At 32.9% G+C, this 963,018-nt stretch overlaps 10 protein-coding genes across 26 annotated transcripts in view; 8 read left to right on the forward strand and 2 right to left on the reverse strand.

Moving 5' to 3' along the window:
- The window catches only part of LOC142331549 (midasin), a 640,891-nt gene extending 589,384 nt beyond the window's left edge, over positions 1-51,507 (forward strand). The window contains exons 59-75 of the mRNA XM_075377535.1: positions 7,244-7,385; positions 14,242-14,430; positions 14,594-14,758; positions 19,970-20,207; positions 22,631-22,765; positions 23,185-23,376; positions 24,592-24,740; positions 25,860-26,085; positions 27,517-27,701; positions 28,736-28,832; positions 30,220-30,356; positions 31,160-31,318; positions 32,548-32,712; positions 44,948-45,082; positions 45,227-45,366; positions 46,123-46,357; positions 48,547-51,507. Coding sequence (XP_075233650.1) covers positions 7,244-7,385; positions 14,242-14,430; positions 14,594-14,758; positions 19,970-20,207; positions 22,631-22,765; positions 23,185-23,376; positions 24,592-24,740; positions 25,860-26,085; positions 27,517-27,701; positions 28,736-28,832; positions 30,220-30,356; positions 31,160-31,318; positions 32,548-32,712; positions 44,948-45,082; positions 45,227-45,366; positions 46,123-46,357; positions 48,547-48,726 — 2,869 coding nt within the window. The 3' untranslated portion in view covers positions 48,727-51,507. The remainder of the gene's footprint in view (positions 1-7,243; positions 7,386-14,241; positions 14,431-14,593; positions 14,759-19,969; positions 20,208-22,630; positions 22,766-23,184; positions 23,377-24,591; positions 24,741-25,859; positions 26,086-27,516; positions 27,702-28,735; positions 28,833-30,219; positions 30,357-31,159; positions 31,319-32,547; positions 32,713-44,947; positions 45,083-45,226; positions 45,367-46,122; positions 46,358-48,546) is intronic.
- Positions 51,508-59,950: 8,443 nt separating this feature from the next.
- Positions 59,951-84,252, forward strand: LOC142331303 (NAD-dependent protein deacetylase sirtuin-3-like). 4 transcript variants are annotated; one of them, XM_075377100.1, is made up of 7 exons: positions 59,951-60,278; positions 61,506-61,677; positions 62,756-62,919; positions 72,665-72,897; positions 75,329-75,474; positions 81,622-81,741; positions 83,801-84,252. In XM_075377100.1, exons 3-7 carry the CDS (start codon positions 62,759-62,761, stop codon positions 84,029-84,031), a joined length of 891 nt encoding a protein of 296 aa, XP_075233215.1. In that variant the 5' UTR covers positions 59,951-60,278; positions 61,506-61,677; positions 62,756-62,758; the 3' UTR covers positions 84,032-84,252. The 4 variants fall into 4 exon arrangements, with proteins under 4 accessions (XP_075233215.1, XP_075233216.1, XP_075233218.1 ...); XM_075377101.1 differs by having other exon boundaries at positions 61,509-61,677; XM_075377103.1 differs by lacking the exon at positions 61,506-61,677.
- A 10,720-nt stretch (positions 84,253-94,972) lies between these two features.
- On the forward strand, positions 94,973-204,867 carry LOC142331166 (uncharacterized). Of its 2 annotated transcripts, XM_075376875.1 has the most exons (13): positions 94,973-95,397; positions 98,975-99,045; positions 105,128-107,090; positions 117,584-117,710; positions 128,222-128,298; positions 135,060-135,191; positions 142,550-142,716; positions 144,651-144,912; positions 145,510-145,636; positions 150,645-150,721; positions 151,210-151,344; positions 183,436-183,627; positions 204,755-204,867. In XM_075376875.1, exons 2-12 carry the CDS (start codon positions 98,991-98,993, stop codon positions 183,608-183,610), a joined length of 3,297 nt encoding a protein of 1,098 aa, XP_075232990.1. In that variant the 5' UTR covers positions 94,973-95,397; positions 98,975-98,990; the 3' UTR covers positions 183,611-183,627; positions 204,755-204,867. The 2 variants fall into 2 exon arrangements, with proteins under 2 accessions (XP_075232990.1, XP_075232989.1); XM_075376874.1 differs by lacking the exon at positions 204,755-204,867 and having other exon boundaries at positions 183,436-185,433.
- Positions 204,868-220,823: 15,956 nt separating this feature from the next.
- On the forward strand, positions 220,824-274,765 carry LOC142331827 (uncharacterized). 2 transcript variants are annotated; one of them, XM_075377970.1, is made up of 8 exons: positions 220,824-221,268; positions 228,308-228,506; positions 238,976-239,043; positions 246,943-249,646; positions 256,093-256,219; positions 259,017-259,090; positions 269,118-269,282; positions 273,226-274,765. In XM_075377970.1, exons 2-8 carry the CDS (start codon positions 228,484-228,486, stop codon positions 273,416-273,418), a joined length of 3,354 nt encoding a protein of 1,117 aa, XP_075234085.1. In that variant the 5' UTR covers positions 220,824-221,268; positions 228,308-228,483; the 3' UTR covers positions 273,419-274,765. The 2 variants fall into 2 exon arrangements, with proteins under 2 accessions (XP_075234085.1, XP_075234084.1); XM_075377969.1 differs by lacking the exon at positions 228,308-228,506 and having other exon boundaries at positions 220,825-221,268.
- Positions 274,766-297,375: 22,610 nt separating this feature from the next.
- On the forward strand, positions 297,376-337,125 carry LOC142331577 (uncharacterized). Of its 2 annotated transcripts, XR_012758048.1 has the most exons (8): positions 297,376-297,832; positions 299,245-299,318; positions 310,047-312,207; positions 318,205-318,331; positions 319,459-319,532; positions 326,176-326,322; positions 327,739-327,968; positions 336,883-337,125. XR_012758048.1 is itself a non-coding variant. In XM_075377579.1 (7 exons), exons 1-7 carry the CDS (start codon positions 297,786-297,788, stop codon positions 327,914-327,916), a joined length of 2,808 nt encoding a protein of 935 aa, XP_075233694.1. In that variant the 5' UTR covers positions 297,376-297,785; the 3' UTR covers positions 327,917-337,125. The 2 variants fall into 2 exon arrangements, 1 of the variants encoding a protein (XP_075233694.1); XM_075377579.1 differs by having other exon boundaries at positions 327,739-337,125.
- Positions 337,126-354,716: 17,591 nt separating this feature from the next.
- LOC142330839 (complement receptor type 2-like) lies at positions 354,717-410,151 on the forward strand. Of its 2 annotated transcripts, none has more exons than XM_075376298.1 (10): positions 354,717-355,176; positions 355,890-356,114; positions 364,270-364,458; positions 369,627-369,971; positions 380,251-380,511; positions 389,489-389,704; positions 393,346-393,581; positions 399,358-399,503; positions 403,314-403,489; positions 405,524-410,151. In XM_075376298.1, exons 1-10 carry the CDS (start codon positions 355,062-355,064, stop codon positions 405,655-405,657), a joined length of 2,043 nt encoding a protein of 680 aa, XP_075232413.1. In that variant the 5' UTR covers positions 354,717-355,061; the 3' UTR covers positions 405,658-410,151. The 2 variants fall into 2 exon arrangements, with proteins under 2 accessions (XP_075232413.1, XP_075232414.1); XM_075376299.1 differs by having other exon boundaries at positions 354,727-354,807.
- Positions 410,152-442,546: 32,395 nt separating this feature from the next.
- On the reverse strand, positions 442,547-443,122 carry LOC142331646 (large ribosomal subunit protein uL18m-like). The gene has a single exon (XM_075377669.1). It carries the CDS (start codon positions 443,120-443,122, stop codon positions 442,547-442,549), a length of 576 nt encoding a protein of 191 aa, XP_075233784.1.
- A 293-nt stretch (positions 443,123-443,415) lies between these two features.
- LOC142331063 (tetratricopeptide repeat protein 27) lies at positions 443,416-541,015 on the forward strand. Of its 3 annotated transcripts, XR_012757881.1 has the most exons (18): positions 443,416-443,623; positions 446,852-447,038; positions 449,846-449,932; positions 454,785-454,971; positions 459,448-459,709; positions 460,222-460,355; positions 472,863-472,975; positions 483,081-483,147; positions 493,934-494,047; positions 497,901-498,119; positions 505,367-505,540; positions 512,573-512,725; positions 516,562-516,723; positions 522,547-522,717; positions 523,623-523,815; positions 527,594-527,694; positions 533,517-533,758; positions 540,848-540,969. XR_012757881.1 is itself a non-coding variant. In XM_075376711.1 (17 exons), the coding sequence occupies exons 1-17, from the start codon at positions 443,575-443,577 to the stop codon at positions 540,950-540,952; spliced, it is 2,478 nt and encodes an 825-aa protein (XP_075232826.1). In that variant the 5' UTR covers positions 443,416-443,574; the 3' UTR covers positions 540,953-541,015. The 3 variants fall into 3 exon arrangements, 2 of the variants coding, with proteins under 2 accessions (XP_075232826.1, XP_075232827.1); XM_075376711.1 differs by lacking the exon at positions 533,517-533,758 and having other exon boundaries at positions 540,848-541,015; XM_075376712.1 differs by lacking the exons at positions 533,517-533,758; positions 540,848-540,969 and adding an exon at positions 528,790-528,843.
- On the reverse strand, positions 541,008-553,960 carry LOC142331064 (uncharacterized). Its single transcript, XM_075376713.1, has 6 exons — positions 552,671-553,960; positions 551,548-551,717; positions 547,920-548,056; positions 545,715-545,820; positions 542,855-543,051; positions 541,008-541,781 (listed from the first exon to the last, which is right to left on the reverse strand). The coding sequence occupies exons 1-6, from the start codon at positions 553,725-553,727 to the stop codon at positions 541,226-541,228; spliced, it is 2,223 nt and encodes a 740-aa protein (XP_075232828.1). The 5' UTR covers positions 553,728-553,960; the 3' UTR covers positions 541,008-541,225.
- A 352-nt stretch (positions 553,961-554,312) lies between these two features.
- Positions 554,313-948,596, forward strand: Klc (kinesin light chain). 8 transcript variants are annotated; one of them, XM_075377622.1, is made up of 15 exons: positions 554,320-554,387; positions 565,180-565,299; positions 784,378-784,651; positions 820,850-820,915; positions 828,398-828,556; positions 834,134-834,227; positions 863,708-863,936; positions 865,008-865,095; positions 866,493-866,663; positions 870,830-871,034; positions 888,500-888,726; positions 893,638-893,781; positions 921,800-921,948; positions 934,204-934,258; positions 941,076-948,596. In XM_075377622.1, the coding sequence occupies exons 2-15, from the start codon at positions 565,253-565,255 to the stop codon at positions 941,169-941,171; spliced, it is 2,004 nt and encodes a 667-aa protein (XP_075233737.1). In that variant the 5' UTR covers positions 554,320-554,387; positions 565,180-565,252; the 3' UTR covers positions 941,172-948,596. The 8 variants fall into 8 exon arrangements, with proteins under 8 accessions (XP_075233741.1, XP_075233737.1, XP_075233744.1 ...); XM_075377626.1 differs by lacking the exon at positions 565,180-565,299 and having other exon boundaries at positions 554,313-554,387; XM_075377629.1 differs by lacking the exon at positions 921,800-921,948.
- The last annotated feature ends 14,422 nt before the right edge of the window (positions 948,597-963,018 follow it).

Below are 963,018 nucleotides of genomic sequence, written 5' to 3' on the forward strand. Positions count from 1 at the left end.
TAATTATGTAATATTTTTTAACTTCATGATACTTTCCTTGACAAATCTCCCGTTAAAATAAGCATGCAGAATAGAAACTTGATAATTGGTATTCATCGATAATTTATCTTCTTAAAAAAGAAATCATTTCATCTGTGATGATTCTTAGTGCATCCATATACAGTGAAACCTCCCCAAAATGAAACCTCTTAAAAACAAAATCCTCCTCAAAACGAATGGTTTTCCAAGCCACAATTTATTTTAATAGAAATTAATCTTGTTAAGATGGAAAACTTCATAATACAGAAACTGAAAAGAAAAATGGATTTTAATTTCACATGTTAAATTTATCCCATAAGATGGAAAGGAAATAAAAAAGCAGAATGGCCTATAATAAAATAATGTGATTAAAAAACAGTTTGCACACAGACCATGATTTGTAAAATAATAAATACAGTAAATGACTAATTGTTGTTTAGCACAACATACACTATCGCATTTATGGTTCCAACTTCTGGCCTATAAGACTACGGTCAGTTATAAAGTTTGATAGCGGGCGTGTGTAAACAATTCATGTCCTATATTTTGTCACCAAATTAATCTTTTTTTTAGAATTTCTATACGTATCAATTGAGAATAATTTTATTCAGTGCCATGAACACTGTTATTGCAAGCAGTAATAGTCTTCATTTTGTCATGAGCATTTATCGTTCTACTTTCACGTTTTGATTGTTTGATATTCGTTGAGAGTTTAAATACAGTACTTTATTATTTTAATAAATTTTAGAAAATTATTTTATTTCAGAATCAGTTCATATTGTGCTTTAGGCTAAGTGTATTTCTTTATTTTAAGTGTAACTTTCAAGTGAAATATAACTAATTTTACCCCGACAGGGAGTCTTATTCTTTAAGATTTTGGGGGTTGGCATCCCCACGGCCCTAGCCTCTGCAGCTTTTCTCCCACTACACCCAGAGCTGCAGAACACTTCACATTATACACATACACTACACAATTTATAACTTACCCTAACACATCTTCACAACAACATCCTATCCTATACTGTTTTCTCTTACATATACATACAGTGATGTTGCGACATCTTACGAAACGTAACCATAACCCAAGGTGGGAACTATCGTGTTAATGGGTGAATGGCTCTACGTAGTGAGTCTTGAACGATGTCCTCTGGGCACTAGGGTGAACCCAGTTTTATTTAGCTCTAGCTCCAGTACACGTGCGCTCTGCTGGAGTGGTCTGTTTTATTGCCGATACTCGTGGGACCAAAATTTTAGTTCCAAATAATAATACTATGATGGTTGGTGGTCCATCTGAAAAAACCACCAAACCTAGTCTTGTAAAGAGGTCTTGGTCAGCTTTGTCTGATGTGGATAAAAGTCCAATCGAAGAGAATTGCAAATCGTTAGACATGAATTTTAAAAATATTTGATTCGTTGTCCTCTGAAATAATCAAAAAGGTAGCTCCCTCCAAAAGGTGTCACCTTTCTTGATATTCAAAGTTATAACAGGTGCAAGTGGTTCCCCGAAGAACATCACAGCTGGCGGTGAGCCATCTAATAAGCTCCCTATTAAAGGAACCCACATAACCACCCCCTCTGGGATGTCATCTGCGGCATCCCATTCTGCTAAATCTCCTCCTCCATCACCTCATATACTGGAGGATACAGTTGAAGAACCACCCGATCCCAGGGCATCGAAGTTCTTTAAAATCAAAAATACAAAAAAGAAAAATCGCATCACATACAACTAATTTTTTTATACTTTCTGGGATTTATTTATCTATGTTTGTGAACATTATTCAGTGGAGCATTAGAGGTCTTCGGTCCCGTATTGAAGATGTTAGTGTTGATACATTCACATGAAAGCTGCACATGTTGGCTCTCTTCCGCTGAAAGCAGTTCATTGTGATTTAATTTACAGATTATTTAATTTAATTTCTAAGCATAGATTATTTTTATTTAATTTTATTAATAAAAGAAAGGGTTTATCAGTTAATATTTAGCAATATAAAAAGGATTCTTTATTTAGTGGGAGAGAGTCGTTGGCTTGCATCCAAACAGCGCATCACGTGGTCTGCTCTGCGCAGTAGCAGCAGCTGGACTGGCAACTAACACAATCCCACATGAAGACGCATAAGACTAAACAAAGAAGGCATCCCCAAGCCAATCCTGTTATCAATTTGGCTAGCATTAAACATTATATTTCAATTAAAAATTATTAAATTCTACTTCTACTCTATCCTTAAGTCTATTTTAAATATAAACAATATAATGTTCAGAAAAATATTCTCTTCACACTAATATCTTTTCTTAAAATATTTCTCTAAAATACTCAATATTCCCACAGACATGAGGATACAAATGCATTGATGATCCAGGGGGTAGAGCCCCTTGGTGAGTGAAGCGAGCCCTGATTGGCTGGTATAAGATAAAGTAAAGATGTAAGATAACAATTGCACACTCCTCAACATAACCCCAAAATATGGTACAGCAGAAATGTTTAACTAAAGTGTAAAGGTAATTGTTGTAAAAAAAGTCTTGCTAACCAGATAAGATAATTTATTAAAACCCTTAACTCCCTGTTGAAAAACTGCAGTCATGTTAAAAAAAAAAAAAAAACAGTTTTAACAACCATGAAACACACTTTACCATGTTTACACTGAGCAGTCATAAATTTGAGGGTACTGTATTTTGATTTTATTTATTAATATTATTTATTAAAGTATTCAATTAATTATTAATGTTTACGCCAATGCGTTAAGTAGCTTTAATCCAATAAATTCAAGGTCTTCTTGTAGTGTCAAATTCACCATAATTTTCTATTTTGTCTGCTGTAGTCGTAATGATTCATAAAAAAAATTCCTATTTAGCCAAATTAGTCATAACTGTTTTGTTCTCTCCAATTTTAATGTTGTTGTCAAAGTTTCTAAAAGTCTAATTATCTTTATCTGCGATGATGTCATTCCTCAACTTGTTCGTATTCAGAAACTATCTTATTAGTCTTACGTAATTCTTTTAATGGTCTGCTTGTTTATAAAAAATAAAATCATTGTTATGTCTATCGTTCCCGAATTCCCCACATTTCTCTAATCGTTCCCAAACTTCCCGTTTATGCTGTTTTTTTTCCCCCAAACTAACACTTGCACACTACCTGTTGTCGTCAACACACACACTCTTCTGTCTATGGCGTAGTTTGCTTCCCCTTCTTCTCATCACGTCACCTTCGGCATTGCAGGTCAGACTTCTACTGTGTGCGGATGTTCTGCCTGCAACTCGTTCTCGTTTTCTTTCTCTCGTTTAGTGTGGTGATTTCAGAGGCCTTACCCTAGGTAATAACGATAATTGTTTTTTTTTAGTTTTTGAATTGAAGATGCTTTATGGAATCATTGTTTTTCACGTGCCCATTTTATTTGAAGTTGTTACATTTCTGTCAGCAGCTGTTACTGCTGTTGCATGGCATCCATTTGGAAACTACCTCGCTAGTGTTGATCATAATAAAAAAGTCGTAGTTTGGACTGATTTGTGATCCATAATTTATATTTTTTATGGTTACTGCATTCACCATGTGTTTAGACTGTGTTAAACACATTTATTGTTGCACATCACTCATCTACAATTAGTTGATACTTCTAACAAATCTGCTATTATATTATTGTGAGGTGATAAACTATTTTATATATTTTTTTTATATTAAATTTTTTGCTCGCATTTTTTTGAGTTTACTTGGTGCCAAAATTAACTAATGATGAGCAGGCTGATGTAATTTTTACTTCCAGTAAATTTATGCAGATGTTTATTTAAATTATCACGTATATATATTTTATTATAAAAAAATGTGAATAAAATTCAAAGTGATAACTACTACAAAATTAAGAACATTAAATTACTTTATGTAATGCAATTGTTTGAAATGTAATATGAATATCTGAAAGGCAAGTCAGGGTAAAGAGAAGATTTTATTTGTAATTACTTATGAATTATTATGTATTTTTTATATATATATAGTTTTTTTTATTTTTTATTTACCCAATTATTAATATATTTAACTGTGTAATCTATTTACTTCTTTAATAGAAATTATTTTTAAAATACTGTCAACTATACTGGTTACTTTTAAGGTGTTTTATTGTTAAATTAATCAGTGGTATAGCAAAATTAATTGTCATAGCAGTAAATACCTATTTTTTTTAAATGAATAATGGAGTTCAACATTTTTCCTTTTTCTTTCAAAAAATAGATAACATATGCTTGTAAAAATGGAAATTCTTTTTGATATGTTTGTATTGCATATTGTTAAGTTGGATTTACAGCATTGTTGCATTTTTAAAGTTTATTTCAAAATATTGAATTCTGATCAATACGAAACATATATTTTAATTTTAGATGTGATGATTTTCCTGAAGTAAATTATTCAATTATATTATCTTCAAGTAAGTTTTATTATATTATTTGTACTTAATAATAAATAATCATTTTTGAAAAATTATTCTACTGGTAATAAAACTGTGAAATTTTCTGTAGTGCCATTTTATTTTGTTTTAATAATCCAGATGCTGAATTTATTATTAACATTTGTTGTAACAAATATTATTAACGTTCTTGTTTTTATGTATTTTTTTTTTTTTTGTCTTCAGTCACTTGACTGGTTTGATGCAGCTCTCCAAGATTCCCTATCTAGTGCTAGTCGTTTCATTTCAGTATACCCTCTACATCCTACATCCCTAACAATTTGTTTTACATATTCCAAACGTGGCCTGCCTACACAATTTTTCCCTTCTACCTGTCCTTCCAAAATTAAAGCGACTATTCCAGGATGCCTTAGTATGTGGCCTATAAGTCTGTCTCTTCTTTTAACTATATTTTTCCAAATGCTTCTTTCTTCATCTATTTGCCGCAATACCTCCTCATTTGTCACTTTATCCACCCATCTGATTTTTAACATTCTCCTATAGCACCACATTTCAAAAGCTTCTAACCTTTTCTTCTCAGATACTCCGATTGTCCAAGTTTCACTTCCATATAAAGCGACACTCCAAACATACACTTTCAAAAATCTTTTCCTGACATTTAAATTAATTTTTGATGTAAACAACTTATATTTCTTACTGAAGGCTCGTTTAGCTTGTGCTATTCGGCATTTTATATCGCTCCTGCTTCGTCCATCTTTAGTAATTCTACTTCCCAAATAACAAAATTCTTCTACCTCCATAATCTTTTCTCCTCCTATTTTCACATTCAGTGGTCCATCTTTGTTATTTCTACTACATTTCATTACTTTTGTTTTGTTCTTGTTTATTTTCATGCGATAGTTCTTGCGTAGGACTTCATCTATGCCGTTCATTGTTTCTTCTAAATCCTTTTTATTCTCGGCTAGAATTACTATATCATCAGCAAATCGTAGCATCTTTATCTTTTCACCTTGTACTGTTACTCCGAATCTAAATTGTTCTTTAACATCATTAACTGCTAGTTCCATGTAAAGATTAAAAAGTAACGGAGATAGAGAACATCCTTGTCGGACTCCCTTTCTTATTATGGCTTCTTTCTTATGTTCTTCAATTGCTACTGTTGCTGTTTGGTTCCTGTACATGTTAGCAATTGTTCTTCTATCTCTGTATTTGAACCCTAATTTTTTTAAAATGCTGAACATTTTATTCCAGTCTACGTTATCGAATGCCTTTTCTAGGTCTATAAACGCCAAGTATGTTGGCTTGTTTTTCTTTAATCTTCCTTCTACTATTAATCTGAGGCCTAAAATTGCTTCCCGTGTCCCTATACTTTTCCTGAAACCAAATTGGTCTTCTCCTAACACTTCCTCCACTCTCCTCTCAATTCTTCTGTATAGAATTCTAGTTAAGATTTTTGATGCATGACTAGTTAAACTAATTGTTCTGTATTCTTCACATTTATCTGCTCCTGATTTCTTTGGTATCATTACTATAACACTTTTTTTGAAGTCTGATGGAAATTCCCCTTTTTCATAAATATTACACACCAGTTTGTATAATCTATCAATCGCCTCCTCCCCTGCACTGCGCAGTAATTCTACAGGTATTCCGTCTATTCCAGGAGCCTTCCTGCCATTTAAATCTTTTAATGCTCTCTTAAATTCAGATCTCAGTATTGTTTCTCCCATTTCATCCTCCTCAACTTCCTCTTCTTCCTCTATAAAACCATTTTCTAATTCATTTCCTCCGTATAACTCTTCAATATATTCCACCCATCTATCGACTTTACCTTTCGTATTATATATAGGTGTACCATCTTTGTTTAACACATTATTAGATTTTAATTTATGTACCCCAAAATTTTCCTTAACTTTCCTGTATGCTCCGTCTATTTTACCAATGTTCATTTCTCTTTCCACTTCTGAACACTTTTCTTTAATCCACTCTTCTTTCGCCAGTTTGCACTTCCTGTTTATAGCATTTCTTAATTGCCGATAGTTCCTTTTACTTTCTTCATCACTAGCATTCTTATATTTTCTACGTTCATCCATCAGCTGCAATATATCGTCTGAAACCCAAGGTTTTCTACCAGTTCTCTTTATTCCGCCTAAGTTCGCTTCTGCTGATTTAAGAATTTCCTTTTTAACATTCTCCCATTCTTCTTCTACATTTTCTATCTTATCTTTTTTACTCAGACCTCTAGCGATGTCCTCCTCAAAAATCTTCTTTACCTCCTCTTCCTCAAGCTTCTCTAAATTCCACCGATTCATCTGACACCTTTTCTTCAGGTTTTTAAACCCCAATCTACATTTCATTATCACCAAATTATGGTCGCTATCAATGTATGTATTTTATGTATATAAAAATGTAATTAACCGAAAGTTAAAATTTTAATTTTTTCATTTTTTCTTGTTAATAAAATCCAATACTTTGGCAAACAAGCTATGTTTTCATTTTTTGTTGTAATTTACCCAACAATTAATATAATCAAATTTAAATGTTTACTAACATTTTATTTTCATTGAGAAATTAAAACTTAAAATCAGTTCAGTTAACATCCATCAATATATAATTCTTTAATTATATTTCATGCAATAATTATTGATGCACCGCTTATTAGTTATCTAATTTAATATAAAAAACTCATTGAAAAAAAAGGAAAGTTATCTTTTTACATAAAAACAGTCCAGGTCTTCTATTTTGTTATTAATAAACCTTTCATTTTTTTATTTTTTATCTTTATAAATGTTGTATGTATTTTTTATAAATTTATATGACATTCTATTTTGTGTTTATAGGCTACTGAAGCACTGTGGTCCAATATTTGATCAGTATGTATTATTAACACAGTTTATAATGACTCATCAATTATTGGCATTTAAAGTTTCTTCAAAGTTATGTTTAACACTTTTGGGATTATTTATTGATCTTACAGAGAAGGTAATTTTTTTATTTTATTCATTCATTTGTTCTTTTTTTATATAATTTTTTTATTGTAAGTAGTTGCCTGTGGGTCATAAAATATGCTTTGAGTTGTGTGTTATCATACACATGTACTCTTCTCTTTGATATTTTGGGTTATCATCTAATAGAATACTTAAAAATGAAACTAAAATTAAATTTAGTTTAGTCATGCGGTTAATTAGGCCTTGTGCAATTTTTATTATCAATCCATGCATCGAATTTAATAGCTTTCATTTAAAAAAATTAAGATGACCAATGAAATGTTAAAAAATTAAGAACAAAGTGAACTTTCTAAGCTGGATTTTTTATTTGATTTCTTTACATCCCTTAAAAAACTCAACAATGCTGAATGCATTTTTTGCTTTAAACAGATGTTTACTATTAAAAAAAACTAATGATAAAAAAATAATAACATTTATTTCTTAAGAAGAGATTATGTATTGTAAATAAACTTGGAGCTAAAAAAAATATATTTGTTGATATTAATGAAATCAGAACATTCTCTGATGAAAGGACTTTTAAGTGCTTTCATCATTGAAAAACATTGTCAATCTTATTAGGGGCAATGGTTTTACCCAGAACTGACAAGCTTTTTTTACAATTACATCCTAAAAAAGTTAAATTTTAAATCAAAGAAGATCAAATGTTTGTTACATGTAATGGGTGCACATAAGATATTAAATTTTGGTAGCATCTTATTGAATAACTTATCTTATTGACTACTTTTCTTTAATATTTTCCTTCTGTCACAAAACGTAACGGGCATTCTGTATAATTTATCCATACTTAAGAAATTTGAAGGTACAAATTACTTCATACTTTATTTAAAGTAAAAAAAAATCTTGTACAAGGAAAAGTTATTAATGTTAGGAAAAGTTAGATGTTATTAATGTATTGATGCATGCACTACATTAGTCTAATTTTTCTGCTTCTTCTCACTGATAAGACCATTTTCAATTCATTTTTTGCATAATATTGCCACACCTTATTAAAAAATTATTCATAATACAAAACGCATAAAATTACTTCTCAAAATACATAAAATATGAACTGTAAAAGAACATATGTAACAAAGGTATGCCTGTGAAAGTAAAAACAGCCACAAAAAACAGAGTTGTTAGTCATTTTTTGATTTATTGATAGGTGATAGGAATTTTATTTTTGCAAAACTATCATGTAAGTGTTTCAAAAAGGGAAATTAGAACATGTTACGTTATAAATAAACAAATGCTGGTGGTAAATCATAATTTAAATTTAAATTTGGTGGTTAATCGTAATTTTGATAAGCTCAAATAGATTTCTTATTAATCTTATAAATGTATTATATTTTATACTAAAATTTTATTTAAGTAATTATAATTTTAACAATTATAATTTCAATTTGTTTTGGTTCACAGTTAATAAATCTTGCTTATTTAGTACAAACCAGTGGCTTTATGAATAAAAGATGAAATTTTTGCAAACTTCTTTTATTCACCTTAACTGGTTTTTGAGTTTCTGTTTTTATATAATACAGAATATCAGAAATTATTTGATAAAACAGAAAATTATCAAAACAACAAAAAATTATCTAAAAGCAGAAGTTCAAAATATTCAGATCATAGATAAATCACTATGTAAATGGTAAAAGTAAATGCTAATACATAAGTAAAATATTTAGATCACAAATATTCTATTTTCATAGATCTACAGGTAAACCAATCAGTATAAAGTTTTACAATATTACAGTTATTACATAAAACAAAAAAAAACCATAAACCAGTGACACAATGTTTCACTTCAAATATGTAACTTTATCAAGCGCAACTATAAACAACATACATTCTATATGATCCATATAATTGGACTGTCAATACACATTGATGCAATGGCGATCCCCATACAAACTGCTGCCGAAGACTGACTAACAGGCAATGTGGTAAGGTGGCGCTGTCCTGTTGAAAGAAACCTTCAAGCTCTCTGAAGGTCAAGATTTGGAAGAGAATGGAATGCATTAAAACTAACTTTTAATGCAACTAACAGCAACATAAATCTGTCTCTTGGCAAAATTTTTGTTGCTGAGGTCTATCACTGCCCTGTCAAGAGTTGTACCCTGTAGTTTGTGAAAAGTTACAGCCCAGTTTAATATTAGAGGTAGCATTCTTTACTTGACATCTCTGTATCCCTATGTTGCGTGGAATGTTGTAACGGGTGAAATGGCTATGCGACCATCATCAACATCTATCATTCTAAGACCAATAGTCTGATCATCAGATTTTATGAGTACAGCTTCCGGTAACTCTCCTTCCTCATATATCAGGCCAAGGCGTTGAGAACTTTGCTCTTGCATTTTGTTTGACAAACATTTGTGTATGAAACTGATATGATGAGTACGACTCGTCTAGACTTTCATTCCGTAAGAGTCGACTGTCGTACATTCTCATTTGTGACAGTCTACATTCTCGTTGTTGAAGTCTCTGTGGAAATATTCATGGCATTTATTTCTCTATTTTTCTGTAAATGATCACTCCCTTCTTGGAAAATTTCCTATAAACATCACTGTCTCATTTGAGCAGCTTGTTCAGTAAGCCTACCCATATTTTAATTATATAATAACACATTAAATATAATGTATATGTAGATACTAGATACCACTAAAAATTATGAAAGTAATTTATAAAAAATAACAGACTTTAAATAATAATAGTACTAAAAAGTTACAAATAATTTTATTTTTTATTTATTAACTAAAGTAAAAGTATTTACAACAAATAGCTGTTTTTGAAGTCTGTGCCAGCCAACACAATTTAAACAAAAAGAAACCTATCTAATACAAATCCTACTTCAAACAATTCAAAATTGGTAATAGAAGTTTTACTACAATAAAATGAAACCTAAAAAAATATAATACAACAATAAAATGCGACATACAAAAATATAATATAAGAATACTTTATAGATGCTTGCATATATATTGTTACATATATTATATTTTACACATGGGAATCCCATTTAGACACCTAGTGGTTGCTTGAGGTACTAACTTTATGTTTAATTTGTATTGGTTGCCACTGACTTCAAAGATAGTTATTTTTGTAAATACTTTAGTTAGTAAATAAAAATATAATTATTTGTTACTTTTTAGTACTGTTATTTTTTGAAGTCTGTTTTTATTTTTTTTATAAATTATTTTATTTGGACACCACATCCCTTATTATTATTTACCCTTATTATTATTATACTGGAATGGTAAAGAAAAATTTTGGTCCTAATGATAAGGTGTTTAGTGATAAAGTGTATTTGATCAGTACAAATTAATACACCAAGATAACATTAATAAAATACAACAAGAAAATAATGTAATAAGTGGAAAGAGCAGAGCTATATTAGCAAGGAATTGGAAATTCTACTAAGTATTAATAATGCAAAACCACCAAAAATGTATGGTTTAATAAAACAACATAAAGAAGGTTATCCAATCAAACCAATAGTTAGCTGTATTCTGGGACCCGCATATAACTTATTAAAATTTTTAGTAAAAATAATTCAAAAAGTACTGGGAAAAAATGTATTTAATATAAAGGACTCGCATGAATTCCATAGTTTTATACATGAACAAACTGTACCGAAAAATTGCAGACTGTGCTATTTGATGTGTACTATACCCTAGCATACCTGTTGAATTAGCCATACAGGCAATTAAAAGTAAATAGGATGAAATTAAGGAGTTTGCCATTATAAAATAAGAAAGTTTTATTACTGGAATTAAATTATGTATAAATAAAACATTTTTCATGTTTTAAGATAAATCTTATGAACAATGTTATGAGTTAGCCATGGGATTGCCTATTTTACATGTTTGGCAAATTTGGTGATGGAATTCTGCAATCCCAAATAATAACCAAATTGAAGGGTGAGATGGCTTTCTGTAAAAGACATGTAGATATTTTATTACGTTTACCGGAGAACCAAATTGATGAAACACTGAATGAATTTAACAAATATCATAAGGACATTAAATTCACAAAAGAAGTGGAGCATGATAAAAATTTAGTTCTTGATATGACTGTATTCAATTGGAATGGAAAATATACAGTAATTGGTATGCCAAGAGGACTTCTTTGGGAATATATTTAAACCATCTGTCAGCCGAGCAGATGTCATATAAAGGCTGCAATAAAAAATTTTGCAGATAGAGCTCTAACATTTACTAACCTGATGGACAAAAGGAAAATAAAGAAACAAAAAATCTTTTATTAAAAAATAATTATCCCACAAAATTAGTTTGCAGTGTTTTCCATGATAGCATTTTTAAAGTATGTAATTCTAAGGGTAACAACAACAATAACATCACGGTAGAGTTGGTGAAGGATGAAAGCAGTAATAAGCACTATTTAACTTCCATATGTACATAATTTGTCAGAAAAAATTAAAAATATTTTGAAACAAGGTTTCAAAGTGCCATTTAAAAACTTCAACTATTTTAACCACATTTTCTCAAAATTAAAACCACCAATTGAAAAATTCAAACAATCTAATGTAGTGACTGCCAGGAACAACCCATGCAATACTTAAAAAAGCGTTTGGAGGTGTATATATATTGGAGAAATGAAGTTGCAGCATTATCCAAACACAAAAGAGAAAGCAAACACAGATTTAATTATAAGGAAGTAAATAATACTAGGAGACTAATTCTTAAACTGATTCACATCATCAAATGTAAAAATTCTATCAACAATAGGTCGGATATTAATGATTTAAGTGGATTATTGCTAGTATAATGTAATATATTTAATCTATTATAAATAAAGTAATAAATGTTGTAATGAATGTTACTATATAAGATTAGATATTGGTTTATAAAGGAATGGCTATTCTGTTTAGTTATATGATGTGCTAATCATTGCTATCAAATTTTCCAGTTTAGGTAAATAATAAAAGTGAGGAGTATAAGCTACTGTGTTAATGTATATTGACCAGTCCAATTGTGTGGATCATATACAAGGCATGTTTTTAAAGTAAGTACCATTTTGAAATTCCGCCGCTGCTATGCTGCAGTTGGCATTCCACACAGGCACACTATGTACCCGAATTTGTTGGCAAGCCACAGACACCATTACGGAAATATTCGATTGTGTCTACGTTTGTTTGTGAGTGTTTAAAATGCCTCCGCTGATCAAGAATCCTGCCTACTGTGAAGTACATTGTGTGATTCGTTTTCTTAGTGTGAAAGCAGCTGAAATTCACCTTCAGCTGCAAAGTAATTTACTAAATAATTTCCTTAAATAAGATAATTAATCAAATTGTCACAGACGATGAAACATGGGTGGCTTATATTACACCGGAATCGAAGCAGCAATCCATGGAATGGTGGCATTCAACATCACCCAAGAAAGTGAAGTTTAAGCCTACAATTTCGGCCTGGAAAATCATTTGTATGGTGTTTTGAGACAGGAAGGGAGTGTTGCTGGTGGAGTTTTCGCCTCGTGACACAATAAACTCCACGATGTATTGTGAGACCTTAAAAAGACTGCACTGTGCAATCCAAAACAAAAGGCCTGTGGCATGCTGACTAAAAGAATCCTTTTGCTTCATGATAATATCCGTCTACATGCGGTTAATCAAACTCAAGAACTCATCGCATCATTTGGCTGGAAACAAAATGATCATCCTCCATACAGTTCCGATCTTCTCCTCCGCCTCTTCCTCCTCCACTATTTTAATTTCCGATATTTCCAAATTAGTGTAAATATCAGATATTGAATGTTTATTAACAAAAAGATGGTCAAAAACATTAGAAAAACCCAATTTTCCATTTTTATAATATCTGAATTGTTCAGAAAATCTGGTTTTGAAAGATCTAATGATCTTACCTATATAAATATGGTCACTGTCATTACATTTTATTCTGTAAATTCCACTCAAATTATATACACTTTGTGAATCAGTATGTCTAATGTTTTTTTTAAGTATTTTATTATATCAGTGATTTCCAAACTGTGCACTGCGGCCTCTTCACAGGGGCGCTGCAAAATTTTATAAAAGCTTCATAATTAATTGAATCAATACATTTATAATTATTAATTTAATGTTAATAAAGTAAAAAAAATAATGAAGATACGTCATTTTTATCTCTTACTTACGAGTGTCATATTTTTACTTACGGTAGGGTGCTGCGGAAAATATTAATTGAAAAAGGGCACCGCGACTCAGAAAAGTTTGGGAACCACTGTATTATGTGATTGTTTGTCTGGTATGCAGGTTTAAATTTATTTTAGTCATAAACCTTTGTAATATTTTCAACTATGCTATCAGTATATACATATTTTAAATATACATTGTCAATTTTTTGTGTTTCATTTATTGGTATTAGACATGTATTATTGTTAATTTTTAATATTTGTTTTTTGTATATATTATCAATTAAAAGTTCACTATAACTATTATGTATAGCAATTTGTTTTATAATATCTGTTTCTTTAATTTATTTTTTGTTTTATTATATTGTGTGTAATTAATTGCTCTATTAACCATGTTTGTATATGTATTAGTTTTGTGCGACCATGAATGATTTGAATACTATGTATTGTGGTTTTATTAGTGGGCTTTCTATATATTAGTGGTTTATATATATATATATGTATGGGTATATTCTATATACCCATATGGTTTATATATATATATGGGTTTTCTAGTATTAGTGGGATTTCTATATACTGATGTTATAAAATTATTATTTTAATAAAACATCAGTATATAGAAAACCCACTAATACTAGAAAACCCATATATATATATATATATATATATATATATATATATATAAGATTTTTAATTAATTTTTTAATTTTTAGGGTTTCCGTACACCAGAAGATCTTTTAGATGAATTGGAGGCTGAAGGAGAAGAATCAGTTAGTGGTGGTATGGGTTTAGGTGAAGGTGAAGGGCAAAAAGATGTATCAGATCAAATAGAAAGTCAAGATCAGTTAGAAGATGCGAATCCTAAAGGTGAAAAACATGAAGAAGAAGACAGAGATTGCAAGGTTATTTACTGTTTTTGTTTTACGGATGGATGTATTTTTTATGTTTATCAACAAATTCTATTTGTATTTAATATAATAAAAATGTACTATTATCTTAATAAGTATTATGTGTGATGAATCTGATGATCAGTTGTTTTAAAACCAATTGTTCTTTTTCTAACAGGAAGAAGAAAAAGGTATTGAAATGAGTGATGATTTCAGTGGGAAACTTCAAGATGTAGAAAAGGAAGATGATGAAAATGAAAGCAACAGAGAAAGTGATAAAGAAGAAGAACCCGACAAAGAGATGGGTGAAACTGAAAAAGGGGCTGAAATTTTAGATCAACAGGTAATAATACCAACAACTGTATTTTGTATGTTCAAGTTTATTTATTTTTATTTTTATTTTTATATTATTTTATCAGGTTTGTATTATTTAAAACAAAGATTTAAATTAATAGCAGAAAATAATAGATCTTCAAAAAGTCATACGATTAAATATTCACACTTTTAAAAAAAAGCTGTCAGATAAATATCCAAATAATTTCTGTTAACAAGGAAATTCTGTCTATGAGATAGCATTGATAACAATGGTAGGAAATACAATATTTCACTTAGTTAATATGGTAGGCAGTCATCATTTAAGTTTTAAACAAGCACAGAGATGTCTTTTTAGATAGCTTGAGTGTGTTTTAATTGTAATTGTATATATATGTACAAAATTGTAAAATGTACAGTTGTGTGTAATTTAATATCTCATTTCTAGGAGACTTTAAGGCAGTCAAGTCTTTTGATTGACTGATGTAATTTTTTTTCTATATGTAGTAGGTTCTCGATATTCTGACAATATCGGGCAGCCCTGGTGTCAGATTACCAGAATTTGTCGGATTACTGGTATTATCCTAATTTCATTGGAATAACAAACAGAAAATGTTAGGTACATTAATATACATTTATTAATTTGAATAACTGATGTCATTTGATTAAGAAAATAGCAATAATGCAATTAACTACTTAGTTATAGAAAAATACTGGTCAATAGTCTTTTGTTTTTTTACTTTTATGGACAGTTTAAAATTATTTTCTCGCAAACGTTTTAATGTTAAAATCTTGGCAGCTGCCACTTCATTTTCTTCAGCCCTCTTGATGCGCAAGTTAAACACGCTCAAAGCACTTCCATGACTTACAGTACTAATTGATGGCAACGGTATCATGTTTTCGCTGTCATCATCATCTTTGTTCTGATCCAACACATCTTCAATTACCTCCCAGTTGGTCATCAGTTGATAATTTTCTTCTTCAATTCCGGTCAGCTATTCAGTCATTTACATAATTTTGTGTCAGTTTTTGAGTCATCCTGATTGCACAGTTGTGCTGCAACTCTGTAATGTTTATTTCAGCATCAGGACTGAAATCACTACTTTTGGATGTTGTAGGTATTTGTTCATTTTCCATTGGTTTTTTGCGTTTTCATATAAATGTAAGTTGGTCGCAAATTTTTCCAAAAGCACACTATTGTTTTGGCAAGAATCTTTTGTCATGCTTGTGTGAAATCAAACATGAAGTCTTAAAGATTTATTTTTGTTAAATATTTAAAATAGGCGTATTTTCTGATTTACTCATTACACTATACAATAGAATCTTTTTGTAATTTGTTTTAACCAGTTGGATTACATTTTGATCCATTGGCTGAATAATAGCCATAACATTTGGAGGAAGAAATAAGACATGAATAAACCCATCTTTACTTTCTAGTCTTCCTTATTTCGGTACCCTGTACAGTTGTATAAAAGTAACAGTGCTTTTTCTGGTTTCTGTCTTTGTTTAAGGAATTGTTTTTACTGATGACATGAATTACTCATTAAACCATTCAAACACTACTTCCCTTGTCATCCAAGCTCGACTTTGATTTTTGTATTTTACAGGAAGTCAAGTTAACAAGCAATTTGAGTTTATGGGTACCACTCACATTTGAACAAGGCATGAACATAATTCTGTATTTTGGTATTTTGCTACCTGAAGCGCTTTTTCCAGCACAATGGATGAATGTTTTTTTCAGTAGTAGCCTCCAAAATTACCCACTCATCAGCATTATAAATCTGGTCAGGTTCAAGACCCAACTCTTGGACTGTCTTCATAAATTTCTCTTTATATGCCTCTTTACGACAGTAAAATGGCAGGAAAGTTCTCAACTGTGGTGGTTAATAAACGAATTCTATAGTACTTCTTGAATTTGTCAAACCACTCATTATTTGTGTGGAAATCTTTCTCTGTATGCTCGCTCTGTATGAAGTAAGAAGTTGATTAATAATATTGTGGTAATTGTCAGATTTTTGTTTGCTGAGAAAACTTTTGCAAACGTCTTTAAATGAAGCCCAAGCTGCACTTTCTACATTATTTAGCATTGAGTTAGATACATCATCTTTGACCAACTCTCTTATTTGAGGACCAACAAATTTTCCTTCTTTAATTTTTCCTTCACTTACATTTGGAAATTTCTGCCTGATCTACAAATCTCCAGGACTATCCTTCATTGCTTTTACAAAATTTTTCATTAGTCCTAGCTTGATATAGAAAGGAGAAAATAGATATTTCCCACAGAAAATATTTCTCTGGGTTCAACTAAGGGCTCATGAATAATATTTTTCCTATTTGGAGTTAAGTTGTCTCATTTCTTCCACTCTTTGGTAACATAATGTTTATCCCTAGCTTGGCTGTCCCATTTGCAAAGAAAATACATGTACTTAGTATAGCCTAGCATGCCTAACAAAATAGCTATAACTTTCAAATCGCCACATTTTGCAGCTATGTCCCAAAAAAAAAATAAAAAAATACTAAAAATAACATTTTTTTATAATTTATTTTTTCAAGAATGTCTTTCATCACATCGTATGTCTCTTTCAAATTAATACCATAAATGATTGTGCAGTAGAACCATTTTTAAACTATACTTGGATAAATCTATGAAAAGGTGTCAGTCCTCAGGTTTATGAACTTTTCCTAACTGCAACAAAAGCTCAGCAATATTTATGCAATAAACCAAACTATTTTCATCAATAAAGTACTGAGAAAGTTCTTTTTGTTGGCTTCAAAAGCATGAAATTTTTGTATTTTTTTAAAAAGTAAATTCCAACCTTGCAGTCTTGATCCTAATAGTTCAGCCAAATGGCAAAGCCTTCCATGTACCTTTCAGCCATCCTCATAAATATACAGAAGAGCTAGTGCATACTATATGAGGAGCCCTTGTCTTATCCTGATCACCAATTTTACATTGAAAGTACAAATGATATGCTGTTTTAATTAAAGGTGTAATGTTTTTTCCATTTTATTTTACAGTAAACTCATCACATACATAACAAAAGGCATCCGCATCATTTATACAATTTTGAGGCATTATGCCACTGCACTGTTAACAAACTTAAGACAGCAATAAGACTGAACAAAATTAATTCATTCCTAAATCCAGTGCTTAATACAAACAACACAGCTGTGTTTTCAGCTACATATTTTGACCTGCACAGACATGATTAATCTTGTCCATGAAGGCTCACTCTTCAGTGTTAGATATGATGTCATAATATGTGATTATGATATGATTTAATTCTTTGTCTAGTATTGTTTATTTATAGCTTACAAATTATGTTAACAAAGTTAAACAATAAAAAATGAGCTAACAAAATACAATACACAAGCTTAAAATGTTAATTATACGTTGAAAAATGAAAAAATCCTTTCATTAAAGTTTAAAAATGTTTCAAAAATGGTAGGTAACAGAAAGATTTTGAGTTCATATTCGTTTTCAGCAACAAAAAATAGATTAAAATTATGTATCGCATGTTAGGAAACAAAAATTATGTTTATCAGTGTTATTGGCATACAATTGATTATTTATATCGCCTGTAAAGAATTCAGCTCTTGTAATGTAAAAATTGTTTGTATATGAGAACCCCAAAAAAAAAAAAAATTGAATATTTTTGTGGACAAGTGGGTTGGCAGTGCTACACTCTCTCCATTAGGTATGTTCATTAGACACTCTCTCTGCTCAGTTGTCCAGGTACCATTCATGAAGAACCATCGCAGTGGGCAGAGTGATTGTTTTCTTAAGCCCCTCCCAATAATCTCAGCAATTTTGCAATGACAAACTTTAAGAGGTAACGTGCCGACATCAAATTCTGTTTCCTGTTAAAGAAAACAGTTTCAATATTTTAGGAAGCTTATGGAAAGAAGCTCTAAGCCAGGCAAGAATTTATGAGTGTTTCAGAAATGGCCAAATGTCACTTGAAGATGAACCCTTTTTGAACAGCCCATCAACATCTAGAACAGACAAAAATGTTCAAAAAGTGCACAATGCTATTGTATTTGATCATTGTTTGTCGATGAATTGGAGGAAATAACGACTTCATGCCAGAGATTTAACTGAAGCCAAAGATCTAATCCTAACTTAAGATTTGAAAGTGAGATGCAATGCAGCAAAGTTTGTTCACAACTGTTTTCCAATGATCAGAGGGAGAACCATCTGAGCATATGCCAAGAACTGAAAGAACAGGCAAAAACTGACTCTTATTTTTTGCCATAAGCCATAACAGGGAATGGATCTTGGTGTTACAGTTATGACCCTGAAACAAAACAGCAGTCCAGCCAGTCGAAGACAGCTTCATTGCCCAGACCAAAAAAAGCACAGCAAGTGAAATCAAATTTGAAGTCCATGGAGGCCTGTTTTTTCAACATCAAAGAGTCATTCATGCTGAATTTATACCTCAGGGCATCAAAGTGAACTAATATTACTATCTGCAAGTGCTGAAGCAATTGCATAAGGGAGAGAGAAGAAAGGACCTGAAATGTGACGATGAGGGGACTGGCTGCTTCATCATGACAATGCACATACCCACAAAGCGTTGAAAATCAAACAGTTTTTGATAAAAATGGCGTGACAGTGGGTTCTCACTCCCAGCCCCTTGGAACTTCTTATTCCCAAAAATGAAGAAAGTCCTAAAGGGAACGTGTTTACAGGACATACAAGAAATTAAGGAAAAATTACTGGAGTCACTAACAGCATTAATTCAGAAGAATATAAAAAATGTTTCAAACGGTGGAAAAACCGTCGAGACAGGTGTAGTATATCCATCTAATGGACAGTATTTTGAAAGGGACTGATGTTTTCAACATGTTAACTTACATAAAAAAATTCTACTCTTGTTTCTTAAATTTGTCTTTATTTTAACTTTTTATGATGATATTGCAGTCATCCAGATTAATGTTTTGATAATAAATCTATTTACATAGTTTTGTTTCTTCTCTTGCTTTGGTCCAGACGATTCAGATTCAAGTCGTAATCTGAATTTTTCACTTCTTTTCTCATTATAAAAAATAATTTAATTTTAACTGTGGTGACTTCTGTTATAACTTCAGCCTGAAGAATTATTTGCAACCTATTAATTAATTCTGCTACTGGAAAATTGGATGTATTGGTAATTAATTAACATACAATATTGTGGCAGTAATCATCACTCAACATTATCATGTAAGGGATTCTTTTTATTAATAATGCAATTTTTTTCAGGTTTGGGGCAGTGATTCAGAAGATGATGTTGATGAAAATGATAAAGATTGGGAAAAAGAAGAAGGTAACAGAGGTGAACAAATCGGTGAAAAAGAATGGGGTGCACAAGAAGAAGGAAAAAAAGAACAAGAAGATGAACTATCGGATGATAGCCATAAAGACTGTGAACAAAAAAATAAAGAAATAAATGAAATGGAAGATAAAAATATTGATGATAATCAAATCGATCCGTATCATGGTTAGTATATGTTATGTTGTATTATCATTATTTTTTTTATTTCTTGGTGATTTATTATTGTATTTGTCTTCACTTCTGAAAAATATTTACTTTTTGAATGATTAGAACCAGTTTTATTTTCTATCTAAGCTAAAACAAAGTAATTTATTAATCCATTTCTAATAATATTTAAGATTAAAATATGTTTTAATTTTTAACTGTAACTGGACTTTGTGACTTGCAAGGTAGTGTAACAATTAAAATGACTTTTTATTTGTACTGCTGCAATATTAAAAATAAATATAACTGAGTCATTTCATTTTTACTTATTTGTGTAATAAATACTACAAAATAAGGTAGTCTAAAAAGTAGTGAGTCTTTTGTACATGAGGTGGCGTTAGTTTTCTAAATCGAGTCACAGTGGGTTAGGCCGAATGTCATTTGACAGCTGGCAGTTGAAGCTAGTAGATGTGAAAAAAGTGTTGGAATTCTTATACTTAGGTGTAAGATATTGCACTGTGAAGATGAGTGAACCTTTCACAAAACTGCACTGCATTTTACAATTTTATTTTGATAAAGGTGATGCTGCGTAGCCTGTGAAGAAATTTATGTTATTTATGGGCATGATATGTTATCAAGGCAAAAGTCAAAAGATGGTTCAGTCGCTTTCATTCTGGAAATTTTGATGTCCAAGATGCTACTTGCAGTGGGCAACCAATCACAGAAAAAGTAAATGATATTCTGTCAAAAGTCGAGGAAGACTCGATTATGTAAGCAGTCATAACATCACTAATTATCTAAACATCCATCACCAAACAGTGTTAAAGCATTTGAAGAAAGCCGGCTAGAAAAAGAAACTCGGTGTTTGGGTGTTGCATGATTTGACTCACAAAAATTTACTCTATTGAATTTTTATCTGTGAATCTCTACTGAAATGTAACAAAATCGAGCCATTTTTTAAGAAATTAATCACAAGTGTAAAAAAGTGGATAACCTACAACAAGAATATGTGAAAATATAACGGTTGAAGCGAGGAGAAGCTCTACAGTCTGTGGCAAAGCCCATATTGATGCCCAGAAAGGTTATGCTGTGTGTTTGGTGGGATTGGTAGGGCATTGTGCATTATGAGCTGCTGCCGCCAGGCAGAATGATAGACTCAGACCTGTACTGTTGACAGTTAGCACAATTACACCTAAACAATTCAAAAGAAACAGTCTGAACAGTTTTCTGGTCAACAGAAAAGATGTATATCATGCTGACAACACCAGATTGCATACATCTTTAACAACCTGTTAGAAATTGAGAGAACTTGACTGGGAGGTTTTATCGCATCCACCGTATAGCCTGGTCCTGGTTCCATCAGACTTATCATTTTTTCGGACTCTAGAACTTACTAAATGGTATTAAGTTAGTTTCAAAAGAGGTTTGTGAAAACCTTGTATCTCAATCGCTGATCTCTATATAACTGGATAGGGGATCATTATGGCGTAAAATACAATTAAGTGTTCAATATTGAAGCGTACTCCAGTACCGCAAAATGAGCGGCTGGGGGAACTAAATAAAACCATTGTACACTTGCATGACTATAATCATGATGGTAGGGGTGTTTATTTTACTTAAGTCAGATAACAAAAAGAACAGTCATTTTCACAACACAAGCAGAAATTTACAGACAGTTGTAGAAAATTTATATGTAGATCAGATGTATAGTTATTTAGAGATCAGTGCACAAAATACAAAATCAGAACACTTCTACTGCATTGGTTTAAAACATGGTTTTATCCCTACTCTTAAAGTTACCTTTGCACATGCGCCATTTCATTTTATTTAGTTCTACCGCTCATTTAGTGCTCTAGTTTATGCTTCAAATTTTACCAATTGCAATACATGGAATCCCCTATCCAGTTATATAGAGATCAGTGATCTCAATGTTTTGACCAGAAACCACAGAAGATCTATAGCGATGGGATTATGGTGTTACTGGAAAAATGACAGAAGGTGATCGAAAAAAAATGGTGAATATGTGCGCTCATATTCTTATTTTCCAATAACAATAAATGCATTCTGAATTTTGGTCTTCAAAAGCTCAATACTTTTTAGATATTATGTATTTTATAGTTGACTTCCAACTGTTTTTTACGTAACAACTTCATTACTTTCCATTTAGTCTTTTAATTGTGATTGAATAACAAACACACTAACAGTTTTTAAATTCAAATATTTGTTTAGTTTTTAGTCATTTTGTTTTTTTCATTATTGCTTTTAATATTACCTTTTGAATATTTTTTATTGTTCTTTCTTGAATTTATTTTGATATTCTAGTTTTTACTTAGATTTTAATGTAGTTGTTTTTCCATCTGTTTTTTTTTTTAATTTAAGTTTTACCGTAATGAAAATGAAGTAATATGTTAAATATTACTACATTCTACTTTTTATTTTATTAGGTCATCAGCAGCCTGAGCCGGAACCAGAACCTCTGGATTTACCTGAAGATTTACAGTTAGATGATGGTGAAGCTAAAGACCAGGAAGAACAAAATATTGAGGAAGAAAACCCATTTGATGTAGACAAAATGAAAGGTATGATGATTCATTTAATTTTGTATATTAGTTTCCCCTACTAATTTTAGATGGTGTATTCCATAATATCTTATTTCCTGTAGAAGGGGTACATTATTTTGTTGTACAATATTTGTCTCTGTATTACATCTGTGACAGTTGTTTGGCACCAGATGATTCAGAAGCACCAATCATGGCTGATATTTTTGATCCAATTTGTATTTGACCTATTTAAAGAAAGATAGACCATAAAAAAGGGGTTTTAAAAAAGAAAGAAGACAAGTTATTTCACAGAAAGACTCCCCCTCTAATCTAGTTTAATGTGTTTCCCGTTAATAATAAAATTACTCGTTCAGAAATAGTATTTCATATTAAGATTTATATTAAAATGAGAAAAAAAAATTTTTTGTTATAATTTAATTATGTTATTTAATGTTTAGAACGAAATGAACCTGATAAAGAAGAGGGTGGTATTGAAGAAGAAAAAAAGGATGAAGATAAATCAGATATAGTTGATTTAGACAGTAGTGATGGTGAAAATGAAGAAAGTAATCAAGGTGAGGAGCAAAGTATGAATGTTGAAGAACAGGATGATGCAATGGCAGAAGAAGAAAACAAAACTGCAGAAGATGGTTAGTTTATGATTCTTTCTCCATTTTCTTGTTTGTTTGCCCTTCCTCATTCTAATAACTTCTGAGTCAGAGTTTCCTATAGTTTGCATGATTATAGAATAAACATTTGGGGAAGCCTTGGGCTTCTTACAGGGTATTTTAGTTTTTCTATGATTTTGTCCAAATAAAAATTTTAATTATAAATAGCCAATTATCATGTAAATAGAAGCCGTACTGTGTCTAACCAAAAAATATTTACTATATAATTTTAGTACCGATTGTTTCTACACGATAATGTTTGTAAATTTTATTTTTTGGCATAACACATTCAGTAATTTGTATTGTGCTTTAAATGATATTTACTGAAAATAATTTTTTGCGTACTAGAAATTAGCCCGTTAAACCGTCTGATTTTTTCTCCATTTTTTTAATAAGCCTTTTTTTCTATACATCCTTTCAGTTTTTTATGGAATTTGTTATGGACTTTTCTTTTGAATTACATTAGGATTCCTAATGTGAATATTGGGTTGCATTTACAATCCAGTTTCCATTCTCTGATCAAATTGCTTCTCTTGTATATCACCAAATTTAATGATATTGTATGTGAACTTTTAATATGTCATTAGATCAAATAAAAAGCTTAAAGACTATTTTAAATTGATTGTTAATTTTTATAATTCAGCCTAACGTGAATTAATTATTTTTTTGAGGTTGTAATATCTTATTGCTGGCAGTATATCTTTTAATTATGTACCTAAGAAAGTTTTCTCCTTAATATTATTTCCATTAAGAATTAAGAAAATTTATTTTATTTTTTTTCAATGAATTAATTTTTTTTATTGAATCTCTTGTATTAAGTATTCTTTGACTGAATTATGAACAAGTAATTGAAATCAACCTATTCAAAATTTTCAACAGTAAACTGTGTATTTGGTGATAACTTTTTTTAATAGTACCCTGAAGAATCGTTAATGTAGAACTTATCATGTTGCGAAAAGAAAAACTTTATTTAATATGATTTAAAGTATTTATACTTAAATGTGTAATCATTAAACTTATAACATTTTAGTTAAAAGGTCAGTTAGGATCGTATAGACTACCCTAACACTTTTATTTTATATTTTACAGTATAAATTAATTTAAAAATTTACTTATTTACCCCATATATTAAACTTTTTTCATTACCTTTATGTTATTTTCTGTTAAATTTTTAAACTATTATCAATTATACTTCAGGTGGAAAAAAAGATGAAGATAAAACTGGTGAAGAACCTAAATCTGAGACTGAGGATAATAAAGAAGATGAAATTGCTAAACCTTCAGAAGACACACCAAGCGAGCAACTAGCTGAAAGTGCCCAGCAAGCAGTTGGTTCTAAAGATCAGGTAATATTTAGTTAAAATATTAATCGTTTTTTTTAAAATGCATTTAAATAACATTTTGTTTCTTTTTTTTTTAATTAAAAATTTATTAAATATGAATTTTTGCGCTTGAGCACACTTACAAATAAAAAAAAATTAATTTCTTTAATTAGCATGTTTTCAAAAAATAATCATTTGTTAAAACAATAAATATTATTATTTCATAGTTGTTGATGAACTGCATACTTTTTTTAATAAGTATATTTATTGGAATTAAAAATGCAAAACTATTGATAGTATGTAATTTTTCAGTACATTTATAAAATTTTTTCACAGCTAAACTTGAAGAATGTTTTGTAGCAATCTCAGATGCTTTGTCATGAAATAAAACTTAATTTTCAACTTGTATCTATAAAGGCACTTAAAATAATTTGCCGTATTAATTTTTTTTTTCTTAGCCCACTGGGTTAACTCATTGCAAATCAGTTGTTTAACAGCTGATTTTCAGTCAAAGGTTCTGAGGTTCAAATTCTAGTATAAGTTAGTCGCTTTTATACAGATTTGAATACTAAACAGTGGATATCTTGACCTGTGGTTGGGGTTCAATTAACTACACAACTCAGGAATGGTTGGCCTGAGTCTGTACGAGATTACACCTCGTTTCCATGTCATACATATCTTCATCTTATTGGTCTGGGAGGGGGTTGCTTATTGTTCACTAGTTGAACAGATTGCAATGTAAACATTAGGAAAATAAAAAATATTTATTTTGTTTTTGTTGTTACTTATTCACCTCTGGTCTAATTTTTCTTAATTTTTTGTTAATGTGACAAGTATTTATTAAAAAGTTTATATGGCGATTTATCTTATGAGTTTCATGTAATTATTTACATGAATTCATTTAATTATTTCAAAAATGTGTTTATACACTAAATATTTTTTTTAGAATGTTATCTGTCAGCTATTTTATTAACTTTTTGATAATTGAACTATTTTTATCAATTTAATGACAATTTGATTGAAATAATTTTTTGTGCTAAAAATGTCTTAACGATCACAATTTTTGAAATGGCAAGGCCCAAATTACTGAAGCTTACATATGATAAATTTGTAGCTTTTAATCATTACTTTTAATTTCGTTAGGTCACTAAACAGTCAGAGACTATTGGAGATTCAAAGGAATTGCAGCCTGAAGATACTGGTATAAGTGAAGGCTCAGAAAAAGAAGGTGTTGGTCAAGCACAAAACGAAAGAGAATCGCATGCAGGACAAGGTGGTTCTTCAACTGAACCTGTTGAAGCTTTAAAATGTATCAGTCAAGAAGAGAAACGGCGAAGACCTGGTGATACTGAAGATGATCGTGCTCTTGGTATTCTAATTTCGTTTTTTAACTATTAATTTATTTGTCTATTTATAATTTTTTTTTTAGCATTATGGAATTTTTTGTGAGTTTCTGTAGGTTACTTTTTCTGTAATAAACCTAATGATGATTTTTGTTTTAGCAGTCTGTGCATTAATAAAATATTTTAGTTCTACACATATATCACCAAAATTCATTAAACTACCATTGCAACTACTCACTTTTTCTTTACCTACTTCTTCAAAGTCTATTTTATTACTTCATTTTAGTGCTGTCCTTTTTCTCTTATATGAGGTGTGACAATTTTATTTCTGAAATTTAATTGTAAAAAACATACATACAGTACTGGATATTAGTGGTAATTGTCACCTTCAAAATACTTCTATCATCTGTATATCTATTTAGATGATTGTGTTCCCATTTCTAGAAAGATTCCTGAAATTTTGCTGGAATACTTTCTTGTTTCTTTATAACACTGTGTTGGATGTCAATGATATCAGAAAATCTTTGTCTTTTTAACTCTATCTTTATTTTTGAAACAGCCAGATATCATTGAGGGCAAATTCAGGTGAACAGTCAGGATGGATAAATTCAGGGATTAATTTTTTGATCAGAAGCTGTCTTACAATCAGTGCGATATGACTTAGGACATTGTTGTGATGGATAAGTTACTTGTCAGGTCATAGCTTGGTCTTTTCCTTTGAACATAATCTTCTTAGTACTATTAATTGCATGCTAGTGACTGTCAGAACATACCGATCTCACACTCTGTTTCCATTTGTATTTTTTTTGTTTTAGGTAACTCACTTCTGGAGATGTCATTCACACATTCTTCCTGATATTTCAATCTCCTGTGTCATCAGAAGCACTTTACTTTTTCAAAGCATTTACATCTAATATCGCTTTTAATAGTTCTAACTTTTCAATAGCGCTTTGTTGATTTTCATATAAAATTATATACTAACACACACTGGTCTAAATATTTATTATTCACTTTTGTGCCAAAGTTACACAAATCTTTAATCTTTTTACAATGGCCTGTTACCCAATATATCTATTGGGATGGGTTTAACTGTATAGTTAATAAACACAACGGTTACTCACATGATTCTAACCAAATCATGGACAACCATTGACATTCTAGTAATTAAATTATCTTAACCTTGTATAACATTTTACTATCTTTCAGTATTGTTTTCCTTTTCTCCTGGTATACTGTTTGTGTCCATTTCTTAAATCTTTTCATTTTTTTATTTTATCATTTACTGGTTTTTTTTTAATATTTCATCTGTTTGGTAAGAAATAAAAATATAATTTATACTTTTCTCATTAAAATTCATCTCTGAAAGAAAGTAATAAAAATTCTAAAAAATAAATTAAGTTTCTGTTCAGATTCTATTTAAAAAAAATTACTTTGCAGAATTTCTTATTTTTGTACAGGTGATGTAAGTGAACCGTTAAAAAAGAAAATAAAAACAATGAATGCAGAAGATGATCAAAGAGAATTGAAAGAAACTACACGAGATGAAGGCATTAAAGAAGACAATACAGCTGATTTATATCAGCATGTTAGTGAAGCAAATAAAATGGAAACTGATATTCAAGTCATGGATGCTGCAACTAAAGTACGTACACTTTTAGAACTGTTGCGGTTTTTTAAATTTAGTTAGCACTTTATTGTGTAAGTATAATTTTTTCAAGAGCCATTTAATATTTAAAGACATTATTATGCAACGGTTAACATAAGTTATTTCTGTAAATTTTTTCCCTTTATATTCTTGCATCATAATTTTCACTTGTTCTTTTGTTTGAAAATGTTTTACCGCTGCAAGTTTTTTAAATGGATGATAGAATCATATAAATATGGACTAAAGTTTCAGTTTATAAGCAATTTCCAGCCGATTCAACTGTCACTTCTGTAGCATATAACATCATATTTGTTATATGATGTCGGCATCTGTGAAACTCATCTCTATGTTTTTCAGTAATTTAGATTTCAGTTTTGTTGTTCAATAAAGATGGCATTCAAAATGCCAATGAAGATGACATTAAGTAGAAAATGTTCAGGTATTTAATTTATACCGTGTATGTATGATATTACTTTTGTTTGTTACTAACAGATTACATCGCTGTGTTTGATAAAATAAAAATTTTAAACCACAGAATGAGCTTTATCAAAAATTGGAATGGAGACTTGAATTATTCTTTCACTTTTTATAGTCTTACATGACTTTTCATATTGGCTTACCGCACATATATCTAGTGCTGAGAAACTGCTTACGCTAACAAAAATTAAAATTAAAAGAACTCAAATATACAATATCCATGTTAGTGTTTGGCAACCTAAATTAGTGGTGGTTGCTGTAAATTTGTGGTTAAAAATTCATTTTTTATATTTTATATGTCCTCAAAATTGTCAAACAATACACATCAGAACCTAAATAGGCAGACAACATACCATAATTTAGTCAATTTACTCATCATGAAAATTCATTTATGCGTTTTTTCTAAAACCTAACTATTTGCATGTTATATACTGAAAATGATTGTAAAGTAAGATATATTTAACACTTAGCATATAAAACATGTAGTTTAGTTTTAAATAAATTAACTGATTTTTATTTTTATTTTTTGCTTTTATTTCTTTGTTTATTTTTAGGAACAAACTGAAAAACAATCCGTTCCAAATAAATTGGATGAACCTGCTGAAGAAATGAAAGATGATGATGATGATGATGTTGTTATTCTTGATGAAGGTAAATTTTTTCCTTTTATCATTTTCATTTATCTCTCATGTATAAATGACTTATGTGCAGGATTAATTTATAATGTTCATCTTAAATGGAATATTATTTTATTCATTTTTAATTTCTTCTTTAAATACGGAGGCTATACAGAAAGTAAATTCCAATTCGTTAATAAAAAACACCAATTGATAAAAAACCAGTTTATTATATACATCTTTTAGCTGCTTTTCTACATAATTGCCTTCCAAATTAAGGCACTTGTCCTATCTGAACAAGTTTTTGAACACCCTCGTCATAAGACTGTGCCACCAGCGAAATAAACCAGGTACCTCCTCTTCATTTTCAAAACACTGTGTCACTAACTATTTCTGTATGGAGGACTGTAAACAACTCCCATCAGAAATTGTTGATTTGGCATTGAGTACATACTGCATTATGCGGATGAGTATTGTAATCAAGAAATACGGTGCCTGAACTCAGTGTGGCACGTTGCTTATTTTGTATGGCCCTTCTCAATTTCTTCAATGTCTTGTATTAAGTTTCAGCATTCATTGTTATGTCTCTTTCCATAACATCAACCAAGATCACTCTTTTATGATCCCAAAAACCTGATGCCATCAGCTTTTTTGAAGAAAGTGTTTGATGGGCCTTTACAGATTTTCGGGGAGAACGTTGTGCCCCCTTGCATTGATTGAGCTTTTGTTTCCACATTAACAAATTTAACCCGTGTCTCAACGTCTGTTATGATACAGTCAAGGAGGAATTCATCCTTCTCGTTATGGCAACTGAAGGAAGGTTCATGCTGACCCATAATCTTTTTTTTTTGTATATTTGTCAGAAAAAAGCTTAGGCACCCAGCGAGCACAAAATTTATGGAAGCCTAACCTGTTGGTTTCGATCTCACACAACACTGTTAGTGATATGTATGAGGAAAAAATATGAATAATTGTGAATCTAAGATTTTCTCAAATTTTCTCACTGACACTTGCAATGAGTTCATCTGTGACAATTGAGGGTCGACCATTTGTTTCTTGTGAATGCTTCTTTGACCTTCCCAAAACATATGGTACCATTGTCTTCTGCACTGTCATTCATGGTATTCCCTTCATATACTGCATAAAGTTCACAATGAATTTCAGCAGTTGACAAGTTTTTTGCACTTCATAGTCGGCAGGAGTTTTTATAACAGCAGCTTCTTCAAACGAGAGCTTTGCAGGAACGAACAAGTGAGCGATATTTCTAGTAACTCTATTAGAATCGCACTAAACCAGGAATTTCAGCTATGCAAAGATAGAACCACTATCTCCATTCCTTCACGCCGTGCCAAGAACTGGAATTTAATTTCTGATTAGTCCTCATAAATAAATTTTTAATATCGATATTTTTTTCTTTTCAGATGAATATAAAGTCGAAGATGAATTTCCAAAAGAAAAATCAGCTGATAAATTGCCTGATAATTTAAAAGACTGTAAAGATGGTCAAAAGAGTAATGCAGATGGCAAAGATAAAATGGACATTGACTCTCAGGTTGAGGTAACTATTTTATTACCTATTTTTTAGTTGTTTATACAATTTTTTAGAATAAAACAGAAGTTATGAAAGTGATCTATCTGCAGATAGAAATGATTCACGATTTAGAAGATGCTTTAGTAGAAAAGCCCAATTCCTAAGCCCTCCCTTTCTGGTCACAACCTAACAAAAATAATTTAATATAAAATTTCAAATTTTTAAGTAAAATTTTACAGTTTTGAATTTTGATTTCTTTGGGGACTCATCTTTGAAGAAAATTGAATTTAACTGAAAACATAGGTAATATGTGTAATTTTATTTCTAAACTTTCAGTGTGATTTGGTTGAAAGATTAAAAAATTAAGTAATGAGGCAGTGCAGTGCCGCTCAAATTTATAGTAGCATTTTATATGGAAAATAATTAATAATGTGTGGCTGTAACATCTTTAAGCCACATGTTTATAATTGATATCATAATCATTCAAAATTATTTCCCATAAAGAATAATAGAAACATACAACTTGAACAGTGTTATGCTGTTGTACACTGTTTGTATCGTAGTTATTGTTTTATAGCATTTTTTTTATAATTTAATGGTTACTGTTTACAATTAAGTGTGAAATTCTTTTTAAAAAAAATTACAGTACTAATTTTTCTTTTTCCAACCTAATGCAAATTGAATTTTTCTTGACCAATTTATAAATAAATGAAAATAAGAAATTCTTCTTGGTGAACTTAATTCACTGTTGTTTTTGTTTTTTATTATTATGTTTTTGCTCAATATAAATACTATTTTAGTTTTATTTATTTATATTTCTTCACTTCTAGATTGAGGGAGAAGTTATTCAGACAGAAAGTGTTGCACGTACAGATGAATCCACATTTCACACAAAATGGGATGAGCTACATGATGATACCGTATTAAAGAAAATCAGTGCTAATGAATTTCGTGAACAGTTGGTTCAGAAAATTGCATCTTGGATTCAAGTAAGTACTTTTTTTATTGTTAATTTATTATTTTACTATATATATGTTCTTAATTTTATGACCAATGTGGTGATGAAGTGTACTTTCTTTCCCTTGTGATAGGAACCAGTGCTGTAACCATTTTTTAAAAATATTATAGCAAGTAATATGGATTAAATCTTGAAACATTCAAAAGTGTTAGGTTAAAAAGATTACGCCACGATCACAAGAAATGCTAAACTTGTTAGCATGTAGCCTTCTTGAACAGACCCTGCTTGATTATAGCCTGTCAGCCATATACCAACTTTTTAATTGCTAAGAAACAAGCGTGGAACCAAAAGTAATTTTGAAATATTTTTTATATGTTTTAATGATATACTGTAAAAAAATCTGAGTTTTACATTGTGCACAATGAAAAAATGATATGCTGAAAAAAAGAACTGCAAAATGGAACAAATTATAGTTAAAAATGGGTAATTTTGCACAAGCTAGAATGTAAATGACCTAGTACAGAATATTGAGAGATAAGACATATCTTACCTTAATTTTACCATGAAAGTACTTTTGTGGGATCCCACAACGTCAGTCATTAAATGTTTAATTAAATGTCTCTATCATTAACCTTACAGAGTACATAAAATTCTATTTCATTAATAACTTCTGATTTTTTCTTTTTATTATTATTATTGATTTATTATTTATTGTACATTTTTTTTTACAATCAAAGGTTAATAATTATTAATAAATCAATATATTTAAATTAAAAAAAAAAAGGAAATGAAGTCTGATTCGAACCGATGTGTGTATAAAAAAAGTTTTAAATGGTCTAAAGTTATAGAGTAATGGTTATAAAGTTACTCTATAACTTTAAACCATTTTTATTTTTGTATGTAACTGTACAAACAAGTACAGTTTCATATAACGTTTTTCAGATCATAATAAAACATTTTAAACTTTTTCTTCATTAAGCCTAAAATAATTTATTACAACACCTGTTTCCATGAATATATATTTCGTAAACAAAGGTGTTTTATAAATTTTTAATGTCTCAACACATTGCAAGTTCCAGATGTGAGCTATATTTGTAATTTGTTGCAGTGTAATTGATTATAAAATTAGGCGTAGCTCGCAGTGAGTCTTCAATTGAAAATGTTCTACTGCAGGCTATGCTTGCAGCTAGTCTGCAACGGGTTCATTTTTAATATCTTGCTAGTTTTTTGATTATTATTAAAAAAAAAAATTTGTTACAGCCGGCAACAACAGAAGAAGCATCTGATGCGTGGAATAAATTAAATGCCACTATTTCTAGTTTGGCATCTGAACTTAGTGAACAGTTAAGATTGGTTTTAGAACCGACTACAGCTTCTAGATTGAAGGGTGATTTTAAGACAGGACGTAGGATTAACATGCGTAAAGTAAGTTATTATTTAATAATAAAGATGTCTGCAAATTACACAATATCTAAGATATTATGTAAGAAAATTGTACTCTTAACTTTTTTTTTTTACATTAATAATTTTATTTATTATTTAGTTCTCTTGTGTATTACATGAAAATAATATAAATGAAATTAACATACTGTTATATTAAAAATATGCTTGTAAAAAATAAAAATAAAATTATGTTATTGTAATTACAATGGTCATTTTGTGAGTTAAGTATGTACTGTTGCTCGTGTTAATTTTGCTTGTTGGTGGTTTTTTATGTGTTATTGTGTGTTGGTAGTGGTTGTACGGGTGGAAGATCGAGCTACAATTGTACGGTTGGTTTTGAGTGATAGGTAATGTTTATGAGTGTTTTTTACATTCTTTGTTTTGCCCTGTTGGGCATAGACTTGGAAGGAACTAGAAATCAATCAGCTGTTGTGTGCCTTCACAAAGGTGCTTTTATAGGTTAACCTTGGAACGTCTGCCAGATTTGGCAGGTATTAGTTCCCATGCATTCAATTTTTGTACGTCAAGCTGAGTAAGGCCACCAGATTTGGTGGTTAATTTGTTGTTCGTGAATAGCAGTTCTTTGATAGTCATTTTCACGTGGTTAAAGTATGGTTTCAAAATCGACATATGAAATGGTGTCATAATAAAGAATTGAAGTTCCATAATAACAACAATAATAATAAGAGTTCGGATTCTATCGGCAATTCATCTTTTTCATCTACTATATCTTCATCTTCTTCAGCTGATGTTATTCAGAAACAGGATGTTACAAGAACAGTTTTTATAAAGGATAAAGCAAAATATAGCCCCAAAACTACTATTAAATAATTATTTTTTTAAATTTTATTGTAAAACAGATTAATGTAATGTATTTTTATTTGAGATTGATGAGTCGTTTTAGACTGTGCCTTTAATATAATCGTTACTTGTTATTATTAAATTATTACTTGTAAAGGCATGATGCCTTGCTTGAGTATAGAGAGTAAAGACATATGGGATGTACCTCCTGATTATAACAAGCAAATTTGTCATGGAAGTAGAGATGTTAAAATTGTAATTTGTATTCTGCGTGATGCTTGGTACTGTAAATCAGAATTTGTGCGTAAAACTAAGGATGATAAAGGTGTTTTTATTTCGAGACATGTGGTAGTGTGTGCTGCTCATCCAAACATAACCTATAATTGCTTGAAATTGTGTGACCAAAAAGAGGATGATGAAACCCTGATTCTGAATGGAAAATTATCATATGACTACATTTGTAAAATATTAAAAATGGTCTAAATGTTACTCAGGAAATTTAAACTCGACTTGTTGCTCAGGATAACAAATATGATGATGAGGATGTGTTATCTATTGCCAGTGACAAGAGCAAAAAACATAAACACGATCAAAATAAAGAATGTTAGGGTTGGATGACAGAGTTAAGTTATGAAAAAAAAATGAACAGGGAATTTGTTAAACAAAATGATGAACTGAGAGAACACAAACTCCTAAGATCTTTCACTACAGCTTCAGAAATAATAAACCTCGAGGAAGCTAAAAATTCATACATAAAGGCAGTGTTAAATATGCCAAAAAAAACAAGAACATGTTCATTTAATCGTGAAGCTGGATGACAGTTTCAAAGGTGATACTCTTAGCATTATAAAAGAGCAAGTTACTACTAAAATGCGTGCTGAAATTTTAAAAGTTGATAAGTCTAACAGTGGGGCTATTTTTTTCAAGTGTAGCAGTGCTCAGGACTCTGAAGACATATTGAAAAGCTTAAGTAGTGAAAACAAAGAAATATTAATGGCTAAGGCATTGAAAAAAAATAACCCCCAAACAAGAGTAACAGATATCTCAGCTGATGTCGATAAGGAAGAACTTGCCAATGATATTATTAATAGAAATCAACTACCACAAAATAGTGTTATTGTTCATAAATATAGACAAGGAAATAATATTCACACAGCCCTAGCAAAAGTAACATGTGATGTGTATGCCAGGATCATGAAAACAAAAACTGTTTTTGTAGGATTTGAAAACTGCTAGACAACAAATTAAATATTAAGAGATGTAAAAACTGCAGTGGATTTAATCATAGTTGGATAAAGTGCAGAAATACCTTCAAAAGACCTCAGGTACGTTTGAGTTGTGCTGGCGGGCATAATGTATCTGCATGTAAATAGAGATTAGAAAATGTATCAAGTTTCAATTCTGTTAGTACCAACCAGTATTTCTCTAAAAAAAAGATCAATAGAACATTCTGCTGATGTCATAAATAACTGTGAAAACTACAAGGTGAGATGCGAACAGTATTGATCCTGCATGTTAATGTAAGAAGTATAAAAACAATATATGATAAAGCTCGAAGCAATAATAAATGCTCTTGAGAATAAACCAGATGTTATAATATGTTCAGAAACATGGCTAATAGATAATTTCAAATTTATTAATCTAACAGGATATTCACATTTTGACATTGATAGTAGAATTAACAAAGCAGATGGAGTGATTATGTATCTAAGGTATCAGATTATTAATGAACAATTTGGGAATTTAAAAACGTTCAGCTTGCTTATTGAAACAATGAACAAAACTAATGTTAAAATAATAGGTCTGCACAGTATGATTTGATATATTCATTGAAGATCATAGTAATTTTATTTTCAGCAATAAAAATGTGTTAATTCATTTAATGTTGGGTGACATGAATATTGGTGTCATTAAAAAAGCTGAAGATTATTTTTATTTTTTGTTACGTAATGGTTATCAATCAGTGATTAACACATGTACATCACATAAAGGATTACAATGATGGAACCTGCATTGATCACATTTTTATGAAAGGTCTGCGTCAGGTAAGTGCTGGTAAATTGTTGGACTCCATCACTGATCATTACCCTGTTCTGATTTCACTATATGATAGCAAAATAAATTTAGCTTTAAAAGATAAATACAAAATTAATAAAAAAAATATTTTTTGCGATTATGTGAATCTGAACGATGGGGAAAAGTTTCAACATACAAAATAATAAAGGTACCTGACTGGCTGATTGAAAAAACATCAGAATATAGATATGCACATAAAACTAAACCTAGAGGCCAAAAACCGAGGAAAAATTGGATTACTCCAGCCCTGATTAATTCAATTAATACCAAAAATAAACTGTATAAGGCTTGGAAAAATGATCAGGCTGATTTAGCTAAGAAAGTGAGGTACCTAAATTATGAAAAAAATACTCAAGAATCTACTCAGGGCAGCTAAAAATAAATATGAGCAAAAACACATTCAAAATGCTAAATCTAAAAGATTGTGGCAATATGTTCATAGTAAATTGAACCAGAAGACAAAAATTTGACAAATTAATGATATAATGATCTACAATGTGTTAAGCAAAGATGATATATCTAAAGCCAACTTTTTCAATGAGTTTTTCGGATTGGTGGTTACAAGGCTAAATGAAAGTGTAACTCCACTGCAACAACATGAAATATCAAGTGTACCATTTAATCAGCATTCATTGTTCCGCACATCTACAAATAAGGCTGAAGTTATGAAGACTATACATGAACTCAGAAATAAAGCTGGAGGCAGCAATGAGATCCATGTATTCACCAAGTTGGCATCCCAACACCATAGGGGGAAGACATCCACCTTGTGATGTTACTGGTCGCCACACCACCCCCTCCATTCCAAACCTTGAGGGGTTTTGCTGGAGGTCGTCTTTAGACCTCTAACTGATTACATCTCACAGTCATCAGCCAGGCCTCGGTCGGATGCCACCGATGTAAATGCCTTGGCAGACATTTGCATCAGTAAAACACCTATCAAATTTCGCCTTCATGTAGATCTCAAACGGACATCTTCACATTTAACCTAACATAATTCCCTCAAACTAACTGGCAAAAACCACGAACCCCATGCCTAATCCAGATATGACAGCACCGTTCTTGACTGTGAATGCTTCGAAAAACGAACGAATTTAAAGTTAAATCAGTGCTACACTCATACCAATCAAAATTATGTCTTATGCAACATGGAAATTCAGACCTACACCCAAATAAGTCGACCAATATAGAGCACCTAACAAGGGGAACGCAACCTCATTTCAGTTCGCGCGATGACACGACAGCCACATGGCAACCTTAAACGCAACATTGAATCGAATTCTATGATCCAAAGAAGGGGAACACTGCTCTGAGAGCATCCTTTAGTTAAGGTCTGATGAGCCTCCATCACACAGAGAAATGGTCCATGGCTGATATAACTTGAGAGCACTTTTAATTCATGTCGTGTACACTTACGCTTCTACATCTGAAACAGGACAGAGGGCCACCATAAGTTTTTAAATGCCCCAGACATGTCCAGAAAAATCCTAAATACATATTTACATGGACTAGAGGAAGTTATATCCATCACCTTTAGTATGGCATAGTCAGTGGTCTTGCCCGGTCGGAAACCATACTGGTTGTCCATTAGCAAATTATCAAAGGCCAATCTAACATTAATATGCAAATATAGTACCTTCTCAAAAACCTTGCCAATCATGGGCAAGAGCGTTAGTGGACGGTAAGAAGAACTAACAGTAGGATCTTTGTCACCACCTTTGAACAACAATACCAAGTCTCCATGCTTCCAACATGCCGGAAAGTGGCCGGCGAAGAGCAGTCTATTATATATTCAAGTTAGAGGACCAAGGACTACTGGAAGCGCTCGGAGAAGGGACTCCACTGTGATACAATCATATCCGGGGGCCTTGTGTTGTGCCATACTACAGATCACCTGGCGCACTTCCGCCTCAGTGATCTCAGAAGATCGTAAGTCGGTCTCAAAAATCTTCCTTAACTATCATAGTGTCTTCCAGGAACAAATTATTCAGCTAAATATTAAGGCCACAGTGTTTATCAATTATCACACCCTCGCGGGTTGACAAAGCTGACAAGAGGACATGTTTCCTGCGATTATGTCCAAGGGCTCTGTACACAACGCACCAAGGGTCTTTATTCCCTTGCTCCTGAACGAATGAGCGCCAGGAATTACGCTTGGCGGACCTAATGCTATGAAATTATATAGAGACTGCTTCATTGCTGTCAGATTCCGATACCACCAACCAGATATACGTTACTGGTCAGTGTTCCTTGGAACGGCAGCTTCAGCCGCTGACACCACTGCAGAAGTGAAATTTTCTGCTAGGACAAGGTCAAGGTCTTGAGAAAAAATCCCCAGTCTGGATTCCAACAAAGAGGAGAATTTCGGCCAGTTTGCCTTCCTATTCAGGAAGTGCCCCTGGTAGACAGGACAGTACCCCCTGTGGCCATTTGCTATTTCAAAAAGTACCAATCTATGATCGCTAGAACAGTTGTTGACCAAAGACCAGTCAAGGATCCTGCCAGAGATTTCCCCACCAATGGTGATGTCAATATTTGTGCCAGGAAAGCAACTTTGCATTAACATTGGCACCAATAAGGATTGGACTATTACCCACAATACGAAGGAACCTATCCTATCTCACTAAGTGTTCCTCAGTCGGATTCCTGTATTGGAAATATGAACTAACAACTGTAAGGTTCTGTCAGCAAATGGCAAGAGTGACCACAACATGATGCGTGTCAGAAACCTGCCGTATAAAGACACTATCAAGCGATTTCCTGCACAGAATAGCAGACATACAGGTATGCCCTACACAAAATGTTTTCCAGCTGTGAAAGCCTGGCAGATCACCCTTAATTACATATCGGTGCTGCAAAAGGACAACTTGAAGGCTCTGTCTCTCTACAACCACACCTAACTCAACCTGGACTACATAAGCACTCTGGGGATTTAGTTAACCGAACGTAGGAATTAAAATACAATGCAACGGCCCTTAGTAACAGCCGCACTTCTTATTAACTTCTGAGTGCTCATGATTTTTACAGTTAGCACAGGCCGGAGGCTCGGACTTATGCGAATAATCATCATGCTTGTAGCCTTCCTTGCCACAATGGGCACACACCAAGGCGGACTTACAATATTTTGTCCTGTGACCATTTCTGCAGCACTTGAAACATATTTGGATATCCACGTACTCTTTTACCCGGCAAGACTTTAAATCGATAAATAGTCTGCCTGCTGATGTAAATTTTTGAAAGAGACCAGAACTTACCTCAAAGACTCCGTAATATTTCTGGGTATCGTGCTACCTGTTGACCAACTTGCAGGTCCGCCGGAAAGCTGCTTCATCCAAATCAGTGTTCTGCTTCCTAATGAGCGACAAGACATCTTCATCGGTAAGGTTACGATCAGTATCATAGACTATTATATGGGGCCTATGTGTTCTCTTTGGGTCTATTTTTACATTCAATCGCTTATCCACTGTGGAATGTCTAATTGCCTGAATGGTCTCTGTATCATCCACTACCACAACAAATCCCTTGCCGGTTTCTTTGATGTTACTGATTTTAAGACCTTTCCTTCCGGTCTCCCTGAAGGGCAACCTGGAGGTCTTTTTTCAGCTAACTGTTGGACACAGTTGCCTGCTCACATCTCTGCTCTGCTTACAAATGCAACCTCAGGTTTCTTGGACATCCGCCCCTAACCACCCAGCATACCTATGCGGCTGCATTGGGGCCGGAGCCGGTTTATGGACTACAGTTACTTCCTTAGGTTTTGAGGTAAGATTTTCAAAACCCTCAATGAGAACTGTGAAAGCCACTCAAGAATTCGAGACGAGTTAATAATAATAATCTCCTTTTGGTAGCTGCACTAGTACACTTGGGATTTGCTAGATAGGAAGACAAGCCATCTAGTTCTGCCAAAACATCATGGGCCAATGGAGCAGAGCTGCCAGGTCTGTCCACAGCTTGTGAAACTCTTCAATGAGTGGGTTCATACCCTCCTGGGTGGTCACCCCTATATCTATATCTGAACCATTTTTGTCAGAACCAGTGTTTAGAAGGTCGAAAGAAATGCTCCCCGCCCCCTCCTCCCCACGGCTAGGCTTCTTACCTACCTCCCTACTAACATCGGTCATGGTCAGAGATGCCCTGACCTAGCAGTATACAAACAAAATTCTTGCTGTATTCCTTCTATTTAGAGATGTTGGGTACAAGCCCACAAGACCTTCTGTATTCTCCTGTCACTCTTTGCACCTCTTCGCCGCTACTGGATCAACACAGATTAAGGCCCCCGCTCTAAAAGAGCACGAGCAGGAGTAAGGGTAAAGGCCCCTTTGCTTGTAACAGGGACTTGCGACCAGGAATCGTTGCCATTCTTTTCGCCATGATGAGGCAGGTGCTCGAACAAATCGTGCGCCAAATTTTCTGAATCCCCGCAAAAAGAGTATGAATCATCTTAACAATAAGGGCATAAAACCAATATAACACTTCTCAGACAGCAAGATTCTGAAACTGGAGAAGGTACACACTCAACCACCAGCTCAAAAATAAAAAAGACTTTGTACAATGCATATCTCTGCTCGTGAAAAGAAACCAGAGATCATTAAGTTGACAGCACCTTACATTTCACCTATTCTTATGCATATTATAAACAATGCTATGATTCTAGGTCCACTTCAATTTAAGATGGCAGTTATATGCCCAATCCATAAGGATGAATAAAAAACTCTGGGGTACAATTATCGACCTATAGCATTGATATTCAACCTGGCAAAGGTATTTGAAAGGATAATTTTCTTTAGATTGTACAAGTTTGCTATTAAACACAACTTAATTAGCGGCAAACAGTTTGGTTTTCAAAGGAATAAAGGCACCGATGATGCTATTCCTCACCTAAGCAAATTTATTTATGATAGCCTGTGCATTGGCCTGTGCCAGGCCAATGGTGGTTGCTTTTCGGGACTACTGTAAAGCTTTAGATACAGGTAATCATACAATTTTCCTAACCAAACTACACAATATGGGAATAAGAGGTGTATGCCTATCTCTTATATAAAGTTATTTGGAAGATAGAACTCAGGTTGTTAGGATTAATGGTACTAGAAATCAGCCAGTTAATATGAATGTTGGAGTGCTGCTGGCTCAATTTTAGGGCCGTTGTTTTTCATTCTATATATAAACGACTTGTTAATTCTACTGAGATCTAATTACGGCCATACCAATGAATGGACATACATGGACTGAACTGGCAGATTCAATGTCTGCTAAGCTTTTATTTTCTCATGGTTATATCAAAACAACTTTATACATAGTATAAACAAATCAGTGTTTATTACTTTTGGCAATTACAGAGATTCTATAGCAGATAACAGATATCACGATCAGTGGCCAGCACCTCAAGAGAGTCGAAACTAGTAAATATCTAGGAGTGACATATGACTGTAATGTAAAGTGGGAAGTGAACAACATAGTTAAAAAAACCAAATGCCTAGTTTATGTTGAAACAAGTATTATCAAGAAGGCAGATGTTGCAAGTATACTATGGTCTTTTCCACAGTATAGTAGTGTATGGTATTATCGGATGAGGTGGTCTTTATGGTTCTTCATTTGATCTTTGAACAGGCGACAAAAAACTATTTTTAAAATAATTATAATCAGTGAACAGGATCCAGACAGACCATTGAGCATCAGGGGTTTTTTTGTTGTGAGTTCTATTGTGTACCTATATAATGAACTAAAAAATGAGTTTATTCAGAATCTAATTAACACTCATTTTAAAAAGTATTAAGTTACCAAAACATCTGTTAACAATTGGAGAAAGACATTATGTCTGCTACTCTGAAAAGTATTTCAATGTATGGCCAAATAAATTTCAGGATCTCTATATTAGTAAAAAAAATGTTAAAATGAAAATTGAAAGAGCAAATCAAAAAGATTGATATTGTATAGAGGACTTCTGAATCTTCTAGAAATGGATTCTATATTTTTTGTTTGTTATGATTTTTTCTTTTGTGATCTTTTTACATAATAAAACATTAATTTTTTTAAAATTATTAGTATAGTTTATTTATGTACTGTTTTAATTGACTAAAGTATACTTCACAATTTGTGTAAAATATATAAATTTTTTTAATTATAGGACCAACCTATGTACGGGTATTTGTGCTCCCAATAGGTCCTTTTTGTATATGTAAATGCTTAAAGGAATTTGGTAATAAATAATTCTATTGTACAGGTACTCGGTTATCTGGTTGTCTTCGACACATTTTTCTAAAATAAGCCATACAGTTCAGTACAAATCACAATAGAAATACAGAATGTCCGAAAATAACAATTGAAATACGAGTTAATTATACATATAATTGACTCATATACAATATATAATTAACTTCCGAATGCCAGAGAAAGCTCCGGCTTCCGGAATACCTTGCACAAATGCAGATGCATAGCGTCATTTTGTACAGTTTATGTTGTGATGTTTAAATGTTTAAAATAATTTGATTGGCCCGCAGATTGTGAAATACAGTCTGTAATTTAATTTTTTGCCACAATGAATATGTCAGAAGCAGACATTCTTCACCAGATATGTGAGATTTACAAGCCTAATTCAATGAGTGACTGCAAAGTGAGTAAATGAGTAAAACTGTTGAAGGATGAGCGGTACAATGTCCATGACGAACCATGATTCACAATTTCCATTTTGTCCCTGATATTCCTAAAAGTTTCAAGTCATTACTATACAAAATGGTATCTTGCAGTTCAAAAAAAGTGCTTGTGGTGGGTTCCCAGCCCGCTTTCTGAACAACACCAAAAAAGGAAAATGACTAGTGCTTTAACATTTTTGACCTGATACCATGAGGAAGAAGGAGATGAACTTTTGGATCGCATTGTCACAGGGGATAAAACATGGGATTCTCACATCACTTTAGCATCGAAGTGGCAGTCAATGGAATGTCAACACACAAAGTTATGGAAACTGTGTTTTGGGATAGACATGATGTCCTATTTGTTGCTTTTATGCTCAGAAGGATAAAAAACTCAGCTGCGTACTACAAGACTTTTAGAAACTTCAGTTGCCATACAGAATATACAGTGTGTCCTGTTGTCTTGAGTTTTGTTGTTGCATGACAATGGATAACCTCATTCTCCTGCTCAAACTCTAGAGTTAATCAGATCTTTTGGATGGGAGCAAATGGACCACCCACCACACAGCCCAGACCTTGTGCCAAGCGATTACCACCTGTTCTGCTACCTGAAGGAGTTTCTTGGCGGTCAGCGGTTTGACACCAATGAGTTAGTGAAAACAGTGATTGAAGACTGGTCAGATGACTCAGGCAGCTGATTTCTATGACATGGGTAACTAACTAAGTAGAAAAGAAGCCTAAAGTGCAAGCAGTGAAATAAAAAATGTCTTTTGTCAACATATTTACTAGTTTGTTTGTGTTAAAAAAACAGACCTTGCTTAAAAAGTAGCCTTCATGTGTGTATATATTTTTTTTTTTTTTGTCTTCAGTCATTTGACTGGTTTGATGCAGCTCTCCAAGATTCCCTATCTAGTGCTAGTCGTTTCATTTCAGTATACCCTCTACATCCTACATCCCCAACAATTTGTTTTACATACTCCAAACGTGGCCTGCCTACACAATTTTTCCCTTCTACCTGTCCTTCCAATATTAAAGCGACTATTCCAGGATGCCTTAGTACATGGCCTATAAGTCTGTCTCTTCTTTTTACTATATTTTTCCAAATGCTACTTTCTTCACCTATTTGCCGCAATACCTCTTCATTTGTCACTTTATCCACCCATCTGATTTTTAACATTCTCCTATAGCACCACATTTCAAAAGCTTCTAATCTTTTCTTCTCAGATACTCCGATTGTCCAAGTTTCACTTCCATATAAAGCGACACTCCAAACATACACTTTCAAAAATCTTTTCCTGACATTTAAATTAATTTTTGATGTAAACAAATTATATTTCTTACTGAAGGCTCGTTTAGCTTGTGCTATTCGGCATTTTATATCGCTCCTGCTTCGTCCATCTTTAGTAATTTTACTTCCCAAATAACAAAATTCTTCTACCTCCATAATCTTTTCTCCTCCTATTTTCACATTCAGTGGTCCATCTTTATTATTTCTACTACATTTCATTACTTTTGTTTTGTTCTTGTTTATTTTCATGCGATAGTTTTTGCGTAGGACTTCATCTATGCCGTTCATTGTTTCTTCTAAATCCTTTTTACTCTCGGCTAGAATTACTATATCATCAGCAAATCGTAGCATCTTTATCTTTTCACCTTGTACTGTTACTCCGAATCTAAATTGTTCTTTAACATCATTAACTGCTAGTTCCATGTAAAGATTAAAAAGTAACGGCGATAGGGAACATCCTTGTCGGACTCCCTTTCTTATTAGGGCTTCTTTCTTATGTTCTTCAATTGTTATTGTTGCTGTTTGGTTCCTGTACATGTTAGCAATTGTTCTTCTGTCTCTGTATTTGAACCCTAATTTTTTTAAAATGCTGAACATTTTATTCCAGTCTACGTTATCGAAAGCCTTTTCTAGGTCTATAAACGCCAAGTATGTTGGTTTGTTTTTCTTTAATCTTCCTTCTACTATTAATCTGAGGCCTAAAATTGCTTCCCTTGTCCCTATACTTTTCCTGAAACCAAATTGGTCTTCTCCTAACACTTCTTCCACTCTCCTCTCAATTCTTCTGTATAAAATTCTAGTTAAGATTTTTGATGCATGACTAGTTAAACTAATTGTTCTGTATTCTTCACATTTATCTGCCCCTGCTTTCTTTGGTATCATAACTATGTGTATATATATATATTTAAAAAAAAAAAAAATTTTTTGAAAATTCGAATGATTCAATAACATATTGATCACTGTGTTAATTATATTAATATCAATGTTTAAATTTTATAAATATTAACTACCTAGTAAGAATATTGAGATAAGACATATCTTACCTTAATTTTACCATGAAAGTACTTTCACAGGATCCCACGAAATAGAAATAGAATATTTATTGTTTATTAAACAATTAGATAAACCTAATTTATTATTTTTATAATTTCAATATGTTCAAGAAATCTAGTTTTAAGGGATCTATTTGTTTTTCCTTTATAAATAACGTACCATCACAATCAGTACATTTTATTTTATGTTAATGAATTATTTGAATTTTCAAAAAATTATGTATACATATTTAATTAATTTTTAAGTCAAGAAATTAATCAATCAGTAAGATCTAGTCCTTTTTTGTGTACTCAGTTGTAATTTAATATTTTTTATTATTATTATTTTTCCATTAAATATTTCAATTTTTAATTTCTTTTTTTTTATTTAGGTCATTCCATACATAGCTAGTCAGTTTAGAAAAGATAAGATTTGGCTAAGGAGAACAAAACCATCTAAAAGAGATTATCAAATTATATTAGCTATAGATGATTCATCAAGTATGGCCGATAATCATTCAAAAGAAGTAAGTAGTTTATTCTTTATTCAGTAAGTCTATTTTGCTAAATATTTATCTATGTATTAGATTAATTGCTTCTAAAGTTTATATTTTGTTTCATTTTTTATTTTGTCATAATTTATTTTAATGTTTTATTTTTATTTTTTATAGCTAGCATTTGAGTCACTGGCTTTAGTAAGCAAAGCCCTTACATTATTGGAAGTTGGGAAACTTGGTGTTATAAGTTTTGGTGAAATTCCAAAAATGTTACACTCATTAGATGAACCTTTTACTGAACATAAAGGAGCAAGGTATTATCATTTCACTGAATTATTAATTGAAATTTTCTAAACGTTTATTAAGGCAAAACAATTTACTTTTCTTTTTTTTTCAGTAATAATTTGTCGAATTAAGATTATAAACATAAAATTAACTGTTGCCTATAGAAAAACTTATTGTAACTAAACGTAGAGTTATTTTGTGCTGTTAATTTTGATGTAATATACAATGATCTTGTAATCAACACACCAAATATGAGTAAAAAAGTAATTGCAAGATATTATAATTTATATACAAATGGTACTTAAATCATTAAAAACAGTTTAAAAAATGGAAAATGTAAATGAAAATAAATTTCAAAATTATAAAAACTGTAAATAACTCATTTCAAATTAATGAAATTTGTTCTTTCAAAGATCTTTTTGAGCCAAGTATTACTACTTTCTTCTTTGGAGTCTTTGGTAGCACTGGTACTTATCCAATCATTTTTAAAAATACTGTAAGCTAGTTATCTCTGAAAAGTCTGTGGAAAACCCTCAATTTGAGAATGAACCATTAACAGTTTTTAAAGCGTTATGATTAATCATAACATTCTGGCATTATTTAGTGAATGATTAATAACTTCAAGAACAATACCTCTCTATATAAATTTTTGTGGTATAAACTGTTTATTATGTATTTTGTAACTCTGCATTTTAATTACTGATTGATTTATAATGCGCTGATATTATTCTAATTTTTTTTATTTCATGTTCTGTAATATAACTCTTAAAAAAAAATTTTTTCAGATTATTGCAACAGTTAGTGTTTAATCAACAGAAGACTAATGTTGGTTCATTGGTGGATTATTGTTGTGATTTTCTGATGGAGCACAAAGGCAACAATGCACAATTATTGGTTATAGTATCAGATGGAAGAGGTATATTTAATGAAGGCGAGTCTAAAGTAAGAGCAGCTGTTCGACGGGCTAGACTTCAAGGCATATTTATGGTTTTTATTATAATTGATAATCCTCAGAATAAGGTATTTCTTATTTATATAATAATAATATATGATATTTAGTGAAGTCTAATTTTATACAATCAAAAATCCTTGAAAAAATTTGTTTATTTTTAATTTGTTTTTTGTAGAAAAACTTTTCTGCTACCTTGCAAACGGTTAAAAATCAGTTTGAATTCACAAAATCATTCACTTGGAAATGTGGGATATTCTTTGACATTGATTGCCTTCTTGGATGAGCATCCTATTTGGTAAATCCTCAACCCCTTCTGAAATGCCTGAATCACTCATAGCATTGTGTAACTCAGAGGGTCTTCTTCATAAGCTTACTGAATGACTTTCTTTGTTTCAGTAACATTATTGCAAAGTTTAATGTAAAATTTCTCTCAACATTTTGTTCGTGATAGTCACACATCATAACAATCGCACAAAACACCAAAAATGCCTACTTGAAATGAAACCTGTATAAAATTGTTAGACTTATGCAGGTGTTGGGGGATTGTTCATTAGTTCCTATGATTTGCAGTGGTGTCAAATATACACAGCATGTCTGAAAAGTTCCCGAACTAAATTAAATAAAAATACAGATTTAAAGATAAACAAATTTATTCACATTAGCTCTCTACATAGAACCCTTCTCTAGTTATACACTTGTTACAGTGTTGTGAGAGCCCATCAAACACTGGAGAAATCACTTTGTGGGATCGCCTTCAACTACTCTGTGCAAGCCCTTTGGATGGCCGGAATGTTGTCAAAAAAGCAGGCTTTCAACTTCAACTTGAGTTTCAGGAACAGAAAATAGTCTGTTGGAGCCAAGTCAGGTGAATAGGGCTTGTAAGATAAGATGGTGATTTGATTTGCAGCATAATGTTAAAACTGTTGCTATGAGTGCTGGGGCATTGTCTTGAGAAAGACTCAAACTGCCCAGATCCTGGTACTCAGGCCAGATTTGATGAATGTGACATATCAAGTGTTTCATTACTTCCAAATAGAATTTAGAATTCATGGTTTGACCAGTTGGGACAAATTCATGATGAATCAGGCCCTTTGAGTCGAAGAATACAATCAACATCGTTTTCACTCTTGATTTTTGCCACCTTACTTTCGACAGTCTTTGTGCTCCAGAACTCAACCAAGCAGCAGATTGATGCTTCATTTGCAGATCATACATGAAGCACCAGCTTTCGTCCCCAGTTACAATTGTTTGCAAAAAAATTTGGGGCACTGTCGGCAGTTTTAACCAAGTCTTGAGTGCAAGAGACATACCTGATTTTGTTCTTTCGTCTAGAAGTGTGGAACTAAATGAAAGCATACCTTTCAGCCGTTCATTTTTTCTGTTACAATTGTATTTACTGTATCTTTACCGATGTTAAGTTCTTCTACTGTGGCCCGAAGGGTACGATGAGGTTGTTTGAGCAGGAGCATGCACACTTTCGCAACATTTTCATAGTGAACAGCTGTTGACGGCCTCCTGCTTCATTCGTCATCATCCAATGACTCTCTACCATCTATAAACCCCTTCCACCACTTGTATGTTGTAGTACAAGATGTGGATTCATCACCAAATGCTTGCTGTATCATAGAATAAGTTTCAAAAAAACAATTTTTGAAGTTGAACGCAAAGTTTTTTTATTGCGCTTCTCTGTTTTATGTTGCGAGCTCATACAAGGTCACATGAACACAACATACACGGCCGAATATAACTCGAGACTAGAGTGATGAAACGTGATGAAATTTTGTACCCACACACTTGTCAGACATTGTACTATATAGTTCCTTGGTTGTCTGAGAGATGACGCTACTTGTATTGTCTACAGAAATTTTGTTCAGGAACTTTTCAGACCTACCGTGTATGTCTCAAAATACTTGTGCAAACACTAGAGAGAAAAAATTTAATTATTTCTTTGAACAGACCTCACATTTATAATACATAAAAAAATAACACAACTTTGACTGACCAGTCCAAGTGAAGAGGTTAGTTGATGTAGACTGTATTGCAGTTAAATTTTTTCTTTTTACCTTTATATTCATTAGTATTATTTTACTTTATTATATAACAACTATACTTAGATTTAAGAGTGATAAGACAGATGATTTTATCACTTAAACGGTTATTAAAAAAAAAGAAAGAATCAAATGAGCTTTATGTTTATATTAATTAATTATTTATAAATATTATTGTTATATTAATTTATTATTTTGTATGTTTTTAGGATTCAATATTGGATATCAGGATGCCAAAATTTTCTGAAGGAAAATTATTAGAAATTTCATCATACATGGATAATTTTCCTTTCCCATTTTACCTTATATTACGAGACATAACTGGTCTCCCGTTAGTTTTAAGCGATGCATTACGACAATGGTTTGAACTTGTCACCAATCTCACTTAAATATTCTTCATCACAATTAATCAGTGTATCCATTTTAATAATGAAAGTGTTTAAGTGTACCACTTTTAAAATAATTACTGTAATTGATGAAAATCAGGGCATACTGGTTTTTATATTAAATTTTTTTTAAACAAAAAAAAAGGATATTATTTATTTGTTTTATCATGATTTTCATTGTTATTATTTAATATTTATATAAGTGTTAGTATTCAAATTATTTCTTGGAAATCTAGTAATGTAAGATTATATTTGTTTCAACTTTATCTTGATAGTGAGTTTTTAATGATTTTATTAGAATTAGAATAATGTCCAGATAATTAACTCCTTTACTACCATATGGTAAAAAATAGTTTATACCTTATTTCCCATGAAGTAGGGTATAAACTTCTGAATAAATGTTTATGTGTTGTATGTTAAGATCCATATGCTAATATAAATGCGATCGGCAGGATCATGATTATGTAAGACCAAATGTTAATATTTTATTCCCTTTTTATTGCTTGATAGTTTTTATTATCTTAAAATCAGCTCTTAATTGAAATTAAACCTGTGATATCTTTTTAAATTGATATCTTTAAATTGATATCTTTTTAAATTAAATGTGTTTTCAAATTATTACATTATATTCATTTTTCATGAAGTTAATTCTGTGCCAAAAACATAATTTTCTTTAATAGAATTTCAAGTTTAAAAACCGATTGAAAGTTATGGCTCTACAGATGTTGTGCTATTCTTACATACATTATTATCACTACATCTTGATGATAATATATAAATTTCTACAAGTTATTAATTACAACTGATAATGAAATTGATCGCAGCTTAAATACTAAGTTATTAGCATAACAGTAGATGAAGCGACAAAAAAAAAAAATTTAATTAAAAGTTAAAAATTTTAATTTAAGTTAAATTTAAAAGCCGTATCGGCACAATGTGAATCAGAGTGGTGGCAATGTTAGTGATAGAATGAATTATATCATATTATATTAATTTATCATTTTCCTTTCTTGATGTTTATATTACATATAAATATAGTATGTACTTTACTTTAGATATGTAGGTGTAGTTTAATTAGAACATAGTGTAAAGGATGATCAGAAGAGTACGTGCAAATCAATTCATATATTAACAATTGCATGACTTTTTTATCACTTAATGTAAGTGTTATTTAGTAATAATTATTACTAAATATAATGTTATGAATCGGTATGTCAAAATAAACTAAAGATATGCAGTAATAAATAATCATAAAGTTCTTATTATAATAATTAAAGTTCTTCAGAGTCATTCTAGCAAGGCGCTTTCCTCCTGTCTACCTATAGCCGTATATCTACTCCCCTCTGCATGCACCTTGCTATAACAGTAGACATCTTCATGACGTGGTTTGGTGAAACAGAATTCTAAGTATTTTTAGCCGAGTTTAAAAAATAAAGGAGAACATTTGTGAATTGTATTCAGTACAGTATCCATTCATCGGTGTTAATTGGGATCGTTCAATTAAGCTTATGAATTTATTCAGTAGAGTCGATTCTTACTCGTTTTCCAAATTAACAGTTTTTTATAAGCTTTCTAAATTTAAAATTTTAATGACTTTTGTAAGTATATAAATTAAATTACTGTAATTTTTATTGCAAACGTGTTAAGATGATTTAAAAAAACTTTTTAAATAAATTCACGTTGTAAATATGTGAACATAGAAATAGAAATAATTAACAAAAAAAATACTAACTAGGAATGACATCTAGCAAATTTTTAAAGGTTTTGATGAAGCAGATTTACCACTTTGAAAGAAAAAGCTGCTTGTTTTAATCACAAGTTTCCACTTAATCACCACAATTGATTGTTCAACATAAAAATCATATAAATTTTATTTCTTTTAATATTAATTTGTAATACCCGTGATTTCATCTGTATTTACTTCATATTATATAAATAATTTTTTTTTGTCTTGTTTTATAGACATTACTTTTTGTGGCAAATATTCTTGCCACATTGTTATTATTGTTAATGGTAACAATAATTTAACCGTCATATATAAAGTGACCTGGATGAATTTCATTTTCATAATTATAACATTACATTTATGATAATTTATTTAATTGTAAACTGTACTCTGATTAAGAAAATACGAAAAGAGATTCAGTACTGGTACGCATACTGTATTTTCTTAACAAAATTAAAGTGATGAATGAGAAATGTACAATACAGGAGAAAGAATTTGAAATGTTTTAGGTTTTTTATTGTCAGTTAATCTTTCAGATTCCAATTATTATAGGTGAAATAAAAATATTTATGGATTTTTTAACATTGGTTATAAAATTGTAATGGTCTAAAAGATGAGACACACAATTGTAGAAACAGTTCATCATGAAAAACTGTTTCATTTTAGATAATCGATTTAATATTCATACTTGAGAATAACTGATTAAGCTTGAGTTACTGAGAGCGATTAAGCTTATGACCATATAAGAAAGATAGATTCTACTGAATTAAATTCAGTAAAACTACATTATCCTGGTAGCTGTAATCTTGATTATTCAACTGCTATTCTATTAAGGTATAAATTTTAAGTATGTGTAATTTACATTAAATTTTATAAATGATTTTCCTAAAGACTGTATTAAAGTTTTTCAGATTTTTTTTTATGATGATAACATTATTACTTTTGTTATAATTACTATTTTATTTTAATTTTTTTCTTGTATTATTGATGTAGAAAAAGGTAACATTTTATGTAAGTGTTATATTGATGTATTAAAAGAATTAATTCATATGCAGGAATTAATGTTGTTCTTTTCTTTTTACCTTATTGCTTTATTGCTAATTTTAATAAATATATTAAAGCTGAAAAGGGTATTCTCAAATGATATAAGTGCAATGTTTGAAGGGTATTTTTACAACTACCTGTCTGAACTTCACTTTGACCTCACCTGACATAAGGTCAGTTTAAATCATTTTGGTGTCCTAGGCGATGTCAATAATATTATTTTTAATATGAGTCCCTGGTGATTCAATGCTCAGTGCAGTATAACATGTTGGGGAGGATACATTGATCTTTACATTATTATGTTTTTCTTAAATATTCAGGATACTGATTTATTTATTAGTGGGAAAATGCTGCTTTAAAAATTTTCATTTTCAAATCAGAATCAATGGAGAATCAATAAATATTGATTTACTAATCATCGTCTGGCTTATGAATTTATTTTAAAGAGGAGATTTGAATCCCAGGGAAAAATAGTTAGAAAAAAAAAAGAAGTGTGCTAGAATCAAATAGAGTTATAGAAACTAACAGCAAATTTAAAAAACAAATGGGTTATTTGTTATCGCATCAGAAGCACGTAAAAATTACTGTCAAAATAGGCAATACTATTAATCATATTAAAATTACTTTAAGCTTAATCTAAATTAAATAAAAAAAAAAAAAAAATTCCATTAAAATTTCTTTGAAAGGTTTAAATCAAACAAAAATATAATACAGATTTATACACATCACAGTTCACAGGCCACTTAAACAAAAGTGTACCAACAATTAACGATCAAGTACGTTCTTTGTTGCGTCAAGTAGTTCCTTCTGTTTTCACTTGGCTGAGCAAAGATGACACTGAAGCAAATGAGCTGTAGTCTGCATATCACCACATTCGCACACAACAGAGTCCAAAGTGAAACCCTACTTCTGTAAATTTATCCTGCATCTTGTAATGCCTGACCACAGCCTATTCAGAGATCTCCAAGTTGTCCAATCCTCTGTTTGTCCAGAGTGAAGTTGTTTACTGGGTGCTTTCCACCCTTTGAGATGTGTACTGCTTGGACAAGGTAAGTCTCGCTTACTTGGGTATTCTTACAAGTTACTGAGTGGTCATCAGGAAACTCTTTTCTTATGCTAAGCCTTGGTCGAGCTGATGTTCATATCAGGGGTGTAGTGCCAAGCAAACAATACAGCATTAGAGGTGTAGGTTGTAAGCAGCCCGTAATGATGTGGGATGTTTATGCAATGCACATCTACTTCTTTGAAATGGCAAGATCTGTACCATACTGAACAGGCATACTCTACTGCCAAGTGGCATAGTGTGAGGGCTGAAGTTCTCACTTTATCTGGCTGTGCTCCCCAAGTTGTTCCACTCAGCTTTGGCACTACATTGATCCTTGCGGCCACTTTGTTCTTTGTGTTCAAATAGTCTTTCTCGTATGTGAGGGTGCAGTCCAAGGTGACCCCAAGATACTTTAGAATTTATAGCGTGCCAGCTGGGTTCGTTCCCACATGATGTTGACACTTCTGGTTGCCTGTATGTTCTTCAGATGGAAGACAGGTTTGGGTTTGGGCAGGATTTGGCTTATATACTTATAATACTTATACTTATACCAATGGCTAATACTTATACCAATGGGTATAAGTATTGAAAAGAGCTGGTACAAGCACACTACTTTGGGATAGACCACTCTTCTCTGTTCTCCACATACTGCTTTTTCCCTGGAATTCCATGCAGAATCTCCTGTTTTGGAGAATGTTCCCTATCATACTGAGCCTCAGCTCAGTATGATAGGGAATTTTGATAGCTCAGTATGTTGTGAGTAATTTCATAAATTTTTACTGCCAGAAGTTTATGATTCACAGTCATAGGCTACTGTGAGATCTATGAATACAATTCTTGTTATCTGCCGCCTTTCAACCATCCTCAATGTGCTGAATTATTTTTTAGGACCTGCAATGAACAACGTTTCCATTTCCTGAAATTGGCTTGTTGAGTGATGAGGCACTGGTCGATTTTATTCATCATTCTTTGGAGAATGAGTCTTTCACGTATCTAATAGAGATGGCATAGCATGAAATGGGTCTATAGCTCTTAGGGTCATTCCAGTTTTTGCCAGACTTGAGGATAACTATGATTACCTTTCCTCCGTATTTTCAGCATCTTGAATGTCTATACAGTTGTTCATCAATTCAAAGGCCCATTGTTTTACATCAGCACTAAAGTTCTTAATTTCCTCAACTCAGATGTTATCTAGACTAGCTTCTTTGCCATTCTTGCATTCTTAGAGCTCTTTCAAGTTCAAGCTGGGTGAAGGATTGGAGCTGAATTCTTCAGGTAAGATTGGCGCTGGAACCACTTATCTTACAGGTGCATGCCGGTTTGCCATTTAGGAGCTGATATGCAATTTGGTCCATTTTAACACTGACACGCATATTTACTTGGGTTGAGAGCACTGCTTTATGGTTAGACAAAGGAACTTTTGCTTTATGACTTAATTAGGCAATATTTGGAGTATAATTGTGATAATCCACTGGGTTGGTCTGGTGGTGAACTCATCATCATAAATCATCTGATATTGAAGTTCAGATTTCTAAGGTTCAAATCCTACTGAAGGCAGTTACTTTTATACAGACTTGAATACCAGATCATGGATACCGGTGTTCTTTGGTGGATGGGTTTCTATTAACACATCTCGGGAATGGTCAACCTGAAACTGTACAAGACCACTTCATTTACATTCATATATTTTCCTCATTTATTCTCTGAAGTAACACCTTACAATGGTTTCAAAGGCTAAATAGAAAAAGAGAGTACAATTGAAATAAAAAGCAGAAGTAAAAAAAGATTGGATCTGATTTGTGACCCCCTTGATCAAATCATATTTTTACTTTAAAAATTATCCAATATTAAAAGTATAATTGAGAAAAAGGTCAGCATTTTAAGTAAAATATTCTCAGTCCCAATTGACCCGTTGAACAAATTACATTTTTATCATAAAAATTGTACTGTATTTACAGTATAATAACTATAAGGATATGGCTTTACTTGCTTTTTGTTAAGGATGCAGACTAGAAATTATGTTGCCTGACAATTTTGTGCCTATTTTCACATGTAATTTTTGCAGACTTTAACAATTGCAGCCATATCACATCTTTTTGTCTATCAATTTGACAAATTAGGTATTATTGTTTTGACAATAAAAGCTTATCATTTTATCTAATATGGTGTAATTCAGCAGTGCTATTAATTTTTACAAAAATGTTAATGGCTGCCATTTTTTAAAATCCAGAGGTACAATTATCAGAATTATTTATTTTGTAGATGTTGGGCACATGTACACCATATTTCATTAAAATATCTCATTCATTCTTAAGGAATACATTTAAAAAAATAAAATAAAATGGCAGACAGATGAAAAAAGAAGAAAGATTGGATATTCATTAAACTTCTTTGTTTATTGTAATTGCTTCAGTTGGTCCCTTGAGTATGGCTAACACCTCTCAGGACATTCCTAGGCAGTCGAATTGGATTTCTAACTATGTTCACACGTGTTGATTTTCGCTGTGTGTTTTTGAGCTTTTTGGACGGGTTTTGTTTTAGTTTTCTATCGGTTTGTGTTATTAGGATTGTTGGTGAATAGTTACTGGACCTGTCTGTGAAGTTGAGTTTTTTGGATTACAGATTGTGATTTTATTTCAATTTTACTGTTTTTACTACTGTATTTATTAATACTCTGTGAGTTATTAACCTATAAGGTTATTTGGACGGTTATCGGCTTTATTTTTTGGTTCGTGAGTTTGGAATTTGTCGGAGGATACGTGAACTAATCACTTGTCAAAGTCGTGTAGTCCTGTTGCAGGATTTCCGCGGGTTTTGTATTTTATTAGAATAGAGAAATAAGTCTCCGCCGGATTTTCGACTAATTTTTAAGCAACCGCTTTTTCTCTTTTCTCACTCTTTGAACTTGTAATTGCGACACCCCAAATGCAGCTGCTGTTCTTTCTTGCATTTTTCTTATCTTCCTTTTCCGACTTCGGAAATCGATCACTTTTTGTTTCATACTCCATTATAATTTATAATTTCCCGGGCCTGCCGTTTTAGTTTATTACGGTAGAATAAGTTCACCCATAATTATAAAACACTAAAAATACACAACCGATAATAAAATGTGATTCACTTTCCCGATAAAAATTCGAATAAAAAGAAGCAGAAATGTTCTTACAGGATCAACAAGTACAGAACAACTAGGTAATTGGATCATACTCCAGCATTCAGTAACGTGGGCTTAAGGGTAATTATTTATTTTTACAATGGCCAGGCTTATCTGAAAATTATAAACACTGTAGCTAGCTATATTGTTTCTTGATATGATTCTTACTCATTTTCTGAGTTATAATACATAGGCTTTTAATTTAATACATAATTTCTGGAAAAAAAATATCCAATAGAAATATTAAAGTACTGTATAATTTATTTATTATAAATTACGTTAAGTCATATAAGTATTTTGTATGTATCAGTATTTTCGATTGAGTTGATCCTATTTTGAAAAATGAATTACAATTTAATGAATAATCTAAATATGCAGTAAAACACCTAACATTATATTCTGTATTATACTATCTCAAATGTAGTGTAGATTACACTAAGATTTTATTTTTCATTCTACGTACGATTTTAGCTTTATAAGTACGGTATTTTATCACTAATCACAGCAATTTTCGTGACAAAATAGTGTGTCTCGTTAGCTTTCTATTTTGTTGCAGAGTAGTCGTCCGTTTCATCTGAGTCGGATTCATTTGTGTCGGTGTGGTTTCAAAGTACATCGACTTCAGAACCATCCATACTCGCCTATAACAGCCAGCAAGTGGAGTCCCACCTGACATGTCAGGACGCAAGTTTATCTTCAAACTCCTGTTTTCATTTTGACATCAATAGGTTAATTACCTTGGAAATGTAGCCTTCCTTACGCTCATTAGCCAAGATATCTATTGGTTTGACTCCGATTATAACACAAATTGCCTCCCGCGAGACTGTTCTATAACAGCCAGCAAGAGGAGTCGCTGGGGACCACAGCAAATGTCCGCGCAATACCTAAAAGCCATCCAGTGAGCCCAGACAAGCGCAGCATACAGCATAATAGCTTCCCAGACACCTTTGTTAAGGATACGCATGGTACGGTAATTCAACCCCAATCGGGATAAATGATACTACGGATTCAAAAAAAAGCATCACCGGCTTATTTGCTACATACTGTGGATGTTGCTTGAACCGAAAATTCTCATTAAGGATAACACCCAGGTATTTTTGAGCTGTAACGTACCGATTGGGAGACCATCCGAACCCGGATTCGTCTGGAAGCAGCCAATCGGCCCTTAAGAAACATCATTGTGGGTTTTCTCTGGGGTGAATATCGCCTTATGTTGGAGACTCCACAGTCGGAGTGTCTCACAAGCATGAGCAGCTCGGAACTCTACCTCGTTACGCGAATGCCCTTTAATCAGCAGTAGTGCGTCGCCAGTATAAGCGATGACACGACAACCACATGGCAACCTTAAACGCAACATCGATTCGAATTCTATGATCCAAAGAAGGGACTCAGAACACTGCTCTGAGGACATCCTTTAGTTATGGTCTTACGAGCCATACGTTTTTAAATGCCCCGGATACGTTCAGAAAAATCCTTAAAACATATTTACATGACTAGAGGAAGCTATATCCATCACCTTTAGTATGGCATCCTCAGTGCTCTAGCCCGGTCGGAAACCATACTGGTTGTCCATCTGCAAATGATCAGAGGCCAATCTAACATTAATACACAAATATAGTACCTTCTCAAAAACTTTGCCAATCACGGGCAAGAGCGTTAGTGGACGGTAAGAAGAACTGACAGTAGGATCTTTGTCCATCACCTTTGAACAACAATACCAAGTATCCACGCTTCCAACATGCCGGAAAGTGGCCGGCGAAGAGCAATCTATTATATATTCAAGTTAGAGGACCAAGGACTACTGGAAGCGCTCGGACAAGGGACTCCACTGTGATACAATCATGTCCGGGGGCCTTGTTTTGTGCCATACTACAGATCACCTGGCGCACTTCCGCCTCAGTGATCTCAGAAGATCGTAAGTTGGTCTCAAAAATCGCGACTTCCCACCTGACACGCCGGTGTAAGAAACCTTAACCACCTGTCTTCCTGTGTTCCTGTCTTCCAGGAACAAATTATTCAGAAAAATATTAAGGACACGGTGTTTATCAATTATCACACCCTCGCGGGTTGACAAAGCTGACAAGCTGACAAGAAATCTTTCCTGCGATTATGTCCAGGGCTCTGTACACAACGTCCCAAGGGTCTTTATTACCTTGCTCCTGAACGAATGAGCGCCAGGAATTACCCTTGGAGGACCTAATGCTATGAAATTATATAGCTCTTCTTCTGCGGTAATCCGCAGTTAGGGCCGCATGCCAATCGGGTCACCCTCTTGTTGCGCAGCCCTTCTGAGTCGATTCAGAGACTGCTTCATTGCTGTCAGATTCCGATACCACCAACCAGATATACGTTACTGGCCAGTGCTCCTTGGAATGGCGGCTTCAGCCGCTGCCACCACCGCAGAAGTGAAATTTTTTGCTAGGACATCTAATCAAGGTCAAGGTCTTGAGAAAAAAATCCCCTGTCTGGACTCCAACAAAGAGGAGAATTTCGGACAGTCCGCCTTCCTATGCAGGAAGTGCCCCCTGTAAACAGAAAATTGTACCTCATGGCCATCATGCAGCTCATCCGCTATTTCAAAAAGTATCAATCGATGATCGCTAGAACAATTGTCGACAACAGACCAGTCAAGGACCCTGCCAGGAATGTCAATATTTGTACCTGAAAAGGCCCTTCATCCGTTAACTGTAGCGATGTAAATGGCCAAGTGGTCTGCAACATTAAAGACCTCAAAATTGTGCTGTGCGACGAAACTGTCAATTAAACCACACCATGATCAGTGATCCCACTGTGCCAAAAAAGTGACTTCACATTAACATCGGCACCAATATGAATTGGACCATTACCCACAATACGAAGGATCCTACCTCATCTTTCTAGGTGTTCCTCAGTGGGATCCTTGTATTGGAAATATGACTAATAACTGTAAGGTTCTGTTCGCGAATGGCAAGTCTGACCACAATATGATGCGCGTCAGTTACCTACCGTATAAAAACACTATCAAGCGACTTCCTGCACAGAATAGCAGACATACAGTGCCCTACACAAAACTTTTTCCTGTTCTGAAATTCTGGCAGATCATCCCTCATTACATATGAGTACTGCAGAAGGACACCATAGAGACTCTGTCTCTCTACAAATTCACCTAACTCAGCCTGGACTACATAAGCACCCTGGGCATTTAGTTGATCGACCCTAACCATCTAAGTACAGTGCAATCAGCTCTTACATAAAAGCCACACTCCTTAGTACCTATTGGGTGCCCATGATTCTTGTGCAACCTTTTACAGTTAGCACAGGCCAGAGCCTTGGACCTATGCCAACAATCGTCACGCTTGTGGCCCTCCTCGCCATGATGGATACATGCCAAAGCAAACTCACAAAATTTAGCCCTGTGACCATATCTGCAGCACTTGAAACATCTTTGGGCATCCAGGTACTCTTTTACTGGGCTGCAGACGTAAATTTTTGAAAGAGACTAGCACTTACCTCAAAGACTCCGTGATATTTCTGGGTATCATGCTTACCCATTTTAAATGATCAGTATCCCTATTTCCACCTATTAACTGGCACATTTCCAAAAACGTTTTTGGAAGCGATCACAGACCGGTTGTTATCTTGGTCGGTAATAATTACATGTCTCAGATTTAGCTACGCAGATGGGTGGTTGGGAAGGCAGACTGGATTGGGTACAAAGATTCATTTAGCCAATACGATGAAAGTGGGGGTGCAATCCACCAACTTTCCATGTTTGCACATCTCATACTTGACAGTGCAAGTGAATATATCTCCTAACATCTGGAAAACCAAGATGACCTGCTGTTCCTTGGAGGAAAAAAGAATGAATTTGAATTACTGTATTATGTTTCAGCTGTTCATGCCAATTGTTGTAAAGCAGATGATAATTTTATTATTTTAATTGAGATATAAAATGTGATATAGCTTTGTGTTTTTATTTCTTTTTCAGCATGCGTTGCAGGCTTTTTACTTTGAAAATGCATTTTTGCATTGCTGGGTTGTTAATTTTTAATTGCCCATTTTTTAAGATTTATTTTTTACAACAAATATATCATGTCTGGGTGATAACACAAAGCGTTTTTATGCGAGATATGTATATATACATACGTACATTCAGAAGTCACGCCTAAATTAGTCAGAATGGGTTCAGGGATGGTCAAAATGGATATTTCCGTTAAATCTGAAAACCGAAATTTTTCGCGATTACAATACTTCCTTTACTTCGTAAAAGGAAGTAAAAGTTTTATGAACGAGTCTGCAAAGATTTATCATACCCCGACTATTTACATTTTTATTATGCAATTAGTTGATAAACAGATCGGTCTGATGACCTCTCTCTGTGTGGTTTGTTTCTAGTCGACAGGTTATGCTGTCATTTCATTTCCTCTTATCAAGTGTTTGATCAAATAAATTAAATAAAATTTTTATAGTTCTAGTTCTCTATAAGTTGTAAAATTAATGTTATAATATCGATATTACTATTTTATTGTGTTTTTGTTCATAGCTTACGTTCGTTTTTTAGGAGTAAATTTGTCTTTATTCTGAAAATAATTTGTTATTTAAGTTAATTAGTAAGTGTGTTTTTCAGTTTATTTGTGTGATAATTTGCATAGATTATGTGGTGTGTTTAACGATATAACAAGTAGATCTTAAGATTATTTTTTTTCATTTATTTCTCCCATTGAGCTTTCATTTTGAATGTGTGAAATCTAGTGACAGCAAGGCCTAGTTTTTTGCAGTCTTTATTTTAATTAAGAGGTGGCTGCATACTTAATCCTCAATAAATAACAAAAATATTACATTGACGATTTACATTCTTTTTAAAAGAAAAAAACAATAAAAATAATCTAGCATAAAAGCAAAAAAGAAACAACACAGTGTTCTTTACATAAATGTATGAATTGAGGTTGTCCTTCCAAAATCAAGATAGTTAAGTATATTAGAGCATCCAGTCTCCAGTTAATACTCTTTGTCCTTTAGGTGATTTCCCAGTGCATGATGCTGTGGCTCTGTGAACATAAACCTTCTGGTACGCAAACACCAGCCGACAGAAAAAATGCTTATCATTTATGGATTATTCAAGAAACCTAATCTTTAAGGTAGTCTTATGAAGACTTCGTTTAGTGTCTAAAGTTCGTTTATTAATTTTTTTAACCCCCAGACTGCAGTTTATGCATTTTTAACCGAACCTACTAAAATGAATTTATTTTACAAAATCCACCAGTTATAATTACAATTACATGTACTTCTTTTCAGCTTAGTGAAGTAACATATTTTTAAGTCATAAAAATATGCCTCCTAATTAGTGAATATTTGAAAATAAAACACACATTTACATCGCTTTAATTACTTCATTTATAAAATTTGAGTCATTTTTATAAAAACTTTAATAATGTACAACAGCTTCAAGAAATTATTATGTTTCTAATTTATTTCATTGGGGGGGTTTCTATTTGATCATAATGATTTACTTTGCTTATTTGTTGCCGTATGTAATGTACTAATAATGTCTTGGAGATAGTATTACTATCGTGCATTATTTTTACTATAAATGACTTATAATTCTTATTTTATAAATATATGTATATTTAGATTTCACAATTGTAATTTTTGTAAACATTTGTTCAAAGTAATCATAAGTAATTGTAACAGCTTCCCAGGATAAATTGACAGATTAAAAGTATTTTATCTCTACTTTATTATAAAAGTTTTTTGTGTGGCCCTTTAATTGTAACATGCATTTGTGTTTTATTTATCAGCATTTGGACTTGCTTGAGCCTTATGAATTTTACTTTCAGCAGTAATAAGAAGCTCTTTTGCAGTACACTATTAGGAAGTTTTGTAAAGTCTATTTATTGGTCGGCCAAACCAATCACAAACTATTGAAACATGCCAATCATGTGGGTCTACTCTTCTGAAAGGATGGAAAAGTCTTATGAATGAAAGATCTAAAAGAGGAAATGTATAAAAGTATGAATTTCATTAACCTTTTATAAATGTATGTTTATGATTAGAAGGTTTATGGTTGTTAATAAGTACCTGCATCATATTTAACAAACAATATGTAATAAAACAAGTACAAAGCATATAATTAAGTTACGAAGGTAGCTGTGAACTGAAGTAAAATATGCTGGTAATCTTTGCATATATACAAGAATCTTCATACACAAAGATTGGCCAAAATGCACAGCATATGTCACTTTTCTTCTGTAAAAGAAAAATGAACAGAAGCAAAGTGACACGTACTGCTATCTTGTAATGTCATTCTTCTACTACTAGCATTCCAAAACAACTTGTTGATCCATGCCATCTCATTTTCTATTAGTTGTCATTGTTATGGAGTTGAGTATCTGTTTTGTCGCATCTAAAATAGTGGGCAATGATTGAAATTTTAACAGCAGCATTTGCAAGTTGAAATTTGAATGTATTTCATATCCTTTGTACTCACTAGATTTGGTACTCCACGATTTTCATTCCTTCTGCAATTAAAGAGGGCTATTAAAGATATTTGCTTCTCTATAAATTTTAAACTGCATTCTTCACTTAACTGAAGGAATGGATCGAGGAAAGCCCACCAGCATTCTTCATTGACGGAATGAGAAAACTGGTTTACCATTGGGAGAAATGTATAGCTGTAAATGGTGATTATGTTAGTTTTATAACCAAATAAAATGTATGTTTTTTGTCATTTTGGTACATTTACATGTGACTTACATTTTAGCCATCCCTTGTGTTAATACAGTGTTTAATGGAAACATTATGTGGTAACTTATGTGCCTATAGCCTGAAAATATTATATATTAATTTTTATTTATTTGTATCCACTCATATTTTAAAATTGAATACCAAATACTTTAAATTAAAATTATGTCTTAAATTTGGGTACATATTGATCGAAATTGTCTAAACAATTTATTGTCTAGACATCTAAATACTATAAAAATTATAAATTTAATTTATTTTATAAAAATTTTTCAAGTAGCTGCATTATGTTATAGTAAAATTATAATTGTACATCACATAGTTCATTATTAGCATTTGTTTACAGAATATGCTTAAGAAAATTCCATTTCTGTTACTTCTTCAAGCAAGATGTTTTTCAACAAAATTTACTTTGAAAGAACTTGCTGGACAATTGAGAGATAATTATAAAAATGTTGTTGTTATGGTTGGTGCTGGTCTGAGCACACCAAGTGGCATACCTGATTTTAGGTATGTATTCTTTATTACAACTGAAAATAATTAATTTATTACATTATAATGAACAATACTATTATCAGGAAATTATTTATTTTGTTTAATATTATTTTCACTTAACAGTTATGCTTACTGACCAATGTTAATGTTACAACATCTTTTTCTTTCTTTCATAAAATATTAATGTTTTGAATGATAGTAAAATAAAATTAAAAATTACTATCTGTATGAAAAATAATTTTGCCCTTTAGTTTTTGAAATTTTAAAGTAAATTATAATTTCTCTTAAATAATTAAATTCATAGTGTTCTGCCATTAGGGCAGGTCTTGTCACGATTGCTGCTCTCCGCCTTATTTTGTCCTTTGCCAACTTGTTTGTTTCAGCATATTTTCCCTTTTCCATAATCCCATCAATCATTTGAGATCTCTTCCTTTCCTTCCATTCACCAAGCCTTCTATATCGCATCACCAATCCAATACCTTCTTCCCATACAATGTTCTAGCCGGTTCCTTTTCTCGTATTAAATCACATTTAGCATTTTCCTATTCCCTCCAATTCTCCTTAATACTTTCTCATTTGTTATATAGTCTTGCCATCTAACATTTATCATATTGCACCACACTCACATCTCAAAAGCCTCAATTCGTTACCTGTCTGTCTTTCTCGTCGTCCACGTTTCAGGTCCATAGAACATCACACTCAAAATAAAATATCTCGTTAATCTCTTTCTGAACCGTAAGTGTAACTTTCCACACCTCATTCTTACCTTCTTATTAAATGCCTGCTTACTTCTTGGTATTCTTGTTTTAATCTCTACTTTGCAAGTTAGGTTATCAGTGATAAAGCTCCCTAAGTACTGACATTTTTTCACCTGCTCTAAAACTTCATTTCCAATCTTAATCTCAATTCTTTTCTCTTTTCTACCTAATAACATACATTTTGAATTGATCCTCTTTTGTGGATCCTCTTATCCTGATGTTTGCAAGTTTCATATAAGTCATCAAGCATTTAATTTAATTTACTTGGGCTCTTTGCCAGTACCACCATGTCATCAGCAAAATGTATACATTCTATTCTTCTTCCCCCAATCTTTATTTCTCTTTTTTCATTCTGACAGCATTTAATTATTTCTTCCAGATATATAATAAACAGCATTGGTAACATGCAGTGTCCCTACCTCATTCCCCTTCTAATCATTATTCTTCTTGTCGTTTCATCTCCTATCCTCACCTTTATTCTCTGGTTATAGTACAGCTCTTTTATTTGCCATATCTCTTTCCAGTCAAAACTCCCTTCTTTTTCAAAATTAACAATAATTTATCCCTTCTAACTTTGTCAAATGCCTTTTCTTGCAACAAATACAAATGCAACATACATTCTCCGTTTTCCATGTATCTACGCTGAGCACTCCTTAAATTTTGAATATGTGCTCTATTCATATCCAACCTATGCGCTCAGACAGGCGTCGCGTAAGAGATCATGCTTTCAAAGACACCATATACATTTGACGGCCAGACAATCCATAGTCCTTCCGAGCAATCCTCTTAAGTTTGTGCATCACTGAGACAGCGTCCACTACTACTTGCCTAATGTGGTTGCTAAACAGCAACTTCTTATCAGACAAACCACCTAGGTACTTATGAACTCGAACTCGGCTTATTACACAGCCTTTATACGTAATACAGGGGTTATGACTGCATGATGGTTTGTTTACCTGGAGACGGACTTTTACACATCTAGGTACGCATCCTTAAAGAGATCTGTGCGATCAGACAAGTAGTCACGTCCTACGGCCTACAGGGCTACGGGAACATTGCGGCGTTCCAACTCATAGAGGACAGAACTCCAACACAAGGAAGGAAGTGCTTCCTCTATGTCAATAAAAATTGCCAAAACATATTTACATTCGGCACTTTTTTTTCCGGCTTCCAACCTTGCCCTGGATTCAGTCGTTTCGCGACTGACAGGGAAGGTCGACCAGGTTGTGGGGGGAGTTCGGGGTTTAAACGGGTGACGGTTGAGGCTCTGGGCGAACTCCAAAAATCTATTCAATGGGTGGAAGAGAAGGTTAGGAAGCCTGTGTCTTTCGCCTCAGTTGCTGCCAGGCCTTCGTCTAAGCGGGAGTTTCCACCGCCGCCAGTTCAGGGGTCGGCGGCCAAAATTAAGCGGGCTACTGTTAAGGTCGTCCCGCTTAAACCTGGTCCAGGGGCTTCGTCAGCAGTGACGGAGCTAACCCTTAAACAGGTTCTGGACCCGCGGAGAGAAAGGATCCTAGTTTCCCGGATCAGGAAAACAAGGGACAATGGCGTGATCTTGGAAGTTGTTAGAGAGCAGCAGGCGAAGCGGCTGCTGGGGGCCGACGTTCTGCATAAGAACAAGCTGAAGGCTCAGTTCCTGGCCGAACGAAGGACTCAGATATTGGTATATGATATGCCAAGGGCGATAAGCGTAGAGGCGCCCGAAATCCTCAGGGCCGTGCACGTTCAAACTCCTACCGTGAATGTGGCTGTCGAGGACTTCCTTCGGGAAACCAAGGTGGTTCGGCAGCTGGGGAAGAAGGAAGCCCTAATGAGTCGCTGGGTTTTAGAGACCTCGCCTAAGATTCGGCAGGTCTTGGTGACCGAAAAAAAAAAGATGGGCGAATCGTGGTCGCCGTGTAGGGCCGGAAGGGCAGCTCGGATGCGATGCGGAGGTCACTCTGGCTCCTGCATATGCAAGAATGCGGGTTAGTCGGAGTGCTCCGATGATGCATTCGGGACCCTTAAGGTATGAGTGTAAGGGGGGACGCGGCGGTTTGCCGGCTACGTGCAACGCGTAGCCGACAACCTAGTGTAGGGACGGGAAGGGTAGCCTCTCAGTGATGGGATGTAGCGGAAGCTGGGAGGACCCCGATGGGAAGCCAAAACTGGCAAGACAGGGGGGCAGTCGACTGCCACGACACCCTGACATTCCTGCGCATAGCCTAACGGCAGAGGCCGGGGATGTTGGGGGTGTTTAAAAAAGGATTTGAAAAAAAAAAGGTCTTGGTGACCGGTGGACGTTTGTTTTTCAGGTGGACCTTATATAGGATTGTCGATCGATGCATCAAGTGTCAGGGCTTTGGTCACACCTCTCTCTGCTGCAGACCGCAGTCGGAGATGTGTGGTCACTGTGTTCTTCCGAGGCACAGGGCAGCCGATTGGCCTGCCAAGTGCACCACCTGTACCTTGGTGAAAGGCAGCGATGCTGGACACCGGGTCGGGGGTAGGCAGTGTAGGGCGTATGATATTGCACGGGCGAGAGCTGTAAAGAATACAGCTTATGGCAACGCCTGAATTGGGGGAAGCCTTTGAGAATGGATTCCACCATATCAAACGCTTGCGCTTGGGGCAGTTAAACCTGCATCATTCTCTGGCGGCCATCAGTAAAGCCATGAGGCTCCTTGAGGAGTACAACCTCGAGGTCGTCTATGTCCAGTAGCCGTACGCGATCGGAGGTAAGGTGGTCGACTTCCGCGGGGTGAATGTTACTTATTCTCGTGGGGGACGGCCGCTCTCCGCGGTCGTGGTTGGCTCAGATTCATTGGGTGTCTTCTGGATGCCCCATCGGTCTGATGACCAATTCACTGTCATGCGAGTCATGAGGAGTACGTCCAATGTCGTACTGGTATCGGGATACTTCCATCTTGGATGGAGTATGATGACTTCCTGGCGAAGTTGGGCAGGATTCTGGACGGTGTTTCGGGCATCAGAGTGCTGGTTGCTCTGGGCACTAATGCCAAGTCTCCCGCCTGGGGTTCACCACTCACTGACACCAGAGGCGCTGGTCTCGAACAATTTGTTGAAGCCAGAAACCTCTACTTGATTAACGACGCAGAACAACCGCCAACTTTCTCTTGCGAACTGGGGGAAAGTTACATCGACGTCACTTTGGTGACGGGCGTCTTGCTACGAAGTACAAGTAGTTGGACTGTCTGTTCCGAGGCCAGTGTTAGTGATCATAGACTTATAACTTATGAGATCGCTTAAGGTGGCGTTCCAGGAGCTCCAGATACGGGGCGCTATAACCTAAGGGGTCCTGGATCAGGACAGACTGCGGCGCGAGTGTACGGTTCCAGGGATTGGAATGGCGCATGGAGCACAAGGAGGAGGTGGAATTGATGGCTGAGTAATTCAGCCGGGTCATCAAGACTGGCTGCGGTAGGGTCCTACGGCGGCCTCAGCCAATGGACGGACCCTTACGTAGTGGCCAGTCCGCTGATCGGAGAATGCCAGCAGCCATCATGACCCCTGCTTCCGGGGAGTCGTCTGTTAAACGCAGGCGGAAACCTGGAAAAAAGTGGTGGTCCTCTGACCTTAGCGTGCTGCGTGCAAGAGTTAGGTCCGCTAGGAGAAGATACCAATGTCACCCCCTAACGGGGATTATCGATGATGACATGCGCGCTTAGGGTCTGTGGATCTACCGGCGCGCCCGTAATGAGTATGTTCATGTCATCAAGGAACTCAGACTAAAGTTATAGCAAAACCCCATGCGCGAGTTGCAGCGCAGCCCCTGGCAGCTCGCAAAACCAAGTTACCGGCCAAAGCCATTGCACGTGGTGTCCAGTATTCGCTGCGGGTTTGGTGTTCGTGACCACACTCTAACATCTGTGGCGACTCACTAGGCGTTCTTGGATACTCTGTTTCTAGGTACTCCGGAGGATGAATCAGAGGTCGGCGTTAGGGCGGAGGCTACGCCCTTCCCTGGCGTACGGGCTTTGAATCCCGTAGATATAGACCGAGTGGTTTCTCGAATGGCGCTGAAAAAGGCACCGGGGATTGCCCAACTTGACCCGGATATATTGTTCCATCTGCTGCTTGTAATAAGAGAGCCGCTTGCTAGGCTGTTCTCGGGATGCCTAAGCTGGGGCTGCTTCCCGACTTGTTGGATAGTGGCTTTGGGGAGGATGCTATTAAAACCAGGAAAGGATCCTAGTGGGGGTGGTGACGGGAGTAATGCCATGGAAACCAATACAGTTGGCGCTTTCCATCTCGGTAAGAGCATTTAAGATGCAATCCTCGGTGCCAACCCCTTTCTTGAAGTTATACTGGCCTGATTAAGAAGTGAGTTCATATTGATGCTTTCCCAGAGCCGTTCCACAGACAGCCTTTCAAGCAACTTGCCGATTACCGGCAAGAGCCTGATGGGTCAATAATTGCTGATTTCGGTTCCTTTCCTGATTTTAAGAGCACCTTTACCAAAGCCACTTTCCAAGTCGGAAAGCAACCCTTGCTTAGGAACCCTGAGAACAGCCTGCCAAGCGGCTCTCTTATGACAGGCAGCAGGTGAAAATATCCGGGTCAAGTTGGTCAATCCCTGGGGCCTTTCTCAGTACCATTCGAGAAACCGCTCGGTCTATATCTACGGGTTCCACAGCCCGTACGACAGGGAATGGTGTTTCACCCGCCCTAACGCCTACTTCTGCTTCACCCTCCAGAGCATCTTTAAACAGAGTATCCAGGAACGCTTGGTAAGTCGCCACAGATGTTAAAGTGTTGTCACGACCACCAAACCCGCATCAAACACTGGACAGCACGTCCAGTGTTTGATGCGCAGCACGCTAAGGTCAGAGGACCACCACTTTTGCTGACATTGCAAACATCTAAATAGACCACCTTACATTTTACACTACGTTTTGGGTAAACGAAATGAAATGGGTTAGTGAAAAAGTTTTTTGCTTTTTTTTTTCATCGGATGCCGCATTTGTTAACGGTTGGTGAAAAACTTATTCAACTGAACATTGCTTTAGGGTCTTTTTTATTTAAACGGAATGTTGCCGTTTTTCTATAACAGTTGATGATACATGGATTCACCATTACATGCCAAAGACTAAAAAGCTGCCAAAGATCAGTAGGTGGTAGCTGCTTAAATTGTACTGAAGAAAGCAAAAATGGTTCTGGCTGCAGGAAAAGTCATGTCTATGTTTTTTTTGGGATCTCGTTGTGTGGTGCTCGTAGACTGCTCGGAAAAATGCAGGACCATCATCAGGGAATATTACACTTCAATACAGGACCAGTTGAAGGGTACTAGTTAAGCTAAATGTCCACAACACCAAAAAGAAAACATTCTTTCACCTGCACGCATCTTGGGTTGTTGCTGCAAAACTTCATGAGTTACATTTCAAAGTGCTTCGAAATGATACAAGCCGTTTTTACGGATTTGGTTCCCAGTGATTACTTCCTGTTCCCAAACTTTAAAAAATAGTTCGCTTGACAAAAGTTCACCTCAAAAATGAGGTGAAAGCTGAGACAGCCAATTATTTTGCACAAAGTAGGGCAGATCTCATTATACTGAAGGAATTAAAAAATTGGAAATTCATTCGTCTAATGTATAATTAGGTGAGTATGTTAAAAATTAAAAAAAAAAATTTTAAAAACATTGTGTTTTGTCAGGTTGAGAACTTTCCGAACAGCCCTTGTATTTTATTACCTTATCAACGCCTAGATATAAAGGCTCTTAGTGGATCTTATCGTAAGATCTAATGGTCTGGATTTCTGAATCATTGATAAGAGGTAAATTTTATACTTTATTATTCTTATTTACTTTATCTTGGTCAACTGTCAGCATATTAAATAATTGCAAAAAAAATCTTTCTAGACGTTCAATAAATTTATTTTTCCCTTCCATTTATCAAAATATTTTTTATTTCAAATGCCATAGTTTTATATTCATATTTGTTTTCACGGATCCTCCAGTTTCCTTAGTCTTAGATCAGGCAGTTGCAATCCAGTCACAATGAAACAGAATTTTTGAAATTTCAGCCCCAAATGTCATGTAAGGAGATCTAACCTCCTTATTGCATCCAATGCTGTAAATTTATTTTATTTTGCATCGTTTATTTTTATTTAAATTAACATTTTATATAATAGCGTTTTTTTTTTTTTTAATCAGTCGTTAAGGAAAGTAATTTAATCATTATTAAAATCAGTTAATTTTAAACTATTAAATGTAACAGTTAAATTTTATTTTATGTCTTTTCTTCTCACAGTGCAGAATTTCCAGTTGATGAACCTCACATATTTCTAAATTTATTATTTATTTATTTTTTTTAATTATATTTCTTTTATTTTCCATATTTTTTAAGGTCTTTTTTTCTTAAATTATTGGAATGAAGTGGCATTTAGGGATTTTATTCATTTTTTAATCCAGTGAAATCCAAAAATTCAGATATTTATATATCTTGTAGATGATCTGGGAGAACTGTTTTTTCTTCCTAATTTTGTTTTTTAAACTGATACTTGTATCATTTATTAAATTGCAAAAAGGATGTTTTAAAAGAAGTTACCTGTTTTATAATAATAAAAAAATTGAATAATAAATGTAAATATCAGTATGAATTTTAATTATTACTTATAATCTCTTTCTTGCTGTAATTTTGATTTTCCTAAAATATAAATATTTTTTATATAGTGTAAAAAGAATTAGAAAACTCCAAATCTACTTGGTAGCATTAATTTTTTGATATTATTGTGTAGCTACTGGACTGGACAGAAAACATTCCCCAAACACCCTTGTACAGATCTACTGGTAGCATCACACTATTGATATAATGGATATGTATCTGGATTTGATATATATCCTCAAAACCCAAAGTGGGAAAAACATTTCTCCCTAGGATGGGAACAGTGAATTTCTGACAACATAAACATTATATTAGAACAAGCCATGTACAGAGAGTGAGCAACTTAAAACTGAACCGCTACATACGACACATGTTGCAACTGTGTCGCAAACACAGTTGCGACATGTAACATTTTATGAGTGAAATGTGGAAAAAAGAAAACATCAGTTAAATTAAACCTTTTATTTACATTAGCCAAAGTTTGCATATTTACCATAGTTTACAAAAGTTGTTCGAAGTGAGTGCCCTGTCCAGTGATGCACTTTTGTACTTGAGTGATCATATTGAGAGTCACCTGATGGAAAGTGTTTTTTTCAGTGCCAACAGTTTCTTGTTGAATGTTCACCTTCAGTTTATCAATAGTGTGGGGGATTTGATCCATAAATTCTATCCTTAAAATAGTCCCAAAGAAAATGATTGTAACTAGACAAATCTGGGAATATGAAGGCCACTGCGCCCTGATGACAATTTCTTCTGTAAAAGCCACATGAGTGCGAGTTAATGAATTGTTTATTATGTGACATGTTGCTCTGTCTTGTTTAAAGAAGCCATACTCTTCTTCTTGATTTCATAACCGAGTGTATGATTCTTCAGAAATTGTACGGTACGCTTCTGTGGCAATCCAGTGAAAAAATATTGGTCTTGCTATACAGTTGTCAGAAACAGCACATCGTATAAACATTTTCTCATTTTGAAATAGATGCTCAAATACCTGGTGAAGTTTTTTAGTCGTCCAGTATCTAGTGTTGAGCAAATTAAATTGCCCAGATAAATGAAACCTTGCCCCGTGTCTCATTTGACATGAAATACACCACCAGGATTCTCTGTCTGGCAATGATGTTTTTGAGAAGCCTGTCACAATAATTTGGCATTTCGGTTTGTCTGTTCCTTAAGTCGTTACCCGATACATTTTCAAATTAAATCATGAAAAATCTTATGGGGAGATGTATACACCACTTTGTTATATATAGACTTTTTTTTGGACTGGCAGAAATTCTTCTCTGAATATTGGCTATGGCCTCTGGCATCCTAATGGAAGACTACCGATCTCATTTTGCATTTGAAACTGACCGCTTTGTTTGCCATACAACTGTTTGCTAGGGTACTGACATTCAGAAATTTTTTTGCGAATATTTGATGCATTTCTTGATAGAATCCAGAACGCACTTAAGCTTCCACTATAGCAACCTTTCTTTGATCGAATAAGGCATTTTTGAAAAACACAAAACTTTTTTAAGGTATTTTTAATCAAAACTTTACTGCACTGAAACATGAACAGTTTACAACTGACAAAACTAGATTTGGGTAGTAATGTACGCAACCAATAGTGGCATTAACAGTTGAGAAATAAAGGTGATGCTCAAATAACTGAAGTTTGAGCTGGCTGAGTTTGATTTTAAATTGTTCACCCAGTCACGCAGTATTATTTGCTGCACTTTGCTGTTGTTGCAACATTCAGAATAAATTGTTGATGTTCTGTGGTAGCTGATTTCGTCTAATATTTTATTTTCAGTTACTATGAATGTAATCCATTAATTCAATACAATGAATGTAATCGGTTTATTTTAACCAACATATTTATTAATTCAGTTAAATTATGTACAAAAAAGAAATGCACAACAAGAAGCCGAGGATAATAGAATTCATGGGCATTGCAATAGGAAATAGTCGTTTTAGGCATCAGTGCAGTTATTGTTAAAACTACTTTTGAAGTTCATGTAGCTTGTTAAATTTATTTAGAACTGATGAACGTATAATGTCTGCAATATAAGTGGCAACAGTTAGAATTGCTTTCTTTTAAAGTTGTATTGTTCATTATACAGCCAGTCCTGCTAAACAAAATAAGGGTTTCACTAGTAGTGCTGTAATTATACTTTTAATTGACTATAAAATTTTCAGCTTTATTATCAACTTCATGAAGAAGGCAACCAGGAAAGTATTTCATTCTTCACTTTTCCTAATTAGCCTGATATGGTACTTATTATCACTAAGAAGAGCTATGACATTTTAAGTAATGATTAAAACCTAGTGTTATGACCACTATCAAACAAATAGTGCTCATTTATTATATGTAGATTTATGTTTTATTTGGATCATTGTAAGAATTTTTTATTTTTTTAGATCTCCTGACTCAGGAGTTTATAATAATTTACAGAAGTATAATTTACCAAGGCCAGAAGCAATGTTTGATATACATTATTTTCAGAAAAATCCTTTACCATTTTTTGATTTAGCAAGAGAACTGTATCCTGGAAGATATAAACCAAATCTTGCTCATTATTTTATATATTTATTACAACAAAAAGGAAAATTATTACGATTATATACACAAAACATTGATGGCTTGGAAAGATGTATGTATATTCTTATTTATACTATTTTTATTTAATCTTAAGTTTTTACGCGTTAAAATAATTTTTTATTATCATTGTAAAATTATTACTTCCTTTGAAATGTATATCCCAAGTTTATCGAATATATAAAATGCCTCAATTTATTAAAACTTCTGCCCTGAAACTGAACGCATGATAAAACGTAAATAAACCGTTACCAATATTGGAAATATTGGATAAGAATGATAATATTAAGATTTAAATATTTTAGAGAAATATTAGACATGCACAAATTTAGAAGTATACAGAAACTAATAAATCTTTTCAAACACATTGCAAAGATAAATGTTTGATTAAATTAGCAGAACTATTTTAAATAATTTCAGATCTGTTCTAAATAATAGCAGATAGGTTTAAAGGAATAATCTGCAGCAGTAATATGCCAAGGAGAGGCGTTTTATGAAAATTAACTAAATATTATTATTGCAGCTCAATAAAAAAATTTACAAATGTGCAGTTATTTATGGTACTTACGTATTAATGCCACCGCAGCAGAAGTTGCGCTAATGCGCAAATAAAGAGCATAGTAATAAATAATAAATTATTATTTATTATAAATTCTTACATCATAGTGAAACATATTTAAAGATATAAACATGAAAATATAATCTAACCAAATTTAACCTACGCTCGCTAACCTTGACTAATCAACAGTAATTTTTTGATTATTTAAGTAATAAATAATTAATTAGGGTTATAATTGCAATAATTACTGAATTTATTAAATAAATACTAAAAAAATTACGCTGTTAATTAGTCAAGGTTAGCGAGCGAAGTGAGCGTAGGTTAAGTTTGGTTAAATTATATTTATAAAATAAATAAATAAATAACCATTTATTAAAATTAATAAAGAGACTGTTTTGAATCTATGTTAAACAAACTAAGACTACTTAGTAGATTTTAAATAAACTTACAGCTTTTAAATAAAACTGTAGCTGCGGTGGCGTTAATACATAAGTACCTTATTTATTTTTATTACCTATTTTGTTTCTACATCAGATTTAATGTAAACAGACAATTTCTTGTACAGTTAAAATATGTCGTTTGGTTTAGTTTTTTAATATGTTTGTTTTGTTTAGTTTTTTCTTTTAGGGGTCCATTCTCTCTCTCTCCATTTCTCTTGCCCTTTTTTGTTTTTTAATAGCTGATACATTTTTTTAATACAATTTTTCTTTTGATATGGTAAATACCATATACCAAATCCAAGTACTTGTCTAGTGTTTAACTACACTAGAATTGGTTCTTTTCATTTTTGTTATTTTACCTTTGCGCATAATAACCATTCATTTGTTTGAAAAAATTTTTAAAGAAATGTTTAATTAAAAATTAAAAAAATTGTGTAAATGAGTATTCAAATATATTAAGCTTTTAATTTGCAATGATCTGTTCCTTTTCAAGATTCAAACTTCTTTGAGGAGAATGAACACTTTAAAAGTTATTTTGAATAGACTTAATTATACAGCCAGTATATTATTTATTCTGAGAACTGCTTGTGCACAATTAATATCTAACTTTTGTAAAGTTGCAATTATATAGTCCATATTATCTATTATGTAATTATAGTCCATTTTACTATCTTACAGAAAGTGTCAAAAAATACTCTATAATATGTACAGGTATTACAGCAATTTATTATATTTAAATGCAATTATTTATATGGTTTTAGTTTATTGTGCGATATTTATTAGTAATCATAGTTTACAGTAGTTACTGTGCGTAGTAAATGCTTAATCTAATTATGAAATAATTTGAATGGAATTTACATCGATTGAAATCGAGCCTATTTTAATTTTAAAAATAGCCTGATAAGTACTTTAATACTTACCATGTTGCTCTTATTACAGGAGGTATTGAAAATGGGTTCCACCAACATCCAGACATCTCTTCACATATTTCTGAATATTGGTGAAGACATTCCCCAGTGTATATGGTAAGATTAGTCTTGAATCGTGATTAAAGCCCGAGCTCCTTAAGTGTGTACAGATAACATGCATAGTACACGTTTCTCCTTTGATATTTCCCATAGAAAAAAATCACCAGTCAGGTCAAATTACTGGTTGTTCTCTGGAAATATTGTAATTTTTAACGAAGTCCTTCATATAGTATAATACATCATTATTATGAGCGATTGCATCATCTTGCTGTAACTATCCTTTAAAGGTTTTACATCCTGTAAATCTGAGTATGAATGATTTAATAATTTGTATACAGTAACATTCTGAGTTAATTTTTTCATTGAAGAAAGAGGATCTGATAGTGCACTACTTACCTGTACATTTAATTTTAATTAATGCGAGTTCCATTCAAATTGTTAAGCGATAATCTTCAGTGCACAATGGCTTTTTAAAAAGATTAAAGTTTATGCATTCTTACTTGGAATTTACATTCTCAGTGGCCGGAATAAAAGAAGATATACTTGTGGAAGCCCATGGGACTTTTTCAACTGCATCGTGCATTAAATGTAAGAAAAAATATGATCCTGATGAAGTTAAAAGAGATATATTTAATAATTCTATTACTATTTGCGATCATTGTCAGGTAATTAATTATTTTTTAATATTTATATAATTTTGATCGATAAGACTTTTTTGTTTGTTAATAGAGATGTAATTAATAGAGGTTTACTTCTATTTTTGAAAGTCCAAAATTGATATTAGATCCGATCTGGAGATCAGTACCTTTACAAAATATAATGCAATGTGTGATGAATCGGTGTTTAAATCTAATCTAATAACACTCTAATCTAATCTAACACTTGCTGAAAGCAGACTCTACGGATTGATTTGGTGAACTACTGTGCATGAGTTGTGAGTTGTGTTATCGGTACTTACCTGGCTTTTCTGACTTATCTTTTGTTTTGTTGTCGAGCAATTAAAGCTCTGTTATTTTATATCGTGCTGGAAGAAATGAACAAAATATATGGATCATATTTTGTCAAAAAGTTTGCAGAAATTATAAAGAACTTTAAATTACAATTAATCTTAGGAGAGGCTTTTTTTTCTAATCTTTAATGTAGTTTTTTGAGAGTGAAAATAACTGCAGACACAGTAAAAGTCAAATAGTTTTTTATATATATAAAAATTATATATATTAATTTTATAAATGTGGGTGATCTATTAAAAAACTTGTCTTTTATTTTAGTTAAATAAATCACCCTAAAATTGGATTAGCATTTTATCCATATACTAAAAATATTACACATTGTATTCCCATGATTAGTTTTGGATTAATCATGTTTAAAAATAAATTTCTGAAATAATGTGTAGAATTGTAAGACTTAAGAATATATGCATTAAGTGATTTAATATGCTACTCATTTTGTTTAAAATGCACACATTTTTCAACTGCACTATGTTGTCCGTAAATAAAATTATTTTTGTTGTATGTTTTTAGGAAATTCTGATCCATTGCCCCCAGTATTTTCTCGTAAAAATTAAAAAAATTGCTTTATGAGTTGGCACCTTTTTCCTAAGTCTGTTGGTGATAAGTCATATACATTTAATCGTTGCAGCAACCTATTCAGCAAAATCGTTTAAAAACTTTTGAAAATAAAGATACAGAGCTTAGATTTCATAAAAATAAGATTCATTTCCTCGCAGTGTAAGGTCTTGAAATCTCACAGACCATTGAAATAAAGCAGAGCTAGTCAGTTGGTATAATGGTTGGTATGTTGACTTTATTTAACCGACTTAATATTCAGATCCATAGCTAGGATCTAGAATTGTTTCTTTGTACCGTTCTGCTATTTTGAAAAAATTGTCTTTTTTGGGTGCATGCATTTGAAGATTGAGGTTAAATAAATTATTTCTGTATTGAATCTAGCATGCAGATCTAGCATATGTGGTTATCCCATATACACGAATATACATTTTACTTTTATATTATATATATATCTGTGAATATACAAGTATTTTGTGGCTTAGTGTTTCAAACATTCATCTGAAGTTTAGTTTTTATGTTATTATTTATTACTTTCGTGCTACTACAAGTTCTTGTTTAATCATAGCTGTTTATGGGAACTGAATTTTTTAGTGGATGTGAGAAATACTGAGTTTGACTAGGATTTCCTGGATTTTAATCAGGTCTTTCCAGATGAAAGCCAGAGTTTCTGCTACTTTTAATGACTATTTTAAGGTTTTAACACCAACATGACAGTCAATGTAGTATTCTACTACTTGCATAATTTTGTAATGTAATAAAAGCAATTTTGTACTTTTTAGCTATTGTAATCATACCTTCTATTATAAATAATGAAATTATTGATAATTTAAATTATTAGTTACATTATTATTTAAAGTGCAAAAACCTTGTCTTGCATCATATCGGGAAAAACAATCTCAAATTCACAGCTCTGCTTTGGTTTTGAGAATTATTTCAGTTTTTTATGGAAGAGGATCAATTTCTTTACCTAGAATAGAATGTGATTCACTGTCATCAACATTCATAATGGTTGTCTGTTATGAATTCTTATTAAACATTTTTTATTATTTTTTAGCATGTTCATACACTGGTCATTGGTTTCCAATTTAAAGTATTACTTTAGTGTGGAAGATTTTTTTGTGGCAACTAAGGTATTTTCTGTGTTGTATTTTACATGGTGATGTTTCATTAGATTTGAGATAATTTTTAGTGGATTAACTTGATGATAAGGTGGTAATTTTAAAACCTTTAGGGTGAAAATTTTCATCTACTTCATACATCAATATTGCATTTTATTGTATGTGGGGTGGCTGAAACATAATCCACAGTCGTTCATAACTCATAAATAAAAACAGAGTCAACTGAAACAAACGTGGTATAAAGATACATTTTATTTGCTACAAAAACTTAATTTATTTTTCTATTTAGTCAATATTTATAGCTACTAAACATTTCTCCCAAGAGTAAACCAGTCTTCTCATTCTGTCATTGAAGAATGCTAGCTAGTAAGCTTTCCTTGATCCATGATCTGACTTTTTTTTCTGTTTAGCCTCCTGAACCAGTGTAAGGTATTACTTCAGAGGATGATATGTATAAATGTAAATGAAGTGTAGTCTTGTACACAGGTTGACCATTCTAACCCAATGGGTTGGTCTAGTGATGAATGTGTCTTCCCAAATCAGCTGATTTGGAAGTCAAGAGTTTCAGCAGTCAAGTCCTAGTAAAGTCAGTTATTTTTACACAGATATGAATACTAGATTGTGGATACCGGTATTCTTTGGTGGTTGGGTTTCAATTAACCACACATCTCAGGAATGGTCAAACTGAGACTGGGAAGCCAGAACTTCTCTGTGGATCATGAAATGTGTCCAGACACACTGTTGAGATTTTTGTTTCACAAGTGCTTGTATACTTTGGAATCTTCCAGACATTGAACGAGCACCATCGGTGCATATTCTGTTGCACTTTTTCCACTTTATGTTTGCCTTATTTATAAAATCATTTACGATAGCAGATAATGCGAGTGTTGTTGCTTTGAGTTCTATTGCTTTGGAGTAAAGCAGTTCTTCTACTGCTGACATACATCACAAAATTGAACACAGACAATGAAATGAGCATCTTTATTGCTATCTTCAAGATGAATTGAAAACAATTTGTCATGCAACTTCCCGAAAAACTGATGCTGTACATCTTCAGCTACATCACCAATTCGACGGGCAAGAGTATCATTTGATAGAGGTAATGGACTACAATTGTTTGGCAAAATTATCTCCAATGTAGCTTCTACAATCTCAATTGCAGCTGGCAAAATAAGTTCTTCACCATTGGTGTGAGAGTTTTATATGAAACTTTGTAGGAAGAAAGTAAAGATTTTCATTCACAGACATAGTTTTTTTTTAAAATTATGTTTGCTTTTCATATAATTCTAATTTTAATTCAAAGAATTCTCGGGGTTTGTTAACATACTCACTATGAAGCGTTTTCAAATGTCATTTAAGTTTACTAGGTTTCATGCTGTCTGCTGCCAAAATGTTTGAGCAGCACACAGGGGCCTTTTTTTCATTTGCTTCAGTACTGGTAAACCCAAAATTTAAGTATTCTTAATAATATTTTCAGAACCGTCTGTCTGCACATGTTGATGCTTCACTATTGTCTAATACTCGCTTACACCCATTTAAAAATTTATCCTGATTCTGAATAAATCTACTGCAGTAAATATTTAATACCGTGAATTGTAAATTACAACGTACATATTCACACATAAATTCGATAGCAATAGAAGGATTGACTGAGACTGCCTGGAATTGAATGAGGTGCAGCATTTTACGTGTCTGCACAGACAGTCGCACATAATGTCCAATATGCTGGTCGTAAGATAATCAATGATTCTGGTTTGTCAATGCAGCAGATCAGTGTAGCTAATTATCAATTTATTTATTCTTAGTAATTTGTATGGTTTGTAGTTAAGGTCGTAATGTAGCTTTAGTGTCAAAAATAATCAAAATACATTATTATTGTATACATTGTAAATGTATGAGAGGGGAGTGCAATGAAAATTATGATTGAAGATTGCGTTGTAAATACTAATAGGTTGAGAAACGTTGTGGTAAATGATGCAGTGGCCATTTTGAATCAATTCATCCACCTCCCTTTGATGGTTTTAATGAGTCAGAGAAACTAGTTGACCGCCACAAAGTTCATTCTCAATATTCATTGAACAGGTTTTGATATACAAAATTTTATTGCTCACCGACTCGCAGTACTATCAACGGTTTCATCACCATAAATGGGTTTTAGATGACAATGAGTGTATTTATTATTTACTTTTTCCACTGTTAAAAATTCAATCACTGCCTGTTATTTTAGATGTCTTGACATAGCAGATGTACTCGACTCCATAATAATGCCCTCCCACAATCAAAAAAGTCTACCAAGCACTGGGTGAGATGAAGAATTACAAAGCAGCAGGAGAAGATCAGACTTTTGTAGAGATCTGGAAACATGCAGGAAGATCAGCAAAAATTGCCCTTTATCAGCAGCTTGTCAATATCTGGATCAAAGAAGAATTACCAGAACCCAGCAGCCACATAGCTGCTCCTAACTAATTCAGAAACCTTTGCAGACGTGCACACAACTCACCAAAGTTTCATCGCATTCGGATGAATTATATAGGAACGCATATGAGACAAACAAACATTCATTTTTATATATATACTTGCAGACCCACCAATGGTTCACTATTACTAGATTTGAGTATATATATATATATACACCGAATTGAAAGTGTGATAAAACATTAAAAAACTGAACTTACGGAATTAATAAAATTTAACCTTTCACTTCCCCATTTCCCCCGTTCTTTTTCCTATTTCTTTTCACCTTTTCCTCTATTTCAGTTTTAATTTTTTTACCTTTTTCCCCCTCGCGTAAATCAGTCCAATAATTTTTTAGTGTATAGCGGACGCACATACGAACATTGCCTTTTATATATAGAAAGTCTGTTTATATATTTGTTGGCTTGTTTTGTAAATATCTCGACATCGGCGCCACCTAGCGGGTATAGTTTTTGAAAAATTTTTCTTTTCACGTAACATGTGTATTCTAAATATGAGCCAGATCGGTCCATAAATACAATTTTTCTAATTATCTCACCCCAGCGCAACCTAGCAGCTCCATTTTTCGCAAATATATTTCTTTTCGCGTAACCAATATACGAGTATATTATGAATATGAGCCAAATCGGACCATAAATGCAATTTTTCCAAATATCTCGAACCCAGTGCCACCTAGCCGACCCAAAGAAACAAACTTTCATTTTTATATTGTTGTCACATATATGCCTAACTTAATATTGGTGGAGGGCAATGGTAGCAACTCAGATGTCAGCGGGAGTGCAGTACACGTACGCGCTTGTACAAGCGTAACTCCCGCCGCGCAGTTCTCCCACCACTGTCAGGCTCCAATTAGGGAGTGTGCACGAGAGTTGATTTTTAATTCATCGTCGAGCACCACCTGGAGAAGACCAAGAAGAAGACAGAAGAAGTTGCCTCATCGTAGGACCACCCGGCAGATGCCAACATCCAGGATCGATCGGGGAGAACCGCCTTGGCCGTCCCGGCAAACTATGACCGAAGCCAACCCGACAGGGCGGGGCTCTGGGGACCACCACTACCACGCTGTAGTGGGGACCTAACTGCCGCTTAGGGGAAGCTCGGTCTGATTTCAATGGACGAGCTGCAACTCCCTGACTACAACCAAGTCGACTTCCCCGGAGACCATCCCAACCCCGTAGGGAAAAGACACCCACCTTGTGACGTTACTGGTCGTCACTCTGTTCCGAGCCCTGAGGTGCTTTACCAGTGGTCGTCTTTAGACCATCTAACCGATTACATCTCACAGTCATAAGCCAGGCCTCGGTCGGAATGCCACAGAAGTAAATGCCTCGGCAGACATTTGCATCAGTAAAATACAAATCAAATTTTGCCTTCACGTAAGCCTCAAATGGACATCTTCACATCCAATCTAGCATGATTCCCTCAAACTAACTAACTGAGATTGCAGAAAATTTGACACCGTTTGTGACTGTGAATGCCTCAGAAAAAGAACGAGTTAAATGAATGAATTTCAAGATTTGGTGGGAAATTTGCCAAAATGAAACTAATCTTTAACTAGAAGGGTAGAACATTTTTATTCCTATGCTATGAGAATATTGCTGTAATATTTTACTACTAATGAATAAGATGAAAAATGTACAATTTTTTTCAGGGTATAGTAAAACCAGATATTGTATTTTTTGGTGAAGAATTACCCAAACGATTTGATGACTGCGCAGATTCTGATACAAAGAAAACAGATTTGTTAATAGTTATGGGAACATCCTTAGAGGTAAGTAATTAAAATGTACACCGATTATACTTGTATCTTCCTACTTATAATTTTGCCGATTGCAAATGTTAAATTTTACCTTATCTTCAAAGTTAATATAATCTTACAGCAATCAGTTAGAGATAATTGGAACTGATATTTTACCAGTTTGACTGGGTAGTCAAACTGACAAAATAGAAATTTTAAGTGAGGTATATATTAGTGTATACTGTTGCTACTGGAAATTCTGTACAGTAGCAACCGAAGTTTTGGGAAAATTTAGTACTTTTTAACCGGATCTGAATTTTCAGATGAAAATCGCAAATATCTCGAAAACAGTGGGTTCTAGGGCTCTGAAAATGTTTTTTGACCCTCCTTGACCATATCTCATCTGCTCCCAGTGGTACCTGTCAGATTTTAATATTTTCAAGTGCCCCTGGGGCGCTATTTGGAGATTGGAGAAGGTGTGCGATGGGGTTTGATTGACAAATGCAATGTATGTTCAGATTATTTTGGAGCATACTGTGGCAATTTCTGACTGATATCCTGACTATTGATGCTATTTCCTTAATAGTTTTTTTCTGTCAGTTATAATAACATTTTTGACATACTCAATATTTTCTTCATTTGTCGATAGGTAGATAGTCACTGTGAATGTCATCTTCTGCATTATCACAACCATCACTAAAAAAAGTTATGCCGATTGTAAACTGTTTTCTTCATCTCTGATTCTCCATACTTTTGTTCAAGCAGCATTAATATCTTTGGCAATGATTTTTTAAGCAAAATTTGATATTTGCACTTTCCATTGTGATATTTTTCATTGCAACATACAATTCACAAACATTCACAAAAGGAAGTATTATGATCGCAAACAATTTCGGTTTTCAGATTTCAATGGAAATATCCATTTTGACCATCCTTGAATCCATCTTGACTAGTTTTGGTGTGACATCTGTACGTATGCATGTACGTACACACATGTACATATGTATCTTCTTTTTTTTTCCTGTTTAGCCTCCGGGAATTATTTTTCAGGTATTATTTCAGAAGATGTATGAGGATGATATATATGAGTGTAAATGAACTGTAATCTTGTACAGTCTCAGTTCGACATTCCTGAGATGTATGGTTAATTAAAACCCAACCACCAAAGAACACTGGTATCCACGATCTAGTATTCAAATCTGTATAAAACCTTTATTAATGCTGGAACTCTCGAATTCCAAATCAGCTGATTTGGGAAGGTGTGTTCACCATTTGACCAACCCAGTGAATTTCGTATGTATCTTGCATAACTCAAAAACGATTAGCTGTAGGATGTTGCAATTTTGGATTTGGAACTTTTGTAACATCTAGTTGTGCACCTCCCCTTTTGATTGCTATCGATTGTACTGAAAGTGTCCAAAAAAGCCCAAAATAAAAAAAAAAAATTTGGATTTTGGACTTTTAATTACAGTAATAAACACGAATTGAGAACTTTTCAATGATTTATCATAACTGGTACTTATTTTCATTGGTTCCAGAGTTGTAGCCAAATAAAATTTAATTAATGAAATATTTGGATTCTTACAAGAAGAAGGCACATCGGTTCAAATCCAACTTCATCTCCTTTTTTTTAAGTTTAAATATATTGATTTATTAATAACATTAACCTCTGACTGTAAAAAATCTTTACAATAAATAATACTTCAATAGTAACTGTAAAAAATAAAAGAAAGAAATAATATCAGAAATTATTAATGAAATAACATTTTGATGTACTTTTCATTTAAAAAACAAATGTGTATATGTAATTTAATAGGCCTACAAGGAAGTCATGTAGTGTCCACATCAGATTTTTAGTACTTTTATATGCAAAACAGGAAGCATGTGATGCGGCTTCATCAGGACATCATGATTAGTGCTAACATAAAAACCAAAAATTTCCTTATTATGATTGCTATTTTTAAATTGTGTAGAGTAATTCCAGGAACTTTTTATACCTATCATGTATAATAAAATAGTATAAATTTTATTTATGCGTATGAAAAAAGAAGTATTTCATTAATTTACTTTTTTTATTAATCATGTTTGACAGGTATATCCGTTTGCATGGTTGGCTGATGTACTACCATTTAATACACCTCGACTTCTTTTGAACCGTGAAGAAGTCGGATCATTTGGAATTAGTATATCACCATATACAGCAGATGTTGTTATAAAAAATGATATCATCGATGGGGTTAAGTTGTTAGCTAAAGAAGTTGGTTGGTGGGATGAATTAAAACTTTTGACCGATGAAAAAACAAATATTAATGTACCAGATTAATTCATGTTATGGTTATGTATGCAGTAGATGTTAATCAAAAAATAAGATGAGAAGTATTGATTTTTACTAGTTTTAATAGAAATATTACAAAGTTATATTTTCTGTTAAGAATTTAAATTAATTTCTAGACTAGTACATTATAATTAAAAGTAATGAAAATTAAATTAATAATGACAACATAAGAAAAATATATATATATTTATTCATATGTATTTATTAACATTTCTTGTTTATTCCATATATATATTTTTTTTTTTTTTTTTAGTTTACATAAAAAGTATTTAAAAAAATAAATATAGATTTCTTTATATTACTACATTTTTAAATATATTTTTATATTTGTTGATATATTATTGAAGTTGAATGTTTTTCTTTCAGCTTTTATAAAATAACACATTGTTTTGGTTGGTATATTTAATTAAATTTGATTTATTCAAGAAATAAAAAACACGTGTTGTGAATATATAACATGTTAAAAAATCTGCAGCATCATGTGCAGGCAACGTAAGCATTGACTAACATTCAAGATAAAACTTGATATATATATTTTATATATTTTTTTTTGTCTTCAGTCATTTGACTGGTTTGATGCAGCTCTCCAAGATTCCCTATCTAGTGCTAGTCGTTTCATTTCAGTATACCCTCTACATCCTACATCCCTAACAATTTGTTTTACCTATTCCAAACGTGGCCTGCCTACACAATTTTTTCCTTCTACTTGTCCTTCCAATATTAAAGCGACTAGCCCTGCCCATCGGGGTCGCTTTTGGTTCATTGAGACATCATGACAACTGCATCCACTTGCCCTGATGCCTCTCTTCAGAAGGGTTGACTTTCCCTTCCCTATAACCTAATCAGAGTCCGGGTATGCACCCCACACATACCCCTCTCAATCACGTGCCCACCTCACATACCTTGAGGGTCCTTAATGCATCATCAGAGCGCTCCAATCCAACCACAATTGTAAGTAGATGGGCTAGAAATGCGCTCAGCAATAAGCTCTGAAGCTCAAATTAGTCACGATGAAGTTAAGACCCCACAGGATAACAATAGGAAAAAACAACAACAAATGCAAAGAAAAATAGAAAAACCTACATCTAGACACAATAAAATAACAAGGATCTCATAAGTCTCTTATAGATGGTCTACATGATGAAAGTTCATGCCCGACAAGTAGGCAGCAATAGACAGCCCATGGGAAGAAAAATATCAATGAACAAATCTTAACCTAACACATAGAAATAGAATGAATACACTTATAAAACCACCATTCACATTGTTTTCAAAAAACAAAAGATTTACCACCACGTATATGCAGCACAAAAAAGAATTGCTAAAGAACCCACTGCCCATAGAAAACCCAGCCTCGAGTAGGTCCTGGCGAAGAGGTAAGCAGTAAGCAGTTTATAATAAAAATACATTATAAGAAGAAAACATCAGGAAAAATAAAGGACACTAGGTACAGCAAAAATCACAAGACACAGTAAAATAAAAAAAGGCAAGTAAAATCCGTTGTGTTCTGTCCAGCACCAAAAATCCAGAATGTCGTATTATGCTAAAAAATAACAGTTATAACCATAAATTCATGGCCCCTTGGTAGATGGTAAATACATATCAATACATAGACAAGTACATATCAAAACCTAGCCTAACACAATAACGATAAACACCAATAGGCGATAATGCACAACAAGTACAATAAATTACGTTCTCATGTTGTACCGTAAAAGATACAAATGGCAAATAATATACAATTGCAAAAAGGAAAACTTAACCTAACACAATGAATTACAATATCAAACAATGGTGATTACAGTAATAGCTGCAACGGTCCTCGTTTACGCCATCTGGAGTCCATGAGCCCCATTGCCAGTATCATCCACCAGTTCGATCAATCAGGACCCCATTCTGTCATTTCTTCCAGTTTGGTCTTTAGGATGCCTGTGATCAATATGGACACCTCTTCTCATTGTCGTTGACCCGGGAGCGTATGGCCCACTGTTTTTTCTGGTGTTGGTCAGTCTAGCCCTTGTAAATGATGATGACCCAGCAACCGTTCATGTCTATAAACTGTATGTTCTGGGGTGTCTAGCTGTCCACAATAAACACAAAGAGGAGAGTTCCGATGCTTGAACTTGAAAACATTCCGTATTCCCCATGCCCCGAAAGGAACTGAGTCAGCAAATGAGAAAATTCCCCATGCTTCCTCATTATCCAGAGGGATCAACCATCGAGTCCAAGCGTCTTTTTGCGAAGCATTCCAAAGGTCCTACCATTCTTGCAGTAGTAGCTGTTGTGCCACCAATCTTCATGGATCCTTGCTGCATCTGTATGAGTTCTGTTGCCCGAATCGAGATTGGAGGAATGCCCGCAATCACTTCCACCGCACTCCCGTTATCGTCCGATATGCAGTCGTCGCCTGCATTGCAGCTCTTCGCTGCAATGAGGCCAGCCTCTTCACGTTCCAGTTCAGTGCATCCACCCAGACCGGAACTGCATACATGAGTGATGACAGCCCAGCTGTCATGATCAATCTCCTCTTGCTGGCTTTCAGACCCGCCTGCGCTGCCATCAGCTGGCCCAAAGTGTAACCGTTTTGCTATTGGTCACCACCTCCCTGGAGATGGGTAGTGAAGAGCCCTGACCTATCCAACCAAACGCCTAAGTACCTTGCACTTCGCAGCTCCACCACCCTAACTCCATCAACCTCATTTGTTATTTGCCGAAGTCGATGCCATCCCGCAAGAACTATTAATATTAAATATAATAGCTATTAAATATTACGAACGCGCAACACCACTTCCATTAATGGAATGATGTAAATTCAAAATGTCAGTACCTTCCTTTGTTCATATACCGCTGTTTTCAACTGCTATAATGTATTGTTTTTAATCAAATCATCACCTTCAAATGCCAACTGGTGGTTCATCATTTGATACTTTTGTTTAAATTTATAAATGTTATGTTTTTCCAGTATATTCATTTTTTCAAAGTTATTAAAAACATCCAAAATTTCTAAATTATTTTTACAATTTGTAATGCTATGTTTACACTTCAACAAACAGTCAACCATATAAGAAATACCTCACGTTTTATTTTTGTAAGCATTGTAATGTTCAGTATATCTTTTTTTAAAAGATCTGTTAGTTTTACCAGTATAAATTTTATTACATTCATTACTTTTAATTTTGTATATTCTTTACTAAGTCCTTCCTATTATTTTTATTATTGTTATTCCTTAAATATTTTATAATACGGATTATTTGGTTTATATACTTTTTAATGTTTATTTTTTTCATATACATCCGTAATTTTTTCTGTTATTTTATTTGCACAATAATATTCTAGGAAAAGGCTATTACTAATATCTGAACTGTTCTCTTGTTTTAGTATTTTTGTAAAATTATCATGGTAATTTTATTCTGTTTTTTATAGATTTTTTTCTATAATTTCTTTATGAAAATGCATTAAATATTGCTACTTGTTTTATTTCTTTTTTATTTTTATTGTTTTTTGTATAATGAATAGTTCTAAAAATCAGATTTCTGTACGTATTAATTTTTTGTGACCATAGGTGGTTAGAATTTAATGTATTGTAATAATATTTGTCGTGGGTTTTCTATAAACTGATGTTTCTATTATGTTGTTTACGTTCAATATCAATATAAAAATGTATTTTTCTGTATTCTCAATTTCACATATACATTTTAAATCTTTATTGTAATCGTTAAGTTTATTTAAAATGACCAAATGTGCAGGTCTTCAGAGGGCGCTGTAAATTTAGTGTATATGAAGAGTAAACTGTGTCAACACAGAATAAAATCTATGCTACCATAGACTGAAGAACAATCTAGATAAATACAGGGAGATATACAGGTCAACAACTTAAAGACGGCCCTTTTTCCGTATCAAATGTAGTCGAACTCTGTGTCAGTGAAATAGATGGTACAGGAAGAAATGCAACTATGGATAATTTTTTTCACCTCCATACCTTTAGTAAACGATCTCTATGCCAATCACAAAATTACGATAATTGGGATTCTCTGCAAAGATAAATGGGAAATTCCAGGAGAACTTCTCAATGTTTCAAAAAATCCCAGGTGCATCTATATTTGCTTTATCAAATCCCCCAAATTATTGTTCCATAGTTTCTTGCATTCTGGATAAGAAATAAAAGAAACTTGTTCTAGTACTTCCTACTCTCCATGGTATGAAAGTAGTGGACATGCTCTGAAACCCAAAATTATAACTTATAATGTTACTAAAGGTGAATCATTGATCGTCTAAAAACTGAATATTGTGTATCATGAATCAGTCGGTTGAAATGGCCGTTTACTATTTTTAATGGTATGCTAAATGTCGGTACTATCAATGCTCTGATTATTTTCAAAACATACATGTGAATATAAGAAAAAAAATGTTTTTGATGGACCTTGGAAAAGAATTAGTGAAAAATCAACTGCTGAGAATACAAATCAAAACACCGACTATTCCCGCAAAACAAAAAATTAAAAACTGCTGAAGACCTTGCCTACAATGTTGAAGATTAGCCTGCTGAACCTAATGATCAAAACCCTCCAAAGTGTAAGTACTGCCCTAAAAGAAAGAACAGGTACACTAACAAGTGCAGAGCCCTTATTTATAAGGAGCCAGTATTTAGGGCAGTCTTTGTCTGCTTTGAATGTGTCAACAAAGACATTGACTAAATAAAAACTATTTATAAGTAATTATGTTCATTTTTTTTAATATAAAGCAAAGCAGATTGTTTTATCTGTATAATATTCAAACAACAATAAGTAAATATTGATTACATGTAACTTCTATCATACTATTTTTACGTAGCCCAGTTTTTGTTTACCAGTGATGTTTCATTTGTCTATCGTATTTGCAATTATATCTTGCAAGAACTAAACATGTCTGGGACAAAATAAATAATTTTTTTTTTAATGTCAATTACAAGAAAAATTCTCTACACCCGACTAATGGTGTGTTAAGCGGGGGAACCTAATCAGACCCAAATTTTTCTACGCTCTCTTCGGATATTGTGTCAAATTTTCTTCCGGTATTAAGTCACCCAAATCAATAAAAACATTATTTTCGTGATTAATAAAAATTAACCCCTTACCAGTTTTTGAAGAGATAACTCGTCATTAACTACCTTAATAAAAATTGCCCTTGAAGAAATAACTCATCATCCACTTTTTTGCATAAAGTGCTCAGAGGCACTCCTCTGACAAAGTAATTTGTCATTATGAACTGATCTGTTTTATTCTTGATGAGTTACTGCAATGTGAGAGTCTAGTTCCACATTTATTCTAATTTAACAGTGAAGCACTAGTAGCATATTGATTCTCTATTCTATCCTTCGTAACAGTTGATACCGTGCACTTGTTTTTATTGTTCCTTAAGTTAAGTTGATGTTAGTTTTATTATTTCTTTGTGTTATTTGTTTTCTTTTATTGCTTTCTCTAATATATTTCCTGAAAAATTTCTAATATATATGTAAAAGTGGAAATTTGCCGGTTGAAGCACAAACTTCAATGAACTGAATTAATGAATTGCGAACTGCCAGTCTCTATCACTTTATGATCTGGAACTGAACTGAATTATTCAAATCAATCAAAGGAATAATATTACAAACATAATAGAATTAAATTTACGTTAAATAAAATACGAGGGTAAATCAAATATAAACGGGACTTTTGTTCCAGAGCATCTATGTTTGGTAGGACTGGCCCGCACTTCTAGTATGCTTGGGTGGGGTCCTTACGAGTGGGGAGAGCCAGCCATTCCACACTTCTAACCAATTCGTCAGTAACGCTCACAATGTAGCAGCAATAGGTGCATCCTTCCATCGTGCAATGTATAATTATAAAATGTCTTGCTCATGAAGTTCAAGCGATGGAAATTTTCCATAGATTGACTGCACAGTTCGGGGACCAAACATTGTCAAGGACTTGTGTGTTTGCCTGGCATAAAGAGTTCAAGGAAGAACGAGAACAAGTGGAAAATCAGGAACACAATCACCGTCCTCGGCACAGCATTACAGACGAAAACACTTGTGCGATTTGAGGTATTCTTGAAGACGATCAGGTTGAGAGTATCTGAAATTGCAGAACAGGTTGGAATAAGTTATGGGAGCTGTCAAGCGGTCATCACAAACAACCTTCAGTTCTGTAAAGTGTGTGCCAGATGGGTTCCTCGCCTTTTGACCATAGATCAGAAGTTGACGTTTGGAGGTCTGTCACAGGCTTACAGCAAAGGTTTGTGAAAGAAAGGTGATGGTGTTTTTGAGTCAGATCGTCACCTGCGACGAAACGTGGGTCCACCATTACAGTCCCCAGTCGAAACAAGCCAGTATGGAGTGGAGAAGGAAAGGGAGGTAGCCCCACAAAATGCCAAGACTCGACTGTATGCTAGCAAGGTTCTTTCAACAGTTTTTCGACCAACAAGGCATTTTGCTCATTGATTTTTGCATGAGTGACGCACAATCAATGCTGCATACTAATGCAAGCTGTTGAATGAGATGAGGGGTGCACATCGCTGCAAAAGACAAGACAAATGATTGGAGAGGTGATCCTCCTCCACAATAATGCCAAGCTCCATACTGCAGGTCTAACAGTCTCAAAACAACAAAAAATGGACTGGACTCATTTTGATCAGCCTCCCTACAGACTGGACTTATCACCCTGCAAACAATAATGAGCTTCTCATGGGTACTGGCTGTGAGGCTAAAGTGGTGAGGTATACAAGCATCTTGTGGGAGACTAAACGAATCATCACCATCAACTGGTAACAAACGGCATGCTGTTTTGGTAAGTGAAATAGGATGGTCCTCTAATATCTCTGGAAAGTCATTAGATTTTCAAAATTCAAACATGGAACTTGTTAGTATGTTAAAGGCTAACTTTTTACATGCATCAGGTACACTGTCAATCTAACAAATCGGCATGAATATTCGGAAATGTATATTTCAAACAAAAAAACTTTATATCCATATATAAAGTTTGTTTGTTTGTTATTGCATCAGGTGAGAACCAACTGAAAGAACAGCCCCAGAGTTGGCTCTGGATTCACCTGAGTTCCGAGGGTCCAGCTTCTGGCTAGACAGGCCAGCTAGTACTTTATAAAATAAATAGCGACCAAATGTATTTCTGTGTATTACTGAACTCTTATCTGTCTATATATATAATATGAGAGATATCTTTGACAACAATTTTGGCTGAAAGGAAGTTATGTCTAAACATCCATTTTTATAAAGAAAATAATCTATCCCCAACTTTTTATTTATTGTTTTGAAGTATTAGACTGTACAGATTATAAACTGCTAATATTTCATTGATATTATATAAATTGGTGTCATTACTGAACATTAATCATTTTCCAGCAATTTTAATTCCACTATTATTCTATCACAAAATAACATTAATAGCATAAATAACATTAATGTACCTATCCGTAAACATATAATCAGAGAGACCTAAAACAACAATTTTTATATTGTATTATTTTTAATTATAAAGTAAATAGCAACCAAGTATTTCAGATTATAACTCATATCTACTTATCCATATACATAATATGACAGAAATCTACAACCAACCGTTTTACAAAAAATTGAACTGCTTTTTTTATTTATTATTTTGGTTAGATTGTATTATAAAAGTAATACATTAGATTGTACAGATTATAAAAATCTAAAAAAAAAAACACAAGAAGAAATCTTACAAACATGCACGGTCCTGTCAGACAACAATGTAATTAAAAAAACAATACAGAAACATCAATCGTAAAAGAAAACCTGTTAAAAATTTAACATTGTACTGCAAAGTATTAAATATTTCTGTATTAACAGGGGCCATTTGATTTTCACTACTTTCTGGTTTTTTAAAATTTTATTATTGTGTTTAGTTTAATTATTGCTTTTTTTATAAATAAATTGTATGAAATTTGGATATATATCACAGGCCTGCAAAATTTGGGATGTGGAGGAATGTTTTTTTAACTATTGACAATTAATTCCTAAGAATTTTTTTAACACTGAATCCAAAAATAATCTTCATTTTTTTTTCATGTCTAATTCGGTAATGTTGTAGAAGGTGAGTTTCTTAGAAACACATGATTAGTGGATCATGTGTGTGCGCTGGTACTCTAATATCTTCAATACGGGACCGAATACCTCTAACATTCCACTGAATAATGTTCATAAGTGTAAAAAATAAATTTCGGAAATTATATAAAAATTAGTTGTACGTGATTCGGTTTTTCTTTTTTGTATTTTTTATTTTAAAGAACTCCGATGCCCTAGGGTCGGGTGGTTCTTCAACCATATCCTCCAGTAAATGAGGTGATGGTGGAGGAGATTTTTTTGAATGGGATGCTGCAGTTAACATCCCAGAGGTGGTGGTTATGTGGGTTCCCTTTCCGGGGAGCTTATTAGGTGGCTTACTACCAGCTGTGATAGTCGCTACTCGTGCCGGTACGACTTTGGGAGCAGGAACTTTCGTGTGTATCACATTGTTGGATTCACTAACTGCCACGAAAGACGTTTTCTTCATCTTTGTCAGCTCTGAGATAGTGGCTGTCAGTGAAGCTACTTGATCAGAAAGCATCTGAACAAGTTTTTTAAGCTCATTGCAGGATCCGCACTGCTGATTATTAACATTTGTAGGAATTTGTTTAGATGTAGCGGTGGCAAAAGATACATCTGGTTTAACCAGGTTCCGTGAATTATTTAACTTTTTGTATTCTCTTCGTGCGGCCGGGAAAGATAACTTTTGCTCCGTACAGATTTTGAGAATTACCCTTTCTTCTTTAAAGATTGGGCAATCTCGGGAGCGGGCTGTATGTGGACCACTGCAGTTTGCGCATTTTTCACTTTCTTCGCAGTTAGTGTCATTGTGACCTTCTTTAGCACATCGAGCACAGATCTCAGTTTTTGTACAAGATGTTGTAGTGTGACCAAAACCTTGGCATCTGAAACATCGCCGTGGGTTGGGTATGAATGGTCGTACCCGAACCGAGAGGTACGGGTATCACTTTAATCTTTTCTGGTGGAACAGGGAGATTAAATGTTAATATAAGAGACGGTGTCGGTTCTTCTGTTACGTTCTGCCGTTTCATAATACGTTTCACTTCAACAACATCTTGGTGGCAAAGCTCGTCAACTATTTCATTGATATGTATATCTAAGAGGTCTCGACAAAAAATTACACCCCTGCTCGTATTTAAAGTTTTGTGGCTTTCAGCACTTATATTTATACCACCCATATTACGGAGACGTAAGATTGATCGACTCTGTTCGTCGTTGAATGTTTCAACCAGAATCGATCCGTCGCGTAATTTCCTGATGTTCTTCGGGGAGCCACTTGCACCTGTTACAGTTTTATTTATTAGGAAAGGTGAAACCTTTTGTAGGGAGCCACCTTCCTGACTATTTCGGAGAACAATGAATCGAATATTTTTAAGGTTCAAATCTAAAGATTTGTAGTTCTCTTCCATAGAACTTTTATCCTCGTCAGACAAAGCTGATCGAGGTCTCTTCGCAAGACTTAATTTGGTGGTTTTTTCAGATGGACCACCAACCATCTTGGGATTAATTATAGGATCAGAAATTTTGGTCCCACGAGTACCGGCGAAAAATGGACCACTCCAGCAGAGCGCACGCGTACTGGAGCTAGAGCTAAGTACAACTGGGTTCGCCCTGGTGCCCAGAGGACATCGTTCAAGACTCACTACGTAGAGCCATTCACCCATCGGCACGATTTGTTCCCACCTTGGGTTACGGTTGCGTTTCGTAAGATGTCGCAACACCACCGAGTGTTAATGTAAGAAATATCAGTGTAGGATGTTGTTGTGTAATTGTGTGTTGTAATTTATGTAGTGTTCTTGGTGTAGTATATGTGTACAATGTAAAGTGTTCTGCAGCTCACTGTATAGTGGGAAGAATAGCTGCAGAGGCTAGGCCCGTGGGGACGCCAACCCCCAAAGTCTATTTAAGGATGGTGACCCCATCCTTATTAATCCCCACCCTGAGATACGAACGGCGGACTAGTTTACCTTAGGAATATTTTACCAAGGAAGGCGCCTCCATCTTTGTTATATGAAAATGCAGAGAGCTATATTTTCTCGGAAAAAAGGAGCTGTAGTTTTCCATTGCTTTCAGCTGCGCAGTACTCAGAGGATTGAGTGATGTTGATATGGTCGTTTAAGTCGTCCTGATCTACGACTTTAACAACTACTGAAAGAGCTGCAGCTTTTCTTTCAGGAATTATTCCTTAGTCTGGCTCAACAGATACCTCTCCGATATGGTTGCACCTTCGGTCCAGCTACTCTGTATCACTGAGCACTCAAGCCCCCTCACAACGGCAGGATCTCATGATTCATAGAGGGAGATTATCAATATAAGTATTTGCAATAGTTTTCAAAAATTCCTTGAATCTGAAGGCGTACCAAAAATATGTAATCTATAGGTTACAAAGGGACTGAGGAGATTAAAAGAACAAAAATTAATAAAATATATTTTAAGCAATTGTGAAACGGTATCAAATACCCTTTCTTACGGTAGGTAAATTTTTGACAAGCTGTAAAACTTGAAAAGCAAATAAAATTATATGAAATCAGCTGGAAGTGGACCTCCAAACAGTAGACTCGAAAAAAAACCGCTGTTGTGACAAAGATAACGTCCGAAGAATAATTTACTATATAAAAGTTCTTATGGTAGAAAAATGAGCAAAATCGAAGACATATCGAAAAACGATAAACGCATTGAAAAAGACTAATGCAGGTAAAAAGAAGTGACACTTGCGTTGGTGTTTTCGGTTAAAAAAACTAAAAATCTGAATTATTATTTTTTTTATATATTCATGTTATTAAAAATGCTCTAGCAAAAAAAAAAAAATGCTAAATGAACTGTCATATTTGCTTGCTTGTAGATCAATTTTCTCCCGTCTCATGGCGTCAAGTTTTGTTTTGATACCTGATATCTAAACGTTCTTGTTTACAGATATGGAATGCGATTAATTTTTCGACAAAGAAGATTTACGATTGATGCCAGATATTTTCATTTCAATTAAACGTACCAAAAACCTATTTGGGTACCAACTCACCAAACAATGTGAAAGAACAACTTTTACACAGTAAGTGATAGAGGTTATTGATTTTGGAGGAAGCATAAACATTGTGATGAAGCTCGATTAAAATTTATGAATTATTCTGACAGACATAACATTTATTTAAATCTGTATTATATTGTAAGAAACATACGATAAGGACAGATCTACTCCATCAAATTAAACTATCGTCTAGTATTTCGTAGCCGATAGGTTTGTGGCTTCGCAGAGAGATTCGTGAACTAACATTGAAAGGTTAGTAATAAAAATAATTTTTTTTCAACAAACCTTTTATTTCTTTTGATGCAATTACCTATTCTGAAAATTAATCTTTCAGTAAATCTTAAAATGATAATATTGTTTATTATAAATTATGCAGCATTATTGAATTGGATATTGCAGTTTTTCGTAAACTTAATAATAGATTAAACATTTTGTTTCACTTTTTACTAATAATAAACTTTATGAATATCATAAGTTTTATACTTACCGAGTGTACTGAACTACATATCCTAAATTATTGTATTACCTAAAATTTTGTATAACTAGCATTGCGGTAGTTGAAAGATTTCGGATGTTTTTGCCAAACCCTGTGGTAATTAATATTATGTTAGACTATTAGCTATTTTAAACCACAACTTAAAACAAATTGTAGAACATTTTATATATGAATTATTTGTCAGTTGACTGGATGAAATGATGCCGATGAATATATATTGTTTCATTGATCATAGCAGCAAACTTAGTTTATTAGGCAGTAATAGAAGATCAAACCAAAGTAGATGAAATCAGAAAAGGAAGGGGTGAAAATGTTGTGATGTTTTATATTATGACGTTCAAGAAAAGAAAGACATTTAGATTCAGAATTTTTTTATAAAGTATTTTCAGTCGTTTTATTAGTTGCTTTAAGATTAACCTTGCACAAACCAGCCAAGAAAATTTAACATTTTATAATTGTTATAGTTAATATATTTCAAAACATTACGTAAAACAAAAATAATACATATATATTGTAACATTTCCTGCCCAAGGTTTTACTAGATTTCCATATCTGTATAGCCAAATGCTGGAGTAGTTCCTGTTATTACTGAAGGAACAGCACACTTCCATTTCCTGATATAGTGTTATGAATTGATTAGAATTTAATACTTATCGTACTACCAACGGACCCTTATATGATTTTTTAGACCGTTTAAGGAAAGAGAGAACACACTGATCAATTAAATGAAGACTTCCTACTCACACAAAATGACAGAATGTAGTAGTTACTTTATTTGGTAATTCTGAGCAATTAATTGATAATTTAAATTTTGTTCATATTTTAATATACCATTGTAGATGTGCTTCTTACGATCAGAAAAATACAAGATCTAAATTTTGTGAAGCAGGTTTGCATAGCAAGAAGTAACCTGTGCAAGGCCAAAGTCTGTGCCACATTATCATGGCCCTAGTCAATTAGCTATCAGTTTTGTTGAGTTATCAAGAGCTGTTCAGATGCTAATATGTTCTGTGGACAGAAGTTAGGGTTAAGGTCAGATTTTTGTAGAAGTTAGGGATAAATCACCATGGTGTAGTAATACTTAACACCATCTCATAGAACACTTAGCTGAATTTGTGTTTAAACAGATATATAGTTACTACAGAGAGTGACTACTTCACATGTTCCATGCTGTTAGGTCATATGTATGACTGATAATCACCAGTTATCCACTATTATTTGTAATTACTTTATCGATAGCGTCAGTTAGTTCCTGCGCCAGGTTGCCACCACTACCAGAGAACAAAAACTATGTGGAAGTTGTTCTTCACCGGCATCATGTCATCAGGAGACCCACCAATAAGTCTGGCCTCCAAAGTGGCAGTTAGGACATTATTAGCCCTAAGCCCAGGTCTGTTTAAGAGCCAGGACACCTGCAGGTGCCACGATGCCTAGCTGTCAAACAGCCGTCCTTCAGTCGCTTCATGGAGATCCACAATGGCCATTATATCTAACGCACCATCTCTTCTGTCCAGAAGGCCAACCACTGTATTGTGAAAGGCCTTTTTCGGCCAAACATTTCTTATAAAATCTGCAAGTTGGTGCGAGGACACCCCATTATCAAACCCATCAACTATAGGGCAGTATAGTATATACAAGCTACAGTAGCTTTTCAAACCACCAGATCATCATCTCCATGTCAAGAGGTATGTCCTCCTCGGTGTAGGACTGCCTCACCTTCAGCCGTTTGGCCCCCTTCCTGCCCTCCACAGTCGCTTTGGGGGGCAAGCCCTCTACCAGCGTGTCAGATGTTGCAGCGTCAGTGGCAACCAGGATGGGCAGATCCTCCATTGCCTCCTGTCTCAACATCATAGGCTCTGGGGCGACCTCCAATTCTTCTGCTGGCTTCCCTTCCATTATTATGGAGGGGCCGGTAAGATAAAAAAAAATAATACAATAAATTAAATATACTAATTAAATATCAATAATGTAACTCTTGTACTCAAGCTACTAACCAAGCTATCGCTTAAACCGATAATGCCAGTATATAATATAAAATTATCATTACCGAGAAATAATATTCTATTTAATATTATATCACGAGATAAGACAACATAATAATATTAAGTATTGTCCATTAACTAATAAAAAGGTAATATTATTGATAGATAACAAAACTTCAGTCCTCAATGTAAATAATGAAAATAGCCTCTATTGTCAGAGGCAATAAAGCTGATCTCGTAAAAGGTAGAATAAAAACGTAAGCCTGTTAATCGATAATCAAAAAATTGACAAGACACTTCCATAAAAATTCCACCAATCAATCCCAATCGTCCGTACTGAAAAAGTCACCGAAAGAACCAACCAAAAAAGATGAAATCACAAAGTAAATGAAATACATGTCCAAACTGTGTGAGTTCATCCACTCGAATCCATGTCTGTTATAATCCTTAGGGTGATTATAAAAAAAAAAAAAAAGAACCGATGAAATATTAATATTTCATACTAAGATAAGTGCATGTAAATGTTTTTTCAGTATTACAGATTTTTTTTATTGTCAGTGTTTGTAGTGTCAAAAGTATCTATATTTCATTGTTTTATTTCACTATAAATTTCATTGCTCTACTGTGTACATAAGGAAAAATAAGTTACTAAAAATGGACATGTAGACTTGAACCCAAGACATCTATCTTGATTATGAGACAGGAATACACACCACATGGCAGCTGTCACTGCAGGTGTACAAATAAGCTACTTGAACCGGCTCAAAGATCTTTAAATGGAGTTTACTCAGAAATGGGTCCAAGTTGGAAACTGTGCCATTTAAAGGAGGGATGACCCACAATCCTGTCAAAGGGCAAAAATAAAAAGCCCTCTGTGATAAGCTGGCTGTCTGCTCTAATTAATAAGAAATAAATGGTATTTATGGAAAAACCTGAGTATAGTTTAAACAACATTTAGAAGAATAGAAGCAAATTTGAGGAATGTTAATAATAATTAGCACCTGCTTTAAATCTGCGCCAACTGTGGCATGGCATTCTGCTTTCATTCTTTTGGTAATTTAGAGTTCTTAGTAATTTATTTTCTATTATGTTAAATTTTAATAACATTACAGTTGTGTTTTACTTAAAAAGAAATGGAATATTTTGTTGAAAGAAAAAAAAGTAAAACTGGGTAGTTTATTAGAATATTATACTGAAATGTAAGAATTGTTTGACATACATCTGTTCATTGAATTTTAAAATTCTGTTTTCCAACTTTTCATCTATCTACTTGCAAGGAGTTCTATTCGTTTGGCTTAATTGAAAAATTTTTTAAATGTAATATTCCCTAATGATTTTTTTTTTCTTTCAGATTTCCTTGCTCAAAAATGGATTTGAGATCTTATCGTGATTTCTCTGATAATAATATTAAAGAAAAAAAAGGTATTTTAAAGATCACAGAATGATTGTTTGGTATTTTAAAGAAATATTTTAATGAATAAAAATATTTTTAATTTATTTTAGAGTTTTGGTTATGTATATGTGCTTTGTAAACTATTGGTTGAAACTGGTGAATAAAAGTGAAAAAGGTGAAAAAACCTGTTGCAGACAGTGAGCAGCAATGTGTAAAAACATCAATATTGCCGTGAAAATGTCATTGTGTTATATCAGTAATCTCTCTTCTCTTTAGAAACTTTTTTGTTCATAGTTTAGACACACAAAGGTAATATAGAATTTTACATGCCATCTACTGATTTTGGCTATGTAGAAAGATTAGATGCTGGGTAATCAAAAAGTGCAGTGGTATCTGGAAATGGAAATAGAAAAAGGAAAACAGGTGGTAGATTTGGAATGAAAAAGATAAATGTTGTGAGACGAGATGTGACAGAATTGGGGAATTAGTGGTTTCTATTAAATGGTACTTTGAGCAGAAAAGATGAAACTGTTTTTTGACTAATTCTCTTGAATTTTCACGTTAAAATACTTTGAATATAATAATTAAATTGTCTATAAAATGGAACCTTGCTTAATGAGCATAATTTGTTCCCTAATGTTACTCATAATCTGACACGCTTGTTAAGCGAAACAATTTTTATCATAGGAATCAGTTAAAATAGGATAATGTGTTCAATTTCAAAAAGAAGACTCAAATTTAAAATAATGTAATTTATTATTTATAGTACATCTTTTTTTACAAGAAAGTTTTCTAAAGACATAGTTTTTGAAAAAATGAGACATAGCATTATCGTTAAATAAATTTATAGCACGCTTAGCTGCTGCCTTATTAGGCTGATGCTTCTCAACGTATGATGCAACAGTTTCCCCATGCTTTCATCATCTCCCTTATTTCATTGGAAGGTTGTTGTTGCTCTGCTGAGGTTGTAATCTCCTCCTCTCCTGATGAAATTTCCTCTATAACTTTTTACTCTTAACATATCCCAACCCCGTAGGGGGAAGACACCCACCTTGTGATGTTACTGGTCGCCACACCACCCCCTCCATTCCAAGCTTTGAGGGGCTTTACCGGAGGTTGTCTTTAGACCTTCTAACTGATTACATCTCACAGTCATCAGCCAGGTCTCGGTTGGAATGCCATCGATGTAAATGCCTCGGCAGACATTTGCATCAGTAAATTACAAATCAAATTTTTTCTTCATATACACCTCAAATGGACATCTTCACATCCAACCTAACATGATTCCCTCAAACTAACTAAAACCTCAAAAGTGTGAATCCCGTGCCTAGTCCAGATTTGACAGCACTGTTCATGACTGTGAATGCCCCAGAAAATGAACAAGTTGAAAGGTAAACCAATAAAATTGGTTATTGATTGGTAAATACCAATCAAAATTACGTTTTACGAACATAGAAATTCAGACCTACATACAGATAAGACGACCAATTTAGATCACCTTACAAGGGGAACATAACTTCATTCTGGTCTGCGCAGGAGCCCACATCCCCACCCGATCCCATCATGGAGTCTTTTGTGGCATTACCAAGTCACGATCAGGATCATCACTAGTGGAACGAAGCCATGTTCCTGGTTGCATCGGCTACCATACCCTTGGTGGTGCGGCCCCCCCTACCAGCGGGAGCGCCTAATCAAATCACAAACAACACCAATATGACTGTGGCATGATGCCAGTATGCCTACCTCCAGCCAATCCAATGCCTAGGCTGGGACCCTAGCCACCAAGGAGCCTACTATGATCAAATATCTTGATTAAACTACCTCTGCATCATGCAGGGAAACTGTTCGATGACTGAAATAACTTGAGAGCACTTCTAATTCATTTCGTGTACACTTACGCTTCTGCATCTGAAACAGGCCAGAGGGTCACCAAAAGTTATTAAATGCCCCGCATATGTCCAAAAAAATCCCTAATACATATTTACATGGACTAAAGGAAGCTATATCCATCACCTTTATTATGGCATCCTCAGTGCTCTTGCCCGGTCGGAAACCGTACTTGTTGTCCGTTAGCAAATGATGAGTGACCAATGTAGCATTAATACGCAAATATAGGACCTTCTCAAAAACCTTGTTAATCGCAGACAAGAGCGTTAGTGGATGGTAAGAAGAACTAACAGTAGGATGTTTGTCACCAACTTTGAACAACAACACCAAGTCTCCACATTTCTAACACGCTGGAAAGTGGCCAGCAAAGAGCAACCTATTATATACTCTAGTTAGAGGACCAAGGACTACTGGAAGTAGTCCTTGGTCCTCTAAGGAAGTAGTCGGACGAGGAGCTCCACTGTGATACAGTCATACCTGGGGCCTTGTGCTGACACAAGGATATGTTACCACAAGCTCAGTGCAGAATGAATTACCATAAGCTGTTCAGTGGTCAGTTCCTTGAAATGAATCAATATCTTTTTCATATTATTTTTACTTTCTTTCTGCTGTTTATAGTATTACCAGTTACCATGTAAATAGGCATAGTGGCAAATAATTAATTCATAAGAATTAGGAATATTCATAAGAATATTAAAAAAAAAAAAGAAAAAAAAGTCGGTCATCTGATTACCCTTATGAATAAATAAATAACATATTAAATTGTTCATTAACATGTTGACCAGTGAGAACAAGACTCAAAATACAGGTGTCTGGTGAAAAATAGTAGTTTCAGGATATCCTCCACTACAGTAAAGATAGACCTATAAAGACCTAAAGACCTATAAAGTAAAGGTGCGTATAAACATAAGTCCAGAAACTATTTTTTTCGAATAATGGCTCTCAAAAATGTTCTTCCTAATTTCTGCCTGCATAGTAAAACAAGACTATACTGAGATTCTTGATATAAAGTTACGTGATAGAATTTTTGTTTGTTTTGTCCCAAAATTTTTAAAATAGTGTTCCAATACTATTATCTCCCAAAGTTCCCAAGAAAATTCTATAAACCCTAAAAAAATGGATTCAAAATACCATTTTTTTAAGTTTGAAATAAATATGTTTTTTCAGTTTAATTTTGATAAAATTGATTTTATCAAGATTGAAAATAAAAAAAATTAAAGTCGGAGAGTGTTAGACCTTTGTAGTGTGTGTAATAAACATATAATGTATAATAATAAATAAGGTCAGGTTTCCACAGAGGCCAAGTAATTGACTCATATCAATTTTGACTGTTAAAATAAGCTATATTCTGTAAACTAGCTTTTTTTCTAAAACTTAAAGATACCCCATCATATGAGAAAATCATCTGTTGTACCAGTACAGAAGCATCTTCTAAAAAAGCTATTTATTTTTTTGCACAAAATTTACACACATTTTCCATAAGCTGTTCATAAAATATAAATAGATCAATCATTTTGTCGCTGACTATATTGCGGTTTGTTGATTTTCAGAACCCTACTGATGATTATTTTGTGAATTAACTTATGTATTTTTTCTTTTTTGATTGCCTCATTAGCAAATAAATTAGAACCTACTTCAAGACAGTTGTGTTATAGTAGCTGAAGACAGAAACGCATACCTGTGTGATTAACCAATGATAAGAAATTCTTATAAGACTATGCCAAGGCTATGTTGAGTATATTGGATCACAATTTATCCTTCATCATCAAGGTGTTCTTGGAATTCAATAAAATATGGTGTTGGAAATGAATCTGTCATTATGTAAAAACTGAAATTCAATTTTAAATATGATTAAGTTTTATAATTTTTTTTATGGGATTACCTTTAATGACTGTCATTATGCTTGTCTTTACTTAATTTAAAAAAAAAATTTTATTCATATGTATAGAGGCTGCATTAGTAACGTTTATATAATTTCTGCAGTTTTTGATTTTAGGAATATAAAAAAGATGTTGGTTTTTTAAAACTATATATTTTTTTTGACATCTTTCAGTCATTTTATTTCAAATAAAGATTAAATTATTCAACTTTTATTTGTTTTTTTGATGTTACATTAATTTTCTCAGAATTAAATTTTCCTACGAATTGTTTCAAAGTTTAATTTTTTTTACTGGCCATTTAAGGTAGAAAATTTATATCAAATCTAGTAAGGTGTAATTTATAAATCCAGTTGTTTAGGATTTACAATTTTCTCAGAAAGAAATACAGGTGTTGTTTTTGAGGGTCACTTTTCAAGTCAAAAAACATAAAACCACAAATTTTCTTCAAAAAAATTTCAGTTAGCCCCATTTTATCTTCTAAGAATAAATCTATCTTTATAAGATAAATTTATGTGTATAATTATGCATACATTTAACTTTTAAGTAGAAATCTGGGCCTATTTTTTTCACTAATTGTAACTCAGGAATAGACATTTCCAAATTATGTTTCTATGAACTGCTTCCATACGGTCACTAGTCAGATATATTTTTAAATTGTTTTAAGTTTCTTCATGAATGACTGAAACATACAACACTGAGAAATACAGGTGTACAAAAAAATATTATTTATGCTTCAGTGGAAAAGAACTTAAACTTACCATCAGGTTATTACATAGAAAACGTTTAACTTTGGGAAGTATCTTTGGCAGTGTAAGAGTTCATCAGTATTTTCTGACCCCCAGTTATAAACATTATGTCTGTTAACTTTTCTTGTAAGTTGTTGACTCATTACAATACACAATACAATCAAAAAAGTTATCATCTTCTTGTAGCTACATTTTGATTGCAAAGTTGGCAAACACAGCGTAGTAGGTTTCAAACCCAGTATCAGCTGTAAACAGTATGGATGCATACGTAAGTGTTTCTTTAAAACATTTCGCACTGTTATCACACCAGCATTCCTACTTTGTGGCTGGCCTTCCTAACAGATATTTTAGGACTACATAGCAAAGACTCCCTGACACGTCGAACATTTTCTTCAGACACCCTCCTTTCACTCACACAGACATCCGGTCATTTTCAGTGATTATGTTATTGAAAAATTTTATTATCAATCGGAGAATTACAATTAAACTTTCTATGGAATGCATGTTGAATTACAACTGCTGATTCACATTTAGCAAATTGCACAATATAGAAGGCTTTCTGTTCAGGAGCTACTGCTTTGCTAGTGATGCTGTCAAATGAAAAGATAAAGAATCGGTCTACAGTCTTGTGCTCAACTAAAACTTTCCTTTTTACTCTGATTCTAGCCTTAAATCAACACTGTACACTTCATCCAAGAGATATTAAAACACTAATGTTGTTACTGTTTCATTATTCATGTAGTATATCTGCAGCATCTACAACAAAATATAATAGTTACCTATACTGGTTGTTAAGACCTTACGGACTTAACAATATTTACGTGTGTATTTTTTAGTATTCAATGGGTGACTACATACATGCCTTTGTTATATAATGAAAAAGCTCTGTAAAATTGCCTAAACAATTTTACTAGTGGCCCCTTACTGTTTTGCAGTGTTATTATTTCAAAGTAATGTTATAAATTAAAAAAAATAGTTAAAAATCTAGTGACCAATGCTGCTGCACAGTGATGTTATTATGAATTAATGTTATCTATTTTAAAAAATTGGTTAAAAACATTCCAATTACAACATGTCTCATTCCCAACTCCCACGCTTTTCTCTTTCCTTTCCTTCCACAGATAAAATGCATGCTCAAAACATATTTCTAGTCTGTCCAAATGTTCTACTGGATGGTATAAGCTGATTTTTTTTATTTTACTTGATATGGCATCATGCATCAACAGACCTTCATAGTGATTTTCCTAAGAGTAATAACCTAGGAAAATTCCCTCAGTTAAGAAATAAATGAGGATTTTTTGATGAATTTTCAGAAGGAGATTTAATTTTATGGTCTGATGATGCTTGATTACATATCTGTAGGTCATTCTGAGAAGAATAAAAAAAAATTAGCTCGAACCATCCAGTAGAATGTCCACACGGACTGGAAGTAGATTTTCAGCCCAATTTTGTTATTGTAGAAGATTTGTTAATATATATTCATATTCTACAGTTATTTATGGTGTAATTCCTATTTTTCCATCTTAACAGTTTTCCTATTAATTCAATTCTTAAAAGGTTATTTAAATGTAAAATTAATTTAATTTTTTTTTCTAAAGGTTTTAAACGTCCTGGAGATTATATTGAATCAACATGCGAATACAATGTTAAAATTGGAAGAAGTAATTTTAATTCATCTAAGAGTAATTTATCACAATTTAATGATGATAGTAATTTTTCCAGTACAAATATAAATTTGCCGTTATTACATCAAGCAAATTATTCTAGAAGAAATGATTATGATAAAAGTATCAGTTACAATGACATTGAAACGTTTGGAAGTTGTGGTTATTCAGGTGTAGTTTCAAAAACAGATAAAAATACCAATAAACAAAATAGATATTCTTCTGAAAGAAGAAGAGATTCATTTGCAAACGATAATAATTTATCTCAGTCATATTTATTTATGAAACAACCTGCTGATGAAAGTTATGGAAGAAATAATCATAATTTAGAAAGTAAATATCTTGACTGCAGAAATGATGATTATCCCAGTCGTTCAGACATGAATTTACATACTAAAGTGTCATCTGTAAAAGAAAAATATCATGATATTAAAAGTATGAGTTACTCACCATCACAACGAATGGATTACTCAGAAACAAAAAACAGATCAGTTGGTAATCATAATGAACAGGACTATCCCAATTATCCAGAGATGAATTTACAGACTAGAATGTCATCTATGAAAGGAAAATTTCATGATATTAAAAGTATGAGTTACTCACCATCACAACGAATGGATTACTCAGAAACAAAAAACAGATCAGTTGGTAATCATAATGAACAGGATTATCCCAATTATCCAGAGATGAATTTACAGACTAGAATGTCATCTATGAAAGGAAAATTTCATGATATTAAAAGTTTTAATTACTCACCATCACAACAAATTGATTACCCAAAAACAAAAAACAGATCAGTTGGTAATCATAATGAACAGGATTATCCTAATTTTCCAGAGATAAATTTACAGACTAGAATGTCATCTATGAAAGGAAAATTTCAAGATATTAAAAGTTTTAATTACTTACCATCACAACAAATGGATTACTCAAAAGAAGACAGATCAATTGGTAATCTTGATGAACAGGATTATCTCAATCATCTAGAGATGAATTTAGAAACTAGAATGGTATCTATGAAAGAAAAACATCATGATATTGAAAGTATGAGTTACTCACCATCACAACAAATGGATTACTTAAAAAAAGAAAACAGATCAATTGATAATGTTAATGAATTGAACTATCCTGTTTCTTCACACTTTAATTTACGGACGAGAATATCATTTATGAATGATGAAGTTTGTGATAATGTTATGAGAAGTTATCCAGCACCACAACAGATGGATGATTTCAGATACAGGAACAGATCAAAAGATGATAATGGATCTGATGGTTATATTAGTAAACATGATGGTTTTGCCAATTCAAAGTATGAAAGAAATTCATACTCGGATATTAATACATTTAGAGGTAATCGTGGTGCAATGTATGAGGATTATTCAACCTCTCCTCAAAGAAAAGAATTTAGAAATGATTATGATAATATTCAAAAGAATAACAAAAATATTCCAAGTAGATTCAATGTGTATTCTGACTCGGATAATAACAATTTTATGGAAAGAAATAGATCATTAATACATCAAGATCAGTTTAGAAGTAGTAATTTTGAAGAAAATGATTCATTTCGTGGTAGAAATTTTATGAAGAAACATAATTATAGTTCTTCAAATTTTATTGAAAAATCTAGTAGCAATAAAGATTTTGTGCCAGTTACAGCAAGCATGAAGGATAACCCAATTAATGTAAATGAAAATGATTTATCTGATGTTACTGTGGATTTAGTTAAAAATACTGATGGTCCTGCTGGAAAGAATGTTGTTGTTGTTGTTTGTGCTAAAGAATTTACAAATATAAAAGATGTTAGCACTCAATTATATGTACTTAGAAGAACTGCTAAATGGAATAAAAAAGAATTCAAACATATACAAAATTATGATTCTCAGAGGAAATTGAGGTAAGATTTATATATTATTATTATTTCCAATTATTCCCCTTTGGGAGAGTGCGTGAACTTGAAAAAATCATGGCTTAACTTCCTTCTTCTCTTTTCTTTTCTTCCCAAAACCTCTGCATTCATTCACTATGTTTCTTCTTCCTCTCCTTCATCTTTCTATCATTTATCTTTTTTGCTGTTATTCAATTTTCTAATTTCAACCCTAAATTTCCTTCTGTCCATGATTTCTTCTTCTGAGATGTTCAATTGTTCCTGGCTATCTTGCTTTTCTTTCATCCAAATGGACTTTAACTTACTTGCCTTGATGATGTTGAAAATTTTCTTAGTGAGTATCTTCACCCATCCTGCATAAATGTCTGTAGAATTGTAGACATCTTTTCCTGAACTTGTTGGTGATGGAGTCTGTGTTTTCATTAATTCCTTTGTGGGTCATTTGATCCAGGTTCCGTCTCTGAGGGCTGCACTGTGGATTTTTCTGAGAATTTTCCATTCTTGATTTCATGAATTTTGGCCATTCCTATGATTACTGTTTTTTTCTGCATACAAGGCCACCAGCAAGACATAGTTATTACATTGTTAGTTATTACATTGATAGTTTTACATTGCGAGACACTACCGTATTATTATAATGATTTCATGCAAGCTTTTCAGTTTTAATATTATTTTTGTGTTGGATTGATTTGCATGACATTTTTACCGCCACCACACCATTCAGTCCTAAAGCATAAGACCGAATGTCTGTGCCACAACAGGCTACTGAGCCACGAATCAGTTTAGCGACCAGTGTCCTAACTAGCTCCTAGAGCTAACCTAATTGCATGAGCGAACTAAGCATGGTGCCACACACCACTTGCTTCATGTCCCTCCGCTCACTTGTCATATTCTAAAATGGGTAGGCACACCCCATCAACTACTAAAATATATGACATTAAATAAATTAAATTTATCACATCAGGACCACAATTCGCTGCCACGCTAGGTCACCGAATGCCAGCAAGTACCTGTCCACCAATATTAAAGCGCTTGGAGCTGTAATTGGCTGATGGCCAGTCATAACTCTCTGGTAGTTTCCCACAGCAGTGAGGTAGAAATCTTTCCCTTAAATAAACTAGTAATGCCCGTTGTACAAAGCAACGACATCAAGAAACACCCACATGGTCCGACAATTCAGCTTACGCCACATTGACTCGCCGCTTATGATTGGCAAATTTTCCCTTTGACCTCTAAGTTCAGGGTAGCCTGAGTTCTGGCCCCCCCCCAAGAGCTGGGCAGTCGAACTTCATATGTTCGTTCGACTGGATCTCCCCGCAGACGCACAGCTCATCAGCTGCCAGAATGGTTCAAGTTCGCGTGGTTGGAGAGCACCTGGGCACCTGTTCCCTTAAAAACGAAGGAGAGGCATACGATCCCCCCAAGTTCTGTATAAATGTATACAAGGACCTTCCCTTAGTCGTGGTGTGCCATTCTTGCTGCCATGCTTCCATCGCGAGGCTGTAAAGCCTGCTCCTCAGGCGGAAGATGGGCAACTGAACGAAATTTAGAACCGGTGCATTGTGATCACTTTCCGCTCCGGTTCAGGCCCGGCTCGAAACCGCATCCCAAATACCTCGACCTCCCTCCCTCTTCGCAACTTCCACATGGCTGCCCGAACTTTCACCACTAAATCGATTGAGAGAGCCTTTCCCAATATGGTGGTAGCTTCGTTGGAGGTTGTTTTAAAAACACCAGTGCATACTATTATTGCTCTTCGCTGGGCACTCCTTAAATTCTGAATAAGTGCTCTATTTCTGTCCAACCTATGCGCCCAAACGGACGCAGCATAAGAGGCCATACTTTTGAAGACAGTTCGGTACACCATGTTCAAATATCAGTTTAGATATCAGACAAGTACTACTGCCTGCAGGGCTACGGGAACATTGCGGGGTTCCAACTCGTAGAGGAAAGAACCCCAACACAATAAAAATGGCCAAAACCTATTTACAGTCGGCGCTTTCCACCTCGGCAAGATCATTTAAGATGCAATTCTCGGTGCCAACCCCTTTTATGAAGCCATACTGGCCACGATTTAAAAGTGAGTTCATATCGATGCTTTCCCGGAGCCGTTCCACAGCTAGCTTTTCAAGCAACTTGTCGATTACCTACAAGAGGCTGATGGGTCGATAACTGCTGACCTCACTCGGATCTTTTCCTGATTTTAAGAGCACCCTCACCAAAGCCACCTTCCAACAAGTCGGAAAGCAACCTCAGCTCAGGCACCCCGAGAACAGTCGGCCAAACGGGTCTCTTATGACAGGCAGCAGGTGTTAGAAAATATCCGGGTCAAGTTGGTCAATCCCCGGTGCCTTTCTCAGTACCATTCGGTGTATATCTACGGGGATTCACAGCCCGTACGTCAGGGATGGTGTCTCACCCGCCCCAACGCCGACATCTGCTGCACTCTTCGGAGCATCTGGAAACTGAGTATCCAATAACGCCTGGTATGTCGCCACAGTTGGTAAAGTGTGGTCACGACCACCAAACCCGCATCGAACACTGGACAGCACGTGCAATGGCTTTGGCCAGTAACATGATTTTGCGAGCTGCCAAGGGCTGTGCTGCAACTCGCGCATGGAGTCTTGCCAAAACTTGAGTTTGGGTTCCTTGATGGCATGAACGTACTCATTATGGGCGCGCCGGTAGATCCACAGACCCTCAGCGCGCACGTCATCAACGATAATCCCCGCTAGGGGGCGACGCTGGTTTCTTCTCCTAGCGGACTTAGCTCTTGCGCGCAGCATGCTAAGGCCAGAGGTTCGCCTCCGTTTAACAGAGGCTCCCCGGAAGCAACGGTTATGACGGCTCGAGGCACTCTCCGATCAGCGGATTGGCCACTACATAAGGGTCCGTTCATTGGCCGACGCCGCCGTAGTACCCTGTCGCAGCCAGTCTTGATGGCCCGGCCTAATTGTTCAGCCATCAATTCCACCTCCGGGCTGCACGCGCCATTTCAACCCCTGTAAGGCAGCCACACACTCGCGCCGCAGCCTGTGTTGATCCAGGCCCCTTGGATTATACCGACCCGAATCTGGAGCTCTTGGACCGTCACCGTAAGCGATCTCATAGGTTATAAGCCTATGTTCACTCACACTGGCCTCGGGCCAGACAGTCCAACTACTTGCACTCCTAAGCAGATCGCCCGTCACCAAGGTGACGTCGAAGTAACGTTCCCCCACTTCGGAAGAGAATATCTGCAGTTGTTCTGCCTCGTTAAGCATTTAGAGGTTTCTGGCTTCAACGAACTATGCGAGACCATCGCCTCTGGGGTCAGTGAGTGGTGAACCGCAGGCGGAAGACTTGGCGTTAGCGTCCACAGCAACCAGCACTCTGATGCCGGGAGACCGTCCAGAATCCGTTGAATAACGTCAACCCCGTGGAAGCCGACCACCCTATCACCGACCGTGTACGGCTCCTGGACAAAGAGAACTTCGAGTTCGTACTCTTCAAGAATCCTCATGGCTTCATTTGTGGCTGCCCGGGAACGATGTAGGTTTAACTGTCCCAGGCACAAGCGTTCGATATGGTGACGACCGTCCTCGAAAGCTTCCCCGAATTCAGGCATCGCCATACGTGGTGTCAGTTATGATCTTCGTCCGGGCTATGTCATGCGATCTGCATTGTTTACCTCCGACCCGGTGTCCGGCATCAAAGTCTTTCACCAAGGCACAAGGAGCGCACTTTGCAGACGCGGTCTTACTAAGGCAATTAACTGCCCTGTGCCCTGCAAGGTCGCAATGACTATACATCTCCGACTGTGCTCTACAGCGGAGAAAGGTGTGACCAAAGCCTTGACATTTGAAGCACCGGGGTACTTCTGTATGATCATCGACCCTGCAAGAGGTCCACCCAAGGAACAGCCGGCCACCGGCCACGAAGATTTACCGGCTCCTAGGCAAGGTCTCAAAGAACCACCCAGTGGTTCTTTGAGGCTTCCTTCCGCCCCAACTGCCGGACCACCCTGGTCCCGTAGAGGAAGTCCTTGTTAGCCATATCCAACGCTGGATTTTGGCTGTGTATCGCCTTGAGGATTTCGGGCTCCTCTGTCCTCGTTGCCCTTGGCAAATCATACACCAATATTTGAGGCCTCCGCTCGGCCAGCAACAGCCTTCAGTACGTTGTTCTGCAGAACGTCGCCTTCCAGCAGCCGCTTTGCCTGCTGCTCACTTACGACATTCAGGATCCCACTCCATGGTCCCTTGTTTTCGTGACCCGGGAAATCTGGAACCTTTTTTTCCGCGAGTCCAGGACCGTCTTCAGGGTCAGCTCTGTCATCGTAGACGAAGCTCCCGGACCAAGCGTTACTAGGACCACCTTGACGGCGGCCCGCTTAATTTTGTTAGCCGACGCCTGAACTGGCGGCGGGGGACTAACACGCTTAGGCCCAGGTGCGGCTGTTACTATAGCGAAGGAGATAGGCTTCTTCACCTTCTTCTCCACCCGTTTTAAAGAGGTGTAGATCTCGCCAAGGACCCTCCCCGTTACCGGTTTGAAGTCCCCGACTCCTTCCACCACCTGGTCCACCTTGCCCGATAGTCGATCAATGCCGAATTTAGAGCTCGGTTAGCGCCCTGGAGGCCCTCGCATTTCAATGCCAGCTCAGAAACCATTAAGGCAACCTCGGAAAGGTACGAGTCAACTAACTGTCGAAACTCGACTGAAATGCGTGATTCCTTGGTGGTTATTTTGGTCCAAGCGGGCCGCATACCCTCGATCCGTCCGTTAGACACCGAGCTAGACCTTTGCAAAGGAGGCATCGTCCCAGAATCCTCCGGGACAGAGCCGACCACCTCACCGCTGTGCACCGCCACCCTCGACCTCTCAGGGAGCTGCCTCTCAGCCTTGGTTTGCCCTCCACTGACGGCTTGATCTCCCTTCGTTTTTGTGTTCGATATTGTACTGAGTCCTGTAGGTTAAATGGTTTCTCCCAAGTACTTGAAGTGGGGTGCTTGTGAGATTTTTCCATACTGTGTTTGCAGCGGGAATTTTCCAGTCAATTTGGTTTCTGTATATTGTGTATTTTCATAAGAAATTGGAGTTCGGTTTTACAGGTTATTTCATGCAGTTTCTCCAATGTGAAAAATGGGTTTGAGATTTCCCCCATGAATTTGTCTTTTGAGGTGGTTTCTGATAATGTTTCCTGGATGATGGCTCTGGTCTTCAAATTCTAGTAGGGTATTTAAACGAGGCTCGTCTCTCAACCGAGTTGAAGGCTTTTTTAAAATCAACAAATGTGACTGTAGTATTCCAAGATCGTCTGATGTGTAGTATGATCTTTTTTTTTTGTCTTCAGTCATTTGACTGGTTTGATGCAGCTCTCCAAAATTCCCTATCTAGTGCTAGTCGTTTCATTTCAGTATACCCTCTACATCCCTAAAAATTTGTTTTACGTATTCCAAATGTGGCCTGCCTACACAATTTTTTCCTTCTACCTGTCCTTCCAATATTAAAGCGACTATTCCAGGATGCCTTAGTATGTGGTCTATAAGTCTATCTCTTCTTTTAACTATATTTTTCCAAACGCTTCTTTCTTCATCTATTTGCCGCAATACCTCTTCGTTTGTCGCTTTATCCACCCGTCTGATTTTTAACATTCTCCTATAGCACCGCATTTCAAAAGCTTCTAATCTTTTCTTCTCAGATACTCCGATCGTCCATGTTTCACTTTCATATAAAGCGACATTCCAAACATATACTTGCAAAAATCTTTTCCTGACATTTAAATTAATTTTTGATGTAAACAAATTATATTTCTCACTGAAAGCTCGTTTCGCTTGTGCTATTCGGCATTTTATATCGCTCCTGCTTCATCCATCTTTAGTAATTCTACTTCCCAAATAACAAAATTCTTCTACCTCCATAATCTTCTACTCCTATTTTCACATTCAGTGGTCCATCTTTGTTATTTCTACTACATTTCATTACTTTTGTTTTGTTCTTGTTTATTTTCATGCGATAGTTCTTCGTAGGACTTCATCTATGCCGTTCATTGTTTCTTCTAAATCCTTTTTACTCTCTGCTAGAATTACTATATCATCAGCAAATCGTAGCATCTTTATCTTTTCACCTTGTACTGTTACTCCGAATCTAAATTGTTCTTTAACATCATTAACTGCTAGTTTCATGTAAAGATTAAAAAGTAACGGAGATAGGGAACATCCTTGTCGGACTCCCTTTCTTATTAGGGCTTCTTTCTTATGTTCTTCAATTGTTACTGTTGCTGTTTGGTTCCTGTACATGTTAGGAATTGTTCTTCTATCTCTGTATTTGAACCCTAATTTTTTTAAAATGCTGAACATTTTATTCCAGTCTACGTTATCGAATGCCTTTTCTAGGTCTATAAACGCCAAGTATGTTGGTTTGTTTTTCTTTAATCTTCCTTCTACTATTAATCTGAGGCCTAAAATTGCTTCCCTTGTCCCTATACTTTTCCTGAAACCAAATTGGTCTTCTCCTAACACTTCCTTCACTCTCCTCTCAATTCTTCTGTATAGAATTCTAGTTATGATTTTTGATGCATGACTAGTTAAACAAATTGTTCTGTATTCTTCACATTTATCTGCCCCTGCTTTCTTTGGTATCATTACTATAACACTTTTTTTGAAGTCTGACGGAAGTTCCCCTTTTTCATAAATATTACACACCAGTTTGTATAATCTATCAATCGCTTCCTCACCTGCACTGCGCAGTAATTCTACAGGTATTCCGTCTATTCCAGGAGCCTTTCTACCATTTAAATCTTTTAATGCTGTCTTAAATTCAGATCTCAGTATTGTTTCTCCCATTTCATCCTCCTCAACTTCCTCTTCTTCCTCTATAACACCATTTTCTAATTCATTTCCTCCGTATAACTCTTCAATATATTCCACCCATCTATCGACTTTACCTTTCGTATTATATATTGGTGTACCATCTTTGTTTAACACATTATTAGATTTTAATTTATGTAACCCGAAATTTTCCTTAACTTTCCTGTATGCTCCGTCTATTTTACCAATGTTCATTTCTCTTTCCACTTCTGAACACTTTTCTTTAATCCACTCTTCTTTCGCCAGTTTGCACTTCCTGTTTATAGCATTTCTTAATTGCCGATAGTTCCTTTTACTTTCTTCATCACTAGCATTCTTATATTTTCTACGTTCATCCATCAGCTGCAATATATCGTCTGAAACCCAAGGTTTTCTACCAGTTCTCTTTATTCCGCCTAAGTTTGCTTCTGCTGATTTAAGAATTTCCTTTTTAACATTCTCCCATTCTTCTTCTACATTTTCTACCTTATCTTTTTTACTCAGACCTCTTGCGATGTCCTCCTCAAAAATCTTCTTTACCTCCTCTTCCTCAAGCTTCTCTAAATTCCACCGATTCATCTGACACCTTTTCTTCAGGTTTTTAAACCCCAATCTACATTTCATTATCACCAAATTATGGTCGCTATCAAAAGTCTGCTCCAGGGTAAGTTTTGCAGTCAACGAGTTGATTTCTAAATCTTTGCTTAACCATGATATAATCTATCTGATACCTTGCAGTATCGCCTGGCTTTTTCCAAGTGTATATTCTTCTATTATGATTTTTAAATTGGGTGTTGGCAATTACTAAATTATACTTCGTGCATAACTCTATAAGTCGGTCCTCTCTTTCATTCCTTTTGCCCAGCCCTTATTCACCCACTATATTTCCTTCCTTGCGTTTTCCAATGCTTGCATTCCAATCTCCAACTATTATTAAATTTTCATCTCCTTTTACATGTTTAATTGCTTCATCAATCTCTTCGTATACACATTCTACCTCATCATCATCATGGGCGCTTGTAGGCATATAGACGTTAACAATTGTTGTCAGTTTAGGTTTTGATTTTATCCTTATTACAATGACTCTATCGCTATGCGTCTTGAAATACTCCACTCTCCTCCCTATCTTCTTGTTCATCACGAAACCTACTCCTGCCTGCCCATTATTTGACGCTGAGTTAATTACTCTAAAGTCACCTGTCCAAAAGTCTCCTTCCTTTTCCCACCGAACCTCACTAATTCCTACTATATCCACGTTTACCCTATCCATTTCCCTTTTTAAATTTTCTAGCCTACCAACCTTTTTTAAGCTTCTAACATTCCACGCTCCGACTCGTAGAATGTTATTTTTTACTTTTCTGGTGACCCCTTCCTTAGTAGTCCCCACCCGGAGATCCGAACGGGGGACTATTTTACCTCCGGAATATTTTACCAAGGAAGGCGCCTCCATTATTGCTATGTGAAAATGCAGAGAGCCACATTTTCTTGGAAAAAAAGAAAACAGCTGTAGTTTTCCATTGCTTTCAGCTGCGCAGTACTCAGAGGACTGAGTGATGTTGATATGGCCGTTTAAGTCATTCTGACTCACGCCCCTAACAACTACTGAAAGAGCTGCTGCCCTCTTTCAGGAATCATTCCTTAGTCTGGCTCTCAACAGATACCTCTCCGATATGGTTGCACCTTCGGTCCAGCTACTCTGTATCCCTGAGCACTCAAGCCCCCTCACCAACGACAAGGTCTCATGATTCATAGAGGAGGAGTATGATCTTAAGGTTCCAGATTTATTTGATAGAGGATCTTCCTTTTCTGAATCCTGTCTGATACTTGCTAGTATGGTTTTGAAAAACTCACATCATTTTGTGATCATCTGATGCGAAAATACTATGTTATCGTACACTTTACTTGACCGGAAATGAATTTCAGTAGGGTTACACCTCCTTGCCCATAGAAACAAGTTGCTACTTGAGATCACTAATTCTAGTATGTTTTTAGCTAGTAACAAACTAACTACTGTCCTTACTAACTTCAAATATTATTGCAGTTGAGGAAACAGAAGTAAGTATAGCTGGTGTTGTACAACTTTTCAAAAAAATATTTTTAGAAACAAAATTTAGGCACATGCAACATTTTGATGACCCTTTAGGTAAATAATTTTTTTTTCAGTATTAACTTTGTTATGTTCTTTATATTTTTATATGTTTAGTATAAAATCTTATTTGGGATAGGGTGTTTACATATTTGTGTTGGATTATAATCTACATGATGGACAGCCTACTCTCCAAACTGAAAATGCAAATCATGATTCGCATGTTCTTAGCATGGTTCCTGTGCACTGCTTTACATCATACTAAAATTGTATAGTATATTTTACAATAGTCAGTGTTTAGTTCTAGAGTTATTTTATTCTATACAAAATGTTTAGATTTCGAAAGATTATCTCTACTTTTTAAGAAAATGTAAGTTTCTTTCCTTTTTTTCTATTGTAACATAAATTACTCTTCCTGCCCTTCTGATTATCAAGAGGAGAATCAGTCTTCTCTTGAAATTCTTCCGGTTCTTTTATTGCATTTAATTTTATAGCTATTAAAGATTTGTTTCCTCAAATCAACAATTATTTTCTTCTATTTTTGTATTTCTTTCTATAATTTTGCATTTGATTACGTATTTATTTTCATTGTCTAGTCTTTTATGTTAATTAAAACCAAATACTACTATGAAGATAACTACGTTTAAAGATGGTGCTAAACGCTTAGTAAATTATTTCTGGATGTTATTTCAAGGATTGGTTACTTCTTAAAAAAAACAATGAAATAATAATAAAACTTTAATTTGTTCATCTATTAGAATTTCAGAAAATTCCATTGAAGTTGTAAGAACTAAATTTTATTATTCACTTATGCAGTTTTTAATGGTATTTTTTGTAAAATCTTGTAATTGAAGGTTATGAAAATTTTTTTTTTAAATTTACATTCATTAAAAGCTCTGACATCCAAGGGCCATTCCATTGACCAGAATAATCCATTATTTATAGTAGTTTTACCTGAGTGTGTTTTGATGTTATTTTGAAAAAATTTCTTAAAATAATGAGGAATTTTTTTCAATGAACTTGCCGTGATTTGTCGTTTTTTATTTATATTTGTTAATAAAAGAAGATGAGTCATTGAAAATTCAAAAATAATTGTCAACACGACTATTTTCCTATGATGATTGGTTAAAATTAGTAAGTTTTTATTAGAAAGAACCATTTAATATCAAAAATAATATTTTTTTTTTAGTAGTATGATTTACGTTATTCAATCAGAGCAATTTTAAAATCTGATCAGATTTATTCTCCTGATATCAATGAGCCTGCAGTAGTGTATTTACCCCACAAGATTCACTGGTTGGTTATCAGGAAACATAAATGGCTCTGAATGCAATGAAACTTATTTAGGCATAAATATAATTAATAATGTTAATTGCAATGTATCTACTATAACAATGTACTTATTAAAGTGCAATTTACAATATTTATTTATGACAAAAGAATAAAACCACCTCTTCTTTGAATAAAAAGTATTTCAGTTTTTACTATATGAAAAGTATTTTATCTAAATTATAATACATTTTACGTGTTATATTACCTTACATTACCTTTAAAAATTAATGTATTGATTTTAATTTTTGTTTTAGAACTACACGCATATGTTTTGATAATATTGAGCTTAGTTACTTTGAACATAGGTACTCAGATGTTGCTAAAAGCGCTGTTGTTGATAATGCTTTTGAAAAGTTGGTAAAAACATACTATATACTCAAGGTCAGTATAACAGCTGTAATTCCCCTTATAATTTCAGCTACTCATTCTTTAACTGTAGTAGTTATTAATTTAAAGATTCCAGTTTATACCTTTTTAAATAAGTAAAAAAAGTTGTGAGTGTGCATACACACACACATACACACTAACACCATATATATATATATTATTTTTTATAAAGTCTGTCCTTTCGAGAACATATTCCTCTGCACTATACAAATATTTTGTTAAACTCAAGATAGCCACTATTGGGATCTCAGAAACTATATTTTATGAGAACTTTAACTGAGAAACCTTCCCTAATTTTTTCCCAGTATTAAAAATACAGTAATACCATTTATCAAATCTCTTCACTCTTTCCAATATCATGGTCGACTTCATTATTTGAGATGAAAAACTCATTTCATTGCATTTTTGAATAGAAAATAGTACTTGAAAATATTTTTATTCTTTGATATTTTTCTCTAATTAACATTAAGGAGCTTACGGGCTTACAATTGTAAACTTAGAAAAAAATAAATATAGTTTTTAATGCTAATTAAAATCAATTATTGGCTGTTTTTTACATTGTTGCAAAATTTTTCAAATTTAACAGTACATTCATTGATGGTTTATGTATTGCCCTTATTCGTTGATTGTTTGAATTGTTTTCAAAAATTAAATACTTAATATTTTAATACTCTGTGTTAGTTTCATTTTTGAAGTGTTTATTTATCAGTTCATATAATTTTTATTTTAATAATGCAATTTGATAATGATGAAAAAGTGGATATTCTGGAAATTTACTTTTTAAGTAACAGTAATTCAACATCAGCGACAAATATGTACAATGATACCCTGATAGACATTCACCTCTTGTAAACTATTTGCTAGATTAGTTGGAAATCTACAAAGTAATGAGACATTTCAGAAAAGACAACATTGTCTGAACAAATTTGTTTCTGAACATATTGAGACCAATATTCTGGCCTTCTTTGAAGAATATCCTACGTAGCACAATTATTATCTGTATCTTATGGCCCAATAGCAAATATGTTGGAGAAACGTAGTTACCATGCATATAAACCTGCAGTTCTTTGCATTGTGCGTGGTGATGAAGAAGGCTTGAACTCAGTAACTGTATTGCAAAATCAGGTTGTAAATAATCCTAATTTTTTGTTTAATATTATTTGGAGTGAAACCAATTTCTCCAATAATGGAATGCACAATCGAAAAAACAAGCATTATTGATAAAAAAAATCTATTAATTGTCAGAGAAGGACACAAACAAGTGAAGATATTTTCCATAAAATGCTGGTGCAACAACATCAACAATCAAATTTTGGCCGTGTATTTTTACAAGGGAAATTTATAGAGCTCAATACTGTGAATTGCTGCAAGACATTCAACTGCATCTAGTGATGAATTGCCTTTAGATTTGCATGCGAGAAAATATTTCCAACAAGATGGAGCTCCAGCACACAACTGTGGTGAGATAAGGAATTTTTAAATGTACATTTCCAAAACGGGTGGATTGCTAACCAAGGAGCTGTCGCTTGGCTAGGAAAAAGTGCAGATCTTTCCCTATTAGATTACTTTTTGTGGGGATACCTGGAAGACCGGTTGAACACATCTCAGTACGCTTCACTGGAAGAAATAACAGCTAAGGAAGTTAAAATTTTATATATATCACAACACATTGTCAAAAGCTGTTAATGATGTTTTCAGGAGAGCACCATCACCTGCATTTTTACTAATTTAGCCATTTTGAAAATCTAATAATTGACACTGTATTAATGTTGTAATTCTTCCTTTCTAATAAATAAAACTAAATTCACATTGCTCAAGGAAAAAGTCTTTTAATCTTACCCTTACTTTATTTTCCACTTGACTAATTTTCAAAACTTAGAAAATATTATTTGACAACCAGGTAACAGTACATTAGGTCTACATTTAAAATAATACAGATGGCCATCATATTTGATTTTACAGTTGAAAAGTGTATTTATATATATATATATATATATATATATACTTTTTTTAAATTAAATTTGATTTAAAAGTGGAAAAAGCAATCTATTTTCTGTGCAAGAATCGGGTAGCAATGATAAGAGTAAATGAAGAAATGCAAGCTCTGTTTCAGAAAGGAGTGGAGAAAGACTAACTTGCCCTTGATGGTTTTCAATTTATACATTAAAAAAGTTGTACCGGCACAAAAAGAAAGTGAAAGGAAGTTGGAATAAAAATTGAGAAACAAAAAAGAAAAACGTATGAAATATAAATCTAAGAATTAGAAAGAAGTTCTTGAAAATATCTACGTGAATTTTAATACTCCACATACTACTACTACAGTGATAATTAAACACGGGTAGTAGGAGAAACAAACGAAAAAATAAAGGCTTTTGAAATGCGGTAATACAGGAATATTTAAAAAATTAGCGTAAAGTGGAAAATTGAAAGTATTAAGATGAAAAGGCAAAGAGAGAAATTTTGAGGCAGAATCTTGTAATCTTGATGAATTATGTAACGGGCCACATTTTAAGACACCAGGTTACTCATGTTACTTTACTGCATTCCAGAGAGTTTTAATGATGATCTGTAGCACTCTCTCCTAATTGTTTCTGTCCTCTTTTTTTCTTATATTAACAAGACAGGAGCCTCATCTTTTCATTTTTTGCCTATCCAAATTTTAATAAAACTAAAAACAATAAATGAAAAATTATAAAAATAATAAAACTAAAAAATGCATTTTAACTTCAAAAAAAGGAATATTTTCTCCATTATTATATTATGGTATTCAGGAATTCCATGTTAAATTTGGTAAGTAATGGATAATTATCGGTTTATATATACTGTGTTGACTTCTCAAAGCGTAAATTTAAAGAAGGATTGAGAAAATTCTCTTATGGAGTAGGGCCATAGGAGTATTTGAAAGTAAAGTGCTTTGATGTGAAAAAAAAGATCAATAAATTTACTTTCATGTAATATTTTATCTTTTCAGCTACTAACGGATGGAATATTATCTATTGGCTGTTCTTATTTCCTCATGTTTAAATATATTTTCTAATAATTCTTAATTCATTACTTTAATTTATAACTATTTGTGTCGTGTTTAAATGGAATATAAACATATAGCTTGTTTAATGATTTTTGTTTACTATTTATTTAGTAAAAGTAACTTATGATCTCTATAATCAATAGTGATCATTGCCGTTTAAAATTTTGTTTCAGAAGATTATTAATAACAGAATGAGTAAAGGTTTGATTATTTTAAGCAACACATTTTAAAAACCTGAGATGTAATTTTTTATTAGAATTTAAGTGTTTTTTTAACTGACACAATAGTATATTTAACAGTTTTGTTTTGGTCTGATAGTTTGATTTATATTATCCTATTTCACAGATACAGATTTAAACTATGTTTACAAGGTTTTTCTTACTTAAGTTTTTATCACCTCTGATTAGGCTAAGTCCAATATAACAAAATTTAATTTAACTCTGTAGCACAAGCGGTAGCATCTCAGTCTTTCACCCGGAGGTCCTGGATTCAACCCAACAATTGAATCCTGGTGTCAGGCATGGCATTTTTCATACATCAAAAATTTCCATTTGGGATAAATGATCACAGCAGTTGATGCTTGCAGATCCCATTAAAAAAACAAAAAAAAGACTGATATGCCTCAGTTTTACAGCTTTTTAAAAATTTTGGAAACAGTTTGTATTGTCCAGTTACACCCTGATAATGCTGGGATTTAATCCTTAATAACCAAAATACAACAGGGTTCTTAATATCTAAATGCAGTTAAGGTTACAACTATTTCTCATCCAGTTGATGCTATGATTTTGAGTGTTTGCCCGATCGATAAATTTTGACCATATAAATCAAAATATATATAAGACATTATTAAAAGTGGGGAATTGATTTTTTGTTTTCTTTTTCTTAGAGATCGATTATATTTTATATAATATTTATTGATGATCAAGCATTAGACATTTTGCGCAAATTAAAATCACTTATTCTTAAATAGATTTATTACCCTTAAAATGCTTTCTAAGAATGGCTAGCAAAGAAAAAACTTTTTCCATTATCTTTTTAAGAATGATTTTTGGGTTTGTAAAAGATAGAACAAAAGCCTAAGTTAGTAATAGGAAGCCAAATGTGGTTAGAAGCATTATTTATCGATGATCCAGGTAGCTTAGATATATAATTAAATGAGAAGGAAAAAGTTAATCGAAGCTTGGAAGTTAAGATTAATCAAAGGACATTCCAAATAGCTGAGTTGTTTTATTTTGACGATTAATGCCTACCTGTGCCTAGCCTTTGGTAGACTCAGTAGCCAGTGGAAATATTTTTTTACAGAGTTTTAGCGTTTTTATTTCAATAAGTGTCACATTATTATGAAAAAAGAATTTCTTCCAAAGTACAATCCAGGGCTGTTGTACTTACAATAGCTACTTCATGTAAGTATAGTCTGCCTTCCCTGCAAAGTGATACAGTTTCTCTCTTTTGTTCAGAAGGTTTTGGGTTAAAATCCTGCTCAGGTTTGTTTTTCGCAAGCCAATAAGATTTATGTATCGTCATAAAATGACTATAATTGGGAGTAAGTTGAGGTGATGTCTAGAAAATATATAAACAATGTGTTGTATTTTGAAAGATAAAATTCCATTTACATAATTCACAGGTATGTTGTTAATTTATCTTCTCTATTGACTTAACAAGTTACAGATAAACTTATTGTTCCGCTCCACTTGTGCAGTCAGGTGCTGCTACCTAGCAAGGGCTAGGGCTCTCCGACAAGCTTGGTCAGGCGATCTGATCACACGATGTCCTACGTCATAGTACCGTGAGTGGTCATTATGACATAGCGACTTCTACTTCATTTGGCGCTCAAATCCTGCAAAGAGCAGTCGTGTTGCACATTCAGTCTGGATGGACATGTTCGGATGAACACTTATATTAGTTTTATATTTATATGCTATTAAGTCACATGTTATTCAGTTTAATTATATGTTACGTTATATGCTTTATTAAGTTCACTTACTTGTTATCGAGATGTCAAAATGACAACAAATTAAATAACAATTCAACAAGCAACAAGACGTTTCAATTCATCACCTATGAAAATACAGTCCAACCTTGCTCTAAAATTTACCACAACATGTTAACGGTCTTCAGGCGAGATCATCCATAACATATGTTTTATGGTCCTCCGGGCCAGATAGTTAAGTTGCCAGATCAAACAACCGTTTTATGGTCATCGTGGGCCGGATCAACTGGATAGTCAAGTCGCCGCACCTACCACGTCTCATGGTTGCTGCTACCCTCTGGTACCACGTTTCAACTACGATCGATTTCACACTTTCATGGTACACTGTTGCCATATCGACTACTGCATCTGGTAACCAACGTTTCATTGTCAAGTTGCTGTATTAACGACACGGAATTCGCCGCTCTACAGCATTCATCCAGGGTCTTCAATAAGGTCAAATCAAGTCACCAAAGCGGTATTTATAATTTATTTTTAAAAGTGTATTTAAAACAAGGGTGTACATTAAAAGTGCAATTAACAAAATTAATATTAGTGAAATATTCAGATTAAATATTTCAGTGGTTTATAATACAGTTAAATTTGTGACAATAAGACATAGCAGGTAATCGAGATCAACCCTCGATACCGGTTTGGGCAAGCTCTCTCTGTTAAAGCTGTACAAAGCACGCACCGTCACGATCACAGATCATATTTCATATTGTTCGTTGACCTGCACAGGCAGATGCTAGCAGATACAATCGTATTATATATGTACAAACATCTAATTCATTCAACGTTATGCATAGACAATATTTGAACTACATTGTTTTGTATACAATTTTTATCTTTCTAATACTATTATATAATAACTTCATTTCATTCAGATTTAATATTATTCTTGTTTATATGATTTCTACAAAAATGGAATTTAAATATTTAATCCCGGAACGAGGCATTGTAAAAAATAGCATCACAAGATTAAAAACATTTATTGACAACTTCACCCCTGAATCAGATGATTATGATCTATTTACTACTAAATTCAACTAACTATTAGAATACGAAAGGCATTTTTTGAAGTTCAATCTGAAATAGAGTTACATAAAGATTTAACATATAAAAACCTACAAGATCGACACACATATGACAATCTCTTTGACAAAAATATGATTATTCAAAACCTAGTTCTGGTAAAAATATATTTCATGTAAATAATTCTATGTGTACATTATGTAAAACTAGCAACCATCCATTGTATCGATGTAATAAGTTTGAAATTAATGTTAATGAAAGAAAAAACTTTGTGTTTCAAGAAAAATTATGTCTTAATTGTTTAAGTGAACAACATGTTGTCAAAGATTACCCAAGCAATCATAAATGTAAAGCAGAATCAAGCTCCTTCAGCTAATAGTTCATATTGTACTTTAAAATTAGAACCTAACAAGTCTGTTTTACTTGCAACAGCAATAGTTAACGTTAAGAATAAAAAAGTTAATTTCATCCAATCTAATCTTACTTGATTCCGCTTCGATGATTTAATTTTGTACTGAAAGGTTTGCTGCCAAACCTGTTTTAATGTCAATCACGTATTAGTAATGTTGTTACTAAATATAAGCTAAGTATTGATATAAATATTAATTCTAGATATGAAAATTTTAATTTTAATTTGAAAATCCATGTAATGCAATCCATTACAGGTTTGTTTCCTAATGATTTTGTAAATGTAACAGACTGGGAAATTCCTTCTTCCTTTTTTCTAGCCGATCCTCATTTTAATTTTCCTGGGCAAGTCGACATTCTCCTAGGAGCTCAATATTATCTTTCTCTTCTTAACCTGTTCAATTAACTCATATAATTCCAATCATACCATACTTCAAGAAATTCGTCTTGGTTTCATAGTCTCTGGTCAAATCCCTACTAAATCTAGTAAGCTGAAAAACAATTCAAATTCAATATCACTTCTTGTTGGTAATGAACAGCTTTCCTCTCAATTAGAATCATTTTGGAAATCTAAAGAGATAGAAAATTGTTTACCAACCAAGGAGGAATCTTTCTGCAAAAAACATTTAGTTGAAAATACCTTTTGTGATCAACAAGGCAGATTTGTTGTGTCTTTTTCTGGCAAGGAAAATTGTACTTTAGGAGATTCATTTGCAAATGCCAAGCATCGTTTCAATTTGCTACAACGTAGATTTAAACTCAAGGAAGACTACTTCCATTTCATGAAGGAATATCAGAATTGGATCACATGCAACCTGTTGATTCATCCAGTCTAAGGTTCCATCTGAAACCTTTTATTTGCCCCATCACACTGTATTTCATGAATTTTCCACCACTACTAAAACTAGAGTAGTATTTGACGGTAATGCGAAAACTTCAAATGGCCAATCACTCAATTCAGTTCTTGCTACAGGTCCAGTAGTACAACAAGATTTATTTTCAATTATAATTCGTTTTAGAACTCAGCTATGTGCTCTCAGGAGATATTCCTAAAATGTATAGACAAATTCGCATCAATCCGCAAGACTTTTCATTGCAAAGTATCCTCTGGTATGATAATGACAACTCATCAATCATTCCATAAATTTACAAACAGTTACTTATGGTTTAGCACCTTCAAATTTTCTAGCAACAAGATGTTAGATTGAAATTTCAAATCAAAATGAAGCCTCCTTTCCTCAAGCTTGCCAATCAATCAAGCATGATTTTTATGTCAATGATTTGCTCACTGGTTGTGACAGCATCGATCAGTTAAAACAATATACAATGATATTTCATTATTGCTTAACAACTTTCACTGCATAAATGTCATTCAAACATGCCTGATATGTTTGATAATTCTAATTCCTTCATCAAAGTAGAAAATGATGAAAATATCAAGACACTTAGATTATATTGGAATCCTCAAGAGGATAATTTCATTTATCAAATCACACCAAAGGATAATATTACTTCTTACACCAAACGCTCAGTTTTGTCAATCATTTCTTCATTGTTCGATCCTTTAGGACTACTTGCTCCTACAATCATTCCATTTAAAGTGTTCATACAAGAGGTATGGTGCGCCAACCTTCTATGGGATGAAGTTCTTCCCACTCTGCTAGCTGAAAAAGGAAATTTAAAATCAGATCTAATCAAGTAATTTTAAGATTCCTAGATTAGTTAAAACTAGTTTAAGTAAGAGTTATCAATTGCATGGATTTTGTGATGCAAGTTGTAGCACATATAGTGCTTGTCTTTTCCTCAGATCTGTTGATAGTAATGAACATGTTGAAATCCACTTATTGTGTTCAAAATCTAGAGTTGCGCCAGTTAAGCAAATCTCTATCCAAAGTTGTAGCTGAATGCGGCTCTTCTATTAAGGTTTATTCAATAAGGTTAAGTGTATTTTAGGCATAAGGTTTCATTCAATCCACTTTTGCTCATTGTAGTACTTTACTGGTTGTCATCGCTTCCTAATCGATGGAAGATATTCGTCGCAAATAGAGTTTGTGAAATTCAAGAGTTAACTAAGGAATGCTTATGGAAGCATATTCCTTCAACGGATAACCCCGCAGACATCCTATCACGTGGTTGCACATCAGATGCATTAACCTTGTCACAACTCTGGTGGAATAGTCCATCTTTTCTGAAGGAAGAGGAGAACGCCTGGCCATCCAATCAATCTGTTATTTCTATGATTCCGCCAGATTCGCGTAAGGAAGAGAAGTCTAGCAAAACTAATGTGTTTTCAGCTGCTCTTCAAGCTACAGAAGCTGTAGAACTTTCAAAGCCATTTTTTTCCTTCAGGTGAACACTAAACATATCATATTGTCGTCGATTCATCCACAATTTGAAAAATAAAAATAATCATATATTGTCAGATCTGTCACCAGAAGAAATCTATTCCATGTTGGAAATACCTATCCGTCATGGTGGGCGGCATACATCTGATCCAACTCCACTTACTCCTGGACACTTTCTAACCTTCGTTCCATTAACTTCCTTAGCTGGTCCTGATTTCTCAGGTATTAATGCAAATAAGCTCGCTAGGTGGCAGTTTATACAAAAATTACTAAAGGATTTTTGGAAAACATGGTCTAATGATTACTTACATTCTCTACAACAGAGAAATAAGTGCAAAATTTCAAATACCAACATTTGTGTTGGTAATGTAATTATAATTAAGGAAAATAACCTTCCTCCACTGATATGGAAATTAGGAGTAGCTGTTCAAATACATTTAGGTAAGGATGGACTCATTAGATTAGCAGATGTAAAGACAAATGATACACTAATAAAAAAAAACCATTAACAAATTGATTGTTCTTCCAAATTTAAATGATAGTGATGATATGACCCATTCTCAATGCAATCAATAATACTTATTTAACATTTTAATGTAATTGTTCAATTGTATTGTTGCATTAACTTCAATTTAAAACTTAATGTAACTAATTTATGTATCCCGCTTCATTTCTATGCTAAGTTCATTTTGTGTAATGTTATAAAATTATAATTAAGATAATTATAATTGGTGTGGTGGGCGGTAAATAATTATAATTGGTGGATGGTGTGTTCTGTTCCACTTGTGCCATCAGGTGCTGCTACCTAGCAAGGGCTAGGGCTCTCCAACAAGCTTGGTAAGGTGATCTGATCACGTGATGTCTTACGTCATAATCTCTTATTTGGCGCTCAAACCCTGCAAAGAGCGGTGTGGTATTTATAAAATAAAGTGCAATGATTATGATCATATTTATATTGGTAAAACCAGTAAATCCTTTAAAACCAGATTTGATAAACACTTTAGATACTGTAAAATTAGAAAAATGGGTTTCTCTAATGTTTCTGATCATCTTATTAATAATACACATTTAATATCTGATATTCATACAAATTAAGTACTGTAAATTAAGAAATACAATATTAATAATACAAATAATAAGTTTTTGTCATTTTAGAAAGATTTCACATACATAAATATAAAAATAAATTTAATTTGATCAACCTACATACAGGGTATGAGGATGACACAATCACAAAACCTGCTGTAGATAGCAGCACTTCTTTAGACATCGATAATTTATATTTCAACCCTGTACAGTCACATAACTTTGGCTAGCTAGTCTAGATGGATTTCTATTTTGTTTTTATTATTGATTTCAATTTTAATTTTTAATTTAAAAATTTTAGTTTTATTTCTGTTATGATTTAATTGAAAGAGATCTTTTAACAATTTTAAATCTCATGTATAGTATAGGGTTTTTAATTTTAATGTGTAATTTGGAACCAGCAATTTGAAAAATTATATAGAGCAACTCATGATGTGAGGTGCTCGTGAAAGTGCATCTGTTTGGATGATGGAATAAGGTAGGTGTCATCCTATTTTATTTTAAATATATCCAATTCTCTACTTGGGTTACTCAGAATAATATTAATTATATAGTACAGAGGAATATGATTCCTGAAAGGATTGATTTTAGAAAAAAAGAAAATATATTTATATATAATTTATCTTTTTTTCAGATCAAAACTGAATATTTTTCCGATGGATCCATTTATCTTTATAATGGAGAACAAGTCCAGATGAATGATTTACAAAAGTTTGTATTTTTTATTTTTGTTAAAAAAAGTAAGCTTATAAGTAATGAAATACGTTTAATTATCATATTTTTAAAAATGTTTATCCTGCTTCCTGCTCTCTTGTTTATTTTTAATTAGCACAAGAGTATAAAATGGCATTATAAATGTTTCTTACTCCTAAATGTGTGTAATCAGAATAGTTTCAAATCAATTCATGCTGTCATGGATGGCTATTGTACATCTAAAAATTATACATAAAACCACATCTGTTTATAAGTAATTTTTTTAAATGTCTACATAATTCCAAAGCTGTATTCTGATTTGTGGCTGTAACAGTTTTGTGAACTGTTGACATTGTTTTGTTTTAAATTTGTTTTACTCATAATTTTAAGATAAAAATCAGAAAAGATAAGGGAAAACAGGTTCGGTAAGGAATCATTCATTAAAGTATCAATTTTAAGCTGCCTGAGCTAGTTTGAAGAGATCCAGTTCAAAGTGCTTAACTTAGAGAAAGTACTTACTAGTGACCTACCTGTCTTGGTCTCCATTGACATGTTCAAAGATTTATAAATAACTGGCTTTTGCCAGTTTACCATTTATCATTTTCACTATTGGTGAATATTTAATGTACACCTTTTAACTGTTTTTTTATTTTAAACAATCTGAAGAAAATTACAGTAGAATATTCATGATTTGATTGTACTGCAACTAAAAAAAATGTTCAATTTTCATTCTGTAAAGTTTTTTTAAGCATTTTAGAAGGTAGGATTTACTAAATAATTAAATGAAAAAGAAATATGTAATAACAACAATATAGTTTAATGCTACATGTAGACGTTAGATTCAGAGGAACAAGAATGAATTATTATTAGAATTTTATAAGATTAATTGTTAATTTCCTTATAATAATATTTATAGAAACATGTAACTGCATGTGAAAGTAATGTTTATGTTATTAAAAGTTTTAATGAGAAGGATCAAGATTAAAAAAAATAGACAAAAAAGAAAGAGTGATGAATCAGTAGGATGTATTAATTATCCCTAACCCATTGGGTTGATCTAGTGGTGAATTTGTCATTGCAATTCAGCTGATTTTGAAGTCAAGAGTTCTAAGGTTCAAATCCTAGTAAAGCCAGTTTACTTTTATACAGTTTTGAAAACTAGATCATGGATGCCGGTGTTCTTTGTCGGTTGGGTTTCAATTAACTACATATCTCATGAACAGTTGACCTGAGACTGTACAAGACAACACTTCATTTACATTCATACATATCATCCTCTGTTGTAATTCGTATCATCATTAATCCTTTGTAGTAATACCTTATGATTGTTCCAGAGGCTAAACAGAAAAAGAAAAGATATTAATTATCCCTCAATGGTCAACTGATTATCCCTCAACTGATTTCTTAAAAGGACATAATCTTTAATTTTTACAATGCATTAGGCATTGCAAAAAAAAAGTAAATAAATAAATGCATAAACATTTCTAGTATATCTATCTGATTGATACGGTTGGAAAGATAAGGAAAACTTTTATTGCCAACAATTATAATGTGTTGCTGTAACTTTGTTTATAGTTGTGTAATTTATACTTGGAAAATTTGTATTTATTGCCATTTATTTCAGTCGCTATTTCTTTCAAAGTTGATATTTGGTTCTAACAACACACACATCCTGTGTCTTGATTTAGTTACGATTTGTCTTCTCTTCTTTGGCACTGATCCCGGTGAATTAACATTATCATCTCTGCCTTGGTTTGGTGGTTTTTCCCCTTTGGTTTCCCTTTCCCTCTTCCCATATACTGTAACATAAACTATCTGTGTTCTTCAGAACAAGGTCTGTGTTACACTATACAAAGATACTTGAGTGTATTTGATTTATTATATATATATTTTATTGCTTTTCAGAAAAAAGTTATTTCTTAAAATTTTGATTTAAAATCGTAATGTTTACTTCAAAATATATTAAAAAACAAAATAAAAAAAACAAAAACAATTAATTCTTTACGCTTTACCTTTGTGTTACCCTTTCTCCATTTAGATCTTTACTTCTTTTGTTCTACTCTGTTTTCATTATCAATAAGGATTATAAATTTCTCTCAAGATTTTATTCCCGAACATATTTTTTTTATTCACAGTTCTGTCTTTAATATCCATACAAAATTGCTGGGTGTAGTATTGTTGTATTGTAAAATATTATATTTGTTTTATGAAAAAAATATCGATGTGAAAAACTTATATTCATATAAATATCTACCAATATTTAATCCGCTCTGAATATTTTTACCATATTTTTATTTGATTACACAATTCTTGAAAGCTGGATTCAGTTATCCTAATCAAACTCATTTACTTTTAAATTCATTCTGTCCTCACTAACGTTCTTCCTTTTTCTTGTAAAATCCTGTACTTTGTTTTGACATCATTAATTTTTAGCTCCATGTATTCTGTTTCTTTAATGAGGATTTTTGTTATTTCCTTGAGACCTTTCTCACTCTTTCAGATCACAGCCACATCATCTTTAAACATTAGAATATTAATTCTCGATCTTAATTCTGCATATTATTTTTCTCAGTTTCTGCTGTACTTCTTCCAGTACCATGTTGAACAAAATCAGAAACAGCCTGTGGCCTGTCTCACACTCAGTATTTACTTCAAAATCCCCAGGTAAACTCCCCATTCACTAACATTACAGTTTGATTCATTTACATTCAGTCTGGCTACTCTATTAGCTTTCCCAGGGTTCTAAACATCTACATTTTCTGTGCCCATTATCATAATTCTTTGTGAAATTCACTATGAAACTGAAGTATTTGCTGTTATATTCCCGATATATAGAGGCTAAATCCTCTTACCATGTAAAAGTCTGATCTGTAGATGTTTTGGCTATAACCTGTTTATAATTGCCTATAATCAAATTTGTGTATGCCGGTTTCTATTTGTTTCAGGAATATTTTGGATAAGCTTATACGAGTTAAAGAGCAATCGTATTCCTCTGTAACTCTTAATAGTTACAGTTATATCAAAAAGTTTGTTTTTGACGTATTCTACGTGGATGATGGTACTGGCTTTATGTTTGTTAAGCACTGTAAATGTATTCTGTAAACAGATTGAGTGGTTTCACAAAATTAAAATCTTGCATTATATAATATAAATATTTTTTTTTTGTCTTCAGTCATTTGACTGGTTTGATGCAGCTCTCCAAGATTCCCTATCTAGTGCTAGTCGTTTCATTTCAGTGTACCCTCTACATCCTACATCCCTAACAATTTGTTTTACATATTCCAAACGTGGCCTGCCTACACAATTTTTTCTTTCTACCTGTCCTTCCAATATTAAAGCGACTGTTCCAGGATGCCTTAGTATGTGGCCTATAAGTCTCTCTCTTCTTTTAACTATATTTTTCCGAATGCTTCTTTCTTCATCTATTTGCCGCAATACCTCTTCATTTGTCACTTTATCCACCCATCTGATTTTTAACATTCTCCTATGCACCACATTTCAAAAGCTTCTAATCTTTTCTTCTCAGATACTCCGATTGTCAAGTTTCACTTCCATATAAAACGACCCTCCAAACATATACTTTCAAAAATCTTTTCCTGACATTTAAATTAATTTTTGATGTAAACAAATTATATTTCTTACTGAAGGCTTGTTTCGCTTGTGCTATTCGGCATTTTATATCGCTCCTGCTTCGTCCATCTTTAGTAATTCTACTTCCCAAATAACAAAATTCTTCTACCTATGTAATCTTTTCTCCTCCTATTTTCACATTCAGTGGTCCATCTTTGTTATTTCTACTACATTTCATTACTTTTGTTTTGTTCTTGTTTATTTTCATGTGATAGTTCTTGCGTAGGACTTCATCTATGCCGTTCATTGTTTCTTCTAAATCCTTTTTACTTCCGGCTAGAATTACTATATCATCAGCAAATCGTAGCATCTTTATCTTTTCACCTTGTACTGTTACTCTGAATCTAAATTGTTCTTTAACATCATTAACTGCTAGTTCCATGTAATGATTAAAAAGTAACGGAGATAGGGAACATCCTTGTCGGACTCCCTTTCTTCTTACGGCTTCTTTCTTATGTTCATCAATTATTACTGTTGCTGTTTGGTTCCTGTACATGTTAGCAATTGTTCTTCTATCTCTGTATTTGAACCCTAATTTTTTTAAAATGCTGAACATTTTATTCCAGTCTACGTTATCGAATGCCTTCTCTAGGTCTATAAACGCCAAGTATGTTGGTTTGTTTTTCTTTCATCTTCCTTCTACTATTAATCTGAGGCCTAAAATTGCTTCCCTTGTCCCTATACTTTTCCTGAAACCAAATTGGTCTTCTCCTAACACTTCTTCCACTCTCCTCTCAATTCTTCTGTATAGAATTCTAGTTAAGATTTTTGATGCATGACTAGTTAAACTAATTGTTCTGTATTCTTCACATTTATCTGCCCCTGCTTTCTTTGGTATCATGATTATAAGAGTTTTTTTTAAGTCTGATGGAAATTCCCCTTTTTCATAAATATTTCACAGCAGTTTGTATAATCTATCAATCGCTTCCTCACCTGCACTGCGCAGTAATTCTACAGGTATTCCGTCTATTCCAGGAGCCTTTCTGTCATTTAAATCTTTTAATGCTCTCTTAAATTCAGATCTCAGTATTGTTTCTCCCATTTCATCCTCCTCAACTTCCTCTTCTTCCTCTATAACACCATTTTCTAATTCATTTTCTCCGTATAACTCTTCAATATATTCCACCAATCTATCGACTTTACCTTTCGTATTATATATTGGTGTACCATCTTTGTTTAACACATTATTAGATTTTAATTTATTTACCCCAAAATTTTCCTTAACTTTCCTGTATGCTCCGTCTATTTTACCAATGTTCATTTCTCTTTCCACTTCTGAACACTTTTCTTTAATCCACTCTTCTTTCGCCGGTTTGCACTTCCTGTTTATAGCATTTCTTAATTGCCGATAGTTCCTTTTACTTTCTTCATCACTAGCATTCTTATATTTTCTACGTTCATCCATCAGCTGCAATATATCATCTGAAACCCAAGGTTTTCTACCGGTTCTCTTTATTCCGCCTAAGTTTGCTTCTGCTGATTTAAGAATTTCCTTTTTAACATTCTCCCATTCTTCTTCTACATTTATTACCTTATCTTTTTTACTCAGACCTCTTGCGATGTCCTCCTCAAAAATCTTCTTTACCTCCTCTTCCTCAAGCTTCTCTAAATTCCACCGATTCATCTGACACCTTTTCTTCAGGTTTTTAAACCCCAATCTACATTTCATTATCACCAAATTATGGTCGCTATCAATGTCTGCTCCAGGGTAAGTTTTGCAGTCAACGAGTTGATTTCTAAATCTTTGCTTAACCATGATATACTCTATCTGATACCTTGCAGTATCGCCAGGCTTTTTCCAAGTGTATGATTTTTAAATTGGGTGTTGGCAATTACTAAATTATACTTCGTGCAAAACTCTATAAGTCGGTCCGTCCCCTCTTTCATTCCTTTTGACCAGCCCATTTCACCCACTATATTTCCTTCTTTGCCTTTTCCAATGCTTGCATTCCACTCTCCAACTATTATTAAATTTTCATCTCCTTTTACATGTTTAATTGCTTCATCAATCTCTTCGTATACACACTCTACCACATCATCATCATAGGCGCTTGTAGGCATATAAAAGTTAACAATCGTTGTCGGTTTAGGTTTTGATTTTATCCTTATTACAATGATTCTATCACTATGCGTTTTGAAATACTCTACTCTCTTCCCTATCTACTTGTTCATTATGAAACCTACTCCTACCTGCCCATTATTTGAAGCTTGAGTTAATTATTCTAAAATCACCTGACCAAAAGTCGCCTTCCTCTTCCCACTGAACCTCACTAATTCCTACTACATCCACATTTATCCTATTCATTTCCCTTTTTAAATTTTCAAGCCTACCAACCTTTTTTAAACTTCTAACATTCCACGCTCCGACTCGTAGAATGTTATTTTTTAATTTTCTGGTGACCCCTTCCTTAGTAGTCCCCACCCGGAGATCCGAACGGGGGACTAGTTTACCTCCGGAATATTTTACCAAGGAAGGCGCCTCCATTATTGCTATATGAAAATGCAGAGTGCCACATTTTCTTGGAAAAAAAGCAGCTTTAGTTTTCCATTGCTTTCAGCTGCGCAGTACTCAGAGGACTGAGTGATGTTGATATGGCCGTTTAAGTCATTCTGACTCACGCCCCTAACAACTACTGAAAGAGCTGCTGCCCTCTTTCAGGAATCATTCCTTAGTCTGGCTCTCAACAGATACCTCTCCAATATGGTTGCACCTTCGATCCAGCTACTCTGTATCCCTGAGCACACAAGCCCCCTCACCAACGGCAAGGTCTCATGATTCATAGAGGAGGATAATATATATAATGGAACTTTATTACCGTTTGTGTAGCATATAGTTAACTTATACTCAGAATAAATCTTATAGTTAAAATATTTTTTTTTTCTTAATGGGGGCTTATATTGTTGTGAAAATATGTTCGAGATAATATATGCTGCCCTTCATTTAATAAAAAAGACTGTTTTAATTAAAAAAATAAAAAAAAAAAAATAGTCAAATACAATAAGTATATGCATTTTTCCATTAGGGATTTAAATACAAATTTTGGAAACGTCATGTTAAATTTATGTGGTTAAAAATTACTCTATTTGATATTAAAGAGAAGAATTTAATTACTTGTTTGTTTCTAATATTAGTGATATACTACTTACAGATATGAAGAGCCTGTTGGAGGAGAATATGACTTCAAAAAATTAAAAAAAATAATAGATGATTATGCTGATGCACACACCATTTATGATCTAGTTTTTTATTTTGGAGCTGTAACACATAAAAATATTATGAAGTGAGTATATCTATTTATTTAATGATTATAAATTATTCTGTTTGGCAAAATTGATATTTGTATTGATTTATTATTTTTTTATTCCAAGCCACATGCTTTCATCAGGATTGTTTTTTTATATAGCAACTTAAGTTTAAAAAATAACAATGATTTTGATGTATGGTCAACATTTGCTGAATGTATTTTTGGGCACTGATTCTCAACGTGTAGTCAGAATTTCCCTCAGTTTTTTTGTAATTGCCCTTCCTGTTTTCCAGCAAGCACATGTGCTTGAACAACACAAGTACAATATATTATTTATTTTATTTATTGCAGCACTTTAATTACTAAATTAACTGTAATTTATTTGAGTTGATAAATAGCCATGAAAAACAAGTATTAGCTCCAATAAGAAGATAGCCTTCTTATTGACTTTTGAGTAATCGTTTGTAGGATTTTTCGGAGCTACTGAAATTTATCATTTAAAACTGTTGGGCCAACTGGACCATTTTCATTCATCTACACCATTAGTCTCTCTAAAATGAATACCTATGTGTGAAATTGTTGACATATCGGATAAGTTTGGTTGAGGAAAATTACAGCAAGGTCTTCTGGAACTTAATCAATTGCAATTTAAAATGACTCAGGAATAAATTCACTTTGAGATTGTGCAAAATTCATGATAGTCTTCTTATAGCAAACCTGGTCACTGACCCAAAATAGGGATACATACTTGATTGATGTGCATGGATTATTACCAACCACCCAGTAGTGCTATCACTAATCTTGTCGTGATAGCAACAAGTGTTATCATCAACCTTGTTGATGATCACACTGTTATACCAAAGGTGTAGTGCTACTAGTATGGTGTAGTTAAGAAAACAGTGACAATGTATGCCTTTAATCAACTTAAAACATAATTTGAATAGACAAATATCGCATTGCAAAATAAGCCATAATAGAACTTATATATTGACTATTACAATAATACAAGGCAAGCTCTGTATTGCTGAGATTGATAATTATAAGTTATTTGATCAGAGGATAATTTTATTATATTATAGATGTAATTATACCAATAATACTGGTGATATATAGTAGAATTAGTATAACAGATGTCTAAATATGAAACCGGAATTTGCCCATAGATGGCCCTTGCTGTCAATATAATTACCGTCAAACCCCATCATTGGCGTCATTTTCTTTCTTTGACAGCTGACAAAGATTTTCAGATCACAACAATAAAGTTTCATACAACAGCATAGTTTTAATTAGCGTTGAACATGTAGAGTTTTGTACCATTTGTGGATTGCATTGATTTTGTTACCATTTAAAGAAAACTACTCAAAATCGCATCGAATGCTTGTTGAAGCTTACGGTCAGCATGCTCTTGGTAAATCACAGTGCTATGAGTGATTTAAAAAATTCAAAAGTGGTGATTTTGATGTGAAAAATGAAGAACATGGAAGACCACTGAAAACGTTTAAAACAGTGAATTGTAAGCATTGTTGGATGAGGAGGACGCTAAAACGTAACAACAACTTGCGGATGAATTAAATGTAACATGAGAAGCTGTCTCCATACGTTTGAAAGCCATGGGAAAGATCCGGAAAATGGGTTCCACATGAACAGAATGAAAGACAGCAAGAAAACCGAAGAACGACTTGCGAAATGCTGCTTGCCAGGTACAAAAGAAAATCATTTCTCCATTGAATTGGGACAGGTGATGAAAAGTGGATATATACCGAGAATCCTAACTGTAAAAGATCATGGGTAACTCCAGGCGAACCATCGACATCGATTTCAAGACCAACTCGCTATGGAAGAAGACAATCTGTAATTGGTAGGATCAGAAGGGTGTGATCTATTATGAGCTGCTAAAACCTGGCGAAACCGTTAATACTGAACGCTACTGACAACAAATGATCGATTTGAATCGAGCATTGCATGAAATACAACCATAATATCAAAAAAGGCAACACAAAGTGATTTTGCTTCATGATAATGCACCATCACACACAGCAAAATCGGCCGAGGAAACAATTGAGGTATTCAGTCGGGAAATACTTTCGCATGTGGCTTGCTCACCAGACTTAGCTCCATTTGACTTCTATTTATTTGCATCGATAGGACACGCACTTGATGAGCAGCACTTCACTTTTTATGAAAATGTACAAAAATGGCTCGATGACTAGTTTGCCTCAAAAGAGCAACAATTTTTTTTTCGTGGCATTCAAAAATTGTCGGAGAGCTGGGAAATGTGTAGCTAGCGATGAACAATATTTAGAATAAAATGTTTTTTATCATTTTCATGCAATAAACATGTATTTTCTATACAAAAATTCCAGTTTCAAATTTACACACCTGGTATTACATAAAAAGACAAACCTACTATATCCATGGTTATTAAACATAAAAACTTTGGTGATTTCTTTTTATGATAGATTTGTTTACTGTTATTTTTTAACTGTTTTAATTTATAATTTTTAACCTGATTTTATTAAATTAACTCGTGAAACTATGACATCTGTAATTATTCTCATGAAAATAAGTTAGAGAATGTGTAAAATTTGTTCAATTCACATGTGACCTCAAAATCAATTCACGACTCAGAATGCAGACAGAAATTTAATCTTCAAATTAGTATACTCTGTAATCCTGTTAGCTGATTTACCTTACTATTTCACTGAGTACCTCACTCTTCAAATAGCACTACTAGAAAAAAATTCCATGCTGTGAGATTCAGTTATTTCATGGGTTAAGGAATGTTGCTGTATCTGGAAATGATCATTTAACTGCATTTTTTGATCATCTAGCTGTGTTTTGTCATCTTGAAACACATATCTGTATTGACGTGAAGTTTCTATACTATTTGAGGAGATAAAAATTCGTCTGTGACTGTATATATTTCTCTGATGTGGTCATAAGTATTCCCATCTTTTTCTCGGAGTAATAGGAACCAATTTTTCCATAGGATGCTATGACACGTGCCCTTACTACCAACAACTGTGCAGTAGTCTACGCATTTCATTAGTGTTGTTTATTGCTTGATACCAGAAGTTTTTTTTACTTACCTATCTGCATTAGCAGAAATGTGATTAATAATTTATTATCATATATCATGAATAATATTTTCATTGATGTGAATTTCAAATAACATTAACAGCATCTATGTTTGAAAGTATACATGCAGAGGCATATGCAAGGGGGCCTATGCCAGGTTTAAACGCCCCCCCCCCCTTGAAGGTTTAAGTACTTTTTAATAGTAGTTCTGTATAAAATAAACGTACTATAAATTTACACATGTATATTTGAGTATCTTTTTAAAAATCCATTGTATTCTCTCCTCTAATTTCTCACATTCAGAGTAACAAAATCTATCAACATAAGATCCAGTCTGCCTCCCTTCTTTCTTCAATAATTTAATCTCTGTATTCGGAGCTGCGGCACATACAATACATCACTCAATGTGCGACACAGTAGCCATCATTCAGCATTCTGAGAAGTTGGCAGTGCTCTCACTGGTGCAGTGGGTGTCAAAGTATATACCCCTCCTCGTCTACTGAAAGAGTGGAAAGACCATCAAAGTTGTGCCACTTATTAAGAAGGTACGATAATAATACCGACCTTGTAATAAAATAAGGCCGACACCATATAAATTTACTTGTTGTCAAACATATTGTCAGGACAGCTCTGAAGTGGCAGCAGTGCATATAGGAAATATTGTTGTTACATTGTCGAGCGGTATTCACTCGTTATTCTGAGTTCAATTTTGTTTTGAAACGTTCTTTTAAGATTTTGTGCATTTCGCAGTTCATATTTTTAAATAGAAACTTCACATTATCATTCCGTGTTCTTTAATATGTCTAAGCGACCTCAAAGTTCAATTTTACAATTTTTTAGCAAAATGTCATGTGGCGGTTGTGATTCTTGTAATGTTAGTGAAAATTTCACATTGTCAAATATTTCTTTGCTGCTGCAACATGGCAATGCTGTCGCAAACGTTCTTCTCGAAACTAGTTTCACACCCTCCTGTGAAAACTCAGCAGTATTGAATGTACATCGACATCACTCAATAATGTTGATGTGCCTGCTGAATCATTTAGAAGTGAAAATCTATTGTTCTGGTTCCTAAAGCTTCAACATCTTCTAGTTCCAGTGAACCACACACCTCAGGATGGGGCATATGTTCCAAAGCTTTTAGTAAAGAGTCTACATCATTTCATTATACTAAGTTTTCGTACTAAAAGAAGAAATGTTCAAATTCTGCCTGTCAAGGAATGTACTTATTTTAGTGTTTCGTTTAAAATATGCTATCCTTTCAGTCTTGATGCCAGTATTTCTGCTTGATTTTTTTGATAAATTTAGATCATTTAATTCTGACTGATTAATTAAATGGGGTTCAGTATATCTATTTTCTAAAAAGTTTGGATCTCTTTCTTCATTGTCTGATAAGTTAGCACAAGATTCTAAATTTTCATCTTCATTTAAGTTTCATGTTTCTGGTTCATCACTTATACGAACAACATATACCCATAAATATGAAAGCCAGCTACAAAACTGAGTGCTACACACACGGGAACTCGCTCTTGAATAAGAATTAAAAATATTTCTCTAGTTTGCACAACAGTTTATAAGTAAATATAATAACGACAGAAATAACAGATGAGTGGATGATATGTTTATAGTAAGATGAAAGTAGGAAGAATGAGCCACATTCTTGTTCATTTTAATTAGTGTGTAAATAATAAACATGATGACTGATCAATTTGACAACTAAATGCATTCACAAAATGTTATGCTTATGGAGTTCATGCATGATACTACCTGAAAATAAGAATGGTAGTTACAAAAAAACTAAGCCTGATAGAATTCTAATTTCAGAAGCCAGCATGAAAAATACTATTAGAACCAGTTATTCACTCTCATTTAACAAAATCATTGTTGATCAGTGTTATTTGCTCAATTTTCTAAACACATTTTGTCTAGTCAATTTTTCTGTTACTTAGAGTAGATATTTAAATTTTTCCATGACTAATTTTCCTGAAATTTGTTTCTATTTCGTTTTGATGTTCTTTAAGATTTGCCATTATTAACATTTTCTGAAATTTTTTCAGTGATTTCTTTTAAAGTTTTGATTTGTGTTTTGGCCACAGTGAATATCACCAGATCATCTGCAAAAGTAAAACAACCCATTGATATAACTTTGTTTTTGTTCTGATTCTTGTGATTGGAAGTTTTAGGTTTTCAATTTTCTTTCACCATTCTTAAATTACTTTATTTAAATACAGTTAAGTAGAAGCGTCAAGAGACTATCTTCTTGTCTCGCACTGGTTTCAATTTTGAAATTTTTCCCATGAATTGTACTTTTGAAAATGTATTTGTTATAAGGTCCTTTAATGAGATTTATAATTTTAGAATTTAATCCCATTTCTTCTTAAGTTTAAAATATGGAATTTCTGTCTACTAAGATATAAGCTACTTTAAAATCCTCATAACACAGACATCTTTAAATAGAAATATCTTAAAATAGAAGACATATTTTCTGTCATTTAGCATTTTATATCATATGAGTTTTAAACTAAAACTTTTTTCTGACCTAGATATGCCCTTCCTGAAACCATCTTGATATTCACAAAGTCATTTGTCCACAAAATCTTAAATTCTGTTGTAATAATTTTTTAAAGAATTTTATGTTACCACAAACAGTGAAGTTCCTCTGTAATTATTTTTATCAGTTTTGTCTCCCTTTTTATGAAATGGATGGATTAACACAGAACACCAATTAAGCAGTATTTCTTCTTGCGAAATTTTAATAAATAATTTTTCTAGATTTGAGAACAATTTTTCTCCACCAAAATTCAAGAAATTCAGCCGTTAATGTTATTCCCTCCTGATGTATATTATTTTTTAATGATTTCATCCTTTATTGGTGGATTTGTGTGAGGCATTATTAATTTTGATTTTCTGAATTTTTATGTTTCTTTTAGTTTTTTACAGTTTGAAAGTTCTTGGAAAATTCTGTTAAAAATTCGCAATTTTCTATTTTGTTAAAAATTAGTTTTCAGTTCTTTTTAAATCACAAGGACAATGCTTGATATCCTTTTAGTTTTCATTTAAAAGTTCCTGGTGTTTCTTTTTTTAAGTTTTCTTCAATCTCTTAAACATTTTTTATCACATTCATAATAATTTTTTTCTGATTTGTTGAAAATGGTTAATGCTAATTTGCGATAGAAATTTTTTCCTTGCTTCTGCTCTTTTGTCCACAACCTTTTCATAGATTTCATTCCACCATATTTCCTGTTTCTTTTTCACTTAACAAATTATTTTTGGGGAGTTGATTTTGCTTTTAATTTTATTCCATTTTTCTAGATCACATTGAATTCTTTTTGATAACTTTCTGTTATTATCAATTTTAATTAAAAAGTGACTTTATTATATCTTATTAATTTTTTGTTTGTATTTTTCTTTTTATCTAGAATGACTAAATCCAAATTTGCACTTCATTAAATTTTTACATTACAGATTTCTTTCAAAACCTTTTGTTGATCACCACATTGTCAATTTGAAATTCTCCTAAATTTTGATTAGCAGTTACTATATTTTTAATTTTGAAATTTTTCTTTTAAAATGAGGACATAATTTTGAAATTTAGGGTTTTGCAAAGTTCTATTAATCTTTCACCGTTTTTATTTATAATTTTGTGAACCGAATATATTCCCAATGATTTTTTTTAATTTCCTCTTTCCCAATCTGGACATTAAAATTGCCCATCAGAATTTATATTTTTTCTAGAATTTCTGAAATTGTATCTCCTAATTTATCCCAAAATACATTGACTTTTAATTAAAATTTTTTATTTAGATTTTGATGATTCATGGATGTTGATTAAAGTATATTTTTTCTGCATATTTAATTGTTTTATGGGAGATTCAGGGAATTGAAAATTTAAGACAGAGTTAATTACTTTTTTATTTACGATGAAGGCGTTCCTTATTTCATAAATTCTTGACATATCTTTTGTAATTTTAATCACAGGTTTTCCTATTCTGTATAGTTTTCAAAATCTGTTTTCATCCAAAAATCTTATTTCCTGTGCTGCTAAAATTCTTATTTAAAATTCTAAGATTTTAATAAATTGCTACTGTTCACCTGCTTGGATTAAAGAGTTTGAATTTGAAGTTCTGAAAAAGGTGTTAGTTTTGTTTTTAAAGCGGTTGTAGACTTCTTCAATCAGCTGAAAGGCATTTTAATGTGGAATCATCAGATCCATTAATTCTGCAAGTGGAACTAAGGATACAATAATTTATATTATCTTATTAATACAAATTTTTTAATGTTTTTTAATGTTTTTTTAATGTTCTGTTTTTATATTTCAGCTACATTACTGAAGTTAAAAAATTAACTGCCACGTTACTCGGAGGAAAAACAAAAAAAACGTTATTGGTTGTATCCAAAGTACCAGATGTTTGGTCTATTGTGAAGCATGTTTTAGAAGGCGATGCAATATACACTAACTCCTATCAGTTGATACGACCTGGTCTCGGTATATAATTATTATTCTGATCATTTAATACTGATAATTGCTAGCTGTAAAATTTTCTCAGTAATAAAGATTCTTTAAAAATGTTAATTTATAAAGCTTTGCAAAACAAGATTTTGAAAATAAACTTAAGCATAAAATCCCAAATTTAAAAAAAATATAATTCTGTGACAAAGTTTGTATATTATATTCTTGGTAATGTTAAACAATCGTGCAATTACAGAAAAGAAATTTTTAAGAAGGTGGTCAGAAAGAAGAAATAACTGATGACTGACAATTCCTTGGTAATGTAACAGGAGTTAATCGAAGAAATAATTTTAAACGAGACAGAATTGAATTTATGAAGGTTACATTAATGAACCGTTGAATCACTTTAAATGTATCTTTTGTTTGAAAGTTATGATTAACTTTTATTTAAAAGTTGTTTAATTAATAAATTACATTTTAATACATTCAGTTATGAGAAAACTTTTTTGTGAGGTCTGTTTGATTTTTTTTCAGTGTTGTAAATAATTTATTTACCTATCAAGAATTCTCTATTTAGAAAAAGTATTATCAAATTATCTGTGTAATGTGAGGTTATTGTTTTTTGGTCATTTAGAAATTTTCATATAAATAGTGGTTGGTAAAAGTTTATTTCATTTTTTATTATAAAATCATATTTTTTGTTCTATGTCTAATATTTCTCAAGTTTCACAGTATTAATTATACTGTACATTGATTAGTCATAGATAAAATGAAAGAAAGAGCGCCTCACACAGTTTTAGCATTACAACTGCATTCTTATCATTTACAGCTGTTACAAGGCCTATTATGGTTTATGAGCTAGATTTGCTTATGAATTGATGCACCATAACTATGAAGACTTTCTTTGTCATATTGTATTGTATTCAATGACGATTCAACATTTCATGTTAATGGAAGAGCAAACACTCATAATGTACCTATGGACATTACAGTGTGATTGAGACTCCCTAAAATTGAATATTTTTTGTGCTGTATCCCAAAGGCAAGCTTACAGGTTGTTATTTTTCATGGAAGTAGTGTGTCAGAAATGAACTATCTTAATATGCTGCAACTATGGTTCTTTACTCAGCTGCAATACAAACCACAGAACTTTATTTGGCAATAAGATGGTGCACCTCATCACTGTCATATAACACTCACTGTCTGTGATAAGTGGAATGAAATTCTCCCTAACCGCTGGATTGATCACAGAGGACCAGTGACAGAGCTTGTTTGTTGTAGCCTCCATGTTTGCCCAGTCTGACCTCATGCAATATTTTTCTTTGGGTGTTTATAAAGGATCAAATATATGTGCCACCGTTTCCAGCTGACCTACCTGACTTGAGACACAGGATTGAGCAGCTGACGCAACAATTAACCCAGACTTATTGATTAAAGTATGGGATGAACTATCTTTTTGACTGGATGTTTGCTTTGTGATGAATGGTGCTTATATTGAACACATGCAGGAAAAACTGTTGTGAGTTGCTCTTTCTTTTCATGTATAATTTATTGATATAAGTAAAACTTAATAAATGTTACACAACTTTAAAACCTTAATATTCATTTTGAAATGCACAGTGTAATAATGGACATACTCCAAGAAAGTGTTTGAAAATTATTTTTCTTTCTGGCACAGTAAAAACAGTTAATGAGTGTGGTGTAAGAGTAGGGATAGTGTATGCTATTTAAAAAAATAAAAAATAAAATCTGGTTCCTTTTCACCTCAGAGGAAAGGCAGATGCGGTCGTAAAAGAAAACTACTCCAACACAGGATTGGTTATTAGTGAGAAAATTTCAATAACCGTCGGTAAAAAAAATCTGTATAACTAATTCTAAGACTTTCTATTAAAAAAAAAAAATAAGTTATAAACTTTTTTAGTAGATCAACAAGTTATAATTGGAATATTTCTGTTATTTTTGTTTTAAAGCTTTTAGTTCTTATGCTGATAGTGACAGTGACCAGTCAATACATGATATTGGTTGCTCTGTACAAAATAAAGATAAAATGGATTCATCAACAATTTCAATAAAATTTATTAAAGATATATATGGTCCTGTTGGAAGGAAGCTAATGGTTATTATAAATTTTAAAGAAAGTGACAATAAATTAACTATATTAAAAACAACTGCTAAATGGTTTTGTAGAAAGTTTAAATATATAAGAAACTTCGATTTCAAGAGAAAAATGAGGTAAGTTTAAATCGCATAAATCTGGTATTATTTTTTTAGATCCCTTTGATTATTTCTATTAATTCTTTTTATATTGTTTATTATTTTTTTTTAGTTAATTAATCATAGTAGGGTTTACAGTTATATGCAGCTGTTATTGTTTCTTTAATATAAAGAGTAAATCTTAAATTACTTAAGTGGAATTTTACTACAGTATTTTTTCCTGTTGTATAATTTTGAAATTAAATTAGAAATGAAAGATCACATTAAAATTAAAAGTAAGTAATTGGTTGTTTATTTTTAAATCGACTGTCATTTGTCATTTTTTTTCATATGATTCTTCCTGTACAGTATATCGTTATTTTCTCCATGCATTTTATTTTTATATAAATTCATAAAGTAATGATTAACTAGTTGAAAGTAGAGTGAAAGACTTTGTAAAAAAAAACTATCATAATTTGACTTTTTGACTAAAAAAACTATCATAAATACTTCGCTGAAGTTCTTCTATTACTGTTAAAAATTTGCAACTGATCTTTAAATCTTAGCTTTGTTAGCCAAATTAAATAAGTATATTCTGTTTCAAAATGTGATTGATAGATTGGCTTTATTTTACAGGGAAACAAGAATAGCATTTGGTAATGTTGAACTCGCTTATGTTGAAAATAAAGACAGAAATATCGCTACTAGACTTGCGCTTGAAACTGCTTTACAAAAATTAAGAGAATCATATTATACTCTTAAGGTAAATTATATATCTGAATGTTTAAATGACAAAATAGTTTCAGTTAATTTTATTTGTGACTACTAACACATAATCTTTTCTTACTTTGTCCTTATTTTTTTCATTTTCCTTTGCATCAAGGTATTTTCTAAATTATTTATTTGCTTATTGTCTGCTATGCTAAGTAACCTTTCGAAATGACATCTACTCCAGTGCGGAAGGCAGACAGTTCTTAGCCCACCCAGATTGTTAGTATGACTGTTAAGTACTAACGGTCAAATATAAAACAAGCTATAAATACAAGGATCGTTCAATAATTAAAGAGACTGTTGAAAAGTTATGTATTCAATGAAAATAAAACTAATGCCTCTATACGGTCGACGACCCTATAAAAGGTCCACCCGAAAAACACGTCCACCAGCCACCAAGACCTGCCAGATCTTTGGCGAGGTCTCCAACACTCATTGACGCTGGGGCTTCCTTCCTCCCTGCTGCCTGACCACCTTTGTTCCCCGAAGGAAATCCTCGACGGACATATCCGATGTAGGATTTTGTCCGTGCACAGCCCTGAGGATTTTGGGCTCCTCTACCCTTGTCACCCTTGGCATATTGTATACCAATAACTGCGACCTCCGCTTGGCCAGCAACTGAGCCTTCAGCTCGTTCCTTCTCAGAACGTCGGCCTCCAGCAGCTCCTTCGCCTGCCGCTCACTTACGACTTCCAAGATAATACTTGTCTCTTGTTTTAGTGGCACAGGAGACTTGGATCTTTTCCCTCTGCGGGTCCAGGACCTTCAGGGTTACCTCCGTCACTAACGACGAAGCCCCCGGACCAGGTTTCAGCAGAACCACCTTAATGGTAGCCTACATAATTTTAGCCGTCGGTGCCTGAACTGGCACCGGTGGACTAATCCACTTAGGCACAGGCGCAGCAGCCACTGCAGCGAAGGATACAGGCTTTTTAACCTTCTCCTTCACCTGTTTTACGGGCTTGTGGAGTTTACCCAGAGCTTCACCCGTCACCGGGTTGAAGCCCTTGACTCCCTCCACAATCTGGTCTACCTTGCTGGACAGTCGTGAAATGACTGAGTCCAAGGCAAAATTGGCACTTTAAAGTCCCTCACATTTTAATGCTAGACCCGTGACCAACAATGCACATTGACTCTAATAGGAGTCGACAAGCTGCCAAATCTTCAAGGACACTCTCGACTCCTTTTTTGTGGAGATTTTGGTCCGCTACAACTGCATTTCCTTGATCCGCCCAAAACCTTTGGACCTGAAGTTCACCTGCTTCTCAGTAGGCTTACCCCCAATACTCCCACCTAGGGTCAATCACTGCACCGCCATCTTCCACTTCCCTTGACTTCATGGGGAGCCGCCCTTGGGGCTTGGCTTGCCCCACTTTGCTGCGCACTCCTTGTGCTGTTCCAGTCTCAGCCTTCCCCGCACAATTCATGACAGAGATTTCGGCCGGATTTTTTGTGCAATCCGGTTCACAAGGGCACAGCACCTTCCCTGTGGAAACCTCCGAGATCTCCTTTGCGGAGAACTGGGGCTTCTGCTGAGATCTACCGATTGACCTTCTCGGCTGAAAGGGGCCAACTGCCACCATGTCCTTGGCAAAACCAACCAAGTCCTCCAAGCAATCTCCCCCAGATTGCTCCATCACAGCTTAAGCAAATAACACCGACTGGAACGCCAGGCACTACATCCACAGCCTGAAAGAAACTAACACCTAACTCAAGTCAAGGTGGGCATTTAACACTTTCTTTTCCGAGAAAGGTCACCTGTTCTCACGTAACCCTGCTCAAAATGTAAAAGCTAAAAGCTCCTAAGTCAGACCAACAGCAAGATCGGAGCGAAATTGCTTCCTGAACCTGTCAGAGGATCCCGAAAGTTTAGTGGCCTCATGAACTACGAATTAGGGATACCGACACACACAAAGAAGATGTCCTTATGTAGTCGACGATGGGCCTCCTGCAACACACTACACCGCTGTTCCGTGAAACACTTCGCAACAACATAGTTGACCAACTGCCACCAATCATTGTATAGCCCGATGACGTATACATAGAACACTGTCCTTGCAGAAAATCGCTACTGGTAATGCAAATTGCAAGTTTACAGTACTGCGCTAGAGGCCGAGAAGCGATCGTTGTAATGTTAAACCAAATTATGTTGTCCATAGTTCTGAACTTTGACATCAGCTAAAAATAAATTAACTTTGTGAGTTCATATCATTTACTGAATCGCATCGCTTTATTTATTGTATTTTATTAAACCGTTTCATAATCTGGAAATAGCTTATAAAACACTATATATAAAATTATAATATATATTGTAATTTTGACAATTGCATCCTGTAGCATTTGTAGGTAAATAATTTATAATACGGTGTAATAGTTTTCATTATCTAAACAGGTGATTCACAAAATGCTTCCATTTGCAAGTGTCAACTGGCAAAAGATTTGCAGCTGACTTCTGTGCCTTTGGTAAAATTAAGCCAGAATGTAATTCTTGTGACCCTAATTAAGGGGTAAATTTAGTGATTTTATATCAAATCTGATCTGAAAATTTCAAAATAGATTGCAGAACTGTGTATTAGTTTTCAAAACATCTGTAGTAAAAGACAAAAGATCGGGTCAAAAACACATTATTTGGCATAAAATAACTTGTTAAATGGGTAATAAACACGTAAAAAGTTTAAACAAAACTTGTAGAGAATTTGAGTCTTAGTAAAATGAATAAAATTTACAGAAACTAAATATAAACGTAAGAATTTCAAAGTATATAAAAAAAAACATCAAAATAAGGTTGATTTAACTAGGAAATAAAAAAACAAAATTTTCGATATTTCAAAACAAAATAATTAAATATTTTAGAAAAATAAACAATCAAAATTTAAAAAGAATAATCAAATAAAATAACACATGAGAAAAACAGTTATTAAATCGATAAAACTAATTAAAAATTAATGTGTATAAATATGTTTTAAATAATCTATTTCATAAGTTTACAATTACTAACAGCTAATTCCAACAATTAAATTTTTTTACTACGTTTGAACTGCAATAAACATTCAATAAGTAAATGGAATGGTGGATGTAAGTAATTATCTAACAGAACCTTATCAATTTTCCAATGAAGAATACACAGACATCATTTTTATTTGTGGGTTCTGCAATGAAACACATGAGATTATCATCAAAGATTTCCAAATAGGAAGATTCCAGGCCTCATAACCTTGCTTCAGTTTTTCAGTTCTAACGTACCATTGAATCATTGTCATCTTCATATCTGGTGAACAGCAAGAACATCCTGTTGGGGAAGAAGAAAACATAATTCAGTATATTGAACATAACCCCGCTATCAGTACCAGAAAAATTCCTTATTGGGATGGTTTAACATGAAGTAAAATATGGCGAATACTTCAAAAGATAAACTTCATCTTTTTAATGTACAAAAGGTACAAAATTTACTTTCTACAAATTTTCCTGTATATTTCATTTTTTCACTGGATTTTGGACAATTAATAATGTAGATTCTATTTTGTTTACCGATGAAGCCACATTTACTCGAAGTAGGATTTTTAATTAAAAAAAAGTCACATATGGAGTCAAGAAAACCCACACACCATCAGAACTGGCACCATACCAACACAAGTTTTACGTAAACGTTTGGTATGGTATTATAGGCAACAAAATATTGGAACCATTTATTTTCAAAGAATGTTCTGGGTTCTTCATACTTGAACTTTTTGGAGAACAATTTACCAGATATATCGGAAGTTGGTCCTCTAACAAGAAGGCAGATGATTTTCTAGCTCTATGGGACAACTCCACACATTCCTCTTGCAGTAAGGTAATATTTAAATGCGCTTTTGAAACAAGTGGATTTGACATGGCCTATCAGTTGACTTCCAAGATTGCCTGACTTTACGCTTCTGGACTCCAACTTGTGGGGACCGCTTGATGAAAAATCATTACTATTTGAACAAAAGTGTAATACAAGAGAAGAGTTAGTTATAAAAATTTTCATTGCTGTACATATAATACAAAACGATTCTGCTGAAATACAGAAAGCGACCAAAAACATTGTTCAATAGGCCAGAGTGCTTTATCCACTGTGGTGGAGGACATTTTAAGAAATTTATTTATAATTCTTTACAAGTTGGTTTTACTGATTTGTGTTTATATTTGTTATATTTCTAAAATATTTAGTTCTTTTGTTTTGTAATATTGAAAATTTTATTTCATTTAATACCTCATTAATACTGTCCTGCCCCATTTTGATGTTTTTTTGTTTTTTTTTTAATCTTTGAAATTCTTACATTTGTATTTAATTTTATGCCAACTTTATTCATACTCTTTTACTCAGAATCAAATTTTCTGTAACTGATGTTTAAAACTTTTGTTTAATTACCCATTTAACAAAATTATTTTATGCCGATCATAAAATAGTGTGTTTTGGTCCAATCTTTTGTCTTTGAAAGAATCTTTTGTCTTTATGAAAAAACAACAGATTTTTTCATAAACTACTACTACTATAAGTACAATTCTGGGATCTATTTTTTTTTAGGTCAAATATTTTATATAACCGCTACACTTACCCCTTAATTTGGGTCTTAAGAATAGTCTGACTTAATTCTACCAAAGATACAAAAAATCAGGGTGAAATCTTTCACTAGCTGATTCACTAATGAAGAACTTCAAACCTATGTTTATATGAACTTTTTCTTTTTGTTCTTCAGTAGATTCCTTCTTTTCTGTTTAGCCTATGGAATCGCTATAAGGTATTAATTCAGAAGAAGATATATATGAATGTAAATGAAGTGTAGTCTTGTTCAATCTCAGGTCAATCATTCCTGAGATTTTAATTGATTGAATTCCTAAGATGTGGTTAATTGAAACCAGTAGAGTCCTGAAAGTCTGTTACTTTCTTCATGAATCACTTTGTATATACATTTAATTTTTCCTTACATCATTGATTCTGCTGTTTTTTAACATTTGTTATTGTTTTTTTTTTTCAGATTAAGACCGAGTATTTTTCTGATGGATTTGTTTATATAGATTCTGGTGAACGAATAAAAAAAGAATTTTACTGGAGGTAATTTTTATTTATATATATATATATATATATATATATACTGCTGTAAAAAAATGTTATTGACTTAAATAAATGTTAGCACATTTATGTTTAAAGTAATATTTTTTTTAAAAACAAATTAACTGTAATATCCCTTTTTAAATTAGTATCATTTTCATAATAAAAAACTGCTGCCATTTGTACCCTGCTACTAATTTTCCATTTAATCTTCCTATTCTCTGATATTTTACATCCTAAATACCTAAACTTTTCTATAATTTCCCATGCCTCTTGAAAATTCCTTCTTCTGTTTTGATCTTTTATTGTTACTGCCAGTCTTTATACTTTCTCAACATTAATTTGTATCCTCTAATCTACTGTTTCTTCCATTCAAGCAGTAAGGTGATTTTCTACTGTATCTTACTATTTTCCCTGTAATAATATCATCAGTCAGTAACCATACTCCTGATTCTTGGCTTTTAATTACATAACAGTTTCTTTAATTGCAGGAAGTTCAAGCAATATGATGATGTAAAATTTGATTTTGAAAAACTAAAATCAATAATAGATGAGTATCGTAATTCAAATCAAGTGTATGAACTACTCTTATTACTTTCAAACGACAAGGCAGGACCACTTTTGGAGTGAGTAATTTTGTCAGTTTATTTAATCTTTAAGCTGTTATAAAGTTATTTGTTTTTGTATTTTTCTAGTGTGGAGCTCATTTTCTGTGCTCTCCAAAAATCCTAGCTAGGGCTAATAACCTCAGCGTAGGTCACTAGCCTTACAACATTCTACACTCCTGTCTGAGCCCAGAAAAATGGGTGTAAAAAATGTTGATACTTATTTAAGAACAGTTATAACATTTTATTGATTTTTGTTACTTTTTTTAAAGAAAGTTCGGTCTTTCAACAAGACATAAGGAAATCAGGAACTTTTCACATAAAAAATCGGGAGGTATAAAAACTAGTCTGCTAATAATAAAAATCTTTAAGGTTAAGGTTTATGAAACTATTAAACTTAACAGTGATAGATTAACAAAAAATTGTTTATTTGTTAATTAAAAAAAGAAGATTTATGTTATTTTTCAATTAAAAAAGGCGTTAATTGCTTTTAATAACATACGTAGATCAAATTAGAACTGAATACATACTACTTTATAATCACAAACTGCTCAAAGCAAATATTTTGCTTAAGCAGAGTGCTTTAGCAAGATATTTTGATATTACAATGTAGAAGGTTATGTTAAAAAAACAGTAAATCACACTTTAATCGATGTTCAACTGTATACAATCAGCAAAATTCAAACATGTAAAATGAGGTCTCCAACGTTCTCAGAAGTTCCATAAAAGTTGTAAAATGTTTATTCTTATATTCATGTAATTTGCTTAAAAGTCTATATATGTTAGACTAAATGAGCCTGTTGGGCTTTATCTATTTTTTATGTAATGTTTACATAAAAGAAAGTTTAAAGTTAGATATAAAAAAAAGTATTGAAGATCTAAACATTTTGAGTGACCATTGAATACATAAGCATTACTTAAATTCTACAGTTAAAAACTGTTCTGTTTGCGGTTAGTAAAACTTATTATAATATTAGGACTTTAGAATCAGGTTACTAAAAATTTTTACACCACCAATGTAAAAATTCCTTTAAAAGTACTTAACATTTAAAACAGCTCTGTTAATATTATTAAACTAACATTATTTGCAATTTCAATATCCCTGACATACGTGTATAACTATTATTATTATTATTATTATACTAATGAGGTTTATGTGCAGTAGGCTCTGCACTGGTGACTGACAGAAAATTTCTGTCCACTCCACCTCTCATTTAATCTCCACCGAAGTAAGAAAGCAATCACCATTTTGAAATAGAAGGTGTTATGAAAAATTGTTATGTCATTCCACCTAATAGCAGATATATAACAATTTCAAAATCATAAAAGTATAATTGCATTACAAATTCATTAACAGTACTGGCAAAAGCTATATTTAAAGCAGGATCTTATTTCACTCAGTCAATTATGTTTAATGGAATGGAATGGAATGCAAAGTTGGCAGGAGTCTATTACTCCCTACTTTATCGCAGAACCTGGACAGAGTCCCTTGCTGCTGGATCATTCTAATCGGGCTTGTTTTTAAAAGGGTTATTTTTTAATCTCGGATCTAATTTTTCAAGTTTTGTCTATTATTATTTTAGTGAATTTAAGACGGATTTAATTGCATTCCAATTGTTGTTAAACCAGCGTTATCGAACCCATTTCATGGGCCGACCGCGGAAGGCTAGGCTTATAAAGCCTGTCCTCCCGACGTAATTCCCCTTCAGACCGTCCACTGAAGTCCTTTCGGTGCTAACTCTTTAATAGGCTAGCAGGAATACGCCACAACGGGGCACTAGCTATAAGGAGGGAGCAATGCGTCCCCTTTTTCCGGAGTCGCAATTGCTGGGATATTTTGTCTTACTGTAAGTTTTTTTTTTTTTTTTAATTTAGACCGCGTTTTTGTTTTATGCGCGACTTACCGTGTTTGACGTCTTCAAACTATATAACTCGCGAAAACTTTTCACTCGCGACCCCGGAAACGCGTCTGACGCACTATTCCGTTTATGGCTCATGCGATATGGAGGCCCCTAAGCCTGGTTTGTCGATTTTCGGCTACCGCACCGCACCATCAGGGTGGTTCGTCCAGTACGGCGTGAGGCCGCTTCCTTACAACTGTCGGAGTTGGGTCCTCTCGGCAGATGTCCCGAAGATGACTGTGTTCGGACACAGCCGCTCTCCCGAACAGTCTGCGCGCCTGCGCCACCCCCACCTCGGACACGGATTGAAATCTCGCATCAGATCGGAGAGTGGCGTTCCTGACGAACCACGGAGCTCCAAAGATCGTCCGCAACGCGATGTTTTGGACGGCCTCGATCTTCTTTTGAAGCGAGGAGCTCAACACTGCCCCCCATGCCGGGTAAGCATATGTTAGAATCGGCAGTACGTACAGCCGAAAAATGAGGAGCTTAGTTGCCAGTGGGTACGGGCTGGCACTGTTCAGCACTGGGTATAGCGAGGCTCTGGCGGCCTTAGCCCTCCGGGTCGCATAATTTACATGTTCGCCGAAGGTAAGCCGCCTGTCCAACACCACCCCCAGGTACTTAACTGTTTTCTCAAAAGGGATTTTCTCCCCTGAGATTTCCAGCTCTCTGGTCGGTTTTCGTGTCTTGCATGTGAACATCACGGCCACCGATTTTTCACCGTTGACCCTGATTCTCCACATGTCGAGCCACGGTTCCACTAAGTCCAGCTGCCTTTGGAGCCTCCGGACCGCGTAATCCACATTTGCGGATTCGTAGAAATATGCCGTGTCGTCTGCGTAAAGGGCCGTTTTGACCCCTTCCGACAGCGGCATATCGTTCACGTACAAAGTGTACAAGAACGGGGAAAGTACTGCTCCTTGGGGAACCCCAGCGGCTATTTCTCTGGTGGAGGAAATCGTTTCCCCTACGCGCACGACAAAATGTCGGTCTAGCAGATATGACCGCATCAGTCTGACATAGCGGTAGGGGATCGCCGATCGCGCTAGCTTATAAAGCAGCCCGCTATGCCAAACTTTGTCAAAGGCCTTGGCCACATCCAGAAAAACGGCTGCAGTCACCCGTTTCCTGTTCAGGCCTCCGACAAGGTCGTCTATTATTTTTACCAGTTGGAGGGTGGTTGAGTGACCCTCCCTGAACCCAAATTGCTCGGGCCGCACTTCTCCCTCCATGTATCGCCTCAGTTTTTCGAGAAAAATCCTCTCGAACAACTTAGACAATACCGGTAACAGGGAGATTGGCCTATAATTCCGTGGGAAAAGTAAACTTTTCCCCGGTTTGGGTAAACATACGACTTTGGCCGTTTTCCAACAATTCGGGAAATATCCAACGTACAAAATGGACGTGAATATCACCGAAATTGCTGTAATCACGGAGGCCGGTATGTTCCGGAATGCACGGGCGCTGATCCCGTCGACACCCGGGGCCTTGTCGGGGCTTGTGGCCTTAATGGCTGCGGAAACTTCCGCTTCAGTGACTTGGTCAATCTCTAGAGGGGCGTCCTCCACCTGTGAGAAATAATCTACAAGAAAGGATTCCACCTCGGTTGTGTGCTCGTCGTTCGGGGAGGGAGGGGGGTTTGGAGTGAACTGCTCCTCCAAGGTATCGGCGAATACCTCGGCCCTCTCCGCCTCCGAGTATGCAAGAAAACCTCGCTGCCCCACAACCGGATGGCGAGGCTTCTTCCCTTCTCGCAGTCTCCTGTTCAACCTGAACACCGAGGAGATGTCGTCAGAGACCGAGGCGAGGTATTCGTTCCACGAATCCTCTCGATGGCTTGTCAGCAGTTGTTTTACCCTGTCCGTTTGATTATAAAAGGCCCGCTTATCAGCGGGGGACAGGGTGATTCGATATCTCCTCCTCAGTCGTCGTTTCTCCGTTATGGCTTCGGAGATATGAGGAGGGAGGTCGTTTCGAACAACTGCTCGAGTTTTGGCCGATGAGCTACCTGCCAGGGCCTCGGTCATTGACGACGTGACGCGCCCGACAGTGTCGTCGATTTCCTCCGGGGTGTTCAGGAGCTCAGGATTTACCGGCCTGTACTCCCGCTGGAGGGTCTCGTAGAACCTTTTCCAGTTGACTGACCTTCGGGGTATAGGCGGGGGATCTCGGCCACCCCCTGCCTGACCTAGTTCCAACAGGACAGGGGAATGGTCCGAGCTGAGGTCTTCTATCGTTTCAATCATGAATGGGAGGGTACTCCCCTTCATGACTGCGATATCCAGCACGTCAGGCCTAGATCTGCCTGAGCGATGCACGAACGTGGGCACCTCAGGGCCTACAACGACCAAGCGGCGGGCTCTCGCCCTTTCTTACAGCAATCTGCCATTCGGATTTGTCAGAATGCTGTTCCATGACACGTGTTTGGCATTGAGGTCGCCCATGAGTATCACGGGCCCATCCCAATTTTCCAGCACGGCATCCAGATCTGCGCCGGTTACCGCGTCGTTCGGCTTGCTATAAGCCGAAACCAGCCGATACACCGTGCCCAGATGCTCCACATGCACACACGTTTGCTCCATCACGTTTGTATGAAGAACAACGCGCGTATGCATGTGGCGTCTGTGGACTAAAACCGCAGTTCCACCAGAGGTGCGAGATCCGGGTCGAACTGGCCTATCCGTCCTATATGTAAAATAGTTCCGAAGGGTCAGTTGCTTGTTTGGGTTCAAGCACGTCTCAGACAACAGTATCACGTCTATCAGTAGATCCTCGGCCAGACGGCATAGTTCCTCCGTCCGGCCTACTACTGAGTTGGCGTTAGTAGTACGGAAATGGTGGTACGGCGCCAAACAGTGACGTCATTCCAAGATGGCGGCTGTCCGCCATCTTGGATTCCAAGATGGCGGTGGTCAGCCATCTTGGATTGTGACGTCATTGGCGCCGGTACCCCGTCAGTGTTGCCAACTTGATTTATTTTATGTCGATGTGAGTCAGTGTTACCAACTTGATTTATTTTTTGTTGACATGTTTATATATTGAAGAAATATTTCAAAGGTTGGTATCACTGTTGTTTGGCGGTCGATTTGAATTAAATAAATGAATAATATTTAAAGTGAAAAAAAATCTGTCGGCTAGAGGATTCGAACCCGGTCATGACGGGACGCGACCGACTGACGCCTTAAACCAATCGGCTGCGGTGACTCCCTGATGTAATGAGTGAAAAATGTTCTACGTAAGCTGTGAATTTTAACGTAACATCAGTCTGTACACACACACACACACAATCACACATGCACACATACATATACACACAAGTGAATATAGACGTACCTCGAGGATGATCCTGGTCGTCCAGGCGATGGCGTCGGGAGGCGTTACAGGTTCTCGTCGTAGATCGTGCACCGGGAGGCGGTGGCGGTAATGTCTGCTACGACACACACACACAAACACACACGCACACACACACGCGCACACACATACATATACACACAAGTGAATATAGACGTACCTCGAGGATGATCCTGGTCGTCCAGGCGATGGCGTCGGGAGGCGTTACCGCGACGGAGAGAGGTTCTCGTCGTGGATCGTGCACCGGGAGGCGGTGGCGGCGATGTCTGCTGCAACACACAAACACACACACACACACACACACGCGCACACACATACATATACACACAAGTGAATATAGACGTACCTCGAGGATGATCCTGGTCGTCCAGGCGATGGCGTCGGGAGGCGTTACCGCGACGGAGAGAGGTTCTCGTCGTGGATCGTGCACCGGGAGGCGGTGGCGGCGGTGTCTGCTGCGCGTGTGTTTGCGTGCGTGCGTCAGCGGAGCGACGCAGACGTGTTTACCGTGCGAGATGCGGCGCTCGACTGAAGAATTGTGGGACCGACGTGGTCTGAAGTTGTCCGATTGACCAATCGCAGCGTTGGAATTCGAATCGGCGCATGCGCACTAGCCGTTAGTGCGTACGTGCGAACTCGAACGTCGTCTCTAATAAGAGCGGAAGCGATAAAGAAATTTTTTTTTTTTTATTATTATTATCGGGTCACTAATACAAAAGTGACTTGAGTTGTTGTAACCGGTTAAATCCGGTTGCGTCTGGATCTGTAAAAAAAAAAAAAAAGTTATGAAATGAATTTATGTGTTGGAACACTCTCCTCACCTTTACATTACTGTATGGGGGTTTAGAGTGTTGTTGCATTTCCACACCACCCCAGAGGTAGCAACCGCGGTGCGTTGAGATTTTTTTTTAGAGTGATATCTCTCCCCAGTAGGCCTAAAAAACACTCGACTATATATATCTTAAGAAACGTCTTCATGATACTTCTTTACAAGACCGGGATGTTATGAACAACAAATGCAAATAATGAGTAATGATAAACTTATACAAGAAAGCACATCTATGTGAAAACAAAAAAAATCCCAAGATAACTCTCTAATTTATGTATGCGAAACCTACCTTCTTGTGTAAGTTTATCATTATTCATTACTTGCATTTGTTGTTCATAACATCACGCTCTTGTAAAGAAGTAAAGAAATAATGTTTCGCATACATAAACGTAATATTGCAAGCATATGTCTATCGCACCACTTTCTACTATTTTGAAAATACTTAAAAAATGTGTAAAACACTCTCCTCACCATTTGTAACACAATTGATAGTGGATAAATCCAATATCATATCATGTCACGGGCCTTGGAACCATTGCATACAGTAAACGTAAATAAATATCGTTTTTTTTAAAAAAAACAATAGTTAGTTACGATTTATTGTATGGGGGTTTAAAGTGTTTTTTGTTTTGTGTATGTGTGTAATTTTGTGTTGATTGTGTAATGTGTTGTAGTCCTTAAAAGGACTTATTTAAACATCGTAGAAATTAAAATATTCGTTGACGGTTTTCTTTATCCTCTTCTTTGCGTTTCGTATTCTTGTATAAAATAAAATAAAGAGAAGCGATGTGACGTCCTTTCATATATCGATTGGTTTTAACGTAATCGAATTCTGAATTTTCATTTGTGTCGTACGCCACCAACAGCGGTTGGGTATCATCATCATCACAACCATCGGCGAAACAATCTACCTCATCACGACCTCTGAAGAAAAGTCCTCCGTCCGTCGCTACATTAGCTGTTACTCTTCTTCTTTCGTTTGCGGCATACACGTTTACAGCGAGTACGTTATTTTTTCGATGCGACGTATTGAGATTTTTTAACACGGACGCATTCAAATTCATATTCGACGAACGATTTAATTTGAACGCCTTTACATTACCGTCGTCACCGTAGAATCCAGAAAACAGTACTTCTTTGCTGTGAATAAGTGCGATAGCTTGTTCACCGCATTCAAATTCGCAATAATATTTTCGTCCATATCCGAAATCATCATCATTGAAAACCACTCTTATGGTCAAGTTATCACCGTTTTTATCAAAATGATGTTCAGATAAATCGACAATATATACGTAACTGTGTTTTAATTTAAAACACATAGTCGTCAGTTGTTGGTCACCGACGCGCACGCGTACATCTTCTTCACTAAACTGAATCATGTTTATAACTCGAACGTTTCTCAACGAATAAACTGCTTCACTCAGTTACACTGTATTTATAAGCTCCTCCCCACCACCACAACTACCACACCCTGCTATCAACGAATCAGAATGTCACAACCTCCCCTCCACAATTCGAAAAAAATTCATCTGATAGGTATGGTGATATCCTGGCAAGTGCATTTTGTATGATTTGAAGCTACAATTTTTCTATGATACATTTTCAAAGTGTTATTAATAAACTGTTCTGTTATGTTAATTTCGACTATCACCTTTTCGATACCATCAACATCTGGTTGGCATACGAATTCAGGACTCTGACAACAACCCGAACCTATATCACAACGATGTAGAACAACATAAACCGGTCTGAAAATAAATCTTTGAGAATTTAAATCTTTCGAAAGACTCATTACCGGTACGGATCTTTGTTGCGGTACTTTACACCGAAAAGCTAACGTTTGCATATACGTTTCGTAGAATAACGAATGGTGACACTCTACAGTAGTTATAATGTAACACAAAATCTGTACACACAATAAAATATTCATTTTCCCGATGTTCAACCGTTCACACCAAATGCAGAAGTAGGAATAAATTTATTGTCGTTAGCAGACGACTAAGACGCCCCTCGTGAGAAATTTTAAACACTCTCCTCACCATTTGCAACATAATCCGATAGTAGATAAATCTATTACCACATCATGTCGCGGGCCTTGGAACCACTACATTCAATAAATGTAAAAAAATATCGTTTTTTTTTTGTTTAAAAAAACAATAATTAGTTACAAATTTATTGATGGGGGTTTAAAGTGTTTTTTGTTTTGTGTATGTATGTGTAATTTTGTGTTGTTTGTTTAATGTGTTGTTGTCCTGAAAAGGACAGTTTGAATAGCTACCTGGTATTACTCGAATACCACATCGAAGGCTTTTCCGATGCGTCCTTTGAAGACGAGTTTCAGCTTCATTTCAGTTATTGTCTCAAATTCGTCCTCTTTTAACGTTTCCGCAAACCTTCTCGGCAAATATACATTGAACATGGTTTCCTCACCATCGCGTAAACGACACACGATACTTTTGCCATACCGCGTTGCAATCTTTCTTAACCATACAACCTCGTACGGTTTCCCAATCGTAAGATCACCAACGCTCTTCGTCTCTAGGTTGGTTGCAACAAGACGCTTATTCAAATTGTGAATAAAATTGTTTCTTCCGTCAGTCATTATAATGTTGTTATTTCTTCAAACGTTAGCTCTAGAATGAGACTAGGACGGTTACGAATGGCTTTTTATACCCACAAATCTGCTTATCAACATCCGCATTCGGTATTCCAAGAATCGACGAATAATATTAATTTTAATTTTTTTATCAAAGCGATAAATAATTCCACGAATTGCATTTATTTTAATTTCTTATCTACTAACCACATCCGGTCGAGCCAATTATTTTTTCTTATCGAAGCGATAAATAATTTTTTATTCTTATCGTCACGATAAATAATTCCACGAATTGTATCTATTTTTAATTTCTTATCTACTACCCACATCCGGTTGAGCCAATTTTTTTTTTCCTTATCAACGCGATAATAATTTTTTTCTTTCCATACCACAAGCCAATTATTTTTTTTTGTTCTTATCGACACGATAAATAATTCCACGAATCGTATTTATTTTAATTTCTTATCTATAACTTGCGTTCAGTCGTATCATATAAAAATTACTTTTATCACGTTCACTGAACGCTATTCACAATGGATCTTGTTACCGACGAGCAATTTATATTGTACGACATAGAGTGCGATAATAAAGAAAATATCGATCCAAATATTGGTGAGATTTTTCAGTATTTACAAACTTTAACAAACAATAATAATAATCAATACCGAAGACCTATAAAGAAAAAAAAGAATAAAGCAAAAAAGACTGTTACACAAAATTATAATTATGTACATTTAAGAATTTAATTGATTTAAAGCCTCTCGAGTAAAGGTACATTCGCGTTGTGAGAGGATGAGAGAAATTTTATAAGTCTCTTAAAAACCTTTACCACCACCACAAAAAAAATAAATTTGTTCGAGTTGCGTTTCCACACCACCCAAGAGGTAGCAACTGCAGCGCGTTGAGATTTTTTTTATGCGAGTGATATCTCTCCCCAATAGGCCTACAAACACTCGTGCAAAATTTTACAAACTTATTTTTATATCCTCGTTGAACTCGTCAACGTCACCGTTGGCGAGTTTTTTCTTTCCATAATAAGTTAATTTCATCGAATGATTTTTTACAACGTTCAATTCATCGTCGGTAAATCTGTTTGTATACGTCTTTGGTAATAAGGTTTGAAAGCTTTCCGGTTCATCCGATTCGCTGTCGTACAATATTACGCAAATACGGAGTTCGCCGTATTGAGTAAATATTTTTCTCATTTCCAACAGTACGTAGCTCACACCGATATCAAGATCGGTCAACCTCCTGAACGGCATCTTCTTTAGAAAACAATATTCATCGTTGAAAACGTTAATAAATGCTACGGCGTCCATCTTAACATTCGCAGTGCTCAAACTCGAATGGCAATTGCAATTGTGATTTACCTTCTTACCCCCTATTTCCACGACAATTTTGAAAAACAACCGATAGAGTTCGTTACTATCGATAACTGTACAGGCGAACGGACTTTCCCATAACACTTCGTATTTATTTGCACGTACCATAGCGTGCATTTTTTTCACGTTTTCAATAATCAGTTCGCACGAACATAAGTATTCTGGTAGACCACGACCGCAATAGTCGAATTTCTTACAATCGAAAGCATGTATTTCATCATTAACATCGTAGTAGGTGGTAAGCATCATAAAACAATATTTGCAAATATACGATGCAATAAACCTCAATTCGTTTACCGAATCGCTAAACGTTTTCATCGCTACTATATCGAGTCGTCACTATAATTAATATAATGTCTACACAAGCCGTCTACAGTATCTATTTTTAAACTGTCTAAATATTCTTGTAAACCGTCGTGAAGTTCAGCGTAAGTGGCGTCGTAATTGAAAACCACTCTAATCGTATTGAAACGGTGTATGTCTGCGGTAATTCTTGTTGCATGAGGAAACGCAGCAATTGTAAGTTTCATAAGATGACGCAACGTTCTTACGCGGCGATTCGGAAAAAATCTAATCGTCCACACCGATGCGGCTATGTCAACGTCCATCGCTAAACTGCGGATGGAATTACACATCGGAAGGACTTTTATGGAGAAAAAATGCAATAGGTTTACTATAAAACACTCTCCTCACCATTTGTAACACAATTGATAGTGGATAAATCCAATATCATATCGTGTCACGGGCCTTGGAACCACTACATTCAATAAATGTAAATAAATATAGTTTTTTCTAAATTAAAAAACAATAATTAGTTACAATTTATTGTATGGGGGTTTAAAGTGTTTTTTGTTTTGTCTACGCGTGTAATTTTGTGTTGTTTGTGTAATGTGTTGTTGTTGTTGTCCTGAAAAGGACAGTTTGGGAAAGACGGAGAGGTGACTAATTGAAATAGATTTTTATATAGCCAGTCACCGCTTGTCTACACATCCCACATGGAAGGTTGTGTTGTATTAAATAGCGTACACAATCTATGCAGAATGTGTGACCGCACGGTAGTATCGTTGCTCCTACACGTGCAATCAGACATATTTTACATCGCAGTGTACTGGTCAAATCTTCATCTCGTATAACACCTCGTTCTACTGCACATTTCACATTTCTTAATACCTCACTAAGCGATTCTAAAAACAGTACATCTGCACCCTTCACACTTGAGATACTGCGCACCAAGTTTCTAATACTGGAAACCACTCTTGCTTTAGCAACTTCGAATGATGTCGATGTTCTCTCACCCATGTTCGTCTGATGTGCAGCTGTGTTGTGAAATGAATGATGTAGTGAGCAGAGCGACAAATATATATACCTTATCAGTGCGACTGTTATGGACTGTACTTCCTGTTATTTCCCGCTTGTTATTTTAAATTTAAAAAAAACGGTTACGTTTCCACACCACCCACGAGGTAGCAACCGTGGCGCGTTGAGATTTTTTTTTTTTTTTACATGAGTGAAATCTCTCCCCAATAGGCCTACTGTAAAACACTCGAATCTTTTTTTATATTTTTTTTATTTTTTTTTATTTTTTATTTTTTTTGTAAATGTTTGCAAGTGATTCAGTGCAAGCATAAATAATATTCCAGGCATAAAACCAAGATGGAAGGCAATAACTATAATTGAGATCTCTAACCAAAGATGTTGATTCATCAACATCTTGCAGCAGAATGAGCTCTACAGCGGTACTCGACGTGGAACAACATGTTCAAACGAAAGCGGTACGTTTTCCTTGATGCAGTTTTGACAACGAGTTGAGTGGTGATGCACATCCATCCTTTCGTTACACCAACAACATTTTACACACAATTCGTTGAAGGAATAGTAATAACCGTTTTTTGCCAATTCCTCTTTGTTTTCCGCGTTTGTGTTCGCAAACGATCGCAATCGATCGGCTTCTCTCACCAGATCCAACGGTTTTTTACACATCTTCAACCACTCCATGTAGAAACAACCGGTTTGTAACGCACATTTTCCACTCTCCTTGTGCGTGTGGTACGGACAATTTACGATATAATTTGAATTCGGTTTCGGTGCGCCGTCCGGTATCTGACGAACATCGTTATGAAACCGTCGCAAAAATTCCACTTTCTCCAGCCCTTTGGTGTGTATTGTGGCAAACTGCGAACATAACGCCTTCATGATATCGTCGTTGTAAACGACTTCGCCGTAATTCCAATCGATTTTGTGAAAATTCCTCTCCAACCATCCGGCCATCCGTTTGTATTTAGATGTCAACTCAGACTTTGGGTACGGTGATCGAAAGTGAAGAATCATATAGTTTCCATCACCGACAACAGCAAGTTCTTTAACTATAAACTCACCTCGTTTGCCGAGAAAGCCGTGATACTCGATAACTCCTTCCATGACGATCGCTCATCCGTGTATGAGGATGGCGATATGTAACCACCGACGATGTCTATGAAATCACAATGTTGGTGGGGGATATCCCTTCGTTCCCCTTATCCGCCTTCTTTTTGTCCTTCTTCTTCTTCTGCTTCTTATCGGTCTTGGTCTTTGTGATCGTGTGTTCAACTGAAGAAGGTTTATCATAAGATTTTTTACGCGGATTTCTCCTTTTGCGGATCTTCGTTGGTTTCGATTTAACCTCCTTCTCAGTCGGTTTCGTAACTTCAGGATGGCGATCGATGTTATGCAAAGAATCGTTCATGAATAGAAACGATTGAACGTCGTCTGGCGAATAAACACCACTTCCTTCCATGACGGATGCTCAACAACTACTGATTTGTGTACGCAGTCGGATTAAGCCTTTTTATACTTTCAAAGTAGAAGTGGTGGGGGTTACCCCCTCCACCTGTTCTTCTTCTTCCTCGTTTAGAGGACCATCATAGTCAGCATCATCATGTGCATGTAACGTTATGTTAGGTAATGAGATATTGGTAGCGTTTACCTTTGGTAACACTGTTGTCTTCGCTGAAGGTAATGATGATTTTACATTCACTATGGTTTTCCTCTTCAATGCGGTTTTGTCGATGTTTACCTTTGGTAACACTATTGCTTTTTCTGAAGGTGACGATGTAGTGTTGTTGCTAACTACGCCAGCAGGCACGTTTTTTGAAGATGATGGTGATACTGTAGCGTTGTAAAAAATGGACAAAACCTCCACAGACGATGAATTACACCATACTAACGGTATGTTAACCGGCGATTGTGCAGAAAAAGTCACTCTACACCGTATCGGTTTCATCGTTGTACAAGATTCATGCGAAAAGTCGCCCAGTAACAGTGTTACGATTATTCCAACTGCAATACCCGTTTTAAATACACTAAATGTTATCAGCCATTTCGTAAACTGTCGCCACGTTGACAATATTTGCTTTTTACGTTCCTCTTCCCGTCCACCACCTAATTGATCGATCTCAAATACCTCCCGCATTACATAAGTTTTTTCACTATTCCAGTGAGCGGAGTGTATGTGACGATGCTATCATGTATAATGAGACAGTAGGCAGTCGTATTGGCTGGTATATTGTTTTTGGTATCGAAATCGATACGTACATCTACTGTTCCCGTTTTAAGCGATTCGTTCTGACGGGAACAGTCGATAACAATTAACGGTACACTGGCCTTGAAATCCGCCAAACTGTAAGCGGGACATTCGTCCTCCGGTTTGTTATAATAGGCGGACCGAAAGCTGGCGAACATTTCATACATCATATTCACATCTCCCTGTAGATTGTCGTACGGATAGTACTGCGAATTCAAATACAGACGAACGTTTACCAACTCGCACATATCGAAGAGCGTCAATGATTTTGTAGCTTTATCCTTTCTGTCCGTCTGTAAACCGAATATCACGTATCTCGGTTTCTCCGTTTGCGCACATGTTTTTACCGTCCATGAATGTATGTTTGTTTGTGGTAGAGCCGGATATTCGTGGATCTGCCATGTACGAAAAGCAATCGCTAACGGTCTATCTCGTTCTACGACCTTCAACAATTGCAATCGCATCGTATCGGCAACGTGAACATACGGAATTTTCCACGCTATCTTAGTCACTTTCAACTTGGAATCAGGTGCCTCTTTGGAAGACACTAATGCGTTCACATCGCTGGAAGATCTAAGCAAGACCAATTCTTGTTTGACGTTCAATATTATGTGTTTGTAATCTTCGGCGAAACCCATCAGCATACGCAGCGGAACGTAGAAACAAAATCTTCCAGTGGTTTCATCTAAATCGAACTTATCCGTAGCTTTGAACTTCCACCCGAAGTTTTCCAAAATATTTTCTTCGCTTTTACGCAAGGAAAGAATATTCTTTATCGTTGTCGTTATTCCTAACTTTTGTACGCGACACATTTCCGCGCCGTTTATCTCGTATCGTATCTCCTCGAAGAGAAACGGTATCGCGTTGTTTGTTAAAGTCGATTCCGTTGCCTTTTTATCGCCTGCTTTAGTAGTTAACGCACCTTCGACCATTAAATAGCTTTTATGCGGTAACGTGTACACATCTTGTTGGTGTATCGGAATCCGGATTTCATCGTTGTTGTTGTAAGTCGACGAAGCGTACGGTAGATGGGTATGATATTCGTACTGTGTGATCGTGTTGTCGAACGAAACACTTTCACCGACGTCCAACATATTCGCTCCTATCGCTGCCATTACGATTCACCAAAACTGTAAAACCAAGTTTTCGAAGAAACAACACGTTACGCGATGTTAACGCTTTGGTGTTTGCACGTAGACTGATCGGTTTGCGTGACGTTTCGCTACTAGTACCAGCGCTATTGTATATTAACCCCATTTATCGGCTTTCGTTTTACTTCGTTTTCCTTTGTAAATGCAATCTCACCGTAACGGTTTCACCGCGAAAGTTTATCGGTTTTCCGTCTTGATCGGTAAACTTTATGGCGATCTCGCCTAAGCTCTTCGTATTCACCGGTAGATAGATTATATTCTTCGGCGATTCGATTATTTTGAAACCAGGCGGTACGCTTAGCGTGAATTCGTGCAACACGTGTCCCTCTGATCCGTTCGTATAAGAGCCTCGTATAAGGTTGCATTCGACCCGTACGGTGTTCACGTTGTTAATGGCGACTGGCTTCGATGACTCGTGCCATATATTCGCCGCCAGTTTAATTCTCTCGAACCCCAACAGCGGTGCCATACTATCCTTAGAGGTCAGATCGATCGCAGCACTGCATTTAAGTTCGCATTTTAACGTATTGTTATTCGGACGCATAAGTAAATCTATTTTGCTTTTGTCTTTCAGTTCATCGCTCAAGTGTTTAGCGATATCATCCACTTCATACGATCCTGTCGCCAGTGTCAACTTAATCGGTCTTTGTGGTCTCTTTGGTTCGACAGTAAATGTGTTGTTGATTCCCTCTTCGACATTTGGAATCGAGTTGTATGTGGTTAAGTTTATCAACGCCAATTCCCATTCGCCATCAGACAAATCCAATGACGGAAAGAATGTAGCGTGTAAGAACGACGTATTTCCACTTATGCAGAACATGTTTACCTGTAGACTGACGAATCACGACTGAGAAATTCAAGACATAAATGACCGCAGATAACCGTGTTTATATTCTGTCTGGCGTTATAATTGAAATTTATAATCGAATCGAGTGGAAAATAACGCATCAATTCGTTAGGTGGACGCAAATTACCGAAACTATCGAAATAGTCCACCATCCGTCCACGTTTTCTATAACATACCCAGTGTGTTCCATGACCGGTACTGCGGTCAAGATTAACAATCGCAGTTTCGTTAGTCTTCGGTTGTGTGGGTAATGCGTCCAACATGAAGACTCCTCTAAAATCTGCTATATTTAGTCTTCTCGCGTACCACATTAGTTCTATGTTCGATAGCGGTCGCACTGGTATTCCCTTTATTGGAGACAACGACGACGACGACGACGACGGTGACGACGTTTTTTTTTACCGCCCATCCCCGAACCGGTCAAAGGGTAGGGCTTAAGGTATAATCCCTGCCCTGCAGCGCCCGCTTTTTGTTTCATCATTTCGACAAGGCGTTTTATATTATTCCTTTTTGATCGTCTTCTTCGTCTTCGTACTCTTCCACCGCCGAACTTTGCTTTTAATTTCATCGCGTTTGTAACCGCCAATGCCGTAGCTTTTTCCGCGATACTTGAATCCTTAGCTTTGACTCTTTCCCAAGCGCTATCGGCTAATTTACGATCTGCTACCGCCCTTCTTTCGTTATCGCTGTACGTTGCGTATGCGATATCGTGTTCTTTACAAGCGGCGTCCAACTTGTTTACACCGGGATCGCCTCTCTTTAATCGTTTTTTTAAATTCGTTCCCGGTCCGCAGTACTGATATCCCGGAATATGTAACTCTATCGGTAGTAAATCGATCCCTTTATTTACAACCTTACCCACAACCTTTTTGACGCCTTTTAATGCTTTATCGCCAATATAAGATCCCAACGCTCCTGCAGCTCCTGCTGTTAGAGATGTTAACAGTCCACCGCCTCGTTTAAGACTGGCTATTCGTTTAGATCTTCTCACCTTACCCTTTCGAACAGGAGAAGAACGTTTTGACCTCCTCACTCTTGCCATGTCGGACTGACAATGAGCTTGTTAACTACATTGCACCATCTTACATTGGATCCGTGTTCGGCAATCGTACCATATTTTTATTCACATCATCCGAGACCGGGGGACGTATCATATTTTCATTAACATCGTCATTCTTCAATGTCACATCCTCATTCTTCAATGTCTTATCAGTGATCGGTGGACGCACCATATCTTTTGTCACATCCTCATTCTCCATTGTATCTTTACTACTTAGAACTGTGTTTGCAGAAACATCCTCATTTTTCAATGCCTTATCAGTGATTGGTGGACGTACCATATTTTTTGTCACATCCTCGTTCTCCTTTGTATCTTTACTATTTAGATCTGTGTTTGCAGAATCGCTTTGGTGATGATTGTCAGCGGTTAATATACGCATAAGCGTTTGTTGATTTAAGTTTCTGTTAGCCTTGTCGTTAATTTTTAATAGAAATTTGTAGAACCTAAATAGTGTGTCATCGATATATCCCTTAGTAGCAGTAAGCAATTTTTGTATATGTAATTCCATATCGTCTACGTAGGACTTTGTTGCGACGTCCGTCTTTTCGACAGGATCACCGACTCTACATATTCGCTTGTTTTGATAATTGATTGCGTTGTCATCATCTTTAAAAACCTTCGCTAAGAATACACTATTTAGATCACTATGCATTACGTACTCTTCCACTATCTTTTTCTTCAATTGACCCCTCATTAGATCGACATATCCTTTAGTCGCGAGGTCAGTCAACTCAACAGGTGCCTTGGCGTTTGTTATAACACTTTTTTGGATATCCACAACACCGTCTTTACTCGTAAAAATCCCATTTGTCACTTTGTCTACGTACGACTTTGTAGTGAGATCCGTGCTATTAATTGGTGCACCAGCATTTGCGATAACGCAACCTCTCGCGTTAATTGTCTCATTTTTACCGAAAAGGTTTATCCGTAAATAGTCGACAGTTACGGCGTCTGTTTTTACAATTGGATCGGCGATATCGCACAATCGCCTCTTTGAAAAGGAGAGTGCGTTGTTGTCCATCGGTGAAACCGTGGGTAAGTATTTATTATTCAACTCGCTTTGCTTTACGAACATTTTCTTAACGTGACCGATTGTTGCACCATCATCATCTTCAACAGGCGGTCCAACGTTGCACAAACGTCTTTTCTTGATATCGAAATCTCCATCGGCGGTTTTGTCAAACGTTTCGACAATCCGAGTTGGTGGTGGTTGGGTGGTTGCGCTTCCAACCCGTGAACGACCGAACTTGTCGATACTCATCTTCAGACTGTTTAAAATAAAAAGTTCCCTGTACTACCCTCCTTTATGTATCCGCCTTCTTGTAGTTCTTCTACGATCGAGACTATTTCGTTATTATGACCGGTATGACCCGCACGTTTCGAAGCCAATAAAAGTCGCAGTCTATCGCACAGTTCGTTCGGATCGTCCCAGTAAACGTAATCCGGTCTAACCGTTTTCTTCGCTCTCATCAACAGACCCGATCCGGTTATTGGACTTTCTTCGTCGTCATGACCGCTTTCCGACGAAAGATGTGTACGAGGAAACAGTCTTTTGATAATATTCTTGTACTTTAACGACCGACTGGAAATTATGCGACCGGTGTTTTGACTTTTATGCGCCTCAGTAGTTTCTAATATTTTCTTATAGTTATTTAAATCTTTGTTTGTGTAATCTACAGGCTCATTCAAAAAAATCAATTCATATAAACCTTTGGAACCGCTATACGTCTTGTTGTCGATAACTATTTTATTTCCTTTGAACTGGAGTGGTTTTGTTCCGATCATCCATTGATCGTCAATGTTTTTAACACCGTAGACGTTGTCTATTTTTTTACCTTTATCTGTTACGGTAAGGTTCAAGAAATGTTTTGCACGAAAACCCATCGTTTTCGGCGTCGACGGGTCTACAGGTTTCACGAATTGTTTTTCCGACGTCGGTGTTTTAAAGAGTCTTCTCATAACCGTCGGTGTCTCTTCCACCACCTCCTCCTTTTTTTCAACCACTCCATTTGCATTCTCTTCTTGTTCTTTTTTAACATCGGACTTTTGTTTAAACGATTGATTAAGTTCTCGGAGCGGTTCGACAATAGGTTTAAATTGTTTTTCAATAACTTGTTCCGATTCTGTTATTCCTTGCGTAATAGCGCGATGTTTTCGTTTAATCGAATCTCGTATTCTATCGATTTCCATTACCAACTTCGCAGACGTCGACGACGATGACATATCGACCTCGTTCTTGTTCGACATCGTGGTTACGAATGATCGGAAACCAGTCGACACATCACCATCCTAGTTCCACCGATCTAAAGAACACTGCATGTTTTTTGGTTCTGCGTAAAAAGCGTATAATATCGATTAACGAAACATTCATTCTTGTCGGACGACGAATGGTATTGCACAATTCGCGGTAATATTGCGTTACACCCTGATCGATAGACGGTATCATGAGTTTCGTGCTTGTGTCTTTAAAGACAACAGCTCTCTTTACATTTCCAACCCACATTGGGATATCCACAACTGTTGAGTGATCGCGTTGTGGGACCTTTGTCAGGTACCGTGTGGAAAGTCGTCTGATCGGATGACGATCACCTTCCGAATGTAAATGCAACAGATAGCTATTGAACAGCCAAAATTCGTCTGGTTTCGCTCCTGCATATTCGCACCATTTTCGCAACAGATCTTCGTTTTGCACTTCAAACAGTTCGCGTCGTTCGTTGTACCTCAATCCGAACACATTGGCGTATAGTCGCAAAGTAGGTATCGCTTCGTTTAGAAATTCACCGGAAAAGAGCGCCTGCGCCCTGTTGTTCACGATGTCGAACGGTAATCCTCCTCGTCTTATCGGTAATGTTTCCGGTACGTCGTCGGTAAATTGTACTCCGTAAGCCGTGTCCACAAAACATTTTCTACCGTATGATAACGCTAAGCGGTACAACGTTTTTGGCGACCTGATCGGAATAGTTCGTTCCGTGATCACTATACAGCATCTCGCTCCTTCTAGACGACTACCGTATTCCAACATGTGCATGTAAACGTTTGTGTAGTCCATAGATGCATGTCGGTTTCGAAGTTCCAATAAAGGTTTTTTGTATACGAGTGGAGAGGGTCTAAATCTTGAAATAAAGTTCCATCCGTGTCGAATTGTGGTGTTGAACATGTTTTTATCGTATATCACCAGTTCGATTGGCATCTCGTATTTGTCACATTCTTCTAAAAATTTTAACCATATACGCTTATTGAAAATCTTACCTTCGCTAGTAATCATCAACAGAACGACCAACGGATAGTCACGATTCATTCTTTTTACATGTCGCCAGCATCGTCGGTCTTTATTTTCACAGTAGTTCACTTTACGACACACGTAGTTACCGCAAAACTTCTGACGGTCGCTAAAATATTTGGAACACAAGTTGTTTTGCGGTTTTTGTCTAAAACGTATGGCGTTAGCGTACGGTGTTCCGTCCTCATAGGTGTGTATGCTTGCCATTGTTACCGACTATCAACTGATCTCTTTTACAAAAACATCGAAGCCTACTCTATATCGTCCAGCATCGATATCGCTCTCCTTATCCACAACCAAAAATCCATGAGGTTTTCTCCATGCAACACCACACAGACTTTTAAACTGATCGAACTTCATATCGGTATTTACGTGATCTTGATATATGTGACGTAAGTTGAGATCGTCTTGTTTGAATATAAGAAGGAGATTTGCGTTGTCTCGTACAAGGTGCTTCCCGGCACTTGAATATGTCTGAGTCAAATAAAAGCTATCGATGTTGTTGTGTCGCCCCATCGCAAAGTACTTGCGAATATTATGTTGCTTTTCGCAAGCTACATCGTCGAAAATCATTATCGAGTTCGGTTCCGCTTCGTCGGGTGCCATCACATGATCGTTTTCTGAGTATGCAAAAAAGCCGATCTCCGGGACACCAGTCATGACTTGTTCTAGAAACTTATATTTCGGTTGGTACAGCGATTTAGAAAACACGTAAATATTTCTGAATCGTAAACCGTCCGGTGAGAACAGCAAGTTGAATAGGACATTTGTTTTTCCGCAATTAGACGGTCCGCAGATAATACATCTGATTGTATTCGGTAGAAGAGGTCCATGACGAGACCTTTTCCCCTCTCCACACCCGGCACCTGTATAATCGTCGAAGTTTTCTAGCGTAATATTACCGACCTGTTGACGTTCCAACTTCATGTTTATGACTGATCGATTCACTACACCAAATCCGCCTTATGTATCCAACTGTTGTGTTTTCCATCGAACCCTTGCCACTTTACAAATAGCCTATCGCCTTTTCTTCGTAAGACTTTCTCGACTAAATACACATTATTTGTAACGTTAGTTTTAGTGAGCTCTTCAGCGTAAAATTTACCGCTCACCACCTCACCGTGAACATCGATCAACGTGTAAGTACACGGACGCGTATTATCATGTACCTTATGTACGATAAATATTTCATTCGTCCAATTCGGTAGATAGCCTTTGGCGAATGTCTTTTTAAATTTGCTTATACGCACTCGATCACCGACATTGTATTTCGGTAAAGTAGGTTTTCGATAGAGTACCGTATTTAACCGCTGTAAAACAGCGGCTTGGTTTCGCTTATTTACATCTTTCGGTTTCATTCCGATAGTACGATGACTAGTGTTGTTGTATTTTGCAATAAGTTTCGGTAGTAATTCTAACCACTTGTAGGTTCCTTGTTCGGTAAACTTTCTCCACATCATCGTTTTCAGTGTTCGATTAAACCGTTCGACTATCGACGCTTTTTTATCCGAATGTGTGGAATAGTGATTTATATTGTACGACTGTAATAGTCGTTTAACCGTCGGATTGTAGAACTCTTTACCCAAATCGGTTTGAAAATGTCGCATCTTGTGTTTATCCAATATGGGTTTGAGGGCTTTAGCGATCTCCGTACCGGTTTTGGTTTTAACCGGTACGGCAAATGCTAGTTTAGAAAAACAATTTATCATCGTCAGTATGTAACGGTAACCTTTGTTCGATTTAGCATACGGTATCATCTCAACAAGGTCAGCTTGATATAGGTCTGAAATACCTTTAAGTTCAACGCGTCTTGTGGGGTAGTTTCGACGCGCCTGTCGATGGAGCTCTTTAGCTATTGACGCCTTGACGTTCATTGTTGTACTGACTGTATTTCGTGTGTGTATGTTTGGATAGGAATAGGAAGAACAAAAAAGGATCTTTATTTCTTTATTTTTTTTTTTACCCGCCTCACCACTCTTATATCCCGGCCTTGGCACCGGCCGTATCGATAACAATGATAAATCATTAATCGATCTGCACATATGTTCAGATCGGTTAAAGATTTAATGTGTGATCGATTCGGGGGGTTTAGGGTGGTCCTGAAAAGGTCCGTTTTGCATAAAGTGTCGTTTTACATTTTAAACGGTTACCGAAAAAACGGACAAGATGGCATACGCTGTATATGTTCCACATACGGATTGTCTGTCTCTTCCCATTTAAACAAACGTATACGACAATAGTCACATCTGACCAGATCGTCGATACCTTCGTACCTGAATCCATGCATAGCTAGGATCAGGGGGGAAAGAAACGGATTGTCCATATGTGGCCATAACGGCGTATAAATCTTTTTGTTACCGTTTCTAGTAACCCTATAAAATGTATGGACTCTATCATAAAAAGAACGATCCATTATGATTGAGTGTTAACGCAAGAATGAATAAAGTTTCAAATAATATTTTTTATCTCTTAAAAAATTATCTTGTTTTATTTTCCAATTATTTTTTATCTGAATGCAAGTTCCGAAAATAAAATTTATACAAAGAGTTGACTTTATAACCGCGATTAAATTATCGTATGCAATTTATTTTATTTTCCAATTATTTTTTTTATCTGAATGCAACTTCCGCTGATAAGTTAAATAAAATTTAATTTATTTAATAATTATATTTATTTGTTATAAGAAGTTTTATCAAAACCGCATAGTTGTTATCGCTTACACTGCAGTTAAAATTGTATTTTAATAAAATTAAAAACAGTACATAAACTAAATTGATAAGATTGCAGTTTACTTATTATTTCTTTTTTTTTGTATAAAATTAATTGGTAACCGCGTACTTGTTATCGCTGACACTGCAATTAAAAACAGTACATAAACTAAAATTGATAAGATTGCAGTTTACTTAATATTTCTTTTTGTATATATATAAGTATCATTCTGACTTCAACATTTTACATGTCATCATTACATATTGAGAGTGTGTTCACAATGAGTTATTATACGGTACAGCACGAGATTGATGAGTTGATGAGCGCATTTCAAGATCTGCTTGTCATTAAAGACCGAATAGTAAGAAATGTATATGACCACTCGGAGATCGAACACGCGGCGACTGATTTGTCAAACGCTATATTGAGAGCAAGAAGACGGGCAATGCTATTAGCCGCTCGTTTTGATGGACCGCCTCCACCGTCATCACCATCTCAGCATCATCAACAAGAGGTTGCAGAATCCGATGGGTCCGCGACGGATTTCAATCCACACACCGACAACGATGACAACAATGATGACCAATCACCGTCATCGCAATTACCTGATAATGAATTACACATTATTCAGGAAATTGTCGAAGTTGAAGGTGATAACATTGAACATAGTGCCAATCACCGTGTTCAACGTGGTCATCAATGTCGTCGTCGACGTATTCGGGTATGTCGTCGTCCCGTGATCACAGACGTGGATAGTAGTTCAACACCACGACGACCTCATTGTAGTACTCTAAACAGAGTTCTGCAACAGGTCGTCAACGCTAATCCAAGCCAGTCGGACGAGGGCGATGATGGTAACCCGACAACCGACAGATGTCCGATCTGTTTAACAGAATCGGTTACTGTTGAGTTGTCGGGTTGCGGTCATCGATACTGTGAAGACTGTGTGAGGAAATTAGCGAGATATAGCAGGAATTGTCCCGTCTGTCGACGGGATATGTGTGGATACCATCGGATTAGAGAGGGAGACGACGGCAGTAATTGATGTAAGTAATTATAATTTTTTTTAAAGAAAAGTCATTTATATTATTTCATATTTTTTTTTACATTAAATTTTTTGGAAAAAAGTGATTCATATAATTAGATACATACTTATTTTTTTTTACAAATAATTTCTTTTCACTTAAAATAAAAAAAAAGTCATTTATATTATTAGATATATACTTTATTTCATATTTTTTACATTAAATTTTTTTGAAAAAAAAGTGATTTATATTATTTCATATTTTTTTTTACATTAATTTTTTTGGAAAAAAGTGATTCATATAATTAGATACATACTTATTTTTTTACAAATAATTTCTTTTCACTTAAAATAAAAAAAAAGTCATTTATATTATTAGATATATACTTTATTTCATATTTTTTACATTAAATTTTTTTGAAAAAAAAAGTGATTTATATAATTAGATACATAATTTGTCATATTTTTTTACAAATAATTTTTTTTCACTTAAAAGAAAAAAAAGTCATTTATATTTTTAATTTTTTTGAAAAAAGTGATTTATGTAATTAGATATATATACTTTGTCCTATTTTTTTTACATATAATTTTTTTCACTTAAAAAAAAAGAAAGGCAATATATATCCGCATGATAAAATAATATTAAAAATAGTTATGATCGTGGTCTATGTGGTCTTCGGTTCTCTGGCTTCTTTGTATGTAGTCATGACCATGGGCTATGAGGACATCGTTTTCGATTCTCGGTCTCTTTCGGGAAGTGTTGTCATTGGCGGGTACTTTTCTTTTTTTTATGCTATAATGACCGTAAGGAATAGTGTCAATTTTGTTTTCTAATATGTAACGTTTATCGTCGTAAGGTGAAAGCGATTTCTTTGACTTGTTAATGGAAAATATATTGTGCAAAGTGCTTATGATTCCGTACGCGCTTGTATACGTAACGGAATCATTAAAAAGACTTTTTTTGTACAGATCGTGTCTAAGATCCTTTGCAATGGATACTCTAGGAATACCCTTTGCTACATTCTTCTCTTTCTTGTCGAATTCGAGAATGCTATACATCTTAGCACGAAGTCCGACAAATTCACGAATAGCTTTTCCATTCATTTCGTCTTTGAATTTACCAAGTCGTTTCTTATTGGTATTACTGAAACATGCGTGATCGCGAGGATAATCTGAAGTATCGAACCGATCGATATCGTGAAGAATATCGTCGTAAACGTTATCGGTCACGATATGATACATCAGACTGTCCGTATCGGTCATTAGAAGATTTATATTATGACCGTACTTTTCTACCATGTAGTCATAGTGGAATTCGTACATGATCATTTTGCTAATGTCCAATACGGTAAATCCAATGTAGATCGGACGATTGAGAAATATCTCCGTTTTCTTCAGACTTACCCCAACGACATCCTTGTTATAGATGTACCAAGCTTTAACTCTCGGTTTTGCAATCACCTTATCCAATTTACGTTCGTTAGTAACCAGTTGGAAGTCTATTCTGTTTCGTACGTTTTCCAAGGACTTGCCGTACACCGCGTTGTTCATCAACTTAAAAAAGTCCTTTTCAAAACTGTTTCGTGCTTGTGCACGCTTTTCAGTATTGAAGTCGATGTACGGTTTCAACCAAGGCGATTGGGAGAATTCCAGAACTCTGTGAACGTTTTTCATTTTCAGTCCTAGTCGAGTATACAACTTTAGGTTTCTGTAATGTAAAACGTATTTTTGTTTGTCGTACAATGTTGTCATTAATTTCTTTACGGGACATCTCTTTATGTCCTTCAAATAGGGGGACAACATATCATCGGTTGGTACTAACCGTTCTGGTGCGAGAGGGTAATCCTTATGACGATCGTGCAATTCTTGTGGATACTCAAGATCCACTTCCAAGATGTAGCCCTTTTCACCACGATCGTCAACGCTGTTAATATCGAGATTGTCAATCTCTTCAGTACTCAACCACCTAAATTTAGCGTGTGGTAAGAGCTCAACCATGGCTGTTCCGTAAAGGTTGTTGCAATCGTAATATTGAACCCAGGATGTGGGTTCGGATGGGTCATACTGATCTGGAATGTTTGGATTGTTCGCCTTGGCGTGTCTGGTTGAAATCATGGCTACACCGCCTCGTGTACCTTTTTCGACAAACAGATGCATATCTATGTCGGTCAACAGTTCCAATTTTTGTTGGGTAAATTTTAACATGGCATTCCACGTGAAATGAGGGGTGGAGTAAAAGTGACAGGGGTCCAAACCGTAATATTGCATAGACGTACTTCGGAAATTTTCAAAGACGTCTGCCAACAATAATACGTCGCTAAGAAGATAAAGATCGTGGTAATCGCCTAACGTATTGCAGTCAAACGTTTCCCACACGTGTTGAGCGTGGACGTAATCATCGTCCGTTATGTTCTCTCTTCTTAGCGTACTGTAAAATGCCATCTGCGGTGGAAGTTGGGTTTCGAAAAACTTGTTTATATGGGTCATGTACTCGTACGGGTAAACGCCTTTACGGATTAAACAATCTCTTTTCTCGGGTAGCGGGTAACAGTTTGTGAGACGTTTAAATACGGTGTCTTTGTCCTGACAATCTTTTACTAGATTTTCCACAAGTTTTTCGAGCGATGACGAAAGAAATTGTAAAGAGTCCAAGAACCTCAACGGACCGACGGACAGTGACTGTAATCGCTCGGACGTGTTGGCGATACAGTTTATTTTTACATCGTCCTTATATTTTCCCAAAGCTTGAACTATATGATGGCTATCGTAACCGCGGAGGTTATGAAAAAATACTGGGATATGCTCGGTGCGCTTACAATTTAAATTGCACTCGTTATGACATGCACCGAGAAACCGTCCTGTGGTATGCGAGTGATGACGTACACGGTCATCGGTCAACTCACAATGACAAAGAAAACACTCGGTAGCCCTTTGAAATGTTTCAGTGTCTTCGGGAGTCATCACCATCGGTTTTTCGGTGATCATAATTTGGTGCAATCTATCGGCGTGACCGAGCAATTCATCCAGCATCTTTTCAACGATATTTTCACCATCGGTTCTCGCTCGGTAGACTACAGGACCTTCACAAATCTCCCCTTCCTCGTCGACGATTACATAGGCGTAACCGGACGGAAGATGATGGGCTACCTTATCGGTAAAACTAGTGTTGGGTTTAGGGGTGGCAGTGTCCATCGGATGTACAAATGATTCAAAGTCTGCATACACCGTATACGGAACGCGTAGTGTGGACGAGTAGTCCCTAAACTTCATCACGCATTCCTTTTCTTTAGCGGGATCGGGAACTCTTATCCTTTGTGCACCGTGTCGCTTACACTCGATCAAATGTTGGTTTAGGTTTTGTGTAGCGACATGTGGGTCTGATGAACTGAAACGGTGCAAACAGTAAGGGCAATATTGGCTGCTACCGCCATGTTTTGTAAGACCTGAAAGGAGACGAGATAGCCCATTTTTACCTGGTTTGGTATTTATAAGGCAGTAGTGAAATTTATCTCTCGTCTCCCCTGCAAGCAGCAATAGGTGTATGCAGTGGGTACGATCGCGGTTTTCGGTAACACGCACCGGGTACACGCGATCGTTATCTTCTTCATAGCCGTAGACATTGATGCTTATTGTGGGATTCAACACCTCGAAGCGATCAATGTCTTTTACCTTTACTGGGTATGATATCCCGGTCATGTTAATTTCATGTTCAAAGCGTGCATACCAACTCTGACGATAGTGACGTCCTGGTTGGTCATGCAGGTATGCTAGTACGGACCATAGGAAACATTTTTCATCATGCGGATTTTTTACATTAATTATTGCCTCTCTTTTTACAAGTTTTTGTGGTGTTTTTATAAATGAACTAGAGGCGCCATATAACGGACGGTAACGGATAATATTTAAATCAATATATATTATTTTATTCATTACCCATCCGCTGCCGTTGTTGATGAATTTGGTCAGTGTCTCTATAATTTTCTCCACTGATTCTATCCATGATTCTTCAACAACGTCGGTGTTATCGTCCAAATTTATCACCGTTCTAGTTTTTCCATGCAAGTACAAATTTGTGAATGTTGTTTCTACTCCGTCTTCGAGTTGTGTCCGCTTCATCAATTCAACATTTGCTGCAACGTACCTGTAGAAACAGAATAATTTTAGTACATATTGACTACTTTAAAAAAAAACAAAAAAAAAACAGTACATTTACAAAAAAAATATTAACGTTTTTTTTAATTACCATTTTATGTTGCCATCAAAGCGTCTGCCTTCTTCCTTCAAACAGTTCAGGATGTTCTTCTGATACCGTAGAAGGGTTGAAAGGAGATACAACTCCTCAGAGTCAGACAGGTCCCATCGAAGACGGATGACGTTGTTATTTATTGCATGGATAACTACCGGTGATACCATTTCAATTTTTTTTGTAATATCTGAAACAAATTAAAATAACATATATCGTAACATTGTTTTTTTTTGTGTGTTTCAGTGAATAACAGAAGAAGACATTTTTTTCATTATATATATCATTTATTTTATTTGTTTAAAAGTATTTTTTATTGTATTTATTTTAATTGTATAAAGTATTTTTTAATTGTATTTATTTTAATTGTTTAAAAGTATTTTTTTTAAATTTATAAAGTATGTTTTTATCGTATTTATTTTTTTAGATTTAATTAAATAATTTATTTGATTTGATTTGATTGAAAGTTATTTGATAATACCATACTGTTCCATTAGTATTTATTTTTTTTATTTAATTAAAGTAAAACTTACCTTGCTAATTAAGATGAAAATGTAATGATCTCTCTCCGATCGATGTATTCACTTTCAATAACAGATTGCGAATGATGAAATCACACAAATTTTTTCACTTATATACACGCAACCGGATTTAACCGGTTACAACAACTCAAGTCACTTTTGTATTAGTGACCCGATAATAATAATAAAAAAAAAAAAATTTCTTTATCGCTTCCGCTCTTATTAGAGACGACGTTCGAGTTCGCACGTACGCACTAACGGCTAGTGCGCATGCGCCGATTCGAATTCCAACGCTGCGATTGGTCAATCGGACAACTTCAGACCACGTCGGTCCCACAATTCTTCAGTCGAGCGCCGCATCTCGCACGGTAAACACGTCTGCGTCGCTCCGCTGACGCACGCACGCAAACACACGCGCAGCAGACACCGCCGCCACCGCCTCCCGGTGCACGATCCACGACGAGAACCTCTCTCCGTCGCGGTAACGCCTCCCGACGCCATCGCCTGGACGACCAGGATCATCCTCGAGGTACGTCTATATTCACTTGTGTGTATATGTATGTGTGTGTGTGTGTGTGTGTTTGTGTGTTGCAGCAGACATCGCCGCCACCGCCTCCCGGTGCACGATCCACGACGAGAACCTCTCTCCGTCGCGGTAACGCCTCCCGACGCCATCGCCTGGACGACCAGGATCATCCTCGAGGTAAGTCTATATTCACTTGTGTGTATATGTATGTGTGTGCGCGTGTGTGTGTGCGTGTGTGTTTGTGTGTGTGTGTGTTTGTGTGTGTGTGTCGTAGCAGACATTACCGCCACCGCCTCCCGGTGCACGATCTACGACGAGAACCTGTAACGCCTCCCGACGCCATCGCCTGGACGACCAGGATCATCCTCGAGGTACGTCTATATTCACTTGTGTGTATATGTATGTGTGCATGTGTGATTGTGTGTGTGTGTGTGTACAGACTGATGTTACGTTAAAATTCACAGCTTACGTAGAACATTTTTCACTCATTACATCAGGGAGTCACCGCAGCCGATTGGTTTAAGGCGTCAGTCGGTCGCGTCCCGTCATGACCGGGTTCGAATCCTCTAGCCGACAGATTTTTTTTCACTTTAAATATTATTCATTTATTTAATTCAAATCGACCGCCAAACAACAGTGATACCAACCTTTGAAATATTTCTTCAATATATAAACATGTCAACAAAAAATAAATCAAGTTGGTAACACTGACTCACATCGACATAAAATAAATCAAGTTGGCAACACTGACGGGGTACCGGCGCCAATGACGTCACAATCCAAGATGGCTGACCACCGCCATCTTGGAATCCAAGATGGCGGACAGCCGCCATCTTGGAATGACGTCACTGTTTGGCGCCGTACCACCATTTCCGTACTACTGGCGTTCCACTGCAAGAGTCTGAGGGTGGGCCTAACCATACCTGGACAGTACAGCCATGAGGCACTCTATTAAGGACTGAATACAGTCCTTGAGAGATTTTGCCTGGAGCAGGCGTGGCAAAACCATCATGATATCTGGCAGGATATCCTTCACTGTCATCTGCGACAGGAACTCCATGCCAGTGGTCTCCAACGGGGTAGCCGGTTTCGGATTGCCGCTGGGGGTGCCTTTTGGCGCGGCCGCCCTTTTGGTGTGGCGCGGGGCCACAGGGGCCGCGGTGTTTTTAACAGCCTGCTTGGCCTTCCCAGCCGGAGCAGGCTTTGCCTTTCCCGTCGAGGAAGGCTTGGCCTTCTTCGCCGGGGCCGGCTTTGTCGCCGCCTTTTGTTTCACCACCTTCTTGGTGGTTGCCGCCGGTTTTGGCTTGGCGGGTGTTGGGGAGGGTACCTCCCCTTTTTTCACGACCGCTTTGGCCACGGGTGCCGGCACCTCCGGTTTGGGGACTGTTTTTCCCCCACCGGCAACACGGGCCCAGCTGCGGCCGTCCAAAGTCGCGGGCTTTTTAAGTCCCTTGACTTTGTTTGTCTGCTCCTTATAATAGGGGCAGCCCCTGTAATTGGCCGGATGTGGCCCCTTACAGTTGACGCATGAGGCTGGTTCCTCACGCGGCTTGACGCAGGCAGAAGTGTCGTGGTTTCCACCACACTTTACGCATTGCTGGGCCCTCTGGCAGTAATTGGACGAGTGTCCAAATTTCTGGCATCTGTGGCACTGGGGTGGCCCCCCTCGTGACACAAATGCAGTCACTGCGACCTTGCAGTAAAAAATACTGCCAAGGTCATAAATGGCCCGGGCCAAAGGGGTCCTCTTAAGGGCCACTAGGCAGGTCGGGGTTTCCCGACCGTCCCTTGTGAGGAGCTTCTTAACCGAAACCACCTCATAGCCAAGGGAGGTCAGTTCCTCCCTTACTTCCTCCGGGGCAGCCCCATAGGGGATCCCCCGTATAACCACCTTCAGCTCCCTGTCCTTCGGGAGCTGAAAGGAGTGAAAGGCGATTCCCTTCGAGTGCAGAAAACTCTGCACCGCCCGGTAATCCGCCTCGCTGCCCAGCTGCAGCCTTATCGAGAGCCCGGTGCTTTTAGCCACCAGGCGCCCCCCGATCCTCGACTTTATGTCCCTCGCCAATGCTGGCCACTCTTTCGGGCAGTCCAGCATTATCGGCGGGATTTTCTCCCGCCTGACGGTAGCAGGCTGTGATGGGGCCCCATCATCAGCCTGCGAGTTGGCGGCTGCTGCAGCCTTGCTGCAGCCCGCTACGGGCTCCGCCTCCATAGGAGGCGCGGAGTCCCGGCGTTTCTGGCGCTTCCTAGCGCCAGACCCGCTTTCCTCTCCACCGTCGGACAGTTCCGTGGTGGGAGAACGGGGTGGAGGAGGCCTTATTTTTCCTTCCATTGAGGAAAATAAGGAAGAAAAATTTTTAAATTAAAATTAAACTTAATTTACACTTGCTGTAAAATAAAATCACTGACAAGAAAATCAATTAAAAAATAAAATTATTTTAAAAGTAGCACAATAGTCCTATAATAATAGGCTATTTACTTAATGTATTCACAATGACTACAAGAGTTCACTTTACATTATTAGAAATATTGAATAGATAAAAGTAAAATTAAGAAAAGGATTATCCTTTTCTTAATGTGACTGGCCTGTAATCCAGGTAGCTGGCCGCCCGGCTGATGTCCTAGCAGACCCCTCTCACATTGTCTGGCGACGCAGGTAGAAGAACTGTTGAACACCTGGCAGGACTGGTTACAACTCACAATCACAGAGCACAATAAGACACAACCTTTCACTACAAGAGCCAAGGATGGAATGTTATGTTTAAAGAAGGTTCACAGGGCTTGTCCCTGCCCTGTTTTATTTTAATTTATACCTAAAATAATATTGAAGTTAGTAAAATTTAGTAGATGTATTAACTTTTTGGTAACCATATTTTTTGGGCCCACTATCAAGGCCGGGCTTATTTATATATTTTAATTTCAAGTAAATTACATATTTACAGAAGCATATCTAGTAATTTATGAAAATATTTATCAGGTTACAATGATTTGTTTATAATGAATTTAGTGAGATTTAATATTTTAAGCTGTATGTTTTATTGTACGCTTTTCTCTAATAATTTTAAAGCTCTATGAGTTTAAGGTATTAAATAAATTTAACCTTTATGGTTTAATAATTTTTATGTTTCAGGTATGCTAAAAGTATTGATGATCTACGTGTCAGACAGGTTGCTGCAAAAAAAATAAAGAAATATGTAGTTGTATCGAAAAAATGTAGTGTGTGGACCATTGTTTTACGTCTTCTTGAAAAAGATATCAGATACCTTCCACATTATGAATTAATACCACCTGGTGTTGATATTTAAGTAGATTTCCTATTGTTGTGAGTAATCTATACTACTTTGCAAATGGGTTTTGCATTTTTCACTACTGTAACAATTTTTTTTTTTGTAGTTCTATAATTGTGACCTGCGATGAAATGTGGATTCACCGTTACACTCCAGCAAGCAAGAGAACAAGTATGGTTTGGTAGGAAAATGGGTAGGTGGCAATGAATAAGGCCAAGATATGTTTGTCGTCTAGAAAAGTTCTGGTAACTGTGTTTTCAAATCAGATGGTGTGCTGCTGATTGATTTCCTGCACAAATGAAGGAAAGTAAATGCGGTATACTATGCCGATTGTTGGATGATGTTAGGATGCCGGAGACCGATTTGCAGCGTCCTCCTTCATGATAACTTGCGTTCACATATACCAGCTCAAACTCATAATGAACTCGCTAAGATTCATTGGACACCTGTTTAACACCCACCGTACAATCGAGACTTGTCACCGTGCGATTTCCACATGTTTGGTTTGCTGAAAGAAGCTCTAGGAGGGGAAAGATTCGAAGACGATGCCACAATAGACCATTTTTGGATGCAATTGGTTGTTGGGACAACCATCTTATTTTTTGATGAGGGGATCAGGAAAAACTACCTAATCAGTGGAGAAAATATATTTCTGTTGAAGGAGACTACATAGAAAAATTAAAAATTAATTTTTAATTTTATCTAATATCAATAAATCTATGTAATAATTCTGGTTTATATTTGAATGGCCCTCTCATATTACTGTTAAAACCAAGAATTTTAATTCCTACACAGAACTTTGAAGTCAATTATTCTGTAGACCTAGTAATTCGACAAAATTTTTCTTGTATTATTTTCGTATTCACGATATTTAATAATGTCCATTTTCATTAATTAAAATAATTCTCATAATTTGACAATCTTAGGCATTCACATTTTCATAATTAAACTGTCAAAATCTAATGTATCTAAAACATTTTTTTGAAGGGGGAATCTTTTTCAATCTGCAACTTCACATAATATTTCTCGTCCAGGTTTTTCCAAAGTAATTTTATAACTTGTTATTTTAAGAAATAATTTCTCAAATTAGTATCCAGCCATCTAACAATTCATTTTCAATTACAATTTTTGTCAATTATATATTCAAGAACAATCTATTCTTCCTCTTGATTTATAATATGTATCAAAGTCAGCGGGTACATCATTCACGCTTGTCTTTATTAAACCAAAAGACCTTATCTTTACAACTTGTAAATACTTATTTGAAAATATCGATGGAAAGATATGAATCTTTGTAATGAATGATTTGAACTGCATCAAGATCAGTTTTTAGCGTATCTAAACAGATATTAACAACCATTGTTGATGAACAATTTGTTGCGCTCGTCTATTACGGGTTTTCACAAAGCCATGAACATACTGTGTTGTTTTTATTTTTTACTATTCTAAATAAAATATAGTGTTTCTTCAAATAGAAAAATGTTAATTTTTATTCACAAATATTTTAGTATTTACTAAAAAACAGACCACTAAAAGTACATACTGTTTATATTTACTTTACCCAATACATTGACAAAATATATAGGAATATTAACTATGGAGGTGATGATTCATGTCACTGCCAAATCTGATTATACTTTATTTGAATTTTTTTAAATTATTTTTCATTCACTCATTTATTCATTTTTATCTTTCTTTTTATTTTCCAAAGTTACCTTTTACTAAGATACATAAATATTGTTTTTCATTTTCTTATAATATTCTGTATGTATTTTCAAATTTGTATAGATTACTAAAGTAAGGTATATTAATAATAAAATAAATAAATATATTTTCTATCATTCTGTATTTATAATATTATGCTTAACAATAGATACCTTAAAATAATGCCCAGTATTTTTTGTAGTTCCTTCTAAGGCTGAGGTTGTACCTCTTACACTGTCAAGCTGCCAGCATATCTCCCCAGCATTTTCAAAATATTCTTTGAATTTGTGTTGTGTTGTTAAACCTTCAAATTCAGCACCTAGTCTGTTAAGCCAAGATACTCTCATTGATTGCTAACAGAAGAATCCTATTTTCTCTTCCGCTGTTTTCTTCTGTTTATGTTTTATTAACGAGAAAGTTCTCCAAAGTCAAATTGCAAAAACAATCTTCTTTGAATTATTTGGTTGCACTTAAAACCTTCCATGTATTATTATAAATCTCTGGACTACAATACTAAAAGCTTTTTTCTGTAACTTTTAATGTTTTTAACGAGCAACAATTTCATTTGCTTTCATTTCTCAGACACTATATTAAAGATCAAATTCAACACTTCTTTAAAGGAAATGCTTCATCATAGGCTAATACACGAGGCAAAGATTCAGCTCCAACATTACTGGTTGAAAATGAAGTGCTTTATGACCAGGTATATTCAAAATACTGTATTCAACTTATTGGCCTAAAACTCAGGCAAATGGGGGTGGGGGGGGGGGAAATGCCCCCATCGGTAATCTCCCATAACTTCAAATATCACTGAAATAAATATATTTTGTATGTGTCTATTGGCCAGCATTGCTATGAAAAAGTTATTTTTGTAAGAGAACTACTATTATTGCAGAAAGAGAACTACTGTTTTGTGATGCTTGGATATCTATATGTTTTCTATTGATTGTGCTTATACAGTTTGGAAACTGCCACATGGATTTAAATCTTCTGAGGTCTTTTTTATATTGTCTCTGTAGGTCTAGGCATTTGCAAAGCTTTTAAAATGTTACATTTAGCTTTACGCATGGAAATGATGATTTAATGTTCAGATGCAATTGAAATCTTGTATGAAACTCCTTGAAATTTGTGACCTACTGGATGCAAGGAAACTGAAAAAAATATAAGCTATTAGATACTTACAAACAAAGAAAGTAAGTAGGCTATGTATTAAATTCTAACTACAGCCTTATATCGAGGTGACTGATAATCAAGTATCTAAAATGTTTATAAAAAAAATGTTGCAAACTGTCAGTAAAGTTTACTATTATAATTTAATTTTTTTAGCATCCCTTATAAAAAGTAGTAATTACTTTAATGTTAATGCAATTCTCTCTTCAAGAAGAACAGATTTTTTGTAACTTGTATTATTTCTTTTTAAGTTTCAGCTGCAGTTTCTGCTATACTTAATCAAAGCTTACTATAAAATATTTGATACATTTTTCAGAATCCTCTTTCAAACAAAGGAAAATTATGTGGAATTCTTAATATTACATGCGCTTTCCACAACTTTAGAATCCAACAATTCCTTTTTTGTTTTTCTTGTAAAACTAAATGTAACAATGTTTGTATTGAATTCATACTGATGAATTCAGTGAAGTTTTTTCAAAGGTAGAAGTAAAAGGGAGCTTAATGGCAACACATTGCGCTCAATTGAAATTAAATCAGTAAATGGTAGGATAAACCCCACCGGGTTGATCTAGTGGTGAACTCATCATTGCAAATTAGCTGATTCAAAGTCAGAAGTTCAAAGGTTGAAATCCTTGTAAAGGCAGTTACTTTTATACGGATTTGAATGCTAGATCATGGATACCGGTGTTCTTTGGTGGTTGGGTTTCAATTAATCACACATCTCAGGAATGGTCGATTTGAGACTGTACAAGACAACACTTCATTTACATTCATACATATCATCGTCATTCATCCTCTGAAATAATACCTTATGGTGGTTCTGAAGGCTAAACAGAAAAATGTGGTAGTTATTAGAATAGCACAGTTCAGGAATGGCACTTAATGGAAATTCAGTTTAGTGTGCTATCGAGCAATATTTTTTTGAAATTTAATCTTGGAATCACATTTAAAAAAATTGCAACCAAATTGCCCAGCCCACTTGTAATTGGAGTAACTAATTTAACATTTTAACCCATGGTTTGGGTAAATTTCATTAAAAAAAATTGGCAATATTTGTAGAACCTGTTTTTAGCTTTGAACAGCTATTAATTATTGTTAGGTCTCTTGTACCCAAAATATAATATTATGTATTATTCACAACCGAATTCACTCATTCCTAAATTTTTTCAACTAGAATGTGCTGCAGATTATAATATATAATTATGTATGCATATGTATATATATATATGTATACATGTATATGTGTATATATATATATATATATATGTATACATGTATATGTGTATATATATGTATAGATATATGTATACATATATCTATGTATATATGTATGCATATTATAGTAATATAATTATATTGTTTTAGCTACCGGCCAGTGGTAATAAAACAAAAACAATGGATTGAGGTATTTTAAATGTTCAGTAGGTAAAATCATACTGTTTTTCACTTTGCATTTGTAATGAAATTACCCACATAGTGCATTATCATCATTACTGACTTGCCCAGATGCAACACATATTGATGTATAATCATTAAAGACGTACAGGTGTTTCTAATTTACCCAAAATGCATGGGGTATTTTCAGTTTATATTTTAACTGTAAATTTTTTGTTTTTGCCTGTTTGATTATTTTTTATAATTTATATATATTATATATATAATTTTATTTTTTATTTTTTTTTAGTTTTTTATCAAAACCATTTATTATTTAGTTTTTCATCTTTAAAAATTAATGTATATGTTTTTTTATTTGTAGTGTTAATTAAAATACTATTACTCTGTACTAGAATGTAACTTTTCAATATGTGTATTTTTGACTTAGTGAAAATCGTAGGTTACTGTCATTGCTTTACCATCAGGAAGGTGAGTCAGTTTGAGGAACATGTTGAACTAACTGAATGGCATTCCTAGAATATAATTTTTTAATCCATCACATTTGTTTCAATTGAAAATAAATTTCCAGTTGAACTTACATTTTGAGAAACCTCTTGTCTACAGTCCATCGCTGGAATATTTACCAAAATATTGTCTAACAAAGATTGGTAAAGCTTCTTCTGAGAATCCTGAACCATTCTCTCAGCTTGTTCCTCTAAACTGCTTTTTCAGCTTTCTTTGTACAGAACTAACACAAGGAAATCTGAAATTTGGATTCATGTTATTGCTCACATTCAAAACAAAACTTTCCATAATATTTGTTGCAAACGTGACAAAGATCTTCCTTCTTCCTCAGAGTCTATGTTTTCTGAAATAAGCACGTATGTAAATATTTTTTTAAATTGTATTAATATAAACCCCACGTAGTACTGAACATTGTGATAAGAGATATCTTAATTTTGTGTGAAAGTACTTTTATGGGATCCTGCATCCTCAGTCATGATAGAAATAATTTCGTTATGGCGTAATAAAAATTTAAAAATAAAAATATTAAAATAATGAAAATTGTATATTAATTTACAAGAGTGCTATCTATTGTAGTTTTTATAAGACCGCCTCCCTCAAACACTGTCTGATGGTTTATTAAACTGAATTTTTATTTGTATTTATATATGTAATATTCTAAATATATTTAATTTTACTAAAGTAAAGTAAACCATTTCAAAATATAAATGTTTCAAAATTTGTGTTAACATCAGAAATAGAATGTTTATTGTGTATTACAAGATCTGCTGTACTAGAAAATGTAGTTTATTATTTTTGTATTTTACCTTGCTTTAGTTTTTTAACTTAAGAGTTATAAGTTTCTCGCATTATTCTTATTTTTAGATGATGCCTAAAAAACCAGATGTGGCTAAGCCAGGACCAGCTTCTAAGCGCGGCCCTAAGAAGAAAGCTCCCCCACTACCTGTCTGGACTGCTAGTCTTGCTGACATTGCGATGGAGGTTGTGGGTGGTAATGGGAAGGCATCAAGAAAAAGGAGGCGTGAGCATAATAGTGATTCTGACAGAAGCAGTATTCCCGAAATAGAGACTCTGCCAGGGGAGTAAAGGACTGGTTGTTGAACTTTGTAAAACTCTCCCCAGCTCTATGAGTGAAGTTATGGAGGCAGCCCAGAGGATTTTGTTCCAAGCCAGAGATGTGGCAGAAGTTTTTGATGAATCTAGTAAGAAGCCAGGTTTTTAGGATAAATGCACTCAAACCACTAAGAGTTAAGCTAAACAAGGTTGGCCTCACTCCTGGTTCAGTAGCAAGGAATATTTCTTCAGTTTCGGTCATCCATGAGGTCGAACATCTGACTGAAAATGAGGACTGTTATGTAATGGTTGTAGAAGGTGAGGGAGTCAAGATTGTAGGCCATATTCTTTTAGATCTTAAAAGAATACTAGGCATAGAGAAACACCAGTCGGTTTTCTTCACTGCCAAGGATAACTTGGGCAATACGGTGCAAAAGACCCTAGAGCCAGGAGGCAGGATTCTGACTTCAAACACTATCTTGCTACTGAACCTGGTAAACCTGGGAGGCAACCTAATCTGAGGGAAGGCCCAAAAATATCTACTGTGGAGGTGAGGCAACAGGGTGCCTCTTATGCTGACCTCCTAGAAGGTTAAAACATCTGTCTGTGAGGACCTGGCCAGGGATATCTTGTTTGTATGGCGGGCAGGGGTGATGACCTGGAGGTTGGGATTTAAAGAGGATGCTATAACACTTCAGACTCTTAAGGAACGAATGATAACGGTTGTGCCGACTGCTATGGTGGCTGACAAGACTGCATTTAGACTTACTGCAGTAGACAGCCCTACACAAAGTGTTTTAGATGTTGGGAGGATGGTCATTCAGCAGTTCTCTGCAAGGACCAGATCGAATACGGTGCTGCTTTAATTGCAGTTCCCAAGACCACATAATAATAAATAGTAAAGAGCAGAAAAGGTATGTAGTCTGTGGAAAGTCTGGACATAGAATGGGGGCCAGGGAGTGTCGAGGATGTCAAAAATTAAGACTGAATTATGAGCATGGCTGCTCACAATTTAATGTGGAAGTTGGCCATTGATTGTGGTGTTCACACTGTGTTTGATTGTCCCAGGTGGACGGAGCAAAGAGAGGAGCCAATCTTGAAGGACTGACCTCTGCAAATATTATGGAGTTTATGTTGCGGGGACAGCATGAATGGTCCACAGTGGTGAGGATGATGACAGAAATACTCAAAACCAAGGAGAAAGAGTATAGGATTTGGGGTTCAGGCCAATCATAGCTGACAGCAACTTTTGACAAGTAAGAAGATCAGGATTGGATTTTCAGGGACAGCCTTTGTAACCTCTAGATATGAATGAGGAGAAGACTGAAGCGGGAGTGTGATGGCAGATGGACAGCCTCCTGTGAAGCCATCCTTAGTCTGTACTAGTGTGGATAGAGAATGGCGATCAAGCATCAGGGTTCCTGATCCCCGATCTCAAAGGCACCCCCCCTGTGGATGAGTAATGCTTTATTGCGGGTCAGGCCCTTGGGTGGGGGAGTAGGTGAGGTGGTTAGGTTTAGTCGGTAGGGCACAGTAACATATACGCTCTTTTAATAACATCTAGTGGAACCTGTCCCTTCTGAGCGTATGTAACTTGTATTCCCCCTTATCAATTACAAAAAAAAGTTTATTTTTTTTAACGTCTATAATGTTAAAGAAATCTAGTTTTAAAGGATCTATTTGTTTTTCCTATATTTGAATCATTTCATTTCATTTTATAAATTCCACTTAGATTATTTTATTTTTTTTCAAGTATGCCTGTAGGGACCACGCACACAAGGTCAAAACAGTATTATTCTTTGTGTTCTTCCAGTATTCTCTCTCATTCTCTTTCTTCATTTTATGCCTAGTCTTTTGGCTTTCTCTGGGAGTTTACTGTATTTTATAGATTTTCTAAATTTATCTCTCGTTGTACTTTGTTTTCATTTATGTTTAATTTTTTAGTGTCTTTGTCAGCTTCTGAGAACCGTGTGAGTTTAGTTTTTGTTGCATTAAATCTATCAAAGATGCGGTTTGTAAGTCCTTGTGGACCCATTATGAACCAGTGACCATAAAATTGTAACTTTTCTTATTATGTTGTAGATTTTTCTGTGTTTTTATAAATCTCGTTTTTGCTTTTCAGTTTGAGGATTCTGTTTTAAAGTTTGCGCCATAAATGTTTCTTGGGATTCTTTTTGCCACTTTGAAAATTTCTTTATCTGAAAATCTTTGGAGGCATTTGGCTGCATATAGGGCTTCGGGTAAAGTGACTGTCTTGTAGTGTCTTAGTTTAGTGTTATAAGCTAGTGATTTTTTATTGTAGATGTTTCTTGTTAACTTGCGAGATTCATTTTCTTGAATCTTTCTATCATTGCTTCTTTTTTTAAAATGTTATGGTCCCCATTTCCCTGTCTTTTTCCTGTCTTGATTTCAAAAGGGTCGGAAAATTTACATTCTTAAACTTTATCTTAACTTTGGATTTTGTGTTTGTTGGTTTGTTTGATTATGCTTATTGTTTTCACACTATTTTGAATTCTTTTAGCATTTTAAAGAGGGATTCGTGGTGTATGAAGTCAAGTACTATTTTAAAGTCATGTACTTTTTTTTTGTAAAGAAAATTGTTATTGTTTTGAGGTTTTTTATTTTGATATTGTAGAATTTGTTGAAGGTTAAAAATTTGCTCTACGCAGTTTTGGGCTGGTCTGAAGCCACGTTGGTGTTTCAAAGTCCTTTCTCTGTTGTGGGTTATATGCAGTCAAGTAAAGTTTTGCATAGTATTTTATAGGGAACTGAAAGCAGTGAGATTCCTCTGTAATTGTTTATATCGGTTTTTGATCCTTTTTTATCAAGTGATAAGGCATATTTCCATTCTTTGGGGATTTATTTGTTTTCCCAAATTTCTTTTGAAGGTGTTCTCTAGTTCTTCACCTAGTCATCTTTCATGAATTTAAGGATTTCTGCAACTATCAAGTCTTCTCCGCTTGCTTTGATATTTTTGAGAGATTTAATTGCGTTTTGTATTTCTTCCTTCTTTGGTTAGAGGTTTAGATTCTGGGGTGTTTTGTTTTGGGGATTAAAGATGAAAGTTTCTTTCGGTTTTGGGCCGTTTAGTAGTTCTTCAAAGATTTTGCTAATCATTTTAGGTTCTCTTGTTTTTTTTAGTATTAACCGTCCTTTCTCATCTTTAAAGTTTGTACAAACGGGGCTAAATGTTTGATAAAAGTCAGCAGTTGTGTTTTATGAAGTTTTCTTCTATTCTTTAAATTTATTTTTCTCATAGTCTCTTTTCATTTTTCTGATTAATTTTCAAATTTCTTTGCTGGCTATTAACCAATTTTGGGTGTTTGTAGGGATCAGATTGGAATAGTTCGTTTCCCATATTCTCTTTCTAACATTTAATCCAATCTCGTATGTCTCATTTCACCATGAGTGTTTCTTTTATTAAGCTTTTTCTGAGATTTTCCTGGCTGTAGTTATTATTGAATTTTTGATTTCTTCTCAGAAATTGCCTTTCATTTTGGAGTTTTTTTTTTAAGTATTTAATTTTTTCTTTTAGTGTAAGCCTTTAGACATTAAATTTTTGGATTTTACATTTATTGGGTTTTCTGTGGGTTTTGGGTAAGAATTTTAGTTTAATTTGAGATAAATAATGGTCAGATTTTCATACTTTAACATCTGCATTTCCATTAGACAACCTTATGAGATTGCCACGTGATCCAATTTGGAATTCTCTGAGCATTTTATTACGACTTGCATTTTCTTGGGAATTTTTTGAGTCGTGTTGACATTAGTTCTAGGTTGGTGCTTTTATAAAAAAGACAAATCTTTTGTTTAACATTTGCGTTGACTTTTTTATATGCTAGGTACTCTGCCAATTTGGGCGTTAAAGTTGTCAATTTGAATTTTAGTGTGTCTAGAATTGAGTTTATTTATTTCGTATTCTAGTGTTTCCCAAAATCCATCAACTTTTTCTGGTAGTCTTTGGTTGTCTTGATTAATGGGGCATGACAGTCGATTAAGTCGTAGTGTATGCTTTTAAATTTTATTATTAGGATTGAAAATCTGTCGTTTGCGGAGTAAAAGTTAGTTACATTATTTTCATATTGCTTAGTAATTGCTACTAAAAAAGCAATCCTAAAACATCTTAGTGTGGAATTTCCCAATTTTTCTACTATTTTTCTTTTTAGAATTTTGAAAATCTTGCTATCAAAATTGTTTTTGTCTATAAATCGTGTTTCTTGTATTGTTCAGATTTTGATTTTAAATTGGTTTAGCAGTTTAATTAGTTGTTTTAATTTACCTACTTTGGTTAATGAGTTTTTTTATTGTGCCTATGAAGTAATTTTATTTAAATTTAAGTTTGTGGTAGGTTTTCCCAGAGTCCTCTGACTGACTTGATGTATTTCTTGATTCCTGGCCTGCAGAGTTCGAGACGCCAGGTTGACACCCTCTCGTTTTGGGTGGTGGATTCGTACCTTCAGCAGATGTTTTCAAAAAAGAGCTTTCCATGTTTCTTTTATGGTTAGTAGAGAAGAAAATTAGAATCCCTGTTTATACAACTGTGTTCGTAATGTACAGAAGTTCTGGTTAAAGTACAACTGGTATCACCAGAGTACCAGAGGAATTCCATTTTAGCTTACTTATTTATGCTTTTTCTCATAAATAAGCTATCCAGTCAAACCACATGGAGACTCGCACCAATTTCAAAATCAGAAGATGTGATTTCATAAAGCAGTTTCAAAAAAGCAGGTGCATTTAGAGAAAGGTACTGGAGTTAAGATCAGCCATTGTTTATTTTATTATATTATTATTTTTTGTTTTTTAAACATTCTATTATGCGGTTAGGTTTGTTTGTATGCTGATTTAAATAATTCTTTATTGAATATTTTTTCACTGTTTGTGTATTATTGTATATTGGTTGTAAGGTAGTTATTTTGTTATTGTATCTTGATAATTTTTTATATGCAATGTTCATTATTTTAGTACCTTATTTTTACATTTTTGTGTGAAAAAACAGAAATATTGCAATTATGACTGAGGATGCGGGATCCTCAGAAAGTACTTTCATGAAAAATTTAGGTAAGATATCTCCTATCTCAATATTCTGTATTAGCTGGTCTACTTAATAGAATTTAAATATAATTTAATGACAGAGGAATAATACGAAACTTAACACATACCCAAAGTAATATGTGTGCTATTTTATCTACCTTAAAATCATCTCTGCAGTTACTAAATCAAATTAAATAGCACTATTCCATTATTTGTCAATACTTCATCAATGAAGACAGACTACTCAGAATATATAGTGAATATTTTATAATAATTGTAAAACAAAAAATCCTGATTACGAATTGTGAGCATTTTCTTTTGCTGAGGTCCAAATTAAGTAACCAAGAGTTGTAATTTGACAACTGCAGATAACATAAACACTTTCTGTAGGGAAAAGGGCATCTAATTCAATATGCAAGAAGGTTATATTTTATTACATCTAGACTTACTTTTATATGTTACTTTATTTCATTGTAGAAGATATTTGATAAGGGAAGAATGAGTTTTAAAATAACGTGAAATTCCTGTCGCGAAGTTTTTATTGTCTGTTTACTTATATTCAATAATAATTTTCTACTTGCTATCACATTTATTTTAATCTGACATAACTCTAAGATAGCTGTAAAATATGTGACTCATAACAAGTTTTCATTAATTTTATGCCGTTCTCAGCTGGTTTTTTTTTCAGCAGCCATGTCGTAGAAAATAAAACATTTAGTTTGGGAAAAATGTTGTGCCATAATACTTTAAAAGTTAATTAAACACTGGATGATTAGTGAGAGAATTGACAAATATTTAATAATAATAATATCACATCATATTTCAAGTTATTAAGATTGTCATGATTTGATATTGTAATAGGATTGGTAGTACATTAATTCTAAACTGTGCAATCATATAATCCATTTTGTTTAAAATGAGTTGTAAATTAAATGATCCCACAACAGAGAATAGTGAAGCAAAATTATCCTTCCCTTCTTTTGTGTTTTTAGGCATCTATAGTTGCCCATGTTTACTGTAAAACCAGTATTCATATTACTAGACTTCTTGTAAATTGGAATCACCTTAAAATAAAATTAGTGTTTGTGCTAACTTCTTGTTCATTTCCAAGTTCCTGATTCCTTAACATCTAACTGTTAAATTTTAATAAGTTTTATTATTGAACCTGTAAATCAGCTGAAAATAATGCGTAGTCAAAACTCAGTAATTAATTTTGTATACTTGATAATTAAGTTTCTTAAGAAGTATATTATACGATGCAATAAATAATAATGACAAATTTGTATATTATAACTTAAAAATGAACTTTATAACTGTTTGACAAGACAGTAAACTACCCCGATGGGTAGATTGATCTTCCTCACCCCTCACCCTTTTCCTTATCCTACATCTTTTCTTTCCTGTTATTGTTGCTGTTAGTGTAGGTTGTAACTTATTATGTGCTGGTAATGAAAAAAAATCATTAAAGTTTATAAGTGTTAACCAGAGTATTGGTGAGTGTGCTGAACTGTTTTTTAGATTTAGTGCATTTTTCTATTCTAATTAATTTTTACTTAAAAGATTTACTTTGTTTATGATCTTTACCTCAGAAACGCAGGAGTCGCTATGACTTCAAAGATCACACTGTTTCATTGTACAATTAATCAAGTTTGTTCTCTCTTTGTTCGATGAGTTTAAAACAGAATGTAAAAATGCTGTTCATAACGTCTATTTAAAACAGATGAGAATGTGTTCCATTTAATTCTGAATTTTTTGATCATATTATATGAAAGGAAGTAATTTCACTGTTGTGTTACTTTGCATTAAAGTTATAATTATTTACTGTGTATCTATATAACCATTGCTTGTTGAAAGTATTTCTAATTCTCCACCGACCCATTTAGTTAGGTCAATGAATTTATAAATATATAACATTATTTTTTATAATATTATTTCTTTATATTGCACACATTTTTGTAATGAATGTTTTTATTTTGGTTTGTTAATAACTAGATTAAATTTTTGTATCAGTTGTAACTTAACAATTATTAGGGTTATTCATAAATTAATCTCTGATCGAGTAATAAAAATAAAAAAATTAATTAAAAGATTACTTCTTATAAAAGCTACATACTTATATTACTTCTCAACATGTCCCTGTCTAAATTGAAGCAATTATCATATTGTGACACCAGCAGCTTGTCTATTTCCTCTTCAGAGAATTTCACCCCTAAAGTATCGACCATAAATTCACCATTGCTTTTAAATTATTGAGTAGCTACTCAATTCTTCACTTTTATGAACAGATGAAAATCAGAGCTGTAATTGTTATAGTCAAAAATCTGAAATCAGTGTGAGAAATCATCAGTGTGATTCTGTGTATTGTCATTAAGAAAATGATCCCTTTAGATAGCATCTCTTGCCATTTATTCTGTATCGCTCTCCTATGAACATCTGCAGTTATTGTTGAACCCACCTTCAACAACATTCCTTTATGGTTTCAAAACATGGTAGCTAACTTTTTTCTTTGTATTTGAATTTTTTATGCTAGTTCAGCAAGTCTATATGCATCCACTGTGAAAAATTCTTTTCTCTTGGTACCGATGAATCAAATCGATGTTTCATCCCCAGTAGCAATACTTTCAAGAAATTCATGTCCATTATTCTGGTATTGCCGAAGAGAAGGCAGTACTGCTCCCAATCTTTTTGTTTGTGAGCATCTGCAGTTGTTTGAGTACCCATTGTTCACAGTACTTAGGAAAACCCAATCTGTAACAGTTCAAGAAACAAGCTTTAAAAAATAACTGAAAGAGGTGACATTTGTAAACTGTTTCAGGTTATTATCAAATTCTGGTCCCCAAAAATTTATTTATGCCTACATTTGTTGATTACATGCTTTACTTTAAAATAAATCTGTAAAAAAAAGGTTACATGCAGTAATCATATAATAAGTATAACTTACAAAGTAAAAATCTGCTAATAAATAGAAGACATTTATAAAATAAAAATATTACTTATAAATGTAGCCCAATAATGTCCAGTTATTAACTACTTTCCAAAGAGTAAAGAAGACCTAAACAGCATAACATGTCTTTGTTACTCCAGCAGCCTTGTAAAATATCAAATTGATTGACTCTTTACCTGGTAAACAACAGGAACAAGTTGTTTTTGTTGAAGTGAAAAATTGAATCTAGTCAAGGTAATTGAAGATAAAGAGTCAGCTTGTTTACAAAATTGTTATTTGCAACTGAGTACCGAAGGATCACAAATGAGAATTACTGTAAATCCAGTCTCAAAAACTTGAAACCAGATTTTCTATCAAAAACTTAGTATTCATGTCAACACAGGATCATCATACAATTGATTAAAAAAAATTACTAATTTTTTGAGGAGTAATGTTGGCAGAAAGTCAGTAAATGTATATTCCAATGACTAAAACCTCAAATATGCCTGAACCTGTTTATAAAGAAAGTGTACTTGATTTTGACATCAGAATTGGATTAAAAGCAAAAAGACTAATTATTTGGGCAGATGCTGAAGAACTGCTAAAGTAATCATAACAAAGAGGAATTTTATTCACAATATACAAATTAAAGTGAAAACAGATAGCTGTCAAGGGGTTTTCAAAATTAACATGTCTCTATTTCCAGATTGTTACTCAGCAAACAAGGATTGTGAAAATCTCAAAAGCGATGTAAAACAAACAATTGGGCGCATGGAAGGAGGAATAGCAGGCAAATTTTTTTTTTGACTACCATTATAGATTGATTGATACGTGTAGTGCCTGGAACAAACAGTGACATCTTCTTTTCTCTGTCCCTATTGCTTCATATCATTGTGGGAATTAAGAAATCGCACGACAATGTTAACGACGAGAATAGCATTACAGTAAGCAGTGTAGATGCTTGTCTTGTTGACTATTTAGGTTAAAAACGTGTGGAGATTTAAAACAAGATTGAAAAGTTTTGTTTGTTGGGTAAAGACAAAAAAGTAGCTAGAGAGTGCCACAGTACTCTAAATCCTCCAATTTTCAACAAAGATGACAAAGTTTGCGTCATGCAAAAGTGTGTAATATCTGAACTGCTAATTTTACAAGGCTACTTAAATCATTGTTTTGGGATGGACTAGTTTGTCTTATTAGTCGTGAAAAAGTCTTACAAACTGAAGCTTGTACCCAAAAATTATCAAGGTGATATTTTTGAAGGTAACGCTTGCAGTTATTAACAGAGACTGACAAACTTTTCGATCTGAAAATTTATTGAAATCTTGGACCTTGTGGATTGATGCCATTCATTTCCGCTTTCAATGGATATAGGGTTGTGAGTCGTTCCTTCATGACAAAAAAAAATAGACAGTGTTGTATTGGATCAGCCTATCAATGAACTGTGTAAATGTTTTTAAGCTACAGAAGAGTCTAAAACATTGAATATTCATGTTGTTTTGGAACATATGACACATTGTTTGCAGTTTTTGGATTAGGCCAAAAACTGTCACAGTTTGACATGGAGATGGATTAGGCCTTTGGTCCAAGCTAGCTGGAGAGTCGGTTAACAGAATTTTTTAAAAATTTAGGGAAAAATATAAAATAAATCAAATGTGTGAATATGATGCATCACAAAGACTGAAAAAGGTCGAGACAGAATTCTCATCAAAGCACATATAAATGTACTTTGATTATAATGGAAAATGTGTAATATGTATCGTAATTGAAAACCATGCGAGAAGAACCTGATAAGTCACATTTTGTAAATTTTTCAGGAGAGCATTTTTAAACTTTGAAACTTTTTTTAAACACATGTTCAGCAATTTTTTTTTCTGGGAGGTCCACATATTGGCTTTACCCCATTTTGTATTTTTTATTGATATATTGGTGTATAATAGGAGAAATTATTTTTAAAAATTTTACTTCCATGGACTTGGATCATGTAATAAATATTAATTGCCTGTAAGTAGCCATAAATCAGAATTATACTCTTATTCACTGGTTTGCCATTCATTTGAGTTCTATTTATTTATTATTTTTTCTTTTAAGGCCGCAAAGGACCACTTTAGTCAGAATAATTCAAGTCTTTTTTGCCGATCTTTTGGCCTTTAAGTTAAGTTCTTAGCTTTTACTTTCTCCCAATATTTAGTCATTCTTAATGATCTTGCTTTACGATCCTTTTCTGAATAAACCCTTTTTGTATAATTAAAAGTTCTTACTTTAAAGTTGGTATTCGGATCTTTAATAACAAATTTTAATTTTTCGGATTTATTAAGTAAATCTTCGTAAGTCAAATTTAATTCTTGCATGTCTTCTTTAATTTCTTTGATCCATAATGGCGGATTTTTTAAAGACCAAAATTGATCGATAATTCTCTTAGTAATATCCTGCGGTAATCTTAACAAGTGTGCGCAGAAAGAAATTCGTTTCTTTTTCATAGTATTAATTAAGGATTCCAAGTTTTCGTACAGAAATTTATTAGGCAATAATCTGTACTGATTTTCATGTTTATATTTTTTGTTTATGCAGGTTAAGAATCAACTTTAAGCAAAGGTTCAGTCCTATTTTTCTGATTTAATCTAAATAAAGTCTCGCTCGCGTAAGTAATTACTAGTTTAACCACAGTTTTGTAATGTCTAATTTTGGTGTTAATCGAGAGCGATTTTTTGTTGTAAGTATTTTTGGTTACTTGTAGCACTTTAAATAATTTATTAAGTCTTTCAGTCCAATTTTGTTTTTCGTTACAAGTAATGATCTCTCAAAGATATTTAAATTTTTCTACAAGTTCTACTTTGTTTCCATTAATATTCACAGAATTAATAACTAAAGGATCTTTAGCCATCATTTTAGTCTTTTCGTAAGAAATTTTAAGTCCAATTTTATTCGCAAGTTCTTCTATACTTGTTATTTGTATTTTGGCTTCTGCGATACCATTAGCTAATAAAGCTAAGTCGTCGGCAAATCCTAGGCAATTTAAATTTAAGTTATCTCTTTTGTATCCTATGTGAATATTTTTTGGATTAATTTTAAACCGTTCGCGCATCAGAAATTCTAGTGCACAATTAAATAATAAAGGCGAAAGTCCGTCGCCTTGTCTCAGTCCGGATTTTATGTAAAAAGGTTCGGAAAATTCGCCACGAAACTTCACTTTAGATTTTGTATTTGTCAATGTTAAACCGATCATATTTACTAATTTAGGATCCGATCCGAGATTTCTCAGAATTTTTAACATCGAAGGCCTATGTAAGCAATCGTACGCTTTTTTGAAATCGATAAAAGAAATATCTATAAGTAATTTCAAAGTAATAATTTGATCTGGACAACTGCGCCAAGGCCGAAAACCACCTTGGTAATCGCCTAGCTCGCTTTCTAGTTGGTCCTAATTCTATTTTAAAAATTACAGATAAAATTTTATACGTACAATCTAATAACGCAATTCCTAATAATTGTCTGGATTTGTCTTGTCACATTTTTTGTGTAAAGGATGTATAACAGCTGTCGTCCAATGTTCTGGAAGTTTTTCGGATTCCCAAATTTTAACCAGAGAATTATGCAAAGATTTCTTAACTGATTCTCCTGCATTTTTCCAAATTTCTACAACTGTTTGCTCTTCTCCGCTTGCTTTATTATTTTTAAGTGCATTTTCTACTTCTTTATAAGTCGGCGGTTTTCTAGTTGATTCTGGCGTTTTAATTTCTGTATAAACACTTACTTCTAGTAAATCATTCGGTTCTTCGCAGTTCAAGAGCTTATTAAAAGCTTCTGCAAGGATTTCCGCGTTTTCTTTATTATTATGTGAAATTTTACCAGATTTATCCTTAAGCATTAATGTTGGAGCTTCGTATTTTTGTAGCCGATTATAAAACAGTTTATAGTAACTTTTAGAATTATTTTTATTAAAGTCCTGTCCAATTTGATTAATTAGATTATTTTGATTTTCTCTCTTTACGTTACGAATAATTTTGTATGCGATTTTTCGTTGATTAAAAGATTCTTCAGATTTATCGCCTCGAAATCAAGCATTATGCCTATCTGTTACGGCTTTATCGAAATTTTCGTTCCACCACTGGTGTTTTTTCCTAGGATTTATAGGTGAAACCTTTTTTGCGATATCTTTTAATTTTGGAATAATTTTATCCAAATCAGATTCTACAAGAATTTCAGTTAAATTTTTATAACTAGAATTTCCAATTAATCCGCTAGAATCGTATTCTCTTTTTGGTTTATTCTTTTTGTTTAATTTTCGTTTTGTAGGCGTAAATTTTATTTTGATTTTAACTAAATAATGGTCAGATCCGGTATCTGTTCCTTTTAATACTTTAACATTTTGAATCTCTTTATGTACAAATTTATCCATACAGACGTGATCCAACTGGTATTCGCCTTTTTTCCAGTCTGGATGCTTCCATGATTTTAATTTATTAGGTTTTTGTCATAAAATAAGTCGATTTGGAAATTACACCGTGATTTCTGCAAATTTCTATTAATCTGATTCCATTTTTGCGCGGGCCATTTACCAATAATATCGCGATACTTCTTTTCTTTGCCCAATTGTGCATTAAAATCTCCCAGTAAAATTTTTGTGTGATTTTTATTTACATTATTAATCGTTTGATCTAATAAATCCTTGAATTCTCCGACTTCGGATTTATTAATTTTTTGTTGTTTTTATCGTTAGTAGGCGCGTGTGCGTTAATTAGAATATACTGTTTATTGGAAGCTTTTATAGTTAAAGTAGCAATTCGAGAAGAGATCGGATTAAAATCAATTACAGAATCGATAATTTTCAAATTAACCATAAATCCTGTTCCAAATTGTGGACACTGTTTCATTACACGTTCTCCGGGAGTTCCGTTGTATATTCTGTAATTTTGAGATTCGAAAGGTTCTTGACTAGAATTTCGCATTTCTTGCAAGGCAACGATTAAAATCTTATTTTTGTGCAAAATATCTGTAAACATCTTTAGTTTACCTACAGTTGTAAGTGAGTTTATATTATGTGTAGCTATAAAAGTAATACGTTTGAATTTTAATTTCCTGTTCGATCGTGGTTCTGAGTTTAATTCATATTCAAAATTTAAGGGGTTTTCCAGGAGATGCTCCGATCCATCTTGTAAATCTTCTAAGTGATTGCCTACCGAATCCGAGTGATTTCCTGGATTTTTTTTATACCAGGCGGTAGATTTTTACTTAAAAGACCTTCCATATTTGATTGTTGAAGGTTGAGAAATGAAAAGATGATAAAATGAAAAATGCAAGTTTGATTTCGATTTAGTTCACTTACTAGATTACTCCAATATTTTAGTAAGCTATCCAGACGAACCACGTGGAGGCATGAACGGATTTAATAGAATATGAAGTTTTAACTTAATAGTTGTTATATTTGGAGAAAAGTTTTAAATCCGTTCCGAAATCACTTCGTCCGTTCTATTTATTTATATTACTGCTTTGTACCTAAATTTGTCTTCAGTCAGTCAGTCAATCATGAACACTACAAAAAGAAAAGATCTGATGTGGATACCACATGACTTTCTTGTACGCTCTTAAGTTACATATACATATGCTTTTAGGATTAAAAGTACATAAAATTTTATTTTATTAGTAACTTCTGATATTTTTTTTAATCGTTATTATTGAATTATTATTTATCATAATTTTTTTTTTACAATCAGCGGTTAATAATTACTAATAAATCAATATATTTAAATTAAAAAAAAAGTTAAAAAAAGGAGATGAAGTCAGATTCAAATCGATATGCCTTCCCCATATAAAATCCAAATATTTCTTTAATTAAAATTTTATTTGCTTATAATTCTGGAACCAATGAAAATAAGTAGCTTTTATGATATATCATTAAAAATCTTTCAATAAGGGCTTATTGCTACAGTTAAGAAAAAGTCCAAAATTAAAATTTTTTGGATTTTTTTTGACACTTGGTTAAGTCGATTGCAATCAAAAGGGGAGGTGTACAACTAGATGACATCAGTCCTAAATCCAAAATTTCAACATCCTACAGGTAATCATTTTTGAGTTATGCGAGATACATATGTACATACGTGCAGACATGACACCGAAACTAGTCAAAATGGATATTTCCGTTGAAATCTGAAAACCGAAATTTTTCGCGATCACAATACTTCCTTTAATTCGTACAAGGAAGTAAAAATAATAATGACCTCTGAAAAGATCATAGACCATAAACTGTTTTCATGTAACTATGTAGCATTAAAGCTTAAATAGTATATATGGGTCAGACTTTTCAGGGCTGTTCTTAATTTTGGAATATTTCAAGTCTGACTAAATTATGTTAAAGCTACAAAGTCCTTTATGAACTTAATATTCAGATAAAATCTGTATGTCATCACACGATTTTAAAGGCTGCTTTCATCTACTCAACAAAGTGTCAAGTTTATTAATGTCATTTTCAAATGTTAAGTTAAAATTTTGAATTGTGTCTTAAATTAAAATGGCAGACGCAAATGAGTAAGTACTTCATTGAAGAAAGACTTCTTTGCTAGTTTTTTGATGCATTGGTACAAATGAAAACATTAGACATATTTATTTGTTCAGCTTCGAAAATCAATGACTACCTGGATGCCCAAACTTTAGCTGACAACTCCCTTTAGGAACAATAAAAAAAAATTTTTTTTATGACCTTAATTCTTCAATAATGAAGAAGATGTCTAAAAGCACTTAGTGTTTAATAAAACTATGTGCAGACAAAACTGTATAGAGGAGCATCATATACAGATATGATATTAAATGAGTCTTATATGTAAAAGTAATATATAAATTAATGACAAAAGATTGACTTTTATTTCTTTATATGGAAAGGGTTTTTGTGGCCACTATGTACCTGTAAATAATTGCTAAAAGGCTTTTGCTGATATAAGAAACAACTTTGTAAACTTCATGTCATCCCCATTTTCTTATTTATGAGGTCACACCTTTTTGTAAGTTAAACAAGATTATATATCACTGGTGTAACCTGTAAATATGAAACTTGAAGAATGAATGTCAACGTAACATTTTCGTGAAATTATTTTTTCAGGAAAAGGTAAGAAAATTAATGCCTCCTTATTTGTTTGTAATTCACTTGCTCTAAAAGCATATTAGAAAAAAAATTCAAGCCATAAAAGTAAAATAACTTTGAAACTTAAAATGTGGTTGTTTTTACACAGAATATATTTTTTGAGTTTTGACATAGGGTTCTTTTCAGAGTACAACATCTGGTATCTAAAGAAACACAAAGGTATTGGATTAATCAAAAATGTGAAAACCAGCATAACATGAATATTCAAAAAAGTAAAATTGTTGTTACTATACCTTATTATTGTCCTTAGGGTTCAAGTAAGTGAGAATTGATCCAGACAGCAATCAAGGCTAGATTGTGGAAATCATGTTACGTAGATAATAAAAGGAAGGAGAATTCTATCAACCGCTTAAGTTTCCAATCAAAAATTTATTTTTAAAAGTTCAAAATTCAGTAAGATGTTTTATTAGATTTAAAAATATGCTGGACTTTTTTTTAATTTCCATTTTATTAAGTAGCTCATCATTTTAAATTATACTGTTGAAATGATAAACCAAACAAATGTTATAATACGTTCTTTTTAATAATTTATCAAAAAAGTGTATTAGTGTCTACTCATAGACCTATTTTCAGTTAGTCTGAAAATTGCCACTAGAAAATTATTAAAAATATTTCATTTAAAAAGATTTTCTTCAATTTGTCATATCTAAAAGTTAAAGTTTTAGTTTTCTTTCTAATACCTATCGTGAACAAAAACAGTAAATAGCTTAAAATTCAGATGGCTATTTTCAAGTATGTAATGATTGTGGTAACTAATAAAAACTCATCATTAAAGTGAATTTATTTATTTTTTTTTTAATCTTTATTCCACAAAATAAACAGATTACAAGTGAAAATAAAATTATTTACAGTTATAAATTCTTAATACATAAGCTTAATATACATACAACCAAACAATATAAAATAGGAGTAAAATAATAAATGTAAACAATTATTATATAATCTTGTAGTACGTACTCCATATAGTAATAGATGTATTGGAGGTTACAATCCAATTATTTAATGAGTAAAATAATGAACTAATAATTTATTGAATATTTAAGTTTGGATTTCCAAGTAGATTTCAAAATTAATTACACAATACAAGTCTTGCAATACTAAAATTTCAGCTAGTGACAAGATTATATATATATATATTTTATATATATACATACAGATTAAATAACTCAGAACCATATAAGAATACAATGATAATATTCAAAATGAAATTAATCCTAAGTAAAATTGATAGAAAAATAATGAACAAAAATAGTCATCGATTCCACCCAGAATCACAGGCCGATCAATTAAAAAACTTCAAGTGACAACAACCAGTCATAAATTGATAGTGAAAACCTTTTAATCTTCTATGAATTTAAATTCCCTTGGTAAGTGATTAAATGTTTTTTGACCTAAGTATTAATAAAAACGTTAAAATAACTCAATTCTTGGCCTAGAAAGATATACTCCATTTGCGTGCCGCAATGGCAATACGTCATTAGTATTCTATATGATACAGTGGCAAGATGTTAAGGCCTTTGAATAATGGGAAGGATTCACGTCATTAACTTTTACCCAATATTATACGTACTACATGCTTCTGAGCAATATAAACAGATTTAAAAACATTGTAATCAGCTCCATTCCAGCATATCACCCCCGTACTTTAACCTGGACTCTAAAAAAGCATAATACAGCGATTTCAGAACTCTAACAGGGCAATATTTTTTTTAAATAATAGATTTTATTTATACAAACACAATTACTTTTTGAGATTAGTAATATGAGCATTCCAGGATAGTCTACTATCCAAAGTAATGCCCAAGTATTTCACAGATGTAGAATGTGAAACGTCCTCACATGAACAACCAGTATTCAATTACATCCCAAGTGATATTTAATACTTGCAACATTTTCTGCCATACTTTGCAAAGTGATCATGTAATTTGTCTTATTTACATTTAACGAAATTCCATTCATCAAAAGCCACCATCTTATAACCCTTAGGTCAGTCTCCATGTCATTTTTAATTCCAGACTGATAGGATGACACATAACAAACTGCTATATCATCTGCAAAGGTGGTCATGTCCCCTCAAAAGGAGCCTTGACATAAATCATTAATATATACAAAAAACAGCACCAGCCCAAGTACAGATCCTGTACACCCAATAAATTACCTCACCCCCTTTTCAGCTTTCTTCATTTGAGATGGGAGTACTCCTGATTCCATACTTAAATTAAATATATAGATCAAAGGATGACATTACATCAACCACATTTTTTTATTACATTCACGCCAACCCATCTATTCTAACAGATTTCTTATTTTTCATAGATCTTATGATGTCAAGTAATTCATTAGAATCAGCCAGATAAAAAAAAACCGTAGAATTCTTAGGAGAATCCTACTTAAAAAATTTACTGAAGTCACTTCCGCTAGAATCATTTATGTTGTCTAGCTCCGCTTCAATTTTGTGTGGTATTCCTAGAAAATACTTATTATAACGCTGGGCTTTAAAAACTTATCACTTATAATACTCCCCTCCTCAGCCTTACATATCCTCTATAGCCTTACATTTATCTTTATTATTATTATTAAGTTTATTGACTACATTCTACAGGGACTTAGAATCCTCTACAACTACCTAGGCATTTCATTAAAGTATGTTTGTTTAGACTTTTTTAACTGGTCATCTAAAGATTTAGTATATTTAATATAATGTTGGAGCAACCTATTATTCCCAAGTTCATTTCTTAATTTCCTATAAAGAATTCCTTTTTTATATTTTTCTAACCAAATTAACATTTATCCAAGGTTTCAAAATTTTATATTTATTAAGAGTCATGATAAAAAGTAGTCGCCTTAGACACAATCTGAAACATTAAGAGTAAAAAAATCATGCAGCGTCAACATTTGTATACTTATATAAATTATTCCAGTTTACATTCTGCAAAGCTGATCTAAGTTTAGTAAAATCTGTTTTTGATTTAATTACATTTTTATCAATTATTACTTTCTTATAAATTATGCTTTTATCAGCATATAAAATAACCATGGAATGGTTGGTTATTCCAGTGTTTAATACATCAACAATGAAATAATCATTGTACATCTTAAAAGCTAAAACATCTTTTAATTCTTAAAGGTAAATGATCAATGCATGTTCCACTAGCTCTATCAGCAATAACAATCTTTGAAATTCAATAAATAAGAATTAACCTCTCTTACAAAACTACTTTCTGGATGAAAATTAAAATGATAGAAACAAACAATAATATAATCAAAATTCCCTTTGCCTACATTCAAGCCTTTAATCAATGTCAAATTGATAGGCTTGCAGTCAATTTCTTTGTGAACAAATGCAACCACTTTACCTGCCCTATAATTATTATTACAATTATAAAAACAAAGATAATCCTCAATCTTATATTTATAAATTTCGTAACCGTACGTCCAAACCTCTGTTAATAAAATAACTTATGGCATACTTACCATTCTACTTAAATCTACAAATAAATCAAACTTTTTCCTAATGTTACTAATATTTTGATAAATTAAATGAACATGTTTATCACTACTTACAATCATTGTAAAACACAAACTTATCTATCAGAAAAATAAATAAACAACTCTCCTCTCTAAATATGAGAGTAAGTCAATTATTATCCGCAATGTAGTTATAAATTTTATTGCAATACAAATAGGAAACTTACATGTACATCAGTTTTATAGTCCCCTTGCATTTCAACGCACTTGGTCCATCGTTGTACAAGCTTCCTGTTGCCCTCATGAAGGTTTTTGGTTGAGCTACGAGCCAGGAATGCACCACTTCTTTCACTGTTTGGTTGTTTCTTTCGTTCAAGGTAAATCGACAGCCTCTTAATGCCTCTTTGAGTGGACCAAACAAATTGTAGTCAGAAGGGGGCAAGATCAGGACTATACAGAGGATGAGCCAGTACTTCAAAGTTGAGTTTCTGGAGTGTTTCAGCAGTATGTGGATGGGCATTGTCGTGCTATAACACAACACAACACCTTTCGACAGCAGTCCTTGGTGTTTGCTTCGAATTGCAGGCTTCAGCTTGGGAGTAACCATCTCACTGTAATGCGCATTGTTTATTATCATGCCCCTTTCCTCATAATGTTCCAGTACTGGACCTTGTGAGTCCCAAAAAACTAAGCATCAGTTTTCCTGTGGATGGTTGGGTATTGAACTTTTTTTTGCAGGGCGAATTTGTATGTTTCCATTCCATACTCTTCACTTCATCAATAATTACTTGTCTGTCTAAGAAAACCATGTAGTGTGCAACCTCAATATTTTCTTCATTTATGGTTGTAAACGGTCATCCGGCTTCTTCGTCGTGCGTATCATTTGTGTGACAGTTTTTGAATTTTTCAATCCATTTGTAGATACTCCGTTGCGGCAACATACTGTTCCCGTATTGTACCAAAGGTCTTCGATGAATTTCGGCCCCTGATACACCTGACCACAAAAAATGGATCACTGAACGTTGCTTTTCTTTGGTGCAAACCGACAGTGAAGCAGCCGTGGTTAACGACAGGGCACCAATAATGGAACTACCCTAGCAGCATCAAACCTGCACAGACATAACAACCAAAATTAAACCACGCATGCATCATCTACTCAACATAACAGTACTACCAATATAAACAAAAATATAACTAAATTGTGGATAATAATTGACTTACCCTCGTAATTCTACAAAGAATGAAAATCTTGTAATGACTTAAGTACTATTACAGGACTTCCTTCTCTTTCCTAATCAGTATTTTAATATCTTTTATCCAGACATATTTGTAAAACTTATTTTTTTTTATAGCCATGGCAGCACCAAAAACTCTTCTTCTTCAAACATTAAGACTCTCATTTATGTAGACCAGAATGTCATCCAGCCTTTCCATGCATCTTTATTGCACAAGTGTTTAAAGGTTTTCTAATTTCAAATTAATTATTAATAAATGTCAAAATAAGCTGGCCCAGTTGGTACCAATGCTGGCTTACAAATCATTTAATTTTATGGTTCAATTTTCAGCAAAAATATAGCATTTCTTTGTCTATCATTTCATTCATCTTATTTTTCTCGTTAAAGTATATGCCCAAAAGAGTAAAAAAATAATTAAATAATAAAATGAAATAGATTTTAGATCACACAAAATTATACAATTATTTAAATTTTTAAAACTGATGCTAAATTAAAGGTTTGCGAGTGGTGATTGTCACCAACCCAGTAGTTTTAATTAAATTCATCACACAATTATAAGTTGAAATTTACATTAGAATATTATTACATTTTAGTATATTTATTGAAGTTATTTTTATACTTTTTTAAGTTTGTTTAAAAATATGGATAAATCTATAAAATTGTTTTAAATAGTGAAATATATGGCATGAAAAATTCTATTTACAAAATATACAAAAGGGAAGGAAACAAGTATCCTAATTAAAATAAGGTAAAGGATGTGGAGAAATTACATTTCTTTCTGAGATGTGGCAACATGTACAGTGTAACCTGGATGTAACGGGGTTGTTGGAGGACTTACGTACACCCGCGTTATTTCGAGAAGTAAATTTTAAATCGCAAAGGGGATCAATTAAAAAAATAGGCATAAAATCAAACCATAATTTAGTAGAAAAAGCCAATACAATATGTGTACTTACATAGAAAGTGCGGAAGATACGATATTTTTTCTATGAATGTAAATTATTTTTTTAAATAAGTTATTGTTTTTTGTTTCGCGGTTGTATGCTTCATTATAATATGTGGCTTTACATATTGTAAATTCAATAAATGACGATCATCACTATCACTTTGTTTCTCCATCCATGTTATTGCACTATTTATATTTTACAAAATTTATATTTATCTTTTATTGAGGGTATAGACCTCTGCAACACTTCCCCTTCTTCCTCCGACAGATTATATTATCGTTATCTTGTAGAACGAAGTTTACAATTTCTTCGTCGGTCATCTAATGGGCATTTGTTTGTCTTCTTAAACCCAGTTATTGAAATCACTTGCAGACAATTCTTGCCCGGTTGAATTTGACAATTCCAGTACGTGTACGTCAGTAAAAATGTAAACATTTCTTGTTTCAATGTCTTCTGCATTACTCTGTGACAAAACCGACCAAATTTTTAATTGTAATAGAATTTACATTACTACATGCTGTTTCAGCGCTGTGTGGTTGGATCAAATATGTGGTTCTTGGGTAAAAACATTGCGATTATTTTCCCATCTTTAGATTTCAGCAAGTTACTTGGCGGATGAACAGGGCAGTTGTCAAGAAGTAATAAAGCTTCTTCTTCCGATTTTCGAACTCTTAAATAATTTTTAACACGAGGCACAAATTCGAACATTAAACTACGTTAAAAAAATATTACACATCATTCAAGCAATGTGGGCTGGCATACTTGCCGATGAGCAACGGCTTCAATTTATGATTTCCTGACTTGCACACAAAAGACAAGTTACCCTTTCTTTGTTCATTTTCATACCGTATTTATTTGGTGCCCGCTTCGTATGTAATGTTTTTGTCGGCAAAAGTTTATGATACAAAGCGGTTTCATCACAATTATAAAACTGTTCGTCACTGAACTTATTCTCTTCTATAACTGATCGTAATATTATTTGTGAAAAATGTTCGGCTGCCGAACGAGATTCTCCTTCGATATTTACTTGGCCTATGCCATGACGGATTTTCCATCGCGATAACCAACCGCTAGAAGCACTGAATTCTTCTCCATAATTAATGTGTTCATGAAAATTTAGTGCCTGAGCTCGAAGTATTGGCCCTGATAGCGGCACTCTTCACTCCGTTTTTGCAAAAACCAAAGGTATATGCACTCATATACAACATTAAAATCACCGAGTCTAACCTTTTTGCGATCAAGTCCGAGTTTTCATCTACCAAATTAATAAAAGAGCGCAATTTATCTTCTTCTTTCACTCAACCACGTGTAGTACCTTAGGCACACCGAATTCCCGGGGTAAACTGGCTTTCGAACGACCTTCTTTCTTTTTCCTGTTTAGCCTCCGGTAACTACCGTTTAGATAATACTTCAGAGGATGATATGTATGAGTGTGAATGAAGTGTAGTCTTGCACATTCTCAGTTCGACCGTACCTGAGATGGGTGGTTAATTGAAACCCAGCCGCCAAAGAAAACCGGTATCCACGATCTAGTATCGTCTTAAGTCTGTGTAAAAATAGCTGGCTTAACTAGGACTTGAACGCTGGAACTCTCGACTTCCCAACTCAGCTGATTTGGGAAGACGCGTTCACCACTAGACCAACCCGGTGGGTTTTCGAACGACCTGCCGTAATTTTTTCAATAATTTCTAATTTGTCCTTTACAGAATATGTTTTTCGTTTATACGACATGTTAGGTAAATAACAACGAAAACAAAAACTACAAAATCGAATAAATAAACCGACTTAATGATACTGATAAGCACAATAAATGCAAATCGGAAAAAAATCATAATACGTTATTAAATTCAGATACCGTATACTGTGGCTTGTACAGCCAGCACATTGATTATCTTATCGCTGTTACAGGAAATGAGTCATGTGCAGTACATCTTAAGAATTTATCCCATTACTGTATTAGAATCATAATTTACTTGAATCATGTTTTTGGAATTCCAAGACTTTAAAATTGGTCGTGACTAATTGACAGATGTTATATTAGAAGCGTATTGTTAACAATTTCAAAGATTTATGGTGGATTTTACACCGATATCGAATACAGTGGTAGGGTGACTACCATTTCTTCATCCTATTCTATTTTTTTCAGATATTGAGATGTTTTTTGGGGGACAGGTTATAACCCGCTTTATATCGGCTGTACTGTGTTATTTTTTAACTCAAATCTTCTAATTTTCTTGAAGTTTCATGTGAAAGTATTTAAAATGTTGGGATAGCATCGAGTTACTTATATGATAACACATTGTACTACCTATCTGTTAGTGAATTTTGACAATCATAATTTACTTACTGCTTCCTAAACAAATCTATAGTTGCTGCATTGAACCAGGAAGGTAAGTTTTTAAGCTACAATATCATTCTTCTGGGTTTCTCAGACTGCTGATCTTACCTTGCAGAAGTGTATGTAAAAGTTCATACCTGGTAGGATTGTAATGATGTGGCCAGAATATTTAGTTTTTTCTTATCAGTGGAAAGAAGTTTTGGTGCTCTACCAGTCTTCTCAGCAATTGTTTCATGATCCTTCCAACATCTCGATTCCCCCCCCGAGGGGAGAAGAACCCACCTCGTAGCGTGTCCGGTCGCTACACCACCCCCTCCGTTCCTAGCCAGCAGTGGCTTTAACGTAGGACTTCTTCTCGCCCTCAAACTGATGCACACCACAGCTTACAGTTTAGGCCCCGCAGAGATGTCACCGATGCAGATGCCCCAAGGGACATCTACATCGGTAGAGTTCACCCCGAGATAGATTTACAAGTTTATGCCTTGAGAATGAAGACAACGGACACCTGCAGCTACCACGTCGCCCTCAAGAACTAAGCTAAGAAACCTAACCGCGGAAAGAAGACCCCACGCCTAGATCCTACTAGAAAGAGCCACTTTCTGAATGTCTCAGATCCGCACTAACAACCTCATCAATAAACTTCCCACTAAAGTTTATACATCGAAATTTAGACCTAGTTCCCTTAAGAACCCCGCTTATACTCTAACAAATCAAATCTGACTCCGTTCCGGTCTGCCCGGGAGAGGAGAATAAACTCCTACTCCCGTACAGCGCCATCGCGGAGTCCCGCGTGACATTCACCATCTTTCGCAATTGCCGCCGAGACTCCCCTACGTACCACCTGAGCAGCACCCAGAGAAGCCCCGCCGACAGTGATTTAGCTCAAAACGCCCTCGTCGGAGCGCAACCGCACCCGCCGGGCAAGAATAGTCCGGCCCACCGACAACGGCCGCAACTCCGCCGACAGCCTGATTTAATGCATACCACAAATACATCTAACCGAGGCACGCTGCCTAAGCGCCTACCTTCGGCCAGTCAACTGCCCAGGCGGTCTGATCCTTCCAACAGTAGAAAACCCAAGCAGGTTAGAAATTAAGAGGTCATTGGGAGGGGAGTGGAAGATGTTTCCATCTTCTCTGATAATGAATGAAAGCCAAGTTGCTAGTCAGGCAGGTACATCCATCCAGGTACCAAGTTGTAGTCTGATTAGTGATTTCGTTGAGGCTAGGGTCATGGCTGGTTGTTCTGTCTTTCTAGTTGCACAATTTGAGGAACAATGTGTTTCTTGAAACCCCTCAAAGTGCCTCTGCATAGGTTCACAGACGAGTGATCCTGAAGCTTAATAAGTTTAAGGCAGTTTTCTCTGCGTTGGCGAATGGATTTAAAGCACTAGTCTTTAAGTCATAGAAGTTAGAGACAATTTCTGTCCCACTACCAGCGCCTGTGCAAATCAGGGTGGAGTGGAAATGCTACACCCAGCTGCTTAAACACAAGCGGAAGACCAACATAGCTCACAAGCAGCCAGAGGTCATCTCATCTAACCTAAACAAGGAGGGTTCCACAAAAACAATTAAAGAAATTACTGAGGAATTTCAGTATTGTCCTTTGGGGCAACAGGTCAAATTTGAGAATTAGAAACATAAAACATACTAGGAAAGGTCTGTTGTAATGGATGACAAGGAGACAGAATTATTTCAGAATTTAGCATTAGTAAATCATTGGTCAAAGCGGTCTAGAATGTAAAAGGCCTCAAATCATTTTCTATAATACAGATTGTCACTTGACCAAGGAGGAGATTGTGTCTCTCATATGGGAGCAAAATACCGACACAGATGAGGCGACATTCAAGTTGAAGTGCTGGTTTTTGTTCAAAACTGGTAAATGTGATGTCCAAAGTTGAGCATAGTCTAACAAGTTTGATAAATAGATAGGATAGGTTGTTTGTGGGTTTCTCTTCTCGTAGATTCAAGAAGTACATTAATGTTAAGAGATGTTATAAGTGTTGTAGATTTGGTCATAGGGTTCTGTTGATATGCGTCACTCTGCACGCCATTGTGATGACTAGGATCACAAGCATGAAGCGTGTCAATGTCTGGGGCTTCTATCTGTATAAATTGCAGGTTGTGCAATAATTGAAGCATTTGGTTGATAGTAAAGAGTGTGGTTATGTGAGAGCTGTTGAGATGTACTTTAATTCATTGCATGGTTAAGTTTACATTGATAAATTCTTAAGGTACTTACTTTGCTCAGATCAAATTAGGTGAAATTGTTGAAAGAAGGCCCTCGGTATAATTCTTCTGCAACATCCATATGTGGTGCAGGACAATCTCCCATGTTTTAATAGTTGGCAAAAATTTTATACTGGAAGTAACAGTATTTGCGCAGTTCTGTGTAGGTGGACATTGAATTGTGTCTTTTTGAGGTTGGTTTCTGATACTCATCATGATGCTGTAAAACTTGTTATTGATTTCTGTACTGTTAGTTTGTATTTTCAATATAGATATCCCACTAAGGAGCATTTAGAAGTGTGGGATAGAATTCTTGGTCTTGTTGGTAACTGTCCTATAGTGATAAGTACTGATGTGTATGTTAAGTCGCTTCTTTGGCATAGCAGAGTCATAAATGATAGAGATGAATTAGTTGAAAGCATTGTTGTGCAGTATGGATTAGAGATCCTTTATATTTTTGGTGATTTATCAACATATGCTGGATTCGTAGATGGAAGGAGATTGTTTAGTGGAACAGAGATTGATATTATTATTGTTAGGAATATTCCTGGAAGGGTTGATGCTTGGTCTATTATTGATGATTATTTTAGTGATCATCAATTAATTATCTTTGAGTTGTAAGATGCTTATTGGAGCAATTTTCCTATTCAGCTGGGGCGCTTCCTGCACAGAAAGGCAGACTGGCCTAATTTGTTAATATTCTCTCTGCTAGACTCCATGTCTTAGACCGAAGTTTGGATGATATTCTATTGGAAGAAATGGCAGAAAGATTTTCTCTAGCGTTAATTGATGCCACTGAGAATTTAATTCCCTGTAGTATGAGTTGAGAGAGAATTGCCCCTTGGTGGACTAGAGAGCTGTCTTTGTTGAAACAATTCTTGAACCATCTCAGGAGAGCTATTCTGCAGGACAGTGATATTGTATGGTGAGTGATTTTGGTAAATGACTGTCGAAGGCAGAGGTCTGAATAGTTTAATTTGGTTAGGTCATCAAAAAGGGATTCTTGGTATTTTTTTATTAGAGAGCAAGGAAATAAGTATACTTTGAGAGTGTAGATTTATTGCCGGATGATGTAACTAATGAAAAAACCTCATATCATCTGCAAATCCAAGCAGAAATTGCTGCTTTTACTCTGATGTTTTATCTGTTGAAATTACAGAGGCAGAGGTACATCAGGTAATTTGCAGTTCCGGTAGGAATAAAGCCCCTGGTTTTGATGGAATCATGGTGGAGCTCTTTGCCAATTCTGTTGAAATTTGTGCTGGTACTTTGACTAGAATTTTTATTTAATACGATGTTCTTTATTGGCTATTTTCGTTTGTGGGAAAAGGTATTCTTAATTTTTTTTTTAAAGGTGGTGACAAGGACTCCACCGGACAAGAGTAGTGTTTTAGGACCACTGCTCTGGTTTGTTGAATTCAATTCTTTGATGCAGTTGAGGTTACCAAGGGGTTGCCATGTCATGACTTATGCGGAAGATGGGATTTTGCTGGTTAAAGGAGATTCAAGGAATGAGATTGAATTCAGGGCAACCCAGGGTTGCGAGGTACTCCAGTTGTGGAGTTTGTTACATAAGATGGGTTTAACCCACTGGAAACAATGATGATGCTGCCCAAGGGCAGACTGGCTGTTAAACTTGTATGAAAACTGTATGCTGCAATTCTCTGACCTCATCAAATGAGGTACAAATGTTATAGGAATATTTTGTTGAGAGACTAGCGTCTCCTTTTGTTATCTGTGAGTGGTGCCTATACAACCATTTCTCAGGAGTTGGCCCTTGTTATTCCTAGTATTAAGCCCATTGATATTCTAGCAACTGAGTGCCAGTTACATTATGATGCCAAGAAGGTACCTTTACCTCTGAGTACATAAAAGAAACAGACACCGAGGTTACCATTTATGGCAGATCAGGTGAACTGAATTCATCTGATGGTCATTACACACATTGTATTTTTTCCGACGTGAGAAATATGCAGGTTGTAACATGGATTTCCCACCAATCGACATATTATAGTTTCTTTATACACATGGTGTTTTTCGAGATGGCCTGCCCAGAGATAGGTTGGTTTGATTAATTCAGGCTCATGTCTGGAGTACAGGACCATTGGTGATATGTGCCATGTCTTGAATGTCTATCCCAGATATGAAGATGAACGTTTGAAAATAGTTAGAGAGCTTGTGAGATTCAATTCTGGTTTTGAGCTGCAAAATAATGGAAAACCGAAAGGAAGTGGAATGTAATTGTTGGCTTCCTGAGATTCCTAGCCCTATGGATGAGATATTCACTGATAGGAGAGAATGGATGTGTTGAGAAATTTGTGATGGAGCTGCAGAGTATGTTTTTCTTTAGAAACTTATTAAATTTGTGAATTCTTTTTTTGATTTTTGAGTAAACTGACTGTAGGACGAAATTGTTATTGTTGCGATCAACACTTGTTTTGTTGGCATGAGTTTTTGATGTTTAAAAGACTCATTCAAATAATGACCTGAGTGCATAGTCTAAGTGAAGTTAGATATGTGAAAAGTTTTTCTGCAAAACCTTCGGTCTTAGAGGAAGGGTGGGGATTGTGCTTCGGCAAATCTGTCGTGGTTGGAAGAAGCCATACAAAGGCAATAGTAAGTTGTGTAAATACACTGATGGAAACGTCTGCCAAGACATTTGCGTCAGTGGGGCAGAAAAACTGATGACTGATGTGTTATCATGCCACCTTCTTTGCAATCCTTCTATTACACAGTTTCTTTCTGGACATGGTGTTTTTCGAGATAGGCTTGACAGATTTGATTTGATTAATTCAGGCTTGTGTCTGGAGTGCAGGCCACCCCATGTCTTATATGTCTGCCAGATATGAAGCTCATTATACTGAACGCTGGCTGAAGATATTCTTTAGGAAGATTTCTGTATCTTATATACAGTTAAATAGTTGTCTTTTATCTTCATCATCATGATCCAATAGTTTCAGAAACTCCATGTATATACTATCAGGTCTTTCTCTCTTCCAATCTTAAACGTACTTAAAGATAGTTCTCTTTCCAGTTCCTCTTTCATATTTCTTAGGCCTGATATATTAAATCTTACTTAAAGGTTTGAGGTCAAACAAGCCCTCAAAGTAATTCCTCATATATTCATTAGCTACTCTTTGAAATATCTACTTCCTGTTCAGTCAAGTTCCAATTTAATTTTATCTATGCGTTTAAAATATTTTACAGATATTAAAAATATGGTTTTTGTTCAGCAGCTCTATTGAGTTATAATAGTCAAATATTATGTAAAATGATGAGTATAAACAAATTATAAAAACAGACTATGTCAAACAATTTCAAGCTCACCCATTACTAACAATCTAAAGCAATGTAAAAACTTCAAAATCTATTTAGTATAGAAGTATCGATAGGCAATACATACAAAGGCAATATAGATTATACTTAAGTAGATTATACTTATACTTATTGTATTATCCTTTTCTGACTTGATAGTTGTGAATTCAAATCAAGGCAATTTTTTACACAATAACAACTCATCTTTCATTAAAACAAAGAATCACAGTTGTTTATACACGCAATAATTATAACAACAGACTAATAATTTGTTCTACATTTTAACTGTTTATTTATCATTTATATTTAATAGATATTTGATATTAAAAACAAATGATATTGAAGTTAATTTTAAAAAGAGTTGCAATTAAAAGTAAAATTAGAATTCATTTTCATTAAATTATCATCATAAATATTATAAAATTATAATTGTTTAAATTGGATCAATTTTACTTGTTAAATTACATAAACAAATTACCTTACTATAAATAACTGATATCAATAGTTTTCTACACTTATCTGAAGGATCTTGTCGATGGCCAGTTCCAGGAATTGCATTAACACAAATTAAACATTTATCATTATCAGTATCACACAGAGGCAATCAGTGGGTCAAATCAATTAATATTTTTATTGCAGTAAAAATGTTCAAAATTATAACTCTTATGTCTACACACATAATTAAAGGTTAAACATTTGTAAATGTCAAGTGATTTCTTTTGATCATATGTTGTCTCTTTATAATTCAGGTGAGAAATACTTTTTATTTGATATACTCTAGTACTAATGCAATATAATTTTACCAGACTGATAACTTTAAGATCTTTGATTTTATTGTTAGGGAAAAAATATTTTTATAATGAGTTAGTATAAATTTTCTTCAAACTGTACCACAAATTATATGATGACATGTAAAATTTTTTCCTTTTTCCTTCATTAATACTAGTAAAAGAAATTATTTATGTTAATGCATGACTTCCATCATACTTGATTAGGGAAGGTTAGAGTTTTTAAACATTTCTGTTTTTTGATACGGTATTACGATTTGCAAAAATAATAATGGATGTCAGTGTTGATAAAATTATTACAGTAGTAATAAAAATAGTATTAAATAATTTTTTTTATAGATATGAATTATTACTTCTGGTTTGTATTTCTGCACTCTTGTAAAAACATTTGGTATTTCTTCTATACTCGATTCTTGAACCACAATTGCTAATATTGATTTTTCCTATGATATACTTGTTTATGTAGTTTTTGCTGCTGTTATTCTTGTGAAGTTTTCTAGACCTTCTGTTTCCGGATTAGGATTTGGTGTTAAAATATACTGCAGCAATGTTTATTGAAGTGAGTTATATCAGCTAATTTTTTTTTTGTAATATTGTATTGTTTACATTTGTATTTACACAATCTATTAACTGCAATATTGAAACAAATACGTTACTAAAATATGTTACTTTAAAATCCAAAACAAAACCATTTTATTAAAAATAAAAAAGTTAAAATGAATCTATCTAGTTAAAAATTTCATAATGTAATTAATTTATTCTCTCTTTCAAATTTTGTACAACAAACAATGAAGTATGTTACACATAATTTTTTATTACATTAGAGAAACAATAAAAACAACAGAATATAGACATGTTTTCATAATTAAAATTAGTTTTAACAATATTTTTATTATTTTATAATAAAGGTTGCACAAATTAAATATTACAAAACCAAATAAAATTTTGCATAAGTCTTTATGTAATATTGTACAGGTATTTAAAAAGATTTAGATGCGGAACATTTTATTTTATTTTTAACTGATATAATTAAAGAAGATGTTCTGTTTCATTCATGTACTCATATAAACACACAGTATCATGGGAGGTGTTTGCCAAACTTAAGGAATTCATTCCAGACATCAAAAGTAACAAAAAATTTCTTGTATATATACACCCCAACTTGCTTCATTTATAACTGACCACAATGTGAATGGTGTTTTTGCTATTCGCAACCTTTGCCACCGGCTAGGCTCCTAATTCATAAGGGAAAGCTTTAGATTTAAGTAATTCTATTGCTAGTCTGAGAGCTTTCTTGTTTTCCAATTTATTTAATAATTTTTTGTTTGTTTGTCATACGCTTTCTTCGTAAAAATTTCATCCTAAAACAATTAGGTTTATTAAAAAATAACTTTACAACCTTTTTTAATATTTATGGTACGTATTAAAAAACCAACCCAAAATTATGTTAATCTAATTTTAACAAATACGGTGTCTTCGGATATGTTTTTATTTGAACAGTAGTTTAGATAACGTCTCTATTATACAGTTTAACTAATAAAGTTACGTAAATACTTCGCTGCACAAAAACCCCGTTTCTAACTTGGTTTCATCTTAATGAAGTTTTATGGAATACTAAAATGTTTGAAAAAATATACAAACTGTTTACTCGCTCACCTTCGCCATCAGCAGTCTTTAAAGAAAGTTAGCGAGTTTTTACTTGATTACGATGTCGATGTTAATCAACCATTTCTCAATTTTTTACTTATTATTTACTTTATAATCAATAGATATTTAATAAAATTGTCCAAAATTTAAAAAAAAAAAGTAACTTGCAATCGAATATAATCTTTGAAATTTTATTTTATTCCATCTGAGCTTCTTTACGTGGAATCTATTTTAAATCGGATTTGTTTGTAATAAGACAAATAGTTTAATTATTTTTTACCATAAAACATAAGATTGAATAAGTGGTGCATGTTTACCAAATTACTGTTGAAAGTTACGCTTAATGTTTGCGAATTGTTCAAAGAGGTTTATCATGTTTCATGATTTATATTACCGTTTAGTCAGAACCCGGAGCTAATCTAGCTTATCAAAATATGTGAAGATGAAATAAAAGTTGTTTGATTAATATGTAACAATTTTTATTTTAGTTTTAAGCCACAAATTTGTTTTAAAGAGAAATTAATTAAATTATAAATTTTTTAAATTAGCGTATTGTGCTATGACTACAGTAGTCTAGTCTGTAAACTTGACGTTCGATCCGTGAAGGTCCTCTTAATCTAAATCAGATATGTTCCAATATATGCTTTGTAGTGATTTAATGTAATTTCAGATGCATTATTCAAATTGTTTATTTTTAACGCATAAGCAGGAGTTAATTATTTTCATTTCGCTTGTATTTTGTGCTATTTGAATCCAGATGGCTAGGCAGCCAGTTCCGTGGTTTAGGAGAGAAAAAAGGTAATTGGTTGTTAATTAAATTATTTTAGCATTTGCACATTTTTGAATTTGTAATATTACTTACTACATTTTATATTTAATATTAATGTATAGAGTTTTGTTCATTACTACATTATCGGAATCTTTGTACTTGTTAATATATATTTAATGTTAGGTACATTGTTTACATAGAGATGGCTTGATTACTTTAACCTTAGAATAGGTTTATATTTAAACCTACATGTAATTTATTTTTTACTAAAATTAGTTAACATAAATTTAAATCTGAAGAGTTTATCATAAAATGTATGTTTACACACGATTAGTTTTAAGTAATTTAATATCAATATTACTAGGCCTATCTGAATATTGTATTTTGCAATAATTTACAGACAAACAAAAGCTTTATTCTTTTAATTTAAAAATTTAAGAGCATAGTAAGAAATATTTTACTAATAATGCTCTCTTATAACTAACTTTTCATAGATTTATAAATATTTTAATTTTTATTTCTTCTTTGTTTCCAGTGTTAAATTATATATAAAATATATTAAAATATCAGTTACAAAGTTCTCTTCATTTTCTGCTGAAAACAATGTAGATCTGATATTGATATGAATATATTTAAAAAATACTAGTTCATACATATGTCTAAAATAAAGTGAAACAATAATACTGTACATTCTGATATCTAATTAAAACAATAAGTTCAAATAATTTGTAACAAAAAATCATTACAATAAAAAAGGCCAACTTTACTTGTCGTTTTTGACAACCCCAAAGGTGTTACTATTAAAAAAAACCTAAGTTAGTCTTTAGTGTATGGGTAAGTATATACAATTAGGGGCTCACCTCGTGATTTTGTTGAAATTTGAAATATACTTATTTAGGACCAAAGTTTTTTTTGTGTTGTAATTGAAATTATTCATTAGAAATCCCTCTCTCATCCAAGTTTTGTCTCTCCTACATTACACATTACTTTCACCAAAGATTGTATAATAAGATTGCACCAAAGATTGTATAATACCAGTAAGGTAGGTAACTAATGATTCTGTGTACTGAACTACAAACTTATATACAATATTAACATAACCTAACATTCATTTTGCTCAACCTTGTCTAATTAAATAGATTGATTGTTAGGCTGAGTCAATAGTCAATAATTATATATATTAACCAATTATTTAGTTTGAAAATAATATATATTAGACTAATACAGTGCTGAATTAAGACTTTACACCATAATGATGTGCACCATCAATTGTGGTTGATTTTGCTGAATGTTCTCCCTCAAATGCCTCAGAATTTTACCATCAAATTCTTTATGGGTAGTCTGGCCTGGGAGGACAAATTTTTCAGTGAATTTTTCCAAAATTTGGAGATGATGGTAGAGGAAAGTATTCCAGATTGCTCATTATAGTTTAGGAATGTTCTTCCACTTTTGAAACATGTATGCCATCAAAACATCATTTGCAACCCATTGACTCATCACCATAGCTCACAGAAAGAAATTGTATGTTCAAGACAATTTTACTAACTTAATGCAAAATTTTATTTTGGCTTTTTGTTCCAAATTCTTTTACACGGTACAATTGCAGACTGTTCACAAAGACACCAATTTTCCAATCTAAACACAGCATTGTCACTTGGTATAGTGCATTATAAAGTGTAGAGTTAGATGTGCGCTTGCATAAGCTGGGACTGTCATCATTTTGTGCCTTCAAACTAGTCCAGAAACTCTTTGATATCACCTCTTGCATTTTTTGATTTAAAAAACAAACAAAAACAAGAATTGTGACATACAGCTAGACTGAACAATACCATGTTACAAAATAAATAAAAGAAACGTTCTTCCAAACCATCACTGAATTATAAGGTAGGAATTATAGTTTGAACCTCTGTGAAAGAAAAAATACAGATTAGATTAGATGCTGGTTAAATAGGGATGTTATATATAGAATGTGGTAGTAGATAGAGCTCCTCTAGTGTACATTTCTATAACTGAAAGTGTCATTTTTTTTGTCTTCAGGTATTTGGATTGGTTTGATACAGCTCTCCAAGCTTCCTTATCTAGTGCTAGTTGTTGCTTTTCGGCATTCACCCTACATCTCTGACAATTTGTTTTCTATGTTACAAAAGTTGCCTGTGTATACAATTTTTCCCGTATACCTATCCCTCCAATATCAAAGCGACTATTCTAGGATGCCATAAGAAGTGGCCTATAAGTCTGTTTCGTCTTTTATTTAGATTTTTCCAAATGCTCTTTCTTCATCAATTTGCCATAGCACCTCGTCATTTGTCACTTTATCCACCTATCTAATTTTTAACCTTCTATAGCACCTCATTCCAAAGCTTCTAATGGTTTCTTCTCAGGTACTCTGGTCAGTTTCACTTCCATATAAAGCTATGCTCCAAATATATACTTTAAAACAAGTTTTCCTGACGTTTAAATTAATTTTTGATGTAAGCAAATTATATTTTTGATTGAAAGCTCATTTCACCTGTGCTATTCAGCATTTTATATTGCTCCTGTTTCATCCATCTTTAGTAATTCTACTTCCCAGATAAAATTATTCTACATCCATAATCTTTTCTTATCCTATTTTTATATTCAGTGGTCCATCTACTTTACTTCTACTACTTACTTTCATTTTGTTCTTGTTTATTTTCTAATGGTAGTTCTTGTGTAGGACTTCATCCATGCCATTCATTGTTTCTTCTAATTCCTTTTTACTCTTAGCTAGAATTGCTGTGTCATCAGCAAATTGTAGCTTCTTTATCTTTTCACCTTTTCACAGTTACTATGAATCTAAATTATTCTTTAACCTCATTAACTACTAGTTGTGTGTGTAAATTAGAAAGTAATGGTGATAGGGAACATCCTTATCTGACTCCCTTGTTTATATTACAGCATCGTTCTTATACTGTTCGATTATTACTGTTGCAGTTTAAATTCCACCGATTCATTTGACACATTTTTTCCTGTTTTTAAACCCCAATCTACATCACATCATTATCACTTAATTATAGTCGATGTCTGCTCCTGGATATGTTTTACAGTCGACGAGTTGATTTCTAAATTTTTGTTTAACTATGATATAATCTGTCTGATACCTTGCTGTATTGCCTGGTTTTTTCCATGTGTATATTCTTCTATTATGATTTTTTAAACTGGGTGTTGGCAATTACTTAATTATACTTTGTGCAAAACTCATTGAATTTGTTCCATTTTTCATTTCTTCTGCCCAGCCAGTGTTCACCCCCAAAATCTTCCTTCTTTGCCTTTTCTGATCTTTTGCATTCCAATCTCCAACTATTATTAAATTTTCATCCCCTTTTATATGTGTAGTTTCTTTGTATATGCATTCTACCTCATTGTCATCATGAGCACTTGTAAGCATATAGATGTTAACAGTCGTCGGCTAGGTTTTGATTTTATCCTGATTACAATGATATAAAATTTAGCCCTATGACCGTATCTGCAGCACTTGAAACATCTTTGGACATCCACGTACTCTTTTACTCGGCAGGACTCTAAATAGATAAGTAGTCTGCCTGCAGACATAAATTTTTGAAAGAGACCAGAACTTACCTCAAAGACTCCATTATATTTCTGGGTATCACGCCCACCCGTTTTAAAGACCAACCTGCAGTTCTGCCTGAAGGCGGTTTCATCCAAATCAGTGTTCTGCTCCCTAATGGGGGACAAGACATCTTCGTCAGTCAGGTTACAGTCAATTTCATAGACTATAATACGGGGCCTATGCGTTCTCTTCGGGTCTTTTCACATTCAGTCGCTGCCTGTGACCACAGCATATCTACGCGGTTGCGCCGGGGCCGGTTTCTGAACTACAGTTATTTCTTTAGGCCTTGAGGCAAGATTTTCTAAACCCTCAACCAGAGCTGTGAAAGCTGCTCAGAAGAATTCGAGGCAATAGTCTGCTCTTGGTAGCAGCACTAGTACACTTGAGGTTTGCTAAATAGGAAGACAAGCCACCCAGTTCCGTCAAAGGAACAGAGCTGCTAGGCCTGTCCTCTGCTTGCAAAAACTCTTCAATAAGTGGGTTCATACCCTCCTGGGTGGTCACCTCTGTATCTACTTCTGTTTGAGGAGGTCAAAGGATAAAGCTCTGGCCCCCTCCTACTGCACACAGCTTACCTACCTCACTATCATCTGTCATGGTCGGAGATGCCCTGACCTAACGGTATACGAACAAAATGCTCGCTGTATTCCTTCTATTTAGAGATATTGGGCACAAGCGTGTGACGACTACCTGCAGCAAGCCATGGGCAGCTGGAGGAGACCTCCTGTATTCTTCTGTCGCTCTTTGGACCTTTTCGGCGCTACTGGATCAAATGTGTGAAATCAAAGATCAATACACAGTTACAGATTATGGCCAGCAATGGTTCAGCTGCTCAATACAAGAATTTTATCAGTTTTTGCTACAATGAAGAAAACTTTGGGATAACAGCTGAATGGAATTTCTTTGGTACTAGCCGTGGAAAATCACCTTGTGATGGAATTGGAGGTACTACAAAATGATTAGCAGCATGTGCCAGTCTTCGGCGACCTGTAGAAAACCAGATATTGACACCAAGAGACTTATTTGAATTTTGTAAAGAAAATATACCAGGAATCAGGTTCTTTTTTATTCCAAGAGAAGTTGAGAGAATTCAACCTAAACAGTAAAGCCAGTTTAGTAGTGGTCACATTGTTGCTGGAACAAGAGAGAACCACCAGTTTAAGCCGGTTAGCAAAGCTAAAATCCAAGTCAGCAGAGTCTCAAATGATACTTCAATATTTGAAGCTGATGTTTATGAAACTGATAAACCTACTTAAAGCATACCACTTACCAGCTTGCAACCAGGTCAATATGTGGTTTGCATGTATGACGGTACTTGGTGGATTGGAAATATATGCGATATATCTTTTGAAGAACATATGCCCTCATTAGTTTTATGGACCCTCAATGTACAGCTCGTTCTTATCATTCGCCCTCTAGAAAGGATACTTGCTGGATCCCAGAACAGCACATATTTGCTACTCTTGAAGCACCATCAACGACATCACCAGGACAACAAAATATGTATGCAGAATACATCCAGTCTATGAGTGAGAAACAATTTAAGCTGAAGTGGAATTAAAAGTGTTGTGCTGAAACGTTTGACTACTTTAATTATTTTTATTTTATTTTGAAGCTACTGTGATCTATATGTAATATTGTAATACTTTATTGCACTCTGTTATTACTACTATAACTATATTTAATTTTATTTGTGATTTTATGATTTTTGCATGTGTGAATATAAAAAAAAAATTATGCTTGGCGTTTCACATATAATTAGTTGAAACTATCTCCTCTGCATTCAATAGGAGGCAAGGTAAGCTAATACAGTTAACAACTTTGTACTAACAGGCAGCAAAACAGATGATATTACTTAGTAAAAAATTACTTTCCGTATTTATTTAATTAATAAACATTATGGAAAACTTGTTGCTCCCTGTGTGATAGATGCATTGTCTTTATTTTTGTTTTTTTCTACTTAGAAACTACGGGTCAAGAAGCAAACTGTATTTTAAGTTGCTCTTTCTAACCGTTATAAAACTAATATTTCTAAGAAGGTATACCTGAGATATAAGCTTTCATAGGTAGGTCAATAATCGAGCTAAAATGTTTTTGACCAAATTTGATGATGAATATCTACTGACATAAGCCTCCAGTTGCTTTGAAACTTTAGAATGTTACACACAATTATGCCCTTTTTCAGGTTACAGTCTTGTTTCAATTAAAGTATTAGATAAGGAATTATATAAGCTCAAATTTTGTCTTACAAAATGTCGCAACAACTGTTTAGCTAAATTTCAGCTGCCATATCTTAAAACCAGCGGCTAAAAGAAACTTCTGAATAACATATTTGAATTCAGCATTAAATGTTAAACGAATTTATTAAAACTCTAACCTATAGCTTTATTATACCTTCAGAATTATAAGTCAAAGTTAGAATTTTTTGCATGTATGCACAATCTACCAGTAAATACCCTTTTTTCAAGAGACCACAGTAAATCAGCAATAGCAGATATAAAGTTACAATTTGGTAAAATGCTATTTAAGACCACGGTGAATGTCCACACAAAATTTGATAAAGTTTGGAGATGGTCGACTAGGGACCCCTGCTCCAGTTGATACAGAGTGACCCCTTCCTCAAAAGCAGAGCTACAAGGCGTTTACTGATTTCTCCAACACTTTAGAGAGGATATAGGATAGCATAAAGGCTTTGCATATGTTAAATATGGTAATCAATGTGTTGAGAGATAGACCATAATCTTAGTGCTGTCTGCTACTTTTATTAATTAGTCACATAAAATACAATTTTCTGCAGTTATCATGTGTGTTATAAGCAGTAATAACTTATCTTCATACTGCAAATTATTAACCGCTTTAACTTTCATATTCGTTGTTTCCGTACCTAATTTTTTTTTTTAGCAATGAAATAATGTAAATGAAAGGACACACACACACCTCTTCACAGTACTTCAACTCCTGGTGGTGCATTTTTTGGATGTCCTACTTCCCTTTGATGATAATATAATTTTTTTTTATTATTAAATGGTGAAGTCTGGATTAATAATTTTTTTCTTTTTTTTACTGAATAACAGAGGTGTTTCCTGTTTTTATAACTCATTTATTTTCACTGTGTTAGTATGTTACTTTTGCATTATCTTCTTTTTATCCATACCATGTTAGTATAGAGATTTAGGGTGTATATGTCCTTTTAAATTTGTTTCTTTGGCTTTACAAGTGCAGAAGTGATGTAAAATATATAAAGAGAAGGGAAATCTTTCAATCTCCTATTATCTGATTAATGAACAACATTTGTAACAATTTTTTTTTTTATAAGTTTAAAGAAGAAAGCTTTCTGAATACTCTATGATAGATAGATAGCCTTTAACTTGATTTATGAATCTTGCATGATACAGTATATGGTGTATAATTTAAGTTACACTTATGTATTTACAGTATATGTATATATATACACGCACACTGTATCTTCTATACAGGTATCCTGGGAACGTGCTGGCCAGATTTAAGGACTAATTCAGGACATAAAATAAACAAAAATATTCATGTGGAAAAATACCCTATCCATGCTTCATTTTACCTGCGACTGCTATTTTGTGATTTTTCAGTAAAAATTTAAGTATGGATTGAGATATTTAAAAAAAATAAGGTGTACATGTATCCAACAAGATTTACAAAGTAAATAAGTTTGAAAATTAAATAAATAAGATTCTGCCTTACCTAGCTTTAAGATCTTTAAGATTAGCTTTAAGATACCCTAATCTAAAGATTAGCCTTCTTAATAAGATTTTAAAATCATTAATACGTTTGTTAATTAAAGTTTACAGAATTATATTTTATTAAATAAAATGTTAAATTTTTAATTATGAACAAAATGACATCTCATCTTTCACAATGTTGATAAAGAGCTGAGATAGGACTGAAATTGTTAAATGGATCTCAAACCTGAGGTTAGAGAGGTGGTGCGGGAGACCGTTCCCGCTCATCTTTCAGTTCTGCAGTCGGCAGTGCCTCAACGTAAACGGAACGCTGGGGTATTAAAAAAAAAAGCGGGAGGCTAGTTTGTCACGGAAACAGCCTGAGGTTTTGCTTGTTAACCTAAAAGAGGGGGCAACTACTAAAATTAAAAAGGAGATGGACTAGTTTCAGGTCGTCCTTAAACAATAGAGGTCGATCCTGAAAATTCGCATTGTAAAAGAAACAAATAAGGAGTTAGTCGTCATTGCTGACGACAAAGAGGCCGTGCGGGTCATCTCAAATTCACTTAAGATTGGTAGTCCCGACATGAAAGTTGACCCTAAACAAGTAGCGCCCAAGGATTATGACGTAGATCGATGATTATCTTAGTAAGATAATCACTATTATCTGATAGCAGAACACTCAGATAACTGAGGATACCTTCAAGTCCGAATATCGGCTATTATTCAAATCGAGTAGGCGTGAGGCTGGGTGATACCACGGAATTTTCGAGGTTAGTCCGACTCTTTTGCATAGCGTCGTCGACAAGGGCTGATTGTGGATTTTTCTTCGTGCAAAGTAAAGGAGTTTTTAGTTGTCCAGCGCTGCTTCAAATGCTGCTACAGATATAGTCCCAGGGTAAAATTCTGTAATCATCATGCAATCTGTGCTCATTGTGGTGACAATGAGTCACAAGGTGGTGACAAACTATGTGGTCACAAGGGTGACGAGTGTCCGAAGAAGTCGGAGGGTCCGACTTGTACTAAGTCCACAATAGAATCGCTTCCAAGAAGAAAAACCTGGCAGTTCTCCGGACACTATATGTGAATGCTGCCATAAACATCCAACCTCTATGACGAGGGACTTCACCGAGCTCAATTTTAACAATGTAAGCACCCTTTGCAATTAACTGACCGAATTTAATCATTCAACGCTAAAGAATTCAAGTACACAGTGACAGCCCTCTGATAAAAACCACATTCCTTGCTATTCAGAGTGCTTGGCCTCCTTCCGAACACACTGACTGTAGAACCGGGTGGGTGATTTGGCTGTCCTCTGAGACGAGCAAAATAAGATAATAAAAGCTGGTCTCTTCTATCCCAAAGTGATGGTTCACCACAGTCTACAAGTAAGCTTGCGACAGGACTAGATCTAAACGCGCCTGTGGCAAGCCGAAGGAAAGCATGATGTACACTATCCAGCATTTTAAGCACGGTTTGACGAGCTGAAGAGTAGGCGACACAACCATAATCTAAACGGGAGCGAACAAAGGAATAGTAAAAACGTATCATACATGACCTATCGGCTCCCCAGTTGGTGTTAGTAAGGACTCGTATCATATCTAGAAGTTTGGAACATTTTGTTTTTAATTCTTTTACATGTTTGACCCAAGTAAGTCGGCTATCAAAAAATAAACCTAAAAACTTGACGTAGGTAGAAATAGTAATAGTCTGGAAAAACTTGCGGAATAGAAGTGTTTCGTAGCGGAGAAAAAACTACACATTTTGTTTTTTCGGATGAAAATGTGAAACCAGTAATCTCGGACCAAGCTTCAAGGTGAGATATAGTGTTCTGCAGTAGTCTCTGTTGTGGGTGTTGAACGGCTTGCAATGTAAATAGAAAAATCGTCTGGAAATAGAGAACATGAGACAGGAGTCTGCACACATTTGGTAATACTGTTTATGGCTACAGAAAATAAGGTGTCACTTAATACACTACCTTGAGGCACTCCATTCTCCAAGATGACACTATCTGAGAGCGAATCGTCCACCCGAACACGAGCTGTTCGGTGATTTAAGAATCCCCGGATAAAAGCAAGCATATTGCCCTTGATTCCCCATTCTTTGAGGGTTTTAAGAATACCACGTCGCCAGGCTGTGTCATACGCCTTTTTTATATCAAAGAAGATAGCGACGAGGTGTTGGCGATTGAGGAAAGCGTTTTGTATCGCTGTTTCTAGTGACACTAGATGGTTAATGGAAGATCGTCCTTGTCGAAAACCACACTGTTCTGGAGATAGAAAGCCATGTTTCTCCAAGTACCATGTAAGCCTGCGGTTTACCATTCTCCATTATTTTACACAACACGCTTGTTAATGAAATAGGGCGGTAGCTTGAGGGGGTTGGTTTGGTCTTTACCAGGTTTTAGTACTGGCATAATAAATGCTTCTGACCAGGCGGGTGGGAAGACTTGTTCAGAGAATAAACCGTTGAAAATATTCAAAAGTTGTTGTAGTGCCGAATTAGGAAGGTATGAAAGCATGGAAAGGCTAATGTTGTCCGGTCCAGGGGAAGTGTCCCGTGAGTTTTTAAGTGCATGTAACAATTCCTTAAATACGAATGGGGTGTTTAATTCACCAACCGAATCACCAATGTTTAACGATAATACTTCTATCTTTATCTTGTACCTTTGAAAATCGTTATTATATGATGAGGTGAGAGACACCGAACGGAAAGATTTTGCTAGACTATTTGCCACTGCCGAAGGTGATGAAAGTTCTCCTTCATCAATAAGACCTAGAATAGATTGTTTCGGTGATCCGAAAATTGCACGAATTTTTTTTCCACACAGTAGACGTGGGAGTAGTGCATGAGATAGTGCTCACGTATTTCGTCCATGAATTCTTTTTAGCGTTCAAGAATACCCGACGGCACACCGCTCTAGCCCTGCGGTACAAATTTAGATGTTCAGCTGTAAGCCTATGATTAAATTTGCGTAGTGCCTGCCGTCGATTCCTAATAGCATATTTGCAATCATCGTTCCACCATGGAACGAAAGGACGTCTAGGATTACCCGATGTTTGTGGGATATATCTGTTGGCATTCTCAAGTATCATGGACGTAAAAGAGGAATACTGGTCAAGGATGTTCGCATCATCGTCATACTGCGATTGGAAAGCTTTATGGTATCAATTCCAATCCGCCTTTTCAACAATCCATCTCCGTGGCCTTCTTTTAATCTCGCAGTCTACATCAAAACCAATAATAATTGGTCTGTGATCACTGCCGTGAAAGTCATCACAAACAGACCAATTAAAATGAGGGAGTAAATTCGGTGAGCATATGGAGAGATCAATGTTAGATACAGTACCAGATGATAAGGACATGAATGTGTGTGATCCATTATTCAGTAGACAAAGGTCCAAGTCTTGTCTCACTCTGTTTATCATATTTCCTCGAGTGGAGGAGAAGATTGAGTCCCAGGAAATATGATGGGCATTGAAGTCTCCTACTATTAACGATGGAGATGGTATTTGCGTGAGGAGATTTGAGACATCTAGAGCACTGAACTCAGTGTTCGGTGAGAGATACAGGTTGCAGATATGCAATTTGAAGGGGATAGAGACCTATACTGCAATAGCAGGAATGACAGTGGTTAGTTGAATCCTTGTAGCTCACACCCAATTCTTCATGAAAATAGCCACTCCACCACTCTCCCTACTGTCTACTAGGCAGTCGTATCTCTCACAGGAGTATCCTCTGAGTGTAATTGGGTCATGTTGTAGAAGGTGAGTTTCTTGGAAACACATGATTAGTGGATCATGTGCGTGCGCCAATACTCTAATATATTCAATGCGGGACCGAATACCTCGAACATTCCACTGAATAATGTTCATAAGTGTAAAAAAATAAAATAAAAAATAAAAATAATTAAATTTCAGAAATTATATAAAAATTAGCTGTACGTGATTCGGTTTTTCTTTTTTGTATTTTTTATTTTAAAGAACTCTGATACCCTAGGGTCGGGTTCTTCAACCATATCCTCAAGTATTTGAGGTGATGGTGGAGGAGATTTATTTGAATGGGATGTTGCAGTTGACATCCCAGAGAAGATAGTTATGTGGGTTCCCTTTACGGGGAGCTTATTAGGTGGCTTACTGCCGGCTGTGATAGTCGCTACTCGTGCCGGTACGACTTTGGGAACAGGAACTTTCGTATGTATCACACTGTTGGATTCACTAACTGCGACGGAGGACTTTTTATTCATTTTTGTCAGCTCTGAGATAGTGGCTGTAAGTGAAGCTACTTGATCAGAAAGCATCTGAACAAGTTTTTTAAGCTCATTGCAGGATCCGCACTGCTGATTATTAACATTTGTAGGAATTTGATTAGATGTAGCGGTGGCAAAAGATACATCTGGTTTAACCAGGTTCCGTGAATTGTTTATCTTTTTATATTCTCTACGTACAGCCGGGAAAGATAGTTTTTGCTCCGTACAGATTTTGAGAATTGCCTTTTCTTCTTTAAAAGTTGGGCAATCTCGGGAGCGGGCTGTATGTGGACCACTGCAGTTTGCACATTTTTCACTTTCTTCGCAGTTAGTGTCGTTGTGACCTCTACCACATCGAGCACAGATCTCAGTTTTCGTGCAAGATGTTGTAGTGTGACCAAAACCTTGGCATCTGAAACATCGCCGTGGGTTGGGTATGAATGGTCGTACCCGAACCCAGAGGTAACCCACTTTAATCTTCTCTGGTGGAACAGGGAGATTGAATGTTAATATAAGAGACGGTGTCGGTTCTTCTGTTCCGTTCTGCCGTTTCATTATACGTTTCACTTCAACAACATCTTGGTGGCAAAGCTCATCAACTATTTCAGAGATATCTATATCTAAGAGGTCTCGACAAAAAATTACACCTCGGCTCGTATTTAACGTTTTGTGGCTTTCTGCACTTATATTTATACCACCCACATTACGGAGACGTAAGATAGATCGACTCTGTTCATCGTTGAATGTTTCGATCAGAATCGATCCGTCACGTAATTTCCTGATATTCTTCGGGGAGCCACTTGCACTTGTTATGGTTTTGTTTATTAAGAAAGGTGAAGCCTTTTAAAGGGAGCCACCTTCCTGACTATTTCTGAGAACAACGCATCTAATATTTTTAGAATTCGATTCTAATAAGTTGTGGTTCTCTTCAGTAGGACTTTTATCCTCGTCAGACAAAGCTGACCGAGGTCTCTTCACAAGACTGGATTTGGTGGTTTTTTTCAGATGGACCACCAACCATCATTGTGTTTATTATTGGAACTGAAATTTTGGTTCCACGAGTACCGGCGAAAAATGGACCACTCCAGCAGAGCGCACGCGTACTGGAGCTAGAGCTAAATACAACTGGGTTCGCCCTGGTGTCCAGAGGGTCGTTCGAGACTCACTACGTAGAGCCATTCACCCACCGGCACGATTTTTTCCCACCTTTGGTTACGGTTGCGTTTCGTAAGATGTCGCAACACCACCGAGTAAATGTAAGAAATATCAGTGTAGGTTGTTGTTGTGTAAGTGTGTATGTTGTAATTTATGTAGTGTTCTTGGTGTAGTATATGTGTATAATGTAAAGTGTTGTGCAGCTCATTGTATAGTGGGGAGAAAAGCTGCAGAGGCTAGGCCCGTGGGGACGCCAACCCCCAAAGTCTTAAAGAATAAGACTCCCCGTCGGGGACTAAGCGCGGTGCCATACACCACCGGCTTACGTGTTCCAACCGCTCACTTGTCATATATTTACTAAAATGGATAGGCGCACCCCGTCAACTACTAAAAATATATATGGCATCCATAAATTGAAATTTACTTTGTCAAGACAGCAATTCGCTTGGCATATACACCAATAGCTGCGACTTCCGCTCGGCCAGCAACTGAGTTTCCAGCCCGTTCTTTACCAAAACGTCGGCCTCTAGCAGCTGCTTCGCCTGCCGCTCACTTACGACTTCCAAAATGACGCCATGGTCCCTTGTTTTTGTGACCCGGGAGACTTGAATCTTTTCTCTCCTCAGTTTCAGAACCTTCTTAAGGATTAGCTTCGTCGCTACAGACGAAGCCCCCGGACCAGGTTTCATTGGGACCACCTTGACAGTGGCCCACTTAATTTTGGCCGCCGGCGCCTGGGCTGGTAGTGGTGGACCAATCCGCTTAGGCACGGGCGCAGCAGCTACTGCGGCGAAGGAGACAGGCTTTTTCACCTTCTCCTCCATCCGTTTAATGGACTTGTGGAGTTCGCCAAGAGATTCACCCGTCACCGGCTTAAAGCTCCTAACTACCTACACTACCTGCTCAACTTTGCCGGATAGCCGTGACACGACCGAATCCAAGGCAAGGTTGGCGCCCTCACATTTAAGTGTCAGACCCGAGACCAACAATGCACACTCACTCAAGTAGGAGTAGACTAACTTTAGGAAGCTCCAGTGCAACCCTCGACTCCTTTTTAGAGGAGATTTTGGGCCATTCTGCCCGCATCTCCTCGATCCACCCCAAACTGTCGGACCCAGAGTTCACCGGTCGCACAGCAGGCTTGCCTCCAGCAATCTCCCGCTCAGTACCGATCACCGCACCGCTGTTTTCCGCCTTTTCAGACTTCGCGGGAAACCGCTTTTCGGGCTTGGCTTTCCCCCCATTGCCGCGCACTTTTTGTGCGGATGCCGTCTTCCCCGCACAACTCTTGACAGAGGTTTCGGCCGGAGTTTTAGTGCAATCTGCAGCACAAGGGCGCTCTCCACTATCCCTGTGGAGACCTCTGAGACCTCCTTTGCGGAGCACCGGGGCCTCGGCGGAGACCTGCCGATTGACCTTCTCGGCTGAAAGGGATCCCCGGCTACAAAATCCTTGGCCAGGCCGACCAAGTCCTTCAAGCAATCTCCCTGTATTGCTCCATCGCAGCTTAAAAGAAAAGCACCAACTCTGACGCCAGGCACTACGTACACAGCTTGAATGAATATATCACCTAACCCAAAGCAAGGTGGGCGTTCAACAATTTCCTCCTCGAGATGGGTCATCGGTTCTCATACAACCCACTCGAGTAGTCAAAAGCTAAAAGCCCTTATATGAACACCGGCGAGATCGGAGCGAAATCGCTTCCCGAACCTGCCAGAGGATCTGAAACTTTTTTGGACTCACGAACTACGAATAGGGACAGCAATATACAAACGAAATGTCCGTATTTAGCCGACGGTGGCACTACTGCAACACATCACGCCGCTGTTTTTTTTTTTTGCGACCTGCAACAACGTAGGTTGACTAACCGCCACCGATCGTTGTGCAGCCCCCACGACGTGTACGTAGGAAACTGTTCTTGCAGAAAATCGCAGTGGTATTTCAAAGCAAGTTTACAGTACGGGGCCAAAAGCCGAGAAGCGAGGCATTTGGAACCGGTTTTGAGCCGGGCCAGTATCGGAGCGGAACGGTGATCACAATGCACCGGATCAAAATTTCGTACAGTTCCCATCTCCCGCCTGCGGAAGAGGCTGCAGAGCCTCCCGATGGAAGCATGGCAGCGGGAATGGCATACCACGACTAAGAGAAGATCCTTGTATAAGTTTATACAGGATCTGCGGGATGGTATGCCTCTAGCTCGTTTTTAAGGGAAACGGGATCCTGGGTGCTCATTAATCATTTTAATTTAAACCAATATCTATTTCCTGGGCAGCTGGATGAGGTATGCGTCTGCGGGGAGGTCCAGTCAAATAAACACCCGATGTTTGCCAGCCCTGTTGTTGGAGGGGGGGTGCAGGACCGAGCCATCCTGGAACTTAGAGGTCAAGGGGAAAATTTGCCACTCACAAGAGTCAATGTAGCGAGTACCGCATTGTTGGACCGTGTGGGAGTTCCTTGATGCGGTTGCTTTGTTCAACCGACATCAGTAGTTTACCAAAGGGGAAAGACTCCTACCCCACTGCTGCGGTTAACTTAAAGATATGTATTGCTCACCATCAGCCGTTTAAGGCCCCAAGCGCTTTAATATGGTGGACAGTGCTTGCTGGCATTCAGCGACCTACGCGTGGCAGCGAATTGCATTCTAGACTAAATAAATATTAATTTATTGATGTCATATATTTTTAGTAATGACGGGGTGCGCCTACTTATTTTAGCAAATATATGACAAGTGAGCGGTTGGGGCACGTAAGTCGGTGGTGCATGGCACCACGCTTAGGCCGCTAATGCGTTTACGTAAGCTCTAGGAGCTATTTAGGATACTGGTCTCTAAACTGTTCGAGGCTCAGTAGCCGTTTGTGGCACAGATATTTGGGCGACCTAATGGGGTGGTGGCGGTAGAAATTCCAGAGCCGATCTTAGTGTTTGCAAGCGTGAAAGTCATGACATGATTGCATCAGAGCGGCAACAGCGTTATGTCACCAAGAAGTTAGGTGAATTAACTTCTGACAAAGTTCAAAAAATTGAACATGATAATGCTTTGTGGCAGGCCAGATGGGATGAGGCAGACAGCAAACATTGTAGGCATGGTCTCTTTCTGATCTTGTTAATTTGCAGGGAGCCTTTGGGTACACCTGAATTAATACATTATGCAATATCTTTGTGAGCATTGCGCTTTCCTGTACAGATTGCAGAGGTGTGGCCTGGTGGACTCAGGAATGTGTTTGTAATGCAGACAATTGGGCAATGTCATCATCATCATGTTGTATACGTTTGTTCAAAGTATGAGTTGATGCACACATCACATCTTGATGTGTGCACACATCACAGTTGATACACATCTGTCAGCTCGATATTATTTGGTCGGTGTTTGATCTCTGTGTCAATTGGCACAGATGCCAATATGGATAATAGTTGAGATGCCAATATGGATAATAGTTGAGAATTTCATACACTACTTGGCAAAAAAAAGGATTGCCGAGGGGATATATGGTGCTGCCTAGGCTTTCCCGTGTTCTTCCTGTTTGTTTTGTAGATGCTAAGTTTTTGTTTTTGATTTGTTTAATTGTGATTACATGTTGAACTTATTTCTTTTACTTATGATAGGTAGTGGATTTCAGTTCCTTCCCTTATTTTGTTTGCTTGGTCTTGTTTGTGACTAACATTTGAGAATAACATGTTTTGTTTTTAGTTTTGTTGTTTTTTTAGGGATAGTAGTACACCAATGGGAATGTCACATGTGTGGCATTCACATCGGTGGCATCCTGACTGAGGCAAGAACAAGGCTGAGAGATGTTTTTTCTAAGGTTTTTTTGATGACCGCCGGTAAATTCCATAAGGGCTAGGCACAGAGCGGGTGGTGTGGCGACCACAACTGTCACATTGTGGGTGTCTTCCCCTAAGGGGTCAGGATGTATTGTTGAGCACAATATAAAGATGAGACACAATAAAAAGTTACAGTATAGTTTTCCTTCTTTCATTTTTTACAGTTTTGTTTCTAATATTTAAAAAACAATTTTTTTACCAGTAATTTTTCTCATCAAATTTTACATAAAACCTTGTACACCTTGGATCATCTTTCTATTTGAAAGTTGAAGTTGTTGTAAGATGTACAGAAATTTTTAACTTTTTTAAAGTAATTCTATTGTAGTTGTACATACTTGCAGTTGTATCTATCATTCAGCATCTCGGTTTTTTAATATGAAACTATTTTATAGACACCTTAACACCTTCTAACACCTTAAGGTAATAACATTATGTCCTCATTCATTCTGATCATTTAAAAAAATAGGTTGAGCGACTGTCTTCGCAATTGAGTTCTTGCTGTCGGTGGCAGCATAAGTTAAAGGAATCTAAATACAAAATGTCATTTTTTAGGACACTTAAGTTAAAGGTTTTTCATCTATAAAAACACACTATGAGTCTGTGATCAAAATAAAGTATTAACCAATATTTAAACAATAGTGTAATTTCCGTAATTTCCAACATGATTAATATTTGGAAATGTTGTTATAATTAATTTTTAAGTTATTTTAACTTAACTTACTCAGATTTTAGAAAATGAATAAACATTTTCTTCCTTGCAATATTTCTTTATGTTCAGAAAAGAAAGGTTTGTTTTAATAAAACATTATATTTATTTTTAGGAAGCCATTAGCATTCTTTTTTTAAACAGAAATTGTACAAAAGATATAGATACATAATAAAATTGAAATTCTTAAAAGTACACATAGCAGTTAGTTGTGCATCGACTTATTTATGTTGACTGCTACAACAGTTATAGCAGATGCTAACTGTCAACAGTCATGGTAACTTCAAAATAGAAGATTCTTTATGTAGATTCATATTTATGTTATAATGACTGACTTGTAGACTGTCTTTAACTAAAAATCTTAATTTTTATTTTTAATATTAGATCCAGTTTTAATTTTTTTGAAAGTTCTGTAAGTTTTGAATTATTAAGTTTTTTATTTTATTTTGAAGTAATAATTTTGAGAAAAATATATTATAAAATAATTATTTTGGAATTGTTTGTATTTTAACTACAGATATCATGCAGACAGTACGAATTTCGCAAAACCATTTAGTGATAATGATGCTAGAGTGGATTTCAAAGGTAAGTAGAAGATAAATTATTTGCTTAATATCTAAATTTTTTAGTTTTATATTATAAAACTTTTATTTTCTTAAACTTTGTAGATTGTTACAATTTGAGTATTTTACTATTAGAACAAAGTGAGCTCACTTAGGAGGAAATTGAAGTTTATGAAAGTATTAACAATGTTTACAATTTCCATTTTATTGGGATTTGGGCACATGTATTGTATAGTTTTTGTATACTGAGGTAGTTTGCTGTCGATTGAAGAATCTATTGTAATAGTTTTTAATAATAAGATGAAAGATATGAATGAATAATTAATTACAAAGACCACATTTGTTACATTAATAGCAAGATTAATGTTATAAAACTAATCAGATTTTTTTGCTTATCAATAATTTTGTAAATGACATTCATAATATAATTATTCTGAGTTTATGCGAGATAAATTAAAAATTAACATGTACTTCAATACTACATTGTTTTTTTTTTTTATGAAGGTGTTCATTTTATGAATGTATATTGTTAATCTTTTAAACCATTGAGGGCAGAAAACAAACAACAGACAAAATAGTACATCTGAGTTTTATACTTAAAAGAACCAAAAACTGCATTATTTTTATATGAACATGAAGGTGATTGTTCAAATGTAGTATAAAATTATTGATTTCAAAGTTTATTAAAAAACATAAAATCAGGATAGGTTCTGAGAAAAATTAATTTAATTAAACTTGTTTATAAGGCGGTTGGAGACCAAATCATCTCTTAAAAACTATGACCAGGTTGGTGGTCTATATTCACATATTGAAATAGTGGTTTAGCAGAAATATTTATCATGAACCCCTTAATGATAATATTTTTTTAATGGGAAACCTTATTATTACGCCCATATATTTTCACTAAAACCTTTTGTCATTATGCCCATTTTTTCATATTTATGTTCTTGTGTTTAATTAGAAGAAATTGACTCATTTTAAGACTTTATTTACATACTTTTACTATCTTACAATGTAAAATTAAAATGTATACTACTTATTCAACATGATTATGATGAATGAAGGTTATTAAAATAGTTCATACAACACATTTAAATAAAAATACATTAAATAGTTGTTCCAGCATTTAAAAACAAAAGAAATAAATAAGTAATAAAAACATGCTCAACTAAAAAAAAATAAAAAATGGACGTACACATCAATAACTAAACTTCCATTCAATGTAAATAAGTATGGTAGGCACTAGATGTAAGATGGAAACACCTGAGAGAAACTACACAAAACAAAATACATGCATTAGCGCTTCTCTATGTGACCACAACAAACTAGGGAAGCGTATCTATTTACATTAAAATAACTCGTCAAAAAACAGAATAAAACCAGATAATATGCGAGAACGAATTATTTTATCATGGGCACTTTTCCACAAAAAAGATAAGATATTTTGTCAAGGACAATTTTTATCAATGACAGATTATCTCATCAAAAACCGGCAAGGGGTGGTTAGAATATTTTATATATTATACTCTTCATATGTATATTAAATAAGTAGATTGGACTGAAACAACGATGAGATGTTGCTGTATAGAAAATTTCATGATGAACCTATTAAGAATTACCTTGAAAAGAAATGAATGTGTTAAGTCAGTTATGCAATGTACTCAGTTTTTCAGGACACTACAAGTGAAAAAAATTCCATAGTTTTCATTTTACTGTGTGCTCAATACAAGCTGAAAACTAGTTTAGATTGTTTGTATTTCATAAGTAAAAATATTTTGATGGGTTCTATCCCTAAAAGTAATTTTACATTAAATGAAGCAGAAAATTGAAAGAATTCTCTTTAAATTATATTACTTTAAAAACAAAGTTTCTAGCTTCCTTAGTATTATAAGTGTACACTCTAATACACTTTAGACAATTGAGAACAGTAGCGTGAACTCGAGAACATGTAGAATGCATTCTCAAAATAGTTTAGGAGTGTAAAGCAATGATTGTGTATATTGAACGGCTGACCGTTCCAAAGATCTGTTGTTAATTAAATCCTGATCACCAAAGTACATCAGTATCCACTGTCTACTATTCAGATCTGTATAAAAGCAACTTTAATAATGGTGCGAAAATGTGTTTTTCTTTGAATCTGGATGCCAAAAGGAAATTCTTTTTTTTTGAGTGAATTTTGTACAGCTGTATTGATCAGTTTGTAATGAATGAAACTACTTCTTGAAAAACCTCTACTTTTTGCTATATAATCTGCCATTAAATAAGTTAAGGTTCAATTCGATTCAAAATGTTTGCCTCAGCACTAGCTAATGAGGAAGTTTTAGTCAAAATATCTAGAAAATATATCACATAAATTGCATTTATTTGATGAAACATGACTTAACAGAAAATTATACATTATATACTTTTTTACAAAATGATGTTGCATTGACAGTCTTGAAACTAATTTTATTATATAATATGGTTAGTTTGATGCAAACGGTTCAGGATTCTTTCTTATTACATTGTGTTGAATTTATGAAGCTAAATTATTGGTGTGATTTTTTTTTTTTTGTGTGATATTTATCTAAATGAATTTTCTGAACAACTGCATCTTGCGACTACTGATAGTTTTCTTAATCTGTCAATTGTAAACTGAAAGTAGATCAAATTTTACATTTGTATAATTATACTTTCGCTGTTTGATTTGGAAGACCAACTCTCCAGCGGTGGCTTTATTGGTTTCTTAAGGTTATAATAAATGGTAAGCGGGTGTTATGATTTTAAGCTCAAAGTAAATACCTAGTTCTTTATCTATTTCTCAAAATTTGATAGTTTATAAGCATTCTCCTTCATCTAAATTGTTCTGTTAATAGGATTGAAAACAGCATTCCACATTAACATTACTGTATTTGTAATATAAAATACAATATAACTCATGCTGTTGTTGAGTTACTAAGTTGAGTCGCTGTTAATTTGATGCAACAGTTTAGTATTTTATGTGTTAATTGTATTATAGTAAATTTGATTCTGTTTAATGTACTGAATAGGTGTCAGTCTTAAACATTTTTGGCATCATAAGAATTAATTATTTTATCCATGGCGGCCTTAACAGACATATACTGTTCCTCAACTCAACCATTTGTGAGGCATGATTGACTTCAGTGCCTTTCGTTTCTAAAATTAACTGACACTCAGTGAATTTATTGAATGCATCAATTAACAGGTGTCATCTTGCGCTAACATCGTGTATGCTATGACGCTGGGGGTCTTAAGTGCTTGTGATGAATGTTTGGGCTCGTGTTACGGTAGCCTTGTGAAAACCTCGTTTTTTAACAAGATCGGCTTTCTCAGTCTTATCCATTGTTAACAATATTAATAATAACTGCACTTAAGAAATAAACATATAAAAAAAATAACAAAGCTTAATAATAATAACAGTAATATGTAGGCAATATAACATATAATACGTTGACAATGAGCTAATTATCGTAATCAATTACGGCTAATGATGAATATGTAGTCTCAATATGAATAAAGAAGGAATTATAGGTTGATAAGCTAATGATTAAAAGTAAACATAAAGGATAATTAAGAAGGCTGATAGTGATTCTCAAAATAAATTGATTAAACTGATATTACGCACTTCATAATAATCCAGACTGCTGCATGACATCATTACTGACTCAGCGATGCGGAATGCGACTGCTGGCCGGCGATATTGATAACGTAGGCGAGAAGCTGATGTAATGCGTAGAATCGGATTCACGTTAAATAAATGTTTAATCTCACCAATAATACACAGAATATACAGAGTTTCAATCACCAATTAATAAAAACTTTTAACATGGCCCTTGATAATGCACCCGTAGCATATTATTAGCACTGAATTTTTATAGAAACCTTTAACATAACGAATTACCCGAAGTCACTGTTTATTTATTCATATTTTTACACTCTAACACTGTCAATGAGGCCTTACAACACACAAAAATATTAATTATCCTGCCCGATAAGAGGACCATATGTTGAGTCTAAAACCTAAAAATATCTATTAAGCGGACTGTAAATCCAACGGGTGGTTCATCTGTTGGGAGAATAAATAAAATAAATGCGTGATTGCTCAAAATATATTATAATAATAATACAAACACTTATTACTAACACACAAGACATATAAAAACATAATATCCGAACGCCTACCGTTCGAGTAACGACTTGCCGCTACCACATCCCGCAGCCGAGTGTTGAGTAGTACTATCCAACCAAGCGGCCAAATCCGGAACCAGCAGGGCGCGAACCACTCCGGTAGAAACACGCTGAACACGGTTGCTACTCCACCCCCTCTGTTCTTAGCCAGTAGTGGCTTTAACGGAGGACATCTTCTTGCCCTCAAACTGATCACACACCACAGCATTCAGTTCAGGCCTCGCAGAGATGCAACCGATGCAGATGTCCCTCAGGGCATCTGCATTGGTAAATTCACCCCGAGATAGTTTTGAGTTTATGCCTTCAGAAGAAGACAACGGACACCTGCAGCTACCACGTTGCCCTCAGGAACTAAGCTAGAAGCCTAACTGCAGAATGAAGACACCGTGCCTTGTGAGGCATACAGACAAAATTGTAGAATAGATTACTCACATGAAGAAAAACATTCCTGTAATCATATGTCCAGAAATACTTAGTTTTCTATCTGTTGGCTGTTTTGTGTTTTCGTAATATTAATTTATTCTTCAAGAACCGATTGGGATGCTTTAATAGAATTTTACATAAATATTTAAACTAACATTCTCAATGAAAAATTTTGATAGTTTTTGGAATAAAGGAGTGAAGATATTAAAAATAAAAAAAATTAATTTGTCCATTATTTTAACATTTTTTAAACCAAAAAAAATTTGTATTTTTATTACTGAGAATATCAGTAACAGCTTATTGAATTACGTTAAAATATCTAAGCAAAACTAAGCACTTTTGGTCATATGGTTATAAGAACCCTTTTTCTTATCATGAGGGATGTGTACTCCCAAAGTTTCTCAATGTATTTTAAGGAAAGCTGTATGTATAAGTAATATTGTACCATTTAATGAATAAGGGACAAATATTTTGTTTTACCCGTCAGTCATAACAGAACGTATTGACATTTGTAAAATGTACACAACATTTGGTAATTTACATTAAATCCATTGATAGGACTTGTAGAAATCTGATTAGACCTTTGCCAAAGAGCCTATTTAATGTTTCTGTACGTGTGAGTGTTTTTAATTTTATTTGTTATTTTACTTACAAAAGCTGCACTACTGATATTGATCGTTATTAAGCTTTGTTTAACGCATTTAGCTCAATTTATACTAAAATAAACATATTTTTCTTTTGCAACATATTAACACAAATTATATTCACAAATTAAAAAATAAAATTATGTCTTAATAAAAATGAATGTAAAGCGTTCATCGTGAAGTGTTGCTCAAGTCTAAAAATTGAGTTTACAACAAAAATTACTTATAATACTAAAAATACTGACCTAAAAAATACAACTACAAAGATTTTTTTTTTTTTTTTTTATTTCACTTTTACAGAATTAATAATTAATGGAGTAATCCTAATACTAATTATAATATTACTTAACTTAATCATACTTAATTTAACATTGTTTTATAAGACAATTTAATATTTATTACTTAACTTAATTATACTTAATTTATATTATTTGTAAAAGATGAAAGATTAGGTCTCCACAAGGGTCTTGCCCGTTTTGTGGCACCATCCCTTTTCTATTAATCTTTTTAGTTAGAGTAAGGGGAAAAGTAAACAGTTTTATCTTATATAGGAGGATTAGTTTTGGTTCAATTCATGATTTACCCTCGTGGAAACTTATCTTTTTTGCAGTTAAGTATAGAGAATATTAATCATCGTCAAATATTTATGTATACTAATAAACCTTTCATCCAGTGCTACCCGCTAAGTTATATATGTAAAAAATTTATTAATACGTTAAGACTAATAGTATAAAGCATTATAATTAATTATATATGTAATCATAAATCATGTAATTACATGGAACATACTTTCAGCGTCATCAATATTAATTAGCCATCGTCTTAGTAGCTTTAAGAAGGTGTTTAGGTTCCTACTGGTCTTTATATGATTAGGAAGTATGTTATACAATCTAGGAGCAGTACTTGAAAAGAACTTCATATAACTCGTTTTATTTGCTCTGGGGACATATACATTCCTTTTACTTCTAAGTTCGTACTCGGTTATCATACTATCCCTATGATCACTTCTGATAAAGAAAATTTTCATTACTTTATAAACATATAAATAACGTAGCGGTAATATAGACAATTCCCGAAATATCGGCAAAGAATGATCCGTAGTTCTTTTTTTACTTATCATTCTAACGAATCTTTTTTTGGATTTTGATTATGGAATCTAAATTTGTAACATAAGTTTCTCCCAAACAGCTGATGCCGTAGTCTAGTCAAATATGCACAATAGCAAAATAAAGTTTTCTCATGGTTATTTTTGGGGATAGTTTGTTTAAAAAATAAAATATCCTAAGATAGCTTAAAAGTTTTTGCATTAATAGCGCAATATGATTCTTCCAGGTTAGACCACTATCTAACACAATGCCCAAGTATTTACAAATATCACGTTGTTCGATCTCACTACATTCTAAACAGTCGGATTTATTTATCACACATTTTTTACATTTTTATTTTATTGTAAGCGGCAATTTTATTTTCCCCGTTAAGCAGAAGTTGATATACAAAGTTTTTTCAATGCTCAAGTTCATATAATGATTTGAAAGGCATAACCGCAGTGCGTCCAAATCTGATTGCATGTCCTCAGCCACTTCTATCCAGGTGTTGCGGACACCTGGATACACAAGGGAGTATCATCTGCAAACGCATATACATTACCTTTAAGCAGGGCCGAACAGACACTATTTACATATATTATGAATAGTATGGCTCCCAATACGGATCATTGTGGGACTCCATATTGTACCTCAGCAAAAAAGAGATTTTAAAAATATTATGAAATAAAACTTGTTTTGTTTAGTTAAAACATTAGGCAATATACTAGTATGTTTTACCTTAATTGTATATAATACATTGTTTATTTAAATCTAATGATTTATTATATAAATATCAGGCTGGTCGGTTGATCAGTCAGTTAACAAGTCGGCTTAGATATGAATTTTTTTAATATTTTTACACAAAAAGAAGTAAATATTAATACTATTAAAATTAGCAAAATTAAAGATAATATGTTTCTGAAATTACTAATTAAATGTCCTATCTTTATAGTTGGTAGTGTGAGAGCATGACACCCACTTAACATACAAGTTACTCATTTCATTCTGAAGCTGCTGGGCTCTTATGCAAACTGTTTTTAAAGAGAGCGACCAAGAATTTGGTTAAGAAGTGTGAAATTATTGTGGTTGACAATGTTTGTATTTACTTAATACAGCTTGTTTCTTCAGTCAATGTAGAGGTGGTATATTTGCCAATAGAAGCTGCTTTTATTTTGTTTTCCATAAGAATTGGATATAATAGGATTTCCATAAATAATGAGACGATATTAATCGTTTAATTAATGTTAATAACAATTAATTGACATCATTGTTAAATTAACGATGGTTTAAATCGTTAACTATAATTTTAAAAATTGTAGTTAATGATTTTTATGGGATTTCCATAATTAGTGTTTATGACACTAATTAAGCCCAGATTTGAGTTTATTCCACTTTGAAATTTTGATCTAATAAATTAATATAAAATATCATTTATTTTTTTTTTTTTTATTCAGAAGAAATAATAATGCTGAATGATTTAATTAGAAGACTTCTGCTGAAACTGTTATTAAAAAAATTAATAGTGATTGTAAATATTTTAAAAAAAAAAAATAAATATGTATTTTACATTTTGTTTTAAAGGTTTAAAGCGTTCAGCAGATTGCAGTCAAGGATCTCAAATGTCGTACAACAAAGCAAGAAGAATCAATGAAAACAATTTTGCTACCAGACAGCTTAATTCTTCACAGTTTTCAAAAGATGATTATAATCCTGATAAAAATTATTTATCTTCGCACACATTGCCTAATAAAGTAAGAAGAATAGATGAAGAGAGTTTTTTTCCTAGACAGCATAATTCATCGCACTATTTAAAAGATGATTATAACGTCGATAGAAATTACTTTTCTTCATATAAGTCATTTAAGCCAGGAGATATAATTAAAAGAAATGAAGAGAAGAATTTTGATAAAATCGGTCGTGATTTTTCTTTTTCTATGGAAAGTAGTGACAATTTGGATTTCTGTTCACCTTCATGTAAAACATTTACACATGATGAAACCATCGATAACAGTTATTTCAGTATTCGACCGGTTGTTGAAGTAAGAAATATTAATTATAATAATAAAAATGATCTTATAAGTCATAATAAATATGATGATCATAACCAGTTTGACTCTGATACAGAAATGAATAGAACCACCTATTCTTGGAGTAGTGCATCGCGTATTAATGATTCTAATCTCGGTAAAATGGATAGCAGTTATCCATCATGGAAAATTGATCATATGAGAAGAGATAGTTATAATAGGAAAGATATAACTCATTATTTTAAAAATAAAGATTATGGTAAAAAGGATAGTGATTTTTCATCATCGTGGAAATGTGATCGGATGAGAAGAGATGATTACAATGGAACGGATAGCAGTTTTTCATCATCGTGGGAAATTGATCGCATGAGAAGAGATAGTTGTAACAGAAAAGATAATGATGAAACAAATTATTTTAAAAATAAAGGTCATGTTGAAAAGGATAGTGATTTTTCATCATCTTGGAAACTTGATTGGATGAAAAAAAATAATTATGGTTGCGGAATAGTTAACGATTTTCCAACATCATGGAAAATTGATGAGATGGAGAGAGATAGTTATAGCAGAAAGGATAGTGACGTAACAGATTATTTTGAAAATAAAGATTATGGTAAAAAGGATAGTGATTTTTCATCATCAAGGAAAATTGACCAGATCAAAAGAGATAACTATGATGTAGCTGGTAATTTTAAAAATGAAGATTATGGATCTTCAAATTCAGATTTGAAATTGGATAGAAGTATTTGTTTGCAAGAGAATGTCTCTAATAAAGATAACTTTAATAAATTTGATAAGAATTACATACAAACTCAACAAATGGATCAAAATAAAACTTTTAATAACAAATCTGATCATCATAACTCTAGAAATTATTTTTCTTCATGTTCTACAATTAATAATTCATTTGGGTCATACCGTAGAGTCCCATCTGCTCGAAAAGAACCCAAGAAATCTGTTTATGAAATACAACAAAATATTTGGTCTGATAGTTTTAGAAATTCATCCGTTTCTTATTTCAATTCATTTTCAAACACATCGAATCAAGACATATCTTTTGAAAATAAAACCGTTAGTATATTAGATAAAAGTGATAAGGAACAGAGTATTTGGTCAGATAGTTTTATAAAATCATCTAATTTATATATACCTAAAACAGATCGAAAAGTATATACTAACGATAGAACTACCGTATTTGATAATCGGTCATTTTCATTGGATGAAGTACGTCATGTTGATTATAAAAGATCTCATGATGATCAACTGGATGCCCGGAATACTAATGAACGAAAAATCATAAAACGTACCAATTTGGATGTTGGACAAAAGTATGATAAAAACTCGAATTCACAAGGTAATAAAAATACATTATCTACAGATTATGATAATAATAAAAATAAATATGTTTCTCCATCTCATCAAACAAATAGATTTAGGGTACCTGGCTCTGATGAATGGAAGAATCATGATCTCAAGAATAGTCCACAGGGGCATTCTAATTTAGAACCGATAAATAATAGCGATTCAAGTGGCAGAAGTTTTATGGTCGGAAGGGTTACTTCACAGCAAGAAAATAAGTGCAGAAGTAACAATAAGCAGAGCAACAATAATAAATATGATTTGAAGAAAACCACTGGTAAACTGGGTTTAGATTCTTCAAATGAAATTAATCTTGGTGAGAAAAAATCAGTTAAAAATAATTCAAAGTGTGATACAAACAAAAAACCAGATGAAATTAATATTAGTGATCAGTCTTCTGTGTCAGAATCAACAACTGATAAATGTAGTGTTGCACCTAAGGAAAACAAATGTAATATTAAAACTGGAGTTAGTGATAGATCCTCAATTCAAACTGATAAAAATTATAAAAAAAATTCAGATAAACCTATAAAGCAATCTCCTGCACAGGATAATTCAAACAGCGATAATAATTCTAGTTCAGATGTAGGTATAAAAGCTGACAGAAATACAAGTAATCGACCGGAAAATGATGATAAAGAAAAACATTCTGATTCTTCGTCCCTTGATATAAAGAAAGATAAGAAACAAAAACCTACTGAAGAAGTAACAAGTTTTTACGATCTATCAGGAATTACTCTCAATTCTGTTAAACATTTACTGGGCCCGTTTGGACATAAGATTATCAATGTACATTTAATTGATGGAGATAATAGTCTGTTAGATTCATTAAAAATTGCTGGAGCATGGTGTAAACAACCTGTAGAATATACAAATTCCTCTGATAGAAACAAAAACATATGGTAACTATGTATTAATTTAATATTTTTATATTGTACAAGTGTGGATGTTAGCTTATGTTTGTAAGTATGGGTGTATTTGTTTTCTATTTTTTTAAATGCTTTATAATATGAATTAAGTTTAAGCTGTAAAAAAAATAGTAAAAATCTTTGTTTTACTCTGAAATTGTTAAATTATAATATAAAATTTATACCTCCTTGAAAGTAGCATTGAAATATATTTTTTTCCCCATACTAGGCATATAGTGTGCTGCAATGATTTAAATTCTTGGATTTATTAGCACAGCATCATAATCTACAGAATGGAGATTGTACGTAGAGTCCTCTAAAACAAGTTTGAAACCCATTCTCCTTCATAGTGGAAGTGAGAAACCATCAATTCCTCTTGCTTATTCAGCATAAATGAAGGAGATGTATGACAATATAAAATTTTACCAATAATAATGTAGGATGAAAAGTATTCTTGGCATATGTGTTTATTAGACATAAAACTTGGTTTCATGAAAAATTTTGTCAAAGCAATAGATCATAATGGCCAAGGTTCTTATATGTTAACAAGTTTCTCTGGATTACCAAGTCAAAAATCAAAGAAGGAATATTTGTAGGACCACAAATACATAAACTAATGAAGAATTCAGATTTTGAGAAGAGTTTAAATGTATCTGAGAAAGCAGAATTTGTATCGATTCAAAATATTGTTAAATTATTTCTGATCAAAAAGAAGCCTGAGAATTATGTAGAATCGGGAAGTGAACTTGAAGCTGGGATGTGATATGTCCTGAAAAATAAACATGTTGCATTCACTTTTGAACTTATTTCCATCTACCCTTGACAATATAATTGATGAGCTTGATGAACACTTTCACCAGGATATATGGTGGCAACATGCTACCGTGAAAAATGGAGCCAGAATATGCTTGCTGAATTTCTGCTGGAAACTTAAAGAAAAGCAGGTATTAAATAAGGTAATATCATTCTGTAGGCTATATAATTCCTTAAAAATCAGGTTTTTTTTAAATCTATATTGATACATACTCTACCTTCCATTAGATTTTGGTTTGTAGATTAAAAATCTGCAAAGAATACTATATGACACATCTTATTGAATATAACAGAAAAACTTATTTTTTTAAACCTTGTCAATATATTCATTTCCTTGTTGTGTTGAAATTAAATATTACTGATGATCTTCCCTCTTTGACTGAGATTTTAATCGTTTGATTTTTTCATGTTTTAATTCCTACTTCTCTTGCTATATATATTTTTAAAATCTGAAGAAATTCCTAACGTAAATATAGGAGAGCTTATTATTATTTTAACCCTTCAGGCAGGGAGCACGTGAATGTCACGCACATGTTAAGTTGTATGTATCGGCGGGTGGATGTGGCAGTCTCGCAGCGTGCACTGCTTGCTTCAAAACTTTATAACACTGCCATCTCGTAATGTTTATTTGAATAACTGGCTCTGTGTTATCACGAGGCTTCGTTCTTCCCCTCCGTGTTTTTATAACTGCGTAGGATTGCATATCGGTGATGAAATACGATTTTGTTCTACGAAGTTGAATGCTCTTCTTTCAGTCAGTTGCATCAGCTATGAGTAAATGAAAATGGCCGGGTCAAGCACGTCGCGTAATCTTACATCGTAACAAATTATTGAATGTTTAGATGAGACGTGTGACAGTAACATTAGAATATTTGATAGTGACGAAAGTGATGGAAATTTTGTGCCAGAAAATCGTAATGAAAATAAAGAAGATTCTGAACAGAGAAGTGGGATAGTGATGATGATATTGATATACAAGTGAAGCGTAAAAGAAAAGACATAGATTGGAGATGGGGAAAAAGTGGATGATTCTTCTGCTGAAAATTTGGTTTAAATTGGTGTAATAATTTTGAAGCTATAATTGTTTACTTTTAGTACTGTAATACAGCTGCTGGTTGGGTATTTAAATTACCGGCAGTAAGGTAGGGCTTTAAAAATTTAAATACCGGCTTGAAGGGTTAAGACAAAATTTTAAACTTAATATGTTGATTTTGTATAATGACACTAGTTTGTATTTAAAAATCACTAAAATTATGACCGAAAATTGTACTTACCTTTAAAAACAGATGGTATATATATTTTATTTTTGTAAAATAAAAAGTTTCTCTTTTTTTTAGAAGCAATTGAAAAGTCAAATTTTTTTATTGTAGACTTGTTCATATAATTATATATTTAGTTCTTACATATGTAATTATAAAAGAAAGATATAATTAATTTAAAATAATATTTTACAATATTTTTCTTGATTGAATATTATTTCTGATGCGAGATAAAACATTTTGTCTCTAATTTTATAAGGAAGTAAAAGTTAAAACGTTAACAAATTGCTTTTAACAGAAACATCTGATTACTTATAGCTATTCTTAGAATTTATAAATGTTTCTTGAACCAGAATATAACAACTGCATAATTTTGCTTATTAAGTAACAATTATTTATAGGAAAATAGACTGTTGTGAAGTTCAGTGGATTGTCTTCAAATTAAATAGTGTACATTTAGTTAAGTGTGTGGTAATCATAAATGGGAATGAAAGGTTACAGTGTGGTAACAACAGGTGGCCAGTAGCATAGGTGACTCTGTTACAATTGCAACATGCAGCTGCCAACAGTAAAAAAAAAAAAAAAAAAAACATTAATTGTTAAAATATATTGTGAATAGTTCTTCCTTCAACTGAGTCAAAGCAGTGGATGTAATTCATTCGTTTCACAACAAAAAGGAATACATACATTAACTTTTTTTTCCTGTGGATCTAGCTTATATAAAGCACGAGGTACAAGAGGCACCAGTCAGAATTGTTTTCTGTGAAATTAATGATGTTCACTGTACAGCCCAGTCCCTGTGAACAGAATGGTGTCTTTTGTAGGACTAAATATCACAAGTTTGTGAGCTTGGTTGTGCTGATATCTAACAGTATTTTGGCTTTGAATAAGGTAACATGTAATCACTTCACTTCTCACTTTCTATAGTAAATCTTGTACTAGATGTTTTGTTATTGTTTTTTGGAGAGCTAGTTATTACGTGGTATTAGGTCAAGTTATAATACAATTATTAAAGTTTTATGGCTATTAATATATACATGAATAACGTTGGACACAGTACAGTTCTGGTCATCCAGAAAGTTAAAATGATTAAAGTTATCCGTGTGGAGGAAGAATTTTTTTTATCATTTATGTCTTGTATTGCATGAAAGTTGTGTCTCGTATTTGATCACACTATAATGATATTAATTTTTTTTAGAAATTGTAAACATATATTAACTATAAGAAGATGGATATGTTTGATTTTTTTACATTTGCTAATAAAGTAGTATAATGTGTTATTGTTTAGCGTTGGGTGTGAGAATTCAGAAGATTTGTTTGTTGGACAGGTAGAAAGTATTAAGATGTTAAAGAAGTGATTTTGTGGGTAATCCGGAAAAAAATATAGATTTGAAAATTTGTGCTTAAATTTACTCACGACAGACACTTGAAAAAAAATTTTTTTTCAGAAATTCTTTTATTTTTTATGCATGATGATGTACTATTGTTTTTTTTAAGAGTTATTTTCATTCATTGAACTAGTAAGAGGCAGATTTAGTCATGTTGTAATAATAAAGATCATTGATAACTTAAAGAAATCTCTGTGTACTGAAAAATAAATAATTATATTGTTTTCTTGTAATTTAAAAACATAAAAGTCGTATTCAGTTGTAAATTAATAAACTTGTAATAATTATAACCATTCATTATTGTTTATGGAAAAATGTTGAAAGTATATGTTTGAAGTAGTAGTTATTTTAATTTAGTAATTTATGATGTTAATCTGACACTGATAATCCTTTATTATGGTGTTTTATTGTATTATTAGATGCTATGTAAAGGTTTGTCCTATACTTTTGATTTTGAAATCTATGTACCGATTATGATCAGTGTCCACAGACTTATTAGTCGTCATTTCACAAAGAATTTTTTGCTCTTTTGATTCCTGTCTCCTTTTTTTGTAATGATAAAATCACAATTCTATAATCCTGTCTTTCTGTTTCAAAAACAACCATCGAGTGGACATGAAGTTTATCATGACACTGAGATTACTGAACCATTCAAATACATGGTCCCAGGAGCTTTGAACAAATTTTAGTAACCTCGCTTTCATTTCCGTGGCCATCACAGTCTATAAAGTCAAGTTTACAGTTATGATCTGAAGATGACAATAATCAGCAATGTTGGAAGGATGAGTGTGAATTCTACTGTGACATTTTGTAATATGTGTATGGGAATAACCAGAATTGTTAGATAATATTATAGCATTTTATTACGGATATATTATTTTGATTATATATTCATGATTTATAATGGAAAAAAAAATTGTATAAAATAACCTCACAATATATTATTCATTAAATTAAAATTACAAATAATGTAATGAAATTACGAATACATAGAAAGCTTGACATTAAAACAATGCAATTCACATAACATCAAACCATCCTTGAAATACATAAATATGAGAGCTATTTATAAATTAACCCTCATGTTGAGTGAAAAATTTACCAAATACAAAGTTTTATATATGTACTTATATTACTTCTTAAATTAGTCCTTGTCCAAGTTCAATCGCTGATTGTTACATTGGCTACTCCCTCTTCAAAGAATCATAACAATTTCAAGGTGCCAATGTACTCTTCCATTTATTGACTCCATTTTTGAGTTCATTGCATTTGAAGTGTTGAGTAGCCTGCCCTTTCTTAATTTTTTGAACAGATGAAAATCAGATGGTGCCAAATTAGGGCTGAGAGAGAAGTAGTAAAAAATTTGCCATTTATACTTGTTTAGTACACCTTTATTGCACGCTAAGGCATAGAAACCATGTATTGTCATGCAAAAGAAACAATTCCCTTTGCTTGCATTCCTCGGCATTTATTCTGTGTCGCTCTCCTAAGTTTTGTCAACATATCGTAATAAAAATATTTGGTTTTTGTTGTACTTCACAGCCTTGACACATGATAACCATAATTTTTCAGTTTGAATTTTTTAGGCCTGTTTAGCATGTGCTGTTTAAATTGTGCTTTTGTTTCTGTACTGATGAACTGAATTCATGTCTTTTCCCCAGTAACAATATTATCAAGAAATTAACTTTCTTTATTCTGGTACTGCTGAAGAAAAGTCAGTGCCTTTCACTTCATTTTGTGCATAACATTCATAAAAACCCAATTTGTCTTGTACAATGCTGTAAAGAGTGCACCTTGAAATTTAAGAAAAATGTTCAGTAATTGTGAAGCTGCATTTATCATGAACTGCATTTTTAATATTTTCAAAAAGTTCAACATTCATAATGGAATGATGTTGCCTTCTTCCTTCCTTGTCGTACACATTAGTTCACCCTTTCCCTGAATTTCCTGCACCATTCTCTGACAGATCCATCATTCATTACATTATTACTGTAAGCTTTTCATAGTGACAATAGACGTTGGGTAGAGATATATTCTGCATACAAAAACTAATGACGTTACGTACTGCAGAACTGGCTGGAGTTGCAATAATCGCCTCCATATTCACCACGTACTACTTGAGTGACACAGAACAAAATGGTGACCAACTGTATGTGTCTGATAAAATTTAAGCTTAACTGATGTGTATTGCACGTGCACTATATTGCTTTGGAAAGCAATTTATAACATCCAACTGGAGGTTAATTTATGAATAACCTACTACATACATGCAATAATACAGTTAAGGTGAATTTGCAGTTATAATAAGTAAGAGTAAATTATTTAGAAAATATTGCCGCCGGTAATGTTTACAAAAGTAATTATATGTACAAATTATGAGAAAATATTAATTCTTCTTCAGCCTAAATGACAACTGACAAAAATAATTCTTTTCTAGAAACTTACCAAATTTTCTGTTTAAAATGTTCATTTTGGCTGTTAATGAGAACTTTTACACGATTTCATATTCAACATATCAAAATGAATATAATAGCAATTTTGTCATTTTTACATGTAACGATTTACAATTAAAATATTTATTACTTGAAGTATATCTAATAATTGGAAAAAGGTTATTTAATAATCGAGTGAGGACTATGAGAAAAATTAGCATTTATTTAGAATTTTTTTTGTGCATTCTGCCTGTGTATGAAGTTCATATTAAATTGAACTTTTCTTTAGCTTTTTTTCATTATAACAAATTGTAGCAATAACAGGAAATTGCATACATTAACAGAAAAAAGAAATCAAAATCGCCATTTTTGTTCTTTATTGTGTGCATTAATTGAGTATTCAGCTTCAGATTTATGGGCAAAAATATAATGCAATGAGTAGTAGAGTTCAGTACGTACTGCTTATTTGTGCAGTACTATGTTGATAAATAATTTCTTTTACTACTTTATTATATGCTTTTTTAATAATTGTGTTTTATTATTTACAGGGTAGCAAAAGTTGGATTCAATCATTTCACGATCGCTACGGAAGTAAGTTTCAGCAATGATAGTGCAAGAAGAAATGTGCTTACAAATGCTGTAAAAATTTTAAGAAAGTCTTATTATACTCTGCAGGTTAGTATTACTATTAATTAAGTAATTATACTAAAAATAATCTGTTCAAAAAAATATTTTGTTTTCTTAAAATAATAAGTTGTTTTAAAGGTTAAGTAAAAAATATAAATTTATTAAAAAATTATTTGATCAGTTTCTTTTTTAAATAAAATGTTACAGGTGTTTCTGATCAGACCTGCTTTCATTATCGGTTTGTTACTGTTAATTGATCTGATGTTATTATGAAAACATCTTGTAGCAAATAACAGTTCAGTATATTTTTTATTGGAAATTGAGCATATCTGTGAGACTTGAATCTTACTGTAAAGTTTGGATGATATTCTCTGTTCACCATTTGTTACACATGCCTATGGTCATTTATGCGCTAATAGTTGTAATGTTTTAAAATTATTGAATTGACCAGTATTTCTGCCAAATTTTTAATTCAAGCTACAATAATTTTTGTATGTAAAACCATAATACCAATGAAATTCACGGAAACAAGGTATAAAGCATTAATGCGATGAGTAAAAATTCTATTTAGTCTGTGTAAAACGATTCAGAATGTTAGAATAAAAATTTGTGATAAGGATTATTCTTGTGACCCTTGATCAACAAAAACTTGATAAAATAACATTTTTCAAATTGTCTGATCACCATCCAGGATTGGGAATTTATTTTTAATTTTTCTGGATATTTCTGGTACGTTTCCTTGCAAAACTGTAAAATTTAGCCTGTACTGGATTTGTGCATGTCAGGTACAGTATTGATAAAAGACCAGACATCTATGAGTAGGCTTCTGCATTAGAATCTCTTTGCTCTGATGGTATGTTTTCATTTAAGCTTATCATATTTTCAGCTTAGGTAGAGAAAATTGGAGGAATTTTCTGTATGGCAATTGACAATAAACTAAAGATGCTGTCATAGAACCAGTTAATCGGACTGATTGCAGGAAAGTATTTTGATACTCTTGGATCACTACGTCAGGTGTCTCAGTGTTGGCAATGATTATTTCGAGAAATAGCATCAAGTAACAAGTTTTTGTAATAAAAGTTTTTAATTGCAATATTTCCTCATAGTTATACAATGGCTGAAAGGTGAGGTATATAATCTAAAAAAGAAATAACAAAATAAAGTTAAATTCTTACATTTGTTTTGGTACCGATCTCAAAATGCATTCATCATACAAGGTCTGTCAATAAAGTATAATGAGACCGGTTCAAAAAAACTTTTTATTTACAATCCAATTCAATTATACATGGACTCTATCACCTTCAAAATAGTTCCCTTAGGAAACCATGCAAAGATTCAAATGGTTTTCCTACTCTTCATAGCAGTGTTGGAACACAGAAACCGGAATATCCTTCAGATTGTCAGTTAGATTTTTTTTTAATGTTTACTACTGTTCCAAATTGGGCCCTCTGAGGTGTTTTTTCAAAGTCAGAAACAAGAGAAAGTTGCAGGGATTCAAGACAGGTGAATAACGTGGTTGAGGAACTACAGGAATGTTCTTTGTCAAAAGCTCATTAATTGAGAGTGCTGTATGGCAAGGTGCATTGTCATGATGCAGCAGCATCCAGTTCTCTGACAGCTGGTCTCACACGGGCAACTCTTTTCTGTAGTCTTTCAAGAATTTCTCGGTAAACTTATTGATTTACAATCTGTCCTGTAGGCAAAAACCCCTTATGGACAATATCATTGCTATCGAAGAAACAAATTAGCACGGTTTTGATTTGCTCATTTTTGCTTTTTTGGGATGTGGTAAGTTTGAAGTAGGCCACCCCTTGCTCTGGTGTTTTGTTTCTTGGTCGTACTCAAATATCAAGATTCATCACCAGTAATAACATTTTTTAGAAAATCAGGATCAGTTTCAATTCGCCCTAGAAAATGGCAGCACACTTCCACTTTATTGTTTTTCTTCAACAGTAAGGTTTTTTGGGACCAATTTTGAACATTTTTTCATGTCCAATTCGTTAGTCAAGATATGATAGACTATAATATGGTTCAAATTCAATTGTTCTGCAGTCATTCTGACAGTTAATTGCCGGTCGTATCGTATCAAGTCTCTGATTCATCCAACATTGTTGTCACTTTTAGATGTTAACGGTCTTCCAAAATGTGGTTTGACTGCAACTGATTCCCGGCCGTCTGAAAAATGCTTTAAACCACCAAAAAACTTGGGCTCATCTTCTCCATACGACGTTTTCAATTTGAAAAAGTTTCAGTAGCATTCTCACAGAGTTTAACACAAATCTTGATTGCACAACATTGTTATAATTAGTATCACTCATTTTTGTAACGCACAACAAAAACTTGTTTCACAAAAAGTTTGTTTACATCTCATGCGGTAAAATAAACTAAAAAATATTAATACCTAATATAAATCAGCTGTTCATATAATCTTATGTTTACTAGTAACTTTACAGTGTTACCACTTTGGTTGCCAGAAAAACTAGTCTTATTACTTTATTTGCAGACCTCATATAATAACATTACATTAGTACTTTTATTTGAAATGTAAGTAAAAATGTGCATTCTAAGTTCCTGTTGTGGTCATCGGTTACTTCCTAAGCCCAGAAAAAATTAATATAAAAAATGAATTATTAGAACTTCTTTGCTTATTCTAAGAGCTGATTAGCGAATCAAATTGTATTTTAAAAATTAACTTTTGTTAGTGAACAATTTAACCCGTGTTAATAGATGAGGATCATTGCAGCATTTATTGTAAAAAGTACATTACGATGAATGTCGTTTGTAAGCAAATGCATTTTCTAATTTTCAGTAAATAGTTGTAAGTTTTTTATTTTTTTTTTTTCAGGTCAAATGTGTTTATTTTAATAATGGATTTATCGTTAGGCGCTCTGGAGAGATAGTCAAATTGGACATAAATAAGTATGTTTATTACAGTGTCTTAATTATTGTTCATAAATGTATATTATGTTATTCTGTTTTTTAAAATTACTTTTGCCAAATATTCCTATTTTATAGGAACTTAATTTTTGGCCTGCATCAGTAGTAAATAGTTCTGTTATAATATACAGGATTATAAAATGAAAGGGTTGACAAATTTTATTGATACAAATTACATTTGAAAATAGTTTAGTAATACAGAAGGAACTATATTTTGAGCATTATGTTTGAGTGATGTTATATTTTATGTATTCTGCTGTTCAGATCTGAGAGTTAACTTATATAAAAGAAAAAAAAACAATAACAATACTTGAAGGATGTATAACAAAAAAGTGTGAGTAGGTAATGGTGAAAACGTGACTTGATTTTCAGATTCACTGCACAAAATAGATTAAAATTCACTTATTGGTGTTTCTGTTCTGAATTCTTTTTTCTAATTTGCAGACTAGTTTTATTTACTGGTCTACATCTGGTAATAATATTAATTACTGTTGATTACAACTTATGTATGTTGACTTATATGTCATTTTATTAATACAATTGTTGATAAATATCTTCTAAATTTATGTTTCTTGTTTTAAATGGAATTAAAAAATTTATTTTTTTAAATAATTTTTATTTATTTCTATAAAAATACCTTTATATTCATTTTGATTTTGCTGTAAATTTAACTCATGACCAATTTTATTTTACATTATACTATGCGTATCAATACACTTTGTTTACCGCATCATAATATGTATTTATTTTGTGTGACCAAAAGTAGTTGACTTTTTATGCATTATTTTAGAGATTTTTTATTGGTTTTCTAAAATTTCCAGTTACTGTTATTTCATTTTCATTAATATTTATTTTTACATCTAAAGAACTTATTAGATCTATTATAAACTTCTATAAGTACATAAATGTTAATTCTAACGAATTAACATTTATTTTATTGCTATTTGAATTTCATTTGCTTAAAATAATTAAATATTTTTCTTGTCACCATTCTAATTATATTTTAAATTACTCATATTTAGTGCAATAATTTTTGCCAATACATATGAACATTTGATAACATAATGGAGAATAACCGAGAAATGTTAGAATGAAATAATAATAATGTTAAATATTTAGAAAAATATTATATTTGTAAATATAAGCAAAAACATCTGAATGAACAGGTAAATTCAGAACACACTGAACTATTTAAAATAGACTTGCTTTAATACCTACCATAAGTGTAACCATTATTTAATTGATCTTGACAATTGCCAATCAGATTTTACATAAAATACCTTTAAGGTATTACCTGAAATGATTATAATACGAGGTATGCTCTGTGACGGGGAATCTTATTCTTTAAGACTTTGCGGGTTGGCGTCCCCACGTGCCTAGTCTCTGCAGTTTTTCTTCCTACTACACACTGAGCTGCAGAACACTTTACTGTACACATACTCTACACCAAGAACACTACACAGTTTACAACATATATCCTTACACAACTACATTACAACATTCTACACTGTTTCTTCTTACACATACACTCAGTGATGTTGCGACACCTTACGAAGCGCAACCGTAACCCAAGGTGGGAACTGTTGTGCTGATGGGTGATTGGCTCTGCGTAGTGAGTCTCAAACGATGTCCTCTGAGCATGTAGGTGAACCCAGTTGTATTTAGCTCTAGCTTCAGTACACGTGCGCTCTGCTGGAGTGGTCCTTTATATCGCCAGTACTCGTGGGACCAAAATTACAGGCCTACTTCCATGATGGTTGTTGGTCCATCTGAACAAACAACACCAAATCCAGTCTTGTGTAAAGGCCTTGATCAGCTTTGTCTGACAACGAGTAGTGGAGTTAACAATGCGAATTGTGAAGCAGACCATCCACCGGTTAAAAATATTAGATTTGTTGTTATATGAAGTATTCAGGAAGGTGGCACCCTTCCTGATCAAAAGATCTCGCCCTTCCTGATCAACAAGGTTGTAACAGGATCATGTGGCTCACTGAAGAACATCAAAAAATTAAGAGATGGATCAATATTGGTTGAAACTCATAACAATGAGCAGAGCAGGTCTCTCTTACGCATTACTAACATGGATGGTATACACGTCAGTACGATGTACCACAAAACTTTGAATACTAGTCGGGGAGTAATTTTTTGCAGAGACCTTCTGGAGCTGGATGTAACAGAAATTACTGATTACTTTGACCTCAAGAAGTAATAGGTGTGAATCGTATCATGAGACGGCAGAGCAGGTCGGAAGAACCAACACCATCTCTTATACTTACATTTAGTTTTCCGGTACCACCAGAGCTGGTTAAAGTGGATTACCTGTCGGGTCAGGTACGATTATTTATACCCAATGGGATGTCATCTATGACATCCCATTCATCAAAACCCCCTCTTCTATCACCTCGTATACTGGAGGATATGGTTGAGGAACTGCCTAAAACTTGCCATCAAAACTATGAAGAAGAAAGCCGGATCACATACAACTAATCTTATATATTTTTCTGAATTTCTGTACCTATAAACTGTACTTATGAACATTATTTTGAGGATATTAGAATATTGGCGTGCACATATGAACCACTAATCATGTGCTTCCAAGAAACGCATCTCTTACAGTGAGATGCAATAACGTTCGGAGGCTATTTCTGTGAGAGGTAAGACTGTTAAATACACAGTAGAGAGAGTGGTGGAGTTGCTATTTTCCTGTGGAATGAGGTGTTAGCTATGAGGATACCACTAGCTACTCTTATTCCTGCTGTTGCTGTGAAGGTCTCTATACCCTTCAAACTGCATGTCTGCAGTTTGTATTTCTTGCCAAACTGAGTTCAATGCTCTAGAAATTTCAAATCTCCTTGCGCAAATCTCATTGCTGTCGTTAATAGTAGACTTCAGTGCCCACCATATTTTCTGGGGCCTGACTTTCTGCTCCTCTTGAGGAAATATGATAAGCATGGTGAGACAAGACTTGGACCTTTGTCTACTGAATGATGGTCACACACATTCATGTCCTTATCTGGTACATTATCCAACATCGACCTTTCCTTGTGCTCGCCGAGTTTATTCCTTTGTCTTAATTGGTCGTTTGTGATGACTTTCATGGCAGTAATCACAGCTCAATTATTATTGCTTTTAATGTCAACCGCAAGGTGATGAGAATGCCACAGAGATGCGATTGTTGAAAAGGTGAATTGGAATAGTTACCATGACGCCTTCCCATCACAGTACGACAGTAGCATGGGTGTCCTTAATCAATCAGCTTTCCTCTATTACATCTGTGATACTTGAGGCTGCTAAAAGGTATATCCCACAAATATCAGGAAACCCTAGATATCCTTCTGTTCCTTGGTGGACTGATGATTGCAAAATCGCTATTATCAGACGATGACAGGCGCTGCGTAAATTTAATTGCAGTATGAGAATCTAGATTTGTACCGTAAAGCCAGAGTGGTATGTTGTCAAGTATTCTTGGATGCTAGGAGGAAATACGTGGACACCATTTCATGCACTACTCCCTCATCTACTGTGTATTATCAATTTGTGGATCATTTGAATCTGTTCTTGAGCTTCTAACTGAAGGAGAACTCAGATCATCTTCTGCAGTGGCTAATACCGTAGCAAATTCTTTCCACTCGGTATCTCTCACTTCATCATATAGTAACGAATTTAAAAGGTATACGATACATATGGAAGTATTATCGTTCAACACTGGTGATACAGTTGGTGAATTAAATGCTCCGTTCTCTTTCACTGAGTTGTCACACACCCTTAAAAACTCACGGGATACCTCCCCTGGGCTTGACAACATTCATCTCTATGCTGTCACACCTTCCTCAATTGGCATTACAACACCTATTGAGCATTTATAATGGTTTGTTCTTTGCACAAGTCTTCTCACCCATCTGGTCTGAAGCCGTTGTCGTACTGGTTCTTAAACCTGGTAAGGACCAAGCAAGTTCCTCAACCTACCGTCCTATCTCCTTGACTAGCATCTTATGCAAAGTGATGGAGAGAATGGTGAACCGCAGACTTGCATTGTTCTTAGATAAACATGGTTTTTTGTCTCCAGAATAGTGTGGTTTCCAACAAGGATGATCCTCCACTGACCATTTAGTGTCATTAGAGATGTCTATTCAACACGCTTTCCTATTACGCCAGCGCCTCATCTGATATCAGCAAGGTGTTTGACACGGCTTAGCGGCATGGTATTCTACGCACCCTCAACGAATGGGAAGTCCAAAGGAATATGCTGGCTTTTCTTAAGGGTTTTTTAAATGACCGAAGTTTCCATGTTCGTGTTGGAGATTTTCCGGTAGCATCGTCTTGGAGAATGGAGTGCCTCAAGGAAGTGTATTAAGTACCACCTTATTTCACTATAGCCATCAACATTATTACTAAATGTGTGCAAACACACCTGTTTCTTGTTCTTTATTTGTTGATGATTTTGCTATATATGTTGCATCTCATTCAACTTCCATGGCAGAGAGACTACTACAGTACACTGTAACTCACCTTAAAGCTTGGTTCAAGGTTTAACCTTGAAACCAAGGCTTCACATTTTCACCTGAGAAGACAAGATGTGTAGCTTTTTCTCACCTGCAGGACCCCTTCATTCCGCAATTCTTTCTTGGTGAAGAGCTAATTGCTATCTCTTCTTCTATCAGATTTTTAGGCTTATTTTTTTATAGCCGCCGTACGTGGGTCAAACACATCAAAGAATTGAAAACGAGGTGTTCCAGACTTCTAGATATGCTGCAGGTCCTTAGCAATACCAATTGGAGTGCAGATCGCTCATGTGTGTTGCGTTTTTACCATTCCTTGGTTCGTTCCCGTTTGGTAGTGTCACCTACTCTTCAGCACCTCTTTAATACCGTGCTTAAGATGCTAGATCCTGTATATCATGCTTTCCTTCGGCTTGCTACAGGTGCCTTTACATCAAGCCCTGTTGTGAGCATCCTTGTCGAATGCGGTGAGACATCACTTTGGGATAGACGGAACCAAGTATTAGTATCTTATTTTAGCTGCCTTAAGGGACACCCAGATCACCTGGCTTTTGACACAATGCTTGGAAATACTTACTTTCGCAGGTATGAGGACCATCCACATTCTACTGCACCTGCAGGTATTTGTACCCAATATTTACTGCACCTTCTATTTTTCCTATTTATCCGTGTTCATATCTTCCGTGGACAATCACTCCCGCATACATTTTATGTTTGGCCTCACAAAATACAATAAAGAATCAGCACCATCTATTTTCTTTCAGCAAAAGTTTCACCATATTCTTTTCAAGGCAAACCCAGATGTAGTGGTATACACACATGGGTCGAAACAACACGATAACGTTGGCTGTGCTTTTATTCTTGATGGCCGAACCTATATGTTTGGTCTACCTGGTATTACAAGTGTTTTTACTGCTGAATTGTATGCTACAAATAAGTCTCTGAATATCATTAATCTTAAATACCATCATATCGTTATGTGTTGTGATTCATATAAAATCTTTATAAAAAAAATTTTTAGAAATTTTCTTTTTTAGAAAATCTTTATTCCAGACATCCTATTGTTGACATCTACAATGCATTTTCCGAGTTGAGCCATCGTAATACACAAGTGATTTTTCTACTGGATCCCTAGCCACATGGGGATTCTGAGTAATGAGCGTACAGATACTGCTGCTACTAAAGAGGCATGTAGTCAACTTATACTTCACTGCTCATGTTACTGCATCCAACTTTGTTAACTGTGTAAAACACTATTTACGCAAAGTGGCAAGATAACTGGACTGCTATGGTAGATACCAAACTCCGGCACATTAAAGGTTCTGTGTTCCATGGGTCTCCTCATACAGGAAAATTTGTCGTGAGGAAGTCGTCCTCTGCCGATTGCAGATAGGACATACAAGAGCCACTCGCGGGTATCTGATGTCAGCAGTAAATGCAACAGTATGCATGCAATGCAACTGCCGCTTGACTGTGCAGCACATTCTTTTGGAATGCATATGATATGCAGCCTTGCATCGTAAGTTTAAATTGCCCAGGAATTTTTGTCAAATCCTTGTGCAATAATAAAGAAATTTTAGACCGGGTGTTTTTATTTCTTCAGGGTGCTAATATTTTACACATTTTTTAATATTTATTTTAAGTTTTTGTTTTTCTTTATTTTAATATTCTAGTTTGTTTTTATATTTCTCCTTTAAGGTTTCATTTTGTTTTAATTTTTTTTTATACTATAGTTTTCTGTTTATATTACATGTTTTGTTTTCTGGGCGTTTCTTTTAAATTTTTAATGGTAAATTTTTTTTTTTAACATAGTTTTTAAAACACTTCCATCATGTTCGAGCAATGATAATGGTGAAACATTTTTCCTACAAAAAAACAAAAAAAAAGAATACGAGGTATGATCTAAAAGTATCTGACCTTCTTTTATATTGCAGTAACCATTTGTAGTGCAGGAAGAGGACCGTCAATTGTGATCATTGACGTCCAATTGTGATCATTGGCGTATCATACTCGTATATGTTGTGTATGATTCACTGTTTTGCTGCCGTAGTAGCCAGATCATGCATCACAACTTTAACCAGAATTCTTTCAACAATGGAAGGATTGCTTGGATAAGTGTTACATCAGAAGGGGACAAGTAGGTTAACTAGAAACAAAGGGGACAGGTAGAAACTAAGTAGGTTAAGTATTTTTGTTTTTATAAGGCAAAGTCTGATACTTTTCGATACATTTCAAAACTAATGAGATTAATATTTTATGACTGATAATGCTTAGTCAACTTAAAATCTGAAACTGAAAAAGGAGTAGGTGTTCTATATAGTATTTTATATGCCGAATCTGAATATGTATTCCGAAACAACCCATCATGTAATGTTCTTAAATTACAACTCCTTCAATTTATTTGCTCCATCATTCGTGGCACAAACAATACAAATAAATTAACACATCTGTATGTTTGCTTATTCACATCTGATAAATATTGTGATGGATGCTGTAGACCTATATTTGATATATAACAGCTGAGTGATGTCATTTTATGTCAAGTCAGACATGTATAAACATGTTAGTGAGTCAAGTAATGAGTAATTCAACGTGATGAAATTTTCATTTGTATGAGTTCAGCTCTTGGTATGCCTTGCTGTGTTCTTTAGTTGTGGTAGTGGTTTTATCATACACGTATTATAAAGATTGTTTCATAAGTGACGAAACAATACATGCTTCACATGTAGTATGCATCAAGTGCTATATTAAACTAATCTGGTGGTTAAAAGGAAAAAGAACATTTGCCTTTTGGTGTTCCTACAATTTGGCAAGAGCCTACTAACCATTATTATGAGTGCTATTTTTGCTGAAAAAATGTTACTAGTTTCAATTCAAACAATAAAAGCAGTGTCGCATACCCAAATGTTTGTTCAGCTGTGAGATCAGTACTTCATTGTGTTGATTGACCGATTCCAATTGCTTCAACTTCTTAGAAAGAAATTTCTGATTCCCCAGAAGGATCAACCAATGAATCCTCAACTTCAATAGATATTAATTACATTCCAGAAGAATCAAATACTGAACTTCACACAAGCAGAACTGAGTGATCTAATTTGTGACTTGTATTTGCTGAAACGACATGTAGAATTCCTAGGTTCACATCTTAAAGAGTGGAATTTATTAAACAAAATATTAGAATTTCAATAAATATAAATTGAAATGAAAATTTTCTGAAATACTTTAGAAGAGATTGTTTAACTTGTTCCTGCTATGTGTTAGGGGACTAATGTCTAAACTGGAGATTGAATATGTTATTCATAATCGGTGTTTATTTATAGACTCATCAAAAAGAAGCTTAAAGGCAGTGTTGTTACATAACTCGAATAAGTTTTCTTCTATAATGGGAGCACATGCGATAGGAATGAAAGAAACATATAAAAGTATATCAAAAATTTTAAAAGCTATTAAGTATGATAAACACTCATGATGAATCATTGATTAGGTCCTCCAAGTGTACTTTTTGGTGTTCCTTTGTTCAAGAGCAAGGGAATAGAGATCCTTGGGGCATTATATACAGACTTCTTGGGCATAAGCGCAGGAAAAATGTTCTCTTGTCAGCTTTGTTCACCCGCAAGGGTGTGGTAAGTGATAAGGACTGTGTTTTTAATATTTTGCTGAATGATTTGCTCCCGGATAACACTGTGCTGGGTGAGGTTTCATACCATTGCTGTATCAGATGGGAAGTTGTGGTTTTCGAGGCCGATTTACAATCTTCTGAGATCACTGAGGGAAAGGTATGTCAGGTGATCTGCAGTATGACATGGCACAAGGTCCCTGGATATGATTGTATCACAGTGGAGCTCCTCGTCCGAGCGCTTCCAGTAGTTATTTTTTCCTCTAACTAGAATTTATAGTAGGTTGCTCTTTGCTGGCCACTTTCTGGCATGTTGGAAGTGTAGAGACTTGATATTGTTGTTAAGAGGTGACGACAAAGATCATATTGTTAAATCTTCTTACTGTCCACTAACGCTCTTGCCTGTGATTGGTAAGATTTTTGAGAAGGTCCTATATTTGGGTATTAATGTTAGATAGGTCACTGATCATTTGCTAACGGGACAATCAGTATGGTTTCCAACCGGGCAAGGGCACTGAGAATGCCATACTAAAGGTGATTGCATGAAGCTTCCTCTGCTTCATGCAAGTATGTATTAGGGATCTTTCTGGATATATTTGGGGCATTTGATAACTTATGGTGGCTCTGCCCTGTTTCAGATGCAGAAACGAAAATGTACATGAACTAAATTAGAAGTGTTCTCAAGTTATTTAGCCATTGGACTGTTTCTCTGCATGATGGCGGCTCAGAGGTTCATAAGACCCTAACTAAAGGATGCTCTCAGGACAGTGTTCTGAGTCCTCTTATTTGGATTATAGAATTCGATTCCATGTTATATTTAAGGTTGTCGTGTCATTGCTTATACTGACAACATGCTGCTGCTGATTGAAGGGATTCGCGTAATGAAGTAGAGTTCCAAGCTGCTCATGCTTGTGAGATACTGGCTGTGGAGTCTCCACCATAAGATGATTTTCAGTCCAGAGAAAACTACAATGATGTTGCTTAACGGTCGATTGGCGTCTTCCTGATGAATCCGGTTCGGATGGCTGGTCTTCCCATTTGGTACATTATGGCTCAAAAGTACCTGGGTGTTATCCTTGATGAGAATTTTCGGTTCAAGGAACATTTACAGTAAATAACCTATTGATGTCAGAAAAAATGTAGGAGATTGAAGACCGGGGCCTTGGCAGGTCATGTGGAACAAATCTCCCACAGATTGCTACACGCCTGATATATTTCCTATAACGTCTGATTTAAGTGCGATTACAAGGGTTTCACCCAATCAGTATATCACACAGTTTCTCTCCGGTCATGGTGCCTTTCAGGCGAGTTTGACTAGGTTTTGTTTGGTGGATTCGAGTCAGTTGTGGGACCCTTTGCATTGAAGATAGAGACTGCTTTAAATATTTAGCTGAGGTTTTTTCACGATTAAGTGAAACCAAATTAAAAGAGGGATTATTCATTGGCCCACAAATAAGAAAATTAATTCATGAAAATATATTTGACAGCAACTTGAATCCTAAAGAATTGCCAGCATGAAAGTCATTCAAACATGTCGTTAATGGTTTTCTTGGAAACAAAAAAGCTGTAAACCATGGTTGGCTATAAATGAACTCTTAGTGAACTACAAAATTTAGACTGCAGAATGACATTGAAATATCATTTTTTATATTCTTTTTTTTTTTGTTGAACTGTGTAATTAGTCCTCATCATTAAAAAGACTTAAGATCTGTTGAATTCTCGCCAGAAACTTTTATGACTCTGTAAGTTTATTGAACTGACTGGTGGTTTTTATTTATTATTAATTACTTGCATACTACAAAAAAAAGATATATATATATATATATATATGTTTATAAAATACATTTTTATAACCTTTAAATTGTTTAATGTTGATAATAATTATTACTTTCAGAACACTTGATCAAAAAGTTTGTAAAGAATTGTCTACTTTTCCTGGAAATAAAAAAGGCATGAATAAGGTAAAAAAAATTATATTTGATTATGCTGCAAAAGATGACATTTATGATTTGGTATTTTCATATGATTTTACTGTGAAAGAACATAAATTGATTAAGCTGTGAGTAATGCTTGTTATTTAATTTATAGTTTTCTTTTGTGCTATTAATTATATGGTTATGATTATGTAACTATTTTTACTTATTCATCTCTTCATCTTATTAAAATTAGTTTAACTTAACGTAATGACATCATGTGCTCTCATTAGTTACAGATATTCCGTTCCTGCCACATAAACACTAATACACTAATGCTGCTTGCTATCTATTTTTTGACTTGATATAAAATTATATAACCATTTTTTGCATTTTGAGTTTTGTTGTTTGTTTTAGGATTTGATTGGCGATAGTCTTGTTCAGCAGTAAAAAAAATCTCTTTTTTGATGAAATTTTTAAAATACAGCAAAGCTGTATGATAATTTAATTAAAGATTATATTGATTTTAAAATCTTTTTTGTGGTAAATGTTGCTAAGCCAAACTTAATTTGAATTTTATAACTAAAAATACTATTTTGATCGGTCTAATTTCAGTTGTTGACTTGAGTTTTGTTAATATGCCATTCCAGGAGAAAGGTAATAAAGTATATCGGAGGTTGTATCTGGTAGTACATTTCTTTTGTTCTATTGGCGGTCATCATTTTTCCCGTTATTCATTTGATATTGGATCAGGCTACAGATAAATATTGGATCAGATATTCTTCCTAGTAAACTTTCTCCACTGATGTTCTTTTTTTCAGGCCTTCCTCTACACAGTTTAATTGGATCTTTCTTAATCTTCCTTGGGGGTCTTTCAATTATATTTAGATTAAAAGTAATCTTTTACCAGCTTCCTTAACAACAATTCAAAGCTTCAACAGCACTTACACCATACTGTAAAATCTAATTTTACTAAACTTTTTTCTAATAAAAAGCGTGCTTTATTTTCTCAATCTACTCTTTGTTCGATGACATTGTTGACATATTGATATTGTACTTTTTCTTTTGTTTTTTAGTTCTAAGGTAAAAATTTAAAATTTGTTTGACGATTTTAGATAATCTCCTGCACAATCGCTATTGCTTTCTATGCTGGTGAAAAATTATGGAAGTTTACTCCCAGGGATTTTTTTTTATTGTAATGAAAATTTAATACTAAAATTGGAATTAATAAAGCTTTTAATTTATGTATTTATTCTTAATGGATTATACCATCATTATTATTTTACAATGAAATAATAATTATCATCTATTAATGATAACAGAAGTATGGTATCTGAACAAGCTTACTAGTGGATTATAAAAACAAAGTTCTGTTGCTCAGAAATAGAAAAAAAGTAATATTATTATTGTTTTATCCAGTAGTAAACGAAAAGTGCTGCTGTCTTTTATTTTCATTCCCTACTATTAACATTCCAAAACTCATTGACCGGCTCCATCTCATTTTCTGTGAGTAGCCATTGTTATGGAGTCCACCTCACTTGCTATGTCAACATGTCTACTAGAATGTACAGTGAATTGTAACTGCTGAAAAAGTGAAAGTTAATGACATTCATTGTCTAAAAACCGTTTATGGTGATGAAACTGTTGATCAAAGTGTTGTGAGTAGGTGGGCGATAACATTTTGTGCATCAGAAAGTAGTAAAACAAATATTGAGGATGAATCTCACAGTAGTTGACCGTTTTCTGTGACCAATAAGAAGCACCAAAAGGTGATTGATGAATTTATTCAAAATGACCCATCAGATAACACAACAATGTATCACCACCATATTCAAAAACAAATAGAAAACATTACTGCATAACTGAGCTGCTGTAAAATTTGTTCAGATACATCATTATCAAAACACTGAATATCAGCAATTTACAGTCGTGCAGATTAATGTGAACAGGAGGTAATTTTTAGTTAGTTATCTTGTTTCGCTGATTCCAGTTATACCAGCTGTTTTCCTCAATTTCAAGTATTGCCTGAAAATATCTTGTTGCTTACCTATTTTATTTTGGTTTCTTCTAGTGTAAGTGATCTTGTGATTCGTTTATAAATTTAGAAAAGTAGTAATATGGATTTAACTCCTAAGAAAAGAAGCAAGATAATAACACTCAATAACATACTCGTATGACTCAAAGACAGATAACAGCAGAGTGTAAGATTAGTCTAGGTGTAGTAATAAGATAATAAAACAAAATCTTGAGATGGGTACAATTTCACCCCAACGAAAAGGTCTAGGAGAAAACATAAAACAACCTGAAAGTATGATGGTATTTTATGTAGAATAAGTAAAATTAATCCTCAGGAAAATAATTTTGAGTTACAAAAAGACTTCAAGTCAGCTAGAGTGAAAATTCATGATTCTACCATACACAGAAGACTTCTTTCTGGAAGGCAGTCGCAAGGTATGAAAGCCTATAAGAAAACAACTTATAGAAGATGCCATGAAGAAGAAAGGGCTTCTTTGGGTTAAAAAGTACAAAAACTGCAGTGCTTTCAGACTTGTAGAAAAGTCGTTTTCTCCAAGGAAAATGAGTCATTTTCTAGTGTCACGTGTGCAAAGAAATGATGAGCAGGTTTTGCCAGAACACATTAAACAAGTAAAGCATCCTTGAAAGAGATGTTTTGGAGTTGCTTCAGCTTCTTTCGATCTAAAATTTTAGTACCAATCTCCAGGATGATGAACAGTGAGAAGTACATCCCATTATTGGAAAAAAGGGCTCTACCAGAACTTCAAAAACTTGCAGATTTACTTGTAGTTGAAAACGCTGTTTTTCAACAAGATTTTATCCCTGCCGCTCATCAAAGAAATTTAAGCTTTTCATGTCTCAAAAAGGGATTTAGTGTTTGGACTGGCCTGAAAATTTACCAGACCTAAATCCAATTGAAAATTTGTGGACAATTGTGAAGAAAAGGCTGAGAAAATTGGACTGCACTACCAAAGAGAAGATGATTAGTGCTGTGATAAAGGTGTGGTTTCACAATGGTTTAAAGAATGAGGACATATTAAATACTAAAAAATATTGTAATAAACACTACATTCTTTATATGCAATAAATTTGATTATTTTTTTAAAATATACTCCTGTTCACATTAACTTGCCCAAGACTGTAGTTCACTATAATCAAAAAATTTGAAACATAACCCTCTGCAAAAACACTCATGATAGTGATCTGGATTCCAAACACCTGTACGTAACTGACTATGTATAAATAATGTACCTGTAAGCCGAGTTGATTGTAAGTTCTTTGAAACTTACAGAAATTAAAAAACACCTTAGGAGATATGTGTGCCACGTTCAACAATCCGTGGAGCCATTAACTCTGTAACATGATATTGTTTAGCCACACACATTGCATGCAACTGCTGAGGCTCATGTGAAGTTGAAATTTAAACCTATTTCACATCAAATATACTTACCATAATTAACATCCCGTGATTTTCATTTCTTTTCACAATAAAAGATTTATATTGAGGGTATTCATTTCACCACAGATGATGAACTGGACATACATGAGGCCATGGATCACGGAAAAACTGCAACCATTTATTCTTCATTGACAGAATGATTCACTGTTAAAAAAAATACGTAAACAGTGTTGTGGGAGAAATAGTTACTGTACATGGTGACTAGATATAAAAATAAATGTAAGGTTTCACTGCAACTAAAATGTATTTTTAAGGCATATTTATTTAATTTGACTGATAATCAGATTTATTTTGCAATTATGAGTGACTGAATTATATTTCAGCTATCCTTCATAGTTGTACTTTTTGAGTAATTTATAGAAGTTAGTTGATAAATTATTAGTATTCAACTATATTTTTAAAGCAGGTGTTAGATTCATGTGCATTATTCAAATTTACTTTCAGTATATATAAATAAAAAAAAAATGTTTTTAATGAAAATTATTTTTTAATATCTGTATTTGTTTTTTAAACTATCATTTATTTATGTTTATGTTAATAAAATTATATTATTTGTTTAAATTTATGCTTGTGTGTTATAACTTTTGTCTTGCTATGTAATCATTTTATTTCAGATGGGCTGAAAGTAAGAAACTTATTGTTAGAAAAGCTGGTACAAACATGAAGAAGCATATTTATTTGGTCAAACCAAGCAATGATGTGTGGAAAATTGTTGAACACTTACTAAATGGTGATAAAAGATACTTAGAAAATTATCAGTTAATACCACCTGGTGGTGATGTAGATATAAATACCAAAAAAAGATAATTTCCAAATAAACAATAATTTAAAACTATAATATAAAGGGTACGTGAATTAAGAGAATAATTTTTTAATGCAAGTAAAACAGAATTGTCTTAAAATATTTGATGAAGATGCTGAAATTATCTTTGAACTATTTTCCCTCCTATGTAGATTTGATTAGACTACTATTTCTGCTTATTTGTTTTTCTCCTGATTATAACTGGACTGTATGTGCTTCAAGGACACCCTATATAGGACACCTTAGTAAAAGTCATAAACTGTTTATGTTAAATGTTGAAAAATGTAGTCCATAAGTTTAGAGAACTCCTTAAAAGCTAATGTGCAAACTAAACCTTGTAAAACAACTGTTTAAATTTAAACAATGTTACTTAGATTTGAGCAATCAAAATGCTTCTTGATCAAATCTGATATAATTGCATATTTAAGAGTATGAAATGCATTTAAATTTAGCTGAATATAATATTAAAATAAATGTTAAGTTGGTTCTGTTAAAATTTGAAACAAATAAAATGTAATGACTAGAAGTGCGATGTGTTCGTTTTAAATTGGTCACCATTGTGATCTTAAAAATATAAAAGATTACGAAAAATACTACGTTATCTCTCTTATTTTCTAAGGATAATAAGTGTGAAAATACTCTCATTTAATACTTGCAACCAAAAATTTTATATAGTTTTAATGCTTGATCGTGGTATTTTTAATTTGGAGAAGTTAATGAATTTAAAACTCATTTTTTATAAAGTTAAATTTGAGTAGGAATTATTTCAAGGAGTTTCATTAAGGCTTTTTAATTAAATATTTTAGTACATATTGCATCAAGCATTCAATGTGAATTTCATGTTGTAATTTTTGTTAATTTCTTGAAGTGTTTAAGTTAAGAGTTCTGAAAATTGCTGAAATTTGTAGAACTGTCAACATAAGAAGAAGCTCCCTTGAAATGAGGCTGGTTTTGACTCTTGACTAGCTAATCTCAAGAAGATTTGTAGGTAGATATACCATTAAAATAAGTAAGCAATAAAAAAAAAAATTAAACAATTTCTTAATTTGTTCTAAAGGGCTTTTCAGCTACTGGAATTGGTTTTGAAAATATTTTTACTCTCAAATCTTATATAGAACATGGATCATTTACCACAGCTAGTTTAAACTTTTTTTGTAATATTTTATGCAGTTTTCATTACTGTTAATCTACTACAGAACAATGCTGCACAGCCATCATAGTTTTGGTAAGCATAACTGTTAAAAGTAATTTTAAGCAGAAGCAATAACTTCTTTGGGAATTGCCCTTAGAGATCACCTGCAAACTTTTTGATCCATTTTTCCCAATTGTTAGTGTTTTTCTTTTCAGTTCAACATCATACCACTTTTATGTGATATTTTTATGTGTTATTTTTTTTTATGTGTTATTTTCTGTTCTGTTATTAAATTACAGATGCTGTTTTTAGTTTATTCCAGTAATTCATTACTTCTGTGTAATATAATTTATTATAGTTGTTACTATTATAAGTACGTTTTTGATTCTTTATTAATTATATAAAATTAAAATTATTGTTTTGATTTGTATAACTAACATTTAGAAACTTTGTTTTTATATATTCTCTGTATTACCGTTTTTTAAAGTATTGATAAATAAAAATTCCTCTTTTGAAAATAAATTATTATAGTCTGTATGACTATTAGAGTATTATTATTTACAGTGTATTATTGCAATTATCTTCTTTTTTCAGTATGTTAAAAATTCTTAGCCGGATTGATTTATTTAAAGTAATTATAAAGTAGAATGTTAATAATTTAATAATAATTCAATGAATTTTTAGGATTATTTTATTTTTTTATTTGCAGCTAACATACTTAGAGTTAAGGGATTATTTACTGCACAAAAACAATTATAAAATCCATGAACCGCTGTCTTATAAATGACAAGTTAATTTAGTAAAATGCACAAAAACAACATAAAATAACATCTTGCAGTAAAATTCATGGTTTTAAATCTGAAACTATATCATGCAACAACTTAAGAGAACAGACAAACCGAAACATGTTAATCATTACACTGTCTTTCAAAAACATTGACAGATAGGCCCAATGCTGTATTTCATTTCAGATGATGCAGTTTCATATCAAATATTGGATGGCTGAAAATCCTCGCCAGATGTTTCAGTGTTCACTTCATGATGAGAAAATTAGTACATGATGTACTGTTTCTGATAATTGTATAGCGGTACCAATATTTTTTGTCTTACCACAAGTATGCTGTACAGTTTTTTAACAATTCTCTATCTGAGAGTAAAAAAGATTTAGAAGAAACAATGATCGGCATGGATGAAGTCCTACACAAGAACTACCGCATGAAAATAAACAAGAACAAAATGAAAGTAATGAAATGTAGTAGAAATAATGTTGATAGACCACTGAATATAAAAATAGGAAGAGAAAAGATTACTGAGGTAGAAGAATTTTGTTATTTGGGAAGCAGAATTACTGAAAATGGACGAAGCAGGAGCGATATAAACTGGAGCTTTCTCCAGTGGATTCAGTAGTTCCTCAAACCTTTTGCCATGCATTAGTGATCATATTTGTGCACCCACAAATATTCCTTCTTTAATTTTTGCATCACTAATTTTAGGAAACTTCTATTATAGTACATGAAACCAGTAGTATTGTCCATGGACTTGACAAAATTCTTCATTAAGCCTAGTTTGATATGTAACGGAGGTAGATATACATTTTTAGGCGTACACAATGAGTCATGTTTCATATTTTTCTGTTCAGGAATGAGTGATTTGCGTTTAGGCCATTCTTTTCTATTGAAATGGTTTTTTTCTGCCTCTACTATCCCATTCACACAAAAAACAACAGTACTTTGTGTAACCAAGCTGCAGACCAAGAATAAATTCCCTCAAATCACAAATATTCTATTTGTACACTGCATATTGAAGCTTTTCAAATATAGATTTAAAGTTTTCATATGTTTCTTTCATACTAGCAGAATGAGCCACAGGTACTGATGGAAATTTATTGGCATTATGCATAACCACAGCTTATAACTTCAAATATTGTATGGGATCGTTAAGATTTTCTTCAGTCAGTAAATGAGGCTAGGATGAACTGCTTTGTTCAAAAGTTATATCACCAGAATCTGTTTCTTTTTCTTGCTTCCATCAGACTCTGAGCTGTCTTCATCTAATGCCAGATGTTCTGGAGGCTTTGTTCTATGGGCAATTCTTTGCCGTATGGAACTGGCCTCATTGCAGATTGCAAGTTAGGGTACAACACTGTATGTTTGATTTTGACGTAATCCCTTAATTGTTTGTTGAGCAGAAATAACAGTCAGAAGAGTAATCTTTGGGTTCCCTCCAAATCATAGGGATAGCAAATGGCATGTGCCATTTTTCAGTGAGAAACCTAGAACACAATAAACAACAGATATGCAAGTCCCAGGCCCTTGTTTGGTCCGCGACTTTACACCCAAAATAAAGTTTATAACACTTCTTCTTCAGGAATGATTCCTGAAAGAGGGCAGCAGCTCTTTCAGTAGTTGTTAGGGGCGGGAGTCACAATGACTTAAACGGCCGTATCAACATCACTCAGTCCTCTGAGTACTGCGCAGCTGAAAACAATGGAAAACTACAGCTGCTTTTTTTCCAAGAAAATGTGGCTCTCTGCATTTTCACATAGCAATAATGGAGGCGCCTTCCTTGGAAAAATATTCCGGAGGTAAAATAGTCCCCTGTTCGGATCTCCAGGTGGGGACTACTAAGGAAGGGGTCACCAGAAAATTAAAAAATAACATTCTACGAGTCGGAGCGTGGAATGTTAGAAGCTTAAAAAAGGTTGGTAGGCTAGAAAATTTAAAAAGGGAAATGGATAGGGTGAATGTGGATGTAGTAGGAATTAGTGAGGTTCGGTGGGAAGAAGAAGGCGACTTTTGGTCAGGTGATTTTAGAGTAATTAACTCAGCGTCAAATAATGGGCAGGCAGGAGTAGGTTTTGTGATGAACAAGAAGATAGGGAGGAGAGTGGAGTATTTCAAAACGCATAGCGATAGAATCATTGTAATAAGGATAAAATCAAAACCTAAACCGACAACGATTGTTAACGTTTATATGCCTACAAGCGCCCATGATGATGATGAGGTAGAGTGTGTATACGAAGAGATTGATGAAGCAATTAAACACGTAAAAGGAGATGAAAATTTAATAATAGTTGGAGATTGGAATGCAAGCATTGGAAAAGGCAAGGAAGGAAATATAGTGGGTGAATACGGGCTGGGCAGAAGGAATGAAAGAGGGGACCGACTTATAGAGTTTTGCACGAAGTATAATTTAGTAATTGCCAACACCCAATTTAAAAATCATAATAGAAGAATATACACTTGGAAAAAGCCAGGCGATACTGCAAGGTATCAGATAGATTATATCATGGTTAAGCAAAGATTTAGAAATCAACTCGTTGACTGCAAAACTTACCCTGGAGCAGACATTGATAGCGACCATAATTTGGTGATAATGAAATGTAGATTGGGGTTTAAAAACCTGAAGAAAAGTTGACAGATGAATCGGTGGAATTTAGAGAAGCTTGAGGAAGAGAAGGTAAAGAAGATTTTCGAGGAGGACATCGCAAGAGGTCTGAGTAAAAAAGATAAGGTAGAAAATGTAGAAGAAGAATGGGAGAATGTTAAAAAGGAAATTCTTAAATCAGCAGAAGCAAACTTAGGCGGAATAAAGAGAACTGGTAGAAAACCTTGGGTTTCAGACGATATATTGCAGCTGATGGATGAACGTAGAAAATATAAGAATGCTAATGATGAAGAAAGTAAAAGGAACTATCGGCAATTAAGAAATGCTATAAATAGGAAGTGCAAACTGGCGAAAGAAGAGTGGATTAAAGAAAAGTGTTCAGAAGTGGAAAGAGAAATGAACATTGGTAAAATAGACGGAGCATACAGGAAAGTTAAGGAAAATTTTAGGGTACATAATTTAAAATCTAATAATGTGTTAAACAAAGATGGTACACCAATATATAATACGAAAGGTAAAGTCGATAGATGGGTGGAATATATTGAAGAGTTATACGGAGGAAATGAATTAGAAAATGGTTTTATAGAGGAAGAAGAGGAAGTTGAGGAGGATGAAATGGGAGAAACAATACTGAGATCTGAATTTAAGAGAGCATTAAAAGATTTAAATGACAGAAAGGCTCCTGGAATAGACGGAATACCTGTAGAATTACTGCGCAGTGTAGCTGAGGAAGCGATTGATAGATTATACAAACTGGTGTGTAATATTTATGAAAAAGGGGAATTTCCGTCAGACTTCAAAAAAAGTGTTATAGTTATGATACCAAAGAAAGCAGGGGCAGATAAATGTGAAGAATATAGAACAATTAGTTTAACTAGTCATGCATCAAAAATCTTAACTAGAATTTTATACAGAAGAATTGAGAGGAGAGTGGAAGAAGTGTTAGGAGAAGACCAATTTGGTTTCAGGAAAAGTATAGGGACAAGGGAAGCAATTTTAGGCCTCAGATTAATAGTAGAAGGAAGATTAAAGAAAAACAAACCAACATACTTGGCGTTTATAGACCTAGAAAAGGCTTTCGATAACGTAGATTGGAATAAAATGTTCAGCATTTTAAAAAAATTAGGGTTCAAATACAGAGATAGAAGAACAATTGCTAACATGTACAGGAACCAAACAGCAACAATAACAATTGAAGAACATAAGAAAGGGAGTCCGACGAGGATGTTCCCTATCTCCGTTACTTTTTAATCTTTACATGGAACTAGCAGTTAATGATGTTAAAGAACAATTTAGATTCGGAGTAACAGTACAAGGTGAAAAGATAAAGATGCTACGATTTGCTGATGATATAGTAATTCTAGCCGAGAGTAAAAAGGATTTAGAAGAAACAATGAAAGGCATAGATGAAGTCCTACGCAAGAACTATCGCATGAAAATAAACAAGAACAAAACAAAAGTAATGAAATGTAGTAGAAATAACAAAGATGGACCACTGAATGTGAAAATAGGAGGAGAAAAGATTATGGAGGTAGAAGAATTTTGTTATTTGGGAAGTAAAATTACTGAAGATGGACGAAGCAGGAGCGATATAAAATGCCGAATAGCACAAGCTAAACGAGCCTTCAGTAAGAAATATAATTTGTTTGCATCAAAAATTAATTTAAATGTCAGGAAAAGATTTTTGAAAGTGTATGTTTGGAGTGTCGCTTTATATGGAAGTGAAACTTGGACAATCTGAGTATCTGAGAAGAAAAGATTAGAAGCTTTTGAAATGTGGTTCTATAGGAGAATGTTAAAAATCAGATGGGTGGATAAAGTGACAAATGAAGAGGTATTGCGGCAAATAGATGAAGAAAGAAGCATTTGGAAAAATATAGTTAAAAGAAGAGACAGACTTATATGCCACATACTAAGGCATCCTGGAATAGTCGCTTTAATATTGGAAGGACAGGTAGAAGGGAAAAATTGTGTAGGCAGGCCACGTTTGGAGTATGTAAAACAAATTGTTGGGGATGTAGGATGTAGAGGGTATACTGAAATGAAACAACTAGCACTAGATAGGGAATCTTGGAGAGCTGCATCAAACCAGTCAAATGACTGAAGACAAAAAAAAAAAAAAACACTTCTTTACTAATGGAATAAGGTTTTGCCTTTGGGACTTGAGCAGCACTTCACCACATACATAACAAAAATTGTTAGGATGATTTAAATGAACTGTAGGCATTTTGTAACTTATGACTAATTAAAAAAAAATAAAATTGTAGATATGTAATACACAATAATTCTGACACTCAAAGCACTCGTACAATGACATGTTTACTGGTTCGCTACTATCTCACAACTGGCATCATTCTGATGAATGTGTGCTACACTAGATCATGTTTGTACATGTCTATACACATCTGAACCTGCACAGCAGTAGCAACACTATCATTTGAGTTAGTTCATTTGGTTTCATGATATTTATAATGCTCTAGGAGGTTTTACTTGACAATGGACAAAAAAATGTTTTAAAATATTTAAAAAAATTAAAATTAAAAAAAAACTGTGGGTGATAAGAGAAATTCAAAATTCATATTTGAAAACAGTATAAAAAACTGCATTAAGTACCTCTATTGAAACTCGTGAGACAAAAATCATGTTGACCAGTGTAAGTATTCAGTTCAAAATCAAGCTTACATAGTGATAGTCACTCACAGTTCAAAATTCATTAAAGTTTGAACTTAACTGACAAATCTCCACTACTACAAGTACATATATATAATTTTTTTTATAAAGTCGATCTTTTCAAGACTTATCACCTCTGTACTAATAATTATTGTATATATAAAATAGATTCATCTTGATACTTTCAAGTACAGAATTGAATAAAGTAAAATTACACTAACCTTAATTTTTCATACAATCTCTACAAAAGCCCTTTTACAGCAACCTGCATCTTCAGTAGTAGATTTTTTCTTTTTTGTAAAATATTTAGTTAAGTTACATGTTAAACTCAAAAGTATAAATATGTAAAACAATATACATATATATATATATATCTTTTTTTCAAAATTTTTAGGATAAAATATATCAAAAAACCTTGTAAGTTATGCCAAGAAACATGTGTAAAAATTTGGTTGTGACTGATCGGTTAGTTTTTTTATTTATCCCGAACAAAAAAAAATCCCTCTTCCTCTTTACATAATATAGGGTCCAGCATATAAACCTGACGATTTTTGAGGGATAATAATTAAACTGTGTTTCGTACTATTAAAACATTTAATATATCAAATTAAAGATCAATTTTTAGTGAATTACATAGATTTTTTTTTAATATTATGTCGTCCAACTGTTTTCCATTACTGCTCACACCTACTTAACCTCATTCTAAAATTTGACATTGCTCGTTCAATCATCACTTGTGGAACTCCTTCAATATCTCGTTGAATGGCCTCCTTGAGTTCTGTAATTGACTGTGGTCGACTACTGAAGACTTTATGTTTGAGATACCCCCACAGAAAAAAATCACAAACAGCCAGATGAGGTGAACGCGCTGGCCAAGTAATGTCGCCAAATCGGGAAATCAAACGTCCAGGAAAGGTTTCTTGTTGAACATCCATTGCGATTCTCGCCGTATGGGATGTGACACCATCCTGTTGAAACCAAATTTCATGTCCTTGAAAGTCATTCAGTTTCGGTCGCAGAAATTCATTCAACACGTTTACGTATCGCTGAGATGTTACTGTTACTCTGCGATTTAACGCCTCAAAAAAATACGGGCCAATTATGCCGAACTTTGAAACCGCATACCACACTAACATATTGACTGTGAAGTGGTGTTTCAAGAATTTTCCGTGGATTATGCGAATCCCAATAACGGTAATTTTGTTTATTCCCAAATCCTGACAGACGAAAATGTGCCTCGTCACTTAAAAGAATAATGGCATCCTGGTGGACATTTTCGAGGATGACCTCGCGAAACGTCCAATTATTTGCATTAAGTTGCTGCACTAACATCATTTTATACGGATGGAATTTCAGGTCGGCATGAAGAATTCGTCGTACACTTCGATCAGCAGTGGCTAGAGCAGCAGCATGTCTCGCTGCTGAACGTCGTGGAGTCCGCGTAACAGCTAACCTTACAGCGTTAATGTTTTCAGGCGTTCTCGCAGTCCGTTTTCGTCCTGTCGGTTTCATTTTTAAAGCAGACGTGTTCCTAAAATTCTTCACCCACAACAATATCTTATTTCTTCTAGGAACAGACGCGTGTCGATTTAAATTGAAATGTCTGCGAAATAAACGCTGTTACAATAACCGAATCATTATTTTTAAAATAGGCTTCAATCACAAACGCTCGTCGTTCACCCGACCATGACTTACTGGCTACTGAATAGCATGAATAGACCTGTCGATGTACAACACTCCCGCCTTCTCATTGACAGTGGTGCCAACATAACATATGCTGGACCCTGTAGTACAGGTAAGATTACTTTTATTTAATGTAAATTTATTTCTATTATTATGTAATATTATTCATTTGATTGATTTGAATCGTTCAGTTCAAATTCTGTTCACAGTTCATTAATTCATTTGATTAAAGTTTGTGCTTCAACCAGCAAATCTCTACTGTTACATGTATATATGAAAATATATATATATTTTTTTTCAAAATATTTGAAGATGAAATATACCATAAACTGGGGCTACTTTACTCTTTTTGAAAAAAGTTTTTAAATTGATCTACTGCCATACAATAGTTTGCTATGCATTTTGATGTTTTTCTGTTGCGTTGTTGGTAGTACCAATGACTAAGAAAAACAGCTGAAATAACGTTCCCACCATTTTTATTGAATTTAAATTTATTTTATTAAAAGGTTTCTTTTACACTAAAAATTTACTCAGTAAAAATCTTATTTTTCTTCAAAATTATCTTTGACATGTTAGTTTTGTAACAAATTTAAAGGCTGCTACAATAGATTAAGACACTCTTACTGAGTATATTTCAAACCTTTCTCTTGAATTGGAGTTTCTCCCACCCACATTGGAACTTGTCAGATGACCCCAGGAATAAAAAATGCATTTTGAAAAAAGGTACCAAGTACCCTGAAGTGATTGAAATGTATCCAACTTAAATTTCCCAAATGTTTTGTGGTAGTGCATCAGGTGATCTACTAGAACTGTATGTTGTTTATAAATAAAGCCACATAAGGACTGAAAATGGTCCAAAAGATTCTAGGTATAACAACTTTTCCAGTGGATGGTTTTATGGAACTGTTACTGTGATTGGTTCAAGAGTATGCTAGTACCTAAACTAAAATAACTCAAAGGAAAAAATTAGTAATGTAAAAGTAGTAGTAAATCTGTCAACACATTTCACAATCCAGGTATTAGAATTAACCAAGCTACAGAATATTTCACTTGTTTGCCTCCCTCCCAATAGTACCAGATTAACACAGCCACTGGATGTAGAATTTTTCTATACACTAAAATGGCTTGGAGAAAAATACTTTGAGTGGAAGGAAATAGACGATAGAATAAAACATGGTACAATACATAAACAGTATTTTTCTTAATTATTAAAAAGTTAATGGACACTTTGGAGCCTCGGAATGGTGCTGAAAACTTTATTTACCAGACTCCTTCAGAAACATAATTATTCAGAAGTTCATTCTGCATTTTAGAATACAAACAGAATGATTGACTTAAACATAGCAATCAAACGGGGATTACAAAACAATTAAACATAGTTGCTGGAAAAAGTTTTTCAGAAGAGGCGATAGTAACTTTAAAAGACTGTAAAACCAATTAAAAAAAAAAACAAAAGAAATGTATGAGAATTTTGAGTGAAATGAAAGATAGAGAAATTGAAGCAGATATATTATTGATGAATTATGGAGCTAAAACACAAAAAGAAGTTTTGAAACTAAATGATGTGATTTGGAGAGTAGGAGAACATGTTATATTTACTCATGAGGGGAACCTGTACCCTGGAAAATAATAAAAGTGAATAAACAAAAAGTAAAATCAGTTCTGATACCCTTTTTAAAATCTTGGAAGCGGCTAGTGCCTACAGATATTTTGCGTTATTCTTGGGATGATGTGTTCAGTAGTATCAGTCCCCCTTAATTAATATCTAAAAGAGAGGATTTTATCCGGTAACAGTATCAAGACAGGAAGTGGTGGAATTGAAAACAGAAATTTATTTAGTTTTTGAAAGTAATTTTTGTATTTCAGTATTTACATAAAACCATAATTTTTTTGTTTTTTAAAATAATTTTTCATATGTTTTTTTTTAAATATGTACTCAATACATGTAATTATTTCACTGAGTTGGTAATAAAAAATGTTAAAAGATATGGTTGAATTGTGTAATGTTATTTATACCTTATGCAGTACAACTTTTCTCCAGATTGTAAAATCATTCAAATAGCAACAATTTTCATTCTGTGGTGCAAAGTAGTCCTTTGTATGGGGTTACTTTGCTCCAATAATCAATTTTATTATTAATCAATAAAGTTTATATATCAACTATTTGTGTTTTCTGGTATGAAGTGTGTATATTTCATGTTTGCTGTAACAGTTTTATTCTTAAACATAAAAAACTTCAAAAAAAGTTTATATTTGTGAAAAATTGGAAAAAATGGTACAAAGTAACCCCAGTTATACCAAGAAACATGGATAAAAATTTGGTTCCTCTTTACACAGTAGCATAAATCTTTTAACAAAATTTTTTTTAATGTCTTCTTGAGTTCAACCCAAAAATAATAATTTGGAGGTGTGGGAGCCATTCAAAGATTAAAATTATTGATTTATTGAATTTTTCAAAACTTGGTTTATTTAAACATTTAATATTGTTAAAATTTTAAGTAATAAACTTTTAGTAATAATATTACAATAAAATTACATCACATTGCCTTCCCATCCCTAAAAAAGAAATCTTAAATAACTTTTTATGGATTGTACATTTTTTATTTTCTTCAGTTTAACATAGTAAACACAGAAAAATCAAAAATTGTCTACAATTGCTACAGAAACATGTATACACAAGGAAGTATTAAAAAATTATTTTAATTTTTTATCAAAAAGAGTTCACTTGTTCTTATTTTATATTGTCTCTTCAAAGTCATCCTATGGAGACATGACACACTTATGCCAGTATTTATTTAATCCTTAAAACATATGTGGAAAGCATTTTTTGGTATATCCTTAGTTTCTGATATATATCTTTTCTGATATAACTTTGCTTAGTGGTTTTTTCTTTGTTTCATTTATAATTACCCTTTTAATATGTTTCTAAATCAGTGTGAACCATAAAAATTTGCAGGTGCCATGTCTGGAGAATGTAGAGGCTGCAGCATCGTATGATGTTATTCTTGGCTAAAAAATCATGAATTAATTGTGGAATGTTAACTGGACTTATTTGCCTGTATTTGTGGTCATTTTCTGTAGATTGTCTCATGTAAACAGCATAAAACTGTTAAGTAACATGCCTTTTTTTTAAGAAGCTTCCATTGTGATTATTGGACCTTCATTTCAATATCATAACTACATCCAAATTTCATATGTGATAACGTATAGTCATAATTTATGTCAGCTAACAGTTGTTTTTATACTGCTTTTGTTGAAACTTCAACAGTTTTGGAAGAAATTTCTCTGCTATTCTTCAACAACTCTTATAGCGATTCAATTATTATTAAAAATGTACTTTATTTTGTTGATATTTTCATCAGTTGTTTATGTGTTAGCATGTCTAACTCTTTTGCCATCTTCACAGCCTTTTTGAAACCATAAACCCTGTTGTCAACATAACATTCTCGCCAAAAGCCTTCTTTAACATCTTCACTATGCTGTATACCATTTTTAACAAAACATTTAAAGCAGATTCTTTGTTCTGTCATTTTCAAACAAAATAAATTATCACTCATAATAAAATACCTCCTAATTACCAATCCTTCTGACAGAGCAGTAGCCTATCGACTTTTCCACTGGTCCAGGGTTCAAACCCTGGTCAGATATGGCATTTTTCATTTGCTACAAAATTTTCATATTCCTAAGTGCTTTGAGCTTATGTGGTGAATTATAATTCAATTATAGCCAGCTGCTAAATACTTCTAATATGCCTAAAAATATTGATATAGATTGCAGGTAGTGCTGCCATTGTGTTGGAAAAGATTAACTAAGGTGAACAGACATAGCATGCAGAATTAAAAACTTCAAATCACACTTCTTATATCAATAAAAATAAAAAAAACTTCAGCTAGTATTGAACAAAAACAACATTAGTGGTGACAAATATATGGTATTTGATGTCATACGTTAGTTGTTTGTGAGCAAAGCCATGGTGTATGGTTTTAATAGACATTTAGGAAAATTAGTGATTCGTAAAAGAAAATAATTAAGCTAGTTGGAACACTTCAAACTCCAGCATTCTTGTGCTTTGGAGTCTTTCCTCAATCATTTGCTCTAGGAGAAAGTTTTCTGATTTCTTTTAACCTTTTATAATTACAAAAAACCCTTTACTTGGCAAGTGGTGATTGGGAAAGTGTTGTGCATGTAGTTGGAATGAATCAACTTGACAGCTGTCAGCCAGCTCATATATTAGATGCAGCTCTGCATTTGAATATGAAATAAAACTTCAACTTTCAAAAAGTAAAACAAAGGTAAAGAAAAATTGGTATCAAAAATAGAAAAAATTAACAATAAAAACAACTAATTACCGTTACTAGTACCAAATATACTAATACTAGAATCACATTACTCAGTGTGACTGACTATAATGCAATAACTTGATTTCATTTGTTATAACTGTTTTTCTTATCGTTACTAAATTTAATTAAATTTATTTATTTAAATTTCTTATTCTAGTAATTTTTTTATTAGTGGTTGAGATGAAATCCAGGTGAAAATTAAATGAATCATCTGCAATAACTGTGTTGCTTGCCAACCAATTTTCAAAAATAAGGTATAATTTTGTTTGCAATGAATATTTTAATACTTTAGCTTAGATGTATTTTTATTATTACAAGATCTAAAAGATGATGTAGACACTATTTAAAAATTTGTGAACATTTTTTCAAAGTTATTTTTCATTTGTTAGAGAGAAATTGTGTAAACATACCAAATATGATGATTCTCAATCCAATTGAGAAATAAACTTTTCTTAAAAAATCACAAAACAGCAGACAAGAGAGCAAAGGGGAAATCATTTTTTCACAAAACTTTTTTGCTTCACGATTTTGCCACAAAGGTTGAAACTTATGAATGGAATTTTGTTGCTTATGAAAAATGCCATGCCTGATCATTATTCGAACCCAGGACTTCTAGATGAAAGACCAAAACACTATCACTCTTCCACAGAGATCAGCATCAGCAGATTTTTATATGCAGAATCCAAAAATCAGTATCCCAGGTATATTATTTATGATGCAACAAAAGAAGTTAGCATACCAAATGTAAAGACAAAAACTATTTGTCTTTTTGTATCGAGGCCAATATGGTTTCATTAAAGGGGTTGGCACCGAGGATTGCATCTTAAATGCTCTTGCCAAGGTGGAAAGCGCCGACTGCAAATATGTTTTGGCTATTTTGATTGATATAGAGGCAGCATTTCATTCCTTGTGTTGGAGTTCTGTCCTCTATGCTTTGGAACGCCGCAATGTTCCCAAAGCCCTGCAGGCCGTGGTAAGAGACTATTTGTCTAACTGTACGGCTCTGTTTAAAGATGCGCACCTAGTTGTGGAAAAGTCCGTCACCAGGGGAAGCCCGCAGGGTTCCGTTCTCGGCCCGCTGCTGTGTTTGACGGATTTCTGGGGTTGACATTCCCAGAAGGGGTCACGGCCCAGGCTTTCGCCGATGACTGTCTCCTTTTAGTTGGTGGCAATTCACGACCGCAGCTAGAAAGTAGAGCGCAGGCGGCTTTGTCAACCGCCGAGGGCTGAATGGACATTCAAAATTTAAAGATTTCTGTGCCCAAGACGAAGTTTATGCTTCTGAAGGGTGCAGACAAATTATCATGCAGTCGAAACCCCCATATTAAATATAAAGGTGTGTAATCATCCGAGTGAGGGTTCATAAGTACCTAGGTGTTTTGTTTGATGATAAGTTGCTTTTTAGTAACCATATTAAGCAAGTTGCGGCGGACGCTGTCTCTGTGATGCACAAGCTTAGGAGGATTGCTCGGAAGGATTACGGGCTGTCGGGCCGCCAAATGTACTTTGTGTACCGAGGCGTTTTTGAAAGTATGATCGCATACGCGGCGCCAGTTTGGGCGCATAGGTTGGAAAGAAATAGAGCACTGCTTCAAAATTTAAGGAGTGCCCAGTGCAGAGCCATGATAGTATGCACTGGTGTATTTAAAACAACCTCCTACGAGGCTACTACTGTATTGGGAAAGGCTCTCCCAATCGATTTAGTAGTGAAAGATCAAGCAGTCATGTGGAAGTTGCGAAGAGGTCGGGAGGCCGAGGCATTTGGGATGCGGTTTCGAGCCGAGCCAGAACCGAAGCGGAGCGGTGATCACAATGCAGTGGAACAAAATTTTGTACAGTTGCCCATCTCCCGTCTGCGAAAGAGGCGATGGAGACATGGCACACCACGACTAAGGGAAGATCCTTGTATAGTTTTATACAGGATCTGGGGGGATGGTATGCCTCGAGTTCGTTTTTAAGGGCGTCGGGTGCCCAGGTGCTCACCAACCATGTAAACCTGAACCAATATCTGTTTCGGTTTCGCCTGGTGGCTGATGAGTTGTGTGTCTGCGGGGAGGTCCAGTCGAACGTGCATATGATGTTGGACTGCCCTGATAGGGGGGGGGGGGCAGAAATCGAGACACCCTGGAACTTAGAGGTCGGGGGGAAACTTGGCCGCTCACAAACGGCGAGTCAATGTGGCGAGAGCCACATTGTCGGACCGTGTGGGAGTTCCTCGATGAGGTTGCTATGTTCAACCGTCATCGTTAATTTTAAGGGTTGTGTAATGTAATAATGAATGGCTGGCCACCAGCCAAACTAGCTCCAAGCGCTGTTAAACGGTGGACAGGTACTAGCTGGCATACAGCGACCGAGGCGTGGCAGCCTAAATTGCTGCCTTTTAGATATAAGAACTTCAATAGTTCTAATTGTAACGAGGGGTGTGCCTCCCCGATTTAGTTTTATTGTTGACAAGTGAGCGACTGGGACACTTAAGCAGGTGCTGTACGGCACCCTGCTTAATTCGCTCACGCAAGTTAGGTAGCACATTAGGAGTAGATAGGATCGAGGTCGCTATACCGTTTTTTAGAGGCACAGTAGCCGTTTTTTGGCACGGAACATTTGGTCTATGCTCTAGGGCGACCGAATGGGGTGGTGGTGGGAGCAATGCCAGCTAACCAATATTGTCTTTTTGTAAACTATAAATTTTTTAAATGTTTCAATTAAATCCAAATAAGAAATGAAGGGGCATACATAAACATTTTACATATGTTTAAAATACGTAAAGTTATATTTAATGTTACTTTAGAGAGTATTGTTTTCAAGCCTTATTTCAAACCACAGACTCAACATCTGAATGAAAAGATCAATTGTAATTTCAACTGACACACCATTTTTAACAACTACAAATATACAACACCCAAATCTCACTTTATGACAAACTTGGACGTTTATGGAAAACTAAGTGTGATTTATTCAATCATACAACCATTTCATTAAGTTATAATATGATTACAGCTACATGGACCTGAATAAAAATCTATTATTTTAGGTGCAAATACTTATATAATACATATATGCAAGAATACTACTAGATAAAATATAAACAAGAAAGGGCGAGCACTAAGAAATATATGTATATATAAAAAAAGGCATATATATATACAGAATGTTTATATAAACCGTTTAAAGAAGTCAAGAGATGGTGTCGCACATAGAAATAAAGAAATAAAATTATATTAACATAGTCTGGAAAAACTTAGTTTACCAGCTACCTGCCATTTTGTGTTTTTAACATAAAAATTTTGTCTCAGGAATATAATTTATTTCAGGAGCTGAAATTTCATTACTGCTAGGGTACCTACATTTTTATTTGTATAAAAATAATGAACCTCATCACTCAATCCATTTCAAAATGGCAGCCATGTAAACTTTTCAATTGTTAATATCTTTGCAACTGCTGATTTAAGTGTTATGTTATATAAAAAATGTTAGGTGTTTTATGATATAGAAAATGACACAATATTTATTCAAATCTGTTAATAAACAACGTTATGGCAAAAATTCTTGTAGTGAGTCACTAGATTACAAAATCTGATGTGGACACCACATGACTTACTTGTTCACCTATTTAATTTAATATACACATTTTTTTACAAGTACATAAAATGTTTTCATTAATAACTTTTGTAAATTTTTTTACAATCCGAGGTTAATAATTATTAATAAATCAATATATTTAAATTAAAAAAAAAGGAGATGAAGTTGCATTTGTACCGATGTGCATTTCCCTTGAAAGATCTGAATATTTTATTAATTAAAATTTTATTTGGATATAACTGTGGAACCAATGAAAATAAGCATCATTGAAAAGTTCTCAATGAGTGCTTATTACTGCAATTAAGAAGTCCAAAATGCAAAAAATTGGATTTTGGGCATTTTTGGTCCAGTTGATTGCAATCAAAAGGGAAGGTGCACAACTAGATGTTATCAACAGTCCTAAATCCAAAATTTTGACATCCTGTGGCTAATCACTTTTGAGTTATGCAAGATTCAGACATTACACCGAAACTTGTCAAAATGGGCTCAGGGATGGTCAAAATGGATATTTCCGTTGAAGTCTGAAAACCAAAATTTTCTGTGATCACGATACTGACTTACTTCATACAAGGAAGTCAAAACCAGTTTTATTAATTTACTCACAAAATTAAATAATATGACACAGTCTCAACTGGAATAATCTTATTATTGTTTTATATAATAATTCTGAAAATATTGAAACCATGAAAATATTAACCTTATATTTTTGATATTTTTGCATTACAACAGATGTAATTAACAATTCATTGTTGTAAATGTAAATAAAAATTAATACCCATTTTATCTTTTGTTACTGACCAAGTGAGTATATTGATCTCTGCTGTATGAGTTAATTATTTTTTTTACCCACCATGGCAAGTAATATGAATCATATTTATACTAACTTACAAATGACTGATACACATGCAAAATATTGCAATAAAATAAAACATTATTGAAACCATGAAAATATTATAATAAATAGTATTGAAAACTAATTTACATTACACGTTTTTCATTTAATGAACAGACTGGTTATTAAACATTTTTTTTTTTTTTCAATTAAAACAATTTTCAATTGATTGATTGCTGGACTCTTTCAGAGATGTCAGATATCTAACGAATCTTCTCAATCCCATTTAGAATTCTTGTGCACATTTTTTCTATAGTATTCACAGAGTCGTATTTAAGTGTCTTTAAATGGTGACGGTTTTCTGAAATTGTATGAGGGTTTTCAATTGACCACATGTGGGTGTTAAAAATGGTGAATCTTGTAAATTTGGCTTCATTAGGAAAGAAAATATCATTCAAGAAATGTGGATAGCACATTTTCAGACAAGCCACTGGCATAGCTGAACACAATGAGTATAATCTAGAAATAAAATACCTTATTCTGCTCATGCAAAATTTTACCTTAAGTTGCTGCTCATACAAAACCTTCCAAACTGTGCATTACTAGCATAGAACTCCAGGTCCAGCTCTCTAGCATTTTTTGTGATGGTTACATATTTCATCTAACACATCCTTCTCAAATTCAGGTGTATATATTTAATGGATGCCCTGATTTATCAGATTTTAAGCTTCCTGTATTTCTAAGTCATCTATGAAAACATTGTGTTTGAAGGTAACAACCGATTGGAAAAGTGTTCGACACAGACATCGCACCTCAAGGGTGTTGCAATGTGTGAGACAATACATTACATGCATATTAGCCATTTATAATTAGTATAAATATGATTCATATTACCTGCCATGGTGAATAAGATAATGGTAAAAAAATAATCAACTTGTACAGCACAGATTCACTTGTCCAATAGCAATAGATAAAGTGGGTATTAGTTTCTATTTAAATTTACAACAGTAAATTGCTAATTACAACATCTGTTTTAATGCAAATTATTTTTTACTATTATTTATTATAATATTTTCATGATTTCAATAATATTCTGTTTTATTGTAATATTTGCAAAATTATTATAATTTATTACATACACGATAACATAAAAAAAAATTATTCCAGTGGTAATCGGGAGGAAATGAAAACTGGTTTTTTAATCTGGAGTGACTGGCTTCAAGAATTTTTGTCATAACTTTGCTATTTATGAACGAATTGGAATAGATTAGGTGTCATTTTGTATATCATAAAACACTTAAAATTTTTTGGGAATAACATAACATTTAAGTAAGCCAAGCAATTGCAAAGATATTAACAATTAAAAAGTTCACATGGCTGCCATTTTGAGATGGATTGAAACATCAGGTTTTGTACATTACACAAGTAAACCTCTAGGTACCTTAGCAGTATACAAAATTTTAGCTTGTTATGATTAACCATTGCTGAGATAAATTTTTATGTTAAAAACACAAAATGGCAGATAGCTAGCTGGTAAACTAAGTGGGCCTAGTGAATAAAAATAAGTAAAGACTATTATCTTCAGAGTTTGAAGTAATCACTACAATTGGAGTAAATAAAAATTTAATGGCAATATTCAACTTGGAACGTTTACTCTTTTAGTGTGTGAACACTTCTAACATTTGAAATTTTCCAGTCTTCACCTAATTTGTTGTGAATAAAGTTAAGACAACACTTTGAATATTGACTAAACACACAATTATTTTTAAGGCAGAGTATTCGCTTGCTCAAGCTATGTACGTAACTTATTTCTCCGTTCGTTCAAGAGTGATGGATGGCTGCTTTTATGCATATCTGTGAAGTAGTGTTATGAAGAAGTACAAATCCGTCCAAATATAAAGAGTTGTTAAGGTTTGAATCTGAGTTGTTAAGGTATCACATTGAAAGTCTTGTTGACTTTCTATAAGATAATTTTTTCCCAGACACTGACGAACTAGAGGTGGTGCACTAAGCCGAAGAGACAACATGGAAGTGTTTTCGTGTTAGCGACTCTAGTTATAAAAGTAGAGCGGCAGAAGGTTTTGGTCTACATCGTACAACAATTTGTAAAACGTTTGGTTTCGTTTCGGATCACATTCTGCGAAACGCAGACGAGTGGATAAAATTCCCGTTGAGACCCTGAACGAAGTGAATGAAGCACAAGCTAATTGGGAATCTCGTTTCCGAATACCTACGGTCATCGGTGCTCTCGACTGTACACTTGTAAGAATAAAGAGGCCGCACAGTGTCTTTGCTGACGAGTACGTGAATCGGAAGGGTTATACTGGTATTCACGTACGAACGAACGATATTTGATGCGAATGAAAGGTTCACTAGCATAGACGCTCAGTGGCCGGGAGTGTACATGATGGCAGAATTTGGAGACGAAGTGCAATAAAAAAAAGTGAGTGTTTAACGGCAGGTTCTGCTTATTAGGTGACAGCGGTTATGGTGTATATCTCCAGAACTCCTCACACCCGTTCCACTACCGATTAATGGACAACAGGCACGATTCAATTTTTTACATTCCAAGGAGAGGGTCATTATAAAAAGACCATTTGGTAAATTAAAAATGAGGTTTCCGATATTGACGAGCGTAAGCGTATCTACAGAAAGAATCCCAAAAAACAATAGCGTGCTGCGCAGTTCTGCATAATGTTGCCAAATATTAAAATGACAATTTGGAAATACCAGACGAGAAAGTGGAAGAATATAACGATCAAACCGTAGATCCCGGGATGATTTTATTTGATGAAGATGAGACAAAAACAATAGAAGAACAAAAACGTCTTGACATTTTAAGGTTATTGAATTTATGATGTCGTTTCCCTTTTTCCTTTCTTTATAAGTATGATAAAAAAAAAACTAACAGTAAAAGATAAATTAAAAATATCGCATGTATGGGTAAGTAGCAGGTGACTCAGCAAGCGTAAGTTTTGCCTACCCAACCAAACCATCGAGGCAGCTTGTCGAGCGGAAGCAAAAAGTTCAATAAAAAAAAAATCATGACCATTTTTGTTAAGATTTCGTTAGTGTTTCATGGGGAGTGGAGCTAACTTTACGCACGTGCCGAAGGTCACCTTGATAAGGTTCCCATCCACCAAGCTTAACAGCGTGCCATTTAGGCAGCTAGTTTATAGTTAAGTGTACGATTTAAAAGAAGGGATTTATCAAAACTCAAGTACGTTGTAATTATGAGAAAATGTGATAGTTACGTCATTTCGTTCATCTTCTTTTCCCTTATTTATCTTTCAGTATTTTCATTAAAAATTCTTCTTTTTCCATAGGCATTTTAACCAATTTTTGCTATTTAACAAGTCGAGTTGCGCTTTTTCCCAATCGTTCAGCTTAACTGGTTTATCGCGCGGGATTTGAACGTCAGATTTTTTCACAATAGTCTTCATAGTGTTGATATTTTTTAACTGGTAAGGCATAACTTTTTTGTCAATCTTATTTCCAAATTTTTCCATCAGAGTTATTCAGATCTTTTCTTTCTATACAATTATCCGTGGCAACATAGATTTATTTAATAAAATCTGATAATTTTAAAATTTCAACGAAACACTTCCAATATGAAGGAATTAGTTTGCTTTCCTCACTGGCCATGATGACAGTTTTTTTTCACAGTTGACGATAAAAGAACTGAACTCAGCTAAGTGAAATGATAAAGGTTTGGGTGTGTTGCACCCCATGACAATTAATTACATCATGCTATAAGTCAATCATAATATAAAATATAAACAAATGAAGACAACAGTTCACATATTTGATTATTCACTTTGAGTATTCACTTTTGTTTATTACCCTTTTCCAAATGAATACTTACCTTAAAAGTAAGGTTTATTCACTCTAAACCCAATATATACTTCAAAGCAAATACAATTCTCAGAAGTGAACAATTTTAAGGTAAGTCATCACTCATGAGTGATTACTTTTTTTATTAGACCCAGTTTCCTGACATATGTTGATATAATTTTTTTTTCTTTATGCTGTAAATGTAAATAAAAACTAATACCTAGTTTATCTTTTGCTATTGACCAAGTGAATATATTGATCTGTGCTGTATGAGTTTATTTTTTTACAAATATCTTGTTCACCATGGCAGGTAATGTGAATCATTTCAATATTTTTTAATTTTTTTTATTGTATGGTGAGGGTTCATCCCTTTAATTCTGGAAATGGTTTTTATAAACACTATATTTATAGGATATACAGGATATCATATAACATATATAACTCTTTATGGCCACATTCAATATCTCAAATACAAAAAAAAATTAATAAACTGGTAAAATTTCACCAGTATTATAAAACAAATGATAAAGTAAGGTATTGCCACACCCTATTACTAGGATGTACTACAGCAATGCAGTGATGCATATAGCAAGTGTTATTTCTGGGAAATAAATTTTAGCTCATAAAATTCCTACTGAATGAGGTAAAATCAAATGTTGCTTATTCTGATTAAAATGTATATCAGTATAAAAGATTTAGCCCAATAGATATACCACTTTTAGTAGACGTTTGGTAGATGTATCAAACTTCCCAGTATATGGAATTTTGGTATAGAGCTATTTCCTACACATTCAAGTCATTCTTTTTCTACAAAAGTGGATTCTGAGAATGATTACAGTCAATAAGTAACAGTTCCCTTGCCAGATTATTTTTTGACAGGTTAAGCTAAATATTGTGTTTAAACAGCAAAACTTAGTCCTGCATGTGAAAGATAATTTTTAACACCAGTAGAAAAATGCAAAACAAAATTCTGCAGGTATGCTGATGTTAATATATTTCCTTATCCAAAGCAAAACTACACTAAGATCTCTATGCCATTTAAAAAAGATATTACAAATTGCTTTAGATAATTTTTCTGCTCTAATGGTTCCCTGCAACTGAAGTTATGCACTGAGATTTTTGTTGTATGTTATATGTTACTAAACATGGTCTATCCAGTTACCTGATCATATATATAAAAGATTGGCAGTTAAGAGAACTTGACCTTTTATTTTGGTAGAGTTCTTTTTCTCTTCCTCTGTAGGTAAATAGTCCTTTCTCATCATCTTTGAACAGTTTCCTTACTTTTGTTATCTTCTTCCCCAATTTTGTCATTGTGGGTATAAATCAGATCACTGTAAGGATGCCAGAACTTGAGACCTAGTGCATTTCTGTTGTTAGCTAAGGATCTTAGTATGTGATCTGAGAACTGAGTTGGCGTTTTTCCTGGCATATAAAGGCTGAACTGCCCGAGCCGCGCCTTTTAATCTCCTACCTAAAACACAAATGTAAAGTACTGTACGTAGAATACAGTTAATAAATTTTCGGTCGCTTTAACAAATAAAGCAGAAGAATTTCTCCTAAGTATTCAATTCGAAATCGCATATTAATGCAAATGCTTGCCCACTTCTACAGAATAGAAAAAACTGACGTCCCCACTTTAAATCAAAAAGTATGCACAGGGAAAAGTAAGCACGGGAAAATTACAACTGTAGTTAATAGATTAATCATGATTGAATCGTTTTTTAACTAATTTACATAGATCTGATAGTTGAGTACAAACTATTAATCAAAATTTATTGGCCAGACGCAGAGAAGAAAATACTGTTCGATGTGTTCTTCTTTATGTTATTTCGGTTAGGTATACTACAGATTTATTGTACGTCTATAACTGAATAAAGAACTTTCGTGGTATCTCTTGCAGAACGTGATCTCAAGACTAGAAATTTTCACACTAATCGGGATGAAATATTGCGATCTCTCGGTGTAAGTTACTCATTGAAAAATGTTTATTACCCACTCCTCAAAGTTTAAGGAATGGTCAGAATAATCTTAAATACTTAGAAAAATTCCTGAGATTTAATTGATCATTTTTCATATTGATTTTAAGTTTATCAGCATAGAATGAACGTATACTTAGTGAAATCATAAACAGTACCACTATTAGTAAAATGATAGTAGTTTTTTGTATACTTCTTTGAAGAATGTTGAAGTTTGTTAAACGTTTTATAAATTATTTCATTTATAAATGTTTTGTAATATTTTAATAAATGGATACCAACGAATTAAATAGTTTGAATTATTCAAGTGTAACTTGTATAACTGGCTCTAAAACTATTAAATTTAATTATAATAATTCTATAAACTTATTTAAAATTTTTCTTTTCTTGTCATTGAATGTGTTAAACATATGACAATTTTTCTTTTCTTGTCATTGAATGTGTTAAACATATGACAATTTTAGTGGAAGTGTTTCCCTTTAATCAATATTGCTGCCTGTGAACTGAACACCGTAGGTCAAAATAAAGTATAATACTGTTAGAGGAAACAAGATTTTTTCTGTTTAGTAATTTTTTAGTAATACGAATAAATTTATTCGTAAGGTTGAGTATATGCCATTTATTAATCTTCCATTATTATTCATCTTTCCAAAGTACAGTGAAGTATCTGTATTAAATCATACACCGGAATATGCTCAGGTTATCATTTGTAGTAGTTAAAAATAGTTGTTTATTTGGACGAAGTAGTTAGTTTCTGTTGTGTTGTTGGTAATCACTAATTGCAGAAGAGATGTTTTAATTCATCGATTCATTTTGGTGCTGGTTTGACGTTTTTGTGGTATAATTATTGTTTGCGTGTTACCTCAATTGGAATTTTGAAATACTTCAACTGGAACATAGCCGGTTTGTACCTAACTTACTGTTATTGTCACCAAGATGGCCAGGCGTTTAGAAACATGGGCATCTAGAACAGAGGAAAGACGGTAAGCCCAACTTTTATTATTTTTGCGTTTATTCCTTGAATTAATTTAAACGAGTATTTAGCATTTGTAGCGTTTGGATTACTTGAAACACTTCATTTATACTGAAGTGAATCTTATGAAAATAATTATTCTTTTGAAAAAAATTATGGAATTCAAGGGTCATTTTATTTAAGTTTAGTTTAGTTTTGTGTTAGAATTATTATGTTTTATTCTGCACAAGGAATAACTGAAAAAGAAAGTTCGGTTGTACAACGTTAACCTAATGTTTGACATTGAATGTGCATTATGGGATGTGGGTTGATTTGTGTGCATACTTCCATTCTATTGCTAGTTAAACATAATTTATGTGGTAAACTAATAATGTTCGTAGAAGTCTATAAATTATTGTCCAGAAATTTTTAAATAATTTCTATATGGTATTAAAAAGTATGTGAAGAATAAAAATACTATTTGGGTTCAATTACTGTATACATTACTGTGTACATTTTGTACTTATCGTTCATACTGATATTTACCTTCTAGTTTCTGCAATACCTTTTAGCAAATGTTATTCCATTTTAGTCAATTGAACTAAATCACTTAATTTCATGCGGACAGAATTCATATTGAGATGTAAATTTTTTTATTTGTTAGTGTGAATGAATGTTTCAGGAAAAAGTATTGTTAATCTTTGACCTTGAATGTATTCATGTGAAATTGACAAAGTAATTCCACATTTGTTTAGAATTATTGTAAATTAATAAACAGTCTAATGAATTGGAGGATTGTATCTTTGAGCTCATTCAAAATGCATAGCACAATAATCCCAATTTAAAAAATTATTCATTTATTATTAGCATAACATATTATATGTTTTCTTAGTGCTGCTGATGCCTTGAATCAACAGTAGACTAGTTCTGTCAGCTGTGGTAGTTGAATGGTTTTATAAAACCGATCTTTCACAGGAACAGTTTGCTTACATCATTCCCAAAACATGATAATATACCTTAGTCCAGCTTGGTTGTTCAATTTGTGCACAGTTTTAATAAGTATTGCCAGTAAGAATTGTCTTGAGCTAACATAATTTATTTAGAATCACAATATGATTAACAATATGTATATTCTTGTATGTGAATTTTGTTTGTAAATAAAATAAAAATATTGTGAGCATTTTAAATACTACCACTTGTTTACTTACAGGCATTTTATTGTTTTCTATTCATTTGAAACCTGTGACAGTACCGGTGAGTTAGGTCTGTAGTTGTAAGTTTATGATTAGATTTAAGTTTTGATTTACTCTATATACACAATGCTGAGTCATCAAGGTTGGTGTTGACAAAAATATTCATTATAATGAACTTTTAGCCTTGAGATGTTTCGCTTCAAAATAAAATATATTTATTTCAACCGGTTATTATTTTTTTTTATTCCAGATATATTGATGTGAATATTAATCTAGGTATGAGACCAAGGGATAATCCTGATGCCTCTAGAGGAGATTTGAGAGGTAAGATAACTAGAACTTATTGTTATGTATGTAATAGTATAATTTATGACATAAACTTAATAATTGCTAGATCGTTCAACTAAGTTAATAATTTTTGCATAAGTTTTTTTCTTGCATTATAAAAGTGAATCAATATTTTGCATTAAATTAAAATTTTTGTTTTTCTTTGACACGGGTAATGAATTGGATTGAAATGTAGTTTTGAATTTTGTTACAATTGTTTAATCATTATGTGGTATATGATTTCAATAATATGCTTTGGGGTATTACATGAGTAATATGAGGGTGAATACATTGGGATCTGCACTTGGATTTTATTGCCTTAGGATGTCAATGAGATTATATTATGAACCTCTAAATCAGTGGTGAAGGTTCAATTCACAGCAAAGGGAGTGGTAATTATGGTAAAATCAGATTATCCAAGAATGGGGGCTCAAAGAAAAAAAAAATTTATATATATATATATATATATATATATATGTGTGTGTGTGTTATGCTATGATTAAAGACATGTGGATAATAAATGTACATATTATGATTTTTAATATGTCGCTGGACTTACAGGTGGGCATATAAGCACATTTTGGTTGTGGCTACACTGTTGGAGGTGGGTAAGTTGGTGGGTACAGGGTAGGATGCTTACGTGGAGGATGCTTACATCACAGGGTTGCTGTGATGTAGGTAACACCTTTCATCTTCTGTGTAATATATACCAACAAGAATAAAACCAGCATAGTCTTATGTTGAGGGTTAAAAGCTGGCTCATAATGAAAAAAATCTGTCAGCTGTTGGTTGTAGATTAATTTTTTTAAAGTGGAATTATTAGCCCACATGATTACGGTCATATTATTCTGAGTTCATATGATGGCCCAAAGTTAACTTAATTTTAACAGTATTAAATTATTTACTAAATATACCAGGCGCACAAAAATTATCAGGGTTTTACAGATGTTTAATTTCTCTTAACTTATAAATCACAAATAAAATGATAGCGTTACTGTTAACAGGTTTTCACTGTAAATGTTAACCGCCTTTTGTCATGCGGCAAATATTCATTTGATAGGAGAGTTCATCCCATACTTTAACCAACATGTCTGGAGTAATGGAAGCAGGGACACCTGTGTCAATTGTTAGTGAACTCTTACAGCTGCAGTGTAAAAGTTCATAGGGAACATTACATGGGCTAACTTTCTCCTAAGATGAAATTATGACTGATCACTCAATAATATGATGAAGAAAGTAACTTCATATGATGAAGTATCTTCATTCTGTAACATTTTTATTTTGAAGTCAATGTGAATATCATAGTCATTAGGCTTCAGAACCTGTAACAGCTGTAAAAAATATGGATGCATATGTGATTTTTTCCTCAAAACATTCCACTCTGTCACAGACATCACTAGTTTGAGATCGACCTACCATCTTTGTTTTCTGTTTAGTCTTTGGAACCACCATAAGCTATTATTTCAGAGTGTGAATGAAGATGATATGTGTGAATGTAAATTCTTGTACAGTGACAGGTCAACAATTCCTGAGATGTGTGGTAAACTGAAACCCGACCACCAAAGAACACTGGCATCCACAATCTAGTATTCAGATCTGTATAAAAGTAACTGTCTTTATAGGATTTGAGCCTTATAACTCTTGACTTTGAAATAAGCTGATTTGGAAATCAACCTACCTGATAGATTTATTAAGACTGTCCAGGAAAGACTTCCTGACATGTTCAACATTTTCTTAAGATACTCGTGGTCCTTCCATACTCTTCTCTTTCCATAGTCATATGTTCATTTCAATTTGAATATGTCATTGGCATATGTTATTGTCATTCAGAGCATCATAATTAAACTTTCTGTGAAATGCTAGTTGAACTTTTACTACATATTCACATTTAGCTGATTGAAAAACAGTAGGCTTTCTGTTCAGAAATTACAATCTTTGCTCGGGTTGCTGTCGGATGGAAAGATAAGGAATCATTCTATGGCCATGTGCACAACTGAAACTCTCTTGACGAACTAATATCTTTCAAATTATTGTACAGTATTTTTTCAATGTGCTACTTTTAAAAAATTTTTGAAGCATCTAATCAAAGTAAATTTAAAACCTTTGAGTTATCTCTTAAACAGTGAGATGTCAAATTTGCCATTCTCTTGAAAAAAAAAACAATTTTCCATTACCTGGATTGATGGATGAATTATCAATACATTACCGATGAGAGGGGGGGGGGGGGTGTGTTAATAGTACTGGGTCATCTACAGCAGTTTGTGGAACAAACTGTTGTAATTACCAGGGAGTATGTTTTGTCTATACCTGCTAACAAAAAAACAACCTTCAGTGCAGTCATACCTTCGGTATTGGGATCAAAATGGAAGTTATAAAATAAAATTAAAAGATAAATTTGACTTTACCTTTAAAATTAATAACTACATACTTTCATGGATACTTATGCATTACATTAAAAGGATTGTTTTGAACAAAAATTGTTTAAAAAAAATGCAACAAAGTTAATCAGAACTAAGATAAATTGATTATTTTAAAGGATTGCAGTTTCAAGTATAGCTCAGATCAGTTACAGATTTTAGTCAGTCGGGTGACTATGCAGCTGTAATTTGTTCTAATTTGACTTAACATGGTTGAGTTAACAGTAGTTGGGAGGGGCACTAATTACTTTATCACATCAAATACAGTTAGTTGTGTTATGAGGTGATGTGTATTTTTAACTGATTCTGGATATGTTGTTATCTACCATGGATATCTTAACATGAGGAATACTGAAAATAGTTCATGCAATAGTTGTGATGATCAGTTAATAATATGCATGGTTTTGTGGTTCATTTTTAAAGTAAGAATCATCTTTTATTAAAGAAAAAATATCCCTTTTGGCCCGCTGGAAAGGTGGAGGTAGATTTCACCAGTGTTAAGTAGGGGATAAAAAAGATTTCCACCTTAAAGTTAAGAAAATCTTCAAATTTACTCAATGCGACAATGGTTTATTAGCATATGACATAAATATAAATATTTATTGCAAGTGTGCTGTGTTACAAAGGTTCAGTTGCTTTTGTTAAAATAAATGTTCTTTAAAGTAAAAAGAGAATTGAAATGAATATAACTGTGTACATTCAGTTAGTATGTTGAGGAGATTAACACTTTCAGTCCTATCATTTACAGAATTTGCTAATCCTTGAATTTTAATTTTTCACTAGAATTGTATTTGTTCTTCTCTTTAATATAGAGCTAGCTTTATTTCAGCTTATTTTCTCTATTATTTACGTATATTGTTATATACCTATCAGCATTAATATATAAATGTAGCTTTTGTGTATTAGAATAGATAAGTTGGAAACATGTTAAAGAAAGTCAAATTATTATAAAAATAGTTTAATTCTTAAACTCTTTTTACCAATTCTCTGCCATGAATATGTTGACATACAACGTAAAATATTGTTTGATGTAGAATAGATGCACATTTCTCAAGCTTTAGCAGCATACAACATAACTGTTCAGAATAAAGTAGAGAATGCTTTTCTCCCTTCTTATTAAAGTATATTGTATGAAATATATACTGCATTATTGGAGTAAGTGGTGTGTAATTCAAGTTGTAGTGGTTCTTTTTTTTATATAAACATCATGAAAAGACTGAATCCAATTCTAATATGAAAAATTTTATTGCAAATTTAAAACAAAACATTACAATAATTTATCCAATCAAAGTATTTATGACCACTAATTGTAAGTGCGAAGTAATACTGTGCCTTCAAATTTTTTTAAATTCATTTTGACAAAATATCTATTTAATTTAGTCACAGAAACTGTTACTGTAATTATTTGATTAATTCATTAGTGTTTATTTAATGAAAGCTGTGACTAAAAATATTTTTTTTAAAATTATGTTATTGTAATGTTAGGATAACATTTTAGGTGAAATCTATCATATGAGGGTTGTTAAGAAAGTGTCGGCTTGGCAAGGAAAGACAAGATTTTCAGATATTTTTTTTAATTTTTCAATATAGTCACCTTTTTATTCAGTACATTTAGACCAAAAAATTTCCAGCTTTGTATTGCCTTCACTTTCCTGTGAGCCATTCTTCAGATTTGGGAAAAGGAAGTACTCAGTGGGAGTGGGAAATATGGTGCATATGGAAGCACTTAAAATTAGGTCATGAAATTTTCCAGCAACAATCCTGAGACGTGCTTGCAGGTGCAATGCAGCATTATCATTGTGAAAGACCACTTAGCTTTTGCTCAGATATAGACATTTATCCTGAAGGCACCCTTCAATCAGTCAGTATCGAAGCATAATAATCCTCAGTAATGTTACTGCTTCATTCAAACTATGAGCACCATGAGAATTTCAAAAAACTGTAGCTATAACTTTTCCTGCAGATGGTACCATTTTCACTTTCTTTGGGACACTTTCACCTGCTCTCACCCACTGTTTGGTACTGCTGTTTAGTGTTTGGCATGCAATGGTGAATCCATATTTCATCTACTGTTATTAAATGTCAAGAAATTCAGCAGAATAATGTTTAATTAAGTGTAAATAACCTTGAAAAGTGTTCAGCCAAATGCATTTTTGGCCGACTGTTAACAAACACAGCACCCATCAAGCAGAAAGTTTTTTCATACCCAAAACATCATGTAAAATGAAATATGAGGTATATGGATACCTTTGGAATGTCAGCACGGTTCGTAAAGATTGAGTAATCAAGATGCTTGCAATGCCAGCAAACTTGTGTATCCTCAGATGACAATCATTAAATATTTTGGGGTTAAAACTTTTAAAACAAAATACTTCATAACGCTTAAATTTTAATTTTATCCATTTTTCAGAAAATTCCAAAACCTGTCTTAAACTTTGATACATGTCATCTAAGGATCATACTTGACAAATATCATAATCATTTACCCATTTTTGTGCCATCTGTGTCAGGCCAAGTAGTACAGGCAATTTGTCATGAAAATAGGCTGAATTTGATTTGAAAATCCTTACCTACCAATTGATCTTTTGTCCATGCATTAGGGGTGATGAGGGAAGCTTAACTCCATATTTTTAACATCCCCCTCCCATAGATTTTTGAAAAACTCAAAAAGTTTTTGAAATGCGTTTTTCTCTGAATCTACGCGCTACCTAATATTTCAAAAAACATCAATTGGTAGGTAATGATTTTCAAATAAAAATACAAATTGACTGTACTAAAAACGTTCCAAATTAACTTTGTACTTTTCATTGGCAGTGAATGTTTTCATAGCAATTAATTCAGGGTTTGATGATCATTGTGGAACAAGTTAAATCTAATAATTTATTCTAGTTACACAATGTTACAATAAAATAAAGATTAGGCAGTAATATTTTGTTTGTACTTGATTGCCCTTTGTGTTATTACAATTGTAATAATAAGTGGTAACTTCTCCGCTAAAATTATTTTGTTATTGATTGGGTTATTCCTACACTCTTCCACTCATTCGTGCAATTTTTGTAATCTAAAATTGAATTTGTGAATGGTTTTTTATGGTATATATGTTTTATTCATATACTTAACATTAGTTCTATTAATAACTTTGGTAGTTTTCCACAATCATCCCAGTATATTCACAATTCTTATAACTACTGCAGACTTAATTATTAATGTTGTTCAATGATTGTTTGCTTCAAGCTCCAAGGGCTAAAAATTTTTTTCTTTTTTTGTATACACTTCGTACTAAACCATAAACAAATTTAGAAAAGTAGAGTAACCATTAAGTCACGCGCCCTTTGTGTTCCTGTAGTTTGGTTAATATCAAATAAACAATTAATTTACCGAAGAAAGGAGTGTATACAAACACATTCAACCTATTGTTCATGTATTGATGTTAATTATATTTCTGACTTCAGTGTATTTTATAAATTATTTGAAGAGAAAATTTCATAGTTAAAAATGTTTTTTTTTTTTTTAAATTGACATCCACATTTTTTTTTGTAAATTTCTAAACTTTTCTTCGTAAAGATAAATAACTGAAATTTTGAGCTTATGAATTCCTCCTTTATTAACCCTCAACCATTTTGTTTCAAAATGATTATCAAATTTTTACTCGAGCAATTAGAAAAATGAGAGAATAATTGATGAACAAATCATTGCAATGAGTACATTCCCATTTTTATAATACATATGTTTAGCAATTCAATACTATGTCAGTATAGATTTAAATGTTTCCAGGATTTTCAGAGTATAAATTGAAGGTATAAAATCTCTTCACCCAGTTTCACCTTCGAAAGAGTGATTTAAAGGGAAATTCCAAAATAAACTTTTATAGAATTTTGTAATTAGTAGCTATCCTAAACTTGTAGTTTCTTTTCGACATATTAAAAATATACATGCAAATCAAAGAAACCTGTTTCACTTTATTAGAATGGTTTTAATGTAAGCTTCAATCTTTTTTCTTCTAACAATGGTAGTATACATCTTTATCTGCTTTCTGGGTGGTTAAAAGGGAAAATTTGAGATGGCTTTTTATATAATGTCGAAATGATGGAGGTGTGTTATCTGTTCCAAAAAAAATGGATGTTCAGGCATCCATTGCAATAGGTTCAGAAGTTGCAGACATGGGAATTAGCTTCTCTCTAGATGTGCAGTCCATTTAATCAATTTTCATGACTTGTTTTTATAAATGAATCACAGCAGGATCATATCGGTGCCATTTATATCTGAAGAATTCCCAGTTGAGTAATTTTTTAACTTTGTTCTATAACAATTTGGTTACTTTTTTTTGAAATGTGGTATCTTGCTGAAACAGTAGATCCATCACGCTGAAGTTTAGTTAATTCTTGTAACACTTCGCTCCAATAATGAATATTTTTTAATGTTCATCATATCTTCACAGGACACCATTATTGATTCACACCATTAAATGAAAGGCAACCCCAAAAAGATCTATTTTAGAGGTTGGTTCACAGTTTGTAGAATACATTTTGGACTTAAATTTTCATAATCAGCTCCTAGTAAGTGCTGCATCCTTATTCCCTGAAAATATCAAAGAATAATTCCTTTCTACCGTCTTCCAAGTCCTATTTTATATTTTGTAGCTCATTGCAGATGTTAAAAGTGTGATTTTTCACTGGTCTAAGTGTCCCAACTAGCCTCCACCATTCTTCAATAACTACTGAGTTGTGTATTTTGATTCTGGCCTTTGCAAGATCTTTATAAATCTCAAAGCTAAGTCTTTCAAGATTACTTTTATTTTTCTTATTAAAAATGAATCATATCATGAATCTATAGCCCTTTACTTCCCATAATTTTCTTTATGTTAAGTCGATACTGAACCAGTATCGATTGGTTCAGTATTTTATTTTTCATTTTAATGATTCTGTTAAATTCACTTTGCTTCTGGCCAATACATATTGTGAGTGAAGGAAGTGTTTTTATATACATTTAATACCTAGGAAAATCATTTGCCCGTTTCCTAGGTATTATGTCCATTAAAGAATCTCTATTTACACAATAAATGTAATAAAATACAAAAAGAACTAATAAAGTACAAGGGTAAGTCAATTATTATCCGCAGTGTAGTTATAAATTTTATTGCAATATAAATAGGAAACTTACATGTACATCATTTTTCAACATAGTCCCCTTTCATTTCAACGCACTTGGTCCATCGTTGCACAAGCCTCCTGATGCCCTCATAAAAGAAGGTTTTCGATTGAGCTGCAAGCCAGGAATGCACCACTTGTTTTACTGTTTTGTCCGAGGTAGATCGACAGCCTTTTAATGCTTCTTTGAGTGGTAGTCAGAAGGGGCAAGATCAGGACTATACGGAGGATGAGCCGGTACTTCAAAGTTGAGTTTCTGGAGCGTTTCAGCAGTGTGAGCTGCAGTATGTGGATGGGCATTGTCGTGCAACAAGACAACACCTTTCGACAGCAGTCCTCAGTGTTTGTTTCAAATTGCAGGCTTCAGCTTGGTAGTAAGCATCTCACTGTAACGTACACTTTTTATTGTCGTGCCCCTTTCCTCATAATGTTCCAGTACTGGGTGTTGGGAGTCCCAAAAAACCTGTAAGCATCAGTTTTCCTGTGGATGGTTGGATCTTGAACTTTTTTTTGCAGGGTGAATTTGGATGTTTCCATTCCATATTCTGCCATTTTCTCTTCGGCTTGTATTGATGGATCCATGTTTTGTCACCAGTGATGATTCTGTCTAAGAAGAAGTCCCGATCATTACCATAGCAATCCAAATGTTTTTGGCAGGTGTCCAAGCTTATTTGTTTATGCAATTGCAACTGTGTGAGTTGTTTTGGGACCCATCTTGCACAGACTTTATGAAACCAAAGTCTATTGTGGGTGATTTCGTAGGCAGATCCGTGACTAATTTGCAGATGTGATGCCACTTAATCAATAGTTACTCTTCTGTCTAAGAAAACAATGTCATGTGCACTCTCAATGTTTTCCTCATTTGTGGCGGCAAACGGTCGTTCGGCTCCTTTGTGATGCGTAATACTTGTGCAATCATTTTTTTAATTTTTCAATCCATTCGTAGACTGTTCGTTGCGGCAACACACTGTTCCCATACTGTACTGAAAGTCTTCGATGAATTTCGGTCCCTGATACATCCTCTGACCACAAAAAACAGATTACTGAATGTTGCTTTTCTTTGGTACAAACAGAAAGCGGAGTGGCCATGGTTAACGGCAGGGCTGCGATAATAGAACTAACCTAGCAGCATCAAACCAGCACAGACATAACAACAATTAAACCACGCATGCGTCATCTACACAACAAAACAGTACTACCAACATAAAAATATAACTAAATTGTGCATAATAATTGACTTACCCTCGAATTGAAAATAAAAAAATAATATTTAATGAAATACAAAGTAACTTCTCAAAACTTTGTAAGTATTATTCAGCTGAAATTTGGAGAGAAACTGTTAAAAACTGCTTCGTCAGCCACAAAATGGAAAAGTATTGTGCTTGTATCAATTAATTTGCATTAGGGTGTATTATTAAAAAGACTTCTGCATTAGCACAAAGTTTTTAATAAATAGTTCCCTGATTATGATATAATACATTATATAATATTAAGCTAATGTGTGGTATGTAAATCATTTATTCTTTCTAGCTTTAGAGTTATCATTATTCTTAATATTTTATGTATATCAAAAGAATTGCTGTTTATAGTGGTTTACCAAATTAATTAATTATTTATCACTTTTGATGCTAACTATTTTGTCTTAGTGCTGTTTGATCGATGAATTTCTTTCCTTTATTTATAGCTATTATTAGGTAATTGTAACTAATGACTTTCTAAATAAAATTTTGTCAGATGTTTAGTAGAGGTGTAGTTCTCCAACGTTTTACAGTTATATTAAATATGATTTGTGTATTTATTTTATTCATGATTTTTTTTTTTAAAGTGAACTACTCAGAAGTACAGTAATCATTTGCTTTTTTGTTTTGGGATTAACGTATTTTTAGTTAGTTATTTCATTAAAATTATTTTCTTTTTATTTATTACTATAATTGCTTATTTAAGATTAATCAAAGTTTTATATTTATTCTGTAATTAATAGATACAAATTACACTATCTTTCACCAGCAAATGCAGTTTTTTCTTTATTAAAGAAATATAAGATAATAGAGAGCTTAATTTTGTTAAAGATAATTTTAAACGTTTTATGTAATTTTAAAAAAACGTATTTTTATACGTTTTATGTATCATAAAACGTATAAAAATATGTTTCACTAAAAAAATAAAATAATAAAGTGTTTTAATTTAATAAAAACTTACTTTTTTACATGGATTGGCAAGGCTAATTTTTAGGTTAAATATTTAAATTCTAAAATTAATCATGATCTCTTCAAAATTGAACTTATCGGTGTTAAAATCTGTAAGCAGCATTGCACACGTCTTAAAATGGTGTAATTTAGACAAAATATTTAAGTAAAGAATCCAAAAGGGATATCCTGTAGATCAAAAGAATATTGAATTTCAAGTTTCAGTGGATGATATAGGATTAAAAAAAGCTAAATAAAAATGATTATCGTTTCATTATTTGTACATTATATATTTTTTCTTCATCACTGATTTTTAAAAGGGATTGAGGAACAAATTTGTGTTGGAACATAGAGAGGAACAACATTTCATCTTTACCAGTTGTTTTTGTAGCTTTGTTATAAAATCTTAAGCATTGATGTAAAAACATGTTAATTATACCATTAATGTTTATACGATTCAATTTTGGATGTCCCCTGAAATGTCTTTCAGACTTTTACGGTCAAGATATAATTCATTAAATTATTTACCTCATGTTTTTACTTTATTATGATTGATTTCATTTTCTATTATATTGGTAGTTGAGTTTTTGTGAACTGCCATTTCTTATTGATAGGTATAATTATCAATTTTCTTTGTTATTAAAATTATTTTACTGGTTCTTTAATAGAATTAATATTATTATTTTCAGTATTAGAAAATATTTCCTAGCTGATAAACATTGTTAAACGTTAATATTGGAATGACATTATTAATGATCATTGTTTTAATTATAGTCAAATAAATTATTTTTGCAAACTTATAATAATACTGTAGCATACCTGAAGTTTAAATTGCTAAAAAAAAAAGATAAGGTATAAGGCAAATTGATGGGACTGGAAGTGTTTTCTCTTTTTGGTTTTTTTATTGAAAATTTTTTAATCTCCAAAGTTGTAATTAAAGATTATAAATATTTTTATTTAATGTTTTTTTTAAAGGTTTAAAACGCTCTTCTGATTATGAGGTGTCAACAAAAACATCTTATCATAAAGTGAGAAGGACTAGCGATTTTGATGTTAATCAGCATGGATCTTTACAAGCTGTTAGAGATGAAAGGTATACCCCTATGAATAGAGCTTTACAACCAGCTCTACCTTCAGGGGATTTGAGCAGAGATGATTTTGGTAGATGCAATAATTTTCCTAATCGTGAAGGCTATCATCTGGACTCACGTAGAGAATTTGATAGGAATAGAGCACATGATAAAGATTCTGTTAAACCTCGTTATGATGAAGTAGATGAGAGAAGTTTGTTTGGGCGACGAACAGATGAATTTCGAAGAGTGAGTTATAGTCCACAAAGGGATGAATTCATTCATGAAAATTATCCTGTGGGTGTTCTTCCGGATTCTGATCCAAAAATGGATCGAAACTTATATCCACAGAGTAATCCATCTCGTATGGATGATTATAATCGTCGTAAAATTGATAGGTGTTACTCACCGCAACGTGAAACCCAACTGATTAGAGGTCATGAGTTTGATAATCCAACAAAGTTTATTAAACCTGATGATTTTAGAGGTAGACGCCCTGATTACCCAGATCGAGATAATTTTAGAGGTGGACGTCCTGATTTCCCTGTTGGAGATAATTTTAGAGGTGGACCTCCCGATTTCTCAGACACTGGTAATTTTGGAAGTAGACGTCCCAATTACCCTGACATGGATAATTTCAGTGATGGACGCCCTGATTACCCAAATACTGGTTTAAAGAATGATAGAAATATCTATTCACAAAGTTCATCATTTGTGGATGAATTTAATCGTGGGGATATCAAAAGGAATTATTCACCATCGCGACATCCTAATGAATTTCAGAGAGATAATCGTGAAAGACAGATGAATTTTTCAGCTCTTGGTGGAGATGATAGAAGTCAGTCTGAATTTTATCCTGATTCTCGGCCAAAGACTGATAGAAGTACTTACCCGCAGGCTGATCCATTTATAAATAATGATCGCCGTAAACTAATGGATGATCAAAACAACTCATCAATGCAACGTATGGATGATTTTAGAAGAGGAAATGATTTTAGCGGGTGTGATTTTGACACTGAAGAACTTAGAAATAGGCCTGTTGCTTATCCACAACTTGGTCGTTCTCGTTATGGTAAAAGTATGTGGTTAACCGATTCTAGAACTTCATCTAAGAATGATGATGGATTACCACAACCGATAGTTGATTATAGAAGAGATACTCGTGATTTACAAAAGAAAGTTGGATTTGAAGGGTCTGGATATTGGTCAACTCCAGTTCCAGATAAAAATTTAAGAAATAATAATAATAATAGTATTTTTAATAATACTCCATTGCAATCATCTAATGAATTTAGAGGTGATGATAGACAAAATTTTGAATCTGGTAATTACGGTAGACCTATTTCATATCCTAATTCCGCTTCAAGGATTGAAAGAAATAGAAATCTTGATGTGAGAAGCTCATTTCTACCAAACAGTAGATTACCATTACAACAGCAGCCAGATAATGTCTCAAGAGTTAATAGATATGGAATGTTTGATGGTCCGATGAATTATAAAAATATAAACATAGATTCAGAAACACGAAACAGAAATGATTTGACGTGGAATAATCCTGTTTCTTTGAACAAGAGTAATGTGAATGATAGATTTTCTTCATTTAATCCTAAAGATTCATTCAGAGGCTCTGATTTTGGTAAAAGGAACTTCGATGAATTTGATCGTCACGGAAACAATAATTCAAAATTCTCTGGTCCTTCTCAAAAATGGAAGAACAACCCGTATACTTGGACCAACCCTTCTAATAGTGGCATTACTAAACCTCTACCGAAGGATGACACAAAGGACAAACCATTTTTGGGAGATGTAAAGAAAGATTCATCAGAGTTAACATCCGCTGTCAATAAGGGTAGTATTGATAAGATTGAAGAAAAAGACACGTTTGATGTATCAAAACTTACACTACAAGATATTCAGGGTCTAAAAGGTCCTGCTGGACAAGGTTTAGTTTTAGTTGTACACGCACTAAAACATGAAGATCCAGAAATAGTGTTGCAGAGAACTGGAGCCTTGTGTAAACAACCGTACCTGTATTACAATAAGTTTGACAATTTGGAAGAAAGATGGTAATTATTATTTTGTATGGTTTTTATTTAGTATTCACTTTTTTTATTATCAGATGTGATGCTAGCCACATCACTCTTTTCGGTACTGTTGGCTATGACGTGAGATAACTCTAGCAGCCTCACTGTCATATCCCCTTTTGGGGTACAACTGGTTTGGTTCAGAGGGGTCAGTTAAATGGCCATGGTATCAGGGGATTATGTCAACATCTTGAAATGATGTCATTCCTACTCAGAATTAATATTTTTTATTGCCATATTTGAGCAGCTATAGTCCCATGTGCTTATGTAAATTATTCTGTTTATTTTAATATGTATAATATTTTTTAGGTTAGTCCTCTTAGTCAAAACTTATGAATGTTTTTAGGATAGAATAAAAATTAATGTTAATAATAATTTGAAATGTATCTTTGAGTGTTCAGTTAAAACCTAAAAGTAGTTTTGCATAAAATGTATGCCTGTATGACTGTGGCTTAAATTTAATTCTGTTAGCTTCATCTAATGACCAAATTTATTTAACACTCGCCATGCTCAATGGCCACTTTTTTTATTAAATATATTTTACATTCTACAAAGCTAAAGAAAATATAATCTTTTATAATTGGCCAACAGAAAATAAAAATTTCCCTTTTTGTTCTTTTCTTTCTCAGTCTTGTTAAGCCATATTGCTGAACCTTTTACAAATTTTTCTTTATGGAAGCTTGAGGATGTCTCCATCAAAACATGTTTTAATGTGTAATTTTTTCAGCTTTATACAATGTTTATCTTTGAATTCAAATGAATAATTTGTACAAAACAAGTAACAATGTTTCTTTTTAAAGAAAGAGCAAATCAAATGTAAAAAATGTTTGCAACACACGTTGAAAGAATAAGTTTTGTTCATCTTTTGAATTATAGTAAACATCAGGTAGCACTACTGTTAACTGTTTATAGTTCAGTTACAGAATTGTAGAGTGCAGTTCAATTGTATAATTCAATAATTTTCTTGAAAACAGTAGATTAGGGCCAGGATAAAGAAGGGTTGACTTATAACATATATATTATATATTACATGGCACATGGGTCAGCGCTCAAAGTTCAACATGGATGCTGGGTCAGAATATATATAAATATAAATGTATAACAGCATGTTAAGTGAAGGACTCGTGTATGGGTCAGAATATATATAAATATAAATGATGTATAACAGCATGTTAAGTGGACTCATGTATATTATAATTATTATTTTGAAAAAATTTCTGTTATGGAATTGAAATAGCTCAGTGATGGAGCAATAAAGTTTTGTCAATCAAAAGCTTGCATGTTTTGAAGATGGCTCAGATGGGCTTAAAGATTGATGTATTGTATATAAATTCTTAGGCAGCCTAACTGTGCCATTTATTGATCATCATAAACAAGGGAAAAAGTGTATGTTTTTTTACTGTTCACACCTGCACCTTGTAAATATTTCTTGTAAAGTGAAGTTGCTCTATACATATACATCCTACTTAATAGGGGTAGAACTTTTAGTTCACAGGATAATTTCAGTCTCATCTACTGTCTCCTTTTTTAACACATTCTATCAAAGGAATAAAGGAATTCTACTTTTGTGTTGTAATGTTAGTAAGTATTGATTAAAAATCTAGAATTTGCCCATGTGTAACTGCTGGTAAGGTTTGTAAACTCTTAGCTAATAATACAGGTGATTCAAAGAAACGGGATATTTAAAAAATTAAATAACGTTAATGAAAAAGTTTTTTTTAGAAAATGAATTTTATTTCATGTAATTGTACAAATGTTGTCATTTTAGGATACATATATTATTTTAGTTTATTTTATAAAGATGACATCTTCCAGGTGACCTACTCTTCTACGTAAACACTGACGAAAAGTCTCTTCATTAAATTGTTCATGGTTTGACGTAACATCTCAACTGGAATTTCCGCAATTGCTTCTCGGATCTTTGTCTTCAGTTCTTTCGTTGTAGCAGGTCTACTGTGGAACACTTTGCTTTTAAGGTGACCCCCACAAAAAGTAATTGCAAGCTGAGAGATCAGGCGATCTGGGAGGCCATCTAATGTCACCATTTCGTGAAATGACACGTCCAAACAATCGGCGTACAGCTGCCAGCGATATTCGTGCAGTATGTGACGTTGCTCCGTCTTGTTGAAACCTGCCTGTGTCAAGAATCGGTGGAAATCTCTTTTGTTGTTCCACAACAAAGGTTTCAAGCATGGCTACGTAACGAGCCGACGTCACTGTAATCGCAAAACCGTTGTCATCCTCATAAAAAATAAGGGCCTATAACACCGTAAGATGACATAGCACACCACACGGTCACTTTCTGGCTGTGCAACGGACGCTGGTGTAGCTGTGTAGGATCTTCTTTTGCCCGGTATCTGAAATTTTGCTTGTTAACAAATCCACTGAGGTGGAAATGCGCTTCGTCTGACGTCCACAGTTCGTGAACAAACTCTTCGTTATCATTTATCTTCTGAAGCATTACATTACAGAATTGTGCTCGCACAACTGCATCATTCGGTTTCAGTTCCTGGACGATCTGCAACTTGTATAGATGGTATTGCAAGTCCTTCACTAACATTCTTCGAACTCTTGAACTGTGCAATCGTAAAGATGCTGAAAGACGATGGATTGACCGATGTGGACTTTGTGTGACAGCATCTTGTAAAGCTTGAAAATTCTTTGGTGTACGGACGGTTCGCTCACGGCCTGGGGGTTTCTTTTTCATTGCTGAACCAATTTCCTCAAAATTAGATATCCATGTTTTAATTGCATGTGCTGATGGAACACAGTCGTGCCGTCCCAGATTAAAATGACGACGAAATTCTTTACGCGCTCCCTCCACACTGTCATTGTTTTTGTAAAACGCTTTGATAGCAAATGCACGTTGCGCACCACTTCAAGGATCCATGACAACTAAATGGCAGGTTAGGTTAGATAGGCTGGCACCACTTATCAAGTGGTACCAATCGCCCACGGCTACCAACACAACTTTCAAAATTTCCTGTTTCTTTGAATCACTCTGTATAATATTGCAATTGAGTTTATCATATATAATGATTGGTGGTAGATTCTTCAAAAGTCTCTGGAATAGTAATTTTAAGGAACATGTGTTGAGAGGGAAGATTTTGCTACTGCCTCATGAGTTGATTACAAACAGTAATTTTGTCTTTGCTGAGGCTTACTGTGATTTTTAAAGCTGTTTATATATTACAGTCTCACAATTGTGACAGGAAACATGTGTCACTATTTTTTTGGGAATGAAGGGTGTAATAAATTCATTATTTATGCTAGGAAATTGCATAAATAATATAAATAAGAACATTTGAGCTGAACAATCGCCAAAAAACTTAGAAATCTCGTGTACTGGATCTGAAAAAGTGTGGGAACTTGTGATATCTAATATTTATTTAAAAAAAAGAAAATTACTTTTCTGAATGAGATTTTAATTTTATCTCTTCAATTTAAAGAATCTTCTCGTTTGGGTTTGCAAGACTTAAGCTGGGTTATAGTGGGATTAAAAAAAAATTCCAATATTTGTGAAAGTTGGCATACTCGTGTACCATAAACTGTGGAGATTTGGGAAAGCGGGATTATTTCTTTGTCCATTATTAATTAAAATAAGATATGTATCTTATGTGTATGTATCTGTATATATATATAAATGCAGAAACTTGGAAAATAAATTTATGTTTTCTGAGTCCAACCTTAGTTAAAATTTGTTATTCAAAATGGTTGACATTTTGTGCGAGAGAATTTTTTCTTTACATAACAAATAAAAGGATATTTTTCAAATATAAATTGTTAGTGTGAAAAATGGTTGATTTATGCATGTGAAGTCAGTTAATCATACATTGTTGATATATATATTTTTTTAATATTAAAAGGATTAGGAAAGTAATTCATCAGGTAATTTCTCATGTGCCATTTGATACAAAACATCCCTGTGTAATTTTTGTACAGTTATTAATTTATAGTTTTATTCAGGGAGTTCAAAAAAGAATATCAAGGTTTTAAAGTTATTTAATATCTCTTAATTTTGACTTTCAGTAATCAATCAAAAATAAAATGAAAGAGTAACCCTTACAGTTTTTCCCTACAAGGGTTCAGCGTGAACACATTTTGTTGCAGCAAACATCCAGCAGGTAGTATTCACCTTATACTCTAATCAATGTATCTAGAGTAATGATAGTGACAGCTGCTTCAGTCAAAATTAAGTGGGTCAACTTGGAGACCACTGCAAAAAACTGTGTTGGGTCCATGCCAATGGTCAGGGAAAAGTCATTCAAACAATCTGAGTTGTGTCAGTGAGGAAGTGCTCCATGTTGTCAAATAAAATTCTCTGATCCATCTTGCAGTTGAGGAAAGAGCCATTTACATAGAATAACCAACTTCTATTATGCTTGCATGAGTGAAAAAATATGGCCGAAAAACTTTCTGTCAGGGTATTGCACAGGAAACATTTAATTTTGTGAAGTCCCTTTTGCATTGTAAGAGTTCATTAGGATTTTCTAACCTTCAAATATAAACTTTAGTTAAGAAGGAATGTTAAGTCATCACTAAACACAATGTGATAAAGAGGGTAGTCATCTTTATGCTGCTACATAAATCTTATCTTTATGCTGCGAGTTGACACTCGCAGCTTAATCTGTAGGCTACAAAGTCTTCTACCTATAAAAGTGGTATGGATGCATATTTGTAGTGGTTTCTTTCATTCCAACATTTCACACTGGCATTGGTAGTATCTAGCATATCTTCCAAATAGATTTTTTTTAGGACTATGCAAGAAAGACTGCGTGACATGTTTTTTGGACACCCTTGGCCATCTGCGCTCTTCTCTTTACACAGATATCTGGTCGTTTCAAAACGATTATGACAACGAAAAATGTTATTGTCACTTGGAGGATCACAATTAAACTTTCTATGAAATTTACATTTAACAAACTGCAGAAGGCATCATCTTTGTTAGTAGCGCTGTCAAGTTGACATACAGGGATTCAATTTACAGCCATTCACGCAACTAAAACTACCCTTTTTGCTCTTTGGTTTTAGCTTTGATCAATACTTAACATCTCAGTCCCAGAGATATTATAACAAACTAAAATCCTGATATTCTCTTTTGTATATTCGGTATGATGAGTATCTGACTAAACACATTACTATTTTTGTATAATTGTATTAGAATCTTTTAATATAAAAAAAAAGAAAAAAAAAGGCGATTGATGTTAGAGAAGAAATTTTAATATACTGTAAGAGAGAGAGAAAATTTTATGAGATTGAATCATTAACCTGAAGGTTATCTTTATTGCTGTTTAACAATGGCATACTTAAGGCATCTAAGGTATATGGATGTAAATTTCTGATCGCCCAACAAAACTAGTTACCTCTCTGCCATGCTCTGTTATTAGTGTCAATCATAGATTTATGTTAGATAAATTGTAATACTGTTGGTATAACAAGACACAATTTTAGTTAGCATTCATTTTATATTTATAAATGCAAAGTTTATGTTTAACAGCATCATGTGAGAGCCATCCTACTTATTGCTTTAAAATTTTCAGGATACATTTTATTATCCCAGGAAAGGTTTTAAGCCATAGATCAAAGGCCCTTAGCCCTCTTGGAGGTTAGGTATTTTAATTAAAGTAAAAAATTAATTCTTTTACTTTGTTATATTTCTGTCAGCATGACAACAGAGATATAATGAAGTAAAATGACTAATTCCTTTTTCCTTAACAAATGTCTGTAAATTGTTTAATATTTTTACAACCATGAGGATAACATACACATCAGGGGTCCAGATGTTCAGGTGAGCAAAGTGAGCCCTGGCTGGTTATTTTATTTACAGTAATAATATAAGATTAGTATTTTGTAAAAATATGATAATTTTTCTATATGTAGTTCTTTTGGTAGTTTATCGGTCAATTATGCATAAAATTATGTCATAACTATTAGGATGCCTGAAAATTCTTAAATTGATGAATATTGTTTTAATTACAGGAAATGTGATATTGGATTTGGTAAAAAGGTGTATAGTACTCGTTTTCACAGAAATAAGATGACTGCAAAAATTCTGTCATTGGAAAATGCTTTAAATAAGATGGCAAATTCATATTATGTACTTAAAGTAAGTTTGTTTCAACTTTTGTATAGTCTTTTTTTTATTTCAATATTATAATAGTTCTATATCCTATTGGTATAATAATAACTTGCCTTACAGGTTTTTAAATTTATGTTTCCACAGCATTTTCCTATAAATTCATTAATTCACCACAGAAGCTTTAAAGTTCTTTGTGGGATTATGGAAATGGAATTTTGTTGCATGTGAAAAATAATACGCCTGACCAGGATTCAAACTCAGGATCCTTGGATGAAAGACTGAGACACAACCACTCTGCAATGGAGATCGCCAAGGTTCAAATTTTATAGCTATGAAGTTACATTCCAAATACAATTCCTTAATAGTTTCTTTTTAATATCCAAACTGAGGCTCCTCAAAGTGAATACACCTACCTCTTATTATGAAATGTGTCTTAGGCTTCTCTAATTTGCTGTCGCATCTTTTGTACTTTTTCCATCATCATTGAACAATATTTAAACTTTAGTACTTGTTTTAGCATGTAACTCGTAATACTCCCTTAAATTTTGTTAACAGAAGAGGATATCTGATTGTTTAAAGGACTATGCTATCTCCGTATATGTTTTTTTCTAGATAACCCAACCTGCATAAGAAAAACATGCATTGGGTCACGGTAGGTATCCAGTTTTGGAGATTTAAGTGTTTTGGATATTTTGAAGTACGATTTACTTTTTCAATTGAGATTGATTAAATAACAACCATTGTTTGTATCATTTTTTATTATTTTTAAAAAGAAAAAGGTTAGAAATACTTACTTGTAAATGTTGCTTTTATATCGATTGATTAAGAATTACTTGATTATTTTAATTAATGAAATGGTCGTATGGTTTTGATTTTAAGTAAACTTGTTTGTTATTGATTTTGAACATTTTAATTTTAATTTTAATTCCAATTTATATTGGAAAACTGTGGTTTGTTTTTGGGTATTATTTTTTAGTTTAAATTTTATGCCGTTTTTGGTAATGTCTTGATTTTTACAGCTTAAATCTTTAGAGATTTTATATTAATTTATCGGTTAGTATTAATTAATCGATTAATTGGTTAATTTATTGGTTTATATTAATTTATTTCAGAATCACTTTTAGTAATGTAAATGAATAAAATTTTTTTTACAGATCAAAAATACATATTTTTCCAATGGATACATTGTTACTCGTAGTGGAGAATTGGTGAAAAAAGATGTTAAAGAGTAAGTGAAATTTTGATTAAAAAAAAATTTTTCACCTTATTACTATTCATGTTTGTTGTAAGATTACTTTCTGGTAGATTTAAATAAAGACTATACTGTTAGGAATTCCATACACTGCTATTTGGCGTTATGTTCAATGAAGTTGGATGAATAATTCTGGGAAGCGGTCAATTAAAATTTGTTGCTCAGTAATTTCAAGCAGGTTTAGTAATAATACTGTATTTACTCATGTATGATGCACCTTTTTTCTTAAAAAACAACATGAAATTTATGGGTACACATGATATGCAGGGTTTTTTCCATTATCTGTCTTTACCATTGTCTGTTTATTGTGATGCAATATACTAATATATGTAGTAATGTAAACTAATCATAGCATGTATTCTAATTACTTTTGATTTCAGATCGGTAACTTAATGTTGAATCACATCCATTATGTAGACTATATTGTAATTGCCTGTTTATGAATAAATTATTGTCATAAGCATTTTTGTTTACCTTCACATTCCCTGTTATTATAACATTTGTTATCATTCATCACTGTATTTTTCTATTGTACACAAGTCGTCTCAGCTAAACATGTAACAGTATTCATTTTGTTTAAATTGAGTGAAGATAGATCAGCATGTTCAGTTTATACTAATACTCTAATTTTTTTCCAGTTTATGCTTTAAACAAGCTAGTAAAAATAAGTTCTGTTGAACATTTGTATTCATTTACGGTCAGAAAAAAATTAAGATTTAGTCACCGAGGAAATCTGTAATTTTACAGCAGGTTGTAAATATGATATTCTGGAATTACATACAAGAGATTAGAGAAAGTAAAAAGATAAGCTTACAGATATTAGTAAAACAAGAAGAGCATTTTGCAGGGAAATTCAGATGTTTCCTTAATTAGAGAGCAAGACATACATGTTTTCTTAGATTGAAGACATACACGAGCAAGGATTTGGTTTATCATCAGAGCTGGCACGATTGAAAGCAGTGCAAATTGCTACACAACTTCAAATACCAAATTTTAAATCAAGTCGAATTTAGTTAATCGTTTTACAAACAAATAGGTATGTACTATATCGATAAGAAAACATACTTTTGTGTTTTAACTTTTCACCAGCCAGATGCCTTTGAGGGAAAATTATTAACCCTGCAGAGACATGTAATTTGGTGTTACAACAATGAAAAAATTATCTGCTGTTGTCATCGTTAGATGCCAAGAAAAAGAACGGATGGATCACATGCTAATTTGAAACAAGTAAAATGTATGTGGGAGTAGCGACTTAGAGCTCTTTTAAGATTGAAAATTTTGTTGATAAACAGTTTCTGTGTTTATGTAACAGAAAATGTGAAAAATAGAAGTCAAGAAAGTAAAACATACAAGTTTATATTTCTACTGAAATGATGTAAATTACTCCAGCCACTTTTGGTATTAAACAGCCCTTCTAAGCACATTTGAAACATATTTTTATTCAGAGTAGATGGTGACTACATTTCATAAAATGATTTCTATAGGAAGACAGAAAGCTGAGTTTGACATTAATATGTAAATGGATCTTGGCTGCATGGGATCTTACTTCAAATGATTTGGTTGTGAAGAGTTTGAACAAATAATGCATTTCTAACAGCATAGATGGAAGCAAAGACTGTCCCTATCAGGGCAATAGGGCTAGGAACGAGGGGGTGGTGTGGCATCTGGAAGCGTCACAAGGCCCACACCAGGGCCTTAGGGGTGGGGGCATCTTCCCCTATGGGGTTGTGATGTCATATGGGAAGGTGGTTACACACTTCTGAAGTTAGATATTCAAATAATAATGAAAATTAAGAAACTGGTAAGAATCCTTCTTCAGATTTACCATATTAATGTTTTAACTTGCTTTCTTTTAAAGTGATTGTATGATGTTACTACTATAGACTCATTGTTTTTTTTTTTGTTTCAGACGTGCCTCTTAGCGTACTTGTATTTCCATATTTTTTGCACTGTTTATCAATGTATTATAATTCTTGTATATATAATTCAGTATTTAATGATAATTTAATTTTAAAGTACATATTTTAGTTTTTAATTTTTATCGTTCAAAAAATAAATAAAAATCGATTGAAGATTGATGTTATTTTTCGGATGTGTGTCTTACATGAATAAATATGGTAGTCCTGTTATTCTATATTAAGTGAGATTATAATATTCTGTAATTTTATACAGAATCTCTTAGTTTTAAATGTTATCTTACACAGTCTGTCCAATGGGAAAGGTGATTGACAGATTCTTTATGAAACTAGCAGCACCATCTTTGAATGAATACGCTCATTATATGATGACATGAGCTTCTTGCCACAAAAAATGTCAAGGTGCTAGCATCTTTTGTTTAGTTGTAATGATATAGCACCTGACATTACATTTCAAGTGTTGGTCAAAAAACAGTGGAACGCACTAATATTAAATTGTTTTATAAGTTAGGTGAAAGTGCTACCGAAACTTTTGAAATGATTGACTATTTATGGTAGTCAGGTAATGAGCTGTAAGAACATTTTCAAGTGATATGTAGATTTCGTGATGGCAGAAAGAGTATTGAAGTGATTCATAGGCAGGTCCATCATAACAGTTCGAACTGAAGAAAACATTCAAAAAGTGGCTGAAATTCGTGGAAATGATGGTTGTGTATCTGCGAGACTCATCAAAGAGCTTACTGGTGTCTGAAATCCCCATCTTATTTTAAAAGAAAATTTAGGAAAACAAATGTCTGTGCTCGATTTGTACCACGCACACTGACTGTCAATGAAAAAAAAAAACTGGAGCACTGCAAAGATATGAAAAGAACGGCTAATATGGATTCAGACTTCATGTCAAAAATTGTGCTTTCAATCTGAGCCATTCACAAAGCATCAGAGCTCGGAATGGAAGAGTCCAGAAGAACCCAAACTGAAGAAAGTGCAAATTCAGAAGAGCCGAATCAAGACTTTTGCTCACCATTTTCTTTGATTTCAAAGGAATTATTCATCAATAATTTGTACCAGAAGTTCAAATGGTGAACAGTGACTATTAGTTGGGCTTTATGAATCGTTCATGAGCCAGGATTCTTCGAGTTTGACCTAAATACTACAAGCAAGAAACATGGTCTTTACTGCACGACAATGCATTGGGACAAGTACAAGAATTTGCATTTGTACATGATTTTTTGTCTTAAAAAAGTATCGTGGTGCTTGATCAACACTCATAGTCACCTGATTTGGTTCCATGTGCCTCTGGTTATTCCCAAAACTAAAATTGGCGATGAAAGGAAGGTGTTTTGACACTATTTCAAACATCCAGAAGGTTTTGTCCACAGTTTTGAAAGCAATTCCTGCGAATGTGTATCAGAAGTGCTACTAACAATTTTATAGTCATTATCAGTATTGTATTGACTCACAAACAGTCTATTTTGAGCAAAAAAATAATGAAAATTATAAATAAATCACGTCTTGTATTTTATTTTGCATCAGTCACCTTTTCTATTGGACAGACTGTGTAAGTTTGCTGGGAATCTTGGTCCTCTGCCAGAATAGATTGAACAAATATGAAGTGAGATAATATATTCACTTCATGTAACAGTACAATTCAGGTAAGACCTCTTACACATTTGTATAACCACACTTTTCCTGGTGCTGTGATGCAACTAATCTTTTATTAAATGGTTGACATGCCCGTCTGTTTTAATGGAAATTCTTCTTTCTTTGTAACTTTTCTTTGACTCGGTTGAAATCAGAATTTTGTAATTAATTGCATGCTATTGTATTAGAATAAAGCTTTTCACTAGGTATTGCATGTGAGATATTTTCTAGATACTGTGTATAAAAAGACTGTTTTTAAATTAATTAGTGTATCTTTAAACAGTAATTTATGTTGTGACTTGTATGTTAAAAACAGTTCTTTGATATCTCTGTGAAGCTAAACAGAAGTTTATAAGTTTGCAGTAAAATATTTATCTACTGCTAGTATTCCATTGTAAATAGTTGTTTAACGATTACACAGTAGTTCACCTTTCTTATCTCTTGGTAGTTTGAAGATTTTTATGGTTATAATTAATCTAGATTTAGTGTTAATTCAATTTTGAATTTTCTAGTCAGACTAGATATTTTTTTGTATTCTATATAATTAACTATACATTTTCACTCATACCAGCACTTTGAACCTCTTTTTGTAGTGAATTGATCATCTTAATAAGAAACTAATTTAAGACATAATTAGAATCTCTTTAATGAACTGAGAGAAGATCAAAAAGAGCCAAAATATGGTTATTATTAATTTATAATTTTTCTGTGATTCCCTATCATTCCCCATTTTCAAATAAATTGAAACTAACACCAGTGATGGGAAAGATTTATATGAAATAGGGCTCAGTTTTTTTTTTTTTTTACTTAAGAGATCTGTAAGAGTTTTCTTTTCTGCTATTTTATATTTACTACAGTTTACTTTGAACTTTATATTTAGTATATACATATTTGATGTGTGTATCTGCTAGATATTAAGGTATTGGAAAATCTGATTATAATTAAGATTTTTTCCTACATAATAACTTTATTGACTGTCAGAATATTAACAAATTGTTTTTTGTTATTCTAAGAGTGATTGTACTAAGTGTTTTGAAATAAAAACAAAACTGAAAAATATGAACAAATTTTATTATTTAAGCATAAAAACTACATTTATTAACTACTTTTTTCATATAGCTGCCTTCAGCTTCAACACATTTTTCATACCATTTCACTAGCTTTTACATTCCCCTTCAAGAAATTTTTCCGCCAATGACAAACCATGCCGTAAATGTCATTTTTCAATTTGTCATTGTCAAACCTTTGTGATAACAAGACATTGATTGAGGTGAAGAAAAAGAAAATCCGTGGAAACCAAGTCAGGACTATAGAATGGATTATTGAAGATTTTTAACAAATATTTTTCCAATCGCCTCACTGTCTGATTTGTGTTGTGTATAGTCAGACAATGTCATGCAGAAAAATATCCCAAAGGAAGCACCTTTCATTAATTGATATTTATAGCTTTTCTGAATTTCTTTAATTTTTCTCAATACATATCTGCATTCACAGTAGTTCCGCAATAATTAAATTCAATAAGAAAGACACTTTTTGTCCCAAAAGACAGTACTTCCTTTAGGAGCTATTCATGATGAATTGTGCCTTGATAATAAAATAAGACTGTCAGCATTATCTTCATAATGCTTTGGTGATTGTCTGGAAAGATTTTTGCTGCAAAGATTTTTGAGTTACCCAATGGGATGATCATGCCTTTGTCTCAAGGGTTATACCCATAGACCTGTGTTTCATCTCCACCTATTATTATTTTCATAAAATTAGGATCACTATCAGCACATTCCAATATGTCTTGTGCAACTAGTCTGTTTTCCATCTCTTCATGAAAGAAACTTTGGGACAAATCTTGCTGCTATGCACCGCATCTCAAGCTCTTTCATTAAAATCAGTTGCACAGTTTCATCATCAGAATCGGTTGTTCATCGTCAAGCTTTCTAAATCTTATTTTGATGATCATTCATCTCTATCTGTCAAACTTGCTGGATTTTTTCAGGATTTTTCTTGGTTGAAGAAGTGACATACCATTCATTTTTTATACCTCTTTTAAGATTTAACTTTTTACAAAATGCATTCACAGTAGTTTGAGCACTAAATTTGACATCTAGAGTCAATGTGTTTGTCAGTAAGTGTGATCAAACAATTCATCACCCTCATTTTCATAACACCAAAAAAATTCATGCCCCTGCAGCAAGATGTTTTCCATGTACGTGTCTGTGTCTGTTAACATCTTCAGCAGCCATCCAAACACAATTTTTCAGTCAAATGTAATAAACCAAAGCTCGTGAAACATTCTGAAACAACAAAGACAATTTTGATGTGGCGAAGAGCAAGTGGTTGATTTGAGACTGAAAAGGTTAAAAAATTCTTCTTGAATTTTTTAACCTTTTTAGTCAAATCAACCATTACCACCAATGGCCAAATGCTATGTTCTTCTTCATCATGTGTATTTGTTGGCCCTTCTTGAATTGAACGGAACTACTGTCTTCCTTGAAGATCACTCATATTCATCCCATAACATCACAAATTTGCCTGTTAGTTTCAACCACAGAATTTCAAAATGTGATAACGCCATTCTAGTGGGATCGTGAATTGTAGCAGTTATTATGGATGAATATAAACAAAATCAGCTTGCTATTGATTGGAATAACTAAGCTATATAAGTGCCATCTGTTTCTTGTGTATATAGGCACCAAATTGAAAATGGACATACTTTAAAAACACCACCCCCTCATATGTCTGTATATGATATTTTAATATAATTTTTTTTTTCTTAGGTGCCATGATATTCATTATATTTTATCTGATACATTGCTGTTAGATGTATGTTGTAATGTTGCACCTAAATGAGACCTCCAAATACTGTATTCATTTGAAGGTTTGGAAACATCACTATTCCTTTCCATTTCTCCTCTTGACAAAATGCTGAACTTTCAGCTTTTTTCTCTAAAAAAATACAATTAGTTTATTTCTGGTATAGTAATTTATATTGATATTGTATTAAATTAAAATGAATTGTTTGCTTTTAATAACAAATGTTATTGAGTAATATTTATTTTTAATTCTAGCACATTGTCAACCGAAACAAGATTTCAAACACCTGTTGAGTATGACAAAATAAAAAAGATTATTGAAGATTATGATGCTTCAGATGATATTTATGATTTGGTTTTTTCATATGAGTTTAGTAAGAGAGAGCGTAAGAGGATTGTTAGGTGCGTATTTTTAGTGTAAAATTTTGATTTTATCTTGCTTTATAAAATTAGTTTTGTTCCATTGTGCAATATATAAATTTTGTTGCTTGTGAGGGCATAAAACTGGCTGAAATTCTCTGAAGACTTGCACCACAGTTTAGGGATCAAACACTGTCAAGACCACATGGTTTTGCTTGGCATAAATCCAGAAGAGGTAGGAAACACTTTAGATTTGGATTTTTCCAAATCCAGTTACTCAAATATTGCTTTATTATTATACACGTGAATGCAAACAAGCCAGCATGGAAAAGAGAAAGAAAGAGTGAGGCAGCTCCCTTGGTAGCTGAGACTCAGCTGTCAGTTGCCAAGCTCTTTGGGACTGGTCCAGTATTTTGCATGATTGTCACACTATCAATGTGGCATACTATTGCAAGCTTTTAAGTTAGGTTAGACTTGCTTTTTGCCACAAACGACATGACCAACCGATTCAAAGTAATTCTTCTACATGACAACATTAGGCCCGATACTCCAGCTTTCACAAGTGAAAGATTTAAGGAAAATAAATTGACATCAATCGAACAGTCTCCATTTATTTCCCTGATGATTTAACAGCCCAGATTTATTAACCCAATTTTTTTTCTCCATTGACGATTCAAAAAAGCTCTGAGAGGCCAATGATTCAGTGATGATTCATAATAATGATGGGGTGGAGCAGTTGGTGCACAATTAAGTTCTGACACTTCTTTACAACAATAGGAAGAGACTGTAGAAAAAATGATATAAACTTGTTTCTTTTCTTTTTTTTTACTGCAAATAACAATATTTTTAGTGAAAAGTCTCATTTGTATTTGATCATCTATCCTTGTATGTAAAATTATCCACTTATCACAGACTGTATAACAAACCAAGCATTGACAATTTAAACAAGGCAACACAATCGAAACTCAACTAAAAATACCTCAGAATTCACTAAAAATGCTTGGTAATTATTAAAAATTTTCCATCACAGACAGAAAATTAAAACAAATTTATTTGTTTAATCTTTCGAAGTATTTTTCCTACTTTCTGTCCAAAGAATGCAATTTGGCTATTAGCCTTTACCCCCTTCTTGTTTATCTTTGCATTCTCATCACAACCACCTCCACCTTGTTTTCCCAGATATATGTAATTTTCCAAACATCATTTTCAGCCTCACCACAGATGCTTTTCCACGTACTTTGTCATCTGCAGATTGTATCCTACATTCATACATTTGCATCATATTCTGTGCCTGATTTAAGTTTCTCGCTCTCCATTCCTCTCTACATTTAGCTAAAGTGTTTTTGTTACAATTTCTAACAATTTAATTTGTACACTACCACATTCATTTGAATTGTTCAATGTTTTTATATATGCTTGATATTGTAGTAATGATACTTTTATTTTATTTTTTTGCAGTTTTGCTAGGGAACTTAAGCTGTTTGTAAGGAAAGGTGGTAATGAAATAAGAACGCATTTAGTTCTCAAAAAGAAAGTGAACAACATATGGAATACGATCGAGAAATTGATTGCAGGTGACAAAAGATATCTGGAAGATTATGAATTACTTCCACCTGGTACTCTTAATAAAAAATGAATATAAAAAGAGAAAATGCATAAATAATATTGCACTAAATTTAATTTTTCAGGTGATGTTTAGATGTGATCTAATCATTTTAATTTATCACAATTAATGATGCATTTAAATTAAAAAAATATATTAATACCTTGTATTTTTATTTTCAGTATATAGTTAGTTATTTTCTTTTTTTATGTAAAAAAAATCATTCACATTGCAATAAGATGTCAATAAAAGAGATTTTTGGTTTTAGTTATCAAATTTGCACAGTTAAGTTTGCAGAGTTAAACTTACACTGTCTGCCGATAGAAATTACATAGGTTTTGTTTACTGTATTTAATAGGTAATGAAATACAACCTTCATCGGTTTGAGTACTTATTTTAAATTTGGTTGTGAAGTAGGTACAGACCGACATGTATTCATTTCATTAGATATTCGATTTCAGTTTTCTGTAGACTGAGTAGTAATGGAAAGTGTTCTTTGTTTGAATAGCAAAGAAATTCACATTAAATTTTCCTTTTAAGTACCAGAAAATGGTAACCAAATTATACTGAAGTTTTTATTTTGTTAGACATAAACATAGATTTTCAGGAGTAAAATGTTGGGTTGAAGACATAATGTAAAACCATTTTCTGATTTAATTGTTCTGAGAATTTTTTTTATGATAAAACTTATTGTTCATTAGTTATGTACTCAAAAATATATGTAATTTGGCGATTATTCATATCACTGGAAATAATTTTTCTGTTTATTGTATAGAAACAATTTTATGTTTAAAAATTATATCAAATAAATAAAAATATACATATTCGATCTTATTACCTAAAAAATCTTTTATTTAATAATTTGAAGTGTTCTGACCATTGAAATGTATTTTTCTTATTTTTTTACTCCTGTGAACTCCAGTTTTTCTTTTTTAGTACCATCCACTGTAGCCCCTAACAATTCACTAAACTTATTGGAAATGTGAAACACGTCCTGATTACAATTATGACCATTTTATGTTATTTTTAATCCCATTCGCAATTAATAAGTGCATTTTTATTGTTGTAAGATATTTATATTTTCTTATCTGTTTTTAATTTATTCAGTAAAGTGAATTAGTAAAATTAAATGCATTTCTTATTGCTTGTAACTTATTATTAATTAAATCACTAAAAAAACTATTCTTCAGTTTTTATATTTCTTTATTATATGGAACATAATGAAACACTTATCTGACATGAAGTCTGAATCTATTAAGGGAGGTATCACATAATTATATTATAATTTTTTTTTAGCAAACCATAGTCATTTTTTATTATATTACCAACTAGCTACTCTTCTTCCCCTGAGCAACTTAATACTAAAACCCAGATACCCGTTTAATTGGTGTTATATCAAAGTATGTTAAATGCTGAATATGAACTGTATTGATAGTATTACTCTGTATATGATCTTATTCATAGTTAAGAGCTGTGGAAGATGCATATTCAAGTTAGTTAATGTGACATATATGGAGCAGGATGCAAATATAACATTATCTAAAGATTCGGTTAAAATATTTTTTAAGTTTTATGATAACTCGATTATCTGTTTGCTCAAGAATTAATTGGTGTCTCATATTGTTCTTTATATTGGGAAATTCTTAAGTATTGAGATTTACTTAAATGCATTGTTGGCAATATCTGTCTGTACTGAATTATTTTAGTATATCGCCTTATATGTAACAACTATGATTAAAATTCTTTTTAATTAAGTAGCATTAAAAGAAAATCTTGTTTACCTTCTTTTAAAATAATGGAAGTTTTCTGTATCATAACTTGTCTCGGATTGTATATTTTTCTTTCTTTATGTAAAAATTCTTTGTTATCTGATTTTTGGACCACTGCTATTTAGAATGTTTAGGTCATTTAGAGAATATTCTCTAAATTACTGCATAAAATGCTTTCAGTGATCTGTTTATCATTACAAGTTCATGATGGAAAGAAAAATAGTGTTGTTAAATATACTTGTACGGAAGTTTAATGAGGAGGGAGCTTGATTCTGAAGAATTGGAACTCATAAAAAGTTTGGTCATCAAAAAATTTGGTGTGCAGTTTGTGAAAGAAGAAAAATTCTATCGATATAAATATTAATATATTTTCTTAATTATATATTAGTTTTTAAGGATCTGTTTTAGATCAAAACATAAAACTACTTTGATTTGTTAATTCTGCAGAATCCATAAAATATTTGATAGATAAAATTAAAAAGTTGGCAGGCCAGTAGTAGATATAGTAATAAGTTTATTTGCTTCTAAATCAGCTGGTCCTGGGAATCATTTCCCACCAAGTATTATGTCATTTGTAGAGACCGAATTATATGCATTTGCATATTAAACCTATTCTCGCAGATTATTGCATATTTTCCTTAAAATTTAGTGATGATTCATATTTTCACTATATTTACAATATTTTTCGCTATGGTACCTAGTTAATAAATAAAATCTTATGTTGTAACTGACCAAACCTATTAGCCGCATGCCTCTTAGAGCGCACTTAGCAGCCACACATCTGTTGTGGTAGGATATTATTATGAGGCTAAGTAAAACATAGACTCAAGCGACACAAAAGCTGATGATACAGTTCTGAGTTGCACACGCCTACTGCAGCACTCTTACCGCTAGACAGTTAAATTACGCATGTTACTGTTGACACGCTCATTGCATCAGTTGTGCAAAAGTTTAATATGTACAATATCTCCTGAAAAAAAAAGTCTTTGTGGATTGCAAGAAAAATACTTCATGCACAAAAACATTTCTAATTGATCAGCATGTCAAGACAACTCTTATTGCAGGTTTGCAAAAGAAAGACCCACGACAACAACTTATAACAGCAGCAAATAGCAGTGATTTCACTTCCAAAGGTAAACAAAAAAACCACTTTAGCATGGATTTATGTGAAACATTGCTTACAAGTAATATTCCTAGTCATAAACTTATAAATTCTACCTTCAACGATTTTCTGTAAAAATATTGCTTGAATCAAAATATACCAGATGAATATCAACATTGTGTAAAAATTACCAACAATTTACCTACATGTTCTGGAAGAAGTATGCATTTGAACTTAAGGATAACATTACTTGGATTTCAGCTGACAAAACTACAGACACCTATGGCAGTTATATTGTGAATTTAATTGTCGGTGCAATAAAACTAGAGCTATCTTCCTATTTGGTGGCCTGCAAAGACCTTGAAAAGACGAATCATTCTATAATCATTAGATTTGTGAATGAGGGTATTAAAAAAATATTTCCTGAATCTTCTGCAGATGAAAGAGTGTTCATATTTCTCTCAGATGCTGCTCTCTATATGTTCAAGGCAGCCAAAGCTCTCAAAGTATTTTATCCCAATTTTATGCATGTGACGTCTTTGCTCATGGAGTACATTGGCTTGCTGAAGAAGTATAATCCACGTTTTGGAATGCAAATAAACTGATTTCATCAACAAGAAAGTGTTTCTTCAGGCACCTTCTCGCAATAAGGCCTATAAAGAAAAACTGCTTTTACCTCCGAAACCAGTGGGAATTCGTTGGGGAATGTGGATTGAAGCTGTACTGTTTTACAATGAACATTTCAAGGACAACAAAGGTGTAGTAAACAACTTCAATAGTGCAGCGTCTATGGCAGTTTGTCAGTCCAAGAAAGCTTTTAACGATTCTACTATAAAAAAAAGCATAGCTGTGATTAGCACTCATTTTTCCCAGTTACCTGCAAGTATTAAAAAGCATGACACTCAAGGTCTGGCATTAACTGAATCTATTGAGTTAATGAATAAAATCTGCCAAATGAACTTCGCATTGCCCAGAGGTACTCCTGTGTAAACTTAAGAAAAATTTGAAAATATTTTGAACAATAACCCAGGTTTTGAACCTGTGTCTAAAATAGATTTATTAACGGGACGGGTGAACTTTCCAGAATGTGCTAACGTAGCACCCAAATTCAAATACTGTCCAGTTACCTCAGTGGATGTGGAACAATCCTTTTCCTCTTACAAAAATATTTTGAGTGATCGAAGACACAATCTTACTACCGTACCTTTAGAGCAGTATTTATTGTTTATGTTTACAAAAGTAACAAAATGTTAAATAATTGTTAATTATCGAATCTATTGATATGTTATTCAACTAATTAGTAATTGTATGCTGATTTTAAAATAAAAAACTAAAAATTACTTTTTTGTATTACTTAAAGTTGCTTACTTTGATACTTTTCATGCATATTTGAAGCTTTTAATGTTGCATATAATCCGGTCTCTAGTCATATGTGTATTTAATATGCTGCTTGGGGTTATATATAGATGTCAGATGAAGTCACAGTCCTTTAATTAATTGAACATTCAAAATGTTTCTCTATTGTAATGATTTTGATTTCTACACTCCTCAGAGGTAAATTGTGATGACTCCATTCAGCGAACTGAAGACATCGTTTCTCTTGTTAATTAAAATATTATACCATCTGTTCTCATTTTCCTCTCCATTATAAATGCATCGGTACTTAAATTTTATTTTTAAAGTAAAGATTTTACTTTTAAATTTTACATAAATATCAAAAATAAAAATAAGTTAAACAATGTTTTTAATTTAAAACACTTTGTCCTTCTAAAAGTAAAGTAATTTATTTTGATGGGTACTGATGCGATATAGATTTTCTCCATATACTTTGGCCTTACGTATACGGCTTCAATATAAATTTAATATTTCTTTTTATTCTCATAATTTAGGAATCTGTTAAAAAAAGAAGTTTTTACAATTACTTGAATATCACTATTCATATACTTTTTTAAAGATCTCTATATTAGGTAGTACTTGAAATTGCTTCCCTCATCTGCATTTATTACATGTACTAGTAAATATTATGTAATTATTGCTTTAAGGAATTCGAAGGTTGGTCAGAACTGATAAATGAACAAAAAATGTAAAATGAATGACTAGTACTACTATTGCTAACTTATACTATGAATGCTTGAGAAAAAAAATTCCAGCGGGCATAACGATTATAAAGAAATTAGAACAAAACCGATAACAATACAATTATCTATTTTAGTAATTAATATCTGGGGTATTTTAACATCCCAAATTAAAATAAAATAGCAGGTAGATGAAGAATTGTGTGACCTCATCTAGCTCTTATCTGAATTGTTGTAATAAAAAGCTTCTTTTTTTTCAGTTATAAATATGTTAATATATTAAACATGAAACTAAATTTGTTGAACATTGCCTTTGGATTTTTAATCTTTATTCTTAAAATAGATAATATTTATTTATTTTTTTTTTTATTGTTAATTTAAATTAAATTCTGCTGGTAATACAAGTAGGTTGTTATAATCTGGATCTAACTGTAAATATCCTAATAGCCCAGTTCACTTAAACATAGAGGTATTACAAAAATGAGAGTAAAAGATATTTTAGTTGTTTTATATTTTCCCCCTGCTTTAGTAAATTTATATGAATTTTTTCTTAGAATTTTTCAAAGTAAATAGATTTTTCTGTTTTGGTTATACCATTATTTTTTTATATTCATAAATTTGTCTTACAGAGTAGAGGAAAAGTCGTAGAATTTTCCATTGTATCTTTAGATTGTATTTATTATCGTATTTATTTGTGTAGTAGATTTGTTTTTCATAAAAAAGGGAAATCAAGTGTTTGACATTAGTATGTGTGTTGTTACATTATTTTTAAAATAATTGTGTAGAAATATTTTTAGAATTTTGTAATTGTTTGTGTGGAAAATATATTTTACTTTAAAAATATTAGATGCCTTAGTATTTAGTACATATTAGTTGACAAAATTGAATATGTTATAAATTTAATTTTATGTATTTAAAATCTTTAAAAAGAAAAAATAGTGCTAAAATTAATTAAATTTAAAAAACCGTACAGTATAGTCACTTTTATTATATATGAAAAATTAAACTTGAATTTAAAACTGCTTAGCTCATTGGTGTCAATTCATGTTAATATGTAGAATCTTGCTAACATTACACTTGTAAAGGAAAATTAGCCACCACCAAATCTAGACTAAAACTAGGTTTTACATTTTTCGGTGCAGTCTTGACCCTGAGCAATGTAGCATGAATTACTAGCATTGCACATCAATTTGATGCGATTCAAAACATATAAAATAAAAGGTTTTCTTTTAGAGAAATTACTTACCTTTTTTTGAGCAAATTTCAGTCTTCTAATGCAAGTAACCCAGTCCTCAAAATTAATTTCAGACAAAATATATAGAAAATTCAAAATCGGCTGAATTTTTCTGTACAGATAGCAGTTTATTGTTAGATGACGATAAAAAAATTTGCAATTTTCCATCAATTTGTTTTAAAAATTATTAAAGTTGTTTCCCCACAAAAATCTGTAAAAAAAAAAATGGATAAATTTTTGAGATGTTATTCAAAAAGGCATTTGTTATAGTTATCAAAGCTTTTTAATAAAATGCATCTAAAGTTTTTATGCTTTCATAAAGAATAAGTGAAGCAAGAATCTACAGAATTTAAATTTTTATGGGTATATTTGTATTTTACTGAAACAACTTCCAAAAAAAGGAAATATTGTCACAGGATTTAGCTTTTACAAGTCTAATAATGTCATGTGCATTTTATTTTTTTATTTTTGTTGTCCCATGGACCCTTTTAGGTTTTCATAAATATATTCATAAAAATATAAAGTGAAAAACCAACCGTTGGCCACAACATAATTTTTTTTTCATCTTATTACATTTTGTTAATATCTTAAAAGTTAAAATTGAACATTTTTATTTTCTTTTGAAAATTGATTTTATTAAAATATATGAAAAATAGCCATGCTTGACCAGGATTCAAACCGGGTTCTCTGGATGAAAAGTTGAGATGCTACCACTCCACCGCAGAAATCTGTAGATTTTTCAGTCAAACATCATTTTTTGTTAATATCCTTATGATTAACCACTGAATTGAACAAAAATCTTTTTTCTTCAAATAAAAATTATAAGCAACAGTAAATGTGACATTGAAAAATCAACTCTTTCTGTTTAAAACTGTATTTTTTTAATATTATCAATTTTTAAAAAACCTGTCACCGAAATATTTAATTTTTGAAGTTGATTCTGCTCTGTTTAAGAAATTTTAATAGGACATAAAAGATTAGTCCGGAAGATTTTTTTTCTAAAATTTCACGAGCAGTTTTTCCATACATTATCGATAAATGAAAACCCAAGACACACCTTTGCCTTGCTTTGATAAAAAAAATATCACACACATTCATAGATTATGGAGGTAATGATTATAATGGCCGATGCATAAAAAGATGAACTTCTATTGTAGAAAAATACAAAATAATTCAACAATAAATAATAATAAATTGTGTAATCACCGGTATATTTATACTGTTAGTGCTCAAAAACATTTATAATATACAAATAAAGCTGAAAAAGCAGCTTTACTTTCTACAAAGGTATACGGAATAAAAAGATTACTTTGAATATGTCTGAGCAAAAGTATGTTTCTAAATGCTTTTCTCTGAATATTTTCATTTTATCTGTTTGTACATTACTTCACAAACTGTTTCAGAATAGAATAATTTTGTGTATATTCAATATAGGATCTCTTTTTCTGCTTAACTAGAATCACACTAAAAAAAGGAATTCGATTTGAAATATGAGTTCTCAAGAAATAGAAAAAAAAACATTATTTCAGATATTTAGTCAAACATACATTTATGATTTTAGTTCAGGAGAACTACATCAAATATTTCTTAAAAAAATTCAGTCCTGAAAAAATGTATAACATTAAACCTTACATATATAAAATATACAGGAAAGATTTACAGGATGGTATCCTAATGAAGTTAATGCTGTATTAAACTATACAAAAGTACCCATAAAAAAATTGATTTTTCTACTTCAGCCATTCTTTATAAAAACATATTTTACTGTGTCGCATCTATAAAAACAACAAATAAGACTTAATTTTGACATTTTTTTTTTTTGTTGTGATCTCGGTTTTTATATGCTTATTTTATTTTTACAGATATTTCAAAAAACAAAAAAAAATTTAGCCAGTTTTATAACATTCATAAAGATAAAATTGCTGTTCGGGTGAAAAATTCATCCAGTCGTGCAACTTTTATGTAGTTAAAAACTTTAGAGACAAAAACAATGTATTTTGTTTCACTTTTAACAGAGTTAGTTGTGAAATAATTCAAATATTATTTTTTATATATTAATAACGAAGTAAGTAAACTTTTAGTTTTCCCGATAATCTTTTGTAGAGTAGCGAGAGAAAAGCAATTTAGATACCGAATACTTTTTGAACAAACAGGAAGGCCACAGATCTTTTTTACCAGAGCCAATAGTATAATCTCCGCATTGAAAATAGTTTTTTTTTTTTTTTTTAATTTAATATAATCTGCTAAAATTTAATTTCTCCTGCAGTTATTTAATTACAGATTGTAATTATTGCATGTATTACATTTTTATAAGAAAACCATTGATTAGCTATTTTACAGTTCCAATGCGAAAAATTGTAATATGCTTCCATTAGTATAATTTTGTAAATGATATGAGCCGTTGGAACTTTAATGATATGTGAACCAGCCCACAAAAAATAAATTATTATCTTTTATGTACAGACAAACATTATGTTTTTTTATACCAATTACAAAGATAGTATTTAAATTAACTATTCTCTGAAACTGAAATAAATTTCATCCTTAACTGCTGCAACTCTTGATCCCCTTTCCTTAGAAGGCTGAAAAACTTTGATGCACAATTAAAAAAAAAAAAAAAAAAAACTAAAGAATAGCAAGGTTTTATTTTTACAATTGCCGTATTACATGACACAAAGGACCTATACTTCAAAACTTACTATTTTTCATTTTATAGAGTAGTTATATTTGTACTTGATGAATTTAAGTTATATAATTTTTAATTAACTTAAAAGGTATTTTTGTTTTACTTTTTTCTACATATATATTGTTACTTTTAGAATTGAGGTGAAGTATTCTGTGGTAAATTCATCAAAAACGGTGCTGCCATTAGGAATCAAGGTACTTGTGTAGTCTATTTAGATATTAATTTTATTTTACCTATTTATTATTGTGTAAAATATTTTTACAGGAAATTTTTATTTTCTTTTTTCTTTTTAATGAATCTATTAAATTTTAATCGATTAATTTTATTACTATTGTATGTTAATCTTTTGTATCAATAAAAAAATTTTTTGAACGATTTTATTTTATATTCCTTCAAAGATAGAATACATTTATTTTTGATTTAACAATGAATGCTCATAGCGAATTGTCATATTATAATAGAAAAAAATCATAATTAAACTTACAAGTGTGTCATAAATTATTAACATCAAATGATAGAGAAGTAAAAAAAATTAGTAAAGTTAGAACAGGAAGATACTTATCCTCTCTTCAGTATGATAATATTTTACTACGAGAAATATTTTTAGGCCATTTGTCCTAAACATAAATAAAAGCAATAAATCCTTTACATTAAAGTTGAGAAAAAAAGAAGTTTGTTGAAATACAGTGTTGTAACTGTGCAGCTAGAGATAATATGCTTGATCGGGCGAGAAAGAAAACAAGAGCTGGATGATGGGTGTTGATTTTACACCAATCTTTAGAGTGTAAGAAAAATATTAAGTATGCAATATATTATTTTAAATATTTCCTTTTTTTACATATGATTAAAGAAAATACAAATATTTATAGATTTTGTAATAAAAATTTTTATTAAAATATTTATAGATAACTATAAATTTTTAGTTTTCTATAATATGGATTTATGTATCTAGACGATGTGTTGTATGACATCTTACTTCAGGGATCTCTCCCTTGTCACTAATGACCACTATAAGAAACTCCTATCCATAATACAAACAGGCTACTATTTATTAACTATTAAAAATAGAACTGCTATTTATTTATTTTTTATTTTGTTATTGTAGTTTCATTTCTAATTGCAGTTATGAAGGATTTAAATTAAACATAAATTACTTTGTTAATTAGATCGTATGATGAATGAATATTCATCATACAACATTACTAAAATGAAGAATTGATTTATAATTTTAGTTTTATACAATTTAAGTTTCCATTTTTATTGAAGCAAGTTTTTTTTACTTAAATGACTATAAATTAATATTACTTTTATGCGATTGATGATGCTTGGTACATAACAATGGTTTATTTTATGATGATGTTTTGATGGTTATCGATCCAATCATTGCTCAGCCCATATCTCAATTGTACAACAGCTATTTAAAAACAAGTTTCCAGAATATAAAACGGTCGGTCAGATGTTTTTCTGGTGCTGATATATATGAATTGTGTAGATTAATAGTTAACCTTACCAGTTTATATTTTTTTACAGAAATAAATATTATCTTGTTCTATTTTTTTGTTGAATTATGTACAGGGTGATTCAAAGAAACTGGAAATTAAAACAATTAAATAACAAATTTTTTTAGAAAATGAATTTTATTTCATTGAATTGTACAAATGTTGCCATTTTAGGATACATACATTTTAGTTTATTTTTTAAAGATGATATCGTCCAGGTGACCTCCTCTTCTATGTAAACACTCACGAAGTATCTTTGTTAAATTGTTAATGGTTTGATGTAACATCTCAACTGGAATTTCTGCAATTGCTTATCAGATCTTCCGTTGTAGCAGGTCTACTGTGGAACACTTTACTTTTAAGGTGACCCCACAAAAAGTAATTGCAAGCTGAGAGATCAGGCGATCTGGGAAGCCATCTAATGTCACCGTTTCGTGAGATGACATGTTGTCCAAACAATCGGCATACAGATGCCATCGATATTTGTGCAGTATGTGACGTTGCTCCGTCTTGTTTAAACCAGGCTGTGTTAAGAATCGGTGGAAATCTCTTTTGTTGTTCCACAACAAAGGTTTCAAGCATGGCTACGTAACGAGCCGACGTCACTGTAATCGCAAGACCTTTGTCATCCTCAAAAAAGGAAGGGCCTGTAACACTGTAAGATGACATAGCACACCACACGGTCACTTTCTGGCTGTGCAACAGATGCTGGTGTAGCTGCGTAGGATTTTCTTGTGCCCAGTATCTGAAATTTTGCTTGTTAACAAATCCACTGAGGTGGAAATGCGCGTCGTCTGACGTCCACAATTCATGAAAAAACTATTCGTTATCATTTATCTTCTGAAGCATTACATTACAGAATTGTGCTCGCACAACTGCATCATTCGGTTTCAGTTTCTGGACGATCTGCTACTTGTGTGGATGGTATTGCAAGTCCTTAACTAAAATTCTTCGAAGACTTGAATTATGCAGATGTAAAGATGCTGAGAGACGACGGATTGACCGATGTGAACTTTGTGTGACAGCATCTTGTAAAGCTTGAACATTCTGTGGTGTACGGACGGTTCGCTCACAGCCTGGAGGTTTCTTTTTCATTGCCGAACCAGTTACTTCAAAATTAGATATCCATGTTTTAATTGCATGTGCTGATGGAACACGGTCGTGCCGTCCCAGATTAAAATGACGACGAAATTCTCTATGCGCTCCCTCCACACTGTCATTGTTTTTGTAAAAAGCTTTGATCGCAACACCACTCCTTGGAGTGGTGTTGCGCACCACTCCAAGGATCCATGACAACTTAATGGCAGGTTAGGTTAGATAGGCTGGCGCCACTTATCAAGTGGTACCAATCGCCGATGGCTACCAACACAACTTTCAAAATTTCCCATTTTTTGAATCATCCTGTATTTTGACTAATAATGACCTAAATGTAATTTAAAAACAATTTTTTTGCGTGCAAAACATATTTTATTACAAACAAACATGTGCAGTATTCAGAATTTCAGTCACATGTATATACAAAATACTGATGCAGTTAGCTTTATAACTTTACCTATACACAAATTACTTACATTATACATTTGTATACTGATATACAAGGTCTGCAAATAAAGTATTGAGATCAGTGTTTTTGGCAGCCAAAGTGGCAACATTGTAAAGTTACTTATGAACATACGGTTTTATGAACAGCTGATCTATATTAGGTATTAATATTTTTAGTCTATTGTTGCCATGTTAGATGAAAACAAACTTTTCATGAAATTAGTTTTGTTGTGCGTTAAAAAAATTAGTTACACTAATTATGAGCAATGTAGTACAATCAAGTTTTGTGTTAAACTCTGTGAGAATTCTACTGAAACATTTTCAAAATTGAAAAGGGGTTTAGAGATGATGCTCTGTCATGAGCCCAGGTTTTTAGGTGGTTTAAACCATTTTCAGATGGCTGGGATTTGAGGATGATCCACACTCTGAAAGATCATTAACGTCAAAAAGTGACGATAATGTTGAGCGAATCACAACTTTATACAGTACAACCAACAATTAAAAGTCAAAATGATTGCAGAACAATTGAATTTGAACCATTCCACACTCGATCAAATTTTGGTTAACGAATTGGACATGAAAAAAGTTTGTGCAAAATTGATCCAAAAAAACCTCACTGTTTTTCTTTCATTTGACCCATTTTTTTATTTCACTTCACCCTTTCTGTTTCAACAGAAAACAACAGGGTAGAAATGTGCTATGATCTAGGGCAAATTGAAACTGATCCTTATTTTCTAAAAAAAATGTTATTACTGGTGATGAATCTTGGATGTTTGAGTACTACCCAGAAATAAAACACCAGAGTAAGTAGTGACTTCAAACTCGCAACGTCCCACAAAAGAAAAAATGAGCAAATCCAATACCATGCTAATTTGTTTCTTTGATAATGACATTGTCCATAAGTAGTTTTTGCCCACAGGACAAACTGTAAATCAATATGTTTACTGAAAAGTTCTTAAAAGACTGCGGAAAAGAGTTACTCACATGAGACCAGCCATGAAAGACAACTGGATCCTGCATCATGACAATGCACCTTGTCACACTGCACTCTTAATTAATGCGTTTTTGGCAAAGAAAAACATTCCTGTAGTTTCTCAACCATCTTATTCACCTGACTTGAGTCCCTGTGACTTTTTCCTATTCCCATCTTTAAAAAAACACCTCAAAGGACACTGTTTTGGAAGAGTAGTAAACATAAAAAAAAATGTAACCGATCACCAGAATGATATTCCGATCTCTGAGTTCCAACACTGCTATGAAGAATGGGAAAACTGTTTGAAGTGTTGCGTGGCTTCCCAAGGGAACAATTTTAAAGGTGATAGAGTCCATGTATAATTGGATTGTAAATAAAAAGTTTTTGTGAACCAGTCTCATTACTTTATTTACAGACATTGTATTTATAGAATTTTCCAATATAATATGAAATATAGTGCTCACAGAACAATGTAAATAATCAACTTGCCATTACAGCCAGGTCAGCTGATAACAATCAAATGCACATGAAAATCCCCTAATTTACACTATATTAAAACGTAACAGCTAGCGTTATCTATCATTGCAGAATACTACAAAAAAAAAAAAAACTATAAAAGTGAGAATGTTATAACATAGAACAAATTAAAACTGGACAAAAGTTGACAACTAAATATTCCGACAAAGGCCCTAATTGTGCACGTCAGAATATTTCATCAAAGACTGGTAAGGGGTTAATAAATTTACATTTACAAATTTCTTACTAGTAAAATAATAATTTATTGCTGTTATTCTATATAATGGATACTGGGCAAGACACTAAAGGAATGGAAATAAGAGAGACTTATAATAAATTGATATATTATAAACATTTAGACGTTCCTATATGTGGAGGTGGGTATGATTTGAGATAAAAATAGCAGTCTTAGTGAGAGCATTCAATAACAGTTCCTAAACTGCTGTTCTGTCACTTTTCTATGTAATTTAAGTACTGACATTTTTCCTCGGAAGAATGTTTTTTGATATTTGTAACATTACTTATACAAAATACTTTTCTAAAAATCATGAATTAGTTGATAATTAATCTTTATTTATGCAATATTTTGGAAAAAAATTGCAATGTAACATAATTATTTGACGCATCAAGCTAATTATATTTGCGAGCAGTTAACAAGTTTTTCTGGGATTAATAGAAGATATCAATTTATTATCATTTACCACCCAAGGTAAGTAATTACAGTCCTTAATTGAAACTATGACCTGGTAAGTACCAGATGGAATAACAGTATTTTACATCGATCAACAGTAAATCTATGTTTGTGTTAATAAAGACTGATGATATTCAGAAGGATCTAAGTTTGGACTATATGGTGGATGATCGTAAATTTCCCATCCAAATCTACTCATAAATCACATGTCAGACCTGTAACATGTGTATGTGATTATTGTGCAGCAGGATGATACCGTTAGTCAACCGCCCATGTTGCCAATTTTGAATGGCATGCCATAAATTACGTTGAGTTTCGCAGTAGGCTTCTGCATTTAAAGTCTTCCACGTGGCATGAAATTGATCAGTAGTATGCCAAACCGATCCGAAAAGACTGGCCATCAGTTTGCATCCAAATGGCTGTTGCTTGACCTTTGTTGATCTGGTTGGTGATTGAGGATGACTCCATTCAGTTGACTGCTGTTTTCTCTGACTTGTAATATGAAATCCATATTTTATCGCCAGTAAGAATTTAATTAAGGAACACGTTACCTTTTTCTGCATAGCGCATCAAAGATTCCAAAGCAGTTCCCTTTTGATTTTTTTGTGAGGTTCTGTTAAGATGTGCGGCACCCAACTTGCACAAACTTTCTAAAGTCTAAATGGTCATGAACAATGCTACCAATAACACCTCTTGAAACATCAGGAAAAAGAAGGGCCAGGCCAGAAATCATTGAGCAATGATCTTTTCTGATTTCATTTCATTTCAACAAGTCCTCTGTGATTATCGAGGGCCTCCCTGAACGTTCATCATGCACATTAATTCTTTTATTTCTAAACCTTTTTCACTATTTTCAGATGTTTCTTTTAATTCATTACATTATCACCATGCACAGCAACAAACTCCCTATGAATTTCAGCCAGCTTAATGTCTTGATGGTTTAAAAACTTATGAATCCACATATTTCACATTCGGCGGTAAAATCGATTTTCTTATTCATTTTATAACATAATAACTCATATGTAATCAAAGGTACTACAACAATGCAGTGTGTACATTACTAGCATGGCTGTGAACAATACAGGTCCCCAACTGTAACTGGAGAAATTTCCTGCTGATCTCTACTTAGAGATATCCCTCGTAATTTTAATGTAAATAATAAACATAGCATGTACCTAGTGCATGCTAGGAATTGGATGATAGAGCTGTGTATGTAAAAACCAAAATAAAAGAATTGAAGTAACATGTGTCCATCAAAGTGATTAATACATTGCAATCCGATTCGATAAATATCATATAGTGGGTGGATATTACTGAACTGGATAGCTTTGCCCTGCTAATGGATTTCAGACAAATAGAAGATAAAAACTGTAAAGGAAGCTAAAGACTAAAACAGATAATGTAGGATGCTGTAATTTTGTTAAAATACTAGCACAGACCAATTAACCAGCTGAAGACTTCAAAAAAGTTTGTTTAATTCAAAATCCATTGATCAATTATCTAATTGAGTTCACCTTTGTATATTTAGATTTTAAGTAAAAAACATTGCTCAGATTTGTAGCATGAGATTCAGATTACTTGGACTTGATATTGAAAACTATTATTTATTAATAAATGCTGCACTTTCACTTGGATACTTAATTTTAAGAATATGTGTGCACAAATTATATAATAATGTTTTATCATTTAACCTTTCTATTAATGTAATAAGTCTGGGATTGTAAAGAAAACTCGTAATTGATTTTATATTTCACGTGGCAAAGCTAAAACAGAGGAGAAATTGTAGAAGACAGTTTCAGCTTTAATAAGGGAAAGTGGAACATGAAATCCAATGTCTGAAGATGCTGTAAGGCAGAGTGTTAGGAATGAACAGAATAACTGTGTTTGTTATATTACTGACTAGGACAAATTGTTCAAAGTATGCTGTTGACGATTTTGAAAAGATGACTGGTATAGAATGAAAGGAAAGTTACTAAAAATTAATTTTTTAGATATCGGAAGAGATACTGTTATTTATTTATTGTAATACTTTTTAATATGCATGCTAAAAAAAAACAGAGAAGGCATTAGTACTTCGCTGACAAAATCAGAGAGTGTGCAGTTTGCGATGAGAGTATTTCAAGATCACATGAGTTCAAAATGAAGGCCAGCCAAATAGTGTAGTGGTTAACATGCTGACTTCTAGATCATTTGGTCTCTGGTTCAATTCCCTGCAAATGTTTGGCATTTTTCACCTATTACTTCATAAAATATTTGCAAAAGGATATTCTATGGGTTATTTTTTTTTGTCTTCAGTCATTTGACTGGTTTGATGCAGCTCTCCAAGATTCTCTATCTAGTGCTAATCGTTTCATTTTGGTATACCCCTTACATCCTACATCCCTAGCAATTTGTTTTACATATTCCAAACATTACCTGCCCACACATTTTTTTCCTTCTACCTGACCCTCTAATGTTAAATAAGTCTGTCTCTTCTTTTAACTATATTTTTCCAAATGATTCTTTCTTCGATTTGCTGCAACACCTCTTCATTTGTGACTTTATCCACCCATCTGATTTTTAACATTCTCCCCTAGGGCACCGCATTTCAAAAGCTTATAATCTTTTCTTCTCAGGTACTCCAATCATCCAAGTTTCACTTCCATATGAAGCAACGCTCCAAACATATACTTTCAAAAATCATTTGCTGGCATTTAAATTAATTTTTAATGTAAACAAATTATATATTTCTGACTGAAAGCTTGTTTCGCCTGTGCTATTCGGCATTTTATATCACTCCTGCTTCATCCATCTTTAATAATTTTACTTCCCTTTTTTTTTTTTTTTTTTTTTTGTCTTCAGTCACTTGACTGGTTTGATGCAGCCCTCCAAGATTCCCTATCTAGTGCTAGTCGTTTCATTTCAGTATACCCTCTACATCCTACATCCCTAACAATTTGTTTTACATATTCCAAACGTGGCCTGCCTACACAATTTTTCCCTTCTACCTGTCCTTCCAAAATTAAAGCGACTATTCCAGGATGCCTTAGTATGTGGCCTATAAGTCTGTCTCTTCTTTTAACTATATTTTTCCAAATGCTTCTTTCTTCATCTATTTGCCGCAATACCTCCTCATTTGTCACTTTATCCACCCACCTGATTTTTAACATTCTCCTATAGCACCACATTTCAAAAGCTTCTAACCTTTTCTTCTCAGATACTCCGATTGTCCAAGTTTCACTTCCATATAAAGCGACACTCCAAACATACACTTTCAAAAATCTTTTCCTGACATTTAAATTAATTTTTGATGTAAACAACTTATATTTCTTACTGAAGGCTCGTTTAGCTTGTGCTATTCGGCATTTTATATCTCTCCTGCTTCGTCCATCTTTAGTAATTCTACTTCCCAAATAACAAAATTCTTCTACCTCCATAATCTTTTCTCCTCCTATTTTCACATTCAGTGGTCCATCTTTGTTATTTCTACTACATTTCATTACTTTTGTTTTGTTCTTGTTTATTTTCATGCGATAGTTCTTGCGTAGGACTTCATCTATGCCGTTCATTGTTTCTTCTAAATCCTTTTTATTCTCGGCTAGAATTACTATATCATCAGCAAATCGTAGCATCTTTATCTTTTCACCTTGTACTGTTACTCCGAATCTAAATTGTTCTTTAACATCATTAACTGCTAGTTCCATGTAAAGATTAAAAAGTAACGGAGATAGAGAACATCCTTGTCGGACTCCCTTTCTTATTATGGCTTCTTTCTTATGTTCTTCAATTGCTACTGTTGCTGTTTGGTTCCTGTACATGTTAGCAATTGTTCTTCTATCTCTGTATTTGAACCCTAATTTTTTTAAAATGCTGAACATTTTATTCCAGTCTACGTTATCGAATGCCTTTTCTAGGTCTATAAACGCCAAGTATGTTGGTTTGTTTTTCTGTAATCTTCCTTCTACTATTAATCTGAGGCCTAAAATTGCTTCCCGTGTCCCTATACATTTCCTGAAACCAAATTGGTCTTCTCCTAACACTTCCTCCACTCTCCTCTCAATTCTTCTGTATAGAATTCTAGTTAAGATTTTTGATGCATGACTAGTTAAACTAATTGTTCTGTATTCTTCACATTTATCTGCCCCTGATTTCTTTGGTATCATTACTATAACACTTTTTTTGAAGTCTGACGGAAATTCCCCTTTTTCATAAATATTACACACCAGTTTGTATAATCTATCAATCGCCTCCTCCCCTGCACTGCGCAGTAATTCTACAGGTATTCCGTCTATTCCAGGAGCCTTCCTGCCATTTAAATCTTTTAATGCTCTCTTAAATTCAGATCTCAGTATTGTTTCTCCCATTTCATCCTCCTCAACTTCCTCTTCTTCCTCTATAAAACCATTTTCTAATTCATTTCCTCCGTATAACTCTTCAATATATTCCACCCATCTATCGACTTTACCTTTCGTATTATATATAGGTGTACCATCTTTGTTTAACACATTATTAGATTTTAATTTATGTACCCCAAAATTTTCCTTAACTTTCCTGTATGCTCCGTCTATTTTACCAATGTTCATTTCTCTTTCCACTTCTGAACACTTTTCTTTAATCCACTCTTCTTTCGCCAGTTTGCACTTCCTGTTTATAGCATTTCTTAATTGCCGATAGTTCCTTTTACTTTCTTCATCACTAGCATTCTTATATTTTCTACGTTCATCCATCAGCTGCAATATATCGTCTGAAACCCAAGGTTTTCTACCAGTTCTCTTTATTCCGCCTAAGTTCGCTTCTGCTGATTTAAGAATTTCTTTTTTAACATTCTCCCATTCTTCTTCTACATTTTCTATCTTATCTTTTTTACTCAGACCTCTAGCGATGTCCTCCTCAAAAATCTTCTTTACCTCCTCTTCCTCAAGCTTCTCTAAATTCCACCGATTCATCTGACACCTTTTCTTCAGGTTTTTAAACCCCAATCTACATTTCATTATCACCAAATTATGGTCGCTATCAATGTCTGCTCCAGGGTAAGTTTTGCAGTCCAAGAGTTGATTTCTAAATCTTTGCTTAACCATGATATAATCTATCTGATACCTTCCAGTATCGCCTGGCTTTTTCCAAGTGTATATTCTTCTATTATGATTTTTAAATTGGGTGTTGGCAATTACTAAATTATACTTCGTGCAAAACTCTATAAGTCGGTCCCCTCTTTCATTCCTTTTGCCCAGCCCGTATTCACCCACTATATTTCCTTCCTTGCCTTTTCCAATGCTTGCATTCCAATCTCCAACTATTATTAAGTTTTCATCTCCTTTTACGTGTTTAATTGCTTCATCAATCTCTTCGTATACACATTCTACCTCATCATCATCATGGGCGCTTGTAGGCATATAGACGTTAACAATCGTTGTCGGTTTAGGTTTTGAATTTATCCTTATTACAATGACTCTATCGCTATGCGTCTTGAAATACTCTACTCTCCTCCCTATTTTCTTGTTCATCACGAAACCTACTCCTGCCTGCCCATTATTTGACGCTGAGTTAATTACTCTAAAGTCACCCGACCAAAAGTCGCCTTCCTCTTCCCACCGAACCTCACTAATTCCTACTATATCCATTTACTTCCCAAATAACAAAATTCTTCTACCTCCATAATCATTTCTCTTCCTATTTTCACATTCAATGGTCCATCTTCATTATTTCTACCACATTTCATTACTTTCATTTTGTTCTTGTTTATTTTCATGCAGTATTTCTTGCGTAGGACTTCATCCATACCGTTCATTGTTTCTTCTAAATCCTTTTTACTCTCAGCTAGAATTACTATATCATCAGCAAATCATAGCATCTTTATCTTTTCACCTTGTACTGTTACTCCGAATCTAAATTGTTCTAAAACATCATTAACTGCTAGTTCTATGTAAAGATTAAAAAGTGACGGGGATAGGGAACATCCTTGTCGGACTCCCTTTCTTATGTTCTTCAATTATTACTGTTGCTGTTTGGTTACTGTAAATGTTAGCAATTGTTCTTCTATCTCTGTATTTGAATCCTAATTTTTTTTAAATGCTGAACATTTTATTCCAGTCTACGTTATCGAATGCCTTTTCTAAGTCTATAAATGCCAAGTATGTTGGTTTGTTTTTCTTTAATCTTTCTTCTAGTATTAATCTGAGGCCTAAAATTGCTTCCCTTCTCCCTATACTTTTTCTGAAACCTTCTCTTAACATTTCTTCCACTGTCCTCTCAATTCTTCTGTACAGAATTCTAGTTAAGATTTTTGATTTTTTTTAAAAATAAAAATTCTATGAGTAGGTAGTTCAATTCCTTTGTTAGTTAGGTATTTTCAGTCTTTCTTAAGATTGTGAGATGTGTGTTCTTTTGAGTTCATTAACTAGTAGTACACCAATGGGAATGTCAGTCGTGGCAATCACATCAGTGGCATCCTGGTCAAGGCAGACTGGAATATGTCAAAAACCAAGGTTTCGAAGATGACCTCTGATAAAGCCCAGAACGAAAGGGGTGGTGGAGGGGGTGTCTTCCCCTACAATGTCAGGATATCCCCATGATATATAAAAAAAAAAACTAAACTAAGAAAATATAAGATAGACAAAAAGAACAAAATTTAATAATATGAACACAGAATCATCTTGCTTGAGGCATTCTTGCAATAGTGCTTGTAGAAAAGGATTCTAGAAGGAAGAATAAGGATTTTGATGCTTACAGGAGAAGTTTTATGGAAAACGCCTAGAGCTAAGAAAGATGCAGAATGCTAAATTGAAACCTGACAAATGACAGATTCAACTAGAAAAAAATGAAAACTATTATTTAAATAAAACTAAAAAATGTGAAACAAGTATGCTTTTTAATAAATATAAAACTGATAAAAAAGTCATAAATTTTAAGGATTAAAAAAGAATTATTTTATTAAATCTAATAAATATATTTTAAACAGTCTTAAATGTTAACCTATTCATGAATGATTGTCAATAACAATTGAATTTGGGGCACATGACATAACAACGTATGTATTAATTTTAATTATAAATTGAAAAAAAATCATTTTTTCCCTATGTCTTTTGACATTTATAATTTGTAGTTATTTAACCGAACTGTTTGCAAGTCATTTAATTGTCTAATAGGAATCAAACAGTGTAAGCAAGATATGAGATTTTAAACAGAGTTAATTTTGAATTTACTTTTTCTCAAAAATGCTATTTGTAATAAGTAATATTATTCAATACTGTAAATCCAGAAAAAAATCATAGAGTATCGGGAGCAGAAAGCTTAATCAATATCTCTCCATGTCACTTACAGAAAAACCAGCAATTAAAAACACAATAACTGAAAAAGAAATCAATAAGCTTGTGTCAACAGAAAAACCAGATGTAAATAATAATGCAATCTTATATATGGACACAGCATTAGTATATAATTAAAATTTTTTGGAGCAGTCTTTGAAAACAAATACTTCAACATCAGATGAAAATAAAAAGGCAAAAGAAAAACTAAAAAAAAAAATTTCATTATATTGACAAAAATAGGTGCAAGTAAGAATGTAGTATCAGATCTAGATATGCCAACAGCAAATAATAACTTGCTGGAAAAACCAGCTGGTAGTATAATGATTTCAGGTACAGAAAATCTAAGTATAAATAATAACAAAACTTCATTAATAGAAGTGTCAGAAGAATCTCTATGTACAATACTGGTTACAGGAAAGTCAAATGCAAATGGCAATAGTATTGTTTAAAGAAAAATCAAAAACGAGTAATAATACACTATCAGGAACAGATAACCAAGAATTTGATGAAATCAAGTCTATTATAAATAGTTTCTAGTAAAAAGAAAACTGATATAGTAAATAAAGCTACCTCTTAAATCAATGCATCCTTTAATTTGTTTGTTCTCAACGTGGGCGATAATGCCCCCTTGTGTGGCACTGGTGGCTTTTGGAGGGGGGTAAAATGCCCACAGAAAATTGGGGGCGTTGAGGGAGTCTAGAAAGGCGATGGCTGATTTAAAAAAGGCAAAAATTATGTTTTCTTGATATTTCAAACTAAAACTAAATACCTACCAACTTGTTCAAAAAATTAAAGGAACACCTATATTTTATGAAAAAAATGATTGTATTCAAACTACTTTAACTTTGCAACCAAGAGGCTTACAGATGAATGAAAGCTTGAATACTCTAATTTTTGACAGTATACTAAGATTTAAAAAATCATCAAATTAAAAAAAAAATCTGAGGAATTGCGCTCATTTAAAATGTAAGTTTCAACTCAGAAATACAATATGCCACGTTTAAAAACAATAATTGCAATTGCTGTTTTTAAGATCACATCTTAACAACAGCAATTGCAATTATTATTTTTAACAGATGGTTGGCTCAAACAGAAGTTTGAAAATTTTGGAGGGCACTAGAAAATAAAAATTTTCTCTGTGGGCGCTGGGTGAAAAGTTTGAGAATTAATGCGTTTGTTGAATATGATAGTAGAACTCATGTAAAACTTGCCGATTTTCTTACCAAGCATCAGTAAAGATAAATGAAAAAATGGAACACACTGTCATATATGTTGTAGTGGAATTATTCATGAAATGTTTTTACTATCTGCTGCACAATGTAAAATACGTTTCAGTATTAATCTTACAATCAAAGTTATAATTGTTGGTCTGGTAAAATTAAATGACAATAACATTAAAATGTATGAAATAGAATATTTTGAAAACCATCCAGATTATAATGAGACAATGTACAATCATAATCTAGCTATAATTAGAATCAAGGAAATATTTGTATTTGATAAATATGTAGGAAAAGATATGGCTAGAAAACTATACAAACTGTACTGCAAATGTGTTATGTATGTAGTTGGTGACTTTCTGCAAAAGATTCAGTACTTAATGAATTATAATCTGTTAAAACATCTTTAATTAAGAGTACAGCTTGTAATAATTTTGAATATTTTCATAATGATAGAATGTTACAAACAAATTTGACATTTTCTGATAATGTCTCTGATAATGATTTCATTGGTTCTTTAATTTTTTCATACAATTTCTGGAATCAGACATTTACCAAAACCTTGTGGATTTGGAAAACAAATATTTATACAGATATCAGTTACTACTTTGACGGGATAGATTTATTCATGTACTTTAGCAATTTATTATAATGTTATTATGTTTGTAATAATAATAAATTTAATAAGATGAATTTTTACTTAAGTTGTTTTAAATGAACATTATAAAATTAAATTTCATCTGTATTTTACAATATCATATGATTGTTTTAATGAAACCACAAATGTAAAATAAAGCAACGTAGCATAAATTCTTAGTCTACTATTACATTTTCGATACACTATCTTTTGCTACTTAAAAAAATATAAGAATATGTACTGTTATAATATAGATCAAAATTATTAAATGAATCGCTTTCAGAATAATGGAACAATATTACTAAGGGTTTTGTAGAAATTGTTGGCTCCTTCATTGGAGTATTCAGTAACACTATAGTTAATATCAGTAGTTGTAAAAGGTTAAGAAACGCATTAAGAATGTAATTTAACATATAATTAAAAATACATTTCAATGATTATCTGCATTGTTTTAATTAAATATACAAATTTAATATCTACTTTCTATAATTTCTTTTGTTTTGGGTTGGATGTAATTCACTCATCTGTTAATTTACACCTTTTTTTACTGTTCACTTGTTGCATAAAAGAAATGATACAGAAGTGTAAAATAAAAACATTATACTGATCTGTAATGCAGATACGAGTACAAGCGTCAAAGAATCTCTCTATCATCGAGTTTTATATATTCCCGAACCCTTCAAGTGAAAACGTTGGAGGAGATACCGCTCACTATGGCTGCCAATGGCAAGCGTACATTTTGTAGACAAACGAACAGGTTGAAGTTGCTCCTGACAAGGCAACGCGAGAAATCATGGAACGATTACCTCGCCTTGATATTGGATGACATTCCTTTGATGTTCAGGTCTATAAAAGGCTACGCAAAGTAAAAAACCCCTGCCACCCGGTGGTGGGACAGAGTGGACTATAGCCTATTTTGAATTGGACTGGGCGGAGGTTTATGCAAATTCACTGGAAGACCCCCCCCCCCCCGGGTCGGACGTCGACCGTGCAACCGAAGTGGGGGTCTTTACTCGTGGACTATTTCACTCAGGTAGAGGATGCCCACCGTGTATAGACCGCGTCACAGAGGTAGAAGTGACCGCGGCTATGAAGGCCACAAACTCTGACAAGGCTTCAGGAACAGACGGGATCAAGGTTCGAGCATACCGGATTATCCCTCGGATTAAACTCTTCAGTTAGTTTTTAGCATCGTAAGTAATCATTAATACTCAATTTAATTTCTTCAAGCCAGTTCTCTAAATTTGCTAACTACTACAAATCGCTGTAAATGTATCATTTATATATTCATTAATTAAACTTTCTTCTAATTCAAGCCAGATAGAATAGAAATATTTCCTTACATTTTACGTTCTTTCAGTATTTTACACTGTAAATCATTTTTAAGGAGCAATATGAAAAAAATTCGCTTAACGATTGGAATAAAAAGTACACCAAATGATAAAAAAAGATAAAAATATTAAGGTTTCTTTTTTATATTAATTAAAATCCATCAAATGCTTTAGCAAATACAGAAACAATGTAAAACTGTGTAAACAATGTAAAACCCTCAGGCTCTTGTAGCGATCATGGCCATCCTATTTACGTCAATCTTGTACGTAGGGTACTTTCCAGCTGGAAAACGCTATGCTTGCCCAAACCCGAGAAAAGTCTACTTTTCCCCCAGAACTACAGGCCGATCTCTTTACTACCTCTATTGTCGAAGCTGTTAGAGAGAGTTTTTCTCGAGAGGTTTAGGAGGGAGGTACGGCCTGAGCAATTTGAGTTCAGAGAAAGCCACTCGACGACTCTTCAACTAGTACGACTGGTGGATAGCCTTGTCGGAGGCTTTCTAGGAAAGCGGTAACCGCAGCCGTTTTCCTAGATGTGGTTAAAGCCTTTGATAAAGTCCGGCATGATGGCCTACTACGTAAACTTGCTCACACGACGGTCCCCAGCCGTCATGTCAAGCTGTTTCTGGAGAGACAATTCGCAATACGCGCGAGGGGATCCGTATCACCTACCAGGGTGATAGCCGCTGGGGTTCCCCAGCGGGCAGTTCTCTCGCCAATCTTGTATAGGACCCACACGAATGATATGCCGCTTTCGGAAGGGGTAAGCACGGCTTTATACGCCGATGACACGGCATATTATTAATAGACTCAAACCGTGTCCCTGAAAACTTCAAACTGGTAATGTTTGAAAATGTTTAATAATTAATTTTACGGAACTCTACGCATTTAATCGGTAGAGAACCATAAGGAGAATCGGGAATCGTTGATATTTTTTGTGAACTTCCCTCTAGAACCTTTTTACAACTCGTTAAACTTTACATTTGTGGCCCTGAAAAGCTTTTTCTTAGATGCTCGATTGTGGTATTACTACCGTGCCGCGACTTACGGGGTAATATGTATCTCTCCTTTACCATAAAGACGTGCTTCTTTGTATTAGATCTGTTACAGATAATGCAGACCTTAACAGTGATACAGCCCAAAAGAACACCTTTTTTGGTCTCGCTGTCCCCCCAAACCCTTCTTAGATGTTCGTGTGTGTAGATGATTTTAAAATTTAAATTTTTTTTTAAAATCTACAGAGGCTTCTTAGTAAATGGAATGAATAAGATAAGGCGATCGCCGTTCCCAACTCCCGAACGGGAATTTTCCCGTGTCCCTTTTCAGGGTCACGGGAAAATTCAACGATTACGGTTTGTAAATTATTTACAGCTAGATTACGGAAAGTGAGGCTAAAGAAGAACGAAGACTGTCCCGCTACCACGGACTGGAATCCGGACCCGACCGAATCCAGCTGAGATGGAGTAATGAAGACAGCCCGAGTGAAGAGTTTCTTAATTTTATGTCACCAACCATCATCCTTCCGTAATTCTTACAAATATGTCACTGCCAGCACATGCTACTCCTGATGGAAAGGGGAGCGCATTGCATTCTCCAAATACTGGAGCCCCCGAGTATTGAATGAGCAGGAAGGCTCTAGCCGAAAGGACTTCAGCGGACGGACTGAAGTGGAATCACGTCGGGAGAACGAAGCTCTTATGTGGCCGATCTCCCATGGTCAGACAATTTCTCCCCAGGATTGGAACGCAAGCCTCTTTTTTTTCTGTTTAGCATCCGGAACCACCGTAAGGTATTACTTCAGAGGATGAATGAGGATGATATGTATGAATGTAATTGAAATGTATGAATGTCTTGTACACTCTCAGGTCGACCATTCCTGAGATGTGTGTTTAATTGAAACCCAACCACCTAATCGGTATCCGCGATCTAATGTTCAAATCCGTTTAAAAGAAGCTGTCTTTACTAGGATTTGAACCTTAGAACTGACTACTTTGAAATCAGCTGATTTGGGAAGCAAATAATTCCGTCCATAAATAAAAGACAATAATTGTAACTGCCACTTAATAAATAATTACTCCTCTGATAAAAGAAGGACACAGCAGTAAGGGACTTTTGTAAAGAGTTGCGATTAGTAGGAGATAGAAATTTTCCCTATATCCTTGCGTTTTGTTCCTTCCGTGAAAATGCATATCGAAAATTTCGCGCCAAACTCTGTATGCGCGCGCATGATTATTACAAGTTCCTCAAAGCTCAGTGATCAAAATGGTAAACAACTCGTAAACAGCGTTTTAACCTAAAACGTTTTAGATAATTTTATTTGTTTTCCTAGATGTCAGTTTTACGTGAATGTAATACATAATAATGTATGTACAATGATTTTTGTTTGCTATGGTGGGCTTTTTTGTGGAAAAGCTCTGAAGAATAAAGTTTTAGTTACTTCGGCTATATTGGAAACGAGATTATAAAACCATGTCTTTGCTTGTTTTTATGTCTTTCCATTATATTTATTAATTTCTGTTGCAAGATGACGTTTTTTTGAAATGACATCAGTATTGTATTTCACTTAAAACTTGTAGGCTAATTAATTCTGAAACTGTGAACTTCAACTTATCAGAAAATGTATCTTACATTTAAAGTTTATTTTCTGTGCTTTGTGTCTGTGTTATTTTTATCTCTGTACCCCGTAACCGTTATTTGCAATAACCTGACTGTTGTTGATAATGAAGATTCAGGTAATTAAAAGATAATGTTAATTTGTAAATAGTTATTTTGTGATATTTTCTGTTTTACAAAACCAGTTACCATTTTAAGTTGTATGACATATTATTTGTAAGATACATCATCATACTGCAGAGGATGCTTTATATCGCAGGTACTTTTTAGTTGATGAAAGAAAAGGATTAGAATTAGTTTTCATTATTATTTTCTTCAGTTTTAGCAACTTTAAATATGTACTACAAAATATTTTTTTCTGATTTATGGGATATTTCTGTGTATTTTTATTCATACCAACTTTACCTTAGTTTATTAATTCCTTAACTGGATTGATTTTAAATATTGCAGTTTAGTTACATTTGCAAAATCTTTTAGTTAGTTTAGTATCATTATGCTTACAAAATGTGATATTTCTGAATTGAGAAATAGTGTTGTTACATGAAACTAATTTTATCTCGTTAAGCTCATTAACCCATTAATGGTAGGCTATATGTATACATATTTGAAAGAGAGACAAGGATACTATAATTTAGAAGTAAAAGTTCAGAACTGATCATCATGGAGAATGTTGTTTCTTTATAACTGTTAATAAACAGTTCCACTAAAAAAAGAAGAATATCAAGGTTATTGTCTATACAAGATGACTACACACTTATTTGACAATAATATTACTTTATTTATTTTAACGGTAATATTAGAATCTTTATAATATTATAATGTGCTGTTTCAGGTATAATTGACAAATCTAATAACAATGACAATTGTGTATTGTCTATGCAACTACTTCATGGTAACATCACAATTAGAAATTTGGGTGAAGTTAAAGAATTACATTTCCATTGCTTTCCTGGTTATCGATTAAATGGACTACCTTTTAGTCATGTTAAATGTCGTCCAGATAATGTGTATTTAAGAGGATGGAGTGATGTATTTGTTAAACCTACATGCACAAAAGGTAATTATTAATAGCGAATTGCATTTAATTTTTTTTAAATCTTTGAACTTATATTTATTGTATGTGAATAGTAAATATATTAGAAAATTTACTTTTGATTGTTTTGTTTGTAATGTTATTTCAGATTGAAGTATACTTCCTGAACTGTTTATTTATTTATTGCAAATAAAGACTCACAGTTAAATTAAATAAATAAAAAAAGAACAGCATTACTAAAGTTCATGATATCGTTTTACTGAAACAAAAATGTTCACTTCATAACGTCCACCAACCTTATAGTCCCAAGAAACTGTAGCCATTGTTTTCCTGTTGCTTAGTGTTGCTCAAAATCATCAACACACTCAACCAGGCATGCAGTGGCAATGTTCTTGCAAACTTGCCCATATTCATCGTGGAAGTCTGTTCGCCTTTCTTTAAATTTCCTACATCATTCCTATACACTACCATCACTCAAAGTTTTCACCACACACTTGGCTATTCTGCAATGGATTTCAGCAGCACTACATCCATCTGTTTGCAGAAAATGTATCACACCTAGTGGGAACATCGATCATAGCAGCCATGTTCAGTTGCTCTTAGCTTGGCTTAGACTGATGCAATGGAGCCGGCAATTGGAGAGGTTGTGGTGGGGGACGGTGCAATTGCATGATGCACAGACCTGGTTCATGCCTATCTCTTGTTTACTTAGATGCATGGTTGGAGGTTAACAGCCCTTATATTTCGTACATTATAAGTAATATAAATTTATGCTTGTTTTTTTACTTTGTAAAAATTTTAAACTTTATTACTTTATAAATAAAAAGGTATATATGTATTTAGTTAATTTATTTATATAATATAAATAGTAATAAGTAAGGTAACTGGATTAAATTTCAGTTGGTTAAATATAAATTGAATTTATTTTAAAAAATGAGGCTAGGAAAAGTTTGTTTCCTGCTTTATCGACATGTTCAAACCGACTAATGTTTACCACTCAAGTTGGGACACATGGATAGAACCAACATTGTTTGATCTTGAGCCACCAGTAATACAAATTATCTCTTTGTACCTAGCAGATCAGATGATAGAAACATCAGCTGGGCACTTACTGATGATGACTATCATACAGTGTGTATGAGGCTTAAATAGCCAACAATGAATGTTTAATTGTGATGTTACTTAGAGAAATAAGATCTAAATAACTTAATTGAAAACTGGTTTATAATATTCAGAAAATTCAATTTTTTTTATGAGAGTTTCAGACAGATAATTAAATATTACATATTCAGTAGTATTAAATATATATATATATATATACAGTGCCCTCATTTTGTCAAGTAACACTACATCTAGAGAGGTCCACAATACCTGTTAGGGTGGAAGGAGATTGTTATATTGTTATGAAAAGGAAAATAGAACTTCCTTTCATGTAGCAAATTAGTGGAAAGCGAATCTTCCAACTTTCAGATTAAAAAAATTTATTCGCAGTTCAGTTGAGGGATGAATCTCCTTCTTTTCTAATTTACTATTTTTGTCTAGTTTATTATCTCAAATTCATAATGAGTGATACCCTTTGCATTCTTATTTCCTGAACTTTCAGTTTTATTAGACCAGTTGCAGTCAAACTACAGTTGGAACATTTTTTTTTTTTATTATTATACATAAAACACCCACTTTCACCTCAAATTTTAATTACTGGAATTTAGCAAAAGTAAGGTAATGTTTTTCATGCATATGTACAGTATGTATGTATTATTGGTGTTCATTAGTTCGACTCTAGGGCCCAAATGACTGGATCAGTTTTGATAAATCATTGGATTTTTCTTGGCATTTCATTATGTGATGTAGGATAGTCATATTCAACAATAAAAAACTTAACACAAGAATGTAACATTTTTACATTCTTATGCGACCCTGTTATGCAAGACTTGATCTGTCTAGAATATTATTGCTAGTCATTGTACTCTGTAGGTGGACAAACAAGTATCTCACAAGAGTTTTGGTTTTTTCTTAGTTAGTTACAGAATCCTAAAAACTAAAACTAAAAAGTAGGATTAAAAAAGTTTTTTTTGTCTTCAGTCATTTGACTCGTTTGATGCAGCTCTCCAAGATTCCCTATTTAGTGCCAGTCGTTTCATTTTGGTATACCCCTACATCCTACATCCCTAACAATTTGTTTTACATATTCCAAACGTTGCCTGCCTACACAATTTTTCCCATCTACCTATCCCTCCAATATCAAAGTGACGATTCCAGGATGCCTTAAGATGTGGCCTATAAGTCTGTCTGTTCTTTTAGCTATATTTTTTCAAATACTTTCGTCATCAATTTGCTGCAATACCTCTTTATTTGTCGCTTTAGCCACCCACCTGATCTTTAACATTCTCCTATAGCACCACGTTTCAAAAGCTTCTAATTTTTTCTTCTCAGGTACTTTGATTGTCCAAGTTTTACTTTCATATAAAGCTTAAAGCCATATAAAGCATGTAACATATACTTTGTAAAATGCTTTCCTAATGTTTAAATTAATCTTTGATGTAAGCAAATTATATTTCTGACTGAAAGCTCTTTTTACCTGTGCTGTTTGGCATTTTATATTGCTCCTGATTCATCCATCTGTAGTAATTCTACTTCCCAAATTCAAAATTCTTCTACCTCCATAATCTTTTCTTCTTGTCCTATTTTTATACTCAGTGGCTCATCTACTTTATTGCTACTACATTTCATTACTTTTGTTTTATTACTTATTTTTCACGTTTCATACTTTATTTTTTGTGAAGGACTTCGCCCATGCCATTCATTGTTTCTTCTAAATATTTTTTTACTCTCAGCTAGGGTATCTATCTTTTCACCTTGCACTGTTACTTCAAATCTTAATTGTTTTTTAACATCATTAACTGCTAGTTCTATGTAAAGATTAAAAAATGACTAGTGAGATAGGCAACATCCTTGTCAGACACCCTTTTTTATTACTGCTTCTTTCTTATGTTATTCAATTGTTAATGTTGCATTTTGGTTCCTGTAAATGTTAGCGATTGTTCTTATATCTCTATATTTGAACCCTAAACCTTTTAAAATGTTGAACATTTTATTCCAGTCTACATTATCAAAGTCTAAATGTAACATATGTTGGTTTTTTTTTTTTAATCATCCTTCTACTATTAATCTGACTGCTAAAATTGCTTCCCTTGTCCCTATACTTTATCTAAAACCAAATTGGTCTTTTCCTTCTTCCACTCTCCTCTCAATTCTTTTGTACAGAATAAGAGTTAAGATATCTTTATGTATGAGTAGTTAAGCTAATTGTTCTGTATTCTTCATATTTTTCTTTGGTATCATGACAATAACACTTTTCTTGAAGTCAGATGGAATTTCCTCTTTTTCATAAATATTACACACCAGTTTGTATAATCTGTCTATCGCTTCCTCACCTGCACTGTGTAGTAATTCTGCAGTTATCCTGTCTATCCCAGGAGCCTTTTTCCATTTAAATTCTTCAATGCTCTATTAAATTCAGATCTCAGTATTGTATCTCCCTTTTCATCCTCTTCGACTTCCTCTATAACACCATTTTCTAATTCATTTCCTCCATATAACTCTTTATATTCCACCCACCTATCAACCTTTTCTTTCGTAATATAAATCGGTGTACCATCTTTATTTAACACATTATTAAATTTTAACTAATATACCATAAAATTCCCTTTATCTTTCGTTATGCTTCGTCTACTTTAGCAATGATCATTTCTCTTTCCACTTCTGAACACTTTTCTTCCACTAATTTGTACTTTCTGTTTACAATATTACTTAATTGTTGATAGTTCCTTAAGCCTTCTTCATCTTTAACATTCTTGTACTTTCTACGTTCATCCATCAGTAGGCTTACCATATTTTTTGGGTCCAACCCAGAACATATTTTTGAAATTATTTAAATGTCTTAACAGTTTACGGAAACATTAGACTTTATTTATTCAGTTGTATTTTTCACTACACATGACTTTTTTCAGAAAGTCATGTGTAGTGAAAAGTCATGTTAAGTTCGTTGGTTTATTTGTTTTAATTACATCAAAAAATTCACAGCATGAAAGTTATGAATTAATTTTAACATTTAGAAAATGTTTAACAATAGATACTGAAAGTCTACCTCTTTCTGCAGACCAAATGTTCCCCATAATTAAAAAAACTCTCTTAACTGTTGCAGATGTCTCAGGCAAAGAAATCGCAAACTCAACCATTTTAGAAATATTGCAACATGAAGTATCAGTCTTTTGAAACACCCTAAAAATTGCTTTCCATTTCTCTTCAATAGTATCTGGTACTTTTCAGAACTTGAACCACAACCTAACCTTTGGTCTCAGATTACATGGTACAACAACATACGTTTTTCAAATAGGTCAGACAGTATTTATGGAATCTTTTATAATTTCATTAACAACTTGTGCACTCACTCTCTTCTATATCAGACCAGGCAATCTCATTTTGTAAATTTATCCACTGAAACTTATGAACTTTAAAAACTGGTTCTCCACAACTCGTAAGTACTAAAATTATAAAAATTGTCTTAAAAAGAATTTTTGTTCCTGAATATCATTATTTTCTTTTAGAGTGCATAACAATTGTTTGGCAGAAGATGGTATAAATTTGTGGGTTTATCTTTCCTGAAGTTGACAAACTAATTCAGAATGTCTGAAATGCTTCTTTTTCTCTGTGATAGAATTAGCTCACAATTTCAGAATTACATTATTAAATAACTAGAGTACCAAATAAAAATTAAAAAAAAAACAGTTTATTTTCTAGATTTTCAAAAAATTCAAATAATTTTGGGCATTTGTCATAAGGTAAGTATGAGTTTAGGGCATCAAAAATGGAAAGAATAATTTTTTCTATTGCAGATAACAAACTAAGGAACCTTGTGCTGCTATGAAATAATTCTTTTTTGTAATCTGTTTCCACAAATTCACAGAACTCTTTTAGTTTTGTTACTCTTACTGTTTATATATGAAAATAGTTATAAATTTTTATAACAATAACTTCTATATCCAGGGGTAGAGAATTACATGCTGTTTGTACTCAGTTGTGTACAATGTGGGCTGAAAAACCAATTCCTAAAATAGGTTATGTAAATACTTTGAACTTTTCTGAATATATTTTCATTCCCCTTTCTCTTCACACCACCAAAATTACTGTTAATGTTATCAGCAATATAACAATCCAACCTTTCTTCAAGTTTGTATTTTTTCACACACTACAAAAGATACTTCATCAAAATTTGAGCAGTTTCACCTGACACTTCATCAAAATTTAAAAGTTCAACTTGAATTCCTTCCACCAGACTGAAATATCTTACAACAATTGGAACAAGTTTTACTTCACTTCTGTTTGTGCTATCCATTGTTTCTGTTACACAATTAATGTTTTTCAAAGAACACAACACATCAAATATAAATGGCAAAATAATTTTAACAATAATTGCCTCGGTTTTGGTTTTAGCAGATAAAAATTTTGGGTCATATAACTTTTTACCGAGTTTAGATGTGCAGTCTTATGTTTAGAAATTGAGTTCTTGTTTAACAGTGTGGTATGAAAATGTACCTCCTTTAGGAGCTCACTCCAGATCATGTTATTGTAATTTCCATCTTTGGATTTAAAAAAATCTCTTATGTTTGCTGAAGCAGTAGCATTAATAGCACTCCTATGTTCAGCTGCTTTCATGTGATCTTCAACATCACCCTTTCCTTTATGTGCAACAGAAAATTCTCCAATACACAGTGTGCAATAAACATGTTCAATGTTACTATCATTACACAATTTCAAAAATTAGTATTCCTGTTGCAGGTTAACATTAAACACACATTTTCTTTTGCCCATTGCTAAACGATGAGAATAAAAACAAATAGAGATGAAATGATCAAAATCAAGAGATGAGTTTCTTTTCACACAAAAACAACATAAACATAAATTGCCCCTGTTGTGTTGCCAAATGACTCGGTAAAAAGTTGTGGTGAGACTGGTAGCCATGCCTCCATCAAAATCGACATCAGCGTTTGCTCCAAGGTCGGCTGAGAGATGCATGGCCGTAAAACACAATGTCGAACATATAGATCTGAAATTAAAAAATCCTCTCCAGTCATAAAATTCTCAAACCCTGGACATTTTTGTAACCCTGGATAACACAAAAACCAGGACTGTCCAGGCTAATTCTAGACGTATGGTAAGCCTATCCATCTGCAACAATCCTCTGATATCCAAGGTTTTCTACCAGTTCTCTTTGTTCCGCTTATGTTCATTTCTGCTGATTTAAGAATCTTTTTTTTAACATTCTCCCATTCTTTTATATTTTCTGTCTTATATTTTTTACTCGGACGTCTTGCGACATCCTCCTCAAAAATCTTGTTTACCTTTTCTTCCACAAGCTTCTCTAAATTCTACCCATTCATCTGACATCTTTTCTTTTAGTTTTTAAACCCCAATCTAAATTTCATTATCACTTAATTATGGTCACTATCATGTGCTCCTGGATATGCTTTGCAGTCGACAAGTTGATTTCTAAGTCTTTGCTTAATCATGATATAATCTATCTGATACCTTACAGATTGCCTGGCTTTTTCCATGTGTGTATTCTTCTATTATGATTTTTAAACTGGGCATTGACAATTACTAAACTGTACTTCTTGTAAAACTCAATAAGTCGGTTCCCTCTTTCATTCCTTTTTCCCAGCCCATATTCACCCACAAATCCTCCTGACCTATGCCCTTAAGAACTACTGAAAGAGCTGCTCTCCTCTTTCAGGAAGTTCTCAGCAGATACCTCTGCAATATGATTGCACCTTCGGTCCAGCTACTCTGTATCACTGAGCAATCAAGCTCCGGTCTCATGATTCTTAGAGGAAGATAAAAAAGTTAACAAAAAAACCAACTTTGATAAAAAATATATAAATACTAGAATTTATAAATGGTAAGTTGAAATAAAAAGTGAAAAACAAGTTTTGTATGTATAAACATTATCATAAAGGAAAATCATTTTAATTATTTGCTTAAAAACAATTATAAATAATAAGCAATAATTAATGTAACTACTTGTGTACACGTAATTGCATGTATGTTTTAATATTAGTATCAGAAATAATTATTATATTTATACTAAGCTGAAGTCAGAGGGGTTCCAACTGATTAGCTTAAAATTTTAAGACCTAATATTAAAATATGAGGATGATGGAAAATCAATGCACTCTGGAATTTAGCGGGAGAAACAAAAGTCACATGAAATTATAGGTGCCGCCATCTTGTATTTTCATTCCTCTATTATTGACATTCTAAAACTTGTTGACCCATGTCTTCTCATTTTCTGTCACTCATTAGTCATTGTTATGGAGTCAATTTTGCCTGCTGTGTTAATGTGTCTAAAGCTATGTGCAATGATTGAACTATTAGTGTTAAAAGTGAATGCTGGTTATATTAATCGTCATCTAAAGGTGTCTACAATGGTAGAGCATGGTATATTGGCACTATGGTTTGCCACAAAAAAAAAATTGTAAATAACCCTCTGATAAAGAATTCTCTTGACAGAGTTTTGGGATTTCAATCACAAGTACGTAACTGAGTATCTTGAAGCCAGATCAACTGTAAATTCTATGCTATAGATAGAGATGTTAAAACATCTTAGATGTTTGTGTCATGTTCAACAATTCACAGACCTGGTAATTCTTCAACATGATAATTCTCAGCCCCACACACATCATCTGCAGCTGCCAAGACTCTTGTGAAGTTGAAATTTGAACCTATTCCACAGTCTCCATACTCACCAAATCCGATACCCTGTGATCTTTATTTACTTTTGTAATTAACCACGGATATTAAGGGTATTCATTTCACCACAGATGGTAAATAACATAAAGTTTTAATATTTATTAAATATTATAATTAAAGTTTTAACAATAATTATAAAATATTAATAAATTTATGCCATCAGGAGGTATTGGTTATTTTGAATTAGTAGTATTCTTTTGCTTTTGTTTAAATTACTTTATTACTAGGCCTAATTTTGTGTCGTTACTCAAGTTCCACACAAAATCATGCCGATTCTGATTAGATATTGAGGTGATTTGGGCAGATATGGATTATTTACTTGTGCTGATACTTTATCGGTGGACATTTTTTAAATATATTTTTTTTTAAGCTTGTGAGAAACCACCTTCCGTTTTAAACGGTGCAGTTTTTGTAAGTGAACATAAAGAGGAGAACGATTTAATTTCTGATGGTGTTGTGGCAGAATATTCTTGTGCTGCGCATTACAAATTGACTCCCATCACATCACAACATAGAATTTGTCAAGACGGTGAATGGACCGGATCAGCAGTAACTTGTGGTATGTAATTTATTTTATTAATATTTTTTCATTTTTTTTCAGATTACAATTTGCAGTAATCATTTCATCTATGGCAGTAAAATAAAACATGATTTTTTTTTTTTCTCTAATATTACATGTTAAAGAGTATTGTATAAACATAAAATTAAAATATTGCAGAATCTTGGTTACTGCTGCATTAGTAACTTCACATTTTGTTTTTTGTGTTAACCTATTAATAATGATACATCAGTATTCTTCATGTGCACAGAGTTTCCTTCAAAACAAACTTCCATTTTCAGTTTCTGAATGTTTGGAAACAGTCATATTCCCAAGATTTCAGTAATACTTATATGCTATTACATCTCTTTAAATATACAAAATTATAAACTTGTTGTAAATGCTTTTAACGACAAAAAAAAAACTACTTTATTTTTGATGTGGGACTTGAAATTAAAATAATATAAATTTAAATTAATTTTAAATGGTTGTTGCTTAAAGTATTATTTTTGAGCAAAATAGAATAGCTTGTATTATGTTATATCTGCACTTGCTGTTAGAGCTAGATTCTCTTCCTAACACTGACTTTTTCCCATTAACATGTGTGGTTTTTTACCCCCAAATTCAGCACCTAATATAAACGTGATTTGCTTATTCAGTAGTCAGTCACTTTATAGTAAAGTAATACTTGATATTGGTGATATGGATGCTTGTACGAGGGACGATCAGTAAGTTACATCCCCTCTATGAAACAAACACATATTTATAAGACAATTTTTTTTTTTTATTGGACAAAATACTACATATTTTTATCTATTTTTTGACATAATCACCAAATTTTTCTAAACACTTTTCTACCGTGTGACAAGTTCTTCAATTCCACTCTCATACAAATTTCATCCAATTTCCTTCGACCATTTAAGGACCACTTCGTAGTGAAATGATGCTCCCTTCCCACGAATCACTTGAGAGGACCAAGCAGGTGGTAGGTCAGGGTGCTAGATCAGGCCTGTAAGGTGGATGACACCACACTTCCCACTTGAATTTTTACAGTAACTCCTTTGAATAAGGAGTGTTGTTGTGAAGAAAAATAACCCCATTGCTCAATCTTCCGGGTCTTTGATCTTTAATGGCTTTACACAATTTTTTTAAAGTTTCACATTAAGATTCAGCATTGATTGTTGTTGCTCGAGGCATAAATTCACTGTAAACAACTCCCTCATAATCGAAAAAGACTGTCAGCATAACCTTTCAAACATATGGAGATGTTTTCACTTTTTTTGGCTGCGGTGAATTTTTTTGTCTCCTTCATGTGATGCTTGTTTAGTCTCAGGAGAGTAATGAAGCACCAATCTCTCATCCCCTCTGACGGTTTGTTTCAAAAACTGTGAACCAGCCTTGGAATAATGTTGAAGAAAAGAAAGAGCAGATGTAAAACATTGATGTTTGTGGTTATCGGTCAACAGATATGGCACCAATTGTGCACGCATCTTACAGTAACCAAGCTGATCGTGAATAATCACAAACACGTTACCATAACTGATGTTAAGTTCACTTGCAATCTCTCTCATTTTAATGTGCCAGTTACTCAATGTCATTTCATTCACGCGTTCTGCGTTACCTGTCGTGTTTGCAGTTTAAGGACATCTAGCACACAGTTCGTTACATTTGTTCTTCCGTTTCTGAACATTTGGTACCATTTTGTGATCATGGGGTGTGACATTGCATTCTCACCATATACCTCAACAGTTTGGTGATGAATTTCACAACAATTGTAATTTTTTGCCCACAAAAATCAGACTACTGAACGCACATCTATGCTGTACGAAACCTCTAGAAGACACCCCTTATTGACAACGACACTACACATGTACTGAATGTCATACAGAATTGCTGCTCGAGGAGCGTGAAGACAACAACCCAACCAGTGCTGCCACCACAAGACATTAATATATCCCTTTCAGTTCAAGAACATGGCAAGGGAGTAACTTTTTTTTTTTATCCACCTCTCATATAACTTACTACAGTGTGGAGTATATTGGATTATATACTGTAGTTGAAAATTGTTTTATTACTATGAGATTCTTTGTGAGTATTAATCTGCAGAAAAGGAAACAGATATTTTTTTTTATGTGTAAACTTATTAAAATGTTTTTACTTCCAAAACTCACTATATTGTTGTTGATAGAAACATAACTGTCACTCTGGTATTATTGGATAGCAATATTGTAGAAAATTTAATGATCTCTGTGGATAGCAAGTTAATGATCTCTGTGAAAATGCTGAGAATCTTGATACTGAAAATACTGACTCAAAATTTATCAATTACTACTATTATTTTTATGATTTTATTGTTGAGCTGTTGACCAGTAAGAACGCATAAACAGAAGAAATAGAATTTAAAAAAAATGATAATCATTTTTATTTAACAAACAATAACTAAATTCAACAAAATTAACCAGAAAGGATTTTACATGTAAGCGCATAAATATTAAGTACATACTGTGTATTGCATTATTTTACTAATGATTAAGAGATGTGTTTATTAATTATCTTTATTTTTTAAATATATTTTTTTTATTTCATCCTTTGTGTTTGCTCTTTGTATTTCTTCTAAATAAAATTTGGTTAACACAAATAAAAACTTGTTCCCATAATATTATGTGAAATGTTTTCCAACGTATTACAATTGTGTTTACAGATATTTAATATTGATTGTATAAGTCAGCCAGAATATAGTAGGCTTAATGATCTACCTTTGTTTGTGTTAATATATTTCTCATACAGGTAAAAAACTTACATATATCTTATATCTCTTGACTAATTTTATATTAACAGATAAAAACACTTTTATAAATTTTCCAAAAATTGGTACTTTATTTTATATAAAATGATATAGTCATTTCAGTTCCAATGGAACCATCTTCAGTAGTAACAATCAGTATTATTGAAATACGGAAAAAACATGTATTTACAATTTACATGTTACTGATTTTGATATTGTCTAGTATTCTTGGGTATTTCTATTTTTTTTATTAGCAAAGCAGCCATGTTAATAAACAGAGATGGACAGTGAATTATTTGTTAACAATTTATCTTTCTACTAACGTGGGCTGAAAACTCCTTTGTAGTGATGAATATGCTTTGTATAACAATTTTTATTATAAATGAAAGTTGTTTCAATGTATTTTTAATAAAGTAATGGATATTAGCAGAGTTTTTTTTGCATAATTTTATTTTAATTATTTAATTTTCATCGGTTTAGTGATAACATTAGTATCGTATTTATTTGAAAATAAGACTCCCTCAATTGTAAGACCCTCCAAGTTTTGCAAGCAAATTTAAAAAAAAAAATTGCGAATTGTAGACAGTTTGACAAGATGTAATTCCTAGAAAAACACCTCATCTGGAATTTCTTTGTTACTGTACATACAGTTAGTTATTGGACAAGGACAAATTTTACCCTCAGGTGTTTGTGAAACAGTGCTATGGTATTTGGTGGAGGGGTGAGACATTGAGCTTCACTCCTACTATCTGTTTTCTTTTTACTAGTAAAACAAGACCTTTGTTTAGAACAGTAGTAACTTTATTGAAAGTGAGTTTCTCTTGTATTTTGTCTGTGTTACCGGTAAAGTGAATTCATGGAAAAGTTTTACTGTAGGGTTTAAGTTAGATGTTTTGGAATTCATTGAAATAAAAATGGTGTATGAGCAGCGGGTTAAGAGTATTCAGTATAACCGGACATGCTGTGAAAAAAGGAACTTGATTTTTTCATGGCCCTAAAAAAGGACACTATCCCACAGTGGATAACACAGTTATTGAGTGGGTGAGAAGAGGTGCTGTGTAGTGATCTGTGAAATAATACTAATGAAAGAACGCTAAATAGCAAAACACCATGTAAATGCGTGTGACTTTAAAGCCGGTGGTGCGATTAATGAGAAGAAGAGGATTCACTTTTGAGGCAGACAACCTCTTTGTGCCAATGACTACCGTCAGAATATACTGACAGAGTTTTGGAGTTTCAATGATACGTATTACGTGAAAGAGGAAAAAATCAGTACCTCATATCTCAGATGGGAAACGCTGATGAAACACCTGCCTTTTTAAATGCCATGGAATATAACTGTAAACAAAATGGGTGAATCCAGTGTACTGTTGAAAAACAGCTGGAGCAGAAAAAATGAGATGCTCAGTTATGTTAGCCATTTATGCAGAAAAAGAAATCGCCTCCTTATGTCATTTTTAAAAGAAAAACTGCTGAAGGAAAATCTAACAAGATGTTTACATGTTCGCGTACAAGATAAGGGGTGGATGGATGCGAAACTAATGTGAGACTGGCTAGAAGTCATTTGGAATCACTGCCCTTGAGCAGCGTTAAAGAAATGAACACTTCTCATTTACCGATAGCTTCTGTGGCCATCTTGAAGATTCTGTGAAGAATCAAATCAATGAAATGCACATAGATAGTGCAGTTATTTTGGGAGGCCTCACTTTTGTGCTGCAACCCTTTGATGTAAGCTGTTCAAGGATCACAATAAGAAGTTTTACACTAAATGGATGGCAGATGGAGATCACACATTCACGAAGAGTGGACAAATGCAGAAACCTTCAATGGAGCTTCTTTGCAAGTGGATTGTCAAAGCCTGGGAGGAAATTACTCCGAAAATGACAATCAAGAGTTTCAAGTAGACCGAGGAGAGCACAAGGATTCTGACAACACAACTGAGGGAGAGACTGACATCGATCATGATGATGAAAGCAGCAGTGACTCCGAGTAAACAGTGTGTTCCAGGTAACTAAAACACAACACACTTTTTGCGTTGTTAAAATAATGGCAATCGGTTTGAACTACAAATTCATAAGTTGTTCATTCTGTTTTCAGACATACTGGTACCTGTGAACCTGAACAAAGCCGTACCCCTGATGTCAAGTAGCACGCATCCTCAAATAACAAGACTTTTTTATGTGTATAATTTACAATAATTAGTGTTTAATAAAACAAACTAAATTCATAGTTCGGTAATACAATTATTTTTATTTTCATTTTCCAAAATACCTGTTTGTAAGATCCCCCCAAATTTTGGGGTATAGCATTAAAAAAGGGGTCTTACTTTTGAGAAAATATGGTAATTTTCATAATTGTGAAGCGTTATAAACACTTTTACATTTATATTAATTTTTTGTTTCAGTATTTGAAGGTTGTGCGAGATTAAAAGGTATATTAAACGGTTACATTTTATTAGATAAAAGTGATGATTCAGGAAAGATTACACCAAAAGAAACATTGGAGGGTATCGTAGCTGATTCAGAATTTATTGATGAAGGTGTAACAATGCATTATCGGTGTAATAATGGTTTTACATTAAATGGGCAATCATATTCTAAATGCCATTCTTCTGGTATGTGGCTACCTCACAAAGTACCAACTTGCAGGAAAAATAAATTTAATGAGAATCAAACAGTTTCTTCATCTGTTGAATATTATCCACCAAAGAAGACTTCTTTGTCTTCACAAGATTATTTTCAAACCGGTGGTAAGTTTTTTTTTGTATCAGAAGTAACTATAGGCTTTGGTATATTTTTTTATTGCACTTTTTCTGGTAGATGTTAAATAAAGTACAACATCAATATTTATTGCAACGAATGAGTAATACTGTAGAATACCTTCAGAATTTATTTTTATTTATATATTAATAGAATTTCTTTTTGTATATTTGCTTGTACAATATTCACTAAACCAAAAGTCAAAAATTGACCCAAAGAACCCAAAAACCATAGTCTTTATTTATTCATCCATATCGCTTCTTGAAATATGTGGATAATGTGGATATAAATTTATAGGGGTAAAGCTTAATTAGAGATAGTTTTGTACTTGCAGCTTAATTTTTTATATATTATCATTTTCAGTTGCTGGGTAGAATAGATTCTATCAGAGAGATAGCTCGGTACTTAAAAGTGAAAGTAGAATAAAATAAATTTATTTATTTTTATTTCTTTAATCATATCTGGCTAAACAATTCTCAAGATGGAACTCTCTGGTGTCTGGGAAACCTCTCCTAGACACCAGCTGTCCCCAAGCTGTAGCGTCGGGCTCTCGCTGACTAAAATCCTTCTCCATCATCATCATCATCACACAGATGACCAGACCCTCCGTTTGAGTTCCAGAGTATTTCACCCTCACAGTTTCCAGTGAATATTGCAGAATAAACCTTACAGAAAGGGTCGGTGAGGAACTCTGTGGAGTACTATAACATCAACAGATGATGCACACCTATTACTCGATGTAGATGACACCACCTACCCCTGCAGGTTGTTCACTTATCCTGCTCCTCCACTTCCTTTCTCCTAATAATGCATTTCACCATCTCTGAGACCACATGCCACTTGTTGACACCCAACAGTGTAATGTGTGCCGGCCTCCGTGGCGCGAGTGGTAGCGTCTCGGCCTTTCACCCGGAGGTCCTGGGTTCAAATCCCGGTCAGGCATGGCATTTTTCACACACGCTACAAAACATCTCAACCCCTGTGGAATGAATTGCTTGAGTGCGGACCCGGAGGTAAAACAAACCAAAAAAAAAACAGTGTAATGTGTACTACACTTTCTGTATCGACTGACCCTATTACCACCATACATTGCTTTCTTGGGTCTACCCACCTACTGTGCTGCTCCGATGTTGGGTATAGATCTCTGGTTTTGAGAGAGATTAGGTGTGGCTCAGATGCCTGATTGAGACCGTAAAGTACTTCTTTAATTGGGGGTATTTGTTTTGTTCCTTCACATCTTTTATGGAAAAATTATCTTTCTTAATATTCATTTCAATTTCTCTCATCTTTTATTCGTTTTACTACCAGACTTTAAAATAACTGATAAATTTTTTATGAGCTCTCCAGTAGTTACATTAAACATTTTGCAACATATGGTGAAACTTCATCTGGTATTTTTAATTTTGGTGATCTATGGAAACCAAAATTGAATAACACTTAGGTCAGTGATATTTTACCTTACTTTACATTCTTCAATTTTGTGGGTGCTAATTCCTAAGATTTTGAATCTTGAGTAAATCAGTAGTAAATAATCTCTTTCCACCACCTTAACATCTAATAAGTATTATTTTTAATTTGATAATTTTTTTCCTATTTTTTAAAATTTATTTCAACTATTTATTTTTCTGTGCTTTGTTAATAATTTAATTTATTATTAGAAAGTAAACTTAGACAAAATTAATTGTTTATAAAAATTTTATTTTAAATCTTAACCTAGAAGGGTATTTCGATTGTTAAACGGTCATCATCAGTAGATACTGAGGAAAATATGAACGAGAAAATAAGTCAAAAGATTTTTTAATAAAAAAATGAATAGTATAAATAATTTGTACTTATGAACATTATAAATTAAGTATTTTTATAATTGTAAAACCGTAAACAACTGCTATCATTTCAGATGATACAAAAAAGTGTAAATTTTACTTATATCTAAACCACTGAAACCTCCAGTTCAGATTGTCTTCTGTAACTTAATGCTACCTCTTGTACAGTTCGGTTAGATAAGACATCTTAAGAAAGGCAAAGACAGCATAAATCTTAAAACAATAGAATAATTTTAGTATACATGCCATGAATAAAATTTAAGGGTGGAGATAATTGTATATTCTTATGACAAAAAAAACTTTCTACTTGAATTCAATGTTTCCACATTTAATTAATTTTCAATTTATTATTTTAAGTATTAAACTCTGTGGAATATTATTGAAGATAATTTTTTGTTGTAAACAAATTTATTATTACTAAATCAATATAAAAAAAAGCTATTCGTGTGAATTGTTATTAATTACACTGGTCAACATGATTTTTATCTCACGAGTACCAATAGGTGTACTTAATACCGTTTTTATCCTGTTTTGAAATATGTATTCAGAATTTCTCCATCACCCACACAGCTTTTTTTATTTAAATTTTAAATATTTTAAAACATTTTTTTGTCCATTGTCAAGTAAAAGCTAGAGCACTGTAAATATGATGGAACCAAATGAGCTAACTCAAAGGATAGCGTTGCTACTGTTGTGCAGGTTCATGTATAGACTTATACAAACATGTTCTAATGTAGCACACATTCATCAGAACGATGCCAGTTGTGAGATAATAGTGAACAGTAATAACAGTAAACATGTTAATTTTGAGTGCTTTATGTGTCTGAATTATTATGTATTACATATTTACAACTTTATTTCTTTTAATTAGTTGTTAGTTACAAAGTGCCTAGAGTTTGTTTAAATCATCCTAACAATTTTTTTTTTTTATGTGGTGAAGTGATGCTCAAGTCTGAATGGCAAAAGCTTACTCCATAAGTAAAAGTGTTATGAACTTTATTTTGGGTGGAAATTTGGGGACCAAACAAGAGCCTGGGCTCCACATATTTGTTGTTTATTGTGTTCTAGGTTTATCACCACATGAAAAAATGGCACATACCACATGTCATTTGTTATCCCTATGATTTGGAGGGAACCCAAAGATCATTCTTTGGGTTCCAAAAAATAACAGTTAAGCAAAAATAACAGTAAGAAGAGTGTGAACTCTTCTTACTGTTATTTTTGCTTAACAGACATTAAAGGGACTACACCAAAATCAAAACATACAGTGGTGTACCTCAACTTTTTTTTTAACCTCAGGGACCACCGTTCAGGTATTGCTTCAGAGGATGAGATGAATGATAATTTTTGTAGCATGTGAAAAATGCCATGCCTGACCGGGATTCGAACCTGGGACTTCTGGATGAAGGGCCAAGATGCTACTACTGGTGCCACAGAAGCCGGGTAGCAAGTTAGGGTACACCACTGTGTACCCTAACTTGCAATCTGCAATGAGACCAGTTCCACACTGAAAAAATTGCCCATACCAAAGCCTCCAGAACATGTGACATTAGATGAAGAGAACTCACAGTCTGATGGAAGGAGGAAAAAGAAACAGATTCTTGTGATACAACTTTTGAACAAAGCAGTTCATCTGAGCCTCATTTACTGACGCAAGAAAATCTTAACGATCCCATTTGAGATTTAAAGTTATCCAAAAAACAGTCTGAAATGCTTGCTTCCCAGTTAAAAGGATAGAATCTTCTTTAAAAGAATACAAAGATGTTTACTTATCATAATCGTCACTCTGAATTTAAAAACTATTTTTCTGAAGAAAATGGCTTAGTGTTTTGTAATGATATTTTTTCTCTTATGGAGACACTTTGTAATGACATGACTCAACAGAATGGCTCTTATTCATTGATTCCTCTAAAGTTAGTTTAAAAGCTGTGCTTATGCATAATGGCATAAGTACCTGTGGCTCACTCTGCTAGTATGAAAGAAGCATACGGAAAGTCTAAATTTATATTGGAAAAGGTTCAATATGCAGTGTACAAATGGAATACTTGTGGTGATTTGAAGGTAATTGCACTTATTCTTGGTCTGCAGCTTGGTTATACAAAGTACTGTTGTTTTTGATTGAATGGGATAGTAGAGACCGAAAAAACCATTTCATTAGATTGCCTAAACATGAATCACTCATTCCTGAACAGAAAAATGTGAAACATGATCCATTATGTAATCCTAAAAATGTGTATCTAACTCCGTACATATCAAACTAGGATTAATGAAGAATTTTGTCAATGCCATGGAGAATACTATTGAATCCACAGGAGAAAGCAGCTTGGCAAGCATTCAAAAATGTTTTTTGGGAAATCAAAAGACGAAAAATTACCGTGATATTGTCAAAGATCTTATAACATCTTATAAAAATTTGGATTGTAATATGTCCATAATAGTACACTTCCTGCACTCGCACCTAGATTTCTTCCTGGAAAATCTTGGCGCAGTGAGTGATGAGCATGGGGAACACCTTCATCAGGAGATTTCAGCTATGGAAAAGAGGTATCAAGACAAATGGAATCCTAATATGTTGGCCATTTATTATTGGACCATCAAGGGGGATGCTCCACAGGCGAAATATAGCAGAAAATTATAATTTCTTACTTTATGGGTAAGTCAAATATTTGAATATTGTGTAGTTAAGAATGCAGAAAGTATTAAAATGATTGAAATTATGAATGCCTGTCTCTCGGAAACCTTGCGTGATGGGAAAAAACTGATATCATATTTGAATTCAGGAGAAAATGTCATCAGAATCACATATTTTTCTTTCTGAGACAAAAAAGATTATTTTTTGTTTCCCGGAGTTATATGAATATTAATAGCTCTAATAAAAAAAAAGAAAAAATGATGTATGACTAATCAAGTTTAAAAAGATTCGTAAATTGAAGTTAAAACTTTCAGTTTTAATCATTTCTTGTTCTTAACAAATTATTCACAAATACAATAACTAATGAGTGATTTTTAGGTGAATTTTCCACTCTTATTATACACAACAATAAAAATTTTTCTTTTCTACTACACTTTCCCAGTTATATATTTTCCCCATCCTTAGCCCAGCAGTCCATAGCTGACCTGCATGTTTATGAGTCTGTTGTTGCTTATTACAATGTCTTAAAACTATTTATCAGTTATACAAACAATTATACCTAATAATTTTTTTTAGCTTACACACACTCTCCATTTCAAAAACTGTATTTTGCACCTGTCTTTGCTTTCTCGTTGTACTTTTTTTTTCCTTGTCTACATTCTATGTCAGTTCTGTTTTATTATATGAAACTGCATCCGTAAGACTCGTGCAAATATTAATTGTGCTGGAGATCTTGATATAGATGACTAAAAGTATATTTTAATATGTTCTTAAAAAGTTGTGAAAGCAGTCACTACTACTATTACCAGTATCTTGATATGAATAGCTATTTCTATCCTTGAACGTTCGTACTGGGTGTTCTATTAAAAAATGCCTGCTTGATAGTTTATTCACTTGTACAATACCTTCATATTATTAGTAATTTATAAACATGTAACAAAAAATTATTCTGTAGCTCAATATCTATTACAATGCTTAGCGGAACACCAGATGTATTTGGCAATGCTTCAATAATCTTATGTGGACCTGTATTAGTCCTTTAGAAACTTCTAACAACTTGATCCATAATTAAAATTATTAGTATCTATTATTATTTTGGCTTTATTATTAAGTCATGATTGCTCTTTTATAGGGCTAGTAAAATCAACTTGCAACTTGAACAAAACAATTGGAGGAGTTCCAAAGAATATATTGACATCTTATGTTTACCTAATGTAGTATATTTTCCAGGCTTTATTTTGATAGGTATTAAATTGTACTCTACAAAGTTTATTAATAGCCCCACAACATAAAAGCATCTCAAAAGTGGGTTGTAATCAGACTTGTTCGGTGATTAGTCTATCCAAAGGCAATAAGAAAATTTAGGGTATTTTAATCATCAGATTAAATTTATATATTTATTTATCTCCAAATGTAATAGAAAAATCCCATTGATTTGATGAAATTATAACAATAAAATAAATAATGTTGGGTAACATATAAAATAAATCATTCATATCGCAAAACATTTTTTGAAAGTAAATGATTAGAGTATAGGTTAGAATTATAAATATCAAACCAGTCGCAATCTTGTTTACAAAAGTACAACAGATGACTAATAGTTGAGTGTCAAATTACACCTCCCAGGCAAGGAAAAATAGTGATAATTATCTCTTAATAATTGACCAGGTATTGGTTTGCTTGGCATTTCTCCTACCACCACCCCATTCGGTTGCCCTAAAGAATAAGACCGAATGTCTCTGCCACAAATGGCAATTGAGCCTCGAACAGTTTAGCAACCAGTATCCTAGCATAGCTCCTAGAGCTAACCTAACAGCATGAGCGGACTAAGCGTGGACCCATACACCATCGGCTTATGTGTCCCAACTGCTCACTTGTCATATATTGGCTAAAATGGGTAGGTGCACCCCGTCAACTACTTAAAATATATAACATCCATAATAAAATTTATTTTGTCTAGGCAGCAATTCGCTGCCACGCCTAGGTAGCTGAATGTCAGCAAGTACCTGTCCATTATTTTTAATATTGCTTGGAGCCATAATAATTGGCTGGTGATCAGTCATACTCAGTTGCAGTAAGAGTCTTTCCCTTAAGCAAACTACAGTGCCGGTTGAACAAAGCAACCGCATCTAGGAACTCCAACACGGTCTGACAATGTGGCTCTCACCATATTGACTCACTGCTTATAAGTGGCCAATTTTTCCCTTGACTTCTGTTCCAGGGTGGCCCAGTCTCTGAACCCCCCAAGAGCAGGGCAGTCAAACATCAGGTGTTCGTTTGACTGAACCTCCTCGAAGACGCATAGCTCATCAGCTGCCAGGCGGAACCGAAACAGATATTGGCTCAAATTAGCGTGGTTGGTGAGCACCCATTGGCCTTAAAAACGAACTCGAGGCATACCATCTCCGGAAATCCTGTATAAACTTATACAAGGATCTTCCCTTAGTCATGGTGTCCCATTCCAACTACTATGCTTCCATTGCAAGGCTGTGCAGCCTCTTTCGCAGGTGGGAGATGGGCAACTGAATGAAATTTAGATCCGGTGCATTGTGATTGGCGTTCCGTTCCTCCGGTACTGGCCTGACTCAAAACCACATTCCAAATACCTCAGCCTTCCGGCCTCATCGCAATCTCCAAATGGCTGCCTGAACTTTCACCAGTAAATCGATTGGGAGAGTCTTTCCCAATACAGTGGTAGCCTCGTAGGAGGTTGTTTTATAAACACCAGTGCATACAATTAAGGCTGTCCGCTGGGCACTCCTTAAATTATGAACAAGTGCTCTCTTCAAACCCAACCTATGTGCCCAAACGGGTGCCTCATAAGAGGTCATACTTTCATGACCTCACGACATTTGGCGGCCTAACAACCCATAATCTTTCCGAGCAGTCCTCCTAAGTTTGTGCATTACTAGACGGCGTCCACCACTACTTGCCTAATGTGGTTGCTAAACAGGAACTTTTCATCAAACAAAACACCTAGGTACTTAAAAACTCTTACTCAGCCTTTATTTTTAATATGAGGGTTATGACTGTACGATAATTTGTCTGCACCCTTGAGAAGCATAATTTCGTCTTGGACACAGAAATCTTTAAATTTTGAATGTCCATCCAGCACTCTGCAGTTGACAAGGCCGCCTGCGCCTAGTCTTCTAGTTGTGGTTGTGAATTACCACGAATTAAAAGGAGACAGTTATCGGTGAAAGCCTGGGCCGTGACCCCTTCTGGAAATGTCAATCCCAGAAATGTGTTGAATACCAGGTTCCACAGCAGGAGACCGAGAATTGAATCATGCAGGCTTCCCCTGGTAACGGATTTTTCCACAACTAGGTGTGCACCCTTAAACAGAGCCGTATGGTTAGACAAATAGTCACGTACTACGGCCTGCAGGGCTACGGGTACATGACCAGGTATGTAAAAATGGAACAATTATAATAATTCAGGACAATTATAAGTAAATTGTATGTCTGAAGATTAACTCTTTCCATTAGCAGTTTCAATACAACTTTATGCAGGAAAATTCTACAAGAATACTGTGAAAATGAAAAATCCATCTGCCACGTCTGTACAGGTGTATTGATTTTAATAGCAAATAAGTATTATGTATATATATCTCTCAAGATGAAAGTAAAACCACCAGCAGCAGTATTTAATTTCCACCAGCAGTACAGAATTTAACAATATTTCTTATTGTTTCTCCAATTTTTACATTCAAAGTGCTTTCGAGGGTTTCACTCATCGTCAGTTAATCAAACATTTTTTTAAAATTGCTCTTTAAAATTAAAACAGTAAAAATTGTCGCATATATTGTAATATGTAGTCAAAAATTAAAATAAAATAAAAATAAAATATTGCCCTTGGCCAGCCACACATACAATAGTGTACTAATTTTTATATGAATTGTACTTAATAATTTATATAAATGTACTGGTGTCTATGGAAGTTTTGATAAGAAAATCATTATCATATTCTGTCTGCATATTAATTAAGTTAACTTTTGTCTATATTTGTATATATAATTCTTTTCTAAAATGTTTGATTTTTTATTGTTATTATCGCATTCTTTTGTAATTTCAATTATTTTTAAATTTGTATCTAAGTCGGTGATGGAATGTTTATTAACTAGTAAATGGTCAGCAATATTAGAGAAATCTAACTTATTGTTTTTATAAAATCTAACGTTTTCTGCAAATTTTTCCCGAAATGATCTATTAAATTTCTCAATATAAATCTTACTACAATCATTGCATGTTATTTTATAGACACCACACAAATCATTAGGATCGTTACTATCATTATGAAATTTTAAATGTTGTATTATATGGTTGTATGGTGTATGTGCTGGTTTATATTTTTCATCATTATAAACTAATCAAATTTTCAATAATATAATATATTAGTATAGGAATATTTTATATAAATATTACCATGTTTATTATTTATAGATTTCAATGTTATATTATTAGATTTAAATTTTTTTAATAAATAATTTAAATATTATCAATTAATGAGGTTTATATCCATTTTTTACTACAATACTTTTTATAATATTTATTTCTATATCTAATTTTTCTTTATTATTCTGTGCGTAATGTATCATTCTATTCAACATGTTTGTAAATATATTAATTTTGTTTGCCCAAGGATGATTCAATCTTCTGTTAATAGTTATTTTACTTGCTGTTTTCCTATTTACGAACGTTATAATTTTATTACTTTTATTAATTTCTATGTTAACATCTAAAAAACTTTTTTGCATTTATCTGTTTCATATATAAATTTTAAATTATTATTATATGAATTAAGTTTTTTCAAAATTATAAGATGTTCGTTATTTATAACAGGTTCATAGATTACCAAAATATTATCAACGTAATGAACCCATAATTGAACTTTGTGTATGTGGGGAATACCGTAAACTAATTTATTTTTTTTCTTGTAAAAAAAATTTCAGACATAATGGCCAATGAAGGAAATCTCATTGGTAAAGTATACATATAAAATTAGTACAGTACTGTATGTGTGGCGGGCCACAGGCAATATTTTATTTTAATTTTTGCCTATATATTAAAATATATGTGACAATTTTTAATGTTTTAATTTTAATGTGTAAGTTTTAAAAAACGTTTGATTAACTGACGATGAGGGAAACCCTTGAAAGTGCTTTTAATGTAAAAATTGGAAAAGCAATAAGATAAAGTAAGAAATATTGTTAGATTCTGTACTGTTGGTGGAAAGCTAAGTTTTATTTTTGTCTTTGATATAATTAGTACAGAGGAAGATATGGACAAATACAATAAAAGGAGAATTAATTTTACTAAATTAAAAAAATAAAAAATAAAAAAATAATATATATGTACTTTAACTGTAATTGTTACAGTTAAAGTACATACTTTAAGTAGCAAACAACCTTTGTTGTAAAAAGTAAAGACAACCTTTAAGTAGCAAATCTTACCTGAAAATTATACCTAAACTCAAGCATAACAAGCTTCCTGTGCTTTTCATGAAACGTCATCGCCTGCTTCACTGAGGCAAAAGCATATCAGGATGCCAAACCTGTTGAAATGCGAGTAATGTTAATGTACAAGTGACACCTTCACTCTCTTCATCAGAATGACTGATTCTGTGGGGTACACTGTTATTTATTACTGTTACAGTTTTCACAACCGTAAAAAAAAAACTGAAGTAGATATTCTAAAGCAGCAAATAATGCATCCTTTTCTGATATGACAGATGTTTAATATACACTGCTACAACTCTGTATGGGGAATAAAATATTATACTTTTTTAATCTATTAATGACATTTTTTAACACAGATAGTTTACCGGAAAGTGAAGGTGATATGTGTTCATTTCCACCTCTTGGATCTCATATACAAATATTAGCGATACAGACTGATTCTGGAAGCGATTCACCTAAAACAACTAATTCAGTATCAGATGGTACACTAGTAGAAGTCACTTGTGCGTTTGGGTATAGAGAACAACATAAAGCTTGTATACCGATGGATGCTGAAATGGACACTGAAATATTACATTGTGTTAAAGGAAATTGGAAAGGACATTTACCAAACTGTGGTAAGTAATTTTGTTATTATTGTAATTTTTTTGTTTATCTTCAGTTATGTTTAAAACATTTCATTTTTTTTTTTTTTTTTATTAACTAGAATTAAGAAATTATTTTAAAAAAAAGTATAAACTTTTTGATGAAATGAAAGTTAATTGATGGCAGAAGTAAATTTTTTTCTGAAGATTTTTTACCAGTATTCTTTTCTGTTTCGTCTTTCTCATTATTTGTCTCACAAAGCCCAGAAGTCCATCTTTCAAATTGTTTTTTCCATTGCACTGTCTCTTTCATTCCATTTTTCCCTTACCTCATTTTCTAGCTACCGATTACTATATCATTACCATTTCACTCATGGTCTTATTTTTCTTCTTCCTCTATCCATCATTCACACTATAATTTAACTCTTTATTCTTGCGTTACTAATTATTGGTCAAAAAAATTTAACAAAATATCCTGTCTGATATCAGAACCCAGTCGTAGAATAAATTTTAAATTAAAAAATATATTTTACTATCAGTTTTATTCTTTTGATAAATTTTTTAAGTTAATGTTGATTAAATTTATTAAGTACAAGGTGTGTTTTTTTAAGTAAGGACCATTTTCAATTTGCTGCCATTAGATGCGTTGGCGCTAGTGTAGCATGTTTATTTATATCAATTATCATCTGTTTACAACAATAGGTTAACATTATTCGTGTTAGTTGCTGTGTATAGCCTGGCTGAAATGAGTGTTACGATGAATAATCTTGCAAGTTGTGAAGTACGATCAGTACCATTATCTATTGGCCAAAAACAAATCTCCTGCTGATATTCGTAGAGAAATTGTTGATGTTTATGGACCCAGTGTTATGTGCAAAAGTAAAGTTTGTCAGCGGTGTTGTTTGTTTCACAGAGGAAGAACGAATGTTCACAACGAAGAACATAGTGGTTGGCCAACTGTCATCACAGATGAATTGACTGAAAATATGAATGCAAAAATCAGTGAAAACAGAATGTTTCTCAATTGTCGATAGAATCTCCTTTTGTTTCATGATCGGTAATTTATGAAATTTTAACAGAAAAACTGGGTAGCAGAAAGTTGTTCCAGATGGGTACCAAAAATATTGACAGAAACACACAAAAAAACCATCTTGCTGCAGCTCAAACGTGTTTGGGACACTACAAAAATGAAGATGATTATTTATGGAAATACATTGTGATCAGAGATGAAACATGGATATCTTACTTATATTCAAATTTTGAGACAAAGCAGCAGTCAATGCAATGGTGGCATTCATCATTCCTGAAGCCCAAAAAGTTTAATCAAGAAAGTTCAATGAAAAAGCATATGGCTATGGTTTTTTGGGACACCGAAGGGATATTGCTGATTGAATCTCTTGAACGTGGAAGAACTGTTACTGCCAATATGTACTGTGAAATGCTTACAAAACTCAGGTGTTTGATTCAAATCAAAAACCGCAGGAAGCTAACCAACAGAATTATGTTTCTCCACAGTAAGGCACGACCTCACACAGTAAACAAAGCCACTGAACAATTGCAACAATTTTGTTGGGAAATCTTCAAACATCTGCCTTACAGTCTGGATCTTGCACCGAGTGATTATTACCTTTTCCTACATTTAAAACAATGGCTTGCATTGTAGAAGCTTAAAGATGATGCGGAGTTGCAAAATTAGTTTAAATCACAGGCTGGAGAATTCTTCAATAATGGATTAATGAAGCAAGTAAGCCGATATCAAAAATGTACTGCAGTGAATGGCGAATATGTAGAAAAATAGTGTGTGTGTGCACGCATGCGCGCGCGTGTAGTTTATTTTGTTATAATAAATTTTTTTCTATTTCGCTTATTTCAGTTTTTATATTAAAACTGTCCTTACTTGAAAAACACTCATATTTAAAGTAGTTGGGTGGCTTGATTGATAAATCTCTTGACTCTCTGTATTAAAATTGTTCTATGAAATTCCATTCACATGTATTTGAATTTGTTATTTGTATTATTGAATTTGTTTGATGACTGCTTACTTCCCTTTGCTGTTCAATCAAATTCTAGAAAATGAAAAGAATTGTTAAAATTAAAATATTCCTTTGATGACAGATTTTTTAAGTTGACACCTATCTTTGACATTATTTTTATTTACTTAACTTCTAATACTTTAAGTTTAATCCTTCTCATACTTAAATGAATATGGGATTTTTATAGTATCCTGGTAAACTGAATGTTAAAAATAATGATTTCACACCTGAAATGTCTCAGAAGGTTGTTTCCTGGAAATTGAAGGGTGTAAATTGAGGATGAAATGCCAGTGATTAAAGCCACAGTTAACTTATTAATGAGGATGAAACTTATTTAATGAGGATTAATGAGGATGAGGATGAAACAAGATATTTGTTTAATTAGAATCCATAACAGAATAGTAACCGAGATTGTATAAAGAAGAAGTTAGCATTAAAGTAATGAATATCAAGGATTCATTACCATTAAAACAAAATAATAGTATAATAATGTATTTTAACCATAAGGAAGTCCCAACCAATAAAATCTTAATTGAATGTATAAAATAGATCGTGATAACCATGAAAGTACAGTGTTCAGCGGAATAGAGTCTCACATTTCACAGGTTAATAAAAGAAAAACTAAAGGATATGAAAAACCTCTTATTTCTGAAAAGCACAAACAATGGAATTTGTGTTCGTAGATTTTAAAAATTATGGTGGCAGTTATAAGCGGCACACATTCAAAGCTGTTGCTGGGAGTTTTGCAACACTCTCTTCAGCATATGGTGAGAAATAGCAGTGGTAATATTTCTTATCGTGTTCTTAAGTGTTTGAGGCCGATGTTTGTAGACCTCACCTTTCAGATAGCCTACCAAAAAAATTGCTGGAGGCTTAGATCAGGAGAGCGAGGTTGGCACTTAATACACCCGTGGTGAATCAGACATCCTGGAAACATTTCTTGCAAAATGGCATGAGAGCAACATTATAGTGTGAGCTGTGGTCCCATTCTGTTGAAACCAAAGTCCCCTGATTCATCTTCTTTGAATTAAGTCTATTAGGGTCACAGATATTCTTCCAGCATAACACAGTACTGTTCGGAAGTCATACTATAATAGGTGATGCCACCCTCCAAAGGTAGGGCTCCAGAATGCCCAAAATGGACAAAGCACACCATATGGCCACTTTGAGGCTGTGAAGAGGTCTTTCATGAAGCTGTTGGGGGTTTTTTGATGCCCACTACCAAAATTTTTTCTTGTTTACAATACCTTAAATATAGAAATGAGCTTCACATAACAGACTTTAAGGGCACACCTGAAAGGATCTCCTGACACAAAGTTTTCCACTTTTTCCAGTCTTGCTAACTTAATTTCTGTGCAAGCATCATTTTGCATCACGGCTACAAATTCAAATCGGCGTGCAAAATTCATCTAACAGATCGGTCAGAAATCCTGAGTGCAGAAGCTTATTTTTGAGCAGAATAGCTTGGAGATTGCTCTATAGATGCTCTTACAGTAGCGACATTTTCTGGTGTTCTGATGATCCCAGGATGGCCAGCTGCTTGTCTCAATAATGCAGAGCTAGTTGCCCTTGTATTTGTGATACACTTCAGTATTGTTTTCTGATCTGAAAAGACCACATTTGCAATTAAATAGAAGTACATATAAAGTGCCCTTTACAACACAGTCACAAATTCATCATTTTAAAAAAAGCTTTGATAACACAGCCGTGTTCATTTGACCAAGGAATGGTGCCTACTGACAAACTTCATCCTCCGCCTGAGTAGATTTCATCCCCCTGCCCTGTCAATGACCTTGCAAAATATGAGACTCTATCTGCCACACTCTGTATGTATATCAGTAATTGATCGATCGTTCAAAGGATGTTTCTTATATATCATTACAGCATATTTAGTAAAAATTTAGACCCTAGTTGCAATGATGTCATGTTAATACAGTGGCTGTTCCACTTACTAGATTCACCATATTTTTTCTTATGGGAATTCGTGATGGCTACTGTTTTTGTGCCCACCATTCCCTTCTGACCTCATATAACTTCAACACTCTGCTATAACGTTGGCCAAGTGTGCATTCTAATATAGATATGATGAAATTGAGTATCACGCTGTAAAGGTCAACATTGAGCATATGTGAAATAGGTAAAACACACTTGAGATTTTGTCATTTTTCATGTTAATTGTAGCTGCATTTTAACATAATACAATTTAGAATCTGTTTCACAATTTAAAACTATTAATCATTATTTAAATGTTGATTTACATTGATAAGTTCATGGTAACAGCTATACTGTGTTTTTCCCCAGTATTTATTTATTTATTTCAAATAAACAGGCATGTTACCCGTGAATAAACGATGTATTAATTGTATTAAATTGTAATTAATTAAATTATTTAATTTTAATTATCATTAATTATATAAAATGTATAATTGTATAAAACAACATAGACAAATATTAAATCTATTCTTGTCAGAAATGATTCAATACATAATATTTTAACAAATTAAAAATATGAGTGAAGTTATGATTGCAAAGTGCATAGGATCACTGATTGTTTATGGGCAGCATATCTAAGAAAGATTTGTGGTAGACGTGGTATTTTTAGTATTTTTAATTGCAGATCAGTAAAAGATTGCCTGACAACAGAGCCACATGTTAATATTGGATATATAATTTTATGCAATAGTATAAAGTTCTGTAAGGATTAATATTTCTAAAATTTGTAGAAAATCTCCAAATAAAATTTACCATTTGTAGAGTCTTAGATACAGTAAAACCAAAATGTTCACTGAAGGATAACTTTCTGTCAAAGAATACATCTGAGTCTTTAATAGAAGATATCTTTTGTAGTGCAGTATCATTCAGTAGATAATTGTTATCGACATTTGCAAACCGTTGAAACTGAATATGAAAACATTTTTTTAAGTTACAAGAAACACCATTTAGTCATATCATTTTTGTATTCAGTTCAAGTCATTTTGAAGCAGTTGAATATCAATCTGATTTGTAATAGGCTTAAACAATTTCATATCTACAAATAATAAAAAATGTGAGTAGTGAATAGTTAAACCGATGTCATTTATAAATGCTAGAAAAAATGGAGGACCCAAATGTGTGCCTGTCCTACTCCAGATGTAACATAAATAGGCTTGGAGATAAAATTATCAATTTTAACAACTGAATTCTGTTTATAAAAAATTCTACCTACAGCAAGTTTTCTATTGAGCTATATGATATTAACTACATCAATTGCACAACAAAATATTTCACACACTTCATTTACATAGCTTGGGCCACTGCTCCAATGATGCTCGATGTAGTCCATCATTCAGGTGCATTTTGTTCAAGCCCAGTGGTAAGTTTGCTTGCGAACTGTGGTGAGCCGTCTCTTTGTAATAGATGGAAGCAAATGACATACTCTTATGTGTCTTGCATTAAAGTGCAACCAAATCATCCAACCTTTGATGTGGTATTCCCCAACATCACCAGAGTTTGCTGTTAGTAAGGTCTTAAGTATAATTAGCCCAACATTTCGACATGTACTACTTGTTTGCTCAGATTCCATAGTGCCTTACAGGCGATTAGTAATGTGTATTCCAAACATCCTGTTGTATGTGAAATTGTCTACTATTTTGCAAATGATCAGATGTAATACAAGAGTGAGCTTTTGCTGGATCCCCACCCATATAGGATTTTCAGGCAATGAGCGCCCAGATAGTGCGGCAAAAGAGGTTTATTTTCAGTCTACTTTTACCAGCTGTGTTGCTTCTGGTGATATTGTCTGTTGCCTGAAGAAGATAGTTCATGATGATTGGCAAAGTGAATGGGATGCTACCGTGAACAATAAACTTCACCCGATTAAGAACACTGTAACACTGTGGAGCTCCTCAGGCAGAAATAACCGTCAAGAGGAGGTTATTATCTGCCGTTTACGAATAGGACACATTAGGCTCACTCATGGATATCTGTTGACACAAACAGATGCACCTCACTGTGCTCGCTGTGACTGCCAACTAACAGTGCACCGCATCCTTGTGTAGTGTATCTGTTATGCAGCATTGCGTCAAATTTAAACTAGGGGCTAACATGCAAACTACTTTAGAAGATAATGAGACAAAGTTATCTTAAGTTTTATGATTCCTTAGGTCATCTACAAATTAAATTTGAATTATTACTACATTTCAACTATTTATCCCATTTACTATAAAGCAGATGGTAATTTTATTATCTTAATCAGATATATAGCGTAATATATTTTTGTGTTTTTATTTTAATCTTAGCATGCACTACAGGGTTTTTCATTTTAAGATTTTTTTGATTGTTTTTAAGGAGGCTTTTATTTTTAACTTATTTTTAATTGTGAATTTTTAACATTTAGTTTTTTTAAATAAAACAAAACCCTGTGTTCAGGTGATGATAACACCAAAGTATTTTTCACCCAGATTAAAAAATTTCATTTACGTAAATTTATTTCCCAAAAAACCATATTGTTCAGGAACTATTAATTTCTTTATATAAGGTGTAATTTTAATTAAAACTAATTTGTCTAAGATTTTTCAAAAACATTGCATTTGCTGATAGGGTGATAATTATTAATATCTGACGTGTAACCGTTTTTAAATAAATCAAAAATGTTCCAAACACTAGTTAAAACACCAGTATTTAAAGAATGATTGAAGAGATTAGAAAAATGGTACAAAAAATGCAAAGCATTTCTTAACTAAAAGAGGATGAATATTATCTGGGCCCATTGAAGAATTCTTAAGCTGGTAAATGGCCTCTTCAAATCATTCTCAGTTAAAATAATATTATTGAACCAATCATTATAGTTAAATGTAATTTCAATCGAGGAAAAATTATTATTAATACAAACACTCCAAATTTTTTTAGCAAAAAGTTAAAAACTTTTAGTTAGATGATTGAGCAAGCAAACCAAGACCAATCAACTAACTAGACGGCTATATCCCTGGGGCCCAGGTCAGCCCAAGTGAATCATGGGGCTGATGCAGGGGCTCCCTGGGGCCTCATGGGCTAATAGGGTGCAGAGCTTGCTTCACTCGCCATTCCCTTCTCACCAGAAGGCTCTGCTCTCTGGAGCCCCAGATTGTTCATTTCGCTCATGGTTGTGAGAATAATACTGATATAACAATTACAGTATTCAGACAATATAGAAACCTGAAAAAGAAGTTAAATTACGAAAGACAGATTAGTATAACTTTTTTTTCCTATTTAACCTCTGGGAATCACCATCAGGTATTACTTCAGAGGATGAATGAGGATGATTTGTATGAGTGTAAGTGAAGTGTAGTCTTGTACAGTCTCAGGTCGACCATTTCTGAGATGTGTGGTTAATTGAAACCCAATCACCAAAGAACACTGATATCCACGATCTAATATTCAAATCTGTATAAAAGTAAATCAGCTGATTTGCAGACGCATTCACCACTAGATCAACCTGGTGGGTAGATTAATATGACTATGGTAAATAAAGTACACAGTCCTTTAATAAGGAAAGCTTCACAACATATTTTCTGTTGCCATGGAGACAGAAATATAATAATGAAGTAAAAGGATTAATTCTTTTTTTATATTCACAACTTCACCTGTAAGGGGGTTAGGACCTCGATCTATGGCTTAAAACCTTCCGTGGGTAAACACAAATATATTCTGTAAATTTGAAAGAGATCAGTCAGTTGGTTCTTGCATAATGCTGTTGAAAACAAACAGACAAATTTTCAGAATTATATATAAGATTGCAATAATTAGTTCATTAGAGAACTGCTTTGGAAAATTACCTTTTTTATAAGTGCTTTTGTTATATGACTATCAACAACATTATTAATACATAGTTGCAATTTTTCAATTCCAATATCAGCATGATCAAAATCAATATTATTTAGAATTGAACTCTCATTTAGTAATTATTAAATTGTTTCAGAATTTGTATATTTATAATTTAGTATTTATTTATCAGATGTAAAAGAATTTAAAATTTTATAAGAAACATTTTCCAGGTTTTCACTATAAAACCTTGCACAATAAAGTCACCTAATAATAATAATAATAATAATTTAACTACGACTGCACTGTTAATTTATGCCTTAAGAAAATTAGAGATACAGTTTATAAACTAATTATAGTAGTCAGAAGAAGAACCAGATGAAATGTATGCACTCCTAACAATAATATTACTGTTGTCATTAAATGTGACTTTGAATAAAGCACACTAAAATGAATTGTCAACTGCTATAATATTACTTTATTTAAGGTTTTTTCAAAGCTAGCAATACACCTCACCCACTCATCTTCCAACTTGTAAAAATTTAACAGTCACACCTAATTGTAATAATGTAAGAATCAAAACCTAATTCACAATTTTTGATGAGTTCATCTTCAGCCTCAGTTGAAGTAACCGACCTCTCATGCTTCTAATATTCTGATAAAAGGGCTTAATAGAATCGACACTACCTTATAGTTACTTGGTATTCTTCTTTTTGGAGCCAATATATGGAACTCTATTATCATACGCGATTAAAAGATCCTCTTTACTGTTATCAGTCCTTCTTTTAAGACTTCTTCAGACAAAATAAGCTTCTTGTTTTATTTTTTTTTTAGATCTTTTATAACATAAAACATTTGCAATGTTTTTTTTTATTCTGGGAAATCCAGTTAACATCTGATGGTTTGAAAAGAACCTTCAAAGATCAAGTCTTACCTTGAGTAAAATTTTTACTCAGGCCGTAGGTAGGCTTTTAACTCATCTAAATCTAAAGGAAGATCTAATGAGAAATTTTTAAGTACTTCTTCCCAATACAGGTATTTTCCGACCTAAGTTTCTGAATGTACTTCCTCTTCCTTTTGGTTTCAATACCTGTACAGTTTATAATTTATTAAATTTCTGATTGTTGATTTATTTGATATTCTATTTCATATGTGAAATAGTTAATAATATTGTATTGATTTATTTTTTTTCACTGTAGCAAAATCAGGAGAGTGCACCTTTCCACCAAAAATCAGAAATGGAGAATTTGAATCGGTTTCTGGTGGAACTGGAGGAGGCCGGTTTGGTATTGGTGGTCAAATTACATATACTTGTTATCCAGGATATCAATTATCCGGAGAAGCAGTAATTACTTGCCAAAGTAATGGATGCTGGGAACCAGCTATCACTCCAGTGTGCGAACCGCAGTTTTATTGTGAGTTTTATTCTATTAATGCATTGTTACTGATAATTTCTGAAATTGATGGTGATATAATCTATTTACATATTTAATCAGCTAAACAATTACATAGACATTTATTTCAGGTGTTCTACATTCAGATTGTGATTTATTTTGCATGTTTTATGAAAGATCGGGATATACATTATAACGATTTATAAAATCAATATTAAATGTGTAAATAAATCTTTCATTCAAATCGGTACATAATAATATATTACATAGATCATATAATTTAAGTTAATTATAAGTGTAAAAACATAAATTATAAGATAAAAAAATAGGTACAGTTAAGTCCAAAACTTATAAAAAAATTGTTAAATATAAAAAATACTGTAAAATTGGACGATTTACTAGATGAAAATTATTTTGAGCACATTTATGCACATGTTGAATGGGATGCAGAAAAATCTACTCTTTTAACATTTTAATTTTTTTTTGTAGTTAGTTTTATTTAAAAATTCAGTGACAAAGTAATATTGTTTATGTAAAAGAAATTCATGTAATTGTATTTCTAATAAATCAGTGGAAAGATTTTACAAATGGTTCGGTAATTTATTAAAAATGGCAACAGAAGCATAATATTCTCTTTGGCCCTTTCTCATCAGCTGAAGTATCATGTTAATTATAGAAAAAAAATTCTCTTGGCTATTTTTGGTAGCAGTGAATATTGTTATTTTTCTGGAATAAGAGACTACCAATACTCTTTTTAGTAGAGTTTGCACATTCATAAATACAAACACAAGGGAAAGTTAACATATTTAATTTTCTAAATAATTAGTCTGTACAATTCATACTTTACAGGCATCAGATAACAACTTGAAAATTTTTGCATCTTAAAACTTTTTCTGATTATTTGAGGGAGCCCCAAGAGAGATGGAAATCTACATATCTTAATAAACATTTAATAATGATGTCAAACTTAGTTTTTTATTAAGTTAATTCAAAGACAATTCAGTTTTTTGTTATCTTGTTACAAACAAAATCAATTTGATCATCCCAAGAGAATTTGTCATCTAATAAAACATCAGAAAATTACCTTTATAGGGAACAGAAATTCTATTGTTATCATTAATGGGAATCTTATATATGCGATCAGCAATGTTATGTCTATGTGAGAGGCGTAATGCAATAGATTTATCCATATTTAAAGTTAGACTGTTACACATTTTTTGAGCTGCTAGCATAGAATCTTCATTTCTTTTTAAATAATTCTCTTTTGTTAACTGCATTATCAATTAACATTAATTATCAGTTTTTTCAACTGCAAAGAGGGTTACATTGAATGGCTTAAGAGTTTGAGGCCGGTTATTAATAACAATAATAAGAGACTGAGAACACTTTCCTGTGGTACTCCGTGTTCTATATCTCAACTGAGGACCTAAAGTTTACACATGTATTCTTATCAAAAGATGAAATTTCAACTACTTATTTGCAGTCGGTAAGGCATGACTGACCGATTATAAGCAACTCCTCTGATATTGTATGGTAGAGGAGGTATGGTAAGATTCCAGAATTAAATTTCCCAGGAATTTTTGTCTAATCTTGGGTAGTAAATAAAGTAATAAAGGAGTTTTGGACAGGTGTTTTTTTTTCTCATTCATCTATACATTAATATAATTGACTTTTAACACTTTCATATTAGTTTTTCATCAATGAATTAACTCTGTGATGAATTATTATTTTTGTTTTTAATTCGCTTAAGTGTACTATTTATCAACATTTTATGTGTCTTGGAATATAAAACATTTGAAAAACCAAAAAACATGATCACGCATTAGCAAATGGGGCACTCAGGCGATGAAAAAGCACTGGATTTGTACCTTCTATGCTGAACACTCACTTGCACATAGTTGACTGTATCTGTAAACTTCTTACCTATTCACGCTGTAAATTTATTTTAACTAATTTTCCAGTCATTTAATTAGATAAAAATAATTTATTTCTTTGTTTTATGAAAAAACAAACGCCTAAGTTTTTTGAATTACTTATGTAAAGGCTGTGTTAAATCTACATGCAATAAAACGTCAATTTATTCCATACTTCAATAATTGTTTTAGAATCTTTTATTGTACTTTTTTATCAGTTTAGATTAATCTACAGTTTATTTTTAACTTATTTCATCTATCATTAGTCTTGTTTATGACCTGAAATAAATATTTATATAAATTCCTCTGAATATTTTAGAATTGACAAACATGTAAAGTAACTGTATTATTTATGTTTTAAACACATAATGAAGTAATACATTAAACATTGTAACATAGAATAATTAATAAAATTAAAAATATTTATCTAACGTCTTTTGAGAATCAAAATTCATTTAATCAATCGGCCAATAGTATTAGAGTCGATAGACATTCGTATGAGGTGATGGAGTGGGAGTGAGAGTAGTGGGGAATGAACTGTATTGGTGTGTGATCTGGTCAGTCGGTGAAAGACAGTGATTCGGTGTGACTAGTTAAACACACAAGAAATTCATTTAGTCATAGCCTTTTCATTATTATTATTATTATTTAAGTACTAATTAGTAGTAAGATGTATCACAAAACAGTAATAAATACATTTTTTATTAATATCAGGTGTAATAGTTATTTTTTTTTAACTGTGAATATCTATAGCCAATCTGAACAACATCCATTTTATTATAAAGGATAATCATAAAAAAGTATTAATTTAAAGTGAAAATTATAGTATCGTTATATTATAAAATAAATTTGTTTGTTACAAATCTATCCTCTCAAAACTGATGAAAGTTCACACAAATTTAAAATTTTAACAAAAAAAATAATCAGTTCAATGTAACTATGAACGAACTTCAGTAACAAAATATAAAAGATGCTGATGCACTAACATACGATACTGGCTAAACAGTAACATGCTGACCTCCACCAGTAGAGATAGAAAAGCCACCATACTATCACAAGTATGTGTATGGTCAGCAGGTTGCATGTATGCATAGAGGCCTGCAAGTGCTCAACACTGAATGTGTTAAAAATGATAGAATTTCTAAAACTTTTGCATGTCCACAAGATTTTTCATACGATGATAAAATTCCGATAAATTATAAAAAGATGAATGTTTTGAAGAAGATAATAAATTATATGCCATCTAATATAAAAGAATATTACACTAAAATTTATGATTAACCAACAACCAATACAAAAGATGTGCAAGAAAATGAAGAGATGAATGACTAAATTTCAAAATCAGTACTGTTTAATGTGAGATTGTATTTTATTAGCACATTAAACAAGTGTCGGTGAAATAAATCAAATTTTTTTTATTTCATTTATATTTTTTTTCATTCCTTTAATTCTGAAAAAAATTTGATTATAAAAATACTAGTTCAGATTCAGATTTTAAGCAGATACTGCTTAATGTGATTGACAGAAATTCAGTGACAAGATAAATAAATAAATTTTAACTAAAAAAAAAAAGTTTGTCAGATTTTTTTTTGTTTTGTTTTGTTTTCCACAAACTAAAAAAAAAGACGTGTGTTTTTTACAATAACTGATCCAGTTAAAATGTTTAATAACTTTTTTACATTTATTTAATTTTATATCTTTGTAAATAATGTATTTATGAATATTTTGCATTTTTATATATTGTTTCAGTGAATACAAATTGGCCAGAATATTTGAATGAAAATACATCACTACTATTCTACATTGTCACAGCACTTAGTGTGTTGTTTTTGTTGTTATCTGTTTGCGTAGCAGTTGTTTGTCGTCATCGCCCGACTCAGTTACATCACCATCATCCATCAGCAGCAGCTGCTCCTCCTACTCTCGTTCCACCTCAACCAGATCCAGATCGTGTTGCACTGATTGCATTTGCTGATGACATTCAGGTTAGTTATTAAATATTTAGTTTATTTTTGTCTTCAGTCATTTGACTGAAGACAAAAATAAACTTGGAGAGGTTTGATTCTTGCAGAGGTGTTTGATGCACCTCTCCAAGATTCCCTATCTAGTGCCAGTCATTTCATTATGGTATACCTCCTACATCCATTACAATTTTTTTACATATTTCAAAAATTGCCTGCCTACACAAGTTTTCTCATCTACCTATCCCTCCAATATGAAAGCGACTATTCCAGGATGCCTTAAGATATGGCCTGTAAGTCAGACTCTTCTTTTAGCTATATTTTCCAAATGCTTCTTTTTTCATCAGTTTGCTGCAACACCTCTTCATTTGTCATTTTATCCACCCATATGATATTTAACATTCTCCTGTAGCACCGCATTTCAAGAGCTTCTATACTTTTTTTCTCAGGTACTACGATCATCCAAGTTTCGCTTCCATATAAAGCTACGCTGCAAACATATACTTTCAGATGTTTTCCTGATGTTTAAATTAATTTTTGATGTAAGTAAATTATATTTCTGACTGAAAGCTTGTTTCACTTGTGCTATTCAGCATTTTATATCATTCTTGCTTCTCCATCTTTAGTAATTCTAATTCCCAAATAACAAAATTCTTCTATCTCCATAGTCTTCTCATCCTATTTTTTATATTCAGTGGTCCATCCACTTTATTTCTACTACATCTCATTACTTTTATTTTGTTCTTATTTATTTTCATGAGGTAGGTCTTGCATAGGACTTCATCTATGCCATTCGTTGTTTCTTCTAAATCTTTTTTACTCTCAGCCAGAATTACTATATCATCAGCAAATCACATCTTTATCCTTTCACCTTGAACTGTTACTCTGGTACTAAACTGTTCCTTAATATCATTAACTGCTAGTTTAATGTAAAGTTTGGTTTTTAATAATCTTTAAAGAATGAAAGAGATTTTCAGTTAAATTAGTTTTTTATCAAATTGAATTTTATGATCCATTTTATTTTCTGATAGAGGTTCCTGTGACTGATCCTTATAAAATTCTAGATAATTTCAGTGGAAGATGTATTGAACTAAAGAATGTATGTAAATTAAGAATTGTACTTTATTGATTTATTAATAATTATTAACCTTTGTAAAAAAAATTACAATAAATATTTATTTAATAATAACAAAAAAAAAAAAAAAAATAGAAGTTATTAGTGAAATAAAATGTTATATACTTTTAAAAATGAGTATATGTAATTTAATAGGCATTTTGACATATATGTAATATGTAACAGATTTGGTGAAATACCTGAATATTTAATATTAATTGAAAATTATAATTTAGAATCGTATTATTTTTGGATTTTCTAGTTTAATTTCTGTTTAATCAGAAATTATTCTGGAATTTCTGTTTAATTTTATCTACATTAAAGTTAACTATAGAGTGACTGAAAAATAAACCCTCACAAGCACAACATATACACTGAGGCACACATGCCTGATCTTTAATAAATTGCAAAAAGGTCTTATTTTTTAGTGCATTACTCCTCTGATATTGTAGGACAATAATCTCCCTTAGATGGAGTTGATCATCATTTTGTTTATTTATTTTTTGTTGCCAATCATTTAATCGCTCTTTGGTTTGATAAAATTCTTCTGATCTTAATTTGTTTACATGTTCTCTAGTTTTCAAATTTTCTCTCTTTATATCAGTATCCTCTCTTAATCTTTCTATTCTTTCTTTGGTTTTAACTTTTCCTTCCTCTTTATATTTATCATCTCTTAATCTTTTTCTTTTTTTTGGATTTTAACATTTCCTTCCACTTTGTATTTATCATCTCTTAATGTTTTTATTCTTCCCTTGTTCTTAACATTTTCTTCCTCTTCAAATTCATTTTGTCGTTTTTTTTAGATATATTTCTTCATGTTATCTTTCTTTTTCCTGTATGATTGTTTCTTTTTTATTTTTGATTATTCACTAAATAATCCAATAATAAAAACTGAGTATTTTCCACTGTAAGGTCGAAATTAAGATTTGTAGCCAGTATACAGCAGTTCACTAAACAGAATAGTTTAATTATTATTAACTTTTATTTATACGACATACCAGAAATCTAAAACTTTTGTTAATCAGCAACTCACGAAGATACGAATAATACTGATCTAGTAATATGAGTAATTAAGGGACTTTTACTCTATCCTAATATTTCATGTAAGATTGTTATTGTATTAATAATTGTATAAGTATTTGATATTAATAAAAACTAATATTTCAGCAATTGTGTAACTGTCTACTTTATTAAAGAATTGGAGGATCGTAACTCACTTTCAAATGAAATAAGTTTAAATGAACTGCAGCAAAAAATGTGTATATGTAATTTAACAGATTTTTTTATGCGGGGGAGTAGTCGGCTTACTCATTCTTGATGAAATTTATGTTATGTATAATTATGTTTACTGATCTGAGTAATTTACTTTTTCCATTTACCATACATTTTTAAACATTTTTCTATTAGCCTATCTTCCTCCACTCTTTTCACATATTCAAATCAACACGACCTTTATTTTTCTAGTGTATTATGTAAACACTACACTTGATAATTTTTGTAGTTAATTGGTTTTAAATGTTTTCTTTTTTCTTACCGATCATTAGCTTCAGAGATTTTATCTTCATTGAAGGAAATCTGCCAACCTGACTCATGCTCTGCTTCAGAAATCAACTACAGTATAAAATAAGTCTTTACAGCTAAAACTTCTGTGATGATTTGGCATCACACCAAAAATATAAAGTTTTGTGTTAATAATATGTTAAAAACTTAACTTCATTCATGGTTTACATTTAATTACTTTAAAAGCTGTTCTATTCCTAATTGAATTCACTCAATATATTATTTCTGTTACTGTTTGAGGCATTAGTTTCAGAAGTTAATTTTCAAAGGTAAATTGCTTACTAGTAACATTTTTAATAATTTATTGTTTTTAAATTATTTTTTAACTGACTTCTAAATAGAATGATTTCTGTGTTTGGCAGTCTTACATTACATATGTGTATCTGTTTGAAGTATGTTCAAAAAAATACTGAGCTTTTATAGTATTACACTAAGCAGTATACAGAGCATGTTCTAACAAGTGGTGCCGGCGAGTGGTAGCTTTTGTAAATGCAACTCTTTGATGCATCATGTTATTATTGTTAGTTTTTAAGCTACAACAGTTGGAGTAAACATGTTGACTAAATTCTCATCCGATGTTTTAATGAAGTGAAAACAAAATTTTTTAAAGAGTAGCCTGTTTGCGTTAAATTTTGTTTTAAGCTGTAAAACTTTCACAGAGATATTTAAAGTGGAGCATTTGAGGAAGTCTGTAGGAGCTGGTTGCAGTGCTGCAAAAGGTTCACAATCATTTTAAAGAGGGACAGAACAGATCCCAGATCTAGTCGACCTTCCACATCAACAAATCATGATAATATTGATGTAGTTCATGAAGGTCCATGCTTAACTATTTCAGAGATTGTTGAGCAAGTGTATTGCCGTACAATTTTAACAGAATAATTTAACATGAATCGCATCTTTGCAAAATTTGTACCATGTTTGCCAACCAATGATCAGAAAAAAAATCATGTTAACATCAGTCAAAACCTTGTTGAGACTTTTTTTGCTTGATGAATTACACCACAGAAGCTTTGAAACTTGCATGGAAATATGGAAATGGAATTTTGTAGCATATGAAAAATGCCTGACCAGGATTCGAATCTGGAACCCCTGGATGAAAGGTAGAGTCACTACCTTTCTGCCACGAAAAACATTAAAAAAAGAAGCGAGATGAATTTATGGCTACTGTATAGAAACCAAGACACATAGATGTTACAGTGGATGAGGGAAGGATTGCCTCCCCTTCCCAGTGATCAAAAATCCTTTGTTTTTTTTTTGTTGGAAAGGCTTGTCCACAATGAATTTGTTCTGTATGTGGTCCAACAGTAAGTTAGGAGTTCCTTATAGGGATTTAACGGCATTAGAGGGATATTGTACATAGAAAGAGGCTTGAGCTGCGGGAAAACCAAACGGCATTACCGGTTTGTGTGTCACTTCTTATCTGACATTATGTGGCTGGCAAAACATGAGACAAGTATTGTGCTTTGCCCATGCTACACTCCATTTTTAATCCTAGCAGATGTTTTGTTGTTCTCGTTTCCAAAACTGAAGGTAACCTTGAAAGGACAAAGAAAATAGTGGAAATGTAATACAATTGCTGTGCACCATTCCAGGAAATGTTCCAAAAATGGAAAAAAACATTGGAAGTGGTTTATTGCCGGCAATGGGAACTAGTTTAAAAGGAACAAGCATATATAAAATTGTAAATATATTAATAAGTTTTTATTGCACAACTTTGGTCTTTTTTTCACACCTGATATGTTTAGGGCAGTGTAAACCAAAACAGCTACAGCAATTTCATTAATAAGGTATAACATTTTTCATCTCAACTGTATGATTGACATAGCTTGTTTAAGATTTAAAATGAAAATAATTGGCTGATCGTTACACCATTCTATCCAAACTATAAGTTTTAAATGAAAATTATTTGAAACTTATACAAAATGTAGGTATACCTTAATCGGTCAATTTTATACCTTAATTTGCATAAGTATATTTTATGTAGAAAAAAATCTGCTCGTGCATAACTAGAAGAATACTCTATAATTTTTTTTTTTTTCACTGTATTTCAAGGGATGAATTTATATTTTATTTTTGTTCTGTACAGTGTATGCTATTTTTTTGTTTGTATAGATTTGTTTATATACAGAATATGGTAAAAAATTAATATTAAGCAGTTGTAAAAATTTTTCAATAGTTGACAGCATTGTGAACATAAAAATACTGGTAAACAAATTGCAACATAAAACAATAAATGTCTGTTGGAAAAACTATGACCGAAGTCGGTTTAAAAAGAAGAGATTTTGCATACATTAAAATTACATTGTTAAGGAGTAGCTGAAATAAAAAAGTAGTTATCAGGATAGAAGGCTATTATGATTTATAAGAAGGAATTAGAAAATGAATTGTAGATGTTGAATTTCTATGTTAAACTTCTTTAGGAAGTTTTAGAATTGACAGAAGGAAAATGAGAATGACAAAGTGAGTGAAGATAGTAGTTAATTTATTTTGTTTACTTTTTTGAATCTTTTTATAACTATCATTAGCATCAGACGGCTGAGGAAATCATTAAAAAAAAGTCAAGTAAAAGTTACTGTGCTCAAAAATTTAAATGAGAAATGGAGATTGCATTGTCACTGTATAAAGAGTAATCAAATTTTTACAAAACAAACAATAACATTTGTTTAAAGAATAAACTATTCTTAAATTGGCAGTATTTTAGTTAGAATCTAATCTCTCAAATCTCATATTTAGCTAATGTCTTTATTTATGAGATTTATATTTACAAGATCTACTGGTATGTAAAACTTACTTTGTCTTCATCATTCTCCATGGTCACAAAGAACAGTCACTACACAGTTGTTGCTAGACAATTATCAAGCTAAATATTTTGAAATACATAATTTTTTATTTGATTTTAGTTATGTTTATTTTCCCCGTGTAAATTAAGGGACTTATACAAGTGTTATAAAACAAATTAAAAGTTACAGAATTTCTGAAATTAAGTATGATGTTGTTTTGTCTTTAGTCAAAATAAAAATATTAAATGCCAAAATGTTTCTGAAAGTGTATTTTTAGTACTTCAATTTTTGGATAACAGATTACTTAATTTTTATAAATTATTTACATGTGTGTTTATTTTTGCAGTCAGGGTTACCGTCATATGAAGAAGCAATTAGAGGTGGAAATGGAGGAGGAAGAGGATTACTTTCATATCGTCTTCATCATCCTCCATGGTCACAAAGACGCAATCCCAGAACGGACACTACAATTGTTGCTAGACAATTATCAAGGTAAGTATTTTGTGATACAAAATTTTTATTTGGTTTCAGTTATGATTATTTTTCACAATATATTGCATGAATAGTTTTTGTAGAATTATCTGTTCTTTTTTTTATATTTTACTGTCTACTTGCATGTGTCTCTATAAGTGAAGATTTCTCTAGATATTGTCTAGGCTTACATGATATCACATATAAAAATAAAGCAAACAGCCAATTATTGTAGTTTTTTCTGTCTTTGTTTATTTTTGCATAAGAATTGATGAAGAGTTTTTAATTAAATTTCCCGAATGAATTCACCTTAATCATGATTTAAATTAAAACTTTGTATTAACCTAAAATATTCATGTATGACTCATTCCCTTTTGACCAATACATGTATTTTATCTGGGATTGATTCGCACAAGATCCATTCTATCAAAAAATTTAAAACCCCTGGTTTAAACTTTTACACGTTTGACTAAAGTTTTTTTTTATTCATTCATTATCTTTCTTGTAAAAACAAAAGTTAAATCGTCAAAAGTATGTTGCATGTTTTTCTACCTGAATCAGATCTTTTGCATCATGTCTTTCTTCTAGAACTAAACGTTTCTTGTAGTTCTATTGCTTTTTAGATTGCCATTTTTACTATTTTCTATCTTCTCTTCTTTGCACCTTTTTGCAGTGTTTTAATTAAAACTCTTCTGTCATCTTGCATTCCAGCAAGTCTACTTTATTATTCTGAATTGTTCTAGTTATTTTACTCATTTCATTACATCTTAACTTTCTACTCTCTCCATCTGAAGGTGTTTCAAATACTTTATGCCACATTTTACATATATAGAAAATTATATTCTAACTGTATTATGCAAATATTTACATAATACATGTTCTTTATAAGGAGGGTTTCCTCAGGTTACTGTTCTCATTTTTATTTTATCTTTTTTTAATAAAATTCTGTAAACATTCTTCATAATATCTGTATTGTTTTACTTATTCAGTTCTGTGTTTATTGACTTAATGACTCATCTTCGATACTTTTTATTTTCATAATATTCATTTTCATACCGTACTGTATCATTAATATCTTTCGATATAAAATATGAGACAAATTTAATTAATAGATAGATTGACATTTCTATCTAAAACATTCAATTGAATGTTCTGATGTTATGATAGTTTACTAGATTTACTAAGACTTAGACTTAGATTTACTAAGATTGTTTGTTGGCAGGAATATTTAATCTGTTTTACAGACAATGTATTTCACAGATGTAGTATATTTATTAAAGATGGTCTGGAATTATAAGTTAATGATTATACTAATTATATCTACAGATATATCTGATTTATCTAATTATACACTAGCTGAGAAATTCTGTACTATTTATTTATTTGAGGGAAGAAAGTGAGCTGGACAAGTGCTTGTTCACTTTACTGGAATTATTCATACAAAGGTTAATGATAAGATCAACTATATGTGGTGCCCTGTGTATGGAAAACTATCTTCTTTTGACTAAAATTTAATCGCTGTAATTTCTGTAATAATTTGATTGATGTTGGAAACTCAAAATCATTGATACGTTGACCGCTTTCAATATACATAAGTAGGATTCTCCTTGGGTCTACAGAGAAAAACATTAAATATTATTTAAGTGTTTCATTTTATAATATACGATTAAAATCCAAAGTTATATCAAATAATTAAAAAAAATATATGAGATCAATAATCTCTTGGCTTACCAGTAATAATATATTAACTGTGTGCCACTTGATCGCTGGTAATCTCACTTTTAAAAGAATTATTTATTTACCTAATCTTTTCTATTTTTTTTTTTTTGTAATTTTTAAGATTTTTTTCTCTTTGCACATTTTCACTTTAATTTAGTTTATTTTATTTTATGTACTTAATTTTTTTGTTTGTGAAACTCTCCATGCACATGCATTTGTTGTACTACTGAAAATTAAACTGATTTAACAGTATTTTAGGTTTCTGCACAACCATGTACTCTAGCAGTAACCTGTGTAGCACATAATATTCATAGGTTTTCAAATTTTTTTGTCTTTTTTTTGTTAAACTATTAATTAAAATTATTAAATACTGGCAAAAATTAGTCGCACACAGAACTATAACTATTACTCAGAGATCGATCATGAATAACCATTTTTTGAAAATTCCCAAGATAATGGCACTAACATAAATACACATCAGTTACTGTTTACTTTATGCCATAATAAAGATAACAAAATTTCAAGTAGGTCAAGAAGAGACACAAATGAGCAACTTAAAACCAAACTGCTACAGACTAAACACAGTTGTGATTTATAATTTTATTATGTAAATGTAAATTCTTTGTTTTCATTATCAAAGAAAGGTTTACATATTTATTATATTTTAATAAAAGATATTTGAACACCTCCAAGGTGTTCAAAGTGTGCTAGTTAAATGTTTGACTTCAGTTCATCAGGAGCGTGGGGATTCAATTTATGAACTCTATCCTTCAAATAAAACTAAAGGAAAAAATGGCAAATAAACAAATTTGGGGCATTCAGAGGCTCCTTGTCTTCTGCTGATAGTTCATTTTTCTGTATAAGCTGCATGTACACGTGCTAGTGAATGTTTTGATGAGTAACATGTCACTCCGTCTTGTTTGAAGTAGCTGTCTTTCACTCTTTTTCACTGTTTGTTAACTGAGCGTAGAATTCTTTGAAAATTGTACAGTACACTTCTATATTAAAAATGACCTGTATTAAAGATCTGCATTAAAGGAGAGATTTCTGTACAGTTCTATAAATTCTATAAATCTATACAGTTTCTTAAAAGAGAGATCTCTATACAATTGCCAGAAATAGCATCCCATACATCAGTTTTCATATAAAGTCAATGCTCAAAAATTTGGTAACGATTTTCAATCATCTGATACCTGGCGTTGTGTAAATTAACATGCCTAGATAAAACTGTAAAATATACATCGAGTCTATTTGTCCATCAGAAATGTTTTGAGAAGCTAGTACAATAATTAGAAGTTTCTATTTGTCTGTTCTCTTAAGTTACTGCACAGTCGTTTGACAATATGATTTCAAATTTAAATCATGAAGAATATTATGGCAAGATGTGTATTTTACGCTGATTTATTGAGATAATTTAAGTATAAATTTTTTTGGATCAGCAGAGATTCTTCTTTGAATATTGGCTATGGCCTCTAGAGTCATAATAAAAGTCACCTGTTCAGTTTTGTGTTTGAAATTGACACTGTTGTACACCATTTTTTAATACTACTATTGCTGTAACCTAGTTAGTAACTCTGCTGGTATAGTGGTATTTGGAAAATTTTCTGCGAATGTTTGATGTGTTTCTTGAAAGGATCCAGAATGCACATAAGCTTTTACTGCAGCTACCCTTTTCTTGATCGAATAAGAGATTTTACAGCGCACTGAAGTGTGAACAGTTTACTACTGACAATGACACAAGAGTAGTAACATACGCATCCAGTAATGGCATTAGTAGTAGCAGTGACAATTACAGTGTTAAAGTTGACACTCAAATAATTGCAGTTAGAGCCGGCTCGCTTCAGTTTTAATTTGCTCACCTGGTACAGTAAATTATAATGAAGTTTGGCTGAGGAACCGTAATATTTTTCATGACCTGCAGGGCATACATAACTGAGGAGCTCCTGTAGTTTTCGAAGTTCCAATGCGCTAAAATGAGATATTCAGTATACAGACTGACAATACTGCTTTATAGTATTTGTATTGACAAATAAAAACTGATGTACTCTGTAGAAATTAGTTTTATTTATTCTAATCGATTTTTAATTATATTTATTTTTATACCATCCACAGCACTGGAGAAAGTATGGGTTCAACTGATACAATGACAGTTAGTGATGTCTCAACTAATGTTACACTTGATACTGTATCATCACATACTTGTAGTAGCACATCCCAAACAGCTTCTTGTCGTGCAATTTGTGGAAGTCTTGCTTCATTTGACACCAGCTCAGTTTTAAATACTGAAGGTAATATTAGTTTTGAATTTTATATTGAGATCATTTATAATAATAATTGTTGTAATTAACTTGATTATAGAACTTAAAATTAAAATGGTTCCTTATATCTTTACCTAAGTTCTGCAGGAGTAGTTTAAGGACGTGTTTCTCCTGTTGTCATCATTGATAACTTTGCATGGTTTTGCAAGTTCATTCAGTCCTTTTCTTGAAAGTATTTAACATCTTTATCCTTCTTCAACCTATTCTCTGTTTTCTGTCCTTTCTTTCTTTCACGTATTTCAATCAACAAACTGTCTTTTTGATTGTATCAAAGAGAACCATCCTATCTGTTCCTTCACTATACTGTACCTTCAATTCTTCTAAGTATCTATTATTTTTTTCTCAGTCCCTCAGCACTTTTCTCCCAGCCACATTTCGAATTCCTCCACTTGTTTTATGTTTTCTTCCTCTCATCTAACGTGCCACTTTACAGATAATTTCTTCAAATACAATTTCATTACCGATAATTTCTTCAAATACAATTTCATTTGGGTATATGATTTTCTCTTTTCTTGTTAAATTCTTCTCTTACCGCATTAATTTTACTTTTACTTTTTTTTTAACGACTCCGGTCCTTTATTAGCTCAGATAATTTATTAATAGTTAACAAATTGCATCCGAGCAGAAGAATGTAATTATTTTGTTACAATTACTATTTAATTTTATTAATTTACTGCTTTCCCTTTTTATAATCCATATTAAATTTATTTGAGAGCTCTGCTTCTTAAAGATGGATTTTTATGAAAAATTAATTAAAAATTATAATAAACATTTTCTATGTCAGTCATTGTTGTATAATGATTTGCTGCAATTGCATTCTGTTCATGCAAAATACTGTTTTTAGTAGCATATTTAATTATATTTTTAAATGTAAATTATGAATTTTGAATAATTTTAATGTGTTATTTTTCTAAACTAGTCGTAGCATTTAAATTTAATTTTTTTATTACATTACAGTAAGATTTATTCTTGAAGAATAATTAAATACAATATTTTCTGTGCAAGGCAGTAAATAGAGTCCACATTCCTGGATATATATTTGACCTTTTCAAAGAAGTAAATCCACATAACAATAATGACAAAATATTAAAGATAACAAGCGAACGATAGATTACAATAAAACTCCTGCAATGCTAATAAGAAAATATTAAGGGCAATGTATTAAGCTGGCCTGTAGCCTATGATAATCGATTCTTAACAATCTTCTTAGATTATACCTAAGAAGAGAAATCATATAATTTTACTCTTACATATTATCTTTAGGTTACTTCAGTATTAATAGACTTACTGTTTTCTCTGTGCAAATATATTTTATAAATTTAAATTATATCACCGCTCGATTTATTAGTAAATACAGAAAGCAGTCTTCTCCTTTAAAACATTTACAAAATACTTAATTCCATGTGAAAAGCTGATTACATACATAAACCCACAAAAAAATTAAATTAAGATACTTGTGTACCTGTTTATACAATACGATCTCTTATCATAGTCGTTAATTGTTACATTTTTGTTTTTTTGTTATTAACTTGCCTTTTTTTTCTAATATTAAAACTCATCATGTTAGTGGAAAATAAGTATTTTCAAATTTAGGTATTTTCTAGCACATAAAAACTAACTTATCAATACTAATTATTAGTATATATTATTGTATAACTTTTTAGTATTATGAAATTTTTATACAAATATGACAACATATTAAAAAAAATGCAAAACAAAAGTAGAATATATTATACAATTAAGAGGTTTTCCATTGGCACCGTTAGCATTGACAAAATCCTTACTGGCAAATCCATTGAAAAAGAACTTAGAAAAATTAATCTTTTTTTTTTAAAGATTAGCTTCAAAAAGTCTTAGAAAAATGAGATCTAATATTTTTTTCTATAATAAAGAATAATGTATTTATTATATTATAAACAAGTTAAATCATTGTCATTAGATCAAACTTTGTTATAATAATAAAAAATAAGAATAAATAATCCCTTTGTCTTGCTTTTTTTCTAGGTGTACCGTTGTTAGAAGAAAATGAATTGGAAGAAAACAGAGCAAATACTGATGTAGATGAAATTAATGCTCTGGCAGCTTGTGATAATATATCATTTAAATTACAGTCTGATATCGATTCAATACATTCTTAATATAACAATTAAAAAATGATACATTAATCGGATATATGTGTAACACAAACATTAATGTTATAAAACATACATATTACAATAGTAAGTAGAACTTATTACATTATTATAGTTTGTTCCATGTAAATTGAAATTTGACCAGAATTGAAACAAACCTTACTATTAAATTTGTAATGTTAATCCTCTGACTGCCTGAATTTTGGTTGCATCTTCCTAAAGATTCTTACCTAATACAAAAGTTTTTTACTAATTTATAGTGTTATTTTTAATCTTATTTTTACTACATAAGAGTAACTGCCTACCCTTTTTTTTACATGTCAGTTCTGTAGGTCCATGACACCATGACCTCTAGTAATGTAAATTGGAGAATTGAAAACATACTTAACTCCTTTAAAAGGATGTCCTCAAATTTTTTTGGCGATTAATTTTAACACATGATTAATCATTTGCTTGCAAAGAAGTTCAGTTATTCAATTAATATGCCTCCCAAATGAGTTAATTGAAGTAAAATATAATTTTTTTTTCACTTTAATATTATATAGGGACGTAAAGCAACAGAACATTTTGAAAGATTATATTGCATTTTCTTCATTTTCATTGATTTTTTTTTATCTGTTCACTGTTATATTAAGCCAAAAAATATCTTATTTTAACATACTACAAAAAATAATTATTTTTTTAAATATTTTATATTACTTTCTATTAAAAAATTGCTAAGAATTTACACTGATACACTTTTCCTAATGTGTTTTTCATTATCACTGAAAAATTCTGGCGATCTTTCTCGGATCCAAGTGGTCACAGCTTCCTTCACCTCATCGTTGGTGATGTAATGATTACCTTTGAGATCCCTCTTGAGGTGACGGAAGAAGTGGAAGTTGCACGAAGCCAAATCTAGCGAGTATGGCGGATGTGGAATAGGGCCAACCTTCAGCTTGCTGAGAGCCATCAGAGAGTTTGCACAGTACACATAATGCACGTTTTTTATGGTAACCCAATTGCTCGATAATATGGCCTACTCGTTCTTTAGATATGCCACTTTGAAGGAAGTTGTCCACCTCCTTTTGAATGTTTCAATTTTGGTCATCCACTGTGAGGTGCATCCTCAATTGACGCTTTACCAGCTTCACATTTGTGAAATTTCAATGCCCACCTATTCACAGGACTCCTTTCAACAATTTCACTAACATCAACTACTTTTAAATGATGAAAAATATTCATAGCATTCATATTTTCTGATCACTGCACGCTGTTTTAACCGTCTTGACGTACTGGCCATACTAAACTCCATTTCAACTGCTACTGAAAGCAAGCCGGTAAATGGATTCCAATGCATTATCGCAGGTTTGTAGAGGGGGACCTGGAAAATTATTTGATTAATCTGTCTATTATTAATATTTTAAAATTTTGAATAAATTTTTTGAATAAATTATTTTTTCAAATAAAAATTTTATGAGAAATCCACAAAAAAATAATTTTTAAGTTTTTAATTTATTTAAATCAGTAAAATCGGTGCTACTTTAGTATGCGGTCTACATCATCATGAGGTTTACCGCTACAGTACATGCAGTCTACTTTACCAATGTGTAAATAATTTGTACATTTAATTTTAACTAGATTAGGTTAGCAAGTGAAGCAAGCACTTGGTTAGATTATGTTGATATTGTACAAAATTCAGTACATAGAAATGACGACGTAACATGTAACGCTCGCTAATCTTATCTAACTAACATTAAATATACAAATTACATAGAATTTGTATATAATTTATAATATCAGTTTACTATTTAAAATAAAGAAGGTGAGACACTAACCAAGTAGTTGGGATGATGTAACTATGGACCTCATGATGATGGTAGACTGCATTTTTATATTTTTTTAAAAATTTGCTTAGCTCCAGAGATTAATTCAGTTTTACTACAAACTAAAATTTAATTAAAAATTAAAATTACCTTGAAAACCATTATGTAATTTGTTATGAAACAATTTATGCATAAGAAGTAAGAATTTTTAAACATACATTGATGGATGCATCAATTTTTTTGGGGGGGTAGAATTACCAAAATTGCAATAAAAATGCTGCCATAATTTCTTAATTGGATAAAATATTGCATGGAACAAACTATTATTGTATTATAGTTAACAATTAAGTAATAATAGATTCATTTATTTAATTAGTTTTTAAAGTAAAATATTACAGTGAATTCCCAATTGTGCACACCTAATGATCAGAAAAAGAATCACAGGGAAAGTAAAATCAATGTTAATTTATACCTGCCATAATGACAATAAAAATATCAACATATACCATTACACTACTACATATATATGTTATAATATCATGATAAAACTTAGATGTGATGAAAATTTTCAAAGAATTTTAATACTGAATTCATAGAATTTATATTTATATTTGTATTCTTAGAGGATGTATAAGTTGTAGAACCCAGTTACTTTTTTTTCATTTTTCAATTTTGTAGTACGTGAAAAATGTTAAGCTAGTGGGATTTGAACCCAAGAACAGACACTGAACTGTGTCTGGTCTTTCAAGCACTTGAACAGACGTTTAGCCTATTGCATCACACATACTTTGTTCTGTTTCTTCAACTTTCCAACTTTAACTACACAGACATCATTTTCTTGTTCTTTCTTCATGACCTAGTTCACTCCAGACATTCATTAATGTTATCGTCAATACCAGTAGTTGAGTATTTTCTGTTCTTTTATAATACCATATATCAAAAACCAGGAAACATATTTTGTTTAATATATAAAATTAGAAATCTTTGTTGTTTAATGATAGATTGAAATACTATACAGTTTTTAAATAAACAAATTTTTTGTTCAATTTATCACAGTTAAGCTGAAATGAAGATAAACATTGCTTACAGATAATTGGGAATTGGCTGTAGTTATATTTTGAATAATAGTTTTTTAAACAAAGGAATTTACGATGGATCTTTTCTATTATCTATTTACCAGTAAATTAATAACCTTTAAGTAATTAATTAAGACGAAATTGACTTATTCTCATGTCTATGAATAAGTCAATCATGGACGAATGTGTAGCACATTGGGTTTTGTTGCATTATTTTGTGAGCCCTTTATTCTACTGTCTATGTTTGCATGCTGTATTGGATCTACAAAGTGATATTTATATACAACAGGTTGATGAGTTTTTGAAGGGATTTGTATGCTTTCCATTCATCAGATATACTTCTCATCCCTGGAAAAATATTTTTTTTGATAATAAGTGAACTGTTTAGTTCTCAACAGCAACTAAAAAAATTCCCTTACAACACATACATTCTAACACCCACTATTGCGATAATACACAGTGTCATTATTATGTTGCAAAAAGAGGCTTTCATCACTTTTTGGTCGATTCCAACTCCTCCTCACAAAACTATACTGTTGTTACTTTCTTAGACCAGCAGTAGATGAAAAATATAGTTTTCCAGAAAGGGAATTTAAAGCCTGCAAATACATATCTTATTGTATTGCGACACTCATGTTATGTTTGTGTTTTCGACACTCATGTTAAGAACAACACCATCTCTGTGTAACTGTAAAACCATTTCATTGCCACAACTATATTTGTTTGAATTATGTAAAATACCAAACTCTTGAAAAAACTTATGGCATCCTCTTCATTTTTAATAGTTTCTACTAAATGAATAAAACTCATAACCCAGAACAGATGCAAGATTACCATACAACAAACTAATCTGGTATCTTATAGCTACCCTGATATTTCAGTATTGTTGTAATAACAGGTTGTGCAAACATGAAAAAGTGTTTTGTTTATCTTGTAGAGGCAGAACGGATTGATTATATATAGACAATTTTGTAACGTTTACTTAAGAACATACTTACTGGTAGACAGATAACGGAAAGATCAATTTACCATAATTTTTTTCTAAAGTTGTTAACATAAATATAATTTTAAATATTATCAAGGATTTTTTTTTATTTTTTATAGTTACTGTCAATAGCTTTTATATGCTAGTCAGAGTGGTCAGTTAATTTTTGTTTTTCCAAGTAGATCCAGTGATTATGTGTATGTATGTCATGTAAATAATTCCTTAGATGTTTATTTTAATGAAATGTGAAAGTTTTATGTACCATTTCATTTAAGTAGCAAGTGCAAGTAGTGATCAAATCTGAAAGATATAAACTGATTAAGAAGGTTTGTTAAGAAGTCAAGCTATATATGTACATTAGAAATAGTACAGTCTTCCTGTCATAGTTCAGCAGAAATTGTCCATTTAATTTTTTTTTTTAATTTGTTGTATTTATTTAATTGTATTTTCATTATATTTTTCACAATTACTCATATATATATATATATATTAAGATAAAAAAAAACAGTATTGTTATATTATATCCCCATCACAGGTTCAGTAATTAGTTGAGTTCTTTTAAAATTTAAATGTAAGCTTATTAAATAATGTTTAAATTTTAATCTTGATTTAGCTAGCTCATGACTATTTTTACTCATAACATTAAAAAAAATCTACACTAATTAAGCCAATAGAAGTCTCAAATAAGTCCACAACCTCCCTGCCAGGTAATGCCAGGATGCAACATGTGTTTGGATTTCAGCATCCTCAGCACCGATGTAGTAAATGAAAAACGTACATCTTCAGAACTGATTATGAAGAAGAAAGGATTGAGAATAAGGAAAAGGGGTGGGTAGGGGCAGTAAGAAAGATTGATCTACCCTCAAAAACTATGGTATGACACAAAAGATTCTATCCACAGGAAACCTCACAACCCAGTTAACAGATGCCCAATCTTTTTCAAACAGTTTTATCAAAGTGGGAGCAGTTTATTATTGACCGGTAATTTTATATGAACCAATTTTAGTAGAATATGGAAATGAAGAGGAGAAATTATTTAATTTAAAAATATAAATCAATATTAACATTAATTTACAGTTTAATGTTTAAATTTAATATACTATTTATTTATTTTATTCATTTAAAAAATGTTATTTCTACTATTAAGATAATTATTATACTTTCTGCTAAGAACACTATGATTTCTATGTTGAGTACTATAAAAATTAAAGATATTCTTGAGTTATAGTATGAGCATTCAGTATTACAAATGAGGAGTTTCAGAGCAATAGTGAGAAAAATAAGAGTAAAGTTAAAATAATTCTGTAAATTGCATGTAAGTGTTAATTTTTTAACATTTACAAGGAAGAGTTACAAACATAAATTTACAAATACATGAACTTCATCAAACTGTTTATTGTAATAATCGATTCAAGAAATTCTGGACTTGCTTCACTTCTGCACTGCAAATTTATTCAATGCTATGAAAATCGAGTCGCTCTTAAGTTACTGAATACATTACATTATATGATTATTAATAAAAAAATGAAATTAGTTAATTTAAAATAATAATTATATTAACAAATAAAAAAAAATTATAAAAAATAAAGTGTTGATAAAATAAGAATTGTAAATATAAAATATGAATAATATAAAAATGAATATAAAGTTGAATAAAATATGTAAATAACAAAGTATTTATAAATTACTTTTTTTTGGTTCAAACAAAAATTATATCATCATTGATTTCAGCTTCCTGTTTTTCCTGACTATTATTCGGTGACCTGGTTGAAGTCTGATTTACTGTTTTAAGCGGAAGTAGATATCTTGCAATGGAGGAATGAACAGTAGCAATTTGAGCATGTCTCTCTTTTTACCAGAGGTAGTCAGTCGCTGAGTCCTTATAATGGAAGTTGTAAAACATTAGCCGATGACTGAACGTGTTTTCCTTTTCTTTTGGTTGTTAAATCAGTACAATCAAATTCCATAGCATCACCAAATGTTTTAACCTTCATGATCATGGGGCTACCTCTCTAGAATCTCATCCACCAAATTTTTAGCCAGTTTACTTAATGACCATCTGTAGTTTTGTTATGGTTTGTAATAGAATTTTCTAACAACTCAGTAAATGAAAAGTCAGTACTACTTAAAATATTTACATTAAATCTTGATTCTTTAGTTTTGGCTTATCTTACTGTATTAAACTAGTCATCTGGTTCGTAGGTATACTGAGTTTTATTGGCTTTTCTTTCTAATTAATGCAAAGTCTGCATTATTTGGCAAATACGAATGATAAATTTATGGTCAATAGTTTGTACACGCATTTGTGGATCCTGTATTAATTTTAGGAGAATCAAAGCCATTTTATATTTCTATTCTAACCTGATTATGCATCAGAATAAAGAATAATATATTTACGGTTAGAAGCATATTTCTTCAAGTGATTCACAAGACAACTTGCCATCTCGTATAACCCTTGGCTCCCTTGAGTTTCATCCCGCTTATACATTGTTGGTAAAAAAATTATTATTAAAAGAATGTATGCTTAAATTGTACACATACATTTTATGTTTGGTTGAGGTTGACATCTTCAGGAAATGCATCTTTGTGCTTTTCCTGAATTTCTTTTTCTAATTTAAGGGCTCCTTTGTCACCTGGTTACTTTCATTTTTGTTCTGAAAGAGAGGACCAGTGAGATGGTGGAGTGGTAGCCACTCCACCATCTCACTGGTCCTCTAGAGATACTCTATATCAGATACTCTGGTCCCTTGTGCGTCTCAGAGTATCCTTGTGGTATACCTTACTATCAGTGTCTTTTGGCTGTCGGTCGTGTGTGTACCTTCCGACAGTATCGAGGTTAGCTGATCCTAAGTCTGTATTCACTAACAGCGCATTTTAATTTAGACTCGACATCTGTAGCTTTGCTGCGGTGTGATTGGCGTGGATTTATACGACGCATACTCGCCTCAACGCGGCGAAAGGGTGGCAACAACCGCTGGTCGTCAGTCCCCGTGACAGAAAAAAGGCTCTGCCTTTTAGTCCTTCTGCGCTCTTGTCAGAGCGAGGGCCGTAATCAGTGGTTCATTGTTGTACGTCTAGTGCATCAATCAATCGTTCCAGTAGCGGCGAAGAGGTACATAGCGTGACAGGAGAACGTAAGGGTCTCCAGCTGCCCGTACTCGCTGTGGGCAGTCGTCACATCGTGGGCTTGCCCAAACCAGTTTATAGGAGACAGCGAGAATTTCGTTAGCATCCAATTACGTTAGGGAATCTTCGGCCATGTCGGAGTTTCAAGTTGTAAAGAAGTCCAGGCGGAAGAGGAAACCAGCACCGGTGCAGTCGACTAGCTCCTCAGAGGACGAGGTAAGCGATGCGATGGACACAGGGGCACCCACCCAGGTGCAGTCCTCCCCTGTAGTAGAGGCTTTTTAGAATTCCAAGGGCAGACCTGGTAGTTCTGCCCTGCTGTTGAAGGTAGTCCAGGAGGACCTGGACTACGTGGTAGATTTTCTTTCTCTTCCCGGCGGAGTCAGCTTGGGTGCGAGGAAGACAATTCTCCCCCGGCTAGGTAAGCTGAGGGAAGCTTTTGTGGCGTTAAGTGAGGGTTTCAAGGCCTTGGCCTCCAAGCCCCAAGAGGTTAAGGCTCCCAAGGTGGTTATTAAGGCCCCAACGCAGCCCAGGCGCTACGCTGAAGTCCTGAAGACCAAACGAGAGGCCAGCAAAGCGGTGAAGAAGCCGGAGGTACTTTTTGTTAACAAGGCGGAGGGCTCCAAGACCACGAGTCAGGAATTGAAGCGCGATTTCCGAGAAGCCCATCGTGGCGACCGGAATCTGTTTAGGATTCGAGATATAAGGGAGACCAGCAAGGGTTTAGTCGTCGTTGCGGATAACAAGGAGACGGTCCAAGTCATCAAGGACTCTGCAGCGGTGCAGAAGCTTGAGGTCAAGGTGGACCCCAAGCGAGGGGACATCGAGCGGAGTCTCTCTGATGAGGAAGTTCTGTCTCTCATTCGAGAGCAGAATACTGATTTGGATGCGGCCACGTTCAAAGAGCAGTGTAGGTTAGTCTTTAAGACTGGAAAGCGTGATGCCCCTCGGTATCACGGAGTTTTCGAATTAGGTGCTGGTCTCCACCAGAAGTTTTTGTCCGAGGGTAGGGTCTTCGTCGATTTTGCCTCTTGCCGCGTCAAGGAATACCTTGATGTGCAAAGGTGCTTTAAATGTTGTAGGTTCGGCCATAGGGCCAAATTCTGTAAATATGCGTCGGTCTGCGCGCATTGTGGTGAGGAGGGCCACAAGCGTGACGATTGTCCGCAAAAGAAGGAGGCTCCGGTCTGCGTTAACTGCAAGCGGTTACGCGGAAATCATAGGCACTCCATCAACAGTAGGGAGTGTGGTAGTTACTTAAGAGCGGTTGAGGTATACTTCAACTCGCTCGATGGTTAGGTTCGGTCAACTCAATGTCCAGGGTGCCTATGCGGTCCAATTCGAGTTAGGTAACGTCGTTCAAAAACGGAGCCTCGATGTTTTACTTCTTCAACACCCGTATGTTGTCAAGGGTGACCTGCCAGGTTTTTCAGGCTGGAATAAGTTCCATGTAGGTGATAGTAAATCCCCCATTCTGTGCAGGAAGTCTATTGATAGTGTCTTTATACGGCAGGCCTCTGACACGCATCACGTCGTTGTTAAGCTTGCTGTGGATGGTTTCGACCTAGTTGTGGTTAGTTCGTACTTTCAGTACAGAGATCCCACTGAATTACATTTGGAAAGATGGGATAGAATTATCAGGCTGGTAGCGGGTCGTCCTATTCTTATAGGAGTTGATGCGAATGCCAAATCGCTTCTTTGGCACAGTGGGATCACAGACGACGGCGGAGAATTGCTAGAAGGCTTCATCGTTTTGAAGTGTTCAATGTCGCCGGCGAGTCGGCAACCTTCGCCGGCGCGGTGGGATTGCGGAAGACCTACCTTGGTACCAACATTGATGTTACCATAGGCAAGGATATCCCAGGTAGGATTCAGAACTGGTCTGTAGTCGATGATTGCGAAAGCGACCATCGGCTCATGGTTTTTGAGTGGTTAGCTGGGCTGCGCGATGTCTTTAGGGCGGACGCCCCTGTTCAGCAGGGGCGCTTCTTGCACAGGCGGGCGGATTGGCCCAAGTTTTCAAACATTCTTGCGGCCAGGATGCGGGTGTTCACTCGTACCCTGGACGAGGTGCCTCTAGATAACCTGGCAGAGAATTTCTCCTCTGCGGTGGTTGAAGCCGCAGAACTCTCAATCCCTCGAAGTACGGGTCGATAGAGAGTAGCTGGTTGGTGGTCTCGGAACTTGACTGCGATAAAGCAGGCCGTGGGCCGACTCAGGAGAGCCGCACAGCGTGCGCGTGATCCTGACCGGCGCGAGGCCTTGTTTGCGGAGTATCGTCAGAAAAGGAACGAGTATTTTCATAGAATTAGGACTTCTAAACGTGATTCCTGGCGCTCTTTTGTCCAAGAGTAAGGGAATAAAGACCCTTGGGTTGTTGTTTATCGTGTGCTTGGTCACAAACGTAAAAAGGACAGTCTTCTGTCGGCTCTCTCGACCCAGGACGGCGTTGTTGTTGAGAAAGATCGTGTTCTATCTCTTCTGATAGAAGAGATACCGATGATACCGAGGTTGGTGAGACCTCGTATCACCGGAGAGTTCGAGCGGCGGTTGTAAATTTCAATACGGACTCTGTGTCTTTGGAGATTACTGAGGCGGAAGTCCGTCAGGTAATCTGTAGCCTTGCTAGGAACAAAGCCCCCGGATATGATGGTATCACGGTGGAGCTCCTTGTTCGCACCCTGCCTGTAATTCTTGGCCCGTTGACTAGGGTATTCAATAGGTGTTTGTTTGCCGGGTATTTCCCGGCTTGCTGGAAGCGTGGAATCTTGAAGCTGTTGTCAACAGCTGGGTGGCGACAAGGACCCTACCGTTAGTTCTTCTTACCGTCCTCTGACGCTCTTACCAGTTGTTGGAAAACTTTTTGATAAGGTACTTTACCTCCGTATTAATAGTAGACTTTGAATCACATGCTGATGGACGACCAGTGTGGCTTTAGACCCGGTAAGAGTACAGAGGATGCGATTATTAGGGTCCTGGATCTGGCTTCAGGCAGTGAGTGCAAGTATGTACTTGGTATCTTTTTGGACATATCCGGGGCATTTTATAACTTGTGGTGGCCCTCTGCCTTGTTTCAATTGCAGAAGCGTGGTTGCACGCAGGAAGAAATTAGGACTCTCTCGAGTTATTTCAGCGACAGAACTGTTGTCCTTCGTGACGGCAGTTCGCAAGTAGGAAAGACCCTGTCAAAAGGATGTCCACAGGGCAGTGTATTAGGTCCACTCGTCTGGACCATCGAATTTGACTCTCTCATGCGGCTGCGCTTGCCTGGTGGCTGTCGCGTCGTGGCTTATGCCGACGATGGGCAGCTGCTGGTTGAGGGTAGTTCGCGTGCTGAGTGCTGAGATTGAGCTCAGAGCGGCACAGGCATGTAGGGTTTTGCGGTTGTGGAGTCTTCAGCATAAGATGGTTTTCAGTGCGGAGAAAACCACTATAATGTTTTTGAAGGGCCGTTTAGCTGCAACTCGCCATCCGCGGGTTGTGATGGACGGTCGTTCAATTAGGTATGTCACCCTTCAGAAATATCTGGGTGTTATCCTTGATGAGAGGCTTCTCTTCAAGGAGCACCTTCAGTATGTGGCGAAGAAGGCAGTTGATGCTTTCTTCGGCGTCCGTAGAGTGGTCCATACCGATTGGGGGTTGAATTTTCGTACCATGCGGATTCTTTATATTGGCGTTTGTGAGGCCATTATGTTGTACGCTGCGCCCGTCTGGGCTCATCGTTTGCGGTACCAGTGTTATAGGGACATTCTTTTACGAGCCCAGCGTCTTCTTTTGTTAGCGGTTGTCGGTGGTTACAGAACTGTCTCGCGAGAGGCAGTGACTGTGATCGCCGGCATCAAACCTGTGGATATTTCGGCTACGGAACGTAGCCAGCGATATGTTGCAAAGAAGGGAGGCCTTCTTACTGCTGGGCGTATGCGTGAGATCGAAGACCAAGGTTTCGACTCTTGGCAAGATAGGTGGAACACTTCTTTGACAGGTCGTTACACGCATGGTATATTTCCCGATGTTAGAGAGTTGCGAGCGATTAGCTGGGTATCCCCCAATCGGCATACCACTCAGTTCCTCTCAGGACATGGTGCATTTAGGGATAAATTAGCAAAGTTTAGGTTGGTTGATTCCGGCTTCTGTCCGGACTGTAGGGTCGATGACACCGTGGACCATGTCCTTTACATATGTCCCCGGTACGAAGCTGAACGTACCAGAGTTGCTAGGGAACTCGAGAGAGTAAACTCTATTTTGGATCTACGAGTCAACTGGAGGACTCGTAGAGAATGGACAATAGTTGCTGGCTTCCTCGCCCTTAGCAGGGCTGCCGAAGGGATCTAGTAGGTGATAGGAACCTGGGTGGCTAGGGACCGCCTGGGCAGTTGACTGGCCGAAGGTAGGCGCTTTAGGCAGCGTGCCTCGCTTAGATGTATTGGTGGTATGTATTTAATCAGGCTGTCGGCGGGCGGGATTATTCTTGCTCGGTGGGTGCGGTCGCGCTCCGACGGGGGCACTAATGAGCTAATGACACCGTCGGCGGGGCTTCTCTGGGTACTGCTTTGGTGGTATGCAGGGGGGTCTTGGCGGCGGTCTGCGAAAGATGGTGAATGTCACGCGGGACTCCGTGATGGCGCTGTGGTGGAGTAGGCGTTAATTCTCCTCTCCCGGGCAGACCGGAACGGAGTCAGATAGAAACTCATTTTGAGTATTAAGCGGGGTTCTTAAGGGAACTAGGTCTAAATTTCGATGTACAAAACTTTAGTGTGAAAGTTTATTGTTGAGGTTGTTAGTACGGATCTGAGACATTCAGAAAGTGGCTCTTTAATAGTTAGATCTAGGCGCGGGGTCTTCGTTCCGCGGTTAGGTTTCTAGCTCAGTTCCTGAGGGCGACGTGGTAGCTGCAGCTGTCCGATGCCTTCATTCTGAATGCATAAACATGTAAATCTATCTCGGGGTGAATTTTTACCAATGTAGATGTCCCTCGAGGCATCTGCATCGGTGGCATCTCTGCAGGGCCTGAACTGAAAGCTGTGTGGCACAATCAGTTTGAGGGCGAGAAGATGTCCTCCGTTAAAGCCACTACTGGCTAGGAACGGAGGGGGTGGTGTAGCGACCAGAGACACGCTACGAGGTGGGATCTTCTCCCCTCGGGGGGGAATCGAGATGGTCCTCTAGTGACCATCTCTATGGATAAGCGTAGCGCTTATCCATAACTGAATTAACGATCAGAAATAGTGCCAGCAATGTACATCGCGCAATGGAATATATGAGTACGTAGCAAAGATTTCAAACTAACTGCAACACATATCTACTTGCCCTCCTGCAGCCCATATTACAAAAGAAATGCTGAACACATTAATTCCAACGAACAAATTTTTTATTATAATAGGTGATTTCAATGCTATTCACATGTCCTGGAGTCATGGAAACCCCAATCAAAGAGGAATTACGGTACATGAATGGAAAATGGTTTAATCCTTCAAGTAGGGACAAAACGGCCACATACCGATCAGCTAGCTAGCACAAGCTCACTTAGTGCAATAGATCTTACACTGGTGTCAGCTGAATAAGTTCATATATAAATGACCGGCTTGTTGGGGAAGATAAGTCTAGTGACCATTTCTCTATTGTGATAACCATCCAGTGTAAAATATCAAGTAAGGGTAATATACCACCTTCAACCAAATTACAAACATAAGATGAAATCTGCTAATTGGGAGAAGTTTAGTGCTGAAACTAAGATCCTCTCAGAGTGTAGCAAAACAATTGAGGATAAAGTAACAAGCATAAAGTAACACTCTGATTAGTGCAGCTGAGAAACATATACCAAAAATCAAACAAGGAATTCATTGGCCTATGAATGTATGGTGGAACAAAGAAAGTGCTATGACTAGAAGAGAAAGTAGGAGGGCTAAGTGCAGATAGCAGAGACATAATACGTTAGAAAACAAAGTTGAATACAATAGAGCCAGTGCAATTCTCAGGAAAGTAAACGTACATCTAAAGAAATAGCTGGAAGGTTTCATCAGCACAATGTTAATACTCCTAGTGCAACAGTATGGAAGAATTTTAAAACGATGGAAGTTCCCGCTACAAAACTCAAATACATCAAGGATGACAAAGGAGAAATTTGTCAAGAGGAAATAAAGATTGTTGAATCCTTTATTACATTATATAGGAAAAAATCAGGGCCTAAAACACTAAATAAAGAGGAACAATTTCTGTCTTGCAACATCTACAATCTCTTTAGACATAGTGATGAATGTGATTCCCTATACAGATTAGAGAAGTACAGGAAGCTATCATACATAAAGAGTTCACCCACTGGCAAGTGTTTAAACATTATATAATACTAATATATACACTATATAACACTAATATATGTTTACACATATCAGAGGAATTTTTGTTGGACATAATTGACGGCCATTTTAATGACATCTGGTCCTCAGGAAAAAAAGACACGTGGTAAATAGGATTAATTGTTCCATTGTTGAAACCAGGTAAAGCTACTACAAATGCTTACCGGCCGATTACCTGCCTGGGAAAGTTGATGGAAATAGTTATAAATAACAGGAATGAATTAGAGATTGGAGATATATGGACTTCTTAGCAATCAACAATTCGATTTTCGACCACAACATGATGCCGTTAGTGCCCTTCTACTAATGACAGAAGAAATCTATGCAGGCTTTACCGAACAAAGAGTGACAATTGGTGCAATGATGCTTTAATATTACAGTGCGCAAACATTGGCAAGGCAAACTATTCAGTTCCTACACTCATTTCTGAATAACAGATCCTCTAAAGTGAAAATAAACCAGTACACATCTGAAAGCTACATTATCAATAATGGCATACCTCAGGGTTCAGGGCTTAGTCAGACTCTTTTCAACATAATTTTGCTTCATTGGATACCAATTTGCCAGTTTATGCAAATGATATTATATTGTGGATTAAGCATAAAAATGAACAAGTAGCAGTGGAAACAATGCAGAATGCCATGGATAGGGTTTGTTCATAGGCTGGCAGGTGGTAACTCAAGATATCAATTTCAAAGTCAAGAGTATACACTGTTTACAAGAAAATATAAGCTAAATAATTTCCATCCAATTCTAACGCTAAATGATATGAAAATGAGATATAATAGCAATCCAAGAATTTTAGGTATAACTATAGATGAAAAACTCCTATGGAAGAGACAAAGAAATTGTGCTGGAACAGATATTTGGCAAGACTTAATCTACTGAAAATGATGAGCAGGAAATTCTGGGGTTGACACACAAAAAGTAAGAGACAACTGTAAATACAGTATGTAAGACCCAAAATCACTTATGGCTACAAGGTGTGAGCAGTGCAGCAGGTATCTGCTTGAAAAACTAAGAGACTGTGCAAAATTCAACCATGAGAGCTTGCCTTCAATGTCCCAAGACTACTACGTCCATGGTCCTGGACCAGACCTAACACCAACACTGAGATCCCAGACAAACCAACAAAACGCGAGAACACTGCTGAATTATTAAAACAAACCTGTATAGAAATGATAAAATCAAAATTTAAAATTTTCTTTAAATTTACACTGATGGCTCATTTAGGGCTGATAATTGTCTCTCAATCTGCAGGGTCTACATTCCAGACCTAAATAATCAATATCTGGTTCCTTTTTATCTTCATCTAGTCTTAAAACTGAATTAATGGCTATACTAGTAGCGCTGCAGATATGCTGTGATCTGTTTCAGGGTGACATATGCATTTTGACAGAGTCAAAAACATCCCTATATACAATCTGTAAGCCTTCCACCTTTTTTCTGCTATATTAAGAAAATACATGACCTGTTTCACAAAACAAATAAAAACATAAGCTTACAGTGGATTTGAGGACATTGTGGTGTAGCAGATAACGAAGTGGCAGATAAATTGGCTGTGATCGCATCAAGCCTAGAACCAAAGTCAGAGAAGATGTAAATAATGACTTTGAATCAAAAACCTTTGGGTGGAAATCCTACTTTAAGGGCAGAACGCTCATACATATAGAAAGAAAATACTCAGAACATACAGAATGGAACCAAACGATCTAATAGTTTACAAAGTAATGACAAGAAAAGTGCAGATGTTCATGGCCAGAATTAAAACCAGTTATATATATGCAACAATATTTATGCAGATTTCATCTGACTGAATCTCCAATATGTGGAAGATTTGTGATGCTGTGGAAACAAACATATAATCTTCAAATGCAGTTACACCAAGGATAACAAAGGGAAGCAAGATCTGATTGAATGTCTGAAGGCATTGGATTGAACTGGAACATTGACTGACATTATTTTAAAGTGCAAGAAACTTATATAAATGGCTGCAAAACTGTACAAAATGCACTCTGTTATCGATGTCAGATGTTGTTGGATGCATGTAGCAAGAAGTACTTTCATTTAAAATTTTTATGTATAATAATTCATCACTTTTCCTGAAAGTATCTTAGCAGGAATCTTAAAATGTAAACTAAACTTTGAAGTACAAAGATTGCAATAAAATGTCTGTTTTACTGGATTTTTGTTTTAAAATTTACACTTCCTCATATACAAGTTGTACAAAATACATATATTCAGATCAGGATGAAGATATTTCCGATCAGGATTATCTGCCCTTGAATAATGGCTCTGATAAGATGGGAAAGATTTAATGTGATTAATTACATCACTATCATCTATTTTATTGGCTGTCATCTATCTTTTCGCTAAAATGCGAACCATGGACTTGATTCACTGCTGCTTTGAAGGATTTACATTTTAACATTATGAAGTAAAATTAAAAAAAAAAAAAAATTGAACTTGGTTGACTGTTGCACTGAGCCCCTCAATTGGTGTTTCATAACAAAAAAATAATAATTTTTTATGAATATGTTGGTATTATCCATAAATGTTATTTTATCATTAATCAATCCATCAGTTGATTGATGATGCATAAATATTTAAGACCCTTTAAAATTTATCACATTTTGAATGACTCCCAGACTGATCTCACTGTATTAGCTTACTTCACAGATCACATAAGTAAAGATGGTCAGGCATTGTGCTACAGCCACATTACCCCTTTGTGTGCTATTGGTTAGAAAATAAGATTTACCTGCTACATCAACATATTCATCAATGGGATAGAGCATTTAGTTTGAGAACAACTTACTTGTTCTACATTAACGTTATACATTAATGTTTTACAAAGATTATCATATCAGTCTTTATTCAATCTTCATTCTTACTGTAAATCCCCCATGTTGATGTAATAAGTAGTTTACCTAATTAGTGATAGATAAAACTTAGCGTATGCCTGGGTGTATATGTAAACAAAATTCAGCACAATCCACCAAAGTATAGAATTAATACGAGCTCTTACCTTATTAATTTTCTTTTCTATATATCAAAAGTGCTTTCATGGAATATCCTCATCATCAGTGATTAAAATTAAAAATCAATTCACATCAAAACATTAATAAAACACTAAACATAATTATTACACATGACATAATATATGTAGTCAAATAATTTTTAACTTTAACTTTAAAATAAGAAACTTTTAACTTTAAAAAACATTAAATTTTTTTTTTTAATTTAAACATGTTTGTGGCAAGCCACTAAATACAGCACTGTATTTTATAAATATATATATATATATGTTAGACCCAAAATTAAATTATTGTATTTTATAAATATATATATATATATATATATATATATATATATATATGTTAGACCCAAAATTAAATTATTATATATATATTAATTTAGCAAAATAAATTCTTTTTTTGTCCATATATCACATTTTCATTTAATAAAGGAAAAGCGTATGAAATGAATAAAAATAATATTTTAAACATGACTTATGTCCTGGCAACTTTATATACCAGGCGTTATGTTGTCATAAAGCGCACTTCTGGATGTATTATTATTATTATTATTACTTTATTATTATTTATTACTTAATAGTATTAAACCTTTGTGAAACGAAATTTAAAAAAATTAGACATTTTTATTACTTTTTTTCTATAAATTGAGTAGCTTTGTTATATTTAATGGCTTACCAAGCAAATAAAAATTCTAACATAATACATTGTTTTTTTTTTTGTCTAGTTATTTGACTGGTTTGATGCAGCTCTTCAGGATTCCCTGTCTAGTGCCAGTCGTTTCATTTTGCTATACCCCCTACATTCTACATCCCTAACAATTTGTTTTACATATTCCAAACATTGCCTGCCTGCACAATTTTTCCCTTCTACCTGTCCCTCCTATATCAAAGCCACTATTCCAGGATGCCTTAATATGTTGCCTATAAGTCTGTCTCCTCTTTTAACTATATTTTTCCAAATGCTTCTTTCTTCATCAATTTGCCGCAACACCTCTTCATTTATCACTTTATCCACCTATCTGATTTTTAACATTCTCTTACAGCACTACATTTCAAAGGCTTCTAATCTTTTCTTTTCAGGTACTCTGATCGTCCAACTTTCACTTCCTTGTAAAGCTACACTCCAAACATATACTTTCAAAAATGTTTTCCTGACGTTTCAATTGATTTTTAATGTAAACAAATTATATTTCTGACTGAAGGTTCGTTTTGTGCTATTCAGCACTCGCTCCTGCTTTGTCCATCTTTAGTAATTCTTGTTTGGTTATTGCCGCTGTCAGTAGGCGCACTCTGGTGCGAGCAGGTGTATTGGCAACTTGTATTTACTAGACCAGTAGTGTTAGTAATGTGGACAGAGAAAGTTGGCTTAGCGCCTTTTCCTTTACGGATCATATGAAAATTGACATAATTCATACTTATAATTAAACTAGTTTTCTGTTTTTCATTAGTATGTTTTCTGTTTAATAGCATATTGTTTTAAATTAAATAACTGCAATTCATTCATCCAGTGATTCTTTACCACTACCTATACAGTCCACTTAGACCTTTATTTTTTTGGTTGTTTGTGGGCGAAAAACACTAGTTACTATTAAAAGGGTAATATAACTCCAAAATAATAAGCTATACTAGGTGTAAACATAACATTAATCATATAATAAAAATTTACTAAAACAAGCAAAGAAGGCAAAATAAAACCCACAACTAATATCACAGACAAAGTTGATAAAATATTAAAGATAAAATAATAGAATAAAGAAAGTATAAAAATTTAACTAACTCAGATGGGTTGTGCAAAAATCCTCTCCCCGGATAGTAAAATTAAACACATAGAACCAAAAAATCAAATCGAAAATAAAGGTTAAAATTATTAAAAAACTCTCCTTACAGAAAAACATATATGAGTATATTAAATCCTTTGCAGTAACCCAGTACTATGCAAAAAGAGAAACATCCGTTCCAAAATCATCATTCTGTCCCACCATCATTGCACAATATATCACGAATGCTGCTGGGTATATTAAACTGACGACGCAATGCTGCATAACATACGCAGTCCACGGAATGTGGTGCACAGTCATGCCGCAGTTGCATCGTGTGCACAGGGGTGGGTTTCCTCCTGACATTAGATATTCGTGTGTGATCCTCGTATGCCCCAACCGTAAATGGCAGAGGACCACTTCCTCACGACGAGAGTTCCTGGAAGAGGAGCCCCACAGCAACACTGAGTCTTTAATCCGTCGAAGTTTACTATCGACGGGGCAGCCGTCCAGCCACTTTGCCACCTTGCTCGCAGTGATTGTTTTATATGATTAATAAAATCAAAGGTAGTAACTCGGGTGGTGAAAGGAGGCTGAATGCACGCATCTTTCGCAGCAGAATCTGCTCTCTCATTACCAAGAATCCCAACGTGGCTAGGGATCCAGCAAAAACCTACCCCCTTGTTTCGTTTTTTTAACTCAGCGATTTTATCATAAATGCCAACGACGACAGGATGTCTGGAATAAAGGTTTTCCAACGCCTGGAGAGCACTGTACAAGTCACTGCAAATAAGAATGTTTCTAAATTTAGGGCCAACGATACTTAGATCCCTATCCACAGCGAGTAGTTCCGCGGTGGACACACTTGTAACACCGGGTAGGCCAAACATATAAGTCTGTTCATTGAAAACAAAAGCACAACCAACGTTACCGTCATGCTTCGACCCATCAGTGTATACCACCACGTCTGGGTTAGACTTGGTGAAGAGAAACTGGAACACCTGCTGGTAAACAATAGGTGGCATTGATTGTTTATCATATGTTGTAAGATCAAACGTAAAATTTAGATGGTTTATTCTCCACGGGGGATTCGAGCACGGACATGATGGAAAGAACGAGGGAGTGCCAACATTCATACGCTGCAGCAGCAGACATCGTGTACGGACACCCATAGGCACAGTACAACATGGACAATCCTCATACTTCCTCAAATTAGGATTCTTAAGAACTGGGTCAAAAGCTGGGTGATTCGGCTGTCCGCTGAGACGGGCAAAATAAGTTAACAAAAGCTGGTCTCATCTATCCCAAATTGATGGCTCGCCACTGTCTACACATAAGCTTGTGATAGGGCTTGATCTAAACGCACCCGTGCCAAGCCAAAGAAAAGAATGATACACATCGTCCAGCATCTTATGTACGGTTTGACCGTTATTGACATCTTAAGTTATTGACCGTTCATTTTGGTCCTTTTTGCGTGCCGGATGCATGAATATTCGTTGTGTTTTTACAATATGCAATGTGCGCAAGATGTTTCTAAATACAGTTTTTTGATGAAACAATATTTTTTTTTAGTTTCTTTCGTTTAATATATGTGCGTACACAAATTATGTACCGTCGTCTTGTTACGATTCAACACAGTCAATAACGGCAGGCGGCGTGCAACAAGCATGATTCATCCTCTATCAATGCTTCGCAATAATTACATAACCTTCAGACATCTGCGATTGTGAGGCAAGTAAACACATTTCATACTTATTTATTAGCAGCTATCTCTTCGTGTTGTTATCATGTAATAATGTTCGTAATCACCAATATTATTTTCAATATTCTATTACCTGTTAAATTACTATTAACTTGTCTTGAATTATGTGCCGCAGTATTGCTAGCTTGTTTGATTACAAAGGTAAACACCAGCATTGATTTGAAAATACATGATACTCATCTATGGACAGATTCTAGTATTCTAGTATTCTTCTCGCTTGGCTGTTGAAGGTGCAAGAGCTAACATGGAACTGCAAGTGGCACCATGTGATGTCAGCATCAAATCCTGCGGACATGGTTTTACATGAAGTAACTCCTCAAGAACTAAAGTGTACCACGTTATGGTGGCATACAAAAGATTCTTCTCAACGGCCAACACATACGCCATCAATACCTGTATCAGGTGATACTCCTGAAATACGTGCAACAGTGTTTGGTTACATTCACCAACGCAGGCGATGCTATTCTGAAGGAATCATCTACTCTTTCACAAGTAATTGGATATTGCTTACATTTCATAAACTGTAAGGTAGCTGAGAAATCATGTAATTTTGGACCGCTAACTACCATAGAACTAAAGGCATTCTTAACTATTTGTATCAAACTGGCACAAAGAGTTTGTTATTATCAAGAATTTATTGCTCTGGAAAGTGGGAAACCATTATCAACCAACAAATCAACCATACTCAAACTTCATCCATTCATTGACAAATCTGGACTTGTACGAGTTGGAGGAAGGCTACAAAATTAAGAGCTTCCATTTGAAACTCAGTATCAGGCAATCTTGCCTCCACGGCATCACCTTACTCAATTATTAATTGAGCATGAGCATAAGCAACTTATGCATGCAGGTCCACAGTTGTTAATTAACTTACTTACATCTATCTACCTACTGGATTCCACAGCTAGAAAAATTGTTATAAACATCTTACATAAGTGTATTTGTTGTTTTCGATTATCGGCAAAACCTCACACTCAGCTTATGGGAAGTTTACCGACTAAATGAGTTGTGTATCTGCTCAACCTTTTCTTAACACTGTAGTGGACCTCACAGGTCCAGTATACATAAAGTCAGGCTCACATCGCACTAAAATTCACATCAGATGTTACATTTCAATATTTATATGTTTAGTTACGCACACCATTCGTTTGGAACTTGTTAGCGATCTTACTTCAGAGGCGTTCCTTGCAGCCCTACACCAGTCCATGTCTTGTTGAGGAATCTGTGCTAATATCTACAATGATAATGGATCTAACTTTATCGGTGCTTGTAATGAGCTTCGTGATATCCATGACATTATCAAAAACAACTCTACATCCATCTCGGAAATACTGTCATTGGATTTCCGTCAGTGGCATTTTTTCCCCCCTAGTGCTTCCCATTTTGGAGGTATTTGGGAAAGTTCTGTTAAATCGATAAAACATCATCTCCTCCACATTGTTGGCAACAGCTCTTTAACATTCAAAGAAATAGCAACATTACTAATGCAACTAGAAGCATGTCTAAACTCAAGACCACTGTCTAGATTATCCGATGATCTAGATTATCCGACAGATCATTCCTACTTAACACCAGGTCATTTCTGTGTAGGTGAATCCTTCACCGACTTTCCTGATCCTGAGCTGAGTGATATACCTGTTAATATATTAAGTAGGTGGCAGCATGTGCAGAGCTCACTCAGCGACTGTGGTGAAGATGGTCAACAGAGTATTTAACATCTCTTCAGCAGTGTAGTAAATGGTCATCAGTGATGCAAAATCTCCCAGAAGGGCGCAGATGTTCTGATTAAGGACAACCAACTTCCACCCTTAAGATGGAAACTGGCAGTCATCAAGGATCTTCATCCAGGTGCTGATGGTCTTGTCCAAGTAGTTTTAGTCCGTACTGCTCAAGGTGCACAATTTAAACGACCTATTGTTAAGATCTGCCTACTTCCAACAGTGGACAAAGATGAATAAATCTTCATGTAATGTTTTCTTGTTATTGTTTTTGTGCTATTATTGGCAGTGTCAGAACATTACATTGTTGAATTAATGGTGAGAATAATTTTTTATAGTTATTACTAGTTTCCATTGACTATTTGCACTTATATTTTTACATTGATGAATTGGTTGATTTTTGTATTATTTTTGTTTCTTTTGATAATCTTGAATGATAAATTTGTTGTTTTCCATGTATTATTTTTAGGTTTCAGTTTTGATTTTGTATTTTATCAGTTGAATTCTATTGTTTATGAAGTGATAGATTTTTATTGTTTTATTAATTCTTGTAACATTTAGTACTTTACATTGTCTAATTTCTTTGCATTTTACAAGGTTGTAATCGTATTGTTTAGGGTTGTATCATTTATTATTTGCAATGTAATCTTAGGTTACTTGATTTATTTTTGTTGTTTTGGAGATTATTAAAATACTATGTATTTTGGTGGGCGGTATGTTTGATTATTGCCGCTGTCAGTAGGTGTGCTCTGGTGCAAGCGGGTGTATTGGCAGATACAATTTACTAGACCAGTAATGTTTGTTATGTGGACTGAGAAGGTCGGCTTAGTACCTTTTCCTTTACAGATTATATGAAAATTGACATAATTCATACTTATAATTAATTAGTTTTCTGTTTTCATTAGTATGTTTTCTGTTTAATAGTGTATTGTTTTAAATTAAATTACTGTGATTTACGCATCCAGTGATCCTTTACCACTACCTATACAGTCCACTTAGACCTTTTAAGTTATTGACTGTTCAATTACACTTCCCAAATAACAAAATTCTTCTACCTCTCCTATCATCACTATTTCTATATTCACTGGTCCATCTTCATTATTTTTACATTTATCTTGTTTATTTCATGCACTAGTTTTTGCGTAGGACTTCATCCATGCCATTCATTGTTTCTTCTAAATCTTTTTTATTAGCTAGAATTACTATATCATCTGCAAATCATAGCATCTTTATCTTTTCACCTTGTACTGTTACTCCGGATCTAAATTGTTCTTTAACATCATTAACTGCTAGTTCTATGTAAAGATTAAAAAGTAACTGGTATAGGGAACATCCTTGTCAGACTCCCGCTTTTTATTATGGCTTCTTTCTTACGTTCTTCAGTTATTACTGTTGCTGTATGGTTCCTGTAAATGTTAGTAATTGTTCTTCTATCTCTGTACTAATTTTTTTTAAATGCTGAACATTTTATTCCAGTCTACGTTATTGAATGCCTTTTCGATTTGGTTTATAGAAAACCAAATTGGTCTTCTCTTAACACTTCTTTCACTCTCCTCTCGCTGTACAAAATTCTAGTTAAGATTTTTGATGCACGACTAGTTAAGCTAATTGTTCTGTATTCTTCATAATTATTTGCTCCTGCTTTCTTTGGTATCATGACTATAATACTTTTATGAAGTCTCACGGAAATTTTCCTTTATCATAAATATTATACACCAGTTTGTATATCTTTATAGTCTATCAATCGCTTCCTCGCCTACATTGCACAGTAATTTTACAGGAATCGGTCTATTCCAGGAGCCTTTCTGCCATTCAAATCTTTTAATACTCTCTTAAATTCAGATCTCAGTATTGTTTCTCCCCTTTCATCCTTTTCGACTTCCTCTTCTTCCTCTATAACACCATTTTCTAATTTATTTCCTCTGTATAACTCTTCAATATAATCCACCCACCTATCAACTTTACCTTCCGTATTATAAATCAATGTAACATCTTTGTTTAACACATTATTAGATTTTAATTTTTGTACCATAAAATTTTCCTTTCCTTAACCTGTATGGCTCCGTCTATTTTACCAATGTTCATTTCTCTTTCCACCTCTGAAGACTTTTCTTTTGCTAGTTTGTACTTCCTGTTTATAGTATTTCTTAATTGTTGATAGTTCCTTTTACTTTCTTCATCACTAGCATTCTTATATTTTCTACATTCATTTATAATGTGCAATATATCCTTTTTAACATTCTCCCATTCTTCTTCTACATTTTCTACCTTATCTTTTTTACTCAGACCTTTTGTGATATCCTCAAAAATTTTCTTTATCTCCCTTCCTCAAGCTTCTCTAAATTCCACCAATTCATCTGACACCTTTTCTTCAGGTTTTTAAACCCCAATCTACATTTTATTATCACTAAATTATGGTCGCTATCAATGTCTGCCCCAGGGTAAGCTTTGCAGTCGACAAGTTGATTTCTAAATCTTTGCTTAACCATGATATAATCTGATACCTTGCAGTACCACCTTGCTTTTTCCATGTGTATATTCTTCTATTATGATTTTTAAACTAGGTGTTGGCAATTACTAAATTCTATTTCGTGCAAAACTGTATAAGTCGGTCCCCTCTTTCATTTCTTTTGTCCAGCCCATATTCACCCACAATATTTCCTTCCTTCCCTTTTCCAATGCATGGATTTCAATTCCTTTTATTAAATTTTCATCCTTTTACGTGTTTAATTGTTTCGTCAATTTCTTTGTATACACACTACCTGATCCTGTTCATTACAAAACCTACTCCTGCCTGCCCTTTATTTGAAGCTGTGTTAATTATTCTAAAATCACCTGACCAAAAGTCATTTTCCTCTCCCTACCAAACCTCGCTAATTCCTTCTACATCTACATTTAATCTTCCCATTTCCCTCTTTAAAATTTCTAAATTACCAACTTTTTTAGACTTCTAACATTCCACACTCATCTTAACACACTCGTGATGAACAAGAAGATAGAGAGAAGAGTGGAGTATTTCAAGATGCATAGCGATAGAATCATTGTAATAAAAATAAAATCAAAACCTAAACCGACAACGATTGTTAACGTCTATAAGCCTATAAGCGCCCATGATGATGATGAGGTAGAGTGTGTATACGAAGAGATTGATGAAGCAATTAAACATGTAAAAGGAGATGAAAATTTAATAATAGTTGGAAATTGGAATGCAAGCATTGGAAAAGGCAAGGAAGGAAATATAGTGGGTGAATACAGGCTGGGCAAAAGGAATGAAAGAGGGGACCGACTTTTTGCACGAAGTATAATTTAGTAATTGCCAACACCCAATTTAAAAATAATAATAGAAGAATATACACTTGCAAAAAGCCAGGCGATACTGCAAGGTATCAGATAGATTATATCATGGTTAAGCAAAGATTTAGAAATCAACTCATTGACTCCAAAACTTACCCTGGAGCAGGCATTGATAGCAACCATAATTTGGTGATAATGAAAAGTAGATCGGGGTTTAAAAACCTGAAGAAAAGGTGTCAGATGAATCGGTGGAATTTAGAGAAGCTTGAGGAAGAGGAGGTAAAGAAGTTTTTTGAGGACATCTTTTTTACTCAGCAAGAGGTCTGAGTAAAAAAGATAAGGTAGAAAATATAGAAGAAGAATGGGAGAATGTTAAAAAGGAAATTCTTAAATCAGCAGAAGCAAACTTAGGCAGAATAAAGAGAACTGCTAGAAACCTTGGGTTTCAGACGATATATTGCAGCTGATGGATGAACGTAGAAAATATAAGAATGCTAGTGATGAAGAAAGTAAAAGGAACTATCGGCAATTAAGAAATGCTATAAACAGGAAGTGCAAACTGGCGAAAGAAGAGTGGATTAAAGAAAAGTGTTCAGAAGTGGAAAGAGAAATGAACATTGGTAAAATAGACGGAGCCATACAGGTTAAGGAAAGGAAAATTTTATGGTACAAAAATTAAAATCTAATAATGTGTTAAACAAAGATGTTACATTGATTTATAATACGGAAGGTAAAGTTGATAGGTGGGTGGATTATATTGAAGAGTTATACAGAGGAAATAAATTAGAAAATGGTGTTATAGAGGAAGAAGAGGAAGTCGAAAAGGATGAAAGGGGAGAAACAATACTGAGATCTGAATTTAAGAGAGTATTAAAAGATTTGAATGGCAGAAAGGCTCCTGGAATAGACGGATTCCTGTAGAATTACTGCGCAATGTAGGAGAGGAAGCGATTGATAGACTATAAAGATATACAAACTTTCCTTATAAGCGAATTGCACAACGGGTTAGTAATTTTAACAATTCCAGAAAGAGCTCAATTAGACAACATAAAAGGGACGTACATTATTTTCTTGTAATTTTCGCCTTTATAACGTGTATAAAGACTAAAATTAATGTTATTGTATTACACGGATTATAGGCGTCTATCGGTGTAAAGCTGATCCTACGGAACCTACATTTTTTTTACTTAAATTTTAAATACTTTTAGAAACTTGGTAAAATGAACATTGGTAAAATAGACGGAGCATACAGGAAAGTTAAGAAAAAGTTTGGGGTAGATAAATTAAAATCTAATAATGTGTTAAACAAAGACGGTACACCAATATATAATACGAAAGGTAAAGTCGATAGATGGGTGGAATATATTGAAGAGTTATACGGAGGAAATGAATTAGAAAATGGTGTTATAGAGGAAGAAGAGGAAGTTGAGGAGGATGAAATGGTTGAAACAATACTGAGATCTGAATTTAAGAGAGCATTAAAAAATTTAAATGGCAGAAGGCTCCTGGAATAGACAGAATACCTGTAGAATTACTGCGCAGTGCAGGTGAGGAAGCGATTGATAGATTATACAAATTGGTGTGTAATATTTATGAAAAGGGGAATTTCCGTCAGACTTCAAAAAAAGTGTTATAGTCATGATACCAAAGAAAGCAGTGGCAGATAAATGTGAAGAATACAGAACAATTAGTTTAACTAGTCATGCATCAAAAATCTTAACTAGAATTCTATACAGAAGAATTGAGAGGAGAGTGGAAGAAGTGTTAGGAGAAGACCAATTTGGTTTCAGGAAAAGTATAGGGGCAAGGGAAGCAATTTTAGGCCTCAGATTAATAGTAGAAGGAAGATTAAAGAAAAACAAACCAACATACTTGGCGTTTATAGACCTAGAAAAGGCATTCGATAACGTAGACTGGAATAAAATGTTCAGCATTTTAAAAAAATTAGGGTTCAAATACAGAGATAGAAGAACAATTGCTAACATGTACAGGAACCAAACAGCAGCAGTAACAATTGAAGAACATAAGAAAGAAGCCGTAATAAGAAAGGGAGTCCGACAAGGATGTTCCCTATCTCCGTTACTTTTTAATCTTTACATGGAACTGGCGGTTGATGATGTTAAGGAACAATTTAGATTTGGAGTAACAGTACAAGGTGAAAAGATAAAGATGCTATGATTTGCTGATGATATAGTAATTCTAGCCGAGAGTAAAAAGGATTTAGAAGAAACAATGAAAGGCATAGATGAAGTCCTACACAAGAACTATCGCATGAAAATAAACAAGAACAAAACAAAAGTAATGAAATGTAGTAGAAATAACAAAGATGGACCGCTGAATGTGAAAATAGGAGGAGAAAAGATTATGGAGGTAGAAGAATTTTGTTATTTGGGAAGTAGAATTACTAAAGATGGACGAAGCAGGAACGATATAAAATGCCGAATAGCACAAGCTAAACGAGCCTTCAGTAAGAAATATAATTTGTTTACATCAAAAATTAATTTAAATGTCAGGAAAAGATTTTTGAAGTGCATGTTTGGAGTGTCGCTTTATATGGAAGTGAAACTTGGACAATCGGAGTATCTGAGAAGAAAAGATTAGAAGCTTTTGAAATGCGGTGCTATAGGAGAATGTTAAAAATCAGATGGGTGGATAAAGTGACAAATGAAGAGGTATTGCGGCAAATAGATGAAGAAAGAAGCATTTGGAAAAATATAGTTAAAAGAAGAGACAGACTTATAGGCCACATACTAAGGCATCCTGGAATAGTCGCTTTAATATTGGAAGGACAGGTAGAAGGGAAAAATTGTGTAGGCAGGCCACATTTGGAATATGTTAAAACAAATTGTTAGGGATGTAGGATGTAGAGGGTATACTGAAATGAAACGACTAGCACTAGATAGGGAATCTTGGAGAGAGCTGCATCAAACCAGTCAAATGACTGAAGACAAAAAAAAAAGTTAAAATCAGTATTCAGTATATTGAAACTGTATAAATATTATTATGGTTGTATAATTATAGTGTATGTTAAGTGTACAAATCTATCCACTATATTAAATGTCACTTAATTTTGCTGTATAATTTAACTTATTTAATAATGTAACATTACTTTTTCATATCAGTTTTTTCTCAACAAAACAAGAATGTAATGTTGAACCTGGTTTCATCCAGCTATTAGTTAAATTCTTTTCTTAAATCTGTAATGTTTTGGTGATACACAAGTTAATCCAATTGTATTAGCTCATTGGATTTGGATTATATCATCCAAATCGGGTATTACCATGGAGGATCTAGAATCCAAATATTTCTATCTGCCAAAACCACATAAATATCAAGCGCTTAGAAATTCTAAAGACCCTTATTTTCTTGCTATGAGTCCAATGGATGTCTATCCAAAACCATACTACAGACTAGCGAAGAGGAATCAAGAATGAATAATTTAAAGAAATAAATTATTTTGAAATCTTCATAATCAAAGACTGAGCCTGTACTAATAGTTAAGAATTCCTTGACTCGTATATGTTAGCCATAATCCTTAGAAAAATGGCTACATTGTATAATTAAAATAATGTTTCTATACTGGATTTCGATTTTGTCTAGAAACTTAATAATTTTCTGCAGTTACCTAGTCTTTGTTACTATGATAGTACATTTTCTAATAAGATTCAAGTTGTTTATGAACTTAATTTCAACATTAAGTTCATGCATGAAATGTACACTTCATCTTGATTTTTTTTTGCAGCCTGTGGGACTAGCTTTCTACTTTCCTTATACTTGATTTACCTGAGTAGCAACCATAAGAACTAGGTCTGTTTTCCAACTCATTGACTTTGCACTGCTTGTAAGTAGTTGTCAATGGATTGGCTGATTCTTTGGTAGGTATCAAAAATGTTCAATTAATTGTTGATATGATTCAGTCTTTGCCGAGTCAGGTCTCCTACTTCTCTAGAAATAAATAATCTTTTGTAAAAATATTTCAGTTAGGTTATTTACAAGTACTTTTAGATAAATTGTTTCTATGATATTCAAGAACTCTCCAGAGCAGCTTTCTTGATTCAAGGGCTGTAGGAAACTGCATCTTGTACTTCTGTAAATGAGTTTACCTATAGCTTGTAGTTTACTTACTTGTTATTAAAACAAAAACAGCAGCTGATCATCAGTTCAATGTGTATTTACTTAGTAAATACAATTGGATTCAAAATTTAGTTTGTGGAATATAATGAAATTAATTTGAACATTATCAGAGGTAATTGCAATCATATTATAGAGTATACTCTGAAATTTGATGCTGTAATTAATTGTAAAAAAATTTGTAATCATTGATCCAAGAATTTGATAAGAATGAATATCATTCAACATGGAATGTGTTATTTGATTGAGTTAAGTTACTGTTTGAGTAATTCCTAATTTATAACTGAAAAAAATGACAATAGTTTCTGGCATTGTATTTGTAATACAGTTAAGTCAAATGCATTCAGTTTTTATCAGATTTTTCAATAAGGTTCCTTGATATTTGGTGGAACAACATATAGATAAAATTGTTACATTATAAGCACCAGCTACTAGAGCTGTAGAGAAAAGAGTAAAATGTTACACTTAATGTTAGCACATATTCTAAGTCCCCACCTAATAGATGCTTTTTGAACATACTAATTTGTAATGTAATTCTGTTGTGCGTTTGCTGTATATAAATTACTTACTTACTTACTAGCCAATGCTCGCACTTGGCTGTTGAGCCATTTGGTGACATGCTGACCAATAAAGACGGGCTTCTGTGAACTCCAGACTCATCCAGCTGGGTGTGGTCCAGGGCTGGACAATCTCAGGTGATCAGCATCCATTGTCTTGCAGACACTCAGGAGATTGTAGCACATGGATGTGGTGAAGGTGACAAGCAAGATACTTGTGACCAGTTTTTAGTTAGAAGGCAGCTACGCAGTAGGCCAGGGTTGATGGGACCGTCAGTGACCAAAGTCTCCCGTCTCCCAAAGGTGCTGTTCATTCCATCTGTCAACCACCGCATCGACCAGTGCCCTGGATGAAAGCAAGGATGCAAGGCAAATAGGTTGGTGTAGACTCATTCCTAACTTGGCCAGTTTATCGGCCTCCTCATTTCCATGTATGTTGAAATGTCTGGGTATCCACTGAAACATCACTGTCTACCCTGGGGACACTAATATTTGGTATCCACCCATTTACCAAGCTTTCCCGTTTTCTTCTACACTCAACTGTCCTTCGGCAGTCTGTTTGGGTTTTGCGCGATAGATTATATATAGCAGCCTGGGAGTCGACCAAAAACACTGCTTTCAAAGGACAAACTAGCTCCTCCAATTCAGCCGCAGTGGCGTGCACTGCTCCAACTTCACCATTATAGTTGCTGAGGGGGGCACCTATGGCTATATATTTCTGGAAAAGACAGCAGTAGTATCCAGCTCCTGTTTCTCCACTGCCTGAAATTGAAGATCTGTCAGCGTAGATGTGAATCCACTTGCACTCCAGTAATTCCTTGTGGATGGTTTGCTTGGGCTAGGTGCTTAAATTCATGTTATATGGAGGCATGTTTTGGTGTTGATTGGTTCCTGAGTTCGTTAACGAGCTTGAGATAAATGGTTGAAAACGTCCTGACTCAGCCACAGGGGTGCAGTGTCCACGAGTGGAATATCACATTTCTTTATAAGTTTTTCATATGCTGCGAGTGGAGCCATCTGTGTCCTCAGCCTAGAAGCAGCTTGCGGGTAGTTAGTCCATTGATTCTTCTAAACTCACCTAAAATACTCCCACAATCTCAATGTTACCCTTTCTCGGTATAATTGTAAGGACTCAATCTGAGCCTGTGCCTCCATGGCTGCAATAGGGGTGGACTTAGCAGCGCCTGTGATTACCCTTAAGACTGCATTTTGAGCGAAGTCAAGCTTGCTTAGTGTGCTAATGCTGGCTGTGACCATCACTTCACTCCTGTATATTAGCACAGGTCTTATGTACGACTTATATGCAGTCTTGAGAACATCCTGATTTGCACCCCACCCTGTCAGTCTTCTTAGTAATCATGGTTGTCCGTCTTCTTAGTAGGCAGGTTCTTTTTACCACCTTTTCCATACAGTGGTCCACATGGGGCTTCCACATTAAACGTCTGTCTAGTTAAATATTTGGATACATTGCTTTCCTCCAGTGCCATTCCATTGTACTGGAGGTGGATCTGTGGTATTTTTGTTGATAGAGAGGAAAGCTGAAAGGTGGTTTATGTATTCACTGTCATTGCGTTTTGCCTCGCCCATTGTTCTAGTTTTATCAGAGCCTTGTTTAAATAGACCTCGAGTGAAGAGATAGATCTCCACTGGTTCCCCAGAAAAGTAGGTCGTCTGCATAAAGGAGTGCCTGGACACGGCATGCTTCTTACTGCATCCAGGATACCATTTATCATATTAAATAGGAAACAGCTCAAGATTGCTCCCTGGGCTAATCCTTGCCGTTGAATGTGAAATCTCAATATGCAGTTGGAATACCGTACCTGGATCTGTCTTTGGCACAGGAACGACTTTACCAACCATAACAGGTTTCCAGAGATTCCCTGATCGGCAAGTTTATGTATGAGCATGGGCCACCAGATGGTGTCATAAGTGGCCTTCAGGTCCACCAGTACTGTCAATGTTGAGATTTTCCTGTGTAATCCATCCTTAACATTTGTAAAACTGGTTACATGGTCCAAGTGCTTGCGGAATCTTGCCTGAGCATTGTCAATGGGTTTTCGTGCTTCAACCAACTGATTTTAGATGATTTGCAATCATCTGTTCCACCACTTTACAGAAAGCACTCGTCAATGATATCGGTCGATAACTCTCTGCCTTATTGACTTCTTTGCCTGGTCAGTTTAGGAATGATTTCGTCCTTTCTCCATTTTTGTGGTATGAGCCACAAGTCAAATTTAAGGCAGCTACAAGTGTTTTCTTTTCGTTGGCATCACCAATGTGAATTAAAAGCTCGGGGAAAATACTATCAATTCCCACAGATTTCTTTTTTTTTGTCTGTAAGAGGGCACTTTCCACCTCAGCAATAATAAAGGAAACACCAGACAGCTCCTGAATTCTTTTGTCCATGCAGGAGGTCAATGGATGTTTGGTCAGTGTCCTGGCGATGGTTTTATCTTCATGGAAATGGTTCGCATTCACATCGTGCTTGCATAAGGTATTGGCTATATTTATTGGGTCGGTAAAAAATTGATTGGCACACTGCAAGGGTTACTGTAGCATTGGAGGGTTTTTGTTGTTAAGCCGGGAGATATTTGTGAGCTTGGGTACCATTCTTCCTGAAATCCAATGTAGCAATAAAATTCCTGAAAGCAGAGCACTTGGCTTTTTAGATTTCAGCATGAAGCTCAGCTTAGTGTTTCCTAAGTGACCTGAGGTCCTCAGGTGCTTTGGTTCTTTCGGCTGTGCGGTGGCTGTTTTGTCTCGTCTTTTCTTCAGGTTGGATAATGTGGAGTTCCAGAAAATTTTGAAGTTTTTCACTGGTCTATGGGAAATGAACTGTTGCGCATGCTTCAGTAAGGCTTTATCCATTTTTTCAATAGTATTTACAGGGAAGTCAGATATCAGTGCGCCTCAGAAATAACCTCATCCATGCACATTCAGAACTTATCCCAATACGCCTTCTTGAAATTCTAGCGTGGACCTGGGCAGTTATTGTAAGGTGACAAGACTGGCTCTATGACTGCATCCGCTGGCATCATCGAGAAGTTTAACTTTTGTTTTACTAGAAATGTATGGGTGGATGACAACCAGATCCAGCCTTGATGTTTGACCTGAAAATAGTAAGAAAGTTGGGGGCATTTCCAAAACCACTAATTGGTTAATATCAATCATTTCTTCCAGAGTCCTCCCAGGCACGGTCAGTCTTGGATAGCCCCATCTTGTTGAAGGACTGTTGAAATCTCCGACGAGAATACTGGTAGCTTGGATTGACCCGCTACAACTGCTTCAAAAGATGGGACATTACCAGGAGGATTGTTCAGGCCAATCACACTAAAGTGTTTTCCATTTTTCTACACCTTGACCTTCAAACTTGTCATCATCTTCCATTTCATATAACACTCAGAGCTTCGTTGTTACATTTTTTTAACTATAATGAATATACCAGAGGCAATTTGTGGGGATCTTTTCATAGTTGATCTTTTCATAACCGTTTGTCTGACAAAACTCAGCAGTTTCCATGGTAGCTCTTGCTTCGAATATAATGAATAAGAAAAATCCAAATCTAAATGTGTATTTCATTTGAATTCTAAAAATTTAGTGCTGTTAAGGCCTCCTGCATTCCAATGAAGAATATGAAGGCTAGTGCCAGAGTTCTTAAAAGAGCTGGCTTGTGGAAGGTTCTTTGAAGCCATCTTGATGTAGTCAGTGTGTTAAAAAAAAGCAAACATGTTCACGGGGGCACCAGATTATCCAGGGGGCACCACGAGCAGGCGATCAACTTCATCCCCGTTTATACAAATAATCCAATTAAAGAATTTTGAATAATACAAAAAAAGGGATATAGTTGTATAATTTGGTGATGTTCAGTTCCCCTGGAAAGAGTAATTACAATGTTACTAACATGGTAATATTATTTTGGCACAAGTAAAACCTTCCGCAATTAGTTATCTTCAACAGTTGTTTTGGTTTTAATATTCACTTTTTTAATTCAGTTTCGTTTAAGAACTCATTTTTTTAAATTCAGGACAAAATGAGTTAGGTTATAGAAATACCAGTTATCCAGTATTGAAATTCTAATAAAAACAAAGTTCACGATAAAAAAATTATTCAGATATATAGTTATTACAATTACAATTAAAGGCAACAAACAATATCCAAAATGTAAAAACAAGATATATAGAACCACTCGCTGAAGAAAAACAGACATGTGAAAAAACTGAAAGAAATTTGTATTATAAAAGCTGTGAGCCTAAGGATGTTACAAACCATTGGTTTATAATGTAATTACAGTTGGTTTGTATGTAATGTATATATTCTGAGACCCTAATTAGCAGCCAGTTTCAGTTTTTTGTACAGTTACCAGGTGGTTTTGTATTCCAAACCACACAAAACCAATGATTTAACAATACAAAAAACGTTTTAACTACAGTTCCTTACATCCTTGACATGTATCCACTGATGTTTTCTAAACCCACAAAATATCCTAATTAAGAAGGGATAAAGAGTAAGACTGGAAATGGAATATCTACTCGCACTGCAACTACAAAGAGTCAATCAACTACTTTTTTAAATCTCCACCTGGTAATAGTTTATAATTCTGTAAGAGGTTGGTAATGTTTGTTCAGAATGGGAGCAGCACATACTGATTTACAGTTGTACGAGGAACCTATTTATGGTGCAAATAGATATTAAAGAGCCACCAAAGACAAAAATTAGACATACTCTATAACATCTTTCTCATGCCTTGATATGTATAGGAAGTAAGAAATTATCCACGTGAACTATAAATCATTCAGTCAACACTGGAAACTTATGTGTGGCATGCTACATTTCTCAACAACTAGGCTATGTTAATATATTGAACAAAGATACATAATCACAGAAAACAATTTTATCACCACTTAAGTTATAAATTTTTTTCCAAGAATTTTTGCTGTATTATCATATCAAGAAAAAATATTGAAGTAACATAAAATGCAAACGTCTAAATTCTGAAAATTTATAGTATACAAATTGTTTGTTCTACGGTGATTAAAAGTAGTGAAAGATCATAAGAACCCTTGGCTACAGTTACCATAACATATATATATTAACATTAACTACCTAATAACAACAGGAAATTCTATTAGTACATGGGTTACTCTAATACATTGCAACAACTAATTAGATCAATTTTTACTGCTTAGTAAATGGTTATTAATTCTTAGATAACAGGTATTAAGTTGAATAACAAACCAGCAATTTGTGAGCATAAAAAGTTTAAAGGGCAGAATACAGTTCTGTATCTTTGCAGTTGGTACCATAAAAAATTTGAAGTGGACATCGCATCACTTCCTCGTACGGCCATTAAATTACATATACACTTTTTTGCTGCACTTAATTTTAACTTATTTCATTTGAAAGTGAGATATGATCCTCCAATTCTTAAATAAAAGTGGAAGGTTACACAATAGCTAAAATATTAGTTTTTTTAACATCAAGTATTTATACAATTATTAATTCAACAATCTTACCTGAAATATTAGGTTAGAGTAAAAGTCCCTTTATTACTGCTTAAATAAGTCTTATATGTATCTAATACTGTTTTTAAATTATTATGATTTAACAATCAACAAAAACAAAACAGAAGGTTATTAAATTTTACAGCGATGTTTATTATCAAGTAGACTGAAACAAGTGCATAAATAAATAAAAATCTGATGTGAGCACCACATGACTTCCTTGTACACCTATTAAATTACATATACACTTTTTTAAAAAAATGAAAAGTACATAAAATTTTATGTCATTAATAACTTAATTAATTATTTAATTAACTTAATTAATTTCATTAATTATTTACTGTAAAATTTTTTTTACAATCAGAGGTTAATTAACAAATCAATATATTTAAATTAAAAAAAGTTAAAAAAAAAACGAGTTGAAGTCTGATTCAAACCAATCTTCTTTCTCCTTCTAAGATCCAATATTTCATTGATTAAAATTTTATTTGGCTATAACTCTGGAACCAATGAAAATAAGTACTACTTATGATGTATTGTTTAAAAGCTCTCAATGATCGCTTATTGCTGCAATTAAGATCCAAAAAACTAAAACCCTAGTTGGGAATGCCCAACTAGATGCTTCAACAGTCCTAAATCCAATGGTGATGTGGGGCTTTTATTGACCCAAGAGGGAGGTCAGTCTGGCAGCAGACTGCCAGACATCATTTGCTCGCAAGCGCGGGTGGATGGTGGTAATGATGCTCTCATGATATCCCTTGTGTGTGACACCCTTCTGTGGAATAGTCACCTTTTGGTGGCAATGAAGTGGATGGGACTACAGGATCACACTGTCTGATGCATCCCCGCTAAGGGTTCATATCTGTCTGGGAGCTGCGCATGTCTTTTGGTGAATCTGGTTCCTAGACTGCGGATAAGTCACAGTTTTTGGTTTACGGGGTTCAACTACTATATATCTGGGGGACATCGTACTTCGGCCCTTCTGAGCCTGCATGGCTCCGAGGAGTGATACCAACAACTTTGCTCCTTCCGTTTGGTATAACTGAGGTAATTCCATCACTGCACACGCTAAATGGGGTAAAAAAGACAGACCAAAATTTCAACATACTACGGCTAATCATTTTTGAGTTATGTGAGATACATATGTATGTACAGAAATCACACAAACTAGTCAAAAATGTTTTCAAGGATGGTCAAAATGGATGTTGGCATTGAAATCTGAAAACCAAAATTTTTTGCAATCACAATACTTCACTTCATACAAGGAAGTAAAAATCAGTAACAAGATTCTATACAAAAGTATAAGTTTCTGTTGGTTTAGTCCTAAATTATGAATAATTCCAAGATATTGCATTTATTAGAATTAACTGTTGTGAGCATTTTTTCAATTTTTTTTTAATTGCCCACTTCATCACATCGGCGACACAATAAATGTTTAATTTATGAGTTTAAAAAAAAAAAACTTATAATTAGAATGAAATAAACTATTTACTTACAGAATACATTTTTCAATGTTGCCATCATAATAGATTAACGAATGAAGACATTAGCTGTCATATATTTCATTGGATATGCAATTTACTTATAGCTCATAAGATATGAAACAATAATATTTTAACTAGTTTTTATCTGAAATTTGTTCATCTAATCTTATAAATTGAATGACATAAAAATTATTTATATCTATTTAAGATATTTCCTCAATAACAAAAAACTGAGTACAATATAAAACTTAAAAATAAATTGTGAACACTGCATAATAGTTAAACTATTAATGATTAAATTTTACAGTCTTAATTTAAATGAACATTCCAAGGTTTTTCAATAGCTTTTATATTCCATGGAGTTAATGGAGTATAAGTTGATGGTTCACATAAAACAATACCTGCTTCTTCAAAGTGCTTAATAAATGCATCACTCTTCTCAGAGTTCAAATCAATTCCATTTATCATAAAACAAATGCCAGATTCAAGACTTCTTTCAGCTAAAATTTGAGCTAAATTAACATAAGCATTTCTATCATTACTTCTGTTTAGATGTCTACTAATACTCCATTCATTAGTTGAAGCTTGAATAACAGTATTTCCATTGTTGTGGCACACTCTTGCACTTATGTATCGTGGTTTTTTAACTATAATGACTTTATGCCAGAATGCTTTGCCTGGTTTATCTAAATGGAAACCAGTTGGTTTTCGTGCAATTCTTAATGATTCCAAGTTGCGGGGATTTCTATTTCTTACATAAACATTAACACTTATGTTGCTGTTAGAAATAAAACTAATCAGACTTTTTTCTTTAACTGATGATACTTTATTACATTTTTCTAATAAATTATTATAGAAAGACAGTAATGGGAGTGGCCTGTACATTTTAAACATTTTGCCAAGACCGTTCGCAACCAATATTTGTGTAATGTAAACTGTATCAAAGAGAACTTCAAAACACCTACAATGTGAACAATGTATCAGCTGAGACGTAATATTTGAATTCTCAACTTTACTGGTGTATAAAAGTTGGTCTGATTATTAGCAGTGTCGTCTATCAGAATTGTTTCAATCGATCTTTAGAGTGCAGAGAATTACATAAATTGTTTCAAAAAACGATAGCTAGATCGATTAGTGTGTCTTGTGAAGCTATCGATTGTTTCATTGTAGAACAACTATCGAACGTGGTACTGTCATAGTTTTAGTCTACCATGTGAATGTTCGTTTATGTAGTATACATTTAAATACTGATATCAGTTCTAATAACTTAGTTTTTGTTTGTATTGATTTATTTCTGTTTAAGTTTAGCAGTGATCAAATCTTTAAACGTATCAAAAATGATTTTTTGTGAATCTAAATTAATAGAAGGCACATCAAATTCTGATGGTAAGGTTACAATTGTATTTACTTGTTATTTGTTAAGAATTTCCTTTTAATTAGGGTTAACTTACTTTACAGGAGTAAATTTTAGTTCTACAGTATTTGTTATTTATAGTTCAGTATTCTAGGTAACTTTAATTGCTTGTGAACATTTATTGTTGAGCAGTATCCTGGTAATTTAAATATACCGAGAACGAATAAATACTCGTAAATTGCCGAGAGAAATTAATGGTTGTTTACATATAAAGATATCAAACTGTTATGAAGTTTTTTTAACTAGTTTCGAATGTAAGTGTAGTAATTTAAAAGGTAAAAATTTTACTTATTTTGAAACTAATTATACTAAATTAATTTCTGGTTCCCATGTAATTATATTTAATTTAAAAAAATGTATGAATACTTAGTTAAAGATTACTATTTGAATGCTTAAAAATATGCAAATTAAAAGTAAGAATTATTTTATTTTTATTACTAATTGAATATTTTATAAAATCATAAATGTGATTTATTCATGTATATGATTTCTTAATCGTAAATTGTCTGCCTACAACCAGTACTCTTCACTATCACCTGTCGGGAGACGGGCGAATGTTTTATAGTCAAGGTTCCCCACAGATCCTTTAATACTGTCTTGAATGAAATCCTAAAGGATATGGAATATGATATAACTCTGTATCCTGACTCTTGGAGAGCATATAGGACAAATGAACTGGAGAAGCATGGTTACCAGTACTTCACTGTCAATCACAAATATAATTTTGTTGATCATTGAACAGGAGTACACACACAAATGTGGAAAGATGGTGGGATTCTTTGAAATGGAAAAATAAAAAACACAAGGCACGGCTAGTCATCATATAGAGCCTTATTTTGCTGAGTTTATGTGGCACCAAGTACATACATCCAACGATATATTTCAATAAATATTAACAAGTATTTCCCAATTTTGGCTACTGGAAATTTGAATTAATAATTCAATTTCTAGTTTTGTGTTTCTACTTTATTCTTAACATCATAAATTTACAGACCTTCCTTTTTTTTTCCTGTTTAGCCTCCGGTAACTACCGTTTAGATAATTCTTCAGAGGATGAATGAGGATGATATTTATGAGTGTAAATGAAGTGTAGTCTTGTACGTTCTCAGTTCGACCATTCCTGAGATGTTTGGTTAATTGAAACCCAACCACCAAAGAACACCGGTATCCACGATCTAGTATTCAAATCCGTGTAAAAATAACTGGCTTTACTAGGACTTGAACTCTAGAACTCTTGACTTCCAAATCAGCTGATTTGGGAAGACGCGTTTTGGACCACTAGACCAACCCGGTGGGTCAAATTTACATACCTGTTATGTATGAAACCTTCCAAATATAGTAGCGCCATTATAACATAAGTATCCAATTTTTTTAACATAAACAAGGCACAGAAGTAAGAAACAAGAAAAAAATATGAGAATAGACATGGAATAGAGCCAATCTGCATGGCGAAGTTGTAGCATTTTGGCTTTTCATCTGGGGGGACCTTGGTTTGAATCCCAGTCAGGAAAGGAATTTTTCATGCACTAAAAAATTCCATTTCTGTATTCCTATATACAAGCTTCGAAGCTTCAATGATGAATTAATTCAACAAGCAGAAAAAATCTACACGATAAGATGAATTTAACTTTAAACTAATCTTGTACTCAGGGTTAAATATTGTAATACAGATGTAAATGAGAAATAATTTGTATAATAATTTTTATAGTTTTTTATGATGAATGAATTTTATAACTAGTGAAAAATGCTAAGCCTGATGAGGATTTTAATGTAGAACCCTCTGAATGAAAGGCTGAGGTGCTACCGCTTCATCATAGAGCAGGACTGGTAGTTGATGGAGATCAGTTAAGAAAATTTGAATATCCACTAAGGCTTAGTTTTTAAGTCAAGTGAGGTGTATTTATGTACAGCCACTGAATGTGAAAACAGGGTTGGGTTCCTGTTTTCACATAAATATCAAATGTGCGGTTAATCAAAGAGGTCCTATATACTTATTGTGTATCTGACGAACCTCCAGAAAAATGAGAAAATATTAGGAAAGAAAAAATCAAAGGATGTGTAATGTTAAAGAGACAGTCTAAAGGAACTGTGAATCAAATCTTACTACTGAATTTATGGGAATGTGTGAAGATAAACTGAGTACTGTGCAAATAGGGATGGATTTAATAAAGAGTTTAAATCCACCTGTACTTTTTCCTTTTTTATTTATCCTCAATCATGAGGCTCACTGATGAGGTGACAAGAAATTGATTAAATTGGTTTGAAAGTACTTATTATTACATAACCTAAGATTTGAGAGCTGAAAAAGATAATTGTTAAATTTAATTTATTGTGTTAACATATGAATAAAATCTTACATTATACACCACCTCACCTTTTCTATACTTGAAGATACCAATGTTCCCTTTTAATAAACTGAGATTGCTTTTTTCTTCATTAGTTTCTTATTCCAAAGAAAAAGGTGGCATCATAGTACAATGACTTGTTAATATTTATTATACCTTACCAGTGTTATAACAGCTAATAGATATAGTCCTTGCAAACATCATACGTCAGCTTATTGCTGTTACACTGTTACAATTCATCTATTTCATACTAGCATTGTTTGATTAAACTGCAGTTGTCACCTATGCATTTTGCACCAATAAGTTTTTAAAAACCAAGTTTAGAGGTGTACATTAAATAAGGTTTCAAGAAATATATTTATAATTAATGAACTAGAAATTTAATCTCAGAACTATCTTTCAGTTTCCCCTTCACATTAATGGTCATTCATTTTAGTTTATCACTTCATGCAATACATTTTCTTTTCAAAAGATCACAAATTTTTTAAAGAATTAAGACATTAACTATAAAAAACAAGGTATTTATTGTTTAATCTGAAATCTATTTAATCAAATCTACAAGCCTATATTACTTTGTGTATAGGCTTGTAGCTCAGTGTTGAACCTGGTTCTTCATAGCAGAGTAGCTATTTAAGATTGAATTTTGTTGAGTCTTGGTACAGAAAATGTGTTGAGGGGCATGTGCTATAAACAAAAGCAATGATACGTGGAGAACTTATTTATTCTACAAAGGATTATAGTGACCATTGTTTTTTTTACCATGTATGTGTGTAATGCTAAAATATTTAATTATTACAAAGACTGAAGTAAATAAAAAAATATTAATTGTTAACTTGTGTTTTTTTTTTTAAATAGGAAATACAACTGATTACCGATGTGTTAATGATCTTTTATCTGGAAAGTTGAATGAAATACTCAAAGGACCACTAGTATTAGAAATATTTCATCAGAAATCCAGAAGGAAGTTAGAAGATGATACAGTTGAAAAATTATTGCAAGAATGCATGAATGAATACGTTTCTGCAAATATTTCAGCTGAAAAGTCAGTACCTTATTAGAATTTCTTTATGAAAAATGCTTTTGAAGATGTCCATTTAACATTTTTTATCTATTAAATATATTCGTGTGTTTATTTTTTTGGCTGATGATTATCTCTTTTCAGTTCTGCATAATATTTAACTTATACTTTTGTAGAATCTACATTTTCAAATAAAGAGTTTTATCCATGTTTTGCCTTTCTATAGTTTTTAAGAACTAAATTTGTTTCTAATACAGAGTTAACTGTTTCCAGATGCTGTTTGTTTTATTCATCTCATTTAACCTGCTATTATTAACTATGTAAAAAATTTAATAATTTATTTCTAGAATAAATTAAAAGTTATAAAATTGTATGTTTTACAATTGTTATTGGATAATATCAACATCATTATCATCAATCATCGCAAATGTATTAAAATAAGATAACTGTAGGGTTTTTTATTATAATTTGAATTCGCACAGTAGTACATATAAAATAGTTGAAAAAGCCCCAGAAAGATGTATGTATGTAGTTTATTTATTGTAAATATGAATGTTTGTGTAAGTATATCTTGATGCTTACTTTGTAATGTCTTAAAGAAAGTCGTCGATCAATTATTTTTTAAATTTGCAGCTGCTGAAATTTATAAACCGATCATCTATAAAGGATGTTCAAAAAAATTTGAAAAGGTGGACTTATTCTGTGTTAAATTTTCAATTATATATTCATTCATTCGTTGCAGTTTCTGTATCAGACAGATATCTTGAAAATGTTTTTTTTAGATATTCAAACTCTTGCAGTGTTGAACATAACTGTTTGAATACCATTTTTAGCTACAGTTTCCTTTTGATGAATGTATTTTCTTTTTTCCATACTTTTCCCCAACAATCTTAGCACTATTAAACAAAATTAACCTTTATTTGATTCAGAATCTTTCTGCCTTCTACTAGTTTAACGTTAACTTTAACTTTGTTTTTTTTTTTATTAGATAGAAAGTTACTTGCACAGTTCTTATTTCTTCAGTTATTTCTTTATGCTCATCCTTTTTTGTTCTTATCTAATTCTTCAACATCAAGAATGTAATTGCCTCAGATTTACTATCTTATAATGCTTTCTCTTTTATCTAATTTAAATTGTTATCCTCATCAGGTTCATCTTACTCCATAACTTACCTAATATATTCGTTTCTTAGCCAATCATTCTTACTTAATTTTTAAAATAAATTAATAGCATTAATTTTATGTAATAAAAAATATTCAATACAAAAAAATTATACAAGATGGGAAACATTAATTAGCTAGTAATGAGGTAATTTATGTATATTAAATGGTAATTATAACCATTTGTAAATTTTACATAGCTTAGGTATAAAGAATTTTAACAGAAAATTCACTTTTAATGTTCACTGCATCTTAGTAATAGCTAAATGCTGAAATTGAAATCATACCTTAATCAAAACACCAAGTTGTGTCACTTGCTGTTACTGAATTAATGAAGGAAAAATGTATAGTATTTGTAAAAATTATGCAGGTTAATGAATGATTAAGGGTAAACATAAGGCTGACTAATCTAAATCTTTTTTCACAGTTCTGCTACATCTCTTTTTTATTATGTCTTATAATTTGTTTGTTTCAAATTTGACCAACAAATTGAAAAAAATTCTATCCCAGTTCTACACAATTTTACAGATTCTACAGATTTTTGTTAAAACAATTTCATAAAAACAACTAAAACAGTACATGGCAAAAAAGCCCTAAAGTAAAAAAAAAAGATAATAAAAAAACAAGTTTCAACTGATTCACTGCATAAGTGCATATGAAAAATACACCACTACAGAGCGCACATAATTTGAAAGTTTAACTTTAAGTTGAGCGTAACTCAAGAACGACTCAACCAATCTTCATCAAATTTTCACTTGCACAACTTCAGATATATTACTACATATAAGGAAACCTGATTTTAAGTAAATTATATTTTTGTACTCCTCATACCACAAAACATAAAGATAATTAATTTTCACTCCCCACTCATCATGCGAATGAAAGTAATACCATACTTCTTTGAAATAAATAATAAATCTTCTATAAAAAATATTGCTTTTGTAAGCTTAAACATGGTTCCCACAGGCAGGAAATGTCAGGAAATATAAAGTTATGAAAAGTAAGGAAAAATTGCAAAATACAGGGTGATTCAAAGAAATGTAAATTTTTGAAAGTTGAACCCTGTAAAGTGTTAATATTAAAAAAAATTTTTACTCATCTCATTGTTTTTGTTTTTTTTTCTGTACAAGTACTACTCTTGTAGCAATTTTCTTTGATTAATTTAAAAAGGATTATTTTTGAATAAGTTTTTTGAAAAACTTGTTATTTCATCGGTATGAAATTTCTCTGGCCGGTATTTGTAAAATAGTACTGGTGATGAAAAGTATATTTTATTTGGTGAAAAAAACTTTCATTAATTTTATAAAATTGTTTTATTAATTTTTTACATGTATGTGCTAAAATTATCTTTAAAAATTTATTTTGAAAAAATAATATATTTTGGATTCACTTTTATACGTTCTTATTGAATACTACTACATCTACTTTTTGTGTAATTATTTTCTTTTTCTTTTTTAGAAGAATCTGCATTTCTTCTTCAGTCTTTCTCATTACTGCTTTACATTGAAAAATGATATCAATAAAATTTTCCGCAAAGTTTTGCTTTGATTTTTCTGTTATGAAATATTGCGATAAAATATTTTGATTGTGCTTCTACTAACATTTACTTTTAAAATATTTTGTTTTCCATTTGTCTATTAGTATTAATTAGGTTATTGGTTTTTGTTTCAGACAGTTGGAGATATTGTGTTTTGGAATTGCTAATTTATTGCTTTTTATACAAAGTAACTGGACTGGACCACCTGTTTATTCTTTAGAGTAAGTATTGGTTTCTTTCCAACAATTAATTAATGCTTCTAACTCTTCCTTGGGGCCTATACAATGTCCCAAAGTCAAATAATCCCATGTTATTAATAAATTCCATAATAATATTGCCATACTGGCAATAATGGGGATCATTAGTTGAAACAAACATTTTTAATTATAATGCCATATTTATATATCTATTAGTCTTGTGACTTTTAATCCCACAATCTGTGTAAAATGTGTAATATTATCTGAAAATCATCAACTATTAAATCCAATCACACTTAAATTAATTTAAATATTATATTTTCACACATGTAATAAACTATGTATTTGTTATTAATTTACACATACACGCACACGTGCGTGCACACACACGCAAATTAATTTAAATATTGTGCCAGCATGGCAGTATCTAGTGGCAGAATGCAATTTCACAACTTATATAGAACAAATTTCGCGTATTTGGTTGGTAGACTGTTGTAGCTGTGAGGCTTAAAGCACCAGGTACCGAGTCAACCGGGTAACCAACTTCAAATCCTAATTAATTACTTATTAGAATTTAAATACTATTCATTTAGCCCGTCGAGCTGGACTATTGGTTAACTTGTCATCGCAAATCAGCTGATTTCAAAGTCAAGAGTTGTAAGATTCAAATCCTAGTAAAGAAAAACTAAATCATGGATACCGGTATTCTTTGGTGGTTGGGTTTCAATTAACCGCTCTTCATTCATATTCATACATATCATCCTCATTCATCTTATGATGTAATACCTTACGGTGGTTCCGGAGGCTAAACAGAAAAAGAAAAAATATTCATTTGTTTATTCTTTTGCTCACTTGTGATTTCACATGATAGCAGACTGCAACAGCTGATGTACTACCAACCTTTGAAATATTTGAATAATTAATTAAAATAATTAATATTTAAAGTGTAAAAAAATAATTACATCGGAAACCCTGTGGAATTTGAAATTTCCTGGTCCAAGAGGAAGAGAGAAATGGGAATTTCCAAGATGGTGGCTGGATTTCAATCTTCCCGGTCAAGACGGCGGATGTCGCATGGCCAAAATCCTGCAATGGGATTGGTTAATGGTGCACCGTGACTGCTATTTCACTACTACTGCATCGTTAGTAAAAAAAAAAAAAAAAAAAAATACTTTATTCAGGACTATTGACAGCTTGAGCAAATATTTTTGAACTACATTTTGAAAATTTTTCTGTCCTTCATGTGTGTCTACAATTAGTTATTTCACAGCATTCCTTTAAAGATGCTGTTTGGTGCCTTTAGTGATTTTCGCAACAGGCAATTTACAAGAACAAGTGTTGCAGTGAAATTTTAAGCCTGTGTTTAAGCTTAAAAAGCTTCGGTAAAAATTTTACCGAAACAAAATGGTTTAAGAGGCTTATGGGGAAGACTCTGATCCTCACAAATTGCTATGAATGGTTAGGCACTTTAAAAGTGTTAAGAATGAAGAAGAAGATGTTTGTCCAGAAAGGCCGTCGATCTCAATGTACATATTTCATATTGCACAAGTGAATGATTTGGTGAAGTCAAATAGATGTTTAACAGTTCACAAGATAGCAGAAAAGACTGGAATTTTGGTGGGTTCATGTCACAAAATACTAATAAAAGTAGAAATACAACATATCACCAAATTCATTCTGAAACTCTTTAACACAAGAGCAGAAAGACAATCGTGTAGCAATCTGTCAGAATTTTTAGAATCATATAAATGATTCTAAAAATTCATGATAAACTGTCATCAACAGTTTATCATTAAACCTTGTCAATGATAAACTGTTGATGAGATATGAATATTTGGTTATCAAAGTTGCAGTCATCGCATCGGGTTGGAAAATCATCCCAGAGTTTGGAAGAGGTATGTAAGTCATTCAAACACAACCTTGATATCTTTGTTTTGATAGTCTTCGTTGACACCAAAGGCATTGTTCACAATAAGTTTCTACCTCAGGGCAGACAGTCAGCTGCCAATAAATACTCTCTAGGAATCATTAGATGTTTCCTTGAAAGTATGTGAGGAAGAGACCTGAATTTTGATGAGACAACTTGTATTTCCTTCACTATGACAATGCACCATTCACATTGCTGCTAATTTGTGAGTTTGATACAAAAAATTTGTTCAGTGTCATCCCATACCTAGCATATTCACCTGTCCTAGTTCACTGCTGACTTTTTGTATTTCCAAAATTAAAATTGCTGTTAAGAGATCAGAGATGTCAAAGAATACCATAAAAGAAAATTCGCAAAACATCTTGAAAGCTATTACAAAAGTACATTCCAGAGCTGCTTCTTGAAGTGGAGGGGATGTTAGACAAAAATGTGTACAACAGGAAGGATAGTATTTTAAAGGACATAAATTGTATATTGCCATAAAAATTCAATAAATTTTTTGTAAATTTGGTTTTTGAACAAACTTTGTAAATCTTAAAAATATAACAGCTTTTTTTTCTTTTTTATAATTGATGAATAATAATTTACATTATATTAGTTAGTAGCATTAGTAGCTGATGAAATCATTATTTATTTTTCCCTGATTTTGTTCTCAGGAACAGTTTTTTGGTTTTAGCTGTTAGAAATTTAATGAGGTCATATAATTTAGATGTGACACATTTGTGTTGCATAACTGTTCAGAAGTTAAGTGATGTACAATCAGAAGGAAAGATTTATAAATTTTTGTGTAAATTCAGTTAAAGCATATCTTCTTTGACATCTTTGCTTTGACATCTGTGTCTGCTAATATTAAATTCCCTGTTAAATTAAAATCGAGAGAAGAAATCTATGTTAATTAATTATAGTTCCTCATCATCATCATCACCATAATCTGTCTATTACTGAACTTGAATTATTTTTACAGTAGTACATTTTCTAGATGCATTTATAAATCTAAATATAGTTAAATATCAAGTGGATAAAATCGGGTATTTATTGCATACATTTTAATTTGTAATTAAGAATTTGTTGATTTTATTATTGAATAAACTGCTGCATATTATTATACAGAGTATTTTCTGTCATCTATTTATTAAATATTTACAATTCATTCTCCTGCAATTTAAAATTAATGGTCAGATGACCTGTAAGACTCCATTTAAACTATTCTGGTAGGTTAATTTTACCTGTATTACCCCATCTCCCTCCCAAATGGTCTGATTAAAAGTTTATACAGGGTCCGGCATATAAAATTGACGATTTTTGAGGGATAATAATTAAACTTTGTTTCGTACTATTAAAACATTAATATATCAAATTAAAGATCAATTTTTGCTATTTATAGTGAATTACTTACATAGATTTTTTTTTAATTGAATATTATGTCGTCCAAATGTTTTTCATTACTCCTCACACACTCGCTTAACCTCATTCTAAAATTTGACATTGCTCGCTCAATCATAAATTGTGGAACTGCTTCAATTTCTGGTTGAATGGCCTCCTTGAGTTCTGCAATTGACCGTGACCTCCACAGAAAAAAATCACAACAGCCAGATCAGGTCAAGGAATGTCGCCAAAACGGGAAATCAAACGTCCAGGAAAGGTTTGTCGTTGAACATCCATTGCGATTCTCGCCGTATGGGCGGTGGCACCATCCTGTTGAAACCAAATTTCATGTCCTTGAAAGTCATTCAGTTTCGGTCGCAGAAATTCATTCACCACGTTTACATATCGATGAGATGTTACTGTTACTGCGATTTAACTCCTCAAAAAAATACGGGCCAATTACGCCGAACTTTGTAACATCCACACCACATTGCACACCACACTGTAACATACCGATTGTGAAGTGGTTTTTCAAGAATTTGCCGTGGATTATGCGAAGCCCAATAACGGTAATTTTGTTTATTCACCAATCCTGACAGATGAAAATGCGCCTCGTCATTTAAAAGAGTAACGGCATCCTAGTAGACATTTTCGAGGATGACCTCGCAAGCTGCTTTGCGAGACGCACAATCATTTGCATTAAGTTGCTGCACTAACATCATCTTATACGGATGGAATTTCAGGTCAGCATGAAGAATTCGTTGTACACTTCGATCAGAAATGGCTGGCGGAGCAGCATGTCTCACTGCTGAACATTGTGGAGACTGCATAACAGCTAACCTTACAGCGTTAATGTTTTCAGGCGTTCTCACAGTCTGTTTTCGTTCTGTCGGTTTCATTTTTGAAGCAGACGATGTGTTCCTAAAATTCTTCACCCACAACAATATCGTATTCCTACTAGGAACAGACGCGTGTCGATTTAAATTGAAATGTCTGCAAAATAAATGCTGTGTTACAATAACCGAATCATTATTTTTAAAATAGGCTTCAATCACAAACGCTTGTTGTTCACCCGACCATGACATACTGGCTACTGAAATAGCATGAATAGACCTGTCGACGTACAACACTCCCGCCTTCTCATTGACAGTGGTGCCAACATAACAATTACTACAAAATCGTCAGATTTATATGCCGGACCCTGTATGTTATTATTATTTTAGTGGAGATACCGTATTTCTTCAAGTTTAAGACATACCTTTCTTTTCAAACCAAATTAATTACATTAATTTCTTGTTATTTCTTTAGGTAACCTATCTTAGTTTTGTCTTTTTTTATCATTACTTACTACTCATAATAAATTGTATGTACTTATTTTCAAATAAATCTATGATTTTCTTTTATACTGAATTTTTCTTTTATTTATTTATTAATCTTTCTTTTAATAGTATTCTGATACTGGTGAACATCTTAAATTATATGATGTAAATATTTACTCTTGCAAGATCATGTAATTCACTTTTATTTTTGTTACTCGCTTTATCATTTTATGGTATTAAAGATTTTTAAAATTTTTTATTTTAGTTTTGTTATTCCGTGGTTAGCTCAGTGGTATCAGACTGATGAAGATGTTCTATCAAGAGATGAATTCAGTAGTGCAATATTACAGTGTTTGGTATTAGATGGTGAAGGTCTAACATCTACCGCTAAACATTTAGAATTATTGTTATTATCACGTGTTGTCTTTAATTCGGAGCTCTCTCAACTTGCTGTAAGTACACTACACGTACTTTCTATAGTAATGATGTTTTATTTTGTCATATATTATATATTATAATATTGTTATATATTGTATTATACATTATATATATATATATATATATTATATTTTTGTCATATATTATTTTGTTATATATTTATTTTAATTTTTTTAACAGTTCTTATTTTTTTCATTTAATATAACATGTATATGTACATTTATTAAAGGCACACTTGTTATGTGCTTCATTAACATGCAACAGGTAATAATTTGCTTAGCCAAATTATTTTTTTAGGCATTGGTATTAAAGAGATAGAAAAAATAGCGTAGGATGCAGCAATCTGTCCAACATTTTTAAGTAGTTAAACCAGTCCTTGCTGATCTTTGTGTTATCTCTTACTGGGTAGGTGTTTAAATATTGTTTCTTAACACTACTTTAAATGTACTTCACTTACTTGGTATTTACTTTACTTTTATATTACTTTACATTTGTAATTGTGAGGCATGTTTTTTAAGTAATGGCCGTTTTTATATAAAAAGTAAAATAGAAAAACCTTTATTACAACAAAATAAACTTGCATATGTGTGTGTGTATATATATATATAATATATATATATATACTATTTTTCTACGTATTTTTCCATTCACTGCAATATATTTCAGCTCATTATTCTGTTACTGAAGAATTCTCCCGCCTGTGATTTAAACCAATTAATTACTTTGTTTTACAATTCCTCATAATCTTTAAACTTCTGTGATGCAAGCCATTGAAAAAGGTAACAACCACTCAATGCAAGACCCGGACTGTAAGGTGTATGTTTAAAGATTTCCCAATGAAATCGTTGCATTTGTTCAGTGGTTTTGTTTGCCATGTGAGGTTGTTCAGTTTCGTGGAGAAACAAAATACTGTCGGTTAGCTTCCTGTGCCTTTTGTTTTGAATCGAACATCTACGTTTTGTAAGCGTTTCACATTATGTATCAGCATTAAAAGTTCTTCCACGTTTAAGAAATTCAATCAGCAGTATTCCTTTGGCATTCCAAAAAACTGTAGCCATAAGCTTTTTCATTGAACTTTCTCGCTGAAACTTTTTGGGCTTTGGGAATGATGAATGCTGCCTTCACATCGATTGCTGTTTTGTCTCAACATTTGAATAAGATATCCACATTTCATCACTGGTTGCAAGGTGTTTCCATAAGTGATCATCACCTTCATTTTTATAGTGTCTCAAAAACATTTGAGCTGCAGCAAGATATTTTTCTTTACGTGTTTCTGTCAATATTTTTAGTACCCATGTTGAACATATCTTTCTGTTACCCAGTTTTTTTAGTTGAAATGTTATAAATTATTTACTGATTATGAAACAAAAGGAAATTCAATCGATAATTGAGAAACAGTAAGCCTTCTTTCTGTTTTCATGGATTTTTGCAATCACATTTTCAATCAATTCATCTGTGATGATAATTGGCCAACCACTATTTTCTTCATCGTGAACATTTGTTCTTTCACGAAACAAACAATACCATTAGCAAATTTTACCTTCACATAACACTGGGTCTGTAAACATTGACAATTTTTCTGTGCATTTCAGCAGCAGATTTGTTTTTCACCAGTGCATACGGAATTGCTGATTCCACTTCACAACTTGCAGGATTATTTATTGTAGCACTCATTTCAGCTAGGTTGTACACTAGGTTAACACTATAGAGCGTGGCTGTAGCACTATACAGCCAGGTTAATGCTACACTACTGCAAATAACATTAACCTATTGTTGCAAACGTAGTTGAAATAAAGCTTTGTTAAGAATTATTTAATTTGACATAAGTAATGTTTGACATTTTTATTTAAGGTTATGAAAAATCTGCTTTGTACTTATTTATATTGACAGATGAGCCAGTAAAACAGGTAGTTTAAAAGATTTAATAATTTTTTATTTATTTATTTATTTAAAAATGATACATTCTAAATTCTGTTCACTATCCTGAAGATGTTCATCACTTCAATTCACACAGTTTTTACATTTTCCATGACAAAACAAATCATAACTTTATGATGATTTTTTTTTTTTGTTCTTCAATTCATCACTGACCACCTTACTCTTCAGACAGCTCCACAAAAAGAAATGTCAAGCTCTGAGATTTGGCAATCTTATAGGTCAAGGAATTCAGCCAAATAATGTGATAAGAAAACAATCATTTAACTGCGTTTATTATACACCTTCTTGTGTGACCGATTACTGTTGAAACCAGTAAATTTTTCAGCACTTCAGAAATATTGCTTTCATGTAACTGTAAAAGCATTCATATCATTGTCTTCAAAAAAATGTGGATCATTTATACCAGAAGTTGCTATTGTTTTGTAAAGAAGTACTATTCAGTGGTTTTTGATGCATTTCATTAGGATTGTTTGTCATCCAATGAAGGAAGTTTTGTTTATTTGCACTTCCACATATGTGAAAATCTTTTTTTTTTAATCTGTTAGCATATTGCAAATAATGTCTTTGTTGACTTTTGTAAGATTCAAAATTTAACAGAAAAATTCATATGATAAATCAGTCAGTTTCATTTGAATTTTATATGGATGCGTGTATAAATCCTTACGATGAATCTTTCAAACAAAAACGTTTCACTGGGTTTGACAAACCCAGTGAAACTGATAGACAACAGGCAATATTTTCTGGGGTTTCTTAGCACTGCAACTCTTACATTTTATATTTTATATAAATATAGTGCATTTTATATTACATATTTATTCTTACATTTATTTTTATATTTTATATTATATTTTTTCTTACATTTTATATTTTTCTAATAATTGTATTTACATTTTTTCGTTAGCAGAAGATTTCTTATTCTACATAAAAGCCTGTTTCTTCAAAATTCTGTTTTCAGATTTTAATAGCAAAGGCTGATAACATTATATCACCTTAATGAATGTTGAAGTATTGTTGAAATAATCATTGTTCAGTCGTAAAACTATCGCTATTTTTATAGAATGCAGAATGTTTTAATCACAAACACATTATTCACCTACCCATTTCTCCAACATAATTAAATTCTACAGGAAGAAGAACCTATTCTTACTGAATGTTATAAAAAAAATTATGTTTATGATTGCCAGTTTCAATGGTTCATATTTTATAATGAAAATAATTAATCTGTATTATGTTTCAATTTCTTAATTATCATAGAAATCATAGAAAGTGTATGATGCTTTAAGATTCATACATCTCCATCCATGTAATCAGTTAAAAATAACTGTTTAATAACAATTTTAATTTACACAACTGTCATCAGTCATTCAGCAATGACAAGACCTTTCGTAATGTGCATTTTAAATGAACAATATTCAGTTGTTTTTATCTGCCTCCCAGATAAAAAGTAGTAAAATTCTATGAAGCATGTTTAATTTTTACAAAAAGGTTGATGAACAGTTCAAAAAAGATCAAAAAGTGTTACTCACAGCCGATGTGAAGGACGTTCAATTCAGGATGGATCTCCAGCTGTGGAATCTGACAATTGTTGAATTTATTTACAGAGAATGTCGCAGCAGAAAGAATTTCTGAAAATAACGATGTAATCATCGGTGCAATCCACTTGCTTATTCATAACAAGTTACTGTAAAAAATTTGAAAGATGAGTTCCAAAATATGTTACTAATAATCATAAAGAAATCAGACTAAGTTTGTATCAGGAACTCAAAAATTTCTATTTGATTGAAGGAAATAAATTTTTTGAAAGAATGACGTGACTTTGATTAGACCTGGTTGTGTTATTTTGGGCCTGAGTCTGAGTAGGATAACATGAAGTGGAAATATCCCAGTTGTTCAATCAGGAAAAATTCAAACCAAACTATCAGCCATTAAAATAATGTTAACCATCTTCTTGGCTGTGTCTCTAATTACTGTGATGTTTAGAATGAAAGCATACCATTAACAGCCAGTAGTGTAGAAGTAAGGTTGAAAGTAAAATGAAAGCCACAGAGAGATGGAAAAAGATAGTTTACATTAAAAAAAGTTTTTCTTTTCATGATATTGATCGACAACATGTGTACACGATCATCTCTTAAAACCATAGAAAAATTAAACTGGAAATTTGTATGACATTTGCCGTACAGTTTAGATATTGCTTCTGTAGATTCCATTTTGTTTGTGCACTGAAGATATTATATAAAGTTAAGTTTTATGACATAAGCAGTAAAAATAAATTAACAAAAGTGGCTCAAATTTCAAGGCAGTTTTTTCTGCTTACTTTAAGACTGATAAAGAGATAAGAGAAGTCTGTATTTGTGGGGAATTATGTTGAAAAATAGGTGATGTTTAAATTTACTGATTAAGCCGGACTAACAAGTCATCGATCATTTGTCTTTATTTATTGAATGAATCTCATATATTTGTATACTGTTGTTTACATTCGTCATCGGTTTTATTTATTTGTAAAGTACTGTTTAAATCATTTCTTCTCATAAATTACTATTATTTGTTCACAGAGTAGAAAATGGTGGTTGTTAAGATGTCTTCAAGTACATCAACAGATCTTAGATGAACCATCACAGTTGTTATATTCACAGATATTTCAATTGGCTACTGATTTAATAGACTATGAACCGTTGACTACTAATAATGATGTATTGTGTGGTGCATTACACCTTGAATTGGCCCAAGCATACTTGCAGTACAGTCAAGTATCCAAGTCTGAACAAGAAATCAAAACCGCTCTTAAATTGTTAAAAATGGAAATTAATCTTACGGGTGAGTTTTCTTATTTTTTAATTTATTTATTTAAAATTATTAGCTATTACATTTATCCCATTACATAATGAATTTTTTTTTACTTTGGATATAATAATATCTTACTTACTTACTTACTTACTTTGGATATAATAATATCCAAAGTAAGTAAGTAAGTAGAAAGTAAGTAAATATTTTCTAAGGTTCTCAATGACAATTTAGCCTAATATATGAAATTAATAAAATGATTCATGAAACAATTTTCCTTGTCCTTATTGGAATTAAACCAGATTATGAATTTTTGAAAAAATTTGTTTTTTTAGATTTTTATCTGATGTGATGTTTTTTCATAACATATGTAATACAGAGCTATTCCCAAAAACATAACCATTATCAAGAATTACTAGTCCCATGCCAAGCTTACTTGGGAAAGCGAGTCATCTGCCAATATAATATAATCCTGCATTATTTTTTAATACGGTTTCTTTTTAATTTTATGAGTGTAATGTTTTCAAATGAATTAACTTTTTTAGGTGCTCTTGGTAAAAGAACAAGATATCAAGAGAAGGATTTAGCTCAACTTACAATTAATGTTAGTACTGAACGATCTAGTGGAACTTCATCGACTACAGCAGTTGATGTGTGTCGAGTAAAGGATCTTCCTAAGGTAAATTACTTTTTCCATTAATATTTTGTATGTCCATTTCCTTATGTTTTGGTAGTCAAAACTGATTTTTAAAAATATTTATTACATCCAGTTCAAAAATGGTAGTCATTTATGTTTTAAGCCTCATATTGTTTTTCGTGTTCACAGGCATGTATGATTTTACCTAAATTGCTTGGCATTGGGTTGCCCTAGGCTTTTCAAATTAACTGCATTGTGTTCAGTACAATCTGGCTTACAGATAAAAGTCCTGTTTACGTACCTAATAGGATTTTTCTCTTGTACATTTTGTTGCCAGAGGTTGTTGAATGCAAATGGAAAAAATTCAATCTTTATAGGGGAATTTCTCAAAGAAGGTGCTTTTATATATATATATATATATATATTGTACTTTTATACCCAAGTACAGAATTACAAAGTAAATGAAATGACACTTACCTTATTTTTTTATTCCAAAAGCACTTTCGCAGGATCCCACATCATCAGTTATATACGAGGTGCAACAATAAAGTAATGAGACTGATGTGAAAAAAAAATGTTGCTTACCGTTTTAGTCATGTTTAGTGTTGTCTCCTTCAAAGTAGTTCCCCTCTGATTGCACACACTTATTCCAGCTCTTCTGCCATTGATGGTAACATTTCTGGAACGCATCTTCTGTAATATCCTCCAAGACCCTCGTCACAGCTTTTTGGACATCTTATGTTGTTTGAAAATGGTGTCCCTTGACTGCCATTTTGACTCTTGGAAATAGAAAAAAGTCGCACAAAGTGATATCTGGTGAATAAGGTGGCTGTGGTAGTACTGAAATTTGTTTTGAGCTTAAAAATTGCGGTGCTGACAGAGCAGTATGGGATGGCGCATTATCGTGATGCAGAATCCAATTATCAGCAATGTTGGCACGGACACGAAGAACTCGTTTACGAAGTCTTTCTAAAATTTCTTTGTAGAAATATCGGTTAACTGTTTGTCCAGGAGGCACCCACTCTTTATGAACAATTCCCTTGGAATCGAAGAAGCACACAAGCATGCATTTCACTTTTGACTTTGACATGCAAGCTTTTTTTGGTCTGGGTGATCCCTTTGAGCACCATTGCGAACTTTGGCGTTTTCTCTCTGGATCGTTTTGAAAAACCAACCTTCATCACCAGTGATAACGTGGCTCAACAAATCTGGATTGATTTCCGTTTGCTCTAACAGATCGGCTGTCACATTTTTACGTCTTTCTCGCTGTTGTTGTGTGAGATTTTTGGGGACCATTTTTGCACAAATCTTTCTCATACCAAGATCTTCAGTTAATATTAGACGAACCGTTTCTCGATCGATGTTGAGTTCTTCTGCAATTATTTTCACCGATAATCTTCGATCAGATCGTACGATTTCACGCACCCTGGTCAAGTTGACATCTGTTCGTGAGGTTGATGGTCGTCCACTGCGGTCTTCATCTTCAACATTCGTTCTGCCTTCACTAAAAATTGTATGCCACCGAAAAACTTGAGCTCTTGATATAACCTCCTCTCCAAAAGCCTTCTGTAGCTTACCATAAGTTGTCGTCGCATTTTCACCCAACAAAAAATGGCATACTGTTGCACAATATTTTGCGGTTTCATTTCTGTGACGAGCGACACAAACACGTGTTCACTTATTACAGCACAACTCACGACTGAGCAGTTGCATCAATGTGCTGCTTGGACTAGAAGTAGCTTATAGACCAAGGTCAATGATGGTGTGCCTACGCAAGCTGCAGGGTTGCCACATCTTGCAAAGAAAAATCAGTCTCATTACATTATTGTCGCACCTCGTATAAGATATATTTATATAAAATTACAAATCATATATACAAAAAATATTAAGTCAATTAAATAAAATAACTATATATATATATGATGTCATAATTAAAAAAATTAAAATTAAATTTAAAAATAAAATAAAATTAGTAGAAATTTTATACTATGTAATCTGGCCAGCCAATCCTACATTACTGAATGGATTTGAATTAAATTATTCATATACATTATGATTATAACTATTTCTATCTAAAAATGTGCTGCCATCTGTTGCAGCTTTTATAAAAGTTTTAGATAAAAAATAGATCGTAATGTATATAAATAATTTAATTCAAATCCTCTCAGTAATGTAACATTGGCTGGCCAGGTTATATAGTATAAATTTTCTATTTATTTTATTTTCAGCAGTTGGTAAAGCTATCAACATAGTGCTAGTGAAATGATGAAATAGTTGCGATTTAACATTTTTTCTGAAGCCGTTTTCTGTTAAAAGTGATAGCAGGAACGAGGCTGCATGCCCACTTGCTTCTCTTGTTTAGATCCTTCAGTACACAAAATTATTCAACTTAGATGTTTATAGCAATACCGTACAGAAATAAAGTTTCAGGTCAAACAATGAAACACAGTTTTTTTTGTATTTTTTTTTCATGCAATTGAATGGTGTAATCATTTTTTTTAATTTTTTAAAAAATGAAATAAGTTATCAGCAATAACTGAACAATTTATTGTTGCAAGTCATTTTTTTTTTTTACATTTTTGAGCATGCTTTGGAATTGTGATTATAGATTTTTTTTTATTTTACTAAAAAGTATATGCCAAAATAATTTTTGTATATGTTCAATAATTTTTCTTTGATAAAAAAAGTGTTTTGGACATAAAAAAAATGAATATCTCAAAAACTTCTTGATTTTTTTTATCTAAAAAAATTTGTGGTTATTTAAGACACAGAAAGGTTTACTTTCACCAAGTTACATCAAAATTAAATTATTTTTGCAGAAATGAAAAAATAAAAAATAAAAAAAAGAAGATTTTTTGCATTTTTCTCTGAAGTTTTGAGTTATGTTAAAAAGTGACCTTTACAAAAGTTGTAGATTTTTGCATGATTACAACTTTTGTATTGGTTATTTTTTTTTACCTCAACTTTCGCTGGAAAGTTGAATAATACCATTTTTCACCCCTTTTCAACCTCCCAAATCAACCCTCCACCACCTCAGCTCACACATTTATTTTTTATGTTTATTAAGCCCCTTTACCATTTTCACATATTAAAGTCCAGGTACCAATTTTGTTTCTTTAGGTGTAATTTGATTAGGCTATAAAATAGTTGACCATATTATGAAGGTTTAAAATAATAATAAGCTCATACCTGATGAATAACCACATAATAAAACACTTAATGAGTAATATACGTAATAATACTTCTGACATATATAATTTGAGTGGTATTTATAAAATCGTATGTAATGATTGTGACCATAGTTATATTGGTAAGACCACTAGATCCTTTAAAATCAGATTCATGGAACATTTTAGAAGTTATGAAAAAGGTAAACCGGGTTTTTCAAATGTATCAGATCATTTAATTAAAAATAAACACACAATATCAGATATTCAGACAAATTTAAAATTATTATAAATTTAAAAAATGCAATATGGATAAGAATAATAATTTTTAACTTAAATGAAAGGTTTTAAATTTTTGTGTGGTTTTAAAGTATATGTTAAATTTAATTAAAAAATTAATTAGTATAAAAGTTTTTTTAACATAAAGTATTAAGTGAATGGGCACTATGTTGTCATGCATTCCAAGTTTTTGATGGTTTTGTAATGTATATAATGTATGCAGCTAATGATGCAAATCAAATTCACAAAAGTGCTTCTGTTATGTAATGAAATAAGGTAAGTCATCCTATTTCAATTGTTCTATACTTAGGGGTTAATCTGCATATATATATACAGATTAACCCAAGTATATAAATATATCTTAATTTCGTAAAATAATATATATATATAATATGTAGTTATTTTATTTAATTGGCTTGATATGTTTTTGCATATATAATTGTAATTTTAATATTTTTATTTTAATTTAAAAAAAAAATTGTTTAGTATGTAATTTTTGTATAAATATATCTTATATACAACTGATGATGTGGGATCCTGCGAAAGTGCTTTTGGAATAAAAAAATAAGAATATGGGTTTTATAAATATTGACTTTAGAAAATTCAATATATGTATATACATATATTAATTTAGTAAAATAATTCTCTTTTTTTTGTCCATATCTTCCTCTGTACTAATTAATTCCAAAGGAGTAATCAATCTGCAAACAGAGTTTGATAATATACTCTTATCAAAGCTGCTACAAATAGCAGCACTTTTGTTCAATATTAGGTAAAGTTTATATTGTATTACTGAAGTACTGAATTTAGTAACTGACCACAAACATATTTAAACATATTTTATTTAAATTTTAATGCTTTTAAGGATTTTTTATTATTTGACTGCATATATATGTCATATATGTAATAATATTAGTGTTTAGTGTTTTATTAATGTTTTAATGTGTAATTAATTTTTAATTTTAATTAACTGATGATAAGGAATTTCCTTGAAAGCGCTTTTGATATATAGAAAAGAAAGAGAAAAAAGAAAATTAATAAGATAAGGTAAGAGCTCTTATTGACTCTGTACTTTGGTGGATTGGGCTGAATCTTGTTTTTGCTTAAACAAATAGTTGTTACTTTATATATATATAATGTCAATGGTGAGTAGCTTACTATAAAAAATATACCCTTTTAAAAATTGAATTTATGAATTTTTTCTAGTTTTTCAGCTGCAATATCTCCGTTGGGGGAGACAGATAAAAATCTGTAAATTGCATCCATAAAAGGCTTCTATGGTATCAAAGTTCAATATAAATTTCAACTTTGTATTAAACTTACATGACTTCCTTGTACACCTTTTAAATTTCTTATACACATTCTTTGCTGCACTTCATTTAAACTTATTTCATTTGAAAGTGAGATACAATCCTTCAATTCTTTAATGAAGTAGACAGTTACACAATTGCTGAAATATTAGTTTTTATTAACATCAAATATCTATACGATTATTAATTCAACAATCATACATGAAATATTAGGATAGAGTAAAAGTCCATTTATTACTAGATCTAGTCCACGTATTACTAGATCAGTATTATTTGTGTCTTCATGAGTTGCTGATTAACAAAAGTTTTAGATTTCTGCTGTGTCGTATAAATAAAAGTTAATAATAATTAAACTATTTCGTTTAGTGAACTCCTGTATATTGGCTACAAATCTTAATTTCAACCTTACGGTGTAAAATATTCGGTTTTTATTATTGGATTATTTGGTGAATAATCAAAAATAAAAAAGAAACAATCATATAGGAAAAAGATAATAACATGAAGAAATATATTTCAAAAAACCGACAAGAAGATGAGTATGATATGAAAAGGAAGAAAGTATTAAGAACAAAGGAAAAATTAAAAAATTAAGAGAAGATGATAAATATAAAGAGGAAGATAATGTTAAAACCAAAGAAAGAATAAAAAGATTAGGAGAAGATGATAATTATAAAGAGTAAGAAAATGTTTAAATCAAAGATAGAATAGAAAGATTTAAGAGAAGATGATTAATGTAAAGAGTGAGAAAACAAAGACAAATGAAAGAATAAAAAGATTAGGAGAGGATGATGAATATAAAGATAGAGAAAATTTAAAAGATAGAGAACATGTACACAAATTAAGATCAGAAGAATTATATAAAACCAGAGAACGATTAAATGATTGGCAACAAAAAACAAACAAAATGATGATCAACTACGACTTAGGGAGATTATTGTCCAACAATATCAGAGGAGTAATGAACTAAAAAAAAAAAGAATTTTTTGCAATTTATTAAAGATCGGGCAAATATGCCTCGGTGTATATGTTCTTGTGAGGGTGTGTTTTTCAGTCACTCTGTAGTTAACTTTAATGTTGATAAAATTAAACAGAAATTCAGAATAATTAAATAAAATTAAACAGAAATTAAACTAGAAAATCCAAAAATAATAAGATTCTAAATTATAATTTTCAATTAATATTAAATAATCAGATGTTTCACCAAATCTATTACATTTACACATATGTAATAATGCCTATTAAATTATATATACACATTTTTAAAAGTACATAAAATTTTATTTCACTAATAACTTCTGATTTTTTTTCATATTTTTTTTTATTGTTCTTATTGAATTATTAATTATTGTACAATTTTTTTTACAATCATGGATTATAAATTAATGAATCAATATATAAAAATTTAAAAAAAAGAGATGAAGTCTGATTCGAAACAATGTGCCTTCCCCTTGTAAGATCCAAATATTTCATTAATTAAAATCAATGAAAATAAGTACCTCTTGATATATTGTTGAAAATCTCTCAACGAGGGCTTATTGCTGCAGTTAAGAAGTCCAAAATTACATTTTTTTGGATTTTGGGTTTTTTTTGGTCCAGTTGATTGCAATCAAAATGGGAGGTGCACAAGTAGATATTACAACAGTCCTAAATCTAAAATTTCAACATCCTACGGTTTATAGTTTTTGATTTATGTGAGATACATACATACAGATGTCATGTCGAATCTAGTCGAAATGGATATTTCCATTGAAATCTGAAAACCGAAATTTTTTGCAATCATAATACTTCCTTTATTTTGTGCAAGACAATAAAAAAATTGTGAATTCGACCAGAAAGTGCTTGATTTCCACATTCGGATAAACAGGCATAATAGTATAATAATTCAGTTATTTAAACATATATCAAATTAAGATATCTATTTTGATAACAATACAGGATATGCATTAAATTGTAAATATTCATGCAGTATTATATAATGTTAAATTTAAAGGCCATAATGAAATACAAAATCTTCAAAAATGAAACTAAAACAGCAATTAGGTAATATGTTTTAAATTGTTTCCTCGAACTACTTTAGCACTGAATTAACAATTAATAAACTGGCAACTATATAGTGTCTTCTCACCTTTAATCAGTTTCTACTTTAATGCTGATTTAACATCTATGAGATTTCTTCACAAAGTTTGGCTGTGATGTTAAAAGTGGGCCCAAACATGGTGAATCTAGACGAGTCAGCTTGTTGATCAATATATTTTTGACTGTCAGCCAAACTTGGTTTTTCATTTCTTTGGAATGAAGTTCTTGGTCCTGGTGGATGATAAAATATAATATGCAGGCTTTGAAGTTGTGAATCTGTTTCTTCATTTCGAAGTAAATCAAGAGGACTTTGAGTAAATTGAATTATAATACAAAATTATCATTGTTGCGACGCTTATTTTGTTGGTATGAGGATAGTATTTTTTGTGTTTAAAGACTCAGTCAAGCAGTGATCTGAGTGTATAATCTAATCGATGTTAGATGGGGAGAGTTTTTGTGCAAAACCTTTGCTGTTAGAGGAAGGTGCAGGTATCGTGTTTTTGAAAATCGATTATGTTTGTAGTTGACGGTTGTAATTTATGGTAGGTGGTTTTGGTTGGAAGAGGCCACACAAAAGTGATAATAAGTTCTGTAAATACACTGATGGAAATGTGTGCAAGGCATTTGCATTCTGACCGATTTCAAACTGATGAATGTGATGTGTAAGCTAGATTTTGTTATGGATTGCTTCTTACTTCCCCCTATGCCAGCACAGGCATTTTTCCCATGACTATGCAGAAAAATACTTTGTGATAGGACATATTTATAAAATTATCTTTATTTTTACATTTGCTTGCAGACCCACCAGATAAATAGATTAATTTTTTTTATAGAAGGATTGTATTTTTTAATGTAATTTGTTAATTGAAGTTGAAATGTATGGACTGTTTTGGTATTATGTTCTAAATAATCACTTATGACACAAAAGCAAAGGCTCTTTACTAGTTCTTGATCTTTATAATAAAACACGAATGAACTATTGCCTGGTTGTTTACCCAGTGGTGCCCTTGTGCTTCGTCATGTTCAACAAAGGAATAGTTTTCTGAAAAGTCAACCAGAAAAAATGCATTGTTCACTATCTATCAAGATTTGATTTTTTTCTTTAAAAAATCTTCCTTGTAATTTTGCAATAAATAATGAATCTTTAGAGTTTCAAGTTTAACAATCAATATTTCAAAGAATTCTTGTATTTTACAATTGTCTTCATTTCAGTTCTGTTTTGTGTTACCCATTGTTTGTATTCTTTATTGTCTGGCATTGAGTTTTCTTCAGACATGTCAACTAAGGTCTGTTTTCTTGGACATTCTTTACATTTTCCCGTCATACAATTATAATTATCTGTTTTGCATACCAGAATTTCCAAAAGATCAGTGGTACTTATTTTCATCGGTTCCAGAGTTATAGCCAAATAAAATTTGAATTAATGAAATATTTGTATCTTACAAGGGGAAGGCACATCAGTTCAAATGCGACTTCATTTCCTTTTCTTTTTTTAACTTTTTTAATCATTAAATATATTGATCTGTTAGTAATTATTAACCTGTGATTGTAAAAAAGATTTTACAGTAAATAATAATTCAATAATAACAATAAAAAATTAAAAATATCAGAAGTTAAAAATGAAATAAAATTTTATGTACTTTTCATTTAAAAAAAAATGTGTGTAATTTAATATGGATACAAGGAAGTTATGTGGTGTTCACATCAGCTTTTTCGATCAGATCATCATATTTGTTTCGTAAATTTTGAGGATTGTCATCTGGATTAGAAGTAGGAATTTCCTTTTTAAATAAAACTTCAAAATATTTTCTGACTGGTAGAAAATTTTTTCAGTTTTTGTTTTGAAGGCTACAGATCTTTTTTCTTCACTTAATTTACTAATATTGCAAATAAACTATAAACCTAGAATAGCACAAGCCGAATGTACCTTTATTATAAATTCTGATAAGTCATAAAATTCTTCATCTGAACTTTCAGTATCCCTTTCTTTGTACTCCATGAATATTTTATAGTAACATGTTAGGCACAATGATTTTCCGGTATTTGGTTGACAGGAATGGTTATATTCCTAGATTAATGATCCAGAGTTTTTTCGGTAAGCTTTTGTTATAGACTCTTTATGTTTTTTGAAAGGATCCGAACAAACATGGCCATAGAGAGATAAAATTTTTTCAAGTATCTTATTTCATGATATTTACCAGTTGAAGTGACCTCAGAGTTCATTCTTAAAGAAAAAAACATGTTTTTTTCTTAACTATAATCTTTAATTGATTTAATGTCTTTAGGAAAAAATTCATACACAGTTTTATGGCAAGCTTCATTAGTAAAAACACCTATACAACACTGAAATTTTATTTTGTAAAAGGTACAAAACTGTACACTTTAAGAACACAGAGTAAAGTGAGACAAATATTGGTGAAAGGGGAAAACAACACACTGTGTGCAGGCACAGACTTGGACTACTTGCAGCAGCTTGAGTGAGTCTATACAATCCTGGAACTATCTACAAAGAATTGTGATTCAATAATTAACTATTAACAGTATAAATTGTGTGTGTGTGTTTGTGTGTATGTATATATATATATATACATACATAATTAATCTTAATCTACATATTAGTTGTCATTCAAAATGCTTATTCATTTCTATAATTTAATTGGTTTATAAATACAGAGTGATTTATAAATCATCAGTGCAATCATCTCTCAGGAGGTGATTCTATACTCAAAAATAAGAAAAAAAGTTCATATAAACATAGGTTAGAAAATATTTGTTAGTGAGTTTCGTCTTGCGACACATTTAGCCTTGCTTTCACTATGAAATTAAACCATATTAAAATTCTTGGATTACAAATCAAGGGGTAAATTTGTTCCTTGTTATGGTTTTTGACCAAAGAAATTGAATAAAAACGGTTCCAGACCTCTATCTCACTTAGGTTTTAAGAAAAACAAGGTAAAACATGAAAACGTTTTGTCGGAAAATACACTTTTAGGTTTGAAATAAAATTACTTTGTTAATTTACCGATAAACAAATACAAATTTCTAGCTTTTGTAAAGTAATTAATTCTGAGAAAATTTATGTAAATAATGTCTATTAAAATTAAACACAAATTAGAGTTTCAACTTTAATTAGAAACAAAACACAGGAACTGGATCAGAAAAGATGATTTTAAATAAAACAATTTTCATCAGTGTTGAACAACATAGTGTAAATGAAAACAAATAGAAAACTTATCGGTAACTGAAAAAATTAATAAAAAATAGATTTAAAAAAACAAAATTAAGTACTTTTTGTTTTTTTTCTATAAATTATTAAATATCAAAATGAGTTAATTAGATCCAAAATGATAAAATGGGTTAACATCAAAATAATTAAGCTGTAAATATTTCTTCAGAGCAGTTGCTCAATGTGGCTCTCATTCTGGTCAGCGCACAGTTCAGCACGACGAATCCATGTTAGCCGGGCACGTGTAATAGCATCGTTATCATTCGTAATAGTAGCTTCAGCTTCTATTATACAATGTCTCAGTTCTTCTTGTGTGTGACTTCATCCAACCCCAAAGGAGAAGGTCCGCGCTGGCATGAGATTTGGAAATTAAGGTGGCTATTTTACTGGTCCGTTTTGACCAATCAGTGATGGTGCACCACCATCACTGAAAAACCACATCTGTAAGTGGAATATCTTCCAATAGTTTCATCAGATTTATTTACAAAGAATGCAAATACCGTTCTCCACAGAGCCTTGGCGATAAGAAAAAAGGCCATATGAGATTGATATTGAAAGAAGGCCATATGAGAAGAAGAAGACCACACCACACATTAAACGAAAAAGTACGTTAGAAATGACATGTAGAAGTCTCATGGGGATTTTCTTCTGCCCAAGTGTGAGTGTTTCAGTAATTTACAATGCCATTTCTTGTACGGGATTCAGCAGTAATTAAAATTTTACTTAGGAAATCAGGATGATGTTCACATTTTCTAATTAACCATCGACAGAATTTTATCCGTCTGTCAAAATCAGGTGGTAATTAATAAATCTTGTCACACTTTGTACGTAATCTTGTCACACTTTTGATGCTCCCATCATGTCTGCCAGATTCTTGATTGCGAAACATGAAAGTAACCAGAAGGTGCTTGAAGTAGGAGATACTTGTACCACATTCAATACTACTTCTTCAGCGTTAGCATTTCTCTCAAAATATTCATGACCTGCATCAAATCATTGTGGTTTAAGGAGACCTGTTTCTTGAACTCACTTCTCCAAAGCCTGAAATGTTTTACAATCCTGTATTTTTTGATCTGGATAATTTTCCTCATATTCATTCACAGCAGCCAATCCATTTTTATTTACTTTAACTAAATTAACAACATGTCCCTTAACTTTCCAAATGAAAATGTCAAAACTCCAAATGTCAACAGCAAAATGAAAATTTGTGGTTTTACCCATTGACTGACTGAACATAAACAGCACAAACACCGTTTAAATGAATATTCATTTGCTAGACACTAAACTTACCCACCGGGTTGGTCTAGTGGTGAACATGTCTTCCCAAATCAGCTGATTTGGAAGTCGAGAGTTCTAGCGTTCAAGTGCTAGTAAAACCAGCTATTTTTACACGGACTTGAATACTAGATCGTGGATACCGGTGTTCTTTGGTGGTTGGGTTTTAATTAACCACACATCTCAGGTATGGTCGAACTGAGAATGTACAAAACTACACTTCATTCACACTCATACATATCATCCTCATTCATCCTCTGAAGTATTATCTAAACGGTAGTTACCAGAGGCTAAACAGGAAAAAGAAAGAAAGACACTAAACTTAATTGTTGATCAGGTGTTATTGCCAACCTATGAAAACATAAACATTTTTTATGTTTTAGAAGGATGTCTTTCAAATTTATTTATTAAGTTAAATGCGGGTGTATGTATACATGTATACTAATTGAATTAATTTATTGTATTATCATTATTAAAAATATAGTTTATTTTTTATTTTGTTAACAGATTGTCATCTGTAACCACCAGAATTCAGAATAAAATAAATAAATGTCTTTCACCATTTTGCTCACCTGTATGTTTAATAGACCATATATTCACTGAATGCCATTTATTCTGTTAGTTATTTAGACTTTTTATCCCTGACCGAACAGAGATGGTATTTGTGTTTGGGGTAAGAGGTTTTGTGTGTGTGTGATCATTTTCTTCAAAAACTACTGTACAGATTTCAATGCAGCTTTTTGCATTACACATGAATCACTTCAGAACAGGTTCTTAGACATGTTTTATGCAGTTATAGGCCACCAGGGGCGCTGCAGTAGATGTGTTTCTCTAAAATGTCTGCCGATGTTGATGCGGTTTTTTGCATTACATAGATATTACTTCAGAGCAGGTTCTTAGATTATTTTTATTGTTATAAGTTGCCAGGGGGCACTGCAGTAGATAGATTTCTCCAAAACAACAGTAGATAGGTTTCAAAAATTGTTAATTTTGTCAGTTGTGTTATTTACATTAGATGTACCAAGAAAATGTTCATTTTAAGATTTCAGAATTATACGTTGCAATTTAGCCAATTTAAAAAACTGCCTTTTTTAAATGCAATCTAAGCGACTTCATTTGAGCATCACTAAATTGAAGAAAGCAATCTTCCATGTGTAAAGAAATAGATTAATTGTGGTATTTTAAAAATAATTTTATCAAATTTGTTTTTGTACAGAATGTTTTACTTGAAGATGAAGTGTGTTTGGATGGTATTAATTTCACTGATCCAAATTCAACACAATTTCCTAATTTAACTGCTGTTGAACAAGCTGCTATATTGGCGCTCTTGTAAGTAATTTTAATTTTTATATGTAAATGACATACTTTAATGCTGAATTTTTTAAAATTATTATGTATTTGTTTTTCTATGACTTTGTCACAGTTGAACATTTTACCTTTTCTGTATAAATTTGTAAAATAAGAATAAAAATTCTAAACAGAGCTCACATCTCGTAAATAAAACCTTTTGTATCTATAATATCCAAAACAATTAGGATATTTTTTTAAAAATAATTTATTTAATTTTTATTACTACTGTCCTAAATTATACATTTTTTCATGTAATTTAACAAAATAATGAAATAAAAGATGAAATTAAATAGCCTCTTTAAAAATAACTAACCCGTACTAAAAAAAATAAAAATACTTTTCAATTATTTAAATTTTTACCCTTAAAGATCAGCACCTACTTTAAAAAATAATCTGAGTTGAAGTGGTATTTTTTTTTTTACTTTTTAGTACTTTTTTGCATTAGTTTTTTTTTTTTAATATTATTTTATTTTTTATATTTTTAGAGCCTAAAAATGTAGACTTATAAAAAACTTTACATGAGAAAAAGTTTAGTTTAGAAGAAGGAGAATTTAAAGAAGCAATGTAATGAACATATTGAACATTAGCTGTGACTAAAGTGTAGCAATACGTATTCCTTATTTTTTATTTAAGTATCCAGAGTTGCCACCTAGTCAGTGATTGAAACCCACAGCTGGATAATAAAAATTTTTTTTTGTACAATGTTTATTAGTTATATAAAATATAAAAACATGAAAAAAATCAACTTCTAAAAAAATACAAATAATAATGTAAATATTAAATAATTTTTAAGCAATGCGAGATAAAAATTTAAAAAAATTCATAAAAATCACAGAACAAAATACTAATAGGTTCATATTTTATTTATTGCCTTAAAAATATTTTATTTATTGCTCCACGCTGCTTCCAAAATCTTTTTATTTTTTATTATTTTATTGAAAAAAATCAGTACAATTTTGTAATATTTAAATTATTACAGATTAATAATTCTGCCTTTACTTTTTCTGCTGTTTATCTGTTTCTTTTATCCCACCATAATTCATACATTGAAGAGAGAATTCTCTCAATATTTGCATTGGATGTTGGAATGCAAGTATAAATTCAATTAATTTTTTTACGTTAGGAAAGTTGCCTTTTCGTAATATATATGCCCATACTTGTGAGTTACTTTTCTCCTTTTTAATGTTCTTTTCCAAATGTTTCACTATTTCTTTAATAGTGGAAATTTCATCAAAAATATCATCACTGTTTTCTTATAAGTTTATTTCATTTATATATTTATCTGCTTCTTTGAAATGTTCTTTTAAACCCTACAAACACACGGTATAACTCAGTTTCATCACTGTCTTCTTTTTCAACAATTAAGATGCGTTTTATGAAAATATGTAAGAAAGAGTGAACAAAATAAAATAAATCATGAATTTTGTTAGGGATATTGTATCATTAATGCCATTTTCATGTTCGTGCATGAATTTCCAGATGGTGGGATTACATTCATCTTCTCCTTGATTTAAAAAATGAAGAGTTAGCATACCAATTCTTTAGTAGTTTATCAGTTGCTTGTACAGACCCAACTACCTTGTTGAAACATGTTTCAATATCTGAAAGTACGACTGGTCAAGAAAATCAAAAACAGTCTTTTAGTTTTCTGGTATGAAGTGCTGGATGAAAATTTGCTGTAAATTTTTAAGACCGACGTTTCCATATTGTATTTCATTGTTTTTTATGCTTATTTAGCAGATATGAATAATATGACAATTACCATTAGCGTTTATTAAATTTTTGTTATTTGCTTGTAATTTTGTAAAAACCGAAGAATCGCATCCAAAGTTAACAGGTGCATTATCAGCTCCAAGTGAGGTAATGTTCTTAATATATAATTCTACATGGTTAATTGTTGATTGAATAATATTAAAAATATCTTCAGCAGTTTCGCCCCATGTCTGTTTAAAATCTATGAGAGCATGAACAATAGGTTGCTCGTAATCATTTACATTAAAATGCTGAATTGCAATTGGAAACGAACTTTTTATTACCTTTATTCAAAGCATCAGTAGGAATACTAAACGGTAGATGTGTCAACAACTTTTTTAATTATTTCAAGTGCTTAGGGAGCCAAAACTTTTGTACCTGAGACTGTTTTCGTCTGCCCAAGTCTTATGTTTTTGCACATCATATAATCAGGAAGTGTTGTAGCATTAACTTCAGTTCCACACATCATGGATAAAAAGCTGTTATGTGACTTAACACGTGATAAACTTGTGATAATTCTGCTGCTGCTACTTGATCTTCAAACTTGGAACATTTTGGTTTAAAAAAGTTTTCCAAATTGGAGGTACAAGCAAGTAAAGTTACATTTTTTTTATGACTATTTGGTTCCATATGCATTTTTACATCTTTTATGCCATTCCATTTGACACTAAAGGTTATATTGCATATCAAACATCTCTGTGCTTTTTATCGTCTTCTTAACTGTTTGCAACCATTTTTTATAATCTGCATGTTGTAACCGTTCTTGATTAAATTTGCAACTTTGTCTCCTCTTTTTTGTTTCAGTTGTCATATTTCCTATTAAATTATAAAAAATTTAAATAAACATTTTATTTAAAAAAAAAAAACCATAATGCTATATTGTATTTCCCCATGTATATATGTTGTATCAGCGTTGTGGTGATTGTACTTCTGGTTGTATAAAAAACGTACAGCAAAATAGCACACTAATGAGATGATTGAACCGCAGGATTGAGAAGTTATTTTCATAAATGTTAGATTAAGAAACATTTTCATTTTCACAGTCACTCCTTACGATGATATTTGGAACTAATATCACCGTAAATAAAAGTTTCTCAGTTCTCATAAAAGTTTTTTTTTGTAAATTTTCAATTTCGAAGAAAATCGGACAAATCATCCAATTACCAGATCATTATTCGAAAAACCAGATTATCTGGGGGAAAACTGGTCAGGTGGCAACACTGTAAGTATCTAAGTTTTCCAGATTACTTTGTGTATTTGTGTAGAAGTATTTTAAATATGAGAATGGTATCAGCCTATATATATATATATATTTATTTATATTTAAATTCTCTTAAAGTTAACCATCTACTACAAAATATTGAGATAAGACATATCTTACCTTAATGTCTATTTATTTATTTATATAATTATTTTACTGAAATTAACTTTTTAAGATTCATATTATTCCTGTGTTCTGTTAAATTATATTCTAAATTCTATTAATTTAAACACCTAGTACAGAATATAGTACCGTCTAGATAAGACATAACTTAATTTTACCAAAGTACTTTTGCAGGATCTCACACCCTCAGTTCTGATTGAATATTTAATTAAATTGAACATTAAAAATGTTAGAATAATGAAATTTATAAATAATAGAAATTATTAAAAATGACATAAAATTAAGTACATTAGAAGAATATTACATATATAGATACAAGCAAAATTTTAATTTGATAAACCATCAGATAGTGTTTGAGGGAGACAGTCTTATAAAAACTGCAGTAGATAGCAGTAGCAGCACTCATATCATAAATTAATACACAATTTTAGTATTTTTAATTTCTAATATGGAGTTTAAGTAAATATTTCAATCATGACTGGGGATGCGGGATTCAGCGAAAGTTCTTTCATGGTAAAATTAAGGTAAGATACATCTTATTTCAATTTTCTGTACTAGGTAGTTTATATTAATAGAATTTAAAATATGTACTATTTTAAAGCTAATTGTATAATATAAAACTTATTCAGCCATTCCACAAATCACAGGATTAAAGAACATTCTTACCTTACTTTTTTCCATTAAAGCGCTTTTGGGCATAAGCCCATCTTCAGTAATGTTTTTTAAATTTTACTTTTTTACATTTACACAGTAGATAACATGATGCATTAAAATTTATAGAACAAATATTTGTTCAGTCAAAAAAAAAATTAATTTGAAAGGTTATAATATTAAAATTTCCTTTAATATGCTATCTATTTGTTAATACAGTGCTGTACTTAAATATCTAATTTATTTAAAATTCTGTCTGTGGATTCATTCGGTTGAATTTATGTTTATATTTATATTCATAAAATCTTTCTAAAATTTCTAATTTTTTATTATTACTTTTGTATTCAATATTTACTTTTTCAATTATTTTTAAATTATTTTCCAAACTAGTTAAATTATGTTTGTTCATTATTAAATGGTCTGGTAGATTTAAGAAACCTATTTTTTTTATTTTTAAATGACTTGGAAAAGTTCATTAAATCTATCTTTAACAGTCGTATTTGTTTTTCTAATATGTACTTTTTCACAATGATTGCATTTTATTTTATAAATACCAGAAAAAATTAAATACCCATAATAAAATTTTATGTACATGATTTATACCGCAGACAATTTTACTTTCAAATACTTGTAGATAAATTTCTGACATTACCACATATAAGGGAAAACCCATAGGTAATGTGTTTTCTTGTGTATAACATGTACTATTAAATTCAAAATAATTTTGTTTACAAATATTTCTAATTATAGTTATAATATTATTTATAAATTTTTGGTCTTCACCTGTATTTATTAATTTGTTTTTTATTAACAAAATTGTATAATCAATAGGAATACAGGGGTACTTGTTAGTTATATCGAAGCTATCATTTTTGTTTTATTTATAGTTAATTTATAAATCAACTCATACCTTTTTTTTTATTATATTTATATTCTAAATTTATTTTTGATCTAATTATTTTATCAATCATTTTAGTAATTTTATAACTAGAAGCGGTCTTGAAATTGATTAATGATCTCATAGGGATACCTTCTTTATGTAATTTAAGCAGAATTTAATGGGGAAATTCCTATAAATATTATTTAAGGTGGTAATAAATTGATAAGGAATTTTAAATAAATTAGATAATCAGTACAGTACTGTATTAGTAAAAAAAAATTTTTTTTTAATTGATTACAAATATTTGTTCTATATACATTTTAACATATCATGTTATCTATTGTGTAAATGCCAAAAAAGTAAATTAAAAAAAACATTACTGAAGATGGGCTTAAGCCTGAAAGCGCTTTAATGAAAAAAATGAAGGTAAGAATGTTCGTTAATTCTGTAGTTGTGGACTGGCTGAATTAGTTTTGTATTATATAATTAGCTAGATTTTACATATAGAGGAGATTTGGACTACAAAAAATTTAATTTAAATAAATTAATATATATATATATATATATATATATTGTTATGCAGTTACAATTCAATACTAAGCAGTAATTATGAGAAAAAAATTGAAAGCTGTTTTCAGTTTATTTATTCAATAAATTAATTTTTTTTTTAAATCTTCCATTTATGATATCTACTAAAATGTATAAAGTAAAAGAGAGAGAGGTATCTGTCTTGTGAAAAAAAAAAATTGAAATCAGCCCATTTGAAGAGTAGGACCTAAACATATATAATAAACTATTAAGTCTGTTAAAGGTGCATGAACCTTGCCAGAAATCAAATCTAAATTACACTGTTATTCTACCAACTTGACTGGCCATGTTTTACTTTATCATTTCATTTGATGGTCTTAAAAGTATAATGTAAAAGTAAAAATATACTATTAGACAGATTTTGAAAATTATGATTTGTTAAATAGACAGCAGTAGTTTGAGTTTTCAGTCTGCACTTAACAAGACTGACAGTAGTTTGAATAATATAACATGTAATTAGTTTGAATTATTTTACATGCATTTTAAAATTTTTATGTTTTAAAATAATTCTGCAAGAAAATATGCTTTCTTTTCAACGAGCAGTTCATTTCTTCCATTTTATTATGTTGGCGGTTGTGTTTTATAAAAAAATCAGTAAGTCATAACATCAGTAGACATTTATTTTTATTATTTCTTTTAAATAACATTCTACGAGTCGGAGCGTGGAATGTTAGAAGATTAAAAAAGGTTGGAAGGGTAGAAAATTTAAAAAGGGAAATGGATAGGGTAAACGTGGATATAGTAGGAATTAGTGAGGTTCGGTGGGAAGAGGAAGGCGACTTTTGGTCAGGTGACTTTAGAGTAATTAACTCAGCGTCAAATAATGGGCAGGCAGGAGTAGGTTTCGTGATGAACAAACAGATAGGGAGGAGAGTGGAGTATTTCAAGACGCATAGCGATAGAATCATTGTAATAAGGATAAAATCAAAACCTAAACCGACAACGATTGTTAACGTCTATATGCCTATTAGCGCCCATGATGATGATGAGGTAGAATGTGTATACGAAGAGATTGATGAAGCAATTAAACACGTAAAAGGAGATGAAAATTTAATAATAGTTGGAAGTTGGAATGCAAGCAGTGGAAAAGGAAAGGAAGGAAATGTAGTGGGTGAATACGGGATGGGCAAAAGGAATGAAAGAGGGGACCGACTTATAGAGTTTTGCACGAAGTATAATTTAGTAATTGCCAACACCCAATTTAAAAATCATAATAGAAGAATATACACTTGGAAAAAGCCAGGCGATACTGCAAGGTATCAGATAGATTATATCATGGTTAAGCAAAGATTTAGAAATCAACTCGTTGACTGCAAAACTTACCCTGGAGCAGACATTGATAGCGACCATAATTTGGAGATAATGAAATGTAGATTGGGGTTTAAAAACCTGAAGATAAGGTGTCAGATGAATCGGTGGAATTTAGAGAAGCTTGAGGAAGAGGAGGTAAAGAAGATTTTTGATGAGGACATCGCAAGAGGTCTGAGTAAAAATATAAGGTAGAAAATGTAGAAGAAGAATGGGAGAATGTTAAAAAGGAAATTCTTAAATCAGCAGAAGCAAACTTAGGCAGAATAAAGAGAACTGGTAGAAAACCTTGGGTTTCAGACGATATATTGCAGCTGATGGATGAACGTAGAAAATATAAGAATGCTAGTGATGAAGAAAGTAAAAGGAACTATCGGCAATTAAGAAATGCTATAAACAGGAAGTGCAAACTGGCGAAAGAAGAGTGGATTAAAGAAAAGTGTTCAGAAGTGGAAAGAGAAATGAACATTGGTAAAATAGACGGAGCATACAGGAAATTTAAGGAAAATTTTGGGGTACATAAATTAAAATCAAATAATGTGTTAAACAAAGATGGTACACCGATATATAATACGAAAGGTAAAGTCGATAGATGGGTGGAATATATTGAAGAGTTATACGGAGGAAATGAATTAGAAAATGGTGTTATAGAGGAAGAAGAGGAAGTTGAGGAGGATGAAATGGGAGAAACAATACTGAGATCTGAATTTAAGAGAGCATTAAAAGATTTAAATGGCAGAAAGGCTCCTGGAATAGGCGGAATACCTGTAGAATTACTGCGCAGTGCAGGTGAGGAAGCAATTGATTGATTATACTTACTGGTGTGTAATATTTATGAAAAAGGGGAATTTCCATCAGACTTCAAAAAAAGTGTTATAGTAATGATACCAAAGAAAGCAGGGGCAGATAAATGTGAAGAATACAGAACAATTAGTTTAACTAGTCATGCATCAAAAATCTTAACTAGAATTCTATACAGAAGAATTGAGAGGAGAGTGGAGGAAGTGTTAGGAGAAGACCAATTTGGTTTCAGGAAAAGTATAGGGATAAGGGAAGCAATTTTAGGCCTCAGATTAATAGTAGAAGGAAGATTAAAGAAAAACAAACCAACATACTTGGTGTTTATAGACCTAGAAAAGGCATTCGATAACGTAGACTGGAATCAAATGTTCAGCATTTTAAAAAAATTAGGGTTCAAATACAGAGATAGAAGAACAATTGCTAACATGTACAGGAACCAAACAGCAACAGTAACAATTGAAGAACATAAGAATGAAGCCGTAATAAGAAAGGGAGTCCGACAAGGATGTTCCCTATTTCCGTTACTTTTTAATCTTTACATGGAACTAGCAGTTAATGATGTTGAGGAACAATTTAGATTCGGAGTAATAGTACAAGGTGAAAAGATAAAGATGCTACGATTTGCTGATGATATAGTAATTCTAGCCGAGAGTAAAAAGGATTTAGAAGAAACAATGAACGGCATAGATGAAGTCCTACGCAAGAACTATCACATGAAAATAAACAAGAACAAAACAAAAGTAATGAAATGTAGTAGAAATAACAAAGATGGACCACTGAATGTGAAAATAGGAGGAGAAAAGATTATGGAGGTTGAAGAATTTTGTTATTTGGGAAGTAGAATTACTAAAGATGGACGAAGCAAGAGCGATATAAAATGCCGAATAGCACAAGCTAAACGAGCCTTCAGTAAGAAATATAATTTGTTTGCATCAAAAATTAATTTAAATGTCAGGAAAAGATTTTTGTAAGTGTATGTTTGGAGTGTCGCTTTATATGGAAGTGAAACTTGGGCAATCGGAGTATCTGAGAAGAAAAGATTAGAAGCTTTTGAAATGCGGTGCTATAGGAGAATGTTAAAAATTAGATGGGTGGATAAAGTGACAAATGAAGAGGTATTGCGGCAAATAGATGAAGAAAGAAGCCTTTGGAAAAATATAGTTAAAAGAAGAGACAGACTTATAGGCCACATACTAAGGCATCCTGGAATAGTCGCTTTAATATTGGAAGGACAGGTAGAAGGGAAAAATTGTGTAGGCAGGCGACATTTGAGCTGCATCAAACCAGTCAAATGACTGAAGACAAAAAAAAAATTTCTTTTAATGCATTTTTTTATAACTTTTTAGCACATAAATATAGATTGACAGTAGTGGCAAGTTATATTTTATCTTTTTACCGAGATGAAATTTATTAGTTTTTAATGTACTGTGTCATTACTGCTTTAATATGTGGAATGGCCTTGTTTTATACTTTATTAAAAATAATGCTATAATTAAACATAATGAAAGTTAAAGTGTGATATTTTTTTTGTCATTCATGTATCATCAACAATGATTTCTTAAGAAATACTATTTCATTTATCTATTTGTGATAAATCTATTGTACATATACAGTATACAAAAATGAATATTACTGTCTTGAATCCCAGGTACTTGGCCTACTCTTTTCTAAAGGTAAAGGATTTTGTTTAAATGTTTTAACACATTTTCTATGACAATTTTTCCAATTATTAAACTCGCCAACCTAAATACTTGGTTAATAAATCTAATAAATGAGGGGTTGTAATAAATGGAAGTAATGTTTAAAAAGTTTTTTAATGATTAGAACCCCTCAAAAAAGCTTCATATGGACTCATATAATCCACTTCTTGCGAGAAAGAATGACAAAAATGCAAGAAAATATCAAATTTCATGATTATTTATTGTTAAGCTAAATTACAACATGAAAGCAAAAAAATTATTAAAATTAAATTTGTACGTTAGCAGAAAGCTATATGTAGAAGAAAGTGAAGATGGTGTTTAAAATATTTTACTTGCCAGGCTATGGTAATATTCATTTTTAGCTAAAAATGTCAAACGCATTAAGGAATTACTGGACTGAATTTTATTGTCTGTTTTGCACCATGTACATCTTATAATAATAAATAAAAAATTTTTTTAAGGAACTTCATTTTAATGTTTAATTTACAGCAGTATACTTTTAACAAAAGCAATAATGTCTAAATGTTGCAGTTGTGGAGATTTAATAATCACAAAGTAAAGTTTAGAAAGTAATCAAAATGACTAATTTGAGATTCAGTAGTCTGTTTTAAACATTGTTATGAAAATTGCTTCAAATTTAAACCAGTCTGTGAACTTCACTTATAATTAGTCAGAATTAAGGTTCACAGTTATAATTAGTCAGAATTAAGGCCTTCAGAATTAGAATTTTAAAATCAATGTTTTTTTCTGCATCTATTTAAAAAAAAACAAAAAACAAAAATTGATTGAAAAATGTTTGAAAGAGTCAATATATGGAAAAATGAACAGACTAAATTTTTATATGTATTTTATGAAGATTTGACTGTTCATTTCTTAAATGTTTTTCCTCAGAATGTATCTATATAATGGAAAAGATCCAAATTCTCTTAGATTTTGCTCTGTACAGTAATTTAATAATATTTTTGTAAGAAAGAAATTAGTTGTCTTTTGTAATTATTTGTTTTTTTTTTTTTGTTTTAGTGTACATACTCAGAAGAGTCATCCAAAAGATAACTTGCAGAAAGAAGAATTATCTCCCTACTTAAATGTAAGAAATGGTTTGTAAAGAGCATGAGAAATGTTATGTGAGGTGTTAAATAATAAGAATTTTTTAATTCTGTTTGCTATGACTTTTTGACTGACTAGATTTTTTGATTGAACCCCACACAACAGCAGCACTAACTATAATGTACTTCAATATTTTCAGCCATATTAGATGCATAGTTCAGATTTGGGAGCCGATTAATTAGGATGTATTTTATCATGCATACATTTTTTTTTTTTAGCGCACATAGTGCCTGGAAGCAATAATTCTGCAATAAGTAAACTAGTTTTATTGCAACATATACGCTAAGTATATGGACAAGTAAACTAAATAACAGAAAAAAAAAAATTAAATTAACAAAGAAACCATACAATACAGAGGAAAAATAGGAAAAGTAAAATAAAATATAAAATACTAAAAAAAACATATTCAATAAATATTAAATAATTGAATATAGATGTACAGCTTTAAGAAACAAGATTTATCATATTGAGAAACATCCTCATATTGTTTCCTAGAATATCTCATGATAGCTCCTAATTTAAGTTTCTGACACAATGCCACATAACACAAGTAGTCACATCACAAGAATGTGGTGTATTGTTAGTTGGCAGTTACAGCGAGCACCAAATGGGTGCATTGATCTGATACAGTAAGTGTCCATGAGTAAGATTAATATACCCTGTTTGTAAATGGCAAATAATAACCTCCTCTCGACGGTTAATCCTGATTGAAGAGTTCCATGGCAGCACAGTATTCTGCATTGTTTTCTACTGTAGCAGACCAGTCAACTTGCCACTTTTCTCAAAGAGTGTGTTTAGCAGAATTAATAAAATTGGTAGTAGTAACACGAGTGGTGAAAGGCTACATACATCTTTAGCAGTTTGTTCATTACCCGGGATCCATGTTCATGGCTAGGAATCTAGCAGAAACTCACTTGTGTGTTGAGACTGTTCAACTCAGTGATTGCATTATGAATTTCGGTGATGATAGGATGCCTAGAACACAAATTTTCTAAAGCTTGGAGTGCACAACATGAATCTCTACAAATAAGAGTATGATGGTATTTTGGGTTAATAATATTCAAAGCCTTCTTGATGGTGTACAGTTCAGCAGTGTAGATACTTGTAATTCCAGGTAGACCAAACATATAGGTTTTGTCATTTGCAACAAATGTGCATCCAACGATATCATTCTGTTTTGAAACATCTGTCTATATTTCTGTGTCTGGGTTTGTTTTGGATAGAGATTGGTAAAACATTTGCTGAAAGATGAAAGGAATTGTTGATTTTTTTATTATGTATGGTGAGGTCATGATTAAAATTTGTGGAGTTGAGTCGCTACAGGGATAGGTTGGGAAAATAAAAAGGTATATTAAAATTTAAAAGGTACAGTAAATGCTGGGTACGAACATCCTTTGGTCCATCTATATCTTTTTATTGATGTTATTTAATCAGTTTCATGCACTTTCATATTCCTTTCTTCTTTGCGCTGTTATTTTCACATTAATTCTCATCCTATTGACCATCTCTTATGTGTTTAGTAAGTTATTTTTCTTCCTTTAGTTTTTACCACATAGATTACAATAAAATTTTATACTTAGGAGTTTCCGTCATCCTAATTCATTTTCTTAAGTTCTGATAAATCTCTCACACCAGTTAGTCTTAAATATCTTCATTTATCAATTCTTTTTTTTGTTGTTTTTTTTTAATTTAAACTATTTTTTTACACCTTTTTCTATAATGGTAAAATTATTATTAGAATCCAGTTTGTTAAGAGTACCCTAATAAGATTCTCTTTTTTAAATAAGATTAGCAAAGCACTTGTATCAGTTGAAATTGATTATAACAACTTGATGTTATAACATTCATAGTAGCTCTTTTCTATTATAAAAATTTAATAAAGCTCTGTAAAAAGTATTCAATGATTTTAAATATTATTAACAAATTATTTAGTAAAATGCCTTAACGATTACATTCTACATATCAAGAAAAAATTTATAAACAGGTTTATTGAGATAATTAGCTTAGATCCTTTTTTGAAATACTTTATTTTATTTTAATTAAAGTGGAATAATAAAATGATGTAGTTTGTATAGAAAACAGTATCTAAGAATACAAATGGTATTGGATTACTTTGTACTCTTTGAGTTTGAAGTTTGCTTCATAAAAAGGCTAAAGAATCTGGTTTTATATTAGTTCCATATCAATTTTAAATTAATTAATTTAATTTGATTTTTGCAATTTAATTACAGATTTATTAAAAGAAACTAAAAAACTGAAAAAACCGTGGCTAATACTTTTTTAAATACTTTTTAAATTAAGTAACAGTATGATTGTATGAATTGGCATAAAAAATTCTAAAAATATACCATATTGATGCCACAGCTTCTTTTCAGTATACCATATTGATGCCACACTACTTAATCTTTTATCTTGATTTTGCAAATATTAGTCATTTAGCAACTGATATTTCAGTCAAAGGTAGAATAAAGTGAGATTATTAACAATGCTTTACACTTATAATATAAAAAGGAGGAAATTATTAAGCTTAAAATTTATTTGCAGTTATGTAGTCTCAGATGTTCAAGGATATTAACTAGGCTAAAAACTAAAAAACTAAAACCTTGCAAATAATATCATGTAGAACACATTTAAAATTAATATCACAATTGTAATCATAAAATTAAAATAAATGTAAACATAAAAAATATAATGTTTTACTAAACATAAATAGAATTTAACAAAGTCCATGAGGGGTGTAAAGAGTTCCTTCTCAGATAACAGAAAGATTAAAGAACCAAGATGAAAATTAAGACTAGCCTAAAAACTAAATTATTAAGAAAAACTAAAATTTACAATTAGTAAGACAAAATATCACTACATACTTACTTAAAACTAGTATCACAGTCGGTGTCTTAAAAATAAGACAAAAAAATTTAAAAAAAATTTTGTTTAATGTAGAAGTAGAATTTAAGAAAGTCCAAAAGGGATGTAAAGGGGCCCTTCTCGGATAAAATGATTTTGAAAAATGGGAAGTCGTAGACGACATCCCAGATGGGGTGTTTGTGTGGTTTCCCGTAACAGGGAGTTTATTAGATGGCTTACCACCAGCTGTATTTACTCCTGCCCATACCAGTGAAACTTTGGGGACTGAAACTTTTAGACGGATCCCACTAGCGTTAGTTTCACTAGCTGCAACTACCGACTTTTTATTCATCTTCGTTAGTTCAGAAATAGTTGCAGTAGATGAAGCAACCTGACAACCTGGTCAGGTAACATCTGAACAAGGTTTTTCAGCTCTTTGCAGGATCCGCACTGTTGGTTACCTGCATTTGCAAGGGCTTTACTTGATGTATTGGCGGCGAAAGATACGTCTTGTTTAACCAGCTTCCGTGAGTTAATTGTCTTTTTATATTCTCTTTGGACAGCTGGGAAAGAAAGCTTTTGATTGGTACAGATCTTTAGGATTGCCTTCTCTTCTGTAAGAGTTGGGCAATCTTGTGAGCGAGCTGAATGTGTTCCCCCATAGTTGGCAGATATTTCTTCCCCCTGGCAATTAGTGTTGTTGTGACTTTCTTTGGCACATCCGGCACAAATTACAATTTTTGAACAAGATGTTGTATGATCGTATCCTTGACATTGGAAACATCATCGTGGATTGGGGATGAAAGATTGTACTCGAACCGACAGGTAACCTACTTGAATCTTTTCTGTTGGTACCGAAAGATTAAATGTTAATATAAGGGAAGGTGTAGGTCTGCTCCATTCTGTCGTTTTGTTATTCGTTTCACCTCACACTTCCTGGGGATGAAGCTCATTGACTGTTTCAGTTAGACCATCTCCAGAAAGTCTTGAAAAAAATTACTCCCCGGCTTGTATTTAGAGTTTTGTGGGAATTTTCACTTATATTTATACCATCCATATTACAGAGATGTAAGATAGATTGACTCTGCTCATCATTAAATGTTTCAATCACAATCAATCCGTCTTGTAATTTTCTGATGTTTTTCAGGGAACCACGTGAACCTATTATAACTTTGTTAATAAAAAAAGGCAAGACCTTAAGGAGGGAGCCACTTCCCTGATTATTTCGAAGAACAACGAATCAAATATTTTGATATTTAAGACTGATTGCATCAGTATTCTTCTGCATGACTATTATCCTCATCAGACAAAGCTAACCGAGGCCATTTCACTAGACTATTTGTGGTAGTTTTTTCAGATGGCCATCAACCATCATGATATTTTTTTGTGGACTAGTTAGTCATTTTGGTCTCATGAATACTAACAATGTAATGGACCGCTCCATCAGAGCGCATGTATACTGGAACGAGAGCTAAATATAACTGAGTTTGCCCAGGTGCCCAGAGGACATCGTTTGAGACTCACTACTTAGTGCTTTCCACCCATCAGCATGATAATTTGCACTTTGGGTTACAGTTGCATTTCGTAAAGTGTCACAACACCACAGAATGTAAGTGTAAGAAGAAATAATGTATGTTGTTGTTTAGTTGTGTAAGGGTATATGTTATAAATTGTATAGTGTAGAGTGTTCTGCAGCTTTGTGTGTAGTGAGGTTTATTTTTTATTTGTAATTGTAGAACTCCTTAAACAATTCTTTTTATTATGCTAATGTTTTCATTTTCATTTCTTGAAATTGCATGCTTTAGCAAGCTCCAAAACAGTTAAATTATGCATTGGTAGTAGTGACATTGGTGATTGATGATGGGTTGAGTTAATTACACATCAATTGTTTTGCTTTTGACTAAATATTCCACTTCAAACAATTGATCATGAAATATACATAATCAATTTTTCTTGAAATTTAAAATGAGAGAAAATTTTAAATATCAGACACAATTACATAACTGTAGAGAGTTGTATCATTATTTATTGACCTCTGACGGGGAGTCTTTAAGACTTTGGGGTTTGGCATCCCTACAGCCTTAGCCTCTGCAGCTTTTCTTCCCACTACACCCAGACCTTCAGAACCCTTTATAGTATATACTCACACACTACACCAAGAAAACTATAAATTGCAGCATGTACCCTTACACAACTACACAGTAACATCCTACAACATACACTCGGTGATCATAATAGCAGAAACTGAATTTATGGTTTTTTGTTAAACGAGTTATAGTTTTTTTTGTAATGATTTTTCTTAGTTTTTCTGCATTTGATTGAGTGGGGATTCCTTCTTATAACGGACAAGCATCTCTTGGTGTTGAAGTTAACTGAAGATTTTAATTGTAAAGTTTCCACAGGAAAAGTAAATATCACATTTTTAGGTAGATCCTTTTAGATAAAAAATAGCTACACAATCAGGTTTTAGAACCAATGACTTCACTATTTGTGATATGAGATTTCTTATTTAACAAATAAACTGATCTGCAGGTTCCATTTGATGTTCATCACAGTTATCTGAAATTTAAATTGTAAGGCTCACATCAACAACATCATGAAGTTTTGCAATTTTGGCACTAGCTATCCTTTACTGCAGTGAATCTTGGATAAATTAAAAAAGACAAAATAACAATCCCAAAATGGCATAGATGAGATTTTTAAGAAGAGTAAATGAGCAATACGATTAGACAGCTGTGAGATGAGGATAATTCACGCGCTTATATATATATGAAGATATTAGGAACAATTTGTAAACTTGGTCACATTCCAAAAAAAAGTTTTTTTTATAGTTCATTTCATCGAAATCAATTTTGAATTACATTATAGAACCTGTAACTGAAATCATAAATAACATTTTTTTTAGATTGTTCATTGCCCTGAGGCTTTTAAAACAGCTCATGTAATACTGATGTGTGAGTCTGGTGACAAAAAAGTATTAACAGCTATAATCACCAAATCTTACTGAACTCTAATATATCTAAAGTATTTGAAATCGGTGTCAAAAGTAGATTAATAGCTTTGTTTAAAGAACAGGAAGTTTTAAACGATAGACAATTTGATTTTAGATCAAAAAGATCCACAGAGGATACTGACCAACTTAACTTATTTGATATATAAATCACTAGCAACTGTTCAACCAAATCTATGTTTTATTGTAAACCTGGCAAAAGCTTTTAACTCATTAAATCATAATATACTACTTGATAAATTACATAACTTAGGGACTTGAGGAAATGTACATAAAAGCTACATAGTAAACAGAAAGCAGAGTTAAAATTGACAAAGTAGTAAGTCCTAAAAGAGAGATAGTCTGGAGCGCCACAAGAGTTATTTTAGAACTTACTTTATACAGTGCGTTTAGAAAGTCACTGTGCAGTTTGCTTTAGAATTATATGGTGTGTTCTGTTCTTTCAGCATTAGGTTCCTTGCCCTGTGAGTTCGTTGGGCCTTGCTCAGTAATAAACAAAGATGTCAGTTGTTTAGTTGTGATTGAACATTGAACATGCTTTTTTTTGTTTCATGATGTTTTGTTTATCAGAATCAGTAGTTGTGAGAATGTAATGATTCTTTCGGTAAAGGAATGCATTTTTTTCATCAAACACTTTCATGAAGGTGACAAGTATACTGATTTAATGAAGCATTAGTTTTCTAAAAAGTTTCCAAATATTCCTGTTCTTCACTCAATGCAGTTCAAACACTTATGAAACGTTTTGAGCAACAAGCTCTGTTGAAGATGAATATGCTGATCGAAGTAGAAGACCACCTAAACTAAACAAACAGAAGCTGCTTGATATTTCAGATGCTGTGGGTGAAAGTCCATCAAAGTCAATGCGGAAGTTAGCACAACAGCAAGATATCAGACTCCATACTGCACATAAAGTTGTAAGAAAAACTGAAACTTTTTCCCTACAAACTAGTGTCTGTTCAAGAACTGAAACCTACAGAGCATGCCTAAAGACTAAATTATTTTCAGTGGTTTAAATGCTTTATTAACCAAAATTCTGTAAGTATCCTTGACATTACATTTTTCAAAGATAAAGTGTGGTTTCATCTGGTAGGATATATTAATTCACAAAATATACAACTGTGGTCGACAACTAAATTCCATGAATTAAACGAATTATCTCTACATGAAGTGAAAATTGGAGTCTGGGTTGATGTAGTAAGTAGATTGAGTTTTGTGGGTCTAATCTTTTTTGAAAATAAAGTTAATAGTGATTGTTGCTGTACTGTTTTAACAGACTTCCATTAGTCGTTTAACAGAAGTGGAAATCAATCACGGTTGGTTCCAACAAGATGGTGCTACAGTACACAGCTAACTGGTCAATGACTTTTTTACAAAATTTCTTTGGTGAACAAATCATTTCAAGGGGTTTATGGCCTGCATGTTCACCCAATCTATCTCTCCCAGATTACTTTCTTTGGGAGGGGGGGGGGAGTGAAACAAGCAGTGTATTGCAACAGACCACGCACAATTAACAGTACATCAGCTGGTTAAAGTGTTTGAAAACAAGTTGAAACGTATGCAGTGTTGTATTGATGTTGGAGGGGATCATTTTCAACACTTTTTATAAATTATTAAAGTTATTGTAATATCTGTTTCTATAAAATAATGAAATAAAAATATAAATAATTAAGAAAATTTTTCCAGTACCACTACCATAATTCTAGTGCACTGCAACTTTCCGAACACACTGTATTATATGTCAGTGATATGTAATGTGCACTTTAAACAACTAAGTGTAAATATTTTCTTTTGTTGAACACAAAATTTTCTTTTGCTCTATTCTACTCTGGATTTCATTAATAAATAAGGTTAGAACTAATTTTCTGGAAATAGTGAAATGGTTTAATGGAAATAAGCTGGTGTTTAACTATGATGAAACCAATATTTTGTCATCTGGATGTCACTATGATAACATTCCTGAATTTACACAACTAGAATTTAACGTAAATAATGAAGTAACTATTGTTAGAGTTAATACTGCAAAATATGTGGGTATATGTTTTGATTCACAAATGCGCTGGAATATACTCATAGAAAAAATTACTGCTGAACTAAGAAGAATGTCTTTTTTATTTAGTTAATTAAGGGAAGTACTATACCACATATACTGTGGATTCATATATTCAATCGTACAATATGGTATAGCTGTTTGGGAAGGAGCAGGGGAAAATGTAATGAAAGCATTAGATGTAATTCACAAAAGTTTAATAAAACAAATGTTATTTTATAATTGTAGAATCTTTCTGAGCAACTATATCAGAAATTGTAAGTATTAGAAAAAAAATATACTGCCTGCAATCGGATAAACAAATTTTAAGAAATAAAACTGTTGAATTTGTACAATGCATTAGAGCTTTAAGATCAGCTGATCATTTTTTGTGTTTCATACCTCAGACTCCTAAAGAAATTGCAAAAAGGAATAATATATATGCTGGCACCATAATTATAAATTACTTACCAGTTCAAGTAAGTTAAGTTAACAGTTCAAGTAAGAATAAGTTTATCCAGTAGTAATAATATCTCTATTGAATTTGGAATTAGATTTAAAAGAAAAAATGGACTATGAACTGAGGCAACAAATAGATAAAACAGTTACACTAAGAAAGAAAATGGAAATGGAGTTTCAAAAGTAAAAAGGTACAAATAATTGATGAAAAATTATATTTAATTAAAATAAAAGATACAGATTAAATCTATATTTATAAACTTTCTTTTAGTATTAAGTATTTATAGGTTAGAGTATACATTAGTAATATTAATTGGAGGGAATAAGTGTTTTGCACTTTAGCCTAATTAATTGCGGTGTAAATGTAAGTATATATTGTAGTTACTGTTATTTTTTAAAATAAAAAACTCCAAATTCTATAAAAAGGACAAACATATTCAATATAATTGTACTTTTAAATTGTGGTGTAGTAGTAGTAAATTTACTTGCTAAGGATTCAACAAATACCAAAAACGATCTTGAAGAGCTGTTTTATAGAGTATCAGCAAGAAAGTTATCCTAGATGTATGTTTTACATGTTTATATGTATCTTTAATTAGCGCTACAAATATTCATTTATCTCATAAAAATTATTATTATTTAATTATGTATGTTTATTAGAAGCTATAACTTCTGTTTTGTTTCTGTTTCTGTTTCTAGTGAAACAGAAATCGCTTCCAAAAACAGTTCTCAAGAATAATCCCATACTAGGCTTATTTGTATGGTTAGAAAAGCAAGGAGAAGGGGGGTTCTTTTGCCTTTTCAACAAATTAAATATTTTTGCACATCAAGTTACCAAGCCGACCAAAATGCATATGATATTCAGCCCTGTAAACAGCACCTTCACTCTGTTTACTATAAAGTAGCTTTGCTGTTTAAAAATTAAAGCTGTTTAGAAATTATAATTACACAGAGTAAATGACTCTGATAAGAGACAGGCAAATATAAAAGCAGAAAATTAGTGTATTTTTTTTTTCGATTGTGATAGCGCATTATACAAGGGTAAGTCAATTATTATCCGCAATGTAGTTGTAAATTTTATTGCAATACAAATAGGAAACTTACATGTACATCATTTTTCAACATAGTCCCTTTGCATTTCTACGCACTTGGTCCATCGTTGCACAAGCTTCCTGATGTCCTCATAAAAGAAGGTTTTTGGTTGAGCTGCGAGCCAGGAATGCACTGCTTCTTTCACTGTTTTGTCCAAGATAAATCGACAGCCCCTTTATGCCTCTTTGAGTGGACCAAACAAGTGGTAGTCAGAAGGGGCAAGATCAGGACTATACGGACGATGAGCCAATACTTCAAAGTTGAGTTTCTGGAGTGTTTCAGCAGTGTGGGCAGCAGTATGTGGATGGGCATTGTCGTGCAACAGCACAACATCTTTCGACAGCAGTCCTTTGCATTTGCTTTGAATTGCAGGCTTCAGCTTGGCAGTAAGCATCTCACTGTAATGCGCACTGTTTATTGTCGTGCCCCTTTGCTCATAATGTTCCACTACTGGGCCTTGTGAATCCCCAGAAAACCATAAGCATCAGTTTTCCTTTCCTGCGGATGGTTGGGTCTTGAACTTTTTTTTTGCAAGGCGAGTTTGGATGTTTCCATCCCATACTCTGCCGTTTACTCTCCAGCTCGTAATGATAGATCCATGTTTCATCACCAGTGATGATTCTGTCCAAGAGGATGTCCCGTTTGTTACCATAGCGATTCAAATGTTTTTGGCAGATGTCCAAGCGGGTTTGTTTATGCAACTGTGTAAGTTGTTTTGGGACCCATCTTGCACAGACTCTATGAAACCCAAGTCTGTTGTGGATGATTTCGTAGGCAGAACCGTGACTAATTTGCAGGCGATGTGCCACTTCATCAATAGTTACTCGTCTATGTAAGAAAACCATGTCATGTGCACGCTCAATATTTTCCTCATTTGTAGCGGTAAACGGTCGTCCAGCTTCTTCGTCGTGCGTAACACTTGTGCGACCATTTTTTAATTTTTCAATCCATTCGTAGACACTCCGTTGCGGCAACACACTGTTCCCATACTGTACCGAAAGTCTTCGATGAATTTCGGTCCCTGATACACCTTCCGACTGCAAAAAACAGATCACTGAATGTTGCTCTTCTTTGGTGCAAGCAGAAACGGGAGCAGCCATGGTTAACAGCAGGGCAGCGATAATGTAACTAACCTAGCAGCATCAAGCCTGCACAGATATAACAACAATTAAACCACGCATGCATCATCTACGCAACACGACAGTACTACTAACATAAACAAAAATATAACTAAATTGCAGATAATAATTGACCTACCCTTGTAAATACTGTAATTACACAATAGAGGGATTTTTAAATTATTATTGATTAAGTATTATTGTTCATATTTTTCAGTGTGTTATATCTCAACCTAAGGTTTGGTCTATTCATGCCTCAGCATTATTATTTCGTTCTCGTCTTGAATTAAATAACTCCCGCACAATAGATCGTTCACTTAAACAGTCTGAGGTAAGTTACACATTAAAATTTGTTAAATTTTATTTGTTTTCCTTTTTACGACAAGAATTTTGTAGCATGTAAAAATCAGTGTTATAGTAAATTGTTATAGTAATTTTTTAAAACAAGAACTTCTTGATCAGCAGTCATCCCATCACAGAGATTACTGGACGCTAATCTTTGAGATGTATAAGTCAAAAGATCAGATTGTAAGTAATGCAGTTTACATTCTTGCCTGAGATATGTAATTAATCGTTTCAGAATTCTGAACATAATAAATGATAGTTTTTTAGGATCTAACATAATTTGTTTTCAGTATATATAGTTCTAAAGGTTGGGAGGCTTAATTAGAATAAGTGCCAATATAGGATTTAATATTCTATACACCTATGTTTCAGTATAATCGCAGGAGTGCTTGAGGTGAATATTTGTCTAGTGAATTTGAAGTGCAGAAAACTTTTCAATATAGAATGATGCCAATGCCATCTAAAATGAGGATAGCAATATTTCTAGTATTAATTCTTATTTAGTAATCTCTACTAAAACTAATAGTCACTTATTCCAAAAAAAATAATATCCACCCTACTAGTTCAGATAATGGAACTGTTTTCACATAACACAATAAAAAATTCTTTGGCTTACCATATTATGCTTTCACTGCCAGTTTGGAAAATAAAAATGCTTTCACTAAACTGATTGAAAAAAATTTTCCCTCAAATTTACTGTATTTCCCTTAACATTATTTCATGTGTTTGTATTTAATTAATATTAGTTAGACACTGGGAAACAAGAAAGAATTTTTTTTGTCTCTGGAAGAAAAATAAGTGATTCTGGTTGTATTTTTCTCCTGAATTCAAATATGATATCGATTTTTCCCCATCACGCAAGGTTTTAGAGAGACAAGCGTTTATAATTTCAAACATTTTAATACTTTCTGCATTCTTAACATTACACTATATTCAAACATTTGACTCGTCTAGAAAGTAAGAAGTGATGATTTTCTGCTATATATCGCCTGTGGAGCATCCCTCTTGATGGTCCAACAATAATTGACCAGCATATTAGGATTCCATTTGCCTTGATATCTCTTTTCCATAGCCGAAATCACCTGATGAAAGTGTTCCCCATGCTCATTGCTCATTGAGACAAGATATTCCAGGAAGAAATCTAGGTGCAAGTGCAGGAAGTGTACTTTTAAGGACATATTACAACCCAAATTTTTATAAGATCGTTGGTAATATCACAACAATTTTCCACCTTTTGATTTCCCAAAAAACTCTGATTAACATTTTTGAATGCTTGTCAAGCTGCTTTCTCCAGTGGATTCGGTAGTTCTTCAAACTTTTCATCATGCATTAGTGATGATGGTATTTGTGGACCCTTATGCTCATTAGCCAAGATTTGACTCCGGCTATAACACAGACTGCCTACCGCGTGACTGTTCTGTAACCACCTATAACAGTCAGCAAGAGGAGTCGCTGGGCCCACAGCAAAAGTGTCTGCGCAATACCTAAAAGCCATGCAGTGAGCCCAGACAGGCGCAGCATACAGCATAATTGCTTCACTGACACCTTTGTAAAGGATATGCATGGTACAGTAATTCAACCCCCCAATCGGGATGAATGACTACAGATTCCATAAAAAGCATCAGCAGCCTTTTTTTGCTACATACTGTAGATGTTCGTTGAACCGAAAATTCTCATTAAGGAAAACATCCAGGTATTTTTGAGTCGTAATGTACCGAATGGGGAGATTAGCCATCCGAACCCGGAGTATTTGTGGACCGACGAATATTCCTTCTTTAATTTTTGCATCACTAATTTTAGGAAACTTCTGTTTTAAGTACATGAAACCAGGAGTATTGTCCATGGCCTTGATGAAATTCTTCAGTAATCCTTGTTTGATACGTAATGGAGGTAGGTACACATTTTTAAGATTACACAATGGATCATGTTTCTATTTTTCTGTTCAGGAATAAGTGATTCACGTTTAGGACATTCTTTTCTAATGAAATGGTTTTTTCTGTCCCTACTATTCCACCCACACAAAAAATAACATTCCTTTTGTAACCAATCTGCAGACCAAGAATAAGTGCAGTTACCTTCAAATCACCACAAATATTCCATTCATACACTGATATTAAAGCTTTTCTAATATAAGTTTAAAATTTTGATATGTTTCTTTCATACTAGCAGAGTAAGCCACAGGTACTGATGGGAATTTATTGCTATTATGCATAAGCACAGCTTTTAAACTAATTTTAGAGGAATCAATGAACAAGCGTTATTCTGTTGGGTTATGTTCATTATAAAATGTCTCCATAACAGAAGAATTGTCATTACAAAACACTAATCCATTCTTCAGAAAAATAGGCTTTAAATTCAGAATGATGATTGCAATAAGTATATATCTTTGCATTCTTTTGAAGAAGATTCTATCCTTTCAGCTGGGCATTTCATACTGTTTATTTGGATAACTTTAAATCTCGTATGAGATTGTTAAGATTCTCTTGAGTCAGTAACTAAGGGTCAGATGAACTGCTTTGTTCAAAAGTTGTATCACCAGAATCTGTTTCTTTTTCTTCCTTACTTCCATCATACTCTGAGCTCTCTTCATCTAATGTCACATGTTCTGGAGGCTTTGATATGGGCAATTCTTCGCAGTGTGGAACTGGTTTCATTCCAGATTGCAATTTACAGTACACCACTGAATGTTTTGATTTTGATGTAATCCCTTTAATGATTGTTAAGCAGAAATAACAGTCAGATGAGTGATCTTTGGGTTCCCTCCAAATCATTGGGATAGCAAATGACATGTGGCGTGTGCCATAAAAAACAACAGATATGTGGAGTCCAGGCCTTGTTTGGTCCCCAACTTTATACCCAAAATAAAGTTCATAACACATTTTTACTAATGGAGTATGGTTTTGCTTTTGGGACTTAAGCATCACTTCACCACATATATAACAAAAATTGTTAGGATGATTTAAACACTCTAGTTATTTTGTAACTAACGACTAATTAGAAGAAATAAAGTTGTAAATATGAAATACACAATAATTCAGACACACAAAGCACTCACAATGATGTGTTTACTGGCTGGTTCACTACTATCTCACAAATGGCATCGTTCTGGTGAATGTGTGCTACACTAGATCACGTTTGTACATGCCTATACATGTCTGAACCTCCACAACAGTGCAACACTAACCTTTGTGTTAGCTCATTTGGTTACATAATATTTACAGTGTTCTAGGAGCTTTTACTTGACAATGGACAAATGGATGAAAAAACATTTTAAAATATTTAAAAAAATTAAAATAACAAAAAAATTGTGGGTGATGGAGAAATTCTGAATGCATACTAAAAACAGGATTAAAAACTGCATAAGGTACCATCTACTGGTACTCCTGAGACAAAAATCATGTTGACCAGTGTTTTACATAATATATCTTGTATTAATATTTATGTGGCTTGTATTTTAATTATGAAATTTATTTCTACTTTAAATTAAGTTTACAAATAATGTTGTTTAACATTTAATTTTTGGCATAAAAAAATAGTAGAATGTATTAGGTTCCAGTAAATAATGTTGGTTCAGATGTTCAAATCCTAATTGGTACGACATTATTCATTCACATAATTTTATACCGTATTCTTTGGCTTAAGCTTCAAGCTTATTTATTAAATTATATATAAAAAAAAATGTAATCAATGTTATTTGTCTAGGTTCTTTTTTTTATTTTATTGTATTAAAAACATGAAATTGTGTATATATTTTTTTATTATTATTAAACTATGTATTTTTAGTAAATGAATCTAATTATAAGTACAAGTTTTATTTAATTTTATTTGTTAACTTTCAGGTTTTGGTTGAATGTTTTAACTCTGATAACCCGCCAGTGCATTATCGTCTAGAGTATATCTTTTGTTCACATTTACCGCCTAGATGGAAAGTGGAAGCTGATTTTGCTTCTATTCTCATTACACTCGGTGCAGTACAGTCAGCATTAGATGTATATTTAAGGTTACAGATGTGGGATGAAGTAATTGCGTGTTATAATTTTCTCAAATTAAGACATAAGGTATTTGCTCTAATTATTTAAATTTATTTTGTATAACTTTATACATTTATTAAAATCAAATAGCTTTCTTTGATGTTATGTTTTAACAAGATTCTTTTTTTATGAAGAATATTTGCGTAAATTATTTTAATTTTTTTTATCACAAAGTGTTCGATTGCATTTTACTAAAGATCAGATAGAGTACTAGGAGAAAGGAAGAATTGTGCTGGGGTAGAATTTAAGAGGTTGACTACATATATATTTATATACACACACACACACACATTGAACACAGAAAGTAATAATAATGTATTAGAAATTTTAGAAAGGTTTTATATATATATAAATGTAAATTTAACCTAATGAATCTGCAGACAGAATTTTATAGGGACATTCTTATTAATATTATTTAAGTTGGTAATACATTGATAAGAAATTTTAAATAAATCAGATAATTAGTACAGTACTGTATTGATATTGACAGCATGTTAAAGATGTTAAATAGTATAATGTTTAAAATTTTTTATTGACTGATCAAATATTTGTTCAAAAATGTTTAACGTATGTATTTTAATATGTAAATGTAAAAAAGAAAAAAATTAAAAAATTACTGAAGATGGGCTTAGGTCCAAGATCACTTTGAAAATGAAAAAAAAAAGTTAGGTAAAAGTGTTCTTTAATTCTGTTCTTTGTGGAGTGGCTGAATAAGTTTATATTACATAATTAGCTAGAATTTATGTGCAGAGAAAATATGGACTAAAAAAAATTAATTTAAATAAATTAATATATATTTTGTTAAAATCAAATAATTTGTTAACATATTGACCACTGTGCTAAATCTAATGTTAAATAAAATATAAACCACCAAAATACAGTAAAGAAATATTTCAATTACAAGAATCAATTTTTGCATGTTCCTGCATCTTCAGTTGTAATTAAATTTTATAATTATATTAAAAAATATTTATTTATGATTTGTTAATTTGTCAAAATTGTTTTTTGAAAATTTTGAAATTTATTATGGATGAATACGCAAATTCTGCTGTCCAGTACTGGAATTTGCATAATCATATTTAGTACATTTAATTTTGCATAATCCCCTTAAGTCCTCTCTATTATTTTTATTATCGTTATTTCTTAAATATTTTATAATATAGTTATTTGGTTTATATACTTTTTTTTATATTTATTTTTATATCATGTACTTCAGTAATTTTTTCTTTTATTTTATTTGTACAATATTATTCTGGAAAAAACTATTACTAATCTCTGTGTTATTTTCTTGTTGTTTTTTGAAAAACTATCATTATACTTTACATTCTGTTTTTTATAAAAAATTTTTATAATTTTATCATCAAAATCATTAAATACTATTATTTGTTTTATTTCTTTCTTTCTTGAGTCTATTTTTATTGTATTTTTTTATATAATGAATAGCTCTAAAAATCAGTTTTTATTTGTATTAATTTTTTATGACCATCGGTGATTAGAATTTACTTGTATTGTGTTACTATTTTTTGTGGGTTTTCTATAAGCTGATATTTCTAAAATATCAAAAAATATATTTTTCTGTTATGAGGGACGATCAGAAAGTAAGTTACAAACCCTCCCTGAAACAAACACATAAGACAATTTTTCTGTTGGAGTAGTAGGAGTGTGGTAGGGACTAAGGGTGAGTGAGCCAGTCGCGGTCCAGATGCCGACTCGGACAGTCCAGTGCTGTTACTTATTCTAAACGTAAACTTAAACGACATGCTGTTTCTTATATGAGTCGCGGACTGGCTGCCGTGGACTGTAAATGTATAAACTAACCTAATTTGTATGTTAGTACTGTGTACTATATTAATCTTAAACAGATGTGTGTAAACGCAGTATTAAACTTATACTTATGTTATACTTTATACTTTACGTTAAACCTTTATACTTTACGTTAAACCTTTATACTTTACGTTAAACCTTTATACTTTATACTATGTCAACCTCAAATAAAACTGTGGAACTTAAACGAGTGAATCTTATTTCACCTGCATTTTTAAACTATAAACATTTTCTTTTACTGAACAATAAACTACATATCTTAATCTACTTTTTGACATAATCGGTAAGTTTTTCTAAACGCTTTTCATAGCTTCCGACAGGTTTCCATTCTCATAAAAATTTCATCCAGTTTCCTTCAACCATTTGACTGCTTCCTTCAGTTCATCATCAGTAATGAAATGCTTCCCTCCCAATTGTCGCTTGAGAGGACCAAACAGGTGGTAGTCGCAGGGTGCAGGTCAGGACTGTAAGGTAGATGAGACCACACTCTCTCTGCAATCTCTCTAATTTTAATGCGCCAGTTACTCAAGATCATTTTATTCACGTGTTCTGTGTTATTTGTGTTTGTAATTGAAGAACACCCAGCATGCAGTTCGTCACTCACATTTGTTCTTCCGTTTCTAAACATTTGGTATCATTTTGTGATTATGGGGTGTAACATTGCATTCTCACCATATACCTCAACAATTTAGCGATGAATTTCACAATTGTAATTTTTTGCCTACAAAAATCGGACTACTGAATGCACTTCTATGCTGGATGAAACCTCTAGAGGACATGCCATATTGACAATGACATTACACATGTACTGAATGTTGTATAGAATTGCTGCTGGGGGAGCATGAAGACAACTACACAAAGACATTAATATATCTCTTTCAGTTCAAGAAAACGGCAAGGGTGTAATTTATTTTTTGGTCTACCTCTTGTAATTAACTTTAATAGAATTTACCTTATTTATGACTGTTAGGATTTTTTACACTACGTTTATATTTAAGATTCATTTTTATTCTAAGAATAGTAGCTATGAAATACGCAGGTGCTGTTTAAAAATTTATTAAAGTTTTTATAGAATTATTTATTTTATGTAATTTTTGGTAATCCAGTAAGTTTTGGGGGTGGTGTATATATGGATATAGTCTTGAGTGATAACTGTATTGGCATACATTTAGGTATTAAATCTTTTACAATTTTCAAATATTTGTTTGAAATCATTTTCTTCAATGTAATTATTCATAAGTTCTTTATACTTACATAATAATTGGTGTATTAGTCTTGTTCGATTTTATTATTAAGCTTATTTTTTTAGTTTGATAACCTCAAATTTTGTTATCGTTTGTTTATATTCTTTTTTACTTCTTCTTTTTCTTCATTACAGGGATTAGATTGTCTAGATCTATTCCGGTAACCATCTTTTCCTAGTCTCCCCACATCTCTTCTTCCTACAGGTTGATAAGCTAAGGTATTCTCTCTCACGTCATCCTACCCGAGTGGTTGCACTACCTTTGTCTATTTCGTTTTATTCTATCATATAATGGTTGTACTGAAACCTCTCTTTGTATATCCTAATTCCTGATCCTATCCCTTCATGTGCAACCATATACACTATGTAAAATCCTCTTCGCCACCACCTGAATTCTGCTATCAAACTTTTTGGTGTGTATCTACAATTTGCCACCATATAATAGAGTGGGGATGGCAGTCGTGTTATAAAATTTAATACGAGTATCTTTCTGTATTTTAATTTTTCAGATGTCTGTATGTTCCCACATGTTTTCTGAAATTTCCGTATCAATTGGGATATTTTTAATTATATACTTGTTACTATCATTTAAACTCAATTTAAAAGTGTATAAGATTATTAAAATTTTATTATTATCAAAAAAAATATATATTAGTAAAGTTCTTAACATTGTCATTTAATTCATTTTCTTGTTTTTGGTAACTGTTACGGGAATTAGGTTATTACGTTTTGTTAATAAATTTTGTATTGCATTGTGATACTTATTATTGTTATAATTACTTACTTAATTGATTTATTTTCTTATCAAAAGTTTTATTTAATCTTTCTTTGTGTCTCTTTTTTAAAATTAATTAAATCTCTCATATACATGAAAACAACAAATCCTTTCTCTCAATATCTGTAAAATATATATGTATAGTTTACATATAATATGTATAGTTTACTATAGTTGGGATTAGGAAAATTTACAATCATTATTCAAATTTTGTTTTATCTTTCTTCATCTCTTTTCAAGATCAAATTTCAAACATCTAGAAATTGGTTGATTTCTTCTTTTGTTACCGAGAAATTAAAAAAAAATAACCGGGTTATAAAAATCAAAAATCCATTTTAACACTTTTAATCTCTGAATTTCAAAAATGTAGACATAAATTTTTAGATATTCATATTAAGATTACTCACACCAAAAATTAAGTTGATATCTATGCCTGTTACCGAGAAATAAAAAAAATAAATAAATAATTTTATTGTTAGTCCATTTTAACCCGTTAAACTCGGAATTTCAAAGTGGATTTTCTTATTATGCATTTATACCGTAAGGAGAAAGTTATATAAATTTTTGCAAAGCCACTCACAGTTTTTATAAAAGCTTACTAATTTCTGGATAGATACTGGACATGAGTTCTTACACATTGTATGCACAGTGGTACCAATGTTTTCATTAACAGAAATGTAACAATCATTGTAAGGAAGAGTCCTATTTCCAGTATTTAATAGTTGTAAGGAAAAGTTAGCATCGCCAGCCCCTCCCCCCAAGATGAACTCTCATATTAGTTCTTAAGTTAATAGCAAGGGCAAATTTCTATAAGGGTGATTTAAGGCATTCCTGAATAACATCAATGATCGGAAATGGAACGATCCATTTATTATCAATATCAGTTATGTGTTAACTTGCATGTTTAAAGTTTTTGTATGACCTCTGTCCTCTGGACTTCTTCTATGATAAGTTGGCTAACCGTCGTTTGGAGTTTCAGTGTTGCAGATGTACATTCGAGGATACTTTTTTGAACATTTTCCATTTATCATGGATGGTGATGAACTATTTATATCACCGCTTGGTCTATGATACATATTTTTACAAACAATGTCATATAATAATGGGTCAACATTTTTATCAGGGAGTTTACCAGATATGATAAGATCAATTTCGTCAGGTCATATTATAGTTACTAATCATATCAATATGTGATAATGAGGTAAGCCTCGTTTTTGCTACTCAACATGTAGCACATAGCTGTTGACCAAACCAAATATTTCCTTTTTTGTTAAACAGTAGATTTTTGACTAGTGAATAGTTCATTTTTTATTTCTGGCCATTCAGGATTGCATGTAAAAGTTGTAAATAAATCTGGATGCCCATATTTACGTATGTATGTCATAGCAGCTTGAGATTTCACATGCATACACCATGGTGAACCAGTGAAAGATGAGGGAATTATGACACGTTGACCCATGGCAGCATTAACATTGGTGTTTTGTTGCACGGTATCTCAAAGATGGTTATGATCATCAGCATATAATCTTTTTTGGTTATTACGAACAAAGGCTAATCTTTCAGTGATCATTTTGACCATCATGTCAACACAATATTGATTAAATAAATTTTTGTTATAATGTAAAAAACCGTCAATGTTATCTCGAACCGTAAGTTGATAAGCATAAAATTGCATGCAGAAAACTTTTATTTTGTTCATTATTACTTAGTGGAATAGTTAGATAATATTTATCTTCTCCCTCGAAAATTGGAAGGGATATTGTAAAGGATCTTAAGAGCAATGAAGCACAGACACACGTTGCATTTGGCCGTCATGACATCATAAGATTATATATCTAGTTCCTTTATCTTCATTGACCAGTAAAACAGCAACTTCGTTAGTAGTTGGAGCATTGTAGCGATCCCTATGCTGATTAACAGGTACACAATCAGCATGAATTATGAATTTAAAATCTTCCGCGTTACTCAAAGGTATATTGTCAATATTGCATTTATACTCTCTGATCAAATTATTATGTTCCAGCAAAATTTGCTGGAGTGCTGTTATTAGTTCCTTCTTCAAGTTTGGAACAATATTAGTATGAAGAGAAGTTTGATCGGCATCAGAAAGAAAGTAAATTTACAAAAACTGATGATCGACACCAGGTGCTAGCATAAACTTCCTGTGTGATTGAAAACTTGACCTTGAATTTTAAACATAGGCATAAAATTCCCTTCTGCAGTTTGTTAAGCACTAAAAGGAGTCGCCTGAAATAAAGTATTGCATTTTCCAACATTATTGAGAAAATGTTTTGACAAAGGATGAGATCCTAAAACTAAACTATTAATTGGTTCTGGTAGCTCATTAAGTATAGGTAAAACTTTCTTGCCAGGCAACACACACCAGGTGTGTGTTATAAATTATAAAAATTACCATTTTTATAATTTTATAATTTCTAATATGTTCTAAAAATCTAGTTTTAAAAACCTATTAATTTTATATATATATATGGTTACAATCATTGCATTTTATTTTATAAATTATATATGTCAGTGTGATTGTTATTTTTTAAATATTCTATTACATGATTGTTTGTCTTGTATGCCGGTTTAAATTTACTTTTATCATAAATATAAGTTATATTTTCAACTACATTATTAGTGTGTATAAATATTTTAAATATACTTTGTCAATTTTTTGTGTATCATTTATAGGTATAAGAGTTGTATTAATTTTTGAAATTTGTGTTTTGTTTATATTATCAATTAAAGAAACATTATAACCATTATGTTTAGCAATTTGTTTTATAATATCTATTTATTTGTTTAATTTTCTTTATTTTTATTATATTGTGTGTAATCAATTGTTCTGTTACCTATATGTGTCTATGTACTAATTTTGTGTGGCCATGGATGATTTGAATTTCTATATATTGTGGTTTTATTGGTGTGGGTTTCCTATATACTGACATTATAAATTGATTATTTGTGTTAATTTTGATACTAACATCTAAAAAATTTATTTCTCTGTTTATTAAATATGTTAATTTTATAATTATTTTATTTTTAAATTTAATTTAATTTTTAATTCTTAATTGACGTTATATTTATACATATGTACTTATTTTATCTGACTTCATATTTTGCATATATGATTTGAATTATATATGAATTCTAATATTTTAATTTTTAATCTAAAAAAATTTTACGTTTGATATGTAATTTTATATAATTTATATTCAACTGATGATGTGGAATCCCATGAAAGTGTTGTTGGAATAACGAAAAAAAAGTAAGGTAAGTATCATTTCATTTACTGTGCAATTCTATGCTTGGGTTGTGCAAATTGGCTTTTAATTATAAAAAAAAAAATATAATATATTGGTACAGAGGAATATGGGTTTTATAAATATCCATGTTTACTTCTATTCTTGCTTATTAATTTTTTTACAGGCAGCTGAAATTATTAGACAAGAAATGCAAAAGAAGGAAACTGTTAAATTATGGTGCATGTTAGGTGATGCAACAGATGATATTGAATGTTATAAAAAAGCATGGGAGTTATCTGATAAGAAGAGTGCCAAATCTCAACGACATTGGGGAAATTATTATTTCAATAGAAAACAGGTAAACTAAGTGTGTCTTACCATGGTTGCATTATTTTTTTGTATTATAAACTAGTATTTAAGTTTTTCCATTTAAAATAAATGGAAAATAAATAAATAAATAAAATAAGTTGGAAATAAATTGGAAAACAAGTCTAAATACAAAAGCTGCTTACAAATATGTTACTTAAAATCTAAAATTAGATGACCATTTTGATTGTTAAACAATCATCATCAGTAGATACAATTCTTTTGTCAGTGTCTTTTGATGATGGTTATTTAACAATAGAAATGGCCATCTAATTTTAGATTTTATATAACATTTTTGAGAACTGATTGTAAATGTAACCTTGTTTTCCAATTTATTTCAATAACCATTTCATGTTGCTTGTAATTTATAATAAATGAGATAAATCTGTCCTCCAGTTGCTTCAGAAATAATGATTAAAAATTTAAAAAAAAAAATTTGAGGATAAAGAAATTTGTTATTAGAAATTCAAAGTTTTTTGAAATTGTTCTTCAGAGAGTTTTTGGAAGTCTTAATGGCTGAAGTATGAAATGTAATTTCATGTTTACTTACAATATAATTATTTTAAACATATTTTTAAAAGGAGTGAACTTTTATATTAATTCTTCTGGTTAAGTAAGAGAAAGTACCATTTACCATGTTACAGGTTGTCCAAACCATTTCAAAAATTTAGATGAGTAACTCCAGCAGTTTTCATCTAAAAAATTTGCATATAAATTTTTAAAGTCTCGACAGTGGTGTCGAGACTTTAAAAATTGCCACACAAATGTGCATAACAACAGCGGAGTGGCAGGCCCACTATTCAGTCGACGAAATTGTTGAACAGTGAACCAAAAACTGCGATTGACAATTAGTGCTCTGGCTGATGAATTTCTGCATGTTGGACACACCTCCATCTATATAATTGTCACAGAAAAGCTCAGATATCAAAAATTGTGTGCAAGGTGGATAGCAAAAATGCTCACCTACCAACACAAAGAACAAAGAATGTGCATTGGACAAGTGCTTTTGAACCGCTATCGACAGATGGAGATGATTTGTTTTCCCACATTTTTATGGGCAACAAAATATGGATATCCTACATTATTGCAGAATCGGATCAACAGTCAATGCACTGGCACCATTCAATTTCCCCAAAACTGAAAAAGTTTAAACAATCTCCTTACATGAGTCAAAAAATATTGGCTGCAGTTTTTTGGGACAAAAAGGGTGTCATTTTGGTTGATTTCAACAATTACAGCTGACGTGTACTGCAAAATGCTCACCAAACTGAGACGTGCGATCCAAAATCGACAACATGGGAAACTGTTGTCCGATGTAATCCTCCTTCACCACTCATGTCCTCATACCGCTGTCTTAACCAAGAAGAAGATTAAAAATTTTTGTTGGAAATTTTTAACCACCCTCCATATAGCCCCAACCTTATACCTAGCAACTACTTCCTCTTCTTGCATTTGAAAAAGTGGCTTGGTGGACAACGGCATGAAAACGACGAACTCAAGACTGGCGTCAAATGGTTCAATTCCTTGGTGATGAACTTCTGTGGGTTAAAGAAACTGGTGCAGTGTTATGAAAAGTGCTTAGAACTGAATGGTAATTATGTGGAAAAGTGAAGTAGATATGTAGTAAACCAAAACTGTTGAGATTAGTTGAATAAGAGACTCCTTCGTTCAGTATTGATGTGTTGTTGATTGCGCCATGAATTTTGCTCTTTTGGTTGATTTTTTTTTGGTGTTTTAGTGATTTGGACGATTGGAGAGTGTTGGTGATTGTTTAGTGGATATGCCTTTAAATTTTTGATGATTTTGGATAGTGGACTTACATTTTATAAAGATTTTTAGAAAATTGACTTTATTGTCATTGGCACTAAAGTTCTTTTTTAGAGTTCTTGCTTTAGAAGTGTTCGGGTCATTTGAAGACATAAGCAATGATTAGAATATTTTTCAACAATTTTTCAGGTGAGAGGAAATCTTTTAAGTCCTCAGTATAGTTATAAGAGGAGGATTACCTTTCATGCTGTATTTCCTTACCCTGTCACCCTATCACCAAACCCCCTCTGGATCTTCATTGATCTGGGCCTCTTGACCCCTGACCCCTCCAATTTTTTATTCTTTTTTTTGGGGATACATTTCCTCGACCCTCCAAATGTTTTATTTCTTTTCTGAAGAGATACATTTTACCTCCCCCCAAAACCCCCTACACCCTACCTGCCATCATAGTTGAGTGGGTCTCAAATTAAAGAATTTTTGGCGCTGATTCTGAATCTGAGTTTGCCGAGCTTTCATCTCTCTCCTGGAGCCGAGGAAGTCGAAGAATATGGATGGAAACCCATTTAAGCCGGGGAAGGTTCTGGATCGTTCTCTGGTGAGAGGAGATGCATTGACCAGCAAGGAGAGTGCAGAGGTTGCGTTGCAGCTGAAGTTACATTACCATTGGCTATGGTTGCTATGCCAGTATTGGAGACTGGTGATAATAGGGCTAGGGAAGACTGGAAGAGATGGCGTCCTCCTAGTACTGAGGAAAGAGTGCTGGACAATGAATTTGAGTGGATATGTAAATTGAAGGCAGCAGCTCAAATTCTGCATAAGTCGATTGACAAAAATACAAAGAAAGAAATTAAAAATGTAGAATCAGATATATATGGTATAGTTAAGCAGATAGCTGGATTTAAGACGGCCTTGTCATCAATGGAGATAGGCACTCAGGAGACTGCAACACAGACTGATGCAAAGTCAGAGAATAATTAGATTTTACGGCAGCTTGACAATGGTGTCGAGGATGATGAGGTCGTGGGTTTGATAGTAAAACACTGGCCATGAGCTGCTTATAGGTATGTGGAGGGCAAGAAGGGTTCGTGTTTTGATTGTGTGGAAAAGGATATAGTGTTTTGCTGATATCAGAACCAATTGAGACCTCAACTATAGGAGATTATTGGCTGACAGATAGGAATGTTATGGCGGCAATTGGGTTCCTGTGATCTAGGATTCTGGCAATCAGTCATGGCAGTGGCTGGGGATTTGTTTGAGTTGACGTTAGAGATCTCACCATCATTTCGTGCTACCACTTCCTAAATATGGATGTTGAAGAATATATTCATTTTCTGGACATATTAGGGGATGAAATCCAGAGATATAGAGGGAAGAGCATCTTGCTGGCAGGGGACTTTAATGCAAAGTCCCTGGAATTTGCTGGAAATTTGCAGAACATTAGGAGGTCTACATTTTAGTGATACCGTACATAATATGAGACTCGAGTGGATTAACCAGGAAGGAGAGCGACATTTGTTCAGGGTACATCACAATCTGCCGTAGACCTAGCCTTCATAACTGAAGAACATACCAGGAGCTATTTTAATTGGATAATATTAGAGGATGAGCCTTTTTCTGATCTTTTGATCATTATGTATGAAATGAAGGTACAGGCTCATAGTCATTCCACACCAAGAATGATCACATCCAAGGCGGGGTTTAATTCGTAGAAGCAATACAGTACAGATTAGCTGAGGTGACAGATCCGGTTGAACTCGTAGATATTGTGTCAGACGAATGCACAAAATCTGGAGTACAGGTTTGTAGACCAGCAAATAAGCACATGTACTGGTGGTCAGAAGATTTGGAAATCCTCTGTCGGAGAGTTTCGGCATCAAGAAGAATGTACCAATGCGTGAGGAGATCTAATGATGTTGGATTCCAGTAGAGACGCTCATCAAGTATATGTCAACACCAGATCAGAATATAAGCTATCCACTAAGAATGCAAAAGACAAGAGCTGGGGAGTATTATACAAGAGCGTTGACCAGGATCTCTGTGGCCAGGGGTTCTGGGTGGTCACAGGCAGGCTGGAACACAGGTTACCTGGTTGTGGAAACAGAGGTTCGTGATTGTGTGGAGGTGCTGTTTCCTAAGTAAGAGGACCCTAGAAGAGAGCAGATAGTTGCGGAAGAAATAATACTATTTGAAGTACATGAACTAATTAGTGCAGGAAAACAAATGAGGCTCCATAACATTTCAGGACCGGATGCTGTCCCGGTTGAGATTGTGTGTATTCTGGTTGGGGTCACTTTGGTGACACTTCTTAATGTAATGAATCATATGCTCTATTATGATTATATTCCCTTGTCATGGAAAAAGGCTCGCCTGATTAGGAAATGCCCTGAGCTCATACAGACCAATATGTCTGGTTAATAATCTATATAAGCTATTTGAGCGTATGCTAGTGGCTAGATTAACGAAAGAGATTGCAGACCGAGGTGACTTAAGTGAGAAATAATTTGGATTTAGAGCAGACAGATGACTATAGATACAGCCAAGGAGGTCATGGCGATAGTAGAATATGCAGCTTCTGGGACATGGCATACTCGAAGCATCCCAGCTGTAGTTTTTATTGATGTTCACAATGCCTTTAATTCACTGAAGTGAAAATCTATCTTTGCTGCCTTGAAAGAGAAAGAAATTAGTGACTACTTATGACAGATTGTCCAAAAATACTTGCAAACCAGAGTTCTCATATATAATATGGGTAAGTTGAAGATTCAAGTTCAGTCTGCGTGCGGGATGCCCAGGCTCTGCCTTGCGCCTCCTTTTATGGAATCTCATATATGATGGGATGCTCAGGATGGAGTACCCGGAGGGGGTTACTTCAGTCGCATTCGTGGATGACCTTGCTTTGGTCGTTATCACAAGGACAGAAGAAAGAATAATGGAGACAGCTAGTACTGCTATGGAGATGGTGATGAGTGGATATTGGAGAGAGGTCTTCATATATCGCCCCAAAAATTGAAGCTATTAGTTATGGCAGGACACAGACGATTAACGCCAATCGAAGTCACAGTGTCAGATTTCTCAATATGCCTGTTGGATACAGTCAAATACTTAGGTATTTGGATGGATTGCAGGCATTCTTTTACCAATCGCATCAAAGAGACTTGCAGGGGAGCGGAAGAAATGGTTAAGAACCTTAATAGGTTGTTGAGTAATACAAGGGGCCCTTTGAATCTCTAAAAGAAGTTGTATATACACATAATAAATTCAGTGTTATTGTATGGTGCTCCAGTATGGTCCCAAGCTCTTGAAATGGAACACAACAGAAGACTGATGGAGAGGATGTAAGGAAAATAGCGCTGAGAGTTGCATCAGCGTATGATCCATGTCGACCAAGGCTATAATGGTAATAGTGGGAGTTCCTCCAATACAACAGTTAGCTAGACAATGTGTCAAGACGTATGAAGTGATGGAGAGAGGAACAGCATATCAGGAAATGATGGCTGAGTGGCAGACGTGCTGGGACTGACCTAGCAAAGGATGTTGGACCTATAACCTTATCCATGACATCAAATCATTGGTCAGGAGGGAGTTCAGTGAGTTGTATTGCAGAATCACTCGATTCCTGACCGCCCACAGGTGCTTTAGAACCTACCTATATGGCAGAAGACGAGTGGATGATCCCACATGTCCAAATTGTAGTGACCACGCACCTGAACGTGTGGCTTTCCATTGCTGCAACTGGATTCAGGAAAGACAGAGATGTGAGGAATGTGTGGGAAGGATTACAGTTAACATAATATCTGTCATGCTTCGGGGAAAGCGTGAATTCGAGGTGGTAAGGGACTACATAATTGCTATACTTCAATGGAACGACCAAGTGGTGAGAGGGGTGATGGACAGCCTCCCGTGGAGTTGTTGTTCATCTGTGCATGTATGGATGGGCAGCAGCGATGAACCAGGAGACTCTGGAGTCCCTAAGCTGATGGGTTCTTGGGATGTTGGGGAAAGTAATGAATAGACTGAACCGGTGGGAGGCGCTGCAGATCGTTTCCATCATTAGAATGTGACTAAATAGAAAGAAAAGACCGAATTGTGTGGGAGCCAGAGATAGTTTCCCCCATTACTGCCAGTGGCACTAAAAAGAACAGAAATGATCCGACCTGTCATGCTGGACATACTGCTGGTAGGTGAGGAGATTCATTTGAGTTAAGGGATACCCTTCTGCGCTGAGTGATACGACACCGTAGGTGCAGCACAGATGGGGAAAAAACTGTAAGTAAAAACCTTTTCTCGCAAGTTAATTTTTTTTAATGACCAAACGACCCTTAATTTATGAATATGCCTCGTATATGTAAAGGGAATGTTTCATTAAATTATTTTACGCAATTGAAATAAAATTAGGTTGACAAATAGGTGAGTTATGAAAAATCAATTTGATAAAAAGTAAATTTTTAAATCTTTAGTTGGAAAGTACGCTTATTAGAATTAATGTTGTTATTTTCAAAAGATATTATGTACGTGCTTGTACTGCTAACTCCCAGTTATTCATGTTGCAGATTAATCGCACAAAGAAAATTTTTTAAAAAGTTAGCAGTGTATTTTATTTATCTATTTTTTATTTTATTAAGTACTACGTACAGTACATACATGTAGCATACTATTCTTGCTTATACTTTTAGCACTTGCCGGCAATTTCACAATCAAAGTCATAAAATTTAAAAAAATAATAGTTCCTATATTTCTTAAAAATGCTAAATTTCAAAATTGAATCGTACAAGTTTGATATAAAGTTTAAAAGCATTTTTTTGTGGAATAAATAATTTATTAATGTTTTTCACCCCTGAAAATTCCTGTGTATCTGCAAATGCACCTGCATTTCTTTAGAGATTTTGAAAAAAAATTACTTTTTAGTTATTAAAGTACTTTAAATTATCGACCGTTACCATTTTAAAAGCGGTGATTAGGATTTCATATAGATGGATTATTATTTCTTTATGTAATAAAATGATTTGGGGGAAAAATTATTAAAATTTTATCTTAAGAAAATTATCAAAAATCAGCACAGGTAGATATGTATGTGCATGTATGTATTTATAGACGCATACACACGCTAACTAGAGTTTATAAGGAGCTTCTACATCGCCTTAAGATGTATAGAAAAGTTTTGGAAAGGTCTGTTTTGATAGATTCCATGATTATTAGTCGCTCTTATCTTCGTACATAAATATCAGATGCGATTTATTAAAAATTTTCTTTGTTTCAGTATGGTGAAAGTATAGCTTATTTTGAAAAATCATTATCTATTAATAGTCTTCAAGTTGATTTATGGTTTCGTTTGGGCTTTGCTGCTTTGGATACAGAAAAATGGGAACTCAGTGCAAAAGCATATCATCGATACTGTTCATTAGAACCAGAGGTAAATGAATCTTAATAATTCAGTTTAATTTTCGTTTATGTATTTTTATAGCTTTTAGTAGGTATATAAAGACATTGCAATCATTTTTTTAACCAGAAAACAAATTTAATATAAAAGCACATTATAAAGTAAAAAATAGATATGTTTAAAGTCTATATTAATTATTAAAAAATACATACATTTAAAATAACGGTAAGATGAATATATTAAATATAAAAAATAATTTACAATTCAGAAACCTCTATTAAAAATTACTTAAACGTATATTTACGTATACTTTGAACAGGATGCCTATTCTGCATTTTTGCAAATAAATCATATTATTTATTAATTCATCGACAAAGTAATATTGTTACCGTAAAAGAAAATCTTTTAATTTTATTTTAAATAAAATGTTGCAAAGATTTTTCAAATGGTTCAGCAGTTTAATAAAAATAAATTAATTTATTAAAAAATTAACAAAAATAAAATGACACACAGCTCGTATTTGCCAAAAGAAATTGGACTTTAATTATCACACAAATAAATTGCATATAAGCTAATAATGTGAAAATATACAATTAAACAAAGCCTGAAAACAAAATCAGCCTTTTTTACAATCATATACTTAAAAAGAAAAATAAATGAATTACAAAAATAAATGAACTTAAATTAATTCTTTACAGAAATTAAACAAGTAATATCGGCTGAAACAACATATCAGTTATGATGATAAGTGATAAATACATAAATATACATATTTCAAATAATCATTTTGAAAATCTTTTGCATTAACGCGTCTAAAAACAGTTTAAATAACTAAATACAATATTATTCAAACAACAAGATTGAATACAAAAGCAAAAAAATATTGCTAGATCAAATCACAATATTAATTACAAAGAAGTCCAAAAACGTAACTTCATTTCAGGAGTTATTTTCGTTAGATTAAATTAAGAAAAGTAATGAGAATTCAGTTCAAGAATAAATAAGAATTAATATCTGCGATTAACAAATTACATTAAATTAAATGAAGGAGTTAATTATAATATAAGCAAATTGTAATAAGTAATCATATAAGTAGAGTTTATTTAGTAAGAGAGCTTTCTTGAAAATACATAAGTTTCTTAGCCATTCTCATGTTAATGACTTCCTTTTCCTAATTTGTGAAAAATAATATATTACTTGATTGAGCAAAACAATATTTAACATCGATTAAAATTATTAACAACAGCAATAATCTAACGCATGAAAAATTATGTAACATAAAATATGTTACATAAATAATGCAACATAAATAAACTGTCTCAGTAAAATTGTTATTTTCCAAATGAATTAGAAGTTTGTGCAGTTTAAAGGGTCAATGGAATACAATAAAAAACATTCTCGAAAGTTGCTAAAATGTATATAAAATGTTATTAACCAACACATTAATGTTTGTGACATACATAATTTTATAATTCTGAAGTAGTATTTAATTACAAGTAGATTTGATAATAACGATAGTTCGCATTGATAGCACATAGAATATGTTACACATGAAAAATAATGACATAACCTTTATCTAAGCCACCTTGCATGACTATACTTGAATGAAGCAATGATATATATATATATATATATATAGAGAGAGAGAGAGAGAGAGAGAACAATTTCTTACATTACAGCCTTTCTTGGCCGGTATGATTCTCATTTACAAAATAAATTTCATATTATGTATGAGGAGGAAAGGCATTATGGTGCCTGGGGATCAAAAGGAAGATTTACTACAGTATTTTTAAGGTGGAATATTTTTTATTTAAAGAAAGTAATCTATAGAGAATTTTTGAATTCTTTGTGTGCAAGTATATAAAAGAATACACAGATACTGGAAGTGCTAAATGGAAAATCAGCTTCTTTTTCCCCAAAACAAAAAGTTCCTTAGGTCTCTATCTGAAAAATATATTTTTACCTCAAACCTCAACAACAGGTATTTTCTACTTCTAATTAATATAAAACTTGTTTTTACATTATCGTTAAACGCATTCAAATTGAAAATGTAAGCCGACTTATAAGTTTTATGAATTATGTCTTATCTTATCTTAAAAAAAAAAAATATCCGTGTTTTTTTTATTCTTCTAAAATTTTTTGATGTTTTGCAATATGTATTGGCATTCACAGTAATAACACAATCGCTAAATTTGACAGGACACCCTTTTTTCCCTCAAAAATAGTAGCTGTAAGGCTCTTTACCGAATGTTCTTGTTTGAACTTTTTCGGTCTAGGATGTTCGTTCTTAAAGTGGGTGAACGCCTCCTTGTTGGCACAGGAGGCTAACAAGGAGTTGGTAGAAGGCTCACAGAAAATTGGGGGCATTCAGGCAGTCTAGGAAGGCGATGACTGATTAAAAAGAGCAAAAATTATGTTTTCCTGATATTTCAAACAAAAATTAAATACCTACTACACTAGTACAAAAAATTGAAGGCATAATTATATGAATTAGCATCATTCATAATGTTTGGCCCAAATATTATAAGTATTACAAATTATCATTCGTAATTTGTAACATTATAAAATATCATAAATTTGCCGGTGAATTTCAACACTAGAATTGTTTTTTGCCATCAAAAATCAGTTTACTCCTCGTACTTCATAGTTTGTGGATTATGAAAATTGTAGCGCTCATTATAAAAGGATCAATATAAGCGATATGATGATGAAATGACTAAACTATAGTTGCTAACAGCTGACTATTGATTGAAATAACTGAGCTACACAACCATCATCGGTTTACATTGTGTATATATATATATATATATATATATATATGGCAAATTCAAAACCAAACATGCCTTGTATAATAAAAGTGATTTTAATAATTATTTTGAGGTATTCCATTAGGTGTATCTGTCAGTTTAATAAACATTTCTATATATTTTCATGTATTATCAAAGTAGAAGAAAATTGTGTACTGCTACTGACCGTGTCAAAAGTATTTGAAAATTAATAAACATGTAGTGAATGTGTGTTTAGTAAAATTGTTTAATATTTGATCGTCTTTTTATAATAAAAAATTCCATTGGAAAATTTGGCTTAATGTTGCGATAAAATATATTCCTGGATTTATCATCATCATCATTATTATAATGGGTTATCACTCTTAAGGCAGTTAAGTTCCCTTGCAGTATGTGTGCCTCCATTCTCTTCTATTACCAGCTAAAGTTTTAAGTTTGTGGTAGTCACTAGTTTGTTTTAGTTCACATATAATTTTGACTTTTTTCTGTCATCTCTTTTGCCCAGTTAGCTTCTTCTAATTCTATTTTAATCAATTCTCTTTCTTATCTCAGCTTGTGTAGCTATTTAATTTTTCCTATTCTGTATTGTTCTGATTAAATTTCTAATCGCCTCTCTCCTTTCTGCTTCTTCACATTTTATCCTACTTATATATTTAATTTTCTCCAGTTTCCTTATCCGTATTCAAATGGTTCACCATTTCTTAGTTCATTTTCCTTACTGTACATGTTTCTCAACTATAGTATGTAAATGGAACAGTAAAAAGGTTCAACATCAGCAGTTTGCAGAACGATTTGATAATTAAGTAGTATGTAATAAATGCCAACTTGTCATAAATAAAATTATATGTAAAATAAATAAATTGTAATAAAAACAAAAGTTTTCCTTTGGTTGATAACAGTTTTCCTGTTTAAGTGTTTATATGCCTAACTTTATTCATAAACAGCTTTCTGTATCCTACTCCTAATGATGTTCGAGATGTTGAAAGAATTGTGAATGAAAGAGACTAAGGGATCCAGTATACTATGTTACTTTTTACCAAGCCATTATTATATTTCATTAATAATTTTCTGTTATTTTTTTAGAGTTTTGAAGCGTGGAATAATTTAGCAAAAGCTTATATTAAACAAGGACAAAAAGCAAGAGCGTATCATGCTCTCAAAGAAGCTGTTAAGTGCAACTTTGAAAATTGGAAAGTTTGGGATAACTTGATGGCTGTTAGTACTGATTGTGCTGATTTTGAACAGGTTAGGTTAATATATATATATAATTTTTTCGTTAGTTAATTTTTGTCCACAAAAGTATAGTAAAAAAAAAAACCAAGATTTTTATATTACTACTTTTAAGAGAGAACTGTTTTTATGGTAGAACTGATGTACTGAGAAAATTATTATAAATGTGAATTATAAAAAATCCAATCTTACTGGTATTTTATACTTTTCTAAGGTTGTAGAGCCAGAATATCAAAATAAAATTGTCCAAATAGATTTGGACACTATTTAGTATTCCTTTGACTGCTGTTAACCAATTACTCATGAACAATTAATGTATTTATAAATTGTTAAATTTGTAGTTACTTTAATCCAAAATTTTTTTATTACAATTGTACCAATTAAGTCAAGTATTACAGAAAAATATTAAAATGGCATTTCTTCAACAGATTACCTATTTTAAATTATATTTTCATTCAAGAGTAAAATTTTTCTAGTTCGTTTGCTGTTATGCAGAGATTACTGCTGTTCGGGTGAGCATTGGATGCCTCTAATTAGATTTATGCTTTTTAATGCCTAACCAATTGTTCTCACTGTAATGCATGTTTTAGCAGTGTATTGCTATTTTATTTATTCATTTTTTTCTCAATTCTTCTGTTGAGAATAGAACAATCAAACTTAAAAAACCCAAGGATTAACATGGGTCACGCACAAAAAAAATCAATATCAAGAAACAGTAAATGTAGTCATTATAATACAGTTTGAAAACTTGAAGTCACATATACCTTTGAAACCCTGTTCAATCCCCAAATAACACATAGAAGAGTCCTCAGAACAAACTCAAGTCCAGGGAAAATGGTGGATAATTCCCCATAAGATTATCTACACTGTGTCAGATTCAGTCATCAATACCAAGAGATATTGAAGACTAGCATATTATGGACACATATTGTGGCTGCCAGAGACCAGACTGATAAAACAAATCTTAATAAAATCAAGAATTCACTTTGTAATTCTACAAATTAGTTTTAAATTCTATACAATTCCACAAAGGAGTCAAAGAAGATCTAGAACATTGATTCTCAAATTTTATCGCCGACCACCCACATTGAGAATCAAAAATTTTCTAGCACCCCCAAAATTTTTAAAGTTACTGTCTGTTAAAAATAATAATTGCAATTGCTGTTTTTAAGATGTGCTCTTAAAAAAACAGCAATTGCAATTATTGTTTTTAAACGCGGTATATCCTATTTCTGAGTTGAAACATTTTAAATGAGAGCAATTAAAATGCATATAAGGTGCGGCTATTAAATAATAAGACTAATACTGTAAAATATTTTATTTTAAATTTATACATATACATTTAGTTATTATCCCCTTTAATATACACCCCTCCTCTATCCCTACAACGCTCCATCTGAATTTTCCATTGTTCGAAACAATGCTGGAAGTCTTCTTCTGTGAGCTCTTTTATGACACGTGCCGCTTTTTCTTTCACAACTTCAACGAGTCACATGGTGCTAGGTCAGGCGAATAAGGCAGATGGTCTAACACTGGGATGTTATAATTGGCTAGAAACTTCTTAACAGACAATGCAGTGTGAGCCGGTATATGTTGTCCTGATGAAGAACCCATGACTTGTTCTTCCACAATTTGGGTATTTTTTTCTTATTTTTTCACAGAGTTGAACAAGGACCTTGAATAAAAACAAGAATAGTTAACCGATGGTCTTATCGGATCAGATCACCAATCTTTTTAATATTTTTATCCGTTTTTGATGTGGAAGGGTGACCTGGGTGAACATCATATTCAACGTCTTCTCAACCATCTTGGTAATGCTTAAACCACTCAAAAACCTGTGCACGTGATAAACATTTATTGCCATATATTTTTTTTTAATAAAAGATAAGTTGAAATGCAAGGGAACTATGTTGAAAAATGATGTATATGTAAGTTTCCTATTTGTATTGCAATAAAATTTATAACTACATTGTGGATAATAATTGACTTCCCCTCATATATATGTATATATATATAAACTACCAACTAATTACTATACTATATATATATACACCAACACATGCACATATACACACATACACTTACTGTTTCTTTAGAATCAGCTATTTATGATTGTTGTTTAAACAATTGAAATAAACATTTAATTTTAGATTTGTAAGAAAAGCTTTATAAATAGTCTTTTAGTATATTTTTTTTTTTTCATTTTATTTAAATAATCATTTAGGATAGCTCCTTTGTATGCAGATAATTATTGGTAAATAACATTAAACATGAAACATGACCGGCAAAAAAATTACTCTTATTAAATCACAAGTAAAAATATACTTTTGCTGTGAAAGCAATTATAACTACAGTAAAACCTGTCCAAAACAGACTCTTTCTAAAATGGAAAACTGTTGAAATGGAATTTTTTCTGATTTCTTACAATTTCATACTTAATTGTTTACAAAATAACATGTGTAAGACGAAACCTTTCCAGCGCAGAAACAGACTACATGAAAAGGCTGTTTTCAAGAATTGCCCTTGTCTAAAACAGAAATTTTTATCAAAATAACTATGTTCTGTATTTTGTCGACGGATATTTGCACAAGCAACCCATCCTGATCTTTCCTTACCATCATTTTATATCACAATACTGGACGTACATTACAAACCTGACCTTTGTTTGATTTATCGCCAGTAACTCGCACCCAATACCAAAGTGTACATTGTATGGTGATTTCCAGTGGATTAGTTATTGGGTTCCTTTTGTTAGTCACAAACTCCTTTTTGTTTTTGTGAAAACTACTCGTGCTGAGTTGTTTATCTAATTCTGGACTGTGCAACTGCAGCCAGTAGTTAAAGTTTGTTATTTCATTCTACCGTTCATAAACAATATCAGTTGTTCGTTTTAAAAAACCACTGTTTTGAGTTTTGTGTCTACTTGTGTTAGTTTTGTTTCTAGTGTCTTTATTTATTTATTTATCTTATTTATTCCTTTATCTTCTTGTTTACTTTATTTCAATATGTTAAAAACCAAAATGTTATTTTAAGTGAAAAAGTTAAAGTACTTGAAGCTCACGAAAAAGAAAAATTATCAGTGAAACAACTGGTCATTAAATTTAAATGTGGTAAAACACAAATTTATAACATTTTAAAGCATAAAGATGAAATTATTTGTGCTTGGTTATGGCAGGAAATTTTGAAGTAGTAAAGAGAAAGAAAATTACGGGAAATGAAGAAATCAACAATGCAGTATGGGAGTGGTTTGTGCATCCTAGAGCTAAAGGAATTGCAATTTTTGGACCTTTCATTCAAACTGAAGCTCTTGAAACAGCCAACAAGTTAGAATACACTGAATATAAAGCTTCTAATGGCTGACTTGAAATCTTTAAATTTCAACATAACATTGTTTGGAATAAAGTGATGTATGGTGAAGCTTCAGATGTAAATATGCAAACTGTTGACGATCTGAAGCAAAAAATCGCTACAGTTATTCAAGGGTGTGTAATGTAAAAGGCAATTTTAATGGAGATAAAACCAGTTTGTTCTTCAGGATGATTCCAATGAAAACATTGGCTGAATGCGGTGACAAATGCATTGCCGGGAAAACGTATAAAGAACACTTAACAGTTTTCATTTGTGAAAACTTGGCTGGAGAAATAGAGAAACCAATAGTTATCAAAAAATTTGCAAAACCTCATTGTTTTAAACATTTAAATAGGAATCCACTTCCAGTGGTTTGGAAGTCCAATAAAAAATCGTGGATGACTAGCGCTATAATGGAGGAGTGGTTGCATGAATTTAAACTGAAAATGAAAAATGAGAATAGAAATGTGCTCCTTTTTTGGATGTGACTTGGAAGTGACGTGCCATCCCTACATAAGTGTATCTAATGTAAATCTAGTTTGGCTTCCAGCAAACACAACATCAGTCAACACAGCCGATGGATCGGGATATCATTTTCCCTTTTAAATACTTCTACAGAAAGTTTTCCTTCAGCTGTTGGCATCAAAAATTGACAGCATTTCAAACATTTCTCAACTGTTTATAAGAAAATTAATGTTTCAGATGTAATATTCAGGATATCTCATCATGTAAAAGTATTTGCCCTGAGACTATAATGAAGCGCTTTGTAAAAGCAGGTTTTCCAGCAACTGCAAATTTTGAAGTAACAACTGAATAAATTGGAGTTGAAGAAACAGCTGAAGAAATCGTGATGCTTTGTAGTGAGGACAAGTTAATGTTGAAACTGAAACTACAAAATAACATTTGACAATGGACTTTCAACAGAAGAAGGAATTAGAAAAGTAACCGACTTAATTCTCGATGTAGATAATGAAGAAAAGACAAAGAAGAAGTTGAGAACCAGCTGAGCACATAGAAGGGTCTAGTACATCTAGTGGGACTGTGAAAGACATAAAGATTAAAATATTTTCAGAGGCCCTATCAATCATGTATAATCGTCAAGAATTCGCGGCAATTAAGAACTGCCCAAAACTTGAAGTAATCCAAGAACTGAAAGATGTACTTCAAAAAACTGCTTACACCAGTGAAATGAAACAATCTACACTAGATACGTGAATTTAAAAAAAATAGGTTAGTTAAATATTTAGTTTTTTCATTGTTTGTCAAGTCGTGTTATACATTTTTGCATAGGCATAGTTATTTTAGGTAGTTTTTTGCATAGGTGTTACTTTAGAGGTTTAGGTCTATTATATTTTTTTATTAACCAATTATGTAATCGACAATATTTATTAGCTAATAAATATACTCTATTAAACTTTTATAGTAATGACTGTTTATTAATTTATTGTACTGTAATATTGAGAAACTGATAGAATAAATTACAGATTGTTAAAAATTCACTAAATTTCTAAACCTATGTACAGAATCTTGATCCGTAAAACATTGCAAGATGAAGAAAAGGATGGCTGAACATGTATTAGAAGAAGGGTGTAAATGGAAAAAATTTCTTAGTTCGATAGTATTCCGCTTTAGACAGTTTTTTACTATTTTATGATGCTTCGACCACACAATGAACGTTAAATTACTCATAACATGCGGAAGTGTAATTTATTAAATACAATTTTGGTTATGACATTTTTTTACACGATAAAAAATTAATTCTTCATCAGGAATTGAAAAGGTAAGTAAGTGTTATAACTTGCCACCGTGGAGTTATTGTTGAAGGTAAGAAATTATATTTTTGCAGGATTGAAATTTTAATATTGTTCTAATGAACTTTTGGCAGGGTATGCAGAAAACAGTGTGTTACAAGCGGAAAATAATTAAACCGGTAATACTTATAACAAGATTTATTGAATTTCTAGTAACGAGTTGAAGATTTATTGAATTTCTAGTAACGAGTTGAATGAAATGTACATTATTCCACTGCTGCTCTGCAGGAGTAATATAGTACTCAAATGTCTGAAATTTTTAGATACCCTTTTAACCGATTCACACGCACATCTCTTTTATATTTTTGGACTCAGTCTTCAAACGTCAGGAAAGGCAGATATCCAAATTGGTCTTTTTTATTTTTAAAAATACTTTCCTTATATTTTATACTATAACAGCTAAAAATAAAAACACGCAGTACATCATTATGTGTATGTTATGAAAAGCCTTTTCTTGAGCAGGTGATTACAATTGCATTGCTTAACCAATTTTTCAGTTGCTGTTTAATGTGACTTAAGTGCTATTGTTGAGTGAATATTTCTAAAGTACCAGATATTTTACATGTAAAAGATTTCTTTCTATGTAAGAGAAGCAATATTTTAAAACTTTGGTCAGGAAAATTTTATATTTATTATCATTTTCATTTATAGTTATATAGTTATTATTTTATTTTTACAGGTGGTTACTTCCTACCATAGAATTTTGGATTTAAAAGGTAAACATGCTGATGAGGAAGTACTAAAAATTGTTGTAGAAGCTATTGAAAATGATATAAAAGATTGCCATGGAGTTCCTTCAAAAGAACACAGAAAAATGGTTTTAACTTTATTTGGCAGAATCACTAGTGAGGTTTGTATGTAGCAAATTTTGATGTTAATTTGTTTTTTAATTCGCTATTTTAATTTTATATAAAGAATAATTTGTCGATATAATTACATTAAATTTCAAATTCTTAAACTTGCATAATTAATAATAATAATAAGATAAACTGTACGTCAGAAGAAAACTAAGTTTCATATTTACCATATTTATATACTTTTGAAACCTATCTTAACCTGTTGCATATGATGTTAATTATACACAAAACGGAATAAACGATGCTGTTATGTTTAAAGCATACTGACATTTTATTAAGCATATTACACGATTACATTGAACAGTGATGTTATAAGTATCATTGTGTATCAAAATATTTCACTCATATTTGAATAAAAAAAAAAACCGTGAAAATTTATGTTGTTATTACATTTATGCATTCATGATCGCAACCGTGGCTTACACACAGTTTATGAAAATTACTGAGTCAACTGGTACTTGAACTCAGAAGATTCCATTTTGAAAGGCAGACATACACAACTCCATTACAAACGTCAGCAAATAATTCGATAAAATTATATTAATTTGGGCTAAAATGGACTAGATGTTATTCAAATTACATAAATATTTGGGATAAAAGGTTTACGATTAGAGAAATGTACTTATTTCATAGTGTCACATGTTCACGGTTTGACAAGGAGATTGAGAGATTACAAATGTAACATTTTCTTATAAAATACAATTTATTGCTCTCAAGTATATAAAATAAAATAAGTATGAAAATGATTGAATTTGTTCTTAATAAGGTTTATCAAGATTCTGAAAAGAAGAATAGCAATACTCAGTTACCCAATAACTTACATAAAAAGTACGTATTATAAACAACCACATAAATTGTGTTAGTAACAGGTAACATGCTTTATGGTTATTTTTTTTAGGTTCAAAATAATGCTTTTATATGGCAACTTTATTCAAGATTATTAAATACAGATGAGAATCAGAATGGAACTACACAGCTTAAAATTGCACAATGCTTACAACATGCACACAAAGCTGCTACACAGGGTAGATGGTTTTCCACTGTCGAATCAAGTTTAAAAGTTCTAAAATTATGTGGAAGCTTAGGCGATGGTAATAATTTTGTTGTAATAATAAATAATACTTGATACATTAAGTTTGTTTGCTTTGAATTTTCTGTTAAACTCTTTTTTATTAATTAGTTGTAGTTTTTTTATTAGTAATTAATTTTCAGTTTTTATCTTTGAGTGTGAGAATAGGCTTAATTTTTTTTTTTCTAGTTGGTAGGAGAATTTTTTTAAGTTTTGGAATGTAAGGATTTTCTTAAACTTAATCGACAAATAAGTGAAGAGGAAGAAAGTGGAATATTAAAAAGAGGAAAATAAAACTATTATAAATCTAATTGAAAACTTAACTCTATATTTAAAATTGACCGACTAATTTTTAAAGGCCAACTGTATAATTAGTTCTGCTAATAGCTTTCCTTTGTATTAATGCATTTCTTCCTCCAGTTAAAAATTATGTTTGCTTAACTACAAAGTAAGGAGCTACTTTATTGTAAAGAATTTAGGATTTTTTTCCTAAATTTCTTTGTAGTGGTTTGTGTTGTTATATCAATTTGAAATAAATCCTAAATGGTAGCTATTTTAATGATTCTCCCTCTAGAACTGCCAGTAGTTTATTTTAATTTAGGAATGCCAGCTATTTTTAGCTCATTTCAAACATTTTATGTATTTTTTTTACTTCTAAAAAAAATTGAAAATGACAAATATTTTATTAGAATTTATTTAAAAAATTAAAATACATATTGTATATATAAACTAAAAAAGTTTTTTAAAATGTCTTTCTTAAAAACTTTTTTTTATAGTCTTGTTTCTGTCTGCTTGTCATTACAACATTTTCCTCCATTTACCGATGCCCTTGGAAGCAGGTAGTCTCCATTTTTAAATTTCTTAAGACCCTAATAGTCCTGTACAAGACTTCCATTTCTATTAAATTATAAAAAACACTACTATTGTCAGTCCAGTCAAGAAGGCCAACTTAAAGTCTATTAAAAAACTTTTAAGTAACTTATATTTAATAATATTCTACAATGAAAAGGTATTATCACTTGCTTCTGTAAATCTGATTCCCAAAACCGACCTAATTTTTGTTTAAATTCTCCTTAACTGTCAAAAATCCTTCTATACGATTCAACAATACACCTGAGAAAGTTTTAGCGACTGAATGAAAGAAACCTCACCTTATTTACATCCCGATAATCTCCTTTTTTAAGTAGCAAGGAAAACAGTAGCTTCCCATTTAAATATTTTTAAAATAGATTTATTAGAGTTTTCTAGATCATAATTATACAGGGTGAGCAACTTAAAACCGAACCCAAATGAAACTGCTACCCAACACTATTTATAAAAGACTCTCACACAACTAGCGTGACTAGTGGATGTATATGTTACAACTGATCTTGTGCTGTTTGTCAGGTGATTATGTGTCAGTGCAGTTGTGTTTCTTTAAAATGCCTTATTCAGTCCAGGATAGGATAGCTCTCCTATCCAGTAGAGGGCCTATATTCATTCTTGATCGTTTGAAGAAACATGTCAGGTATTCATAGAAAAATTTCCGAATGACTGTATCCCACTAAAGAGTACCATACACGACTTAGTTAAAAAGTGGCATACAACAGGTTTGGTTTCAAATACAAAACAAAATAGGCAACTTTCCATTATGGCTCCACAGGTCATTTCAGATATGGAAAGGAGAATACTGCCGGTCTAAAAAAATCATTACGCAAGTTGGCAATCTGATGTTAAATAAATATGTTGTCATAAAACTGTGTAACAATTGAAGGAGGCAGAAAATGAGCTATCAGCATAGGACAATGGCTCCACATTCTCCAGAGTTGTCTACTTGCGATTTTTTCCTTTGGGGCCACATGCACCTAATCCCTACAATATTGATAAACTGAAGGTGAACATTTAATGAGAAATTAACACAGTTGACAACAACGTTTTGTCTCCGATGACTCTCAATATGATCAGTCGAGGACAAAAGTGCATTGATGCCCAGGGTGGCCATTTTCAACATCCTTTGTAAGGTTTATAAATGCAACATTTAAATTACACTTTATGTTTTTCTTAGTTAATTTATCCATATCATTCATAAAATTTCATTCCAACATAATCTACCGTTTCTGCAGCGGTTACATTATGGTTTTGGTTTTATGTTGTTCACCTTGTAGAACACTGCAGTATCCTATTCTCACGTGGCACTTTATTGTTATGATTTTTTTCAATACAAATTTACTTTATCGTAGCTCTATATCCTTATTCAAAAATTCATTCTCAACATATAGGGTACCACAGTCAGTCCCAATATCACTGACTCAAGAACACCCATAAAATACTTGTCCTGGTCCCTTATATCTCTGCTGCTGTATTGAACTTCCTAACCTCATAATTCTTAATTAAGTAACACAATCTGTTATGTTTCCAGATTTCTGCCCTAAACCATGGAAGTACACCGCCACCTTATATATAAGTTTCTTGTATACTGTTGCATACAGTCCAGACTCTTTTTTTCTTAAGCTGTATTTACAATTCTATACAGCTATATCCAAGCAACCATTCATCCTTCTACAATCGCTATCAAACTATCTTTACGTTTAATTTTCTAAAAAAAAACAGGTTGGTTCAAAAATTTAGTTGGTTTTGGTAAGTGGAGATTTCTTTATACAAAATATCTTTTCTTCACAACCTTTATTTCCTGAACTACTAACAGTTGACTTATATAGCTTATTTAAAAGAGCTAATGCATCCTTATTATTTTCTGGTACTTAACTCAACTTTTTACAATTACTCCTGAGCTTAGCTTCAAATCCCTCGCTATCCAGTCTATATCAAACCAACTTAGGCAAAAGGAATAAAATCTGCCCCACCAGATCCTGCACATGCGGTACAATTCTGATTTCAGCTGGAATATGATCTGACAACTTTCTAGCATTACAATTATTTTTTTAATCTAGCAATACTCTGTAGCAATAATAACTGTACATTTCTCCCTCTCATTTCTGTACAATTAAAATTTTCGTACAATTCTTAATATTTATGCTTTCTTAGGAATCACCGCAGTTCATTCATCGCAGACTTATAAGTCAATGATATATCTTTAAATCTCATCCATTTTATCACCATTTTTATTTTAAGAAATAAAAAAAGGAATTTTGTCGGTGTTAAATCTTTTAACTAGAATGGATAGCATAATACTGAGTCTTCATTTTGCCAAAAATATTGAAACATTGAAGAATGCTTTTTCCAGATTTTTGGAATAATCCATTATAATTGGATCACATTATACTGGATGAGTTATACATATCATAATTGACCCGTTACCATGAGAAGAAACCAGGACCCATTTTCCAAAAACCCAGTCCTAATGAGATGAATTCAAGCTATTTTCATATAATTTATTTATAAAGTTACATTTACAGACTGCTTAAAAGAAAATTCATGATGAATGAAAACGTGTAAACCTTTTTTTCTTCAAGTCTTAGGTAAAATCTTATGTATTACAATTAACTTGTTTAATTTTGATGATCTATAGAAATTGTTTTATTAATGGAGCTTTTTCTCCATGCATTTTATTCTTCTTTTATTTTTGTCCTTGAAATTTTTATTGTGTTATGAAACGCCATTACTTTGTAATGGGGTGTATTTTGTTGACAGGGTTCAGTTTATGGTAATGATTTATGAATGGTTCTTAATATTAAAAAAATAAACTGTGTTTGTACAGATGTTGTTAAGCAGTAAAATCTGGAAAATAAAATTATCTTTCTATTTATATTATGGATAATACAAATTCTTTTTCTTTAATTTTATTACATTTCTATGTGTTACAGCATATTTGATTTGCTCAAAGAATTGTTCATTACCACAAGAAAAATTGAATTTGTTATCCTCGGCTAAATTTTCACTTACAGGTGTGACTACTACTATAAAGGTAACTCATTTTTTTATTATAACTTACTAAGGTTCCTAAGTAAATATCATTGTAATCTAAGGATAAATATAGGAATTTCTAGCCGGTTGATTGTGGCCATCCATCTCATACCGGACATCTACTACATGAAGATTTGTTTGCACTTGTTCGCTTTGAAATTGTTAATAACATTTTGCAACTGTTAGTTCAAATTTACTGATATTAGAGATGTATTGTTTAATTATAGGCCACACAACATAATTTTAATGATTGTAGCCTGCCATGCAAGGGGTGGTAAACTGTTCATTCTACTGATTTTGTTCGACATTATCGCAAGTGTTACCTGTATCACAGTTATAAATACAAATAAAACTAAACCGCAAACATTTATGTTATAAATTACAATTTATGATACATTCCTGCTTTAAGAGTTCCCATACTTGGGAACTTGTTGCAAATTTTTCTAATTTGCAACAACGGTATGGTGCGTTATTGAGAACTACTACAGAATTTGGTTTCAATTTTCCCAAAAGGTTTTGGAAAGCCATTGTTTAAAGTTCCTGTGGTTCATGTTATCGTGGTAGTCGCCTGTTTTTGTGCTAATATATGTATGTCAATAAGGTGTTTGGAACAAACCAGACTTTTCCTCGTGCATGAATTATGATGACCCTTTAGGTTTGTTGAGCTTAGCTTCTTCCGTAAATTTTAACATGTTATATACAATTTCTTTGCTCTGTCCATGCAAGTTTTTATTTTTTCTTTGCTTTTAATTACAGGATTCATTGTTAACAAAAAGATGTCACTAAAATAAATTATATTGTTTCATGTGATTACACTATCACTATTAAGTTGTATGACAGAAAGAAACCTAATATGTTTTCAAAACCCACGCATAATATAATTTACTAACTAAAAGTTTTTTTTGTTTTCAGTCATTTGACTGGTTTGATGCAGCTCTCCAACCAAGATTCCCTATCTAGTGCTAGTCGTTTCATTTCAGTATACCCCCTACATCCTACATCCCTAACAATTGGTTTAGAAAAAAGTTATAATTCTTATAAGATGTCACTTATAAATTTAAATAAAAAGTACACAAATTTATTTGTCTTGTTACAGTTTAGAAGAAGATTGTGATCCTAGTGTCATGTAAGAAGATACTAAATACTTATTATTTATTGTTTTATGTTATAGTCGTTTATAAATCCAATAGCCTACACACCTACTGTAATAAGTGTCAGATATCATAAATTGCAGTTTAAACATAACTTTAAATACAAATGTAAATATGGTAATTAGATATTGATGTTATGATTTCTTAATATTATTTTTTTGTAATTAACAGTGGTTGTGGAACGAATAACAGCTCTTTAACTCCCTGCACAAGCAACTCACCATCACAGCAAAAATCAACTTATAGCATGGACCCTATATATAAATAAATTTTTTGTCACCTTTGTTACTGAATGTGTGACATAATTAGGGTTCCAGGTACTTTACAGTACTGTAGCTTGGATTATAAAACACGAGTTGAAGACATATAACCTTTTTTAAAAAAAAATATTGTATATAAAGTTAACCGTAGAAGTGATAGTAGTATTAGTTTTCTGTAGGTGTAGTTTGCAGGGGATTTTTTTTTATTTTAATTAAGTTTGGCTGAACTTAATTTAGTAGTATTATGTCATTTAATTTTTTTTTTATAATACCTATGTAAATACATTATTGTGCCTGTAAGAACTGGGAAAATTAAAATGTAAAACTATGCAGAAAAAGCTTTATTTTTAGGATCAAATTGAAAATTTATGAATTCAAAATATAAAAATGTGAGATATACATTTTATCGACCATATTTTTTCAGTTATCTCAAATTATTTAAAATCATAAAAAATAAATAATCTAATCTAAACTAATAAACTAATCTATAATGAGAAGAAATTGGTTAAAAAATCTATGGTTATTTATTTTCAAGCAGGAATAATTCGTAGTTCTTCCCCCAGGCCTTTGAAAAATCACCATAAATCAGAGAAAAACTTGACAAATTTTATTTGAGCAGAAAAATTACTAATTTCATCAATACTATCGATTCAAGAAAACCAATCAGCAATTATATTTATTAGTAGTATTAATGCTACAAATTAAGAGTTCGACTTCCTGATTAAAAATACCCACTGAATCCAATCAAATTGTATTGAAATCTCTTTGAATTGTACAGTGTTCTAGCCAAATCCTGTTCGGTGATATTTCAATAACATTCGGCTGAATTCAACTGATTTCTTCAACAGGAAACCGATTAAATCTAACCAAATTTTATCCAAATTAAAAAAGGTCTAGTCAGATCCCATTGAAATAAAAAGTAAGATTTATTTATAAGTATAAAAAAATCTTACTTTTTTGAATAAGTAAGTATTCATGATGGTAATGTATACGTTTATTACTGGTATAAGAGTATTCAATATTCTTGAGTCGAGTTGAGTATTTTAGAATCTAGTAGAGTCGAGTATTTAAAAACATTTTTACTGAGAAATATTTTAAGACTCATGTATTCTCCATTCCAAATTATTTTTGTGAATAAGATTAAATGTACAGGGTGTCCCATATAAAACGCAACCCATCAATCACTCATCTATGAAATTTAAAAAGTCAAGCTTACTCCCCTACTCGTTACTGAAATGGACTCTTCCAACATCTGAACATCACGGCGACGCAATAGAACACTACCGATAGTAACAACAATGCAATCATAACGTTCAGTGTATTGCTAGAGACCAGATGGTGTTTTCGCTAGATGAACGTGTTTTCATTGTACTTCAGTACGAAATCGGTGGTTGCAGTGCAAGATTTGTTTCGCCATAAGTACCCAGATAAACCAGCTCCTAACAAAACATCAGTATTAAGGTTAGTCGCAAAATTTAGAGAGACCGGTTCTATTGATAACAAGGAACACAAAAGATCTGTGTCGGTGTTGAATACAGATACAGTCACTGAAATAAAAGACCGACTACTCGCCTTGCCAAATAAATCGATCAGACGTTTGTCTGCTGAAATTAATTTGTCTAAATCAACTGTTCACCGGGCGACCAAACAATTACAATTACGACCTTATCGTATTCAAACGTTTCATCGACTTCTTGAGCCTGACAAAGAAAAACGGCTACAATATTGTCAATGGTTCCGTTGATTTCTGCGTGAGATTCAATGTTATGGATTCGTTATTTTTCACAGATGAAGCACGGTTTCATTTGGATGGTTACGTAAACAGCCAAAACAGTAGAATTTGGAGTGCTGAAAATCCCCACGATTTTCAATTTTTTATCACAAAAAAAAACAGTTACACCCTCAGAAGTTGGGCGTGTGGTGCGCGATATTGTGGAAGAAAATAATCGGTCCTATTTTTTTCCGAGTACACCATTAATGCAGAACGATATCAGGATATTTTATTTCAGTTCATTGCACTCTTGGAAGAGGAAGACAGACACTGCTGGGTACAACATGACGGTGCGACATCGCACTATGCAGGTTCAACTTCTGATTTCATTGAGGAATTCTTTGGTAATCGTGTTATCGGTCGAGGCTTGTGGCCACCAAGATCTCCAGATTTGACTGCGGCAGATTTTTTTCTACGGGGTTACCTCAAAGAAAAAGCCTACAGCAACCAACCACGAACATTTGAAAGTCAATATTGAACAAGCTGTATTAAATATCCAGCCACAAACTTTGAAAAAGTTGCAAGAAACGCTGTAAAAAGAATTGAAGCTTGTATTCAAGAAGATGGCCGCCAACTTCCAACATTTACTCTAAATGTAAGGTAATGGATGGTAATAATAAAAATTACATTTACACATGCCTTTTTATTATTTCAATACCTACCAATATAAGGTTGGGTTGCGTTTTATATGGGACACTCTGTATAATAAGATTACTGTGAAATGTATTTTCCTATTACATTAAGATTAATTTTATATTGATGAGGTAGTTAAATATCACCAGTTTTTGAATTTCCAAGTTGAAAAATCAAAATTAATTATATGATCTATTTTGAATGTTATTTGGAAAAATAACATTAAGACTTCATCTATATCATGGTTATTTTAGTCAGGGAAAAATACTGTAAATAGTCATTGGTTGCCACACCTCCTCCGTTCCTAGTCCTGATGGGCTTTACCAGACATCATCTTTTAGCCCCTCTAAACTTGATAACATATCATCAGTTTGGCCTCTATCAGGAATGATGCAATTGTCTTGGCAGACATTTCATCAGTGAATTTACAAAAACTCTCATTGCCTTCGTATGGCCTCTTCCAACCACAACAACTTACCATAACTTACAACTCTTGACTATCAAATTAACCAATTTGCAGAGGTGCACCTTCCTCTAACACTGAAAGTTTCACACAAAAACTCTGTCTATCTAACTTCAGTTAGACTACACACTCAGATCAATACTTGATTGGGTCTTTAAACACCAAAATTACTATTCTCATACCAACAAAACAAGTGTTGATTGCAACAACAGTTTTTTCCTTTTGATTTAATCAAGCTTCTAATAAAAATATACTCTATTTCTTTATACTCTGTACTTTCAGGAGCAAGGTCAATACCTACATTCTCCCACACCACAGCTCCATCACAGAATTCTCCACACTTGCATCCTCATCTTAATAGGGAATATCTTAACTAACTGGGGCCAAAATGTCTATCTTGGCAACACCCAGGCGGGCCCAAAGCCACCTGGGTTGCTATTCTATCTATACATCTACAACAGCATCCCCTTGGACATTCTCTATAGGGCTAAGAATCTAAGGAAGCCAAAAAAGCAGTAACAAAAAATGAATGAATTTTTTGTTTAGGGTTTATTTCCGTTTTGGTTTTCCAATTAACTTGGACCAGAATTTATGCTTGCTAGCTCTGTAGCTAATTTGGTATGTTCAGCTCTGTACCTGGGTCAGACATAACATGGAGCATAATATCAATGGCCCCATACCCTGGACACAAGCCTGATTAATCAAACTAAAGCTGGCCAACCTACCTTGAAAAGCACAAAGTTCAGAAAGAAACTGTCTATAATGCCAATTGTGGGTAATCCACCTAACTACCCTGCATATTTCTCACATCAGGAAAACTACCATGCGTGTAGTGGCCATCAGACGATTCAGTCCACCTGACCTGCATAAATGAAAACCTTGGTTGTCTATTTTTTTTTATGAAAAAAGAAATAATAGAGATAAATAATAACAGAGGTATGCCGGCCTACCTTAATAATGCATCATCAAGTAATCATAATGCAATTGGAGCCCAATCGCAATTGACTTATTTTAATAACAACAACCACCTCTTGAGAGACAGTCCTGTAGGCACCGATCACAGATAACAATAGGGGCTGGGCTCTCAATAAAATATTTTGCACCTCATAACATTATGTAACATTTGTACCTCATTCAGCGAGTCCAGACAAGTGTAAATAATCAGTGAAAACCACTTTTAAAAGGGAACCCTGACTTTTGTTTCATTTGTAGTTTTTTTTGGCAATTTTATAAGCACATTTTTTTTGTCTTCAGTCATTTGACCGGTTTGATGCAGCTCTCCAAGATTCCCTATCTAGTGCTGGTTGTTTCATTTCGGTATAGCCCCTATATCCTACATCCCTAACAATTTGTTTTACATATTCCAAACATTGCCTGCCTACACAATTTTTTCCTTCTACTTGTCCCTCCAATATTAAAGCGACTATGATGTCTCTTCCTGGATGTCTATTCCAGACTTAAGTCTGTCTCTTCTATACGCACATAAATAATACTAATAAATATAACTTCACTTTCTTTCAATAATTCATCTTTTTTTTTTAAAAGGTAAAAAAGACAATTAAAAATACAGCAATATTGATACTAGTGTTCGGTCAAGACTAAAAATAAAGAAAGAATAGACCATGTCTACAGGATTCATTTCTTCTAGTAATAGAAATATTACAGAAATAAAATGTTGATTTTTCAGTAGTTGAATGTTGAAGTATACTGTATTAAACAAATTAGTTGCTACTTCCAGGATTAAAGCTTGTACTTTTTTGAATTAATTATCAAGCACTTATTTAAAGGTAATATTTTTATTAAAAAAAAAAAAAATACGTATTTAATATATGCTATTTCCAAGCCCCATGACATTATTAAAACTATGTATTTAACTTGTATTAACACATATTAAAAATATGTAATTAACATTTTAAAATAAGGAGTTTTAATTTTAATCTCTTAAAATATCATCATTATTAAAACATTTTCACGGATATTAGTAAAAAAAAATCTTTTCTTATCATAATCATTTTTTCATCAAAATTAATAGTTTTTCAATATATATTCAAAAATTTAATTATCCATTTTTTATAATACTTATAAAATAGATATTTAAGTATGAAATAGATATTATAAAATATATATATCTTATAAAATAGATATTTTAACATCTATTTTATATCAATCTAGTATGTTTATGTTCAGTAGAAAATAAGTATATACCATAACAGTCAAACATCATTGAAGTTTGATATCTTGTCTCTTGAAATAAAACAGATCAATTCAGATTTTGGTTGCTCTTCAGTAACAATACCTGTCCAAGTTTATAAATGTTTGTAAAAATATATATAATAATAATTCTTTATTTCATAATACATATACAAAAAAAAATGTTTTTACAATATACAGTAACATATAACTATGATAACTGAAAAATATAAAATTAACATTAATAAACTTATTTACAAAATTTCTCTTAAGTTAATTAAAATCACAATATACTTAATTTTGTTTTTAATTACTACTACATTTAAACTAATTAAATTAATTAAACATAGCGTTAAATGAATTTTCATTAAAAAATTAAAAAAATTCTTAGATTTGATCTAAAAAAAAATCTAAAAACAAAAAACACAGTTTAAGAGACTAACAAAAAAACTTAGATTAATGCTTTATTATTTATTACCGTTAATTACTTAAAAAATAAAAGTATATGTATTAAAGATAGGTGCCTCCTTAGCGCATAGCTGTGTTGAGGTCACCATCAGTTCTTAAATTAATCAGTTGAGACGGATGCTAACAAGTTTCTCTAATAAAAACACAAAGATTCATTTAACAATTATTTATAACCTAAGAAAATTACACATAATAGAACTTTACCTTCAATGTTTACACGATTACTTAACGACTTATTTAACACTTAATTACGATTATTCAATGACTAATAAATTAGTGTCACTCGATGAAAAATTTAGTTTGTTAATTAAAAAGAAATTGAATATCCTGCAACGTCAAAAGCCATAGTCTCGGCCTTTTGGAGAAGATTGGTAGAGAATTTGCGGATGTTATAGAAACTTTAAGTTTATTAAACAACTTTGGGGCACAATAAATGAAGAAGCGCTTATAAGTCTCGTTTTTCAGAAATGGAATAGCTACACTATAAATATGGAATAAACACTATTATTACCCCTCATATAACCTCCTCTAATATAGAATATCCGCAAAACCCGGTAAACATAAATATACCTTAACGGTAGGTAAGATTTGCAATCTTTGAAACAGCGGGAAGGATGGTTCAAATCTATTTACTTTAGTCATAATTCTTACAATCTTCTTTTGAGCAATCATAACAGGATTGAGAGTAGAAATATACGTAGCTCCCCAACAGCAAATGCTGTATTGCAATTTTGAATTAATAATTGAATAATATATTGATTTAAGGACAGAAATTGGACAAATATATTTAAGATAATAGAATTTCCTAAGCGTTGAATTCACGTAACCCTTCAAACTAGTTATATGAGCCTTCCAGTTGATACTCTCATCAATTATAACACCCAAATATTTTAGTCGGTCAACCCGCTCTATTTGGATACAGTTAACCACAAAAATTATTATCCAAAAGACAAGGTTTACATTTAAAATAAATATCATCAACTTTAACACGCTTAGACCTGGTACTCAATATAAAATGAACAAATTTAGTTTTAATACTCAGGGCCATTCTGTTTATTGTAAACCACAGTTTCAGCTTATTCAATTCATTTTGCATTTCATTTTTAACAGTAAATGCGTTTTCTGAGGAGTAAGAGAGCACAGTATCATCTGCAAAACATGTCAGAGAACCTGTGAATTTACCAGTACATAAATTATTGATGTAAACCAAAAATAGAATTGGCCCATGTATAGAACCCTTAAGGACACTGCAGGAAATTGGGGTTGAATCAGTAACTGAATTTTTGAAACGGACACACTGTGTACGACCTGTTAAATAACTTTTGAACCAATTATTAGTGATACCTCTAACTCCCGCTTCCCATAACCTATTCAAAAGAATATCATGATCAACGCAATCAAATGCTTTGGTTATATCTACAAAAATTCCCGTTACACATAAATTTTTATTCAAACCTTCAAACAAGATGAACAAAAATTAAGTAGAGCATCTTCAGTAGATTTCTCCGCAACAAAACCAAATTGATTTTCGCTTAAAAATTTGTAATATTTTCGAGAAAACAGAGAGAAGAGATATTGGTCTATAGTTAACGTCAGTATCCGAGCCCTTCTTAAAAAGAGGAATTACTATGGCTGACTTTAAAGGGTTAGGGAAAGAACCTGTCTCAAAACTTAAATTAAAAAAAAATGAGAGAATAGGGGAAATAATATCGCTAATGTGTTTCCAAATAAAAGCCGAAATCCCATCAATGCCGGGTGCTTTATTAGAGGTTAGACTATTAATACATCTGCTAACCTCCTCTGAACTAGTTGGGAGAACAAAAGAAGGATTTATTTACATGTGATTCTGGAAAACACCGATTATATTTATCTCTACTTAAACCACAAGACGAATCCAGAGAATTTCTTAAATTATCAACAACAGCAACAAAAAACTTATTAAACTCATCGCAATTTGAATCATATATCTGCTCTCCAGGATTAGATAACGAATTTATGCCTATAGCCTCATTCTTATTTTTAGTTCCCAGAATTCCATTGATAATTTTCCATTGTTTTCTAACATCCCTTTTATTTTCATTAAATAAATTAAAATAGTAATTCCTCTTTTGTTGCTGCATATCTACCTTTAGCTTAAGTGAATAAGAATGAAGAAATTTTCTGTCATTTAGTCTACTTTTGGATTTTTTATACAACGTGTTTCTAAACGCTTGTAGTTTACAAAGGTGAAGTGTCATCCATGGTTTAAGGAGTTTATACTTATTAGTTTTTTCTTAACATAGGTTGATTTTTCTAGGCTAGATTTTAAAATAGTTATGAAATTATCGAAAGCCACTGATACATCTCGCTGCTTATAAATGCATGGAATAATCTATTCGAGATAAAAGAATTGGTGATGTATTTTTTGAAGATATCTTGGACCGAAAAACAGAAAGTTCACATAGAATCACGTCATGGTCAACTCTACCAGAGGATATGACTTTTGATTTACAGTCTATGTTATCCCTTGTTCGAAAAAAAATATGATAGAGACAGCTGTTGTCTCTAGTAGGAGAATTTATTAATTGCTGTAGACCATAACTAGACATAATAGTTAGATAATTATCTATATCATTTGAATGTTTGAGCAAGCATTAATTCATATCACTTATAACTAGCAAGTTTCTGTCATTATTTGAAACTGATAAGACAGAGTTTAACTCTTCTATAAAATACTTAACAGAGTGGGAGTGCAGTCTATAAATAGCAATTATAGCAAGAGACAAGCTGTAATCTGTGTTTGATAGATTAATAGTCACTTTTATAGAGTCAGCAGAAATCATATTATCCATTGCATTTGAATTGACCTTGTATTGTTTAGATACATATATCATAACTCCGCCAGATCTGTATGACTCATTACAGTAAGCAAAGTGATTGTAGCCATTGATAGAAAACAAGTCTTTCTCAGAATTGTTTATCCAGACTTCTGATAACACTATTACGTCTGGTGGCTTATCTAACCTACTTAAATACATTATAAAAGCATTAAAATTTTCTCTTAAGCTACGAATATTTTGGTGAAACACAAGCAAATTTTCTATATCTTTACAATAATTATTAAATTCTATAAAAGAATTGTCATGGTTAGCCATTTCTTATTATTTAAATTTGTAAAAAAAAATATTAAACATTTTAACTAATGAATACTTAACAAAAAATAAAGAACCCTCAATGAATACTTAAATAATAATAGTAAGTAGCTATTTACTTAAGTTTTTCAATATCATCTATTGAATTAATAGGAAGAGCCAAGTCACCTTGGTTTTTCCTGATGAATATCTTGCCATTTCGGATCCACAGATAAGTGTATTGCTTGTCCTTCTTTAACATCCTGGCAGGAGTAAACAGCTTCCTCTTCACCGGACTGAGGCTTTCGTTGATGTATATTGGAGCCATGTTTTGATGAATTCCTAGATGTTGATTTATAAGATCTCGTTTGACTCTTCTTTTTCCAAGCATTTCTTGTTTCTTCTCTCTTCTTACAAACTTTACAGTGATGCCAGCTGGAGTGTTCGAGTTAGGTCTCCTTGCAAGTCGATGACAGACATCTATGTCTTCTCTAGAAATATTCATATTCAGAGCTGAGCCCACATTTTTCTTGCCACCTCATATACATCCTCTGTTTTATCTTCCGGAACACCATGTATTTCAAGTGAATTTCTTCGCATGTATTGCTCGTTTTCATCAAGTCTGAACTCCAGATCAGCAACTTTTTTTTTAAAGTTAGATTATCCTCTCTTAATTGATCAATCAACTGGAAATAATCAGACAGTTTTTTATCTTGACTAGCTAAAGATAAAAAACTGTCTCTTTCTGCTCATTGACTAATGCATGTATGAATTCAAAAGATTTGTTCATCTCCTTTTCCATATGTTTACGGTCAGACTTCGCTTCCTCCAACATCTGTATGACCAGTGTGAAATTCACCTTATCACAAATACTATAATCAGACGATTTGCTATTCACTGATTTGCCAGTCACCGTTACTGTTGATGAATATTTTTTTAATGTTTTGACACATTTTACAAAATGTTATTAACTCTTCACACATATTTTTGATTTATTAGATTATTACAATAAAAATAGTTGCCATCTGGGAAAAATAAAATTTTTCATGAATACGAAGAACAAATTAAGATGAATATATTTTGAGGACAGATGTTATGGTTGATGTATTTAGAATAATTTTAATTTGATAACATAATGAGAGCTCTCTGTAACCCCAAACTATTTTTTTTTCTTTTTTTTATGTGTCTCCACTTCAAATGCAGATTCTTCATACATTCTGGATTGTGTAATTTACAGTGCTTATTTTTAGTAGTTGTTGTGGAATATGTTAAGGAAAATGCCATTAAGAACACTCAGTTCAGAACTTATGATTCAACAATCAGCAATTCAGAATGTATAAAATCCTCAACAGTCCATTACTATTAGTTGAATAGTAGACTGTAGTTTGTAGTGGATAATTTTTTCATAGATATAAATCTGATTTTAGAAATTAATTCCAAAAGTTTTGGACTTAAATGGTTTAAGTGATTTTAATGGGATTAGTACCAGCATTCCTGTAAGGCTTTACATACATTGAAGGCAAGACTGTTGGCGTGATCATAGTTACATTGTTTCTTGACAGTCATTCTTTAAAATCACTTGTCTTCACTTATTAGTGAGTGAATGAGTTATCTGTTAATTTTATCTTAATTTTGCCTTATTCTAAAGAACACTGAATGAACCACTGAGACAAATAGAAAACTGTTGGCATATATGTGTCATATTATTCCATAATGGAACCAAAACCAGCTCAGGTTACCAACAACTTTGAACTGTGCAGTATATAAAAATGAAAACAATTACAATAACTAAAAAGATCAAATACAAAAACAATAATTAAACTAAAAATACAAAAATTGTTTGTTTACTATATTTACATAAAGATTATTTTTTTTTAAGTTTTAATTTTTTCTTAAGAACACCAATAGTCTTTTTGAATTGACAATTTTTGTTCTTGTCAGCATTTAAACAGAACAATATTTGTAGATATGGTATTTCTTACATGCGATTGTTCTTCATTGCACAGTTCTTCCACTAAAAATTTTGCTTTATTTTATATTTTCATCTATCAAATCTTACCCTTTAAAACTTATTAATCATCTGCTTATCCATTTTTGTAAAATATTCACACCCTGAAAGACAGCTAATAAGTTGCAGTCGCTTTTAATTTTTCCAAATTTGGCCAAGAAAGAGTGTTATTTCATAGATTGGCCAAGACTGCCTGACCCAATAATGTCCATAATTTTCCAATATTGTCAAATAAGATTCAGATGAATTTTTTTGTTATATTTAAAACACTAATATCACAAGATAGTAATACTTCTTTGAGTTGGTGGGTGTGTGTATGTGTGTGTGTGTGTGTGTGTGTGTGTGTGTGTGTGTGTGTGTGTGTGCACGTGCATGTTATGACAGAAATTATTTTCTTAAAAAGGTTTTTCTGTATGCAGTATGAATTTATTATAAAATGATATTTATTCATAATCAGCAAACTTATTTTGGTAGATTTAATAGTTTCCAAGTAATGAGTGTGCTTTCTATGTATTAAAAAAAAAATTTGTCATAGGCTAGGTCGAACTACAGGAATCAATCTATGAAGGCTGTATTTTGTACAGATTTTTTAATGCTGTCAAAGTTTGTAGCTAACATTACTAGTAGCAAACACAATACTGATTCTGCTATTGCTAGCTATTATAAATAAAGCTGAACATTGTTTTCAAAATTGAGAGTTCTAAAGTTTAAGTCCTTGTAAAGGCAGGCAGTTGCTTTTATATGGATTTTAATGCTAGACTATGAACAACCAGTGTTTTTTGGTTGTCGTGTTGTCTCGGAAGTGGTCAACTTGAGTCTGTCCCAGACTACATATATACCAGTACACATTTACATTGCGCCATGTCAGGCTTGTTGCAATTACACACACACACACACACACACACACACACGCATGCATGCACGCACATATGAATGTGCATGCGCGTGCGAGAGTAGCTGTAAAACTGGTTACTGGTTGGAAAACAACAAAACAAACATTGTTTTCATGTCATGATGTAAATTACTTTATGTAAAAATTACAATGCTTGCAATACTCAAAGACTATGAGACGATGTTTATTTGTTTATTTTTTGTTTTAGAAAGAATATATTGATTTATCAACAGGAGAAATCTTACCTCAGTTGTCAGTAGAATTTAATCAGCTGATAAGCAAATTGCAGTTGATTGAAGAACAACTTTCTTAAATATTGTAAATATTAACAGATATTGTAAATAAATAAAAGTTAAATTTATGTAAAAATATGCCATTTTTATTTTAATCTATCACGGACACATTTAAAAACATTAAATTTGATTAGCCTAAAAAATGTATTCATTTAAAAATCACAATTTATACTAAATAAATAACTACACACTTAAAAATATATTATGCTACTTTCAATTACATAAATACTAAATACGGTAAACAAAAACAAATTATGGAAGACAGTATAAGATTTTTTCGGCGTAGTTTTTTCCTAGTTTTTACTAACATTTGTGTCAGTATCTGAAAGCGTAAATCCAGCCATAGATGGGACTTCATCATCAGAAATGTCACAGTCACTCCAATTACTTATGCCGACTGCATCATCCAGATTTATTAAGTTTTGAATCGATAAATTTTTACCTAATTTTGTCTTTTTTTTCATATCATCAAATAAACATTTTAAACTCTCTTTAACACAGACTGTTTTGGATTGCAGTTTTTCTTTTTTTTCTTGTTGTTGTTGTTGATGCTGTGAAAGTAGTGCCAGGTGATGTATTGATGGACTAGTTGCCGGTACATTGCTGATTTTACGCCATGACTCATCTTCTTCTGGAGCCGGTGATAGCGATTCAGCCGGTGATGAACATTTCGGTAAATCATTTTTTTTTAATCTTTCTTTTTTCTTTTGTAGTATAGCGGTAGAAGGTGATGACATGTTAGTAATATTATCAAAATCCAATTTACTCTCTTTATCTTCAATTAAACTTGTCTCGGTCGGTTCTAAATTAATTGATGCCAAATGTTGCATGACAAGAGTTTTTATTTCCCTGAAAAAAAATCAAGTTCACTATTTAAAAACCTATTTTATTATCTAATTAACATATTAACTTCCATGTCTTTAATGTTCATTTAAATTTCTCATCACACTTAAGTGATTTATTTTAAATACATAACCAGTCTGGTTTTTAAAACCAGGCTGTTTTATTCTAGAATACTCCTTCCCTTTTGAGAGGGTTGAGTCAGAGCAATGATAACACCTGGAGGCACCTCAGTCTAAGGTAAGGCACTTCAGGTGCTATATGTACCCTTGTGCTGGAATTTGCTGATCAAATTAATTTTACTAACAAATTAGTAAAATTAGTAACACCATCGTGTTGATACACGATGGTGCTACTACGCATCAGTAAGTATCAATGAACACAGTGTGAGATATGTTTCTGTGATTTCAAGATATGGGGTACTCGCCACTAATCCTGCCCACTACAGATTTGTCTGTGTGTGGCTATTTTTTCTGGGGTTGTCTGAAATCATAAGTCTGTGTATAAGATGATTTTGTAAACAATTAAAAACAAAGTATGATTTCACAGCATACTTACAGAAATAGCAGCAATAACAAACGTCAAAGAACTGTTAAACTACGTTGTTAAATTTAAAACGTTTGAAAGAATGTGTATAGAATGATGGGAATCACTTACTAGATGATTTTAAAATAAAAAACTTCTAATTACCATGTAAGCAATATAATTGAAAACGGTAAGTTGTCCGTTATTTATTTTTTGATTTGCTTTACAGTTTTTCAAAACTGCCTATTTTTTAGTCTTATGTGAACTGTATTAGTACAAAATAGGGAAGTCAGCATTATTTACACTTATTGTTAGCATGAAAAAACCTATTTATATTATCTGCCTTCCAGTAGGCTCTTGGGATACTATTTTGTATTTGGGAAAGGGTAATTGAGAAAACTAAATGCTTAAGATGCCCATTTGGTAAAGTTGAATTTCACACTAATATATATAATTTAATTCAGTATGGATTTAGTTGGTTTTAGTTCATAATGGATACAGGAGCTATATTTTTCCATTTGTGACTTAACTCATTCATTTTAAAGCCATTTACTTACTCTAAACTTTTCCGCATATCTTCCAGATCTTGATCTTTACATTTCATAAGAACAATGTTCTTTTCCTTTTCAAGTATAAGAAACTGCATTTCTGTTACTACTTGTTTATATTTTTTTTCAGTGTCATGTAACTGTTGGGTTAAGATTTTGTTCAACGCAACAGTTTTTGAATGTGCTTCTTTAAGCGTTGTTAACTCCTAAAAAAAAAGAAAAATGCAGAATCTCAGATAATTTAACGATAAAACTTAACCATAAATTTGAGAAGATAGACAGATCTTCCAACAGTTTAAATAATACACATATGACAGTTTCCCTCTCTTCATGCTTTCCTTACCATCAGGATTAGGTCGGTCAGTGATACTAGGAAAAGACTATTATGGAAATTTATAATGCTGAGGAAAGTGTAGTAGATAATAGAAACAGTGCTTCCTTGATAATATGGAATGATAGTATTCAAGTTCCTATTTAGGGGTTGCATATACAAATATAGGGGCCAACTAAAGGTTGAGACGCCTATCAAGCTAAAAATGAACTGTGTTTTATAATAGTTTTAGAAGAAAAATTGAAGTTAAAAGGAAAGTTTATTTAGACAAGATATATTCCATTTAAAAACTTAAATGTATGAATAAATGTTGTTAATGTATGAATAAACAAATATTCCATACGCACACACACATATATTTTTGTTATATTCAAATAATTCATCAACATACTGATCACTGTGCTAATAAATTTAATGTTATCTGAATTATAATTATAAAGACTATTGTGTCTTGCAAGAAACTCACATGTGAGGAGAAAACAATAACAGGGTGTATTGTTTTCTCAATCAATCATGAAGCCTCCAGTTTTTCACATGCTACAGCTCTTGATCACTTTTGCCAAATGTCCTCATTCAGTTGCGTGGCAACTGAACCTGGCAATAGAACTCGTTATTGATGGTCTGACTGCTGGGGATAAATTCTCGATGCACAACGCTGCAGAAAATGTAGAAGATGATGGGCATGCACTTATTTGAACTACAGACCTGCTTCACCTTATTCGGTTGCAGATGCCAATCAAAGCACCTCGCGCGACTCGTGGTAGCATAACCATAAATTTTCTGCATCATATGTAATTTCTCTGTAGCAGAGTTACACAAAACATTTCATGTACACTTTTTGTTCAAGCTTGCTGTTCATGTTGGAATCACAAGTGGTAATGCACATGATCAAAATAGCATGAACTGCACAGCTATTCATGCACCCAGTACAATGTCTCTTGGCACACTGACTTCTGAAGGTCGGTGCTCCCTGTGACTGTGCGTGACCTTGTGCTGCCATTGGTTGGCATATTACTGAACTAGTTTTGAAACATTTTGATATCATCATATATGCATATATAAATATATATATGTGTGTGTGTGTGTGTGTGTGTGGACAGCCTAAGTGGCAACACTGTAAAGTTACTAGTAAACATATGGTTATATGAACTGCTGACTTATATTAGGTATTAATATTTTTAATCTATTGTTGCCACATGAGATGTTAACAAACTTTTCGTGAAACAATTTTTTGTTGTGCGCTCAAAAATGAGTGATACTAAATGAGCAATGTTGTGCAATCAAGTTTTGTCTTAAACTCTGTGAGAATACTACTGAAACTTTGGAGATGACGCTCTGTCAGAGCCCAAGTTTTTAGGTGGCATTTTCAGATTGCTGGGAATCAATTGTGGACGATCCACGCTCTGAAAGACCGTTAATGGCAATGTTGAGTGAATTACAGTATGACTGGCAATTAACTGTCAAAATGATTGCAGAACAATTGAATTTGAACTGTACCACAGTCCATCAAATTTTGACAAAACAAATTGGACATGAAAAATGGTTATGCAAAATTGGTCCCAAAAAACCTCACTGTTGAACAGAAAAACAACAGGGTGGAAGTGTGCTGCGATCTTCTAGGAAGAATTGAAAGTGATCCTGATTTTCTGAAAAATGTTATTACTGGTGATGAATCATGGATATTTGAATATGACCCAGAAACAAAATGCCAGATCAAAGAGTGGCACACTTCAAACTCACCACATCCCAAAAAAGCAAAAATGAACAAATTAAAAATAAATACTTTGCTAATTTCTTTCTTTGATAGTAATGCCATTGTCCATGAGGAGGTTTTGGCACAGAACAGACTGTAAATCAATATGTTTACAGAGAAAATCTTAAAAGATTGCAGAAAAGAGTTGCCTGTGTGAGACCAGCCCTCAAAGAAACTGGATGCTGCATCATGACAATGCACCTTGTCACACTGCACTCTCAATTAATGAGTTTTTGGCAAAGAAAAACGTTCCTGTAGTTCCTCAGCCACCTTATTCACCTGACTTGAGTCCCTGTGACGTTTTCCTGTTCAAGACTTTAAAAACACCTCAAAGAACACCATTTTGTAACAGTAGAAAACATTAAAAAGAAATTTAACCGACCATCTGAAGGATATTCTATTCCGGGTTCCAACACTGCTATGAAGAGTAGGAAAACTGTTTGAAGCGTTGCGTAGCTTCTCAAGGGAACTATTTCAAAGGTGATAGAGTCCATGTATAATTGGATTGTAAATAAAAAGTTTTTCTAAACCAGTCTCATTACTTTATTTACAGACCTTGTTAACAATTTTAATTAAATTAAGTGAAAAGTATAAAAAAAATTACACTGCCTAGCACTGAATTATCTGTAATTTTTTTTGTAAGTAATATTTCTTTGAATTCTAGCTTTGGTGGTTTGATTTTCTTAACCAGTTTTCAAATTCTGATTATTAATAATATAATTAACATAACATTTAAATGTATGCATATTTTTATAATAAATGAAAAGTACTGTTGACTGACTGACCTTTGACTGATCTTCACATTTCCTTTTTAAATCTATTATTTGTTTTTCCTGTACCCTTTCCTTATTTCTTAAAGTTTCTAATTCTTCATTCTTATCACTTAATTCACTAAAACAGAATTATTTCCATTTTTAACACAATATTAGGAAAAACTGAAAACAAATGCATTTAAAATAAGCATCATAATGTTATAAATGAGTCACTTTCAAAATACATGAAAATAATTCTTTTGAAGTACTTTTTTAGAATTAGCAGCTTTTTTCATTGTAGTTACTGGTAGCATTATTTTTAATGACTCGCCTTTAATCAGTTTAGGAAATCCCCTTTAACATGTAACTAAATAATATACTTTTCACATGTAAAATTTAGTGAATTTATAAATTATGTCGTATTCAAATGTTTAAATCTTGATTTTTATATGCTAAGTTTGCGATTAATGTTTTTATATGTGAGCCCTGTTTTTATAAAGAAATTGTTTAGTACAGTGACTTTCTAAAGGAAAAATATTTTGAAAGAATATTTTCATATGAAATTGAGTAAGTATATTTGTTAATAATTTTCAAGTGACATGTTTTATTGCGCTGTTTAAAAAAAAACAAGCAGTCATAAATTTAGTAACATAGAAACAGATATTGCAATGGGTTTACAATTTTCTTCAGTTTACATTTGTATTTCATTATATCAGGTATATGTCGGTTATCTGAACGTCGCCTATTTTTCTTTCTTTTTTTTTCACCAAATAAAAATGCCATTACAAAGTTATATATATAACCTTAAAAAACATCAAATTTTTAATGTTAATTAGACAAGGTTATTAAGCGAAGCAAGTCTTAGGTTATGTTTGACTATCATGCTATTTTTCAGTACACGGAATTGTCAGGTTATCAACATAACCTAAGATTTGCTTTGCTCGCTAATCTTATCTAATTATCATTAAATTCTTATCTTATCTAATTAGAAATTACATACAGTACTTGGGAGGAATAATATAAGCTTTGAAACTTTTTAGTGTTTCTTTTTTCTTTATTTATGTCAATATTTAAATTATCTACAAATTCTAATTTTAATAGAACTACTTGAATTAAGTTGAAAGTCTAATTAACATTTTACATACAAACTTTTAACTGTTCACCCATCATCTTCTGTATATTTCAAGATCTATACAAAAACAATTTACAAGAATTGGATTAATTTATGAGTACGAGGTCTGACAAAAAAAAAAATTAAAAAGAATTTACTTTATCTTCTATATTAATATTGTTCTCTTCAAAGAATTCCCCCAGAGGTGCAACACAGTTTGGTACAGCCTTAAGTTAGCTTAGGAACTTTTCCTTGATTTTATCTGTCTTCAGAATCGTCCCATTGATGTTCTCAGTCAGTGGGAACTTGAACTGCAGGATGCCAAGCTTGGAGAATGCAGAGGCTGCGGGATTAATATGGTGTTATTCTCAGTTAAATAACTGTTTGCCCAAATCTGATTGTTTTCTTGGATTGCATTACATAAACAACATAAAAGTGCTAAGTAGTACTGTTGGTTAACTAACAACCTTATGGTAAAAATTCATAATGGATGACCATTGTAATTTTAAAAAACATAAGGAGAACCTAAACTCAAACTTGAGTGTGCATTTATCAGTCCAGGTTCTTCAGAAACCTTCCATCAGGCGATTGGACTTTCATTTTAATACTATCACTCATAATAATACACTCAGGCTTTTGTCACCTGCCATTCTGGGTCATCAGCTAAAAATTATTTTGCTAATACGCTGCTTTTGCTAAAAAAAATCCAATAGTTTTAATGGTATATGATTTAAGGGTAATATGTTTTAAGGGTATATGATTAATAAATCATATAATTTTAAAACATAACATTCTCATCGGAAGCCTTTTTTTCTAACATCTTTCACTGCACTTTATTCATTTTTTAACATAAAATTTAATGCAAATTCTTTGTTAGATCGCTTTCAAACAATATAATCACCCCTCATAATAAAGTAAATCCTAATTACTGGGCTTCCAAATTTGAACTATGCATCTAATATGGCTGAAAAGATTAATATTCATTGTATAGATGGTGCTGCTGCCATCATGTTAGAAAAACACCAACTCAGTAAACAGATGTAGTGCGGAGAATTAAAAAATTCTTTATTTATTTTTTTATCATACCTCGTACTATGATGTAAAAGAAAACAAATAAAAGAATTTACTTCAATAAACTTTGCTTTTCTTCTTTTATTTTTGTACAAGTAGCTCTCTCCAGCTGTTTACACATATTTTCTAATTTATTACAGGCTTCTTCTAATTTATGTTGTAATTCATTAGTATTTTTCTCCGCTTCTGAAATCTTAAAAAGAAATTGACTTATTATTAGTTTAATGAAGTCATTAAATTGTATAGTGATGAGACAAATTTTGAATTACCAGAAAGCTACAGTCATATGTAAATGTAAAACTCACACTTATTATCTTATATTGTATAAACATTAAAATTTAATACACTGCAATTAGATTCATTGAAATATGCAAAACTGAAGTAAAAGCCTTCAGGAATAATGAACTCAGAGATCACCCTCTTTCAGTGGTACCAGTCTTTCTGGATAATTAGAGCTTTAGTATAATTCAACATTAAGTTAATAATTTAAGATCTACCTCAAGATTTTAGCTAAATTCAAAATCATAATTTATTCTCAAATAATTTTGAGGGACCCATTCACATTTAAATGAAAAAGTAATGCAGTAATGGGATTATTTCAGAATTTCACTAAGCAGTGGTTCCATTTTTTTTTTTTTGGTGGTTTCAGATTTTTTCATAATTTCACTACCAAAATAAACATACTACAAAAAGCAAAATTTATAATTAACAATGACTATTTTCTTTAATTTCCCACCTACAGGTAAGATAAATTTCAAACATATCTTCTTTAATGATTGCATTTGTTTAAAAAAATTATAATAAAATTTTAAACAGTAAATGTGATCCATAAATATTCAAAATCTTCATATCATAAACTATTAAAGTGAATATTTTAATAAGCTGTAGTTTATTACAATTAATTTTATAAAAACTGTTCATATTAAAGTAAATTTTTAATAATAAAAAAAATGGGAAAAACTACTGAAGAAAAACCTATTCCTTAAGCATTAGAGGGGAAAAAAGTTTTGCCAGCAAATATGTTAATTACATTTTACACCGAAGATTAGATATATTTTATAGTACTAAAATGTTTTGGTTATTCTAATAATATCCAAATGATATTTTATTTTTAATTAACTATTTTGTAAAACAAAATAAGGTAAATTAAAAAAAATATCATTTAATACCTACTGAATTTTAAAACACTACCAGACATGAATTTATATTTCATACACAAAGCCCTAACAGTTTTAACAGAACATATTCAGTAGTTGCACTTTAATTATTCACATAATTAAAATTGGTAATTAAGCCTTTAAAAACCATCACGTCCATTGATTACAAACAGTTTGAACTTGGAGAACCCACTTTAAATGTACATTTTTATTAACAAATTTGATGGTAGCAAAGACTTCCGATCCAAAGTACATAACTCGCTCAATACTTATGTAATAATAATATTTGTCATGCTATTTAAAATAATGTCATCAAAATGGTAGTGGTGTTGTGGTGTGAATTAAAGACAGCAGAAATTCTTAACAAGTCCTTCTTAACAACATTTCATCAAATTAGCAACAATCTTCATATCAGAACCTGATTTGTATGCAGTAAAAAGGTTATCTAGTCAATTTTTTTTCTTTTAAGTACAGGATATTATTAAAAATTTTTAATATAAATAATCGGAGATCTTGATGAAATTAATCAATATTTTTAATTTGAATGATAATGGAAAAGTAGTCTTCTAATGAAATTATATCAACCAAACACATTGCACGTTAGTTTATTTTTTAATATAAAAAATCAAAATGGAGAACTGCAGATTCTAGTTCCAAACAGCTACTAATATACAATTAAAACACAAGATTCATTTAAATCATGGAAAACTCACAATGTAACTGAACTCAGTTTTTTATTGTTCACATAGCTTCTTTCTTTGTGTTTGTTCTTAATAAAATAAATAGCCAATTCATTTTTTTAAAATTCTATTCATTTATTAAAAAATGTTAGCAGAAGCATTATTCAACTGCTTCTTATTAAAATATTTAGTAATAAAAATATTTGTAATTTGAAAAATAATTAACATAAATACAAAGAAAAATTAAACAAAATAAATAGGAAAAATCTCTTGTAGTAAATAATTTCTTAAGTCACATTTAACATTTCAGAGATTTAATTTTAATTCTGAAACGCTAATATTTATAAACTAATGAGAACCTCCAAATGTAAACCTGTTCAACTACTGATTGCACTTTCTTTAATTGTGTATTAACTTTACATGCATATATTGATGTTAGCTATTCATAATTAGACCACAGTAAAGTATTTATTTATCTTTCTCTACTATTTCATTTAAGTATATGTAATTATTTATTTCAAAAATTTTATATTATTTTCAGAAGCAACTGGTATCAGTTAAAATGCATTAAAATTGCAATTCCATTTCTCCTTTAGTGTAGTTACTATATTGCTCTAAAATCAGTTTATTAGTTTGGATTATTGGAGAATCTTAAAGTATCCTTCCGCTTGCAAAAAATCAATCAAGCTGTATATCTCAATTCATCAATTTCTGCTTTACTGTTAGTGATCAGAAGGCTGTAGGCAGGTTGGCTGGTAAAGATTACAGATTGCTACTAGCAGTTGTACAAAATTAATACTGCAATTAAAGGTCAATTTTGGAACGGTCTGATTACAATTAATGGAAAAATATGGGCACTGATCTTCAATCTTCTGCTTTCGTTCTAATGTCAATAGGTTTATTTCCCTTGGAAATGTAGCGTTCCTTACGCTCATTAGCCAAGATATCTATTGACTCCGGCTATAACACAGACTGTCAACTGCGATGACTGATATCACCCTGGCAGTAGTATGCTGCATTTTGTGCAGGAAATCAATTACCAGCATACCTTTTGAGTCCCAAAACACAGTGGCCACAACAAGTGGCCACTGTGACAAGTGTATTTTGGTCTTGATCAGTACCCCTTTCCCACTTTTCCATCACACCATAATTGTTCTCTTGCTTTCCAGTATATAGTGGTGGACCCACATTTTATTACACGTCACAATATGGTCCAAAATTGCCTCTCCTTCTTCCTCAAAGTGATTTAGAAGCCGTTGACAGATGTATTTTCGGACATTTTTCTGCATTTCATTGAGAAGACATGGTACCCATCTTGCTGACACTCTGCTGTATCCAAGAGTGCCTGACAACGTTATATGCTCACTCCCAACACTTGCTCACCTCTGATGCAATTTCAGTGATGGTTATGCAGCAGAAACTTTCTACAAGTTCAACAACGGCCTGGTTGTTATCATCATCATTGATGCTGGTCAGTGTGATGTTTGTGATTTTCATTCTCCACAGCAACACCACCAACTACTTCAACATTTTCTGGAGTCAAAATTTCAGAGGATTTGTTACCTTCATTAGCAAGAAATCGGATTATAATTTGGTGTACAATGGACTATGATACCTCTTGCTCAGACATTCTGCTATTGATGTGGGAACATGACCTACAAGCATAGCTAGCTGAGCTCCCCTCCATACATATCCAACTAACTACCAGCAGCACCCCACCACATTCAATGCTCTTCCTTAATCCACATGGCAAAATTCTAGTTTATAAATAGAAACTTTAATTTATACATAATAAACACTAGCATAGAAAGGTTTCACATTTTTATAATTATTGGTTTATTACTTACTTCATTGTCTTTCTTTGGTGCATTTTGTAATAATTCTAAAACACATTTTAAATCCTCTTCACAAATAATAGTATTCCAACTATCTTTCACTTGTTGTGGTGAAGTATTTGTTAAACGGGTAACTGTATTTTCCATATCTCGAATTATGCGTGCCATATTTTCATCTTCTGCTGTAATAAACAATATATTTACATATAATTAAAAAAAAAAATTAATCATTAATTATTCTCTTTAATATATATATATATTTATTTTATTTATTTTATATATATATAAAAGATAATATGTCTTTCAATAAACTATGACTCATAGTAAATATATTTACAAACAAAGAATAGTTCAGATGCTAATCTGTTCTGTGGAGAGAGATTAGGGTTAAATTACCGCAGTAATTCAACCTAACAGAAATATATTCACTACAGAGAGAGATTACACCACATGTTTCATGGTATCAGTCATGTGTATGATGGATATACACCTTACAAAGAGTGCAGTCAGTCATCTTCAATGGCTGACTAAGAGGCAGACTCCGATGACTTAGATTAGTTTATGGTTTATACCTCTCTGAAAACCCTAACTCTCTCCACATAACAGATTAGCATCTGAGTACTGATAACACAGTGTGGCCTTTGAACTTGCATGAGTCATTTGCTTTCTAACATTTATATCTTGTGTTTTCCTCATCCTAAGCATAACTATAATGGCATTTTAAAGTATTAATAAAATTGAAGTAATTGCTCAAATTATTGCCAAAACAACTTTTTTTTGTGATAATAAAATATTTATTATCACATGAACAATTTAAAACTAGGTTTATTGTCTTATTTAAAATGGTAGTTAAAATTTATCTAGAAAATTTTCTTTTACTCTTCATAATAATCAGTATTATTTATACCTAAGCTACTTTAATAATAAAGTGAATTACTAAATTCACAAAATAAGGCAAATAAAAAAACCTTTACTTCAAAAACATTAGAGTTATATGGAAAATAATTACTCAATAGTTTGATCATGTGGAAAATTATTAGTACACATTATAGTAGATTATATTTTTATTACAAATAAATATAAGCACAAATAACCATACTGTATCTCTATTTATAAAAAAATAATAGTAACTTACATCCTTCTGGAAATTTTCCACGAAGTTCTCTAACAAGGAAGTTCAAAGTTCTCACTGGATTTAAGAATGCTAAGCCGCTATCCCCAGCTTGATTAACATCATTAATGTTCTGATGCCAGTTGTTAACTTCTCCTATCTCTATATGAGTGCTGGAACATTGGACACTACGATCTACCAACATAATAGATTCTCCTGTAATACTAGTACCAGAATCTGAATAATCTAATTCATCTTGTGGAGTTACAATTCGTATTGAATGATGTGAAGATTTCTTCTTGACTACAGGAATTTCACGGGGACTTTCACGCGGTGATTTCATTTTTATATTCTTTGTTTGTTGAACAGGATGCTCATAACTAAAATTTCTATCTTTCTTTTGGACTTGTGTTTGGTTTCTTCCACTAAACCCAGTTCTTTGTTGTTTATTAGTAGTGCTTTGTGGAAGAACTGTGGCAGTATGTTTCTTTTGGTCTTTACCAACATTCTGTTCTTTCAGTATTCTTCCCCAAGAGTTTACTTTTCTGTCAGGAGATTTTGTTTGTAAATAATTATTACGTGCAGAACTCATTTTTATTTTATCATCAGTCTTGTGTAAAAAATTATAATCAGATGCAACAAGTTTTACTGGAATAAAATCAATATCGTCGTCTGTATTTTTAGCCGTAGATTTGTGTTTTACTAGAATCTTTTGACTTTTCCCAGGCAAAGCTGCTTTTATTAAAGCTCTATCATAATCAAAATCAACACTTTCAAAACAAGGACTGCTTTTAACCTGTTCCCTTTTTAGAGGAATTTTATTAACAGATCCTGAATTAACAGTTTTACATTGGTTTTTCGAATGAGTTTTAAGTAATTCTTTTGTCTCAGTGGAAAAAGATCCTATTACATCACTAAAACCAACACTATCAGAATGATAACATTTAACAAAATCAGAACCTCTGGAAGCTTTGAAACTTTTCGTAGTTTTAACTTTTTTGTTCGAATCTTCATTAACATTTCTTGCTTTACAACTTTTTGTACCCTTAACTGAATAATAAACTAAATGATTACTGTTCATTTTACAAATAAACACATCATTGTAAAAGCAACTTAACCAATTCCTGTTAACCTAACAAACTGATTTACACTAACTTGAATCAGAATTTAAACAAAAATAAACACCATTACCTCGTATATCGTTATTTTGAGCTAAATAACGATAAATGAGGTATAAATCAAAATAATAATAAACGATTTTAAAGTTGTTTAAAATTACGAAGAATTTGAAATTATAATGGATACAACAATAACGTTTCCTTAACAATGCTTGATTGATATCATCGTTTGACGATTAATGCGCGCGCAATCTTACATCAATCTTTACATACATTTCTTCTTAAAACATCCAATTAAATAATTTTCATTCGTTATGAAATTGTTTTGTGTGTCTAGTATTTACTAGGCGAATGTTTATTTTTATTAGGTGCTGAAAATTATAATTTTACTTTAGCAGTTCAGATAAAGAATTTTTTCTCTAACACCTTAGTAAATTAAACTACAGAGTAAGTTTTTATATATATATATATATATATATATATATAAATAAATAAAATACTCAGTACAATTAAATTTATTTCAATTTTGTTAAATAATTGCATTTATTTGAAGATGTCATCTTGTCTGGACATTGCGGATTGAAGTGCGATTTTGGTGTTTAATGTATTGTGTGTTTAGTGAGGTATTATTCGTTTATTTTAATATTTGTTTTATTTTGGATATGTGGGCCTTGATGAGTTTTAAATTACCTTCTGTAATTTATACATTTGTAAATGTTTTTCTGAAATCCATTTAATTTACTTTTTGCAAAAGTTATTTTTTATTTTGTCCTCGCCATTTTTTAAATTTAATTTATTAATTTATTGTAAACATGCTGGTGATAAAACGTATCGTAGAAAAGAGGAATTTAATATTTACTGTAGTTATTTATGTAGGCTTATGTGTAAACTAGTTTAGGATTGTGTTTTGAACTTATCAGTTGATAGGTCAGAAAAATAGGTTATAAAAACTTAGCTTGAATTTGTACCTTATTTATATATTTTTCATTTCCCAATATTCTTAATATTATTTGAATTAAACGAAACCGCATTGAATTGTACGATTTTCACATTAAACTTTCATTTGATTGTTTTTACATTAAAATATAGCCGTATCAGAGAACTGGATAGGAGTAAATGACCAGTGTCTGCTATCAGTTACCCAAGTTGCTGATAATTAATTGTTTTTAAGTAATTTATGGGTCGTTAAAATGTGTTCATTCTTGCTTATTCAGGCATCCGATGAAACAACTATTTTGTAAAGTATATTTTTGATAAATTGCCAGCATTGAACAGGGTTTTGAGGAGGTCTGTTTGGTATACAGTCGTGAGTTGTTAAATGCTACCTCGTTTTAAGTAATAGGCTGATTGCGCATTATTGTGCGAGATTGGTTTGGTTTACTTTTCCGTCGTTTATTTGTTCTTATTTAAAAGTTTTTTAAAATTTACAGCTGGTTTTATAAGATCCAGTTAGTTATAAAAAATGAATTTTTTTAAATAACTAAATTTAATAAAGTGGGCTATTTACAATAGAATTGAGGCAGTTTATTAATTCAAAGCTTAATGGACTAAAGCTGTCTTATTAATTCATGGATTTAAGCAAAAAATATTTCAGCTACCAATAATTTTAAACTAAGTAATTTAGATATTTATATACACAAAATTGTATGTATGTCAAAATGTAATTGAAAGAATGATAGAATTCATTTACATTTCAGCTACATTGACTTTAACATTTATATTCCTGTATTATAAAAAAAGTATTATGTAGTCAGTTAAACAGAAAAAAATGTTTTTACATAGGAGAAATATTGTTTTATAATTTTTTTTTAATTTACTACCTTTTTTAGTATAACTATATTATTGCACATGGCTCTTGTTCTCTGATATTTGTTATTTAGTCTCTCAACTGCGCTATTGACTACGTTTTGTAGAAATGCTAGTGTTAAATTTCAGCAAAGACATGATGAATAGAATATGAATGGTATTTAAAATCAAAGTAAAGATAACAGCAATATGCATGTTCTAAAAATGTTCTTAAATCACTTAAAACAAGAAGTTGCTGAAATATAATCATTTGTTACCTTACTGTATTTGTGAATGCAAATAAAATGAGTTAAATAAATATTTATTGATAAAATAGAGAATAAGTTCAATGTGATTTAATGAAAAAAACTATTTATCCAATCAAATAGCCTCAACAATATCTAAATGGAATCAATGCATTTTACATCAATCTTAATTTTTTAGAGCTTAACTAAGGTAAAACAATTTATGCTATTGGTATGCTGTCTATAATCAAGTACAGGTTTATGTAATTAAAATGTTACCTAGGTTATATAGAAAATAGGTTGTTGCTTAAGGTGAAAGAACTTTTAATGACGCTGTGCTGGCTTTTACACTCATATTTTATTAAGGAAGATTAAATGGAAGAAATGATTAACATAAAAATTTTGTCAGAATTCAAGACCACTTAATGTTAGTCAATATGCTAATCATTACATAGTCACACTGTTTTCGCCTTAGGAGGTGAGAGTCTCCCATGGGCTGATTACTAATGATTTGTATTTTTATGTTATAATTCTACTTTTATTTAGATATTATATCTAATCTTAGGAAATATTATATTATGATTATAAACCAATCCAAGTAGAAAACCTAAAAATGCAAAATTATCTGCATTTGTTATAAGGTATCATTGTTATAACTTACTCTGAACAAAACAGAATTCAGTGCAAAAGTTAAGTAAATTATAAAGGTTTTCTGAAAAATTAAAGATTTTTAATTTAATGTACTTTAAGAAAATTTATTTACTGTATTTCTGTGAAATTCTGGTTAAAAATGAACCATTTTGTGATATATTTTCTATTTATATTTAAAAAGACAGAATAGCTTAAATAATAAAAATAGTGTATTGTTTATGATTTCATTTCTATAATTTGTCTCACAAAAGCGTGCAGCAAACCAAAATATAACAGTATGATTCTAATTTAATTTAGCACAATTGACCTGAGAAAAAAACACTTACAAAAACACTTTTAATGTAAAAATAAAGTAACAATATCTTGTAATAAAAAAATTTTAAAATTGTGATAAAATGATATATATACCATAAAAAAAATTAAGAAAGTATGTTAGTGCTATATTAAAATTTCATCAAGTAAAACAGAAAAAAATATTCGTTACCTCAATGTATTTCTTCAATACCGTATAAGCTACTATCTATTGAAGTATTGTCATCATTTCCTATATTTACATCTTATTTCTTTAATAATATTTTCACACAAATTGACTGTTTGCTTCCTAATTTTTTTTTCTTTATTTGCACGTTGAATAAATTTTTTCCAAGTATTTGGATCTGCTCTTAACACCTTCTATCAATAAATTCTTTACATCACTTAACTTAATGTTATTTATTTACTCCCATTGTATCCTTTGACATATCAAGTGCCCATATCTATGTATCTGATTAAAATTTAGAGCAAGGCACTTGACACAATTTTTTGATTTTGCGATTTCATCTACTTGATAATGAATATATTTGTGTTTAACTGATTTTACTGTTTTTAATTCCCATTCTTTGCAAATTCCTCCAAAAATCCACTGTTGTGGAAGAACCTGCCTGCATTATTTTTATGTTTCACCAGATCACACTTTCATCAGTCTCCACAACTGCATCATTACCTTACCACCTATTTTGCCCGTCAAAAACCGATGTACAATAAAAGCACATATTTCTCATGTATATATTCCAGTCGACCATAGTGCATAAACTTATGTTCAATTGTCGATCGCAGAAGTCTACTGAAATAAGTTGCTTGCATCTACAATAAATGAAGCATGTAACAGTAACTATTGGAAGCCTACTACCCACCAACCGATTTTCAACATGAACTCGCCTAGTTTAGCTACAAGTTCTTTTACTCCATTTCCTCTTTACACAATCACTGAAGTATAATTTCATGCCGTGATCCTGTCAGCATTTTCAGGAACGTTAACACAACTCCATATTCCTGAAACAACTGTACTGCTGTCTCTTCAGTATTTGGTAGCTGTCACAAATTCATTACTGTTATTTCTTGTTACTATTTTTGTTGTTTGTGCACAACAAAAATAATGTGTAATAATATATAATGGCTATATATGTAAAATAATAGCTTTATACGTGTATACAATACCTGTGTATGTAAAAATAATAGGCATGCTGGTTAATCTACAAGTACCTTTACTTTTTACTAAACATCAGAAACTCATTTCTTTTTAATTTTTGTTTGATTTTAAGAAAAATTGATAATTCAAAAATTCATAATTTTTAATAAAAAATAGACATTAACATCTTGTTTGAGGCGTATTGGCCAGAATATTGGTAAAGTACAATAATATATTTTTCTAACATTATTCTTATGATTTACATGATGGAAACTCTTTACCGCATTCATCCTTTAATAATTAGATTTTTATTTTTTTTATCTGAAATTATGTAAATTTCTTTAACCAACTCTTTAAGACGACTCAAGGCTAGTGAAGTTCCTTCAGTGAGTGTTTTATTAATATTCATCATCATTATTAAATATTTATTATGTTAACATATATTTGTCTGTGTGTAATCTCATCTCTTGGAGCTCTCCAAAAGTCAAACAAATTTTCAAGATAAAAAACTGGGCTGTATTAAAAATAATAACTTAGCCACGTGTTTTTATTTCTGAATGTGTAATGTTTGTTAAAAAATATAGTTACTTAAATTCTTTTTAAAATAACAGCGGTATCTACGTCTAATTAACAAGATGGCAAGACTCTTCGTGTGACTTGACAATATTTTGGTATATCCTTCTGTTATAGTTTTTAATAAATTACCCAAATAATTTAAAAAACTTGAATTTTTTACAGAAACAGAATTATTCTATCAGTACATTTTAGAATATAATAAGAAACCCTGAATTCTCTGCATGATTGTTCAACATATACATAAAATATGTGCTTATATGATTTTGAGTAATGCCACCTGAATCGTGATTTATTTCCTGAATATTTTTTATATTATCATCATGTATTTACCTTAATGTTATTTTGTGTTTATATTTTAAATAATTAAATCATCGTCATCTTTGGTTACATTTTGTGATTCTGCTGTAATTAAGATTTTACCACAGTGTTACTTGATCCATCCAGGCAAATGATGGGGCAGTAACTTTTTTTTGTCTATGGAATAGCATATGGATGGTACCTATTTCTGACATAATCTGTATATTGTATTAGTATGTACCAGTCAGTATAAAAAATTTATTTTACTTGCAATATATCATTTCATTCATTTAATTCATGTTGCAGTCTTTTCTTCCAAAATATTTGTAATTTTTTCTGTTAATAAGGTTCATTGCAAGTTTTAAAGAGTATGTTTTGAAATATCTTATTTATTTTAGTAAAAGAATAAAAAAAAATTTAATAATTTAAAAATTAGTTTTACCCGAACGGGTATTGGATGATCACTGTTCAAAGTAAGGTTTAAAGTTTTTCTATTATAATGTGTTGGAAGACTATGTACGATTAAAAATGATTTTGAATGATTATTTGTGTTATCCGTTTGAGTATCTCAAATGTGTAAAGTTTGTATCCTTTTATTATTTTATGTAAGATTTTCATGTCACTGATGTTTGTGCATGTGAAGCATCGATCTTCAAGATGGTTAAAAAAAGTAGATTCATTGGTGGAATAAAGTGCTTTTATATCCACTTTCTATTTTGAGAAAATACTTTTGTCATTCATAGAACTTATTAATGCAAGTACTGATGTTTGTAACTTCTAAGAAATCTGATTTGTTGGAATGTTTTTTTGTGAAAATTTGATTACACGGGAACAAAAAGTAATTTTTTTTGTTTCAGGAAGAAAAATGTGTGATTCTGATAGTATTTTTTCTCATGAATTCAAATATGATATCGGTTTTCCCCATCACACAAGGTTTCAGAGAGACATGCATTTATAATTTCAAACATTTTAATGCTTTCTGCATTCTTAACATTACACAATATTCAAAATTTGACTCTCCTAGAAAGTAAAAAATGATGATTTTCTGCTATATACCACCTGTGGAGCATTCCTCTTTATGGTCCAACATTAATTGGCCAGCATATTAGAATTCCATTTGCCTTGATACCTCTTTTCCATAGCTGAAATCTTCTGCTGAAAGTATTCCCCATGCTCGTCGCTTATTGCGTCAGGATATTCCGGGAAGAAATCTAGGTGCGAGTGCAGGAAGTGTACTTTTAAGGACATATTACAACCCAAATTTTTATAAGATCGTTTGTAATATCACGGTAATTTCCCACCTTTTGATTTCCCAAAAAACTGAGTAACATTTTTGAATGCTTACCAAGCTGCTTTCTCCAGTGATTCGGTAGTTACTCAAACTTTTCATCATGCATTAGTGGGTATTTGTGGCCCCCACAAATATTTCTTCTTTAATTTTTGCATCACTAATTTTAGGAAACTTCTGTTTTAAGTACATCAAACCAGGAGTATTGTCAATGGCCTTGACAAAATTCTTCATTAATCCTTATTTGATATATAACGGAGGTAGATATACATTTTTAGGATTACACAATGGGTCATGTTTCACATTTTTCTGTTCAAGAATGAGTGATTAGAATTTAGGCTATTCTTTTTTAATTAAATGGTTTCTTCTGTCCCTACTATCCCATTCACACAAAAACAACAGTACTTTGTTTAACTAAGCTGCAGACCAAGAATAAGTACAATTACCTTCAAATCACCACAAATATTCCATTTGTACACTGCATAATGAAGCTTTTCCTATATAAATTTAAAGTTTTCATGTATTTCTTTCACATTAACAGAGTGAACCACAGGTACTTATGGGAATTTATTGCCATTATACAGAAGTACAGCTTTTAAACTAACTTAGAGGAATCAATGACAAGCGCCTTTCTGTTGGGTTATGTTCATTACAAAATGTCCTATAAGAGAAGAATTGTCGTTACAAAACACTAAGCCATTTTCTTCAGAAAAATAGTTTTTAATTCAGAATGACGATTATGATAAGTACATATTTGTATTCTTTTGAAAAAGATTTCATCCTTTTAGCCAGGAAACAAGTATTTCAGACTGTTTTTTGGACAACTTTAAATCTTGTATGAGAGATTTTTTTGAGTCAGTAAATGAGGCTCAGATGAAGTGCTTTGTTAAACAGTGTGGAACTGGTCTCATTGCAGATTTCAAGTTAGGGTACACCACTCGCTGTATGTTTTGATTTGCAATGTAATGTTTTGTAATCCCTTTAATGTTTGTTAAGCAGAAATAACAGTCAGAAGAGTAATCTTTGGGTTCCTTCCAAATCAGGGATAGCAAATGACACCTGTTGTGTGCCATTTTTCTATGCAGTGAGAAACCTAGAACACAATAAACAACAGATATGTGGGGACCAGGCCCTTGTTTGGTCCCTGACTTTACACCCAAAATAAAGTTTGTAACACTTTTTTACTAATGGAGTAAGATTTCGCGTTTGGCTTGAGCATCACTTCACAACATACATAACAAAAATTGTTAGGATGATTTAAACAAACTAAGCATTTTGTAACTTACGACTAATTAAAAAAAATAAAATTGTAGATATGTAATACACAATAATTCAGACACACAAAGCACTCACAATGACGTGTTTACTGGTTCATTGCTATCTCACAACTGGCATTGTTCTGATGAATGTGTGCTACACTAGACACGTTTGTATATGGTTTTTATACATGTCCGAATCTGCACAATAATAGCAATGCTACCCTTTGAGTTAGTTCATTTGGTTCCATCATATTTACAACGCTGTAGGATCTTTCACTTGACACTGAACAAATGGATGGAAAAACATTTTAAAATATTTAAAAAAATTAAAATAAAAAACTGTGGGTGATGGAGAAATTCCAAATTCATATTTGAAAACAGGATAAAAACTGCATTAAATACACCTGTCATGGTGACCAGTGTAATATATATTTTGTTTGTAGTTTTGTATGCAATGTTTCACCCCTTTTTAAATAAATAAACCTCTTTACTTTTTTTAAATTTGTTTGTGGTTAGAGTTGTCTTTATAATATATGCAAGTTTTTTTGTTGTGTTCATTTTAATGAAAGTTAAATATATTGACTGTGTTGGTTATGATAGGTTTTCTGTGTCTTGATTGTATGACTCATCTTCTGTGGTGCGAGACGCAAGAAATGTGTTTTTATATATGACTAATATCTACTAAAATATATTTACAGTAAGCAAACAAAAAATTGTTTTTGCAAGTTTTTTAATGAGCCTCTATTTGAAATTTTAAAGGTTTTTAAAGAAAGATGTTTAAGCATTTATTTTGCTTTACAGATTAACACATCCTCGTATACATGCCTTATCAACTTGTGCTTTTTCTAAGAAAGCTAGGAAACTAAAATTTGACATAGTTATTCACAAGATATTCCTTTGAAAAAATAATATATATGAAATGATTTTTTCTAAGTGGATGAGTGAGAAATAAAAGTTAATTTATTTTTTTTTAAACGGTTCAGATTAAACTCTGAAATTTGTTCGGAATATTTACTCAAATAATATAAGAGTAATATTTTTCTAAGTTGGAGAATTTTCTTTGAATCTTTGTTTTTGAAGGGTTTGTTTCTTATTAATCCGTGGTCAAAAGAACCAGTTGGTTAGCAATCTTTCTTATAGCAATCGATAGTTTATTAATTTGGACTTCAAAGGATCACTCTGTTCATTATAAGGTAGAAATTCTGAAAGTAACTGACATTCAGGTGATACAAAGAGTCCAGATTGAAAAGTTTGATGTTTGAAATTCTGAAATGGAATTATAAAGGGAAAAATTTAAAAAGGACTTGTAAATGTATTTATTTTGTTATTTTTTACTTCCTAGTACATAGTAAAGTATTGTGATCACAAAAAAGTTCGGTTTTCAGATTTCAACAGACATATTCGTTTTAACCATCCCTGAATCCATTTTGACTAGTTTTGGCACGATGTCTGTACATACGTAGTATATCGCATAACTCGAAAATGATTAGTCGTAGAATGTTGAAATTTTGGATTTAGGACTATTGTAACATCTAATTGTGCACCTACCTCCTCCACTTTTGATTGCAATCGACTGGACCAAAAAACCCAAAGACTTTTTCTTAACTGCAATAATAAGCCCTCATTCAGAGCTTCTCTACGATATATCACAAGTAGTACTTATTTTCCCTGGTTCTAGAGTTATAGCCAAATAAAATTTTAATTAATGAAATATTTGAATCTTACAAGGGGAAGGCACATTGGTTCGAATCAGACTTCATATACGTGTATTTTTTTTTTAACTTTTTTTTTTAATTTAAATTTATTGATTTATTAATAATTATTAACCTCTGATTGTAAAAAAAATTACAATAAATACTAATTCAATAACAATAAAAAAAAAATATGAAAAGAGATCAGAAGTTATTACTGAAATAAAATATTATGTACTTTCCATTTTAATTCAAAAATTTTTACGGAGGTTAATAATTATTAATAAATCAATATATTTAAATTAAAAAAAAAAGGTTAAAAAACAAATATGTATATGAAAGTTGGATTCAAACTGATGTGTCCATGGTTTTGGATCTGACACGTTCTCACTTACACCACATAACTACTTGAGCGAAGTGAAACAAAATTAATATATTAACTAATAATATAAAATGTTGATATGGACACCACAATGCAATTTTTTAACTGTTCACTTTATTAAAGAATTGAAGGATCGTATCTCATTTTCTAATGAAAAAAGTTTTTAAATGCATAAAAAAATGTGTATATGTAATTTAATAGGCGTACAAGGAAGTTATTATGTGGTGTCCACATCAGATTTTTTTAAACAGGAAAAACTGCATAGAGAGTAAAACGCAATAAAATAAGTATGTGGCAAGTAAAAATATAACAGAATTGAGAATTAATAATATTCAGCTTTTGTTAAGAATTTTTTTTTTTGTTAAGCTTTTTTTTTTTTTAGATATTAGTCAATCTTAAATTTTGATTGTTTAAAGTTAGCAGCAGATTAAGGGCTATTAAAATGTTTGTATGTACTTGGTTCCAACTTCTAAAAACCAAAACGTGAAGAATTAAAAAAAGTAAAAAGTGTGGAGTTTTATTTTTTTGAAGTCGTTGTAGTATCATAGGGACCACATATAAGCTTGCAATTATGATTTCTCCTTCTGATGTTTTTTCCTTTCTTCACTATTTTAAATTCAGATTTTTTCCTTTCTCTTCAACCTGAGAGTCCTTTATCCCTTATATCTTATCTCTATAATCACTTCTATTTTCTACATCTTCAAATTTTGATATTCATGTACTATTTCTTCCTTAACTTGTTTAAAGATTTTTCTCTTTTTTCAAAGTAACCTTTACTTTCTTTACTAAACTGTTTTATTCATTTTTTTATTGTGGTAATATTATATTAACATTCTCTTTTTTGTTGTTGATATTCTTTCAGTTTTCTTGTTTAGATCTTTATTGCTATTATTCTCCATTTACTGAAATTGGTTCTAGAATCTGCCTCAAAATGTTTCTTTTTTTCTATAGTAAGAAAAGGTGGTGTGGTATAGCATTCTATGTATAACTATGTTTCCGGTTTTACCTCAGCTTCCTACTGTTCTACCACTGCACTAATGGATAATGCTTTCTTATTTGTATTTTGGCAGATCTGATGAACTGTTTCTATCTTTCTTGCCGTTTCCTTTATAGATATATATAGGTTTTCCTGTTGATGTTAACCATTCTTCAAGATATTTAAATTTTTTTTCATCTAGCTGGTGTTATCTTTTCTATCTGTTATATCTTCTATCTTTTCACAAGAAATTTGAAATTTGACTGTTTTATTATTTTTTCTATCTTGCTGTCTCTTTTTCTTCTAATAGAAATATCTACGTAAGTCAGATCGGTACTTACGTATTAATGCCACCGCAGCTACAGCTGCTGTTTAGGTTATGTTGACTTCGTACTGACAAATCGTACGTTATCAAAATAACCTAACTAAATATAACCTACATTCGCTCGCTAACCTCTTATAATTAACTTTAAATATGCATAATATATACAACTTATTAATAATATAACCTTAATTTTATAGCACCAAATCCAATTAATGTTTAATCCACCGAAATTCGATTGACTACTTTGTTTTTAAATAAAGCTGCAGCTGCGGTGGCGTTAATACGTAAGTACCATCAGATCTTACTAATTGTTTTTTTAATTCCTCTTTTTTGTAATTCTTTTTTTAGTGTCATTTTGTAAATTTAAGCCTGCAAATAGTTACAATAGTTACTGGAGAAACTACAACATTATTGCCTCAGTAAAATATACTATAATAAATAGGAGAAAAATATTGTATAATTTATTCATATGTTTTCTTTTTCTTTTTTTCAGGTTGACTTATAACATTATTAAATAGTTATTTATATATATGTTTACCGTAATATTTGTAATAAAATCATAACTGATGGTTTCGTCTGATGGTTCACTAACAATGGATGCTCGGCAAGATCCGTGAGTCTGAAGTTTTACATTTTTACAATTTATTTGCTAATAAAAGTCATACAGTCAGCATCTCATTATTATCATCATCAATTTCATCGGTTACCACAAGCATTATTTGGCATACAACATAATTAGCAGTTTTGAATTATTTTTATGTTAGTTTCTATTGTATTTTTTTTATTACTATTTTATTTATAATTGTAAAAGTTTGCATGTGTGTTTTAATGATGATTTATTATATAAGGAATTTCACATACTAGTTATATATTTTTTTCTTTTTTAAGTAATTTTTAACATATTTTCATTTCTGTTCTACTAATTATCAATATTAATTTTAAAACTCATCAGTTGAGATACTCCCTGACAGAGTCTTATTCTTTAAGACTCTTGGGGATTGGCATCCCCAGAGGCTTAGCCTCTGCAACTTTTTGATTGGTATCTTTTTTTCTATTAAAATAATACCAGGTTTTTGCAATTTCATTTCATGTCATTATTTTTATTAATGAAAGCGATGAGGTTACAGTTCTTAACTAACTTTGTGTACTAGATAATTAAATGGAATAAGATCTGTGTGCTGCAATGGGAAGGGTAGTTTAGAACAATGGTGATTTTCTGACTTTTGGAAGAAAGGTGTGGTATTACTTCTTTAGATCGCACGCACGGTGGAATTTTGAGGGGGTGAAATTGAAATCTTGATGTTTTTGAGGTATGAACAGTACAAAAGTACCATTCACTTAAAATTTAATTTTCTTTTACAATAAGGAATAAATTAAAGTCTGTAGTTGAGCTTAAATTGAGCGTAACTCAATCAAATCTCGAACAACTCTATCAGTATTAATCAAATTTTCATATGCACAACCAACTTTATCCTACATTAATTTATCTGTTAACTCCTACATTACTATATACAAAGGACGTTTAATAATTAAACAGACAAATTGAAGTAGAGAAAAAAATGATTTATTCAATGACAATGAAACTTAACACTACTTTTCAACGTAGTCTCCAGCAACATTTAGACACTTGTCCCATCGTTCTGTGAGCTTTCTGATTCCCGCTGCGTAGAAGTCTTTACTTTGCTGTTTGAACCGTTTGTGTAACGTTTTTTTGACCACTTTGTTGTTTTTGATCTTCTTGCAAAAAGTCTTCGAGCAGGTCGAACAAATGAAAATTGGATGGGGGTGAGATCTGGAGTGTGGCAACACCTCCCAACCCAACTTCTTGAGTGTTTCTCCTGTTCTCTGAATGATGTGGGAGCATGTGTTATCAGGCAAGAGTATCACACCTTTTGAGAGAGCACTGTGAAGTTTTGCCTTATCACGGGTCTCACATTCTGTTGGAGCATGTTAGAATAGTACTTACTGTTCACGGTACGTTCTTCTTCTAAATAATCATAAAAAATTGGGCCTTCAGAGTTCCAGAAGACCATCAACATCACTTTACCGGCTGACACAATTGAGTTTTGAATTTTTTTTTGTTGGTTGAATTCAGATGTTTCCACTCAAAACTTTGCTGTTTGGATTTGGGCTCGAAATGGTGTAGCCATGTTTAATCATAGGTTATTCTAGAAAGTACCTTCTACTTCAAACCGTTCTTTGAGCTCAGAACAAATGTGAATCCAGTTTTCTTTGCAATTACCTTGGAACCCATCCTAAACACATTTTGTGATAATTCAACACATCTGGAATGATTAAATGCATGGTTCCAACGCTAGCAGGTAGGGAAACTTTTGACTCGCCTGTCGTCCCAAATAAGATCACTTATGTGATTTTGCAGGGTAATAGTCGAATCTTCAAGAGTCTTCCAGAGCGATGGAGGTCAGTCACACTTGTTCTGCTTGAATTAAACTGTTCCACCTACTTATACATGTTACTACAGTTAAACATTTTCACCGTACTATTTCAGCATTCTTGAGTAAATTTCTGCCAGTTTCACACCTGAGAAAAAATCTTATCGCTGAATGTTGCCTTCCGGCATACACGTTTCAAGCAGAACTGGCATTCTGAAATCAACAAAAGAGGTTTTGATAATTATGATCGAACAGCTAATTAAATATATGTTCGGACGGTTGCCAACTTGACGCTTAAAAAATTTCATTGTCATTGAATGAACAGTTTTTTCTCTACATCGATTTGCCTTTTTAATTATTGAAAGGCCTGTGTATAAAATTTGTGACTCGAAAATCTCCAAAACAACTAGATCAATTTTATTAAAATTTAGATATGTTATAGTAGTATATAGTGCACGTGAAAATTTGATAAAGGTTAGTTGAGTCATTCAATATTTGATTGAGTTAAGCTAAGCAACAGACTAGAATTTTACCTCAAATTGAGGTTATGTTGCCTGTGTATCGGTATATTTTTCATACACGCGTATGCAGTGCCATAGCGGTGAATGAGTTGAAATTTAATGCTTTGTATAGGGCCTACTCATTAATTGAACATATGTAAGTAAAGTCTGCCTTCTTGTGCAGAATTACCCAAAGATTTTATCTGTTTTTTCTCCAGGCTTTTGAGGCCTTTTCTAGTAAGGTAGAAAAAAGTATATTGTATGTATTGCTTTTTATTTAAAAACAAAATATAGTCTGCATTAATCCAAGAAAAGTTGCTAATCCTAATTCTCTATTGCTCTCTATCTTTAATTTTTGCTATTTTTATAATTATTTATTAACTATTTATTAATAGATGCTATATCATATTTATTAATTTTTGTTTTATTTTTTTTAAAATGTACATGATCTGGTATACCTCTATATGTACTCATCATTTTTTATTTCCTTATACAGAGTACAAGGAAGTATTGTAATCACAAAAAATTTCAGATTTCAATAGAAATATCCATTTTGACCATCCCTGAATTCATTTTGACTAGTTTTGGCGTGATGTCTATACATACATACATACATACATACATACATATGTATCTTGCATAACTCAAAACGATTAGTCATAGAATGTTGAAATTTTGGATTTACGACTGTTGTAACATCCAGTTGTACACCTCCTCTTTTGATTGCAGTCGACTGGACCCAAAGTTTCCAAAAAAATCCAAAATCTAAAAAGTTTGAATATTGGACTTTTCTTAACTGCAATAATAAGCACCCATCGCTTTTCAATGATATATCATGAGTGGTACTTATTTTCTTTGGTTCAAGAATTATAGCCAAATAAAATTTAATTAATGAAATATTTGGATCTTACAAGGGGAAGGCACTTCAGTTCAAATCTGACTTCATTTCCTTTTTTAAATTTTTTTTAAAATTTAAATATATTGGTTTTTATTAATAATTATTAACCTCTCGTTGTACAATGAATAATAATTCAGTCATAACAACAAAAAAAAAGAATTGAAAAAACATGAGAAGTTTTTAATGAAATAAAATTTTGTTGTATACTTTTAATGTTAAAAAATGAAATTTAATAGATGTACAAGGAAGTCATGTGTCGTCCACATCAGATTTTTTTTTAAATTCTGTTACCCAGTTTATAAATTTCTCTTTAAAAGTTATGTAAAATTAGGAACATTTTATTACATTTTCATGTTATGAAATAGATTTTGAAGAATTACAAGTACTGTGTGGTCAGTTTAAGGTTTGTGATTATTACGATTAATTATACGTAGTTATGCTTAAATTAAGACTTTTGTTCTTTTGAATACTGTAGATATTTTGTTCTTAGTGTTGTTTATTAAATTGGAAAACATAAATACATGTAGAAATCGTTTTAATTAAAATTTAAATCGTAAATGGTCATTTTGATTGTTACTATCATCATCAGAGCAACGCTGAAAATATATAAATCTAAAAAAAGAAATAATATGAATCCAAAATAGTAATAGATAAATATGAGTTACTAATGCCATTTAAGGACACTTAATGTATATTCTTTGCGAATTTTACTCGAAAAAATTTATTCCTTAATATTATTTATTTATTCAATAATATTTACTTTGCACAAATTTTAATAACACTTCAGCAATGATTTTGTTAAATGAGATTCAATAACTGATTCTTATATCATTTTTCGTGCTTATTTCAAATATGAAATCAGATCCTTCTAAGAGGCTTATTTTTTTTATAACTACCATTCTTATTTTAAGACAGTATTATGAATGAACTCCATAAACATAGCATTTTGCCAACGTATTTTATTACATTATTTATCAATTAAATAGCTTTTGTTTATTTATTACAGTCCCTTAATTGTTGTCACAATGATTTGTTAGATTTATACACCAATTAAAATGAACAAGAATGTGACTTATTCTTCCTATTTTCATCTTATTGTAGGGGTATTCCATTTTAATTGAACAAATGATCACAGTGCATTACAATTTTTGATTTTGATGATATTTGGTATATAACTACCCACTTTGTAGTAGCCAAAAATATTTTTTTAATATTAAAAAAAATGTTTTCTTGAGTAATCTATTTTCTAACTTGCCAACTGGTAAAAACAGCCATTTTCATCACTTTTCCATGAGCTACAGCATTCTTATTTTACATCGTACAGAGGGTCAGAAAGGGCTTTTTGTTAAGAGTAAAGATGGAACATCATCTTTACTAGTGTATTCAAAATTCATTTTGTTACATAACCAAACATTGTAATATTTGCTGAAGTTATGTTTAGAAAAAGGTTTTTTCAAATTTGTTTTTTTTTTTTCAAATTTTGGGTCCAAATTAAATAATGAAGGGATTAGGGTAATGCGTTTTTTACCTTTTAACTCTTGGGTACTAGTAATACTTACAAATGCCAAGTGCCCTTCATTTAAAAAAAAATGGCCGCCAAATTGTAAGATTTTGAAAATGTCTTATTTTTGGGGCCCAAAAACCACATGTGGGACTGGTAGCAAAAATCTGAAATTTTTACAGCCATAAGTACTTTTTATATACTTAAAAACCATATAAAATTTATTTTGTTCGTCAAAAGAGGCTGATGAGTAATGATGCCAACAAAACCGTTAAAAACACTGTTCCTTTTATCTGTAAACAACTTATTTAAAAATACTGATGTTATATATTTTCTTCAGATTATAAAAATTACAGCTAAACTCATTTCAAATTCAAATTGATTGACCCTTTTTTTGTTCTTCACCTTTGATCAATTATTTCAAATTCCTCATGTAAATTGTATCATTAAGTAATGCTTACCACTGAATTTAAAGCGATTGTTTTGGACTAATTTTTCTTACAATTTTCTCTAATTGGAAAGATAAGATAAATGCAAATTTGTTCCACCAGCGACTGGAATTTTATCTTTGTTCAAGCTGTCTGAATTAAAATTATTTCCATACCATTTTTAAAGTGTTTATTGAGACAGGTATTTTTCTTGTTAGAATATTATTTAGAATGCTAGTAGACAAAACATTATTTATTAATTCAGATTTTTAGTCAACTGTACTCTTGATGCTTTTCATCTGTTATTTGTTCTAAATACTTCCAAATTTTATAATTCTCCAAACAGTTTTTTAAATCTTTTGTTAACTTTATATTTTTAGCAAAACAGTCTTTCACAAAAACAGTACTCACTGTAAAAGATTTTATTGCATTAGAATGAATTTTTCTTTTATAGCGTTCTCTCAAATTTATATCATTTTTGTCAGTAGCTAATAATGTTGCTTTTCCTTAGTATTATTGGTGATCTTTGTTTTTAAACCTTGGAAAATTTAATTTCTTCAGTGTCATCAATACTAATTAGATTATATATCATCGAGATGATATAGATCATGTTTTATAAGACTTAGGAAAGTGGCATGATAAAAATTTATTTAAAACAAGCCTGAAGTTGTATAACAACATCAACCGGGACACATGGAGTCTACAATGTGTGTAAAGTCATTAGGATTTATGTTAAGAAAAATTGAAATTACAAAAGCTGTTGCATAAACATCAATTAACAATACAAACCTGTCTGTACTAGCCTACACTGAACTTTTTTTCATTGTTTGGATTGAAACGCATGACATCTTTCCTCAAAATCATCTTAGCAGAATATTTTTTTGAAAATAGGTCAAAATTGGCTTATTGAACGACTGACTAAAAGAATATTATTTGACAGTTTTTCAAATTCATAACTGGATTTTTTTTCAAAGTTGTAACCATGTCAGGTGGACCAAGAGTGTCCCCAGTCAACCATCTCCAAACTTCATCAAATTTTGCATGGACTTTCATTGTGGTGTTAAATGCCATTTTACCAATTTGTATCTCTATATCTGCTATTGTTGATTTTCTGTGATCTCTTGAAAAAAGGGTACTTACCGCTCGCATGTACATGCAAAAAATTATATCTTTGACATATAATTTTCAAGGCAGTAATAATGTTATAGGTTTGAGTTTTAATACTTTTTGTTAAGATTTTATCACAAGTTTCTTTTAGCACCTGGTTTTGGGATATAGAAGCTGAAATTCAGCTAAAGAGTTGTTGCAACAGTTGTAGGTCAAAGTTTGAGTTTATATAATTCCTTATCTATTACTTTAATCAGAATGAGACTTTGTAACCTGAAAAGGACATAATTGTGTAACAATATAGTTTCAAAGCAACTGGAGGCTTATATCAGGAGATATTCATCATTAAATTCGGTCAAAAATTTTTTAGCTCGATTTTTTTTTTTTTTTTTTTGTTTTTTTTTTTTTTTTTGTTTTTTTTTACCTTCCTTTGAAAGCTTATGTATCAGGTATACCTTAGATTTTGTCAATTTTATAATAGTTAGAAAGAATAACTTTTAAATTACCAGTCCAATGCAGTTTATTTTTTGACCCGTAGTTTATAACTGGCAGAAAAAAAAGTTAAAAGATAATGCATCTTTCACACAGGGAGCAAGTTTTTCATCATGTTTATGGATTAAACGAATACCTTCTAATAGAAAGTAATTTTTTATTAAGTAATATCATTTGTTTTGCTGCCTGTTAATACAAAGTTGTTAACTGTATTAGTTGTATCTTGCCTCTTATTGAATGCAGAGGAGACAGTTTCAGCTAATTGTATCTGTTACAGCAAGCACAATTTTTTAAAATATTTATTACATATTCACAAAAATACTAAAATCATAAACAAGGTGAAATATAGTTGTAGTAGTAATAACAGAGTCCAATAAAGTATTACAATATTACATATAGAACACAGTAGCTTAAGAATAAATTAAAAATATCTAAAGTAGCCAGATACCTTTTAGTACAATACTTTTAAATCCGCTTCAGCTCAAATTGTTTCCCACTCATAGACTGGATGTACTGTGGATATATATATTGTTGTCCTGATGTCATTGATGGTGCTTCAAGAGTAGCAAATATATGCTGTTCTGGAATCTGGCAAGTATCCTTTGTAGAGGACCAGTGATAAGAACGAGCTGTACCATGAGGGTGCATAAAACTAATGAGGGCATAATTTTCTTCAAAAGATATATCGCATATATTTTCAATCTAACAAGTACTGTCAAACATTGCAAGCCACATATTGGCCTGGTTGCAAGCTGGTTACTGATATACCTTGAGTAGGTTTATCAGTTTCATAAGCATCAGCTTCAAATACTGAAGTGTCATTTGAGATTCGGCTAACTTGGATTTTAGCTTTGCTAACCGGCTTAAACTGGTGGTTCTCTCTTGTTCCAGCAATTATGTGACCACTACCATTAACAGGCTACCACTAACAGGCTTTCCTGTTTAGGTTGGATTCTTTCAACTTCTCTTGGAATAAAAAAGAAACCTGATTCCTGGTATATTTTTTTACAAAATTCAAATAAGTCTCTTGGTGTCAATATTTGATTTTCTATAGGTCGCTGAAGTCTGGAACATGCTATTAATCGTTTTGTAGTACCTCCAATTCCATCGTGAGGTTATTTTCCACGGCTAGTACCAAAGAAGTTCCATTCAGCTGTTCTTCTTCACGGTGGCAAAAATTGATAAAATTCTTGTATCGAGCACCTGAACCATCGCTGAAGATATATGTGTATGCTATATTTCAGTCACTGTCTTGAAGTATTCGATTAGTTCAGTCAAAAAAAAAATATGAACAGCAATGATATCACGGCACAGATAATCGCTCACCGTGCAATGCTAAGATTCTGAAGCTCATTTTTATTGTAATAAACCGTGAATGGATGTAGTGTAGCTTGGCCATTTTCCCAATAGAATCCCTGTAAAACAAACGAATAGTTCTCGGCAAACTCCATAAGGATAATTGTACGATTATCATTTAAATTTTCCTTCAGTTGTTTTAAGTATGAAATTTGATGTTTTGAAACAAAATGGCGGCTATCAGGCAAAAAACCTTAAGGAAAGCTCTTCAATAAAATTTTCCGTAGTCGCCTGTTGTGTCTCTAATGTTCTCTGTCTGTATGAATCCACTCCTTATATTCTGTTAGTTCCTCCAAGTCATAATCTTTAAGCTCATGTAATGTGCTCTTGTTTGTCAAAGATAACAATTTTTACAAAAACAGCCATAGCAGATAAATAGCTGCAGTTTGGTAAAATGGCATTTCAGACCGTAGAGAACCTTCACCAAAAATTTGATGATATTTGGAGACGGTCAACCGGGGACGATTTTCAAAATTGGACCGCTGACATTGAATGACCCAACTGCTATAAATTGATATAAATGAAAAATAAATTGAGAGTGCCAAACTCAGATGTAATATAGGCGGTTCATTCATAAGCTTTAACGAATGTAACACAACTGTGTTCTCTTTTATATATGTATATATATTATATACATTTATAAAAGTCTAAATTTGATCGATTTTAATTTCTATTGAGTAATATTTCAACAGGTTTAACGTAATAATTTAAAAGTATCTGAAAACAAAAATTATAAATAAAATGGTTAGGGCTCACACATACAACAAACAAAGGGTTGTAATTTAAAGATTTTATGTATGTAGTATCAAAAAACTACTAGATCTAATTTTGTTAGAGGGCGTGTTTATTATTCTTGAAGGAGAGTACTATTCAGAAAGCAGCGGTCGACTCTCCGTCCAACTAACCAAATTTAAAAATCTCAATGGTACCCTATAGCTGTGATAATTAAATGAAATCCTGTTAAAAAAAAGTACCCGTCAAAAAAGAAAATAAAATTTACCTGTTTTTCTCAGATATTTTTTCATATTTCAAAATAAACAAGAATTTAACATTGCATATTATTGGCCTTAAACGTATTGAAATATAACACAATAAAAATTAAGATGATTATTTTTTTAATCAAGTGATGTGGGCTTATGACTTCTCATTGGAAAGCCCCTGATCAGTTACGTCTTTGTTATTGTTCGATTGAATTTTATTTTGTTAAAAATAAATTTACTTTGCATTCTCAATGTTTTTTTGTTTTTTTTTGTATATAATGAAACCCATCATCTCATTAAAAAAGATTTTGCGTTCTTAAAAAATTAAGAAAATTTATAAGATCCACAAAAAAAAATCTCTTTTTAATTACGATTTGTAATATTTTAAGAAGTTTTGTCGTTTAACTCTTAGCAGTAGTTCTGTGTTTATCGTGAACTGTGAAAAATTACGAAGAAAAAAATAGCGGGCAAAAGGGCGGGCTGATTTTAATTTTATTTTCACTAAAAATCATTTTTGTAGTCTTACATTAAATGACGTACATGAAAAGTTATAGGTTGCCGTTTAAAATTTTTAATCTGGTTTGGTGGGTAGATTGCTCCCGTTGAGAATAATTTTAAAATAGTTCCAATCTCCTGAAGAGCGTGAACATTTAAAAAAAATATTATTTATCTTTCACTTATTTGATACTACACGTGAATAGTTTTTTAAATCGTTAATTCTTAAATGTTTTCGCCCTCTGCCCGCATTGAGAATCAAAACTTTTCTAGCACCCCCAAAATTTTTAAATTTACCATCTGTCAAAAGTACTCTCTCAAAACAGCAATTGCAATTATTGTTTTTAAAAGTGGCATATCGTATTTCTGAGAATGCTTGTATAATAATCATATTTGGAAGTATTTTATTGAAATTGTTTTAAAAAAAATTACAATCTTTAGCTATTGACACTGTAACGTGATCTTGGTTTAAACTAAAAGCAGATGATACAGTTATAGTTTCAATCTCTAAAGATTTCAGTACCTCAGCACAAAATGAACAAAAGCCGGCAAATGCAACGCTACATTAAAGACCTCACAATTTATTATTAAAAGTTAGATCGGCTACATCAAAACCCTTCAATTTCCGTACTGATTTGCATCGATACATCGCTTAGAGAGATATGCAGCATTACAGAAAATTCGTAAGAGATACATATTAAAACAGAAATTAAAGCTAAAGTCTTAAGCTTTTCAATGATTTTAATGCAGTTTACTGAAAAAATTTTTTCCTCCGTGCGTTCGATCAATCACGAAGAAAAACATATAATTTTTTTAATTTCTTTAATTCGATGATTTTTGAAATCTGAAGTACACTGTTGAAAAGTAGAGTGAGTATTTAAGCTTTAATTTTTTTTATTCATCTAAGCCTCTTGGTTGCAAAGTTATAGCGGTTTGAGTGCAATAATTTTTTTATCATAAAGTATAGGTGGCCCTTAATTTTTTGTACTAGTGTAGTAGGTATTTAATTTTAGTTTGAAATATCAGGAAAACATAATTTTTTATTTTTTTGGGGGGTTATCAGCCATCACCTTCCTAGACTGCCTGAACGCCCCCAATTTTCTGTGGTTTTGGACCGACTGATTCGAATTAATAATATTACAAAACTAACAGAATTAAATTTACCATAAATAAAATAATATTAAGTAAATTTAAAAAATTCTGTTAAACAATAATGGACTTCCTGTGGGGACTATGTGTTGTACCTCTCACTGCTAGAGCAGTGAGGTATGCGAGCACCTCGTGGGAGGCTAGATCAATCATTACCATCAACCAGGTAACAGATTGGGTGTCCCTGGGGCGCTGTTGTGAGAGGTGCAATGGGGTACTCTGAATATCTAATAGATATTCAGTAAGGAAAAACTAGATAAATCCTTTTACTTCATTGTTATATTTCTGCCACAAAGGCAAAGAAATATACACACACACCTTCGATGACAAAAAATATATAACTTAAGGTGTGTGTGTGTGTGTATGAGTAGTTTAGTTACCGTAGTTATTATTATTCTATCTTTTGTAATTTAGTTTTCTTTTTCGGGTTTCTATAAAGCCTGAATTCTGTAATTATTATTTATTTGTATTATTTTCACAAACATAAGTACAGTGTGAGTTCCAGGGGGTAGACCCCTCTGGGTAGATGGGAATGTTGACCAAACAAGGCTCTGCAGGTGTCCAGGACGTCGGTCTCCCTGGAAAATTGGGAATGGCGAACTAAGTGAGCCCTGTGGCCACGGGTAGGTCCCGAGAAGCCCCAGAGTTGGCTCTTGGATTCACTTGGGCTGACCTGAGCCCTAAGGATCCGGTTTCTGGTCATCTAGTGTATATATATGTATTATGATTACACATATACACATTATGTTAAAATACATTTTAATTTTACGGGAGCAAAAGATTGTTTTAGCTTAAAAACAGCCAAAAAAAAATGGTAATTGATACAATAACTAGAAACTTGTTGCAGGAGCTGCTGTATAATATATTAATATTCTATAAATGGCATGCTTAATAACCGGCTTGAATACTACTATGTTATTAGTGAAAGAAAGTATTCGTCATCCATGAAATTTTATGTTGAAGCTGATGACTCATAGTATCAAGAAATATTTATCGTACGTGTACTTTACATCCATTACATCATCTCTGTAATTGTTTTTCTGTAGAATAGTAAATGAAAAGATTGAATTTTTGTATAAAGAATGAATGTTGAAAAAAATAATTTTTTAAATATTAATACTGATTCCCAGTGATTTGTTGTACATTTTATACGCAGATCGTAAGTAAAATCTGAAAATATTTTAAATTTTACAAAATGTTTCTAGATTATAGAAACTGCTGGCAATGTTTTGAAGGATCAGTATTGGATAATAGAAATTTAATTTTTACGTTTTAACGTGTTTTTCATGTCGGTTTCACCGCTTGTAAGTATTGCAGTAATGTGTTAATTCCATTAAGGTTGCTTTGACTTTGTTCTTTGTCGTAAACTTAATTAGTTTCGGTGAAGTGTAGAGGCTGTGTATGTAATGCATTGTTTCTTGACAAAAAGGCACTGCAGTCGATTTACACTTTCTATACTATTCTTTCTCGATGCTTTAACATCCAAGACGCAAGTGGCATCGGAACGCTTATCAATTTTATAATCGCTAATTTATTTTCAGAAATTACTTGCGTCTCAGGTTTTTAGTTTTTAAATTCCGGTTAAGTACTTTCTCTACTTTTAATGCGGAGAGACGTTTTTGAAAATCAGAATACGCAAAATGACAAAAATGCCTGAAGAAATTAATAAAAGAATACCTGAAACATCGCCAACTTCATTAACAAAATACTTTGCTATCTCGTTAGTTTCAGAGTTAGAATAGGTAATTTCTCCTTCTGGTCTATCTGGTGAGACCGACATACAAAACGGCACTAAGATTACCATCAGTGAAGAAAATGAATGCATTGTGAGACTTGTCGTGCGATTCTAGTAAGAAAACCAAATTTCTAATCGCTTCAGTACAGTCCTTTTGGATTTATGCGTGATATCAGTATCTCGTGATCGCAAAGGGGCTGTTGAAATTTTTCTGCAGTTTTCAACATCGTGCACGTGCAAGTCGGCATTTTCTACAATGAAAGTAGTGAAATCTAAACAGAGAAACAGACCGATAGATCTTGATGATTTGCTCATCGACTTCCAACCGTACGTTTTGACAAACTTTGTGGAACGCAAAGTCGTAAGGAAGCTTGTTACAGGTTTGCCGGTTTAGTATTCTTCTCATCGGCCGACCTGCAAATGTAGGCTACTCTCTCCCGTCGGCTAGGTTTCGAAGATGACTTCCGGTAAAGCCCAAACTGTTAGGAACAGAAGGGGTGGTGGAATGCGTCTTACCCTTCGGGGTTCAGAACGGGCAAAGAGGTGAGTCTCATCAGAAAAAATAATTTTTTTCCGCATCTCAGTCGTCCGTTCTTTATTTTCCTTCGGCAAGTCGTTTTGTTTTCATAATCTGTGTCGTTAACCGCTTCTTTTTAGATTTGCGAGAACCGATCTGAACTTCTCTGAATCGTCATATCAGAAACATCAGGCCCGATGGCTCTCAAGTCGACAGCTGACGACGGGATTGATTTTGCTTTTTCTTATTAGCTTCCAAAACAGATAATAAAAAATTAAAAAGTTTATTAATAGTATCCGTATGTAATAACGATAATACAGACGATTAAAATATTTGCAATAAATTAGGAGTATACAAGATAAATTACGATAACGGTAGTTAATAGTAACAAATTTTAAATAGGCGTGCTCAACAGAACATTTGAAGAAAAAAAAGAATAAAATGTAAAAAATTTGTTATTTTAATTTGTTGAAGTAGCGATCTTTACGAAAGCGCTCATATAAAAAACAAAATATTAAAGCAGTAATAATTTTTTGTGTATAAATTGTTTGACGGGATAGTTTACTAATTTGACGGGTAAAAAATTAGGTAGTAGTTATAAATCTAAACCGCTTTCTTGAAGTAACTGCAATCCCTTAGTGTAAAAAGGGGATTGTATGTACTTGAATTTTCGCCTTATCACTTTTTGTTCTTTCCTTCCTGTAGTAATTGCTTTTCTCTCCTCTGACAACCGTTGCTGTTTAACTTGATTGTGCACGTGCGCCTGTACGCGCGCGCGCGTGCACGTTCGTTAAGATAAATTGAGATTCGTGGAATTTTATCGATCGGTTGTGAAATATAAATAATGTAAAATTTATTTCAGCCGAGCTAAGGTTCATTTGCTATCGTATAAATTCTAGATTAGGGTTTGCGATGTTAAAGTTCACTCGATGACCGGCGACTGTTTTAGTAATACAATCTATTCTTTATGTGCCGTTACTTACCCGAAAGGGAAAAAATATTACTGTTGTTATTACGGTATATATAGATTTCTCACGAATAAAACTTTTCTCTAATGTATCGCTGATTTATTTACTCGAGTAACATGTTACGGTAAAAATATTAAAATAACTTGTTTATTCTGTAGTTTTTATGCGTAAATTTCCATGTACCGAAAGAAAATATTTTGCCGTCTACAATTTATATTTTAGCTTAAATTTAAAAAAAAAATAACGTAAATTAGTTGTAACTATTTTCCTCTGACGTTAATAAATACAGTTCTGTATAAGCGTCTGTGGACGGTTTTACGATATAACTTTTGTTAATCTCGAAATAGTTTTAGCCGTATTTATTTTTTTAATAAAATGTTTGATCTCAGGAGCTTAAATCGCGTATCAAATATGCTGATTTTGCGTGCGATTTTCATGACGTTAAAAGTCATTAAAGCTTAGAAATGAAATCGTTTTAGATTACGTTAGCGAGAAAGTTATTTTTTTCGGTCGACAGTATATATAAACCGGTCGCTATAATTTGTATCACGAAAGCGTGCGGCAAACGTAACTGTATAATAATTCGAATTTAATTTAGCGCAATACATCTCAGAAAAAACCACTTCTCTTTACTTTAACGTAAAAATGAAGTAACAGTAACTTGTAATAATAAAAAAATCTGTTGTGGAAACCACATGACTTTCCTTGTATTGTACGTCTATTACATATACGCATTTTTTTTTATCGTTATTGAATTATTATTTATTGTAAGTTTTTTTTTTTTACATTCAGAAGTTAATAATTATTAATAAATCAATGTATTTAAATTAAAAAAAGGAAATGAGTTTGAATTCGAACCGATGTGCCTTCACCTTGTAAGATCAAGTTATTTCGTTAATAAAAATTTTATATGGCTATAACTCTGGAACCGATGAAAATAAGTACCGCTTATGATATATCGTTGAAAAGATCTCAATGAGGGCTTAGCGGTTAAGAAAAAGTCATATTAGCAGAATATGTAAAGTTATGTAAAGTTTTTGATTATATTAATATATCACTGTCACCGTTGTACACTGACAAAGTTAGGGTTGTTATATATACGGTTGTAAACCGGATTTAATTTCCTTGGAAATAGATATCGTAAAAAGTACATTTATTATTAACATACATCTTCTTTACACAGTATTATTGTTATTTCAAGTTGTTTTTCTTCTTTTTTTTCATTAGTTCAGTAATAAGTTTTTTATTAAATTTAAATTTTACCGTCTACTTGTCAAATAAGGAAATTTTTATTTAACAATTTATCACATTTTACTTTACGGTTTATTATTAAAAACAAAAATATAATAATTTATATACGCGTCTATAATATATATATTTTGAATATATATATATATATATATATATATATATATATATATATATATATTCAAAACAATATTTGATTATGGTGGTGGTAGTATGTTATGTATCTTACATCTTGATTAAAAAAATGTGTTACGTAAGTAAATTAGCATCTGTTTTAACATATTTATTAAATATTAGGACTTGTTTACTACAGGGATTGTTTAAATTAAATTTTTGAAATACTTGGATGATAGAGTGAGAAGATAGATGGCATTTTATATCGAAGGGTTTTGAAACTTTTGTATATTTTTTATTTACTCGTATTCTTCGGATTATACAAACCAATAATAATACGTTTAATTATAGACTGTTTCCACCTATTTGCTTCGAATTTAAAAAAAAAGTATTTGTTTATACAGATTCTCTGAAATTCGCGGGTAGTTTAACAGAATCCTCACTTCAAATTAGAAAAAAGCCGTTTGTCCGGAGACGCGTTTTGTTTTCGATCTATTGTAAATTTTTTGTTTAGTAGTGCAGTACCGGGTGTGAGCAGATTTTTACAGTCTACTCGGACGCTTAGAGAAATGGGTTTCTGCAGATTGAACATTCGGAGGGCCTCATTTTCCGACCGGATGGAGCCCCTCCGCATCGTGCAGAAGTCGTGCGCTCATCGACAGGTAATCAGAAGGCCGAATAGGCAGAAAAACTCCTACGGCTCGGCCACCGCGAAGTCCCGAATCGACCCCGATGGATTTTTTCTTTTGGAGGTACCTAAGACATCGTACACCAGGAAAAATCCAGACGTTCGACCATCTGCGCCAAAGAACGCCTTTCGTAGAAGAGATTTCTGCAGATTTACTCCTCAGAGCGTAAATTATCGGTTTGACCTTACACCGTAAACAGTGCCTATTATTGAGACATATACATATCTCAATATAAGGACATATCCTTCGAAGTATGACCCGTGGGAAGACACAGCGGTTCCAAGTTTCTTTTCCTTAAACGTGTGCAGCTCATCGGCTTCAGTTTTTTTCATCGTCCCGAAACGATGACCCCTTCAACTTAGGGAAGAGGTAGAAATCGCACAGAGCTAGATCTGGGCTGTAAGGAGGCTGTGGAAGTAGAGGAATGTTTTTCCAACTAGAAATTCTCGAATCGTAAGCGAAGTGTAAGCTAGCGTGTTATCGTGATGCAGCACCCGATCACGTGCAGTGTCAGTTGGGACTCGCTCCAGAACGAGGGTCGTCAACATTTTCTTGGCCTTCTTTTAAATCTTTGTGCCCCTTAAAAACGATAGTTCTCGATGGAGTGGCATCTCCATAAGTTTTGGTTAAAGAATCAAATGTTTCCGCGGCAGATTTGTTGAGTTTCACACAAAATTTGATCGCGTTACGTTGTTCAATATCTTCTTCCAACGCAAACGTAATGAGGATACAAAACACGACCGTACACGAACAGCAGTAGCGCGCGCTGACTCAACCGATGCGATTGAAACAAATACGTACGTGTAGCCAAGGTCATTCCGTACGCCCTGTTATAAATCGAGGTCGTATTACATTACCTGTTCGTCCTTAGGAAAATCAGTACACTTACTTTTGGGACAAACCTCGTAATCGATTAATGTAATAACCAAAATTTAATTTAACTCCGTACGTTTTTTGGACACTGTATTATTTAGTAACTAAAAAGAACACACGTTGAATGAAAATAGCTCGGTGTCCTTTTTTTCTCTTGAAGAAGATGGACGTGCTTCTTTTTTCACTAGAGTTTATTTCAAATGAATATATTAATATTACTATCCTCTTTATTTCCTTATACAGCTTAATAAATGAAGTACTTGATATCGCCAAAAGATGGCAAGTTGCAGAATTTAAAAAAATTTGAACTATCTCTTTTTTCCTGTAATCTTTGTATAGGCTAAAAAAAGATAGGATAAGTAAAAAGACGGTTAAACGATCTTTTAGTTTTTTGTTTTGCCTTTATAATTCTTTTTTGTGATTATTATATCGTTGTTTTTGTATAACTAGTTTTTATTATTTTGTTTTTAAATTGTACCGGTAAGATAAAATTTACGAATTTAATTTTAACGTTTAGCGATTCTATTCTATAATCGATGGTGGTAATCCGCCGGTATATTCGCCCGTAAATTAAAAAATAAAGAAATTTTTGCGATTTTGATCCGAGGGGAAGCGCGGGTTTGTTAGCAGTATTAAACTGTTTCGACAGGTAAAATTTAATAAATATATTTTCAAGTTAAGATCTACCGACGGGATATCTAATTCGCAGAATAAGAAAAGTTATAGGCCGACTAGGAAGGTATGGAAGTTATACTTAAGATTAGGACCGCATTACTAAAAACAAAGGATTCGTTCGCTACTAACCGGTTATACGATCTGCTTCGTTGAACACAGCCTGAGGTTTTTACCGTGCAGTTGTAATCGAAGTAACTATTCCATTAGCAGCTGCACACTTCATCGAAAAAATATATAGGTATCAAATAACAGTACTACGATCTCAGAGTGTTTCACGAGTATTTTAATCGAAGAAAATGCGATAGCGATGAAATCGCAGGTGAAAAGATGCCATAACCTTGCTAGAAATAAAATCTGAGACCGACTGATCAAGAAGCCAGCCGCTATACCTACTGGCTCCTTGGATTGTGATTTATCAATTCTGATATCTTTTTATCCGTGTTTATAAGTTATAACATATTCAAGTAAAAGTACGATTCCTTTAAATTTTTAGAAAATGATTTTTCGATATATCTTTAACGGTGGTTCCACCGTTAAAGATCGTTTTTTTTACGTTCACTATACTTCAGCTATTTAGCGTTATTATTATTATTATTTAAGAAACTGGCCGGCGCTGCTTTTTCTTTATTACATGACTGGTGTTTCCTTACGTACTTTGTGTTAGTACACTGTATTATGTAGAATATTTGTTGGAACGTCGGGCAAAGAAAATGTAAAAAGATGTAAAGTAAAGTATACGTTCAGCAGGAAAAAGGAATAGTGAAGTAGTACTCTTGTATACTTGCCTTGTAAAGTGGTAGTTTTGTGCATATAAAATGGTGTCAACGGGCCGCTTAAAGAAAAAGAAAGAAAAAACTGTTTAACGGTCGCGTTCCTGTTAAGTGTCACTCTCGTAGGAAGAAAACAATGCATTTTGTAGTCTGGTGAAATTAAAGTTTACAAAATTATAGATTTGATCCGTTATAACTTTATTTAAACTTTTTTTTATCACACCTTAATAGAATATTATGTTTGTTGCGTGTGAATACTTACTTACATCCTTACGTAATTATTTTATTTTTTTTTTGATGCGACCGATTTTCGTTAAGGAAAAAAATGCCTCGTATTCTTGAGATCATAAAAACTCAGTTTTGTTGAATATAATTTTAAAACAAAAATAACGGTTTTGAGCGATCCAAATTTACGTCGGGTATTTTATAGCGCCCAGATTTTTGGTACGTATGCGTTTGTCCAAAATATATGTTGTAACGGTCGGGTCAAAAATCATTTTCCCCTGTAAGTTAAAACGATGAAGAAAAAACTTTATAATAAAAGATTTTATTATTACACTTAAATATATTTCAGAGGAAGTGCTTAAAATATCGACCTTCTGCCCATATGTGTTCAGGTCAGCGTTTAACCGCTGAATTACGTACATTTCCTATTTAAAAAAAACCTCGACGTTTAGATTTTTTCCTACATTTAGATTTGAGGGAAATATTAGGTTTCACCATTACTCGGAACGAAAAAATTGCAAGGCGTCAAATCACATGAACATGTTAACGATTTAATTTAATCTCAGAACTTGATACGCTTATTAATGTATATATATATTTGCTGTAGCGACAAAGTTGTTTCAGATAACAACAAATTAACAAAGTTAATCGGCGTAATTAATTAGAGAACCGGGTATATTACTCGTGAACGTATAATGTTTACATAATACAAGCAAAGATAATATAGGTGGCGCAACCGGCTTTGATGCTTAGTGTCGCGGCAGCGACAACCGCACGGCGAATCATTCTACTATACTAACAGCGAATGGGCTGTAAGAAGTCGGTAAGATGTATTTTGGTGTTAGTATTGGATCGCAAAACATAATTCTTTGAGATTTTAATCGCTTCGATGTATAGCTAATATTTTGGACATTATTATAAATTTATTTTGGACATCCACAGCGTGGCAATGGAGGCCTCCAGAGCCCCGCAGTGTCGGGTCGGCGTTGATCGTCTTCCGCCTGGGTGCGGCCGAGGCGGGTCTCCCGGAGCGATACCGCGTCCACAAACTTTTAGAAATGATTTTTTCACCGAAAAAATCCTGTAGTATCCGTAGTAGAGCGAGCCGTACGGCAAGTGGTGCTGTCTTGTTGCAACCGGCAGTCTTGCTTATCCTCTTGCAGTACAGCTATGAACTGTCGGATAAGTTCTGGGTAGAAGGCAGCATCCACAGTTTTTTAAAAACGTCCTATTATTTGTCGCCTTTAAACTGAACCAAACGCCTATTTTTTACGGATGTAGAGGAGCTTCAAAGAAAATGTTTGGGTTTTTAATGTACCCCATGTCCGGTAGTTCTGACTTATCGTACTCGCTAAGGTGAAACCACCCTTTATCTGTGAAAAACACTTATCTAAATGTCCATTGCCGCCTCCAATGAAGTTCTTCAACCGTTGACAATAGTGAACCCTTTTGGCACGATCAGCATTAATTAGCTCGTGGAAAACCTGCGTTCGATACGGACTGTTATCCGTATTTCAGCAGTCTTCTCTCTGCAGCGTGAGCTGAACCTAGTGAAGCGTTCTTTTCGCGGCTTAGTCTCTGCAAATATTAGGAAGAAATCGTGTAACTGCCGCTTTAATGATCTGCACGACCTGCGTCGTTGTGCCCGACATCTGTATCGGACACATTTCTGGTCTAACACCGAACGTGTTTCACGAAATGCTTTAACTAACTTCTAAATAAGACTTATAACCGGTGCTTTGTTTTCAAATTTCTCCCTGAACATTCGCCGGCGCACATGAGATTTCGTCTTTAAATTAAATACGTTTCCATCACGAATATACGTTTTCAAACAGTTAACCGCATTTTAACGACACACGATTACTCAAACTCGTTTAAAAGCCCTCGCTCGACACAGACCGGCAGTACAAAATGAAATGTGCAGGCATTAACAATTCTCTTCCCCATTTCATCGCCAGTCATACCAACAGTCTTCCTCATTATATGTGGACGACCCAGTAAATGCATTTTAAGAAAAATATGCATTTAGTATAAACTAGTGAGTAATGAGGCCTCTTAAGTTGAACACCTGTTTGTACAAATATGTTACACACACACACACACCGTTTTATTACGACCTGTAGCTGGATTACGTAATTTTCTTGAAATAGAGCAGTTTTTTAATTATATGTTGTAAATTATTATTTACATTTTACTTCTCTGTGTACTATATTGATGTAAATTTTATACAAAGGAAAAACAAATAACTCTGTACTGTGTATAACCCAGAATGATTGTACAAAGTTGTAAACCGGAAACGGTATTATTTCCTGTCACGCTTTGCTCACTTATTCGCTCTTCGTATCCCGCATACTACCTTTCTACGTATACGATGCAACATTATTGAATCGTTGACTATTTATGTAAAGCTGTTACGGTGAAAGTATACTCGTAGTTGTGGGTGTTTATGATGGAAAGAGATGCCGTATTAACATTAATGGTACTTAACTTCCGCTACGTTTTTATCCCGTCTTATGTATCGGTTGTTAATAATAATTAATCGAGCTATTGCGGTTCATTGTCCTTGGTTTTAATACGAAGAACAAGATTAATTCGTTTTTTTCATTCGGTAGTGATGATGGATTACATAGTGTTTTAAAATGTAAACATTTCTCATCGTTCTGGAAGTTTTATTTGAATTAGGTTTGCTTGGAAATTAGACTATTTCAGACGAATCTGTGGTGATTTATTTTTTAGAGATCGCTATAAATATAAAAAAATGCGTACTAAACTAACGTAATTTAGAGAAATTAAATCTTGAAAAAAGAAATATCAGTGTTATAGAATATCCTTGCGTTTAATATAAAACGAGTTAAAGCTGAAAGCGTTAAAACGTTATGTGGTTTCGTTATTCGGCAGTAAAATTTGTATGTAAATAATAGCTTTTGATAAGAAATGTGTGTTTTCAAATATTTAGTGACGATCGCGTATTACGAGCCATGAGAGTCTGTGTCAAGTGAATTGTATAGAAAAAGTTGTTTTAGGACGGCAAAAAACGAGAATGCCGCCATATTTCGGGCGTGTAATTGTAATTGCAAAATTTTGTCTATTACTGTGAAGACACGTAAAATCTGTAGAATAGGTTCTTGTTGGCATTTTTTTTTTTTGTGCGATCGATATTGTGAATTCGGATTATCTTTCAGTTTATAACAGTAAAACCTGTGTTATCTCGTCGTTTCGTTAAGAAGATTCCATATTTCATCCGGTAAAAAAGGAAGAGTAATATATTGTCGCGTGTTAGTACATGCAATTTGTCATCAAAATAGGCTATATTTGAAAATCCTTACCTACCGATTGAACTTTTGTCCATGCGTTAGGGGTGATGAGGGAAGCTCAGATTTTTAGCATCCTCCCTCCCATAGATTTTTGAAAAACTCAAAAAATTTTTGAAATGCGTTTTTCTCTGAATCTACGTATTTTAGAGAAAAGTTTTTCAAACAAAAAATGTAGAGGACAGTCACCTCTACAATTAATGTCTGTGAAGTTATGCCGCAAAATTTGAAATTGAAATACTAGGTGGCGCTGAAGTTGTAAAAATCGTGTTTTTTCGGTTTTTTCACAGGAAAAAATTGTTTTGTCGTCCGTATTGCATTTGGAAAAGTTGTTAATCTCAAAAACACAAAGAATTTTTATTTTAACAATTTTCTTGTACGACTTAGCATTTCAGAGTTATAGCGGTACAATGTGAACGCAGCGGTCCTATTGTTTCTGTAGCCGGGGAGATGGCATTGTTCAGCGACAAGACCGGTTTCGAACGCGTGCCCAATTCACAACATTTTCACAAGCTACAGCTCCAAAACGGTAAGTCTTATAAGAAAATTGTTTAAATAAAAGTCGTCTGTTTTTTGAGATTAACAACTTTTCCAAATGCAATACAGACGAAAAACAAATTTTTCCGATGAAAAAACCGGAAACAGGCGATTTTTAGAAATTCAGCGCCACCTAGTATTTTAATTTCAAATTATACGGCATAACTTCAAAGACAAATTGTAGAGAAGAATGTCCTTTACATTTTTTGTTTGAAAAACCTTTCTCTAAAATGCATAAATTCAGATAAAAACGCATTTCAATAACTTTGTGAGTTTTTCAAAAATCTATGGGGTGGGATGTTAAAAATCTGGAGTTAACCTTCCCTCATCGCCCCTAACGTATGGAAAAAACATCAATCGGTAGGTAAGGATTTTCAGATAAAATTACAAATTGACTACTATGTTTCGTGCGGCTCGATCAGGATATTGAGAGGTGGTTGACAATTTAGAATGTTGATATAATTACAATTTACTGATTTAAAATGTTCAAATTACAACCGGGTAAATTAATAATAATAACAACGGTGATAATAACGATTATAATTCACAATAATAAAACGGTTAACGAACACAAATATTAATATAGTAATTACATCCACAGTAATAGTCAGGATAAAAGTAATAAAATAATTATACGACATAAAACATAACATAATCAAAACAGTGAGAATGACATAAAAATAGAGTAATCAGCAAAGAGTAGCAGTCAAAAATATTACACTTCAAATAGCGGTAATAATGTCAATAGTAAGTGATAAATACAGATTATACATAAGACAGAGTTCAAAATAAGTAATCGTTCGGAGTTTGTTCCAGGTATATAAACAGAAACCTAGAAGTATTCAGACCCGTTAACAAAAGAAACCGCTAGTATTATATTAACAAATAATCGTATAGCGTTCACTTGCAAATACTTTTGGTATCTACCCTAACGGTTTACGAATGAAGTCTATCGCATTATTTCTTTCGCTAATACGCTTACAGTTTTACTGAAACTCACCGGTAATATTTCTTGTTTACTGGAGTTACTAGTGGCGTCACCTTAATCGTATCGAACCGCATACTCTTCTCATCGGACCGATGTCTTGCACACTCGTCTCGCAGACTCACACCTGTGACTCTCCTCGCCGGACCGTCGTCGTAATTTGTCGCGTGGACCGGTTCGCAGAACTCCGTCGAACCCTCACGACTCCACAAAACTCGCAGCCTCTTTTCGCGGGCCAGAGGCACCCTCTTCTGGCCCCGTGCTGTATAATTTTTCTTTCCTACAAGAAAGTAATCTTACTTAAGAGTAAGATTACTTTCAGGAAGTAAATTGTACAGAACTTTTGGGAATTCCGAGCTGTTATTTTCGCTGTTAAAATTCTGTTTTACCCTGATGAACGTCTGGTGTACTTTATTTATTTGCGGGTGGAAGGAATGAGGTTTGATCTCCTTTTTCCCCTTTGAAATCTTTTTCATCGTGTAGTTAAACAATACACACTAGAATTACGATTTAAATGTGTTGAGGATTTTTTGTGAAATTGTATTGCAATTTTTTCGGTGGGTGTTTGAACTCGATGAGCTTTACTTTGTAGTGTGATTTGATCTTTGCATTGTTTCATATCTAGAAGTGGTGGAGGAGGATGAGGAGGTGCAGTTGTAGTAGTAGTAGTAGTAGTGTAGTAACAACAATAATAAGAGTATACTCTCCATACTTATTCAAGGGACGCTTAAATGTCACCACTTAATACTCTTTGATTCTTCCCGGGTTCTCCCTTCTTTACTCATTTCCATCTTATTTATTTTGTGACAGGAAATCTCTTAGCTCTCCTCTTTTTGATTACTGTCTGCTTCTTTCCAATTCTTTACTTTTACCTACGCGAATACGATGCGTGTATACTGGTGTTTATGAAAACCATTTGTCGAATTTCAAACCGATATTTATCTGGAAAGTTGTTTCATTCGTTTTACGTATAGCGTTTTTGTCATATCCCGTTTTGTATTGATATTTTCAGTAAAAATATTATTTATTCTTTATTATCTGTCGGAACCAAATTACGGTTTGAACGGTCACACTTTACCGTTATATATGATGTACAAATGCCTACAGAAACGACGATATAGAGAACAAAATTTCTGATTTCATTCGATCAACTTTACCGTATGAGATTACATTGACGTATCCTACTCCAGTACGACGGATTATATTTTTCTAAACTTAACCCCGGTATACCGAATTGTCGGTGATGCGTCTTTCGTTCGAATGACGCATCATTCGATAGTAAAAACCTCTCTAATAATAAACTTTCCGATCGGTAAAATATCTCGGGTCTGTATATCGCTATCGGACGTAACCGATTTATTTATTTGTTTTTTTGTAGTTCTTGCGGTAGTAAATCTTTCAATAATTGTTAATAGAGATTTAATCCAAGAAAGCGGTTCTTTTGACCTCTTGTGATTCCAAATCTCTTGCCTGGAAAGTGGAAACCTGAAAAAATATCGTTACTTATTTGAATTTTGTTTTGTTTGGTTTATCTCTAGGCATTTTTCTTTTATTTATATCTTAAAATAATTAATTACCGATATAAAATACTACTAGAAGTTTAGAAAAAGTTGTTAACAATCATATATTATACAAAAGAGTACCGTTAGTTCGGGTACAGCGGTAAGAACATCAAAATTGTTTACAAAAACAATATTATTGCTTTTGTGGAGCTTGAAAACTTTTTGTAGCGTTAAAACGAGTGAGTTACTGGAAATGGAGTAATTTATTTAAACATTGAAAAGTTGTGTCGTGTGTATTTCACAGACAACGATAACGGCTGCATGCGATTAGGAAATTTTGATTTTATTTCATTGATATTGCTGCCGATTAAATTTAATAATAAACCGATACGAATTTAACATAGATCAGTAATAATCAGCCCTGTTCTTGTTTTGTCGTTTAAAGTTTGACGTTTGTTTACGACAACCGGAGGAAAGTACCGGTGTGGAGTCTGAACTCAGTATGCAGACGTTTAGGTGGGCAGACTGTTTCATCGATTACTCTGTTACTCTTCTTCCTCTAAATCACAGTTTCACGCTTTTCAGAGAGGTAGGTAGGTAACAGCTGCCGGTTGCACTTCGTGGTTTCCCCCGCAAATTTGTTTTGCATTGCGTTTATTCTCTCTTCCGCTTTGTCGTTTTCCATCGCTCTCTATTTCGTTAAAATATACAGGAACGTTGAAAGCAGTCGCATACGTAATTTAATCCACCGAACGACATCATTAATCCTGTACGATAATTTTATTAAGTATCTTAGATAAAACTTTTTTCTGAAACCGTATCCGGTTACTTCTTTCTAGTCCGATCGTTATAATTGTTCGTTATATTTTTTAAGCGTAAATCAAGTTTCATTACCGTTTTGTTAAGCGACGTATTAAAAACTGATGTAGGCGATTTACTCCTAAAATCTGAGCAGCCTTTCCTAAAACAATTAAGATTTCCATGTCGGGGAAAATGAAAAGCAACAGGTTTTTCGGGTTACATTCTACACTGAAACAAACGTATTTTCGTACTACAGCATGCCACAATAAAAAATGCAGATGTTCAGCTGAACAACAGCTCGTTCATTTCACGGACTGATTATATAATTCTATAATAGTTTATATTTTTATTATTTCAGTTGTATATTACTGCTGATTTTTAATAATGTACGGCCGTTGTCGAGGAACGATATGTTAAATAGAAATCCGTCGATGCACCCGAACGCGTCTATTTATTAATATAATTCACGTGTTATTTGAGTTCTTAGTTTTAAATCAAACTTAGGTTATATATCATTTAAAAAAAAAAGTTAATATGTTTCTCGCTTGAATATCGCTTTACTCTGATGCAGTAAAAGTTAGCTATGCTAGCTGTATAATATACGTTAAGTACGGTATACTCTTATAAGATAATATGCTATTCCGGTTTTATAAATGGTCCGCCACGGGAAACTGAGGTTTTACAAATTAACGACACTCCACTATTTTAAGGTTAAAAAATAATTTATTGGCAGAAATAAGTTTCTGAGATTATGCAGTTCGACTTACCTATGTACGAAAAAATAATATCGTTAAGATGGTGTCCATTTTCACGCTGACAAATGTGGAGACGCTCTCTGAAGTTAGCCTCCACTCTCTCCAATAGTTGACGATCGATCTGAACGATGTTCTGCTTTATCGCTTGTCGCAGTTCGGCCGATGTACGAGGTTTGATTTCATACAACAAAGACTTTAAATACCCCCGCAAGAAAAAGCACACATCGAAAGGTCTGGTGAGCGAGGGGGCCAATGCAGATCACCGAATCTGGAGATAACGCGATTAGGGAACATTTGTCTAACAGCAGCCATCGACACTCGGGCAGTACGGGCCGTAGCTCCATCCTGTTGAAAATAAACATCTGGCAGATTGATTCGTCGTCGTCGTCTCAGCTCAGTTTTCAAGAATGCTTTCACCATATTTACGTAAATATCTACTGTTACGGTTACACTGTACCCCGTTTTCCTCAAAAAAGTAGGGCCCCACGATACCAAATTTCCCGACGCCGCACCACACCGTAACTTTGGGGCTGTGTAATGGTAAAATTCATGTAAAGTGCGTGGATTTTCACAGGCCCAGTATCGGAAGTTTTGACGATTCACAACACCGTTGAGATGAAAATGAGCCTCGTCGCTCATTATCAAAATCGCATTGGGCTCATCTTCCAAAATTTGGAGCATCGCTTCAGCAAAAGCTGCACGTTGCGGGTAGTCGCCCTCTGTTAACTTGTGCACAACTGACATTTTATAAGGGTGAAAACCTAAATCTCGGTGTAGAATTCGCCGCACTGAACTATTGGATATTCGTAGTGCTGCAGAACGCCTACAAACTGAACGTCTTGGACTAGTCTTACACGTTCCACGTTCTCCCGAACTGTGCGACGTGGTCCCGGTGGCTGCCTTTTCATTAGACTGCCTCCACTACGAAGGGCATTAACCCGTCGCAAAATGGTGCTCCGGCTCGGTATATCTCCACGCAGAGGAACGTTAAACCTTCGACGAAAGAGACGTTGAACTTCCGTAACTGATTCGCCGCTCCGCCCAAAACTGTCATACACGAAAACGCGATGCTCCACATTCCAAAGAGGCATGATGGCAACTAAACAATGAACAAGCATAAACTGCAAGGTCAGACGAGTGACGCGCCGGCCTTGGCTTCCCTCTCCAACTCATATCGGATGCGTAATACCAACTTAAAAAACATCCGTTTCCCTTGGCGGACCCTATATATATTATACACACACACACACACACATACATACGTAGAGTCGCCGAATGGCATCTGGCTCCTTAGAACCTTACGGTAGCCCTGAAAAGGATCGTTTGTGTGTTTAACAAGGTAACCCTTAGTAGAAGGGTTGCTGCTTGTTAGTCCGGAAGCTGGTCTCCGGCGACGTCGTCTCGGCTGCAGTCGGGATCTGCGGCTGCCTCATCGAAATCAAATCGAGCTTCCCCTCATCGGCAGTCGGGTCGGCGTCGGTTCTCTTCTGCCGGCGCGGCCGAGGCGGTTCTCCCCTAGCGATCCACGCATGGCCTGCCGTGCTTGCTGTTGTGCACGGCTAGTGTCGCGCTCACCGATATTGAAGCATAACATGTATGTGGCATGTGGCAACGAAGTATATATAAATCTTTTTTGCCTGTTGATTTAACCAAACCGGATATGTTTTGGTAGTTGACGGGGTGCGCCTACCCGTTTTAGTGATATATGACAAGCGGGCGGTGGGACACGCAAGCGAATGGTGAATGGTACCACGGTTTTAGGTTAGCTCTAGGAGCTAGTTAGGACACCGGTCGCTAAACTGTTTCGAGGCTCAGTAGCCGTTTGTGACACAGACATTCGGTCTTATGCTTTAGGGCGACCGAATGGAGTGGTGGCTGGAGAAGTGCCAAAACAATATCCAAACTGGATAAGTCGATTTGGCACATTGATTTTTGAGTTCGGGGCTTATACTCCAGACACCCTGTTTTTAAGATTCAGCATGTCATTTCGCAAACGACTAGACGTAATAACAGTGAGCTTCTGCCTGATCGATCCCCAGTCGTACAGGAATTTCAGGCATTGAACGTGCAGATAATGCGGCAAAAGCGGTTGTTTTTAGCCTCGTTTTACCAGTTGCGTTGATTCTCGTCGGTCTGTTTCCTGAAGGGATAGTTTCCGATAAGCGGCAAAGCGAGTAGGTCGCTACCGTGAACGATAAACTTAAGGACAGTGTTTCACCGTGGAGTTCCTGCTGCAGAAATAATCGTCGAGAGGAGGTTATCTGCTGTGTGCGAGTGGGGCACACTAGGCTCACTCATGGATGTCTAATGACTTTAGCATAACCTACAGGGTTTTTTTTTCATTTTAAGATGTATTTAAAATGTTTTTGTTTTTAATTCATTTTTTATTTTTAACATTTAGTTATTTTATATGTATCGTGTTCGGGCGATGATAAAGCCGAAGCGTTTTTTGCCTAGAAAAAGTTAAATAAAAAGAAAAATTTAGTTACTTACGTATTAGCCCGTCCACCCCATAACCGTGATCCTGAAAACCGTGAACATTGAAAATACTTCAAAGTTACGGGATCATTAACATATTTTACATATTAAAAATGTAATTATACATATAAATAACCCTTATAATTATACATATAAATTACCAAATTGTGAACCTACGCTTGCTTCGTTCGCTTATCTCGACTAATTAACTGTGATGTTTTGATTATTTAAATAATAAATAATTGCAATAATCACTGAATTTATTATTTAAACACTCAAAACGCTGTTATAATTAGTCAAGGTTAGCGAGCGTAGGTTAAATCATGTATAAAATAAATAAATAAAAATGGTATAATAATGATTGATTATATCTGGTGATAATAACAATAACGCAGAAGTTTGCAATTTATTATTGGTCGACGGGCTAATACGTAAGTACCAAAATTTATTATAACGGTGAAAGGAGTGCAGAGATGCGCCCAATAGATTCATGGTTCCCGTGTATCAAAATTTTACTTTAAAAGTAGAATAATCTTTTTTTATGTTCTCATTGAATTTCCACTTAATTTCTTTTTCCCGCCTTCAACAGGAAAGTTTGGATGCGTCTCTTTATCAGCCTTTTTTTAATCGTAAAATATGAAATCTTAAATTTATTTTAAATTGTTTTTTAATAGTTATTATTCTTCTGTTACTGATATCCTCGCTTACGGTTTCGGCATACAGGTGCATTTACCAAATCAGAAGCCACCGTGACGATGTTGTAGGTATTTATTTGAAGCGTTACTCGTTTTCATGAAAGCAACCGCATTAAGGAACAGTCACACGGTCCGACAATGCTGCTCTTGCCACATTGACTCGCCGCTTGTGAGCGGCCAATTTTCCCCGTCACCCGCTAAGTTCCAGGGTGGCCCGGTCACTCCCCCCCCCCTTGAGCAGGGCAGTCAAATATTAGGTGTTCATTTGACCGGACCTCCCCGCAGACGCACATCTCATAAGCCGCCAGGCGAAACCGAAACAGATATTGGTTCAAATTAACATGGTGAGCACCTGGACACCTGTTGCCCTTAAAAACGAACTCGAGGCATACCACCCTCCCAGATGCTGTATAAACTTGTACAGGGATCTTCCCTTAGTCGTGGTGTCCCATTCCAGCTGTCATGCTTCCAACGCGAGGCTCTGCAGCCTCTTCCGCAAGCGGGAAATGGGCACCTGAACGAAATTTTGATCCGGTGGATTGTGATCACCGTTCCATTCCAGTACTGGCCCGGCCCGAACCGCTTCCCAAATTCCTCGGTCTCCCTGCCTCTTCGCAATCTCCACATGGCTGCCCGAACTTTCACCACTAAACCGATTGGGAGAACTTTTCCCAATACGGTGGTACCCTCGTAGGAGGTTGTTTTAAAAACACCAACGCATACAATTAAGTATAATTTGTCTGCACCCTTGAGAAGCGTAACCTTCGTCTTGGGCACAGAAATCTTTAAATTTTGATTGTCCATCCAGCCCTCCGCGGTTGACAAGGCCGCTTGCGCTCGATCTTTCAGCTGCGGTCGTGAATTACCACGAACTAAAAGGAGACAGTCATCGGTGAAAGCCTGGGCTATAACCTCTTCTGGGAATGTAAATCCTAGAAACCCGTCAAATCACAGGTTCCACAGCAGGGAACCAAGAATGGAACCCTACGTGCTTCCCCTGGTGACGGATTTTTCCACAGCTAGATGCGGATCTTTAAACACAGCCGTAAGATGAGACAAATAGTCACGTACTACGGCCTGCAGGGCTATGGAACATTGCGACACTCCAACTCATAGAGGACAGAACTCCAACACAAGGAAGGAAATGCTGCCTCTATTTCTATAAAAATTGCCAAAACTTATTTACAGTCGGCGCTTTGCACCTCGGCAAGAGCATTTAAGATACAATCTTCGGTGCCATCCACTTTCGTGAAGCCATGCGGGCCTCGATTTAGAAAACAGTTCACCTCAATGCTTTCTCAGAGCCGTTCCACAACCTGCCTTTCAAGCAACTTGCTGATTACCGGCAATAGGCTGATGGGCCGATAACTGCCGACCTCGCTAGAATCCTTTTCTGGTTTTAAGAGCATCCTCACCAAAGCTACTTCCCAACAAGTCGGAAAGCAGCTTCGGCTAAGGCACCCCGTGAACCGTTGTAAGTTTTACCCTGTTTACGTAATTTTGTTATAATTCAGAAAAACTGTTATTATATCTCGCGACAGATGGAAAGTATGTACGTGCGTATAATCTGTGACCTGACCTTTGTATTTGAATTACATTTTGCGAACGATATAACATATAAAAAAAGGTAAAAGAGCACTCTACGATCCCTAAGTTCCCCAATTTGTAGAGCAAGGTCACCCTCACTATCTCGAGATTTCGCCTAATTAAAGTCTCTTTTCTTAGGCGCATTTGTTAATGATTAAAAAATATTTGCAGAATCGCACCCCTACCCCATTAAATAAACTAGTGGCTAAGCGGGTGTACTGCGTCAATAGTGTACCCCCTGTCACCACAAAGAGCGCGCTAGTGCAGCACCGACGTACTGAATTGAGTTGTGTAAGCCGCTTGACGGGAAAGTCCTACAACAGTGGTGTCAGCTTTTTTCTGTCGTTTTAGTTTCAAGTTACTGACTTCAAATTATTTTTCTGGAAATGCGGCGTTATCAAAGATAGTAATGATTTCAGTCCGTACCGATAAGAGGTCAGGAAGTTAATTAACTTTCCACCCCTAAAAGTAACGAGTTTTGTTTTCTTTTTAACCTATCGATTGGATTTTTTTTTAAATTGAGGCTTTAAGAACAGAAAGTTTTTAATCTTCAGAGAAATAGAGTAAATAAATATCGATAATAAATAAACATTACATTTTTTAAAGTTAGTTTTTCCTTGAAGTATCCCAAAATATTGTCATTTAAGCGGTATTCGTACTAATTTTTACGTAATGCATTGAAAATAAATACTGTAGCGCACGATTATTTTACGTATCTTTCATTGTGGACTACTAAAAAATTAAATAAAAGCTTGAATTAAATGAGTTTTTTAAGAAAAGTTATAGAAAAATAATTTATTTAAAATCCCTTCCGCTGAGTAGAATGGAGGCGATGCGCTATCCTCTACGTGGAAGCCGATTGTCTCCGAGTATAACGACCTCATATCTTTATCCTTGATACATCTCTTCCGATTTCGGTTCTTTCGGGTGTATTTCTGAACCTTCTACGCCCGTACTGAGGATACTTGGACCCGCAGAACGATATTTCATCAGGACGGAGGTAGATACCTTTAGTACCGTGTTCGTCAGGGTAAGAGCTATCCTAGCTGTTGTTTGTAGTAGCAAGATGTTAACTGCAGCGTGTACTATTGTTTAGTGTAGTAATGTACCCGGTGACTCGATCTATTATTAAGGTATTATTTTTAATAATACCTTTTTATCTTCAGTCGTTTTTTTGTCAACGACGATATAACTTTGAATATAGTTGACGCGTAATTAATTCGTAAATAACTCGATTCGGTCGGCGCCAAATGAAACGCATAAATCTGATCGTAAATCGTCAAACGTACAACATCAAAACATATAATTTGTTCGTGGAAATTTCGAGACGGTCTGTTACAACGCTATGCGCTTTTTGTTTAGAACAGGATAGCTCTTCCAAGTCGATAGAGTGTGATCAAAAGGACTATAAACCGATCCAAAGAGGGTTTTCAGATGGCCGCACGATAAGCTGGGACAACTAATCTCTCCTAAAATACAAAAAAATGCACGACAAAATCGTTGAGAACGGAACTGAAATTTTCTCGTGAAAATATTCTCGATTTCACGATGTATAGAAACTACGATCTCTTATAAAACTGTGAAAAATGAAAAACCCTATTCGACAGATAAAAATAGTTTTAAAGCAAACCGAGAAAATAACAGTTTTCACGGGTGTATATAATTTAATTTTATTAAATGTAGAAAATAAGCCAAACGATCGTACGTTTGCACCGAAAAACACGATCCGACAGTTTTTTATTTCCTATAAGCGACGCATAATAATAAATACCGCAACATAAAGCGGATGGAAGAAATAAAGGTTTTAGACCGTAGTAGAGAATCAATAAATGCAAGATGGCGTACAGTAGTGGCGGCACGGTACCACCGGAGCGGGACGATGACGATGACGATGACGTTTAATATAATCCGTTTATCCTCAACCGCGCTATACTATTTCGTTCGATATGCGTCCTGCCGCATTTAGACGCCCTTTATGCGAGACAGGTTTACCGCTATATACACATACATATCCCATTAATCCAAGCGATTGCCAATTTATCGTTTAAACAACCGATTAACCTTTAACGAGACGTAAGCACGAAAACGTAAAATTTTAACGACGCTGAAAAGCCAGTATAACAAACACAATAAAAACATACCGCGTACGAAACGACATCTTCTTATTAGGCGTTATATAAATGCACCTTATGTATGATAATAGCGTTATACATACACTATTTACATACTAGCTTGATTTGCTAGTGCAGTAGGAATTCCAAAAAATATACGAGACTTAATACAAAAGATAATAAAAAAGGTTATCGCTTAAGTGAAAGAAAAGCATTCAGTTTGTCTCTTCTTTTATGTAATTCTAATGGACCAAGTATTAACATTAAAGCCCGAACGCTACAAATAAAAAACGTATAAGACTTTTCTTTTAATAAAAAACGATACGATAATAGTCGTTCAAACAGAACGGCTACACGACAAAGTGAAAAAAACAATAAATGAAAGTATAAAAAAGACATCATTCATAACCCAGATTGAAATCAATAGCCGAATACAGCAAGAAAATAAAAATAAAATGTATTAAATACTAATCTATCCTCTACGGTTAACAGCTCGGTTTGATATTACACAGTTCTGAAATAACTTTCCTTAACAGAAATTTTCTTCAGTTTCCCAGTGGCTATTTAGTATCTGAAAAAAAAACACCTTTTTCAGAAAACCGGTAAATGGAAAATCACATTTAATTAACGCTTCCGTTACCCGTTTTGTGAAAATATAACCGATAACTTACGGAACGGATAGTAGGATATCCTATTTTTTAGGAGTAGGAGTAGAGTGTAGGTCCTCGGTGTGCTTTAAGGCACACCGAGAGGGGTTGTTTGTCTCGATTCAATTGAATCACCGAAATTGATTCACCGAAAAAAATCCCTTTTTTTCGGTGTTCTTTTGCGGGTTTGGCAAGATTTAGTTTCCAATACTTCAGTTTAATATGTACAATATCTATATTCTTAACAAACTTATGCGATTCGGTAAGAATGGTTCCGCCTAGTACGGTATATACGGCAACTTCTACATTTTACCGCAGTGTTTTTCCGGTAAATCTGGGTCGTTTTCTTATTCCTCCTGTTTCACGGTTTTTGGGCTTGATTAGCCTGTTCGGGCCGATCAGCGTCTCGGTCTGCCTACATTTCTTCTTCCATCCGGTTAAAAAAATAGGAAGCGGTTCCGTTCGAAATTGGTTTTAAACTAAAATCGTGACAGGTTTTATACTTATTTTTAGAACGTATACGAAAAATTATAATATGCCGTAATATCTCGACGAATTCGCCTAAAATATATTACGTAGAAAATTTTACTCTCCGATTATCTATTGAAGAATTGTTTTCTAGCGACAGATTTTTAAAAATTGAATAACTGAAATTTCGTCAACATCTTTACTTTAAAGTAATTCAGTTAGCAACTATTTTTAACACGCTTCATGGTTTAATGAAGCGTCTCCTTAAAGAATAAAGTCTAAATGTAAATATAGCTTGTACATAAATCGCAGCGCTCAAGGATACAAATGCAAAATCCAGGAAGTATAAGACTTTTGATGTCGACAAATTCAGGAGTAGTTTATATCTCGAATGTTATATTCTTTACTATTCTTAAGTTATTGCCAACAAAACTTAATTAATACAGCTGTTTAAAGATATTTCTCGGCTCGTTTAAAAACTCTGATGTGGACATCACATGACTTTCTTGTACGCCCATTAAATTACATTTACACATTTTTTTTTTAAATGAGAAAGTACGTAAAATTTATATTTCATTAAAAAGTTCTAATATTTTTTCTTTTTTCTTTATATTGAATTATTATTTATCGTAAATATTTTTTTTATAATGAGAGGGTTAATATATCAATATATTAAAATTAAAAAAAAAGGGAAATAAATTCTGATTCGAACCGATGTGCCTTCCCGTAAGATCCAAATATTTCATTAATTAAAATTTTATTTGGCTGTAACTCGAACCGATGAAAGTAAGTACAACTTGCGATATATCGTTAAAAAGCTCTTATTGAAAAAAGAGTAAACAATCTACTCGGTATTTTTATATTTAAAAAAAAATAATAAAGAAGAAAAAATATACACATCCGCATCATCCGAGATCAAGATCTGTGTAGAAAATCGCCGATCAGCTATTTTACAATGGCTACAAAAAAATAGATTTTCCTTCAGAAATTCCAACAGCTATTATAAACACAGGCTTATTAAGAAAAATTATTTCTCATCCCGCGTGAGGATGTATCAGCTAAACCGGGTGTACAAACCCACAGGGTCGGTCTGGTAGAGAACTTGTCGCAAATCGACTGATTTCGAAGTCGAAAGTTCTAAGGTTCAAATCCTAGTAAAGGCAGTTACTTTTATACGGATTTGAATATTAGCTACCGCATGTAGCTGGAACGGTCGACCTGAGACGGTACAAGACTACACTTCATTTACATTCGTACATATCAAGCCCGATTATTGTACAATCTACGATTCCACATCAAACATTGATAGTCCACGGACGTTGATGTTCTACTTCCCTTACCAACCGTGGATTTTGCACTGCCCAATAATGCATATTATGTCTGTTTACTGCTCCGTGATAAATAAAACCCGATTCGTTGGAAAGTAGAACATTAAGAAAAAGATTTCATCTTCCTGTACTTTTTCCAGCGCCCATCGACAGAATGCTGCTCTTAATTAAAAGCGGTTGCCGTGCAATTCCCGATCCAGCTAAATGTGGTAGGATGGAATTTCAGGCGTTTTAATATTTTCAGAACACCGGTTTTAGATAACCCGGAGTCACGCAGAATTCTACTTGAACTAACATAAGGATCTACATGACCGCCGCAGCCACCGCTATTTCATTGTGTCATACTGTCACAGCATTTTGACGGCTCTTATTTTTGACCCTCAAACTTCCAGTATCATTAAACTGTTTTACAATTCTGTACAGAAGCACGACTTGGAATATTTTTTCCGGGGAATCGTGGAGCGTACAAAGCTTACTGTCTGATCAACATTTCGGTGACATTCGACCTGCACACAGGTCCCACCGTGCTAAAAGCAACGCTTTTACTTTACGCTGGTAACAGTCCGTTGTCAATTAATTTACATACAGATTATTTAATTTAATTTCTAAGCGTAGATTTTTTTAATTTAGTTATTATTTATCGATTTTATTTATTTAATTTAAAAAATTTTAATAATCAAATATTTATCGCCTGTCGCAGAACTAATACATCAGATTTCTAAATGCGATCATCATAACTACTAAACGTACATCAGAGAAACGAATTAAGATCGTCTGATATTCAATAATTTGCAATTATCGGCACCTTTCGGTCTCATGATTTTTTAAGGAGACTGAATTTAGCGCAAGCCAATATACTACGTTAAAAGTTGCCTAGGTGCAACATATCGCTACCACCTAGCGGAGAATCAATATACTAAATATGGAGACAGTGAAGCATTTTCTTTTTTAAAGCTGTTTTTATTGCTTTTAATGTTTTTTATAAACCTTCTCAGTTACGCGAAGAAACGGGTAGTTTTTTTAAATCCCCTTAATATAATAGTATAAAGTATTCTGTTGTACGGATGACCGATACTTTTCTTTCCTTTTATTTTGATCTTATTTATTTGCGATTACTTTCATTCTTCCTTCCTTCCTTCCTTCTTCTCTCATCTCTCTTCTATCAAGTTCATTTCGTGTTCTACCGTTTATTTTATACTTAGAATGGAACTTCTGTTAATAATTTTCATTTTCCTCTGTTTTTGCATATTATTATAAAAGAAAAATAGAATCGGTAATTTGTTTTTAATTTAAATCAAAATAGTGCGGTTTTTTATTTTTGCGTGTATAAACACTTATCAAGAATGTTTTTTACGTTAATCGATGACCTGGGTTATAATAATTATAAAATATTTGTACGATTATCCCTGTGGTTGATAAGTAATGAATTTGAAAAAAAATTAATTTCGGAATAAAAACAGTAAAACTCATATTTAACTCGTATAATAAATATGTGTACGAAAACCAGAAGATATGAAGAAAATCCATACAAGTACCCTGGCTATCACGACATCAGAAATTTAGTAATCGTTTTTAAAGTTAATTATTTTAAATTTTAAACGGTCAATATTTTTAATTTTTACACGGTTTCAAATCAGGTGAATAAAAAAAATTCAATACAAATAAGGTTAATGGGGACCGATTTGTAATATTTTATAAACTAGTTTTTGATGATGACGCAATGTCCTTTATTCAAATTGCTCTAGGAACTTGCGTCCAAGGAAGGACTAAACTATCAAAATTAGGGGACTCCCCTGCGGGCTGATCATCCCTCACTCTTCCCCTCTCTCGTATTTTTTATTTTTTCCGAATGCCGTGAGAATCGGGTCGCATAACCTTGGCTCCATCTGTGGTGCCCGAACTGCCATTTTCTATTAGTCGGCAGGACAGTCGGAATCGCATAAAAAGGCAAATAACGATGGAAATAAAGGGGCCCTAGCAAATCTAATAACGCGATCCTTAACGATCGGTTGAAAACGAATTAATTTTAGCCGAAAGAATTTTATTTGCTTCAGAATTTTATAAAGTTTTTTTTATGCCGGGGTGTTTGTTTTTGTATATTTTTTTTGCTTGAAAAGTTTCGTTTTTCAGAAAGTTATCGAATAAGCGCAAAATTTGTGTATGGGGAAATACAGTGTGGAAATTTGGAAAAACCAAATACCTATCGCCTGTTAGAATTTTCAAAAAAAATGTCTCGTTCTGAATTCTGTGAATGTCGCATCATTCGATACTTTCAGAACACTATTTTTGTATAATTACTTAATTATACAAAATTGTAATTATTTTTTTCTTTCGCTTGTAAAATTATATAGTACGCAGGAAATAAATTGAGTTCCATCTCACGAAATTTCGCAGCTTTGTCAGCGCTTTAAATTTAATATTTTTTCCCGGTAATTAAAACGTATGAATTGTATCGGATAGTTCTATTGAAGATTTCGATTGCTTCCTTCGATTTAATCTCTATGACGTAGGAGTAGTGAAAACTTACCCCGTAACTGAATTGTTCGTCTTTATCGACATAATAAACTATATTTTGTATTCGTGTCGTACTATCGATCCGACTATATTTTCGTTATGAATATGAATCGTTTATTTCATCGATAAAACATTATATATTCATTTAAAGCTACCTAATGTAAATTATTTAGGTATTTTCCCCTTAATTCTAAATTGCATCTGATTTTCATGCTACTTCACAAAGTTTTTTTTTTGTGAAAATTAACGGAAATTCTTCACTCGTTATCTTGATAATCATTAAGCGAGTAAGCTTAGTCGTCTACATGGATACTAAAAGAATACGAAGGTGTTAAAATTACGTTTCCGCAAAATTAATTTACGTCATTTATTTCGTAAAAACGTTTATTCGTATCGATTATAAGTACGAAGTAATAGTTCGAATTATCACTTATTTTTACGAAAAAACTACTCGTAACTAAATTTAAAATTTATTCGCGTCGAATAAAGTATACGTTAAGTCGTATCGAGATAATTCATTCCGGAATCCACAGCGCACTCGACTTATACGATAATTTCAGTTCAGCGATCCCTGGTGGGTCTGAAATTAGATAAATGGTCACGGAGGTACGGCGTTTGTATTAATTTGCCTGAATTCTGCGCAACTAACGTTAAAACACAGTTCAACATCGATTCATATTTAACCGCATTGAAGATTGTAGCGTGTATTTGACGTAGTATATATGTTTACTTATAAAAGAGAAATCTCGATCGTTTAATTTGGTATTTTATAATAATTAAACGTGTTACGTGTATTATGTCGTTTTACTTTTTTACTTATGCGAGCAGGGGTAGATCGTTTGCATTGTGATCGTTAAATTAGCCAATTTATGATATTAATTAGAGCTACGTTTGTAAAATATTTAATTAAAGTTTAATTTTTAAAGCCGGCTAAGGATCGTATAACTTTACGCCCTTGATAAATTTTTAATTCGGATACCACGTAATGAGTTAAATTTAAATTGAGTTAAATTTGCAAAAACTTTTCTTTTCGCGTAACTCGTAACGTGTATTCTGAATGTAAGCCAAATCGGTCCATAAATACAATTTTTCTAAATATTTCAACCCCGGCGCCACCTAGCCGCTCCATTTTTTGCAAAAATATTTATTTTCGCGTAATTAATATATATTCTGAATATCAGCCAAATCGATATCGAACGTAAATTATAGACATCTGAAATTAACGTTAATTTTCATTCGTGTTTTTTTTAACGATCTCCCTTATATCTACGACTGAATATTTTCAATTTCAAATCGACGCTCTCTTGCGGGAGATTATAATTTGTGCCGATAAATCCGCTATTTTTCGGGTTTTCGCCTTCTTTTTTGAATCGATTCTTCATACGTTTTTTTGAATGTACTTTTACTTGTTTCGAACCTTCTATTGTTTCTTCTTTCGTTAGGCGATATTAAAAAGATCCACGTTACACCTTTTTGCATCCGTCGAAACTCATAATCCTGGACCGTCGCGGATATCGTGAACAAGATGGCGTCAAGTGGCGCGGTGTGTGTCACGGTTCGTGACGTCGAGGTACGAGAGTTAAAACGCATTCGCTCTACGTTTGTTCGACTTCAGCCTTTGCACCCCTTCTGTAATAAACCGAACCGGTTTTTTTGCCGGTAATTATTTGACGAATTATTTTTTTTCTTGTTTGAGGGGTATGTACCTTGCTTTTTTAATAACTTGCGGCCGATAATAAAATTCACGGTGCGTCGTTTTTCTGTAGCTAAAGAAATAATTTATATTCGTTTGCGGTTAAAAGTCGTGTTACTATAAATAATAGCTTTTAAATGACGTATTATATAAATACAGAAAGAGAAAAAGCCGGTATAAAAATAGGTACTCGGGTCGCTAATATACCGTAGTCGGTCGTGACACGCGTTTGATACATCGTGTATCGTTTAAAATCACCACCGGGGTTGAGCGGAGTATATATATCATCCGTTTCGTTCAACATCTTTACCGTTAAAGTACGCATTAAATGCGGCTTTTTTAACCCGGTTTCGCGTAACCAAGGGGCGCCGCATCCCTTTTCAAGGATCTTCGGGGCTGGCAGATCTGGTTCTTGAAGATAGCGAACCAGCCTGAGGCTGAAAGACTGCGGTAAGGATATCGTTCCTTCAAGTAGCGAAGTGCGAGCGTGTCTGGTCATTTGCCTTGAGTGGTCGATCGCGTGTTTGATAGTCTTGAATTTTTGTTTAATCCAGGAACACTGTGATATTAAACTTACGAATCGGTTTCCGATTTATATTTACTTATCTTATTAATTTTAATATTATTGATGATTTATATAAGTTCTTTTTATTTCAGTGCTTATTGTATATTCAGGGGGCTTCGAATTCGGCTAACTGTTTTCGAGTTTCGTATTTATCCTTCGAAATGTAATGACATAAATCGATTAAAACTGTTCGTTCAACAAACGCATTCTACCTCCATCGTATTACAAACCGATCTTTATAATGTAAATCGGTTATAATGTTTTTTCGTTAACTTGCAAAACGGGGAAGATTTGCACGACGATAACCCTCGTTATTCTCTTTCCGCGTGTTTTTACATTTTTAACGAATTCATTTCGGATTTTTTTTTTTAATTTTTCGACGTGACCGGTTGCAATTTGTTTTTTCTTTGACGCGCATCGTTTTATTATACAGGAGTTTACAAATCGATCGTACACGTTGAAGATTTCTTTACGCGCAATGTATTTTGCGGTAAACGGATAGAAGCTGTACATCGTGGTGCGAACTTCGGCTAAATAGCGGCGATTTATCCGTGCGGGACGAAAATAATTTTACCTATAATTTACGTTAAAAATTTAATCGTCTAACTAGGAACAGGAAAGCGCTGGCCGTTGCAGATTCAAAATACTTTTAAACATTTTCCGGTCGGGGGATTTGATCGAAAAGGCCTCCGGTTCGATGTTTTCAACGGTCGGAGTCGAGTCGTTTAAAAACGGCAGCTTAAGCGTCCTCTTTAAATTTACTCGAGTAGAGGTTTTTGAACGATAGAACAAGTATAAATAAGCAGATTTTTTTTATATATATATAAAAATGCGAGTTGTATGTATAACACGGTTTATTTTTGTTTATCGCTACGATATGAAACGGTGTTATTAAGCTTCAAAATTATCGGCAAAATACTGAAGGCCGCTAGAATATTTCTAATTATCATCGTCGTCGTCGATAATGATAATTATTCGTAATCGTCGATGCTTTTCATTTAATATTATTCATCGACTACACGTAATCGAAACCTTTTTTCTTCGCTTCTTTTTTAACTTTATAAAGTTTATTAAATTAAATTTACGTTTCCTATTATTTTAAGGTTAATCGCGTTACGTCTGATTAGTTGTTGAAATTACTAATTAAAAATTAAATCCTGATCCTCTTGTTAAGCGGTTAGATCTTTTATAGAAGATGGATCGCGAGAGAGAGAGAGAGAGTGAGCGAGAAAGTGAGTGAACGAGTTGTGAACGGGAGAGGAAATGTTATTGTGGATGCTTAATTATACAGCTATAGAAATCGCTTCAGTACGTCCTCATAAAATAATTAATTACTTTAGATCGGTGTTGTAGTAGTAGTAGTAGTAGTGCCCTTTGTATTAATGAAAAAGGATCAATCCGTCTTAGAAAAGTGCTTCGTCTTGTACGAACGTTAAGGCTTTTTATTTAAGTATTGCGTTTTCTTTTTTTTCTTTTCGGTCGTTTCTTGTCTTTATTTAATTTTTTTTTTCTAACTTTGCAGTCGACAGTGTATCTACTTATTATACAGGAAATTGTATTCGTATTCGGTGTTTTATATTTTTTTCTTTGTCTCTTTTGTCGTTTTTTGTTTTTTTGTTTTTTTTACCTACTGTATTTCTAATTTTATTTTTATATCTCTGTTAATCCTGGAGGCTGTATTATACTAATTGTTTTGCCGTTGTACCGCTTCATTAACGGTATAGTTGCGGCACGGTTAATGAAATCTCTGGAAAACTCTTATTATATGTATTATTAGCCGGTTTTTTAAGTCTCTTGCTTGTTTTAGCTATATAAAATTCTACGTTTACTTCATAAACGCTAAAATTAGTCGCGCTTTAACAGTTTATATTATTTTTTTCCCACCGTTACGCAAATAGAATTTTTTTCGTATTATCTTTCTAATATCGCCGTATTACCAGATGCCGGGACATTTGATTTTACGGAAATTTTTATTATTTTTTAAAAACCGTTAAATTCGAGGTCGGTAATTAGGTAACTGAAACTTAAAAAGCCTAAAAAAAATCAACGTTGTAATTTACATAGAAATAATCGTATCCGTAATATAATAAGTAAATAGATAACTCTAGCTACCCTGAAGATTATTGAAATGAATTCGTAAACGAGAAAATCGCTAATAAAAGATTTTACTGAAAGCGTAAGACTAGGAAATTGGAAATAATAATAATATTTAGAAGTTTAAAATTAGTATCGGGCTCGTAAAAAAATCAGAATTGCGACAACGCTTGGAAACCGCTCAAAAAATTACTTTATTTTTAAAAATCGAACGAGGAATTACGTCTTCGTGAAACTTAATTTTAATAACGATGTTAGAGGACCAATAATATCTAATCTCAAATCAAAATGGCCATCTAGATTTCAAGTGTAATATTTTAAACGATTTTAAGGGTTCATTGTATGTATATGCCTTAAAAACTAGTACGTTCCAAAAACGTTCATATCGTTGATCGGATTACATTCCTTCGATGAAACGGATCTTACAACCGATTAGAAGTCAGCTCGACGTACATAAAATAAAAGTTTTCATAACATCGCCTACTTATTTAGCAAGGTTCGTTTTAGAAACTAAACTTATAGCCTGTCGGGAACGGTTTAATGCTCCTTGAAGAGTTATAAATTTCATTTAAAATGTCCTTCGGAAATTAAAACCGAAGCGGAACAGTTTAATGTTTATATTTGTCCGGGTTTATCTTTCACAAAATGTAATTGCGGCTGCGCTAATTCAAATTAAAAGTCGATGCGATATAGAAACGACAGTACTCCGGCGTAAAGCTTGTTGATCTGAACTGTTTACTACCAAATCAAATCGTAATCTTTCATTTCCCGATAAGTCATCGTCGCCTATATCAACGCTTAAATCGCTATCGCCATTTACGGTAATAAATAAGATGTTTTTATTTTTTTGACACGGTCGCACCCTGATTTCTATTCCGCGTTTGTAATTGAAATCGCTCGTTAATATTAAAATTATATGTTCGCTACGTACTCTCTTAAAACCGCCCAAATTTTTTCAATCCGATTTAATTCCGGAGAATAAGCAGGCGATCTCAAAGGGCTGACTTTTCTCGGCTAAAACCGAATCGATTTTAAACAATTTAACGCGCGGTTTATGCGGTTTTATAAACCATACGATTCTGATGTCAACATTGTACTCGTAAATGACAAGTTGTTTTGTATAAGCCGATCGATCATCACGGCTGCTTTTCGCGGGATAGAGGATCGTTTTACCCGCCGCTCGTAAGTAACAGAACTCATTATCGTCACGGTATTTTCCTGTTTCGGTACCAGATTTAAAAATAAGAAGCGCGTTCTTCACTAAACTATTTTCGTCATGATTATTTAGCGTCACGCTCGCCTTAAGAAATCGGAGCGGCAAGGATGCGGTCAAAGCCGTCACTCCACGATATCGGTTTGGTACGATCGGCGTTTACATACGATTGTCCGTGTAAATTATCGGTCTGCGGTTACGGTACTCGTTAATAGAGCTCTTAAATCGGTTCCCGATTTCCTAATTTTTTTATTAAAATTTTTATATTATATATAGTTTTTTCCCCGTTTGAACCCCGTATCTTTGATAATAAACCGTAAACATCTAAGGCTTCCTTGAAAATTGATTTTCTCTTTTACGACCGATAGTTTTTTTTTTAACCTCCTGGACCACCGTTAGGTATTACTTAAAAGGATGAGACGAATGAAAATTTTTGTAGCGTGTGAAAATGTTATGCCCGACCGGGATTCGAACTCGGGTCCTTCGGATGAACGGTCGAGACGTCACCACTCGCGCCAGGGAGGCCGGCAGGGTTCCCGCTGTAGCGAAGAGGAACATTAACGTTAAAGACTGTCGGGGGCTCCCTTCCTACCTGCGCAAACTGTGTCCGTACTCGAGAGCCAGCCAACCACGATTTTAAATCGGAAGAATGTTCTGCGTTTACTTCGGGAACCTAGTTGGAAAACAGATAATAGCGGTGCAGTCTTTATAATAACATCGTCTTCATAATCTGTCTGAAGGTTGATCGTATTAAATTTATTCTTATGTTTATATACGCGTATAAATACCTTTCTAAAATGTCATAACCCTTATTATTCATACCCGTGTTGGATTTTTTAATATCTACTATTATATTAATATATAATGAACTTAGGTTAGTTTATTATATATTTTTAAATTTGTCTGAATATATGATATTGTGTGCTTGTTTTTAATCAAATGATCTGATACATTCGAAAAACCCGGTTTACTTTATTATAACTTCTACAATGTTCCGTGAATCTGGTTTTAAAAGATGTAATGCTTTTACCAGTATAAATACGGTTACTATCATTACATTCGATTTTATAAATACCACTCAAATTGTATACATAAGAAGGATTATTACATTTATTACTTGTTAGGTGTATTTTATTCGTCTGGTATGCAGGTTTAAACTTTTATAATCATAAACTTTTGTAATGCGTTTGATTATTTTGTCAAATTGTTGTATTGGTACAGAGGATTATGGTTCATAAAAGAATTGATTGAAAAAAAAAACATATATATATATATATATCTGTGAAACAATTAAGACGATTAAAGATTGGACGTGTTTACAGTAAATGTGTATTCCACACTCAAAACCGACGCTAAGCCGAACTTTTCTTTTTTCATTTTCAACCTTCTCCCCCCCCCCTTCATCATCGCCCGATATTCGTCTGTATATCTTTTATTTTGTACATTTCGTTTCTTATTTTTCTACCGGATCCGATTTTCAGTTATCGATAGTGTGCAGCGTGTATGTGTACGCGGAATAAATAGGTCGCTAAGGATTACGGCAAGGGTCAATAATCGAAAGGGAGATGTAAAGCCGTCGACTTGTTTGTTTCCTTTCTCCAGATTATGTTTGTAGACCGATAGAATAAGAACGAAGGGGTAACTCGATCGGTACCAACGTCATAGTAATTTATTATTCGTAGCCCGGTTCTTCATTTTTCACAAAACAAGTTCTTTCGTTTTTTAAAGAAAACCTTTTAGTCGCGCTGTTGTCTTTTATCGTTTGTTACTTTCGTCTATTTTTTTTGACATTTAATGTAATTTTTTTCCCGGTCGTTTAAAGTTCTGTTTTTATGTTTAAGAAAATTTAGTGACAAATAACAATAGCAGTGATTTTACATTTTCACGCTATTCGGTTCTACTGTTTTACATATCGGATTGCATTTTAACTGTACTGTTATTTCTAGAATAATAGCGGGAAGCGTAAACTGTTGTTATTTAAAAAAAAAAAATTATTTTGAATATATCGATGCTTCACTTCTTTAAAACTGTCTATTGATATTGATCTTATTTTGTACTTGCGCAAGACATTTTTAAAGTTTTTGGATAAATCGATTTCATACGTATTAATCAAATCGAGATATAAAGTATTAAATGTTTCACGATCTGCAAAATTTGATCGTGTTTTCCCTTGGATGTCGAAAGCTATACCGTATAACTAACTATATAGCTAAAGATGAAAAAGTATAAACTCCTTTGAAAAAAGAAACAAAATTGCGGTTTTTATATCTAATTTTTTTTTCTTTTTTAAAGAAGATATATAAAAATCTGCTTTTAATATGGACGGCCGACTCAAAAAGTCGAAATTCAAAAAAGAATCTGAATATATATGTAGCCGTATATATTTATTTTTTTGCAAATTTTAATATATACTGAATTTAACGAATTTAATCCTTTCGCGAAATTGAATTAACAAAGTGAAAATTATTTTTTTACACAATAATAAATAATTATTTTAATTTATTTCACTTTAAAATACAAAAAGAAATCGTCGTTCGTAATCGATTATAAAAGATCCGAATATAACCTTACTGTATTAACGATATCGTAAAAACTTCTTTTAAGGAAGATAAAGATCAGAGACCGTTTACCGTCAAGAAAGTACTCCTCTGTATTCCCGTTCTTTCAGATCGGATATGTAATACTGTCTAATCAGAATACGTTTTAAATTAGCTAAACTAATTATGAACGTAAACATTGTTATTTTAAACGAGTCCTTAATTTATTTCAGTAAACTGTTTAAACCTCTCTTATACAGAGAAACGTTCGAGCTTGCGATAGCCTACAGATTTATTTGGAAACTGGGGTGCGATTTATGATAAAATAAAGGCATTTAAAAGAGATTTTGCAGTAATAAAGTTTACCTCTGATCATCCTACAATACGTACGTAGATCAGTGCGCCGTATAATAGTTATTTATAACACACATATATATCGAGACTTCTTTATAAGATCGATTTATTATTAATAAATAAATTTTTAAAAATAACGCTACATTTGGACCGGTAAGTCGATTTACCGGGTGTAGAAGCGATTAAATTTGCGGTCCGATAATATCAATAGCTCTTAATAACGGTGGGTTCGTAGTTGGTGACGCCATCACTTATAGTGAAAGCAGTATTTCTCTCTCCTTATCTGTGCGCACCGACCCGCGCATAGCGGATTATTATTTCGCTCGAGGTGTACTGTAGAATTATCTTGCAAAGTTTTCAGTTTACTCGATGTTAGAAATAAATCTTTCGGATTATTGAAATAAAAATTTATTCGAGCCTAGAACCCACCCTTCTGTCTAATCGTGCGACCGCCGGACAGATATTTTGTAAATAGTTCCCGAGTAGGTCTAAAAAACAGATAATTTCCGCGAAATAAGGAAGCAAGGATATTAAAAAGAGTCGTTTAAGTGCGAAAGGATGATCCGCAGAGTCGCGTCTGGATAAACCCCCCTGCCGCCTGATATTTATTTTTAATATTCTTTTACGTACTCCAAACGATGAGAACAGACTTAGAGAAAGATATATGATTTAATCGTTAAATATATCGTTGAAAAATATTGTTTTTCTTGCTGAAAAACTTCAAAAACGAGGTGCTCGAAGAAAGACTTGGTTCCTCTCAGAATGTCACCGGTCCTTCTGAAGGATTTATCGATTCATTATTGAGATTCCCTCTTGCTATTTCGACTGAGATTTCGTAGTATGTTTATTTCAACTATAAATTTTAATCTGGTAGTCGCAAAAAACCTACGTCGGAAATTACGTCCACTGCTGATCTCCGCGGCGGAATGGTAGATCCCGGTTCGAATCGGAGTCAGACACGGCATTTTTCGTACGATAAAAAATGTCCATTTCATATTCCCGTGCACAAGCTTCGATCTTATATGGTGAATTAATAAAAAATAAATAAAAAAATTATTTGTCTTAATATTATGGCAATATTATTATCTTAAAGGCAATATCTTAATATCTCAATATTAAGAAATTTTGTTTCTGTTTGTGTTAACCGCTTTAACTCTCATTCAAATTGCGGTTAAATAATAATAAAGTGAAATACATTATCGCTTCCGAATGATATGTATTTTTTCTGGGATGTGATATTATACATCTACATGTAAAACGTTTATTGATGGTTTATTTTTTTTATTTACCCGTATCGATTTATATTCTCCTTTTTTGACACAAACACACACATATATTAAAGACTTGATTTTTTTTTCTACCTGATGTACAAAAATCCGGAACATTGCTTTTACAAATTTTTTCATTAGTCCTAGCTTGATATGGAAAGGGGGTAAAAATATTTTTTGGGTTCGTGAATAATATTTTTCCCGTTTTGAGTTAAGTTGTCTCGTTTCTTCCATTCTATGGTAAAATAATGTTTATCCCTAGCTCGGCTGTTGCGTTCGCAAAGAAAACACATGTACTTAGTATACCCTAACTGCACACGCAACAAAATAGCTATAACTTTCAAATCACCACGTATGTTCCGCTATGTTTTTTATAATATATTTTTTCAAGAACGTCTTTCATCACATCTTATGTTTCTTTAAAATTAATACCTTAAGCGATCGGTATCGAAGGATATTTGTTACCGTTGTGTAGTAGAACCACTTTTAAACTATACTTGGACGAATCTATGAAAAGCCGCCAGTCCTCAGGTTTATGAACTTGTCCTAAGTGCAACATCAGCTCATTAATATTTGTGCAATAAACCAAAATATTTTCATCGATAAAGTACTGAGAAAGTTTTTTTTGTCGGCTTCGAAAGCCTGAAATTTTTGTATTTTTTTAAAGTAAATTCCAGTCTTGCAGTTTAATCCTAACAGTTCAGCTTGATTTTTGATAAATTTAAATTCCAAACCAAGTCATTTAATTAACCTTGTTAAGTCTTTTAATAAAAATGTTAAAGGATTTCAAAAGTGGTGAGTGATATAAATATTCTGAGTTCATGTTCATTTTCAGCATCGGAAACTAGATTAAAATCATTTATCTCGTGTAGGAAACAAAAGTTATGTTTATCAGTATTAATTTTAGTGTTATATTTTTGCTTCTTCAGGTAAGCTTGTGGCTTGTTGATTTGCAAATAATTATTTCACAGTCACTGGTAAGTTTTAACATAAAACTTTACTACAATTTTTTAAATCTTTCCTAGCAAAACGATAAATATAATTTTAGAGTATGTTGTAATGTCGCTTTCTCTCTCTTAGTATTTAATAGAGATGAGTCTTGTGTGAATTCTTCTAAAGCTATCTAGTCTGATCATTATATTACTCATTATGTCCTCTTTGTGCAACTCATTTTACTTCAACGTGTGCAACACATATGAATTTAATTGTTACATTTTACATAAATAATCTGTCGTGAAATAGTCAGACCTACGTTGTCTCATCTCAATTTAATACTTTTTAGAAAGTAATTTATATGTCACTGATGGCAATACTATAGGCCAGTAGCCCATAGGTAAGTTTGCTGGTTTCCCTGGTTTTAAAATGGCTACTACCTTCGATCTGTAGGCACGCTACCGGTCTGCATTACGTCAGTGAACAATCTGTGAAAAGCCGCCAGTCCTCAGGTTTATGAACTTTCCCTAAGCGCAACAATATTTGTGCACTAAACCAAATTATTTTCATCGATAAAGTACTGAGAAAGTTCTTTTTGTCGGCTTCGAAAACCCGACATTTTTGTATTTTTTTAAAGTAAATTCCAACCTTGCAGTCTTCAGCCTAACAGTTCAGCTTGACGTTTTGATAAATTTAAATCTCTAACCGAGTCATTTTATTCACCTTGTGAGTGGAAGATAATTCAAATTCAAAATCGTTGTTTTCTTCAGTACTGCCCGATTTCTTCATCGCTGCTTTCGAAATATATATTCACAGGAACTGGAATAATTTCACTGTGAGGTACAGCTTGATTGCGGATTGCAATGGAGGATATTTTACAGTACGTTTAGGTTTTTTTTAGAAATTCCAGACGAACTTTTTAAACGAAAGTAACAGTCGGTTACATGATCCTTCGGTTCACGCCATAACATAGGTACACCAAATGGCAAAACCTTCCGTGAACTACCGAACAATTAGTGATTGATTATCAACCCTCCGGGTTGGTCTAGTGGTGAACGCGTCTTCCCAAATCAGCCGATTTGGAAGTCGAGAGTTCCAGCGTTCAAGTCCTAGTAAAGCCAGCTATTTTTACACGGACTTGAATACTAGATCGTGGATATCGGTGTTCTTTGGCGGTCGGGTTTCAATTAACCACACATCTCAGGAACGGTCGAACTGAGAATGTACAAGACTACACTTCATTTACACTCGTACATATCATCCTCCTGTATTAATTCCAACGATTAATACAAACAACTTAGCTGTGTTTTTAGTTACATGTTTTGATCTGCACAGACATGATTAATATTAATCTCATCCATGAAGGCTCACTTTTCAGTATTAGATATGAAGTCATAATATGTGACTACGGTATGGTTTAATTCTTTGTCTAGTATTGTTTATTTACAAATTAAAATTTACGTTAACATAGTTAAACAATAAAAAATGAGCTAACAAAATACAATATAGGAGCTTAAAATGTTAAATATACGTTGTCTGTCTGTGTGTCTGTGTCTGTCTGTCTGTCTGTCTGTCTGTCTGTCACGTAGTAGACAGAAAGTTAACGGTTTTAAATTTTAAGAACTTTTTTTAAATCGGGTGTTTATTTTTTCTATAAATTTGGTTTTATTAGGATTGGAGGTGGCAATTATAATTCATAAAGGATAAGTATTTTATTATATATAAAATATAAATTTAAAAAAATTGTATTTATTTAATTTTATTATTATTTATTTATTATTTAAATATAAATTTATTATATATATATATATATAACTATCGGATTATATTTATGTGAATTTTGTGTTATCCGGATGAAATTAATCGTCAACCTTAATCGCAGAAATAAGGGAATTTGTAAACTTTTAAAATTAATTAAATTTTTTCCGTTAAAAATCTAAAATGTAATTTTTAGATATTTTAGTAATGACATTTTATAATGGATTAAAATAAAGAGCTTCAGCTGTTTTTTTTTCACATTTATTCTAGTTAGGTTTTTGATTGTATTTTTCCTCGAGAATAATTCTCGATAGATAAAGGAGGATATGTAAGTCGTAAGGTAATAAGTTTTTATTTTATCCTTAATTCGTTTGATTTTTCATTAATCTTCACACATTGTAGTACAGCTTTGTCATATGCAGTAGCGACCCTTATTTATGAAGCGATTGTATATGCAGCTTGTTAGCCCATTACCGATGCAAAACGTGTTATTAATAAGACTCCTGACTGTAGAAGAGAGAGGGTGGATAGAAGACTATTTCGAATGCGCATTCGTGTTAAAATATAGCTTTGCGATCGACTTACGGGGTAAGGATTGTACGATAGCATTCCGATGACTGGTTTTCTAAAGTTGAGAAATAGAGGGGGTTTCCCGTCGCCTTTTTCGCCGAATATACCAATCAGCACGCCAAACGTACGGAATCGCGGGTGATATTTTGTCTCGCATACGACACCTTCACTCTGTTCATCAATAGGACTGGTTGTACGGTAAACAAAATTATTTTTAGAGAAAGCGATTCTGGTACTTCTTGCATCTAAATTATTTTGTACGCGTCGTAATCGTATCGCTATGACGGGTAATACGAAAGCTGCCGACTATCCGTTAAATGCACGTCTTCGATTCGGTAAGTAATATATATTAAAATGTATAACTATTCTATTTTCGAGGTGAATTTCTGATATTTTATTTTATCATATTTCTGAGTTTATTTTATTTTTTTAACCGAAGTAATCGGCAGGCGAGTCGTTTACGTGATATGTTAAGGGCGTTTAAAAAGAAAAAACCGTTCTTAAATGTACTCGTTAAACTAATGCACCTTAAGAGGGTATCAGGGACGATATCTTAGGGAATACTTCGTAAAAAAAAAACTATTTAAAAATATAAAGGCGAAGAAAATTGTCATTTGTATCGCTATTTTTTTTATTTCTAAAAAAAAACTCGCGTAAGAAAAGAAAAAAAAAGATGAAAGTAGAATTTAATTTTAAGTAGATTCATTAAATTGAGTTTGCACATCCCGTTCCCCCCCCCCCCCCAACGTGAAGTTAACTATAATCGACTTAATTTATCTATTTAACAGATCGTTTAGGGAGGAATCTAGTCGATTGTTAGTAGTAACCCGTAATTATAAAAATTCAAGGTACATTTGTTGTATGCGTATATATTGTAAATCGAATGAAAAGGAGCAGGAACCTATCGCTGCGGCATTTTTAAGTCGGTGTATATAAAAATAAGTTACAATTATCCCCTGCAGTTACAACTTCGTTTTTCCGTAACGGTAGTTAATAGTTAACGGTAATTAATACTCCACTTTGTCAGTAGTATTTGACTGGAAATACTTCCGGACGCTTTGGTGAAAACCGGATTTTCTTATTTACCCCGTGTTAATAAAAAATATATTTCCCGATCTTTAAATTTGATCGTTTTGTTTCCCGTTGTTTTTTATTCGTTTTCTTTTTACTTCATTGTACGAAGTAAAGGAAGTATTCCGATCGCGCAAAATTTTGATTTTCAGATTTCAACGGAACTATCCATTTTGACTATTTCGGTGCGACGTCTTTACGTACATATGTGTCGCGCATAACGATTGATTTGCCGTAGGATGTTGAAATTTTGGATTTAGGACTGTCGGAACATCTAGTTGTGCACCTCCCTTTTTGTTTGCAATCGACTGAACCAAAGGTTTCAAAAAAGCCCAAAATCCCCAAAAATTTGGATTCTGGTCTTTTTTTAACCGAATAATAAGCCCTCATCGAGAGCATTTCATCGATATTTATAAGCGGTACTTATTTTCGTCGGTTCTAGAGTTATAGCCAAATAGAATTTTAATTAGTGAAATATTTGGATCTTAGGGGAAGGCACATCGGTTCGACTCGGACTTTATCTCCTTTTTTTATTTTTATTTTTTTTTAATTTAAATATATTGATTTATTAATAATTATTAACCGGTGATTGTAAAAACATTTTTACGGTGAATAATAATTCAATAACAAAAACAAAAAAAAATAATGAAAAAGTATCGGTTAGAAATAAATGTACTTTTCATGTGTTGTCCACATCAGATTTTTTATTTTGGTATTTTTGATAAGTTTTGTGTTAACAAAGTAATTGACGAACATTTGGGAGAATTTTTGTCCTCTTTAGTTAAAATAAAACCTTTTATCAAAAAAGTCAAGTAAGTGTCTGTGCATATGCGCATGCGGGTGCACGTACAGTGTGAAGTACATTCACTGTACGTAAGTTCATATGCACACACTAAAGCGCCTCCTTTGTCGTTATTATTATTAGCGTGTTACATCTTTATTACATTTTTGAACCGAAAAGTACGAGTTTACTAAATACAACGATCGAAAATAGTTAATTAATGTGTATTTAATAAAAACTCTTTTGTTCGCCTCGAATCTTTGTTCCTTCATTTTCATTTTCCTGTTCATTATATTCACCGTTTTATTACCGCGTTATTTTCAAAGTCAAAATTGCCATTCGATCGTTTTTTTACATTATATAATACAGTACAACAAACTACAATTTTTGGTGCTTTCTTGATAGATACTCAAATGCGATTCGCCAGTACTGGAAAGCGTCGCTTGATTTGGCCAAAGCATCTTCCTACGATGAATCTTTCTTTGGCGTGTAGACGAATAAAATGTTGCTGTTAACGCGTTGCCAGAAGGTTTGAACGGTGTTATTATCCGGGGTGAAATCCCGTACCCGGAGTCCCCCGATAAGCGCGTTGAGATGTTGTACTGCGAGTTAACGGATCTAACCGGGCTTCGCCGCCGTATCCCGGCATCATAGACACTTCCAGCCGCTCAGCGCTTGCACTGGTAAATGCTTCATCCCCGTTACAAATAGGTTGTATATTAAGGATCGGCGTACCCTTCAGGGTTAATATAATTCATCCTCGTATCGCCGTGGTGTCTGTCTGTTACTGTCTGCGTAGTTAAACGTCTGTGCCTTAGCCTTATTTATTTCTCGCTTTTTCTGTGGGAATTGTATCCGATTATTCGCTTTAGCGATAATCCTGTCGTAAAAAAGTTAATCGTTTTACTCTCAGTAGAACGATCGACACCAAAATCGAGTGTAATCCGACCGACTCGGAAAACGTGGGTCACCAACGAATCTTAAAAAAATTCGTTTTTTCCCTAGACGATAGAACATTTCCATTTTCAAATCTTAGTAGCTCCTTATTCGTGTTAATTTTTATGGCTTTTTTTGGGATGCAGTTTTTCCTCTGACGAAGCGTTATAAACATCGCCGTGGCTACGACTAACTTAAAATCGGTCTGCTCTTCGTCAGCGTTAAAAAAAAGGATAATTAAAATAAGATGAGCGTTCTAGAACAATAGAAGGCTGTTCCTGTTGCGCTGAGGCTCCGTGCTGAGCTAAGAATGACATGAAGGGTGTGGCAGTGCGAGGTAGAAGGTTGAGAGAACAACCGGCAAGTTGCGACTTGAAAGATAGTGATTGCCGCACTATAATTATGACTACCCGTAGTTGTACGTTCAGTTTTTCCGGATACGATAACTACCTAGATGCAGTATTTGTTTTATTCGCTTCAAAGCTATCGCTACACCTTAGATTCTACTGTGAAGTCGCTAAGTTTCATTGACTTGACCCGTTTAGTCGTTCTTAAAAATTACAAGTATCTCGTTTTGAGTCGTCCGAAAAGAGAAGAGGGAAACTGCGTGCCCCGTTGCTTATTTTTTTGTATGACTTCATCGACCCAAACGTACGGTTGAATGTCTGGATGCCAAGATGGTGAAATGTAGGCGATTTTTTAGCCCAAATAGTGATATTTTTATTGTGTACATATACTTTTATGAGACGGGCTGTACGGTGAATATCGTTACTATTAGAGAAAGCACATCTGAGGCTGTCGGCGCTTGAGATGTGCTTTTCAGTGCATCACAATCGTAAAAAAGATCGTGTAGAGTAACAAATTAACGATCCTTCCTCTTTGTGTCGTGCGATAACGGGTTGTATACCCCTAATTCAATTAAGCAAGGGTGGGTGTTATTTATTTCACATTAATGAAGATTCTTTACACCTTTTTAGTTGTGGCTAAACCACTCGTAAAACGCTAATTGTTTTGCGGTGTTTTTCTTAATCGCATACGTTATTCTCTCTCCTTCTACCTGTTTTTTTTTTTGTCTGAAACCCTCTACTCGCCTAGCTTAATTTATTATTTTATATGCTAGTTTATGTCTCCTTTTTAGGTATTTCCTTTGGTTCCCCTTGCAGCTCCATTTTTTTTTCTCCATTAAATCTGTTTAATAAAGATTTGCGAGTAGAATCTAAGGTATCTGATATAAAGTTATTTTACCCCTAATATATATCGCTCAAATAGTAACCGTCTAATTTTACTTTCTTTTTCTCTTCTTTCTTCTTTTTTCTCTTTTCTTTCTGTCTTACTATTATGATTCGATTAAAGAGATAATTAAATAATTACGTTTTTTTCTTTCCTTAAGTTCCTGTCGTGTGAAACTGTAAATTGTATCGCTTCTAATGTTTATTATCTTTTTATGATTTTCTCTGCAGTCGAACCACTGTTGTGCGAATAGAAAGTTATTTTCTTTATTAATATTAAATTATCGTTTAATAATTTCACTGAATCGTTTCTCTTTCAGCACGCGCTTTATTAAAAACATTTTTGAGAAAGAAATCGTATTTGACTGACGGTAAAGTAAAGTAACGGTGGTTTGTGTTAAAATATTATCGTAATAAAGCTTTATTGATCGAGCGAATTTGTTTTAATTTTATTCCTGATTTTTATTAAATCCCGTCTTTCTTCGGTTAAAAGTAGTAGTAAAAGTTAAAAGAAATTAATCGGATAGTAGTTAAGTTCTTGTTTTCAGATCCTACATATGGTTCTGGGGACTTACGACTCGTGTAGCCTGCTTTGGAAAGGGTTCGTCAGGCAGACGTGAAAAATTTTCCGGTACTTCCGAATTGATTTCTTGGGATAACTCGGGTCGCACTGTTCTAGTTAGAAAATACTGATGGCATCGATCGGCAGTTCGGACCTCTTCCTGGAGAATTCATATCGTCTTAGCGAAGAAAATAAACGATGCCAAGAAAGAAAACCGCTTTTCGATTTTATTAAGGCTCGGTTTGAAAGTGTATATTCATTTACGCTTAATCTTTCTAAAAATTGAAGGAAACAAAGCAGTTCCTAATTTACGACGACCTTTCATTATCCGATCGAAAAAAATATTTAACCTTTTACTTATATTTTTGTCACTGTTGCGACAGAAATAAATGAAGAATTTTTCATCGTCAAAGACCGGTATATTTCGGTTACTAGCTACTACTGTTTTGTCTTTTGTAAATTAGTTTCTTTTTCGTGTTTCTATAAAGGCTAAGTTCTTTAATTGCGGCTCCGGGTGGCGACGCCCTCTGGCTAGACGGGATGGAGAGCGAAGCGAGCTCTGCGATCCTAAGGCAGGCTTCGGGGTTTAAGCGGACCCCGGGTTCCAGGCTAGACATTCGGACCGACCGAAAAGTAAATTAAAAGCTATTCAATAAATACGTAATATCGGTTGTATTTAATGATAAACCGTGTTTTTTAAAAATCAACTTTTTCAAGAATATTAAATTATTTTTAACCAGTTATTTTTGCGTTATCGTTGACTTAGGATTTTTTCTTGTTATGAATCCCGTACGATTAGAAGAAAAAGGTTTAAATCCGGTCGGTTTTTTTTTGTATTTATAAATAAAATTGTACGAATTGTTTTATGAAAACAATTAGACAAATACGCTTCGGTAATACTATTTTATCGTTGTAGTCATCATAGTTACTCGTTCGTTTAACAAGGTCAGAATTGTTAGCTATAAAAAAATGTGATTTAATACGCGGCAAGGGTGGTGGTAGTCGTGAAGACAACAATACGTTTCTTACGTAATTAACTGTTTTATTGTCTAATTAGATTTTTTCGTTAATTTTTTTAAATTAATTTAATAGTTTATGAATCGAAGTTATTTTGACTTATAGTAAAATAATTTATTACGTTGCATAAATAAAATATTAAGTGCGGTACTGTATATGAATAATAAAATAGTCGATACAACAGTGTACGTGTGTATGAGTCATAGTCGGGTAAACCTACTCTTTTTTTTTTTTTTATTTGCTGGTGGTGGGAGACATAGCTTCGTGAAATTTCGTGCCGCATTGTACGAAGGTTTACGAGTTCGTGTACCTTCGTCTGTGTTGCGTTGCGAGGTGACGACACCATCAGTCTGTTCGTGGAGTTGGTATTGACTTGTGGAGCTGTACAATGTTTTCTCGTAGAACCGTGTCTTATTTTTAATTTTTTTTTTTTGTTTGTTTTTAATTTGTTATAATAAATAGTGTCGTTTATCGGTGTGTTATTATTTGTTTCTTTGTAATATTTATTTATTTATTTACTCGGGGTCGTGGATACGTTTTTAAGAATAGGTATTATTTTTATTTAATTTTTTTAAAAATACTGTAATACATACACACTCACACACACACACACACACACACACACACACATCGTTTTAATCTTTATTTCTGTTTGTATTTTGTGGTTATGGATGCGTGTTAATTTTATTGTTTTAATTTTAATGTTTTTTTTACGTCTTGCCAGTGTTTCATTTCCACGTCTACATAAATCATGAATAATTATTTTACCATATGCGGTTTGTTTTCCGTTCTATTTTTTATATTATTGTATAATTTACGTTTACGGATTCGGTTTTCCATTTGTATATACGACTAATATGTATTTTATAATATTAAATTATCAATTTAAATCTATAACGTAACCCTATCGGGCTAGCGTGTTATTTTTCATAATAGTAAGCTTATAGAATTCAGTAGAAATTCTATATCTTTTTTCCGGTAGATATGAATTTTTGATAGCATCTTTATAATAACATTTATATTTTAAGTATTTTGCGGTTACATCTATTTGATTTTAATAAATAATTTGCGCTCGTATGAAAAGATGTAAAATTGGTATGTCGATTAGTAAGTCGATTTTATTTTCGTTCTTTGTTTGATATGTTTTTTATTTTAAATGCATTTTTTCTTTTGCTTAATAATTGTTTATTATTGTAGTTAAAACCGGTTAAGATCGTTTCGGAAGAAGTAGCGTTAGTGCAATTTAAATACCGCATAAAAAACCGAAGCGCATTTCAACTGCAGTGCGGTTTACATTATTAAGCTAAGCTATCGGTTGTGTTTTTTAAACTTAATAATACAAAGAGGTTTAAAAGAAACAAGGAACTTGTTCGATGTTGTGTTAACGTGTAGTTAGGATCTTTTGTGGGCATTAAATTATGCGATTATATGTTATATTCGTTTTTAAGATTTAACTCTTTATAATAGCCCATCGTTTTTTCTTTATATATATATATATATATATATATATATATTTTTTTTTTTTCTACTCTTGATAAAGATCGCAATTAATTCGTGCATTAACTTCAATATTTTATTTTATTGCTCTGGTTTTGTATAATCACTTTGCGGATTCAAAAAATGTAGTTCATCATTATCATCGCGCGACTAAAACTTGGAAAAGGCTCTTTTTATGTCGAACGAGATAAATTGTGACCGGTCTGCACTTGTATTTTCTTCTGCGTATGAAAAAAAAACGTTTATCCCCCATAATAAGCTCATTGTTAGAGCAAACCAAGCATGCATGGCAAGTCCTTCGGACGGTTTGAACGGTCGTACTTGAATCGCCTACACGTATTTACGAGCTCGAGGTGAAATTAAGTACGGCTGATCTGCCGGCAATTGTAATTCTCAAATTGTTGTTTGGAAATTTTTTACAGTCGCCGATTCTGTAATTTAGTGTATAATGAAAATAATTTTTTGAAATACAACTTTGAAGCTGTTAAAAGTGCCGTCACGAACCCTCTAGAATTAGCGATATTCAAATTTAATTACGTGATGACGTACATTTAAATTTCATTCCACGACCGTCGCTCCAGATACGGTGGTTATATAAAATTTGTTCGTTTTGAAAATACGCTGTTTTATCTTGATCGGTTTGAATCCATCTTCCAAATTAAATTCACGGTTCGTAATCGCATTGTAAAACGTTCCTGTATTACATTTAGTTCAGGACGAGACATGCGTATTACACGACACAGACGTATGTGTCGCACGACACGCGTCGAGCCTGTAGTCGAATTCCTGCCGTACACGTTGTAACGTCGGATGATTTAATTTAATGCGATCGCCTCTGCGATGCGAACACGAAAAAAGTCGCAGGGTGCGAGGTCGGGGGAACGTGGAGGCCGCCGTCCTATTGAAAAGTTGGACCTTGATAGCCTGTTCTAGGTGTGTACTTCGTAATGTAAAATCTAAATTTCGCTCGAGCCATAACGCATACGATTTTGCTTTCCTTATGTTCGGAAACTACCGACTGATGCGCGTAGCGGATTGTACGCTCGTTGAAATCGTCGAATCCTTTAGCGCATCTAAGTTTTAACTCGACACTACTTTTTCAAATAAGCAGATCCTTTCACCTCACCCTCTGAGTCGTTAAATTCCCATCAGGGGTACAGATATAATAAGGAGAACAATAGAATTATCATTCCAGTTTGATTTACGAATTAAAATTTACTTTTTTAACGTGATGTTATTTTGGTCCGTTATCAATTTGTTATCGCTCGTACATATCATTCTGGCCGGCATTGTTAAATAACGTTCTAATCTATTATATTAACCTTCGGTACTGATTTTTGTTATAAATCTATTCAGATTTAAATCGTTCTGATGTTGAATTCAACGAAAAGTGAAAAATGCAGAGTATTTAAATGAAAATTTGAACGTTTGGTGAAATGAAATGTTTTCAGAGTACTAAAAATCTGTTACTTTATGTATATATTAAATACCCCCATTACCGCATAAACGTTATTTATTCTGTAATCTTTATTTTTTATCGCCGTTAGTTTTTTATAGCGAATATTATTTTTTGCGTATACATTCTTTTTTATACTTATTTTTTAAATCTACACCAACTAACTATATTAAGTTCGTAAACGAAAGAAAAATTAATTTTGTTGCGTTCATTAATCATTATCGGGCGGTAACGTATGTAGAGAAAGGAGTATTTTTTGTCGGCTAGGTTTTCGACCGGTTTGCTACTATTAAATACTTGTGAACGATTTTTACTTTAAATATGTTACGCGTAGGTATATTTATGTTTTTTAATTTCTGGTCGCCGCAAGTCTTTCTCCCCGGCCCACCGGGTTGATCTAGTGGTGAACGCGTCTTCGCAGATCAGCCGATTTCGAAGTCGAGAGTTCCAACCTTCAAATCCTAGTAAAGGCAGTCTTTCGTCCCATTAATACATCGATTTAACGATACGGTTAACCGTGCAAATTTGCGCTACCTATTGTAAACTTAACCGATAGGTTAATAACTATTCTACATGCCCTTATGCATTTTAAGGTAAAGAAATTATGAACCGTAGTGTTTTAATAATAAAAATCGTTCGAGTTACTTAACATTGCGATAAGAAAAAGGGCATTCTGAAAAAGAAAATTAAATTTTACAAAATCGTTAGATTCTACGTAATTAATCTCGCTTTCGGCACCCCGAGTAAGATTAACTAATAACTTGCAGAATAGTTTGTAACGCTTAAAAATTTCCTTTCAGAACCGGCCGTATCGTTTGACCGCTCTGAACCGAACGCGTAATGTTTTGTAAAAAAAATTTGTTACGGCAACACGAAAAAAGCACCCTGATTTTTTTAAAAAATATTTCAAGAAAAAAGTTTCGGATAAGTAGAATAAAATTTATTTACAAATGTTTAAAGCCGCGCTTTACATTTACCACTTCCGGTAGTCTGTGTGATATTAAGGAGTTCCATCGAATTTTTAATCTAAAGATTTATTTTTCAAACGGAAATTTAAAAAGAAAAAACAGCTTTGTTTTATTAACTCTTAGGTAAAAAAGACATTTTATGTCCGAATTTTGGGGAAAGATCTGGCGAGTGTAGTTCGGTAAGATAATATTATCAAATATTCGGATATAATATGCCGTAATATCAACCGAAATACGGTGTAGAATTTCTTTTCGTTAAATGTTACGCTTTGATGCTGTCGTGTGTATTATAAAAGCATTTATTTTCAAAAATTTGTAAAACTTTTTTACCCGGTTTTAATTTCTTATTTATTAATCGTTACGGTGGATAATCTGATTTATTCGTTTAACCAAATAATATAAAGTCATACCCTACCGGGATAATTATTTTCAGTTAGCTTGCGATCATAATTAAAAATAGTTTATTATTGAATTCTAATCATAATATATTCATTTTTCTTATTCTTTATTTTCGTTTCGTCATTCGCCTTTGTGTTTTAAAAATACAGAAGGTCGGTAGTTAAAATGTATTTTGCTTTTTTTTAAATCCGATTATACCTCTTCATTGTAGTTTTGTTAGTTTCTTTTCTTTTTTTAAAATAAAATGCCAATTTCTTTTCGACTTTCTGAATTCTTTGGTATCGTTTCATTATCTATTAGAAGTATTTTATACTTCAAAATCACTTCTTTTCCCCTTTTATTTTACAAAAATTTCATTACGTACTTTCTGTTCGATTTTGAAAACGCTTTTATTTAGAGGGAAAGGTTATATTGTTACGATTTAGTTTGATGCGTGTGTGTATTATGTGTAGAAAGAGAGTAGTCTGTCGGACTTTAGTCGGCATTTATTTTGTCGCTCTCTTTTTCTTTGTTCATTTACTTTGTATCTTAACGGTCCGTTATATCATTCTCGCTACCTCTCTCTTTCACATTTCTTCATTTCGTGAGAAGAGGTAATGGTTTTAGCTTTTCTTTACTAAATAAGTACACGTTGCTTGGTAATTTATTCGTTCGATTTTAAGTTTTACGAATTTATTCTTAAATTTTTGTGTTCGTGTGTGTGCGCGCGCGCGGGTTTTTTCACGTCTGTGTCTGGTTTTCATGATATTTTGTTTATAGTACACCCATTCTGCTTTCATAGTTCATTTAACTACGTTTTTCTTATCTCCTTTTGTTAATTTATGTATGTTTTTTTAATTTTTAAATTAACTTTTTTTTAAAGAAATATTTAAAAAATTGAAATTAATATAAAGTTTGTATCTGTAAGTACTAAAACAATATTAATAATTGTTTATATTTTTTAACTTTAAATTTAATTTCGCATGTACAGTTAATACAAATTATGAGTTAGGGTTTTATTTATTTGTCTTTAACCGGTTTGTATATTTATTGCAAGTTATTTTAGACCCCTCTACCTTGCATGGTGGTTGTATATACTTTAATAGTATGTTCTTTGTGTATAGAATATATTTTTAATTACGTGTGTGTGTGCGTGTGTATATATATATATATATTTGTGATATTTTTTAAAATAATTTGATTTATTTTTCTAGTACGATCTGTTTAGTTAACTTTCATTTGTTGGTAATCGTACGGTCGGCATAACCTTTGATTGCACTGAATCTCGGTTAAATGTATTTAATTCTGAATAAAATTCTTGCGTTTTTTTAAAATTATTTGTATAATTTGTTCTCTGCGTTCATCAAAGGTAAATTTAATAAATTTGTTTTGAGGCGATGTAATCTAGAAATAAACAAAATGAATTGAATTGTACTAATTAGCCAATTTTTTTTTCGAGGAAGAGTTAGCTTTCGTTCCTTATCAAACATTTTCAGAGAACCTTATTTCATGCTGTTGTATGCGGGTTAGGCTTCGAAAAACGTTTGTTGTTCGTAATGTGTCGGAAGAGTATGCGTGATTTAAATGTGTTCGTATATTTTTTTTTAGCGCGCGCGCGTGTTTCTAGTTGCTCAAGTATATCTGTTTTTCCTTTCAATATGTATGTATATGATTTGTGTGTGTGTGTGTGTTTCGTATTGGTAAGTATAAGCTATTTTCCTTTCAATAGAGTATGACGATGATCTCCCGGGACTTTCAAAATATATTCTTCTTGTGAAAATAAAGAAAAAAGTTCGTATAAACATAAGTTCAAAAATTCCTCGTTTGCGAGTTACGGCTAGTGAAAGATTTCGATCGGATTTCAGCTACCCCGGTGAAACGAGGTCGCACTGAAATTTTTAGGGCATTAATTAAAGGGCAGAATTAGGGATTTATTGTGGTTTTTGACATAAAAATCTATTAAAAGAGATCCCAGGGTCGTTAACTCAGTAGTTTTAGAAAACTGATGGTGAAAACTAATAAATTGAGGTAAAAAGCCTGATTTTAATTGTTGACGTACAGTAACTTTGTTAAATCGGTGACAAACGCGTAAAACGTGTAAACAAAACTTGTAGAGAATTTAACGATAAACAAAATCGTGTAATTTAAGTCGAGTAAAACAAGAAAAGTTAGAAAAATTCGAATTTTATTTAGAAACGGGGTGCGTCACTACTTTTATTAATGACAGAAATACAATATAATATTTGAAAAATTATAATTTCAAAGTCGGCAATAAAATAACAGCCGATCGACAATCCCCAATACTATATTGATGTTTAAATCGTTTTATAAGACACATTAAATATATAGAGCACTGTGAACCGTGCTGTCTGAACGTGATCGGTTTGCCGTTGAAGTAATGCCGTACATATTTCCAACAGAGGAACGCCGATACGATATTCATTTGAGTGTAACGGTAATGCTACAGCTGCTGCAGTAGAAAATGAAATACGTTTTCCGAATTGGAGGATTCCAAATCCCAAAAAAATTAGCGCGGCTTTTCGCAGTTTTCGGGAATCGGGTTCACTACGCGGTATTCGTACCGGCTACGAACACGTATTCTGTCCAACACGATGCAGTTCAGCGCATCCCAAGTGTCAGTACACGACGTCTTTTTAAGCGGTTCGGAGTTTCGCATTCGACGGTTTGGAGGACACTTAAACAAAACAGGTTTTATCCTTACCGTAAACGGTCGGTTCAACCCGAGGAGGCGGTCCGCTTTGCTTGGACTTCTGCGACCGGTGGAATAACAAGTACGTTTTGTTTAACGACAAGAAAATGTCACTCGAGATGCCCTTAACCGCGTTGAACATGCACGGGCGGAAGTAAATCCTCGTAAAACGGTGGAAGGCGATTTTCAACTCGGATTTAGCGTTCACGTACGGTGCAGCTTTCTTCACTCTCAGCCGTTTAGACCGTTCACATTACTCGGACGCTTAGATGCCGAGGTCAACTTGCAATTTCTGCATGAAGAATTGCCGCAGCTGCTTGAAGATGTTCCTGTAACGCCGAGGCGCAAAGTATACTTCCAGTACGACGGCTTTCCTCCCCGCTTCTTTTTCTTTTACGTCGTTGTTTCCGCTCGCTTAAATCAGCATTTAGTAGGTTTCAGCACGGCCTGATTTCACTGTGACAGCTGAAATCCTATCGAAATTTTTCACTAGCCGTAACTCAAACGAAGGATTTTAGGACGTACTTTAATCAACTTTTTCTATTATTTTCACGAGTAGAAGAGATTATGAAAGTCCCGGGAGAACTTCGTGATATATCTGTACACGTATATGATTTTTATGGTTTATTGTGTGTGTGTGTGTGCGCGCGCGCGCACACACACACACACACACACACACACACACACACACACACACACACACAATTTTTACCATTAAATGTTTTGGTTAATTGAATTCAGTATGATTTTTTATAACGTTTTAAAATTGTTATATTTGTCTTGTTTCATTAGATCGCCGGTAGATGTAATTTGTGTGAATTTTTGTGACCTGACCGTGTGAATGTACCATTTTGTTATACCAGCGGGGTTACATCCGAAATTAAGTAATACTCGCGCTTCCACCGGCTGTATTTAGAATGAAAGCTAACTCAAATTCATTTAAAAATTGTTTAATCTCTAAATGCGGTTGCGGTCTTATTTAATGCGTTATCATCATGCGGTGTAGAAATTTTGTTATTTTTAATATTATTGCAATTATTTACTCAAAAATCGAAACCTTTTTTTGCGATTCGATTGCAATTTTTTTAATATTATGTTGATTTTATTTAATGTGTATACTTGTAAATAACTTTTTTAGTTTCCATTTTAATTTTTTATTAGCTTTAATATATTTATAAAAGTAGATTTTAAAACGTCAGGATTGTCTTTGGTACATTATTTAATTTACATAGTTTTATCGGTAAATAGTTTTTCCAGATTTACTTTGACTTGAAGAAAAAGGTTTAAATACAATAGTTTTTTTTATTTAATAAAGTTCTTGTATAAATTAGAATTAATGATATCAGGAGTCTATTACACCCCCCCCCCCCTTATTAATGCATTTCCTTTAACTATTTGTTAAAAACGTTGATACTTGTATGTGTGATTTTTTTATAGTTTATTGACAAAATTGTTATTCTTTCTCTTTAATTATTAGTACTATTTGTCTTTTTTACTTTGATAGGTAATACTTATTTAGTCTTGTAATATTAGGTAAATGTACGTAGTAATGTAATGATGTAATTTAACATTTAAGTAATTTTTAATCTAAAAAATTTAATCGAAATTTTAAGAATGTTAAGCACCGGTTTTTTTATACATTATCATCAATTTTTTTTGTTAGTTTTATTTTTTTCTCAGATTGTTTTTATTTGTGGTTTTCTCAGATATTTTTTTTTTTTTAAAGCGGTGGTGATTTTTTAAAAAACTTTCTAGATATCATGTACATTTTATAAAAATTGCGTATTAACTTTTTTTCTTTTAAAGAAAAAAAAAACAAAATTGTTGTGACTTATGATTATTATATTGTGATGTTATACAGCGGTTGTGAAGTTATTACATTACTTTGTTGTGAAGGACGTACTTTATTGAAGGTCAAGAAAATTACAGCATGTCAAAAACTATCAATGCGTACCGTGTGTAAGTTATTATTTCTAGTTGGTTTTTTTCAGCAAAATTATGTAATTGTGTTTATTAATTTTTTTTTCGTTATTTCATTTTAATACATTATTTTGTTAACAAGTGACAAATAAGTTTACTTCGCGCGTGATATTTGTTTGCCGATGAGCTTGAAGTTTAATAACTCGTTTCATAATAACGGTAAAACATCGAAGTCGAGCTTCGTTCACTTTGTAATCGCTTTTTTTTTTAATTTCTGCGTTTTCATTTTATTGAAATGAAAAAGGAAAATCTGACTTAAATATGCTTCACGAATAACTAATCTTTTCCGATCGCCTCGTTTGATTCGAGTGTTTTTGAGATTTTTTCAGTTTTCCGATTTTCTCACGAAACAGCTATTGCGATCGGAAATAGTTAATTTAGATAAAAATACGAAAGAGCGGTTGCTAAATCCGTAACCGATAAGAAAATTGTGTACCGGGAATCAGTAGACCGTACAACAAATACAAACAGGCGCAATACTAGCGAGGATAGATTACTCAGTAAAGCGGCGCCGAGACGTATATTAAGGCAGCAGTCGCTAAGATAGATCGTGCTAAGGCTAAGGCTTTTTTTTTACGTCGGAAGTGAGAAAATTTGCCTCGGCAAACGCCCAGCAGCCCGTACATGCTGGGTTTGTGGGGTTCACCGCCTACTGCAGTGGGACCCGCTAAAAAACCACTTCCTCACGCGACGTGATGCTGGAATTGCCGTCGATGGCATAACCTCAGCACCTCGCAATCGTACAAATATTTACACCTCTCATTCACACTCCCCGCATTCAGACTCAGAATACATACACCACAGCTATGCCGGCCTCAGACAACAGGAACGCGTCCCGCGGGAGCCGTTGGTGACGACAATGCCGAGGCACCCCCGCCACCCGCCGCCGAAGGCTAGCGCCCGTCCGTCATCTCCGTTGTCCGCCTCGCGGTCCTCCTCTATCGGTTTCTGTTGTAGCACCCTTTTAAACCACCGGGCACACGCGGTCCATCCCCCACCGGAAGAGAGCATCAACCGCATAACTTCCCCCGGCGAGTTCCAATCGTCACGCGGTATCTCCTGTCTCCATCTGTATCCACTTCATCGCGATACCGGTACGGTTCGGTGCGCCTCTTTCCGATTCTGCAGAGGTAGACTCCGAACGACCCGCGACCCGACAACCGCTGAGCCTTCCAGAAGTCCACCTCTCCGTGCAACTCTATTGAGCCAACCAGCCGCCTCTGAGATCAATGTGTAGGTCCGATGCCCCTCCTTTGCACTCCGCCACCTCTCCTGCCGGTCGGCCGGCAAGCGGTCCGTCGCCGCTTCTCTACCACGTGTGGCTCTATCTCTTCTTTCTTTGTAAGCAGGTCCAACGGTGGCGTACCAGCCGCCGCTAATGAGGCATCCGATGATACCGTCCGGTAGAGCCGCGCAACTCTTATCGCCAGCCTCCTATAAATGCCGTTCAATCTCCGGACATTTCTCACCCTATCCAAAGGCCTCCCATCATACCGGTGCCGCGTACAAAATCATCGGTAAGATAAGACTAAGACTTGGGAGTTACAAGTGAGCGTCGTGGTTTTGACGTGCGGCAAAAACTCCTGGTAAACGGTGTAGCCAGTGCCCTTGTGTTACATACAGCAGTGCGCGATGTGAATTACAAAGTAATATCTATTTTAGAAAATCTTTTCTCCGTCGTAGTGTTTTTATTTTTTGATCGCTCTACGCAATTTCGTACTCGCCTTATCAGAACGAAAAGTAATAGGTAATACTTTTTGAAAAATAACTATAGTCGGAAAAAGGAAATCGAAACTATTGTAATGTAACGAAATCTGCTTAGGTTAAAAGAAAGTGAAGTTCATCTCCTTTTTTTACCGTTATTATAAAGTTAGTTATTAAAATACAAACTCATTTCAAAGTTATAACACGCAAATAATGTTATTCAAGTTTTTTCTTAGATTTTTTATTTACTTTTTTAGTAGTAGTGAATTTGGTTTGCGTATGTGCATTAATTAATTGTAATTAGTTTTGGTTCATTTTTTAAATATTTTATATATATATATAAGTTAATTTTTTTAATTATATCTGATATCGTTGTTTAGCTGTCGTCGAATAGCTTTTTATTAAATAACGATCGATCGATTTGAAAAATACTTACCGTTCATTCTAATAAAGGAATGAATGTGCGTATACATTTGTGTAAGCTTTATTTACCGTTATTTTTTCATTATTTTATTGTCATCAAAATTTTTTAGTATAATCTGTGAAAGCGAGCTCTTCGTCTAGAAAGAGGACAGTATTTACTTCCATTTCATTGCGCTAGATAAAGACGGTTTTCACTTTTACGCGCGAATACTATTTTACCGGTTTGCTACTCGGCATCGTCATCTAGTGTATTGTTTTTAAGGCGTAATATTTTAGCACGGCTTTATCCCGTTAGCATCTCGACCCCAAAAGGCGGTACAAAAGGATTGGCCTTTTGTACCGCCAAAACAAATTCCAATAAGTTTGTTTTGCTTGTATTTTAGCTTTTACGTCTTTACCGTGAGTCTGACAGCAATAATCGGTCGATGTATACCAAAAGGAACCCGTTTGAAGAAAAACCTCGAGTAGTCGGCATCTATTATACCGCCTACTACCGTATGAGAGAGCAACGTATTACCGATCTACGGCTTCGTTTAATCGACTTTAAATATGTACTGTAACGGTTTCTTTTTTCCAAATAATAGAGCCTCTTGAATCGAGGGTCAAGTTATTCGAACGTTAGATTTTGTGGGTTTTAGAAATATGTAATAGAATAATGAAAGACGGCGGTATCGATTACGGTAATCTACGTTAATTAAATGTTAAAACAAATGTCAGGGTGACATCCGGAACTGCGGGACCTAAGAGTAATTCGGTTTATTCGTAGTCATTTAATAATTATATTTTCTCGACCTGTTTTTGTTCTTATTCGATGGCAGATTTTATTTCTGTTTGACTCTTGATTATGATATTTTATTAAATAATATATATTTATGGAAAATATTTTTACGGATAAAGAGTAAAAACTAAACAAAGATTTTATTTGTACGGTGGTTACCTTTAAGATAACTAAGTTAGGGTATAGAAGGTACGTATTTCTACGATTTAGAAGTAATTTAAGCATACGATTTCTGAATTTATCGGTTAACCGTGTATTCGCAGTTCGTCCTCGTTCGTATTTCTGATTGATTGTTACTTCTAATCGATTTTCGGATTTTTACATCTCGCGTATCATTTATGTTGACGGCCGGGAATATCATTTATATTAGACGCGATTTTATTTGTAGGAAAAAATTATACTTCCGATGTTCTTATGGATATAGTTTTTTCTGTATGTTTTAAATTGTAACTACTACGTATTAATTTTATCGATGCTGGTAGAGCGATCGGTTTTGTGTATTTTATTATTGAGCGATGGAAATTTTCTACGATTACGATTAATTTTACAATACATTCATTCATAAGGTTTTAAACTCCATTTCAGTTTTTGTTCGTTATTTAAATTTTTATCGCGGGTCACGTATAACCGACTTGAATAATTTAACTTATTAAATTATTTTGTGAAGAAAAAAATCGATGGCTCATCAGCATTGTGCGGTTTGTTCGGTAAATTAGGTTTAAAAATTGTTAACGTTGTTATTATCGTTAGACTTTGTTATAAATTCTCTTTTCGCCGAGAATTATTGAAAGTTAAATGCATTTCTATTATTATTTTTATGTTTTAGTAATTACATTCTTCATTGTAATATAAAATTCTGATGCCTGTTCGTACTTTTCTCATAGTCTGTGCGTACTGTTTTCAGATTTGCGGTTTCCTATTTATTTATTTATTATCGTTAGTTTTGTGCGTTAGATGATTTAATTCACTTCGTAAGCTTTAAGGCTTGTACGTAGGAATATGATATGTAATAGCTATCTTTGGCATTTATAATCACGGCATCACGGCACCGACCGTGTTGTGTTATACGGTGTGGAAATTAAATCATTTATTAGTAAAAAAGATTAGTTATTAATTTGTTGTTATTTTCTGATGTCTCAAAAAACTTGGTTTTTGCGTATATTTAATGTTGAAAATATCGGTATTAATAATAATAATTAATACAAAATATATACTTTCGTAATCGGTTTCGATTAATCAATATAATCGCAATGTAATGAGTGTTTTATGCCCCCCGTTTTCCCAACGGTTAAATTCAATCGTAGAAACTGGGGTATTTAAAGCGTATCTTATTACTTGTTATTCTGTATTTCTTAAAATTAGTTTATTCGGTCGTTATAAATTGTAAACGACGTAAAAAAAAATTGCGACAAAAAACCATAAAATATAATGCCTGTCGAATTACAGATCGGATTACAAAAACTGAAAATCACCAGGAATACTGAATTTTAAAACCACTAACCTTTAATTGAAATACAAAGATATAAGTAAAAGAAAAGTTTCGATTATAATATATACTGAAACGGTTCGGTTTCGGTTTGCTTTTATATTTTTATTAAGTATTAATAATTATTAATAATGATTACGCGCTTTCCTCCCGACGATATCATCATGCGGTGTTCTGCCTAGCGGCAGGTCGCTTACTCCGATGCTTCTTTTTTCCTGTTTAACCTTCGGGATTCACCGTCAGGTATTACTTCACAGGATGAATGAGGATGATATGTATGAGTGAAGTGTAGTCTTGTCTGTACACCTGTACAGTCTCAGGTCGACCATTTCTAACTCACCGGGTTGATCTAGTGGTGAACTCGTCTTCCCAAATCGGCTGATTTGGAAGTCGAGAGTTCCAGCTTTGAAATTCTAGTAAAGGCAGTTACTTTTATACGGATTTGAATACTAAATCGCGGATACGGGTTTTGTTTTTGTGGTTGGGTTTTAATTAACCACGCACCTTAGGAATGATCGAACTGAGGCTGTACAAGATTACACTTATTCATACATATATATCATCCTCATTCATCCTCTAAAAAGTAATACCTGAATGGTAATTCCCGGAGGCTAAACAGGAAAAAGAAAGAAAGGTCGACCATTCGTCTCTGAGATGTGCGGTTTAATTCAAATTTGATCGTTGAAACTCTCGACTTTGAAATCAGCTGATTTGCGAAGACGCGTTCCCCGCTCAATCAACTTGGTCGGTTACTCCGATGCTGTTTCCATTTACTATACTTCGCAAATTAATTGGGACAAATTAAAAAAAAAGCACTCTTAAAAAACTATGCTTTTATTCATTCTATGCCTTTATATACACCGTTAAATACATGTATTAGTATAAAGTATGTCCTCCTTTAGCAGAACCTTTAGCACCTCTTGAAGACGTTTTGGCATCGACTGCACTAGATTAGTGCACGTATTCTTGACTTCATCATCGTGGAACTACTCTTTTATAACATTAGTTATCATGCGGTTTTTTTCGTAAAGTTCATCTTACCTAAAGTTCTGATGGGATGTAAGTCTAGTGAATTTCCAGGCCGATCGACCACATTTATTTATTTGATTTTCCAGCTTGTAAGTCTTGACCGATTTTAAATTATAACAAGGGAAACCGGGTCATGTTGAAATGTTACTGTCAAACGTTTGCATGAATGATACAGTCCTACGTTGTAATATTTGTATGTACACGGTCGATTCATAATACTGTAAAAGATCGGTGTAACAGAACTGAATAACGGATCCTTGCCGATTAAGAAGAAAGTAGTAGAAAATTACAATCGAAAGAATTCAGAAGGGATCCTTTTTTGTAGGCTTACAGGTCTGTTTAACAATCGTTTTTTGTAGTACTGTTCAACGACACACCTACAACAGATGTTGTTTCGTGACCAGAATTACAGGACCAGAGTAGGAATTCATGGGAAAATGTAAGGACTGATTATTCTCACACTTCAACTTCGGTGTGGTTCTGCAGGTCAACGGGATATAAATATAATTCCTCCAGGAAAGAGAGTTAAGATCAGTTTTGAAGAAGCGAGTATAAGCTTATTGCTGGTGGTGTCCGGCGAAATTTTAAGACGACGTTTACTGCCGATATGTACGTACTGCAGGGTAGTGTTCGACGTGACGTTACAAGGATTCCAGTGGACAGTGGGAGAATGCAGGAGGTTGTCTGGTGAATTTCTACAGACAATTATTGAAAGGATTAAAGTATCCGATTCGTTTGTAAACTATCGGGTATTCGATTCATTCGTTCGTAAACTGTCGGATAGTTTTATTTCTGAAACGGAAAGGTATTTGCAGTTAAAGAATTTACTAATCTTATCTTCGTAGTAATACAATACCGGTTGTTAAAGGTATAAATATTAGCGGTCATTATAATGTCTTTAATCGACGGGACCGAATTCTGGTTTTTACTATTTAACTACTTTTAAATAAATCTTGTACTTGCCTGAAATTATATTTTGTAGGTAATCTTTGTTTATTATTATTATTGTTTGTTGTCATTATTGTTATTTGCTTATTATTGTCGTTTATTATTTTTATTGTCATTGTTATTATTGATTTGTCTTTATCTTACTCGTGTTCCTAAACTAATAAATTATAATTATATGAAAATTTTTAAATTGTTAATCTCTCAATATCCTGATCGAGCCGCGGACATGCGACAGTACCTTGAACAGAACCTAAACTTCCAGTGCCATTTGTCGTGTAACAGTTTGTTGGACGCGCTCAGGTCTCAAAGGTTCACTGTCACCTGGTCTCACGATATTCTCTTTGTAACCCTGCATAAATAAATGAGTTTCATCACTAAAAATTACTTTCTTCCGATCGTCAGCAGTCCACGGTTTATGTTTTTGGGCCCGTGTTAAACATTTTTTCTTCATTTTAGGAATTAAAAATTGCTTTTCCGTCCAGAAGCCTACGGCGTATACATCAAAACCGGTCGGCAATTAATTTCTTTTATGTTCTGAACTTGTTTTCCTTGGAATTATTTTACTATTTATTATTATTATTTTACCGGTTCTCGAGTAGTTTGCCGTTTGTGCCCGCATTTTTTTCTCCTCTTTGGAGAGATGATCCAGATTCTATGAAAGTTGTCATTTACGGTCGTCTATGGCGTTGTCATTCACCGCCATAGAAGTGCGATCTTTAAGCCCGATAATTATTGCCCGCTATCAGTGGAGTATTATCCATTTTTAAACGCAAGAAAGCAACATGTATTACTCGCAACCGAAGCTTAAGATGGATTACCTCCACTTAACCGGTCAAACTGCTTTCTTATTGTGAAGATCGAACAGTCGCTCCACCTCACTGCCCATCGCATAACACTTAAGAGAAAAAATAGCTTGCCCCGATCGATTTGCTCAGTAGAGTAGTATCTAATCTTCATTTCTGTTGATTTCATCCGTCTTCCTCGCTTCTCTTAATTATGCTTAATGAATTTCAACGTGCGCTTACGACACTTAGGCGACGAAAGATTCAAAACCGATTCTTAAATAGTCAGTTATGACATTTTTAATATCGTCTCGAGCGATTTACTTCCGATAGCCGAGGTTTCGAGTCCGCGGTAATCGTTGTCTGTAAATAATTACATATTCCCCGTAGTATTAGAGACGCGTTAGATTTGTCGACCGAGAACTGCGGATGCGATCGAAAGTGTACTTCAAAGCTTAGCGTTCGTAATGAATTTGTTTTATGTTACTAAATAGAAGTAGTTCCATTATTATGATCGCTGCTGTTATTATTTAGTTCGTTTCTTTTTCCAAACATTTACATTAAAAATAAAGTACTTGAATTACACGTAAGTATTAATTAGTTTTTTTTTGGTTATTTAATCTGTATGAAAATAAGTTTATCGAAACGCGTTTCCTTCGATCGGAGGATTTAATAATAATAATAATAATAAAAAACGTTAGTTGTTTTCTAACCGATAATGTAACTTCATCGTGTGTTAAGACGACTTTGGCCTCTGTTCTCCTCGCTTTGTATACTAGAATCTTTTCCCCAGGCAAAATCATACGCTTTTAAACAGACCTCTTATGTACGAGTATATATATGTTTTTAGTTTTTGATAAAGTTGTATATTAATTATGATCCGTAATTTTTTTTTGGTGAAAGCGATTATTTTAATTTCTGTTAAAATTAAGTTTATCGCAAATATATTTTTTATCGAATTTGAGAAAAACAGAGGCGTGCATTTTTTATGAAAAATGTGCCGCTGCAGTTATTGTAAAAGTAGTTTGTTTGCATGTGGCTTTACGATTTAATTTTTTTTTAATTTGGATTTTAATCTATAATTATCATCATCGTGTTTATTTTTTATCGATTTTGTTTTATTTAAAATTGAATTTATTCGATTGCGCTTACACTTTTTACCTGTAATTATTTGTTCTATTTTTCGCTTTTGCGTTAAATTATTGCTTTTTATTATTTTTTCTTCACTTTTTTGATGTGCTTTTTTAATTAATATTAATTCTAAGAGTTATTAGTTGTAAAGCTTCTGGTTTGTTATGATTATGTATATTTTTTAATGGAAATAGTGTACCGTTGTAGAATCTACGGTAAAATGTTTTAGTATTAATGTGTGCAGTAATTCATGTTTTAGCTGTTTGTTATTTTGTTTTTTTTTTTAATTTTTAATTGCTCTTGAGTTTTAAAGAGTAACAGGATAGAGTAGTAATTTAACGTTAAATTTGTGTTTAGGGTACTGTAGAGCGATACGTATTTGTTAGTGTTTTTCCTACTTCGTTATGGTATTCGTGTCTTAATAACGCTTGTTCTAATGAAACCAAGAAATTCACAATTTTATTGTATTAGAAATTGTAAAGTTTTTTTTTTAATGTAATGTAGTGGTTAGTTGGACTTTGATAATTCCACCTTAATTTTCTAATTTGTTATATTATTACTTGTGGCTTTTTAGACGAACTTGTTGAACGCTAAGTTTTATTATATATCCGTATTTGTCGGTAAGTTAAATAACACCTGGAACTTTCTTCGGAATGCCTGTTAACTGTTTGAAAGAAACTCGCTAAAATTCCAGGAAGTAATCTCGTTTAAGTTTTGTGAAATAATTTCTTTTTCTACTTCTTATGTTTTGTATTTATGTAAATAGAATCCATCTGCAGGCTAAGTTGATACTGTCCACACGAATCTTTAAATCTTGTAGATCTCTGTCTGTCGTGTGTGTCTGCACGTACGTATTACAAATCCTGGTAAGTACCTTAGCTTCCGATTGAGCTTTTTATAATGTCGGTAGTTATTACGGTTACCGTGGGCAATTCCATAGTCGCATCTCGTCTCCATCAAATAATGTAAATACTCTACCGAGGAAGCCGTAACTCCAAACGTTCCCGGTTCCCTTAGCTAGGATTCGGTAACGGATGCCTGGCTAAGGAGAAAACAACCCAGGGAAAGAGATGTCTCGTAAGAAAGTGTAAACGTGTTCTCATAGACAATAAAACGGACAAATCCACCAAAAGGGGTACTTGAAAGACTCTCCGAGAAGTGAGTATCTATCGTTTCCGGAATAAAATAATTGTATTTTTCCGAGAATAAATTCTGGCTATTATTTAGGGAAATTCTCACTCGACGGTTAAAATTTTTGATTCGAGGGGGAAAGTATCCCGTCGAATTGCTGCTTTCATTTTAAAAGATAATATTCCTACAGCACAGTGTGGACATATTGTATCGCTAGATTTAATTTTTCCCCTTGATTTTCTGTTTTATCGATGAAATAATTAAAAGCATTTGTATTACAAAAGTACAACTAAATTAATAAAAATAAGCGTCCGTATACTGAAAAAACTAGAAAAAGTATTTACTCGCGTGATAATTATTTCTATTCAGTCGATTAATGTATTCTAATAAAATTTGTTTGTACAAGACGGTTTATTTTTAAACTTTGATTTTTCTCACGAGTTATTTTTGAAGTCTTATTAAGGTTTCGTATTTAAAACTATTAAGTTTCTAAACGCGAGCACGTTCTAGTTTATTATTGTTTTGCTCCGTTAATATTTTCCTTTATTGCAAAGGCGATTCTTTAAGCGAGAATTCCATATTAATCTAGGATAAATAAGATGCAGAGCGAGAAAGTGAGGTTATGCGATGTTTAAAGAACGAGAAGAAAGTGGAGATAAAAGATAGGCGTAAACGGTAGCGATCCTGCATTTTTCAACGGGTGGAACGGAAAGAAATCGAGACGAAGTATTAGAAAAATAAAAGAAAGTCAGCGGCTATCTATTAAGATCCCTTGTAACTTTGGAGATCGATCGTGATGCAGTTCATATTCCTTTCTCGTACACGGTTAAATTTTTCTATTTTCACCTAAGTTTTTTCTTTCAAACCTAATGGGATACTGTAAAAAAATTTGTTGCGCATGACTTAGCTAGCGGACAAATAAACTCGTCATAGAAAATTGGAAAAATTGCATTATTATTCTCAGTTCGTTCTTTAAATTTATCTTCCCTTGTGATATCAGTTTTATTTTTTTATTACTTTTTTCTTTTATTGACTCTTGTTATTCACAAATGATAACGAAAACGTATATTTATTTATTCATCGATATTTTTGTACATTTTTTTATATTAATAAAAAATTCATATCGTTCGCTGTTTTACACAGGATCGTATTGCTTAAAATATACAGGGCGTTTCAAAATGAATATAGGGGTTTTAAAGTTATGTAATATTGTTAAGTTTTATTTACGTTGATAAATTATACATGAAATGAAAGAGTAACAGTTTTTCCTATAAATGTTCAATGCGAACGTCTTGACCCGGGTGGAAAATACCCGCCATGTGACAGATCCGGCTGTCACGCCATCCCCTCCGTGCCTAGTCCTTTGGGGCTTCACCGGAGGTTATCTTCAAAAGCGTCAAGACATTCCAGTCTGGCCGCTGTTAAGATTCCACTAGCGACATTCCCATCGGTATACCGCGCCTAACGCGGATCCAAGCAACAATAATCTTAATAGGTCAAACAGGACTGTTTGATTGAGCTGATCTACAATCCTAACCGAGCGAGGGTGAGCCCAGCACGTAAAAACAGCCTGAAACCTGAAAACATAAAATAAACGATAAACAACAAATATAAAAAATCATAAACTAAAAAGGCAAATCGATAAAACACAAAACACCTAACTCGAGCCAAAACACGAAACACAGAAAAACTAGGCCAAAGGTAATTGGTAAAATAAACAAACTAGCAAAAGATCCAAAATAAACCTGAAACAAACCAGGAAAACAAAATTATCAAATACACATAAGAAGATCAACGCCTACTTCTCTGATTTGTTTAAACTCCAACAAAATTGAACACTAAAGGAAAACCAAAAATATCAAAGCCTAAAACTAATAAAATGAATAAATACACATAAAAATCAACTAACAAAACCAGACGCAAAACTGAACCTGAGCAATGTAAGCACCCTGTCCATTTAATTGACCAAATCTAATCGTTTAATGAAATGATCACCACAATATTTACTGTTCACAGAGTGCTTATGATCCTTCCGTAGACGTATGGAATTAACAGAAGTCGGATCCTCTGACTTCTTTGGACCCTCCTAACCCATGTGTCCTTCATCACCACTTTTGCTCCCTAATGAGAGCCATTAATTCTTCAGACAGCCGTCGATCTAGATCATAGACAATCACTTTAGGGTCGACTTTCATGTCAGACTTTCCGACTTTAAACAAGTCAGAGATGACCCGCACAATTTCTTTGTCAGCAATGTCGAAGGAACCCTTTTTCGTCTCTCTAATATTAGAATTCTCTGGTTCTGTCTCTTTTGTCGAACGACAACCTGAAACTCGTCTCCTTCATCTGCTTAGTTGTTTAGTAATTGCTCCCTCCTTTAGGTTGACGAACACAACCTCTGGCTGCTTACAGGACAGACTAGACTCCCCGCCTCTTCTTCAGCATCTCTGGGTACTGTTTACGCTGAGGCAACCCCTGCTGGAGACCATGGGAGGGGCAGAAACTATCTCCTCCACAACCTGTCTCATCTCATGATTAATAGCCACCTGTTCATAGCCTTGAGCCAGGGCCTCAATCATGGGTTTGAATTCCCTGATCTTAGGGAGAATCTTACCTTACACATTAGCTTTAGGAATTCTTTGGTTTTCCAAAATTGCTACCAAAAAAAATTTCCAAAATGCGACCGAGAAGCAACAGCTGTATTTTGCTAAGAAGTCCGGTGAGTTGACTGGATAAAATTCGAAAAATTCAACATGGCAGTGCCTTGTGGCAGGCCCGATGGGATGAAACAGAGGGTGGACATTATACGCTTGATCTCTATCCAGATGTTGTTAGTTTGCTAGTCGGGTACCCTAATAAATATATGACACAATATCTTTCCGGCCATGGTGCTTTTAGGAATAGAAAATTCGGTCTGCAGACCGAATTTCTGCAAATTCGGTCTGGTAGATTCTGGGATGTGTCCTCAGTGTGGACGATTGGATGACACCTACAATGCCCTTTATGAGTGATCAAAGTACGAGTTAATGCGCACGGAGACGATCTGTTGCCTTGATCTTATCGGGTCGGCTTTGGATCTCAGTGTAAACCGGAGGAGCCAAGCCAAACGAGTAATAGTCGTGATTTTTATAGTGTACTTGACAAAGGAAAGAATCGCTGAGGAGATCTAGAGCCCTGCTTGGATATTTATTATATTCTGTTTTTGTTTTATAAATTATTTTTTTGTCCTTTGTTTCCACGTTACTGTGTTATTATTGTTCCGTGTAATATTTTTATGTTTCGTGTTGCGTGTTGAACTCACTTTTACCTTCTACGGGTAGGTAGTTCAGTTTCTTTGTTTAGGTAAGTCCTTTCGGTTTTACTTTAAGACTGTACGATGCGTTTCGTTTTGAGTTCATTAAATAGTAGTCACTCGTGGCAATCGCATCGGTGGCATCCTGGCCGAGGCGGACTGGAATATGTCAAACCTCGATGAAACCGGTGTAAAGCCCACGGATGGGGTGGCGGAGGGTGTCTTCCTCTACGGGGGTCACGATGGCCATAATCCTTACACCCTTCGGGGTTTCCAGCACGGTGACATTTCTTAACCCCTTCTTTCTAGCCTCCAGATTTTTCATCACCTCATCCTTAAAGGATGAGTCAGTAACTCCCTCAGGCTTATCGATAACCATTTCCTTCGGTTTCGACGCTTTTAGAACTTCAGAGGCTAGCCTCTTAGTCGGCAACGAATCGGACCGCTGTCGCCACCCATATCAGCCCTAAAGCCTTCAATATATTCTCTTCAGCCTGTCTACCTGTTTGACTATCAGCAGGTGCAAGATCCGCGACCTCCGAACCCGAGACATAACATATGCCGCGTACTTTTCTTTAACATTCTCGAGTCCCCCGCGACGTCTTCGACTTCGACACAGTGGCTATTAAACATCTCGGTTACTTCAGTAATGACATCATTTAAGATAACATCAGAAGATGCAATTCGCGTCTCTGACTCTTTCAGTACCGCTGCCTCTGGCTTCTTTGCCTTCTTCGGCGGAGGACCTGCTTGGCTTACTAGTTGCAGGACGAATCAACTCCTCCATTTACTCTGCCTCTGAATAAAAATTCGAAATCTTTCGGCCTTGAGCTACCTTATCGTTTTTCTCCTTCTCTTTCTTTAGCTTCCTTTAGCTTCTCTCTCCTTCTGCCGCATCTCGTGTCGGTTTCTTCTACAGTTTTTATCGTACTCGGCTTGCACTTTAGATATATGCATCTTTAGAATTTTTTTCGCTTGCGCTTCCTTTCTCCAGAAAGGCAGCGCCTCGGAGAACGTGATTCCTTCATCTGCCTCGGATTCACTACTCGTGCTAAGATAAATAAAATACTAACAAGCTGAATGTCCAAACAGTACCGACCGATAAAGGCTACTAAAAACAAAACAACCGATCAAAACGCACCTTAACGTAAACAAAACCGATTAGATGAACAAAGATGGCTACCGTTGCTAGGCTGTAACTAACGAAAACAACGGTGTTAATGAACCTCAACTAACTAAAATAAAAATATAAAACAAATCGCTTATAACAACAGAGAAAACAAAAAAAACCCTAAAACGAAAACAACTAGTTACCGCCATCCACACATAACCGAGATAGTCTAGGCTATCTGAGCAGTCAAAGTAAATAAATAAAAATAACCAGGAATATTATAACACAAACAACGAAACTTCGAAGCAAAAATAAACTATAAATAACCAAATATATAAAGATACAGATCAGAACTTATAAGAGACAACCGTACTCGCCAGAATCGCGTGTTGTACTACGTTCAATGCGAGCACCGTTCGTCACATTTCACACATCCACCCGATAGGAGAGTTCATCCCGTACTTCAATCGGCAAGTCGAGTTTGGAATATCCGTGCTACAGCCGCTTCGATCCTTTTTTCAAGTCGGGGAGGTCGGCCGGTAACGGTGGCGAATACTCTAGAACCTTTATAAATCCCCCGAAGAAAAACGTTATGGAGAATTTCTCTCGATCGATCGCGCACAGCGTTATGCCGGCGAGGAGGCGCACCGTCTTGTGCCGAATAAAGTTCTGCGGTTCGGATTAGGACCTATTATAACATTTCGATAGTAGTGAATTAAGCGATTATAAAAATCGACAAAAAACTACGAGATTTCGCCATTTTTCAAAACTTGGGGTAGGAAGATATTTTTTAAAAATAAAATTTTTTCCGTTTTGCGAATCTAGGCGAAAGGCAACTTTCTGGGGTACAGCCATCGAAAAAAATATTTGGCCCGTCCTATTATTTTAGTAATAAAATTATTTTGATAAAACCGTTCGTTAAAACAATTAGATTCGCATAATAATTTGATAAAACGGTAGCCTTTAATATTGTAAGCGGGTCGTAATACACGAGATACAGGGTAATTCCTTCCGTTGTAAGCAGAGTATTGTACCGAATTAGAAAAAAATAGGAAGACCGGCAAATCCTGATCGGTATTTATACAAGTAAGTAGTACAAGCTCTACGGTTGAACCGTCAAAATAAATATTCCAAGGACTCGGCGAATCAAAGACTTTACCGCCTCTTTAATACAGATCCGATGGCACCTAGCAAAGTAATGGATCAAGGTTATCGAAAAGGGGATGGTGGCCTTGCGATAAAAGGATGAACTACCCCGAAGAGAGACTGCGATTCGCGGTAAACATCCTCAAACAAATGTTTTCTCTTCTGGCCTTCTCCTTCGCGCACTGGATATTCATCCTACCAAAAGTCCAAATGCAAATCGCGGTATCTGTATTTAGGATGGGAGGATGACATTCTTATTAACGGTTTCGCATAGACAGATAATGTGTTCTGCAATAAATTGCCTCTCCGCTAGATACTGAAGATCCGACGAGGCTCAGCTTCCCTAAGGAAACCTCTCGCCGATCCCCACGATCGTAAAAGTATCTAATCGAACTGCGTGAAGGACAGCTCGGCCTTGTTACGTCCTACATTCTTCCTTCCAAGTCTTTTGTTATTTTACGCCCGATTACAAACGACGATGATGAATAAACATGGATCGCAAAGGATTGAAATTTAACCGGTTTTGTTGTACTTCGATTTCTGGATCCGCATGAAAACTAACGTACGTTTAAACGCATTTACTACCTTCTTATAATTTCACTTTTAGCGCTTAACCGCGCATCGTCGTTTCAAGCCCGACGAAACGTAGAAGATATTCGGCTTTACGAGGAGATTAAATTAGTATTTTTACGTCGTCAGGCTTATCGATAGTAGAACGGAACAAGGAATCATCTGAAAATTCCCCCCCCCCTCTTTTAGCTACCGAAATTCTTAAGAGGTTTATTTAAATCAGGGGATATACGTTTCTTTACTAGTCTAATAATCTTTTCCCTGCCCGTCAAAAAACTGAAAAATTAGTCGTATCTTGAAGAGACTCGATTCTTACGTTGACTTTTACTCCGTTCCAGATTTATTGTTTTAGGAAATCGTTTTCTCCGACATGTTATTTAATAGTATTTTAATTCTTGCGATCGTCAATTTTCATTTATAATTTGTTCGTTCGTTAAATTATTTTTCAATTGTTTATAGCTTTTCCACCGGAATAACGGGTTGTCTTTGTCCGGCGACATTGTTTTGTTGTTTAATAATTACACCCGGTTTCTGTAAGATTATAAAATATGTAAAGTGGCAAAAACAGTAATAATTTTTAAGTAGTACCTTCGTTAAATTCTTCTTCAAAATTTACTTCCTTCGGATATAAATCGCTTTGTTTACAATCCAAACATTTATTTGATGTCTGTACGCAGTGCGATTGTTATTGGATTTCATTATACGGTTACCGCGGTAACGTATTCGCCAGTTATGTAATATATCTTGTTTTGATTGTTGTTGCGGCGAAGTAAGACATGGTTTATCGCAGTAGCTTTATCTGCGTAATTTTGAAATTTTTTTTTAACGGGCGCTAATAATTATTTAACATTCTATTCCGTGTTATTAGAGCGAGCTTGTTTAATCGAATAGGGATAGAAATTGAAGAAATACGTTACAAAATGTTTATTGAAAATGCGATGCGTTTTCTTCAAAACAAAAGGAGACAGGATTATTGAAAACGGGCGACCTAAATTTTAATGTTTATTTGACTTATTTTTCTTTTAGTAAAACTCGAGCTCCAAAAAAAAAATTATCTAATATGCGTTTATTTCATTATAATTTTTCGATAACTTGTTGATAATTTAAGTAACATTTTGATAATTTCTGCCGTTTCAGTCAAGTTCTGTTAGTTTTCAGTTCATCTTATATACGAGGATTATTCCAACAAAAAAAAATATCTGGCGGTCTTGGCCGCATAAGTCTTCCTGAAGCGGTGCTATTAAACTGTTGAATTAAAAAAAACATTCTGCTGTGGTAGTCATCACGCAAACACCAATTTTTTAAAAGGGTGACCATTTTCACCGCGGCATATTCGGTTCTTCTTGCGGCCTTGTCACTAAAACACGACTTGCACCTCGATCCTATTCCGTCTACTACGAGTTGAAATAAGCCGACTACACTGTATAGTTTTTTTTCGATCTAATTCTTTCAGTTGAAATCGTATTAATTTTAATTTTTTTTCACTAAATTTTAACTTTTTTGTAAATGTATCTCTAAAGCGATCGCTGTTGCTAGTTGAAGCTACGAATAAGTCTGAAAAGGATGATTTTCTAGGCGAACGGGTTAAACGGTCTTTCACTTCCTAAGGGGTTTCTGCAGTTAAATGACTATAAACCCGGGCCCATTTTTGGCTTTATTTACTCCCTTGTCTCAAAATATATCTACATAACTAACATGCCGGTTAAATCTCGACCGGTGCTTGTCTATTCGCTCGTTTGAAAGGTTTACGAACAAATGTTTTGCGATAAACCGCAACGTGTCACGTTCAACCTTGAACGTGACAAAAGCTGACGCGCTCAAAGAAATTTATACCGCCTATGACGATTATTTCAATCGTCACTTGCAGGGAACCTTGAGCGCATTATTGCCGTGCGACTAATAGAGTAATGAATAATTTACGCGAGCGAAAGTTATAACCCAGGTCGGTCTAGCGGTGAACCCGTCATCGTAAATCAACTGATTTCGAAGTCGAGAGTTCCAAGGTTCAAATTCTTCTAAAAGCAGTTATAAGGATTTGAATATTATATCGTGGATATCGGTGTTCTTTGACGGTCGGGTTTCAATTATAACCACACATATCACGAACGGTCGACCAGAGACCGTACACTTCATTTACTACATTCATATGTTTCGTTCTTATTCATCCTCTGAAGTAATACGTTACGGTGGTTCCGGAGGCTAAACAGAAAAAACAAAGAAAAGGCCTAAGTTATGCTTCATTCTTTTTTAAACGTTTGTTAAATCAGGGTTCGAGTGTTTTTCGTTGAAGTGAATTTTGTATTTTAACGTAGTATTTTTTTTAAAACGGGTTTGTTATTAATCTTATTTACTAAAGATTGACGTATGAAACGTAACGTAGTTATATATCGAGAGGTAAATATATTAGCGTAAGGAAGAGCTAATTACTTGGCTTTATTTTAAGAGAATCGAGTTGTGGTTTTCTTTTAACAAAAAAGTCTTAGTAACATAAATTTAGGAATCATTAAAACATACTTTTCTTTTTTAATACGTATTTATTATACGTATGGAAAACTAGCTAGACGAATCGGGGGAAAATTAATTGTTTAGCAAATTAATAAATTTATCAAGAAAGTCAGGGTCTTGTTGGGATTCACTAATTGAAACTGTACTCATAGATAAGATATCTAAAAATTGAGCTTTATTTAAAACCCTGTGTAATGAACTAGTTAAATTTTCATTATTATTATTATTATTTTTCTCAATATACTGATGAGATTAACTCATTACTGTTATAATTTAAAATATTTCCTTTATTTATAAACCCGTTCTCCATACCTTGTTTAATTGGAATTACGTGTACTGTACGTTTTGTTACGGCAGATTTTTCGAACATGAGAAATTTTTTTTAAGCAACTTCAACTACAGATCAAAATCGGTTCCTAATATATACTTAATACTAATATATAATATATATATATACATACATATCTTAACAACGGCGTAATGGAATTTGAAATTGCATTACCGGTAAAACGGGTGAAATGCAAAATTTGCTTACATAATTTTCCTTAATTACTTAATTCCTTACTGCTGCTACCTACGAGGTCAGTAAATAAAGTAATAAGACCGGTTCAGAAAAACTTCTTCTTTACAACCCTTATACATGAACTCACCTTCGAAATAGTTCTGTTTGGAAGCCACGCAACGTTTGAAATTGTTTTCCCATATATACGGGAATATATGGCAAATATTCAAGATTCATCACCGCTAATAACATTTTTCAGAAAATCAGGATCGGTTTCAATTCGCCCTAGAAAATCGCGGCACACTTCCATCCTGTTGTTTTTCTTTTCGGTGAGATTTTTTGGGACAAATTTTGCACAAACTTTTTTCATGTCCGATTCGTTTGTCAAAATTTGAGTCTGTGGTACGGTTCAAATTCGATTCTTCTGCGATTATTCTTACGGTTAATCGCCGGTCGTACCGAATCAAGTCTCTGATTCGGTCAACAATAGTGTCGTCACTTTTTAACGTAAACGGTCTTCCAGAGCGTGAATCGTCAGCAACTAATTCCCGACCGTCTGAAAATGCTTTAAACCACCTAAAAACTTGGGCTCGTGGCAGACCGGTCATCTCCATACGTCATTTTCAATTTTGAAAAAGTTCAGTAACATTCTCACCGAGTTTAACACACAACTTGATTGCACAACGTTGCTCGTAATTAATATCATTCGTTTTTGTAACGCACAACAAAGACTCGAAATATTAATACCTAATATAATTCAGCTGTTCATAAAACCATATGTTTACTAGTAACTTTACGGTGTTGCTACTTTGCTGCAAAAAAAAACTTGCTTCATTACTTTATTTACCGACCTCTTATAATAACAACGCAGAACTTAATCGTATTAGTCTAAAATTTTTTTTTTTCTTTTGGGTATATTATGAAGAAATAGAAATTCAATTGAAGACAATATTTCGTAAACAAAATCGAATAATTAAAGATTTGATATGTAATATGCCGAAAAAAGTAGAAAGGCGTGGATAATACTTCAAACGAGTAAAGCGGTGATGGGAGGAAACTAATTATTGATGCGTTTAGCGAATCAAAAGGTTTTCCTCTGCATTTAGGGAGAAATTCGTGGGAAATCCGTGCTACAAATTTGAGAAAGAAAAATCAGTATATTTTTCTTTTTATATACGGTTTGATCTCTTTTCGTTTTATTATAGGAATCTCTACTACCACTAGCATCGTTAATAATTTTTTTGTCGATTAAAATGTGTAGACCTACATTAATTCACTTGTGACGGGTGTAATGAGATCAGTTATCAGAATTTTTTTATAAATTTATTTTATCCGGTCTTCATTTTTTAGATAACGTTTTTTATTTAGTATAATATATATCGAGTCTGTTTTTTGTTTTTTGTAAATTAAAAAGCGTATTAAAGAATGAAGTGCTTCATTCTGTTTCGATGTTCCGTGTTAAAAAAAAATTATTGATTTCCTTTTAATTTAACTGCAGAAGTGGTTCTGTTTTAATTATTATTCTTCTTTATAAGAAACGTAACCTTTTTAAACTTCTTTCTGTGTTTGTCCAGTTTAATATAATTAAACGGTATCCAATTCGGATGTCTTTGAACTTTGGTGTAGGATTAAGGATTTTCTTCGTCTGCTTTTTTCTTTCGTATTCTTTTTTTATTTCTTAATTGACTTCTGTTCAATAAATTATTCGGCAAACTTCATCTCGTTAATGATTTTTTTCTTTTTATCTCTTAACCGCCTATTTCAGTCTTTCGTTTTTTCTCCTGTATTCAACACCTAACCTCTGATATTAAGTTCCGGAATTCTAGTTTTAAATCGATAGAAGTTTTACGTTACAATTTATATTTTATTTTCCTTATTCGAAAAGTATTTAATTAAGGAACTAGTTCGTGTTTTATTATTCGGTTGTACAACCGAATTATGAACGATTCAAAAACAAACCGATGACTGATCACTTAACTTGTATAACCATTGTAAGCGCAATTCGCGCAGGTCTACAATTTTTTAACAAAAAAGAAAATGAAACGGTTAATGAGTAAAATCGGACCGTGGGATGGAAATGGAAGGGATTTTCGAAAAAAAACAAAATATTGCTGTAATCTTTCTATTAATTAAAATATCGGATTCGTTTAAAGTTCCTACTATTCTTTGGATAAGGGCCTAAAAGTTATCCAAGTAAAGTTTTTTGACATCACCTACTGTTGGCTCAGGGGGTGAAAAAATGGGGTTTCGAAGACAAAAAAATCATACCTCCCTTATAATAGGCACAACATCGAATCTGTTTATAAAGCTGTCGTTAGTCCTCTATACATTACCTAAGACTTTTGACTGAAACAGTTTTTGATATGACCAACCGTTACGGCAAGGGGTGACTAAAACACGTTGCTGGAACTGTAAGAAAATGGGCCTTGCGGTATCGACCAATTTTTTTATTTTTCTTAACTTTTATCTTTTTTATTTCCTACTAAGCGCTGGTGAAATCTACGCCTTCCGGCGTGCCGAAAGGGATTTTTTTTATATCCTTCGGTTGCAGTTGGATTAGCCTTTTATGAACGGGATTTTTTTTCCTGAGCGTCTACGGTTGGTAGGACGGGACCCGCGCTTCTATTACGCTTGGGTGGGGTCATTAGGAGTGGGGAGAGCCGGCCATTCCACACTCCCAACCGATTCGGGGCTGCGCAAAGCATAATTATAAGTTTTCTTGCTTGTGAAGGAGTTTGAGCGACGGAATGTTTCCGGAGATCGACTGTGCAGTTCGGGGACCAAATACGCTCAAGGACTTGCGTATTTACTGGCAGTTAAAGAGTTCAAGGAACGATGAGAACGAGTGGAAAATCAGGAACGATCGCCGTCCTCGGACCAGCGTTGCAGACGAAATTGACGCGGTTCGAGACATTCTTGAAGACGATAGATGGGTGAGAGTATCCAAAATTGCAGAACAGGTCGGAATAACTTATGGAAGCTGTCAAGCGACCGACCTACAGTTCCCTCGCCTTTTGACCGCAGATCACAAGTTCAGACGTTTGAAGATTTTCAGCAAGGTTTGCGAAAGGTGATGCACTTTTCAGACGGATTGTCACCTGCGACGAAACGTGGGTCCACTACTACACTCCTCCATCGAAACAAGCCGCTATAGAGAGGTGATGGAAAGTGGAGACAGCCCCAGTGAAAGCTAAGATTCGACTGTCAGCTGGACAAGGTTCTTTCAACCGTTTTTCCACCGGCGAGGAGTTTTGCTCATCTATTTTTTCAAGCTACGCACAATCAATGCTGCGCTTACTGCTTCGAGCTGTTGAACGAGGTGAGGGCTGCTTTGCGCCGCAAAAGACGAGACCAACCGATTCGAGAGGCCATCCTCCACGACAACGCCAGGCTCCATACTGCAGCTGTAACGATCTCAGAACTAGAAGAAATGCACTGAACTCGACTTGATCATCCTCCCTACAGCCCTGACCTATAGCCCTGCGATTTTCATCTGTTTGGGCCGCTTAAAGAAGCTCTAGGAGGGCAACGATTTGAAAATGACGAAGGCGTGGAGGGATTCATGCGCAATTGCCTCCTGACGCAACCAGCTTCATTCTACCGTGCTGCAATATAAAACCTTCCTTCTCGCTGGGAAAAATGTATTTCTAAAACAGGAAACTATGTAGAAAAATAAATTATATTTACGTTTTATTTTTCGATATTTAAAAAAAAAATATTGTAATGTTTGATTTACTCTCTTATATTAATAGAAAATTATTTTCAGCCCATTAGAAGTTACGATTACCTTTTATTATTTTTTCTTTCGTTAGTAGAATGAACTGTATCGAACGGAAACGTGCAACAACAACCGCATGTTGGCGTGCGCTGTGTTTGGTTTTAAGCACGCTAAAATATAACGGGGCATTATTATGCTAATTTATTGCTTTGCTTTGTTTTATTTCTTTTTTCCCTGATAATGTTTACTACAATATTTTTCCACATTTTATTATTGCAGTAATTTTTTCACGTACGTGAAAATAAATCTTTTTGGCCACTAGGACATTTTTTTCGGTTATCTATTGTCGCGTATCGTATAACGCATGTTTATTTCATAATTTCATATTAATGAATATCGTATCGACCGAAATTTTGTTAGATTCGATAAGTGGTATTTCCCTTAAACTTCTTTGACTGCGGGGAGTTCAGGGTGCTTGGATCGCCTTCGGCTTTACACGAATTAATTATTTTTGTATTATTGGAAATTCTAAAAATAATAAAAATTAGTGTAGTAGTATAACCTTATGCTGGATGTCTTACAGCAGACATGCACCTTCTTTCCGTTAATATCATAATGTTAAGAAAATAAATATTCAGCCAAAAATTAGAAACGATCAAGGGTCTTCGAACATTTCTCGATACTCTGGTTTGTTTTCGAGTTAACTTCCAATTTAGCTAAATTCTCTCCTTTTTGCTGTTACAGGAGGTCAACGTTTTAAATTTGGATCGCTTATCTATATAATGACCCGTTTCAAAATAATTTTACGTAGAGGATACGCATCGCGTCTTGGCCCATTGAGATGACTTTGGGTTTCTCATTTAATATCGAATCGGTTGTATGTAACCCGATGAGGCATCAGCTCTTCATTCCTACTAACCGAGAAGTTGCGTATTTTCTTCTTTCGACTGATAGCCGTTGCTAACTGCAGTTTTTAAATGTGAAAATCGACCGTGCCACGTTATACATGTATATATTTATGAAATTCTTTGTGCGTTTTGGTTATGAAAATCACTTTTCAAATAATTTTCAAAATAATGAAACTATAATTTGGCTTTTCGTCATTTTTTTTTTTTGTAATTTTCTAAAACAAAATTACCTCCGTATAATATTTTTCCTTCCTTACGTCGGTAATATTTTAACCGTCTGCAAGCGGGATTTACTGCAGATTAAACTGTTATACTATGCTTCGCTAAAGGATCAGCGACCTCTCGTAATAGCTTCTGATACGTAAAGTTAATAAAATATTGTACTTCGTTGCTAGATCTTGTAAATAACAGTAACAACTGTAATAAGCTAAACAGCTCAAGAGAAAAAGATATTTCACAACGTTGCTACCCGTTCCTTTCGTTATATCCCCTGATTTTTATATGTGACGCGCGCGCGCGTGTGAGAGGTCTTACAGCATAATTCAGAGATCCCGTGTAGGGGATCCCCTTCTCCGTCCTTTGTTTCTCCGCACTATCTGTCTGACTGAATAGCAATCAATCATTAGAACCTTGGAAAAATCTTTCTTGTTAATTATTCTTCTTTTATTTTCTTTTTTTAAAAAATTGAAAAACTTAACTTCCGCAGTCTGATATTGATCAATTTAAAATTGAAATAGAATTTAAATCTTTTGTATTACTGTTATTATTATTTCTATTAAATACAGTTTTTCGATACGCTTTAATATAATGTAAACATCGTTAATTTTTTTGTTAGGATATGTTAACAAAATGTTGTTAAGATATGGGTAACAGAGAATTCTAAATAAAATTACCGATACAGAAAAGAAATTGGTTAAAATAAAACTTTACTTGATTTCTGATTAATTTAAGGGACAAAAATTATATTTTTCTTTTAATCCGTAATTAAGGCGCCAGGTGTATGAACTTGTCCTAAGTCATAAGGTCATCAATATTTGTGCAATAAACCAAATTATTTTCATCGATAAAATACTAATCCCTAACCGAGTCATTTAATACACCTTGTGATATAAGATGTGGCTTATTGGAAAATAATTCAGAATGAAAATCATGTCGTCTTTCTCAGTACCGCCTGATTCTTCATCTCTGTTTTGGAAACGTACATTCACAGGTGGCTCAGGTACTGGAATAATTTCACTGTTAGGAACAGATAGATAGATACCTGATTGCACCAAATGGCAAAGCCTTCCGTTTACCTTTCAGCCATTCTCTTAAATACAGAACAATTGGTGCATACTATATGAGGAGCCCACATCTTATCCCGATCACCAATTTTACACTGAAAGTACAATTGATATGATTTTTTAATTAAAGGTGTAATGTTTTTTCTATTTGATTTTACGGTAAACTCAACACATACATAACAAAAGGCATCTCCACATCGTTTACACAATTTCGAGGCATTACGACACTACAATGTTAACAAACTTAAGACGGCAATAAGACTGAACAAAATTAATTCATTCTTAAGTCCAACGATTAATACAAACAACACAGCTGTTTTTGAGCTTTTGAGCTACATGTTTTTTGATCTGCAGAGAAATGGTTAATCTTGCCCATGAAGGCTCGCTGTTCAGTATTAAATACGATGTCATAATGTGACTATGATATGATTTAATTATTTGTCTAGTATTCTTTATTTATAGGTTACAAATTACGTTAACAAAGTTAAACAGTAAAAAATGAGCTAAAAAAATACAATATAGGAGAGCTTAAAGCTTACTACACGTTGAAAAATGAAAAAATCCTTTAATTAAAATATAAAAATTTTGCAAAAATGGTGGGCGATAAGAAAGATTCTTAGTTCATATTCGTTTTCAGCATCAAAATACAGATTAAAATCGTGTATCGCATAAAATTATGTTTGTCAGTGTTATTAGAAATAGGCTACACGATTGTTTTATTTTCGAGCGCTTCGTTTTTGCGACGAGTCGTAGGAGGTACCTGCGCGCTTACACTTACCGCGCTCTCGCAGTATGTATATATCCTACGTAGAGTACATACAATGTAAAAGATGAAAAGAGGCCGGTACACAATAGCTAATGTTTTGACTTGACGTTACTAGTGTTAACATCTGCAATTTTGTGGTGTGATCTTTTGCTTTTAATCAATTTTTTTAACGGTTTATTGTTAAAGATTATAACAGGATGAGAGAATGAGAGTACATCGACCTTTAATTCGTATCACAATGTCATTTTACAAAGCCGTTTTGAATTGTTATTCATTTTTTTGTTAACGTAAAACTGTAAAATACTTGCCAAAACTTAAATTTAAATTTGAAAACTAATGATCGATCGGCTCTATCTGGATATCGAGAGAGGTTTACAGTGGTTTGTTTAATTACAATTTAATAATATAAAACATAAAGAAAATAAAATAAATCGATAATAATAATGACAGTAGATGATAATAATAATAGTAATAATGACAAAGATAATAGTGTATAATTATAATTACAATTATAATAATAATTTGTAAATTACATACAATTAGAATTCCAAGTAAGTAATATAAAAACCAGAATTCAGTCCTATTGACAGAAGACGCTATAATGACTTCTAATATTTACACCTTTAACTTTATTGTAATACTACAATATGGTATTGCATTACTACTAAAATAAGATTTTTCCTTTTTACAAATAAAACTACCCTAGCAATTTAAAGCGAGTTTAGTACTTTACTTCTTTCACCAGTTCTCTATAGTAACTCACCAAACAACTTCCTGCATTCTCCTACTGTCCACTGGAATGCTTGTGACGTCACGTCGAACACTACCGGTCATGCAGTACCTACACGTTGACAGATAACGTCGTTTTACGATTGCGCCGGACGCCACCAGCAATACGCCTATACTAGTTTCTTCAAAACTGATTTTAACTCATCTTTCCTGGAGTAATTATATTTTTATCCCGTTAACTTGCAGAACCAGACCGAAGTTGAAGCGTGAGAATCACCGGTCGTTACATTTTCCCATGCATTCCTACTCTGGTCTTGTAATTGTTCTCACGGAATATTTGTTGTAGGTGTGTCAGCGGACATTATTTCGAAGACCGATTATTAAACCCGGACCTGTTAGCCTTAGAAAAAAGATTCCTTTTAGCCTCCTTTGGATTCCACTACTTTCTTCTTAATTGGCAGGAATCCGTTACTCAGGTCCATTAAACTGCTCTTCTTATAATATGTATCCGTTATAAATACCGGTGCGTTAAAAATCAAAGATCTACTATTTACTAATAATTACACAGCAATTAATAGCAATAAACAAAAACACACAAAAAAAACATTTAGATTAGATTTTTAAGTGTAATATTTTATTAAATCAACGTCTTATGTTTAATTCGTCAATACGTTTAATCACAGAATTAATTTTTTCAAATTCGGTCCGTAAAAACTGTCGATTGAAAAATTGAAAGCTTTCTGCAGTAAAGGTCAAATAATTTTAAGAAAATATTTCTTTTTATGATTTTCCGAAACGAGAAATTGTAAGGCGTCAAATCGTACTGTTTTGGTCATCCAATTTTATCTCTACATCCTATTCTTTTAGGAAAACTTTGATTGAGGTTGTCTTTAACTTCAAAATGATAACCAGTACCTGGTTATGTACCTTCTGGTTATCATTATGGCCTTCTGTCAGATGTAAAGTCGGTCAGTAATATCAATTTCCCATTAAATTCCACCTTCTATCGAAATCTTTTTTTAAAAAAGTGCTTGAGGTAAAATCTTTGGCTGTAAGAAAAATAAATTCCTTAATCTTTTTTAACTTTCTATTTATTTTCAGGTTAATGAAATACTTTTCTGGTCGGTAACAATTTGTTTGTTCTAAAGTTAAATTAGTTGCGATGAGGCATCTCCAACGCCTTCAGTATTTTCAATTTCATTGTTCGGCTTAAACAAATGTTGACTGAGAGTTAGCAGGGAATCTAATAGAACTCTCGTACGCCATTTTTTTTTTTCAGAATTACTCGTGCGTAAAACCTCATCTTTGTTTTATACATTATATATGTTTAATGCTTAATTCTTATCGGATTAATCGTCGTATTGACTGAGCCGGCAGTATATTGGAGTTGGTGTAACTACACCGCTTGTCGCTTCTCATAAAGTATTATTTTTTCGGATCATAACGAAGATCGCATTCGCCAACCGAACCGTTTTAATAAAATTTCTTCGGTATTCTGACAATCTGTTAATTACTAAAGAAAATAGATTATTCTAAAGAAATGGGATATTTATATCTGAGCTGATTTCGTTAGCGGAGTGATGGAACTTCTCTGTTTTTTGTCTGGAAGGTTCAGAGTTCGAATTCCTGTCAGGTTTTAGCATTTTTTCGCGTATTGAAAGATTCTAATGTACGAGGTGCTACCCAAAAGTTCGGGAAATTTTACCATAAGAATAAAATAGCTTACCGTAACTTATAATTTACATTGTCTCCTTCAAAGTAATCCCCTTGGACATTGATGCAGTGATCCCTGCGTTTTTCCATGATTTCATGCATCCCTGGAAGTCTGCAGGTGTAAGTGTTCGAAGCACGTTCTGCGTTTCTTCCTAAATCTCCTCAATTGTGTTAAAACTACGACCTTTCGATTGAAATTTTTTTCGGAAAGAGAAAAAAGTGGCACGGGGCAAGTTCAGGCGAATACGGTGTGTTGGGAATCGCTACAGTCTTTTTGGAAGCCAAGAAATTCCGTACGGCTAGCGATGTGTGCGCTGGCGCGTTGTCATGGTGCAGAACCCGGTTGTTTTTACCCCCACAGATCTGAACGTTTGCGCCTAATGCTTTCACGTTACCGCTTCAAAACTTCACAATAGAACATCCCATTCACAGTCGACAGAGGAACAAATTCCTTATGGATATGCCTTTGATGTCGAAAAAACAATCATCATGGACTTCGCGTTACTGCGAACTTTGCGTGATTTTTTTGGCCGCGTTGAATTTGGCGACTTCCACTGCGACGACTGCTGCTTAGTTTCAGCGTCATACCTGTACATCCGTGTCTCATCACCGGTTATGATGTTGGAGTGAAGTTAGGTCTCTCTTGCTGAATTTTTCAATTCGCAACGGACAGCTACGCGATTTTGTTTCTGGTCGCTGTTCAACAGTCTCGGTACAAATTTTACAGCGGTGCGTCTCACGTTCAAATTGTCCGACAAGATGCGTTGCACGGACGCATATGACATTTGTACGATCGCACAAACATCATGGATTGTTTGTCTACGATCTGCAACAACAGCCTCTCGCACTTTCGCGATGTTTTCTGGTGTTGCGCTTGTTGATGGTCTTCCTGAACTCTTGTCGTCATCGTCTGTCGTTCGTCCATCTTTGAATAGTTTGTACCGCAAAAAAGTTTTACTTTTACTCATAGCATTGTCACCAAATGCTTCCACAAGCATGCCGTGGGTTTCTGCACCAGTGTTTTTAAACACGAACCAAAATTTGATGCGGGTTCTTTGCTCTTTATTTGCCATTTAGAACTTCGCCGAAGCAGTAAAACACAACCGCACGAAACTCAACAATGCAGCCTCTCACCGTCACAGCTGTTGGAACACTAGTATAAGACCGAATACCTGTGCCACAAACGGCTGCTGAGCCTAGAAACAGTTTAGCGATCGGTGTTCTAAATAGCTCCTATAGCTTACTTAACAACGTAAGCGGACTAAGCGCGGTGCCATACACCACCGGCTTACGTGTCCCGACCGCTCACTCACTTGCCATATATTTACTAAAATGGGTAGGCGCACCCCGTCAACTACAATATATATGACATCTATAAATTAAAATTTACTTTGTCAAGACAGCAATTCGCTGCCACGCCTAGGTCGCTGAATGCCAGCAACTACCTGTCCACCATATTAAACCGTTTGGAGCCCTAATTGGTCGGTTATCAGCCATATATCTCAAGGTTAGCTTCCCACAGCAGTGCGTTAGGAGTCTTTCCCTTAAGTAAACTACGATGTCGGTTGAACAAAGCAACCTCATCAAGGAACTCCCACACGGTCCGACAGTGCGGCTTCTCGCCACATTGACTCGCCGCTTGTGAGTGTCCAATTTTCCCCTTGACCTCTAAGTTCCAGGGTTGCCCGGTCTCCGCCCCCCCCCCCCCCCCCAAGAGCAGTCAGTCACACATCGGATGTTCATTTAAGTGGACCTCCCGCAGACACACAGCTCATCAGTTGCCAGGCGGAACCGAAACAGATATTGGTTCAAATTAACATCGGATATCGATTGGTCAGCGCCTGGGCACCCGTTCTCCTTAAAAACGAATTCGAGGCATACCATCCCGTCAGATCCCGTATAAACTTGAACAGGAATCTTTCCTTAATCGTGGTGTCCTATTCCAGCCTCTTCCGCAGGCGGGAGATGGGCGACCGAACGAAATTTAGATCCGGTTCATTGTGATCACCGTTCCGATCCGGTACTGGCCCGACCCGAAACCGCATCCCAAATACCTCGGCCTCCCGGCCTCTTCGCAATCTCCACATGGCTGTCCGAACTTTCACCACTAAATCGGTTGGGAGAGCCTTTCCCAATACAATGGTAGCCTCGTAGGAGGTTGTTTTAAAAATACCAGTGTATACAATTTAGGCTCTGCGCTGGGCACTCCTTAAATTTTGAACACGGACTCTATTCATATCCAACCTACGCGCCCAAACGGGCGCTGCGTAAGAGATCATGCTTTCGAAGACACCTCGGTACACCATGTAAATTTGACGGCCAGACCACCCGTAGTCCTTCCGAGCGATCCTCCTAAGTTGTGTATCACAGAGACGGCGTCCGTCGCTACTTGTTTAGTGCGGTTGCTAAACAGCATGTTCTTGTCAAAGAAAACACCTAGGTACTTATGGACTCCCATTCGACTGTACGACAATTTGTCTACATCCTTGACAAGCATAAATTTCGTCTTGGGCACAGAAATCTTAAAGTTTTGAATGTCCATCGGCTTGCGCTCGATCTATCAGCTGCGGTCGTGAATTACCACGAACTAAAAGCAAACAGTCGTCGGCGAAAGCCTGATTACTGTCTCCTTTTCGTTCAGAATACAGAAATAATCCAGAAAAAATACAGAATTTAGTTCACAATACAGAAAAAGTATAACGTTAATGACATCGGTTGTGTAAGGTACCGAAATCATAAAATAACTTATAATTTAGCAAATCGTTTCCTTACTGCAAACCGCAGAATGTATTTTTTTTTTTTTTTAAATGGTTTACCGTTTTTAATTTTTATCTTCTACAGAAGTTAAATTTAAAATTTGTTTAAAACATTTTACAGCATTAAAATTATAGAATGTTTTTTTTTTTAAACAAAAGGAAATGTCCTAATGAAGTAGAGATCTTTGTGAAAGTAGTTGAAAATAAAAAATATAAACAGGAAGTGACAAAAGTGAAGTAAATTTTAAATGAAATACTATAATATTTGTCATGAGAAAAAATTTATTACAAAGTAAAAGTTAGTTTAAACGTTTAGTTCCATTTACTTGTAGAATTTAAATCGATTTATCTTAACAAATCGTGTATCGATTTCCAGATACGCGTCTGAGGGACGTAAAAAAGGAGTTTAAAAATATGGTATCGGCTCTTCCTGGAAATTCCTTTACCTAAAGTAAATATTACCCGATATTCTCAAATTTTAGCGACAAAGCAAGATTCGGTTTTGTATTTTTTTGGTAAAGGAAAATCCCTATTTTCTACCTAAGGTAACCTTTTACGGGTTGTTAATTAAAATAATTTTTTTTTGCGGTTAAAAAACCCATAGGAACGATCATCAATCTTCACTTTTTTAGCGATTCGAGAAGTAGAATGAATCTGTAAGGATTTCCTGTGAATCGGTTTCAAGTCGCATATTAATTTTTCCCCTGATAACGTTGATTTTCATGATATTTAGTTTTGATTTGTTTTCACATTGTCGCTAGTATTTTTGCGCTTGCATGTTTTTGTATATTCGGTGTATCGCTACTGATGGAATTATTGACAAGGCGGTGCTAGCAGTCTGTTGATGGTGTTTGTCGATAGGATTAACGTCACGAATGGTGCGGCCTTTTATTTTATTTTTTTTCTTTCGAGACAAATCCAAGATCGCGTAGCGAATTGTAATCGTTACTACCGAACCTGCTTTAACATACTGCATCTAGTCTATGCAGACTTCCGCCGTCTTTTTTCTCTCTTTTATTTTTACTTTTCTTCATCAGTCATCAACTAATTGTACTCTCTGTCCCCCTCCCATTCTCCTTTTTTTCGCTGCGGGTATGTGTGTCGACGGTCGAACAATTTTAAGCAGCATTACTGCGGATGTTGGTTATTTACCTCTATTCTACTCTTCTCGAAAGCAATTATGAAAATTGCTCTCTTCTCTTTTAATCTGTTTAAAAATATAATATCGTCTTATGTTTTTATTGTAGTTTTTAATGAGGAAACGTTTTTTCTTATCAATAAAAGTAAGCGATCGTAGACGTTAAAAAATAAACAATTACTTATTTTTTGTTTGGTTTTAAACAGATTCACCGAACGAATTTAATAACCGGTACACTAGTTATTTGTCTTACTGATTTTATTTTTTTTTAAATTAAAAAAACAAAAATTGCCTTTTTTTTCTTCTTCGTTATCGTCGATAAATACGATAATATGAAATAAGGTATCAGAAAATTAACGCGTATATATTTTAACTTATTATATTTTTTTTTATCCGATCGGGTTGGAATGGAATACGGGCCAAACTCGCTCTAAAGTTAATGGATTTAAGCACGCAGTATTTTATTTTTATAGAATTCAGAATTTTAGGACCTAAAACTCCAATAAATAGAACAGAATTTTCAAATTTTTTTGTTCGTTCAGGGACCGTTAGTAGTTAGGTCTGTTGTTGGTTGTAGTAAATGGTATCCCGTTTATGTATTAATGTAAATTGGCAGATCAGGATATATTGTCGGTGGCCCGGTACGATACCGTAACCCACCGGGTCGGTCTAGTGGTTAACGCGTTTTCCCAAATCAGCCGATTTGGAAGTCGAGAGTTCCAGCGTTCAAGTCCTAGTAAAGCCAGCTATTTTTACACGGATTTGAATACTAGATCGTGGATACCGGTGTTCTTTGGCGGTCGGGTTTCAATTAACCACACATCTCAGGAACGGTCGAACTGAGAACGTACAAGACTACACTTAATTTACACTCGTACATATCATCCTCTTTCATCCTCTGAAGAATTATCTAAACGGTAGTTACCGGAGGCTAAACAGGAAAAAGAAAGAAAAGGTACGATACCGTGAAGCCATTAACGTTAAAATACGAATATTATTGGTTCGACCGGGCATAACACTTTATCTTTTATCGGTCGGGCATCGATCATCGATCTTCTATCTTTTATTATATAAGTCCTCTTATCTTTTCTTGTATTAAGAAATATTACGCAGGTTCTGTTTATTTCAGAAGTATATTTTTTATTTACCGGTTATGTTATTTTTTATTTATTAAAAAACCGATACGCTGTTCATTTTCGCTTTCATGACGTACACAAAGTTTGGAAGTTTTATTGATTTCTACTTGGAAGATTAAATATTGTCTTTAAGCAGCTTCGATTATAACAAAACTGTAGGTTTAGGGAATACAATATAATAGTTTTACGATAGTTCCATCGCGTTGTATTGATGGAACGGTTCGGTTTGATTTTACGAAAAGAAAGATTATTACACGTTAATTTTTCGCCGACGATCTGGCAGGGACAGTACCGGACAAGCTAACACTGACGTAGATGTATCGTATATGGTAAAAAATTCCCGTATCTGTTAGATTGTTTGTTAAAAATTCTTTGAGCGGCCGATTCATAGAGGCATCCTCGGTTAAGTCTTTTATCGGATGTTCAAACGCAGATCGTATTCGTTTCGATATAATTTCGAAATTCCGCCTATACTTGTCTTTCAATACGCTTACCCTCCGTGGAATCTGTAACCGCTTGATTATCGCCTTCAGTCAAAGAAAAGTAATATTAATCGCCTGATGGTGCAGCAGAAGTTTAGCGACCTTTCCGTTTAAACTCGAATATCGCGTTTTACATCGACGATTTAGCCGTTCCTTTAGAGGACACAGAAACGTCACGCGAATTGCATGCCGTTCATTATGTCACAAATGAATTCTACCGTATTTTATTGTGCTGCGATTTAGTAAACGCTCTTAAGTATCCGCTACGCATCCGTGCGGATGTTCACCGAAACGGTTTTCTTTTCCGGCAACCGGAATACGCGTGCCAGGTTTTCTAGGTTTTTGGTTTCCCGTCATCCAGGACTCTACGGCAATAAACGAGTTGATGTAGCCCGTAAAGAAGTTAGCAATTTTTCGGACTACATGTGCGTTTTTAGGTGTCGAAAAAGCTCACAAATTTTAAATCTATTGCCTGGGCGTCATTACCGAGAGACATTCGCCGTGGAAAAGTTGCGCTTGTCTTCTGGGTTTCAGCTACGCTAAGTTAACGCAGTGATATGATGCGTTGTGTCATCCGGTATCGGTCCAGAGTGTGCCGCTTGGGTGATTGCAGGGTAACGTACTCATATTGTATTCATCGTGTATGTTTTTTCCATCGTTTAGTAGTTTTAAAGCCGAGTACAGAGTCGGCGTTGTTTTGTTTGTATATTTGCCAAAATTGACATATTTTAAAATACTTGAAATTAATTGAACCAATTTCTTCTCATTTTCGGGGTAGCCCATTAAAATCGTTATAATTTGTTGCTTTTCATGTACGTATAATTTTTTTTTTGCTGTATTCTGTGTACGAATATTTATTTTCTGGGAGATGGGTTTCGTGTCGATGGGGCTTGAAAATCTTTTCTGGTTGCGGGGGGCTTTAGAATTCCCCGTATTATATCGATTTGCTGCCCGTCATCCGGTTTAGTGTGCAAAGTTACCAGAATAAATCCGGTTCGTTATTATTTATATATATTAAAAATTGCTGTTTTTTAGTACATTTTGAAATAGTGTTTTGATGTTTTCGTTCCGGTAGTTTTTCTTTAAAAGTGTTTAAAAGGCTTTCTTACTTTGAAGCCTATATTCGTAATCGATTACCTGTTTTTTCAGGAAATTTTTACGTTATTGTTCGCAGTTAAAAAGAAGAAAATCCAACATTCAGTAGGGAACGTATAGGACAACGCTTAAAAAGTACTAATTGCCGCACCTACGGGAAGAAAAGTCTGTATTTGATTCAAGCAGGATGACGTAACGGCCTGGTCAGTAAGTTTTTGGGGATACATTTTTGTGCTTGTAATACGTTTGGAAATCTTTTACGGTGCGGTTTTTCGTTAATTTCCTACATTTATTCGTTTATTTTAGGGTAAAGCGATAGTTCACGTATTTCTTTTTTTAGGAGCCCGGTTAAACCGCCCGGTGTATTTTCTGATTTACGGTTTTCTCGTTTGTCTTCGTCAGATGTTGATGGAATAAGCAACCGTTTATCGTGAATTTTATGAACAGTCTGTGTAGGTCGTACGATAGTGGCGCTTCATATATCACTGTGCGCAGTGCGGAGGTGTGTCGTTTGGTCAGATATATCCGTATATTTATATTAACAAGGTACTACTGGATGTGACGTCAGTTATACATTAATAGAGAAATTATTGCAAAGTTTACGGTGTGTAGCTTTACAGAATCTTTTTATTTGTGTATTTACCTATTAAAAAAAAACAATTTAATTATTTTATAGCGATTTATAGGTCCAGGTAATCGAATTTATGTGTTTAAATCGCATTAATTTTTACTTAAATTCAAAAATTTGATTAAAACCGGTGAGATTAGGTAAAGATTTTAGACGAGTTAGGGTAAAGTTATTCGAGTGAAATTTATTCATTGGTAATTTAAAACTTTTTCTGCGGCCTTGTAATTCAGATTTGTATATCTACTCCAACTATGTGAACTGTGTGCACTTCACTTATCTTTTGCCGATTTGAATTAAAAGCTAAAAACGATAAATAATGTACAAATCGGAATCGTCAGTAAAAAGCGATTTTAAATGGTTTAGACGCCCAAAAAATACGACCGATCTTACTGTTTCAAGGAACTCAGGACCTCGCTGAGTTCTTTACGTACTCAACAGTACGACCTGTTACAACGTTCTGTTACGACTCAAGAAAATTCGTACTGTTTATTTTATTTGTCTCCTTTGATTTTTTTCGGTTTCAAAACGCAGATATTGAATTAACTCGCTTGTACGTTGCCAAAGATTTATATAGTTCAAATTTTCTTTGTGCGTTCTAAGTACGTAAGAACAAATTTTTTTGCGGCCCTGGAGTAAAAGATATTACTTATTGTTGCTGTAGGTTAAAATATACTTCTGGAGTAGCTTGCTTGTATCGATGGGTTATTAGGATGCGCGTGCACAAAAAATAGAAATTTACGAATAAAAAGGTGAATATTGTGACGGCAGGTTTTAAATAAAAACATCGGTTTGGTTTTTGCCTATAAGTGAACTTAAAGCGATCGATTTACAGCTTCGTGTTTCTTAACTTGTAATACTTTAATATTTACCGCGGTGGGGTACGCATTGTAAGAGCAAAGAGCAATCCATTAGTAGTACTTTGATGACGGGAGGGGATAACGTTGTACTATCGGAAAATAAAGGAAGAGGGCGTTACCGAGAGATTAAACGGGATATAGTGCTCGATTCTAGAAAATGACGATACTATGTTTATTTCGTTTCATTCCAGGTTCGTAAAATACTATTTTTATAACTGTATTTAAAGATGAAATTTTGGTGTTTTATCGTGATATATATATTGTGCTGCTTTTCAAAATATTTTTCCTTTTGTTGGTTTTTTTGGTTTAAATTTACGGTATTTTACGTTCGAATTTCGTTAATATCTTGCACAACTGAAAAACTATTAGCAGTAGGATGTTGAAGTCTTGGATTTAGGACTGTTGTAACATCTAGTTGTGCACTTCCCCTTTTGATTGCAATCGACTGAACCAAAAGTGTCCAAAAAAACTCCAAAATTCAAAATAAAATTGAATTTACGAATTTTTCTTAACCGCAGTAATAAGCTCTCATCGAGAACATTGATATTTCATAAGTAGTACTTATTCTCACCGGTTCCAGAGTTATAGCCAAATAAAATTTTAATTAATGAAATATTTGGATCTTAGAAGAGAAGAGACATTTTTTAATTTAAATATATTGACTTATTAATAGTTCATTGTACGATTAACCTCTCGTCGTTAAAAAAACGTTACGATGAATAATAATTCAATAATAATAATAATAACGAAGAAAAAAAAGAAAAAATATCAGAAGTATTTATAAAATAAAATTTTATGTACTTTTCATTTAAAAAAAAAAAAAATGTGTAAATGTAATTTAATAGGCGTGCAAAGGAAGTCATGCGTTGTCCACATCAGGTTTTTTTTGTTGATTTCTTTCTTTTTTGAAATTCGTTTTCGATTTCATTTCGTAATATGTTTTAATATAAACAAAATAGCGCATATCATTCTTATTAAGCGTGTAAATTATTTAGTATACAGTGTGTAGTATATTTTTCAATAGATATGTTGTAGGTTTACATCTGTAGGTTGTGCTTTATTAAAGCTAGCTAGATATTATTATTAGATTTTACGCCTTTATACGACCCACCTGAAATTATATTTTCTTGTCGTATAACACTACTTCTTATTGTATAACGTTACTATATTTGTCACAACATAGAAGATGAAAACTATAACGAAAGGAAATCGATAGCGACCTATCTTTCTTTTGTACTCTTATATCGTAGGAAAAACATGTTTGATAACTAAACCCGCGCGTGTGCGGTTGTTATTTATGATATCTTCTCTCTTTCCCGTACGTGTTTAATTTATTAATTTTTTTAATATATAAAATTTATATATTAAATTTTATATATTATAAGTATTTTATAAATTTTAACTTTCTTTACCAAAGTCAATATATTTGTCTAAATTTTGATTTCGATAAGAAGGGTTACTTGATATCGATATAATTATAGGTTAGGGGGCTGTACTTGAACGTTTGAAACGTATAATTTTTAATCTTTAACCGGTAGGAGAGCTTTGTTTGTCGTTCGTATATTATTACGTTTTGTAAGTTTGCGGTTTGGAAAAAGTAATAATTTTTTTCAAATTAATCGATGTACATACAAATGCGTGTGTAATTTATTTATTTTTTAATATTTTTCTTTTTAGATTTAAAAAAATGCAATTAATCTTGATCGATTACATTCGGGTTGAATTTCCTAAATTCGAAAATAGTAATGCGATATACGAATTTACTGAATCTCATAAAAATTAATTTCGTAAATAAGAACTGGTGTATCGTAAAACGATTTGAACGATATTTATCATGATTTGCAGTTTTGCTTAAATTTATGTTAAAAGTCGATTAAATTTGTATAAATTTAGAAATTTCTTTTATACACATTGTAGAAGTTAGTTATCGGAAACTGAGCGCAATGGTATAAGGATACCTCACCTCCACCCCTTGCAACTGATTGTTTGCAAGGAGTAGGTGAAGGTTTAAAACGATTTTATAATCGCGGATGGAAGGAAGGAAAATAATATTTTATTTCGTAAAATATTTTACTGAAAAACTTTCATCGGGTGGCTTTTATGTTTACAAATCATTTCTAACAATTTTTGTTTACGTATACCGTAATTTTAGCTGCAGTATTATGGTATCTTACAGGTTGGAAAACTGGTTAAATCTCTACAGTCTATTAGAAAAACGTATAAATGTTTCGCGTAAACGTGGAATATATTATTATAAATCTTGCACTGGGTCTGCAGAGATTCTCAACATTTATAAAGAAACTTCTTCCTTCCAACGATTATTCATAAAGATTATGAAAACTATTTACATTATTTAATTTATTTACCGAAAGCAAAAACATTTTAAAAAATTGCTACAGTACTGAAATCGGAAGATTTAAAAAAAAAAAAAAAAAGAACATTTATACACCTTATTTTAAATTGTTAAGTTTACTCCGATTTTTATTATTTTGTAAAATCTCATAATGAAATTACGGATGGTCGAGATGGTGCTGCAATTTTTTTTGTAATAACTTCATTTTTTTCTAATAAATTGATGTTCGCAATATTGATTCAGAACATTTAATTCGAGGGTTAAAAATAATACGGGGCAAAATTCAATATGTTTTTTTTTTATGGAATGTTTCGTAAATAACATGTGTTTCAAAATGGACCCAACCCCTTTGTGAATGTTAATAAAATACTTTATACCTTTAATAACTGTACAATAGATGTTCAAGATGATTTGCAGCGCTTTTCGTATTGTTGGAAATCTCACTTTCACTGTTAGCCGTCAGTTCGTCAAGCGTATGAGGATGGTTTTTAACAACTACGCTTTTTAAATACCTCCAAAGGAAAACGTCTGTCGTTTGTAACATCTGGGGATCTTGGAGGCCACAACCCTTTTGATATCAAACGGTGGCCAAAAAATTCCCGTAATATATCCAGCGTTTCATTAGCAGTACGACACGTTGCGTTGTCCTGCTGGCACCCACACTCTCGTTCGTGTGAATCTAACGCGATAAATCGTTCGATTAAGTCGCGATAAACCGCACGGTTTACATATTTGTCAAAAAATGAAGGCCGTATTACACGACGCCGGGAGATCGTACACCAAACACCAATTTTACGTGCATGTTATTATCGTTCGTGAAACGCGTGAGGATTTCACCGCTCCATATTCGGCAGTTTTGGTTGTTGATGTTGCCGTCCTAGTGAAACCGTGCCTCGACGCTGAAATAAACACGAACCAAAATTTCAACACCGTTGTTGTCATCGAGAGAACGAAACGGACGATGATACTGTAAACGTTTTCCACTTCTTTCAGTTCTTGAGCGACATCGATGCGATAAGCATGCGATTGTGAAAGCCCGGCCTTTGAAGATAACTTTCTGGACGAGCGAGTCAAACGTTCATTAAAATGCTCCAGAACTTCTGTTAACAGTGACGGTCGACCGGTGCTTTTCCGATTGTGTGCACTCACGGTCTCACAAAATTATTAATCGAACGCTATATCGTCGACTTATTAGGAACTGAAGAATCGGAAAATTTTATCCAAAACTTGTCTTTCGTTGGAAACACACGTCTGTCCTTGGAAAACGACTTAGTAAACATAATATATATAGCATTAGTTCATACGAAAGACATGTAACTGTTACTCGAGTACAGTGTTGCCGACTGACATGTAGGGAGAAATAAGATTTTCCAAAACGCGACTTCTACCTTCTTAATTTTAGGGTTACGTCCTTTTTGAAATACCCGTTTCATAACTGTTAGAGCAACCCTTTTTATTTTGCGACTCGTTCTATAATTTTTAAAACTGCGCATTTAATAATTCGATAAGCGCTCCCAGAATTATAACTAGGTGTGGAAAAATAAGATTTATTATAAATTACGTATTATATTTATCATTTAATGTAGTAGTTTTCCGTATTCGCACGATTTACTGCTAAAAAAAGCAACAAGACCCGTTTATTTGATGTCATGTACTCTACATACAAACCGGTGTTAGTTACTCGAAATAGAATCGATACGACCCACCTGGTCGGTCTAGCGGCGAACTCATTGCGAATCAGCCGATTTCGAAGTCGAGAATTCTAAGGTTCCAATGTTAGTAAAGGCGGTTAGTTTTATACGAATTTGAATACTACATCGTTAATACCGGTGTTCTTTGGCGGGTTGGGTTTCAATTAACCACTCGTCTCAGGAACGGCTAAACAGAGGCTACTTCAGTGGATGATATGTCCGAATGTAAACGAAGTGTAGTCTTGTACAGTCTCAGGTCGACCGACGTGAGACTGTACAAGGGTACACTTCCATTTTCATTCATACATACCGTCATCGTTGATCGTCGAAGTATTACTTGACGGTCGTGTTCCGGAGACTAAAGAGAAAAAAAAGAAAAAGAATATTTACGTGACCCGTAAAAGAATAGTTGTAGATAAAATATGCGTTTTTATTTTAATATAAATTATTGTAGGTTTATTATCGGTGTTAAGCGGTCGCATGATAGCATCCACAAAAAAATTTTAGTTAACAGTATTAACAAGTTATTGTTAAAAGAAAAGTAAATATGAGGGGGCGAATAAAATTTTCTTAAAAGGTGAATCGTTCTGTTATCTTGGATCGCGCAATCTTTCTAGACGTAGACGTAGAAAATTAGGTTGTTGTGTTCTTCGGTACAAAAAATATATTAATCGGAAAGTATGAAATTGTTGAAATAAAACGTAAGCGCTAATGTCGTGTAGTAATGTCTGCTGCAGTACATCGCATCATTTTTTATCGAGAGCTCGGTGCGTTGTTCTTTAGTACGGATGACGTCACCTTTACTGTCTCACGTAATTTAAGGATTTTGTTCGATAGCGTCGGTTTAAATTAGCCGATCGTATCTCCTTTTACGTACTATTACATCGAAATTGTATTTTAAATTTACATCGGTCTATTCTATCGCCGATGTGAAGTTAGTATATACAAATCGTTTTAACCTGAATTATAAAAGAAAAGAAAAATCGTTGTGTTTGTCGACATCGTATTTAAACAGTAATGATTTTTTATTTATTTTAAGAGTTAATTTTTTCCGTCTTATTATAAAAATAACTAGTAAAAATGATTTTTATATTTATTATTTTAACCCTAAAACAAAATGAGAAGACAATTATTCAAATTATAACATAATTGTACATTAAATCGATAACGCGACAGGATCGGCAGGTTTGCTATTCTACGGATAACAGAAATAAACTGTTCAACCATTTGCCTGGAAGGACCGAGGGAAACTGTAGATACACTTTGATCAGCGAGGCATTAAAAAGTAAAAATGCTAGATGAATTTACTCCCTATTAATATATAAAAATAATCGTTTTACGACAATTTAATAACGATACGACTATATGAAGATGAAAACTAAATTCTGTTCGCAATAAAATAACCTTAAAAAAGTAATCGCTAAATATTTGAGGACGTAATTAACTACGGTTTAAAGAAATCATCAACATATTGTTTTTTTTTTTTTTTTTGTTTAGAAGAAGAAAATGTTTTAATTTAATTATATAAATAATATCTCGTGTCGTACTATTGAAAAAAAACAAATCGATGACGGTGTTAATCCTCCTTTCGATTTTCACTTGCTTGACCGATTCGATGCTATTTTCCATTTCTTTCTGTGGCCTGAAAATCTGCTTCGTATACGTCGATCTGTGTTTTCTTCTACAGTTATTTAACTTCGACGCGTTCCTGTACCAAATTAACTAAATTCGGTTATCTTAACATCGATATACGGATCGCTAACCTACTGGCGAATTTCTTCTCTCCTATTCGTTTTAAGATCTCTTTGCTTTGAATTTTATCGACCGGTCAAATTATCATTAATTTCTAGTAATACTCGTAACTACATTAGAAAGGCATCTACTATTTGTTTTCCTGCCGTACACGTTTCACTAAAAGTATACGACTCTTTTCTACGACTTCACAAATTCCAAAAAATCCTTTGTAATTCTGAGATCTGTTTTCGATATTTGCAGTACGTTGTTTATTTACTAGATTCCATTAATTAAATCGTTAAAATCGTTTCCAAAAAAAAAACTTCAAATCTACCTGAGTTTAACCCCGTGAATTTTTTAAATGTTTCCGGATTAATCGCATTATAAATAAAATGTCGATCTCTTTTTTTGGAAATTATTTACTAACAGGTTTCTTGTTATATCGGTCCTTAATTTAAAAATAATATTCATTTTAGGTGGAAAAAGTTAGTAATAAATATTAATTTTATGTACGTAAATAAATCTGTTGAATCTCTCGCTTGAAATCTAATTTTAAAGAACGTTAATGAAAGTTTGTCCGCCTCGGTCCTTAATTTAACGTAGACTGTTGAAATCGAGTACGAGGTGGCTTATCCGTTAAGTTTTCTCGGCCGATGCGAACGACAAAGTAAATTTGTTATCTGCATGAAGCGGCTTAAAGACTTACGCATCCCGTACAGAAGTACCCCTATAAAGACAAAAGATAAAATTTCTTTCCTTTTTTTAACCGATATAAAAGTGATGTGTTAAAGGTAACGAAATATTTTCAGTCGTTGTATTTGAATCTACAGGCTTTGATTTTTAGGAATGCCGTGTTCAATGAGAAAATTAAATCGTTAATTACAGAGATTAGGGACGATCTTCTATACCGAAGATAAGTTTACTCGGGAACGCTCCATTCGTAGGTTAAATTTTAACTTTTTGCAAAGTGTGCAAGTTTATGTTGCTGGCGGCCGTATGACCAAAGTTTTTCAACCCTCCCTGCCTCCCGCTTCCGCTGACGGCTGAGTATTTTAAATCGGGGCTTACCGAATTATCCTCTCTTATCGAAGATTTTCAAAGAGAGAATCGGGATACCTCAATTTGTCGGCCGCCGTTTTGGATCGGCGATCAAAATTTAGTTTTAACGGTACGATTTTTTTTATAGTCTCGTCGAGCTCTTTTAAATCGTATCGAATTTCCATCGGTCCTGTTTGAAATTTTGAGTCGGCCGCCGAAAAATCAAAAAGAATGAAATATACGTTCATCGAAGTAAGCCCCCCCTCTGTACAAAGAAGAATTCCGCAAACCGCTTTCCGTTATTTCGATTATAAAAAAGGTCGAGGAGGGTGTAAGTTACTTTTCAGCCGCCGGTCGGCATATTAATGTTTTTATTATTTTAGTGTTTTCTCCGACAGGTTTTCCGGTGTGTACATATTAACGACTGCAATCTTCACCACCGGCTTAGGCTTAGTGCAGTATAAGTGTAAACTTGTAGTCTTGAAGAACAGACTCGGATCGACCGCTCCTGAAACGTGAGGTTAATTGAACCCCGACCGCCAAAGAACACCGGTAACATTACGATCAATGTAAAAGCAACCCCCTTTACAAGGACTCGAACCTTAGAACTCTCGAGTTTAACCGCTAAAGCGAATCCGGCGGTACGCAAATAAAACTAAAAATTAATTAATTTCAGTCGTCTATTAATATAACATGTTATTTTCTGCGTTTTATTAAATTATACAGTAACTGTTTTTATTACTTTAAAATTCTCTTTGGAAATTGTTATTTCAAAATTTTGTTTGTCGATAAACGTTGCATTTTATTGGATCGCTGTGTTTTGATCGCAATTGTTTTGCGTATGAAAAGCCGAGACGCTACCGCTCCGCCACGATGATCCGTTTTTAGTGTGTACTTTTTCTCTTGCATGGTTAGCTTTCCTATAAGAATAAGCGTTTTTTGTTTGTATTTAATAAATAAATAGCGTTTTTGTTTTGATGCAAATTCACCGTTTTCAATCGTTAAAATAACATAAATTCAAATACCGTCAGGTGTAGAATTTAATATATTTTGAGTAAATCGATGATAACGAATTCGTCTTGTTTCATTTTCTCCAAGTTATAAACAGTTATTTATATAATTTGCTCGTCTAACGCGTGGATCGTTTAGAAATGAAATTAATTGATATATACAGTGTGCAGTAACGTATAGTTGCTGGCAAGAATTATTTGTTATCGAGTAATCGCTTACATTCCTGGAAGTGTAGTAAATTACAACTCGTTTAACGATGTCGCGGTTTCAAGTTATTTTTGCTGTAAAATATTGTGTTGCGGTTTGTCTCTTGTTTACTTTTTTCCTTTTTTTGTATTTAATTAATTTAACCGGTCAATAATGCGCTATTTATTTACCGCATTCACCAGTACTAAGCGAAAGAGAAAAAATGAAATGCAAGTGAAGCGTACTTGAATTATTTCTCAAATAAATCTATTAACAAGATTATTTTCAAATATCATTAAGAAACGTGCTTTACTTAATATCAAATTCTAGGTGGCCGTTTTGATTGTTATACGCGTAAGAAATAAATATAAATTGAAGAGATTAATATTAATAATGATGATGAAAGAATATTAATCGACAAAATAAGTAGAACTCGCAAAACACAATAGATAAGGTCGTGGTACGTGGAATTCATATTAAAAAACATACGTGTAATTTTTAAAATCTACAACGGTATGCGCCATACAAAAGTGATGAAAACTAAAGTTTTTGTTGAAATTTTGGAAACTATTCACGATCGAAGACGCATTTACCGTTACTTAGACCGTTATAATCGTGTTTCAAATGAAATAGTATATGACGATCGACTATTTGTTTGCCGTAAAGTGGATTTAATAAAAATTACATATGAAAAAATGAATAACCGGCAAATGAAGCTTCCCGAACGCCTACGGCGACGCTTTTCTATTGAAACGCGGAGTGTGATGTAAATTTCTGGGTTATATATGCGACCGTGTCAGATTTTGAATGCAGTATCATATAAAAAGCTACGGAACCAGTTTAAAACGTTGAAAAAATGATTTTTTTTTTAATTACAGTCCGTATTTTTCTAATTTGCTAATTCAATAATTTTACTCGGTCTTTTATAAATCGACTATTAAAATTGGAAAATAATTAATACAAATGATTTCTTAAACCAAAAATACTTTTAAAGTTGTAAAAATATTTAAAAAATAGTTTTTTCATTTTACTAGACAAATTTCTATAATTCGTCCGTCACTCCTGGAACGTGTCTACGTATGCGTATAACTAAAACTCCTCGTACTTATCGAATTTGTGTAATGTAGATGCGTCGTTAGAAATAAATTTAATAACAGCGAACGTATTCGATAATTTTATAAATTAGGTTTTTAGGGTCGGATCTAGTATTGTACAAGTCGATAGATAATGCGGGTCGGTACTTAAAATAATAGACGAATAAAGTAGTAAAACTTTAATATGCGTGCGTGCGGTTTCATTTACGTAAAATGTCTGTGACAGATGATCGACCGGTATCGGCATTCTTAAAGTTTGCACCTCAGATTTTACGGTTAACTTTTTTATTATAATTTTTTACTTTTAAATTTAAATAGTTCATTATCGTGGAACGATTTCTGTCTTTTTCTTTCGACAGGATCGCCTTGTTTCTAATAAAAAAAGTCCAAATAGTCCCTTTGCCGGGCTTCTTTTATTTTTAAACGCGGGTATCTTGTGTCTTTACTTGTCTTTGTCGTAAACGTGCTTTTTATTTCCTCTTGAGCGTAAAGGTGCTGCTATTTTTTTACTCCCACGTTGTGCGGCGGCCAGAAGTATCGTTACATGATTTCTATTAAAGTACGTGAAACGTTTACTTTGTTACGAAAACTTTTCGTTAGTAAAAACTTAGATTATGCTGCGGTATATTCTAAGTTAGTAGGTCTAAATTAGATTAAATCCGTCTGATAAAATTATCATTTAAAATAAAGAAGATTATAATTTTCAGATTTATACGTAAGATTTAAAACAGGACGCTAATAAAGTTAAAAAAAAATTGCTTGAAAATTTTAGTCGATTTAACTTAATTATTTTTCGTTTTTTAAGATCGATTCTTGCAAATTGCACAGAACGTTTATCGCATTAAACGTTCGCGCGGTTCATGAAGCTACTGCCGTATTGTTTGTTCATCCGAGAGGATATTCCTGACGGTCATACGCTTTCCCAAAGTAAAAATCGGATCGCAGGACGTTTTGTCTGTTTAATTATTGAATGAATAATAATATTGTTTTTTGTTAAAATTATTGCACCGTTTCTATGCAGCCATTATATTGTATGACGACCGGTGTATTGAAATCAATAAGAAAGGTGCGTGTATGCGCACACACTTTTTATATAAAAGGAAGAAAACGTGGTTCATATTTATAACATTTCGTTTGGCCTTAATGCCAAAATTTTCCCGTTCTATTATTTATGGAATTACCGTAAAATTCCAATTTTTCTGTTTATTATTCCTCGCTTCCAACCCTATTTTATTATTATTGAAATAAATAATACCAAAGAAATTTTTTGGAACGGTTGAACAGGTATTCAATTTTTTGTTTTTTGTAATGGGGAAAATTGTTACGGGTTTCACATTATACATTATTTTGGTCATTTGTTAATGAAAGCGATAGGAGCAACGCTAGCTTTCTCACGTTTAATGAAAAGAAAAAGGTGCAAATACTCTCATAAAATTCCTTTTTATGTCGTCGTTATTTATTAGGCGTTATCTACTTGTATCGTAACTGTTGCGGTGGTGGTCTATGTTGTGTTTCCTGATAAAAATTTATAGTTTAAAATATTATTCTAGCTTCTATATATATAAATTTGTTTTTCTTTTTTTTTGTAGATTAAGGTCATTTATCTTAATTCCCCTATTTTTATGTTACTATTATAATTATATTACTGTTCATTTTCTTTTATTAGCTGGTGTAACACGATTAATTTTTGGTGTTAACAGTTTTGTAAACAGTTAAATGTGTGTATTTTCTACGCAACACTATTTTTATGATATTGATTTTCTTTGAAAAATGATGATTATATACCGTCCAGTACTCTGTTATAACCCACCGTGTTGGTGTCGGTCTAGTAGTGAACGCGTCTTCGCAATTCACCCGATTTGGAAGTCGAGAGTTCCAACGTTCAAGTCCTAGTAAAGGCAGTTATTTTTACACGGATTTGAATACTAGATCGTGGATACCGTTGTTCTTCGGCGGTCGGCTTTCAATTAACTACACATCTCAGGAACGGTCAAACCGAGACTGTGCAAGACTACACTTCATTTACACTCGTACATATCATCCTCGTTCATCCTGTGAAGTATTATCTGATAGGTAATTATCGGAGGCTAAATAGGAAAAAGGAAAGAAAAGTTCTCTGTTATAATTATCGTCAACGGATTTTTCTGGGAAAAACAACGAACGAATCGATCGATCCCGTCAAACGATTCCTTAATGTCAAGTCGTTTAATTCAAAGTTTTCTTAGAGGATTTCATCAAGTATAAGGAAAGGAACCGCTAATCGTCTACTACTTACTGAATTACAGGGCGAGTGAAAAATTATCTACGCTTTTCGTTCTACACTTTATTTACACTAAGGTACGAGCTAAACATTTCACGTCAAACTTTTAACGCTTTTCTACGCAGTCACCTCCTTTGTCGATGTTAACCTCCTTAGTCTAGCGATCCACAAGCTTACGTATTCCTTCTAAGAAGAAGATTTTCGGTCGGTAGATAAGCCACTGTTGCACCGCTTTCTGCGCGTCTAAATCAGTGGAAAATCGAAGACCTCGAAAAGCATCCATTAACGACCCAAACAGATAAATGTCGAAGGGAGCAAGATCTGGGCTGTAGGGGTGTTCAGTACCTCAAAATTCGGTTTGTTGATTGTTTGAACGGTGTGGCGAGCCGTGAAACATCAAAATTTTCTTCGACAATAAACCTCGACCTTTTTTCGAATTGCTGGTTTCACCTTAGTTTTACGCGTATAAATGTTTTCGGCTATTCAGATTACAAAAAGATGAATTTTTTACGCACGTTTACATTTATTTATAGTTTTATTGTTAATTTTATATCTTTAATTGTGAAATTTTCCGATTAATCTAACTAATAAGTAGAGGTAACCCGTTTATAGTTGACCGATCGAAGCGAGAGATTCTGCTTTTTAAATAAATCTGTTTTTGACGTATCGTTTGTTTACGATTTGTGACGCAATAACGGCCAGACGGGTAATTGATTTTTTATGCGATTTTGTTGTTAAGCAAAACGATTAGTTGTAAAGTTATGTAACTTTAGTTATACATTCTATAACTTTATGGCGCATACCGTAGAAAAAATTTGGAAAAACAGACATTAGGAATATACCGGAAACGCTTTGGTGATATCTGATATGTCCGTAACCGGTGTTTAAGATATTTCAAATAAATACAAAATTATTTCTGACATCGGCATTTATTTTTAATTAATTACGATCGAAGTTTCCCTCCGGTACGCTATTTTAACGAGGATTTTATTCGTTGTAATTAAGCAATTTCTTTATTTATAAAGATCGATTGTAAAATTCAATATAAAACGAATGAGCTCCTTTTCTATCCGGTCTATGCTCTTTGTACGCTTTTGTATCGGCCTTTTATAAATTCAAATTTCTACAAAAAAAATTTGTTATCGACAACACGGTTACTTTATAATTCAATTGCGGTGAGAAAAATTGACACGATCTTCGAACAGAGCAACCCTTGCGCCACGCGCCTTACTCGCGCGTATTCGGTAGCTTTAAACGGGATTGGAATTTTTTTGTGTGTTTTGTTTTCCAATCTGTAATAAAGCAGATAAAACTTCAAATTTTAGTTACAAATTGTTAAGTTTATTTTACAAAATATGTTTTCAGAATAATTTTTACAGCGCATTCGTAATAAATTATTATTTGTAGATTGTATATACTGTTCGCACCGTTAAAGGTTTTGAATCGATTATTCGCGAGGCCTTTACGTTCCGTGTTCACGATTACACGTATCTCTTTATAGCGTGCTAAGGATTCCGATTTACGTGTACACGATTATAATAATCGTATCGCGTGTCTCTTAAGTAAGATTTTGAAAAAACTGTACTGCAGATAAGATGTCTGATTATAACTATGACAACACCACCATCGAATTCATTTTTTTGTGTGTAAAATATCTTCTAAATTGTTATTCGGTAAACGCGTTCGTTTTATAATTTTATTATCCGTAGTTATCTAATCGGCTAGTTTCATATACGCATATATTCTCGCGTTCCTCCGTAATAAAGTTGAATTCGGTTTTATAAAGAAGGGTACTTTCTATAGTTTAAAAAAACAATTTGACTAATGAAATCGTACTCAATATTTTCGCAAGATAGGCTTGTTAGAGTGGCCGGCAAGTAATACAGAGTACGAATAGTTCGGTTAACCGACAGTATTTTAGGTGTGCCGTGATGTAAATTGATTTAATTACATATATAGATTTCTTTTATGTAAAATTAATAGTTGTAATATTACGTAGAAAATACATTTTAATAACAGCATCGGAATTAAAATGTACAGTGCGTTCCGAAATGCGGTGAATTCTATTCTTTCGGCGTTAGGTCGTTGGCCCTGTGTGTTCGTTGGGCGAACCCTTTCTCTTTATCGATTTGAATTTATTTAAGTTCTTCTAGTCGTGGCGTTGTCAGATGGGTACCCAGATTTAAAAAAAATTGTTGTATAGACAATCTGAAATTTATTAATATTATGAATAAATTATTTGATCGTATGTGTATTCAGTGCCATAAATACTTGATTTTAGAGCTCCAGTTCGCGAAGCGTCCCTTGATTTGACCGATTTTACCGCGTTAAAATCGGTCTGAAAATCTGTTTTTGAAACGCCGTTCGTCATCTGTTTGAAATGGATCTGTAGTAAAAGTTCAGTTTAGGTAATTTTTTCCAACCCACCAGGTCGGTCTAGCGGTGAACACGCCTTCCGAAATCACCTGATATGGAAGTCGAGAGTTCCAGCGTTCAAGTCCTAGCAAAGGCTAGGCGTTAAACCTTTATACGGATTTGAAACTTGATAGCGGATACCGGTGTTCTTTGGCTGTGGGGTTTCAATTAACCACACATCTCAGGAACGGTCGAACTGAAACTGTACAAGACTACACTTGATTCTACTCGTATAAGACTACTCGTACATATCATCCTCATTCATCCTCTGAAGTAATACCTGAACGTTAATTCCCGGAGGCTAAGCAGGAAAAAAAGAAAGAGAGGTCATTTTTTTCCATTTTCCTTTTCAAAGTAGGTGTTAATCGCGAGAAAGGATCGCTTCAGTTTTTTTATCTGAAACGATAGTGAAATAAAGTAAAATATTTTATTAAGTTTTTGTACATTTATTAAAAAATATAGTAGTTGTAATACTAATTTTTCTTTATTATTATTATTGTTTTATTAATACATGAGGCCACTGAACTGTAGTGAAATCGCTTGTAACGGACTTTTTTTTTCTTCATTACGGTATCTTTATTGTTCTTGTTTACTACTGTCTTGCTCTTTTATATTCCGATTGTCCTTCTCCCATTTTTGTTTCCTACCCCCCCCCCCCCCTAGTTAATGTTCTATTTTCAGTTCAAATTTTTAACACAATTTATTAAAAATAGTTAAATATTATCTCCCCCCCCTCCCGTAAGGACAAAAACTATGGTGTACGAGGTCAAAAATCGTTGCACTTTTTAATATATATTGAGCTGTTTTAATTTTTATTTAATTACAGCTGGTTTTTATATGCAATATAATAATAGATACTACGTTTATTGCGCTTACTTAATTTTTTTAATTTAATATCGCACATTATATACCGATCGATTACGCATTCTCGTTACTGAAACTATTCAAATTTATTTTATGAAATTTATGTAATTAATGTGGAAGCTGATTAGTATACAAACGCATGCGTTCGGCTGTACGTAAGTTAAAACCGCAACGATTAGTTAGCAACGAGGTTGTTGATCTCGTAATACAGTTGCGACTGACGTCTTCAACAATATTTGTATTGTGTATCTGTTGCAGATGTATGTATTTCCGTTTACCGACTACCGTTACGACTAACTTAGATATTTTTTTAGAATTTTAACATTAAATCGTCATAATAATTTAATGTTTTCGAAAATATTTTGTCCGAAAATGAAACGATAAATAGCGGAGTATCTAACGCGTAACCGATAAGAGTCAGGCGCAGGCTAGAAACTGTATGAAATTCATTATATGAGGGGGGAGGGATTTCATAAAACCAAGCGTTTTCATTTTTTAACAAAGTAATAAACAAACCTTAACTTTAATTTGTCAGATATTTTATGCGTACACCGATTTTATTATTACGGCGTAAAAATTTGTCTTTAATTATTTTTCTTTTTAAGATCTCATATTTTAATCGACGGTATATAGTTGTGGTTATGCAGAGGTGTAGACATTCCACCGATCGGTCCCTTCAAATCTGGATGTACCTTAACGTAGTTTGTTGCACGAAATCTTGTCGTATATATTTTATTTGTATAAAACGGGTAAGTCGTTAATTTTATTTTATTCGTCGGAGCGTAGTAAGTAACGTAAATTTATCTTATAAACGAACCTCTTGGAGGAGATTTCTTTTGACCGTAAAAAATATTTTTTTAATTCTTTCCTTATGGTGAGAATGAAAAAAAATTACCAGAATCTGCGTGTCTCATACACCAGATGCGATGTAAAGTTGTCATAAAACTGTAGAAAAATGGGAAATGCGTTTTAAAAAATGATTTGTCAGTCAGAAAAAGGCGTTCATTGTCGAGGATTTTTCTACTAAGTGTTATTTTTTTGCGTAAATAGACAAAATCGAAAGAATCGGCTAATTTGCTTTTTTATCGGCGCTGTTCTTTTTTAACAAGGAGATATTAATTGAAAAGTGAAGTATACATAAAGTTTTGTATAAGATGATTAAAAATGCCAGATATTTATTTAGAATAGATCCTAAGTAATGAGGAAATAAGAAAAAACTACCTTATTGAACGCTGCATCGAAATCTTTTTTTCGAACTATTTTATTCACTCAATTTTATACGCGTTTCTTTTTTTCCTGAATTTCGTGAAATCGGCGAATTATTTTAATTTTTTTTGTCACTGAAGTCACAAATTAAGCTGTTATCATTAGAAAATTAATTTAATTCTGTGTTATCGACCGGAGTCATCGTTGTTCAGCATAGATCGCACAGATCTGTCTGCTACTATTGTACCGGCCACGGCCATACGGTTTCTGCAAATCGTACGGGGTTGTCAAACGTCCGATTTCTCTTCTCTTTCCGCTTTCTCTAATCGACCCTCGCACGCGCGAAATCTCTTCCTCATTCCGTCTGTTCACCGGTAATTATTATCGCAGTAGTTAATTGCAGGTAATTTATTTATTCCGTTCTTCTATTTCTACGTTAAATTAAAATAACAATTAAACGATATAATAATCTTATCAAGTTTATCGCGTTTTTATTTGTTCTTTACTTCCTTTTTTTTAATAGTTGAACACAGATTATTTTGTATTATTCTCGCCGTCATTAACGTCATTATCCTACTGTCTTCTGCTAAATTAGTCGCTGTTGCTCGGACCTTGATCCCTATGTTTGTCGCTTGTGTTTGTCCCGGAATGGCGTTTCAATTTCAGCGTTAACCTAAAAAAATGCTTATACACGATCAACGAATTAAGAGATGGCCGTTGCGGGGTAGCAGTTTCATTTTAGAGTAGTAATTGTATTTAATTTATTAGTATAGATCGGTCGAGAAAGCACGACGGGAGTTTGCGATTTGTTGCAGCATCACAGTCTCTAGTCGTTACTCGTACGACAAGTCTGGCACTGTGGCATTTAAGCTTACGTACGGGCGGCAAAGCCGTTCATATTAAATGAAGATTATAAATTGTTCAGAAGTTTTATGTTTATTTTCATCCTTATTAATTAAGCGATTTTTTTTAAAACAATTAATGATTTTACCGAAAATTATGTTACGATTGAATTTTGCTTTTTTATTTCCTTGTTCGAGTATTTTTCGAGTCGAATCGTCAATAATAAGTCTAAAAAGAGAGACGAAAAAAGAGTAAAAGAGACTTCTTAGATATTCTCTCAAGGGTCACGTGTTTTATCCACCTTCTCATCGACTAAAATCCATCTAATGTGATGGTGTAATGTAAAAAAAAAAAAAGTTGTAATATTTATAATTAAAGAATCTCTAATTTTTTTATTAGAATGGTTTATTTAATTGGTTTAGAAATGTTTCACCTCTTATCTCGTACACGGTTTAATTAACGGAAATTTTTGTTCATATGTTTGCGATTTATCTACTTATAATTATAAAATAATTTTTAATTAAAAAAAGAAATACTCTACACCACCCAAATGAAGAATTTTTTCAGCTGTGAAGTAATTACTGCTGCGATGTTATTAAAATTTGCTACGTATCTGTAAAAAGGTGAACTGTTTTGTTCTATCCGAAATAGTGTTGTGCCCTGATGAAGAAAAAGCATTCCTATAAAGTTATAACGAAAAATTAAAAACCTATTATTGACGTATTATTTACGTTTACATTTTTATATAGGTTGATTTATCGTAATAACATAATTTTGAAACCGATTTTTTATTATATTACATTTTTATTTTATCCCCTAAAAATTAATCATCTTAATATCTTAGTCGACCGACAAGTCATACCGTACACAGACGCATCGATGATAAGTCGCTATATCAGAAGTTATTATTTATTCTCGGCCGACATCGGTTATTCGCCATCTGTTCGGTATCGTTTTCTGTTCCGCGCTAGTCTTTTAACCTCGGCGCATTTATTACCTCCTCAATTATCGACGAATATTTCATTTATTCCGATCTTTGTACTTCGTCTTACGGATCGTTTTATAAGATTTAACGATCCGCGTTCCGACTCGAAGAATGCCGCGATTCATTTACTCGTACGTTTTGCGATGACCTCTTCGGTCCTCTATCGGGCGGCTCTTTTACTTCCGAAATATTTTAATCCGAGGAAATGGCCTGAAGAATCCAAAACAAAGTTGTAGATTCCCGACTTCATACGCGTAGCGTTCGAAGGCTTAACGGATTGAGTCGTCGTCGGCGGCCTATATCGGCGCCTTCAATAACTACCGCCCCTCTTTCATGAATTCGGCGGCTTCTCCGCTCGTAAAACCACCGGTTATGGTGTAATCCCTGAGGTACAGAATTCTGCTTCTCAAAGGCGCTAGGATTATATCGACTTATTTAAAGGCGGCCGACACATCCCTGCGTTGCGGCATTCTTTTGTGCCGCGTTTAAATACAATTCGGTTAGAAATGTTTTCACGTCGTTTAGTATTACGTAGTTTCTTTTATTTAGCGATTTCAAGGCCCTTACGATAAAGTTACTGTATTTAATCCCTCTGCTTGAATGAAGTAAATGCCGATATAAATTTTACGTCGTTAAAAATCTAGTCTGTGTATATTTCATTGTAACGGGACGATCACGATTTAATAAAGGCTTAATAAAATTATATATTTCCCAGATGTATATAACTAAAAACGTTTGGCTAGCGTGCTCTTTTTACAGAAGATTGAGCCATACTCCGTCCTAGTCGTCGCATTTAGACGAGCGGCTATAGCGCCAGCTGTTTGTAAGCGTTCCGTATATTATTTTATAACGCCGTAACGACAGTTATGATTTGGAATTTAAGACATACTTGCAATTTTTGCGGCAGATAGTTATTTTATTACCCTTTTTAATAAATAACAAAAAATTGATTTTTATAAGTAGTTATAATGCCTGAAGTTTTATTCGCTTGTGCCTTTTTAAAATAGTATATTTTCTGTTCATAAAAAAAAATTGCGTTTCAGTTGGAAATTGATTTTTGTTTTAACTAGATGAAATTCAGAGTGATGTACTATAATATTGTTTTGAAAAAATAAGAGTATATAATATTCGAATACGAGTTTTATTTGTCGTCATAATTTAAGTATCATTAACTGCTTCGTTACGTTAATAAATAAGTTTGATATTTATCGTTGTACATGAATAAAAAATATATTTATATATATACTAATCGATCTGTACTGCCCACTAGTTCCGACCTGGAGAAAAATTTAAAGCTCATTCTTGTCTAGAACGGAATTCTTTGTACATTTTTTTTTATTCTGCCGGTCGATTTTCTTTGAATAATCGTTTACATTAGTCCTTTATTTATATTTAATTTTTTAGATTTTCGTCGACCGAGGACCAAGTGAACCAAAATCTTTGCGTTCATTTCTCTTCTTTTTTTTTTGAGCAATTTTCCTTGATATTTTTTTCAGTCTTTTCGCACTGTTCTTTTGCCTGGACGCGGTCGGTTTTTTCTCCTTTTTTGGAGGCCCTTGAAATCTTGTGCCAAATTTCTGAACTTTGGTCTCCTTGTATATTTCCTTAAATTTTTTTAATTTCTGTTAGGTATTTTTAAACGGTGATCTTTTAGTTGTAAATGCATTATTATTATTATTCATTTTCGTAGGTGGCCGAAGAGTTTTGCTTTTCCTTTTATCTGATAAAATCGTTTGGCATTTGCTCAATTTCATTTTACCGATTCGCAAACTTTATTATTATTTTTACAACCGTAACTCGTTTACAGTTACAGCCATTTCCCGTATTTTTCTCTCTAAGCCTTCCTATCCCGGGTCGCTTCGTCCAACAAACGACACTCCTCCATACTCTTCACCGCGTTCTGACCCCGCATCCTCCGTGGCCTTCCTGTTTTTCTTCTATTTGGTGGCTGCCATATCCAAATACGACGAAGGCGATCTGTGTGGACCCATCCTGCGCATGTGACCGTACCTTACTTAGTAGCCGTCTAACTGCTACATCCTCCATCCAAGACGGTGTGACCTTCATAAATACTTGTGACTGTATCCATCAGTGTAACACGGCAACATCATCTCTACGGCTGTCAGTCTCTGATTCATCATTTCATGTAGATGAAATGATGAATCTACATCCTCCTAGCTCAGATCCGTACGCCACATCGCTTTCACCTAAAGGTATAAATTAAAAAAATCGAGATAAGGTAAACAGAGTGCAGCCTTCTTACGATTATCTTTTCCTTTATAATCTTATTCGTAATATCACACGTTAATGTTATCCCAAGATGTTTACATTCATCAGAGTGCTTCACAGTTCCTAACGACGTTTCTAAATCCTCTCCTTTTCCTCCGACCGATCTTTTCTGCGTTAATTTCCAGTCCCCGTTTTTCGTATCTGTAATTAAGTTCTCCATCATATATAAAATACCATCCTTCTCCTCTGTCAAAATAACCTGTCTGCAAACAATAAATCGTAAGTATAGTTTTCCTCCATCAGAAATTTTGCGACAAGTTCGGTGGATAGACTGTACGGACGTGTTAAACAGCTATTATCTTTGGACGGCTATGAAAGATCGGGAAGTTAAACAAATTTATATAAATGCATTAAAAAAATTTATCAGGATTGTAAAGCAAGAAAATCGTCGGTGCACGTTTGTCTGATGACTTCATCGTCAGTCAAGGTTTACGGCAAAGTTGTTGCATATCCCCCGAGTTATTTAAAATTTACTAACAGAGGGCGCTGAAATATCGGACTCGTGATTGCAGTCAAACGGGATTAATAAGAACTTAATAGGAACACTGTCGTAAGCTTTTTCAAGTCGATAAATACTATATGCAGCTCAAGGGTCGCTTTTCAGTTTTCAGCTTTCTTGCGCAAAAACATTATTTGTACGAGAACGGCCAGGTTTAAAACCTCGCTTTCCCTCCGATTCTTGCATCTGACAGTTCGCTGTTTAACACGTCCGTACAGTCTACCCACCGAACTTGTCGCAATGATACCTCTGTAATGTCTACAGTCCGATTTATCACCTTTTTCAAATACAGATATTATTTCCTAATTTCCATTCGCGCGGAACGTCGTCACCCTTAAGATAAGCAGTGAACAAATCGACAGTAGCTTCCGACACCGCTAGCGGAGCATTCTTCACCGCTCGATGAGTATCCCTCCAGGGCCCGGTGACCTGTTGTTTTGTTTTTCATACCCCTCAAAAGCATTTTTCACCTCTTCCAACGACACACTAATGGAATTAGAATCCATCGTTTGCGGGGCGTAATCTATCTCTCTAAATCCATCGTTTCCTGTGACAATAGCTGTCGGTAATATGTTTTCCACTCTTCAACGGTGATAGATTCTAACCGACATCTTAAATTGTGACACCTATTTTCCTTAAATCTAATTTGATGAACAGATCTTTATTATTCGTTTAATTTGTATTCGTTTTCGCCTATTTTTATCGACCTTGTTTCCTTACTTTATTTTCTAACGCGTTTATTTCACCCGATGTCATACTGAAGATGCATTTTGAGCGTACAGACCTGGATCGATCGCCGTACTATAATAGTTAATTTTGGCTTTTATTGAGATGTAATTTTTTGTTGTAAATATCTTTTTATTTAGTCGGTAGAGAAATTCGGTTAACTTTAATTTTTTGTACGCATTTAAAAAAAAAAGCCTGTTAATTTAATTTAATAGATATTATTATACCGACCCGAAATATATATCGTGAAGTTATTTTCACGTAACCTATACGGGCCTCTGATTTTTATTCTCGACTGAATTTTGTCAAAATGTTTACGTAGATTTGTTTAAATAAAAGAAATTTTTCGGTCGGTCGATGGAATAATTACATTAAATTATATTGTCGTTTTTAAATTTCTGCGTCTTAAGTTATATAAATAAGAATTAATTTATTATTTGTAGTCATAGGGTTTTAGAATTTAAACGAACGTTTCTTATAGTTAGTTTTGCTAACGTGTACGTATTTTGTGAATTTATTACATTGCAGAAGTTTTCAAACTACGATCTACTTATATCCCGTTCCATCGTTCTGTAGTAGGAATATTATTCGCTTAGGTTTTCTGTTTTATGTTATCTGTGGAAGTTATTTCTCTGCGCATAATATATATATTTATAAAACCGTATTTATGTAGTTTCTTATTTAATATTACTCTTTATTATATTTATTTTCCCTCTTTCGTCTAGTTTATACGTAAACTAGTTTTTGCATGCGATTTTATGTGACGCTTATTTAGTTTTTCTTTCGTCTTTAACCGAATGAATTAAGCCTTTCGCTATAACAATGAAAAATCTTAAATCGAGGAAAAAATGAAAACTATTTAAGATCCGTAATCTTTTTAGATCGCATGGTCTTATCCGAGTAATGACGCTATTTTTTTAAACGTATTAGAATTTTGTAATCTTTCTAAACGCTTTTATTTTGCCGGAACAGCTTTATTATTTTTTCATTATTTCTTAGCGGTGGATTTTTTTTACGAGTTGTTTCGATTCCTTTTATTCCTATAACGAGCTTCCTAAATTGAGTATATTAAATGCCGCGAATACCGATTCCGGAGTGCCGATTTTTTCTAGAAGTATATTACAGTTTGTTTTAAAATCGACGAATTTTCGTTTCAAAAAGAAAAAATAATTCTTTACCGATTGAACGCGAAGATATTATTTCGTAGCGTAGGGAATATTTAAAAGATTTCGTGAAGAGGGTAAGACAATCTGTACTTGTATGTTATCGCACCGCCACTTTTTTGGGTGCAGCTTCTTCAGATTTCATGAAAAAATAAATAATAACGTTTCTTTAAGGTGTAAGAAGTACATTTTTTAATGAAAAAACGAGGTTACCTACTCGCGCTTCGCTCGCTAACCTCGTCTAATTAACATTAACTATGCATATTATACGCTACTTAACGTTTGACGAGGTTAGCGTCCTTAGGTGTACGATTCGTCTATACACGGAGTCAACATTATTTAAGTTTTTTTGTAATTCTTATTTTTAAAACATTTACTTTTTCCACCTTAAATAAACGTTATTAATGTTCTCATGAAATGTGAAGAAGCTGCATCAAAAAAGTAACGGTGCGATAACAAACAAGTACTAGACAATTTATTTTCTAGATGAAACGCTGGCTAATGCGGGGCATGTACAGGAAAAGATATGGGTGCGTAAAGAAATAAGAAACATTTTATAAAAGGTTTGTTTGTTAACCGGGGTGAAAAACTTGACCGAAAGAGGTAAGCGATTTATAGTAACGCACGTAGGAAGTGAAAATAGGTGTTTGAGCGGTAATTTATAGGAATTTGAATCCAGATCTTTCCCCCAAGAATATAAAGATGAAACGTATAGTGACAGCAGTGGTTTAAAAAAATCGTTGCTGAAGGACCCGACGTAGAAATGGATAATGCGCCGTATCGTTGCCTGAAAAATGAAAAATTTCCATTCGCTTCGACCCGAAAATCGGAAATTGCTAAACGGTTAAAGTCGAAAAAATCACGGAAGACATTTTAAAAGATTAGTAAAATTAGATTACCAAAATTAATTACCAAACAGATGAAATTGAAAAATAACAAAATTGTATCGTGTTGCGTCTTCCTCCATACCATTGCAATTTTAACCCGATAGAATCGATATGGGCACAAGTCAAAGGTTACATTCGAAGTAATAACACAACATTTAGTTAGCGGTGTAAAAAATTTATTGAGAGCATTTTTGGATAGAGCAGATGCAAATGCATGGAAAAACATTGTATTCATTTTACAATCGAAGAAGAAAAAACACGGGAAGCGGACAGCTTCTGTGAAAATATTATTGGAAAGGAACGGAAGGATAGGGGGAGAATTAGTATCTCCCTACTAATCGTAGAACCTTTCTCTCGACGGAGAAACGCCATTTACGTGGCCGCCATAAATGGGGGAGTGTCGGACTCGCACGGGTTCGGCTAGATGTTATTAAGAGCCTATGTGTTCCTCCACCTTACCGACTAAAACTCCTATCTCACCATACCCACCAGCAGGAGCCGGATCATCTCGATCCCCCCCCCCCCCCCGAGGGCAGAAGAACCCCCCAACCTAGCGTGTCCGGTCGCTACACCACCCCCTCCGTTCTTTGCCAGTAGTGGCTTTAACGGAGGTCATCTTCTTGCCCTCGCACTGATCGCATTCCACAGCGTTCAGTCCGGCCTCGTGAGATGCCACTGATGCAGATGCCCCTAGGGACATCTACATCAGTCATTCCGTTCCAGTAAAATCGCCTTCCGAAGAAGACTGGGACACCTAATGCTACTTTGTAGCCCTCAAGAACTAAGCTAAGAGCCTGCAAGCGGAAGCGCGAACCCTAGTTCTACTAATTAACGAGCCAATTTCGTGAATGTCTCGTAATTCGAGGTAATATAACTACAACTTCCCACAAAAAGTGTTGATCGCAACAACGTAATTTAGACCTAGTTCCCTTAATGAACCCAGCTACCGCTAATTGCTCAACTTGAGTGCAAAAGTAATTACGGACTCCGGTCTGGTCTACCGGGAAGAGGAGAATGAACGCCTACTCCCACTGAGCTCCATCGCGGAGTCCCGCGTGACATTCACCACCATAAACCGTCGTCGAAACCCCGCTACACACGACACTAGATGGCGTACAGCCACGTCCCGCCGACAGTATCGTATGCTCATTCAAAATGCCCTCGTCAAAGCGCCACTGCACCCCCCGGAGCATGGACTCCATGCCCGTTGTCAGCGGCCGCAACTCCGCCGACAGCTTAACAATTCAATTGACACCTCTTATAAATAACCGTGGCTCATTGCCGAAGCGCCTACCTTCGGTCAATCAAACTGCCCAGACTGACCCTAGTCATCTGGGTTCCTACTCTACTAAATTCCCTCGGTCGTCCGGCGTTGGGCAAGGAATTTTAGGAAGCCAGCCACAATTGTATACTCACTGCGAGTCCTCCAGTTAACACGCAGATCCAAGAAGGAGTTTACTCTCCCAAGGTACCCTACCAACTCTGGTACGCTCAGCTTCGTACCGCGGACAGATATATATGACATGGTCCACCGTGTATCGACCCTACATTCCGGACACAAGCCTGAGCCAACCAACCTAAACCTAGCTAAACTGTCTCTAAAGGCACCATGTCCTTTAGAAACTGTGTAGTATACCGGTTGGGGGAAACCCAACTGATAGCACGCAACTCCCTAACATTTGGAAAGATACCATGCGTATATCGACCAGTAGAAGAATCGTTCCACCTAGCTTGCCAAGAGTCAAAACCTGGTCTTCCCGCATACGCCCTGATGTAAAAAGGCCTCCCTTCTTTTAGATGTACCGCTGGCTATGTTCCGTAGGCAAAATATACAGGCTTCATACCGGCGATCACGGTAACTGCCTCTCGCGTAACAGTCCTGTAACCACCGACAACAGGTAACAAAAGAAGACGCTGAGCTCGTAAAAGAATGTCCCTATAACTCTGGAATTGCTAACGATGATCCCAGACTGGCACAGCGTACAACATTACGACCTCACAGACACCTTTATAAAGAATACGCATGGTGCGCTAATTCAACCCCGAATCGGGATGCATAACTCAACGAACGCCGAAGAAAGCATCAGTAGCCTTCTTCGCCACAAACTGAAGGTGCTCCTTGAAGTAAAGCCTCTCATCAAGGATAACACTCAGATACTTCTGAACGATGACATACCTAATCGGAAGGCCGTCCATCACAACCCGCGGATGGCGGGTTACGGCTAGCCGGCCCTTCAAAAACATCATAGTGGTTTTCTCCGCTCTGAAAACCATCTTATGCTGAAGACTTCACAACCTTAGCACCCTACATGCTTGTGTCGCTCTGAGCTCGATCTCGGCACGCGAATTGCATTCGACCAACAGCAGCCCATCGTCGGCATAAGTCACGATGCTACAGCCGCCGGACATCCGCAATCGCATGAGAGAGTCAAACTCAACGACCCAAACGATTGGACCTAGAACACTGCCCTGTGGACAACCTTTAGACAGGGTATTTCCTACCTCCGAACTGCCGTCACGAAGTACGACAGTTTTATCGCTGAAGTAGCTTGAGAGATTTCTAATCTCATCTCGCGTGCAACCACGCTTCTGCAGCTGAAACTAAGGCTAAGGGCCACCATAAGTTGTTGAATGCCCCGGATATGTCCAAGAAGACACCGAGTACATATTTGTACTCGCTGCCTGAAGGCAGGTCCATAACTATAAGAAGCGCGTCCTCTGTGTCCTTACCGAGGCGGAAGCCGTACTGATCGTCGATCAGCATATGGTTAGAAGTTAACCTACTATTGATTCGGAGGTACAGGTATAAAGATATGAATTATCTTTACTAAACCCGTTATCCTTTTATTAAATTTTACACTTACAATAAATTGGCTGCCTAAATAGCACGCCTGTTAAGCTTCGCGGATGAGATCCTTATCAAGGTGACTTTCGGCACGTGCGTAAAGTTAGCCCCGCTTCCCGTGAAGAACTGACGAAATCTTAAAAATTGTTACGATTTTTTGATTGAACTTGTCGCTTCAGCTCAAGATGCTTCGATGATTAGGTCGGCTCGGCAAAACTTACGCTTGATGAGTCACCGGCTACTTGTCCATCCTTGTGCTATTTTTAATTAGAGCGTGCGAATACCCTATTTTAAAAATTATCCGGTGTTTACTCATCCGTTTACTTAACGGTTGAGTATTACCTTTAACTTTTTATTCTCTCCGATCGAAATGATTACTTCAAATTTTGAAGGCGAGGCTCTTACTTATTTTTATTCGTTAGGCTGTCTTCTTCATCCGAATTCTTTCTCGATGTAATCGGAAGCGAAAGGAAACATGTAATAATTTTTGCTTTAAAGGCGAATAATCCAGCTAATCAAACTTCTTAATGAGAGCGTGAACCTTTTCTGTAATTAATAAAATGTTTTTTCACGTCCTTGTAAATTCACATTCACGTCGTTTAAATGCGAAAATACATCGGTTAAGTAGGTCAACAGCAACTTGCAATCGTTATTCTGTAAAATAAACATCGAGAATGGTGTTTGTTTTTCCTGGAAAAATATTAGTAATACAAAAAAGTTTAATTTTTGTGGCAAGGGTATGTCTGTGAAGGAAGCAGTGTTCATCATTCCGTCCGTGGTATAAGACGATGTTTTAATTTTTTCAGAAATTCGCTCTTCTTTCCTGTTATCGCCTTCGCGCTATCACTACATTCTGTCACAGATTTTACCCAGTCTATATTACAGTTTTTAGCAGCTTCATAAAAAACTTCAAAAAGGCATTGTCGTCCTGTTGCACGACCGGATTTGCAAAACAGCATATTTTCTTTGCTCGATCGCTTTCATATCTCACAAAGTTATAAGAACTGAGAAATGTTTTCCATATCAGTTGATTCGTCAAATCGAATACTAAAAAATTCACTTGAACTCGGTCGCCTAATTATCTGAATATCGGCAGCCATTTAATTCATTCTTCTTCATACTGTTTCGTTAGAAAGCTGATTTTTTTTCCTTCTTCCATGCCTATTAAAATACTGACCGTATCGATTCCAGCCGGCAGTATGATATTTTCTACGACTGTATGGGGTTTAGACATCTTAGCTATATTCCTAATGCTACGAGGTAGGATGCGCTTCAAGGGCACTTTTTTCAGTACGGCTTGATTTACAAAATAGAAACTTTTTGATTTCTTAAAGTATGTAATTTTCTTTCGAAAAATTCCAAGGATATGCTTTTACGAACTGAATGTTTAGTTAGTGTCGAATTAGTTATTACGATGGCTTTATGCTTTCATCGAAAGCAAACAACGCACTGCGTCTTTCCGTCGGATGAGGTAGAACCGTAATTTAAATACCTGTCTTCGAACAATCTTGTCTTTTTACCGATCGATTAATTGGATGTAGGTGGCTCACATCGTTTTTTCACAAATTTAACTATTTTGCATAAGAATCTACTTGAAAAAAAAAAACAGCGTTTTACCGTACACTAAAAACCGAAATCTCAATTATTATTTTCAATTAACCTCTGTTTTTGAAAACTTAAAGGCAACAGACGACGCTTTGCATTCAAAACTAAACAGACGTTCTGCTGACTTATATTGCTGAGAGCGCGACGCGTTCAATCGTTATAATATGAATGTTCGAACATGACGCTCTCACAGTAAATATTATGCGAGCAGACCAAATTACAAGGCGTCTGTACCCATCAAGTTGAAACCAAATCGCTCGTGTTTCTACCGATGTTCTTATCGGTCGCTATCCATGCACCTGAATAGTCTTTACTAAATCACTAGTTTGAAATGTTTTCATTAATTTTTCCATTTATGGAAGACGCGAGGGAGTATTTCTCGAACCTTTGTTTATAACGTTTATTTCTTAAAAAAGATGTTTAAAAATTCAAATTGTAAGTCTGTTCTATTGCTGGAGAGGGTATGTAAGGAATAACTTCTATTGCTGGAATACGTCTGTTATATTAGCATCGAATCGTTCATTCGTGTCGTGTGAGGAGAGGTCGGAGGCGGAGGTCTTGGAAATCAGTATCAAATTCTGTTCTGCAGTTTAATTCAATCCCCTGTAACATTATCGCAAGCGGTGTAGTAATTATTTTGAAATTAGATTCCAGCCGCACGTGTTTCGGGTTCAGTTGCCTCCCGAGTTAAAAATGCAAATTTACTTTTGTGCAGTTCGGTTTTCATGTTATGTAAATAAATTAACGATAACCGCATCGTCATGGTTTTATAATGAGGATGTTAAATTAATTTATACGAGTATTCAGTTTCATAAGTTCTTAAAGTATCTTTTAGAATTGAAGATAAAAAATTGTAAAGGTGTGAGTCGGCACGGATTATTAAGACTTTTACCAAAAACCGAATTTTCGGTTTAAGTTTATCAGAAATTACGAATATCTATACGAATGTCGTACCCTACTTTTTACACGTATGAATGCGTGAAAAATAATTAAGCTATACTGTATTAGGAGGAATTAAAAGGTCCGGGATAGAAAGGGAAAGTAACGGATGATCCTCTCTCACTTGCTAAGGGATTTTCTCTGCTTATTAAACTACCCGCACGGAAACAGGTAATTTTTGTGATTTAATCGCCGAGGTTGAATTTTAGCAAAATAGTAAAAGGAAAACAAAATTGTTTTGTCTTTATGTAGAAAACGTTTCTTTTATTTTTATAAATCAGGGCTAAGTTCCGTTATTTGTTAAAAATCGTGTTTTTGATATTAAATATTCAAGCTTCATTAGGTATACGAGGTGTGTGAGTAAAGTAATGAAACTGACTTTTTACTTATCAAAGTGTCTATTTTTTTCAAACAACAATATTATTTCCTTCAAAGTAGTTTCCTTGGGCAGCTATACACCGGCGGAGTCGTTGTTCTCACTCCTGGTCGCAGCGCTAGAAGGCTTCAACCGGTAAGGCTTTTTACGGGTCGGTCACAGTCTTTTGAATGACGTCTTTTTAAGATAGGTTTCAATTTCGGGAAAAGAAAAAAGTCACAAGGATTCAAATCAGGTGAATAGGGGGGTTGAAGAACCGTAGGAATGCGTTTTGAGGTCAAAAATTCCCCGATGGAAATGGCCGTGTGACACGAGGCATTGTCACGATGAAGCATCCGCTTGTCTGCAACGTCTGGTCTCACGCGAATCGCTCTTTACCTGAGCCGTTCAAGGACACCTTTGTAAAACACTCGGTCGACAGTTTGTCCTGGAGGAATAAATTATTTACGCACGATACCCTTACTGTCAAAAAAGCAAATCGGCACGGTTTTGATTTTTGATTTGCTCATTCGATATTTTTTCGGTCGAGGAGATGACGGAGTGTACCGCTCTTCGCTTTGCCGCTTTGTTTCAGGATCGTACTCAAATACTCGTATCCAGGATTCATCACCTGCGATCACACGATCGAACAATTCTTGGTCATTGTCAATCCTCTCAAGAAGCACCGATTTCGCATGTCCAAATCGTGTGTCAAAATTTGATGTACGGTGAAAGCGTTTAAATTTAACCGTTCACTCATCATCCTTATTGTTAAACGACGGTCTGATCTCACAAGAACCCTCACACGATCGACGTTTTCGTCAGATTTTGAAATCGAAGGTCTCTCTGAGCGAGGTTGATCTTCAACGCGTTTCTCGGCCTTCCAAAAATGATTTGTGCCGGGGGAAAACTTGCGCTCTTGATAAGCGATGTTCCCCGTAGGCCTGTTTCAACTTTTCAAAGGTCACACTCGCGGATTCTCCAAACACAAAACTCGACAGCACAACGTCGCTCTAAATTCCGATGCTCCATTCGTAACACAAAACAAAAACACAACTTTACTGATGGCGCTGTCAAAAATAATTTAAATTTTTTGTAAATTAAAAATATTTATTTATTTGTAAATAAATATTTATAAATTTAAAATTTAAATATTTTAGAATAATTTCTTTTCGATTATTATTCTGCTAATTCTGTACCTCCTTTGAAACTATTTGACTGGTAGATTTGTAAGGATCAAATCTCGATTTGTTTTATTCACTTTCGCGTTCGGCTTCGTTACAAATTATCATCGCTAATTATTACTATATATCTTATTTTTTAACTTATTTCGTATTTTGATATTTACATTAATATTTTCCGATGGATTTTTTCTTTGAATCGATTTTTCGATATCGTTTTTCTATTTCTGCCTCGGATCGACTAAGAATTTCTAATACGGTTTGCCGAAGTAAATTCTGGTGTTTACGGATTTGAATACTAGATCGCAGATACCGGTGTTCTTTGGCGGTCGGGTTTTAATTAACTCCGTACAAGATTACACTTCATTTACATTCCTACATATCATCCTCTGAAGTAATACTTTACGGTGGTTCTGGAGGCTAAATAGAAAAATAGGTTCTGGTGTTTACGAAAATACTCGCGCTATGACTTTCGGGGAAAACAAATTTCTATTATACCTTTTTATCTGCGATATTGTTTAAACGAGATCGGATGTTCATCTTGAATGAACGCTGTAAAATGTTTTACGTTCGTTTGACGACTGCTTACTTCATTTAACCTTTTTGTTGAATTTTATATTAGCGTTTACTAAATTATTTATCTATTACGGGGGAAAAGTTTAAAACAAAAACCGTATTTCATTTTACTTAATCCGAAGTAACTTTTAATTAGTTTACCGCAGGGAAAGTTTTTTCCATTTAAAACTTGTTTTTCGGTTTTCTGTTGCTCGTTATATATTCTTTAAATATTACTATTTTGCGTTTCTTTTTAAGCGCATTGCCTTATCGTATTTCAGATATCATTTTCTTCGTCGCGGTTGTTTTGGTAGAAAAAATGAAGTAAGTTTGAGGCGTAAACTCAATTCCTAATTAGGTTTTAAACTTTTACTACCCGGTTCGTCTAGCCGGAACCTGGACCCTCTGGGCTTAGGTCAGCCCAGGCGAATCCCGGGGTTAAGGGGCCTACCCCCTGGCTGCAGAGCTCGCTTCGCTCGCCATTCCCGATTTGCCAGGGGGATCGGCGCCCTGAACACCCGCAGAGCTTGCTTCGGTCGCCGTTTCCATCTACCCTGAGGGCTCCAGCCTTGGATTGTACGTTATCCTCCTCACGGTTGTGAGAATAATACTGGTAAATAATAAATAGTATTTATTCTTTATAGAAATCTGTAAAAGAAACTAAATTACAGAAGATAGAATAACGGTAACTACGGTAATTGCAGCACACGCACCTTTAACGACGAAAGATTCGTAACTTATTTCTGCCTTGGTGGCAGACGTATAATAACGAATTAAAAGGATTAATCTGGTTTTCCTTTAATTTACAACGTAACCCTTGGCGGTGAAGAAATAATAAATATTTTTAATACTTAACCTTCAAAGGAGCTAGGGCCTCGGGCGATGGCTTAAAACATCCTGCAAATTTGAAAGCAATAGGTCGATCGATTTTCGCGTGATGCGATGACAGACGGACAAACGTTTTATATATATATATATATATATATATATATATATACACACTTCCGAAAATAACCGTGATTGTTAAATCGAATGCACCTGATGCCACGTGCAAAAATTGAACGATTGTTTCCAGAGAGCAAACCCATTTCCCCTCCCAAAACAACGCCCAGGGACACCCCGTTTGTTACCGGTTGATTGTAATGATCGGTCTAGCCTCCCACGAGGTGCTCGCATACCTCACCGCTAGCTTCACACACAGCCCCCGCTGAAGCCCGTTATTGTTAAATAGAAATTTTTTTTAATATTACATTTAACGTAAAATTAATTATATTATTTTTGTAATATTACTCATTCGATCGAAACCAAACACAGGTCGCACAGTGATACAGACTCACAGTACACGTTCATTAATGTTTGTGCTTCAACTGCCAAATCTCCTCTACTACAATATGTATATAATTTTTTTTTCGAGATTTTTGTAGATGAAATACGTCTAAAAAACCTTCTCGGTTACGCCAAGAAATACGGGTAAAAATTTGGTTGCGATTAATAGAGTAGTTTTTGTTTATCCCGATCAAATAAAAACCTCTTCCTCTTTAATAAATACTATAGACAGAGCTGTTGAAATCGCTTAAGAATATTGTGCGCCTATCGATCTACAGATTGTGAAAACTTTTATAACCTCATTTGCTAAAGAGAGGGAATTAATTTCCCGCTTGGAAAACTAGTAATTACGGTTCGGCAGCTCGCCTATCGCAAAGCGATGCGAAAAATAAATAGGGCAATTCGGGGAGGGGGGGGGATGTCCTGTCGCTTTAATTGGTCTGGCACCAGCGGTCAGTCGAATTTTTTCTACCAGACTATCGTACGAATAACATACGTTATTGTAGAATTAAGAGATCGGTATGGAATTAGCCGAATGTTAAAGCGATTTTTTTTTTCTTCTAGTGCTCGACGGCTTCTCTTCGCCTTCCCGTAGACCGATGGGATGAAAATAATTTTCTTTTTTGAAAGCCATCGGTCGTTTGTTGTTTTTCACGTAATTTTAAGCAAGTTTATTGCAAACGTTGAATAATCAGAACGTCGGTCAACCTATCCTGTGTTACTTTTATTTTTTTGCCGTCGTATATATAATTTTAATAATTATTTTATTGCAAATTTTAATTTTTAAGGATTTACGCGTAGAACTGTTCATGAAGTTTTACTTGGGCTCCTGAGGTGGACAATTTTAATTTAACTTAAAATTGTCGACATCAAACAATAAGTAATCGAATATATTTTTATTTTTTTTCTATTTATTTTACGATTAATTATTTGTAATTTTTTTCTTTTCAATTTTGTTGCAGGTAAGTGTATTATCTCTGACCTTTACTGAAAAACCTGAATGTAGTTATTTTACTTTGTAAGTAAGTAGAAAAGTTTAAAAAAATTACATTTATTTCATGTCATATTTATTAATTTGTAGTGTATCTCGTTCCCACCAGTAAGTAATATTAATTGTAAAATAAATTTTAATTTTCATTACAAACTTAATTGCTTTTTCTCTTGGGAACGATTTTTTTTTTTGTATTCATGTTTAGAAGTTGTGTTATGTTTTACGCAATTGCAGGTTCTTTTATATATTCTATGTATTCTATTGAAATTTTCCCTTAGGGTATTGTGGATTGTTTTTGTATGTATGTAATAATAAATATATATATATATATATATATACAATTTCAGCTTTTGTCGGGTTTTTTTTTTAAGATGAAAGGTTTTATCAATAGGTGCTTTATAGTTGCCGCAGCAAAAGCTTGTGACATCACATTATTGTTTTCCAAAACATTATTTTTGCGCCGTAATTATTATTTTTATTTCATTTTTCTATTTTCAAACAATACGGGCGCCCAAACAATACATTTATTTTGTGTGTTGAATTTTTAGATCCTTCATTCGTAGTACATAATGTGTGTATAAAGAAATAAACTTTAGTCCGGTTTATATCGTGTTCGGTGAAGGTGTTCGGATAGCATTTTTATGCGATCATATTATTTTATAATCGTTCATTATTTTTCCAAATCTTTTGTAATGTATTTTTTGTTTTATTTTTGTTAGCGTGTTATTAGTGCCGGTTTTTACGGTAGAATTTAAATCTGCAGTTATGAAAAAAAAAACTTAAATGTTTACGATTTTATGAAAAAAGAAGCTCTAAAAGTAGGTAAATTAATTGACGACAAACAAATAATTGGCATTATTGCGAAGAAAGAACTGCTGCTGCTTGTGAGATATCAAGGTTCAAAAACTCAGAAGAGAAAAAAGACATGATTCTTCAATAGACATCCCGATCGTGTTCTTTCAGCACGCCGAAAAAGTATAAACGACGTTCGAAACCTGTCGGTGGACCGGACAGGTTCTTTTATCTGTATTTAAAAGAATACTTAATGAATTTTATTCAAAGAAGAATGAATTACCTAATTTTAAAAAAATAAGGCAAGAACTTCAGTCATCTGTTGATCGTAAAGGCGGTGAATCAACTTTAGCTGTTATTTTGAAAGAGTTAGGTCACAAACGGCGTAAAACTGAAAATAACAGAAAATCTTTTAATCGAAATCCGATATCTGGTGAAAGAGAATTGAATATTTGCAGGCGATGGCTAAGTACAGACAAAGCAGTGCTACAGTTGTTTATTCGGATAACGTGTACCTTTTAAGTTGGCGTTGTTCAACAAAGTCGTGGTCTGACGGTATTGTTGATGGACTTCATGTGCCGATTAATAAAGGTTACCGTTTAATAGTAATTCATGCCGGAGGTAAATCGATTTTATTTCGAACGCGTTACTAACTTGGAAAGCCGGTTCGAAAAGCGGCGACAACATGATTACAGACAATTTCAAAAAAACGGGCGCGCGAAAAATCGATTCCAAATTTTCCACCGGTGTCAGTAGTAGTTGTCGAACTCCAAAAGAAAAGACATGACCGATCGGCTTAGAAAACCAGTATTCCATATAGTTGAAAAATTATGAAATAAAAAAGTACAAAAATATCACTCGGATGAAATTTTGAAAAAAACGTGGGCATAGTTTTCTTAGACGCTCACCGTACCCACCCTGATTTGAATCCGATGAAATCCGAGATGGTATGGTCAGCCGTAAAAAGACATGGCGAGTCGTAATGCAATATTTTGTTTCACAAACGTTGGAAAATTACCTACGGAGAATTCCATAGAAGATGTCTGGAAACCCTACTGTGAAAAAGTAAAAAAATATTGTAAAAGAGTATGAAAAACTGGAATCACTGATAGATGAAACGATAGAACGTTATATCATACATGTAGATTCTGAAAGTGACAGTGATAGTAATTGGTTTAGCGAGGATGGTGAACTTGCTGGAAGTTTGAATTACACGCACGAAGAAAATTCAAGTAAGCTTTTGTTTATCGTATTAAAAATTAATAATTTAGTACAAATAAAGGTTATAATAGAATTAATTACCGCGTACAATATGATAATAAGTAATAATTAGAATTGATACGCGGAGTGATGTTTTCAGGCCGAGTAGTATTACGCAGTCTGCTCGTGACGTCACAAGCTGGTACATTGGCTGGGCCTAGTATACGCATGTAATTCAGTTTGTAGAGTTTGCTTCGTCTTTTATATTCTAAATTCAGTTTTTAAAATCGATTTGGACCGAAAGTTCATTGAAGCACCGATGTTACGCTAAACAAAAACACCGTGTTGAGACGTTAAACGTTTCTTTATTTGCATTTTATAAACGATGTTGCATCCTCGCCGACTGCTAGATACGGCTTGCATAGAGCAACTACGAGTATTAAAATTAAATTTAACTAGAAATCCGTTTATTCTTTATTTTAATTTAATATTGTAGTATTACGTTTATTTTGGTTGCAAGTGTACCTGTCTTGGGTATAGACCGGCGGTAGCTTTTATGTTTGAAATCATTTTTCCAGTTCCACATATATTTTCTGCGGCTTAACGTTTCTGTTCATCAAAATCGGCTAAGTTAATCAAAAATTAACAAAGGCTTCAAGTAGGAGATGGATTTTTTTTTATGAATAATTTTAAAATGTTTATAACGTAGTTTGCATACCCGTTGTAATTTTTTAGGCGTGCCTGTACAGGGTCATTCACGGGAACCGGATGTTTTTGAAGTGGGTTGTTCGGGCGTTCGTGGTGGGAGGGGCACGTGGCTGGTGTCTGACGTTTCCTTTGTTCATAGCATTTACATTTTAGTCGTCGAGATGGAGCCGTGGACGCTAGACCAACGCCTGTACGCGTATGACAGTTTTGTGCGAAATGACGAATCCGTAACCGCTGTTCAGCGAGATTTCCGCCGTCAGTTTAATATCCATCGTAATGAAAGTGTCCCTTCTAGTAACACAATATTGCGACGGGTAAACAACCTTCGAACAAGCGGTTCAATATTGAAGAAAAAACCACCGGGTCCCCGACGAACCGCTAGCGCTCCGGAGAACATCGAACGAGTAAGGGAAGCCATCGTAAGAAGCCCACGCCGCTCTATTCAGAGGCATTCAGCAGCGCTTCAGATGAGCACAAGTACGGTAAGACGAGTTCTGCATACGGACCTGCATTTCCATCCTTACAAGATAGCCATCGTGCAGCAGTTAAACGAGCAAGATTTCACGCAGCGATTACAATTTTGTCGACAAACTCTTACCGTTTTTGAAGAAAATGGAAATTTGTTATCGTTAATGAGTGACGAAGCCCGTTTTCATCCGAATGGCTTCGTCAAAAAACAGAATTGCCGGTATCGGACAGAAAGAAACCCACATCGGCTTTACGAGAGACCACTTCATAGCCCAAAGGTGACTGTTTGGTGTGCAATAGGAAAGGTCGGTGTTATCGGACCGTATTTTTTTGAAGAAAATGACGCTGTCGTAACTGTAACAGCCGATCGTTACATTGCGATGTTGAATACGTTTTTCATCCCTGATTTACGAAACCGGGTAATCGATTTTCAAAATGCGTTATTCCAGCAGGATGGAGCTACAGCGCACACAGCGAGGGCAACGATGACTGTTCTCCGTAACTTGTTTCCGGGACGGATCGTTTCCAGATTCGGCGACATTCCTTGGCCCCCTCGGTCCCCCGACTTGAGTAGTTGTGATTTTTTTCTGCGGGGGTTTCTGAAATCGCGTGTGTACGGCAATAATCCGCGTACATTGGAGGACCTAAAGATCGCAATTCGTCATCACGTCACCCAGATTGATGTAGACGTGCTGCAAAGAATTGAGGCCGGTTACCGTGAAAGGCTGCAACAATGTATTGCCCAAAATGGACATCACTTGCCGGACATAATTTTTCGTTCACGAATAAGTAACAAACGCTTTGATTTAACAATTGTTTCAGTACCGATAAAACTTTTTAAAGTAAATTTTTTATGATTATTTTAAAAAACATCCGGTTCCCGTGAATGACCCTGTATAACACCGAGGGATCCGGTTGCTTTAGTCGTAGGATCGAGCCAAGCGACCGTAGGGTAAAGATTACGCAAAAAAAATAAAATATTATAAAATATGCATCGCAGCTTTTTTTTTAGTTAATAATCTAAAAGAGGTGGAATAACATATTTGTATCGTATTACAATATTAGCAAAAGAAATTGTGTTTTCAAACTGATGATGTAAATTGTACGCTTGAACTGCAAAGTTAGCGACGATTTCTGGAAGTCTAAATTTACAAACGATTATGAAAGTATAATTTTATGATTTTTCGAGGTTTGTTTTATTTTTATATTTTCCTTCAAATTTTTTTTTGCGTTTTGAAATCGATAATATTGCCGAGTCATCGATCGGTTTAATTTTGAAGGCTTTTTACATAAGTTATTGCAACGCGTATTAAAATGTTTGCAATGTGTGTTTAAAAATCGGGTGGAAACGACACGTGAAAATTACTTTAATTTATTACATTTTAGTTGCATTTTCTGAAATTTTTCTTTTCCTTAATTAATTTTACAATATTTCTTAAAGTATTTCCCACGATTATATCGTAATAGCGACAGTCGGTTTCTGTTTCTCATCGGTTTTTATTAATGTTATCTTTCCCTTCTCAAGTAAATTTTAGTCGCTAATTTTTAATCGATTTTTACTTTGAGATAAGGTTGTTTTCTTCTTTAATTTAATTTATTACAAATAATTTTTTGCGTCGAGTTATTAATTTTTGTAATTTTTTTCTTTTTATAATTTAAACTTACAGCATCGGTCGGAATGTCTTTTAGGTTTAGAGTTAAACGTAAGGACTTTAAGTTTGCCGGTTCGTAATGATCACAGTCGCTTCAAAACGTATTTTGTACGCCCTCCGCTGCGTCGCGATTATTGCAAAAGGGACGACATTGCGTGCCGGAGAGAATTTTCGGCATGCTGACCCCCGATTACATCACGGGAACTATTCTGCATAACGAACAGGCGTGACGAGGCTCTTGTCGTCTATTATTCGAACAAAGATGGCGGAAGAAGTGCAGTGAAGAATACCTCTGATTTTTCCCTCGGGGCTGTGTTCGTAACTAAAGCAGGTCCGAGCCGAAATAGAACGAATAGATAAAAAAAATAGAAAGCGATACAACCTGACGACAACTCCAGTCGACCGGTTCCGAATCGATTCTAGGCCCGATTCTGAAATTGTGATTTTTGTATTTTAACTGCAAATTAAATAAAAATATGCGTGTATTTATCCTTAAAAAATATTTTTTCCCCAAAATTTAAGTAGATTTTACAGCTGAAAATTTCATTCCTAAAATTGTTCAGCTTGGAATTTAAGGCTAACAAACTTAAGACCTACTGATTATCCGATATCTCGTATTTTGTCTCTATCCTATTTGTATTTAAGAATCCTTTATTTCGAATGTTATTGACCGATCAAATTTCCAGCATCTTCCTGTAGAACCGATATTAAAGGCATCTCTTTTTTCTTAGCTTTTTTCTACCGTCCATGTTTCACTACACACATACATTTACGAATGTCTTTACGTATATTTCATAGCAAACTTCTTTCTGCATCAAAGCTCTCCTTGCTCGGGTTAGTCTGGTTTTACTCGTAATATCCATCTTCGTCCGTCTTTTGTAATATTCTCTAGAAGGTATAGTTCTGTATCTTCTGTTATTATTATGTTTCCTTATATTATAATTTAATTTCTCTTTAGTACTATTTTTATCGCGTTTCAGTAACTTTGCTTTACCGATACTCGTATTTATTTTAAAATTGATTTTCTCTTTTAGCAGTGAAATTCCTTCTGAAATCGTTCTTTCTCGCATTTTTATTTCTATCAAAAAATAATACCGAATCTCAACAGTCTAGTTTTACCATCAGTTATATTATTTGATAGTAGAAATTCGCTAATCCGTGATATTTTTCGTAGATCATTTTACGTAAGTTTCAGCAAGTATGTTTTGTAAGCTTGTAATCGATTGATGCGCAGCGGCTCATCGTGGTCGCTTCTGAATATATGTTGGTGTCGGTGTACGGTAGTAGTGGAAGTATATGCGACGGGCGGGTAACGATACGTTTTCTTCTGTCTGCTGAAAACTACACAGGCCAGCGCATGTGCGTTACTCCACCTCATTCTGGCGCTATAACAGTATAGTTCCTTCCCCAGCACGTGAAATATCCCTTTCGACTCGCGTAAAAACTACACTTAATTAAGACTTACTGTATTTATTTTTGACGATATAAAATTTGTTACTCCGGTTTGGTATGTAGTTTTTTTAAATCGTTGTAATTATTCCTTGCGAATAGTGTACGGCTGTAAAACGTAGTCGTTTACTAAACGATGTACCGGAAAAGTTGAGGTAACCGGAGAGAAGAATAGAAATAATAATGTCGGGAGTAGAACTGAGGGACAGAAAAAGAGGTAATAGGTTGAGAAATGAAACTGATTTCTCTAACGTAGGTAGGAGTATTCTTTATACTGCAAGAGTAAATTGCAAAAATCTTTTAAAGATAAAATTAACTAGAGAGCGTGAAGACATTGAGTGACGGTATTGTAAATATTGGGAATAAACCGGATTGGAATAGCTCGAAAGACAAGATGAAAATGAAGTCTTAAGCGGAAAAACTTAAATTCCAATTTTTGTGAAATTCCACGCTTGTTCTTTTTTATTATCTCATTTTATTTAAAGAGTCGAAATAATCGGTATAAGGGGGTTTTCTGCAGCTCGCGCATCACAGTGTAGTGCATTTTATATTTTAGGTATTTCCTTTCAAAACCGAATAAAATGAGAACGTAGACTTATTTATTCGCTTCAAACAAACATTAAATATTTAATTATAGTAAAATTAAAAAAGAGTTTTTGAAGCTTTTCAGTGGAATAAACGTAATTATTTAAACTTTCGCGTCGATGATTTATCGGTGAATTTACAACGATCGTAGTCGTGTAGGTTTGTACGGCTCTGTTAAACCCTTACCGACCGAACGATTAATCGGAGGAAGGTTTGCGTTTTAGCGAGTTAATAAAGTGTAGGGTGAAAAAAAGAAGGTGCAGGGAGGGTTTAAAACGCATAGTCTCCATAACAACGAGCGCATGCCGATTCGCGTCATGACGCGGCGCCCGATGCATTTTTACCCTCGTGGTAGTCGCTGGCGGGTCGGTACGGCCGATCCGTATTCTGTATATGTACTGTGTACTACTGCTTCATTTTGTACACAAACCTCGTCTCGGTTACAATTTTGCTACAGTCGGACCTGTATACTCCTGCTTTACTTAGAGGCTCTCTCCCTCGTTTTCTATTCGCCCGTCTGCCTCTGTATTGATCCACAACGAGGTATATATGTAAATATATAACAGCGATTGTAACCTCTTTTTGTATTACATAACGTTGTTTATTGTACACATCGTTTGTACATTTAACGTATTTAACAGTTTATACAATATTTTACCTTACGCCTCGTCTTTTTTTCCTTACTTTCGTTCGTCCTTTTTTTTCCTCCTTTTCTTTATTTTATATATAAATATTGTTCGGTATTATATTAAAAAATGTTAATCCTGCATCTAATATTCTCATTATCGTGTTTTGTGGACTTAAACGGCCCACAAACCGTTGCGAGAATATTTTAAAACGATTTTAAAAATTTTCTCACGCCCCCGACAAACCGTTTTAGGATAACATGAGAGCCGCTATTTTGCAAATCGTCACAACCGTAGTGGTTGTAGGTGACCTCACAAGTGAAGAACGAAACGTTTGCCTTATGCGGAGTGCAGTAATAATGCGACTGATATTCAAGTGTACAAGCGATGACTGCATTTTGTTCACCGCAAGTATCGGCTGTGTAATGTTCATCGCTCTCAGAAAAAGCAACTTATTCTTTTTGTGGCCGGGCCGGAGGCGATTTATGACGGTACGTCACTGTCGTAAAATAAGAATGTCAAAGAGTGTAAGGAGCAATTGCGACTGTATTTTAGTGTTTGCTTGCGATTTTCAAATTTGAATTAAAAATAAAAACGGTTCGTACGATTTCGATAAGAATATTAATTGTTTATTGCGGGGAATATTTTTACCACGTACACGTCGTTTTCGTAAAATTATTGAAAAAATACTAAATTTTCTGAATTTCAGATGCTTTAAATTATCGGTTGGCAATATAGTAATATTTCTCAGATGAATGGCTTCATATTGACGCTGTGATTTTTATCAGAGCATCGATGTCAAGTCTTGGGTGTACCAGGTAGTGTATTTTTCTCGTTGATAATTTTTCTTTCCGTTAAATAAAAGTAGTTGACGGTTCTGACAGTACGAAGTCTTTCAAAAAAAATACGAACGTTATTGAGAAGTTAATACGAAATATGCGGAAGTAAGACTAACAAACCCCGAATACATTTTGTTGAAGGTGCCATCGTCACCTTCAACAAAGCGTACTACATAACGTACACAACAAAACGTACATGTACTACATTCCTGCTCTCTCGTAATGGTATTTTGCGCGGTTTGAACTAACATTTCATCAGTAACTTTGGCGATTTCCTTCCGGATTTAACATCGTTTTAAATCGATCGTTTACCGATCGATGATTGCACGTTACTTTTAAGGTGATCCAACAAGTAGAAACCGTGTCTCGAATTTAGACGGTCGTCTAACATTGACACGCAGTCGCCGTTGATAATCGTGCAGAGTGTGACATCGATCCGCCTTGTTAAAACCGTCCGATACGGTAATCTTGTTGCCGTATACAGGACGTGGGGTAAATTCGGGTTACTTTGCAGCGTCCTATATTGAAAACGATGCTATCGAAGATTCCGATCGAGTGAAAATTGGCTTTGTCCGACAGATCGTCTTGTGACTTCGTTATCTTCGTTTGTTTTTGCGAAGCGTTCGTTCACAGAAATCGGATTCGATTTCCTGCACGATCTGTACCTTGCGTGGATAGTAATGTAAATCTTGATTATTTTTTTAACACTCAAACAGTGCAGCGTATTGACAGTCCTTGACGACTTATCGAATTGACATGGACTTCTATAATGGCAGCTCAAACACCTTCGATATCGTCTATGTTCTATATGTTTCTCAGCTTTACCTATCGCCCAAGGCTTCTAAATTTCTCGCCTTTTCCGGAATTACGGATGGGACGTTTAAAAAATTACAGACTTATGAGCTAGGTCTGTACTCCAATAGTTCTTAATTTTTGTGGAAAAGGCCACTTTTTATTTAAGCTGATCGAGCCAAAAGATCAGTAATCTCTCTCGTTAAAATGAACGGATCTCCGGAAATTTTTTGTAGCAGTTTGGACACCGCAGTTCAGACCTTAAGTTCGTCTCGGGGCGAAGCCGAGACCTTAAAAACTTTTCTCCGTTACGGTTTGTTTCCCCGCAATCCTATTTCCTTTAATCTCTTGTTTCAGATTTCGAATTCTCAGTCGCACGGTATGTTAATCCGAGTAATTTCGGGACCTGATAAGTCAGCGCATCCGTATTAAGATCGGGAAGATTGTGGCCGCCTGTAAACCGACCGCGGATTCTCGATTCCTGTTCGGCAGCTGCATAATAGTCTAACGGTTGGAGTATTATTCGTGTAAAGTCGGGCTAATTTTCACAGCTCTAAAAAATTATTCGCGGATTCCGATTTTAATGAGGTACCGTCCGGAAAAATTATGGGAATCGAGAAGTATAAAAGTCCAAAAATTATTCTCCATCTACGGAATCGTGAAACAGAGTAAGAGTATTATTTTTATTTATTTTTAACTTTGAAACTTACGCACGCATAGACGACTGCTTTGTGCTGTTGACGGCACAGCCTTGGAACTTCTACTGCTAATCGACTGTATTTCGGTCGATAAACATAGAATTTTGTAAAATTAAATCTTAACGTTCTCAAATAGTAAAACGCTTATAAACAATTTTCCACTGTAATTCTTATCGCGTTTCTTCGTTACTTCGGAATGAGTTATATTGAATTTAATCGTTGTAATTATGAAAATTATTTTTTGCAGGAGCACAAAAATCTAATTTTTCGAGGTAGAATTGTATTTATCGTTATACGATTGAAGGTTAAAATTTTATTACCGCCGGTTTTACAGTTTCAGGAGATTGAACTGTGGTGTGTACTAAGATTGACGAGCTATATTTCAAGACTTTCGTAAACGGTTGAATCCTCTTTTAAATTCTAGTTCCTAAGAAGGAATAAATTATTAATCGGAAATTTGACTTAACAATATAAAATTTTATTCGTGTTCAAGCACTGTATACCATTTTTATCGATTTAACCGTGTATTTCGCGGTACTAAAACACGGATGTAGTGTAAAATTTCTTGATAAATTTTAACAGATTGCTTTTTTTTATTGAACTGTTATTGTCGAAATTAAATTTTCTGTGTAATTAGTAAGGGTTAACGCTTGTAAAAAAGTAATGCCTAAAAATATACGCTCGATTGTTCCAAATTTGAAAATTTTGTGGTTACAGTATTAAGGTGAATGTTTTCCATCAAGTTGTTAGGTACAACATTGTTACGCCTGCTGCATTTAGGCATTAGAAGAAATCAGAGAAAGAAAACTACAGAAATGTTAAATAGAAAACTGCAATGTGCTAGATATTTACTATTTTTTATTTACAACAGGTTTAGTGACGCGTAAAATATATGTATTGTTTATTTACAAGACGCTATTAATTTATATACCGTCGCCGCCAAGTAACGGCGAACTTGCAGTGGCGACGATTACTACCCGACGTAAAAACATTTCCTCGCGCTTAGTAAACCCGCTTGCCTATCGATTGTTCTAATTTTAACAAACGAATACAATAATTTTGAAATGAAAATACAGTCGGCTAATTCTGTGCTGTACATTGTAAAACGTAATAACGGATGACTGTTACGTACACAAAAAAAAATATCGCTAATTATTTGTTTTTTAACACGAAGAATTACAACGCGTAGTAAAAATTGGAATATTTCCCAAAATTAAGCGTAAAATAAATTAATAATGTAAATAAATATATTATTAAGTTCGGAAACGAACAACACAACACGTCGATGATTATATTTTTTTCTCTTCTTTTCACTGTAAAAAGGAAAAGGACACTAGATAAGTACATATTTTGTTTTTACAAAAACTATACGGGTCATTGTTTGGCTTTTAACGCACCGAAAGCGTCTTATTTTAACAAACACTATTACTGCAAATCAGTCGGTTTACAACGATGTATATATTCACTCTACGGTAAATCCCTATAGTGAAAAGAATATACGTGTTAATCGTATAGCTGATTATTATCTGCACGGGATCGGCACGTCGATTTGCGACTGTATATTTGTCGATTAAGAAATCAACGGTAAACTACCTCGTTCTTCTTTTAAACCTTTGTACGGGATGTAAATTATTTCTGAAAACGTGTGGTGTCTAACGACCGGTCGATTACAACAGTTTAGTTATGACATTCCGAACGATTTAAGTAATATCGATATTGATTTCAAATTAAAATTTCCAGGAATCTCGACAGTAAAGTTAACTGCCGTTCGCGTTAGGATGAGGCTGGAACAGCCAACGGTGTACATAAAAGAGAACATTTTTTGGACGAAGTAGATAATGGATAAATATGAGGTATTCATTATTACAGTTTCTTTTAATAAGAAGCCATCGATTACGTTAAACGGGATGCTTTCGAACCAGGAACTCTGTAAATAGTATATCGATGATATTATTAATCGTATTCTAAGCCGACTAAATTTTCGGATATATCTTGAATACTTGAACAATAATCTTTCTTTTTTAACATGTCGCTTGCTACTTTGCCGATACTAAACGTACTCTAACACGCGCGCGCGAATATGCAATATTGCGACCGAACAAAGTTATCTTTTGCTTTTACTGAATTAAAATCTATTTCGTCGTTATAAGAAATGAACGATATCGGTCGCATCACATAACAATAGCGGCCACGTAACGCCGAGCTTGGATGATCAGCTCGCACGCCACTGCTATACTATTTTTCTCTGAAACATAGGCGCATTGTTATTAGTCATTTCTTTGTAGCGTAAAGATTATGCGACTGTGTTTTAGGAAGTAATGTTTTTTTATCATTTTGCCGTATTAAGAAGTAACATGTTTAAAATACAAAACGATTATTTTTATTTTGTTTTTGTTTCTCTTGCTTTTCTACGCATATAAAGCACAGTTCTGTGGTTCTGCCTGTCGGTACATTACTTTTGGCTTGTGTCGTGTATTTAGTTACGTCGTCGGTTAATGTACGATACGATATTTTGTAAATATATATAATTTTTAAAGTAGTTCGTTGACCTGCGAATAGTTAAGGCTTCGATCCGAGGGGCCAGAACTTTCGTTCATCAACTTGAGACGTTCTAAACCGGTCGGTTTGCTTATCATTTCTCTCGCCACCACCCTGTTCGGTCGCTCTAAAGCATAAGACCGAATGTCTGTGCCGCAAACGGCTACTAGGCCTAAATGGTCGCTAAACAGTTTAGCGGCCAGTGTCCTAACTAGCTCGTAGAGCCAACCTAAAAGCGTTAGCGGAATAAGCGCGGTACCATACACCACTCGCTTGCGTGTCATATATCACTAAAATTGGTAGGCGCACCCCGTCAACTACTAAAACATATATGACTATCGATAATTAATTTATCTCGTCAAAGACAGCGATTCCCTGCCACCTCTAGGTCGCTGAACGCCGGCAAGTACATGTCCACCGTTAAAGCGCTTCCAGCCCTAATCTGGTCGGTAGCCAGCCATATCTCTCTGTTAGCTTCCTACAGCAGCGCGAAAGGCGTCTTTTTCTTTTTTTCTACTGATATAGGTTGAACAGAGCAACCGCCTCAAGGACCTCCCACATGGTCCGACAGTGCGGCTCTCGCCACATTGATTCGCCGCTTGTGAGCGGCCAATTATCCCCATGACCTTTAATTTCCAGGGTGGCCTGATTTCTGGCCCTCCCAAGAGCCGGGTAGTCGAACATCATATGTTCGTTCGACTGGACCTCCCCGCAGACGCGCAGCTCATCAGCTGGCAAGCGGAATCGAAACAAATATCGGTTTATATTTACACGGTTGGAGAGCACTCGGACTCCCGTTGCCCTTAACACGAAACACACGATATTAGGCAGTAAAGGATTTCATATTTGCAGGCAAACGGTGATTTTAATAACGTAACCGGGCGATCGTATGCATAGATGAATCTTATGTTTCATCATCTCGTTTGACGGCGTCGTGGGCTGACGACAGCGGTGCAGGACTTCATTTACCGTTAAATAAAGGTTTACGCTTAATTATAATTCACGCAGGAGGTGAAAGGCTTTACTCCAAACGCAATGTTAATTTGGACAGCCAGATCAAAAGTGGCGATTACCGTAATAGCGTGAATACTAAAAATTATTTGAGACCGGCTAAAGAATGATTTGTTCCTAACCTTCCTCCTAAATCTGTAGTAGTTGTCGACAATGGCCCGTATCATAATACCCTTTCTGAAAAAACTTCCAGCTTCATCAAGCAAGAAAAAAGACACGACTGTTTGGCTACAGAACCATCAGATTCCATTTAACGCTGAAACCACGATCGTATGAACTAACAAAGTCGAACAAAAGTAACAGAAAACTATTCTGATTTGACGAATCGTTGGAAAGCGGGCATCAAGTTCTGCGGCTTCCACCTTACCATCCCGATTTAAATTCAATAGAGATGGTACGGTCATAGGTACAATGAAAGCCGCAGCACAACGTTTAAGATGTCAGAAGTGCAGAAACTGAGAAGATAAAATGAATTCGATGAGCTACGAACACCGGAAACCTTGCGAAAAGGCTAAATAAAAAATAGAAGGTTAATATCGTAGCTTAATCGTAGGTATTTTGTCATCCATTATTACATTTTACAACGTACAGAATTAAGCATTTCATTTTAAAAGTTTTGCAATCTTATGTTAAAACTAGAACGGTTATTTGGTAAGGGGGATTACTAAGAGCGAGGCAAATGTTTTTATGGCGGGTAGTAATCTTCGCCGTTACTTGGCGAATGTTCAGTTCATTGCCGATTGTGGTTTAACGTAACCCGAAAAGTTTTAAGCCCGGCACGGGATGACGGTTATACTGAAAATCGCCTATCGGATTTGCATTACGTCAAGTCGCCTGTACTCTTTTTTTCGTAAAAAGCTTCTACCGCAGCGATACTTTTTCAGTCGATTATTATTATTATGCTACATTATTATTAGCCGTAAACCGTTTCGTTCCAAGATCGAGTGATGTTGATATGGCCGATAAGTCCTTCTGACCTACGCTCTTAACAACTGCTGAAAGGGCTGCTTTCCTCTTTCAGGAATCGTTCCTTAGCCTGGCTCTCAACAGGTACCTCTCCGATACGGTTGCACCTTTGGTGAAACTACTCTGTATCGCTGAGGACTCAAGCCCCCTCACCGTCGGAAATGCCTGTTGATTCGTAAAGGGATGTAGGATATACCGGTATACCGAAACGGCACTAGATAGGGAATCTTGGAGAGCCGCATCAAACCGGTCAAATGGCTGAAGACAAAAAAAAAACAGAAAACAAAAAAATATTACGCGTAGCACGAGCAGTAGGAATCAGCACTTTAAAAGGCTAGCAGTCGGCGGTGCATCGGGAGCATAATATGTATATATCTCACAACATTATTGCAAATGTTTGTAATTTTCAGTTCCGCTTACCTCTATGGCGGAGCGTCTCGGCCTTTCATCAGGAAGGTCCGGTGTTTGAATCCCGGTCAGGAGTGACATTTTCATTCTCTTTAAAAATTTCATATTCCTACGCTCGAGTTTCAAGCTTTTATGCGGCGAATTAATCTTAGGTAAAAAAATTAACGACGAATGAAATATTTAGCACGGCTATTTGTTATCGAACCTTGGACTTGCCGCATACGTAAGTGTTGTACGGGGTCGGGTAAAGAAAAAAAATCGAAATGCCCATGCATTTTACGATTAGTTTTTCATTTTAATCGCTAATCTTATCGTCCCTATGACGTTCTAAGAGATTAAAATACTTCACAGGTATAAATCGGTCTTCTTAACGGGTTTCAGGTGCGAATATCTTAATCTGTATTAAGGTATTATGTTAATCGGCGGGTTAAGATTAATATCTTAATCTTAACCCGCCGTTTATAAGAATAGTTTTCCTTCTCGGTGTGCCTTTATACCTTCAGTAATGAAAATATTTTATTTTCGCAAGGTATCGTTAGACAAAAAGAAAAATTTTGAAAACGATTTTTAATTAGTAATAATAAAATAAAACTTTGACGATTACTAACGTACCCGTGTGGCTTTGGTAAGTTATCGGTTTTCATCTTCCTCCCCTTCAGGGAACTTTAGGATTTCCATTCTGCCGCCATTTATGTTTTCCTCTTATTTTGTAGCATACATCTAGTGTTACGTGCTATTAGTTCTCGCCTGACGGTGTAGGTAGATTTTTATTCCCGTTAAAAAAGGGAGGTTCGTAATAAAAGATGAGTTTACTCTTGTTACAAAGCCGCCGCTTCTTAACGTTTTTTTAATAATCGATAGCGATAGGTGTTCTATTATAATACGTATATATATTATAAATGTATGATCTCTTTTTATAAATCGGTTGTATATTTTATTTTACATCGGCCGGTTGAATAGACAATGCAGCACACAAGCTGGATATTCGTGCGCAATGTACTTTATATTTTACTATCCGATATGTTTAAATGTCACGCGATCTCTCTCTCTCTCTCTCTCTCTCTCTATATATATATATATATATATATATATATATATATATATATATATATATATATATATGGCAGTAGTGCTCGTTCGTTCTTGCATCAAATTTTTTTATGAAATATTGATTATTTTTTCTGACACATTATGCCGAAAAAATTATTTGTTTGATACGTTATTTAAACGTGAATTAGGTGCATTTTTAGTTTGTATTTTTGTTTAATAATTTTCCATATTTAATTTGATTTTAGTTAGGTTAACATCTCATGCGATTATTTTATTCTGCTAAGTTAGTCCGGTCATTAAACGTATAAACTTGTCCTGACGAAAACCGTCCGGTAATAAATTTTTAATTATGCCGTAAATTATTTCGTATGTTACGTAATTATATTTTACTGTAAATATAACGCGGGGCCGATTTGTTCAGTAATAAGTTTAAAAATTCGCCATCGCTTGTAGTGAAATATTTAAAAAATAATAAATAGATAAAACTCGCGTTAAAAAATAAAAAAAAAACCCCTAAAAGAGAAAGTAAAAAAAAAAAAAACTTCAGTATCAAAAAATAACACAGTATCTACCGCAACAAAACACTTCGTTTTTTTGTCCGTGTGAAAAATCATTCGTCCGTTTTAACTAAAAAATGATTTGTTAATTTGCTTTTAAGAATAACTTTTTATGCGTCTTGTCGCCTACAAGTGTTACGATTACGACAGCCGATATTCGTACGCGCGTTTTGAATGTCGCTCTTATAGCGTTTTAAAAACTTTGTCGGCAGTAAGAGTGACGGTTTTTACTAGCCGTTATAGTATTAAAATTTTTTAAGCGCCTAGGGTCCTGAGCAAGAGGGTAAACTACCCCGCTCTCTTCTTACATCGGGTTCACTTGAAAGCGTACGTATTCTGTTGTTTTTTCGTAGGTTTGAAAAGTTAAGATGTTTATATTTTTTTAGAAGGTCGTTTGATAAATGATCCGTTCATTACCGTGCCGTAGACGTGTTTGTAAGACGTAATAATACTCTTAAGTTGAACTCGTGAGCTGTTGCGCGTGAGTGTGACGGTTAGTCTTGTGTTCATATTTTATCAGAGTTACGTATGCACTGTTACAGTTGTATCTGTTAATAAATTACCTTCGCGTTGAATTCCACAGTACATAATAACAGCGTAGTTTCCTTTGAGTGTTGTCGGTCGCACTGTTCGGTAGCGGTCGCTAGTTTCTGTTTTACCGCATTTCTTGTACACGGATTTGTTGAATTAATATCCTGCCGTAGTATGCAATAATCTGTGCGAAATCTATCGTTGTTACGTTGTTTTCTGTATCGATTAAAAGGAGAAAATAAATCGGCACGTTATAATTTTTCTTGTTAACAAATTCAGACGATCGGTATCAGCTATTCCGCCTTTCTCGCCGATACTTTGCGTGCTTGTATTTCTCCGCCGGTAGTTCATTAAAAGATTTGAAGGAAATGATGAAACTCTAATTTATTACTTCAATTCAGGTCGGAGTAACGGAAAAATATTCCACATTTTTAAGCGCACGTAAAATCTCTCAACTTCTCTTTTTACGTTATTATAATTATAAATTACTATACGAACGATCGTAAAAGAATTCTTTTACGAGAAAGTACATTTTATTTCGAAATCGATGAAAGTTTAAGCTGCAGTTGTAGTGTACTATGTTTCGTCTGTTTTATACTTGTTCAAAGTTATTCCTTGTTTAACGGTTGGGGAAGGACGTTCAATTTTTGGAATCGTAAAGTTAAAAAATAAGGAACCGAATGAAGTTATCAAGAAAACTTTGCTAATTTTACGATTATGTATTCCAAATTTTACTTGTTCTGTTACCATACACCTGACTGTTTAATAATTTTTTTCGTGACCGTCTGGCAAAATACCTTGTCCTTGACGTAACCTTGTAGAAAACGATGTCAAGTAGATGCGTTAGGTAATTTTGATGACTAGTGTTGATCCCTCGTGCTCGCTAGAGATCCCTCGATCTCTTACGAAATCGCAATACGTGCAGCGTAGGTGCTACAGAAAGCACGTCAAAATTTCGGCACGGTACATCAAGAAAAAAATTTGAACGTTATTATTTTCCTTGTACTTCCTCCTTCAAGGGTTATTTTGTGTGTTTTAATTATGAGGAATCCTAAATTTACTTGGAGAATTTCCCTTTTGAATAACGACGAGGTTCTTTTGAAGTCTCAACAGTGTCTTCGTAGACAGATGGTACCTGTAGTTTACATAAAACAACCCGTATTACCGCCGTATTGAATTGTAATGCCTTTTTGTAGCCGAGTAGTAGTAGTAGTGGTGGTAGTAGTAGCAGGTAGTAGGCAAGTTGCGGTTTTACTTGCCTTTTGTAGGCGAGTAAAAACCAAAAGTATTTACTTCTGAATTGCGCTGAACGTTTTCTGCTGTGGAACCGTGTAAAACTAGATCTTTTTCTGCGTAGACGCCATTTTAGACTTTAATTATTGCAGCGTCACCTACATTTGTACGCCTTACGCACCACTAACGCGGTAGAAATTTTAATTTTCTTAAATGTTGCCTGAACCGATTTCTTTAGATCGTTTTTCATTTTAAGGTTCATTTTCTGATTTCTTCTTTTAATCGGATGTTATTTTAACTGTCTTTTCTTTTTTTACTTCCTTGTACGAAGTAAAGAAAGTATTGTGATCGCAAAAAATTTCGGTTTTCAGATTTCATCGGAAATATCCATTTCGACCATCCCTGAATTCATTTTGACTGGTTTCGGCGTGACGTCTACACGTAGATATGTACATGTATAATATTTTCATTCTTAAAAGGGAGATGTGAAATAAACAAACTGCGAGTGTGGTAGTGCATGTATATACAGCACAATATTGTACGCTGTTGTGACTACCGGATGTTTAAAAACAAAATATCGTTGTTTGTCACCGACTTCAAAATAACTGTATACATTCTCTTATTCCATACCGGATATTTTTAATTTTCTTTTAATTGTAGATCTGTCGTTTCTGTACTTTTTTTGGCACGCGTGAGTGTGTGTGTGTGTGTGTGTGTGTGTGTGTGTGTGTGTGTGTGTGTGTGTGTGTGTGTGTGTGTGTGTGTGTGTGTGTTGTGTGTGTTGTGTGTGTGTGTGTGTGTGTATTCGGTTATTGTGTGATTATTGTGAGATTTGCTAGTGTGATTAGCCTGTCTGTTTGTATTCGAACAGTTTATTGATATGGCTGATAATTAAAAAACATCTTTTAATAAGCACAGTAAACGGAAATTTGCGAAGCGGTAAAAAAAAAATAGTTTTAAACGTATTCAATCAACTGCTGGAGAAAAATCCTACGTTGATTAAAAAGGAAGTTGTGAAACTTAGTTCTGGATTAATTGATGTTAGTAGTATTAATAGATTGCGGACTGAAATAAATAGGAAAGGAAAGGTAGAAACTTCTGTGAAAAATAGAAAACGTGGAAAACCTGCGCTAGGAAAACGGGATGAATTTGACAAAAATGTAATAAGATTATTGACCTACGTAATTTCTTTTTTTCGAAATGAAATACCGACCAATGAGTTTACCGAAGATTGGACGCGCTAGTTTAGAAAGATTACTGTTGTCTATGGATATTATATTTATTGAAATAAATAAAAAACGTAATTGTTGATCGAGAAGGGATCATAATTTGGCGGCGAAAAAAAGAAAAGTAAATTATAGAAAAACCGGTAGAAATATATTTTATTTGGATCAGACGTGGGTAAATGAAGGCCACTCACCGCTTCAAGAATTTGGTTTGATACGACATACATCGGTAAAAATAGCATTTCTGTTGTAATTAAGCAAAAAATAAAGAAAAGCGATTAATTGCACATATTTGTAATGAAAATAGATTTTTAAAGGGGAGATTACTCGTTTTTGAATCCAACAAATTTGGAGAGTACCGCGATTACATGAACGGAGATATTTTTAGGAAGCCAAATAAAATTTTAATTAATGAAATATTTTGTTCTTAGAAGGAGAAGGCACATGGGTTCGAATCAGACTTCATCTCCTTTTTTTTTAATTTAATATATTGATTTATTAATAATTATTAACCTCTGATCGCGAAAAAAATGGACGATAAATAATAATTCGATAATAACAATAAAAAAAATACGAAAAAATCAGACGTTAACGAAATAAAATTTGATGCGCTTTTAAAAATGTGTGTATGTAATTTAATAGATGTACTAGGAAGTCATGTGGTCACACATCAGATTTTTTTCTTGGTTTCTCAACCTTCAAAGTTTCCGAATTATCGATTTCATTTGTTCAATGGATGGAGGAAGTTCAAACACAAGTTGCGGTTTTTCTTTTCGGTCGTCGTGCAAAATATTTTTTTAGTTAATCTTTTGTAATCGATTCAACTCAAACGTCTGTAAAATACGACGATTTGTTTTTTTTTTTAATTTCGTTTGAAATCTTTTAATTTTTCGGTAAAAATTGTTAGCTTTTACGTCATTTTAAATCTCCATTTATAATTTTTTATCCTAAAATTTTTGAGAAGATTTTTTTTCATCCGTTGATAGTTTTTCTAGAGAAAGTGATCGTATAGTCACCGCCGATCTAATATAAATTCGACTATTAATGTTTTATATGAGATAATATATTTTTATAACGTATAAACATTTAACGGTTATTTACATTGAATTACCGACAACGAAACCGTCAAAAGAGATGAACTTTACCGTCGTATTTCAGTACGTTTAATATTACCGTATAATAACTTTAAACAATAGCCTGGTGTGTGTTGTATCGTATGTAATTTTGGTTTTATTCAATCGTTCACACGCGCGCTATAAAATGTTATATTTAATGCTTGGCATTTGTGGAACGGATGTTTTATTTGATGAATGCGTCGTCATTTTATTATTTATTCAGTTCCGTTATCGATGTTGTTTTCGTTGTTGAAAATTTCAAATCGTGAAAGTCGGCTATTAATCTATTCTCCATAAATAACCGTCACAAACTGAGCGATGAGTATTTTCAAATTTTTTGTTATTGAATTTGTTTTCTCCGGAACTATTTTGTTTTTGTTTTAGCTGTTATTAGCGGTTTACTTGCTAAATAAAGTAAACAGGTTGGACAATTTTTTTTTTAATGTTACGTTAAGATCCCGGGTTCGAATCCCGTTCAGGCAATACATTTTCACACACGCTACAAATCATTCATCTCATCCTTTGAAGCGGTTCCTAACGGTGGTCATGGAGGTTAAACAAAAAAAAAGTTATGTTTTCTTTTTCTATTAATTTGTGTGTATTTGTTATTATTATAATACCAAAGTACAGTGAAATGTGACATTTCAGCGTAAAATGTTTCTTTTCAAAATTAACTAACGTTGAGAATCGCCTGTAGTTAATATAAACGTAAAGTAACTTCTACATGATACCGCGATATCTTCAAAAGTAAGGGGGCAGAGTACAGTTCTGAATTATTGCCCTGTTTTCATGACCGTAATGTAGCATAAAATGTTCTAAATTCCATTTTATTAATAAAACAACATTTTGTATTAAAAAAATTAAAAAAAAATTAATGTCTTCGCTTTTTCTCATTTCATTAAAATCGTTAAAAGACATAGTTTACCTGTATCTGTTAGGCCTATTTTGATGACGTGGTTTTTTCGTTACGGGTTTTCTCGTAACTAAGAAAAAATTATTTCACAAATATATCTTTAATTTATATCCGATAACGAAGATTTTTAAAGCTTAATAGCTCGATTCATATTAACTGTAAAAAATGAATTGACTCGGCCCGTGTATGTCTGATTAACTTTTCCCTTATGGTCCTTGCCCGACAGGGCGTTGTTCGAGCAAAGGTTTTCCAATATCGGGTATTTTTCCACGCAATACCGGTTCGGTCTGAAAAAACTTGTTATTCGACCGTTATTATTATGCGGAGGAACGTAACGTTAAGAGATAAATATGTATTATTCCGATCGAAGAGAAAAATCTTTATAACGATTAGCCTCGCCTTGTCTTGTAAGCGACGACGATTACTGTGATGATTGCAAAGACCTGTAATGTTATCGCAGTTTAGAAAGTTCAGAATGATAGGGTGGGGGATGGATCGGTAGACCGGCGAGCGGCATCTTGCGTTATACCTACAACTGTCGCGGCACATTGTCATCCCTCTCGATCGTACTGTTAGTAGTGTCAAAAATATTTAATCGTTTCGAATCTGTGCGTTTACTCTTTGAACTTAACGAATTACATTTTTACTATTTGCAGGACTTAAAAGAACTTTTATCGTTTTGCAAGGGCCTAACTTTGATTTAGGTTACAAAATGAAAGAATGTAGCTTTAATTTGTTTTACTTCGTTTTTAAAATTTCAGCGATAAAGTAACCCGTGTTTTAGACTGACAAAAATACGATTGTGGAATAACATTAGACCGATTTTGGATGATGTTTTTACTCTTATTGTTAGACGACGTATTAAATACAGGGTGTCCCATATAAAACGCAACCCATCAATCGCTCATCCGTGAAATTTCAAAAGTCAAGCTTACTCCCTACTCGTTACTGACATGGAGTCGTCCAACATTTGAATATCGCGGCGACGCAGTAGCAATACCGATAGTAACAACAATGCAATCATAACATTCAGTGTATTGCTAGAGACAAGATGGTGTTTTCGCTAGATGAACGTGTTTTCATTGTACTTCAGTACGAAATCAGCGGTTGCAGTGCAAGATTTGTTTCGCCATAAGTACCCGGATAAACCGGCTCCTAACAAAACATCAGTATTAAGGTTGGTCGCAAAATTTAGAGAGACCGGTTCTGTTAATAACAAGGAACACAGAAGATCTGCGTCGGTGTTGAATACAGATACAGTCGCTGAAATCAAAGACCGATTACTCGCCTCGCCAAATAAATCGATCAGACGTTTGTCTGCTGAAATTAATTTGTCTAAATCGACTGTTCATCGGGCGACCAAACGATTACAATTACGACCTTATCGCGTTCAAACGGTTCATGGACTTCTTGAGCCCGACAAAGAAAAACGGCTACAATATTGTCAACGGTTCCGTCGATTTCTGCGTGCGGGAATTAACGTTATGGATTCGTTATTTTTCCCAGATGAAGCACGGTTTCATTTGGATAGCTACGTAAACAGCCAAAGCAGTATAATTTGGAGCGCTGAAAATCCCCACGTTTATCACGAAAAACAATTACGCCCGCAGACGTTGGGCGTGTGGTGCGCGATATCGCGGAAGAAAATAATCGATCCTATTTTTTCGAGTACACCATTAATGCAGAACGATATCAGGATATTTTATTTCGGTTCATCGCACTCTTGGAACAGGAAGACAGACGCTGCCGGCTACAACATGACGGTGCGACATCGCACTACGCAGGTTCAGCTTCTGATTTCGTCGAGGAATTCTTCGGTAATCGTGTTATCGGTCGAGGCTTGTGGCCACTAAGATCTCCAGATTTGACCGCGGCGGATTTTTTTCTACGGGGTTACCTCAAAGAAAAAGCCTACAGCGACAAACCACGAACACTTGAACGATTGAAAGTCGATATTGAACAAGCTGTATTAAATATCCAGCCACAAACTTTGAAAAAGTTGCAAGAAACGCTGTAAAAAGAATTGAAGTTTGTATTCAAGAAGATGGCCGCCAACTTCCAACATTTACTCTAAATATAAGGTAATGGATGGTAATAATAAAAATTAACATTTACATTTACACATGCCTTTTTATTATTTCAATACCTACCGATATAAGGTTGGGTTGCGTTTTATATGGGACACTCTGTATAAAACTCGTTGGCAATATATAGCGCTCTAACTAAATTTACTATTACTTAATTATTGTAAGAATGTATGACTTCGCACGCGCACACACACACGCTAACTGTCTCCCCGATAATTGTGTTGTTATACCAAGTTTAAAATTATAATTTAAAATAGTGCGCAACGTTTTTCACGTTCGCATTTCTTGTATAACTTAATGTCTGTGTATTTTTCTACGTGTTTTTACCACATGTTTTGTTTACTACATGATGATTATTTTTTTGGAAGCCGTGCGTGCGTGAGTGTGTGAAATTAATAACGAAATTGTATAAATACAATTCGTATCTTAGATAACACTTTTACCTCTCACCGTTTGCAATATTTTTATTTTACAACTTGTTATAGTATTCAACTGAAGGAAAGTTATTTATGAAAAATGAACGTGCCGAAATCGGGGCTTGTTCGTACCCCTTCCAGACTAGTAAATCATGAAAACGACTCGTTTCATAATAATTAAATATACGCATATTTTTACGGACGATTTTCTTTTATAATGTAGAAACATACTCGTAATGTTACACTTTGTGTAATTTATTTCTCCGGTTAAATATTTACGATGTAATTAAATTTGGTATTTTCTTTAAAACGTATTAAATATTGTTTTTAATTTTTCTTGTTTACGGTCGTTTGAACTACAGAAAGTCGCATCTGCCGTGTCTTTCACGGATGCTAATTTTCAATGTATTATGTACGATCGTGAACTTCTGTTTTCGTGTGGGCCGTTGTGTTACTGTATTATTAAACAGCTTTCGCTTTCATAATTTTGAAATATGCGTTCGCTCATAAATATTTAAAAAGATTAATTAGCCGGAGGACCTTCAGCGTAAACGACCGTAAATAAACCGCATCCTATTTTTAATGTTGTACCCTCGTTTTCCTTAAAGTAAATAAAATTCGTTTCGTACTTTTTTTTTATTGCAAGGAAGAAAAAAAACCGTAGATTGTAAAATTACTCCGACTGATGGATATCGTTTTACACGAAATATAATTGGAACTCTTATTTGTCGGAAAGGGGTACGAAAGCCGAATTCGATTTATATACGAGTTATATACATTTTGTTCAATAATTTTATTATTTTAATGAATTTTAAAAATAGTTTTTTCTTAAATATGTCGGGTTGTGTTTGTCGCTTCTCGTAAGTACGATAAATCTTTTATTAAAAATAATGTAGTAATAATAATTAGTTAACCGACGTCACTTAGGACATTTTTATTAAAATAAAAGAAACTCGGAAGGAAATATTTGAATAGACAGATATCGTAATCCTAATATTTGAACCCTAAATAAATAACATATTCTATTTATTTAAAACCAAAAGTAGAAATTGCACGGTTTAAACAAGCCGGCAAGGATTTAAAAATATATTAATATCTCAGAAGAAATAGAAACGCATTTAGAAAAGTAATAGACGAGTCTAAATTTCCAGAAAAGCCGAAAATTAAAAATTAAATAAAATTGAGTAAAAAGAAAAGAGAAACTGGGAAAGAATTCAACAATTTTGGAAAAGGATAAAGAAGTCTTTAAAGCTGTCCAACGTGTGATCCTTAGACGGTCCGATCGAGAAAAAAACGGTTATTAAAATACCGTATCTCATTATTGCGGTACTATTATTATTATTTGTTGTTATCCGATTGGATTCACTTAAAAATAATATTTAAAAAATATGACGCTCTGTTAACCGCTTAAATATTAAATCTTTTCCCAAATTATACGTTTTCGCACTAATGGATTTAAAAAATGTTTTTGGAAGGACGACCAACCGATTGTGTTATCACCCGAAACCGGATACAATAAAATTTAAACAAATGTATATCGTATATTGGATAATAATAATAATACTAGTTTATAAAACTGGTGAAATAAAGATAACTTTAAAAATCCATTAATCGAAAAAAACTTCGGAAAAAAAGAAAAAAAAACAATCCAGTAACAGGTAAGTAATTTTGTGTGTGCGTATGCACACGCGATTAGAGAGAGTGTGTAAAACGCTTCCACCGGAGACGAAAAGCAACAGAGAGTATATTAAAATTGAAAAAAAATAATGATTTAGTCGAACAACTTTAAAAAGTTGGTCGCTTGATCGCTTTAAATGAAACTCGTATCGGTTTGAATTTCTCGTTCACTGTCGCGTAAAATACACAATTCTTGTAGTTCCAATTTTATTTTTTTCTAATTATTAAACATTACCGTTTATTGTATCGTTAAGATCGGGTGATGGTAAAATAGTTTTACACGGGCGAGCCGAGTAACATTAAAAATGCAGTCAAAATGGATAAAATTCAGAAATAAAATTGTCGGTTAAATTCTTGAATTTGTTTTATCGTTGTTATGAATCTAATTACTAATCTTCAAGTGTATATAACGCGATAGGGTGTAGGTTAATTTTCTTTTTTTTAGAATACTTCACGGGCTCAAATTATTGTACTGCTTTTCTGAGAAATAAAGACGATTGTGCTTTTACTTAACTGTATTTTAATTTCTAGCCGGAATCGTTTTGCGTTTTAGTTAAAAAAACTTGAAACTTTTAATTCCGATTCTCCGGAAGTAATTTTCAATAGATTATACTACTGATCTTATGTTATCTTTCAAGTAAAAGAATGCGACCTGCTTTTCGTACTTTTTAAAATCCAAACCTATTGTGGACGTAGGTTTAGCGAAAACTCCTCGAGGTATGCGAGCGTTTAATATAAAATTACGTGAAATAGATGAAGCGGTGATACCGATAAATCGTTAGAAAGAGATGGCTGTAAAGATCAGATCTTTGTTAATTATAATTTCGATCGAAGTTACCGAGACAAAGTAAAATTTAATCCTTATATTAATGCGTTTATTTTAACCCTTACCTAAACGTAAGAAACCTTTCTTTGCGATTGCATCACCGGTTCTTATAGTAGTAAATTATTTCGATTCGATCGTCCACCCGTTAGGTAATGTCTTTAAAGTGAAAATGATAAACGAGTTTCTTATAGTCCTTACGCCTTATTTATTATACGTACATATTTCTGCTTTTTTTAAGGGTTGTTGTACCGATTTTCTTTAATGTAAAACGAATGCCGTTTGAATTTTATTTATTACGTCTGTAAGTTTGGCGGTAATATTTTGCGGTTTTTGTGTTAAGATGAGAAAGTCGGCAAAACAAAAATTATTGTTTCGTATCGTTTTACGAATCTCTACCCTAATGAGTTATCAGAGAAATACATCATAAGCTTTACCGCATTGTTATTATACATTATCGTCCGACGTAAATGAAATAAACTAGAAAACCCTTTTAAGTAGCTTGTTCGTGATTCTACATTACCGCACAGAAATACTGAAGTTTATAATATAATGAAGTATCTTATGGAGGAGTAGTAGTTGTATTTTACATGTTTTGTTGTTCGTTGTATTTTTAAATAATCTTTACAAGCCGGCTCCGGGTTAACTCGGTCAAAATTCCGAAAATTATTTCGTACGAAATATTTAAAACGGATTTGCTTTTTATTGTCCCCTTTTCCAGAAATCTTTTATTAAAATTCATCCCGACATGTTAAACGCAAAAAAAATTTGTTTTTCCCTTTCGTATAGAATTCTGTTCGCTTGAAAATTTTTTTCCGGTAAAACGGGTCAGATGCGTAAAGATATTTTTTTTACCAAAAAGGAGCGGTTTTAATTTTTTATCCTATTTTTTTTTTTTTCAGTCTTACGTAATCCTGTATCGATAATACAATAGACAAAGATTAAGTGTACAGATTGAAATAAACCCGCCGGGCCGGTCTACGGGTTAACTCCTCATCGCAAGTCAGTCGATCTCGAGGATACCAGATCTTGATACTGTACAAGACTACACTTCATTTACATTTATACATATCATCCTCTGAAGTAATACCTTATGGTAGTTCCGGTGGGTAAGGAGAAAAAGAGAGATTGAAATAAATAAAGCCATTGAAGCAAAATTATTATTATTATTATTATATATATATAACATAAAATGAAATGAATCTTAGTAGTTATTTACAGACGTAACGTTTATTTATAGATAACCCCCTCGATACATTATGTAAATCGCCAACCTAAGAAGATTGTGGTAAATCAATTTTTTCTATAAAATTCTTGGTATTTCGTGAATAATAAAAACCTTATTTCAATAAATTAAATATCGGAATAAATATAAATCTTTTGAATTTTACTCACGAGAACCGTACGGTAAGGTTTAAGGTTGATGTTGAACATCGATAAGTAAAATTTGAACGTTCAGATTTTTCTACGTAAAGATTATTTTACGCGATCGGTTTTGAATTTGACGATTGATATTTGATTTCCTGAAATATATTTTTTGCGATTTCATTTTTTTTTTTTCCAAGTGCAGAAAATTACTTTATCTTCACGTTACATCGGTAAATGTAATATTGTAGAATTCTAAAAATCCCGGTTTAGAAAATTCAGATACATTTTAAAACTTAATGAAACGTCTTAGGTTGACGTCTCTATGCGGTGTATTTCCAACCGAGCCGCATTTTTTTAGGTTTTATCGGATTCTTTTTCGCTTAACCGTCAATCTTTCGATTTATTTTACCGTTCCCGCTTTGAGATTTGAATCGTAACATTCGAGTACGACCGACTGTCGGAAAGTTTTTGCGATTCCAGGAGTTAACTTAATATGTATTTTAAATCCGTTATTTGAAACGATCGGTGTGGTTTTTAAAAGATTTCGTAACTACAATCATGTACTTATTATGTTGTTCGTTACCGTTTCGTAGCGCTTAATTTGAAACCGTGTTAAAATATTAAAAAAGACGTTTTTCTTAAAGAGATTTGTTTTTATTTAGTCGTTTGTAACTACATCTCGCTTGAAGCGATAAAGGAATGCTTAGGAAACCCGTTTGACACTCGTCCGATCGTAAATTGCGCAAGCGCGGATGTACTGTTAACCCCTAGGTTTTCAGTAAAAAAATAACTCCTTTGAGGTATTCTACGTTACGAAGAGGTTAATACCGTACCTAGTGTTCTAATAATCCATAACGCAGAGACGGTGTCGGTGTGTTTCTTAATCTGTTCAAAATATCTGTGAGAATACGCGTTTACTTTTTATTTATCGTTTTTTTTCTCTACATTTGCTCTTAAGGGAAACGATCGGATTCGATAAATAGATAATATTCCGGCGTCGTATGCTCGTGAATGTTTATTTTTGGTTTTGAACGATGTATTATTTGTTTCGATACTACGTACGTTATTTTATCCGATCCTTTTAAGGGTTTTTAATAAAATCGCTTCTTAGTTAAAGAAAAAGTCACGGGCGGTCCTATTTTGTTTCCTTGTGGCTTGTTTAACTTGGCAATTTTCATCTGACTTTAACGTTGCTTTCGCTTAATGTTCGTATGAAACGTACAAAATTAAAGAAAACATCTTTTCTTCTGTTTATTCGAGTAATAGCATTTTTCTTCGTTTATTATAGCGATTAAATAACCGATTCGGTTGAAACCGAGCGTCCCGATCGTATTTTCCAAGAGCATCGTATCTAGTCTGTAATATAACGTCACGTTTTAGAGATGCGTTTTGATCTCCGTAGTAATTAAAAGAGAATTTTGTTTTTTAAATCCGGTATCGTTCTACAATCCCCGTAATAATGGCAATTTTATATTCTTAAATCGATTTTTTTTCTCTTTTTTAATCGTTTATTTTCCGTAAAATTCATACATACCGTTACTACCGATTGAAATTTGTTTGAGCTGATCAGACCGATATCTGGAAAAGCCATCGGTCCAAAACTCTACATTCGGGCACGGATAGTGAGAAAAGGGAGAAGGATTTAGAAATTAACAGGGCTTTTTAAAAAAAAAAAATTAGCGTTTCGGACGGTCTTATAGTCGTGCAATATTTAAAATTCTTCAAGAAGGGTAAATTTGTGTGGGTTTTTATTTTTCAACTAACGATATGAAAAGGTGAAGGTTAACTGAAAATCGGCGATTTTTCTTTTAGTACGAGATTCCAAAGTTCCTACCCGATTATACCTAACTTGTAACGTAAACATTTGTGTATTACTACTAATTTTGTTTATAAATACCCGCTTTACTGCTCTACCGTATTGAGTTTGTTAAACCGAACGATAAATCTAGCATCAGTTTTTCCTTTTTAAACACTAAAAAACGATATTTGACCGAAACCGTATTAGTTCAGCGTGCAACATCTCCGTTGTTAACTTTATTTTTATTACGGCCGGCAATTACAGCTACGATCGCTAAATTGGCTACGGGGTGATGATTATTTTTTTAAACGTGAAAAGTTTTGAATTTTTATTTGACATCGCCTGCTAAAGATAGAAAAGGATTTTGTTCCGATTGCTGCCGATAATAATTCAAAAATAAAAATTTAATTACAGCGTTCACCGCAAAAGAAAAAGCTTGTCTTTTTAGAGTCGTCATAGAAATCGCTCGATGGAAAAAAATTGAATTTTACACGGTATTAAATTTTTTACCGTGTACCGAGATATTCGATTCGCGTGAAGAAAAATTGTCGGAATTTTAACGGAAAATTTAAAATAAATTGTAATCGATTTTTCTTCTATAATTTCAACGATGTTCGCCTCGTTACGAACAAATTCAGGGGTCTTATTGTTTTAAAGAAGAAATTTTTACATGTAGTTTACATATATTTCAAAATTTTCCGATGTCGGCCTCAAAATGGCGATCGGTTGTTTAGGTAATTATTATTTCGCTTCTCATTAACGATAGGAATTTATTTCATCGAACGACTACATGTTTTAGCTACGCTCTGGCGTTACGTCGTTCTTAATCGACAATCTGTCGGCAGTCGTGACGGTTCTTATTTTTAAAGAGTAAGCGTTTTACGTAACGTAGAATAACGTATACTTTTGCCGTTAACCGGTTTTTATTGCTTTTTCTGACGCACGGTGTCCAGATTGCCGGCAGTTTAAATTGAAATTTCTTCGGTACGAAGCTTTCTCCATCCCGTTTTAATTAAAATATGTACCGCGATGGTATCCGAAGTAGTACTATTTTAAAAATAATGGAAAATACGGTTCTTTAAAACGCTTTTAAAAAGTCGAATTTTTTTTGTTAATTTTCAAGTTAAAATTGCATTTCTGATCTTACTCCCGGTATTAGATTTTTTAATCCGTAGTTTTTCATTATACGTAGTGGCATTCTTAATTTATTATTTTCAAGTTAACTTAGTTATTTTTAATTATTTTTTCAAGTTAATTTAAGTTTTTCAAGTTAGGTCGATCGATTTAATATTTATTTTATGTTTTTAACATAAAAAAGGACTACAGCTGTATTATCAGTATATTATACTCGTCCGTTTATTACCGAATGCAGTTTGTGTTTTCGTAAGATTTTTTTCACTTCGAATTTATTAACTCGCCTAATTTCCAACATACTTCTGTAATACTACGGTTTCAAAGCGGCCGTATGATTTTCTTTTACTTTCTTGTTAATTTTAAATTTCAACAACAACGCAGAAACTAACCTTTTAATATAATTTTTTTCCTTTTGGTCGCCGTTTTCTGTACCCTCATTCTGTTCGATATAAATATTCATTTCGGTAGATATAGAACTGCCCCGAGGTTACCTCATTTTAATGTTTTTCCGATCGTAACTTTTATTTTCCGACTCGAGGTAGACATATATAGTATTTTTGCGGAGACTATTTAGTTAGTAATTTGCTTTCTCTATTTTTACTTTTTTATTTCTTTCTCCTTCAGTCACGCGTTGAATTTTTTTTTGTAGGAATAACTTTTTTTTCGTGCTTGAAGTTAATTTTATTTATTAGAATTCAGCTTGGGCTTATCGATCGGTACGAGAGCTTTTAACGAGGCGAAATGGACTGAACTCATTAGAATGGAAACTTTGTCTTTCTTATCTTACTGTTATTTTTTTAGTTTTATTTGCTTTCTCATTTTAGTAAAACTTATAATGACCTAAGTTCTATTATATTACGCTCAATTCTTCTATCGCCACCGGCACTTAATCCTTATTGAAAATTTATTTTGCTGTAATTTTATGAACTCTATCCGACGGTTTTTTTTTTGTCTTGTGTAATTATTATTTGTTACCGAATTTCGATCGCCTTCATGTATTTTTGTTTATTCTAGTAAGAGTCCCCGCGGGTTTATTTTCCCCCAATTTAACGGAAAACCCCTTAATTTCCATCTTTATTTACCCGCATAATTTTCCGCATTCTATAATCGATCGATCGGTAAAATATTCCACATTTTCGGATATCCTTATCCGAAGATGCTTATCGCATCTTCGGACCTGAATTAGGATTTGGATGTCAACGTGACGGCCAGAAAGCCGCATCGAAGAGCTGACTGCGTAAAAAATTAATCGTACGGTTTAGCCCTGAACGTTTTCAATCTTCCGTTCATTAAAATGTAAATCGAGTCCGCTATCCCAAACTGCATTTATAAAACGGCATTTTAAATAAAATGTTTAAATTTGTACACGTTTCGCCGCCGTAAATCTCTAAACCGCTTATTATTGTAACATTTCTTATTCCTAATTACATACCTGACAATAGTTAATTTTATCTTCTTTTCGAAAGGTCACCGTCCTTTTTTTTATGCCGATCTATTTTTAATATCCTTCTTACATCTTTCACGATTAATTAAATATCCTTAAACAAAAGGTTTTTTTTTACATGTACAATATTTCTTTGTCCATGAATTTTTTAATAACCTTTATTAAAAGTTTAAAAATCATGGGATTTTCTTCATACCATTCAAAATGCGATTAAATCATCCTTAAATTTTTAAATTAACGCTTTCTAGATCGTAATCGATTTTGAAATTATTTTTTATATTTAGTACATTCAACGATTCACTTATTTAGTGTTTTTTATATTTATAACAATTAATATCGACTCGAATCGTATAATTTTTTGTGTTATAATTAATCGCCGACCGGTTGCTGACTATTAAAGATGAAGATTTTGGACCGAAATTCTTTCAGAAATAAAAGTGTTTCTAGGAAAACTCGAGTGGAAAAAAAGGAAGATAGTTTTCCCAGAAAGAGGGAAACGAAGTAGGTGAAAAATTAAGTCAGAAAAGGAACAAAATGCTAAGTAAAGTTATTTTTTGATGTGATCCGTAGATGGTCCAAACGAAATAAAAAACAGAAATTTTCTGATTTCTGGTATATTATTGTACACCTGACGTAATATTTCACCGATGGTATTTTCGTTTACGTTAAATTTTCCAATATTAGTTTTATCTCTGTCGGTAGTTTTATTTTCAGTTTTAATTTCTCTTATACGCTATTTTCTTTTTCCCCTGTTTAAAATTCATTGCTTTTTGACAAAAAGGATACATGTTTGCTGTACAGTTTTTTTTTACGGCTCTGACATATATAAAGCTCCTGAAATATAAGAGGTCCCAGCCAGATTTGCTTTCTCTAGAAGTAATAATGTTCACTATACAATAACAATACACGGGGTGTCGTTTATAGAGATCTTGGGCATAAGAAGAAAATACATTCTTCTGTCGGCTCTCTCGACCCAGGATGGAGTTGTGATAGATAAAGATCGTGTCCTCAATCTTTTGATGAACGATCTGCTTTCAGATGATACTGAGGTCGGTGAGACCTCTTATCGTCGACGTGTCCGAAGGGAAATTGTAGGTTTTCGCTCTGAGAATCACTCTGAGGCGGAAGTCCGCCGAGTAATTTGTAGCCTGGCTAGGATAAACCCTCTGGATATGATGTGGAACTTCACGAAGCTTCACGTTGCCGGTGATTCTTGGTTCCCTGTCCACGGTTTTTAATAGGATGCTTTTTGCTGGATATTTTGTTTCAATCGCAGCAGCGTCGTTGCACGCAAATTAAGATAGAGACTCTCTCGAGGTGTTTCAGCAACAGAACCGTCGTCCTTCGTGACGGCTGTTCGGCTGCAGGAAAGATCCTGTCCAAAAGGTTGTCCGCGAGGTAAGGTTTCTTGATCCGCGGGTCAATCGGAAGGCCCTCACAGAATGGACTATAGCGGCTGGCTTCCTCTTTCCTCGTACTGAGCGAACAGTTGAGGGGTATAAGTAGTGTAGTACCCCGGGCGTCTAGGCACCGCCTGGACAGTTTGATTGGTCGGAGGTAGGCGCGTTGGCATCCAGCCACGGTTAGTTAAATTGTAACGGTTATTTGAAACGCATTTGCTGTTGGCGGAACGATGACTGCAGCCCAGAGGTGTAGCGCCGTTTTGATGAGGGCATTTAACGAATAAGTATCGCTGTCGGCCGGACGGTGACTGTACTGCCGGAGGACCGGCTAAGAACGGAGGGGGTGGTGTAGCGACCGGACTCGCTACGAGGTGGGATCTTCTCCCCTCGGGGGGGAATCGAGATGTACTGCCGAGGGCATAGATTCCCATGCAGCCGTGAGATGTAGCACCGTCTTGACGATATTAGTTTTATGCGATAAAGTAAATGCGACGCCGGACTCTGTGATAAAGCTGAGCGGGAGTAGGAAGTCTGTCCTCTCCCTGGCAGACCAGACCGGAGAAATTAAACTAGGGGTATGAACTGTAAAGTCGAGTTTACTAAGGAACTAGGAATAAATTCCGTCGTTGCGAACAACATTTCTTGTGGTATATTTATTACTGAATTTACCTCGATATTTATTAGACGATTACTCGCTAATGGCAAATTTAAAGAAGAACTAGGCGCGGGATTCGCGCTTTCGCGAACTCGATTGGCTAGTTCAAAGGGCAACGAAATAGCACAGTCAAGATGTCCGAAGAAGCCTACAGCGAAGGCGAAGGCCAAGGCCGAGTCCATAATTCACCGATGTAAATGTCTACAGAGGCATATACATTGGTGCCATCCTAACGAGGTCTGGCTTATTACTGTGAGATGTAAAACGTTAGAGGGTCGAAAGACGACCTCCGTTAAAACACTTGGGCTGGCGATCGGATACTCACAAGGCGGGTGTCTTCCTTTACGGGAGTTGGGATGTACCATACCGATAATTCACTCGATAGTGAATAGAGAAATAGATGGAAAATGCGACTAGATGATATGAAATTGAATGTTTACGCGGTAACTTAACTTTAGTTTCTACTAAAAGAACAAAGTATAAGAAAATCTTAACATTTTTATATATTTTTTCCGATATCAAATTTTATTTTTAAGAACGAGTAAATATTGGTTAATTCGAGTAATATTGGTAAATATTCGAGATTCGGACCTAGCCGTATTACTTCCTTGTACGAAGTAAAGGAAGCATTGTGATCGCGAAAAATTTCGGTTTCCAGATTTCAACGGAAATATCTATTTTAACCGTCCCTGAATCCATTTTGACTAGTTTCGGCGTGATGTCTATACGTAAGTACGTACGTATGTAGCTTGCGTAACTCAAAAACGGATTAGCCGTAGGATATTGAAATTTTGGATTTAGGACTATTGTAACATCTAGTTGTGCGCCTCCTCTTTTCATTGCAATCGATTGAACCAAAAGGTTCTAGAGTTATAGCCAAATTAATGAAATATTTGGTTCTTAGGGGAAGGCACATCGGTTCGAATCGGACTTCTCTTTTTTTAATTTAAATATTTTGATTTATTAATAATTATTAATGCCTCATTGTAACAAGATTTTTACGATTCAGTTATAACAAAAAAAAATATATATATAGTTTTAACGTAATAAAATTTTATATTTCATTTTAAAAAATCGTGTTAATGTAATTTAATAGGCGTTCAAGGAAGTCATGTGTCATCCAAATCACTTTTTTTTCAATTCTATAATCCGATTTATAAACTTCTCATTAAAATTTATGTAAAATTAGGAAAATTTTATAAAATTTAGAAATATGACATAGATTTGTGATTATTACGCTTAATTATACGTATTTATGTTTAAATTACGACTTTTAAACTTTTGTTCTTTTGAATACTGTAGTTGTTTATTAAATCGGAAAACATAAATACGCGTAGAAACCGTTGTAAACGGTCATTTTGATCGTTACTATCATTATCAAAAAGACGCCGAAAATACATAAATTAAAAAAAAATAATACGAATATAAAACAGTAATCGATAAATACGAGTATATTGACGGCATTTAAGTGACACTTAGTGTATTTTTTGCACGAATTTTGAATAAAAATAAAAAAAAGGAATAAATATGGCTTAAAACGTGTAACCTCTTATTCGAATCGACCTCTGCGTCTTACGTGTAATGTAATGTACGTTTCTCGTTAGATGAATATAAATATAGCGTGAATCTTAACCGAACGAAACGATATTTCGTTCTTAATCAAAACGATAGCGCAATGTTTTTCGTGGACGGGGTTATTATTATAGGTACTTGAGATAAGTATGTTTCTATCTAATCAATACGAGAGGCGTACAGTAAGTTTGCCTAAAAGACAGTCTGTGTTAAAAGACAGAACTGCTAAAAAGAACTCGTTTTATTTTGTTCATGAGTTACGTCGATTATTTTTTTAAATAATATTTTTATTGTTTGTTCGTTTTTTAAACGTATTTCCTTATTATCTATTTACGCTTTTTCCGCAGTGTTTGTCGATAAATTAACTCGATGTTAATTACTGTAGTTTACCTTGGAAATAATTATTTGTATTTCTTAAATATATTTATTTATCATTAGCGTAACGGCATCGTTACTACGCTTTACTCTTCTATCGGATGTAATATTAAAACCGTTCGGTTTTTTGTCCTATATTATATTTGCCATCGTTGAATTTTTTTATAGTTAGTTAATTTTCACGAAAGTAAATAAAAGAAAGCCTTGATAATTATTATTACCTTTGTTCTATTATTATTGTGTTATTAATATTAGTATGAAAGTGAACCGATTGAATTAATTATGGTTATCGGTTTCGTTTAAAAAGTCACCGACTTAAATCTAATATGCAGTTGTAATTAAATATTATTTTAAGTATTATAAAATTATTCGTAATAACGAATAATTTTGCTTTATAAATATTCATTAACAAGTTTTAATATTTGTACGTTTTGAATGAATTGTTCTTGAAATCCTATTTAATCTATTTTCTTTTGTTTCGGGTTAAGCGTCGATCGATCGGTTTAGAAAAAAATTCTTTATTGTTTTGACCGTCGAATAATGTTGCGTTTGTTTCGTTTCCATGGTAAAATATTAAACGGTCATAATAGTATTTTAACAGAACTCTAACGAAGTCGTTCCCTAAACTTTGTAACGAAAATAATTTATATGTCGAAGAAAACATCGAGCCCCGGTTTTTTTTTCTTGTATGCGATGGAGTTACACGGCCATACGCCTTTTTTTTTATTAATATTCCTTGTTATTAGACGGCACGATTTCTTTTCATAAGATTTTCCCTTTCAAAATCGCAGTTACTATTTTTCATAGACTGGTGAAGGAAGAAGAGAAGTGAAAGATAAGCCGCGCAGTACGTATTCTCTCTGCACCTGCTATCAACCACAATTTCCGGTACGTCTCTGGACGGCTACGCATTAGATACTTAATTTTTCACCATATAATCTATCATTACGTCATTCGTTCTCGCCGGAGTCCATTTTCCTGTTACTGTTTAACGACGTACATTATTCAGTACTTTACCGAACGTTTAACTTATCTCCGACAACTTATTTTAAAAAAAGTATGTAATTAAAAAAAATAATAACTTTTGGGTTCGTCAGTTTGTAATTTCCATTGCCCCTAAATAGTTCTCATGATACGTATAACAAAATTATTTTTGACACCGGTACGGCTTTTTCCATCTAGTTAAGATTGACAATTCTGTTCTTTTCATTTATCGTTAATTGAACAAGGGCTATTGTTCGCAAAATCTTTATATTTAAAATTTATTTAGATGTGAAAGGTAATCCCCTTTTTTTTACTGTTAAACGAAAATCTGATGAGCGCACTTGCAATATAATACTACTACCTTGTTACAGATATCGACGCGAGTTGACATTACAGATTAACTGTGTATTTAACCTTTTTGCATACATCGGGTACGCTGATCGACGGAGTTCAAAACATTAGCTTTCATGTTATAATAATAATATTTATTATTTTTCGTTGTTTCCAGTCTGCTTGTTCCTTTATATATTGTGTGCGGAATGCTGTCCATGTTGTAATCGGTGCCAAGTAAAATGCCGCTATTTCTTTTGTTTATAAATATTTTGTTTAAATCTTTTGATACATCGGATTCGTTTTCTGTTAATATTATTTGTCCTCCGAAAGTGCGGTATATTATACAAGTGTTTCATTTTAATCGCCCCAGGCGATTTTCTCGTAAAAAAGCACAATACCAAACGATTACCTAAATAAAAGTTATTCGGCTTGAAGTTTTTTTCAAATGAATGATTTGTTTTTGACCTCACCATAGAAAAGAGCAGAAAATTATATACTGAAATATGCGGTCACAACATGACGTTAGACCTTTTTTGAAGGTTATACGGCTAACCGTATGACCGGAGATATTGTTATACGATGCTCTTTCCTGTAGTTTGCTAGATAAGCGGCCTCAAATATAAAATTCCGTGAATATTGTATTACCTTCAAAAACGTGTAACTCGTATAACACTATATCTGATGGTTAGCCGTATGACCTTCAAAAAAGATCCAAGATCACGCGCGATTACATTTTTCAGCGTAAAGGTTTCATCGGTGGAATAAAAATTGGTCAAATTGGTCAGAAAATGGTGTACCCTCGAAATAAGATCAAGGTCAAGTCCAAGGTCACCGTGAGGTATGCCCCTCTAATCTGAGTAGTTTAGGTCGTTTTTCTATTGTACGTAGTTTGTCGCAGCCAATTTAGCGCCATCGTCTTTGACATCATCATCGCCATTAAACCTCTTACCGCCTCCTTCAGTGGACCGAAGGATTAGAAACCCTTACGGGGCGAGTACTTCCCGATGCGATTCGTCTACGGTTTCTCGATTTACCTGAGCCGTATGATGCCAGGCGTTACCATGAAGCAGATCGATACGTTTGCGCTAAGATCCGGGGCGTTTCCGACCGGGACTGTTATCAAAGTATCGCAACCCTTTTACCGACTGCTTTACCTTCACAACGGTTTACGATTTTAGTTATTGAATGAACGATCCTCGTATTTAAAATAACGATTATATAAATGTTCTAAAGAAAAAGAAAGAGTAATACCAACCTTAAACGCTGCCGCTAATATGTGTTTTGTTATTTATTTCTTGAGATTCGCGAATAAATAGAGTAGCTCAAAACATTACTTTATCATAATTGTAGTAAATCAATTGTGTTTGTCTTTCTGTTCGTCCCGACTTCTCAAAAAAAAAAAAAAAAAAATGAGAAAAAAAGTGGGTTTTCTGATGAATCGCATCAAAAATGTTTTTTAGATAGGTTGAAATTTTTTTCAAACCGTTTTATGGAAAAACATTTTAACGTCCGAAAAATTATCTTGGGAAAATCATCGGAAGAAATGTTTGTATATCTATCTTATCGCGATTAACAACACAATTTTTGAATTCGCGGTAATTCCTATTTCACAAAAAAAAAATACAACGCAAGAAATTCGAATATTATGCCGGTATTAGTTGTAATCGTTGGAAATATTTGATAGTAGAACTTTTTCAACTTACTCGAGTATATATCGTTACGTCGTGATCGTAAAATTAATTTAAAGGATGTAGTTTTTCATTATAACAAATTAATTGGACTCGTAAAAGCGAATGAATTTAAAAAAGTATTTCAAGAAAAAGGAAACCGCGGTTCTATCTTCGAAAATGGAATGTTTAAAATAAAATAAAAAAAAAAAAATGTTTAAAAATGACGGCTAAATTAGAATTAAAAGTTTTATACGAGTACTAGAAGAACTTTGGATACGACGAATACTCGAGCACCCGTGAAGGGCGATAAGGGGCCTCGTCTCAATTGTTAGGTAATAATCCAAACTCTCAAAACAATAAAATCGTTAGGTTTCGGCGAGAGCTTGCCGTCAATTGAAAACATCAAAAATCGAAAATCATAATTCAACATTTATTTATTTATACTACTTCAAAAAGACATTGTCCGAGTCATAAAAACATACAGATGTATGAAAGGCGAGATAATAATTGTTATATATTTTTCTACTTCATTTTCTCAAACGTAACAAATACACCGTTAAATATTTTATTCCTTTACTAATATTGTATTTAAACGATAGAACATTTTTAATACAAAACAAATGTGAAATCATCGAGAAATAATTGGAGATAAACAATTCCGGAGTCACTACACCGAATGAAGTACACTGCGACAATTTCACATTTGACCTACGCAATACAACGTCTTGATACCAACAACAACGACCATAACCTACACGCACACTCCAGGGACACAACACGCCCCCCACCTTGAAGGGAATCCCTTCAAAGGTTATACAGACGCAGGAACAGAAAATACAACTAAAGTGAACGATTTCGAAATAACATCTGTTAGAACAACAATCTAAATAATCTGTTAGAACATAAAAAAGTCTGTTACACAATAAAACTTAGAATGCAAAATTATCTGTACATACAACGGATAGTTGAGTCAACGGTCTAAAATTTAGGCCATTTTAATGTTAACATTGTAAACATCTCAAATGCGAGTACTTTATTGCCGACTACTCTTTTCAGATTGTATTTTAATAATTTCACTCGTGCCTCCCACAGACCTCCAAAATGCGGAGAGCGTGGTGGTATGAAGTGCCGTGTGATGTTGTCTTGCGATAATGAAACGTGAATTTTCTCTCGATTAGACTTATTCGTAAGAAAATTTCTAAGTTAATTTAATTGATTTTTGGTCCCGACAAAAGTTGCGGCGTTGTCAAAATATAAATGTAATATCTTGCCGCGTCGAGCCGTAAATCGTTTTAAAGCACCCAAGCCGGACTCTTCGGTTAAATCTCCAACTATTTCAAGATGGATAGCCCTTGTGGTGAAACATACAAACACAGCGATGTAAATTTTTCTTGGTGGGCACCTCTTCTGTTATCGGTACGCACGTGGAACCTAGCTGCTGGAGGTTGCCCGTTAGTTGCGACGGTGTAGGTTTGATTTTAAAACGTAATACAATTACGAACGATCTTTCGTGCAATATTTCGTCCGTTTAGCGATCAGTACTTCTGACGGATTGAGAAAAGCAAAAGCTGTGGTCCAGCTTGTAACTGTTTAATGTGTTTCTGTTCCGCAATTAGATAAGTAAGTCGGTGCTTAGAAGGTAGAAGTATTTGATGTTTTCGGCCGTACTCTAGCTTTGACGGTTCTAATCTTCCTCCCGCACGAATGACGGAAGCACAGTCGACAAATGGATTTAGTGTTTTTAATGTACTTTTATCGTTAACCTTTGTTTACCTTTGCCGACCGTTTCGATGAAACGTTCGCATTCTGACGATCGATTCTGTAAGTCAGCTTCCTGAAGCTCGTCTGTCTGCCAAAATCTCTGTATCCGGATATCAAGTCTATCTTCAGCGCTTAGGTTACAAACGATGCTCGGATCGGGTGAAGATCTGTTCGGCTCGAGTTTTCCCGTTATCACCGATAACCGATGTCCTAGGTCGGTTGTCCCGACCTAGTACTGCTCTGCAGGGTAAGATCGGTTCCCGATGGATTTAAATTGCCGTCGCATAACAAATTGAAAAATAACTCGGCTCCTACGGGAAGGAGCCGCTAGGGTTAAAAAACTGAGGATCGGCTAAGTTTAAATTTGAGGGGATCTGAATTTCAGATTTAGCAACCGGAGCAGTAGGCAATCGTCGAGTAATTTTTGGAAGAATTGCGCGATCTAAAGTAGCCGAGAATGAATTTAATCTGGAACTCTTAACACACCGGAGACAACACGTAGTCTTAGCTAATGACTGACCGATTACACTTATTTCTGAATAAATTCCGGTCGATTTCAAACCCGGTTTATTCGCCATCGCACCGGTTATAAAATTCGCTTGAGATGCAGAATCTAAAAGGACTACACAAATCGGATCTACCGGGATAACTGCTGCTGTAGATAATAATATTTGACGTTTATTTTTAACGTCGTTTAAATTTGAGGTTGATACCGCGGTACTTTTAGTTGTAGTTTGAGTATTATCACCGTTTACACTTAATTCAGCAGTATCGGAATTTTTAGAATAACGTAACAATATGTGTTTCTTCCCGCACTATTTACAAGAACTTGACTTAGACCGACTAATTTTATGACGATCTCAACTTAAATAATTTAAACAGAGACCTAATCGTTTGATTTGTTTCTCACGATCGGGCGCAGCGAGCGATTTAAATTTTTCACATAGATAAATTGAATGCAATTTGTTACAAACCTGGCAGCTTTTAATCGAAGTAGTCTAACTTGATTGTGTCGGTAATGTTCGATTGCTGGGCTTATGATGGCTCGTTTTCGATTTGTAAATAAAACCAGAAGGTGTATTTTGATAATTCATCGGCACGGTTGTTTTCAATCGCCTCTTAACATTTGGCACTTTTATGCAAAAATTTAATTAATCCATCAAAGGAAGGTAACTCGTTATATTAATACCGGTTTCCCGTTCACGGATTGTACTCTGTTTAGTTTGCTAGTGACTAAGTGTAAATTTAGTGTATCCCATTAATGATTTAAGCGCTCTTAAATGTTCGCCGTATCATCAACCGATTGTCTGATTTAATGTGACGATTCCTTTTCTAACTTATTCAGGTTAAACAATGCACTCACAAGTTTAGCGATTAAAAATAGTTTTTCATATATTTCTTTAAGAAAGCCCCGTGCTATTGCGTAATTGCCCTCAGAATTCTCTAAAGATTGAACGATTTGTAGCTTCCCCTTTAGTGTGGAGTTTAGATAATGAAACTCTTGAATGTTAGTGAGACATTCATTAACATGAATGTATCATAAGACGATTAATCTTCGTAATGTCCACTGAAAGCAGGCAGGTTAATAACGGGTAATTTAATAGATAGGCCTAACTGATTTTGTTGAACGCCTTCATTAACTGCTGGTAGCACCTTCTTGTTCTGCTGGAATTTATTTCAATAAAATTTCACGCGTGTCCGCTAATTGAAAATATGCGACTTCAAAATATTTTCGTTCAGAGTCTGAAGCAAAAGTAGACTCGTCTTATAATTCGATTTGAGTCTGGACAGAATCGAATTCGTACCGGCATTCTTCATTACGGTCGGCTTTGATGTCAACGTAAGTTTTAAATCGCGGGAGGCGATGTTTAATTATGTCACGTTGTTTTTTGTTTTTTTTTTTTTCAGTTCTTTTGAATTCGACATTTTATAATTTATTTAATTACAGTACTCGCATTGATGCCTAACGCTAAAAATTGTTAGGTTAAGGGTACTAAAATTTTTCGTTTTTTTTCTCTCTTTTAGAGCTTTTTAGGTTCTACTTGTTGTTTGCTCTTGATTTTTACAGTTTACAGTCATCCGAGAAATCCTTTTGCTTATCACCAACTTCATTAATATCCATGGGATTTACCGGTACATCAAACGATTGAATTTTGTGACTCATCGAAATGTTATTTTTCATTACGTCGCTATGAATTTTTGGGTACTCAAAAAAATTTTTAGTACCTGCAAAAGAAGCTGATTTTTTTTTTAGGCGGTGTAAGTTCATTTTTCAAACGATTTGAAATATAGAAACGATCAGAACGATTTTGATTGTCGGTTAAAACATCAGATTGAACGTGTTTCGCTTCAGAATTTTTGAAATCAACACGAAATCTTAAATACTGAGCCGATGATAAAGAAGGAAACTCAGTTTCGTAATGTGTTTGATACCGTTTGTATTTTATTTGTCGATTGTTTACAAGTTGAAAAATTATTTTCATTCAAATTTCTCCCAGAACCCAAAACGATAGCGTCGGCGTGAAACTTCATTTAACGGAACGATTTTCTGAACAGAAAAGCGCGAATCCTGAGGAAGTGTGCAATAGTCGATGTTTGAAACATCTTAATCAAATGTGGTCGCATTAATATTTGATTATACCTAACTTTGTCGGGCTTATACCATATATAAGTGAAACCGCAAAAGGCTATAGAAAAAACTCCACAATCAATACAATTATTTTGATTTTGAACTCTTGGGAATTTTATCGTTTTCAAATCAATGTATTCCAATTCTTTATTCAGTATACCGGCATTTATCGAGTCGTAAATATGAAGAAAATTTGTATCGTAGTAGCAACAAATGTAATGTCCGGCTGTGTACAAAATCTGAATATATTCAGTATCTTTCGATACAGGAATAATTGTTGAAGGATAGGATTATGTGACCTTCCATAAGGTAGGTCACATAATGTAATATGTGACCTACCTTATGGACGTCATATGATGTAATATGTGACGTCATCATGATGTAATATAGTAGTGAGGAAATCGTTCTCCATTTTCAGAATAGATTATTATTCGCTTAAATTCCTTAACGATATATCAAAAATAAAAGTAACCGGTAAATAAACTTAGAATGCTTCAGCAAGATCTCTTAAAACCTGGAGCAAGTAATAATTTGATCGCTTCAACTAGAATCAATATTGATATTCTGGAGCAACAATCTCCATTGATTTAAACAAGAATTCGTATACGAAATCGATAAGTTTTACGACCGCTTTGCGGAATACGTATACGAAATACTTGCAGCGAAAATGTAGCTGATGCTGCGAGTTGAAAAAAAAATGAAAATGTGTTTTGAATCAAAATATGATTTTCAAGATAATAAAGTAACGCTTTTATAATTTCGAAATTATATACAAAAGTATTTTTATTCGTTAGAATACTAGAAATATCAAAAACTTTATTGTATTTATATTTGATTAACAAATGCTTAAAATATACCGTAAAAAAGTCCATTCATCTTCAATGAAGATTAAATTTTTTAGTGTGTTAAGCTATATATCATGAAAGTGTTCCGAAATTGTTACGAAAGTTATCAAACGTTTACGAAGTTATCCGACTTTGTTTATTCAAAATAAAACCGTTACGATTGTAAAATTTACAATTATATTCAGACGTTTTTTTAACCGCGATATATAATATCTATTGACGATTACAAAAATGTTAAAATTCTGTTATTTGCTAGACTGTATTATAATTGTTATTTTTAATTAAATGTTTTAGTTTAGCCTTATATCGCTAAATTGATTTTTAAAATTATAATCAAGTTTTTACTTGAAAAAATATGAAGGACGTATGCAATGTACAATATCAACCTAATAAAGACCTAATTAAAATACATTAAATATTACTCGTTATTAATATTTACTTATTTATTCAAAGGTAAAAGCTTCAAATGATAGATTATGTTGCACCGAAGCTGTTATTAAAAAGTATTGTTGTTTTGCGTTAATATTGTTAAGAATGACGGCATCAGAATTATAATTGAAATTACCTATGAAACTAATACTATGTAGCTGATGATCAAATTGAAAAGTTTCAGTTTAAGAGAAAGATTTCACTCGAATAGAACAGCAAGAATATACTAAATCTGAAATCATGCGATCGATTGATCGGACGATATATCAAGTCTAGTCGATAACTATTCATCTGTTAAGAAGAATCTTATTTTTATGCAAAAACAACTTCAAAATTCTTATCAAATAAAGCACTCGATCTTCTCGAATGAAAACCTTTTTTTGATTTTTTTGCAAAAATATAAAACTGGTATAATCATTATAATTTTTTTTTTTTAAATTTCATTAAATTTTATTATTTCAAGTATACGCTACGTAGTACTATCTAGCGACGCGATTCGTGAACAGGTTAGGAAAAAATTCACATTTCAAATTAAACAACATGAAATTACAAAGATCACATATTTATCTAAAAAAAACCTATATTCATTAAGAACATCTATTTCTGCGATGGAATGTAGCTTTATTTCATCAAAATTATTATTTTATTTATATTTTAAACAATTAAAAAAATTTTAACATGTCGATTTGCGAGACGGTCAAAGTAAATAAGTTTTCGGTGTTTCCGCCGTCGGACCAACTGTCGCCGGCGCCATTCTACCGAACGACTTGATAACTTATAGATATTTTCACCGACGTATTGATTTTGTTATAAATGAAGTAATGAGCTCCATATATATATATATATATTTATGCGTTTAATATGTTTAGTAGTGAATTCAGAAAGTGTTAACGAACTTTAAAAGTTAATTTTTTTTAATCATAATAAGCTTTTGTTGATTTTTAAAGGCGTTCGATTATCTCTTAAACCGTAGCCGCGATTCCTTATTTTTGAAGGTTGTTTTTTCTTTTTCAGTCTGCCGTATCACAATTCTATACTCTTTTTTTTCTTTTTAAAGCGTATCTTATTATTTGAGGTTATTGACCGTTTGCCGCTTCACTGCAGTCCATTATCTACTACGTCTTTCCGTTGTTTTTTCCTTCAGCCTTGTTCTTTCGTCCTTATTTCTTTTTACGGGTGCTGTACTTGTTTATCGTCGCTTATCGCTTTTGAAATTAAAATTACCGGTTCGTAGTGCCGTATCGTAATAATTTTACGAGTTATACAAGGAAAATTTATCTTCGCAAATTTAATATGAACAACATCTTTAACGACTTTTTTGTTCCGCTATCCGATGTATATCTAAAAATATTTACTTAGTTTTTGTGTGCAGGTCATCCGATGCAACCTCTTTTTAGCGGTGACCTTTACAGTTTCTAGTAAAACAGCCATTTTTATGTAGTCGTGGTACGTACAGCCTGGTAGTAATAATCGGTCTTACGCAAAAATATAAATACGAAATTTATATTTGTACGATAAAACATTTACACGATGAGATTATTTCTATATAGCAAAGCGTTTAAAATTTCTTTTTTTAACATTTTGTTTCGATCACATCGGTTCCGATTTTATGCTGAAAAACTGGCGTTCGGGTGTAAATATTAATCGCGGAACAAAATGCGTATCTGCTTGCGTTCCGATCACTTCCGTATTATCATCGTTATCTTGAATACCGTGAAAAAAACCTTCTAAAGATACCGATTTTCTTTCATTTTTCCAATCGTACCGAGCTCTCGTTCTTACCGAGTCGGTAAGTAAGCGTTATTTTTTTGTAATTACAAGAAGAGATAAAATCTTGGCGTATTTATTTAAAAAATTTGCTTTCTACCGACTCGATTTTATTAGGAAAGGATTCTACTCGGATTCCAATCCGTAGAGCAATACTCTTAATAGAGTATTGATTTAGTTCGGTATGACTTCGTAATGATATAAGATCTAACTAGCTGAAAACGACTACACATGAAAATGTCTGGCTTTCGATACACAATATTATCAGTACGTCACAAAAGAGCGGATTTATCACCGATAAACAGTAATAGTAATGACAATGAAAATTATGATTTTATCGAATCAACATTTGGAAAACTCCATCTTGAATTATAAATTTCTTATCCCTCTGCTACACCGTATTAGAATTATACGCATTTCAGACCTTTCTATTCTTATGCAAAAGAAAGGGATAACTTTACGTTATTCTCTTGAAAAACTCGTCTGCGTGAATATTTGCATTAGCTTTGAATTGCCATTTCCTAGCTATTTTGTTATATCTAATTGTAATAATGAAAACACGAGAAAACATACTCCTACCATCGTTATTTAAAATTTTGCGACCGACTACTGAAACCTTGTTAATCGACCCAATTTTCGTGTTACGTTTACTGCAGCTATGACGACCGAAGTTATTTTTCGAGCCGGTAGAGAAGGTAAAACGTATCGCGTTTAGAAATACGGATTAAAAATGTATTGCGGAAGGTAGAAGTTAGGCTCCAAAAATAAAAGTCGCTTTCCTTGACATCTTATCATTTTATTATATACAGATATGCAGTGCTACCGTAGATTCGGAAGCGCGTGCCTTCTCGTTCAGCGACTGTACATGTAAGTTACTCGATCCCTAGATTATCAGGCTGCAATCCGTTGTTAATTAAAACTCAAAAATTAGATTGCGACCGAGATTGTGTGTGTGTGTGTGTGCGCGCGCGCGCGCACGTTAATTGTCTTATCTTGTTTATTCATTTAATCTATATTAAAATTAGTCTAATTACAAACTTGTTTCTGATGACGTTTATGTATCGTAAAAATATTTTTCACATTAATATCCTACAAAAATTTCGTATTAGATAAGAAAAATTTAATTTCATTGTAATAAGGCTGGCCGTTAGATTTTATTTTAATTATTATCGACCGTGTTTCTAATATTCTGTCGAATAAAATTCTCTCGACTCGAATTAAAATCTACGTTTACTTTATATGACGAGTATTTTAATCCTAGGAAGCTACTCAAGTTAATCGTTATGGGAATTGTGACTGCGGCTTCGTTATGCCGACGCTGGACTGCGGTTAATTCCCGTTCGCTATTCATTCATTTATCTGTTGTTAAAGGAGTTTTAATTGAAGTATCGCAATTTTGATAGTTTCGTTATCCGAATAACAATGTGTGTTTTTAAACGTAATTTTTTGATTACAGAGTGCAGTAAACATATTATTGTCGAAAAGATAATATTGAAATTATTCGGTCGTTTATGGAGATAATATTTTCCATAAATACGAGGAATTGTATGAAAGTAACCGAGATTAAATGTTGAAATTACTCTAAAAAATTGTTAGTTCATTATATTCAAAAATTACAAATATACGAAGAAAGTGTTTCGTAAAATTGTTTGATTTAATTTTATATTATTGCAGGTGCAAGTTTCAAAATGATATCTAAATGATATCTATATATATATATATATATATATATATATATGTGCCTTGTTTTTAAGTCGTATATTTGATTTCTTACGAAGTCAAATATATGACTTCTTACGTGTTTTACGACTGACGGAACGTTTTACATTAATTGTTTACAACACTGAAGAACTAGAGTAGCAGACTGAATTAGAAATCAGAGGTACCTTGATTATTTTTCTTTACTATTATACAATATTTTTACAAATTAATAAAAATAATGATTTTTTCTCCCGTAAATTATTGAGAAATCAATAAAACGTAAAATCTGGTTAATTTTTCTGTTGTTTGATTTCTAAATACAGTTTTGGTTTGTAGAGTCCGAGTTTGAAGTCCAAGATTAATTTGGATATTTTCCGCTTCGAAAAAAATTAAGATCTTAGCGTATTTTATCGCCTCTTTTATTGTATTTCTTGATTTCAGAGTCGCCAAAGCCAGCGACCCATCCGTTGCTGCTTTTGTTGTTCCTGTTCTTTTACAAAGAGTTCAAACATTTCTGCATCGACGCGATTTCATGAGGTGGGAAGTTCCAAAAGGAAATGTGCTCACAAGTAGTAGGATAGTTTACACGTTTCTCGATATTGTTTAACAGTCTCTGCGTAATCTTTGTCTGCTGTTCCGATATCTTCTGTTTTACGGTAACAATTCCGGAAATAGCGATTCGTAAGCAAGATTACGCGCAAAAACAGTTTACAAAAATCTTATCTGAAATCTAAAACTAGATGCTCACTTCGATCGTTATCGCTGGACACCGAAGAATAAATATATAATTAAATGAAATAAGAAGAAATCTGACGATAAACCCTTAAAAGGAATGCTTTTAGGAAAATAATAAAAAATGCAAACGGCTATTTTTTAGGCGATCCCGATAGAGAACGTAAATTGAGCTCAAATATTTTTAATTAACCGTAAACATTTAAATTCCTGAAACCGATCAGAGCCGATCGAATCTAGCTAACAGATTAGCTAGAGCCGGCCATCTAGTTAACAGTTTTTGGAGTTAATTTTTTTCCAGTCGAGTAATTTTTTTCCAGTCGAGTAATTTTTTCTATATGTAGTTTAAATCGCGTTTTATTTACCGTTTCGATAAATAATAAATGCGACAACATAGTTACGTGTTCGTTCATATTTTTTAGGTGGTACATCGTAAAATTACGAATTCTCCCGATTTTAACGCGCATCCTGTGTCAGACGTACAAGAGGAACTAGAGTAAAGACGAGCGGCTTTCATGAAATGCTGCTGTTATTCCCTTTACAAGTAAAGCGTTCGCTATAGAACCGGTCGCGTAATGGTGAACATCATTACTCTCAAAGGAGAAAGTAACTTTTGTTAGCGTTTTATTTACGTCAGTCGCATAAAAGACTGTAAGATAAAAACTTACTTGTACCGTGTAAAAATTGAAAAAATCGCGTATTTTTTCGACATTCAAAATTAAAATTTTTCTCGGTCTTCTTTCGAAGAGAACGATTTTTTGTATCGTTCAAGGCTGGTGTTTGAGTCTCCAGAGAAAGACATAAATTTTAACGTAAAAAGAAACACACACAATATATTTTTTGATTGCATTTTATTGCATTCCTCAGCTCCTCTCGCCCAGAATCGAAATCAGACGTACTCAAAAAGTTACATATATCTAAATTATATGTTTAATATCTGTGAAGTTGGAATTATCATTTTTTATCGATATCTGATTTACTAAAGTAGGAAAGCGTATAGTTTTTCTTTCAACGGTGACTTATATTTCTCTTTTTATGGAGAAAAATTTTAGATTTGTACTACCGGTTGGTTGTCGGAAGGTTTTATGCGATGACGTTTCCTTGCGGTAAAATGAAACGACGCATCGTGGTTTTTTTATTCCGGATTTCAAGCGGGTCACAACTCGAGGGAGTGAAACTTGTTTTTCCCTTTATTTTTTCTTTTCCTGTTTACGTTCTATTTATTGATGATTTCCTTTACTTTCCTGTATCTCTCCTCTTACTTGTTTTTTTAACGGATTTATGTTTTTTGTTCTTGCTTAACTTTATTTCTAAGTTTATGTTTGTAAAGTAAAGTTCTGTTGTAATGGAGTTTTTTTACCGTTATTTTATTTGTGTTCAACTATAGTATTGAGAGCTCGTGTTTTGTATTACATTCTTCTACACCTTTTTTCCAGAATAAGAATGGTTCTTATTATCTTCTCCGTAATAGAGTACTTTAGTTTTATTTATTAATTTTGCATTGTATATAACGAAAAGGGTGGTAGCTCAGCGGTAAAGTACAACTTTCCGAATTAATAGGTGATACTGTATTCAGCCACTGCGATCGGACTGGACATCTCAGTCGTACGGTCGGTTTTAAAAATGAAAATTAGTACTTTATTTGGAGGGGAGAACTATTTCTCATTCTAAGATTACTTTAGTAGGGTATGTAGTTTTCCCCCTCCTTCTTTCGTAAGAGGTTACGAATCGACGACCGTGTAGTCTTGCGTAAACCAACCTTCTCGTAACATGCCCGTTTACAGGTGTTACTTTCTTCAAGGGGCGACTTTGAACTCGCGATTACGGAAATTATTTTTTATTCTTTTGTTGTGGTATATTTGGTTTATGGCAAAAGCGATGCGTTTCGGTAACTATTTTTGAAAATTGATGATCGCCTTTAAAGAATCTATACGAATACAATGGTCTATATCAAAAATGATTATTTACGTTACGCGATGTGAAATTTCACGTATAATTTCTGTAGTTGTTTTCGCATTATCCGTAATTTAATATTATTTTACAGTTTTTAAATTTTGGCGACGGTAGAATATAAAAGTCGTTTGTTACGTTATTTTTAAAACGATGAATCACCTGTGTAAGGCGATAACTGAAGAAAAGCAGCCGGATTTTTTTCTCGAAGGTATTCCAAGATGTAGGTACGGCAACGCACGACCGCCTTTATTTTTAAACGAATCGAACAAAAACCGAGTGGCTATCGATCATGTGTCGTCGGTGGATTTCAGTTTAATAACAAATTCTAACCCTAATGGAATTCAAACCTTTAAACTTATAGTTTCCAAACCGGTGGTTTTTCCAACCGTTCGTGTGTTTCATCGCAACACTTCGAGGTTGATGATAATTATTGCACGCTAGCCGACATTTTCTTCAAAAACATCTATCTGCTGCTATTTCTTTTTTTCTTTTAAATAGCTTATTCCGTAGAGTGATTATTTTCTTAGTCATCGGTCACATTTACCGGTTTGAGACGCTTAACCGTTATAGCAGAGTTCATCCTTTACTTTATTCGGCAAGTAATCGAGGCGACAGCTGCATCAACCCGTAACGGTGGCACATACGCTTGATCCTTTATATAAAAGAATCGCACGAGGTCAGATCAGGCGAACGTGGAGGCCGCAGCAAACAAGTCCTATCATCTGGTCTCCGACGACCGATACAGCGATCGGGGAAAATTATTATCAACCGATCGCGTACAGCGTTATACCAGCGAGGAGGCGCACCGTCTTGTTGCCGAATAAAGTTTCTCTGTTCGTACTCCGCGAAAAAGTACGGCCGTACTTGCCGTCGAGATGAGGGACAAAAAGCATTCAGTTTTCGGGTGTTTCGTTCGCACTGCAATATTTCGATCAGAAAATCCTCAACGATTGCCAGATACGCACACTATTAGTGTTTACTTTTCCATTAACATGAAATCTTGTCTAGTCTTCATAGTCACGGTGCGTTCTTTCATTTGCGAAGCTAGCACGCAAACCGTAATCTGTAGCCTGTAATACAGGAAACGGTTTATGAGCTTGCGTAATACTTAAAACCGTTTGAGTTGCTTTGTCATTAACGTACGTGAAACTTGAGAAGTATTGCATAGCTTTAAAACCCTGATATTCATTTTGAATCGCACGGTACTTTAAATGAATTCTGAATTTTTTTTACGTTCCATTTACGCTACTTTCAAAAACATATTAATTAATTAATCCTGATTTGCTTAATGTGTAATAATAATTAACTAATGTTTTGTTTTATCCTATCTGCTTGGAGTAGGGTTGTCGGTTTTTCGATGTCATGCACGTGCGTTTCGTTGTGCCCCTTTGTTCCCAAAACGGGTTTACCGATTTTCAGGAAATATTATAGGAAACGGTTGTGTCGGCCGTGTGAATGACGTGCGCTGACGTAACTCGGTTTAAAGTTAAATTTAATAAGAAAATTGCGGTTGTTAAAAATAATAATAGTCGGTCTTCATCGTAGGTTTTCATAACAGTGTTATGTAAAATAAAAAAATAAATCATAAAATCTAAAGAAATAACCTTACAGAAAATATCTGATGTGCTCATCACATGACTTCTTTGTACACCTATTAAATTACATTACACGTTTTTAAAAGTACGCAAAATTTTACTTTACTAATAACTTTTGTTTTTTATTTTTATTGTTATTGAATTATTATTTATTGTAAATTTTTTTTTACAATCAGAGGTTAATAATTATTAATAAATTAATGTTTTTTTTTTTGTCTTCCGTGATTTGACTGGTTTGAAGCAGCTTAGCGCTAGTCGTTTCATTTCAGTATACCCTCTACATCCTACATCCCTAACAATTTGTTTTACATACTCCAAACGTTACCTGCCTGCACAACTTTTTCCTTCTACCTGTCGCTCCAATATTAAAGCCACTATTCCAGGATGCCTTAATATGTTACCTATATGTCTCTTCTTTTAACTATATTTTTCCAAATGCTTCTTTCTTCGTCTATTTGCCGCAACACCTCTTCGTCACTTTATTCATACGTCTGATTTTTAACATTCTCCTATAGCACCGCATTTCAAAAGCTTCTAATCTTTTCTTCTCAGTTACTCCGATCATCCATATAAAGGTTTCACTTCCATATAAAGCTACGCTCCAAACATATACTTTCAAAAATCTTTTCCTGACCTTTAAATTAGTTTTTGATGTAAACAAATTACATTTCTGACTGAAGGCTCGTTTCGCCTGTGCTATTAAGCATTTTATATCGCTCCAGCTTCGTCCATCTTTAGTAATTCTACTTCTCAAATAACAAAATTCTTCTACCTCCGTAATCTTTTCTCCTCCTATTTTTACATTCAGCGGTCCATCTTTGTTATTTCTACTACATTTCATTACTTTTGTTTTGTTCTTGTTTATTTTCATGCGATAGTTCTTGCGTAGAACTTCATCTATGCCGTTCATTGTTTCTTCTAAATCCTTTTTACTCTCGGCTAGAATTACTATAGCATCAGCAAATCGTAGCATCTTTATTTTTCACCTTGTACTGTTACTCCGGATCTAAATTGTTCTTTAACATCATTAACTGCTAGTTCTATGTAAAGATTAAAAAGTAACGGGGATAGGGAACATCCTTGTCGGACTCCCTTTCTTATTACGGCTTCTTTCTTATGTTCTTCAATTATTATTGTTGCTGGTTGGTTCCTGTAAAGGTTAGCAATTGTTCTTCTATCTCTGTATTTGAACCCTAATTTTTTTTAAATGCCGAACATTTCATTTTCCAGTCCACGTTATCAAATGCCTTTTCTAGGTCTATAAATGCCAGGTATGTTGTGTTGTTTGTCTTTAATCTTCCGTCTACTATTAATCTGAGCGCTAAAATTGCTTCCCTTGTCCCTATACTTTTCCTGAAACCAAATTGGTCTTCCCCTAACACTTTTTCCACTCTCTTCTCAATACTCCTGCACAGAATTCTAGTTAAGATTTTTGATGCACGGCTAGTTAAGCTAATTGTTCTGTAATCTTCACATTTATCTGCTCCTGCTTTCTTTGGTATCACGACTATAACACTCTTTTTGAAGTGTGACGGAAATTCCCCTTTTTCATAAATATTAAACACCAGTTTGTATAGTCTATCAATAGCTTCCTCACCTGCATTGCGCAGTAATTCTACAGAAATCCGTCTATTCCAGGAGCCTTTCTGCCATTCAAATCTTTCAATGTTCTCTTAAATTCAGATCTCAGTATTGTTTCTCCCCTTTCATCCTCTTCAACCTTTTCTTCTTCCTGTATAATACCATTTTCTGATTAATTTCCTCCGTATAACTCTTCAATATATTCCACCCACCCATCGCGTTTGCCTTTCGTATTATATATCGGTGTACCATCTTTGTTTAACACATTATTAGATTTTAATTTATGTACCCCAAAATTTTCCTTAACTTTCCTGTATGCTCCGTCTATTTTACCAATGTTCATTTCTCTTTCGACTTTACGAAACACGTTTCTGTAATCCACTCTTCTTTTGCCAGTTTGCACTTCCTGTTTATATCATTTCTTAATCGTCGATAGTTCGTTTTACTTTCTTCATCGCTAGCATTCTTATTTTCTACGTTCATCCATCAGCTGCAATATATCGTCTGAAACCCAAGGTTTTCTACCGGTTCTCTTTATTCCTCCTAAGTTTGCTTCTGCTGATTTAAGAATTTCCTTTTTAACATTCTCCCATTCTTATTCTACATTTTCTACCTTATCTTTTTTACTCAGACCTCATGCGATGTTCTTCTCAAAAATCTTCTTTACCTCTTCTTTCTCAAGCTTCTCTAAATTCCACTGATTCATCTGACACCTTTTCTTCAGGATTTTAACACTAAATTATGGTCGCTATCAATGTCTGCTCCAGGGTAAGTTTTGCAGTAGACGAGTTTATTTCTAAATCTTTACTTAACCGTTATATAATCTATCTGATACCTTGCAGTATCGCCTGGCTTTTTCCATGTGCATATTCTTCTATTATAATTTTTACTAAATTATACTTTGTGCACAACTCTGTAATTCGGTTCCCTCTTTCATTCCTTTTGCTCAGCCCGTATTCACCCGCTATATTTCCTTCCTTGCCTTTTCCAGTGCTTGGATTCCAGTCTCCAACTATTATTAAATTTTCATCTCCTTTTATGTGTTTAATTGCTTCGTCAATTTCTTCGTATACACACTCTACCTCATCATCATCACGGGCGCTTGTAGGCATAGACATTAACAATCGTTGTCGATTTAGGTTTCGATTTTATCCTTATTACAATGATTTTATCGCTATGCATTTTGAAATGCTCTACTCTCTTCCCTATTTTCTTGTTCATTACGAAATCTACTACTGCCTACCCATTTTTGTTTGTTATTCGTGTGGTATATTTTATTCAAACGGTTACGTTTTTTTTTTTTTTTTTATTATTATTTTAGTTTTTATTTTATTACTGTCTTGGTTTTAATTTTATTTTATTAATACTTTTGATATCCGAGAAGGGGCTTTTTATGTTATAATTTTATTCCGGGCGAAAACGTTTTTCGCCCCCCATAAAAAGAATCACAATTTTGTAAAGTACGTGAGGATCATTTCACATGCGGCACACATTAACACGACGACTGGTTTTCTGATATATCTATTAAAATCCGTCGACAAGAACATACTTATTTGCTTGTTGGATAAGACACGCGATCAAATTTTAAAATTAATTCCGAATCCGACGACGATCTTCAAAAATCGCATAGCCAAGTATTTGAAAATTTTTCCTAATTGTTGAAAGTCGCTCGGATCGTGATCGGTCTTCGAGTGACATTTTCCCTCGTTTGAAACGAAAACCACTCGTAGACCTGTGTTTTACTTAAAGCTTTTTCTCTAATACCATTTCAAATTTCATTACTGTTTCGGCAACCTTTTCATTTGTAAGAGGAAGTAGAATTTAATGCTCTATGATAATCGCGAAAACATTCAAATGCACCAAGAAAACAGACTCTGAACGCGTTACGAACGATCCCGAACTTATATGGCAGACTGCCGTAGAATCACATAAGCTTACTAATCCTAGTACGGGATTCGCGATTGCGTGTAAATGGCGCGCCGAATACACATTTTGGCTACCGATCTTCCGCAAAAGTTATAATAAACGTGTGACAATTGTTGTTTCTTACAGGAGCGATATTATGCCTTTCTAACATTACTTTTCCAGCTTTATTCCGGTTGAAAACTAGGTGGACTTGTAGCCTTCCCGTTACAAACTGTAAAAAGATTCTTTCCTTCATTATCCGTCGTCTATTTATTATAAGTGTTCGGAGTAGAGTAGGTTTGCAGAACGTAAAACTGTTTTGATCGTAGGTATGCGTAAGGAATAATGTGTCAGATGAAATAAATTTGTCGATCGATGGGATGTCTGTATTTAATTACGGTTTTTTTTTACACTAGGATGACGACAGGTTACTGAGCACAGCCCAAGCGTAATGATATTTACACATAATATTTAACGACAATGTAGTAACAGAAAGAAAATTTTACTTACTATAAATAAATTATTATATATGAATAAATCTGTTATTCATACGATAGAAAAATTTAAACATCTTAAGAATTACTGAATATACAGTGTTAATTATGTAATAATTATACTTTTACGGTTATGTAAGCCGATTGAAATAATTCACCTAAAAATGACGACCCAAACTAGGGCCCGACAAACAAAACTCTAGATTTAAAAAAAGTAGAATAACGGGTTTTCTCGTTGCTGTGTTTTTTGTTTTATAGGTGTATCGTTACACGTGTAGTGTAACTCCATCGAATTCAGGTAATATCGAGCTTTAAAAAGTCGTCTCTTAGGAAGTACTGAATTTTGCCGAAATGAAACTGTAACAACGGAAACTAAACACGGCCTACGCCATTAGATCCGAGTAAAACTAGCCGCTCGGATATCTTTCACGGACTTTATTCCTTAAATACATAAAACCGGTAACTCGGGACTGCGGGCCCGTATTATTATTTAAGAAATTAACGTTTACGTTACGCGTTACAGCTTTTTGTCGAACTTGCTTTTCGGAGCTTAACGCTGATCATCGAGTAAACTTCTTCCCGGTTTTACATTTCGGGATGCGTTAATAATTATCCCTCTACTACTGAAACTTTTTTGTACGTTTCGAAGGATTGTTATTAAGTTTATAAATAATTTTCGAAAATAGAAAATTTTTTACACGAATACAATTTATTTTATACATCAACGTGTATATATTTACTATAAATTACAGGTCGGTCGGTTGAGAAGTATATTAACGTTTAATGTATTAATATCTGAAATCTCTTTCAACCGTCATCAAACATCTTTACCCGGTATTTTTACCCGATTTTTTACCCGGTATTAGAACTTCTACTATTCTTCTCACTCGCTCTCTCTCGCTCTCAACGTAAAAAAATTGTTAAAACATTGTTTTACAATCGATTTACTGATTATCTTGTATTTTACTTAAAAAAAGTAAAAAAGTGTTTGTCGTATCGGTCTAGATTTGTTGTACTTTATATGTATTTATTATTGTCGGTCGGAGAAGAGATCACTAAATGATGGGTTACCTTGAAGAGGTGAGAACAGCAGACGGTAGACCGTGACAGCGGAACGCTTATAAAGAGAAGATTTAACGTACTCGGTTGCAACAACCGGAACGGTTTTATATTTGTATACACGTCGCTGTGGAGTTTTATAGTGGTTTTAATGTATAATTCGACTCTGTTCTTTAACGGGTTCGTTTCGTTTCTTTTCTCGGGTTTCGTTTCTTCATTTCTTCATTTTTAATCGTTATTTTGTGCGTTCGAGGATATTATAAGAGCGTATCGAGTATCGTTCTAAACTATAACGTATTATTTTCCAATTTTTAAGAATATTTTATCTAAGTTAAATTTATGTAATTATTGTGAATTTTCAAAAAAGCTTAAGTTATTCCGGAAACTATCGTTTTTAATACTGAATATTAAATAACAGATTAGTAGAAAGTAAATTCTCCAAATTTTAGCGAAATGTTTTTGTAGTGAAGCGGAAACATCTCTTGAAAAGCGTTACTTGGAATCGCTAATTGTAGCTCGCTAATTATCGATATTTATTGCGGCGTTTAAACTTCATCGTAATTGATGTATTGTCGCTTAAGTGTGCAGGGGTTCTCGACGTTAATTTCCACGGAAAGGGAAATTACCATCGGAAAGTCCAACAAATATTTCATTAGGTTATTTGAAAAATCTGCTGTGATTTTTTTTACTTTCGCTAAAATCCATTCTCAGGGAGTACGTGGCGGTAGGATATTCAATGCGACGGCCTCGTTCGAAATTTTAAAAAGTTTCCAGGAAAGTTTTGCTTTATTTGTGGGATCATATTATTTATTATTGCGACGCATAGCAAATGTAATCGCATTTCAAAACAACAAAGAAATAACTAGTGTATTTTTGTCTACAGTGAAAGCGTGTCGATTCTAAGTTGCAGGAAAGTACGTGCAGAGGACGGAAATGTTTCAGTTAAAATTCTTATTTTTCTGTTAACGTTTTGCAAATCGGTTTTAATATTTGTCCCGGTTCGGTTTTTAAGCGTAAAAGAATTTGTAGACAATGCCTAATTGAAAAGTAATAACTACCAAGGATATAATAACCCCTAATTTTTGCGTGCAACTTCAAAAACTCAAAATGTAAAAGAATTGAAATATTTTTAAAAATTTTTATGGCCGTTTTTTTAAAGTCAGTTTTATTAATAATGTATATATTTTATTAAATTTATATATATACAATTTTTTTAAAATGAAAAATATGCGGTCGTACAAAATCACTCTTCCTCTATGAAGCGTGTGAAGTTAGAAACTGCTGTATTCATAATATAAAAACGAATGTTGAGAAATGACGTGATGAATCACAAAGTATGAAGTAAGCCTTTCTGGAATGCGGGAATATGTATAATTGTTTCAGCATTTATTTATTTCCATTTTCGTGCGTCAATAATTCTGTAAAAGTAGATCGTCTTCATATTGATATAATCCCGTAAACGCTTAGTAATTATGACAAAAAATAAATTAAAATATCCGCAAATAGTCGTTTACGTACTTGCGCAATTATTCGTTTAAATAAAATCCACTATTGATATTATTTGGAAAGCTTTTAAAACGTCCACTAGAATAAACTACATCCTCCTTTTTTTGGTAAAAAAACTTATTTAAAAATAAGTACTTCTACGTAAAAAATTAAATTAAAAAAAGCATCTTTAGTTAGTAAAGTCAAAAAAAAATTGAATCAATTATTTTTTAAATGACTCGAGAACAGTTTTTCTAAAATTACTTTTAAATTAATTCTGAAGTAAAAATATTTTAATAGGTTTTTGCTCTTAATAGACTACAGGAAAGTAATACGATGACGTTTATAGTTTCTGACGTTTAATTACTGCCTATAGTTGAGATGAATTTTTTTATATTAATGCGTTCGTACCTTCCCGTGTTTCTAAATATTACAGATTTGAATAAATTATGTCGTTTAGAATTTTATCCTTTTACTCGTTCATCATTTTACGTTTGAACCTGGTTATATAAGAAATAAAAAAAAAAAAAAAAACTTTTATACCGACACATTCAGATAGAATATGCGCCAGACAGATAGTCCATGTATACTAGTGTATTGTATGACAGTAAACCTCAAAAGAAAGGAAGCGGTGGTGGTATACGTGCAATGTTTATTTCTATGTTATCTCCGCCTCGGGGTAGCCGACTCGCCTGGGTTTCGTGTTACTGTTGTCGCGTTGAGAATGAAGTGCGTGTAATATTGTGTACGTAATAATATAGAAGCGCGTGGAATCGAAAGTCGACCTTGTTATGTTAAAAACGGTCACGCTTCTATCGTATTCGACGTTTCGATTATTTCTCTTACTTGTGGTTATTACATGTAACGCTGTCTGTGGCTTAACTAATATATACCGGACGGTCCATTTAAATTGTTACACGTCTATATCTCAAAAACTACACGTTTTAGGAAAAAATGTTTCCCGTGAAAGTTTTTCAATTTCAATGGGGAAATACCTTCACAACCTATGTTGTCCTTGATAAGGTCAAATAAAGGTAATTTCAAGGTCAACTTAATTTTTAAATAGGAACCTATATTTTTTGTTGCAGAATCGAATGCTTGGCAACAAAGATTAAAATTAATTTCAGACTTTTTTTCTAATACTGACGGTTTTTTAGTTATTCATCTTCAAAAATGCTGTAAGCCTAAATGCTGTACAGCCTAAAAAAGCTGTAATTTGTGTTTTTAGTTTGATTAGGGCCGGCCCAGCTGACGAGTTACATCCGGGTGATGTTAAATTAAAAATTTAAACAGTCGATGCTAACAATAATGAAGTAAAAGAAGTTCAGCGTGTAAAACACCGCCGAACGTTAAAAATTAAGTTTAAGTTGCAAATGAAAATTTGTCTTAAGTGAACGTATTATCAGCGCCTTCGATTAAGTTTTTTTAATACTTTGTTAGTCGCCGACTATTAATTATTAAATTAATTACTTTTTATTTATTGGAAATTACGGAACGACTTAAAATCGGAGAAAAACGTTTAGGTAATTTTGCTTTACGCGGAATGCCGCTGAAATGTTGATCAGACAGTAGCTTTATACGCTCTACGATTCTGCGATAGAAATACTTCTTCTGTGTACGGTTGAGTGATGCTGGAAATGCGGGGGCCAAAAATAGGAACAATTAAATAACGGCGGTCATTGTAAATCCTCTCGTTAGTTCGAGAAGAATTTTTCGTCGCTTCCGGATATCAAAAATCGGTGTTCTAAGAATATTAAAACGCCTGAAATTCCATCCTACCGCATTTAGCCGCATCAGGAATTGCACGGCAACGTCTTTGAAATAAGAGTAACAGTTTGTCGACGGGCGATAGAAAAAGTACAGGTAGATCAACATTTTTTCTTAATGTTGTATTTTCGGACGAATCGGGTTTTACTACTCGTGGTGCAGTAAATAGACTTGATATGCATTATCGGGCAGTGCAAAATCCACATTGGCCAAGGAAAATAGAACATCAACATCCGTGGACCGTCAATGTTTGGTGCGAAATCATAGGCTGTACATTATGGGACCGCATTTTTTCGATGGAAATTTGAACGGAGAAATACGCAGATTTTCTAGGAATCAGTTGCCTTAACGTCTCGATGATCTACCCTTGGAAAAGAGAAGAACGATGCGGTTTCATGAAGATGGCTGTCCTGCGCATTATTCGGTTATCACCGGAGTAATTTTGGACCGCGAATACAATGATCGTTGAATCGGTCGAGCCGGTTCAGTTCATCGGCCTGCTTGTTCCCCTGACATTACTCCAGTAGACTCTTTTTTTACGGGGTTACCTTAATGAATGTTTACCTAGAGGTACCGACTACCCCTGAAAACATGAAAGACCGCATAACAAACGTCTGTAAGAGATATCAAGGGACTCGTTAAATGTTAACGGGTCGTTCTTAAAACGTATCGAAAAATGCACGGAAGTAGGACATTTGTTGCTGTAATTTATGTAAGTTTTTGTAATTATTTGAAATAAAGATCATTAAAAAAAAATTTAAAGCGTTAGTAATTCATTAAAGTAAATATTCTCGTAGAGTCATAACTTAACTACCGTTTGATTAAAAAAACCATTAAAACAAAAATGGATTCTATTAAGTTAATCCCTTTAGAAAAATACGGGTTCCTATTTAAAAAAAAATTAAGTTGACCTTGAAATGACCTTTATTTTACCTTATCAAGAAACATTTTTTTCTTGAAACGTGTAGTTTTTGAGACAAAAAATTCTCAATTTAAATGGACCACGCGGTATAAAGAGATTCCATATTAAATGTCTATATATACCGGTTATGCAATACATAAAAGAAAAGGCTTTTTAAATGATCGGACACTCGCCAATAAGTTAATGAGATCGTTGAAAAAGGAAAACGCGGAAGAAGTTGCTGCGCTATTCGGGTAATACAGGGGTCAGCCGGTGTAGCAGTAAGTGTGCCGGCTTCTGTTCTCGGTTCGAATTAAAATACGTGTGAAGCATGGCCGAGGTTGAAAAAAAATCGTCCGGTTACGTGCAGGTGACTCAAAATGTTACTTGAAAATTCCTATAAAATTGAATCGATCTATATAAAGTTTGAAATAGACATAAGTATACTATACTATATACGACAACAGCGGAGATGAATAATCACAAACCGCTTTCAAAAAATAATATAATGTTAAATGGGCTTTACGATCGTTAAATAATAATAATCACTGTTAACCAGTAAATACTAGTAAATTCCGCCGATTTTGTATTGAATTTGTGGATCGCGAAAGTTTTATCCGGTATAAAAATTAACGCTGACAGCAAAAAGTGTTTATACTTTCCTGGCGTCGATTATTTATTCTTATACAGTGAAGAAAAAAGGATAGCCTACATGAAAATAATTTTAAAAATTCAAAAAAAGAATTTTTTTCTGCAATCCCACCCTTAAAAACACCCCCCGAGAATTTTTTTCTGATTTGACTATCGTATTAAATGAAAGAAACTGGAAAAAATCCACTTAAAAATGTACAAACTTCGGGGTGGGGTGAATTATGATGAAATTCTATTGGAATGTTATTATTATAAGTTTAAATAAACTAAAAATGTTAAAAAGTTAAAAAAATTATAACTTCGATCAGCTCTCCCCACTCCTATGTTGCTCCCAAATTTTTTAGGACCACTCGCATCACTACTACGGTTAGGAAGACGTAAAACAAAATTGGTTAAAAAATATGCGATAAATAAAAGATAGCTTTTTCTATATTGGAGGAAGGGGAGAATTCGGGAGCAAAGCTTTGTTCAAAATGGTAACAATCGCATATTTTATCGTGCAGATTATAGCGATAGAGTTGGTCGACTGGATGAACCGATTTTGATGAAATTTGGCACAGAACCGTGTATACGAAGCAAATAGTTGCTGGTCGCCGGGTCATGAAACGAGGAATGTAAAAACATCATAACCCATTTCTTAACCGATTACCGTAGTTTTCCTTCTCCTAGCATATCACTAGAATTTTGATACCAGGAAAGTAAAAGTACTGATATTGTAAGTGTTCCTTTTATGGAGGAAAAAAGGTTGACGATTGTGATTTTCGTAGCGTAAGTATAAGATATTAAGAAATTAATAATGACGACTAGCAATGGATAGGGAATCTTTGAGAGCTGCACAAACCGGTCAAATGACTGAAGACAAAAAAAAAATTTGTTCGTAGTTGATTACGGAAGGTTTACCGCATGACTTCCTTGTACGCCTATTAAATTACATATTCACATTTTTTACTGCCCTTCATTTGAAATTGAGATACGATTCTCCGATTCTTTAATAAAGTGGACAGTTACACGATTGCTGAATTATTTGTTTTTATTAACATCAAATACTTATACGATTATTGACTCGACAATCTTTACATGAAATATTAGGTTAGAGTAAAAAAGTCCCTTTATTACTCGTACTGCTAGATCGGTATTATTCGTATCTTCGTGAGTTGCTGATTGACAAAGTTTCAGTTTTCTGTTGTGTCGTATAAATAAAAGTTAATAATAATTAAACTATTCCGTTTAGTAAACTCCTGTAAATCGGTTACAAATGTTAATTTCGACCTTACGGTGTAAAATATTCAGTTTTTATTATCGAATTATTTGGTGAATAATCAAAATCATACAGGAAAAAGAAAGGTAACATGAAGAAATATATTCCAAAAAACGACAAGAAGATGAATATGAAGAGAGAAAATTTGATATAGAGAAGGTGTCCACAAATTAAGATTAGAAGAATTATGTCAAACCAAAGTATAAACGATGCGTAATTAATTCTTTTATAACTTTTCCTTTATTTGTACTAAACTATTAATTTTTAATAATAAACAAATGCTTACTTGAATTTTCTTCATGCATCTAATTCTAACTTCTAGCGAGTTCACCATCCTCGCTGAACCAATCATTGTCGCTGTCACTTTCATTTTCACTTTCACTATCAGAATCTACACGTGTAATATAACGTTCTATCATTTCATCTATCAGTGGTTCCAGATTTTCATACTCTTTTTCAATATTTTATACTTTTTCACAACGAGTTTCCAGTCGTCTTCATTCGTGGAATTAATTTTCTCCGTAGTTAATTTTTCAACATTTGTAAAAGAAAATGTGTTATGACTCGCCACATGTCTTTTTACGGCCGACCGTACAATCTCGATCGGATTCAAATCAGGATGGTACGGTGGGAGTTTAAAAACACGATGCCCATGTTTTTCCATAAGTTCATCGAAGTAATATTTTTGTACTTATGTTTTACGTAACTTTATTAATTCACTAGCTGTACCCGCCACGCTTCGCTGTGGCACATTGTGTTGCGTGGATGAGAAATGAGAAACAAAACAAAGCATACGTTTCATAGATGTTTAATTTTGCAATACTTGTGGATATACAATATTTTTTTGTTTTTCCACTGTCTGCGTAGATAGGCTATCTGGTTTGCCGACTCGGGAACACACAACATACAGTTGCCCGTGTGAGAAGCAATCCGCATCTAAATCTAAACCACACAATTCTAAAGATTGACCTTGAGCTTTATCGATTGTGATTGCAAATGCCAATCGAATTGGGAATTGCAATATTTTAAATTAAAATGGCGTATCGGTCGGGATTATGGGTATTCGAGAAATGAGGACAACTTCACCTTTGAAAGGCCCCGTTAAAATCGTTGCTTCCACTACGTTATTCATCAATTTCTTAACTGCAAGTCGCGTGGCGTTGCAGAGTTTTGGCCGATTAATATTCCGCAACAGGATAATTGTCATATTTTGATCGAACCGTTGCTAGAATCAATCTAATGAGGAATGCTTTCCCAGTTCCTACTGGCGCATCCAAGAAGAAGGTCCCCCCAATTCCGTCATTTATCATTTGCATTATGCGATCATAAATGCCTTTCTGTTCACGCGTTAATGTGGGAATGTTTGATCGGACATATGACTGAAGATCACCGATGTTGTAATTCTGTTCACGGCGTAAATTCACATCAAATGAAGCAATCGCAGCTCGGGTGGGTGCTGGCATTCCCGATCGACTAAGAAAAACTTTATTTGCAATAGCTAAGCACTTGTCTTCAATATTTATCAATGCTTCGTTGTAAATGCTTTCTGTAAATTCTACGGTTATATTGGTATTTTCTAGGCGTACCCTCTGCAAAATACCCTCAGCCATATGCGATCGATATCTTTCCTATAACTCTGTGGGGATGAAGGGAAGCAAGCGGTCAATATAATTGTGAATAATGCGCGAATTTGGTTTGGATGTGCAGTGTTGCACGCGTCATTAATACATATATCCCGCTGCTGGTCGTTTTCTAATAAAAATTCAGAGCTTGCTGAAAGGCGCAGCTCAATCACGACACGATCACACAAAAGTACCTCGATTAAAGTGAATATTTAATTCAGATTGTATAATAATCTGAATCAGATGAAAGTGGTTACGTTTTTTTTTTTTTGTTAATAAACAATGTAATTGGGAACAGGTATTGTTTCACATGTGACTGCGGTTGCCGTTAGCTAGTATGGCGAGTGTTCCCCTCGCATCCGGCAGATGGCGCGGTCACTGGTCCACAGCTGACCGTTAAAAAAAGTGTTTTCTCGCGGTCGCGGGTATGTGACTGATGCGAAAAATAGATAAAAACAATCTTTGATGCGGGTTATATATCGTGTTAAAATTTGAGCTCAATCGGTGCAGAACATTTTGAGTTTTTGAAGCGTACACAAACGAACTTAATATTTTTATATATAAAGATTTGTGGGCTACGAAAAGAAGTCCTTAAGTCGTGCAAAAAAACACATCATTTTAAATGCTTACAAAAGCAGATTAATGCTTACAAATTACAGAATAATCAAACGGCGTTGATTTCAGATGTTAATAAACTGCTAACGCAAGTAGAAGTTGTGCTGCTTCAGTGTACAACGTGATTCTCGAGTACGAATCTACTAATGAATTACGGTCTCCAAAGAAAACAAACCCTCGCAGGTCAATTGAGAAAAAGGTGAGATTTTGATAAAAACGCGATTCGAAAAAAATTACACGAATTTGAATTATTTAGAAATAGTTTTTTCCTTTGGAAGAGAATTCGGTTATTGTCTTCGACAACGCTTCTTATCATTAAACGAAAAGAATTCCAGCCGTTTTATAGAAAAACAATGATATCAAAATGCGGCTTAGTTCAAAAGGAATAATTTTTGAAGAGGTTTAAGTTATTGTTCAATCATTGCAAAGGGTTTCGCGTATTAAAAGTAATTATAGTCCGTATAAAATTGGTTTGACACACAACGCCATATCGGTAAGTCGTGTTTTTATTCGGCTCCTAACGAATATGTTTGCCGGCCTCCGTGGCGCGAGTGGTGACGTCTCGGAGTTTAATCCGGTGGTTCCAAGTTGGAATCCCGGTCAGGCATGGCATTTTAATACGCTATAAATCATTCATATCATCATCTGAAGCGATGCATAACGGTGGTTTCGGAGGTTAGAAAAAACAAAAAAAAAAACGAATACTTAGTTGTGTGGTTTCAGTGTTACTATTTGTGAATTTTGTTCTTTGCTTTTACATAGCAAAGAACGCTAAATGGCCAAAAAACGATTGGGTGGTCATATATATGTAAAAAAAACCTAACAAAGGATTTTTTGGTCATTGCGTAGGGATATTATTTTCTGTGTATTTGGTTATTTCGACTTTTTTTGTTTGCATAGTCTTAAGTCTATCTGGGCTATAAGAAAGTTGGGTGTTTTAATTTATTTACTGTAAATCATCCTTCTTGGTGGCTTTTCTTTTTGTTTTGGTGGTTTTTTTTTTTTTTTTTTTTTTAATAAAATACAGATGTTTTAGCTGTTAAATATAATTCAAAGAAATTTGTTACTTTATCGGTTGTGAATTTGTTTACATTGGCAACGGCCATACGGGCTCTTTGTGATCGGTCGTTGTGTTTGACAGCGGCCATCTTGCATTGACCTGATTGGTTTTCCTTTGTTTACATTTCCAAATTAAAAATAGATAGATAGATTTATTAAAAATAGATGAAAACAATGTTTGATGCGGGTTATATATCGTGCTAAAATTTGAGCTCAATCGGTGCAGAACATTTTGAGTTTTTGAAGCCGTAGCACAAACGAACTTAACATTTTTATATATATAGATATAACCGTGGTTTCAGCATTTTTGAACTAGACGGAATACGGGTTTTCTCCGGCCAATCGGTCATCTTTACTTCTGGAGTTACAATTTGGCGCTTTATCAATACCTATATTGCGATAAGGGACTTTATCAGCAAGTACTACTGACATTCGTGGAAGATTTGGAATCGATTTTTTCATGAAATTGTCTGTAATCGTGTTGTCATGGTAGTCGCAACTTTTCGAACTGGCTTTTCGAGTTAGTAATGCGTTCAGAATAAAACCGATTTCTCCTCCGGCATGAATTACTATTAGCGGTCAGCATTACAATTAATAACGGTTACCCGTATTAATTGGCACATTCAAACATAATATAAAAAAAAAAATATGAAAAAAATCAGAAGTTATTAGTGAAATAAAATTTTATGTACCTTTAAAAATCTGTACGTGTAATTTAATAGGCATCTTTACATATGCGTATAGTTTCCCCGAATCTACGAGTTTGTGACGTCACCTACTGACATCTCATTATATTATTCTTTTCCAGAATACTATTTTTGCGCGTAATTATTATTTTTATTTCAGTTTTCGACTTACAAACAATACGGGCGCCCAAACAATACGTTTATGTTGTGCGTTCAATTCTTTCCTCTTGAGTTGATTACTTGTATAAAAATGCTTAACGACTCATTCTTGTTAACGATAAAAATTCCTTAACCGATGACTAATGTTCCGATCGGTATTATGTGCAGGCCTATACAAATTTATACGTGTAGTTTAAAATGATGGCTTTCGTCGCGATTATATTTATAACGTCACTTTGTCGAACAATGCGAACTTAAAAGGTACGTTTCATCCAAATAAACGATTGTAGCATTGTATGTACTTAGCCGTTGCATGCAAATATTCAATTCTCTTCCACCTTTATCGAATTAAACGTTTTCTGTTACGTTCAGTTTTACGCCATTTGAATTTAACTCTCAAAATAACAGCTAAAGTTGATTCACTGCCTTTAAATCAATAGGTGACTGAAGTTCGTGCCTCATTTACTTTAAATCCGATAACCCAAATTTTTCGCGATCATAATATTTCCTTTATTTCGTACAACACAGTCAAATACTTTGCCGGGATCGGCAAGAAACCTGCGTTATCAATATATTAATAATGATATCCTACTAGAGAACATTAATAATTATGATAAGAATGTTAATGTTCGTGCGGGGAAAGTCCTAGTAGACTATTGATTGGCAAACGATTACTATTATAGTCGTTCTTTGGTGTTTCTCTTTCTGCTTTATTTCATTCTTTACTCGTTCTTTCTGTGCTTAATTAACCTACTCCAGGATACGTTTTTCAATCGCGTCTTATATCGTCCTGTTTATGTCGACGGTGACGGTCCTGTATTATTTTTACACCTTGATGTGATGCTAATCGATACGTTTCGTTTTCTTTCTACAGGTAAAAGAAAAACATATTTCAACCGATCGAGTGTTTCATCCGTAATATTCTTTAATCGTAAGAAGAGGAGCGTATATTTAAAGTTAAGCGGGTAGCGATTTCATATACAATAACAAAATGTTTTTAGCAGATTAGTTAGTCCGAATTTGAAATAAAATTCCACCCAGAATCTTGTGAGCGATAGCGTTTGGCATTAATCGCATCGTTCGGCTACCGCTAAATAGAAGTCTCGTTGTGCTGTCGGATAGTATTTTTTTGTTTAGTTTTATTCCGGTATGCAGACATACAGTGTTTTATTTCTTAACAGCGAGTGTTATTACGCGATCGGTTTTCAGTATCGTTAGATCTCTAGTCGGCTATTGTAATCGTAGTTTCCTATCGATCGCTTTGGATTAAGGAATTTCTACGCGGATTTTTAAATAGCGAACAAATTAACCGTTTTACGATTTTTTGAATGGAAATTAATTACACGAGGTCGTTTTGTAAAGTCCATCGACCGCACCGTAACGTACGCTAATTTGTAATTGTCAATACGTCTGAGCACGCAAGCTGCTTTTCTCACAGATACACACGCGCATCCTTTTACTTCGTGTCTCATTAGCTTTCCCGGAAGGACTATTATACTCTGACGACGTCAGCTCTTGCTTCTAGTATTACATAGTAATTCTTTTACCCCCCTTTTAAGATTTGCGACTCTAGTTTTTTACTTGTTTTCCTTTACTCTTGCGCTTTAACTCCCTCTTGCTGTTTTAAACTGCTCGTGCTTTAATTATCTAACGATCGCGTCCTTGTTCCGTTTACCCTGATGTCTTTATCTTATTTTTTCTTGTTCCGATGACTTGTGTAGCGCTTAATTTTTTTATAAAATTCTTACAATTCTTTAGGCTATGTTGTTACAGTGTTATAATTATCGTAGAAAACATAAAACATCATTTTGTCGTACGGTTTGTTTTTTGCCGATTCTAAAAATGTACTTGTTATTAATTATTAATTGTTGTTATTAATTATTATTAATTGTACTTGTTATTTTCGTTTTATTTTTTGTGAAAACGAACGTTATTCGTCCTTATTTCCTTGTGAACGATTTTTATTCTTTGCGTTGCCCGACGTTATCGAAATTAACGGAAATCGTCCGTTTCGATTTTATTCTTTGCCCGAGAAGGCGTGTTTTCTTTTTACATGTGCGATAGGTTACTATGACGTTACTCGTGAATTCGTTACAGTAGTCGGTCGTTATAAGAGGTTTTTACTTAACTTTTCCGTAGTAATTTCGTTTAAGATGTTATAGAGGAATTTTGTAGAAATTTTATCGTCGTCTTCGTTCTGTTATGCAGGGAAAGCGGCTGTTCGGATAAAAATTTAAGGATTATACGGTCAGTTCTCTTATTGTTTATCCCTTTGAATTACCTTGTTACTTATCCTTCCGTCTCTAAACGGCCCTTAACGGATCCTACGATTACATTTCCGTCGGTTGTATACAACTGTAGTCCTTTCTCTTAGCGCCTAAGCTTCGTTGCCAGAGTAATGCGGGAATTACCAAAACTTAAAAGTATATTTAGCTTTTACCGAACGTTTTTATTTTTACTAAATTTATATGCGCAGAATATTCTCGTATACGGATTAAAAGTTACTCCGGTTTTAAAATTCGTCAGTAAATCTTTCTTGTATGAAATCGTACATCTGAGTATTCATCGTCGGAGTAATTTTATCAGGTAAATTGTGTGACTTACCGGGAAATCTTTTCGTTTTAAAAGCCTTTAATTTAGTCTAGGAGTCGTCGATATGTTAACATCAACAAATCTTATTAATTAATAAATTGGATAGACTATTTTCGGTCTCTTGAAGTAGTTGTAAAATTAAATCGACAACAATAAAAGAGAATCAAATATGCGATCTTTATCTAGATTAATCCCGAAATTGGTTTGGGATAATGTATCGGCTTTTTTCAATTATATCCGTACACTTCGAAGTTAATTAATTTTTTGCGATATCGCCACAAAAACAGGACCTGATATAAATTCCTTCAAACATAAAGAACTGTTTTCACGCGGTATTTTGTTAAGAGGGTGACTTGGGAAACGGGAATTTTCAAATAAAAATATTTTTAATAAGATAACTCCTTATCCGTGCATTAATCGCACGTGTCAACGGAATACCGTCTCATCTTGCTAAATTAGAGCGATAGTTATTTTCTCTACGCTCAAAGTTAAGTTCTCTTGTTTTGTAAACCGCTATAAAGGCGACCGCGTTGCGTGCGTGTTGCTCCAACGAGCCGTAACAAAATTATATTGTGTAAAATGGATTCTTCGGGTCGGTCGGCGCTACCGAGCTCCAGAATTATCTAAAAACTTTCCGTTTCTTTGAGATACCTGTATTTCTTATGTCCGATAGTTTTGAAATGCGGATAAATCTACTTGCATTAAGAAGGATTAAGAGGGCAGATTAGCGTCTCGGGCCCGGTTAGGACTTTTTAAAATCGTACGATAAACAAGCCTTTTCTCTCTAGGAAGCCGCGAAAAAAAAAAAGATGTGTACATTTTTAACGCGGATCCAGACTGACGAAATATTACCGGGGATTACTGAATCGAGAATGAGATAAAGGAACGACTGGGGGTAAAGGAACGATTTAACCGTAACTGCAGTGAAAAAAGATAAAAACTGTATCCGGTTCCTCAGCCCCCGCTCCCGGCAGGTAACGTACAACCTTCCCGCATTTCGTCCGGACATCGAAACATAGTAGCCGGCATAATAACTGTACGTTACCGATAAACGGTTTCGTGAGGACTTAATTAATTTTACGCCTCAAATTTATTTCCGTGTAAACGCTGAGCTTCGGAACTACCTGTTCCGAGCCTGAGACCCTGTTAAGGTAATTCCACGCGCCGATCGATTTCTACAATCGATTCGCGTGTGGACGTTCCTATCTGTGTGCCAAACCGTTCGACCGGAAACCTGAAAGGAGGGTTATAAAATAAAACTTTATACTTATCGGCAATATACCGTATTGAATTAGGTTAGAATATAAAAATAAAAATATTCACGTGAAAGAGCTTATAAAGACATCGGTTTTAAATTTTAAGAATATTATTAAAAATCGGGTCTTTTATGATGACTCGTCTGATTTGATCTTTGAAAACTCGTGGAGTGTATATCCAAAAAATTCAGTGACAGATCGTGTAGCAGTAGTGGGTTTACATGTTACGTATAATTTTTACCGATTTTTTTCCTGTGTGGTTTTAATATATTTATGCTAAATTTCTTAAGCTTATCCGGTTTCGATCGGTATTTTAATAACGTTAATGTGTATCCCACTTTAAAAAAAGAAGTCGTCCAGAAACAGCGATTGACGATCGCTGTTACTGGAAATTTTGCTTATATCAGTGACGGTAAGATTATTTTTGGTACCGGCTAAATCTTCCGCGATCGTTTACGATCGACGTTCGTATTGTACGTAATTTTAATTTTGAGTTTACTAACTTCGATTCTTTGTAAAGCTCAATTTATTCGGTTCGATACAAGGGAACGAGAAGCGACTGATGTATGTTCGCAGTGTTTTCGGTTAAAAAATCAGACGTTTTTGTCTTCTGTAAACAAAGCGCCTATTCCATCGTCATCTTTTGAATCTGCTACGCGGACAGCAGTACTGGATATAACAGCAGTAGAGTATTTCGTTTTCGGTTTTCCAGGTTACGTACGCTTGTTGAGAGCTGAAATTACATCACATTAATGAGTGATGTCACGCGTGGTTTTTTTGCAGGTTTATCAGAGATATATTACAGTTTTAAATTCAGTCTTTTTTACGCGGTTTTTTTTTGTAAATTCGTTGGTTTGCTCCGACCCGGAATCATTTTCGTTTCGTTTCGTTTCTTCAAACTCGCTTCTTTTGTGTTAATTTTTTCCAGTGATAAATTTTATTAAAAACCTTGCGCTGTAAATGCGTCTCGCTTTTGTTACAACGTTAATGTATTATACGGTTCGGATTACTGAGCTATTCTCAGTAGCGGATTTTGGATTACAGGGATTTGATTATATTATCGGTACTACTTACCGTTCGCTGTAATTCGTACGATAAGAAAACCGAAAGTTGTTTGATTTAAAAAAAAATACTGATGAATTTTGACACCAGACGGCGGAAGTATGATATTAGCATTTATTCGTTTTTTCTCGTAGAAGTTGTTACGTATATTAAATAAAAAATATAAGTAGAAATTAGAAACAGGAGAGTTAAGCCTTTTTTAATAATATCTTTAGAAAATTGAAAAAAAAAAAACATGAAAAAAGTTAATATAAAACTTAATTTTTTACCACCAACGAAATAATAAAATAAAAATATTTTCAACAATGTAGTAGATGTAAAAGACGTGGTGCGGGTTGAGAGAGAGAGAGAGTGAATGGACGAATGCCGGAACGAGCGAGTGCATATAATATACTACGGTGGTGGTGAAATAGTGCATTGCGGTATTTAATGAGGTTGAAAGAGAAAAGAATTCTCTCGCTCAGTAGTTTCTGTTAGTATTTGAATGCGTTTTTATTTCCTTTTTTTTTAATTTTGCCTTTATTTATACTTAAGGTTTATTTATCATTACTGCTTAAGGTTTTTCATCTTTTTTTATTCAGAATAAGTAAGAATCAACATCGCTGGCTACTAACTAAACCGGTCTATAAGGAACTTTATTAAAATTAAAGTTGAATTTAAGTCGTAATTTTTCGCTTAGATTTTTAATATTATATTCTGCTCTTTATTCATGTTATTTAATATATATTGCAGGGTTTTGCTTGTAGGGGGAGGGTGGTTATTAATGGAACTTTTGTTAAAGCCTTATTATTTCATCTTTTGTAACACGTATACTGTAACTAGTACTTTTATTATAAAAATCGGACGAGTAGAAGTTGTACAAAATCTTTTTCTTTATTATAATTAATTAGGCGATTTTGGCGGCTTATTTTCCGATGGAAGACTGGACGCTCAATTTAAGGCGGAGAACAAACCCTACATATATGAACATTCTCACCTGAAACCGTTATGAAACATTTCAAAAAGGTTTACCGTTATCTGACCGATCCTCTTTGTAAAAATGTCTTAATGAGGCAAACGAGTGCCTCGACAATAGCGTTCGGTCAATCGCCTCTAATACAAATTTTGTAGTCTAAGAACATTAAGATTTTGTTTTTTGACGGAGTCGCTCGATTTAACGAAACAAAATGTGACGTGTTCAAGGAGTCGGGCTTGGAACCGGGCAAGAAGAACTTAGTTCTTAGTATGAAAAACCGGGACGAACGTAGAATTGCAAAAAGTGAAAAGTATGTCGATGAAATGAAAAAAAAATAATGAGAAGAAAAACAGAACTAGTTAGCAAAACGGCTTGACGATAGGTTTAGTGACGAGGAAGTTGTCGGCAACCCTCCTTATGCGCAAGGACACATCATTATTTTTGATAACAAAATACCTATTTTTTACTTTTATGTTTCTTTTTCTCAGCAACCGTTCGTGATATCTTCGTTCTGTGTTTTTTTTTCAGGACGTATTAAAATTATTCAGAATTTTTCGAACACGCCTCGACATATTTTATTAAAAACATTGATACTGAAGTAAATTCGAGAAAACAAGGAAAAGCATATGGTGCAAGATAAACAAGTCTGAATTCTCATATTAAAAAGAACAGCAGAAAGATAACTTGATCGAACGGTGGCTGAGAAAAAGGTACAAACTTTAGTATTGTGAAAGATAGGAAGCAGTGAATTCCAGCTACGAGAACTGGTCTTCGTAAAGTATACGACTGTTAAATGTTATTTTTCTTGAAATAAATGTACGTCTTTTTTTTACGCAGCGACCAACCAATATTTTATTAGTGGAGCCTACAAAAATTTTCGACCTTAATATTTGAATGAAAAAAATTCAATAGATCTTTATTAGACTTCAGTAAACTATCCGTTATATGTAAGGTAATATGATTTTAAAACGTAAATTTATTAAGAAAAATAACACCGGACGTTTCTTTTCATTTAATTTCTTCAGTCAGTCGATCTCGAATAATTTTTACGAATGAATTTCAACAGATTTCGTTGTAGTAAACGTACGTTTAATCATCAGTTAAATTTCTTATGCGATCGATAATATAGTTCTGGAAAAGTATATTTTTATTTTAACGATGAAGTATCTTCGCTTCATTTAACGTTTTAAAATTCATCGGCGTACTTTAAACTCCGCATCTTTCGCAAAGATTTTAAAAAGTAAAAAGTTCCTGCTTTGGCCCTGTGATAATCGCTTAAAGAACTACAAAAGATTCTGATGCGAATCTGAAAATCACACGACGCATTTCTTCTTTGGAGTCGAAGAAGCCTAAGTTTGCCGGTTGAAAAAGAAGAAAGTGATAAATTGAAATCTATCGATGATTGCTCGTTTCGTGTTGTAATCCAGGTTTAGAAATTTGTATAATTCTTATCCGTTTTATATGATGCCTGGATTTACCTAAACTTCACCCGTTTACAAAGGTATCGTTTGTAGACATTATTATTAAAATACGAATAATTAGTCGAATGTCTTAACGGAAAAAAAAATTTAATTTAACAGCTACAGCAACCAAAACTCCTCTCTTTCTGTTCCGAGGTAAAGCGATTCCCAAATTTAAAACTCGAACAAGAAAATAAATTTATATTCGCAATTAAAAGAGTTCTAATTGCTTCAGACTTTTACAGCGGATAATCTCATTTTTTTACCTTCAAATGAGTAACCGGTAAAAAATGAGATTCGAACCGAATTACACAAAAAAATTAATATTAATTACACGTCAAACAAATTTGCCAAAAAATTGTTTACCGATCTGTAGACAAAAACACCGTTGCCTCACGAAGAATTTGAATGAATTTCAGGATATATGTGTTCTACAAATGAAAAAGATGAAAACTTCATTGAAACATGATCTGGAAACGTTTCCTTTTCGAATTATACCTTGCAAAAAACGGTTTTTCTGATTTTTGCTCAAAATATAAAATTTACGTAGATTTTCTTAGAATTGAATTCTCTACAAATTTTGTTGAATATTTTATTTGTTTATCGGCAGTTAAACGAATTTATATCGAACCTGTGTTTTTAGAACGCACATTTTTTGTGATTCACGAAAAACATTTAAGAATCGATAGAAATACAGTTATTCGATTTTTCAGGTCAAAAATTATATGAAACCGTGAAATTTATCCGTCATTTAAGTTGTAGTAATTACAATACAGCTTTTTATTTTATTACCGTCGGAGCGTAAATCCGGAGGTAATTTTTCGCAACTCGTAAACGTACCGTTTCCAGGCGCCATGTTTATATGTTCTTTACTTTTATTTGGAGAATATGAAATAAAATTCTACGGTTTCTTTGTAACATTGTATGTGCGCGCGCGTGTGTTTGTGTTGGGCATCTCTGAGGAACCTTAAGGAAAAATAAAATTATTTAATTTTAATTAAAATTCATATACCGGTATGAATTAAGATTCATCGTATTACCGGTACGATGTTTCTGTTCGTTTAATTTTTTAAAATTTTTCTTTATTTCTCGTGAATAATTCACTTAAGCACTGTGCTACTGTTTCAAACGAAGCGTACATAGTATGTCTGCAAAAAGTTTTTTTGTACTACAATTACTTATTAGAAATTTTTTTTGTCGGAATAGTATTCTATTTTTGTTAATCGAGTTTTTTTTATTTCTTAATAAAAATAATTAAATAAAAAACCTAATTAGATTTGGAGGGGAAAAACCAGAAACATAAAACAAAGCAAAATGAAAGAAAGACGTCGAGTAAAAGAAGAGAATTTTCTCTTGAAACTTGTATTATAAGCGCTTTATATAAAATTTATAACGTTTTTAAGTTTGCTGTCGGTTCTCGTAAACCTCCAGTAAATTATTCACAACGTTTTGTACATCCTACTTAAGTTTTATAAAGAAAAATGTTGTGGTGTTTAATATCTTTATTTATTATTTAAATCAGAATTTTTTTTAAATTTAGATTCGTAGTTCGGTTTTACATATCTATTAAAAAAAACTTAAGGTTTTTATTTTTTCCCTAAACGAAGAAAATCATCAGTCAAACGTTTACGGGCGTAGATCAAAAGATTTGTATAATATTTTAACCGCAACGGAAAATAAAATGTATTATACGGTATTTAATAGGTTTTTTCTTGTGCAAAACAATTTTTCTACGTTCCTTGTAAGAATCGATAGTTAATTTTCAGAATTACACTTCGGTTGTGATTTTTTAGCCTCTCGTACGAATAAGATGTTTTGTTATCGAATAATTCATACGCGGCTTTCTCGATCAGGTATGGTGAGTGGATATATTTCCCCGGCCTGGCCAGGACATTAATTTTAAAGCCGAGCTATACAATTGTGGCCATTAAAACGTCGCCGAGTAGCGGTTAACGTTAAAATATAAAAGATGGTCGAACTGATTTTATTAACAGATCGTCAAATGTGTGCGATATTACGGGATGCAAGAACGGCCGAACCGATTTCAAAAACTTGGCTGTATGTTGGCTGTATGTACATTTATTCTAGTTTTTTCCGGCTACATCACTTATATATAAACAAAAATCAAATAAAGTAGTTGCCCCCTACGTTCGTCAAACTCATATTTCTAAGATTAATAACGATAAATAAAAATTAAAGCCTTGTTATAACTAACCGGTTACCCTTACTTCGTACGGGTAAAAATGTACTTGCCTGGTTCTTAGCGTTTCCGACAGACACCACTAGGAGGGTGACCGTACTTCGTTCCTCATTTTTTAAAACAATTACTTTAATATTTTTTACTCGAGTAATCAGAGGCAGGTGCAGCCATTCGTGTCGCGCGTACAGTAACATGGCTGTGGTGGTTGAGCCGCCGCACCGAGCCCGTCGACCCCTTAAAAAATTAAAATTCATAAAACCCGAAACGGTGTTTAGATATTTATCCGAGGAGTAATTGCTGCAAGCCCCGATCTAGTGAATGTCTCGTTTAGTATAGTCGAAAATTTGCAGTCGTTCAAATTTTTTTTACCTTTCTTCATCCCTTTCGAGGTCTAATTCCGAGTAATCGAGATATCGGTTTTTAGATGTTCGCATGAAGTCTTCACACACCGAAAATCAAGTCCGATGTCTTCATTTGTCGCCGAGAAATTAAAAGATAGTAAACGTCGTTACTCCATTAAAATTCCCTTTAAACTCGGAATTTCAAATTTCTTTTTACAATGTAATAACAGGTATAAAAATTTTCATAGATTTATCTCGAGTAGTTTTTTGCCGGTCGTTGTTGAGTCCGTCAGTCAGCACAAGTTGCTTTTTTTGTGGTGCTCGGTCAAAAATGACCTACCGGCTTTCAAACCGAATGAAATCCATTAGATTTTTCTGGAAATATGTTTGTATGACCCACCAGATACTAAATATGTTCAGACTGGATGAACAGATTTTTTCAAGCCCTGTCAGTAAATATCTACATATATACGGACCGTGTTCAAATTGCACTTGGGGAGGAATTTATAATTCAGAAAATTTTCAGAAAGAAATTTCCAAATTTTTTTCTCCCTCGACCCCGAAAATTGCGACAAAGTAATTTTTTTAAAAATTATCAGCCTTCACAGAACGTTTAAAGTAATCGCACGGGAGGATTTGCTTGTCGTGATGTTTGAAAATTATTTTTTAGCATGTATATATCCGACAAGTATTCGGTCTTTCAGCCGGCATTGTATTTACAATCAAGAAATATATGTAGAATCGGTTAAATGTTTGTTTTTTTTAAACAAATTTTTTAATCGCTTTAGTAGTAAAAAATTAGCATCGTTGATTATTAGTAGTTGAGATTAGTAGCTCTCAAATTCTTAAATGGTTTTTATTAGGGGGAAAATAGTTGAAATGTATGTTGTTGCGCGCGCACATGTGTAAATGAGTTAAATTAAAATACAAGAAATCTAAGAAGAGTTGCCGATCAAATTTAAAGATTTAAGAACATTCGTTACTGAATGTTGTTTTGATTTTATAAAATTGATTTTTATTGTAGCCTAGTCCTTACTCCAGTAATTGTCTTTTACAATTACTTGTCTTTAACCTAGTTTTCTTTCTTGATTCTCTTCAGAATACATTTTTTATGTCCTAATCCTAATAACTGTAATATTATCATTATTATTATTATTATTTTATATATATATATATAGAGAGAGAGTTTTGATTGTGCGTATCTTGAAATATTTCTATCCGGTGTGGAATTAAGAAAGGAAATTCCTTTCTCTCTTGTTGAAACTATAATTTATCATTTCTTGTTTTTTCTTTTACCTCTTATTGATTTATCTTTCGGTGGTTTTTTTTTATTTTGACATTTTAATTAGTAATTTTTGTTGTGGTCTGTTATATAGGAATCTAAGAAAAACTTAGGTTTATTTTTTCTTGAATATCGTTTAGCTTTTTTTTTATCTAGTATTAACAGTTTTCTTTGTAATTATCCTTTGTGTTTATTTTCATAATTTTGAAAGCAGAAGAAAATTGTTTTTACGTTTCTTTATTTCAGTAGAATAAATAAGATTCTGGAATATTTTTTTCCATACGGCATAACAAGTTGATTCTCAGTAAAGTAATTTTGTTATTATTTACTGTAGTTACAATTTTATAACAAACGTTGTTGAACCTTTTTACTTAGAAAGAATAATTGAAAAGTTAATTACTTTTGATCGCTTTAAGATCCTCTGGTGATTACCGATATTCCGAGTTTATAGTTTCTGCTTAGAAAATTAATTTTTTTTTTGAAATTGAATTATGAATTTACGGCGGCGCGGCAACAAATAATTTATTAAATTATAAATTAGTAGTCGTTTGTAAATAATATTTCTCTTTTTCTTTCTATCTTTAGCGATCCCTTTTGTCGTAGTTCTGGATGCAATCGTTTTCAGATAACTGTGTCGATTAACTGCGCCATCGAAAAAATAAGGACCAGGAAGATGTTCAGCTGTCATCCGCATGGCAACATGAGGCGCGGATGGTATTCGATTTTCTAAAAAAAAGTGAGGATTGTCTTTCGCCCAGAAAAAGATTCGTGCACGAGAGCTTAGATAAATCGCACAGTCGTCTGAGAACATGACGTTATTTTTATCGCTTGCTCCCTGAAACCGTTCAAAGAGTAACTGACATAACCGGCATAAATAGGTCGATTCCGGTCGTTGTCGCTAGACTCGTCGACCGTTGCCGGACGAAAACATTTAACTTTCAAGTCCTTCCGCATACGATCTCGCATTGTCGATCTCGGAACGCCTGACTCTGCAGAACGTTTGCGCATCATCGGTAATCGTTGCCTCCACAAAAAAAATCGTTCGATCGTTGCGTCTCGGCTCGAGTGCTCGGCTTCCCGCTGCATGGCGCATCAAGAACACTTTTCCGTTGCAAAAGCCTTCTTTTCCGATGTCTGTAACGTTTGCAGTGATTGTGACGATTTCCCAAAACTCACAAAGTCATTCGTAATGTTCTCCGATGTTTTAACGGTGTGTTAAACCTTCATCGACAGTGAAAGAACTCGATCTACACTCGACTACGACTAAATTCATTCCACCACGAGTGAACACACCGGACCATCCCTACTGCCGCTTATCCTCCCTAACTTTCCAGAAACGGTGAACATTGAGGCGACTGTGAGAATCGGCAGTAGAACCCGATTACGCTGGATTTACACTGTAAACGGACATCCCGCCCGCCCCGTAAATGAAGTACCTGACGCAGCTGCTCACCGGGCCCGGTGAGTTTGCTGCGTACCTCCACAGATTTAGAAGACGGGAAACTCCACATTGTACGTACTGTGGAGAGAATGACGCAGTGGAGCGTACTGTTTATCTTTGCCCCAGATAGGACGAGACGCGGCAAAGGCTTGGAAGAGTTGTCGACCCCAGAAACAACGGTGCACTATATGCTGCAAGGTCGGCGCGAATGGAATCGGGTAAATTCCTTTGTTTTTGGAATTCTAACGAGGAAGGAGCAGGATGCCAGAGAAATGGAGGAAGAATAGTGCTGACGGTAGGGAGAGCAAGGACAGCCCTGCTCATGAGGTGGCGGTTCGCCGAGGTGGACCGCCACTGATGACTGACCGGGGATCCCTTGGCTTCGAGAGGAATAAAAAGACCAAGTCCGTGCCGGCCTGCTGAGTGAACGACTCCCGTCGGCCGCAGCGTCGCCGGACTCTTGACTCTCGGAAGGTTAGAGGGAACGACAGCCGCTGAGGATGCGCAATGCGTTCCTCGGAAAAAAAACAACCCCCCTGTAAAATGGTGATATTCAGCCGTACAAGTGACGCTTCTTTCTGCTTACGATTGAAGCCGGCTGTGTAATGAGTATCGTGATTTTCGGCCGAAGAACCTCTGATCAGTGTTACTTATAAATCTTATACGTTACGCTTGTAATCTTAATAAAGACTGCGACATGACAAGTAGACTGTAACAGATTAAGTTATCCTTTTCGGCGGGAAACGATGCGTTATACGGAGTATCTTATTCGATACGGGGATGATCGTCTCAGGAATATTTTTTCGCTTATCGATCCCGATGTCGCTAAATTGAAAAGATTTACTTACGATTACGGAGAGCCGGTTAAAAGTTCTGGGGCTAATTCTTCCGATCGGATTCTGAATTCGTCTTTAGTTTGGAATAAAATCGATTTGTTACAGCTTATATTTGAACCCGTAACGCACGTTTACGTGTCGCTACTTCGGTGTTCCCTTCCTGATAAACTTTCGTTTTTATCTTTTCAGGGATTGTAGGTAAAATAGAAGTCCGCTGCCGGCACGGGAGTCTTATATCGTTTCCGGGATTATTTGTTTCGTTTATCGATCTGACTCTGATCGGTCGTCTTTTCGTCATTATTAATCCGTTCCTGTTTTAGTACATTTCCTCCGCTGCTTCTGTATATTGTGGCCTAATGACATAAGATCCGGGACGGATCAAATACCTTATGAAGTACCGGTACTGCGTCCTTGATCTGGAGGAAGAGCTCTGTCGGGGGATTCTATGTCCTAACTGGTGTTCGTGTTAACAGGGTGGAGCGGGTAGGTTTCCTAACAGGTTGCGATCGCAAACAGATAACGGTATTATTCTGAACAAAAATAATTTTTATTTTTTTTACTCGGGCGCATTCCAAACGTTTCATTTCGCTATGATATATTTTCGTTCAAACGTTTTTGATTCTCGGATAACCTTTCCTTCGACTTTAGATTTATTCGTAACGAACTCATCGGGTCAGTCGACCGGCTGGCTTGATGCTGTCTTCAACTCGTTTTTATTACTTGCTAATCTTTTAACTTCGGCGTGTTTTACTTCATTCTTAGCCATTCTATTTTACGTTCCCGTGCGGCTTTTACCACCTGCATGTCTCTCTAACCTAAAAATAAATACACTTACAGGTGTTAATTTACTGTCCGTTATTAACCGTGTTCATATCGTGCCAAGACTGCCAAGAATTTCTCTCCCGTTCATCTAACTCCCCTCAGTTTTGAATTTTATCCGCCGACCTAATTGTTAATACCCTCCTAAAACGTTAAATTTAATAGACCTCTTTTCTTTTGGTTTCTGATTTTACTACTCGAGTTTACCATGTACCACGACATTCGCACCGATCTCTCTCTTTCTTAGATGTGCATTCGATATGAATTTTTGTTTTGTATGGAAAGCCCGTATTACTTCGTCCATAAAAATATTCTCTTTTGTTATATCGACGGTGTGTATGTACTTCTACCTTAGTATTTTTATGTCGTAGTAAATATTTCGTAGCGTTACATCTACCAAATCGTTTTTGGTGTCTTTGATGCGATCGGCGAATCGTAACATCTTTGTTTTTTCTCCTCGGACTTAACTTTACTCTCTCAAAGTATTTCTTTAATATCTGCGTTGCGTTCTAATTATAAGCCAGAAACGCTAAAAATGTTCGTATATATTGATTTAACTGGCGCAAGTTAAATTGAATTTAACGTGTAAGGTATTTTAAATTAAAGAATAAAGTGTAATTTCTAGTAATAACATTTTATTATATTTCAAGAAACATGGTAAAATTTACATTTTAACTGTGTAAGAAAAATAGGTTTTTTGTTAATAGGGATCATATAAACGGTAGATCTCTTTGTGTTAATATACTTTCTATGACGTATTCTTATACCTCTAACAACTTAATTCAAATGCGTGACGTTATCTTAGTATTCATTATATTTCTCCGCGTTTTACAAAATCGTTTATATATACGTATATATATTTTAATTACATTCGAATTTTTTCCTTTTCTTTGATTTTTTATTATTTACTTATTTTACAGTTTTACTTGAGACGATTCTTTTATTAATGCGATTTGTTATCTTTGCGTTAATAATTGGAATATACTTTTTTCGAAGGAGGAACATAAAAAAGAAGAGAAATTAAAGCTTAAAAGATTGTTAACGTTTTATAAGGGATAAATTATATCTTTAAATTATTATAGGGGGCAAAATAATTTGTTCCTTCTGCAGAACGATTTTTTCTAGCGATAAATTCAGTCGCGATTATTACAGGAAAAAAATTCACAACTAATAAATTGCAGTGTTTACGCGACGTGTCGATAGTCTAATCGATAAATTGCGGTTATCCCCTTTCTGACGTAATCCCCGGCTTTATTTTATTCGATCCCTCGTCGGTCAATATTAAACTGTTCTGTTAATTGAACTCCGTGGACTAAAGTTATGTTAGTAACAGCTAAAAATTTTAAACATATCTTTTAACTTGTATCTATTTATATTTTGCTTGCCGTTTTATCGCTAAATTTAACGGGTGATTACCGGTTACTTCTATGAAAATTAAAAAATGTTTAATTGTTATTTAGTATTTTAATAAAGGATTCGGTTAAAAAAGGAGTGAGAAAATTACAAAATTTGAGTAGATATTCTCAAATTTCCGAGCCGTGATAATTTTTTCTGAAGTTAATTCGCAAGTTCTATTTTAAAATTCGTTGAAAAAGAATGAATAAAACGTAAAGGTATTTTGATCTAATAATTCAGCTTTTGCTGAGGCGAGAGAACTCCTTTCTAGCCTAATCCTTAGTATTTTTGTTGTGGAATATGCCGCTCTATAGTCTACGCGAGAAGTAGGTTCATATACTCCTAAGTTCTTCCGCACCCCAAAATTGATAAGACTGTCAGTCAGTGGTGTCGAAGGCAGTTGCAGGTACCACCTGAAGCGTACTAATTTGGAGTATATAATTTATTTGTGCGATCAAATCCGTAAATCGAAGATTGTTACAGTTTTTGGAGAATCCGTAGCCAAACCGAGGAGTGATTTGGAGATGTTAGTAAGAACGCTTAGCATGTTGTAAGAAAAAAGGCGTTCCGTAATACAATCTTACGGCTTAAATCTTTAGTATTATAATACAACAAATGCCCGGTAATAGGAATAGGAACAGAAACTTCATAGCCTAACTTCAGTCTAAAAACTAGAACTTAAATTTAGTCATCGAGAACTCGGGAGTGTAAACTTAATCGCTGCTGAATTTGCAGCGGAAAGTGCTTGTGTTTTCAAACATAATCGGTTAGGCGGGATGAGTATGGTTATAATTACGGTGCACTGAAACGACGAACAGTAGATTGTAAAGGACTGTACGCTTTACAGCACGGAAAGATAGGTTTTAAGTAGTGACGTAATGCAGTGGCTAACAAGCCTTCCTATTGGCGATTAAATATTAATTGTAACTGTGCTTTGTCGAGTATTCAGATTCTAGTTGCGTGTTTTTGGCTTATAAAATTGTGCGATATGTAGCGAAAAAAAAATCGGATCGAGACCATTATTTTATCTTTAAGATAGATTTTCGGTTGTTTTTATTATTTCCTTATTTAATTAAGACTATTAATTTTTTGTTTTTTTCGTATCTTTACAGAAAGAAGATAGAATCAATAGGCAGGATGACGCAGATGACGCAGGAAGAGATCATGAGCAACACAAAAACGGTCGTTCAAGGGCTAGAAGCTTTGAAAAATGAACACAATTCTATACTAGGTGGTCTTACGGCAGCTAGTGTCGAATTGACAGTGTCCGCTGTCGAACGAGCTCAAATGGCCGTACAAAATGCAGAATCGAGCGTTATACTGGAAAAACAAGGGCTTGTACAAAAATCTTTGGGAATGATCGATTTAGGACTTGCCGAAGCCCAGGTAAGATTTATTTATACAAATTTTCTTTTAATTATGCTGTTATTCTATTTTTTCTCTAGTCACTTCTGATCGCATCCATTTATCCTCTTTTTCACGTATACGCCGATCCTTCGGTCTCAACCTACCTTCTAGAGTTGTTCCGATCTTCGTTTTTCTGCACCGTTTTTGTCCTGTACTTTTATTTCTTTTTGGAATTACATCCAAGATTAGCACCCGTTCTGGATTCTGATGTGCACGGCGGATCGTTTAGCATCTTTACTTTTCATCCGAAAGATTCCGAGTTAGAAACCCGGTCAGGTTTGATGTTTTCTCGCGCTGAAAATGTAAGTAACCTAGCATCAGGTTGTTACTTCCAATCTGAATGCAGAATAAAGTAAACCTCTTTCGAACTTTTTTAATTAAATAATTTTTTGCATCTATTTGTACGAGTATATTATATTTAGTTAACGTTTTTACTTCATTATCGCCCACCTTTTAGGTAGATTTCATAAGAAAGCTACCTATTGAAAAGGGTACCCGCGATTCGACTTCCGGAAAATTTCGACATATCTTCGCGTTTCACATTCCTCAGACCCCAAAACCACCCTCAGTTCAAAAGTTTATGTGTGCATTTATATACGTATCCAATTTCTTGTGAATACGATAACTGCCGTAATTTTCCCCCATTCACTTTCAAATTTATAACGACCCAAAATCTCGGTCGAGTTCGTTAGCGGGCAAAATCGGACCACGGGGGTGCAAATGGAAGGGCTTTTTCGAAAAAACAAAATATCGCTATTACTTTCCTATTAAGTAAAATATCAGATTCGTTTAAAGTTCCTACTATTCTTTAGATAAAACTTATTTAAGTAAAGTTTTTTCATATCACCAATCATTGGCCCAGGGGGTGGAAAAAATGAAGTTTTGAAGACAAAAAAAAGAATCGTACCTCCCTTAATAGGCACAGTATCGAATCGGTTTAAATTGGTCGTTTTCCTCTAAACATCACCTAAAAACTTTTGTCTGAAACGCTTTTTGATATGTCCAACCCTTAAGGCGAGAGATGGCCATAATGTTGCTGGAATTGTAAGAATATGGGGGCTTGTGGTATGCTAAACATACAACCATTGTCGTATTGAGTAAATTTGAAGTTTTTCTTAACTTTAAGGTGAAAATCTTTTTTATCCGCTTCTCAACACCGGTGAAATCTACCTACGCCTTTAGGCGTACTGAAACGGATTTTTTAACCCATTACACCATTAACATTTTATTATTTTAAAAAGAATATTTCCATTTCGTATACTATACAGCTTTTAATATACAGTTATAGTCTATTCAATTAATTTGTAGAGTGAAGAATTAATAAACATTGCGTTTGTTTGGTGGGTCACGTCCCGTGTATCTGTACAGATTCACAACATGGCTATATTTATACACAACACTACAATCGTTACTCGTACATTTTTACCGATTAAAATTAGTCATATAGTAGTCATGTAATCAAACGTTTACTTCTTCTCAGTTCTATTAAACCTCTTGATCTTTTTATATGATCACTCTTTATTACCATTAAAGTTAATACAGTCGAATCTTTTAATAACCTCGATTTTACAGTAACGTTTACTGCAGCGTGACATTTTAATAAAACCATGTATAAATTTACCTCTATTTAACGTAGTCATACCTCAACATAACGAATTGGTGACATCATGCATATCAGTATAATATAGTTGTAGTAACATGCAGTAAGTTTTACGCAATGTTTTTTAAAAATAATGACATTAAATTTAGTATTTCGGACATCTCTGTGAATTTAAGGTAGTTATTTTTTTTATTTCCGTATCTAAATCGCACCTGTATACAAACAATGTATTCTTGACATCCGTCAAGAATGAGAGGTTATTATTGAACCGGTAAAGCGAAAATTCCCAAGATTCTCTTATAAACCCGTTAACAATAAAATTCTAACAAAAGATTTAAATCCCTGTTCCGCACTAACTGTCTGCCTATACATTAAAGTTGCGGAATTTCCCGAAATCCATTAACTAATGTAAAGCACTAAAATGACTGCAAACTTTTATTCGTTTATCTAAAAGAGACATTTATATCCAGTACGTAAACATAACAAATAAAGGAAGCGTATTAAGTGCCACCTTATTTTCTACTACAGAACACTAACTCGCCTTGAAGCTTGGTCCAAGCTTACCGGCTTCACATTTTCACCTGAGAAAACAAGATGTGTAGTTTTTTCTCGCCTGCGAGAGACCTCTTTATTCCGCAAGGCATTCTCGGTGGAGAACTAATTGCTTTATCTTCTCTCAGATTTGTAGGCTTATTTTTTATAGCCGCCTTACGTGGATCAAACGCATCAAAGAATTGAAAACGAGGTGTTCCAGATCTTTAGATAGGCTGCGGGCCCTTAGCAATACCAATCGGGGTGCCGATCGCTTGTGTATGTTGCGTTTTTGGTATTCCTCGGTTCGTTCCCGTTTGTATTACGGTTGTGTCGCCTACTTTCCAACGCGTAGTATCGTGCATAAGATGCTAGATCCTGTACATCGTGATTTCCTTCGGCTTACTACAGGCGCCTTTAGATCAAACCCTGTCGTGAGCATCCTTGTCGACTGCGGTGAGCCATCGGTTTGGGGTAGACAGATAGTAGCATCTTAAGTGACAACCAAATTACCCGTCTTTTGACGCGGTTCTTGGAATACTTACTTTGGCAGATATGAGGACGTACCCGACGTTTACTGCACCTTATGAATGTGGCCGCACCTTCTATTTTTCCTATTTATTCGTGTTCATATCTTCCGTGGACAATCACAGGCGTACATTTTATGTTTGACCTGGCGAAATACAATAAAGAATCAACACCGCCTATTTTATTTCAGCAAATGTTGCACCGTATTTTTTTCAAGGCAAACCCGGACGCAGCGGTATACAAAAACGATACCGTCGGCTCTGCGTTTATTGTTATTGGCCGAACCTATATGTTTGGTTTACCTGGTATTACGAGTGTCTTTACTGCTGAACTGTGTACGCTATCAATAAGGCTTTGAATATCGTTAATCCTAAGTGCTGTTGTATCCTTATTTGTAGCGCCTCGTGTAGTGCCCTCCAAGCCTTAGAAAATCTTTATTCCAAACATCTTATTGTTACGGACATCTACACTACAATCGCCGAGTTAAACCGTCGCAACACACAAGTGATTTTCAGCTGGATCCCTAGCAGCGTGGGGATTCCGGGTAATGAACGTGCAGATTTTGCTGCTAAATAGGCATGTAGTCGACCGTCCTTCACTTCCCGTGTTACTGCATCCGACTGTGTGAAACTCGCTCTTCGCGCAAAGCGGCAAGATAACCGGACGGCTACGGTAGATACCAAACTCCGGCACGTTAAAGGTTCTGTGTTGCCAAGGGTCTCCTCATACAGAAAAATTCGTCGTGAGGAAGTCGTCCTCTGCCGATTGCGGGTAGGACATACGAGAGCTACTCACGGGTATCTGATATCAGCAGTAAACGCACCGGTATGCATGCTATGCAACTGCCGCTTGTCTGCTGCACATTCTTGTGAAACGCATACAATATGCGGTCTTGCGTCGTAAGTTTAAATCGCCCGAGAATTTTCGTCAAATCCTGGGCGATAATATAATATAGACGTTTTAGACCGGGTGTTTTTATTTCTTCGGGATGCTAATATTTTACACGTTTTTTAATACTGTAATTTTTTTGTGATTTTGTTTGTAAATTTCTCCTTTGGGTTTTCATTTTGTTTTAATTTTTTTATACTATTGTTTTGCGTTTATATTACATGTTTTGTTTTCTAGGCGTTTCTTTTAAATTTTTGATTGCGAATTTTGTTGTTTTTTACATAGTTTTTAAAACACGTACATCGTGTTCGGGCGATGATAACGCTGAAGCGTTTTTTCGCCCGGTAAAACCAAAAGAAAAAAAACAAAATCCTTAGAAAGCATTTAACACATACTCCCTCTATTGTTGAGTGCGAACGAATTTTCACGGCGTTGTCTATTTCGTTATATAGAGTTTCGACTGTATAATGCAATTTACGTTTTTTGGAACACGAGTGCGATGTATTCTTTGATTTGTGTTTGGACGACCTGAGTCGCCTTTATTTTAACACCGGTGACGGATACCGGTTTAGCCGATAATAGCGCACAATTATTGATATTCCCTCCGAAAAAATGGCCGCATGAAACCCCTTAAGTCGCGCGGAAAAATACATCATATTAGACGCTTACAAAAGCGAGTTTCATAGTAATCTAACGGCGTTGATTTTGGATGTCGTTAATAAAACCGCTAACATAAGTGGAAGTGTGCCGCTTCATTGTACAGTGTGATTTGCGAGTACGAATATACTAATGAATTACGGTCTCTTAAGAAAGCAAAACCCTGCAAGTCAGTCGAAGAAGATTCGTAAAAAAATTCACGAATTTTATTTTAGAAATAAACATTCTTCAATAAACATACTGTTACGAGTCGTAAACGGCGACAACGATCTACCAGATTTAAATACAACGTTTTATAAACTTTTAAAACGTATGAATTTTAAATATGAAAAGTAGCTTTAATCGACAGAGATGATATTATATGGCGAAAACCTGGCCGTAGAATAGGTTACGTGGATGAAAGGTCGGGTCGACGAAGGCCACACAAATTTTCGTTTGGAAAGATAAAACTGTAAATTCGTCAAAAAACCTTTCTGTGTGACTTATCATCCGGTAACAAGGCTCCATCGGGTAAAGGTAGGCGTCTCATAATTACGCATATCGGCAGCGATTATCGTGTTGATGGTGACTATCATAACGAGATAAACGGCACTTTTGAGGAACGGTTTAGCGATGTGTAACTTCTTCTGCGTGGTAATTCGGTTATCGTTTTAGACAACGCCCTTTATAATTCACGTAAAAAGGAAAAATTCCAGCAGCGTCTTGGAAAAATAACGTTATCAAAATACGGCTTGGTTCAAAAAAAGCGATTCTGACAGCGCTACGGATTTCTCGCAATCGGATGACGAAACTGAACCGAATTTATTATTTAAGTCGTACTGTTAGTGGACAATTGATGATTACATAACTCTTAAAAAACCGAAGGAAACTCCGAAACGATAAACAATTTAAGGAATAACATACTCACGGGGTTATCAGATTTTCCGAACAAAGTAACAAATATTTATTGATCATTTACCATCTATTTTAAGTTATCTGAATAATTTTTCTAAAATACAACGGGGGTTACTTTCTTTTGTACGCATCAAGATTTGATACTTGTGAGTCGGCCGCTTCTCTACAAGCTAACCGAGTTAGGTGTAGATAGATGTTAATATACAATTAGTCGTTAAGTTGAATCCACTTCAGCTCTTTTTTTTCAAGGATTCACCCTTTTTTTAAGGATTTCCCAGTAGCTTCATCGTCTACATGGGACTCCGAAGTTGCAAATTAAAAATTATCTGCGAATTCCATAACAGTTACTCGCAGGCCTAAATTACACAATTACCTAAGAACGATTTCACTTAACATTTTGCGTTTTTTTTTTCGGAAGATAAGAAAACGGTTTCTGTTGATGATTTTCTAATATTATCTGGTATCGTAATCGTCAAAATTCTATCCTGTTTTCTTGAAGTATTATTCTTTCTATCCCGTTTGTTTTCGAAACCGAATTACTTTGCTGTAGTTGTACTTACAGGACAACAGATCGTACAGTCAGTAGATCCTATTGCGATCTTATGATAAGTTGCTATTCTTGTGTTTTAAAAAATCGCTGTTGAAAATTACTTTGACTTGTCGTAAAACCAGTACGGTACTTACGCTTACAGACCGGAAACATTGTACGTAATGCGTTCTTCCCGCAATAAATTATTCCTTTATTTTGCCTATCCCAGTAATTCTTACGGCTGTGACTCGTTTCTAACATACGATGTACAGACAGAAGTAGTGGAAAGTTTGTTTTTCGGAAGATAATGATGTCCATTATTAAGGTAAAACAACGTTAAAAAACGTAGTAAGAAACAATCAAGAAAGAATTATTAATTACAATTATTAATCGCAGGTTAATAATTATTAATAAGTCGATATATTTAAATTTTTTAAAAAGTTAACAAAAGGAGATGAAAAAAATTCGAACCGATGTGCCTTCCCCTTGTAAGATCAAAATATTTCATAATTAAAATTTTATTCGGCTATAACTCTGGAACCGATGAAAATAAGTACCGCTTAACGATATATCGTTGAAAAGCTCTAGATTTTTGGTTCGGTCGATTGCAATCAAGGTGCACAACTAGACGTTACAACAGTCCTAAATCTAAAATTTCAACGTCCTAGCCTAATCGTTTTTGAGTTACGCGAGATACATACGTACGTATTGAGTTAATTGAAAATTTATTTTAAACTTATGATAAAATAATATAGAACTGGCGATTTTTTCTCCTAAATACAGCGAACTAAATCGTGCATTTCTTTCAAATATACGCTTTTAAAAATGAAATATAGTCGGAATAGTCGCGACAAAAAAAAAACTATTAACAAAACTGCAAGAAAAAACTTCCCGGTACATTTTTTGAAAATAATCTGGTTTTCTTTCCTAGAAAACTCGTAAGATCGGTCTTTTATTACCGGTTCGTAAAACGTTATGATTGTATTAGGTTTGATGATGCCTTCACATGTTATTTAAAAATAGTCGTTTTCGAGAGGAAAACAATTTTCTTCTAAAACTTCTTCCTGATATATTTATAACTTAGAATTTTGAATAAAAATTCTCTTTTTATAAATAGAAGTAAATCTAATATCTTTAAAAATATGTAAGTATCAAATTAAAATTATTATTTTTACTTTATAAAAATATCTGTTGTTTGTATAGACGTACGTTTCTCCTCGGTAAAGTAAGCCGTAGTTTAATCTGTTCTGTCTAATATCAGGTTACAATATTATCAGAAAGTAGCATCTTAAAATGTATTATTTCCGAATAATGCTATCCATATTTTTTTTACAAATGTTATTTTTCCAGGTTAATTGATTATCGACAATAATTCCTAGGTGCTTACCTACTTAGGTTTGATTATTTAATTACTTCTCACGCACAGAATCGCTCAAACGCAAAATTGAATTTAATTAATTCTTTAATTAAATTCACTAAAAGTTTAACGTGCGTAAAAGCCTTATTATAATTACCTAATGAAAATGTTCATTTTTTTCTGGATAACGATTTCACGGTTATCAGTCGTTCTACTACGTTAACAAATCAGATGTTTCACAAAATCTGATGCGGACACCGTATGACTTCCTTGTAGGCCTAATAAATTTATTGTACAATTTTTTTTTCAATCTGAGGTTAATAATTATTAACCTAAATTTATTATTAATAAATCAATATATTGAAGTTAAAAAAAGGAAATGAAGTCGCATTCGAACCGATGTGCTTTCCGCTTATAAGATCCAACTTCTTTCTTTTTCCTGTTTAGCCTCCGGTAACTACCGTTCAGATAATTCTTCAGAGGATAAATGAGGATGATATGTATGAGTGTGAATGAAGTGTAGTCTTGTACATTCTCAGTTCGACCGTACCTGAGATGTGTGGTTAATTGAAACCCGACCGCCAAAGAACACCGGTATCCACGATATCTAGTATTCAAGTCCGTGTAAAAACAGCTGGCTTTACTAGGACTTGAACGCTGGAACTCTCGACTTCCAAATCGGCTGATTTGGGAAGACGCAATAAGATCCAACTTACAATGTTACTACAGTCGTAAATCCAAATTTTCAAGCTTCTACGGCTAATTGTTTTTTAGTTATGCGAGATACGTACGTACGTACAGACGTCACGCCGAACCTAGTCAAAATGAATTCAGGGATGATAAAAATTGATATCTCCGTTGTAAATTTTTCGCGATCACAATGCTTCCTTTACTTCGTACAAGGAATTAAAAATAAAGAAAAGAAAAAATGAAATATCCGAGTAAAAATAATGAAAATCGGTTAAATGAAAAAGCTCGCAATACAAAATTAAACGAAAGATAATTAAGGGCCACCGTGGATCGAAAAATTGGAAAAGTTTGCGATTTTTTATTTTGTTCTAAAATATAGTTTAAAATTTCCTCTTTCCAATGCCGTTTGAATCACCTATCTGTATGGTATATAATTTTTTTTTGTTGTCGACACATGTTTTTCATTGTATCACAAAATGTTGACTTTTAGCTGTTTTCATTTATTTTATTATTTTTCCTCTTGATTATTTTTATGTTTTTGACTACTGTATTTGTTTTTAAAAATAGTAGCTTTTTTAACCTCCGAAACCACCGTTTGTTATTGCTTTAGAGGACGAGATGAATGATTTGTAGCTGTGTGAAAAGGACACAATACCCGACCGGCAATCGAATCCGGGACCTCCGGGTGAAAGGCCGAGACGCTACCACTCGCGCTACGGTGACCAGAAGTAGCATTGCTTCTTACTAGTTTATAACACAACCTTATTGAGTTGAGGGTAGTATTACGTTGTTGTAATCTTACTTGTTTGTTTTTTTAGAAGTGTGCTGTTGTGGATATTATTTATTATCAGGTTGGATCGGTAGTATTATTATTATTATTGTTCTTTGTAGTGTAAATAGTTCTATTTTTAGTCTAATATTTCTAGATTAAAACTTTGTTTTAAAAAAACGAAAAGGCGGGTTCAATAACAAGACTCCGACAACCCAAAACATTTCTCCCGTCGCCTCTAGCAAACGCTAAAATTTTGACGTTTGCAGAAAAGCGATAAAATTCTTTTGATCTGAAAATGTATCCGGTGATTTGCGATATATAATTGTTGATTTCGGTGAATTAATGTTGTCTTTAAAACAAGCGCAAGGTTTTCGAGCGATCTGTAAAGTTAGAATTGCTGCCAGATTTATTTGCGGAATACTGAATCCTCCACGACCTCCTGATTGGAATCATCGGCGTGAAATTTCCTCAGATTCTGTAATGCAGAAATTGTGCGCGTCATCGATGAAGAATATGCCGTTCAAGAAATTAACAAATTTTGACAGCAGAAATATTTGCGTTACAGTCGACGGGTCACGGCAACAAAGAGGCGAGGCCAAACCATTCTCAGCGACTACTCTCAGCGACGGTAAAATCTGTTGATACAGGCATTGTTGGACGTGTCAATACTAACAAAACGCTGTCTGCGCCCAGAGAAATTAAAAATTGCACCTATTAATTCCTGCAAAGCAAATCGCTCTGGTGCAAGCGGTAGAATGGAGGTGACGGGCGCGCTAGAGATATTTCACCGCTCGGAGGAGCTTTACAGTATGAAATACGTCAAGTACTTGGGCGATGGTGATTCTCTGTCTTCCAGACGGTTGCTAATTCTTTTTCCTACGGTGCCGATATTGCGATTGAAAAACTAGAATGTGTCGGGCGTTTTTAAAAGCGGATGGTCACCCTATTAAGAGCACTAAAATCCCAACGCAAAGTCCAGAAGAAGAAATGTTTTGATGGGAAACCTATCGGTGGGAAGAATAGATTTACAGACGCTGTGATATTAAAATTGCAGTTTTTAATATTAAAAACTACCGCTCCGCAATCAGGCAAAATACCGTTAGCGTTGCAGCTATGAGGCAGGCAATTTGGGCTGAGATTTATCATGTACGTTCCACTAAGGAAGAACACACGCATCAACTTTACCCGTCATCCGATGACACCTGGTGTAAGTACCGGGACGCTGAAAGAAGGAAAATACCTTACGACCGTGATAGCACTTCCATTCGAATAAAATTAATCGCGGGTGAAATTAAGCCGATTTTCAAGGATTTATCCGATAGTGTGTTGCTGGAAAAATGTTTATCTGGCAAAACCAAAAATATCAATGAAAGTTTGAACGATACGATTTGATCGACGATACTCAAAAGAACTTTTTGTCGGTATTAAAACGCTTCATTTTGGAACATAATATGCCGTTTGCAAATTTAATGACGGCAGCATAGTAAACGTTTGGGTTTAGAAGAAATGAAGGTGGATCCAGGCAAAAACACAATCGATGCGATGAAAAAATAGATTAGGCGCGAGTGAGATATAGCGAACTAGAGAAAAAGATAAGGCAGACGAGGAATCTCAACAGAAGAAGATTAGAGGATAGTTATGAACAACAGGAAAACCAGAAAGCACCAGCTTATAGCGGTGGAGAATACCAAAGGTATGTTTTTGTTTATAAAATTTTTTAGATGCAGTTCTTCGAAACTTGATTTTTTTAAATTTATTTAAGTATACTTTTCTCAGGTACTGTAAAAGAGAGAAACTTGAAATTATTTGTGAATGTACAACTCGCTTTGCTGTTTCAACTGAATGTACAATTTAAAAAAAAAAATATTAAATATTTTTTGAGGGAAAAAATGGAAAATTTTATCGTAAAAAACATTTTTTTGTTTTTTTAATTTCCGAAACTGTATTTGTACACCGAATGTAAAGTTGTACATTCAAAATATGTGAATCATATCAACCTTCAAAATAAATAAAAAAATTAGGTAAATACCTTATTTGGTTCAAGAGAAGTGTTGTTAGATAGGGATCTACGGTTCCCTTTAAAAAAAAACAGCCTCATATAAGAAATTCTACGTATACACCTTAGTAAAGAATTCATAGAGTTTGACGATCGATCGGCAATTCTAATAAAATGAACAAAATAAACCCAAAAATATTTAAAAAGAATCACTTGTGTAAGAATAGTTTTTTGAGCCGAGTTATACCTTGTAGGAATGAATATCGCTTGCATTTCGGTGGGCTTGCTCGTGATGTGCAACACATAATTTGCCTTTTAAACGATACACGGAGCGGAGCAGAAACAATTAGACGATTTAAAAATTGAAAATGAACACTTTAATTGCGACTAGGAACAACACCGTTGTCGGTGACAACAATGAACAAGGAACACCGTCGTTAATAACAAGGACAAGCGTTTGGTTTTCGTTTAGTTCGACTTCTTGAAGTTAACTTCGCTCAAGCGATCGCAGTTAACGGTAAGGCGCATCTCTGCTCGTCGTCTGACGTCGTCCGTGATTTTCCTTAGCCGATCCGATGAATCGCATGAATTTCTGCTCGGAAAAAATCTTTTCTGTCTTTATAGTGTGAGGTCGGTTTGCGTAAATTTTCTCTTTCAATTGGTCCCGTAGAAAAAAATCACGGGAGCGGGGAGACCGTGGGACATCTCCAAAACGCGAGATGACATGGGGAAACATTTATCGGACGGCTGCCGTGGAATTTCATGCCGTGCGGCGGTAGCGCCATCCTGCTGGAATCGCGTCAGGCGTAACGTTCGCAAAACGTTCGCGATAGCGCCGCATATCGATCTGATGCGACACTAGCAGACTGACCGTTAGCCTACTCAAAAAAGTACAGCCCGATCGCTCCAAACGCAACACCGCATCGCGCTGTAACTTTTTCACGTGCAGCGGCTTCTCGTGCGACACGCTCGGGTTCTCTGCGGCCCGGTATATGAAGTTCTACTCGCTAACGTATCCGTTTAGATAAAAATGCGCTTCATCGGACGCTAGCAGGCGATCCAGCAATCGCGGCGTTTCTTCGTTTAATTGCAGCGATTACCTGCAAAGTTCTCCGAAGATTCAAATCACGAGGATAGTCGTCGCGCTACTTAATTTTATAGGAACGGAACATTAAATCCTCATGTAAGATGCGTCCAAAGGTTCTACGGATTAAATGTAAGGCGATTGAACGCCGTGGATTACGCTGAAACGTTTCTGCCGCTCCCTACATTTTCCGACGATGAATGCATTAGACCTGAACTGTCTGACCCGACAGGGAATTGTACAGTTGTTTCTTCTCCGTGCAGTATAATCGACGTAGAAATAAGAAATCATTTCTCTTATCGCTCACAGTTAGCCCGGTAGAGAATTATCTGCTTGTTATTCTTGAGAATAGTCGATCCATTTACGGAAATGATTTGCTCCATCGTCAGATCACCTACCGTTCGGTTATTATCGGTTTAAATTACATATTTTTTTCGGCCTCCCGTGTTCCGAGTTATCGGGGTCTGTCATTATGACCTAGACGGTTCCGGATTTGAAATGTGGTAGTCCCGGCTGCGGCGTACACTATAATTATTCCATATCGTAATCCTACGTTCAGGATTCAAGTTCCTGTAAATCGCTTACATAATTGGAATTCGCTTATTAGTTTTCTCCGTGAAAAGAAATCGCTTTCTTGTCCGGTCCTTTCTAACGGTTTGTAAATTAAGGAATTTATTTTGCTATTAGATTTTGTTAGTAAATTTTTTAACTGTTTGAATCTTTCATTAGAAAAAAAAATGTAGAACGCAAAATAGCCAGGCTATTTTTGTAAACAGTTTGCAAAATCTTTTACGTTTAATGATACAGATGTCGGACCTGTATGGATTGTTGAGACATAGTTATGCACGATCTTTTTAGCAAAATTTACGTCGCTTTTATTTTTGATACTGTGCAGATTTTTTTTAGTTACACGAGATTATTTTTTCTGTAACGCGAGATTACGAGTAACTTTGCTTATATTGTTTTTCTGAACTGTTTTTCAGTTCCGTAAGGGTACGAGTAGTTTTAAATAATTTTCGTGAGAAACCGGCAAGTCCAGAAATACGGTTTTGAAAACTTCAGACAAAAATAACACACTTAATACTACGCACACAGACGCAAAATAACGACGCTTCACGACATATATGAGACGTCACACGAGCACAGCGACTAGCACCGTGGCGCCGTTTTGTCCTTGGTCATATCGATTGTAGACAGTTCTGACGCCCCTTGTAATGTACCCTCTCCCCCTTACCCGTCGTATAACTTTATTAAACGTTCCGTTTAGGTATTTATAAAAAAAACTTTGCCTTTTAGAGGTAAATTATTTCTTGGGGGAAAAATGAATTACGAAAGCTTTTTCACACGCTTTGTTGTAGTCCTTTTATAAAATAGTTACCGAGTTAATTAATTTTATAAACCTTTTATGCGTCATTCGTCGAATATTTGCGAACGAACGAGTAAGATTCAGTTTTACATCTTGTTAAAAGAGCATAAGACGGACAGATAAAAGGTTACAGAATTGCGTTTGCGTGTGTGCGTTGTATTTAAACTAGCATTTTCCCCGTATAATGAAATTTATCTAATTTATCACGAACGTATAGTTCGTTCAGGACATACAGAAAAAGTATTAAATATTTATTATTTTTTTACTTATACAGTTGCTGCGGACATTAAGCTCAGAGATTTTAGAGGCGCAAGTTAGATTTGCATTCTCTCGAGTGTTTGTTATAAAACTAATACCTAAGGTTAACAGATTAAAGTGTAATTTTTAAAGTCGAATCGCCTTCGTTTCTGTGATGTTGGGATACCCGTGCATAACAACAGTCCATACGTTTCACTGAAGAAGTTAACGGAACGCCGCTTTACCTTCCCACGTAAATAATCCTGTGACAGGTGCTTGTTATTGTTGACGATGAATCGATCGTTTTTTAGGGTTTGCCGCCATCGTTTCCGGCTCAAACTTTTGGGTTCCTAACAGTTCCCGTTTCCTTTTTGACCTTATATAATGTTTACTCTTTTCCGGTCTCTTATACTTCCTACCGATTCTTTTCCTCTCACGATATTTCCCGATCGGGTAGCTTTCCTATTCTGAACGGTTTCGATTAATTTATACTTTAGTTAATTCTCATCGTTACTTATTCGTTCTTCACTTCGTCTCATTTTCTCCAGCGTTCTCCTCCGTGTGCCCTTATTTGAAATACGAGTAAAATCACATTTTTTATCGTTTTTTATTTAAAATGTATTTAAAGAAAAAGGATTTTCTTCAAACACGTTTCCTCCTTTTTTCGTGGTGTTTCACAACGATACAAAATTACGTTTCCGATATTTTACTTCTTCGCTAGACGACTCTTCATAGTCTTAATTCTCAGTTATTTTCATTTCCTTAGCGTTCGTTAATCGGCATAACTTGAAATTTAATTTTGAAATAACGTACCGAATATCCTGCGATTTATACAGGATCTGGGGGGATCGTATGCCTCGAGTTCGGTTTAAAGGGCAACGGGTGCCCAGGTGCTCACCAACTATGTCAATTTGAACCGCCTGGCAGCCGATGAGCTGTGCGTCTCCGGTGAGATCCAGTCAAATGAACATCTGATGTTCGACTACCCTGCTCTTGGGGGGGACCAGAGACCGGACCACCTTGGATCTTAAGAGGTCAAGGGGAAAATTGGCCGCTCACAAGCGGCGAGTCGTTGTGGCGAGAGCCGCATTGTCGGACCGTGTGGGAGTTCCTTGAGGCGGTTGCTATGTTCAACCGACATCAGTAGTTTACTTAAGGGAAAAACTTCTAACTCGCTGCTGCGGGAAGCTAACCTCGAGATATATGGCTTACCACCAGCCAATTAGGGCTACAAGCGCTTTAATATGGCGGACGGGTACTTGCTGGCATTCAACGAGCTAGGCGTGGCAGCGAATTGTTGTCTTGACGATGTAAATTTTAATTTATGTGTCATATATTTTTACGAATCGGCGGGGTGCGCCTACACATTTTAGTAAATATATGAGAAACGAGCGGTTGGGACACGTAAGCCGGTGGTGTAGTCCGCTCACGCTAACCCACCGGGTCGGTCTAGCGGTTAACGCGTCTTCCCAAATCAGCTGATTTTGAAGTCGAGAGTTCCAGCGTTCAAGTCCTAGTAAAGCCAGTAATTTTTACAAGGATTTGAGTACTAGATCGTGGATACCGGTGTTCTTTGGCGGTCGGGTTTCAATTAACCATACATCTCAGGAACGGTCGAACTGAGAATGTACAAGACTACACTTCATTTACACTCATACATATCATCCTCATTCATCCTCTGAAGAATTATCTAAACGGTAGTTACCGGAGGCTAAACAGGAAAAAGAAAAGAAAGTCCGATCACGCTGTTATGTAAGCTCTAGGAGCTATTTAGGACACCGGTCGCTAAACTGTTTCGAGGCTCAGTAGCCGTTTATGGCACAGACATTCGGTCTTATGCTTTAGGGCTATTCTTCCTAGGGAAGTCGGCAGTTTATTCGGTTCGTGCATAATTTGTTTTCACGGCCTTGACCTGTCTGTTGATTTTCAATATTTCCATTAATTATCCCATCCGATACGGTCGACTACCTTTTTCGGCGATTGTTATCTTTCGCTTTACGGTTCCCGTTCGATGGCATTCCTTGATCTTCTTTCTTTTCCAAATCTATATCGTCTTCTGTAACCGTTTCTTCCATTTTTCTACTATCGCAAAGGAATTTTTTCCGAGTGAGAAATTTAACTAATACTTGTCCTGCGATTTTGACGCTGCTAAGCACCGTGCTTTTTGGAAATCGTAATCACGATTGTCTTCAAAAAACGGTAGGTAGTTTGTTGTAGATCGCTTTACTCGATTTCACTGCCGCATATATAAAATTAAACTATAGAGTTAGTTTCACGAACCGTTAGTGTAATTGCAACGTAAATTTTGACTACCGATAACAAAGACAAATTAATGAAATTTGTAACTAATAGACAATGTTTGCGTTAGGGGGGGTCCTTGGAAGAGTACGTTTACCGAATACGAATTCCGGTCTAGTTTGGGCTTTTGTGCAGCCGTAAGGTAGGATACAGAATCCCCGATTAAATTCGTGAATAAAGGTACTCCAAATTAACTAAAATAGCAAGGATGCCGCAAAACTACAGTTCTCCGCATCTCGGCTCGGATTTTGTCAACATATAGTTACAGAAAACCGCAACGGAGAAGACATTTATTTCCGTACTTTATTTTCTTTGGAACAGTTTTTTCTACATTTTGTAGAAAATATTCTGTTAAACTGAATATTGAAGTGATGATTCTTAACAATAGCAGGAACTTTAACGGTGGGTCTTCTCGCGTTATACAAGTCCGCAGATTATAATAGCGTTAGACTTCCTACAACAAAAGCGGGTTATTATAGGTAAGGTTTATTTGTTTGTTACAAACGCCTGCTGTCGCGCGCGATTAAAATGTACATTTTAACAAATGACGTGTATCTCTTATTGTGTTGTTTCATTTCTATACGCGTGCGAAGCACATACATGTTTACAGTTGAAACTAGTTCGTTCGTTTTATAAAATGAACGAAAGTTTTTTATGCGTTAACAAAATACAGTATGCGCAATTTAAAAAAAAAAAATCTTATTTGTTTGTAACTATGGCGATCTGAAATTTTTATACGGTATGGTGATATAAAATCCCTCATTTTGAAATTCCTTAACGGCATACATACATATTTATTTATTATTTTAGGTGTCCGTTTTTATTCTGCTAAAATATTGAAGTGACGAAAAAATTGTTAGAAAAATATAAGATTTTTGAAGCGTTCAAAACTTTTCGATTGGAGTATTCGGTCAGTAATCTTGATTGTAAGGCTGCTTACCTGTGTTTGCCACAAATGCTGGATGTTTTTTTTCTTCATTCTAGGCTCTTCCGCTGTGTTAAGTATTCTGTTTACGCCCTTTTCGGACCGTTGACATAGGGAACTGTGTATTTGATGTATGCGCTTACTCGTCGCGACACAGCATTAATGAGTTGAAGTCCTCCTGAAAAATACTCCGCACTTTGATAAACATCGGTCGTCGGTTCGGAGCTACTTTTTCTTAATCACAGTTAACCCTTATGTATGAAGTTCGTCCATACACCACCTCTGAGACTTGAACCGGAAATTACGCTCGCTCAGAGAATTTTGCACTACATTATTAATCAGGAACCGCTACGATCGATGCGATTTTTTTTATATCGATTATAAAAATGAGCTAGTACACTAATAAGTGAAAAACAGGAAAATAATGCCGACAAATTACGAATTTTTCATAAAAATACAGCCGAAACTATTTGTAATTTAAGTTTTAAGCGTACAGCAACGGTTCCACCGGCAGACTTGATTAAAGTCAGTCTCCCTTTTGTTGAAATAAATGTTACCTGAGATCTTAACGATGAGCCGAACGTTCACGGTTTGAAAAAGGATGGATGTAACCGAAAAGGTTTGTAAATTTACGTAAAATTGAAAAACAGATCGCAACTGAATAAATTTCATCGAGGATTTTGATCGTAACGTAACCGAAAATGATTTTTTTAAATTCACTGACAGAGGGATAGAACACCATCTTAAAAAGAGAATCAAATATTTTCACGCACGCACGCTCATGATGTTATTTATGTATATAATTTTGTACTGTAAAATGGCAGAAACATGTTAATACAAAAGGATTGAAACCCTCTGTTTTACGATCTCAAAAAATGTCCCGAAAAAATATTGTTACGACAGGTTTTATATAAATTATGAGATTTTCCATAGAACAGACAGCGAAAAAACCGTTTTTATACGTATTAAACCCGTGTTTACAGACGTATTTGAATTCATTACTGTCGATGCTTATTTCTAACTTGATCTATCGATCGTTTTCCTACTACGCAGGTTCTCTATGTTTTCTACAAAGGTACAGAACGTATAAAATTTCCGGGAGAAGTTAGATTCCTCCTCGTTTGTGGGATCGGCTGTACCTGTAACAAACCAACACTACCGCCCAGTCTCGTGCGAACGCTGCCCGCCTAATCGCTGGTCATACGTTACTGTCGCTGTGAGGGAGTGTAATTGAAACCTCAGATATTACGTTTGCGTAAGTTTCAGGAAATCTTACTCCTCCTTTCCTTCGTCCTTGACCTCAACTCTGAAACTACAAGCGTAGTTTTTAAACGTTTGAATGCTAATTTTAGTTCGTTAGGCGGTACGAAAAACAAAATTATCCCGCAGCTTACGGCGATTAAAATTACTACCGGCGTATGTGTCGTACGCTTTTCATATTTTCCCAATTTCCAATGAAATGTACGAAAGTTCATTAACGTTAGTTTTTTCTGTTTTATTTTACTCTGATATTATGTACTCGTAGATACAAAAGGCTTACCTCACCGATCCTTGATCTGAAATTAAATCGTGCGTGGCTTTTTCCTTGTATTCATTTATAAAGAACGCGTACAACGTACGTACTAAATAGTTTGATATCGTACGGAAAATTGAGTACCTAAAGTAGTCCATTTTGGACATACCGTAATGTTAAGATCTTATTTTTTTCTTAGAAACCAGAAATAAAGAAATATATTTTATAATAATTTAAGTATATTATATAATATAATAATATATTGTATATCGTAGAACCAAGAATCGGTTCTTATACCCCTTCCAGCAATACGACTGTTTTTATTATTATTATATATTTTTTGAAATGTTATTTTTAATTATTTTATGCGTTACTTAAAAATTAAAATTAATACTAGAGAAGATTTAAGATGAAATAAAAAAAAAACGAATTTTCATGAAAATGTTATCGGAAAATGTATTTGATTAATAAAACGCAAAGAAGATTAATCCTGACGCGTTTCCTATTTCATTTTTGTTTCCGTAAATTCTCTTTCGCGTAGTAGTTTATTCTGGAGCTGATTTATAATGAAAATGTCAACGCGTATTAGTCGGTCCGCTGCAGTTCTAACTTGATCGCACATTACATCTCTTCCCCGATTCTTTTTGCAACGTGTAGGCGGTTGCTGATCCCTGATGCAAACCCGATCTTTCTGACGGCTGTAATAAAGCGCTCGTTGTCGCAGAGGCACCGCTCAAAATTGTTTCGTCTGCGAGTAATTACATTCTCAGCCGGGCCGTGTGATTAGCAGACGAACGAGTCTCTTGTAGGATTGAATTTTATCTACATTTTGGGGTGGGCTTGGTATGCTGATAACAATAATAAAAAGTTTCAGTTCCTGCCTTCAATTGTTATTAATGGTTTATATATATATATATATATATATATATATATATATATATAACCTTCGCGATTCGATGGAATATAAAGTTTACTGTAATTTAAATATAACTTAGTAGAGCGAGTTTATATTTAATACTTATTAATAAAAAAATGTTTCTTTTGACCTGTTTTAAAAATAGTAAATCCTCTCGGACGCTGTAGTATTTCATGAAGTAGGACTAAAATTAGTTACCTATCGATAATAATCCTGCAACGAAAGAAGGTTTTAGATGTATTTGCGAATTACGCCATCCGCTTCGACATTGTGTGTTTTCTTCCGTGGAACGTAATCGCATTCGTTCTTGTGAGCGTATTCAAACGCAGTTTTCTTTGGAAACCTTCCTTTAGCGGACGACCAGAATATCATCGAATATATCATCCTCGCGATCCCCATATAAATACTGATATTTCTAACCGATGATCGTAATTCCTCCGTCGTCTGGATATACCTGTCGGACGACAATAGGTCGTCAGTAAATTGCAAACCTTCAAGATAATCTCTTAGAAATGAATGGAATGAAGCGACGCTTAAATCTATAAAAGAAAGAGCAGCATTCCGACTTCTGGTCTAAAACCAAATCGCGTACCGTGTGAAGTCGGATTACGTCTACTTATGATAACGCGACACCCGTTACTGTAAAAATAAGACTTTAGAAAAGGTTTTGTTTCGGCATGTAATTTTAAAAATCCGTAAATCCTAAGTAATCGCTTTTTTTTTAACTAATCAAATTCCAAAAAACTTTTTTTTCGCGACTTCCTTAGTCAAAATTGACCGAATTATACCTCTTTGAAGTATTATCCCTTCTTATCCCCTTAAATAGATGCTTTGTCACAAGTAACTTTTTAAACGAATTCTCGGTTCGAAAAATGTTTAAAATATACGTTGTCGGGGTTTAATTGTTAAAAATTTACCTTCTTTGTTACTCTCTACGGCCGAGTTACGGTAGTTTGAAAGAAATCGGTGTACCTTAATATATTATTTTACGCTTAATTTTGCTGTACTGTTTACTGAATACTGACAGGAGCGTCAAGGGGTCGATAAGAAGACTCCAAGGATGGCCTGTTGAACTCCTTAAAATCTGCGTAGAGACGCATTCAGTCGGCAAACGGTTGAAAATATGTAACGTATTTAGTCGACCGCTACAAAACTTTTCTGCCGCATCAGTACGGTCGATTTATCTATCCCAGGAGCCTTCTCGCTGCCGGTGCCCAAAAGCTTCGGCACAAATCTTTTCGGTTCTCGGCAGAATGTCCTACACTACGGAAATCATTCTCGGTCCCTCTTAAATGTGAAAATCACATTTTCGTTGGCGATTACTTCTACGTTTAGAAATTTTTCCACGATTCTCTTACGGTAGAATTTGTGTAGTTTTGGGTGAACGTGCGATCGAAATCGAAAAACTTTTCAAGTAACCGACTCAAAATTCAGGTAAACTTTCTATCCTCGACAATTAGCTTCCACCTCGCTATCCTTCGCCCTCTCCACCCACCCCGTTACCTTCATCATCCTCAAACTCATCAACCGTTCGTCCCGATTTCGGCATCCGGTTCACTGTAAATCGTCTTATCTCTATTCTTCGCTTTCTTTGCCGTCGTATCTCTTGCAGCGCTGTAAGATCCATCCCGTACTCAAACATTTAATTCTTTATATCTTCATTTTTCCTGGTTTCACCATCGTCCATACGTTCCCTGTAGTCGTAATTACGCCGTTCAGGTTTTGCGTATACCGCTTCCCCGGTGCTATCCAGGGCTTTTCCTTTAGATTTATAACAAGGTTATTTTTCCGGCGTAGAGTTGTCGACTTCCAGGTTAGAGCTCTATTAACCCACCGGGTTGGTCTAGTGGTTAACGCGTCTTCCCAAATCAGCAGACTTGGAAGTCGAAAGTTACAGCGTTCAAGTCCTAGTAAAGCCAGTTATTTTTACAAGGATTTGAATACTAGATCGTGGTTACCGGTGTTCTTTGGTGGTTGGGTTTCAATTAACCACACATCTCAGGAACGGTCGAACTGAGAATGTACAATACTACACTTCATTTACACTCATACATATCATCCTCATTCATCCTCTGAAGAATTATCTAAACGGTAGTTACCGGAGGCTAAACAGGAAAAAAAAGAAGGTTAGAGCTCTATTAATTGTAAGCTGCACTTTCTAAGATTCTACGCGTAAAGAAAACATCAGGTCGTAGGGGATTCAGTTTACATGTATCACCCGAGATCGCTTTTCATTATTATTTACGTATTTAGAAGTTGTATTGTTTGGCCGCTGGATTTTGAAAACTTGTTTTGTTATTTATGTCGCTATATAGTTTATAACTTCTGTTTGGCGATCTGAAAACGCTTCCTCGCGTGTTTTTAAATTTTCATGACTTCTCATTAATTCGATACTCGCCTAGTCGAGTATCGAAATCGCTTTAATACTTATACGACTTTTATACTCGCGTCTAGGATGTAGAACACGTTATCCAGACCTTCAACAAATTTTAACGTAGAGCTTCAGTTACAGCCGGATTTGAATCCGGCTTTCTGAATCGCCATAAAGCGTTAAAACCGGTTAAAAGCCTTGTCAAAAGGCTGGACATCGGTTGGTTTTTCTCATTCGTCGGTAGTTATCTTGTTTCCAAAACAACGATGTTACTACGTCGTTATTTCAACGTAGCTCCTTAGAAAATTATTTTTCTTTCTCAAGAAAAAGATACTCTTATTATTATCTTTTTTATACGTTTATTACCTCCTATATTTATACGGTTAAATTAAATTAGAGTAATAATTTTTTAAATAATTTATTTAATTAACTGTGTAGCGGGGTGATCGGTATGTTACATTGCACGTTTGTCGGATTTGCGGTCAGAATAGCAGATGACGAGTGTTCAACCAAACCGTCGTCGACCGTCCGGTATTTGTGTTTTATTCGGAGCACGGGGGTAACAAGGTTTCCTGTTTGTTAGTTCTGCGGCTCGGCACGGCGATTATTCATTCTGACATCGCCGGCACTTACTGTTTAAGTTTACTCGAACGGCATAAAATTTATTTTGTCCGTTTCTAACCTCGTACGATCGCATTATAACTCGCAATGTTATCGCGAATAAATCGCTCGCTTTTATAAAACGGTCGGTAAACAATTTGTTTACGTCGAATATAGTCTGACGCAAACGATAATTTTGATGACGTCTGTTTTAAAATAAGAATGGAAATTCATTTTAAACATTGTTTTTCGTTAACTTTTGTTAAACACGTACTTCCGTAATTAAATGTTAAACGCGCTTACGTAAAGTTCTTTTCACAAATGTTTTATTATTCGTTCATCAGCGGTGTCGGTGACGGTGCTGTAAATAACTGCAGTAATTGTACAAGTAAGCGCCACCTTATCGCTTTAGATGCTTTTCCGTGCAGAAGTTTGACGGCCGGCCGAACCGTTTCTACCGTATTTCTACGCTAATCGCTCTACCTCGATACTCCGACTGCCATCCTCTTGTTGAATTTTAATTAACGATACGCTCTCGTCGGGCGGTCTGTAGATGTAACAAAGTACTCCTTTTCTTGAACGACAAAGTCTCTGGCTTTGAATAAAGAACTATCTGGATACTTCGTGAATTACTTAAAAATTGGCCGTCAAACAGAAGCTTTACAGCCGGATCACTCGTTGCGTTTCCATAGGGTTATTCTGATCCGTTTCGTGAGATCGATCTCGTACTACAATATTAATCGTAATTATAAAATATTGTATATATCGCGTACAACCCCGAAATGAAATTTATTATGTTTTGAACGATTTTTTGGTGTTAATATTTATATAATCGTTAAGGAAACGTGCAGTTTTTTTTATTTTTAAGGAATTATTAAATTTTGAATTTGAATTTCAGTAGAAAGCGGTAGAAGACCGTTGCTTTAAGTATATTTGAAGAGCTTAATATCGATCGACAAACGGCAGGCAGAGGTTGTCTAGCCGCTCGTGCTTTGTCTCGTATTACGACGTCTTTTCTCCGCACGTCGTCCCTCGCCCTTAGCGAGCGGTACTGTCGGTTACTTTTTACAGATCTCTCGCTGCTACTACTTAACTCGTAATATTTAATCGTCTCTCATTCAAAAAATAACTGACCGAGTACGGGAGATCACAAGCGGATGGACAGCCTCTACGAAAACATTTTATATTATGTTAGAGGGGTTTTTTAATGCTTAAGTTTTTTAATAAGTTTAAGTAAGGTTTAAGTAAGTTTTTTAATGTTTAAAAAATTTGCTGCAGGAGTGAATACACGCACTCGTGTCCGTATTTGAACTTACTGTCGATTAGTTTAATCTTTCTAATGACGTTTTGTACGTCCGGTTTGGGTCCGGGTGAACAGATCTTTCAGGTATCTCGATCGATGAAAATGATGGAATATGAATATTTAAGGAGATAATATCTATAATAAATGTATTTGTGAAAAATGTAATAAATGTGGTGTATACGACTGATAGCCCGGATTTATTTCTTGAAGTTGACCTCTTGCAGAGGACATAATATAAAATTGTTTATATTTCGTATAATATTTAACTGTAAATATGTTGTATCTAGCAGACCCGGCAATGCTTCGCTATTGCTAGATTTGAGTATTTATATATATATGTGTGTTTAAATGAACATTTGATAAAACATTAAAAGAATTAAAATTACGGACTTCACAAAATTTAAACTTTCACTTTATATCTTTTTCCCTTTTTTACTTATTTCTCTTTTTCACTAATTACCTTTTCCCCCTTTCCCGAATTTCCTTTTTCCCCGCGCGTGAATCGGTCCAGTAGTTTTTTAGTCTACAGCGAACACGCATACGAACATCGCCTTTTGTATATGTAGAACAAAAAGTCTGTTGGTTTTTGTTTCGTAAATATCTCGACACCGGGGCACCTAGCGGGTATATTTATTGCGAAAAGTTTTCGTTTCACGTAACTAAAATGTATTCTGAATATGAGCCAAATCGGACCATAAATACAATTTTTCGAAATATCTTGACCCCGGCGCCGCTTAGCGGGTCCAAACTAATTCACACACTTTCACGGGCGTGCGCACAACTCACGAAAGTTTCATCGCAATAGGATGAACGGTACAGGAACGCATACCGGAGAAAAAACAAACATTCATTTTTATATATACGTAAGATTTATAAACACGCACAAATAATAATACAGTATTTGTCTATGTCGGTTTAGATATCTTCTGAACTTATTTTATTTATTACTTGATAAATTACTTACGTTTTTCCACGCACTAGATCGTATATATTATCAAAAGAAGGAACCGTCTGTGAAAATTATTAAATCTATATTCCTGCAGAATCTTCCAGTTTCACGGTTTAACGTAACGTTTCTACAGAAATTCTGGACGATACCTTCTCGGATCTCGGCTTTCGGTACACCTTGTTTTTTACGTGACCCCTACAGGTTCCAGTTTCTTTGAGACCCTGAAATTCTTTATACGTCTTACAAATCCGGTTACAAGTCTTCCCACCAACCTGTGGTTTTTTTTAATTTTTTTTAGGTTCTCATTTTTTCATTTATGTTGCAGCCGGTTGATTAAAAACCGGTTTATCGAAAACCGTTCATCAGTAATGTCGTAACTTATTCTGTTTAAAATTGCCCCGATCTACCGACCGATTCCGGTCAGAGTGTGCGTCCGCTTTCTGGAGTACGGCTTTAACAATCTAGACGGGGTTGTGCCGTACTGGACTTCTTCGCGAACGGGTTACTCTTTCTTACCTTATCTCTTTTCCTTATTGACGTTTGGACCTTTAGAACCGACGAATCCTTAATGTCATTCGGCGGAGGTGTTCTTATCTATCCCCGGTTCTGCGAGTACACGGGTCTTATGTTCCTAGAAGGGTTTATCGTTAAGTTTTAAGTTTTTCACTATTTACCGTTTCGGAAAAAAAAATCACTTACACTTAAGTTATTAACGTCGCATTATATCGTAAGTTAAGAATTAAACTAAGATTGTCTTTAGAAACATTAGAAATCGCCAAGATTTCAAATTTGTTATAATAAGTTAAGCGTTTACCTGCAGAAAACAATAAACGCATACATAACAGTTGACGGGTGCAAATTGAAATTAACGCCGTTAAAGAAAAGGCCCTTTTGTTCTACTTTTACTGAAGGCAAAATAATATGAAAAGTAAACGAACCTTTTATATATAACGAAGTACACGGACAGAGAGCTCGTTATGAAAAATTAAATCGATTAAAAAAATTATTTTTTTTAATTTGTGGATATAGGTTTACCCGGCTTCGATATATAAAATTCATTTTTTTCTAAATTTCACTCGCGAGGAGTGTAATAGTTACTTCTTGCAGAACTTCATTTAGTCAGCGACCTTAAAATATTACCGCATGAAAAATACGATATCCGTAACAATTACTACTTCCTCCCACCGTAAAACTTCATCGAGTTATCCGGTTAAATTTGTAACTAAAATCTAGAACTTTGATAAAATGAAACGATTTTGATTTTCTGAACGATTTGAGCATCGATCATACGTTCGTACTGAAAAATCGATTTATATCGCGTGAAGATATATTTCTACACGGGAAATTGTAATAACTAGTTAGCAGTGAAGAATCGCATTTGAGACGATTTTACTTGTGATAGTGTCAAATAAGTTGTTTACAGCTTGTTAGTTCAGCGGTGAAATCGTATGGGCCGTAGCATCGCAGCGATAATTTGCGGTGGAATAACAACTTGTCAGTTTAGATCAGAACTCGGAGCGTAAAACATTGTGTACGTACTTTTCTGAAAACATCGTATACGTTTTTTATAAGCGATAACCGAATTTAATACTTGCATATTCGTAAATGAGAAGTTATTTTTTACCTAATTTTATTTGAATCGTTCTTATTTTAATTTATCGTAGCGTAAAAGTAAACCCTTAATGTCGGCAAAAACCGGTAAAATCGGGGGAAAGAGTATTATCAAAAGTCAGACCCGAGCAGTTATTCCCGATATTTATAATTCTATGAAGAAAGAAGCCGAAGAGGGACGAGCCAAAAATTTAAAACAAATTCAGATTTGTCTCTAAAGCGACCGCTTTATTCGTTAGATCCCTTCAGCGCATTTTAAAGCGACAAGAACAACACGAAACTAGTGAAAACGAGTTCAGTATCCCTCGTAAGATACGGCCGAGGAAGAAGTTGAAAACTGAACCGGACGATTTCAGCAAAAATGCATTCGGAGGACGGTTTCACTTACGGCATGGAGGACGCCCCTGGCTGAGGAAACTTTTGTTATTAGTAAAAGAGAAAATAATGTTTGAAGGGTGCATTCGGGCTCTAAGTTAGAAATTCTGGCTTCTAGTGGAAAAAAGCTGAAAACAATAGAAAAATTTTGATCGAGAATGATGATATACAAGATAAAAAATTGCGTTATCCGCCCTCCATAACGCGGTACAGATAAGAAAATCGTCAGATTGTATTCGTACATGAAACCTATATACGTTTTTAGTTCTCCAGAAGGGATGAGAGCTCCCATTTCTAAAGGGAGTCCAGCAATAATAGTTAATAATGCGGGAGGAGAAGAGACGGTTTTATCGAAAATGCTCTCCTAATATTTAAGTCTGGTCAAAAAATGGCGATTACCTTGACGATATGAATTATTAATTTTCAAAAACGGGTTGTGTCTCAACGGCTACCGAATCTGTTATCGAGATCTGTAATAGTCGTGGACAACCCACCGTACCGCGGTGTCCAAATAAATCCAGAAACCGGTACACCTAAGCTTACCAGCCCTTGGAACTGAGGCTGTCCACTCGTCATTAAACTAGTATTCCCTTCTAGCCTCTATGCCTTTGGTACTCTCCTTGGTTCTGTCGCAAACGAATCCACCAGCCTCCAATTCTCTGATGAAGCAAGCATGTATGATACAAGGAGCCCGGGCGTCAAGCCGGCCACACCAGCCTTAGCCCTCTGACTACTCATTCAGTACATCGAAGAAAGGTGTGTTCAGCTGTGTCATCATGGCAATATATGCGATTGGGAGTCTCCCGATGCGGTACAAGAACGATTGAAATTTGCTATGGCCCGTGAACATTTTGAGTTAGGCAAAAATTCGTTTCACCGTGTGTTCTCCCACACCGCAAATCCAGGTCAGGGATCAGCCATCTAGTCCATTCTGATGTTACACTGGTTCTCTAATTGTTAACCCGGTTATTGCGAGTGATTTGATTCGCCTCTGTTCTATTGGGACCCTCTTGTCTCATCGCTCGTTCTCTCACCATTAATTCGATCGGCAGGGTAGATGCCAATACGCACACCGCGCTATATGATACTGTAGCATAAGCAGAAGTAATTTTCAATAAAAGCCGCCTGTGGAGTCTCCGTACCCTGATGACGTTTCTCTGTGTATTAATCGCTGAGCTCCAAATGGGTGCTGCGTAAAGCACGACAGATAATACAACATCCATAATTTTTTTTTTCTTCGAAGGTCTCGGTGCCGCGTGCTAGGTGAGAGACTCAACATGTTGAGAGACTTAGTAGTCTTTTCCGCGGTCTAAACAATCCTAAATATGGTCGCTGAATCTGCAGCCTTTGTCTAGTGTAACTCTCAGATACCTCACTTTATCTCTCGACTACGACTGTGTCATACCCAATTTGAGTTCTACAGGTCCAATCCTCCTTCTACCGGTTAACGTGACGTATTCGCATTTCGTCGGGGAGAGCTATAAGTCCGTGGTCTATCCGTAAATTAATCGCTACCAAAGCAGCATTCCCTCGTTATTGAAGATCAACTTATGTCTTGCCTCAAAACGAGGACTGCTAAATCGTCCGCTTAAGCCAGTGTTTTGGTGGCCTCCGGCAATTGGATTTTAAGCACATCATCGTATACTATAGTATAGCCATAGTAAAGGGTTCAACACGGAGCCTTGTAGCTCCTCGCCGAACGCCTGAAATTGAAGCGGAACACCCTCTGTGTCATCCGAAATGCACCGATCTCTCGGGTATTTACGGACCTGGCATGTAAGGTAGTCACTAATTCCTTTTATTAGTAAGGGCCATCATGATCTTGTACCAGGGTAGCGTAGCAAACGCGTTTTTAACATCCAATAGGATGAACATAGGCATACCCCTTGTTCTCCAAATTCCTCTTCGTACGGCTGCTGCCCATTTCACCACCTTTTCGATAGCCATAATCGTCGACCGATCCCGCCAGAAACCAAATCGATTCTCATGGATGCCAGCGTCCGCATTAAGCTTATCTATTATACGGGGCGCCAGCATTCGTTCTACGTCCTTGCCCGTGTTAGGTTAGGTTAGGTTAGGCATAACGGACGTACTCTGTCGACGGTACATTTCCCCTGTGTTTGGGGAGAAAACAAGTTTAGACTCCTTCCAAGGTCGCGGAAAGGTGTTTTTATCCATCCCAAAGTTGGCGATATACACCATCTGCCACGTACCATGGAATCTTGCAACATTAGGCCCTTTAGTATTGCTGCAGGGACTCCGTCCGGTCCAGGACTTTTCCTGTCTTTCAACCTGTTTATAGCCGCAGATACCTCGTCCAACGAGTACCGTCGTCTCTCGCAGTCTATGACTTCAGTTACTTCCTGCTCCAGGCAAGGAAATAGTGTAGCAACCTGTCTGGCGGCCAGTTCCTCCGTGAGAACGGGCAGGCGTCTGCCGAAACGCTTAGTGACAATCTGATATGCCCGCCCCTACGCGTCATTGTCTAAATCTTGGCAAAGCCCCAGACATTTACCTTCGATAGTTCCATAGACTACAGTGATGACGAAATGGACATATGGAGCTGACACTTTGATAGAAATATGTTGTGTGTTAGGTAATGTGTTAATTTAGCGAGTAGTAAAAATTATTTATGGAACCAATTCGGAAATTGTGTAATATTTAACGCGATTAATTCTCTTTTTTCCTTTTTCCTGTTTAGCCTCCGGTAACTACCGTTTAGATAATTCTTCAGAGGATGAATGAGGATGATATGTATGAGTGTAAATGAAGTGTAGTCTTGTACATTCTCAGTTCGACCATACCTAAGATGTGTGGTTAATTGAAACCCGACCACCAAAGAACACCGGTATCCACGATATAGTATTCAAATTCGTGTAGAAATAACTGCCTTTACTAGGACTTGAACGCTGTAACTCTCGACTTCCAAATCAGTTGATTTGGGAAGACGCGTTAACCACTAGACCAACCCGGTGGGTAGATATCTGATACTGGATCGAGACAACGTCGCGCAGCTTATCGCCACCACTCGCCAAACTGTAAGCTTTTAATCAAATTTCAAACCGAATAAAAATTGAATCGATGCGTTTACGTCATTATAGTAAAGATCACTTGTTTATGCATTTTAATTGGAATAACTTGTTTATCAAAATTTGAAATTCTTTTTTTTATTCTTTTTTACTGGTGTTTAATGAAATTAACCGATTGTTCAACATAATACTTAATAAGTTATGTTGAATTTAAATTTATGGAATTTTTAATTTGAAGACATTTCCATGTGGTGTGTTCGCATGTTTCCACATGCGAGCACACACACACACAAATGTAAGTAGGCCAAGAGTGAGAATGTGATATTACATCAGTGTTATCAGATCATTTCCTGTTTTCTAGAGTGCATTTTTTATTTGTTTTATTTTATTAATGTCTGATCTTCTGTTTTCAATACTTGATAGTGATATAAAGAAATAGTATTGCTGTTACCAATACTTATTTTTATTTTATTTGTTCTTCGGTTTTTTAGATAATAAATTTATATTACATTGATAAGAATAAAGTGGTGTAACTCAATAGAAAATGATTTTTTTTTACGGTCTTAAAATATCTTGTATAACTCATGAATGGACTTAGCTGTTGATATCATTGTTAAGATGAGTTATAAAACAAAGGTTAATGATCCCGAATATGGAAAATTAATCTAATTTTATGGGGAATGTTATAAAATTATAATTGTGAACATTTAGATTAAATTTTAGAATTTCTGTTGTGTTTGTGTGTGTGTGTGTTGTTTTTTACCGAGGTTGGTGTTAATTAATAATATATGCAATGAATAGCATATATGCAAAATGTTGATTCTCTAATTCCTATCTCTCTTCGTGTAATATATAAGCTTGAAGGTTTTGGTTTGTTGCTTGAAGTTTGTATTAAATTTGCTGTAATCTTGGTTGAGCCGTGCTGTGATATTAAATTGTTGCATACATATATGTGTGTGTATTTAAATCCTTTTGTCTTGTTTGTAATTCATAAGAAAATATGACAAGCAAGCATGTGTTACATCTGATACTGTTACCTTTCATCTACCGCATACCAAAATCTGGAAATGCGAGGTAAATTTTTAATTAGTTTTTTCTTTGCTGTGTGCTGTATTCAGACTGTACATTAAATGTTTTTTGTTGTCTGTATTTGTGAACACTACATAATAGTATTTGAAGCTCCTATTTTTATATTTTATTTTTGATCGCGGTAAAAGAACCCTTATCAAAATTCCAAAAAATGTTACTTCCTAAAATAAAAAATAGTGTTTCAAATTGCCGTAATTATTTGTCTTCCCGAAATATTTATCAAAATAAGTTAAATTAGGTTTTACTTTGTTTTTTCTAGATGGAAAAAGAGAGGAACTCATTTGTAATTAAAGAATCTTCTATGAATATTGTTATCTAAAATGAATTCTTGAATTGTCTTATAAAATGCTGCCTCCTTAACTAATAAATTCTAAATACTTTTGCCAAGAGGAAGGTGAGATGCCATTTCTCATTGTAATGAAAAACTCTGTTTAATTTTTTTTTATTGAAATATTTTGTAAAAATACATCCTTAGAGTCTAAATTTTAAAAAAATTAGGTGAAATACGAAGTGTGAAAGAAATAACAAGAATATTAATTTTTATTAACAAAGAATTTAAGTATTCTTTTATATTAACATTGGTTTGTTCTGATTAGTCCTGCGCTGGTGAATAACACTTACAATAGCAGTGTTTCTCCCTATCCTTAAAACATTTGTGGAAGGAATTTTTTGGTGTAAGTTCGCATAGCAATTTTTTTTCTTTAAGCTTCTGTTGATGAGTGAAAATAGGAATAAGTGGCAGAGTACCACGTTTGGAGAGTATGGAGGCAGTGACATCAGTATGGTAATCAGTTAAAAATGAAGTATGAGCAAGGAGCATGCATTATTATGATGCAAAATCCAAGAATTGTTTGTCTATATTTGTAATTATTTTCTTCAGATTGCATCACATACACGGAACTGCTAAGTAATACTGTTTGTTGACTGTATATGTTTGTGGTAAGGATTTATAATGGATGATATTGTAATCAAAAGAAACTGTAAAAAGAGCCTTAACATTTGATCAAACTTGCACGCTCTTTTCAGTCTTGGTTCTTCAAGAGCTACTATTGGAATGATGGCGGCACTTTTATTTCAATAACACAACCGTACACCACACATGTTTTCTCACCTGTTATATGACACCTTTAAGTAATTCTTATATCTTTGATGTCAACTAACAGTTGTTTTAAGATGTTACTCGTTTGCCTAAAATTCAACAGTTTTGGAATAAATTTTGATGCTACTTGTTTCATACCTAAAATTTTAATCACAATTGTTTTTCTCCCACTTCTTCAGTGACTTCTGTAAAGGTGATATTTAATTATTGATGATTGTGCCTTTTATTTTATTAATATGTTCATTGGTGGTGGTTGTGACAACCTTCTTGTTGTCTTCATGGCCTTCTTAAAACCTTTTATACTGCTCATACTCTCAGTGTCGACATAATCCTTGCCAAAAACCTTCAGCATCTTCATTGCTTTACTGCACTTATTCCATTTTTAATGCAAAATTTATTTTAAATCCTTTATTCCACCTTTTTCAAACAAAATAATTGCTATTCTTAATGAAATAATGTTCTAATTACTCGGCTGCCAAATTTGAACTACACATCTATTTTCTGGCAAAAAATATCTATAAAAATAACACCCGATAAAAAAATAACAATGTATTGTTAATTTCAGTCAGTGCTGGGATTGCATGAAAAAAAGACACTCGTTTGAAAAGATAGCGTGCAGAATTAAAAAATTCTTGTTATTTTATTAACACACCTTGTACTTTGTTTTGAAATGCAACTAAGTTGCAGAAATCGCAAAGCAGTTATCATATTTTATTTCACACACGAAAGGTTCAGTCAAACTTCTGTAAAAGTTGCTCAAGAATTTTTTTAAACCTCTTCCTCTGGTGACTTAATGCTGAATCTAGGGGTGGTTTTAACTCCATTTAAAACCTAAATCTATAACTACTTATTTATTTTCAAGTAGAGAAAAAAATTTCTCAAAAGATTGGTTTTACCTTTTTGTAAAAATGTTTATTATCACACTAGTATGAGATCATAATTTATCAGTGAACTCTATCTTTAGTGCTGTGGTTTCCAAACTCTTTGGAGTCACAGTGCCCTTTATCAATTAAAATTTTTCCATGGTGCCCTACTCTAAGTAAACATATGACTATTTGTAAGAAAGAGATAAAAATAAATAAAACTCATGTATCTTCATTATTTTTTTACTTTATTGACATTAAATTCATAGTTATAAATGTCTTGGTTCAATTAATTATGAAGCTTTTTTATTTTCCGGCACCCCAGGGCACTGGAAAATATTGTTGCACAGTTTTGGAATCGCTGCTTTAGTGTAATCTTTCTTAAGTTCTGAATAATGTAGTTTTATTCTCTTTCATAAACCTACTTGTGACATGTTCATTACTGTGTCATCATAATTCATCAAGCAAGTTCTAATTAAATGTAAATTAATTTTAAAGTATTAATTTAAATCATTTATTGCTTTATCTTTATCTTCAAAAACTTGTTTACTGTTAATCTTATTCATAATTCATAGGTTTAATTTTGTCACCGTCCAAGCATAGATATTCATTCTAAAGTTAAGATATTTGTGGTTATTTTATTGCTAATTAAATCAACATGTTCATTCTAAGAAAGGTTATCATTGGTCATTAAGTAGAAAATTACGATGACTACATCATGAGTTGCAGCAACTCCACTTGAGTTGCGACATCAGTTTATATTTATTATCTATATTAGTTAATTTTATGTTTTATTATTTATTATAATTTTTTTATTACTGTTTTAATAAATTATTAATATACACTAATGTGTTATCAAGTAATTCGGCTATTAGATAAGCTTTTCTGTTACCAAAATAAGCATATTGATTTCATAGCAGTAAATAACTGTTTGTATTGTTCACTGGCCTACTAATTGTGGGTAAATCTTTGGTTTTAGCTGTTCTTAATATCAAATAAAGTGCTAACAATAGAAAGTAATGATTATATCATTAAGATTTTGAATATATTAGAATGTTCAAGATATACAGGTTGTCCCAGAAAGAAACTGAGAAACTCTCAGGTCATGTTCTACTCATGAACATGACCTTTAAAACAAGGTCATGTAAAACAGGACCTTGTTTCAAAGGTCATGCCTACAACCTTTAAAACAAGTTCTTTTAAAGGTTGTAGGACTGTAGATTTAGTAAGAAATTTATATGGAATTTAATTTGAGAAAATTAATGTAAATACAGACAATAAAGCGTAAATAAAAACTTTTAAAAATCTGTTTTTTATTGAAGCAAAAATAGACAGAAAATCGTATTATTTTTTCCATACCTAATAAACATTATTTTTAAAAACAAAAACACTAATTACCGAAATTAATTTTGAAAGAAATAAAAGATTTACATAACATTATTTTAGCTGCATGTGTTTAACAAGTTACAAGGTAAAATGAAATAATTATGTAAAAAAACTAAATTGAAATGTATATTACTTTAGAAAAAAACTTTATTGTATAGGTTGGCAATACTAACAGCTAGTCGACAATGAAAATTGTGTACTTCGTTTGAATCTGTTGTCATAAATTATCATACAGATAAAGGAAGTGTAGTGCTATCTTATCGTAGTGTAAAAATGCCATTTCAGTTTTCTAACAAGGAATATGCCAATATAATTTTTGTTTATGGATTTTGTAACGGAAATTCTTAAGCTGCTCAATGTGAATATCAGGACAGATTTCCTGGAAGGCGCATTCCAAATACGAAAACGTTTTCTTCAGTGTATCAGCATTTACAAATGAAAGGGTCATTTCCAATGCATTCATTTTCTGTTGAATGCCAAGTAAATCATCGTGTGATTCAGCATATTCAGCGTAGCTCAGGCAATAGTACAAGGCAAGTTTCATGTCGCACTGGTTTGTCAAAAAACAAAGGTGTTGCATTCTACTTAAAGAAAATCTATACTTTTGCATGCAAAAGGTTCAAAATTTGTGGCCAACAGATTACCCCCAGTAGTTAAACCTGTCATTGGCTGCTAGACAACGCTGATAAGATAGTTCAATTTTATTTATTGACGAAGCCACTTTTACAAGAAACTGTGCCTTTAATTCTAGAAGTAGCCATTTATGGTGCGAAGACAATCCAAATGGTACTTCGGAAACTAGTTTTCAACTTAATTTCACATTAATGCTTGGTGTGGAATTATTTATGACAAAATTCTGGAACTGTTTCTTTTCAATGAAAACTTCACATGAAATACTACTAATTTCTTCAACTGGATTGGACGTGGTGGACCCAGTCACTTAGATTATACTTCATTTGGGGCCATATGAAAACAACAGTATACTAACATAAAGTAATACTAAAGAAGAGTTACTCAATAAAATATGAAATGCTATGAAAGCTTGAATTATACAAAACAATCCTGAGTGCTGTGTGTACATTGTGGAGGAAGGAATTTCAAATAATTACTGTAACTGAGGTTTGTTATTCTGTTACTATTTATCATTTCATGTATTTTATTTTTTTGTTTTGCTATTTTAAGAATAGTGTTTATTAGGTACAGAAAGAATACGATTTTCTGTCTTATTTTGCTTCAATAAAAAACCGTTTTTAAACGTTTTTTATTACCTTTTATTGACTGTATTTCTTTTCATTAACTTCTGTATTAACTTCTTTTCAAGTTTTGTTACTAAATCTTCCGCATTTATTAGTCATTTAACAAAACTATTGTACTACAAACTTAAAAAAAACTTGTTTTTCGACACCAGATTTCACGGTTTACATTTGATATCTTAAAAACCTACTGTAGTTACAGTTCTGGGACATATTTTATTCTATTTCTCAGCTCAAATTTCATAAGAAACCATCAACATAACTCCTTAATTTGGATCCCAAAAATTGTAGCTTGAATTCTTATTATTAGAAGAGCTGAAATCCGGGCAAACTCTTTCACTAGCCATAACTTGAAAACAAAGCGTTTCCAGACTTTGAACATTTTTTTAACATTAAGTTATATGATCAGCGTCAATCATATCTCGATTACTGTGTCATGATTTTTGTTTATTTTGTATATATTCTTGTTGGTGGTGATTGTAGAAGTTCCATACTTAGCTTTAGCGCACCCAGATACGCGCATGCACACACACTGTCATACTAAGTGGAGAATGCATGTATGTAAGGCATTGTTTCATGAAAGTGGTAAATTAGTTTATTTTTCATCGCCTACCTAAATTTTTTAGCTGTAATGCATGTGAAACAGCTGAGGTGCAAGAGGGGTAGTAATTCAGAATTCCTTTCATGTGAGAATATTATTAAGTGTACTGCTTTAGGCCTGGTAAATAGTTGATTGGCTTGCTGGTGTGAGTCATACATTTAGCTCATAGAAGGAATGATAAACTAATAACCTAGATATCAACATTAATATGTTGCTTCTTGTTCTTGTAAATGGTCGTACCATTCTTAGGAACGGTTGTTGTATCAGGTCAAGTTGTTTGATTATGATGCTTATTATTCCCTTAAATAATTATCATTCAGGTGAATGTTAGGTAATCATCTACGAGAAAATATTACAGTTATTCTGTGATGCTGATTACGGTTCAAGTATAGTTATAGGGTTTGACCTAGACGCATTCAGGTGATTTAAGCTTTATAGTAATGTTTCCCAACAATTTCCCTTTTCCCTGCTACGGTTGTCATCGTTTGTACTGAGAAATTTTATTTTGATTAGAACCCCGTTGTTGCTAATTTACCTATTTCATAAGAATTTAATTAAACAGAAAGGCTTACCTTGAACAAAAAGAATACTTGAAAGTTGTGTGTAAATTCATTACGAATGTAAATTATTATTTTATAATTTTGGAAGTATAATTTGCAAGTGGAAAATAATTCTCCTTTAGTTTTAACTTATTGTGAGTTTAATAATTGAATAGTGTACTTAAAAAAAATAGGTTGATTGTAACCAAATGAAGCTGTGTATAAACTTGAGAAACTAAATCATTTTATTGTAATGAATTTAGTTTTTTAAAATATGTAATTTTTGTGAAATAATTTTGAATTATATTTTCAAATTCTGTGTTAACAGGTTATGATGGCCCTTGCATCACATCTTCAGATTGTTGAAGCAGAAAAACAGAAACTTAGAACACAGGTATTGTCACTGATGTTCTTTGTTGCATGAAAAAAACCTATGTTGATATTTACCAACTATATTAGTTTCTTACTAATCTTTCATAAGTATTCTATATTTGGTTACGTTTAATGCAGTCTGGTATTTCCACCTTGTTTTTTAATTTTACTCATACTTTAAAAGATGTACATGTCTCTCTGTAAATGTATAAAATAACTTCCCGGTGAAGTTCTTCCGATAATTGTAAAAATTTTATGAAAAATAAATAAATAGAAATAGAGAGCAAACAATTTTAAAGACTAAAAATAAATAAAAAATTAAAGACTTAATGAATAAAAAATTACATAAAAGAAAAAATAATAACTGTTAATGAAATGTTCCTACAAAAACACTTTGTTGTTATTAGCGGTATTAATGTAGTAGGCAATCTACCACTGTAGTTAGTGCTTAGACGGCACCACTGAAACACTGTATTAAAATAAATAAATAAAATTATAAATATGATGTAATCAAACTTAACCTACCCTCGCTAGCGATGAAGCGAGCATATGTTAAATTAGAACTAACTAACTACAGCGGTAGATCACCTACTACATTAATATCATCCTAGTACCTTTAATAGAATAAAAGTGAAAAATACAAGCGACTGTTGTTGTTTTAAGCCATCTAAATATAAAATGTAAATATACCTAAAACATAAAACTACTAATATTTCACCACCACAATATAATGGACAATTCATATAAGACATTAAATAAAATATGTTATCTCAAGATAGATGGAAGTAGGATGATAAATCTTATCGCTCGTTAAATAGACTTCCGTCTATGAACAGAATTTAAGAGATGGATAATTGTTTAATTTTCTTATTGAAAACTTTCAGAAAAAAGTAATAATTCTTTAAAAGGCCATCAAATGTCAGTCCTGTAAGCTAAATTTGTACTTTTTTCATAAAACAATGTATTTTTTACTCCTGTTCTAAAAGTGTTTATAAATTATAAGAAAAATTTATAATTATACTTATTTTCAAAATTAGACGCATGAAAATAATAAGAATATAAAGACTATATAATTATAATTTATTTTTCATCTAATATTATTTATTTCTTAGTCTTATTAATTTATCGTGTATTTATTTAATTTTACTGATGATTCTTTAACAGTTGAAATGTATTATTCAGTTTTACACTTTTCTTATGTGTCCTTTTCTTATGTTGTATTGATGTTTTTAATCTTAGATTTGAGATAATGATGCATGTATGTTATAATTACAGGATATGGAATTTTTATTGACCTTTGATATAGCTGCAGTAACAAATATAATAATTAAATTCTAGCAAAAGTTTGTCAGCTCTTTGGAGAGATCAAACTAATTGCTTGGTTTAAAGCTGTCTATTCGATGCCTCAAGACTCTTTAAAAATATTTACATGTATTTTATGCGACTGTTTTAATGCATTTTTAGTTTTAGATCTAATATCATATTAACATATTATTTATTATAATAGCTTAAATATATTAATTTCATTAATGGTTTTATTATTAAAATTAATAAAAATTATTAATTATTATTAATAAAAATGTTATTATAAACATTCTTTTAATGTAAAACTCTATTGTGTACAATCATTTCTGCAAATGAGATAAGTATATTGGTGTTCGCATCTTGTCTAAGCCATCTTTTCCTTAAAAGAACTTCATTAGTTATTTTTTTTAAAACATTCGTGGTTTTTTCACTAGGATTTCCGACAATCTATTAAGTACTGCTATACATTTTTTATAGCCCTGTTGTTATCTCTAATATCATATTAAAATCACTTTAATATTATAAATGCACTCGAATATGAATCTGCTTTGATGACCATTAACTTGGTCAAGATATTAGTGAGTTTTAATATATAGAAAATTTAATTATGAGCAAATTATCCTTCCATAAATTATTCAGTTGAATGCTTTAGTAGATAAAACTCAGTATATTTTTTGGGTTTTTTTTTACTTTTTCTCATTAAAATGACAAAGATTAATTAAATAAAAAATTAATTAATTAAATATTATTTTTCTGAATTTTGAATTTAAAAAAAAACAAACAATTTTCTCCTTTTTTGAGAAGATTTGAATAATATGTTATCAATTTTAAAAGGAATGTTGGTTGAATTTGTACCAGAAAACATATTAATGTAATTTAAATGTTATTTTAACATCCCATCGGTTATAGTGAAGAAAGCATGGTTTTCCTTTATGTTTTGGGCAGTAATAACCTGAATAATAATGATGTGGGTTGTATTGATTTGAGAAATCTGAATTAGTTAAGGTTCCCTGATGAAAAAAATTTGATTTCTTGTAAGGTTTATAGCATTTAATTTTTTAAAAAGTATTAAACGTATTTAATATGTTTGCACAAAGGATTTTAGCTGTATACTACAGTTTTACTCTTTAATAATCTAATATTCGACTTTTTATGCACCAAAACAATAGAGTTAAGGATTTTTAATTCCCAACTGACTCTTGACTTGATAATTGCCGCTTGACTTTATAGAAAATTAATTTTGTACTATCAATTTTTACTTTCTTGGTTATACTGCAATTGTCCAACTGTTTGGTATGCTACTAAACAGATATATTGGAAAATAATAATATATATTGGAAAATTTACTAATAGAGTCAAATTATGCATGTCTGGGTTTTTGCAAATCTCCACATTTCACGGTCCCCTTTAACAAAGTATTAAAAGATTTTGGAAAGATGTACATATGTGTATGTATTTTGGCTTGTTTTTGGTTGAAATATCTGTCTTGGATCACCTGATTTTGATAAAATTTGGCAAAATGATTTCTATGTACGGGACATTCGGTCGTCAAGGGTGTAGGAAAGTAGCTTACAGGTTCTATATCTCAAAATTTTACCTCAAGGATAGGTAAATTATTTCACCTAATTTATAATGTCCCTTATGTAGCTAAATTAGTGTTTGGTCTTCAAATCTTAATAAAGGGATGGGGCTAAGAACCCTTTCCTCTTTTTTGTTGTTTTTCTAGTCAAGTTGCACTCTTACATTCTTTAGCCAATACAATCATGTCATTTTAGTTATGCGTTAAGACGATTTCATTCACGGATGGGGAAATAATAAACCTTTAATTGTTTTGCTTCTTTTTTAAGTTATTGTTTGGTTTTGTTTGATATCTTACCACTGGATTAACCAATTTCTATGAAATTTTGTATGATGACTTCTAAACAGGTTTCTTTTATGGCACATAATTTTGGGTATTATTGGTCAATGGGTTGGGGAGATATGATGACTGACCGTGGTCCCATATTTCAGTATTTTACTTCTTGAATACAGAATAATTTGTCTGCATAATTTTTATTTGAAAATTTACATACTTAGTTTCATTTAATTGGCCTTTTAAGTAGTAGTCTGTCAAGAACAAAGCCTTAAGTAGCCAGAGATAGAAAACATTCTCAGCTTAGTATTTATTTATTTTTTTTAAGTTCTTAATTGTAGCAGAGAATTGTGTCTAATTTTTTTTACATGTATTTTGCTTTGTAAAACACAGCAATGAATATTATTTTTAATTTTGTTAGCATTTTAAATTAATTTTTTTTCATCGGTCTGCATGTAGTGTGAAATAGAAATTGTATTCTTCTTGAGAATAATCTTTTGTCGGTTTTGTAGCGTTATATTTACACTGAATTTAACAAAAACTGTAGTTTTGATATTGGTAAGGTCATTTCTCCTGTGCCGAGTGATTTCAACTGTTGCAAAGCATTTTATTGTATTTTTGTGGACCTTTTTTATTATTGAATTATATCTATACATTTGTTTTAAATTTTGTTTATAGCAGCTTCTGCAGAAATAAGTAATTCAAGTACAGAAATGATGACCGTCTACTGTTTCCACTGCTAGTTTATGATTTATTGTTTCAGGTTGAAAATAACATATAATCTATTTGTTGATTCTGAGAGCATTTTAAACTCAGTTGACCCATTTTGCATTCATATATTTACATTTTAAGTCCCCTGTTAGGTAACAAATATTCAGTTTTAAATGTCACATAAGCCAGTGGTTTTATAGCATGACAGCATGCATTACAGCATGACAGCTGTATAGCACACATTGACCAATTTATAGTGTTTACTTTTCTTTTTTTATTTTCACTATACTTACTAGTTATTTTTATTTTTACTGATTTGATTACAAGTTTTAATATGAATTTGTATTTTTAGTGACTCGGTGATTTAAAACATGAATGGTTGGATTAAAATTGTTTACTATTTTAAAATTTGAAATTATGTTTAATTAAATGAAATCGATGAGTTATTTCATGTTATCAGTTTTTTTTTGTTTATTAAAAATTTGATAATTGTAATTTTTCTCTACTAACTAGAGGCAATCTAATAATTCATTGCTTTTCGATGGAGAACATCTGCTGTCTGCACTATCCTTATTTGGTGTGCCCCATGTAAAATTCTTAAAAGTACTACCATTATTGAGTTTTGATTTCTCTTAAGAGTTATGTGTAGTAAAAGAGTGATATTGTCATTGTAAAGCTGAATACTCTTTCGTTTTGGTGGGCTTGGTATGTCGATAGGAATAGTGTTTTGACTCTGCCAAGGGAACTCTGCAGTGGGAATCCACTTCATTTATTAATTTCCTTAAGAAGCCCAAAGGAATTACTTGTGTTTTCTTACTCACTTGTAATGATGACTCCTACATAACTGTATGCTGTATTATTTTTTAACATTTTGCTACTGTATGAAAGTAAGGTGTGATATATTTTATTTTTTTATCGCTTGATAATTATTATTATACTCATCATAGTTAAAAAAGCCACAATTTATTTTCAAAAAAATTAAATTAAACGTGTTTTATTTATTTTGTAATGGAAATGAAAAATAAATATCCAATTATGTTTAAGTTTTTCTGAAATTCTGGATTTGGATCAGTATTTCATATTGGGTCAATCCATTTGAAGTGGTCCCCAAGGGTGGTTGCTTGACCAATTCAAAAAAAATTAAAACTTACCCGCTTGTTTCCTACATGTCTCAGGACCTTAAAACTTCTTTTTTTTTAATTTTTTATTTAAGCAGTTTACCTGTGGTGGCCATTTTTATTATGGTGCACATACCTATTTTTGTGATTGTAAAGGTTTACAGAAAAAATCATAACTTAAAAACTATTGGTCCTGGAAGGATGAAACAAAGCAATTTATTCATATTTTCTCTAATGGTTTATTTACCTATCTAAAAAGAAGTCTTTTTGTGAGAAAATTGCTAATAAAGTTGAACATGAAAAACAGTGAATTTTTTTTATATGTAGGTATATGTTAGTAGTTTTACCGTAAATAATATTAATGGTGATATATACTTACCCTTAAATTTTTATGAATTTTTTAAAATTAATCTTTTTAAAAAATTCAAACTTTTGGCTTCAAATGACTGTGATGGGGCTAGTAATAAAAATCTCAAATTTGCACAACTTAGTGTTTTTGTGGATGTTTATGGCAAATAAAAAATTTTCTTGTGTATTGTATTAATAAAAAAGTTATAGACTCTCAAAAATCATGAAAAACCTGTTAAAAGTGATACCATTTTGACTAGCTAAATAAGTGCTCCAATAAGGTTTCTTGTCTTCTTTGCACTTCAATATTTTTATACTTATTACTATAGTTGAAGTAGAAGATTTGTTTGAACCATTCAACTGCAGCATTCATGTTATAACAGGTGTTTGAAGTCATTTCCAGTCGTCAGGAAAATTCATGTTGCAACATGCTTATTTATGCTTGTTGCATCATTTAGCTTTGCAGTTACAGATTGGTCAGACTGACATTAGTCAGTGACCCGTTCTCATCTTTACCAAGCGTCTCAAATTTCATCCTGTGTTTGGAAATGTTTATTAAATAAATAAGTTTTACGTAATAATATTATATTTTCAGATTTTAAAATCTGTTAAATTTTTACAATATTTTCAAGTAATTTCACATAAAACAATGGAAGAAGAATGTTCCATAGGAATCTATGCGATTGAAGAGTGTAGTGTATGATATGATGCCAAAAGAAGTCGTTAAAATTTGTGAATGCTAATTTGTGCAGTCGCAAAACAGACTTTGACCTTGAAGCCAAATGGTATTTCTTTGGATCATCCCGTGGGAAAAACGCCTGTGATGGTGTGGAAAGAACAACAAAACGACAGGTGGCAAAGGCCATTAAACAGTCAGACACTAAATGTTGATGAAATGTATTCATTTTGTATGCATAAGCTGATAGCTGTAATCAAAGCCTGATAGTTGTGATTACAGTCGTCATGTCTTTGTCTTAATTGTTATAATCCATTAAGAATATTTATTTAGGATTGTTGGTGTGTGTGTGTGTGTGTGTGTGTGTGTGTGTGTTTGTGTTGCATAGTTGAGCTTACAGGATGAAAGTTTCATATAGTAGTTTAAAATTGTTGACAGTCACAAGGAGTTTTAATAATTTTGTTGAAAAAATTTTGCAGATGCAGAAATAAATAATAAAGCAACAAAAATGATTGTGGCTAGATAATAAATAGTTCTAGAGATAATGTATTTATGCTTTTGAAAAATATGTGAAATGTGGAAATCTGAACTAATTTTTTTTTTTTTTTTCATAAGCGCATCTTGTTTTCATAGGTTTTATTAAATGGCATCAAAATTATTTTTTGGCCCCCTTTTAAAGTATTCCTTTGGATCGGTTTGTTAGTGTAATTTTGCCGCCTGTCAGTGTGTAGATCTTCCTTTCTCATTGTAATTAAATAAATTTGAATAATTTACTCTTCCCCTTATTTATCAAAATTTTATTTTTTTATAGAGTTTATATTTGTGAAGCCTGTATTATTTATCTATCTCTTTGTAAGCTCAATAAGACTTAAATTCAATCAAGACTTTAACTTTTTAGCACTCGTAACTGGAGTCCATAATAATGCGGTTAATTTTTTTTATAAAATAAATCAAATGTAGCATCCTCATAGACATTTCATAAACATAAATTCATTCAACGCTACAATCATGATGGAAAGCCTCTTATAATCCGTGCTTTTTTCTAATAAACATAGCTGGTTTAGAAGAATCTACATTAAAATTAGCTGTGCACACCCCTGTACCCATGTAGGTCTGTCAATCGACTGCTCGAATCCCAAGCCTATTAAGGTACTCGACAATAGATCATTATCAACATTAATATTAACATCGGCTTCTGTAAGCTACCGTAAACCACTGAAAATAGCGATCAGTCCCAATAAACAATAATATCTTTAGGCTTACTGTCTGCAGTTCACTTGGAAAATAATCAAAATACTGGATTTTCAATTATTTCTATATAACGATGCTTTGGCCTCATTCTGAAGCCGATGTTTTTTTATTCACCAAATGATGAATTATTTGAAAAAGGTTTAATTAGAAAAGGATGATACGTTAAATTCAAATTAAAATTTAATTGCGGTTAGTAACTTATTTAAAAAATTTTTATACGTGAAGTTTTTTTCTTTGTTACAGGTGCGTAGGTTGTGCCAAGAGAATGCATGGTTGCGTGATGAATTGGCCAATACACAGCAAAAGTTACAAGCGTCAGAACAAGCTGTGGCACAGTTGGAAGAAGAAAAGAAACATGTTGAATTCCTTGCTTCTGTACGAAAATATGACCAAGATATTACGGTAATTGAATTTTTTCTTATCTGTTGATATTATGCTGCTATTAATAATAATGTACGAAATTTTTCTATTATATGTATTTCATTGCCATTTGTAGCTGAACTCTGGTCAAAAACCGTTAAGAATGTTTGATACTAGCAGATTTGAATTTCATGAATCGTGAAATTTATTTATTTAAAATGACATAAAAGCTTTGGTAGTTGTGTCATTTAATAACCTTCTTAAAAATCCGATGATGAATTGTCGGGGAGAGTACTTTTTGTGTAAGAATCATTTTAATTTTGCTATCTAAATTACAACAATTGTTCAACTTTTATTACATATATCCTAATATATATTAATTGAACTTATGCCTTTATTAATGATATCTATACTAATGTTTAATATCTTCTGTGACATTAATTACCTTTTTCTAAATCTAATGTTTGCGTATAATGAATCCACATCCCAGAACAATCCATTTACCATTTGTGAATTAGCAATTTACCGGTAATAAATTCTAACCTTTCAGAAAATATGTAAAGAAATAAAATTTCTCTAATATATATATTTTTAAGCTTGTATTGTATGAAATTCTACATTTTTCAGGTCATGATATTTCATGAGCAGAAAAAGAAATTAGAAGAATTTCATTTTTGAGAGTACAATGATTAATAAACTCTGTATTTCTATTGTAAATTTTAGTCGCTTACTAAAACGTGGTTATTTCATTCTTTTCAGGGTTGTTATCGTTAATTACTGAACTTCTAGACATCAATTATATTAGCTGTTTATAAATTTATCTATCTTTTTCCCATTTTTTTACTGCGTAAGATGATGTATTGTGTAACATTATTTGAAATAATTTCTCTGAGCCTGTGTTGAGAAGAGAATATTCTCATAAAATGGTATTTAATGAGTTAGTTTTTTCAATAATAACAAAACAATTGAGATAGTTTAGATTGTAATCTTTTGCGATTGATTTCTTTAATAATTATTAAAAAATTAGGGAGCTAGTGCTATATATAAAGATATTATCAGTAATAATTTATTAATGATTAAAAAGTGTCCTCTACAGATTTATTCTTAGATATTAAACTTAATATGCAGATTTGAGGATGGGTATGTGTGTGTGTGTCTGTGTTTGTGGTTATACCTGATGTATTTTTAGATATGAAAAAAAAAAGTTAAATTTGCATATCTAATTTTATGATGTTATATTTATCAGTGGAAGTAATTTACCGATTAATTTTTTGATAGTTTCGAATGGATCTCAGAAGAGGCATTTGTTTTACTGTTAAAATAATTGGATATTTTGCCATATTGATTTTTAATAGTTCATCTAATTTAATTTTTGTTTAATAGAAAATTTCAATATGTCCATTGATGTCCAGTATATTTTTGTTTTACTTCCTTGTACGAAGTACAGGAAGTATTGTGTTCACGAAAATTTTGATTTTTTCAGATTTCACTGGAAATATCCATTTTTACTAGTTTCAGCATGACGAATGTATGTATCTTGCATAACTCAAAAAACATTAGCTGTAGGATGTATAGTTTGGATTTAGGACTGTTGTAACTTCTAGTTGTGCACCACCTCCCCTTTTGACTGCAATCGACTGAACCAAAACTGTCCAAAAAAGCCCAAATTCCAAAAAAAAACATGGTGTTTGGACTGCAGTAATAAGCCCTCATTCAGAGCTTTTCAACGTCATATTATAAGCGGTACTTATTTTCATCGGTTCCAGAGTTATAGCCAAATAACATTTTAATTAATGAAATATTTGAATCTTGGAGAGGCATATCGGTTCGAATCAGACTTCATCTTCTTTTTTTAACTTTTTTTTTTAATTTAAATATATTGATTTATTAATAAATATTAACCTCTCATTGTAAAAAAAAATTTATGATGAAAAATAATTCAATAATAAAAAAAAATTTGTGAAAAAATATCAGAAGTTTTAATAAAATAAAATTTAATGTACTTAAAAAAAATGTGTAAATGTAATTTAATAGGCTTACAAGGAAAGTCATGTGTTGTCCGCATCAGATTTTTTTTTATAATACATACTTGTCATCATAAAAAAAATCTCTTTCATCTTTATCCAGAAAAACAGGAGAAAATTAAAATATACAAACATCTAAAAAAATAAATATTTGATATATTACAACATTTTTATCAAACATTGGCAGATTTTTATTAATATATTAATGAAAATTCATACCAGATATAAAATATCATTGGAAAGTCATTTTTATTGGAATTTATTTACGTTAAATTTTTTATGATTTTTACAATTACGGCATTTCAATGTTATTTTTCAGTCTTAACCTTACATAGATCAGCAGTCCGTTTCATAATTACCATATAACAATACTTGACATATTTTATTCTAATGATGTATGGTATTTGTTTAATTTATTAAATTAAGTCACTGAAATTTTCTTACTGCTTGCATATTTTTTATAATTACTTTTACAATCTGGGATTATAAGGATCAGTCAAGAATGTTCTTGGTTTTAAATTTAATGAGTTTTGATTTTATTAAGCGCTTGAAGATGACAAAAAACTCTCTTTATCTGGTTCAATCAGGGATTTCCAATTAATGTTTTTAAGTTTCCATTTTGACTTTATTCATTGAATTAGGTACGGTTCTTTTTCAACTTGCTTTTTTTATATTGCATTAAAGATTTTTTTAAGTCATTTAATATTTCTCTTGTTTTTACGACGAAAACTGTAAGAAAAAATTTTATAAAGTTGTTTGCTCTGCCAAGGATTCTCATATATATCGATCGCAATGATTTATTTATTTTTTTACTAATTATTGTTTTTAATTAATATAAATTAAATTAAATGATGGAACTTGTGTAAAAATGCACATGATCCACCTTGCTGGAAGAGGGTATTAGGATACCTGTGCTCAATTTGTGGAAACACAAACTGCTCCAACATGTCAACATTCCTGGTAGATGAATTGGAAGAGGCGGGCCAGTTTCCTGGCCACCCAGATCACCAGATTTAACCCCTTTGTACTTCTTATTCTTCTGGGGTTATGTCAAAGGCAGAGTGTATATAACAAAAGAAGGTAACATCCAGAAGCTGCTTGAGAGCATTTGGAATGCCATTTCAACCATTACATCAGAAATGCCTTCAACAAACACGGCTAGAAACTGCCTCTCAGCTGCATATTCTTCGTGTAACTGATGAGCACTTGTGGAGTGATGTAATGTGATTTTTTGTTATAATTTTTAATAAAACAGGCTTTAATTTAATTTTTGTTTCATGTTGGTATGTGTAATATTTTGGGAGATATAGTTAAATAAAAATAGCGCATTTCAAACGGGACATCTATGTAATAAGATATTTGAAAATCCTACCTCATGAAAACCCTCATGAGCAGCAGCTTAAATATTGCATCAGCAATTATTAGCAATCAGCTAATTGTTCGAAGTTATTATAAACCAAAATTATATTGAAATAGTTTTTACATATATCTGAGGTCCAGATATTTGTAACATTGTTTATACAAATTCTATATTATTATTATTGTTAGTATTGTTACACCCACTGAGAAGCATATTAGTCGATCTGTTATTTCCAAATCCTTGAAGAACAAGTTTGAGAATGAGCCATCTTGATTCTTTACTCCCAATATTTTTCCATACAGTTTTTCCATGTGTAGAGACTTGGCAGTCCTTATTTCTTCTGTATAATTATGTTGTAAATTTCTTTTTTTAAGAGTCAGATGGATTTTTACTTTAGGATTCTTTTGTTTTCCCTTCCTAGAGACATTTCTTCCACAATCTTAAGTTTTTCTATATCTTTTTCGATCTCCGTAAACTGATTGTAACTGTTGTTCGCTTGTAATTTTTGATTTTTATTGAAAATTTGTTTCATCAGGTCTGGTCTCTGGCATCTATAATATATTTTTATACTAGTCTTTGTTTTTTCGTGGTATAGATGATTGATTCCGGCATCGTATAGAGATTCTTGTCGGGAATTACAGACTATTTTTCTTGGACTTTATTGTTTAGAATGGTTTTCACGACTCTTCTGTCAGTTACTTGGAGTTTTTCAGTTATGGATTTAGAGTAGATTGAACTGTGGTTAGGGTATCTTCACTTTGATCTCTGAAGGTCATAGCCAGTGGAGAAATTATTTAAAGACCTTTTCTTATTGGTAGACTGTCAATCTAAAGGATGAGTTTGGTTCCAATAACTTGATTACAATTCTAACTGAGTTAGTAAGTTTATGGTGACGTAAGAGATCGGTGATTATGAATTTGTGATGTTTGATTTCAATTTAGTTGGGCGTAAAAATTTTGCAGTATTTATGGTTATCCAGATGCATCATGTGGAGGGTGCAGATTATGGATTTGTGTGAAAGATGTTGGAAAGATAAGAATAAAAACTTCCCCTCCACTCCATCTTTCTACTACCCCCTACTTGAGAGAAATAGCAGCTACTGTTATAAATCAGAAGTTGTTGATGTAGTCATAAGTTCGGTAGCCTAATAGTAATTCATAGAAAATTGTATGAACATCGGTATTCATATTTGGCTATAAAAAAAAAATCAAACATTGAATTAAAATAGGACCTTGTTTTTTATTCAAAGGGTTATTTTCTATGTTTTATTACTATAGATTTGTTTATTACAATAATATGGGAAATTCCTATAATCTTATTAATAATAATGAGATATAATTTAACTGTTGCCAGACTGATTGATTTCATATCTTATAATTATCTAATGGCATAATACATGAGCTTGTATTGAATTTTTTCAAAAATTAAATTATACAACACCACATTCATGTTGTTGATTATTTTACGGTGTTTTTTAAGCCTTTTGACTGTTTTGTTTGACATCAGTAGGTTATTAGCTACCATGTTACTATGTACTATGTTACAAATAGCAATAAAATTGTAGTTTTCTTTAATTTGTGATAATTGTATTTTTAAGAATTTTTATATGTCTGTTCAGAATATAAATATTGGACCAATTAACTAGTTTGTAAGTTATTACTAATTTGCTATACAACTAATAGCACTGGAATCTATGAAACATGCTGCTTGTAAATGCAGATTCAAAATTTTTTCTCGGACTTTGAAAGTCAAACAAGTTGTTAAATTTGTTATCAGTGTTCATGAACTTCCAATGTATAAACAGTTGACCTATCTATCATCAATACTAAAAAAATTTGAAAAAGATTTACATTATCTTGACTAAGGAATGGCTATAAAAAGCTTTCAGCATTCCCTTTTTTTTTTTAAATGAGCAGGAAATGAAGGAAATGATAGTCATTTACAGCCAGCTGTTCATGATGCCCTCATCTAAATTCATCATGTTTTTCAGAATTTATTTTTCTTTGATAGAAATAAAAAACTTGCGTTTACTAAGATTTTTTATGATTGTCTTTGAATAGATGTAGAAATTAGATTAGAATTGATAATAATTTGGTTAATTACAAAAATGTAACTTTTTGTAATTTTTTTTTTAGAACCAGTAACACGTAAAAAAAAACACAAAAAAATAATGATAAAGATAAGTTGCAAAAAGCTGTACTTTTAACTTTCTACATTGGATTGTTTTTTTAACAGGGTGATGATTCCTCATCAGAATCTAAACAGGATAAACCAAAAGATGATCCTGTTGTCGATCTCTTTCCAGATGATGATGCAGAGGAGAGAAATAGTAAGGAATCTTGTGTATTTTTTTTTTATTAGTAAGACTGCTGGTTAGGAATTAATGATTAATATAAAAGAATGTTGTATTAAATTTCTATATTGTTTTTAAAATAATTTTGTATTACAGTTTTTATGTTAATTATTTTTTATTATTAATGCCGAATAATCTACTGATACGATTCAGGTGAATCCAAACTATTTGCTCTTTGTGTTTTGAGTTTTGATTTGGATTTTCCTTGAAAAATTAAGGGGGTATATCTTTCAGGAAGTTTCAATTGAAACCTCTCCAGAGGGGGTCGAAGTTTAAAAATGCATATTTAACCCTTTGATCAGTATACACATCATATGATGTGCCTGAGAAGCAGTGACACATTCAGAACGCACATCAAAATTATCTAAAAAATTTGGTTAATTAAACGGGTTATTTAAAAAAATTGTTTAAAATCTTATTTTTTCATACAACCACTTAATAAAAAATCATTTTTGATTTTTTAAAAAATCAAAAAATTCACTATTGGGGGCACAATTATCACAGAATAACTAACTCACTGATCAAAGGGTTAACTGTGAAAATACATATAAGAATAGTAGATGCTCATATATATTTGTAAAGGAACTGAGATACTGTCAATTCACGCAACTTGAGAAAGACAGAGATAAGAATATACTGGTCTGAATTGGTAGATTACTCCATCGCCCATCCATTTGATTGTATTTTAATGTAAATTATACAATCTTGTTTTGATACATGAAAATTAGAACCTGTTAGAAAATTATTTGGCATTAAAACTGGTATTTTTTTTTGTTAACCTTTACTCTAAATGGTTGTAGTAGGTGATAGTGTTTAAAGTAAATATCTCTAAGATAAACTTTTGTTACTGCAATGTATTAGTGTTACATAATCAAAACTTAACAGAATATGATATACTTTGAAATGTACCTGAAAGATAAATATAATTGATAAAATTTGGTGCTCGGGGAAGATAAGAGAGATAATTCACTCTCGACTAGTAATGTGATAAGATATGATTAGTTGTTGAAAAATCGAATTGAGCATGTTTGTTAGATAGTATTTTCAGAAAAATTTGTGATGAGTTGAAATTAGTCTTGTGCAGAGTTGTCGGTTGTGTAGATTGATGTATAAACTTGTTACTAGGGTTCACCATCACACATTTACTACTTACTTTCAAGATTTGATTTTAACATACAATTTATACAAAGTAAATACATTAATATTACTTACTTCCTCTTATAGAAATTTTTGCTTATATATTTTGGAAAATATCAGTAACTTTTCTATTAAAATTTGTCTGCCAAAAAAATTTTCATTTATATTATGATAGTATAATTTATGTTTTTACAAATAAAAGCTTTCAACTGTGATTGAAATACAGGATTTAAAAAGAGCATTTATTTGTGAAAAATAGCAATTTTTCATTTTCAAGCGTTTGTTTATAGAAAAGGAAAATAACTTGATTTTTATTTTTATTTTTTGATGAATAGGAAATTACTTTTTTATACAAAACAATGTTTGCTTGCATTGTTCTGAAAAATGGAGTGAAAGCAAAATAATAATGTAAGTTTACTGCAATTATAGCTATAACACTAGTCTGAAAATCAGCTTAGTCACAAATAAAAACACATAGGAAAAGTTAACTAAATAATTAATTTTTATATTTAATTAATGTACCCATGTTAGGTTGTGTTAATAACTTATGCAACAGTTATCATTCAATTTTTACTTCCTTGTATTAAGTAAAGGAAGTATTGTGATCGCAAAAATTTTGGTTTTCAGATTTCAAGGGAAATATCTGTTTTGAACATCCCTGAATCCATTTTGACTAGTTTCAGTGTGATGTCTGTACATATAACGATTAGCCATAGGATGTTGAAATCTTGGAATTAGGACTGTTATAACAACTAGTTGTGCACCTTCCCTTTTGATTGCAATCAACTGAACCGAAAGTGTACAAAAAGCTCAAAATCTATAAAAGATTTTTATTTTAGACTTTTTCTTAACTGCAGCAATTAGCCCTCATTTAGAGCTTTTCAACAATATATCATAACTGGTACTTATTTTTGTTGGTTCCAGAGTTATAGCCAAATCCAAATATTTCATTAATTAAAATTTTATTTTACAAGGGGAAGGCGCATATATTTTTTAAACTTTTTTTTTTTTTAATTTAAATATATTGATTTATTAGTAATCATTAACCTCTGATTGTAAAAAACTTTTACAGTAAATAATAATTCAATAATAATAAAAAAATATATATGATAAAAAATCAGAAATTATTAATGAAGTAAAAATTTATGTACTTTTCATTTTAATTCAAAACTTTTTACAGAAGTTAACAATTATTAATAAATCAATATATTTAAATTTAAAAAAAAAATAAAAAAAGATATATGTATATGAAGTTGGATATGAACCGATGTGCGTATGGTTACAGATCCGACACGTTCTCACTTACATCACATTACTACTTGAAACAAAATGAGTGACATGAAACAAAATTAATATATAAACTAATAAAAATGCCGATATGAACACTACAAAAAAAATGTGATGCAATGTGATGTCCACCACAAAGCAGTTGTGTAACTGGCCACTTTATTAAAGAATTGTAGGGTCGTATAAGTTTAAATGAAGTGCAGCAAAAAATGTGTACATCTAAATTAATAGGTATAGAAGGAAGTTATGTGGTGCCAACATTAGATTTTTACATTTTGCTTTCTCTTAGATGACTTTCTTATCTACCCTATCCAGATTTCTTCAAATATCAAACAACTTTTACTATTTGATATCTGTTTACGCTATTGCGTAAAGTTTGAGTTATTTCCTATGAATTCAAAGCTAGGGTTGGGTCTTCTTGTTTGTTACAGGCTTTGCAAATTTTACTATGTTGCGTAGTTGGGCTTGTCTTATGTGTATCTGTTTGTTTATATTTGTTTGTTTTATTCGAGACCTGGCGTCAGTCAGACGGGCGATTTCTGTCATCTTTAGTGACCGCGTGTTTTCATTTCTCGCAAATTTATTGCTGATCTCATACACTCCCTTTTGTTTCGTTCCCATGCTAATACAGGCACACATCTCTTGTTTTTTACACACACTATCTCCTGTCCACTGCCTAGGCTTGGTTTCCCCCTCTTTTCATTCACGCCATCTTTTCGGCAGAGTAGATCAGACCTTCACCATGTAGAGTCGCCTATGACTTTTCGCTCTAAAACTTTGTGCTAATATCTTAATCGCATTCATACTCACATACACGTTGCGGTATTTCTCTGTCTAAATTATCTCTAGGTCTACCCGTCAGTGGTTCGTTATTTCACCGATCTCTATGTTTTGTTTTTGCCTCGTTTCTTTGTCAAGTTTAATCTTCAAATTCTGTATATTACGTCTATGCTGAAAGTGTTTCAATCACTACAAACTGCCAATTCTATCGACGCCGAATCTTCTCTAGCCGCTGATTACATTTTCATCGATGCAGAATCTCTCCAAATTCGTTGCTACATATCTGAGATGCTACGTATTATTCTACCTCTAAACCACGTCTCACTCCTATATTCCTGATACACCAGTGCGGACTACGCCCAGGATTACTGTATGTATTCATTTACCTTCACTCACGAGTTCGTCTCTTGCTAATATTTGTGTGCTACAGGCAAGTTCAATTTTTCATTATTTATTACGTTAAACAGTTATTTTATCATTAAAATTTGTGGAACATTCAGTTCATCGTACCTTTGCGCAATTCAATTTCAAGTTTAGTTTAAAAACCATTTATTCACCATTTAATGCTAAGTTTGTTGTTCATAGATCAGGAAAGGCCAGTGCCAATTAAGATTTACTGTCATTTATTTTTCTAAGTTAATGACATTTGTTCATTGCTAATTTTTCAATATTACAGCATTTGTCAGTATGGCAATAGTTTTTCAGTCATACTATGTTTATTTATGTTTTGTTTTTCTAAGTATATAATTGTAAATCTCATTTTAATATTATTTTTACTGATATGCTGATTTCAGTTGATATTTCTTATGTGAAATTAAGTTATGTTTATTTCATAATTTCATTTAATTTAAGGTTATGCTTTAACATAAGTTCAGTTGTTTTACATAATTAAAGTCCAATTTCTTTTGGCAAATACGAGCTGTGTGTTTTTTGTTAACTTTACCCAACAATATCTTTTATCTGGCTTTTATAAAGGATAATTGTATCTTGATTCATTAAAATTATTATTGTGATGTAGAAAGAATGGTATATAAAATAAGAAAATAATTAGCAGTTTGTGGAGTAGGAGTTGTGTTATTTATCCTGTCATGTGAAATATCCTGTGAACCTTTATAATATAGAGGAATTCCCATAATTGGAATATTCAAGGGAATAAGAAAAAATTTGACCTAGGGAAAATTCGAGTTAGAGAAACACATTATGAAATTACTATCTGCTGTAAATTCACTCAAGTAAATTGTGCAGCACTATTCAAGAAAGTATTGCATTTTTTCCATATACAATCTTATTATATCACAGCAATATTATTACATGACATGATTCAGCATTATAAATATGGTGTGTTAGTAGGATGTATATAGTATGTATGCAATTTGTAAGTTAAACTTAACTTACCTGAAGAGTATTCTATTACCACAGAAGACACTAAACAAAATGTAGGCTAATAAATACACATGAAAATACTGCACATTAATCACATTTTTTGTTGCTGATAATTTATCGCACAAAAAACGTAAATTAATGAAAAAAATCCCTTTCAGCATGGCAGAAGGTGGAGCTAGATTTCAGCAGTGCTAAGTAGGGGGATAAAAGATATTTCCACCTTAAAGTTAAAGAAAAACTTCAAATTTACACAGTACGACAATGGTTGCATGTGAAAAAAAGTTTCACATGTTTATCATACGACAAGCCCCATCTTATAATTTCAGCAACATTTTGGTCATCCCTTGCATAAGGGTTGGTCATATCAAAAATTGTTTTAGACGAAAGTTTTAGGTAATGTTTTAGAGGACTAACAACCACTTAAAACCGATTCGATACTGTGTCTATTAAGGAGGTTTGATTTTTTTTGTCTTCAAAAGCCCATTTTTTCCACCCCCTGGGCCAGCGGTTGGTATCCAAAAACCTAAATTTTAGGACCTTATCCAAAGAATAATAGGAACTTTAAACGAATTCGATATTTTATTTAACAAGAAAGTTATAGCGATATTTTTTTGTTGTTGATTTATGTATCAATTTGAAAGTGATTGGCAGAAAATTATGGCTGTTATCGTGTCCACAAGAAAGTGAAATATATATATATATATATATATATATATATATATATATACACACACACTGTTGGGTAAAGTTAACAAAAATAAAAGAACACATAGCTCGTATTTGCCAAAAGAAATTGGACTTTAATTAGAAAGAAAACAACTGAACTTATGTTAAATTATAACCTTAAAAAATTAAAAGAAATTATGAAATAAACATAACTTAATTCTATATAAGAAATATCAGCTGAAATCAGCATATCAGTAATGATATTAAATGAGAAAATACATGAATATACATTTTTCAAATACACATTTTGAAAATCTACAATTTAACAAAGCCTGAAAACAAGAGAACATAAAACACCTTATTTACAATTATATACTTAGAAAAACATAACATCAATAAACATAGTATGACTGGAAAACTGTTGCATTACTGACATATTCTGTAATAATGAAAATTAGCAATGAACAAATGTCATTAACTTAGAAAAATAAATTACAACAATTCTTATCATTGGCACTGGCCTTTTCTGAATTATGAACATCATCAAACTTAACATTAAATAATTAAAACATGTAATTTTAGTTTAGTATAGAAAAAAGGCCACAATAATATTCTAGTATAAAAAGTTAATTACAATAATCAAATTGAAATAAGTGAACATAAGTAGAGTTCATTTTAGAAAATAAGTTTTCTTGAAAACATGAAATAACAAAGTCCAAAAACATAAATTCACATCAGGAGTAATTTTCTTTAGATTAATATAAGAAGTAATATGAATTCGGTTCATGAATAGATAAGAATTAATCTCTGCGATTAATAAGTTACAAGATTAAATGATAGAGTTAATTACAATAAAAACAAATTGTAATAAGTAAGCACGTAAAATATGTTGCACATGAAAAATAACATAACCTTATATAAGCCACCTGTCGTGACTGCACTTAAGTGAATAAATGGTTTTTTAAACCAAACTTGAAATTGAAAAGCATAATGTACGATTAACTGAATGTTTCACAAATTTTACTAATAGTGTAACTGTTTATTATAAATAATAATAAAGGATTTGAACATCCCTTAATAACACACGAATATTGGTAAAAAATGAACTCCTGAAATTAAGGTGCACATATACCTACAGTTTATCCTTGGTGTAGTCTGTAACAGAGGTAACAATTTGTGATTAGAAGATGAAACAAGACGTGGCGTCTCAGATTTGTAGTAATGAGTTTGGAGAGATTCTGAATCGATGAGAATGTAATCAGCAGCTGGAGAAGATTCGGCATCGATAGAGTTGGCAGTTTGTAGCGATTAAAACACTTTTAGGAGAGACATAATATACAGAATTTGAAGATTAACTTAACAAAGAAACAAGGCTGGACGAACATAGAAAACTGTGAAATCACGAAAACACTGACGAGTAGAACAAGAGAATATTTCGACAGAGAAATACCACAACGTTTATGAGAGTATGAAGACGACGAAAGTATTAACACATTATACGAGAGAGAACCGCAAGCTGGTCCCCACCCGGGGACCAGCCTGTACATCCAAACAACATGAAATACTGAACTGGATTGAACAAAGCTGGCGTGGTGAGAAGTAGGGGAAGCGAACAAAGCAATGGACAGAGGAGTGTGTGTGTGTGTGTTGACAACAAGAGTAGTGTCTAAGTGTTAGTATGAGAATGATTAGAGAAAACGTGTGGAATTCGGGAACGAAGACATAACAAAAATAATTTACAAGCAAGCAGACCATTAAAGAGTTACGTAAGACTGATAAAAATAATTTCTGAATACACACAAGTTGAAGAAATGACATCAGGGCAGACAAAGAGAAATAGACTTCTAGGAACTATGACAATATTGAAATTGGTTGAGAATAAAAAACACTTAAGAATAATATATATATTAAGAATAAACAGCAATAAATAATGCATGATAGAAATAAGCTGACACCAATATGTTGATGTAATAGTAAGTCAAACAAGTCTAGAGAAATTGATATCGAAAACAAACCCAAACAACCTATTTTAAAAATACACGTATACTAAGCCTTACAAAAATGCAAAATAAATTTACCAAGCCTTTAAACTACAAGACTCGACCATAACCTTGAATTTATTGGAATAAACGCAACTTTACGCAGTGGCGTAAACACACATATAAACTTTTGAACTGAGAATGGTTTTGGAGTCTGAGGGTAGTGAAATGCGAAGATATGTCAAAATTTTCTGGAAGTTGAATCATCGTACCTATAACAGTAGGTAGTTTTCTTATGAAATCTACATAATACAAAAGCCTATACTTATGAATAGTAAAAAATATCATTGTTGTACAGAGATCCCGTGATTTGCACGCTTAATTCATCCCTGAAAATTGTTGTGTAAATTAAAACTGTGTAAATCAAAACTGTTTTCTCAAAAAAGGTAATACCTGTAGGTATTTAATAGGCTAGATTCTTAATTCTTTTCGCAGTTAGAAGACACAGATTTTTAGGCAATAGCTAAGCATGCTTTAGTTAACAGAATATAAATAGAATTCAGTATGGGAAATGTGATTATGTACAATACGATATTGAAGAATCAAATTAAAAAAAATAAGAATAATAAAGTCCAAAAGAAAAATTATAATACAGTAGAGTATTGTTAAAAAAATAGTTAACCTTAAAATAAATGTATATAGGCCTAAATACAATAAGGATTATTAAAAAAAACTTATGATTTAGTCTAGCTTTTGTTTCTTAAAATAACTGTCCAGTTTACTCTGCATTACTGATAGTTGCAACTGATCTACCACCATCTTGTAGCATTTCATATCTCTTAACAGTTCGTTTACAACTTTTGTACTTTGTTCTCGATCAGAATCATTTTCAGTTACGTAATCACAAAATTTTTCGATGTATTCTAATGCCTCTTGTAATCCTTTTACTGTTAATTATGGCTGAGAAATGGAGGATGAGGTTGAAGGTTCACCGCTGTTAATTTTTGAAGACCCTGATTTAAATGTGTCACTGCTATTCGAATTGTCATTTAGCTACTCATTTGGCGACTTGACTAATGCTAACGAGTCTTCGTTTTCTTAAAGTTGTTTATCTCCTTCCACAAGTTCATTTATATCTTCAGCATCGTCTTTGAGCCCTACACATAACTTCATTTTTAATAGTGCCTGTAATTCCTTGTCCATTATCGAATGCAGTTTGATCTTGATCATCATCTTGATACAGCTTTTGTCATACTTAACAAACAGCACTCTCTTTTATTTCTCTCCAAGCTTCACCGACATTGTGTACAGCATGAAGGATATTATATTTTATCCAGAACGTTCGCAAATCATAGAACTCATTGCTTGAATTGTTAGTCACAGAACCACCTGAGAAAATGTTTTTTTAAGATAGTAAGCATTGAATACGGCTATCTATCAATCCTTGATCGCTTGGCTATATCAGTGATGTTTTATTTTCAGGCATGCATATAAACCACTTTTAGATGTGAATTAATTGCTTCCAATTCCTCAGAGCTTGGATGTCCAGGAGCGTTATCGAACAGTAGAACGGTTTTGTGTGCAATATTGTTTCTTTTGGAAACTGTGTTTGAGTTGCAAGCTAACACAGTTCTTAAACCTGTCGGAAAAAATGCACCTCGTTACCCATACTTTTTGGTTGTATGTACAATACATGGGAAGAGATTGTTAATTCTTTCAAAAGCATTGGGATTTTTTGAGTGATACACGAGCAACAGTTTTAGTTTACAGTTCCCCTTCACGTTTCCTCTAATTAAAAGTGTTAATCGATCTTTAGATACTTTAAAACTGGGCATATGGTGTTCTTTTGCGATGATTTAGGCATCTTTTCCAAAAAATTGCCATTTCATCAACATTAAGTAGTTGCTGTGACCTGTATCCTCCTTCTTCCATAATAATTTGTAGATCGTTTTCGGCTTCATTTTCACCAGCTGCTTCACCTTGAATCAAAATGTTTGCTGGTTTGAATTTATTTTTAAATTTTCAAACTGTCCTTTGCTATTTAGGTCTTAATAGTTCTTGCAAACTTAACACTTTTTCACGAATAATAATAGTTGTCATGGGAATACAACATTGAGTACAATCTTCTATGAAAATGTTCCAACAGTTTTCCAAGTTCAACCGTTAAATGAGATCGTAAACAAGATATTTGTGAGCCTGAAGAGGAACAGCATTTTTTCTAGCGATCATAATTTTATCCTTATTTTTAATTATTGAACGAACTGTTGATTCCACAAGGCCAAGATGATTTGTGATATCAATGTTATGTAAACCATTATGTTTTTTAATCACCTCCAACTTTGTCTCAGGACTGATAGTTTTCCTTTTCTTTCTCATATGTTTACAGTCAGACGTAGTTAAAAATACAAAAATTATGCAATAGAAAAGTAATAACGTAAATAATTCACAATAATTCGTAAAATATCTGGCACAATAAATTACAAAGATTGTATGTACTGCAGCCTTTGTATCATGTCTTCAACACAGTAATGTAACGCAAGACAGAATAACTCAACACAACGTATTCTCTGAAACGCTGATGGCTGACTGACTGTGATCATTAAAATGTTTATAAATCAGACACTTAAGTATTACCAACCTAAAATGCTATTAATGAAAGTGAAAACCTTTTTTTATTGTTTATTGCATATATATATATATATATATATATATATATATATATATATATATAACATGCATATATTATATTATATGCATATATAATAAGTCCATGTGTATTGTTTACTGAAAACCTTTCTAAGAATTCTTTCATGAATATTATTTTATACCTTATGTACTTAATTCTGACTGCGTTAACTCGAAACCAGACCAGAGTTGGTTTTGAATTGTTAAGTCAAGGGACAGTGGTATAAAATCAACCATGCAAATTCAAAATCGTGTAAATCAAATCGGATTAAACCAAAGGATTACTGAATTGTATATAAAAAATGGTTCAGTTTTAAATTAAAGGATTGTGTTTTTAAATTTTTTTTAAATAAAATAAAAACAATCTTAAAATTATAAAAATAAGATAAATAGTGAAGAATAATTGGCTCTTTCATAAAAAATAAACTGTATTTAATTAAAATCGAATAAACAAATTGTTAATAGTTGTCTAACATTTCTTCAGACGCAGTGTAGTCAACCGTTTTTCTCTATCTGCCATCACAGAAAAAACCGATTCTGGTACATCATCTTTTGAGTCTACGAATCGTCAAACAGACTCAATGTTATCTGTAACTTCCATTAAAGTTGGGGGCAGTACACATGGTAGTTCTTCATTGTCGTTATCCAAATCAGTCTCTATGTTGTCATTCTCATTTGCCTTTGCATTAATCACATTGATTACAATATCTTCATCAGTAGGGTATTTGACTAATACCAAATCTTCCTGAAAAATTAAATCCTGAAAAATTACGTCACTGGGTACTTGCAAAACATCAGTAACTGACTGCCATTCATTATCATCATCACCATTATTGTTGCTAGTACAAAGGTTCTCACTGCTAGTTTGTTGACATTCCGACCAAATAACTGGTTGTTGTTGGGATTTTTAAATCCAGCTTTTTTAAAACTGTTAAAAATTGTTAGCTGTCATATCATTCCAAGATTTTTTAACTTCCCGTAGATAATGAAGAAGATTAATTTCTGGTTTTTGTTTCTTTTCAACAATCTCTAATGTTCATTATAGTCTTTTTCCAGTACATTTGCTTAAAAGTTTTTATAATGCCCTGATCCATTAGTTGTAGTTTAGAGGTAACATTAGGTGGAAAGAAAATGCATTTTATCGATAACAATTCCTGAAGAAACTATTTTGCGTGTCCCAGGCAGTTGTCAATAAATAGAATAATCTTTCTATTTTTCGATTGACAATAACGATCCAATTTGAATAACAATTTTTCGAAGATTTCACTAGTAACCCGGGTTTTTCTATTGGCCTCATATTGAATAGGAAAAGATTTAATGTTGGCGAAACGTGGTTTTTTCGATTTACCAATTAGAGAGGTTTCAACTTTTCTGTCCCCAACATGTTAACACTTAAAAGAACTGTGACGTCTTTATTTCGTTTTCACCATGACATTTATCGCTTTTAAAAGTTAAATTTTTTGTCGGGTAAACATTTGTAAAACAGTTCAGTTTTTCCAGCATTAAAATGTCCAATTTGTTATATGCGCTCGTAATTTTTTTAGTGTACTGTTTATCCATATATTTCAAACTTCTTCATTTACACTGGAACTTTCACCACAAACATTTTTAAAAATTATTCCATGCCTGCCTCTAAACTTATTAAGCCAACCAAAAAGATTAACTTATAAACTTATTAAACAAAGCAACTCAAAGCAGTAGCTTTGAAATCCGTACAATTGAACTGTCTCACAAAGTACTCTGCTTTTTCATGTAAATTTGGTCCACTGATAGGTAAATTTTGATTGCGATTCTTTAAACCACTCTAAAATACTTTTCTCAACATCGGGATACTTGGCAGACTTTGCCCTTTTGATAACACCTGAGTTACGAAGGCTACAACGAGCTTTCAAAAATTTTTCGTGGTTTTTGTAAACATATTGGATGGTATACCAAATTCCGATCCAATCACTGTTTTCTTCTTTTTTCCCTTGTCTATTTCCATTAAGAGCCTTATTTTATCATTTAATGACAGTGTTCTTAAATTTCTATTTGACATTTTAAAAAAAAGGAAAGAGTAAAAAGAACTAATGTAACTGAATAAAAACTGAACCTAATTGTACAAAAACTAAACACATATAAATCATTGTAAGGAAAGAATAAGAACACCCTTGTTTACACTAGCAAACAAACCCAAACAGACATATGAAAACTATGCATATGGATAAGATTGACAGACGAGTTCTGGTGAATACTGATGCGTGATGTATAAGATTTCACTTCTCTCTTTACTATATGTTGATTCATCCTTTTTTGTAGTCCATAGTACAGGAAGTGAATTGTGCTTGTTTCATATTTCTGAACTGAAAATAAGATCTGTATTATAGGTCTAATGTAAGAAATTTTCAAGTTATAGGTATTCGAGTTACAGGAATTTGACTGTATATATAAAATGATTTATATATATGTTAAGAAGTTAGTATTTAATGGCATTACAACTATAATATCATAAGTATGTTGTTAGTTCTAAAATATCTATTTTACATTTTAATTTAGCAAGTTCAAAATTTTCTAACATTTGTTACTGTATTGTATTAATATAATTAATGAATGTTTTAGGTGTAAAATGATTTGTTTGAATAGACTGATATATAAATTACAATAAGTAGTTACCAAGCAATGTCAAGTATAGTATTATAATGAGTTAGAATTAAATATTATTAACTGTAATTTAAAATATTACATGGTAATTTTAAAATTCTAATAATAATTGAAGATTTGCAGAAGTTATTACTTTGTATTTATTGTATTTCCGTTAATTGCTCTGCAAATCTTGTAAATCCTTTTTAATACTGATTTGAATCTACAAATCAGCTTCTATGAAAATTTCCTTCCATTTCTTCACCCTTTGTCTTATGTTTGTTTATCTTTTGAACATTTTAATTGGTAATTGCATTTTGTAATTAATTATGTTGAACTTTACAATAAATAAATGGAACTTAAAAAGCTTTAGAAAAATTCTAGCTGCAACTTTAATGAAACCAGTTTGAAGTTGTGTGGCATATAGAATTTTTTTTTCATATAGTATATTTTTATCAGTTTATTTCATTTAATGTTTAATAATCAATTTCTGCTTTACAGTTCTGTAACCAAGGGGCTACCGGTTTAGAGATGCCCTACTATCTCATTTCAGATGAAACTGATGTTTATTATCTAGTGTAAATTATATCTTTACTTAAAATAATTGTTCTTGTTACAAAGTGACACGATGTCATCATTGCCTTCTTTTTTAGTCCCCGCTGAAATATTAATATCAAAAGGAGTCAGATATTCAGTTATTGCAGTCAGCTCAAATAAGAAAGTCATTTAGCTCTTTTTAGTATATTCAAACGGAAGTTTTTTTAATGACTTATTTTACATTTTTTTAATTGTAAATATTTTCATTATGAGAAAACATTTACTTAACACAAACAATAGTTATCAGCATAGCTTGGTTATATTATTGTTGATTAATTTTTAATGCTGCCATCAATAGAAACTTTTCATTTGGACTTTCAAAAATCCATGATGAAAACATGTATCCATGATAAAACAAAAACATTATATATCCATAAAAGATTTTTGTATAGTCACTGAAAAGCATCTAGATGTCTAGAGGTATCTGCAATTTGTTTATCTTATTCTTTTCTTCATGAAATAGGTCAGAATGGCTTGTCCTGGCATCCACTTTGCCTTTGTAGACCTGTCTGTTCTTGGTGCACAGTACATCCTGTAAAAAAATAATGTATAAAAAATAGATTTTACTTAACAGAAAGTAATTAAAACAAATATTCTATAGAGTTTGTGAGCCTTAGGTTGGGTCTCATTTGGTTAAATTAAAGTGGGCAATATTTCTGTTGTCAAAGCATAACAAAAATATTACTAGGCTGCAGATTGAGAGTGAGATTTTTCATCAGTTGAAATTATTTATAAATTAATAACAATAATTATTTTTAAATAAGAAATATAAATATACATCTACTCAGTGGAAGTACATATTATAAAGGACATAAAACTGAAAAAATACTTAACTTAAAAGGAAAAGTCATGTCTTTCAAACAATCTAATCAGGTTAACATTTGATAAGATTTTTATGTTTTTAAATCATTAAAAAAAATCAAAAAAGTTTGCTTTAACCACGTACTTTTGATGCAAACCACTTAGTAAATGTTAATGGTTTGTTACGACGATCAGATTTTGTAAGAAACTTGTTTTATTTCATAGTATCAGAGGCCAGTTCAAGAATTCTCTTGTATGTCTTTTATCATGTTATAACTTATCTATAGATAAACATCCAGGGAAAGTTTGTTCTTGGATTTCCTATAGTGGGGCAGACTTTCATAATTTAAAATTTATTCTTTCTGCTTGATAGACTACAACTTATTGATGAACCTTTTGTTCCTAATCTTACCATTTATCCTTGTGCTCACATTATTTTTTTTATAGTTGTTAATTTTCTGTGTAATTATAAGGTCCATGTCAAAATATTATTAATGAGTAAGTAGTAATTATTAGAGAGTTTGTTTTTCTTATACCTTATAAGATATATGAAATATTCTATATTTATTTACTTATTGAAAATTAATAATATAGTAACAAATGTTGAAATAATGAAATCAATTTTATTAGTTTGTAATTTTATCTCCAGGAGGGGAAGAAGGTGAAAAACAAAATGATGGTCAGTCATTTGTTTTAAATAATAAACAAATTCGCTTAAATTGTTCTGTAATTTTTGTAGCTTTTATCACATTTTTGGAGTCACAGTAATAAGTTGTCTTAAACAAGTATTTTTTTTTAACATAAATATAATCTGCTTATCCATCACCAACAGGATTTTTAGTTGTTTTTTGTAATATGTGATTATAAAGTTCATAAAAATAATTAATTAAATCTTTGTCTGTATGTTTTGGTTTAATTTGGTTTCTGTTGTATAGTAATTTTATATCAGTATAGTAACTGTATAGCAGTGATTCTGAACCCTTTTTAACTCCACACCCTTTCCTTTCCTTTCTTTTTCCTGTTTAGCCTCCGGTAATTACCGTTCAGATAATACTTCAGAGGATGATATGTATGAGTGTAGTCTTGTACATTCTCAGTTCGACCATTCCTGAGATGTGTGGTTAATTGAAACCCAACCACCAAAGAACACCGGTATCCACGATCTAGTAAAACTTGACACCCTGAAAAGTTGAAACTCCACACCCACATATCAATGAAAGCTAGTTAAAACTATTTAGTTGCGTTGATAGTGACTGGTATGAACATGCATGTATGAAGAGTACAAACATGAGCAATTTACAGGTTCCAACGGGATGTGTGCATGCTCCTTGTAATTTGGGTATGCTTGCATAATATTCACTGTGAGAGCAACATGTTCAAACATTGGTATGATACTTTGAACATGTCGTGTAAAGAATAAAAGAGACTTAATGGAATGTAGAATGTCAGTTAAATTTCATATGCGAAACATGCATCTGGGTGCTTTTATTTAAGCTTTTAAAAGCATAGTTTCATAAAAACTTTTTAGTGCACGGTCAAATGATTTTTTTATACCTGTTTTTTTTTTTCAATTAGATTCTTATGCAAAACGGATAAAGTTATCCTCCACGATAAAAGCCTGAAGCTATCAAAATTAATCTGACACTAGGAAGCTAAACATCTTCTTTTCTTTTATTTCTCTGGAACCTCTGTAAAGTATTATTTCAGAGGGTGATATGTATGAATGTAATTGAAGTGTACTCTCAAGTCGACCACTTCTGAGATGTGTGATTAATTAAAACCCTCTTAACAACCGTAGTGGTTGTTAATTGAAACTAAACGTCTGAATTGTAAAAGCAAACCCTTGGAATTTTTTGAAAGAAAATTATATATTTTGAGAGTTCACCAAGCTTCTATTTGTAAATCAAACTATATTGATAAAAGTACACTTATCTTATCTCATAGCATTAAGAATAGCTAAGATCTCCAAATCCCCTACAGTCTCAGAAAACTTCATATTGCTTGCTGTAATTGATATGGTGAGTGTTTTAATAGGTAGTGCAAGAAGCAAAAAAATTGAAAAAAATTCCTCTTTTTAATGACACAGTATCAAGGCAAATCGATGACATTGCATCAAGTGTTCGCGATCAGATAATCCAGCAAGTGAATTTTTTTGTATTAATTTGATGAATCAACAGATGTGGCAAAACATAAGAACTCAGTTCTTATGTTTTGCAAGATATGAATGCAGTAGGGACAGATCAATAAAAAAATGTTTTACAAATCAGTATTTGGTCATGTAACAAGACAATGTTTATTTGATGTTTTTAATGAAGCTACTTAAAACTGTAACATAGATTGGACAATATGTACTGCAGTATGTAGTGATGGTGCAAAGACAATAACAGGAAAGAACAGATTTCTGAAAAAATTTAAAGATTATTATATGAAGGACAGAGTGGATACACTGCTTCCTTCATAGACATGCTCTTGCCACAAAAAATATGCCGGAAAATTTCAAAAAAATTCTTTGTAAAGCTGTAAAAATGATTAATTTGATTAAAACTTACATTACAGAATAGGCTGTTTTCTAAACTATGTGATGAAATGGGCAAAAAGAAAAGATGTCTTCTTTTCCATACAGGCGTCAGATGGTTATAATAATATTTATAATTTAATTAATATTTTTCCAGGGTAAACAAACTTCCCAAAGTTTTTACAGAATAATGAGTATACGTTTGTTGTTGGCTTACTTAGCTGATTGACATATTTTCACACTTAAACGACTTGAATGAGCCTTTACAAGGACATGATAAAAACATTTTATTAACGACAGATAGTTCATGCTTTCATTAAGAAGCTTGATATCTGGATTATTTGCCTTCAAAGCAAACATTTTTATATGTTTTCACTCGCTTACAATTATATTGTGAAAAAGTTTGGATGAAGACACTATTATTCACCGCAGTTTGAATAGCATGAAGATGCATTTACATGAGCTAAAGATTCGGTTGGCGGAGTATTTTCCAAAAGATAAAAATGATTTTTGAGAGAGATGGGTACTGAAAATCCATTTAGTGAAAATTTTGTTGTAGCTGCTTAGTCACCAGTTTGACATCACGAGCAGCTCATCGAAATGTCTGCCGATAAAACATTACAACTACAATTCACATCTGATGATTTAGATACGTTTGCGCATCGAAGTGAATATGGAAATTTAGTCTCAGAAGCATTGAAAATATTAATTCCTTTCGCGCCACATCTTAACCTGTGTGAAAAAGGTTTTTTGTCTGTGGTTGCACTAAAAACTAAATATAGGAAATCTTTTATCATTTGAAAACAATCTGCTTTTGTGTATTTCTAACATAGATCTGCATATGGAGAAACTTTTAAATGAAAAATAAATGCAATTATCATTAATTTATTTTCTTTACATGTGTAATTATAAATGCAAGTAAAATGTTTATAATAAATAATTTTTTTTCTCATAAAATTATTTCATTATTGTTTACGTGCAGAGTTGTAGGCTAATTTTGCAAACCCCAGGTTGAGAATTGTTGCTGTACTATATTGTGGTTCAAACTGGTTCTTGCTTTTAGATTTTTTTTTTATAAAAATCTTAGTTGTATGTTGTTTTTCAGAAGAATTTTTAGATGACTTTACATCTTAATTAAACTGAGCAAAGTGGTGTTTTAAGATTAAAGAAATATGGTAAAATCAAAGGTTTTTTGTACCTAATAATGAAGCCTTCCACTTAATAGTAAAAAATTACCCTTAGGTAATTGATTTACCATTTTAGGTTCTTGATTTTTAAGAGTGATAAGTTTTGGCATGTTTTGAGAGAAAGTTCTGCAGAGTAAGATAAGCTAAAGGACTTTGTCTCATATTCTGTTACAAGATTGTACAAGATCTGTAAATAAAGTAATAAGATAATACTGTAAAGTTACTAGTAAACATATGGTTATATGAACAGCTGACTTATATTAGGTATTAGTATTTTTAGTCTATTGTTGCCATGTGAGACGTAAACAAACTTTTTGTCAGATGAATTTTTGTTGTACGTTTTAAAAATGAATGAGCTTTGCAAAAGCAAAGTAGCAACACCGTAAAGTTACTAGTAAACATATGGTTTTATGAACAGCTGATTTATATTAGGTATTAATATTTCGAGTCTTTGTTGTGCGTTACAAAAACGAATGATATTAATTACGAGCAACGTTGTGCGATCAAGTTTTGTGTTAAAATCTGTGAGAATGCTACTGAAACTTTTTCAAAACTGAAAAGGGCATATGGAGATGACACTGTCACGAGCCCAAGTTTTTAGCTGGTTTAAAACATTTTCAGATGGCTGGGAATCAGTTGCAGAAATCCACACTCTGGAAGACCGTTAACATCAAAAAGTGATGACAATGTTGGGTGAATCAGACTTGATACAGTACGACCGGGTGATTAACTATCAGAATGATTACAGAACAATTGAATTTGAACCATACTACAGGCCATCAAATTTTGACAGATAAATTAGATATGAAAAAGTTTTTGCAAAATTGGTCCCAAAAATCTCACTGTTGAACTGAAAAATAACAGGGTGAAAGTGTGCTGCGATCTAGAGTGAATTGAAACATCTTGACTTTCTAAAAAATGTTATTACTGGTGATGAATCTTGGATATTTGAGAACGACCTAGAAACAAAACGCCAGAGCAAGGAGTGGCGGCACACTTCAAACTCACCACATTCCAAAAAAGCAAAAATGGGCAAATCAAAAATCAAAACCATACTATTTCTTCAATAGTAATGGCATTGTCCATAAGGAGTTTTTGCCTACAGGACACACTGTAAATCAAACACTGTAAACATATGGTAAACATATTTGTTTACCAAGAAATTCTTGAAAGACTGTGGATGAGAGTTGGCCGTGTGAGACCAGCCATCAAAGATAACGGATGCTGCATTATGACAATGCACCTTGTCACACTGCACTCTCAATTAATGAGTTTTCGGCAAAGAAAAACATTCCTGTAGTTCTTCAACCACCGTATTCACCTGACCTGAGTCCCTGTGACTTTCTCATGTTCCCGACTTTAAAAAAATCATCTCAAAGGACACTATTTTGGAATAGTAGAAAACATTAAAAAAATGTAACCAACCGTCTGAAGGATATTCCGGTTTCCGAGTTCCAGCACTGCTATGAAGTGTAGGAAAACTGTTTGAAGCATTTCGTGGCTTCCCAAGCGAATTATTTCAAAGGTGATAGATTCCATGTATAATTGGATTGTAAATAAAACGTTTTTCTGAACCATCTCATTACTTTATTTACAGACCTTATATGATTGAATTTTGAGAAAAAGCTGTATGTTATACATTATCCATACTCTTGTAGAACAGTTGCTTGAATTTTTGTTTTTATTAAGAAACATTGTATTGGCTTCCTTGTCTCCTAAAAGTATTTATTCTTAACTAAGCATTGCATTATATATTTGTAGCGGAGAAAATTTACCTTCAAAATTCCTGTTATTTATCATGTCAGTGTTCATAGCATAATAATAAACTGGTTTAAAAATTTATTATCGCGTAATTATTTTTAAATAAGCTTAATTCAAGGCAAAGTCTTATATTTTAGTTCTTCAAGAAACGTAATTATTTCAATGCAGGACATTTCAGAATATACAAAATCTTGAGTTCATTGTTTTTTTGCTTGAAATGCTTTACTATAATGGAGTTCTCTAAGTTTTTATGGTATAATTACCTGAATAGTTTTAAGTGATGATATTCTGATCGCTTTATAATCACATCTCACGTGTAGTGTATTTACTAAAGCGAATTGCACTTTTAAAGTATTTTGAATTTTATTATGTTTCCATTTCTTGCTATAAGATTAATAGCTTCCTTTAAATAAAATATTTGATAAATTTGCTGGCTTCAAATATAGCATTTAATTCCAAATTCTTTGAAGCGCTGTAGTCATTAACTTAAGATGTAGACAATTAAATTTTATTATAGTTTATTATTGTTTATATTGTATCTCATTTGTGAAAGTATGAATAAAAATTGTTTATAACAAATAGAATTTTTTCTATAAAAGAGTTCACACCAAATGAACACAAACAAGCATGAATGTAAAGAAAATTATTGTGTATGGTTCTGTAAATTAAGAAAATTAAAAGTGTAAAATATATCTTTACTTACTTCATTGCTCAGAAAATTTTAAGAAGAGTGTTTAGATTTGTTGTGTGGTTCTTTGATGGGTGTTTGTTAATAAATGTGAATTTTTTATATAGTGGGAAAATTGCAGTAATCCAGACTTAAATCTGAACTTATGAATCGTGAAAATGTATTTAATTGAAAGTTGAATGTGATGTCCAAATTTTTATTTACGGTTTTATTATTCAACTTTTTAACCTTGATGATATATATTTGGCTACTTAAGCAAAATTTATTGTGAAACTTGTAATGCCAATTTCAAGGTTTGGCCTCCTTCCGGTCTAGATTCTGAAAATCCACCCTACCAAGGCTATTGTCTTTATTCTGGAGCTATTGACATTATTGCCAACCCCCTACTCAGGGTACCTGGGTTTTATTGTCAGAATTTACTTCTTTTTGCAAAAAAGATCCAGTTTGAAAGCACTGGATCTTTGTCCTTACCTAACCCTATTTAGTATAGAATTTGTCAGTTAAATATGCAAATTAATCGGCCAACTAGTGTATACTGCTATTGTATGGTTACACTAAAACTGGATTGATATCAGTGCTTCCCTGGAGCTGTTGTAATCCAATCATTTATCCTGCTCTTTTTATGACATCGACTTCAGTGGAGTTTTGTAATTTAATTTTCTTGGTAGGTTTTGTCTCTGGTACAGTGGCAAATTAAAACTTAAAAAGTTACAGACTTGTAGACATACTGACAAACAAATATTTTAATTTTCTGTTAATATATTGTCTAGTTTGTTACTAATTACACTGCTTCCAAGTATTGCCGTTTGCCTTTTATAATATTTATAATATAACCGGTTGTATAACACTTGGAAATTAGGTTGTTTTTTTGTTGTTTAATTTGGAGAGGCTATTTTTTCCTTTAAAGTATATTGTGAGGTTGCTTACATAAATTATATGTATTGCATTTATTCCTAACATTTAATGTTATTAGTCAATTGATAACATCAGAAATCATGACATCCCTTTCATAGTAGATGGGAAAGGATTGTCCTGCTGTACCTCTGTGCTGTCTGTTCTATCAGTTTTGCACTTGGTCAAAATCTTGCAAAATTTTGTATCTTTGCACCAGTTTTTGGGTTATACTTTGCTTGAAATCCCGCTTTTTCAAGAATGATGTTACATTATGCTCACCTATCTGATTTAATGACAGCTCTTAATGATGGGGTTTTAATGCCATTTATTATCATGTCAAGTATGCGTCAGAAATAGAACTATTCTGTCTGCTAAGTCCATTTGTTATGTACTGTTCTTGAACGTATAAGTGGCGTTATTTATTTTATCTCAGCGTATTATTTTTCTTATAAAGTTGTTGCTAGAAATATTATACAAGCAGGATAAAATAACCTATTTGTTAATCTGTTAGGGTTCATGTCAAGATATCTGAATTAGTACTTGTGTCAGTTTCTTAAAGTAAGATTTTGATCGGTGGACAAAATTTTTAAATTTGCCATGATCTTGAATATATGATATACTACTGATATTTTAGTTTGTAAAAACCACAGTATTACACCCAGTGTTTTTATTTAATTAGTAGTTCGTAAGAAAACTGTAACTTAAAAAGAAAGTTTTTTCATATTTATTTTTTATAGGTAGGTGTTCTACTGAACTAAACTCTGTTACTTTTTACAAACAGTTCAGTTCATGGATGTTATTAGTCTTTCTCTATGTTTTGCTGGTGCTTAGTGCTTATATCTATTAGATTTCATCCTTGTTTGCTGATGCTTTTTGGTGTGTACTGTAAAAAAAAAATATATATAAATATATAAAGATTAATTTAAATAAATATATATATTCATGACTTAAAATATTAAAACACATTAACATGTTGAGCAATAGCATTTAACAGAGTCAACTTTTTGGTTAAATATAGCTTTAGTGACATGTATAATTTTATCAGTTATTTTAAGTTATAAAGCTAAAAAGTTTATTAATTCATTTTGCATTAAATGTAGAAACTCTTGTCTTTCATAGGAATTTAGAATTATAATTACAAGTAAAAAATGTGTCCATACATATGTATGGACAGAAGTTTTTTGTAAGTCTACTTGGCTTTCTAAGTGAATGGAAAAAATAGATTGTAAATGATTCCAAGGTACTGTATTCAGTAATTTTGTATATTATAATGATGGTGATGATGATAAGATGATAATAATGTTGTTAAATATGTGCCTATAGATAGTGAAATAATCTCCACTTTTAATGATATCATAATGGGATGATTTCATATATTCAATGTAACTGATTAATATTATTTGCACCTATTAAGCACTTGACGACTTAATTTGCATTACAAATTATACAATAATATGCAGTAATAAAACGAAAGTAGTAGAATGGTTTTTAATGAGATAATTATATTATACTATTTGTGCATTAAATGATTATGCTTTCACTTTGTAATTTGAGTTTTATGCTTTTTTACTGTTGAGTTGTTATTAGTTTTTTTATAGTGGATTTTGATACCGTTTTATTTTTTTTATAATGAAAATAGTAAAATAAAAATATTTTGGTTAATAAAGTAAATACATAATGTAAATTTTATATTAAACACAGCAACATGTCATTAAATTACTGGTTTATGTCATATATACAAATTATTTTGTTAAATTGATCACATCTGTGTGTAAAGTATGTGCATTATTCAGGTAAAGATCAAAATAAAAGAAATGATTACTTTTGCTGTTTTTTTTCTTCTAAAATGCACACTACTTATGCTTGAAAACACTGAAAGTAATGTTTTGTAAATTTTTTTTTATTGATTGCACATTTTGACTCAGAGGGGGATCAAGAAAAAAACTTGCAATCAGTAGGTTGAAACATGCATGAAAGATTCCGAGTTCAACTGTGTAGTTACTTAATGAGGCATGTTCAGAAAGTAAGTACTTTAGGCTATTAAAAAAAAGATAATACATGTAAAAATCACTTTGTTAATATTAGAAAAGGGTCATACCTTAAATTTTCTTCAGTTTAGTATTCATCAAAATTAAGATGTCGTAGTGCAGAACCAATCTCTTCAAACAAAATGATGCTATCTGTAAAAATTCCTGCATATATATCTCGATATCTTCATTGTAATCATAGCATCAACCGTAAGGAGCCACTTTATACATAGAAATTTAGTGAGAATCACTTTGTGCTAAATATGGATTGTAAGAGTGATGACCTATTTTGTTTTGAGTCAAATGATGTAATGAGCTTTGGGTTTGATCGTTAACATGTGTCCAAGAATTGTAGAGCTAAAATGTCAACTGAACGTTGCCATTTTTTGTTTTTTTTTCATCATTTCCTTCGTGTATTGCATTTTTAATGTAAATTTCATTAATCATTCATTGAGCCTATGTTGATTTCACATTTGCTGCAATTTGTAAAACCAGTAGCAGATTGTATTTATTGGTGGATGCTTGAATTATCTTAAATATTTAAAATTTATTAAAAAAAACTTGTGTTGTAGCGGTATCTGTAGCAAATTAATATATGAAGGAGGTAAGAATACAATGACGACCAAAGTGGGAGTCTACATTTAATTGAACTTACTTCCTGAATGTGCCTCATACTCATATTATGCAGTAATTTTGATTTAGTTATAGATTACAGAACATTTAATATTGAACATAATGGGATAAAAAGAACAACACTAACTTTTTATTTCTGTATTTTTATTACCATCACCACTTTATTGTAAAAGTACAATAAAATGTTATAAATACTTTTAGCTTGATATCTTACTTGCACTTTTTCTACATTATCTAATGTGATTGTAAATCTATGAAAATTATAGGCCTGTTTTTAATTTTTTGGCTGAATAGAGATTTTTTGGATGTTTTGGAAGAGTATGTTGCTATCTGTGCCTGAAAATGTTGAAGAAATTTTAAAGCCTTATCACACTATTAAATAAAATAATTGCGTAAAATAAAATAAAAACGTAACCAAATGTTTTGGCTAAATCCACTGATGAGATATTGTGCAAAATCAACAGAAATGATTTAGGCTACTATATATACAGTTAAGTATAAATTTTTAAAAAAATTTCACCCTAGTGAGATGGACGTATTTCTTTTTTAAATTCCTGTGTTACTTTTACAGACTTTTGTAGACTCCATTGCATTTCACGCATATTATTACTTAAATCTGATTTAATAAGAATAGTTAAAATTTACTGAACTAATTAGTTATATTTTATTGAATGCAATTTAAGCGCTTACTTGTATTATAATTTTTTTAAACTTAACTAAAAATATAATAAAATAAAACTATAATATTTCTTGTAATTAATTATAACAATACTTATAAACTAATTACAATTCTTATAATACAGCTTAATAAGTTGTATATAAAGAAAGTGCACTAGGAATATTATAGTAAATGATTTTTTAAATTTTATAAGAAAAAGTTGTCATTTTCAGCTTATTTATGCTATAACGCTATATTTTAATTATCTTTGTTGACTTAACATTCTTGGTTATTTAAAATAAATATAATTGCTGTCCCTCTGTCCATATAGAAGTGTCTTACTTGAGCAAAATTATATGTTTGTAAATTTTTAGATAATATTTTGGATTAAAAACTGGGGTATTCCATATTAATTCAACAAATGATCAGTGCGTCACTATTTTTGATTTTGATGATATTTGGCATATGATAAGTACCCTCCTTGTAATGGCCAAAAAATATTTTTTTATATCTAAAAAAAAGTTTTTCGTGTGTATAGATTATTTTCTAACACACTAGCGGGTAAAAACAGCCATTTTCATCACTTTCCATGAGCTGTAGCATTCTTATTTTACATTGTACAAAAGGTTAAAAAGGGCTTTTTGGAAAGGATAAAGGGGTGTAACTTCGTCTTAGTGTACTCAAAAATCATTTTGTTACATAAGCAAATCTTGTAATGTTTACTGTAATGTAAATGCAAAATCTTGTAATGTTTTCAACAAAAAAAATCATAAATTGATTTTTTTTTTTCAAATTTTGGGCAAAATTAATAATGAAGGGCTTAGGGTAACAGGCCTGTGTTTTACCTTTTAATTCTTAGATAGTAGTAGTAGTACTTATAAAAAAAATTTGACTGTTATCGAATATCCTTTATTAAAAAAAAAATTGCCACCAAAGATTTTGAAAATGTACATTTTTGGGGTCCAAATACCACACATGGGACAGGTGGCAAATATCTGAAATGTTTACAGCAGTAATTACTTTTTATACTTTACTATACTTTTTATGTACTTAAAACCATATAATATTTATTTTGTTACTCAAAGGATTAATGAGTAATGAAGCCAACAAAACTGCTAAAAACACCATTCCTTCTAACCGTAAACAATGTATCCAAAAATACTGATGTTATGTATTTTTTCAGATTACAAAAATTACAACTAAACTCATTAGAATGATTAAAATGGTAATTAATAAATAGTCAATTACAAAATGATAAATAATCAATTACAGAATAATAAAAATAATTATAAAATGATAAACAATTCAAATACAAGTTGTTCAATTCACTTTTACCTTATTTTACTCCTGCTAATGGAAGTTATGAATAAATCTTGCACTTTTTAATAACAAACAACATAATTTAGTGCTCCTGCCATTTATTTATTGAGTAGAACTGATAAGTCCTCATTCATCTTTGATATAATGTTGTGTCCACTTCCATTATTTGATAGAAAAAGCTCTGAAGGTGTGAGAATCTTCAAAATATGATCCAGTTGAACCCGTGTTTGATTATCTTTCAATGATTTCTTGAATGAAGTACCAGGACCCTGCGGATGGAAAAATGTATTCAATATTCCTCTTCATTTTCATGTATTTTGGCTTCAATGACTTTGCCTAACCACCACTTGCTATCATATATGCAGCAGACATAATTTTTATTATTTTGGCTTTCGTAAATCTATAAAGCAGTCAGAAACACTAATGTCCTTGTGTACAGATACTAACATAAATGTTTCTGATTCAGAGGTCACCCGGGCTTTCAGAATAAATTTCTGACTTGTTGGAACATAACTGTGAAAGGTTCTTGTTCTTGTTTCTTGTGAAAGGTTCTGGGACTGTTGTGATTACCTGTTAACGAGAACTGAGGTATTCTTCAGTCTCTTGAACATCTTTATTAGAGCAGAAAATAAATTTATATTTTTAATATTGTCTGTACTAATTGTACATTTCAAAAGGTGTAACAATTTGATTGTTGACTGTTCTTTGAAGGTTTGCTTTTAGTCACATGGTCTTTTTCCATGGTATGAGGCAAAAAGATGCCATTCAGCTGCGATTTCAAAATCTTGATGGTAGCACAAATTTATGAAATTTTTTTATACCGGGCTGAGGAGCCATCAGAAAAATAAAAAAATTGTTCAGCTTGTGGTAACAGTGTTTTTTTCTTTATTTTATAGCTTTCTTTTGGAAGCAGAAGAACCTTATACTATTCTTCTTCAATTACTTTCTAATCACACATTAGCTTTGTAATTTTCCTTCTTTTTGAAAATTTATGAGAAATGGATGCACTGTGGCATAAGTTTTTTACCAGTGATATGACGACTTCATCCTGTATCACAAAAGGAAAATTTTGAGAGAAGTCTCCCATTACTGTCTTGACTGTTGTCAAGAGTACTTTGTGATTGTATACAGGTACAATTTAGGTACAGAAATCAAAAGAATAACAACCTCATAAATAACTCCTAAATTAAATTTAGGTATAACTTCTAAATTTAATGTCATTATTTTTAAAAAAACATTTTCTAAATATTGCTGTATGTTACTACATACTGTATTATTATGTTAATATGCAGTTTGTCACCATTTTGTTATATAAAGGTATGAATACATTAAAGAGGTAAATTTTTGTACATAGTTGTATTAAAATAAACTGGTAAAATCAAGGTTTTCATAATATCGAGGTTTTTTATGTAGAGGTTCAACTGTTTATACAAATTTAATGCTTATAGAAATTTAATGTATTATTTTTTAGCTGCTTGATCATAAGACTTGTAACCACTATCATCGATTTTGTTAGAAATCTTCATTAATGCTTTCTCCTATCATTATTTAATATAGAACAAATATTATTTTTACTTTCACTAACATTCATATAGAAATAATTTTCAAAATAATTTTATCATATTGCATTTACTAGAAACATTTGTCAACAATTATGACAGTTGTAAGTAGCATTACCTCGTCTCTTGCGTTGCTTGGTTAAAATTACTGCCAATCAACTGTTATTTTAGTTTCAACTGTTTTTATGTGAGCTGAAAAATTCCTCAAATTAGCAATACATTTACTTTAACTGGATTTTTATTTCCATGTTAGCATTTTTTTTTTTAATAATTATATTCATTTTATTGGTATTTCTTCAGGAATGTTTAGTCTACAGTATGAAACTGTAGTGAGGCCTTCAGAGACCTTACAACCTGTTGTAAAGTTCAGAGACCTTACAACCTGTTGTAAACCTAAACCCTATCTAGGTTTCTAAATTTTAAGATCTTAAAATTTAGAAAAAGATTTCTTTTTCTAAATTTTTAATTTTTTAAACCCACACTACTTTTTCCATATTGAGCGCACAACTTGTGTTTTATCATTTGTCTGTGAAAGTATTATATTTTTTATAGGCGAATATGTTATGACACCTATACAAAACAATAGACATCATTTGTACGATTTATTCGGTAAATTTATGAATTAATTAAAAAATCTTCCTCTTATTGAAGAAATCATTAGGATTGTCACTTTAAAAGTAGTTCTCATCGCGTTAAATGCACAGCTCACAAAATTTCTTTAAACAATTTCTGAATGTGCAGTTTTACAAGTGAATTTTCATTTATCAAGTAAGTCGACTCAGTGTGGCAGGTTTCAACATTTTTAATGTAGGAATTGTGCTAGATTAAGATTAGGTCAGTCAATAAAGTGGGTCACAGAACAACTATTCTCTCATATTTCATCAAGTATTTATGGTTAACAGTGATGTGTGCTCAGGTCCAGTCAGTACTGGAGCATTCATTGTTTTTCTCCATGCATCAGGCCTTTTTCTGAGAGCCTCATGAAGACATTTCATGATTTCAAGATACTATTCCTCAATCACTATTTTGGCTTGTGTAAGAAATTCATGGTGAACAGTGTCTGACCACTGTTTTGGATATTAAATAGTCAGCTTAAATGGGGATCAGCATTGGTTGAAATTCAGCTGTCTTTGGAATGTTCCCATCACTAGTACATTTGAATCAAGCCTAAATAGTCACTTCCTAATATTTATTTTTTTAAATGTCTATAAAGGATTTCACTTGTTTCACAAAAATTTATGATTTTGAAAATCACTCATTTTTGATATGATTAAACAGGCTCCTGTAACACTTGTTGACATTAGTGTACATGATGACTAAACAAACATTACATGAAGTTTCTTGTAGGCCGCTTCCCAATATTGTGTAACATGATATATAATCCATTAGTAGCTCTATCTGGTGAGCTGAAATTTCCATAAAGGTTTGGAAATTTATTGGACAAACCTTGCGTAAGAAAAAAAACAGAAATTGGATAATAATATTGTATACTTCTCTAAAATGGAAGAAGGTGGTATTAATTTTTTGTTTTTTTAAATTTATTCTCCAAAGAATAAATTAATTTTGTGATTATTTAATGATTAACTCATGTCTTGATTCCAGATAAACGTGAAAAACATATAACATTGATGCATTCTTATTCTTATTTATAGATTGCTGTCTAAGTTGCAAAGAATATTTAGGAAAGATTTTAGGAAAATTTCTGTATGTGATGTATGATTTCTATTGATGTCATCCTTTAAGTTATTTTATTCATAAGTAAATTTGTGGATTAACATATCTTGTTTCTAATAAATAACTTTATATTACCATTTTTTGTGACTATTTTTTATGCTTTTCAAAATCATTACAATTTTCTCTTGATTTACTGAAGAACATTCAATAACATTCATTTTTTTTACATGTTTGCATTATTCTTGTAATGTAATAATAATGTATAATTATATTAAAGTAAATATGTAGTGTAGTCAGAAAAAAAGAATACATTATGTTTTTCTGTGGTTTGAGAATTCAAAATGATTAGTGGATTCTTAAATTAAATATTGATTTATATGATAATTAGTTGTTTTGATGGTATTGTATAAGAATTAAGTGGCAATATGTTCTGGATATAATATATAATTTTGAAATTTTAATAAAGAGTATTAAACAGTTTTTCCAATCCATTTGTTAACCTAGTTTTGGATATTCCATTTTTACAGTTTTTATATGATTTTTCCCCTCAATTTAGTTTTTTATCTTAATTGATTAACTTATAATTTATCTAATTTTCTTTTACAGCAATGTCTCCAACACCACCTTCACAATTTGCGCAACAAGTAAATGCAGGTTACGAAATACCAGCTCGTTTACGTACTTTGCACAACCTTGTAATTCAGTATGCATCTCAGGGACGTTATGAAGTAGCTGTCCCATTATGCAAACAAGCACTGGAAGATCTTGAAAAGACTAGCGGCCATGACCACCCAGATGTTGCTACTATGCTCAATATATTAGCTTTGGTTTATAGGTAAATTGTTCATTGTGAATTTAAAGTTTAATACCTTTATATAACAGAATAAAATGTTACTCTATTTGAAAATAAGTAAACGAGTATATTAAATTTGCTTAACTTGTGTTTTGTAGGTTTAGTTCAAGATACATTATGTATGGACTGTATATTTATAGTTTGCCAGTCGTTTCATTTCGGTATACCAAAATTTGTTTTGCTACTCCAAACATTGCTTGCCTGCACAATTTTTCCCATCTACCTGCCCCTCCAATATCAAAGCAACTATTTCAGGATGGCTTAAGATGTGGCCTATAAGTCTTTCTTCTTTTAGCTACATTTTCCAAGTGCTTCTTTCTTCATCGATTTGCTACAATACCTCTTCATTTGTCACTTTATCCACCCACATGATTTTTAACATTCTCTTATAGCACCGCATTTCAAAAAGTTTCTAATAATTTTCTTCTCAGGTACTCTGATTGTCCAGATTTTACTTTCATATAAAGCTATACCCCAAACATATACTTTCAAAAATGCTTTCCTGATGTTTAAATTAATTTTTTATATAAGCAAATTATATTTCTGATTGAAAGCTCGTTTTGCCTGTGCAATTCGGCATTTTATGTTATTTTATAATATTATATTATATTATTCAGCATGTTATTTTTTATGATTGTTTTAAGCTTTTTTTTGCAATGTTGCTATAATTTTCATTGTTTTGTGACTGCTGAATAAAAAAGATTATTTACGTTTAAAGAAATGTTAAAAATAATTACTTAGTGAACTGGAAAAGCTTAGGGAAAATTGAAAAATTATAACTAAGAGTGCATTATAGTTTTATTATTAGACTTGAAGTACAGTTTTTATGAGTCGTACTTAATGTGGTACTTTATGCACCCCAACTGCATACCTTATGAGAGTGCTCATCTCCCTTGTTATAAGAAAGTTTTAAATTATTTGAAATTCTAACCTTGCCAGATAACTGCTTAATTGAGGCCTTTTTTTCTATACAATAGTTGAATTTTGTGTTTTCATTCTTTACTTGTGGCCCGAGTAACAGTTGATTCTGATTTCCTGTTTTGCTTGTTTCAGAGACCAAAATAAATATAAAGAAGCTGCCAACCTTCTTAACGACGCACTTGCTATTCGAGAGAAGACTCTTGGTGAAAATCATCCTGCTGTAAGTATAGTAGTTGTTCTGTATCTCTTTGTAAAACTGTGCATATAATTTTTATAGTTTTTAGTTTTTATTCTTGCTTATTTTTTTTTATTATTAATATTGAGATTCCTCTAGAGATTAAAAAAAAATCCAAAGATTTCAAAAATTAGAAGCATTATGAAAAATTAATAAATAAAGTAAAAAATGTTGAATGAACCTATTATGACCAGATTTTGTAATCTGTGATCCCTAAAATGAATACACATTTTTCGAAATTAAATTTGTCTTGAAATAGAAGTTATTAAAGTTTTTAATTTGTTTCAACTGATAACTGAAATTTTATTGATTTTGTTTAAAATCATCACTGACTCTAAAGGTGTTAAAGTATTTGTTTGTTATATATACTGTAATTTTATATTTTAAATGAAAAGTTGAAATAATTTTAAACCTCTTAACTTTCTTTAGTTATGTCAATCACTTTCAATCATTTTTATGACCTTTATTGATAGCAGTACTGCTGTTTTATGTTGTTTCTTTTTTATTTTACTCTTGCAGAAACCTGTGAGATTATGAAAGGCTTTTAAATTTATAACACTTTACATCATAATAAGAACAAATATGTATTATTTAAAATATATAATCTGAAAGAACTTGTCAATGTCTTATAAGTTATTATAGAATTGTGTGGTAACTGTATTTAAAAGAAAAGAAAGGAAATCATTAAGGAATTAGATAAATAAAGAAAAAGTTTTTTGTTCTTCTACAGTTGGAAAAAACAAGTTTTTAGATTATGTTATTGGAAACTTTACTATTATTTGGAGGGTAGGGGGTGTTGAGGAAGACATTTACTTTACTCAAGACCTGGTTGATTGCAATGTATTATTTGAGAAAAATATCTTGCACATCAGTGAGTGCCTGATGTTACAGAACAGTAAGATTTTGAACTCTTTATGTAATGTATATCAGTGTTGTGTGTGTTTTTTTTTGGTTTGTTTGTTGAGATAATGTTTAAGCGCATTATATGGTTCTGTTTTGTGTACAGCAGACTCCCAGAATTCAAACAAATTAAAACCACATCTGTTCAAATCAACAAAAAATTTAGATGTCTGACAGGCTGTATGCTAGTGCTCTTCTACTGTAAATGCAGTAGCAGTTGTTTATTTATTTTATGATAATGCTACAATTATATTGTTTTATTAATGTTATATTTAAAAAAAATATAATGCTAATTATATTTTCTTATTAATGTTATAAATGTATATATAAAGTTAACATTTAAAAAAAAGTTTTTCATAAAAACTTTTTCCATGATGTTGGAAAATTATGATGTGTGTTAATTTATTTTAAGTATTCTGTAAAGAAACTGATGATATATTTGTTTTAAAGATTATTGTTTAACGACTTTTTCTTTATGTTAGGTTGCTGCAACGCTGAACAATCTTGCTGTATTGTTCGGTAAGAGAGGTAAATATAAGGAAGCTGAACCGTTGTGTAAACGTGCCCTTGAAATAAGAGAAAAGGTTTTAGGGAAAGATCATCCAGATGTGGCAAAACAACTTAATAATCTTGCTTTGCTATGTCAAAACCAGGTAATCATATAAATAATATTCATTTTTTTTTACTCTATTTTTAATCATTCAGAAATGATATTCATAAAACTCATTTATTAATAAAACATATTTGTTATTTGTTATCATGTTTTTAATTTGTTATTTTACTCTTATACCTCGTAACAAATTCTGTAAACATTCATCCCATTTTGAGCATCAATATGCATTAGTTTACTTAATTTAGTTGTTTATTACATTGATTTGTTCAAATATTTTAAAAAGAAAGATGAAATGACCTATACGTAAATGAAATTAATGATAAAAAAAAAATCAAATATACATTTATAAAATATTACAACAGTAATATAATTAATAAACAGATTGGCACTTATGTCATTGGTTTTTTTTTAATACATTCGATTTCAAATAACTTCAGACATTAATTTGCAAGGGACTGATAGGTCCAGATGCAATGGATTCTGTGCGCAAAAGAAATTTTACAAGTTCCGGGTTCAAATCCCAGTTGGGCATGGCATTTTCACACACTCTACAAATCATCCATCTCATCCTCTAAAGCAATACCTAATGGTGGATCCGGAGATTAAAATGAAAAATAATTTTAGTATAAAAATGTTCTGTGTACTTTTTCTAATAAGTGAAGAGAAAGCAAAAGCAGGCAGCTTAATTCATATTGATGACTGATTTTAATGTTTTTGCGCGAGTAGGAGGTTCGTACTATAATATTCTGTTTAAATGGTTTAGAAAGAACCATGAAGGAATTTGAGTTTAAAAAGTTGAGATTTTTAAGTCATATCCTCTACTCTTTCCACTCAGCTCTGTATGTGAAGAAAATTTCACGATTCATTTCCTTCATTCACCTAGTTAAACGAGCACTTTTCTTATCTGTTTACTATGCCTTTTTTCTCTCCCCCTCCCATATACTTCATATTTTATATTTTGTTTCAGATCCTGTATTCCAAAGATTCATTCTTAATTTGCTCGTAGAATCTGTTCTATTAGTTCGCCAGATAAGCTGCCCGTCCTTTCCGTTGAATTTTGCAGCTTAACAGGAGCACTTCCTATTAGTTAAATGTCAATTCTGAAGTTTTAAAGGCTAAGAGAAACGTACTTACAACTCTTCTGTTGAGCATTAAATCCACACTTGCCCCCTGAACTCATCAGCCCATCGTAATTCTCAATATATTATTATTGTAACAAATTAAAAATTTTTGTTCTTTCCCTTTCTATTGTTTAGTAATGTTGTTGATTTTTTTCTGTCTGTGTTTTTGTATTAGTCTTTTATGTTTATTTCTTATTTCATCCTTCCTTTATATTTGTTTCAAAATCCCTTAGTCTGAGAAACAAAGAAGTTATAGAAATTTCTGGAAGATGTATGTATGTATATAAACAGTTTTTCCCTGAATTGATTTGCTTAGAATTTCTCCCGCCACCACCCCATTCGGTCACCCTAAAGCATAAGACCGTGCCACAAATAGCTACTGAGCCTCGAAACAGTTTAGTGACCAGTTTCCTAACTAGCTCCTAGAACTAATCTAAAAGCGTCAGCGGAATAAGCATGGTACCATACACCACTTGCTTGCATGTCCCACCGCCCACTTGATATATATCACTAAAACAGGTAGGCGCTCCCCGCCAACTACTAAAACATATATGACTATCGATAATTAAATTTATCTTGTCAAAGACAGCAATTCACTGCCACGCCTAGGTCGCTGAATGCCAGCAAATATCTATCCACCATTAATGTGCTTGGAGCCTTAATCTGGGTGGTAGCCAGCCATATCTCTCAGTTAGCTTCCTACAACAACACGGTAGGAGTCTTTTCCCTTAGGCAAACTACTGATGTCTGTTGAACAAAGCAACGGCATCCAGGAACTCCCACATGGTCTGATAATGCGGCTCTCACCATATTGACTTGCCGCTTGTGAGTGGCCTATTTTCCCCTTGACCTCTAAGTTCCAAGGTGGCCTAAGTTCTGCCCCCCCTCCAAACAGCTGGGCAGTCAAACATCATGTTTCGTTGAACTGGACCTTCCTGTAGATGCATAGCTCATCAGCTGCCAGGCGAAACCAAAACAAATATTGGTTTAAATTTATTACATGGTTGGAAAGCACTCAGGCTCCCATTACCCTTAAAAATGAAGGAGAGGCATACCATTCCTCCAAATCCTGTGGAAACTTATACAAGGATCTTCCCTTAGTTGTGACAAGCCATTCTTGCTGCCATGCTTCCATCGGGAGGCTGTACAGCCTCCTCTGCAGACGGGAGGTAGGCAACTGTTTGAAATTTAGAATTGGTGGATTGAGATCACCATTCCACTCTGGTACAGGCCTGGCTCAAAATCCCATCCCAAATACCTCGGCCTCTCTGCCTCTTCGCATTTTCCACATAGCTACCTGAACTTTCACCACTAAATCAATTGGGAGAGTGTTTCTCAATACAGTGATAATTTTGTAGGAGGTTGTTTTAAAAACACCAGTGCGTACAATTAAGGCTCTGCACTGAGCACTCCTAAATTTTGAATAAGTTCTCAATTTCTTTCCAACCTATGCCCCCAAACGGACGCTGTGTAAGAGGTCATACTTTTGAAGACACCTCGGTACACCATGTACAAATGACGGCCTAACAGCCCGTAATCCTTTCGAGGAATCCTCCTAAGCTTGTTCATCACAGAGATGGCGTCTGCCACTACTTGCCTAATGTGGTTGCTAAACAGCAACTTGTCATCAAACAAAACACCTAGGTAATTTGAACTTGAACTCAGTTGATTACACAGCCTTTATACTTAATATGGGGGTTACGACTGTTTGATAATTTGTTTGCACCCTTGAGAAGCATAAACTTCATCTTGAGAGTTGTGTGACCAAAGTCTTGATATTTGAAGCATCAGGGTACTTCTATATGGTCAACAACTCTACATGAGGTCCACCCAAGGAACAGCCTACCACCGGCCACTAAGACTTGCCAGATCCCTTTATATCAAAAACCTGTTGAACAAAAAATTGAAATTTGCCCATATTTATCCTAGCTTTGGCCTAACTTTTAACTCATTGGGCAAGAGAGCATTATTAAATCCATATATTTTTTATTTTAGTTAACTACAATTTTTTTAGAAAAAACTCTTAATAATTAACCCAACAAAAAAATTTAAGCACCCAAAAACAAGGAGGCGGCTGGATTGGATCCACATTTAAAATAATTTTTTTTATAAACTATAATTTTCAAGATTGAAAATCAAATTGTATCTAACAATAATGTAGATGACATTGGAATTTTTTTTTTAAATGGTTTTAAATGAGTAAATTTTGGTCTTTCAAGAGACCCTGACTTAAGAATTAAAAACAAAAATTTGGCTGTTGTTAAAAATCTTATGTGAGGTAGTTGTATGATAATATTTTCAATTTTTATTTAAAATGAAATAAAATTTTATTGTATTGTTTACAATGTCTTTAGTGTTGCTTCAGTTTCTGATAATAATTTATTTTTAAGTTAGCTGTTATTTTATTTTTGCAGCTGTTGTTGATAGCAACCATCTTTATTTGTACGTAGCTTGCTATTGGTCAACGTCATTGATGTATGTGCTTGTTATTGGCCAATTGTTTTTATGTGTTTATGTTTATAGTTTGTATGCAAACATTGGTAACATTGGTTTAGGTTACTATTTTTGTCGTGTTTATTATTTCGGAAATGTCTGAAACTGAAGTAAAAAAGGGTAAGTCCAAGTGCGCTAAACCTCTAAAGCCAAGGTTTCGAAGAAGACCTCCAGAAAAGCCTATAATGGAACAGAGGGGGTGGCGGGGAGGGTGTCTTCCCGTACGGGGTCAGGATTTATTTTTTACATTTTTTGGACAGCGCCAAGAAAGGTTTACCATTCTTTACTGGGTTTTTCTTGATTTGCCAGTTGAATATCTTATTGTATGTACTTGGTCCCAATTCTGTTGGTAAGTCTGTACTTGGTAATTTCAATGATAAATTGTTTTTGTTTTAGTTTTCAAACTGACCAAAGTAGAGTTCAATAGATAATTATAATCTACAGTTATGATTCTAAAATTTTCTTATAATTAAGATTTGCCTATTTAAACATTATTTGTTCAGTACTGTCTGTATTGGTTTGTGATAAAATATGGCCTGTACATTTTACTTAATTATAAGAATTGTTATGATAATGATTTTATTTTATTCAGGGTAAATATGAAGAAGTTGAACGTTACTATCAACGTGCATTGGAAATATACGAATGTAAACTCGGTCCAGACGATCCGAACGTAGCGAAAACTAAGAATAATCTTGCATCATGCTATTTAAAACAAGGAAAATACAGGGAAGCGGAAATATTATATAAACAAGTCCTGACACGTGCACATGAAAGAGAATTTGGAACTATTGATGGTAAGTGGCAAACAACTGTTCTCTAATACTTTACATGAATGTCAGATGTCACTTTTTTTTATCCCAACGCACTTTTTCTTACCTTCCCACCTAGATAATGATTGTCTTATTGATGGTTTGTCTATTTTGTTTTTTTTATTGAAATATTTCTAGTTTTTTGGATGTTTTCCAATTTTTTTTCTTTTTTTAATTAACTTTTATGAACTGTGATAATGAAACATATTTATTGTATTATACGATGTATATTTTTGTGTTCTTAGTGAACAAATTTAAGTTCATGTATTATTTGATGGGACTTTATAAAGAACTGAAAACTGATAAAATTATTTGATCTGTTAAATTTATTTGTGTATTGTATAATGATTTATATATACAAAGTACTTACATTCATTTATTAGAAAATTTTATTAAGATTTTTGTTTAATTTGTTTAATAACATGACTTTTCAAAGTGATGGGTTAAATTTATAAATTTAGTATGAAATTGAACTTATGTATTAAAAAAAGGTTTTTATGTTAACTAAAACTATGCTACCTAAATTTGTTTTAATTTAGTAATAAAATTAATTTTTCATGTAAATTGCTTTTTATAATTAACATAAAATTTATTCCATAATTAAATTTATTAATGTAACATTAGTAGCTGAAAAATGTTTCCTAATAGGTGCTGTGCATAAATATTAAGAAATAAATTGTTTCATAATATATATTGCTTAACAAAGAAATGGTTTACTTGTTTGAGTTATTTACTTATGTCTATAATTAATTTCATTGATGTCATATTTTATTAATTATATAACTAAAAACTGTAAAATTTTCTTTGCAATCCTTTGTTTATATTCCTTTAATTTCTGTGTAAAATGATTTGTATGAACATTTCTGTTTTTTAATTTTGTAAAATGGTAAAACCTATTAGATATTATTGAAATACAGTTTTATTTGCAATTACCGTTTTGGGTAAATCTATTAGTAAAATTAGTGGTGAAGGAAAATAAAAGAAAATAGAATAATTTATTTTTCAAAAAACCTTTTCAGTTAAAATAATATTTTTAGTTATTGAATTATATCCCTTTCTAAATATAAATTCATTCTATTTATTTATTCAGTCATTCTTTTTTAGAGCAGCTCTTAACTTTATTTCTCTAATGCATTCCTCCACACAATTATTGTTTTCTTTTTGACATTCACTCTTATAAAGTATTTGGATTACAATAAAATATAATAAAACATGTAATGGTATAGTGAAACCGGTGTACCTACCAAACACATAAAATAGATGTTAGTGCAAGTGATAAATGAGGTTATCAGAAGGACTACACTATACCCAAAATAAATAACAAATGTTTGTGAACAGAATTATCAAATGTTATCGACAATTGCTAAGCTAAAATGATAGTCGTTTATTATACCCTTAAACTTGCTAAGTTTGAAATTATTTATTTTAATTTTTATGTCTTGTCTTGAAAAGACACACAACCTATTTCTATTTTTCTTTGAATAAGCGAGTTAATAATTTTGAATTTAAAATCATTTTGAAAAAAAATTACAGCTTTTAAGTAACATTCCCTGTAAATTTCCATGTATTTATTTATTTTTATGCTAAATAAATAAGTAATGTGTGATCTTACTAGTGTAATGAAAACCCATTGCATGTATAATTTTATTTAGGTAAGTTTTTTTTTGTATGATTTTATATGTAATTTTTTTTTTCATTAAAATATTATCACATTTTATATATTAATATTTTATGTTTTAATAGAACATATTTTGATCCATATCCTTATTAGTTTTAAAATTTAGATTTAAGGTAAATTCTTATTTTTTTCTCTTATTAAAAATTGAAAAAAATTAGCCGAGTTGACATTATTCAATAAAATTCATGTAAAATATAGCCATGTAACATATAGACATGTTAGTTTTTAAAAATAATTCAATGTTAAAGAAATTTTGAATCCATTCTGTAAAATGTTTGTATTTTATTAATTTTCAGTTAAAAGGTTATAGAACAATAGTGGAAATTTTAAAAAGTTTATTATTAAAAATAAAAATAACAAAGAGAAATGCATACAAATACTGTTTTTTTAGATATTTTTCATGTAACTGTATAATATGTTATAGTATGATGTATTAAAATAGTATAATATTACATATTCATGTAACAAGTAATAGTTTAGTTATACATTTTTCTATTAAATATGTTAATTTGTAAAGAATAGAATTTTTATGGCCAGAAATAAGTTTATAGTATCTTAATATTTTAATCAAATATTTTTTATGTAAAATTACTCTTCGGTGTGTGACTGTTTAAAAAAACTAAATGGCTGCTTATTTATTATTCTAGCTGATGAATTATATAACTAAGAAAAATGTTTTTATAAGAATTTATGCAGTAAATTTCTGGGATTATTTTTTTTAGAAAGCTTGTAAGTAAGTCTCTTACATTAGATTTTCTTATTTAACTAAAATTACATGTTACAAAACCAATTTAGTCTGATAATATTTATTATGCGTTCTTATAAATGAAGTATTTATTGCATCATTTTATCTCGCAAGTCAAAAAATAAAGAAAATAACCTTTGATCAGACAGAACTTGAAAATAAAACATTATTATGGTCGGAGAAATGTGTCTTGAGACTATACAAGACTACTCATCATTTACATTCGTACATATCATCCTCATTCATCCTCTGAAGTAATACCTTGTGGTGGTTCCAGAAGCTAAATGGAAAAAAGGAAGGGATCAATATGCCTGTGTAGTGCAGGTGGAATCTTCTAAAAGTACCGATAAGTATTTTACAATCCTCATCTCTCAGTACTCTTAAAAAATATCATGTCATATTAAGAAAAGTATCGGGGTAACAGAATTAGGTCTAGTAGTCGTACTAACCGAGGGAGGGCCTTTGAACTAACATCAGGAAGAAGTATATTTAATAATTTTTCATGTTACGATTGTAATTTTTTTAATATATTTAGAAAGTTTTTTATTTTGAACCGGATTTTTATTACACGATAAAATATTTTACTGTATTTATTTTGGAGTTTACAACAATTCTGTTGTTTTAATCTACTAAAAAACTTATTGAATATATATACTATATGGTATTAATTTTATGTAATCAAACTGCTTTTCCAGTCGCACGGTTGTTGATATGAAAGTTATGTCGTGTTATTGAAGAAATTGTATCGTGAGATATTTCTGTTTGGCAGAAGTAGTGTTTAGATTTATTTAAAATGTGATATCTTAATTTTAAATTAACTGGACGGTCAGGACCCTCATGAGGACCCTCTTACAACAGCCGTTTGTTTTCTTTGTTTACATTCTTTGTATGTCGTATAAGTTTTGTTAATAGCTAAAATTCCAGAAGTTCAAGCTCTCCATTGCATTTTATATTTCCTTGAAGACACTTGAAACTTATGTTTTGAGGGACAGCTGTAGAGAGTACATGTGTTGTGGCAAAAGAGGTATTGTACAGGCCAAGGAATAATGTATCTGTTTTAACATAATATATTAACGAGATAGATTCAGAAGTATCCTTTTGAACAACAAGAATTTTATATTCGTTAATTAAAGATAAATCATGTTCAGAGATTATGCCAAATGAATTTTTTTTTATGTTATAATGGTTATTATGGTTAGGACTAAAACAGGTTAGTTGTATAAAGGGATTGACATATAAACAGAAGTCATCTTAACATATTAATGTTTTATTCTGATGAGCGTTTAAAACATTAGTTAAATGAGTAGTGAGGTTTGTAAGATAAACTTAATGAAAGACGATGAAATTTATATAAACTTAAATTTATAAATTCAAACTTCATTGTGTTTGATTTTGTGATAATTTCGGCTGTTTATTTTCACCGAGCCTATGAACTTAATGGTTTTTTGTTTTTCATTAAAGATAATTTGGAACGGATAAATATTAAGAAACCGTGTAAAAGAAATTAAATTTCTTTGTTTCTTTATTTAAAAAAAGGCAGCACAAATGAGTAATTAAATTAAAAGAATATTCTTAAATTTTAGTCGCTGAGAAGTAATTTATGTATTATTAATAATTTAAGTATTTAGGTTTAATGAATTTGTATTTCACTAAATTCTACTTTTATGCAAAATTAATTAGCTTTGGTTTTTCGTAAAGTAATTGATCTTAGACTCAATTGATTTCATTATTCATTTATGTTGTATTTTTTCCTCGCTCATCCCATTGTCATTGCACAAAAAAAAATTGTTTGCTACTGACGGCTTAGGGATTAGATAAATATAGATAAAATGTTTGTTCAGTTTTCCTCCGATTATTGGTATGTATTTGCTTTATTTTAATAAACTTTAAAAAAATAGAAAATAAAAAGAAACAGCTACAGATTAGAATTGGGCTCAAGCTCATGTTGTTCCAAATTAATAGTTTGATTTTTTTTATGGTCTGCTGAAGTTGAAGTGAATCCATAAAATTTGGATGATTATATAATTCACTTCAATTATGTACATCTTAATTTTGATTCATGTCTACAGTTTTTTGTTGTTAAATTGTTTTTTTTTTTTTTATGTTAAAATAAAATATATATTACTTTAATTAATAACAGTTTTTGTTATTTTTAAGAAGTATAATTTTTTTATGAATGTTATCTAAAAACTACACAATAAAAATTGTTTGTATTATGTTTATAAGTTTCTAAATAAATATTTTTTATTATTTATTATTCATTAGATTGTATTGTAGCTATATTAAAGTTTATTTTCTTAGCATATATATGATTTAATATAGGAATTGTTGGGATCTCTGTTTTTGAGGTTTTTTAAATTTATTTCTCAAAAAACCTATTGTTTAATATTTAATTTTATTGAAATATATCTAAAGGTATTTTAATTATAAAATTTATTTATTCTCTTAAGACATTTTTGGGACTTTTAAATAAATTAAGTAAATGACATACATGGATACATTTATTATATTATGTACAATTGTTTGTTAGGAAACCAATATGTAATCAGTTTTTAGTTTGTGTGTGTGTATGTATATATATATATACACACACATATATTCAATATTAACAATTTAACCACCAAAACACAGTAACAGAAAAACCTAAAAAAACTAATATCAATAGTCGACTTGCACGGGATCCAGAAAAGAACCTTAACTGCGCAAGATTTTTCTTCACAGATCTCGCATTGTATTCTTAAAACAGCACCTGAATATTCCGTAGCCAAAATTCTTAGAATGAAAGTGAATCTTTACATGTGTAAAAAATTCTTACAATGTCATAAATAAGGTAAATTCAATTAACCTAACACTAAAATAGTAAGATATGATTTTACTAACATGTACCTTAATATATCAGATAAAAAATATAAATAATAAAAAACAGTTTAAAGGAAACCCCCAGAATACTTTAATGCATGAGTCACTATTATAAGGAATATTCATCTTCAAAATTACTTTGAATATGAGAACAACTGTTATTCACAAACAGGTTTACCAATGGAATCATCTATTTCTGCTATTATGTCTTGAGATTTTTATACAAAATTTTGAAGTATAGTTCATGGTATATTGAGTACATACAAGTATTATTATGGATAAGATACGTATCTTATATTTTGGTCATATATAACTCAAGTATAAATAATGAACATTTGATCATTTCAGTTACAATAAAAATTTTAAATTTACATGTGGAATGGAAAATAACAGAAAAATGTATTTTTTAGATATTGAAATTGAAATAAACAACGATATCAGCTTATAGAAAACCCACAACAAAAGTATTACAATACATATAAATTCTAATTAACCGTAGTCACAGAAGATTAATACTTAAAAAATCAGATTTTTAAAGTGATTCATTATACAAAAAATAATCTTAAAACAGAAATAGATGAATAAAAGAAATAGCAGTATTTAATGGTTTTGATGTTAAAATTATAAAAAACAGAATGTAAAGTTTTACAAAGATATAGCTACAAGAAAGTAACACAGAGATTAGTAATAGTTTTTTCCTAGAATACAATTATACAGGTAAAATAAAAAAAAATTATTGATGTATATGATAAAAATAAATATAAAAGAGCCTATAAACCAAATATATAAAGAATAAAATATTTAAGGAATAACGATAATAAAAATAATAGGAAGGACTTACAGGGGAGTATACAAAATGTAATGTAATGAGCTGTAATAAAATTTTCATTAGTAAAATTAACATCTTTTAAAAAAAGATAACAGAACATCACAGAAACAAAAAAAACAGTTTGTTGCTGACCAGTTTTTGCAATGTAAGCATAATACTACAAATTGTAAAAACAATTGAAATGAGCTTTTATTTCCACACAGATCTGATATTTTTGTGTTTTATATGCTTCTCTAAACATTTTGGTACTATTTTTTTCTTAAAAAATTGCAAGTTGTCGTGGATAACTTTAAGCAATATATCAGCACAACTATATTCATGGCATATTTTATCTACAGTGAGTCAATAATTTTTTAAAATGGACAATGGAGTAATTTACCGATTTCAGACAGGTGTATTTTTATCTCTTGTCTTTCTCAAGTCACATGAATCAACAGAATTTGAGTCTCATTACAAACATGCGGGTGTGTACTATCTTATATTTATTTTCCGTGTCAATATGCCATTTTTAAATTCAACCCCCTTTAGAGAGCCCCCTGATGTATTAATAAAAATTTTCTAAAAGACTCCCCTGAATCAGATCACAAAAAGCAGGAGGGCGAGTAGTGTGGATTCACCCAAACTGAATTTGTAGATTATTCTTATGAATAATTGTTTAAAATTATTAGTTCATATTTTTTCCCAAAAAACTTCTGTTTACTATCGGCTAGCCAGAATGTGCTTCATCAAGAACACTTTTTTCCATGTTACTCGGATATTGAGAATATATAAAACATGTTAATTAACATGCTAGTTAAATGAAACTTGCGGTTTGCTAGTTTCTTGTGTGCTTGTGGTAGTTTCAGTAAACATTTCGCAATCTAATCAAAATTACTTTAAATTAAACTTAATTATTTAATTATAAAGACTTTTAAATGCAACATTAAATAGTTAGATGATTTTCTTATATATAATATTCCTCTGAATAATTTAAAACGGGTGGTATTACATCACAACAGCAGGGAAAAATGAATTATACATATTAGACATTGATTCTGTGCAGCATATGTAACAACTGAATATAGGCTAGTTAAGAATATAATCCTGTTTCATGAGCGCTATTTTTTTTTTTTTTGTTATATGGTAGTCAAACAAAATTTTACCAAACAGCTGAGGAATGGATGGATTGTTGGTGTTTTATACAAGGATAATTTACTGTATTATTGCAGATAAAATCAACAGTTCATCCTAATACCCTTATCAATATTGATAAAATTATTTGAATGACAAAAATGTTTTTAATTTTTCACATAGGTCTGGTTTCAGCCAGACCTACTATGAAATATATTGATGTGTATGGTTTTATTACAGTTTATAATTAATATATTATGATTAATAAGTATATCTACATATTAAATAGTTTAGTAGTAATATATTTCTGTATTGGTATTTTCCTTTAATTATTAAATAAATCACAAAAATTATTTATGTAATTAAAATTTTGTTATATTCTGATCATTCCAATGATGAAAATGTTCCTGCCCTTTAGTATATTTTATATATGACCAAAAAAATAACCTAATAATTATTTTATCGCTTTATTACCAAATTTTATTTATATGTTTCTTTAAGTGATGTGATTCTATAGTTAAATTTTGATTTATATTGATTGACCTATATTTATTAAGACTTAAAAAATTGTAATCGATTACTGTAACAGATATAATTTGTTTTGTATATTTAATTATATACTTAATTTGAATAATGAACATCAGCTATAAGTAAAGACCAGAAAATAAATTTCATCAGAAAAATTAGTTATTAATGAAATTTATTGATAATATAGCCGATAACAACCAAGGTTTATTGGTCCCATAAAAAAAAACTAGAATGTATTATACCTTCTCAGTTGTTTGCATCAGTATTGTTCAAAGGATCACAGTTTTGTGTAGCATTACTTGTTATATTCACTACAGTAATTACAGTATAAAAACTCATCATGTTATGGCCATCTCAAAAAATATATAACCACAGTTTTGTAATTCAAAGTGGCCATATTTTGTTTTTTTAAGTGACATCGACTGCTATGCATCTGTCATTGCTTCATTCACTAGTAAATCCAAAACTGTATCCAGCATTTAACTTCAGTGACGAGAACGGGAAATAGTCCATTAAATTTGGGTTCAGCCATCAGTTTTTTAAGCTAATTATTTGGATTCCAGGTTTGAAAAACTTAAGGTTATGAGAGGATTGTTTTACATTTTACTTGCCAAATGAACAAATCAAATCATAGCCTATATGACAGTTAAAATTGATATGTTAAATCAATTAATACTCTGCGTAATGGTATCTGCAGTTGCTAGCTTTTCCCCTATTTATTTGTAAGCTATAATTTTCATTAAAAAGTCATTTCTGACCTTCATTTGTGATTTGATGTTTATTATTCAATTAATAATAATAATAATAATAATTTTATATACGTGAATTAGTACTATGAATAGTTAATTATTATATCCCAAAGAAAGTTTATGATCTTAGTGGATGTTTGTGAAATTATCATATTAAAACTATTTGTATTCTTTTTTTAAAGTAGTTTGTAGCGAGTGTTTTATACTATTAATAAGTTTATCCTATAATCTGACCAAATTTTTAGTCAATTTTTCTCTTTTAATTGAAGGTTGTGTATTTTTTTATAATTCTGTACTCCCTTTCTAATTTCATGTTGAGGTTGTGTTATATAAATTTTAAATTATTTGGTGTAATATATATTTATATAATAATTTATCTTCTTCTGTAATTAACTTTAAAACATTATTTAATATTCACCATTAAAAATTTGTTAATTTTTTTTACAAATTTAAAAATGTTCAAAGTATAAAATCTGTCAGAAACTTTGAGACTGGGCATTTAAAAAAAAAAAAGAAGCTTAGTTTAGGCTACCATTCTCTTCATAATAATCTCTTTCTGGAGCAACATTCCAGTCTCAGTATTTCTACTGCTGGAATCCTCTAAGGAAGTTATGTTCGTTAAACATATCAGATACATTCTGTGACTCACCAGATCAATTGTATGGCACCAAAACAATATTACAGCATGAGCTTCAGTTTAGGGAAGATGAAGTCAAACTATCAAATTCATCATGTAGCGGAGGGGGAGGTGTTGCCAATGTAATCATGTTACAGCCAAAAATCTTGTGCATTTTATTTTTACATGTGCAGGAGCAGTGTTCTGATTGTGAGCACCAGTTCTCTTTGCATCATAGTTAAGGTCATATGCATCCCTGATGTCGCAAGACATTACAGTAGGATTGGCATTTACGGACTGACTATTTTCTTCAGACTTTTCTTATTTGCTTATTGGAGGATCACCTGATTTCTTTCTGTTTATGAATAATGATCTACTCCCTTTTGAAGCACAAGTGCCATTGAACTCCTTGCCCAGCCCATTGTTACATTTGATTCAGAATTTGATGATATCTTTTTCCTTTAACATTATGTTCTTTGACGAAATGTTGAGTTTACCAACATAGTCGTGAAAACCTGTAACGTAAATCCCTTTGATCTAATACATAACAGTGCCTCTTGGTATCCTGAATCATGAATGTTACTGTTTTTTGCAGATGTGCTATATATACTTTTTTATAGTCTCAAAATTTTTTGATCTAATTATATTTTTCCAATTATACTTTTCACTTGTACAGATTATACTTTGTTATATTATAAATTGAATCGGTTCAGTTTCAAGAGTCGTAATTTTTTTTTATGTTTTGCATTAACCAGAATTATGTTGTGTACAGAAATGTTAATGAGAATCTGTTATTTATTCATGTACTCCTCATTTTTATATACGCTAAATATTTACTAACGTAAAAGAAATAAATAATAATAACAGTTTTACAATCGGCCTCAACAAAGATTTGTCCAACATGATGAATTGATTCAACTTATTTTGTGAATATTAAACTAATTTCAGATGGAAATAGTATTTGTAGCTGTTTCTTTATTTGTGCAGCTCATAATTTGTATATTGCACAGGAGTACCTGTATGTCGGTGCTAGTTTATTATTTATTAATCAAGTCAGCTTACTGTAAATTTATTTGTTTTTTATGAAGTACTTATATGTTTATATGCTTTGCTTTTTATGTATATATTTTTTTACTAATTAGCTATGTAATAAATTGTTACCAAATCTCAATAATTGTGTTCATTTTTTTTTTTTGCTTTGCATTTTTTCATACCATTTTTTTCAGTTTTATTTTAATTAATATTTTGCTTATTCACTATAATATTACAAATTTGGCACTTCAAATTTAGGTTACTGCATTTAATTCATTTTTTTATTATTATTATTAAACATATGCATATTTTCTTGGTATCTCCACATTGAAAACCTGTTGATTTTTTTTTTATTGTAAGACTGCCAAATGCATTTCTATACAGTTTATGAAAGTTTTTTAAATCAGTTAATTGACTAAAAAGTGAAAGTTTTAGCAGATACAAATGCACTCAAGAAATTATTTTCAAAGTTATTATACAGTTCTTTTATCTATTTTTAAAATAAGTATTTTTTCTAATTTAACTACATTTTATCAAGAAATTTTTTTTGCGATTTAATTAAAGAATTGTCATATAGATTGAACCTATTTTACATTGAACTGTCATGCTTTATTTAGCATACAACATCAACTGACTTGACTAATAGATGTAGTCATTAGAATGCTGGCTCCTAGATTAGCTGGTCTTTGATCTGGATGGGTGCATGATAAAAAGAGTATGCCATCCATCTTATCATCTTTATTAAAATATATGTAATTAAAAGTCTGTTCTTAAATTGAACAGTGTGCATAACTTATTAGCATGAATATATAAATAATTAAAATCTTAATTGGTGTTTAGGATATCACAGATTTATTTTGTATGTGTTATTTTATTTGTCTTGAATATGTACAAGTGAAAAAAAAAAACATGTCATGAATTCCACCCCTGCTGAGTTGAAGTGTTATATGCAAGATATTTTTCACAATAGAAAGTATTCATCGCTTTATACTCTTCATCTCAGTCTTTTTTTTATGACTGTGACTTGTGTAAAACAAATGAGATTAGAAGCATCTTTTGCATTCGCCTTCTCTGTTACTAAAGATGTTCAGTAACAATCAATAATTGTGATTAACAAGATGTCATTTGTAGTGTCGAATATCACTTGCATTTTGTTGAGCTTTAAATGCTGATATATTCAGATGCATATTTGACTTGCTGACTAAGACAATAGGAAATTACTTAATTCCACATTTCTGACTCCCTTCAAATTAGCCTAGCATGGGATCTTATTATTTTGAGAGGTAGCTGTGTCATTCAGGGAATAATTTGTGATTTGTATCAGGTTCCCTATAAAATTGTAGTTATGGTACTTAACATTTATAATGAATCCCTGCTTCATGGTTATTGTTAACAGTCTGTCATTTTCAAAACCGATGTAGATACTCTTCTGAAGTTTGCTGTGAGTTTTTTTGCACAGTTTATAGCATTTTTATTATAATTTGTTATGCCTTTGTAATATGTTTTTCCTTACAGTCTAAGAGCAAGTAAATGTTTCTTCAAATTATAGTTGTAATAGAAAGCACTTCACAATTCTTAGCTTCTCTAAAGGAAGCTTTGAGTTGTTGACCGAGAATTGTAGGGTTTGTCCAGCATCCTTCCAACTGTTATATTTATCATTAGTTAACTATCAGTTTTATTATGTTGGTGAAGCGTTTTCCTTACTAATACAATACAGTATACCTCATTTATTTGTTGATCATTGTTTATTTTTCTATTTTGCTGTAATTGTTGATCGTATTTGCATAGTTTTAATTTTAGTTCCTTCGTGTCACACAGTCTTGTTAAAGACTTGATATAGATATGTTTTGTTTTAAAGACTTAATTTCCTAGTAGTACACCGATGGGAATATCACACGTGGTATTCGCATTGGTGGCATCCTGCCTGAGGCAAGAACAAGGCTGAAAGATGCCTTTTGACAAGGTTCTGAAGATGACCTCTGGTAAAAACCCATAAAGGCTAGGCTAGGTACAGAGGGGGTGGTGTGGCAACCAAAACTGCTACATGGAGGGTGTCTTTCCCCACAGGGTCAGGATGATCCTAATATATAAGTGGCAGAATATTTACCTGCAATTTTTATGTGTGTTTGTAAAAAGTAAAAGCTTGATAGTTGTCAGTTGATCTTACATCACATATGTGCTCTTCAGTGACCAGTAATGTTAGACATATTGATATGTATTGCTCAAGATGGGTTCATTTCATCAGATAACAATCTGTCAGGAGTTTTTTTGTACACTTTGAACATCTTCAAGTCATAAAATTGAAACGTAATTTAAGTTGTATTGATAAAACAGTCTCATTAAATTTTTGAATTTAAACATGATTTGATGTTTTTTTTTTAAGTTCTTTTATTGCTGAGATTCAATTATACATATAATCAAACATAAATACAATTATTTACTTTCAGTGTGAAATGATAGTTACACGTTTTTGTAAAAATGACAAAAATTTTGTAGAAAAAAATTAAAAAATTGGTTTGTTTATAACTTGATTAAGAAGTAGTTCTGAAAGATGTTGGTTTTTTTATTTTAGTCTGTTAAATGGTAAAAATATAAATTAAAAGTTCTGGTGTACTGTGATCAAGTAGGTATATATATATATATATATATATATATATATATATATATATATATATATATATATCATCTTAACTTTTCGCTTCATGAACACTTTTTTTCAGCTTGAGTTGATTTATCTGATTAACATAAATACATATATATATATGTATACACACACACACAAGAGATAAACTCCTGTTAAGATGGAGTATAATTGCAAGATTTGCATTAAATAAATCACAATTATATCCCATGATGATCTTATTTTGTTCGGTCAGAAAAAAAAAGAGATCATCCACATGTACAGAACTGAGTCATTTATTTATGCAGCTGTTATTTATTTAATACAGCTGTAGAACTGCATCTAAAAATTGAATGGTTCAAGCAGTCAGTTACTTCCCCTTCAGGAGCCGACATTAAGTAATTGCATCTCTTTTTTATTTTGATGAATTACTTGCACAAAAGATTCTTAAGTTAGGTTATAGGCTGGAGACAATTTGTCACGTTAAACTCAATAATTATTAAGTGATTTTGTGTATGTACATGGGGGTTATGCATGTGTAGGCTGATTTTTATTAGAATTATATAAAAAAATGTAGTTTTCGAATTAAATTTGAACATATTTATCTATGTACTACTGCATTATTACTTATCGTAATTATTTGATAATATTTCTCATTGTTAATGATTAAATGTAGTTTTACATTTAATATTTGGTTTTATTTATTATTTTTATTTTTTACATTTATATATTTTTAAATTTTTATTGAAATAATAATTTTCTGTTCTTTATGGAATTATATTAGTTGTGAGATTATTGATTTGTAAAACAAGTTTCTAAGTGCTAAGAGTAAGATATACCAAAACTTATTTTTCTCATCAATATTTTTTCTTATTCCTGATAATTTTCTGTTGATTTTTTTAAAAACAGTATTTAAATATTTTTCTTATTAAAATTTTTTTTTTCTTCTTAAAAAGTTTAAAAATATTCAAAAATTTTCTATCAGATATTTATATAAGATTAGATTAGGTTATATTTTTTAATGTTTGTTCATGTCTTTAAATTAATTATTTATTTTTTTGTTGTGATATATGTTTATGCAATTAATTTTATTCATTAACTGCATGTTAGTTTACCGTAACTTGTATATAAATACACTTTATTTTATTCTGTTTGCATGTTTGTTTGTTTTTTTTTTTAATTTTTATTTTTAAGTTAAAATAATATTTGAGTTGAACATTAAAAAAATATTGTACAACAGTATATCCTAAAAAGATTTTACTAGATATTTTCAGAGGCTTTGCATTTTCTACATTTTGTGTTCTATTTAATGTTCTTTTATCTTTTATTTATTTAATTTTGTAGTATATAATATTGTTTGGCAGCATTCTTTTAATTAATATTTTCTTTTTTTTTTATTTTGCATGAAACTTTAGTATCATAAATATTTTATAATATTTAACACTACTAATGTAAGTAAAAGAGTACCAGATAGTAATTTTTTGAAAAATAATTATATTATGATATTTTTTCATTATATCATTCTTCCTTATATTTTTAAATGTTAATGAATGGGGAATCTCACTTTGTTTATTAATCATAAAAATAAATATTTAGACATTTGAAATCGTACATGGTTATTTTACCCCAGTTGCTATTTCTTTCAAAATATTCTGCTTACACCTTTTTAATTTTATATTTGTGGTTAACTTTTTAAATAAGTATTTTTAATTATGTGTGAGCGTGGAGGAGGGAAAGAGAGTGGTTTCACTGCACCTGACATCAGTGACCCAAAATATTTTTCTATATATTTTGAAGAATTATCTAATATATAGGGTTCAGTGGGTTGTTAACACATGAAAATTTCCATGAAATATGAAATTTAATTTTGATTTTTATTGTTTATTTTTCATGTTCAGATTTAATACAGTGCCAAATGAATATCTGAGATAGTGTTTCTTGTATATCATAATGTATTCTCCCAAAATACACTTCTTTCAGTATGTTAAAATATTCTCATAGATTTGTCAAACGGGCAATTCTTAATCAATTTTTTTCTCATTACATATAGGTTATGAAATCCTATGGCTCTTAAAGGAAAATTTTTTTAATGATGTGCAAGCAGAATAATTCTACATTGTTTTCTGACTGTTCATAATTTTCAGAATAATTTCCTTCTTCAACAAAGTCAGCCAATAAATAAATAAAAAAATTCTCACGTTAGCTCAATATGTCATTTAATAGGCATTTCGCAGTCTCTTCCTATAGGAAAGTGTTGCTGATTAAAAAATATATATTGAATTGAATATTTCATTCTTTATTTTTTTTAGTCGCCTAATAGTTTTTTAATTCAACAGCGTGAGATAGACGAGATTGTTAAACTTAATTTAAATAAGACTGTTGCAAACTCTTACAAAATTGCTGCTGGCTAAGTGAATACCTTTAGAAAAAGCACGTAATAAGCAGCAGCACATTCTATTCAAAAACAAAAGAATAACAGTTTTTAAAGTAACAGTTCAGTCTAAAGAATGATGGAATGATGACCTCCCCTGGGTTAATAAATGTTAAGTTAGATAAGCATATCTTTACGTAACAAGTGTATCAGTTCAGGAAGCAGTGAAGTTCTTTGAATCTGTTGGTTCTTTTGTATTTTTAAAATTACTCATAAAATATATTTTTCCCTTAAATCTAGTGGGAAATTTATTTATTAATTAAATCTTCATACAATATGAAACATGATTTTCAGAAATGTTTAAATAGTATTAAATATTCTACAAAATTTCTATGTAGAGTAGCAGAGAGATTTTTTTATAAATGGAATTTTTTAATTTTTTTTCATGGTAGCAGAAGAAACTTCTTTTCCAACATGAAAAACTTTCAAGAAGATATTTTAATTTAGAAAAATTTTGAACTTATTTCCCCTCCTCACTGATACATCTATTTCACTGTCTTCTTAGCAACAATAAAAAATGCTGGACTAGTAATATGGAAAAAATAAATGGTTATCAAATTGCTAAAAAAACAAAGATGATTTTCTGGCACAAATAGTATAAGTGTTGATACATTTTTTTTACCTCCCATTTAAAAAAAAAGTAATTTTATTATTGCTATATAACGTAATAGTACATCATTCATCAAAATCAGAATTTTTAAAAAGTTTATAAATTTGTTTTTAATTACGTAAATTTTTTGTGGTTTTATTTTTACCTGTGATTCAAATTAGGAATGATATTTAGAAAAAAAAGATTATAGAAACTATGTTTGTACAGAATAATTGACAGTGATTTTTGAATATAATTTCTTTAATAGGTTGAGAATTAATTTAAAAAATCTATAAATTTAAGAGGCCATGACAGTATACTTAAGCTTCCATATCAATACTGATGTTTAACATTGAGCATAAAAAAATTTATGTCAGCCATTCATATATTTTGTATTGCTATAATATCCTTTACTAGAATGGCATCGTACAGCGCTTTGTTAAAGTTTCCTCCTCCTGAATGTCGTTCCATTTAAGCCTAGAAAACCTGGGGAAATGGATGAAAACTGTAGAAAATTTTATTTAAAAATAATTCCCCGTTTTTCTTCATACAAAACTTAATACAAAGTTTTTCTTTCAATTTCTTTACCATATGAAATTATTACACATTATTTTTTTTAAGCACCCTTTTCTTGGAATAGTGGATTTTCTTATTTGTTGTTCTGTTTTTTTTCTTCTTAATAACTGATAATTCAAGTATCTTTAATTATTTAGTAACTTGTGTTTTATACTTTTTATATTCATTTATTCTAATATTACTAGAATAATTTATCAGTATTATTAAATTTTAGTATTCTCATCCAGTGCTTTCGTTTAATAATTATTTAATGTGTAATTTTCAAAGAGATCAGAAACGATTTAATTGTAGAATGAAAAAAAAATGCAATAATTTTATTTAATGATTTATTTGGTTTCTTTTTTGTATTTTTTTAATTATAATTTAACTTTCTATTGAACGTCACTAAATTTATTAACTTCCTTTTTCTTTCTTTCTTATAGAAATATACAATTCACATTATTTGCATAAAACGTTTTTGACTTATCACAGTCTGAAATTGGAAGTATTTAAAATAATTTTCTTAATTTTCATGAATCCCATGAAAAAACAGATGTTTAATTACATAACCTAGGCCATAATGACCTAGCCTTTATGACCGTAATTTCTAATTGTTTTATGTAACTGTTTGTTTTGTCTTCTTTGTTTATTGTCGTAGATTTATATTTTTCCATTATTATTATTATTATATATTTTTTTAATAATGTTAAAGCTACTACTACCATGTATAGCATTTGTATAATTTCATCATCTCAGTATTACCCTATTAAAATGTAAATTAATTAAAATACTGAGTTTTTGTTTGTAGTAGTATTTCAATCCTTGACAGTTTTTATTATAACATTACAGTTGTGTTATTTTTACAAATATTACTTTCTACAAGCAGTTCATTTTGTTTTGTATATGCTTTATAACGAGAGTATTTTATTTCTTAGATCTTTTATGTTTTAAAAGTATTTGTATTCTTAATAAAGGGTGTTTAATTTAAAGTTGAATAGGTATTAAATACAAAAGAAATTTTTTAAATTGATTTTAGTCCTCTGAAAATATTTGAGGATTTCTGTTGTGCATTATTTATCTAATATGGCTATTGTTATTCTCTGTTTTAGGTGATAATAAGCCGATTTGGCAAGTGGCTGAAGAACGCGAAGAAAATAAACATCGTAACAAAGAGAATGCACCTTACGGTGAATATGGTGGTTGGCATAAAGCAGCCAAAGTTGATTCACCTACTGTTACTACAACACTTAAAAATTTGGGAGCTCTATATAGGAGACAGGGCAAATATGAAGCTGCTGAAACACTGGAAGACTGCGCACTTCGTTCAAGGAAAGAGGTCATTATCTTTTTTTGTATAAATTTTAAAAAGTTTACGTTAATGCTGTTAAATAAGCTTTATTCTTATAAGTTTCTTATCGACTGCCGCTCAGGTTTGTGATAGCCATTAACTTTTCTTTAATCTCTCCTACTGTCAGTTCTGTAGTATTTCCTCTTCGCTGAAGTTTTAATTTTAATGCTGACTGTTAAATTTATCATTTTTAATGGGACCTAGGATAATTTAAATTCTTTTGCATCGTATTAGTAATGAGTTTATCAAACATGGCTTGATGATGGTCAACACATTTTTTATTCTTAAATAGTGTTGTTTGGTTTTCCAGAACACGGCGCAAAGCGATAGCATCTCAAATTTTCACCTAGAAAATCCTATGTTGAATCGCCCATAAGCTTTTTTGTGTCTACTTCATGTTCTAACACATAGGCTTTAAACTTATGTGATAAATCAACTGTTAAAAATATCTAATATTATTGATTCCGTCAACTTAGTTTAGTTTAGATTCCATCAAGTTTAGTTTAGAAGTAGGTCTACTGTGATATAGTGATAATTAATGTAATGTTTTTATTTTTTAGAAAAGTTTTAATATTAGTCAACACCGGTTAATCACTTGAATGTCTTTAATTGTAAGTATATTTCATTTCTTTTTTTTTTTTTTTTTATGCGAATAGCCCAACTTAGGATCACGCAAATATTACTTGTTTCTAGGCTTTTTTCCATGTGTTTCTCATTTTTTCAGCATGGCCGCTTTTCCACATCTGTCCACTTCCTTCCTGTTTTTCTTTCCCGACTTTGCATTGTAAATTATTCTTCAAAAGTTATATCTATTGTACAGTCCTCTTCTTTCAAGCCAATCCTTAGGAGGTCCTCTTCCATCTGTTTAAGGTAGTTCGACTTACTTTTCATGTTCCACAGCTTGTCAAAGATTTGTTTATTTAGCCTATATTATTTATATTTCATCCTTATCATATGTCCCAAGAAATTTAACCTTCTCTCCTTACTGCTGTTTCTAGGTCTAGGTCTTCTTGATTTTTGGTAGATCTCCTTGTTAAATTTCAATCTGTATCCTTCCTCTCAGTCCATGAGACATTATACACATACATAGACATACAATTTTAGTAATTCCAGTAATCCTATATGGGACTGAAACATTATACCTAACCGATCTCAAAAAATTGCGCAGGATTGAAAGAATATTAAGGCCTTAATGTGTTACTACAGTTGTGTTACGTCTCAGTTTCACGATCTTGGAGAGATTCTTCTTATTGTAGATGACTTTGGTAATAGATCTAAGCCTCTCCAGTTTTAATGTTCTATCTTAAATTGATTTTTTTATCTATTCCTGTACTGCTTATAATCTCAAGTATTTATTGTGTGAATGATTTTATGTTTTGTCATGATTTCTGTTTTAATAAAGGATACCTGTTAGGCCTGCTTTCTGGCTATTAACTGTTCTATTTGTGCTACTGGGTTTTCTTTCGATTCAGCCAAAAGAGCCACTTCATCGGCAAAAGCTAGACATCTTATTTTGACGTTTTGATTTTTAGATCAAATTTTCGCACCCTTATCATTCATCTGCCAAAAGGTTTTAATTATTTTATCCAAAACCAAGTTAAACAAGATTTGTCCAAGATTTGACTGGTGATAGTCCATCACAGGGTGATGGACTATCACCAGTCTCTAATCCCGTTTTGACTAGAAGTTTAATGAAGTTCAAAGTTTTCCGGTCGACGTCGTATTCTCTCAAAGTTTGGAAAAGCATCTCTTTGTCTACAGAATCTTAACCTTTCTGGGAAGTCTATGAAAGACAAAGATGGGTTTGTTGCTAGACGCATAATATTTTTAAATCAATTTCAGACTTTGTAATATCATTTTATTATTTACTATTTATTTTAATATAATACAATGTAGCATGTTGGAAATAATTCCATACTATAAAAACCGAACTAGAAAACAAAAAGGAAATTCAAAACCAAATGACATTTTTCACGAACTACAAAATTTATATTTTATATCCCCTCCCAAAATCGATAGGAATAGGTGGTAAATTAATATTCTACAAAAAAAAAAGATCTTGTCAGAAACTATTCATTCTAAACAACAAAGAATTCAAAACCAAAAGGACTAAAGAATTTCGTAATTATTGTAATACTTTGCAGTTCTGAATCATAATTTAGGAACTACATTATTTGTACAAATGTGAAGGAATATTGATGTATTAGATCGGCAGTATTATTTAAGAAAATAAGGATTAAAAAAAATACCATCATTATTTTTAATCACGATTATTCCTTTAGACCTTTATAGAAAAGTGTTGTTAGCATTTCAACCTTTCACTAGAAGTTCCTGGGTTCAAATCCCAGTAAGGCCTCAGCCATACCGGGTTATTGTGTAGAAATTACAAAATTTCTATACCGTATGCTGATCACATAAGTTACAAGCTAATATGGTTAATTATATGAGAAAAAAACCTCTCAATAAAGATGTAATTAACCTGGAACAGTGTGTAGTTTGTGGCAGTAGATAACCAATAGAGATAAAGTCTTGATAAACACTATATATATTAAAGCAAGATTTTTTTATCGAGCTATAAATAATTTTCATTGTAATAATCTGTACAACGTATAATTAAATACCTTGTTTTTTTGGTTACAATGAAAGTATAGATAAAAAATTATAGACTAATAACAAGAAATGAGGGCTTAATGGCAAAGAATCTCTTCCACTTGGAGAAATAATTAATATATCTATAAGTTTTCAGTCAGAGCTACTATGACTCATCTGATAATTGTAAGTTTACGGTTAAACATATAATTTTTTTTTATCGTATGGAATTGCCATGTATATCTCAGACCAAAAAATTTTAGAGTTAGATAAAACAAACACTGGAACACAATAAATTTCTATGCTTATGAAGATATCATAAAAAACTAATATTCTGCTACTTTTTTATTCAAGAGTAAATATCATACAGCTCTAGGTTCAAAATTCATAACTTATTTTTTTAAGAAATATTTAAAATATTTTAGTCATTTTATTATAATAAAAGAATGTTTTAATTATGATTTTGCATAAAAATGTTTGCTGTTGGAATGGATATCTTTTAACCTGTAAAAATATAGTGTAATATTTTTGGCAAATAGTACTAATTTTTGGTAAATTGTGCTTTTATTTGAATACACACCCTTTTACTTCTTTAAGTATTCTATAAATAAAAAACTGTATGGGATTTTTGTTTCTTAATCCTTTGCGGGCAGAAACCCATATATGGGCTACATGTACTTAACGCTGGAGGGCGGAAACCCATGTATGAGTCTGAATGCGACCGGCTATTTGTCTTCACATAATTACATATAAATTCAAAGAGATGGCAGGAGATGTTCTTTCAGTCGTTTTGAAGCAGGAATTCCTGATACGATGTGATTGTGAACCGTTTTACTTCAGTTATCAGATGAGTTCAATGATCGTGCATATGTAACATGACACATGCATTATTTTTTTTACGTGTTTTTTGCTCATTTTTAAATAATTTGTTTACAAACTGTTCCTTCAAAAACTCAATTTCATCTTACTTCGTTTGAATTCGAACAAAATTTTCGAGACAAAAATTCATAAGGAAATGAATAAAAATATTTATATTATTATTATAATTAAACCGTGTTATACTATTCCCTGCCTAGGTGCACTACTTCTTCAAAATTGCTATAGTTATTATATTACCATCCATGTTACCACTGTTACTATTATTATTCATTGTTTTTTAGATCAAAAGAACTCAATGTAAAACATAACCAAAATCATCGCCTATAGTTTGCAAATTCTAGTGCGCTTGGTGAGACTTGTGCCATTATCATGTAAGCTTTTACTTGCGAGATAATTAAACAGGGTTCTTTAACCAGATTAGTGGCAGAATTCAACAAAAACAGAAGGTGTATGCATGTTTTAAGTTACTCTAAAAAGTTTTTGCATGAACGTTTTTTTTGAAAATGTCTTCCATTCACAGCCATAAAACATAGTCTCCCACAAAGGGTTAAAAGTAATAATATCTTTTAAGCTAGATAGATCATTGCAGCAGATGAAGCCTACCTAACAATAAAATATGTAAATGTTTTCTATCCAAAACGGTTAAGAAAGTACAATAGATACAATAATTTACTAAAAATAATAGCAATATTTCCTTGACATAAAAATCATTTATTGAAAAAACACTTAAGACAAAAGTACGTGAATTGTACAACAGTTCTTTAAATTTACAGACACTGTTACGAGTACTCTACTACTCTCATTTTCAGCTTTATCAAAATATAATACTTATAATTGGAATAGTGTACATTAGTTCATAAGACTAATGTGTAAAACAATTGAAGTTATAGCAATGTTTCAGTTGCCATATTTATTCTGTTAATACCAGATTTTGATTACATTAATTCAAGGTGATGTAAAAAAATTGAGGAAATTGCTTTAAATAAAAATAAATAAACTTAATATTATTACATTGAAGTAAATAAAAATTTCACTCCTAAATGAAAGTGTCAAAAATATTGAAGAAAAACACTCATTTTCAACTTTATTAAATTTAAAAAAAAAGTTATACAAATAACCTGAACATAAAAGCCCATGTCTGCTGTAATATAAATGAAACTTTTCTGGAAGTTATATATAAGAACAAAATAACTTGTCCTAATATTCCACAGTCTTAGGAACAAAAAATACTACAGGTTTGTTGACATCTTTCCTAACTGGAAGGATCCATATCAGACTGCAGAATTACAGGAATAGCAGTTAATATGCAGAGATTTTCTTCAATTAGATTGTGATACGAGTATTGTGCTCGTTTAATTACGATATAAAATTTATTGTAATTTATTTTTCTTTTTTTAACGTAGATTAATCAATTTTTGAAATAATTTACAGGCATTGGATATAGTAAAACAAGCCAAAGTTGCCCAGATACTTGGAAGCGGGGGTGCAGGTGATGCCAAACGAAGTGGTGTTCGAGGGAGTCGTTTGGGATCTAGAGAATCGCTTGAATCTATGCAGTATGAGGCTGGCGATGAGGTGAGTTTAAAAGTTCTGTTAAATTTTCATTTTGTTTTAATGTAAATAAATATTAGTAACGTATAACGTACTCACATGTATGGTATGAAGAAGAAGAAAATAGTTGAGCAATTGTTGTCTCCTATGTAAACTTTTTTTTTATTGTTTATGTGTTAATCAGATTTGTAGTTTTTGTAAAACATTCTTTTATTTTCAAAAGTAATTTTATTCTTAAAAATTAATAGTTATTTAGTAGGCTTTTAATTGTATCAGTAAACAGCCTTCTTTTTTTCTGTAATGTGTTTTGAATGCAAATTGTATGACGTCCCTAAGTAAATAATTTTAAGTTCTACTACTAGTTATAGTACATATATTATAAAAGTGAAATATTGAATTGTGTTTTTGTTAATTTTAAATTAAATTATTAGATTATTATTTTTTAAATGTTGTAATGATTATCGTATCCTTATTACATTTGACAAATATTAAATAAAGAATACAAGTGATTAAAGTTTGTCAGATATTTTTATTAACTTACTAATTTATTAAAGCCTGTTTTAGGGAAACAGTTTGTAATGGTTTAGAAGTTAGGTATTTAAAATCAGTTGCCTAAGAGCAAATAGAAAATTACTTGTGAATTTTAAAGTTAAAAACATTTTTTTGTATTTAGTAGTATTAAATTTTTATTTATGCTTAAGTTAGCATTTTTCTTATATTGAAATTATTCTGTTCAGTATTTTTAATTTCTTTTGGAAATATGGAATTTAAAGGCATTCTTTTTATTAGCATATTTTTATATTCATTCATTTCCATGTTGTTAAAAAAAAACTTCATAATATTATTTATTTATAACATACAAGTGAAATATTCTTATCTCAGTAAAGTCGTTAAAGAAATATATATATATTTATGTGTGTGTGTATTTATCCATTTGTCCTTCCTCAAATAAAGTTACTTTTGAATCATTAAAAAAGTAATCCTTATTGGTATATAGAAACTAGACTAAGAAGAAAAAATTAATACTTCCAAGTGCCACCCAAATGTGGTTCTCTCTTAATAGAGTTGACCTGTAGAATACTAATATGGTTGAAATTATATAAGTTACTATAATTGAGAGAATTAAATTTACAGTTATTAATTGTAATCTCTTTCTTATTTTGTTTATTCTTTCATTGTCATACTTTACGTCATTGTCCAGCCTTTTGAAATTGAAAATGTCTAAATCTTCTTGCAGTAATAAAACACTGCCACTTTAATGGGAGAAGGTTCCATGTCAGACTGCATCGCTTTATGAGGAACTGCTTATGAGAGTTTAAATACAGACAAGACAGATTACTTAAGTCTTGATCATACCTTTTTTAGATTTCCCTTTGTTTAAGCTATATACTTGTGATTATGTACTGTAATACGTTCATTTTCTTCACTTAGTTTATGCTGCGTATTTAAAATAACAGAACTTATCTAATAATATAAATTTTAATTCCAAGAAAGAAATATTCTAATAGTTATTAAAATAAAATTGTAAATAGAAAATGCTTAAAAAACATTATCTAAAACCGGATGCACATTTTGATTATTAAATAGTGTATTTATTTGAGTACCCCCGCCCCTGAATAAGCCCTTCACCTCGATTTTCTGAAAATCTAAAAAAAAATCTAGTATATACTGGTATTTTAAAGTGCAACAGATATGTTAAAAAACTACGTAAATATGAAAATATTCAGAAAGTAAAGCATTTAATTCGTTCATTTAAATTACAATATTAATATTACATTAATAATTAATTACCACAAGTAGTAGAATCAGTAAGCCAGTAAAACGAAAAGAAAGTATCATGTTGAAAAGGATCATTTCAATACACTTTTTAATATAGGATTTTATATTTAATTAATCACTGTCAATGTGTGTAGAAGATTTACCGGTAATCTCCACATCGCTCTGCCAAAGGTGATCAAGTTCTTTAGATATTCCGCATTTTAAAAAATTTTCCTTTCTAATTCCGTGGAAATACCTTCCCAAGCATCATTTATCCAAACCCAAATCTGGTTAAAATCCGGACGTTTAATTCTTCCTGTAGGTGTGGGAAAGAAATTTTCATCAGCCATTCATTTACTGTACAGCTGTTTTAATCCAGATTTGAACGGTTTATTAATGCAGACATCTAATGGGTGCAATAGAGATGTCAATCTGCCTGGAATTATTACTCGGTCTGTCATACTCTTTTTTAAAATGTCTTTCACATTATCAGTCGTATGCCCCCAATAACTATCCATTACTAGCATACCGGTATTTTTTTTATTATGTAAATCTCCTAATTGCTTTTGCCATACACACCTGATCCAATCTAAAATTAAGGTTTCGTCCATCCAACCTGATTCATGTGCTCTGATAACTCCATTTACCTGTACGGTAGAAGAGTTTTTCTTTTAAAAACAATGTACAGAGGCAATTTTGATCCATCAGAAGTAATGCAAAGCATAACACTACACCTTTGTTTTTCATTACCAACAGTGCGATCACCTTTTTTGTTTACGGTTTTGTCAAATGGCGTTCCAAAATATACGGAGGTTTGATCAGCGTTTCCTATTTGAGAAGGAAAATAGCCTTTATATTTTCTGATTTATTATGTATTTGTGAAAATGTAATATTTTTTTTCATAAGCGTCTAGAAGTCGTTGAGAAATGGTTGTCTTTCGTCTTATTGACAAATCATTTCACGCAAAAAATCATGTTATCCATCCACAGTTTGCTTTAAAATCAACTTTATTCAATGATTTAGCAATTTACGAGCATATGATTGGCACATTTCTGTCGTGACAGCATAACCGCATTTCCTTTTTTCTATAAGTCATACAATTTTTTTCTATGTCTGTGTATTTTGGTTTTAAGCCACGAAAAGCCCTTTTATTACCAGTGCCTTTCACCAGAAGTTGTTTCTTCTTACGCCACTCTTGAATGAATCTTTCATCTACGTCAAATTTTCTTCCTGCCGCCCGTATTTCCAATTTTTTCAGCCTCTTCTATAATGCGCAGTTTTTCATTTACTGTAAAAGATTGTAGACGCTGTCCTTATTTACTCATTTTAATGCCATTATTAAAATAAATCACCTTATTAAACTTTACAAGATTAACTAAACAGATAAAATGCACATAACCATCCACATATATAAACAGTACAATAACTATGGCGAATAGACAAGATGACGATGGGTAACTGATACTGTAACTGTAGTGTCAGAACCGGATGCAGCCTATACAGAATGAATCAGTTTTATAAAAATACCATCACTTTGTTCCTATCGATAATGTGAACAGGATGTTAATAATTAAGGATGTATTCTGTGTAAGCGGCATCTGGTATTGATAAACGAAAGCCTAATGTAACTATATTTATGCGGTTGAATTTAGGTACTTCTAAGAAAATGTTAACTTTACATAAATTATCCTGGCTAAAGGGTATGTTTCAAGTAAACCCCGCACCCTTATTTTTTCTCTCCAATTCCAAGAAAAACATGCAGGGTGTACTCAAAAAAATACGGTAATTATCTCAAATTAAATTGTTTGGCCTGACACTGTTTATAGTAGTAATTATTTTTGACTTTCTGAGATATTGTTTTCAGTATTTTAAGTTATATTTTCTCATTTTGGACAATTTGTTATGTTTCTAGTATGTATGTTAGACATGCTAATTCGTGAAAATAAGTTATTTATCCCCTTTTATTATTTCTTATATATTTGATAAAAACATAATTCATTTGATTTTCAGAAACATAGATATATTAAGATGTTTGAAAAAGTAAGTCACACCATCAATACAAATAATAAAAAATATTGAATAAGCATTTTTTTCTTTTTTGCAGTGTTGAGTAGTGATTTTCCAATCAGTGCTAATTTTTTGATGTCAATGTTTTGCTGATTGTACGTTTTCAGTTAATTGCTTAATGCATTCTGAACTTTGTTTTATCTTTTAATGATCCAGATTTTACTTTTGTTATACTAATGAACTAATTTTGAAGGTCGTATCATGTAATCTGGTCAACCTTGTTCTTCTAGTCAGGATTTGTTAAAAGTTTTTTTTATTTAATTTTATAATCTCTTCTATTTCTTATTTTAATCACCTCTTGTGTAATTTTGAATATTATTCCATTATGATATATTTAAAAACCTTTTTGGTTATCTGTATCGAATTACAAGAGTTACATAGTTACTGATACATACATTTTTCAAATCATCTTTGTTACTTCCTTAAAAATATTTCATCTTTAATTCACTTTGTTTTAGAGATTATTTTTTTTTCATCTGTGCAGATTCAGGGTCGTCTACAAAGCCTTTTTTTTCATTATGTAGATGAAAGTCACAGATTAGTATTCGGTTTGTCCAAGAGGTGTGAATATAATTTCTTGTCTTGCCTTTCTGAAACATTTCTCTGTTTGTTATCATATAACAAGCAGAAATGTTATCATTCATAAATACCAGTTTCCTTAATTTCGTTTTTGAACATAATTAATATTCTATTCTTATATATATTGTGATGACATCAGTTTGAATAATATTTCTGATAAAATGTGTTCAGATGAATCATTCATACTGCTGAAGTATTATGAAATTTATTCTTAAGGTATCGACCCATTCGATCAACAGTTAAGAGGTTCAAAAAACTGACCTTGCTGTTACATGTTACTAAAGTACTTGATTCAGTTTTCAGGTATAGTTAATTTTAATGCAAGTTTAACACGTTGGGTTTTTTTTGGTCATTTTGCTCAGTTCATAGCCTGTCTCACAATTACAAAAATGTCTTAAACAGAAATTCTTTTATAAACAGAGGCTGGACCAAAACTGATTGCTAAAATAGGCCTTTTACAGTCTGTTGTGAAATAATGTAATGTTGAAAATGCTATTCCGTAGAACGATTGGTTTATTGATTATTCAGCTACAATTAGGGCTGTAACTTATACTTTTATGTGTACCGGTTACAGTCAGATAGAGCGAGCAGTATTTATGATCGTTACTTGTTTAATCCTATATATAATTAAGTATTCAAATAGTTATTTCATTTTGTAATTTGACTTTACTCCATTTCCTTAGGGATTTTTTTTTCTACATTTTACTTTATTTTTACTTATTTTGTTCAACATATTACCATAATTGTTAGGTGTTGCAGCATATTACATATTTTGACATTCTTCTAGGTTTTCATTGATCTTCTTGTAAAGTCAGTTAGGCTTATTTTTTACATCGGTCAAATGTTTATTTATTTATTTTTTTTATAGATTGTTATGACTATTTTGTTGTCGCTTATTTAATTTTAGCCATGATTTTTTTATTTGTTCAATATTTTTAGAATGCTTTTTTTACTATGAAGTTTCTTTGTAGACAAACATAGTTTAGCTTCATATTTCTTTTTTTTGCAAAGTTTTCATTTTGTTTTTATAATTTGTTAAACTGATCGATATTCTCAATAATTTATAACTGAAAAAAAAAAAAATTCTTGTACCCTGTTTTTTTTTCTCAGTAGGAAATTTATATTTTTAACATACATATACCAGTATTTTGAATGAAAGAAAAAATAATGATTTTATTCCACATTACAATATTCAGAATATAAATTGTTAAAGACAGTAAAATCAGTTATAAACATAACCTTTTGTGGCTGAATGGGTCATATCTAAATCACTACTTCCTTTTTTATAAAAGTAAGTAATATCAGTACCTCTTGCCATAATAATGAAATATCTAAAAAGAAATTTACATTTTGAAGATTTTTTTTAATTATGATTTTAAAAATAATAATTATTGTGAATGGTTGTGCAGTTTTGGTTTAGTTTTGTTGTTAGTGGTGAGTGTTATTTATTTAGTTAATGTTATTTTTACTATAAGCAATTTAGATGATAATAGTTTGTGTTTGTTAGATTATTATGTATTATTGTTTCAGTAGGGTAATATTTAACATTATATATGCATAGTTAATAAAACTTATTCAGGTAAAGTACTTAAATAACATTTATCACATATGCATGTTTGTTTCATTTTACTTTATTATTAGGTTCATATACCTGTAGCATGCTCAATATCACCTTATATATATTTATGAGAAATCACAATTACCAGTTTATTTGCATAGTTTTACATAGATTTACGATCGTAGTTTATATGTTAGCACAAAATAATAAGATTTTAAGAGGAAAATATTCTGCATCAGAATACTTTTTTTTTATAAGATTTAGTTTTGAAAAACGGATGGTGCAACTATATCAAAGAGGTATATCTGTTAGAGCCACACTGAGAAATGATTCCTGAAAGCGGGCAGCAGCTCTTTCAGTAGTTGTTAAAGACTTAAATGGCCATATCATCATCACATAATCTTCTGAGTACTGCCCAGCTGAAAGCAATGGAAAACTACAGCTGTTTTTTTTTTCCAAGAAAATGTAGCTCTCTCCATTTTCATGTAACAAAGATTGAGGTGAAAAAATATTCCGTACGTAAACTAGTCCCCCGTTTGGATCTCCAGGTGGGGACTAATAAGGAAGAGGTCACCAGAAATTTAAAAATAACATTCTATGAGTCTGTGCATGGAATGTTAGAAGTTTAACAAAGGTTGGTGGATTAGAAAATTTAAAGAGGGAATGGGTAGGTTAAATGTAGATCTAGTAGAAATTAGCAAGGTTCGATGGGAAGAGGAAAACAACTTTTGGTCAGGTGATTTTAGAATAATTAACACAGCATCAAATAAAGAGCAGGCAGCAGTAGGTTTCATAATGAACAAGATGATTGAGAAGAGAGTAGAATATTTCAAAAACCATAGCGATAGAACCCTTGTAATCAGGATAAAGTCAAAACCTAAGCCAACAACATTTGTTAATGTCTATAGCCTACAAATGCCCACGATGATGATGAGGTAGAGTGTGTTTACAAAGAAATTGATGAAGCAATTAAACACAAATGGGAATGAAAATTTAATAATAGTTTGAGACTGGAATGCAAGCACTGGAAAAGGCAAAGAAAGAAATATTGTGGGTGAATACAGGTTAGGCAAAAGGACTGAAAGAGGGTACAAACTTGTTGAGTTTTGCATGAAGTAGAATTTAGTAATTGCCAACACCCATTTAAAAATCATAATAGAAGAATATACACAAGGAAAAAACTGAGCAATACTGCAAGGTATCAGGTAGATTATATCATGGTTAAGCAAAGATTTTGAAATCAACTTGTCAAACTTTAAAGCACATCCAGGAGCAGATGTTGATAATGACCATAATTTATTGATAAGGAAATGAAGATTGGGGTTTAAAAACCTAACGAAAAGGTGTCAGATCAATCAGTGGAATTTTAGAGAAGCTTGAGGATGAGAAGGTAAAGAAGATTTTTGAGAAGAACATTGCAAGAGGTCTGAGTAAAAAGATAACGTAGGAAATATAGAAGAAGAATGGGAAAATGTTAAAAAGGAGATTCTTAAATCAGCAGAAGCGAACTTAGGCAGAACAAAGAGAACTGGTAGAAAACCTTGGATGTCAGAAGTTATATTGCAGCTGATGGATGAACATAGAAAGTATAAGAATGCTGCTAGTAATGAAGGTAAAGGAACTATCGACAGTTAAGAAATACTATAAACAGGAAGTGTAAACCAGTGAAAGAATAGTGGATAAAAGAAAAGTGTTCAGAAGTGGAAAGAGAAATGAACATTTGGAAAATAGACAGAGTATATATGAAAGTAAAGGAGAATTTTGTGGTACATAAGTTAAAATCTAATAACATGTTAAATAAAGATTGTACACGGATTTATAATGCAAAAGAAAAGATTGGAATGTATTGAAGAGTTGTAAATGAATTAGAAACTGGTGTTATAGAGGAAGTCTAAGAGGATGAAAAGGGAGAAACAATACTGAGATCTCAATTTAATAGAGCATTAAAAGATTTGAATGGCAGAAAGACTCCTGGGATAGACCTGCAGAATTACTGCGCAGTGCAGGTGAGGAAGCGATAGATAGATTATACAAATGGGTGTGTAATATTTTTGAAAAAGGGGAAGTTCTGTCAGATTTCAAAAAGAGTGTTATAGTCATGATACCAAAGAAAGCAAGATCAGAAAAATGTGAATAATATAGAACAAAACTGCTACTCATGCATCAAAAATCTTAAGTAGAATTCTGTGCAGAATTGAGAGGAGAGTGGAAGAAGTGTTAGGAAAAGACTGATTTGGTTTCAGGAAAAGTATAGGGACAAGGGAAACAATTTTAGTGCTCAGATTAATAGTAGAAGGAAGATTAAAGAAAAACAAACCAGCATACACAGCATTTATAGACTTAGAAAAGGCATTTGGAATGGATCTGGAATAAAATGTTCAGCACATTAACCTTTTCCCATCACAATGATCCGCGGTTGATTAGCGCTCCGTGAAAATATGTTGGTATCTGATAGCCTCCCTTCATAGTCTTATGCTCTACCCTCTTGTGAAAAAATGTCAAAAAATTACAGTATATTAAAGAGATTTAACAGATTTTGACAAAAAAAAACCTGTTACGATTGGATATTTTTTATGCCTGTAACAACAAAAAAATTGAAACGGTACAAAAATTACAATAATTTAATTGCAGAATTTTTTTGCGCATTTTTACCATGTTTTATTAGCGAAATTTTTTTTGTTTTGCTTTGTGTTTATGAAACATAGTTTGCTGATTTAAAAAATAATACTTTCAAGCAAAGCGGTTGAAAATTGGCCAAAATATGATGAAAAACCCACATCAAAAATCACAAATTAGTAACATATAGAAAGAGATTCAGAAAACTACGTTTTATAAAAATTCCCACCACTCAAAAGGCAATTCAGATCGATAAAAAACAATTTTTACTGTATAGTGTTATTCATTACGAATCGTTATGTGTTACATATTTGCCGATATCATTTGTCAAAAAAGATATAGACCTCAAGTAAAAGTGACATATTTATGACCACAAATACCTTCTTTTTTTTTTGTATGCCGTATATCATAATTTATTATGTCTTTCAATACATTGATATGTTGCTAGTAAGATGAGCTATTTTTGTAAATAATAAATAAATTCGTAACCCTCATAGCAATTATAATACACAAGTCACACACAAGCACATTTCTGAGAAAAAAATGGTCATATTCTTTCTAGTCTAAATAAAACATTTTACATCGTATAAACCACTTTCAAATTGTATAATAAAGGTGATTCCTTTGTGAATACAAAACAAAATAACCGACTTAGATGCCATATAAAATGATTTTGTAACAGCATTTTCAAACTGACGCCGTACATAGCCAGTTTAGTGGCTACATGATCTGAAAAGGTTTAAATAAGTTTAGGATTCATGTATAGAGATAGAAGAACAATTGCTAACATTTACAGGAATCAAACTGCAATAGTAATAATCAAAGAACATGAGAAAGAATTAGTAATAAATAAGGAAGTTTGACAAGGATGTTCCCTATCCCCTTTACTTTTTAATCTTTACGTAGAATTAGCAGTTAATGATGTTAAAGAACAGTTTAGATTCCAAATAAGAGTGCAAGGTGAAAAGATAAAGATTCTACAATTTGCTGATGATATAGTAGTTCTAGCCAAGAGTAAAAAAGATTTAGAAGTTCTTCGCAAGAACTGCCACATGAAAATAAACAAGAACGAAATGAAAGTAATGAAATAAAGTAGATGGACCACTGAATATAAAAATAGGACGAGAAAACACTATGGAGATAGAAGAATTTTGTTATTTAGGAAGTAGAATTACTAAAGATGGATGAAGCTGCAGCAATATAAAATGCTGAATAGCATAGGCAAAACAAGCTTTCAGCCAGAAATATAATTTTCTTAAAAATCAAAAATTAATTACAAAATTTTATCAAATTTTCAGAACGTATATTTGGCATTTTTGAAAGTATATGTTTGGAGCATAGCTTTGTATGGAAGTAAAACTTGGATGATCGGAGTACCTGAGAAGAAAAGATTAGAAGCTTTTGAGAAAGGTGGTGGGTGCTATTGGAGAATGTTAAAAGTCATGTGGGTAGATAAAGTGACAAATGAAGAGGTGTTGTGGCAAATCGAGAAGAAAGCATTTGGAAAAATATAGCTAAAAAAAGAGACATACTTATAGGCCACATCTTAAGGCATCCTGGGATATTGGAGAGACAGGTAGATGGGAAAAACTGTGCAGGCAGGCAACATTTTGAATGCGTATAACAAATTGTTAGGGATGTAGGGTGTGTACGATAATGAAACAACTGGCACTAGATAGGGAATATTGGAGACCCGCATCAAACTAGTCAAATGACTAAAGACAAAAAAGATTTTTGAAAACTTAAAAAATTGTTTACTTAACCTTCTCCCAGTCATTCTTAACTATCTATATGGTGGTAACTTACCTTATTAATTTGAAGAAATGTTGATTTTAGGCAGATCTTTCACTCACATCCTGTTTATTTTTATTGTATTTATCACTACAGCAATAAAATTCGGTCTATACTTAAAAAACCTACCATTAATCAATATAAAAATCTAAAACTAAGAAAAAATTCAACTATTTTTTATCAGGACACTTGATATCTCTCTTTCTTGATGATACTCAAGGAAACATCCAACTCTAATAATGGGAGATTGCATTGTTTGCACTAGAATGAAGACCTAATTCCTCTTCCTGATTGAATTTTTATCTTTTTAGAGCTACAAAGTACACAATTCTGAATGTATTTTTCAAATTTTATGAGCTGGTGGGATGATGATTAGGATGATAGTTAGCATTATTGCTTGTTTCTGTAGCAATCGTAATGAAAAACTCATCATCACCTAAAAGCATTAAAAAAAAAAAAAATCTAACTCATTAGAATATTGTGGTAAATCATAATGAGAATCATAGTCATGCACAAATAAATTAGGTTCTGTAAGATTATTTGAACTCGCCCAGTCAACAGCTTTACATAACCTATTATCACATCCGGCTCCATTGTCTAAATTTTTGTCATTATTGCTAGAATCACCATCGTCAGAAATATTACTATGTATAACTAACAGAAGAGTCACTATCACTTAAAAACACTAAATCTTAAGTATTACTGTCGGAAACACGATCGGTACTTGTAGAAACCAGTTTCACATACAATGCAATTCAACAATGAAGTTACAAAACAAAACACAGCTGTTCACGTCCAAACCAGATGGTTAAAAACATTGTACTCTGAATAGTATTATAAAGATTTAGTTCATAAAAATAAAACTAGGTAGTAGCAATAGGCTGTTGTGCAACTTTGTGTGCTTTGACCAGGAGGTCGGCATTGGGCGCCATGTGATTTCATGCTTTATGACTCGGAGACGGTTAATCTTTGATTGGTTGTTAACCATTCAATTTTTTCCTTGAACTGAAATTAGCTTTCTAGCTGTTTAAAATTGTTTTTGTTATTATTATTATTATTATTATTATTAATGTACATCAAGTACAAATTCCTGTTTGATTTGGTTGCAGTTCATAAAAGCATATCATAAAAGCAAATTATATATCTGATTAAATGAAAAAAAAACTAATTTTTTTTCTCAAATCATAAATTAAATCTTAAATAATAAAAATTTGAATTTCTGATTGAAGAAAGAATTTTCTTCTGTATTTAAAAAATAAAAAGAGAATTCTTCAAAAATATCCTGGGTATACTTTACCCAGAAAAATAACTGTTTTTTTTTTGTTCAGTAAAACAACAAAAAAACAGTGCAAGTGGTTTGCTAGCTAAATATTACTGGAATTTCTTTTATATCGTCAAAGAAAACACTTAATTTTAAAAATTAAATTTTAAAAGCACTTCAAAATTTTTATTTATTTAATAATTACTACTCTGATGACAACATGATTGAGATAAACAAATATTCCAGGTAGATTTTTGTAAGTGAAGTAGAAAAGCATTTGAACTTTATATTTTGACATTTTTTATAAATGGACCACCAAATCAAATAATAAAACAACCCATCAATGCATATAGTCTGTACATATATATAGTCTGTACAGAATATACATAATAAAATGTGATGGTTGTGTTATCAGCGGGCAAGTTCTGACTTTTCATTATTCTGACAGTTTATTTGTTGATATTAATAATTAATAAAACAGGGCCAATTATTGCATTTAATTTACTAATAAACTGTGTATATGCTTCCACCAGTTGCCATTTGAAGCTACTATATCATGAGTTGTATATTTTACGGTAGGTTTCATAATAAACAAGAACATAGGGAAGAGAGTAAAGTATTTCAAAATGCATAGCGACCAAATCATTGTAATACGGATTAAATCAAAACCTAAGCCAACAATGCTTGTTAATGTCTATTTGCCTACAAGTACCCATGATTATGATGATGAGGTAGAGTGTGTATATGAAGCAATTGACAAAGCAATTAAATACATAAAAGGGGATGAAAATTTAAATAGTTGGAAATTGGAATGTAAACATTGAAAAAGGCAAGGAAGGAAATATTGTGGGCGAGTATGGGCTGGACAAAAGGAATGAAAAAGGGGGCCGACTTATAGAGTTTTGCTGGAAGTTTTAGTAACTGCCAAGATCCAGTTAAAAAATCATAATAGAAGTATATACATATAGAAAAAGCCTAAGATACTGCAAGGTATTCGATACATTATGTAATGGTTAAGTAAAGATTTAGAAATCATTTCATCGACAGCAAAACTTACCCTCGAGCAGAAATTTATAGCGACATAATTTAGTGATAATGAAATGTAGATTGGGGATTAAAATCCTGAAGAAAAGGTGTCAAATGAGTCAGTGGAATTTAGAGAAGCTTGAGGAAGAGGAGGTAAAGAAGATTTTTAAAGAGGACATCGCAAGAGGTTTGAGTAAAAAAGATAAGGTAAAAAATGTAGAAGAATAATGAAAGAATGTTAAAAAGGAAATTCTTAAATCAGCAGAAGCAAACTTGGGCAGAACAAAGAGAACTGGTAGTAAACCTTGGATGTCTTGCAAGGATGTATTGCAGCTGATGGATGAATGTAGAAAATATAAGGGTGCTAGTGATGAAGAAAGTAAAAGGAATTTATTGACAGTTAAGAAATACTATAAAAAGGAAATGCAAACTAGCGAAAGAAGAGTGGATTAAAGAAAAGTGTTCAGAAGTAGAAAGAAAAATGAACATTGGTAAAATAGATGGGAGCATACAGGAAAGTTAAGGAAGATTTTGTGGTACATAAATTAAAATCTAATATTGTGTTAAAAATAGATGGTATACCGATTTATAATACGAAAGGAAAGCTTGATAGGTGGGTGGAATATATTGAAGAGTTATATAAAGGAAATGAATTAGAAATTGGTGTTATAAAGGAAGAAAAGGAAGTCGAAGAGGATGAAAGGGGAGAAACAATACTGAGATCTGAATTTATGAGAGCACTCAAAGATTTGAATGGCAGAAAGGCTCGTGGAATAGATGGAATACCTGCAAACTTACTGAGCCGTGCAGGTGAGGAAGCGATAGATTATACAGACTGGTGTGTAATATTTACGAAAAAGGGAAAATTTCCATCATACTTCAAAAAGAGTGTTATATTCATGATACCAAAGAAAGCAGGAGAACATAAATATGAAGAATACAGAACAATTAGCTTAACTAGTCATGCATCAAAAATCTTAACTAGAATTCTGTGCAGTAGAATTGAGAGGAGAGTGGAAGAAGTGTTAGAAGGCCAATTTAGTTTCGGGAAAAGTATAGGGATAAGTGAAGCAATTTTTAGTGCTCAGATTAATAGAAAGAATATTAAAGAAAACCAAACAAACATAATTGGCATTTATAGACCTAGAAAAGGCATTCAGTAACGTAGACTGGAATAAAATGTTAAGCATTTTAAAAAAATTGGGTTCAAATATAGAGATAGCAAGAACAATTGCTAACATTTACAGGAACCAAACAGCGACTGTAATAATTGAAGAACAAGAAAGAAGCCATAATAAAAAAGGGAGTCCGACAAGGATGTTCCCTATCCTTGTTACTTTTTAATCTCTATATAGAACTAGCAGTTAATGGTGTTAAAGAACAATTTAGATCCAAATTAACAGTACAAGGTAAAAAAAAAAAAAGATGCTACAATTTGTGCTGATTATATAGTAATTCTAGCTGAAAGTAAAAAAAGATTTAGAAGAAACAGTACATGGCATGGATGAAGTCCTATGCAAGAACTACCGCATGAAAATAAACAAGAACAAAATGAAAGTAATGAAATGTAGTAGAAATAATGAAGATGAACCACAGAAAAATACCAATGTAAAAATAGGAAGAGAAAAAATTGTAGAGGTAGAAGGAGACTTTTGTTATTTGGGAAGTAGAATTACTAAAGATGAACGAAGCAGGAGCGATAGATATAAAATGTCGAATAGCACAGGTGAAACGAGCTTGCAGTCAGAAATATAATTTCTTTGCATCAAAATTAATTTAAACGTCAAGAAATGATTTTTGAAAGTATATGTTTGGAGCGTAGCTTTATATGGAAGTGAAACTTGGATGATTGGAGTTCCTGAGAAGAAAAGATTAGAAGCTTTTGAAATGCGGTGCTATAGGAGAATGTTAAAAATCAGATGAGTGGATAAAGCGACTAATGAAGAGATGTTGCAGCAAATTGATGAAGAAAGAAGCATTTGGAAAAATATAGTTAAAAGAAGAGACATACTTATAGGCTACATATTAAGGCATCCTGGAATAGTCGCTTTAATATTGGAGGGATAGGTAGAAGGAAGAAATTGTGCAGGCAGGTAACATGTGGAATATGTAAATCCAGTTGTTAGGGATGTAGGATGTAGGGGGTACACCAAACTGAAACTACTAGCTAGCTCAAGATAGGAAACCTCGGAGAGCTGCATCAATCAAACCAGTCAAATGACTAAAGACAAAAAAAAGATACACTGTTCATATCAGGAATCGTGGTGCTTTTATACTATTTTTATAATAAATCTCAAAAGAACTTACGTCTACAATAGTTTTTTAACAAAATTTAAAAAAAATAATAAGTGTAATAAATGTTAATGTAAACAACGTACTGATTATAGTATACAATACAATTTATCAGGTGTTAAATGGCTGGGTGAAGCCACCCAGCACACCACATGGTCTGCTCTCCACCAATAGCAGCTGAGCACATGCAACAAACAAGCCAACGCACATGTGTTTTTATTGCAGAGAAGTGAAATAATTTTATTCCATAGAATTTTATATTTCATTAGTAGAAACAATCGGCTACCCTTTTTTGTCCATTCTCACTTCTGCCATATTATATTATAATAATGCTTAAAAAAGTAAATTCTCTCCTATTGATTTAATTGATGTATTTAAAATTATAAAATTTGATATTTAGCATTTAGTTTTTATTTATTTAAAATAAATTGTATTTTCCATACCTTTTTGTCGATTACTCCAAATCTTATTATAAACTTATTATTAGTAGTGATATAATTAGATTTTAAATGGATGTTGAAAATTTTTAACATGAAAAAATTTGGCCCGGCGTAGGGCCAAATCATTACCATCACCCTGGTAAATATCAAGGAATAGTTTTATCTAAGTGATAAATATTAATCATGAGTTAAGTTTCAATGAAGAAAATCTATACAAATCTATTTTTAGATCTAAGATTGGTTTATTAGAATTAGATTCTAATAAACCTATCGGCTATTGGCTTGTAGATACTGTTTGAAAGAAATACAAATTTGAGAAACATACTTGTAGTTAAAAAAGAAAAGGAATGTAGAAATAACATAAAGCTGCACTGAATAGCCAACCTCTCTGTATTTCTTATAATATATTTTATATTTATATTTTGGTTATTTATTTTTAGTTTATGTTTTTAAAATAAATATTCTTTTTCAAATTTTCTTACTTTTTTTTATTTCTGGATGAAAATGCATTGATTATGAGAATATCAATTTACTATGAAATATTATTCATTAGCTGTCTTAATATTAAGCAATGATGATGACAAATTTCTTCAAGGCGTCTATTTTAACAATTAATTTATTGCTTAAAAAAGCTAATGCTTAAGTATATCACTAGAGGAATTTAATTTACAAAATGAACAACGAAGGCTTGAACGTAAAAAAATCCATTTACATATCAAATTGCAAACCTTCCTTTTTACTTCCTTGTATGAAGTAAAGGAAGTATTGTGATCACGAAAAATTTTTATTTCCAGATTTCAATGGAAATATCAATTTTGACCTCCCTCAATCCATTTTGACTAATTTCAGCATGACGTCTGTACATATATACCTCGCATAATTTGAAAATGATTAGCTGTAGGATGTTGAAATTTTGGATTTAGGACTTTGTAACATCTAGTTGTGCACCACCCCTTTTGATTGCGATTGACTAAATCCAAGTGTCCAAAAAAGCCCAAAATCCAAAAAAATTTGGATTTTGGAATTGCAGTAAAAAGAGCCCTCATTGAGAGTTTTTCAACAATGTATCATAAGTGGTACTTATTTTCATTGGTTCCAGAGTTACAGCCAAATAAAATTTTAATTAATGAAATATTTGGTCTTAGAGGAAGGCACATCAGTTTGAATCAGACGTCATCTCCTTTCTTTTTTTAACCTTTTTTTTTTCTTAATTTAAATATATTGATTTATTAATAATTATTAACCTCTCACTGTAAATAGATTTTTACGATGAATAAATAATTTAATAATAATAGTAAAAAAAAAATGAAAAAATATCAGAAATTTTTAATGAAATAAAATTTTATGTACTTTTTATTTTAAAAAAATGTGAAAATGTAACTTAATAGGTGTACAAGGAAGTCATGTGTTGTCCACATCAGATTTCTTTATTGATGGCTGTTAATAATGACAACGAAAATTGCTTTATACCAAAAATTAATTTTTTAGCACTCAATCTATAATTAATATAAGCTTATTTTAAATATAAATAAGCTTATTTATCCTAATAAGTTATTTATTAATTTTTTTTTTTTAAATGAGTGAAATAAATTGTGATTTCTTATAAATATATTTAGGTTAGTTATTGTAAATTAAGATTTATTATTTTTTTATCAATGTTGTATTGTAAATGTAGTTTATGATCGGCTTGCTGGTGATTTTGAAGACATAAATACAGTACTGTTATTATGTACATAACAGGTAAGAGACTCAATAATCATATATTTAAGGATTTTTCTTATATGAAAATGTCACTGTTGTAAATATACTTTTAGATCTCACTTGATTATTCTTTACTTGAATAAAAGAAGGGTCTTTTTGCCAAACTGAAAATGTAATGAAAGTGATTTATTACGTTAGTCAGCTTTTGTCTTCTCATCTAAACTTTTTGCCCCCCTTTTTGCTTCTCTATCTCCCTACACAATTGATTTTCTATGTATCTTGACTTTTATTTTAATTTTTGTGGCCCGAAAGTGATGTTTTCTCCTACTTTCTATACCATGTAGTTTAAACCCCCTGACCAATTCCTTTATCTTCATTATATACATATAACTTTCTGTGTGTGTATTGGCTATCAGAAATGTCATATCTGCTCTCAAGCTGGCTTTTAGCAGTCGGCACCAGAGTTGGAAGGATGTTAAATGGCTCTCCTCCCTCCAAAAAAATGCCTTCCCACCATTGCTCATCTTTTCATTAAAAAAGATTCATGGTTTATTTTTATAAGCATTAGAATATTTTGTTAAAAATTCTGTTGTATTTTCCTTTATTTCATTTGTTTAAAATATGAGTATACACAACAGTTTGTTTAAATACAAATCTAACCGTGCAATTACAGGGATAAATACATTATATATAAAGAATTTGTAAATTTTATATGAACATTTTTAAATTACATAGCGTAATAAAATACATAGCAATAAGATATTAGAATATTGTAATATTATTGCATATATTAGAATAATTTCAACTTTCTAAACTTGAATTTACTTTGACTTCACACCTAAGAATGTTATCCTCTTTAATTAACCCCTGAATCATTATAAGATGTACAAGGACAGGCAGTTAGCTTTCCATAACCTGCCCTCTTTTGCAGGATGATAGGAGGGAGATCCTTTCGTTAATTTCAAATCAGCAGCTTCAACTTTGTTTCATTTGGACTAAAGGAATTTAAATGTTTTCAAGCCGGTCAAGTAGCAGCTGAATAGTGAGTTTTCCAGTCTTATAATAAAGTGGTTTTAGGTTTGAGTCAACCTTGTCTTTTCTTTTTAAATTGAAATTTTTTTTACATATACACTATCACAGAGATTTTTTTTAATTTTAAAGCGGCCTACTAGGGATTATGCCAATATCATTTCTTTTTTTTTCTTCATAATTCTTTCATTTTCTCAGAGTGCACCAGTGTTTCTTGTCCATTTTATTATTTAGATGAGCTTTATTATACAGTACTTATATTTATAATAATCTGGAAAAAAACTATGAATTTCATCTTTACTGAATATTATTTTATTTGAAGTTAACAAATTAACTTAACAAAGAAATTTTGTTTTATAAAACTTGAAAAATTAAATTAATCAATTTTTATTTTTACCATGCCTGTTTTATTTTCAGTTTGTCTATACAAAATGTTTTTATAAAAATTGTCCTACGGATTGTAGCAGATATAATAAAAAATAAAAAATAGATTTATTTTAATTTCTTAAGTTTTATAGAACATATTCCGTTTGTTGTCTAATTGTTAATCCTTCATTCCCCATGTTCATAAAGATTTTTTAGGTTATGATTATGTGAAATTTTTATATATCCAGTACTATTTGACTCTCCTTTTGTTTAAGTATTCTACTTTTTTGACCTCCTGGATTAATCTAATAGTCTGGTAACAATGTTACCATACTGCAGTAACAAACATATAAATAAATTATTTGTGTCTACTACAAACATCTAAGATTTTTTTCTCATACCTCTTAAATTGTTGATCGCAAAGACAGTTTTGTCCTTTAAATATCCCATATGTATTTCTTAATTCGTCAAAAACAATTAAGAACAATTTCACAAAGAGACAAACAGTAACTTACTCTGATCTATTTTGCTTTGGAACCAAGGTCAATCAATGCCTTCACCCTCCTGCATCACAGCTCCATCACAGAGTTCCTGACATATTCTACCTCTGATCTGGTGAGCTCTGCCTGTCCTTGTTAATGAATAAGCCACATTTTTCTTTATAGGTACAAGTAAAGTTTATTAGGAATTACGATCAAAACAGTCAGCTAATTTTAGTAGTTGACCATTCTGCTACTTGCATGTAGAAAACCATTTTGTATTATTTATAGTGTCTTGTACAAGTGGCAATAAAATTCATATAAATGATATCATAATGAGACAAAAGACTCATAACAATGTCTCACAATAATGTGTGGTTCATTACTAGGGAGTGCTCATGCACTCCCTAGTAATGAACCACATTATTTTAAGAAAATAAAAAAAAATTGAGCTTATGAAAACTGTTTATCTATCAAATCAAATGAATTAATGACAATCATTAAAAATTCCACTATCTTTGTTATTCTATCAAAAGCCTGGTCTCATTTATCTTTAAATGCCCTTTCAAATATAGAAAATATAATTAGGTTAAACCAGTTGATGTCTTACAAGTACAGAACTGCATTATGTCAAGTATATTCAGATTTGCATATCCATACTTAAGATTTTAGCAATATATTCATTTTTAAAATAAAAAAACCATTTCAGACCCCACCAACCGAGAATCATCTCTGCCTTCCGTCCTAACCAGTCAGCCTAATTTTTTTGAGTTATTTCCCGTATAACCGAACTACTTATTGATACTGTTAATTGACAATAAAAATGGTACAGTTTTTGGGACATCAGGCTTCTTTTAAATTTATTCATATCTTCACTTTTCTTAGTTTAAAATAATATAGAGACCCCTAGAAAAGTTTGTCTTTTAACCTCCTAGTTAAGATACTCATTTATTTATTTTTGTAGATTTATCTGTTATATCAGTGACATTTTACGAAAAACCTTACAATTGCTAAATGTTTATTTCTTATTGAGCACAAATCTTATCCTTTTTTTATTTAGCACCACTTTATTAATATTATTAATTTATTTTTTTTATTATTATTTTATTTTTAGTTATTTATTTATTTACCGTTAAGCTGAGCACTGGTTGTCTGTTATTGTTGTCGCAGAATGCGCCTGCAGGACATGGTCTAGGATATGTACAGAGAACTGGTAGCGCGACCTTCGATCCGAAACAAGGCGGACTCAAAAGCAAACTTTTCAACGCGTTAGGCCTCAACTCATGAATAATATATTTTTTCTTTTATGATTTTTTTTTTTAAAGAATATTATATTTTTTTAAAATAGTAATTTCTCTGTGATTTTTTTTTTTTTTAATTGGTTGAATAAATATTTAATTGCAATATATTATGAACAAATTTATACAGTTATTAGGAAATCGTATGATTGTTAATGTGTGTTTTTTTTATATATTATACATATGTATTATAAAGGTTATATTTTGAATCAAAGCTACATATATGCCATATGAATAACTGCATGCATACGTTTTAATTATTTTTAGAAAGTTAGCATAAATTACATTGTGCTTTTTCTTCTATTCTTATTTTGATTCTAAATGAATAGTAATTGTATACTTCTGTATGTATGTTACTGGCAAACATGTGTGATAACATCATCTGAAGATCACTGTCTATTGCGTGTAATGAGAAACACGTGTTGTTTTGACAATTTTCACAAATCCATCTGGTACATTTATGGTTATATTAATATTTTTAAACATGCAGTGTAATTTTTCTTAATATAATTTAATAGTAGGTCGTGAATGTTTATTAAATCATGGTCATTATGATTAAACATTTTTATTAAAAAAACTTTTTCTGATATCTATAAACATGCTACTTTCTAGACGGTGCTTAAAATTTGTCGTATTTCCTATTTGTAATGTTTCGTCCTTCCTGTTGAGAAATAAACTATTTTTCTCTTAATGATTTTTTTGTAATGATTAAATTTTATGTCTGATTACTGGTTAAGTGCATTGCAGATGTTCCATTAGAAAAGTTAGACCGGTTTTAACTCTAGTAAGAGGCATTAAGGCTTCCTCTCATTTCCTAAAAGAAAGACTGGATATCCCCCAAAAATGACAGAACTTCTAACATTGCAGTGCAGGATCACACAAGCAGTCCAGTTTATGTTGTCTATTATATTGCTGGTAACATACAAATGCAGGATGAAATAAATCAATGATTGATCAAAACATAAATTATATTCAGGTGATACAAAGTTTATTTTTTGTGTCATATTAGATATATATTTTTTTTAGTTGATTTTTTTTTTTCATTATTATGTATGTATTTTCTTCTTTTAATAGATGTTGAGAATTAGATTATTGTATTATGTTACTATAAAGTAGATTGATTTCTTTTATTTTTAAATTTCATTAGCATTGTGTATTTATGAGCTGAACAAAATTTAGCTATCGTGTCTTGATTTTATTTATATATGCAAATATTTTTTTAAGATATAGAACTTGTTCAGTACATACATCAGTAATTAGGTGTTACAATTATATATTGATGTATTTATAGGTTTATCGTTTTTAGAATAATGAGGTCCATAGGAAATTTTCTAATTAGTCCATAGGGAATTTGTCCTCAGCAATAGTCCAATGAAATAAATTTGTTCTTTGCATATAGCTTGTCAAGTTACCTTAATGTTTTGTGGTTTGTAGTTGTGAAATATATTTTGATAATTTCTTTTCGTATTAATTTTTTATTATACCGATCTATAAATTCAGTTTTAGTTTTAGAATTTGTCTAAAATAATAGATACATTATGTTTTAACCATGACAGTCGGTAATAAAAATTATTTAAAACTTTAACTTTTTAGACAATTAATGAACCAAATTTGATAAATGTTATACATTTTCAGTACATCTGTCTTTCTTTTCGATCACCCTTGGAACCATCTTCAGTGATCATTGCTGCTGTTAATTGTATGTTATTGCTGGTGGATTTTTTTTTATTCGTATGTTTTAAGATATGGTCCTTTGATATGTTAGACCTAAGTTATTTCTAGTAGCGGTGAATTTATGATTTGTATCTATGAAACAGTTGGCAAATAGAGTTCACTGTTTGTAATTATGAAATAGTAACATGCTCAACCATCTCATAAATACAACTCACAAATCCACAACATCAGTGGCAAATTTAATATTTTATGCTCACAAAAAAGATTGCATCTTTATTATCTCAATCATAATGAAAAAAAAAACATATCGCACGACAACAATGTACTAAATGAAAAACACAATGATAACCTGTTACAATTTTAACTGCATTCTAAATATATGCCTATCTATGTGCTTTAAAAATGACCAGTGTGAAAATTGACCACAGTCATTGAAGATGTGTTAATATGTAAGTTTTGAAAACTTTATTATTTTTTTATTTTGTTACTGTTTCTCATTAGTAAAGTTTTAATACGGCTTCAAAGAGATCAAAAAGTGTTTTTTTTTTTTTTGAGCTGAGAGACTTTTTGTTAAATTTTGTTAATTATAAACTTACACTTCAGAAAACATTCATTCATTCAAATAATTTCACATCTCAGGGAGTGTTGTAAAAACTTTTGTTGAGTAAGGATAAATTGCCTGATAACAAAAGCATATTTAATTAACTAGTGATCAAGAAGTTATATACCATGTAGACATTCATCGCTGACTAATGACCATAATCTATATTAATAGTGTTTTTAAAAAATTGTTTAAAAATGCATGCGAGACACAATCATAATGCATTAGATATCATCTGTTATCCTTTATAAGTATTCTTATATTTCTTTCTTAATTAAAAACTGTTAGGTACTTACTATTTTGAATATTAATTATGCTGAATTTCTATAAAATCTTTGATATTTTTCTATATAGTTGTAGAATTCTGTATGGTTAATATTTATGTGTACTTTGAAAAAATTATTCAGAATATTGTATGTTAGGAATGCAGGCAATATTAAATTTTTTATTCAGTTTATCCGGTAATTTGTCCTAGCTAATTTGTATGTTCTTCCACAAGTGTTATTGCAAGAATGTTGAATGATATACATTAAATGCAAGTTTTATTTCTTAGCGGTGCAGTTTTAATTATTTCTTTGTTGATTATGATTTTTTTGCTGTCAGTTGTGATTTTTTAATTATAATTAAGGATTTTACTCTTTGTCGACTTTCTTTTAGTTTTTACTGGGTATTATGATTTGATATCATGTAACTATTTTACTATTTCTATTACTATCGTTTAAAAGTTGTTGTTATAACAATGTGATAATTAAAAATTAATTATATTTCAAGCTCCATGATCAATTTGTTCATCATGATTTGTTTCAAAAAAATGTTTTACACTTTTCTGGGTTTTTTTGTAGTTATTCTTTTTTTAAAAACAGCTATTTGTTTATTATAAAATTGATGTGGAGATTTAGAAAACAATAACTATTGTCCTTGTTTTTTTTTTAATAAATGAGAAATTATAGTTCAAGAAAAAATTTTTTTTTAATCAATTTTTTGTTAACATAATGTGGGAGTAGAGAACAATATTTGATATATTTTTCGTTATCAATATTTCTCATCATTTGAAACTGTTACTAATAATATGCATTACAGGAAAATTGAATGATTTTTTAAAAATTTTAATACCTATTTAAATTACTAAATAAAATAATTTATTTCTTTGAGTCCATTTTTTTAATCTGTTGGAAGTTCAATCTCCCCCCCCTCTCTATCTCTCTCTCTCTCTCTCTCTGTGTGTGTCTCTGTCTCTGTCTCTCTGTGTGTGTGTGTGTGTGTGTTTAGTTTACATGTAAATGATTAAGCATTCCATTTTCAGTTCTGCAACTAAACTTCACCCCCATTTGATTATTTATTTTAAAAATTAAAAATGTGACAATTACAGATACTATGACTTCTTTTAAGCCATAAATATACAGTTTTTTTTTCTATCTCAATAAAAAATTGCAGGTGGTAAACTCATTCTATGATGATGTTACCTACAGAGCCTGAATCGAGAAAGATACACTAAATATTATTAGGCCTTCAGAATATCATTTGATTAAATAAATTGATCAAGAGTAATTTTTAACTTCTTTTCTTTTTATGGAGGGGTAATTTATGAGGGGATATTGTTTTACAACATTTGTTTTAACTATGTGTAAACATGAATTCAGTTAATCTTCTACTCCGTTGGTGTGCTTCTGTTCTGTTGGAGTGTAATGAACAGTGCTTATTGTAATCGTGCATTTTAGTTAAAAGGGCATTGAACCTGTCTGAAATCTTATTTAATTTAGGATATGCATTTTTATTCTTACTCATTAACTTTTTTTCATTTGGTAATCGTGCCAACTTTTCTTATACAAATTTTTAATTATTGTAATAAAAATTATAAAAATGCTTTAGCGTATTTTGAAAAAATAGTTTTTGGTTGCGCTTAAGTTTATTTCATATCTGTTTGAACATTGTAAAAATTTATTAACATCCTGAAATGGATGGTAAGTATATATATTTTGTTTTTATTTTACAAAGTATTTAATTCTTTCATCAAGCGAAAGAAAATATTGCAGTATGTACACACCACTTTTCAGTCAAATGTTTTTTTCTTTTCTTCATTAAATTCTTTTTAATGTTTTCTCATCCGTATTATCATTTTTATACTTTCGCTGCAGAGCGATCTCACTGGGTACTAAACTATGAGGTGTACCTACTGTTTAGTTATTTAAGTTAGGTTTATTTCGCTTAGACTCGTTTTCATTGTTAAGTGAAGTATGGATTACCTACCCCCAATAAACTTTGTCTTCAAATTATTTAAGCAGTTGTTTTAAAACTAATTTATAAGTTAAAAAATTAACTTTGTATATTAATTGCTTGTTTGTGGTGGTTCTTTACAAAAAGATTTTTTTTATTCTCGCACATTTATTTTCTGTTTGTTATATAGTTTTAAATTTGTTTATCAAAAGTGCAAAAATATGTTTGTAAAAGAATGATTTGGGTAACTATATTTTATTTGCAATTTATTGAACGAATAGTAATTTAAAAATGAGAAATTTTTTGTCTGTTGAATCATTAAGTACTATTTGAAGAGTAACATTTTACAAAATATTTTGATTTTTTTTTACATGCAAATAATAGTTTTCATCATCATTCAGCTCCAGATCTATTTATGGAAATAGAAATTTTTTCTCAAATAATTTAGATTTATATTTTTATCTGCAGTGTTATCTTATTTATCCTCATCATCTGAAAATTTTTAGTTCACTTTATATCATTACACAGAATAAAATAGAAAGATGATACTTTTTATACACAATAAATGGTCTTTTGTGTTGTTTTGTTTATTTATCGGTATAATTTAAACCTTATTATTTATTATTACTTCAAAAATTTTCTCGCACTTCAGTTCATCATTTTTTTCTCTTCTCTTATCGGTTTTTGTTAAAAGTATATAGACTCATCTGTCAGAGTTCTTTGTAATACTTGCAGTTACTTTATTTATTTATTTATCTTTTAACAAAAAATTCTATCATTACAAACAAGTTTCTTTTGTTTGTAATGATAACAGATAATTTTTTAAGTAAAGTGTATATACTTTATGGTAACATACATTGCTCAAGTTCCGATTCATTATTATTATTATTATTATTATTATTATTATTATTATTATTGTTTTTATTTTTTAATATTGTTAATTTTTACGATTTGTTCCTATTTGTATTTATTTTTAAAAAGAATATTTGTTCATATAACGAAAAAGTTATTTGTAATATATAAATATTTATTTAATTGTTATATATATATTATAAATATCAAAATAGTTGTTAAATGTTGAAATCAGTTCTTGTTTTGTATAATTTTTGTGCATATATTAGGGAAATATGCGAGTGTAATTTTATTGTTTGTCTTGATAACACAATTTTTATAGCTTATTTTATTCTATTAATTTTTTTTAGGGAAATATTTGATATACAGTAAAACCCTAATTAGTAGTTAGATTCTGTATTTTATTAGAATATGTTTGACTTAAAATTTGTCAGAAGATAAAGGAAAAGGTTTTAATGTTGAACTACCTTTTTTTAGGCACATAATTGGAAGATGTCAGGAATAGTAATAAAAAGTAAAGATCAAGTAGAGTAAAAATTGAAGTAAATGCTAATTGCAATCAAATCCGGATACTTAAGAAATTTGTTAACTTCACTTTCAGAGGAGCCTTATTTTAATTAAAAATTATCACATTAAAGGCAATTTAAACAACCAAATTTTTTTTTTAAATTAGAAGTGCTTCTTTTTTTAAGTATATCTAGATTGTTGTGTGGAAGCGGTTGTTCATTTTACTCTGTTTCTTATTCCTTATTTTTTGAACATGCAGAATTTCTCGTGACAGTATAAATATTTTTTTTCCTCTTTGCTGTTCAAAAAAGTAAATTTTAAGTGAGATTGTACCATTCTTTTTAAACAATACATTAACATATGTACTCAATCATTTCAGAGTCCTTATTTTTCAGCCTTATAATATTTTTATGAAAAATTTAGATTTATTTCACCTGTAACATCTTACTGTATTATTTGTCACAATGTGAAAAATCTCTATGCAAAATTGTTTGGTTTTTCATCGTGTTAGCAGCGATGAAGAAAATAAGTTAACTGATTGTACATTATTGCGCTAATAAAATAAAATTATAATGACAATGAAACATTTCAAAAATGTAGAATGTTTCAAAATTATAGAAACAGGGAAAGGTACTATTTTATAAGCACTAGATATCAAATAATTAAATTGGATATGTCAATTTTTTTTTTTTTTTTTATTATGGTACCCTTTGCTATCTTTATAATAATTAACAGACTTAACTTAAATTTTTTTTTTATTTTCATTACGTATTATTACATTAATTAAAAAAAGCAAAATCTTATTTATATATGTTTTATTTTCTTCATGTTTGCAAATTAATTTTATATATATGGCTAACTTGAATATGATTACAAATTGTTCACTGAACTCTATTGTATATCGTATACTAAATTTTTACCAATTTTTGTTGGGGAGAGAACTCTTTATTTTCTTCATTAACAATTCAATACGATTACTAAACTTTCAGGAATTATCAATCTTCAAAGATGGAGAAATACCGAAGGTTGTGTAAAAATGTAGGGTTTTACTGTGTGCTTATACCAGCAAGATTATAGTTTTGCATTAATTACCTTATATAATTTGATATACTAATAGTTTCTCTTCAAAAAATAAATTGTTTAATAGCGATATATCATTTTCATGATCAGTTCTGTTTTTAAAGATATATTTAGGTTTTTATTTATTTTTTGTCAAAGATCAATTTTAATCAAACTAATAAAATAATAAGGTGGAAATAGATAATTTTTATATCAACATAGTAACACAGTAACATAAATTTGTGCCAAAATGTTAGATCATAAAAAATATATATTGCAATTTTTTTTATATATATTTTATAAATATGTAAACTTTTTGAAAAGTTATTTTTAAAAAATAATTAAATAAAAACACTGTGATTAAATTTAAATTGTGTTTTTTTCTTTTTTTATAATTTCATTTTCCATAGAAAGCATGTTTTCTTTCCTTATAGTCCTTTGTTTTTTATTTTTTCATTTTTGCTTGCATGATTTTTATGGTTTTATTATTTAAGCATTTAATTGCGTAGCCGTCTTTTAATAGCCTATTACTAACTGCAATTTATTTATTTATTCTTTTAATTTATTTAAAAATAAACTTTTAATCGCTAATTATTATTGAAAGTCCTCGTTCAGTTCTCTGTACATATTTTAAAAGAAAAGAATGTTTGAAGACAAACGGGGAAATGTTACTACTATTAGTATGGCAAATTTTCTCTGGTTTAATGTTAGTAAAATAATATATTTGTACATCTTTTCTTTTTAATATTAAATTTTTAATGGTTTTCAAAATTACTATATTATTATCTCTTTTTTCCTGTTAAAAAAATATTGAATATTACTCGTAAAAGCTATCTATCGTAGAAAAAAAAAAAAGAAATAAATTCTTTTATAGTACGGATTACTGAGACGCAGTGCTTCATTCTCAAAACTGAAGGCTACTATTAGACGTTCCAGTGTGAAGCTACTCCAGAGATTTACTAACAACTCACATTTACACTCACGCTCGTGTTCGTGCTCGTTTGATGACCTTCCACATAACAGGTAGGCTCATTTCCGTTTAAATCCCATTTCCTTCTTCTTTTCTTTTAAATTTATAATTTTAATTGTACAGTTGTTAATTGTATCTACATTATGGCGTATTTAGTGTAAATATTGTATTATATATCGATTATGTGATTAACTGTGTAACATTTGTATGTAAATAATTGCCAATATTCAGTAAGTTTGTGTGAGTGCGTGTGTTAGCATGTTTGTGTATTCTGCATTATTAAATTTTTATTTCGAGTGTTTAATGATCAAATTTGTTGCTCGCTTTATTTTTAGATAATTAAACAACCCTGCTTTTCTGAAGTTATTAGGTGCAGATATTCAAAGTAGTTCACGGATATTTAGTTACAAGAAATTAATGTAGAATAAATTGCATTAAAGGATTTTAATTTGAGATAGAGTTACGATGGTTTGAACGTAGTTTTATTTATTCTTTGTTATAGTCACCGGTCGGTCGGCTTCATTACAAACTTGATTTCAACACACTTGTTCTTTTAACAAACCAAAAGCAGATTTTTAACATTATCGTCAACTTTTTCCAACCGGGATGTTCTTTTAACGTCATGTTATTTTTTTATTTAATATTTAACCTCAGCATGTTACGCATTCTGAGCGTATTCTATTTCATTTATATGTAGATGAAATAACTGAAAAAAAAGTGAGACTTTTGCCTGGAATTGAGCACAAGAGTTTGATCTAGAAGCCAGCACTACACTAATCAGCTGGCCAATAAACAAGTGATAGTCACACAGTATGAGGTCTGAAGTTTGTGAAGTGTTGTTTTTGAAAAGCTCCAAAAGAACCAAAACCGCTGTAGAATTTTTTAAATGTATAAAGATCACTTGTGAAATAATTTTTTTATCTGAAGTGTTTGTATTATACATCTCTTGCAACCTAATTGTATTATGTATAAGGCCAAAGTTCATTGGAAAAATTACCATTCGTTATGTTACATGAGATGATGGGAACAAATTTTTTATGAAAAGGCTAAAACAGTTTTCAATTAAAAATTTATTTTTTTCTCGATGAATTCTTTTCCCTTCTCAATCATAGATAAAATAGGTAGTTGTAGGTTTAGGATTAGATTTGGTTTTAAATTAAATTCTTGATTTGACCGTTTTTCTGTACTGAGTCACCAGATGGTATTAAAAAAAAATCTTAATGATTTCATAAAAATAAGTCATATAAATTAACTATGAAATTTTAGTGATGCCATTCTTTGATAAATAAGTTTCCGTAAATCATCTGAATCTAATAACTCTGTGTCCATTTCCATTTCTTTGAGTAAATGCACATACCGTTAGTATTTTTTATTTCTTACTGTAGCGATCATCTATCAATGCCTTAAGAAAAGTAATATCTGGAAGGCCATTTATGCTATTATTTTGTGAAAATCTAAGTTAAACTATCAGTTTTATTATCTTGTAACTATAATCAAACCAAACTGTAGAGTACAAAATTTGTGAAAAGGAATGTAGGATGTTTTCTTGTACAATATTTTATATTACTATCAGGTGGAGGCAAAATTTTGTCCATTTTGTACATATTAGTTATACATTGTTTCACCATAAACTGTTGCTTTTATAAAATATCCATTGAAATTAAGAAATTTTTTTTTAGTTTTGTTACAAATAGTTTTAGCAGTATATTTCACAACTTTTCAGTATTTTATTTTTCTTTGTTATTGAAGAATTTTGAAGTAATTGTAGCGATCTGATATCTTCATCTTGTCTTTCTGTTGGATCCTAACTTTGAGTAGAGCTATACGTAATCATCAGTTATTTGGTTTTAATGTAAATTCATCTTATTATAAGAGATGTCTACTGTAGGGGCCAGTCCCAGCCGTACTTAACTACTGCTGCTATGTTTATCCTACTGGCCATAATGAAATCGTTTTTTATTTTTTTAATACATCTTTGATTCTTGGCTGGTTTAACTGTGTAGGCTGATTTTAGATTGGCCCCTTTGACCGTTAACCGAGTGGCTTATTTAATGGATTTATTCAAACATTGTCTTCATGAATCCTACAGCCGTGGATAAACCAAAATAATAGCATTATTCTCACAATTCCTTCATACCTTACAAGAAATATTGCCAACACATCTCTGTCCAATAATTGAATTTCCCAAGGCTTTTCAGCACCCTGACAGTAGAACCTCGATTCTGGTGTTTGTAATTTTTGTTGTAAAAATAATATTTTTTTTAAATATTGAAACATAGTTAAATTGATAAATGTTATAGTTTTTAATACAATAAAAATATCTCAAATGAACACTGTAGATGCCTGCAGACAATTGTGTATATAAAACATCCCATACTATCCAGGCTCAATTCATATAAGTAGATGAGAAATAGAAAAATTAATTTACAGTTATGAAGTTTTTAAATTGCAGTTAATTTCAGGTAACTATATGTCAGTTTACCAAACTACAGTAAAGCAGGATTGTAATTCGATTTTCTTTGTATCTATAACATATTTTTAATTACGTTTTATTTGTATCCTTTATGGTTTCTGATATTAAGCTACATGTAAAATATAATTCTAGATCTATCGCTTCACAGTAATAGTATGTTTCAAAGTGATATGACATGGTATTTGATTCTCTTGTGTTGACAATAATAAAATGTTGATATTATAAATTTTCCTGTATTTTTTTAACAGTTTATCATTAGCAGTGTAGTTATGATAGTATGCAGGGAACTTCCTTAAGATGATGCAAGTTCTGTCATGGACCACCCAGATGTCCTTTGGTAATTTTCAACTTGGTGTGGCATTATTTCTCTTAAAATTAACAACCATCCATATTCATTGTTAAAGTATGTTAGTTTTTCTAAGGTGTTACTATTAAAAACTAAGACTTGTATGTTTCTTTATTACTTCAATACATAAAAATTACGAAAAAGTATTCTAAATCGTAATTATTTTGTTATGCCGTTTTATTTGTACTGCCTCTAGAAATAACTGTATTTTTTCAGTTCATTTTACCGATTACATTTTCATCTTTACATTGTTCAGTTGTTCACTTACAATAAATAAAATGACATACTACATACATTTTCAAAATAATTTATTTTCACAAGTGAAACTTAAAATAAATATCTTGAATCAGAGAGAAAAATAAAAAGTATAGTAATATGTTTCATATAACTGTATTTTTAAAATAATTTACAACTTCATTGTAAATTTAGTAGATATGTTGCAGCAGCTTACAATGAACACGCTAAATAAAAAACTGGTAAAAAACATTTTCTATTACTTGAGTTCACATAATTAAATACCTTTTCTTTTTTATATATATATATATATTATAAATCCACAAAATGCACAACTGTAAGTTTTAATAAGCAACTTAATTTTGTTGAGATTTAAAAGTTTGTTTCTTTCATGCAATTTGAAATTAACTATTTCAGTTAAGATACCGTCCATTCTCCTTGCACCAGTTAGATGCAATCAAAAGCCCCCTTTTGTAATTTTTATCTTCTTTTGAACATGATCAATTAGGTTAGGCAAAAATAGGCAGTATTATGAATAGGCCTTGTTATTTCTATGGTGAAATTTAATTATAATCATTTATTATTTATTTATATCCATATATAATTTAAGATTGACTAATATGGGCCAAGAATTGACTGTGGAATGCCACTGTTATCTGCCATACTTTGAAAAATAATTAACATTTCCACTGTGTTCTTGTTCTTCTATTGATCATAAAACTATAGTCTCTATGCAATTATTTTTTCTTGACTATTGCTGTGGTTAAAGATTTACTTAAATTTTTTTAGGGTAAAAAATTTATATATATTGGTCTAAAATTACTAATATTACTATTTCAATTTTACGTTTTACAACAAAAACTATTATTACACCCTTAAGTTTCTTAGGAAAAACATCTTGGTTGCTAAAGATGTTTTTCCTGAGAAACCAATGTTTAAACAGAAGACTGCTAAAAAGAGATGCAAACCCAAATTTTTACTACATTGGGGATGTCATCCTAGCCTTAAGATAGGATTACTTTTTCTATCAGATTTAGTCTGATGTAATTCAGTATTGTTGTTACCAAACCAAATAAGATTTCTTTCTTTATACACCGACAAACTACTAATATATTTTTTTTCAGCATTGAAAATATAAATTTACCTGCTATATTTTGAGAATTTTAATCCGTACCATCAGTCATCAATTTCTTAAACATTTTTTGGTTCGTAGATTCCAATTTTTTCTTAATAATAACTATGCGAAGAATCTTAAGGTTTTATTTTTTGACTTCTCAGTTTAGTGAATTATTATTCCCTTAGTTTTATTAGATTTGTTTTTTTTTTTTTAAATAATCAGAAAGTAATTAACAAGACTGTTTATTATTGTTAACCTTTACTTAGTTTTTAATGTTCACATGCATTTACAATACTCAGATTCTATTTTCATCCTTTAAATAATTTAAAAAACAACCGCTTGAAATCACATTAACATCTTTGTAAAAAAAAACCTGCTTAACCGTATTCTACAATATATTTGATTACAAAAATGTTTTCATGTCAAAATGTGTTCAAACCTAATGGAAATTACTTTCCTGAAGATTAACATGGAACCTACACTCAGGAAAGGAAATCTGTAATCTTGTGTCAAGTTGTGTGCAGCCACTCGGTGTGATGATTTTTGCTAACTAGAGATTCACCTTGGTTTTTACTACTACTGTCGACTAAATATAATTTGATTTTTGATATTTTTGAAACATTTGTAAAATTAATTTTGAGCTTAGTATTTTGAAATTGGAATAGGAAATATTTTATATCCCATTCTTTTGTTCAGGAAGAAAAACCTTTTAATAAACTGCTCGGTTCACTGTATTTAATGAGATATCCTTTATATACTTTGACATCTGTCGTTAAAATTTATTGATGGCATTGTACTTTTACTAGAAATCGGAAACTAGTAAGAAGCTAATGCTTTACAGTATCATAGGCTTAATGTTTGGAAACAAAACTTCTAGTTTTAACATAAGTAGCTATAAAATAAAGATAGTGCTTTTTGAGAAAAAGGAGGATTATGAATGAGAGGTCAAATAGGGAAATACGATACAATGAGTAGAGCAATTTAATGTACCGCAAGCTGCAGAAATATATTTATTTAGCTATTGAATTTATACAGGGTTTTGATTTGTGTTGCAGAATGGCATTTTGTTGGTCATGAGTTGTTCACGATAATGACTACCCAATTATGTTCAGCCACTACTATTTATATATATTAAGGATGAAAGATAAAAAGAAATTTAGAAGAGCAGAAAAATATTTTATCTAACTACGATTAGAAAAAAAATTTTTTGAAGTATAGTATTTTATTATACCAAAATTAGGTGGTAAATAGAAAAGCTGAACCGAACGTAAACATGTAGATACTTTTAAAATGTGGTACAACAGGAAAGTGTTGGAAATTATAATAGGTTAATACGAGGGTTATTTTTTTTCAAGATCCGATCGGTCACAAAATTAAAACCACAGACAAAATAAAAAATTTTTTATTTGTAACAAGTACTTACATAGTTACGCTATTTTTCTACATAGTCGCCACTCCGATTTAGACATTTGTCGTAGCATGGTACCAACTTTCCAATATCCTCCATCATAGATAGGAGCTGCCTGTGTTTTCAGCCATGTTTCTACGCTGATATGCGGCTCGATGTCTGTGCCAAAATGTTGTTCTCCTAGCCAGCGTTTCATGTGATCAAAGAGGTGAAAATCTGATGGAGCCAAGTCCGGGCTGTATGGTGGGTGATCAAACACTTCCCAATGAAAACGCTGCAGGAGCTTCTTTGTTACAGCTGCAGTGTGCGGCCGAGCATTGTCATGGAGAAAGACAATGCCTGATGACAATATTCCTTGCTGCAGTGATGGTTGTGCCACGTTCCATGAATTCCACCAAGGAACTCCATTCCGGTCCCAGAACACAGTAGCCATACACTTTCTGTTGGAGAAGGTTTGCTTGAACTTCTTTGGTTTACTGGGAGAATGAGAATGCATCCACCGTTTGGATTGTTCTTTTGTTTCTTCAATTTCGAAACGGACCCATGTCTCATCCCCTGTGACAATTTTGTTCAAAAATCCCTAACGTTTCTCCATTGTGGTAGCGCTGGAGAAACGTTAGGGAGGCATCCATTCTCATTGTTTTGTGATGGTCGGACAGCATCTGGGGAACTCATCTCGCACACAGTTTGCGGTACTGAAATCTCTCACTCACAATGGTGTAGAGAGCTGACCTTGAAATTTCAGGAAACAAATCACTCGATACAGAAATTGTGAACCGACGATTTTCTCGAATCGCCTCATCCACTCGCTCAACGAGATCATCGGTTGACACTTGCTTCCTTCCCTGACTGCCTGCATCATGAACATCTGCATGTCCTGCTTTAAAGTTCCTGCACCATTGTCACACTTTGCTGTCACTCATTGAAGTTTCACCGTACACATTACTTATTCGTCTATGAATTTCAGCCGCATTACACCCCTCAGCCTGAAGAAATCGAATTACCCCACGCACTTCACACTTGGCGGTAGATGCTATTGTAGACATGTTTACGTGCTAGCTGCGTGTTCAGAACTAAACGAAGTGACGGGGCGTGATTGAAGGCCATACTAGAGATGCTGTGCAAAGGTTGTTCCGATTTTTGCGCATGTTTTTATTTTGCGACTGATCGGACCTTGAAATAAAATAACCCTTGTAATTTAAAAATGAAATAAACTTTAATGAATTGAAATGAAGATAAATAGGAGTACAGAATTTGGGTCAGTGTGTCATTAGATATCTTAAGTTTAGTTATTGAGTAATGGAGGTTGAATGTATAAAACCTATAGAGCTGGACAAAAATTGGGATAGTCTGTATAAAACTGAGGAGATTTTGATGTAGTCTGTATGCTGATGTTAAAAAATGAGCACAAAAAATTCATGAAAACTAACATAGATTTGATCATGATGAACAAACAAAGAAATAGTATTTTTGTTATACCTAAAATTATCCATTTTGTATGTTGATTTGGCTATAAATGTTATAAGAAAAAATAAACTTGCTTTCTACATTTATCACTACTAACAGTACATAACTCTTGACTACAATCTCTGTAAGCCTGTTTACTAAAAGTTAACCTTTTAAGAATAGTAGTTACAGCTGTGAGCTTCTGTTAAAAAGATTACTGTTTTATAAGTATAATTCAGAAACTGTTAAATTAACTGTGCCATTTTATGTAAATTTTTTTGTATGCTGAAAGTCAGTAGAGTGGTGTTTCTTTTGTATTTTATACATCATGGGGAAAATTAAAAACTGAATTAATGTTGTTAATAGTTATTTTTGTTGTTAAGAGGCTCCTAGATGTGAAGCTTACTAACTTAGATATACACGGTGCTTGCTTTTAGTAGGGTCAGAATGGTTTTTCATTGGTTTATAAAAGATGAATTAATTGCAGCAGGCTTGCTAAAAATTGAATGAAAATCTTTTAACCCAAAGATTTGCACTACATCATATGAATTTCCAGTTTTTTTTTTTTTTTTTTGTATGTTTTAAGGTGTTCAGTGAAACTAAATAATATTACTGTTTATTTCAGTAAATCAGTTAATTCAGCCCCTGAACAACAATAGGATATTATTGTGAATTATATTTCAAAGTTGTCATCGGACATCAATAAAGCCATTACCTACAATACTACATTAATTGTTAACTGCTGTCAAAAGCCCGGGCAGCATTATAGCAATGTCTTGACTTAGGATTAATAAGGTAATGGCAAAATACTATTGAGAGATATTATCGACTAATGATTGTTGCATCAGCCAAATAAATTTTTTCTACCCTGCTTAACCTTTTTAGATATTTACATTCTCCAGTTTTCCATGCCTTTATACGTTTTGATTGTGTTATAAATAAGATTTATTAAATCAAACTATTTTGTTAGTTTAAACCATTATTTTTTTGTGCGTATAACAGTGAAAAATGATTATTTTATTCAAAGAAAAGGATCAAACGGTTTAATTTTTTCAGTGAACAAATTTTTAACTGCAAGTTAATTTTTACTTATACAGATATCAACAGTTGGAGTACAATAGGAAGCCGATTTATTCCAAACAATTTAGGGAAATTGAATAATTCTGATCAGCTTCATGTATGAGAGCCAAGAAATCTCGTTTCTTGAGCAAATTTTTCTTAGGATTGACGTATTTAAAATTCTCTTTTTTCTGTGTCCTGCTTATTGCACTTTCAGATACTTTTTTTTCAGTCAATAAATGCTTTTAAAAGAGAAAGGTCCTGGCAAAGTTGGAAAATTGTCTCCTTTTTGGTGTTCTGAAACCAACTCCAAAATATGAGTTCTAAAATTTGCCTCATTCTAATAAACAAAATATTACTCTTAAAAAAGTTCACTATAAGAATTAAACATGTTAACACCATGAGTACCAGGATACAAGTTGGAAAATAAAATGCAGTACTACAAGTAAAAAGAAGAAAATATTTTTAGTGAATATTTATTTATAACAGTCAAAATCTGTTACCTTTCACATTTTAATGTAGAACCCTTCAACTGCAATGCTTTTATTCCATCATAAAAGATTCCTCTAAAAAATGCCTACACCGGTTCAAATAATGAAGTAAGGATGATAAGAAGTCAGGGCATATGTTAGAGTTGAACGAGCCAAAAAATCCAATTTCAGATTATGTTTTATGGTTGATATAAACTGTTATTAAAGCTAAGTATGAGAGCAGACATTGCCTTGAGGAAGAAAGCTGAATCTTAGCTTCTATTCATCTAGAGTAGTTTGCTGGTTTCACATGTAAAATGTGGCACTTTTATATTTTTATTGAAGGAAATAAAAATATACCAGGAATAATGATGATAAATCCAGGTAAATAAAAACCCTTTGAATACCAGAACATATTAGCCATTATGTTATAATCACCTCGTCAAAGACTGCTGTTGTTCTTTTTAGAACAGGAGAGACGGTACATATGAACTGAATACTTGTTAATTTCTATTAAGAAATTTAACAGCCGCTGCTGTTAAATGTTTTTTTAATATGCTTTGCTGTCATATTTCCTCAACATTACAGCAGTAATTGCTAATGACTTTGGCAGTTGTGAGTCAGTTAGTTATTCATCAATCTGGGTCCATGTCTGGAGTAACATGTTCTTGGACAATAAATATGAGGTTTTTCCCTCATGTGATAAACATTTATTTCAAAACTGTGCTTGAAATCAAGTGAAACTTCTGTAAAGATTTATTGAGCAGTGTTACTTGACACTTGTTCAGACATCATAATAATGACTTGACTGATAATTGGGAAAAGGTTTAGGTCTGTATATTTTACAAGTTCAAACATATCAAGACATGCATCGCAGATATTAAATAACCAGAAAGATAAATTTTCATTTGCATCTGTATCTATATTGTAGATTTTTATGCCATTCAGCAAAACTGAGAGCATATGTTGAATATAAGATTAGTGGCAAGGATTTTTTAGAATTTTCCCAATTTTGATGGGAAGGCACTTCCCTTACCTTCCTAAAGGTAAGGGAAGTATCCTCCACTTCAGTAGATAAACATTCTCATCCGAATATCATAACGCATGCAAATCAAGGCTAGATTGCTTTAAAAACATCCTGTCATTTTATTGGGACACAGACAAATGAATGCTGCTATAATAATCTCTGATCGCATATAGTCTTTACTCTAACTTTACCTCTAGTCTCCTATCAGAATTTGTAATTAGAGTTTATAGTTTGATAATTCAATGCTTTTAAAAGTATTTACAGCATTGATATGCATTATAGCAAATAATAAGAATTTTTTTTAAATACTGAAGTTCTTGCACCTGTCTAGCTTGTAATTAATTTGACACATACAGTGAGTTAAAGTTACGCTTTACAATAATGTATTTATTACTGTCACCAGTAAATTTTTTTTAGGGAAATTAGCCATATCTGTGAAGAAACATCAACGCCATCTACAAATTTTAGGAAAGATATATTACAATTATATGGTTTGCTATATCAGTTCTGTAATTATGTAAGTAGTATTATAAAACAAACAAAAGTTCAAAAGTATAAATAAATATACAATATTTATGAGCAAAAATTGTAAATTTCTTGGAAATTTTCTTACCAATACTTCAGTAGGCTTAATATAATCTTCTGTGAAGCGATAATTATAATTTGTTGTCTAGTGTTTTTTATTTCTTCTAAAGATATAATCGGCTGACCAGTTAACAAAATTATGTAATATTAGACAAAATAAGAAACTATTATTCAAACATAATTACTTCATTTTTTTATAAGTTTGACGAATTAAAAGAAAATATTAATTAAAATCAAATTAAGAATTTGAAAAGTAAATTTTTTTTAGGGAAATTAGCCATATCTGTGAAGAAACATCAACGCCATCTACAAATTTTAGGAAAGATATATTACAATTATATGGTTTGCTATATCAGTTCTGTAATTATGTAAGTAGTATTATAAAACAAACAAAAGTTCAAAAGTATAAATAAATATACAATATTAATGAGCAAAAATTGTAAATTTCTTGGAAATTTTCTTACCAATACTTCAGTAGGCTTAATATAATCTTCTGTGAAGCGATAATTATAATTTGTTGTCTAGTGTTTTTTATTTCTTCTAAAGATATAATCGGCTGACCAGTTAACAAAATTATGTAATATTAGACAAAATAAGAAACTATTATTCAAACATAATTACTTCATTTTTTTATAAGTTTGACGAATTAAAAGAAAATATTAATTAAAATCAAATTAAGAATTTGATCTATACCCAAAAACTCTTAGTAGCCCCAATTAAGCTGATATTATTAAAAAATTTAACCAAAAAAGCTATAATACTAAAAACTTTGGCAGTATTAAACAAATATTAATAGTATTTAAATATAAAAAAATGTTATCCTCTGTAATTTTAATGAAATTGTAGTTTATTGTTGTTCAGGAACAGTCATTCGACTCCAGTAATCTGTGATTACATGAAAAACCCCAATAAAGTTCTAATTATAAATATATATTGTAAGTACATAAGTGTACATTAAAGTATATCTGAGTAATATTGAGTTGTTTTGATTAACTAAAAAGTTGAACAAAAGAATTTCATCAGCTACAAAATGAAAGATTTAAGCAGTAAAACCTAGAGTGGTAACGTCTCAGTTTTCATCATGAGATTTTAATTCTGGTCATGTTTAACATTGATAAAAGCCTGTACATGAGAATATGACTGTATTTAAATAAAAGAAGGGATACTAGGGATCAGCTACAACTAGATAAGCCTATAAAAACTAATTATAAAAGTATTTATGTATATTACTGGTGTTATTCTCATCTCGACAACCAGTTGCAGATTTCCATTGAGAAGAGAAAATAGTAAAAGGATAATTAGAATACTCTTTTTATATTATTTATTTTTTTATATGATCTTTTCATTTTTCCATAAAGTTGAAGTTTCAGTTACAGAGTTGAAATTCAATCATCTCTTATTGTGTCCTCGTTGCGTACCCTATCTGCTCTTGTTAGTCCCTTAACTGAAAAGTTTATTTCAGTGACCTGAAGAGCACTCAAATCTTTTACTTTCGATTAGTAAGCTTCACAGCCTTATAATATAGAAGGCATTGTAGCAGTCCTATATAACTTTTAATAGTTATTAAATTTCTGGCCATTCTTATGAAAGTGTCTTCATCCATTACAGAAAATAGAATACATTCTAAATTATTTAAAAATTTTCTTATCAGGTTCAGCATCATCATACACCTGAACTATTTAAAATAGTGTTAGGAGAGTTTTAAAGATTGGCTGTACGTAAATATTATTTCATTTTGGATAAGCTTTGTTTTACGGTAAGTATGATATAGTCAAGATAATATTATGTAGTTGATGGATTCAAGAAATTTTTATAATTCATTTGATTGTGGCTTTTTTAATTTAAAATGCTATTTTTATTGCAGGTATCTGACATATATGTCTGAAATTAAAAATATTATATGATAAAATATTAAACGATTGAAATTTCTTAAAGAATCTACAGTTCTGCTACTACAGTCTTACTTTTTTTTTTTTTAATTTAAATTTATTAAGTCTTTAATAATATATTTGTAATAATTATTATTTTACACATTGAGCAGATGTACAATTTTATATTGATAAACTACACATACAATCATGTTTTAGGTGTGATGTGTGCGTATTTTTAGCTGCCTTTCTATTTAATATCTGTAATGTTTCAGCATGAAGCGCGCAAGTTCACTATCCGTTCTTAGTAGCCCATCCCTTGATGACAAGGTAAGTTGAGTTGTAATTGTGTTCTTAATCGTTAAATCTAAAAGCAAATTGAAATGTTATATTCTGGAAACCCTTGGGATATCAGAAACGGCTTTCATCAAACAACAAAACATGATAATGCTTGAAAATTATAAAAAATAATCTTTTTCAAATTATATTTTCAAGAAACAAGGTTTAAGTTCCTTTCAAAAATACAGACCGAATTCAGAAGATAATGCCCTAAATGCAAAATATATGGGGACAAACATAACAAAAATAAAAGATGTTGATGCAGGCGCTACATATGCGATGAGATTAACACTAAATTATTTAATTAAAACAGATCATACAAACACGGTTAACATTTTTTAATGTAACTGATGTGTTTACATCATGCGCATTTTATAGGTAGTGCCAATATCTTAACGCAACTTGAACAATGTTAAATTTGACAAAACCATTGTATTAAGTGAACTAACTTAAATTGAATATAAATACAACCTAGATTCAATGTATTCCTGGATTACATCGTAATGTAATCTTTTTAAGATGGATATCATTTACATCGGCGCCACCAATAGAGTAACTCCAGTGAACGGTTGCTTTGAGAAGTTCTTCAAAAAACTAATTTTTATTTGATGTGAAATCAAATTATTTAAGATAGCTAATAAACAGTTATTAGGTATATAATTGAAACTGAAAGAAGCTAAGTCCTCATGTATGTAAATGTTATTTTGAAATATAATTAGTTCGGTCAGTCTCTAGAGCTAATATTGGAGAGTTCCTTTGTTTTGGTTTTTTATTTTCATGGTGGAATGACAGTGTATCATCTGCCTTACCTATGGAGATTCTGGGCCAGAATATACTGGTCAGGTGTAGCATTTTTCACACGCTACAGAACTTATCGTCCATCATAGTGATTATTATTGAGCATCTGATGTTGCAATTGTATGAATTTAAACTAACTCTCTGGATCATAATCGCTTAGAAATTAGATAAAATGAACAGATGAAAATAAAACTGAAATATGTGCTATAGACTGAAAACATGTTATAGACTATTTGTGCCAGGTACTATTACATATTAAAAGTATGAAATAGATTGTTTGCTTTATTGGAAATTATTACGTTAGGAAAATAAGAAAAAATAAGCTTAATAGCTGTTGCTGAGCTCAGTTAAATAATAATAATAACAAAATATTTATTTCAAAATGGAGATAATTAAAAAAAATACATAAACATTTTATAGACATGACCATGAATTGGTCGTCTATCAAGTGAGTTCTGATTTTTTAAAAAAAGTCTACTGTAAACAAACACAAGATTATAATAATCTAATGATAATATATATATATATATATGAAATAAATCAAGTTCTACTACTGTTAACAGCCAAATAAAAATAAAATAAAACTAGACATAATAAAAAACAAAAATAATAATCAGTACAATACAACACACAAGATAACCACCAATCCATACCAAATCTAATGAACATCAATTTTATTAATGTAGTTTGATTATGACCTTACCTTTAAATTATATATTTCAGTGCAGCAGAACTCAGCGATATATACTTCATTTTAAATTCAAAGCACCCTGGATAGCACACCTACACATACCTCCATATTTGACTCTTAAAGTATTAAATTCAGCAACTAAACTACATCTGTAATAAGACCAAGCACACCTAATAAGTCCTATCAGCCTTAAGTAGATTAATTATCTGTTCCCTTATTAAGATACTGTTGTCTAGTTTAGAATTTCTTATGTATGCTAATATCAGGCACCTTCCGATAAAATGTGGTATATTTTCTTTCTCCATCCTATTGCACAATGTGCATAACCATTGCCCATCCTCCCTATCCGGACTTTTATTTAATCTCTATAGTGCACCCCATGTTCTAAATATTATCAACATTTCACTCATGTTAAATTCACCAGCAAAATAATTCCGATCTTCAAGTATATGATTCAGACAATGGTAAATATTGTGAAATGACTTTTCCGCACACACCATCCATTTCTCCCTTAAATTCTTCTTAATGCATTCATTCATACCATTCAGCTGTACATTCCAATCACACGCGCCATCCATACCTTTTAAATATATTATAAATATATTATAAATATATTATATTAATTAATAATATAATATATTAAATTAATATAATATATTATAAATATATTTATAATTCATACTAAAAGTAAAATTAAATAAATTAATCTTATCCATGTCCAAGAATATTACATAATTAGGGAATGGACTGTGGCAATCGGAATAACTTTTTAATAAAAAACCTTAGCAAAACCACTCATCGATTGAGCTTGTAAACCCCAAACCTGTCCCTCGTATGTTACCATCACCTTTGTTACCGCTTAAAAAATGTCCTGTTTACTTTTCAGGGGTATTTCATTGTTAGCCAAAAAACTGCTCCAAATATTATTCAAATCATATTTGGTTACTGATACTTGTTCCCTTACGTGCTCTCCAAAAGACAGCAAAGAAGTGTAAGTAACGTCTAAGTATTTGTATCTATTGATCACCTCGATTTGTGCTCATTTCCCTGAAATCATCCTTCATGTCTCGCTAACCAACCCCCTCGTGAAAACCATAATATTTTCTTCATATTAATTATTAATCCCCATTGTTCACAGTATTTTTTTAGATTGTTAATCATTATCTGAAGTGCTCTTGGCGAGGACACCACTAGCATTAGATCATCACCATACAACAATCCTTTAACATTAAGATCATCAATAAGATCATTGATAAACAATGAGAACAAAGCAGGTGACAATAAACGTTCCTGTATTAAGCTGCTAAATGTACTAAACCCTTCAGTTACCCTCAGAACACTACACAAATGCACACGTACTTTTATATAATACTCCAATAACCCTACAAAACTTGTAAGACAAACCTTTTCACATAACTTACATTGAAGTGCCGATCTGTCGATGCCATCAAAGGTGGCCCTAAAATCTACAAAACACCTTACACCTTACCACCCCTATTTCTAAGTTTCTAATTAATTAAAGTATGCAGATTAAATATATAGTCTCTAGTAGAATAGCCTCATTGAAAATATTATTGTTTCCTAGCTACTTTATTAGTCTATTTAATAAAATGCCCGAAAATAGTTTTGCTGTTGTGTTGATAAACTAAATACCTCTGTTATTCTTAACATCTGACTGATCTCCTTTTTTATGGATCAGAAATATAAATCCTTCTGAAAAATTACTGGACCGGTCTCTAAAACATTATTAAAAAATTTAACCAATATTTTATTGAAATCCTTCAGTGCAGCTTTGTAAAATTCAAAGAGAACCCAATCTGTACCCAGGGCTTTATTTTCTTTTGCTTTTTGCAAGGCAGCTTTTAATTCTATCTCATTAATTGGAGAGTCCAACGTTTCATCTGTCATAACAGTAACGCATATGTGATGGGAACAACCCCCTTCCTACAGAAAGTACACAACGAAAATGCTGCACCCATTAACTTGCTGTAATTTCCCCCATACATTTAAATCCCCCTTTTTAAATATTTTAATTATTTCCCAAAAGTCCTGTCATTTCCGAACTCTTTGAAATTTTTCCCTTATCCCTTTTATTATTAAAAGGGGTAATAAATAATGTTTATGTAATCTTTTTATTACAGAGACTATGATAATTATTTCTAACTTCCAAATAAATAAGGCACTTTTGTTCTGCATTAAATTGTCTATATAAATTTAAACAAGCAAAACATTTTTTCCTAGCCTTTAGACATTCCCAGTAAAACCATTTCTGCCTACCAAGTTCTTTAATGTTTCCTCTATTTGACAAATTTCCTCTGGCTGCCTGATAAATCATACCCACAGTTTTTCCCCATCCTGTGTTCTCCAGACAAAGCCATATCCAGTGTTAAATTTTCCAATGCATGCATGTACTTCTCTGTCTCTGCTGTAGACCATCTTAGCTTCGGTAGCAGAAACAAAAAACAATTTTCATTTTTAAACAGTCACTGCTAATGTACTCTCACCTCAATGGGCATGTGATCTGAGAATCTGTGGAAATAACTTGAAAATTATTAACTGTACTTAACAATTCTGATTATATGCAACATGAATCTACAACCAAACTTCCCATCCTCGCAGTAAAAGTCCATTCACCCTTCTTGTCACTCTTTGTTTTCCCATTCATCACACACAGATCAAACCTCTCACACATCTCAATCACTTTCCACCACCGAGCATTAACCACCTCATCCTTAGAACACCTAATTGCATTTACTCTCCATTATTTCACCTGGCAGTACCTGTCGATCTCCTATTCTATTCTATTATTATTAAAGATTCTATTATTAAAATCCCCTAATAGTACAAAAGTAACAATTTTCACCAATGTTTTCCATAAAGCTTCGTAATCTGAAATCATTCTCCCTCGTCCCACTACTGTTTACATAAAGTGGGATTATGTACACACAGCAACCATCCCATTTTACTGTCATAACTTTCCTCTCCACAGCTTGAAAAAACTAAAGTTTAAACCCTGCAATTAGATTTATAGTCTAGCATAATTCCACCTTTAGACCTTCCATAACCCAAACTTCTACTGCTGAATCCATACAACTTTATACTCCTAAAACAAATTTTCAAATCGTTCAGCTTTCTCATCATCCACTCAAGTCACACTCAAACAATATCTTACTTCTTTATAAGCGAAAAAAAATCATGCAACAATAACTTACCTCTGAGTCCCACTACATTATATCCTAGAATCTTAAGTATTTTATCACTCGTCCCTTCCTGACAGACAATCTCTATTGAACTCCCCAGTTTGTCAATTGATTTTTTTAACAATTTCCCCAAAGTCATAATTGAACATCTTCAGTTTTACCATGCCGTTTTGCGATCCACACATCACTGTCCAAGTAAATTTTTGGCCCTCCACAATCAGCTGGTTCACATTAATAGTCATGTTCTTATTGCCCACCCCTTTAATAACTTGTCTTTGATTCGCCAAAAGCTTTCCCTTTTTTTCCTAGTTTGCTCAACAAAAGTCCTTGTGTACTATCATGCTAGTTCCTTTTAACCTCTTTGTGTTTTTTAATATACATTCAATATCGCTATCAAATAACAAATGCGCAGTAATGGGAGCATTATCCTTTTTTTTACCAAGTGTGTGGGCCTGATTTATCACTACTTGCCGATCTATTTGTAACATATCACCACAAAAGTCCCTCACAATCACACAGCAATCCGCATTGGAATTAAATTTCAGCCCTTTGAATATTAAATTATTACAGCGTCCCCAGTCTTTGTAAATTTCAGCCCTTTGAATATTAAATTATTATAGCATGCCCAGTCTTTTTAATTATCAAGCCAGCTCAAAATTTTGGCATTTTCTCCTTCAAAATCCACACTTCTTTCAACGATCTATTTTTGCTCTGTGATATTTCAAATCGCAGCTGATATACCCAAAATATCTTCTTTTGTTGCCAGCTTAGCCAAGTTTTCATCGAATTTCTTCATCGTTGCTTTCATACCTTGAAGCAGATATACAGTTTCAAATCCAAGGATTCGTTTTGCTGCTTGGTCCTCCTCGTCAGGCAAATTAAATGGATAATCTCACTTTCCTTTTTGATACTGCAGCATTACAAATTTTACCATAATTTAAACAAAAGTTGCAAAGAAATACTGACCATTCGGAACACAATTTAAAATATTATAAATAATATTTTATTTAACAATTCAATGTTTTATAAAATAAAAGAAACTGATTTGACACAGGGAATGTGTCAGATTTAATAAAATACACAAGATTTAAGCAAAACACAGTTTGTCATAAAAACACATGTATCCACAAACAACACTTATAAACGAGCACACAGCAGCACATCCTTACTCCAACAATGCTAGAACCCAACTCCTCTGACGAGCTCAGTTGTTTTGATCTGAAGTTCTGTTTGGTAAAACATCAGTTTTAATTACTTTGCATCGGCTCCGTTAAAGGCAGACTATGAAAACATAATATTATTAATACTACACTTCAAATATGGTTAACAAACATTATCAAATTTTGTCTAACACTGCTCGTATCCATTAACTAGAAAATAATATACTTCTAGGCTACATCAGTAAAAAAAAAATATAAGTATTATTAGTTACAAGATTTTTTATTTGCTGAATAAATAAATAAATTAGTTAACCGTTTAAGATACTAAATATTTTCTTCTCAAAGACATTTGAAGTAGCTTTTTGATTATTCTGTGATAAAACAATCAATGATAATCGCTTTAGAATAATGTAAATCATTTTAAACACCCGTGCGCATTGACGATTATATTTCAGTTATTGTGAAGAATTCAAATAATTCTTTCCTCTAGTTTGTATTCATGAATTATTTGTTTATTGGCTTGAAAAGTATCGGAATTTTATATTGTGTACAGCCTAATTTGAGTGTTTCATATACGTATAGCGACTGAAAAGTTAATTCATTAGATTTCTTGAAAATTGGAATAATCCTCTAAAACTCAGATGAGTTATTCTCATCGTTCTCAGATATTATTTTCTGGTTATTAGTGATATTAGCAACGCAAATAACAGACACAAAAGAGTAAGCAAAGATGTAGAAAAGATATACATGTTACTGATGACATTATATAAAAGGAAAGTCAAGAATCGGTTACCTGGAATAAATAAAATGGAATGAAGATGAGCAGAAAGAAAAGCAAGATACTATTATGTACATCTGAGCTATGTAAATCACGTGAGAGTGGTGTTAGATGCAATTTAAGTTTCATTAAGATAAGTATTGTGGTATTATGTAATAGATTTGTTCTTTTTTCTGTATAGGCAGAGGAGAGCAACAGTTCATATATGTTAAAAAGTCGAACTTCAAGTATAGAACATCTGAGAACTAAGAAGAATGTTACACCTAGTATAACATAATAAAAATAATTATTTATTATTATGAAAAATTAATATTTATTTGAAATAATTACTTATTGTGTAACGTAACATATTATATAATAAAATAATAATTGTAATGTAGTTACACCTGCAGTAGATGTTTTGTGGCTTGCCGTAATTATATTAATTTAATAACAGTAAAGTTATTTAAAAAAGAGTTAATAAATTAAAAAACTACAACTAAAATAATAGCCTAATAATTAAAATTAAAAAAAATATATTATTATTATTAAATTGTGCAGCTAGAACACCTGAGTTACTTATGATGATATTGTGTTTCTTTATTGTATTAATTTGTAAAAACTTATGCACATTATCAGGACCAGTTGATGTTAGATAAGTATTGCTGTTTTTTCTAAGTTTGAATAAACTGTTGTTTCAGTTAATTAAATTAAATGAATATTTATTTATATTTTGCTATTGATTATCCTACCGTTAAAAGTCTGGATCCATTTTGAAATTTTACTTACTCTCGATATTTATGTATGTAAATATTTAATTGAGGTAAAAATAAAGTAATAATTATTTTAGTCGACATTAAATGAAGTTCCTGACATTGTTCCAAGCCTTAAACAAAACTGCTACATTAATGGCAGTTATACCATCCGATAATTGCAATGACCATCACTTACTTTATGGTAAGCAGTGATGCCTTTTCATGGCATTGTAACATAATTTTGTTGTTTTTTAAAATTATTTTAAATTGGACTTCATAACTTTTATTAACATCATTTTGGATTCATTTTCTTCATGTTAAAATGTAATTAATTAACATGAAAATTAATTTGAATGCTGAAACCAAATATTACAATTTTTGTTCTAATTTCATGTTATATATCGATTTAAATTTTACATTTTAGTTTGTTTTGTGAAAAACTGATAAAAGTATGCTTTACTTTTTTTGTAAGATGCTAAAACTTTTCACGCATTCATTTGACATTGTTATGTTATCAAACAACAATCAGCATTAAAAGTTGCTAGCTTCTGTCAACTGTTAATAAATATGTTTACTGGTTTTGTTTTCTTTTATTAGAATTTGGAAAAGGATCTAAAAAGATTTTCATAATATTTTTCAGTAATCAAACTTTACAATATAAATATATTTAATTGGTGGAAAAAGCATTAATGCTGCTTATGGTAAACAAAAAAATAGGCTGGCTCGTATATAATCCATCAGTAGGTATTTTATGGTGTAATACTGCTCTTGTAGTAATTCTTGACACCAAAAATTTACAGATTAAATACTTATCTGAATTATTATAATTTAATTTGCATTAATTTTACTGTATAAATAAAAAAAAACATGCTTAATGAATTTTTATGTATCCCCCAAATTATTTAGGTACTTGAATTTATTATAAATTTTGAAATGGATTTAGGCATTTCTGAATATAATTCTGTTATTAAATAAAAATCGAAAAAAACCTTCAGTGATTGGTAAAAATAAAATAAACAAAATACTTGAATATCATAAAAAGTGATCTGATTACTTAATTTTCTGTCAGTATTATTATTATTATTGTTACATTAGTTAGATTTAGGTAAATTTGTAAATGAAAGTATAACCTCATTAGTTCCAACTATGGTATCTAAAAGATCAATTAAGCAAAAGATGTAAAAAAAATTTTAACATATAAAATATTAATCTAATAGAGCATTGATCGGCCAAGGGAACTGCTGAAGTAGCGCAATAGTTTGTTTGGCATAGGATTTTTCAAGTATTTTCTCCAATGGATTAATTTCTTATGATTTAATTACATATAATTGACACAGTTTGGTATAAAATACAGTGTGATCATTGTGTTACAGTAATTACTTTTTCTTCAAAAAAGATTAAAATGCTATTTTAATCTGTATTTATCTGAATATTTGTCTGAACATTTTTTATTTGTATGTGTATTGTTAAAATAAATTTATTTTCATTTTTCCCATTGTTATTAGTTTAAAAGGGAGAGATTTGATAGGATTTATATATAATAAGATGCTCTTCTTGATGTCAATCTACAAGAGAATGCCAGCTGCATGTGAAGTAAAAAATCTAATAATCTGCATTTAAAGTCGCTATCTAATAATTATGTCTTATAATTTGTTAACTCTGTTGATAAAGAAAAATAGACATTTCTCTAATAAATAAAAATACTAAGTTTATAAAATAAAAAACATTTCTAAATGCCTTTTCCATTTTTGATCGTATCAGTTGCTGTTACTTTTTAGCATTATAGCTCCTGGCATCACAGCACGTAAGAGTAAGGTCCAGGAAATTATTTTTTACATTAAACATATAGCCAAATAAAAATGAAAACTTAATACTCAACATCTTCCCAAGCGTAGATGTAAATGCATAATTTAATTTTTTATGTTACCTTGAATTAGTAGGGTTGTACTGTATTTATTCATTTTTACAATTTTAAATAACTAATAAAAAAATAAAAGTCTTGATAGATTGAATCTGTTGAACATCATCCTGTTTATTAATATTTTTGGTAGAATCAGTTATAAATAACTTAGAAAATTATATTACAAAAATTTAGTTTACCAACAAACGATGTATTATTTGTAATTTTAATTAAGTTTATAGAATATATATATATATATATATAATTAGTAATAATTTTATATAGTTGTGATTTATCACAAGAAAAAGAATTTGAAGTATTAGCTCTATTTTTTCAAATGACCTTCAAGCAGGCAGCATTACCTTTATTTTAAAATACCACTAGGCACACAATGTAACAATCCTGCTATTTTCATGTGTTTATTTATTTATTTTTTTTTTTTATTATTATAATTTTGTTCATTTATTATTTTAAATTACATTTTTTTTTACATTATTGTATATTTTTTAATCAAAATAGAAATCACACAATAATTAATTTTACTCAGATTAATTAATGTGGCAGTGAAAAAGTCTGACCGCAAGTCATATCTTTAATCTAGCTCTCTGTACTTCACCTCAATTCTTTACTACTGTATTTTTAACAAAATATTACACTCCAAACCTTTTAAACTTTATATTTGAAACCTTATTTTGTAGTTATAATTTTTTAATGCAAAATTTCCTCATTTACACCTTTCGGCCGTGGAGATTTATTTTTTCATGTGTTTTATCACATTTTTTTATGTAAATTTGGATCTGTGATCAGTGTACTCCATTCTTGTTCAAGAGTTTATCATCATGATCCGAATGTACTGCACATTCATCTTTCCTGTTAAAAGAAACATGTTTTCTGCTCTAACTGTAATCATTTACTTGCATTCATTCAAATCTATAAATGCATGCAATATATTAAACACTAAAAAAGGAGAAATACATGCATTACAATAATATTTACATGACCAAACACAAAAATATAACAGCTGTAAAAAGACATTGGTTATTTTGAATTAATTTTTTAATTTTTATTTTAATTTCTATATGCTTGATGTAATACTAAGAGAGAGAGATAAGTTGTGTACATGCCGACTCGTACTATAAAAACTAAAAACTGTAGTGAGGTTTACTGTTTCTCACTAACCTGTTTGAGGGTTAAAGCAATTAATTTTTGTGGCTGAATCTGTCAAGATTATTATTTTTATAATCTGTTTATGTATTAATATTATAAAACATCATTTGAAAAACATATATATTTTGTTTTCACTTTTTACATATATAAACTGTTGTAAAAATTAAGTAAAGTATTTTGGAACCTTTATTATAATTTGATCAGCATATGTTTTGTTCTAATTAAGTCTATAATACTGTATTTTTTTATATACTTGTGATTTTATTATTATTATTGTAGTAGTTATATATTATTTATTCGTATTATTTAATTATTAGTATCAAAATATTAAATGTATTTATTATTATTAATTAAATTACTTACTTATTATTATGAATTTATTGTATGGTTTATATAACATTTTGTTGGGTTGATAACTCTTTTAAACCAATACATATAAACGTATTGGTACTTATATTACATAAAGAGTTCTCAAACGGATGTCATTTAATGACGATGGCTATACATTTTCTCTTATAATATCTATTAATAAGAGAGAATTGATGTGTTTAATTAGGTAAGGGATTCTATTATTACTAAGATTGTTATGTATTATATTAATGATTTTTATTTATAGATTTTGTTTTGTAAGTTACAAATTAAATTGTGTAATATTATAATAACTTTTTGTATTGTTTTGTTGATTATTGTTTTATGTGTAAACTGCATTTTTTTTCTCAATATTATCTTTTTTTAGTACACGAGTGGTCTCAAATAGAATTTTTTTGCATTATAAATATTTTGCTATTTTTTTTTCTTTATATAATTTTCTATTATTTCTTGTTCTGATTTAAAACTAGTACACAGATATCAAACTACCTCTATTCTAGTTAACAATATTATAGTCATCAAAATATTTACAACTATTAAGAAAACTCATTTGCTGAAATTAATTTTCTATGTAAAAAAAAAATGATCAATTAAAGAAATTTGGAATAAACCAAAGATCTAATGATTTCATTGCAAGAGAAAAATTTACAGCGCATGATTCAAAAGTGTTTGTTTTTTAAGTTCAATTGAAAATGTTTAATTTTATTATAAAGAAATTATTTTGTATTCTTCATTCTGTTGTATAACATAGAAGTAATAAAAGTAGGTGAACGCAGTTGATTATCTGTGGATAATGGGTTAATAGGAAGAAACAACTGTTTTTCCTAAATTTTCCTTCAACATGTGATTAAATGATGTTAAAATTTAAAGCGATTAAGTAATCAAGTAGTTTCTATAATATTTTGGTAATGGTTTCAAGATCTCTTGTTTATTTGTTAAATAATTTTTTTCAAGTTATGGAACCGTTAAGGACATTAGCAACTAACTTAGTTTTAATTTCAAGTTTTTCAGATTTTACCAGGGAATCAAACTTATGTAACCGTGCTTGCGCCTGTGGCACTAATATCGTAATCTTCATTTTTAAAACTTGCAATCTTAATATTTGAATTAGTATTATTCATTTCTACTGTTTCTATTAGCTGTGCTTTGTTAATTATCATCAGCATTTTTTTAGCTGCTTAGGGATCACAGATTCTAAATTTGTTCTACTATTTGCAATAGTAGTAAAATAAAATATATACTAGATTACTATTTGGAACTGTCATAGATTCTCAGCCAGGTAGCGTACTACTGCTCTCGTTTTTATTTTAAATTTTGAGACCACTATAATAAACTTTTTTTACTATTTAATAACAATTCCACTTTTATTTTAACTGTGAAAAGAAAATTAAACTAAAAAGACAAAGCATTCCAAAGTACATTACGGTATTAGCCATGTAGTATTATTTTGATTTTTTTTATAAATATTTATTGCTTATTGCTTTAAAAATGATTCACATCAATTTATAAAAAATAAACTGTATATCGCTGTAATTTTCTTTCTTTTAGTAATTTTTGTTTTTTTATAAATAAAAAATTATTAACCTTTTTAAAAAAAATTATACTGTTAAAACATTTCTTTTAAATTTAGTAATTGTTCTTAAATATTTATCTAATAATTTTCATCTTTTTTTTTCATTTGGTATCGGTAAATTATTGATTTTTATTTTAAATTATGACTTAAATTTTGAAAATATACGCACAATTTTTACAGTGCTTAATCCATTAATACCTGATAAGTACTTAGGAAATATAAGATAACATTTCTAATGTAAAAACATGAATTATATACATTTATGTACTCATATGAGATTTTGATTTTATTTCTGTTAAAATCAATTATATTTAAAATAATTAATAATAACATAAATAAATATTTACAAATTTTTGATAAATATTTATTCTGGATAAAGAATTTGGACAGGAGTTAATTTAATGAAATTGAAATAATCTGAAATGTTATAATCTGAAGGGCTGAATGTGTGGGTGGGTATACAAATAAAAAAAGAACTTTATTTTTTTAATTAGTTTCTAAAATAAAATATTTTTAATTGGAAAATGTATATTTTTTATTAAATTTACCTTAAAAAGTATGAGATGAAAGAAGTAAAAGTTTTTGATTATATTTTTTTGATAACTCTGTTACGTGTTTTATATACAGACATCTTTTGAATAGATTAAGTATATGGAGTAGGATGTAAACAGTGAAAGTAATTAGCCTGTAACATTTGATTTTTGGCTGATCAAACATATAGGCTACATTGTACTTCAAAAAATTTGACAGATCCCATCGTAGGAGTTCTTCAATGAACCGATCTAGGCATTGGGTTTCATTCATCGCATACCTGCTCATATGATCAGTAGGGTGTTACCCAGAATAGAAGTAGCACATTAGGGGTTAACAATTTGCGAATTTGCTTTTCTATAAATTTCAAGGTTATTCATGTTTTTCTATACCTAAGATTATTCTAATCGGTCAAACTTTTCATTATGCCCTTCACACTTAGGACTAGCCCCTAACATCAAACTGTTGGCAGTGTATATTTCAGTCAGTAGTTGTCTGTAAGATAAATTATCCGTCTTGTCAATTTCCCTATTTGTACATTTTGAAACTTTGACTGAATTTATACCAGAGAAGGCCAAAAAATGATTTTGCAGCTTTGTTATAACTTGAAGGGTGATATCAGAATATACCTGCTGTAAAATTTAAAGATTTTATTTACTTTTTAAATAGCCTGTGAGAGCAATTTGTACCTCTAAACTTGGGGCTTCATAAATTGCATAAATTAAAACAAATCTATGGGATGTCTGTACATAAATTATTAAACAGTTTCATTCATGATTTTAATAATCATTTAGGTTTTTTTTATAGATACTACAACAGAATTATCATTTTAAGTTTTATTTTTTTTTCTTGTGCGAAGGTGCAATTCAAAATAATAATAAATTGTTGAATATAATTAAATTAATTAAATAGTTATAGGCATGTGAATAACATTTTTATTTTTTTAATTACTGTTAAGTCAGATTATAAAACCAAATGGAATTTATTTAAAATGAAAAAAAAATCTGTATTTATTGTTTTGTAATAGGGGTGAACTGTTAAGAGTTACGCTATGGAATTTTGTGCATAATTCTTTTTTTTTACTCCTGATACATTTATATGTATCTTGTTTAACTTTTTTTTATGCATGCCTATTGTATTACTATTAAAAAATAATAATATTATTAAGTAGTACAAGTAATTTGGATTTTATGAAGTTTATTAATAATTAAAAATCATTAGAATATTTAGTTGATTCTAAAAGCATAAATTATAACAAAAGAAAAATTTTGTTGAGTATTGAATTGTTTATCATTACGATTATTATTAAAGATCTGTAATTTCTTCTGCTTTATCAAGGTTAATAATTAATTAATTATTTTTAAAAAAAACTGTGTTTAATTGCTTATTATATTTTACAAATAAAATTGTAATATTGCTTAAAAACAATTATCTGTTTTTCATTTTTTCATAGTGGTTTTTGTCAAATTATTCAAAAAAGATTATTCATGAATATATTTGAAAAAGTATTTAAGTCTGGATGATGATAGAAATGCCCACCACCCCTGCAGGTCTCCTTGTGGTTAAAACCAAGAGCCCTGTACCTGGCTATATGGGGCTTTATTTGGCAATTTTATGCTCGTTTAGCTCTGAGTACATCATTGAAATCATCTGCATACTATTAAGTGTGTTTATCTATCCCCTTTCGTAATATCAAATCTGAAAAATACTGTGCAAGTTGTGTAGCCACAGCTATTGTGTTAGTAGGCTATGACTTTCCTCCTGCCATTCACATTTTGACAAGGACTAAACAAAATTAACCCATCTTCATTTCCAATCGCCAGTAAAAGCTCAGGATGTAGTTGCATGTCCATCTAACAGATGAGGAATCAGCCTTCACCACCTCCAGTGAGGCAATCAGGATCGCTTTCAATTCGCCCTAGAAGATCACGGCACACTTCCACCCTGTTGTTTTTCTGTTTTGTTTATTGGGATCACTTTTGCGCAAACATTTTTCATGTCGTACCGTATCAAGTCTCTGATTCGCTGAACATTGTCAGTTTTTGATGTTACGGTCTTCCAGGGCGTGGACTATCTGCAACTGATTCCCGGCCATCTGAAACTTAGGCTCATGACAGAGCGTCACATTTCTATACGCCCTTTTCAATTTTGAAAAAGTTTCAGTAGCATTCTTACAAAGTTTTAACACAAAACTTGATTGCTCATAATTAGTATCACTCATTTTTGTAAACACAATAAAAACTCGTCTCACAAAAACTTTGTTTACATCTCATGTGGTAACGATAAACTAAAAATGTTAATACCTAATATAAATAACCTAACCACATGTTTACTAGTAACTTCACAGTATTGCCACTTTAGCTGTCAAAAAAAACTAATCTCATTACTGTGTGTGTGTGTGTGTGTGTGTGTGTATGTATGTATTTGGTTCCTACATAAGAAATTTTAATGAATAATAAAAATTTCAATTTATATCACTGAAATCTCTGTTGTGTTATGTCTTCACTTGGTTTATCTTATAAAAATAAATATTTTATTTTACTCACCAGTCAGGATGACTTGTTTATAAGTTGCGTGTCATGACAAAACTGCTTTTAGGCAACGTGACATAAATCATCCCTGAAATTGGCCATTCTTAATGATAGCGAGCAAACCTGCCAGATTCACTGAGAAAACGGGAAAAGAATGAAGTGGTTTCCTGTTGCCGTCTTCACCAAGGCAAATACTATCACATGAAGATATTCAGCTCGATAAGTGATACCTTCACTCTGATCACCACCACAGGGAGTGGCTGTGTCCGAGAAAATAACTTCTGACTAGTGCCACATATACGTCTGCTGCTTTACATACACCACAACCATAAGAAAGATTGCTGTACAGATATAACAGCAGGAAAGACATAAAATTAAACTTGACCTACGACTCATTTTTCACATGTATATTTTTTAATTTTTTTTTTTTTATTTAGATACACAGTATCCATTTTAAGTAAAACTTTTTAGTTCTGCTGACCAAATACTTTTTAAAAAGAGCCAAATAACCCTTAATACGCCATTATGAAAAGTTGACATCAGCATCGTTTTTCACTGATAGATGATTAAAAAAAAGTTGAAGATCAACCGTTTCCATTAGATTATAGTGGTTAAATGATTGAAACTGGAATATCTGAACGACGAAATTGAATAAATGTCATAATACATGGTTACGTTTTTGAGATATTACATCTGATCGTATGTTGGGGTTACTCAACATTTTTTTTGCAAAATTTTATATTTTTCTGAAAAGATTACATTTTTAATGAATATTTTAATGTTAATATCACAGTACTAATTAGCATATTTGCTGTATAAAGTAACTGCCAAAATGGTAATTAATTAAACTAAAGTAGAATATGGGATTACTTAAAAATGAAGATTATGTTAGTGTAAGTGGTGTAGAAATGAATAAATTGATTAGAATGAAATTGAGCTGATTTGGGTTAATTGGTTTATATATGTTTAATAGCTGATTTTGGAAATTGAGAGTTGGAGTTCAAATCTTATTAAAGGTAAGTTACTTTTTACTTTCTTGTACTAAGTAAAGGAAGTATTGTGATCACGGAAGTACATGAAGATCTGAAAAGTGATCTTTTCAGATTTGAATAGAAATATCCATTTTGACTAGTTTTGGTGTGATGTCTGTATGTATGTATATGTATCTCGCATAACTCAAAAACGATTAGCTTAGGATGTTGAAATTTTGGATTCGGACTGTTGTAACGTCTAGTTGTGTACCTTCCCTTTTGCTTGCAATCGAGTGGACCAAAAGTGTCCAAAAAAGCCCAAAATGCAAAAAAAATTGGATTTTGGACTTTTTCTTAACTGCAGTAATAAGCGCTCATTGAGAGCTTTTCAACGATATATCATAATGATACTTATTTTCATCGGTTTCAGAGTTATAGCCAAATAAAATTTAAATTAATGAAATATTTTGATCTTATAAGGGAAAGTCACATTGGTTTGAATCAGATTTCATCTTTTTTTTAATTTAAATATATTGATTTATTAATAATTATCAAATTATTAACCCCTGATTGTAAAAAAAAATGTATAATAATAATAATTAAATAATAACAATAAAGAAAAAATCAGAAGTTATTAATAAAATAAAATTTTATGTACTTTTCATTTTAAAAAAATGTGTATATGTAATTTAACAGGCGTACAAGGAAGTCATGCGGTGTCCGCATCAGATTTTTTTTCTATATTGAGTACTGTTTACCTTTCTTAACTTCATTCTTTTATTATTTGTTGATGTGTTTTGGAATTACTGCATTGTCCAAATTTATTGTACATATGAGTACAATAAAGTACTGCTTACTATAAGTACAATAAATTTTGACAATGGAATTATTCCAAAATGCATAATAAAAGAATGAAGCTAAGAAAGGTAAACTGTAAGCAACACAGAAATCACAGTGTTCTTAGCAGAAAATATAATAATAATTATCTCAGTAACAAAAATTTTAAGTTACTTTGTGTAGATTTTGCTGCAGATACTTGTGTGAGGTTCAGTTAAGCACACATCAGGAATGTTTCGCCTGAGACTGTACAAGACTACATGTCATGCATATTATCATCTTCATCTCGCTGGGCATGAGGTTGCTTATTGTTCACAGTTGGATACATTACAACATACACATTAGAAAAATAAAATAAAAATACATGTTTAATAATACTAGGTAATTGCTGTGTTTTGGCTGGAAACAATATCTTTTTAATTATGTTTATTTTACTTTCAGTATTTTGAATCAAATTGTTTCGATCTACACAGTGTCACATGTTTTCTTTTTCAAATGGACAAAAACATTGTAGTATGAATAGTAGTACTAACTTAACTGTAGCCTTAAATAGTATAATATTTCATTTTTACTCAAGTGTTAATTAAATCTGATATGATATTAATTAATTGCTCTTAGAACAGTATATGCAAATATAAACAAGATTATTAATCCTAAAGCTAGCTAAATTAAGACATTTACTTTGCATATGATTGGACCTACAGTAGCATGCAAATTAATCCAAACACAGTTGTTAATTAATAAAAAAAATCATGCCTGTACAATTTGTGTGAATATCAATTAATATTTACTTCTTTATACTTCATCATGAAACCATACCGATATTATTTATTGCTTTAATAAGGTAAATTTTTGTAGCACAATTCATTTTTGAGTCATTTTTTGATTATTGCCTAATGATTTTCAATCTGGTTGAAGTCCTGGGGTATTACATGACTACAGGAGCACTAATGTTTTCCACTTTTTGGCAGTATGATATGGCCCCAAATCTTGTTGGAACATTTTGTTGCCTTCTGGGTATTTGTTTTAAAGTTGTCACAACCCTTTTCTTTAGAAACTTTATAGCCATCACTTTTCAACATACCATCTACTGGAAGTAATGAACAAGTGCCTTCAAATGTGAACCAACCCAAAACATTTTTTTCTGGGAATTAAGTGATTGTTGGATATGACCATGTGATGTATTTTCATCTGATGTTTTTTAATATAGAGAACATTTTGCCCTTGAACTAAAAAAGTGTCTCAGAAAACAATTTTCTAATCATCTTTGATTCAGTTAGTATTACTTTGGCCCACAAGGGCCTTTTTTGCACATTGCTGGTGTTAAAAGCTTCTTTACAGCTGGCCAATGAGCTTTCTGTCCTGCAGCAAGAAATCGGCATCTAACAGTTCTCAAGTGTAAATCTGTTCCAGTGGTTCCTATTTCTTGATTAAAGTCCACAACAGACAATTTTGGATAAAGTTTACTTTCTGTCACGAATAATTGATCCTGTGTTGAAGTAGTTATTCTTTTATCCTCATACTCATACTTGCCTTTCCTTTGCGGTGAAAAGGAACCAGTTATTTTAAACTGTTATAAAGTAGAATTCACTGTCCCTAGTCCAACACAGACAGAAGCTATTTGATACTGTGTCATACTGGTATGCTCAGAAAGAGAAACAATTTTCAAAAGCTTTCTTGCAGTTATGTCTATTATAATGAACTCAAAACTCATGAAAGTAATAAAAAATGAAATAAACTGTCACAAAAATTCATTTATAAATGAAAATTGCTAAATAACCTCACATTACTCAGACCATTATTGAGCGGTGTGGTCAAGCAATATAGTCTATACCCTCAACATAGAAATAACAAAAAATTCTGTGTTCAGGTTAATTTGCACACTGTTGTATTATTTCATGCTGTACCATTATTACTTTATTTTACTATTAAAATAAGTATTCAGCTATTTATTTATTTTTTTTAAATAATCAAACAATCACTTTCAAATCAAGCCTCTAAGAACAGTCTTATTAGTAGAAATTCACTGCTAATTAGCAGAGTGCTCTTCAGTCTGTAGTTCGTGGAGCGTACTACTGTGTGTATATTATTAGCTTCAAAAGCTATTTGGAAAATATATACCCAAAATAAAAATATCATTTATAGTTTTTAATAATGTTATCACGTTTATTCTTACTGTTCAGTGAACAATTAAGTAATAGATATCTCAGTGTTATATACCTTTACATCAGACATTTTTGGAAAAAAAAAAATTATTTTCTCACCCAAAAAAAAAGACTGAATATTATAGAATTAAAATTAGAAATTGTAGCTAATTCATTCAAAGTTAATTTTTAATATTCACATACTATTCAAAGAGAAATTAATTAGCATGCTGCTCAATGAATCGGTATTGATAACATTACTTGATTTTTGGATTAAATGTTTCTTCTGAAATTTTCTTCCAATAACTTGTAATTTTTCTTCTGAAAATATTATTGGATCAATTCATAAAACTAAAATCTCTGACCATTTTTCCATCGCCCTCCATCTCAGAATGGAAAATAATGTAAACAACAGTACTAAAGAGCAGTCATTTAATGAAGAAGTAGATTATATGTAGTGCAAAATCTTAAAGCAGAAAAGCGGGAGAATGTTGTTGGGTCATGCACAGATGTTGATGATGTGCTAAATTCTTTTTTGAATAAACTGACCGATCATATAAAAAATGTAACATGTAAAAAACGTACAACACAAATATAGACCTTTAAAAACTGGATAACTATCAGCTTAGTCGTGTATATTAGAAATCTTGATAAGTTATACAAAACTCTACTCAAACAACTTTTCGATATCAATTTAAAATCTAAATATAAAAAATACAGAAATCTTTTAGACGAACTAATTAAAAAACGTAAACAGAACTATTATAAAAGTAAAATTTGACAAGCTAACTGTAAAAGGATGTGGGACAATGTAAACGAACTATTAAATATTAAAAAAAAACAAAAATTGTTTCAGAAATAGACCCTGAAATTTTAAATGACCATTTTGTTCAAGTAGGTGAAGAATATGCAGAAAAGTTGTTAAATGCAAATATCTCTGTTATGCATGACAATCATAAACCAAATGCGGTTCATGGTTCTTTTTTTTTTTGTTTCCAACAAATGAAAATGAAATTATCAATATAATTACTCATCTCAGAAATATATGCTTAAAAAACATCTTTCCATATATAGCTAAGCATATTAAAGAACTAATAAATAAATTTAAATCGCTAATATTATCCCACTCTTCAAGTAGTGAGAACATTGTATTCCCACAAATTACCATCCGATAAGCTTCTTACGTGATCCATCTAAAATTATGGAAAAAATTATCAAATCACGAGTGACAAAATATTTAAGTAGATTCAACTTATTTCATGCAAATCAATATGGATTTCAACCGAAGAAAAGCACACAAGTTGTGATAAATTACCTTATCAGGTGCATATTAAATAACTTTAAGAATAATAAAAAAACTATAGTTGTGTTTTTAGATCTGGCAAAAGCCTTTGACATCATCCTACAATCAAAGCTGCTACAAAAATTAAATAGTTTGGGAATAAGTGGCTTACCCCATAAATTATTACAAGTTACCTAAAAAACAGATCCGCAAATACTTAGAATCGACAAAAATACCAGCATAAAGCATTTCACAGAATATGGCCTACCACAGGGATAAGTTTTATCCCTTATCTTAGTCTTATTGTACATAAATAACTTACTAAACCTAAAAAAACTGTTATATAATATCTTTTGCTGATGATACTGCCTTGATTTTCATGGTCTCCTTATGGGATGAGGTTATAAGATTAGCTGAAGAAGGTCTTAGGGGTGTCAAAGCTTGGTTTGACAAACCTTAAATGTTAAAAACAATGTGTTTAAATAGTCACCTTGCTTAACTTAAATAATTTAACCGTCCATTCAATAAACTGCAAAAAGCCAACTTTACTTCATGTCTGTGTTCCAAACTAGAAAAAGTAAATAAAATAAAATATCTTGGTGTCTCGACAGACTCTCACCTTAAATGGAATGTGCACATTAACAATATGTGCAAAAGAATCCTTAAATTCCAGCAAATTAGTAAACGAAAAAATAACAGTATTGCTAATTTGTATATTTTGTGTATGCCCAGTCAACATTGTAATATGGAATGTGTTTGTGGGGTGGGGCAAGAAACATACACTTTTAATAAAGCATATGCGCATCAAAAACACTTAATAAAAGCAGCCTTAAATATGCCCAGACTTTACCTTACATCTTGACCTCAATGGGAAGACACCCACCATTGACAGGTTTGACTGTCATGCCACCCACTTCGTACCGAGCCCTTTGGGGTTTTACTGGAGATCATCTTCATGGCCTCAAGACATATCTCATCTGGCTGCTGTCAAGATGCCACTGATGCAAATGCCACAAGCGATATTCACATCAGTGTAATGCGCCTAACTCGGATCCTATCGATGAACTTAACAAGTCCCAAACGGGACTGTCCGATTGAGCTGATCAACAGTCCCAACCAAGTGAGGGTGAGCCCAACATGCAAAACAGAAACCAGCTACTAAGAAAACTAAAAACAGTAAATAAAAAACTGTTAATTGTAAACTAAACAAAAAATAAATAAAACACTAACTCAACCAAAACACAAAAAATAAACTAAACCAGTAATAATGAATTAAACAAACTAACTTGAACAAACCTTTTACTACACCTTAACAAACCTAAAATGAATGCAACAAAACACTAAAGAAAACACACCAACTCTAAACACTAATTCAAAAACTAAAACCTGTTAAACACAAATCATAAAACTAACAAACAGTAAATATGAAACCTTAACCTAAAACAAATCTAATAAAATGAACGAAAAAAAACAACCTCTGAACATTAATCCAAAAACTAAAACTAATAGAACACAAACCATAAAACTAACAAACAAAAGCAAACAATAATTATAAAACGTAAACAAAACTCAATAAAACCACAAATTGTAATAGTTTATCAATTGTTACAGTAGAAACTATTACAATACGAACGTAATCACTTAAACTTAAACTTAAACTTTAACTTTTGACAAATAATAAAATGACGATCAGTTGTTATATATATAATTTAATTATGCTAGTTTTATAATTTTAATCGTAATTATATTCTTGTTGACGATGGCAGAATAGCTGAAAATGTTCGAGGGAATTAAACTAGAATTTGGTAAGCTGTTAAATTATATTAATAGTTATTTTACCAAACAGTGCCATGTTCGAAAAACTAAATTGAAACTGTTGTTTAACTCTCCTGAAAAGATGAGTTTTTCAAATTTGTTATTTCAGCATGGTGGGGATGATATACTGACTCCCTGCAATATGTTTCTGGGTCAGCAGTTAAATAATTTTTTCTGTGAATTTGTTTTCCGATGACTCTTGGTATTTTTATTTCACCTCTTCAGCCTCTTCACTATATTTCAAGAAATATGTTTTTGAGATATGTTTCTGAAATATGTCTTGCGCTTGGTTTATTATAAATAATATTCTGCAGTGTTATAGCGCACTTGGACCAAAAACTAATTCGACAAAACTGTTTATTCACTGAAGTAAAAAGCTATTGATAATTAAAAAATGTTATTTGATTAAAAAAAGGGATTTTCAGTCACAATCAATCACATTCAAGAAAGTTTATGAAGAAATGTGCACTTCGATGTCTTGAAAGAAAAATTATATAGGGAGAAAAAATACACAGGCATGCTGTGACCTGCTTGATCTCAAAATCTGTGAAGAGCTTTGCAGGCTGCAGTGTTCCTGCACATTGAGCTTTGTCCATAACAACTATTTGAGTATAAGGATGATAATAGTCATATGTTTTACAAATAGAAAGATCTAGTATATATTTTCTTATCTCAAGGGCAGATGTTCTACACATATCTTTTTCTTATAATTTAAAAGGATTTTTAATGAGTAGCTTTCTTTCTAAACGTGATATAATTTGATCAGTTACTGTACATAACCATATATTGAAGTACTATCAATAATAAAAATTCATTTCTGAAAAAAGTATTGGTTTTTATAAAGGGAGATAAAGAATCACACTTGAGGTTTAAATCTACCTGTCTATGAAATCATATTAATATGCACTTTGAACTTACTGTTCCAGGGTGCTTGGGTTTTAAAGTATCTTGTCTATGGTGTTACACACATAGAACTAATTGTCCTCAGGGCACTTAGGGTTCAAGGTTACCTGTGTGGTGTTACTCATGTAGAACTTGCTGTACCCAGGAGGGTGCTTAGTGTTTAAAGATTTCCAGTCTATTTTCACCATATGTAGATGGTTTTGCGGAGATGGCTATTGGCCCAATGGCTGGCCTCTGCCTGGAACCACCCTTGTTGATTAGCTGTCAGTCTAATGTGAATAAACATAATGAATATGAGTTACCACCTGTTTGTGAAAGCAGAAGTGTAATGTATCAGTAATAACACAGAAATGTTTTTTCAATTCAGTCTTTTGAATAATAAGAGAATAATAATAGTAAGAGAAAATTATTACGAGGAACCTTAATTATGAGTTTTGTTTTAAAAAAATTGCAAGTCATACAGATGCTTATTTTTGAAAACTGGAATTTACTGTATAAGGATATTTAATAATTTAACGAATATGGTATCATTTGTTGAATTCAGGATAATTTTTCACTCAAGGGTCATTACTTGAACCATCTCAGGATGGTCAACCTGAGACTACACTGTATTTACATTTATTCTTAACAAACAACCTCATTCATCATATGAATTAATGCATTACGTTGGTTCCGCAGGCTAAACAGAAAAGAGAGTAGGATGAGTTGAACCATCAGAATAAACCACTGACATTCAAGTAACCCGTATCATGTAATTACTCGATTTATAACAATAAAAGTTATTTTTTGAAATGTAAACGTGTACTTCATGTACATTCCATACATGGCGTTTTTGTAAACTTAGTTGATAAGCAAATGCTCTTTTAAAAATTATTACATACGTAATTTTTCTACTGTTATGTTGAACAACATGATTTCCCACTGATCTCTGTAATTGGATAAGTAATACCATGATGAAAGTAACAAGGTGTGTTTAAATTCATTTATGCGGTTGGCGCACAAACAGAAGCAAGACATCAATGTGATTAAAGGCAGAATTATCAAAAATAAACAAACTTTTGAAACATAAAAGAATAAAATTTATTGACGTATATGAAAATTGGCGTCGAAATGTGGATTTTTACTCTAATGTTTATAAATAGGAAGTGCCATACTCACGTGTGCATGTACACGCACTTCCAAATAAATATGGAGTGTAGGTTTTTTGTTTATTTTATATAAAATTTAATCGACTGTATGTGGAGTCGAGAATTATGATCTAAATGATTATTTTCGTTTATTTCTTAACAATATAATATTTTTTTCTTAATAAACAATTTACCTTGAATTAATTATTAATGTACTATTAGATACAGAGCGGTTCAGAAAATAATTAACTTTAATTATTTTAATTCAAAATGAAAATATAATGGAAACATTTTATATGAAATAGAAAATAAAATAGTTTTCATTAACATAAAAACCAAAACCGACCATTTTGCAAATATAAATAAAAATAAAAAATGTTAACAAAGAGGACAAAACCGACTAGAGTTCGAAAGTATCCAAAATAATACAACTACATGTCTTATTGCCAATTTTTTTTTGCATTTAAATATCAATATTTTTTCTCTGACATAAAATTATTCATGAGTTATTATAAGAACATTAAATAGAAGTTGAAGTACGTTATTTAAAAAATTAGTCAATTAAATGAAATTCTATGATAACACCATATATTTTCATATGTTGTAATACACATAACAGATAAAGTAAAAACTCTTAGAAAATATTCTTAGGCAAACTTAAATAAATTAATACTTCGACTAAAACCTATATTAAAAATGAAACATCAAAATACGATGGACTACGAATTACAAGATAAAAATAAACTTTCATCGTGTTCTTTAACTTCTCTCTTATTAACTATCATGTAACTTGTGTTTTTTCATGTTGGTAGTTTTCGAGAGTTTCTTCTCTCGTTTTTTTGCAGTGTTATTCTCCTGAATTTGTTTATTTGCATGTTTCAATCTAATGTAAGTTTGCGTTCTTACTAAGCAATGAATTACTTCTTCAGGAAATTCATTTTTTGTCTTATTCATTTTGGTATCCGTAAAAAAATAAGTAATATCTCATTTTCCCGTGTAAATTAGATTATTAGAAGCAATTTCTTTCAAAAATTGTTTTTTGATAATATTTTTAATTAAACTAAAAAATCATCAATTCCAAAGATTGACCAAAATAAATAATATCAGATCTTTAGTTATAAAATGGTAAAATAAATTATTCCTTGGTAAAATATTCCGGAGGTAAAATAGTCCCCCGTTCGGATCTCCGGGTGGGGACTACTAAGGAAGGGGTCACCAGAAAAGTAAAAAATAACATTCTACGAGTCGGAGGGTGGAATGTTAGAAGCTTAAAAAAGGTTGGTAGGCTAGAGAATTTAAAAAGGGAAATGGATAGGGTAAACGTGGATATAGTAGGAATTAGTGAGGTTCGGTGGGAAGAGGAAGGCGACTTTTGGTCGGGTGACTTTAGAGTAATTAACTCAGCGTCAAATAATGGGCAGGCAGGAGTAGGTTTCGTGATGAACAAGAAAATAGGGAGGAGAGTGGAGTATTTCAAGACGCATAGCGATAGAGTCATTGTAATAAGGATAAATTCAAAACCTAAACCGACAACGATTGTTAACGTCTATATGCCTACAAGCGCCCATGATGATGATGAGGTAGAATGTCTATACGAAGAGATTGATGAAACAATTAAACACGTAAAAGGAGATGAAAATTTAATAATAGTTGGAGATTGGAATGCAAGCATTGGAAAAGGCAAGGAAGGAAATATAGTGGGTGAATACGGGCTGGGCAAAAGGAATGAAAGAGGGGACCGACTTATAGAGTTTTGCACGAAGTATAATTTAGTAATTGCCAACACCCAATTTAAAAATCATAATAGAAGAATATACACTTGGAAAAAGCCAGGCGATACTGCAAGGTATCAGATAGATTATATCATGGTTAAGCAAAGATTTAGAAATCAACTCGTGGACTGCAAAACTTACCCTGGAGCAGACATTGATAGCGACCATAATTTGGTGATAATGAAATGTAGATTGGGGTTTAAAAACCTGAAGAAAAGGTGTCAGATGAATCGGTGGAATTTAGAGAAGCTTGAGGAAGAGGAGGTAAAGAAGATTTTTGAGGAGGACATCGCTAGAGGTCTGAGTAAAAAAGATAAGATAGAAAATGTAGAAGAAGAATGGGAGAATGTTAAAAAGGAAATTCTTAAATCAGCAGAAGTGAACTTAGGCGGAATAAAGAGAACTGGTAGAAAACCTTGGGTTTCAGACGATATATTGCAGCTGATGGATGAACGTAGAAAATATAAGAATGCTAGTGATGAAGAAAGTAAAAGGAACTATCGGCAATTAAGAAATGCTATAAACAGGAAGTGCAAACTGGCGAAAGAAGAGTGGATTAAAGAAAAGTGTTCAGAAGTGGAAAGAGAAATGAACATTGGTAAAATAGACGGAGCATACAGGAAAGTTAAGGAAAATTTTGGGGTACATAAATTAAAATCTAATAATGTGTTAAACAAAGATGGTACACCTATATATAATACGAAAGGTAAAGTCGATAGATGGGTGGAATATATTGAAGAGTTATACGGAGGAAATGAATTAGAAAATGGTTTTATAGAGGAAGAAGAGGAAGTTGAGGAGGATGAAATGGGAGAAACAATACTGAGATCTGAATTTAAGAGAGCATTAAAAGATTTAAATGGCAGAAAGGCTCCTGGAATAGACGGAATACCTGTAGAATTACTGCGCAGTGCAGGGGAGGAGGCGATTGATAGATTATACAAACTGGTGTGTAATATTTATGAAAAAGGGGAATTTTCGTCAGACTTCAAAAAAAGTGTTATAGTAATGATACCAAAGAAATCAGGGGCAGATAAATGTGAAGAATACAGAACAATTAGTTTAACTAGTCATGCATCAAAAATCTTAACTAGAATTCTATACAGAAGAATTGAGAGGAGAGTGGAGGAAGTGTTAGGAGAAGACCAATTTGGTTTCAGGAAAAGTATAGGGACAAGGGAAGCAATTTTAGGCCTCAGATTAATAGTAGAAGGAAGATTAAAGAAAAACAAACCAACATACTTGGCGTTTATAGACCTAGAAAAGGCATTCGATAACGTAGACTGGAATAAAATGTTCAGCATTTTAAAAAAATTAGGGTTCAAATACAGAGATAGAAGAACAATTGCTAACATGTACAGGAACCAAACAGCAACAGTAGCAATTGAAGAACATAAGAAAGAAGCCATAATAAGAAAGGGAGTCCGACAAGGATGTTCTCTATCTCCGTTACTTTTTAATCTTTACATGGAACTAGCAGTTAATGATGTTAAAGAACAATTTAGATTCGGAGTAACAGTACAAGGTGAAAAGATAAAGATGCTACGATTTGCTGATGATATAGTAATTCTAGCCGAGAATAAAAAGGATTTAGAAGAAACAATGAACGGCATAGATGAAGTCCTACGCAAGAACTATCGCATGAAAATAAACAAGAACAAAACAAAAGTAATGAAATGTAGTAGAAATAACAAAGATGGACCACTGAATGTGAAAATAGGAGGAGAAAAGATTATGGAGGTAGAAGAATTTAGTTATTTGGGAAGTAGAATTACTAAAGATGGACGAAGCAGGAGCGATATAAAATGCCGAATAGCACAAGCTAAACGAGCCTTCAGTAAGAAATATAATTTGTTTACATCAAAAATTAATTTAAATGTCAGGAAAAGATTTTTGAAAGTGTATGTTTGGAGTGTCGCTTTATATGGAAGTGAAACTTGGACAATCGGAGTATCTGAGAAGAAAAGGTTAGAAGCTTTTGAAATGTGGTGCTATAGGAGAATGTTAAAAATCAGATGGGTGGATAAAGTGACAAATGAGGAGGTATTGCGGCAAATAGATGAAGAAAGAAGCATTTGGAAAAATATAGTTAAAAGAAGAGACAGACTTATAGGCCACATATTAAGGCATCCTGGAATAGTCGCTTTAATTTTGGAAGGACAGGTACAAGGGAAAAATTGTGTAGGCAGGCCACGTTTGGAATATGTAAAACAAATTGTTAGGGATGTAGGATGTATAGGGTATACTGAAATGAAACGACTAGCACTAGATAGGGAATCTTGGAGAGCTGCATCAAACCAGTCAAATGACTGAAGACAAAAAGACAAAAAAAAAAAAAGTTATAAAATTTTGAAATAAGTTATCTTCCATTTAGTTGATTTTTCATTTTAACAGCATTAAATAGTTTCACATAATAAATGGAAAATAATATTAGTAAAAAAAATATTTTATGAGCATAAAAAAAAAAA

Source organism: Lycorma delicatula, chromosome 10 (assembly GCF_047948215.1).
Source record: "Lycorma delicatula isolate Av1 chromosome 10, ASM4794821v1, whole genome shotgun sequence".
Taxonomy (NCBI): Eukaryota; Metazoa; Arthropoda; class Insecta; order Hemiptera; family Fulgoridae; genus Lycorma; species Lycorma delicatula.

What these genes read in the sequence shown, in the direction of transcription:
- Klc (XM_075377622.1), top strand. Translation starts at nt 565,253, where the DNA reads ATGGTTTCGTCTGATGGTTCACTAACAATGGATGCTCGGCAAGATCC. An exon ending in AATATGACCAAGATATTACG is followed by an intron (nt 828,557 to 834,133) that starts GTAATTGAATTT and finishes TTTTTTTAACAG; the next exon opens with GGTGATGATTCCTCATCAGA. An exon ending in ATATTAGCTTTGGTTTATAG is followed by an intron (nt 863,937 to 865,007) that starts GTAAATTGTTCA and finishes TGCTTGTTTCAG; the next exon opens with AGACCAAAATAAATATAAAG.
- LOC142331303 (XM_075377100.1), top strand. Translation starts at nt 62,759, where the DNA reads ATGCTTAAGAAAATTCCATTTCTGTTACTTCTTCAAGCAAGATGTTTT. An exon ending in AGTGGCATACCTGATTTTAG is followed by an intron (nt 62,920 to 72,664) that starts GTATGTATTCTT and finishes TTATTTTTTTAG; the next exon opens with ATCTCCTGACTCAGGAGTTT. An exon ending in CTATTTGCGATCATTGTCAG is followed by an intron (nt 75,475 to 81,621) that starts GTAATTAATTAT and finishes AATTTTTTTCAG; the next exon opens with GGTATAGTAAAACCAGATAT.
- LOC142331166 (XM_075376875.1), top strand. Translation starts at nt 98,991, where the DNA reads ATGGATTTGAGATCTTATCGTGATTTCTCTGATAATAATATTAAAGAA. An exon ending in TAATATTAAAGAAAAAAAAG is followed by an intron (nt 99,046 to 105,127) that starts GTATTTTAAAGA and finishes TTTTTTCTAAAG; the next exon opens with GTTTTAAACGTCCTGGAGAT. An exon ending in GTTGATACGACCTGGTCTCG is followed by an intron (nt 142,717 to 144,650) that starts GTATATAATTAT and finishes TTTGTTTTAAAG; the next exon opens with CTTTTAGTTCTTATGCTGAT.
- LOC142331577 (XM_075377579.1), top strand. Translation starts at nt 297,786, where the DNA reads ATGGCCAGGCGTTTAGAAACATGGGCATCTAGAACAGAGGAAAGACG. An exon ending in TCTAGAACAGAGGAAAGACG is followed by an intron (nt 297,833 to 299,244) that starts GTAAGCCCAACT and finishes TTTTTATTCCAG; the next exon opens with ATATATTGATGTGAATATTA. An exon ending in CTCTAGAGGAGATTTGAGAG is followed by an intron (nt 299,319 to 310,046) that starts GTAAGATAACTA and finishes TTTTTTTTAAAG; the next exon opens with GTTTAAAACGCTCTTCTGAT.
- LOC142331063 (XM_075376711.1), top strand. Translation starts at nt 443,575, where the DNA reads ATGATTTTTTGTGAATCTAAATTAATAGAAGGCACATCAAATTCTGAT. An exon ending in ATTATTTCAATAGAAAACAG is followed by an intron (nt 505,541 to 512,572) that starts GTAAACTAAGTG and finishes TCTTTGTTTCAG; the next exon opens with TATGGTGAAAGTATAGCTTA. An exon ending in ATGTGGAAGCTTAGGCGATG is followed by an intron (nt 523,816 to 527,593) that starts GTAATAATTTTG and finishes TATGTGTTACAG; the next exon opens with CATATTTGATTTGCTCAAAG.
- LOC142331827 (XM_075377969.1), top strand. Translation starts at nt 221,228, where the DNA reads ATGGCTAGGCAGCCAGTTCCGTGGTTTAGGAGAGAAAAAAG. An exon ending in TGCTAGAGTGGATTTCAAAG is followed by an intron (nt 239,044 to 246,942) that starts GTAAGTAGAAGA and finishes TTTGTTTTAAAG; the next exon opens with GTTTAAAGCGTTCAGCAGAT. An exon ending in GATAGAAACAAAAACATATG is followed by an intron (nt 249,647 to 256,092) that starts GTAACTATGTAT and finishes TATTATTTACAG; the next exon opens with GGTAGCAAAAGTTGGATTCA.
- LOC142331064 (XM_075376713.1), bottom strand. Translation starts at nt 553,727, where the DNA reads ATGAACAGTAATCATTTAGTTTATTATTCAGTTAAGGGTACAAAAAGT. An exon ending in GAAAAGCAAAGTTTATTGAA is followed by an intron (nt 545,821 to 547,919) that starts GTAAATTCTTTT and finishes ATTCTGTTTTAG; the next exon opens with TGAATTAAGTGATAAGAATG. An exon ending in GATATGCGGAAAAGTTTAGA is followed by an intron (nt 541,782 to 542,854) that starts GTAAGTAAATGG and finishes ATTTTTTTTCAG; the next exon opens with GGAAATAAAAACTCTTGTCA.
- LOC142331646 (XM_075377669.1), bottom strand. Translation starts at nt 443,122, where the DNA reads ATGTACAGGCCACTCCCATTACTGTCTTTCTATAATAATTTATTAGAA.
- LOC142330839 (XM_075376298.1), top strand. Translation starts at nt 355,062, where the DNA reads ATGTATCTTACATTTAAAGTTTATTTTCTGTGCTTTGTGTCTGTGTTA. An exon ending in GTGCGAACCGCAGTTTTATT is followed by an intron (nt 389,705 to 393,345) that starts GTGAGTTTTATT and finishes ATATTGTTTCAG; the next exon opens with TGAATACAAATTGGCCAGAA. An exon ending in CATTTGCTGATGACATTCAG is followed by an intron (nt 393,582 to 399,357) that starts GTTAGTTATTAA and finishes TTATTTTTGCAG; the next exon opens with TCAGGGTTACCGTCATATGA.